The sequence below is a fragment of the Rhinolophus ferrumequinum genome, chromosome 16 (genome assembly GCF_004115265.2).
Source record: "Rhinolophus ferrumequinum isolate MPI-CBG mRhiFer1 chromosome 16, mRhiFer1_v1.p, whole genome shotgun sequence".
In the NCBI taxonomy this organism is placed as follows: domain Eukaryota; kingdom Metazoa; phylum Chordata; class Mammalia; order Chiroptera; family Rhinolophidae; genus Rhinolophus; species Rhinolophus ferrumequinum.
Window position 1 is genome coordinate 62,648,219 of NC_046299.1, and position 1,153,433 is coordinate 63,801,651.

At 43.4% G+C, this 1,153,433-nt stretch overlaps 9 protein-coding genes and 1 non-coding gene across 28 annotated transcripts; 2 read left to right on the plus strand and 8 right to left on the minus strand.

Annotated features, from left to right (window-relative positions):
- Window positions 1-12,144: 12,144 nt before the first annotated feature.
- On the minus strand, window positions 12,145-67,175 carry PTPN20 (protein tyrosine phosphatase non-receptor type 20). Its single transcript, XM_033129983.1, has 10 exons — window positions 67,157-67,175; window positions 66,955-67,049; window positions 60,095-60,192; window positions 57,552-57,664; window positions 41,091-41,236; window positions 38,484-38,574; window positions 27,265-27,599; window positions 24,688-24,903; window positions 13,126-13,188; window positions 12,145-12,253 (listed from the first exon to the last, which is right to left on the minus strand). The coding sequence occupies exons 1-10, from the start codon at window positions 67,173-67,175 to the stop codon at window positions 12,188-12,190; spliced, it is 1,242 nt and encodes a 413-aa protein (XP_032985874.1). The 3' UTR covers window positions 12,145-12,187.
- A 69,537-nt stretch (window positions 67,176-136,712) lies between these two features.
- FRMPD2 (FERM and PDZ domain containing 2) lies at window positions 136,713-291,631 on the minus strand. Its single transcript, XM_033130830.1, has 28 exons — window positions 291,500-291,631; window positions 240,376-240,501; window positions 238,700-238,857; window positions 234,298-234,363; window positions 232,300-232,491; window positions 230,505-230,637; window positions 229,706-229,793; window positions 228,729-228,864; window positions 227,085-227,156; window positions 224,846-225,020; window positions 205,061-205,208; window positions 204,308-204,446; window positions 196,465-196,620; window positions 191,577-191,762; window positions 185,379-185,526; window positions 172,434-172,644; window positions 166,885-166,985; window positions 165,685-165,774; window positions 164,865-164,972; window positions 164,641-164,757; window positions 161,586-161,791; window positions 157,720-157,824; window positions 156,556-156,649; window positions 155,642-155,727; window positions 153,730-153,877; window positions 151,832-152,046; window positions 142,014-142,112; window positions 136,713-137,173 (listed from the first exon to the last, which is right to left on the minus strand). The coding sequence occupies exons 1-28, from the start codon at window positions 291,522-291,524 to the stop codon at window positions 136,850-136,852; spliced, it is 3,852 nt and encodes a 1,283-aa protein (XP_032986721.1). The 5' UTR covers window positions 291,525-291,631; the 3' UTR covers window positions 136,713-136,849.
- Window positions 291,632-305,472: 13,841 nt separating this feature from the next.
- On the minus strand, window positions 305,473-305,546 carry TRNAI-GAU (transfer RNA isoleucine (anticodon GAU)). Its single transcript has one exon. It is a non-coding gene; the product is annotated as a tRNA-Ile (tRNA).
- Window positions 305,547-309,831: 4,285 nt separating this feature from the next.
- MAPK8 (mitogen-activated protein kinase 8) lies at window positions 309,832-416,355 on the plus strand. Of its 6 annotated transcripts, none has more exons than XM_033130179.1 (12): window positions 309,832-309,999; window positions 381,199-381,369; window positions 384,891-385,020; window positions 389,882-389,940; window positions 390,030-390,168; window positions 401,747-401,912; window positions 405,096-405,167; window positions 406,954-407,136; window positions 407,424-407,548; window positions 408,108-408,171; window positions 411,343-411,420; window positions 415,354-416,355. In XM_033130179.1, the coding sequence occupies exons 2-12, from the start codon at window positions 381,248-381,250 to the stop codon at window positions 415,368-415,370; spliced, it is 1,155 nt and encodes a 384-aa protein (XP_032986070.1). In that variant the 5' UTR covers window positions 309,832-309,999; window positions 381,199-381,247; the 3' UTR covers window positions 415,371-416,355. The 6 variants fall into 6 exon arrangements, with proteins under 6 accessions (XP_032986070.1, XP_032986068.1, XP_032986069.1 ...); XM_033130177.1 differs by having other exon boundaries at window positions 415,359-416,355; XM_033130178.1 differs by lacking the exon at window positions 405,096-405,167 and adding an exon at window positions 405,527-405,598.
- Window positions 416,356-428,556: 12,201 nt separating this feature from the next.
- Window positions 428,557-636,163, minus strand: ARHGAP22 (Rho GTPase activating protein 22). 6 transcript variants are annotated; one of them, XM_033129704.1, is made up of 11 exons: window positions 635,845-636,163; window positions 632,093-632,257; window positions 562,506-562,705; window positions 532,822-532,909; window positions 459,686-459,814; window positions 439,978-440,185; window positions 437,249-437,381; window positions 436,325-436,398; window positions 435,614-435,735; window positions 432,892-433,795; window positions 428,557-429,143 (listed from the first exon to the last, which is right to left on the minus strand). In XM_033129704.1, the coding sequence occupies exons 2-11, from the start codon at window positions 632,142-632,144 to the stop codon at window positions 428,915-428,917; spliced, it is 2,139 nt and encodes a 712-aa protein (XP_032985595.1). In that variant the 5' UTR covers window positions 632,145-632,257; window positions 635,845-636,163; the 3' UTR covers window positions 428,557-428,914. The 6 variants fall into 6 exon arrangements, with proteins under 6 accessions (XP_032985595.1, XP_032985591.1, XP_032985594.1 ...); XM_033129700.1 differs by lacking the exons at window positions 632,093-632,257; window positions 635,845-636,163 and adding exons at window positions 586,010-586,174; window positions 596,997-597,031 and having other exon boundaries at window positions 459,638-459,814; XM_033129703.1 differs by lacking the exons at window positions 632,093-632,257; window positions 635,845-636,163 and adding exons at window positions 586,010-586,174; window positions 596,997-597,030.
- A 20,964-nt stretch (window positions 636,164-657,127) lies between these two features.
- WDFY4 (WDFY family member 4) lies at window positions 657,128-948,064 on the plus strand. 3 transcript variants are annotated; one of them, XM_033130918.1, is made up of 62 exons: window positions 657,128-657,262; window positions 676,698-676,948; window positions 688,088-688,202; window positions 689,048-689,154; window positions 695,296-695,430; window positions 697,827-698,016; window positions 700,365-700,554; window positions 702,067-702,224; window positions 703,779-704,231; window positions 709,603-709,707; window positions 711,098-711,288; window positions 717,612-718,192; window positions 731,783-731,876; window positions 745,842-746,062; window positions 747,345-747,427; window positions 748,359-748,596; window positions 749,020-749,096; window positions 750,093-750,314; window positions 751,003-751,181; window positions 756,606-756,837; window positions 757,922-758,067; window positions 759,105-759,216; window positions 759,961-760,151; window positions 766,258-766,410; window positions 773,746-773,819; window positions 776,050-776,211; window positions 776,800-776,891; window positions 778,489-778,588; window positions 780,570-780,775; window positions 782,096-782,265; window positions 784,352-784,477; window positions 802,755-802,919; window positions 805,620-805,823; window positions 806,428-806,542; window positions 807,782-807,936; window positions 810,423-810,661; window positions 812,466-812,587; window positions 814,116-814,301; window positions 815,453-815,589; window positions 845,104-845,181; window positions 850,740-850,946; window positions 852,302-852,353; window positions 855,268-855,437; window positions 868,180-868,328; window positions 873,183-873,303; window positions 875,261-875,346; window positions 876,995-877,057; window positions 906,896-906,938; window positions 908,059-908,178; window positions 910,310-910,427; window positions 912,505-912,614; window positions 920,972-921,125; window positions 923,537-923,628; window positions 930,135-930,347; window positions 932,747-932,894; window positions 933,885-934,069; window positions 934,882-935,040; window positions 938,795-938,974; window positions 940,824-941,006; window positions 943,361-943,445; window positions 946,840-946,951; window positions 947,667-948,064. In XM_033130918.1, the coding sequence occupies exons 2-62, from the start codon at window positions 676,715-676,717 to the stop codon at window positions 947,731-947,733; spliced, it is 9,555 nt and encodes a 3,184-aa protein (XP_032986809.1). In that variant the 5' UTR covers window positions 657,128-657,262; window positions 676,698-676,714; the 3' UTR covers window positions 947,734-948,064. The 3 variants fall into 3 exon arrangements, with proteins under 3 accessions (XP_032986809.1, XP_032986812.1, XP_032986811.1); XM_033130921.1 differs by having other exon boundaries at window positions 933,906-934,069; XM_033130920.1 differs by lacking the exon at window positions 657,128-657,262 and adding an exon at window positions 657,503-657,775.
- On the minus strand, window positions 879,456-900,547 carry LRRC18 (leucine rich repeat containing 18). Of its 3 annotated transcripts, none has more exons than XM_033130923.1 (3): window positions 900,417-900,547; window positions 883,136-883,994; window positions 879,456-879,960 (listed from the first exon to the last, which is right to left on the minus strand). In XM_033130923.1, exons 2-3 carry the CDS (start codon window positions 883,897-883,899, stop codon window positions 879,939-879,941), a joined length of 786 nt encoding a protein of 261 aa, XP_032986814.1. In that variant the 5' UTR covers window positions 883,900-883,994; window positions 900,417-900,547; the 3' UTR covers window positions 879,456-879,938. The 3 variants fall into 3 exon arrangements, with proteins under 3 accessions (XP_032986814.1, XP_032986813.1, XP_032986815.1); XM_033130922.1 differs by having other exon boundaries at window positions 900,353-900,459; XM_033130924.1 differs by lacking the exon at window positions 879,456-879,960 and having other exon boundaries at window positions 882,595-883,994; window positions 900,353-900,459.
- A 23,412-nt stretch (window positions 948,065-971,476) lies between the features above and the next one.
- Window positions 971,477-1,073,840, minus strand: VSTM4 (V-set and transmembrane domain containing 4). The gene is made up of 8 exons (XM_033131414.1): window positions 1,073,725-1,073,840; window positions 1,066,166-1,066,564; window positions 1,043,255-1,043,323; window positions 1,028,563-1,028,670; window positions 1,016,369-1,016,402; window positions 998,426-998,532; window positions 996,986-997,047; window positions 971,477-972,825 (listed from the first exon to the last, which is right to left on the minus strand). Exons 1-8 carry the CDS (start codon window positions 1,073,783-1,073,785, stop codon window positions 972,700-972,702), a joined length of 966 nt encoding a protein of 321 aa, XP_032987305.1. The 5' UTR covers window positions 1,073,786-1,073,840; the 3' UTR covers window positions 971,477-972,699.
- An 11,582-nt stretch (window positions 1,073,841-1,085,422) lies between these two features.
- FAM170B (family with sequence similarity 170 member B) lies at window positions 1,085,423-1,087,635 on the minus strand. The gene is made up of 2 exons (XM_033129718.1): window positions 1,087,524-1,087,635; window positions 1,085,423-1,086,165 (listed from the first exon to the last, which is right to left on the minus strand). Exons 1-2 carry the CDS (start codon window positions 1,087,633-1,087,635, stop codon window positions 1,085,423-1,085,425), a joined length of 855 nt encoding a protein of 284 aa, XP_032985609.1.
- On the minus strand, window positions 1,086,050-1,135,209 carry TMEM273 (transmembrane protein 273). 5 transcript variants are annotated; one of them, XR_004425264.1, is made up of 8 exons: window positions 1,135,027-1,135,209; window positions 1,116,844-1,116,897; window positions 1,115,820-1,115,960; window positions 1,114,869-1,114,981; window positions 1,114,557-1,114,587; window positions 1,113,366-1,113,389; window positions 1,107,684-1,108,117; window positions 1,086,050-1,086,165 (listed from the first exon to the last, which is right to left on the minus strand). XR_004425264.1 is itself a non-coding variant. In XM_033129719.1 (7 exons), the coding sequence occupies exons 1-5, from the start codon at window positions 1,135,070-1,135,072 to the stop codon at window positions 1,114,573-1,114,575; spliced, it is 369 nt and encodes a 122-aa protein (XP_032985610.1). In that variant the 5' UTR covers window positions 1,135,073-1,135,209; the 3' UTR covers window positions 1,105,191-1,108,117; window positions 1,113,366-1,113,389; window positions 1,114,557-1,114,572. The 5 variants fall into 5 exon arrangements, 2 of the variants coding, with proteins under 2 accessions (XP_032985610.1, XP_032985611.1); XR_004425262.1 differs by lacking the exon at window positions 1,086,050-1,086,165 and adding an exon at window positions 1,105,189-1,106,896; XR_004425263.1 differs by lacking the exon at window positions 1,086,050-1,086,165 and adding an exon at window positions 1,105,189-1,106,899.
- Between the last annotated feature and the right edge of the window lie 18,224 nt (window positions 1,135,210-1,153,433).

The window sequence follows — 1,153,433 nt, forward strand, 5'->3', positions numbered from 1 at the left end:
CTATATATATATATATATATATATACCCACTTATAGTTGACATACAATATTATTCTACTTCAGCTTCAGGTGTATGCCATATTGGTCATGCATCTACACAGTCTATGAAGTGATCCCCTTGATAAGGCCACCATTGGTTTCTTATTTCACATCGTTCTCAGTGAGTGAGTTGTCCCTGGTCAGGTTCCAGGATGAGCAGCCTCTGAATCACATGCTCACCTTTATCATCAGCACCTTCTCCAGCTCCCTGAGACACACAGGATAGGGGGCTTTAAAATATTTGGGCAACTGCACACATGGAGAGCAGAATCCTGCAGCTGACATGCACTGTGACTGATTTTATTTTTAACCAGTAATCTTTGGTTTATTTGCTATTGGCAGACGCTGCTTAGCCAAACAGAAATTCCGAACTTCAGAAAGGTTGGCTTAACAGAAATTTCCCAAAATGCCTTACACAAACAGTAACAGGAGTGAAAATGGTGATTATACATTCATTATTGCTAGTTAGCTTCTCTTGAAAAATGGCCTGCTGAGAGAATGGGGCCAAAGGTGTCATTCCATCTGTCGAGTGTTATCTACTTAACAACTGTCAGCAGCACTGCATAATGAAAATTCAGCATGTCTCTTCACATTGAGCGGACTGCTCCTGAGGACCCTCTATGACAATACTTAAGCTTGGCCCTGTAGTGGCACTCAGTTTCTCTAAAAGCAAAAGAGCATTTGTGATTGTGGCAGGCTGCTTCACCAAAACACTAGGAAAATGCATCATGAAAATAAGATTTTGCATTCATTCATGCATTCAGACATATGAACTACTTGAAAATGAGGAGCAGGGACATGCACAAAGTACAGTGTTGATAAGAACATGTTTAGAAATGATAGAACTAAGTCCAAGCTGCTAGTTGACCCAGCACCAACACCAGCATTTAGCCTTAGCTGGGAGACAGAGGGCTTCCTTTGAAAGGGGAATGACCATGAAAGCCATTCAAAGATCCTACAGGGGAGGAAACAAACACCAGGCAGCTCAAGAATACTCACTAGGTTAAAATTATGGTTCCACAAAACAGGGACTAAAGGAGAAAGAGGCCCTCAAATAACAACAACAACAACAACAACAACAACAACAACAACAACAACAAGCAGGCAATAGGAGAACAAAAGGATGTTAAAAGTGAGTTGACACTGCTTGGGGGAAAATTCCTCTTCCTTAATCCAACCCAGCCCCCTTCTCCTTCTCAATGGTTGCACCATTAATCAGTTAAGTGAAACAATGAAATGTGCCCACTACATTTCTATGAGAATTTTGTTTTCAACACTTAATAGATTCCACCATGACAACATTCAGTGCTAAGAGAAATTAAATGCCTACAGAACCCTCCAAGTGAGGGAAAAATGCCACATGAATTTTATACAGAGCCAATATGTCATTCATGTATAAAGGCATTTTCAGATGTGCCAGAAATCAAGGAATATAGGACCCATGAGCTCATCTTGAAAAAACTATTTCAGAAGATGAACTCTTATCAACCTAATGGAATTTCTATATACCCCCTAAAGAGACAAAAAAAAGAAATATGTTGTTACATTCAGATGTTTAATTCACTTATTTTTCTTCCTACATTCACAACTTCAAACCAGAGGTTGTGAAGACATTTTGTACATGCAAGTTCTCTTTCAGGTCCTTCAGATGCTAATATGCTCACGTGCATGATGGAACTCAAAGAGGGGCGTGGGAAATGGATTTAGGAAGTATTTCCCAAACTTCTTTGCTTCTCTTATTGATTCTCTCATGGCAGTAGTTTCTGTGGAAATGCCTTAGTATTTCAGGATAATGTTCTCACGTCATAAACCAATGTCTATGGTACAAATAATACTCCAAAATATTGGTACTATGCGACATGGAAGTAATCACAATTTCTCTGTTCCAGTCACTCTCCATTCTTCTTTTCCTGAGGACATACTCTCTATAGGCACCCTGCTAGGTAACTGACTCAACAAGAATTAAGCACGGTTGGGCCTTCGAAGAGCTTGTAGGAAAGTCAGCAATAATTATATAATGTTACGTTTGTTGTAGTCGTGGTGGTACACTTACTGTAAGTGTCTAGAGGCAAAAGTGATTTAAAAAAATGTGCAATGTGCTTCCCAAATCTGCACCTATTTAAACTTTACTGACTTGGTAGAAGAGGGCCATGCGTGGGATATGACACTTCCCTTCGGCCCTACTCGGAAGGTGGGCAGTGGGGAAAGTGGAGGATTGCCGGGAGATGCACAAATGTCCACATATCTGGGTGTGGGCAACTGGGGAGCGTGTGCGTGAGAGTAAAAGGAAAGAGTGCATCTGTGTGACCTACCAGGAGTCAAAGTCACAATAAAGCCAGATTAGAGCAACACCAGCCTCCTGAGCCCGGGGACGCCCCTCCGCCCACAGAGCTGTTTAGGGTCTCCCCACTGTCTCCCATCACTACCTGGTCTTCTGGAGTTCTTTCCTGCTCCTCAGCGCAGCTACTCCCTTACGCTGCCTGGGGTCTTCACATTCGCCCCTCCCACACAGAAAACCCCCTTGGCCATAGGCACAGACCCAGTCCTGGTCTTTAGTGATGAGCTGAAGACTCTCTTCTTCTAAAACCACTGAGGAACCCCAACAATAGGGTATTCCCAGACTATTTGTCCTTATCACACTATTTTATTTGACTTGCTTTCACAGTTTATCATTCCTTCTACCCACCCTCAACTTGACATACTTTCCCTGAAGGTCTAGAGCCCAGGGAAATATGGGCCTCCCTTACAAATCCCTTACTCACGGTCCTTGGCTCTGTTAGGAGACTTGGCTGTCTCTTTATCCCCTGGACGACTCTTCCACACAACTTGGCCTGAGACGTTAGGGGTGGCCATTGCGCCCAAGTGCCATGGCAAATAGAATGCCATTTAGCTCTGAAGGCAGCAGTCAGTGCCAGCAGGCAGAGGTATTATGTCCCCGGAGAGGTCATTAGAACTTCCATAAAAAGAAGCGGCTCCCACAAGTATGCCAGCCCAGGGCATTCTGGGCAGGCCCCAGCAGGCCCTCGCTTCTCAGTGGCAATCCAGCTGGGACAGTTACTCAGAGACCCGCACACCATTTTGTTTTGTACGGGCGGTAATGCTCACACTCTTTGCCTCTTTGGTGCAGCCCTTTCTTGCAAATAGCTTTAATTGTTCCACTTGGTTTTCTGCTTCGTACAGGCAGAATGGCTGCAATAAGCACCTTAGCACTTGAATACTGTGCTGTTCAAGAGATGTATTTTCCTGGAGAGGAAAATATTGCTCACACGTGCATTTCTGTTTGGCTTGTGAAGTACCTTTCACATACATTGGGTTTCTAAGAGGATTGGTTCTGGATTGCTAACATGTCAGTGGTGACCCTGAGCAGAAAGGATACTGGCAGATAAATTCTAAAGTGCTCTATGGAGTATAATTAACCAAATCTCCTCCCTCCATATCTGAGAAAGAACTTAAGAATCAGCACCAGTGAGGAAGACGTGATCTCTTGCATTAAGTGATACTTAAGTTGTTTCCTTGAGGCTATTATCCAAGCCTGGTGGTGTGATGTACTCTGTTTCTCCATATCCACTCCCACTCATTTGTCGGAAGACAGGACAGTAGTAGTTGATTTGTAGGAGGGCGATAGTGTTTTATTATTAAATGAATGTCTACTATAAGTTTGTTGTAACTATCTGCTGACAGATTAAGGCAATTCCATTCTAGTCTTAGTTTGCTAAGAATTTTCTTTTTCAAAATCAAGAGTGGGTATTAAATTTTATCAGAAAATTATTTTCTGGATATATTATGCTATCCATAGGATTGTCTCTTTAATCCATTAGGAGAAAATGTAATGAATTGCATTCATTGATTTTATAATGTCAAACTGACTTGACATACCTAGAATAAACCCAACTTGGTCATGATATATTATGCTTTTTAAAGTTACAGGAAAATTTGTGAAAAGCTTGGAAATGGACCAAAAGGATTACTTGGTATTCTTAATGAAAAACAGGAATTTTCTAATTTTAGGTTTTCTGATTTTACGGGAACTGTGCCTTTCATAGTCTTTGAGCTATTTTACAACTCTGTAAATTGTAGATAATTGGTAGCAATGCAAATGATTCTTATCTGTAGACATGCAAGTTAATTCTGCCCAGGGGAGGGACAATTAATTCTTTTTCCTACCCTCTATGATAAAAGCCAGGTTTTCATCTATTTGTAAATGTCAGCATTAATGTGCGGTTTTAAATTCTTTCCCGTGAACTAGTTTATGAGTTCTCTCAATCAACTGATAAATAAAATATTTGATGTGTGTGTTTAATATTATGAGAGTCATAATTGTATTTTCTTTAAAAATTATCTTCTAGCAGTTTATTTCTGGAGTCTATCTGCTATACTTTGTTAAGGATATAAGAATACACGATCATGAGTGAAACTGACCTGTCATGTTCTCATAGTTTCCTTTATGGGTTTTGGTATCTACGTTATGCTAACTTTTTTCATTTCTTTCAAAGAATTGTATAAAATTGGAGTAATATACATACATATATATATAACTAGTTTTAGGTGAACTGAAACTAGTTAGACATTTACACCCCTCACAAAGTGATAACCTCTCTCCCCCAATATACTACCCCTCTGTTAAAATTCCATTGACTCTATTCCCTATGGCGCAGGGGATGCGGGAGAAGGTGAGGGGATTTGAAAGCACAAATTGGTAACCACAATATTGCCACGGGGATATGAAAAACAGTTTGGAGTACTTTCTAATTAATTATTTTGGAGAACTTGTCAGTGAAGGCCCCTGGTCTTAAAATTTTTATTGTGGAATGATTTAATTATGAATTAGTTTTTTCTGAAATTTTAAAACTGTGATAGTTTCCTATTTTTATTGTGTTCATTTATTTTTCTAGGAATCTGTCCATTTCAAATTTACTGGTATAAACAAATTCATAATATTCTCCCATTTCCTTTTTTTAAAAAGTCTCCAGATTATGTAATGAAATCTTTTTTTCCATTCTGCTATTTATTTGTGACTTCTTTCATCTGGGTCAGTGTTACTAGTTTTGATCAAGCTATATCCATTCTTCCTATTATATATTTGTTATCTATGTCATTAATTTCTAATCTGAACTCTATTCCTTCCTTCTACGTTAATTTTGCTGTTCTTTAACTTCTTGACTGATGCTTATTTAGCTTACTAATTTTGTCCTTTCTTTTCTGTGTATTTATTAATATAAATTCCTCTCTAAATACTGCTATATTGTCTCAAAAACTTTTTAAATGTACTATCATTATCAATTTAGAACTTATTTCAATGTTGATTGTAATTTTTCTTTGTCCTATTTATTTAGAAATATATTTTTAAAGTTCAAATACATGGGGCTTTCCCAATTATCATTGTTACTAATTTCTAGCATAAGTGCATTTGATTTAGGAAACACACTACATATGATTTCAATCTTTTGGAATAAATTGAAATTTGCTTTATGGCCCAGAATATGGTCATTTTTGATGTGTATGGTAGTATTATATGTGTCAAGAGAGCTTGAAAAACATTACAGTCTGCAGTAGTTGCGTGCAGTGCTCTCTATATGTTCTTCGGTCAATTGGGTACGTGATGTTCTTCCATAGTCTGATTTTTGCTTGTTTTTTGGCTTAAACAACAAACATTTACTTTCTCATACTTGTGAAGGTCAAAAGCCCAAGAACAAGGAGAGGCAGGGTTGTCCTCTCCTTGGCTTGTGGATAAATGTCTTCTCCCTGTAGTCTCACAGATTTTTGTCTGCCTATTCTGTTTATTACTAAGATAGGTTAAAATCCCCAACTATTATTTTGTATTTGTCTATCTCTTTATAATTTTCAATTTTTATATAATGTTTCATTTATTTTGTGAATATGATTTATATATTTTAAGGCACTATTAGCTGCATACAAATTTAAAATGGTCATATATTTCCAGGGAACCTCTCTAGTAATGAGTTTAGTCTGAATTCTATTTTGTTTAAAAGTGATATACTACACCAGCTTTCTTTTGATTAGTGTTTGTATCCTTTATTAGACACTTTCATTTTCAACATTTTTGAATCCTTATGTTTCAATAGTCTTTATCATTTACCTTGAGTATTTGATCCACTTATCACATTTTATAATTACTGATATCTTTGGGCTTCAATCTTCTTCTTATGTGCTTTTTATTTGTACCATTTTCTTGTGTTTTTTTTTCTTTCCTGCCTTACCCATGTTACCTTCTCTAAGTGTGGAAATTATACACTCTTTTCCTATTTTTTCAGTAGCCATAATAGAAATTATAAGAAGCATGTTAAAATTATCAAAATCTAATATTGATAAATTTATCCTTTTCTTAAATAATGCAAAGAACTTAGAACATTTTAAACCTATTCATATCCATCCTGACCAATATGCTTGTGTCATATGTATTTTAATTCAATACATGTATTTTAAACCCAACAAAATATTTAACCTATTCTCTGCTCTTAACTCACCTGGGATCATTTTCTGTCATTTTTGCTGTTAGAATTTCCTTTAGGTACTCTGCTGGAGACAAACTCTCTCAGTTTTGTTGTGTCTGAAAATGTCTTTATGTCACTTTCATTCTTGCAAGAATTAGAAACCAAATTATGGGTACTAGAGATGCTCAGTTTTACTGAGTTGGTTACTGTTTCTAGGCTAAGTTGACAAAAAGCATCTAGCTAGCTAGCTAGCTATCATCTATCATCATCTAGCCATCTATCATCTAAATACTTCCGAGTTCATACTGTAATTTCCAATTGAGGATAATGGAGTTTTTACTTAACTTCTGTATTATACTTGTATCTTTTTTCTTCCACATGGAGAGTGTTTACATTCAAAAGGACACAATATATGACTGAATTAGAATATCCCATAATTACTCACTTGCTTTACCCAACAACAGTATTAAAATAATAATTCAGTATTATTCTACCAATTATTATCAAAAACACTTAAACATTTTTTTGCCTAGACTATACTCATTCTCCCCCATTTTAAAATGATGATATCTAACTTGTTAGGTCATATAGTCATTTGCATACTACAGTTTTTGACTTTTAACTCTTTCATATTTCAAATATATATATGCATATATTTACAAGTATTAAATATAAAATATTATATATATTATATATAATTATATATATATATAAAATGTTATATATATATATATGTTTAATGCTTAGCATGTTAATGATTCTATAAGCATACTGATATTTGAGGTATGTTCTTTAGTAGATTCCCTTGTGCTAACACGAGGTATTGTTGTTTTCTTAATGGGAAGATTATATTTTTTCACCTCCAAATATGACATTGTTGAGTTTCTAAAAAATGTTCTTTATCACATTCATGTTTTAGATATTATGGCTGCATTAGATATATTTTAAGATCCCTTCTAATTCCAATTGTTTCATTATGAGGTCATCATTGCTTTTTGATTATGGCTGTAGAAAAACTGAGTACTTCCCTAAGCAATCCATCACCCCCACTGAATACCAGTGACCTGTTTTTACTTAATGGATACCTTCTAAATCTTCTGATTCAATTACTTGAACCTCAAGACAACACAGAAGAAAATTAATTCTTCCCAGGGATTAAGAAAAATAAAGTGGAAAATAAAACTTTTTGTTTTAGAACTAAGTGTTTTCCTTTGAGGTTTTTCACTAAAAATAAGTAATATTAGCTTTGAAAAGTAAATGTAAAGTTAATTAAAAATTCAATAATGTTTTAGACAGATTGGGGGGTAAAACGTCCAAAGAAAAATAAATTACTAAGACTTATATGAGGGAAGATCCAAGATGGCAGAGTAGATAAACACTGTACCTGTGTCCTTCCATAAACAGATTAAAATTACAACTAAATTATAGAACAAATAACCTGGAGAACCATCTGACGTCTAGCTGAAGAGAAATCCTATAACTAAAAATATAAAGAAGAAGCCAGGTTGAGACTGGTAGGAAGGGTGGATATGTGGAATGGGCCCCAAACCTCCCTGTGGCAGTTGAGAATCAGGAGGGATATCTCAGCCATGGAGATTTCCCCCCAGAAGAGCAAGGGATCCCAGCCCCACACCAGGCTCCCCAACCCAGAGTACTGGGGCTGGGAAAAGGAGCTGCCATAACACCTGGCTGTGGAAAACAGTGGGGATTCCGACCATCCAGCTGGGAAGGCAGGCTGCAGGAAACCCAGATTTCCTCTTACACAGCCAATACATAGACCCACTCACTTGCAGGCACTCACCTTGGGCTCCAGTAAAGGGAAACTCTAGGGGCCCTGGAGATATACAGCGGGCAGACTGAAGTGTGTGGCTTTGGGAGGAGGACTGCAGGACAGTCGACATTTCCCAGTGAGGGGTGCTCCTTCTGTGCAGCCAGCAGGCAGGTGCTGTTTTTCCTATGTAGACCCTGGCCGCACAGGCCAAATCTGAATCTGATTGGCCTGGTGAGCTCTGTTGCTGTGCCCTGCTGACTCACTGGGACCACATCCCACCTAACTTGTGCACTTCTGATGCACTTTCTCTGCAAGCAGCCAGCCCTACTGCATTGCACTCGTTCTTGAAAACTATCAGAATCCATGGGCCCCAGGTAGGCAGTGATCGGCCTCAGTGTGCTCTGATACTTTTGCTGAGTCACTCCAGGCTCAGCACTGGCACCAAACCATAGTCTACATTAACCTGGTGACAACTCTTCCCATTCAACTGACTCCCCAGGACTTACTTGTTTTATAGCTGGAAATTTGGACCTGTTATTCCCTTTCACTTTTTCTGACTGTTTCTTATGGTTTTTGTGTCCTTTTTTTATGTTTGCATCTCTTTGTCGAAGTTCTCACTAAGTTCCTTGAGCATCGTTATAACCATTGTTTTGAACTCTGTTTCTGGTAGGTTGCTTGCCTCCATTTCATATAATTCTTTTTCTGGATTTTTCTCTTGCTATTTCATTTATGATGCATTTCTTTTCTCCTTTTGGCTGCCTCTCTGTTTTTGTTATTATGTATTAGGTAGATTTGCTATGCCTAAAAACTTCCCTAACCTGGTGAAGGAAATAGACATACAAGTCCAGGAAGTGCAGAGAGAGTTCCAAACAGCATGAACCCAAACAGGCCCACACCTAGACACATAATTAAAATGGCAAAGGTTAAAGACAAAGAGAGAATCCTAAAACCAACAAGAGGACGGCAACTAGTAATTTATCAGGGAGCTCCCATAAGACTGTCAGCTGATTTCTCAACAGAAACTTAGCAGGCTAGAAGGGTTTGGCAGGAAATATCAACATGATAAAAAGCAAGGTACAACCAAGATTACTCTACCCAGCAAGGCTATCATTTAAAACCAAAGGACACATAAAGAGCTTCCTAGCCAAAAAAAAAAAAATGTTAAAGAAGTTCATCACCACCAAACCAATCTGACAAAAAATGTTAGAGGGATTTCTTCAAGATGGAAGAAAAAAATCAAAATTATGAATAATAAATGGCAATTGATACATATCTATTAACAATTACTTTCAATGTAATGGACTACATGCTCCAATTAAAAGACATAGGCGGGCTGAATGAATAAGAAAACAAAACCCTTACACATGCTGCCTACAAGACACTCACCTCAGATTGAAAGACACACAGAGACAGGAAGTAAAGGGATAGAAAAAAGGTATTTCATAAAACTGAAATGAAGTAAAAAAAAAAAAAAAAGCTGTGGTGGCAATACGTATACCACACAAAATAGACTTTAAAAAAAAGGCTATAACAAGACACAAAGAAGGACAGCAGGGATGGACCTGGAGGGTATTGTGCTGAGTGGAGTGTCAGACAGAAAGAAAGATGTAATGTGATTTCACTTATATGTGGAATCTAAAGAATAAAATAAGCAAACAAAACAGAAACACACTCATAAATAGAGAGAACATTTTGATGGTTGCCAGACGGGAGGGGGGTTAGGAGTAGGTGAAAAGGGGAAGAGATTAGGAAGTACAAATTTGTTGTTTAAAGTAGTTATGGGGATGTAGGTTATAGCATAAGGAATATAGTCAATAATATTGTAGTAACTATGTATGGTGTCAGAGGTGTACTATATTTGTTGGGGTGATAGATGGGAGGGGGTTGGAGGGAAGGGTGAAAATGATGAAGGGATTAAGAAGTACAAACTGCTGGTTACAAAACAGTCATGAGGATGTAAAGTACAGGGAATATACTCAATAATATGGTAATAACTATGTATAGTGCCAGGTGAGTACTAGACTAGTCAGGGGATCACTTTAACTTAAATTCTATAAATGCCTAACCACTATGCTGTACACCTGAAATTAATATAATACTGAATGTCAAATGTAATTGAAAAATTATAAAAGTGGGAAAAAGTGAAAGGGAATAACAGGTCCAAATTTCCAGCTATAAAACAAGTAAGTCCTGGGGATTTTCACACATTAAAGAAGCGACATGTTTACCATCAAGAACTGTGGAATTTTTCTTTACAAGAACATTTCAAGGCCCAGATAATAAAAATACTTCAGGCAATACACAGTAAATATTTTCATTTAATAGCATTGAAACTTTCTCTGGAATTGTTGTACATTATATCTATTACTTTGTAATAACAGAGAGAAAAATACAATTAGTAATACAAATATTAAAGGTCAATCATCAAAATTAATGTTTAGCATAGACTATTATTTATATGCACAATGTAAATAGGTAGAATCATCAATTTGATTTAATATAAAATACATTTCTAGCATATAATATTTTAAAAATGAGAATTATCAATTTTATCTCAACCAATTCAAGTATTCATTCACCAAAGGAACAATATAAACTCTTAAAAATTCAAGATTTACAGCTTAATATTAGAAGTTTTCTCAATATAATACATAGAATATTCTGATCTGTACTGAACTACACTGTACAAAGATACGTATCAATTGTTTTACAGCTTATAATCAAGTCTAACTGGTCACTAAAATTTCTTGACCAAAATATCATTGTAATTTTATGAGGGAAAGTCCTATAATAAGATGGATGTAATAATGGCCCCAGTCTTTTCAAAAGCAGAATATGGAAGTTTTTGTTTTCAAAACTATGAATTTGGTTTTCCAAAATGTGGTTCCCAAAGCCAACTTCTAAATGTTACAGCAGGGGCAAGGCAGTAATGGAAATAAATGACTTAATGGAACTCTGAAGAAAAAATAATTATCACAGATCTTAGTTTGAAAAACATATCTGGTGTAAGAGATATTCAGAATTACATAATAATGCTTATATCAAAGTTTATTAATTAGCTAAAGGGCAAAGAGTTAAGAAGCAAGTAGAATGTAATATTTGCTTTCAACAAAGCAGACCAAGTAATATGTTATGTGTTAGGGTGGAATAGGAAAGAACTCAAGCCAGGCAAAAATTTCCTTTTGGACTTTCTATATAAACATCTATTTTAGTTTTGGACTGTTCAGCAGTGTGCTCATTGATGGAGAGGAGGAACTCTGCCCACCCATAAAATGCTTCCCAGGCCAACAGGTCCTTGTCCATGGCTCCAGAAAGGCAGCTCGGCCTCTCAGGTCCCGGGGGCCCCGTGGGAGCATGGACGTATATGGAGATGGAATCCAATTTGTATAGAGAGCTAAGCCATCCTAACAGGACTCTTCAGTGAACTGAGTTATTCAAACACCAGCTAAAAGGACAGACTCTAGATAAAAAACATGGGTAAGTATCGGTCTTAAAAATGCCCGTAAGAAGGCATGATGTGACTTTGCTGTTCTCCCAGAATCAGGGCTTTATAAAGTCCTGGAAATCCTCAGCTCTCTTTAGCTGTCTTGCCAAATAAAATCTTAATGAACATAGTTTAAGTCCTTTATGGGCTCTGGAATCCCTTCAACCCAATAGGCTACAGCTGTTTTAAGTAACTTTTGTTCCATTGGAAAATGTGGGAGGGTATTTTGATCTTATCTAAGTAAGATCAGTGGGTAAACACTGTTCACCCCAAACCAAATAATGCTGTCTTCAGGGAGATGTCAGATAGAAAATCAAGTGATACGCGAAGAAAACACATTGTACCCATGAGCAAAGCCCTTTAGTGCAGCTCAAACCCGTTCTTTATGAGGAAGCTCCAAGCCACTTGGTCATTTCATCTGTTAGGCAACAGAAGTTGTTCTTATTTGAAAGTCGCAAGCTTCTGAAGAACTTCAAGAATTATTTTATAACAAAAGCAATACTGCTCCTATACACATATATATGAAAAACAAAAAATGTTAAGTAACTGAATACCAGTATCTACTGTTAGAGAACATATTTATAATTTTCAATCACAAATAAAAGTTCCTAAAAGTAAACACTTAACCAAGAACTTCTTTACATAAATACAGTGTTTTTTTTAATATCAGGAAGATAAATGACCACAATATAATTCTTGGTCCAGAACGAGTTAATTGAAGGCTTAATTAAACAGATGGGAAAGTGACTCAATCTCAATCTCCTTATATCCTCCCTGGATAAATCAAATTTTAAACTTTTTTTTTTTAGATATGGCCTATGTCTCTCAGATAAGATAGTCCAAATAAAATGTTTTCATATCATTCAACATTGGCCTTAAAACAGATCAACCTAAAGATTTAGGGGTACCTATTTGGTTTCATATCCATACTCTCTTGACCGCCCCCCCACCCCGGTGATTAATAACTAATCTGTGACATAAATGATATCATTTTATGACATGCCAATGACTTTAATACTTTAATGACAAGTAAATATCCCAAAATTGCTACCCAGAGATTTATGAAAAATAACTTCAGGTATGTTACTTAAATAACACAGCATTATGGACAAATCTTATGTTTGGGCATCAGGAGACTTCAGTTTCAGTCTTGCCTCCTCTATTTGCCATCTGATTGACCTTATGGAACTGACTGCATTGCTCTGAACTTGAAGTTCTACATCAGTAATATCAGAACAAAATTAATGATTACCTCAAACAGTGAAAATGCAGTGAAATCATGTAGGTAAAAGAGCTTTATAAATTGTAATGTGCTATATACAGTGTTAATTTTTGTATTTATTATTCTTCAAATTAGAATTTATGAGGTGAGAGCTTACCTTTGTTTGAACCATGCCATGACGTTGTTCTCTCATTTGGGCCACTATATTCCTGATGTTGAACTGCAACAGGATGATAGTAATTTTATATTATCCATATAGGGGGAAAACATAAACCCACAGATTGCCAAATAAGTACTCAATACTGCTTTCCAGGAAAAGAGATGTCAAGATTTAACCAGAAAGGTCTCATTTTCAGTCATAAGAAAATGCACTATTTTTAACCTAGTCTAATGGATAAGGAAGACTTGTTTGAGTGGGTTTCCAGGTAAAAGCAGGAAACAATCATTTATAACAAGAAATGCTCTCCAAAAGAAATAACAACAAATTTTCCCCTGTGTATACCTTTTTGTTCTCCACAGGGAGAACTTTAAGCAGCATTATGATTCTGGAAAAGTCTGAAGCATGGAAGACTTTTTTCTGGCCACGATAGTAGCACAGCTGTTTCTCATAAAAAGAGCTCTCTCCACTCCCATGGAGACCCTGAGGGACAGCTGGCCCCACACCAGATTCTGCACGTGTACACGGAGACCCTCACTATCCCGAGGAGCTGTCAGGTCTGCAAAGGGCCATTGCTGGTCCACATGAGATGAGTCTAGAAACTAGCAGTAAGCTTTAAAAACTGTTATGACAGTCTGACGCTGGCACAGCATCAAGAAGCGTCATCAGTGGAACAGGATATAGACCAGCTGGGGTGTTGCTGAATTTGCCTGGAGAGTCACGTGTGGTACCAGCTGAGGATCAGTCATGTGCAGTAAGACCATGGTGACAACATGAAAATTTTAAGGTTTGTCAACCATGACCCAAAAGTATATAAAAATCAGAGAAAATGTAAGCATTCTTTTATTTTTATAACTTGCCATTTTTATATTTAAAAATTTAATTTAGCCTTTAAAATTTTTTACATTGAAATAATTATACACACTAAGTTGTAAAAAAAAAAAATGTACAGCGAAATCCTGCATATCCTTCACCCAGTTTCCCCAAATTATACCATCCTAGATAGCTACAGTGTAATATCCCAACCAGAAAATTGGTCAAATTTTGAAATTGACTTTTTTTCATTCAGCATAATTGCCTTGTGATCCATCCAAATTGCTGTGTATATTATAATAGTAGTTCATTCCTTCTTATTGCTCAAGAATATTCCGAGGTATGGAAATGTACCAGGTTTTTTTTTAACCATCAACTTGCTGAAGGACATCTAGGCTGTTACTAGTTTTTGGCTATTATGAATAGATCTGCTGTGAGCATTTGTTTGAAAATAAGTTTCCATTTCTCTGGGATAAATACCCAAGAGTGCTATTGTTGGAGTTATATGGTAAGCGTAGTTTAGTTTTTGGTTTGTTTTTTTAAAGAATTTTTTATTTTTAAGAAATAGTGAAAACACTATTTTCCAGAATAGGTATACCATCTTACATTTCCACAAGTAATATATAATTAATCCACTTTCTTCAAATCTTCACCAGCATTTGGTGGTATTACTATTTTTTATATTAGCCTTTCTGATAGATGTCCAGTGATATTTCATCATGGTTTTAATTCCATTTTCCTAAAGGCTAATGAAGCTGAGCATCTTTTCATGTGCGTATTTGTCATCTCTATATCACCTTCAGTGAAATGTCTGTTCATGTCTTTTACCCGTTTTATAACTGGATTGATTTGGGGGCATTTTATACAACTGCGTTTTAAGGGTTTTTAATATATGCTAGATGTTAAGACCTCTGTTGGACATGTGACTCACAAACGGTTTCTCCAAGTCTGTAGCGTGTCTTTTCATCTCCTTCATGGGGCCTGTCACAGAACAAATTATTTTAATTTGCTTTCCCCCTAACATCAGTGATGGCAAGATGTCTTCTCTCACCTGTATTCAACACAGCACTTGAAGTTCTAGGTAGCATGATAAGGCCAGAAAAAGAAATGAAGCATACAGATGGGAAAGCAAGGGATAAATATGTCCCTATTTGTGGATGGAATGATTGTCTATGTAGAAAATCTCAAGGAATCTAAAAACAAAACAGAACAAAAAAATCCTCTTAGAACTAATGAGTTCAACAACATCACAGGATGGTTATAAGATCAATATACAAAAATCAATCACACTTCTACATAGTAACAATGAATGTGTGGAAACTGATGGTAAAAATACGATACCATTTATAATCACTCCAAAGAAAAAGAAATAAGGTAAGTAAGTCTAACAAAATAGGTTCAGGTTAAGATGAAAATAACAAAATGCTGACGAAAGAAATCAAAGACCAAACTAAATGGAGAAACGTATCATGTTCATGTATTGAAAGATTCAACATAGCAAAGATATCAATTCTCCCCCAAACTGATCTAGATTTAAAACAATTCCTACAAAAATCCCTGAAAGGTTTTTTTTGTAGACGTAGACAAGCTAATTCTAAAATTTTGGGGGAAGACACAGACCCTATAATCATTAAAACAATTTTGAATTTTAAAAAGAACAACATGAGAAGACTCACTCTGCTTGATATGAAGAGTTACTATATAGCTATAGTAATTCAAAGTGTGGTATTAGTAAAAGGATAGACACATAGATCAATGGAACAGAATATAGAACCAGAAATATGCCCATTATGCCCAGTGATTTTTAACAAAGGAGTAAAAGCAATTCAATAGTTTCAACAAATGGTGCTGGAACAACTAAACATCTATAGACCAAAGAAAGAAAGAAAGAAAGAAAGTAAAGTAAAATTATGACCTAAACCTCAAATCTTATACAAAAATTAATTCAAAATAGATTATGAACTTAAATGTTAAACGTAAAACTACAGAACTTTCAGAAATCAGCATAGGAAAAATTTTTTGGGATCAATGCTGGATGGTGAATATTTGGCTTGGCACCAACAGCATGATCCATCAAAGGAAATATTGATAAAATGAAACCTCACTGAATTTAAAAACCATCGCTTCCTTGAAAGGCTGTTTTTAATTTATAATAGAAGATTAGACAAATTATGTAAATAAATTTGTATTATCACTATAACCTCAAATTACTGACGGCAAAACCAGCTTCACTGGACTGTCTTATCAAGAAAAGACACAGCTTTCTGAATGCAGCTGTATGGTTAACAAAAGATGATAATGGAAGTGAATGAAGAGAAATGAAGACTAAAATCGTTCATGTTAATTTTCCCTGGAATTAGGATACCTCACATATTGAGTTTTATAACTTATTATTGATTGTGAATTGCTAGAAACTACGCTTGTGTTAACTGCAAAGATGTATTGGCTAATGAAGCATAGCAACCACTAAAATTACTTGTCATATACATACAAGAAATAATAATGTAAAAGACAAAAGAATTTTTTTAAAGAATATTAAGTTAAAAAGCCAACAAAAGCTGATGTCCAATATTTCACATGTAAGACTAATATTGCTCTATAAACTTACAAAATAGCACTTTGAATTGCTAAGACTAAAAATCCGTATGCAATTGCCAAGACAATGGTGAAAGACTGGATTAAAGATGTTTTCTTGGAAATTTTGGGTGACTGTGTGGCAAAAAAGATAGTTAAAGTACCATTTTCTAATGACACCACAGCGTGACGAATTCAGGGACTGGTTAATGATATGGAGTGGTACCAATTTATGAAACATAAAAGTACCAAATTATTTACTATTGCAACTTAATCAATGCACAGACATTGCTAACAGTGATTCTTTTAGTATATATAATTTGAATATGCTGTGGTACAATAAAGGAAGAATTCTTCCTTTATTTATTTTGATTAGTGACAAACACAACTAGTTCTAAACTGTACAAAAACTACCTAGTCAACAAAGGTGATTTGGAGTTTAAAGTTTGTGTGGATTATGTCCTGGTACGGGAGCAACAATAACCAGAAAACAGTCTAAGGTCATTATATGGATTAAGGAATTTACGCCAAAAGATATATCAACACACTGCTTCATCAAGGAAGTCTTTACAAAAAAAGAAACTTCCACATAAACTAAACTGTATGCTTAGTGGTGTAGCATGAATTTTTAATTATGTTAAGGCTAATGTGTAAAGTTTTAGATTAGTCACTTCATTAAGTGATAATGTGGTAATTGACAGTTACCAACTGTTATTGCATGCTGGAGATGGTGAGAGGGGAAAGTTCTGTGGAAATGTTTGAACTCCAGAGCAATCTCAGTGTTTCTGTAAGATGAGAGCTAGTTTGTTCCCAAAGTTTCAAGGACTTTTAGGCAGGTTTGATTAAAACTGAAAATGGCTAAAAAAAAAATAACAATAAAAAGAAATAGGTGTTCGGATGCAGCAAAAACAGTTTTAAGAGGGATATTTGTATCATTACAGGCCTATCTCAAGAAACAAGAAAAATCCCAAATAAATAACCTCATGTTACACCTTAAAGAATTAGTAAAAGAAGAACAAGGGAAACCCAAGGTCAGCAGAAGAAAGGAAATAACAAAAATCAGAGCAGAACTAAATGAAATAGAAAACAAAAAGACAATAGAAAAAAATTAATGTGACAAAGAGCTAGTTCTTTGAAAAGATTAACAAAATTGACAAACCCTTGGCTAGGCTAAGATAAAAAGAGAGAAGACACTAATAAACAAAATCAGAAATGAAAAAGAGGAAGTTATCACGGATGCCACAGAAATACAAAGGATCATCCAAGAATACTATAAAGGACTGACTATATGCCACCAAATTCAATAACCTAGAAGAAATGGACAAGTTCTTAGAAACATATAGCCTTCCTAGGTTGAACCATGAAGAACTGGAAAATCTAAACAGACCGATCACCAGTAAGGAAATTGAATCAGTTATCCAAAATCTTCCCAAAAGCAAAAGTCCGGGACCAGATGGCTTCACTAGTGAATTCTACCAAACCTTCAAAGATGATCTAATGCCAATCCTGCTCAAACTCTTCCAAAAAATTGAAGAAGAGACAGTACTCCCTAACTCATTTTATGAGGCCAACATTACCCTGATACCAAAACCTGGCAAGGACAACACAAAAAAAGAGAACTACAGACCAATATCTCTGATGAATACAGATGCAAAAAATCCTAAACAAAATTCTAGCAAATCGAATACAACAATGCATTAAAAAGATTATTCATCACGATCAAGTGGGGTTCATCCCAGGGGCACAAGGATGGTTCAACATACGCAAATCTATCAATGTGATACATCACATAAACAAAATAAAGGACAAAAATCATATGATTATATCAATTGATGCAGAAAAAGCATTTGACAAGATACAACATCCATTTAGGATTAAAACACTTTATAAAATAGGTATAGAAGGAAAATACCTTAACATAATAAAGGCCATATGTGACAAACCCTCAGCTAATCTCATAATTAACGGTGAAAAACTGAAGCCCTTTGCTCTACGTTCAGGAACACGACAAGGCTGTCCCCTATCACCTCTGCTTTTCAATATAATGTTGGAAGTCCTCGCCAGAGCAATCAGGCAAGAGAAAGAAATAAAAGGCATCTAAATTGGGAATGAAGAAGTTAAATTGTCACTCTTTGCAGATGACATGATGCTATATATAGAAAACCGTAAAGACTCCACCAAAAAGCTATTAGAAACAATCAATGAAGACAGTAATGTGGCCGGCTACAAAATCAATGTGCAAAAGTCCACTGCATTCCTATATACTAACAAAGAAACCTCAGAAAAAGAAAAAAAAATTCCTTTTGCAATTGCAGCAAAAAGAATAAAATACCTAGGAATAAACATAACCCAGGATGTGAAAGACCTATATGCTGAACTGTAAGACATTTTTTAAAGAAATTGAAGAAGACACAAAGAAATGGAAAGACACTCCATGCTCATGGATTGGAAGAATCAATGTAGTTAAAATGGCCATATTACCCAAAGCAATATACAGATTTAATGCAATCCCCATCAAAATCCCAATGGCATTTTTTAAAGAAATAGAACAAAAAATCATCAGATTTGTTTGGAACCTCAGAAGACCCCGAATAGCCAAAGCAATCTTAAGAAAAAAGAACAATGCTGGAGGCATCACACTCCCTGACTTTAGCTTGTATTACAGGGCAACAATAATCAAAACAGGATGGTACTGGGAGAAAAACAGACACGTAGACCAATGCAGTAGAACTGAGAACCCAGCAATAAACCCCCGTAAATATGGACAGATAATTTTTGACAAAGAAACAAAAACATACAATGGAGAAAAGACAGCCTCTTCAATAAATTGTGCTGGGAGAACTGGAAAGCCACATGCAAAAGAATGAAACTGGATTGCTATCTGTCACCATGTACCAAAATTAATTCAAAATGGATCAAAGACTTAAGCATAAGACCTGAAACAATAAACTGCATAGAAGAAAACATAGGTACTAAACTTATGGACCTTGGGTTCAAAGAACATTTTATGAATTGGACTCCAAAGGCAAGGGAGGTAAAAGCTAAAATAAATGAATGGGACTGTATCAAACTTAAAAGCTTCTGCACAGCAAAAGAAACCATCAACAAAATAAGTGGCAAACAAGTGAATGGGAGAAGATTTTTGCAAACAGTGCCTCCGATAAGAGGCTAATATCCAAAATATACAAGGAACTCATGCAACTCAACAACAAAAAAACAAACAACCCAATTGAAAAATGGGCAGAGGACCTGAAGAGACATTTCTCCAAAGAGGATATACAAATGGCAAATAGACATATGAAAAAATGCTGAACATCACTAATCATCAGAGAAATGCAAATAAAAACCACAATGAGCTATCACCTCACCCCAGTTAGAATGGCTGTCATCAACAAGACAAACACTAACAAGTGTTGGAGAGGCTGTGGAGAAAAAGGAACCCTCATACACTGTTGGTGGGAATGCAGACTGGTGCAGCCGATATGGAAGGCAGTGTTGAGGTTCCTCAAAAACTTACAAATAGAATTACCATATGACCCAGCAATCCCTCTCCTGGGTATCTACCCAAAAAATCTGAAAACATTTATCCATAAAGACACGTGTGCTCCAATGTTCATTGCAGTTTTATTTACGGTGGCCAAGACATGGAAACAACCAAAATGTCCTTCGATAGATGAATGGATAAAGAAGTTGTGGTACATATACACAATGGAATACTACTCGGCGGTAAGAAAAGATGAAATAGGATTGTCGTACAAGGCGGCCTGCGGGGTCTCAGCTCCCGCTCCCCACATAAGAACGCAGGATATGGCCACGCCAAAAAGAAACACCCATGGAGCCACTGATATGGGAGTCATACAACTATAGTCTCGCTGGTGGCTGGGTTGGAGACACAGGAAGCAGGACCCACGCGATCTGCAACCCGCCATGCTAAGTGCAATTCTCGCTTGCTAGCTCAGCCACCATCTTCTTGCTAGCCCCCATTTTCTGCTAGCGTAGCAACGGCTGTTATATTAGTGGCCAATGGCTCACTGGTTACAGCTGACGGCCATCCAATCACAGTTGATGGCCATTTACTACCTGAGTCAGCACCTTTCCACGTGAGGCTGAGAGCCTGGAAACTGCACTCCTGGCTCTGTCCCCACACTCCACCCCTACAGTCTCGCCTCACAATCTACGCAACAAGTGTCTTCCGTGAGGGGCCCTGTGCGAGGAGCCTGGAGGTGAATGCAATATCCTGGACACAGCCAGGCTGTCTGAGCATAGCCAAGGTTTCTCAGGGCACCACCAGTTCTTCTGGACACGGCCAGTCTCCCCGGGCACAGCCAGGGCCTCTCAGGGCACTGCCACTCTCTCTGGGCACAGCCAGACTTCCTGGACTCAGCCAGGGCCTCTCAGGGCACCGTGCTGGAACAATAGCGACTCACAGTCAAGGTGCTTATATTTCTCGATGGCGGCCAGTCAAGACACAAAAGCAAACATCCACCAGTTCCACTACATGGTGGTGTGTTCCCAAGCAAACAGTCAAGTGGTCCATTAAATTAAGGATGGAGCCCATTTCCCATAGTCCACAGTCATTCACCAGGGCTGCACGTTGGCCTCACAATGTGTGCCCTCTCCTGCAGGGCGAGGGCTCCAAGTCCTCCCCAACCTGGGGGGCAAGGCCTCAGCAAGCACTTCCCAACCCACAGGGCCGCAACGACCTTCGCTTTCTCCGGCCTATGCTGGTTGGAGAACTGTCCACGTCTTCCCACCCCGCCACGGGGGTCCAGCTCTCCAGCAGCTGCTCCTCCTGGTCTTCCTGAGACTGAGTGTTCATACGCACAAACTGCTCCACCGCCCTTTGGAGAGCTATGGCCGGTGCCGTACCCTGCTCGCTGCGCCATTTGTCGTGCGAGGCGGCCTGTGGGGTCTCTTCTGGGGTCTCCAGTTCCACTCCCCGCATAAGAACGCAGGATGTGGCTAGGCCAAAAAGGAACACCCACAGAACCACAGATATGGGAGTCATACAACTATAGTCTCACTGGTGGCTGGGTTGGAGACACAGGAAGCATGACCCACGCGATCTGCAACCCGCCATGCTAAGTGCAATCTGCGCTTGCTAGCTCAGCCACCATTTTCTTGCTAGCCCCCATTTTCTGCTAGCATAGCCACAGCAGTTATATTAGTGGCCAATGGCTCACTGGTTACAGCTGATGGCCAACTAGCCACAGCTGATGGCCATCAAATCACAGTTGATGGCCATTTACTACCTGAGCCAGCACCTTTCCACGTGAGGCCAAGAGCCTGGAAACTGCACTCTTGGCTCTGTCCCCACAAGGACCATTTGTGACAACATGGATGCATCTTGAAAATATAATGCTAAGCGAAATAAGACAGACAGAAAAAGCAGAGAACCATATGATTTCACTGATATGTGGTATATAAACCAAAAACAACAAAAGAACAAGACAAAGTTCTTGAAAAACAAAAACTCATAGACACAGACAATAGTTTAGTGGTTACCAGAGAGTAAGGGGGGTGGGGGGTGGGAGATGAGGGTAAAGCGGATCAAATATATGGTGATGGAAGAACTGACTCTGGGTGGTGAACACACAATGGGATTTATAGATGATGTATTACAGAATTGTACACCTGAAATCTATGTAACTTTACTAACAATTGTCACCCCAATAAACTTTATTAAAAAAAAAGAAATAAGTGGCTACATCTTCTCAGATTTTCATATCTTTGACAGTCATAATTGATAAATTAATCTTAGACTGTCACGGGTCATAACCTGCCCAGCCACACACGCTGACACGCAGCTTGCAGCATGCAGGACTCCCCCCGTGAGTTCCACAACACACTCACTCATATACACCCTGTTCCACGCCGCCAACCCGCCGCTCATCCTCTCAGATGTCACAGCAATACATCACACTGCCCTGAAAGTTTCTAAATGCTTACTCTCGGTTTCTATAAATTTATCTTGCTACAGAAAACAATTGCTACAGATTGATGCTGGTCCAAGAACACATTTTGAGGAGGTCTGGGGGACAAAATTTCTGAAAAGAGCAGAGAGGAGCATCAGCATAAGAATGTTTGACAGTTCAAGGCTCTAAGGAAAGCCTATAAGGAAACAATGGATGTATTTCCTGGTTTTGAACCACTGTATTTCATGAAATCTAAGCATCCTTAATTGTAAAACACATCACTATTTTATGTACCACTAAGAAAAACACTGTCAATTAAACTGACAGAGGACTTAATCTAACACACGGTTTGAGTTTAAAGAAGGTATAATACGGTTAAAAAAAGAAAAAAAAAGCAGTGGTCCTTAGGATCATGAAATATAATATTTAAAGTTTTTACAGTTTCTATAAGGGATATACAATAAAGACAAATGTAAATATATTACTTAAGAAATTATGATGGAAAACATATAAAAGAAAAATTGCACTAATGCATTTTCTGCTAAAAGGACAAAACATTAGTTATGGTGTGGGGACAGAGTCCCAGAGAGCAGTTTCCAGGCTCTTGGCCTCGCGTGGGGAGGTGCTGGCTCGAGTAGTGAATGACCATCAGCTGTGACTGGTTGGCCATCAGCTGTAACTGGTTAGCCAATTGGCTACTGATGTAACTGCGAGGCTGCGTTGATTGGTTGGTTGGTTGGCAGGCAGAGAAGTGAATGGCGGACTGCGGATTGTGTGGCTGCTACTGCATGTGTCTCGCCTGGCCGCCAAAGAGACTATAGTGGTATGACTCCCTATCTATGGCTCCGTGGGTGTTCCTTTTTGGCCTAGCCATATGCTGTATTCTTATTTGGGGAGCGGGACCAGAGGCCCCGCAGGCTGCCCCGCACGACATATGGGAACAGAAACATTAGACTTAAATTTTCAGCTTTTTTGAGAACACTTCTCTTTTTTGGGGGGGGGGCACCCAGTTTATATTCATTCTTTGTAATAAAGCCCTGAGTCTGATCTGGAAAACCATTGCTCTCTCATCTTCAACCTTATGGTCTAGAGTAGCCCCCACTGGCCTAAACTGACCAGCATCTCCCACAGTAACTAGTGAACTAGGAAGGGGCTGTAACTCAATCGCAAATAATGAAATTCTAGGAGATACTGGGCTGAAGCTTCTGAAAAACAGAAACTTCCTTTGTCCTCCAGGAGTTCCTGGGAGAGGATTTTCCACCCTCCCACATGATATGGCCTGAAGATGGCGAATTCCAGAACCCATGCAGCCATCTGCCATCACAGGGGAGAGGTGTCACTGTTGGAGAGCAACTACGTAAAATCTGAGAAAGCAGAGTCTGACGTGTTCCGACAACAACACCCCTGCAGAATGTGCCCACCGGGCCAATGCCTCAGAGCCCCATTTTCTCAGAACTGGGGTGTGGACTTTCATGCTCCTTGTGGTTATGGTAGGAGCCACTTTCCCCCAGGGCCTGCTAAGTAAACACTCGTCTTCCCGTTCTCACTTCTGCAGCGCAGGAAAAGAGTTCAGTAAGAGTTTGGCCTTGTTGGCCAAAAATCTAGTCGAATTCCCTCATCAGTTTAATCAATACTAAAGGTAAAATTATAATCACCATATGTCTCATTCCTGCGTCTATCCCTTAGCTGGTTCTAAACATAGGAGGAAAGTAAAGAATTGCTAACGATTTACTCAAACCCAACATTATTATTATCTTTATTTTATATATGAGAAAACTGGGTGTCAGAGAGGAGGAGCAATTTGCACAAGGTCACTAAAAATCTACAGTATGTGGCAAAACTGCTACTCAAACCCAGGGACCTCTCATTAACTCTGAAGTCTCCATTGTTTCCAATGTGCTCACGTGCATGTATTTATGCTTATTAAAAACAGGCACACTTCATCTCCAGTCTCTAACAAGATTCTGGAAACTATCTGTGGGGTGGAGGGAAGAAAAAGGGAAATGAACTCACATTTACTGTGAATTCTGTCTAACCCAGACACTGTCTAAGCCACTCATTTGCATTACATACCCCAGCCTCACAACCACCTCCAGGAACCTGCAGTAGGTAAATGAGAAGCAGGCACCCAAAGCTCGCGTGCTGTCCATTTGCTAAGTCCGTCTTGAAGGCCAAATATTGGTCTTCAGCTATTAGAAGTCTGTTACAAGTAGAGTGCTCACTAATGGCGCCGGTTTATCTGCTTCATTCACACACTTACTGAAAAGTTCTTCTCAATGGCACAGAACACAACATCCACACAGAGGAACACCCCCGTGCGGCCCACACCAGCGCTGCAGTGAACAACCATGGGTCCGGTGAGGTGGCTCCTCCTCACATAACGAACATACTTTATGAAGCCATCTACTGGGGCAGGGGTGCCATGATCTGGCCAGTTGGTGAACTGCAACTGTTTTACAATGTGGCTAGTTCCTGTCTGTTGAGAAAAAGGGAGAGTGAGGGAAGGGGGTGGGGCGGGGGGGAAAAGAGGGAGAGAGCGAGACGAAAGATTTATCAACTTTTTATATTAGAGATCTCATTTCAATTTCTAATATACCAGTAATAATAACAATGGCTATATGGTAATATAATGATAAAAATAAGAATACTGCAGGTGATAGGAATTGAGCACTTAGTGTGTGCCAGGTACTGTGCTAGGAACTTCACATGCATGATCTCATTTAGTCCTCACAGCAACCCTGGGAGGCAGGCACTATTTTATCCTCATTTACAAATGAAACAGTAAGAATTAGGGTGACAGAGATGTACGCTAGGTCACATGTTTACTGCTGGGACTGTCATGTAAGCCTCCTGAATCCAGATCTAACATCTTTCTTCTGCACCATGAGGCTACAGAGAAAACAAGAATCCAAAAGATGGCCTAACACGTTACGAATAAGACAGAATAGCAATCTACCTTAGCTTAAATAGCATGATACTAAATTCAATTAAAACAAGTAGGTGCTATCATGCTGCCTGGCAATGAGGACAGGGTGGCTAATGGCCACGTGAGTGGACTATGGCCCCACTCTTGTGCGGAGCCCCCTGCAGCTGGAGTCATGAACCCCTCCTTCAAAAGCATTTTGAATTCACCCATCATCCCTTCCAAAGGATTTTATATTTCCACCCTGTCCCAAAAGTGAAGCCCTCATTTTACTTCACTGGGGACCCTCATGGGAAAACTTGGGATGGGTTTCTCACTCCTCTTCTGCTTCCTCCTAATGCATCTCTTTTTCTTAAGTTCTAAATAGAAAACTCAGGTTTGAATCATTTGTTCATGAAATTGAATGATGAAAACAATACTTGAAAATCCTGTGAAGGAAGGCACCGAGTTTTGGCACTCTTACCCTACCACACATTTTGGGGGTTAAGGCTCTCCTGCACTACTGACCATGAGAACCTGCACACAGGTGGGCCTCAGGGCCGTCCTGACCTCGAGCCACGAAGACAGAGCCCTCATGCAGATTCCCCAAACATGAACCCCATGGTTTTGAGGTTTGCAGGTGGATCCCAGCATCTGAGTCCACAGACAGATCATTCCTCTGTGCCTCCCACCTGGCCTGTACTCTCCAAGCATGCTGTCCTTCTGCCACAGCACACGTCACACATCATTTGGGACTGATATGTTTGGTATCTTCCTTCCCCACTAGAATGTTTACTCTAAGAGTTGTAAATGTGTCTGCTTTCTATCGCCAGCACCTGGTACAATACCTGGTTAACGGGAGGGAATCAACAAGTACTAGGGGGGTGAGGGATCAGGTGAAGCCCCAGGTGTACAGCACCTAACACAAAGCCAGCGAGCTCTGCAGCAGTGTCAACCAGTGTTATTATTCTGGACCTCCTGCTTCCCTCTCGGGGCGCTGACCCTTCTAGTGTTCCTTAGTTCTATCTTTCCCCATCCCTTCCTACTCCTCTATCTCTTCAACTTTTCCATTTGCACTCAGGTGCCCCACCCCACAGCAAACTCTTGGAAGCCCTCATTGCTTCCTTAAATGTTTCCTCCATTTCCTTGCCTTGCCCTAGTTGATCATGACACCTTCTTACTAAAAGTCTTCAATGTCTCCCAATTATCTTCATAATAAAGTTTGGCTCCTTAGCTGAAATCCAAGATATTTCATGTTCTGGCTTGTCCTTGCTTGCCTTCTATAGCTTTATCTTATCTCTCATTACTCCGTGGCACTGAAATTTTCTTCCAGAAACACTTAACTACTTCCATTTCTTTATACATACTCCATGCTATTTTGTATCTCAGTCATCTATTTCATCTTTCCACCTTTCTCATTTGGGTAATTCTCAATCCAGATGTCACTTCCTCCAGAAAACCTTCCCTCAAACCCGAAGTAAAGCTAGTATTTCCTTTCCGAGCCCCCAAAGACCCCATACAATCTCAATGTTACCACTGAGCAGTAATTGGAAGTATCAGTGAGCACGCCAAACTGCCCACTACTCAGTAGGTAGAGGCAGTGCCTGGCACAGTGATTGGCACACCTTACGGACTCAATACACACCTGTCACACTTGGCAGAAACAGCCAAAGTACATCCCAGGATTAGGCAACTTCCAATACTCACTCTCCCTGTCCCGCCTCCCCTTTTCAATGTTTTCATCTCTCTAGCCAGAGTTTGGTAAAGCACAAGGAGAAATGGTGGTGTCTTAGTTTCTGGTACCATAGAGAAGTAAAAATAAGTTATTTAAAAAGTATCCTGTCTATATCCCATCCTACTCCTAACTTCTTATCCTGACACATGTGCTTATATAATGAAATATATGTATCTGATACCGATTTTTAAAAAACTTACAGACTTCCTCACAACTTGAAATATTCGAATGATGAAATACTGAAGTATCTGGTAGTTCTCCAGGACAATATAACAGTTTTTCAATTCCAAAGGCTTCTTCATAGAAATGGGCCAGTAATGGTGGCATTTGACAATTCTATCTTCTATCTCTCTGGTTATCATGACAATAACATTACAGTTATTTTCCAAAATCATTTGCCAAAAGTCATCTGTGGTACCTGGCAGTGGTCCTTGGGTAGCGATATAAAAATACTCTTCTCCAGCATTGGTTATTCTAATATAACTAGCATTAATGTAGTCCTTGTTTTCTCCAAGAGGAACACGTGTTGAATCATCTATTACAAAAACAGAAACATCTGGCAGATAAAAGAAAAGTGGGAGATGCAATACACCCAGACTTCATGAAAGAATTTCGCACAGGCAAATCCATTTACCTCTTTGACCAACAGAGTTGATGACATAGGAGTTTCTTTTTAAAAGTGTTATTTGAGTCCATGATTTGAAATCTTCCCTCCCTAAAGCCTATCAACATGACGTAAGAAATATACAACTAGGGAAGTTTTGTTGTTTTTGTTTTAAATCAGTTTCTACTCAACAGAGAAGGATGTCATCAATATTCAGACACTTCGAGAGATTTCTGTTAGATGTGGTACAGGATTAGGGAGGTACCACTAGTCTGCAACTCAACGCAGCAAAGGAGGAGACCTCTGAGGGAGCAAGTGAACGACACTCTCCTACAAGTCTGGAGAACCTGCAAGCTCAATAGTGGCTTAAAATTACAAGTCAGACAACTACAACTCAGCAAGGGATCCCCTGCTCGACACACAAAAATGCCTGAAAGATCCACCTATCAGAATATATGAAGGTGAGCATATTTGAAAGAGCAGGGGAGGCAGGACAGGAAGAAGGAGAGGGACAGCTGCTGCAGAAGCAGTTCAGCGCCGACAGCAGCTCCAGTGAGAGGCCGCAGGGGAGGGGGGAACGGGTCTGCAATGCTCACACTGGAGCCTGGAGCTTACGAATGAGCAGAAGCAGTGGTCCCCCGAGAAAAGGCATCTCCCTTCCCTTCTCCACATTGCAGCAGACCTCCAGTAGAGGTGGCTAGGAAGCTTAACACAATACAACAAATCTGACAGCCATTACTGGAAGGGGGGCAGAGCCAGGGTCCAAACTTGCCTCCATAGCCTCACCCATCCTGACAGAGCCTAGTAAAGAAAGCTGAGAAGCACTAGACAGGGGTGCAGTGCCCATGATCACTGCTGGAAGAGCTGTAGGTGTTTGAGCTAAGTTCCCTAGCAATACCAATCCACTCAGAGAAAGGTAGAGAAAACTGAGATGGCTTAAACAGTACATCAGGGCTGCAAAATCATGAACTCACCCCCTTCCCGCCCTATTCATCCTGGCAGATCTCAGTAGAGACAATGGAGATGCCCCCAAAAACAGCAAGGCCAGAGACCATTAGTAAAAAGGAGGTAGTGCTGGGAGTTCATAAAACTGGTTCTCTACCACCCACCACATACCGCCACCACAGTGGTAATGTCCTGTAACCAAGGTGAGCTGATCACACAAGGGACATCTACCATCCTAGAGGATACACAACATATTTCCTTTAACCAAAGTGACACAGCTCCACCTCAACCCCAGAAGCACAAATAGTGCAGGTAGGAGAGAACAAAACTTGTGCTATAACACCATCTACTGGAAAACAAAAGAAAGTGTTTTACATATCAACCTGCTGAATTGTTGAGAGCAAAAGAGTAAAGAAGAAAAGAGGTCACTACCTCAAATACCCAGGCAAAGAAAACAATCCATCAAATACCATGAACAACCAAGGTGACATGGAGCACAAAAAAAAAAAAAAAAAAAAAAAATGAAGTCTCCAGAAATCAAACTTAAAGTTATAAAAGACTGTGACTTAAATGACAAGAGAATTTTAAGATGGCCATTATGAAGAAGCTAAATGAGATATAAGAGAACTCAGAAAATAAGTTCAATGAGCTCTGGAAGAAAATTAATGAACAAAGGAGTACTTTACCAAAGAGATTGTAACTATAAAAAGAGCCAAACAAAACTTTTGGAGCTGAAGAATTCAATAAATGAGATGAGGAATGCATCGGAGAGCATTTGAAACAGCAAACCAGATGGAAGAGAAAAGTAGTGAGCTCAAAGATAGAAATGTAGAAATGACCTAGAAGGGAAAAGAGAGAGAACTAAGAGGGGGGAAAAAAAAAGAACTCTGTGAGATCTATCTGACTGCATTACAAAGAGTTACCTAAGGATAATGGGTATACCTGGAGAAGAAAGGGAGTAGGGAACAGTGAGCCTAGTCAAACAAATGAGCAATGACAAATTCCTAAACCTAGGGAAAGAGCTGTACCCTCAAATCCAAGAAGCTAACAGAAAACCCAATTATCTCAATGCAAAAAGACCTTTTCCAACACGTTATATTAAAACTATCAAAAGTTAGTGACAAAAAAAGAATTCTCTAGGAAGCCAGGGGTGGGGAAGACTGTAACCTACAAAGGAAACCCCATTAGATTATCATCAGATTTTTCAACAGAAACCTTACAAATCAGGAGAGAGTGTAATTAAATATTCAGAATATTGAAAGAGATAAACCACTAGCCAAGAATAATATATCCAGCAAAGATATCCTTTAGGAATGAAGGAGAAATAAAGACTTTCACATACAAACAAAGGCTGAGGAATTTTACCACCACAAGATCTGTATTATACGAAATGTTTAAAGGAGCTCTTTTACCTGAAACAAAAATACAAAAGTATATAAACTTTGAGTAAGATGACAGACAGAAGCAGGAAAATACAACTTTATTTCAGAATAGGGTATTAAACACTTAACTATAACATAAAGGTTAAGAAAAAAATAATTTTAAAAAAAGACTAACTTTTGCAATTTAGAAAAAAATGCACAGCATAAATAGAGATAATTTGTGGCAACAAAAATATAAAAGCAAAGGAGAAAAAGGGCTGAACTTGCACAGGTGAATAAAGACAAAATGCAATCAGAAGAAAAAGGATTACTGTATGTATGAGACATTTTCACATAAACCTAATGGCAACCACAAAACAAAAACCTACAGCTGAGACAACTAACATTAAAAAAAAAAGGAAACAGAAGAATCATAAAAAGAAAATGTAACTAAAATAGCAGACAAATATATTGTGTTGAGTAGAACAACTCAGACAGAGAAAAACAGATGCAATGTGATTTCACTTATATGTGGAATCTAAAGAACAAAATAAACAAACAAAACAGAAACAAATTTACAGACACAGAGAACATTTTGATGGTTGCCAGATGGGAGGGGGGTTGGGGGTGAGTGAAAAATGGAAAGGGATTAAGAAGTACAAATTGGCTGTTACAAAGTAATCATGAGGATGTAGGATAGAACACAAGGAATATAGTCAATATTATTGTAATAACTATGTATGATGTCAGACAGGTCCTAGATTTATTGGGGTGATAGATGGGAGGGGGTTGGAGCAGGGTGAAAAAGGTGAAGAGATTAAGAAGTACAAATTGGTACTTACAAAATAGTCATGGGGATATAAAGTAAAGCACAGAGAATATAGTCAATAATATGGTAATAACAAAGTATAGTGCCAGGTGGGTACTAGACTAGTCAGGGGGAATCACTTCTTTACTTATATAAATGTCTAACCACTATGCTGTACACCTGAAATTAATATAAAATAATATTGAACATCAAAATAAATAAGTGTAGGAAAAAGAAACAATGGTAATACAGAATAACCAGAAAACAAAAGATAACATAACTGTAGTAAATCCTCATCTATTGATAATTACCCAAAATGAAAATGAATTGAACTCAGCAATCAAGAGACACAGAGTAGTTGGGTGGATTGAAAAACAAAACCCAATTATATGTTGCCTACAGGAGATCCATCTCAGCTTCAAAGACAAATACAGGTTCAAAGTGAAAGGGTGGAAGATGATACTCCAAGCAAACAACATCCAGAGAAAATCAGGTGTAGTCATACTTAGATCAGACAAAATAGATTTCAAGATATAAAAGCTAATAAGAGACAAAAATGAACATTTTATTATAAGAATAAAGGGGACAGTTCACCAAGAAGACATAACACTTATCTATCTATCTATCTATCTATCTATCTATATACACACACCCAACTTGGGAGCATCAAAATATATAAAGCTATCACATCTAAAGAAATTCACAAAAATACAATTATTATAGGGGACCTAAATACATCATTAACAGCAATGAATAGATCATCCAAACAGAAAGCCAATAAGGATATATTGCCCTTACTTGACACAATAGACCATATAAACATAATTGATATTTATAGAACTTTCCATCCCAAAATGACAGAATATACATTCTTCTCAAGTGCACACAAAACCATCTCAAGAATATACCATACGTTGGGACACAAAACTGATCTCAATAAATTTTAAAAGCCTGAAAACATACCAAATATATTTTTTGAGCATAATGGTATGAATCTGGAAATTAACTACAAGAAGAAAGGTAGAAAACCTATAAATAGGTGGAGATTAAACAGCATACTACTGAACAACTACTGTATCAAAGACACAATAAGAGATCAAAAGATACATCAAGATAAATGAAAATACGACATATCAAAATTTTGGGGATGCAGCAAAAGTGGTAGTAAGAGGGAAGTTTGTAGCATTATAGGCATAACTCAAGAAAGATCCCAAGTAAATAATTTAACATTACTCCCTAAAGAGCTAGAAAAAGAAGAACAAACAAAGCCCCAAATAAGTTGAAGAAAGGAAATAATAAAAATTAGAGTAAAAATAAATGAAATGGAGAACAAAAATACAATAAAAAAATTAATGAAGACCTGGTCCTTTGAAAAGATTATCAAAATTGACAAACCTCTGGCTAGATTCACTAAGAAGAAAAGAGAGGAAACTCACTCAAATAAAATCAGAAGTGAAAGGAAGTTACAGCATTTACCACAGAAATATAAAGGTTTATACAAGAATACTATAAAAGGCTACACACCACCAAATTTGAGAACCTGGAAGAAATGGACAAATTCTTAGAAATATATGACCTTCCTAAACTGAGCCACGAAGAATTGGAAAACCTGAAGAATTGAAAAACTGGTAAAGGAACTAAAACAGTAACCAAAAATCTCCCCAAAAATAAAAGTCCAAGACCAGAGGGCTTCACTGATAAATTCTACCAAACATTCAAAGATTTAATATCTATTTGTCTCAAACTCTTTCCAAAAAATTGAAGAGGAAGGAATAATTCCTAACTCATTTTATGAGGTCAACATTACACTGATACCAAAACCAGGCAAGGAAAACAACAACAAAAGAAAATTATAGGCAAATATGTCTGATAAACATAGATGCAAAAATCATATACATAGTACTAGCAAATACAAAAATACATTAAAAGGATAATACATCACAATTAAGTGGGGTTCATTCCAGGATGCAAGGATGATTCAATATCTGTAAATCAATCAATGTGATACACCACATTAACAAAATGAAAGATAAAAATCATATGATCATATCAATAGATGCAGAAAAAGCATTTGACAAGATACTACATCCATTTATGATTAAAACATTAAATAAGATGGGTATAGAAGGAAAGCACCTCAACATAATAAAGGCCACATATGACAAACCCTGAGCTAATATCATATTCAATGGTAAAAAAACTGAAAGCTTTTCTTCTGACATCAGGAACTGGACAAGGATGCCCACTCTCACCAGTATTATTCAACACAGTACTGGAAGTTCTAGCCAGAGCTATAAGACAAGAAAAAGAAATAAGTCATCTGATTGGACAGGAAGAGGTGAAATAGTCTCTATTTATAGGTGACACACTATATATAGAGAACCCTAAAGATTCCACCAAAGAACTATTAGAACTGATAAATGAATTCAGTAAAGTAACAGGATACAAAATTAATATTCAGAAATTGGTTGCAATTTTATACACCAATAACGAACCATCATAAAGAGAAATTTAAAAAAAGAAAAAGATAGAGAAATTAAGAAAATAATCCCATTTACAATTGCATCAAAAAGAATAAAATACCTAGGAATAAATTTAGAGAAAGAGGTAAAAGATGTAATTGAAAAACTACAAGACGTTGAACATTTAACAGACTTGAAGTATAACTGTCCTACATAAACACCCCTGAAACCATCACTACAATAAAGATAATTTAACATCTCCATCACTGCTAAAATGTTCTCATGCCCCTTTGTAATCTATTCTTGCTGCATCCTCACATGACCTTACATTTCCTTGGTGCCCTAGCATCCCTGGTGTCTTTTGAGTGTCCTAATCTCTTCTTATGAGGATACCAGTCATGTTGAATTAGAGTCCACCCTAATGGCCTCATTTTAACTTAATTACTTCTTTAAAGGCCCTATCTCCAAATACAGTCATATTCTGAGGTCCTGGGGGGCTTAGGACTATAACATATGAATTTTGGAGAAACAAAATTCAGTCTATAATGTGTCATTAGTTTGGTATTTTTTTATTGCTGAGTAGTAATTCCATTGTGTAGGCATATCACATTTGTTTATCCATTCACCTACCATTGAACATTGATTTGTTTTCAGTTTTTGGCTATTGCAAATAAAACTGATATGGGCATTCATATGCAAGTCTTTATGCAGACATATGTTTCTATTTCTCTTTTTTTTTTCCACATTAGTATTCTGCTTTAATTTTTTTTTAATCTTTATTAAATTTATTGGGGTGACATTAGTAAAATTATATAGGTTTCAAGTGTACAATTCTATAATACATAATCTATATATCGCATTGTGTGTTCACCACCCAGAGTCAGTTCCCCTTCCATCACCATACATTTGACCCCTTTTTTCCTCTTCTACCACCCTCCTTCCAACTCTTACTCTAATTCTCTTAAGTAAATACATAGGAGTAGAACTGCTGCTTCATATGGTAGGTATATGGTTAACTTTATAAGGAACTGTTAAACTCTCTTCCACTGTAGTAGGTGTGAAAAGATATAGTATTATAGTTTTAACTCACGTTTTCCAAATGATTAATGATGTTAAGCATCTTTTCAATATTTGTCACTTGTATACCTTCTTTGATGAAGTGATGCCCAAGTCTTTTGCTCACTTATTTTTGGGTTATTTGTCCTCTTATCAAGTTGTAGGAATTCTTTATATATTCTAAATGCAAGTCCTTTGTCAAATAAATGTTTTGAATGTATTTTTCTCTCAGTCTGTTGCTTGTTTTTCATTTTTATAACAGTGTGCTTTGAAGAGCAATTTTTTTTTAATTTGATGAAGTCCAATTTGTTTTTTTTTCTTTTATAGTTTGGGTTTTTCTGTCCTGTTTAGAAAAACTTTGCCAAACCCAAGGACACTAATTTTTTCTGTTAGGTTTTCTTCAGAAATTTTATGGTTTTAAATCTTATATTTAGGCCTATGATCTATGTTGAATTAATTTTTATAGAAGGTGAGGGTCAGAGTTCATTTTGTAGTATAAGAATATGCAATTGTCCAGGACCATTTACTGAAAGGTTAACTTTGTTGACTTGCATCCTTAAATTCAGATGTTATCATCTGCTCTGTCCTCCTGATGTGACTGTAGATAGCATTTGATATGTGTTAAATGTGGTCTGACAAGTGGAAAACTAATAGAAATCTAAGTCACTATCATTATTAGTTAGTTCTGAGTAGATCTTGACCCAGAGACAAGTAACAGAAAAAGTTTTACTAGGCCAGGAGTCAGAGAACCTGACATGTGGTATGGCTCCACTCCTGTTTTTAGCCTTTAAAATATCATTTAACCTCAGAGCTTATTCCCTCATCTATAAGACAAGAATAACAATACCTGACTGGTATATTTCAGAGGAATTTTATGAAGATCATCCATTTTTAAATGCTGCAAATTATAAAGTGCTATAGAAATGTCTTTACACTTGAAAATTCCTGGACTACATAATGCAGTCCATTCTTGCTTTGCATGGTAGTACAGGCCCATAAATTTGACTGTGCATGCTGAAGTTGTTAATAATCTTAATTAACAACTTAAAGATCTTAATAACCAAGGGGGGAAATTATGATTGTTCCATAACCCTTAAAAATGTTTGTCAAAACATTAGAAACCCTTTTACTGTTGGTTATAAATGTACAGGGAAGTGGAAAAATAGCAAAAATAATACTTATAATACTGGAATTTAAAACATTAGAAACATTGAGAATTAGAGCAATTACTTTGTTAAAAAAGAAAACTTATCAAGACTAGTTTGAATAGTGTTTGCCTCTTCTTTTCACCACATAACTCACAATACACACTGAGCATTTTTTCTATGCCTTGGTGAACTATCATACTCCCTAGTTTGGATAAGTTTCCACCATTTTATCCTTTGCACTTACAATGTTGTGGAATAGCACCAATATTTTATTTAATGTGAAGTTTTTTTGCCATTATCATTTCCTATAGGACACCTTCATGCTTTGTGTCACAAACACTTTCCTCATTCATGTCAATGAATTCCCCTTCAACAAGTTCTTCTGGCTTCATATCTGGAGTGTCTTGAGTGGTGGGAGGGTCAATATTTCCCTGGTCAGCTATTTCTTCTATAATTCTATGTTCCACTAGAATTTCATTTCCATTTTTCCCTTTTTTTGTTTCAATTTCATCTCTGTTGGTCAATTCCCTCTTTTGATTATCCATATCCAGTAAAATGTTATATGGGTTTATCATTGAAAGATAAGGAGGCAACACGACAACATACTTTGCTGTCTGTCATGAGCTGAATAACCAGTACACAGTGATGAACTGCTGACATATTTTAAAAGAAGTGACATGGTTTATCACTGATGAAGATGTGCATTTATTATTTATATAGTAATTTGTGGACAGAAGAGTTAGCGGTGAAGTTTGTACTTTATGCAATTACTCCTAGCTAATATATGGTGATTACTGCTATCTGAATCATGTTGTTGAGGGGCTGGTGTTATTTAACTGAACACAGTAACTGAAATTTGTGCATATGGGAGCCATGCAAAGTGAGGACTGCCTGAACTTACAGTGTCCCAGGATGTGGGAATTCCCCCATGTAGTGTTCTCAGCATTTGAAGAGGAGGGAAAATTAGTTTTTTCTTTGGCTTCCTTGTTATGATTCTTCAGGAACTTCCTCTATTAATTCCAGAAATGTGTGGTGAAGAAATCAAAGAAACTTTCCAGGGTTGTCACTTAAGTAGGCTAATTTTAAATTAAATTACACTGCAGCATGAGGAACATAAATCGGCGGACTTCAAACCAGAATTGGGTCAAATAACAGTTGATTTTCTTTTAAGAGAAAGTCAAAAAGTTTTACATGATTTTCCTTAGTTTTAATCATTTAACTTTAGTTTTCATATCTTTGCACCTCTTTAGTTGTTCCTCTTCTTGTACCCACAATAAAGAGTTCAAGTCAGATCAAATGTTCAATATACCCATATCCTAAGATGAATTTCTTATACTCCCAAGAGGCTCATTTTAAAGGTCTGCTAGCATTCAGTCTCATTGAGGGCTAATTGCACGTGTACGGGTAGGAATTATATAATCGGAACCTCTAATCTCTCGAATAGAACAAATTTGTTCGCATTCTCTCTTAAAATAATGGTTCTTTTTAAAAAAGTCTGATAATGATTCATCACCCTGATTTTAGAAATATTCATTAATGCACTTCTTTACACTCTCCTTATAGAAGAGAGAATAAATGATTTTAACTATCTTGAAAAAGTACTTATTGATTTTATAATCATAGTTATTTCAGAACTAAATGAACCAACTAAACATGAAGGTATTTATTCAATGATGGCTGTCACCATGTTCTAGTCTGATTTTTATAACCACCTTACGTCTAGTGGGAAAAACAAGAACATAACTAGGTAATTCAAATATAGTTTGATAATTTGGGGAGAGTAGCCACAAGATGGTAGAGACTATTAGAGAAATACCAAATCTAGCTTTGAAGAAAACAAGAAAGGTCTGGCTGAGCTAGCTCTGAAAGATTGCAGGAATTACCTGTGCAAAGGAGACAGGATGGATGGTTCTTTAAGAACCACAGGGTCAAAGGTTAGGAGACAAAAGAAAGAGAATGATGAATTCCAGAAAGCAAAGGAAGTTCTGTGGGAGAGCTGAGGCTAAAGAGGTAAAATGCATGCCTTGCTAAAGAACTTCACCATGATTGAAACAGAGAGGCAAAAAGCTTAAAAAAAAAAAAGAGTAACATGTTCTGATTTGCATTTTAGGAAAATCACTTCAGTAGCTGCTGCGAGTAGATGGGAGTGGAGACAGGCCAGCTGAGAGATGAAACAGGATCAATCTAAGGGTTCGTAAGCAGCAGTGGGAATTGAGAGACGGAAAAGGATTCCAGAGGACCAAGGAGGGAGAATCAAAAGAGCTTTGTGACTACTTTTGGATACTGCAGATGACTCAAAGTTTTCTGGTTTGGATGGTTGGGTGGTTGCATTAAATAAGTGGTATAATAAAGGAGGAAGGTCAAGTTGGAGGGGAAAAAAAACTGTTCTTTAACTTGGAAAAATTTTGACTCTGAAAGGAATGTAAGGCCTAGAATGCGATTTCCGGCCTAAGATGAAAACTGTACTGTGTTTTGTTTCTGCTCTTTGGATGGCCTGGGACAGATAAATCTTATGAGTAACTAACTGGGTTGGGAGGAAGGTGGCACTAGCTTCACTCAGCACAGGGAGGTAATGTGAAGGGCCTTTTGGAGACACTCAGAGGGCAGCCTTCTGCTGGTAGACTGACAGCTTCATTGTCCAGAACAAAGAACATCAACAGCCCCACTGTATCTGCGTGTCTAAACAAAATGGCCAGGGAAGGTAAGGTATCAGGGCTTGGGCTACCAAAAGTGACAGACATCTCAGACTATTAGACTTTGTTTTAGATGATCCATAGCTTGAGAAGTAGCAGAGCATAATAACAAGGTTGAAGGACTTCTGCAAATAAACCTGTGACAGTGGCTGGAAGACACACCTGGAATAGAAGACTTGACCTTTACCATGTTCTAGCATATCCAAAAATGTGCCCCGGCCTCCCACTGCTACAGCTCCTCAGGAAGGTCACAGATCAAAAGGCCTACCACTAAAAGCCACACAACCCACTTTTCATCTTTTCCCAAATACAAACAGAAAAATAAAATCAGTTTTAGCTTACATGGAAGAATATCTCGGTATCTGTTTTTGTCTCTGTTGCGTGGTTCATTCCCAAAGTTGAACTCACCAGGCAGACTCTTATATTGTAAATTCTTTAAAAGGTAAGAAATATAAGTCATGTATTTACTATTAACAAAAAATAAATAAAAATAAAAATAAATCTGACTTTGTTTAGTGTTCATGATCCTTAACACGACATGACATGAACTTATGTTAAATGTGTTGCACGGTAAGTGGAGAAATCAGAACACCATTTAAAAAGTACTATAGAAAATATCTCAGATTTCAGATGTCAATCACCAAGTTACTTGGTAAGAAAATGTTAAACTCTTGGAGATCATTTTTACCTTGAACATCAATATTTTTCAACTTTCCTTAAAATAATAGTCAATACAGAATATTCACTTCTTAGGACCTACCCATAAATCTATCATTTTATAGACAAAAATAATAAAATAACAGCAACAAAATTATATAAACATATGAACAAAAAATATATAAATAGTCTCACAATTTATTCCTTGTCCCATGAAGAAATTACGGCTAGGACACCAATTAAAGAATTCTTCCCTTCAAAAAAATTTCTTTACCAAGCACAAATTCAACAAACATTTACTGAACATTTAGCATATATTTGGCACTGTTTTAGCATACAAAGATGAATCAGAATCTGAAAATGGCTTCATCCTAAAGGAGTTAACAGAGCGGTTGGAGAGTCAGACACATAAACAATGTACAGGGACACCATTATAGATGACAGCTCTAGGTTGTCCTTGAAGAGACAGGAAGGAAAGCTCCTAGAAAGGAAGTAGCATTTGAAGTGGGCCTTCGTGAGTCATCAGAAGTTACTCACATGAAAGTCTGCATGTGTGGAAGGAAAGAAGAGCAGAGGTGAATGGCTACCATTCCAGGTAAGAGGGCAGGAATAAGAGCATGGAGGCATATACATCCTCTAGGGAAACAGAGAATAGTATGGTAACAAGAGCACATGATCTAGCCCAAAGGGTAAAACTACCTGGAAGGCCTTGTTTCATATACAAGAGAAATTGAGATATATCTAGTCCTACTCTATTTGTGGAAAAGCTTTAGAGCCTGTACTTTTTAAAGCTCTTCGGTAACTATTGGGTAGCCAAGTTGGCATCACAAGTCTTTAAAAAAGGGTTGGCAACTCGTGCCATGGGGCATGAGGAGCCAGTGATGGTTTTAAGCAGTGGGATAATATAATCAGATTACCTTTTTAATCTTTCTGCAAACCAATTCTAAAGTTAACTTGGAAAAAAAAAAATCTGTAGGAAGAACCAGCACAATTTTGTAAAAAAAAAATAATGAGGAAAACCTAGTCTTAACAGATGGTAAAAATAATATAAAGCTATGCTAATTAAAAGAGTTTGGTACCAGTATGTGAATAAACAAATCAATGGAAAAAGTCCAAGAATAAATTTAAATGTATGTGGGACTTCAGTATATGATAAAAGTAGCATTTAACATCACTGAAGAGAAGTTTGCAGAGAACCTTGGGACAACTGTATGGCTATATAATGCCGGGTCCCTATCAAATACCTTAAACAAGTTAAATTCTAGCCAGATCAAAGACTCACACATTACAAAAATCATCAAAGTATTAGAAAAAACGTGAAAGAATTATTATGATCCTAGAGTGAAAGGGGAATTCCTAAAAAACACAGAAAACTCTGAAGCTCAAAAAGAAAAGCTTGCCATATTTGACCACTACAAATTAGCTATTTCTCGTTAGTAAATCTAGGCAGGCACACGTATACAAGTATGTAACATAAACAACAAAGTGGAAAACGTTACCACATATAACATATAAAAGGGATAATGTCTTCATTATATAAAGAGTTATTAATTGATAAGAGAAAGAATAAATAGAACATTGGGCAAAAAACCTGGAACAAAAGTTCACTGAAAATAAATATGAAAGTCTTAAAAACATATGGAAAGCTATTCTTTTGTTCTCAGATAAACAAATGTCTTTTACATCATCAATGAGAAATCATTTGTCATTTAAGAAATAAGCAAAGATCCAAAAGTTTGATAGCACAAACTACCGGTCGTCTTTCTAGAAATTTGTTCTGAAGAATATGCACACATATGCATATGCATATACATAGGGCTGACTGCTGTTCACAATAGCATTTACTAATCTAAAGATCCATCATTGGAGACTATTTAAAAACAAAAAGTCTTTATCCATATAATTAACTACCGTTCAACACTTAATGAGATAGAGCTGCATGTGCTGATAATATATTTGGAAATTATTTCTTACATGGGAAATTTGTTTAAAAGGAAATAAAGGGTAGCATAGTGTGTAAAGTACATGTCAACAATTTTTCTGGAAGTCTATATGACAAACTTAATAGTGGAAAGGGGGCCTAGGAAGGCAAGGGAGAAAAAGAGGGAGACTTTATTCATTTTATAACTTTTCGTGCTATTTGACATTTTTACTGTGTACACCTATTACTTCAAAAATTTAATATTTAGAAATAAGAACAATGTACTCAATCTAAAAAAAAGAAAAGAAACCCTCTGGTAGTGACGTGGAAAAAGAAATCACACAGACATTTGTTAAGACCAAAATATTTACCATAAATTCCTGAATGATTTCATATCCTACTTTTTTCTGAAGTGTTATAAAGCAATTCTTGATGGCTGACTGCTCATGAAAACTGAATATTAATGGTCGAAACTGAGCCAACTGAGTTAGCTCCCTTTCAGAAACAATTTGCATACCTAAGAAAGAGAAAAATTCACAATTGTAACTTACCTGTATGTCTGTGCAGGGAGATTTTATTGTTGTTCTTGTTTTCTTTTAAGTAAAGGCACAGCCACTTAAAAGATTAATGGACATTTTTTTTTTCCAGAAGTGAAGAGTCTGTTACTTTGAAAGAAAGTATCATTGTTTTGGAAAAATCATGACTATTTACCTTGAAATTACACTAAATCCACTGTTCTTGGAGGAAACTGTAAATGCTATAAATATAACAGATGCAGTAAAATGAAAAGTTTTCTGTTTTATAATGTGAATTGGGTGGATGTATTGACAATTATGCCAAGGCAAGCATGTGCAAGACTTTTCCCCTCCCTGAGACCAGTATTTGGAAGCCCCTGGAGTCTGAGATGAGAGGATGTGGAGAGTCTAACACACCTCTTACTGTAAAACAGATTAAGTACATATGCACACACACATGCACACAAACACCACACTACACACACACACACAGACACACAAACACACAAATTCCCAAGGATAGAGAGGATCTATATGATGCAATCAATAGAAATATATTTATATTTATATTTATAACCAGTAACAACAGAAGAAAATACATTCTATTTAATACCACACATGAAATCATGTTTTTTTTTTTTTTTAATGATGATCTTTTAGGTCACGTTGACAGTCTAGATTCCACACATCTGAAATTTTACACATTATGTCCACTGGCCAAAATGTAATAAATCTAGAAGTAAATATTAAAAGAATATTAAAATTTCAGAATTTTGAAGTAAAATGATCAAGTGAAACCATTCTCAAAATCTCTGTCCAAAGCCAAATAATATGAACTAAAATCAAGTTAATAGCAGCAAAAAATATACAAGAAGCCACTTAGCAGAAGAATAGACATAAAAAAGAGATGGAAGTTTATAAAGGTCTGCACAGCCCTGGGCAACTCCTCTGGTCTTGGAACATTACTATACCTGAAAGCTTTTTTTGTAGAGGTGGGAGTGAGGGGTTGTTGGTTGGGAGAGACTGTCACAGAAATCCTAAAAAAATTTCACAGATAGTTCTGAACGTAGTATGAGAAGACTAGGAAGTGCAAAAGGGGAGATAATTCTCACAAAAGTAGAAGCCATTTTGATCATCTTTGATCCCCAACGGTAAAACCCTTAGAGCTTCCTTCCATTGTGTTCCAGCCTTGCTGGAAAAAGAAGCTGAGAGAAGGCAGAAAGGAAAGGTATAAGCCTGCGATGGACACAGTCGGTGACTCCCCAACACTGAGTCTACCCTCATCGTTAATTAAAGCCATTTGTGATCATTTCACAATAATCCCCTTGCCAGTGAATAATTCAACATTAGGTAGGTGATTTGAGCCAACGGGAAGCAAGGGGAAGTTTATTTAGGGCTTATGGGTAAGACAATCGAGCCTTTGTCCCACCTTTATCCCCTGCTCAGAAGCATAGGCCCTGATTATCACAAGCAGCCCTATTGTGACCGTAAAAGGAATGAGCTGAGTATAGCAAATATGGGGGGGGGGAGAGAATAAAAAACATATGTTCTTGATGACAGCACTGAGCAACTAATGATATTGAACCTGGAATACTTCCTACCTCTGGGCTTACATTATGGGAGAAAATAGATATCTTTATTGTTAACGTCATTTTGAATTTGGTTTCTTTTTATTGTAGAATAAACTGGTCCAAGAATTCCAACAAGGTGTGCAGATCAGGCTTCAGCTATAGATCTGAATAGCGATCATTACAGAAAGAGATGTCATTAGCTACTGGGTGCTGACATCATCACTGGGCAGGTTTGAAGAGAAGGTTGCTTCCCCATTATGATCCAAAAATAACACAACAGAATGGTCTGCCAAGAAAAGTGCTACTTTTGCCACCATGAGGAATCTGAGGGAGCTGGACACAACTGCTCTAACCACTGGCTCCTGGATGACACTACCTTAGCAACCATGAGGAATTAGACAGTCACCGCCACAACTGCTGACTCGAGTAATGTCCCACCACAGATATAATGAAGCACCAGGAATGCCATGCCTGCTGTGCCATAGTGTATGTCAGCAACATGGGTACTTCTCTACACATTTCAGTCTTTGCTAAGTGCATACGATTCGTCAAACCTACACTAGCTTCGAGGCTACCTGGGAAATATAATTTTCAGTTTTCCTTCTGGAGCCGTACAGGAAGATGCAGGAGGAGGAGAGTATAGTCAAAGTTGAGTAAGCTGATCTACAATACACGCCACATGACAATTCAACAACACCCTTTCAGCATTCTACTCCTTCTCCCCCAATCCTTCTACATACTTGTCCTTGTATGCAGGCAAAACCCAGCCCTCAATGTATAGTTTATAATGAAGGATAACTAGATGCAAATCAAGTGGAATGAGAGTCAAGAAGAATTCATTCATGCTCAATGAGCAAAATCAAAGAGATACAGAGCTATACATGTTAGTGAACAAGATGGAAATAAAACACGAGATGTGGGGGGAAAATGAGTAATACAATACGGTATGCAAAATGTTTTAATACATTCTGAATGGAACATAACCTAACTTGTAGATCTACCATCTGTAGGAAGAAGTAATAAGAATATTAATTATTTTAAATAATAATACAAAAATAAGACAAACCAACAAAATGAAGTGAAAAATCAGTTTACAGACATAATAAAAGCCAAAAGTACATGATTACAGAACTAATAATTAAACACTGCAAGAAACAAAGTAGACAGTTGAAAATGAACTTATTTATAAGACAAAGACATATTTATATAAATTAATGAAAAGAATAAAAGGAAAAAACAAACAAAAGATAATGCATATAAGGACATCAGAAGCTCAGGAGAAATAGTGGGGACAAGGTGAGCAACTAAAGAAATTCTCCTTTATGGTGCAAGTTTGGAGAGGGGAGCAGCACCTTCTGCGGGAAAGGCATGAAGCCAGGCATGAAGCCCCACCCAGTTTCTTTTTCACTATCTCCCCTAAGGACCAAAAGCATAAGAAGTTGAGAAGAGGGCAGCAAACCCTAATACGCTCAAAGCACAGGTTAAGGCCCACCAACACTGGGGATGGAGAAAGAAGACAATCATCTGGGATCAGACCATAGCATACTACTTACCCCTGAAGAAAGGGCGGGGTAACTGAGAAAGCACCATCCCAGGGATATGCACCTTAACCAGGCTGAACAGGGACAACAGAGAATGCCACCCCCTCCCTCAACCAGGTTAGGAAGCACTCTATTGCTAAGCAATGGACCAGACCATAGACAGGAACCTTCTCAGAGGTGCAGGTATAAGAGGGAGATCTAAAGTAGAGAGCATAGTAAACATTGAGGTAAACCCTCCGGCGTGCTATTTTCCATTCCAACCACAAGTTAACAATACAGGAATTTGAAACTGGTGGCACACTGAGAGTAACCAGAGCAACGTCAAAACCCAAACTCAGGTGAATTCCTAACTAAATTATCTCAACTCCTCACACTGAACACCTACCTACCAAAGCAAGAGGCATGTCTATTCCTATTTACCTCAGTCTCTAGAAGACAAAATATCCAGATTTCAACAACAAAATAATTATATGACACACAAAGAAGCTAAAAAAGAAAAAAAAATAATAAAACTGTCAGAGGAGACAAAGCCATGAACAGAACCAGAGATAAGAAATACATGTTAAAGCTATCAGACAATAAATTTAAAATAACTAAGATCAATGCTAAAGGCTTTAGTGGGAAAAGTGGACAACATGCATGAACAAATGGGGAATTGCATCAGACAGACATAAAGCATAAAAATCAAGCAGAAATGCTAAAAATGGAAAACACCATAATAATATAGAAATAAAGAATGCCACCAATGGGTTTATCAATACGCTTGATACCGCAAGAAAAGAATTAGTGAACTTAAAAATAGGTCAATAGGCATTACTCAAACTGAAAGAGAAAAAAGAGTAAGGAGGGCACAGAAGAGAACATCCAAGAACTACAAGCCAATATCACACAGACTAATCTTCCTCTAACTGGAATGTCAAAATAGGAGAGAGAGAGAGACAGAGAGAGAGAATGAGAATCAATAAATATTTGAAACAATAATGGGTGGGGATTTATTTTCCAAAATAAATGAGACACCAAGATTCAGATCCAAAAAGCTTATCATAAACAATGTTGAGAGAAAACAATCCAAAATTTTATAACAAAAATATCTTTCTGAAAAAATGAAGAAGAAATTAACACTTTTACAAGCAAACAAAAACTGAGACAGATCATTAGCAGCAAAGTTGCACTATAAGAAATGTTCAAAGAGGGGGAAGCTCCAAAATGGCAGAGTAGATAAACAGTGTGCTTGCCTTCTCCTGTGACCACATTAAAATTACAACTAAATTATAGAAAAATCAACCTGGAGAACCATATGAAGTCTGGCTGAAGGGAAGAAGTCCTATAACTGGGGATATAGAGAAGAAATCATATCGAGACTGATAGGAGGGACAAAGATGCAAAATGCCCCATACCTGCACGTGGCGATTGAGAATCAAGAGGAATATCTCAGTTGTAGAGGTCCTTCCCAAGGAGTGAGGGACTCCAGCCCCACACCGGCCTCCGCAGGACAGAGTACCATTGCTAGGAACAGGAGCTTCCACAATATCTGGTTGTGGGGATTCTGACCAACTGGGTGGGAACCCAGACATCCTTTTAAAGGGCCCACGCACAGACTCACTTACCCACAGGCACTCATCCTAAGCTCTGCCAGAGGGACAGTGACTCGGGAGGCATCAAAGACATACAGAGAGATACTGAGTTGTGTGGCTTCGGGAAAAAGACTGAAGGGACAGTCACCATTTTCCCCGTGTAGAATCTTCCTTTTGTACAGCTGTGGCAGATGGGCACCATCTTTCCTGTGTTGAGCCCTCCCCTGTGTAGCCAAATCTGAATCTGCTTTGGCCTGGTGAACTCTGCTCGCTCCACCCTGGTGACACCTTAGGATACTGCCCCATCCAACTTGCACAATACAGGAGGCTCTTTTTCATCCAGCAGCCAGCCCCACACATGTTGCACTCTTTCTTGGACAATTCTTGGGGATCTGTGGGCCCCAGACGGGTGGTAGCTGGCTTCGATATGCTCTAAGACTTTGCTCAGTAGCTACAGGCTCAGCACTGGTATCAAACAAGAATCTATATTAACCTGGTGAACACCACTCATTGCACCCTGCTGACTCCCTGAAACCCCTCCTAACCAAATCATGTACTGCTCAAAGCTGTATCAGTAAATGAGCCTTATGGGAGCCAGCAAGCAGCCGCAGACCTTGGGATGTCCTGGGCTTTTGCAGAGCTACCCCAGTACTGGTGGCAGCCATCCTTGGTTCCCAGTGTGACCTCTCCCACGTCTCCAGGTTCAGCACAAAGAGAGACCAACTGTGGATGGGTTGCAACTCCTACCAGGTAGGCGCTAGCTGGTCACAGGCAGTGGCTGACCTGCGCCTGCACCAGAGCTCCTGCCAAGAGAACCTGGAACCAACATACCTAGAGACTGGATTCAGACCACAGCAGAGCACCACCCAATTAGCCCCACAAGTGGCACATGCAAAGGGCTCTGCAGGCATCAGAGCCCCCTGGAGTGAATCCCACTCCACTGTGTAAGCCCCCTTGCACAGCAGCCCATAAGCTGTAGATGTGGTCAAAACCCACAGCCAGTCAGCCTGAAGGTTAACCTCAATCACTGACATGCCAACAGCAATAAAGACTTAACTGTAACAGGAGGGCACACACAATATACAAGGTCCACTCCTGGAGCACTCAGTACAGGTGACCAGGGAGACTGTGTGTGCCCCTACACGGCACATCCTACATAAGGCCACTCAGCCAAGACTTGGAGATGTAGCACATCTACCTAATAATATATAGGAACAAACACAGTAAAGCAGCTAAAATGGGGGGTGGGGGGCGAGGGAGAATATGTTCCAAATGAAAGAACAAGAGAAAACTCCAGAAAAAGAATTAGATAAGATGGAGGAAAGCATGCTACCAGATACAAAGTTCAAAACAATGGTTGTAAGGATGCTCAATGACCTTAAGGAAAGAATAGTTGAACTCAGTGAGAAGTTCAACAAAGAAATAATAAGCATAATAATAAGCATGAAAAAAGACATAGAAACCATAAAAAAGAATCAGAGAGAAATGAAGAATACAATAACTGAAATGAAGAATGTACTAGAAGGAATCACGAGCAGACTAGATGAAGCATAGGAGTCAGAGATTTGGAAGGCAAGGTAGCACAAAACACCCAATTAGAACAACGAAAAGAAAAAAAGACTTTTTAAAAATGAGGATATTCTAAGAGACCTCTGGGACAACATCAAGCAACAATTTTTACATCATAGGGATAACAGAAGAAGAGAGAAAGCAAGGGATTGAGAAGTCATTTGAAAAAGTAATGACTGAAAACTTCCCTACCTGGTGAAGGAAACAAACATACAAGTCCAGGAAGAGCAGAGTCCTAAACAAGATGAACCCAAAGAGGCTCTCGCCAAGATACATCATAATTAAAATGACAAAAGTTAAAGACAAAGAGAATACTAAAAGCAACAAGACAAAGGCAACTGGTTAATTCCAAGGAATCTCCCATAAGATGTAAACTGATTTCTCAACAGAAATTTTGCAGGCAAAATGGGACTGGCACGAAATATTCAAAGGGATGTGAGACAAGGACCTACCACCAAGACTACTCTATCCAGCAAGGCTATTATTTAAAATTGAGGAAGAGATAAAGAGCTTCCCAGACAAGAAAAAGCTAAACCAGTATTACAAGAAATGTTGTAGGGACTACATTAAGAGGAAGGAGGGGAACATAAATATGAATAATAAAATAACAATAACCATATATCTATCAATAATCATTTTAAATTTAAATGGATTAAAAGCTCTAATCAAAAGACATAGCATTGCTGAAAGGATAAGAACAAGACCCATACATATGTTGTCTACAAGAGACCCACTTCAGATCAAAAGATACACACAGACTGAAAGTAAAGGGATGGAATAAGGTATTTCATGAGACTGAAATGAAAAATAAAGCTGAGTTAGGTAGTAATACTTATGAGTCTGACAATTAAGTTCGTGAACTTGCCACTGTGCGCTTACATCGGCAGCACTGTACAAACAGCTCGGTAAGGTTTCATAACCTTGGTCTATCAGTGTCTCACAGCTGTGTTTGTGTCGACATGCAGCGGTGTCTTGCTGAGTAGTGTTCGTTATTGTTGTTGCATGTTTTTGTGTGCTGTTCCAAGAATGTCAGAGCTTGAGTTAGAGCAATGAACAAACATTAAATTTCTTGTTAAACTTGGCAAAAGTGGAAGTGAAATCAGGGACATGTTAGTCCAAGTTTATGGGGATAATGCCATGAAGAAAACGGCAGTGTACAAATGGATTAAATGTTTTTCTGAGGGGAGAGAATGAGTCACTGATGAAGAGAGGTCAGGGTAGCCAGTAATGACCAGAACTGATGAAAACATTGCAAAAATTCATCGAATTGTGCATCAAAGTCATAGGCTGACTGTGAGAAGCACAGCAGACCAAGTAAACATTGATAGAGAAACAGCTAGGAAAATCTTAACTGAAAATCTTAGCATGAGAAAAGTGTGTGCAAAACTGGTCCTGGAGGGGGCCGGCCCGGTGGCTCAAGCAGTTAGAGCTCCATGCTCCTAACTCCAAAGGCTGCCGGTTTGATTCCCACGTGGGCCAGTGGGCTCTCAACCACAAGACTGCCTGTTCAATTCCTCGAGTCCCGCAACGGATGGTGGGCAGCGACCACAGCGCCCACCTGCAACTAAGATTGAACATGGCACCTTGAGCTGCGCTGCCGCTGAGCTCCCAAATGGCTCAGTTGGTTGGAGCGCATCCTCTCAACCACAAGGTTGCCAGTTCGATTCCTTGACTCCCGCAATGGATAGTGGGCTGCTCCCCCTGCAACTCGCAACGGCAACTGGACCTGGAGCTGAGCTGCGCCCTCCACAACTAAGACTGAAAGGACAACAACTTGAAGCCAACAGCACCCTCCACAACTAAGATTGAAAGGACAACAACTTGACTTTGAAAAAAGTCCTGGAAGTACACACTGTTCCCCAATAAAGTCCTGTTCCTCTTCCCCAGTAAAATCTAAAAACAAAACAAAACAAAACAAAAACTGGTCCTGGAATTGCTCACTGATGAACAAAAGCAAAGAAGAGTCGACGTTTGCCAAGAGCTTTTGGAGAGGCAGGACGATGTTTTGGGCAGTGCTATCACAGGTGTACCAATGATGAAACATGGGTGTACCAATTGACACTGAAACAAAGTGTCAAAGTGCACAATAGATGTCAGCCAATTTTCTACCACCAAAAAAGTTCCCTCAGTCCAAATCAAGAGTCAAAACAATGTTGCTAACCATTTTTAATATCCGAAGGATTATTTGCTATGAATTTGTATCAACTGGACAATGAGTTAACCAAGTTTACTATTTGAAGTGCTGAAAAGGCTGCATTAAAAAGTTAGATGAAAACGACCTGAACTTTTCGCCAACTCATGGCTCTTGCATCACGACCATGCACCAGCTCACATAGCACTGTCTGTGAGGGAGATTTTAGCCAGTAAACAAATAACTATTGGAGCACCTTCCCTACTCACCTGAACTGGCCCCAGTGACTTCTTTCTTTACCTGAAGATAAAGGAAATATTGAAAGAAAGGTATTTTGATGACATTCAGGACATCAAGGGTAAGACAATGACAGCTCTGATGGCCATTCCAGAAAAAGAGTTCCAAAATTGCTTTGAAGGATGGACTAGGTGCTGGCATCAGTGCATAGCTTCCTAAGGGGAGTACTTCGAAGGTAACCATAGTGATATTCAGCAATGAGGTATATAGCACTTTTTCTAAGATGAGTTCTCGATAGACATTAAAACAAAGGCTATAATAAGAGACAAAGAGGGACATTACATAATGATAAAGGGGTCAATACAAAAAGAGGATATAACCCTTGTAATGCATGCAACATACGAGCATCTATGAGATATATAAAGCAAATACTGACCTACATAAAGGGAGAGTATGATAGTAATACAATCATAGTAGGGGACCTAACCACCCCATTCACACTAATGGACAGATCTTCCAGACACAAAATCAACAAGGAAACAAGGCTTTGAATGACACACTAGAACAGATGGATTGAAATTATATTTTTAGAGCATTTCATTCAAAGCAGCAGCATACACAATCAAGTGCACAGAGAACGTTTTCTGGATAGACCACATGATAGGCCACAAAATAAGTCTCAGTAAATTTAAGAAAACTGAAATCATATCAAGTGTCTTCTCAGACCACAATGGCATGAAACTAGAAATCAATTACAAGAAAAAATATTTCGAAACACACAAACATATGGAGGCTAAATGACATGCGACTAAACAAAGAATGGGTCAACAACAAGATCAAGGAAAAAACCAAAAGATACCTTGAGACAAACGAAAATTAAAACACAATGACTCAAAACCTGAGGGACACAGCAAAAACAGTACTAAGAGGGAAATTCACAGCAATGCAGGCTTACCTCAAGAAACAAGAAAAATATCAAATAAACAATAAAACCTTACATATAAAGGAACTGGAAAACGAACAAACAAAGCCCAAAGTGAGTAAAAGAAAGGAAATAATAAAAATCAGAGTGGAAAAAAATTAAATAAAGTCCAAAAAAAAATAAGAAAAGATCAATGAAAACAACAGCTGGTTCTTTGAAAAGATAAACAAAATTGATAAAACTTTAACCAATCTCATCAAGTAAAAAAGAGAGAGGATCCAAAGAAATAAAATCAAAAATAGAAGAGGAGAAGTGACAATGGACACCACAGAAATAATGATTATAAGAAAATGTTACCAACAAATTGGACTATCTATAAGAAATGGATAAATTCCTGGAAACACACAATTTTCCAAAGCTGAATCAACTGGAAATACAAAATGTAAACAGACTGATTATTACTAATGAAATCAAATCGATAATCAAAAAGCTACCAACAAACAAAAGTCCTGGACTTGACGGCTTCACAGGTGAATTTTACCAGACATTCAAAGAAAAATTAAAACCAATCCTTCTCAAAGTATTCCAAAAAGTTCAAGAGAAAGGAATGCTCCCAAAGTCATTTTATCAGGACAGCATTACCCTAATTCCAAAACCACACAAGACATTACCAAAATAAATAAATAAATAAATAAAAATTATAGGCCAATACCCCTGATTAATACAGATGCAAAAATCCTCAACAAAATATTATCAAACCAAATTCAGCAATATATTAAAAAAAAATTATACACCATAATCAATGGGAATTTATTCCTGGGATGCAAGGTTGGTTTAATATCTACAAATCAATTAACATAATACAGCACATAAACAAAATGAAAAATAAAAATCATATGATCATATCAATAGATGCAGAAAAAATGCCTGACAAAATCCAGCATCCATCTATGTTAAAAACTCTCAACAAAGTGGGAATAGAGGGAACACACCTCAACATAATGAAGGCCATATACAACAAACCCACAGCTAACATCATACTCAACCGGGGGAAAAACTAAAATGTCTCCTTAAACATCAGGAACAAGACAAGGATGGCCACTTTCACCACTTATATTCAACATAGTACTGGAAGTCCTAGCCACAGCAATCAGACAAGGAAAGGAAATAAAAGACATCCAAATGGAAAAAGAAGTAAAACTGTCATTATTTGCAGATGACGTGATACTAGAGAGACAGAAATCCAAAAACTCCACCAGAAAACTATTAGAACTGACAAATGAATCTAGTAAAGTAGCAGAATAAAAAATAATATTCAGAAATCAGTTGCATTTCTATATACCAATAATGAATTGTCAGAAAGAGAAATTAAGAAAGCAATCCCATTTACAATTGCATCAAAGAAAAAACCTAGGAATAAATTTAACCAGAGATAAAACTTGTACTCGGAAACTATAAGACACTGAAGAAAGAAACTGAAGAAGACACAAATTAATTGAAGCATATACTGTGCTCATGGAGAGGAAGAATTAACATCAGTAAAATGACTGTATGACCCAATGTGATCTATAGCTTCAATACAATCCCTATCAAAATATCAATGGCATTTTTCTCAGAACTAGAACAAACACAAAAACTAGAACAAATCTTAAAATTTATATGGAACCACAAAAGACCCTGAATAGCCACAGCAATCTTGAGAAACAAGAACAAAATTGGAGGTATAATGCAATCTGATATCAAACTATACTACAAGGCTATAGTAATCAAAATAGCATGCAACTGGCATAAAAACCAACATACAGATCAATGGCCCAGAGCAGAGAGCCCCAAAATAATCCCATGCCTATAATGGTCATTTAACCTATGACAAAGAAGGCGAGAATATATATTGGGGTAAAGACAATCTATTTAATGAACAGTGTTCAGAACCCAAGTGGACAAATACATGCAAAAAATGAATTTGGACCACCTCCTTACACCATATACTAAAATAAACTCAAAAGGATAAACACTTAAATGTAAGGCCTGCAACCATAAAACTCCTAGGAAAAAATATAGGCAATAAATTCTCTGACATTGCTCTTAGTAATATTTTTTTTCTGATATATCTCCTTGATATATCAGAAACAAAATAAACAAATGGGACTACATCAAACTAAACAGTTTTTGCACAGCAAAGAAAACCACCAACAAATGAAAAGACAGCCTACTGAATGGAAAAAGATATTTGCCAATGATACACTAATAAAGGTTTAATATCCAAAATTTATAAAGACCTCGTACAACTCAACACCAAAAAACCAAACAATCCAATTAAAAAACGGGCAGAGGACATGAAGAGACCTTTCTCCAGAGAGGACATACAAATGGCCAACAGACATGTGAAAAGATGCTCAAGGTCACTAATCATCAGAGAAACGCAAATTAAAACCACAATGAGATATCACCTCACATGGCTGTCATCAATAAATCAACAAACAACAAGTGTTGGCAAGGATGTGGAGAAAAGAGAACCCTGTTGCACTGTTGATGGGATTGCAAACTGGTGCAGCCCTTGTGCAAAACACTATGGAGGTTCTTCAAAAAATTAAAAATGGAACTACCTTATGACTCAGCAATTCCACTCTTGGGTATGTACATGAAGAAATCCAAAACACCAAATCAAAAAGATGTATGCACCCCTATGTTCACTGCAGCACTATTTATAATAGCCAAGATATGGAAGCAACCCAAGTGCCCATCAATAAATGATTGGATAAAGAATATGTAGTACATTTATACAATGGGTATTATTCGGCCATAAAAAAGAATGAAATCTTACCATTTGCGACACCATAGATGGAACTAGAGGGTATTATTGTAAGTGAAATAAGTCTGACTGAAAAAGACAAACATCATATGATCTCATTTATATGTGGAATCTAAAGAACAAAATAAACAAATAAAACAGATGCAGAGAATAAACTGATAGCTGCCAGAGGGGAGGGATGTTGATGAGCTGGGTGACAAAGGTGAAGGGATTAAGAAATACAAATTGGTTGTTACAAAATAGTCACAGAAATGTGAAGTACAGCATAGAGAATATAGTCAATAATGTTGCTTCAACTATGTATAGGGCCAGGTGGGTACTAGACTAACCGGCAGGATCACTACATAAATTATATAAATGCCTAACCACTATGTTGCACACCTAAAACTAATATAAAATAATACTGAATGGCAACTGTAATTGAAAAACAATAATTTCAAATTCCATATGTAGCACTAAGTTGCCCAAATAAGCTACAAAAAAGTATTTTTAAAAAATTAAGGAGAGGATATACCTTTCTAGATATTACTTAGAACTATAATAATCAAAACAGAATAATATGTCCACAAGAACAAATAAGTCAATCAGTGAAAAATTTTGGAGAACAGGAAAGTATCTAAATATTTTGGGAGCTTAACATATCATAAAAATGTATTTAAATTTAGTTTGTTACGGTGGTTTATTTCATGAATGATGCTGGTATAACTGTCTAGTGAGTTTTCTAAACCTCTACCATAGTTAGCAATTAACTGCAGACAGATTAGTGACCTAAGCAGAAGGAATGGAGAAAAGGAAGGGAGGGAGGGAGGAAGGAAGAAAAGAAGGAAGGAAGAAAGGAAGTCCTGGGAAATTTTACGAGAGTGTTTGTACGTTCTTCAAGTAAAGATGACCTTTTAAACATTCTAGAAACCCAGAATGTGTATGGGGTCTCCATATGAAGGTCTCCCTTCTTAAGGTATGAGGTAGGAGGAGAATTTATAATATATTTGTTAGACAGACAAGGTGTTAAGACTTCCAACATGTGAGGAGTTCCTACAAATTAATAAGGGGAAAAAATGGGCAAAGGATATAAATATGCAAATGAAAGAAGAGGCTAATAAACATACAATTGCTCTCACTAGCAATCAGAATAATGTGAATTAGAGTAATAAGGAAGAGCTATTTTTCATCCATCAGATTGGCAAAAATTAGAAAAAGGATTATCTGGTTATGATAAGAATGTGAGAACTTGGACCCTTCTAAATAGCTAGAGCAAGAAAAAGTTGCTCTAACCTTTTGATAAGGAATCTGGTATTATCTACCAAAATACAAAATGACCATATACTTTGACTTAGCAATCCTACTTTATGGACTCTAACAAAATTAAAGCATTAGGAAATATAAAATATTTTTAAAATATATGTTGCATAGGAACATATATGTTCCTATATATATTTTATATATTTTATATAGGAACATATATTTTCATATATAAAAGTACATAGGAAATATGTTTTAAAATATATGTTGCTGATTAATAAAAGAAAAAAAATCAAATTGAGAATGGGTGAATTTCTTATAGCATTTCTATAAAATGGAATGTTAGGCAGCTATCAACATGATGTTAGAATATGCATTAACCTATACACATGATATAGTTTAAGTCTACAAAATAAGGTAACAGAGTAATATATAGCACAGTTTTTATTTAAACTTTAAAAAGAAAAATCTATATTTTTTTATGTTCATAGAGAAACTTAATATTTGTTACCTCTGAGTCAAGATTTTGAATGATGAAAAGAAATTACTTTTTCTTTACATCTCTTTGTATTGACTTTTATTAATATAAGCATATATTAAGTTTGTAATTTAATTTTTTTGAATTTGGACTTTTAAAATATTTTTTCAAACACTGAGTAGGTACAAAATAACAGTTAAAAATATCTTTGAAGTATAAAATGACAACAATATCCTACTCAATTTGAAAGAGAACATTACATTGCCCTCATGTAACCATGTGCCCTTCCCCTACTCAGGAAAAGCCACCATTCTGGATTGTACTGTCATTCCTTTGATTTTGTTGGTTTGTTGTGCTTACCACATATGCTGTTTTGCATATTCTGCAAATTAATATAGATGGAATCCTTTTTTCTTTTAAATCTTGACTTTTATGCTGAGACTACATCTAGATGAGTTTGTTCAGTTTCAGAGCATACAAATACACCACAACTATTCATCTATTCTAGTGTTGAAGGACATGTAGTTTCAAAAGTTTTTGTGTTCGTTTTACAGTTTACAGCTATTACAAATAAGGATGGTATGAATATTTTACATATGTCTTCTGGAGCAGAAGGTAAAGACTTTCTCTAAGATAAATAGTTAGGAAAGGAACTGCTAGGGTTACGAGTATATGTGAACATTAAAAAATGCAAAGTTGTCTTCTGTTGTGCCCCATATTCACCAATACTGACTACCGGCACGATATTTAATTTTTAACTATCTAGTATAAATTGTTATTTCACTGTCATTTAATTTTCACTTCCCTGATTCAAGATTAGGTTGAAGGCCTTTCCGTACTTCCTCTGTGAAGTGCCCGGTGGTGTCTGTTCTGTCTTGGTCAGCGTGGGCTGCCATAACAAATTACCATACACGGGCGGCTAAAACAACAAACATTTATTTCCCACAGTGCTGGAGGCTGGAAGTGTAAGATCAGGTGCCAGCATGCTTGGGTTCTTGGTGGATGCCCTCTTCCTGGTTTACAGACGGCTGCTGTCTTCCTGCATCCTTACCAGTCCCTTTACCCCTATACAAGGAAACCAGTCCCTTCATGAGGGTTCCACCTTTGGACCCCATTCAAACTCACTTACTTTCTAAAGGCCCCACCTCCAAATGCCATCACATTGGGTATTGTAGCTTCAACATACAAATTTGGGAGAACACAAACATTCAATCCATAGCATTCCTCCTGCCCTGGCCCCCACAGTTCACGTCTTTCCGCATGCAAATTACATTCGTTCCATCCCGACAGCCCCAAAGTCTTAATTTGCCCAGCATCAGCTCTCAAGTCTAAAATCCAAAGTCTCATCTGAGTATCATCTAAATCCGATACGGGTGAGACTGGAGGCAAGAATCCTCATAAGGCAATAATTTGAGGGGTGGAGGAAATGTCCTACACACCTCGATGGCGGTGGGAGACCTTGGTCTAAACTGGCAGAACTGTATGCCAAAGGGGGGATTTTAGCACATGCAAATTATACCTCAATACTTTAACAGGATTTCTTGTAAAGACTTGTATTTTAATAATTGCAGAGTGTAATATTGCATTAATTAGATTTGACATGTTTTAAATTAAAAAACTGTTATTAGAGAAGATGATTCTGGCACTTGATGGGAGGCTGAAATGGGTGATCTCTAAAGATCCTCTAACGCCAAAGTTTTTGAGATATGTATGTGATTCCCTAACCTCACAAACAAAAGTTTTATATATATATGAACATATTAATTCATGCTTATATTTACGTTTATATTATATATAAACGGAAATATATATACATAGAAAAAATTTGGAATACTCTTCAGTATTATGATTTATTTTATTATACATCATTCTATTTCCTTTTTTCCCACAACAAAGTTACAAAGTGTATACTGTGCAACAAATTAAAATTTAGGAAATGAGAATGTCATATTCAAGTCTGTACAAATCTATAATCCCTAGTTTAAGAACATGTAAATAGCTCATTTTATTAAAATGACACATTTGATATATTAAAATAAAGAAAGGATAGAAATTTGTCCTTATGAATGTGGGCTGTGGAACACTTTCTTAATTTTTAGAAGAAAATCCTAGAAAACCATGTTTTCCCCATTTTAAAAGTTTTCCTGGCTCTTTCCTGCATTTATATGAGAAATTTATTTGTGCATGCCTTTGAAATACAGCCTCTTCAGGAATGTGCTAGGAGAAACAGGACAAAGTCGTACCGGGAAGCCGAGCAGAAACACTCTGAGATGGCCCTGCTAGCCCTTCACGCTCACTGCTCCTCTTGTCTCTGAGGAAAGAGCCACCAGCTGTCCGCATGCTGTGCTCATTCTTACTAGAAGATAAATTTATATATTTGTTCATGGTGTCAAAGAATGCATACCTTTAAGAACCTCTGATAATCGACAGTAATTACTAAGTTAACATTCACTTCCCTTTCAGTTCAGCCTCCCATTTCCTTTGTCAACACCTGAAACTGGCCCACTTCCAAAGAGATAACCCCAAAATCCCAATGTCGGATCACAAACTCCATTTTCTCCCAGTTTTACCTGGCTTGCAAACTAGCCACGTTGGATCTATCCACCTTCTTTCCTCCTTTACCTAGCTGTGGGAAAACAGTATTAGGGTCATCAGGTCTAACATCAGCAGAGAACCATTTGGAAAATACTGGTATATTACTGACTGGTTTCCTCTACCATTCCTCCACTGCAGCTAATTCTGAACTACCACTCTCATAAAAAAGGAGCCCCTTCTAGAAAATACAAGCCAGAAACAAGAATTCTTTCAACGTACTCTCCTTCAAAATGTATACTTAGATGCATCAACATTCTTCATCACTCCTTACTTTCTACCCGTTCAGAATTAATCCTTCCACATTCTAACTCCATGCCTTCTGTCTCCTCTCAGACATTTTTCTATAATTACCTTTATGTATATAAGCAATTTCTCCCTATCTCCAAATTCTTGCATATTATAAGGATACTCGGTTCTCTCTCATCAAAAACATAGAAAACGCTTTAAACTTTCTATTTCCATCTAACTACTGCTCTACTTCTAATAGATTTTTCAAATACTAGCCCATACTTGCTTTCTGCTTTCTTTCCAACTCCTCACTACTCAATGTATTTACTTATGCTATCTGCTTGGCTCTTGTTGCACTTTTATTTGCAACCCCGCTTAACAAAAGCCTTATAATTTCACTTCTGAGTCTAATCTCCAGTGTCTAGAGAAAATTCTCCCTAAAATCCAAATTTAATTATACCTGCTTACTGACTTCAAGATAAACCAACGCTCCTTACTGGACACATAAATTTAAGATGTCAGCAATCTGGTCCCTGCCTACTTTTTCATCATCTCTACTAATTTCCTTCATGTACCTCATGTTTGTTTGTTTGTTTTTTTTTTTTTTTTTGCTTCTGTGGTAATTTCAGGTTTCTCTCTCTTTCTCCTTCTCATCTTTTCTTGGATTACGGTAAACACCTAATTATTCTCTATTTCCTGCCAGCTATCTTCCACCTTGCTACCAGAAATCCTCCTTGTTGATTAGATAGGAGATGGATGGATAGACAGATAGATAGACACTCCATCTGTGCTTTATTTTCATTCTAACAGACAGAATAAAATGTATACTCCTTGATTTCACATATATCGATTTCTTCACACTCTGGCTCACATTATGTTTTTGGCTTTACCTCTCATCTTCTCAAGCTTTCTGGCATTCCAATACATACACACCCTACAACTCGTAATGCATAACATTTCTCACCCTTAAAAGATATTTTCACAACGCCTTACCTTTGCTTAAAAATTTTCCCCAGCTTGAAATTTTCTTCGCTCTCTTTTCACCTGCTAGATTTCTATTTATTGAAGATCCTAAATCCAACCAAAATATCTTTTCTTCAGAGAGCTGGTAAGGAACTACCCCCCTTGCATATTTTTGTGCCTTCTGTACTCACAGTCCTTGGACTTGATAATAATATTTACCACATTGTATTTAAATTTGTCTTTTACATGTCTGTTTCCCGAATAAAACTGTAAGCCAAAGAGCGAGAACTATGTAATATTTTGCATTTGTACCCAGTGCTCAGCAATATAATTAGTAACTACTAATTAGTATATACTATTAGCATTTAATAGTATCTGAAAATGCCTTTTGAATTACTATTATTTATTTGTTCATTTAATGCATTTCTGAAAGTTGTGCTTACAAGGTTTATACTATACACATTTTTATGCAGTGCTATTCCAGTGACTATAACTAATGTTACTTAGAAATCTCTAAGGGAAAATAACTCAATATAATACTTCCTTATTTGATGTTTTTGCATATAAATTTGAACATTTTATAAACATGAAAGTTGTCATTTCTTTTGTTTTTCTCCTGGTTCCTTTTTTTTTTCCATACAAAGTACCAAGAATTCACAATGCCAAGAGTCCAGTTGTTTCTAGCAGCACATTGTGTTTCTTTCTGGAAACAGATATAATTTCTAATAAAATGTCACTGTGTACTGAGCTTTACCTTACATCAAGCAAGCATGGAATTGCTGAGATGATAGAGAAATTGAATTCTGTAGGAATATCTTTTTCTTGTATTAGTATCATCAATATATGCTATTTCTAGCCAAATCAAGTTGTACTTACTACGAAGAGCTATATCTTGAAAAAGATATATCAAACTTTTAAGGGCCATTATTCAGTGTCTCCACTCAGAGGGCTAGCTATGAATAGGAATAAATAGAAAACTAAATAAGCATATTAGTTATACCCTTCTGTAGTCTCTTTAAAAAGATCCTCATAATCACTATGTTGGAAATCCTGAAAAGCGGATTTTACCTCCTCTGAGTTAACTTCATTGGCAAAAACCTATAAGCATAAGAAAGAATACAAAATTAAGGCTAAGATTTCAGAAATATAAAGTTTAAAATAAATATAATTTATATAGCTTAAGAAAAACAGTAAGTTAAGAAATTCAAATTGTCAGTTATAAAAATAGTCAAGGGGTTATAAAGTACAGCAAAGAGAATGTATTCAATAATATTGTAATAACTATGTTATGATGACTGATGGGTACTAGACTAACGGGGGTGATCACTTCCTAAGTTATATAGATGTCTGATCATGATGCTGTACACCTGAAACTAACATAATATTGTATGTCAACCGTAATTTTAAAAAAAAAAATTAAATTATAAAAAAAGAGAAACATTAAGGTCTTCAATAATAAAATTAAAACCATAATCACGGTGTGATTTTTTACTCCTAGAAAATCACTTGAAATATGTATGTATCTTCTTATTAAATATTTTCTAATCTGTCAAAACAGAATACAGAGTACTATACATATACAAGTGATTTTTATTGAATCACTCAAGTTATTTTCCAAAAGTTGATAAAAATAAGCTTCATTTTTCTTACAAAAAAACAAATAAACAAACAAACAAAACTTCAGCCCCGAGGGGATTCTTATAAGGAGTGCTTATCACATTTAGTTTGCTGAAAATATAAAATTCCCAACACTATGCTTTATTTGAGTACTTGCAAAATCAAATCTAGTAATTCTAAGCATGTCTCAGCCATGGGATTGAGTCCTATCCAATGGACTGTTAGTGTACTTTGTTGCATTTGCAGCCTCCTGTACAGTACCTGACCCACTGCTAAACAAAACTGAATATAATCAGAGGGGAAAAAAACACACTAAAATAAAGATTCAGTAATCAATGTTTTAGTCCTCAATTTTTCAATTAATCCATCCATTTGACACTTCTTTTCTGAAGGTCTAGTATGTATACAGATACTGTTCTAAATGGGATGGAACAAGACAGACTTGTGTTGTGTTCGTTCTGCCCTTACAGTGCATATACGAGGTCTGATAATTAAGTTCATGAACTCATCCTAGAAAAAGTGCTACATACCTCATTACTGAATATCACTACGGTCACCTTCGAAGTACTAACCTTGGGAAGCTATGCACCAAAACCAGTGCCTAGTCCACCCTTCAAAGCAATTTTGGAACTCTTTTTCTGGAATGGCCATCAGAACTGTCATTGTATTACCCTCGATGTCCTGAATGTTATCAAAATGACTTCCTTTCAATATTTCCTTTATCTTCCAGTAAAGAAAGAAGTCACTGGGGGCCAGATCAGGTGAGTAGGGAGGGTGTTCCTATACAGTTACTTGTTTCCTAGCTAAAAACTCCCTCACAGACAGTGCCGTGTGAGCTGGTGCATTCTCATGATGCAAGGGCCATGAATTGTTGGAGAAAAGTTCAGGTCGTCTAACTTTTCACACAGCCTTTTCAGCACTTCTATATAATAAACTTGGTTAACTGTTTGTCCAGTTGGTACAAATTCATAATGAAGAATCCCTTTGATATCAAAAAAGTTGCAAAAAGTTCGCGAACTTAATTATCACACCTTGTATATTCTCATGGAGAGAGAAAATACACAAGCAAGCATATAAAAATTACAGCAGGCAATAGATGTTAATTCAGTAACAGTATAGTGATACATAACAGCCATGGACCTGAAAAATAAAGGGAAGGATGAGCAAAGAGACAGGGAAGCATCCTGAGTGAAAGCAGCAGGTCCGAAGCGCAGGCCACCCTCTGGGTCCGGCCTCTGCCTCCCCCACCCTCACCTCAGCCTCTCGACTTCTCATGCAGCATCTCAGCCACAGCCTGTGTGCTGTCGTTTCAGCTTTTTGGAAGTGTCTTTTGATTACTTTGATTTTGTAAAACTTATTAATCTTTTCCCCTCTTGATAGTATGTATGCATTTTGCTTAATTCCATGAAATTTCTCAGTACCTCTTACAGGCACATATAAAGCCATCATTCCAGAACATGGACCCAAACACAATCAGTTTTACAAACAAACAAGTTAATGGAAAGATATAAACAACTACCCAGCACTCCTCTCAAGCATATTCATTTTGCTGAACAAGTTAAAACATATAACTTACTAAGTTTTTAGCATAACATGAATAAGTATTGCCTGAAACAGAAAGTTAAACTTATGTTTTAGCAATCACTTTACCATTTTAGAATATTTTAAATTCTAGTAGATTAGCTAATTGCCATTTTGAATACATAAAACACACATTTTAGGGGTCAGCCCAGTGGCTCAGGCGGTTAGAGTTCCATGCTCCTAACTCCGAAGGCTGCCGGTTCGATTCCCACATGGGCCAGTGGGCTCTCAACCACAAGGTTGCCGGTTCAATTCCTCAAGTCCCACAAGTGATGGTGGGCAGCGCCCCCTGCAACTAAGATTGAACACGGCACCTTGAGCTGAGCTGCCGCTGAGCTCTCGGATGGCTCAGTTGGTTGGAGCGTGTCCTCTCAACCACAAGGTTGCCAGTTCGATTCCGACTCCCACAAGGGGTGGTGGGCTGCGCCCCTGCAACTAGCAACGGCAACTGGACCTGGAACTGAGCCCTCCACAACTAAGACTGAAAGGACAAGAACGTGAAGCTGAACGGCACCCTCCACAACTAAGATCGAAGGGACAACAACTTGACTTGGAAAAAAGTCCTGGAAGTACACACTGTTCCCCAATAAAGTCCTGTTCCCCTTCCCCAACAAAATCTTAAAAAAACACACACACATACACACACACACACACATTTTAAAAATCCTCTCATATGCAAGTAAGAAAAACATCAACTCTCATATATTTTTCTAAAATATTTTCAGCTTTCCTTTTAATATTTAGGGATTTAATTCACCTAGAGCCCATTTCAGTGTAAAGTATACCGTATGCACTCTGCTCCACCACCAACAATGACCTTGCATTCAACTGGACATTCACAAGATACACAGGCCACACCTGGCATCAGGTAAGCTTTGCAAAAGGATACAGAAGAGGAGCCCCAACGGGTCAGCAGGACACTCTTAGGCTTGCCCTCATCAGTCCTCAGCTTTCTAGTGTCAACTCAGGTGAAGGCAGAGAGACCCCAAGGGTGGGTATCTAAGTTATCCTGGCTCAGACACCTCAAGCTGCACAGGAACTAGTATCTCTCACAACAACTCAAGAACCTGACCTCTAGGGATCACAGGGAGGGGCTTCCCACATTCACCCTGTTTGTACTTTCAACAAGACAGTTATTGTCCTAGTCATAATCCTTCCAGACCAGGAATCGTTTTTTCCATAACCAATGCTGCCAGGTAACACAGCTGATAGTCCACCCTTTATCAGGATTCCAGAGAAACAGTATGCTAGAAGGCTAACACACAATCATTTTCTTATTGTGGAGAAGAAAAGGTTCTGCCGACCTGTACTCACAGGCAGTAATGCAGTTTTACTTCTCCTCTTGGAATAACCAGTTCTACCAGCACCATTAATTGAACAGACCATTCTATCTGCAATGCCACCTAGCACATAAAAAGTTCCCATACGTATATGCCTGGGGTGGTCTTCTGTCATTTCTAGCCACTTTCATTGGTCTTATTTGCCACCTTATTTGCCACCTATGTAATTTGCCACTATTACATTTCCTTAATTCCTACAGCTTTATAATAAGTGTTGATAACCAGCAGTACCAGTCACCGCTCCACCACATACACACTTTTCCTTCCTTACCTAATACTGTCTTGTCTGTTCTTGGTCTTCTGTTTTCCTAAGTTTTTGAATAAGCTGATCGAATCAATATCTCTCTCTCTCCCTCTCACACACACACACACTCACACACACACACACATACAGAAAGAGCTTTGAAATTTACATTAAATTAAGTTTAATTAATTTTGTCATTTAAATTAGAAAACTATTATCTTTGTTATATTAAGTCTTATTATCCATTAATATGATATAGCTCTCCATCAAAACATTTTATAATATTCTCAATAAAGGCAATTCACACCTTTTCTTAGATTTATTCCTATGTACTTTACATCTGGTATCATTGTAAATGTAACAATATAGAGCATACCATTATATTTCTAACCACTGCACAATGAGAAAACCACAAGTTTTCATATATAGTAATTTTGTGTTTATTCCAAATACTTTATATTTCTTTTGTGATTTCTTCTTTGACCCATGAGTTTAGAATTACATGTCTTTAAATTCCAAATGTATTTTTCATTTTTTTGTAGTTGACTTCTGATCTTCTTTATATCAGAGACCACAGTCGGTACTATAAGATTATTTGATATTTGTTGAAATATATTTTGGTTTGGTACCTGGTAAACTTTTATAAACGGTCCATGTATACTTGAAAAGAATGTGTGTCTTCTAAATTTTGGATGCAAGTTCTACCTATGTTCATTATATCTAGCTTGATAATTCAATTTTTTTGAAATTTCTATACTCTTAACTAATTGTCTAATCTATTCATAAGAGATATTTTTAAATGGTTTACCATTATAGTGAATTTATCAAGCCCTCCTTGTAATTCTGTCAAATATTAATTTATATATTCTGCAGCTGTCATTAGGTACTTAAGAATTAAAAATTTCACATCTTCCTTGTGAACTACCTCTTTCTGTATTATATAGTGACCATTTAACACCTAATGCTTTTTTGCTTTTAAGTCTCTTTTGTCTGATATTACTATAACTGCACCAGCTCTCTTTTGTTAGTGTTGCTTTGTGTACTTTAATTATTTTACTTTAAAATACTAAGGAAAAGTGTTTCTCAAGGATTCCTTCTCATTAAACTACTAATGACTAATAAATAAAATCGAATGAGTTCTAGAGTTAACCTAGTCCTGAAAACTAGTTTATCAATACTAATTGGTAAAACAAATCTCTAAAAATGAATTTCAGGATAATTCAAATAGGAATGTGGAGCTTGTGAACGCAATGGGGTGGAGGAAGTGAGGTGGTGCTGTCACCAACACTGTCCCTCCCACCTCCAGCAAGACAGGTTTAAAAAGCCATCTGAGCACAACTCATGTATTAAGAAAAAGTAACATCACCTCAGTGAGAAGTCCTAGCATAATTTAAACCTGAGACATATTTCAAGTCATGCTTCAAAATCAACTTGATTACATTTATCAAAGAAGCAAACTGTTCTGGATGACTGCAATCCCAACCATAGGCTCACTTAGGACTCTAACATGTCTCTGATGAAATGAGATGTGATTAGGCGAACAATGCCAAGAAGGCACAAGGAGAAACACACTAAATTATCAAGATGCCAGGTCTTCTCAGAGATTACACACCGAATCAAATTAATGTCAAATTAAAGAAAAAGGTGGATAAATTTCTCTGAGAAGCTTAAGTTAGCTTTTCTGCACTGCATATGTCAAGGATTTTATGAGGACCACGTAATACTAGAAGATAGGAGACTGGTTTCTAGTCTTTTCTCTGTGACTAAAGAGCTGTACGATCATAGAAAAATCATTTTCAGCTCTCTCTAGGACTTAGTTTCATCACCTCTAAAATGGGTAAAATGAATAAAAATTTCTTGATCTATCTTTCAAATCTAACCATCTACAAGTCTATGAATCTAGACCTCCTAGGGACAGCATCATAACTGAAAGGGCATCAAGTGGCTACAATATCAAATTAATTGCTTCATGAAATGTAAGAAAAGCAAATGCTGATAAAATCAGCTGATTTTCCCAGCATACTCTAAAAACCATCCAGAAATGTGCTAAGGTACTCTTTTCTAAAAGGAAACTTTAAGCATACCAAAACTTATCCTAGATAGGTCAAATCATATAATATAGGGGGAAAAACATAAAATATACTCAGTTCTAGAAGGGAGTCAAGTATGGTTATATAAGAATCTACGTAGGACATTCTACGAAGTTGTTCACTTCCAGATTGTCTCTCCTTCAATCATTCTGATCAGAGCAAAGTATCAATAGTGGGGTTGAGAGCCCCGCAATATACTAAGAGTTAGAGGCTGCCATCCCGAGATGTGCCGGTGCCCTTGATGAAGCCACCTTACATGTCACAAAGGAATCTACCAAACTTCAAAGTTGTTTTCAAATCAGCAGCATGACTGTCTGGCCTGGGTGGGGTTGGCAGCCAAATTGGAAAGTGGAGGAAGCGGTGCTTGTTCTTGTACTGATTTTCATCTTTTTTACTGCTGGAAATTACAGCAAGTGAGTATGAGGACAGAAACATGATGCAAGTGCCAAAGCTCCAGTAGGTAAAGTAAGAGGGAAAAAAAAATGTAAGGCACCCACAAGATGAAAATGTATTTCCCTTTTTGTGCTCTAATCTTGGCAGTGTCTCCACAAGGAAGGTAATATATCAAGGTAAGAGTTTGTGCCCCAGAGTTTTCACAACCCTCTACTTTTCCGTAGTTTGGAGACACTGCACCATCTGTCTCTCTCAATTTACACTTCCATTATCAATACATCTAAAGGTGCTTCAAGTTTTATGTGAAATTTATTTTGTATCTCTATTAGTAGCATAAAATGAAATAGATGTCAAAACAAGTAAAATTTCTTAAATAGCATTGAAAGGGGTTTTCTTTTAGAGTTGCAGAAAGTTCCACTCTTTCAAATTCCTGTTTGGGTCATCTTCAACATCAGAGGGACAGAGAATGGAAAAAATCATTGTGGTAAGGAGAATAAAATAGACACCTATTCCTTAGAGAGCTTAGTTAGTGATTTAGGTACTACCCACAGTCATTGAGCAGAGATTCCTCTTTTTCTAGTTTTACCTCATGAGCCACTGATCTAGGTGTCTTTCCCTGACTTGATGAAGGCAAATTCTCCCAGGAATTCAGGTCCTTCGTGTTAGAATCATCTGCCTGCTGATCTTTTCCTGAACAAAGAGAAGGAAAGAATGGATCAAATGCAAAGGCTTACACAGAAGGAAAGGATGAGTCTGAATGAGAACAGCCAAGTTGTACAAAGAGCATTTTTACCTACTTTTCCCTTTTAGAGTCATCTCATCTTTAACTTCTATGTTAATCACTTTCCTCCCTGCTTTAAAAAAACAACAGCAAACCTGATCCTTCTTCTAGGATTATCCTCAGGAAATTGATTTTTGAGTAGTCTCTTTGTTCCTACTTCCACAATATTCAACAAATTACTCTTCAGGTAAATCCTAAATATATACAACCTACAGAAACAATGCATTGGGATCTATAGAACACAATTCTTCTGTGTTTCAGAGTCTACTTCTTAGACAAAGAATAGTGTTACATAATTCTCACTTTAACTGCTTGTATTATTACTAATAAATAAATTAGCAATATGTTAATGTATACAGAAAGTTGTTTTAGGCTTTATTGAAGAATGTAATATGAGTCATCCCTATGAAATTTATTGCTAGTTTTATTACAAGATTGTTGCTAATTACTCTGTTAATTCCACTGCACAGAATCTTTCAGATAGAAGCCAAGAGAGATTTTTTCTCTGATCTTAGAATTGAGCACTCAGAGTAGTACCATTTCCTATTATCACGGTAGCCTTAAATATTACAATTTAGAAATCTTGTGTCACGGCATCAACAATAAAAAATATAGTAAACAAATATGTTGAACACTAAAAAGTGCATTCTTGAATGTGTTAAAATCAAGTAGAAATTATAATCTATTATAAGATAAATTTTATAAGTATATATTAAGAAATATCAATGAGAAGACAACATACCAAAATTAATGTGAAGTAGCTAAAGCAGTATTTAAGGAGAAATGTATAGTTTAAGGCATATTAATAAAAAAGAGAAAAAACTGACAAAAATGAGTTTTGTATTCAATTATAAAGGCCAAGGAAAACTGAGAAAACCCCAAAAAAGAATAGAAAGGGAGATACCATAAAGAAAAACAACAAATAGAAAATAAACTAAAACAATAAAATAATCAACAAAGTCAAAGAAAAAGTCTTTGAAAAGACTTAAAAATACACAAATCTCATTCACTACTCAATTAATAACATTAAAAATAAAAAAGGGCACGGCCACAGATCCAGCCATCATCTTTAGAAGTAATAAGCAAATAATATTTAGAATAAGCAAATATGAGTATTACTTTTAGAAAAAGCAAATATGAGTATTACTTTTAGACAAATTTGATAAAGTGGAAATTTTTATAAAGAATTATAAATTATCAAAAGCTACTCAATAATATGTAGAAAGCCTGAAATAGTATAATAACCACTTAACAAGTTAAACTAATAATCAAAAATCTTACTCTAGGAGGAAAAAGGCATCTGGACCCAAATAGGGATTTGAAATTCTATCAAACTTTCAATAAACAAAAACCACATGACCCAGCAATCCGTCTATAGGGTAGCTACCTAAAAAATAATGAAAACATGTATTCACAAAGATATATGTGCCCCCATGTTCACTAGAGCATTATTCATGGTGGCCAAGACATGGAAAGAACGGAAGTGTCTTTTGATAGATGATTGGATAAACAAGATGGGTCTTTGTACATACATACAATGGAATATTACTTGGCCATAAGGAAAGATGAAAGACTGCCATTTGCCACAACATGGATGGATCTTGAGATTATCATGCTAAGCAAAATAAGTCAGACAGAAAAGCAAAGAAGAATGGAAATGGCGGTAAGAACAGAAATCAATAAAATAAGGAGAAAAATAATAAAATAGAACCGACACCTGGTTTACTGAAAAGATCAATAAAATTGGTAAATATCTTTACAGATGAATCAGGAAACAAAAGAGAGAAGAAACAAACAATCTCAGGAATGAAAGGGAAGACCTCACTATATTTTCTATAGAAATTTAAAGGACATTAAACAAATACTATAAATAACATTATGTTAGTAAATTTGACAACTTATGTGAAATGAATAATTTGAAAGACACAATCTACCATATCCCACCCAAGAAGAAATACATAATCTGAGTAGCCCTATAGTAAAGAAATTTAATTTATAGTTAAAAATCATCCCACAAAGAAAACACCAGCGTCACTGACAAATTTTACAAACCATTTAAGAAAAAATACGAATTCTTCACCAACTTTCCATGAAACTGGAGAGAAGGAAACTCTTCCCAGCTTATTTTATGAGGTAAACATTACTGTATTTGTCTTCTAGGGCAGTCATAACAGAACACCTCAGACTGGGGGGCTTAAACAACAGAAATGTATTTTCTCACAGTTCTTAAGGCTGGAAGTCTAAGATCAAGGTGCTGGCAGGGTAGGTTTCTCCTGAGGCCTCTCTCCTGGCCTGTAGATGGCTCCTGCTCATTGTGTCCTCACAGGGCCATTCTCTGTGCCTGCATGTCCCTGTGTCTTTTCCTTTCAAAAGGACAGCAGTCCTATTGGATTAGGGTGCCATCCTTATATTATTTAACCTTAATAACCTCTTTAAAGACCCTATCTCCACATACAGTCACGTTGGAGATTGGGGCTTCAATGTATGAATTTGGGGAGGACACACTTCAGTTCATAACAACTATCTTGATACCAATATCAAAGATACTAGAAGAAAACTACAGATCAACATCCTCCCATGAACAGAGATGCAAAAATCCTTAACAAAATTTGGCAAATCAAATCCAGAGATATATAAAAATGACAAGCACATCATGACCAAGTGAGGTTCATCCAAGAATGTAAAGTTGGGTAACATCTAAAGAGTAATCAGTGTTATTCACTACATGAATATACTTAAAATGAAAAATATGTCTTATAATCATCTCAATAGGTACAAAAAAAAGAATTTGACAAAATTCAATTCCAATTTATTAAAAACAAACCTCAGCAAACTATGAATTAAAGGGAACCCTCTCAATCTGACAAAAAATATCTACATGAAATCTATGACTAACAACATATTTAAGAGTGACAAAGTGAATTCTTTCTGCCTAAGATCTGCAACAAGTGAAAGCTATCTGCTCTTACCACATCTTTTCATCATATTACCGGCAGTAGTATTAGCCAGTTCTGTGAGACAAGAACAAGAAGGAAAAAAGATTGCTAAAGAAGTATAAAACTCTTAATAATATTTGTGTATGTTAGTGGGAACAATCTAAACTTGAAATATAAAAAATTAGTATTAAAAACCTGAAATACTTGGAAATAAACTTAAAACATGATTAAGACCTGTACACCAAAAACTACAAAGCATTGCTGAAAGAAATGAAAGGATACCTAAATAACTGGAGACCTATACATTGTCTTTGTATCAGAAAACTCAGTACTGTTAGGATGTCAAATCTCCCCACACTGGTCTATAGGTTCAACATAGCTTCAATCCAAATTACATCAGGGTTTTTTGGTAGAAATTAATAAGCTAATTCTAAAAATTATAAGGAATGCAAAGGGCCTAAAACAGCAACAACAATTTTGAAAAATAACAACACTGGGGGACTTACACTACCTGAGTTCTAGACTTATTACAGAGCTATAATAAGATATGACACTGAAATAAGAAGAGATGTATAAATCAATGGAACAGAATAAAAACGTCCAGATATAATTCTACACATATACATTCAATTGATTGTTGACAAAGATGCCTAGGTAATTTAATGGAGAAAGCACAGATGTTTCAAAAAGTAGTGCTGGAATAACTGGATATCCACATGAAATAAAAAGATCCTCAATCCTTATATTCACACCATTAAAAACAGTAAAAACAAATCAAATCACAGATCTAAATGTAACAGCTAAAACTATAAAGCTGTAGAAATAAACAGGAGAAAAATATTTATAGTTTGGAATTATGCAAATATGTCTCAGTACACAAAAGTATGAAGGATAAAAGAAAATCTGATAAACTGAATTTCCTCAAAATTTACTGTTTAATTCTAATAATTTCTCAGAAACTTTCTCTTGGATTTTAGACATAATAATTTCCTGTGGTCATACATCACACTTTAATTTTACCTCTTTGATCCCAGTTCTGTCATTGATATGGTGCATGATGTAAGTTAAGTTCCCTAATCTCTCTACACCTCAGTTTCATCATCTATAGAATAGAAATACTAAGAGTGCCTGCGTCGTAAGGATGTTACGATTAAAGAAGGGATTACAGGTGAGTCATTCAGCTCAGCGCTTGACACAGGGTCAGCATTTAATGTGTTGGTTGTTACTGTTAGTTTCCAGAATTCATTTTCTTCACTTATTATTTTTCAAGAAATATTTATTTCATTAAAACATGTGATTACTTTTCCGTGTACTACAAAGAAATACTCATTAGAAAGCACAAATTGGTAACTACAATATTGCCACGGGGATATGAAGACAGTTTGGGGAATATAATCAATAATGTTCTAAAGATTTCATAGGGTGTCAGATGGAAACATGTCTTATTGAGACCACTTCATGGACGGTGCAGATGCCTGACCACTGTGTTGTACACCTGAAGCTGAAGCTGAATAATATTGTCTGTCAACTATAATTTAATATATATATAGTCACAGGATATGGAGTACAGCATAGGGAATAGAGTCAATGGAATTGTAATAGATTTATACGATGTCAGAGGGGCAATAGATTGGGGGCGGGGAGTTATCACTTTGTGAGGGGTGAAATGTCTATTACATGTTTTATACATCTGAAATTAATTTTTAAAAAAAGGAGTAAAAAAGAAAGAAAGAAAGAAATACTCAAAGCCTGGAAACAATGATATTAGAGTAGCAACCAGATTTTGGTTTCTAAATACTATTTTTCAATAAAAGGAAACAAAGCTTTTTGGAGAAATGGCTGAATCTAGGAGCAGAGGGAAATGCAAGATAAGCCTGGAGGATCTTGTAATGCAGTGAAGTAATGAAGTGCTCAAAAAGCAAAAGGTGGGGCTGTCTCAAAGGGACACAGGAGTCAGCCTGAAAAGAACTCCCAAGGGCCAGGGCTAGAATTTGAACAATAAAGTAAACAACACAACAACTAGATTATAATACAAAGCATAAGAGTTCATTCTGATATAAACAAATGATTGAATAAGTAAATAAAGGTGAGGAAACAAGTCTTTAGAGATTAATCCCAAATAATGTATACATTAACTCCCTCTTCCACGAAGCAGAGCTTAATTCTTGCTCCCTTTCCCACATATGAGATTGGGCTATACTTAGTGACTCACTTGCAAAGAGTAAGGAAAAGGAAACAAAGTAAGTTTACAGCAGAGAAAACACCACCTTAACCAAATGATGAAGGTTAACATTATCACAGATGTCATGTGCCCCTTGATATTATGTGGTAAGAAGGGCACTTCTCTTCTGTGGCATTCTTCCCCAAAACCCATGACTCCAGTCTAATCACAAGAAACACATCAGAAAACCTAGATTAGGGACGATTCTATAGGGATATCTGGCTACTTCTCCACAGCCTGTCAAGGTCATGAAAGAGATTGAGCAAGATTGAGCAACTGTCACGGACCAGAAGAGACTGGGGAGACTAAGTGTAATGGAATATCCTGGACTGGATCCTGGTACAGACAGAGAACACTAACAGGAAACACATGGTGAAATTCTACTAAAATCTGGAATTTAGTTAGTACTACTATGCGAAGCTTAGTTTCTTAAAGGTCCATTTTGAAAGTGTGCCGTGGTAATAGAAGACGCTAACAATATGGGAAACCGGTGAGGGTACTATAGATGCTCTGTACTATCTTTATAACTTGTCTGTAAACCTAATACTGTTCTCAAATAAACATTTTTTAAACAAAAGTACAAAATTTCCTTCATACGTTTTCCTTGCCATCTTCTAAATTATAATTTGTGTAATTATTTGTCTTTGGCTTATTAGTTTGCTAGATTTTTCCCCCTATTCTTTCAGAGAACCAGCTATTGGCCAATTTCTCTGGTTTTGTCTTCATATTCATTTATGTGGTATTAATTCCTTCAGATTCTTCATTGATTTTCTAACATCTTGAGGTGAATAATTAGTTCATTTATTTTCTCTCTTATTTATTAGTAAAAGCATTTAAGGATACAGATTCACCTCTGAGTATAGTTTAAACTATATCACATACGTGGGATTCTTACTTTCATTATTTTCAAAATTGTCTGGTAGGGTACTTTACCTATCTATAATTGTTATATGGATGAATTTTATTTTTATTTATTTATTTTTATTTCCAAGTGGTCAGTTTTTGTCTCTTAAGTTTGAGGTTTTTCATTTGTTTTAAAACCCAAAACAAGTTCAGTTCATTACCTTTACTTCTTTTCTTTACCCACCTGACCAAACCTCAACATTGAATGAATTCATCAACCTAATTTCCCTGTACCTTGTACCCAAAGCAAAATGTCACAGGAGAGATTGAATTAATTAAAAAGTAATAATCACCAATTTAAAAAAAGTAACAATCACTTTGGCAGACACTAGTTATCCCAATATATCATTCTCTCTAGAGTTTAATTTTAGCTGTGCACACGGCCACCTAGAATAGAGAACATATTCTAAGGCTTCCTTGCACTTAAGAATGGCCATGTGACTAATCTCTCTCTGACTAATGGAACAGAGGTAGAAATACCCTGTATCAGCTTCCAGGAAAGTTCCTTAAAAGAACCTTTTATGTTCATTACCTCCTTTTGTCTTCTGCTTCCATCATGTTCCTTAAAATTATAAATGTCATGGCTATAGCCTCATTTGGACCATGAGGATGTGGACAACACCCTAAGCCTTGTTATGTGGAAAGCTGGAAGCAGTGTGAGTCCTAAAACTTCTTGGGGAAATAAGACAGATGTTATTAAGGGTACAAACTTCCAAAGAGTAGTAAATAAGCCATAGAGATCTCATGCACAGTATAATAAATATAGACAACAATATTGAACTATAATCATCAAACTTGATAAGAGACTAGAACTTAATTATTCCAACCACCAAAAACAAAGGATAATTATGTAATGTGATAGAGGTGCTAAATATCACTACAATGGTAATCATATTACAATGTATGAATATATCAAATTAGTGTGTTATACACCTTAAATTTATGCAACGTTATGTGTCAAATAAATTCAATAAGAAACAAAACAAAAAATAAAAAGCTTCTTAGAGCAGAGCCAACATTCTAGGCCTGGACTGCCTACCTCAGACTTTTATATGGGGGATAAATAAACTCACAGCTTTTTAAATCCATTGATGTTTTACTTTTTTGCTATTCACAACTATACCTAATCCTGACCAATACACATCAATTTCTAATGGGCTTTCAATATGGTCTAGTACATAGATTTGGGGGATTAAGTTATTCTCCTACTCCTCCCAAAGTTTATTTCAACTGTCTCCTATTCTCCTAAGCTTCTAACATTCTAACATTTCCTTATCTCCCCCTCACTCTCAGCAGATGACCAGCTTGCACTTCACAGAAAAAATAAAGCCAGTAGGTGGAATTCTCTGGTGTTCTTGGTACCTAACAGACCAACCAATCCACCACCTCTGAACACCTGTTTCTTTTCCTAGTGTGATGACACAGGAGCAGTTCCTTCCATTAAAGCTTTAGATCCCTATCCTTACCCTGCCCTTCCTTTTTCTCACCTACTCAATTTCTCCCTCTTAACATAGATCTCACTCAAGCTTTAGAAAATATTTCTTCATCCTCACAACTTCCTCCACATACCAGTCTATTACTCTCTCTCTTCACAGAAGAATTTATTGAAAGAGCTGTCTCAACCATTCGCTGTCTTCATGTCATCACCTCCCACTTACTTTTCATCCCACTCCAATCTTTCCATTCCAATCCACTCTAAATCCAACTTTTAAAAAAATGTCTTATTTTGTTTATATATGTCTCAGAATCATATCAGGTTGTTGACAATCCTCTTCCTATTAAAACAGTCTCATCTTGCTTTTCTTGGGACACCACACTGGTTTTTCTCCTATTATCCCATAGCTCATTTTCTATCACCTTTGCCAGATCTTCTTCTCTACCTAGATATTAAATGTTGCAATTCTAAGAACTATTCTCTCCTCAACATGTACAATATCTCCCTGGGTGATCTCATCCATACCCATGTCTTCAACTATATTTATACACAAATAAATCACAAATGTTTATCTCTGGCACAGATATGTCAACTATTTCCTGCAGAGAAAAGTTCTTACTACATAGTTCCACTTGGATGTCTCACAATCATCACAACTTTATTATACAAATGTGAATTCATAATTTCCTTGATATCCCCAAACAATAATCAACACCAACACCAACTGAACTTTTCCACTGTTCTTTCCTTAATGAAAGGTACTGACACTAATATGCAGTTACACAATTTGAGAACTCACCTATTATCATTTACATATATCTCTCATTTTTCCTAATGTTTGGTTCATCAGCAACCTTGTTGTTTTGACTCTTTGAATCATTTTCATTTTCTAATGCCACTACCACTGTGCACACTACCACTTTTTGTATTGATTACTGCCTCAGTCTCTTAACAAGCCTATCTATCTCCACTCTTAACTATCAATCCAATATATTCTGAACACTAAAGCCAGAGAAATAACAGATAATAGAAAAATACAGATAGGAGTTCCAGATACTGGCATTAACAAATAGATTTTAAAAGTTCTATGGTTAAGGCATAAAAAGCAAATTGAAATTTTTAGAATTCAGACTTCTATAGTTGAAAAGGAACCCAATAGAAAGAATAATACTAAAAAAAAAATAGTTGAAACTAAGACATTAATGGTGAGTTTAACAGCAGATTGAATATAGCTAGACAAAAAAAAATTAGGAAAAAAAGAAGAAACATGGAGTGATAAAAAAATGTGAAAAACAGAAGAGGGGAAGAAACAGGGGATTCAGAAAGAAGGCCTAATAAAGGTAAAACTGCAATCTAAAGAGGAGATGAGAAAGACAAGACAGAAATAACACGTGATTAGATAAAGACTAAGATTTTTCCCCAGTAAAAGAAGACAAATGACCTTTAAAGAGGCAATAAGATTGAAGCTGACTTTTCATTAACAATAATGAAGCCAGTAGACACTGTTGAAATAACTGCCAAACTAGAAGTCTATGCCCACAGAAAATATCCTACAAGTACCAAGTGTGTGTGTGTGTGTGTGTGTGTGTGTGTGTATCTCAAAACTGAGACTTCATAAGCAGCAGGCCTGCACTAAAGGAAATAGTGAAGGGTACTTTCAAGCAGAATGAAGAAAAACAAATCTCACGTGAAAGGTCAAAGATGTCAAAAGACATATAGAAAAACAAAACTGGTAAATATGGAGGTAAAGCTAATTAAATATTGACCATTTAAAACAATGATAATAACAACATATACATGGAATTAAAACAGTCTATATATATGGCATGAAAATTGGAGGAATTTGGTGAAGAAAATGGAGTTAAAAGGTTCTAAGGTTTGCATTGCCTGGGAGGAAGGTAAAAGAGGAGACATCACTACAGATCGTATGGACATTAAATGGATGATAAGGAAATATTATTAAAAACTTTATGTTAACAAAAGTAACAGTTTAAGGAAATAAATTTCTTCAAAGACACATTTTTTTGTTTTGGACATAGGCGTTTTAATAGAATATAGTCCTTCTGTGCCATTGTTTTTTTGTTTTTTTAATAAAATGCTCCTTATTTTAATTTTATCTGTGGTCTCCTTGCAGTTAAATTCAGGTTATTCATTCTCAACTGGAATACTGCATAGGTGATGTTCCTTTCTTGGTGTTTCACATCTGAAAGCTAACACTGTCCATCTCTCCTTCTTGGTGATGTTAATTCTTACCACTTATTAATGAATGGTGTAGTCCAATTTTTCTCCTATATAATTACTCTTTTATTTTATGCTCTCTTGCAATTAATAAGCAGTCTGTTGGGAGACACTTTGCTACCATACACACATCCTGCTCATCATCAAAATTTCCACCTAGGAATTACACCAATTCTACACAAATTATTTCAGAAAATAAAGGAAGAGAAAATACTTCTCAAAATATTTTCTTACACCAGAATTACCCTATTAAAAACAAATGAAAATATTAAAGAAAATAATATTAATATCCATCATGAACATATAAAAAATTAGTCTTTCCATACTTCATGCCGGTTCACTTGTATATCCATACTCACAACTCAATTCCAAAAGGATCATAGATCTAAACTTGAAAAGTTAAATTATAAAACTTTTAGAAGAAACATAAGAGAATATCTTCATGACCTTGGAAGAAGCATTTCTTAAATAAACACTAGCCATAAAAGAAAATATTGAAAAACTGGACTCCCTTAAAATCAAGAATTTTTATTCATGAAAAGATACCATTCAGAAAGTAAAAAGGGAAACTGCAGAGTAGGAAACGATATTTGTAATTCCTATATCCTATAATGGACTTATATGGAGGATATATATAGAACTTCTACAATGAAAATCAGACTACTCAACAGAAAAATAGGAAAATTATTTGAAAAGATAAAAAAAAAAAACAGATAAAAGAACAGATGAGGGAGGACAGCCAACTAGCCAATATTCATATGAAAAAGTGCTCAACTTCACTAGTTAACAGGGAAATAGAAATTAAAGCCACAATGTAATACCATTGCACAGCCACTAGATTGACTAAAATGAAAAATATAAACAATACAAAGTTTTTATGAGGATGGGGAGCAACTGAAAACTTCAAACACTGTTAGTGGGTTAACCACTTTGGTAAATTAATATACAACATCTACTAAAGCTTAAGAGATGCATCTTTATGACCCAGCAATTTCACTCTTATGTTGATCCCCACATAAATAAGGACATAAATTCACCAAAAGACATTTAAAGGAATGTTCACAGCAGTACCATTGTAATAGCCAAAGACTAGTAACATTCTGTGTCCATCTAAAATAGAATGGATAAATAAACTGGAGTATAATCATTGAATAGAATATTACTCAGCAATAACAATGAATAAATCACAGCTATATACAGCAACATGCTTGAATCTTACAAGCATAATATTAAATAAAAGAAGTTAGACTCAAAAGAGTACATAAAATATGATCCCATGTATATAAAGGCCAAAAGAATGCAAAAATTAAACTATGGTACTACAAGTAAGGATAGTAGTAGTCCTTTGAAAAATGGAAATGATTGAAGGGGACACAGAGGTACACTTGGATGCTGGTAATGTCTTGCTTCTCGATCTGGGTGCTGGTTTCACAAGGTACAGTCACTTTGTGAAAATTCATTGAGTTTGTACATTTACGAGCACTTTATTACATGTATGTAAAATAAACCACATTGGACCATATTTTATTGTGCTTCAATAAAAACACAAAAGACAAGCTAGAGCCTAGGAGAAGATCTTTGACTTATGTATTTAAGATAAGATTTTTAGCTATAATACCTACAAATTTTTTTAAAAAGCAAACAACCGAATAGAAAAAAAGCAGAAGAAATGAACAGAAAATTCAGATGAAATGGAAATGGCCAATAAACAAAAAAGATGACAAGCTTGTTAACATTCAGGACAATGTACATTAAAACACTGTGATAACACTTTAACTCATCAGTTGGGAAAAACTATTAAAATGGATAAAATTCGCTGTTGATGAGGGTTTACGGAAATAGGTTAAAGGAAGTGTAAACTAATATAGTATCAGTCCCCTTTAAATGTGCATAAACTTTAACCAAACATTCTTCTTCTTGATATGGCTCATACAGAAATACTCAAATGTAAAAAACTGAGCAAAGAACAAAAATATTTATTGCAGTATTGTTTGGGACAATAAAAATCAAAATGTCCTTCAATTATGTAACAGTTAATAAATTAGGGCACATCCATAAAACGGAATTCTAAGCAGCCTCCCCTAAATTCTCCTCTTGTTCAAAGTAATTAATCTCTACCTGTATTCACCAGTGAATCCTGTCCTGGATTTTCAGATTATCCTAAATTCCCCTAATTTGTATCCTACTGCCCTTTGAAAGGCTTTCAAACTTGATTAAGCTCTACTGAGAATAGTTTGTGAGGTACAGCATAATTAGTTACAAATAAAATTAAAGAACTAAAGTTGTGGGTCATATATTTGTAAAGTATATCAGAAGTAGTTATTTAATAATATCATTTTGTTAAAATGTCTATCTGACAGAAAAAGTTACTGTTTCCATGACCTGTAGAACATTAATCAGTTTTATTTCTAATTCAGCAAACGTATTTCAAGATGCCCTTCCTAATGGATGACGCAGACTGTTCCTCAAAATGCTTTCAGCCAGCTTTACCCTCTTACTATTCTGATTATTTAATGAGTTAAATAAATTATTTGAGACAGGTTCTATATTTGTGTGAGCTTTTCTCTAATATAATGTAGCTAAATGAATGGACACTTAAATGCAGAATAATTTTTCAGGCATATATGATTTTAACTTTTAGAAAAAAAGGATTGTGTCTACATGTCTACACTGCTTTTGAGAATTTTGTCAAACCTTAAGCTTTCAAAATTTGATATGAGTAAATGAAGAATCCTCAAGTTTACTAGACCTTGTACTTTTTAAGTAATCTACCTTCTTTTAAAGGAATAGTGGGCTCTGTTAAAAATACTTTTTTAACTAAAACAAAAACCTGCTAGACTTATTGACCTTTTTTTTTTTGCCCTATGCCAGACAGCTTCCTCTCTAATATTTTAAAGATTAAATGGTATTTATTGTCATAATGCCATCTTGTCATATAGATTTTACATTAGTCCAGCAGTCCCTCAAGAGATTCCCTTATATAATTCAAAGTTGTACAGGTTTGTATTTTCATCAATGAATAGCACAGACCATTAACAAATTAAGCCCGAGTCTCAATCTGTACTCCTTGATCCCACTTCTGCAGAATGGGTCCTTCCGTGACAGCTCTTGGCACATCTGCACACTGGTGTAAACTCTACTGTAAGGCTCTCTTCTCCAGGGTAGACATCCCTAGTTCACTGTTCCACTCCCTTAGCTCCTTACTTGATCAACATTGAAAATAAATGTGATGACACTTACTTCATATCCGAGAAACCCTTTATTCTAGCTTCCAGTGGAAAAAATTCATAAACTGATAAGCCAGTGCTAGTCTGATTCTAGAGCATATTCCTTTATATGTGATCTGTTCTATTCTCCCTCACTGGAAACTTTTAGGACCTTTTCCCTGTGTTTCGATATTTCACAATAATGTGCCTTGGTGTGGTGTCTTTTTCCTTTCATTTCGCTGGGTACTTGAACTTACTTTCAATCTAGACACTCATGTCCTTCAGTCTGGAAATTTTTAATAATTAGCTCCTCAATCTTCATTTTTCCCCTAAATTCCTACTAGTTGAATCCAACCTGTCTTGTATTCGTTCTCTAATCTTTTTTCTATTTTCTATTTTTTTATCTTTTTATTCTATTTTCTGAACGATATCTCCAACTTTACCTTCAACTCTGAATTCTTTTATTTCTGCTAATACTTGCTACACTTTGCTAAGAGCTCTTTTTTTGTTTATTGAATGGTTCTTGTTTTAAACATCCTGTCCATGTTTCTTGATGGGGTACATCTCTTAGGTTTCTAATGTTAATTACAACATTTATTTATTCGTTTGATTTTTACCTGCATTGCCTCTGAATTTGTTTGTTTGTTTTTTCCGATTTATTTGGTTCACTCACAGGCTTTCCTTAGATATCTGGTGACTTTTGGCCATATATTCATGCATAACACTGAGATATTAAGAAGTTGAATAGGAGCTGTGTGTATGGGGCTCGTTGGCTAGTATTCATCCTTACTATATGCTAATTGAGACACACACATGCATTGTTCTTTAATTGGGAACTTCAAAAGTCCAAGATCTTCTCTCTTGGGCAAGCCAACTCCCAGGGAGAATTCCTGTCTGGGAGTATAAATCTGGCTGCTAGCATTCTAAGAGCTGAGTGGAGGAAAAAGGACTGTTGAGGGGAAGGAGGGAGGAGGAGTCTTAACATTGTGTTAAGTGAGACTTTCAACTACTTCCCCCTTTTTCAGTCCAGCATCCCACTCCCACTCTCCGCTCAGCCAGCCTCCAACCCAAAAGAATTCGGCTACCTTCTCCTCTCCAGAGAGCAAGCCTACCCCCTTCTGTTAAGGTAAAGGAAGAATAATCTTGCTGCACAGGCTGACAGAAGGGATCTAAGAGTCTAAAAAATTCTAATAAAGACTTTAAAACAAATATTCTATTTTTAGCTCCACTTCCCCTTAATTACTAAATATTTCATAGTTCAGTAAAATGGGAAAATCTGATAGTTTCTTATTGGCTGCTTCACCTCCCCTTCCCTTTCTGGCAACTGGGGTTCTTCTCCTCTCCTCTGCTGACATCACTGCCCATCTGCTTTCCATATTCCAAAATGGTAAGCCTTGTTCATCTGCTGTTGTCTCCTCTTCTCAGATGTTGTGGGTTTACACCTTTTCATCCCTTCACTACTCTTCAGTAGGATTTCTAAAGGGAACATACCCTAAAGCATGTGCTCAGCCCGCCACGTCTTAGTTCAAGAATCTCTCAGGTCCTTGTCTTCTCAATATACTTTAAGCACAGTTTACCCTGGTCATGCCCTTCAACAGCTCAAGTTTTAACATAACTTTAACATAAAGTTTTTATAACATAAACAAATCTTTAATTTTTATTCCTACTATTTTTCACCTTGTTTAATTCTCTTTCCAGATCTGCTAAGATTACTATCCTATAGCAATTTCCCCATATGGTTATCATAGGGTTACTGTTTTTATTACTATTTACCTGCATACAGACTCCCAGAGTACATTGCAGTCTCCTTGAAGAGACTACGCTTTATCTACATCTCTATTTCCAACCCAGAATACAGTGCCCAGGTCAGAACATTCACTAGATAAATGTCTACGGAATAATGAATTTTGTTATCAATTGTCATTGTGTGGTCCATTTTATTATACATTTCTCTAGCAACAGAGTACTTTTTCCAAGTTTGGACAAATGAAAGTGCTGGGCAAAGGGGAATGGTTTTTTGTCATAGTGGCAGTGTGTGCCCCTCTATCATGAATTCTAGAGTGGTAGATTAGAATGAATAATTATTTTTTTCAAAATAGTTATAATCACTTGACTAGAAGAAGGGTCCAAAACAGAATCAAAGAAGGAATGTAATAGGTCAAAGCTGGAAAAGAGGCACTAAGCATCAGTTTGAGGAATGAAACATGAAGTGGAAAAAAACTAGAAGGTCAGGAGTAAGGCATACAAGGCCATAAATTAATGAAGTTCATGAAAAATTAAATGACATTAGAGACCCATTTTATGTGTCCTCTTGTGCGACTTAGGGGAAGATATGAAAGTTTAAAAGCACCTGGCTGGGGAGAACACCTGATTCTCCCATTCTACTCATCCCTGGATTCCCTCGCCTTGGGATAAGCAAAGATGTCCCTTTCTCACCCATCCTGAGATCCAGTCCATAAGAAAGTCTATTTGAGCTCCTCTGGTATCCAGCCCTTCTCCTTGGCTCAGGCACTGGAGCAGGCCATTTGTAGAGGCTGTTTATGGAACATAACCTGAAAATCCTGGCTACATGGCAATGCCCCATGGACTGGGTATTGTGACAAGAGGATGGTAAGGAACAGTGAAACACAAAGAAAATGTGAATGGATGAAGTAATGGTAGTAGAAAGGTGGCAACCTTTATAACTTCAGTGACTCAGGAAGAACCAGAATTCAGCCTTCAAGTTTCTTGAAGTGTCAGGTGATAGAGATTTCATGGGAGGTGAGTGAGTCTAGGTTGCCTATTGGATGCTTTCTACTAGTGAGCATGGTATATCAGTTGAGGCCTAGGAGCAGCCCCTTGTATAATATCCTATTGAGACTCCTTGACCAATGGCCAGAGTCAGGATGGCTCTAGATAAAGTATAGAACTAGGAGTGAAGGACATAATTACTATGAAAGATGTGTGGACTGATTTAACTACCTGTTGTACATTAAGACAGCATTTGGGCACTATGCCACATGACATTTTACCCACACATGGCACAGTACCAAAAGTACTTCCCAGTGACTCCTTTCAATATCCCACCTGACTTATTAAGAGGTGGGCATGAACTTAAAGGGCCTGAAGAAGTACAAATACAAATGTGGCCCTATCTCAGACACATGCATGGGAAGGTCAAAAAGAAATATATCTTAAGAAAAAGTGGGGGTGCCTGGGTGAGAAAGGTGAGGGATTAAGAAGTACAAATTGGTAGTTACAAAATAATCATGGGGATGTCAAGTAAAGCATAAGGAAGATAGTTAATAATGTGGTAATGACTATGTATAGTGCCAGGTGGGTACTAGACTAGTCAGGGGGTCACTTCCTAAATTATAGAAATGTCTAACCACTATGCTCTACACCTGAAACTAATACAAAATAATACTGAATGTCAACTGTAATTGAAAAAGGAAAAGTGGGTTGATGGGAGGAACTAAAGATGACCCAGCACAAAGAACCAGAAAGTAGTAGTCTGTCTGGGCAAGGACACTTACTGCAATGAGAATTGGGTTCTCTCCCAGGATACTCAGGAAGTGACAGAGTAGCATAAACCCTGGGCTCCCTAGCTCAGGTCCTAGATGGCTCTGTATAATTCAGAACATTGACTTGATGCAATAAGATCACCAGAAAATTCAAGTCATCATGATTAAGTTTTATAAGAGACTGAAACATGAAGAAGGCCGAGAATCTTCACACAGACTTTACCACTAGGACATTTACGTAAGTGACTAGTGAACTAGTTCAACTTAGAAAATGAATCTCCTGTGTATTCTACCATTTTCAGAACAATAAGAGGATAATTTCTGATTTTAGCCAGCATCGTTCAAGCATCTCCAAGCATCTCCAAGGGAGGCTTTAGGGCCACAAGTTACTCCAAGCACATAATTCTCTGGGCTTGGATGGTTCGGGTGACCCTAATCTTGGTGTGGCCAGGAAGGAGAGTGCCTACCCACCAGGATGAAGAAAACTTCCTCTTGATCCAGGGTTGCTCTGCACTACTCTAGTTACAGGTTTGTTTAACCTCTCGTGCTGAGTGAAACTCAGTCAGTTCTTAAAGATCACTTCATTTTTCACTAAGGGCTCAAAAGCATCTGGTTTGGTAATAGAAATTGGTCATAAGTCAAAATTGCTAATCTGTCATTTATTAAAGGACAATATATTGTAGAAACTACAGAGTAGTAGTACCTCTTCTGCTCTCTGCTTTTTTCCACCACTAAGAGCAGCTCTGAGAAAATGTTCAACTCAACAAGCATTTATTACACATCTACAATATGCAAAGTACTCAGCTTGCTTAAGCAAAGAGGAAAAAGACAACCTTTATCCTCAAGGAGTTTGCACTTTGATAGGGAAATATAAAAATAACAATAATATGAAGCAATAAACAAACACTCTAATATAGATGTAAATAAAGCCTGATGGGAGTCCAGAAATGAGAATACAACTCCAGCTGGAATTCCATGAAAACTATGACTGCTTTTAATAAGTGATTTTGGGACTGTATCTATAGCTAAAGATTTTTACTTCAAAGTAATTTGGTTTTCTCTCTCACTTTTTCTTTCTGTCTCTGTCTCCATCTCTCTTATTTTGGACTTTAAATTAATCTACTTAACTTTTCAATTTTACAAACCATTCTCTTTTCTTCAGAAAAGAGACCATTCACTAGGTGGCAATAAAGAACAAAACTATAAATTACCATAACATAACGTACTACTTTTTGAACATAGATAAATATATTTAGAATCTAAAACGATCTGCCACTAAAATATGAGAATTGCTATGTTCATTGTAACTTCTATTAAGGAAATCCACTCAGTCTGGCCACTTGCCTATTAATTTGCAAATGTGTTAAGTAAATGGGTGCCTCAACTATCTTTTTGTGTGTTGCTTTTTATCCTTTTCATGAAAGCTAAAATAAAGGAATAGCGTATTTAGGATGCAAACTGGAAAAAAAGTTGAGTCATAATTGCATTTAAAAAGATGCCAGTAAAATTTATAATTTCATAAGACTCTTGAGTAGATGGTCAGAAGATTGAACTGTTAGTGTGCAGTTAGCTCAAAAAGGGAAAAAAATCAGATTTTTTTTAAAAGTCAGGTTACAGAAAAGGAAAAACTAATTCTGGACAGTAATCAAAGAAATGTAAATTAAGGAAGCTCAGGGTATCATTTCATAACAACTAAATTAGCAATATTTCTTGCTGTGATTAACACCAAACGTAGTGAGGTTACAGTATAACTAGTAAACTGCTGGTAACGTGCTTAGCCTCTTCTGGAAAATAATATGGCAACAAATGGTAAAGGTAATACAAAACTCAGACCCATTAGCTCAAGGATCCCAATCCTGAGAATTTTTCCTAAAGAAAGAAGTCAACCAAAGAATAAAATCTATAGATTTAACATCTGGTCTATAGTAATGCCTGTAATAGAAGGGATAAAACCTGGAAAAACATCCGTGCTCCAGATGAGTAACATCACAATTGGAAAGGAAGCTGCCTCCTGGTCTTTCAGAGTGTAAACGGCACCAGAGGAGCTCTGGGCGGAGCTCTAGCTCAAACCTGCAGGGAGCACACTGTACAAGGAGGGCAGGGTACAAGATGGAACGGGAGCTGAACATAGAAAGAATAAGGCAAAGCATAAAAGGAACGTTGAAAAATGAAAGCAAGCTACTAATGTTTGAGGCAAGACAATGACAATATGGGTCAGCTGGGAGACAGCTGGTAGCGAATTAAAACACTGCATTAGTATTATGTACCCAAAGCTTTCTTCTTTATGTTTCTGTGCTTTTTTGTACTTTGCAAATTTTCCACAATATGTTATATTTATAATCAGAAAAAGAATGTTATCTGAAAAGAGAATACAAAACACAAGAGTCTAATCCTTGCTACTCTAAGTGTGATGACTTGTTAGAAATGCAGAGGCGTGGCACCCACCACCGATCCAGTGAATCAAAATCTACAAGTTAACAAACCCACACGGGGGTTCCATGCATATTTACAGCCTGAGGAGAACCGCTCTGGCTCCTTCTGCTCCCTTAATCCCCCCAGAGTGTGTGACATGTGAGAACCTACCAGGTTCTGTTCCAGCCTTTCTGGGTGAAGACATGTCCCCATGCCCGGATGAGAGGGGGTAAAAGGCTCTTGCAGGTACTGAGACTTGTGTCCTGAGAGTCAGGCAGCAGGTCTAATCAGTATCCTGGGGCCAGCACACAATTGTCGTTCACCTGGTCAAACACACCATGCAAAGGTTTCCATTAGACAACTGGCGTTTTCATAGCTTTCAAATGTTATTATTGCTCATTTACCCAGTCCCCTCACGCAGTGACTTAGTTCTTTTAATGTCACACGAGTACGCATGCTAAAGTAGGTGCTAGGAATACAATATTGAATGGTTAAGAATTAACTAGAGTCTGTCTTCAAGGAGTTCATGTTCAATCTATAAAAAGTCCTCACATAAGCACTTATTTTCTTCTCTAATCTTTTTCATATAGGCCTATAAAATCATGTTACATTGCTCCCATTGGTTAAAACTTAGAGTTTTCTTGTCTCATGACCTTTCAATTAGCTACCTGCAAATGAAACGGGATTACTATAATCTGAATCTAAAAGTTAATGTTTTGAAACATATATATTCAAAAAATTTTAGATATAGGATATTAAGAAAGATTATTTAAAACAAGAAAGTAAAGCAAAAGGTAGGTGGTATGCCCTTTCAATGTTATATGAGGATGATATTTAACAGGACCTCCCAAGGATTATTTAATTATGTAGATAATATATAATTACTTAATTATGTAGATAATGCATAATTATGTAATCATGTACTGTACTTTGTTCAAATCATTGTTTACTGCAGACTGAAAGTTCTAGACTTAGTAAATCACATGTTAACCTATGTATTTTTGTACAAATAATTTCTATATAATAGAAAAGATAATACCAAAGGTTATAATTTGTTGTCTTGTGAGACATGAACCAGATTTTTACAATGTAACCTAACATTCTTACTCTATTATTGGTTCAAAATGCCTACGAAAACCTAGATCCTCAAAATGTTCTCTGGTTCCTTCATTAATTAATAAATTAAATAAAATTTTAAGATGGATTCATTTCAAATTGTAATGAGTCATGTTTTTAATTTATTGAAAATTCTACTTTGATGGAGGAAAGAAAACATTGTTTTAAAAGAAGGGCAGCTGTGGTAAAGGATTGCTGTAAAGGTTTCCCTCCAACTCCTGGGGAAGGTGTGACTGGTACTAAGGGAATAGATTTAAATGATAAGCCCCCTTGGAAGTAGATCTGAGAAGTTAAAAACCTCATTGTTCACTAAAAATGACACCCTCCACTTCCCACATACATGATTTAAAATATTTAAAATGGTATAATCTTAATTAAAGACAATTAAAATTAATTTCCTTTGGAAATATTCTCAGATAATTTTAAGATGCTCCTTGATAACTGGAGATACTCTTACTCATTAAATACCAGGGCTTAACTATGCTGTATGCTGCATTCCACCAAATAAACCTGTGAATGGCCTTGAACCCCAACAACTTATCCTCTTTATATAAACACATACACAGGCACGCACACACGTGCGCGCGCGCGCACACACAGACACACACACACACACACATATTAGTAAGATCTCTGTGGCACACAGATGAATAGACTGAAATCCATATTAACCTATACCAACAGTCACCAGTTTCAAATTTTCCATACAGGTCAGCAGAGCTTCCAAAGCAAACCACTTTGATCAGAAATGCATACCCACACTTCTGGCATTTGTCAGTGCAGTGAGTTTGAGATAACCCTATAGAAACACAAGAATCAAACTGGATGAATTTTTCTTCTCTTACATGTTATCCAGTACATCTTAAAACAAATATACAAAAGAGTATAATATTAACCTGATTAACATTTAATTCAATTTTTGAGTTGCAGTTATTGTAGTAAATCAGTAACAGTGTAAGATTATACAATTCACTATTAGCAAATGTGTACTGAAAATTAGACAGCCTATAAAGTCTGCAAAAATAAATGACACACAAGAAACAGAAACTTCATTTATTATAAAGCAAAAGTAAAATTTCAGGAAATATAGTAAAAGCCTCTGCCATATAACCTCCCTCACCTGGTGCTGGGCTAAGTGAGCCTCCACCACTGCTCCCCCTATAATTTGTTTTTTATAATGATTTCTGGATTCTGTCCCCAACTTGGACCATAAGCATCTTGACGGCAGGTACTATAATTTTTGTATCTTCAGTGACCAGCACATTCTAGACACTAAAGAAATGTCTTATATGTTAACAAATTAGTTACAGGCTTACCTCAGAGATATTGTAGGTTCAGTTCCAGGCTACCACAACAAGTATCTCAATAAAGTGAGTCACATTAATTTGCTGGTTTCCCAGCGTATATAAAGGTTATGTTTATTCTATACTGTAGAGTATTCAGTGTGCATTATGTTTAAATAAAACAATACACATACCTTAATTTAAAAAATACTGTATTGCTAAAAAATGCTAATCATCATCTGAGCCTGATGGAAAAATGACATTGATAGACTTATTTGATGCAAGGTTGCCACAAACCTTCAGTTTGTAAAAAACTCAGTTATCGGTGAAGTGCAATAAATTAAAGTGCAATAAATTGAGATATGCCTATAATTCTATGAACAATGTATATACATCACCAAGCAATCTGCATAACCATGTCAAGAATTCTGGGAAGACATGAAGGTCAGTTCCCTAAATTAAAGGTTTCTCTCCAACTCCTGAGGAAGCTGTAGAAAATCGGGGAATTAACCCTGAAAAGAGGGAAACTAAAAAAAAAAAAATTACTTGTTTTGGGATATAGAAAAGAGGATAGAGAAAGAAAGTTCCAATATGGTGTAAAGTGGTCTCATCTGATCATAAGAGGAAGAAAGAAGAAAGCACAAGTATTTAGTTTGCCCAGTCAACACAAGCAGGGCATTTTTCTTCAGGAGTTAGATGGACAAAGAGCCAACAGATACTGTATATCCTTTCATAGTCTCAGCTAGGGTTCTATTTTCAGTCTATCTCAAACTCACTCAAAATTAAAACAGATGCTAACAAAGACCATTTCATCATGTTGGACTTTGTTGGATACAAGATACTAAAATATAGAATTTTAACTTGAGGCCACTTCCAATTCTTTTCAAAATTCTATTGTGCCCCTCTCTCTGAAACCTAGACTGGCCTGGAGAGAGGGAAATGAAAGACACTTCAAATGTCCCATACTGAGAAATCTTGCTACCCTAACTGAAGTTACATCAGAGATAAGAGTTCTGTAAAATCTATATTTCCTGTGACCAAATTTCCAATACAAGCTTCTTGGACTATTATAATTTAGCATGTTTTATACCTTTTTAGAATTGTTTTTAGTTTAGTTTTTTTTTTTTTTTTTAAGGAATAGGGTTGTTGCTTTTTCTAATTATAAAGACAACCAATAATTATGTAGAAAGTAAAGTTACCATTAAGAAATTTCATTTTTGATCATTAGTTTGTTAATCATTCTCTGTAGTGTGTGAGAGTGTGTGTGTGTGTGTGTGTGTGTGTGTGTGTGTGTGTGTGTGTGTTGTGGGGTGTAAAGCAGGGAGAAAAGAAGTGCCGAAGTGCTACTTCAAGAGCCACTGACGGTTCTGGCTAGCACAATCAGGAAAGAAAAAGAAATAAAGGTATTCAGGTTGGGAAGGAAAAAATAAAACTGTCTTCATTCACAAGATTAAGGTTTTTGTATATGATTATACCTCAATAAAGCTGAGTTTTAAAAAGCCATAAAAAGATAATCTACTTTAATAAGAGTAAAATAAAAATACATAGAGATAATTATGTAAAAGCAATTTTAAAAATCAAGTAATTAATGCAAGTTTAAACATTAAAAAAAATGGTCGTAACTCTCCAATCATAGAAACAAGAGAGAACTGTCACCCCTCATCCAGCTTGTATTGAAAACATTGGAACCCAATGTCAACAATACTTAGTCATTAGCAACCAAGGGACTGACACAGTTGCCACGAGCCACTATTGAGCAAATACTTTTTCATTATTTGTATGACATTAGTAAAAATAACTGTTCACTAAGAACATCATTTAAAAATGATTCCATGACTTCTGGTCAAGATGACAGAGTAGGCAAACACTGCGCTCACCTCCTCCCATGACCACATCAAAATTACAACAAAGTTATAGAACCACCATCACTGCACCACCTGAAGACTAGCTGAACAGAATTCCTATAACTAAGCATATAAAGAAGTCACAATGAAATTGGTGGGAGGGGATGAGACAGACATGGAATGGGCAGGTCCCACACCTATAGTTTGGTGATTAAAAGTTGGGAGAAATATCTCAGTTGCAGAGTTCCTATCAAGGAGCAAGGGGTCCCACACCAGTACTGTGTAGAGGAGTCCCCATAACATCTGGCTGTGAAATCTGCAGAGATGTGTTGAAGAAAGAAAGACAAGGGGCTGCTGGAGACCTAGGCACTCCAGGTCTTAAAGGGCCTGACAAAGATTAGCTCACTCACAAACTCACTTGCTCTGCGCTCCAGCTCAGGGGAAGCAGCTCGAAAACCTCCAGGGACATATGGGGAGGAGTTGAATTAACTACCTTCAGGATGAGGGCTAGAGGAGCAGGGGTTAAGAGCAGCTCTCTCCAGGATGAAAATGCTAGCAGAAGCCATTTTTCTTTTGTTGAATCCTCTCCCTATCCAGCTGGCAGGCACAGGCAACCATCAAATCTCAATTCTTCACTAACCTGGCTAACACTGTTCATCCCGTCCTGGTGACTCCATGAGACCCCACCCCACCCAACTCATGCACCTTGTCCAAACCTCTTTCAGCAGCTTTTCCACACAAGCAGCCTTCCTTGGCTCACGCTACAGAATTTCCTATTATCTTTCTAAGGCCCACAAACCCCAAACAAGCAGCAACTGGCCTCAGCCTGCCCTGTACCTCTTGTTAAGTGGCCTCAAGCCCAGCAATAGTGGCAGCTGGCCTCAGTTTGCAGTATAGCCTCTTCCAGGTAACTCTAAGCCCCGCCCAAGTGGCAAACAACTACAGATCACTTTGTAGCTCCTACCAGGTGGCCTTGGGCCAGGCACAAGCAGTGGCTCACCTTGGCCTTCACCCTGCTGACCTCCCAAGAGTCCTCAGAACCAACACCTGGTGGGGCGCTTCTGATGACACCAGAGTACCACCCAACAAGCTCCACAAATAAAAAACCCAAAAGGCAGACTTGGCAGCTACCAGAGCCTGGCTAAAGTGAATCCCACTCAGTGGGGTCTGCCCCTGACAAACAGCTCACGCACTGCAGTCACAGCCAGCCCTCACATCCAGTCAGTCAGAGGGTCAATCCCTCCCACTGATGGGTAAACAACAACCAAGGTTCAACAACAGGAAGGCACACACAACTCACACAAGGGACACTCCTGGGCACCTAACTCAGGTAACCAAGGAGACTGCACCACTGGGCCCCACAGAACACCTACTACAAAAGGCCATCCCATCAAGACTGGGATATACAGCAGATCTATCTAATGCATAGAAACAAACACAAGGAGTCATCAACATGAGGACACAAAGAAACATGTCCCAAATGAAAGAACAGGAGAAAACGTCAGAAAAGGAATTAAACAAATGGAGACAAGCGATCTGCCAGATACAGAGTTCAAAACCCGGTTATAAGAATGCTCAATGAACTTAGGGGAAGAATAGATGAATTCAGTGAGAACTTTAACAAAGAGATAGAAATTATAAAAGAAGAACAAGTCAGAAATGAAAACTACAATAACTGAAATGAAGAATACATTAGAGGGAATGAAGAGCAGTTTAGATGAAGCAGAAGATCAAATCAGTGAGCTGGAAGACAAGGTAGCAAAAAACACCAAATCTGAACAGTAATTTTTTTTTTTTTAAATGAGGATAGTTTAAGGGACCTCTGGGACATCAAACACGCCAACGTTTGCATCATAAGGGTACCAAAAGGAGAACAGAGAGAGCAAGGATTTGAAAACCTATTTGAAGAAATTATGACCGAAAATTTCTGTAACCTGCAAATAAAATAGACATACAAATCCAGAAAGCGTGGAGGGTCCCAAACAAGATGAACCCAAATTGGCTGACACCAAGACATATCACAATTAAAATTTCAAAGGTTAAAGACAAAGAATCTTAAAAGCAACAAAAGAAAAGCAGTTAGTTACCTACAAGGGAGCTCCCATAATACTAGCAGCTAATTTCTCAATAGAAGCTTTGCAGGCCAGAAGAGATTGGCAAGATATATTCAAAGCTAAGTACTACAACCAATATTGCTCAGCAAGGCCATCATTAAGAATCAAAGGAGTGATAAACAATTTCCCAGCCAAAAAATGTGACAGGGGTTCATCACCACTAAACCAGTATTACAAGAAATGTTAAAGGACTGTCTTTAAGAAGAATAGAAAAGAGCAAAAATATGAATAAGAAAATAAATGAAAGAAAAAATTCTCACTAAAGCAAACATTTAATAAAAGCAGTAAATCAACCAACTATAAAGCTAAGTGAAAAGGTTAAAAGGCAAAAGTAGGAAGATCATGTGTAATTACAATAAATTTAGGGATACACAGAAACACACACACACATGCAAAAGAAGTAAAAAATGACAAAAACATAAACATGGAGGTGATGAGTAAAACTCATTGTGACCTTAGAGTGTGCTCAAACTTAAGCGACCATCAATTTAAAAGACACAGCTATAAACATAGCTTGGTATATATGGAGCACACGGTAACCAAGAACCAAAACTCTACAAATGCTATACAATAAATAAAGAAATCCAAACACAATGCTAAGAAAGTCATCAATATACTTTCATCAATATACAATATAAAGAATATACAATATAAAAATATATAATATAAAGAATATACAATAGAAAGTCATCAATATACAGTATAAAGAGAATAAGAAAGGAACCAAGAACAAAAAAAAAATCAGAAAACAGTTCATAAAACAGCAATAACTACATACCTATTGCTAATTACTTTAAATGTAAATGAATTACATGCTCCAACCAAAAGACAAAGGGTGGCTGAATGGATTTAAAAAAAAAAAAAAAAAAAAAAAAAACAAGATCCATATATATGCTGCCTACAAGCAACCCATTTCAGATTGAAAGACACAATAGATGAAAGGTAAAGGGATGTCAAAAGATTTCATGCAAATAGAAGTGAAAAAAAAAAGGCCGAAATATCAATACTTAGACAAAACAGACATCAACACAAAGGCTATAAGAAACAAAGAAGGACATTTCCTAATGATAATCAGTCTAATGAGAGAATATAACTCTTATAAACATTTATGCATCCAACACAGGAGTACCTAAATATATAAAGCAAATACTGATGGACATAAAGGGAGAGATTAACATTACATAGTAATAGTAGGGGGCTTTAACACTCCATTGACATCAATGCATAAATCATACAGACAGAAAATCAACAAGGAAACAGGGCCCTTAAATGACACATTAAACCAGATGGATTTAATTGATATTTTTAGAACATTTCAACCAAAGGTAGCAGAATATACATTCTTTTCAAGTGCACATGGAACATTTTCCAAGATAGACCACATGCTAGGCCACAAAACAAGTCTCAAAAAATTTAAGAATATTGAAATCATACCAAGCGTCTCCTCTGACCACAGTGCTATGAAACTACAACTACAAGAAGAAAACTTGAAAACACACAAACACACGGAGGCTAAATAACATGCTACTACAAAATGGATGGGTTAACAATGAGATCAAGGAAGAAATTAAAAGATTCTTTGAGACAAATGAAAATGAAACACAACAACCTAAAATTTATGAGACATAGAGAAAGCGCTCCTAAGAAGGAAATTCATAGCAAAATGGGCCTACATCAAGAAACAAGAAAAGTCTCAAATAAACACTCTAACCTCACATTTAAAGGAACTAGAAAAAGAATAGCAAACAACACCCAAAGTGAGTAGAAGGAAAAAAATAATTAATATGGGAGCAGAAATAAAAGAAATAGAGTCTAAAAAGCAATACAAAAGACCAATGAAACAAACAGCTGGTTCTTTGAGAAGATAAATAAAATCAATAAACCTTTAACCAGACTCATCAAGAAAAAAAGAGAGAGGACCCAGAATAAAATAAAATCAGAAATGAAAGAGAAGTGACAACTGACACCACAGAAATACAAAGGATCATAAGAAAATATTACCAACAATTATATACCAGCAAATTTTAAAATCTATAAGAAAAGGATAAATACCTAGAAACATAAAATCTTCCAGAACTGAGTCAAGAAAAAAAAAAACAGAAAATCTGAACAGAGCAATTACTACAAATGAAATCAAATCACTAATCAAAAACCTCCCAATAAACCAAAGTCCTGGACCAGATGGCTTCACAGGTGAATTTCACCAAACATTTAAAGAAGAATTAATAGCTATACTTCTCAAAATATTTCAAAAAATTCAAAGAAAGGAAAGGCTCCCAAGCTCATTTTACGAGGCCAGCATTATCGTGATTCCAAAACCAGAAAAGACATCACACAAAAAAAGAACATTATAGGCTGATATCCCTGATGATCATAGATGCAAAAATACTCAACAAAATATTAGCAAACCAAATTCATCAATATATTAAAAAGATCATACACCATGGTTAAGTGGGATTTATTCCTGAGGTGCAAGTTTGGTTCAGTATCTGCAAATCAATTAACATGATACACCACATAAAGAAAATGAAAGGTAAAAATCATAATGATAATGTCAATAGATGCAAAAAAAGCATCTGACAAAATCCAGCATCTATTTATGATAAAAATTCTCATTAAAGTGGGGATCGAGGGAACATACCTCAACACACTAAAGCCCATATATGACAAACCCACAGCTAACATCATACTCAATGAAAGCTGAAAGCATTTTCTTTAAGATGAGGAACAAGACAAGGTTGCCCACCTTCACCACATATTGGAACTCCTAGCTACAGCAATCAGACAAGAAATAAAAGACATCCAAATCGGAAAGAAAGAAGTAAATCTGTCCTTATTTGCAGACGACATGATACTACAAAGGTGCGATCAAAGAATATGGTGAATGCTGCTGCCGAGTGTCATCCAGGTGAGGCTAATTGTTTTTTAAGCTTGATGGAATTGTGTGAGCTGAGTTTGCACCCAGAACACTATGAACTCTGAATATTATAAGGGCTTTTTAGAGCATTTAAGAAACGATGTGCATAGAAAACGGCCTGAGAAATGGGCAAATGATTTCATTCTCCATCATGTCAACGCTCCGTGTCACACATCGCTTCTGATACAGCAATCTCTGTCAAATAAAAACATTACGGTGTGTCCTCGTCCACCTTATTCACCGAATCTGTCACCGTGCAACTTCTGGTTCTTCCCCAAAGTCAAAATGACCATGTAAGGTAAACGTTTTGAATCGATTCAGGACATCAAGGCAGCCACGACAGTGCAACTTGACACTCATGAAAGAGGACTTCCAGAGCTGCTTCCAGAAAGTAGCAAGAACAATGGGATGAGTGTGTTCAAAGCAAGGGGGAGTATCTTGAAGGGGATTAATGGCAACGTGTCTTTTACTGTAATATTTTTTTTATGTAAACATTCACCATATTGTTTGATCACACCTCGTATATATAGAAAACCCAAAATATTCCACCAAAAAAAAACTATTATAACTGATAAATGAATTCAGTAAAGTAGTGGATATAAAATTGTATTATTCAGAAATCAGTTGCATTTTTATACACCAATAATGAACTATCAGAGAAATAAAGAAAATTATCTCACAATTGCATCAAAAAAATACCTAGGAATAAATTTAACCAAAGAGGTAAAAGACTTGTACTCAGAAAATTATTAGACACTGAAGAAAAAAATTAAAGAAGATACAAATAAATGGAAATATATGTATTATGATCACAGATAGGAAGAATTAACATCGTTAAAATGTCCATACTACCCAAAGCAATCTATAAATTGAATGCAATCTCTTATCAAAATACCAATGGCATTTTTCACAGAAGTAAAATAATCTTAAAATTTACATGGAACCACAAAAAGACCCCAAATAGCCACAGCAATCTTGAGAAAAAAGAAAAAAGTTGGAGGCATCACACTACCTGATATCAAACTATACTACAAGGCTATAGTAATCAAAACAGCATGGATCAAAACAGCATGAATCAAAACTGGCATAAAAACAGACACACAGATCAATGGAACAGAATAGAGAACCCAAAAACAAACCCACACCTATATGGTTATTTAATCTATGACAAAGGAGGCAAGAATATACAATGGGGTAAAGACAGTCTATTCAATAAATGGTGTTGGGAAAACTGGACAGATACACAAAAACAAATCAAACTGGACCACTTTCTTACACCATATACAAGAATAAACTCAAAATGGATTAACGACTTATATGTAAAACCCGAAACCATAAAACTCCTAGAAGAAAACATAAGCAGTAAACTCTGTCATTGCTCCTAGTAATACTTTTTCTGATGTATCTCCTTGGGCAAGGGAAACAAAAGAAAAAATAAACAAAAGGGACTACATCAAACTAAAAGATTTTTGCACAGCAAATGAAACCACCAACAAAATGGAAAAAACAGCCTGCTGAATGGGAGAAGATATTTGCCATTGATGCATCTGATAAGAGGTTAATAAAATTTATAAAGAACTCATATTACTCAACAGCAAAAAACAAACAAACAAGCAACGAACAATCCAATTAAAAAATGGGCAGAGGACCTGAACAGACATTTCTCCATAGAAGACATACAGATGGCCAATAGGCACATGAAAAGATGCTCAATGTCACTAATCATTAGAGGAATGAAATTTAAAACCACAGTGTGATATCACCTCACACCTGTCAGAATGGCTATTGTCAATGTATCAACAAACAACAGGTGTTGGTGAGGATGCGGAGAAGAGAACCCTTGTACACTGTTGGTGGGATTGCAGATTGGTGCAGCCACTATGGAAAATGTTTGGGAGGGGCCAAAAAAAATTAAAAATAGAACTACTTTATGACCCAGCAATTACACTTCTGGGTATTTATCTGAAGTGTAACACTAACATTTCAAAACACTAATTTGAAAATGTATATGCACCCCTATGTTCACTGCAGCATTTACAATGGCCAAGATATGGAAGCAACCTAGGTGCCCATCAATAGATGACTGGATAAAGAATATATGGTACATTTATACAATGGAATGTTACTCAGCCTTAATAAAGCATGAAATCTTACTATTTGCAACAACATGGATGGACCTAGAGGGTATTGTGCTGAACGAAAAAAGTCAGACTGAGAAAGACAAATGCCACATGATTTCACTTATACATGGAATCTAAAGAACAAAATAAATAAACAAATAAAACAGAAACAGACTCATAGATACAGAGAATAAACTGATAGCAGCCAGAAGGAAGTGGGGTTGGGGTTTGGGTGAAAAAGGTGAAAAGACTAAGAAATATAAATTGGTAGTTACAAAATAGTCATGGGGACATAAGTAAAGCATAGGGAATATAGTCAGTAATACTGTAATAACTGTGTATAGTGCCAGGTGGGTACTAGACTAATCAGGGGGATCACTGCATAACTTATGTAAATGTCTAACCACTAAGCTGTTCACCTAAAACTAATACAAAATAATATGAATGTCAAATGAGGGTGAAAAAAATAAATAAATATTTTTTAAAAATGTAAAACTTCTGGAGGATAACTATATTGGTGCCCAAGGACTATTCTAACAAACTTTCACAAACTGGATGGCTTAAAATTAAAAAAAACAAAAACAAAAACAAAAACTTAAGCCTAACGGTAAGAAAACAACCAATTTAAAAATGACAGAAAAAGTCTAGATTGCCTTGAAAAGACTGCTGGTAGAAATATGATGTTAAAGGTGATTCTGATGAGGGGTCATAAAGAAAAGAGGGGAAATGTATATAGTGAATACATCCATAGTCAAGAACAGAATGTTACTGGATAGATGAACTTTAAAGGTTTTTTTGGTGAGGCCTTAAAAGGATAGGACACTGAGAGAAAAGTGATCTTTGTTACAAAGTGGCAGAAACTCGGCTGAATTGAGTTCTACTGTTGGGTGGAAGGTAAATAATGAACTTGGGTATTTAGCTGAAGCAATTTCTAAGCAAAGTGTGGGAGATGGTAGCCATGGCTTCTCCTTGCTGCTTAGAATAAAATGCAAGATGAAAGAGAAACATTGAAGAAAGAGTTGTTAAGCAAACAGGAACCAGCACTTGATGATTGGGAAGATTCTCAACCTATTGTGGACATAAGAAATGTCCAAACCTGTAAAGAATTTTTATAAAATTTTATTGGAGCCAAATTGACAACTCTGCTGGGGAGGAAGATCTCAAATGCTCCGGAGAATGACAGTTTTGCAGTTTCTTTTAGCATATGGAATTCAGGAGGAAAGGTAAAGAAGATTACATGAAAGCAACGCCAGGATTAGATACAGGAGTGCTAACCATCTTATGTGCTGTCTTCAGGGGGTCTGAGAAAGAGGCATTTCAAAGGTGTGTTAACTGAGATGCACAAGAATAATGAACAGGGCAAGTTAAGGCAAAGAAAAAGCCTTTTATTAAAGAAGTTACAAGCCTGCGGTGTAACTACCCACCAGGACCTGCGCAGTTAGGAATTCATGATCAGATCACCCTGTGAGGTGACTTTCAGTTAGATTTATTACAGCAGCCCTTTTTCGGCCACACTATCCAACATGTCATGCTGTGGAACCAGGACTAAAGGTGAGGCTGGAAACTTTCCCAAAGAGCTAAGATGTGTGACTCATGGATGCAGTCAGCCCTCTCATCAGAAGCTCTGCCAGCTTGGATTGAAAGAAACAGAACCAGAATGCAATGAAGGCTGTCAGACCTTTGCTGTTTTACAAACAGCAAACAGGCTGCCCAAAGGGGGCTTCTGCCTCTGTGGTCTGAGGTCAGGGTCCCCTCCACTGAGGGCAGTGCACAGGCCAGCAGGGCCTCCCAGGGCCCCGAGGCCAGGCTGACCCAGACAACTCTTTTCAGGCCTTGAAACCTAACAGCATTTGCCCTGGTGTGTTTTGGACTTTCTTGGGACCTGTGACCCCTTTTTTCTTCCAAATTCTCCCTTTTGGAATGAGAATGTCTATCCTATACGTGTTACACCATTGTATCATGGATGAAGATAAACTGTTCTCAAGATTTCAAGATGAACAAATGGAAAAGAATTTTGCCTTAAGTTAGACCATAACCTAGGCCTCACATTTATCTGATTTAGAAGATGATATTTGGGATATTTTGATGAGATTTTGGATGTTGGAAGGGGTAAAGACTCTTGGAGATGTTAAGATGAAGTGAAGGCATTTTGTCAATGGTTAAGGATATGGCTTTGGGAGGCTGGAGGCCAGATTGTTTTGGTTTGAACTGTGTCAACCAATTGAATTATGCTGCCAAGGAGTGCCAGCAACCAGCAAAGGATAGGAGGAGACAAGGAATGATCTTCCCTTACAACCTTCAGAGAGCGCGGCCCTGCTGACACCTTGATTTCAGAGTTCAAGCTTCCACAACCATGAGAGAACACATATCTTAAGACACTAAAAGCACAAACCACAAAAGAAAAAAATTGGTAAGACAGCACTAGGAAAATACAAAGACAAGCCACAGTATCTGAAAATGGACTTGTATCCCAAACATAAGACACCTATAACTCAAAAAGAAGATAAGCAACCCAATATTTTATTTTATTTTATTTTTTAAATTTATTGGGGTGACAATTGTTAGTAAAATTACATAGATTTCAGGTGTGCAATTCTGTATCACATCATCCATAAATCACACTGTGTGTTCACCACCCAGAGTCAGCTCCCCTTCCATCACCATACATTTGATCCCCCTCACCCTCATCCCCCTTACCCTCTGGTAACCACCAAATTACGTTCCCCAGATTAATTTTCAAACCCGTGGCCATCCTGTGGTCTCCGACTGCCCTCCAATCCCCTCACCCTTCCCCTCACCCCCCACCCCTCCCGCCCATCTAGCAACCCTCAGTTTTTCCTCTTTGTCTACAAAACTGTTTCTGATTAGTTCATTCACTTATTCTTTTCTTTAGATTCCGCAAATAAGTGAGATCATATGGTACTTATCTTTCTCTGTCTGACTTATTTCACTTAACATAATGTTCTCTAGGTCCATCCATGTTGTTGCAAATGGTAAGATTTCTTTCTTCTTTATAGCTGCGTAATACTCCATTGTATAAATGTACCACAGTTTCTTAATCCAGTCATCTACCGATGGGCATTTTGGTTGATTCCATGTCTTAGCTATTGTGTATAGTGCTGCAATAAACATAGGAGTGCATAAAGATTTTTGAATTGAAGCTTTGGATTTCTCCGGATAGATACCTAGGAGTGGAATTACTGGATCATAGGGTAGTTCCATTTTCAGATTTTTGAGATACCTCCATACTGTTTTCCATAGTGGCTGCACCAATCTGCAATCCCACCAACAGTGCACAAGCGTTCCCTTTTCTCCACATCCGCACCAGCACTTGTTTGTTGATTTATTGATGATAGCCATTTTGACTGGGGTGAGGTGGTATCTCATTGTGGTTTTTATTTGCATTTCTCTGATGGTTAGTGAGGTTGAGCATTTCTTCATATGTCTGTTTGCCATCTGTATGTCCTTTTTAGAAAAATGTCTCCAAGTCCTCTGCCCATTTTTTAATTGGATCGTTTGTTTTTTTGGAGTTGAGTTGAGTGAGTTTTTCATAGATTTGTGATATTAATCCCCTATCAGACATATCATTGGCAAATATCTTTTCCCATTCAGTAGGATCCCTTCTTGTTTTATTGATGGTTTCCTTTCCTGTGAAAAAACTTTTTAGTTTGGTATAACCCCACATGTTTATTTTTTCTCTTACTTCCCTCGAGCGAGGGTATATATCAGTAAAAATCTTACTCCGGGTAATGTCTGAGAAGTTTCTTCCTATGTTTTCTTCTAGGTATTTTATGGTTTCAGATCTTACATTTAAGTCTTTAAGCCATTTTGAATTTATTTTTGTATATGGTGTAAGGACGTGGTCCAGCTTCATTTTTTTGCATGTGTCTGTCCAGGTTTCCCAGCACCATTTATTGAATAGACTGTCTTTACTCCATCGTACATATTTGCTTCCATTGCCGTAGATTAAATGGCCATATAGGCGTGGATTTATTTCTGGACTCTCTATTCTGTTCCATTGATCTATGTGTCTGTTTTTATGCCAGTACCATGCTGTTTTGATTACTGTAGCCTTGTAGTATAATTTGAAGTCAGGTATTGTTATACCTCCCACTTTGTTCTTATTTCTCAAGATTGCCTTTGCTATTCGGGGTCTTTTATGGTCCCATATAAATTTTAGGATTATATGTTCTATTTCTGTGAAAAACGACGTTGGCAGTTTGATAGGAATTGCATTGAATATGTATATTGCCTTAGGCAGTATGGACATTTTAACTAGATTAATTCTTCCTATCCATGAACATGATATGTGTTTCCATCTATTTATATCTTCCTTCATTCCTTTCTTCAGTGTCTTATAATTTTCTGAGTACAGATCTTTTACTTCTTTGGTTAAATTTATTCCCAGGTATTTTATAGTCTTTGGAGCGATTGTAAATGGGATTGTTTTTTTAATTTCTCCTTCTGATGTTTTATTATTGGTATATACAAATGCAACTGATTTCTGAATATTAATTTTGTATCCTGCTACTTTACTAAATTCATCTATCAGCTCTAATAGCTTCTTGGTGGAGTCTTTAGGGTTCTCTATATATAGTATCATATCATCTGCATACAATGATAATTTTACTTCCTCCTTACCAATTTGGATGCCTTTTATTTCTTTTTCTTGTGTGATTGCTGTGGCAAGAACTTCCAGCACTATGTTGAATAGAAGCGGAGATAGTGGGCAACCTTGCCTTGTTCCTGATCTTAGGGGGAATGGTTTTAGCTTTTCCCCATTGAGTATGATGTTAGCTGTGGGTTTGTCATATATGGCCTTTATTATGTTGAGATATGATCCCTCTATTCCCACTTTCTTAAGGGTTTTTATCATAAATGGCTGTTGGATTTTATCAAATGCTTTTTCTGCATCTATTGATATGATCATGTGATTTTTATTTTTCATTTTATTAATGTGGTGTATCACATTAATTGATTTGCGGATGTTGAACCACCCTTGCATACCAGGGATGAATCCCACTTGATCATGGTGAATGATCTTTTTAATGTATTGCTGAATTCTGTTCGCTAATATTTTGTTGAGGATTTTTGCATCTATGTTCATTAGAGATATCAGCCTGTAGTTTTCTTTTTTTGTGGTGTCTTTGTCTGATTTTGGGATCAGGGTGATAGTGGCTTCGTTAAAAGTGTTTGGGAGTCTTCCTTCCTTCTGGATTTTTTGGAAGAGCTTGAGGAGAATAGGTGATAATTCTTTTTTGAACGTTTTGTAAAGTTCACCTGTAAAGCCATCAGGTCCAGGGCTTTTGTTTGTTGGGAGACTGTTGATTACTGATTCAATTTCCGTGGTGGCAATCAATCTATTCAGGTTTTCTGTTTCTTCTTGAGTTAGCCTTGGAAGGTTGTACGCCTCTAGAAAATTGTCCATTTCTTCCAAATTGTCAAATTTGTTGGCATATAGTTGCTCATAGTAACTTCTTAAAACTTTTTGTATTTCTGCAGTGTCCATTGTCACTTCTCCTCTTTCATTTCTGATTTTATTAATTTGGGTCCTCTCTTTTTTTTAATGAGTCTGGCTAAAGGTTTGTCGATTTTGTTTATCTTCTCTAAGAACCAACTCTTGGATTCATTGATCTTTTGTATTGTTTTTCTGGTTTCTATTTCATTTATTTCTGCTCTGATCTTTATTATCTCCTTCCTTGTGCTCCTTTTGGGCTTATTTTGCTGTTCTTTTTCCAAATCCCTTAAATGTGAAGATAAACTGTTGATTAGTGATGTTTCTTGTTTCTTTAGGTAGGCCTGCAAAGCTATGAATTTCCCTCTCAGGACTGCTTTCGCGCATCCCATAGATTTTGGGTCGTAGTGTTTTCATTTTCGTTTGCCTCGAGGTATCTTTTGATTTCTTCCTTGATCTCCTGCTTGACCCATTCATTATTTAGTAATAAGTTATTCAGCCTCCATGAATTGGTGTGTCTTCCAGTTTTTTTCCTGTAGTTCATTTCTAATTTCATAGCATTGTGATCAGAGAAGACAATTGGTATGATTTCAATATTCTTAAATTTATCAAGACTTGTTTTGTGGCCTAACATATGGTCTATCTTGGAAAATGTTCCATGTGCGCTTGAGAAAAACGTGTATTTTGCAGCATTGGGGTGAAATGTTCTGAAAATATCGATTAAATCCAAGTGGTCCAATGTATCATTTAAGGCTGTTGTTTCCATATTGATTTTCTGTCTGGAAGACCTGTCCCTTGTTGTCAGAGGTGTGTTGAAGTCCCCAACTATAATAGTGTTACTGTTGATCTCTGCCTTTATGTCAGTCAGTACCTGTTTTATATATTTAGGTGCTCCTATGTTGGGTGCATAGATGTTTACTAGGGTTATGTCCTCTTGTCGGATCGATCCCTTTATTATTATATAGTGCCCATCTTTATCTTTTAGTATGTTCTTCATTTTAAAGTCTATTTTGTCAGATATAAGTATTGCAACTCCAGCTTTTTTCTCGTTTCCATTTGCATGAAATATCTTACTCCAACCCTTCACTTTCAGCCTGTATGTGTCTTTTGTTCTGAGGTGAGTCTCTTGTATACAGTATATACAAGGGTCTTGCTTTCTTATCCAGTCAGCCACCCTATGTCTATTGATTGGAGCATTTAATCCATTTACATTTAAAGTGATTATTGATAGGTACATAGTTATTGCCATTTTTAAATTTGTAGTTAGGTTGTTTTGATCTTTCTTCTTTTTACAGAAGTCCTTTTAGTATTTCTTGCAATGCTGGCTTGGTGGTAATAAATTCCTTTAGCTTATTTTTTTCTGGAAAGCTCTTTATCTCTCCATCAACTTTAAATGATAGCCTTGCTGGATAAAGCAATCTAGGTTGTAGGCCTTTGTTTTCCATCATTTTGAGTATCTCCTGCCACTCCCTCCTGGCCTTCAAAGTTTCTGTAGAAAAATCATTTGATAGTTTTATGGGAGTTCCCTTGTATGTAACCCTCTGTCTTTCTCTTGCTGCTTTTAGGATTCTCTCTTTGTCTTTAAGCTTTGCCATTTTAACTATAATGTGTCTTGGTGGGGACCTGTTTGGGTTTATCCTGGTTGGAACTCTCTGCACTTCCTGGGCTTGTATGTTGGTTTCCTTCATCAGGTTGGGGAAGTTTTCAGACATTATTACTTCAAATATATTCTCAATCCCTTGCTTAGTCTCTTCACCTTCTGGTATTCCTATGATGCGCATGTTGTTGCGCTTGATGTTATCCCAGAGGTCTCTTAAGCCATCCTCATTGGTTTTTATTCTTTTTTCTTTCTGTTGTTCCGTTTGGGTGATCTTTGCTACCTTGTCTTCTAAGTCGCTGATTCGATCCTCTGCTTCATCTAGCCTGCTGGTAATTCCTTCAAGTGAGTTCTTAATTTCAGTAATTGTGTTCTTTAGTTCTAACTGGTTGTTCGTTATGATTTCTACATCCTTCTTTATGTTTTCTCTAAGCTTGTTCGTTATGATTTCTACATCCTTCTTTATGTCTTCTCTAAGCTCCTTAAACATTCTTATCACCAGTGTTCTGAACTCTGTGTCTGAAAGGTTGGTTACGTCTGCTTCATTTGGTTCCAGTTGTGGAGGCTTCTTCTGTTCTTTTATTTGGGACGTGTATCTTTGTTTCCCCATTCTGGCTGACTGTGTTTATTTTGATACATTAGGTAGATCCCCTAGAGTTCTTAGTTCTTGCTAGGTTATCTTATGTAGTACGTGTCCTTTATATTTGACTCGCACCACGTTGTCCTCCTCTGCGTGTGCTCCAAAGGTGACTCTTGTGTTGTGTACACTGTCCCGTTCAAGAAGATCTTTAATTGCTTTTTGCTTGTGAGTAGGTGGGGTTAACTCCTGGGCTGACCCGTTGTGAGACTTGGCTCTGCCCCCCACAGGGCGCTCTGCTGCATGAGGGTTGACCACCCAAATGTGGTTTGGCCTCTATGGGCTCCAGTGCCTGCAGAGAACCCCCTCTGGGTGTGTGACCTGCAGGTCAAACCCGGCAGCACTCCGGTTTGGTCTGGAGTTGGCCCCTGGATATGCTGAATTCCGTGCCTCTCAAGCTGGGCCCCGGCAGGGCAGTTTCAGAACAAAGCAAATCACCAAGCACAACAGCAACGACAACAGCAAAGAAAAAAATCAAGTACATTCACATGCAAAAAATAGCCGATAACCCCCACTCGACACAGGCAAAGATATCAAAGATATAAAGACAAAGCAAAACAAAACAAAGCAAAGCAAAACAAAAAGCAGCGACAGTCTCGGCCTGAGCCCACCAAGCAATGTCCAGGTTGTCCTCTGCTGTACCAAAGAGCCCCCTGCTTATTGCGCAGGCAGAGCCGGTCACCTGGTGCCCAGAGTGACTTTGGGACTGCAGACTTAAATGCGTGGGCCTGAGGAGTCTGGATGAAAGTTTTTACAAATTCAGTACAGTTTCTGCCCTTGCCTGCACATATGCACAGTGAGAGTAGCACCCCCAGCCCCGTGTCCAGTAGTCCTGAGTCTTAGGGCACTTCAGTGTGCGTGTGTATGGGGGGGTGCGGGCGGGAGATTTCTGATCTGCTGACCGTGCCTCACAAGCTGGGCCCCGGCAGGGCAGTTTCAGAACAAAGCATATCACCAAGCACAACAGCAACAACAACAACAAAGAAAAAAATCAAATACATTCACATGCAAAAACACCTGATAACCCCCACTCGACACAGGCAAAGATATCAAAGATATAAAGACAAAGCAAAACAAAACAAAACAAAGCAAAACAAAAAGCAGCGACAGTCTAGGCCTAAGCCCACCAAGCAATGTCCAGGTTGTCCTCTGCTGTACCAAAGAGCCCCCTGCTTATTGCGCAGGCAGAGCCGGTCACCTGGTGCCCAGAGAGACTTTGGGACTGCAGACTTAAGTGCGTGAGCCTGAGGGGTCTGGATGATAGTTTTTACAAAGTCAGTGCAGTTTCTGCCCTTGCCTGCACATATACACACTGAGAGTGGCACCACCAGTCCCGTGTCCAGTACTCTTGAGTCTTAAGGCACTTCTTCAGTGTGTGTGTGTATGGGTGCGGGTGGGAGATTTCTGATCTGCTGAAAGCCCAGAGCTGCGCCTGCCTCACTGCTGATCTCCGGGTGTGTCTCTGCAGCTGCACCCGCCCCACCCTAGGCAGGCCAGGAAGGGTGGTGGCTGGGGGTGGAGGAGTCTCTTCTCTCGTAGCGCAGCCAAAATCACACACACTTCCCAGTCTCCCTGGGTCAGGGCTGTCCGTCAGGCTTCCCAGAGCCTGAGCACTACGGCTCCTCTGTAATCTGACACCACTCCTCAATTCAGGGGCCGGTTTAAGTCTCTGGAAGGGCGGGGTAGGATTGGAAGAGCAGGGCGGGGGAGGGGCCCAGGTATGGAGACTGTGTTCTTTGTCTGCCCTAGGGCCCTCTGGCTGCCCTCCCGGCGGGAGAAATCAGCCATGGGACACAGGGAAAGAGCCCCCCTCCTGGTCTCTGTGCTCTCCGCTCCGCCCTGGGATCCCGTGCATGCCCGGAACTGCGGGTACCACCACGGTTTTCGGTTTTCGCCCCCGCCAGCTGAGGCTCCGTTGCGGGCTGGGATCTCCCGCCGCTGCCGGCCGGGCGTTTTCACTCCGCTCCTCTTTTTCCTTCCCCTGCTCGCCCAATTAGCGCACCTTCAAGTACTCCTTAGCTTCAAGTAATCCACGAATCTCCCCACTGTTCTGTGTGATGAGCAAAAAGTTCTTTGATGGGTTATAGGTCCCGTTTGCAACAAGATCCGGAGGAGAACTCAGAAAGTGCGCCCTGCTGCCGCCATTCCTATGACGTCACTCCAATATTTTTAAGTGGGCAAAAGATTTGAATACACACTACACCAAAGAAGAAACACAGATGGTAAATAAGCATATGAGATGTTCAACACCACTGGTCAACAGAAAAATGCAAAAGAAAACAATTATGAGATACCATTAGGTAACTCTTAGAATGGCTCAACTGAAGCACACACACAAAACAATACAAAGTAGTTCTGTGGGGATGAGGAACAACTGGAACTCACACACTGCTGTTAGGACCACTCGGCTCATTATCCTGCTTGATCTTGCTTAGAAGCATTTTTCATTACCTTAAAGTTTACTCATGTATGTAAGTCGGAATGTCTCTGCTCACTGCTTACTGTCTACCTCTCACAATGTAAATATCATGAGGCTGGTGACTTGGTCTCTTGTCATCACTGTGTCACCTCAGTACAGAGAAGAATGGCACAAAGTGGGCAGTCAATACATATTTATTAAAAGGCAGGAAGGAGAGAAAGGACACTGAAATAAGTAAAGGGATGGGGGCGAGGAACCCAAGCACAGCAGTCTACAGAGGGACCAGCTACTGGTGTGAAGAAAATGAATTTAGACCACCAAGAGGCTGCACACGAGAGCTTTGCAAAATCCCAATTTCAGGCCACCCCAAACCAATGAAATCAGAATCTCTAAATTTTACAGATCTTTTCAGAACACTTTCATGTGCAGCCCACTGACCCACAACATTTATCATATGTTGTGCCCAGCTATGTAGTCCATTGGCCTTTCTAATCAAATCTGTCCAACAGGCTGCCAATTGGGGAAAGGCAAATGGAATCCCATTACTCCCCAAGTCTTATTTCCCTTTAAGACGCTTGCAAAGCCAAGACTAATAAAATGAACCTCATTGGTCAGATATGTCTGAATAAAGTCTGAGTTGTTTTCTGCACTTAGAAGCAAACTGTTATTTTTGCTTTCCTCAGAAATTTAATAAAATCAAAGGAAACAGGTGATGGCTAAGTTAGGAGCATTAGCAAAATGCTCTGCAATTTTTAAACTCTACCTAGACCCAGTAACAGGACCCTTAGAGAATGATTCTAAGAAAGTCAATCAGCACACATACCACCATGGGTGCACAACCAGGCAGATGACAATAGATTTAAACAACCAGGCACTATTTTAGGCTTATAAAATATATTAACTCATGTAATCCTCACAATAACCCTATCGGACAGGGTTATCGGACAGACTATTATTATTCCCATTACATGGATAAAGAAACAAAGGCACATAGAGGTTAAATGATTTGCTCAAAGTCACATAGCTAGTAAGTGGCGATTTCTGAACCCAGGCAATCTGCTTCAGTCCGTCACCTTTATTCCACTAAATTGTAGATAAGTGATGGCCAAGCAGTCTTTTAAAAAGTTAGTCTGCAGCAGAAATTGGAAATCAGACTATGTGTACCTTGGGCAAGTCATTTAACTTCTCCGAGCCTGTTTTTACATCTGAAAAATAGAGATAATAACAGTACTTGCTTCATAGAGTCCAGGTGGGGATTCAACAAGATTATGCATGGGATGTGCTTCGAACAACAGTGCTTGGCAGTTTTAAGAGCTGTCGAAGTCAGCCATTATTATTTGTATCATAATACAGCCCAAGTGGCCAGGGAGAAATAACAACATATTAGACTGAAAATTTCCCCGGTGATCTTAGAGCTGTAGATTCTATGGATTCCCTGTACATCAGATCCAATATGAAATACAGCGATAAAAAATTTTCACAAAAACTCATGAACTGCCACTGGGACAAACCCACAGCCCATCCAGTCCAAGACTATGAATTAGTCTGACAATGGAGAGCTCTATTTGCTACAGTTTGTTGCTTTTTAGCAAACATCCACAATTTTCAAGCTGTATAAATGCAACTACACCTCAGTAGCCAGACTCCAAGTAGCTGCAAACTGCAGTGGATTCTGGTTTGACTGGAGAACATGTGATAGGAGACGATCCTGTCAGGTGGTAAATGTCAGCCCTCCTCAGTCACATTTATATAAACAAAAGAAAAGCGAAATGAGAACTCAAACAAAAATAAGTAACATTCATTATGTACTTCTCACTGTACTAAACGTTACCCATGCAGGACCTCATCTAATCTTCACAACACCCTCCCAAGGTTGACCGTTCCCAGAGAAAACCCCACTGGTTAACCTCGCTTTAAATCCATCTCAAACAGGTACTCAACACTGCCTGGCAACCCAGTTTCCTTTCCCTAGTTGGTTCACTTCCCCTCTCCTGACGGGCTATGTCACATGTCTGTCCTCACGTGCTGACATCTCGCCTCTGCTGCCCTTGCTCTCAACCAATGACCACCTTCACAGACAGACGGCGCCTCTACCACTGCCTGACCTGCACCGATTGTCTCAGTGTTCCTCCAGTTATTTCCAAGCCAACCACCCACCTGCTCTAGGGTTTCTCAGGTATTCGAGGACTTCCCCCTGCAACATCCCCTCCCTCGCCTGCATGTCTCTCTTTCTACGAGTTCAATCCCAATGGCATATAAACATATTCTGTTTTCTTCTCTTAAAAAAAAAAAAATCCTCTTCAACCTTAAGGCCCTCTACTCCAACAAGTTGTTCTTGTTAAAATGATTAAAATCCTCCCGCCAAATCCATCTTACACAGTAGCATTCACCACAGTTGACCCCCCACCTTCCACTTTGGCTTCCCCTCTTGTTTTCGTATACTCTCTACCTAAATGGTTTCATCCAGTCCACTAGTTTAAACACCATCTCTATGATGATGATTGCAAAGATCAACTCTAGCCCTGATATTCCTCAGGACTTTAGACTCAAATTTCCAATGGCCTATTTGACATCTCCACTTAAATATTTACTAGGTTATTTATGTTATGTATATTTTACCACAATAAAAATAAATAAATCTACCAGATGATTGATAGATTGATAGGCTGGAGCAATAAATAGATATGTAAATGTTAACGGTAGGATCTAGGTGGTGGGTGTACAGAGTTCACTGGAAAATTCCTTCCAACTATACTGTTTGTATGTTGTATGTTGGAAAAAACCTGCTAGGCATCTCAAACCTAACATATTCAAAACTTAATTCTTTATTCCACACCTTCCAAAAAGGCAAGGATCTTGCCTATCTTGTTCATTGATATTCTCAACTTCTAGAACAGTACGTGGCACACAGTTGTTCAACAATAGCTGGTGTATTAACTTATGAATTCATATTTCTCTCTTAAGACCCTCAACCCTCACTGCCCTGGAGTGAAAATAAAGCTCTTGGCCTCCAAAAGTCCCTGGAGCAGGCCAGGGCACCCCATGACTTAGTACCTGATTATGGATTCTTACCAATCATATCAGCGCCATGCTCTTCAACGAGACTTCGAGACCTTCCTTTATCACAGAGCCAAAGTGTTTCCAGTCCCAAACCTGTCACACACGGGCACCACAACCGATGTCACAGTGTACCCTGGCATCACACTGCCTAGGCTGATGTCCCCCTAAGCTTCGGAGGACTCTGGCCTCTCTGGCCAGAGCCCGCCACAATCCAGCCCAAGCAGTCCTCCAGATGTCCGCGGCCCCTGGGCCCCAACGGCAGCTTCCTCTGCAGACCACTGTGTGGGCCCGACTCCGCCCTCTCCCGCCCGCGCAGCAGCCTCCCTCTGCTCTCCCCTGGCCCGCCCGGCCCCCAGCCGACTCTCCTCACCTGACCCTGCAGGGCGAGGCCTCCTCCAACTGCCCAGGCCGCTTTGCCCGTTGGGTTCTCGCGGGAGCCCGCTGGCTCCACGTGACCCGTGCGGTCCAATCCTGGCGGCGCCCGCGAGGCTGCGCACAGGAGCCTCCCGGTGCTGCCGTCTGCTTGCCCGGCGCCTGCTGCTCCTCCCAGGCCCTGACGCGTGCACCAGCCATGGACGTGCTATTGGTGCACTGCCCGTACATGTCCCGCTCCTAAGCGAAGCTCTTAATGCCAGCCACTGTCTGAGCCATGCCTACCTCCTGAACCACTGAAGACTGTGTTCTCTAGGGGTTGTCGCCTGGCTCATACCTGCCCCGAGCCCCGTACTGAGTCACACAAGAGCCAGGTTTAGGTGTGGGTTAACGGTGACAGAGCAGGGCAGATACAAAGAGCGTTTGGGCACTTTGAACAGGATAGACTATTGCAGAAGGAGTCGTTAACCTGTGCCAGATCGTGAGGTCAGTTGGCTATTAGCCGATTGAAAGTTTCAGCTAGGATGTTTAGCGTAGGAGGAATTCGCGGTGTAGACATTTGTCAATACGTGAAGCCAGAATCTTTTTATATTGGTTAGCACACCTCTCTCCATTTGGGCCCGCTCCATTTCCCTTAAAGGCATATAAGGCCTGCATTACTTAGCCCACAGCCTTCAGTGTTGGTCCAAGGAGAGAGGCATGTCCTGGAGCTGAACTGGGAGGGAGCGAAAACAGTCACGCTCTGTGCAGGCCTGAGGGATCAGCTTCCTGCTCTTGAGTCACTGAGGACAGATGCTTTCTCTCCATCAGAGGCTTCACTTTCCCTCGGCAGCCAAGGCACCTTCCAGGTGAGTGGTACAAGTGCCAGGTTAGGATTCCTCTTAAAGACAGAGCCCATATCTGATATGTGTCTTTTGTTTCTCATAGTGTCTAAAATCAGAACTGCCTGTGGTCATCATGTCTCAAACATGAGCAGCATGAATGAGTCCAAATGTTGTATATGTTATTGTATCCTTACGTAAATGGCTGTCATGGAGACACACAGAGGGGAAAATTCCCACCCGCAGCACCAGGGAATCCCTGAATAGGGATTAAATGAACACTTGGCAGGAGTGGACCCTGAAGCCTTAGCCTATCCAACTTCCTGCTAAAGCACACTATACTCCCAGCAGCCACTGACCCATAAGGTTGTTTCTCTTTTTATTAGTGAAAAATTCAAAGAACTATAAAGTTTAGTGTTTTCTAAAGGTTTCTACCAATCTTTGGAGGTCATTTCAAATCCTTGTGTCTCACCAGGGACCAGTAGAGCAAGAGTCTTGCAGACCTGGACTTAAGTCCTGCCCTGCTGCTGAATAGCTGGTGACCTTGAGCAAGCTACTTTTCAACTTCTGCCTCAGTTTCTCTTTTTTTAGAAAGGAGACATAGGGTAATGAGTGTTTAATGAGGCAAAGGATGAAAGCATCCAGCACCATGCCTGGCAGTAAAATGCTGCTTTCCTTTCCCAGGAAGTGAGATCCACACATTTCCCTAGGGCTGTGTGGCTCTCCCAGAGTTTCTGTGCTCACTGTTTCCCTCTCTCACTGTCTTTCGCTGAGCAGAGGACCTGCCACAGTCTTGGTCTCTGTCCTGTTGTGGGTAAGGCTGGACACCCTTCACAAATGAGGCCAGACATATTCATGCACAGTCATTCTAAACGCAGAATCCAGAAGACCAGATTGCTAATGTCCCCCTTCCTCTTGGCCCCAGGACTCAGTCTCGTAGGACTTTCTACCGCAAAACCCCAGGCCCTTTGTCCTCAGTCAGGCCTGGTCCCACTCTAGTCCTCCAGCCCAGGTTTCAGCTCTGCCTCTCTTAGTCCATCTCTCCAGGTCCCCTTTCTAGCCTGGAGGAGGAGTCTCTCGGTTTTCCCCTTCCTGCTGCCCCCACCCTCCCAGACACGACCTCCTCATGTTCTGCTTGGCCCTATGCTCACTGAAGATCCCTGGAGAAGCTCAAATGGGGGAGCAGCAGTGGCCAGCATAGAGACGTAATTCTGATTCTGCATCTCTGCCCCTGATCTAGGTATCCAGACTTCCTCTGGGATGGACCCTGAGGGCCAGGCAAATGTCTGCTCTCTACAGAGGTGGGGCCCATCTGCCCCTTTCAAGTATAAGCATTTACAGCCAAAATGGCCCCTCATCCCAAGCCATGGGTCTCCAGACAAAATCAGAGAGAACTCATCAGGACCTCCCAGACCCCCGTGGGCAGCTCACACTCCAGACCTTAGGACCCAAAGTCATTTCTTCACCATGCTCAAGTTCAGGCTTTTCTAAACCTGGCTTGGGGCCACACATGGGCAGATAAGAATAAGAAACAGTGGCAGAAAAAAAAAAGAATCATTTCAGTGACGCTACACTTTCACAGGACCTGCCGTGGTACAGGCCTCGGCTTCGCAGCCTAGTTTAATTTTAGATGGTGTTCTTCACACATAACCCCACCAAGTGTGAGCTGATGAGGACCGTGAGCTTGGAGGAAGCTGTGGGGGCCTTTTCTGTATGTTTCTTTTTCTCTGCTCAGCTTTGAGAGACTTCACATGAAAGACTATAAAAATAAATTGGGGAAAGTACAATGCCAATAAAAATCTCCATGGAGGCTGAAAACTACTTTATTTAAAGTGCACAAGGACATGTACCTCCTTCACTGTGAATTCCCAGCTGTCTAGTCCCTGAGCCTGGCACATGGTGGATGCCCAATACAGATTAATGGATTGATCCATTAGTTGCTTAACCGTTTGCAGAGCGTCACCCAGCCCATCACTCTGCATGCACATTCCACAAGGAGAGAGAATCCTTAGGCTTTGATGGGAGAGCTGGTAAATTGGCAGGCGAGCCTGCCACAAACTCTTGTAATAAATGTCCTGGCTTTCACTTGGAGCTGTACTTATTAATAGTAAAATAATGGTGTGGCAGAAAGTGAACTGCAAACCCCGCCAAATTTTAAGAGAAGAGCTGGATGTGTGACTTCCGGTGTTTATGTATTACCAGTTAGTCTGCGCCAAGCTCTGTGCTTTACAGCAAGAATACAGACATCGCCTTTTATTGCGTCTTATTATCTGGACAGAATACGGTGCATGCAGAAGACAACTTCTTTGTTTCTTTCCAATGCTATTACAACTCAATGCCCAGATGCATTTTTTTCGTAGGCCCCTGAATATAAAAGCTTGGCCAGGCCCATACATTTAAGCACCAAAAAAATCCCGTTTCAGTGCAAGTCTCCCTCAGACTTCTTATCTAAGTGTTATGCTACCTCGGCTTTGAGGCCAGGACTGCTTTGGGCTGGAAAACAGAGATGAGAAATGAGCATATCTGTTTCTCTTTTCTCACTGTCTTCACGCCCACATCCTACTCTCCAGACTCAGTGTGTGATCCCTCTGCAGCGGAATCCAGCTCCGAGCCCTCCAGGCTCAGCAGAGGTTTTGAGCCGGCAGGTGTCCTGAGAGAGAATCTGTGGTTCCCTAAGAATTCACCTGCTACATATGTCCAAGTGCAACTCTGCTACCTGGGTGAGGTTGCCTCTGGCCTGCTGTTTACAACACCCTCCCTTGGCTCCTGCCTTCCACGGGCTCGTTCCAGGGCCCCCAGGTGTTACGCAGTTTGCTGTGAATAACAGTGCGAGACAAATAGGTAAGTAGAGGTCAAAATGCAGACTTGGTTTGTGTCCCAATGAAAGGTTTCTCAGGGAGGAAGGGCCACCTTCATGTAATTCATCAGCCACGGGAGGTGCCCTTTTGTGAATCTCGCCAGTGCACCCTCTGTGTGAGCTGAGACTCTGGCTGTCTCTCCATTTGGGTCCACATCACCCTCCCTTGTTTTACGGTGACTCCAGGCTATGCCCCACTTGTAGGTCCACTTGGCTGTAACAAGAGCTTGCACGTCCTTACCCTACCAAGGGTGTTGTTGGCAGCTCAGTCCTGGGCCAGTCGTCTTTCTCTTTCTCTTTGCTCTCCCCCCAGGCATGTTGTTCAGCCATCCCCTCTGACCTTTACATTGCTCAGGCACAGGTCAGACACCAAGCCCTCGTGTCCCTCCCAATTATAGGAGACACATATCAAGCCTTATAAATTATTCTCTTCAAGTCCTTCTCACGTGGGCAAGGATGAAAGAGAAGCACCACCTCCCTCTCTCCTTTCCTCCCCAAGGAGGAAAAACGGGTGTGGAAGGGGAAATTTCCATAGTGTTCCAACAACTTTTTTCAGAGGAATTTTCCATTCCTTGCCTCCTAACCCTCTAAACCTTCATAGGCTATGGGTGGGTGATCACCAGTGCTGCTGGCTGCCAGAGGAGGTGACTCTTAAAGTGTGAGTGGGTGTTAATTGAATGAAAGAGGGAGAGTGTGCCAAATGGGTGTGTTGGGCACAGAGCATAGCATATTCTAGGAGCTCCATATGACTGCCTAAGAAAGAGAGAGTTTGAGGGATGGTCAAAAAGATGGAACTGGAATTGGAGAACTAAGTTGTACCAGATCCTAAAGGGTTTTGCATACTATGCTAAGAAATTTGAATGCTATCTTATAGGATTAGCCATCAAAGGATATTTTTAAAAAGAGAGTACATGGTTTTTATTTTCCTCTTTGGCTGCAATGTGGAAAGTTATGGTGAAAGTGGAGACTTCTTTGGTGTGAGCTAAGAACATTAATAAGCAATGTTCAGAGAATCTTCCAATCAGAGTAAAAGAATTTCTCACTTTTTTCTTATTTCTCAAAGTCTTTATAATACAGTCTTGAAAGCCACTCGTTCTCCTTGGTTTGCCAAGTTCTTAGGTAGGCATTATAATTAAGAGAGAAGGGCATGGGTTTTATTTCACCTCCACTATTTACTTGTGAACCTCTCTGGGTCTCAGTTTCCTCACATATAACAATGACCCTAATAATTTATGAGTCAGAATATACCAAATTATGCTGCTATAATAAACAAGCCCCAATTCTAGTCACTCGTAGCAGTAAAGGTTTGATTGTTGCTCTCAACGCATATCCATGTGGGTCAGCAGACAGTTCAGCTCCATCTCCCTGACTCCGGCCCACAGACTGATGGAGCACTCACCATCTCACACCCTGTGATCACTATGGCTGATGGAAAGAAAGCTCTGGAGGGTCCCGCAACTACAGCTAAATGTCCCCCTGAATGTGGCATGCATTACTTCTACTTCCAACTTTTTGGTCAGAACAAGTCACATGGCCCCATTCTACCACAAAGAGACCCCTGTGTGATATAACATATAGCTCCCCCACAAGGCTATGGTGGGAGTTAAATATGGTTGCAAACATGAGGAGCTCAGCACAGAGCTTGAAACTAACCAAGTTTACCTGAAGAGACATTTCTCCAAAGAGGACATACAAATGGCCAAGAGACATATGAAAAAATGTTCAACATCACGAATCATCAGAGAAATGCAGATAAAGACCACAATGAGATATCACCTCACCCCAGTCAGAATGGCTATCACCAACAAGACAAATAGTAACAAGGATTGGAGAGGTTTTGGAGAAAAAGGAACCCTCATACACTGTTGGTGGCAATGGAGACTGGTGCAGCCGCTATGGAAGGCAGTGTGGAGGTTCCTCAAAAAATTACGAATAGAATTACCATATGACCCAGCAATCCCTCTCATGGGTATCTACCCAAAAAATCTGAAAACATTTATCCATAAAGACAAGTGTGCTCCAATGTTCATTGCAACTTTATTTACGATGGCCAAGACATGGAAACAACCAAAATGTCCTTCGATAGACGAATGGATAAAGAATGGATAGATGAATGGAATTGTGTATATATACCACAACATCTTTATCCATTCGGCAGTAAAAAAAGATGAAATAGGACCATTTGTGACAACATGGATGGATCTTGAGTGTTTCGACGCAGCAGCCTACCTGTCTGTCTCCTTGTACCTGCCCCTAAAGAAAGGAGAGTCTGTGAGACGGATCCTTTCAGGGACTTGGCTTCACCTTTGTGCTTGCACCTTATGTCTGCCTGTTTGGCCCCAGAAAGATGGCTGGCTAGTCAAAGACGGGTACGACTTCTGTGGGGTGGGGGGACCGAAAGGGGGAGGAGGGGCAACCCAAGCCAGACACAGCCTTGTGGGGACCATCTGGGGAACTCACGGTGTCGATAGAGGTGGGCACAGCCCCCCACCTTCCCCTGGCTAAGGAGAGCCTCTGCCTACTGTGGCTGCATTCCTTCCCACAACCTGCAGGGGAAGAGATTCAATGATGTGCTCCCCATCCATTCATATGCATAAAGGTTTTGTCCCTTGGGGAAGTACATACATCCTGAGACTTACAGTTCAGCTGCCTGCAGGCAAGGGTGACTGGTTTGATTCAGCTTCCTATTATAATGTATGGAATTCACAGATCTTGAGATTGACAAGCTTTATTCTCCTTTACTTCCTCACCTAACTAATAAAACTTATGCGTTGGCCTGATTTGGGGTTCAGTCCTTGAGGCTGGAGTCCCTTGGCCCTGCTTGCACTCTATTCTTGGCTGCTGTCTTTCTTAACCCTGCACCGCCCTCCTCGCTCCCACAACTCTTGTCGCATGGGACATGACACTTGAGATTATAATGCTAAGTGAAATAAGTCAGACAGAAAAAGCAGAGAACCATATGATTTCACTGATATGTGGTATATAAACTGAAAACAACAAAAGAACAAGACAAACAAATGAGAAACAAAAATTCATAGACACAGACAATAGTTTAGTGGATACTAGTGGGTAAGGGGGTCGGGGGGTGGTACATGAGGGTAAAGGGGATCAAATACTTGGTGATGGAAGAACTGACTCTGGGTGGTGAACATACAATGGGATTTATAGATGATGTATTACAGAATTGTATACCTGAAATCTATGTAACTTTACTAACAATTGTCACCCCCAATAAACTTTAATTTAAAAAAAAAAGAAAAGAAAAGAAAAAGAAACCAAGCAGGTTCAGACAAAGCTCTTCTACGAAGAGCAGCCTTATCCATAGCTGTAGTTAAGTCTCCCAGCTTCTCACTAAGTACTTTGGGGAAAGGATTGTATCCTCAATTACCCATTTAGACATTGGGCCTTCCATTTCAAAATGATAAAAGGAAATTTGAAAATTTCAGAAGGAAAGCCTAGTTGAGAAATCAATCAATCAATCAATCAATAAATAAATAAATAGGAATTGGCAAATGTCTCTGTCTTTAAGTCATAGACATAAAGGGCCCTCAAGGACAGAATTTGGGCAATGGCAGTTGAGTATCCCTCCTGTAAGTTGGAAGGCTCTTGGCTGCAAGTCAAACTGGCTTAAGCATGAGTAGATTTATTGGCATGAGAACTCCAAGTCTCACTGCAAGACAGAGGTCCAGGATGGTTGATTCAGCAGCTCAATTATGTTAACAAGAACCAAACATCTTTCCATCTTTTTGCTCTGGCATCCACAGTGTTGATTTCATCTTAAGACTGGTACCTTTTAAGGTCATGGAAAGCCTGTAAGAAGCTATCCACTGGGGTAGATATAATAAACAATTGCTTTCTAGAAATCTTCCCTAAAAATGCACAGGGAGCTTCTCTAAAAGTTCCTGCAAAATATCTGCTTATATTTCATTGGCTTTGTCACTAGCAAAAGGAGTTGCCCTTAAACCATTGAGTTTTACCCTAGCAGGAAGGAGGAAAAGGATGCTGAGAGACAACTAATAGTCTACTCTGTACCCCTGAAAATAAGCAGGTTTGGTTCTAACAACTATTTCAGAGATAGGATTCAACAGCCGTTCTTTAGCAGTGTCTTATCAAAGAAATGGGATTACTTGGTAGGGTGTGCCTGTCAGCCAATGAGAAGTCCATTAATTGAGAAACACAGAGGAGACCCTGCATCCCTCCCTCTTCTCTTCCCATCCACCCACAGTCATGAGATGCATCCGTTCACATTCACCATTAAACTCTCCTTCAGTTGTTCCCTTTCTGTACTAGAGCTTCATAGCACAGCTATCTTTAAGGTTCATTGTACGGAATCTCTTATAGCTAAAGCCACATCACAGCATTGCTTTGGGGCCTCAATAACTGTACCCCTTGCAGTGGAATTCAGGATAATTCCACCTTAGTGAAAATATCTGGGTTGGCCCCGTGGCTCAGGTGGTTGGAACGCCCGTGCTCCTAACGCTGAGGTCGCCGCTTCTATTCCCACATGGGCAGTGAGCTGTGCCCTCTACAGCTAAGACTGAGAACAACAGCTCTTTCTGGAGCTGTACTGCCAAGAGTGCGATGACCAGCGTGAGCCGCCTGCAGCTGGTGAAAGCTGCCATGAGCGGCTGTGAGCGGCCAACCAAGCGGGGAACACAAGACTCATACTACCAGCATGGGCCAGGGAGCTGTGTCCTACACGACTAGACTGAGAAACAATGGCTTGAACTGGAGTGGCAGGGGGCGGGGAGGGAGGTGGAAGAAGGCGGAAAAATGTATATATAGATAGATAGATAGATGTAGATGTAGAGATAGATAGATGTAGATGTAGATATAGATAGAAAGATAGATAGATAGATAGATAGATAGATAGATAGATAGATAGATAGATAGATAGATCCCTTTAGAGTACTGCATACCCAGAGATATCTCAAATTCAAAATGTATAAAATCAAACCGATTACCAAACGTGATACTCCTTGACAGTCCCTGTCTCAGTTGATGGGTCCATGATGGGTCCAACTGTTCCTTCTGCTGCTGCTCTGAATTCAGCAGTGGTCTCCCAAGTGATCTGACGACTTCTTGTCTCTCCCAAAAACCAGACTAATCTTTCTAATTAGAGTTCTGATTATAGCAGATACCTGCTTGTGGGGACAGAGCCCCAAAAAGCAGTTTCCAGGCTCTCGGCCTCACATAGAAAGGTGCTGGCTCAGGTAGTATATGGCCGTCGACTGTGATCAAATGGCCAGCAGCTGTGGCTAGTTGGCCGTCAGCTGTAACCAGTGAGCCATTGGGCACTAATATAACTGCCGTGGCTAGGCTAGCAGAAAGGGGGGAGCTAGCAGGGAGATGGTGGCTGAGTCTGCAAGCGGCGCAGTGAGGGTTGAAAATTGTGTTGCTCCTGGTTCCTGTGTCTCCAACCCAGCCGCCAGCGAGAGTATAGTGGTGTGACTCCCCTACCTATGGCTCCGTGAGTGTTCCTTTTTGGCCTCACCATGTCCTGCGTTTTTGTGTGGGGAGTGGGACCGGAGACCCCGCCTGACACCCCGCACGACACTGCTGAAAGGCCAAGCTTAGTTTATCATCTGTCCCCACCCCATCTCTTGGCCCTTTCCTGCCTCTCAGTGCCCTGCTCTGTCTGTGCGTCTTGGTACCCCTCCCATGCCCATCACTGCTTAAACTGCCCCTCTCAAAGGAATGCCTTGCTACCCCAGCCCAGACCCTCCCCTCAGGCAGGATTCATTTCCTTCTGGGAAAAATACCTGTTTTCTACATCATCATTATAGCATTCTTCCCATCGATTATAGTAACGTGTTTGTATTTTACCTCCTTCTTAGGACACAAGCTCCATCCATGTTCATCTCTATCCTCTGAGCCTTGCCCAGAGCCTGCTATACAGTAAGTGTTCAATGAGTGTTCAACTGAAAATGGGACAGAGACAGATAGAGCTGTTCCAGTGGTCTTCCTCTTTACTTTCTCCAGGATTGACTCTGAAGCTGAGTCTTATTCTGTAGCAGAGATTTGTGTAGCTAAAGGATGGAATTGTAATTTATTAAAAAAAAAATGCCACAAGAGCCACAGTAATGGCACTGACCATGTAGACGGGCAGTTGGGGAATCGTGTGCAATTCAGACACAGTGAGCAGTGGAAATTGAGCGTGCAGTGGAAATTGAGCACGCTCACTCTTGGCCAATGGATCTGTAACTTTCTGTAGAACCCACCCTTCCAATATGGGGAGCAGCCATGGGATGGTTAAAGCAGAGCTGGGAAGACCATTTTTAAAATTAAACTTTTTATTTTTAGATAATCATAGATTCACATACAGTTATAAGAAGTAATACAGATTTCACCATTTTGCCCAGTGGTAACATCTTACAAAACTATAGTACAATATCACAACCAGGATATTGACACTGAGAAAACCCATCCCTCTTTTTCAGACTTCTTTTGTTTTACATGTACTCGTGTGTGTGGTGTGTTAAGTTCTACACAATTTTATCACATAGTTAGGCACATGTACCCACCACCACAGTGGAGACACAAAACAGTTCCATCACCATCAGGACCCCTCCTGGTGCCCTTTTATAACCACACCTACTTCCCTCCTACCTGCCTCCTGCTCCCCTGCTCCCTCCTTTGCCTATAGTAACCATGAATCTGTTCTCCATTTCTATAGCTTTGTCATTTTAAGAGTGTCATATAAATGGAACTATACTGTGCAAACTTTTGGGATTGACTTTTTCTCAGCATAATTCTCTAGAGATCCATCCGACTGTGTATCAGTTCACTTCTCCAGGTGTGGATGCACCAGAGTTTGTTTAACCATTCACCAGGTGGAAGGACATCTGCAGTGTGTCCAGTTTGGAGCTATTACAACGAAAGCTGTGTTGAACATTCACGTACAGGTATTTTTGTGAACATGTTTCCCCTTTCTCTGAAGTAAATGCCTAATATGCAATTTCTGGGTCTTATGGTAATTGTTTACTTTTTAATAAGAAAGTGCCAAACTGTTTTCCAGAGTGCCTATACCATTCCACATTCCCACCAGCAGGGCATGAGTGACCCCACTTCATCCTTGCCCGTATTTGGTGTAGTCACTATTTTTATTTTACCATTCTGATACATACGTAGAGATATTATTGAGGTTTGAGTTTGCAGTTCCCTAATGGCTGATGATGACATTGGACATCTTTTCATGTGCTTATTTGCCATCTGCTTATCATCCAAAGTGAAATATCTTTTGCTTATTTTCTAATTGGATTTTTTTGGAGGTATTTTACGTTTTAGATTTGAGAGTTCTTTATATATTCAAGATACTGTTCCTTTGTTAAGTATGAGGGAAAGACCAGTTTATCAATATTTCCTTTTATGGATCATACCTTTGTTGTCAAGCCTGAGAATTCTTTGCCTAGCCCAAGATTCCAAATATTTTCTGTTTTTTTCCCCTAAAAGTCTTAGTTTTACACTTACATTTTTTATATATCTACGATCTATTTTGAGTTCCTTTTTGTACAACGTGTAAAGTTTAAATCAATGTTCATTTTTTTGTCTATGAATATCCGGTTCTTCTAGCACCATTTTTTGAAAGGCTATTTTTTCTCCATTAAATTCCTTCGGCACCTTTGTCAAAGATCAGTAGGGGATATTCGTGTAGGTGTTTTTCTGGGTTCTTTATTCCATTGATCTATATGTCTATCCCTCTGCCTATATTATTATGTCTCGATTACAGTAGCTATAGAGACAGCCTTAATACTGGGTACAGTGATTCCTCCCACCTCTTCTACTTTTTCAAGATATTTTAGTATTCTAGGGCTGGTACCTTTCCCTATAAATTTCAGAATATATTGTTTTATTTCTGTAATGTAAATTATATTAAAAATATAAAATATATAAATTTAATTTTTTCTTTCCTGGGAATTTTGTTTGTTCTATACATAGCCAGAAAAGAATGTTGTTTGAATGTCGGTATACTCTAAACTTTCTCCAAACTCAAAAAAACATAATTTTGTTTGCTTTTAATATACTTAATTTGTGGCTTTTATTACTGAAATTAGAGTTTGCTTTTATACTATTAATAAGTTTATTAAATTTGTATTTAGTCATTTCTTTTATCCCTTCCCAGGCTACTCAAAAAGTGTTTCTCTTTTGTTACTCTATTTAGTAGTTATGTTAGAGTTACAACATTTGGTTTAAACTTGAACTAAGAACCTTGACTTGTAATTCACATTTTCCTTTTTTTTGGTTCAATGAAGGAAAATTTCAATTATTGAGATGCCATTTCAGCATCATGTTGAAACAGAAAATTTTTCTTGATTGTTCACTGTAATTATTAAGCCTGATAATGTCTTTACAAAAGGATCCTCTGCCTAAATCACTGTTACTGATGTATTATGTTGGTGCAAAAATAATTGTGGTTTAAAAGGTTAAGTAATTGCAAAAACCGCAGTTACTTTTGCACTAACCTAATAAATCACATAAAGTACACTCCAGTGTCTGCACTGGAGGACTGAACAAGAGTACATATGCCTTTAATTTATATGAAAAAAAATTAATGACTAATGTACTTGTCTACACCTAGAAACAGACTCACCAGCCTATAGTACCCATCCTGGAGGAGGTCAGTTGGATATCTCTTAAACAAAATTCTAAAATATAACTGTTTTGTCCCCCCAGATGAAATGATCTCCTTTCTTTGACAAAAATAAAGTGAAAGTTCCTCTGCAAGACTTACAACATGAATTTTAGAATAAGCTTGTCTATGTCTATAAAATACTTTACTGGGAATTTGGTAGGAATTGCATTTAGACCTTTAAAGTAATTTAGGGAGAATTGACATCTTTACTGTGTTGAGTTGAAAATCTCACTTCTGCTTTACAATTTAGTGGTAAATGTGTGTATGTTTGAGCAACTTCATACAGATGCTGTGCTGGCACATAATAAGAGCTTAGTAAATATTGATGGCAGAGAGGGAGGATGGCAGGGCCAAAGTCTTGGAGAAAGTGGATCATTGGTTCCCAAATCTGGCCATACCCACGACTTCTGCTGAGCTTTGTAAAAGGACAGATTTCTGGGTTTCACCTCAACCCTGCTGCTTCAGAGTCTCCAGGGGTGGTGCAAGTGAAAATGACTTCTTTTTTTCTTTTTTTCAATTAATTTTTATAATTGAGGTAAAATTGGTTAATAACATTATACAAATTTCAGGTGTACACAATTATAATTCTATTCCTGTATACTCTATTGCATGCTCACCACCAAAAGTCTAGTTTCTAAATGTTCCCAGACATTTGACCTTCTTTTCCCATTATATTAACACCTTCTAGAATTGATGTGCAGGTACAGCCAGATTTGAGAAATGTACAATGGAGAAGCCAGACAGAAGCAGTTTGTAGGCAATGAGCTGACTCCCAGAGGAGTGAACTGTTCTTTCTGATATTTGCCCTGAAACAAAGCAAGTGGCAGCTGCAATTAAATCTGCCTAAGGCAAATTAGCAAGTTCTTCACGGAGACAGGATTCAAAATAAGTAAACAGACCTGAGGGAAGGGGAGACTAGATTAATTTTGAACCTGTAGCCACCCGTTTCTTTTCCAAAGAGTACATAAGCAGCCAGAGTTCAGCAGAGTGCAAGTAGTTCCAGATTGTAAAAACTGTTATTTATTCACTTCATTACACACTTAATCAATTCCCTAACCATGAGGTCTACAAAACTGTAATAGTGCACCAAGGGAGCTGGCTGCAGCCTAAGAGCATCTGAAACAAGACTGTTCAGATGCCTGGAAATTTCTTTTTCATTAACAGAGGAACAAGCCAAATGACCTATAAGACTTTCCTATCATAAAAGGAACAGGAAATTAGAAATAAAAGCACACGGAGAAGAGTGCATAAATTAGGTTTTAGAGCACAGGCTTTTTTCAACCTTAGTCTTGGTTTTTGTTTGTTGCTTTCAGTCTCTATTTTCAATGTAAACTTCACTATATAAGTAATAAATATATAAAAGTAAAGGAATTTTTAACAAGATATGTTCTCCTAAGCCCATCTTCCAAACACTGGATGCTTTCTCTTCCGTTGCTGAACATTCCCTCTGTGCACTGAACTTCCCTTTGCGTATACATGCTCTTCTATCACTGTGATCAGCAGTGAGCGTACGATTTTGAGGTACTGTATCAAACACTTCTCTAAGTTGTGACTTTTTAAAATTTGTTTTCTTGGCTGTATAATATTTCATTGTGCTACTGTACTATACTTGTCTTTTTTTATCATACTGTACTTAATATTACTGTATTTTATTCTATTGCCATTTCTAGTCTATTAATTTTTCACCATTGACATAATTTCTCTTTAATATTACCATATTCTAAGGCATTTTGCTGTTTTTAATTTTTTGCTTTTACCAAGAGCACTCCAATGAATATCTTAAAATATACAGATTTTTTTTTTCCTGAATCTGAATTATTTTTTTGAGATAAACTCTCAGGAATGGCATTGTTAGGTCATTGGACATAAGCAATTTTAAGGCTTTTAATATCTCTGAGTATGTCCTGTTGCCACGCAGCAGCCTACCCGTCTGTCTCCTTGTACCTGCCCCTAAAGCAAGGAGAGTCTGTGAGACGGATCCTTTCAGGGACATTGCTTCACCTTTGTGCTTGCACCTTATGTCTCCGTTTGGCCCCAGGAAGATGGCTGGTCAGCCAATGACGAGTAAGATTCCCCAGGGGGCGGAGGGGGGGGACAACTCAAGCCAGGCGCAGTCAAGTGGGGGCCAACAGGAGAATCCACGGGGTTCATAGAGGTGAACCATCCCCCAGCTAAGGAGAGCCTCTGCCTCTGTGGCTGCATTCCTTCCCACAACCTGCAGGGGAAGTGATTCAGTGAGGTGCTCTCCATCTATTCATATGCATATAGGTTTTGTCCCTTGGGGAAGTACAAACATCCTGAGACTTACGGTTCAGCTGCCTGCAGGCAAGGGTGACTGACTTGAATCAGTTTCATATTATGATGTAGGAAATTCACAGATCTTGAGACTGACAAGCTTTATCTCCTTTACTTCCCCTCCTAATAAAAGCTACCGTAGGCCCGATTTGGCGCCCAGTCCTTGAGGCTGCAGCCCCTTGGCCCCGCGTCACTCTATTCATGGCTACTGTCTTTTCTTAACCCTGCGCATCGCGCGGGACGCGACAATGTCCAGCTTCACCAAAATTTTGCCAATATTGGATAGTATTTTTTTTAATTTTGCAAATACGATGAATGTAAATGAGTAACATTGACATTATTTTGATTAGAATTGTGTTTGTCCACCATTTGCTCTTTTATTGTATAATTATCTATTGAAATTTTCCATTAATCTATTATAAATTTTAATGGGCTTTATAAATATTAATCTCGATTTACAATTATGTAAATGGCTTCCCAATCTATTGCTCCTTTTTACATGAATTTTGTCATTGTTATTTCAGTATCATCAGCCTTGTAGTTCTTTGTTATGCTTTTTATCTATTACTGTAAGCTAGAGTTAAGTTTACTATTCCTCTGTAGATCTGACACAATTGGAGTCTGTCTTCTGTTTTCTACCAGCTTTTTTCCTGATGTGGGGTTTTTTTTGGTTTGGGGTTTTTTTTTGCATTTAATCACCTATATGTAATTTTAGTAGAAGAAGTAGCTTTGAATCCAAATCATCTTTTTAAGTTATTCTCATTCTCTCTGTACAGTTGCCCTCCTGCCCCCACACTGAGCTGCTGACTGCCTTGTGTTTCCCAGTATGTAGTGCCGAGTGTGTTCCTTGGCTCACACTGTGGTCCATCCGGTCTATTTCTTTTGTGCATTAGCTAATCCCACATGGTTTTAGTGTTTTGTTATGATGTTGGCTATATGTCTAATACTTGGTAATGCTGGATTTACCACTTCACTCTTCCTTTTGTAATTAAATGTTCCTGTCTTATTTTTCCTGCATATAATCTTCAGAATCAGGTTGTTGACTCCAAAAAGAAACTTCTTTCAGCAGAATGTATACCCATATGGAGTTGCATGTGAAGAACACAGAAAGATGTCAAAGTACAGTACACTCATGTCCTTTGAGCCAAGACCCATAGCAGATTGAAAACTCCTTGCACTGATGGAGAACTAAAAGGTGGAAACTGGAACAGTGCATCTGTCCCAGAGAGTGTGTACCAGTGCCGCAGCAAGATCTTACCTGGTCCTCGTTTATCTTGATGTAGGAGGTTTGTTCTCAACTTCTTTCACAGGAAAGTCACGAGTGTAAGGACACACACACACACACACACACACACACACTTAAATACCAAAACTGAAGAGTGGTCACAGCCACTAGCCAAAACATACTGCTGTGACAGACATGATCTTTTCAAAGTTAGTTCTTAAAAATTGGGCCAGACCCTCCATCCAGGTCAGCTTTTTGGGCACCTTCTCTTTCCTGGTGGCAGAGCCTGTGGGCACAGTCTCTGGACCAAGAACACCCGAGGGCTTTTCCATCTGATCACAGTCCAAAGGACTCCATGCAGAAACTCTCTGCCTCAGCAGACTGCGTTCACCTAAAACAATAAGGAGCTGTTACAGGGTGGCCTCACCACTGGGCCAGCAGCCTTCTCTAAACAGAACAGTTGCATTGCCTTTAATCTCGCTGGACAGCAGGACTTGATTTAGCCTCCTTATAGAGAAATATCCTGTGAGGGGAAAAGTAGGACTCATAGCACATGATGGAAAGACATGTGTGTTACACAAGCTCACATGGAAAGACACATTCTCGGGGAAATGTAAAAATGCACCGAAAGTAGAATCCGTGTGAATCCGCTCCTCCTAGCTGTGTGATCTTTGAAAAATTACAATAAACCTTCTAAGGCCCATTTATAAAAGAGGAATAAGAGCACCATTCAAAGTAGATGTGAGGATTAAATGAAATCATTATAGAAACTACCTACGCACTATTACTGTCTTAATGTCTAAAAGGACAAAATAAAATAATTTGTTACACAGGTTTAAAGGATGTACATCTCTATCCATAAGCAAAGTCCTCTTTATATCCTCCAAGACTTCTCCCCATTTCCAGGATGAGAGAGAGAATATATACAACAAAGGTCCTTTACCTTTTTGGGGTTGCAGATCTCTTAGAGAATTTAAAGAATGTTAAGAGCTGCTTTTCCCAAAAGAAGCACACAGGTCAGCCTTCTCGGTGTGGTGGCGTCCGTGGATGCCCTAAGCACATCTGTGGGCTGCCCCATGGTGTCCAGGCTAAGAACTCATACCTTGAGCTCTCCTGCCAGCATGTCCGCCTTCCGTCAGCAGGAAAGGATACGTGACTGCATCTGGACTCAGCCTACCTACATTCTTAGCCACTGTCCATAGCTGAGGGTTTTTCAGTCCACCCCAGACCCTAATAGCCTTGCAATAACCAGTACTTCTCCCCATTCCACCCCATACTTCATGTGAGGGCACAGCTCTGACTGCCTAGTTCTTTTGTCCACATGAAAAAAAAGAACAGGATTGGGTGCATTCATAAGGTTGCATGATCTCACTGAAGTCATTTCCTCCTTTATGACTGATAATAAAAATAGCTAACACCTTCAAGTCTTTACTATGTGCCAGGCAGCGTGTTAAACACTGGACACTCATTGTCCTCTAACTCTTACAGTAACAGCATGACGGGGGTTTTGTTATCTCCATCTGGCAGTCAGTTAGCTGAGTCGTAGACAGTTTAAAAGCTGTTTGCTGCAGGTCACCCAGCTAGTGAGTGGTGACCTGAGCCCCGCAAACACAAAGCCCGGCTGTCACTGCTCTGCTCTCCGCAGCCTCCATCAGGGCACTGCAGATCTCATGGGACATTTCATAAGTACTGACACTCACGGTCCTCAGTTGCTTCCCTGTCAGTCCCCCAAGCAATTGCTGACTCTATGGGCTCTCAGCTCCCCAGCCTGAGGAGCCTTCTCCGGAAGACTGCCACCCCCTCCATGTAAGCCATTCCCTGAATGCTCCACACTTCTGTGAATCCATAATGGCTCATTCCCAAAGTTGTCAGGGTGTCCAGTTTCCCCACAAATGGCATGCATGGTCTTCAAAGCCTCCATGTCATCCCCTCTATTAACTTGTTGCTTCCTGTTTCAGATAAGAACCAGCTCTTTTGTCATATTTGAATTTTAAATATCCACCCACCTTATCAGCTTGCTTGCCCTGTCCTCTAAGAATCCAGTTCAGTCATTTGTGGTGCAAATGTAGTTGGGACACAATGGAATGAAAGTGAACAGGTGTGTTTCAATGATAGCTGAATCTTCATGAGCCAATGCCTCAGTAAGAGTCAGTGCACCTTGAAAATGTGTTTATATGACAGTTTCTTGAACATTCAGCATTTTTTAACTACTAGAACTACATACGTTGTAGGCTTTTCACAGAATACTGGGTGGTTTAGCAACCTGTCAACAGTTTAGCCCGCTTTACTCTGAGTCTGACAGTTTTTGTTACACTTACTCCTCCCATGTCATCATCAGTATATGACCCTGGCCTAGTGACCTAGTCCCAACTCTGCCAGCATCTTTTGTTAATAGTTTGCCTTTCTTGATCAGGAAAGAGTTCGCTGTGCTGAACCGCAGTGGCTCAACAAGAAGGGCCATGTTACATGATACCAAGACTCTCCTCTGAAATACACTGAGCCAGGGGTAGGCAGCAGCAGACAGAACAGAAATGTGCACTTCACCAGCAGCCACCAAAAAACAGAGGCCTGGGGAGAGACGGTGCACCCAGCTAGTGCTGGAGGTGGCAGAGCACAGCACTGAACACGTGGTCCAGGGAGAGGGAGACCTGGGGTTACATTCTGACTCTGTCACTTATTCACTGCATGACCCTGGGAAAGTCCCAAATGTGTCATCTGTAAAATGGGAATGGTAACAACCTTATAGGGTCGTTGTAATGATATGGACCATGGAAAGTGCTCAGTGCAAACACATGCCATGATTATGTGTCACCCGCCCCCCAGAGGGGATGCGAGGAGAATGCAGTGATGTCCTCAGACCATCAGCCAGCAAAGTGGACTGAAAACACTGAGCCCTACTGAAAGAACTCAGCGCTGCCCCAGTCCACCCACGCAAAGGGATACCCACCTGAGGGCACCGTCATCCGTGTCCTCCAGGTCTTCCCATTCGCTTTCACTATCATGGGAGACTTTAGGAGGCAAAGACTGTGAGAGAGCACCCCAAGAACAGAACTGTGGCAAGGGAATGGTCCCTGAATCTGCTTCCAAACATTCTCCACAGAGTAGCTGGTCTTCCGAAGTATGGCTGATGGTAAGATACACTTGATCCTTTATGGTACGAGAAGGGGCTTCAGGTGGATGGCAGATGTCACCTTCTTCTTCATCACTGTACAATTCAGGACAAGAAAAACAGAAACCCATGCATCTTCCAGCATTGATCAGAAATTCCTCTCTCCAGCTCCCCTTGCCTTTCAGGATGCTCATCACGACACATCACAGGAGAGCCAGCCAGAGTTCAAACAGTTCTTGCTAGAGACTGCTCTAGAACCAGGGGATGAACAGTGCATAAGGCATGACCCCTGTCATTGAGGAGCCCCCAAATTAATGGAAAGAGTGAGCAGTAACAATCCAGGTCATTAAGTACTATGGAAGAAGCAGCACAAAGCATTACGGGAGCAGAGGAATCTCCTTACCGAGCCCAGGATACCATGGGGAGTTAACAAAGGGCACCGCATTGAAAGCAAATCTATGACCCAGTTCTAGGACTGACTCTTCACACGGGGAGTCAGTCAGACCTAGGGCAAGTTTATTAACTCCTCTGGAACTTCAGTTTTCTCATCTGAAAAGTGGGAAGATAAAGAAATTTGCAGGATGTTGGGATGCTTAAATTAAAAAATTCTGAGACAGCCATCCAACCTTACCCTGCTCCTGGTACAGGGTAAGGTCTCAGGAAGTCGAAGGTGCCATTATTCCTCCTCTGATTATGATCATTATTTCAAGAGAGGAATTAGATGGAAGGGGCTAAAGCAGGAGGCTAGGAGCAGCTCAAGCAGGTGACCTTCAAAGCACTGCTGTGCAAATATCAGGTCCTTTTCTGAGCGATGAAAAAGTGCCCATTTGGAGGCAGTCAGCTGGAATGACATTTACTCGCCATGTGACACAAGAGGCAGATGAACGGTGAGGTTCACTGTCTGCAATGAAGCAGAGACACAACGACAGGAGAGCACCCAGCGGCTGCCCAAAGTCGCCACGCACGCTTTTTGATTAGAAAGAGCAATCCCTGCAGACGGAAGAAGAGCATTTTGCACAATTTCAAACATGCAGAGAAGGCGCTCAGAAAATAGCTGTCGAAAGTCTGGTTAGAGATGATGAGTGGGAAAATCTAAAAAAAATGCACACAAATTTAGCTTTTTACCAAATACATGAATTTTGTTTATCAGCCTCCTTCCCCACCCCCAAATCAATGGGTTGGCTTTGCTCCTTGTCCCCTGACCACCCTTTCCCCTTGCGGTAATAACTCTTTCCCTTAAAATCAGCTCTGGCACCTCCCAATAGCTACAAGCCCCCAAATATCCATAGAGCCCGTCCTCCTCCCCAATAAAGCCAGAGTGTCTGTCCCAACCTGGTTTGCTATCAATGAGACATTATTTCTGCACACGAGAGCTACAGGCTATATGTAAAAGTACATTTCATGTGAATATACACATATTCTTATGTATATAAGGAGACTGTATGCTACAAGGGCTAAAGAAGAACATTCATTTTAAGAAACCAATATTTCAAAATGGTTAAGCACTTCAAGGGAAAATTTGTTTAAAGCCTTAAAGTATGAGGTGTGATCAAAAGATATGGTGAATGTTTAAATTTTTTTTTAAAAAATGTTATTACAGTAAAAGACACATTGCCATTAATCCTCCACAAAATACTTCCCCTCACTTCGAACACACTTATCCTGTCATTCTTGCCACTTTCTGAAGCAGTTCTGGAAAGTCCTGTTTTGTGAGTGTTGTTACTTCATCCTCTATTATGACAATATTGCATGTCATACATCGTTTCTGGTACGGCAATTTCTATCAAATGAAAACATTACAGTGTGTCCTCATCCATTTTATTCACTGGATCTGGCACCACCCAGCTTCCAGCTCTTCCCCAAAGGTAAACGTCTTGAATCAATTCTGGACATTGAGGCAACCACGACAGCACAACTAAAGACACTCACAAAAGAGGACTCCCAGAACTGCTTCAGAAAGTGGCAAGAACAATGGGATAAGTGTGTTCGAAGCGATGGGGAGTCTTTTGAGGGGGATTAATGGCAATGTGTCTTTTACTGTAATAATTTTTTTAATTTAAACATTCACAGTATTTTTTTTATTACACCTTGTACTTGACCAAATTGTGTAGAAAATATGATTTCTTATAAATGTACTGAGGGAATACCATGGAAGTTTTGTTAAAGAATGGGAAATCCAACCTGTTACCCAGGCGCACCGCCCCCGCCCCAAGCAGTAGCCCTGCCCTCCCTCCTTGCCCAGGAGAAGCAGGTGACAACACGTGCCCATCGGCCACTGCAGTGCCTGACTGTCCACAACTCAACTCCCACCAACATACTCCTCCAACATTTCTAATAAGCTCCTTGCTCTCCAGGTTTGATTTGGGTCTCTAGCTATTGGCCTCACCTGGATAGGGACCAGGGAGCCGTCAGCCTGAGACACAAGGTGGACAAAATGTCTGGAGGGGGATTGGTGGCCCCCAGGGTGAAATCCTGGTCCTCCTTCCACCACAAGTCAGGAAGGAAGAATGATTCCCTTTCCACCATCCTTCCATGCATGCCACGAGACTGCCCTTGAGATCTGACCTAGAGTTGATTGGGGGCATGGAGAAAGGTGAGCAAGGAAAGAAGAGGCACAAGAAGGCCTGTGAGAGCCCCAAGCACAGCCTATTTCATGGAAGGGGACAGACTTGGCGATTTGGGGAATTTAAGTAGGACAGTGGCATTGCTTTAGAGCAAGACTAGATGCTTTGGCAAGTGGCCATGCTAAGTAAAGAGGCAGATCCTTCACCCTGGGCTCAGAGCCAGCTCAGGGTCTCCCATCTAGAGGCTGAGAGGACCACAGTGCTTGGAGCTCTCTGCTGACCCCCAGACATATTTAATGACCTCATTCCCTTCCTACCAAGCCATATGACAAAGGGAGCCTTTTATAGACAGGTGATGCCTAAAAGAGAATGTGGAGACTCCTTGGGCTCCCTGCCCAGCCACCTGCCCTGCACAGCTGGCAGGGCCCCAGAACCAGTCCCCCTACACACCTCCAAATCCTACAACAATTCTTCAACAACTGCTTTTAAGGAAAAGAATCCCAGTTCAGCTCTGAGGTCAGTGAAATCATCGTGAAGCCTCTGCTTGTTATAGGGTATTTACTGAGTGGAAGACACAGGCCCTACTTCCCTGGACAGCTGTCCTTTAGAGATTTGGGCCACCGAAATCACGTCCACTTTCCAGGAAGACAAGTCTTCAGGCTTGAAATACTATGGTGTTGTAATTGCGCTATATACTGTGGTTGAATTTGCAGCAAAGCTCAGGGTTTCTGTCTTCATGTGAGGCTCAGCCTTCTCCAGTTCTCCAGCACCAGGCCCCACCAGATGTCCCCGTTAGCCCTCTTTAGTGCAGCTGGGAGCTCAGGGCCACTGCTCCTGCCAGCCCCAATTTGAGCATTTAACAGGTGACATTTGCAGTGTCTCTAAGACATCAAGTGGAAAAGTTCACACTCCGACTCCAGAGCAGACCTTCACAGGGTGCCCCTGTGCTCTCCCATCTGGCCGGCAGCTCTCGCCTGGTAGCCTCATTCATCCCTTGGCCAGCTGCTCTGATATGACACCTGGCATGGCAGCTGCAGTTGAGTTAGACCTTTGGCTCCTACTTGTTGTTTGCTATTCCAGGAAGAGTACGTGTCCTCCTTTCCCAGAAGGTATAAAGTAACTTTGGTTCATTTCAAGGACTCTGGCTTCATTTTGCATTCTAACATGACTGTGAAGACTTCTATCATCTCTTTCACTAACTGATTGTTGCTGAAACTTCATGCATTTTAATTACAGGAATTTAACTGAATGTGCCAGAGGTGGGAGGAGAGGGAGATAGAGAGACAGACAGAGAGAAGGGAGAAGAAAAATAACCTTGATCATTCTGCAATGAGCAACTTTCCACTCAACGAGTGTAAGCCCTGAAGTGAACATGACTGGGGAACCTGCCATCCTTTCATTCCTCTAAGACCAGCATTTAAATATAAGCATTTTGCAGACAGCCCACAAACGCAAGCCACCAAACTTCATCTGAGATCAACCAAAGAAGAAGTTTGCTCCCACACCAGGTGGGGGGTGGGGCGACATCACATCTTCCAAAGTGATGTTCAGGGTAATGTGGCTTCATGTGATTTTCACCTTATTCTCTAACTTTGGAAACTAACTTGTATAACTCCAGCCAAGTACCAAGCCGTCCCTCTGGCAGGCACACTACTCCAATGCTTCTCCATGAGCATGCCGTTTTACATCATGCTTTATAAAAACCTGCTACTACAGGGTATAGGGTCTCCAGATATATGATGCAGTAAAAGAGAACAGGGAAAGAAAAGCAAAACCTCATCTTCTCCACAACACTCTGGGGTGCTGGGGTGCTGGCAGCCATCGGGCTATAGGAAGTAGCCACCTAGCAGATGGTAAGTTCTGGCAATTTGCTGGGAATTTCAATTGACGGACCTGTTCTTTAGTTGGAAATAGCTCAGGAAAGGGAAAGAACACTGACTTCCGTTGGTTCCTCTGTGCACCAGGCGCTGTGATAGCGCTCTTCACGTGTTACTCCTTCTGACCTTCACAGCACCCTGCAGAATTAGGAGGTCTTCGTCTACACTGGAGAAGTGTCCAGCTCAGGAAAGTCAACTCTCCAGGCGCGTAAGTGGGAAGCTGAAGCAAGGCCACATGATCCAGAAGTCCTTGTTCTTTTTGTTCTAAACTGCAGAAAGAGTGTGACTCACAGACGCCGGAAACAAAGAGGCAGTTGCCTGGGATTCCCACATCAGAACCGAGCTACAGACAACCCAAGGGGGTGGGCGGCAAGAGCCACAAGCCCACTTCCGAATCCCAATTCAGACCTCTCCCTGGAGCTGGGGGCACTGTTCGGTGACTGCTGGGCACGTGCCATGCTTTGCATCCTTAGGGGACACTCACAACGTGTGTAGTAAGTGCAAGCTAATGTCCTGTTGGAGGAGAAGCTAACGTAGTTTGAGTCCTTCCTTCAGAGAGAAGAAAGGTTCCTGACTGGGAGAGAGAAACCCCCATAAAGGTGAAGCCAGGAAATGTGGGGAGGCAAGTCTTGGAGGCATCACCAAGACCACAGGAGGCAAGTGTAAGGGGGAAGAGGTTGCCATGGAGGGACCCAGTGTAGAGAAGAGTAAGGCTGCCCTGTAGCTCCTTGGACCACATGGGCCTGGGCAATGAGCATGGGACAGTAACCATGATGGACTGAAGACCAGGGACTCCCTGCAATGTTCTGGACAAGCCCTCAAGACTAGCATAACTGTGGGAAGGAGCAACTCTCTCCAAAGACGGCAGGTTTTGGACATCTGGTGTACTCTTGCAAGAAGGGACACTACGCCACATTTAATTTGATTCAGAAAAATAAAATAATGTGAGGCTTCTTGCAAAAAAAAAAAAGAAAGAAAGAATGACAAAATGATAGGAGGAAACAGGTATCAGGACTTATAAGTAGATGACAGAGAAAGGCAAATTTCACCTTAAGGTAAGGAAACACTTTCACTTTCTGATCAACAGCTACATGATGATAAAATGGGCCACTTCAAGAGGAAGCAAATTCTGCATCCTTGGAGATATTCAAGCAAAAGCAGACCCCCTACTTCAAGGATGTCACAGAGCAGACTCCAGCATGAGCTGTGAGGTTGGATTAGGTCACTGAGTCAATGAATGAAACAGTGACTACCCGTACAATAATTAGTAAAAATATATACTATTGCTAATAACTGATAACCGTATTATACTGAAGGCACACGGCAAGTTCACTCCAGGCTTATACTTTATAATCCAGTTCTCAGGCTCTCTGTCCATCACCCCAAACTATGGCAGTAAAACCTTTAAAAATCCAACAGTGGCCCCACGACGACAGGGAAGTACATCACCTTTTATGTTTTCTACAAGAGCATGCAAGTAGTTATCCCCGAATAAACCTCTGTAGATTATTCCCTTTATCACATAACCGAGCCTACCAATTACTGCCTAGAACACACCTGTTTTTGTGCATTTTCAGAATGAAATGAATACCACTGACGAATGTACTCGCCCGCTTTGTTCTGCTTTGCAGAATAGTTGGTTTTTGTTTGGATGGCACAGTAGTCTTTAAAAATAAATGTGTCTGAATATTTTTAGGGAACATAGTCTGTCTCTAGTTAGTCATAGATGTCACCCTGCCTGAGTGCGTTACGTGGGCTGCTTCACACTTCATGTCACCTACCTGTCCCTGGAGATCTGCCCTTGTTGGTCCTCTAAGATGATTAACAAAAAAGAGCTGTTTAATCTCAGTGGGTTTACACAGTGTGAAACATACCATTGTTCCTCGTCATTTGCCTGCTCCGTGCCTGTGCATCTGGCTACACCCCCACGAGCTGCATCTTACCCTTTCGCAGTAGTTGTACGCCTCTCTCTGCTCTTAACAGGTCTCCATGCACCTTGGGTATCTGTAATAAATTCTGTCAAACTGAATCAAACAGCACGTTTTCCATCAGGACAAGACTGAGAACTGGAAATACTTAGGGGTGGATGGGCACAAAAATGCAGACCTAAGTTAAAAATGGCTATTAAAATGAATGTTCCAATCTGGTTTTGAAAATGTAGGTTTTTTTAAAGCTAGTGTTGATTGTAAAGCGTTATGTTAGCAATAGAAATGATGATGCATACAGGAACTTCTTTCTTACCACAATGTTTCAAGAGGCCAGGAGGGATACAGGACAAAGGTTTGTGTGCTGCAAAGAAAACCCACGGCCTGCCATCTGTAGTCTCCTACTGCAAGACCATTGGGCGGGGTTTGCTTTCCCCAAAACTCAAAAGCTGTGGTTATAAGCTGATCCAGACCTTATGCTTCCTTTATGTCCACCTCCCCTCCAAATACCTAAAACACTACTGGGCCCAGTAAGCATCTGAGCACAGTTATTGATTGCTCGATTGCAATTCCTAGCAATGAAATTTACAAAAAATGTCTGCAAATGTGGTGAGTCTTACCTTTCAAGTCTCCGGATATCACAAACCGAATAGCAGTTTTGTATCAAATCCTTTTCCAAAGAGGTAGCCGATGCTGCAGCATCCACTTCCTGGTGCAGTCTGCATAAATGAGGGTGGGAATCCCCAGGACACATGAGCGAAGTGGCCCAGGGTCGTTCTATGTCTTGGTCCCATTGTCTCTCTCTGGTGGCCTGTTGGATGTCCCCTGTGTCTGGGGAGGCACTGTATCTCTGGCTGTCCCCTTGACCCAGGCTGGGGCTCTGTTCTGAGTCAGTGCATGTTGCCTTGGTAAATTCTTTGTCTGCTGAGAGCACGGGTGTCTATGAAAAGAAGTGCTAAGGATTAGGAGATTCACGGTGCACAATGAGCGGAATATAAAAATTGCTTCTTTAAAAAACAATGTGGTTTTTTTTTTTATGTGATTATAGAACAAAGCAGTTATGAGATGGGCTATGATGTCAGCCTCTCTGTCAGGACCCCAGCTCCCACTGGCCTTGGGCAACACACTTAACCATCTCCAAGCTACTTAGCTTGGGACCATTGGAAGCTCTTGATAAATGTGTTATTTTTAAAATTTAAAATTGTTTTGAAAACTTAGAAAATATGAAAACAGAAGGAACAATGACACTTTATTCCACTTTTCAATAGGATACAATTTTTTAAAGTTTCTTTTTCTTCATCTGTCCTCATCCAAGATGGCCCATTTTCACAGCCTCATCTTCCCTCCCATCCCGAGGCCCTTTCCTGGGTCTCCTTCTCACTTCTCCAAACATTACTTGATTCTCCTCAACTGCTGACATTCTCATTGGGCCTTTTAGGTTCGGATTTTGATGGCTCGCTAATGGTGTGCTAACACCACTCAACTTTCTATAGGAAAAAACCACATCTGTACTTCAGTAGAAAACTATGTATTATCTAGGGTACAACCTGTGGGTTACCTGATTCTGGCTGTATCCATTGCTCTGAGCTATTTCATAACTCTGTGTAAATAAAGATGTTGTTCTTTGAAATCTCTTTTGCATAGTTTTAATATCTGCCTGGTTCCCTCATTGAATGAGTTAGAGAACATCATTAACGTGTGTTCATTTTTACATCTACGTGAGAGTTGTGATTTTACCTTTTCCTAAAAATTCTTTAAGCACTTCCATCCCACGACCCATCCCTAACGGAATGCAGCACATGGATGTTCGAGCCAGACAGGGCTGAGCTCCCGGCCCTGCCCTCACCTATAACAGAGGAACCTTTACTCTGCCACCCAGCCTAGTGGTCTCTGCACCTGTCTGATTGTCCATACCCCACAATGGGAGGGAGCCCCAAATATGTACTGTTATTTAATCATAAACACTTACGACTCGACTGATATACAATGTACACTATAAAGGGTATACCAAAAATCAAAATTTGAAATGGATAAGATAAAAAAAATAGGAAAAACAGTTATGTTTTCTCTCATATTCCTTGGGAGACCCCCAAAATCTCCTTTTTAACCACTCCTCTCCTTCCCGCTCATCATCCCCGTACTCACTCCCCAGCAATCCTTCAACCTCTTCCAGGCTTCCAGTGGATGGAGTTTCTGCTTTTTCACCATCACTCTCCCTCCCAGCCACCAGTGTCCTCACTTACCTTTTATTCTGCTTAGATTACATGATCTGCCCCATAAACACTCCCTTAAAACAGAAAATCCTGAGCTCCCATCCTCTTACCCCTCTCTGCCTCCATCCCATGTTACTCACAGGTGCTGCATTTTAATTCCAAGTCTTAATGACACTATGTATATGTGACTTCACGCCTGCTTCTCAGACACTGACTGATGCCAGATGCATGAACGCAGAGGTCAAAGGGCACGCAAGACTTCCAGATAATCTTTCTCTACTTACTTCGTAAATTCAGCTTCCTGTCCTCTCTACTCTGTGCATTATTTCTCATCTTCTCTCTCCTCAAATCTTTACAACCAACCCCACTTGCCTCTTACTTCATGGTGAGAATGAACACATTCAGATAAGAATCCTTCATCCCCTGTAGTAAACTCTACTCCAGCATCCACCTACCAGCCACCACATTTCCCTGCTCTTCGAACCAGGCTTTTGTCCCCATCATTCAGTCCCCAGCTGAAATTGCTCTAATCAGAATCTCTAATGACCTATCTCTTCCTAAGGCCACAGAACAATTCTCCGTCCTCGTCTCAGTCTGCCCTTCAGCACAATCCGACATAACCAGTCCCTCAGCCTTTTGTTTGAGAGCATCCTTTACTCGTTCACTCTACTTAGACATGAAGTTTACTCACAACTCTGTTCTTACCTTCTTTTCCTACCACATCCCAGGCCACTTTGTCTCATTTGTGTCTCATTTCTATGAACCAAACTTCTCAACGTTGGGGTGTCCCATGGCTTACCTCTCAGTCCTCTTCTTGATTTTTTCTGTACTTTTTCCCAAGATGCTATCCATTTCATGGCTTTAAATGGTGTTATTTGCTGACAATTCCCAAATCCACTTTTTCCAGGACTGACCTCATGCCACTTCTTCACAAATAACTGCCTACTAGACATCTCCAATGGCTGCCAAGAACAATCACTTCTTCTCCATGTACTGCAAACTGCCATACCAACCCCTATCTTGGTAACCGGTACCACCATTCATCCAGCTGCTCAGGCCAAACTTTGTTTTCTTTCCTCACGCCCATATCTAATCCAAAAGTAATCCTAGGGGTTCTACCTCCCATATGTATCCGAAATCTGATTACTTCTTACCAATTATTTAGCTACAACCTGAGTCCAAGCCACAATAACATCTACCTGAATTGCTGCTGGCTTACCTGCTCCAGTCCATCTCCACCAGCAATATGACTGATCTTTCTAAAGTGTAGATCAGATAAGGCTATGTTCCTTCTTGACCCTTCACCCTCCCAGTGCCCCCACCCCCTCCAGTGGCTTCCTGTTGCAGCCAGGAGAGAATCAGCACATTACCAACACCTACAAGGTCCTACATGATGTGGCCCCAACTGCCTCTACAATTTCTTCTCCTTCCACTCTCCCCTTCAGTAACTACAGTCCAGGCACCAACTGTTATCTTTTTGCCCATCAAACATCCAGGCCATTCCTGTCTCGGAGACTTTGCACCTGCTACTCCTTCTGGCTGGAATGACTTTCCTCCACATGTTTGTACTGCTGTCTCTTTTTCATACGTACTTTATTCTACTTATGAACTAAATGCTCCCTTCCTTGGTCTTCAATCTGACTTCTGGAGCCATATGAATGAAAATTCCTCTCCACTGAGCCCCAGGTAGGAGGATTAAGAAAGTACGCCCACTATACCTTACCCATAGCCCTCCCACCAAGCTCTTCTGGGCTCTCATGGGTGAAGCTACTCTCCAGGACATAAGGACAACCTTTCTCCTGGCATTTCCTAGATATCTCAACAAAAATACATGGTAGAAAGCCCCTCAGCCTGATCTTTGTGTGTGCGAACTTGACCCTCTCTCACGCCGTTCAGTTGCTTAACTCAACTGCTGTCATCTAAGCTTGTTTCCAAACTGGCAACTTTCTGATTTTCTTCCCATAGCTCTTTTCTCACCAAAGTTGGTATCAAATGACCTCTTGGAGTCCCAACATCAAGACAATCTGGGTCACCAAGTCCTCTGTGCTCTTTCTAGTGCCTGTCACCCTCGGTGATGATAAGCGATGGTTTTTAGCCAGGTCTTATAGATGAAGAATCATGATGCCTAGAGAAGTGAGGCAATTGCCCACGGCCCATGCAACAAGCAAATGGCAGAGCAGGGGCAGGTGATGCTGGGGTGCCCACACAGATCCCCCTCCAGGACCTAGGCCCTATCCCCCAGGTTCTGGGAGTGCCTGCCACTGAGGCCTGTCAGCTAGCCCCTGTCCAGGAACTGGTCTCAGCTCAAAGGAGTTGCCAAAGGTAGGCCCCCTCCTTTGGGGCAGCCCACGTCCCAAGGCTGGTTGATGCTGGGTGCTAAGGCACAGGCTCTTTGTCCCACTTAAGGACAGCTCAGAGAGGCCATCCCAGCTCCAGAATTCCCTGTGGGTCAGCTGAGGCCCCTGTTGCAGCTGCACCACAGTTTTTCCACTTCTACCCAGCCCTGCTTCCCTCACCCTTCCAAGGGTGTTCCCAAGAACCAGCCCCATAAACCTTTTGCATTCAAATCTCTGCTGCAGAGTCTGTGTCCTGGGGACCCACCAGGTGGCATTGTGATGGTTAATTTTCAATGCTAACCACAGTACCCCAATATTGGTCAAACACTAGTGTAGATGTTTCTATGAAGGCATTATTTAGGTGAGCTAATGTTTAAATCAGCAGACTTTAAGTAAAGTAGATTATACTCTATAATGTGGGTAAGCCTCATCCAATCAACGGAAGCTTTTAAGAGAAAAAGAATGAATACTGCCTCCAGACTGCTTTAGGACACATGCTGTAACATCAACTCTTCCCTGGGTTTCCAGTGTGTAGCCTGCCCTGCAGAGTAAGACTGGCCAGCCCCCACAATCACACAAGCCAATTCCTTCCAACTTCTCTTTCCCTCTCCTTCCCTCTCTCCCTCTCCTTCCCCTTCTCTCTTTGTCTCTTACACACACTTGATCCTGGCACACATAAACACATACACACACACATATACATCTTATTGGTTCTGTTTCTCTGGAGAACCTAATACAGGTATCGGGTAAAAACCCAATTTTCTGATTCCCATGCCTCTTTTCTTTGCACTAGCCTATACATACCTAATTCATGCTTTAGGAGGGTGGATATACGTCCTGCTCTCCATTTCATTCCTCAGAATGAAAATTCTTACCTTTCCTTACTCTGATTTTGTATCTACTTCCTTTGTTCCAGTTTCCCCTCTCTGATGCTTGGGCTATCAGACAGCCTGGCTGTAGAGCTCTCAGGGCCAAGATCTAAACATGTAACCATCTATGGGAAGATGCAACTGTCAAGAGAGAGAAGGAGGGAGTGATAGGAAAAGGCAGAGATAGGACCTCATGATCTTGGTACTGACTAATTGAGGTTAGGGAACCAGCTATTTTCCTGCCCCAGAGAGAGAAGACGGTGTTGAACCCTACCTACAGTGGAGCTGGGCCTCTCAGAAGCCGCCAGACAAGAAAAGGGATGCCTGAGGCATGTGGAGAGAGCAAGGGCACCATATCTTACCTGCCATCCGTGGTCCATCTCAGGCAGCACACCTGGAGGGGGTCGGCACAGCAGGAGCGTGACTTCCCGTGAGGCCCCTCGCAGTAAATTGAGTACCTCCTAAAAGAAACCAAATTCCACAGTGAGCTGTGGGGCTGGCATGGCTGTGGGGTCTCCTCTTCTGTGCTGCCCACTCTCTCCCTGGTGCTGGCTCTTCCACCCCATAGAGAACTTTGGAGAACACCGCTATGGGCCTGACTCCCCAAAGTGTGAGGAGTCAAGAGCACTAGCTTTAGTTCTAACAAAGATGATGCACTGATGCTGGCCTGGAAATGGCCAGGGTCTGCCCAGGGCCTTTCGGTGGCAGCATCTGTCAATACTGATGACTTTTCTTCAAAGAGACAGTAACTCAAACAAATGGCTGTTCCTCTGTCAAACTCCCATCCCTCCTAACCCCTCATCTCAGGACCACCAGTCATGTAGGCACCACCACCCCAATCTAAACAGCCTGACCCTCGGCCCTGAGCTTCCTGCCGTTGCTCAGCTCAGGCCTTTGAAACCTCTTACCTGTGATATTGCCATGGTTCTCAGAGAATGGTTCCTGTATCTGAAGTTAAATAGATGAAGGCATCCCACCCAAACATACACGGTTCTGTGGATTCTGTACCCCTCCCCACCTCACCTCACCCCAGAGCCTATCTCCTCTTTTGTCCAGTTTGTGCTGTGCTCTTGAGGTGGGCCTTTGCAGGCTTCAGGGAGGCTTCCTGTTGGGCTCAGCCAATGGCAGCATAGGCAGGGATCAGAGAGGGAGAGGTGAGGGAGGTCGGTGTTTGTGTTCCTGCCTTCCTCCCCGTGAGGTATGTCACAGGATGACTGCACTCCTCAGCTAATGTCACAGCTCATGACAGTGAGTCCACGGAACCCAGCTGCCCCAGTTCCTGGGGTTGTGTAATTGCTCCTTCCTATATCCCTTTGGATTTGGCGGGGGGGGGGGGTGAATAACTGCACCTCCTGATCCCAGGGCTCCACACTCTCCCTTGTCAACACCTTTCTTAAACTCTCCTCAAATGACTCAACTTTCAGCCAGGACCCTAACTGATATGTATAAGATATCACGGAGCATTTGTTCTATAAACATTGAGACGTGCCTACGTTCACTATTTTTTATTACATTTTTTATGATACACAAAACAACTAATGTAATGCTATGCATCAAAAACTGTAAATTTAGTAGAAAATGGGGAAGAAGGGCAGACAGGAATCTATCATAGTCCCTTCAGCCCTCACACCCACCTCCCAGAATACATGTTAGGAGGCCTTTACCCAGCACAGAAGACAGTTTTATCTTCAGTTTCGTTAGGAACCTAATCAGAAGCAAGGCTTACTCAACGTCAGATATTTAAGAACTAAGATGGGAGAGAATGTCTAAGATGGCAGATTAGGTAAACGCTATGTGTGCTGTCTCCCAGATCACATTAAAATTACAACTAAATTTTAGAACAATCAACCTCAAAAATCATCTGAAGACTAGCTGAACAGAACCCTATAACTAAGGATATAAAGAAGAAGCCACACTGAGACTGATAGGAGGGGCAAAGGAAGGTTGACCCCAAACCCCCAGTTAGTGGTTGAACACTGAGAGGGACACCTCAATGGTGGAGGTACCCCTGAACAGGGAGGGGTCCCAGCCCCACACTGGGCTCCCCAGTCCAGGTGTCCAGTGCCGGAAGGGGTCCCAGCCCCACACTAGGCTCCCCAGTCCAGGTGACCTGTGCCAGGAAGAGGAGTCCCCACAACATCTAGCAGTGAAAATCAGTGAGGACTCTGTCCATCCATCCTGGTGAGATGGAAGGTGGCTGGAAACCCAGATGTCCTAGTAAAAGGCCCACACATTGACTTGCTTCCAAAGACTCACCTGGGCTCCAGTGCAGGGACAGCAACTCAAGAGGTGCCAGAGACATACAGGGATAGAATGAGTTGTGTGGCTCTAAGGCAAGGGATGGAGGGACAGTCACCATTGTCCCTGTGTGGAGGCTGCCTCACATGTAGCCTAGAAGAGAGCGCCATCTTTCCTATGTTGAACCCTTCCCAGAGGGCAAAATCAGAAACTGCATTGGTCTGGTAAAAATCTGTGCATGCGCACCACCTTGGTGACACCTTGGGTCCCACCGCACCCAACTAGTACTACATTGCCAGGGGTACCCTCAGCTCGTGGGTGGCCAGCCCTGCCCCACAAGCTGTGGAAGCCTTTTACAGAAGCAGAAGGCCCGAGGCAGTCTGGGGAAATTTTGATGGTGGGCACTCAACCACAACTTGTGCTGCAGTGCCTCTTGGGCAATTCTCAGGGATCTGTGGACGTGAGGGTGAATGGTGGCTGGTTGTGGTGTTTTCAGGGCACTTTGTAAAGTGTTCACAGGCCAGGCACAAGAATTGAATAATCTGCATTAACTTTGTAAAAACCACCAGCTTTGACTCGTGACTCCCTGGGACATAACCCTGCCCAGTTAGGGCTGCATCACTGGCAACTCTCAATACCGAGTCAACCAGCCAGGCTCATGCACCTAAGATGGCTCTTTCAGTGGCTGAGCCTTATGGGCATCCAGCCGGTGGAAACAGGCCTGGGGAGCCCTGGGCCTTTTGCTAAGTTGTTCCAGGCCCAATACTACTGGCAGCCAGTCTCGGTTCACAGTAAGGCCACCCCCACATGTCTCCAGGTCCAGCACTGGCAGTAGCCAACAACATATAGTTTTGTAGCTCCTGCTAGATAGGCGTAGGCCAGTAGCAAACAAGGCTGAAATCAGCCTGCACAGAAGCCCCTCCCAAGAGACACCAGAAACAATACACCCAGAGGCTAGCTTCGGACCACAGCAGAGCGCTACCCAATTAGTCCCACAAGCAGCACACCCAAAGGGTGATCTCAACAGGCACAAGAGCCTGCTGGGGCACATCTCCTTCTGAGGGGTAAGACCCCACAAAGCAGCTCATACACTGTGGGCATAGCCATTCCTCACAGCCCATCAGCCCAAAACTTAATTCTACCCACTGACATGCCAAAAGAAATCAAGGCTCAACTACAACAGGAGAATACACACAGCACACACAAGGGTCACTCCTGGAGCACACTCCTGGATCACAGGTGATCATTGGACCACACAGGACACATACTACATAAAGCCACCAGGCAAAGACTAAGAGACACAGGAGATCTACCTAATACATAGAAGCAAATGCAGAGAGTCAGCCAGAATGAGGAAACAAAGAAACTTATCCCAAATAAAAAAACAGGAGACCCTTCCAGAAAAAGAACTAAATGAAATGGAGGCAACCAACATACCAGAGACAGGGTTTAAAACACTGGTTATAAGAATGCTTAAGGAGCTTAGTGAAAACTTCAACAAACAGACAGTGAGCATAAAGCAGGACATAGAAACCACAAAAACAACCAGTCAGAAATAAATAATATAATAACTGAAATGAAGAATACACTAGAAGGAATCAACAGCAAATTAGATGAAGCAGAGAATCAAATCAGCAATTTAGAAAACAAGGTAGCAGAAAACACCCAATTGGAACAAACAATAAAAGAGGATAAAAACAAACAAAAATAGTTTAAGGGAACTTTGAGACAAAATCAAGTGTAACAACATTTGCATCATAGGAGTACCAGAAGGAGAAGAGAGGGAGCAAGGGATCGAGAACTTACCTAAAGAAATAATGAGTGAAAACTTCCCTAACCTGGTGAAGGAATAGACATACAAACCCAGGAAGTACAGAGAGTCCCAAACTAAATGAACCCAAACAGGCCCATACTAAAATACATTATAATTAAAATGACAAAGGTTAAAAACAAAGAGAGAATCCTAAAAGCAGCAAGAGAAAGAAAACTAGTTACTTACACGGGAGCTCCCATAGGAGGTCTGACAATTAAGTTTGCGAACTTATCACCATGTGCTTACATTGGCAGCATTGTATGAGTACAAATAGCTCGGTAAGGTTTCATAACCTTGGTATATAAGTGTCACAGCTGTGTTCGTGTTGACGTGGAGTGGTGTCTTGCTGAGAGGCCTTCATTATTATTGTTGCATATTTTTGTGTTCCATCACAAGAATGTCTGAACTTGAATTAAAGCAATGAACAAACATTAAATTTCTTGTTAAACTTAGCAGAGTGGAAGTGAAATCATGGACATATTAGTCCAAGCTTATGGGGATAATGCCATGAAGAAAATGACACAAATGGATTAAATGTTTTTCTGAGGGTAAAGAAAATGCGTCACTGATGAAGAGAGGTCAGGGCGACCAGTAACGAGCAGAACTGATGAGAACATCACAAAAATTCATTGAATTATATGTCAAAATCATTGGCTGACTGTGAGAAGCATAGCAGACCAAGTGAAAATTGATAAAGAAACAATTAGGAAAATCTTAACTAAAAATCTTGGCATGAGAAAGGTGTGTGCAAAAATGGTCCCAAAGGAGCTCACTGATGAACAAAAGCAAAGGAGAGTCGAAGTTTGCCAAGACCCTTTGGAGAGGCAAGGTGATGTTTTGGGCCTTGTTATCACTGGTGATAAAACATGCTGTACCAATACGACACTGAAACAAAGGGTCAAAGTGCACAATGGAAGTCAGCCAATTCTCCATGACCAAAAAATTTCCGTCAGTCCAAATCAACAGTCAAAATGATGTTGCTAACCTTTTTTGATATTAGAGGGATGATTCATTATGAATTTGTACCAACTGGACAAACAGTTAACCAAATTTACTATTTGGAAGTGCTGAAAAGGCCACATGAAAAAGTTAGATGAAAAGAACCTGAATACTTCATCAACAATTCATGGCTGTTGCATCATGACAATGCACAAGCTCACACGGCACTCTCTATGAGGGAGTTTTTAGCCAGTAAACAAATAACTGTATTGGAACATCCTCCCTACTCACCTGATCTGGCCCCCAATGATTTCTTTCTTTACCTGAAGATAAAGGAAATATTGAAAGGAAGACATTTTGATGACATACAGGAAATCAAGGGTAATATGATGACAGCTCTGATGGCCATTCTAGAAAAAGAGCTCCAAAATTGCTTTGAAGGGTGGACTAGGTGCTGGCATCAGTGCATAGCTTCCCAAGGGGAGTACTTTGAAGGTGACTGTAGTGATATTTAGCAATAACATATGTAGCACTTTTTCTAGGATGAGTTTGTGAACCTAATTGTCAGACTTCAGACTATCAGTGGATTTATCAACAGAAACTTTGAGGCCAGAAGGGAGTGGCAGGAAATATTCAGAGTGATGAAAAATAAGTGCCTACAACCAAGACTACTCTACCCAGCAAGGCTATCATTTAGAATTAAAGGAGAGATAAAGAGCTTCCCAGACAAGAAAAACCTAAAGAAATTCATTATCACCAAGCCATTGAAATGTTAAAGGACTACTATTAAAAGAAATGTTAAAAGGACTACTTTAAGAAGAAGAATGGGGAAAACAAGACAAAAAGATCAAAAATATAAATAATAAAATGGCAATAACTATGTACCTATCAATAATCACTTTAAATGTAATTGGATTAAACACTCCAATCAAAAGACATAGAGTAGCTGAATGGATAAGAAAACAAGAACCACATATATGCTGTCTACAAGAGACCCACCTCAGACTGAAAGATACACATAACTGAAAGCAAAAGGATAGAAAAGATATTTCACACAAATAGAAACAAGAAAAAAGCTAAGGTAGCAATACTATATCCGACAAAATAGACTTTAAAACGAAGACTATAATAAGTGACAAAGAAGGACATTGCATAATGATAAAGGGATAAATCCAAAAGGAGGACAAAACCCTGGTAAACATCTATGCACCCCATATAAGAGTACTTAAACATATAAAACAAATATTGACCAGCATAAAGGCAAAGATCAACAGTAACACAATCATAGTAGGGATATTTAACACTCCACTGACACCAATGGACAGAACTTCCAGACATAAAATCAATAAGGAAATAGAGGCCTTAAGTTACACACTAGACCACATGAATTTAATTGATACTTTTATAGCCTTCACCCCAAAACAGCAGAATATACATTCTTTTCAAGTGCACATGGAACATTTTCCAAGATAGGTCACATGTTAGGCCACCAAACAAGTCTCAATAAATTAAGAAGATTGAAACCATATCAAGCATCTTCTCTGACCACAGTGGTATGAAACTAGAAATCAATTACAAGGAAAAAAAACTGAAAAACACATAAACATATGGTGGCTAAATAACATGCTATTAATAAATGGGTCAACAATGAGATCAAGGAACAAATCAAAAGATACCTCGAGACAAATGAGAATGAAAACACAATGACCCACATCTACGGGACACAGCAAAAGCAGTCCTAAGAGGGAAATTCATAGTGGTGCAGGCCTACTGCAGGAACAAGAAATATCTCAAATAAACAATCTAACTTTACACGTGAGGGAACTAGAAAAACAACAGCAAACAAAGCCCAAAGTGAGTACAAGAAAGGAAATAATAAAAATCAGAGTGGAAATAAATGAAATAGAGGGTCAAAAAATGGTACAAATGATCAATAAAACCAAGAACTGGTTTTTTGAAAAGATAAACAAAACTGGCAAACCTTTAACCAGACTCATGAAAAAGAAAGAACAGACCCGAAGGAATAAAATAAAAAATGAAACAGGAGAAGTCACAACAGACACCACAGAAATACAAAAAAATTTAAGGAAATACTCTGAATAACTATGCACAACAAATTGCATAATCTTGAAGAAATAGATACATTCCTAGAAGGATACAATCTTTCAAAGCTGAATCAAGAAGAAACAGAAAATCTGAACCGACAAATTACTACTAATGAAATCGAGTCAGTAATCAACAAGCTCCCCACAAAAAAGTCATGGATCAAATGGCTTCACAGGTGAATTTTACCAAACATTAAAAAAAGAATAAACACCTATTCTTCTCAAACTATTCCAAAAAATTCAGGAAGAGAGGAGACTCTCAAGCTCATTTTATGAGGCCACCATTACCCAGATTCCAAAACCAGACAAAGACATTAAAAAAAAAAACACTATAGGCCAATATCCCTGATAAACATAGATTCAAAAATCCTCAACAAAATATTAGCAAACCAAATTCAACAATACATTAAAAAGATCATACGTCACTATCACTATCAAGTGGGATTCATTTCTGGTATGCAAAGTTGGTTCAATAAGTCAATTAATGTGATACACCATATAAACAAATTGAAAAATAAAAATCATATGGTCATATCAATCAAGGGCACAAAAAGGGTTTGACAAAATCTAGCATCCATTTATGATAAAAACTCTCTGCAAAGGTGAAATAGAGGGAACATACCTCAACATAATAAAGACCATATATGATAAACCCACAGCTAATATCATACTCAATGGGGAAAAGCTAAAAGCATTCTCCTTAAGATCAGGAACACAACAAGAATGCCCGCTTTCACCACTTGTATTCAACATAATACTGCAATTCCTAGCCACAACAATCAGACAAGTTAAAGAAATAAAAGGCATCCAGTTTGGAAAGGAAGAAGTAAAACAGTCCTTATTAGTGGATGACATGATACTATATAGAGAGAAGCCCAAAGATTCCACCAAAAAACTATTAGAACTGATAAATGAGTTCAGTAAAATTGCAGGATTAATATAACAAAATTAACATACAGAAATTGGTCGCATTTTATATACCAATAACAAATTATCAGAATTAGAAGTTAAGAAAACAGTCCTATTTATAATTGCATTAAAAAAAAAACACCTAGGAATAAATTTAACCAAGGAGGTAAAAGGCCTGTACTTGGAAAATTATAAGATATTGAAGGACGCGTATACCATACTCATGGATAGGGAGAATTAACATCATTAAAAGATCAATACTACCCAAAGCAATGTACAGATTCAATGCAATCCCTATCAAAATACCAAGAGCATTTTTCACAGAACTAGAACAAATAATCCTAAAATTTATATGGAACCATAAAAGACTCCAAATAGACATGACAATCCTGAGAAAGAAGAACTTAGCTGGAGGTATCACGCCACCTGATACTAAACAAAGCTACAAAGCCATAGTTGTCAAAACAGCATGGTATTGGCATAAAACAGACACATGGATCAATGGAACATAATAGAGAGCCCAGAAATAATCCCATGCCTATATGGTCATTTAATCTGTGACAAAGGAAGCAAGACATACAATGGGGTAAAGACAGTCTATTCAATTAATGGTACTGGAAAAACTGGATTGATACATGAAAAAAGAAAAGAAAGAAACTGGACCACTTTCTTACTCCATATACAAGAATAAACTCAAAATGGTTTAAAGACTTAAATGTAAGACCCGAAACCATAAAACTCCTAGAAGAAAATACAGGAAGTAAACTCTCAGATATTACCCTTAATAATATTTTTACTGATCTATCTCCTCAGGCAAGGAAAACAAAAGAAAAAATAAATACATGAGACTACATCAAACTAAAAAGTCTTCACAGCAAAGGAAACCATCAAAACAAAAAGACATTCTACTAAATGGCAGAAGATTTTGCCAATGATACATCTGAAAAGGGGCTATCCAAATTATATATATATGAAAAAAAACCTCATACAACTCAACACCAAAATATGAACAGCCCAATTTAAAAAAATGGGCAGATGACCTGAATCGAAATTTCTTAAAAAAGGACATACAGATGGCCAACAGACGTATGAAAAGATGCTCAACGTCATTAATCATCAGAGAAATACAAATTAAAACCACAACAAAATATCACCTCACATCTGTCAAAATGGCCATCATCAATAAATTAACAAATAAGCATTGGCAAGAATGTGAAAAAGGAGAATCATTGTGCACTGTTGATGGGATTGCAAATTGATTCAGTCACTACAGAAAACAATTTGGAGGTGCCTCAAAAAAATTAAAAACAGAACTATCTTATGACCCAGTAATTCTACTCCTGGGATTTTATCTGAAGAAATTCAAACCACTAATCAAAAAGATATATGTACCCCTATGTTTACTGCAGTGCTAGTCACAATAGCCAAGATCTGGACACAACCGAAATGCCCATAAACAGACAATTGGACAAAGAAGTGGAATATATATGGAGTATTAGTCTGCCATAAAAAAATGAAACCTTACCATTTACAACAACACGGATGGACCTAGAGGGTATTATGCTAAGTGAAATAAGTCATACTGAGAAAGACAAATATCATATGATCTCACTTAAATGTGGAATCTAGAGAACAGAATAAACAGATACAGAGAACAAACTGATAGTTGCTAGAATGGAAGGGCGTTGGGGGACTGGATGAGAAAGGTGAAGGGATTAGGAAGTACACATTGTTAGTTACAAAATAGTCACGGGGATTTGAAGTACTGTATGGGCGTATAGTCAATAACATTGTAAAAACTATGTGTAGTGTTAGGTGGATCCGAGACTTATCAGGGGGATCACTTCATAAATTATATAAATGCCTAACCACTACACTATACACGTGCAACTAATATAAAATAATATTGAATGTCAACTATAATTAATGTCATACACACACACACACACACACACACACATATAGTCATGGGATATAAAGTAAAAAAAAAAAAAAAGGGCTAAGATGAAAAATTAAATGTGAGAATGTTCTGCCAATTGCTCTCTTTGTGTAGTCATAGTCAAGACTCCAGCTATCATTTTCAAGAGCCCAGAGTATTCCCCATGGTAGGTGGGCCTGAAGAAAGCACAATTGACATCAGCTTGCACACAGGGCTGCATCATTCATGGCCTCCCACCTGGAAGAGGAGGCCTTCTGTGGGCCTTCCATTCACAGCCAGGATAATGTCACCAGCCTCTAGGGCTCCACTCTCCTCAGCCGGCTGCGCTGGGAAGAGCCGCTTAATCCTCACAAGATCATTCTTGAGGTGGTTGCAGCTCTCTCTCTCCATCTGGACAAAACTGAATCCCAAACCACTGGCGTTCTTTTTCAGTGTGACTTCAAACTTAGGTCCTGTATTGCGGGATGCAAATAAAATAAATCCTTCAGTAGATTACAACTGAAACTACCAGACTCAGAATGCAAACTGTAAGTAGAAGGATTATTCATTTTACATAAAAGGATTTCATTTGGTTAATTTTTATGACAGAATCCATTATATATGTTATAGATCAGTGTTGTCCAATGGAAATACAACGTGCGCTACAAATACAAACCATATATATAATTTCAAAGTTTTCAAATAGCTACACTTTTAAAAATGGGAGGAAAAACTGGTCAATAAACTTAATCATATATTTTATTTAACCCAATATATCTAAAATACTACCATTTCAACTTGTAATCAATACAAAAATTATTAATGAGATATTTTACTCTCATCTCATGAACTAAGTTTCAGAAATTGAGAATGTGTTTTATCAATTTGGATTGGCCACATTTCAAGTACTTAATAACTACATGTGACAAATGGCTATCATATAAGATAGTGTGATTATTGATAACCAACAAAGTTTATATGTAAAGATGGACACATACAATATGCCATGGCATTTAGTAAAACTTGTATCACATTTATTCCTAGTACTCCCTTAGGACCTCAATCATTTTTTAATATACTGGGAATTAAATTTTGCATAATGAGACTATGGAGACAATGATGGCCAACTCTATGGAAATATTTTAGCTGCTGTTTTGTTTAGCCATGTGGACTGACCATCAGACAAAAAAGCAGCCTCGGGGCACCCAAGATGCACAATCCCAGGAACCTAGGTAGTCTGGCAGGCCCCCTCGTCTTCCTTCACCCACTCAGTGGGCAATCAGTCAACAGGGGCAAAAGCACTGCCTTGTGAACTTTGACTTGGGGCAAGAATGAAATCATCGGAAGCTTTGAGGTTCATGTGTGTCATATGACCAATTTCACTTTTGCCGTCATCTGGCCCCTTCAGCTCATTTTGTGGTCAGTTTCCCAAAGTTCCTCACTGGAGTCAGCAGAAGAGCAATGAAAGAGGACAGACCTGTGTTGTGCACATGGGTCTCCCCTCCACCCAAGCCCATCACTCACGATGGCTACTTACATTCAACCAACTTACACCTCCTGGGAAATCTCTATAAAAGGATTGAAAAGTGGGTAAGCTCCTAATCATATCCTGAGGAAATAAACCTTTCCCTAGCAGGAAACAAAATCACAGGCAAGCGCAGAGAAGCAACCAATGGAAGATGTGCAACCAAGCCCCTGCAAACTGATGGTGGGTGTGCTTTTCTAAGTGCGGCTGATACCAAGGCTAGTTACCGAACACTTCCTCCCCCAACCTGCTTCATTATTCCTCAGATCTTTCGTTACAAATATCTTGGCTTGCATGTGGAGCTTTGGTCAGAAAATGCGTGACCCTTTTACTCCGATGTCATTCCCAGATGCTGATAACAAAGATTCCAGCAGCTGATCAGAAAACCTCAGAAGGTTTGAGGGCAGAATTATGCCTGGTAATCATTTGGGACAATGCATTACTTTTCCAGAGACATATTCCATTGGATTGCTTCCACTGCATTAAAAAGCCAGCCACATCATGACTACCACTGCTCACTGTCTTTTGGGAACCCAGAGGAAGCCTTCCTGCCTTCCCTTTTGAGTTGACAATTCAAAAGCAGCACAGGAGGACATGACAATAGTAACATTCAATTCTCTTCTCCTCTCACCATCTGTCGCTGAGACACAGCTTGCAGGCCTGCCAGGCAAGGCTGTTGCCAAGGAAACAGCCGAGTATTCATCTCGCATCCTGTGATTAACAGAAGAACACTGCTGTGCAGTCCTGGGGCCTCTTCTCTCTAAGACCAGTCTTGCAACCTAGAAGGATGGGTGGAAAACTCAATTTATACTTCATATGGCACCCAGGAGGCTCTCCCTTTACCCTACAAATGCTTTTTAATTTTCTGATATATTTCCAGTTGCTGCTTCATTTGAATCTCAAATCCAAACCTCCAAGCTAGCCTATTTGTTGAGATCCAGAGTCATATTTCCGACTGCCTGTTAGACAAATTCTCCTGGAAGTAATACATGTGCCTCTATTTCCATGTATTCAAGATCAAATTCATCATCTTCCCCTCACTCACCCTCACTGTCCCCTCCTCGTTCTGCCAAAATCATTCCTCCCCATGGGTTTCCTCTCCCAGAACATGGAACCATCCCTCAACTAACCTCCCAGGAGCCACACTTGCAGTGGTCCAGCTCTCCCCCTCCAAACTCTCCCCCTCCAAACACCCATCTGGCTTCTAAGACTTGAATGTTCTCCATCAGAAACATCTCTCGAGTGTTCGCATTTCCTTCATTCCCTCTCCTGCCAGAGTTCAGCTCCTTGGTTTGCTGGACCCTACCTTCTCCTTCTGAGGTCCACCCTCCTCAGGGCTACGCACAACGCTCTTGATTAAGAGTCCCCATATTTCCTATCAGCTGAAGTCCCAACCCCTAGCATGGTACCCCAGCACATGCCAGTCTGGCCCCCATTTCCTTCTGCTTTGATTTCCACTCCTCTTCCCAACACACTCTAACTCCTGTTACCCAAAGCATGGTTCAAGAGCCAGTGGCTAGACACCACCTGGATGCTTTTAAAAAACGCCAAGCTTCCATTCAGGGGACTTGGCCCTGCCAACATCCTTCTGCTGCAATTGTTATTCAGCACTAAGCACAAAATCCCACAGTGACAATTCCTACCTGGCATCACGGCCAGTAGGCTGGCAAGGACTTTCCGTAATCATGTTAACTAGCAGAGGTCTAAAGAACAGAGACTACTCATAAATTATGATTCTGTTCTCAAGGTATGTCAACCAAAGTCGCCAATATAAGTAACTCACCGCAAATCAGAAGACTGCTTTGGGAAAGAAAACAAAGTTTCTTGAAAAGGGCCCCAGGAGTTTTTTCTGTCTCTGCCCATTACCAAGAGGGTGATGCCAGCCCTGTGGTTTAGGACACTGTGGCAAGTCAGAGCTCCCACCCTCAGGCAGGGGATGGGACACAATGTGGTAATATTCAGATGCTGCCGGGTGCTGCACAGAATAAATACAGAGTGGGGGAATGCCTCCTGCTCTTGATGTCATGAATTTCGATTGTATTGTAATGAAACGACTCCCAGAATAGCGCGGCCTGTAATCACAGTGTGATGGGCATGGCATGAACTGGGGTGGGGGGTCAGCATGTGCAAGGTGGGTTTGGTGTGCGGATCTGGGAACAGGTGAGAGCACTGGGCGGTTACGCGGAAGCGGAGAGCGAGAGGGGGCAGCCAGAGCTAGAAGGAGAAGTGGGTCCATGCCGCCGGCCCTGTGTAGCTGTGTGATTCCAGAATCCAGGCAAATGACAAGGAAGTGTTTCAAGGTTATTTATAGGGGTGAGGTTTTCTGCTTGAGGACATCTATCTACTTCTTCCTGGCTTTCACATCCCCATAGAAAAGTGGTGATAAAAGGGAAAAATGAAAGAAAAAAACAGACGAAGAAGAAAGTCTTGTTTTGTTTCCTGCCTGCCCCCTCCCACCCAGAGGCAACTGCAGCATCTAGTGTTGTCCCTGAAAGCTCTGGAAGGAAGAGCAGCTCCCCAGTTATGGGTTACGGAGCACTTACCTGCCCACAGCCCTTGAGGCGCTGCACGGCCTGCTTGTGGGTGAGGCCACACAGGCTCACTCCATCCACCTGCAGGAGCCGGTCACCTGGGAGGGAGACAGAGGTCATGTCCCAGGGTTCCCAAGGCTGCAGGAAGGATAGGAGACCCCCTGCCTAGCGCCGCTCTGTGCAGCCGCTGGGGCAGGAAGCAGAGCTGCCAGGAGCCCTGCCTGGGCTCTGAACACCTTCACTCCCCAGTGATGGAGACGTCTTTCAATTGTTGGCTCCCAGAGTGGTTGAGCCATCTCTATACAACCTCATCCTTTCTCCTGTTTTCCTGTGCAACTGTTTTTGAAAGTTTATTCATGTTGCTTTGGGGCAATATTTATCTCCATGATGTTTTTTTTTATTTCAAAAAGGGTCAGGGAGACCTGGTTGATGCCAGGGACACTGGAATTCTAGGGGAAATAAAGTAAGATCGTAGGTGCCCTTTTCGGTTCAATTATGGCTGTTTTGGAGAACAATATAAATCACTCCTTCCTTTAGAGCAGTGGATGTGAGGAAGGGCAGAGAGGAGGCTCGCTAGTGCCCCTCCCCACCCACGACCACTAGAGTGAGTGTCACCGATGCCCACTCTGTCCTGCACGGGAAGTACTACTTCTCCAGTGACGGCCAAACAGAAACACACTTAGGTAAAATCTTATATTTTAAAATCACCTCTGGTTCCCAGTGTGCCACTACAAATATCTAATTCCCACATGAACCTATCAGGTGGGTGGGCCAGGCTAAATCATTCCCTTTTGCCAGGTGAGGAAGCCCTGACTGGTGAGGCGGTCATTTGCACAAGGTCTCAGAGTGGAAGTGGGGCTGCACCTCCCAGGCTAGGCGCGGCACACGCGGGGACGCACAGTTCCCAGCATGACTTCATCCCTCACCCTGCAGGATCTGCCCTTCCTTGGCAGCTGGTCCTCCAGGAACAATGGACTTCACATAGATCCCTCCATAGAGCACACTCGTGTTAATGCCACCCTGAAAAATACAAGGTAAAACGCACCACCTGTCTACCCGGCCTGGAGGGCCTCCCTGGCCTGCATTACTGAAACGGCCCCCATCTGCCTGCCACTCTAGCCCATTATCTCATCTCCATTTGACACCACCTTATGTATTCACTTGTTTGTCAAGCCTGTATTATCCATGAGCAGTAAGGTTAAGCCCTCATAAGAAGTATAACAGCACAAGCTGCGTGAGGGAGCTGTGCCGGACCAGCCCCATGGTCCTTGGCAGGTGCTCGGAAACTGGCATCACATCGGTGCCCACACTGTCTCTCCATAAGCCGCAACCAGCACAGGTGGATACGGCTACGGGCTGATACCTGGCACGTCCAAAAGCTGGTGCCTGGCATGTCCTGTGTGCCTGTGTTTTGGTGTGCAGATACAAAAGTAAAATTAAACTACACAGTGTTCTGTGTCTTACTTTTTTTTAATACTTAATAGTTGATCATGAACATCCCTACAGGTCACTAGCTAAAAATCTAACTCTATCTTTTTCTCCAATTTTTCCATGCATGTATACATACATACACAGAATTTCTGTCAGTGGGATTATATCATTCTTGTACAGTTTTTTCCTCCCTCCTCCAGGGTCTGCCAGAGAGAGCTCAGAAAGCAAATGCAAAGTATCCATCCTGAGTGGAGGTCTTACCAGCCTGACTTTGTCCTGGCCCTGGAAGTGGGAGCACAGGCTCCATCATGACCCTGCTCCGGAGGGCCGTGGGCCACCCCACTCACCTTTGGCTTGTGTCCCTGCAGCCCCACTCTGCTGCACTCTCTTTTTTGTCCAGATAATCTCCGAGTCAGGACCCATCACCTAATTCCACTCATGCTGCTCATCCCAAGTTTGTCCTGTGTCTCCAAGTTTGTTTTTGAACTCCCACCCCTAGTAAGGCGCCAACTGACTTTCTTGGTTCACCCACTTCCCAAGTGCTGCTCGCACCAATGAGCACGTTATCAGAGGTTGCCGTACGAATGGAATACCCAACAAAGCTCCAGATGCACACCATTTCAACTGTTTACTTTCTGAGCTCTCCTAATAACTCTTACAGTCACGCTGAATCCAAGTGTCCCATCTTCTTTAACCAGTTCCACAAAGTAGATTCCACTGGCATTGGTTTCTGAAGGTGATGGAGGACAAGAAGAGCCAGCACCCTGCCCCAAAACAAACAAACAAAAATAAAGAAAGCATGAGGGCACTTGTCCTGCCTAAGCGGATGGCACCTCTTATCTCTCACCTGCTCTCAGGGGCTGGCAGCATTGCACACCAAAAGGGGCATGAGCTTCAGGGTTGGGCCAACAGGGGATTTGTTCCCAGCCTTATCAGCTTCTCCCTGTAACACCCTGGACCCGTCTCTTGGTCTCTCCATTCTTGGTTTCCCAATCCACAGAACTGGAATGAGAGATACTCTTCTAACTGACTATGAATGATGGCTAGCACGTAGCAGGGGCTCCATAAATGTAGGTCCCCTTCTGTTTCTACTCAAGATGCAAACATCATTATGAGAGCTGAAGTCCTCCAGGCATTTCCTAGAGCTTCACACATGACACCAGCCACGTGATGGCATGCTGGATACTAGACGCACAGCAGCTTCTTGAGCAGAAGAAAACCCAAGGAGGAACTTCAATCAGCCACAACAAGAGCAGCTGCATCGGGTCTCTACTTTACAGGGGTTGGATGCTTGAGGAAAGGACAGAAAGAGAAGAATTATCTACCAAGTGTCAGGAGTTTTGCTTAGTACAGTGACAATAGCCATGTATGATTTGTATGTTCATTCATCTGATTATGCAACAACATTAATTGAGTGCCTATTATGCACCAGGAACTGTGGAAGTTGCCAGAAAGATGGCAGTGATAAGATAGACCTGCCCATATTGAACTACTGTCTCGTGGGGGAAAGACTTTTAATGAACTGCACCCAGAAGATGGAGGCACAGATACTCCCAGCCTTTTGTCCTTTCTGTTCCCTTAGCTTAGCTGCTTCTTGGTCCACAATGTTGGAAAACACAACTAAAACATAGGAAACTAAAGAGGCTAAAGTAAGCTGAAAAATGATCAATTCAACACAAGAAGTTTCAAAGAGATTGGTACAGTAACAGAAAAAAAAAAAACAAAAAAAAAACAGTTGTTCCAGAGACCCTCCCACCCAACGGTCTGGCAAGGTGTTTTGGCCGAATTTTAAAATTCAAAGAGTAAAGCAACCTTTAGAGGCTGAGATCCAAAGTGAGAGTGTAAACTCAACTATGCCACTGAAGGTTCTGTCTCCACAGATGGCCATGTGACCCTGGCGCGCCTGGTCTGTGCACGCTCGTCAGCCGTGGCCTAGGAGCAACACAACTTCTCCAGCTGCCCACCACAAACAAGCTCACAGCTCTGCAGCCCCACAGGCCCCAACCTGAAGCCCTCTCAGCCCTGCTTCCTGCAAAAGGGGTCCTTCCAAAGTGCAGCCCCAGGGTGAAGGTCTCCCCTCTGGAGTCCCCCTCTTCAGATTCAAATCCCAGCTCCGCCGCTTACTCCCTGAGAGACCACCAGGCATGTGCCTTTCCTGTCTGTGCCTCGGGTACCCCACCTATAACTAACAGGACTGGTGATAGTAATTATCTCATAGGCTTGTCATGACGCTTACACGAGACAACACCTCCGAGTGCTCAGGGCCTGGGTAAGCACTCAATACATGTAGTATTATTCTCTTGTTACATCTGGCTCTTCATGCAACAGGTGAGCACCAGGGCCAATTAGAAAGGACTGAGCAATGTTAGAGACCTACTGTGAGCCAGATCCTGGGCACTTTGCACTCCACAGCTCTATGGACAGGCATCACTACCTCTATCATAAAAGATGAAACTGAGGCTGACAGAGATGGGGTAACTTGTCTGTGTGAACCAGTGCCAGCAAGAAAGAGAAGGCACACACACTCAGCCTGGGTAGTGGAGGAGTGCCTATGCAAGGCCTGGTTTCCAAGGTGCTAGCAACATTTAGAGAAGCCAGGAAGGAGAGCTAAGCACCCTGGGTTAGAACAGTGGGTGCTGTTACCTTCTCTGGGGCTGATGAGTGAAGGAGAGAGTGGCTGATGGAACCTAGAGAGCAGCTGTACGATACAGAGGAGCGTGCTCTTCTAGAGGGACAGAGCCAACCTGAGCACAGGCAGAGGTACAAGCCTGTCCTTCCTCGTCCTCCAGCTGCAGGCTTCTACCAGGGTGTGAAATTATACACATATGCTTCTGTATACATATATATACAGAGGGTGCCAAAAACATGTACATACATTTTAAGAAAGGAAAATTGTATTAAAACGTAATACTCAATATATACCGATAACAAAGATGAACACAAGTCACGTTTCACTTCTGCAATTACAAGAGGTGCTCAAAGTGGTTACCATCAGCGTCCAGACACTTCTGATTACGGAGAACTACTGCTTGAGCAACATAGACTGAAGTGTTCACTTGTATACATTTTTTTGGCACCCCTGGTATATCTGCCCCCTTCTAGGCACAGAGCTCCTTAAACCCTTGTAATTTCCTAAGTGATAAGGGAGTAGGAGCATTTTTTTTTTCTAATATTTGGTCTTTGACCCTGATTCCTGACACGAAGCTCCTAAATCCCTTGGAATTTCTTGGGTGATAGGAGTGGCTTTTGTTCTAAAGAGGTAACTCTTGGTGGGCTCCCCGAGAGCTTCAGGATGGTGGCTGGTCACCAGACAGACCAAGCCATGATTAGAAGCTTAGAACGCTGCACCCCACCCCGGCCCCATCCTCTGGGGAGGGGATAGGAACTGGAGATTGAGGTAATAATGATCGATCGCGTCTCCGTGATGAAGCCTTCATAAGAATTTCAAAAGCATGGAGTTCAGAGAACTTCCAGATGGGTGAACACACGTGTGTGCCAGGAGGATGGTACACCCAACTCCACAGGGACAGAAGCCCCTGCTCTCGGGACCCTTTCGGACCTCGCCCTATGCATCTCTTCATCTGGCTGTTCACTTATACCCTTTAAAACATTCTTTGTAATAAATTGGCAATAGCAAGTAAGTTGTTTTCCTGGATTCCATGAGCTGCTCTAGGAAATTATCCAACCTAAGGAGGAGTTTGTGGGCACCTCAATCTGTAGGCATGGCAGATAGAAGTGTGGGGAACTACTTTCGCTTGGCATCTGTGTGGGGGCAAGCTTGTGGACCTGAGTCCTTACCCCATGGGATCTGGCACTGACTCCAGTCAGTTACTATCAGAATCGCTTCGTGTGGGAAAGCCCACACATCTGTTGTCACAAGTGTCATGAGCGGGATAGTAGTGTAATAGTAAAGGAAAGCAGGGAGTTTTTCTAGGCACAGGCAGAGCCAATCAGAAGACAGAGGGTGACATAGTCCACGAATGTCAGCGTTGAGGGGCCAAGAGCAGACGGGAGAAAAGAGACCGTTCCACCCCATGTCCAAGGAGACACAGCCGGAGGGCGGTAGCTCTGGGCCGAAGCACATGGTTCTCCACACACCACAGCAGCCATGTCTTCTTCCTCTCGTGTGGTTGTCAAGAGCAAAGCCACTGAATTGCAACTTGAGGACCAACTAGAGGCCAAGAATATGATACCTGGGTGTCCATGCACTGTCCTTGGCAGCAACCAATGTTATTACCAGGGACACTTGTAATTAGTGACTGAGGACACTGGAGGCTCGAACACTGAGCCCTGGGGCCCAGGTCCTTTGCCTTTTCCCTTTCATGTCCTTCTCAACACCATGCAGTGCAGGCATTCATTTCCATTTTGCAGATCAGAAAGCTGAGGGCCAGAGGGATTAAGTGACTTCTGTCCACCTGACATAGCAAATAGAAAGCAGAGAGGGGCTTTGGAGCCAGGGCTATTAGGCTCCACAACCTGTTCTCTTTCCTCCAAATTCTAGCGAGTGAACCACGGGCATGATTACCTTTAATGGGAGAGTGGCCAGCTGAGGCCGCCACCTGGGCAGGAAGCTCTGAGTCCCAGCCATTTCTAGTTCTTCAATATTCCTCTCCTGGTCTTGTGTGTGTGATGGAAAACTTCCCTGGTGCCCACTGCTCAGGTTGTCCGTAGAGCAGACCCCAGACTTGGCTGTGCTGTTCTTCCCATCACTTGGGATATTTCCACAAACACCTATAAAAACAAGCCAAGAAGAAGTCAGCTGCTTGGAAAGGTGGTATCGCGGTGGCATCTCCATGTGGGGTGCGGCATTTTCCTTCAATGACAGAAAGACTTTTTATAGCTGCTGGGAACAATGTGAGCTTAGCACCTCATGAAGGATGATGCATTTAGAATAAAGGAATGGAAAATTCTGGATGTTATTTAGGAAGCTAAGTAGAGCTCTGCAACACAGCTATGAAAATGCAGGACCAATGGAGAGTTAATTATGCCAGCTCCCCCTTATTAAGCTCTTGCCATGAGATGGGCATCTCTCTCTCTCTCTCTCTCACACACACACACACACACACACACACATTTTTCCAACTTTTTAACATAAGCACCAGGAAGGTGTTATCCTTGTTCCAATTTGAGAAAACAGTGACCAAAAAAATCAAGTAGCTTTCCCAAGATCCTACAAACAGCAAATGGTGGTGCTTTTAAAGCTGGGCTCTTCCAGAGACTCAGCTGAGCACACCTATAATCACCATATGATCCAAGTCCTTCGGGGGACTTAATAATACCCAGGCAGTGGACTCCCTGTGGGTCAAGACTGGGCCACTGATTCCATTTACCCCTTGTCTGACCCTTGACCTGGCACAGAGGAAAGAACATGAGTCTGGGAATCAAAAGGTAAAACCTCTGGCAAGGTCCTTAATTCTGGACCTCAATTTCTTATACCTAACACAGACACGATATCAGCTAACTTGTAGGCTTGGTGAGGCTTAGGAGTTATGTATAGGGATTCACATATGGAGAGAGAGAAACAAGGAGAAATTACAGTTTAGTACATGGTAAATCCAATAAATACATTGGCTGTTAACATGTTAATATTAGTTGTGCAACAAATGTATATGGGAGGAAGGCATACTAGTTGGACTTCCTTTAGATCTGGATATGCAAACATATAAGGAGGTTTAACTACTTTTGGTACAGACTCATTAGCACCTAGGGGAGTTTGTAAGCCCACATGTCGAATGAATTTAATTTACTGCATTAGATGTGAAGTTATTCAAGCCTAAGGGTATACAGCGGAGAACGGTGGAGCCACCGTCTGTCATGCCTCACTCCTGGCCGGATCATGCACAGATCCCACTGCCACATGTCCTGCCAGTGTTGTAAGCATCTGTTCATTTTCTTCCACACCCTCTAAGAGAAACAAAGACAGGACTTATGATTGAATTAAAAAGTCAAGCTGTGCAACTTATGTCCTACCTAATGGAAATACAAGCTAGGAGACCTTCTGTGGGCAATTAAAACTCAATCCACTATAGACAGTGATCGCTGCTCACGATGGGAATGTTATGTCTTGTCTCCGACCTTCAATCTAGACCGCCTGCCCCAACAGCAGCCTAACCAGGAAGAAATTCATGGCAATCCAGCCTCCGTCCATGGTAACCCAACCAGCATCACCATGGAAAGTTCTCCCTCCAGCAGTTGTAGCCCCTGTGTAGGAACCCCAGCTGTGAAGAGGTGATGTTACCAACCAGTGACTGGGAACCCATGGTGAGGAGACATGTAATTCACAGGCATTGTGAAAAACTCTTTGTCTAAAATTCTAACATGAGGCTGTGGTGTGAGTCTTGCAGCCTGTGTACCAGTTTTTGACCCTCTAAAGACAGCAGGCCGTCCTTGAACAACACAATCAATCCCAGCTCGGCTGTATTATGTTCCTGACACAAAAAAGGGTTGTTCGATTAATCCTTTCTGTCCTTCCCCTGTGCAAAGTGTGCAGGGAAGAGCTAAAACATTGTAGGAAGAATTGTAACAATGTTGGGAAATGCAACAGGCACAGTGAGCTGGGGCTGGTGTTGTAGAAGTTCTGGGGCAGGTCCCTGGGTCAGCTCCAACCACAGGATGAAAAGCGCATGGCTGAGGTCCCAGCTTTGCCACCTCCCATCCCCCATGGATTCTGGACAAGAGGCAGCTGCAAGACCTGGGAGAGGCTTCTAGGGACCGTATGCACATGTGCAAGAGTGAAAGAGCATGCAAGTGGTGTTCAGACGGTGAGGGGAATAGGGTACCTACATTAAGGACCTAGAAACTGCTGACTGCTGAGACATGACTCATTTCTGTACATAAGGGGAAATGTACAATGACCCTGGAATTTGAGGAAGAAAGCCATAAGCCTGGATTTGCAGGCTGCTTGCTGTTAAATTACAGGTCATGCAACCAAAAAGCAGCGGTGGTCCCAGGTACTGAGAGGGAAAGGGATGTTAACCTCCTTCATCACCTCCATCAATCCCTAAACTTGCCCCAAATAAATATAATAATATTATTCTTTCATATAGGCAATTGTTGCTCTCTCATTCTTACCTAAAGGATGAATAAAAGCATCTTTTAAAAAGAACTCTGTTGATTTCTAACATGTCGAGCCTTGTCCACGTAAGACAGCATGCTTACCATGCAAATTCAACTTTAAGAACAGTTCTCAGAACCCTTCCCACCTGATTGCCACACCTAAGCCCCAGCTATGTAGGATTCTGGAGTGCCACTTTCAAAAAGTACTTTGGTCACAAAAAGAATGTCTCCCTATCTTGTAAGAAGAGTGAGCAGAGCAACACACAATGGCAGTATCAGCCATGTCCAACGCGGGACTAGAGCGGCCACTCCATTCAGCAGACAAGCAACAGTAGAGCCCATTCTGCCCCTGCTGCTGCACAGCTTATTGATTTTGCCACTTGGTCACTAATTTGCAAGCCACTATGGTGTGGAAAGCAATGCAAAAGACCTCCATGGTCTCAAAGATCCAGTACTCCGTGGTAAAAGTGTACCCCTGAAAATATAGGAGGGTGGCCAGCTTCTGAAAGCGGGTAAAGACATACCTTTTGACTGAGAAATGATTAATTCTATGTTGTCAGGAGAATTCTGAACCATTCGAACAGCCATGTCGAATGTGAAGCCCTCCAGACTGATGTGATTCAAAGCTAGTATCCGCGCTCCTGGAAAAATAAAACATCTCGAGGAAATAAAACGTCTCAATAATACTATCAAAGAAATAAGAAACAGTAGTTCTTCAAGATGCATCTCTGAATTTGAAAAGACGTACCTGGTTTGATCTTTTTAGCCTTTTCAGCGGGTCCCCCAGGTATAACAGAGGATATAAAGATGCCAGGGTCACCTTTGCCTACATCTTCTCCCTCGTTAATGACAAAACCTGTATCCAGTGATATTTAAAAAGATGCTACTTAGTGATTTTGCAGCTCAGAGAGGTTAAGTTATTCGCTTGAGATCACACAACTACCAAGTGACATCACTGATATTTGTGCCTAGGTTCTCAGACCCTTGCACAGCTCTTTCTACTCTACCAAGACACGTGGTGAAAAGCAGATTGCCACCTATCAGTAAGCACAGCTAAAGCTAGGAACACAGCCCACCGATGTGCACTGGATTTGCTCCAGTAGATAGATAATCAGAGGTAGGAAACAGATAATTTTTAATTAAGTACTTTGTCTCCTCAGTGTCTTGTTTCTTATGTGGTTTTAAGGGTCTTCTAACATAATAAATAGCAAACAATGAAAAAGATTGACTATATTCCTCCCTATAACTAAGAATCTAAGTATACTAGAAGAAGGTTGCTACATGACACTATGACAGAAAAGTCCTTTTCCATCCTGTACTCAGATCCTCACGATATGCACTCCCAAATCTTATCAGGCCTAAAAGGAAAACTTGGACCGAGAAGTCCCACTGCTCTTTAGGGATACTGCAAGTGAGGAAAAAGCAGAAAGGATCACTGAAAAGGCAAATTGGGAGAGGAGAGACAGCAACTGGAGGGGCTGGGAGGGGCAGGTTGAAAAATCAAAAAGGAAACCCGCACACACCTCCCCCCTGAGACACTGGGTCTCAGCTGCCAGGAGCCCTCTTACCAAAACCACAACGTGGATCCCGGTTCAATGTCACATGCACAATTTCTCGATCCAGTTCAGCTGTGAAGCTCTTTCTTTTATTTTGTGACCCTAGAAATCAAAACAGAGCCCCACATTGTGCTTTCCCCCAAAATCATCTGAAACTTAATACACAGAAAAGGAGAGCACATCATACATGTGCTCAGACGTGTGTGTGTACGCGCGTGCACACACATACACACCCAATACTGGGACTGCATCACTGAGCACACTCCTGATGAGCTCACTGGGTCAGTGTAGACAGGACAGGGTAGGGTGGGCCACGGTGCTTGTTTTCTGTACAACTGACTATAGCTATTTTTTTTTCTGTTTTGGTCTTGGGACGAGACAAAATTTGAGCAGAGAGGTACTTGCGGTCAGTGAAAAGAAACTAAAATTAGAGCACACAGGTGAAACAGCAAAGCCTTCCCCTCCTGGGCCTCTAATCATCAGGGGTGATGTGGTCCCACAGGCCAGCACAGGTGCCCTAAGAGCTTCCCCCGGCTTGGGTCTTGGAGAAGACCCAAAGCAGAGTCCTGAAGGTGTTCCGCAAACAGACATCCTGGGGTCGGCCTTCTAATGCCGACCACAGAGCACATGGGAAAAGGACTAAATGGTGAACTACCAGCTCTCCCTCCCCCAGGGACCAGGGTGAAACCTGGCAGACATTTTACGGTAAAAAGCCTCTATTGGGATTCCAGATCCAATCCCCAGGCTCAATACCCATCGAGTATTAATATTTTCTCTTGTTCTGGAATTTCTTTGCCTTTCTGTTCCACCGGGGACGGACCTGCCCAGAGGATCATGACCCACAGGAATATGTTTTCTGGTGAATACTGAGAGAGCATGCTCTGGGCGCGTGAGAAGAATATCGTAACTCAAAAGGATGCCGCATTTTTCTAACCACCACACTGCACAGCAAGCAGTCCCCCCGCTGGGCCAGACCGCTGGGAATCTTCACCAGCACTACCACATTTCAGGTGGGCTAGCACACCCAGCCAAAGGCAAAGAAAGACTGCAATTGCTCTTCACAACCAAAAGTTGCTTGGAAAACAATTTTAAAAAACAAAGAGATTATAAACATACTGGGGAAGCAACCTGAAGCGGTGGCAAAAGACTTGGAACAAGCATCACCTGTATGGTTTCCCTTACCCCAAACCTGGTCCACGGCCCGGCCCACACCTGTGCACACTCTCTGAACAGGCAGCCCAGAGGCAGGGTCACAAGTCCTTGGCTTCTGGATCAAACAGGTGCTCCCCAGCTGCTGCCGGTCAGTGCTGGGGCTGTGGGGAGAGGCGACAAGATGAGACAAGATGCCCTTTAGGCCAGCACCTGGCATCTGTGAGTACCGGTGGTGGCCTGGGGAAGGCAGCCCCGTGCCTAATCAGCCAGCACGTCTGTACTTGTAGAGAGACCCCATAGGGGCTGATGAAGTTATAGGCAGAGCACCAAGACTCACTGTGGGGTTTTTCTTCTTAGATGGGACCATGAAGTCACCCAGGCCATCGATGAAGCTCCGGATCTCTCTCCTTTGGATTGCATTTGCAATGCGTTCAGACCTCCATTTCCTTAGCCATTAAACAGGAATCATATTCTTATCCCCCAGGCTCGTGATGGCTCCAAAATGAGGTAGTTGTGAAGCACAGACACTTTTAGGGGTTCTGATTTTTTGTTGCTCGCTGTTGTTTTTAGCTGGGCTGGGCTTGCTCCGGCACCCCCACCTACGAGTGTGATGTTTCCTGAGGCTCCACACTGTAACTTACCTGCTTGATCCCTGCAGGCATTTGGGTTGGCTATGCCCTCATCAGACCAAGCTGAGAACTAAAACCTTCCATGCAGGCATTCAAATGGCCTTTGCCGAGCCAGCATCCTAGTAAACAAAGAATGCCCTAGGAGAATAATGAATTACGTGGGAACCCTGCCCCACCTGCCTCACTGCTTTGGGCAGCTGGACCGTGGCAGGGATGCCGACACGTGTAGCTTCCCACGGAGCCTCTCGCTCTATCTTTGGATTGGTGATGCCACGTGCTCTGGGCACAGAGCCTGGCACTATTCAGAGGAGCCAGAGCTAGAAAGGGAAGAACAGTAGCAATAGTGGAGAGAAAGTGGGTGCAGAGGCGAGGTACAAGCCCCTAACCATTCTTCAGAGATTAGGGGTGAGGCCTCCTTATGACTTGGCTCCTAGTTATACTGTGCATTTCAGCAAGTTCAGCCCACGTTCACTGAGAACCTAAGTGCCAGGCCCTGGGCTGGCAAGGCACTGAGGGTAAAGGGAGTCAAACGTGGGCCCTGCCTTCTGGGAGCTCCCAGAGGTGGAGTGGCTGCAGGATGTGGGGTGGCTGTCTTCCTGCCATGTAGAGCCGAGCAAAGTGCCCAGGGAGAGGCACTGGCAGAACGCTCCTGGGTTCAAAGGAAGGAGACACCCCAGCAGTATTAGAGGGGCCAAGAAAGACGTTTGGGTGGGCCTTTGGAGAAAAGAAAGGGCTTTTCTGCCTCAGGTTTCAGTGGCCCATGTGATCTGGGCCACACATGCAACTCTAGTTTAAAAAGGAAAAGGACCAGCATTTAGTGCCAGTCGCAAAAGGACAAACACTGCATGATTCCACTCATAGGAGGTGCCTAAAGTAGTGAAATTTGTAGAGACAAAAAGTAGAAGGGTTGTTGGCAGGGGTTCAGGGAAGGGAAAATGGGGAATTGTTGCTTAATGGACATAATTTCAGTTTTGTGAGATTAAAAGAGTTCTAGAGATTGGTTGCACAACAACGTGAATATAGTTAACACTCCTGAACGATAAACATAAACATGATTAAGATGATAATTGTATATTACATGTATTTTACCACAATTAAAATAAGCAATTAAACTGCAAAACTTAAAAAAAAAAAAAAAAGAAAAGCCATTTTATTACTGAAAGTCTCCACACGCTGGCCTCAGAGCTGAGAAAAAAGCAGGTGCGCTGCTGTTTTCTGGAAGTTCACTGTTTAACCAGAAAGACAGATAAGTGCTTGTGGGTGTGAAGGTGGACGGGATGAGATGGGGCTCTAAATGGAGCCCGTGAGGTCAAGGAGCCCCCTCTGCCGGCAGGCAGGAAAGGCTTCACGGCAAAGGCGACATGAACCAGGACTTGTGTACCAGGGGGGGCACCCCGACCTCTAAGGGGTGCTGAGGAAACAGCTGCTCAGGAATGGCTCTGGAATGGAGCGCCATCTCTCCCATGGAAATGTCTGCCTGCCGTCCGTCTTCCCATCCCGGCTCTGCACCATCTGGTCACATGCCCTGGGCTCCAGGCCAACAGCACGACCTGCTCCTGCCCCCACACGCCCTGTGCTTGTCAGCTTTGTGGGCACCAGGAGGCAGCAGGGACTGTCTGTCCTGCTCACCGATGACTCCTCAGCACCTAGCCCAGGACAGGCTCACAGCACGCGCTCAACTAATTTTTCTAGCAAGACTACCTGGGCCTTTTCTGAAGGTGTGCCTGCATATCTCCTCTCCCGCTCACCGTGCCCACATCCTACTGGTGTCTCACATCCCATGCAGCCTCCCCCAACCCCTTTCTTGGAAATTACCTTACCCTCAAGGGAGCCATAACACTGTGGCATGTGTGTCTGTCTTAAATATGAAGCCCATTCTGTCCCCTAAGAGGGTCTGTCTTCCTACAACCTCCCGGGAGACGAGGGGAAAGGTACCAACATTCGGACCCGCGCTGCAAACTCAGCCCATGGTCAGTATTCTATAAGACCCTTTAGTTCCCACAGCCACCCAGTGGGGTGGGTATTACTGTTATTGTCACTGGACAGATGAGGAAACTGAGGCACGGCTGTGTTAAATAACTTGCTCCAGATCACAGAGCACTAGACACCAGAGCGGATATCAGTAACAGACTTCCAGACACCAGGCTCGCTCCAGAACCCTATCTGAAGGGGACGCACGGCTGAGTCACCTTTACACCAGCCACAGCAGAAATGCTGACTGTCTCCTCCATGTCACAGAGACGAACAGAGCAAGGCGGACATCAGCCCTTGGCCCACCCCACCCTTCGGCCGCAACAATGGTGGGCAGTGCACGTGAGCTCAGGCTCAGCTCATCCTGACAGTGCCCTGCCTCAAAGTCAGTCCTCCTCCTGCCCTAGAGCTTCCTGTACATCTTGGGTGCTCCCCACTCTCAGGGCTCTCCCCTTGGCCAAAAGACTAGGAGAGTTAGCACCTCCCAGACAACCTTCCTCCAGAGGAGGGAAGGAGCGGTGCATAAGTGTCCACCCTCCTGTCTTGCAGACGGACAATAATGGAGGCCCATACATTATTGGAATTGAGCCTTGGCTGCCCACAAGGGCTTGCCCCGCTTTTTTGACCTTCTGTCTTTCCCTGTCTCACTTTCCATGCTCACTCCTGCTTTCCGTCATCATCTCCACAAAAACCACCTGTACCCAAGTCACTGTCTTGGGCTGTTTCTGGGGCCTCCCAGATGACCAAGCACCCTAGAATTCCCTTTTCATGTAAGGGTTGTGAGTAACCTCTGAAGTGAATTATGAAGGGTTGTGAAAATTTGGCAGTTGTAAACTAAAATTAGAGTAGTACCAGAGTTTACTTAGGATGCTAATCCAGCTTTCTACTGAGAGGCTGGCTTCCAGGCAATGCCTCAGAGCTTCTCCTATGCGTGCCCACTGGCAGGTCCTTGGAAGCCCAAACATCCTCAGAAAGGGGACTTTGCAGTCAACACATTCTCTATGTGGCCTTGAGCCGGTCACAGCTTCTTCAGGCTTTTAAACTGTAAAGTGCTACAAAGTACTATTACTTTGAATGACAGATTAAAGATGACCACACATGTTTTGACACTCCTCCTTCAAAGAGTGAAGTCTGTTTCTGCTACTTTGAATCTGCACTGACCTGAGACTACTTGACCAAAAGAGTATGGCAGAAGTGATGCTGTGCCAGCTCCGGCCCAGCCATGAAGAAAGACTAGCGGCCTCACCCTGGGCCCTTGGAGCCCTTGTGGGGACAGAGACAGGAGTGCAGTTTCCAGGCTCTCACCCTCACATGGGAAGGTGCTCACTCGGGTAGTAAATGGCCATCAACTGTGATTGGATGGCCATCAGCTGTGGCTAGTCGGCCATCAGCTATAACCAGTGAGCCATTGGCCACTAATATAACTGCTGTGGCTACACTAGCAGCAAAAATGGGGGCTAGCAAGAAGATGGTGGCTGAGCTAGCAAGCGTGGATCGCAGTTAGCACGACGGATTGCAGTTAGCAAGTGAGGTTGGTTGGTTGGCAGAGAAGCAGACGGCAGGTTGCAGATCGTGTGGCTCCTGCTTCCTGTGTCTCTAACCCAGCCACCAACGAGACTATAGTGGTATGATTCCCCTATCTATGGCGCTGTGGGTGTTCCTTTTTGGCCTCACCATGTCCTGCGTTCTTATGTGGGGAGTGGGACCAGAGACCCCCCATGACACCCTGCATGACAGCCCTCAACTACAGTGTAGAAGCCTGAGTACCTCGCTGGAAGCCCCATGTGGGGAGGGCCTGAGACTGCAGGGAGTGAGCAGGAGCCAGCCGAGCTCACCACACCAGCCATCCCTCCCAAGGGGCAGGCGAAGGGACTACAGCTGTCTCAGAGCCTTTAGACCAGCCGCGCTGAGTACCATTAGGTGATCCCAGTCGACAGCACATGAAGCTCAACAATCAGCCAGCTGAACCCTACTTGAATTTCTAACCCAGAAAACTGTGAAATAGAATAACAACATGGTGGCTGTTTTCAGCCACTGTGCTTCGGGGTGTTTTGTTACACAGCAACAGACACAGCGATAGTTTTGCTTCATCGTTGTTGCTTTAGTCTGCAGTGCACAGTGATATATATTTGCATCAACAGAATGTGGGGCAACAATTTGAAAGAATTACTTTAAGAGATGGTAGATAGATGATAGACAGATAGATAAGATAGATAGATAGATCTGTATAGATAGATGTGTGTATCTATGTCTATATATCTGTACCGACATCCAGATGACTCACCCATACCCTCTTGCTGAAGCAGATGTATAACTCATCCAAAACAACAGCTCCTTCAGCACCCTCCATCAGTCATGGGCGCCTGTGCATCTGTGCTATTTACATAACTTGCCATGTAAGTGTAATCCAACTTCTAGGCTATTTCTAAATTTATGGATCATTGTGTTATAATGTCAAGTTGTGCTTATAAGCTCATTATTTTCACTTCCAAATTAAATTACCAGAAATCCATCAACAGAGAAAGTAGCATAGTATAGAGGTTAGGAGTAACAGGCTCCAGGTCCAAAGGTATGTATTCGAATCCCAAACTCTCTGTTTCTTGCCCTGTAAAATTGGGAGAACAACAGAAACTACTTCAGAGAGTTGGGAGAGTTAGTTGATGTATCTAGTGCTTAGAACAGCACCTGGCTCGTGGTAAGACCAAACAGGTTTATTGCAACTTGTCTATTTTGTACTCTTTGATTTCATGTTGTCACCTAGTTCTTTCTCCACTAAAAGACAGAACAACGTAGTAGGGAGGTAGGATGTCTGCCCTATACTGTTTAGCATAGATTTCTCCCATAAGTGGCCTTCAGGCAATCCCTGCAGAATTGCTTGGTAGTTACCCAATGAATGCATACTTCCCTTACACATCTGACATCCTTTAAACAACTTCTTTAGGAACAGATCGCTCTGGAGCACCAAGTATGTGATGGTTTGGACCCAGAGAACAGGTGTGTCAAGCCCACCTGCCTCCGATTCCTACTGCGCCAGTTTCCCTGCTGGTGTCCCTGGTGAACTTGTCCAGTGACGTGCACAGCAGGCCTCCTGCAGCATCCTCCTGCCTGGGTGCCAACAGTGCGTTTTTGGAGCACGACAATCTCTGAATCCATGTGAGAGGCCTGGACTGGGTCAGGTGTGCAAGACTCAAACTAGCCATTTGCACACACTCATTATAGTCTGAAATTTGGAAGAAAAAGATAAACGTAAATACAAACAAGAATAACACCGGCTTCATCGCTCCTGTGGCAGCAACACACCCCAGGCCCCAGGCTCTGTTCTCTCTTTTCTTTTCCTGCTGTCTTTCCTCAAGTGAACTTGTGGAGTTCTTGTGATTAGCACTGAGAATGCCAAGTCTTCCTAATTAGCACTCGCTATTGGGAGAAACCTCAGGGAGGAAGAGATGATATGCCCGCCCTCCCCCTGCAGCTAACAGGACTCTGAGCCAAGGTTTTGATGGGTGTTAACCCGATAGGATTCACGGTGATGTCACCACGCCCACAGAGCCATATAAAATTAATGGCTGGCATTTATTCTGCTCCTGCCTTTATAAAACTGTCCTCGCAAATGTTGTTGTAACAAACGCGTCTTCAAATTACCTGGGCTTCCAAATTAGGCTCTGCCTCTCTACACAGTTTAGTTCCTTGGTAATAATATTTAAATTAAGATCAGATTTTTGAGAAATATAAATATATATCAGATATGTTGAGTCTCCCAGCTTTGACACTTCCCTTCCACGATTGATTCAGAAAGATGTAATAAATGATTCTAATGAAGTCCCTACCTGGAAACCATAGACGTGAGTGACTCTCACCATTTCATTACTCATGTCATTCATGAGAAGTTGGGATTTGATGGATAGATTCTGTAAATTAACTAGGCTTTATACAAACCCCAGTTTGCATTTTGAAAAAGGAAAATGATGACTATATCCTGGCCATCTGCTCCCGGCTGAAACCGAGAAGGCAGAGTGCTCAAGCACATGGTGCTAGTGTGGCTCCAGATGTGTGTGTGTGTGTGTGTGTGTGTGTGTGTGTGTGTGTGTGTGAAGTGCCTCCACTGTGAGGGTGTCTGTGGGCATTTATTTCCTCAAGCAGACCTTTCCTTTCCCTACAAATGGTGTTTGATTCATTGCCAGGGCTCTGCCCCCTGAAACAGATAGACTTTAGAAAATACGTTTTTAGAATTTTCTATGTCTAGGAGGCATTTGGTATCATTACTCTCATACAATGGACAAGAAAGAACAGAGGAATATAAGCAATTTAAATATGACTGGCAGCTTTTGCACAAATTGCACGGCATCTTATTCCAGAGCCTGGACCTATTCAGATGCATAGCAACAACAACGGTAACAACACCAACTCACAGATGCTGCATGCTTATTTGTGCCAGGCCCGGTGGTAAGCACAGTATCTGCATTGTACAGTTTAATCCTCACAATAACCCTGTGGAGTAGATATCATTATACCCATTTTATAGATGAGGAAACATGAGGCTAAGAGTTAGTAATTTGCTCAAGGTCCCAGGACTGGTAAGTGGTAGGGCAGGACTCACACTCAAGTCGGCAGTCCCGAGTCCACACCAGAAAATGGACATGCCAAGGACGCAGAGACAAAACCAGCAGCAGAGGAGTTCATCTGAGGCATGCTTAGCCTCCCAACTGCCAGCGCCCAAAGGGACAGGGAGCTTAGGCTTAACCAAGGTAGGTATTAATACCCAGAGGAAGACCCTCTAGGTTGAGATGCTTGTGGCAGGGTCTCAACTCAAGAGAGGTTTAATGGATTTGAAAGATGCCTTTGCGTAGACGTTGAGGGTACAGGAAGAAGGGGCTGTCCCCTGCAGAGGGGGCTCATGGACGGTAGCAGAGGAGCGAGCGCCCCGGTGGGCTCTGGACAGGGCTGTCCCCAGTACGAAGCTGGACAGCATCAGGGCACTGGGGAGGAAGCCCTGTGAACAGGAAGGGGCCACACACTGAGGTCAGGAAATGAGAGCACAGACGTCACACACTTAGCATCAGGCACTCAGCACAGAGCAGGGGCTGGCAGAGCTGGTGTGGGGGGCGCATTACCATTATTAGGGCTCAGCTTAGTGGGGTTCAATGGCTAGACAAACAGTGGGGGGATAATTGATTGGTAGATAGAAGAGCCAAGAGTTGATAACCTTTCAGGAATGGAAGGAAGGGCTGCCAAGAATGTCCCAAAGCCACCAGCATGCCAAGGAGAGTGGATGGTTTCTACCCACAGGCCATGGGTGACTCATACCATAACTGTGACACCAGGGGAGTAGATGACAAATGTCCAAATAGGTCTGGACAGCAAATGCTGCAGTCTTGGTTAGTTACAGTGTTTCAAAGATGAAGGAGACGCCCAGAACCCGGGCCCATGAGGAAAAGGGAAAGGGAACCAGAGCGAGATCCTGGGCGGCCCACAGCAGAGCTGCGGAATCTTACAGCCACAAGCACGTGCAAGGGCGAGGGCATCCCTGCAGCCCCACCCCACATTTGAACCGGCTGAGAAAAGGCCCGTGGGCCCCGCTGTGCAAGAAGACAGATCCTGCCTCAGGTAGTTCTGATATTGTGCACTTGTAAAATCATGGTGATCTTTCTCTCTCCCAAGAGAACCAAGTACAACTAATAAACTAATATGTGCATTGAGACAATTCACAGAAGAATGACTAATAAACATTTGGAGAATGTTCAACTTCTCAACAATCAAAGAAATACCAAATGAAATGTCAATGAGAAATCATTTTTACCTATCAAACAAACAAAGACAAACATGATTACATTTATTCAGGTAAGGATGCAATGGAGCAGGAAGGACAACACTGAGCATAGGAGCAACACTCAGGAAAACAGAAAGGACCTTAAAAACGCCCCAGCCTTTGTACCCAAAAATTACACTTCCAACCTAGCTACAAGGTACAGAAAAAAATTTCTTTCAGTGATGTTTATTGCAGTATGACTCAGAATACTGAAGAATGAAAAGCAACTTAAAATCAAAATAGAGGGATGATTAAAGGACTGTGTTTGCACACTAATCATCCATTCATTGAAAACAACCTGCTTTGACCACCTCCCACTTGACATAACTCTGTTCTATGCTGGAGCTGTGAAGGCAGTGGGGCACTGTCCCTGCCCCGCAGACTGGAAGCGGACAGATACAAATAAAAAGGGTAGAGTATCACAGGTGAAAAAAAAGAGTGCACAAAAGAGGGTGTGGTCAGCTCCACCTGGGAAGGGAGTACAGAGGCAATCATCAGGAGAATTTTAGAGGAGGCTGTGCTTGATCTCATTCTTGGAGAATGGAGCTTATCTTGATGGTCTGAGCCTGGAAGAAGGCAGGAACAGTAATGCAGGTGGAGGCCATGTTGAGCACATAGTCCCCAGACCTGAGACTTCTTTGTGTTCAACAGCCCCCTGCAAGCTAGCATGCAGTGTAGCTAAAGAGCAGAGTGCAAGAGTGACAGCAAGAATTAAGCCAGGGTTGGGGCCAGATGCGAAGAGTCTAACGTGACATCCTAAGAAGCCTGGGCTTGTCTTAATAGACAGCAGACAGCCACTGACAATTTTCAGTATGGAAGAGCATAATTAGATTGGTCCTTTTGTCCCTTTGAAAGCTGAGAGCAAAATGAGTTAGGAGGGTCATGACTCCTGGCAACAAGCCCATGTGAGAGCACTTGGGGGGGGGAGGTCAGGTTCAGGACCGCACTGGCCTGGTGGAATCGGCGCAGGCGTGCGTGTGTGCGTGCGCATGCTGCCTTGGGTCCCGGCTCTGCACGCGGCTTGCTCTGCGGTGCAAGGGTGGTGATGCCTGTCGGGCTGCTCTGCCTGAGCCGAGAGCTGCTGATTGGGGCAGACAGAGACTGAGAGTTTTCCTGAGCGTTGGGCTGGGAGCTGTGGGGTGGCTCCAGCTGGCCAAGGCATTCCTGGAGCGTTTGTGTGGGCTGGTTGCCAGTGCAGGAACAAACGCTGCTCGGACTTGGCGGAGGCCACTGACCACATCCCATGGTGCCCTGGGAGCCGGCCCCGCCCACCTAGAGCTGCATTGCTGCGGACACCCCCCACCTCCACAGGCCACAGAGGGTTTTTGCAGCAGGGGACAGCCGGCAGCAACCTGTGGGGATTTTTGGTGGTGAGCACGCCCCCAGAGCCCAGGACAACCAATCGCGGACAGCTCACTGTGAGCCTGAGAGGGAAGCCAGTGCACGAGGTACTGGGCCGTTCCCCTCAAAACAATTGGTGCAGAATCCCCCGGAGACTCTATTGATGAGCAAGCAGCCTTCAGATTAAAGTGGGTGGAGAGCCTTTTTTTTCCCCTTTTTTTCTTATTTCTTTTTCTATTTTTCATTTTTATTTATTTTGTTGTTCTTATTGTTTTTGGCATTTTCTTCTTTTAGACTTTCTTTTTTTTCTTCCACCACCCCCCCTTTTTCCTTCTTATTACTGTTTTTCCCTTTTCCTTTTTATCCTTTTTTTTCTTTTTCTTTCTCTTTCATCTTTTCTCTTCCTATTTCTTCTTTTTCTTTTGTCTGTTTTCTTTTTGTTGTTGTTGCTGCCCAGGTTTCTTTGTCTTCTTATTGCTTTGGTTACTGTTTTTCTGTCTTGTTCTGCTGTTTTTGTCTCTTTTATATTTTTGTTTGTCCTGTCTGATCATTGTTTATCAAGTTCTTGTGGGGGTGTATTTGTTTTTTGGTGGTGTTGGTTTTTCCTGCTTTGTTTTTGTTTTGCGAAGTGGGAGAGGGCCTAGTACTGGTCCAGGAGCTGAGACCACACCGAATTTGTAGAAACCACTGACCACAGCTTTTATCCACCTATAACACCACCTCACCCCGCTAGAGCTACATTGCCAGGGGCACTCTGGGTGCCTGGGTGACTGAATCCACCTTGACAAAGTGTGAAAATTTTTTTTTACAACAGCTGACAGTCCGCAGAGCCCTGGGGTCATCTTCATGGTATTCAGTGAACCCAAACTTGCACCACAGCCACTCAGGAGCAGCTATTGGGAATTTGTGACATTGAGCTGGAGGCTGGCTTTAGTGCCCTTGGGACACTGTACAAAGGGATCACAGTCCAGATATTGGCATACGACCTGGACCTGCATTAATGTCTTAAAAACCACCAATCATGTCTCGTAACTCACTTGAATGCCATCCTGCCCTGCTTGTGCCACATCGCCAAAGGCCCACTTAACACTGGGTAAGAAGCCAGACACGCTTCTAAAGAGCCTCTTTCAATAGTGGGGCCTTATGGACAACTGTAAGGTGGCAACAGGCCTAGGGGGCTCTGGGCCTTTCACTAAACTGCCTCAGGACCAATGTTGGTGGCAGCCAGCCTCAATTCACACAAACCACCCCCACATGACTCCAGGTCCAGTATGGGCAGCAGCCAACGGGGTACAGCTTGGCCCAGTAACAAACAGGGCTGAAACTGCCCGGAGTGGGAGCCCTGCCCAAGAGACTCCAGGACCAATACAGCCAGAGGCCAGTGACAGACCAAACAAGAGCATTACCTGGTTGAACCTATAAGTGAACTTTCAAAGGAAATTTTCAACGGGTACAAGAGTCCACAGGGACCAAGCCTCCTCTGAGGCTGTCAACCTTCACACAGCAGCTCATACACTGTGAGCAGAGCTAATTCTCCCAGCTAATCAGCCTGTGGGTCAATCCCACACTTAGGTAAACCAAAAGCAATTAAAGATCAACTACAACAGCGACACCTCTGGGACGCACAGGACAGGAGAATAGGGAGACTGTGCAATCTGAATATAAAGGATACATACTATATAAGACCACCCAACAATGACTGAGAGACATAGGTGTTCTACCTAATACATCAAAGCAATCACAGAGCAACAACCAGAATGATGAAACAAAGAAACATGTCCCAAATTAAAGACCAGAAGAAACCTCTAAAAATGGAACTAAATGAAACAGAGGCATCCAACTTGTCAGAGACATTGTTTGGAACACTGATGATAAGAATGTTTAAGGAACTTATTGAGGACATAAAAAAGGATTGAGAAATTATTAAAAAAACAACTAGTTAGAACCAAAGAATACAATAACTGAAATGAAAACACACTCGAAGGAATCACCAGTACATTAGATGAAGCAGAGGATCGGATCATTGATTTAGAAGACAAGTTAGCAGAAATCACCCAATCGGAACAAAAAGAAAAAAGAATAAAAAATAATGAAAATAGTGTAAGAGACCTGTGGGACAACATCAAGCACAACAACATTAGCATCATAGGAATACCAGAAGGAGAAGAGAGGGAGCAAGGGATTGAGAATGCATTTGAAGAAATAATGACCGAAAACTTCCCCACCTGGTGAAGGAAACTGACATACAAACCCAGGAAGTGCAGAGAGTTCCAAACAAGATGAACCCAAACAGGCCCACACCAAGACACATTATAGTTAATATGGCAAAGGTTAAAGACAGAGAATTCTGAAAGCAGCAAGAGAAAGACAGTGTGTTACATACAAAGGAAATCCTATAAGACTATCAGCTGACTTTTCTACAGAAACTCTGCAGGCCAGAAGGGAGTGGCAGGAAATAGTTAAAGTGATGAAAAACAACAGCCTAAAACCAAGATTGCTCTACCCAGCAAGGCTATCACTAAAAATTAAAGGAGTGATAAAGAGCTTCTCAGAAAAGAACAAGCTAAAGGAATTCATTACCACCAAACCAGTGTTGCAGGAAATGTTAAAAGGGCTTTTCTAAACAGAAGAAAGGGGAAAACAAACTACCAAAGAAGACCAGAAATATGAATAACAAAACAGCAATAAATATGTACCTACCAATAACCACTTTAAATGGAAATGGCCTAAACACTCCAATCAAAAGACATAGAGTGGCTAAGTGGATAAGAAAACAGGACTCATGTATATACTATTTACAAGAGACGCAGCTCAGATCAAAAGACACACAGACTGAAAGCAAAGGGATGGAATAAGATATTTCACACAAATGGAAACAAGAAAAAAGCTGGGATAGCAATACTTATTTCAGACAAAATAGACTTTAAAATGAAGACTACAATAAAAGACAATGATGGGCACTCCATAAGTATAAAGGGATCAATCCAACAAGAGGACATAACCCTAGTAAACATCGATGTACCCAACATAAGAGCTCCTAAATATATAAAACAATTTATGACTGACATAAAGTCTGAGATCAGCAGAACTATCATAGTAGGGGACTTCAACACCCCATTGTCACCAATGGACAGATCCTCTAGATGGAAAATCAACGGGGAAAAAATGGCCTTAATTGACACTTTAGACCAGTTGGATTTAACCGATATTTTTAGAGCATTTCACCCCAAAGCAGCAGAATATATATTCTGCTCAAGTGTACATGGAACATTTTTCAAGATAGACCACATGCTAGGCCACAAAACAAGTCTCAGTAAATTTAAGAAGACTGAAGTCATACTAAATGTCTTCTCTGACCACAATGCTATGAAACTAGAAATCAATTATAAGAAGAAATTCGGAAAACATACAAATACATGAAGGCTGAATAACATGTTGCTAAATAGCGAGTGGGTTAATAATGAGGTCAAGGAAGAAATCAAAAGATACCTCAAGACAAATGAAAAAGAAAACACAAGTACCGAAAATCTCTGGGATGCAGTGAAAGGAGTCCTAAGAGGGAAATTCATAGCAGTGCAGACCTATCTCAAGAAACAAGAAAAATCTCAAATCAACAGGCTATCTTTACACCTAAGGAAACTGGAAAAAGAACAGCAAAACAAGCCCAAAGGGAGTACAAGGAAGGAGATAATAAAGATCAGAACATAAATAAATGAAATAAAGACTAAAAATAAAAAAACAATGCAAAAGATCAATGAAACCAAGAGCTGACTTTTTGAAAAGATAAACAAAATCGATGAACTCTTAGCCAGACTCACCAAGAAAAAGAGAGGACCCAAATTAATAAAATCAGAAATGAAACAGGAGAAGTGACAACAAACACCACAGAAATACAGAAAATTTAAAGAAAATACTATGAATAACTATCTGCCAACAAATTAGACAATCTGGAAGAAATGGATAAATTTCTAGAAGCATACATTCTTCCAAGACTGAATCAGAAAGAAACAGAAACTCTGAACAGACCAATTACTACCAAAGAAATTGAATAGGTAATCAACAAACTCCCAAGAAGCAAAAGTCCTGGACCAGATGGCTTCACAGGTGAATTTTATAAAACATTCAAAAAAGAATTAACACCTATTCTCCTCAAATTATTCCAAGAAATCCAGAAAGAGGAAAGGCTCCCAGGTACATTTTACAAGGCCACTATTACTCTGATCCCAAACCAGACAAAGACATTAGGAAAAAAGAAAACTACAGGCCAATAACCCTAGTGAACAAAGACACAAAAATCCTCAATAAAATACTAGCAAACCGGATTCAGCAACACTTAAAAAGATCATACACCACAATCAAGTGGCATTCATTCCTGGTATGCAAGGTTGTTTCAATATCCACAAATCAATTAATGTGATACACCACATTAACAAAATGAAAAATAAAAATCATATGATCATATCAATAGATGCAGAAAAAGTATTTTATAAAATCCAGCAGCTATTTATGATAAAAACTCTTAGCAAAGTGGGAATGGAAGGATCATATCTCAACATAATAAAGGCCATATGTCATAAACCCACAGCTAACATCTTACTCAACAGGGAAAGGCTAAAACCTTTCCCCTCAAGATCAGGAAGAATACAAGGCTACCCACTTTCACCACTTTTATTCAACATAGATCTGGAAGTTTTAGCCACAGCAATCAGACAAGAAAAGAAATAAAAGGTATCCAAATTGGAAAGGAGGAAGTAAAATTGTCTTTATATGCAGATGACATGATACTATATATAGAGAGAGAACCCCAAAGACTCCACCAAAAAAAACTATTAGAACTGATAAACAAATTTAGTAAAGTTTAGGATACAAAATTAATATTCAGAAATCAGTTGCATTTGTATACATCAATAATAAACTATCAGAAGGAGAAATCAAGAAATCGACCCAATTTATAACTGGTTCAAAAACAATAAAATACCTAGGGATAAATTTAACCAAAGAAGTAAAAGACCTGTACTCAGAAAATTATAAGACACTAAAGAGAGAATTCAAAGAAGATATAAATAAATGGAAACACATACCATGTTCATGGATAGGAAGAATTAATATAGTTAAAATGTCAATACTATAGATTCAACACAATTCCTATCAAACTACCAATGACACTTTTCTCAGAAATAGAACATATAATCCTAAATTTATATGGAACTGTAAAAGACCCCGAATAGCCACGGCAATCTTGAGAAATAAGAACAAAGTGGGAGGTATCATGCTACCCGACCTCAAATCATACTACAAGGCTATAGTAATCAAAACGGTATGGTATTGGCATAAAATAGACACATAGATCAATGGAACAAAATAGAGATCCCAGAAATAAATCCATTCATATATGGTCATTTAATCTATGACAAGGGAAGCAAGAATTTACATTGGGGTAAAAAAGTCTAATAAATGGTGCTGGAAAAACTGGACTGACACATGCAAAAAAATGAAACCGGACCACCTCCTTATGCCATATATGAGAACAAATTCAAAAAGACTTAAATGAAAGACCCAAAACCATAAAACTCCTAGAAGAAAATATAGAGAGTAAATTTGCAGACATCATTGTGAGTAATATTTTTACTGATACATCCCCTCAGACAAGGGAAGTAAAAGAAAAAATAAACATATGGGATTATATCAAACAAAGTTTTTTTACAGCAAAGGAAACCATCAATAAAACAAAAAGGCAGCCTACTGAATGGGAGAAGATAATTGGCAATGATACAGCTGATAAGGGGTTAATATCCAAAATTTATAAAACACTCATTCAGCTCAACACCAAAAAAAAAAGGCAACCCAATTAAAAAATGGGCAGAGGACATGAAGAGACGTTTCTCAAAAGAGGACGGACATTCAAATGGCCAACAGACATATGAAAAAACGCTCAACCTCACTAATCATTAGAGAAATGCAAATAAAAACCACAATGAGATACCACCTCACTCTGGTCAGAATGGCTATCATCAATGAATCAACAAACAACAAGTCCTGGCAAGGTTGTGGAGAAAAGAGAACCCTGGTGCACTGTTGGCGAGATTGCAGATTGGTGCAGCCACTATGGAAATCAGTATGGAGGTATCTCAAAAAACTGGAAATGGAACTACCTTACGTCCTAGCAATTCCACTCTTATGTATCTATCCAGAGTAATCCAAGACACTAATTCAAAAAAATATATGCACCCTTATGTTTATTGCAGCCCTATTTACAATAGCCGAAACTTGGAAACAACCAAAATGCCCATCAGTAAATGAATGGATTAAGAAACTGCGGTACATTTATACGGTGAAGTATTACTCGGCTATAAAGAAGAATGAAATCTTACAATTTGCAATGATGACCTAGAGAACATTAGGCTAAGTGAAATAAGTCAGTCCGAGAAAGGCAAATGATCTCACTTATATATGGAATCTAAAGAACTGAACAAAAGGGGAAAGTAAACAGAAATAGTGTCAGAGATATAGAGGAAAAACTTGTGGTTGCTAGAAAGGAGGGGGGTGTGGGTGAGGAAGAAGCAGAAGGGATTAGACAGCGTAAATTGGTAACGACAATATTGCCACGGCGGATATGAAAGACAGTTTGGGGAATATAATCAATAATGTTGTAAAGATTTTGTAGGGTGTCAGATGGGCACATGTCTTATTAGGGAGACCTGTTCATGGACGGTGTAGATGCTTGACCACTGCACTGTATTCAACTGCTGAAGTTGAATAATACTGTATGTCAACTATAATTTAATATATATAGACACGGGGTACAGAGTACAGCATAGGGAAAAGAGTCAATGGAATTGTAATAGATTTATATGATGTCAGAGGTACAATAGATTGGGGGAAGAGAGTTATCACTTTTTGAGGGGTGAAATGTCTAGCTATTGCATTGTTTTGTACACCTGAAACTTAAAAAAAAGAAAGAAAGAGGCACAGTCATTAAAAAAAAAAAAAAAGACAAAAGATGACTAGAACTGGTGACGATGTGGACCAAAGGGACCCTTTGCGCACTGTTGGTGGGAATGTAAATTGGTGCAGTCATTATGGGAAAAAAAGCATGGAGTTTCCTCAAAAAATTAAAAATAGAACTACCATATGATTCAGCAATGCCACTTCTGGGTATATACCTGAAGGAAATCCAAACACGCTATCGGAGAGATAACTGCACTGCCATGTTCATTGTAGCTTTCTCACAATAGCCAAGATCGGAAACCACCTAAGTGTCCATCAACAGATGAATGAATAAGGAAGATGTCATTATATATACAGTGGAATATTATTCAGCCATAAAAAATGAAATCCTGCCATTTGAGACAATACAGACGGAACTTGAGGGCATTAAGCTTAGTGAAATAAATCAAGCAAAGAAAGACAAATAGTGTATGTTCTCACTTGTACAGAGAATTTAAAGAGGCTAAACTCATAGAAATATAGTGTAGAATGATGGTTGCCAGGGACTGACGGGTGGAGAAAATGGGGAGATGGTGGACAAAGGATACCAACTCCCAGCTATGAGTACACATAAGTTCTGGGGACCTAATGTCCAACATGGTGACTATACTTAACAGTAGTGTTATATACTTGAAAGTTGTTAAGATAGTAGCTCTTAAATGTTATCCCCACAAAAATGAGAATTATGTGAGGGAATGGAGGTGTTGACTACCTTGTTGTGGTAATCATTTTACAATATGTATGAATATCAAATCATCACACTGTACAGCTCAAACTTAACATATTTTATTTCAATAAAGCTAGAGAAAAATAAAATAGCTTCGACCGAGATAAAAAGAAGGGGAAAAAATTGCTTAAAATAATCCTTTTAATGAAAATCTTAGGTTCCTGAAAATAGAACTTGCAGTTTGAGAAAACAGTACTATTATGAGCAAAATAGGCTTAGAAGGACTAATTTCACAAGTGAGTCCACAGAATCTTTATAAATATTTTATCTTCACTGATAACAGGCAATAAAAGCAATATTAATGAAATTTTACGCTGTATCTCAGCAATAGCAGGTAAGATATAATTTAATTTACATTAATTATCTGCAGCTCCCTGGAAACATCCTAGAATGACCACTCCACGATTTCAATGAAATATTTATATATTTATTTGGTTTTGCTGCAAATAATACACCACTTTATTTCATATGTTTGGTTCTGTATCGGAAGGCTCAGCATTTTTGTTTCCCAGTTGGTCCCTCATCCCAGGACCCCAGAACCTGGTGATACAGCTCCCACATGAATTGGCTGGCACGGAACAAAACTCCCACAAACAGGAGCTGCCGTTATGACTCATGTTGAGCAATGAACGCTGGACATGGAGCTAGAAACATCCCACACACTATACCGCTGGAGCACAGCGCAAACCTGCCAGATAGATGGCCAGTGTGCTTAGTTGAGGACATCGAGCTCAGAGAAGGCAAGCGAGTCGTCTAGTCACGCAACTAAGAAGTGGCACTGCCCTGAGTCTAGTGGATGCCAGGGGCCACATTCCAAGCAGGGGTTCTCAAACTTATATCTACATCTGAATCACCAGGGTTCTTTTTCAAATGCAGATTCTAATTCAGTGGAGACTTGAGATTCTGTAATATTAGCAAGCTGCCATGTGATGTGCATGCAGAGACCACTCTATGAATATGAAGGGCGAAACCTCTATAGTATATTGTTCCCTTCCATAACTGAATAAGAAATAATGATTAGAGATCAACAGTCAATGTGATAAATCCAGCAATCAAAGGGAAATCTCTCCATGCTGAGAACGTAGTATCTACTCACCGGTTGCAACGCGGGGAGCATTCATCTGGGCATGAAAGCCATGCTGGGCAGAGCAGAGGCCCAGTAAATATGTACAGGTCTTGGCTGAATCAGTGACAAATGTGTGCTTTTTCCCAGTGACGCTGCTTGTGATGGTGAACTTCTTTCGCTGAAGGAAGCAAACACAGACTTTAATAGTTGATCATCCTTACCCATTAAAGCCAGGCTGTCCAGAGAGTAACCAAGTGCTGGGCCTCAGCTTAATATCAAGGTTCTAGGTGTCAAATGTTTGGCATATGTGGTCTAACTATGGCACAATATTTCTTCTCATTTTAAGGAAAGCCCTCTTTTTATTTTTCTTTCATTCAAAAACCAAATGTTTGTTAATCGGCAGTTGCCATCTGCCAAGGAGGGGGCTAGGTGGAAAGAATACGAAATGAGTCAGGTGCACACTTGGCCCTAAGCAAGGAGTGAACATAATCCTCAGTGAGCATTTTAAAGACTGTTAAATATACAAACAGGTTTCATTGTACAAACTCCCAGAAGTTGCAGACAAAATCTCAGGTAGCAGGGTTATTATAGAAAAGAAAAAAAGCACTGTACATATTCTCATATTTCTTGTTGTTATGAGCCAGGCTCTATTCTAAGTGCTTTTTGGTATTAGTTCATTTCCTCTTTAAAGCTACAGAATGAGGGAGGTTCTAACATTATCCTTATTCTACAGATGAGGGAGCAGACCACCAGTCCTCAGCAGGAATAGAGGTCACATCACCAAGAAACACTTCCCCCCATTTACACCTCAAGGCCCACATGCAAAGTGATAACATTTTTACAGCTCACTGGGATAAACCAGAGAGGATTATCTGTATGGTGTTATCTATATGGAGCTTTGTGGAAAAACATAACTTTTTGCAATATATAATTCTAATAAGAACAATAAAACAAAGTATAGAGATGACATCAAATACAATTGTGTATGTAACTTTCAAACAAAATCTATATTCTAGATATTTCCTTAAGAACCTTGAGCTTTCTCCTATAAAGACAACTTTATAAATATAGAACTTATGCTTGAAAGGGCTCCCTGAAATGCCTGATCCTCTTTAACATTGATCCCTTTTAATTGATGATACCATTTCTAAGAAACCCCATTCACACAAGTCGGATACTAACAAAAGGAAGATTACTATTCATTGTTTTTTCTCTCAGAAACCGCTTTTTACCATTAGCCTAATTTTAAATAATTTGAGCATTCTTTAGTCTTTTCTTTTATTAGCCAATGTAATGTTGAACCGTCTTACACTAATGTGAATGGATGTTTGAATCCAATTGAATTATATTATTGCTAATATTTTTTAACAATGTAATTTCTCAAGCACTCATAGATGCTGCCCTACCAGCCTTAATAACGCTTCCTTAGTATTAAATTACAATAATGCCTAAACTCCACTATGGATCATTTTATCCACACTTTTCCAAAGTTGAATATTTTCCTGGAATCCATCTACTTTTTCAGTATACATTATGTTTTCATACAGTCCTGACAGTTTTATATTAAGTCCACGCAGGTATTGAAAAATTTTAGATAAGTCATGTTTAAAAATCTAATAGCTATTCTTTAACAAATCTGAACAGAGAGAATTATTCTAATACACACACGTGCGCACAACACACACACACACACAAACTCATACACACCACACCCCAATCTTTCTTTCAGTTTTTCTCTCAGCAAAACTCTCCTTTTGGACATCAGTGCTCTAAAGTATTAAACACGACAGAGAGTAGAATTCTGGCCCTATTTCTTGGCAGAAAGCTGGAAATAGTCTTGACTACAGTGGTTTAGATTTTCTTTCCCATCCTGATCACATCACTTAATGGGAAATTCATATCTGTCGGCAGATTGTCACATGGGTGAGCTGCTCTGTGAAAGAGATGATGTACAACTTGAACCTCAGGGTTTTCATCACAAACATGGAGCACTTATTTACACCCTTGTGGTTGCAGCACAAGCATACTCGGTGCTTCCGTAATGTCATATTTGTTTCAAAGCACCGGTTTGCCATTTCAAATATTTCATCCGCAATAGTTTTATTGCTGTTGCTGCTTGTTTGCCCTCTAGTTTGTTTCGTTGCTTTGATACATCTTTGCAGAACAATATTCTTCCAGACAGAGGCAGAGTTGCCGTGAAGTTAACGAAGCTGAAGCTCCAGGGCCTCACTTAGGTAGGCCACTTCCCGGGAGGGACCGTGGCGATGTTTTCATGTTTTCTTGTAAAACATGGAAAATAAGATGCTTCCGCCACAGTCAGTTAAGACCACGGACACTTCTTTCCACTCCAGCTCGTTCCCACTTCTCCTCACCACAGGTGGTGATGGGAGGTGTGGAAGCAGATACCTCTAAGGAGAAGCTGAGATGGGAGTACAGTCAGTGCAGATTCAGTGAGGTTTATTTATGTGGTTCGCAGTCTTTTCTGCAATGATTTCTTGCGAGCCATCCCAGAGTACTCCTTCCATTGGGCCAACGCCCCCAAAGTCTCAACATAATGATATTGGGCCAGTAGCCTATGATATTGACTGGACCCCACAATACCCAGCTCCAGAAGTATGCGGGGTCAGCCCTGAGGGGAATCTGGCTTAAAATGTACACAACAAGAGGCCAGTCTGCAGGAAATTTTCTCAAACATCAGAAAACTGTTTTAAAAAATTTAGTTCTCCAAAACACCCAAACAAATGGAAGTTCTGCCCTACCAGGAACATACCTTATAAAACTGTATATACTGCATCACCAATACACCACATAGTATTTTTCTTTTCTTTTTTCTTTTTCTTTTTGATGGGAATCACATGAAATAAAATTTATTAGATTTCTTGTGTTTGTAACACAGAAACCTGTGACAGCACTGCAAAGAGCAAGCATGTCTGTACAAAGCTGCATGATTTATGCATCAACAATAAAAACAAACTTCAATTAGTCATGTTAGAAGAAAGACTAAATTATATTTCTATTTTCTCTAGAGAAAATGATATTACAAAAGTGTCATCAAATAAAAATGTAAGCACAGTGTGTGCCAACAAAAATTTGGAAGGAAAAGAGAATTGTCGAGTTTACCAGGGAGTTAATAAAAATACTATTTTTTGGCTTTTGTGGTTTTTCAGTGCTTGTTCAGCCTTTTTTTTTTTTTTTTGTCGGTCTCAGGTGTACAGAACAATGTAATAGTTAGAGATTTACACCCCTCACAAAGTGATAACCCCCCCTCCCCCAATCTACTACCCCTCTGACATTGTATATGCTGTTACAGTTCCATTGACTCCATTCCCTATGCTGTACTCCACATCCTGTGACTAAATATATATTAAATCATAGTTGACATTCAGTATTATTCAGCTTCAGCTTCAGGTGTACAGCGCAGTGGTCAGGCATTGTTCAGCTTTTTAAAATTCACAAGTTGTGATACTTTCTTTTTTCTCATTCTAAATAAATATCCACTTTCATACTTTGGTTTGTATTTGCAAATTGATATTCCTTTTCTTAGGTCCCTACAAAGACGGTATTCTCCACTGCTTTTCTCTTCAGATATTTTGGCTATTGCTAATAACCAAGAACACTTACTAACATGGGTAGGTTCCTCATTCTACAATGAACACTTTCTCAATGGAATAACCTTCTGAATTAATGTTGTCTCTGTCACAGACAGGCTGCCAACACACCTACAAATCAAATCCTTTGAAAAGCTCATTTTTCCCTATTTCCTTTGCTACTTCCCTGCAGGCTGGCAAGATGAATGATCTGGAATTGTTTGAAGCATTTTGGCTTCCACTATTAATTAAGCACATTTCAAACCAGCTTCCTGAGCTCATTCACCTATTGTTCACAGTTCCCACTTTGTGTTTGCAGAAGTGTGAAGAGTTCAAGTCATTTTCTGTGTAAGATGCCTGCTTTGTGGCAAGCAGCTGGTGACATTACTTCCTGTGATGACTTTACTATAAAAAAAGACATTTATGCTGAGAACTAGGATGGTTATCAGGGCACGGAAATCCTAATTAGTGGCACTTTTTTTTTTTAAACTACTAAGTTGTCTTGTGAACCTGATAACTTTCCAGCTTTGATCAAGAAATTGTTCCTGGTTGTGGGGAAAATAAATATCTGTAAAAACTACACCAACTTAAATATAAAGTATTTATTCAAAAAGATTGTTAAACTTGAAGACTTCAAAAATTCTGTTTTTCAAAACAACTTTTCAGGTTATATGCATTTTTATAATTTTTTTATTGGGGAATATTAGGGACAATGTTTTAAAACAAATTACGTTAAAAATTTTGAACAATTAAACATGATGTAAAGAAAATAAGGAGTAATGAAATAGTATCGAATTAATTCAATAATTAAAATTGTTTCAAACAATTTTAATTGAATTAAAGTCACTAAAGTCATTAAAATTCTGAAAAATTCCCAAACATAGATACCATTTATTTTAGATATGTTTTAAAAAATTGGGAAAAAGTCAGTTTCCTGATAGCATATAAAGGCAATTTTGATAAACCCAATTAAATTATGCTCAGCTATTATTTACTTTTAGATGTAAGCTTTTTCCCTAAAGGCAAACAATAATTTATTATGAAATTTTATGAAAAATCATACTTTAACAATATGCTAACTTCAACAGACAAGGTGGAAGAAACAAAAGAAACATTGAGAAAATGAATAAAACCAATTACCTTCTACTTAGGAAATTGTACCATCAGATAATGATAACAGCAAACTCACCAGTAGGGAAAATTAAAAACCATAACAGAAAATAAAGTAGAAAGAAAAACTAAATTTTTCACAGGCCACAGGATGAAGAACTTCACGATTTATAGTGAAATCATTATTGAAGTCATGGCGTATGGACAGGGTTGACCCACAGGACAGGCAGGCAGATGAAGTCCCAGAGTACTCTCTGCCATGGGGGCGCACATAATGTTTTTTCATGCTAAATTTATCGTAACTAAATTCAAGGAAGTATAACTACTCATGCAAATGGTGTTCAAATACAATTTCAAACGTACGTTTAATAGGGACTTTTTTTTAAGGCTTTTAAGCTTTGAGTGGGTATTGAAAGTTTGCAGTGACCAGTGTCCTATATGTAGCACACCTGTAGCCCATGGGAGACAGGCCAGGTGCCTCAGCACAGTGAGTATGAAGGGAAAATTAAAACAAGGGAAGTGTTTCAAAACCTTGTAGACTCCACGGCACCTACAGTACCCCCTCCTCTCCCGCCTCCCACCTCCAACCATGCTCTCAACATTGGTGGATTCCCCAGATGAGGAGGACTTTACCCAGAGGGAAAGCATAGCCCTTTAGGCTGATGCCTGTCAGTTAGGCCAGAGACGGTAGGGAAAAAATGGCCTCCTGAGTACCCTCAAATCCCCTGATACATTTCTTCCAAATATACCACAGTGCATCCAAGTACAGGTTAGCTGGCAGGCTGTGTGCTTATCTGGTCAGGAGAAGATCACGTAACCCATTGATCCTTTAAAGAGGTAACGTAACGGATTGTACAGAGCATTGATGATGAACACAAAATGGACTCTAATATTTCTGATGGTTATGTCCATCACAAAGTGACAGTCATGCCAGAGCGTTACATGAAAGGCGTACCCAGTGAACACTCTAACCAGATAACTCCAGATGCAGGTAGAGTGTGACCATCTGGATGGTTTTATCAGACTGCAGATGGGTGCACAGCACCCAGTCTCCAGCATTAAATCAGAGCTCTCCAAGGGCTCATGGCTCAGACCTCAACTGACGAGCTGACAGCCACACTCGTCCCAGACTGAGCGCTTGAAGCCTCGCCTCCTGACCATCTCACCAGTCCAGCCTGACACCTGACGCTCCGCACCCCAGCACCACAGGACTCTCTCACTGAACACTGGACTCTCTCATCCTTCTTGCCTAAGACCCTGTTCGCCTTTCCTAGCCCCACTGCTTATAAACCTGTGTGACCTTCTTGTGTGAAACCACTCTACCTCAACTATTGGAGACTGTCCTCTGGCCAGAACCTTGGTTAATGCCCGTGGTAAACTAAGTCAGTAGGACTAGATCCGTGGCTTGATTCTAATAAAGTCTGACACTGTGGAAAGACACAAACGTGTGTGAGACTGCTACTTTGAGAGTTGCATCCCCCTCACGACACAGAGCAAAGGAAAATGAAGCATGCGTCTGAGCTACACTCACATAAGTTGAAATCTTCCTAATTTCTCTCCACTGAAATCGTAAAGTTGCAATTCTGCTGTTGTTTTTCACTTCGTATATGATGACACCCTTGGCACAGATCCCCAAGGCCATTTCCTCCTCTGGCCTTCTCTTCTCTGGGAGAACTCGATGAACTAGCACTCCATATTCTGGGAGCTGCTGAGTGACCTGGAGCAAGAAAAAGGCCAATTTAGAAGAGACAGTCACACTGGGCTAAAGAGCTTCAAATCATTCCATGAAAAACACCTTAACAGATGTTCTGAAAAAAAGAAAAAAGAAGGAAAGGAAGGAAGGATTGCCAATAAGTTTAGGAAACACTGAGCTAAACAGACCTCCTTATTACAGAATTTCTCTGCACCTTTGATATGATAGCATTTTGCTATTTTTTTAATCCAAGAAATCCTTTCTTCACGGAGTACCTAAAACAATACGTGGATTAGAGTTATTATGAAAATAGCATAATAATATTCTGGACAAGGTTATAGAATTCAGACTGTTCTGGGTCATCTCACAGTAAGGGAATCCTTTTCCCAATTGTATCAATCAAAGGCAACTGCAATATTATCTGGTTCAACCCCTCCTTCATTTTACAGATGGAAAAATTAAGACCCAGGCACGGAAAACAACCATCAGCCATAACAGGGATAACATGGTTAGCAACCCTGTTAAAGCAAGATAAGCCAGCAAAATCCGGCAGAGAAAATGACCAGTCACTGGTATTTTATACCATGTGGCAGTGCCTCAATGGGGCTCCCGCAGACCAAAGTGTGTCCTCAGTTGACCAGTTTACCAGGTTAGGGGACTGAATTTTGTCCGGGACCTGAGGGTCATTCAAAGCTGGGACTGCAACAGGCCAACCCGATTCTTAAGAGATGGAGTATAAACCTAACACAAATGTGTTTAGTCACATCTCTAGTTTGGTCTCTACCATCCTTATCTTCACCTGGACGACGCCAGTCCTCATCAGAAGGTTGATGCAACCAGATTCACAGCAGGGACATCTTGCTCCAGGCACTTGAAAACCTCTCAGCAGGGTTTCATTGGCAAGATCCAGTTTCCCATCTCTACTTCCCAGCAGAGGGCACCATATCTTGTCCAATATCTCTCACCCCCAGGCAGGGTCACAAAAACAGGGACAGATCATGGCTTCTGAGAGCTCCTTTTCAGGTTCCTTGGCAACCTCTCTCCTTCTGCTGACAAATAAGCTCTGAAGATAGGTTCCATTGCCTGCATACCCTACAGCGCTTCACATAATCTTGATTAAATTTCTGGACCACGCATCTCCTTTTAACTTTGGAGAAACCCTGTCATCATCACCTTCATCCAAAACAATATTTATTGAGCACCGGTGTGAAAATATAGGCATGTGCTTAAGGTATGACAAAGCAGGGCCACCCCAAAACAATTAGGTAAATTCTTTTAAAGTTCTTGATGTGGTATTTCTTAAAATTTTTTAAGATATTAAAGTAGTCTCTGTTACAATAAAGGTGACTTTGCTAGCTTGCATACATTTTTTAATAGTTTAGTGTTCATTTTTAATTACATAGAAAGGGATATAATACTGAAGTATTTGGAGCCACAAAATTGTTAAAAGGGTAAAGCGCCATTTTAAGCATTTCCCACCTATTATTTCATTTAATCTTCACAGCAGTGATGAGAGAGAGCTGTAGCTCTGTCTTTTCAAATGAAAAAATGGAGCTGCAGAAGGCTTAAGTAATCTGCCAAAGTTCCCTTTGGGAGCCAGGAATGGGAATATGAGTCTATTTACTTCTGAGCTTTCACTCTTAACAGCTCAAGTACAGAGTTTCTCTAAAGTCTGGAAACATGGCTGAATATATATAAGGCTGTCAAGGGCATCTTCAGTCTGTAAAAAAATAAACATTATCTGTCTCTGTGCTCTGCTTGGAATCAGTGGCATCTCTCCCGGTCCCTTCTGTGTTGCTATTACTGATTATCCTCTCAGACGGTCACCTCATCTCCACACGCTCAGGGCATCTCATGATTTTCTTCTTCTCCCTACAGTGGGCAGCAAAGCTGAGACTTGACCCAAGCTCTCCTGGCTCCCAGCCCACGAGGCAGCCTTGCTGCACTGAAAACTGTTGGAACCAATGGATTGTTTCCAGATATTCATCAAGAGATTCACAATTCATATTCTTGATACTAAAATTCCACTCCTGGGAACCTGTCCTAAGAACCCATACTGCATGATCAATACAAACTCTTCTCATAGACATATTCAGTGCAGACCCGCAAGGTGGGGTTGGGGGACAGTTCCCAGAAGCCAGTGATTTCCTAAAGGCAGTAGTACTGCCTGAAAAACGGGTTATCAGGCAGGTTTAACAAAGGATATTTACAAAGCGTTTGTAATTATCTGGGGAATGCATATGTTATAAAGCTAAGTGGAGGGAAACACAGGATACAACCAGTATGATCTCCACCAGAAAAAAACGTTTTAATAGCATATCACAATCCCTAGTTATGTGGAAAAATAGTTCCATGGTTCAGGCACTTTGGAAAACACGGAGTTAACCTTGAACAGGTTGTTCTGGGATTAATATGCTAATGTAGTTGTGAATCTTCCAGACAGAGTATGTTATTCAGCATTATCCAAATTGGACTTCCGCCAAATCCCCTTCTAGTGAGAGCTGATGCACCAGCAGAATTCACCATCAGTGAACCGGAGGCCAACAGGCGCCATCTGATAACGGAAAAGGGAGCCACGAAGAGCTGTAATTAAATAATCCAGTGACTGTTAATGGGGCAACTGGGCTCTGACCTGGGCTGTGAGGATTCAGCACCCTCTGGACATTTACAGCGCAGTAGAGGGGACAAGAAATGTACAGAAATGACTGCGGCATAGTGTCTGAGCATGTTTAGATGTTCAAGATGTTCATAATCTGCAAACCCATTCATGACATTCTATCCCCAAGGAAGTAAGCAGAAGTGCAGCTAAAGACTTATGTAGAAAAGTGCTAACCTCAGTATTACTTAATATAGTCCCACATTTAAAACAACTTATGTGCCAAACAGAGTACTGAGAAAAAATATAGGGTAAACCACGTGTTGACTTAAAATAAAGTTTCAAAATTTTAGTGAGATGGAATTATACAAATACAAAAGAAGTGCACACATAACATAAACCTAATTTTAAATATATATGCATATACACCTGTGAATACCCGAAACAAAGAGAGAAGAATGAATATACCCAAATGTCACTGTGCTATCTCCAGGGGCAGCATCAGGAACAAACAGTTGCTTTTATAATCCTGGGGAAAGGATTTTGTTTAACAAACACATACTCTCTTGTGAGAAGGTTCACAGTGTGCTCAGGGGGTGCCAAGCCCTCTGGGTTATGTCTCTGTACCTGGGCAGGGGGGCATTAGCAAACCCAACCAAGGGGAACCTCGAAAGCCGGTTCCTTTTATTTCATTCATTGCATGCCAATGAAATAAAATCTATTCAGGGTTTTGCTTATGAGATAGTGGCTTCCTTTACACCATTTTTCATCCTTCAACCAGGGGAGGAAGGGGCACAGTGAGCCCAGACCCTAATGCTGGGCCTGGGCAGAGGTCGGCGGACAGTTAGCCGGGCAGGAGCCTCGGCAGGGCTGGGTCCTGGGCCTCTCTGCTGGCTCTGTGGTTCTGTGGCCCCTCTCCATCACAGGTGTGCTGATGGCTTTGCAGTCCCCACTTGTCCCTTGTCAAGGGAATGCCGCATGCTCTTGACAAGAAAGACATACAAAGGCTGGACTCTGGAATGCAGTGAGTGCTTTTCGGCCAGGCTTCTCAAATGAAATGCTTGGGGTCTTATACCATGTTGGGTGCTGCAGACAGTTCTACCAAGTGATGCAACAAAAAGAAAAGGCCAGACCTCACCCCAGCAATTCTGCTTTCTAACGCCTGTCTTTATTAAAGGCAAAAAACAGACAGAATATTTCTATCTGTCTCAGGAGACTTTGTACAGAGAAATGTGTAAATCCCAGAGCTTCCTTTTGAAACTGTCCCCAACTCTAAAGGCCCAGACAGATATCCTGCCCTGGGGAAACCAGGGGGTGGGGGGGCCTCCTACCACACCCCTGCCCCCCACCCAGCTCTGTCTCCAGGAGCACAGCAGTCACTCCCGCCCATCCTGATAGAGAGTAACTGATACGTTGTCCTTCTCCTGGACCAGTTATCAGTGTTGCATGCTCTGGGTACCTGTCTGTCCTCCCAGGAGACTTGGGATTCTCTGGAGGCAGGAAGCATGTCCTTTCCATCTCTGTCTCCACCTCCATTGCCTGCAGTGCCTGGCTCACAGCAGTTGTAAGCTGTGGAGTGAGCAAAACCTGTTCACTGTAGGCTGTGTGTGTGCCCAAAACCATGGAGGACTGAAATGCTGCTGCTTTTGCTCAAAGGCTGAGGAGAGAGTGGCCCAGAGATGCACCTGGAGGCATGGATTATCTGTCTGTCTGTGCTGAGGACAGCGGTCTGGAAGGCTGCAAAACCGGGGTCTTCCAGTGGCTTTGCTTTTGGCCCACAGCCCAGTTTTGTACTTCAGTTGTTCCACATGTCGTCTATGAAAAACGTGGCCTCCCACCTCACAGAGCGGTGACTGTGAGCTCTGAGGTTGAAGAAAGGCTCTGTCATACCCATATCAGCCCGCTAAATCCTACCCATCTTTGGGGATCATTTCCAATGCCACCTGCTTCCAGAAGCCTCTTTTTGCTCCACAGGGTGATGGAATGTCCTCCTTCCAGAACCTCAAGTCTCTTGCATGCACCTCCTCGTGGGTCTGAGAACCTCCAGCCCCTAGGAAAGGCTTCAGAGGGCATTGCTGACTGCGTGCCCTTGAATACCAACACCCCTTCTTGAGAGTATAGAGGCCTTACCCTCAAGTACTCCAGCTCTGCATCCTCTCCCAGGAGCTCAGGACCCAGGCGGTGCATCTCCGACACTTGGACTTGGACCCTGAGAGCGGTCATCCTCTCAATCAGACTTGCTGGGATGTAATCTTCAACTCGAAAATAGGCTTTGCTCTCGCCCTGCTGCAAATAAGATACGGAAGAAAAGGGGCATAACTGGGATGCCTTCTATGCTGTCTGATCAGAACAGAAGCCTGTCTGCCATCAGAACCCATTTATGGCCCCAGGGCAAGGACACTCCTTTGAAGTGCCCATGTGGGACTTTGTTTTCCTACCATATTTGAAGTTGGGCCGAACCATGTAACATGAAAAGGGAGGAACTACTCATTTTTGAGCCCCTTTTGTATGCAAAGTGGTCTTCAGAACACATTGGCTCTTTGGGTCCTCATGAGACTCCTACAGGGACAGCAGTATTATTGACATTGCCAAGTTGAACACAATGACCAAGGAAGTCATTCAACAAGGCCAAGGTCACACCACTTGGAAGTGACAGAAACAGATTTGGTCATCCAAAGCCCTCACACAGTCTGTGATGCCATGCCACTTGCCAAAAGGCCCAGAAAAACCCTGGCCCTGAAACTTTGGTTTTTTTATTCATTTAGCATTTCCGTGCACATGTGCTCCTTGTGCACTGTTCCCTCTTACAAAGGACATTTTTGCTGTGACACTATCTGTCCACAGGAAGGTGATCTAGAAGTTGCCCCGTGAATGACAGAAGATGTGACACCCCACCCTATCCCAGGCCTGAACTTTCCTCATGTCTACTCTTTAGGGAAGCCGAGGCTGCACCCCACCAAGAGTGGCTGGCAGAGGCATCCCTGCTGCTCAAAGCTGGGTTCCCTAAAGCAGACTCTGGGGCAGAGATGGGTATGCAGAAGTTTTGCAGATGTGGACTATAAAGAGGAAGGCAGGACTTGGCAGAGGGAGAAGGTCCCTTGTGTTCCCGAACCAGCCCCTCCTAGTCTCAGGCAGCCCCTCCCAGCCCAATCTTGGGCAAGATATTTCCCCACAGCTGAGGGCAACTCCCCAGCTACCCATGAGGAAGGCAGCTGGGAGCCAGGAGCACTGGGCCTTGTCACGGCGGGCGGTGGGCAAGTCAGCCTGATGAGGGAATCGGAAGGAATGCACAGCGTCCGCTACATCCCATGCTCCTGGCGTGGCACAGGCCTGTCCCCCTGTGGCCATAGACTGAGAATCCTCCAGCCTAGGGCTGGTCCATGCCAGTTCTGAGCTTAACTCAGAAACACAAAGGAAAACAAATTACTCAGCAATCTAGTGCATACACAAGCATTCAGAATTCTACTAGAATGGCCAAAATCCAGAATACTGACAGCACCGAGTGCTGACAAAGACACGGAGCAATAGGACGATTCATTCATTGCTGGTGAATGGAACACAACATTGTACGGCCACTTTGGAAGACAGTTTGTCGATTTCTTGCAAAACTAAACATACTCTTACCATACAATCCAGCAATCATGCTCCTTGGTATTTACCCAGTTAAAAACTTATGTCCACATAGAAACCTACACATGGATGTTTATAGTAGCTTTATTCACAATTGCCAAAACTTGGAAGAAAAGATGTTATTCAGTAGGTGATGGATAAATAAACTGTGGTACATCCAGACAATGGAATATTATTCACTAAGAAAAAATGAGCCATCAACCCATGAAAAGACATGGAGGAAAGTTAAATACATGTTGCTAAGTGAAAGAAGCTGATCTGAAAAGACTCAGTATCATATGATTCCAACTATATGACATTCTGGAAAGGGCAAAACTATAAAGACAATAAAGAGACCAGTGGTTGCCAGGGGCGAGGTGGAGAAGGAGGTATGAATAAGTGGAGCACAAAGGGTGTTTAGGGCAGGGAAGCTACTCTGTGTGATGCCATCATGGTAGATACATGTCATTATACGTTTGTCCAAAGCCACAGAACAACACCAAGAGCGAAGTTAATATGAACTATGGATTTGGGGTGATTCTGATGTGTCGATGTAGGTCATCATTGTAACAAACGCACCGCTCTGGTAGGGGCGGCTGGTGATGGGGGAGGCGGCGCGTGTGTCGGGGCAGGGCGTATATGGGAAATCTTTGGTCCTTCCACTCAATTTTGCTGTGAATCTAAAACTGCTCTAAAAAAAATAAAGTCCATTAAATGTTTTAAAAAGTTTTTAAGACATTTGACCCAGCATCTCATTGCTAAAAATATGTCCAAAAGAAGTCAAGGTAGAACTTAGAAAGCTCCAGCACAAACATTTATTCCCATGTAATTTAGAGAAAAAAAAGAGGAAAGATCAGAAGCCACTGGAATAATAATAATAGCAGTTATGACTTACATGGCACTTCTAGGTGGTATTTGCCAGTGAGAGAACCGAAAAGTAAGCAGAAGTCCAACCCTGCCATGGGGTAACTCATAGCCATCCCAAATGCTCATTAGGGAGCCACGGGAAGACATGTACCATCGCATGGGAAAACAGTGCAAATCGATTGTGGCAGTGTTTACAGCTATATAAAAGCCCTGCATGTGATCAAAGGCTGGAAGAGAAGGCACCCAGAGGAACATTGTTCTGCTGCAGTGATGTGATTAAGGAGATTTATTTTTATACTAAATTGTCTTTGACTCCCTTTTTAAAATGCAAATGTAATCATGTCACTTCCCTGCTTAGAATTCATCAGTGGCTCCCAATCTTCCACTACAGTGGTTTCCAAATTATTTTTTTTCCAACACCAGAACCATTTATCAAACAAAATGCAAGCCCTTTAGGAGGGACACTAAGTTCCTCCCCATCAGACTGGCAGTGCCACCCAGCCTCACAGTCTCAGTAGCCAGGGCTGCCCTAAAGTACCTGCAGCTCTCTGGACAGCTGGCCTCCTGGTCCTGCCCACTCAGTGATAAAGACACAGGGAAGGGCTCTCCTCTCTGAGTCTCCTGCAGTGTCCTTTGATGTGCTCACCACACAAAGCATAAGGAGGCCAGGCATAAGGAGTCCTGGCTGTGCTCTCACCAGCTTACCTAACCTCAAAGAGACACGATTTTTCACAACTGCAGATGGAAATTACACTGGCTTTGCAAGTTTGACGTAGGCTTAGATGATGCCTGGCACGGAGCAGGCCGTCCAGAAATTTGGACTGAGCAAAGAACGCACAAAAGAATGGGTTTGTACAATCTGTTGCCTTTACACATACAAGAGAAAGGGGAAAGGTTTGCCTTTGGGGCCACATGGGGGCAGCAGAGAGTGACTCAGAACCACTGGTCCCCAGGGCAATGGGAGAAATTGGGGCTGGGCAGGATTTCTGGGAGAAGCCAGAAGTTGAGGATAGGGAAAAGGCAGGGATAGGTGAGATTAGTCGGAAACTGGAAAGGTGCAGTGAGTTGCCAAATGGAGTGCCTAGATACAGGATGGGCCCCTGAGCATTGAAGCAAGTGATCCCGTAAGGATATGGGCCGAATAAGGGTTCTTACTCAGGCTCTCATTTGCCTTCAGTGGACCTGGCCCACAAATTCCACCAGCTCTAAAGCTAGAGTTAAGGTCTTACATTTACATCCTGTGTCTGAATCCAGAGACTGAAAGTTAAGTCTTTGTGTAGTTTTATAATAAAGCACTCCTAACTCTGGGGGAGGGAGAAAGGAGCTCGCAAATAGCAGTCCTACATGCCTGGTATCATACATGCATTACCACCTGCCACCCCTACAACAACTTTGCAAGAGACTTACTATATTATTTGCATTTTACAGATGAAAAAGCCAAAGCTTAGATGGATAATGTGCCCGAGGTCACATCTATCTGACTTCAAAACTCAGGCCCACTCTGGTCCATGGAGCCTGCTAAGGATAGACTGATACTGCAGCTGGAGGCCACCCTACCCTGTCCACATGCGCCATGTACAGGGTTGGACTAGAGGCTGCAGCAAGGATGTCAACTGCTTTGCTGGGGGACCTCTGGCTTAGAGCACCCTCCAAATGTCAGGACCCTTCTCCTCCCCAAACGTAGTAGCACAAGGGAAGAGGGAGCATGGTAAAGACCCCAGCTTCGGGGCTGAGGTGACAGGAAGGAGCTCAGCTAAGCAGTGACAGGGCTGGAGGCTTGTCAAAGGTTACAGAGACCAGGCATGCTCTGGGAGACTGCCCTCCCAGGCTGAGGAAGTGCCCAGAAGAGACCCTGAAGCCCCAGTCTCCATGGACTGAGGTGGGCACAGAGGAGTGGGGGTAGAGGAAGATGTTGGGAATTGGGCTACATTTCCCTGACAAACAAGGTGATGATTTTCCTGATGGGTGACATTCAGAATGTCATCCCGTCCAGGAGGCTCTACTCCATTCACTTATCCACTCCTCACATCAATAATTCTTGAGTAAACTCACTGCATTTCGGGAACTGCTTTGACACTGAGGAAATGACAGAACAAAACAAACAAAACCTTTACCCTCAAGTGGATTCCATTCTAATGGAGAGAACAACATTAAGACTGATAAAGGAAGACACCATGCCCGATGGTGAGTGAGAAATGCTATGAAAAAAGACACAGCGGTGTGAGGGGATAGAGACTTGGAAGATTCCAGATATGGCAGCCCATTCTGAAGATGTACTGGGTGGGAAGCAAGATGATATTGGTATAGACTGAAAAGTGTTTTTCAACCCTAACCCTAACCCTAACCCTAACCCTAACCCTAACCCTAACCCTAACCCTAACCCTAACCCTAACCCCATCAGTGAGTTATGAAATCAATGTATTGGTTCATAACCAGAATTTTTTAAATTAACTTGAATAGAATAGGAAATATCAGTGTTGTCACCTATAGATAGCGTTCATCTTATTGCCTAAACGTTTGCCTCAGTTCTGTTATACATACATATGTGTGTGTGTTGGGTTATAATGTCTATCATTTTGTTTATCTTGAGGCATGACACAAAATGTTTGAAAGCCATTGTTCTCAAAGAAGCACTTCAACTCTTGAGCTTCTCCTTGCTCTTAAACTCAGTTACAAGGACAAAACAGATAAGCAGTGACTGAGGCCACTGTGTGCCTTCTCAGCCCACACAGTGTGAGAATTAAGAACAGTACTCTGCCAAGGTATCCACACTCGGTGATGGCTGTAGCTTCTCCTTTACAGACTCAAGGTATATTAGTTTTCTGGGGCTGCCATGACAACAGACTGAGTGGCTTAAACAACAGAAATTAATTTTCTCATAGTTCTAGAGGCTAGAAGTTCAAGATCAGAGTGTCTTGATCTTGGATTGTTTACTTCTGAGGCCTCTCTCCTTGGCTTGCAGGCAGCCACCTTCTTACTGTGTCCCCCTGTGTTTCCAGTGTCTCTCTGTGTATCCTAATCCCCTCTTCTTATGAGGACACCAGTCAGATTGGATTAGGGCCCACCCAGACAGCCTCATTTTAACTTAATCACCACTTTTTGTGCTTGTATATCTATCTCCATGTTCTGGTATTATTTCTTCAATCAAATAGGTTTTCAATTCCTTGCTCTTTCTCTTCTTCTTCTGGTACCCCTATGATGTGAATATTGTACACCTGAAGTTGTCCCAGAGACCCCTTAAACTATCCTCATTTTTTTTTAAATTCTTTGTTTTTTTTTGCTGTTCTGTTTGGGTGTTTTCTGCTACCTTATCTTCTAAATCGGTATTTTGATCCTCTGCTTCGTCTAATCTACTGCTGATTCCCTCTAATGTATTCATTTCAGTTATTGTATTCTTTGTTTCTGACCGCTTCTTTTTTATGTTTCTATCTCCATTTTTATGTTTCTTATATCTTCGTTGAAATTCTCCCTGAGATCATTGAGCATCCTTATACACAGTGTTTTGAATTCTGCATCTGGTATATTACTTGTGTCCATTATGTTTAGTTTTTTCCTAGAGCTTTGTTCTGTTCTTTCATTTGGGTCATGTTTATTTGTCTCCCCATTTTGGCTGCCTCCCTGTGTTTGTTCCTATGTATTAGATAGGGCTGCTATGCCTCCCGGTTTTAGTAGAGTGGCTTATGTAGTAGGTGCCTGTGGACCCCAGTGGCACAGTCTCCCTGATCACCAGAACTGGGTGCTCCAGGTGTGTCCCTTGTGTGGGTTGTGCGTGCCCTCCTGTTGTAGTCTTGCTTCTGTTGCTGTTTGCACATCAGTGGGAAGGACTGACCCTCAGCTTCATTGGTTGTGAGGACTGGTCATGACTATAGTAGAGGAGCTGTTGTGCAGGGGCTGACCCTACAGAACAGGATTCACTTTAGCAGGGATCTGGTGCCTGTTCAGTTTGCCCTTTGGGTGTGTCATCCTTGGAGGTGGCTGGGTGATGCTTCGGCTCAGTTTGAAGCTAGCCACCAGGTGTTCCAACCCCAGAGCATTCTGGGAGGAGGGTCACTACAGGCCAAGTTCAGCTGCAGCCTGCGCCCTTCCAAGGGCCACCTGGCATGAGCCACAAAATAACCCACAGGTGGCCACTGCCTGTGCTTGGCTTAGAGATGCCTCTAAAGGCTAAGCCATGAATCGAGGCCGGCTGTTGCTAGTGCCAGGTTTAGGGCTGTTCATCCAGAGAGGTATGGGACAGGCCAAAGCCAGATGCTCCTTATTTGGGTTTTGTGAATCTTTGAGAGATTTTAGGAAAATCCAACACATGACCCAAGACAGGCCATTTATAGGGAAAAGCCACAGCTTGGGTGTGCCTGAAAGTGGGCTGGGGCAGGGTCTCAAAATCACCAGGGCAGGGAAGGAACTGTGTTAGCCAGACTGATGAAGACTCAGATATGGTGGATGCTTGTGTCTGCATGTGGGGAAGGGGAAGGGCTCAACAAAGAAACAATGGCTTTCACCATCTCCTTTGTCCAAAAGAAAACTGTCCCTCCCTTCAGCCCTCACGCTGAAGCCAGACAATACAGTTTCTCCCCATATGTCCCTGGCATCTTTCTAACTGCTGTCCCAGAGCTGGAGCTCAGAGCAAGCAAATTTGTTAGTGAGTATGTCCATGTGCAGGCCCTTCAAGAGGGGCGCCTGGACTGCAGCCGCCCTGTCTCACTCAACCACAATTTCCACTGGTTTCCACAGACAGAAGTTATGGGGACTTCTCTCCCCAGCACTGGAATCCTAGACTGGGGAACCTGGTGTGGGGCTGGGACCCCTCGCTTCTCTGGGGGTGACATGTGCAGCCAGGAGATATCCCTCCCAATTTTTAATGGTCATGTGTGGATGTAGAACCAGCCCATTCTGCGTCTCTGCCCCTCCTTTCAGTCTCAAGGTGGTTTCTTCTTTATATCCTTAGTTGTAGGTCTTTGGTTCAGCTAGACTTCAGGTGATTCTCAGTAATGGTTGTTCTGTAGTTTAATTCTAATTTTGATGTGATCGTGAGAGGAGGTAAGCACAGCATTTACCTACTCCACCATCTTGACTGGAAATCACCCTTACAATGTTGTTTTGATGGTTAAGTGAGTTAAAAATGTAGAAAATGTCTAGATCAATGGCAGGTACAGTGTGATTGCTTAATAAAGGTTGTCTGTTACTCATGATGCTGCTGCTGCTGCTGCTGATGATGACTTAATAAATTAGTAAGGGGCTTCAGACTAGAGCTACATTACAAGGTATAAACTTGACTTATTCATCTTTATATCCGCCAGAGCCTAGCAAAGAGCACTCAATGAATGCTTATTGGATGGATGGATGGATGGATGGATGGATGGATGGATGGATGGAAGCAGCTTACCCCACTCTCAGTGGTAGATGCTAATAACATTTCTCAAAGCTTCAGTCTGTACATTTCTAACAGTTGCCCCTATCCCATAACTGCTTCTCCATGGGGTCCCAGTTTCCACCCTACCTCTTCAGGGTAACTGCCAAATTCAGCCTGCAAGGCAAGGACCCCCAGCTGCAGCAGTGTCTCGTCATTGCAGTACATGTTTTCCTCCAGAATGTCTTTCCGAAGCTGCAGGTAAAATTGATGTCTTGTCCAGCTCTGCCTAGGAAAGAAATGCAGGAAAAAAGGGCACTAGAGTGTTGAGAAAGAGGGAAAACACTAAAACCAGAAGGTTTTCTCAGTTTGGGAAGCAAAAAAGGAGAAAAGACAGAATAAAAGCCAATAGGATACAGAGGGCAATGCCAATAAGACAAGCGTGGTCTCCTTTAACCACACCATGCCTCGTACCACTAGTTGGGGGTTACTCATCACACAACACCTGCAGAAATGTTTGTTGCTGTAGTTCAAGTGAGAAAACTGATAATTCGTTAGATGGTGTTTCTAGTAAGCAAAGGAACAAAGAGAGAGTGACATGAACCTCTCCTCCAACCCTTATGACTGAGCTGCTGGGAGAGGGGCATGTTGGGGTCAGGGAAGAAAGAACTTTGACCTGGAGTGGAGTTTGAAACAAAATTACAAGTTCTCATTTTGACCAGAGCCTACCTCCAAACACTGAGTTTCCCTCTTTTTTGTCAGGTTGAAATGCAATCAATAGAAGATCGACTACAATGATTGTTATTTATACATACGTTACACTTCATCAAGCACTTGCCTGTCCAGTATCTCTAACGTTAGCGTGGACATATATATCCCTTAAAGAACAAAGGAACAACTCACTGGAGTAGCCCATAGTGACTGACAAAGAACTTGATCCTGAGGAAGAGTGTGAAAGCTCTCAAGGAGGTCTTCTGTGACTGCTTATTCCAGCCTTCAGGGGCTATTTTACACAGTCTGGTTTGGTTGTCCAGGAAAAAGAACTCTTTGCCTGAAACAGAAGTAGAGAGTGTTTTCAGCGGAATACAGTTGGCCAGCACCACCCTTCAGATCCACAGCCTGAGACATGCCCATCAGAGCCACCTGAGTGTAGGAGAGAGCAGGAAGCAAGTCCTCTGGACAACTGCTACCATGGAGCTTTTGCTGGGTCCATGAGTGGCCAGAGCAGGAGACAAGGAGGAGAGGGTAAAGAAAGAGAAACTCAGAACCAACAGAAGAAAATATGATTATTTGCCTTAGAGAAGATATCGCTACTGTTTGCTTTCCAACTACCATCTTATTGAAATAAAATGAAAAACAAAGGATTGAGTATTTATTCCATTCCTGCCATGGGCCAGGCCCTCTGCATCAGCTGGATGGTCTCCAAGCAGCCCCAGCCATGGGCATGTTATGAACTAAATGTTTGTGCCACCCAAAAATTCATATACTGAAGCCCTAACCCCCATTGTGATGGTATTTGGAGCTGGGGCCTTTGGGGGGTGATTACGTTTGGATGAGGCCATAAGGGTGTATCCCCATGGTGAGATCAGTGTAATAAGAAGAGGAAGAGACCAGAGTTCTGTTTGCTATGTGAAGACAAAGTGAGAAGGTGGCTCTGTCTGCAAGCCCGGAGGAGGGCCATGAACCTGCCCATGCTCAAACCCTGATCTTGAACATCTCAAACTTAATAACTGTAAGAAATAAATGCATGTGATTTAAGCCACCCAGTGTATAGTATTTTGTTATAGCAGCCTGAGTGGAGTGAGACAGGGTATAAGTGGAGTTACATATGTCTTTTGACATGAATGCTGCCAGTTTGAAAACTCCACCAACCCAAGCTCAGGACTTCAACTCCTGTTGATTTTGTCCTTGAGCAGGAGGAAGGTTGAATCAGCCTCGGCCACTAAGGCCCAGCCCCCTCTTCAAGGTAAATATGGACTCCCTCTGCACCCTGCCTGGCTGCCCTGGTCACTTCCCTGGGAACCCTGCAGTTCTGCCCAAGGCCTGCATTATCCCACACCCTTCTCCATGCTCTACAATCTCAGCCCAGAGATATTCTTATTGCAGGTTACCTGGGCACAAGAGTTTTGCCAAGTTTTGGAAGGCAAAGTTTTTAAGCAAGTAACCAACCTGTTCTCCCCAAGGCATATTTATGCTGTAGAGAGGGAAGAAAGTGTCCAGAAAAGTTCAAATAAGAGTTAACACACAGTGCCCAGTACCTTATTTTGAATGCATATATTCCCAGTTAGCAAAATGTTTTATTAATGATTTAATTTAATGAAAATAATTAACAATATAAAAGCAAAATTAAGTGCTTAAAACATTCTAGAGGTGCCCTGTTTAGGTCAAGATGGCAGAGTAGGTTAACGCTATGCTCACTTCCTCCCATAACCACATCAAAATTACAACTAAATAATAGAACAATAAACCTGGAGAATCATCTGAAGACTAACAGAACAGAAATAGTACAACTAAGAATATAAAGAAGCCACATAGCAATCAGTAGGAGGGGCGAAGACTCAAAAAGGGCTGGCCTCACACCCACGTGTGGTGGTTGAGAACAGGGAGGGATATCTCAGCTACAGAAATACCTCCTGTGGAATGAGGGCTCCACACTGGGCTCCCTAGCTCTGAACAGAAGTTCTGTGAAGAGGAGCCCCCCACAACATCTGGCTGTGAATATCAGTGGGATTCCATTTGCCCAGGTAAGACCAAAGGATGCTGGAAACCCAGGTCCTTTTAACGGGCCCACACCCACACACAGACTCACTTGCTCACAGCCACTCACCTTGGGCTCTGACAGAGGGATGGTGGCTTGGGGGTGACAGGGATATACAGGGAAACACTGAGTTGTGTGGCTACCAGGTGAGGGCTGGAGGGACAGACACCATTGTACATTTGGTAAACTCTCTTCCCACACAGCCAGCAGTTGGGCACCATCTTTCCTGTGTTGAGCCCACCCAATACATGACCAAAGCTGAATCTGCATTAGCCTGGTGAACGCCACTCGCCCCATGCTATTGACTCCCTGAGATCATGCCTCACCCATATTGCACACCACCAGAGGCTCTTACAGAGGCAGGCATCTGTCCTTGGCCTGTGCTGCAATCCTTCTTAAAAATTATCAAAGGTCCACAGGCCCCAGGTAGGTGGCAGTCTTGGTGTGCCGTGTGCCTCTTGCTTAGTGTCTCCAGGGCTCAGCACTGGTGCCATATCTGAATCTGCATTAACCCGGTGAATGCAATTCACCCCACCCTAGTGACTCCCTGAGACCTTGCCTCACCCAACTCGCATACTACCTGAGGTTCTTTTAGCGGCTGAGCCTTATGGACAGCTGGCAGACATCAGCAGTCCTCAGGGTCCCCTGTGCAGTTGGCTAAGCAGACCCATGCCCCATACTGGTGGCAGCTAGCTTTAGTGTGATCACAGTGTGCCCTCTCTGATGCACCTTCAAGTGCAACATAGGCAGTGACCAACTCCAGATCACATTTTAGTTCCTACCAGGTAGCCCCAGACAAATCACAAGTAGCAGCTGATCTTGGCCTGGACCAGAGCCCCTCCCAAGAAGCCTCAGAATCAACACACTCAGTGGCTGTCTTTAAACCACAACAGAGCACCACCCGATTATGTCCACAAGGGGCAAACCCAAAGGTGCCTTGGAAAGCACCAGAGCCCACTGGAGAGAATCCCACACTGTGGAATCAGACCCTGCCAAGCAGTCCATACACTGTGGTCCTGACCAATTGTCACAGCCAGTCAGCTTACCTGGGCACAAGAGTAGCTACCATGCCAACAGCAATCAAGGCCTGACTACAACATAAAGGCACACACAGCCCATACAAGGGAGACTCCTGGAATACCTGGCTCAGGTGATCAGGGAGACTGTGCCACTGGGCCCCATAGGACAAATACCACATAAGGCCACCTTTCCAAAACTGGGAGGAGCAAATCTACTTAATACATAGAAACAAACACAGAGAGTCAGCCAAACTAAAGAGACAAAGAAATACGCCCCAAATGAAAACAACAGGAGAAAATTCCAGGAAAAGAACTAAATGAAATGGAGGCAAGCAATCTACCAGATGCAGAGTTCAAAACACTGGTTATAAAGACGCTCAAGGAACTTAGTGAGAACTTCAACAAAGAGATAGCAAGTTAAAAAGGATATAGAAACCATAAAAAAGAGGAGACATCATAGGAATGGCAGCAGTGAGGTGGTCTTCTTGAGTTCTCTTCCGGAACTTACCACAAATTGAACATCTATAACCCATCAAAGGACTCTGCACATCACACAGAACAGCTAAGAGACTCATAGGAGGATTACTTGAAGGTGGGCAAACCAGACAAGCAGGGGAAGAGGGAAGGGAGCGGTGTGGAGACGCAGGCTGCATCCGCGGCTATGAGGATGTGGGGTCCACAGGACACAGACCAGAGATCACAACAGCCAGGTGGTGGGCTCTTTCCCTGCATCCCACAGCTGATCTATCCAGCGTTTGAGGTAGTAACCTCAGTTGAGAACTCCAGCTGGGCCCTAGGTCGGACTAAAAGCAAACTCCATACCTGGGCCCCTCACCCCACTCTCCCACAGGAACCCTACCCCTGCCCTTCCAGAGTCTCAAGCTGGTCCCTGAACTGAGGAGTAGTGTCAGATTACAGAGGAGCTGTAGCATTCAGGACATGGAAAAAGCCAGTTTGCAGCTGTGACCTAGGGAAGAGTCCAGGCATGGAGACAGAAGACTCCACCCTCCTCAACCCCCACCTTTTCCGGGCTGCTTGAGGCAGGGCAATTACAGCTGCAGAGACACATGCAGGGGTGAGCAGTGGGAGGCAGAGGCAGCTCTGGGCTTTCAGCTGCTCAAAAATCTTTTTCAACCTCCACATCCCCCCACGGAAGAAGTGCCCTAAGACTCAGGACACCTGGGCACAGGGCTGGCTGTGGTGTTCTCAGCGTGTGTATGTGCAGGCGAGAGCAGAAACTGCACTGACTTTGTAAAAACTACCAACCACACCCTATAGCCCCACTCATCTAGAACTGCAGTGCAACGGTCACTCTGGCCACCAGGTGGCCAGCTCTGCCTCCAAAAGACACACAGGAGTCTGTACAGCAGAGGACAACCTGGAGATAGGCTGGAGGGCTTAAGCCAAGACTGGCACTGCTTTTTTTTTTCCCAGTATTACTATCATTTTTAGCATATATATATTCCCCTTTATTTCTTTTCTTTTTTCTTTTCCTTGCCCTACTTTTCCTCCCTCTTTCCATTTTTCTGTATTGAGGTGTTTTTTTTTCTTTTGATGAGCTGTTTTTTGTTTTGTTTCTTTAGTTTTGGGGTGTGTTTTTTTTTTTGTATTTGTTATATATTCCCCTGTGTTGAGTATTGGTTATTCATTGTTTTTATATGTGAGTGTATATGTTTTTTCGTTGTTGTTGTTGTTGATGTTGTTGATTTGTTTTGTTCTGAAATTGCCCTACACCAGGGCCCAGTCCAAGAGGCACAAGATTCAACATACCCAGAGGCCAACTCCAGACCAAACCAGACTATTACAGGGTTTGACCTACAAGTGACACACCCAGAGGAAATTCTCTAGAGGCACAAGAGCCCATAGGGCCAAGCCTTATCTGAAGAGTCAACCCAAACACAGCAGCTCATCCACTGTGGGCATAACCAATTCTCACAACTAGTCAGCCTAGGAGTCAATCCCACCTACTGACAAGCCAAAAACAATTAAAGCTCAAATTTAAAAGGAGAATACACACACCACAAGGGTCACCTCTGGAGCACATGCACAGGAGAATAGGGAAGTGGTGCAAGTCAAATATAAAGGACGCATCCTACATAAGAACACCCAGCAAAGAATGCAAACCCTAGAGGATCTACCTAATTGAAGCAAACACAGAGAGTCAGCCAGAATGGGCAAACAAAGAAACATGTCCCAAATAAAATAACAGAAGAAATCTCCAGAATTGGAACCAAATGAAATAGAGGTAACCAACCTATCAGAGACAGAGTTCAGAACACTGATGATAAGAATGTTTAAGGTGCTTAGTGACGACATAAAGGATAGAGAAATCATAAAGGACAACCAGTTAGAACTAAAGAATACAATAACTAAAATAAAGAACAAACTTGAAGGAATTACCAGCAGGTTAGATGAGACAGAGGATCGAATCAGTGATTTAGAAGACAAATTAGCAGAGATCACCCAAGTGAAACAACAAAAAGAAAAAAGAATAAAAAACAATGAAAATGGTTTAAGAGACTTCTGGGATAACATCAAGCACAACAACATACACATCACAGGAATACCTGAAGGTGAAAAGAGAGAGCAAGGGATGGAGACATATTTGAAGTAATAATGACCTAAAATTTCCCTAACCTGGCTTTTTCCATGTCCTGAATGATACAGCTCCTCTGTAATCTGACACTACTCCTCAGTTCAGGGACCAGCTTGAGACTCTGGAAGGGCAGGGGTAGGATTCCTGTGGGAGAGTGGGGTGAGGGGCCCAGGTATGGAGTTTGCTTTTAGTCCGACCTAGGGCCCAGCTGGAGTTCTCAACTGAGGTTACTACCTCAAACGCTGGATAGATCAGCTGTGGGATGCAGGGAAAGAGCCCACCACCTGGCTGTTGTGATCTCTGATCTGTGTCCTGCGGCCCCCACATCCCCATAGCCGCGGATGCAGCCTGCGTCTCCACACCGCTCCCTTCGCTCTTCCCCTGCTTGTCTGGTTTGCCCACCTTCAAGTAATCCTCCTATGAGTCTCTTAGCTCTTCTAAGAGCTAAGATGTGCAGAGTCCTTTGATGGGTTATAGATGTTCAATTTGTGGTAAGTTCCGGAAGAGAACTCAAGAAGACCACCTCACTGCTGCCATTCCTATGATGTCTCCTCTTTTTTATGGTTTCTATATCCTTTTTAACTTGCTATCTCTTTGTTGAAGTTCTCACTAAGTTCCTTGAGCGTCTTTATAACCAGTGTTTTGAACTCTGTATCTGGTAGATTGCTTGCCTCCATTTCATTTAGTTCTTTTCCTGGAATTTTCTCCTGTTTGGTGAAGGAAACCAACATACAAGCCTAGGAAGTGCAGAGAGTTCCAACCAAGATGAACTGAAACAGGCCCACACCAAGACACATTACAGTTAAAATGGCAAATGTTAAAGACAAAGAGAGAATCCTAAAAGCAGCAAGAGAAAGACAGTGGGTTACCTACAAGGGAACTCCTATAAGACTATCAAATCACTTTTCTACAGAAACTTTGCAGGGCAGAAGAGAGAGGCAGGAGGTATTCAAAGTGATTAAAAACAAAGACCTACAATCTAGATTGCTTTATCCAGCAAGGCTATCATTTAAAACTGAAGGAGAGAAAAAGAGCTTCCCAGAAAAGAATAAGCTAAAGGAATTCATTAACACCAAGCCAGCAATGCAGGAAATAGAAATGTTAAAAGGGCTTCTGTAAACAGAAGAAAGATAAAAACAATCTAACTAATAACAAACAGAAATACACATAACTAAATAGCAATAACTGTATACCTATCAATAAGCACTTTAAATGTAAATGGAATAAATGCTCCAATCAAAAGACATAGGGCGACTGAGTGGATAACAAAGCAAGACCCTCGTGTATGCTGTATATAAGAGACTCACCTCAGATCAAAAGACACACACAGGCTGAGAGTGCAAGGTTGGAGTAAGATATTTCATGCAAATGGAAACGAGAAAATAAATCTGGAGTAGCAATATTTATATCTGACAAGATACACTTTAAAATGAAGAATATATTAAAAGACAAAGATAGGCACTACATAATAATAAAGGGATTGATCCAACAAGAGGACATAACCCTAGTGAACATCTATGCACCCAACATAGGAGCACCTAAATATATAAAACAAATATTCACTGACAGACAGACAGAGATCAACAGTAACACTATCATAGTAGGGGACTTCAACACACCACTGACAACAAGGGATAGGTTCTCCAAATGGAAAATAAATATGGAAACAGAGACCTTAAATGACACATTCATTGGACTAGTAGGATTTTATCGTTTTTTTCAGAGCATTTCACCCCAAAGCAGCAGAATACACATTCTTCTCAAGCACACATGGAACATTTTCCAAGATAGACCATATGTTAGGCCACAAAACAATTCTCAAGAAATTCAAGAAAACTGAAATCACATCAAGTGTCTTGTATGACCACAGTGCTATGAAATTAGAAATCAATTACAAGAAAAAACACACAAATACATGGAGGCTAAATAATATGTTACTAAATAATAAATGGGTAACAATGAGATCAAAGAAGAAATCAAAAGAATTCGCAAGACAAATGAAAATGAAAACGCAACAACCCGGAGACGTCATCAAAATGGCGGCGTGAGGTGAGCCTCTGTAAAGCTCCCCTGGAATCTACAACTAATCGAACAACAATAACTCCACAAAGGACTCCCTGCACAACAGACAGGCAAGACGAAGAGGCCCACTACTGAATTCACCTAAAGGTGGGCGAATCATGCGAGCAAGGGAGGAGGGAAGGGAGAAGTGCGGAGACGGAGACACGCGGACGCAGGACACAGACCTAGCTCAGTGCTCCGAGCTCACTGCATCCCGGAACTACCGCAGCTGCGGGAGAAGGAAGGACTCAGACTGGTAGGGCTCCACTTATGGCCCACAGGGCTGAGGGGGCAGCATATAGCACGGCTGCTGAACCCAATGCTCACGGCAGAGACCTATGAGAAAAGACTGAGGAAAGAAGGCTGAAAACGGTGGTTTAAGCCCTCACTACCGAGCAGAGAATCAAAGCCTCAGGCACTGAGACTAGCTGCCCCCTCCAAACCCTCCCAGAGCTAGCCCCGCCCCCACGTGCCCGGTGCTAGAAGCAGAACAGTAGCAGTGTTAGATCAATAGAACAGAATATTTGCTGCTCTGAGAACTGTGGATCATAGACACAGATTCGAAGCCCAACTAGTTCCGGCAAAGGGGAGGGAGCTGTGGAAGCAGGACCAGCTGTGGTGGTGGTCGCCGCCATTGCTCTGGGCCATCTCTCACAACTCACCTCTCCCCTGGCACCACCTATCTGGGTGGATCCCTGCAGGAGTAAACAGAACTGTTGAAACATACGGGCTCTGAATCTGGTGCAGGAAGAGCTTTGGAACTTCAAAAGCTCTCCACATACCCACACGGACACTGTGCCCTGTGACCCAGGTGAACTATTAACAGAGGAGAAGCCCATCTCCCAGGGAATCCCTCCATTGTGTGAGAAGCTGGAATAATGCAGAGAAAACATAGCACTACCGTGTGAGAGAGAAAAAAAAGGCTGCAGTCGGAGAGAAAATAAAACATTCTACCAACAAGTACTGGAAACAAAATAAAGATCTCTTCCTATCAAACTGTTGCAGAAGCCACTCCTGTAGATGTCTAGGAAGAGAAATAATAAATGAGTAATTGCCATGAATAACCAAGGCAACAACACAGCTCAGAAAGAAAGTGAAAAGTCTCCAGAAAAGGAACTTAAAGATATGGAAATATGTGACTTAAATGACAGAGAATTCAAGATTGCAGTTCTGGAAAAAACTCAACGAGATGCAAGAAAACACAGAAAGGCAGTTTAATGAACTCAGAAACGCAATCAAAGAACAACATAAGCATTTTACGAAAGAGATTGAAATTTTTAAAAAGAACCAAATAGAATTTCTGGAGATTAAGAACTCATTAGAAGAAATCAAGAATGAAATAACCAGCTTAGGTAGTAGAGTTGACCAGATGGAGGAAAGAATCAGTGACATCAAAGATAGAAACCTGGAAATTATACAGATGGAAGAAGAAAGAGACTTGAGACTTAAAATAAATGAAAGAACTCTACAAGAACTTTCTGACTCCATCAGAAAGAGCAATATGAGAATAATGGGCATACCAGAAGGAGAAGAAAGAGAGAAGGGAACAGAGAATATATTCAAACAAATTGTTGATGAGAACTTCCCAAACTTGTGGATAGAACTGGATCCTCGAATGCAAGAAGCAAATAGAACACCTAATTATCTCAATCCCAACAGGCCTTCCCCAAGGCACATTGTATTGAGGCTGTCTAAAATCAACGACAAAGAAAGAATCCTCAAGGCAGCCAGGGAAAAAAAGATGGTAACCTACAAAGGAAAGCCCATTAGATTATCATCAGATTTTTCAGCAGAAACTCTACAAGCCAGGAGGGAGTGGAACCAAATATTCAAACTACTGAAAGAGAGAAATTATGAGCCAAGAATAATATATCCAGCAAAGATATCCTTTAGATATGAAGGAGGAATCAAGACCTTTCCAGACATACAGAAGCTGAGGGAATTTTATAATACACGACTTGCACTACAAAAAATACTAAAGGAGGCTATTTGACCACCATCAACAGGGACAATTTGTGGCAACCAAAACATAAAAAGGGGGAGAGTAAAGGCGTGAACCAGAATATGGGAATGGAGAAAGTAAACGTGCTGAAGAAAATGGAATACTCTAAATATCAAACTTTCTTTTACATAAACTTAAGGGTAACCACTCAAAAAAAATCAAGAACTGAAATATATACTGTAATAAAAGAAGAAACAGAGGCAAACATCATAGAATACCACCACACAGAAATAATAGACAACAACAAAAAGCAAAGAAACAATGGAGACACAGCCTTACCAGAAAACTAAAGATAGAATGACAGGAAGTCCTCACATATCAATAATCACCGTAAATGTATATGGACTGAACTCACCAATAAAAAGGCACAGAATAGCAGATTAGATCAAAAAACTAAACCCAACCATATGCTGTCTCCAAGAGACACATCTCAGCTACAAGGACAAGCATAGACTCAAAGTGAAAGGGTGGAAATTGACACTCCAAGCAAATGGTACCCAGAGAAAATCAAGTGTAGCCATAATGATATCAGATGAAACAGACTTCAGGGCGCAAAATGTAACAAGAGACAAAGATGGACATTTCATAATGGTAAAGGGGACTATACAACAAGAAGACATAACAGTCACCAATATTTACGCCCCAATCAGGGAGCACCTAAAATATACCAAGCAACTACTAACAGAACTAAAGGGAGAAATCGACCAAAACACAATTATACTAGGGGACCTAAATACATCATTGACAGCTATGGATAGATCATCCAAACAGAAAATAAATAACGAAATAGCAGCTCTAAATGACACATTAGATGAAATGGACATAATTGACATATATAGAGCACTTCATCCTAAAACATCAGACTATACATTCTTTTCTAGTGTACATGGAACATTCTCAAGGATAGACCATATATTGGGATATAAAATCAACCTCAGAAAATTTAAGAAGATCAAAATCATACCAAGCATATTCTCTGATCACAAGGCTTTGAAATTGGATATCAACTGCAAAAAGAAAGCAGGATAGAACACAAATACATGGAGATTCAACAACATACTTAAAAGAACGACTGGGTTAAAGAAGAAATTAGAGGAAAGATCAAAACATACATAGAAACAAATGATAATGAAAATACATCCTACCAAAATTTTGGGATGCAGCGAAAGCAGTTTTAAGAGGGAAATTTATATCATTACAGGCCTATTTCAAGAAACAAGAAAAATCCCAAATAAATAACCTCATGTTACACCTTAAAGAACTAGAAAAACAAGAACAAGGGAAACCCAAGGTCAGCAGAAGAAAGGAAATAACAAAAATCAGAGCAGAACTAAATGAAATAGAGAACAAAAAGACAACAGAAAAAATTAATGTGACAAAGAGCTGGTTCTTTGAAAAGATTAACAAAATTGACAAACCCTTGGCTAGACTCACTAAGATAAAAAGAGAGAAGGCACTCATTAACAAAATCAGAAATGAAAAAGGGGAAGTTATCACGGATGCCACAGAAATAAAGGATCATCAAAGAATACTATGAAGGACTATATGCCACCAAATTCAATAACCTAGAAGAAATGGACAAGTTCTTAAAAACATATAGCCTTTCAAGGCTGAACCATGAAGAACTGGAAAATCTAAACAGACCGATCACCAGTAATGAAATTGAATCGGTCATCCAAAACCTTCCCAAAAGCAAAAGTCCGGGACCAGATGGCTTCACTAGTGAATTCTACCAAACCTTCAAAGAGGACCTAATACCAATCCTGCTCAAACTCTTCCAAAAAATTGAAGAAGAGACAGTACTCCCTAACTCATTTTATGAAGCCAACATTACCCTGATACCAAAACCTGGTAAGGACAACAGAAAAAAAGAAAACTACAGACCAATATCTCTGATGAATACAGATGCAAAAATCCTAAACAAAATTCTAGCAAATCGAATACAACAATGCATTAAAAAGATCATTCATCACGACCAAGTGCGTTCATCCCCGGGGCACAAGGATGGTTCAACATCCGCAAATCCAACAATGTGATATATCATATAAACAAAATAAAGGACAAAAACCATATGATTATATCAATTGATGCAGAAAAAGCATTTGACAAGATACAACATCCATTTATGATTAAAACACTTAATAAAATTGGTATTGAAGGAAACTACCTTAACATAATAAAGGCCATATATGACAAGCCCTCAGCTAATCTCATAAATAATGGTGAAAAACTGAAGCCCTTTGCTCTACGTTCAGGAACATGACAAGGCTGACCCTATCACCTCTGTTTTTCAACATCGTGTTGGAAGTCTTTGCCAGAGCAATCAGGCAAGAGAAAGAAATAAAAGACATCCACATTGGGAATGAAGAAGTTAAATTATCACTCTTTGCAGATGACATGATGCTATATATAGAAAACCTTAAAGACTCCACCAAAAAGCTATTAGAAACAATCAACGAATACAGTAAAGTTGCTGGCTACAAAATCAACATACAAAAATCCATTGCATTCTTATATACTAACAATGAAATCTCAGAAAAAGAAATACAAAAACCAATTCCTTTTGCAATTGCAGCAAAAAAAATAAAATACCTAAGAAATAAACTTAACCAAGGATGTGAAGAACCTATATGCTGAAAACTATAAGACATTTTTGAAAGAAATTGAAGAAGACACAAAGAAATGCAAAGACATTCCGTACTCATGGATTGGAAGAATCAACATAGTTAAAATGGCCATATTACTCCAAGCAATATACAGATTTAATGCAATCCCCATCAAAATCCCAATGGCATTTTTTAAAGAAATAGAACAAAAAATCACCAGATTTGTTTGGAACCACAAAAGACCCCGAATAGCCAAAGCAATCTGAAGAAAAAAGAACAATACTGGAGGTATCACACTCCCTGACTTTAGCTTGTACTACAGGGCTACAATAATCAAAACAGCATGGTATTGGCAGAAAAACAGACACATAGACCAATGGGATAGAATTGAGAACCCAGAAAAAAAACCACGTAAATATGGACAGATAATTTTTGACAAAGAAGCTAAAAACATACAATGGAGGAAAGACAGCCTCTTCAATAAACGGTGCTGGCAGAATTGGAAAGCCACGTGCAAAAGAATGAAATCGGACTGCTATCTGTCACCATGTACCAAAATTAATTCAAAATGTATCAAAGACTTAAGCATAAGACCTGACACAATAAACTGCATAGAAGAAAACATAGGTACTAAACTTATGGACCTTGGGTTCAAAGAGCATTTTATGAATTTGACTCCAAAGGCAATGGAAGTAAAAGCTAAAACAAATGGGACTATATGAAACTTAAAAGCTTCTGCACAGCAAAAGAAACCATCGACAAAATAAAGAGGCAACCAACTGAATGGGAGAAGATTTTTGCAAACAGTGCCTCCGATAAGGGGCTAATATCCAAAATATACAAGGAACTCATGAAACTCAACAAAAAAACAACCCAATTGAAAAATGGGCAGAGGACCTGAAGAGACATTTCTCCAAAGAGGACATACAAATGGCAAATGGACATGTGAAAAAATGCTCAACATCAGTAATCATCAGAGAAATGCAAATAAAAACCACAATGAGATATCACCTCACCCCAGTCAGAATGGCTATCATCAACAAGACAAATAGTAGCAAGTGTCGGAGAGGCTGTGGAGAAAAAGGAACCCTCATACACTGTTGGTGGGAATGCAGACTGGTGCAGCCGTTATGAAAGGCAGTGTGGAGGTTCCTCAAAAAATTACGAATAGAATTACCATATGACCCAGCAATCCCTCTCCTGTGTATCTACCCAAAAAATCTGAAAACATCTACACCTAAAGACACGTGTACTCCAATGTTCATTGCAGCTTTGTTTACGGTGGCCAACACATGGAAACAACCAAAATGTCCTTCGATAGATGAATGGATAAAGAAGTTGTGGTATATATACACAATGGAATACTATTCGACGGTAAGAAAAGATGATATAGGAACATTTGCAACAACATGGATGGATCTTGAGAGTATAATGCTAAGTGAAATAAGTCAGACAGAAAAAGAAGAGAACCATATGATTTCACTGATATGTGGTATATAAACCAAAAACAAAAAAAGAACAAGACAAACAAATGAGAAACAAGAACTCATAGAGACAGACAATAGTTTAGTGGTTACCAGAGGGTAAGGAGGGTCGGAGGTGGGAGATGAGGGTAAGGGGGATCAAATATATGGTGATGGAAGAACTGACTCCGGGTGATGAACACACAATGGGATTTATAGATGATGTAATACAGAATTGGACTCCTGAAATCTATGTAATTTTACTAACAATTGTCACCCCAATTAATTTTAAAAAAAAGAAAATGAAAACGCAACAACCCAAAATCTATGGGATGCAGCAAAAGCAGTCCTAAAAGGGAAATTCATAGCATTTTAGACCTACCTAAAGAAATAAGAAAAATCACAAATCAACAGTTTACCATTACACTTAAGGGATCTGAAAAAAGAACAGCAAAATAAGCCCAAAGCAAGTACAAGGAAGGAGATAATAAAGATCAGAGCAGAAACAAATGAAATAGAGACCAAAAAAAAAAAAAAAAAAAAACACACATTACAAAAGATCAATGAAACTAAGAGCTGGTTTTTCAAGTAGATAAACAAAATCGACAAACCTTTAGCCAGACTCATCAAAAAAAAAAAAAAATAGAAACCAGAGAGAAGACCCAAATTAATGAAATCAGAAATGAAACAGGAGAAGTGACAACAGACAACACAGAAATACAAAAAATTTTAAGAAGTTATTATGAGCAACTATACGCCAACAAATTAACAATCTGGAAGAAATGGATAATTTTCTAGAATCATACACCTCCCAAGGCTAACTCAAGAAGAAACGGAAAACCTGAGTAGATTGATCAGTATCAGGGAAATTGAATCAGTAATCAACAATTTCCCAACAAACAAAAGCCGTGGACCAGATGGCTTTACAGGTGAATTTTACAAAACATTCAAAAAAGAATTATCACCTATTCTCCTCAAATTATTCCAAAAAATCCAGAATGAGGGAAGGCTCCCAAACACTTTTTACAAGGTTACTATCACCCTGATCCCAAAATCAGACAAAGACATTACAAAAAAAGAAAACTACAGGCCAATATCCATAATGAACATAGATGCAAAAATCCTCAACAAAATATTAGCAAACAAAATTCATCAATACATTAAAAACATCATACACATGATCAAGTGGGATTCATTCATGGTATGCAAGATTGGTTCAATATCTGCAAATCAATTAATGTGATACACCACATTAAGAAAATGAAAAATAAAAATCATATGATCATATCGATAGATGCAGAAAAAGCATTTGACAAAATCCAGCAGCCATTTATGATAAAAACTCTTCAGAGAGTGGGAATAGAGGGACCATATCTCAACATAATAAATGCCATATATGACAAAACCTACAGCTAACATACTCAACGGGGAAAAGCTAAAATCATTCCTGTTAAGATCAGGAACAACGCAAGTTTGCCCACTTTCTCCATTTCTATTCAACATAGCTCTAGAAGTTCTAGCCACAGCAATCAGACAAGAAAAAGAAATAAAAGGCATCCAAATTGATAAGGAAGTAGTAAAACTGTAATTCTTTGCATATGGTATGATACCATATATAGAAAAACTAAGGATTACACACACATGCACACAAAAAAAAAACTATTAGAACTGATAAATGAATTCAGTAAAATAGCAGGACACAAAATTAGTATTCAGAAATCAGGTGCATTTCTATTACCAATAACAAACTATCAGATAGAGAAATTAAAAAAACAATCCCATTTACAAATGCATCAAAAAATAAAATACCCAGGAATAAACATAACCACGGTAATAAAGCTCTCAGAAAATTATAACACAGTAAAGAAAAATAATGAAGAAGATACAAATAAATGGAAGCATAGACCATACTCATGATTGGAAGAATTAACATCATTAAAAGGTCCATACTACCCAAAGCAATCTGTAGATTCAGTGCAATCCCTATCAAAATACCAATGACATTTTTCACAGAACTAGAACAAATAATCTTAAAATTTATATGGAACCACAGAAGATCCCGAATAGCCACATCAATGTTGAGAAAAAAGAATAAAGTTGGAGATACTATGCTACCTGACATCAAACTATACTACAAGTCTATAGTAATCAAAACAGCATGGTACTTTCATAAAAACAGACATATAAAGATCAATGGAACAGAATAGAGAGCCCAGGAAAAAACCCACACCTATATAGTTAATTATTCCATTAAAAAAAGAGGCAAGAATATACAATGGCGCAAAAGCAGTCTACTCAATAAAGGGTTTGGGGAAAAATTGACAGAAACATGCAAAAAAATGAAGCAAGACTGTCTTCTCACACCATATATAAGAATAAACTCAAAATGAATTAAAGACTTAAACGTCATACCTGAAACCATAAAACTCTAGGAGAAAACACAGGCATTAAACTCTCTGTCATTGCTCCTAGTAATATTTTTTCCAATATATCTCCTCAGGCAAAGGAAAAAATAGAAAAAAATTAAAAATGAGATTACATCAAACTGAGAAGTTTTTCCACAGCAAAAGAAATGAAAAGACAACTTTCTGATTGGGAGAAGATATTCACCCAAGGATACATCTGATAAGGAGTTAATATCCAAATTTTATAAAGAACTCATATAACTTAACACAAAAATTAATTAATTAAAACAATCCAATTAAAAAATTAGGCAGAGGACCTGAAAAGTAATTTCATCAAAGAGGATATACAGATGACCAATAGACATATGAAAAGATGCTCAAAGTCACTAATCATCAGAGAAATGCAAATAAAAACCACAATGAGATACTACCTCACTCCGATCAGAATGGCTATCATCGATAAATCAACAAACAAATGCTGGTGAGGATGTGGAGAAAAGGGAATCCTTGTGCACTGTTGGTGGGATTGCAGATTGGTGCAGCCACTATGAAAAACAGTTTGGAGCTTCCTAAAAATTTAAAAATAAAAGTGCCATATGACCCAGCAATTCCTCTTTTAGGTATTTATCCAAAGAAACCCAAAACACTAATTCAAAAAGGTATATGTACCCCTGTGTTCACTGCAGTATTATTTACAATAGCGAAGACATGGAAGCAACCTTAGGGCTCATCAACAGATGATTACATAAAGAAGAAGTGGTACATGTATACAATGGAATATTACTCAGTCTTAAAACAAGAATGAAACCTTACCATTTTCAACAACATGGATGGACCTGGAGCGTATTATGCTGAATGAAATAAGTAAGACTGAGAAAGACAAATACCATATGCTCTCACTTATACGTGGAATCTAAAGAACAAAATAAATGAACAAACAAAAGAGAAATAGACTCATTGATACAGAGAAAAGCTGATGATTGCCAGATTGGGAGGGGGGGCTGGGTGAAAAAAAGTGAAGGGATTAAGAAGTACAAATCAGGGGCGGTCGGATGGCTCAGTTGGTTAGGGCGCGAGCTCTGAACAACAGGGTTGCCGGTTCAGTTCCCACATGGAATGATGGGCTGCGACCCCTGCAACTAAAGATTGAAAACGGCGACTGGACTTGGAGTTGAGCTGCACCCTCCACAACTAGATTGAAGGACAACGACTTGGAGCTGATGGGCCCTGGGGAAACACACTGTTCCCCAATATCCAATATTTCCCAATAAAAAAAAAAAACAGCATAAGCTTTGGAAATTAAAAAAGAAGTGCAAATCGGTAGTTATAAAATAATCATGGAGATGTAAAATACATAGAGAACATAGTCAATAATAGTGTAATAACTATGTATGGTGTCAGGTGGATACTAGGCTTATCAGGTGGATCATTTTATAAATTATATAAATGTCTACACTATGCTTACATCTATAATTGAAAAATAAAAATTAATTAAAAAACATTTTAGGGGTGCATAACTTCAAAATAGACAGGAGTAAATAAAATGATTTTGATAAACAGCTTTCTACAGCATATGTCAACTAATTTCCGCTACATTTACTACCCACAAGGTTGGGGGGGGTGGGGAATACAAAAGGCTTTTGATAATGAGAAAGTACCCTGTTTCCCCGAAAATAAGACCTAGCCAGACAATCAGCTCTAATGCATCTTTTGGAGCAAAAATTAATATAAGACCCAGTCTCATATTATGTTATGTTATGTTATATTATAATTTTATATTTTATATTATATTATATTATATTTTATATTCTATTATATTAGACTGGGTCTTATAATAAAATAAGACCGGGTCTTATATTAATAGAACATTGTCCGGCTAGGTCTTATTTTCCGGGAAACACGGTACCAGGTCTTGGTAAATAAATATGGAAATGCCATTTTTAAAAAACTCAAAAAACCTCATCTAAATCTTCCCCTTGTGCCCTCAGCCCTTGTAGTTGAATCTGACTCTCCACACAAATTCACGCTTCCCTTAGGGTCACTTGTCCCCAAGGGAATGAGCATGTCCCTGTTATAGTTTTGCCAGCAAACCCTCTCAAGCGGGTTTCTATCCAAACCCCAGACTGGTCACTTGTAAGTGATTTAGGAAGGTGGCGCCCCCTCAGCGGCTCTAGGATGTCCACATGGAAAGGGCCTGGGCTGGCACCTGACCGGGAGGAGGCAATAGGGGGTAAGCCTGTGGTTGTTCTCCCAGAGTGCACACTGGGTTTATTTAGATCATACGTTCCAGTGCTCACTTCAGAGCACACATACTAGATTGCATGTTATAAATCAATAAAAATACAATGATTCCTAAAGATTCTTCTATTCACACTTTACAAAAGATTGAGCAAAATCAATTGATCAGATCAAAAGTATAGAATGGTTGTTCTTTTTCCTTGAAAGAGAAACCTTTCAAGAGATCTGCTAAGAACTGCAGGGAGGTAAGGCCTATCCTCCTACCCTCTGTGGCACACTAAGTGATCCCACAATAAGCTTGTGAGCCTCTCCCATTGGAGACGGGAGAAGAGAGGAACGCCGAGATGATGATACCTAGCAAGCTGGGCTGGGAGAGCCAGGATTAACCTGAAGGCCCACGTTATCCCAGCTCGGCCCCCTTCCCATTGCTTCACACAGTGGTTAAAGGGCTTTGACTACAGCAAGGGGACATTTGCAGTCAATGGAAACAGGGAGGGCAGACATGGGAAGAAGGTGTTAGAAACCCTTTCCTTCAGGATCTTCAGAATGGATACTTAACTTAGGGTGAAGGTGCTATTTCCCATCAGTCTTGGATGATTAGATGGAAATTTTAAAATATTTTTATTGTGGTAAAATACACATAACATAAAATTTAACCTCTAAGCAATTTTTTTAAGCACACAGTTGAGGGATATTATTACATTCACATTGTTGTGCAACCATCACCACCTTACATCTTCAGAACCCTTTTCATCTTGCAAAACTGCAACTCTATATCTATTAAAGAATACCTCCCATCCCATTTCCCCTAACCCCTGGCAACCACCATTCTACTTTGTCTCTGAATTTGACTACTCTCGGTACCTTATATATTGGAACCATACAATATTTGTTTTTTTGCAACTAGTTTATGTAGCGCAATGCCTTCAAGCTTTATCCCTGCTATAGCATGTGTCAGAATTTCCTTCCTTTTTAAGGCTAAATAATATTTCATTGTATGTACATGCCACATTTTGCTTATCCATTTGTTCACTGATGGACACTTGGGTTGTTTCCACATTTTAGCTACTGTGAATAATGCCTCTATCAACACGGGTGTACAAGTATCTCTGAGACACCCATTTTCAATTCTTTTGGCTATGTATGCAAAAGTGGAGTTGCTAGATCACATAGGAAATCTATTTATAATTTTTTGAGGGAACACCATACTATTTTCCACAGTGATTGTACATTTTATATTCCCACCTAGATGGAAAGATTTTTAACATTTTCTTAGTGCATTGGGATCGATCAACCAGACCCAGAAAATCACAGAAACTCACAAGGTCTTACATGCACTATTTCCTAACAATTTTCTGATTTACTTGACACTTCGCACATGAGTACTTGAAACCTTCACCATGCTAACCCGTATCTAAATGAGCAAAGTGAGGTGTCCCAGTCTCAAGCAATTTTCTTAGAAGGAATAGTGCTCAGGTACCTAGATACCTGGGTTACCTGAGGCACCAGATCAGCCATGGGCTACTCAGGAGACACTTACCTTTCAGGTAAGCCAAGCCAAAGTAAGTGAGCTCCCCAAGGTTGGCGAAGGACGTGACGACGTTGAAAACGGTCCCCACTGTGGACGTGATGTCACATTTCACCTCCAGACACTGCCCACTCAGCAGCACCACACAGAGGTCCCTGAGAGTCAGACAGGATTTCCCTTTGTTGGTCTGAAAATAATAATAGTATTAATTGTAACAATAACCACAAGACATAGAGTATTTATCATACAAGCCGCTATACTAAGCACTTAATATGCATTGTCTCATTTAACTGACAAACAATCCTAAGAGATGAGTATGTTTATGACACTATTCAGCAGATGAGAAACGGGGCTCAGAGATGGAAAGGGGCTTATTCACAGGGGCACAGTTAGGAAGAGGCACAGTCGGACTCAAATCTGCACTCTACAAATCCGCCAGCCTCTACAGGGGTAAGCAAGGCTGAGGAGGCAGGTCTCGCTGAGGTCTCTACCCCGCAGAAAGCCCAGCTGCCCCTTGGGTTCTGCTTCCCAAAAGGACTGCCCACGGCTTTTATCAATGAATCATCACACCTGGGACTGTCACTTAACCTGATACTGTCCCCCAGAGCACAGCAGAGCAAATTTGGGCTGGCAAACATCCAATGAAGAGAGAGGGCTAGAGCACGGGGATTACTTCGCATCAAGAAATGGGTCAGTAGAGCCCCATCCAAAAACATAGCAGTCAGCCTTCTGCCTCTTCACCCACTCACATTAATTCCAGATTCACCTACCACCACAGCCTCTCCCTGACCACCGTGGCCTCTGCTCAGCAGCCCAGGGTGGCCTATCACTCCACCACCCCAGTCTGGTAGCCTGTGTCTCTGCACACACTACCTCCTGAATGGAGTGTTTGTGCCCTCCGTCCCCACACGGCAAATTCCTATGAGTGTCCCATGAGGCTCAGGACCCTTGGCTGTGGTCTGGACAATAGAGACACTCACTCCCTTCTCTGCTGCCACGACAGTTTGTGCCCAAAGCCCAGACTGAAGCCAGACCTCCCCAGGGAAGTGCTCCTTAGAGGACAGTCATGGATGGACATTGGCTGAACATTAAGTACCATCAAGACCATGCCTGCAACAACACCCTGATGCTCCTGACACCCAGGGCAGCCATCACACTCCAGGGGCCAGTGCAGACCTGAGGACCCTGTGGGAGGGGTTTCCGGAAGGATCCTGGGCAGAGCTGGCGACAGGGCACACTGTGAGCCACCATGGCTCCCACCCTGCCGCACACCTGCATCACCTAAGTGGTTGTTCAGCATGTGGGTGCAGGGGCCACCCCGAGAGACAGAGGGAGGGAGGGAGAGACAGAGAAGTGTGGGCCTTGTGCTTGGGTTTGATGCTCTGTAGTTGCCCTCCTGAAATCAATAACTAGATCTCTGAGTGTGTGTTCTAAGTGAGGTCTAATGGGATGATGGAGCTTGGGCTCACAGTGGTCCTGCCTCCCCACCCCTGGCAATGGGCTCTGGCTGCCAACTCCTCTGCTCCCTGGGGCCCCAAACCCTGCCTGGCCTCCGCGTGGCCTATGCCACCCTGGATAGCCTCCAGTTCATATTCCACCATCAGTCTCCTCTGCACGGGGCTAGCTCAGGAAGGGTCCCAGTCAGGCACACAAGCTGCAAGCAGCTCAGAGCATGGTGTGGCAGCAGCTGCCCCCACTCTAGAGTAGCACCAAAGCTCTTTCTGTGGGTGATTCATCAGGGACAAGTGTCTCTCTCACCCCCAATCCAGGTACCAATGCCTTTCCACACAGAGAGGCTGCAACCCCTTTGGGGATCCGCAGTCTGCCTGGGCTCAGGCAGCAGAGTCAAAAGAAGGGAGACAGACTTTTCTGCCCCAGAAAATAGACAAATGTGTAAATGCCAGAATGCAAGCTCCAGATGAAGAGGACTCTGTTTTGTTCACCTCACAGATTTGGGGCCTGGATTAGTGCCTGGTACCTATTAGGTGCTTAAACAATGTTTCCTGACTGAATGAGGGGATGAAGGCAGAACTGAGTCTGGAAGGACAAGCAGGCCTTAGCCAGAAGTCACACAGGCTTCCTCGTAGAGGGTAGGACGTGCTGAGGGACAGGCGGGAATGACTTGGCAGAGCGCTCTGGCAGGAGTCGAGGACTGCAAGTGCCCTGGGACCACCCCCTCCGGCCCCCCAGCTTCCAGACCTGCCCTGCTGCTCAGGTCTTTTGCCACCCTCCACCCCTGCCCACTAGTTACCACAATGGATCCCGGCAGATGCACAGTCACAGGGGCCTCTCCCGCCAGCAGGACGAACTCCGGCCTGGAGAACTGGAGGAAACACCCAGAGTCACTCACGGTAGAGGAGAAGTCATCTTCCGTGGGGCTGGACCCCCAGCTTTGGGACTGGGCTTCCCCCATGGGCTCACGTCCCCCCACACCCTACCGGCACTCCCTTCCCCAGAGTCAGCAGGAAACAGGTTTCAGTGACATGGTGACAAAGTGGGCTGAGGCCCCAGTAGGCAGGGCATCTCAAAGCAGCAGCCAATAGGAGGGCGTAGCGGTTTGGGGGATGTTCTAGCTTAAGTGGAATGTCCACCTCATTGTAAGTTTCCTAATTCACTCACGGTTACATAATCTTTTGTATGTATCGAAATTATAAAATACCTTATACAGTACAAATATGTATTATAGGAAATAGATGATTTTTTAAAAACAAAAATACCCTTAGATTTAGATTAGATGAAAGGTTTTTCTAGTCCTGGATGTTGAAGCAATAGCATGTGGGAGCAGCCATTCTCAGTTTCGCAACGCTTTATGTCTGTATCACGCTTGTGACCTGAGGAATACTTTAATTCCCCTCATTATTTAGACCCAGCTATCATTCTGTGAGGACATATTCTCAGCCTATTTTGCAGGAAACTGAGGCTCTAAGAGGTTAAGAAACGCCCATATCAAACACCGGTGAGTGAGAGGCTTGGGTGCATCTCCGAACGTGCTCCCAGTGGTGCCCAGCAGGACTCCTGTCCCAAGAGGCCAGAGGTCCGGCCAGGGGTGACTTGCATCCTAAGAGAGTCCCCAGTAGAAGCGTCTTTAGTGAGTGATGAGAAATAAAAGCTAAAGAAGGTACAAAGTTCTCCTGAACCTTGTGTCGCCCGAGTTCATGACCTGAGAGTGGCCTTGGCGGGCAGCAGGGGCTGAGCAGGGAGTGTGGGAGCCCAAGGCCACTCAGGAGGGGGTGTCCTAAGGCTACCCCAGGCTCAGCTCATCTCTAATTTGTTGAGGAGCTTTAAGCAAATCTCCCTGTGACAGGCAGACAGACAAAACATCTGAGACATGCGGGTCTGAAGTTCACAAAGGGTCCAGACGCTGAAACAGAAGACCTGGCAGAGGCAGCCTCCTGGGTGAACAGCCTGCCCTGAGGGACTTGTCACAACTCCAGGGGACACTGAACCCCTCGAAGTGGCTGCAGCATTGTGTGGTTATTAAAACAGCTTTTCAGCTAAGGAAGAGGTGCTTTTTGTATACACCAGAAGAAGTGGCTCCGAGGGCTGGGGCCAGGGCTTCTTCTGGCAGAAGGTGCATCCCGAGACTGCTCCAATCTCACCGTCCAGTGCTGGCCCCTCAGTGGAGACCAGGCTGCCTACAGGGAATCAGGGGTCCCTGCAGGTGTGAGTACACTGCAGGGGCCACCGGTCATCTGTCCCTCTCTCATCCCAGACTTCAACACCTATGGCCCTGAATTACAGGTTTCAGGTTTATTTTCATCCAATTCTAGAAATCTCAGCCCAGGGAGTGTGGCATCCCAAAGGACCCTGTCCATTTTCAGCTGCCGTTGTCAGCCATCCACCACTTCCTGCTCACACCTCTTTGGGGAGGATCCCTTGGTCCTCTTTTGCTCACCTTTCCCTTACTTTGCAGGAAACGCTTTTGAGAAGGAGTTGCTGGCCATGAGTTTTGTGCTGTCACAGAGAGAGCAGATCCTGAGCTGGGCCGCCTGCCCTCCTGAAGGTCCCGGGGAGCTTCAGCTGGAAGAGCGCTGGCCAGCGGTCAGAGAAGGGGAGGAACGATTAACAGTGGAAGTGGCTTCCAGCTAGTAAGAGCCTGCCACGTGCAGGTGCTCAGCTGGGCTGGGTGTGCACACCACTTCCCCTTCACCACACACCTACGGGGGAGGCACCATGTCCACTTTCAAACAGGGAAGCTGAGGCCTGGGACAAGTCAAGCTGCAGTGTGACTTTGCCCCTCTTTCCACCAGAAAGTGGAGTCTATTCCCCACCTCTTGAATCTGGGCTGGCCTAGAGCTTGCTTTGGCCAATAGAGGGGGCTGGAAGTTGTGGAGGGCTAGTAGTTCTGGAAGTTCTCTCTCTCTCTCTCACACACACCCCCCACACTACACACACACACACACACACACACACACACACACAAACACACCACACACCCCTCTGCTCCTGTCATGAGTCACAAGGGCATCCAGCAGAGTCCAGAAAAAACTTCCAGGTGAGCACAGCCTAAATTCCCAACTCACAGTCACTGTGTTTTTTGGCTGCTTTTTGTTGTTGTTGTTGTTATGCAGCCTCACGCAATAGAAAATCACAATGACATGGAAGCATGTTGTTGTTCCATAACTGAACCTGCACTTGGTTTCCAGACGAGACAGAATGCCCTGACAGCAAAGCTGCATTCGGGTCCCTCATCACCTCGGCTCCATAACTGCTTAAAGGCGGCTTTCTCACCTGCCAGTGGAGCAGACTCAGCTTCTTCTGGAGAAGCAAAAGGCTTCTCATCAGTAATCGGTAAAGAAGCAGGATACAGTGCCCACCACCACCACCAGCATCCCACACCAAGTTCACCGTCCTGGACACCTTGCTGCTCACCTGTTAACAGAGAGGCTGCAGTGACTGTGTGCTGACGTGCTCAGACTGGGCTCCAGGGAGCTCTGGGTCTCCGTGCTTCTCTCTGAAACTAACCAAGCAGCACACTGGAGGGCATGGGCAGGGCAGAGGCAAAGAACAGGACTTTCCTGAATCAGGTAGTCTGGACTGTGGATATCAACATTGTGATATACTAGCTATGTGACCTTGGCAAAATTACTTAACCTCTCTGAGTCTGTTTCCTCATGTGGAAAATGGAAATGCAAATGATGATTAGAGGGTTGGGGGAGGTTTTAGTGGGGAGGTAAAGCATAACAGCAAAGAGCACCTTGTTTTAGGGACAATGAACAAAAACATTTTTTTACTCTCAGATTCCGTTGAAAAGTAGAGAATAGTAGATTTGAAGATTATTCTACAAGTCGTTCTTTTTATCACCTACAGCAATAACAAAAACAATCTTTTACAAATTACTTTTCCTTTCACTCCACCTAGAAACTAATTAAAGGAAAGCTTTTATGTTGTATAGTTTTTATCAACTAGGACAGTTAGAAATCAATAAAAAAGAATTTACGTTTACTATAAATAACTCTATTAAACGGTATCTCCAAATGAAGCTTTCTTTCAAGACATAGATGTGTCGGAAGCTCAGCCCCTTCTCTTTCGGGACTTCCTGGAAGAGTGGAGTTTGCATGGGCTTTCTGTCACCAAAGCATGAACATCTGACCCACATGGGACAGGAAATGGTAGGAGCACGGGCACCCTCCCCACCCCCGCCAGGGAATGCTCAGGGCACCGTACTCACCTCTGCAGGAATGCAGACACTCCAGGGCCCGATCCACTGGGTTCTCACAGCTTGCCTGACACAGCCTATTCCTGAGCAGGTGGCTTCTGTCCTGATGCACAGAGGAGCTTTCTTCCACGACTCTCCTCTCCACCTGAAGGTCAAGTGCATCGCACATCCGCATCCCCCAGTCGAAAGGGGGCATTTACATAGACACATACAGACTGGCTGTCAGTTTGAGTCAGTGTGGGAGTGTCTGGCCCACACAGTGAGAGCCTGACGATGCATTGTCTAGCACCCGGAATGTACCTTATACCCACCACCCACAGGCACCCTACAGGTAATTCAGTTCCTCCCCAATGCCTATGTACTACACATCTGTGCCTTTGTCAGGGGCTCCATCCACTGCCGAGGGTCTCCCCACTAAGCTCCTCTGTGCCTCCAAGACCCAAAGCTATGTCTTCTCTGCTTCTCATCCTCTCCGCCTCTGCCCTCAGGGAGACGTAAATGTCCTCTCTCTCGTCACCTTCCCTCAGCACTGCACTCACGAGCCTCTCTATCACACCGCACTACATCACGTTTGCTTCCTTGCCTGCCTCCGCAGCCTCACTGTGAGCCTTACGCCCCACCTAGCTCACGCAGTTCAGTGCCCCAGTGAATGTCCAAAAAGTAACCAAAATCTACTTTCTGGGTCCCTGATGGAAACGCTGCAGGTCAACGCGTTGCCCATAGGGGACAACGACACACCAAAGAATGGTAGGCTCTAACGTCTTTCCAACAAATAGGCCCCTCTTCCCCCACGGAATTCTCTGGCTCAACGAACAGGAAGGAGCAACATGTCCACACACCAAGAGAGCAGGGGTCCAAGAAGAAGGACAGGATGGACAGGCGTTTTCTGCCTGACTGCTAACAGAGCCCACCCCGCCTCCCCAGTTGTCCCCTCCTCTCCTTCCACATGGCTCCTGCATTCGTCTTGCTTTCAGACCTCCAACCCGCCCCTTGGACAAGGGTCGCGCTGCCAGCCTTCTCTGGTTTCTCTAAGATGCAAACCTTGCATTTGTACCATGGGCACCTCTCTTGACTCACCCTAGTCCCAGCTCTGCCCTGGCCTCAAGGGGGACCAGTGTTGGTGTACTTCCTGCTCCAGAGCTCCCCATGGGATTAGGCAGAGGCTGTCTTCACCAGAGACCACCTCCTTGCGTGGCTTGTCGCCTATCCTGTCCCCTCTCCATCACTCGCCCTCTCCCAGGAGTACTTTCCGAATAAATAACTTGCATAAGAATGCCCGTCTCTGGCTTTGTTTCAGGAGAATCTGACCTAAGCCAAATGCCTACTATGTACTAGGCCTCTTGCTAGGCACCGAGGAGAGCACAGGGCAGCAAGCACACAGTGTGACAACAAGGAGACCCTCCGCATGTACGAGACAGCAGGTGCGGCCAAGGAAACCTCGTGTGAGGCCTGAATTCAGTGTTGATAGGTGAACTGACTCATGGGATATAAACACGAATTTTTTTATGTAAAGAGGTTCTTTCGAAGATCCCAAGGGTCTTAGCCACGTTAGGAATCCCGGCTTGCACAAAGGTCTTCACCAGTGCTGCCCAACAGAACTGTGATGACAGGAATGTTCTAGATCTGCCCTGTCCAGCATGGCTATCGCCAGCAACACGTGGCTACCGGCACTTGAAATGTGGCAGGTGTGACTGAGGAACTGAAGTTTTAACTTTATTTCATTTTAAGTAACTATAATTTAATTAAATTTCAACAGCTACACGTTGACTAGTGGCTCCTGGGTTAGAAAACACAGATTTGCACAGACCTCGGAGATGGTTCTCAGAACCAAGCTGACCAGCCGTTTGACATGGAGTTTGGCAGAGGCTGGGTATCCGCCCACTTCTTCTCGATGAAGCCGACAAGTTTCCAGAACCGACCGCAGGGGCAGCCGCCTGCGAGGCTGGTCTTCGCACATGGTCAGCAGAACAGAGTGCAAGCGCTCCGGGAGCTGCAGCAGCTGGAGAGCAGAGCGCTGCGTGAGACATTTGGATGGCTGAGGCCAGCGCCCTGCATGTGTGTAGTGGGGACTGATGGAAACGGGTGTTCCTGTGAGCACTAGCCAGGTGCCTGATGCTTCTGGAGAGTTCGGAGGTGGATCCCCGGAAGATCCCTGAGGCCACCAAATGTAGAGCAGTTATCTTAGCACTAGCTGTGTGGAGTTTGCCGCTTTCTACTCTGCAATGCCATTTGTTTCAGAAGGAACGGAGGGACAGAGGGAGGGGTTCTTCAGCATGTGCTCTTGTTACACGAAGATCCCACACACGTTTGAAATATTTATGGAAAATAAGTGCTTGGCCAAATGGATTTCCACCGATGCCAAGCACCCAGGTCAAACCAAGGATCGGCCTTTGACTGACATGCACCGGGGCAATCTATTATCTTCTCTGATTATTTAGGTGACTCTCACTGGGCCTTCCCCCTAGAATGTGAGCTCCAGAAACCTAAGGACGGTGTCTTTTTCACTTTGGAATCTCCAGCAGTCAGCACAAGGTCAGTAATTGTTGGTTGAACTTCATGGTACATGTACACACTAAGAAAAAAATAGATATTTAAATGGCCACCGTTATGTGGGGAAGGCTTCAATGCAGACTCAAAATCAGGCTTTTTCTCCTGCTCACCCAAGCTGCAAGTCACTTTCCAGATACAGGCTGCACTGCCATTTCTTGCCATACTGGGGTTAACCAGGAGAACCACAAAGGAGTGAGCCGCAAGTGGAGGGAGCAGTGTACGCAAAGGTTGGCATTTGTCTAAAAGGAAGGGGCTACGGGCAGACCCCGAGCCAGAGCAAAATGACAATGCAGGGTCCCTTATTCAAAATGATTAAGAATTTCAAGACGGTGACAGCAGAGCACTAAATCAAGCTTGTAAGTGCAGGACACTGTGCTATTACACAGGTCACATGCCCATGAAACCGGCCCCAGTTATGGCAGAGTACCAAAGCCATAGGTGGGAACCCAATTCTGGGGTCCAGGTGTGCCCTGCCAAGAAGTGGAATGTAACTCCGTGGGTAGTGGGAGCTATGGAAGATTTCACATGAGGAGGGATGTGAGCCGGTGTCGGTTTTAAAAAGAACACTGGGCAGCACTGGGATGTTAAATTGGAGAGGAAAAAGTTTGGAAGGAAGGAAGGAAGGAAGGAAGGGTGGTGAGAGGGAGGGAGGGATTCTTCAGCATGTGCTCTTGTTACACGGGTTTTCAAGGAATTTTTATAGTGTCAAATGAAAATTTACACACACACACACATTTCTGTAGTCAAAAATTGTAAAAAATGCTATGATAAAGAATGTTAAAAGCTTTGTATGCTTTAATCCTCAGAGTCTTTAATAAACCATTCTGAAAAATATTTGAGAGGAAGACATTGTAGGAAGTATTTCCCCAAATAATTTGAGCACAGAACCCGTTTTCAGGGAAGCATCTCACTTCAGGAAAGGCTGCTTTAAAGCCTGTTTTATAAACCTGTATCTTCAGTACCTATAAAATCCTCTAGCTTGCTACTTCCTCTGAGCGGAGGTGGCAAATAAGTCTTATCTTGCTTGCCAACCCTAAGCTGCGGCTGCCTGCAGTGACGTGTGGAGTAGGATTCTGAGGCTGCCTCTGGACTCAGCAAGAGTGGTTGTGTGTAATCAGTTGGCAATGCCTTCTTAGAACCTAGGCGGACAGAGTGGTGGCACAGAGCTCAGCAGATATGGCCCCTACCCTGCAGAGAACTTCTAAGTAATCCAAAGAGATGGCCTGGCAAGACTTTAAGTATCTTGTTTACAGACCTGATTTGGTGGGACGTGAAACCCTGCTGACCAGTAGAGGGTTGTTCCTAAAGAGTAGACGAGCATCTGCCCAAGAGAAAAAGCACGGGATTAGATTTTGGTCCCCTCTGTTCTTCCGTGGTCCTGCAAATAAAACACAATTCCTTTTCCGTGTGTGGCAGACACTGTTGTCTGCATACCCCACAAGCAATGGCAACTCCCTTAAACTCCTCTGCTGCCTACTCTAGTGGCTAAAAGCCACAATGACCATAACACCCAATTTTGGCCAAAAGACATAAGAAAAGTAAGGGGCTTCTGAAAAAGCTTTTCTTTACTGACAAGAACACATGTGACTTGGTCCCACTCTTCCCTCCTTATTCCTGCCTTGAATGCTGATGTGATAAATGGAATCACAGCAGCCATCTTGTGACTGTGAGACAAGCATAAGAACAAAAGTCCAGTAGTTAAAGAGGGTAGAATGGAAGCAGACAGCCTGGATCCTGGATGACAAGTACTGAGGTGCTGACCAATCCCTAGACTTCTTGTTAAGTAAATAATAATTACCTGTGGTTTTAAGACACTGTATTTTAGGCTTTCTGTTTCTTATAGCCAAAGCCATCTGTACATGACACAGTATGGTCCAGCCTGATTCAAAAGCATCACATGTTGTCAGAAAGCCATGTAGTGAAATGGAAGAGCATTATCTGACTTCTCTGAGCCCCAGTTTCTTCATCTTTAAAGTGACTATTCTGTCTGAATATTCCTGAGGATTGAATAAAGAGTGCCTAGAGGGCTGGCACGGTGGCTCAGGTGGTTGGAGCGCCCTGCTCCTTATGTCAAGGTCGCCAGTTTGATTCCCACATGGGCCAGTAAATTGCGCCCTCTACAGCTAAGATTGTGAACAACAGCTCTCCCTGGAGCTGGGCTGCCATGAGTGACCATCATGAGCAGGGAGCTGCTGAGAGCTGTGAGCAGCTGTGTGAACCGGAGTGGGAGTGGGAGTGGGAGTGGGAGTGGGAGTGGGAGTGGGAGTGGGAGGCAGAAGAAGGGGGAAAAAAAGAGTACCTGGAGATGGTAATAATAATAATTATCATTGTTATTATTAGACAGAGAACACTTAAACCAAGCCTTGTTCTAAATCTTGTAGATATATTAACTTATTTAGTCCTCACCACAATCCTGCAAAGTAGGTGTATTAACTGTCCCCTTTTTACATAGGAGGAAACTAAAACAAAGCCAAGTTAGGGAACTTGCCCAAGTAAGATCTAAAACCTAGACATGAACCCAGTCACCAGGGTCCCTGCCCGGAGCCACTTGGTTATGTTGCCTCTGGATCACACGAAGTCCTCAATGTTTATTAGGCTTTTATTATAACTGACAAGACACATTCCTCTTAAGATCTCTTTTCAGGAAATGACTTTTGGGACTTTGGAAGGGAGACAGTGAATTAACGAAATATGGTAAATAAAAGTGCATGGTTACTTGAGCAATCCACTGAGTTTAATACAAGTGGATTTGGTTTTGTTTTTTATATCTCTAGGTCAAGGGCGTGTGTCCAGTGTTACATGAACCAATTAGCTATCTACTTTGTCTGAAATTATACCCATAAACCAGCCATCCACCCCTCTGACGAATATGACTAGACACCTACAAGGAAGTTCATAAAAGCTACACCCCCATTGGTAGAGAACTGACTCGGAGCAGATGCCAGAGCAGCATCCAGAGCACTGCTAGAGGCATTGTCCACACCTGGGAACTTACCTGGATTCCATGGGCTCTATTTTAAAGTGTCCTAGGGAAGACCTATGGTAACAATAACAATAGGCTTCACCCCAAATTCCAAATCCAGCCCATTGGTAGATGCTGTCTGGAGAAGAGTGGTGGGAAGGATTTTGAAGGCAACTCCCGACTCCATGGGAAAGAAAGTCATGATCGATTGGTGATGTCTGCCATGAGCATGAAATGGGGTGATAGTGGCATAAGTTGACTTTAAATAGAGACCTACCCATACCTCCACCTTCACCTGGGACTAACACTCCAAACATTGGGGAAAATGTCTCAGTGTGTTGGTTAGAGATGAATGTTGGTCTGAGGAGAAGACTTAGGGTACGTTCCCCAACCTCAGGACAGGGGGAGCATTCTGGACACAACATCTCCTGAGGTCACTTTCCTAACTGCTCACCCCACTCCCTACAGGATCCAAGCCAAGCTGGATGCAGAGAGAAGCCTGTGATGAATGGAAGAAAAGAGTAATATACAGAACTGAGTGGTAGAGATGCTGTAAGAGAAAGAATGGCCACGTAACCCTGCCTGCTGGCCTAATAAACAGGGCTCCAGGCTGGTGCCTTCCACCTCTTAACCTACACTCCCACATGCCATGCTTCAGAAGTGTAGGTAGTTAAGCTACCAACAAAAATGGCTCTTTGGTTCATCAGGACTTGGTCCCTTCCCACAGTGACCCTCTCCCAGCTTAAACTTATCTTAAACCCTTATCTTCCTGGCCCAGACTCAGCAACACACCTCCTCAGTTCTTAGCTCTGCCTATTCCTTTAGCCTTGAAACTCTTGGAGCCCTCACTCCTCTTCATGGAGGAATGTGTACAGGAGGGAGGAGGATGTTTTATTTCAGCTCATCTTGGCTCAAGGATGCTCTGAGCAGGGGAGCGACTGGACCTTCACAAGACATTCAGGGGAGGCCAGCTGTGCTCAGGAAAGTGATGTCTATTCCTCACCAGTGAGTGCTGGGAGGGACAGGGAAGGATCCCAGGAGTTCTCCAGGTCTGCCTTAGCTCAGGTCATGTAGAAAGCAGAGCCTGAGGCAAGGATTAAGTGCTGATATTTCATTCAGGAGCTGTAAGCCCAGGATAATGTGGGTGAGAATAAAGGGGAAGGGAAATAAAGACAGGTGTGATGTGCCAGATCACCATGCTGGCCACTTCCTTGTAACAAGCCACAGAGTATAGCAGGACGCATTCAGGATTTCCCTAGAAGGCTTGTACGGCTTACCCATCTTGAAGCAGTCCTTGAAGAAAAAATGAAGGGAGAATTGTTTCCTCAGTTCCCTCCATCTATAATTTACCATTAGTTGAGGTCCACCCCAAAGGAAATCAGCTCCCCTACATGTTCACGTTACATCAGCAGGCCTCCTCAGTCACTCAGAGACACAGATCCATGGCTCAGGATGTGGCATTTTAGCTGAGTCCAGAGCATGGTAGGTAAAATGGTGTGGGTGGAACATTGCCTAAGAGACCCAAATAGAGGGAATCTGAGAGGCATCCAAGTGTGTGTCCAGTACAGGTGCCCAGAGCTTCACCTGTGGGATCCTGGCAGTGCAGGAAAGGGGGTAGGGGCCTGGAGTGCTGCTGTGACTGCCAGTGGGGAACAGCCAGGGCCACTGCAACTGGGACTCTGATGTTTTCACTGTTGTGATCTGACTTGGAGACACGTGGGCCCATACAATCCAAACCTGGAAGCCACTGAGGCCCTATTCTTTGAGCCCTGTTCTGGGGATGGCTTCTGAGAGGAGTAGAATTTCCAGATCTGTACTTTTGCCATGGAAGAACAAGGAAAATGGAACAGACCTCATCAATTAAATGCCCATTATGTCCTGCCCAGTGCTGTGTGTCTGCCTTACATCATTTGCTCCTTTGAATTTCTTCTTTTCAAAATTGAAAATAATGTTTACTGGAACTTTTTGATATTCAGAAACACAATACATCCATGGAAAAACAAAAATCACCACCAATGTTGCCACCCAGAATTATCACTGCAAATACCTTGGTCTATATATTTTCAGATCTCTCTCTCTCTCTCTCTCTCTCTCTCTCTCTCTCTCTCTCCAACTAGGATCAAATTGTACTCTCTCTCCAACTAGGATCAAATTGTACATGCATATTTTTAATTTCTTTTCAAGTCATTAAATCACTTTCTACAGCCTCATTTTAATGCTGTCTTGTTTCATATCCACTCTCACTGGACATTAGTTTGTTTCCAGTTTATCACTCATGTCAACAATACAATAATAAGCATTGCTGCAGTTAAATCTTTACTCATGCTTTAGGATAAATTCCTAGTGGAGAACTTGTTGGGTCCTTTTTAGAGTTTTGCTACATGCTGTCAATGGCACCAATGTGCCAGACCATTTATCCACAGCCTTTCCAACTCTTGTTGAATATTTATAATAAGCTAATGGATTAGGTCATCTAAACACCACTTTACAGGTGTAGAAATTGGTACACAGAGAAGTTGACTTGTTTTCATGTAAGAGTTAATAAGTTACAGGCAAGAAAGCCTGGGAATAAAATCCTTTAAACCCATTCTGCCTCTGTGTTCTTTGGGGCTGAACTGGAAGCTAGGGTGACCTGGGATCAGGCATTTCCCAGAGGACAGGCCCAGGTGTGCTTCAGAGACGCCATGCACCTTACCTGAGATAGATCAGGCTGCTCATTGAAGCTCTGTCGCTGTAGTAGTTCAGGGGCCTTGAAAGGAGCAGCCTCTATGTGACAAATATGGCCTTGGAAAGAAAGACTTCCGGACACAGAAAGCAAGGTTGACCAGGGGCAGACCACATAGTCGGAGGAACCTGGAACCAAGGCAATGATGAAGTATAGGGACCGGGCCGCCATCTGGAGGACCATGTGTGGGACTGTGCCTACTGGGTGCCTTGCAGTACCTGTTCTGGGATGGGCTGTAAGCTAACCCAGGGCAAAAATGGAGTGGAACAAATTCAACCCTGATGCATGTGTGCACAGGAGCAAGTGTTAAGAAAAGCGGCTGCAGTGGTGGCGGGGAAACTAGCACCTGTATTCAAATTCATCCGTGACCTAAGAGTCTCAAGATGAAAGGTAAAGAGAAGTCAGCTCCACCTGGAAATTGGCACTAGCCGGACTTCTCTGGAGCCAGCCCAGGGACCTAGGCAGCTGGATTTCTGGGTGTTCTGTAGCTGTGCATCAGAACATCCAGGGCCGGGGAGAGGGAGTAAACACTCAAGGAGAAGACGGAGCTGAAGGTGCAGGGGCACAGCTCCCCCTTCATCCTGGGAGCGGCCACCTGTCATTCTGACTGCGCATGTGCGATCTCACTTGGGCTGGCAGCAGCCAATCACGTGTGACTTCTGAGTTGACACCTGATTGTGGAGACTCAGTGTTTGTTCCATTTGTCAATTTAAGGCCTCTTAGCTACAAATCAATCTTTCAATAACTGCTCGGTCCCTTAATCATCTCTCCTTTACAGCGAGCGTCACGTGCAGCTTTCTCAGTAGAGGGCGCTAGAAAGACACTGCTGGAGGCGGGTTCTCCTGCTGTTTCTGAGGGGTCCGCGGTGTGAGTGAGGACACCCCATCACGCTTTGTGTGGACACCTGGCCAGGACGCACGGTCCCTTGCCCACCTCTCGGCCAAGTAGTCACCCTATGTACACAGAAGCGCACTCCAGGTGTCCCGCCTGCAACAGCTCCAGAGCTCCTGTTGGTGATTGCCTGTGCCCGGCTTGTCCAGTGACTGCAGGCCTACTATGGCCTGGCAAGGCAGCTAACTTCCCAGTCATCATGAGCTACAGGCCCAGTTCGTCCATAGACTGGACCCCTAACCTGGGGAAGGGACCTCACTTCAAGTTTGTCTCTCACTGAGACTGCCTGCGGCCCTAGGGGACTCTGTAGAGTTTCTTCATATCTTACAGGTACTCGTCAATTGGAGTTTAATAATTCTTTATATTAACTTTCCCTGTTTAGACCACCCAGTGTGTGGATTCTATCTCCTGATGGAACACAAGCTAGTGCAGTGTCTGGAAGGAGACAGTGTGGGGGCTGTCCCTGTCTCTGGTTATGCCCAGACTGCCCAGTGTTGCGAGAGGCCATAGAGGTGCAGCTGCTATCTCCCTGGCCACCATGAAGCTACACCTTTCTTTCAACTCCCCACAGGCCATGGGTGCAAGAGACAGGCCTACCCTCGCAGCACAGCTCCATGGGTGGGTGCCAATTGCCTACTCATTATAATACCTCAGACTGATAACAGATGGAGAAGCAGCACCCAGAAATGTATTTGTTTGGGAAGCCTCACATTCAACCCTCTCAAGACTCAGGGGCCCTAGACACACTCTCTTACCCTCACGGACATCTTCCAGGAGTCGCTCAGCAGCCAGGGACAAGAGGGACCAGATTTCCTCCTCTGACAGAGCTTCACCCCTGACCTTCAGGGCACTGGCGAGAGTCACAGAGGCTGGGCTCATGCCTGCAAAGACACATGAGTGGCAGATCCCCTGCAATGTGCAGAAGCGCATCTGGGCCAGCCCTCACCACTCCAGCCCAGGCACGGTCCAGATCCCTCCACAGCATGAGCCCCATGTTTTCATCACCTATGTCTCCAGACCTGGACACAGAGCCAGGCGCAAAGGAGAAGCTAAAGAAATGTTCGCTAGGGGTCTGGCTGGGCTGGCTAGTTGGTTCTCAGAGAATGAACAAAAACATAAATAAACTCCCAAATGAAGGGTGAAGTGAATAAATGAATGAACAAATGAACCATGAGAATGGCAGCTCTCTCCTTGTTGGGCGTGTCCCGTTGCAGAGAGCTATCTATGCCAGGGTCGTGTCCATTGCCTGCTCCCCTATCTGTCTGGGAAAGTGGGTTGACAACGTTTTTTTTTGCCTCTAATACATGATTCATGTCTTTTCCTCTCCAGCTTCCACATACAAAGTTGGATTTGGTGCCAGCATCAGCCCCATCGCTAATGATCACCAACACCTGCCTGAAGAGTGAGAATCAGTGGAATAGTAAGCCCCATGTTTCGAAAAGGTGCAGAATCACAGGAAAGCACAAGACTGCTTTGCTGAAGGAGGGGGTGAGGAAGGGTGATGTCTCTTCCCTGTCTTCTTAGACGCGCTCCTTTAAATCAAAGCTGACATTTAAATGTCTGTCCCCCTGACAAAGCTGCCACCCATTAATCTCCAGGTATGGTGGCAGCAGGAAGCCGCCGGGAAGGTTTTTTCTAATCCTTTAAGTCACTGATCTTTCTATAGCCAGAGCTCATGGAGATGGAGGCCGGGTATGTTGTGCTGGGGGCGGAGTGGACTGCTCACTGTAGAACACCCATCTCTCCATCCAACATGCTAATCCAGGCTCTGCACCAGCTGCTCAGCTCCCTACATAGGCCTCAGGAGAGAAAGATTCCCAGGAGAAAGACTTGCTTTTCCACCTGTACCTGGGGACCAGGAAGGCGCTGCTGCAGGACCTGGGCAGAAAGCTTTAACTGTGAGATGTTGCTTATCCTAAGGGGTCTGGGAAGAAGGGTCTGTTGATGCCATTTACAGACAGAAAAGCATTCCAAGGGAACCTACTAAAAAATGATCTCAGCTGAAGTCCAGGCCCTCCCTTGTCTCTCTTTTCTTTTTTCCTTCCTACTATTTCTTTTTTTAAACTTTGAAACTTCTGGACTAGGCATTCCTATTCTGCTTTTTTCTAACTTTCTATAGTTTTCTATATGATTTTTTCCTTTTTCCATGTTTTATTTTTCTATATATAACAGTATACATTTTATTTTACATTTTATTATATATAATATTGTATTGTATATTTTGTTTATTTTTCTATGTATTTCTATATGCTTTTACAAACTTTCTATATTTTTCTAACTCCCCATAACCACAATGAAAAGCTACTTTTTAAAGAAAAATAAAACACAGGGACAAGATTATGATTCTCAAATAGAAAATCACTGAATCTCAAAATAAAATATATTACAAAAATATCAAATGTTTTTATTTCCAATCACTCTATGACTAGAAAAAAAATATATTAAAGTCTCATAGGCTGGTTAATTAACATCATCATTTCAATACAGTAATTCAATGGCGAAAGGACAGTCTGTTCAAGAAATAGTGCTAGATCCATTGTGAAAATACACTTTATACAAGTGTTAATTCAAAATGGATTATAGATATAATATAGAATATAAAACTATAAGTATTTAGGAAAAATAGGAGAAAATATTCAGGAGCTAGGACTAGGCAAACTGTTCTTTAGACTTGACACCAAAAGCAAAATCTATAAAACGAAAAATGGACGAATTAGACTTCATCAAAATAAAAACTTTTGCTCTGAGAAAGACACTGTTAAGAGGATGAAAAGATAAGCTACAGACTGGGAGAAAATATTTGAAAACCACATTCAACAAAGTACAGATATATAGACTCTATAAAGAACTCTTGAGAGGGGGAGGAGCTAAGATGGTGGACTAGACCGGCACTGTGCCAACTGCCTCCCTGGATCATACCAAAATTACAAATGATTTATACAACATTCACCCATGGAATTCCTGTGAACACTAGCTGAACAGAACCTCTAAACTAAGGCTTTAAATAAGAGGCCACCAGTCGAGACTGGTAGGAGGGACGGAGCCGTGAGGCAGGCTAACTCAGGCCCATGGAAAGAGGGCGCACCCCGCCAGGGGCACCTCAGTGGTAGAGGATTCTTCTGTTGGGACCCTCCAGCCCCATGGCGGGCTCCCAGCCCACAGTCCCTTTGCCTGGAAGGAGAGTTCCATGATAGCTGGCAGTAGAAATCAGTGAGGAGTCTCTTTGTTCAACTCGGTGGGGCAGAAGGCACCGAGGGACCCAGTCATCCTCTGTGGAGCACTCCCCCGGCCCCAGGCGGAGGAGTCCACTCCCCAGGTGGAGGCCCAGGAGCCCACGAGGAAGGACTGAACTGAGCCCCTGTGGCACAAGAGCTGCAGGTTTGGGACCATTGTTCCCACCGTGTGGAGCTTACACATGAGTGGGGTACAGGAGGGCGCCATTTTTTCAGGGTTAAGCCCTCCCACAGTAGGTCAGGTTCAGGACCGCACTGGCCTGGTGGACTCGGCGCAGGCGTGCGTGTGTGCGTGCGCATGCTGCCTTGGGTCCCGGCTCTGCACGCGGCTTGCTCTGCGGTGCAAGGGTGGTGATGCCTGTCGGGCTGCTCTGCCTGACCCGAGGGCTGCTGATTGGGGCAGACAGAGACCGAGAGTTTTCCTGAGCGTTGGGCTGGGAGCTGTGGGGTGGCTCCAGCTGGCCAAGGCATTCGTGGAGCGTTTGTGTGGGCTGGTTGCCAGTGCAGGAACAAACGCTGCTGGGACTTGGCGGAGGCCACTGACCATATCCCATGGTGCCCTGGGAGCCGGCCCCGCCCACCTAGAGCTGCATTGCTGCGGACACAGAGGGTTTTTGCAGCAGGGGACAGCCGGCAGCAACCTGTGGGGATTTTTGGTGGTGAGCACGCCCCCAGAGCCCAGGACAACCAATCGCGGGCAGCTCACTGTGAGCCTGAGAGGGAAGCCAGTGCATGAGGTACTGGGCCCTTCCCCTCAACACACCTGGTGCAGAGTCACCTGCAGACTGTTGCTGAGCGAGCTGCAATTAATGTGAGTGGAGAGCCATTTTTTTTTCTTTTTTTCTTATTTCTTTTCTTTTTCTGCTTTTTATTTTTTATTTATTTTGTTGTTGGTGGGTTTTTTTTCTTTTATGTTCTCTTTTTTCTTCGCCCCCCCCCATTAAGAATTTTTATTGGGGAAGGGGAACACAACTTTATTGGGGAACAGGTGTGTACTTCCAGGACTTTTTTCCAAGTCAAGTTGTTGTCCTTTTAATCTTAGTTGTGGAGGGTGCCGTTCAACTGCAAGTTGTCCTTTCAGTCTTAGTTATGGAGGGCACAGCTCAGCTCCAGGTCCAGTTGCCAGTTGCAGGGGGGCACAGCCCACCATCCCTTGTGGGAGTAGAACCGGCAACGTTGTGGTTGAGAGGATGCGCTCCAACCAACTGAGCCATGCAGGAGGCAGCTCAGCTCAAGGTGCCCTGTTCAATATTAGTTGCAGGGGATACTGTCCACCATCCCTTATGGGAGTCGAGGAATTGAACTGGCAACCTTGTGGTTGAGAGCCCGCACTCCAACCAACTGAGCCATCCGGGAGGCAGCTCAGCTCAAGGTGCCCTGTTCAATCTTACTTGCAGGGGACGGAGCCCACCATTCCTTGCAGGACTCGAGGAGTTGAACCAGTAACCTTGTGGTTGAGAGCCCACTGTGCCATGTGGGATTCGAACCAGCAGCCTTCGGAGTTAGGAGCACGGAGCTCCAACTGCCTGAGCCACTGGGCCAGCCCTCCCCTTTTGTTTTTATTATTACCATTTTTCCCTATTTCTTTTTATCCTTTTTTTTTCTTTCATCTCTTCTGTTCCTATTTCTTCCATCTGTTTTCTTGTTTTGTTGTTTGCTGGGTTTGTTGTCTTGTTACTGCTTTGGTTACTGTTTTTCCGCCTTGTTCTTGTGTTTTTGTCTCTTACATATTTTTGTTTCTCCTGTCTGACCATTGTTTATGAAGTTTTTGTGGGGGTGTATTTGTTTTTTGATGTTATTTGTTTTCCCTGCTTTGTTTTTGTTTTGCGAAGTGGACACGGGCCTAGCACTCGTCCAGGAGCTGAAATTACACTGAAATGCAAAAACCACTAACTATAGCCTCTACCCACCTGTAAAACCACCTAGCCCACCTACAGCTGCATTACAGGGGGAAGGGGAGTATGACCGCCACAAACTGTGGAAAAGGTTATTTACAACAGCAGACAGTCCACAGAGCCCTGGGGTCATTTTCATGGTATTCAGTAACCCCAAACCTACACCACAGCCACTCGGGGGCAGCTCTTGGGAATTTGTGAGATCAAGGTGGAGGCTAACTGTAGTACTTTTGGGATACTGTACAAAGGGGTCACAGGCCAGATATTGGTATAAGACTTGGATCTGTATTAATGTCTTAAATACCATCAATCACATCTCGTAACTCACTTTATTTCCATCCTGCCCTGCTAGTGCCACATTGCCGAGGACACCTTTAACACTGGGTCAAATAGCCAGACACACACTCCTAAAGAGCCTCTTTCAATAGTCGGACATTACAGGTAACTGTAAGGTGGCAAAAGGCCTAGGGGGCTCTGGGCCTTTTGCTAAACTGCCTCAGGAACAATATTCGTGGCAGACAGCCTCAATTCACAAAGACCACCCCACATGACTCCTGGTCCAGCACAGGTCCAGCAGCCAATGGCATACAGCTTTGAGACACCTACCAGGTAGCCACATCCCGGTAACAGGGCTGAAAAAGCCCTGAGTGGGAGCCCTGCCCAAGAGACACCAGAACCAATACACCCAGAGGCCAGTGACAGACCAGAGTAATACCTGGTTGAATGTACAAGCGGCACTCTCAAAGGAAATTTCTCACAGGCACAAGAGCCCACAGGGACCAAGCCTCATCTGAGGGGGTCAACCTCTGCACAGCAGCTCATACACTGTGAGCAGAGCTTATTCTCCCAGCTAATCAGCCTGAGGGTCAATCCCACCCCCAGAAAAGCCAAAAGCAATTGAAGATCAACTACAACAGTGACACCTCTAAAACACACTGGACAGGACAATAGGGAAACTGTTCAATCTGAATATAAAGGATACGGACTACATAAGACCACCCAGCAAGGACTGAAAGACATATGTGATCTACCTAATACATCGAAGCAATCACAGAGTGACACCCAGAATGAGGAAACAAAGAAACATGTTCCAAATTAAAGATCACAAGAAACCTCTAGAAATGGAACTAAGTGAAACAAAGGCATCCAACCTATCAGAGACAAATAAGAATGTTTAAGGAACTTAGTGAGGACATAAAAGATAGAGAAATCATAAAAAAACAACCAGCTAGAACTAAGAATTCAATAACTGAAATGAAGAACACATTCATGGGAATCGCCAGTAGATTAGATGAAGCAGAGGATCAGATCAGTGACTTGGAAGGAAAGATAGCAGAGATCACCCAATCAAAACAACACAAAGAAAAAAGAATTAAAAAACAATGAAAATAGTGTAAGAGACCTGTGGGACAACATCAAGCGCAACAACATTTGCATCATAGGATTACCAGAAGGAGAAGAGTGGGAGCAAGGGATCAAGAACATGTTTGAAGAAATAATGACCGAAAACTTCCCCACCCTGGTGAAGGAAATCAACATACAAGCCAAGGAAGTGCAGAGAGTTCCAAACAAGACAAACCCAAACAGGCCCAAACCAAGACACATTATACTTAAAATGGCAAAGGTTAAAGACAAAGAAAGAATCCTAAAAGTAGCAAGAGAAAGACAGCAGGTTACATACAAGGGAACTCCTATAAGACCATCAGCTGACTTTTCTACAGAAACTCTGCAGGCCAGAAGGGAGTGGCAGGAAATACCCAAAGTGCCACAAAACAAGTCTCAGTAAATTTAAGAAGACTGAAATCATATCAAATGTCTTCTCTAACCACAATGCTATGAAACTAGAAATCAATTATAAGAAGAAATTTGGAAAAACACAAATACATGGAGGCTGAATAACATGTTGCTAAATAGCAAGTGGGTCAATAATGAGATCAAGGAAGAAGAAATCAAAAGATACCTCAAGACAAATGAAAATGAAAACACAACTACCCAAAATCTATGGGATGCAGTGAAAGAGTCCTAAGAGGGAAATTCATAGCAATGCAGGCCTATCTCAAGAAACAAGAAAAATCTCAAATGAACAGGCTATCTTTACACCTTTGGGAAGTGGAAAAAGAATAGCAAAACAAGCCCAAAGGGAGTACAAGGAAGGAAATAATAAAAGCCAAGAGCTGGTTTTTTTAAAAGATAAACAAAATCAACAAACCCTTAGCCAGACTCACCAAAAAGAGAGAGAGGACCCAAATTTAAAAAATCAGAAACAAAAGAGAAGTGACAACAAACACCACAGAAATACGGAAAATTTTAACAAAATACTGTGAACAACTATCTGCAAACAAATTAGACAATTTGGAAGAAATGGATAAATTTCTAGAAGCATACATTCTTCCAAGATTGAATCAAAAAGAAACAGAAACTCTGAACAGACCAATTACTACCAAAAAAATTGAATCAGAATCAACAAACCCCCAATAAGCAAAAGTCCTGGACCAGATGGCATCTCAGGTGAATTTTATAAAATATTCAAAAAAGAATTAACACCTATTCTCCTCAAACTATTCAAAAATAAATAAATAAATAAATAAATAAATAAATAAATAAATAAATAAATAAATAAATAAATAAATAAATAAAACAGAAAGAAGGAGGGCTCCCAAGCACATTTTAAAAGGCGATCATTACTCTGATCCCAAAACCAGACAAAGACATTACAAAAAAAGCAAACTATCCCTAGTGAACATAGACACAAAAATTCTCAACAAAATACTAGCAATCTGGATTCAGCAACACATGAAAAAGATCATACACTACAATCAAGTGGGATTCATTCCTGGTATGCAAGGTTGATCCAATGTCCACAAATCAATTAATGTGATACACCACATTAACAAAATGAAAGATAAAAATCATATGATCATATCAGTAGATGCAGAAAAAGCATTTGACAAAATCCAGCAGCCATTTATGATAAAAACTATTAATAAAGTGGGAATAGAAGGATCATATCTCAACAATAAAGGCCATATATTATAAACCCACAGCTAACATCTTACTTAATGGGGAAAGGCTAAAACCTTTCCCCTTAAGATCAGGAACAATACAAGGCTGCCCACTTTCTCCACTTTTATTCAACATAGTTCTGGAAGTTCTAGCCACAGCAATCAGACAAGAAAAAGAAATCAAAGGTATCCATATTGGAAAGGAGGAAGTAAAATTGTCTTTATATGCAGACAACATGATACTATATAGAGAGAACCCCAAAGACGCCACCAAACAAACTATTAGAGCTGATAGATGAATTTAGTAAAGCAGCAGGATACAAAATTAATATTCAAAAATCAGTTGCCTTTGTATAAACCAATAATAAATTATCAGGAGGAGAAATCAAGAAATCAATCCATTTTCAATTAGTTCAAAAACAATAAAATACCTAGGAATAAATTTAACCAAAGAAGTAAAGGACCTGTACTCAGAAAATTATAAAACACTGGAGAGAGAATTTAAAGAAGATACAAATAAATGGAAACACATACCTTGTTCATGGATAGGAAGAATTAATATAAAATGTCAACACTACCTAAGGCAATACATAGATTCATTGCAATTTCTATCAAACTACCAATGACATTTCTCTCAGAAATAGAACATATAATCTTAAAATTTATATGGAACCATAAAAGACCATGAATAGCCATGGCAATCTTGAGAAATAAGAACAAAGTGGGAGGTATCATGGTACCTGACAACAAATTATACTACCAGGCTATAGTAATCAAAACAGTATGGTACTGGCATAAAAACAGACAAATAAATCAATGGAACAGAATAGAGAGCCCAGAAATAAATCCATTCATATATGGTCATTTAATCTATGACAAGGGAAGCAAGAATTTACATTGGGGTAAAGACAGCCTATTTAATAAATGGTACTGGGAAAACTGGACTGACACATGCAAAAAAATGAAACTGGACCACCTCCTTATGCCATATACGAGAACAAATTCAAAATGGATTAAAGACTTAAATGTAAGGCCTGAAACCATAAAACTCCTTGAAGAAAATATAGGGAGTAAATTTGCAGACATTACTCTGAGTAATATTTTTACTGATATATCCCCTCAGGCAAGAGAAATAAAAGAAAAAATAAACATATGGGATTACATCAAACTTAAAAGTTTTTTCATAGCAAAGTAAACCAACAATTAAACAAAAAGGCAGCCTACCAGATGGGAGAAGATAATTGTCAATGATACATCTGATAAGGGGTTAATATCCGAAGTTTATAAAACATTCATTGAGCTCAACACCAAAAACACGAGCAACCCAATTAAAAAATGGGCAGAAGACATGAAGAAATATTTCTCTAAAGAGGACATTCACATAGCCACCAGACTTAAAAAAATCTTCAACCTCACTAATCATTACAGAAATAAAAATAAAAACCACAATGAGATACCACCTCACTCTGGTCAGAATGGCTATCATCAGTAAATCAACAAACAACAAGTCCTGGTAAGGTTGTGGAGAAAAGGGAACCCTGGTGCACTGTTGGTGAGATTGCAGATTGGTGCAGCCACTATGGAAATCAGTATGGAGGTATCTCAAAAAACTGGAAATGGAACTACCTTACGTCCTAGCAATTCCACTCTTATGTATCTATCCAGAGAAATTCAAAACACTAATTCGAAAAAATATATGCACCCTTATGTTTATTGAAGCACTATTGACAATAGTCAAAACTTGGAAACAACTGAAATGCCCATCGGTAGATGACTGAATTAAGAAACTGTGGTACATTTATACAGTGGAGTATTATTCGGCTCCAGAAGAAGAATGAAAGAAGAATGAAATCTTACCATTTGCAACAATATGGCTGGACCTAGAGAACATTATGCTAAGTGAAATAAGTCAGTCAGAGAAAGACAAATACCATATGATCTCACTTATATGTGGAATCTAAAGAACTGAGTAAAAGGGCAAAGTAAACAAATAGTCTCAGAGATATAGAGGAAAAACTGATGGTTGCTGGAAGGGAGGGGGTTGTGGATGAGGAAGAAGGGGAAGGGATTAGACAGCATAAATTGGTAACTACAATATTGCCACGGTGGATATGAAAGACAGTTTGGGGAATATAATCAATAATGTTGTAAAGATTTTGTAGGGTGTCAGATGGGCACATGTCTTATTAGGGAGACCACTTCATGGATGGTGTAGATGCCTGACCACTGCACTGTAAACCTGAAGATGAAGTTGAGTAATATTGTATATCAACTGTAATGTAACATATATAGGCACGGGATATGGAGTATAGCATAGGGAACAGAGTCAATGGAATTGTAATAAGATATATACGATATCAGAGGGGCAATAGATTGGGGGAGGGGGTTATCACTTTGTGAGGGATGAAATGTCTAACTATTGCATTGTTTTGTACACATGAAACTAATAAAAAAAAGAAAAAGAAAAGCTGAGATCTGCAAAAAATGAAAATAAAAAAAATAAAGAACTCTTGAAACACATCAATAATAAAACCAACAATCCAATTAGAAAATGGGCAAAAGACATGAACAAGTATTCATCGAAGACAATATGCAAATGACAAAGAAGAACATGAAAAGATGTTCAACATCACTGGCCATTAAAGAAATGCAAATTAAAATTAGGATGGGTGTCACTTCACACCTATCAGAATGACTAAAGTAAACAACTGTGACAACACCAAACGCTGGCGAGGATTCAGAGAAACTGATTACTCATACATTGCTTATGGGAGTGTGCAATAGTACAACTACACTGTAAAGCAGTTTGGCAGTTTCTTATAAAGGTAAACATGCAATTAGCTTCTACCCAGCAGTTGCATTCTTGAGCAGAAAGAAATAAAAATTTATGTTGACACGAACACCTATATATGAATATTCACAGCAGTTCTTTTTTTTTTTTTTAATACATCATCTATATCTTTATTGGGGTGACAGTTAGTAAAATTACATAGATTTCAGGTGTACGATTCTGTATTACATCATCTATAAATCCCATTGTGTTCACCACCCGGAGTCAGTTCTCCTTCCATCACCATATATTGGATCCCCCTTACCCTCATCTCCCACCCCCCACCCGCCCTTACCATCTGGTAACCAGTAAACTATTGTCTGTGTCTATGAGGTTTTGTTTATTTGTTTGTTTTGTTTCTTTGTTGGTTTTGGTTTATATACCACATATCAGTGAAATCATATGGTTCTCTGTTTTTCTGTCTGACTTATTTCGCTTAGCATTATACTCTCAAGATCCATCCATGTTGTCACAAATGTTCCTATATCATCTTTTCTTACCGCCAAATAATATTCCACTGTGTATATATACCACAACTTCTTTATCCATTCATCTATCAAAGGACATTTTGGTTGTTTCCATATATTGGCCACCGTAAACAAAGCTGAAATGAACATTGGAGAACACGTGTCTTTATGGATAAATGTTTTCAGATTTTTTGGGTAGACACCCAGGAGAGGGACTGCTGGGTCATATGGTAATTCTATTCGAAATTTTTTGAGGAACCTCCACACTGCCTTCCATAACGGCTGCACCAGTCTGCATTCCCACCAACAGTGTATGAGGGTTCCTTTTTCTCCACAGCCTCTCCAACACTTGTTACTATTTGTCTTGTTGATGATAGCCATTCTGACTGGGGTGAGGTGATATCTCATTGTGGTTTTTATTTGCATTTCTCTGATGATTAGTGATGTTGAGCATTTTTTTCATATGTCTATTTGCAATTTGTATGTCCTCTTTGGAGAAATGTCTCCTCAGGTCGTCTGCCCATTTTTCAATTGGGTTGTTTGTTTTTTTTGTTGTTGAGTTGCATGAGTTCCTTGTATATTTTGGATATTAGCCCCTTATCGGAGGCACTGTTTGCAAAAATCTTGCCCCATTCGGTTGGTTGCCTCTGTATTTTGTCAATGGTTTCTTTTGCTGTGTAGAAGCTTTTAAGTTTGATATAGTCCCATTCGTTTATTTTAGCTTTTACTTCCCTTGCCTTTGGAGTCAAATTCATAAAACACTCTTTGAACCCAAGGTCCCAAGTTTAGTACCTATGTTTTCTTCTATGCAGTTTATTGTGTCAGATCTTATGCTTAAGTCTTTGATACATTTTGAATTAATTTTGGTACATGGTGACAGATAGCAGTCCAGTTTCATTCTTTTGCAAGTGGCTTTCCAATTCTGCCAGCACCATTTATTGAAGAGGCTGTCTTTCCTCCATTGTATGTTTTTAGCTTCTTTGTCAAAAATTATATGTCCATATTTACGTGGTTTTATTTCTGCGTTCTCAATTCTATTCCATTGGTCTATGTGTCTGTTTTTCTGCCAATACCATGCTGTTTTGATTATTGTAGCCCTGTAGTACAAGCTAAAGTCAGGGAGTGTGATACCTCCAGTATTGTTCTTTTTTCTTAAGATTGCTGTGGCTATTCGGGGTCTTTTGTGGTTCCAAACAAATCTGATGATTTTTTGTTCTATTTCTTTAAAAAATGCCATTGGGATTCTGATGGGGATTGCATTAAATCTGTATATTGCTTTGGGTAATATGGCCATTTTAACTATGTTGATTCTTCCAATCCATGAGCATGGAATGTCTTTCCATTTCTTTGTGTCTTCTTCAATTTCTTTCAAAAATGTCTTATAGTTTTCAGCATATAGGTCCTTCACATCCTTGGTTAAGTTTATTCCTAGGAATTTTATTCTTTTTGCTGCAATTGCAAAAGGAATTGTTTTTTGTACTTCTTTTTCTGAGATTTCATTGTTAGTCTACAGGAATGCAATGGACTTTTGTACGTTTATTTTGTAGCCAGCAACTTTACTGTATTCGTTGATTGTTCCTAATTGCTTTTTGGTGGAGTCTTTAGGGTTTTCTATATATAGCATCATGTCATCTGCAAAGAGTGATAATTTAACTTCTTCATTCCCAATGTGGATGCCTTTTATTTCTTTCTCTTGCCTGATTGCTCTGGCAAGGACTTCCAACACGATGTTGAAAAGCAGAGGTGATAGGAGACAGCCCTGTCGTGTTCCTGAACGTAGAGCAAAGGGCTTCAGTTTTTCACCATTAATTATGATATTAGCTTAGAGCTTGTCATATATGGCCTTTATTATGTTAAGGTATTTTCCTTCTATACCAGTTTTATTAAGTGTTTTAATCATAAATGGATGTTGTATCTTGTCAAATGCTTTTTCTGCATCAATTGATATAATCATATGGTTTTTGTCCTTTATTTTGTTTATGTGATGTATCACATTGATGGATTTGCGGATGTTGAACCATCCTTGTGCCCCTGGGATGAACCCCACTTGGTCGTGATGAATAATCTTTTTGATGCAATGTTGTATTCGATTTGCTAGAATTTTGTTTAGGATTTTTGCATCTGTATTCATCAGAGATATTGGTCTGTAGTTTTATTTTTTTGTGTTGTCCTTACCAGGTTTTGGTATCAGGGTAATGTTGGCCTCATAAAATGAGTTAGGGAGTACTGTCTCTTCTTCGAGTTTTTGGAAGAGTTTGAGCAGGATTGGTATTAGATCCTCTTTGAAGGTTTGGTAGAATTCACTAGTGAAGCCATCTGGTCCTGGACTTTTGCTTTGGGGAAGGTTTCAGATGACTGATTCAATTTCGTTACTGGTGATCGGTCTGTTTAGATTTTCCAGTTCTTCATGGTTCAGGCTAGGAAGGCTATATGTTTCTAAGAACTTGTCCATTTCTTCTAGGTTATTGAATTTGGTGGCATATAGTCCTTCATAGTATTCTTGGATGATCCTTTGTATATCTGTGGTGTCCATGATAACTTCCCCTTTTTCATTTCTGATTTTGTTACTTATTATCATCTCTCTTTTTGTCTTACTGAGTCTAGCCAAGGGTTTGTCAATTTTGTTAATCTTTTCAAAGAACCAGCTCTTTGTCACATTAATTTTTTCTGTTGTCTTTTTGTTCTCTATTTCATTTAGTTCTGCTCTGATTTTTGTTATTTCCTTTCTTCTGTTGACCTTGGGTTTCCCTTGTTCTTCTTTTTCTAGTTCTTTAAGGTGTAACATGAGGTTATTTATTTGGGATTTTTCTTGTTTCTTGAGATAGGCCTGTAACGATATAAATTTCCCTCTTAAAACTTCTTTTGCTGCATCCCAAAAATTTTGGTAGGATGTATTTTCATTGTCATTTGTTTCTATGTATCTTTTGATCTCTCCTCTAATTTCTTCTTTGACCCAGTTGCTCTTCATAAGTATGTTGTTTAATCTCCATGTATTTGTGTTTTATCCTGGTTTCTTTTTGCAGTTGATATCCAATTTCAAAGCCTTGTGATCAGAGAATATACTCGGTATGATTTCGATTTTCTTAAATTTGCTGAGGCTGATTTTATGTCCCAATATATGGTCTATCCTTGAGAATGTTCCATGTACACTAGAAAAGAATGTATAGTCTGATGTTTTAGGATGAAGTGCTCTATATATGTCAATTATGTCCATTTCATGTAATGTGTCATTTAGGGCTGCTATTTCGTTATTTATTTTCTGTATGGATGATCTATCCATAGCTGTCAGTGATGTATTTAGGTTCCCTAGTATAATTGTGTTTTTGTCAATTTCTCCCTTTAGTTCTGTTAGTAGTTGCTTGGTATATTTCAGTGATCCCTGATTGGGGGCATAAATATTGATGACTGTTATGTCTTCTTGTTGTATAGTCCCCTTTACCATTATGAAATGTCCATCTTTGTCTCTTGTTACATTTTGCGCACTGAAGTCTGTTTCATCTGATATCATTATGGCTACACCTGATTTTCTCTGGGTACCATTTGCTTGGAGTGTCAATTTCCACCCTTTCACTTTTAGTCTATGCTTGTCCTTGTAGCTGAGATGTGTCTCTTGGAGACACCATATGGGTGGGTTTAGTTTTTTGATCCAATCTGCTACTCTGTACCTTTTTATTGGTCAGTTCAGTCCATTTACATTTAAGGTGATTATTGATATGTGAGGATTTCCTGTCATTCTATCTTTAGTTTTCTGGTAAGGCTGTGTCTCCATTGTTTCTTTGCCTTTTTGTTGTTGTCTATTATTTCTGTGTGGTGGTATTCTATGATGTTTGCCTCTGTTTCTTCTTTTATTACAGTATATATTTCAGTTCTTGATTTTTCTTGAGTGGTTACCCTTAAGTTTAAGTAAAAGAAAGTTTGATATTTAGAGTATTCCATTTTCTTTAGCATGCTTACTTTCTCCATTCCCATATTCCTGTTCATGCCTTTACTCTCCCCCTTTTTATGTTTTGGTTGCCACAAATTGTCCCTGTTGATGGTAGTCAAATAGCCTCCTTTAGTATTTCTTGTAGTGCAGGTCATGTATGATAAAATTCCCTCAGCTTCTGTATGTCTGGAAAGGTCTTGATTCCTCCTTCATATCTAAGGATATCTTTGCTGGATACATTATTCTTGGCTCATAATTTCTCTTTCAAAAGTTTGAATATTTGGTTCCACTCCCTCCTGGCTTGTAGAGTTTCTGCTGAAAAATCTGATGATAATCTAATGGGCTTTCCTTTGTAGGTTACCATCTTCTTTTCCCTGGCTGCCTTGAGGATTCTTTCTTTGTCATTGATTTTAGACAGCTTCAATAAAATGTGCCTTGGAGAAGGTCTGTTGGGATTGAGGTAATTAGGTGTTCTATTTGCTTCTTGGATTCGAGGATCCAGTTCTATCCACAAGTTTGGGAAGTTCTCATCAACAATTTGTTTGAATATATTCTCTGTTCCCTTGTCTCTTTCTTCTCCTTCTGGTATGCCCATTATTCTTATATTGCTCTTTCTGATGGAGTCAGAAAGTTCTTGTAGAGTTCTTTCATTTCTTTTAAGTCTCAAGTCTCTTTCTTCTTCCATTTGTGTAATTTCCAGGTTTCTGTCTTCGATGTCACTGATTGTTCCCCCATCTGGTCAACTCTACTACCTAAGTTGGTTATTTCATTCTTGATTTCTTCTATTGAGTTCTTAATCTCCAGAAATTCTATTTGGTTCTTTTTTAAAATTTCAATCTCTTTCTTAAAATGCTCATGTTGTTCTTTGATTGCGTTTCTGAGTTCATTAAACTGCCTTTCTGTGTTTTCTTGCATCTCGTTGAGTTTTTTCAGAACTGTAATCTTGAATTCTCTGTCGTTTAAGTCACATATTTCCATATCTTTAAGTTTCTTTTCTGGAGACTTTTCACTTTCTTTCTGAGCTGTCTTGTTGCCTTGGTTATTCATGGCAATTACTGATTTATTATTTCTCTTCCTAGACATCTACAGGAGTGGCCTCTACAACAGGTTAGTAGGAAGAGGTCTTTATTTTGTTTCCAGTACTTGTTGGTAGAATGTTTTATTTTCTCTCCGACTGGAGCCTTTTATTTCTCTCACACGGTAGTGCTATGTTTTCTCTGCACTATTCCAGCTTCTCACCCAATCGGGGGATTCCCTGGGAGACGGGCTTCTCCTCTGTTAATAATTCCCTTGGGTCACAGGGCGTAGTGTCCGTGTGGGTATGTGGAGAGCTTTTGAAGTTCCAAAGCTCTTCCTGCACCAGATTCAGAGCCTGTATGTTTCAGCAGTTCTGTTTACTCCTGCAGGGATCTGCCCAGATAGGTGGGGCCAGGGGCGGGGTGAGTTGTGAGAGGTGGCCCAGAACAATGGCGGCGACCACCACCACAGCTGGTCCTGCTTCCACAGCTCCCTCCCCTCTGCCAGAACTAGTTGGGCTGCGAATCTGTGTTTGTGGTCCACAGTTCTCAGAACAGCAAATATTCTGTTCTTTTGATCTGACACTGCTACTGTTCTGCTTCTAGCACCGGGCAGGTGGGGGCGGGGTGAGCTCTGGGAGGGTAGGGAGGGGGCGGCTAGTCTCAATGCCTAAGGCTTCCGTTCTCTGCTTGGCAGTGAGGGCTTAAACCACCGTTTTCAGCCTTCTTTCCTCAGTCTTTGCTCTGAGGTCTCTGCCATGAGCGTTGGGTTCAGCCGTGTTATATGCTTCCCCCTCAGCCCGGTGGGCCATAAGTGGAACCCTAGCAGTCCGAGTTCGTCCCTCTCCCACAGCTGTGGTAGTTCTGGGATGCAGCGAGCTCAGAGCACTGAGGTAGGTCTGCGTCCTGCGCCCGCCCGCGCGGCTCCATCTCCACACTTCTCCCTTCCTCCCCCCCCCCCCGCCCCCTGCGCTATTCACCCACCTTTAGGTGAATTCAGTAGTGGGCCTCTTTGTCTTGCCTGTCTGCTGTGCAGGGAGTCTTTGTGGAGTTATTGTTGTTCGATTAGTTGTAAATTCCAGGGGAGCTTTACAGAGGCTCACCTCACGCCGCCATTTTGATGACGTCACTGTTCACAGCAGTTCTATTTTTAAAAGCCCCAAACTGGAAACAACCCAAATGTTCTTTAATAGGTGAATTATTAAGCAAACCATGGTACCATGCAATAGTATTCCAGCAATTAAAAAGGTATGACTGATACGCAAAAGCTGTATATATTTAATATATTCTTGATGAATTTGGAGACAAGTATATACCCATGAAGCTATCACCACAATCTATACCATATAAGACCAATGAACGTTGAAAATACTATGCTAAGTGAAAGAAGCCTGTCACTAAAAACCACATATTATACTATTTCATTCATATGAAATAACCAGAATAGGCAAATCAATAGAGACAGAAAGTAGGCTAGTGTTGGCAGGGGTTTGGAGGAGGGACTGCTAAATGGATATAAGATTTCTTTAGGGGATGATGACAATATTCTGAAATAAGTGCTGATGGTTATGCAACTTTGTGAACATACAAAAAAATTATGAATTGTACATTTTTAAAAAGTGAATTTTATGGTATGTGAAGTATATCAATATATTTTTCAAAAAAGTAAATAAAGTGATGGAGGGGAACCTGTAATTAAAAGACTTACCAATTTTTTTTTAAATGAGCAAGGTTAAACATAATGTCCAGAAATGCACATTGAGGGATAAAATTAGTTTTTAAAAAGGAAGTGATGACTGTAATGGTCAGGATAATGGTTACCTTTGGGAAACAAAGGGACTATGATTGAGACAGTATATTGAGGGTTTCTGGAATGGTTGGCAAAGTTCTATTTCTTGGCCTAGATGATGGTTAATAACTCATTAACCTACATATTTGTTGTAATGGTTTAATGGTTTTCTGTATCCATGTTACAATTAAAAAGCTTAAAACAATTTCAAGCATTGCTCTACTAAAAATATTTTTAAGTAAATTCAAGAAAAATGTACTCCATTTCCACCTCCTCTCTTGAAATAAGAACCAAACAGCTTTCATCAGTTGTGTTAAATTCATCTAAAGAGAGTTATCCTGAAATCCTGCCAACAAATGCTTACCAGCTAAAAGTCCCAATCATTGTTTCTTTCCATCTAGTGTTGATAGCGTTCAACATCTAGAAAACCACATAACTGATCAAGTTCACCAATCAAGCACCCCTCGGTTGTTAGAGTTAAGAGTTCCTTGAGACTTGAAGTTGCTGTTCTCATTGTTGGAAGTGTTGGGGCCACAGCTTTCACATTAAACACAGCCCTAAACCCAGGAGTAAGTGTCAGCAAACTATTTATCATCCTTTCCATTAAACAAAACAAACAAAAACTGTCACACGTGCTGCAATGCACACGTGTGATCCTACTGCAGAAAAAAAAAAGTGCACCTTTTGCTTTTCTGTATACAAACTCCCTGTCCAATTGGCCCCCGAGTCACAGCTGAATGTTATGATCTGCTCACCATGGTAAGTTGGTGCCTTGAGAGAGCACCAATGCCTGGGAACCAGCACCAGACTCTGAATTTCCCTGGCAGTCCTAGACACAACCCTTCACTCCAATTGGGAATAATCTATTTGAGGACACTTCAGGGACTGCTCTCCAACCCACCAGCCCTCATGAAGCAACCTAGACTCACATTCACATTAACTCTGTGTACTGTTGCAAATTCCATTTAAGAGCCAACTGATACTTCTAATGACAATGCAAGTAAACAGTTCACAGTACTAACTGTATGCCAGTCACTGTTCGAAGTGCTTTCTGCATATTAACCTCAAGCTATGAAATAGTCATCATCTGCCTTTCACCAGCACACTTTGATGCCTCTGGGCTTTTCTCCAAGTTTTTCTAAACAATCTGGTGGGTGAGGTACTGCTGTACCATGGACTAAAAAGGGGATCATTAACTATCTAAACAGTGAAGGGATCCCACCGCACAGATAAATTCAGTCCTCCCACCAGTGAAGATGCTCAGGGAAAGTGTCCAGTCAATGGGCACAGCTTTTGGGTGAATCTTTCATGCACCTTCCTGGATCTCACCTCCATGGGCTGAGTCCTCTGTATTGACTCCATTCTCCAAAGGCTTCCATGGTCATCGAGTAGCCTAAAAGTCTCCTTTTCCACCAGAGACCCTATTGCCCATTTAGGATCTGCCTCAGTCTCCCTTTCATAAGTTCGCAAGCTGCGGTGCATCCAGTCTTCCATGGACTGTCGCTGTTGCCTCCTCCTTCCAGCAGCCCTCCACTCCAGTCTGGCCCAGCCTAGAAGTTCTGCCTATGCCCTTGCTCTTTAGTGCTTCTGCTTGGGCCACCCTCTCACATGGGCTATGGTAGCAGTGGCCTGAGAGTCCTCTGTGAGGTTTTCCCCACACCCTTGCCTCAGCCATGCCTCATTTAACAAATACTTATCAAGTATATTTTAAGCTCTGTGCTACAAATAGAATGGTAAAGAATATAACATCCTACTTACATTCTAGTGGGGATCAGCAGAAGGGGACAAACCATGGACAGGTAAACAGGTAACAAAATAACTCTGCAGAGAGATGGACTATGAAGGACAAGTAGACAAGGTGATGTCACTAAAATACACATTTGAGCTGGGTTGGTCAGGGATGGTGTCTCGGGAAGGTGACATTTGAGCCGAGACTTAAAGGTTGAGAAGGCATCCGTTGTGGGAAAACCTTTTTAGGCAGAGGGAACAACAGGCACAAAACCTCAGGTCTTGGCAGATTCTAAGAACAGAGAGAAGCTAGGCAGGGGTGTGGTGAAGGAGGTGAGCAAGAGAGCACGGAGGTGTGAGGAGGAGTTGCAGAGCTGAGCAGCGGCCCTTCTGCCACACCTCTCAGGCCAAGGAAATGGATTTCATTTTTGCCTAGGAGCAGCAGGAAACGTGGCCTGGCTGCTAGCTTGCAGAAGAAATACAACCCAGACCGTGCAAAGCTAGGCAGAAGTCTTTGCGACACAGTCATGCTGTTGCATATTTGACCAGAGCAGAGAGGAAGCAATAGTGCCTGAGAGCCAGCAGTCTCACACGCACCTCATTTAACACCTCACCAGTCCTGAAGTGGGGATTGTCTTCATGAAGGACAAGGCTCATATCTGCCCCCCTCCCTCCTCAGGAAGAGCCCTGCATCCAAGTCCCCTGGACAACTGCTAAGTGACAGTCACCAAACACCAGCTGGTGGACTGGGCCACCTACCTGAGGGTACACTATGTTTATACAGTGTTTGTAAAGCTCTGGCTTCTGAAGAAGTGATGATCTCTACTCCCCCTAATCATCTATTGACTGTGTAATGGCTTTTGAACTGTGAGATTTTAGTCACATTCCAGTATCCTGCCCCATTCACCTGCCCGCCCTCTCCTTCCTCCAAGGCGATCTCTGACCTTACACTCCGGAGGGTTAGCGTGATTTACAGCCCTCTGGAACACCCTAGGCGACACCCTGCATTGGGACAGAGCTTGGACCAGGGTATCTGGGGCTTTCAAGGCCTTTCTTAGCTCGGGGGTTCAAGGTGCCACTGCCCAGGAAAAGAAGACATAAATGTGGACACGAGGGAAGCAGAGACCTATACAGTAGGGACAATGCATCCCATCTGCCTCCCGTCTCATTGAGGATAGGCCAGGGGCCAGTTACTCTCCTTGAAACACTGTTTGTTACTTCAGACTCATGATTCCCCCTAACTTTCTCAGTATTTTCCCCCTCTCGCTGTTCCTGAAATGTTGGCCCTCAGGATTCAATCTCAGACCCTGTGTTAGTTTCCTGTGGCTGCTCTAACAAAAACCACAAACTTGGTGGCTTAAACCAATAGAAATTTATCATCTCAGAAAAATCAGTCATTGGACTGAAATCAGGGTGTGGGCAGGGCCTTACTCCATTCAGATTCTCTAGTTCCTTGTCTCTTCCAGTTTCTGGTGGCTGCCAGCATCTTTGGTTTGTGGCCACAGCACTTTAACCTCCACCTCTGTAGCTTTTTCTCTTCTGTCTGTGTCAGATCTCCCTCTGCCTACCTCATAAGTACAATGGTGTTTGCATTCAGGGTCCACATAGATAATCCAGCGTAATCTCCCCATCTCACAACCCTTTAAATTAATCACATCTGCACATCCTTTTTTGCCATATAAGGTAATAACATTCACAGTTCCACAGATGAGGGTATGGATATTTTTAGGGGCTTAGGCATTATTCAGCCCATCACAGGCTCTTTTTCATTCAAGACTCTCTACCTGTTGGCTCAAAGAAGACATGAGCTTTGGGACGTTGAGTCCCCAGCTCCCTAAATTCCTGCTGTGTGAGCTTGGTTACAGGGCACGTACGGAACCTCTCTGAGCCTCAGATTTGTCACCTGGAAAATGGGATTAATCATAGCAGCTAACTCATGGAACTGTTGGGAAGACTATATTCCAGTGCTCGGTATATAAGAGATGTGAGCACATCTTCTTTTCCTCTCTTTCCATCTCTGCTCCAACCACCCAGAGAAGGATTTTAAGCATCAGGGCTGCTGGGTAGCTTCCAACTATCAGATTTTTAAGATGTGGTGTTAATTGTTTCCATCCGTCTGCCAGGATTGAGGTGCTATAAACATCCTATTTTCAACCTTAGCAAAATACCTAAAATATCTCAATGTCCCCAAAAGAGAGACCCCAAGGAGGAACCAGGAAAGGATGTGAGGCTCCCAGGGAATCAAAGCTCTCAGAATAATCCTTTTTTTCTCTCCTACTTTTGTCCTGTACGTCTCCCTCCATTCTTTTTCCCTTTGGACATTCATTAAACACCATCTGCCTGTGCTCAAACCAAAATCTGAGCAAAACTTTCCAGAAGGCAAATGGCATCCTTCCCCCAGGAGGCAAGAACAGCTTCAGTTTCATGTAGACTCTGTTTAAACAGCTAAACTTGTTAGGGCTATTACTTTCCAGAACATTCCCACAGTGAGCTCCTAGGAACCTGACCTCAAGTGGATAACGAATGAAATTAAATCATACTACATTCACACAGTCCCAGCCCTAGTCCCCAATTTAAACACTGGCTGCAGCACCCGCATGGTATAACCGCGAACAAGAAAACTTTCAAAATTTCATTTCTCTCATCTATAAAATGGAGGTGATACTTGCACCTTACCAGATGGCTGTGAGAAACATAACAAGCTCATGAGGAAAGGCAGCTAGCAGATGTCCTCCCTTCAGTACTCCAAAGTGGAATCCTGAATTTCCAGATAAATAATGGATATTAATGTGTAGGAAATAGAGCATTATAAAGTAGTGTTCCACCCATCTTCTATCTTTTACACCCCATTTTCCCAATATTTGCCACATTCCTATATTATCTGTGCTAATAAGGCAAGTTATTTTATTTAAGTGCATTTATTTTAAAAGGAACTATATATCATTATAATAAATAGAAATTTAGTATTGTTGGACATAAATAGACCATAATTATAACTAATTTTTTTTAATTATTGAATTCTTTCCTGATAATATTGCTTTCCAGTGGCTCTGAGCCCAAGCCCTGCTCTTTCATCATGAAAGGAGCAATTAGTTTGAGAAATGTGAAAGGACTATGGTTCTGAACAGACTTTCTCCTTGACATAATCTGAAGAATGGAAGTAAAATGTCAAAAACATAATTCAGTGGTATTAATGCAGTTGGCGTTCCACCTGTGTTCTTTGGTCCTGCTGTCCTTTGGAAAGCACTGTTTCATGCTTTTTTTAAGGCCTCAGGGCCAGTTATAATGTATTCTGTACTCAGAATGGATTGATTGAATCCTCACCAATTTTAAGATAATGCTTTCTAAGGAGAATATCACTTTACAGCTTACAGAGTTTTCATAACCATTTCTGATTTCCACAAAAATCCTTCAAGGTAGACAAGGGAAAAATGATCCCCATTTCCAGATGAGGAAACTGAGAATTTAACTGACTGAAGGTAACAAACGTCACAAAGCTAGTAAGTCCTACATAAGTTTCTGAATGAGGGGAGGAGTGGGGTTATAAGCTAACAAGACTAATTAAAGCTATATGTATTTAAATTAGTATTCAATTTATTAAAGTTGAATTTTAATACATGCTTTGTCTTGAGTCTTTAAACTCAGTTTTAAAGTATTATACTCCATTCATCTAGTGATTTATATATTAAAAGAACCACTTCACATGATGTTTGATTAATGTTCAACTAATTCATAATATAACTATTGGGGGAGGGGGTTCTCCCGAGAATGAGAGAGAGAGAGGGAGAGAGAGATCAAGGAATTGGCTTATATGGTTGTGCAGATTGGCAAGTCGAAAATCCATAGACAGACGAGTAGGCTAGAAACTTAGGCAGCAGCTGATACTGCAATCTTGAGGTAGAATTTCTTCTCCCTCAGGAAAACCTGTTTTGCTTTTAAGGCTTCCAATGGATTGCCTAAGTTTCACCCACATTATCGAGGATATCTTCCTTTACTTAATGTCAACTAATTGTTGATGTTAACCCCCATCTACAAAATACCTTCTTAGCAACACTTCAATTAGTGTTTTATTGAATAGGTACTGTAACCTAGCCAAGTTGACACATAAACATAACCATTACAGTCTACACTCTGTCAACTGGCATCTATAACATCTCCTTAAAATATACTTCATTTCGGGCCGGCCCGGTGGCTCAGGCGGTTAGAGCGCCATGCTCCTAACTCCGAAGGCTGCCGGTTCGATTCCCACATGGGCCAGTGGGCTCTCAACCACAAGGTTGCCAGTTCAACTCCTTGAGTCCCGCAAGGGATGGTGGGCTCTGCCCCCTGCAACTAAGATTGAACACGGCACCTTGAGCTGAGCTGCCACTGAGCTCCTGGATGGCTCAGTTGGTTGAAGCGCGTGCTCTCAACCACAAGGTTGCCGGTTCGACTCCCCCAAGGGATTGTGGGCTGTGCCCCCTGCAACTAGCAACGGCAACTGGACCTGGAGCTGAGCTGTGCCCTCCACAACTAAGACTGAAAGGACAACAACTTGAAGCTGAACGGCACCCTCCACAACTAAGATAGAAAGGACAACAACTTGACTTGGAAAATAAAAGTCCTGGAAGTACACACTATTCCCCAATAAAGTCCTGTTCCCCTTCACCAATAAAATCTTTAAAATATATATACTTAATTTCCAGATAAAGACAATAAATAAGTCATATGTCTGCCTACCCGTGCTGTTCAGTCTTCTCGATACAAAAACTTAAATTCTGTCATGTAAAGTTAACTATTATTATATCATATGTTAGATGATTAGGGGGATAAGAAAGGGAAGAAAAGAAAGATATTTGCTTAACACAGTAACTTCATAACAAACTAACGAAGAAATATTGATAACAACAACAGTCCTCATTTCTACAAATGGTCATGTGGTCACAGCTGGTATTTATAACTATCTTCTTCAACAGAATGTTTCATATTTCTTTTGCCCTCAGCGAGCACCTGGCTGGTTGTGGTTCTTTGCCTGGTAGGGTGACCCAAACCTTCATTCCTGAAGGGTCTGGGCCATTAGTAGTCTTGCCTGAACTGGGTTGTTGCAAGTTTTCATTGACTTTAATCACAGGGCATACTGGTACTAAGAGACACCCTAAAGGATCTCCTGAATTCCAGACATACTATTCTTTACCTCCATTGTGTAGGAGCCACCCAATTTCCTCCTGGTAATCAGGTCCAATCACCACACTCAGTACAGTAATTGCCTACTTTGCCTGTTGATTCAGAGACCTGAAGACCCTAAGGCAGCCTAGAGACAGTCTTAACTTCCAGTTCAATGGAAATCTGGTGGAAAGATTCCTCAATTTAGAGCTAAGACTTCTAGCCTGGCAGAGTGTAAGGTCACAGGGGTAAGAAGCAAAACTGTTGCTAATGGATCACTAGGGGTAATGAGTGATGCTGCTCCCATTTCTAGTCCTTGGTTCCTGGACCTGTGAATCCTGACTGTGGGATAATGAACACCATATTCTGGATGCTGATTTGGAGCATATACAACCTCCTAGAGAACATTCCCCCAGCCTTCCGAGGTACTGCCATCTTGCTGGCATTGTAACTGAGTCTTCAAAAGGTCATTCAACCATTCTATCAAGGCAGTTGCTTCAGGATGATGAGAAATATAGTAATACCAGTGAATTTTATGAGCATGTATCTATTGCTGCAAATCATTTGCACCAAAGTGAGTTCCTTGATCAGAAGCAGTGCTGTGTAGACTACTTTGATTATTACGGCATTCTATAGGTCCACAGATGGTATAGACTATCTGTGCCATTCACGGAAAAGCATGCCATTCACGGAAGGCAAATCCATTTCTAGAGTAAGAATCTATTCCAGAAAGAACAAAATTCTGTCCCTTTCATGATGGAAGTGGTCCAATGTAATCAACCTACCACCAGGTAGCTGACTGAGCACCCTGAGGAATGGTACTGTACCCAGGACTCAGTGTTAGTGTCTGCTACTGGCAGTTGGGCCCCAGTGGCTTTAGCCAGGTTAGCCCTGACACTAAGGCCACTTTGTTCATGAGCACCTTGGGCAATGACAGGAGTGGCTGGGGAAAGAGTCTGACTGATACGCACAGAACGAGTCATTTATCCACTTGATTATTAAAATCCTCCTCTGTTTAAGTCATCCTGCAGTAAACATTCACATGGGACACAATACATCCATGTATTTTGCTCAGCAAGAGAGGTCGACTCATATACCTTCTTACCCAGACCTCCTTGTGACCAATATTCCAATCATATCCCTGCCAAGTCCCTGACCACCCAGCTAAGCTATTGGTCATGAATTATTGGTATAGATTTGACCTTTGACTGTTTCTCCTTCCAAGTGAAATGAAAAACTATGTACACTCCTTCAAGTTCTGACCACTGAGAAGATTTCCTTTCACTATTGTAATTCAGTGATGTCCTGGAGAGGAGCTGTCATATTGCAACTGTCCACTTTCAGGTGGTACCTAACTGTTATAAAGACCCTATAAAGATCTGTAAACCAGGGCCAAGTATTCTCTTCCTCACTCAACTGCTTGTAGGGAACTCTTCAAGAACCCATAGGTGCAGCGTGGGAGAGGAGTAGGAGTGGGGACCGTGGCCCTTGGTACCACTTCCTCTTGTAAATCATTTGTGCCTTCATGGGCTATTGGACCCAGATCTCACATTACCACTTCCTGTTCATACCTAACTTTATGGCTTAGTGGGTCAGACGACACCCAGCTCATGATGGGCTGCCCAGGCCATCTGATAACTTCATGGCCCATAGCTGAGTGTTCGGTCTCTACTAAGGCCCAATAGCAGAATAGCAGGCCAAAAGATGTTCCTCAAGAGTACCTATCTTCACAGAATCACAGGGCTTGTTCTAAAATCCTAGGGGTCAGCACAGTGGTTCACTTACAGGGGCCTACTAAAGATTCCAAACATCTCTATCTATCACGGACACTTCAGGCAGCATTGGATCTGCTGGTCATATGGTTCAAACAGTTCAAGTCTGTTGCAGAGCCTTGTCTTGTTCCTGGCCCCACACAAAACGAGCAGCTTTTCAAGTACTTCAGTTACTGGCTGGACTATCACACCCAAAAGAGGAATATGCTGCCTTTAAAATCCAAAGAGTCCCACTAGGCATGATGCCTCTTCTTTATTTTTAAGAGGGGATAGATGCAACATCTTATCCTTCCTCTTAGATGGGTATTTTAACATGCCTCACACCATTGGGCCCCTAGTAATTTCACTGAGGTAGAAGGCCCTTGAATTTATGTGGGATTAATTTCCGACTCTGACATGAAAATGTCTTACCAATAAATCTAGCATAGGTGCTATTTCTCGCTCACTAAGTCTAATCATCAGAATGCGATCCGTGTAAAGGGCAAGTATGATATCTTGTGGAAAGATGATCAAGATCCCTGCAAACTAAATTATGACATAAGGCTGGAGAGTTGATATTCTCTTAAGGCAGGACGCTAAAGGTGTATTGCTGGCCTTGACAGCTGACAGCAAATTGATTTTGATGGGCCTTATGAAAGTATGAAGAAAAGACATTTGCCAGATCAATAACTGCATACCAGGTACCAGGGGGTGTGTTATATTGTTCAAGCAACGGAACCACATAAGGAACAACAGAAGTTACAACCTGGTTAAGTTTACAGTAATCTACTGTTATTCTCTAAGATCCATCCGTCTCCTGAACAAGTCAAACAGGAGAATTGAATGGGGATGTGGTAAGAATTGCCACCCCTGAGTCTTTCAAATGCTTGATGACAGCACTAATCTCTGCAATCCCTCCCAGAATGCAGTATTTCTTTGGTTTACTATTATCCAGTGGCTTCCACTTGGCCTTTTCCATCATAAGAGCCCTCACTCCATAAGTCAGGGACCCAATGTTAGTATTCTGCCAATTGTAGACTATATCTATTCTAATTATGCATTCCCAAGTGGAGTAAATAACCACAGGATGGATTTGGGGACTGTCTAAGTCATTTTGAGCTGCTGTAACAAAATATCATAGACTGAGAGACTTATAAACAATAGAAACTTATTTTTTCACAGTTCTGGAGGCTGGGACGAGTCAGCAGATTCAGCATCTGGTGAGAGCTTGCTTCCTGCTTCATGGATGGCTGTCTTTTTGCTGTGTCTTAACATGGTGGAAGGGGTGAGGGAGCTCTCTGGGTTCTCAGTTATAAGGGCACTAGTCTCATTCATGAGGGCTTTATCCTTGTGACATAGTCACCTCCCACAGGCCTCCCCTCCAAATACCATCACACTGAGGATTAGATTTTAACATGTGACTTTTGGGGGACACAAACAGTCAGTGTGTAGCAGCGATCCACTGTCCCCACTACAAGGTGGACCTGAACTAAAACTCCATGTTTTGTGTCCTTTTTTTCTTAATCTTCCAGAGTTTTTAAATTTTATTTTTAAATTATAGTTGACATGCAATATTATATTAGTTTCAGGTGTACAGCGTAGTGATGAGACGTTTGAACTAGTGACAGTTCAGAGCCAGTGTCCAGTAATCCCCCAAAAGTCTGATTATTTCCTTTTCCCCAGTGTACAGTCACCTGGGTGAAAGGCTTTAGGTCTCTTTGGGGAAGACTAGAAGAATAATTAACAGTATAAATTTCTGGTAGTGTAGCAGGGTCCTTCCTTAAGGGAACTGGTCTCCCTTAAAACATCAAGAAACTCCTAAACCCAGCATTATTGTTTCGTTCATTCAGTCCATGAATGTTGATTGAACATCATTTATGTGCAAGGCACTGGGTATGTAGCCAATACCTTTCCTCGTGAAGCTAATGTTCTACTGGGAAAGAAAATCTAGATAAATGAATAAATAACAAACTATAAAAATAAAGAGTGGTAAGCTCTTTGCAAAGAATTAAGATAAAAACATGAGAGAAAGCAACCATCTAATTACTTTAGAGAGAAAACTTCTCTAAGGAGATAATATCCAAGCTGAGAAGAACAAGAAAGAATTAGCCTTGCAAAGATGGTGGAAGAGAATTGCAAATAATTATGGTGGTAATGATTTGGTGTATTTGAGGACTTGGGAGGGAGGATTATAATATCTTGATTCGGCTTTACTAAAAATTGCAGTCGAAATCATGACAATGTCAATGGTTTTTAATGAAAGATTTTGATTAAATAAATTGTTGACACAAGTGTTTGAAAGCTCAGGGTTAAAAAGAAAATGGGGAAGGTTAGTGAAATTGTACCTATGAAGTATTGTAAAATTTAAACTAAATCAATATTTATACTATGTGTTATTAAAATTGAGCTTCTGATTAAGTATTTGTTTATAGTTAGTTTATAATCTCTGTGACTTGCAGCCTTGAAACTATATGTATTTAGAATTATAAACCACAGTTGTTAGAAAGCTTGCTGTAGAGAATCATATTCGTTTTACCTAAAGACATCAACAATGTTTGCAATAGGAAGTTAGGTCTATTTAATCTGGTAAAAAAAAACTGTGCTTCTTTACACTTTACACTGTCTGTGTATCTATTAAAAATAGATACACAGATTCTCTTCAAGGTAAAATTGTATATTAAAGGTTTTAGCTTTGTGAAATTTGCCTTTGGAAATAATATCCTAACACTTTAACTTTAAAACATTACACAATATCTCATTCCTCCACAGATCTACAATATGTGTTGGGGTTCCCAAAACCATCCCAGGTTTCAGTGATTCACTAGGAGGACTAAAAACACTCAGTATATAATTACACTCATGATTATTAGTTAATACAGAGACAGAATACAGGTGCATAGGGTGAATCCCGGGGAAAAAACAGCCACAGGCTTTCCAGAGTCCTCTTATGACACAGGATGTGCTTAATCCCCAAATCAATAAGTTGTGACAACATGAATGAAATGTTGCCAATCAGAAAAGCTCATTACAGACTCAACAATCAGGATTGTTATTGGGGGTTAGTCACATAGGCACCCTCTGCCTACTGTGTACCAAAGCTCCAGACTTCCAGAAGGACAGCGTGCATTCAGCATAACCCAAATGGTTTGTAAAGTTTAGGCACAGATAGCCACTCTTATCAGTTAGGGTGGTGGGAACCCTTTCAAAAAATAAATTCCCAGACACCAGCCAAGAGCCAGCCTTATAAGTAGGCCTTCCAAAGGACAGCAGTAAAACCTTCTGTGTTGTATTTTCTACATAAAGGGTTACTATACCTAGTGCAGTGAGATAAGAAAGGGAAGGTACACAGAGGTCTGATCACAGAGGAGCGTTCAGGCCATAGTAAGGCTTTTGGAATTTGTTCTAAATTATAATAATAAGCTGGTATTATCCAGGGTTCATGCAGGATAACAGCAACTACTCTTGGATTTCCAAAGGAAGAAAGTTAATACAGGAAATTGGTTGTACAAGTGATGGAAGAGCTGGAAAGCCCAAACAAGCAGCAGTTAGAAAAATGTCCATCACAGAGGGTTTTAGGCAGGTGAGTAACATGATAGGATTCATATTTTTGAATGATCACTCTGTCTGCAGGGTTTAGTGGTAGAATTGATGAGTTCCGACATTCTTCAGGTAGAAGTTGCATAAGAGAATGGAGAAATAAGAGAGGAGGAACATTTGAAGAAATAATCACTGAGGATGTTCCAGAATTAAAAGAACTGGAATCCTTAGATCCAAAGTACATTCAAGTACTAAGCAGGATAAATCAAATAAATCCACACCTGGACACAGTGCAGTAACCAGCAGTATGTTAAAGACAATGAGAAGTCTTTATGTTACCAGATATAAAAACGGATTATCTACAAAGAATTATACTAGTCTGAGAAATTATACCTTATCAGTAGCATGTAACCTTTAAAAAATTAAGGTAATCATTTCAAAAATAGAAATTCAATCTATAGTTTTCAAACCAGCAGAGGATTATAAAAAGTTTATCAATCCAACAGAAGGCAGAAAAATGGGGGAAAAACAATGAAAAGTAATGGTAAGTAAACACACAAAATAAGATGGTATCACTAAGACCAAAAACCTTGTTAGTTTATCAGAAATTAACAAATGTAAGCAGATTAAATGTACCTAGTAAAAGACTGGATTTACTCTGTTAGCAAAATACACTTTTAAAAAGTAAAATGATAAGCCAAAGGGAGAGAAGGTATCTGCAAAACTAGATCCAAAAACGGTCTACAGTCCAGGATATATCTTTAAAACTATCACAAATCAATTTTAAAAGAACAGACACAGTAGGAAAAAATGGACAAAAACTTGAATAAGCACATCACAAAAGAGAATACCTAAATCAGCAATAAACATAAAATGTGTTCAACATTATCAGTCATCTGGGAATTCCAATTAAAATCACAATGAGATATCACTACACACTCATCAGAAAGACTAAAATGAAAATACCAAGTGTTGGTAAAGACATCGAACAGCTGGAACTCTAATATCTCACTGATAAAAGTGTAAATTAGTACAACCACATTAGAAAACTACCTGGTTTGACTCTGGGTGGTGAACACACAATGGGATTTATAGATGATGTAATACAGAATTGTACACCTGAAATCTATGTGACTTTACTAACAATTGTCACCCCAATAACCTTTAATTAAAAAAGAAAAGAAAAGAAAAGAAAACTACTTGGTAGATCCATTACAGCTAAGCATATGCCTACTCCATGACCAAAACATTCTACTCTTACGTGTATATCCAACATGTATATACATGTCCCCAAAAGGCATGGATAAAATTGTCATAGCAATACTATTCATAGCATCACCAAATTGGAAACTACTCAAATGCCTACAAATAGTAGGACAGATAAATAAATTATAGTATATACATCTTACAGTAAAATAAAATACACCAACGAGATTGGACAAACTACAACTAAATGCATCTGATAAATAGAATATTGAGCAAAATAAGCCATGCACAAGAGTATATTCTGCCTGATTTAATCTATATAGTTTTTAAAAAGTGTAAAATTAATATTTCTTGTTAGAAGTCAGGATAGAGGCTACCCTTAGTCAAGGGGTAATAATGGAGTGGGCACAAGTAAGTTTTCTGTCATGCTGGTAATGTTCTGTTTATTGATCTGGGTGCTGGTTACACAGCTGTATTCAGTTTGTGAAAATTCATCACAATGTGCACTTATGATTTTTATACTCTTTTGTAATAGAAACTTAATGTCAATATAAAGCTTTTTTACAAACTGAATTAATCTGATTAGAAGAAAAACAAAATTTTCCCAGGGCTGCTTAAAAGGAACCATCTTAAACAAAATGACAGAAAAGTTGAAAAGAAAAAAATGAGGATAAGAGTATCATGGAAGCACTAACCAAAAGAACACTGACATAGCAATGTTAATAAAAGCCAAGATCAAATTTTTGTGAAAATAATGACAAAAAAATCCTCAAGAAAATAACAATTACAAACATAAATGTACCAAAAATATAGCCACAAAACTGATAAAGCAAAATTGACAGAATTACCAAGAGAAATTTACAAATTGATAATCATAATAAAAGATGATAACACACCTTTCTTAGAAATTGATTAGTCAGATAAAATAATAAAGATATTGAATAATTGAACAATAATATTAATATAGTTCTTCTAAGAGATCTATGATCAGTTCATTATAACTTGTGTTCTGTTAGGTAATTATTTCTTAAATGATTGGTAAATAGAGAAATGAAGTCAATATAACATTAAAATCACATTGGTTAACATTTCGGTTTTTTTTCCTATAACAGAGATATTTTGTACCATCTAGTAATAACAAATAAAGATCAAGAAATAGAGCTGAATTTGACAAACCATGGAGATATTGGATACTGAACTCCTTTTCACATTCATTTCCTGTACTTCATCTTCACTCAATGTGTTCTTTAGAATACATTAGAAGTATTCAATCCTGAGTTTTCTCCAATCTTTGTTCATCATCAGCCAAACATTGCATTCCAAATATTAAGCATGCAAAGTGGTTTGAAAGTGCCACAAAGCCATGCTGTGACAAAATTTCTTCTGACAAGTATAAAAAAAAAGTTTAACAATGAAAGAAAAGCATGAAATCATAAAGTATTTTGAAAAAAACAAAACAAAACAAAAAAGAACATGGTACATCCCTTGAGCAACTAAATCAAGGACATCAACATTATTGCACCCAATTAGAGAAAATGCTAAAAATAAGAGAAAGTTATCTAGGATTTCATGTCAAGATGGTTGAGTAGGTAAATGCAGTGCTTGCATCCTCTCACAACCACATCAAAATTATGACTAAACTACAGAATAACCATCATTGAAAATTGCCTGAAGTCTAGCTGAACAGAAGTCTTATAGCTAAGGACATACAGAAGAAGCCATGTTAAGACTGGTAGGAGGGGTGGAGATGTGGAACAAGCAGTTCCAATATCCACATGGTCCCCCCTGAGGAGCAAGAGGTCCAAGACTCACCCCAGGACTCCAGTGCCTGGGAGAGAAGTACCCATATCTTCTGTCTGCGAAAACCAGTGGAGATTGTGACTGAGTGAGATGAGGGTGGTTGCAGTCCCAGGAACTCCTCTTAAAGGACCTGCACACAGACTTACACACTAATGGATTCACTGGCTCCAAGCTCCAGCACAGGAACAGCAGCACAAAAGCCATCAGGGTCATATGGGGAGGAAGTGAATTGTCTGGCTCCAGGATTAGGGCTGGAAGGGCAGCTTTCTCCCAGACAGAACTACTGGCAGAAGCCATAGTTGTTTTGTTGAGGATCACCTGTCTCAGCATGCAGATACAGGTAATCACCATATCTGAGTCTCTACCAACCTGGCTAACACTGTTTACCCTGCCCTGGTGATTCCCTGAGACTGCACTGCACCCAACTTGTAGGCCAAACCAAGCTGCTTACAGTGGCTTCTCCATACAACAGCCTGTCTGAAATCTCACAGTGGTTCACAAACCCCAATCAAGCAGCATCTGTCCTCAGAGTGCCCCATACCTCATGCTAAGCAGCCCTGAGCCTGGCACTAGTGGCAGCCAGCCTCAGTTCACAGCTTGATCTCTCCCAGATAAATGCAAGCGCAGCACAGGTGCCTCTACGGACCACACACTCAAAGGGCAGACTAGACAGGAACCAGAACCCTGTTAATTGAATCCTGCTCCAGAGAGTCAGCCCCTACACAACAGTCCCTCCACTGTAGTCAAAGCCAGTCCTTACAACCAAGCAGCCTGAAGGTTAATCCCCGCCCCCACTAATGTGCAAACAGCAACCAAAGCTCCACTACAACAGAAGGGCGCACACAACCTACACAAAGGACACACATGGAGCACCCAACTCAGGTGACCAGGCAGACAGCGTCACTGAGCCCCACAGGATACCTACTATATACAGCCACTCTACTAAGACCAAGAAACATAGCAGCTCTACCTAATACATAGAAATACACACAGTGAGGCAGCTAAAATGTGGAGACAAAAAAAATGTCACAAATGAAGGAAAAGAACAAAGCTCCAGAAAAAGAACTAAACAAAATGGAGACAAACCATCTATCAGATGCAGAGTTCAAAACACTTGTTATAGGGATATTCAATGATATCAGTAAGAACCTCAAAAATGAGACAGGAAACATAAAAATGGAGGTAGAAAACATAAAAAAGAAACAATCAATAATGAAGAATACATAACTGAAATAAAAAATACATTACAGGAAATCAACAGTAGGTTAGATGAAGCAGAGTATCGAATCAGCAGTTTAGAACATAAGGTAGCAGAAAACACCCAATCAGAACAGCAAAAAGAGAAAAGAATCAAAAAATGAGGAAAAGTTAAAGTGGCTTCTGTGACAACATCAAGTATAACAATATTTGCATCATAGGGGAACCAGAAGGAAAAGAGAGAGAGCGTGGAATTGAAAACCTATTTGAAAAAATAATGATTGAAAACTTCCCTAACCTGTCAAAGGAAATAGACATGCAAGCTCAGGAAGTGCAGAGAGTCCCAAACAAGATGAACACAAAGAGGCCCGCACCAAGACACACATTAATTAAAATGCCAAAAGTTAAAGACAAAGAAAGAATCTTAAAGCAGCAAGAGAAAAATAGTTAATTACCTACATGGGAGCTCTGATAAGATTATCAGCTGATTTCTCAACAGAAGCTTTGAAGGCCAGGAGGGATTAGCAGGAAATACTCAAAGTGAAGAAAAGCAAAGACCTAAAACCAAGATTCCTCTATCCAGCAAAGCTATCATTTAGAATTGATGGACAGATTAAAAAGCTTCTCAGACAAGAAAAAGCTAGAGGAGTTCATCACCACCAAACCAGTATTACAAGAAATGTTAAAGGGACCTTTTTAAAAAGAAGAAGAAGAAAAGATCAAAATATGAATAATAAAATGGCAGTAACTACATATCTATCAACAATTACTTTAAATGTAAAAGGATTAAATCCTTCAATCAAATGACATAGGGTGGCTGCATGGATAAGAAAACAAGACCCTTACATATAGAGCCTACAATAGACCCACCTCAGATCACAAGACACACAGAGACTAAAAGTAAAGGGATGGGAAAAAGATATTTCGTGAAAATGGAAATGAAAAATAAAAGCTGGAATAGCAATACTTATACCAGACAAAATAGACTTTAAAACAAAGGCTATAACAGAGAGAAAGAAGGACCCAGTAATCCCACTTCTGGGTATTTATCTGGGGGGGAAAAAAACACCACTTAAAAGGGACATGGGCATCCATACATTCATTGTAGCATCATTTATAATAGCTAAGATATGGAAGCATCCTGGGTGTCCATCAATGGATGAATGAATAAAGAAGAGGTGGTACATATATACAATGGAATATTACTTGGTCATAATAAAGAATGAAATGTTGCCATTTGCAACAACATAGATGGACCTATAGGGTATTATGCTGAATGGAGTAAGTTAGACAGAGAAAGACAAATGCCACATGATTTCCCTTATATGTGGAATCTAAAGAACAAAATAAACAAATGAACAAAACAGACACAAACTCACAGATACAGAGAATATTTTCAGGGTTGCCAGATAGGAGAGGGTTTAAGGAGATGGATGAAAAAGGGAAAGAGTTAAGAAGTACAAATTGGTTGTTACGAGGTGTGATCAAACAATATAGTGAATGTTTAAATTAAAAAGTTTATTACAGTAAAAGACACATTGTTATTAATCTCCCTCAAAATACTCCTCCTCGTTTGAACACACTTATCCCATTGTTCTTGCCACTTTCTGAAGCAGTTCTGGAAGTCCTCTTTCATGAGTGTCTTTAGTTGTGCTATCGTGGCTGCTTCAATGTCCTGAATTGATTCAAAACGTTTACCTTTCATGGTCATTTTGACTTTGAGGAAGAGCCAGAAGTCGCATGGTTCCAGATCCGGTCAATAAGGTAGATGAAAACACAACATAATGTTTTTATTTAACAGAAATTGCCATCTACCAGAAATGATGTGAGACACAAAGCCTTTCTGTTGTGATACCAAAATACAGTGAATGCTTCTGCCGAGTGCCATCCAACAGAAAGGCAGGGATCTTCAATATGGGAAGTGGTGCGTGGAACCTTAGCAACAGTGTGTGACAAATTTCAACTTGTTCAGTGCAGTCAGTCAGGTGAGAGCTACCGTTGAGAAAAGGTATGTTTTAAATTGTGCCGTAATTCCTCCTCCATCATGACAAAACCCTGTGTCACACATCGCTTCTGGCATATGGCAATTTCTGTCAAATAAAAACATTACATTGTGTCCTCACCACCTTATTCACAAGATTTGGCACTGTGTGACTTATGGCTCTTCCCCAAAGTCAAAATGATTCAGGACATTGAGGCAGCCATGACAGCTCCACTGAAGGCTCTCATGAAATAGGACTTCCAAAACTACTTCAAAAGGTGACAAGAACAATGGAATAAGTGTGTTTGAAGCAAGGGAGAGTATTTTGAGGGGGGTTAGTGGCAATGTGTCTTTCACTGTAACAAAAATTTTTATTCGCTGTATACAACATTCGTATTTTTTTATCATGCCTCGTACAAAATAATCATGTGAATGTAAAGTACAACATAAGGAATATAGTCAATAATATTGTAATAACTGTGTATGGTGTCAGATGAGTACTAGATTTAATAAGGCGATCACCCATAAGTTATATAATAAATGTCTAATCACTATATTGTACACCTGAAACTAATATATTGTATGTCAATTATAAATGAAAAACAATTTTAAAGGAAGAAAGTTATCTAACTGGAACAATTAATTGCCAGTTCAAAAAAAAATCTGAATAAAGATGAGAAATAAGAAAAATAAACGCAATGGAAGGACCAAAGATCAAACGTAGAAGTCATCAGGTGAAAACAATTCCACAATTTTAGAGAAAACCTTGGCAATATACAAATACATTTTTTTTTAAAAAGTTAAAATTCCTCAGATATGTCATTCTTTAAGGTTCACAATGGCAGGTTTAGTGGTTTCAAGACCTGGTATGTTTTACACAATTTTAAGCTCTCTGGTGAAGCTGAAAGTCCAAAAATCAAGATGCTGCAAAGACTTTTTACCCAGTGTTACAACAAAAACTAGTTCTATTATAAAGCCTTTATGAATAAAACAGTGTGGTGCTAGCATATGAACAGACTAATGAAACAGAATAGAAAATCTAGAAATAAGCCAAATTGAATAAGAAAATTTAGTAATTTAAATCGGTAAGAAAAGATGCATTGATAATGAATGGCATGAGGACAATGGTTCTCCAATTGACAAAAAGTAAATTTGGATTTCTACTTGTACCACACAGAAACTTTAAGATTAATTGAAGTGCTGAATATTATATACCTATATAGGAGGGGGAAGGGAGAGGGAGAAGTAGCAATATTGAGATTTAGGATACAATAATGTTGAATTTGTGACTGACATGGTGAAAGCCTTCTTCTTTTTCTGTTTCTTTCTTTTTTAAATTAAATTTATTGGGGTGACAAGGGTTAGTAAAATTGTATAGGTTTCAAGTATGTAATTCTATAATATGTCATCTATGTATCACATTGTGTGCTCACCACCCAGAGTCAGTTCTCCTTCCATCACCATATATTTGATCCCCTTGACCCTATTTACCATCTCCCCTCCCCCCTTACCCTCTGGTAACCACTAAACTGTTGTCTGTGTCTATGAGTTTTTGTTTCTTTATTTGTCTTGTTCCTTTGTTGCTTTCAGTTTTATATCGCACATATAAGTGAAGTCATATGGTTCTCGACTTTCTCTGTCTGAGTTATTTCGGTTAGCATGATAATCTCAGGATCCAGTCATGTTGTCATAAATGGCAGTATTTCATCTGTTCTTATGGCAGAGTAGTATTCTATTGTGTATATATACCACAACTTCTTTATCCATTCATCTATCGAAGGACACTTTGGTGTATCCATGTCTTGGCCACCGTAAATAATAATAGGATTACCATATGACCCTGCAATCCCTCTCCTTGGTATCTACCCAAAAATTTGAAAATATTTATCTGTAAAGATATATGTACTCTGATGTTTATGTTTATTGAAAGCCTTCTTCACCTTTTTGCGGTGACGATCAGATATATCCAAATGATTATATCCAAAATTTTTATACATAAAAATAATGTCATTTATATACAAAGCAGCCCAAATTGTTATTATTAAATGCATAAAATAGTAAAAATATCAACTTTTTGTTTTTTGTGGATTTCTGACTTTTTGAAAAAAAAACGTGAAATTAATTAACACAGTGTACGAGTTAAGCAAGATAGAAACAATTCAAAATCCACAAAATAAGAGTAATATGTTGAACTATTTTTTAAAGTTTGGTATGACATTTATTGTGAATACAGTTTAAAAATATGCAGCAGGCAGACTTTCAGTTCTCACTCCAACATGTAAAGAGTTTGGAAATCACCACTCCCATTCTTACATCAAGAAAAAAAAATGGAACATACTGAAAATCAACAACTCTTAGATCTATCAGAGAATTGAGGTCCCAGGGAAAACTGATACCTCTAAAACTGGAGAGATGGGTGAATGTAGAACAGTAGCTTACCATGGACAGAAGTGGCTGGAATCAGTATCAGGGAAGGAAAGCTTAGACTATAAGTGACAAACTGCAGAGGCTGAGTGTGGACTAATTTAACACTTAAAAATTCCTGGGACCTAGTCTTAACAGGACCTTACACTTTTGTGAGTTTTACCTCCAGGAGTCCTATGAAATTCTTGTGGGGAATATTTGAGAAAATCCCCTCATGCTTTCCAGCAAGGAAAGAAGAAAAGCAACCATTTTGAAACAAGCCAAGAGCATTCTGTACTCTTGCTGCCTTCAAGGGAAGCTACTTTACCAGAGTCTAACCAACCTGGGAGAAGGGAAACGCCCAACTCCAGTGCCTCTAGCCTTCCTATCTCACCTTAGGGGAGAAGAAGCTAAGAAGCCCATGGAAAGTCACAGCCCAAAGGAACAGAGTTACTAAAAGAATGAGACCTACTCACAGGATTACAGAACACATCCTCTCAACCCACACCTTACCACCACACCAACAGGACTCCTGTATAATAACAGAGTGTGACAGCTGAAAGAACTATAATGAGTCTATTTAAGAAGGAATTTTTATTCTTAAGAAGGAGTTTCTAGAGAAATCCAAAGATGAAAACAGGGACACAAGAGGAAACTGAAGCCTCAGACACCTACAGATACAGCAAACAGTAAACACAGTGAAAATCCTAGCCAAATAAACATAAATATTCACACTAAAGACCTATTTATCTCAGTTCCTATTACCCAATACATCATGTCTGGCTTTCAGCAAAAAATTACAAGTCGTGTATAAAAGCAAGATGAAACACAGTTTGAAGAGACAAAACAAATACCAGACTCAGATATGGCATAAATCTTTCCATTATCATACTGGAAATTTGAAACAATTATGAGTAATACGTTAAGGGGTCCAATAAAAAGTGGACAACATGTAATAATAGATATGTACTGTAAGCAAGAAATGAAAATTCTAAAAAGAAAAACATAGAAATGAAATGTTAAAAAATCAAAAACATTGTAAGAGAAATGAAGAATGTCTTTGATGGGCTTATTAATAGGATAAATACATTTGAGAAAAGCATCAGTTAGCTTGAAGATATATCCATAGAAACTCCCAAAACTGAAATGCAAAGAGAAAAATGAAAAAAAAAAATGGAACAAACTATTCAAGAACTGTGGGACAATTACAAAAAGTGTAACATATGTGTAATTAGAATACCAGAAGGAGAAGAGAGAAAAGAACAGGAAAAATATTTAAAGTGATAATGGCTGAGGATTTTCCAAATTGATAACAGACACCAAGCCAAAGATACAGGAAGCTCAGAAAACATCAAGGCGCAAAAATACCAGAAAATCAACACCTAAACACATCATATTCAAACTGCAGGAAACCAAACACAAAGAAAAGTTCTTGAAGAAGCTGGAGAAAAAGTACAACTCATCTATAGAGGGTAAAGGATAAGAATTATACTATACTTCTCTTCACAAACCATTCAAGCAGGAAGAGAGTAGTGTGAAATATTTAAAATATCAAAATAATATACCACCAATTCAGAATTCTGTATTCAGCAAAAATATCTTTCAAAAGAGAAGAAATAAAAGATTTATCAGACAAGAGCCTGCCCGGTGACTCAGGAGGTTGGAGCTCCGTGCTCCTAACCCCTAAGGCTGCCGGTTCGATTCCCACATGAGCCAGTGGGCTCTCAACCACAGGGCTGCCAGTTTGACTCCTCGATTCCCACAAGGGATGGTGGGCTGTGCCCCCTGTAACTAACAACGGCAACTGGACCTGGAGCTGAACTGCACGCTCCACAACTACGATTGAAAGGACAACAACTTGACTTGGAAAAAGTCCTGGAAGTACACACTGTTCACCAATAAAGTCCTGTTCCCCTTCCCCAATAAAATCTTAAAAAAAAAAATTTCTTAGACAAAATAAAAAGAAAAATACAACTGAGGAAATCAGTCATCAGCAGTCCTGCCTGACAATAAATGTTTAAAAATTTTTTCAGAAAGAAGGAAAATGATATAGATCAGAAAATCAGATATACATAAAGAAAAGAAGAGCATCAGAGAAGAAATAAATAAAGGTAAAATTAAACCTTTTATTTCCCTTATTCTTAGTTGATATAGATAACTGTTTGCTCAAATGATAATAGCAGCAATGTATTGAGTGGTTATACCTTGTGAATAAGTGAAATGAATGACAGCCAATCACAGATGATGGGTGGTAGAAATTGGGATTACCCTGTTATAGGCACCCACACTGCACATGAAGCAGGATGGTGTTATTTGAAGGTGAACTCAGTAGTTTTAAATATATACTGCAAACTCTAGGGCAACCCCTATAATATTTTTTAAGTATAACTAAATGCTGAGATGGGAGAGAAAATGGAATCCTAAAAATGCTCAGTTAAAACCAGAGAAAGCAGAAAATTAGGGAAGATTTAAAAAGACACCAATAACAAGTATAACAAATAGAAAATAACGATTGGTATGTTAGCTACTAATCCAACTATACCGTGAATCACTTTAAATACATATAGTCTAAATGTACTAACTAAAAGACAGAAACTGACAAGTGGATGAAAAAACAAAAACCCAACTATGCTGTTTACAAAAACCCACTTTAAATATAAAGGGATGGAGAATGATACAGTGTTTCCCCGAAAATAAGACCTAGCTGGAGAATCAGCTCTAAGGCATCTTTTGGAGCAAAAATTAATATAAGGTTTTATTTTACTATAATATAAGACTCGGTTTTATATAATATAATATAATATAAACCCAGGTCTCATATTAATTTTTGCTCCAAAAGATACATTAGAGCTGATGGTCTGGCTAGGTCTTATTTTCAGGGAAACAAAGTATACCACACTAACACAAATCAAAAGAAAGTTGGGATAGCTATCTTAATTTCAGGCAAAACAGATGTTAGAAATATGTATATATATAAAACAGGAATAAAGGGGAGCATTACCTAATGATAAGGGAGTCAATGCTCCAAGAAGACATAACAATCCTTCACGTGTATGCACTTAACAGCAGAACATCAAAATTCCTGAGGCAAAAACTGATAGAAATACAAAGACAAATAAACAAATTCACTGTTACAGTTGGTGACTTCAACACATCTCTCTCAGTAATTAACAAATCCAGCAGACAGAAAATCAGTAAGAACAGTTAAACGGAACACACCATCAATCAGGAACGTCTAATTGACATCTATAGACTGTTTCATCTAACAACAGAAGATTGCACAGTCTTCTCAGGCTCACATGGAATATTTTCATATGCCACGTTCTGGGGCATAAAACAAGGCTAAGATATTTTCCAAGGTCATTTAACTTTCTTAGAAAGATTTTCCTAACTGGTGGAAGACAATAGAACTATCACGGGGTAAAGGAGCTGGGGAAGTTTTCCAGGAAGAGAAGATTCAGGGGGGCGTGTCCCATGTGCCCCAGGGAATAGCAGCCACCCATGGATGGAAGCTAAAAGAAGGCATGTTCAATTCAAATATAGTCACCTGATCTTTGACAATTAGGATTTGAAATTATAAATACAATATCAATTGCATTAGCACCAAAAAGTCGTGAAGCGCTTGGGAATAAGTGTAACAAAATACAGAGGGTGCCAAAAAAATGTATACACATTTTAAGAAAGAAAAATTAAAATTGTGTTACTTAATATACACCAATAACAAAAGGTGAATACAAGTTAAACGTATACATTTTTTGGTACCCCTGATATGTACAAGATCCTTATGAGGTTAACTACGAAATTCTGATGAGAGAAATGCTTTAAAGCCAAAAAAAGGGAGAGGTATTTCATGCTCTTAGATAGAAAGACTTAATAGTGCTAAGATGTCAGTTCTCAGCTTAATCTAAAGATTTAATACAATCCCAAACAAAATCCCAGTAATTTATTTGGTGACTATTGACAACTGATTCTAAAGTTAATATGAAAAGGCAAAAAACTGGAATATATAACACAATATTGAAGAGGAAAATAAAGTTGGAAGACTGACTTCAAACATTACTATAAAGTGACTAATCGAAAGGATGTGGTATTGGAAAAAGAATAGACAAATAGATCATTGTACAGAATACAAAGCCCAAAAATAAACCCATACAAATACAGTTAACTGATCTTTGACTGAGGGGAAAAGGCAATACGATGGAGCAAAGATAATCTTTTCAAAAAATGGTGTTATAACAATTGGACATTTACATGCAAAAAAATTAATCTAGACACAGACTTAATACCACTCACAAAAATCAACTCAAAATGGATCACAGACCTAAATGTAAAATGTGAAACTAGAAAACTCCTAGAAGATAACATAGGAGAAAACCTAGATGACCTTGAGTATGGCTATGGCAATGACACAATCCATGAAAAAAATAATTAATAAGCTAGACTTCATTAGAATTAAAAACTTTTGCTCTGCTGAACACAATGTGAAAAGAATAATAAGAAAAGCCACAGACTGGGACAAAATATTTCCAAAGACACATCTGATAAAGAACTGTTATGAAAGATATACAAAGAACTCTTAAAACTCAACAATAAGAAAACAACCCAATTTAAACAAAAGAGCCAATGACCTGAACAGACACCATATGAAAGAAGATATATAAATGGCAAATAAGCACATAAAGAGATGACATCATATGTCACCAGGGGAATACAAATTAAAACAGCAATGAGGTAACACTCTACCTATTAGAGTGGCCAAAATTCAGAACACTGACAAAAAATATTGATGATGTGGAGCAACAGGAACTCTCATTCATTGCTGGTTGGAATGCAGAATGGTACGGCCACTTTGGAAGACGGCTTGGAAGTTTCTCACAAAACTAAACAAACTCTTACCACGTGATCCAGCACTTGTAATCCTTGGGGTTTACACAAAGGAGCTGAAGACATGTCTACACTGAAACTTGCACTCAGATGTTTATTTGTACTTGCCAAAACCTGGAAGCAACCAAGATTTTCTTTAGTAGGTGAATGGATAAACAAACTGTAATACATGAAGACAATGGAATATTATTCAGTGTTAAGAAGAAATGAGCTATCAAACCATGAAAAGACATAAAGGAAACTTGAATTAATATTATTAAGTGAAAGAAACCAATCGGAAAAGACTCTATAGTGTGTGATTCCACCTCTATGACATTCTGAAAAACAAAACTATGGAGACAGTAAAAAGATCAGTGGTTGCCAGGGATTGAGGGGAGAAGGAGGGACAAATAGGTGAAGCATAGAGGATTTTGAGGGCAGTGAAAATACTCTGTGTGATACTATAATGGTAGATATATGTCATTATGCATTTGTGGAACCCTCTAGAATGCACAACACCAAGAGAGAATCTTAATGTAAACTACGGGTTTGGGATGATCACCATGTGCATGGGATGATCACCATGTTCATCAGTTGTAACAAACACACCGCTCGGGTGGGGGTCTTGATAATGGGGGAGGCGGTGCCTGAGGGGGGGTAGGGAGTATCTGTACCTACCACTCAGTTTTGCTAAGAACCTAAAACTGCCCTAAAAAATTTTTATTGTTTTAAAATTTTTAATGGGCAAAAGACATGAAGAGACATTTCACTGAAGTAGATATGCGTATACACATGGCAAATAAGTATATGAAGAGATGTTCAACATTACCAGGCATAAGAGGAAGGAATGAGATATCACTGCTCACCTATTATAACGGGGGGCAAGTAATGATACCAAATGCTGGTGAGGATGCAAAGAAATTGGATCTGTCAGTCATTGCTGGTGGGAATGTCAACGGTACAACCACTCTGTAAACAATAAACATACTCTTACTACACATGTGATCCAGGATTTACACTCCGGGTCATGAATCCCAGAGAAATGAAAACTTATATCCACACAAAAACCTGAACACAAATGTTTGTGTTTGACTCATAATAAACTGTTAACAACCAAAATGCCCTTTACCTGGTGAATGGTTATACAAATTGTGGTATATCTATACTATGGAATACCTACTCAGCAATGGAAAGCCAACTATTGATCCTTGTAACAGCTTGTACGGATCTCAAAAGCATTATGCTGAATGCTCTAAAAAGAAAGTCTATAAAAATAAAATGTGGGTAAAATAAATATTCATACTTAAAAGTTCCTGGAGTGGGCATTAACAAGCCAGGTTTCTGGTCCTGTTTCCTCCAGATATTCATTTTGGTCTGATAAATTAAATATGTAGGGCCTTGCATCTAAACTCAACCATTTCTGTCTGACAACCAAAGATAAAGCATGCATTCCTTTCACTGGCTGCGTCACCCAGTGGGAGAGAGAAAATGTGAAACGGAGACAGGTGAGTGTGTTAGGGGAAATGATCCATGAATGTCAGTTAGCAAGAAGGGCTCTGTCGCCTTCTGAGGGGTCCAGGACCAGACAGGTTTAGAAGGACCCTTCTGCACAGAGAGCTTCACCCCCTCTCATCCCGCAGTGACTTCTGGGAGATTAATCTCTGGATGAGGGGACTCATGCAGTCAGGGCAGGGCCTTTAATGGGTTCCCAATCTAACACAGGTTGAGAAGTGGCTCACCCTATCACAAACTCCACAAAAAGAACACTTTGTTTAAAATTGTCCTCTAGAGGCGAAGTAGTATCATTCAGCCAAATATATCCATCCAAAGCAGATCATTAAAAATAATGGTTAGAAAAGAGACAGTCCTTACCTGTCTGTATCAAGCTTAACTGACCAAAGGGCCTTCACTTCAACACAGAAAAGAAACGTGTGAGAACAGCTGAGGGGTGGAGAAATGAAAGCATTTCCTCACATGACATTCCAAGTGGCTGTAGGAGAAAACTAGTCTCGAGCTCCTTGCCTGGGCTTCCGTCACCAGATTCCCCTCTAGGTTCCTGAGTTTCAAGGGTGCTTCCCACTATCTACGAAGTACAATAGAACAAGCTGGTATATAAAGGTCAAGCTGGAAGTCACTATTTCTGTCGAGAGAGAGAGAAGTATCTGTCGCTCCCAACACCAGTAGATAAGCGGAAAGTCAGATTAAGAAAAATCATAAAAGAAAACTGCAACTGATTATTAAAGCATATGGAAAACTGTCCACCCCTACATGTAATCAAAGAGATGCAAATGGAAACAACCAGGAGGCCCATTTTTCATCCATCAAGTTGACTTCAATGCTAAACACACTCAGTGCTTGTGAGGTTGCAATGAAACTTCCTCTCAGAGAACTTACTCCGAGTGCAGCCAATTTGAAACATTGATTTATAAAGCAATTTGGCAACACTTATTAGGAGCCAAGGGATGTCCATCCTTCCTATCAAGTTATTCATCTTTTGGGAATTTATGCTAACAATTTAATTGACACGAGTTAATTAACAATTTAATTGGCAAATCTCAGAGAGATTTGCCGTGGCATTATTTGTAACAGTGAAAAAATGAAATGCCAAATGTTGGTGGTCTTCTGGATTCTTTCTGCCCTGGCCTCTCTCCTTGAGTCACTCTACCCACTCTAAAGTTACCAACTGTCAGCCTACCACCTCCAGTCATGTCTCCAGCTCCTTGTTCTCTCTTGAGCTCCTGCTTGCTGTTCCCAGCTGCCTATTAAAACAACTCGAATGAATGCTCAAGACTGAAATCATCTTCCCTCCACCTCCCTGTCCCAATAAATGGCACTACCACCTACCCAGCTGCTCCAGACAAGCCTTCGGGTCTTTCTCGTCTCCTGCCCTTCACTCTCCATCCTTTTCTTCGCCATCTCCAAAATCTCTCTTCATCCATTTCTGCCCAGCCCCACAGCCACTGGCCTGGTCTAAGCTAGCAGCATTCCCAACCTGAATGACCACTTTATTCTCCCAAATGGTTTCCTTGCACTCAGCCTTACCATTGTCCCAATCCATCCTCCATCCTGCAGAGACGTCTTCCTAAAACACAAATCTGACCATGTTACTCCCTCCGCGTTAAAACCTTCATTGGCTTTCTATTCTCCACAGGATCATTTCAGGTTCCAAACTCCTGAACAAGGCTGACAGCTTATGGGACCTCCAGTCCACCCCTCCACCCCTCCAGACTGATCTTCAGACACTTTCCTTGAAAGCAAGATGTTTCTCCATGCTTCAGATGCAGCCCTCTCACCTCCTGTCCTTCCCAGGGGCTGTGTGGAGACGTTCCCACCTGGAACGACTTCTTCCTCTTCCCCACAGGCTGAATGACCCAGCTACCCAATCAATGAGTCCATGGGGAGCTGTCTGTACTCTGTGGACCAGCATCAGGCAGAAATGACACTGACACATGGAACAATTAAATATTTTAATGACACTTTGTTTAAATGCGCAATGCATTTCCTACAAAGCCAGATGCTTTTCTACACCTCTTTAATCTATAGAAGAGTAAGTTCTGACAGTTAAGTCTCAAAATCTACCTCTTGACTGGCACCAGCTCACCATGATCTGGTCCTTTCCAGTGTTCTGTGATCTCCTTCCTGCTTTTGTTCACAACCAAATCTGTTTAGACAACATTGGGCTATTACAACAGTTTTTAGCTAAAAGAATTATAGGGCAGAGGAGGTCTACAGCCAAAGCAAGGGAAAAAAAGGCAGTTAGCAATCGAGCTGCCAGTAACCAAGAATAACATGAAGACCAAGCCTGGGGAAGGGGACTTAGCCAAACAGTCTCAGGGAGGAGAAGTCTGGGAGGAAAACAGCTAAAAACATTGGCCTCGGGGCCAGTAAAACTCAGAAGGAAATAGGAATAGCAAAGCATAGTGGCTGAGAAGTCAGTTTTTGAGGTCAGAGATGGATTGACCCTTGTTCACCTTGGATAACTTATTTTTTCTCTTTACTCATCTGTAAACATGAGTTTTATGTGTGACACACGGTAGCTTCTCAATAAATGCTAGCTTTTCATGTCATTAATGTTGATTATACGGTGAGGGCAGGGGATGGCTCAGAGACACACCTGCAAAATTAGGCTTGAGAGCAGAAGTGGCTTCACCAGTGGGGCTGCAGGTGGCCTTGGCCTGGCCTGTGCACCCCAGTCCTTATTACTGAAAGTGTGGTCCCTCACACTAGCCACTCTGGCATCACCTGGGAGCTGTTAGAAATGCATACTCAGGCCCTTCCCAGCCTCCTGAGTCAGAATCTGCATTTTAACAAGATCACCTGATGGTTCCTCTGTACAAGTTAAGATGGCACCACCCTAGGTCCTGTCAGCTTGTTTGGAAGAACCAGTTGCAGGCAGGCAATGGCTGCAGCCAGTCAGAATTTGGAGAGAGAATTGCTGTGTCAGGTAACCAAGGAGACCCCTAACTAAGGCTGGTCAATGTTGCAGGGAACTTGGGTAGCCACTGTCTTAGCTCAGAGGGGAGAATCTCACGGAGGACTTCCCAGAGGACAAGCAGAGGTAGTAAAACCAAGATCAGCTGCCCAACGTCTGGGCTTGTGTGGCCTGTACATAGAAGCTGTGAGTGGAAGGGACATACAAAAGGGGGTATTGTGGGGGGAGGGGCAAGTACCCCGGCCAGAGACTTGGGGTACTGAGAGGGGAGAAACGGTCAACAGGGCTGTCGTGCAGGGTGTCATGCGGGATCGCTGGTCCCGCTCCTCACATAAGAACGCAGGACATGGCGAGGCCAAAAAGGAACACCCATGGAGCCATAAATAGGGGAGTCGTATCACTATATTCTCGATGGCGGCTGGGTTGGAGACACAGGAAGCAAGAGCCACACGATCCGCAACCTGCCATCCACTTCTCTGCCAACCAACCAACCCCACTTGCTGACTGCAATCCGCACTTGCTAGCTCAGCCACCATCTTCTGGCCAGCCCCCCATTTGCTGCTAGCGTAGCCACGGCAGTTATATTAGTGGCCAATGGCTCACTGGTTACAGCTGATGGCCAACTAGCCACAGCTGATGGCCATCCAATCATAGTTGATGGCCATTTACTACCCGAGTCAGCACCTTTCCACGTGAGACTGAGAGCCTGGAGGGCTGTTTTTCTTGGCGCTCTCATATAGGCTGTATGCCTGGCCCACACTTCCCCGGCCTGCCCAGAGCTCTTCCCAGGTTCAGCAGGCCCCTCTGAGCAGGCCCGTTCCTCCCACCAGAGCCTCAAGTCCAGTGATCAGGACTGATGGAGAGAGGAAACCTGGGCAAGGGGCGGCACCCAAGAGTCTCTCCAGAAATGTTTACATCGCTTTCCAGATATTCCTTCAGGCTCAAAACACACTTCGTAGAGAGTATCATTACATTCGTTTTGTAGAAGGGCAAAGTAAACATTACTTTAAAAATCAAAGGATTGATGCATAACAACTTAGCCAAAGTAAATTCCATTGAGCACTGATGTGCCAGGCTTGGGGGTTTAAATGCTGGGAATTCAACAAATAGGACCCCGCCTCTACCCCACAGGGTCTGGCTGACCAGAGTGAGCAGCGAGTCTGCAGGCATCTGAAGAAGTCTCGTAACTTCTCTTCAAGCTTGCAAACAGCACTCGCCTGTCTCTATTCTGAATTTAAATGAATAGTCCTCACTCCATGTTGGTCTTTTCAAAGAGTCCAACAATGACTTGCACCTTGGAATCCACTCCTGCATTTCCTATTTTGGTGAGTGATATACAGAGGGTGCCAAAAAAATGTATACACATTTTAAGATAATATTGCTTACAATGTGTATACTTTTTTTGGCACCTCCGATATTTGTGAAAAGTTAGTATTCCTCTTAATTCCTTTCTTTGTGTTCCCTTCTCCCATCCCCGCTAATTACATTCCCATCCCCATGGACTCCCTTGGGTCCTGTGATGTGCTGAAGAAGACTGCTTCTGACCCGTGAGGACCAATTATTACATCTCCAGGAATCTTGCAAGCTGGTTGTTAAACACAGCCACGGCAAAAATGAAGTTACAGAAACTTCCAACTTAATAAACTATATAAACAGTATGCCCCGAAACTCACCATTGCCTAATAATTTTACTACACTTTACTAGTGTCTATGCTTTCAAGATTATTTAAATCCATTGCACGTATATGGGAGAAATGATGTACAATGATAGGCTGGTGCATATCATTCCAACTTTATGTTCAGGGATATCACATCGAGAGCTTGGAATTGACCATCGTGGCAGTATTTACACCACAGAAATTGGCAAAAGCTACAAATCAGGGCTTGGTTTGTTGTTCTGTGGATTGTCTTGACTGAAGAAAGTGGTGGAAAAAACATTAATAATGTGAATTAAACCTGAAAGTGTGTCATGTCTGTCGCTGTTACATTGTGAATAGAACAAAACCTCAGAAAATATTCTTCCAGAATTCAAAAACTATTCAGTTCAGCAAATAAGTCACTCACAGCATTGACAGATGAGTGAAGTTAGTACATTCACCTTCATTGCTTACCTTTCTTCTTGTCAATATAAAGTATCAGCCAACATTCATGTTGGAACTACACTCCTTGCTCAAATGCAGACATAGGCTGACTAAGGATACAAGAGTGCAGCCAAATTCCATGCAAATCAACTGGCTAAATGGAATTTGCAATAAAGAATATTGTAGATTTTATTACTTGTAAATGTAATAGTCATAAAATTTTAATGAACTTATAGATGTATAGATGTGCATGTTTGGGGTTTTTCACAGTGCTGGCAGCACCTGCTCTGAGTCTCTCTACATCACCATTGCTGTTTCCTGACGCTAGTCAATCTCATTATTCCAGGCTTCCCCGCTCCAATCTCATACCCCTATTACTACCAAAACAATCTTTTTAATATTTCACTGCAATCATGGTATCCCCCTCATTAAATGGCTCCCCAGCAACGTCGGAATGAAATGAAAGCCATAGAAGGCTTCCCTTGCCCTGCCCTTTCAACACTGTAGCATCCTTTCTTATCAGATACCAACACTCACACTTCACTGAAATGAAGCCCAACTGCCTGTCATTCCCAGAATATGCTTTACTCTTTTATGCCACTGGGCCTTTGTATGTGCTTTTCTCAGCCTCTCCCCATCTCCCCCCTTCCACCTCCTGCTACTTCCCACCTAGCATTCAAACCATACTCAAACATCACCCCTTCCAGGAGCCTGCACCATTTCAGCTCTTGCTACCATCATGGAGTTGTTATGCAGGTAGTACTTTTTGGCTCCCCCACTCACCTGCAAGATGCTCTGAGCAGAGAGAGGTGTCCCCAGCACCAAACACCTGCCTTGACACCCAGTAGATACTAAGTGCTTGTTGAATTGACAAACTAACTAATTAATTGGTTTCAGCTGTAGCCTATAACCAATCACAGGATTTGGCAGGCGATATATACACATTTCATCTCTGAATTCAATTGTTGCTTTTAGAAAAAGTTGTTTAAACTGTTGAAAAACTCAACTGAGTTCTTTCTTGCCTCTAAGCATATATATAAAAGTAGGTGAATTATTAACATTTTCTTTCTTTTTCCATTGTTTTCTGGACGTCAACTAGACATGGCCTGAGACTTTTTACCTTAAACCACTGACTTTCTTTAAACAATAACCACAACACTCACTCCTGAAAAAGTAGTGACAGCTATCATATATTGGGCTACTCGTATGCTCTAAGCATGTGCTAAGTGCCTTACATGTGTCACCCCACATATCCTCAACAACGCTGCAATGTGGGTGCTGTCATCCCTATTTTCCAGGTGAGAAAAATGAGTCTCAGGAAAGTTACAATATTTGCTTGAATTTGAATAGATGCTAAATAGCAAAACAGTGGTTGAAACAAGGGTTGGTCTGACCCTAAACTCCATGTTGTTACTGCTTAAAAAACAAATACACCGTCTGAATCAGGCCTTCCCAGTAGCCTGGGACAAATAGTCCTCCAAATAACACAGGGCCTAGCCCAGCTGTGTGATCCTTTTCCCCAGTACCCAAACCCAGCCGATGGGATCTCCTGTCCCTTCATCCAGATTGATAGAAGAAAAGTGAATGGTGTCAAACTGTACCTGTGTCCTGTGTCAGAGGCTGCATCCCAAAGTCTCCACAATTTGATCTAGGCCTTCATCAGGACAACGTTCCAACAGTGAGCAGGATCTCCTGCTTGTCTCTCTGCTGAGCTGCCACTGTCACCAGTGCGGCTGCCTTTGTTTACTGTTTGTTACTAAGCACTTGGCTGCCCATAGAGTGAGTCAACAAGGGCCCTTTCCTTCCGTGCCGCTGCTCGCCTGCCCCCAGCCCTGTGCAGTCTCTGGCCTATTAGCAGGCAGAGCCACCTCAGCAGTCTGCGTACTCAAATCCGGTGATTGTGAGACAGCCTGTAAGAGCTCAACTGGATTAGGGGCCACGGAAGACAATGGGATTGCAGCTCAGTACTGGCTTTTACACTGATGTCACTTTATCTCCTTGTCCAATCAAAAGAAAGGGGTTTGTGAGGAACCACGGGGCTGGCAAGAGCCCAGCCCTAGTTTCATTAACTTAACCGTCCTCCGTGCTTTTGAATGGAGTCACACTTTGGACCTGCACCAGACAGACAGAGAACCCTGCAAGATCACATTGAGAAATAATGACCCGGAGCTTCCAGTGGGGAGGCAAGAGGAATGCGGTTGTGATCATCACACACACACACACACACACACACACACACACACACACAGATGATAATAATATACTAATAATGACAGGAGAAAACTTTTGGACATGACAGATATGTTTATGGTATAAATTGTGATAGTTTCACAGGTGTATACTTATCTCCAAACTAAATAAGTTGTATACAGTGATATGTATAACTCTTTGTATGTCAATAATACCTCAATAAAACAGGGTGGGTTTTTTTTGTGATTTTGTTGTTGTTGTTGTTGTTTTTAAAGGAGTATGTGAAGAAAGGAGAAAGGAATTCTCACACTCTGGGACTTGGGTTCAGAAAGGAGCCAGAGGAGAGGGACAACAGCAAGAATTGGATCATAGCTCTGTAGAGATAGGAGTGAAAAAAAATAAATCTTTGGAGCCCTTTAAATCATCAGCAGTTTTAAAATGGAGAGGGATTTTTTAAAAACCAAAATATACATTTACTTCAGATATTGACTGAAAAACAGAATAACGATGTGTGATGAAACACAGAATGAGCAGTCCCATATACCACTAGTGGGAATGCAGATTAGTGCAACCTCTCAGGGTCATTTGGTAATATTCATTAAAACTATAAATGTACATGTCATTTGCAAACCCACCTGTGAGGAACTGACCCCATGAACGTCCTTACAAAAGTTCAGCCATGCATGTAAAAACAGATGCTCATTGCGGTAATTTCTTGTAATGGTGGAACCTGAAAGGCACCCAAGTGTCCATTGAGAGTGGACAGATAAATAAATTGCAGTTCACACACGGCGGAAAACCGACTACACAGCTATGCAAAGGCGGAAGGTAAACCTGTTTGCTTGGCATCCAGCAACCGCCAAGAAAAGCTTTTAAAAACAAAAGGTGTGGAATCACCCTGTATGATTCCTCTAAGTGTAAATAGATATATAAACATATATATATAATATTCTTTATATATGTTTATATTATATTATATATGTATTATATATTGTAATATACTTTATCTAAAAGAAATCACTAGAAACTTAATAATTGTTGTTTTGGGGAAAGAGTTGTTTGTTATTAATTAATCAGAGAAATTATTGTCCATTTGGGGGATTTTTACTCCATGTACCCTTGTGTTATATTGCTTTCTTAAAAAACTAGTAAACCTTATATAATATTTTACAAAATTTATCTTTTTCGTGCTTATAGCTACTTGCATTCCATAGTAGCTAATAAAGCATTTTACAATAATTGCAAGCATCTTGTGCTCTTTCTCCCAATTTGTCACAGATTTAAATTATAACTTGATGAAATGTAGATTTCCCATCACCATCCCAGACCTGCTGAACTGGAATCTCTGAAGGAGAGCCACAGACAGCTGCATTTTAGCAATGCCCACACAATTTTTATTCAGTAATTTGTTCAGACTAACCATGTACAATTGAAGAAACTGAGTCCCGAGGGAGAAAGTGAACTCCTTCAGTTATGTGGCTGGTTCATTGTACAACAGAGAGCAACAAAATTTGCATAACTTTCCATAATATATGCCAGTTTGCTTTAATTTTAAAAAAGGAAAAACAGAGAGCAACGCCTACGTCACTGACACCCAGGCACGTGCTGGTCTGCTTAAAGTCACTACTGCCCTCACCTTTTTTGTTACAAATATTAGCGCTCAGCGGTAATCCATAGTTACCTCTGCTAATATTTCATTCATTCAAACTAAAGCATGGAAAATCCTCATTAACTATTGAAATTTTTGAATTTGCATATTTTAAAATATCAATTGTTTCCCTTTCAAGAACCATGTTTATTCATAGTTATATAAAATTCTTGAACATAGGATATATAATCAAGTAAAATTCAACACTAAAACCATTTCCCAGTTATGCCCTTTATTTTATGCTTTCTATCAAGATATGTCCAATGTTTAAATTGTCATAAATTACAAATTTATAAAATCTAAAATAATACAGTTTTATTATTCTAAACAGAATCTAGGACCCTTCATACACTGCTGGTGAGAATGTAAAAATGGCACAGCTATCATGTCAAACTGAAAACAGTTCAACAGCTTCTTAAGAAACTAAATATAGGAGATCCAAGATGATGGAATAGATAAACACTGTGCCTGCTTCCTTCTGTGAAAACATTAAAATTACAACTAAATTATAGAAAAATCAACCTAGAGGACCATCTGAAGTCTAGCTGAACAGAAGTTTTATAACTAAGGAAATAAAGTAGAAGCAACATCTAGAATGGTAGGGGGGCAGAGACTCAAAACAGACTAGCCCAAAATCTCCGTGTGGTGGTTGAGAATCAGGAGAGATCTCAGCTGCAGAGTTTCCCCCAGGGTAGAGTGAGGGAGCCCAGTGCCACAGCAGACTTCTCAGCCCAGAGTACTGGTGCCAGGAAGAGGACCCCCCCATAACATCTGGCTGTGAAAAACAGTGGGGATTCCGACCATCTGGGTGGGGTGGAAGGGGCGGGAAACCCAGCCATCCTCTTAAAGGGCCCGCACAAAGATTCCCTCGCACACAGGCACTCACCCTCGGCTCTGGCAGAGGGATGGTGACTCGGGGTGTATAGGAGGCATACGGAGGGAGATAAATCAGGTGTGTGGCTTGCAGGCAAGGGCTGGAAGACAGTCGGCATTTTCACTGTGTGGGGTCCTTCTCCCATGCAGCAGGCAGGCAGGCGCCATCTTTGTTGTGTTGAGTCCACCCCCATCTGGCCAAATCTGAATCTGATTGGCCTGGAGAGCTCTGCTGCTCAGCCCTGACTCACTAGGACCATACCCCACCCAACTACCCCAATGCCTGAGGCTCTTTCCTGCAAACAGCCAGCCCTGCCTGCATTGCACTCTTTCTTGGAAAACTGTCAGAGTCCACAGACTCCATGTGGGTGGTGACTGGCCTCAGTGTGCTCTGAGACTTGTTGAGTAGCGACAGGCTCACCACGGGCACCTAACCATAATCTATATTAACCTGGTAACTACAACACTTCCCACTCTAATGACTTCCTGAGACCCTGCCTCACCCACTTGCATACCACTAAAGGCTTTATCAGTGGCGGAACCATAGGGAAGCTGGCAGGCAGCAGCAGACCTCAGGATGTCCTGGTTTTTTGTGGAGCTACCTCAGGTCCTGTACTGGTGACAGACCTCCTCAGTTTGCAGCATAGCTTCTCCCACATGCCTCCAGGGTTAACACAGGCAGTGAACAACTGCAGATCATTGTGTAGCTCCTACCAGGTAAACCCTGGCCAGTCACAGGCAGTAGGTGACCTGGGCCAGAACCAGAGGCCCTCCCAAGAAGCCCCAGAAACAACATACTTGGAGGTTGGCTTCAGACCACAGCATAGAACCACCCAATTAGCTCCACAAGTGAAACACCCAAAGGGTGGTCTCAACACCACCAGAACTTGTTGGGGAAAATCCCACTCGGTGGAGTAAGGCCCCGGCACAGCAGCTGGTAAGCTATGGACATGGACAAACTTCACAGCCAATTAGTCTCAGGGTCAATCCACCCACTGATGTGCCAATAGTAATCAAGGCTCAACTATAACAGGATGTTACAAACAACCCACACAAGACATTCCTGGAGCACCCAGAACAGGTGACCAGGGAGACTGTTCTTGAGCCCCACAGGGCACCAACTACATAAGACCATTTGGTCAAAACTGGGAGACATAGAAGATCTATCTAATACATAGAAACCAACACAGAGAGGCAGCCAAAATGAGGAAATAGAGAAACACATCTCAAATGAAAGAACAGGAGAAAACTCCAGAAAAAGAACTAAACAAAATGGAAGCAAGCAACCTACCAGATGCAGAATTCAAAACACTGGTTATAAGAATGCTCAAGGATCTCAGTGTGAACTTCAACAAAGAGAGAGCAAGCATAAAACAAGAACATAGAAACCATAATAAAGAACCAGTCAGAAAAGAAGAATACAATAACTGAAATGAAGAATGCACTAGAAGAAATTACTAGGAGACTAGGTAAAGCAGAGGATCGAATCAGCAATTTGGAAGACAAGGTAGCAGAAAAAAAGCCAATTGGAACAGCAAAAGAAAAAAGAATTTAAAAAAATGAGGATAGTTTAAGAGACCTCGTGGACAACATCAAGCATAACAATACTCACATCATAGGGGTACAAGAAAGAGAAGAGAGAAAGCAAGGGATTGAGAATCTATTTGAAGAAATGACTGAAATATTTCCTGATCTAGCGAAGGATATAGAAATACAAGTCCACGAAGTGCAGAGTCCCAAACATGATGAACTTAAACAGGCCCATACCTAGACGCATTATAATTAGAATGGCAAAGGTGAAAGACAAAGAGAGAACCCTAAAAGCAGCAAGAGAAAGGCAACTAGTAACTTATAAGGGAACTCTCATAAGGTTATCAGCTGATCTTTCAACAGAAACTTTCCAGGCCAAAAGGGATTGGCACAAAAGATTCAACGTGATGAAAAGCAAGGACCTATAACCAAGATTACTCTACCCAGCAAAGCTATCATTTAAAAATCAGAGAACAGATAAAGAGCCTCCCAGACAAGAAAAAGCTAAAGGAGTTCATCGCCACCAAACCAGTATTACAAGGAATGATAGAGGGACTTCTTTAAAATGGGAAAAAATAAAATAAAAAGTCAAAATTGTAAATAATAAAATTGCAAAAGATACATATCTATCAACAATTACTTTCGATGTAAATGGATTAAATGCTCTAATCAAAAGACATACGGTGGTTGAATGAATAAGAAGACAAGACCCTTACATATGCTGACTACAAGAGACTCACTTCAGACTGAAAGACACACACAGACGGAAAGTAAAGGGATGGAAAAAAATATTTCATGAAAATGTAATGAGAAAAACAAAAACAGTTGGGGTAGCAATATTTATACCAGACAAAATAGGCTTTAAAACAAAGGCTATAACAAGAGACAAAAGAGGACCCAGTAATCCCACTTCTTGGTATTTATTCAAAGAAACCCAAAACACTACTTCGAGGGGACATGTGCATCCATATGTTCATTACAGCACTGTTTACAATGACCAACATGTGGAGGTGGCCTGGTGTCTGTCAATGGAAGAATGGATAAAGAGAAGGTGGTACATCTATACAATGGAATATTGCTCGGCCATGGAAGGGAATATGTTCTTGCCATTTGCAGCAGCATGAATGGACCTGGAGAGTATTGTGCTGAGTGGAGTATGTCAGACAGAGAAAGACAGATACAGAGTGATTTTGCTTATATGTGGAATCTAAAGAACAAACTAAACAAATGAAACAGAAACAAACTCGTAGATATGGAAAACATTTCAATGGTTGCCAGATGAGAGGGGGTTTGGGATGTGAGTGAAAAGGGGAAAGAGATTAAGAAGTACAAATTGTTTGTTACAACGTAGTTATGGGGATGTAGGGTATAGCATAAAGAATATAGTTCAATAATATTGTAATAACTTATGTATGATGTCAGATGGGTTCTACATTTTTTGGGGTGATAGATAGGAGGAGACTTGGGAGACACAGTGAAAAAGGTGAAAGCATTAAGAAGTACAAATTGATAGTACAAAATAATCCTGGGTATGTAAAGTACAGATAGGGAATATAGTCAATGATATGGTAATACATACGTATAGTGCTACGTGTGTACTAGACTCATCCAGGGGATCCCCTCTTAAATTATGTAAATGTCTAACCACTATGCTGTACACTTGAAATTAATATAAAACAATATTTAATGTAAAAATATGTAACATAATCATCTTCTATGGTGATATATAAATAAATAATGTTTAAAAGAAAAAAAATTCTGAACATATTTTTGCCAGGAATTGAACCCCTGGGCATTTATCCCAGAGAAATGAAAACTTCTGTGCACACAAAAACTTGTGCATGATTGTTTGTCAGCTTTATTTACAACAGTCAATTGTTAACAACAAAAATGTCCTACAGTAAGTGAATGGTTAAACAAATTATGGTATATTCACACCATGGAATCCTATTCAGCAATAAAAATGAATGAACAATTGGTACGTGCAACACTTGGGTGGATCTTAAGGGCATTATGCTGATTGAAAAGCCAATTTCACAGGGTCACATACAGTATGACTATTTATATAACTTTAGTGAAATGGCAAAATTATAGAAATAGAAAACAGATTAGTGGTTTCTGGAGGTAAGGGATGGTAGGGGGAGGGGATGATTATAAATGGGTAGCACGAGGGAGGTGTTTGTGATGATGGACAAGTTCTGCATCTTGTGTGAGATGGTGGTTATGAGAAGGATGTGCAGCTCTGTCCATCGCCAAACCACTACCCAACTCTATCTCTTGCAGCTTCGGCTCACCTGGCTGCCTCCACAGGCTCCTGCTCCACAGGAAGCATCCTCCTCACTCCTCTAACCATTTCTCTGACATCCTCCCTCCAAAACCTGAACCCTTTGAAACACATGACAAGATGGCCTGCTATCCCTTCTGCCATCTTCTACAGACTCCTAAGAAGTCCCCCACTCAGACCCTGGCAAGAAAGCTCACCCCACCCTCCTCTGAAGGTACCTCCCTCCAGTGGGTGAGAAGTCCATGGGCCAAGGGTTTATGCTGACCCAGCCCCTGTGTCCCTCTACTGGGCTTTGTTCCAGATACCCTGCCAAGACCTCACTGAGCCTGCTTCCAGGGCCTGCACAAGTCTGTCTCCCGGTGACAGGATGTCTCCCGGTGTGGGTGTGACTGGAGCTTGGATGTAAAGGCTGAGCCCCTCACCCTATGGGGCAGAGCTAGAAGAGGAGTGGCCCACAGCCTGGGACTAGAAGTCCAGGACAGCTCTTTTCATAAAAGCCAGAGAAAGAATTTTCATTTAAAATTTAGTCTTATGGAGTTTATGAAGGTACATCTGTCAAGGTAAGAGGACAGATATGTATTTAAAGCTGGTGGTTCAATCTGTAACTTAAATATTTAGACCTAATGTATGTGGGCCTCCATTTGAGTTCTTGCCCTGGGCCCTACAAAAGCTAGGGAGGGCCCGCCTCTGTTCGTTGACTGGGGCAGCTCTGGGGTGGTCTCTCCTGCCTCAGCATGTCTTTGACCACCTCACCACACCTCAGCCATCCACTCCCGTGTTCACATCTTAACCCTTGTCATTGCAAGTAACTGAGTAACCTCCAAAATTTACATTTCAAATGTCTTAGGCTCAGACAACCCACCAACCACTATTTTTCCAGCTTATTACTTCAAGTGCCCCCACTCTGATAAATTTTTGTGTCCACGAAGACCTTCCATCCATGAATTCTACAACTTTTTTTTCAGTGTTCATCACCCACCCCCATGCTTCCTTGCCTCATTATCCAGCTTAGAGTCCATGGTCTATGTTGCAGAATTTCCCCCTAGCCATCAACCAAAATCTGTTCTCCCTTATCTCATGGACATACATCCAGACTACACTTCCTAGCCTCCTTTGCAGGTGATGGAGCCATGTGACAGAGTTCTAACCAATGGAATGTGAGTGAATGGGATGTGTATACCCCAACAGGAATGGGTGCAAAAGTGGCCATGACCTCAAGGACCTTGGAAGTAGCAGATTATAGATGACAGAGTTCTCTTCAGTGTGGACCCAAACTTACAGTCACATTGAATATTTTCCCTGGAGCGTTAAGCAAGAAAGAAAAAAATGTATGTTGTCTGAGAAGGACATAGGGAGAAGTTCCAAAATTGCCAGATATTGCATTTCAAAGCAAGGAAATGATTGCTGATGAGAGCAGGACGAGGAACACTTGCTTTAATGAGAGCCTGTGGTGTGTCAAAGCTTTTTACACACAGTATATGATTCCATATGCACACACACTGTGAAGTGGAGCATATAATCCCCATTTTACAGATTAGGAAACTGAGGTGCAGAGAAGTCAAATAATTTGCCCAAGAACATGTAGCTATAACAGATGTCAGAGTTAAGATGTGAACCCAAAATAGACTTCAAAATCTGTGTTCCTTCCACCAGAAGAACCAACGCAAGGAAAATCCTTGGAAAAGAGAGGTATTACTAGTTCTTTATTTGAGGTGGGAACGAGGGAGAAAGGATGGGCGAAAGGGCATAGAAATTTTGAGGCCAATGGGGAGAATTTGAAAAATCTCCTGTCAAGTGTCCTCAATCTTTTCAAGAAAGTAGCATTCAAAGTCATCTGTAGGTGTCAAATGGAAACAATTTGGCGTGAGCACTGGGAACACTGAGATGGTTATTAATTTGGAAGGAATAATGAAGATGATGGGCAGCAGGCAGGGCTGTGCAGAGGGCCAGAGAACCAGGAAGGCCAGAGGGAGGCCCGGTGAGGGAGAGGGTGGCGGCGACAAGGCAGGGCAAATGCCAAGGGCTGGCTCAGTGCCTGATATTGCATTTCCTATTGGTGAGGAGGGCAGGGTTTTTAAAGACCAGACACCCAGTTTTCATTTCTGGAGTAGATGGCACCTGGGTGGTTTTTGAAGACTGAGTAGAGAGGAGGCCTTGCGCGTAAAGGAAGGAGGATCCTACTAAATATCAAGAAAGAGGATATTCCAGGGCCAGGCGGTGCTGAGCAGGGCAGGGCTAGGCTGAACTGGATCCGTATGTGACCAGGAAGGGCAGGGAGGGCAGGAGCCTGAGGGAGGGGCACAGAGCCAACTGACACTGGCAGACCAGCCAGAGATGTCTGGGCTGGGAGGAGGACTTTCATTTTCCTTACCAGCCTCAGGGCTGCAGCTTCAACTTCTGCCAATCTTACCTGTTAGGTGCATGGTCTAACCCTGGCGGTCATGGGGAGGAGACGGAGGGTGAGTCCTCACTGCCCAAGCAGAACCACTCTCTTCGGGGTCAGACACTGTGGATACAAACACCTATGCCCTGCCTGTGTCGACTTGGGTGGCTCTCCCTTCAGGTGCAATGAGCTCCATGGTACGCTGTGGCCCAGATGGAAAAGAAAACCAGTCTGGAGCTCAGAGACAAAGCAGCAGTGAGTTGGGGCCAGAATCCACTGAAACCAGCTGTGCAGACAGAAAAGGGGCAAACGACGGCCCTCAGGATGTAGAACAGATAGAGATAGATACAGGTCAAGGCCACCAAGGTGAAGCTCGAGGACATCGAGCGCCTGTGCCCTTTCTACTCGTGGCAACATATTCTCATTGCTGGCGAGGTGCTAGGGAGAGACAAATGATGTCTTGAGTGCCCAACTAAGAAAAGAAGTGCAAAATTCAGGAAAAGGGCCCATTCTTTGATGGTTTCTCTGCACTGAGAAGGCGAGCTTTGCCAAGACAGACTCTTTGTCATTGCTGCTTCCACATCACAGGGAGCAGAACCCTGGATTTGCTTAGTAATAAGGGGCCAGGCACACTACCTTCCCAGTTTCGTGCCCAAGTATTTTCCTTGATGAATGAGACGGCTTTAATCCATAATTGGCACTTGAGGCTTTGGCTCACACTCATTCCATACTAAAAGTGCTGCTCTTGGTCATTAGACGAAAAGCTGGTGTATTACCACTTCCCCTACACAGAGGTACACACCCCATCCATCACTCCTTCCCAGGCTTTCAATAGTCCACCCATCAGAGGAAGAGAAATTCTGCCTCTCTAGGTCTTCCATCCGCTCCTGCTGTGACTTCCATTCTGTCTGAGTTTTCCAGTCACAGACTGAGGCCTGGCCTGAAAGAATGTGACAAAAGTCAAGCTTATGTGCATTGTGCAGTCACTCATTCATTCGTCTATCCCACCACTCAATGGCCACAGGGATTTGGATGAGTTACTTACCTTTCTGTTAAAGTGGAATGACTGTGAGAAATGAGCAGACATGAATACAAGTTAATCATTATCATTTACTCAAACATTTACTGAAATCAACTCTGGCAGGTTCACTTTATAGAGTGCAAAGAAGAATGGTAAATGAGATGTGTGTTTAAACAGTTTAGTGCTAGAGAGGTCTGCAACACTCCCCTCTGTATCTACCTCCGTAGTCCATTCCCTGTAAAAAAAAAAAAAAAAAAATCTTTTAAAATAAAGCATTTCTTTTAGAAATCTAGGAATTCTTTATATTCTCTTGGGTCATGAGTGCTACGTCAATATGACTTCTTCTGCTGGATTAAAGGGTTCATCCAAACCTGGGGAGGAAGCCACAATGAAAGAAGGAGTGGTGTGCATTGTCTGGGATGTTTTTCTTCGCCCTTGTCAAGTTGTTGAAAAGAAAGGCTTTCTAAGAACAATAATAGAGCAGTCAGTCCCACGTCCAACAATGCAAACCCAGCACGTTGCATCTGGCCAGGAATGGTGACACCAGCTGGCATCACTGGAACTACACCCAACCTCCTCAATCTTGAAATTGCCACAGTTCTTTGTCAGGGTGAACTTGAAGGCTGCTTAGTGAGCAACTCTGTCTAACTAAGGTGACCATTTCTTAGAAATTAAAGAGAAAAACAACATATTCTTCGGGAGGTAGCATGTAGAGCAATACCTGAGTTTCAAGTCCAGACTCAGCCACTGAGGAGCTGGGTGACCTTGGGCAAGTAACTTAACCTCTCTAAACTGATTTCCTCATCTGAACAGGAGTCTTAACACCACTTCTCATAAAGCCAAGTGAGGATGCCGTGAGGTTCTGAATGTGCCAGCCTGACGTGTGGCCGCTTCTCTCAAAACGTTAGTACCTGTCACCAGCACATCACGTACACAACTTATTGGTTCCTTCAACACAGTGTCAAAACAGAAGGCTTCTTGTTCAAAAAGCAGGAAAACAATGTATAAAGGTACTAAAATAAAGGTTTTGCTTTAAAATATTTTATTACTTATAAAAAATAATAGGGGTGATAATGATTCATGAGTAACAGCATAAACCTACAAATTGCAAAAATAATGCATTTTGGTGTTATAATTTTATATTATATTTGGTGTTATAATTTTATATTATATTTGGTGTTATAATTTTATATAACAGAATGTAATACTTTATTGATGTGTTGTCCTGAATGATCATAATATTGGCTCACTTTTCTGCAAATTCATTTGTTAGGTCATCAAAATTTATAGTTTTAACAATTTCTAAAAAAAATCAATTTTCAATTGATACCCTTGGAAATGACATCAGTTGTTCTTGGCAAGTACAACATCACAGATAGCTTTTGATAATTTTAAATTTTGAAAAGATCTTTCTGCTGAGTATTTATAGGCTGTAATAACATCAGGATAAATTTCTGATAAATTATTTCAAAATACAAATTTTAGTATTACATCTAGAAGTGATAATTCTTAAGGAACAATTTTTCTAAAAAGATTTAACTCTTCATACATTTCAGTTTTATCTAAGTCTTGTAATTTTAAACATAAATTAATGCAGCGGCATTTTAATATTTGCTCTGACATTTCCTGTAACTTGTGCAAGTTGAACAAGAAACTGAAATTGGTTTCATGATCTGTGTACAATTCAAAACACCTACTTATGCATTATTGCTGTATTGCTATATCTTCAATTACAATGAACAATTAATTTTGAAATTGTGTTCCTTATTAATAATTTGTTCATTTGAGGCTTCATATGAAAATAGTGATTTTTTGTTGTTGTTGAATTCGACAATCTTCATTCTTAATTTCTATTTCTGAGCCTTTCAATTTGTTTTGTCCTATGGTATCATTTTTCAACATCAGATGTTCTATACACTTTGAATAACTCTTATAATTCCCTAATATACTTTATTGCAATTTCTATGTTGCATCTTCATTTTGTAATAAACGTAAAATTTTGTAGGTAAGAAAATTACTACCTGAGTGTGGGCAGGTTCTGTGCTTGAGTTTAGGCCAGAGAGTTCCTCTGTGTGCATGTGCCCCCGGATGGGCTCTGGAGGCAGATGGCAAGGCGCCTCCCACAGGGGTCCCAGAGCTGCCCTCATGCAGAACCCCTCTCTCTCCTGGGCCATGGCCACACTTACCAACACTGCTGCTTCTCTTACTACCACCACTGTTGAATTCAGTCATTCAAACCCAGATACTCTTGATAGTGCAGGAAGCACTATTACAAATTGTACTGGTGCAACAGGTGTAGACTGGGCCCAAAAGCTCTCCCCATTCTCAGCTACATTGAAAAAGCTTCCTTGTGGTGTTGTTGGCTAACAGGAAGGAGATTCTGGCATTCCTAAGAGTGAAAAGTCGTTGTCTGCTAACAAAGGTGTTTCCTTGCTGTTGCCTTGCCAAGGCAGGATTTGTCCCATGTCCCTGACTCCAGAGGTGAACTGAGGTCCTCTGATGGTCCTGAAAGATGACCTTGCTACTAGAAAGCAGATTTTCAGCAGCTCCTTTATCCTATTCCTGAAGCAGATTCCCAGACAAGGACAGCTTTGCTTCTGAGGGTAAAGTTTCATTGCCCGTCTTGCCAAAACTCAGCAGGATTAATTCTCAGATGAAGGTTGACATAGCTGCACCAGCTTGGTCAGCTCAGGGCTTGTTCTAGGGCTGAGAAGAGGGCAGAGGAGAATAGCGTTTCCATATTTGGGAAAAGGCAGAGAGAAGTGCCATAACCCTTTAAGGTGTGGCCCTCTTAAATGAAAGACAATTAATTACACGGGAACAAAGTCAGCATTCCTTCCTAAACCAGAGGCACTCCACACTCCAACTGATGCTTGAGGGGTAAGCAATCCAGGTAAACAGGGGAGAAATTAATTTTTCAGGGTGCTAAGCCATGAAAACTGGGTAGAGTCTCAAAAGCATACTCCAGCCTACACCCCCGCTGCTCCCCTTGCAGTATTCTATTTCCTTGGAAAGCCAGAGTGGTTGGTAACTGTCAGCCAATGCAGAGCAGAGAGCAGAATTTCCCTTTGAATCAGCAGGAACAATAAGGATGTCCCAAATATCATTTTCTCAAAGGCAGGGCCATGGCATGTGGTCCTCTTTATCACCAAGCAATCAAGCAAGGTCTGTCAAGAAAGGATATGACATGTGGAAATGGGACCCATTCAATTGGGATCCCCTTGTGGGGGCACACACCCACATATTAAGAGAAGGTGGGACCGCACAAACTGACATCCAATTCACACACTTGGCTCACTGTGCTCTCACAGCAGGTTGGGGCATCAGGACCAGGAAAGCAGAATCTCACCATTGTTTCAGAGGTCTGCAGCCCTGGGAGGGAGACTGGACAGGACTCAAAGAGGCAAGCCAGAGAGAAAACCAGATATCGAGAGCTGAGCTCAGCGTCAGAGATCTTAACCATAAAAGAAAAAAAAATACTACACGGAAATAGAATACCCCTGAGGAGACTAGCCAAGGTACTCGATTTCTCCCAGCTCCAAATAATTCTACAGCTTATAGATCCAAAGGAAGATGTTTAAGAGCAGCGAGTAAATAAATGGTGAGTTGTTTTTTTTGTTTGTTTATTTTAAGGAGGGCCCACAGTGGCCCATGCGGGGATCGAACCGGCAACCTTGGTGTTATCAGCACCATGCTCTAACCAACTGAGCTAACTGGCCACCCCTTCAAAGATTCTTAAGTAGTCCTCAACTGAGATTGAAAGCCATGGATTCAAAACAACATAATTGTGGACATTTTTCTATAACCCCTGTCAACCCAGGTAGAGAAATAGAGGCACTTGGATGGATGTATCTGGGAGCTGGGTGTCCCTGGGCATGTAGAATGTAAAGATGGAGGGCAAGGAAGTTGAGGGTGTTCCTGAGAGGATTGGGGGAGGACTTTGGCAGAGGTTGGGAATTTACAGGGGTTTCCCTGCCAAAGAGTTATTTGTAGAGTTCCAGCCAGTCTAGCATGAGTTCGTTTTATATCTGAAGGGTGAAGGATGAAGCCCTAGAGGTGGAGATGGAGAGGGAGGTGGAGGTGCAGATGGAGATGGATAATCCCTAAAGCTGCCAAGGGAGAGAGACCAGGAATGGGGTGCTGTCTTCTCTCCACCACGGGGCCTGGACAGACCTTCTGCAGTATAGGAATTGCAAATGGCAAAATTCCACTGGGCTGGGAGAAATTCTAGGCTCGAAATTGTAAATGGTGCAGAGAGTCTATGCTAAAAGGTCTGACAGAAAGCCTTCTTCCTAATCTATATTTATTTAAAACAACAACAAGAGTTTTTTTTATCAGTTATAGAACTTCAGCAACTTATTCTTTCCTTCCCACTCAATTCCTTTAGTCTTTTTCTCCAGTGGATAAATATTGAATATCTTTAATATCTGAGTGTGGATGGAGAAAAGACATACTTAAGCTGTGAGAAGTGAATGCAGAACATTAGAATAAAAGAGCCAACAATGAAAATAAGGCCTAAGAGAGAACCTGAACACAAAAGATAGTGAGGGGCAGGTTGTCCTGTCCTGTTTGCTCTGAGATTTTAAAGAACAGAAAATATGCTGAATTTCTTAAGGCACTGGCTCTCAATCTTGGCTGCACATCAAAATCACCTGAGGGGTTTTGGAAAAGCTACAGAATCCTGGGTTCCACCGCAGACCACTGAAGAAGGATCTCCAGAAGTGGAGTCCAGCTGTGGGAGTTGAATTCCCAAGTTAATTTGAACGAGCAGGTCAACTTGAGAGGCACATCCTAGAGCAGTGGCTCTCAAACTTGAGTGCTCATTAGAAATACAGGCATACCTCCTTTTATTGCACTTCACTTTATTGCGATTCACAGGTATTGTGTTTTTTATAAACTGCGGTTAAGACCCTCCGCCAGCAAAAATATTACAAATCACTGTATTGCAGTGATTTGGAACTGAACCCACAGTTCCAGGGCTCCTTAAAATGCAGAGTGCTCTCCCTCACCACCCCAAGTCTTCTAATTCAGATGTCTGAAATGACTCTGAGAATCTGCATTTCCAGCAAGCTCCCAGGTGATGCTGACATTGCTGGTCTGGGACCACAGTTTGAGACCATCTTAGAGGAATAAATGCTGACCATTTTTTTCCCATGAAAACATGCATGTGTACTCAATCTATAGGCTTCACTAGTTGGTTTGTCTCTCTCTTGTGTTTACCTGGAAGCCATGTGTGCATATGGGGGTGAAGGAGAAGGAGGAAGCCCAAACGAAGAAGGGGGTACTACTTATAAGTTCAAATCAGAGAGCCACCCACTTCTACCTTCACATTTTTTTGTTCAAGGTGTGACTGAGGAACTCTGGTCATTTTTGATTCTGTTGTACTCCCGATGAAATAAGCCATCGTTCTTGCAGTTGAAAAGATAATTTACAACATGAGCACTCATCTTTCCTCTACTCATGCAACCAGAGACAGAGCTGCTCTCTCTGAAGTCAGCAGGCTCTGCCTTGAACAAGCCCTAAAGAGCACCTCAGAGTCAGAGGGTGATTAACTGAAGAGCTGAACCTATTCCTCCTATGGATGCAGAAGTAGACTGTAAGGTCATGGTTGGGAAAACAGATGGGTTGACTTGAAAGCAAGGCTGAAGGAGGAGGGTGGTGAAAGTGGGGTCAGAAAGTTAGAGGTGTCCTTGGAGATGCCCTTCAGCAGGCCTTAGTAAGCCCCCCTCCCCGACTCCCCTTCTTTGGAATGAGGTCAAGAAACTAGGAAGTGAAATAAAGTTTCAAATTTTGGTTTCTGCACCCTTGAACAGCTGGGTGTGAGATGCACCTGAGACCTTAGCTAAAGTCTCAACTCCACTGCAATTCAGTGTGTGTGTGGTCTGCAGAGAATGACAAGGGAAGTGCTCTGGACAGGGTGCGACCTCTTCTTGACCATCTCTCAGGGCTCCAGCAGAGAATGGGTTTAAGGGGCCTACAGTGTTCCCTTCCCGCCTTCCCCCATCCCAGCCTCAGAAAGACCCAAGGACCAGCTTTCCCCAAGACAACTCCCCTGGGATAAGAGGCAAATAAACCTGAATTCCTTAGCTCTTCCTCTTTTTCTGAGTCTGCACCCAAAAGGCTCACAGGGAACCATAATAGGTTAACAAGGAACTATGACATGAGAAGGAAGAAGGAGGCCCAGAGCCACATCTGGGTTACAAAAAGCATTTTGCCTTTGCAGAATATCAGAGATGATTACATTCAATCACAAGCAATGAATGTTTTCTGGAATCATACACATGCACACATACATACATAAACACGCAGGATGTCCGTTCTAGATGTAGGTAATTGGGAGATGACAGTAGCAGGCTGAAGCTAACTCAGAAACTCTCCCTGTTGAATGAGAGGCTGTGAGTAGCATTACAGAACTGGGCATAAAACTCAGGAACTCTGTTCTGCAACACCACTCACTTCACAACGACCCTATGATATTGTCTTTTGTCACCTCCAGGTCTTTAACATTGTCAGGTGGGAAGTAGGAAGTACTTGCTGATGCTTCCACCTGGGTGTCCAATTATACCCTCCCACCTCCCCCACACACACTCCTCCAGGAAACTTACACTCATGCTTCTTGTATGCTACCTCTCCCTCTCAACAGAGTCTTTCTATCAGATGTAAAGTATCCTGGCATCTTTTTTCACTGCCTAATTCATCCATTTCCACTGCCTCCGTTTTCTCATGTCCCATTCATTTCTTAGCCCATTCTAATCCACTTCCAGATCTCAGTACACCAGGATTTCAGGCCTCCTTTTTTTTTTTTTTTTCCAGGCCTCCTTTTATATTTGATGTTATTGATCACTCTTTTCTTCTTGACTCTCTTTTTCCTTCTACCTCCCTGGAAGCTCCTTCACAGGTTCATCCTTTTCATTGGCCATTCAATGTTCCATTTATGTTCCACTTCAGAATCACTGGAAACAGGCCAGCCCAACATGACATGGGAGAAGATACTCTCTGAATTCACTAATTTATTCAACAAATATTTACGTTCATTATTTATTCATCATTAAAATAACACACTTTTTTCTGATTATTAACATAAACTGTTCCATTTGGAAACCATGAAAAAAATATCCAAAGTTTAAAAGAGAACCAATTCACCTTTTATTCCACAGTTCAATGATGAACTACTGTTAAAATAATTTGGCAGATTTCCTTCTAGGTTTTTTCTATGTATACATAGTATATAAGTAGGATAATTTTATGAATATAGACTTGTTTCTTTCTCTTAATCTATTATGAACAGTTTCTTTTTAGCAATTCCTTGAACACATCACATTTACATGGCTAAAATGCATTCTATTGCATGGGTGTGTGTCATTTGAACAGATTTCCACCCATTGTTGGATATTTAAAAGCTTGTCTGTTATTTCGATAACTAACGTACACTCGCTTTGTGGGGCCCAGAGACAAATAGGGTAGTGCACGGAATCTGGTAGAAGGTGGACTTTAGGAAAATAGGGGGCAGCTTTTTCAGATGGCTGAGGAGAACATTTATTTGCTTGTGGGGTGCTGGGCCCGGGGCAGTTGTCCTTACAATGTAATATATTGTCTGTCAAGGCAATGAGCTCTTCATCTCTTACATGTGTGCCTGCTCCACCAGCCGGTTTGGTCTAAGCACATCTGACCTCCAAATCCTGGGGAGAAGAGCCCCAAAGGATTGGGCTCAGACTAGCGTACCGCCCCAGGCCCGTTGCTGAGCGGCCTGGCCACGCGCCGCCACGTGCCAGGATCAGGGCTCCGCCCCCTACGGTTCCCCGCCACGCCCCTCACTCGACGCTCTCAGAGGCTCTCCGGCAGCTCCTCCTTCAGGCGACCTCCGCTAATCCTCCCGGCCCCCTAGGGTAGCCCCGCCCCCAGACTGCGGGCCCCGCCCCCGCAATCCGGGCCCCGGGGCTGCCCCGCCCCGCGGCTGCTCGCATGGCGCAGGGGCGGTGCCCTGCGCGATGACGTGAGCGGGCGTGCGCGGTGACGGCCCGCGTCCCTGTTACTCAGCGGAGCGGCCGAGGCCGGACGACGCGGCCGGGATCGCAGAGCCGCGAGCAACGCTGGGTAACGGCCGCTGCGACCGCCCGGACGGCACCGGTCCCCGCCGGCGGGCTTTCCTGTCGCCGTTCGGTGCGCTGCCGGGTGAGTGCGGCGGGCGCCGGGGGACCAGGTCGGCCGGCGGCCCCGCCGTGTTTATGTTATTGTGCCGACGCCTTCCTCTCAGCCGTGACCCCCTCCGGGGAGTGGGAGCGGGAGCGCGCGGGGGACGCGCGGCGAGCGGGGGCCGCGCGGGAACAATAGCGGCCGGGGAGGCGGGGCGGGCCAGGGGGCGTGGGGCTGCGGGACCCTGGCGCGCCCTGGCGGTTCGCCCCCGGCTCCGCCGCCCCAGCTCCGCCCGTCTGTCCTCGCGCAGGTCTCGTGTCCACGTCTGGAGGGGAAAAGGAGCGGGGGTGGGTGGCAAGTTCTGAAACACTTCGGCGAAGGTCGGGACCGAGGCGCGTTGGCGGCCCGCCGCGCCCTGGCTGCCTCCGCCGGCGGTGGGCAGTCGCGGAGAGCGTTCAGGTCACCGGGTCCCAACGCCTGCCTGTCCTCCACGGAGACCGTGTTTTGTTTCTCGGTGGTTTCTTTGTGCTAACGTTCAGGGCGAACACAGGCAGCGCCGCCGAGGAAAGGCTGGGGTGGCCTTCAGCTCTGGGCTGCGAGGGGCAGCCCCGGCCCGTGGTTTGAGCGGGAGGTGTCCATCCAGCTCCGCGCGAGCTACGGTGGTCAGCGCGCATTTCTCATGAGGGTCACTCGATGGTGACCTTTTGACTTTTTCATCCCACCCTCTCATCTCTTTGTCTTTCACTTAATGTTTCCAATTATTAGATGGCGGATCCAAGTCCGTTTTAAAGTATTGCAATGAACACTTTTCATTTTAATTTCTGGAAGTTCCCCATCAGATGTTTACTGTGAACTTAATAACATGTTGACTGCATGGTATCAGACAATGTCCAGTGGTTACTATTTTTACCTCTGAAATTCAATGATCTTTCCAGTAGAATTCTGTTCTGTCAGTCCATTGTGTTTTAACAAGTACCTCCTTGTCAATTAGAACATCTGTTTATTTCATTCATTCATTCTATCATTTATTCATTCATTCAGCAACTGTTCAGTCGTGTACCCTGATGAAGAGTTTGAAGGTAAAGAGAGATATCCTTTAAAGATAGAAAATGCTTTGACTGAAATATAGTAGATGTACCTTTAAATAAAGCGATTATATAAGTGATGTGTGTTAAAGAAAGTACTGATACTCTGGGTAATTTTAATACTTTTTAGCAGTAGATGTGGAACTTCTAGTAGCATGTTATATTAGGAAGTAGAGCTAGGTTTGATCTAAATGTACAACAGTTTTTATTCATTTTCAAATTTAATTTTTTAATCTTACAGCTGTATAGCCTTACAGTCATTTTTAATGTTTACCTCAGATTTCCTCGCTGTGGGTTAAGCCTAGGAGGTCAGATGCTGTAAGTGAACGTATTTAGTGCTGTGCCTGACAAAAGCAAGCAGTCAAAATGGGACTTAAGGACAGACCTATGTTGTATCTGTGTCTCCAGCACCCAGCCTGGAATATAGTAAGTGTTCAGTAAAAGTCAGATTGATGAAAAGCTCTTTACAACTGATAATATTTAAAATCAAGCCTTAAAAAATTTTAATTTTCTCTGTAAAGTTTTGGGAGCCTCATGCAAACTATCACTTCCAAATCGCTAAATGATTAGTTCATATATAGGTCAAGACGGTAGTGGCTTTTGAATAACTTCAGTATCAGTTTTGTTTTTATCACTGCTAAACCATTCACTATCCTAAAATAAAACCTTGTCTAAAATGTGTGTATGTATGTGTGTATCTGTGTATATGTAGGGTTTCCAGGTGGGAATTCCCTCCCGTTCTCAGGAATTTTTTTTTGCTTCCCTGGTCCAGAATCCCAAGATATAAACTGGTTTCTGTTCTCCACCATGAATCGGTGACACCGATACTGCCAACCGCCTAGGTTCAAGGAGCCGATTTTCCTGATTTCCCGACCAACTTTTCTCAGAATTCGGGAATGAGAAAGCAAAAAAAATTCCTGAGAACGGGTGGGAATTCCCACCTGGAAACCCTGTGTATATATCGCTCGCGCGTGTGTGTACACACACAAGCGCGCGCACGCGCACGCGCGCGCGCGCACACACACACACACACACACAGTGATATTTCAATAGAGGTCTAAAATGGTTGCATTTATCCTTCTGAGAATATCATTTGAAAAGTTTCTGATGACTCCTTTAAGTGGAAAAGGTAGAACAAAGGAAATAGGTTGCATCAAAATTTTATTAGAAATGTTTAATTTCTAATAACATTTTAGAAATGTTTGTTGGAAATGTTTTATTTTAAATCTTCCTTTATTTTAAATACTATTGGTGGAGCATATGGGCCTAAAACTCAAAATAATATCAGTTTGTCCAAGTTATATCTCTTTTACATTCACTATGTAATAAATTTTAGAATTTGTTTTGGATTTGAAAGAATTAGGAGTGAACTTATTATCTGATGTATGGAACAAATCAAGAAATAAGAAAATTATATTTTATAGAATAAGCGATGAAAATCTTAAGATACGAAACTTTTATTGCTTTTCCTAATTAAGGTATGTCCGATTCCAGTAAGTGTTATTGATACAAATCCTTTGGCAGTAGCTCACTGTCGGGCTCTTTGTCAAACCAGAGCTTTTTTGTTTTGTTTTCTAAATTTTGATTTTAAGACTACCAGCATTATTGAGATATAATTTACATACCATAAAATTTACCCTTTTAGAGTGTGCATCATGGTTTTTAACATATTCATAAAGTTATGCATTGATAACCACTAATTCCGGAACGTTTTCGTCACTCCAAGAAGAAATCCCCGTACTCACTAGCCCTAGTCTCCCATTCCATTCTAAATTATGTTAAAAGGAAGAGATAGCATTAATTCTGTTAGTAAGTACATTCCATTAATGAGATTGAAAATGGTTCACTTTAAGTGTCCTGGCAGAGTAGGAACCCATGTTTCATACTTCTATAGGTCCTGGGAGAAAGGCCACTTGGAAAGGAAATTAAGAATACGTTTTACCAAAATTAATAACATTAGAATCGTAACTATTTGCTCAATGCCTAATATCATGGAAATGACCTTGTGAAGACACTTAATGCTCAGTGAAACAAAGTAATTTGTTGTTAATTTACTAGTCAAACTATCCTAGTGGTAATTAAGAGGTTGTTGAAAGAAGCCAGATTCTTGTAAGTCTCCTTTGTCATTGAATTGAGTTTTGATGTATTGTAGTCATCTAGATAGTTGAGATACTTTGTGGCACCTGTAGAAGTACACAGTGATGTCTGACATTGAGATGTCAGGTCTCTAGAGGTCTCCGGTCAAGTCAATGGTATGGATAGTAGCCTTTCTGATTCATGTAGTGCAAGGAATTCTTTATAGCCACATAGCTTTAGATATGAATCATTTGCCTATTTCAGTGAGCTGTGATGCTTATTGTCTTAGTCATGAGTTCTTTACATGAACATTTAGAAACTTTGTCTTATTCTAATGCAGATTAACTTGAACTTTGATTTCAGAAATGAGTTCTGAGTCAACAGACTTGACTACCTAAAAGGTGATGCCAGTATTGAAATAAGAGCTATATGTCATTCAGGGCAGAAGGTGGAACTAAATCTGTCCAGGAATCAGACCTGGGTTCACTTCTCAGTTCTATCTCTGGACTTTCTCAACCAGCTCCAGAGCCTTAGACAAATTGTTTAACCTTTTTGGGTTTAGAACTCTGAGGCCGTTGGAACTCTTTTTAATAGAAAGGCTGTTCCGCAGATAGGTAGTTCATCAGGAAACATACTGAGACAAAAAGAGCCTTCTTGCGTGATAATCAGAATCCCATGTCAAAAACAGCAATGAAAGTTAGACATTTTGTCATTTTAAGAGGCAGATTAAATTGTTAAGAGACAACTGTTTTCTGTAATATTCATACTTAAGAAACAAAAGCTTCACTGTAAGCTAGGAGTTCTTTCAAGAGTAGATTTTATGCATTCCACAGCATCATGCTTACTAACCAGACTGCTCTCAGAGGCTGTTCTCACAGATGTGAAAATGAAGAATTTATTATTAGCCTCAAGAAGCTTATGATCAGGGATGGGACTTAAGGCATATCTAAACAGTGACTTTTTGTTCTTTTAAAAGATTTATGAGAAGTCTTCCCCCAAACAACTATCTATCCCAAATCTCTGGGCATGTCACATTTCATTGAAATTCAGTTTTTAAAATTATATGTGAGTTTGATAATGCCTTTTAGAAAACTTACTAGCTACTATTCTTTTTCAAGGTGGTGGGTTAGACATATAGCACAAATATATGTCTGTATTTTCTCTTACCTTTTGGTAGTATATTAGGTTTGGTTAAAATCTACGAATTCTTTAGAAAGAACCCAAATTTAATAGTGGTTGCTAGCATGTGCGTTAGGGTCAGCCCTGAGTTCCAGTCCACGCTCTAAATCTATATGGCATTGGCTAGTTCAGATTATGTAACATCTTTTGGCCTGTTTTATTATCTGTCAAATGAGAATAATAATAGCACATAATCTCATACGGCTGTGAGGTTTAAATAAGGTACCGCATGTACAGTGCCTGGAACGCTAGCTGTAAGTATTCAGGAAATTTTGGCTATTGTTATCACTTCTTATTTTTAACTTGGAACAAAGGCAAGATGCCAAATAAATTTAAAAATCAATTTGATGTACAGTATACATTCGAATTCTCCAGAATACTTTCCTCTGCATCTCTGGGGGTTTATTTAAAATTTGATTGTCTCATCTAATCTGAATTGACTGAAATGATTTACCATTTGGATCAGTCAGTAATCCTTTCTGCCTTAAAAATTGGAAATGTTCCAAAAGCAGAGAATGCTACATTCTCTGATACAAAGTTGTTCTTCCACTTTACATTTCTCTACTGCAGAGAATTGCCTTAGCTTTCCTTGGTTTATTTTAACAAATATCTAAAGGAATGGGAGTCCAGGAGCTGGGAATAGCTTTATCGTGTACCCGCATTTGAAGAAAGTGGAATGCTCTCATCTTTTAAATTTAATCTTATTGTGATCTTTGACTCTATGTGAAGATTGCACATTTGTCAGAGACCGGGTAACCACACCGGGTTACCACAACAGTTCACTGAGCATTTTTTAGAGGTCTAGAAAAAAGAGGGAAGTTATTTATTAGTACCATCTGGAAATACTATCTTTTCTGTTTTTCTAAGTTTTTTGTGTAGTGTTTCTATAGTTATATCGATACATCAAATTCGCTCCTTGGAAGACAGCAACTATGAAATGATGCTGGCTTTGCACAGGAAATATTTATTGAGAAAGCATTCTATACCGATCCAGATACTAAGTGATGTGAGGGCGTAGGAAATAGAAGTCAGTCTCTGCTTTCAGTGAGTATAACTTCGTGGGAGATAAGGACAAACACAAGTGCATTTATGTCCTGACACAAGGAACCAAATATTGCCAGGCTCTTCCTGAGGAATTTCTTTAGTCGTCAGGCCTGATAGCTGGACACTGGGGCATTTGGGGCCATGAATCTCTGATTGCTGAGAGGCCCAAGCCCTAACATATTTCTGGGGACACCAGAAAAGAAAAACAGCCCCTCCTTTTAAAATATACTAACTAGATAAACAACAAAAAAACAAGATGTCTTGTATCCTAATTTTTGGTTAAATTTGAGAGTGTGGTACAGATTAGTCAAAATCTAAATCATAAGAAAAGGCAGACCTTTTGGTCACCTCAAATCCATTTTGGAACACAAGGTATCAAAATAAGTATATGCAAAATATGAAAGCAGAATACTAGGAAAGATGCTACTCAAATACTTATAGAAGTCCTCAAACTTTTCTGTATTGAAACTCTGAACACTTAAAACTAGACCTATGCTAGCAGCATTTTCTTATGACTTATTCTAATATTTAGAGGTGGGCCTTCATTGCTCCCTGTTACTGAGTGGCCCAAGCCCCAAAATATTTCTGAGGACACTGAAAAACAGCCAAGCATATCTGCTTTCCTTAGCAAGAAGCATCAAAAACATCTACCTATATTACTGTTTCCTAAAAGCTGTTCATGGTGGAGGAAACTCACCGTTCCCTGACTTGCTCCTGAGAAGGAGACTCTCTTAAATGCCATTTGGGTCAAGCAATAGTGAGATAAAGGAAAGCCACCATTGTATAGATTGCCCTGTGACTTAAGAAAGGGTCACTTTATCATCAAAACAAATAAACACTAAAACATCTGGCTTTGTTACTATTGAGAATGAAAAGGTTTTAGTGATTTTATTTACAGTTTCTTTAGCTTTTGATTTAGTGGTGTATTCACTTCGATTCAAAATTCCAAATATTTAAAAAGATACACAGTAAAAAGTTTCTTTTCTACTCTGTGCAGCCATCCAATTCTTCTACATGGAAACGGTGTTGTTTCCTGTGAATCCTTCCAAAGATAATTTATGTACGTGCAGGTCAATACAGATATACGTGTATAATTCCTTGTCCAAAGCCCTCGGTCTGGATGTATTTCAGAATTGAAGTTTAGGGTTTTTGCGGGGATAGGGAAGGGAAAGGTAATATAAATACATCTACTATATTATCCAAAATCCCTAGATGGAATAGTATCCTATAATCAAACACATTAATATTTCTGTATTAAAAGCATAAATAGTACAATAAGTAGGATAAATAAAGATCATACATAGTCTTGTAGAATTTTTTTGTCAGGTTTTGACACCAAATAGGTTTGTACTAAACTTACAAAAATATTTTTCAGAGGCTTATGGATTTCAGATAGCCAATGAGGGATTGGGTATCATACAATGTATAATGTATGTCCTCTGCTCTCCCCCGCCCCTTTTTTATTTAAATTATTGCATACCATGCACATTACCCTTTACCCTTTTGTTTTTAAGTTAACTATATAGCTTAGAGATGATACCATATTAGTCATATCAGCACATAAATAACATGCCTTTTTTTTTTTTTTGACACCTTCATGGTATACCATTTGTCTCAGCCTGGGCTACTATAACAAAATACCATAGACTAGGTGGCTTAAACAACATACATTTGTTTCTCACAGTTCTAGAGGCTGGGAGAAGTCCAAGATCAATATGCCTAGAGATTTGGTTCCAGATCTTCAGATCTTCCTGGCTTGCAGATGTCACCTTTTTAGTGTATGCTCACATGGAGAGAGAGAGTGCTCTGCTCTCTTTCTTTTTATAACACTAATTACATCATGAGTCCCATGCTTATGGTCTCCTGTAAATATAATTACCTCCCAAAGTCCTACCTCCAAATACCAGGGATTAGAGCTTCAGTCCTTAATACCATTATACAGGTTTAACAATTACTTAACTATCCCCTCTTATGTCCATTTAGGTTGTTTTCACTCTTTTGCTATTAAAAGCCATGGTGCAATGGATTACTTTGTACATATATCATTTTGCACTTGTATAGAGATATATAGGATGCATTCCCAGAAATGGGATTGCTAGGTGATGGTAGTGTAAGTACATTTATAATTTTGATAGATGTTGCCAAAGTGTCATATGTCAAGGTTCCAACTTACATTCACCAGCACTGTGTAAGGATGCCTGCTTCTTCATTGCCGTTAGAAGTGAAATTAGCCATGATTTGTGTGTGTGTGTGTGTGTGTGTGTATACGTGTGTACTGTCCATATCCTTGCCTGTTTTTTTTCCATCTGTGTTGTTATTTCTTAGATTTGTAGGATTTATTTTTAAATTAGGAAAAATAACTCTATGCTATTTTTTGGAAATATTTTTCCCAATTTACGGTTTGCCTTTGAAATTTGTTTATGATGACTTTGTCATGCTAATTTTTTTCTTTTTCAGTAGTTAAGTTTACCAGTCTTTACTGACTTCTAAGTTATATGTCATGGTTAGAAAGTCTTTCCCTAATTCAAGATTATGTAAAAATTCTCAAATGTTATTTTTCTAATACTGTTATGGTTTCTTCTCTCTTTTTGTATTTTTAATTCTTCTACTTATTTAGAATTTATTCTGGGGTAAGGTATGATGTATGAGTTCAACCTTATTTTTTTCACCAGAGGACCATCCAGGTGTCCCAACATTATATACCGAATAATCCACTTTTTTGACTTACAGATTTGAAATACTACCTTTATAATGTACTGAATTTCCATATGTATTTGAGACCATTTCTGATCCAGTGACTCATCTGCCCATTTGGGAACCAAGCCATCCTGTTTTAATTATTGTATTTTCTACTGGTTTCTGTTAGGGCTAATTCTCTTTCATTTCTCTTCTTTTACAGGATCTTTTCTGGCTTTTATCCTGTTTATTTTATATGAACTTTTAGAATCAATCCATCTAGTTGCCACTTCTGTTGAGATCACTTAGTTTATTTTGAGGTAAAATTTACATACAGTGAGATGCACAAACTTTGACTTTATGGCCCAATGAAGGTTTGCATATGTATGTATGTATTTTATATATGTGTGTGTGTGTGTGTGTGTGTGTGTGTATGTATATTTAAGTACCAGATCAAGGCTTATGTGACCGTCACCTGGAAAACTTTCTCATGCCCTCTTCAAGTTTGTATGTCCTTCTCCTCCACCCCTACCATGATTAACTTACATCACATGGATTCAATTTGCCATTAAGATTTTCTTTCTAGTTATAGGAGAATTGAAAGCTTTTTGGTGTTGTGTCTTTCTATCCAAGAATGTGGAAAACTACCTTTTCATTTGTTCAAGCCTCTATTGGGGTTCCTAATTGCATTTTAAAGTTTTTTGCTATTAACTTTATATATTTAAGTTTTCTAAATTTATTTTTCTTGCTGTTAGAAATGGAATCTTCCATTTTTCTTCTACCTGGTTGTATATAAGAAATCTGTTTATTTTGCATATTAATTAATATTTGTATTTAAATAAACTCCCTTTTAAATTCTGTTATTATTTGTAATAGTTCTGTAGTTGATTTTTTTTTCAGATATAAATCATGCCATCCTTTTTTACTTACTCCAATTTGTACCTCCCCTCTCCCAACTTTTACACCCCTAGTGTCTTACTGCACTGGTAGCAGTGATTTTTAAAACATCATAGTTTTCCACCACAACAGGTAAAACAAGAACCAAAATATCTGTGTATCTGCTGAGTATTTAAATATTTTGAATAATAAGTGAAATTGGGGAGGAGTTATGGGAGTAGAGTAGTGTGAGGGTTTCACTTTAACATTAATGTGAATAAACTTGAATTGTAGTTTTCAGAATGCAAATAGACCAGTTAGTGATCATTTGACAGTAAATGCAGAATTAGTAATTAGCTTCCTTGTCTCTTACTTAGTAATTACATACAGGTTGTTTTCTGTCTGCATGGCACACAGAGGCGATTCTCGGAAAAAGAACTTAGTCTGATGCCTGGAAGCAAATATAATCAAGGTAGAGGATCATACTCTATAGAAATGAAAAGTGAATGAATTTGGACTGGAGGGACTTACACTTAGAAAAGTGATACTGGCAAAAATCTGCAAGTCAAGAAAATATGGGGGTGAGTGAGGGGTAGAGAGAGAGAGTTTGGTTTGGGTGTTGGGTTTGAAGGAGTTCATTCTTATGAAATTATGTGGTACTTGGCTGAAATTCAGTAGGGATGTCATTGTTTAATGGGAGATTTCATAGTTTATTTTTCTGTCTCTTTCCTCTTATCTCTGCCCCCCCCCAAATCTAAGGTAGTTTACTATTCAGGGACTCACATGTTGTCGAATAAGCTAGAAATAAAAAATCAGAACCAAGGGAAAACAAGAATCCAGAATATCGTAATAATATAATATAGCTAATGCTTAACTCAGTGCTTTTCACATACCAGGTACTGTTCTAGTGCTTTACATATGTTAAATTGTTTAAATATCACACAACACTATGAGGTAGACACTGTTATACTGTTTTTACCAGTTTGATAGACGAGGAAGCAGGCACAGAGAGATTATGGGGGAAATTGTTAGTGACCGTGATGGGTTTTATTAAAACGCAGAGAAGGAAACCAAACTGAAATCAATTAAAAAACATTGGATGATTTTTTTTAAGTGAATTAGAAATGAGTAAGTCCAGACACAGTGTATATAGACAACTTTTTAAAGATTAGCTGTGAATGGAACAGAGAAATCAGTTGGTAAAGGAAAATGTGGGGTCCAGCCCGTGAAGAGGAGAATATATGGGAAAGGGAATGGAGAGCGCCAGTAGCGAGATTGGCCTTTGTTAGAGAGAAGGCTTCCATGAAACAGGAGGGATGCAGAAAGTGTGTGCAAGGAGGTATGGTGGGTGAAAGATGAAGGCATATCCTGGCTTTCATTTTCTCTCCTGTTTCTGTTTTCTCAGTGAAGTATGATACTGATAGGGGCACAGGGGGACTGGGGTGTGGGAAGTTTGAAGCAGTTTGCCAAGAGTTAATGTTAATTTACGGTTTGAAATTGTTCATTTAAAATGGTATCAGTCAGCCTGGTTTTGTGATTTCCCCCCCTCCCCAACATTATTTAACTGGTTAGATATAAGCACAGATAAGGCAGATGGTTGGATTCCTCTGGGGTGAGTTTTGCCATGTGTATCAGTCAGAGTTCTCCAGAGAAACAGGGTCAGTAGGAGATACATATGTATGTGTGCATACAGAGAGAAATTTCAAGGAATTTGCTTACATAATTATGGGGGCCGACAAATTGTAAATCTGTAGGGCAGTCTTGCAGGAAAATTCCTCTTGGGTAAGAGCTGATGCTGTAGTCTTTAAGCAAAATTTCCTCTTCCTCGGGGAAATCAGTTTTGCTCCCAGGCCTTTCAACTGACTAGAGGAGGCCCATCATTGAGGGTCGTCTCCTTTTCCTTAAAGTCAGCTGATTGTGGATGTTAATCGCATCTGCAAAATACGTTCACAGCAGCATTTAGATTAGTGTCTGATTGAATAACAGGACTGTAGTCCAGCCAAGTTAACATAAAACTAGGACAGATAAATGTAGGAAAAAGGATAAGGGAAATGTGGGCTTTTTAAAGACAATGCTTAGAGAAGTGATGAATCATGAAATCTAACATGAACAGGAAAGGAGGTGAAGTAAAGATAGATAGTAAGGAAGTGATAGCATCCATGTATTGGAAATTTCAGTTAGAATTGTGGGAGTGGGGCTGGTGGAATGAAGTGAAGTAAGGGTTGAATGTGGTGGTCAGAGTGGAATGCTTAAAATGGAGATTTGACAGGTATAATAGTTTCTGGCAATGATAATACCCAGGACGGTCTTGGGAGTGGGCTGCTGAGGTGGCATTGAGGGGGAAATCTATGGAAAGGAGAAGGCCAATGAATTAAACAGGCTGACATGTTAAAGGGATCAGTCAGTGTCCCTGAATGGGGAAACCAGCAGATGGTGACTGGAGAGTAATGATACAGATGGTGAACCAGTTGTTAACATTCTGAATCAATGAGGAAGAATTGGAGGGGGGTCGATGATAATAAGGAACGGGAAAGGTAGTGTTAAATTGGCTAAATTTGCTTTGTCACAAATTAGGAATTTCAGAAGGCCCAGTAAAGGACTTAAGAGGAATGAGGATTTGGGTAAAATGGAGCATATACACAGCAGTGTGGCAGTGAGAACTTGGAAAATGATAGCTGATGACCAGGAAGAGCTGAACTTTTTATGGGATGTGAGGTGGAATGGGGTTAGTCTTGGTAACAGGAGAAGATGGGCATCAGTTCTACTAGAGGACTCTATGGCAGTGTTTTTCAAATGGCCAGTCATGACCCATTAGTGGGTTGTAGAATGAACTTAAGAGCTCAGAACTAGTGTATTTTTAAATGAAACAAAATAGAAAATATCAGAGTTTATTACAAGTAACCAGGGGCTAAAATTTTTTTAACAGCTTTATTGAAATTTAATTTACATACCATTTCAATTCACCCATTTGAAGTATACAACTCATAATAGTTTTTTTGGTTTATTTATGACTTAATGCAACCTATACCACATACTAATTTTAGAACATTTTGTCACTCCAGAACGAAATTCTATACTCATTAGTAGTCACGGCCCATTCCTGCACACATACACCCCCACTTGCTCTAGCCCACCACTAATTTACTTGCTGTCTTTATAGATTTGCCTATTTGGGGCATTTCATATAAATGGAATCATACAGTTTACAGGGTTTTGCGACTCGCTAGATTCAGTTAGCATAATGTTTTCAAGTTGCAGTCATCTTGTAGCATATATCAGTACTTAATTCCTTTTGTAGTCTAATACTATTCCATCAAATCATTCCTTTTTATGGTCTACTTTTCCACTGTACAGATATGTCACATTTTATCCATTTTTCACTCGATGGGCATTTTGTTATAATAAGTAATACTGTTGCAATCATTCATGCACAAATTTTTGTGATACAGGTTTTCAGTCGTCTTGAGTATATACCCAGGATTGGAATTGCTGATCATGTGGGTAATTAAATGTTTAATATTTTGAAGAACTGCCAAACTTTTTCAGAATGGCCGCACCATTTTACATTTCCACTAGCAAGCTACAAAGATTTCAATTTCTCCATCTCCTGTGAAAGCCTGTTATTGTCTGTCTTTTGATATAGCCATCTTACAGGGTATGAAGTGGTATCTCATTGTGGTTTTGATTCTCATTTCTCTGGTGGTTAATGATGTTGATCATCTTTTTCATGTGCTTTGTGTTTCTTGGGAGAAATGCTATTCAGATCCTATGTTTATTTTAAAAATTGGGTATTTATTTTTTATTAAGTTGTAAGTATCCTTTATATAGTCTAGATAGATACAAGCCCCTCTTTAGACATGTGATTTGCAAATGTTTTCTCCTACATTGGGGTTGTCTTTTCAGTTTCTTAATGGGATCATTTGCAACAGAAAAGATTAATTTTAGTGAAATCCAACTTACCATTTCTTTGTTGCTTATGCTTTTGGAGTTTTATCTAAGAAATCATTGTCTATCTCAAGGATAGGAAGGTGACTTGTGAGTTTTCTTACAAGTTTTATAGTTTTAGCTCTTAGGTTTAGGTCTATGGTCCATTATTGAGTTAATTTTTTTGTGTGTGGTGTGAGGAAGGGGTCTGACTTCATTATTTTGCATATGGATGTGCAGTTGTCCTAGTGCTATTTGTTGAAAATACAGTGCTTTCTTATCAGACTGCCTGGGCATTCTTTTTTAAAAGAGGGGGGTGGGGGGGCAGAGGTTTCTGGACTCTCAGTTCTAGTCCTTAATCTATATGTCTATCCTTGTGCCAGTCACCTGGTCTTGATTACTGTAGCTAAGAATTATTTTTTTAAAATTTGTGTTTCAATTAAATTGAGTATACTTATATATGTAGATCTGCACAGAGATGTGTATGTATTGGGTTGTGATGTGAAATGCTTGAAAACCCTCTGATTTGAGCTACAGTGGCTCCCTGCAATAGTTCTCTCTCTTGTGCTGACATAATGGCATGTGTTCCCTCTTGGGGAATGTACCAGTAGGCAGATTTGATCAGATAACTGATTTTTATTAGTTTGGTAAGTGAAAATATTCTTTTTGGGTGTGTGTGTGTGTACCTAAGGGAGCAGAGGGTTTAGAACAGTTGTGGGAATTCCTAAAGAATCAATAGGTGAATTTAAGGATTAGGAAATTAAGTATGATTTGAAAATTTGAAATTAGAAGAGTTTTGTACTGGGCCAGTCTTTAATGACTCCCAATTAAAATATATTTTTTTAATATATTAAGCATGTCTATATTGGATAACTTGATTATCTTGATCCTCTGTGTTTTTCTATAGGCTTTTGTGTCACTTAGTTTTTTATTATGTTGTGTTGGTCGCGTACACCTAGATATTTTTTATTAAGACATTTTATATGAACACTTGTAAAGATTATTTAAGGTTTAGGAATGATGTTATCTACTTCCAGCAAGGATTTTTGTATACTTCTGGAAGGAGGCTAGGAGTGGCACTAGCAATTTTGGATCATTTTAATCCAGTCAGAGACGAAGATGTTTCAAAGCTGGGCTCCAGAGTCTGCAAAGGTTTGTGGATTTTATGTTTTCTTTACTCCTAAGGATATGACTCTTTGGGGTCCCAGCATAAAACCAGGGGTGTTATGAGCCTCCCTGTTTCCCTCCCTCAATGCTTTGTTTGGCCCTTACCCACAATAGTTAAAACCTACCCATATCCCACCTCCCCCAGCCTTGTACATCTGTGAAAAGTTCACCTCAGCTTCTCAGCCACCTGTATGGAGTTAGCAGCTGCCCCCTGGGAAAAAGGAGCCCAGATGCCTGCCTCACCTCTGAGGATTTCCTTATTCTCCAAGGTGTTAGCCTGCATTCTTTTTTACTGCTTTGTTAACACTTTGATGCCTTCAAGGAGGCCTTTTTGTTTGTTTATTTTTCTGATTTTGCCTGGGGGAAAGGAGTGTCCAGTTTTTCTTACTGCTCTTTGTAGGAGAGTTGGTTCTAATTATAAATACCTAGTTCACCATTATAAGGGAAAGTAATTTGTTAGCTTAATGAAGACATTATCTGTAAGATTCCCTATTTGAAATTCTTCTGTATGTGGTTTTAGTTTTTTATCAGGGTGATATTTGGGGTACCACTGTCTTTATATAACATTATATATTCATTTTATGTACCTTAGGGCAATTATTAGAGAATTTTCCCTAGCAGGATTAAGAGAAGGAAGGGAGGAAACAAATGGCTAAATGATATTTTTGCAAATATCGTTTGGGAGAGAGAAAGATAAGGTAACATTTTTATGTTTATTAGGAGTGAGAAAGGGCAGTCACACATAAAGGCAGGTGATATATTTATTGGCATGATATTGTCATAGTTATAAGGATGTAGAATCCTAGATGTTGTGGAGGAGGCATTAAGAAGTCTTCATTCAGAGAGATGTCATCAAAATGGCAGCGTGAGATGAGCCTGTGTAAATCTCTCCTAGAATTTACAACTAATTGAACAGCTATAACTCCACAAAGGACTCCCTGCACAGCAGACAGACAAGACGAAGAGGCCCACTACTGAATTCAACTAAAGGTGGGCGAATCATGCGAGCATGGGAGGAGGGAAGGGAGAAGTGCGGAGACAGGGCTGCACAGGTGCAGGACGCAGACCTAGCTCAGTGCTCCAAGTTCGCTGCATCGCGGAACTAGCGCAGCTGTGGGAAAGGGAAGAACTCGGACTGCTAGGGCTCCGCTTATGGCCCACAGGGCTGAGGGGACAGCATATAGCACGGCTGAACCCAACGCTCATGACAGAGACCTCGGAACAAAGACTGAGGGAAGAAGGTGGAAAACGGTGGTTTAAACGCTCACTGCCGAGCAGAGAACGGAAGCCTTAGGCACTGAGACAAGCCGCCCCCTCCCTGCCCTCCCAGAGCTCCCCCACCCCCACCTGCCGGGTGCTAGAAGCGGAACAGTAGCAGTGTCAGATCAAAAGAACAGAATATTTGCTGTTCTGCGAACTGTGGTCCGCAGGCACAGATTCGCAGCCCAACTAGTTCTGCCAAAGGGGAGGGAGCTGTGGAGGCAGGGCTGGCTGTGGTGGTGGTCGCTGCCATTGCTCTGGGCCATCTCTCACAACTCACCCCACCCCTGTCCCCACCTATCTGGGTGTATCCCTGCAGGAGGAAACAGAGCTGCTGAAACATACTGGCTCTGAATCTGGTGCAGGAAGAGCTTTGGAACTTCAAAAGCTCTTCGCATACCCACACAGAAACTGTGTCTTGTGACCCGGGCAAACTCAACAGAGGAGAAGCCCATCTCCCAGGGAATCCCCCCATTGAATGAGAAGCTGGAATAATGCAGAGAAAACATAGCACTACCGTGTGAGAGAGAAAAAAAAGGCTGCAGTCGGAGAGAAAATAAAACATTCTACCAACAATTACTGGAAACAAAAGAAAGACCTCTTCCTATTAACCTGTTGCAGAAGCCACTCCTGTAGATGTCTAGGAAGAGAAATAATAAATCAGTAATTACCATGAATAACCAAGGCAACAAGACAGCTCAGAAAGAAAGTGAAAAGTCTCTAGAAAAGAAACTTAAAGATATGGAAATATGTGACTTAAATGACAGAGAATTCAAGATTGCAGTTCTGAAAATACTCAACAAGATGCAAGAAAACACAGAAAGGCAGTTCAGTGAACTCAGAAACACTATCAAACAACAACATGAACATTTTACGAAAGAGATTGAAATTTTGAAAAAGAACCAAATAGAATTTCTGGAGATTAAGAACTCAATAGAAGAAATTAAGAATGAAATAGCCAGTTTAGGTAGTAGAGTTGACCAGATGGAGGAAAACAATCAGTGACATCGAAGATAGAAACCTGAAAATGACACGGATGGAAGAAGAAAGAGACTTGAGACTTAAAAGAAATGAAAGAACTCTACAAGAACTTTCTGACTCCATCAGAAAGAGCAATATGAGAATAATGGTCATACCAGAAAGAGAAGAAAGAGAGAAGGGAACAGACAATATATTCAAACAAATTGTCGATGAGAACTTCCCAAACTTGTGGAAAGAACTGAATATTCGAATCCAAGAAGCAAATAGAACACTTAATTACCTCAAGCCCAACAGGCCTTCTCCAAGGCACATTGTATTGAAACTGTCTAAAATCAACGACAAAGAGAATCCTCAAGGCAGCCAGGAAAAAGAAGACGGTAACCTACAAAGGAAAGCCCATTGGATTATCATCAGATTTTTCAGCAGAAACTACTATTCAGGAGGGAGTGGAACCAAATATTCAAACTATTGAAAGAGAAATTATGAGCCAAGAATAATATATCCAGCAAAGATATCCTTTAGATATGAAGGAGGAATAAAAACCTTTCCAGACATACAGAAGCTGAGGGAATTTTCTAATACCCGACCTGCACTACAAGAAATACTAAAGAAGACTATTTGACCACTAATCAACAGGGACAATTTATAGCAACTAATACATGAAAAGGAGGAGAGTAAAGGCCTGAACCGGAATATTGGAATGGAGAAAGTAAACGTGCTGAAGAAAATAGAGTACTCTAAATATCAAACTTTCTTTTACATAAATTTAAGGGTAACCACTCAAAAAAAAAAAATCCAGAACTGAGCTATATACTGTAATAAAAGAAGAAACAGAGGGAAACATCATAGAATACCACCACACAGAAATAATAGATAACAACAAAAAGGCAAAGAAACAATGGAGACACAGTCTTACCAGAAAACTAAAAATAGAATGACAGGAAATCCTCACATATCAATCATCACCCTAAATGTAAATAGACTGAACTCACCAATTAAAAGGCACAGAGTAGCAGATTAGATCAAGAAACTAAATCCAACCATATGCTGTCTCCAAGAGACACATCTCAGCTACAAGGACAAGCATAGACTCAAAGTGAAAGGGTGGTAATTGACAATCCAAGCAAATGGTACCCAGAGAAAATCAGGTGTAGCCATACTGATATCAGATGAAACAGACTTCAGTGTGAAAAAGGTAACGAGACAAAGATGGACATTTCATAATGGTAAAGGGGACTGTACAACAAGAAGATACAACGGTCATCAATATTTATGCCCCCAATCAAGGAGCACCGAAATATACCCAAGCAACTACTAACAGAACTAAAAGGAGAAATTAACCAAAACACAATTGTACTAGGGGACTTAAATACATCATTGACAGCTATGGATAGATCATCCACACAGAAAATAAGTAACGAAATAGTAGCCCTAAATGACACATTACATGAAATGGACATAATTGACATACATAGAGCACTTCATCTTAAAACATCAGACTATACATTTTTTTCTAGTGTATATGGAACATTCTCAAGGATAGACCACACATTGGGACATAAAGTCAGCCTCAGCAGATTTAAGAAGATTGAAGTCATACCAAGGATATTCTCTGATCACAAGGCTTTGAAATTGGATATCAACTGCAAAAAGAAAGCAGGATAAAACACAAACACATGGAGATTAAACAACATACTTTTACAGAACGACCGGGTCAAAGAAGAAATTAGAGGAGAGATCAAAACATACATAGAAACAAATGACAATGAAAATACATCCTACCAAAATTTTTGGGATGCAGCGAAAGCAGGTTTAAGAGGGAAATTTATATCATTACAAGCCTATCTCAAGAAACAAGAAAAATCCCAAATAAATAACCGCATTACACCTTAAAGAACTAGAAAAAGAACAAATGAAACCCAAGGTCAGCAGAAGAAAGGAAATAACAAAAATCAGAGCAGAACTAAATGAAATAGAGAACAAAAAGACAATAGAATAAATTAATGTGACAAAGTTCATTCTTTGCAAAAAATAAAAAAATAGACAAACCCTTGGCTAGACACACTAAGATAAAAAGAGAGAAGAGACTAATAAACATATCAGAAATGAAAAAGGGGACATTACCACAGATGCCACAGAAATACAAAGGATCATCCACAAATACTATGAAGGACTATATGCCACCAAATTCAATAACCTAGAAGAAATGGACAAGATCTTAGAAACATATAGCCTTCCTAGGCTGAACCATGAAGAACTGGAAAATCTAAACAGACCGATCACCAGTAACGAAATTGAATCAGTCATCCAAACCTTCCCACAAACAAAAGTCCGGGACCAGATGGCTTCACTAGTGAATTCTACCAAACCTTCAAAGAGGATCTAATACCAATCCTGCTCAAACTCTTCCAAAAAATTGAAGAAGAGATAGTACACCCCAACTGATTTTTATGAAGCCAACATTATCCTTATACTGAAACCTGTTAAGGACAACACAAAAAAAGAAAACTACAGACCAATATCTCTGATGAATACAGATGCAAAAATCCTAAACAAAATTCTAGCAAATCGAATACATCATGCATTAAAAAGATTATTCATCACGACCAAGTGGGGTTCATCCCAGGGGCACAAGGATGGTTCAACATCTGCAAATCCATCAATGAGATACATCATATAAACAAATTAAAGGACAGAAATCATATGATTGTATCAATTGATGCAGAAAAAGCATTTGACAAGATACAACATCCATTTATGATTAAAACACTTAATAAAATTGGTATAGAAGGAAAATACCTTAACATAATAAAGGCCATATATGACAAACCCTCAGCTAATCTCATAATTAATGGTGAAGCCCTTTGCTCTATGTTCAGGAACACGACAGGGCTGTCCTCTATCAACTCTGCTTTTCAGCATCGTGTTGGACGTCCTTGCCAGAGCAATCAGGCAAGAGAAAGAAATAAAAGGCATCCACATTGGGAATGAAGAAGTTAAATTGTCACTCTTTGCAGATGACATGATGCTATGTATAGAAAATCCTAAAGACTCCACCAAAAAGCTATTAGAAACAATCAACGAATACAGTAAAGTTGCCTGCTACAAAATCAACATACAAAAGTCCATTGCATTCCTATATACTAACAATGAAATCTCAGAAAAAGAAATACAAAAATCAATTCCTTCTGCAATTGTAGCAAAAAGAATAAAATACCTAGGAATAAACTTAACCAAGGTTGTGAAAGACCTATGTGCTGAAAACTATAAGACAATTTTTGAAAGAAATTGAAGAAGACACAAAGAAATGGAAAGGCATTCCGTGCTCATGGATTGAAAGAATCAACGTAGTTAAAATGGCCATATTACCCAAAGCAATATACAGATTTAATGCAATTACCATCAAAATCCCAGTGGCATTTTTAAAAGAAATAGAACAAAAAAATCATCAGATTTGTTTGGAACCACGAAAGACCCCGAATAGCCACAGCAATCTTAAGAAAAAAGAAAGTGCTGGAGGTATCACACTCTCTGACTTTAGCTTGTACTACAGGGCAACAGTATTCAAAACAGCATGGTATTGGCAGAAAAACAGACACATAGACTAATGGAATAGAATTGAGAACCCAGAAATAAAACCACATAAATATAGATAATTTTTGACAGAGAAGCAAAAAACATACAATGGAGAAAAGACAGCCTCTTCAATAAATGGTGCTAGGAGAATTGGATAGCCACGTCCAAAAGAATGAAACTGGACTGCTATCTGTCACCATGTACCAAAATCAATTCAAAATGGATCAAAGACTTAAGCATAAGACCTGACACAATAAACTGCATAGAAGAAAACATAGGTACTAAACTTATGGACCTTGGGTTCCAAGAGCACTTTATGAATTTGACTCCAAAGGCAAGGGAAGTAAAATCTAAAATAAATGAATGGGACTATGTCAAACTTAAAAGCTTCTGCACAGCAAAAGAAAGCATCAACAAAATAAAGAGGCAACCAACTGAATGGGACAAGATTTTTGCAAACAGTGCCTCTGATAAGGGGCTAATATCTAAAATATACAAGGAACTCATGCAACTCAACAACAAAAAAACAACAGTCCCTTTGAAAAATGGGCAGAGGACCTGAAGAGACATTTCTCCAAAGAGGACATACAAATGGCAAATAGACATATGAAAAAATGCTCAACATCACTAATCATCAGAGAAATGCAAATAAAAACCACAATGAGATACCACCTCACCCCAGTCAGAATGGCTGTCATCAACAAGACAAATAGTAACAAGTGTTGGAGAGGCTGTGGAGAAAAAGGAACCCTCATACACTGTTGGTGGGAATGCAGAGTGGTGCAGCCGTTATGGAAGGCAGTGTGGAGGTTCCTCAAAAAATTACAAATAGAATTACCATATGACCCAGCAGTCCGGCTCCTGGGTGTCTACCCAAAAAATCTGAAAACATTTATCCATAAAGACACGTGTGCTCCAATGTTCATTGCAGCTTTGTTTACAGTGGCAAAGAAATGGAAACAACTAAAATGTCCTTCGATAGATGAATGGATAAAGAAGTTGTGGTATATATATATACAATGGAATACTATTCGGCGGTAAGAAAAGATTAAATAGGACCCTTTGTGATAACATGGATGGACTTGAGAGTATAATGCTAAGCGAAATAAGTCAGACAGAAAAAGCAGAGAACCATACGATTTCACTGATATGTGGTATAGAAACTAAAAACAACAAAAGAACAAGACTAATGAGAAACAAAAACTCATGGACACAGACAATAGTTTAGTGGTTACCAGAGGGTAAGGTGTGTGGGGGTTGGGAGATGAGGGTAAGGGGGATCAAATATATGGTGATGGAAGGAGAACTGACTCTGGGTGGTGAACACAGAATGGGATTTATTTATAGATGATGTAATACAGAATTGTACACCTGAAATCTATGTAATTTTACTAACAATTGTCACCCCAATAAACTTAAAAAAAAAAAAGAAGTATCCATTCAGTTATGCTGAGTTAAATTTTAAAATGTGTTCCACAGAGAAACCCCAGGGGAGCCTTCTAAGTCATTTAAATGAAGAGGTTGACTTTGGGACTGACCTTATGGATGTGCCTTATAAGCAGCATCGCCACTAGTATACCCACTAGTATATAGTAAGGGACTGCAGAGAGAACTTAATTCTGTGAAGCCCATTATTAATAGAAGATACATGAAATGTAACTGATTTTGATTTAGTATGCTATCTGCATATGTATTTATGTACATAAATTAATTTATGGTCTTCATGAGTTCATGTATGTGAACTTGATCCACCAACTCATTTCTGTATTTCTGAAATTTCAAAATTACAAAATCTTCTATCACTCTATAACCGTTGTAATTGAAAAGTGAAAGTGCTACCTCTTGTAAGTCCCTTCTTCCTAAAAAATGAGAGATTGGAGGTGTCTGTCTCAAAGGATTTTTATCAGCAGAGTTTGGGTTGGTATTTTAAACTTTTGGAACATAGGAATTGTTTTTTAAACTGATTCCCTCTTTTATGCTGCTACCTTCTTAATGTTCATGCAAAGTATATGTCACAGAAGACTGATTTTAAATCCATATTTCTTTGTTATACCTGTCCATACAATGTGCTGTTACTGTTTTCTGTGATTTACAACTGACCATTTGGCCACTTTTTGTTTTTTAATGACCTCTTTTACACCCCCTCCAGTTTTTATTAAGATGTTCAAATATACATACAAATGGAAATAATAGTACAATGAACACCTGAATACTACCACTTGGATACAGTTGTTAACATTTTGTTATATATGTGTGTATATTTCTTGATACTGTTTTTTTTTTCTGCACTTGACCACTAAATGCTGCAGCAAGCATCTCCTAAAATTAAACACATCCTGCTACAAATGCCATACTTGGACAAAAAAACAACAACACAGTGTTTAGTCTGAATTTAGGTTTCTCCAGTTGTCCAGTAGTACCTGATTTTCTCCAACCAGAGTTGAGTCATATTTGCCCCACCTCCTCTTCCCCCCATGACATTGGCTTTTTGAAGAGATCAGGCCACTCATTTGTAGAATGTTCCCACATTCTGATTGTTTCCTTGTGGTGTTTATCTTGTATCCCTAGCCACTGTGTTACCTAAAAAGGTTGGGTCTGATGGCTAGATTATATTTAGTTTTTCTGTCATAAATGCCCCTGTGTGCATTACATTGATTCATACCAAGACATGTAACATCAGGGTGTTTGCCTGAAGTGTGGTTATTTGGTTGCAGTGGTATTCAAATTACTAACCATTTTTAAGATGAATTTTTTTTCCTCTCTGTGATTAGCAGCTGTTCATCAGTGAAGTGATATTTTGGTTCCCTACAAATAATCTGTCCCAGCAGCCTTTTGTCCTGATGTTTTTAGCATCTATTAATGAGTCTTGTCTAAATCAGTTATTTTGTTTGGGCTTGGAAAGAGATGCTTTTCTAACCCTGTCATCCTTCTGGATCTATTAGCCAACTGTACTCTGTTTCAAACACCTTTCCCATGTCAACTGGAATTAACCTACAGTTCTTAAAAAGATGAGGTGTACATGCTTATTTTCTTTTGCTATATTAACTGCTTAACTTTGAAAACTCAACTCTGAAATCTGAACGTGATTTCAACTCTGAAAATTTGTTACTTGTTATCCCCAATGTTGGCAAATAACGTTATTTCTCTCTTTCAGTATCCGATTTTTGTCTTTTCAGTGTGTTTATATCATTTCAGTCACTGTTCCTTTCTTCAGTAGATTTAATTTTTTTAGAAATTTTAGATGTACAACAAAAATGAAAACACATTACAGTTCCATATACCTTGCACCCAGTTTCTCCTATTATCAGCATCCTACATTGGTGTGATACATTTATTCCAATTAGTGAGCTAATATTGATATATTATTATTAACTGAAGTTTGTAATTTATTCAGCTTTCTTTAGTTTTTACCTAATGTCCTTTTTCTGTTCCAGCTATTCCATCCAGGGTCCCTCCTTACATTTAGTTGTCATGTCTCCTTATGATCATCTTGGCTTTGAGTTTCCCAGACATTCTTTGAATGTTTTTGATGACTTTGAGGAGTACTGATCAGGTATTTTTCAGATCCACTTTATTACAATTTGTCTGATTTTTTTTTTCATTTGTACATTGTGGTTAAAGGTTTGGGGGAGGAAGACAATGAGGTAAAATACCATTTTGTTACATCATAGCAAAAGAACTTATTATTTACATAATTTATGACCGTTGATGTTGACCTTGCTCACCTGGCTGAGGTAGTGTTTGTCAGATTTCACCCCTGTAATGTTACCCCCCACAAACACACACCCTTTCCGTACTATATGCTTTGGAAGAAGTCACTATTTGCAGCCTACACTTAAAAGAGTGAGGAGTCATCGCTTCTTGGCCTTTTGGCTAAGATCAAGTGAAGAGTGAGGAGTTATGCTCTCCCTTCTAAAGAGTATAAATTATTTGGAATTATTTGGAGAACATAAATTATTTGGAATCCTTGTGCACGAGGGATTTGTCTCTCTTCCCATTTATTCAATGAATGTCAGTATAGATTCATGGATATTTATTTTATACTTTGGGTTATAATCCAATATGACTTTATTTTGTTGCTCAAATTGTTCCTTCCAGCTTTGGCCTTTTGAGAGATCTTTCATTTGATGGAGAGATCCTCCATCAAAGTGGGTGTTTTTTGTGTAAGTTTTTGAGGACCTCCTTACTTTCTGACACTATAAGATGCTCCCAGTTCATCTTGTATATTTACTGCCCCAGTTCTGGAGTCAGCCATTTTTCCAAAGAGCCCTGTTTCCATTTTTTTGCAGAGGGCTGTTAGAAACCAAGATCTGGGTGCTAGTTGTGCTTGTTGCTACTGGGATGTAGTTTCTTTTAGGCACAGTCAGCGGACAGAGTGAAAAAAATGAGTGTGTGTATATTAACACACATATATAAATATGTGTCTATACACATGTCTATAAATATTTCTGTGTATAACCATCTGTGTCTGTATTAAGTTAAATGTGAATTCTTAACTATCTTCAACCCTAATCCATTATTACGTGGATCATTCTGGCATCCTCCCCTTACTGATCAGTCAATTTCCTCTATCAGTGAGAACCCTGCCTCCCATACCATATGCCATCCATTTACTTAATTTTTCAGTTCCAGTGTGTATACACGTATAACAGCGTCAGAATTATTATCCCATACCCAAATGGAAGCAATTATATCAACTAGAAGTTTTGTTGTTGTTGAGTCTTTGGAAATTCCTACATACATAATCATGACATCTGCAAACAAAAAGTTTTACATTTTCTTTCACAATCTGTATACCCTTTATTTTCCCTTGTTATGTTACTGCGGTAATTAGAACTTCCAGTATGATACTGAGTAGGAGTGGTGAGAGGATTATTCTTGTTCAAATACATGCCTTATTCCTGACCTTGGAGAAAAAGTTACAATGTTTCTCGTCATTATAATGTTAACTGCAGGGAGTTTTTTTGTTTTGTTTTGTTTTGTAGATGGTCTTTATCAAATTAAGGAAATTCCCCTCTATTCCTAGTTTTGTGAAAGTTTTTACAGATGAGTAGGTGTTAGATTTTTGTTAAATGCTTTTTCTTCTTCCATTGTTATAATCATAAGATTTTTCTTTTTCAGTCTGTTGATGTGGTAGGTTACGTTAATAGATTTTAGAACCAGCCCTGGCATACCTGAAGTAGATCCTCCTTGGTTATGGTGTAGAATTCTTTTTATACATTATTGGACTTGATTACTAATATTTTGTTGAAGATTTTTACATCTGTATTCGTAAGAGGTATTAGTGTGTAGTTTTCTTGTATTGTCTTTATCTAATTTTGGCATTAGGATAATGCTGTCCTCGTGGAATGAGATGGGGAGTGTTTCTTCTGCTTCTGTTTTCTGGAAGAGATCATAGAGATATAATTTTTTTTTTTCCTTTAAATGTTTGCTAGAATTCACCAATGAAACCATTTGGACTTGTTGCTTTCAGTGTGGAAAGGTTAATAACTATTGATTCAATTTTTTAAAATAGATATAGACCTCAGATTATCTGTTTCTCTTTGTGTGAATTTTGGTAGATTGTGTCTTTTCCAGAATTGGTCTGTTTCATCTCAGTTGTCAAATTTGTGGGCATGGATTCTTTTCATAATATGCCTTTACTATTCTTTTAATTCCTTTGCTATTCAGTATGAAGTCCCCTCTTTCATTTTTTTATATTGATAATTTGTTTTCTCTCTTTTTCTTGCTTAGTCTAACTAAAGTTTTCTCAGTTTATATTTTCAAAAGACCAGTTTTGTTTTCATTGATTATTTTTCTCTGTTTTCCTGTTTTCAATTTTATTGATTTCTGCTCTAATTCTTCTTATTGTTCTGCTCATTCTAGGTGTCATTATTCTTTTCTTTTTGATGCTCAATGTCCCAGGTTTGGCCAGTGGGAACTTCCTGAGGTGATTGCTCTATCGTTTTTGTCTGATCTGGTTGGTCATTGAGTGTGTTTCCTTGCTTTCTGGCAGAATGAAATGTCTGCATTCCAACTTGTACTTACCCTGCCTCAGCCTGGAACACTCCATTAATTTAGGAAATTGGTTTCAGTCTTAATTTTACGTAATTGTTCATTTCTTTCATTCAAACTTTGAACAGATTTGCAACACAGGATCAGCCTTTTTGCTTTTCTTTGGTAGTCTACAGAGCAACCAAGGCTTCCTGTTCATGCTAGTATTGAACGGATACCTCCTTGTTTCAAAAACAGAACATTTTCTTGTTCAGTTTACGTAGGCATAAAGACACTTTAAATTACACATATGCAAACTCTTTTATGAAGTTCGTGAAAGTGATTTGTACTTTAGCAGTTTGGACTCCTGCTATGTTACGAGATAATTGAGCACCACGCTACTGCACCTTTTTTAAGAAACTAGAAAATTGAGTATATACAGTATTCTGAATTATCTGATTTGGCTTTTCTGCATCTCTACAATTATTTTATTGTTTATTTTCAACCTATTTGAACTTTAACCTCAGGGTTTTTATTTTCTTCTTCTTTAACAAATATTTACTATGCGCCAGCAACACTTTACAAATATTAACACATTTAATCTTTTAACAACCTTGTAGGTAGATATTATTTATTCTCCTACTCTCTCTTCCATTTTGTAGATGGAAACTGAGGCAGATAAAATTAATTTGAATCCAGATGGTCTGCTTCAGAGTCTGAGTTTTAACCACCGCTTTGTGCTGCCTTTCCTCTGCTGGTTAAGTAGAAGAGTTGTGTGGAATTCTGAATCCTGTTCTCCCCTTCTTTGTATGTTAATTATGGTGTGAGGGGCACCACATCTAGTACTGTAATGCCTTGATACGGCCTTGCAGACACCAGTTATTTAATAATACAATTTTGAGATTCCTAATTGGAAGAATTCAGAGCTTGTACTGCATTCCTTTGAGTTACTGGCCCTTTGTTGCAATTCTTTTTGGCCAAGAGACATACATTTTCATGAATAGTGATTATCTCCAAAAAGATTGAGGTCTCCTTTAAAAACAGTTTATTAAATCCATTTAGAGTATGAATTTTAAAATAGTATATATTCTGTGATAACATGAAAGGAAAGTGAAAACACTTCATAAGATAGAGAGAACTAAATGTTTATAACAAGTATATTTGTGTACATAGTTCCTGCTGGGATCATTATTTTATGAGAACGTATATTACTGGCAGTCCTAGATTCTCAGATCGCAACTCTATATTCCAGTTCTTTGATATGTTAACATGGGGTCCACTGCCTCATATTTCCTGGCGTAATTTTCTCCTTGTTCTCTGCCTCCTTGTAGTTACTAAGACCTGCTGGTTTCCTAAGTTCAGGGCACATTCCTTTTGAAAGAATATTATTCAGTGCTAATGAAAGGAAGAAAGTAGCAGGAAGTACTTTTTCATTTATGTTTTTAAAATTAAATGCAAATACATATACATGGAATGTTGGGGAAAAATAAAATAAAGATAAAAAGACCAAAACTACCCATAATCTTGCTAATAATATTTTGCTGTATTACTTTCCATATATGTTATGCATGTGTGTGAGAGATTATATATTGTCATATACACATGCTCACATATACATTTAGATGTTTATAAGGGATCCCAAAGTAGTATTAGCATACATGAATTGGGGACTACTTTAGTGATAACTGCTTTGAATTGATTGGGGATAAAACCCAAAAAAATAGATTTTGTTTAAAAGAAATCTGTCGCTTAACAGAGCAAGAGTTTTTATAAGATAAGATTTGCAACACGTCTTTGTACCTTAGTCTACTAAGGTTTATTACCATCTCTTAACTTTCTTCTAACAGTGGAAAATACAGGAAGGGGTTTTAAGGGTTCCATGAAGTCGAAACCGTTTTCATAGTAATTTGTTATTTGCCTTTTTCATGCTTGTTCTCAAGAGTTTTCCAGAGACCACGTGACGTGACCTGTGATGTGGCAGCAGAGAGAATGCAGAAACCCATAAGAGAATCCAGCTGTCTGAAATTAAGCCAGACAGGAAAGGGATTTGTGAAACAGAGGTACTCTTCTCACTGGAATTAAAAAAAAAATAGTTATGTTCCATCAAAATGCTACTAATATTAACATGTAATAGGTTTGTTATTGTTTTTTTATTAAGTTTAAAAATTTTTAAATGCTCAGTTTTAATGTCTAATATAGCAAATAATGATATAATCCACATAAACAAAAGTCCTTTGGGATCTTCAGTAACTTTGAAGAGCATAAGGGGTCCTGAGACCAACAAGTTTAAGAGCCGCTACATTATATAATATCAAAAAAATCATTTGTTGATTTCACTACCTATCTTACCAGAAAAATCTTGGGAAGCTTCAAGGCTCACAGCAGCAGGTACAAATTTTCCAAATTTTTAATTTTCACTCGATAGTTTGAATTTTATTGTTGGAAGTAAATACTATCATTTGTTTTCCCTGAAGTAATAGGTTCATTTTGTTCATTTTCAAGAAAATGTCTTCCAGTTACCCTAGTCCAAATAATAGTTTGTCAGTCATTCTTTTAAGTAAAAATGGTGTTCCATGAAAAACTGGCTCACAACTCATATCGTGACACAAGCGCTTTTTCTTCAAGCAACCGTTATTTTTCAGGATACAGCAGAAGTGCTTATGTGTACTTGCCATGTCATCATACAGATAATTTGGATATTCCTCTTTAATAATACATCAAAATTCAACAATTTCACTGCATTGTGAAATCCGAAATTATATGAATACATTTTTCATACTCTACGATATTAATATTTAAATCCATTGGTCTGTTTTGCATTTAAATGATCTTTTGCCCATGCATCAGTCATTTGAAAAACACTGGTTCAGTGAGCTCTGCAGATCTCCTAAATGTTGTTATATTTCATTGCCATAGTGTGTTATGAGGGCTTTCAGGGCAATCACCAAAACCGCATCTGTCTCAGGTGTTCAGGTGTCAAAATGTATACAATTAACAATTTTGAGGGAAAAAATTGTTGTCTGAAGCCAGACTGATCATTAAAAAAAGAGACAAGCCACAAATTATATCTAAATGAAAGAGGGACATCACAACATATCCTGCTGATTAAGGGTATAATATGAACAAGTATATACTAATAATTAAACAACTTAGATGAAATGGACAAATTCTTTTTAAAGATATGCATTACCGAGACTGATAAAACGAGAAAGGTGTGTATTTACTAGAAATTGAATTTGTAATGGAATACTTTCCTGCATGCACTGTGGTTCACAAGGGAACACTCATTCGATGGGACCACTAATCCTAAAGCAGTGACTCTTAAACTTGTTAGTCTTGGACTAGCTTTACATTCTTAAAATTTGTTGAGGATCTCAAATAGGTTTTTCTTTTGTGGGCTATGCCTATCAAAATTTACCTTATTAGAAATTAAAATTATGAACTTTAAAGTATATCAGCTTATTTGCAAAACAACAGGAAATTAACATAAATAACTTTTTAATGAAAGTAATTTTTCTGAAAGAAAAAATAATGTAATCTATGAATCACAGGTCTCTTAGCATCTGGAAAACTATGCATTTGTGAGAGGTTGAGAGTGAAAAAGGCAAATAACAGGTATTTTTGTATTGACATTTTGTCTTTGAGCCCTTTACAGCTATAGTTTCCTTGTCTCTGACATGCATAGTTTCAGAAGAGAAGTCTGTGGTAATTTTTATTCTTGTTTCTGAATGATTCTGGGAATTGTTCATCTTTTGCTCAGACTTGTGGAGTTTTGCCTTATGCTATGTAAATTAGTATTCAGCCAAAGACCTGAGAGGACCCCTGCGCTGATTCCTGGAGCTCAGTCCCCTCTGACTAGCTCTCCTCTCTCTGCTCTGCCCTCAGTACTCCAGTCATCTTCATCTTCCTGATGTGGCTCCTCATCCCAGTGAAGCTGTTAACTCTCTGTTTGGGGTGGCCCTTTCTGCACAGCGGTCTGGAAATGGCCTCCGGTCAGAATGGCAGGGCAGTCATAGGGCTTAACTAATTTGCTTCGTTCTTTTAGGGGTTGAAGACCTAATCTCTTGTCCAGTATCTGATAACAGTATCATATTTTCTCTATTTTCTAGTTACTGAAAGAGGATAAATCTGATCCCAATACTCCACCATGCCAGAAGCAGAAGTGAACTTTATTAATTATTATTTTTAGAGTTGCTTCAAGAACTATTGTTTTAAAAGAACTGAACACAGTTTAAGTAGGTAATACTGGACAATGAAATATTTTTCTTTAGGAAAATCTAAATTGCTGTGGATCAGGGTTAAAATATTAGCAGCCTCAGTAACTAAATATAAAAAGGAAAGCAAGGGCCTGCCCGATGGCTCAGGTGGTTGGAGCTCCATGCTCCTAACTCCGACGGCTACCGGTTCGATTCCCACGTGGGCCAGTGGGCTCTAAACCACAACGTTGCTGGTTCAGCTCCTAGAGTTCCTCAGGGGATGGTGGGCTCCGCCCCCTGCGGCTGAGATTGAGCACGGCACATTGAGCTGAGCTGCCTCCTGGATGGCTCAGTTGGTTGGAGCGTGGGCTCTCAACTACAAGGTTGCCGGTGTGATTCCTCGACTCCTGCAAGGGATGCTGGGCAGCGCCCCCTGCAACTAAGATTGAACACTGCACCTTGAGCTGAGCAGCCGCTGAGCTCCCGGATGGCTCAGTTGGTTGGAGTCCGTTCTCTCAAGCACAACGTTGCCGGTTCAACTCCCACAGGGGATGGTGGGCTGTGCCCCCTGCAACTAGAGACGGCAACTGGACCTGGAGCTGAGCTGCGCCCTCCACAACTGGGACTGAGGGGACAACAACTTGAAGCTGAACGGCACCCTCCACAACTAGGATTGAAGGGACAGCAGCTTGACTTGGAGGAAAGGCCTGGAAGTACACACTGTTCCCCAGTGGAGTCCTGTTCCCCTTCCCCAATAAAATCTTAAAAAAAAAACAAGCTAGATCAGGTGACTTCTAGGACACTCATACTGGAAGTAATAGATTTCATGTTTCATTAGTTCAGTTTGCAAGTATGACTGGGTGCTTCCTATGTGCCAGGTGCTGTGCTTAAGCATTCAGTATACAGAATGAATAAAACAAGAATTCCCTGCCTTCTTGGAGTGGATAGTCTAGTGAAGAGAATCAAGCACAAAAGTAAGTGAACAGTGAGAACTCTGATAAAATACAGTGGAGAAGAACATGGTGTCATGGAAATGTATAAGGGCACCCAGTTTAGATTGCAGAGTTGGGAGCTGAGCTGAAACTTGAGATTTGAAGGATGAGCAGGACCTTATAGTAGTAAGGAGAGGAAGTAGGCTGAATAAAACATGCGCAGAGCAGTCTAGGCTGAGGGAAGGCTTATGCAGAAGCTATCAGGAGGGGTCTTGCACAGCCCAAGGGCCTGAGGGAAGGCTAACGTGGTAGGTGGGAGCAGAATACCAGTTGCTGAGGCAAGAAACACCGGAAGAGGACCAGGTTCTGTTTTGGGAGATGCTGAATTGGAGGTGCCTTTGGAACATCCAAATGGAGATATCACGTAGACAGTCGGGTTTGAAATCAGAATGAGAGATCAGAGTTGAAAGTACATTTGCATGTATTTTATTGAGGTAGTGATCGCTGTGTGTGGGGGGTGAAATTAAGCAGAGGAAAGGAATATAACCAAAGGAATATAGAAAGAGCAGTTCCCCCTTAATATCCAGGTAGGGAGGGTGGTGAGTCATTAAAGGAGCCAAAGAAGAGCTGATTTCAGCAAATCTGGACAGTGAATTATTAAAAAATTACTAAAGAAGCCACCGAGTAAGAGTTTCCTGGGGCTGCTTGAACAACAGAAATGTATATTCTTCTCTCATAGTTGCAGAGATGAGAAGTGTGAAATCAGTAGTACCGTGAAGCTGAGATCAGTAGGTGTTGGCAGTGCCGTGCTCTCTGCAGAGCTGCTTCCAGCTTTGGGTGGTTGCCAGCATTCCTTGACTTGGGGCCACACCTTTCCAGTCACTGCCTCTGGTCACATTGCCGCCTCCTCTTCTGTGTTTCATCTCCCTCCGCCTTAGAAGGACATTTGTGCTGGCATTTAGGGTACACCTGGATAATCCTTGATAATCTCATCTCAAGAGCCTTAATTTAATCATATCTGCTAAAGCTTTACTCTGCTCTGTTTTTACCTACACAACACTTCTAACACTGAATGTATGCGTTTTTCCCTCATACCAACCAATTGTCCAACTCTCCAGACACCCACTGGGTATCCTACAATTTAATTGTGACACTAACTACCGGAGTTAGTATACACACCACAGGTTAAGGGTTCAGTCCCACAAGATTACCACCATTTCAGATGCCAGTTGCAAGTCTGGGCCACTGGTATTTCTGACCAAATGACTCCAAAGTCGAAGTGGGGGTGGTTCTCCATAACCTGTTCCCTCAGGTTTGATAATTTGCTAGAAACAGCTGACAGAACTCAGAAAAGCACCTTACATAGTATTACTGGTTTATTGTAAAGGATGCAACTCAGACCAGTCAGGTGGAAGAGACGCACAGGACAGGCGTGGGGAGGAGGAGTGTGTGCAGCTTCCGGGGCCTCTATGAGCACGCTCCCTCCCAGCCCCTTGCTGTGGTCACCAAACTGGATGCTCTCCGAACCCTATCGTTTAGGGGTTTTTATGGAGGTGCCATTATGTAGGTACATTTGATTCAATCACTGGACTTTGGTGATTAGCTCAATCTCCAGCCACGCTCCCCTCACTGGAGGTCTCCAGTAGGGTTGGAAGCTCCAACCCTCCAGTTTTGCCTTGGTTCTGCTAGCAATTAGCACCTATCTTGAAGCCACCTATGAGCCCCCAGCCCCCAGTCATCTCATTAGCATACAAAAGACACTCTTTTACCACTCCAGAGATTCCAAGCATTTTAGGAACTATATTTAGGAACCAGGGATTAAACCAAATATGTACTTCTGTGTCACATTCAACATATAACATCAGCCCCAAGGATTAGGGGTTCATATCTTTGTGAGAGCGTATTTCAACCTACCACACGAGAGAAGAGAGTGTTTCAAGGATTTAGTTGATCAACTATGTCCAGTACTTCTGCAAGATCAAGTTAAATGTGAATTGTACAGCATAGAGAATAGAGTCAATAATAATGTCGTAACTATGTATGGTGCCAGGTGGGTACTAGACTAGTCAGGGGGATCACTTCATGAGTTATATAAATATCTAACCACTATGCTGTACACCTGAAGCTAATATAATATTGAATGTCAACTGTAATTGAAAAATAAGTTAAATGTGGACTGCAAAATATCACTTTGGTAGTCTTAGAGAGACCTGTTTGATGTCGGTAGAAGCCAGGTTAGGGGATGTTAATTAAGTATATATAAGGTGTTTGGGTTGCTAGAAGTTACAAGACTTCTTGTTTGATAGCCTCTCTTCTGTGAGGAGAAGGAAATGATAGGGATTAGAGGTTTGAAGAGAATGAAGAAATAAATGTAGGGAGTGGAAAGTAAAGAGCATTATTGTGCTTTCATTGAGGTTGATCATGAAATGATAGTTGTATTTATCTGTCCTATTGGGTTACTTTTTCTATTTGCACTTGGGCATAAGTATGGAGAAAGCAAATAGCTGGGTTGATCTAGGCTTGCTTGGGATTTTGCAAGACAGTAATCTAAGAAGGTTAGGGTATTCATAAAAGTATTTTCAACAGAATGGAGCATGGAATTTAGGTTGCCTAAGAAAATAAATGAATATAGTAAAAGGAAGACAGATGGGGAGAAGGTAGAAAGTTATGGTACTAGAAGACCATCTGAGCTTGAAGAATGTGCAGGTGGTTTATAAGTAAGCTACCAGAGATTGTAATAAGAGGGGTATACCTGAAACACATTTTCTGCAGGTGGGTCAGTTTCGAATGATGACTAGATCCCCAAGTGGTAACCACAAGAATTAGAGGCTAGGGTTCGGTGGAGAAATTGATTGTTGTAGATGATTGTTGTAGATGTCAAAGAACTGAAAAACCATTGTTTTGGAGAGTTTGGTCTCAAGGATGTTGTTATCACTCAGATGACAGCAGGGCTTAGCGTAAAGGGGAGGACTTTAGGTGGTCTGACTGTTCTCAGCAAATGAGGAGGGTGACTGGGAAGTTAGTGGATCATAGCAACAAGGAGGGAAACTGGGTGTTATAGCTGAGTAACGGGCTTTAAAGGAGCAAGTTGCGTGTGTATGTCTTACAGGCGTTTGGGAAGGATGGTAGCGCTGGGCTGCACCACCATTGGAGAGAGGAACATGGGAAGGGGTGTTTTGAGAGAAGACAAGGTTTAATTTCAGAATAAAGAAGCTAAGCAAATGCTTAGAAAAAAGATTGAGGATGTCGAGGAATTTGGAGCTGCATTTCTGGTGGCTCCACAGAAAGGTTTCGGAGGATGAGGAGGGGAGGCCTTGGTCCCGTTCAGAGGTGTAGAAGTCCACGGGGATGACAGTGGTGGCATTTGGTTGGGCAGTAATTTTTTTTTTTTTTAATGAAATGAGGAATGAGAGTCATGATGAATTAAATTTTGTCTCATTCTTTCCTTTGAGATGGTGGCAGCTAAGCCCAGTTCCCAAAATAACTAACTTGACCTGAAGTAAAAGCTTCAGTTAATTGCAGTCTTAATTTGCCTCACAAGGCAAGTACTGCAGTTTTTATAGCTTTTCCTTACTGCTGTTTGCAAGAGAAGGCAGTAGGGAGATGGAAGTGAAAGAGGCAGAGTAACGATGGTGATGCCATACATAAAAGTCTATTGGAAAATGTGCTATAAATTTATCAGTTATAAACCTGGATTATTGGATATGTGGGTTTGTAATATTTGAATTCTAGGTGGATTTCCCACTGAACATAGCATGTTTGTTGTTTGTGGTGTACCCCCAATCTCTCCAGTTACCCAGGATACATTTAAGGAATACAAATTAAAGAGTTGGTAAAATAGAACAGTATCAGAATAAACAAAAGGTCACATGATGATTATTATAGGTAAAATATGGTCCAGCTTAAGCTTAGAAAGTTTAGGGTAACAGATTTGCTTCTCTATATACATTTGTAAAACTGTACAGATTTTGTGAGCTAGTTTTGAGTTTTGAGTTTACATGTTCTGGTACTATTTATAACTCCCTGTTGTCTTTATTCCTAAAGAGCTACTCCCCATTTAAAATTGCTGCCAAATTGGCCATCTGCTTTTGGTTTCCCACTAGTTAATTAGTTTTTCATCATGTATTTAACCAAAGCAATTCTTCTGTTCATTCCTGGAATATCTTGTTGGTCGCCATTGTTAGCATACACGTCTGACTGGCAGACTGTTCGATAACTAGGATCTCAGTGTTTATGTGTTCCCTAGCCTCACAGTGCTGCGAGATTAATCTTTGTGATTAATTCAAATTCAAAATGTATTTATTAACTATCTTCTGTACACAAGGTGCAGTGTGCTAAATACTTTGAGAAACTTTTTTAAAAAGTAAAAACTTTTCTGCCTTCCAAATGCCTATAGTCCCATGGAGAGAGCATGTATGTAAATATGCCAAAATCATGTAGTTATAATTGCTGACACAAGTTAAAATGCTGTAGGAATTCAGGAATTTTAGGCAAGATTGTGATATGATTTTTCATGTCTCTCATTCTGTTTCCTATTCTGACCACTAAAATCCAGATAGAGTCAAAAAACAAGATCTGGGTAACTTTTGATAAAAGAAAATCATCTAAAATAAAATGATGGAGAAATGTTAAAAGTTAAAAACAATTTCATGAACGTTTAAAAAAAAGTTACGAAATTGTAAAGGAAACCAATAATAATAATAATAATAATAATAATAATAATAATATCATGTGGTAGAATTCAAGGCATAAAATAGTAAACAAAACAGAAAGCGTCTCTTTTTAATTGATGGATTGTAGTAGGAGACTTTAACACTTATCTCTCAGAGTAAAATATGCAGAGAATAAACAGTAGGAAATATTAGAGCTTTAGATAAATTTATCAGGAACTCCCAGTTTCATGGCATGATCCAGTATTTCTGTGAATTCCCCAATTTATTTCCTTATGGTCGACTCTCTTAACTATTGGATGCTTCCTCAGTTTGACTTGTGAGTCAGCCAGTATGCAAGCCTTTGGATTCTTTATTATTTTCTGCTAGAAAGTCAATCCTAAATATTTTGTGAAATAAGTAAGATGACCCAGTATTTGTTGAGTTAAGGGGAAGCCATGTGAGTGAAATGAATTAGGAACATTTCTTTGAGTTCAAGATCAGATTTTTTTTTAACACATATCACACACACACTTGCATACAGACACACACACACACACACACACACACACACACACACCCTCCCACCCTCCCTCTACCAAGCCTAACCCTGAAGAAAATATAAAGGTAAATTTAAAAGTGATGGCAATATTAGACTATTGCTTCCAGAAAAATGGAATAGATATGGTTTTCCCTGTTCCTCCATGTAAATACAGCAAAAAAGCCTTTGCCATGTATAAAACAAATACAAGAGTTTGAAAGGTGGAGAGAAGAGAAGAGGGTAGATCGTGTTAGGACCTCAGGACCCAAATAATATGACGGCAAAATTCATGAATTTTCTTAGCCTCCTATATTTTTTTTTTGTTGTTGTTGTTGTTGTTGTTGTTGGTTTTTGTTTTTTTTGGAGGCACCACTGGGATCCTCCTATATTTTAGAATGGGTGTGTAGAGGCTGGCAACCCAGAAATATTGGGCGCAGACAAATAAAAGCCCCAGGAAAAGTCTGTCTTCTCTAGCCAAGGACCGGGGAAGGGATAACTTCATGTGACAGAGAGCTTTTAAACAGTAACCACTCAACCCCAGGCAAATACACAGAAGAAAATCACCCTGATTAGCAAAAGTCAAGTGGGGCTCTAGACTTCATCCTCCTCAGGTGTAGTAAGGGAACGCCTCCCCCCAGTGTCAGTGGAGGTGACATGGGAAGAGGAACCACGCAGTCCTCCTAGCAAGGGAGTGTTAGTGAGGATCCTGAACTCTAACCTTCACCCAGTCCCGAGAAAGAGTCCGTCCTTCCCTCCCCCTCACCTGTGGTCAGCAGAAACCTAGTGAGGAGCCTGCATTTTCACCCTGCCAGACAGTAATGCGGCTGTGTCCTTCCGCACCAGAGCAATGTCAGGAAGCTTGCTAGAGTAGAATATTTAAATGAGATCCAGAGTCTCTTAATATAATACCTCAAGTCTCTACTTTTCAACTGAAAATATCTTCTGTCAAGGACCAGAAATATGTCAGATCAAATTACAAAAGACAATTAATACATGCCAGCACCAAGATAACACAGAGGTCAGAATAAACTGACAAAGATTTTAAAATAGCCGTCAGAAAATGTTTCAACAAACACACTTAAAACAAATGGAAAAACAGAAATCCTCAACAGAGTTTCAGCAACTTTGATGAAATGAAAAAAGTTGTTTAGAAAGCACAAGCTGCCACAACTTGTACAAAATGATATAATTTGAATAGCCTTATAACTGTTAAAAACATTAAGTTTGTAATTTTAAAATGAAAACTAGAATTGAGTAGTCTCGCTGGAGCTGTGCCAAATGCTTTAAGAATTCACACTATTTCTATACAATCTCTTCCAGGACATACAAGATGAAGGAACCCTTCCTAATTCATTTTATGAAACTAGTATTAACCTTGCTACCAAGACCAGGCAAACACAATAGCAAAAAAGAATACAGACCAATATCCTTCATAAGCATAGAAGAGAAAATTTCTTAACAAAATATAGGTAAATATAACTCAGCAATATGTACAAAATAATACACTATGACTAAGTGGACTTCATTCCAAGAATGCAAGGTTGGCTTCATATTTGAAAATAAGTCAGTGTAATGACCTGTATTAATAAGATATTGAAGAAAAATCACACAATCATATCAATTGTCACAGAGAAAGCGTTTGACCAAATTTAATATCATTCATGACTAAAATCTGAGAAAACTAGGAATAAGAGGGGCACTACCTCAATTTGATAATAAAAAAAAAAAAAAAGTACAGAAAACATGCAGTTACTGTCATACTTGAAAGAATGCTTTCCTGCCTAGGTTGGGAACAAGGTGGCAAGGATATTCATTCTCACTGCTCTTACGCATCATAACACTGAGAGTTCCAGCCAGCATAATAAGATGTGGGGGGCGGGAAGGCATACTGATTGGAAAGGGAAAAATGAGACCGTTCCTGTTTCCTATGACATGATCTTATGTGTAGAAAATGCCAAATAGTATGTTTAAAACAGAAGCCTGTAGAGCTAATAAGTGAGTTCAGCAAGACCAACATGCAAAAACTAATTTATATACTCTAGCAGTGAACATGTGGAAATGGAAACTGAAAATACAGTACCATTTGCAGTGACTCAAAAAAAATGAAAGCATGTGTATACAAAAACTGTAAAATGCTGATGAAATAAATCTAAGACCTAAATAAATGAAGACACACATACTTTGTTCATAGGTTGGAAGACTCAACATAGTATAGAAGTCTGTTTTCCCTAATTGGATATAAAAGTTAAACAAAATCTCAGCAAAATATTTTTGTAGGTGTAGAGAAAATCATCCTAAAATTTATTTGGAAAGACAAAGGGATTGGAGTAGCTAAAACAATTTTGGGAAAAAAAAAGTGGGAAGAATCACTTGATTTCAGGACTTTATTATATAGCTAGAATAATGAAGACAGTGTGGTATTGGCGTCCAGATAGACCTATAGGTCAACGGAACAGACTAGAAACCCAGAAATAAAGGCCAATTGATTTTTGACAGATGCAAAAGAGATTGGAGGAAGGATAGTCTTTACAACAAATGGTGTTGGCACATTTGGATAGCTATAGGAAACCAGATGAACTTGAACCTGAACTTCACACCTTATGTACAAATTAACTCAAAATTGATCATAAATTTAAATGTAAAACCTAGGCCATAAAACTTTTAAAAGAAAACGGGAAAATCTCTGGGACCTACGGCTTGGTGACGAGTTCTTGGACATGACCCCAAAAGCACAATTCATATAAGAAAAAAATATCAATAAACTGTCCTTCACGAAAATTAAAAACATTTTGCTCCGTGAAAGACGCTGTTAAAAGGATGATAAGACAAGTTATGATTTGGCAGAAGATACTTGCAAACCACCTGTCTGACAAAGGATTCATAATTAAAATATATAAAGAACTCTTAAAACTCAACAGTAAAAAAGCAGTCCAGTTAGAAAATCGGCAAAAGACATGAAGAAACATTTTACTGAAGATGTGTGGATGGCAAATACGCACGTGAAAACACATTCAATATCACTAGCCATAAAGGAAATGCCAGTTAAGATTATGGTGAGAGATTTCCACACACCAATTAGAACCATTAAAATAAACGTGACAATACCAAATGCTAGCAAGGATGCAGAGAAACTGGTCTCATACACTGCTGGTAGGAATGTAAAATAGTACAGCCACTCTGGAAAACAGTCAGGCAGGTTTTTAAAAAGCTAAACACACTCTTACCATATGACCCAGCAATTACACTCCTGGGCATTTATCCCAGAGAAAGGAAAACTGTCCATACAGAAACGTGTACATACATGATTTTTCATCACAGTTTTATTTATAACAGCCAAAAACTACTAACTAAAATGTCCTACATTGGATGGGTGATTAAACTCATCTGTGGTGTATCCATACTGTGAAATACTACTCAGCAATAAAAGAGGAATGTGGTATGTGCAACCGGTTGGAGAGATTTTAAAGGCATTTATGCTGAGTGAAAAAAGGCACTCTCAAAAAGTAACTGTAAGATTCCATTTGTATAACATTCTGGAAATGGCAAAATTATAAAAATGGAGGTAACAGGTTAGTTGTTGGCAGAGATGAAGGTGGGGCCGTGGCGAGGGAGGTGGATGTGACTGTAAAGGACAGTCCTGGAGCTGATGGGCTGTTCTGTGTCCTGATTGTGACGTAGGACTCTCACAGATCTGCACGTGGTAAAGTCATCCAGAACTATCCACACACTTTGTACCAGGGTCAGTTTTCTAGGTTTGATTTTATATTGTAGTTACAGTAAGATGTAACCTTTGGGGAAACTGGGTGCAGGGGACATGGGACCTCTTTGTACTACCCATAAAACTATTATTATTTCACAATAAAATATTAAAAGGAAACCCTAGCTAAAGTACCAAGTAAAATAAATTCTCAGAGGAAACAGAAACTAAGTGAAGGCACAGAATTTCTGAGAAGTTAAGTGTGTGACACGTAAACTGGCTTTCATTCAGGGGACATTTGCGAGACCTTTTAAACTTGAGTTTCCTTTCGTCAGCCTCAGGAAGCATTGAAGAACTTGAGGAAACTATAAGTTTTTTCGAGGTGATGAGTCTAATAAGTCATCCTCTTCCCCTGCAAGCTATGAGCCTTAGAGGCCTGAACTGGAAACCCGCACATACCCCACCATCCTTCAAGACTGAAAGGGAAATTGATTTTCTCCGTGCTTTTCGGTTTTTAATACACATGAGAACAACCAGGAGGCTCTTTCAAACACAGATTGCAGGTGTCATTCCCAGAGTTTATGATTCAGTAGGTATGGCATAAGGCCTGAGAATTTACATTTCTAACAAGTTCCTACTAATGCTCATTTTGCTGGTTTGGGACCATACTTTGAGAACCATTAATCTAGATATGTGGGGGCAGGATCATTGCTGAGAATTTTGAACAGCCTGCTGATGTGAGCTTGCAGTGTGATTTTAATACCACCTAGGTGGTCGAAAATATTTTCCTAAGATAATTTAATTTGTATTTATCCTTATAACGGTAGTGATCATATTCTGGCAGTGTTTCCAGGTTCTTGGTAGAAGCAAATACAAGTTCTCATTGGAGAAATTCATCTCTATCCCAGGGCTGAAAGTTTTCCCGGTAATATTCCAAGGAAGGAGAGCGACTGACAGTCAAAAATTAAAACACAAAAAAATTAAGAACTGTGAACAGGAGTCAGGAGCAGTCCTGCTAGAAAATAGTAATAATCAGACATAGAATGGAAAATAATTGCGTAATAAATTTAAACAAAAGCATATTGAAAATATATTCCAAGGTTAAGAAACTGCAGTTGACCCTTGAACAAGGGTTTGAACTGCACAAGTCCACTTAAATGTGGATTTTTTCCATCTTGTAAACAGTGTAAACTTAGGGTATCAATAAATATAGCACTATGAATGTATTTTCTCTTACGATTTTCTTAATAACATTTTCTTTTATCTAGCTTACTTTATTATAAGAATATAGTATATAATACATATAACATGCAAAATATGTTAATCAACTATTTATGTTATTGGTAACAGTAGGCTTTCCGGTAAACAGTAGCCTAATGATAGCTAAGTCTGGCGGGAGTCAAAAGTTATACAGATGTCAGCTGTGCATGGGGTCTGTGCCCTTAACCCATATATTGTTCAAGGGTAAACGGTATAAAGAATATCTAAAATGATTTTTTACAAAACCAGGTAGAACTTCCAGAATTGAAAATTACACTAATTGAAACTTTTTTAAAAATCCTGAATGGATGGATTTAACTAAAGATTGTGTGAACTTGAAGAGGGGAATAATGAACTGAAAAATACATGTGAAAAAAATATCCAGCATGTATTCAAGAGAAACAGATGAAAATTATGAAAAAGAAGTTGTCTTATCTATTTAAACATTTACTTGAATAGCCTTTCATAAGAAAAGCTGGTGGATAGACAACAGTTGAAAGATGATGATTAAGAATTTTTGTACAACTAATGAACAACACTAACCTATGTATTTGAGAATCAGAGATGTCTAATCACTATGCTCTTTTGTTCACCTGAAACTAATAAAAAAAAAAATGGGGAATTGAACTTCAAAAAAAAAAAAAAGAATCAGGAACTCATCTTGGTTAAGTGAAAAGAAATACTCACTTAGCTTTGTTACAGTGAAACAGCAGAACACCAAAGACAAAGAAAAATGATCTTAAAAGTATCTAGGGCAGCCGGTTAGCTCAGTTGGTTAGAGCACAGTGCTCTTAACAACAAGGATGCTTGTTCGATCCCCACGTAGGCTACTGTGAGCTGCCCCCTCCACAACTAGGTTGAAACAACTACTTGACTCAGAGTTGATGGGTCCTGAATAAACACACTTAAATAAAAAAAAAAAGTTTAAAAAAAAAGTAGATAGGGAAGAGAGTATTGCCTTTTATGGTGTCACACCCAGCAGACATTGGAACTTAAGAAAAAAGAAAAACTGACAAATGAAGAAAAAGACTCATAGACACAGACAGTAGTTTAGTGGTTACCAGGGGGTAAGGGGTGAGGGGGATGGTAGATGAAGGTAAAAGGGATCAAATATGTGATGATGGAAGGAGAACTGACTCTGGGTGGTGAACACACATGTGATATATAGATGATGTAATACAGAATTGTACACCCGAAACCTATGTAACTTTGCTAACAGTTGTCACCCCACAATAAACTTTAATTTTTAAAAAAAGGGAAAAGAAAAAGAATAAACAAAACAATCTAGAATTTTACACCAGGGAAAAACGTAAGGGGAAATCCAGACACTTCAAGGAAAAAACTTAAGGGGAAATTCAGATACTGCAAACAGGCAAAAAGTCGGTATTTGCAATTAGGAAGTCTTCACAAAAGGAAACTTTGAAGAGTGTACTCTAAACAGAAGGAAAGTGATTCTCAGATGAAAGGCCTGAAATGTAAGAAGAAATTTTTGAAAAGCAAAAAAGTAGTAAATAGCTTAGTACATTTAAACAGTGATTTGTGTAAAACAGTGACCATGTCTCATGGGCTTTCAAAAATAGAATTTGCATATATGCCAATAATAACATACAAGTCAAAGAGGGATGGATAGCTTTAGTATTCTCGTATATTTGTTGGTGAGGAGAGTAAAGATATGTGACTTTACAGAGTCTAAGTTAGTTAGCATGTATGCTGTAATAAAGGATAGCAACTAAAAGAAATAGAAGGACTAACTTCTAAAATAGTGTAAGGAATGGAATTATGTAAGGGTCTTATATAATATAACATCAGACCAGATCTTGTATTAATTTTTGCTCCAAAAGACGCATTAGAGCTGATGGTCCAGCTACGTCTTATTTTCGGGGAAAACACGGTAGAAATCATAAAATGGTGAACATCTATCCAAATATATCAGTAATACATTAAGTATAAAATGGACTAAGCCATTTGAATGTCAGACTGGATTTTAAAAACTTATGCGGTTTATTCAAAAAGTATTGAAATGTTGAAAACAAAAGGATGTAAAATGATAATGTACAAATATGAATATAAATTTTTATGGTTAAAAGCTTTTCTAGAGATAATTGTGTTGTTTCACACTAAGAAATGCAATTTAATAGGTAAATAAAACAGTCCTAAATTTTACATACCTACTACTGTAACCTCAAAATATGTAAGGCAAAAAAGAAAATACAAGGAGTAAAAAAGACAAATCCATAAGCATAGTTCGGGTTTTCAGCTTTCTCTCATTAACTGATAGAACTAAGTAGACAAAACGTTGTTTTATAGTATCCTTTTTATCTGTTTTATATTTATAGTATCTGTAGTCATATTCCTTTTTCATCACTCATTGGGGGTGTTGTGCCTTCTCTCTTTTGCTTAGTCTTACTAGAGGTTCATCAGTCTATTCTCTTTTTTATTTGAATTTATTAATTTTTAAAATGCACACGACACAAAACTTACCATTAGCCACATTTAATACATTTACTGCATTGTGCAACTATCACCACTATATAGTTCCAGAACATTTTCACCACTCCAAAAGGAAACCCTGTACTCGTTAGTCACTCCTTATTCTCCCCACTCCATCCCCTAGCAACCGCTAATCTACTTTTTTTTGTGGATTTGTCTATTCTGAATATTTCGCATAAATGGAATCATACATGTGGCCTTTTCTGTCTGGCTTCTTTCACTTACATGTTTTCAATTCAGGTCATTCATGTTGTAGCATGTATCGGTACTTCATTCCTTTTAATATCAGGATAGTATTCCATTGTAAGTATGTACCACATTTTGTTTATTCATTCATCAATTGGTGGACGTTTGGGTTGTGTCCACCTTTTGGCTATTGTGAATAATGCTGCTATGACATTTATGTACAAGTTTTGGGGTACCTATTTTCAAATCTTTTAGATATATGCCCAGGACTGGAATTGATGGGTCAGATGTTAATTCTATGTTTAACTTATTGAGGTACCCACCGAACTATTTTCCACAGTAGTTTCACCATTTTACATTCCTACCAGCAGTATCCAAGGGTTCTAATTTTTCCACGTCCTCACCAATGCTTGTTATTGTCTGTCTTTTTGATATAGCTATCCTAGTGCACCTGAAGTGGATCTGTCGTTGTTTTCATTTGTACTTGCCTAATGGCTAATAATATTGAGTATCTTTTCATATACTGACTGATGGTATATCTACATAGGAGAAATATTTTTGCCCATTTTTAATTAGGTTTTTTGTCTTTTTGTTGTTGATTGTGAGAGTTCTTCATATATCCTGAATCCTAAACTTTTGTCAGCCATATAAGTTACAAATATTTTCTCCTATTCGGTGAGTTGTCTTTTTACTTTCTTGATAATGTCTTTTGATATACAAAGTTTTAATATCGTGAAGTCCAGTTCATCCATTTTTTTTATTTGTTGCTTATGCTTTTGGCATCATATCTAAAAATATTTTTAAAAATTGCCAAAGAAGATTTACTCCCCTGTCTTTTCTTCTAAGAGTTTTGACTTTTATATTTGGATATTTGATCCATTTTGAGTTAATTTTTAAATATGGTGTAAGTAAGCGTTCAGTTATTCTTTTTCATGTGGGTGTGTAATGTCCAGCACCATTGTTGAAGAGACTGTTTTTACCCACTGAGTTATGTAGGCACTCTTGTCAAAAATCAGTTGACCATTGATGTATGGGTTTATTTCTGGACTCTGATCTGTATATCTGTTCTTGTATCAGTACCATACTGTTTCATTACTATCATTTTGTAGTAAGTTTTGAAATCAGAAAGTGTGAGTCCTCCAACTTTTAGTTGTCTTTTTAAAAATCCATCTTTTGGTTTTGCTGATTCCTGTTTATTTCGTTACGTTTTGCTCTCATCTTCGTTAGTTCCTTCCTTTTATGGTATTCCTTGGGTTTATTTGTTCTTTTTCCCCACTTTTTTGGATTTGCATTTGACTTAGTTTTACTTTTTTTAAAGTATGCATTTTAAGGGTATAACTTTCTGTCAATATATTGCATAACTTTATCCTCCAAGTTTTAATGGTTTTTCCCCCATTAATTCAAATCCTCCTGTCACTTTTAGTAGTGTTCTGTTTATAATTTATGGTTACATGCAGATATTTTTAGTTTTGTCATTTTTTAAAGCCTTTACACAGGTTAGAAAAAGACTTTGCATCAGTTAGAAAAAGACTTCAAAAAGGGGAAAATTGAAGATTAAGTAAACATGAAAAGATGCCCAATCTCATTAGTATTTAAAGAAGTGCAAACTAAAACTAAGTGAGATACTATTAGTTTACATTTAAAAATTATGTCAATTCCAAAAGTTGGTGTTACTACTTTTGAAAATAATTTCGTATCACCTAGTAAAGTTGAACAGGTGCTTATTGTACGACCCAGCTAGGTAAATCCTAGAAAAGGAGATATCTGCAAGAATGTTAATAGCAGCACCTCATCATAGCCCCAAATTGGTAACAAATATCCATCAACAGTAAATTGGATAAATAAACTGGTATAGTCATACAGTGGAATAACATGCCACAGGACAATTAAGGAACTACAGCTCTACACACACGTATAGCAAACGAAACAGGCAAACCTCAGAAGATTATGTGCACTGTGATTTCTTTTATATGAAGTTCAGTAAGGCAAAACTGAAAAATATGACTGGAGTAAATACCTAGATTGGGCAACTATAAAGAAAAGTCAGGGAATGATTTTAACAAACTTTAGGATAAATGGTTCCCTCTTGTGGATGAGAGAGGGAAATGGTGTGGGGGAGGATTTTCAAGGGAATGCTGGCAGTGGGTGCTGGTTACACTGATATTCACTTCATTCTGTTTTAAAGTGTATATGTATGTACACTTTTTCATATATGATAAATTTTACAAGATGAGTTCTTTGTATATTTATGTACCAGTAAATCTATGATCTTGATGAACTGGTTGATTTTATTTTTTAAAAGGGAAATAAAACTAACCAGAATGTGATCAAAAGAAGTGAAAGACCTGAATTGGTTAATATTATGGAAATGGTATCAGGCTAGCTGCTTTTATATGTGAAGTGGGAACCTGACCCACTTTTTAGAGGTTCACTTCTGTATTCCCATAACTCTGTTAGACATTACCATCTGGTCATATTACTAAGATCTTAAAATTGTCATGTGTAAAGCCAGTCTTTTCATCTTTCTCTTTTTTCCAGTGTTGCCAGTCTCTTTATTCATGGTTGACTCCTTTTAATTGACTTTTGATATCCGCTGCACTTATTTTATAACCTTTTTGTTTTCCTCATGTTCCCAAGCTCTCCCTCTCCACCCAATCCCTTTTTTCTCCTTAGGACCTCATGTTTTTCAGTGCCAAAACAGAAGCCACTAAACTAGAATCCTTTCAGCCTACGTTTTTTACGCTTAAATGCTTCCATATTGCTTATAGAATAATGCTTATAAAGGAAATATGTTACAGATATCACCACTTTCCCTGTAATCTCCCTTTCATTTTCAAGCCAATACAGTTTTTGCCCTTGCTAACACTTCGCTCTCTCATAATATTATGCTTCTCAGAGTTTTTCTTCTTACCTTGGTTGCTGTTGTCATTTCTTCCTTCCTCTCTTTCTCCTTCACTTTTTCTTAAAAAAAAAAAAAAAAAAAAAAAGACTTAAATGTAGGCTGTAGGTCTTCCTTAAGGTGTTCTCTTTAGCCTTCATCTTTTATCAATTCATATGTAAAACACATGGTGTATTAGTTGTTTTCTGCTTGGGTTAGTAAAATCACTGCTCTTCCTGGCACACAGACTAGAATTTCTTCCATTCTAGCTTCTTCCTCATTGCCTGTATATCCAACTGGTTAGTAAATCTGGTTGATTCTCTTAATAGTATTTCTCACGTTTTCCCTCATTTTCATTGGCCTGGCCAGGTTCATTTCCCTTGCTTGTCCTCAGATGGTTCCCCATGGTCTGCAGTGCAAAAACAAATGCATCCTTTCTAGCCTTTTTTCCAGCAATAGAATCCTTTGTGAGGCCAAAGGATCAGCAAAATGGACCATTTTTTATTTTACTTTTTTTATATAATTTTTTTAATTCAATTACAGGTGACATTCAGTGTTATTTTATATTAGTTTCAGGTGTGCAACATAGTGGTTAGACATTTATATAATTTACAGAGTGAATCCCCGATTAGTCAAGTACCCACCAGGCACTATACATAGTTCTTACAATTTTTTTTTTTTTTTTTTACCATTTCTTGACAGTTGCTGGTTTTCCCTCTTTTTATTTTTGTTTTTGCCTCTTCCTATCAGTCATTTTATTCAAACCCCACATTCCCAACCCCTGTAAGTCCTCTCCCTCTACACAGTAGATTTCAGAATGATGCATAAGCAAAAGGTGTCCTTTTTTCAGGCTAAATTGTTAGCCTGAAAGATTTCTGTAGCATTTTATGTATATCCTTTATAACCCTTGTTCCTTCCTCGCATTAAAATGAACTTGAATAAGTGTGTCTTATTTCTGTTAACTAGTGTTTCTACTGCTTAGGATCAAGGAGTCATTTTTATTTCCTCTTTGGAGCTGGGAATACAGTCTCTATTGTTTATGTGAATTAATGGGAAAACATACAAATCAAAAAAAAACTTTTTTCGGGCTAGCCTGGTGGCTCAGGCGTTTGGAGGCCCATGCTCCTAACGCCAAAGGCTGCTGGTTCAGTTCCCACATGGGCCAGTGGGCTCTCAACCACAAGGTTGCCGGTTCGATTCTTCAACTCCCGCAAGGGATGGTGGGCTCCGCCCCCTGTAACTAGCAACGGCAACTGGACCTAGAGCTGAGCTGCGCCCTCCACAACTAAGACTGAAAGGACAACAACTTGAAGCTGAACGGCACCCTCCACAACTAAGATTGAAAGGACAACAACTTGACTTGGAAAAAGTCCTGGAAGTACACACTGTTCCCCAATAAAGTCCTGTTCCCCTTCCCCAATAAAATCTTTAAAAAAAAAAAAAATTTTTTTTTTCTTTTTATTAATCTCCTTATTGGGGACTGGAACCTGAAAAATAATTGCATTTTAGAGTTAAAAGTGATCTTGCCACTAATTTATTCTAAGACCATAATTTTATGGATGAGAAAAATATGTCTCCAACATTTAAGTGACTTGCCTAATATCACACCACTCCAGTAATTTGTGGCTTCTGAAATTTTTAAATTTTACGTTCTTTCAGAAGCAGTGCTGTTGATTTGAGTATTTTGAAGAGTTTAATCCTCCCTTCTGCATTCTCCCAGAGCCTCTGGCTCTGCTAGGAGTGGGGGATTGGCTGTGGGAGGGGGGACATCCTAAGTGATCTGGGGTTGTCATAACCCTAGTTGGATGAGACTCCCCAGGCAGAAAGGTGGCATCGTCATTTTCTTCATTTAGTCCAACAGAAATTCACTCTGTTCCCAGTTCCCTTTCTTTCTTTCTAATCAGAGGCCGCCTCCTTGTTTTTACTGCCTGTAGCCCTTCCTCAGAGCTTTGTGGCTGGTAGGAAATCTTATTTTTCTGTAATTTACAAACTTAGATACAGTCTGATGGTTATATGGTTTTAAGAAAAATATAAGAAGGGTTTGTCTTTAGTATTTATCTTTAATCATAAAATCTGAATTCGATCCAAATTTGTCACCACTTTATCTTTCCCCAGTATCTACTTCTTAGTTCTCTATTATCTTTTATATATTGCAATTTACTGTTACCCCAGACAGTTACTATTATTGTTTTCATAGGGACTTTAGACAATAGGACCCTTTCCTTACAGAATTAAACTTTTTCTCTCATTCACTAGATGGCCCAAGCACAATGCTTTGGCCTCCATGCTGACATTTGCTGCCTTTGCCTGTGGTTTCTGCCTTCTGAATGGGGCTTGCTTTTAAGTTGTCTGGATGAGCTAACTCTTATCTGGACCAGTTATTCCAGTGCTTTACATATCTGTGATAAGTTTCTCCACATTTCCCGATTATTTACAAACCTCAGAAAATCAGCTGAAATGGTCTTCGTATAAAAGTAAAGGCAATGTATTACAAAGCTTAGAAAATTTTATTTTTTGTTTTCAAGAGTTGTTTTGCACTTGAGTTCCATTGCCAGTAATCTGTATATAGATTCCTTCAAACTGGGCGTACAGTTAATAACTGGTGCACTTCCTGACTCAGTCATTTTTGAGTCGTTTGCAGAATATAGTGGTACTTTAGGAAGTTTTGAGGCACATTGGGGATGCTTGCTTCAGTTTAGTAGTAATATTTATTGAGTGTTCATGTGTTTGGCACTGTACTAGGTAGTAGGGGAATACCAGATGAGTAAACAGGGTATGTTTATAAGTAGGCGCCCACTGCGTGAATTTTTTTCCCTTGAGTTTCCGAAGCCAAGTACTAACTAATGGGAACAGTGAAATGGCTGATGGAGGTTATGTTGTAATTAATCATGTGTACAGCATGAGGAGAATTTTCTCTCTTTTTGACATTATCCCTGTTGATACCATATGAAAATAAGAATTTTTGAAAACTATTCTTTAGAAATATGCTCATTGTTAGTTATTTTGAGTTGTTTGTTCTTAAAGTAAAAAGGAAAGGGAACTGAGATTGGTTGAATGCTTATCATGTGCCAGTTTCTCACTAAATATACATTAGTTATTTTGATTCTCCCAATAACCTGGAAGACAAAAAAAAATCTCCATTTTAGCAATGAAGAAACTGAAGAGTCAGATGGGTTGAGTAAGTTGTGCAGGAGCCAACAACTGAGAAATCGACAGGCAAAATTTGGATCCGTATCACACCTGCTGCTTGTTCTCTCCAGGCATCGATGTAGTCTCCTGGGAAGATGGTGTGTGTGCCTCCAAAAAGGGAACCAGGGCCCCTTTGGGATACCAAGGGTTGCTTTTATTCTTTTGTCCCAGAAAAAAACATTATTTCCTGAAGTGTCAAAACCGCATTTTAAATTATTATTTTAACTGTTTGGATACTTCCATATCCTAAAGGCAGACGACTCTAAACAATGATTGCCTTTGATTGCCAATTGATTTTTTAAAGACCTTTGATATAAAGAAGTGTTCTTGGCAAACTAGAGCATTCAGTCATACTAACTCTTTGACTTTAGAGTGATAATCTTAGAATGATAGTAAAACATTGTGTAAAAATTGATTTATCCAGAGGAACTGTTTGCACCTAACATTATTCTTCAGGCGTTCAGTACTCATAGTGATAACTATGAATTACTTCTGTCAGTTTGAAAATATAGTATATGATTTAGTGAAAAATGGCAAGTTATTGATACAGAAAATACACAAGACGTTAACACTATGGGAACTGGATTACAACAGTTTGTTTTTATCCAGTTTTTCTTTTCGAAAAACTGCTTTGTATTTTCTTGTTTAAAGGTTCTGTAGATAAGCTGTGTAAAACAGGAAATATGGTCATTATCTAAGTTTCATTATCTAAGAAAACAAAACTGAAATAAAATAAAACAAACAATAGAAAACTTATTTAAAAGGGGTACTTAATTTCTCTATGGGTGTGGTATCATTTTTGGGGCTCTGTAGCCTTTTTTTCCCACTGTACAAATAAACAGTCATTAGGTACTTATCTTTCAAAGTTGATATTGTACCTTCTCAACTATTAAAACAATCAGTACTGCTGACTTGAACGCAGTGATGTCATTTTGTGTCATCAGATTTTAGTTATCCTGCCATGTCATCCTGCCATGACCATGAGTAAATTTATACATCTCATGTCATCTTAAATTATCCTACATATTGCCTAGATAGACTGAGATTTTTATTCCTTATTATCCGACATTATTCAATATTATTGCCATGTTTACAAAATATTGCCGTGTATGGAAATTCCAGAGCTTTGCCAAGATAATGAGAACCTAAGGAGATTCTTATTCCATCTTTTCAGAGAAATGTAAAATTATTCATCTGTCCATAAAAATTCTTTGGCAAAAGTACTTTAATATGTTGAATTCTTATCTATTTTGTTGATTGCTATGTATCTGAATAATATTTTAAATATGAGTATGAGGAAAGAACTTTCAGTTGTCAAGGAATGAGCATATTCAGTGAGTTACAGATGTGGTATGACAATTAGATAACAATTATATCTAGCTGAATCAACCTCATCTAAACCTTAATTGCATATTGTATTGTTTAGTCACTTCCTGATTCAATGAGAGGTCACACAATGTGTAGGAATTTAATAGCATGTTTTACTTCAGAGCTTACAGAATGTCCTGGGCAAGTAAAGTCCACAAGAAATGGAAAACAAATGAAAACTCCCTTAGAATACAACTGATCTAGTCTGTTTCCTATAGCTTGAAGTGTCTGTGAATGGATGTCTTTATGTAATAAGAGAATACTAAGTATATTTAAATATTTAATCTATAACTTGTTAGTTGGAAATGAAGCACATTTTTTAAAAACGAATATTTTTTATATATATTTTATTTCCCAATTTCTTGTAAATATCATTGACGTGCTATTTTGACTTTGACGACAGTGGATAGAGAAAAGACTTTTACTGTGATGCAGTGCACACTTGTGTGAGTGTGAATAAACAAAAGTTTCACAAATAACACATGAGCTGCACTCTGATATTCTCTATTCTATTTCAGTAAAAAAAATTCTAATCCACTAAATTGATTTTAACCCACTCATCAGTGGGTTGGGACTCATAGTTTGGAAAACGCTGCCATATAGGATTGAAAAGAAAATTGATTACCTTAAGTATTATCAACTATTCTGAAGCAGCTTGGATATTTGGAAAGTTTTATTATTGCAGTTTAATATATCGTTTTTTTAAAAAAATCTTGCTTTCTTGAATCCTCCCTGCTGCATAATTACCAAATGTTATTTCAGTTTTGTTTTCCAGTAAAAATTTGAATGATTAGAAGGTGTTATGCCAAGAACCATCTGAGGTACCGAGCACACACAGGAAACTTTCATATTGATTGAGATGCCTTGGTTATGTGTGTACCCTTAATTAACACCACTTTAGTTAATAGAAAATAAGTTTCAAGTTAATCATTTAAGGGGGTGTCATTACCTAGGGCACCAACCCTTGGTAATGAAAACATTCTAAATATGAAGTCTATGTTGTTGTCAAATGTAATTTTATTAATTCAAAGTAACCATGATTATTATCATGTTTTAGGACATTAATAACTCAGTCACTTCATTTACATTAAATTGTTTTACATGTTTTATATTTACAATTAAGAAGTTGACATTTCTTGGTTGACATACAAGTTTACAGTGAAGATAGAGGAGTAATTTTTAGTATGATATAAAAAATATTAAGTGTCATGAGGAAGTATAGGTAAAATTCAGATGAAAAGTACCATTTCCTGGCCTTATATGATGACTAATATTTGAACACTTAGAAGTGGTGGAGAAGGGCATTTCACAAAAGGGAACGTAGGCAAAACAGTCAGAAAAGTTTGATATGTTCAAGAAATAAAAAGTAGTCCATTTAGATGCACTTTGATGCAGAGGCAGTTTTTAAGCAGAGGAGAGAACTAACATCTCTTGCAAAACCTACTTGCTACAGGAGATAGTAGGATGGATTTGGGGTGAAATTAGGCACAGATTAGTTAATAATCCATTGAAATAGTTTAGAGAAGAAGAAATGAGATTGAGTAGGATAGTATCTACAAAAATAGGAAATGTTATCAAGATATCAGCATAAAATGAACATGATTTTGCAACTGATTAATTCATTCATGAATATTTCTGTATCCGCTGTGCATTTCTGGCAACAGAACTGTTAAAACACATAATCTTTGCCCTTTTTACAGTTTTAGTCTAGTGGGAAACTTCGACATTTACAATTCAAGGTAATGCATAATCTTCCGTACAGGACAGCCAGTGTACCCTGGGAGTGAGCACAGGGACCACTAAACTTAAAGCCTCAGGGAAAGTGATCGGGGAGAATTATGCTGCAGACAAAAAGAAGCCCTGTGTCAGCTTGGAGGTGAGAGAGAGTGTGGTACATTGTAGAACTGAGATTGGAGACTAGGCCCCGGCAAATCATCCAGAGCCCCGAAAACCCTAATGAAAGGTTTGGGCTTTATCTTTGAGCAGAAGGGAACCATGGTACGGTTTTTCGCAATGGAAATTCAGGATCAAATTTGCATGTTAGAAGGACTGTTTTAATTAAGGATGTTTTAGTTATAAATAAGAAACTTAAGCAAAAGAAAAAGAAAGTGATCCAGGAAAGTTCAGCATACACAAGGTAGGAAGTACCGCTGAATCTCACAAAGGTCTGGAGCCAGAAATGGTTATCAGTATCAGGTACTCTTTCTTGGGCTCCCTCTTCCTTTCCCTCACCACAAGGTGTCTTCTCCCTAACTTGTGCTTCATTATTCTTTCAGTGTATACTGGCTTCTCTTCTTTAACTACTAAGCTACCCACAGCCTCTTAGTTTGTCTCCCAATTCCAAATCCCCTGGAGAGAATCTCATTGGCTTATTAAGTTGTCTCCCCATGGTCTAATCAGCTATGACCAGGAGAGCATACTAGCATAAGCATAACTACTTCAAAGCCCACCCTTCTCATAATTAAGGGGGTGCAGTGAGGTGTGGGCTGGGCAGATTTCAGAATGAACCGACTTCAGAAGATCACTCTGGTATCAGAGTGAAGAATCGTGGGTAGGAGGACTAGAGGCCCCTTTGGGAGAATAGAATAATCCAGGCCATAGGTAATACTGACCTGAGTTAGAGTGGTGAGTAAGAAGAGAACAAATTTCTGGTAGATAAAGATTTAATCCCCCTAGTTGCATGTGAACTTGGATGTGGGAGGATGAAGCAAGGATGATGTCTGTGTATCTGGTTTGTGTAACTGAGTGGATGATGAGAGCAGTCCCTGAGCTGGAAGAACATGGGAGAAACCGATTTGGTGGGGATTTAAGGAGATGGAAAGTATCACAAGAGAAGAGAGTTGAGACAACCCTGAAGAGAGTTATATTTGAAAGCTGGTAGGGGAAGGTGAGCCTGCAAGGGAAGACTGAAAAGGAACAGAGGTGAGAAAAATCAGAATATGCAGTGTTTTGGGGAACTCAGTGTTTCAGACAGTGCTAAATGGTGCTGGGCAGCATAAGAAAAAGTTCCGTTGGGTGTCAGAGCAACGGGCTGGTTGATGACCTTGGGAATGTGTTTAATGGAAACGGTTAAAATTGAAGCAGATTGAGGACTCTAGGAGATAAAGAGATCGAAATAGCAAATATAAACAGTGCTTGAGAAATTGGGCTCTGAGAGGAAGGGGAGAGAGGGGCCAATGGCTAGTGATTGTTATTACTGACAGTGAAATAGGGTTTTTAAAGTGCGTATGTATGTTTTTTAAAATAGCAGGATCTTAATCATATTTGAGTATGGGAGAAAGAGTGATACTTATTTGAACAAGATCAAGAGACTTATTCAGAACACTGTTACATTGTAATAATGAAGAATGAAGCAAAAATAAGTACTATGTGGACACTGGTTTAGTAAAAGGAACTTGAGGTATTTCCTCACTTCGATTTTCTCTAGTAAGGGATTGGTATTATCCACAAGAAAGGTAGGTGAAAGATCTAAGGAGCAGGGGGTCTATTTGAAATAGATACTGTAGAAATTAGAGAAGATAGCTGACGAGGGAAAGCTAGGATTTTTTGCCTGATTTAATTTGAAGGCCTTGAATTTAAATTGGTGCCGTACCAATATGCACCAATGTGTTTTTTGTTCAGCCTTAGGAATAGGCTCAAAAGGAGGAAACAGCTGGTTTGGTCATTACTGTGCTATTTCAGGTTGGTGCATCAGGAGAGTGCACAGCAGGGAAACTGGCTTAGTGGTGGTCTAACTAATGGACCGTGGCATGTAAGCTGAGGAAGGAAAGAAGTAGAAGCATGAGAGGATTAATGGGAAAGTAGACTCATTAAAAGTCTGGGGTTCCTTATGTGCAGTGAATACATGAGAGTAACTCGGTGTGAAAGACTGGTACTGGGTACGATGAAGACGACATTAAAGGAAAATGAACCAGTGGTTTCTTTGGAGGTTTCAAATGTGTGTTACCGGAAGAATAGTATTGCTGGTAATGGACATAGATGTGGAAGGAAGAGCGAGTTTTGGAAGAAAGAAAAAAATGGTTTTCACTGTTTTAGAGTTTGAAAACCTATGGAAGATCCAGACTGAGATGACCAAGAGGCGTTTGAAAATACAGGAGTAAAGTCAGGGCTGGAAACAAATTGGAAGATCATAACTGAAGCCATGAATTTACCAAGGAAGGGAAATAACATATAATGGTCAGGTCTTCTTAGATACTATGTACATTTAAGGAGTGGGAAGTAAAAGTAGAAACAAGGTGCTTGTAAGATTTGAACTGTGTGTGGAGAAACTCGGGAGGATAAAGAGGAACTGACTGAGCAGGCCACAGGATTTGGGAACTCGTGAGTGGCTTTCCAGAGGGGACGAGAGATGAGATAGGTGACTGTGAAAGGAGATCGTAAGAATTTATTCCCAATGAATGATGTGTATGACATGATTTTTTTAATCTCCCCAATATGCTAACATTTAAAAAACAATTGATTAGGTTCTTTAGAAAAATGTATTAGCCAAGTTCTGGCTTTCTAAAATGGAGTATACTGGTCATTTAATTGCTTAGTGCCTCAGGAGTATCATAATTACTGATTATTTCTCAGGGATATAATACTGCAGTCAAGACCATTTGCTCTTGTACTGATTCCAGCTTGCCTTGTTTTTCGATGCCTTCTTTCTCTGGGTCATTTGTTGCATTAAGTCATTTGACATTATTATATAAGGACCTTTTTCCTTCAAAACACTTCACTGTGTTATAGTTTAAAATTGTTAGAAACCCCTTTAGGAACAAATAAATACACTTAGCACTGTTGACATTCATGAATCAAAATATCCAAACGGGGGAGTGGGGCATTTTATTTACTTCTGCTAGAGGCATGTTTGATACCGATGTTACATTTAAAATGTTTTCTAAGTGATCTCATGAGCTTTTTCCACATGTAGGTTATTAAACTACTCCAGAAAGTTATACTCTTTGGCGGTTACGGGGAGAGAATTATAGGAAAAACACTTAATACCTGCTATAGAGTTATGCAGGGAGAAAAAGTATTTTTTAGTCTCTGGCCTTCGTTGCTATTACTTACTGTGTTGGTAGTGAAAAAAACAGATTTTTTTTGGCCCAAGCATAGGTCTTCCCTAGTGAAAGGCGACTTAAAGATGAGATAGAGCTTAAAATTGAAGCTGTTTCTGAGTAATTATAGTTTTGTAGCTGAACAATTACACCTTACTACTCTTGCATGTCTTCAACTTAGATTTGTCATATCTAGTTATCTCAATCAAATGGAAATGCTCTTTTTCTCCCCATCTTGCTGAGCTTTCAGATTCTAAAACGTGGTATAATTTACTCTGAAATTTAGTGCTTTTTCCCCCCTGCTAGGAGCAGGCACATTTAACTAGAGAAAGCTGTTTGTCATGGAATCATTTTTTCCTAACACATAAATAGATAGCACTTTAAAAAAATTCTGATCATAATTACATTGCTGGCAAGATAAACTAGTAATTATATGTTGAATTAACTAATATGAATAAAATCCCCTGTAAGATGCATCTGGGACATTCCTCATTTGCTGTTCCTAATTTGTGGTTTTAGGAAATGTGTCTGGTGGTGGTTGAATGTGATCAACATTTTCTTCTCTTATGAGCCTGAGAATCTAGACTTTGCAAAAACTATTATTAGAAAACGTTAGGCATTTGAATCTTTCTCAAGGAATGAGTTATTGGATATGATCAAGTTTTTTGGCTAGCATAAGATTTAACCAAAGGTACTACATTGTACAAAGGGTAGCCTTAAAACTAGGTATTCCTTTTTGCATAAGAACTCATTAAAAACTTATAGGAATTTACAAGTATAAATTTTTCTTAGCTTGAAAATGAAAATAACTTTTGAGTACCTTGGGAAATAGTATCTTTTTACAAATTAGGTTATCTGTTTTTATTGGATTGGGTGTCATTGAGAAAATTGGCGTTGCATTTTAGCCACTAACATCAATAATCTAGATACAGTTGAGAAGCCCAGAGCCCACTTTCTAATATTTTGAGATTTTTGCCATTTTGAGTAATTTCAGAATCTTGGATGATACCATACCCATATTGGGTTCCAATACTTAAAGTTTGTTATCATTGTTGTTTAAAAAGTATCCAGAAGCATGTTAACTGTATTGCTGAGGATACTACTGTACAGTTAATATCTGAAGTCTTAGAAACAACTGCTGAGGCTTAGTGATTTCATAGGCTGCCACTATTTTAGTTAAAGCCATCCTCCTCAAAATATAGAAATTGTAAAGAGACACCTGTCTTAGCATTATTTTGTGGTTGGAATGTAATAGGTAAGGATGCTTATTTTACTCAAGTAAGCTGAACTAAGGATTAAATCTGTTTATGGAGAGGTCTTATAAACCCCAATTGCAGAAGTACAAACCAGACCTTTTCCCCATCCCTTTTGTTGTGGGGGTAGAGTCTCCTAGAAGAGAAGGCATGTTAGGTATGATTGGTATACAGAGTAGAGAGAACTGGAGATGGTCCAGGCATCAAAAAAAGGTTATCTCTTCGCTAGAATAATTTCTTTCTGCACTTGGGGTTAACTAAAGAAACATGCTAATTTTTCTGATCCTTAACAGATTTACCCTGTACTTTTTCCCTAAGGAACTGTGGTGGTAGATCCTAACCTCTTCTTTATAAGAGAGTAGTGCAGAAAAGGAAGGAGGAGAAGAAAGAGCCTCAAATTTGAGGGGCATCATTTCATCCCTTATTTAGGCTCTTACTTTAATAAAGACCGAGTCAGATGAACTAATTTTTATAAGATTCTAACCTCCTTCTTGAAGCTTCATTATTGTGTCATATACAAGTTTTTCAATATCTTGCAGACAAATGACAGTTTAAATGGTACTGACAATTCATTCTGCCCATCCCTGTAAATTTAGGCCCTTAGAGTCAAGAATCTACTTCTCTATCTTTTAGATCCTCCATGTCTTCCATAGGGTGAGCATCTCATATTTAGTGTGGCCTTAAATGTTTAAGAGATTTCCAGGGGTGATTTTGATTATGCAATTTTTGTGAATTGGTTAGAAGGATGGACTCTTCCTTCTAACTGGAGTTAGAGTCTAAAGTCAGTACGTAAAGTGAAAGTCAGAGTCAATCTTGAGAGTTCCTTAACTCATAAAAGACAATATAAAATCTTTTGTGTACACAAAGATACACACAGTCATGAACGTTAATTCTAATGCACATTTAAATTGGAGAATCACTAAGCGAGAATAAAGGGCAAAAGGAAAGTATATAGGTGGCTATAAGTTCACCCCACTCAGCTCTAACGGTGGTAGATAGAGAATTTCTGTTTCTTCTTGCCTGTTGGCTTTACTTCATTTTGTTTTAATAATAGCTTCTTAAATCTTAATACTTATTAATAGTTAATTTGTTATGAGGATTGTAGAAGTTCATTGAGTTTTAACTTTCTGTGAGATAGCTTCTGAAGTCCGTTGGTTAAATTCTAAGGTTAACCATTAAATAGATTTGTGATGTAACCTTGTTATATTGTAGTTTTCATTATTTCCCTTTTCTTTTCTTTTGGTATTTAATAACATCTCTTGGGAGAAATCCTGCTTCTCATCTCTGTTAAGGGGAACAAAGGAAGAGATTTGGTAACAAACAGCTCCTTCTCTGAACTTGAACGGGAAGAAATGGAAGTAGTATGGCCCCCTTGGTTTATGGTTGCAATGGGAATCAGTATGAAAATCCCGTTAAGAGTGTAAAAATCGGGACGTAGCTGAGAACTTCCAAATTAGACATTTTCATTTCGCACTCTTTTCTTGTCTAGGATGCTTCCCTCCCCACTCTCCCGCCTCAGTTTTAAGAAGATAACTAAAACTCTTACTTATCATCTATCTGTTCAATTTATGACCTCAATTACAAAGTTACCAAAGAATTTCCCTTTAACAACGTGCCCTGAGTGGGCATGGAGTACAGTTCTGATATTCTTAGCTTGCTGCTAGTGATAGCAGTGACTGCAACACGATCAGATTGTCTCACCCAGGGCCTCCAGCGAGCGCTCAGGCTTGGGCTGCTGCACTGTTCATCGGGTCCCACTGCCTGTTGGAGAAGAGGAACCGCTAAGCCCTAAATGTTGTGCTGCTTGCACACCACCCAGTAGGGACTTCTCTTCCTGGGGAAAGAAAAAGCATGTGTTGAGAGAGACATAAATAGCTAGTCAGCACAACTTATTTTTTAGAAAGGAGGAGGTTGCCCTAGTATGCACCCTATACTTCCTATATTGTTTCTAGTTATATCAGTTAAATCGTGTACAAATCCTTCTTAGTGTATGACGTGGTATTTCTGTATTAATTATTTCAAATATAATTGAAGAGTAAGCTTTGAGAAACACATGGAACTGAAATAGATGCATTTACATAGTGGCAGCTGAGATCTGTTCTAGCTGTCAGTTGAGGGTTTATAAAGAGTGATATTAAATTTAAGTTCATTTAATGTGAATTTTGAAGCAATGACTTGGTTTAGGTGTGAGGCCAAGAAACTCTTACCATATTCTGAAAGTTGTCAGGCTTCGTAAGTTAGACCTCACAGTGACCACTAATCACAGAACTGTCATTTTGAAGCTTCTTATGTACCTGCTGAGGAAATGGCCCTAAGCAGTTCCTTAGCGTGGGTCGATCCTGTAGCGTATGGTCCTGCGACCGTAGCCATATTGATTAGCCCAGGGCAGGCCTTTGACCTAAGGCTCGTAGTCTGTGAAGTGGCCTGGTATGAAAACTGCATGAACAGTATAACAGTATAACAGTATAACAGATAATAGGAATTAAACTTTGCAATCTCATACATCTCTCTCTCCTGTAAATTATTCCATGAGAGGAGGAGAATGATGGACAATTCATAATGGCAACTTACAGTTGGTTTGTTCATTTGTTCTTCAATCAACACCTATTTGAATGCCCACTGTTTGCCAGATACTGTTCTAGGCTCTGGAGATTTACTCAGGAACAGACCAAAGTTCATGCTTTCATGGAATTTACGATTAGGACAAACAATTAGCATGTAATAAAATAAAAGAGTGGTCAGTGCTTTGAAGAATAATGAAGAGGGTGACTAGAGGGTACCATTTTGGTTAGGCTAGTCATGTAAGGCATTTCTGAGGAACTGATGTTTGAGCAGAGTCCTAAGAAAAGATGAAGCGGGAAAAGGCAGCATGCAGCCACCATTGATGTGGTAGAAGGGGAGAGTTACATGGAAGAAATACTCAGAGTAAAGGGTGAGATGATGTATTAGTCAGGGTTCTCTAGAGAAACAGCACCGATACGATGGGTGGATAGATAGGTTTATTATAAGGAATGAACTCACGTGATTCTGGAGGCTGACAAGTCCCCCGATCTGCAGCTGGCATGCTGGAGACGCAGGAGCGCCGACGATGTAGTTCCAGTCCAAGTCTGAAGGCCTGAGACTGGTATAAGTTCTAGGCTGAAAGCCAGCAGGTTGGCGAGCCAGCAAGAGCCAATATTTCAAATCAAGTCTCAAGGCAAGAAAAAACCGATGTCCCAGCCAGAAGGCAGTCGGCAGGAGTTCCCTTTGACTTACGGGGGACTCAGCCTATTTGTTTTATTCAGGCCTTCAGCTGATTGGATGAAGCCCATTCACTTTAGGGAGGGCAGTCTGCGTTACTCAATCTATTGATTTAAATGTTAAAGTTATCCCAAAACACGCTCACAGGAACACCTAGAATAATGTTTTATCAAATATCTGGGTACCCTGTGGCCCAGTCAAGTTGGCACATAAAATTAATTATCACAGATGGGGGCTCTTGGGAGCCCACAGAGTGGGATGAGTAAAGATAGATGGGCTCCAAATGACCCCAGTGACGTACTGCCAAGATTACCTGATGATTAGAGCTGTCTTGAATTCTGAACTGGGTTGCATTGCCTGAATTCTTTTCCATTGTCTGTGAGGCCTGACTGTATAGCTGCATTAAACTTACTCTTTTCTCTCTTAAGTACTTTTTGTATAATTATTTAGTTTAACTTGTCCTCCACATTCACACTTGCCAGACCAACCATTTTCGGAGACAGTTCTTGCGCTCAGAAAGACCACAGTCTAGTAGTAAAACCTGCATATTTAAATATGCAGCACGGTAGTTTAGATGAGAAATTAGGTTCAAGCTGGTTTGAGTGGAAAGGACTTCATGAAGATCACATTTAAGCTAGTCTTTGGTAGATAGGATTTAGATAGATGCAAAAAAAGAGGTGGCAATATTTCACGAAAAGGAGAGGGAAATGAGCAAATTAGGTACATGAGAGTTTTGGGGAATGACCATTTGGCCATGTTGGCATGAGTAGTGCTCTTGCCAGAGGAATAAATAGTGAGAGGTGAAATTGGAAAGCTACATCTGAACCTCAATATTTCTATAACATTCGGTTGCATGTTGACCTCTTTGAGCCTCAGTTTACTCATCTACTAATTGGGATGATAAGGCCTGTCTTTTCTCTTATTCCTGTGAGACCCATAATAGTGACATCTGAATTCTGTAACTATAGTTCCTTTGTTTTGAATCCAAAAAGAGGACTTCTGAGTAGAGGAGTGAGTCATCAGACATTTCCTCCTCACACTCTTGCTGTTCCAGCTCGTCATGGAGAGAACAGTATACCAAATACATCCTCCATGAATCTCACTAGTGTCCTTAATGCTCTGATCTTGGAAATTGCTCCTTATGTCTCAGTCTCTTGCTGGTATTTTCTGATGGCGATGCTGCACCAGTTATCTCCATCTCTAGGGCTACACGCGTGGTCTGGATCCCATTCCTTTCCACCTTTTCAGAAATACTAAGTTACTTGAAACTGCAGTTTTCTTTTTCACTGTCCTATTCTCACCCGTCCCCTCTGTATGGGATCCTTTCTGTTGTATACATGTTCAGGTTCTCTATGTTACATATGTTCTATGTGCTGTGCTATTCAGTATGTCTTACATCATCTAAGCATCCCCCATGGGCCATATACCTTTCTCCACCAATTCCCTTTCTTCTTTGCTGAACTTCTCTAAGGAGGTAGCTACACCCACTTAACCTATTCCTAAAATCACATCCTACTCACACCTCAGCTCATTTCAGTCTAGCTTCTACCCCCACAACTTTACTCAAATGGCCCGACATTTCTGTGGCATTTAATACTGTTGACCATTCTGCTCTTTAAAACACTCTTCTTTTGGCTTTTCCAGTGTGTTCTCATTTTCTATGTCTCTGGCTACATCTTCTCTGACTTGTTTCTTGGCTTATCTTTCTCTAATTGCTCATTAAATGTGGGTCTTCACAAAGCTGACTCTTAGGCCTCTCTTTTCTTATTACTATACTACTTTTGAATTATATCATTCTCTCTCACTGCTTCAATAATAACAACTACTCTTAAATTTATATCTTTTGCCCTGAATTCTCGAGGTCCAATTCTGTATCAAGCTATCAACTTGATATTTCCATTTGGGTGTCTTGAGAGAGGTGTCAGACTCAACATGCTTAAGACTCAACATGTTTATAATTTCTCGTCTTCCTCCGTGTCCTCTTCACCACCAAGATTTGTTTTATTTTGGACTCAATTTAGTATATAGTAAAGGACTCAAATCCTCATTCTTTTCCTTTGTAACTTGTCACCATAGGCAGTTGAGCTTTCTGACTCAATTTCATTGTCTGTAAGATGGAAAAACAGTAGTTCCTATCTAACAAGAAAACATCAGTGAAGATTAGTATATGGGACTTACGGTTCAGCCAAGATGTAGTAACAGGGATTGAATTTACCCTTAGCCATAAACAACTAGAAATGCCTTATAGGACTGTTGTGAGGATAAGAGTGTTTATAAAGTGCTTGAAACAGGACCTGGTTAAAGTAAGCTCTATTTAAATGTTTGCTTTTTAAATATGGATGTAATGATAACAGTTGTGGGATGAAGCAAAAGTGGTGCTTAAAGGGTAAATTATAGTTTTAAGTACTTGTAAAAAAAGCAGTTCTCGAATCAGTACTCTTAAGCTTCCATTTTAAGAAACTAGAGGAGAAGACCAATCCCAAAACAAGCAAAAAGAAGGAAATGAAGACAAGTGCTGAAAGCAATGAAATAGAAAAGTGCAAAACGATCGAGAAAATCAGAAATTATAATCTGGCATTTTAAAAAACAATCGATAATAGTAATAAAATTCTAGCCAGACTGATTCCAGAAAAAAAGAGAGAAGACACAGATTACAATAGCAGGAATGAAAGAGGACACATGACTACAGATACTGTAGACATTAAATTGGACAACTTAAATGAAATGAGTAAATACCTTGAAAAAGAGAAACTACCAAAGCTCATTTAAGAAGAAATAGATGATCTAAACAGCCCTATATATAAATTTTTAAAAAATTTTCAATTACAACCTCCCCTCAGAAAAGCTCTTATCCTAGAAGCCTTCACTGAAGCATTGTGTCAAGCACGTAAGATGAAATATTGTCAGTTCTACACAAAATCTTTCAGAATATAAAAGGAGGCAGCATTTCCCAACTCATTTTATGAGGTCGACATTATCCTAACTGGAAAGAAAACTACAGACCAGCATCCCCCATAAAAATAGATGGAAATACCTTCAACAGAATTTTAGCAACTGGATCAGTTATATATAAAAAGGATAGTACTTTCGACCTAGTGGGTCGAATGAATGAATGAATGCAAGGTTGAAAATCAGTCAGTATAATTCATATGAACCAACTAAGTAAGAAAAAAATGTATGATTAGCTGAATAAATACAGAAAAATCACTTGATAAAATGCAGTGTTCATTCATGGTAAGAACTATGAGTAAACTAGGACTTAAAGGGAACTTTCTCAACCTGTTAAAGGGCATCTAATAAAATCCAGTAATTTACATCACATTTAGTGGTAAAAGCCTGAATGCTTTCCCCAGAAGATCAGGAACAAGGGAATGATGTTTGCTCTTACCACTTCTATTCATGATTGTATGGAAATTATAGCTAGTGCACTGTGGGCAAGAAAAGGAATTCAGTGGCACTCAAATTGATACGTAGAAAATCTTAAAGAATCCACAAACAAGGCTACCAAGATTAATAAGTGACCTTAGTACAAAATTATTGTACAAAAAATTAATTGTATTTCTGTGTACTAACAATGAACAACTGAAATTTTAAATGAAATAACCAAAAAAACCATTATAATAGCATCTAGAATATTAATACTTAGAGAAGTCTAACAAAATTCTGCCAGGCCTGTATATTGGAAACTATAAAACATTCCTGAGAGAAATTAAGAAGAATCAAATAAATGGAAACGAATACCATGTTCATGGATCAGAAAACTCAAAATTGTTATGATGTCCTTTCTCCCCAAATCGATATATATACTATGTAATTCCAGTCAGTATCTTCACAGGGTTTTTTGTAGAAACTGACAAGCCATTTTTGAAATTTATATGAAAATGCAAAGAGCCCTAGAATAGCTAAAACAATTTTGAAAAAGAACAAAGTTGAATAACTTACATTGTCTGATTTCCAGATTTACTATAAAGCGACATTAATCAACACAGTGTGGCATTGGCGTAAGAATAGACATATAGATTAATGGAGTAGAATATAGTCCAGAAACAGACCTACACACATATGTTCACTAATGTTTGGCAAAAATGCAAAAGTAATTCAATGGAGAAAAGTATAGTGTTTTTGACAAATGGTTCTGGGATAGTTGGACACACATATAAAATAACAACAAACCTTAACCTTTACCTTACATCATTCTAAAAAATGAACTTGAAATAGATTATAGATTTAAATTAAATGTAAGAGCTAAAACCATAAAATTCCTAGAAGAAAGCATGGGGGAAAAATCTTTGTGACCTTGAGAGTAGACAAGGCATGATTTCCTAGGTAAGACATGCAAAGCCAAACTATAAAGAAAAAAAGATCAGTTGTACTTCATCTGAATTTAAAGTGTTTACTCTTCAAAAGTTGCTCTTTAAAAGTCACTGTTAACACAATTCCTATCAAAATCCTAGCAGTATTTTTTGTATACGTAGACAGGTTTATTCTAAAATTTGTATGGAAAGATAAAAGTATCTGGAAACAATTATGTATAGGAATAGTAAATTTGGAAGAATCATACTACCTGATTTTAAGACTCCTAAACTCAAGACAGTGTGGTGCTGATCAAGTGATGGAACAAAGAAACAGAATAACAAGTCCAGAAATAGACCCACACAAGTATAGCCAAATGAATTTTGACAAAGATGCAAAAGCAATTCAATGAGAAAGAATAGTCTTTACAAAAATTATATTAGAACAATTAGACACCTACGGCTGTACAGCCAAAAAAATAGACCTTGGCCTAAAACTCATACCTTATACAAAAATTAACATAAAATGGGTTATAGATCTAAATGTAAAATGTAAAACTATAAAAGCTATATAAGATGACATAGGAGAAAATGTTTTTGATCTAGGGCCTAAGTAAAAATTTCTCACGCCAAGAGTAAATTCCATAAAGGAAAAATTTGAAAACTTGGCCTTCATCCAAGTTAAAACTTTTCTTCTGTGTAAAGAGAAGCCACAACCTGGGAGAAAATACAGTTGAACAACACGGGGGTTAGGGGCACTGACCCCACATGCAGTCAAAAAACTGTATCTAGCTTTTGACACCCCCAAAACTTATTATCAGTATCCTGGATCATCGGTAGATTCCCTGCCACAGATCGAAACAATAGGCACTTATTGAAAAAAAAAAGGCACACATATGTGTGAGCCTGCAAAGTTCAAATCCATGTTGTTCGAGGATCAACTGTATTTGCAAATTGTCTAACAAGGACACATAACCCAGAACATACAAACAACTCTCTAAACTTAACAATAGGAAGTCAAACAATCCAGTTAAAAATGGGCAAAACACTTGAACAGACACTTCAGCAAAGAACATACACAGATGGCAAATGAGCACATGAAAAGATGTTCAGTATCATTAGCCATTAAAGAAGCACAAATGTAAAGCCCTGAGGAGATACTGCACACCTACTAAAATGGCTAAATATTAAAAATACCAGCTGGAGTAAGTGTTGATAGGATGTGGAGGAGCTGGATCTTTCATACATTGCTGGTGGGAATGCAAAATGATAACAGCCACTCTAGGAAACAATTTGACAGTTTCTTTTTTTTTAATTAATTTATTTTTTAAATTTATTGGGGTGATAATTAGTAAAATTACATAGATTTCAGGTGTGCAATTCTGTATCACATCATCTATAAATTACATTATGTGTTCACCATCCAGAGTCAGTTCTCCTTCCATCACCACATATTTGATCCCCCTTACCCTCATCTCCCACCCCCCAACCCCCTTACCCTCTGGTAACCACTAAATTACGTTCCCCAGATTAATTTTCAAACCCCGTGGCCATCTTGTGGTTACTGATTGTTTTCTAATCCCCTCACCTTCCCCTTTACCCCCACCCCCCCCGCCCATCTAGCAACCCTCAGTTTTTCCTCTTTGTCTCTAAAACTGTTTCTGATTAGTTCATTTACTTATTCTTTTCTTTAGATTCCGCACATAAGTGAGATCATATGGTACTTATCTTTCTCTGTCTGACTTATTTCACTTAACATAATGTTCTCTAGGTCCATCCATGTTGTTGCAAATGGTAAGATTTCTTTCTTCTTTATGGCTGCGTAATACTCCATTGTATAAATGTACCCAGTTTCTTAATCCAGTCATCTACCTATGGGCATTTCGGTTGTTTCCATGTCTTAGCTATTGTGTATAGTGCTGCAATAAACATAGGAGTGCATAAAGATTTTTGAATTGGAGTTTTGGATTTCTCCGGATAGATACCTAGGAGTGGAATTACTGGATCATAGGATAGTTCCATTTTCAGATTTTTGAGATACCTCCATACTGTGACAGTTTCTTATAAAGTTAAACATGAATGTGCTATATCTTTGTCTTGGATATTTACCTTAAAGAAACAAAAACTTACTTTTCACACAAAAATCTATAGACAAAGATTTGTAGTAAGGGGTCCTATTTGTAATAGCCGAAACAACAGGTGAATGGGTAACAAACTGCTGTACATTCATTCATACAACAGAATAATATTCAGTAAGAAAAAGAACAAACTATTGATATACCAGCAATCTGGAGGATTTCAGGGCATTATACTGAGTGGAAAAAAAAGCAATCTCATAAGATTACCTATTATGTGATACCACTTATACAACATCTTTTAAATGAGAAAAATTATAGTAACGAAAACATATTTGCCAGGGGTAGGGTTGGCTGGAGTGTGTGATTATATACAGGGATAGCATGAAGTACTTTCTTTGGGGTAAGGAAACAATTCTGTATTCTGATTATGGTGCAGGTTACATTAATATATGTATGTGATAAATTTACATAGAACCACACACACATAAAATCAGCACATGTAAAAAGCCATAAAATCTGAATAAAGTTTGGTTTAGAATTATAGCAAGTCAACTTTCTCATTTTGGTAATTGTACTATACTTACCAACTGCTGTCAGGTCAAGAATACGCAGGGACTCTGTACTATTTTTGCAACCTCTATGTGAGTCTAAAAAAGTATTTCAAAGTAAAAAGTTTACACAAAAAAAGATGCTGTTAAGAAAATGGAAAGGCAAGCCACAGACTGGAAGATAATACTTGTGAAACATCTGGTAAAGGATGTATATCCAGAATATATAAATAAATATTATAATTCAATAACAAGAAAACTCATTTTTAAATGGGCAAAGGAATTAATTAGCTACGTCAAAAAAGATATGTGAATAACTTATAAGCCCATAGAAAAGATGCTCAACATCATTATTTATTAGCAAATGCACATGTAAGCCACAGTGAAATACCACTAGAGACCTACTAATATAGGTAAAATTAAATGGCAGTTAATATCACAAGAATGTGAAGCAACTGGAACTCTCAAACGTTACTGGTGGGAATGAAAAATGGTGTGGCCACTTTTGGAAAACAGTTTGATCATTTCTTACAAAGGTAAACATAGGACTCAAACATCCCACTCCTAAGTTTTTACCCAAGATGAAAGAAAAAAGTGTAAACGTTTATACTAGTGTCATCTATTATAACCCCCAAACTGGAAACAGTCCATATGTCCAAATGGTATGTGCACACAATGGAGTACCACTCAGTGATAAAAAGGAATGCAGTGTAGAGGAATCTTAAAAGCATTAGGGCAAGTGAAAGAAGCCAAACAGGAAAATTACGTGCTGCATGATTCATTTATATGAAGATCTAGAAAACGCGCAACTAAGCAGTTCATTGGCTGCCAGGGACAGGCCAGGGGTAGAGGGCAAGGACTGATCATACAGGGAACATTTTGCAGTGATGGAAATATTCTACATCATGATTTTGATAGTGCTTACAGTGTGGTATACATTTATGAAAACTCATCAATTGTATGGTAGAAGTTGGTGAATTTTTTAGGGCTTTCACATGTGCTGTTTCTTCTGCCTAGAAAGCTCCCTTCTCTCCCTGCGTGGTTAACTCATATTCACTGTTCAGGTCTTGCCCAAACATCACATCATAAGGAAAAGGAATCCTTTCCTGAGCCCAGACTAATAGGCTTGCTTCCATAGCATCCTGGCCCTTTTCTTTCATTGCTCTTATCACAGCCATAGCTACAGTTTCTCAACAATGTACTGTAATGTCTCTTTTTTCTGTCTTAACCGCAGCTCTGTGAGGGGCCAGATGCTGATGAAGGTTGTGTTCCCAGTACCTAGCATAGAGCTTGACTCAGGTACTCCAATAAGTAGGAACCAGTCTAAGTGAGTGGAACTCTCTGTCTCCTGTTCATGGGGGTGCAGCTGTGCCTTCTGGGACCGCTACCACCCGCTGGGCTGCTTAGGTAGTTGGCTCCTTTGTCTGCTGCCCCTGCACTGTTCCTGGGGAGCTGTGGTGGTGTTAACTGCTCCACTGCGGCCACAGTTTTGTCCCGACTTCTGTGTGAGCACCGTGGACCCGCTCCTGCTGCTAGGACACCCTTTCTGAGAATAGAGAGAAGCCTTGCCCTACTATTAATATTCTTTTAGCAGAAAGGGAAACCTGTCCTCTGTTTCTGGATCTGCTAATCTTTTTCTTTGATTTCCTGCAAGTTGGGAAATTGAAACACAACCTTTTTGTTACCTGCTTTGGTAACAGTAAGTAAACTCCTGTGAAGCACCAGAATACCTCTTTCTGTCCTGATCCTGTATCTTCTTAAGGAGAGGAATACAAGTCTTCCAAGCAAGCTTAGAAAACCTTATCTGCAGACTTCTTGCGGTATAAACACCATCAGCTCTGCACCCAGCCTCTGAGCACATGAGCAGAGCACCCAAGACCAGTATTGTCTCCAGGCCTGGGGCAGACCCAGTTTCCTGGATAAATATGTGGAATATCTGATGAGGGTTCTGACACTAAGCATACTCCTCCATTGCTCTTCCCACTTCTCTCCCTCCCTATTTCCCTGCTCTGGTAGGCAAGAGGGAATTAAAGTTAAGGTAAGAAATCGGTCTGGATGACCGATACCTGTATTTGCTCATCCTATGAGCTTAGCTGAGTATTCAGCTCATTACCGGACTCTCTTCTTTAGCCTGTGGTCTGGGCACTTAGGCAGAATTTATGAGACTTGTCATTTCAGACAGTCTTCTCTGGAGTATTACATGACTAGTTTAGTTACTGACTTTGGAAATGCTGCTCTGGGCCTTCCTTTAATTTATCCAAATAATCTAACTCCTCAATTGCTTCCAGTTTCTCTTCTTTTTTAAAGCTTATATTGTTTGGACTTTTTTGTTTAGTCTTTATTTTGAATTCCATCACACCTAAGAATCCTCATTAATTGTAATGTTCTCTTTCATCCGAAGTATTCCAATCGCTCACTAGTTTTCCAACTCTCGGGCCCCCCACTTTTCAGTGCTTCCACCCCACTCCAAGAATTCAGCTGTTAGAATCCAGTTCATGAGCCTCGCCATGGTAGACACTTTATATTTGTCAGATTAATCGTTTGTCTTGTAAGTCTTAACAGGATTTTGTTTTTGTTTGTTAGCATTACCTTACAACCACACACACACACACTCACACTCACACTCACTCACTCACTCAATAATTCTTAGACCTAACAGGTTTCTTGGTTTAATGTGGGATGTGGGAAGTAGGTTGGAGCTGTCCTGCTGCATGCGCTTTGTAATAGGCTACTTGCATGTCTAAGGATGGCTGATAAGTTAATCAATAACCAGTACTGAAATGGATGGGAAAAGACTGCCTTGGCTTTTAATCAGACAGGTGGTGAATAAAGAACTGTGGTCAGGTAATAACATTTGATGTGCCAAACAATTCAGAACAATATTTTTTGTTTTGTTTTATATCCTAATATACTAAATGCATCTCTATCTTATATTTTCCCATTCTTAATATAATGTTATATTTTCTTATTTTACCTTATATTTTCTATCCTGCTTCTCATTCTTTCAACCATTACAACTTCAACATACGCGTTACACCCGGATATTGCTGTTGGGGGTCAGGCCTCTGCACGTGAGGTGGGGGGATGCGTGGAAGCAGCTTGCCGGCCTGTGAATTTGGTGTTCCTCCATGTCACGCGAGATGAGAGTGTGAATTATTTTTGAATGAATGTGTATAAATTTCTCACAAAAATCAAGGTTTCAGTACTTGATGCTAAATACAGTTTTAAATTTTGAACTGTGGAAGCAACCTTGAAAATATGTTTCATTATAATTATTTGCTTTCTTTTTTTTTTTTTTTAAGGTTTTCCAGTAAGTTAAGACATATATGCCTATTAATACTTCTAGATTGGAGAAATTGCTTGTCCTAGTAGAAGTTTTTCTTTTTGTATTTTTTAAATTGTCAGTTTTTTCCTTAAGTATAGCAGATGCTAACCAGGCTCTGTGATATTTTTCCTTTATAATTGTGTTTTTTAATGAAACCGCTCTTTGAACATGCATGATCTAGCAGTCATTGTTACTATTAGTAAACAGAGTGAGAACTTGAAATTCATTTTGTTAACCTCACATTTTGTTCTGTTTTGCAGCTTCTCGGTGAATTTTTGGATGAAGCCATTAAATTAATTGCTTGCCATCATGAGCAGAAGTAAGCGTGACAGCAATTTTTATAGTGTAGAGATTGGAGACTCTACATTCACAGTCCTGAAACGATACCAGAATTTAAAACCTATAGGCTCAGGAGCTCAAGGAATAGTATGGTAAGTTTTCACTTCTAAAAATTAGGCAAAGAATCATTAACTTCTATTATTTTATCCTCTCGTAATACAGATACCTTGGTGTAAATATTTAATTTATCTCAAGAAATTTAACTAAAACTATAAAATTTAAATTAAAGCTATAACAGTAAGTTGTTTTGTTCAGGGATTAACGGTCTTTTTTATTATTCATAAAACAGAAGTATAAATCAGCACTGTCATCTTTAAATATAACTTGTGATTAAATACTCGGTCATATGCCATATAGAGGCAAATATCTGTATCAGGAAAGAATAAGTGGCATGCTTATTGATTCTATGTATACATCTGTTCCCATAATTAACTGTTTAATAAGAAGCTTCACTTAATCATCACTTTAGCAGTACAATGAAACTGGAATTTCAGAAATCTTAGTTTACGCTGAGGAATGAAGTCAGCTGTCTCATCTAACTGTTTCAAAACTCGTATATATCTTTAAAATTGATTTACAAGCTAATTTCTACAAAACGCCTAGGCTTTCTAGATCAGCCTAATTCCTTATAAACTGAAAGGGAAAACACTCATTGGGATAGTTCTGCTAATGATTTTAGATCACTAACTTAGCATAATAAGCTAGTGTTTTGGGGAAATGTTAAGCTTCATTCAAACATAATTGTATCTTTATTACTTCTTCTTGAACCAGATTTGTTTCAGAATCTATTAAAAAAATTTAAGTGTTTATGACTCTGCAATTCTCCCAGGTTCTAGAAAAACTCTTGCACATGTACTCAGAAATACATAGGGCTTTTCTTTGCAGCACCATTTTGTAATAGCAAAAATTGATAACAGCATCAAATCAATCAATAGAATTTAAAAACGTGATATATTCCTACAGTGAAATACTGTACAGCATTTAAATGAACTGGAGCTATATGTGTTAACAAAGATAATCTCAGAAATATAGTATTGATTTTAAAAGCAAGATGCAGAATATACATACATTATATATAGTTTTTATATAGTTTAAAATAGGTGAACCAGTAACATATATTTATGGATGCATACATATATAGAAAAGTATAAAAACATTCATAAACACCAAACTCAGAGTAGCGTTTACCTATGAGAATACAAAGAAGGAAGGGGGCTTTACCTACAATAATTTTTTAAATATCAGAGCAATTATAGTAAAATACTGAAATCTAACACAATTGTGTAATGGGAACACTAGCATTTATTTTTTCTGTATTCTTGAAGTAATTTATAATATCAAAAATTAAAGAAGTTGGGTCATTTTAGAAAGCATTATTGTCTGGCTGGTTTTCATTTTAACCAACCACATTTAACCAACTACAGATTAAAGATAAAGAAAATAATGTGATAAAGTGAACATGGGAAGCATTCTCCAGCTCTTGGTTCAGAATCTCGCTCCATGATTTACTAACTTTGTGATTCATGGCAGATTAACACTTCTAAGCCTTCTCACCTAATTTACAGGGTTGTTTTGAAGAATATATTATCTATAAATTACTTACTACTGTTTAAAAATATATTAATGTTTCTATCCCTTCTTTCACTTACCCTCAGGTAAGTGCATTTTGAAATTTGTGTCCTAGAGTTTTAAAAAAAAATTGCTTTGGAAGGAACCTTAAGGAACAGTCCCTGTCCTAAGTAATAAATATCTTCAAAATTTTGCTTATTCTTTCATAAACGATTACTATGAAATAGACCAATATTAAGCAAAATAAATTTTAACTCACTGTTGTGTTACTATCAAAATCAACTGAAGAACTTAATTTTTTTTAAAGGCATTTTTCTGGGCCCCAATCATAGATGGTAAGATTCACTGGGTCTGGATTAGGTCCTCTGAATTCCCAGGTGTTTCTGATTTGTGCACATTTACAGTTCAACAGTTAGAAACCTAATTTCCTTGGATATAAAATAATACAACCGATTCAGAAACTTTTAAACTTTAGAGTTTGAAATATCACTTTTATTTAGCAGATAAATGAATAAGAATGAATTTAATGGTTAAAAATAAAATGTACGTTATCTGAAATATGTCCCCAAATGTTTGGTTTTTTTTTTAATTTGGGAGGGACATATCTATAAATATGGCATTTTCTAAGTAAAGATTATAGTACTAATATATATTTTGGTGTGTATATATTATGTATATAGGCAATTGTGGTATATGTAGAAGGTACAGATGTGTACATTTATGCAGTACCAATTTCTTAATACATACATTTCTACAATATATTTGAAACAGTGAGATAGCCATAAAACAAACTCAAGTGTTCAGTTGGGTGAGAGAATAATTTTAATCAGTAGTGTGCTGACTTTTCAAGTATTACATAAACAGAAATAGTCTTTCATAATATGTTAGGCAGTCCAGTATGAAGAGCATAACCTCATGTCTTAGTCTTCCAGTCTCGTCTTTGCTGTTTAACTTTCTGGCTAACCGTGGGCAAATTACTTAACCTCTAGCCCTGTATCAGGCAGTAGTGACTCCAAATGATTTTTAAAGTTTCTTTCAATCATAACATTTTATTAATTTTAAGACACTTTACCATATTTTTAAGACACTTTAAGACACTTTACCATGCTTTAGTTTCTCTGACTTGTCATATGCGTAAGGTGCTGTTTGGTGGGTGTCATATGGGAGACAAATATATGAAAAGTAATGAGTATGATGTTATGTTTCCCAGAATTATAGATGTCCATTAACAGTCGTGAAGGACCTTCTCATGTCCTGAAGTCTAGCATCAGTATTTATAAACACCTTGATTTTTAATTCTTCCTCCAAAACAAAAATTTTTTAAATTATTTTCAGGTGTACAAAACAATGTAATAATTAGACATTTACACCCCTCACAGAGTGATAACCCCACCAGGTCTACTACCCCTCTGACATCATATATAGCTGTTACAATACCACTGACTGTATTCCCTCTGCTGTTCTTTACATCCCGTCAAAACAAAATTTTAAGGGCTTACATTTTATATTATAAAATAATCGTTCATATAGATACCTCTGTATGTCCCTTCCTTTTTATGTATTCATTTTGTGTCCAAAGAGGATGGAAGTGATGTACTTAGTAGAATTCTCCAGCAAATATTTTGCGTAGAATTTATGGCCATATGTATTCTTTATCCTGTCTTTCCTTGGTGTAGGTGCAGGGTGAATGGTTCGTTTAGGCTCTACGCTATCTTTTTGGACCTGAATACTAATTAAAAATGTGTGCATTGAGTGTCCATTGTATGCTCAGTGGGTCCTGGAGGAACCCAGTGAGCAAGCAGGGTCTCTGTCTTCACAGTCTCTGTCCATTGTCACTTGAAGCCATTAGCATTTCAAGAAACAGTTAGTGCTATACATCGTTCGGAATGTGCTATAAAGGCATAGAAGAAACTTGTTGAGCGGCACAGACGGGGAACTAACTGATCCAATTGCGTTCATCTTCGGAGAAAGGGGGGAATCTATATGAATGTTTCATAAATTCTGTTTTGCAGATTTTTGACTGTTTTTGACTTTCTTATTACAGTGCAGCTTATGATGCCATTCTTGAAAGAAATGTTGCAATCAAGAAGCTAAGCCGGCCATTTCAGAATCAAACTCATGCTAAGCGGGCATACAGAGAGCTAGTTCTTATGAAATGTGTTAATCACAAAAATGTAAGTGAACATTTGAGAAAATTTCTTAAGTATGGATGAAGTAAAGATTTGCTAAAGAATACATGAATATCAAAAACTTTTAGAATATTAGATGCTTTAAATTGTTCTTCTGGATTGAAACGTTGTTTAAAAGGTTTATATATCTACAGTGAATTTTTTCTCAGCTTCATTAAATTATAGCAAAAGAAAAATGGCTTCTGAAATTTAAATTTTGTGATTTTTTCTGCCGTTACATTTGCAGAAGGACTTTTAAAGAGGTCATTGTTTTAGAAGAACTGTATTTTAGACTTCATCTCATCTTCTGCTTTTTGTTTTCTGTCAGGCTGACATTTCAGAAAACTGAAGCCTTAATACAGGGATTGTTTCCATAGACTTTGACACTGGAACTTTATTTAATAATATTGGATATAAATTCAAATCATTTCTCCCTACCCCACTCTCTTCTCTTTAAGTGACGCCAGTGCTCACCGGTCACTTTATGTTGAGTATAGCCAGTGAGCATAAACCAGTTTAGCACAAACTTTGAAAAAAATGTTTAAATGGAATTAGAGAAACATTCTGATTCTATTTCCTAAAGATTATAAAGACTTAAACCTATAACTTTCACTCATTTTGAGAATAGTTACACTTTTTAAAGCTTACTTTAAGCATACAAATACTTTTGTGATTATTTTAATGGAATGATGTCTCCAAGTTGAGAGGAAATAACCTGGGAATGAATTGGAAATGAACTGTGCAAGCGACAGTTTTATGAAGTACTAAACCAAAAGTATCTGACTGGAGACGTTTTGTGGAGTTTGTCCAAAGGAGTTTATAAAATATAATGAGCTCATTACTTTCCGATTGCAAATAACACAGTTTAACTATGTGCAAGCCTCTGAGTATTGGAATTACTGGATTAGTCACTAAGGGAAGATTTTTATGGAAGTTAAGGATTAGGTTCTGTGTTTGGGCAGCTTACAGTGTTATTTTGAAGGCAAAACAAGTACAGAGTTAAGTATCAACCGTGATAAAGCAATAGAAGGTTACTTATCAAATCATGGTGGATGAAAAAGAAGTGCTGAGATTTCAGGGGGGAGGGAATTGCCGTGAGCCTTAATGAAATGGAAAACTTTGGGGAAGAGTGGACCTACACTAATTCTTAAAGACGGGGTGAATTTGGATTGTTGAAGGAAGGTGGCCTTCCAGAGACGAAAAATAGCACTAAAAAAGGGCACAGAGATAAAGATTAACGTCAGTCAGGGATGGGGAAGAAGTGTCAGCCAATCTTGTTCTAGGTGGGAGCCAGGAATGTGACTTGTCAAGGTTTTGCTGGTGGCTTCCTGCACTTGGACAGAGCTGCTCGTACCCCTTGTAGCCTGTTTCGTGGAACTGGTGGTGATGGCAGGGCCTGAGTTTCTCACTGAGGAGATGGCCAGTGACTCCTATCCCCGCTGAATGGAGAGCATGGAATGCTTGTTTCGCAGGATTAGCCCTCTAGTGGGGGTGGCACAGATCCATCCAGGCAATACCCTGGCCACACGGAAGAGTGATGGCACAGAGTAGATGCTCAAAATACATTTGTTCAGTGAATGAATGTAAAAGTAAATGTAGGGAAACCAGGAATGGTAATGGGGTTTTTTCACTCCATGGTGGATGAAAGTTTTTGTAATGTCTTTTCAACATTTTCATGTTCTGCACAGATCTTTATTGGTCTAAACATATCTGGCTTTTCCCACTCTCTTCTTTTTTTTTCTTTATTGTAGTAAAACACTCATAATATAAAACCTACTGTCTTAACTATTTTTAAGTGTACAGTTCAGTGGGATTAAGTACAATCATATTATTATGCATTTCCCACTCTTTCCATAGATAATTTTAAGTTTCTTTTTAAACTTAGTCACTTATCGTTGAACACACTTTGATATGTCACCTAGCACGCAGTATTGCATGTCTGATCGAATCCTCTGAGAGGAACTGAGGCATTTCATCTCCGCTTAAGTGTGGACATTATAATTCTGTTTGGAAATCAGGTCACCATTTAACTTCACATTGTCTAAGCAAGTTATTCTTCATCACAGACCTGCTAACGGAATACATCTCTCCCATCCTTTTCTTTTGGTTTTGGAGGATAAGTATGGTACTTTCTATTTCTCCCTATTAAATTTCACATGGGAAATTTGGTTCCTCTGCATGGAAGGTTGGGGATTGCTTTCTTCTTCTTTGTTCTGACTCCCCAATTTTTCCAGCCCTCCTCAATTCTTCTTCTTTTTCACATGAATATTATCAGAGATACTTTGAAAAAAAATTCTGCCTGAAATCTTCGTATACTATATCTCGTTGCATTTCTCTGACTGACTGTTGTTCTTTGTTGTTTTTATTCACAGAATAAAACTAGATTGTTCAATGAATTTTTACCTGCTCCTAATAATTGTTACTTCTTTCAGTCAAATGCCACCCACTTAATCAGCCCTGGACTTTTATTTGGCTGTCTAGTCTGTGATTGATACAATTTCCTTTATTTCCCTTTTTGAAAAATAAGACAGCTGTTTCCGTCTTTTTTTAAAACAACAGCTTTGTTGAGATATAATTTATATAGCATACTGCTCATCCATTTAATTTGTGTAAGTCAGTGGTTTTTAATGTAGTCACTGATGTTTGTGACCATCAGCATGGTCAGTTCTAGAACATTTTTCTCACCTCAGTAGGATACCCTGTATCTTTTAGCTCTTATTCCCCCATCTCCTTCCCACTCAACTCTAAGCAAATGCTGGTCTCCTTTCTGTCTCTATCTGCCTTTCTTCTTAACACCTCTCTTGTACTCTAGGATTTCTCAGCTATTAATGAGAACAGTTGTACTGTTTCTCCAAGTCTCCAGGTGTGCAGTTCAGTGGTTAGGAGACTTGGATTCATTTAGATCAACTAGATGCTTTTGTATTATCATTTCCCCTATCTTAAAAAGATACATATATATGTTTTACCCTTTCTGGTCTGAAAATTACTTCTCTGAATTGATTCACTGAACAAATATTTGAATACGTTCCATAAGCAAAGCTTTATGCTTGTATGACTAACACAGACTCTGCCAAGTGACGTCTATGTCTGGAAGAACTTTCCCATCCCTAAGTATAATTGTCAGCAAATATTTTTAAAATGTGTGTCACCTGGCTTCCTCTGGGCCAGAGCTCTAAAAGGGACTAAGACACAGTTCTTTCTAACAAAGATCCTGGTGTGATTGGAACAAGGTTATTGTGAAAATGAGATGATACTACAGTGTGTTAAGTGCCGTCACAACATATAAGAAAGATACTGTGGGGACAAAGTAGAGAGAATATTCAGCTCTGTCAAGGACTAGAGGTTGTCAGACTCTACAAAAAAGGTCTAAGTTCAATATGTTTGTTACAGACGTAGGAAACAATATGTTTAAAGGCCTTGAGAGTTTTTAAAAGTTTAAATTTAGTATGGCTAAAGTATCAAGTTTAATAGAGGGCTTAGCAGGAGGTGAAGCGGGTAGATATCCTGTCAGTGAGGGCTTTGAATGTTCTGCGAAGGAGTTCTGGAATTTATTTGTTGGTGTTAAGTTTTAGAGGAGGTGAGTAATATGATCAGATCTTTCTTTTACTATGTTATAGGCAATAAAATGGTAGCTAGACTCGCAGAAAACCATTGTCAGGGAACCTAGTGTTAGAAGTCCTCGTTGCATGGACAGTCTAGATGAGATGTTAGAATCCCGACTTGTATGGTAGCCCAGGGAATGGAAAGAAGAGGTTGAAATTCAGATTGACAATAGAATGGATAACATTCTCTAAAATATTTATTACAGTGCAAATAGTGAAAAAGGAGTAAAAAATCACTTGGAGCCTTCTATTGTAAAAGAGAAGGCACTCTGGAAAAGTAAGGAGTTTGAGTACAAATGATAATGAGTACAATTTATATTTCTGAGACTTCCTTGTGAGGTGGCAGTATATATTTGAGACTCATAAACTAAGCAAGGACTTTTAATTCATATTTGGAATTAATTCATATTTTTCCAAACATCTCTATCTGTATAGAGATGTTTGGAGAAAAAGACATGGATAATATCACCCAGGGAAAGGTACAGATTGAGAAAAGAGGATAATTAAAGACAGAATAGTGGGAAACGGTGTACCTGTTGGATGGGCCAATGGAGTAGACTGGGAATGAGGGAAACTGGCAAAGTGCAGTATTACGAGAAACCACAGGGAAGGGCTGAGATTATATACTGAGTTAGAGAAGAGTGGGCAGAAGGTATTCAAGATTTGCCTTCAAATTATGTAGAGGATGGTATAATGTAGATTCTTGATAATTGAATCTTCATTAATGGAATGGATTATGTGGCGCTCTTCTGTTGATAGAATTTTTTTTTAAAGACTTTTTTTTGGAGCAAATTTAGTCTCACAGCAAAATTGAGATGGAGGTACAGAGATTTCCCGTATTCCTCTGGCCCCACACACGCACCGCCTCCCCCATTACCAACATCCCCACCAGAGTGGTGCGTTTGTTAGAATGAATGAACCTGTAGTGACACATCATTATCACCCCAAGTCCACAGTTTACATTAGGGTTTATTCTTGGTGTTGTACATTCGGTGGGTTTGGACAAATGTATAATGCCGTATATCTACCATTATAGTATCACATAGAGTATTTTCATTGCCCTAATTATCTTCTGTTCTCTGGTTCCCTCCCTACCCCCAACCCCTGTCCATAAACTTTTAATATGTAAAATAAAAGATACTACTTGAGTTTAGAACACAAGATTTTAAACTGGTGGTAGATTTTTTTTTTAACCCATGTATTTGCAGTACCCAAATGAAAGTAACATGAAGCAGTTTCTAATTTTTCAACCTCTTTTGCCACAGATAATTGGCCTTTTGAATGTTTTCACACCACAGAAATCCCTAGAAGAATTTCAAGATGTGTAAGTGTGATAATTAAAATTTTATGTTAGTACATTATTCTTAGATTGTTGCTGTACACTTTAGCTGTCATCTTTTTTCACCCATGAAGTTACATAGTCATGGAGCTCATGGATGCAAATCTTTGCCAAGTGATTCAGATGGAACTAGATCATGAAAGAATGTCCTACCTTCTCTATCAGATGCTGTGTGGAATCAAGCACCTTCACTCTGCTGGAATTATTCACCGGGTTAGTAGAAAAAACTATCATCATAATCTTTCTTTAAATCATTGAGTTGAAATTCACATAACATAAAATTAACCATTTTAAAGTGTACAATTCGATGACATCTGGTACATTCACAACATGTGCAACCATCACCAATGTCCAATTTCAAAATATTTCATTGCCCCAAAAGGAAACCTCATACCCATTAATCAGTCGTCCCCCATTCCTTTCTCTCCCCAGCCCCTTGCATCATACCAGTCTGCTTTCTATGTCTGTGGATTTACCTCTCCTGGATGTTTCATGAATGGAATCATACAATATGTCACCTTTTGTGTCTGGCTTCTTTAACGTAGCATAATGTTTTCAATTTCATCCATGTTGTAACATGTATCAATAGTTCGCTCTTTTTTGTGAGTGAATAATATTCTAATGTGTGTATTTACCGGATTTTGTTTATCCATTCAGCCATTGATAGACATTTGGGTTATTTCCACCTTTTAGCTTTTGTAGATAGTGCTGCTATGAACATTCACGTACAAGTGTTTGTTCGAGTTCCTGTTTTCAGTTCTTTGAGGTATCTACCTAGGAGTGGAATTGCTGAGTCATGTGATAACTCTATATTTAACTCTTTGAGGAGCCACCAAACTATTTTCCACCGAGTCTACACCATTTTACATTCCCAGTAGCAGTTTATGACTGGGAATTCAATTTTTCCAAATCTTTGCCAGTACATATTGACTTTTTTATTCTAGCCATCCTAGCGAATATGAAATGGTATCTCATTATGGTTTTGATTTGCATTTCCCTAATGACTAATGACGTTGAGCATTTTTTCATAGGCTTGTTGGCCATTTGCGTATCTTCTTAGGAGAAATTTCTGTTCAAGCCCTTGACCCATTTTTAATTAGGTTGTTTGCCTTTTTATTGTTAGATTGTAGGAGTTATTTATACTCGTATATTTCAGATACTGGATGGACTCTTATCACATAAGTGATTTGTAAATATTTTCTCCCATTTTGTATGTTGTCTTTTAACTTCCATGATATCCTTTGCACGAAAGTTTTCAGTTTTCATGAAGTTCAGTTTATCTATTTTTTTCTTTGGTTCCTTGTGGTTTTGGTGTCATATATAGGAGTCCATTGTCAAATCCAAGGTCATTAAGATTTACACTTACGTTTTCTTTTCAGAGTTTTATAGTTTTAGCTCTTATGTTTAGGTTTTTGACCCATTTTGAGTTAATTTTTATATATGTTGTGAAGTAAAGGTCCAACTTTATTCTTTTGCTTATGGAAATCCAGTTGTCCCAGCACCATTTATCAGACTATTGTTTCCCAGTTGAATGTTCTTGGCTCCCTTGTTGAAAATCAGTTGTCTATAGATACATTGTTTTATTTCTCGACTCTTAAGTTCTCATTCCATTGATCTATCTGTGTGTCTGTCCTTGTAGCAGCACTACGTTATTTCGTTCACTGTAACTTTGTAGTAAGTTTTGAAATAGGGAAGTATGACTCCTTCGACTTTATTCTTCTTTTTCAACATCATTCTGACTATTCGGGCCCCTTGTGATTTTGTATGAATTTGAATGTCAGCTTTTCCATTTTTACAGAAAAGGCCATTGGAATTTTAATAGGGATTTCATTGAATCTGTAGATTGCTGGGGTAGTTTTGCCATCTTAACTATATTTAGTATTCCAGTTTGTAAACACAGGATGTCTTTCCATTTACTTCAGTTGTATTAGTCTGCTTGAGCTGCCATAGCAAAATTCTATAGACTGGGTGGCGGAAACAACAGAAATTTATTTTCTCACAGTTTTGGAGGCTGTGAGTCCGTGACCATGGTGTCAGCAAATTTAGTTTTTGGTGAGACCGCTCTTCCTGGCTTGCAGACAGTCGCCTTCTTGCTGTGTCCTCACATGTCCTTTCCTGTGTACATATGCAGGTTGAGGGGTAGAGGGCACACTATGGCATCTCTTCCTCTTACAAAGAGACCAGTTCTTTTGGATTAGGGCCCCACCCTTATGACCTTGTTTAACCTTAATTACCTCCACAGTGGCCCTATCTCCAAATACAGGCACATTAGGGTTTAGGGCTTCAACATATGAATTAGGGGTTTGGGAACACACAGTGCAGTCTATAACATAGAGCTTTAATTCCTTTCATCAGTGTTTTAGAGTTTTCAGTCTACAAGTCTTTCACCTCTGTTAAAACTTTTTTCTAAGTATTTTATTATTTTTGAAGCTATTTTAAATGGAGTTGTGTTCTTAATTTCCCTTTCAGATTGTTCATTACTAGTGCATGGAAACACAACTGATTTTTGTGTGTTGATGTTATATTATACAACTTTGTTCAATTTGTTCTAATAGGGGTTTTGGGGGATTTTTAAAAATAATTTTCTCTATATAAGATCATATCATTTGCATAATAGTTTTACTTCTTCCTCTCCAATTTGGGTGCCTTTTGTTTCTGTTTTTTGCCTAGTTGCTCTGGCTAAAACTTCAAGTGAAATGTTGAATAGAAGTGGCAAAAGTGGGCATCTTTGTCTTATCCTTGTTCTTAGGAGAAAAGCTTCCACTCTTTCACCATTAAGTCTGATATTAGCTGTGGGGTTTTCATAAATGTTCTTTATCTGTTTGAGGAAGTTCCACTTTGCACTGGAGTTATTCACATTGTACAGTCAGGGTACAGACCCCACGAAACTGCCCTCATTTCAGATACCAACCACAAGATTCCCAAGACTACCTACACTTCAGATCAGCAGGCTGTAAATTTAGGGTCCGCACAACCACTCTCAGGTTCAATAATTTCCTAGAATGACTCACAGAACTCTGAAAAGGACTATATTTATGACTACAGTTTTATTACAGCAAAAAAACAAACAAACAAAAAAAAGAGAAAACAATTAATAGAACCAACCAAAGGAGGAAATGCATAGGGAAGAATCTGAGAGAGGTCCAAACATGAAGATTTCATTCAATCCTTCCAGCCAAAGTATAAAAATACAGAGTATTGCCAACCCGGAAAGCTTACCCAAGCGTTTGGTATCCAGATTTTTTTTTTTTTTTTTTCTCCTGCTGAATCACATACTACCTGCCTGGTTGACCTTTAGTTTCCAATCGTTCCTAAGGTTTACTCCAGAGGTTGGAACTGATACCCGTCCCAAAGCCTCACTCATAAATCACCTTGTTAGTCCTGTGGCCACAACCCCAGGCAAACAGACACTGCTGTCAGTCAGGACATTCCAGAGGCTTTTGAAGGATAGTTTTGCTTGATGTAGAATTTTTGTTTGGCATTCGTTTTCTTTCAGCACTTTAAATGTGTCATTTCACTGCCTGTTGGTCTCCATGATTTTTTTTTTTAGTAGCTGTTTATATCATTGGGGAGCTTTCGTAAGTGATAGTTTGCTTCTCTCCTGAAGCTTTCAAAATTCATTTTTTTTTTTTTGGTCTGGCTTTCAACAGTTTGATTTTAATGAGTTTCAGTACAGATTTTTTGCTTTTATCTTTCTTGTAGTTTGTTGAGCAGTTTGGATGTGTAGGTTCATGTATTTCATTAAATTTGGAAGTTTTCAGTTCTTATTCTTTAAAATATTTTTCTGCCCCTTTTTCTTTGTCCTTTCCTTTTGGGACTCCCATTATGCGTATGTTGTATAATGATATTCCATGTCTTGTTTTCCTCAACTTTAATGTTTTGTGCCAAGCAGTGTGGGTTACTCGTTTTCTTTACAGTGTTTTCAAGCAATACCCTCTATCTAAGCCCACGACCAAGGTCCCACACTGAGAATGCAGGATGCTTTCTTTAAGACCCCTAACTCAGCCAGGGAAATAAGTAGGGCAAAGGCTAATAAAAACACCGTAAGTCTTTTCTGTTGTTTTAAGTTGCCTCTTTCTTGATTCTGCGTTCACTTGGTTGTTATAAATGTTTGACTATTTTCCAAATTTCAGAAGTTTTTTTTGATCATTTTTGCTCTGCTTTTTGGTGTTTCTGGGGAGCTATCTACTCTGCCATCTTTGCTGACATTACAGTCTTTCTTCATGTTCTTGGAACATTGTATTTTGCTGATTTTTATGGAGTAATATAGGGTTATTTTTGCTCTAAAATGAAGCAGTATGTAAAATATCCTGTTATCCTTACCAATTATGTAAAGTTGAGTATTCACCAGAGTTGTATTTTTTATATATGTGTTCAGAAATATCTTATATTTTTGTATCCTGTTTTTAACTGCTTTATTGACATATAATTCAAATACTATACAATGTACCCACTTAAGTGTACAATTCAGCATTTTTTATTCAAAGTTTGTGCAGCCATGACCATAATCCAATATTAGAACATTTTTGCCCTCCTTAAAGAAACCCTGCACCCATTAACCTTCAATTCTTATTCTTCCCTGTTACCTTTACCCCCAGGCCTAAGCAACCTCTAATCTACTTTCTGTTTCCATATATTTGCCTATTCTGGACATTTTATATACAGTTGACCTTTGAACAACATGGGGGTTTAGGTGCACTGACCACTCCCCCTTCCCACCCCACCCTCCCATCCTCCCAAAAAATTTGCATATAACTTTTGACTCTCCCGTTCTTAACTACTTAATAGACTACTGTTGACCAATTACATAAATAGTTGATTAACATATATTTTGTATGTTATATATATTATATGCTGTATTCTTACAATAAAGTAATCTAGAGAAAAGAAAATATTAAGAAAATCATAAGGAAGAGAAAATACATATACAGTATTTATTGAAAAAAAATCTGTGTATAAGTGGACTGGTGCGGTTCCAAACCATGTTATTCATGGTTCAACTGTAAATGGAATTACATAGCATGTGGTCTTTCATGACTGGCTTCTTTTACGTATGGTAATGTTTTCAAGGTTCTTCCGTGTATGTAACATGTATCAGTACTTCATTTCTTTTTATTGCCAAATAATAATATTTCACTATGTGGATATACCACATTTTGTTTATCCATTCTTCACTTGAGGGACATTTGGGCTGTTCCAGGCTTTGGGCTGTTATGAACAATGCTGACCTGAACATTTGTGTATAAGTTTTTGTGTGGACATATGTTTTTGTATTTTAGTTTTAATTCTAGCTTATTCTTTGAAAAGTTTTGCATCTAATTTGAGAGGAATTTCTTGAAAGTTTATTTATTTCAGTGGAATTACATCTTCCTTGTGAGCTACATTGTATCACATAACTCATAATAAAATAAATATATGTATTTGTGCTCAAATTAGCTATTTAAGACAGTTATGTACCTGAGATATTCAGACTTATCCTGAATTATCATTCTGATTGCTTTGTATATTACATATGCAACTGTTACAATATTATGTCTGTTGCCATCTTAAAGTAACATAAGAGAAATCTTTGGGAGAGTATATTCTTTGTCCCATATTCATATAACATGCGAGGTAGAGCAAATACGTTAAACTTCTGGGTTTGTTTTTGTTTCCTTTGTCCTGTGGATCAGGACAGTAATCTGCCACCATGGAAGTTAATTTGATTTTTGTAAAATAAAATCTTCCAAATAGAAAATTTCCAGATTAATGGAGGTAGCAGTTGAGTAGAACAGAAATCATGGACCAAATGATAGAAGATAGTAAACAAAAGAAATAGCTAGAAGTGTAAAAAGGAAACATTAAATTACAGAAGACCAATATATAACGTCATGTATAAATGGGATTAACCCCTTAATGTAACAAGGTCAAATTTTGACATACACACACAACGAACAACAACGATACGCGTTTCTATAATGAACAGTGGCAGCTGACTCCCAGTGGCTGAAAGCAAAGGGGCTGGCAAAGATACGCAGGAAGATGCAAACGAGGGTAACGGTGCCATCAGGGGAAGTTGAATATGGTGCGGAAACAGTCATTTTATAAGATGAAGGGTAATTCGCTTACTTGCATAAGCAACTATCAAGAGACCTGATACATGGAGTTGCAATGCACACAGCTTCAATTGTAGAAAATAGAAGAACTACACAAACACAATAGTATTGGGATATTCTCACACACTTCCTTAGTGTAGACAGATAAAGTGTTAAAAATACAGCACTTCTATAGAAAATTTACCTACTATATTTGAACTAACGAAAGACATACTGGGGTCTATTACCTGTGATGAAGACGATGCTTGTATCTTCGCTCAGGCTATCTGGGAAACAAACTCGGGGAAAGAGATACACGTGGGAGAAGTTTATTGGCGTGTTCCCTCAGGATCAGCATCTGTGGGCGGGTGGGGGTAAAGAAAGTAAAAGGGCACAGAGGGAGAAATCGAATTGGATACAGTCACTGCAGAGCCCTCTCAGCTGGTAATTCAACTGGACCTTTGCCCTGGGGAGCAGCGTAACCTTGGAAAAGGTGGCACTCTGTGACTGAAGGCAGTTCCTGGGGAGAGATTGCCGAAAACTGTCAGCAACCAACAAAACTGCCAACAGCTGGAAGAATGAGTGCCTCAGTCTGAACCCTAGATCAGAACAGGCATCATAACACACTACAGGCCACCCCTGGTGCCACTTGTCCCCACTTTGTCCCTACAGTAAATCCTGGAAACTGTTCCTCCATGGTTTTCATTGATGTCTGTTCCTTGAGTAACTTAGAAGAAGTTTGATGGGGTAAACTACTGCACCCACCTCTGCGGCTGGATTGAGGCCACAATTGGTACTCATCTCTGCTCTACTTCTCATTCAAATTCCCCTCGCCCTAAGCTAGTATCTCTGCTGGTCTGAGATTGCTTACTTGGTAACCTAACCTGAACTTTCATCCCTTAGATGTTCAATGCAAGTCATTGTGGGGGTGGGTTTCCACAAAGTCTCTCAGAGACCGAAGCTGAGTGAGGCTCCACCGTCTACATAGTTGCTGGTCACTGTTTTGGGGAAAGAGAAAGCCAGGTGGTGTGTACTGGCTCTTCTATGCTTTGGCCTGGAAGTGACACATCACTTTTGCTGTAAGCCCATTGGCAGAACTAGTCATAAGGGCCTGCCTGGTTGTGAGGGAACTGGGAATTGTGGGGAGGCTGACTTCACAATGGTGGTGAGCACCGTCTCTGCCACAGTCTGCCCTTCTGGTTATCAGAACTCCCTTGCTCCCTTTAGTCCACATTTATCCCCTCCTTAGGCAAGATCACCAAGTCCTATTCTGTGCAGGCATTTAGCTCCAAGTGATACATGGTAATCTCTACATCTAATCCAGACATTGCTCCTTTTCATCCAAAAGCATCGGCACAAAAATGACCAAATTGTCTGGCCATCCTCTCCCCCTGCCCCTTTCCTCTAGATGTGGTCAGACAGGGCCAGGGTAACCACAATAAACCATCCCATTCGGGAAATTGAAAAATGCAGTATTGGGTATTTGTAATCTAGAATTTGCTCGGGCAGACATTCTGAGTGTCCCATGCCCTGAGGGTGGGGAATATTCCTTAATTAGGCCCTGAATCTGATCTCTGCAAGGACCATCCATCGTGTCTGCTGTTCTCTGTGGCACCTACCTGGCTCCACCCTGTAGAGTCTTTCCTTTTCACCATCCTTGAATCTGGCTGAAGTGGGTATTAGAAAATGTGCTCTCTTTGGGGGCTGCTCAGCTTTCTTAGCTTTCTACCTGCAAAAGATTGGAGATCAAGTGTCATTTTAATGCAGTCCTTCTCAACCTGGGTACTGTGGACATTTTGGATGAATAATTCTTTGTTTTGAGTATTGTAGAACGTTTAGCAGCATTCCTGGCCTCTGCCCACTAGATGTCAGTAGTACTCCCTAAGTGTGACAACCAAAAGTGTCTCCAATGACAATATCCCTCGGGGGCAAAATTGCCCTGACTTGAGAGCCACTGTTTTAAAGTTAGAATAGCCACAGAATATGGAGGGTTTTTTGTTTGTTTTTGTTTGTTTGTTTGTTTGTTTTTTGATAGTACAGCTCTCTCAGACACTTAGGAGGCTTTTTATATTTTTAACTACAGTTCTTTTCAAAGCACATTTGTTAGCTTACTGGACTTGAATATGTAATTTGAAGCGTTCAGGCTTCAGTTTCATCAGTTGAAAGATTTTACAAGTCTTTTTCTCTCAAGGGCTTTTAGAATTGTGTGAAAATGGTGCTTCAGAAACAAATCCAAGATATCAGTGGCCTGAAACAGCATTATTGCTTGCTTGGGTTTGCAGGTTGGCTGTGTGGCACTGCTTCAGATCATGGGGTCAGGGTAAGGGTCTGTTGCATGTTCAGGTTTCAGTGTCCAGGCTGAAGGAGTTCCTTCCTGGGGCACGTCCTTTTCTCATGGTGCAAGATAGAAGAGCAAGAGGAAAGCTAATCAAGCAAGCACATTTACAGCTTCTCTTCAGATTTAGTGCACATCACATTCCCTCACATTCCGTTGGCCAAAACAAGTCATCTCATAGGGCTCATCAATACGATGAAGGAATATACTGGGTTGGAGGGGGAGATATTTGAACTATCTGCCATTTTTTGTTTTTGAAGTGTCTAGTACCATTTAACTTTTCCGGAATGGCAAGGCCCTGCAATTCTACACTTTCTGTTCCCTTTCATTTCTACTTTTAAAGTGGCTAGTTCTTTCAAAAGCAGCCAATAGCCACAAACACACACTGCTAAAGTTCTGCTTTCTAATCTCTTCTTCTAGAGCAGGGTCAGGAAATTTTTTCTGTAACGGCAAGACCACATAATAATTTTAGGTTTTGCAAAGGATACAGTCTCTGTACTAGCTACTCAGCTTTGCCATTCTAACACAACAGCCATAGACAATAGGTAATTGAATGAGTGTGACTGTGTTCCAATATATGTAAAACTTTCTTTACAAAAACAGGCAGGCCTTAATTTGCCAGCCCGTATTCTGGAGCTTCAAGTTCATTATTCAAGAGTTGTGCTACCAGGTTATTGCAGATGGCAGTGTCATGAAATGTATTGCTACTGTATAACCTGGATCACTTTTCCAATCCTTGATGTTCGTTTCCTTGCTGCCTGCTGCTCCATTGCTAAGCTGTGATCCTGTGTTCATATAATAGTGACTGCACTCCTGGCACCAATTACATTGTTAGAATAGAGTAGTGTAAAGGGAAAACTGTCCTACGTGTTTACTACAGCTCTGCTTCTGACACCAGATGTGTAGTAGTTTTGCCCACAGCAAACAAGTCTCAGATTCTCTGGACACCAGTCTGGTGTCCTATATTTTAACTCAATTCTGACACTATTTACCCGGAGATAGCATCAGATCCCACAGGTTAGGAGCTCAGGCCCACAAGACTGCCCCCATGTCAGATGCCAGTCACAAGGCCCAGCTGTTACTGTGCTTCTGACCCACTGGCTATAATTTGAAGATTTCCCATGTCCCCTTCCTCAGGTTCAATTAATTTGCTAGAGTGGCTCACAGAACTCAGGAAAACATTTTACTTAGTAGATTACCAGTTTGTCATGAAGTACATAACTCAGGAATAGCCAAATGGAGAGATGCAGAGGACAAGGTATGTGCAAAAGGTGTGGAGCTTCCATGCCCTCTCTGGGTGTGCCACTGTCCCCAGATCTCCATGTGTTCACCAACCAGGAAGCGCACTGAATCCTGGCCTTTTGGGATTTTGTGGAGGCTTCATTACATAGGCATGGTTATTAAATCATTGGTCACTGGTGATTGAACTTAATCTCTAGCCCCTCTGCCCACCCAGGACGTCTGAGTGTGGGGCTGAAACTTCCAATATCTGATAACATTGTTGGTTCCCCTGGCAACCAGCCCCTATCCTTTTGGGCTTTTGGAAAGTCACTCATTAACATAAACTCAGAGGCAGCTTGAAGGGCGCTTTTCATGAGTAGCAAAAAGCAGTCCTTTCACCTTTGGTGCTCTTATCACTTAGGAAATTCTAAGGGTTTTAGGAGCTCTATGCCCATAAGTGGGACAGAGACCAAATATATATTTCTTATTATAAATCACAATAGCACAATTAGGCTATGTAGAATTCTCAGTGGCTTAACGCAACTAAAGTTTACATCCCACACTGCTTGTCCAGTGCTGGTCATAATGTGTGGTACTCAGCAACCCAGGTTGACTGAGGGTCCACTGTCTGGAATGTCACTAATGACCAAAGTAGGGTGACAACAGGATGCCCTTCTATTCTTTGCTCCCACTCACATCGCGTTGACCTGAACTAGTCACAGGTAGGCTTGCCCACCTAACTGTGAGGAGGCTGGAAACGGGTGGGAGAGAAGACTGAACCTTATTAGGTTAGTTTCACTGCTTCTGCCTCAGAGTCATACACATTCAGTTATTCTTCGCATACAGTTAGCAATGGTTCTAACATCCGTAGAAAGGTACATATTGATACACAAAGATGGATTTCAGGTAACACTCGGAGGCATTTTTGACAGTTTGTTTTTAGGTTACATCCATGATTGCCTGTCAAAATGCACTAAAGACAACACCCATGTATTTCTGGATATAGACTTTACAAAAGTGAACGTCTTCCAGGCCGTCTTCTCCCCTGGTGGCACGAATCACTGGTGTTCAGTGTATGTGCTGCGCGTCAGTACCAGTGACAGAATGTGTTTGTTGTGGGTATATGCTTGGTCTCTTGGTTTATAATAAGACTCATCGGAGCTTACAGGCAAATGTGTTGAACTGGAAGCCATGAGTGTTCATACTGCTACCTTTCTTTTAATGATCATAGCACAGAATTCTTTAAGGTTGGTGTCAGATGGAAAATTGTTCACAAGGATGTTATTTAGTAGCATGAGCAGCAAGTAATTGTATAGATTACTGACACCAAGACAAAACTGTCCTACCTCTATGAGCAGACAAAACTTTTATGAACAAATTTGTGTGGTTTGGGGTGGGAAACCAGTGATGGGAACCTGCTAACGACTAGTTCAGTCCTTTAGAATTGAACATCTGCCAACTTGTAAGGTCAAGTGACACTTGCTGGGCTTGACATAGAATGGCCCACTGTTGATTTGTAATATCTATAATAAAACTTACTGTGACTTTGAATTGTTTAAAAGAAAGATTCTCTGGGGCCGGCCTGGTGGCTCAGTTGGTTGGAGCGCGGGCTCTCAAGCACAGGGTTGCCGGTTCGACTCCCACAAGCGATGGTGGGCTGCGCCCTCTGCAATTAACAATGGCAACTGGACCTGGAGCTGAGCTGTACCCTCCACAACTAAGATTAATAGGACAACAACTTGACTTGGAAAAAGTCTTGGAAGTACACATTATTCCCCAATAAAGTCCTGTTCCCCTTCCCCAAAATAAAAAAATAAGAAATAGAAAGATTCTCTTTTTCTTTTATAATAATAGTTCTTACAAGAGCTTTTAGATGCCTTTCCAAATCACTTTTGCTCCCCTTGATCGAAAATTGCTAGCTAATCATAATTTCCAGCAAATAAAACATTCCTAACTTCTCTAATAACTGTATGTATTCATAAGTTAAAATGCTATCAGGCTAATTTCTCCAGTTTGCCTATTGTGATGAATCTGTGCAGTGATACCAGGTATGGTGAGAGAAATAATTAGCATGATTGTTTTACAAGAGATCTCATAACTTGTGAAGAGCAAAATATTTGTATGTATCATAGCAGTCATTTTTTATTTTTATTCTTTGAAGGACTTAAAGCCCAGTAATATAGTAGTAAAATCAGACTGCACTTTGAAGATTCTTGACTTTGGACTGGCCAGGACTGCGGGAACTAGTTTTATGATGACACCTTATGTAGTGACCCGCTACTACAGAGCGCCTGAAGTCATCCTAGGGATGGGCTACAAAGAAAACGGTCAGCAAACACTCTTTATTGGAAATACTGTTCTGATTTGTCTGCTTTTGTTTATCAGGTTTCTTATGTAAATATTTAAGCTGAAGTGCGTAGAGTTCAATGTATGTCACTGTTTGAAATGTTTATCAAGAGTTTGAAACTAACTAAAAATTTTGTCATAAATGTTTGGAAAAACTTGGGGGCTCCTGTTTATTTAAATACAGATGCATAACCATCAACACTACTGTTGGATAAAGAATTTGTTGCCATGGCCCCTGAACCAGAATATATGTCATTTGCTTTCCTATAACTTGAACATGAGTATTTCTAACATGGACTCAAAGAAATATGCAGTGAGCTGGCAATTTATCTTTAGTAGTAATCCTAGTTTTCTGTTAATGACATTTGCTCATATTTCCAACCAGGAGACTAAAGTTAATAGCAACAGTACTTAGTGTAAACTTTAAGGGCTACAATAAAGCCATTCTTCAAAGCTGATGGATAATTAAGGTAACCTTTTGTAGGAACAGTGTTTCATCAAAGCCCTGTGTCCAGCCTTAAAACAACGGCATATCTAGTTGTGTGTGTGTGAGTGTGTATGTGTGTGTACACACACACTCACACACACCAGCATTAGAATCAAGGTTGAAGAAAATTCATGAGTTTAAAAGAGGTATACATATATTTCTATTTAATTTAAGAAGAAATTTTATTGACTCCCAGACGTTTAGGAGATGAGTAAGTCTGCACAGGATTTTATTGACTTAAACTATAAGTCTTTAAATGTGGTAACTTCATCCAAAATACTCCCTAGAATAGGACCTAGATGTTTTTTCTAGCAAGGACTCTGGAACAGCAGTTCACTTTGAGTCAGGAAACGTATTAAGTCAGTCTTCAGGACTCTTTTTTATATAAGGTAACATTGAACTGAGGATTTTAGCTTAATTTCCTTTTCTGAACTAATTAAAAACAAATACTTTAAACATTTACTATTCTTTTGGTCTTAAACATGCTGTTTTGTTTTCTTACTCTCTACCTAAAATTGTCTTACACCCTGTAGAATCCAGTGAACTGCGTTTAGTATTAGACTTACTTTTTTCTTTTATTTTTTTTTTGAATATTGATACTTCAAGTAACCAGCATGAAGGCTGCTTCTGCTTTTGCTGTAAAACCATCGCCTGTCACAAATACTGTGTAGTGTGTCACTCAGTGTCCTAAAAATGTGGTCTTGAGAGAAAGCTCTCTACCAGAAATTAGCACCAAGAAAAAAGAACGTGTGAAGAATTGACATGCTTTTTCTCTTAGATAAGAATTATGTAGATCACCTTATTGCCTTTTTTTTTTTTTTTGGTCTCAGGAAACTGAGTCAAATGGAATGCTTAATCATAATAACTACATTAGCACACAAGGTTAAACAGAAGAACTTCCTTCTTTTAGTGACACTTCCCCTTCCCACCCACCCATCCCCACTTGTTTTAACAACTCTTATTTTGTCTTGTATTGCAAGCTACCTCAAAGCTTTTGGGAAAGTATGATATAATGGAGTATATTTAAACTGCCTAATAGGATAAGCAGTTAGACCCTTTAAAGCTGGTTGTGTGTCTGAACCAGGCTTATCATGTTCTGAGAAAGTCTTCACTGACCCAGACAACAACTTCTCCATACTTACAGCTTTCGAAATCTATTTAAAAATATGTTTTTCTTAAGTTACCTACGTATGTTGTATCCTGGTTTTTTAACTAAAGTTTGCCATTTTCTATAATATCTATAGAGAAAATGTAATAGATTTTTGCCAAAAACTGAAAACCCTGGAAAAAATTATTCTCTGAACTGATTTATGAATATTAACTTTCCTCTAAAATTTTATCCTTGGAAGTTGAACCATGTACCATAAATATAAAAAAAAAAATTGTATGTATTTTAATATAAAATTTTAGAGAAACTTTAATCCCACAGGATTTCCAAAATGCATTTCCAGTTGAGCTCCTAAGATTCTGTAATGAACTAGCAGTCTCCTTGTAAGAGAAAGTACTTTCCTCCTTGTAAGGAAAGTACACTTTAATTTCCTAAGTCCTCCCACATGGTAAAGGGTATATCTCTCTAACGTCCATTACATCCAATTCTGCCCTTTTCCTCTTTTGCTTGTAAAGAATTCGGACCCTCAAACTTCAAAAACAAATGCAAGCTTCAAAGGCTTTCTGTTTAAATACTCATTCTTCCCCGTTCTCCTATTAAAGTGCAAGCGCCTACTCTCTTTTTATCTTATTTTCAAACCCAGAGATACAAAATGTCAGGGTGTGTTGTTAGTTTTAATGAAACAGGTGGAGACCCACAAATCGCTTATTTCTGTGTCTAGCAGATTCTGTTTGGTGTTGATTCGAGTTCCCATTTAAAGTAGGAACTTCCATACTCTATTCTAACTTCTGAAATCTAACTTCTGAAATCAAAAGCTGTTCACTTTTATGGGTTTAAAAACTTTAGGTGGAAAACATGGAATAACTTCTTTTGCTAAGTTTTCTTAACTGATCATTTGTTCATTCTCTATGCACTTGTTCCTTTTGGGGATAGTACAGTAAATACACCACAACATTGTCAAGAAAACATGACTTTTGATTCAGAATAAGCATAGCACTACTCAAATGAATTTATGAAATCCAGTTTGAAGATTTCTAAAGAGCTTTAGATTAATTTTTAAACTGTAATTATTCATAGAAATGCATTTTTTCTGTCAAATATTTTAATATACTAGATTTTTCTGCTCATGCTTTTTTCTTTTATTTGACTTAAAGAGAGAGTATAATGCACAGTTGAACCTCAAAATAGTATCAAGGTTTTATTTTTTTGAATTTTGCTACCTCATGTATTTTTCAACCTTATAACAAAGTTTGCGTTTGGTTCTATTTTATATTTTATAAACAGTTTCAGTGACAAAATGTGTAGAATTTTTAACCATGTGATTTCTGTGCATAACTCTCACTTTAAAATTAGATATGTAGTTAAAAGGCCACACTTCACGATTGCTTTTGTGAATCAAAGCCATTTGAAAAACATTTTGTTTTAAATTATTCCATTAGCTAAAATTAAAATCACTTTTTTCTTTTTGTGATATTTTGTAATTTTTTATATAATGCAGTCATATTATGCTTCTTTGATTTTAACAACCTTTTGCTTTGCTTTTCCTTCTTTTGTGCTGCAAACATATAGTGGATTTATGGTCTGTGGGGTGCATTATGGGAGAAATGGTTTGCCACAAAATCCTCTTTCCAGGAAGGGACTGTATCCTTGTGCTGCTTCAGCAGTTTAATTAGTTAGGTGATGAACTTCCTTATGTTCTCTAATGAAAATGAATATGGTACTTTCATACATGTGGGGTTTTTTAAACAGACATAAAGTTTGTGGCTGTTATAGTTCAAAAATGGTTGAGATAAGCTGAAATATTTGTAGACTGCATCTAGCAGTAGGACATACAGTCTCTGCTGGTAGTTAGAGCACATTCACTGTCACTCATTTTTATTTTATACTGCTTTCTATAATTTTAAAGTATACATGGTGTGCGTGATTTTCTTTTAATGTTTATATTTTTTTTTTATTTTAACCAAAATCTTTATGTTAATGTCATTGCATTTTGTTTTCAGTTGACATTTGGTCAGTTGGGTGCATCATGGGAGAAATGATCAAAGGTGGTGTTTTGTTCCCAGGTACAGATCGTATCCTTATCTTTGGCCTAAAGTGTAGTTTCTAAAGGTCAAAATGTATGACAGCTTGGTCGGGTATAATGTATTTTGTCTGTCCCTAATAATATTTTTAAATTGCTCTGCTCTTTCAAAATACCACCTGCTATTTGACATAGACTTTCCTTTCCCTCATTTATTGATTGTTTCATATGTTAATTCTGAGCACTGGCTCAAGTTAATTATCCACAGTTACCTTGCTGTGTTTGAGTTGATTTATTTAACCTAAATCAAAAATCATGGCTTGCATTAAAAATGTCTAATAATTATACACTTGAGTAAGTCTAGAAGTACTTAGGACTTTAATATGAATTTTGGAATTGTCTGTTGCCTCTGGTCATCCTTTTGTTTTGTCCCCCTCCCCTCACTACTTTTTTGTTAATGTTCTATGCGTTTCATGTCTTTTGGTTGTTGTCTCATTTCTCAACATAACAATACTGATTTTTTCATCTGAGAATTTCAGCAGTAATAATAGTTTTATGGTGATGAGTAGATTTGGATTCATGCATTTATATTACCAGTGAGTGAACTGTTACGTATTTATCAGCTAGTAACACAATTATTTCAGGAAGAGGAATGGGAAAAGCCATTTGCACTGGGCTGCAGTAAGAAGGTTTTAGGTCTTAGTCTGCAGGAGGGACTTGGAATGTAAAAACTCAAGCAGAAGTAGTCTTAGAACTTACCAAAATACTGATTCATTTCCGTAAGTTTCAGAGCTTTACAAAATTTTTATTAACATAGGTTAAATAAAGAATGGCAAAAGAAAATGCCACTTTTGTCAAAGCCATCGTTTTTATTGCTACTGGTCATTTTCTGTTACTGTAGAAAACTAAAAAAAAAAAAAAAAACAGGACAGATTATAAGAAATATTTCTTAGGCTCTAGGATATGCACTGACATTTTCTGATAAGCTGAAAAGAAAGGCAAATTTTGTATTCTAGAATTGTGTACAGTTTATATTTAGAGTCCCTATGGGTGGTAATTATCATTCTTTGAATCACTTGTCATTTGCATGTGGAATTTGTTAGTTTAAGCTTCCATTTTATGATAAAATCAGTATGAGACACAAACACACACACACACACACACACACACAAACACACAAACACACTTGCTCTCTAAATAAGGATTACACACAAAGCTTGTTATTGATCTTTTTTGTCCACCTACAATCATTGTCTTTTGCAAGGTGGCTGTAAGATATAAGCTTTATAACTGCCACATTCTTTCTTAGGATTTTTTAAATTGTTGTTTTCTTATTATTTTAATATGGATATGATTAATGTGTTGAACATTAGATACAGAGTATTTTTCTTAGCTACTTGATATTAGATATTGATCAATGGAATAAAGTTATTGAACAGCTGGGAACACCATGTCCTGAATTCATGAAGAAACTACAACCAACAGTAAGGACTTATGTTGAAAACAGACCTAAATATGCTGGATATAGCTTTGAGAAGCTCTTCCCCGATGTACTTTTCCCAGCTGACTCAGAACACAACAAACTTAAAGGTACTTTTTATAAATATATATATGTTTAATCCCATTTTGTATGTGTGTATTCATGTTATTATGGGACATAGCCCAAGGCTGTCTCTGGGTAGTGGAACAAAGTGAGGTTTTAGTTATTTTTTTTCTGTAAGTATTTTTTTATCGTATGTATGACCTGATTTTATAGTAAAATCTATTCTTTTTTAAACACATACTTTTTAATTGATAATTTCAAGTTTCTGAAATGTACTGATAATTTAAAAACCTTTTTATGAGCTACATGTACATTAACATCATTATTTTTGCAGCCAGTCAGGCAAGGGATTTGTTATCCAAAATGCTGGTAATTGATGCATCTAAAAGGATCTCTGTCGATGAAGCTCTCCAGCACCCGTACATCAATGTCTGGTATGACCCTTCTGAAGCAGAAGCTGTAAGTGCTTTTTTTAATGTTTGACAAATATATTGCCTCATACAGTTAGAATTCAAGTTAGGTTTGGAGGAGGCATTGTAATTTTAAATAAGATTATAGATTAATGATGATGTTTTTCTGTTTTTGCATTAAAAGTAACTTGTTAATGAACATATCCAAATACCTCCTACACGAAATAAAGTTACGTCTCACTATTGTTGCCTTCTTGCCTTGATACCTGATCTGATGAGCTAGAATATCGAGTGCTTGGGGAGAAAATCCTAACTTAGTTATAAAACAAATTACTGTGTTCGAAGAATAGCGCAGTTCTATGATATAGATAAAATGTGACCATTTGAAAGCTGGAAGGAAAGAAAAAGGTGGTTAAATATCCTTTTTCCTGTGATGAAGGAGTGTTCCTAAAACTAGTCTCTCTACATCCGAAGGTTAATGATTTGATCAACCTTGGTCTAATGTATTTTTACAAACCCTTTCTGTCTGGCTAATGTTTCAAATAATTACAAAGAATTTATATATTCCCAAAAAACTTACTTGGTTATTGTCACCTTGTGTTTTTCAGCCACCACCAAAGATACCTGACAAGCAGTTAGATGAAAGGGAACACACAATAGAAGAATGGAAAGGTAATATTCACCAGATTCTTAGAGATGAAGCTGAGAGAGCTTCTGGCTTTTTATGTTGATTTAATCATCATCTTGGGGAAATTAAAGATATTTTCCATTATTCATAGTCATATTTGGTGATATAATTATTTTGTGCAAAAGTAGAAAATAGGTCTCCTTTCCGTCCTGATTTAATCCTACTTTCTCACCCCAGACACACCCCAGACACAGACACATCATTAATGCTTCCTGAAATTTTTTGTTCTTCCATAGTCTACAAATATTATAAGCATATATGTTTGGTGTCTCCCTCCCCTTTCTCTTCTCCCACCCTATTTTAATCCCAAATGGTTGTACACTGTACTCACTTGCTTTGTTGATATAATCATATATTTTCGAGATTATTGTCTCTTGCTCCACATACCTGGCTCCTTTGGTTAAATAGGTGGTATTCTGTTGCACAGCTGTGTCGCAGTTTCTGTATCCAGCTCCTACTAGAAGAGTATTTAAGTCGTGTCCAGTTTGTTGTTGTTACAGACAACTGCGGTGTTCTTGTACACACGTGAGAACATGCCTATAAGAAAAACCGTGCAGGATTTCCTGGGCCAAAGAAGCCTTTTCAGTTATTTCCAGATTACTCTTCAAAGAAAGTGTAGCAGTTTACACTTCCATCAGCACTGTTAGGAATTTCTATTTTACCCCCTCTCCCCTACTACCACCACCAGAAGAGTGAGTTAATTTTTAATCTTTGGAAATCTAATATAGTAGTTTTATTTTACGAATGTGATTGAATATTAATAATGTTTTGATAGTCATGGAAATGTTAAAATATTTCTTTCTTTAAAAGATTCCCTGGGACATTTAGGCCAGGTAACTTTTACATCCTGTTTACGTCCGTTTGTGCTGTTGTCATTTAGTGTTTGGACCACTTTTGTAGCTACATGACTTTGGGCAAGTCACTTGAACCCCGTTTTACCTGATCTTAAAATGGATACAGAAGACATACTGTTAAGAACTAAGTACCTAAATACGGGGAAGGCAAAAGGGACTGGAGGGGTGTAAACCAGAACAGGTAGTCCATCTATAAATTTATTTGGGAGGAGTGAATTTGATTCTTCCTTCTTAGGAATAACCAGAGATGACTTTTCTCTGAGTTGACTTTGGGAGACAGACAGTTCGACTCTATGGAGCCCGGCAGAATGTTAGAATTGGGTGGGACCTGGTGCATCGGTGTGTGTAATAGGTAATTACAAGCATATAACTGTGGACCAGGGTCGGCAGTAAAGTATCCAGCCTGATATTTTTATGTATCATGACATTTATGGTACCTCATGGACTCTTAATAGGCTACCATTTGTAAAACACACTAGAATGTGCCACTAAGAAAGAAAACACGGCCAATGGTTGCACTGTGCCATTGGTTATAAGATACAACCCAATTTCAGAGATACTAACCTATGGAAAACTGCATCTTAAAATCAGTGAAACATAGTATTTTTGTTTGTATAGGGATATATATGTGGGATTTCTGGTTAAACATGTTTACCTTTATTCTGTATCTTTTTCTCCTAGCCCCAAGTGCAGTTCAGTAATTAGCTACAAACTGCCTTTCTCAAGATATGCTTGAGTTTTAGCATCATAACACAAAGAAAAATCCATTGCCAAAGCCATTAACTACAGATTGTTTTGCCTAATTAGTACTCCTAATTAGCTTTGGTTCTTCTACCTTAATCCCTTTTCACAAAGTGGTGCTGTATTTGTTTTTTGGTTGGTTGGTTGGTTGGTTTTTTAAATCCTCCTGTCTGAAATGTCTGTCATTCCTTTTTGTTTCTTTGAAGAAAAGCATCTCCCATTTTCCTCTATGGAGACTTCCTGTTTTTCTCCTTCCAAGTCCAAGTACAAGCAAACTCAGGTGTTTCTAGCTCTTGTTCGTTCCAACATACCGACTTGTTTTACCTTATGACCAACATAAACATTGTCATACCCCATAACCAGAGATTCTTTATCAGAAGTTTAAAGAATTACAGACTCCTTAAAATTCTGTGCAACATTTTTGGCTTGTACATTTTTTCAGAAGAGGGTTCATTGCTTTTATGCAATTCTCAAAGGGTTCCATGACCCAAAAAAGATGATGAATAATGGCTTTGTGCTATCCACCAGGTTCTTCTTAAGGTTCTTTTTTTTTTTTTTTTTTTAAAGTAGTAAGAGAGAAGTTTATTAGAAAGGATAGTATCCTCTAAAGAATTAGGAGTGGGCTGAGCACTGAGAAAAGTGGCTCAAGGCTCAGGGCTCAAGGTGGCATTATTATTAAGAGAAAAAGTATACTCCAAAGGGTTTGGAGCGGGCCCCAAGCAAAGGCAAGGCTCAAGAGAGGGGCTCAAGGCTCAATGCTCAAAAGGACTCTTAAGGTTCTTAAGTAGACATTCAAAGTCACAGGCACTTCACACTTGACGTCAGAATCACTTAGGAAGGGAATACAGGCAAGAGACAACATGCGCCAGCAGGGCAGCGCCTCGTATCAGTCTTTAGTGGGAGCGGTCCTCACAGCAGTTCACTTACTGCCCAGAAGCCTAGGAAAAGAACAGGATTCCAGGGGGAACTCTTGACAGTGGTAGCTTGTCATGCTTCAGCTCATAAGCAGTTGAAGTGTAGCTACCTGCTTCTTTAATAACAATGTATTTATATTCCATTGTGTTAAAAAAGCTTCCATACACTCTTTCATTTAAATCTTTTAACAGGTCTCTGGGTAAGCACCTACAGTGTACCAAGTACTACACCAGCACTCAGGAAATAGAAGTTAATAAGACAGATGAGATTGGAGTCCTCACTGAGACAATTCAACAAGTATATGTACTACAGAATGATAGTGGTATGATAACGTATGCTATAGTACAAAGTGCTGGTGGAGTAAACAAGATAAAGCTTCTAATCCCAGCTCTATCCTTAATCCAACTTTAGGAACATTAGTTAAGGCAGAGATTTTGGTCCTTTCAACATAATTTGTGGTTGAGGATCAAAGAATTGTTTTTAACACCTTTGAATCTTAGGCTGACACTTACGGACCCTCTGCCATTGGAAGACGCTGTTCGAAATAATGTGTGTAAAAAAATGTTTACTTGAAACGTTCATATCTTGTGAGAATGGCTCTCAGACTTTGAGAAATAAGTTTGCTTATGTTCACCTGTTTTTCAGAATTGATATACAAGGAAGTTATGGACTTGGAGGAGAGAACCAAGAATGGAGTTATACGGGGGCAGCCCTCTCCTTTAGGTTGGTTACAATATAAGCTTGGTTAAGATTATCGTTTATATCTTGTGCTATAATCTTCAGTGGCCTGAAACCTGTAGTTCTTTCCATATTTACTACTATTATTCAAAATTTAATAAGCATAAGGAGTACAATTTGTGTGGTTACATTGGAAAGCATTGGTATGCTGTTGGCCCAATACATCATGCTAATTTATTAGTAACTGACTTCATCAAATGCACTTCTTTTTCTGTGATACTGACATTCCATTAAAGAACAGATTCTTTTGTTGGCATTGTTGTCTTGTTTTAAAGATGTTTGTGTCACAATTCACTATACTTAAATTCTACGATTTCTACGATTTTAACAATCTTTACTTTGCATAAATCAGCTAAAGCTTCATTGTAAAATTTGGTGCATGTGATAACAAGTTACCATCTTTCTGTTTTTGATACTTTTGATTTGTTGAACTAAGTCAGTAACATTAAAAACACCACTAAGAAAGTGTTCTGTCTCTAAGAGAAAACTGGTTTGCAGGAATTAAACATTTTATCATAAGCTCATCATATTTAGTTTTAGTATTTGTAAAATCATAAGGAATTGAGGGGAAAAGTTAAATAACAGGCAGCGTGTACATATTAAGTAAATACTACATGACAGACACTGGTGGTTTAGGACTTTATTTTAATTCAGCCCTCAGGACCCTGAAGGATGGATTCTTATGCACCCTTTACAGATAAGAGAACTGAAATTCAGAAAAATTAAATGATATAATATTACAAATCTGGGCGGCCGATTAGCTCAGTTGGTTAGAGCACGGTGCTCTTAACAACAAGGTTGCCAGTTCGATCCCCATATAGGCCAGTGTGAGCTGCGCCCTCCACAACTAGATTGAAACAGCTACTTGACTTGGAGCTGATAGGTACTGGAAAAAGGCACTTAAATAAATAAAAGTTAAAAAAAAAAGATTACAAATCTATTGTGTAGAAAAGGTAATACTTAAAGCCATGTTTATCAGTCATTTCAAAGAGCCTGGTTTTCCCAGCATCCCATATGGCCTCTGGCTAGCAGCAGAGACTGCTGGCTCTATAGGTTAAAACAGTTTTATAAAAGAGGTGAAATTTGAGCTGAACCTTGAAGGCTGAGTAGTGTTTTAACAGGTATTGAATTTGAGTAAAACTAGGCCTTTATAGTTATCCCTTGTAAACTCTTCCACATTCTAAGAAAAAAGTTGGATATTGTATCTGTTTATAGATAAGAACTTTAGAGTTTTTCAGATGCCCATTTTATTGTACCGTAAACATATTTGCTTAAATACTTTTTGTAGCTTTCTGTGATATTTTTGGTTATATTTTAGAATTTTTAATTTTGTTGTTGTTTTTTAAATCCTTGATCAGGAATGCAATCTTTCAAATTATAATACAGATCCTGTTGAAAATATAAATTGGTTTCAACAGCTTTTATGTAGAATCTGATTGTAACAAAAGCTGTAAGTGCTTTAATAGCAGAGTTAATTAATTAGCTTTGTGTTGAAAAACAGCAGTAGTATTATAATTGAGTGCTCATGATGAAGGCCCAAGTGGGGTTTGAAAAGTCCATTATTTGGGAGAATGTTCTACTGTCACATACTATCCTAGTAAGCTGCATGTCCTAAGTGTTGGATGTTTGAGTAAACGGAATCTGATGAAATAGAGCAGCTGTATCTGTTCTTCTTTGTTGTTGTTATTCTTAATTTATAAGTGAAAATTTTGGAACATAGACAACACTTGACTGTGGTTACAAAAGAAGCTATAGAAAAGACAGGACTGCAGGTTTCTAGACATTTTCTGGATTCTCATGGCTTGCAAAGAAGAATGTTAGTAAAGCTGTTATAAAAATATTCGGTTGCCTGATTATATACAAAAATAGAAGGAACAGTTTTGACGTTAAAATATCAGATAATCACAAGGCCATTTCTACTTGATTTCTAAAAAAGAGGCATTTTTCTCACTGTATTACCTTCTTATCTTTATTTTGGTTTGGCTAATAATTGAAATGAGTTTGCATGCCTTTGAGTGGAGAAACTCCTCTGAGAGGGGAATGACCCAGATAGCTGAAATTAAAGACTTGCCATATTATTGTCATTCAGATATTTGAGAATTTACTGTATTGCTTTAAAGTTCAGAAAAAGACAAGTATTTTTTTTTCTGAGGTATTTAATTTTCAGATTTAAAAAATAACCAATTATGATGCATTTAAAAGTTAATCTTTATCAGATTAGGAAATTTGGATTAAAAAAATGGAAGCATGAAAAGTATATATAAAAGTACACCCTTTCATGAATTGAATGTTTCAGTATAAATCTTCAAAGCTAGCTGTGGGATTGTAGTCTCTTCAGTCAGGCATGTCCTATAGTGTCGCAGGGGTTGAACTTTTAAACCAGTATAGTACGTTCATTTCACTGTGGCTGGAACCTACTGGACCCTTATGAGGTCTGAATGGTTATCGTCTCTCCTTTCCTCTGCTGTCAACGCCTCAAGCACTCAGTCTGCTTTCTTTTCCCATTGCACCTCTGACCACCTGCTCGGCCCTTGTGGCTCCATTCCTTTCTGTTCTGGTCCACTCTCCAGTGCCCTAAAGATGTGCCTGTTCCTACTCTCCTGGCTATTCCCTTGTTACATTTGATGACAAGCTCTCACATTTAAGTGTCTTATGACTCAGAATGGAGGGTTAATTTCAAACACTGAGAATGCTGGGTTCTGGAGCAGTGGTTTTCAACCTGCTTAATTTTAGCATTGTTGGGTTCCTGAAACTCACCTCTAGAAATTCTTCTTATTGCTCATTTTGAAAACCATTGCTTTTATTCCGTAAATGTATTCTTAAGAACTCTTGTATAACTTGTATTATTTAATAGACTCAAATTTAGAATGACCCTTATTTAGCGGTCATGAAGTTCAAAAGTGCTTACTTGGTATAAGTACTTTAACATTCCCGTCACCCCCAAGGTCATTCCCTCCCACTTCCTGACCTTGAGAGGATTTCTCCATAGGTTAAGTACAGGTACGGTATACCTCAGAGAGACTGCAGGTTCGGTTCCAGACCACCCTGACAAAGCAAGTATCGCAGTAAAACAAGTCATGATCTCTGTGCTGGTGGAGGTTCTTAGCCTTCAATTTGTAAAAAAGAAAAAAAGCAGCACTCTCGAAGCGCGGTGAAGTGAAGCACAATAAAACGAAACATCTGTATTCCTATTGCTTCTTAAAATCCAGGAAATGCTTGTTAGGCTATACCTTTGGTAAAGGAAGCAGTCTTTCCCAACTGTTTAATAAAGCCATATTTGCATTTACCAAGCATTTATTATAATAGAAATTACAAGACCTGTGTTTATCTAGGGCACTCAAGTGACCCTGGCAAGTCGTATCACCTCATGTAAGCCGGGGCAGTTGAACTAAAGACCTTTCCAACTAAAATGATTTCAGCCTTTGTCTTGGCTTTTGCTTTAAAACAAGATGTACTAGAAGTATTGTTTGGACATGACAGTGAGAAGATGTCAGCAATTATTTTTTATTAGGGCAGTAGTTACCTTTTTGACTCGTACGTCATAGGTCCTCGCTCCAACAGATGACAGCGCAGACAGTTTTGCAGGTATTATCAGCATTGTGCACACACAGCCTGAAACCAGTCTCGCTGTAGGACCATTTCTAAGTGTGGCTTGGATTTAACAGTTCTTATCTTGAACGGAAAAGCAAGTTTGTGGGCAGGACAGGACTCCGGGTTTGCAGGCAATTGCAGAGTTCTCGCCTCATAACTCACAATGAAAAGAGTTTCTAAATGAGTATTGTGTTGAATATTGCTTGTGATTATTTTTAGTGAGCCAATAGAAAAATTGCTGATCACTGGAGTTAGCCAGTGTAGTACGAGTAGCTGGGTCTGTCTGCAGCTCTGTCTGCAACTGATTTGCTGGTTTGTTTCTCATAGCACAGGTGCAGCAGTGATCAATGGCTCTCAGCATCCATCGTCATCGTCGTCTGTCAATGATGTGTCTTCAATGTCAACAGATCCGACTTTGGCCTCGGACACAGACAGCAGTCTGGAAGCGTCGGCTGGGCCTCTGGGCTGCTGTAGATGACTACTTGGGCCTTGAGGGGGGAGGGGGGTCGTTTAGTCATTGATAGAACTACTTTGGAAGCAATTCAGTGGTCTTATTTTTGAGTGATTTTTCCAAAATGTAGAATTCATTTTGCAGTAAAGTAGTTTATTTTTTTTTAAATTTCAAGTGATGTAATTTAAAACTTAAGTTGTGTTTTAAAACAGCAACAAAACTGTATTGTATTTTTGCTGTAATTAACTGTATAATGTAAACCTAATTATTTTATCATGGTTTAAAATTTTTGCATATTTGCTTTATCTTATGCTGCTGATTTTTTTTTTTTTTACTGAATTTGTAAGATTTTGTTTATCAAAGCAATTATTATGTGGTGACTTGCCTATATCATGAATTATTTAAGATTTTTATAGTTTTTTTATTAGAATTTATTTCAAATGTTTTGTTCATGATGCTGTCCTTCAGGGTTATGTGCTTATCAATGAAATAACCCAGAGGAGTGAGGAAAAATGACCTGTAGCCAGTTATATTCAGGAATAACTACTGTAAGTGATGAACGCATTAAAAAAAAACCTCCAATATTTGCTACTTGCCAATCCTAATTTAGTCACCACAATTGGTAGTGATCCTACCTGAGTTTTGGCAAAAGCCCCATCATGTAAATGGCAGAATAACTCCGAGCATGTCTTTGAAGATGCTGGGCATCTACCACCACCCTCCTCCCCCACCGCCCCCAACAGAAGGCAGGTAAAGAGAATTCGGTGTTTTCTGCACATCTGTGGCATGCTCGAGGCTTGTGATCACATCAAGTCAAGAGGATACTTCATGAATAATACATTTCAATGCAAATAAACAGATGGTTCACTTCTCCTAGCTATGAGCCTGTTTTTGTACACACTGAGTCTATCTATTCAGGCTGTAGGTCCCAGTGATGGCCTAGAGTCTGGTCTTCCCTTTCCTGCAGCCTCGGGCCCTTGGACCTTTCTGCTTTCCTGTTAGAGTGTCAGTCAGTTGCGCACCAGTTCTGGTGTTTCTGGCCATTTGATTCTACCTGTAGCATAATCATATTTATAGTAGCCGTCAGGAGGTTCCACAGCCTACTTAGATTTCTGTAGGTGATGTATCAAGTGAGCAATATACCGTTCATCTGAAAATAGTAGCACTCAGCCATATGTAGGGTATCGTTTTCTAAGGACTGTTCCTTCACACTGAGCAGAGCAGGCTTACGTGGTGATTACTTAGTCTGTCTTTCATTTTTTTATACCTGATTTTCAATAAAACACGCAATGTGGGATGTTGAGTAGTGTAAGAATGGTGCTGCTCCTGACAAGTGTATGTTAACTGTTTACATTTTATATCTGCAGAATTATTTCTCTATAACCGAAGTTTTTCTTAGGTAAAACGTCATTGAAGTCTCATCTCTGAAATACATTGTCTGTAATGCCCCAAGCACCTTCTGTTATATTCAGAACAAGGAGGGTTCATGGAATGAACTGGGAAATGCATACTTAAATAAGGGACAGGTTTCCAGCAGAAAGCCCACTGGAATTAGTGACCAGCAGGATCAAGGTCTGGTTGCAGCTCAGCATGCAGTGTCTGACAGCTCGCGTGGCATGTTATTTGTGTATTTAGTGCAAAATTCCTTTTGAGGAAGGTGTTGTAGGTCATTGTTAATGTGCAATATTTAGGATGAAAATACAGTCGCCTTTTTATATGCTTTCAAATAGCAAGCTTGTTTTGGATGGTTTCAAGTCGTGATTTCCGGTCCCTCTTGTAGTTGTCAGCTTTTAATCCCTTTTCTACTCATACAACATGGTGCATTAATTTTATTAGGCAAATTAGAGTTTTGAGACGATAACACCTTGAATTGTAGAACGGTTGGATTTATGGAGAAATACGAGCAACAGTGTGTTAGTTTATATTAGTTTGACAGGTAATCAGCTCTGTTTTCTAGGATAGGTTGTTTCACTATTGCACTTTAACAACTGACATGCTCTCAGAAGAGTCCCATCTTTTATGTTTGATTGCTAATAAGCCATCTCTTTTGATACAGATTTTGGTTAAGCAAGGAAAACCAGGTGTTCTTACTGTATGTATCATTTGTTGTAAATGCCAGCTCCCACTTGCTAACCAGCATGTTTCAGTTGATTTAGAGAAAATTAACTCTTATTAGTTAATGTAGACTACAATACTTAAATTATATCCTGAAAACAAAGTCTGTTAAATGTTGTGTGCCCTAGGTTTCTAAAATGCAATATCTAAATACAACTTTCCCTCTTAAATCTGTTAAGCTAAAGATATACTTGTGCATTTTATTTCATAAGCTTTCTAAACCTTTAGAATATCTTAAACATTTGTGTTTTCTTAAAAAAGGAAATTGCAAATAAGATACCTGTCAGGCAGTACTCATGTAAAGCCATCTTGCTTATCTTATAACTTTAGTTTTTCAACTTCATATACTTAATATATGCATTGTCTTACTGTCATAAAATTATTTTGATCAAGATCTGTTATTCAACTTTATAGATTAGGAAAGAGACACTAATTCTAATTTTTTTGTTATCTTTCTTCCTGGTAACTATTCTGTTACCCTCTGATGTATGCTGGCCATGTTTAAAATGACTGTTGTTGGGATTGCTTAATTGTAACATACACAGAGAGAGCATCTCAACTCTTTCACCCTGTTTGCTGAACAGTTCTCATTTTGTCACACACCCTTGGCTGCTGCGTGTCCTGGTGTGCACTCTTCCATGCTGATAAGGGCACCGGACACTCACACGAGACTTCCTCGTGAGGAGGCTACCATGCAACCAACCCCCTCAACGACGCAGAGAGGCTGGTTGTATGTGAAGCAGCAAACTTCCCTTAAGCCTTTGTTCTTCTGTTCCATGTAATCCTGCTGTGTGGTCTGAAAAGATGAAGGTGGGGAGGACATCTGTGTCTGATGATAGTAAAATCAGCTGCAGGCAAGTGAAGCTGTTTCGGGGTTACAGATAAGACTTGGTTTACACTCGGCCAGTACGTGCTACGCATATGAAGAAGTAACTACTAAGTGTTGCCTGGGCACAAGCCTGCACATTTTGAGGTAGAAACATGGTCCGTTTTCAGAAAGAACTGTTGTAGTTTGTTTGTGAGTGTCGTTCATTAGTCACACATTAGCTGTAGAGTGAATGCATGAAGCCCCATGAACCCAGGACACTTCTCTTACCGTAGAAAAACCAAACACCACCATTCTGTCGCGAGCAGCCCTCTTAAATGTTGCTTCCATATCCTTTGCATTGTGGTATACATTGTGTTTCTACTGATCTCTCTTAGGTTCTCCCAGAATCAGAGGAAACTGATTTTTCCTAAATAGCAAGAAAGGTAAAGAGGTAAAGGGCATTGAAGCAGAAATGTTGTAGTTTGGGGTACAATTAGAAAACTCGTAAGGAAAACAGAAGTCCTAATTAATTTCAAACTGCTCTCAGTAAGTGCTCTTAAGGAGAGTCTAGGAAGAGCAACACTTTCTGGCCATTTCTGGTTTAGATTCTCTTCGTTACTGAAACTTTTGAGAAATATTACCTGTGGATTAGTTTTGCACAATGTTCTAGTCTCACAATAACTGACAAATTAAACTAGGTTTTTATTGAACTACCTCACACTAATTTTCTATGCTTTCCCAAGTAAGCTGTTGCCCTTGCTCTTAGATCTTTACTGAGTGTGAATAATAAATGTGTGTGAAATACTTTATAGCCAATGTCGACACAATACCAGTAAGTGTGCAAAACACATACCTTGCATCAGTAAGAGAGACTCACGTATAAAATCTTTCACTGTGTATCTTGGAAAATTGTGTTAGATGTGCTTGTTGGACATTATTACTGTCTGTTTTGTAAGTAGAAACCTGCTCGTGATATCAGTCCATTCTTTACATTTTACAAAAGGAATAAATCTTAGTAAATTTTACGAAGAAATAAATTACTTTTGTAGGCCCGATATTTGGTATATTTTTGAGAAGCTCTTAATCTTTTAGCCGAATGATGGAAGTTAAATTAAAGTAGCTGTCTGCTTGGACTGTGACATCTGTTTTCTCATTACAGTTTACCCTGTTCAGCAGGTGTTAAAACCTGGAAACCTAAGTGATAATTGACATTTGCTTTTCTCCCTATATGATGCCATTCCTCTCCCTTCCCCGTGTTCCGTTCCCTGTCCTCTCTTCTAGACAAAACAAAATGGGGCACTTTGTAGGGAATGCTGAGATAATTATTGTGGTTTTTCATCATTCATGCCCTAGTCATTAAACATGCACCACTGGAATGTAAACAATGTTATCTAGTATGTTCATTGGTTATAGTATTTTAAATAAAAAAGAAAAAAAGTGGTATGAAAACTGTGGAATTAAGAGTGTTTTCATTGAAAACTAAATTTGTGGTAAACAGTTTTCCTGGGCATTTTTAAGGTATCCTGTGGATTGGGGTAAATGGGGTGATACTAGGGCAGGTTTCTTAGATGTGCATTTTATACAGATTGTAAGGAGCCTAAACTATTGCTCTGGTTTGTCTAGTCTTTTCTGGTATTTGAAATCACTGGAGAAACTTGATCTAAAAGGAATTTGCTTCAATGCCCTTAACCTAGTTCTTGGTAACCATGTGAGAGAGCAGCCACATGGCCACTGGGCAAAAGTGTTTAAAAAGCATCGTACGAAACAACCCTGGGTGTCAGCGGTGAGCGTGTTTCCAGCTTTGGCCGCGCACACAATCTCTTAGCCTCCCTTGGGCAGCCTGGTGTGTGGCATCAGGGTCACTGTCCACGTGTGACCAGTCTCTGTGTGATGACCTCCATCTTGCTTTGAGTAAGCCTCAGATCCACACTGTCCCCACCCTCGCCTGCCCTCACACTTCTCTGCCCAGAGGAGAGGACAAGATGGGCAGGTCTTCACCACAAATGCTGCCCCTTCAGCCAACGTGGGTGCTGACTGGTGTGCTCTGCGTCTCGCCTCCAGTGAGAGGTGGCTGAGGAGTGCTGCGTGAGTGTCCACTCCGTCATAACACCTGGCGACACCAGATCACGTTTTGTCCTTGTTCATCTAAATACTGCATTTATTTTAGAATTGATCCTTAAAAGATCCATTGACTTTATGTGAATGAAAATTAAATTGTACTGATTTTGTGGTTTAAAATTTTTTTTTAGCTTTTACAGCTAATACACTGATAGTCTCTGGATTTCATTTGAAGCTTAAAGATACTTAAAATGTGCTTTTTTAAAAATGTTAAACTTCTAACATTTCATTTAATTTCATCAGCTAATACATGTGTGTATGTTTAAGACCCTGTCTGTGTTGGAAGCTGGGAGTGAGGAGAGAGACAGAAATAGATGACAGCCTGATTGAAGGAAGTGCTGGGTAGAGAAGCAAGAACCATGCTGAAAGATGCAGACTGGAAGGGTTGGTTAGAGGAAATGAGGGGTTTGCAGAGGCAGTTTTTGAGCCTTGAGTAACGAAGGTTTGGAGAAGAAGGTATTCCCAGGTTAAGGGACAAGGAAGGACTTAAAAGTGCGCATGTGGCTGTGGGCAAGCAGCGACGACTGGCCTGGTGTGGGCCTGGCCATGTGAAGACAATATAATGGAAAATAAGCCTGGAAAGTTGAGGGTCAGAATCGGAACATTTTGGAGGAATTCTCATCATTTTAAAGGCAGTGGGAAGTCGTAGTCTGTGAAGAAGGAATGTGATCACACCTTTGTTCTAGGAGAATCACTGACAGCGGAAGCCCGTTTGGTTAGACGAGAGGTGTGGAGGTTGGTGACTGGGAAGCCACAGAGACTCAGTTCAGAGAGTTGAGGTCCTTTGTGCGTGATGAGGATGGAAAATGACATCGGCAGTCGCCAGCATGAGCACTTGGGGCTGAGGGATGGATTTGAGCCCTGTAATGATTGGGCAACAGGTGAGCGACTGCAGAGAGGACACACCAGTGTATTCTCCAGTTTGAATAGTCCGTGACAGACATACTTGTATGTTGGATATGGCAGCAGCTTGCCAGTCAATGTTGCGGGTGGGAGGAAAGCAGAAATTGCTCCCTAACTGCCTGTAGACCTGGCCAGTCTCGTAGACTTCTGCGTCATCTTCTGGTCTGGCCTTGTACCGTTTCCCTTAGTGTCATTTCGTGGACAGAGGAAAAAGAAGGGGATTTCTATTGGGTGAAACGTATGTGAGACTTACAGCTACCTAGACAGGTTGGGGCATAGTTCAGATTGCCAAGGACTGAGTAGGTGGTGAAGCAGGCGTAAGAAGTATTTTTGCAACATTGGCAGGAAATATAAAGAATCGTGATAACGTCTTGAGAGGAAAGGGGGAGACTGAGGGATCAGAACAGTTTACGAGGGAGAACTAAAAGCACGTGTGCCTTGTAAGACAGGTCCTACTGACAACGGGATCTCCTGAGTCCTATGGACTCAGGTTACCCTGAGCTCAGAAGGGAGAGTTTGGGTAATCTTGGATAAGTCTCAACTTTGTGAAGCCTGGTGCTGCTTCACCTGTCATATGAGGATGGCAGGTAGTCTCTCGCAGGACTGCTGTAATGACATTTCATGTATTTTATAAAGATAATCAGAGTGAAGCAAATGTAATTGCTGACTTTAGCCCTGGAAAGAAACAGAGTTTTAAGATACAGAGAAATGTTGACGAGAAAGGGAGGAATTCTGTGTGGTCTCACATCAGAGAACGTTGGTACACTCTGATCCCCAGGTCACCTTCTCCACCCTCAATGGTCCCGATCTTCATGAGGTTGGTAAGAAAGGTTCCTTATTGGAAAGAAATGCCTCAAAGTCAGTACTGAATTTTGTGTGAGAATTAGAACAGTTAAATGATTTGTTTGGGTTGATCTCATACATCATCCCTGCCGTTTGGCCCATGCCCGCTGGACCTCCATGGCATATACTACCTCTGTGCATGTGGTTTGGGTGTTTGCTCTGCATTTGCCTATTTAAAATCCTTGTTGCTTAAGGCCCAGCTCAAGTAATTCCTCTGATAGACCTTCTCTGCAATGACTTGCTTTCACATACCCCTTGCACACTTGCTCACTCACTCGATTCATTTGATCACTTTGTTTCACAGAGTGTTACGCAATGCGTTGGATTTCTCTTCGGTTGTCTGTGAGGGTGTCCTGTGTGCTTATCTCCTATTGAGACTTCACTCTGGAATCCCTTGGATGGAAAAGAACCTGTCTTACTCCTGTTGAATCATGCCTGGGAAGTAGGCATTGAATAAATGTTGGGCTGCTAAGCGAATGACTGGGACCTGCCTTCTCCACCGCTTCCAGCCTCTGAAATGCAGTACCATGTTTCCAAGAAAATAAGACAGGTCTTATACCGTATTTCCCCGAAAATAAGACTGGGTCTTATATTAATTTTTGCTCCAAAAGATGCATTAGGGTGTATTTTCAGTGGATGTCTTATTTTTTTCATGTACAACAATCTACATTTATTCAGATACAGTCATGTCATTTTATGTCATCTTCTGGAACATTGTCGTAATGTACTAAGTGCGTCTGTTTGACGATCTTAACAGGCTTATTTTGGGGGTAGGTCTTATTTTGGGGGAAACACGGTATCCAAGGCCCTCAGAACGTGGTGTGAGGAACGCCACGTTTGGTGTTATGAAGTGATGATGGTGGTGCCGTGGGCACCCGTTCTGATGCCAGATGCCTCAAGGACAACCCCAGCCTCACACTCGTTGCCTAAACTCTGTGGCTCTGTTTTCCCAGAAGGGGTCATAGTGAGACAGTGATTCTGATCCAGAATGAGAACCACGGCATGGGGGCGGGGATATCTCACAAGCTTCCCAAGGTGATTTTGATAGGCCCTCCGTCATCAGCTACTTTACAGAACTATCCACCTCCCTGCTGAGAGCAGTGGAACGAGCCAGGGTAAAGCAAAGCATGAGGTAGGCCAAGCTCCAATTGTTACTAAGAGAGAAAGGGACCAGGAAGACCCCAGGAGACCCACAGGGAGTATCATGTCCCCGCCCTTCTGAAAACCCTTCAGTACTCAAAACCTTGAAGCAGTGCCCAAAGTTTGTTACCCAGAACACGAGTTCTATGTCGAGTTAGTGACAATATTCGCTGAAACCTTACTCTATGCTGGGCACTAAGTGCTTTGACTACATGAGCTCACAGAGTTTTTACAACTGATGAGTTCAGGACTGTTCCTCTCCCCTCTCATCATGTGGTCAAACCGAGGCTCAGAGATGCTGAGTAACTTGCTCAGGGCGACAGGACCAAACATGGTGGGGCCAGGATCTGAATCCGGGTAATCTGGCTCCAGTCTTCATTTTGTAACCAACCGCTGTGCTCTCTGGCCCGAAAAGTTTTATGTAAATATAGGGTTTTGTGTTCAAGTAAGTTTGGAGGCTGCTGCTTAAAGGTAAGCATGTTCATTGTTTTTCAGGGCTTCTCAGAGACTTCAGTCTGCATTTCCACACACCTGTCTGAAACTGTACCTGTCCTCCGTCTTCCTACCTCTTGGAAGCCAGCTCTTCCACTTGGTTGTCTTTTGTTCGGATTTGCCTCCGCCCCATTGTAAGCGCTCTTTTCCTCATCGCCAACCCCCTCATACCGGAGCATTCTCAGCAGCATACAGACGTGCTCTAGTAATTCTCATCTTTATAAAAACCTCTCCCGTACCCCCTTCCACTTTACCACCCATTTCTCTGCTCCCATTCACATTGGGACCTCTGGAAAGATTGGTCTGGGCATGACGTCTTCCCTTCTTCACCTCTCATAGGTATTCAGCTCATCCTGTCTGGCTTCTAGCCAGTCACTCTACCACACTTGGCCTGGACCACAGCAATAGCTCCCGGACTAGTTTCCCTGCAGCCCTTTTACTCCCCGCCGCCCCAGGTTATCCGCTCTCCACCAGTGAGCACAGGAGCCTTGTTGAAATGCAAGGCAATTCATGTCCATTGCTTTAGAGCCCTTGAATCCTTCCTACATCCCTTAGAATAAAGGTAACTCCTTCCCATGGGTGACAGGGCCCTGCAGTGCCTGGCCCCCGCCTGGCTGCAGCCCTGTGCATGTCCCACCATGCCAGCAAGGGCCCTGGCACTCACACAGATGTCCATAGCTCTTCCCCTTCTGCCCGCCGCCGCTGTCTGGGTGCATGGCTGCTACCCAGTCTATCAGTCTTAATTCAAATGTCACCTCCTTAATTCAAATGTGACCAATTTATGTAAAATACGGCCCCCTGCGGTCACCTTTTTCAGAGCGCTTATTACAATCTGAATGCATCATGTTTACATTTACTTCTGTTAAACAAAAACAATTCAGTTGAGTACAGTCAATTTTAAGGACTTCACTGGCTTCATTGAATGATTCATGAATCAGGGAACATGCCATCTAACCGAAAGGAGCTCCGAGGAACTGTAGAAAATGAAAAATTCATAGGTAGAAGGGAGCGGAAACAAGAAAGTTACAGTGGTAAAAAAAAAACACACACACACACACAAAATAAAAAAAAGCTTGGTTATTGCAAGACTCCTTTCCTTTAGGGGACACGGGTCTATCAGGCAGATGACCTCTCCAGTGCTGATCGGGCAATTTGGTTGACTGGTTTAAGACTCCATTTCTGGGAGAGCAGAAATTGTAATTAACTGTGGTCTTGTTTTTAACACTGCTTTATGATCTTTCTTACTCCACTAGGAGGAAGTTCTAGAAAAGCCAGGACCTATGGTCTTGCTCTCCTCTGTCCCCACGTGAATGGAGAGCCTGTGAACCTCCACAGAGGACATAACGTGCAGTGGGGAAGTGCAGTCCTAAAGCGTGAGGCTCACAGCATGTCCCATCCACCAGGACAGCCCTCCACCCACCCCCACCCGCACACACACCCTTTTAGCTCTACACACATTAGCATACAAAACTGAGCACAGGGGTCACTTCTGTCAGGGAGACTTCCCTGACCCCTTGTAACATTCATCTCTCATCTTGTGCATAACCTCCATCAAAGCATGACTGGGGTGATGTTTTAAAAGTCTCAAGCCAGTGCCTTTTCGATGTGGACTAGTATTTAAGAACATAGGCTCTTAAGTTCGACTCCCTGGGGTGGAAGCCTGACTCCTCCACTGACCTGTGTGTGATTGTGGGCCAGGGCCTTAACTTCTCTCTGCTCCCGAGTCCTCCCTGGGCTGCAAAATGCAGAGAATCACGTCGCCGACACCCTCAGGACTATACAAGATATACCGTGTTTTCCCCGAAAATAAGACCTAGCTGGACAATCAGCTCTAATGCGTCTTTTGGAGCAAAAATTAATATAAGACCCGGTCTTATTTTACTATACAAAACAATACAATAATAATATAATAAATACTGGGTTTTATATTAATTTTTGCTCCAAAAGACACATTAGAGCCGACTGTCCAGCTAGGTCTTATTTTCGGGGAAACACGGTACATGCAAGGTGCTTAGGCCCTGGCAAGAGCCCTGCTCTGACGTCATCCGCATTTTCAACACAAGGGAACTGAGACCGTCAGAGCTGTTTCCCCAAGGTCTTACAGCTGCTGGGGAACTAGCGAGGGACTTTGCTCTATGCCAAAATGCTTTCCATGGCTTTCTCCCCCTGCTTTCTCCCAGTTTGGCCCCACATGGGTTCTACTTTCATGGGGCTCGTTAGGACACGCCTGGTAGGACGGGCAGTGACTTCTGGCAAAGGTGGTGGTTCTTGGTGGATACAAGAGTATCAAGATATGGCAGAAGTGGTGTGGATAACTGTCATAGCTACTTAGCTGTGAGCTTGTATTATATGACATGCCCCTTTGTGACAGAGCTACTTAGGATATTGGGAGAACACTCCAGGGGGCTGGGACCCTGCATCAAAAGGAGGGGGAGTTAATGAAATATGTTGTGAACGTTGCTGACTCCACGTATTACCCACAGGCCAGGGAACGTGGCTACACGGACTCCGTGCCGAAGCCGGTTTACAATGTGGAGCAAACATGGTTCATGCCTGGTTCATTATTCAACAGCCAGGTAAATCAAGGAATATCTTTGTGCTTCTCTCTCTCTCACACACACACCCTTAAAAATGTATTCTAACATCTTTAAAAATGTACATTGTTTTTTGGTATAAGAGTTAAAATTTCCAGATTTTTCTTTAAAGTCAAACAGAAATTTTAATGCACTTTGAAATAATCTGAGAGCAAAGTCCTAGATTTTTCCAGTTTTCTATTATTGCATGGTCAATTCATCCTTAATATGACATTTATTTTTTAGCAACTTGCCTTTACTGAGTCTTTCTAAAGCATTCAGGTAGGTTTTCAAGAAATTAATTCCCTATTTTTACATGTTCATAATTCATTGGTTTACTTAATATTAAATAATGTCATTACAGTAATAGGCCAATACTGATGTCAATACAATAATTATAACTTGAATCCACAGGTTCTGTCTGTGTAACTCAACTGGGGAGAACCGAAATGGGTGGAGCCAGGGTACGAGGCCCGAGCCTGTCAGCCTTGGTGTTCAGCACGTTTCTCAAGCACGAGTCAGATGTTTTACAGATAGGATGGAGATGATGTTTAAATGGAAACTGGAGGACAGAACTTCTATTGAATATTGCCAATTTTCAATGAAAAATTGCAATTGCAGATCCTAATTTTGCCAGCAGGTGGCAGCTGCGGCTCATGAGCTGGTTTGGGCCAACGCCTTGGCCCAAAGCTGGGCCTTTGCCAGTATTAGTGGCTAGAAGAGGACAGACCACTTCCCTCTGGTTATGTCTTTTCTGTTCCTTCCCTTTGGTCTTTTCTGTTCCTTTGATAGCCTGGTGGCATTTTATCTGCAGGTCAAAGCTGGCAGAATTCCAGGCCTGTGGTGAGGGAACTGAGGACACTAGGACTAGACAGGCGTTGCCACCTACCTTCTGCTACGGGAGCCCGTTTCTCCACTGACGGGGGAGTGTGGGGCCAATGCCTGTATTACCGTGTGGTGGTAAGGAGTCAGTCACTTCACATTCTTGTCTTTCTCCTTGGAATAGAGAGCAGGGCAGTGTTTCCCCTTTTGGGAAAGCTGGTCACCCAGATTACCTGCTGTGATGGGCCGGCGAGCGGGCACGGGTGTTGCTCTCCACTGGACCCCCACTCAGCGCTCCTCAACAGAGCTCTGAGCCTGCTGCCAGCACTTCCTGGGAGCACTGAGGCCCTGGCATTCAAAGCACTGGTGCAATAGTCTATGCGTGACTCTAGATGGATGGGTGGTGGTTGGGCCTACGACTTCTCTGGAGATAATAATTAGAAATCAGGGCACTTTGGTGACTCCTCACTCCCCCCAAAAACCCCTGAAGGTTACTGCTCTAGGAAATGACAGGCGCTATGTAAGGACACGGCACAGGAGCAAGTGAAGGGACACTGGTGTGGCACTGCCTGTGCCCCCAGAGGCCCGTCCCCTCTGCTCCGAGGCAGCTTCTTTGGTGCCCCCACCAAAGAAGGGTGCCCCCCATCGCGAGGTCTGGCCCAGGCCAGGGCTATGTGTGGTGGTGGCCAGGGGGAGGCATTCTGGATGGATCCGCCCTAACTGGAGCCTCGAAGTCTGAGGATGAACTGGAGGAGGGGGAAGTCTGCCAGGGAGCTGGGCATAGCCTGAGGCGTGGGCACCTGGACAGCGAGAGGGCATGTCCCAGCACCTTGGCTCACCTCTTCTTCCCACCTGTGCCCTGTCACCCTGCACAGGTCCAGGTACGGCAGCAGGGAGTGTGGCCCCCGTCTGAGCTCTCACAGGCTCCGGCCCTGGAACAGAGCTGGGGCCAAGCAAAGGGAAGCAGGTTACAGTGGAAGAGGAACTTCAGGACAGACACCAGCTGCGGAGGGAGGCCCAGGTGGCTCAGAGAGAAAAGGAAGGAGCGGGTAATTGTCCCCCTTGAGCACAGAGAGATGGAGCTGACAGCACATGGATTTGCATAAATCCCACTGCAGCGACTCTGACAGCCGCTGGGTGCTCCTCAGAGAGCTTCCTCGGGCTTCTGAAGGCCCCACGGCATTCCAGCCTTGGGGACTTCCAAACCTGACAGAAACAGAGGTCACTCAGTAACCCCTGTTTTGCAAAGAAGGAGTCAGGCATCATGCTTTCAGAGCAAATTTAATAAAGAATGCAAAATGTTCCCAGTGGGCTACTCGGATCCCACGTGCCATCTGTTTTGGTAGCCAAGGGACTGTCCCCTCTGATCCTCGCCAGGCCCTGTACAGTCACAACAGCATCCAGATCCTGTGGGGCCTCAGGCTCCCAGCAGCCCCTCACCCCACGGGGTGTCAGGACCCCTCTCTCCAGCTGGCTCTGGAGCAGCTGGCACCACTGAGGCCCAGGTCCAAGCTGCAAGGACTTCTGGCTCCTCCAGAGGCCGGAGGCCCTCTCTGCCGATGGCGGGGGATAGGGTAGGGACCAGCAGGAGTGGGGGACAGCAGCACAGCAAAGTGAGCTCCTTCACTGTGGGGCTCCAGCACCTTTTGCCCCAACAGTCAGGTTTCCCAAGGTTGAAAAAAACTCCTCCATTTCCTTCTGCAGCAGCTGGTTCCTCTTCTCCGCGTCTTCCCGTGCCCTCTCCGAATTCCTCAGCTTTATTTCCAGCATTGTATACTTTTTCTTTTCCTGGTCCAATTCTTCCTCTAACCATGACATTCGTTTCCTCAGGTCGGCAGAACCTTCTTCGAGTCTTTAAAATCAAAAAGAAAGATATGTTTTAGTGTTTGGCTCTCTGGGCCTGCCAAGCGAGCTCCAGTTTTGGCAGCCACGTGCCTACTGCACCTAATGGGGGGAAGGATCTGGTCAGGCTGGACCTGGAGGGGCAGGACATGTGGGGGCTCAGGCTTGGCACGGGGCGAGGCTGCACAGGCCCCCTCTGCTCCTCCCCAGATCCTAGATACTTCAGCCATGCAGGACCTGCCTCAGCCTGTGATCCAGAAATGCCAGTGTGAGGATTTGGGCCTCTGGCCCTCGAGGCTGGGGGTCTCCCTGAGTTATCACTAAAACGTAAAGCCACTTACCTCTGGCACAGCCAGCTGTCCTGCAGAGGGATGGCTGCCCCGCTGGCGGGAACAGGAAATTGTCCCTTCACCTGTGCTGTGCCATGAGGCCACTTGACCTCTGGCTGCCCTCCTGCTGCCCCTCCCGTTCCCCAGCCAGACACAACAACTTGCACTTGTCACTTCCGTCCCTACTCATCCTTCACGCCCCAGCTCAATGTCTCCTTCTCTGAAGCTTGTCTTGATCCTGCCCAGCAGGTCATACTGCTCCTTCGGCCACCGCAGAGCCACACCATGTACTCCTGTGGAGGTGGACACTGCACTGTATAGAAGTTGGCACATCCGTCTTTTCAACCAGATGACCAGGTCCTGTAAGGCCCGAGGGACACTGAGCCCAGCCCCTGGGCACAGGCCTGGCTACTTACAAGGCATATGATTATGGACAGGACACAAACTTCCCTGAGCCCTGGTGTCCTCTTCTGAAAAATGCAGGGACAGTCTCCCCCAAGCACTATAGCTGCAATGGACAGAGACCACATGTGCACAGCATAATGCCTGGTATGTGGTGTACATGGAACGAGTATGAATTCCCTCCCCAGCCAGGGCCAGGCCAGGCCTCCATCTTACTCACTGAACGCAGGAAACGTCCCTTCCCCCCAGCCTTCCGTCTGGGGAGCACAGGCATGGGGTCAGAAAGAAGGCCCCCATGGCCCCTCACTGCTCTGCTCCTCCCACACCCCGGCTGCTCTCCAGCTCAGGGCCTGAGGCCCGGCTTCCTCTCCATGCCACTCCTTGAGGGACCTCGTCCCGTCTCCTCGCAGAACATTCTATGTGCTGACAACCCTCAATCTGCATCTCCCTCCAACCCACTCAGAAACGGAAGAAGCACCTCCGACTTCACAGGTACACAGCTGAGCCCCTAACTCTTCTCCCCTCAACCCCTCCTCCCGCTGCCCCAGTCTCCTCTCAGCGAACACCTTCTTCCATGGGCTAGGCCACAACAAAAATGTCCCTTATGTCAGTTCTTTCTCTTACCCCCATATCTAATCACTTAGCAAAACCTTCAGAATCTGGCTCTTCTCCCCGTCTCGCCTGCTGCCCCTTAGGCCCACGGCCCCCAGTCTGGCCGAGACCCCCGCGGTCTCCTAACTGGTCAGGCTGCCCTCAGCACAGCAGCCGGGGGCCGTCAGTGATCAAAGTGCTGAAGGCCTCCAGACTTCGAGTCTCACTGGGCATGACATCCAGAGCGCGCTCTGCCCCAAAGGCCCCGCCCTGTGCCCCCCCCCGCGCCCCCCTCCGCGCCCACTCAGCTCCGGCCCCTCGCCCCTCGCCCCTCCCACCGCAGCCCCTCCCACCGCAGCCCCTGGCCTGGGCTCTGGCTCTGCCCTCGGCCTCTCCCCTACACCAGTGCCCTCCAGCCCTCTACCCCATGCTCGCCTTCCGTTTCATTGCTCTCCCTCTTTAGCTAACCTTACAAATCACGTTTGAAAATCTATCTCCTTCATGGTCTCTGTGCGCCCCCCACCACCAATGAGAGCAGAGATTTTGATCAGTTTCCGTCATAGCTGTGTCCCCAGCAGCTAGCACAGTGTCTGGCATATCACAGACACTCAGTGTGCTCCCTTTGGGGGACTGTAGGAATCAGGGAGCAGGGGAAACAGCAGAAAGTTGGCCTACCTGCCCCTTCAGGCCAAACCTAGTGCTGACTCCACATGTGCAGACATACTCCCCAAGGCCACTGGATGGGGCCCCATTCCTTTCTGTGCTCAGAGACCGTCCTCACTCTAGACCACGGCTCCAACCAGGACGATGGCTGGTACCGCTCCGCCAGGGAGGGGACTTCAGGGGCTGCTGCTGCTGTCCCTTTGCCTCTGGGGGACTTACCTTACCTCCACCCCACTAAGCAGGAGGTGATGAGACCAGTGACGGTTTCCTGAGCACTCTGGATGTGCAGGCTCTGTGCTGTGCCCTGCCACCCATCGTGTCACTTAATCCTCATGACAAATGTGTGAGGTCACCCAGCCCAGAGAGCCTGCCGGGATGGACACTCAGCCAATACACACTGGGGTCAGAGAGCCTGCCTGGGACACTGTCAGTGCTTGAGGGGCAGGGACTCGAGCCCAGGCAGTCGGACCCAGAACCCACCATGAAACAACACTGCATTTCCCAAGCCTGAGAAAACCAAGCCTCTAAGAAGGTGAAAGATGACAAGTTCAAGGGCAAGATTGATTGTGTGACCTCCTGCGAGGCTGTGTGAGGCCGGCTCCACACAGTAACACTGCCCGTGCATTCTGCAGCTTGGGTCTGGGCACTCATCTCCAGCGGTAATCACCTACCTCTGTACCTGTCAGGTGCTCCCACGGGTCCCCCGCCTGGTAAACCAGTGCTTACATTTATGGGGTTTCCCCACAACTTTGCTCCTCACACGTGTCCTTCCTCCTCCTCGCTCAGCTGGATCCCACGGGCCCTTCAAGTCCTGCTTAGACGTTGCTTGCTGTGACCCTCTCTGATCTCCCTCATGTCAGGGGCCTCTGCCCTGAAAGCCCTTCTCCCGTCATCCACCCGCCAAAGACACAGCACCGACACACCCCTGACACATGCCCAGGACATGGCTACCAGCAGAACAAAGGGACAGACTCCACCGTTGCAGCTCCCGGGGTAAATCCCAGGCTCAGAAGGAGGAGCAGGAATCCCTTCTGCATCCACAGTCTCTGGTGGAGAAAGGACGCCCTCAGAACCTTCTAGCAGGTGGGAACTGAGTTCAGAGGTCAGACAGCTGGGCAAGATGGACGAAGGAGTCTGGGATGCTGACGGAAGCACTGAGCACAGGCCCTGCTGGTGACCTTAGCTGGAGAACCTGGCCTCTCAGAGCTGGAAACAGCCCCTTCACAGGGAGGCTGGGACAACTGAACTCGGGCCAACTGAGCAAGCTCGCAAGCCTTGGAAAGGGGCAGGAAGCGTCCTCCTGTGACCAGGGCAGGTGGGAGGGATTGGCTCACAGGGCCAGCTCCCTCCTCAGAGGAAACTGGAGTCCAGTCTGGGAAGGACTCCTCAATCCCCGACAAGCCAGCCAGGCCGGCCAGGGCCTGCATTACCTGTGGACACATCCCCGGGCCCAGAGCACACCTCGGGGGGCCTGCCTCCTCCCTGACTGAGGGCCACACAAGGACCGCCAATCACAGCCCCTCCATGGAAGGTGCTCTGAGCAGCTCAGGCCGAGGTTCTGACTCATTCCTTCAGTGGTTACTCATGGCGCTCTGACTGCTGCTCTGGCTTTCCCAGACACACGACCCCCACCCCTCCATCCCCAGCCTGTCCTGGGGGCATCTCCTGGGGTTGACTGCCCAGGGCCAGTGCCTGGTGAGCTGCTGGCCACGAGGGCTCTGTCAGGCCAGGGGAGACTGGCCTTGCGCTGGCCCAGCTGCTGTAGCCCTTTACCTTTTCACGCTTATCTCGTACTCAGTCCTCTGACGGCACAACTCTGCCCTGAGCTCCGTGACCAGGCCCTGGAGAGCCTCCGAGCGGTTGGCATGGTCCTGGGCCAGGCTGCCGGGGTCGCTGGGCTCGCTGCTACTGAGGCAGGTGCCCACCTCATCCAGGCTGCGGCTCAGGTCTGGGAATCTGTGGTCGTCGCTGCTGCTGGGGAAGGGAGACGGCTCCAGGCCCTCCTCCACGTGCAGGGAGCTGCAAACGGAGGAGTCGCTGGCCCGGCAGGCTGTGCAGCTGCTGAGGGAGCCCCCGGCGGAGGCGTCGCAGGACGAGGCCCCAGACCACGCCATGCTGGCCACGCTGGGAGTGCTGGGGAGGAGGCTGAGCGGGGGCACGTTGTCGTAGGTGGAGAGTCTCTGTGAGGATCCCGAGTCCTTGAGCCGGTCTCCTGGTGAGGCCCGGTGGTGGCCACGCAGGGACGACAGCCCGTTCATGAGCCAGTTCCCGCCGGAGGAGATGATGGGCACCTCCAGGGACGAGCTGCCCACCTTCAGGCTCCCTGACCGGGACCCCGACTGCCGGAAGGAGGACTTCCAGTTGGGCAAAGTCTGTATCCTCTTCCCAGGGCTGGTGGTGGCAGGGCCGCATCGGCTCTCCGGGCCCAGGGCAGAGTTTCTAGAGAGTGCTGCCACGGTGGCCCCATCCAGAGACGAGGTCCTGTGTGAGGGCAGGCTGGGGGCACCAGGGCTGCTGGGATCTGCCTGACTGTCGCTTGCGACCCCTGCAGAGCCCCATCCCACTGTGCAAGGTGTGACCCCTTGCGGGGAGGTTGGTCCTTCCGTGGCCCTCGCAGTGAAGAGCTGGCTGTGTTTGCGGATCAGGACAGTCATTAGATGCTGGACAAGGGAAGTTCCTGGCAAGAAGACAGACAGAGAAAGGCCTGGCTGTGAATGTCTCCAGACCAGGCAGGGGGCACTGCAGCTTGGACCCAGGATGCCTGGCTCTGCCTGCTGCCCAGCACCAGGCTGCCCTTCAAGAGAGGACTCAACAAGAGCTTGCCATCAGCCACGCTGGAGGAAAGGACGGCCACTACACCCCCAAAATCCAGGCACAGACAGAAGGATTCTGCCCCTTCCTCGGACAGACAGACATGGGGCCTGGAGCACAGAGGAGGCCCCCTCCATGCAACTGGGTGGGGAGGAAGCAGGCACGATGCCACTAGGGCTGCAGGGTGAGCGAGGGGCGGGCTGTGACTGGAAACCAGCCCCTGGGTGTCAGAGCCCTCTCGGCTGCCCCAGGTCACTCCCCTGTGCCTGCGTGTCCATGCTTCAGGGGCACAGGGCTGAGCCAGGGCATAGAGATGTCTTACAGGTGCATGAGGGCACACACACCCCTACACACAGTCACACACACACAATTCCATGCACACAGTCCCCTTCTCAGGCCGTGGCTGCTGAGGTGCAGCCTCTGGTTATCTGTGGAGCACCCGGTTTTTCAGGTTGTGGGGTGGGGGTGGTGTCAGCAGCAAATGGGGCAGTGGAGGGACCACGGTGTCTGTCATCTGCTCCGTTCCCTCCTGTTACATCAACCAAACAAAGACCAGAGAGCCGGGAGGTTTTCGGGTGATAAGGAAGGTGGAGTGCTTGGGTGGACCCTCCCACTGCAGGTACCTAAGAATCCTGGAAAAAATCAAGTAAGGAATCCTTAAGCCAGAAAATTGGGTGAAGCAGGAAGTCCACAAAGTCGCTGGGGTGAGCTTCCACCTTTGTGCGTTTGTGCAACCTGGCAGGCAGAAGCTTGGGGGCCTGGGGTGCGAGACCCAGCCAGGAAGGCAAAGGGGGGCAGGGGACCTGAGCAGGAGTGCCACCCCCAGGGGCCACGCCTGCAGCTTGGGGGGCCAGAATAGCTCCACAGCCCACCCGTATGCCCCCACATCTCTCCCAGGTCACGCTCAGCAAGGAATGGCAGCTCTGCCCTTAGCTGGCCTGGCGCCAGGGGCAGTGAGCTCCAGGTGGCATTTGTACTGCGTGGGTTCTGCTCAGCCTCTGCTCTCCTCAGCCAGGACTGGCTGTGGGTTTCCTGTCTGTGAGCGGCAAGGCTCACGCTAGCCCCTGCAGGTCTTCCATGGGTTTCCAAGAACAGGCTCCCCTTTCTAGGCCAGCTTGCACGTGGACCCTTTGGCAAGTCTGGCTGACACCTTGCCTCTCCTGGCCTCAGGTCCCTCATTTGGGAAATAGGTCAGTAACTGCAGCCTGTGAAGATTAAAATGAGGTGACACAAGTAAAGCTCTTAGTAGAGGCCCTGGCATATGGAAAGCAGCTGATATTGCTGCTATTTGTATTATTATTATTATTATTATTGAGGAGAAATTCCCCAGTGTTTGCAGAGCTCTGACATCCAGAAGCAGCCTGTGACAATTACTTAATTGAAAATTAAGTAAAGCAAAAACATCTGTGTGTATTCAAGGGCAAGGGCACTCAGCTTCTCCACCCTCAGCCTCTCCTGCCATTCTAAGTGCACCAACAACCTACTGTTGCCATCCACAGGGCAAAGCTCCTTTGGCCTTTATAGCTGGAACCTCTGGGGAAGGGGAGTTGGAGGGGGTGGTGAGGAGGTCCCCGGGGATGGAGCCACCCCTCCTGCTGGCCTGGCACAATGGTTCTGACAACTTGCCCAGGATCAAGGTGAGCCCATCCCAGAGGCACCCAGCACGCCACGCACGCCCCATTACCTTCCATCATGGTCACTGGGTCTTCCATTTGTGGCCGAAGTATATTAGGTCCAAAAACAGTTGCCAGGTTCTGGACGCTCATCTTGTTGACGTTTGAGTGGGACTGAACTTCATCCAGAAACCTGCCAAGTAAGGAAGAGGCAGTTGGCGGAGAAGCAAATCCTGATGCCAGCTCCGCTAGGAGCTGCCTGGTGCCCACGCCCAGCCACGCCCACACATTCCCACAGCTGCTGGGCACAGCTACCACTGCCAGCTCCAAGAGCACAGAGCTTCCCTTGGGGTCCAGGAGGGTCCAGCAGAAGCAAAGGCCAGTGGGACACGGGCCAGTTGTCAGCGTGGAAAGAGGACACATGACTGTCTCGCCGCAGTGGGGCAAATGTCCAGCAAGGCCCAGAGACCCCAGCATGGACTGGGTGAGGGCTGCCCTGCACGCCTTTCTCAGCGCCTGAGCAGAGGTCATGGTCAGGAGGCAGACCCCTGGGGGCGGGGACGGTGAGAGGCACTCGGAGAAGGCAGAAAGGACAGCAGTGTGTCACTTTCCTTCTGGAATGATCCACAGGGGACCTGAACGCCGCCTGCTGACAGTGACGGCAAGCTTTGTGCTCCCAGCAACTGTGTTCTTATATATTCCCTGTTGGCTGATTGACACTCGGGGAGCAGTCAATCGGGGAGAATGAGCCAGCCTCACCACCCCCGACCCCCACCACTTACTTGCAGATATATCTGAGCAGGTTGTAATTAGCCAGGGGAAGGCTGCTCACTTGTTTAGCCAACTCCAGAGTTCCCTTGGTATTGAAAGAGAAAGACAGCATTTCAGAGGCCAGCAACTGGCCCTTCTCTCACTGAGGAAGGGGTGGGGGGAGATGAGCAGGGGGCAAGTGGACTGGGGGTTGGGGTGGGGGTGGCCGGCACCAGAGGCCAGATCTCCAGCCACCCATGCAGCCTCCCCAGGTGACCAGAGGGCACCACCACCTCCATCTCCAGGGGCAGCCAGGCCAGTGACCTCCTGGGCCGGTAGATTTACTTTGGGGGACTGTTGTGAGTGTGTGCCTGTGCAGGGCCACAGCGGAATGTCAGGGCCAGCTCAGCTCACTTATCTCTTGAGACACAAATATTTGCCAGATAAAGACCCCGCATCTCCCACATGGCTACAGGGAGGGCACACAGGCCTCCCCCAGCCAGGCACCTGTGGGGGTGGGGGGGGAGCCTCTGTCCTGTCTCAAATTCTTTGGGGAGGAGGCAGGATATAAACAGATGCAAGGTCTGGTTGTTTCTGAACCGGGTGCAGCCTGGGTAGGCTGAAGTAGGTGTAGGAGCAGGTGTTGGAGTAGGAGTGCCTGCTGTGGGGTGTACTTGGGGCATGCCCGGAACACGGCCTGCTTTGGGAGCTTCCTGCCCCTCCCAGAGACCAGCCCCTCACACGGGGGGGGGGTTGGGGGAAGGCCATACACAGAGGGAATGCTCCAGCCCCCCACCCCACAGGGCAGGGTGCTCAACGCTGCACCCCCCCCACACACACACTCCGAGCAGCCTGCAGGCAAGGATCTACGTGCCATGAAAAATGGTGCAAGTCAGAGTTTTATGTCCTGATTCCATAGCCCAACCTCCCAGGCCGGGTCCCCATGAGCCACTAACCTCCCCCTCGTCCTTGGTGAGCAGCTGGGCGCAGCTGAGGAAGTCCTCATACCTGGCGAAGGGGACCACAGGCTCAGGAAGCTCCCGCAGGTAGAGCTTCAGCAGGGAGGCCACCGTGTGCACATCTGTGGTGCTGCAGGGGGGGGGAGGGTAATACATGTGAGGGGTGACTGCCAGCGACTGCAGGAGTGACCAGCACCCCAACGCCCCCAGGGCAGCCTCTGCTCTCACGCCCTTACACATAGTGTGTGTGTGCACGTGCACAAGAAAGACACGCAGAGGGGTGGGCACTGCATCTGCATCCACTGCCCTGGTCAAGGAAAGGCCCAGGCTGCTTCCAGGAACCACGCACAGGGGCCCAAGTCAGGCTGCAGGGTACTGCTGGAGCTCTAGTTCAGAGACAACCCGCAGCCCAGGCCCCTGCTTAGAACCCCTGCACCTCAGGTCTGGGTCCATCCTCAGGACTGGTAGTGTCTCCCTCATGGAGAGTCTGCTGCAGAAGCCCCAGGGCCCTGCAGCTGCTCTGGGTGGGAAGACTCACACACGGCCCCAGGCTGGCTCACAGAGAAAGGGTCCTGGGACAGCTGGCCAGGGAACTGGTGGCAGTGAACGGTCCCCTTCTGTGGGCCTCATGGCCACCCCAGTGTCCTCTGCATGGTGACATGGGAGCTGCAAAACTCCTGAGGGGTGGGGGGCTGGAGAGCCAGGGACACAGCTGTCCTAGCCCAAGCCCCAGCTTGCCCCACCCCTCCCTTGCACTCTGATGGAAGGGGAGGGCCCATATCAAAGCATACAGAGGCCACCAGGGGCAGGGCAGGGCAGAGGCCAGACCCTTTCCCCTGGCCTCTGGGTCCCCGTCACACAATGGACACCCAAGCTCTGTGATCCTCACCCCATTCCCAGAGCCCCGGCGCCCCAGAACCTCATGTCTCCCTGCACCCCAGCGCTCCAGTGTCCCGGCGCCCCAGCGCCCCAGCACCCCAGCGCCCCAGCACCCTATGCATCCCTCCCAGGCCTCAGTGTCCTGCTCCCAGCTCAGAGCTGCCCAGGCTGACGTGGGCTCCAGGTGGGCTCTAGGATCAGGCTCTGGACTTCAGTCTTGGCACCTTGTCCAAGCTTGCCCGCCAGGCCAGGACTGAGCCATGCTGGTTCCCTGTGTGCACTTGTTTGCTAGGTGTCCAGGCCCCGAGGGCAGTACCTTGTCTGTTTTGTTCATGGCCACACCCCTATGCCTCGGGGTGCTCTCACTCAGGAATCAGTGAAGTAAGTTGAGTGAAGTAACAAAGGGCTGTTGCAAGAGTCAACAGAGCCAGCTCTGGCTCAGAGGACATCCTCCCGGGTGGGAGAGCTGCTGGGAGAGCTGCTACAGGCCCAGGGGCCAGGGTGTGGGGAGGGATGGGTATGAGACAGCTCTGGTGACTGACACTTCCAGGCCGGGCGCTCGATGCAGGAGGTGGACTAGGACCCTGGCTGGAGTTCTTTGTAGTGCACAGTGTGTCTGCACCCAGGGAGTAAGACTACCCTGGAATGCCTCTGCCCGCAGGCAGGTGAGGGGAGCAGCCCCAGGAACCCTCTGTCAGGGGATGAATGAGGAGAGGAGCCTTAGGACCCTTGTGTCAGGGCCCGAGGACCACCACGGAGATGGTGGAAAGTGGGAAAGAATGGTGTCAGATGCCCCAGAGAGCATCCAGGGCCAACGTCAAGGGCGGGTTTGCAGGAATCACAGGAGCCCTCGCCAAGCACAACCTGGGCCACACAGGCATAGGATGGAGGAGGAACGGCTGGCAGCGGCTCAGAACGGATCACATGCTCAGAGTAGCGAGACGGAGCTTCATGAGGCTCCAAACAAAGGGACACCTGTGCCCTCCTGGGGAGGATGGTGGTCAGTCCCAGGCTCCACATCGAAAGACAGGAACTGACACTCTCCTGGCTACGTGATGGGTTTGGGCAGAAGCTGAAGGGACTGAAGGTGTTCTGCCCCAGAAGAGACCTGGCAAGGCCCGTGCTGCGGGTAGAAACCCGTGAGCCTCTCCTGGGGCAAAGGGGCCTCATCTGTGAGGCTCCATGGAGGTGAGGGTAGGCTTGATGCAGAAAGAACTTTCTCTGTAAAACTGCCCCAAATGGGTAGGGTCCTGTCAAAGAGAAGAAGCCCTCAAACTGCCCCACCTCCCTGTTCTTAGACCCTGAGCTCTCAGTGACGTTGACTCACCCTGAGGATGGAGCTCAGAACCTGGTAAGCCCCAGTGATGGGTTAGCACGGGCCCTGGCCCAGGGCAGGTGGAGGAGACTCTCCCCATCCCAAAACCTGAGAGGCTGTGGGGCCACGGCTACTGCTCCATCCTGGTCACCCCGAGGAAGCAGAGCCCAGAAACGGATCCTGCAGAGGGCCTGGAGTCCTGAATGGAGCAGTAGAGGTTCTTTTCTCCTGCCTGGGTAGAGTTTAGGGGCATCTGCAGTGGAAAGAGCGTCCATGGATGTGGCTGGCCTTATCTGTGGCAGGATCCACCCCTGACACGTAGAGCTGCTGGGCACCCTGAGTGAGGCCCATTGGGCAGGGGGCTAGTTGAGCACACACGCACCAGTGTGAGGAACAAGCCTGCCCACCATCCTGCAGCCAGGGTTCCCGGGTGCCGGCCCATTCCTGCCACTGGAGCTGGCACCTTGGGAGGAGCCCCAGCAAGGGGACGATGCGCAGGTGGCCCCATCTCACACCTCCCCCACGAGCTCACCTGTCAAACAGTGGCTTCTCCCCACAGTCAAAGGAGTCCTGCAGGCCCCTCACCAGGTTGGCCTGGCCCGGCATGCGGAAGAGGCCCTCCTCGGTGAGCCCGCGCTCCCGGATGAAATCCACACACTGCTCCACCAGCAGGGGGGCCAGGCGGGGGCCATACTTCCGCTCATGATGGACTGTGTCCTCCAGGCGCTGCCCAAAGATCCCTGGGCACAGAAAGATCCCTGGTCACATCCTCAGCTATCCAGCTCAGCAGTGGGGGTGGGCGCTTGGGACAACAGAGGGCGGGGGTGCACTCAGGGCCAAAGGTAGCTGCTCTTGAGGGAGCAACCAGAAACTAGGAGGGCACACTGCGGGTGGCTGGACCCTGGGCCACCTGGGACAGAGAGCAGGACGGCGCAGCGGACAGGCGGCCTGCCCAGTCCCGTAGAGCTTGTCCAATCCTGAGGAACCTTTAAAGGGCCGTCAGGGAAAGTGCACTGTGCATTTTATTGATTGGTTTATTTATGCAACACTGACCTCCAAAGAGGAGTGGCTTCCATTTAAAAACTCAGGACAATGTCCACCAAAAGACAGGCTCTAGAATGCTCTTAGCAGCACTACTTGCAATCCCTGCAACTGGGACACCCCCCAATGCCCATCAGCAGAACGAGCAGATACACCTGGTCTGCTCACACAGCGGAACACCGGACGGCAATGAGAAGAGACGGGGCACCGCTCATGCCAAGAGACAGATGACTTGTTCATGTGAAAACATAGTCAGGACTCAAAATCACGGAGCACCAAGGAAACACAAATCAAAACCACAGTGACATACCACCTCACACCTATAAGGATGGTTACTATTAACAACAACAACAACAAAAAAAAAAAAAACAAAAACAGAATATAACAAATGTTGACAAGGAGGTGGAGATGGGAACCCTTGTGCACTGTTGGTGAGAATATAAAACGGTTCAGCCACTGTGGAAACAATATGAAGTTTTCTCAAAAAAATTAAAACAGAATTACCATATGACCCAGCAAATCCACTTCTAGATATATACCCAAAAGAGCTGAAAGCAGACTTGAACATATATTTATACACCCGTGATTATAGCAGCATCCTTCATAATAGCCAAAGGTGGAAACAACCCAAATGTCCACTGATGTATGACTGGATACACAAAACGTAATGTATACACACGATGGAGTATTATTCAGCCTTAAAATGGAAGGGAATTCTGACACAGGCTACAACATGGATGGTCCTTGAGGACATTATACCAAGTGAAATAATCCAGTCACAAAAAGACAAATATTGCATGATTCCACTGATATAGGTACTTAGAATAATCAAAATCATAGAGACAGAAAGTAGAATGGTGGTTGCCATGGGCTGGAGGGCAGGAGGTGGGGAGTTCATGTTTAATGGGGACAGAGTTTCAGTTTTACAAGATGGAACGAATTCTGGAGATGAATGGTGACGACAGTTGCACATTACGAATATACTGAATGCCCCTGAGCTGTATACTTAATAATGGTTAACATGGTACATTTTATGTTAGCTCTATTTTACCAACTTTTTTTTTAATTTAAGAAGAAAACAACACATTCAAAAACAAACAAAAGACAATGCAGAAGCCTGACCCTGAGCACACACTTCACGATTCCATTTATGTAAAATGCAAAAGCAGGTCAGGACATGGTTACCTCCATGGGTCAGTGCCCAGAGGAGCCTGAGGCGCTTCTGGGGTGCTGGTTATGCTCTGATTCTGGACCTTGGCACTATGTACCCAGTTGTATTCACTTTGAGAAAAATCATTAAACGACACTTGTGTACATTTTTCGGTATGCTACGTTTGCAAAAAAAAAAAAATCGGGAAGCAAAATATCCAAAACATTTAGTACGGGACAAGAAAGCAAATGAGGGCTACAGGGAAAGAAGAACTTTTGACTGAGAAAAGCTGTGACAACTAAATGTATGACGGGGCTGAGGTTCCTGGCAGCTCAGGCAGAGTGGAAGGAGATGAGATCCACAAAGTTCTCTACCTCGCAATGCGAGTAACCGGAGAAACAGCCTTCTCCAGCCCTAAGCTCTGCGAGGACTCTGACACGTCCGTCATCCAAGAGGCAGAGTCCCCCCCTGCAGGGCGGCTTTAGGAGTGTGCCAGGGGCATGATGCCACAGTTCCATTCTGTCCAGGTAGGTCTGTGGTCCCTGAGGGACACGGCCCTGGCAGGTGGTTTCCCAGCACGTGGATGGTGAGCCAGCAGGTAAGAGTTTCAGTCTTTCCCATGGCACTGAGTACTGGCAGGAATCAGGGAGCCTACTTGGCTCCCCACGTGCAATGGCTATTTTGAAATAAGATACATCAGTCCCTAAGGTATCAGTAAATGTTCCTTCTCACCCTGCTTGACCCAAAGCTAGAATACCCCAAACCTGGGGGATGAAAACATGCCCTTCTAGAAAACATGCTCACTTAGAGTGCACCCAGCAATGCCATCAGGTTTAGGAAGAATGTGTGTGTGTGTGTATGTGTGCACGTGTATGTGGGTTTGTGTGTGCATATGTGCATTTGTGTGTGCATGGATATGTGTGTGGGGCATGTGTATGCACATGTGTGTATGCAGAAAGTGTGCTGCTAAAATAGCTAACACATGGCTCATGTGTTACCAGGTGCTGTCCTAAGCACTTTACACACATCAATTCATTTAATCCTCCCAAGCTTAACAACTTAGGGACTATTACTGTTATCACCATCATCCTGATATTTCAGATGAATAAACTGAGAGGCAGAGGGATTTAAGGACCTGCCCAAGTTCACTCAGCGTGTGGCAGGGTGCAGGTTCCACCCCGGCCGCCTGGTTTCAGCTCCACAGTGCTGTTTCCCAGGACACTGGTGCAAGGATCCCTGTGTGATGCTCCCTCCCACCGGCCCAGCTTCCTGTGTGTCTCCTGTCTTATCTCACCAGCAGTTCCCAAAGTCGTGGTCACTGGGCACAGGCAGAGGTAAGTAGAGACTACAATACGGACAAGAAAGGAATAGCTGTCTGACCCCTGGGATTTGGTGGGAGCACCCAGCCGCCCCGTCCCTCGGGGTAGGGCCAGAGGGGCAGAGGGCCAGTCAACAGCCCTGAGCAGAGGGGCTGATGTGGCCACAGACCTGCATGGTGGCTGCCAGGGCAGCTCTGACAAGAACCCTGCCTGAGGAGTCCCCAGGGCCACCACTGAGTGGCCTGGACTGGTCCTGGGCACATAGAGCCACAGTTCCCTCTCACTTCACGCAGGGCTCAACACCTATGTTCAACAATGGGTCACGTGGGTCCAAGACACTCTTGTTTAGCGAGGATGGTATTTGAAAGATTTTAAAATTAGCTATTTAAAAATCAAGAGATTTCATATAAAAATCTGGATTTTTCAAGCTTAAAAGACCTTCAGATCTGGTGGCACCAGGTCCTAATTCCCAAACAGCAACACTGCTGGAGTTCAGTGACATCTGTGCCCTTGCATAGTCCACACACTTGCTCATCCTCCAGTTCCTACCACACCCAGCGCACACTTCCCTCATGTGGCTTTGTCAGGTGTTCAGCTTTTCTGCTTTGACCTGAAGGGCACAGACGTCCTTCAAGGGCACTGGGCTCAGGACAAACCAGGAGAGGTGTCCCGGCGCACAGAAAGTAGAAATGGGAAGTCATGCTGTCATGACCAGGGGCACCTGCTAGGAACCCTCAATGAGCAGGCAGAGGACATACAGGGGGTCCCATAAGCAAGGGGGTCTCCGAGATAGGGAGAGAGGGAGCCTCGCATCTTCCACATCCACCTCCCAGCTCAGGCACACATCCCTCTCAGCTCCGTTTTGCCCACCACCTGAGCATCCTGGATAGGTCTGCTTTCCTGCTGCCCGGCCACTGCACAGAGCACAGGTCACTCTACTTGGAAGCCTCTTCCCCTTCAGCCTGTGCAAGGGCCTTATTAGCCCCTGGAAACAGCTCAGATGTCCCCTCCTATGTGAGCTGCCCCCGATCCTCCTGTCAGCACAACCCTGCTCTCACTCTCCCAGGCCCTCTATCTCAGCTGGTATGAAGGCAGTCACCTCTGCCCGGTATCTGGCCAGGGGCCACCGGCCTCTCCCCAGGCCGAGCCAATGCTGAGCTTGGAGCAGAAGTGGAGGAGCACTGAATGAAGGAGGAACACGTGGTCCAGGCTGTCTGCGGTCCCATTACTGCACTCAGCTCCCCACCCTCAGCTCACAGGTGACTGAGGCACAGTCAGGAGAGAGATACTGAGGAAAAGAATTCTAAAATTCTCTCTAGACAGACACAGATCTTGGGTAATTCCATCTAGCCTCTGCTTGGCGCCAGCCTTTCCTGCTCTCCTGTCTCCTATCCCCAAGACATCTGTCCTGTCTGTCTGTCCCTCCGCTCTTCCATCACTCCCACACGTGGGCCCAGCCCTGCTCTAGATATTAGAGTCTTGGAGCTGCCCAGAGGGCTAGAAACATGTAAATCCTGCCAGGGCTTCTCTGCTGGAAACCTTTGTTGCCTCCCACCCCACCCCAACCCCCAACCCCCAGGGTAAAGTCCCAACTTGGCAAGCAGGCCAGGCGCTGTTCCCCACCCCACCTCCTCCACCAGCCTCTGGATGCAGAGCCTGGGCCAGGCACAGCACGGCTGCCTCAGGGCAAGCCCCACAGCTCACAGGTGCTGAGTCTCTGCTGGAGCCCCTCCAAACCTCAGCACAACTAACGTCTCCCCCAGGAAGCCTCTTGAGCACTTTCCCCACCACCCCTAAAAAGGACTGTGAGAGCCAGGAAAGGGAGGTACCCAGGAACCCTGAGCTCGGAGGGGGGAGGGGGCCTGGCACATGAGGAGAGGCCCAAAGGCAGACCCGGGTGGGGTATGACACGGACCCCGGGGGTAGGAGGGTGGGCATGAGGAAGCAGCTTGAAAAGGCTGGAAGAAGACCCCATAAGCTCGAGGCTCTGGGAAACGAGGAACCTCCCCCAGGGCCCTCCAAGGGCTGAGCCTAGCCAGTCCCAGGCTGGGGGTGGGCGTGGGGACACAGGCAGCAGATGATGGTCAAAGCCAAAGGCCATAAAGACAAAGATCCCAAGCCCACATCTACATTGATCTAGGTGCCCATCCTGGCTAAGTCGTTGAGGAGCAGAGTGACCCCCTTTCCTGGGCTTCAGTTTTTCCATCCATAACACGGGAATGATCACACCTGTCTTGAGGGGCTGCCCCGAGGCCCTGCCCTCCCACCCCCACCACCAGGCCACAGAATTGAGCCCACATTCCCAGCAAGGCCACGTGGAGCCTTGCACGAGACCCTGTGCAGGCTTCCTGGGCAAGCTGCCCCACTTGCCACCCACTGAGGGGAAATGCCTTGGGGAGCCCCAGGGGAAAGCCCCATTCCAGCTCAGCCTTGCAGGCTTCCTTCCCAACCACTCTCCTACTGGAGGCACCCTGTGCTCTGCTACAGGGCCTGGCTTCCCTTGCCCAGGGGCCTGGCCCGCCACCCCCTGTGCCAGGGTCTCTTTGATAGAGCCTGGTAGGGCCTGAAACAGCCACTCTGAACTCTCTCAGCCCTCTTGGCACATCTCGGAGGGGAAGCCTTGCCAAGAACCAGTTCCAGTAGGTTTGTCAGATCCCTGGAAACCCAGCCAGCGTGCAGGTTCCTCGAGGTCCCGGCCCACGCTCTTCACAAAGCACCGGCTCTGCCATTGGAGAGGAAACTGGCAGCAGCTGGTTTTCCTCTGGATGAACCTGCAGACGGGCTCAGAACTGGGCCAGGCCTCCTCCCAGGCCAGCTGCTCTCTGGCAAAGACTGGCTCTCACTCCCTTCTCCCCGGAATCCCATACAGGAGCAGGAAGCCTACAGGCTGAATTCCTGTCCCTGTGACCTCACCCTCTCTGAGCCTCCCAGTTCACTGCCACTTCACAGGGCTGTGAGCAGCCATGGGAGCGTCCACCACACCAGGCATGCTGAAGCTGGGCTCTGCCTGCCAATCCCATCCCCAGGGCCCCAGCAGTAAAGGGAGACAGCTGGGATTCCATTCCCTCTTAGAGCTGATCCCCTGAGCAGGGCTCTCTCAGGCCTGCTCTAAAGACACTAGGGTTCTCTCCAGTGGCAAGGGACCGAGGAAGCCACAGTCAGAGAACAGACACAATGAGGAAAATAATTCTAAAATTCTCTCCAGAGCTCCACAAACTTTGGGTAATCCCTTCTTGCTCTCATCTCTCCTTCCCGGGAAATGTGCCATTCTCCTGCATCCACCCGAGTTCGTAAAAGCACCCTTCCATCACTCCAGCACTTGTGTCCATGTGCCAGGTTGGTTCTAGGTGCTGGGGAACATTAGAGCTGTTCTGAGGGCTGTAAAAATCCAAAGCCCACCGTTTAGTGGCTCCCAGTTGAAAACCCTTCCCTGCCTCCCCCTGCCCACCCAGGTCTCGCCAACCAACAGGCTGAATGAAGCCGGCAGGAGAGAGAAAACTGTGAAAGGTATCCTGCTTTGTGGGGGGAATCCTGCTCAGGGCAAGCCCCAGGGCAGAGGTAATCCCGCCAGCGCTCCCGGTGGGGACCAGCTCCACGCCCTGCACAGTGGCCTGCATGAGGCCCGGGAACGTGAGCCCTGGGCTTGGGGTCGGTAGCCCAGGGCGCGCAACCCGCTTGGTCCCCTCAGTGTGTGTGTTGGAGGTGGCGTATTTGCAAGCCCTCGCGCCAGCCATCCCTGCCTCAGCTTCCTCATCTCCGCACGCCGGACGCCCACCCCGGGAGGAGGCGCCCAGCCTCGGCCTCTGCCCGGGGATACGCGCGCACCCCGCTCCCCCAGGGCGACACAGGGTCTGGCGCTGGCACCCCACATTCCCCCGGCTCCCCGCCGGGCCCCACGACGCGCGTGCGCAGCCATCCCCTCGCTCGTCATTCCAGTCCCGGGTTCGAGAACACTCCGGGTCCCCGACGCCACTTCCTCGGCGGGACGCCCGCACCCGGTCCCGCCCTACCTGGGCCGGCGGGCGCGCAGCAGGCGGGCAGGCGGCAGGGCGGCCGCGGGCAGGCGCGGCACCCGGAGAAGGCCCGCGCGGCCGGCATCAGGCCCATGGCGGCCCGGGCGCGGCGGCGCGGCGGCGGCAGGAATGCCCGGCACGCGCACAGGTAGCGGCTTGCCCGCCGCCCGCCCGCCCGCCCCGGGCCCGGACCCTGAAGGGAGGGAGGAAGGGCCCGGGATTTGCGAGTGCCTGGAATGCCACTCCTGAAGCTGAAACCGTGGAGGACCTGCGGTCTCAAACATATGCTCCCCCCTTTCCCTAATACCCCATGTTATTACGCACCCTAGGAATACTACCGAGTCCCATTGATGGTCCCTCCCTCCTTGCCAAGGACTGGCTTTAGGAGATCTCATTCCCCGTAGACCGAGAGGCAGGTGTTCCAGAAGGGGCAATGGAGGCTCAAGTAGGTCTACCAAGTAACTAGGTCTGCCTCACCTCGCCAGAAGAGTGCTGAGCCCAGATCTAAGGATAGGTTGCTGGCTTTAGAGCTGGCCCTCAGCGCCCCAGGCCTGGGGCCAGTGCCCCAACACCACGGAAAGGTGCTTAGGACTTAACATAAGGTATCTTGTGCAGCCCTGAGAGGTAAGTATTAATGTCCCCATTTTGTAGACAACGCAGCTGAAGCTCAGAGAGGTTGTGTGATTTTCCTAAGATCACACAGCTAGTAAGTGACAGATCCTCAATTCACATTTCAATGATCTTTCTGCAAAGCCTATGATCTTCCCAGGGCAGGATTCTGTCCCAGTGAAAAGAGCCCACAATTCCATACTTCCAAAGTGTGAAGACGAGGACGGGTACATAGACTCAGGCATGCATCAGAAGGGCAGGTGGAAAGAGAAGCGAAACTGGGCGCTGTGCAACACCAGACAGGAAGGATAGAGGTCACAGGGACCTAGGGGCACAATTCTGCAAGGGAGGAGTTTAGGGGCACTCTGGGGCTGGAAGGGTTGGGGGGCTCATGTGAGAGCTGAGTGTGCAGGGCCAGGTCACGCTGCTTGCTCTTATTAAGCAGGGCCTGGGCGAGGGTGAGGCAAGCAAGCCACTCACCACAGGAGCAAACTTTAAGAGGGTGCCAAAAACTTCAGTAATCGAGATCAATATTTTCTTGCGATATTTTTTAAAAATACAAATTAATGCAAAAAATCCATGATGAACAAAACATCAAAATTTTAAATAGACAGGATCTGACCCTGCATCTGCACAGACTTTGTGAGTGCCTCACTCTAATCCCACCCACAGACCCTGTCGTTATTTAACATTTTGATATTTTGTTCATCATGGATGTGGTAGGCTGAGTAAGGGCTCCCCAAAGATGCCCATGTCCTAATCCCCAGAACCTGTGACTATGTTACCTACCTCGTAAAAGGGACTTTGTAGGCATGATTAAATTAAAGATGGAAAGATTTTTCTGGATTATCCAAGTGGGCTTTATAAGAGGCAGGCAGAGGGAAATTTGACTGTACTGTTGATCTTTGACACAGTTTGAACTGCTTGAGTCCACTTATACATGGATTTTCCTCAATAAATACTGTGTGTTTTCCTTACGATTTGCTTAATAACATTTTCTTTTCTCTAGAGTGCTTTATGATAAGAATACAGTATATAATACATATGACATACAAAATATGTGTTAATCGACTGTTTATGTCATCGGTAAGGCTTCTGGTCAACAGTAGCCTAATAGTAATCAAGTTCTGGGGGAGTTAAAAGTTACACATGGATTTTGGATTATATGGGGATCGGTGTCCCTAACCCCCATGTTGTTCAAGGTTCAACTGTACAAGAGGAGACAATATAAGGAGGGAAGCAGAGATGGGAATGAGGCCACAGCCAAGGAGTGTGGGCAGCCTCCGGAAGGTGGCAGAGGCAGGGCACAGGCGCTCCCGTGGAGCCTCAGAAGGAACCAGTGTGCCCACACCTTGATTTTAGCTTCCTGAGACTCAGTTCTGACTTCTGACCAGAACATGAGAGAATAAATTTGTGCTGTTTTATGGCGCTAAATTTGTGGCAATTTGTTAGAGCAGCAATAAGAAACTAACACAACACAGTGGATTTAACACAGGGGGGGCATTAATTTGCATTTTAAAAACTACTACAATAAAATGTTTATCTTGATTCCTGAGTTTTTGGTGCCCCCTTAAATTTTGTGCCCTGGACTAATGCGGCTCCCTAGTCCTGATCCTGACACTTGTGTGGGGAGCAGGCTGAAGTCCTCCCAAACCCTGGGTGTGTACGTGGGGTGGGGGGGTCTCGGTATTCTCCCTTCCCAGGGTTCAGGTAAATATGAAGGTGGGAAGGGGAGTTCCTGGTGTGTGTTGGGGGTGGGAAGGCAGGTTTGCAGGCCACAAGCCCAGGAATGCCCTGCCCTAAAACCTTCCAATGTGTCCCCTGCCAGGGACACATTGGGTCTGAGTAGCTCTATCTCAGGTTCAGCGAAGGCACCGACTCAGGCGGTAGAACTCTCCCAGGTGGGCTCCTGTGCTGACTTGCTTTCTCTTCTCCAGCCTCAGTTTCCTTACCTGCTGGTCTCTATGGAATCCCTTCTACCCTCCACCTGGAAACATCCCCAGCCCCCACTCCACACCCCCCACAAGGTGGGATGGAAGTTTGCAGCTCCTTCCCATTTAGAAGACTCTGGACTGTGACATGTTCTGCCATAATGAATGCCAGGTTACAACCTGGCCCGGACAACACCCATCCCACCTTGGGGATTGTTTTTAGCCATGGGGCTTGTTGGGAGGCGGTGTGCAGAGGTCGTCATGAAATTGCCTTCTTGAGGCAGAGCCAGGGAGCTGAAAGGCTGAGGATCTGTTCTCTCAAACAAGTACCTGGTGACAGGGGACCTCTTCAGCTGGGGTGCCCCTTATTTCTGAGCCGTGTGTCCTATAGGACCTGGGTCCAAAACCTCAGGGACTGCCTGTGTCCTCAGTCATGACTGCCTGTCCACGAGCACCATCCCCCAGCAAGACAGCTCAGGCACTCTGAAGCCCACCTGGCGAGAGAGAATCCAGGGATGGGCTCATGCTGGTGGTGGGCTGCCTCCTCCCAGCCCTGTGGCGGCGTGCTGTTAGGCAAGTTGCTCGACCTCTCTGGGCCTCTCTGACCCCTTCTACAACATAATTTTGATACAACTCCTGGCAAGAGTAGCATATGGCAAGTATTATATCTCTCCCTTTTTCCTCAGCCAGATGTAGAGAACCAAGGCTGCCTGGAAAAATCTGAGGGCCAGAGAACTGGACCATAGGACACCGGGAGGTCTCCTGGCATCCTATCCCACAGACTGGTCATCCAGCACTGGGGCTCTAAGCTCCATCAGACCTAGGTTAGAATGTCGGCTTCCTGCCTCCTTTGTGACCTGGACAGATCACCTGAGCCTCCCTGCTGCTCAGTGTCCTCACCTGTAAGGGGATTATAACAGGACTTGTTTTATCAGCTGTTGTGAAGGTCAGTTGAGATGCAGAGCTCAGCACGGGGACACACTGAATAAACGTTAGCTGTTCTGGCGAGTGGCTACCTCTGCCCACCTTCGCCCTGTGGCTGGGTTGCCAGGGCCTCGTGTGGCGTCACTGGCACACACTCTGCACTGGCCTCATCTTCGCAGCGACTGTGAGGAGCTCTTTTCTGCTCTGTGAACTGAGCTCTCCTTAGCAGAGCTGAAGCCCTGCAGGCCACGCTGACAGGGCACTCCCATCACACGTGCTGGGAGGGCAGGAGGGTATAAGGGTCCAGCAAAGCTGGTAAAAAGCAGCTGAAGTTACTGTCCTGAGTTGCCCAGAAAGCTCTGGTGAGCAGCCCCTGTAAATCACTCTCACTGACTTGCCAGGCTCTCCCAAGATACGGCAGCTGTTCCTCCGCCTCTGTTCTCCTGGGGAACAGTCCCAGGATCCCTGGCCGTCCTGTCAGTGGGGACTGTGGCGGGGGGTTTCCCTCTGCCTTGGGGATCCAAGCTCACAGACTCCTGGGACAGTGCAGGGAAGGACGTCCAGAGACCTGGACCATAGGACACCGGGAGGTCTCCTGTGAGCCAATTCCTATGCCCAGGAGAGGCCCTATCTGCCCTTTATGAGCCTGGGGCCTCGACAGGTCCAAGGCCTGCAGGTAGCTCCTCATCAGGGCGTACTAGAATGGGCTGAGGGCACCAGAATCAGACTCAAATGCCCCTTCTCCTGGCTTAGTGACCCAGGTCAGCAACAGTCCTTTCTCTCCTTTTTTGAAAGGACTACCAGGAAAGGCCCAGGCCCCCTGGCCTGCTGGGTCACATTCAGGGGTACTGGAAAGAAGACTCTTCTTGAATGTCCCAGAAGAGCTGGGCTATAGTGAAGCAGCATTGGAGAGAAGTGGCCCACTAGGACCTCAGGCTCCACCATTGCCAGCCTGGGCTGGGGCCAGTGACCTTGCATTCTGAACATGATTGTGCCTTGAGGGCTTCCGTTTACAGATGCCACTCCAGCAAATAAAGATGGCTACCAGCTGGATTAACAAGGTTGCTTTGTGTCCCTCCTAGTTGTCTTGAAGCTGAGTCTCCATGTCAAGTGTCCTGCCCTGTGGCCTCTGGGAGCTGCATTTGTCCCTCCTTCACACTCCCCTCCCAAGATTTCTGAAGAACCCGAGGGCAGGAGAACTGGTCAGAGGAAAGTGTCTCCAAGGGCCTGTAGCAGCCACACAGCTGGGCTCGGGCAGCGGGGCTCTGATGGCCACTGCAGGCCTGCTGCCTGGCCCCTCGTGCCCCTCCCCAGCACACAGCAGTCCCTCTGGGCAGGGACACCGTTCCCAGGCCGGGCTCCCTGCTCCCGGACTGTCACATCATGCTGCTGCCTGTAAGGCTGGACAAACAGCTTCTGGGCTTTGCCTGACCCGTAGGTGGGACTTACCATGCTACTGGTTATTAAGCGCTAATTCTGGCCCCCCAGACTCCTGCATCCAGCTGCCCACTCAGTATCTCTGCGGACTTAATAACTAATAGACATTTCAAACTCAAACGTGTTCCAACAAAGCTATGGTCTTGCCGCGACCTCCCAAACCTGCTCCACGCTGAGTCTTCCCCACTTAGTTCATGACAACTCTGTCCTTCGGGTCCTTGGAGTCCATGTTCACTGCCCCCTTTCCCTCACACCATCACCCAGACCTTGTGGGTCCTGTTTTGAAAACAGATCTGGAATCCGATCATTTCACCACTCCCCACCATATGAAAGCGGCTGTCTCTTGCCTGGATTCCTACGTCTGAGTCTCTGAGCTTTCCCCTGTCCCTCTGGTCAGCAGTCAGAGTGCTCCTTTGAAACTGTGTCAAATCACGTCAGTCCGCAGCTCAAAGCCTGCCAGTGCTCCCTTCCCCATTGCACTTAGGAGTAAAAGCTGGTACTGAGACCTGTGCTCACTCTGTCTCTTCTCACACTTCAATGCAACCAGCTTTGCTAAGCACCCTCCTAACATGGGCCCACGAGGCCTCAGTCACCAGGCCCCGTCCCCTCTGGCCGGGCCCCTCACTCCCTCCTGCCCACCTGCCTTGGCGCTGGTTCAAGACCACATCAGATGTTTGCTGCTTTTGCCTGAGCGGCTGCCTCGGTCTGGCACACTTCCAGAATCATCTTCCAAAACCCCTTTCTTGCCTTATTCAAGAATTTGTTTGAATATCACTTTCATCAGGCCCGCCGTCACCACTGTATTTAAAACTGCCCTATTTTTTTCCTTTCAATAGAACTCATCACCTTCTAAAACAGTAGCACTCAAAATGTGGGTCCCATACCAGCAGTACTTAGAAACACAAATTCTAGGGCTCCACCCAAGTGAGTTGGAAACTCTGTGGGTGGAGCCAGCAGTCTATTTTTACAAGCCTTCCTCTGGGTGATTCTGATGCTAGCAAACGTTTCAGAACCACTGCTCTATGCCTCATGATGTACTTTCCTTGTTATTGCCTGTCTTGGGTAGCAGCATGAAAGCTTTGTCTGATCTCTTTTCTTCCCTGCCTGTCTCCTGCTTGTACATGGCAGATGCTAGTTGAATAAATAAGGACTATCTAGTACTAACCTGCTGACTATTTTGCACCCGTTTTCTCTTTTAATTTTCATGACAATCCTGCAAAGGTGTTCTTATTCTTGTTTTGCAAACTAGGACACAGACAGGACAAATGGCATGTCTAGGGTCACAGAACAAGCAAGGGAAAGAACCAGATTACACCCAGACCACACCCTGATACTGAAACCTGTGCTCACTCTGCCTCTTCTCACACTTCAATGCAACCGGCTTTGCTAAGCACCCTCCTATGCACATAAGACCCACCTTCGAGGGCTTGCAGGTCTCTTCAGGTAACCAGGCAAGAACTCACCCATGCAAGCCGGGCAGCCCTGGGTACCTGTGACTCCCCTCTATCCCCTCTCACAGAGAGCTGGCTAGGAGGTGCTGCCTGACAGGGCCTCCCGGGACCTTGTTTCTGGAGCTGGGCACGAACTCCAGAGATCCACTGGGGAGTGCTGTCTTGTTCACAATATCAAGTCTTCAGATCCATGAACCTGCGATGTCTTTCCATTTATTTAGGTCTTCTTTAATCTCTTTCAGCAATTTTTGTCACTTTCAGAGTATCAGTTTTGTATTTTTTTATTAAATTTATTCCTAACTTATTCTTTTGGATGTTACAGTAAATGAAGTTTTCTTGATTTTATTTCCAGTTTGCTCATTGCTACTGTATTGAAATGCAATTGATTAGTGTATCTGGACCTTGTATCCTGCAATCTTGCTGAATTTTTTAAAGTTCTAATAGTTTCCAAACAGCTTTCTTAAGATTTTTCCGTATACAAGATCATGTCATCTATGAAAAAAAGATACTTTTACTTCTTTCCAATCTGGATGAATTTTACTTGAATTTCTTGACTAATTGCTCTGACTATGAGCAGTTAGTACAATGCTGAATTAGAAATGGTGAAGGTGAGAATCCTTGTCTTGTTCCTGATCTTAGAGGAAAAGCATCCAATCTTTCTCCATTAAGTATGATGTTATCTGTGGGGTTTTTGTACACGCCCTTTAGCAGGAAGTTCCTTTCTATCCCTAAAACCATTGAGTGTTCTTATCGTGAAAGGCTGCTGAATTGCTTCAAATACTTTTTCTGAGTCTACTGAGATGATCATGTGGCTTTTGTCTTTTATTCTATTGATGGATTACATTAATTGATTTTCAGATGTTAAACCATCCTTGCATTCCTGGGACAAATCTCATTTGAACATGGTGTATAATCCTTTCAGATATTGCTGGATTCAATTTATTAGTATTTTATTGAGCATTTTTGCATCTATATCCATGATAGATACTGATGCTCCAGCAATTCTCCTCTCCCTCTCGTGCACCACTGGTCTTTTGCATTGCTGTTTTGTCTCTCAACTTAAAAGAAATAAATGAATAAATAAAACCCTCTACCTGACTTCTCCCCCCAGCTACTGTCCCATTTCTCTCTTTCCCTTACAGCAAGCTCCTTGAGAGAATTGGCTATGTTCACACTCCAATTCCCCTCCTCTTATCCTCTCTCGTACCCACAATTTTCAGCCTCTATCCCCAGTTCTCCACCAAACCACCTTGTCCACGTCACCAATGAAATGTGCCCAATGTCTGTTCTCTTCTGATCGATGTATCAGCAGTGCATGCTGCAGTTGACCCCTGCTCCTTTTTCCTTAGACACTCTCTTCACTCAGCTCAGGGACCCCACTCGTTCCTGGCTCCTCTCCCCCTCTGGTCCTTCTTCCCAGGCCCTTCTGCTGGCTCCTCCTCTGCTCCCTGACTTTTTACTGGGGAGTAGCTCAAGACTCAGCCCTGGTTCTGTTCTCCCTACACTTTCTTGCTGGTGTCTCATCCAGCCTTATGGCTTCAAACCCCAAATATGTGTTGATGGCCCCCACATTCTTTCTCCAACCCAGTCATCTCTCTTAATCTCTAGACTTAAATGTCTAACTGCCTGCTTGACATCCAAACTTGAACCTCTTTCTCATACATATCTCAGACTAAGCCTCAAAGTGAACTCTCGATATTCTTTCCAAACAAATATACTTCCTGTGGTCTTTCTCATCTCAGTTAATAGCTAACCCATCCTTCCAGTTGCTTTAATCAAAACATTTTGGAATTATCCCTGACTTCTCTTATTCTCTTACACCTGTCTTCCATTCCAGCAGGGAAATACTACTGGATCTACCTTCAAAATACATCAAAAATTCAATTATTTCTCATCACCAACACCATCATGGGCCAAGCCACCATCATCTCTCACCTGCATGATTGTGTAATAAGCACCCAACTGGTCTCCCTGTTTCGTCCTTGCCTTCTTTCATCTATTCTCAACACAGCAGCCAGAGGGATCCCATTAGAACTTCAGTCAGGCTCTGCCACTCCTGTTCCAAACCTGCAAATGGCACCACCTCACTCAGAGGAAAAGCCAGTCACCACTCTGACCACAAAGTCCTACTGATTATTTACCACCCCATTACTTCTCTGACCTGTTTCTTCCTCTTTCTGCCTTCACAGACTCTGCTCTAGCCACACCAGCCTCCTTGCTGCTCGTCCAACATGGACACTTCTGCCTCTGCCTCCAAAACTCGCTGCCCAAAAATATGTTTAATTCACCCCTTCATCTCCTTTACTCAAATGTCACTAACCTCCGACCCCCCATCCCCCCAACTTGCCCTCCCCACCTCATCTTTCTCCACTGAGCTCACTACCATCTGACCTACAATGGGCTTACTTATCTTGTTTATTATCTGTCTCCTCCACTAGGACACACATTCCATGCGGACAGGGACCTGGTATTTCCTGTTCACTGCTGTATCCCCAGCACCTAGAAGACATTCTCAAGTGAATGACTGACTGACTGAAGGAATGAATCAATGAACGTCCAGACAAGGGGCACTCCAGTCAGGCCCAGCCCTGGGCAGGCCATCCTCAGTAACAGGCTCCCCTGACCCACTGGACTACACCCGTTTTCCCTGTGGGGATGCCCGGGCTCTCTCCCAACTGCAACGGGTACATTGCTCATTTGTGTCTGTCAGAGGTGGCCGACTCTCTGCCAGAACAAACATGTTCGAAAGGTCTCTTGGGGTCCATTATTAAATAGTGAAAGAAGCACTGATCCTCTAAGCCTCCTTTCCAGGGGAACCCAGTCTAATAACAGCTTTGCCAGGAAACCTCCAGAGGGTGACTGAGCCCACCTGCAAGTGCCCATGCTTGCCCAGACATGTCTGCCGCTAACCCCCAGGATTTCTGCGTTTCCTCTATAGTTCTGGCAGAATGGAGATAAGCGCCTTTGATGAAGGTTCCTGTTTTAATTCTTGCAAGTTCTTCACACAGCACACAGCCTGACAAGTTTGAGGGAGGGAAGGGAGGAGGGCGAATCTGGGTTCTACGTGGGATTCTGCAAAGGGTCCTCATTCTGAGCAAGCACGGAGAGAGGGAGGGACAGAGATAGAGAGATATAGAGATGAGATAGGCAGAGATAAAGAAAAGAGATAGAGACAGCTACAGAGATAGAGATGGAGATAGAGATAGATAGAGATGATATAGAGATAGAGAGAGATAAAGAAAAGAGAGGGTTAGAGACAGAGATGGAGAAAAGAGAGTAAGATGTATCCTTGGGTGGGGGAGCCCGTACCCTGAGTGCTAGTAGACCATGGGTGACACTGTCCTGCTGGGCCGGGACAAATCACAGCCCTTGGGCTCAGAACATCGGCCTTCATCTCTCAGCTCTGCTCCCTCACGAGCTCTGTCGTCTTGGACAAATTACTTAGATTCTTTGACCCATAGTTTCTCTTCTTTCTTTCTTTGATTTACTTATTTTTTATCTTTTTTTGTGGTGAAATATGCACACATCCAGAAAAGTACTTAAAGTATATATGTACAGATGAACAAATTATTGCAAAATGAATACCTCTGTAACTATGATTACCATGCTGACTTTTCTGTCCTTCATTTCTTTGCGTTCTTTGTATTTTTGCTGCCTCATTATCTATCTATACACAATATAGTGTACCTTTGCCCTGTTTTTCAGCTTTATATAAATGGAATCACAAAGCACGTATTGGGCTTCCCTGGTCCCACAGTATGTTTTTAGGATTTAGGCATGTTGTTGCGTAGAGCTGTAGTGAACGCACTCTCACTGTGAGTTTTCTGTTGTAAGAATGCATCGTATTTACTTACCCATTGTATTGTTGTTAAACATTAGGTTGACATCAGGCCATCAGAAATAAGGCTTCTGCGAGCATCTGACACGTACGAAGCTCCTGGCATACTGCACACGTATTTCTCTTAGGGACACGCCTAGCAGTGGAAGCGCTAGGACATAGGTGGCAGAGCACTGACTTTTGCAGATACTGCCAACTACTTCCCGAGCAATACGTGCGAGTGTCTATAGGTCACCTCTTGGAACGTGCCGTCTTTCTCATTTGGCCGTCTTGGTGGGGGAGTGGAAGGATCACATGCGGCTTCATCTGCATTTCCCTGACCACTGAGGAGGCTGAGCACCACTGCCTACGTTCACTGGCCACGGGGATTTCTTCTTTTGTGAAGTGCTGTGCAAGTCTGTTGCCTGTTTGCACTGGCTTGTCTGTCTTTGCCTTACTGATTTGTAGGAGTTTGAGGTGTAAGTCATGTGATGGTTGCATGTGTAGCAAATCCCTTCTCCCAACCTACAGCTTATCCTTTCATGTTCTCAATCTACCTTTTAAAGAACAGATGCTCTCCATTTTATGTAGTACACTTCGTCAAACTTTTCCTAAAAGGTTAATGTGTTTTGTAATTCATTTAAAAATCTTTCTCTACCCCAAGATCATGATGATGTTCTCCTTTCCCTGGTCTCAAAGGGGCTACCTGACATAAAGCAAAGTCTGGCTGCACAGAAATCTGCTTCTGGGCTCTATTCTCATCCACCGATTCACTTTCAACCATCCTGTACCAACGGAAGCCTGTGGGGGCTGCAGAAATCCCTGGGTGGGCATGGGTCTTTCCAGATCACTCAACTGGGGCAGTGGGTCATATCTGCTGCAATCATCAGAGGCCAGGGAGGGAGGCCATGGCTCACAGTGTGAGGCCATTTATGAAGCCCACGAGAAAAATTCTGACTTTGAAAGTTATGTCGACTCTTCCACATGAGAGATTGGTGGTTCTCTGAAAGGTGGCCAGGAACTCTGCAGCCAGGAATGGGAGAGGAGAGCTGGTGAGGTGAGGAGTGAAGGAAGGGGTTCAGTCTGCAGGTCAGGCAGGATCTAGAGACAGGCAGTGAGACCCCAAAGGCGAGCTTCTGCCTCTGTCTGGCTGGGGCACCAATCAAACACCGTGTCGGAGCAGAGAGGACGCGCGTGGCTCCTGTGGTCAGAACCCAGCCAGCCCGAAGACCCTGGTCTCTACATTCAGTGGGAGTAGAGATGGTGATCCTCTAAGAGCTGTTTTCACGATGACTTCACAGGGACACTACCCACCGAGACAGCACTGCATAGCTGGGAGTCATCTTTGCTCTCTCGTACCTCTTGTCTAGACCATGACAAAACCCCCAGCTCCAGCTTCAGAACATATCCACAGCTGACACGCCTCACTGTCCCCTCGTCTCCTACACCAGCCCATGCCCCGTGGCCTTGCCATGACTGTCCCAGCCCGTTGCATCCACTCTTGTCCCTCTATGGTCCCTCACATGGCAGCCAGAGGGCTCCTCTTAGATAAATCTAACTCAGGTCATATCTGTCTCTTGCTCACAGCCCTCCCTGATGCCCCATCAATTGAGAACAAAATCTGAAGTGCCTACCGTGTCCCCAAGGCCTCAGTGACACCTGTCGCCTCTGGTCCTCTCCTCTCCTGTCCTCACTCCCTCACACCCACTGGCCTTCCTGAGATTCCGTGTTCCCATCACAAAATCCCACCTCAGGGCCTTTGTACTTGCTGGTCCCTCTGCCTAAATGCTCTTCCCCCAGCATTCCCCTGGCAACGCTGTTAAGCTGGGCAGGTTGCAAACTCTAACCCAACTTCCCCTCTGCCCTCCCACTTAGCTTTATTTTGCCCACTGTGCTTCTCGCTACTGGATACCACGTGCCACGTTTACTTGCCGACTGTCTGTCTCGCACAGGACACCAGAGGGGAGTGGAGGGTGGAGGCTTCGTCTACTTTGCTTATCACTGAATTCCTCGCGTCCAGAACACAACCAGGTACATTCTAGGCACTCAGCCAATAAGTGTTTTTAATAAAGGAGGAAGTGAGTAAATGGGAACTGCAGCTTCCTTATCAGGCACAGGGGGCGGGTTTTGTAGGCAGCGTGGGGGCCCTGTGTGGCTGCAGCAGGATGGACGCTGTACTGCGGCATCTGCCGTGACACCGTGAGGGCCACTTCTGGCCTCTGTGCAGTCCACCTCACACACCCCCAGCTTCCGGCCGGGCTCGGATGCAGAGAGGCAAGTACGCAAAAGCCACAGGCCTCTTTGGTGGAGGAGGGCGTGTGTCTGAAAGTGGCCCTGATTTCCCTGCCAGAGCTGGCTTGGTGCAGCTGAGGGGCCGCTCCTGAGGGCCTCGTACAGGACAGGATGACAGTGCCAGCATGCCATCAGCAGCACAGGGCACAGCCAGGGAGTCCTGAGCAGAGGAGACCTGCAGGCCAGTATGGGGGAGGGGCATGATTACCTGGAGGCAAGGGTTCTACAGGGTGAGCATGCGGGCTACGGGCAGTACCTCCACCAAATGGGGCCCAGATGACCCGGCGGATGGCCTGCACCCAGTCCTCCATGTCACGCTGGGAGCTGGCCATGAGCAGGAGCGCCTCGGGGTTGGCCGGCACCTTCTCCCGCTCCCCGGCACCACCTGTAAGACAGGGAGACACAGGCTTACTGCAGGGCCCCCTGTGCAGACAGCAGGTGCCCTTCCCCCACAGCACTCTCTCCAGCCCCAACAGCGCTTAGTTCTGTATTCCCTGGGCTGGGAAAAAGCCCTCTCTCCAACACCTTTCAGCAACAGCCCGCTTTGGGTTCTTATTATGCAGCCCATCCCTTCCACACCTCACAGGTCTGTCTTTGGGGCACTATCCGGTTTCCCTTTTCTCCCTTAGTCTTGTTATTTTTCCATATCAAATCAGAAATCATTAAAATCATCCTGGGGCACATATTAGGGAAAAAAAAAAAAAGCATGCTGATCTGAGGCCAGTTTGAAGTTCAGTACCCAGAGTAAACACCTGGGGACAGGATTCTGCACCTGTCCCTGCTCACAGCTGGGCATTGGCTCCTTCTCTAAAGGTGGAAGGACGGGAAAGCTCAGACAGTTGTTTGTAAACTGACTTTTCCCTCCAGTAGCTCCAGTGGAGCTCACATTTTCATCTGTAAACGAATTAATCTTTCATGTGTGAATGAATTAGTCTTTGGGATGTGTTTAAAATCATTTATACTGAGCTTTATAGGAAATTTAAGAGAGTCTCAAGAATGACCTTGTCTTTATGCACTCCCAACATCCCATAATATGTAACTTCCCGATGTACTTCCTAAGCTCCCAGGGCCTGAGACCTTAACCAGGACAGTCTGCTGGTGGGGTGAATCCTGGGACCCGTGTTCCCAAGGGGGTGGGATGGCAGTGGGGAGAACTGTGACACCCAGGATGGTCCTTGCTGGAGCCTACAGCCCCAGGATGGAGACCAGACAGGAATAGGTGCTTACTGAGTGTTTGGTACCTGCCTGGGACTCTTCTAGAAGCTGCAGACACTCAAATGAACAAAGCTGACAGGCACACCTTCGCTCCTAGGATACTTTAATCTTCACAGGGACTCTGAGAGAGGTACTAGTACTATTTGCATTTTACAGATGGAGGAAACTGAAGCACAGAGTGATTAAGGAACTTGTCTGAAGTCACGCAGTTAACACATAGTACTGTCAGGGATTCAAAGTCTCCAGCTCTGGGCTGTGGGCTCTGACGCACCCCATGCCCCTGCCACCCCCCTCAAATTAGGCGGCCCACTGGGGTGGGGCTGATAGAGCCATCCGTGCATCTTTTCAGTGAAATATCTGTTGAAATCTTTTGTCCATTTTTTAAATGAGTTGTTCATTTTTTTCATTATTGAGTTTTGAGAGTTCTTTACATATTCTGGATACAAGTCCTCTATCAGATATATGCTTTGCAAATATTTCTCCCAGTCTGTGCCCTTTCTTTTCATTGTATAAACAGTGTATTTCCGAGAGCAAAAGTTTTTAATTTTGATAAAGCCCAATTTACCATTTTTTTCTTTTACTGAATATGCTTCTGGTTTCGTATCTAAGAAATCTTTCTTAAACCAAGGTTACAAAAGTTTTCTCCTAGATTTTCTTCTAGAATTTTCATAGTTTTAGGATTTTCATTTAGGTCGATGAGTTAGTTTTTGTATATGTACAAGATATGGATTGAAGTTCATCCTTTTGTACATGGTTGTCCAGTTGTTCCAGTACCATTTGTTGAACAGACTATCCTCTCTCCATCGACTTGTCAGTGCACCTACATAAATGAATGTACCATCTGCAAATTAAGACCGTTTTAGTTCTTCCTTTCCAATCTGAGTGCTTTGTAAATACTTTCTTGTCTAACTGCACTGATGAGAGCCTCAGATACAATGTTAAACAGAAGTGGTGAGAATGGACATCCCTGTCTTGTTCTTCACCTTATGACAAAAACATTGAGTTATTCACCATCAAGTATATCTGCTGCAGGTTTGTTGTTGATATCCTTTCTCTAGTTGAGGAAGTTCTCTTCTACTCCCAGTTTGCTGAGAGTTTTTATCAGGAACGGATGTTGGATTTTTGTCAAATACATTTTCTGTATCTATTAAGATATCACATGATTTTTTTTGTTTGTTTGTTAATATGATGAATTATGTTGATAGATTTTCAAATGTTAAACCAATCTTACATTCTTGGAATCACAATTGGTCATGATGTATTATCCTTTTTATATATTGTAGGATTCAATTTGCTAAAATTTTGTTTAGAATTTTTCATCTTATTTATTAAGGATATTGGTCTGCCATTTTCTTTTCTTATAATGTCTTTGTCTGGTTTTTGTATCAGGGTAATGCTGGCCTCACAGAATAAGCTGGTAAGTATTCTCTCTTTTTCAATATGTATGGAAGAGTTTGTGTAGAGTTGCTATTAATTCTTTCTTAAATGTTGGGTAGAATTCATCAGTGAAGTCTATTCTTTGTGGGAAGGTTTTCTTTTCTTTATATAACAAATTCAATTACATATATATATATATATATATATATATATATATAAAATTTGGTCTTGAGTGAGCTTTGGTAGTTTGTATCTTTCAAGGAGTTTGCCTATTTCATCTAAGTTGTCAAATTTATTGGTACAAAGTTGTCGTAATATTCCCTTGCTATTCTCTTAGTATTTGAAGAATCTGTAGTGATGTCACTGCTCTCATTACTAATAATGGTAATTTGTGTCTTTCCCCCAATCAGTCTTGCTAGAGGCTTACTGATTTTATAACAGCAGAGTAGACAGTCGTGGCACAGACCATATGATCTTAAAACCTAAAATACTTACTATCTAGCCCGTAAAAAGAGTTTGGTAACCAGAAAAACAAAGAGAAAAACACAGAAAAAGTCACTAAAACAAAAAGCTGTTCTTTCTGAGATTAATAAAATCAGAAATATCCTTACACGCATGTGGTGATGAGTTCCCAAGGGAGTTTTCTCTTTGAGCAACTCTTTCCTCCTTTGTATTCTATCCTGAAAATTCTAGATGTTTTGGCTTCCTCAGTCTCTAAGCTCTGTCTCCTTAACTCATGGAGTCTAGGGGATCCACCTGGTTTTCCCCTTCCTGCCTCACAGCCGATATAGAAACTTTCTCAGGGCTATAAGCGGGGGCATGTGCAGGGCTCACATCATTTGTGCCCCGTCTCTTGGAGTAGTCAGTCCTTTACTGTCTAATGTCCCATATCTTGAAAAACATGTTTCTTATATTCTGTCCTTTTCTGGTGTTATTTTAGATAGGAGAGTAAATCAGTGACCTAGCCGTGACCCAAACCAGCTCACACACTCTGCTCAAAAACCTGCAATAGCCCGCCTCTCAGCAAGGTCCTTGCAATGGTCTTCCAAGCCCCTCCCCGCCATCTGCTATGTCTCTGACTGCTCTGCTGCTCTCCTCTTTGCTCTTTGTCATTCCTCGAACAAGCAGACATGTGCCTGTGTTAGCGCCTTTGCACTTGTGTTCCCTTTGCCCCTGCTGTCACCTGGAAAGCTGTTCTCCCAGATACTGGCACGATTTACTCCCTCACCTTCTTACATCTTTCCTCAAATGTTGTCTTCCTGGAGAACCTTTCCTGACCACTCTATTTAAACTTCACTCCACATCACACCCACCACAACCCACACCCTTCCTGACCTTAATTTTTCCATAGTACTTAGCACAATCCAGTACATATATGTTTTATGTGTTTACATGGCCTGCTTATTTATACTTTTTATTTTCGACCCGCCCCTACCCTGTCTGTTTTATAAGAAACTCCAGCACACAGAGAAGTGTCTGGCCTGGGAGGGCACGCACAGAATCTATGATGAATGGGACATTAACAGCAGCAGCGGAGCCCACGGGGCTGGCACACACTCTAAGGTAGAAATGATATTAACGAACTGCTGAGCCTTAGAAATTTGAACATTTACATGGGAAGTGATGTCATTAGCCCTATTTTAAGAACAGGATGGAGAAAATACTTGCAAATCATATATCTTATAAGGGGTTAATATTCAAAATACCAGGGATGCCAAAAGAATGTACGCAAGTGGACACTTTGGTCAACGTTGCTCAAGCAGTACTTTGCCGTAGTCAGAAGTGTCTGGACGCTGATGGGAACCACTTTGAGCACCTCTTGTAATTGCAGAAGTCAAACGTGACTTGTATTCATCTTTTGTTATCGGTATATATATTGAGTATTACGATTTTAATACAGTTTTCCTTTCTTAAAATGTGTATACATGTTTTTGGCACTCTCTGTGTATAAAGGACTTATACGAGGTATGATCAAACAATATGGTGAATGTTTAAATAAAAAGAAATTTATTACAGTAAAAGACACATTGCCATTAATCCCCCTCAAAATACTCCCCCTCGCTTCGAACACACTTATCCCATCGTTCTTGCCACTTTCTGAAGTAGTTCTGGAAGTCCTCTTTCGTGAGTGTCTTTAGTGTCTTTCAGAGTGTTGTCATGATGGAGGGTGATTTATGGCGCACTTTAAAACACACCTTCTCTCAACCATAGCTCACACCCGACTGACTGTACAGAACAAGTTGAAACTTGTCACACACTGTTACTAAGTTTCGATGCGCTGCTTCCTGTATTGAAGATCCCTGCCTTTCCATTGGATGGCACTTGGCAGCAGCATTCACCGTATTTTTTTTATCACAACGGAAAGGCTCCATTATCACACATTGCTTCTGGTATGGTAATTTCTGTCAAATAAAAACTTTATATTGTGTCTTCATCTACCTTATGGATCTGGCATGGATCTGGCACCATGCAACTTCTGGCTCTTCCCCAAAGCCAAAAGGACCATGAAAGGTAAACATTTTGAATCGACTCAGGACATGGAGGCAGCCAGGATAACGCAACTAAAGACACTCACAAAACAGAACTTCCAGAACTGCTTCGGAAAGCGGCAGGAACTATGGGATAAATGTGTTCTAAGTGAGGGGGAGTATTTTGAAGGGGTTAGTGGCAATGTGTCTTATACTGTAATAATTTTTTTAAATTTAAACATTCATTGTAGTTTTTTATCACACCTCGAACAACTCAACAGCAAGAAAACAATCATATTAAAAACTGGGCAGAAGAGGCATTTTTTCAAAGAAGATATACCGATGGCCAACAGGTACATGAAAGAATGCTCAACGTCACTAATCATCAGGGAAACGCAAATCAAAACCGCAATGAGATACCACTTCATACTTGTTAGAATGGCTATCATCAAAAAGACAAGGTAACAAGTATCGGAAAGGATGTGGAATAAAGGGAACCCTTGTTCACTACTAGTGTGGTTGTAAATTGGTGCAGCCGCAATGGAAAACAGCACTGAGGTTTCTCAAGAAATTAAAAATAGAACTACCATATCACCCAGCAATTCAACCTCTGGGTATTTATCTGAAGAAAGCAAAAACACAAATTCGAAAATATATATGCACCCCCATGTTTATTTCAGGACTATCTATACACAATATCCAAGATATGGAAACAACCTACATGTCCATTGATAGATGAATGGATAAAGAAAATGTGGTACATATACAATGAAATATTATTCAGCCATAAAATACAATGAAATCTTGCTATAAGCAACAACATGGATGGACCTTGAGGGCATTATGCTTAGTAAAATAAGTCAGACAGAGAAAGAAAAACACTGTGCATTCTCACTTATGTATAGAATCTAAAAAACAAACAAACAAAAACCCATCTCAAAGAACAGATTGGTGGTTTCCAGAGGCAGGGGAAAAGTGGGGTGTGGGGAGGAGGAAGTGGGCAAATGGGTAAAGGGAGTCAAAAGATACAAACTTCCAGTTATAAAATAGTCCTGGGGGTGTATTGTACACCATGGCAACTGTAGTTAATAATACTGCATTGCATATTTGAAAGTTGCTAAGAGAGTTGATCTTAAAACTTCTCATCACAAGAAAAAAAATTCTGTAACTATGTATGGTGACTAATGTTAACTAGACTTGATGTGATCATTTCACAATATAAACAAATATTGAATCATTGTGTTGTACACCTGAAACTAATATAATGTTTGTGTCAATAATACCTCAATATAAAATAAACAAATTAAGGAAAGAAAACGGAGGCCCAGAGATGTTTAGAAACGTCTAAACAACCAGTGAACTATGACCTCAGGCAGTCTGGCTCCCATCCCTGCTCTGCTACCTCAGCTTGTTCAAGGGGACCAGCCCCTGGGTGATGGAGCCAGGACCCTAGCCCAGTTTTTCTTGTTCCCAGATCGGTTTCCTTCCCCTCTGGGCTCCTCAATTAAAGAACTTTCTTTTGTGAGTCTCTTTTCCCACCCACTCAAGTGACTTTGGGGGAGAGGAGGTGGTTCCATAATGGAGCAGACTCTGCAGGTGTTCCAGGACCAGAACTCTTAGTTTTCAACTTTTCTATATAAAAATTTCATAATAATAGAAAAAACAGTACATGATATACATGGAAAGCATTTTGTAAACCACTGTAGCCCATCGGACACATTCTATGACAGGTGAGAAGTTGTCAGTCTGATGTAATTAATCAAGTGATCTCTGAATTTGCCTGCCCCTACCAGGATTTACAGAAAATGTTTAAAAAATAAAAGAAGTCACTATTTAAAGGTGACACCGGCTGCAATGTACGATTTGCAGGAGATGCCCACCACCATTCTACTGGCTGCCCAGGCGAGTGGGGAGCTCCAGGGAAGGCCCCAAACAGCTGGATTCCCACAGGTGAAGGCCAAGTGTGGGGACACAACTGTCTGGAACAGTGTGGTCCAATGGAAATATAATTTGAGCCACATCTACGATTGTAAATGTTTAAGTAGCTACATTACAAAGTAAAAAATAGGTAAAATTATTTTGAATAATTTTATTTGTCCCAGTACATCCAAAATACTATCATTCATTTCAACACTTAATCAAAAATTACTGATATATACAATATATACAATTATATATATGTGACTAAGTCTTTCAAAATCTGGTATTTATTTTGTACTAACAGCTCATCTTACTTTGGACCACCTACATTTCAGGTGCTCAGTAGCCACAGGCTGGGCTTTCCTGAGTCCCCAGGGAGGCCTCCTTGCCCATCCCTACCAGGATGCACCAGGCTGAGACTGAGCAGGGTCCAAGTGTGTCTTCCTGTCCTCACTCATTTCTCTTAACTAGCTTGGAACCACCAAATGCCACTTGTCCTTCAAGGGTTAATCATCCTCTGGCCTGGTGTCCCCTGGCCTACTCTTGACCCTGGCTGCCCACTTACCCCTGGGCAGACGCCTGCTCCTCTTCAGATGCTTGGCAGCCCAGAAAGGCATTGGTGCGGGAAGTAAAGTACTGAGTCTGCGGTAGGAGGCGCAGCGGCCAGGCACCGCCAGGTCAGGGGCTGACCTAGGCTTAAAGGCTTGGGGCGGCTCGGGAAGTTGCGGCAGAGGCTGCGGCCGCCTGCACACTCTGCTCTGCCCGCAGGCGCTGGGCCAGGCCCTTTTTGTCTCTCCTGGAACTTCCGCACTTCTCAGTGCCCCCAGGCCGGGACTGTCCCGGGCAGGGCGGCAGGGCGGCAGGGCGAGGAGGAACAAGCCGATCTCCGATCCCCGCAGCGCCCTCCCGCTGGTGCAGGGTCTGCCTGGGTTTTCCACAACGGAAATCCCAGTGCAGGTCCCTTGGGCCTGCCACCTTGCCCGCTCCCTCCGCTGCATTCTTGGACGGGAGTGCAGGAAGTGTGGCCTGGCTAACTGGGTCCAGCCAGTTCCCCCAGCAGGCAAGCGGCTGAGAGCTCAGGGCTGACCACCCGCTTTGTGCCTCGGGGTCCTCCTCTCCATGCGAGAAGGCCGATAAATATGTAAGTGCTTACTGGCCACACAACCTTTCTGTTTGCACTTTTTCATCAAGAAGCCAGTAATTGGACCTACCTGGTGAGGTTCTGGAGAGGACTGAATGAGAGGAGGAAGCCACGGGCTGAGGGATGTGTGCCCATGCCTCATGAGCGAATTCACACCCTCTACTGTCACTCATCCCTGAGGTATAGACAGGGAAGTGGGAGCCCCAAGAGCTCAGACACAGTGAAAAAGCGTGTCCCCACACCCCTGGGTCCCAGGGCAGAGTTAGAGCCCCCAAGCAGTCTGTGCGCAGTGCACCCCCTGCGGCTCCCCACAGCCCTGCACCCTCTCCTTTGTGGGGTTCTCACACCCACTCTGGGCTTTCAGTAGAACCTCTGGATGAGCTGGAACCAAAAGTGAAATTCTTGCTGACCTGAGAAAGGCAGTGGCCACAGAGTGCACACTAAGTGTTCTGAACTCAAAACCACCCAAACTCGCAACAACAAAACCCAGTACAAGCTTGGAAGCCATGTAATGTCCAAAGCAGAGTGATGGCTTAGTAAAGTGGGTACAGAAACATAATGGAGTCATATGTAGCCACTAAAATCGAACACTCATGGGACATTACATTCGATTTTTAAAGAAATGAAAAACAGCGATATTTTACAGGCTGCCCTGAGACTGGAGATACAGCCCCAGAGACACAGAGAAGGTTCCTGGAGGGGCTTCGGAGACCTAGGAGCTGCCTACTCTGGGTTTCCTAGTCTGTGAGAATAACACATCTCCTTTTATTTGAGCCGGTTTGGTGGGCTTGTCTGCTTCCTGCAACTGAAAGCAAAGCATCCTGGTACAGAGACCATAATAACTACCAGGCGCCCCTTAAGTGCTGCTCTGGCTCTCCCAGGAGCTGCCAGGGAGGAGCAGTCTTGGGCTAGCTGGGGCACACCGGTGGACCTGCAGCCCGGGTCTAAGGAGAAACTTTGGAAGGCACTTGACAACATTTAACGTCATTTTGATAGAAATTCTGTTAAATAGGAATAGATGGATTCTTCCTCAACATGGATATACCCAAAGCCAACACTGGCGGCATTCCCATTCAAGCCCGGGACAACACAAGACATCCACTATCACCACTGTTATTTAACATTTTCCTGGAAGTGCAATAGTTTAGAGAAAGAACATGAAACTATGAAAGCTGGAGGGGAGGACATGGTATTATTATTATTGCTGTTATTATTTTTCAGTTATCTGTTTATATACGTATGCGGAAAACCCAAGTCAATGAACTGAAAAACCATTACAAACAATCACAGAATTCAGTAAGGTAGACAGACACAAAATTAATATACAGAAATCAAAATCTATTTGTAAATTAGAAAAAACAGAAATACATACCATCATGTAAGTAGGAAAATTCAACATAACAGAGATGCTGATTCACCCTAATTTGTCTGCAAATTTAACATAATAAAATACTAACAGCACTTTTTTAAATTAGACAAGTTGATTCAAATCAACTTTGCTCATTTTGTTCCTGAACAGAAATAGCAAATATATTTTTGTAAGAAAGAATAATGAAGTTAAAGCAGCCCTACCAATTATTAAAACAGAGTAGAGTATACAGCTACAATAATAAAAACCACATGACACAAACAGAGAGGCTCAAATACATATGGGAGTGCAGAATAAAACTAGGAGTTATTTCAAATGGGCTAACATAAGATTGAGTATTTAAAAAATTGAATAGGGACAAATGGATGAAAAATTACCAAGTTGGATCCTTACATCACACCTTGTAACAAAACAAAAATTCACGATGGATCAAGGATTTAAAGATGAAAAATAAAATGACAAATGAACCAGCCAGGATCAACCATGGGAGAAATTTCGTATCATCTCAAAGTGGGAAAAACCAATCTAAATATTATACAAAAAACAGAAACCACAAAAGAAAATTTTACCACAGAAAAGTTAAAAAGCTTTTGCATGACAAAGAAAAGAAAGTGTAAAGACAACTGACAAAAGGAGACCGAAGAATATATATTCAGATTTGGAATGTTCTCTGCTAGATACTGTTAAGTGACAAAAGCAATTATATGCTCTCATGTTTTGCAAAGGAAGGGAAGGTGGGAGGGAGGAAGAAGGGAAGATCTACTTATTTGTCCAAATATGTGCAAAATTATCTCTGGACAAGAGGACATTGGGATCAGTGGTGCTGTGGAAAGAAGTGGCTAAAGTAGAAGCGTGTAGGGTGGCGTTTTGCCTTTTGATATTTGAACTATGTCACCTACTTTAAGAACAAAATGAAAATAGACTTTAATATAAAGTGACAAATGACAGAACCCGTCTTACATCCGTGTGCGTGGTGGGCGCTGTGAGTGGTGGGCTGCCGGCTGCGCCCTGAGTAGGGAGTCAGCCGTGGTATGCGTTTTGGCACCGGGAGTCACTCAGAACCTGGTGGAGACACCAACCCTAAGTGGACCCTGAGGAAAAGGGGGCAGACCCTTAGCAAGTTGGTAGAAGTATATTTTGCATAACCTCTCTTTGCAAAAGAATTTGAAAATATCTATCAAAATTTTAAATGACTATCCATTTCCTGGGAATGTACTCTTCCAATCATTTACACATGTGCATAAGAAGCAGTAAGAACAAACTGGGAATAACTTAACTGTCCATCATGTTAAATAATAAATAATGCACTGGTTAAATAAATTATGGACATCCAAAAAAAGGCGATGAGAATAAGTGACATGGGACCGCACATTATTAGGTGGAAAAAGCAAAAGACCGTGTGAAGAGTATGCTGCCATTTGCGCAAGAGTGACATGTACCCACAGGGGTGTGGCTGTGTGTGCCTATTACTGAAAGGACAAGCAGGACAGGGCGCTGTGCTTGCTTCGGGGGAGCAGGCGAAGGGCTCAGGAACACGAGAGGCTTTACTTCTCACTACAGAATCCCTGGCGTGTTTTGTGTATGTCATCCCGGGCACAGATTACTTTCTTGAATAAAGACTATTTTCATTGTTAAGAGGTGGCAGCTCATGTGTTTGGCCCTGGAGAACTTAGACCTGCCCTGCGCGTTGACTGTCATTTAGGAAAATGCCCCTGATGTCTTCCAAATGGTTTGTTTGAGCTCCAAATTTCCCTTTTGCAACCCATTCCCACAGCAGACTTTCACTTCTCAAAACTAGCACCTCCCTGGGAAATCTCCTTTGGTGGTTTTGGGGAGGTTTGGGTTTTTAGGGAATCCATGTTGACCTTGCTCTGGGCAGCACCCGTGAGAGAACTGGGCTATGATTTTTCTCACAGGGACTGTTGCAGAAGTGAAGAGTGTGGGGCAAGCTGGGGGAACGCTTGGGCGCTGCCAGAGGGTCGTCTCTGAAATGCAAGTCAGATCTCTCCCTCCCTGGTAAGAATTCCACACCCTCAGCCTTCAAGAGACAACCTGGTTCACTGCTTCCCACTGGGGCTTCTCCACGTTCAGCTGAGGGTACCTTCCCAGCCTAGCCAGCTACTCCCCTATCTCACCAAGCACTCCAGGCACTCTGCCCGACTTCTTGTTCCTGGGATATACCACGCCTCAGTGTCTTCACACATGCTGTTCCCTCTTTTTGAGATGTTTTTCCCACTTGGTCCACCTGGTAAACTCCTACTCATTCATCAAGACCCAGCTCAAATATCCCCACTTTTCCTTCACCCTCCTAACCTGTTCCCCCCTTACCCACTCCTAGTTTTCCTTACCCCATTTCTCCCGTCCACAAACATTTATTGAAGGTCTATTACGTGCCACGAATTGTGCCCCCCTATGCCAGGGACTCAGCAGTAACAAAACCAAGAGTCCCTACCTCTTGGAGAACGCAGCCTGGTGGGGGAGACAGGCCTTGACCATTATCACAAACAAATGCAAAACTGCCACTGCCAATGGTAGGATGCAGAGGTCTGGGGGTGGGGGCTGAGGTCACACGTGGAGAACTGCATGCTGATGGCCTCTGGGTCCAGTCTGGGTCTGTCTCCTGACCTCCCAAGGAGTCCAGGAAGCCAGGCCTCAGCAGTAACATAGAGAAGCCACTGATTCAAGGCCACCCCCATCAAAAAGTAACTTTTGTATAGGAAAAAATAAGTTAAAAATAGTAACATATTAAAATGGAATATGTCAATTGTCAGATGAAGACCTGGTTCTGAAATGTTGGGGAGTGGGGGCAGGGGGGAGGGTTGTGGGGGAGGAGGGGAGGGCCTGGCACTTAGAGTACAAAAAATGTGATTTGTGCTGAGCGACCTGGAAGGAATAATGGTTTAATTCATTTTCCAAGGAAGGGAAAGCGGCCTAACATTTACGAAGCGCCTACTCAGCACCAGATTCCCTACAGGCTGTCAGATTCGACCTCTCCACCGTTTGTGCAGAGGACTTTATTTCTGCAGCGTTAGAAACCGTGGCAGCCGCAGAGCAGTCGCAGGACCCCCAGCTGCGACCTTCAGGACTCCTGCCACCCCATGCTAACGAAGTAGCGCTCTGCTAAGCACTTCACTCTCCCCAGAAACTCCAGCAGTCGGTGCTAGGACATATTACCTTCCCCACTGCGCAGGAGGCCCGGAGGCCATTGGATCTGGTGAGGGATGAGGTCTTGCAGCGCATCCAAGGCTCCGCCTCAGTCCACGCCCCGCCCCACCCCTGGCCCCGCCCTCTCCTGCCCAGGTCCTGCCTCCCAGGTCTTCCCTCCTAGCTTCTTGCGGGTAAGAGAAGCATCCCCGTGCTACTCCTGACACCTAATGGAGTGCTTTGCTTCAGGTGGGTGCTTCATCCGCATCTGTTAAATGAATGACTAAAGCACTGTGGGCTCAGTGTAATGCACGCAGGGAACTGGGGCCTTTCACCACTTCAGGTTACTACTGAGATTGGTTTTCCACACTAACACCTTGTGTCTTAGCCTGGATTCCCCCAAACCAAAGTCTCGTGCGCAAGTCGTGGGTTTGTGAAGTTATCCCAGGGAGGCCTGCAGGCCTGGGAATGAACCAGGGAAGGAGAGAGCCCACCGGGATGCTGGACGGAGCGGGCCGCTGCTTTGGGAGCCTGGGAGCTCCAAACTGCTGGCGAGGTCTCTGCGGCCTTATGAAATGTTATCAGAATTGTCAGCACAGGGACGAAAGCAGGGAAGGTATTCCTTAGCTCCCGTCAACCCTGGCCAAGGGCGGTCCCGGGTGCTTTAACTGCTCCCTCTTCCCCCCACGGGCTCCGGAGGGCTTGGCCTCGCTGCGTGTGTACAGAGGCTCTTTCTTCCGAAGAGGCAACAGATAATCCTCGAGACCCTACTGTGTGCCAGCAGCGTGCTTGGCAACGAGGCGGAGTGGAGTGGGGTGCATGGGTGAACCAGACCAGACGAGCAAGGCCCTGCCCTCCCAGAGCCGCTCCAGGGGAGAAACGGACCAAGGCTGGAGGTGAGCTCAGATGGGGTTAGTGCAGCAGGGAGGGGTGCTATTGCTGCTCGAGGAAGGGTCCGGAAAGGCCCATCTGAGGAGGGGTCCTTGAGCTGAGGACTAAGTGACTAGAGGGGCTGGCTTTCTTGGACAGATCGGTCTGGGCATGGAGGATTGGAGGATGGAAAGGGCAGCAATTACAAGGGCCCAGAGGTGGGAGGAGTCCTGAGGTCCTTCGTGAGGCCCAGTGCACCTGAGAGGGCGTGAGGGGGTCAGGAGGCAGACAGGAGGTTCTGGCAGGTGTCCAGAGAGCCAGGCAGGAAGGGGTGCAGGGGGTGACAAGTACCTGGGTTCAGGATCTGTCTTGATCTTAGACCCAACAGAGCTTGCTGATAAATTCTGGGGCTGGGTGGGTGGGGTTGGGGTAGGAAGGGTCCTGGTGCAAACCAAAGGAAGTGTGAAAACAAGGATCAGCCTCCAAGGCTGCAAGCTACACCCCCCATGCCCCAAAACGGGTAGAGCCAAGGCAGGCACTGGGGCCCAATGCTGGTGGAGGAGGGGTCCCGAGTCCCATGACACCCTGCTCACTTCGAATCCAGGAACTTCAGCCTAAATAAATAAATAAAAATCACTTTGTAATCGTACATATAATTTAAAATATGTTGGTGGTGTCCCTACTTCCCAAATGATCCCCACCTTGGGCTCAAGTCCAGCTGCTTGTAAAGCACGGACCCAGGGATCCCTGCTCTGACTCCCCTTTCCCGGCTGTGGGCTCCCTGTGCCCAGCCCCACCCCCAGCCTGGCATCACAGGGTAAAGCCTGGGGCACAGGACAGGGGCTGACCATCACCCAAGGACACGACTAGATTCTTACTGACACCCGCAAGAATGAGGGCCAGCTCGGGGTCTACATTTCCATTTCTCCTTTTATTAGGGAGAAGTTATTTGGCCCCAGGTGGCTGGATGCAGCCCCCCAAGACAGACGCCTTGAAAGGCCTCCCCTAATCCTTCGTCCAGCAACCTCTGCAGGGCACCATGCTACTAGGAACTAGGGGCATGAAATGAAGCAGATAGGCCAGACACCCTGGTCCTCAGCAGCCTGGGGTGAGAGGGTCAGCTGCAGACTGGAAGCAACCCGGGAAGCCAAATTAACAACAAAGACATCTGCTCTTCACAGCAGAGTCTGGGAGGATGCAGACATAAAGTTCCTCCCCTGCCTGTCAGCTCTTTATTATGGAGATAATCGGACACCCCTTCCCCAATTTTGCATCTGCAAAACTTCCGCCTCACAGGAGCTACTCTTCCTGGTGGGGGAGGGGGTCACCTGGCCGGCCACAGGGTCCCTACAGCAGCCTGGAGGAGTGGGGGAGGGGGAATTCCTAGGGTAACCGATTTCTATTTCCTCCTTCCGCAGACGATAGTTCGGTCCCCTCCCCCAGGTCAGGATGGAGAGAGGGGTGGTCTGGAGGGCTGTAAGGAGGTGACAGGCAGCAGATGTGGCCAAAGCCTGGAAGGACAGCAGGAGAGAAGGGTGGAGTGCAGAGACTGAGGCTAGGGGAAAGTGACTTGGCAAATGGCAGAGAAGTGCCCGGCCCGAGAGAGTCCACGCCCAGGTCCTAGCCAGCACACCCATGTCCCCAGTTCGTCTCTGCCTCCTCTGGCTGGTCACGTGCACATCTGGTAAGCCCGCATCCCAAACCTATGTTGGGCACATGAGAAAATCCCTTAATTTGACATGGACACCATGGATTTCTCGTGATGCTCTGTTCCCCTTTGCGTGGGTCCCAATAAGGTCAAGCCAGAAGTGGGCCCACCTCCCGCAGGTGTGTGGGACTTCAGGGTTTTAGCTAATGCCCTCTCTACACTCTTTTCCACCCAAATTCTTCAGATTCTTAAAAAACAACAACAACAAAACACTATTTTTATAAGCTGCCTCCTTTCTGGAGGCCAGGTATAAACAACCAGACAAGAAGTCTTGCTAGTGCCAGGATGGAAGTATAACATACTTTGCTGTTAACCAGCACCACCTCCTAGCACAACTCCAGGAGGCAGCCATTCACCTTACAGTTTTCATAAATGACAACCCAGGAGGCTGACATTCACATTATAGTGTAAGTGACTGGCAACTCCCACCCCCAGGGCAGCCATTCTCATTATAGTCTAAAAAATGGCACCCTTCGGAGGCACCAGTTCACGATGTAACTTACGTGAATCCCCTCTTCCTGGAGTTATCCAACATGGTGGCCTATATGTTCTCACATTTAAGCCTCAAGACAACTTTGACAAAGGTACCATCTTTCCTTTTTCTACAAAAAAAAATTGCCCAAGGACTCTCAGCCAGAGGGCCAGGGCTGAGATTTTATGCCTCATCTATCTCACGTTCAGTGCTTTCCCCCTCAGCAGAATCGGCTTAGCTCAGGAACAAAACCTCCATTCTTCCAGCCTGCCTGGGCTTCCTGCCCCCTCAGTCGAGCCTGCAAGATGGACCTTGGAAAATACCTTCTTTGCTAGGGTCTTCATCCGCTTAGCGTTCCTCTTTTGAAGAGTCTAGTTGCATAGCCAGAAAAGCCGCCAGACCCAGGGTGACTGCCTGTCTCTCCCACAAATAGGGCATTACAGAAACACCTTATTTATCCAGAAATCACTTATCTGACAATCCTATCCATGTGGAGTCCAAGGACAAATGAAACAATGAATAAATACCGTGTTTTCCAGAAAATAAGACCTAGTCGGACAATCAGTTCTAGTGCGTCTTTTGGAGCAAAAATTAATATAAGACCCAGTCTTATTTTACTATAATGTAAGACCAAGTCTTATATAACATTATATAATATAAGACTGGGTCTTATATTAATTTTTGCTCCAAAAGACATATTATAGTTGATTGTCCAGCTAGGTCTTATTTTTGGGAAAACAGGGTAGGAAGACAAAACAGGCTTCAAAACATTAAGAACCAAATAACTGCCCCTCAAGGACCTTACTCAGGGCTTGCTCACTCTTATTTTACACAAATATGTAACATGCATGTCTCCCTGGCTCCATGGTACTCAGTGTATTAGAACAGATAGTTAAAGAAGGATTAGGAGAGCTAATGCAGGCTGCCATAGTGACAGCATCAGGAAGTCACAGGTGATGGCAAGAGAAGAAACAGAAGATACGAAAATTCAGAAAGATTAGCCTTTGGGGCTAAGGATGAACAACATCAACAAAATCAACTGTTCAAACGTACACACCATGAAAAGTCAGTCTCCCTCCTACCGCAGTGTTTTGTGTGCCATACCCTCCCCACAGAGCAGCAGCTCAGATCAGGTTCTTATGTCTCCTTTTAGGACAGCCATCCATGCATGGATGGGTGTGCACAGGACACCAGGATGACAAGCAGTCCATCCTGTCCGCAGGGAGCTCACAGCCCCAAGTTGGGGTGATGGCAGGCAACAGAATCTGCAAAACCTCCCTTTTCTTTGGTGATTCACAAAAGGATGGAATGCTGCCAGTCACAGAGGTCCTGCTCAGCCAAGCACGGTCATCACACCAGCTCATCATCCTCACAGCAGTCCGCAAACCAGCCTTATGGACCCCACCTTACTGGTGGGGAAACCAAGACACAGAAATGCCAAGTCCTGCCTGAAGTCCTGCAGCTCGTCAGTGATGTGGGCCTCCTCGTCTCAGAGGGCCTGCTTCCTGGGGCCACCCTGCGCGCCACCAGGATGGGCAGATTCCACTTCAGTTGCCAGGGCTCAGACACTGAGGCAGCCATTCTTCTTCACATGGTGGTTCTTCAAGAACCAAAGCCATCCTGGGACATTCACCGGGCACTCATGCCAGATTTGTACTGCTCAAAAGGGCCCTTGTCAAAAGGCCCTGCAGAAAATAAAAATAAAAAAAAAATAAAAAAGGCCCTGCAGTTTGTGCTGCAGTTGTGGGTAATGACCCCACCACTGGTCAGGGAATGGCCCAGTGTCCTTCACCACCAGCTGTAAGAGGGACTTGTCTGTCGGTGACCTGTTAAAGCTTAAAAACCCACCACAGGGGCCTGGACATCAGTCCTCTGGAAGCAGGACATCACTACCAGATGCTAATGGATGCCAGCCTGTTAGCATCTCAGGCTGGCACCGCTGCTCAGTGAGGGAGCTACTGGGTCTTGGCTGCCGAGCCTTTCCAGGCAGTAGGCAGGCACTCCCAGACACAGAGCAAGGTCCATTGCAGGTGCTTGACCTGGGCCACGGGCTGGGACAGCTAAGCTGCCTCTTTTTGGAAGGATGTCTGATTTTTCTGTGCAACACAGGGTTAGGTACCCATGGTAGAAGACAACAATTGGGAAGTTATCAAACCCTTTGATAATCATACTGCCTGGGGCTCCAGCCACACCCACATCTGAAGAGGACACAGGAAGGTCCTGCTAGAGCATCACTGCCCAGTGCATGCATGGGAAAGGCTCCCAGAGGTCCACCAGCAGCAAAACACTCAACTCTGCTCAGCTCCTCCCAGGTACCACAAAATGCACTGCTAATGGTGACACTTACTAACATCCCAAGGACAAGTGGTCCTGAGAATGCACTGTGTGTACTGCCGAGGCTGGGGCAGAGAGAGATGCACCTGGTGAGGACCCCGATGAAACTGAGCACCTGAGAAACGAGAGAACGAGAATGCCAGAGTTGTTGAATCTGGACGAGAAAGGCTTTATCCTCCTGGGTCCCCTCCCTGATGACCCCTTATTGAGTCTTGGTTCTTGCCCTTCCATCCACTGTTTAACTGAACAAGCCTGTGTGAGGCCTGATGACGGGGTGAGGATGGAAGGATGGAGACCTGGGCCTGACGGAGTTGGCCACGCGAAGGGCCCCATCTCACCTACAGACAGCTGACCGCCTTCCTGCACTCCCTCTGCCGGCCAGCCTGGGCCAGCGCCACACCAGGCCAGCGTGGGGAACCAAAGTCCGCGCTGGACCACGTAGGGCCTAGTAGAGTTTCCAGGCGGGAATTCCCGCCTGTTCTCAGGAATTGTTTTCGCTTTCCCGTTCCCAAATCCCAAGAAAAATTGGTCGGGAAATCGGGAAAATCCGCACCTTGAACCGATGGTTGGTAGTATCGGCCATCACTTTGTGGAAACGATTCATCATGGAGAACAGAAAACAGTTTATATCTCAAGATTCGGGAAGGGGAAAGCGAAAAACATTCCTGAGAACGGATGGGAATTCCCTCCTGGAATCCCTAGGGCCGAGGCTCGAGAACACCCAGCGGGGAAAAGTGCCAGCACCGCACCCGTGAGGTGGAGGGGGCATCCTCTGGCAGAGGCCAGAAGTGGCTGCTGAGCACAGCAGAGCTTTGTTCCAACCTCCGCCATCGACTGCCGTACAGACACTCTGTGAATGGCACTGTTGTGGTATTTTAGGGAGATTCTACAAATAGCACTCACGCAGAATGGGCCTTAGAGCCCGCTCATGAATGTTCAGTGGCAAGGGCGGCCAGCCTGGGAGCTTGAGCAGGACAATGGGGCCTCACAGGGCAGGATGTTGGTGACCCAGGCCTTTTCCGGGGCTCTGTGGCCTCATTTCGCCCAGACTCACCCCCACGCCCAGTGTTTATTGGGAAGGAGCAGCTCCCTAGCCTCTCTGAATAAAGGGAGGGGGTGGCGACATCATTTTGGCACCTGCTACTCCCGGATTTCCAGGATTTCCAACCTCTGCCGATGTCCTACAGGTCACGGAGGAGGGAGACACAGGAAGGAAGGATGTCCTTAGGTTTTCATCAGAAATCACTTTATTAGGTAGCCAGAGAAACCTCAAAGACCCATAGTCGTAGCAACCAAGGACTCTTAGTTGGAATCTTTCCAGAAGAATCCATTCTTGAGACTTGAAAGACAGTTAAAGGAAGAGCAAAAGAACCCGGGTTTGGGAGTCATTCAGAGCTGGCTTCAAATTTAGCTTGACCAGTGACAATTTCCCTCTCATAGCCTCAGTGTCTTCACCTCTAAAACCAACAGTCTTATACCCAGCCTGGCCGAGAAGGGTGGGAAATCTGAGCCACAGCATGCACTCTGTTTGGCACAGCAAGCACTCAGCGAAGGTTAGCCTCTCAGCCTTCCCAGATGAAGGTGGTTGACTTAATATATGAGTGCGTCCACCTGTAACGTGTCCCTGCACTAGGGCTGAGGAACCTGGCGGACATAGAGGGAAGCCTCTTGACCCTGTGAATCTACAAAGAAGTCAGGGCTCTGGAGTCCATGCAAATGAGCAAGGAAGGGCCACAGAGGGCCAGGGCCTGTGCAAAGCACGGACGCTTACATTTCCTCTTGGCCCCATCGTTCCCTTCTGGTACTTGGAAGAGGTTAAGACAGCAGAGGAAGGATCATTTTTGACAGAGCACATTCAGAGCAGGGGACACGGCCAAGGGGCTGACTGTGCCCACCTAGCTGTCAGAGGTGGCATGAGAGCGTGGTTCCCGGACACCAACCTGTTCCCTCCCCACAACCCTCATCCTTGCCTGGAGTAAGCCTTGTATGTCCTGCTCCTTCCCTCCGTAATGAAACTTTTCAGAATAAGGAAGGTGCGATCCCCACTCTGTAAGTGGCCCAGCACAGTTCTGTGCACAGAACTTGCAGTCAATTCATAGGGGCTAAACTAGAGCAAAGTTAGGCAGCCTTGTTCAGAGTCAAGAGCACAAGGACCCTACTGGGCCAGGCCAGACATAAAGCTTCTGGTACTGGACAGTGGGGAGGCCGAAGGGCCCAGCGAAGGCTAGGGGCAATGATGATTTACTAACTGTACAGAAGTGTTTCAGCACCTCACAAACCTCCTAGCCATGTGGGTCAGTGCCATCTGAAGATCTGCCTGGCTGCACACCTCCTGGGCAGGAAGGTATTTGAAAGCCTGCCCTGGGGCTGTGGGATGGGGGAGGGTCTGAGAAGGAGGCTGGAGGGCAGGTGACGTGGCCCACACCACTTCCTGAGCCACACCTCATGCTCTGCACTTACAGACAGTCACACGGTGGGCAGTGGACACTGTGACATCACCAATTATGACAGAGTGCATTCGAGTCATAAAAGACTGAACAGAACCACCAGGAGTGCCTGTGCCTGCGCGAGCCTGGTGTGTCAAGGTGAGCACAAGTCAGTAAACATCTCTCCCCCCACTGCTGGTGCTGCTGGCTCCTGGGCCTCTGCATGGAGAGCTGGCTGGGAGGGGCGGCAGCAGTCAGACCCTCCCTAATCACCGGCCTGCAGTCTGTGTGAGCGTGTGTGAGCTGGCTTAGAGAGAGGTGGTGCTCAGGGCAGCGCACAACTCCAGGGAGAGCCTGCATCTCCTGCCCCAAGAGGAACTCTGATGGCGGGTGGGGGCACGCAGGTCCTGTGTGTGACTGATCCACAGAGAGGAACCTGGCCTGGCCAAAGCCACAAAGGAGAAGCTGCTGGTCTGTAACCTTTGACTCTTCCAAAATTGGATGTTGACTAGGGAGTGTCCAGTCCTTTGGTTCGAAGTTTCATTAGTAAAGGGCAAAGCTGCTTTTCATTTTATTCTCATTTTCGTGTTCTCCACCGCTAGTTGTCAAAGTGAACACCTCGCTGTGAGTTGCGTGGTGTTAAAATGAAACACAGAGTGCACACTCTGGTGTCAGGCAGCCTGACTGAAATCCCAGAGCTGACTGGCCTGTGGCAGGAAACTCCATTTCGAGTTTCCTCATCTCTAAAATGAGACTAATAATAAAATGCACTGGAGGGTTATCATGAGGATTAAATGAATCCCTATATATAAAGTGCTTAGCACAGGGCCTGGCACATAGTGAGTGTTACACCTGCTTTTATTGCAATCAAACCACACTGGCCTCATCATTTTTTAGTCTTATCCTAAGTCTCAAGCCAAATAATTATTTCCATCATTGGGCATTTTTTGTGTGTGTCAGCAACCTCACATACAGAGGCCAATTTAATTTTTCTGGTGACATACTTGTTGAGGTTACTGGTATCCCAATGTGCATGTGAAAGCATCCCTCTTTGGCTCAGAGAAGTAACTTGTCCCCCAGGCTGCGCAGATAGTAGGTGACAGAGCCTGAATTCAGACTCAGACCTGCCCAACTCCCAGCTTCATGAGCTTCCAACATTTCACTCTGCCTCCCTGACCCCAAGCCCTCAGGAACCTGCACTCACACCCAAGTCACCACTTAGCATCTAGGTAAAGTGCAGGGAAGAAGGACAGGCCTTGACGAGAGAAGACCTAATTACCTGCCCACATACCTTGGAACGATGTTAGCATCTCAGAAAGTCCCATCCCCAGAGCACTGTCACAGTCTGACACAATCTGAATCGTCTTGCTACTCCTTGAAAAAGCCCCATTTACAGAGCATGTCATTATTTGACCTGACTCACTCTGTAGAAAAGCCCTAGCTCCAGGGCATTTGTCAAAAACTATCAGTGGTAATTCTTTAATATTACAGTGGCCAATTGCGATACTAAGTGGGGCACACAACAGCTGACTGAAAGGAAAACCTGGGGAAGGAGAAATCTATGGGGGCTCTGAAATGTTCTGCCATATTTCTGCAGCTCTGTGAGGCCATATACACGTGTGTATGTGCCCACAAGCAGGAAAGACCCGAGCAATCCCTAGTGTCTCACCTCTGGCTGACTTTGCGTCTGTGCACAAGTAGGAAGTAAAAACTAAAGCAGAGTCATAAACTACCTATCACTGAAGGTGTGCTCCAACATATGTGAGCACGCATGTGTGTGTGTGCACGCGCACACACACACACACACACACACACACAAACACACTCCAAAGGGTAGGAGATTTAATGGTTCAAGGCATTTAATTATATCTCTGACAAATCATTAGTTGACCACTAAACTAAGGAGAGACCTCAGTAGCTATATACTACAAATTTCACAGATTTAGCCAGGAAAGTTATTAAACGGCTACACGACCACCGCGACCTGGACAAAAAAGGGAAGATGATTTTCAGTTACCACGCTGTATTATTTATAACGTCCACTTTTCAACAAAAGATTAAAAAATACACAAACAAGACAGTGTGGCCCATACACCAGAAAGAAAAGTAGTCAGTAGAAACTATCTTGATTCAGGTGTTAGACTTACTAGACAAAGACTTCAAATCAGCTATTATAAAGATGTTTAAATAACTAAAAAAAAAAACACGTCTAAAGAATTAAAGGTAGGTATGACATTGGTATTTTAACAAATAGAGAACATCAATAAAGGAATAGAGATTATAAAAAGAAACAAATAAAAAGATTCTGGAGTTTAAAAATACAATAACTGAAATGAAAAATTCACTATAGGGACTCACTAGCTGGTAGAAAAAAGAATCAGTCAAGTTAAAGAGAGGTCAACTGAGATTATCCAGTCTGAGGAGCAAAAAGAAAAAAAGAATGAAGAAAAATGAACAGAGCCTCAGAGAACAGTGAGACCATCAAGTGTACCTACATACACATAACGGGAGTCCTAGAAAAAGAGAAGAGAAAAAAAGCAGTGGAAAGACTAGCTGCAGGAATAATTGTTGAAAACTTCTCAAATTTGTTGAAAACCTTATACATCCAAGAATCTCAATAAACTCGTAAGTATGATAAACTCAAAGAGATTCACACCTAGACATATCATAGTCAAATTGTCCAAAGACAAAGAATCTGGAAAGAAGCCAAAGAAAAATGAGCCTTCATATACCAGGCATTCTCAATAAAATTAACAGCTGATTTTCATCATAAGCCATGGAAGTCAGAAGGCAGTGTGATGACATTTTCAAAATGCTGAAGACTGTCAACCAAGAATTCCATTTTCAAAAAACCATCCTTCAAAAACAAAGGAGTAATTAAGACATCCCCAGATAAACAAAAAGAGAGCATTCAGTTCTATATCCTAACAGACCTGTACTATAAGAAATTCTAAAGGGAGTCCTTCAGGTGAAATGAAAGGACATTAGATGATCACTTGAATCCACATGAAAAGAAAATGAAGAATACCAGTAAAGGTAATTGCATAGTTAAATACAAAAGACAACATAAATGTACTTTTTGTAGCTTTTTTCTCCTATATGATTTAAAAGACAACCGCATGAAGCAATACTTATAAAACCATGATGATAGACTTATAATGCATAAAAATGTAATTAGTATGCCAATAATGACACAAATGAGCAGGACTGAATAGCTATATTGGAAAGAAAATGTATGCTATTGAAGTTAAGGTAGTATTAATCTGAACTAGATTATGTTAAATTAAGAAGATTATAATTTTGGGATTATAATCCCAAGAACAGCCACTGAGAAAATAACTTTAAAAAATACTGTAAAGATAAAATAAGGAAATTAAAATGATACAAAAAAAATCTAACACAAAAAGAAGACAATAGGGAGGAATAGAAGAAAAAAGGCAGAGACTTACAGAAAACAAACAGCAAAGTGGCTGACATAAATCCTATCTTATCAGTAATTACATTAAATGTAAGTGCATTGAACATTCAAACAAAAAGGCAAAGGTTGACATGGATTTAAAAGACAAACTAAATTCTTTCTACAAGAGACACATTACGATCTAAAAACTCAAATAGGCTGAAAGTGAAATGATGGAAAAAGACATACCATGTAAACAAAACCCAAAGAGTGGTAGAGTGACTATACAAATATCAGACAACATAGACTTTAAGACAGAAATATTACTGGAGACAAAGAGGAACATTTTATGATGATGAAAGGGTTGATCCAGCAGGAAGATATACAAAATTATAAACATATATGCCCCTAACAGAGCTCCATAATTCATTAAGTAAAAAATGGACAGAACTGAAGTGAGATTCACCAATAATAATTGGAAACTTTAGCATTCCACTTTCAGTAATAGATGTAACTAGGCAGAAAATCAATAAAGAAACAGAAGACTTGAACAACACAAGGAACCAAGTAGGCTTAACGTATATCTATAAGACATTCCACCCAATAACAGCAGAATACACACTCTTCTCAAATGCACATGGAACATTTTCCAGGATAGACCATACGCTAGATCATAAAGCAAGCCTTAAATATTTAGAAGAATTGAATAAAACAAAATGTGAAAGTATATTTACCAATTACATAGGAATGGAATTAGAAATCAGTAAGAAAAGAAAATTTGGAGAATTTATAAATAGTGAAAATCAAACAACTCAGTCCTAAATAACCAAAGAAGAAATCACAACAGAAATTTAAAAAACACTTTGAAGTGAACGAAAATGAAAATACACGTATCAAAACTTATCGGATGCAGCGTGTTGAGAGGGAAACTTATAGCTATAAATGCCTACATTATAAAAGAAGAAAGATCTCAAATCAATCAGGTGTAATCTAAAGTTACACCTGAAGAAACAAGAAAAAGAACAAAACAAACTGAAATCAAACAGATGGAAGAAAATAATTAAGATTAGAGTGAAAATAAATAAAGGTTAGAAGAATAGAGAAAATCAATACAAACAGTTGATTCTTGAAAAGATCACACATTTGACCAACTTTAGCTAGACTGACCAAGAAGAAGAGGAAACTCAAATTACCGAAGTCAGGAATGCAAGAACAGACATCACTGCCAACCATAAAGAAATTAAAAAGATTATAAGGGAATATCATAAAAAACTGTACACCAAGAAATTAGATGATGTAGGTGAAACAGACAAATTCCTAGAAGACATAAATTACCAAAATCAACTCAAGAATGAATAGAAAAATCTAAATAAAGCTTTAACAAGAGAATAAATAACTTCAACATGCCTAAAAATGTTTCACTGAAGAATTCTACCAATTATTTACGAAGAATTAATACCAGATAGTACTGGTAAATTCTACCAAACATTTGAAGAATTAATACCAATTGTTCACGAACTCTTCCAAAAAATAGAAGAGGAGGAAATGTTTCCCAGTAGCCAGTAGTCCTCTGATAACAAAACAAAGACATTGCAAGAAAACTATAAATCAACATCCCTTATAAACACACAAAAATCCTCAACAAAATACTAGCAAAATACAATCCAAATGCTCACCAACTGATGAATGGATAAATCACATGTAATGTACGCAAACTAAGATTATATTCAGCCATGAAAAGGAATGAGATAGTGAAACATGTCACAACATGGATGAACCTTGATAGCAGCATGCTAAGTTTCAGAAGTCAATCACTAAAGACCATATGTTCTATGAAAGTAGTTTAGTGGCTGCCTGGGGCTGCAGGACAGGCGGGGAAGGTTGTCTCAGGAATGGGACGTGACTGCAATGGGCACGGGAGTTGTTTTAGGGGTAATAAAAATGTTCCATAATTAGCTTATGGCGATGGCAGCGTAACTGTGAATATACTAAAACTACTGCGTGGTACGATCTAAGTGGATGAATTCTACAATATGTGAAATAGATCTCAATAAAGCTCTTTAAAAGAGTCTGGTGATGGGGTGTTTGTGGGAAGAGCCCAGCAAAAGACGTAACTCAGGCAGAATGTGCATTAGCTACATAGCTGGGTTGGGGAAGGTAGGATAAGAACTATTTTAGGGGTTCACTTCATTTGCATGTCCTGCATTTTGGCCCCAGGATTCCTGAAGGAGAGTCGCCTTACAGGTGCAAGGACCACAGACTAATGGGATGAGAAAACTCCTGTCAGGCATTTTCTTTCCCCCTCCCTTCCGGAGTTCAGGAGTCCAGCTCTCGGGAGGCTTGCTGCCCTAACTGTCAAGGTCAGGGACTTCCCCAGCACTGACACCCCTCAGCCCCACCCCCCACAACCAAACCCCAGGGGCCAGCAGTGCTGACTGGCTCTGTGCTGGTCAAACAGACCTGCTCAGAAACTTTGTGGGGGTGGGGGAGGGTGCTGCTGACCTTGCTGTTTCACATACCCCCTACCCAGCCAGATAACCACTGGCTGAGCCCCTCTCTGAGGGGCTGGGGAAAGGCATTTGGCCTTGGAATGTCCTGTTAGGAGCACAGAGCAGCTCAAATTTCCTCTGTCGTCTGAGCTTCAAGCTCTCAGGGACCCTAGAGATCATCCGTCTTGCCTGGTTCCCTATTCACAGATGAGGAAACCGAGGCTCTGAGTGGTAACCCAGCTAGAAAGGGGTGGAGCCAGGACTATCATTGAGCCTCTGACAGTGCTTTAGGTCAGCACGCCTGTCCCCATTTACAGGCGGGATGCAGAGGCTCTGAGAGCTAACCGGTGGCCTGTGGTCCCGACTAGAAAATGGAATCAAATCCTCTGCCTGAGGCTGGTTCCCTTTTTGAAAAACCCACAAGACAGATGCCCAGGGCACTTGAATGGGGAAGAAGTAACAGGGTCACTTCTCAGAAACAGCGTGGAACCCGTGCACACCCTGAGCTACAGAGGGCAGGCCTAAGGGCTCGTCTCACTGCGAGTGCCATTGGAGTCACTGAGCGTTTGTGAGCAGGGACCGTGAGGTCATGCAGGCAACCTGAGCAGTCACTGGTTGCTGCTGGAGAATGGGCTAGAGAGAGAGGGTCCAAGTTAAAACCCATCAGGAGGCCACTGCCGTGATCCGGCAGCATACTGGTAATGGGACCAGACAGCCACCATGGGATACAGACAAGCAAGGAGATCCAGAGGCACTTTGGAAATAGAACTGGCAGGACTTAGTGATGGCAAATCAAAGCAGGATAAAGCCAAGAGTTCAGATTTAGCCTGATTAGCCTTTGCCCAGCTCTCGTCCAGGAGCTACCCAATGGAGTGTCAAGTGGGTCTTTTGCTCAGAGCAAGGCCTGCCCGGGGAAATGACCAGTGACTCTGAGGTTTGCCAGCAAGGGGGTGAAGTGGGTGAGGACAGAAGTGAGCTGGAGGAGCATCGGCTTGCATAGGTCCCTAGGAGCAGCTTGGGAGGGAGTAGCGCGGCTGGCGCAGCCACTGCAGCTGCCGGGACGCCTCGGCCGGGCACACCTCTGCAGGCCTGGAAAGCCCTCCCCTATTTCTTCTGCTGGGTTGACTGTTCTTCCTTTAAGACTCAGCTCGGACATCAGCTGGCCTGGGCATTCTCTAAACCTGCAGGCTGGGTGGCACCCCAGCCCCCAGTCGGTTCAGAGCACCCAGGTTTACTTGCCTCCCTGCATTTCTTCTTGGCTTGCAACATCACTGACTGTTTCCAGGTTACGAGCATGGTGGGGGCAGACGCTGCACCCTCCCCAGCTCTTCATTCTCTTACCGGACACAAGGCCTGGGGTAGAGTGGGTACCCAACAAGTGATTGTTAAATGAATGGCTAGAAACCTGATTGGCAGCTTCCTCTTAGCAATCCTGGAAGACTACGTGAAAAACAGAACCTTCTCAAAGTGGACTCGGAGGCTGTCCAGGAGTTTACACAGCAGGACCAGTTCTATCACCCCCACCCAGTGATGGCCACACCTCTCTCTGCCCCCCGCTGGGGGAGCAAGGGGCACTGGGCACAGCAGCAGCAACCTTCCTGCCCGGTACACGGGCCTCTGCACCTTGGCCGCCAGGTACCCCGACAAACCCTGTGTCCATTAGGAAAGGGGCATGGAGTCCAGGCCCAGCAGAGAGATACACCTCCATCACAGCAGAGAGATATACCGAGTGCGGCTGGACTCTCCCAACTAGGCTGCCACTAGGATCCCCTGGGCATCAGTGACATGAACAGGTGAAGGCGGCCGTGACCACCTCCGCCGTCTCTACCTATTGCTCTCTCGTCAATGTTTACTGAGCACAGATTATCTGCTGAGTCTGGTTCCAGATCACAAAGGTGACGAGACGATTGTCAGCTAGGGGTGACAGACCCAGACCAACTGGAGAATGAAATGAACTGGGCCCATGGGCCAAGGTATCACCAGGCTCCAGGTGCAGGCCACCTTTCCTGGGACTTGACCCCTCTCGGGGCAAATTAAAGGTGCTGTGAGAAGGTGTGGTGTGTACAGGGACCAGAAAGGTCCAGGCTGTGGCAGGGGGAGGCTGAGGGGGTTGCGAGGGGGGACACCCAACACCAAGAAGTTGGGCTATTTTATGGAGGTGCTGTGGGGCCAAGGCAGAGTTTGAGGAGGGACATGTGACAGGAGCTGTGCGTAAGGCGCTGGCTTAGGCAGTGGACTAGAAGGGGCGTCAATGAACTCGGGGTGACCAGTCAGAAAGCCAACAGTCGAGATGATGAGGGTCTGCACAGGTGGCCTTGGGGACGGGTGGGCATACTGCCCTGGGTAGGATCACAGGAGCTGTCAGCCTTTGGCTGTGGGAAATGAAGCAGAAAGCAGGGCTGACAGCCAGGACACCAGAAGGGGCAGGTAGGAGTGCGGGACTTCAGTTGGAGTGCTGGGCTTGCAGGCTAGAATTGGGCAGGTAGGAGATGGGCATTGCAGAGGATTTGGGGGCTGTGTATTTAGAGGCAATCACAATCATCAGGACCCTGGGGGAGATGCCCGGGGGAGACCCACAGACAGAGATCAGAAGGCAAAACAAAGAGAATTCATAGCTGAATGTGGTGTATTAAACGGGGTGGGGTGGGGGAGAGGAGCGGGCCCAGGAGAGGTACGAGAAAGGCTGGGTAGGGGCAGCCCCTGCAGCCCAGGAGGAGGGCAGAGAAGGCGGTAGGCTCTCAGCCAAGACTGGTGACCAGGTCCAGCACAGTGACAGGGATAAGTGCAGGAGGAGGAGATGGGAAAGGCAGGGCCACACAGACTGTTTCTGGGGAGCTGGTGATGGAGGGAGGGAGAGAAGGGCAAGGCTTGTGAGCACACAGGGGAAAGAGACTGGCTTTTTCAAAAATGTTCTGATTGGGAGACTCAGGCAGTGGAAGGAAGGGTGAGGGTGCTGGGGAGAGAGAGGACATGACAGGGAGCAAGATCCCAGAAGACAAAGAAGGGCTCCAAGTGCTGAAACCAGCAGGAAGTGTGAAGGGTGAATTGGGGGATGAAGTGGCAGCAGGTGCCAGTGATCCTTGAGGTCTTAGGGGCCCACCGGTCTGCCCTTTTACCCCACCCTGGTCTTGAACAAAAGCCACCTCAGTGCTGTACTCCTATACTGCTTCCTGCAAGTCTCAGCCATGGGCCACAATGCAAAGTTGAAGAAAATGAAATTTGCCATTGAACAGACCCACCACAGAGCTCTACGCAGCAGAAGCATCTGGAAACATAGCCCAGAAACAATGAAATCAGACAGTGCCCTCAGAGTTCCGAACAAATCCACCTGCCCTCTGCTTTAAGGAGGGTGTAACCCTTCTCCACACATCAGATCCTGCTCACTGAACTCTGGCTTCTTCAGATGCACGGGGACCCAGGACTCCTCCATTTGCAGCCATCTGTCTGGCATAGGATGGCGTGATCAATATCAGTGTGTCACACCCCAGAGTGCCTGTGGCAGTCCCTCCCCAGGTCCATGCTGCCCACATGCAGCTGGGAAACTACTGGGAGAGCAGGTGTCTCCTGGAGAGAGTGCCAGGCTTTGGATTTTAAAGGCGTATTGACTAGATCCACTGTAGTGACTCTGGCACGTGCTGCCTTTTTGCTGCTCTCTTCATGGGATTTGCGATTTATTATTTGAGCTTTTCTACTGTATCAAGTCCACTTTTACACAGGGGCAACATGATCAAATATTCTGTTGTAAAAGTTCTGATTCAGAAATATCTAAGAATAAAATTGACAATGACAGCTGTTGTCTTGAGAAAACTTAAATTATATCAATGACTAATTGACTTTCTTTTGACCTTTTCTTAAATAAAATACATAAACACATTTCTTATCTGGAAAGTCAGAAAGTTCCTTACACAGGTAGCTTGCAACTGCTAAACACAACACAGACATATGTACAGCCCCCCTTGGAACAGATGTACTGTGTCGTTGCCGTGACAACTGAATCGATCAATGTCTAGAGCAGCATTTCGCCAAGTGTTACCCAAGATATGAAGGCTATGAGAGGCTCTGTGAAAAGCTGGCTCCCTGGGTAACGGTTTAGAGACTGTACCTACAATTCACCTGACTTGGAGATACACAATCACACCAATGTCTAAAGGCTGATATGTCTTGCCGTGACAAACCTTCCCAACTTTGATAACTCATGATTTCTAAGGTTATTTGACCAAGGAACCCCTTCCCGTTTATGGCACAACTCATTTTGAACAATGGCCCAAACTGTCCACTAACTACCCGGATTGGCCACATGAGTTCAAACTTGTTAAACGAGGCAACCTCTAAACATTTGCAAATTTTACATTAGAAAACCAATGGCTGCCTTCCTTGAACGGTAGAGGCTGGCTGGCTGCCCGCTCTGGACAGGGCAAGCATTCTGGCACCACAGTGCTCCCCACCCCCTTTTGTCCCAGCTTTGCTAATTTACACAGGCTTCAGGACCTTGGGGGTCCTCAGACAGGGTCCCTGCTCCTAGGCTGCTGTGGCCAGCTGTGCTTTGAAGTGGGTGGGAGGGTGGAGGCAAATTGGGAAACACTCCTACACCGGCTTGTTCTTCACCTGGATCAGTGTAGCCTGCTATCCACAACCCCAGAAGACAAATCAAGCAGGAGTTGCCCCTGGCTCCCCTCTGGGGCTGCAAGTTGATTATGTACCCTTCCTAACCAAGGCCTTGCAAATCCACCCTTGCTTCTGGGACTCAGGCTCCACCCCCTCCAGGGAAGACAAAAGCTGCTGCAGCCCTGCCAGCCCCCCAGGTAAATCTGTCCTCCTCTGCTCAGGGCTCTGACCTGCCCTCAGTGAGCATGAGGCAAGACCCTGCCTTCTGAGTACCCACTGGAACAGCCAAACAGGCCTGCTCTCGGTCCCCTCCAAGCAAGAAAGCCCCACATGTAACTTCTTTTTAAAATCAAATTCTAAGAAAACTGTTGCTCTGGGACAATGAGAACCATGCAACTATTCACATTTCCTATTTGGTTTTGGCTGCAAAGAGACTCAATCACAGAGAGTATCTTTCTTATAGCGGGATTAACTGGGCTCTTTTCTCTTTTTGCTCCATATGTCCTGTTTAAATATAGGGTCCTGTTTAGTGTTTTCATATTTATTTATTATACATGCTATAGGCTATCGACCTCAAACCCTTTGTGAAACGAACCTGTACGTTTGTGGCACCATTATCACCTGGACAAAAGTCCAAGATGCTTGACACATTCCTACGTTTTCTTTATCTGCATCCAAAATATACTTTGAACCAGGACCTGGCGCCCATTCTGGTAAAGCCTGCTTGAACCTTATAGTTTACAGACAAGGCTTCCCAACTCACCTGGTCACAGCAGTCACTTAAGGAAGTCCTTAAACACACAGCTACTCAGGCTCTTCCCCAGAGCCAGCCCAGGTCAGGGTGGGGCCCACGGAACTGCACGTTTAATAAGGGGCGGGGCGGGTGAGTTTTAGGGTCGGCAAGCTTGGGAAGAGCTGCCGTCTGCTTGCAGTATAGGCACGCCCCACTATGTTCCCAAAAAATCAACAGAGATCCTATCAGTCAGTGAAGGGTTAAGTCTGAAGGGCCACTGCCTGAGGAGGCCGGACCTTTATCTGTATCCTCAGCGTTGTTTCTCGGCTTGGCGCTCTCTCCCAGCCGCTGCATTCCATAAGCAGCTCCCCTCGCAGGTTCCGGCGCGACTTTCGGAAAACTCTGACTCAGAGCCCATGGGTCCAAGTTTGTGACAGAGGCGGATGAGAATGAATGGCTCCGCTCCCGGGCGGTTAAGCCGCAGAGGCGGCGCCGGGCGCTGGCCGGGCTCCCTCTGCAGAGGACCTGCGTGTGGCGCGGGGCGGGGCAGGGCACCGGGGACTCCTCCGCCCCAGCGTGAACTTGGCGGACCTGCAGCGGGGGCCCACTGTGCGCCCCACACCGCTCCTCTCCCGCCCAGGGCCCGGCCCCAGGCTCCAGCTGGCACCGCGGAGCAAGAGCAACCCTCGGATGCGCACTCCAAAGTTCGGAGACGCGACCTGAGTCCTTTCCAAAGCTGAGGCAGGTGTCGGGCGGCCCAGGAAAACTGGCAGACAAGTCCCGGATGAGGGGGTGGTAGCCCCCAGCCGCAGCTGGAGGGAGCCGGCGGCGCGCGCTCCACACCGAAGCGCAGAGGTCCCCAGCCCGCGGCGCACGTGCGCACCGAGAGTTACCTTTGGGCGCTCGCAGGTGTTCCCTCCAGTCCTTGCAGCAGCATAGCCCCATGGCAGTTGCTGGCCCCCCAGCCGCCTGCTACCGGCACCCCCGGGCGGCGTGGCGGAGGTCCGCCCGCGGGCAGTACCCAGCTGGGCGCGGAGCTGCGCGCGGAACTGCTGGCCTGGCCTCCCTCGCCCTCACGCTCAGTCCTGGCCCCGCGCCGCGGGCATCCCAGCTCCGGGCAGACCCTGCTAATCAACAGGAGAACGCGCAGATCGCGCCAGCGGCGCCGCCAGCCCGCTTTTATCTCCGCGCGCCGGGGCGGCCCTGCGCGGCTCCCTGTCCTCGCGGGCGCCCTCCCCGCGGCGGGTTACCCGGGGGCGCCGAGCTGCGCGCTCGCGAGGGACCGCCAGGGGGCGCTGTGCGAGCCAGCGCTGTCTCCGCTCCCACCTCCGCCCTGTCCCCGGAGCCAACCAAGGGGTGGGGGCGACATTGACCTGACCTCTCCGCGCAAACCCGAAAGAAAGATGCCCTCGCTGTGTAAGCGTGGCGCCTCCCCGCCCCCGTCCTCTGACCTCATGGGTGACTGGCAGAGCGTATACCAGGGCCACCCTGCTCTCCTTTTCCCAGTTCACCTGTACTCTACAACTATGCAGTTGCGGAAAAAGTGTTTGCCCAGGCTACCCCAAACCTGGCTGGGCTGCATATGGACTGCGTGGCTTCAGGGAAGTCACTTTCCCTCGGAGACTCTCTTCACCTGAAAAGTGAGGGAAACGACACCATTGCAGATGTCGTTTAGCACAAATTTAAGGTTTGATGGCATCAAGCTGAACACTCAGTTTCCCCATCTCTAAAACAGAGGAAACAATAGAACTGCGTCATTGGATCCTTCCACAGATTCCATGAGTTCAGATATACACAGTTGCACAGATCCACTTATACGTAGATTTTTTTCATTAAATACATAGTGCTGTAAATGTATTTTCTCTTCCTTATGATTTTCTTAACATTTTCTTTAGCTAACTTTAATGTAAGGATACAGCATATAATACATATGACAAACAAAATATGTGTCAATCAACTATTTACGTTATCGGTAGGGCTTTTGTTATCAGTAGGCTATTAGTAGTTACGTTTCTGGGGAGTCAAAAGTTATACTGGAATATTCGACTGCACGGGGTGGGCTCCCCTAACCCCACCTTGTGCAAAGGATATATACATACACAACACAACTTAGAACACAACTGGCATGCTGCTAAGTGCTTTGTAAGTGTGAACTATCACCACCATTAAGTGTTGCTTAGGATTTGGGCAAAAGGTGCTTTTGTCGTGAAGGTACGCTTTGGTGTGATTACTTTTGGAAGGTAACACGTGAGCTGCTTATTAAAACTAAAAATGCTCATACCCTGGGACCAAACAATTCCATTTCCCGGTATGGACCCTACAGAAATACTTGCCCACATGCCCAGGAAAACCTGTCCAAGGCTATTCACAAGTTAAGAGATGATCAAATACACTGGCATTTTCCTAAACTGAAATCCTATCGAGAAGAGGGAGCTGGAGCTGAATGATTGCGCTCTATGGATTCATGGCACTTAGGTAAAACACATACCCACAGAATATTCCTACAGTGTTCACTCTATGCTGGGCATTGCTCTAGGCACCAGGGCCTAGAGACATACATAGGAGGAAAACAGGAAACCTAGAGTGATTCCCTCTGGGAAGAGAGTGAGGGACAAGAATGGATTGAAAGTAGGTGTCAAGTGTTCTTATAGTGGTCTAATCTCTTAAAAGGAAGGTATATTTATATATTATTGTGTAATTAAACAATCAAATGAGTTCTGATCAAGTGTCTGGCACAGAGTGGGGTTCTTAATACCAGGTTCTTTCTCATTCCTCCAGTTTCTAAGATCTCTTCCTGTCCCTGAAACTGGGCTGTGGCTTGACGGAGATTTTCTCCCTTCTACCCACCCTCTTCCCATCTTGGGAAACAGCAGTAGTCCAGGGGGAGAGCTTGGCCAGGCCAGGCCAGAGGCAGAGGCTGCCTGTGGCCAGGAGCAGAAGAGTTAAATGGCTTGAGGGGAGGAAGGGAGGATAGAATGACTTGGAGCGGGAAGAGGTTTTCCCAGGAGTTAAGTCTCATTCAAAGGAGAGATTAACAACAGTGGGGCAGATTTCTGCCACCCTCTCCTTTAACTCTCCAGAAAGACCAGCGTGAGGCTTCTTTGGGGAGAGAGGAGGATTGTCCTGCACTAGACCCGGAAAGAAGGATATTTTCACTTCATGACACGTAGGCGGGGGTTACGAAGAGGGAGTAACTGAGAAAAAACGGAGAGACCTGACTTCTGGTTGCTGCCAAGTCGTTTTAAACAGTTTTAGCACCAGGCAAGATGACTTAGTCACAGCAGGCTTAATGAGGCCCCGGAATTCTAAGCTAGGCTCCTGCATTCAGGGCGAGTCTGTGTGGGGAGTGAGCCCCCGGGGATCACCCAACGGCCAAGTCCTACATTTGGAGAGGAAGATTTAAAAGAAAACATCACAGCGGCCACTGTGGTCTGTTGTTTATCTTTCTAAGAGGAAGTAGCAAAGCAGGATCATTTCAAATGAGCCCGTTATAGAGGGTCAGCACCCTCACTGAACTGTTCAAATAATTTTGGGATACTTGACTTTTCCAAGTGGCTTTAAATAGCAACTCCCAGGGCAGTTTAGGAGACAAAAAGCAAGGCAAGAGCTTCTATTAGTGATTATACATTGTGTTTTTATAGTTTTCTAGCTGTGTGTCTATTCCTCAAGAGGGAAAGAAAATAAAGTTCACTATATGCTGCCCACCATAGGCCAGGCAATTCACAAATGCTGTGTTCTCAGTTAACCACCGGACAAACCCATGAGGCAGTTGCCATTAGATTTGTCTTGTACTAGAGGAAGAAGCTAAAGTTCAGGGAGGTGAAGAGAGTTGTCCAAGGTGAAGTAAGTAAGTGTAGAACCAAGATGGATGATGGGTGTTTGGATGGATGGATGGATGGATGGATGGATGGATGGATGGGCAGATGGCATTTCACCATAGGCTGCAATTGGCAAAGCACATACTGAACACAGAATTTGCCTGAAAAATCAAACTTCTTGAACATAGCTCTGTCTCCTGAATTGATCATGACCCCCAACCATTTTGAACTGAACCAAAATGTCAGGATGAATCAGTGCTGCAAGGCTCCAGCTGCGCTCAAGCAAACCCACTCCAGAAGAGTGATGGGGAGGTGGGGACCTCTGAGACATCTTCCTGAGCTGGAGGGCCGGCATCCTGCAGGCCACAGGGAAGCAGAGCCAGAAGCCGGGGCTGTGTATGCAGTGACTGCAGTAGGCTCCAGGAGGAGTTCTGAATGCCAGCTCGGAAGGACAAAAGCCTTGGGGGACAGGGGCTGCCTCCAGCCACCCAGAGCTCCACCTCCTGTTGCTTTATTCCATTTCTCTGGGAGACCCCAAGTGTGACAGTGAGGATATGGGGTTATTTCTAGGGAGGCCACTGCTACTGCTGGGATCCTTGCCTTTCCAGATATGCCCCAGGCCACTCAGGGATTTCCTTAAGAGACTCAGGGCCTGGCCCGATAACCCTCTGCAGGAGTTTGGTTGCTCTTCCCCAGACATACCCATAACCTTATGGTACCATCTCAAGGCCTGAGCTCAGTCCTGGGCAACTCAGGCGAGGGGAAGAAATTGGAGACATGGCATCTTAGTCACAGGTGTAGCTTTGGGGGCTATGATGATCATTCATTCATTCTTTCATTCATTTATTCATCTATGTACCACATGATGACTGAACACAACTGCACACCTGAGAAAGCCCAGGGCCTGAGCTCTGGGGAGGCCTGAGGGCACCATGGGAACTCCAGGGACAGTGACCCAGTGACAGAGGAGAGGTCTCTGAGGTGAGAGTTGAGGTGGAGATGCGAGGAGTCCAGCACTTCAGGGGATAGAGTAGGGATGGTCCTCTAGTAAGCAGTGTTTTTATGTTTAGAAGCTGACTTTTGGGGTAGGGCAGAGCACAGGGCGTTTTGGGTAGGGGGCTATGACACAGCCTGTGATTCTGACTGGTCAGCCTCATGCTGGAGTGAAGTGGGGACTGGAAGGGAATGACCAGGAGCAGGAAGAAAGCTAAGAAGCAAAAGACATAAGCAGACCAGAGATGGAGACCAGGAGGGGCTAGCAGGTTGGCCCCCAGTGACCCACACCTCCCAACTCTCATGCCCCTTGTGGTTCTGGCCCCTTGACTCTGGGCTGCCCTGTGATGGGCTTTAACCAATAGATGGTGACAGAAGTGATGCTGGGCCAGTTCTGGGCCCATGTCCTAAGAAGGCTTGGCAGCTTCTGTGGCTGTCTTCCAAGGAAAGTCACTGCCTTCTGAGCAGGGGGGTCATCCTGAGACTGCTGTGCCCGGGAAGCCCAACCTAGCAATGTGGAGAAACCACATGGAGAGGTGAGGCCCAGGCCAGCAACCGCTTCTTCCAGCCACGTGACGGAGGCTACACTGGAAGTGGGTCCTCCAGCTGATACCTAAGAGCAGAGCCGTCATGGCCGAGCCCTGCCCACATGGCGGAACAGTGAGCATATAACATGTTTAAGTCATTAAGCTCTGGGTGATTATTATGCAGTAATAAAACCGAAACATGGGGAGTCATGCGTATTAATAACTAACACTGTCCAGCCCTGAACAGTGTACAAGGTTAAGAGCTTGACATCCAACTGGAATTGAGAACAACACTATGTGTCTGGTATCATTATTATCTCCACTTTAAAGAGGAGGCTACTGGAGCACAGAGAGGTGACGTACTTAACACAAGGTCACACAGCTAATTAATGGCTGAGCTCAGAGTGGAACCAGCCCATCTTGCTCTTAACAACTCTGGTAGATATTGTGGAGGCAGAAGGGACGGCACCTGGTGATGAATTCAATGCCCGTGGGTCCGAGGCATATCTGTAGGTGACACTCGTGGTAAAAAGACAAACCCTATGCCATGCTGGAGGGCATCTAGCAGGAAGGCCACGTGAGGCTCATTGTTCTGTTAGCCTGTCTGTTGTCTGCGTCCTGTCGGCACTGGCACCGGGCAGAGGGAGCTGTGAAGGCGGGCGTGATAAGGGCGGCTGTAGACCCCCTACTACGAGCCTGCCTCTCACTGGCATTAGGACCGCACAGGCGTCCTCTCATTGAATTTGCACAACAGCCCCGTGATGGTGATATGTCAGCACGCTCATTTTACAAACGAGAATGTGGACACTCCCCCAGGTTGTGTGAGCTCTCAGCCACTCGGCTGGGAGGTAAAAGAGCCAGTACTTGAATCCGGGCAGCCTCACCCACCACGGTCACCTTCCCATTGAGCAGCCCCCTTCCTCCTGCCTCCTGGAGGCAAGGGTCTCCATCTGGGCCTGGCTCCGCCGCCTCATCCACGCCTCCCGTCATAGTTCTGACCTGTGTTAGGAGTTTGGCCAAAAGCCAAGCATATGAACAACACCGTAGACACACAGACATTCTGGAAGTAAAAGGGCCTCTACATTTTCCTACTGCCTCCTCATCTTTTATGGAAAATCTGAGGTCCAGAGGGGCTAGATCCATTCCACATCAACTATTTCTCGAGGGCCTACTATGTGTCAGGCCCTGAAAGGTGAGTTAGTGACAAGTTGGGGCTATAGCCAGTCAACTTCAGTTTTCACGCTGAAACAAACAGACCTGCAAAAATGATAAGCAAAAAAAGAGGCTTCTCAACCATCTCTCAAAATAAGTTCTGTGCACTTTTACCACTGTGCATTGAAAGCCAACTGGTTTGGATTTAGATATCTGGTTAAATGTGTTAACTTGCACCCTTTCCCCATATTATCTCTAATCAACAGCACTGTAGTTTTTACTCACTTTATACACTCATTGTTTTAATTTTTTTTTCTTTTTTTAATGAAGTATGTGACTCTGGGGAACGTAGAGTCTGTTTGAGGCAAGCCCACACTACTTGTGCTGGAAAAGGCTATGGATCCCATAAGGCTAATACCATGTTTCCCTGAAAATAAGACCTTACCGGAAAATAAGCCCTAGCATGATTTTTCAGGAGGACATCTCCTGAACATAAGTCCTAATTCATCTTTTTGAGTAAAACTTAATATAAGACCGGGTCTTATTTTCGGGGAAACACGTTATGCTTTTTCCTTTCTCTTAATGAGACTTGAAGTCTGATTTCTCTTTTTCATTGGCTGCCAGGAAGCTCAGGGAAAATTTAAAGTTTGGTTTTGGCAAATAAGTGTGAAGGTCCTAAAATAGGCCTTCATATTTGTGCTTTGCTTCCTGATTTTGCTTTTCTACTTTTATTTGCATTTCTCAGGTCCTTAATTTTTAAAATTACTATTGTGCTTATTTTATCCTAAATGTCCTCATTAGAAGCCATTTCAAATCCTTTGTGTTGGTAACACAGGATAAGTAAATAAGTGAATGTAATACATTTTATTCTAAATCAGGAGTTGGTAAAGTTTTTCTAAGGGGCAGAGAGTAAACATAGTTAACCTTTGTGTGCCACACGGTCAACTACCCAACTTGGCCCTTATACTGTGAAATCAGTCCCAGACAATACATAAATGAATGGGTGTGGCTGTGTTTCAATAAAACTTTATTTACAAAAGCAGGTAGTAAGCCACACTTGGCCTATGGGCTTTACATAGTTTGCAGCCCTCTGTTTTAAAAGAATTGTAGAACATTGGAAAATTGTTTCCTCTGAAGTTGGGAAGTACTTAGAAAAAAAATAAATTCCCATCTCTAAGATGTCTAGTTTCTACTTCTGGATGAGACTGGAGGAAAGCAGCTACACAAACTCTCTGGACAGTTGGCTCTCGAGAGGGGCATGCAGTGCCCGGGCGGGGTCAGTTCCTGACAGAGCAGGCTCTGAGGTCTGCCAGCAAGAGTCCGTTCCCACCCCCTCCCCCCACCTCCCCCCACTCTGCCATGTCCACTCCTCAGGGAGGGAGAACTGGAGGAAGTGCCCTAGGGATACACAGCGAGCTGGGTTCCCCTGTTCAGACCAATGGGCCTTCGGCTGCTGTGAACGTTGTTCAAGGAAGGAATGTGTCTGCAGCTCCAAATTCCCACAGAGAAAGACAAGGGGAATCATTGGGGAGAAATTCCTGGGCCACATTTTTCTTGCTGTTCATGTGGCCTGAAGGCATTGAACTTAGCCAGACTGCCCAGAGTGGGATTTTACAAAGCCCATTGTCCTTTCCCAAAGTCTTCCCTCATCCCTGCCCCCACCTGCTCTTTCTGCCTGCCTTTCTTTCCCCTACCCCCAGGAGAAACGCAGCATGGGAGAGAGCAGGTGACCACAGCCATGGCCCTGAGGACTCTCACTTCCTGCCAGCCAGGGATGGGGACAGCTTCAGCAGCAGCGCCAGGAGGGAGGGAGGCAAGGCACTTCCCTGCAGCTGTGGGGGCGTCAGCCCTTTCCATGCACTAGAGGGGTGGGAGGCAGTCTCAGTGCCTTGACCAGGAGTCACCAACTGGGAGACTTGCCTCAGTAATAAGAGCAACACATAGTGGGCACCAATTGTGCGCCAAGCACTGCTTTGAGCATTTTACACTCTACGTGTGTTTACTCATGAATCCCCACAAAAGCCCTTTTACAACTCTCATTTTACTGATGGGGAAAGTGAGGCACAGCTCCGCTGAGTGAAATAACTGGGGTCTCACAGCTAAGAAGTAGAAGAGACAGGATTTGAAGAGGGGTGTCTGGCTCCAGCGAGACTCTTACCTCTCACTTTCAGTATGTGTGACCCCCATACTCTCAGCAGTTCACTTTCAGATACTGCCCTGATGGCATGGCTTTGCAGCTACAGCAAAAATTCAGGTGGGCAAAGCATTTGCATAGATGGACCTGTGCACCTTTGAAGACTCCCCAGCATACCTGCATGACACTCTAACATGAACCGGCCCACCTGGCACCTAGTCCACTTGACTGGGGGCACAGCACTGTGACCTGGAGGTTAACCAGTGCTCCTTGCTATTGTCACCATTGTTGCTGCAGCTGCTGACAGTGCAAGGGAATGACCTGTTATCCAGTGAGTCTTTGAGTGTTTGCAATGTGCCAGCTCCCAGGTTTGGCGATTTACATACATACATTTACATACATTATATGTCATGGACACCACAATACTAAGACTGAGTATTGATAACCCCATGTCACAGATGAGGAGACGGGCAAATTAATCCGGTAGTTAATGCTTGCTGCTATAACAAACTACAAAAGCTCAGGGGCTTAACTCTATGAAGATTCTTTCTTTCTATAATGCAGGAACTCAGCTCCCACTCCCCACACAAGAATGCAGGATATGGTGAAGCCAAAAAGGAACAACAACGGAGTCAAAGATAGGGGAGTCATACCACTATATTTTTGATGGCGGCTGGTCGAGACACGAAAGCAAACATCCGCCAGCACCCCAACAGGGGGGGTCTTCCTGCACCCTTGTCGCGCTGGCAGCTGGGCAAGACACAGGAAGTAGGATCCACACGATCTGCAATCTGCCATCCACACTTGCTAACCCCATTTGCTGGCCGCAATCTGCTTGCTAACCGCACTTGCTAGCTGTGTCATCCGCAATCCGCGCTTGCTAAGGTAGCTGCGGAAGTTATATTAGGGCTAATGGCTAACTGGTTACAGCTGATGGCCATCTACTATCCGAGCCAGCACCTTTCCACATGAGGTCCAGCACCTTTCCACATGAGGTCGAGAGCCTGGAAACTGCTCTTTGGAACTCTGTCCCTACACTTGCTCATGTCACCATCTCACGTAAGGTAGTTCAGCTTGAAACAGGGGGAGGGGCTCTGCTCCACATGGTCACTCAGGGACTCAGGCTCCTCCTAGGACCTGAGTGTCCTCCATCTGCTTTGTCAGATAAGGGAAAAGGGAGCAACGTGATCTTAAGGAGTTTTAGAGGCTATGATTGGGTCTATATTGGCACTCCCACCCATATTCCATTGTCCAGAGTTCAGTCATGTGACCTGTCTTACTGTGGGGAGGCTGGCAAGTGGAGTCTGTCTTCATGGCCAAAGGAAAAGGAACCAGGCTTGGCTGCCACTCTGGGGCTCAGAGGAATGAGGTGCTGTGAGGGGCAGCCGGACCATTTGATGCCCAAGCTTGTGTTTTGCCACCATATTGTCTTGACTGAAACCAATGCCAAAGCTGTCTGAATTGAATTTCAGTTTCCACCATGTTAAAAGCTCCCCAGTGCTTCAATGGACAATTGTAAGGGTGACATTCGGTAAATCGATAACATAATTAGACTTAGCTAGTTTACAGTTTGACTCACTGCATAGCTTGCTATCTAGCCACCTGTAATTGAACTTACTAGTTAGTTTGCAGTTAGATCCATCCGGATATTCAGCTGTTCTTTCTTTGTTTCTCCCCTCACTGATTAACGAAAGAACTCTGTTCCCTTTCTCAGGGTTACCCATACATTGTTAATCTATTTAATTAACAAAATTCTAAACTGGAAAAGAGCAATTTCTTAATCCTCAGCCGTCCAGACACCGTCACCCAATTTACAACTCCCTTGCAGTATTTACTCGTGATGTATAAAGTCCCAGGTTGCTATCTGAGTCTGAGTCTGGAGTCCAGAGATAATGTCATCTTCAAACAGATCAGACCCCAGGAAGGATGTCAGCCCTCACAACTGCCTGACCAACTCCCCCTTTGCTATATAAGAAAAAGCTAACCTAAAGATCAGTGCAGCTGTCCACTCTGAGACTGCCCTGGCGACCCCACCCCTCCTCTCCCCACTGGTGTTTCTCTCCTTACTACCCAGGACAGGTGTCCCTATCAGACTCTGCCCTGGCAAACTCCTTTTTGCCAGTATTTCTCTTTCAAACAGAAACCTGTGGCAGCTGTCTTCTTTAGACACTGCCATGGGCATTTTTTTCTTTGCCCGAACTTTAATAAAACTTTCTTTGCTTTCCTACTTTGTAGAGTCTGTGAATTCTTTCACATTCCACGAATGACCACAGGTTAATTCCATGCCAGGACAGCAATGAGTGGGGCTGAAGTTTCTGAAGCGCTGTGAAGATTAACTGGGACAGTAAGAAAAGCTCAGGTAAGAGCTTGACACATAGTAAGTGCCCAACAGCCTCTCCTTTCTCAGTAGAGCTGTGTCCCGGGGTGTTGGGCAGGTGGAGGGCAGGACTGGGAGAGAGGTGTGATAGCAGAGTCCATGGGGAGGTATGGAGCACGTGTGCTTGCTGCTGCTACTTAGTCGTGGACGGAGAAAACGCAGGACAACCGGGTTTCCCATTTCTGGTGCTCGTAGGCAATTGCCTAGGCCCCTTTTGCCCCATCCTGATGCCCAGGAGCCTGCTGAACAGAACCTGGTCTTGGTTGTGCCTAAAGCACAGATGCTGAGATGGGTGAAGTCCCTGTTCTCCATGGTTTTGCTGGAGAAGCAGCAACTTCTTCAGGGCGTTCTGCCAAGCCTTGCATTCTGCTCAGTCTGGAGGGCTTCCTGCCAGGTAAGGCAGGGCCTGGGGTATGACTGAGTCTCTTACCTGGTCACTCACGCAGGGTGCTGGCTGCAGCGGGGAAGATGGGCACAGGGCCGGCCCCTCCCAAACTAGCCTTGGTGGTGACAATGAGATTACAGTTGTGTGGTAGTGGGCTGCTGGGTACCACAGAAATATCCCCATGGGAAGGGAGAAGGCAACCAAGTCTCTCCAGGGGCACATAGCACCTCCAACACATGACTTCCTGCTTGGAGAGAATCTATAAGCTCCTCATGCCTCTCTCTCTCTCTCTCTCTCTCTCTCTCTCTCTCTCTCACACACACACACACACACACACACACACATACACACAATTTGCAGGGGTGAGTTGGCCTCATATGGCCCAGTCAGATCCTGTTCTAATATCTGATGACTCCCAAGGACCACGGTGCCTCACGTCCCTCATTTCTCAGTACCAGGTAGGGGTCACTGACCCCCAAGGCTTCTACTTCTATGGCCTCAGCACCCTTCCTGTAGCCAGGCCTTGGTCAACCCAACAGATCTACTAATACCAAATTCCAAGATGCATTTTTCAGACTATGGACTCCAAACAATTAGGGCGTCATGAAATCAACTCATAGTGTCTTAGCCAGTATTTTTACAAATGAGATAGAATCAAGTAGACTAGAAAATGCCAGTGGGCACCTCATGGAGGAACAGCACTGTTTCTTGTAACCTGTGCTTCAGTGTGTGCCTGGGTCCTGGGATGCAATGTAATGTTTATTTCTTGTCAAAAAATTGTGAAAACTTTTTTTCACACTTTTTGTGTGAAAAAGTGTGCTGGTATGTCCATTTCATTCCTTCCAGAAAATTTGGGCTCTTTGTGAAAAAGAATCCACCAATTTTTCCTCGTCCCCCAACTGTCCCGACAAATGCCCTGTCTGTTGCAAGCCAAAGAGGGGCACAATCTTTGCCACTCACAAATAAAAAATAGAGCCGTCACCAATAGGCACAAAGGGCTTGTTACAAACTGACCTAAGGACCACCTGGCTGCTTACTTGTCTGCATTTGCATACCCAAGAGTGCCACTTAAGTGACCCTTCACAGAACAAAGAAGTTTAAGCTTCTCTCAAATAAAAAAAAAAAAAGAAAAAGAAAAAAGAAAAGAACCCTCTGCTCTGCACATTCCTTCAGTACAGGCCCTCTGGAGACAGGCTGGTCTGACAGCATTTTGACACATCTGGTGGATTGTTCTCTACTTCTCCAACATTACTCCTTTGACAGTAATTTGTGGAGTGCCACTCTGTGCCAGACACAGGAAACCACAGACCAGGGCCCCCTGCCCGATGCCTCTTCTCAGCCCGAAGCCTGTGCATGTGTGATGAGGATAGGTCGCTCTCAACTTCCTAGCCCGAGGAGGGTGCTGCCCACTGCAGGTGTGTCCAGCCAGCCCCACCTGCTCCAGTTCTGTTGCAAGCCTGTGCAGAAAGGCCTGGCTCTCCAGGACACTCATATTCTCGATCATTCCTACACTGGGGTGAAAGGAGTTTCTCACATGTATTGAGTACCTGCTACGTACCAGGCACTGCTGGATCCTGCCATCCCTGCCAAGGCCTCTAAAAGTCCTTATTGTCATCATGCAACAAGGCTCAGGAATATGAGGCAGCATACAGGACCAGGAAAAAGCCAGCTCCTTCCTGAGTCGCTTGGACTCTCACAGCTCTTGGACACATGGTGAATGATGCACCATAGTAGGGGCGGGGCAGAGAGGAGAGGCAGGAGGATGGGAAGCTACCAGGGGAGGACAGTAGGAGTGAGCCAGGTCTTCTGGGGGTTGGCAACTAACAGTGTGGGCTGGATTCCCAAGTTCAGTGAAAGTAGTGTCTTACTGTGAAGGGCGAATCACTCTGGCAGTTTCACAACCGCATTAGGTTCCTAGGATGCTGTAACAAATTACCACAAACTGGGTGCTTGAAACAACAGACAGTTGTTCTCTCAGAGTTCTGGAGGCCAGAAGTCCGAAATCAAGGTGTTGGCAGGGCCATGCTTGCTTTTTGAAGGTTCCAGGGAAGGATGTGTTCCAGTCCTTTCTCCTAGCTTCTGATGCTGCTGGGAATCCTCGGCATTCTTCGGCTTGTGGCTGCATTGCTCCACCCCAACCTCTGCCCATCTTCACCTGGTCTCTCCTGTGTATCCAAATTTCCATTTTCTAACAATACCACTCGTTGAACTTAGGCACCCCCATCCCCACTCCTATAGGACATCATCTTAGAGAATTGCACAGGCAAAGACCTTATTTCCAAATATGGTCACATTCTGAGGTTCCCGGTGGGCATCAATTTTAGGAAGACATTATTTAACACAGTCTAATGGTCTCCCTCCTTTCCCAGCCACCATCTCCCCAGCTCTGCTTCCTCCCACTCAAATCAGTGGAAAAGCATCAGGGACAGCTGTGCACTCAGAATCCAGGAAGGTGTCACCAAACTTCAGAAGAACTTCCAAATCTGGTGTGTTTTAGTGATTATAACCCAGTTTTTAACATTCTGGTATTCCAGAATAATGTGCTTTTAAAAATGCTGAATTACAGGTATTATTGTGATATATTTTCTAAAAACATGAATTATTTACACTCAAGATATGTTGCAGCAGAAGTTTGGACCAAGTAAAGGAAAAGTCGTTCAGAAAGTGCTTTTCTATTCCTCCATAATACACATGGGAGAAAGAGAACCCAGTTGCCTCTATCATAACATGAGTCCTTATTCTCAAAGACTTTTCAAACAGGTGAATTCAAACACAACAATCTGGAAAATGTTCCAGGTGACCCGTAGGGATCTCCACCTGCCCAGAAGCAGATGAAGACAAACTAGGAACTCTCTCTCTCTCTCTCTTTTTTTAAATAAACCTCATGATCAATTAAAAGATGTAGTTCCTCAGGGGAGGATACAAGATGGCAGAACAGATAAATGTTGTGCTTTCTACCTCCAGTGATGACATTAAAATTACAACTAAATTATAGAAAAATCAACCTAAAGAACTATCTGAACTCTAGTTGAACAGAAGTTTTATAACTAAGGATATAAAGAAGAGCCACATTGAGACTAGTAGGAGAGGCAGAGACACAAAACGGGCAGGCTCCACACCTGCTGGGGCAGATGAGCATCAGAAGGGATATCTTGGTCACAGAGGTCCCCACCAGAGGAGCCTCACACTGGGCTCCCAACCTTGGGTGCCAATGCCAGAAAGAACACCCCCCACAATATCTGGCTGTGAAAAACAGTGGGGGTTCTGACCATCCTTCAAGGTGACGACTGGACAGACAGTTGCCATTTTCCCTGTGTAGAGTCTTTCTCCTATGAACCCAATAGGTGGGCACCATTTTTCCTGTGTTAAACCCTGCCCCACATGGCCAAATCTGAATCTGCATTGGCCTGGTGAGCTCCACTTGCTCCACTCTTGTGACTCCCTCGAAACCTGCACAACCCAATTCATGCAACACTGGGGGCACTTTCTTGGCAAGCAGTCAACCCAGCCTGTGCTGCACTCTTTACTGGACAATTCTCAGGGGTCTGAGGGCCCGAGGTGGGCAGCAGCTGGCCTTGGTGTGCTCTGAGACTTTTGCTAAGTAGCTCCAGCCTCAGCACTGGTACCAAACCAGAATCTAGCCTAGTGAATGCCACTTGTCCTACCATGGTGACTCCCTGAGACCTCGCCTCACCCAACTTGTATACCTCACAAGGCATTATCGGCGGTTCAGGCTTACGGGGGCCAGCAGGTGACAGCAAGCCTCAGAGTGTGCTGGCCTTTTGGTGGAGCTACCCCAGGCCTGGTACTGGTGGCAGCCACCCTTGGTTTACAGTGTGACCTTTTCCATGTGCCTCTTGGTCTAGCACAGGCAGCGACCAACCACGGATCACTTTGTAGTTCCTACCAGGTAGCCCCTACCAGACGGTGGCTGACCTGGACCTGCATCAGAGCCCTTCCTAAGAGGTCCCAGAATCAACATACCTGGAGGTTGGCTTCAGACCACAGCAGAGCATGACCCAATTAGCCCCACAAGTGCCACACCCAAAGGGTGGTCTCAACAGGTACCAGAGCCCACTGGGGCAAATCCCACAGCATGGGGTAAGCCCCTCTCCCAGCAGCTCATAGGCTGTGGACATGGCCAGATCCTGCAACCAGTTAGCCTGAGAGTAAATCCCACCCACTGATGTGTCAATAGCAATTAAGTTTCAACTATAACAGAAGGTCACACACAACCCACAAAAGAGACACTCCTGGAGCATCCATTGCAAGTGACCAGGGAGACTGTGTCACTGGACCCATAGGGTACCTACTGGATAAGGCCACCTGGCCAAGACTGAAAAATGTAGCAGATCTACCTAATATATAAAAACAAACACAGAGAGGCAGCCAGAATGAGGAAACAAAGAAATACCACCCCAAATGAAAGAACAGGACAAAACTCCAGAAAAATAATGAAATGAAATGGAGGCAAGCAACATGCCAGATACAGACAGAATTCAAAACAATGGTTATAAGGAAACTCAATGAACTTAGGGGAAGAATAGATGAACTCAGTGAGAACTTCAACACAGAGATAGTAAGCATAAAAAAATGACATAGGAATGTAAAAAAAAAACAGTCAGACATGAAGACTACAATAGCTGAAATGAAAAATGCACTTGAAGGAATCACCAGCAGACTTTCAGCAGACTAGATGAAGCAGAGGATCAAATTAGCGATTTGGAAGACAAGGTAGTATAAAACACCCAATTGGAACAGCAAAAAAAGAATTTTAAAATGAAAAGAGTGTAAGAGACCTCTGGGACATCATCAAGCATAACAACATTCACATCATAGGGTACCAGAAGGAAAAGAGAGAAAGCAAGGGATTGAGAACTTATTTGAAGAAATAACGACTGAAAACTTTTCTAACTTGGCAAAGGAAATAGACATACAAGCTCAGGAAGTGCAGAGTCCCCAAAAAGATGAACCCAAAAAGACCCATACAAAGACACATTATAATCAAAATGACAAAGGTTAAAGACAAACAGAGAACCCTAAAAGCAGCAAGAGAAAGGCAGCTAGTTACTTTCAAGGGAGCTCCTGTAAGATTGTCCATTGATTTCTCAATAGGAACTTTGTAGGAAAGAAGGGATTGGCATGAAATATTCAAAGTGATGAAAAACAAGGACCTGCAACCAAGACTACTCTATCCAGCCAGGTTATCATTTAAAATTGAAGGCGAGATACAGAGCTTCCCAGACAAGAAAAAGCTAACAGAGTTCATTACTACCAAACAAGTGTTACAAGAAATGTTAAAGGGGTTTCTTTAAGAAGAAGAAGAAAAGGGGGAAAAGAACATAAAGATGAAAAATAGCTATGTATCTATCAATAATCACTTTAATTGTAAATGGATTAAATGCTCCAATTACAAGATATAGGGTAGCTGAATGGATAAGAAAACAAGAACAATACATATGCTGTGTACAAGAGAGTTGGTCTCTTGTACACATACAGTGAGGGTAAAGACAGGCTATTCAATAAAAGTTGTTGGGAAAACTGGATAGATACATGCAAAAAAATGAAACTGAACCACCTTCTTCCTTCATATACAAGAATAAAACTCAAAATGGAATAAAGACTTAAGTGTAAGATCTGAAACCATAAAACTTGTGGAAGAAAATAATAGGCAGTAAACTCTCTGACATTGCTCCTAGTGATATTTTTTTCTGATTTATCTCCCTTGGCCAGGGAAACAAAAGAAAATATAAATGGGACTACATCACACTAAAAAGCTTTTGCAGAGTAAAGGAAAACATCAACAAAATGAAAAGACAACCTACTGACTGGAGAAGATATTTGCTAATGATACATCTGATAAGGGTTAATATCCAAAATTTATAAAGAACTCATAAAACTCAATACCAAAAAAACCAAACAATCCAATTAAAAAACGGACAGAAGACCTGAATAAATAGTTTTCCAAAGAGGACATATACATGGCCATTAGACATAAGAAAAAACGCTCAACGTCACTAATCATCAGGGAAACACAAATTAAAATCATAATAAAATATCACCTCATATGTGTCAGAATGCTATCATCAATAAATCAATAAACAATAAGTGTTGGCGAGGATGTGGAGAAAAGGGAACCCTTGTGCACTGTTGGTGGGATTGCAAATTGGTGAAGCCACTATGGAAAACAGTATGGAGGGTTTTCAAAAAATTAAAAATAGAACTACCTTATGACCCAGCAATTCCACTTCTAGGTAATTATCTGAAAAAATCCAAAACACTATTTAAGAAACGTATGCACCTCTGTATTCATTGCAGCATTATCGACAATAGCCAAGATATGGAAGCAACCCAAGTGCCTATCGATAGACGATTGGATAAAGAAGTGGTACATATACAAAATGGAATATTAATTGGCCATAAAAAAGAATGAACTCTTACTGTTTGCAACAACATGGATGGACCTCTAGAGGGTATTATGCTAAGTGAAATGAGTCTGACTGAGAAAAAAAAAGTATTTGATTTCACTTATATGTGTAATCTAAAGAACAAAATAAGTGAACAAACAGAACAGAAACTCATAGATACAGAGAACAAACTGATGGTTGCCAGAGGGGAGGGGGGTTGGGGAGCTGGGTGAAAAGGTAAAGGGATTAAGAAATACAAATTGGTAGTTACAAAATAGTCATGGGGATATTAAGTACAGTATGGGGAATGTAGTCAATAATGTTGAAACAACTATGCATGGTACCAGGTGGGTACTAGACTAATCGAGGGGATCACCGCATAAATTATATAAATGTTTAACCACTATGCTGCACACCTGAAATAATATAAAATAATTTTGGGTGTCAACTTTAACTGAAAAAGAAATAAATAATAATAATAAAAAGATGTAATCCCTGCCAACAACAACAAAAAAGGAGTAAAGAAAAAATCTCTAACGTATCGAATAAGAAATGGGACTATTTGAAGATGAAGAACTCAAAGGATAATATTTGGAATTAGCTTGAAATTCAGCTTGGAACAATCAATCTTCTCAACAGTGGAAAGTAAAAAATGTCTTGGCAGCTAGAAAAAAATGGGCCCAAATATATGCTCAAAATTCAAAAATAACATCAAATAGTATTTTACTTCAAGTGTTTATTATCATTATTAAAATTTTCTTTATTTTATATGGTATGGTTTGTTATCTTTGAATATTATTTTACTAATTTCATCTGCTAATAATTTTATTAGAAAAATATTATTTTTAATGTTTATATTTCATAGGTTTATGTTTTCACTTAATTCTTTTAATATGTATACATTTTTATTTGAAATGTATAAAATATTTAGTTTCATTGAATTTAAAAATTTTATGTATTCAGTATGCCTTTTTATGGAAATATTGATAATGGTGACATTTTAAAAACACAGGGAATCAATACCTGCACTCTTGTGTGTGATTTTCCTCTGGCAACTGCAATTACTAATGTCTTACCATGTTTCCCTGAAAATAAGACCTAGCCGGACCATCAGCTCTAATGCATCTTTTGGAGCAAAAATTAATATAAGACCTGGTTTTATTTTACTATAACATAAGACCGAGTCTAATATAATATAATATAATATAATATAATATAATATAATATAGGACTGGATCTTATATTAATCTTTGCTCCAAAAGACGCATTAGAGCTGACGGTCCGGCCAGGTCTTATTTTCGGGGAATCAGGGTAGTAATTATCCACTGCTAACCCTGTGCCAGGCACCTGGCCCATGGTGCTTAATGCTCCACAACGAGCTCTTGGATTGAGGCCATTTTACAGATGAAGAGCCTGAAGTTTAAGGGGTTCTATGACTTACTTAGGACCCCAGACCCAGGGAAAGGCTGAGCCAGAACTGAATCTCAGACAGTGTGACTGATACCTCACCCTTAAGTAACTGGGGGTGTCACATGATTCAGCCAATACACTATGATTATCATTTAATTTTGAGTGTTTTAGTATCTATTAGGGCTCACAGACTCAAACCCCTATAGAGAGATCAGGCGGGTAAGATGGACTGAGAAAGCAGACTGGGCTGGAGGGGGCAGTAGGAAGAGGTGGGGACACGGGCCAACTGAGAACACTGAAGCTCTGTCTGAAAGGGGCAGCTGTTATTGAGCTCCTGATAATTGTTTGTATGGAGAAAGCAGGCCCAAATTTGCCCTACAGAAATCTCTATTTTCTACGGGTAAAATCTTTTGCTTTTACAAATATTTCGTGAGCCAAACAAAATATGTCTTGTGGGCCAGAATCAGCCCAGGTGTCATCAGCCCTGGTTGGCAGCTCAGTTTGCAGCCTGAAAACTAGACTCAGTTTCTTGTTTTTCTTTGCCTCTCTCTACCATCACTTTCAGCTGTCTTCCTGCTTTTTAATTTTTGCTACTTCATTGGTTTAATTTATCAAGCTCCTTTAAGAGCCAAGCCCCAGGCTCTGAGTGCACAGATGCAATCTTTTCCTTCAGGAGCTCACAGTTCAGGGTTGGGTAGCACCAATGTTTCATTCATTAGCAGGGCTTCTCATATCTGAATGTGCACACAAATCACTCGGGACAAATTGCTCTAACAGACTCTGTTTCAGTAGTTCCGGAACCTGTGTGTCCAACAAGCCCCCAGGAGATGCTACGCAGCCGGTCCATGGACCACAGCGTGAGTAGGCAGAACAGCCTGGAGTCTAAGAAAGTTCCTAGTGGAAGGATCCTGGTTGGAGCAGCCTCTGTTCCTGGGCTTGGCTTCCCAGAGGTGACCTGGGTCATCCTACCTCCCACTCATTAACCCCCTGCCACAATCCTCCTCACATCCTAATTTATCTAGAGATTTAGTCTAGCTGAGATCACTCATAAAGAATTTTATCTACATCTCTGTTCTGAGCTGGCACCCAGCATGCCTCCCCCTGCCCATCACCCCTTTCCTTACCAGTGCACTAGCTCTAGCTGAGGAATTTCTGTCCGCACCCCGCCGTGTCTCAGAGCTGCAGTACCCAGCACCCACCGGGGCTCCTGCTAGCAACCTGAGTGAGACCCTGGATGGATGCTGGACTCCTCATTGTACTAGTCATGTGACTTTGGACAAGGTACCCTTCTGTGCCTTGGTTTCCCCATCTGTGCAACAGGGGCATAATGTCCACTCACGGGGATGTCAGGAAGATCGAGCCAATCCATTGTAGGGTGCCCTTTCCACTTCCCTCTGTAAAAAGAAACTCTACTAATCACTTTAAGACTCTCGCGTTGCTTGTGTCCTGCAAAAAACGTCAATATAGGGAACTCATTTGTATTGCTGCCTCAAGAACACAACCAATTATGCTTGAAGGAGTAAGCAGTTTTCCCTCTGTGAGAAGCCTTTCATTCTGTCAGCAAACACATACTTTTTTTTTTTTTTTTATTGGGGAATATTAGGGAACAGTGTGTTTTTCCAGGGCCCATCAGCTCCAAGTCGTTGTCCTTCAGTCTAGTTGTGGAGGGCACAGCTCAACTGTAAGTCCAGTTGCCTTTTTCAATCTTAGTTGCAGGGGCCGCAGCCCACCATCCCATTTGGAAATTGAACCGGCAACCTTGTTGTTCAGAGATCGCACAGCTCATCGGCCCATGTGGGAATCGAACTGGCAACTGAGCCACCCAGCAGTCCTAAACACATACTTTTTAAAAGATTAAAAACTGCTTTACATTTAGAGGGATTTTTACCTGGAAAGGTTCTAGTGGTTAAAGAAAAGCACACAGCACCTATTATTTGAAAAGGTTACTAACATCCGCTTTAAAACTAAGTTTATCCTCTTTTTCTTGATGTTGCAGACACCCTGTTGTAATACTTGCTAGACTTTACTGAGCACTTTACATGGGCCAGGTATTAGCCTAGGATACAAGTGCATAATGTCATGACACTGTGGGGAAGGTATTTTTTTAAATTAAAGTTTATTGGGGTGACAATTGTTAGTAAAGTTACATAGATTACAGGTGTACAATTCTGTATCATATCATCTATAAATCCCATTGTGTGTTCACCACCTAGAGTCAGTTCTCTTTCCATCACCATATATTAGACCCCGTTTACTCTTTTCTAAAGCCCCCCTCCGCCTTTATTCTCTGTTAACCCCTAAACTATTGTCTGTTCATGACTTTTTGTTCCTTCATTTGTTTATCTTGTTATTTTGTTGTTTTCAGTTTTATATCCCACATATCAGTGAAATCATATGGTTCTCTACTTTTTCTGTCTGACTTATTTCGCTTAGCATTATAATCTCAAGATCCATCCATGTTGTCACAAATGGTACTATTTCATCTTTTCTTACCGCTGAGTAGTATTCCATTGTGTATATATACCACAACTTCTTTATCCATTCATCCATCGAAGGACATTTTGGTTGTTTCCATGTCTTGACCACCGTAAATAAAGCTGCAATGAACATTGGAGCACACGTGTCTTTATGGATAAATGTTTTCAGATTTTTTTGGATAGATACCCAGGAGAGGGATTGCTGGGTCATATGGTAATTCTATTCTTAATTTTTTTGAGGAACCTCCACACTGCCTTCCGTAGCGGCTGCACCAGTCTGCATTCCCACCAAGTGTATGAGGGTTCCTTTTTCTCCACAGCCTCTCCAACACTTGTTACTATTTGTCTTGTTGATGATAGCCATTCTAACTGGGGTGAGGTGATATCTCATTGTGGTTTTTATTTGCATTTCTCTGATGATTAGTGATGTTGAGCATTTTTTCATATGTCTATTTGCCATTTGTATGTCCTCTTTGGAGTCTCTTCAGGTCCTCTGCCAATTTTTCAATTGGGTTGTTTGTTTTTTTTGTTGTTGTTGAGTTGTATGAGTTCCTTGTATATTTTGGATACTAGCCCCTTATCACAGGCGCTGTTTGCAAAAATCTTCTCCCATTCAGTTGGTTGCCTCTTTATTTTGTCGATGGTTTCTTTGGCTGTGCAGAAATTTTTAAGTTTGATATAGTCCCATTCATGTATTTTAGCTTTTACTTCCCTTGTCTTTGGAGTCAAATTCATAAAATGCTCTTTGAACCCAAGGTCCATAAGTTTAGTACCTTTGTTTTTTTCTTCTATGCAGTTTATTGTGTCAGGTCTTATGCTTAAGTCTTTGATCCATTTTGAATTAATTTTGGTACATGGTGACAGATAGCAGTCCAGTTTCATTCTTTTACACGTGGCTTTCCAATTCTGCCAGTACCATTTATTGAAGAGGCTGTCTTTCCCCCATTGTATGTTTTTTGCTTCTTTGTCAAAAATTAGCTGTCCATATTCATGTGGGTTTATTTCTGGGTTCTCAATTCTATTCCATTGGTCTATGGGTCTGTTTTTCTGCCAATACCATGCTGTTTTGATTATTGTTGCCCTGTAGTACAAACTAAGTCAGGGAATGTGATACCTCCAGCACTGTTCTTTTTTCTTAGGATTGCTTTGGCTATTCGGGGTCTTTTGTGGTTCAATGCAAATCTGATGATTTTTTTTTCTTTTCTTTCTTTAAAAAATGCCATTGAGCTGTTGATGGCGACTGCATTCAATCTGTATATTGCTTTGGGTAATACAGCCATTTTAACTATGTTGATTCTTCCAATCCATGAGCACAGAATGTCTTTCCATTTCTTTGTGTCTTCTTCTTTCTTTTACAAATGTCTTATAGTTTCCAGCATATAGGTCTTTCACATTCTTGGTTAAGTTTATTCCTAGGTATTTTATTCTTCTTGTTGCAATTGCAAAAGGAATTGTTCTTTTTTTTTCTTTTTCTGAGATTTCATTGTTAGTATATAGGAATGCAATGGACTTGTATGTTGATTTTGTAGCCGGCAACTTTACTCTATTCGTTGATTGTTTCTAGTAGCTTTTTGGTGGAGTCTTTAGGGTTTTCTCTATATAGCATCATGTCATCTGCAAAGAGTGACAATTTAACTTTTTCATTCCCAATTTGGATGCCTTTTATTTCTTTCTCTTGCCTGATTGCTCTGGCAAGGACTTCCAACACTACGTTGAAAAGCAGAGGTGATAGGGGACAGCCCTGTCGTGTTCCTGAACATAGAGCAAAGGGCTTCAGTTTTTCAGCATTAATTATGAGATTAGCTGAAGGCTTGTCATATACGGCCTGTATTATGTTAAGGTATTTTCCTTCTATACCTATTTTATTAAGTGTTTTAATCATAAATGGATGTTGTATCTTGTCAAATTCTTTTTCTGCATCAATTGATATAATCATATGATTTTTGTCCTTTATTTTGTTTATGTGATGTATCACATTGATGGATTTGTGGATGTTGAACCATCCTTGTGCCCCGGGGATGAACCCCACTTAGTCGTGATGAATGATTTTTTTTAATGCATTGTTGTATTCGATTTGCTAGAATTTTGTTTAGGATTTTTGCATCTGTATTCATCAGAGATATTGGTCTGTAGTTTTCTTTTTTGTGTTGTCCTTACCAGGTTTTGGTATCAGGGTAATGTTGACCTCATAAAATGAGTTAGGGAGTACTGTCTCTTCTTCAATATTTTGGAAGAGTTTGAACAGGATTGGTTATTAGATCCTCTTTGAAGGTTTGGTAGAATTTACTAGTGAAGCCATCTGGTCCTGGACTTTTGCTTTGGGGAAGGTTTCGGATGACTGTTTCAATTTCCTTACTGGTGATCGGTCTATTTAGATTTTCTAGTTCTTCGTGATTCAGCCTAGGAAGGCTATATGTTTCTAAGAACTTGTCCATTTCTTCTAGGTTATTGAATTTGGTGGCAAATAGTCCTTCTTGGATGATCCTTTGTATTTCTGTCGCATCCGTGATAATTTCCCCTCTTTCATTTCTGATTTTGTTTATTAATGTCTTTTCTCTTTTTATCTTCCTGAGTCTAGCCAAGAGTTTGTCAATTTTATGAATCAGCTGTGTCACATTAATTTTTTCTATTGTCTTTTTGTTCTCTATTTCATTTAGTTCTGCTATGACTTTTATTATTTATTTTCTTCTACTGACCTTGGGTTTCATTTGTTCTTTTTCTAGTTCTTTAAGGTGCAACGTGAGGTTATTTATCAGGAATTTTTTTGTTTCTTGACATAGGTCTGTGATGATATAAATTTCCCTCTTAGAGCTGCTGTAGCCGAATCCCAAAAATTTTGGTAGGATGTATTTTCATTGTCATTTGTTTCTATGTATCTTTTGATCTCTCCTCTAATTTCTTCTTTGACCCGGTCATTCTTTAAAAGTATGTTGTTTAATCTCCACGTATTTGTGTTTTTTCTGCTTTCTTTTTGCAGTTGATATCCAATTTCAAAGACTTGTGATCAGAGAATATGCTTGGTATGATTTCAATCTCTTAAATTTGTTGAGGCTGATTTTATGTCCCAGTAGTCTATCCTTGAGAATGTTCCATGTACACTAGAAAAAAAAAAGTGTATTCTGATGTTCTATGATGAAGTGCTCTATATATGTCAATTATGTCCATTTCATCTAATGTGTCATTTAGGTCTGCTATTTCATTATTTATTTTCTGTTTGGATGATCTATCCATAGCTGTCAATGATGTATTTAGGTCCTCTATTATAATTGCGTTTGGTCAATTTCTCTCTTTAGTTCTGCTAGTAGTTGCTTGGTATATTTTGGTGTTCCCTGATCGGGGGCATAAATGTTGATGACTGTTATGTCTCCTTGTTGTATAGTCCCCTTTATCATTATGAAATGTCCATCTTTGTCTCTTGTTACATTTTTTATCCTGAAGTCTGTTTCATCTGATAGTAGCATGGATACACCTGTTTTTCTCTGGATACCATTTGCTTGGAGTGTCAATTTCCACCCTTTCTCTTTGAGTCTGTGTTTGTCCTTGTAGCTAAGATGTGTCTCTTGGAGGCAGCATATGGTTGGGTTTAGTTTTTTGATTGAATCTGCTAATCTGGGCCTTTATATTGGTGAGTTCAGTCCATTTACATTTAGGGTGATTATTGATATGTGAGGATTTCCTATCATTCTATCTTTGGTTTTCTGGTAAGACTGTGTCTCCATCGTTTCTTTGCCTTTTTGTTGTTGTCTATTATTTCTGTGTGGGGGTATTCTATGATTTTTCCCTCTGTCTCTTCTTTTATTACGTTATATATTTCAGTTCTCGATTTTTTTTTTTTGAGTGGTTACCATTAAGTTTATGTAAAAGAAAGTTTCATATTTAGAGTATTCTATTTTCTTCCGAATGCTTACTTTCTCCATTCCCATATTCCAGTTCAGGTCTTTACTCTCCCCCCTTTTATGTTTTGGTTGTCACAAATTATCCCTATTTATGGTGGTCAATTAGCCTCCTTCAGTATTTCTTGTAGTGCAGGTTGTATGTTAGAAAATTCCCTCAGCTTCTGTATGTTTGGAAAAGTCTTCATTCCTCCATCATATCTAAAGGATATCTTTGCTGAATATATTATTTTTGGCTCATAATTTCTCTCTTTCAATAGTTTGAATATTTGGTTCCACTCCTTCCTGGCTTGCAGAGTTTCTGCTGAAAAATCTGATGATAATCTAATGGGCTTTCCTTTGTAGGTTACCGTCTTCTTTTCCCTGGCTGCCTTGAGGAGTCTTTCTTTGTCATTAATTTTTGACAGCTTCAATACAATGTGCCTTGGAGAAGGCTTGTTGGAGTTGAGGTAATTAGGTGTTCTATTTGCTTCTTGGATTCGCAGATCCAGTTCTTTCCACAAGTTTGGGAAATTCTCATTGACTATTTGTTTGAATATACTCTCTGTTCCCTTCTCTCTTTCTTCTCCTTCTGGTATGCCCATTATTCTTATGTTGCTCTTTCTGATGGAGTCAGAAAGTTCTTGTAACGTTCTTTCATTTTTTTTTTTTTTTAAGTCTCAAGTCTCTTTCTTCTTCCATTCATGTCATCTCCAGATTTCTATCTTCGATGTCACTGATTCTTTCCTCCATGTGGTCAGCTCTACTACATAAGCTGGCTATTTCATTCTTCAATTCTTTTACTGAGTTCTTAATCTCCAGAAATTCTATTTGGTTCTTTTTTAAAATTTTAATCTCTTTGGTAAAGTGTTCATTTTGTTCTTTGTGTTTCTGAGTTCATTAAATTTCCTGTCTGTGTTTTCTTGCATCTCGTTGAGTTTTTTAAGAATTGCAATCTTAAATTCTCTGTCATTTAAGTCACAATATTTCCATGTCTGTAAGTTCATTTTCTGGAGACTTTTCATTTTCTTCCTGAGCTGTCTTGTTACCTTGGTTATTCATGACAATTAATGATTTATTATTTCTCTTCCTAGACATCTACAGGAGTGGGTTCTGCAACAGTTGATAGAAAGAGGTCTTTCTTTTGTTTTCCAGTAGGTGTTGGTAGAATGTTTTATTTTCTCTCCAACTGCAGCCTTTTGTTCTGTCTCACACTGTAGTGTTATATTTTCTCTGCACTATTCCCTCTTGTCACACAATGGGGGGATTCACTGGAAGGCGGGTTTTGCCTCTGTGAACAGTTCACCTGGGTTATAGGGTGCCACCTCCATGGAGGGATGTGGAGAGCTTTTGAAGTTCCAAAGCTCTTCCTGCACCAGATTCAGAGCCCGTTTTCAGCAGCTCTGTTTACTCCTGCAGGAATCCACCCAGATAGGTGGGGACAGGGGTGGGGTGGATTGTGAGAGGTGGCCCAGAGCAATGGTGACAACCACCACCACAGCCAGTCCTGCTTCCATGGCTCCCTCCCCTTTGCTGGAACTAGTTGGGCTATGAGTCCGTGTCTGGGGACCACAGTTCTCAGAACTGCAAATATTCTGTTCTTTTGATCTGACACTGCTATTGTTCTGCTTCTAGCACTGGGCAGGTGGGGGTGGAGTGGGCTCTGGGAGGGAGGGAGGGGGCAGCTAGGCTCAGTGCCTAATTCTGTTCTCTGCTCAGCAGTGAGGGCTTAAACCACCGTTTCAGCCTTCTTCCCTCAGTCTTTGCTCTGAGTTCCCTGCCGTGAGTGTTGGGTTCAGCTGTGTTATATGCTGTCCCCTCAGCCCTGTGGGCCATAAGTGGAGCCCTAGCAGTCCGAGTTCTTCCCTCTCCCTCAGCTGCGGTAGTTCCAGAATGCAGCGAGCTCGGAGCACTGAGCTAGGTCTGCGTACTGCGTCTGCATGTTCTTGTCTCCACACTTCTCCCTTCCCTCCTCCCCCACTCGTGCAATCTGCCCACCTTTAGGTGAATTCAGTAGTGTGCCTCTTAGTCTTGCCTGTCTGCTGCACAGGGAGTCCTTTGTGAAGTTACAGTTGTTCAATTTGTTGTAAATTGCAGGGGAGATTTCAAGAGGCCTACCTCACGCTGCCATATTTGTGCCATCATCCCTCTCGGGGAAGATATTTGAAAAAAACGTTTTATTTTTGAAATACTTCTAGGTTCACAGGAAGTTGCAAAAAAAATGTATTGCGAGGTCCCCTGAATCCTTCACCCAGCTGCCCCGTGTTAGTATCTTAAATAGCTATAGCACGAGACTGAAACCAGGAAACTGACCCACTGCAATCCACAGAGAAGATTCACATCTTACCAGTTCTGCATGGACTCGTGTGTGGGGGTGGGGGGTTGGAGGGGTGGCTCTATGCAGTTTTATCACATGTGTAGCTTCATGGAACCATCACCACAGTCAAGATACTTAACTGTACCATCATCATAAGGCTCCCTCTTCTGCCCCTTTATAGTGACATCCAAACCCTTCAGTTCCATCCCTAACCCAAGGTGTAGAGACTTTATCCTCAGAGAAGTTAGGAACGTGTCCATGGTCAAATAGCTAGTAAGTGCTGGGTCTGGCTTTTGAACTCTATCATTAAAGAGACTTATTGTGTGGAGGGGGTTGGGGGGAGCATATGGGAGTTTAGCCTGAAAAGGCTTCCTAGAGTAACTGATCATTAAACTTGGTTTTGAAAGAAGAATGAGCAACACTTACAACTGAGAAGTGCTGGAACATTGGACTCCATGAGAGTGGAACTGGAGGCTAAAAAAGCCCTGCTTCCTACAGCACTGAATCCAGATTGTCACAGCTGCTAGCCTGAGCTTCTGTGACCTCACAATGACCCAGTCAACTGTATCCCCAAACTGCTTCTCCTCCTGTATGGCCAGAAGCCTGGCAGTCATCCTGGACTCCATCCCCAGCACTGGGTCCCTTACCAGGTCTGGCCATTCTGTCTCCCAGCTTTCCCCTCCCCCCATAATCCTCCCAGCCCCTGCTTGGTTCCAGCTTGTCAGCATCTGGAGCCCCAACTGGTTCCCTGGGCCCCCTTTGTTACTGCGCACCCAATCCTGTCTTCTCATTGTTGCTAAGTATGATCACACCTTTCCCCTGTTCAGGGGCCTCCAGTGGCTCCTCATCACCTATTAAGACTGTCCAAATGCCTGAGCTGATAGATACACAAGGCTCTTCGGTGTCTGACCCCAGCTGACCCTCCAGTGAATTCAGCCACATTCCCCTTTTACCTGACACTACACATACAGCATCACAATGAATGGCTCAGTTCGCCAAGAAGCCTCAAGCCCCAGGACATTTGCACAATTGTGTGTGACTCTTCCTAGGCTCCTCCTCTCGGCCAGGCACTGAGCACTGGGCTGAAGTTGTAGGCATTAATCAGACATGGACTCTGCCCTTGAGGAGCCTTAAGCCTGACGAGAAAAACATTACTGCCACCCAAGAGAAAAAGGGAAAAAAAAAAAGAGGTATTTTCAATAGTGTGTGGAAGCAGTGACCACAGGAGCAAGTTCAGGTTGGAATGAGAACCCTGAGGTGGGAGAAGTCAGTCACTCGGCTGGGATGAGGAAGACAGCAACAAGCCTGGAGTCTGGAATCGTGCACCCACTCCATTGCAGGCGGGACACCTCCTGGAGTGACCCCTACTGTGAAGATCAGCAGCCTGTGGAGTTGGGGAGTCTGGCAGAGTGTCACACCTGCCAAGGTGGTGTGAGCACCCTGGCATGAGGACCGTGTTACACACTCAGGGAGCCCTACCCCAGCTGTCAGAACTGGTGGGCTGCTAAAGGATCTTTCTGATAGGCCTCATTCAAGAGAGATGGCTTCATGTTCATCACGTAACACACCATGGCCTGGATCTGCAAGGATGCAGGGGCAGGCCAGGGCGTCTAGGGTAACATTGCTGTGGCCTCTGGGGGGCATTCCATTTAAGGACCCTTCTCCCTCAGCGGTTAGGATGAGGAAGTGGAGGGAGACTCTAGGCCAGCAGTCTCTGCAGCACATGCAGAGGTGTTTCTATCACAGCCTGGAGGGAGAAGACAGAAGGGGGAGTGGCTGCAGGCCCAGGGCTGGTGCCAGAATGCGCTGGGGTACAATGGGTCGAGTGTGCTCAGGCCCTGAAGAATCAATATCCCCTATCTGGGTGCCAAGTTCGTAAGTGGGGGAAGGACTCTGATAAGACGTGGGCTGCATTCATTTGACTCGAGGCACTGAGGGCTGGTGAACTTGTAGGGAGAGATCAACAGGGGGTGTTAGTGGGCTGCACTCACAAAGCAAAGCCTAGGACAGAGACAGAGTCAAGTCCACCTTTACATCCAGAAGCCCACAGTTAGGGCCAGCCAGCTTCATGGGGCTGTGACCAGAGCAGGCACAGAGGGCCCCCACTCAGAAGAGCCCTGTGCTAGGAATTTAATGCTCTATGGTTGCTGTCTTAAAAGTCTTAATAATTTTGTTTAAATTTGTGTTTTGTGAGTTTCATGAGTTTCATGGAGTTTCATGAGCCAGTAGACTGTGTGCTGGGGCTGGAAAGCTCAGCTCTCCCATGTCCTGCCTTCTGCAGCCTCCAACCTTTAGGGATACCTAGCCACCTTAAGCCTCCTGGTGCCCTGAGGCCTCCAGCCCGCTCCCAATCTCCGCTCTGTGACTGCTCTCCCGCCCCATGTTTCCCTGCACCTGGAGGAGGCCTGGGCACAAGTATGGCAAGGGCCAGGGTGGAAGGCACACACCCAGCAGTCTTGGTGTGTGGCACATGGTGGTCCCTGCCCCAGGTGGCAGCACCAGTGCACAGGGTGGAGATGGCAGGCTGAGGGAGGTGAGATGCCTGGTTTGACTTCCTCGCCTGGGATAGGGCATGGTGCCTGGGTCCAGTGGATGGAAGGAGAGAGACCTGACAGCTAGTGGGTCTGTATTTGGCAACTTGGGGGACCCTGGGTGCTTGTAAGAGTTTCCTCTCATCCCACAAGTATCCCCGTGCCCAAGGGAATGAATAATTCAAAGAGCAAATAAAAGGCATCATGCCTGCTCAGCTCCTAGGCCTGTACGAAGTACAGCTACACCTGCCCCTGTATCAGAGCACTTCACACATCCCTTAGTGCACCCATCAAGCCCCTCAGTGTCCTTTTTCCCCCATAGCGAAGCTCCTTAGAGCTGCAGGGAAGTATGTTGGCCTCCAGCCTCCTCACCAGGTTGGAGACAGCCCCGTATGCACAGGTCCCTCCTGACACAGCACCAGAATGGAACAGGCTCAGGGCTGTCACCTTCTTTATTGCAGACTCATGTCTCCATGAGCACAGTCCCTGGGCTCCTGGCTTCTGTAGTCGCTCCTCCACTGACCTTAGGACTGGTTATATAATTTGTGGAACCCACTGCAAAATAAAAACACAGGGCTCCATCTTCGAAAAGCAGGAAAAAAGTGCCATTAAAGGTATTGAATATAAAGTTTTTCCCTTATTCCCTGAAATCTCTTTCGACCTGTCAAAGGGTGGTTCCAAGACCAGCATCATGTGGCAGCTTGTTAGAAATGCGGATTCTAAGACAAATATGATGGTGCAGTAGGTAAAACGCTGTGTTTACCTTCTCTCACAACCACATCAAAATTACTACTAATCTACAAAACAACCATTATTGAGAATCGCCTAAAATCAAGCTGAACTGAAGCCTTTCACTTAAGGACTTGCAGAAGAGGCAACCTCCAGATTGGTAGGAAGGTCAGAGACACAAATGGTCTGGTCCCACACCCGTGTGTGACCATTAAAGATTGGGAGGGCTATTTTGCCTGTGGGGGTCCCCTCCACACACTAGAGGAGTGAGAGACCACAGCCCCACCCCAGCCCAGTGTTTCAGTGCCAGGGAGAGAAGTCCTCATAATTTCTGGTTGTGAAAACCAGCGGAGATTGTGACTGAGTGAGACAGTACAGCTGCATTCTCAGACGCTTCTCTTAAAGAGACTGTATGTGGACTTACCCACCAACAGAATCATACACTCTAAGCTCCAGCACTGGGGCAGCAGCTGGAAAGGCAGCAGGGACAAATGGTGGGGAATTGAGTTGTCTGGCTTGAGACGGGGGCAGGAGAAGTGGCTTTCTCCTGGACGGAGGAGCTGGTGGAGCCATTGTTTCTTTGATGAGCCCTCCCCTTCCCTGCATGCAAACACAGGTGGCCACCATTTCTGAGTCTCTGCCATTCCTTCACCCCACCCTGGCGAATCGAGACCTGGCCCTGCCCAACTTTCGGGCACACCCAGGCTGCTTTCAGTGGCTTTTTCATGCAGACCGTCTGCCTTGGCTCAAGCTGAAGACTTTCCTAGGGTCTCTCAAAGATTCGCAGAACCCAGACAAGCAGCATTTGGCTTGAGCGTATCCTGTATCTCTGGCTGAGCAGCCCTAAGCCGGCACTATTGGCAGCCAGCCTCGGTTCACAGCTTGGCCTCTAAAGGCACTTCCAAGCACAGCACAGGTGGCAGCCATCTGTGGATTTCTTTCTGGCTCCCGCTAGGTGGACCTGGGTGGGGCACGGCTATGGTTGAAGTAGACCTACAGCAGATACCCTCCAAGGTGGTCGTAGGGCTGACGCCACCAGTGGCCAGCTTCAAAATGAGCTGGAGCATTACCCAGCTGCCTCCAACTACAACACATCCAAGGGGCAGATTTAGCAGGCACCAGAGTCCTGCTGAGGCAGGCCTGCTCCATAGGATCAACCCCTGCACAACAACCCTTCCAAGGCCAGTCCCCACAACCAGTGAGCCCAAGGGTCAGTCCCTTCCATTGATGTGCAATGAGCAACCAAGGCTCAACTACAAGAGGAGGGCACACACAACCCACACAAGGGACACACCTGGAGGGCACAGCTCAGGTGACCAGAAAGACTGTGCCACTGAACTCCACAGCACACCTACTACATAAGGCCACTCTACTAGGATCAGTAGACATAGCAGCCCTACCTGATACATAGAAACAAACACAGGGAGGCAGCCAAAATGGGGAGACAAAGAAACATGTTCTAAATAAAAGAACAGAACAAAGCTCCAGAAAAAGAACTAAGCGAAGCAGAGATAGCAATCTATCAGACACAGAGTTCCAAACACTGGTTATAAGAATGCTCAGTGATCTCAGGGAGAACTTCAACAGAGAGATAGGAAGCATAAAAATGGAGATGGAAACCATAAAAAAGAACCAGTAGAAATAAAGGAAGGATACAATAACAGAAATGAAGAATATATTACAGGGAATCAACAGTCAGTAGATTGGATGAAGCAGAGGATCCAACCAGTGATGTACAAGATAAGGTAGCAGAAAACACCCAACCAGAACAGCAAAAAGAAAAAAGAATCCAAACAATTGAAGAGAGTTTAAGGTGCCTCCAGGACAATATCAAGTGTACCAACATTCGCATTATAGGGGTATCAGAAGGAGAAGAGAGCAAGGAATTGAAAACCTCTTTGAAGAAATAATGACAGAAAATTTCCCTAACCTGGTGAAGGAAATAGACATACAAGCCCAGGAAGCACAGAGTCTGAACAAAGATAAGCCCTAAGAGGCCAACACCAAGACACATCATAATTAAAATGCTAAAGGTTTAAGACAAACAGAATCTTAAGAGCAGCAGGAGCAAAGCAGTTAGTTACCTACGTGGAAGCTCCCATAAGATCGTCAGCTGATTTCTCAACAGAAACTTTGCAGGCCAGAAGGGATTGGCAGGAAATATTAAAGTGATAAAAAGCAAGGACCTACAATCAAGATTGCTCTACCCAGCAAGGCTGTCATTTAGAATTGAAGGACAGATAAGGAGCTTCCCAGACAAGAAGGAGTTCATCACCACCAAACCAGTATTACAAAAAATCTTAGAGGGACTTCTTTAAGATGGGAGGGGGGTTAAGGATGGGTGAAAGGGGAAGGGATTAAGAAGAACAAAGTGGTTGTTAGACAGTAGTCAGGGGGATGTAGGTTATAGCATAAGGACTATAGTCAATGATATTGTAATAACTAGGTATGGTGCCAGACAGGTGTTAGATCTATCAGAGTGATAGAGGGGAATGGGGTTGGGGACAGGGTGAAAAAGGTGAAGGCATTAAGAAATACAAATTGATAGTTAATACAGTATGGGCGATATAATCAACAATGTTGTAGAGATCATGTAAGGTGCCAGATGGGCACTGGACTTATCAGGGGGATCACGTCACAGACTGTGTAGATGTCTGACCAATGTGCTATACACTTGAAGCTGAAGTAGAATAATATTGAATGTCAACTATAACTAAATATGTAGGTATATATAGCCACGGGGTGTGGAGTACAACATAGGGAAGACAGTCGATGGTATTGTAACAGCTATATAAGATGTCAGCGGGGTAGTAGTTTGGGGGGTGGGTAATCACTCTATGAGGTGTTTAAATGTCTACTACGTTGCTTTGTAGTAAATAAATAAATAAATAAATAAATGAATGCAGATTCTTAGGCCCCACTCCAGATCTCTGAATCTGGAACTTTGGGGATGAGCGCCCCCCAGGGGGTTCTGATGCCAGGAAAATTTGAGAACAAATGCTGTAGAGTTAGGATCTAGGATTCTTTCTTTTTTTTAAAAAAAGCAACAGAACTAAAGAAATTAAAAATCTTACTTGAATCTTTCTTAAATACGGCAGATAAAAGAGTTGCAAGAGAAAGAAAGAAAAAAGAGTGAGAGAGAGGGAGGTGGGGAATGAGCAAGGAAGTGGGAGGTGGGGAGAAGTGTACTCTGCACTTCCCCAGATCTTAGTTCACTTGATGGTCACTGCCATCTTCCAAGCAGGTAGTGTAATTTCTGTTAACAGATGATGAACATGAGTCGCAGAGAATTTAAGTTAATTGGCCCAAGTTCTCGCAATTTAGCGAGTGGCAGAGTTAAAATGCGTGTCTAGGTGTCTGTCAGACTTGAAAGCCTAGGCTTGCCCCCAGGTGTTCTTTCCTTTCATTCTAAGGGCACCTGCGGAGCCCGATCCTCTGTCAGGCAGTGCACTGGGGAGCCTCCTCGTCTTGGCGGCACGGTTCCACCAGACACACGGCTGCGGAGCACTGCAATGTGGCTCATATAACTGAGCATCACAATTGCCAGTTTCATCACAGATGTGGCTTGCATTAGATTTTCTCCTGAACAGATCTGCCCGAGAACAAGATTTTGGCCAAAGGAATGAACTGCACGCTCCTCTGCAAGGGCATCTCCCAGGGACACCAGTGGGAATTTCCCACACCTGGGCCTGTGTTTAGTTGAGAAAAGTGAGGTTGACAGGAGGGCAATGCCGGGCAGGGAAGCACAAGCACCGCTCTTGGATTTGCTGACTCTCCCACTCTCAGGGGTGGAGAGCTCCTGTGAACTTCTCATCCAACTTCATTTCTAGTCATTACCCACCATCTGGCACTCTGCAGGCAAACTCCGCGGGGCCGCGTGAGGGCAGGCTGATACACGGGCTGGCTGGTACCAGGTGCCGAGACAGGCCAAGTTTGGCATCCCGCTCAGGAGGCGGGAGGTGAGCGATGCTCTGTAGATGTCAGGAGCAGGGTATCAGTCTACTTCTACAAGTAATCTGTGCGTGCTGGCTCTGTTTCAAGGTCAGGCCTCAGAGATTGCAGCAGCAGTTCTCTTATCAGCTCCAAGCTGTAGGCCAGATAAGGGCAGACAGCTGTAAGGTCAATGCCCAAGAGTGGCTTCAAAGACTCAGTACAGCCCTAAGCAACTGCTGGCATCCATTCTTTCAAGGTGACAATTTGGAGGTCATCAAGTCCAGCCCTCTTATCTTACAGATGGGGAAACTGAGACCCAGAGAAGAGGGAAATCTGATTTGATTCCCCCAGCGAGTTAGGGGCTGAGCTGGGTGTGGAACCCCTGAAACAGGCCCCAAAGGCAGAGATGCTGTGTGTGATCCAGCTCCCTTGCTTGAGACCTCGGCACACGAGCTTGTAACTGCACAGAGAATCAGGGCTGAGCTCTGAGTGGCCAGGCTTCTGAGTTGCCTCCCCCATGGGACCCTGTGAGCAATGTGGCAGGGCCCCTCTTCCTGTTCCTCCTGTGGCATAGAGGTCTTCTCTGAGGACACTGCCGGGGGGCGGGGGGGGGGCGCATAGCACAGATCAATAGCAGTTCACCCTCTGCCACCCCGCATCTCCTGCCTGGTCCTTGCAACCCCCATCACTACCCTAGTGCTCTTTCTAACAGTAATTTTGAACGATCCCTCCGGCCAGCTGAAGATTTTCAACAGCTGAAGTCCAGGCTCTTTGTCCAGCATCCCTGACCGGCGTGACCCGGCCCCTGCCAACCTTTCCATCCGGTCCTCTATTCCGAGTCTCCCGTACACCATGTTTCTCTAGGCCTCTGTGCCTTTGTGAACCCGATCCGCCTTTCCAGACCACTCGGAATATCCTACTCCTGTTTGCCCATCTGGATAATTTTTACTTTTCTGTCAAGGCTGAGTGAAACCTTCCCTAACCACGCGGGCAAGTCCCCCCACTTCCCCTCCCCCGGGCTCTCACCCTAGGGTCACCTCTGTCCGAGCACTTATCACACAGTATTGGGACTGTTTACTAACAGGTGAGAACTAAATAGTGACTGTGTTGTTTCTATTCAGAATAATGATAAACAGAGAGACTGCAGGGAGGAGGGAATGCAAAAACATGAGCCAGGCACTGGATCTCACTGCCACTTCCCCAAATCCACAGCTCTTAGTTCTGTTATTATCCCGTTCACAAATGATGAAACAGAGGCACGGGACATTCAGTGACTTGTCCCGGGTGGCAGGGCCGGGCTTCTGTCCCATTCTCCCTGACTGACAGAAAACAGGTCTGAACAGGGAGATGGCTCCTGGGCTCATCTCTCAATTCTCTCCCTGGGACCTTCCTTTTTGCGTGCAGACCCTGGCCTGCCCCAGGAAACATCTATCTGCATTCCTGGCTTTCTTGGGCACAGTCAGCCACGTCTCCCTGATTTCCCTGGGGTGCCACTGATCACTCTGCTGTACCTCAGCCCCCAACTCCCCCAAAACCTCAGAGCCATGCCCGCCTGGCCTACTGCCTGCAGGGGCCCAGCCAGTGCCAGGAGTGGGCTGGAGGCCCCAGCAGCCTGGTGGGAGGGAGGCAGCCCAAGAGCTGGGTGCAAGAACAGGCACCTGGCATACCTCTGGACTGGGTGGCTTCCGCTGAAGCCACCAGCACTTTATCTTGAGAAATACTGCCTGTGGGACACAAAGCAGACAGACATTCTGCCATGTGAACCAGGCCCAGGCTTCAGAACAGACATTACATCCTCCTTGGAAGATCACACCTCCTTGGTCTCCTCTTCCCTGACATTCAGGGGGCATTCATGTCCCACGTGCTGGACGCCCTGCAGTCCCAGGAGGAAAGGCACCTGTCCTGGGGCCCTGGTGTGGCTCTGCAGAAAGGGCTAAGACCAGCGATGTGACACTTGGCCTGGCAGAAACAGAACCATAGGTTGTGTCTGGTGCAGTGCACATTGATGGAGACTGCCGCCTGGCACCTCCCCTCCCTTCCTGAAGACACTGACTACCTTTTCGGGGCTCTTTGCTCCCACTGTCAGAAGGCTTGGTGGGAGGGACAGGCCTGTCCTCACCACCACAGTGTCATCAGGGGTAGGCATGGCCTCTGAGATCAGACCCCTAGCGAGCAACGCCAGGACTGAAGAGTCAGGGGGGATTCAACTTTCCAGCACCAACCCGCTCACCGCTTTCTGTTCCTGGCTCCAGGACCCCTGAGCAGCCCTGAGCCTTCCCTTTCCTGCCCCTTCCACAGGCAGCTCTCTCGCTCCCGGATGATTGATGATTCTGTGGCCCCATAGCCTCTGGCAATTGCCCCTGCCTGAGTTAGCCAGAGCTGGCTTCTGCTACCTGCAGCTGGGTCTTGGAAGACATACCCAGCAATGGAGGAGACACCATAGTCCAGCAGTTACTTGCCAGAAAGACCTGGGGCTCCGTCTGAATCCCTGTAGTGAACCGGCCTCTCCCTTTGGTAGCATTATGCTGACACCAGAAGAGGGATGTTACTCTGCTTTACTGATAACCTAATTCTTCCCACCAAACACAAGCACCTAATGGGTTTAGCAACTCTGTTTGTCCAGAGTGCCAGAGCAGGCCTCTACCCCCGCCTTTGTGAACTTTGCAGACTCCCTGGCCTGCATTGCCAAGATATGAGAGTCTGGGAGACCAACACGATCCAGTCTGTAAGGAAAAGACGGCTTTCACAGGGCTGAGCGTGGGCAGTGTTTGCCAGGTAAAATTCTGGTCACCAATTACAATGTGTGGGGGGGATTTTCTCCACACCACCAAGCAACTTTCAGACACCAGCTGGGTGTCCTACAATTTAACTCCATTCTGACGTTATCTACTTGGAGATAGTGTCAGATTTCACAGGTTAAGGGTTCAAGCCCCCCTCCCCCCAACACAAGTCCCGGTGGGGTGGTCACCTGTGCTTCTGACCAACCTGCTATTACTGGAACTTCTAAGGACCCCCTCCTTAGGTCCGATTAACTTGCTAGAGCGGCTCACAGAACTTACGGAAACATTTTACTCTTTAGGTTACCAGTTATTACACAAGGATATAACTCAGGAAAGGTCAGATGGAAGGTATGAGCAGGTATGTGGGAAGAGTCACAGGACTCCATGCCCTCTGAATGGGCCACGCTCCGCACATCTCCACGTGTTCAGCAACCTAAAAGCTCTCCAAATCCTGTCCTTTGGGTTTTTACGGAGGCGTCATTACGTAGGTATGGTACATGGAATCCCTGGCCATTGGCGAGGGACTTAACCTGCAGCCCCTCCCCCCTCCGCAGAGGTCAGGCTGGCGACCGAAAGTTCCAACCCTCTAGTCACAGGATTGGTCCTGTGACAACCAGCCCTCACTGTTAGGCGCATTCCCAAAGTCACCTCATTAGCATAAAAAAGGACACCTTTACCGCTCTCCTCAGGTAGGAAATTCCGAGGGTTTTAGGAGCTCTGTACCAGGAACCAGGACAAAGACCAAATATATATTTCTTATTATAAATCACAATATCACAGCAGGCAACTACCGGTAACTGCCCAGGTTGGAGAAGAGGCCCAGGTGTAATGGTGCCTTAGGGCCTATAATCCCAGCTGCTTGCTGGGGCCTGGCTCCTTCCGGACTGACCTGGAACCAGCCTCAGAGTATTGGTGGAGCGGGGCTCTGCGGCTAGAGCTGGCTCAAGCTGCAATCCCCATCCCCACCCCACACTTAGTGATTGTGGGGGCCCAGCAAGAGTCAGAGGTATGGCTGAAATGGCTGGGGGTGGGCAGGAGGCAAGCACCGCCTGTCCTGAAATTGTCAGGTTTCTCCACTAGATGGCACTCACAGTATAACTTTTCTTTATATTTCTAACTGTCTTGAAAAATTGATTTAAAAAAAATATTGTTGAAGAGCACATATAGAACTATGACTTACAATTCATATAGCTGATCGTCTGCATTACCATACTTGGTTTCCTATCATATTTCCTAGAGTTGTCGTTCTCCCCCTCTGGGGTACTGGGTATGGCAGACGTGTCCCCTCACCTGATCTTCCCCAGCCAGAACCATGAGTCCAGGAGACGCTATGAGTCTTTCCTCCACAATGCTCCCCAAAGTCAGACTGAACTCCTCATGGCCCACACCTGGCCACACCGAGCAGCCTCCTGTGCAGCCCTCAGCCCCCAAGGCCTTCAGGCATGTGCAGAGGCAAAAGGGTAGAGTTGGCAGCACTTGGCACCTGCACGAATCTGGTGCTCAGACCACTGCAGTGCTTGAGACCTTGATGGTGTGCAGGGAGCTTTCCTTCCTATAAGTGGATCCCTAGACCTCACAGGCCCAGGTGAGAGAGACGCTAGAACCTGAGCCAGGTGCCTCTACTGGAGGGCAGCTTCAGTGTGTGTTTTTGGACGTCACACTGCCAGGGTACAAGCCCTGAGCCAACTACGATCTGGCTGTGTGTCCTTGGGCAAGTCTCCTATCCTTTAACGTCCAGTGCCCTTTTTAATAAAATAGCCATAAAAGTACCCCTTGGATGTTTTGAGTACTGTGGTAGGAAAAATAAAGCCCCCACAGAGATGTCCCCTTTCCACTCAGTGTCCTAATCCCCAGACCTGTGAATGTTACCTTATATGGCAAATGGGTTTTCATCCTCCCAGAATCAAGAAATCCTTGTAAATAGCTCTGACCCAGATAAAGAGCATGCACACTGGTGATTTACCCCATCTGGTCCTTGGGGCACCAGCCTTCCTGAATTTATGACGGAGGCGGGGGCGGGGGGGGGATTGGACCTCCACCTTTCCATCCTCCAGTCCAGGCCCCTCCCCGAGCCTTTCCTTCCCTGTGACCAGCTCCCCCGCCCCAGACGGCAGAGCTCTGTCTACCTCCTTGCCCTCCCTCATTTCCTCTGTCTTCTCTGCAGAAGGCTTTACTCCTCTTCCATAGTCAACCAAGCCTGCATCTTCCACGCCCTACCCGGGATCGCTCTGTTAACACCTTCTAATGTGCAGTTTAGTACCTGCAATAGATGAAATGCCCAAGTCGGGGGTGCCCACAAGAAACCATGGTGCGGGAAGTTTGCATGCCAGGTATGCAGCTGGAGGGTTTCCCTGTACTTCAGCTTCAGCCCGTGCCTCCTGGAATTCCCAGGATGAACAGAGCAAAGATGAACACGGCCTGCCCCAGGCTTACATTTGGTCACTCTGGCTGCTTGCTGCTGGCTGGCCTGAGCCTGCGCTGATCCGTGCCTCGGTCACCTCATCAGAGTTGTTGGGTTGCCATGCTGCTCTAAAACTGTAAACTTCCTGGCTCAAGACCCCAGTGGGGCCCTGACTCAGTCAGTTCACAGCCACCTCTTCCCAGAAGGGAGTTAAAATCAGATGCACACTGCTAGGACACCGGCCCAGAGCCCTGGCCCAAGAGTCCCATCCACACGGGTGGCCTCTTCCTCAAGCCTGGAACTCTCCCTGAGGGCCTTCTCTGTCTGTAGGCAGCTTGGTCCGTGGCCAGGGCAGACCAGAAAATGCCAGCATCAGCTCCCCAGGAAGCAGTTCTCAACTAATGGCTGGTGGGAGTCGGCAGGTACACTTCCGGCCTCCTCACTCCCTGGGCAAGACCCCCTGGGGCCTGCCCCCTATAGTCTCCACAAGTCCCCACTGGAACGAAGCCCTGGGTGCCACCACAGCAGCTGGCTGGCAGCACACTCTGACTGGCTCTCGTCCGTTCCTGTTCCCTTCCCCATGCTTTTTGGGCATCATCTCAGAATAAACTGCTCAGATACCAGCTCAGGCTCTGCTTCTGGTGAAGGTCAGGCTAAATACAACACAGCCTGACTGCAGACCCTGGCCCTTCTGTGAACAGACTGGCTCATCTGCTTGCATTTTTTCACATCTGCTTGGATTTTTCACATTTACCTAGCTCATAACAATCACATTTTAAAACCAGGGACTTTAAAAAATTGTTTTGTGACTGCTAACATGACAGCAGTTCTTTGGGTTAAATTATTTCCTTTCCTCCCACCACACAGCAATGCTGTTTTGGGATTCATGATAAAGCTTATTTTAATGTTCTGAATCAGTGCTAGCGACTTATGTGCATATGACCCAGATTTGTTGTGTTTGGACTTTCACCCTAAAGCAGGAGTGTCCAAACTTTTTCCAACGTGTTTCACCAAGGGCCATATGCGGTAAAATACACAAGCAGCCGGGCCACTCACGCGAGGTGAAGTACGTATTGCCTCGCCTGGTTTGTTTAAGTAAACTAAATATATTTTTGGAATTTGCTGCGGGCCAATTAAAAATGGATTGCGGGCCGCAGTTGGCCCGCGGGCCGCAGTTTGGACACCCCTGCCCTAAAGTATTCATGTTGATTGGTTTCTTCCCTGGTGTTTACTGTGAATTTAAAAATTTACATTTTCCTCTTACTCCACAGCTAATGACCCAGGTAACTGATTGGATTTTCTAATTTTCCCCCAAATTTGCAATATCCTCTAGATTTGGCCCAAATTTCCAAGTCATGCTTGGAGGCAGTGTTGGAGCATCATGAAAGAGCTCTGCCCTTCCCAGGCTAGAGGTGCAGTGACAACCCCATCAGGGCCACCAGCACCAGCACAGCACAGAGCTGCAAGGTGCTCAGGCCTACCTGGGCTGATCTCAAACAGGTGCTTTCCCACATCCTCAGGGCCAGGAAGAAGCTCGGTCACCTGCGTCCCTTGTAGAGAAATAAATCCCTAAAGGAAAGAGACAAACACAAACACAAACACAAGGGTATGAGATGGCTGGCAAAGGACTTCTGTGGTCAGGGCCCCTGGAGAGGGAGGGCAGGCTGTGGGGTCAGGGGCCCAGCCCGCCAGGCCCTGGCTGGGCAGGTTGGGTGCCAGGAGGAGCGCAGGCCTCGTCTTCAAGGCAGGTGTGAGGAGAGCTGAGGCCCTGCGTGGGTCCCGGATGGAGTGGGGACATAGCGTCTGCATATACCATCAGAGGAGCTCCGCCCAGCACGGCCAGCACTGCCCAGACTTGTTGTTCCCTTGGTTACAGCATGGAAACCTAAGTCTGGAGCAGGGGGAAAGCTCCCATCAACCGGAGGGCTCCCCTTTCCAATGTGCCCATCTTCAGCCTTTTGGCAGCAGGAGTTTTAGGCTGTAGTGGGTCAGGGAAAGTCTGGCACACTGGAATTGGCTTCTCCTAGTACGTAATTGTCTCTGAGATGACAGGGGGAAAGGATCAGCAGATCCGCGTGGGTCCCTCCTGGCTGGGAGAGATTTCACTTATCTTAATTGTTTAATGGGAGTCAGCTGTCACACAGGAGGTACCTAGCACACATCATGCCATATGCCTGGTGTACTTGTGTGTGTATGTAATGCTAAAATCTGGCAGCAAGGCTGAAAGATGCAAGGACAGAGCATGGGGTGTAGGGATGGATAGGCTGGGTTTGAGTACCAATGCTGTACTTCCTGGCTGTGTGACCTCAGGGAGATGGCGTAACTTCTCTGAACTTTAGTTTCCACATCTCTATTATGGAACAGTAATTGCTACTTCTCAGGGATGTTGAGACTGCAGATTCCTGTTCAGGAAGTTCTGCTCTAGATGAGGTACTGTCATAACCATCTTGACTTACCTTTCCCCACCCACAAGGGTAGACCTTCTTTGTCTCCCTTCTCGGTTAGTGCCTGATATCTGTTGAGGCCTTTCTTTATTTGGTTCATGCTCAGATTTGCTTAACTCATACTGCGTGTGGCTCTGATTACACGCTTTTTAGCTCTCTCCATGGGAAACCCATTTTAAACTCCATCCCTACAGCCTAACCATCTGGGTTTGAATCCTGCCTCAGCTACTACTAGCTGTATGACTCCCGGCAAATGGCTTAACTTCTCTGTGCAGCCTACTAAAGTACTATATAGTAGTATAATAATAGTACTTTGTGAGGCTCTGGTGAGCATTAAATGAATTAGTACTTGGGGAGTCCTTAGAGCAGTGCTTGGAGCATAGTGAAGGCTGTGTGTTTACCAAACAAACCCCAGATATAATCATGTGTCAGGGCTTCTGTCATGCAGGGTCTCTGGTCCCGCTCCCCGCACAAGAACGCAGGATATGGTGAGGCCAAAAAGGAACACCAATGGAGCCATACATAGGGGAGTCATACTACTATATTCTCGCTGGCAGCTGGGTTGGAGACACAGGAAGCAGGAGCCACAATCTGCCATCCGCTTCTCTGCCAACCAACAAACCAACCCTTTGCTAACTGCAATCCGTGCTTGCTAGCTCAGCCACGGCAGTTATATCAGTGGCCAATGGCTAACTGGTTACAGCTGATGGCCATCTACTACCCGAGCCAGCACCTTTCCACGTGAGGCCCAGAGCCTGCAAACTGCTCTCTGGGACTCTGTCCCCACAACTTCCTACCAGGTGGGGAACAGCATCCTTGTGTCTGCACTTGCCCAGGTGAGGGGCGTGGCCATCTGCTTTATCTGCATGGCCTCCAGCCCCCCACCCTACGCATGCTTACAGAGCACTTCTCTCCCCATCCCCATTTTTTCCAGGTGATTCCTGGCTTTAAAGGGTGACTGAGCCTCCACGTGGCTGCTGGAGTCTGGTGCTGCAAGCACTCACGGAGACACCTTTGCTCATTTAAGCGAGTAAAGGCAGAAGATTTTTACCCACAGATGCTTGCTTTAGAGAAATTACAGCAATAAACCAGAGAACTGTCTGGTTTTCGGCGTAACTGAATGACCGCTTACTTTGTTTCTAGGGAACCTGGAGCTACTGGGAATAAATTAGGATTGCAGCCCCAGGATGGGGAGCCATGCCTATTAGAAGGTGTGAGTGAGATCCATCACTGGCTAACAGGACGGGTCTTGGTGTTTGCTGTTTCCGTGACTGTCTCGGTGTAATTCTGGGCACTTTGCTCTTTTTTTTTTTGTGCCTCAATATCTGTCACCCGGAAAATGGGAGTAGCAATACTGATATTGATATTACTTTCTACCACAGCTAAATGAAAAAGAAGTAGTAGCTACTGTTTACAGAGCTTGTGCTATATTCCTGGCTCTTTGTCTAAATTATTGGATTTAGTCTTTCAAAAAGCCCCATGGGAGTAGCTACTACTGTCCCATCTTCCTGGATGAGCAGATGGAGGTCACAGAGATGAAGCAACCAGCCCCGGGTCTCCCTGCTAGCAAGGGTGAGCTGGGGTGTGCACCCAGTGATGTCTGATACTGGAGTACTTTGCTCTCCATATCTTTGACAGCAGCCGTTGGCTGGCTTTGTGTGCACGAAGCCGCTGCAGAAAGCCAGGCTGTGTCTTTGGGACCCACCACTCACCTTTCTGTCAGGTGAACCCCAATGTCGTCCCCACCACTGCAAGGGGTCCTCAGAACTGGCTTGTGGAGCCACCCAGGTCCCTCCTGCCTCCCATGGATCAAGAGCACAGTTTTAATCCCAGCATTTTCTCAGGCACAGAGTGTGGGGGAGGGGTTGGGAGGGACAAGAGCAGAGGGCATCTGCTTTCCTGTTCTGGTATGACATTGGTTAAGACTGTGATGAAAAGACACGTGACGAGTCAGTATGAAGCCTCACTTGAAACATTGCAGGTAGGTCTCACCGTTGAGTGAGCGAGCATCAGTAACCCCGGGCTTGTTAAAACACAGAGCTCTGAGTCTGGTGGTGTGGTGGTAAAAGTTTAACAACAGGCCCACCAAGAAACATATGGCTACCTGATCTGTCGTGTTTGCCAACTCCTATGACATAAACGCATGGCTAATTTTATGACATAATGGAACATAGAGCCGGGACGAAATGCACCGCGGTGCTTCCACCACACAGATGCAATGAGCTCAAGAGCACAGGTAAATGAAGTCAAACAATCAGGGAGCGATGCATTCTGAGTACTTACGCCTTTGTTTTTAATACAATTTACCTAATTGCAGGTTTGTGTGATTTAACTACTAACAATGGAAGCGTCTAACCACTGGCTGGCAAGCACAGGACTGATGCATCTAGCCCTGGGGTTTCTGACTCAGTACGGTCTGGGGAAATAGGAGAACTTACATGTCTAACCAGCTTTCTGACCAGTTTTCTAGGGAGCAACTTTGAGCACTACTGGTGTTAGGGCACTTAGAGAAAGTAGCCAAAGGAAAGTTCCCTTTCCATGAGCTGACTCAGCACCTGTTTCCTCATGTGTAAAAATGAGGATAATAACAGAATCTACATCATGAGGCTGCTGTGAGGATTAAATGACTTGATATTTGCTCACTAGCCGTGGAGAGCTGGGTCTTCACTGAGCTTCTGTGCCTCAGACACACGCAGGTCACAGCGACCAGGGCTACCTGCCTCAAGCCTCTCAGACAGTGCCTTAGATGAGAGGGGTTCTGGAATTTCCCTGAGGAGCCCAAAGCGAGTGTTAGCATGCTGGAGGGGTCAGCCAGCCTCCTTACTGCAGTGCTTGGCAAGGGACAGGGGCACGTCGTTTGTGCCTAGAACCGCACAGACAGGCACCTAGGTGCAGAGAGAAAGTGTGCAAATTCCAGGCATATAAGAGGTTCCCACAAAGGTTAGTCCCCATCCCCCTTCCCTGTGTGTCTGAGCTCATGTGCATTGGCTTTGTTTTACTATTTACTCAGGCTGCACGTCCAAGTTTGTCCTGAGAGGCTGCAGCTGACTTAATTCTTCTGCAGCTCCACACCAGTGCAGTCCATTGGTGCAAGTGACTAATGACAAAGGATGTGCCATCCTGTCTGCATCCAGCAGGGCTCCACTCTCAGACCGGCTGCCGTCTCACCATAGCTCCACCTCCCCAACCTTTGTGAATATGCCAGCCTGAGGGTTCCCTGAGCAGCAGGTGGAGCCCCTGGCCAAATCTCCAGAAACTCATTTGCTCAGAGAGTAACCTCTAGGAAATGGGTAAGGCATGCCCAGTAGAGGGGTCTTTGGGATAGAGTATATTTCTTATATTAGTGTCTAATTCACAGGTTTATTCAAAATCCATCACTTCTACAGCATATTAAATGCAAACTCCAAGAACCCTGCAGGGAGCGGGGAGCAGCCTTGTGGTTAGCCTCGCTCCCCTCATTTGACTAAACCCAGCAATGGGGAACCCAGGATGTGGTGCAACTCTCAGGGGCTGAGGAAGATGCTCAGAACCCAAACAGCCTCCTAGGTCAGATTCCCTACATATTAGTTATCTATGGCTGCATTAAAAATTACCCCAAAACTTAGCTTGAAACAACAGTAAATATTATTCTCTTGAGGGTTTCTGTAGGTCAGGGATTTTGGAGTGGCTTGGCTGAGTGATTCTAGGGTGGGGTCTTTTATGAAGTGATAGTCAAGATGTTGGGTGGGGCTACAGACATCTGAAAGCTTGAGTGAGGCCAGAGGATATGTTACTAAGATGGCTCCCGCAATGGAAGATAGAAGACTCAAATCCAACTTCTAGGGATGAAAAGTACAATATGAATGAAAAATACAGCGGATGGGATTAATAGCAGATTTGATATTTCAGATAAAAAGATTATAGAACTTGAAGATATAGCAATATAAACTATTCAAAATAAAACACAGAGAAAACAGAATTGAAAAAATGAAAAGAGTATCAGTGGGATGAGAGACGACTTTGAGCAGTCTAATATACGTGTTATTGGATTTCCTATAAAAGGAGAGGGGAACTGAAAAATATTTGAAGAAATAATGGCTGAAACTATTCCCAATTTATGAACAGTATAAACTCATAGATCCAAGCAGTCCAATGAGACCCAAGCTCAAGAAACATGAAGAAAAATACCTGAAGACATATCATAACTAAATGACTCAAAGTCAGTTATGAAAAAATCTCTTAAAAGTAGTCAGAGGAAAATGATATACTATGTACAGAGGAGAAAGGTAAGGATGACATCAAATTTTTGTCAGAAACAATGCAAGTGAGAAGTTAGTGGAGCAACATCTTTAAAGTATTGAAAGTAAAAACTGTCAACCTAGTAATCTGAATCTAGTGAAAATATTCCTGAAGAATGAAGGCTAAGAAAAGACCTTGTAAGATATACAAAAGTTGAAATAATGCATTATCACCAAAGTCACACTACAAGAACTGCTAAAGACAACCCGGCAGAAGGAAAATAACATTAGGTGGAAGTAAGGATCTACATAAAGGAATGAAGATTACTGGAATGGTAACTATGTGAATAAGTATATAAAATTTTTTTCTTACGATTTAAGTCTCTTTAAAATATAATCAACTGTTTAAGTGAAAAGAATAGTAGTATAGTGTGAGGCTGATAACACATGTAAAAGCAACATATGTATCACTAACAGCATAAAGGATGGGAGGGAACAAATATGAGTATACTGCTATAAGTTTCTTTTACTATACATAAGATGATTAATACCGTTTGAAGGCAGACTATAAAAAGTTAAAGTTGTATACTAAAATCTTAAAGCAACCACTAAAATAATAAAACGGTAAAGGTAAGCCAACAAATGAGATAAAATGGAATACAAATTTTTTAATTAATGAAAAAGGCAGAAAAAGAGGTGAAAAAAGGGAATAGGACAAAGAGGGAACAAATAGCAAGATGATATATTTAAACTTAACCATATCTACAATAACATTAAACAAAAATTATCTAAATACCCCTAATTAAAAGGCAAAGGTTGCCACACTGGACAAAAAAACAAAACAAAACAAAACTAAACTAAACTAAAGTTCAACTGGTTACATTAATATCAGACAAAAGAGATTTCAGGCCAAAGAATATTATCAGTGATAAAGAAGACCATTTCATAACAATAAAAGAACACGATGATCATAAAAGTTTATGCACCTAATAACAGAGCTCCAAAATACATAAAGCAAAAACTGATAGAACTTCAAGGAGAAGTTAAAAAAAGTTATAGTAAAAAAATTTCAATATGTCTTGAAATTTGTGAAGTAGACAAAAAAATCAGTAAGGATATAGATGACCTGAAAAAATACTGTTAACCAACTTTACCTAATTGCTGCCTCCCACAACAGCAGAATACACATTCTTTTCAATGGGCATGAAACTTTTACTAAGATGGGCATAAACAAGTCTCAATAAATGGAAGAAAATTCAAATACATAATATGTTCTACAACCACGATGGAATTAAGCTAAAAATCAATAACAGACAGGTTTCTGGGAAATTCTCCAATATTTGGAAGCTAATTAACACACTTCTAAATAATTCATAGGTCAAAGAAAAATTTAAAAGTATTTTGAATTGGATAAAAATGAAAACAGAACATATATAAATATGTGAAATGCCTTTAAAGGAATACTTAAGAGGTAAATTATAGCATGAAATGCAGATACTAGAAAAAAATGAAAGCCTCAAATCAGTGACCTGAGTTTTCACTTTAAGAAACTACACAAAGAAGAGTAAATGAAACTCAATGTAAAAGAAAGAAAAAGAATAAAGATTAGAGTAGCTATAAATAAAATGAAAAATAGAAAATAGTAGAGAAAAATCAGTGAAACCAAAAGCTGTTTCTTTGAGGAGATCAATAAAATTGATAAGGTTTTAGCCAGACTAATTAGGAAAAAAAGAAAAGATAAATGATCAGTATCAGGAATGAAAGAGGTGACATCACTACAGATTCTTCAGATAATAAAAGGACAATAAGGTAATGTTAAGTACAACATTATGCTAATAAACTTGGCAACTTAGATGAAACAGACAAAAAAAGACACAAACTACCAAAGCTCACTCAAGAAGAAAGAGCTAAATAGCTCTATATCTGGTAAAGAAATAAAATTTGTAGTTAAAAACCTTCCCACAAAGAAAACTCCAGACTCAAATGGCTCCACTGGTGAATTTTACCAAATATTTAAGGAAGAAATAATACCAATACTACACAAATTCTTCTTGAAAATTGAAAAAGAGGGCATACTTTCCAACGTATTTTATGAGGTCAGTATTACCGTGATATAAAACCAACCAAAGACATAACAAGGAAAGGGTACCACAGAACACAGATACAAAAATTCTCGGTGAAATTTTAGCAAATCAATTTCAAAAAACCAAAAAAACAAAACAAAACTATATATATATATATATATATATATATATATATATATATATATATATATATATATATATGAAAATACTAATGACCAACTGGGGTTTATCCCAATTATACAAAGTTGGCTAACATTCCAAAATCAATCGATGTAATTCACTGTATTAATAAACTAAAAAACAGAAAAGACACAATCATCTCAAAAAATGCAGAAAAAGCATTTGACAAAATTCAACATCCATTCTTGACGCAAACTATCAGCAAACTAGGGATACAAGATAACTTCTTCAATATGATAAAGGGTATATAACTAATAAATGAGTGGGAAGATTGCAGGGTACAAGGTAAATGCACAAAACTAAATCATATCTCTATATTCTAGCAATGAACAACTGGACATTGAAAATCAAAACCCAGAGGGTAAGGGGGGTGGGAGGTGGGAGATGAGAGTAAGGGGGATCAAATATATGGTGATGGAAGGAGAACTGACTCCGGGTGGTGAACACACAATGGGATTTATAGATGATGTAATGCAGAATTGTACACCTGAAATCTATGCAATTTTACTAACAATTGTCACCCCAATAAATAAATTAAAAAAATTAAAAAAGAAAATCAAAACCATTTTAATTGCATCAAAAATATGAAATGCTCAGGGATAAATACAACAAAAGATGTACAAGATCTGTGCACTAAAAATTATAAATCATTGCTGGGAGGAATGAAAGGAGATATACATAAATGGAGAGATATACAATGTTTGTCAGTCAGAGGACTTACTATTGTTGAGATGTCAATTCTTTCCAAATTGGTCTATAGATTCAGTGCAATCCCAACCAAAACCCCAGTAGGTGCTTTGCAGAAATTGACCAGCTGTTCTAAAATCCGTGTAGAATTGTAAATGGCCTACATTAACTAGATAACTTTGAAACAGAGTAACAAAGTTGGAGATCTAACGCTGCCAGATTTCAAGACTTATCATAAAACATTGTGATATTAGCAGTAAGATAGATTATAAAACAGAATATAAAGTTCAGAACTAAATATCCGAGGTCTGACAATTAGGATCGCGAACTTGCCACCGTGCACTTATATTGGCAGCACTGTACAAACAGCTTGGTAAGGTTTCATAACCCTTGTATACTCGTATATACTGGGGGTGCCAAAAAATGTATACAAGTGGACACTTTGGTCAATGTTGCTCAAGCAGTAGTTCGTCATAATCAGAAGTGTCTGGACGCTGATGGTAACCACTTTGAGCACCTCTTGTAATTGCAGAAGTCAAACGTGACTTGTATATATCGGTATATATTGAGTATTACAATCTTAATAGTTTTTTCCTGTCTTAAAATGTGTATGCATTTTTTTTTTGGCACCATGTTTTGGCACCCTGGTGCCAAAAAAATGTATACACATTTTAAGACAGAAAAAAACTGTACTAAAATTGTAATACAATGAATGATGCTAGCATTCATTTGATTAATTCCATCTTTTGAGCGAACATCATACTACACTTTGCTCCATAATACAATTCAACTTCGAAAAGTAATACATAGATAACATCTCTTAAAATGTGTATACGTTTTTTTGGCATCCTTGGTATATGGATAACTAACTTTTTACAAAAGTTCAAAGGCAATTCAGTGGAGGAAAGATAGTGTTTTCAGCAAATGGTGGTAGAACAATTCCATATTCACGTGCAAAAAAATGCACTTTGATCCATGCCTGACATTATCTACAAAGTTATATTCAAAATGCATCATATACCTAAATGTAAAATCTAAGACTGCAAAACTTCTGTAGAAAACTTTTATCACTTTGGATTAGACAAAGATTTCTTTTTTTTTTTTGAAGTGCTTATACGAATTTAATTTACATATGGCAGGTAACAACATAGATAATATACACTGTAAAATATTTTACTTAGATTATTATCAATAGCATCCTTCTAAAAACAATGATGAAAAATTGATGATATTTAAAAGTATAAAATAACTAAAAAGACAAAAAATATTTTAATATTAGAAAAAGCAAAGGTGAAGGGAGGAGTGTTATGAGCTAAATCTTTTTACTCAGCTCTATTGAGGTATAATTTACAAACATGCATTGTGAAAGGATTCCCACCATTGAGTTAGTTAGTTAACATATTAATCACCTCACATATTTACCTATGTTTTGTGTATGTGAGAACATTTAAGTTCCACTCTCTTAGCAAATTTTTCAGTTATAAAGTTCATGCTTTTTTAATAGCCTCTCCCTATTTCCCCACCCCTCAGGCCCTGGCAATCACCATCCTACTCTATTTCTGTGAGTTTGACTATATATTCCTCATATAAGTGATACCACACATAATTCATCTTTCTGTATATGGTTTATATCACTTAGCACATTAGGCAAAGATTTCTTAGACAAAACATTAGAAGCAAAATTCATAGAAGAATTAATTGATAATTTGACTTATTTAAGTAAAAAAACCCTGTTCTTCCAAAGATAAGAATAAGAGAATGAAGATACGAGTTACATACTGGAAGAAAATATTTGAAAATCATACATCTGGTACAGGCCTTGTGCCCAAAATATATAAAGCACCCTCAAAACGTAATAATAAGGAAACAAACTAATTTTTAAAAAAGGCAAAAGATTTGAACAGATATTGTAAGACGATATAGGGATGGTAAGTAAGTTCATGAAAAGATTCTCCATATCACTAGGGAAATGCAAATTAGAACCACAACGTGATACCACTACATATCTATTAGAATACGTAAAGTTTAAATGACTGACCATACCAAGTGTTGGTGTGCGTGAGGGCCCAGAACTCTCATACACTGCTGCTGGGAGTGTAAAATGTGCTACCATTTTGGAAAAGAGTTCAGCAGTTCCTTAGAAAGTTAAATGTACATCTAGGATATGATCCCGCCGTTCTCCTCCTCATTATTTACCCAAGAGAAATGAAAGCCTATGTCCATACAGAGATTTATACATGAATGCTCACAGCAGCTTTATCTTTAATATACAAAAAGCTGGATACAGCCCAAATGGCCATCAACAGGTGAATGGATATACAAACCTCAGTACAGACATATAATGGAATACAACTCAGCAATGAAAATGAATAAAACTACATGCTACAAATATGGATGGATCTCTAAATAAGTATACTGAGCAAAATAAATCAGAATATGTACTGTCCTATTCCATTTAAATAAAATTCTAGAAACTGCATACCAAGCACCTCGGTGGTTGCCTGGGTTCAGGGGCCAGGAGGGGCAGAAGGGGGGATTACAAAAGGATATAAGGAAACTTTGGGGGATAATAGATATATCTGTTTGTAAGATAATAGATATATCTTATTTGTAAAGATGGTTTCATAGGTGTATACATATATTAAAATTAATCAAATTGTACATGTTAAATAGTTTATGGCATGTCAATTACACTGCAATAAAGCTGTTAAGAAAAATTGACACTTGATTTACTTATTGGAAAACTTAAAATATATATATTAACATATATAATATATACTTGTTATATATAAGAATGTATATTTTAACATACAAATATATGTATTTGGTATATAAAAAATATATTTTTCAATATATATATTTGTTTCCTAACAAATTACCACCAATTTAGAGGCTTAAAACAATAAAAACTTGTTTTCTTACAGTACTGGAGGGCAGAAGTCTGAAATGAGCCTTACTGGGCTGCAGTCAAGAGCTGGCAGAGCTGTGTTCCTCCTGGAGCTCAGGGGAGATGTTGCCCAGCTCTTTCCAGCATCTAGAGGCTGCCTGCATTGTTTGGCTCCTGGCCCCTTCCTCTAAAGCCAGCAGCACTGCATCTTGAAATTGCTCTCCGGCGCCAACCTACTCTCCTGCCTCCCTTTCCCACTCTAAAGGACCCTTGTGATTACATTGGATCCACCTGGATAATCCAGGATAATTTATTCATGTTAAGGTCAGCTGATTAGCAAACATGATCCCATGTGCAACCTTAATCCTTCTTGAATAGAATAATATTCACAGATTCCCAGGTTATGGACATCTTTTGGGGACCATTATTCTGCCTATCACAGTATATTTGGAACAATTTGGGTGTGTGAATCTACTTCAAATGTAAATTTCATGAAATCCAAATACAGACCAAGTATTTTTGATGAAGACTTTATGTCCAAATTGTGATTGCTGTAAGCGGATCTCAAAGACATAATATAAAAAAGAATGTAAAATATCTCATTGATAATTTTATATTGCTTACATATTCAAATGATAGTTTTGGATATGTTGGGTTAAGTAAAATGTATTATTAAAATAAAAGACAAAGAACCCAGTAGAAAAGTGGATAAAGGGTAGCAACAAGAAATTAGTAGAAGAAATACAAATGGTCAATAAACAAGTCATGAGATTCTTAATTTAAAAGGACTGCTATCTAATATTGGGGAGAGCAAGCAGAAATGGGCATTCTCGTAAACTTTTGAATGATGATAATTGGATAAAACCTTTTGGAAGCAATTTTGCAATGTCTAAAATTTGAAAATGAAATATCGTTTCATCTAGTGTTGAATTTTGAGAATGAATTTGTTCCAAGGAAAGACAAACACACAACAATATATATAACAATGTTCACTGTAGCATCTTTCTCTACCAGAAAAAATGGAAACCCACTTCCTTACCCGTGACTCTGGGAGTGGTTAAATAATTTCTGGCACAGCCACATCAGAATGAAGTAAATACAAAAGGCTTCTAAGCTGAAATGTTAAAATAAGAGGAGTCTAGAAAATGATTTTAGTATGATCTCATCCCAACTTCTGTTACTGCCCTCACTCAAGAACCCACAAGTTACACGTAAATACATAGAAATGGCACAGAAAGCTTACACTTTGGGAGAGAATGGTGGGAGCACTGAGGTAGCTTTTATGTTTCGCCCTGTAATATGTGCATTAAAATAAGAAAATTTAACATAAAAGTATATATATATATATGTAATATATATATAAAAAGGTAGTCAGCTAATTCATGGGGCACGGCCCCTGCCTGAGTAATGGGCTCTTGCCATCTTTCCATTGTCACTCCCCGACTGAATGCTCCCCCTCTTAATGTGTCAAGCGCCAGGCCAGCCTTTCTGCAGCCTGGAGTGCCCATCTATCACTCCCAGGCAAAGGAGAGTGACTTTCCCTCTCCTCTCCCTTCTGCAAACATTTGGAGTGGCAGGCCGCTTAACTTTTAGTGAAAATTACTTTCCAAGTTCTCTAACCAGAGAGTGCACAGGCCCCGAGGGGCTGACGTAGCATGTTTGGCAAGGACTGATCCCTCTGGGGACAACTCCCAGGGCGCTGATTGTCTGGAGAGCTCTGTCAAGGGAAACTGAGAGTAGCAATAACAACAATGACAAAGGTTTCTGTTCACTCGTCTCCATTCAGATGACTCACACTCAGAACTTACCCAAGTTGTGAAGAAATAAGCAACAATTACGTCTTAGTCTGAGATGACGGGGAGCAGCCATGAAAGCTCACAGGTGCTAGCTTCAGACAGATCTGGTTTCATCCTGACTCCACTGCTTAGCGACAGTAAGCTAAGTGTTTAGACAAGTTTGTCTCACTCAGTCTCAGTTCCCTCTCTGTTCAATGGGATCCTCTGGGAACCAAAGGGCAGAGAGTGAGCAGAGGACCTGGAATGGGGCTGGGCTGTGGCACGCACCCAGGAAGGCAGCATGGTGGAGGCGTCATTAGTGAGAGCTGAGGACGGCTCGGGCTCAGACGAGGCCGTCACAGTCAATGCCTGTGGCGAGCCTCAGTTTCTTCTACCTGAGCAAGCCTCAGTTTCTTCCTCTGGAATGTAGTGTGTTTTGAGGATTTTATGAGCTAATGCCCTGACAGCATGGGGTTTAGCACCTGGCGAGAGTAAGTGCTATTGTTATGGTTTGTGAATTATTACAGAGCCAAGGAATAGAGTCCGCATATGACCATTTTACAGGAATTGGAAAAAAAAAAAAATATATATATATATATATATATGTTCCAAATGTGTGTGTGTGTGTGTATGTATGTGTGTGTATATATATATTTAAAAATAATTATAGGGGTTTGTAATTAGGGTGCCATTGTCACTTAGGTGGGACTCAGCAGGTCCAGGACGGAGGCCTGATTTTCTTACTATGAAAATGAGGATATTAACCAGTGTGCTTCATTCCTCACTGCGCTGCCTGAGTTGGTGCTCTGTAAGTGCTAAAGGCTGGATGAATATGAGTACTTCTCGTAATTATTCTCTTAGAACCTATTCTGACCACTACACTGGTTTATTTGGTTTGTTTCTAGAAACAATCCCCTCTGCCAACAATACCATCGCTTGTGCCACAAAATAAGGTTGGATGTAGATGCAGGAGTCTCCAGGAAGGCGGAGGGTGGGGTTCCTCCTTCCTGGCTTGTGGTGACAATCCCATGGGGATCTTCTGCAGGGCCGGGATGCCTGTACTTCTCCCACATATCTGAGTTTTGGGGTTTGGGATAGTTCTGAGCTCTTCATGCGTAATTCAGCTCTCTCTCCAACCAGATCAAAGCCTGGCTCTCTGGGAAGTCCATTTTTCACCTTGTCTAGAGGAAGACTGTCTGAAGAACCAACTTCTGAAATGCTTCTTAGCAAGTGGCATGATAAGATTTTCCACTGGCAGCCTCTTGGAAAATTGCAGACACATTTAAAAAAGTAATCACTCAGGGTTCCTTATCTCCTATAATTCTGATTATGGTCTCAGATCAATCTTAAAAAGCTTTAGCTTCTGACACCCAACCAGGAACTGAACCGCTCCAAATTTTAAATAACACAGATCAGAATGAATTCACTGCCAAGTACAGAAACATCCTCCCTCTTCCTTATCACAAAAGCCTGTAACCATGGTCTATTACTGTCCAAAACATAGATATTAAAAAGGCAGCCTAAAGTTGGAGACAAATTGCCTCTTGGTTGAGGACTCTCCCTTCGTAAGGAGTTGAGATGAGTCACGTGTCAGCCTCATCTTTTGTTCATGAGTTTGTCCTGAAGCTTCTCCTGACAGACTCCAGTGCATTCCAAATGCCTTTGGGACACTCCATGGTCTGCTTTCCCACTGTGTCTTGGGCTACACTTGGTGTCTAGAGAACCTGTCAGCATGTGAGCCGTGCCCCTTGGGGCAGAGTGTTGGAGGAACAGCACTGTGCCCTGCGAAAAGCAGGGGCTTTGGGGTCTGAGCACCAGCTTCCTGCACCTTCCCGTACTGCCCCAGCTGGCCACAGCCCGAATCCCTCATCTGCAGGGCCACCCAGCCTGCTGGGGCCTGGGACAGACTTGTCGCTCTAAGCCTGGGGCCTGGGCAGAGCCTCTCCCAAACCCCAGGGGGTGGGTCCTGGATTTCCCTTCAGATAGTTCTGTGTCACTCCAGGATCCTGATCTAGACTACCCTGGGAGGTCGTGGAGTGTGAAAATGACTGCTTTTACTCCCGACTCTCTAGACTGGATAGTCTAAGGAGGCTTCTTTGCCTCCTTAAAGTACCTGGTGTTCCAGGTGGAGGAGTTAAGGGAAAAGCTGACATAAACCTAATCCCTCTGGCGCCTTCGGAGTTTGGTGGTTGTGTTGGTCACTGCAGTGGAGGGCAGGGGCATGCAGAAGGAACCAGCCCACAGAGCGCATGTGCTTGGAGCTGGCTAGAGGGGCGAGGTCTTCACTGGCTACCCACTTCTTTCCAGTATCTTTTCTGACCCAGGACTCAGGAAGATGTGGGTGTTGATTTCTGCCCCCATTGAGACTCACTGTGCCCTCGGCTCTTCAGAGCCTGCCTGGAGGGTTTGGAGAAGCCTCTGCTGTTTCTCCAGAACGGGGAACCCTTGGTGGGCCATGCTGCCTGGCCCCTACTCCACACCGTGAGGAGATCAGGGGGACACAGGGAGTCTCCCCAGCCCGAGGTTTGCGGCACAGACCACAGGCCTGCTTGTGCATGGGTAGTCTTGCCATGTTTCTGGCGCTGCACAGCTTCCAGCTATCTCCGCCACGATGAACAGGCTGTTCCTCCTGGAGGCTCACCCTGCCTGCTCAGGCTGGCCTGAGCCTCAGAGCACACTCCCTCAGAAGCTTGTTCCTGCTCAGAATACACACTGTTGAGACATGTTGGTCCTGGGTCCGTGGGCTCGCCTTAGATGGCAGGGGCCCTCCCTCAGCTGGAATTGGTTTGGTTCTGTCTTAATGCTACAAGCGAGGCGCTGGAACTAGGGCTGTGCTGTGGGTTATATGGTGCCGCTGGGAATGGGGCATGCGACGTAGTTGAGAACAGGCTAGTGTGAGAGGCATGGTATAGATTCTTTTGCACTGACCTGTGCCAGGCTGACCCGCTGAGCTGACTGTTGTCAAGACGCACATGCTGTGTTCTGCTGAGGAAGCATCCCTTGTGAGCCTCTGCAAAGCCTGCAGCCGTCATGCTCAGCAGACCAGGCAAGGCGCTGGTCCCACAGCAGCTCCCCCAAATCACCTCCATTTTGCTGATAAACAGTAACTCAGTCTTCTACTCCTAATGTATTAAGGAGTTAGAATGCCCCAATATAATTAAAAGTAAGTTATGCTCACCTAAGCAATGAATAAAATGTTTTCCTTGCTGCCTCAATGTCATTCGATTCATTTTTCTACCGAGTAATTGATAAAACTAGTAATTTACCAATCAGTCTTCGAGCTATTACTGTAAATTAACTGGGTTCAAATGGAAGCCAAACAATTGATCTGTTATAAGTGGGGACATTTAAGTACAGTAAGCTGACTGAAATTAGCAGGTTCTGAGAGGAGCTGATTACATTTACATGAACAGCCAGCGACACCAAAGGAAACACAAAATTTGTTTTTAGAAGGTGAAGACCCATGTTGTAGGCAGTGTCACTCGGTGCAAAAGAATTCGGGGGCAACTTGACTTGTGATTTATAAATTCTTGAGTGTGTTATCAGGCCTCCTAGCAACTTGGTTTTCTTTCCCTATATCAGTGGCAAATGATGCATATAATAATTAGTATTCATAAGATATTAGATATTCATAAGATATTGCTGATGTTATCATTCTAGGAGCCTACTTTCAGAACCACTAGTGGATGGTGCAAGATAAGCTTCAAAACACATATTTTGGGATGATTACTTCAATTTTATATTTTTCCCTGACATGCCACATGCACAAAAACTATTTTAACTAAATATTGTTTAAAAATTGTTTAAAAACATGTTGGCTTCTACTGCTGATTTGAATTTAGTAAATGAATTTCTATTTGATTTAAAATAACTTGACTAGAACTTTCATTTTGATCTGTTTAATAGTGGGGAGTTTATACTTCTCAAATATCTGCAAAAATATAAAACACCCTTTTAAAAAAAGCCATAAATTCTGATATTTGAACCTAAATAAATGATGACTCTCTTTTCATAAGACTTGAATGAGTAATTCGTCACAAAAGAAGCATTTGAAGTTGCCCCCAAAGACATTTTAAACAAGAAAACATTTATCATTTCATTTTCAGTTCTGCAAGACTAATGGCAATATTAATATCAGTCCCTAATTAACTCATGCTGATTTCTAATGTGCTGTGGACAGTTGCTCAACAGCTGCTGAGGTATCCTGAGGCGGCAAGTGGGGCGGGCCTGTGTGGTCTGCCTCTCCTACACACGCATGCCTGTTCCTTCTGAGTGCAGCTAGACTGACTGGAATTTGCTGCACCAAGATCTGTGGTAGCAGCTAGGGAGGTAAATTAGTCACTTACTGTTCTGTGGACAGAGATTTGCAGGTGGAAAGTACAGAGAAGGAAGTGACGTCAGGCTTTTTAGGACTCCTCAGGAAGTTCAGTAAGCCAAATGTGAACAGCTGCAAAGACCCATGTCATCAAGGTCTGTATCCATCAGCTCTCTTGCTGCCAACTGTGTCCCCACAAAGATCTTTGTCAGGTGCCACAACTTGAGCTCTGCATAAAATGGCCGCCTGAGTCCACAAGTGGCACCGACAGCAGGAATTCTGGAATCTGCTCTGCTCTGGCAAGAGTCCCAGAGCTCTCCTGCTTCTTCAGCCTCATGTCTTACTCATCTAGAATGGAACTTCTGAAAACCACTATGGTTTGGCTGACTCTAGTTATTGGTCCTCCAGTCTTCCTTGCCTTATAAGGGCTCCACTGACCTCTTGGCTTTGAGAGTTGAAAGGGCACTTCGACACCATCTCTGGCCAATGTTCTTCTACCTAACGACTGACTCCCCTCAAACCACTTAGTGAACTAATGGTCTATCCTCGGTGTGCCCAGCATTCGGGACAGGAGCTCCCACCTGCCAAGCAGACTGCTAGTCTGGAAAGAGTGTTTCTCACGTATGGTGGCATGGTGGCCTTAATGCAATTCCATTTGTCCTGGCTACAGCATCTGGAAGGTCACAGAATGTAGCCTTGTTCATGAGGATGCAGTGCCTGCCCTTTCCAAGATTTCTCTTCACCGGATGATGTGGACAGGAGTTCAGACCCTCATCATCCTGCAGGCCTGAAAACGTGGTGTCTTATGAGACTTTCATTCTCTAGTTGTGACCTGATCTGACCATGGCAGAGCTCAGTGGGGCTTCCCCTCCCTTGTTGTAATGTCTGTGCATCTCAATAGGACCCACAGACTTCAGTAGCTTTTCTGGCAACTACATCTCACTGTTAGTCTGCATTGAACTTTCAATTAATTAAAACTCTTAACTCTGCCTCCTTCATCCTACTCTTAAATCTAGGTCTCTCAATTCTATGGAATCAAGTAATTTTTGGAACCAACGGGAGCATTTCATATTTTATCTTAACAATTTCCCATGAAACCAGCCTGTCAAGATTTTGAATCTCAATGCTGTTTTCCTCCTTTGCTGTCCCTCAAGCTCTGTAAATTTGCTTAGCGTGTTTTGGTTTTTCAATGTCATCAAAAATAACACACAATAGCGTAATGATTAAGAGAATGGATTCTGCAGTCAGGTTGTTTAGCTTTGGACCTTGGCCCTAGTGCTTACTAGCTTTATGTTATCTCAGGCAAGTCATTTGACCTCTCTGTGCCTCAGTTTCCTTATCTGGAAAGAGGAGATAACAATCATTTCTAAGTTGTTTTAGTCATCTATTGCTGTGTAACAAACCACCCCAAAACTTAGTGGCTTAAAAAACAGTGATTTTTTTTCATTATTTCTCACAATTATGAGTCCCAGATATTTAGGCAGGGCTCAGCTGGCAGTTCTTCTCCACCTGGCAGGGTCCAGAGTCACTCACTCAGCTGCATTCAGCTGGTGGTTGGAATGAGCTAGAAGGTCCAGGAAGGCCTCATTCGTTTGTCTGGGTCATGTGGTCTCTCTCCTCCACATGTTTCCTCATCATTCTTTGGTCCACCTAAGCAAACTTACAGCATAGCAGCAGCTTCCCAGAGCAAAAGCAGAAACTCCTTGGTGTCTCAAAGACCAGACCTGGAACTTACACAGCATCACTTCTGTCTCCTTCTATTAGTCAAGTAGTCACAAGGGCAGTTCAGATGCAGAGGATGGGAAATAGACTCTACTTCTTATTGGGAGGAGGGAGGTGCATTTGTGTAGGACGGGGAGGAATGGGTGGTGGCCATCCTCAGAGACAATGACATATCTTGTAGAGTTGCTGTAAGAATTACAGCAAATTAAAACATGCAAAGCACTTAGAAGCATGCCTAGTTCACAATACATGTGTTAGCTTTTAGATTCAACCCCATGAAGTAAGGCAGAGCCAAGGTCAGGGCCATGCTGCATGCCACCTGGACACCTCTTGCTTGACTGAGCTGGAAGATTTGCTAAACCTTCACTAGGTACACAGTTCATCCAGAGGGAAGGAAATGCCACTAGGGTATTGCTTATAAAACCTTACTCTCATGGCAGTCCTATACGGTAGGTGTGGTTATTCTCATCTCATAAAGAGGAAACTAGGATCAGAGAGGGAGATACCTTTTCTGGTTGCTAGCTAGTAAGCAGTGAAGCCAAAATCCAGAAATCTGCCATTTTTCTCTATATGAGGGATTCTGTAAAATGACTTGCTAGGTCCAGACACCAGGTGTCCACGGCAATCCTGACAGCCACTGGCCTGGACTCCTAATTGAAAACCTTAATGCAGGCCACACACAGGGCTGCTCTCAGGGAGCTCCTCAGGTTTGGGGATCCCTGCTTTTTTAATTTGTCACAGGCATTTCTCATTTTATTTTAGAAGCCTTCTTATGCTTCTTGGAGGTATTCTATTTAGATTCCATTCCAAGGATTACACGAATCTTCTCTCTAAAAGCATTGACAACAGCACCACCACCAACCTCCATTTGTCCAACCTCTAGTGCAGTGGAGTCCCAGAATGCCACACCAAAAGTGGGAGCAAAGGGGCCCAAATCTATAGCTGGTAGACTGTATAGATGAGATTTGAACCAGGTTCCCTGATTCTAAGTATTATTTTCTTTCCATTATATAGTATGCAAGCTTCCATTCCACCTTCCTAAATATCACTTTCTCCATCAGTACAATGGAAATTAATTTTATCTGCCCTTATAAGGTTGTTGTGAGGCTCAAAGGAAATTGCGAATATTTGTTTAACAAGTATCTATTGAACTTCTACTACATGTCAGGCACTGTTCTGGACCCTGGAGACACAGAGGCAAACAAAAGAGACAAAATCCTGACCTTAATGCACTTACATTCTAATAGAGGAAGGCAGTCCAATAAACTCCTTGCCAACCATCACAATTTTTTGCACTTTACAAAAACAACAAAACCATCAGGCACTTTACCAAAACAATGAAATATTTTTCCCACTGAGGATCTAACACAAGGCTGGGTCAGTGTTCACCCATTCATTCAACATATTTATTTTTCATTCATTCAATCATTCATTCATCCATCCATCCATTCAATTATTCATATAAGCATCAGTATTACTGAGCATCAATTTTGTGTCAGGCACTGTGCTAGGTGGTGGGAAAAGAAAAATGATACGATAAACTGAGAGTGTCACAGTGATCTGGAGACACAAGGACTGTGCCCCAACTGCAAGAAACAACATTTCACGGACAAGGTAAAATGGCATTCAAGAGCAAGGCTCCTGGCTTTGGGTTCAAGATGGTGTAGTAGGAAGATCCTGAACTCAGCTTCTCTCATTGACACCAAAACTACAACTACATATAGAACAGGTATCCCTGAGAATGACCTGAAGACTAGCACAACAGAGTTTCTACAACTAAAGACATAAAGAAAATCACCTTGAGATGGGGAGGAAAGGCAGAGACTTAATCTAGTCTGGACCCATCCTACCCCCCAAGTCCTCATGTGGGAGGGATATTACAACCTTGGATGTCCCCCCTAAAGAGTGAGGGGTCTGAGTCCAAGCCTGGGGGTCCTGCACCAGGAAGAGGAGTCTCATAACATGTAGTTTTGAAAACCATCAGGACTTACATCTAGGAGAGCCAGGTGGCAATCTCCCATTTGGAAGAGCAAAGGGCTGTAGAAAACCAAGGTTGGGCTCTTTCTAGGTCCCAGAGCAGAGGCATCAATTTGAAAAGCACCTGGGTTATATGTGAAGGTGATACACTGACTAATTTTAGGGTGTGTGCTTGAGGGGCAGGGATCTGTTGGAACTTTCACCAGAGACGGAGTGCTGGTGGTTGCCATTTTTTCCCTTTCTTTACTGTCCTTCCACCTATCTGGTCTGACACCGGCAGGCGCCACTTCTGATGCTCTTCATTAGCCTTGCTAACACTGTTCACCCTATGGTGGCATTTCCCTGAGGACCCACCCCAGCTGGCACCCCTCCAAAGTGGTTCCTGCTCTGCCACATCTGGTTAGGTGGCCTCAGCTGGCACTGGTGCCCCCACCCAAAGCAGTCCTTGCCTTTCCACAGATGGTGGGCAGTCTCAGTCAGCACCAGTGCACAGCAGTGTGTCTGCAACAGTTGAGGCTGGGCCTCTCAGTCAGCCACACTGGAGGCCCATCCTGCCCACCAGCAGCAGTTGCAGTCAACCCCACCAGCTAGCTGCACTGGGGTGGGGAGGGAGCTGCCCTGCACACCAGTGTACCCACAACAGTTGTGGCTAAGCCTCAAAGCCAACAGGATCAGGACCAGCTTTGTCTGCCAGTGCATCCATGATAGTTGTGTCCCAGCCACAACAAGAGGCCATACTAGTCCACACAGGGAATTCCTCTAGAGCACCTCATCTGGTGACTGGGGGGATAGCACTACTGGGCCCCACAGGACACCTTCTACATCAGGTCACTTTTTCAAGATCAGGAGATGTAGCTGATCTACCTAATACATAGAAACAAACAAGCAAAATGAGGAGACAAGAGAATATGTTTCAAACAAAGAAAAAAACAATACAAAACCCCAGAAAAAGAACTAAACAAAATGGAGGTAAGCTGTCTACTAGGTAAACAGTTAAAAGTGATAGTCATAAAGATGCTCATCAAACTCTGCAGAACAGTGGGTCAACTCAGTGAGAACTTCAACAAAGACATAAATAATATAAAAAAGAACCAATCAGAACTGAAGAATGTAACAATTGAAATGAAAAGTACACTAGAGGGAATCAACAGCAGATCAGATGACACAGAAGAATGGATCAGCGACTGGGAAGACAGGATAGTGGCAATCACCCAATTGGAAGAGCTAAAAATGAATAAATAAACAAACAAACAAACAAATAGAATGAGGATAGCATAGGAGACCTCTGAGACAACATCAAGTGTGTGAACATTCTCATCATAGGGGTCCTAGAAAGAGAAGAGGGAGAGAAAGGAACAGAAAATCTGTTTGAAGAATCAAGGCTAAAAATTTCCCAAACCTGGTAAAGGAAAGAGACATCCAAGTTCAAGAAGCACAGAGAGTCCCAAACAAGATGAACCCAAATGGACCTACACCAAGACACAGAATAATTAAAATAACAAAAGTTAAAGATAAAGATAGAATCTTAAAAGCAGAAAGAGAAAAACAACTAGTTATATACAAGGGAAACTCCATAAGACTATCAGTTGATTTTTCACCAGAAACTTTTCAGGCCAGAAGGGAGTAGCATGATATATTCAACACAATAAAAGGAAAAACCTACAACCCAGGATACTCCACCCAGCAAGGTTATCATTCAGAATTAAAGGAGACAGTTTCCCAGACAAGCAAAAGCTAAAAAAGAGTTAATCACCATTAAACCAGCATTACAAGAAATATTAAAGAGAATTCTTCAGGCAGAAAAGAAAAGGCTAAAACTAGAGATAAGAAAATATATGGAAGAAAAAAACTCACTACTAAAAGCAAACATATAGTAAAGGTAGTAGACCAACCAGCATGAAAACAAAAATGGCAATAAATATATATGTATCAATAATTACTTTAAATGTAAATAGACTGAGTGCTCCATTCAAAAGACATAGGGTGGCTGAATGTATAAGAAAACAAAATGCACACATATGCTGCCTACAAGAGACCTACTTCAGATCTAAAGACACATAGACTGAAAGTGAAGGGACGGAAAATGAAAAGAAATTTGGGTAACAATACTTAGACAAAATATAGACTTTAAAACAAAGACTGTAACAAGAGACAAGGGTATGACATAATGATAAACGAATCAATCCAACAAGAGGATATAATACTTGTAAATATGTATGCACCCAACATAGGAGCACCTAAATACATATAGTAAATATTAACAGATATAAATGGAGAGATTGATAGTAATACAATAGTAGGGGTATTTAAATACCCCACTTACATCAATGGATAGATCATCCAGATGAAATCAACGAGGAAACATTAGCCTTAAGTGACCTATTAGATTAGATGGACTTAATAGATATGTACAGAACATTCCATCCAAAAACAGTAGAATACCTATTTTTTTCACGTGCACATGAACATTCTCCAGGATGCATCACATGTAAAGCCACAAAACTTCTTCTCAATAAATTTAAGAAGATTGAAATCAGATCAAGAATGTTTTCTGACCACAATAGTATGAAACCAGAAATCACTTACAAGAGGAAAACTGGAAAAAACACACATGGAGGCTGAACGATATGCTATTAAACAACAAATGGGTCTGTGAAGAAATCAGAGAAAGTTAAAAAATACCTGAGACAAATGAAAATGGAAACAATGTTACAAAATCTATGGGACATAGCAAAAAGCTTTCTAAAGCCGAAGTTTATAGTAATACAGGCCTACCTCAAGAATAAGAAAAATCTCAAATAATCTAATCTTAAACCTAAAGGAACTAGAAAAAGAACAATTAAAACCCAAAGTTAGCAAAAGGAAGAAAATAATGAACACCAGACCAGAAGTAAATGAAATTGAAGTTGGAGACTTCACTCTTCCTGATTTCAAACAAGGTTACAGTAATCAAAACAGTACGGTACTGGCACAAAAACACACATAGATCAATGGAACAGAATAGAGAACCCAGAAATAAACCCATGCTTATATAATCAATAAAATTCACAACAAAGGAGGCAAGAATATACAATGGGGAAAAGTCTTCAATAAATGGTGCTGGAAAAACTGTACAGCTACCTGCAAAAAAATAAAGCTGGACCACTTATTCAAAATGGATTAAAGACTTAAAGGTAAGACCTCAAAAATAAATTCAATGGATTAAAGACTTAAAAGTAAGACCTGAAACAATAAAATTCCTAGAAGAAAACATAGGCAGTTAACTCTTGGACATCAGTCTTAGAAATATATTTTTTGGATGTGTCTCCTCGGGCAAGGTCAACAAAATAAACAAATGGGGCTACATTAGACCAAAAAGATTTTACACAACAAAGGAATCCATCAACAAAATGAAACAGCAACCTACTGAATGGGAGAAGATATTTGTAAATGATATATCTGATAAGGGATTAATATCCAAAATATATAAAGAATTCATACAACTCAACATCAAAAAAACCCCACAAATAATGCAATTCAAAAATGGGCAGAAGACCTGAATAGATATTTCTCCAAAAAAGACATGGAGATGATGAACAGACACATGAGAAGATGCTCAACTTCACTAATCATCAGGAATATGCAGGTAAAAACCAAAATGATAACTCACCTCACAACTGTCTGAATGGCTGTCATCAAAAAGACAAGAAACAACAAGTATTGGCGAGGATGTGGAGGAAAGGGAACCCTCGTGCACTGCTGGTGGGATTGTAAATTGGAGCAGCCACTATGTAAATCATTATGAAGTCTCCTCAAAAATTTAAAAATAGAACTACCATACAATTCAGCAATTCCAGTTCTGGGTGTTTATCCTAAGAAAACAAAACAACTAATTCAAAAAGACATATGAACCCCTATCTTCACTGCAGCTTTATTTATAATAGCCAAGATATGGAAGCAACCTAGGTGTCCACTGATGGGTGAATGGATAAAGAAGATGTGGTACATATATAACTGGTACATATATATACAGTGGAATATTACTCAGCTATAAGAATGACATGTTGCCATTTGTGACACTTGGATGGACCTAGAGAATATTACACTAAGTGAAATAAGTCAGAGAAAGACAAATACTGTATCATTTCACTTATATGTGGAATCTAAAAAACTAAACATATGAACAAATAAATCAAAACAGACTGTAGATACAGAGAACAAACTGATAGTTGCTAAGGGTTTGGCAGCAGAGGGATGGACAAAAAAGGTGAAGGGGATTAAGAGGTACAAACTTATAACATAAATTAGTCACAGGGATATAATGTACAGCATAAGGAATACAGTCAATATCGTAATAATTTTGTATGGTGTCAGATGGTTGCTAGACTTGTAGTGGTGATCACTTTGTAAGGTATATAAATGTCCAATCACTATGTTGTACACCTGAAACTAATATAATATTGTCTGTCAACTATACTTTAATTAAAAGGCACTTTATATTAAAAAAAGATAGATTGAGTTCCCACCTGAATGAAGTTTACTATTTAGAATGGAGAACAGACATTAAACTAAGTGTTGTAAAAGAACAGTAGCAGTATCAACAACAGCATAATAATAATAATTAATAATAATGACTTCTTGGCTGGTTTGAGTGACAGTTTATAATTTCTGAAGGGTGCTCAGTTAGTGTTTGCTAAATCAACTCCAGCTGAGTCTAGAGGTGAAAGAGCATCTGTCACAAAGGGTGGACTCTGATGAGGCTGAGGGCACGTTAATTATGGCCCCAGATAGTGCGGAGACAAGGGCCACGATGGGAGAGCCTCACCCACCACGGCAAAGCAGAGCTGTGAGGTTCTGTGGGCAGACGATAAGCAGCATCGTCACGCACTTCGTCAGACTGCAGATGCTATGGTAGCATACCCATTAACCCCGGCCTGAGGCCAGCCCTCCAATTCCCTCATCTGAAAAATGGAGACAATCCAGGCACCTTCTCGAGGAACAAGGACCCAAAGAACCAGCTCATGACAGCACTGTTTTTTCTCCGATGTCCAAGTTTGGGAAACAACAGCCTGAGGAAAGGGATGACTGACTCCATGCTCAAACATTGTTTGTGACTTTCAAGCTCCAGGGTCAGATGGCCTCTCTTTCCTCCCCTGTGGTTTCCTCTTTCTTAAAGAGTTCTAGTTTCTGATTGTCCGATATTAATGGTCACTCCTAGAAGTGCATCTGCTTTCCCATCCATCTTGTCTTTCCTCCTCCCAATTCCAAGCTTTTACTCTAAATTAAATCAAACTTCAAATCAATCTTCTCTCCCACTACCATGCTTCCCATCACTTATTCTCTGGAAAAAATCAAAACAAAACCCAGCCTGCTCTCAAAGTGACTTTTAAATCGCTTTGGCTGCAGCAGTCACACAGGGCATAGATCTGAGACTTCTGGAGGTTGTCCATTGACTTTTGTGCTCTCCCTAGTGCTGGCCTGGAATTTAGCTCTCCCATGTCTGCTGAATTAGCTGCCTCGGTCCATCTGTTTTCTAGCATCCAGATGTTGCTGCTGCTTCTCCCTCCTGTCCTTTCCACCTAGGTGTGGTTACAACTTCAAAACACGGCTTTACTGCTCTTTACTGGGTTTGGTGGTTTTTAAATCTGTCATCCTTAAATGGAAGTTTGAATTTAAGTTTGGATTTTCTTATTAATTTAGGAGGTATTATGAAGTGTGTTTGTCTTTTATTTCTGCTCATATAGATCTCTCTCTCTCTTTTTCTCTCTCTTATGTGCACACCCTCACTCTTTCATTTTGTTCTTAATTTCTAAGTCTTTTTTCTTTTTGCATTATTGTTAATGAATGTGTCTCCATATCACTTTTTGGAAAAATTTTTGAAAAAGATCGAGAACAGTGAGTATTATTTTTCTTTGCTTATGTATCCTTCAAAGCTATGTATTAAGAGCATAAAAGTTCATAGCTGCTCTATTTTCTTGGCTGGTTGTTATTTTTCTTATGAAATATTTCTCTTTTGCTCTTATGACTTTGAATTGAATATTATTTGATTTTGATATTGCTGAGTCTACTTTCTTTTTGCTTGCATTTCCTGGCTTATTTTTTGGCCATTGTTTTGTTTTTCAACCTTTTTGTTTATTGCTCTATCCTTTTGAAAGCCAATTTTTCATTTTCACTTTCTGTCTTTTAAGAGACAGATGAATCTGACATTTACTATGACAACTGAAATGTTTGTACCTATTCCTTGCTATCTTATTTATTTATTTTTCATTTTCTATTTGTCTCTCTCTCTTATTTTCCTTTCCCCTCATTTTCTTCCCATTTGTTGAAATGATCACATTTAACTTGTTACGTTTTTTTTTCTGTCTTACTTGTATGTTTTGGAAGTTACACTTTTCATTTCGATTCTATTCCATGTCTATTCAAAGCCAAGAAACTCAAAAGTAAAGAACTGGGATAAGCATACTTAAAGTGAGTCCTCAAACAGTGGAAATGGACCAGACTGTTTAATATAGAATGTGGCAGGAGTTCTCATGGCCCAGGAGATATTTCAAGCAGAAGCTAAAACCACTAAGAAGAAAAATACCTGGAATCCTCTATCAGGGAAACTGCAAGTATGTCTGCTGGCAACTATCCGGGACATGCCCTGGGAAAGCTGGAGGGACAGGGGCACTTGCAGGGTCTGTTTGAAAGCACCTTCGCTTACTCGTTCCATCTGAACTTGTGCAAGTCATTTATTTCCTCTTCCTGCATCTCTATGCTCTATGTCTTCTGCTGACTCTCCCGCTAGTGAGCAGGGGGAAGGGCAAGAAGTAGGGTTTGGAGAGAGAACAAGAGTGTGGACTGAGAGTGATCCCCATCATGTGTCTTAAGCTCTGGCTAGCATCAAGGGTAGCTGGACATCCCTACTGTGGAAAATTACATCTGCTAGACAGATGACAGGCCTTCTGTCAGGAGGGTGCTGACTGCCTGGGCACGTCTGTCACTATAAACAGTGAGCAGGGCACATTTTTCTAGAACCAGATATTGAGAATTAGTCCATTACATGTGGTTCATGCAATTAAATGGAAGTTTGTGGGCTATTTTGCCAGGAGGCATGCAGGTTTGAGATCATATGATATAAGCTAAATAAGTCAAATCTGACTAATAGTCTCCTTGAGATTGGACCTGTGCAACTGCAGCTGCCATACAGTCAGGCTCTGTTGGGTAGGGTGAATTATGGGAATGAATAATGTCCCAACAGGATCTGGGAGTGTCAGCCAGTCTCAGAAAGCCAAAAGAGGAGACCTGGGCATGACGCTGGCATCTCTTGGGAGATGCTGGCTCCTTTCTGAGATCTGATGCCTCTCTGGGGCTTGTTTTCATTCCTTATAAAACCAGGGAAGCTGGACAAGATCAGGGTTTGCTAAACTTTAGTTTAGATTCACCTTCCTGATTTTTGTCATTCCCACCTCTTATTTCTACTATTATTTATGTAAAAGTTTTCCATAAGCAGTCTCACGTATTATATTTTTTATTGTGGTAAAATATACATAATATATAATTTACCATGCTAACCATTTTTAAGTGTACAGGTCAATGGCATTAAGTACATTCACAGTGCTGTGCGACACATTTTATTTTTAACTTAGATATATTTTAGGAAGGAAACCTTGGTATCACTCTCATGAATGGAAACCAGCATTTCTTTCCATAAACAGGAGTTAACCATTAAAATAAATATAGGGAAGACAAAGTTATTCACTTGCAGTGAGTTACTGCTGCCACTGAAGGCTCTGAGATGAGGCCTGCTTCCCCCTGCACCTCTAATTTTTTTTAAGGGAGGATCCCAAGTATTGGAGAAGAGTTAAAGACGTGCTAGCACCAAACTGACACCTTCTTCTTGGTATACTCAGAAGGATTGAAAGAGGGGTGAAGTTCGAAGGCATTTTCTCACTGTGATGTTGACCTGATCCCAGGTACCTGTGCTCAGGTACCTCCTCCCACCTTGCCCATCACTCCTGCCCCCTTGTCCATCGTTGAGCACCCTCTGAGTCCCCCAGACCCCATCCCCACACTGTGAGAACTACTGAGATGAGCACAGGCTCCGCCCACCAAGGCTTTATAACTCAACCTCAGATAAGAGATCTCTCTTTTCTTTCTACTTGGAGCAGTGACTAGGAGCATCCTTTGGGATGAGTCTACTTTTCCTAAGAGAAATGAGGGCCGTTCTCAGATGTCCTTTCTTTCTCTGAATCCCATGACAAGGACTAGATTGCCCAAGCCTGCAGGCCCAGCTGCCTTGGAAGGCAGCACGTCATCATGGCGTGTGCACAGTCCGACAGTGCCCAGGCCACACCACAGCGGGGTGAGGCGACGCGCTCTGAGTGAATGAACTTCATGTCATTTGGGTGGAAAGGCAGACGTGTTAAGCACCTGAGGGGCTGTTACAGTGCTGGTGGAAACAGCAACCACCGAGAGGCAGAGGCATCTGACACAAGGGTTTCACAGGGAGCCAGATTTCAGTTGGAAGTTAGATTTATCTAGATACCCATTTCTCTGGACAATGGAAGTAATGAAATGTGTGTACCTGTGTCTCCTTAGACGCACAAAGAGGCTGAAAAGAGCACAGGGAAGACTTGTTTCCTCAAGCTGTGCACAGGTGCTATCTATCAACCTCATAAGGAAACATGTTCATTACTGAAGCTGTGGATACGTTTGAGTATAATAAGCTGTCACCAGGAACATAGGGGCTGAGAACAAAAATCACTTTGGAAATCCTGGTGAAGTGTCACTCTGAGTGGAGTCAGTGGCTTGGGGACTTGAGGGGTGGAGGTCGTGAGAGGATCTCCTGGGCATAGTTAACCTTCCCTTGGAGCCCCCCTGCCCTGGGATGCCCACCACAGACCATGAGTTTCTCACCTGGGGCTTGGTCTCATCTTTGTCCTTGTAGTAGAAAAGCTGATCCCCACGCAGCACGAACCAGCGCTGCTGCCAGTTCTTCATGATGCTCCTCTGCTTCTTCAGCCAGCCGGCCTTCAGAATGGGGCCCAGCTTGCGGGGGCAGGGCAGCCGCCCGGGGCTCCGACTCTGCTCCCCCATCACCAGACTTTTGGAGCGAGCTGGAAGTTAAGAACAGCTTAACAGTAAGCAGGAAGGATGCATACCTGTTGTCAGTCCTTGTCCCATCCTGGCATCCCAGCTGCCCTGTGACCAGGGCATGATCATGCTTGGCATACTTTCCCCTTGGGTTCAAAGGGGCATGGGCTGGAGCACCTCAGCAGCAACAGCTTAAGGTTATTCACCTGGAGAAAGTATATAGCTTGCCTGCCTGGTTAGTTCCTGCTATGTCTCTGGGATCCTAGGTTCTCCACTTCCCCAGGTTTGTTCATCCACTCATGCATCCATGCATGCATTCACCCATGAATACACATATCTATTCTTCCATTTGTTCATGGTTCATTCATTTATTCATTCAACAACTACTTATTGAGGACCTACTAAGCATCAGCACTGTTCCAGGTGCTGGGGATAAAGCAGTGAAAAAAGAAACATAAGACTTCCAAGTGATGATGGCAGAGTAGGTAAACACTGTGCTCGACTCCTCCCACAACCACTTCAAAATTACAACTAAATTATAAAACAATGATCATTAAGAACCAAATGAAGACTAGCTGAGTAGAAGTCCTATAACTAAGGATATAAAGAAGAAGCCACATCAAGACTGGTAGGAAGGGTAAGATAAGGAATAGGCAGGCCCCTCACACATGGTGTGGTGATTCAGAATCAGGAGGGATATCTTGGCTGTTCCCTAGAGAAGTGATAGTTCCCAGTCCCACACCAGGCTCCCTAGCCCAGGACACCAGTGCTGGGAAAAAGAGTCCGCATAACATCTGGCTGTGAAACCCAGCTGGGATTGCGTCCAAATAAGATGGAAGGATGCTGGAGATCTTGGTACTGCAGGTCTTAAAGGGCCCATGCACAGATTCACTGTCTCAGAAACTCACTCACTCTGAGCTCCAGTGTGGGGGCAGTAGCTCAAAAAGCACCAGGAACATATGGGGAGGAACTAAATTGACTAGCTTCAGGTAGAGGGCTGGAGGGGCATGGGTTGGGATGAAAGTGCTGGCAGGAGCCATTGTTCCTTTGTTGAGCCCTTCCTCGACTCAGCCAGCAGGCACAGGTGGTTGTCAAATCAGAGCCCTCTATTAACTCAAGTAACACCATTTGCCCCACCCTGTTGATTCCCTGAGACTCTGCCACACCCAACTGGCATGCCAGGCTGAACTTCTTCTAGCAGGTCCTCCACACAAGTAGCCTGCCTCAGCTTTCACTGTGGACTTTCCTAAAATCTCAGAAAGGTCCACAAACACCCCAAAAGCAGCATCTTGCCTCAGTGTTCACTGTACTCTTGCTTAACTACCTGAAGCCCGGTGCAAGTGGTGACCGGTCTCCAGTGGCATTGTAACTCCCATTAGGTAGCTGTGGGGACAGAGCCAGGAATGCAGTTTCCAGGCTTTCGGCCTCACGTGGAAAGGTGCTCACTCGGGTAGTAAATGGACATCAAATGTGATTGGATGGCCATCAGCTGTGGCTAGTTGGCTGTCAGCTGTAACCAGTGAGCCATTGGCCACTAATATAACTGCCATGGCTATGCAAGCAGCAAAATAGGGGCTAGCAAGAAGATGGTGGCTGAGCTAGCAAGTGCGAATTGCAGTTAGCAAGTGGGGTTGGTTGGTTGGCAGAGAAGTGAATGGCGGGTTGCGGATCGTGTGGCTCCTGCTTCCTGTGTCTCCAACCCAGCTGCCAGTGAGATTATAGTGGTATGACTCCCCTATCTATGGTTCCGTGGGTGTTCCTTTTTGGCCTCACTATGTCCTGCATTCTTATGTGGGGAGCGGGATCAGATACCCCGCATGACACCCTGCATGACAGTAGCCCAAGCCTGGCATAAGCTGTGGCAAGTCTTGTCTTGGAACATAGACTCAATTAAGTGGCCAGAAACCCGGCACAAATGGAAGCTAGCCTCAGCTCACATCATGGTGCCCATCAAAGGGTCCTAAGCCCAACACTAGTGGCAGCCAGCCTCAGTTCACAGAATAGCTTCTTCCAAGCACCACCAAGCCCAACACAGGGAACTACAGACCACTTTGTAGCTTTTACTAGATAGCCCCAAATCAAACACAAGTTGGGTTGAAATTGACTTGCATAGGAGCCCCTCACAATTGGCTCCAGAAATAAACATACCTCGTGGCCAGGCCACATCAGAGCACCACCCAACTAGTTCCACAATGATACATCCAAAAGGTGGACTCAGCAGGCACCAGAGCTCCACTAAAGAGACTCTCACTCCATGGGGTCAGCCCCTGTACAACAGCTCATATGCTGTAATCATGGCCAGTCTTTACAGCCAGCCAGTGTTAGGGTCAATCCCACCCACTGACATGCTAACAGCAATCAAGTCTCAACTACAACAGGAGGGCACACACACCCACACAAGTGACACCCCTGAAGGATCCAGCTCAGGTAATCAGGGAGACTGTACCACTGAGCCCTAGAGGACACCTACTACATGAGGCCACTCTGCCAAAACCAGGAGATAAATCAGATCTACCTAATATATAAAAACAAACACAGGGAGGCAGCCTAAGTAAGGAAACAAAGAAACATGTCCCTAGTGAAAGAATAGGACAAAACTCCAGAAACAAAAAACTAAATAAAATGAAGACAAGCAATCTACCTAATGCAGAGTTCAAAAAGCTGGTTATAAGGATGCTCAATGAACTTGGGGATAGAATAGATGAATGCAGTGAGAACTTTAACAAAGAGCTAGAAAACATAAAAATGGAGATTAAAAACATGAAAAACAATCAGCCAGAAATGAAGAATACAATAATTGGAATGATGAATATATTAGAGGGAATCAAAAGCAGATTGATTGAAGCAAAGGATCAAATCACAATCTGGATGATGAGGTAGCAGAAAACACCCAATAGAAACAGCAAAAAGAAAAAATAATCCAAAATAAACTAAGGATAGTTTAAGGTACCTCTGGGACACTATCAAGCATACCAACATTTGTGCATCATAGGGGTACCTGAAGGAGAAGAGAGACAGCAAGGAACTGAAAACCTATTTGAAGAAATAATGATGGAAAAAATCCCTAATCTGGCAAAGGAAATAGACATACAAGTCCGGGAGGCACAGAGCGTCCCAAACAAGATGAACCTAAAGAGGTCCATACCATGCTACATCATAATTAAAATGTTAAAGGTTAAAGACAAAGAGAGAATCTTAAAAGTAGCAAAAGAAAAGCAGCTACTAATGTGCAAGACAGCTCCCATAAAACTGTCAGCTGGCCTGTAAAACTTTGCAAGTCAGAAGGAATTGGCACAAAATATTCAAAGTGATGAAAGGTAAAGACCTACAACCAAGATTCCTCTATCCGGCAAAGCTATCATTTATCATTGAAGGAGAGGTATAGACCTTTCCAGATAAGAAAAAGCTAAAGGAGTTCTAAAGGAGTTCAATACCATTAAACCAGTATTACAAAAATTGTTCAAGGGACTTCTTTAAAAAGAAAAAAAATATATGAATAAGAAAATATAGGAAAGAAAAAAATTCTCACTGATAAATATCAAATACTTAATAAAAGCAGTGGATCAACCAACTATAAAATTAGTACAAAGATTAAAAGATGAAAGTAGGAGATCATGTGTAATTACAACAATAAATAATTACAACACAAAAATCTATGGGACACAGCCACAGCAGTTTTAAGAGGGAACACACACACAAAAGAACACAAACACACACACACAAAAGAAGTAAAAAAAATGACAAAAACATAAATGTGGAGGAAGTGAATAAAAATTGTAGTGATCTTAGAAGGTGTTTGAATGTAAGTGACCATCAACTTAAAATAGACTGCTACAGACATAGCTTGGTATATATGAAGCACATGGTAACAACAAACTAAAAATCTATAAGCAATATGCAAGAAATAAAGACAAAGTAATCCAACACGACACCATAGAGAATTATTGACATACAAGAGAAGAGAGCAAGAGAATAAGAAAGGGACAGAGAACTACAAAGCAATCAGAAAACAATAAAATAGCAACAACTATATACCTATCAATAATTACTTTAAATGTAAATGGAATAAATGTTCCAATCAAAGACATAAGGGGGGTTGAATGAAAAAAAAAAAAACCCTGTACATATGATGCCTACAAGCGACCCACTCCAGATTGAAAGACACATACAGACTGAAAGTAAAGGGATGGAAAAAGATATTTCACACAAATGAAAACTGAAAAAAGCTGGAGTAACAATACTTATATCAGACAAAATAGACTTTAATACAAGGGTTGTAACTAGAGACAAAGAAGGGCAATTCATAATGATAAAGGGATCAATCCAACAAGAGTTTATAACTCTCACAATCATCTATGCACACAACATAGAAGCATCTAAATATATGAAGCAAATATTTATGGACATAAATGTAGAGATAGACAGGAATACAGTCATAGCAGGTGACTTTAACACCCCATTGACATCAATGGATATATCATGCAGACAGAAAAATCAACAAGGAAACCAGCCTTAAATGACACATTAGACCAGATGGTCTTAATTGATATTTTTAAGACTTTTCACTAACGAAAAGCAGCCTATACACTCATTTCAAGTAAACATGGGACATTTCCCAGATAGACCACATGGTAAGCCACAAAACAAGTCTTAGTAAATTTAAGAAGGCTGAAATCATATCAAGTATCTTCTCTGACTACAATGGTGCAAAACAATTACAAGAAGGAAACTGAAAAACACACAAACACATGGAGGCTAAACAACCAGCTACTAAACAATGAATGGGTTAACAAAGAGACCAAGGAAGAAATCAAGATACCTTAAGACAAATGAAAACAAAAACACAGCAACACAAAAATCTATGGGACACAGCCACAGCAGTTTTAAGAGGGAAATTCACAGCAATACAGGCCTACTTCCCAAAACAAGACAAATCTCAAATAAACAAATCTAACCCTATACCGAAAGGAGCTAGAAAAATAAGAACAAACAAAGCCCAAAGTGAGTAGAAGGAAAGCAATAATAAATATCACAGCAGAAATAAACAAAATAGAGTCTAAAATAACAATACAGGGTGTCCGGTTGACACAGTGGTTAGAGCACAGTGCTCCTAACACCAAGGTCGCCAGTTCGATTCCCACATGGGCCAGTAAGAGATAACAGCTTGAGCTTGGAGCTGACCCACCAGTGGGTGGCTAGTTGGCTCAGTGGTTAGAGTGCACTGCTCATTAACACCAAGGTCGCTGGTTCAATTCCCACATGGGCCAGTGAGCTGCGCCCTCTACAATTAGATTGAAAACAATGACTTGATCTGGAGCTGAGTTGCGCCCTTCACAACCAGATTGAAAACAACGACTTGACTTGGAGCTGAGCTGTGCCCCCCACAACTGGACTGAAAACAATGACTTGACATGGAGCTGATGAGTCCTGGAAAAACACACTGTTCCTCAATATTCCCCAATAAAAAATTAAAAAAAAAAAATAAAATAAAATAACAATACAAAAGATCAATGAAATCAAGAGCTGGTTCTTCGAAAAGACAAACAAAACTGATAAACCTTTAGCCAGACTCATCAGGAAAAAAAAAGAGAAAGGGCCCAAATAAATAAAATCAGAAATGGAGGAGGAGAATTGACAAAGAATTATCAGGAAATACTACAAGCAATTATATGCCAACAAATTGGACAACCTGGAAGAAATAGATACATTCTCAGAAACATACGATCTTCCAAGACTGAACCAGAATGAAACAGAAAATCTGAACAGACCTATAACTACTAATGAAATTGAATCAGTAATAAAAAAATCTCCTAAGAAAAGTCCTAGACCAGATGGCTTCGCAGGTGAATTTTACCAAACATTCAAAGAATAATTAATGCCTATCCTTCTCAAACTATTCAAAAAATTGAAGAGAAGGGAAGGCTCCCAAACTCATTTTATGATGCCGGCATTACCATGACACCAAAACCATATATATATATATATATATATATATATATATATATATATATATATATACATATATATATACACACACACACACACACACACACACACACACACATACATATACACATATATTCCAACATCTCTGATACACATAGATGCAAAAATCCTCAACAAAATATTAGCACACCAAAGGGAGACCACTTTGTGGGAGGTGTAGCTGCCTGACCACTGCAGCTGAAGCTGCATAACACCTGAAGCTGAATAACAATGAGTGTCAACTATATTTTAATATGTATATGGTCATAGGATGTGGAGTACAGCATAGGGAATAGAGTCAATGGAATTATAACAGCTATATATGATGTAAGAGGGGTAGTAGATTGGGGGAGGGGAGTTATCGCTTTGTGAGGGGTGTAAATGTCTAACTATTACATTGTTTTGTGCACCTGAAACAACCAAACAAAAAAAGGAAGTTTGGTGTATATACACAGTGGAATACTATTCTGCCATAAGAAAAGATGAAATAGTGCCATTTGTGACAACATGGATGGATTTTGAGATTATTATGCTAAGTGAAATAAATCAGACCAAAAAAAAGCAGAGAACCAGAAGATTTCACTGATATGTGGGATATAAAACTGAAAACAACAAAAGAACAAGATAAACAAAAAAACAAAAACTCATAGACACAGACAATAGTTTAGTGGTTACCAGAGGGTAAGGGGGGGTAGGGTGGTAGATGAGGGTAAATATATATAGCCCATATAATTGGTGATGGAAAAAGAACTGACTCTGGGTGGTGAACACAAAATGTGATATATATAGATGATGTATTACAGAATTGTACACCTCAAATCTATGTAACTTTACGAACAATTGTCACCCCAATAAACTTTAATTTAAAATATTTTGAACATACTTCAGCAAACAATTAAAAATATATATATATTAGTACACCAAATTCAGCAATAATTTAAAAGATCATACATCATGATCAAGTGGGATTTTTTCCCCAGGAGGTAAGGTTAGTTAAATACCCACAAATCAATTCAAGTGAAGGATAAAAATCATATGATCATATCAACAAATGTAGAAAAAGCACTTGACAAAATCCAGCATCACTTATGATAAAAAAAAACCCCACAAAAAAACCTCAGAGAAAAGTCACATACATAAAAGGAACATACATACGTCAACATAATAGTCACATACATAAAAGGAACATACATACGTCAACATAATAAAGACCATATATGACCAACCCAGAGCTAACATCAGACTCAACAGGGAAAAGCTAAAAGCTTTTTCTTTAAGATCAGCAACAAAACAAGAATATCTACTTTCACCACTTTTATTCAACATACTACTGGAAGTCCTAGCCACAGCAATCAGACAAGAAAAAGAAATAAAAGGCATCCAAATTGGAAAAGAAGAAGTAAAACTATCATTATTTACACATGGCATGATACTACATATAGAGAACTAAAAAAAGCCACGGAAAAACTATTAGAAGTAATAAATAAATTCAGTATAGCACCAGGATACAAAATTAATATTAAAAAATCGGAGGCATTTTTATACACCAATAATGAACTATCAGAAAAAGATATTAAGAAAATAATCCATTTACAATTGCATTAAAAATATACATAGCAATAAATTTAACCAAGGAGGTAAAAGGCCTGTACTTGGAAAATTATAAGACATTGAAGAAAGAAATTGGAGAAGATACAAATAAATGGAAGCATATACCATGCTCATGGATTGGAAAAATTAACATTATTAAAAGGTTCATACTGCTCAAAGCAATCTGTAGATTCAATGCAATCCCTATCAAAACACCAATGGCATTTTTCACAGAACTAAGACAAATAATCCTAAAATTTATATGGAACCACAAGAGACCCCAAATAGTAAAAGCAATCTTGAGAAAGAAGGACAAAGTTGGAGATATCACACTACCTGATATCAAACTATACTGCAAGGCCACAGTAATCAAAACAACATGGTACTGGCATAAAAACAGACACATAGATCAATGGAACAGTACAGAAAGCCGAGAAATAAACCCATGATTACATGGTCATTTAATCTATGATAAACGAGGCAAGAACATATAGTGGGGGAAAGACAGTCTATTCAATAAAAGGTGTTGGGAAAACTGGACAGATATATGCAAAAGAATGAAACTGGATCACTTTCTTACATCATATACAAAAATAAATTCAAAGTGGATTAATGACTTAAATGTAAGACCTGAAACCATAAAACTCCTAGAAGAAAACATAAGCAGTAAACTCTGTGACATTTCTCTTGGCAATATTTTTTTGGATATTTCTCCTCTGGCAAGGGAAACAAAGAAAAAATGTAAATACAGCAAACTAAAAATTTTCTGCACAGTGAAAGAAACCATCAACAAAATGAAAAGACAACCTACTGAATGGGAGAAGATACTTGTCAATGATACATCCAATAAGGGGTTAACATCCAAATTACATAAGGAACTCATACAACTTAACACCCCAAAAACCAAACATTCAGATTTTAAAAATGGGCAGAGGACCTGAATAGGCATTTCTCCAAAGAGGACATACACATGGCAAACAGACACATGGAAGACAATCATCAGGGAAATGCAAATTAAAACTACGATGAGATACCACCTCACACCTGTCAGAATTGCTATCATCAATAAATCAACAAACAACAAGTGCTGGTGAGGATGTGGAGAAAAGGGAAACCTCGTGCACTGTTGGTGGGATTGCAGATTGGTGCAGCCACTACGGAAAACAGTATAGACGTTCCTCAAAAAATTAAAAATAGAACTACCATATAATTCAGCAATTCCACTTCTGGGTGTTTATCCAAAGAAATCCAAAACTCTAATTCGAAAAGATATGTGCACCCCTATGTTCATTGCAGCATTATTTACAGTAGCCAAGATATGTAAGTAACCTAAGTGTCCATCCACAGATGAATGGATAAAGGTGTTTTATACACACACACACACACACACACACACACACACACACAATGGAATATTACTCAGCCATAAAAAGAATGACATCTTGCCATTTATGATAACATGGATGGACTTTGAGGGTATTATGCTAAGTGAAATAAGTCAGACAGAGAAAGATAAATACCATATGATTTCACTTACATGTGGAATCTAAAAAACAAAACAAACAAAACAGAAACAAACTCAGATACAGAGAACAAACTGATGGGTGGCAGATGGGAAGGGGGTTGACGGGTTGGGTGAAAAAGTTGAAGGGATTAAGAAGTACAAATTGCCAGTTATAAAAACAGTCATGGGGATGGAAAGTACAGCAGAGGGAATATAGTCAGTAATATTGTAATAACTATTGATGGTATCAAATGGGTACTAGACTTATCGGGGTGATCACTTCATAAGTTATATATGGTAAATGTCTAATCACTATGTTGTACTCCTGAAACCAATATAATGTTGTGTGTCAACTGTAATTGAAAAACCAAAAAGTTATTTAAAAGAAAAAACACATAAAAATCTGGTTTCTGCTGGAGCTCACATTCTAGCAGGGTTCCTGTTATTCCGGCTCCAAAGGAAGTGGCCCCATCCAGAGCCCGTCCCTGGTTTCTGTATGGCAACCCTCTCCTGCAGGCATCAGACCTAAGCATCCTTGCCCAGCCCCCCAAAGCCACCTTGCTGCTTTCATGGGTCCATCGCGGCAGGGTGGGCCTGGACAGCAGGGACTCTGCTTCAGCTCTCTGCGGTGGTCTGTTGACGAGTACCTGGCATGGCCATCTCTCTTACCTCAGAGCCTCCGAGTGCCGTGAGCCCTTCTGTGCCTCAGGCTCCCTCTTCTCCCAGCTGGCACCACTGACCAGCACTCTGCCCTTCATAACGATGACTGAGTTCTTGCCCCTCCTGTCCCTCTTTCCTTTCTCCCTCCCTCTCTCTCCTTTGTCCCGGGGAAGCTTTTCTACTCTTTCTGGCCAGTGTTAGGATGCTGCTGCAGTGATCACTAAGAGGGGCCATCGTGGCCTTTGGAGGAACAAACCTGAGTCCTAATGTAATCATATTTGTAATTCTTAAGACCACAGATACTCACTTCTGATTGGAACACAGGGTCCCTGCGACCCAGTTATTATACTGTGCCTGTCAGTGTGTGTGTGTGTGTGTAAGCTCCTCCCATTATACCAGTGACTGCAGTTCCCTGAGCCTGGCCTTTTCTCGGCCCTCGCAGTGCCACTGGCCTGACCTTTCTTCCATCCCTCTCCCACTCAACCCCTGGCTTTGGCTGTCAGCTGAGCTCCTGCTCATCCTTCAAGATCTAACTCCACAGAACCTTCCTTCTGAATCTCCTGCAGATAGTCATTCCCTCCCCTACCAGGACACATGGCTGGTAATACCTGCTTGGCTGTCTTCCTGCCCCTCTAGACGGAGGGGTGGGGATGAGAAGACAAGATGTCTTACCCAGTTTTACACGTGTGGCAGGGAATGGATGCAAGTCATGGTTGTCAAATGTCAGGTTACTTAGGCTTATTCTTATTTTTAGGCATGTCTGTTTCTTAACGACATTGAATGCAACGTGACACTTGGCTGGCATCTGAGGAGAACCTATACTATGGTGGTTGCTAGTTTTGCCTTTCGTGTTATATAGCTGGGATATAATCCCAAATCTACCACTTTTACACGAGCACAAAATACCGAGGCCATGCTGTGGGCCCTGCTCTGGAAGGAGTCGGCTCACTGACCACAGGGGGTTAAGGGAGGCACCCTCGCTTCCTTCTGGAACCCTGAGCAGCTGACTACTCCGTGGGTACCACCCACCACAAGGTCCTTGCCTGCCCCACCTCGATTCCCGTTGCCATCCCTGGCTGGAATGTTCCAGCCCAGCTTCGTCTGTGCTTTGGCCCAGGAAGGAAGCAGGCTGTTTCCAGGCTCACCTGATTAACTAACGATGGGTTGGTGATCCCTAAGCGCAGTAGTTTTTCCCAGAGACCGAAGGAAAGCCAATCAGGGGAGTCAAGTCGGCTGGCATGGCCCAGCAACTCCTTCCAGGAAAGCGGCCCACCTGTGAACCCTGCACTGGGGTTGAGCTTCCCTTGTGTTTACACTTACCAGCCAATCTACATCTTTGCTCCCCATCTTTCTGCTGTTCCTGGTCCCCAAACATATTGTTGTGTCCCATATGAAAGTACACTGTCTTCCTTTATTTCTATGGCTGTTTACTATCCCTGTGAATTTCCTAAAGATTCCTTATTGCTGGGCACTGAAATTCTTTCCAACATTAGTTTTTTAATTAAAGTGAGACTGGGTCCAGTGGAAGAAACACAGGCTTGTTTGGGATCATCGCCAGCTCTGTGGACTCTCTCAGCCTGAGTCAGCAAGCTGGGCCCGTTCAGGATGACAATACCTGACCCTGCAGGGCAAGCTGGAGGAGGACAGACGGCCACACCTGGCAGAGTGTTTGGCCCGTACGAGGTGCCCAGTAATGGGTTACCATGGCAATGAGGATTATAATGGAAACGGTACAGTGGACGTGGCCATGGAGAACTGTTTCCTATGGAAAGATGTGTCCCCAGCAGTGGGCTCATGGGGCAGAAGGGACAGACTTTTCCATGGCTTTTGGCTCATTAGTGCCATTACACACTTTCTTCTAAAACTGGTGTTTGGCTCTATTTCACCACAAAATTATACTAGTGTACCACTTTGTCCATAACCATCAACATGAAATATCATAATTTGAATACTCCTGCTCCATAATGTAGTGGGTATAAAATGACACTTAGTCACTGTCCAGCTCACCCTGTTATTAAATTACAAATCAGGTGGAACATCTCTGCACAGGCTCCCACTAACGGCATGAGGCGCTGGCTCACTCCCCGTGCCATTTAACAGATTACCCCTGGTGGGAAAGGCTGGGTGAGGCGAGGGGGCGGCAGCGGTTCCTGTAGGCCCACGGGCCACTTGCACTGTCTATTCTCTTATTATCCTCTGCGTCTTCTCCAGGAATCTGCAAGGGCTGCTTAGAACCCTCCATCCTTCCATAGATCCTCTGGGGCTTCATGGAATGTTCTAGCACCACATCCCTGGTCCTATCTCTTGTCTTCTGTTATGACAGGGCCCAAAGTTGTTTCATTTGACAGATCATAGCTCTGCTAAGACCAGGGATGCCCCTGCTCTTCCTTTTGCAACCCCCATAGCATTCTGTATAGGACTGGCACAGGAACTCCACAAAAACTGGGTGGCTCATTAGCACACCCGGCACCAAGGAGTGCCAGGGAGCCCTCGGCCCTGCTCTGGCGATGTCTGCAGAGGTGCTCTCAGTCCAAGTGTGTCTGCTTAGGAAGCCAGGACCTCAGAGCACAGGACCCTGGACACTGAGACCGGCAGAGAGTAGGTGCCCAGCATTCTTGTGCAGTAAATAAATAACCACAGGCGTGACTGGCCCACAGGTCCCTCAACATGGCAAAACAAAGAACGGGTGACATTTCTGGGCCTGATCCCCAAGCCCTGGGCACCACCCTCCTGAGGGCTGCAGGTTTGGGGGAGCCTGGGCAAGCAGGCTGGGCCGCCCTCAGGCAGGGAGCTGCAGCCAGTCTCTGTTTCCGCCCTGCCCCCTCCTCTTGGTGCCCAGGGAGCGGGAAGGGGCAGGCTCCTGCTCTCCTCAGTTCACCAGGGAAGCACTTCCTGCACATGCTACTTAGGCTGCTGAAGCAGCCCAGGTTTTTCCCCAGCTGATCAATCACACACATATTACTTATACGCCCCACTGAGTGTCTTGAAATGAAAATAATCATTGTTATGATTTATTAATAACCACTGTTCCTGTCCTCAGCATTTCCTGAATCAACTTATTCAGTTCTGGAAATATTTAAGCCAAAGTTTCATGTCAAACAGCTCTGGCGTTCTAAGGCTCTACAGCCAAGTTTCTGGAGAGGGCCCAGGAGCAGGCCCAGGGAGGAGGGCGCAGGGCACTTCCACTGGGGGCTCCTCTGGTCACACGCACAGCCTTTCACTCACTCATACCTTCCAAATCTACAGAACTCCACCAGGACAGTGCAGAACCCTGAGTCGTTCGTGTTCCCCGGCGCTCCCAGTCTGTCAGGGGAACTAAATCACAACGAACAACCACACAGATGAAAGCCTAGGCCACGTGGACAGACGGAGGCTGCAGAGGCGCAAACGTACATGCAGACTTTCTGCTGTCGACATCTGTGGGGCCACCAGAGGCGGGAGCGCCTGGGTTGAGCCTTGAAGGATGAGCAGAATTTGGGCCTATCTCAGGGGATGTGTGGCTCTGATTTGGGAGGAAGAAAGCGTGGCATTTGCATTTGCTATGTCTTGGCTCAAATCAGCACACATGCGTGCGGGTTGACCGTGTCACTTCCTGTCACTGACAAGCATCTCTTGAGACAGTGGCCCATAATCCCAGCCTCTCTTTCCTCAACCCCCCAGTACCTGCCAACCCCTTGCATTTGGAAAGTTTCTCTTCTCTTGAAACTGCTCTGGTCAAATCTGGTTCTGGTTCTCAGCCTCCAATACCCCTTGGTGCTAAGACAAAGTCCCTCGCCCTCTTCTTGAAGCCCTTCCTCCCACAGCCCAGCTGCCTCATCTCCGTCCAGACTGTGCTGGCCTCCACGTCCTCTGTTCTCCCCAGAAGTCCTGCTGTTGACCAGGGATGCCTCCGCTGCCCTTCATTCCATCATGAGCCCCACGTCTTTATTTCTGCCCAGATCTGTGTCCAGAGCTTCAGGTGCACATGTCACGCCATCTGCAGGACATCTCCACAGGGATGGTTCAGGGTCACCTAAGCCCGTGCCTGCTCGCCTGCTCAGCTCTCTCAAATGTGTTCCCCCACCGCCCTCATCCAGGGCTCACAGCCAACCTGCCTTGACGGCTTGGAGTTGTTTTGACAAATCTCTTTCCTTCAGGCCTTACAGTCCATTAGTTTCAAAATTCTGAAGATTCTCTCTGTACTTTTATTCCATTTTCATTTCTCTTTTACTGAATCAAGTCAAATTCTTATCATCCTTGCCTGGACTGCTTCCTCTTACCTCCTGCCCCTCACAGGAGCCTCCAAAAGAGATATGCAGCTGCCAAGGAAATCTTTCCAAACACAGATCTAATCATTTTACTTCTTTTCTCAAAAGAAGTTACAGTATTTACCAACTACTACGTGCAGAGTATGGTCTACCCCCAGCCCGGCAGCCACAGTCCTTTCAGGGGACAGCGCCACCAGCTTATCTGCACCCCTCGCCTCCACTCAGCTCAGGGCTGCCGGAGGTGGCTGTCTATTACACTACCTGGGGCCTTAGAAATGCTGCTCTCCACATCTGCTGAGTCAGACCTTCTGAGGGGAAGGACTTGGAATTTGGATTTTGAAGCAGCCCAAGTGATTCTGATAATCACTGTCCTCACCTCATCATCACACTTGACAATAACCCATCACAATACCCTTTTGCTCATTCTCACTGTTCCAAGTCCGACCTTGCATTCAAGGTGTGGGTCCAGTTTCACCACCTCCATGTGGCCCTCCCAGAGTCACTCCACTGAAATTAGTCTCTTTTTTCTCACTTCAATTTCGCCTTTAAAACAGCATGAATAACAGCCTGGCATATAATTGTATAGTTCGTGCAATGTATCTATGTACCTCTTCCCAAGATTGAGGACAGTGGAGTACAGGGGACCCAACTCTCTCCTGAGAATTCTGTGTGCATTCTGTGTGTGTGTGTATGTGAGAGAGAGAGAGAGAGAGAGAGAGTTGTGTGTATGCATGCATGCATGAGTGTATGTATACAAGTGTTTGAGTATATGTGGAAGAGTACATGCATGTGTGTGAATGTGTATATGTTTATGAAATTTGTGCATGCATGAGTGTGTATATGCTTGAAATGTGTGTGAGTGTGTATGCATGCGTGAGTATGCAAGAGTGTATGGATGCATGAGTGTGTGATTATGAATGCAACAGCGTGTGAGGGTAGTTTGTGAGTGTAAGAGTGTGTGTACGAATGTGTGTCTGCAAGTGTGTGAGTGTGTGTGTGCACACGTGCACACCTGTACACACACACCTGCTCTGAGCAACCCTATGTTTAGAATGTGGGGTCTTGGTCCAAGCAGTCAGTTCTGAGGAGGGAGACCCTGAGCCAGGGCCTGCTCACTCCTCCAGGAGCCCTGGAGGCCGGGAATCCTCATGTGGATGCCCAGCTGCTGGGAAACTGGAGAACCCGACGGGGTCAGGGCAGGAGGAGAGGCACGGGGACGAGGGTGGGGTGCATCTCTGGGGGGGCCTCAGACATTTAGGAGGAGGGGGCTGATGATTGGCGGTATGTGGAGATAGGGACTGGAAGGGGGGCAGGACAGTGGTCAGAGGAGGAGGACACTGCAGGGCAATGAGGGGTTCAACTTGTCCACGTTGGATTTTTGTGGTCTCTGACATCCAAGGGGATGTGTCCAGGAGGGAGTCAGAGGAGGAGTCCGGCGTGTGGGGCGTGTGGGAGACAGTTGGGCTCAGGAGGCGGGGGCTATGGATCAGTGGCCGGCACCCAGGAAGCCTCAGGAAGGGTTTGTTGAGGGACAGTAATAATAGTAATAGGAGTTACTATTCACCGACGGATTGAACACTGTATGATGCTCTGTACTGGACTGAATGCTCCACACGGATTATTTCGTTTACTCCTCACAAGTGTTATTACTTCGGTTTTACAGACATGCAAGCTGAGGTTTGGCGAGTTTCGTAAGCTGCCTGAAGCCACCACACTGCTAGCAAATGGCACAGCCTGTTTTCGAATTTGAATTCACTTTCCTGTAGGGCCTGTAACCCCTTCATGAAACTGCCAGACATCTATGAGATCTCCCAGGAGGCCTCTAGAGTGAGGAAAGAAGAGCACTGAAGCCAGAAGCCCAGGAACTTGGCGGGAAGGAGGGGAAGATGTAGAACAGCTTGTGACCGACTCTGGGAGAAGCTGGCAGAGGGACAGGGGAACCACCAGGGAGAGAGCGCTTGGAAGACCCAGAGAGGCTTCTCAGAGGAGCACAGCCATGGCAGAGAGAGGTTTAAGGTCCCAGGTGGAGGGGTGGGGCAGGAACCACCTACAAAGAGAGGGCCAAGCACTCGTGGAGCACGGGGAGGACAGCCAGAGTGTGGAGAACTCTTCCAGGACTGGCCCCTGCAAAGCAGGGGAGAGAGAAGGAGGAGGGTCTGTGGAGTGACTGTGAAATGGAGGGCAGGTTGTCCCTTATTAAGATATGGGGACCTGAGCCTGTTAATAGCTGACAGGTGAGGGCCTTTGGGCTGGGAGAGGTGAGGGGATGAGCCAGGGAGGGGCCTGGAGGGTCCAGGAACTGACAAATGTGGGACCTGGGCTTAGGTGGTAGGGCTAGAACAGCAAGATGACATCTTGGGCTGTGGCCGGAAGCAGGGAACACGGATGAACACGGTCAGGGGTCCTGTAGTGGTGACGTAATCTCCCCCTTGCTCTGGGGTACCTGGCAAATGGAGCCTTACCTGCTGGGGGTTAGAGAACCTACCTTTACCAACCTCACTGAACCCCACCCCTTCTCTCTGCTCCTGGCCCCGACTGTGCCCTCTAGCCACCACTCTATGTTGCTGCCACTCGTGCCTTTGCCAGAATGCCACGAACCCTTCAGGTGACCTGGCCCAAACTGTGCTGGTCATTGTGAGCCCTACCATGTGGCCTGGCAAGAGAGGAGGTGGGGCTCTGAGCTTCCTCAGCCAGCAGGTGTGAGCAGACTTGGCTCTCATTGCATTAGCACCGGCCCCGCCTTCCTAGAAAAGAGGCCTGAGATGGGCCAGGATGGGAGAAAGACAAACTCGATGTATGAGTTTCTCAGGCGAGGGTGGGGTGGCTGGGCAGTGGACAGGGTGGACGAGCTCAAGTGCCTGTGAAGGCCAGACCTGGAAGTTGGGGCCAGGCAGCTGACATGAGTAATTTCACTTTTTCCTCAGAATGACCCTGATTTCTCAGCTGTTCTGACTGAGACTCAGAGGCGGGAAGCAGCTTACTCAAGGCCACAGATATTATTGCTATGTGCTGGAGGCAGCATTCAGACCCAGTCAGACCTGATCAGTGCGGATGCTACAACTCTTCCCAAGGAGGACTGGGCCTGAGTGGCCCCTAAGTGCTTCAGGTCAGTGGTGCCAGGGAGGACGGAGAAAAACCAGCTTAAACAGGAGAGTTTTCACGTGTTGGCAAGATGACAGCTTGGTTTCTGTCTGTCCAAGGACTGCCCCAGATGAAAATATAAGTCAACTCAAACTCCAGAGGTCAGAACCCAGGGTGGAGGAAATGGAATTCAAGTACCCAAAGGTTCATTCATTATTAGAGAAGGGCAAAGGGCTATGCAGCATCGAGGCGTTGCCAAGGCAACATGAGGTACAGGGCCAGCAGAGGAGACACTGGCTGATCACACTATTTTCCTATTAAGGAAGCAGGCATCTTTCATTTCTCAGAGTTGAAGAAATTAAAGAAGTGAATAGGCAATGTACATAAGAGGAAGTACGGATGGCCAGAAAGATGTGTAGAGATGCCAAACGTCAATGATAACTGGGGAAATACAAATTATAGCTATAACATGATACAGTGCTGTGGACCCTTTAGACAGGCACATTTTTTGAAGTTTGGTAATATTGTGTGTTGGTGAGGTTTTGAGTAATTACAAGCCACTATGTAGAGGGCATTGGGCCGTATTTATTAAAATAAAAAACATGCCTACTATACACCCCAGCAATTCTGCTCGCCTGTCTCCTGCAGAAAGACCAATAAGGGTATAGGTGGTCATACACAAGGATGTCCTGGGAGCGCTCTGTGTGATCCCTAAAATAGGAAAAACCCAAATCCCAACAATAGGTCAATAGCTAAATAAACCGTACTATATTCACATTATAGGACACTCTGCAGAAATGAAAAAGAATGAGATGAATGTATGTGCTAATACAGTTAGCTCCCCTTTGTAACAAACACCTCAGAAGAGGCGTCTTCACTCCCTTTCTCCAATCCCTCCACTATTCTTTCTTGGTAGTAAAATATACATAACATGACATTTACCATTTTAACCATTTTTAAATGTAGCGCTAAGTGACATTCGGTACCTTCACGTGCTGTGTCGCCATCTCTGTCCCATCCAAACTGCTCTTATCAAGGCCGTCAGTGACCTCCCGCTGCTCAATCCAAGGGGCACGTCAGGCCTCCCACTCCTGGACTCCTCGCAGCACTTGACTGAGTGGGTTCTCCCTCCTCCAGTACCATTTCTACCCTTAGCTTCCAAGACCACAGTCTCCTGCCCTCCCTCCCTCACTGGCCACTGCTCGGTCTCCTCATCTTCCTTGCCTCTTGGCATCCAGGGCTAGTCCTTGGACCCCATTTCTGCCCACACGCATTTTCTCAGTGATCTCCTGTGTCATGGATTTAAATGCCCTCACGGTGCAGAAGGCGCCTGAGACCCAATGTCCATTACACTATCCACCTGCACCTCCAATGTCTCGGGTCTGAAACTGAACTCCCGGTCTTCCCCACCCTGAAACCTACTCCCCCTTCTGTCAGTGGAAACACTACCTTGGCCCAGCGCCATCATTTCTCCCCTGAATTATTGCCATAGCCTCTTCTTCAGTCTCCACTCTGCCACCTCTCCTCAGTCTCCTTACAGAGCAGCCAGAGAGAGGTCCTAAAGATGAGGGTTAGGTCCTGCTGCTCCCTGCAGGACTCCTTCCTGCTCTGCATAAATGTCTGGGCCATCACTCCAGCCTCCAGGCGTCCTCAGGACTGGACCATGTGACTTCTTGCACCTACTTGGGCTTCCCCAGTCCTGGTCACACTGGCCTCTGCAGTCCCTCAAACAGGCCAGCCATGCACCTGCCACCAGGCTCTGCACCTGCTGCCGTCCCCTGTCCCAGAAGCGCTTCCTCAGCCCCTTCATTCTTTACTCAAATGCCATCTTCTCAACAAGGCCTTTCCTGACCAGCCTTTTAAAGATGTGCCACCAGCCCTCCTATCTCCTCTTTTTCGCTTTAACAATTACGTAAATTCTATTATAGTGGTGGAAGAAAGTGAGCTGCAGAACAATTCACAAAATATAAAACCACGTAAACAGGGAAGAACAATACAACACCCAAATGAAGACACCATGCATTCTTGGGGTGCATGCATTTGCACAGAAAGAACACCACTAACAGTGGTGATATTCATGAAAGGGCAGACTGAGCTGTAATATAGTGCATTTCATACAGGGAATGAATGCAGTGTTGCTCATGTAAATCAAAACAAACACTTCAAAGAGGAATGGAGCTGGATCCCTTAGGAGATCTAACATAGCAATGAAAAGATCACACGTTCGATAAATGTTTATGAGTAATAATCATCACTCTAGGCTGTGGACACAACACAAGCCAGACAGGCCCAGCCTCTGCCTGCTCAGAGCTTCCAGGTCCATCTGTGCCCTTCCGAGGGGGCCAGGTCAGGGGCCCCCTCTCCGAAGCTGAGCCCCTCCTGTGGCTCTGGGTCCACTCCAGACTGTCTGCTCCACCCCTACTCAAGTAAGGAGGGGCTCAGTGAGGGTGTGCAGTCCTGGCCCCCGCTGCGAGCAACAACAAGAGGACCTGACAGCCGCTGAAGCTTAGAAATGGCCGAGAACACATCACAGACACCTTACCCGATGGATCATGGGGGGTTTGCCCCAATTCCCTTGGATCCCTTTTTCTTCCTGTTTATATGTCCCTCCACTCTGCCCCACCTCACTTTGAACAGCTTACCCTGCAGTGGTTTTCAAGGACTGCTGGGTGTTTTGGAAGACTGCCCTTGGGCAATTGGAGCCCATTTTGAGCAGGCACTGGGGGAACCGGAAGTGCCTAGGAATTTACATCCTATCCCTACCCCCTTAGCCCTGAGCCAAAGACTCCCAGGTATGGGAGCCTGAAAGCCCCTGCAGCCTGGTTTCTAGTTGGAAACCACTCAGAGGGGGAAGGAGGTGGAAGTTACACGTCAAAGCTCCCCCGTGGTTCAGGCTGAGATTCCCCTTTATTGGGCTTTGCACCCCAACTTGGCTCTCTTCTTCTGTCCTACTCCCCCAAGCCCTCACTAACATCCCCTGGAGGCACCTCTTCAAGACATTACTGCATGAAAATCCTCATCTTAGGGTCTGCTTAGGAGAATGCTAACACACCTGATTGTTTCCAGGGCCTTTTGAACAGGCTGTGGCAGCACTGGCCTTGGGAAGCCACGGGGGCATCTGGCCCTGTCCGTGCTCTGTGGGGTCAGGCACCCTGCAGCAGGCCGGGGTGTTTTTCTATCTGCAGCTCTGTAAGTGCTGCCCCAGAGCGCAGAGGAGTGGCTGCACATGGGCTAAAACACAATTGATTTATAAAAGTCAATGGGATTTTAAAGCTGAGCTGGGAAACAGCAAGATGGTTCTCAGAGCCGAATTGATTTAAAGGGTAAGAATTGAGGTTGAAAGATTGATTGAGAAGAGAGAGGGGAGGTAATGGAAGGGGCCCTCTAGAGGGGGCTGGGCAAAATGGTTTCATCAACTTAATGCGATTTGCAGCCAAGGGCGAGGGGGCCTGGTAAGGTTCCACGCTGTCCTGGGAATACTGTACGAGCCTCGGGCGACTTACTACGTGACGGCTCCTGAGTGCCCCCGACCATATACTGGGGGTGCCAAAAGACGTACCCCCATTAAAGTGTGTATATAGTATATGTATAGATAATTTTAACTTGTTATTTAGCTTCTTTCTGTGCTCCATTTGGTCATCTGTTCTTTGCTGGGTCCCCCATCTGAAAGGTAATCAGCGGGGCCCTCCTAATGGGTATCACCTCAGGGCCTGGCAGACAAAAGAGAACCAGGGCACAACCTACTCCCCTGGAAGTAAAAAGAACTGCTTCTAAAACAGTGCTAAGGTAGTCTAGAAAGTTTGGTTTTTTTCATAATGATGATTTTAATGACTTAAAAACATCAATATAAAATATTACATTCTTCAGCTGTTTTCATTGGCTTTTCCTGGGTCCGCCTCCTGGCTCAGCTGGTGCTATTCTTCTGCAGATGCCCAAACTGCTTGACCTGTACTCCCCAGTGAACAGCCCAGATTCAGCTGCTCGTAGTGCTCACACATCCATTCTTGGAGCTCATGGGTCCTCCTGTGCATTCACCCTGTGCTAGCCACCGGCACATGCACAGGAAAGGACCATGCCTGCCCTAGCAGAGGTAAAGAGGGAGCAGAGACACCCAAATACAAGAGGCTGTCATCATGGCAAACATAAGGGGAAATGGGAGCATGACGACAGCACCAAGGCAGTCAGGCGCGGAGACTGGGAGGCCAGTGGGGGGGCTGAGGCTGGAAGGAAGGAGAGCGAGCCGTTACAGGGGTCAGGTAACGCCACCCCCGATATGCCACTTGGCATATGGATTCTTTTAAGCTGTAGGCAACTGAGAAACAGTAAGCACAGGAGGAGCATTCTGCCCTCCCTCTTTCTGCCTAAAAGCAGTGCATAAATTTCCCTTTGTAATGGTGCCTCCCCTCTCCTGTATCAGGAAGAGGACAGTGAAATTCGTATTGTTGGAGTCAGGTCTGAGTCTGCACTAACTGTACTAACCTCCCCTTGTTGACCAGACATTTCCTAGTCACCTTCACACAATTCACTGCCCCTAGCTTTAACTTCCTCTGGGGTTTTACCTCTTTTCTGTGATGTCTCCTTCCCCCTCAAAAAACTATCAATAAAATTTATGTCTTTCCTTCTGTTAATCTGCCTTTCATAATTTGCAGGCCTCAGGCTTAGAATTTAAGAGGGGAGAGGAAAATTTTTCCTCCCCTGCACTATGGCAGGTTAGGGGGAGAAAAGATGTGCTCAGCAGGGGTTACAGGCAGATGTGCAGGGGGAGAGCCTGGGGTCGGAACCAGGAAGTCTGGCTTCCAGGCCCTTATCCCCGACTCTCACAGGACCCAGGTCCTGCCCTAGAACAGACCACACCCTAACAGCTCCCTACTAAGACTAATGACAAACGCCCTCCTCTGAGAAAGACAAGCTTGATGGACTTCCTCGCGCTTCTGTCTATAGGCTGGACCTCCAACCATCAGCCCATGGCAGCATCCGTGGTTGCACCTCCTCGGAAGAGGCTGCTTTAGCCATCATTGACAAGGGTATGAAGTTGAATGATGAGAAGGCCTCTGTGAGCCTGTGTACAGCCAGGTCTCCAGCTTCCCCTCCCAGTCATACCACACACCTCCCTCTTTCCACACCAGTGACCAGTCCTCACGTGGGCCATTCTGTGCGATCCTCCTGCACTTTGTGCTGGCGGCCCAATGAGTCCTGACTCACTCCTGAAGCGTCAGCGCATGTGTTTCCTATGAGGTGAAGCCTTCTTTAGTACGTTCCCAAAGCAGAGGGGTTGACTTCCATCCATTATGCTGCCCTGTAATTGTGCACAGACCTCTAGCCGGACATGTGACTCTATGCTATACTGATTCGTGTGCTTGCTATGGCCACGGAAGGTGCCCTCCTCACACTTGAATACCTAGAATGTAGTACAGAGACTCTCAAAAAATGCTTGCTGAATGAATGAATGAACACGAGATAGGAATCCTCAAGTTCCAAGAAGATGGGAAAGAAGATTGTGCCTCTGTAGGTGATCTTGGCTTGGAAGGAATCTGCCTCGAGGATTTCTCCTACCCATGACCGTTTCCACACGATAAGAAGGTGAAAGAGCACGAGATCACTGTGTCTGTGATCAGAGACGTGGCCAGCAGGAGACTCAAAACACAGACCTACTGTAGTTCTCCTAGTTTGGTGGTGGGTGTGGAGAGGCCGCAAGAGGTCACAGAAGGAGCACAGGATTTGGAGGCCCCCAGGCCATGTAGCCTCTTGGAGCCTCAGATTTCCATATAAAATGGGAGCAAGACGCAAATTCTACCTACTTCCTAGACTAAGGTGAAATGAACCACACTTTGGAAGTGCTTCGTAAAAGGAGCACTGCGTGAATGTGGTTAACACTGCTTCTCTTTGCCGCCAGCTGAGTCCCTTGGAAGCCCCTCTTCCCTCTCCTGGACTCTACTGGACCTTGACCAGAGCAGCTGGCCCTGGGCTTGCTGCCTCTGCTCCTGTTCAGACTAGCAGGCCACTCACCAGAAGCCTGGGATCGGTGGAGTCGATGTAATTCACTATTGATTATAAATTCCGTTTCTGCCTGCTTACGAGCCATTAGCTTCGATCAGTGTACTCTCCACTCTTGGTTAAGTACTCATTGAGGCTGTCGACATTTTGGCAGAGTCAGGACAGGTACCTGGCTGTCTTGGGGCGGGAGGGGGCGGCAAGGCAGCCTCCCAGCCCAAGCCTAACCCAGATTAGGCTTGTCTTGCAAATAAGTCATTTATTCCCACCTTCAAGTAAGATCATGGCCAATTCTCCAGTTCTCTGCAGCCAGCAGTCCAGGCTGGAGCTCCTTTCGTCCAGCATCTGGTAGTGCCTTGTGTCCCAAGTGTTGAAGGGTGATGAACTTTGGTCACCTTCTATGGGAAGAAGTCAGTTTTCCCATCAGCTGGTATCTGGGACGAGAGGCAGGAGAGGGAGGGGGCTTCTCAGTGCATCTCCAAAACACTAACTGCCACCTTCATCTCCTGGCACGTAGGCCTTGGGCAACCACAGACAGACTGTCAGTCTGGGGCCGGGGCCATGTCCAGAGGCAGGGAACCTGGCCGGCAGCTGCTGAGCGCTCTCCGTGGATGTGCTCTGATGATGGCCCCGTTGTCCCGTCACGCCCTCTGCAGATCACAGATGGGAAACAGCATGGCTCCCCCAGCATCTCCTCAACATCCCTGACCTCAGGTCACACCCTATGCACCCACTGCCCACATTTCAGCCTGCATCATCGTCTAATGCGCCCTCCAGCCATGTCACTCCCCTGCTTAGAGCCCTACCTACATGTGGGCCAGGTCTATTCCCTGGCCGCGTTGCCTTGTCCCCCTACTGTTTTCCTGCATTGCAGCCACATCCAGCGGCTCAGTTATGCCCTGTGCATATGCCTCTGGGTCTTGACACACAAAGCTTTCTCCCCGGAAATGGCTTTCTTCTCCTGATGCCTAGATAGGTCCTGGTGTGTAAACAAGAAAGTGCAATGATGTTCAAGAGCCTTAGGGTTTTAAATCCCAGCACTGCCACTCCTGGTTGGGTACACTTCCTGGCTGGCAAGTTCTTTAATCTCTCTGGCACTTATTTTCCTCATCTGAAAAATGGGCAACAGTGGTTTCTTTCTCAAGATTAAAGGAGATTATATACATGGTAGGTGTAACAGGACATTAAAATGGAAGCTCCAACACAACGCTAGGACACAAGGACACAGAGGCGTTCTAAAATGAGGCCCAGACCAAAAAACACACTTTCAAAGAGGTGGGTGAAAATAAGTTATGCAGCCAGGGATGGACGTGGAAATACTGAACTCGTCTTGTGTTTTGCAAACGAAAGCGACTTGAGGGCATTTCATTATCCAGGAGTGCCCAGCGTTGTCACAAGGACTTGCCAGGCAGGGACAGGGAAAGGCCTGGCCCCCTGGGACAGTGGAGGGCACAAATGAAGTTGCTCCATGAATTGCATTTGTTGTAAAGCATTGTTACCTAAGTTCAATCGATGTGAGCTATAGTTACTGCTACGATCAAATATTTGGTCAGTGCATGAGTGATCATGTATGTTGTCTGATGCTTGTTGCAAGCGAGGAGGTGAAGGTATCTGAGTGTGCAGTGTTCAAGTTGGCAAATTTTGTCAGAAATGCAGTGAGTTGAAATAAACTGCAGCCAAAGCTTGGGTTCCTCAGTATTACCAGGTGGCGGGGGCCAGGTCTGCCTGAGCACACCACACACCCTGACACCAACAGCCAGCACGGCAGGCACTCACCCCTGTGGGCACCTGCACAGGGGCTCACCCTGCTTGTCCCATCTAATTCTGACTCACTCTCCTTTCCTACTAGCCTGCTGCGTGGCCAGGCTGCCTTTCAGATAAACAAATCTGAGGTGAAGCAGGACAGAGGGGAGGGCATAAAAAGGTGGGGGTACCCACCTTCTGTTTCTGCCTCTGTACCTGGTGATGGCCTCGTGAACACCTGCCCATGGAGGCAGGTGCTTGAGAGGAATCAGACATCCTGCGTCACTGGAGCCTAAGCCACGCAGTGACGCCATCAAGCCTTCCAGCCTCTGGACAGGGCTGCGTTTGGAGGGAAAGGCTTCTCAGACCTCAGAGGCTGATGTTTAAGCTGCTTCCAACCTTATGGTAGTGTGACTTGGGGCGTTTTACTTAAATTACTCTGCCTCCACTTTCTCCCTTGTCTCACAACAACGATATAAGGATTAAATGCGGTACGTGCATGTCAATGGAGGATCCAGTCCGCTTCTGGCACATGCCAGCTATCTTCTCACTTTCCTTCCCTAAAGAGTGTTAGTACTAAGAGTCATACTGTATGATTCCATTTACATGAAATTTAAGAACAGGCAACACTACTCTGTGGTGAGAGAAATCAGAAGAGTATGAATCTGGTTGTGAGCAGGGCCTGGACAGGATGGAACTTTCGGGGGTTAAAGGAAACGCTCTGTATCTTGATCTGGGTGGTGGTCATTGAGCTGTACACTTATGATTTGTGCGCTTTACTCTATGTAAATTACGCCTCCAGTAAAAAGATAAGACAAAAATATTAGAAATGAACAATGAAAATGCTAGAATGAACAGTACTGAAAAAATCAGGGTGCAATGTACTATGAGGCCACTGTTGTTCGAAGATCCCCAAAATCAGGAATTTGTATTTCCTCTGATCAGGTCCCTGGGACTTGTCCCAGACATTTTGCTCATCTGAGGGCCTCTGCAATTTCATTTCAGTTCTGAGCAAACTTCTGGAAGGGAGAGAAAGGACAGAGCTCAGTAGTCTGTGGGCTAGAAGGCCTGGCCAGTGGTGGAGGATGTCCAACTTGGGGACTGGAGCCCCCGGGGAAGGTATTAGCTCTAAGCAGTGGCGCCAGAGTCTGGCCTGGAGTAAGGGGATCACTGGCGGAGTCTCCTATGGTCTTCCTTCTCCTCCACAGCTCCTGTCTGTCAGGCCTCCAGTCCCTGGTTCCCCCCTGCAGGGACTGTCCTCATATCTCGCCTCCTTGGTACACCTCAATGACCCCTCTCCTAGCCCTGGGTCCTCTCTCTGAATTTCAGGCAAAGCCAGATGCTGTATCACCTAAGTAGTGTACTGTGCCTTGCTGTCCCTCTGTCAGGGCCCCAGCAGTGGTCTTAGGGCACCCTCAGAGTACCTGGCAAGCCTGGGCAGGGGCAGCATGGCCACACTTCTCAGAACCAAGCAATCAGAGATCCGTGTACCCCCATGGTCACCCCTCAAGAGCAGAAACTTCCCTCTGAACAATCCTCCAGTTTGACCTGTCACCAGGTCACATGACTTCTGGGCTATCACTCCTTAAGCACAGATCCATCCAGCAGTCCTGCAAGCCTCGCGGTGAAACCTGGCAGTCTCCTTTCTTTCCACCCTACATTCTCCATCCCCAGAGACAGCCACTTTCAACTGTGTTAGTCGGTTCCTTTGGCATTTACCTCCACATTTCTAACCAGTATTTATTTATTGCCACTTCTATTGCCATCTAGTTAATTAACACATCCATCATCTCACATATTTATCTTATTATTGTTATTATTTTTTGGTGAGAACATTTAAGTTCTCCTCTCAGCAAATTTCACTTATACAATACAGTGTCATCAACTGTGTCACCATGTTTTACGTCATTAGATCCTCAGACCGTATTCATCTTATAGATGAAAATTTGTACCCTTTTACCAACCTCTCCCTGCTTCCCCATCCCCCACCCCCGACAACCACTTTTCTACTCCCCATTTTTATGAGTTTGCCTTTTTTGTTTTTGTTTGTTTGTTTGTTTTTAGATTCCACATGTAAGCGATATATGCAGTATTTGTCTTTCTCTGTTTGGCTTATTTCACTTATAAAATGTCCTCGAGGGCCATCTATGTTGTCACAAATGGCAGGATTTTCTTCTTCCTCATGGATGAATATTCCAAGGTATATATAATAATGTATCATTATATACATATATATACATATATATGCGTATACACACACACACACACACACACACACACACAGTTGACCCTTGAACAACACAGGTTTGAACTGTACGGGTCCAGTTATATGCAGATTTTTTTTCAATAAATACATAGAGTACTGTAAATGTATTCTTCTCTATGATTTTCTTAACAATATTTTATTTTCTCTAGTTTATTTTAATGTAAAAATACAGTATACAATATGCAAAATATGTTAATCAACTCCTTAAGTTATCAGTAAGGCTTCCAGTCAACAGTAGGATATTAGTAGTTGAGATCTTGGGGAGTTAAAAGTCATACACAAATTTTCGACTGTGTGGGGGGTCAGTGCCCCAAACCCCCATGTTGTTCAAGGGTCAAATGTACACACACACACACACACACACACACACATTATATAATATATACCACATCTTCTTTATCCATTCACCCACTGATGGACATTTAGGTTGTTTCCAAATCTTGGCTATTGTGAACAATGCTGCAATGAACATGGGAGTGCAGATATCCTTTGATATCCTGTTTTCATTTCTTTTGGATGTAGATCCAGAAGTGGAATTGGTGGATCATATAATAGTTCCATTTTTCATTTTTTGAGGACTCTCCACACTGTTTTCCATAGTGGCGCTACCAATTTACAGCCCCATCTACAACACACCAGGATTCCTTTTCTCCATATCTTCGCCAACATTTGTTTCCTCTTCTCATTCCAACAGGTGTGAGGTGATAGCTCATGTGGTTTTGATTTGCATTTCCCTGATGATTAGTGATGTTGAGCACCTTTTCAAGTGCCTGTTGGCCATTTGTATGTCTTCTTGAAAAAAAAAATGTCTTTTCAGTTCCTCTGTCCATTTTTAAACTGGATTTCTTGGGGGCAGGGGCTATTGAGTTGTTTGAGTTCTTTATATACTTCGGATATAAACCCCTTATCAGATTTGCAAATATTTTCTCCCATTCAGTAGGTTGCCTTTTCATTTTGTTGATGGTTTCCTTTGCTGTACAGAAGCTTTTTAGTTTGATGTAGTCTCATTTATTTATTTTTGCTTTTGTTGCCTTTGCTTTTGGTGTCAAATCAAAAAAAAAAATCATCACCAAAACTGATGTCAAGAAATGTACTCCTTATGTTTTCTTCTAGGAGTTTTACAGTTTCAAGTCTGACATCCAAGTCTTTGATCCATTTTGAGTTGATTTTTATGTATATATAACATAGGGGTCTAATTTCATTCTTTTGCTTATGGCTGTCCAGTTTTCCCACCACCATTTATTGAAGAGACTATCCTTTCCTCATTATATATACTTGGCTTCTTTCTCACAAATTAATTGACCATCTGCATGGGTTTATTTCTGAGCTCTCTATTCTGGTCCATTGATCTATGGATTGTTTTTACACCACATCATTTCTTGATTTTTCTCTTTTATCTGTTGACTTTTCACTATGGAAGTTGAGGATTTTATTTCTTTCACCCCCGTACCCCCACATACATAAGCACCCATCCCATCCTTCCAATATAGTTATGTTGTAATTTGGGTTTGATCAATATGCAGAATTTGCAGTATTAGTACTATGTAATACCTGGTCCCAGTTGAGCTATATAATACACTATAATAATTTTTCCTTTCATGCACCATTTTTTGCTTTCCCTGCAGTTCATAAATGCCTTGTTTTTTTCATTTGCTTAGTTTTCTACTACATATTAACAATTCAACCTTAAATATTCCAATAGTTGTCTAAATCTAATCTCCATGTGTTTATACGCGGTGGGCATCTTCTGAAAAATATCACTGCCTCTTATTACTCAAGGAACCTAAAGCTTCCCTGGAGACATATAGACCATGTGCAATGGTCTTTAGATAGCGAATCCCTGTGTTGGGTTAGGGAGAGTGGTCAGAGGCCTCAGCATAAGACAGACATGAATATGAACTGAATTCTACCACTTGTTGGCAGGGCACCCATGATTCTCCTTCTACATCTGTTAAAATAGGAATACTGATGCCTCATCATAGTGTAGTTATGAGAATTAAATCAGTACAATGGAAATGCCTGGATCATGGAGGGCAGCACACAATCAATGTTGGTTTACTTTCTTGTGGGAAAATCAGGAAAAATAAGGTCACCGAAAGTACTTTATCTCACTCATAGAGCTTTCTCCTCCATCCTCAAAGTACTGACCAGGCTCACGTACGTCCATTGAGGCTTCCAAGACATTGATACTCTTGCTAAGGAAGAGAGCTAAAGTTGCTGTAGCTTTGCTCATCAGTCTAACGATTTCTTCCAAAAGAAGGAGCCTCCTTAATAGCATAGATCAATGTTATTTTGAAATACTTTAAACAAGGGCAGAAATTCTAAAAGAAAATACTGATAGATTGATGACATAAAAATTAAAAACTTATGTACATCTGAAGGGGAAAAAACCCTATCATAAAAGTAAAACACAAGCAACAAATTTGGGAAATATTTGCAACATGTACATAAGTCAGTCTAGGGAGGGGCCGCCGTTCCTAAGGACTTGCACCAGTTAGAGCAGAGACTGCTTCAGCTTCCTAGGTAATGCTTTCCCTTTCATTCATTCATTCATTCATTCATTTATTCATTCATTCATTCAAAATCTATGTACTGAGTGCCCACTAGATGCCTGGCATTGAAGTATAATGATATTAAAAAACAGAAATGGTCCCTGCCCTCATGGAGCTCACAGTCCAGTGGAATGACAGATACTCACCAGATAAACCCACTTAGGAGTTTATGGCTATAATTAATCCAAGGTAAATGCTGTTAAGAAAAGGAAAGCAGGGGGCAGAGGACCCAGCTTAGGCTGATGTGTGTGGGAGGACCTCCCTGGGGGCTGACACCTGAGCTGAGAACTGGAGAGTGAGTCAAACTTAAGGAGTGTGTGTGTGTGTGTGTGTGTGTGTGTGTGTGTGTGTGTGTGTATGTCAGAGAGAGAGAGAGAGAGAGAGAGAGAGAGAGAGAGAGAGAGGTTCCAAACAGGGGCAACAGAGTGTGCTAAGGCTCTGTGGTAGGAGGTCCATGCAACAGCCGATGAACAGGAAGAAGGCCCGTGTGACTGGAGCTTGGAGAGTGAGAGGAGGCTGGAGATTTGGCCAGTGGCTGGACTGTAAGAGGGGTCTTGTGGGCCATGGTAAAAGCTTCAGATTTTTACTCAAAGAGCAATGAGGAAGCCATTGAAGATTGCCTAGTTGGGGTTCAAGGTGGGTGCATGGCTGAATTTACATTTGAGAAGAAGCTCTGGCTTTGGAGTGGAGAAAAGATGGGGTGAGGCAGAGTCCTACTGCCACAGTCCACGTTAGAGATGATGACGTCTCAGGGAGGATGATGACTCAGGATGAGTGACACAAGCAGAGTGAAGAGTTCTTTAGGAGGTAAAGCAACAGGGCTGCCTCCCATACCTGACCCTTGAGGAGCAGGGCAAGGCCAGAGGAATAAACTTCATGCTGGCTGGTGCTAATGGGCACAGGAGAGGCCTCAGTCAAGATTGGGGGAATACATATTGAATGTCAACTGTGAGTGAAAAAAAAAATTTGTTTTAAAAGATTGGGGGAATACATAAACCTTTGAAGATACAAGTCCTGTGAGAATGGGATTTCGGAAAGGGGAGGAATCCCACCTGGCTGCAGTAGCATCATGGTCAAGTATCTGGGGGCTCTGTTCTGACTATGGCCTGGAGAGGTGGGGATGACCCAGGTGCCCTTGGGGGCTGAGTGAGCAGAGGAGGGCAGGCAGAGGGCACAGCATGGACAGACTGTGGTAGTGGGCACCAGGTGTGGCCTGGGCTTTAACGCTCTCCTCACCCTGGAAAACTAAGTACCTCACCTCTAGGAGAAAGGGCACTGGTCTTATATTTTTATGTTCCATCTTGAAAAACAAATTCATCTTTTAGAGTGTCACAGAGCACACAGACTGGTCATTCGCTGTACTGTATATGATATAAATTCATGGAGTTTTAGTGAATTTATCCTATTTTTCTTTGGGAAAAGTTGGCAGGGCAGTGGTGAGGTTTCTCTTCCATTCCCACTCTGGGAACAAGGCGGTGGGGCTCAGTGGAGGAAGAGCCTGCAGGGCTTGGGGGCAGACAGTGCCCGAAAGGCTCCCGGGGAAGGACCTTAGAGCCAGGTGGGAGCGAGTGGGCCAGAGCCAGCCACACCTGGTTCCAAGTGGCTCAGCCTGGCTTCAACGAGCCATGACTAGCTAGGATGAGTCAGCATGGGTCCTAAGGAGAGAATGGCCAGCTAGAATCATCCACAGCATTAAGGACCAATTTGAGCTGGTATGAACCAATCTGGACCACTTTCCTGAAATCAGTTTGAATTGTGTGATGCCCTTCAAACCAAGCACACTGTTTACACTTAATGGTCTATTTTGAGCCATTTCCAGTTGGTTTGGGTGCCTCCCTACTTTTTTGAATTAGTATTGTCCTTCTGTGTGTGTGTGTGTGTGTGTGTGTGTGTGTGTGTGTGTATTCACAACATCTGCCTCTAACTACTTCTTGGAAGTTGAACTCACCCAAGACACAACAATTAGTTCTATAGACCAAAGTTAGTTCTACATGCAGGCAAGTGACAGTACAGTTTTCCCTAGGAGGAGCTCAATCCTGGCATCTCCCCCTCCCTGGGAAGGAGACAGGGTGATGGCAGCTGTTGTGGGCTCACTCAGGGCTGGCCTGGATGGAAACCTGACAGGAAGCTAACAGCCAACAGGACCTGGGGAAGGGTCCCTAGGAAGCCCCTATCTGCAGAGCAGCCTTAGCCAGACCACAGAGGCTTCTGAGCTGGCGGACAGTGGCAGATTTTATTAACTATCCCAGAAAGTGACCCCAGTCTTTTTCATGAATCTGCATGTATCTGTGCAGTGGTGTAGCCTAGAAGTGTGCCTGGGATATGCATAGTCTGGAGCAGTCTAGACAAGGCAGTGTCTGGGTACCAGGGCCTGGGATTTGCACAGTACGACTTGCTGTGTTTATAACACATATCTTGCCCAATTCCTAAAAGGGTCGATGGGGGATGAATTTTGATGAAAGTTCTTTCTACCAGAGAGCAATTTCTTTAAAGCACGTATATATAATTTCGGTCCATATTTCTCTTGAATTATCTCTTAGGGAAGTTATTCCTTAACAAGCTGCAAGCCTGACCCTGCATAATCCAATTCTTGACCTGGTCTCCAGCCTCGTGCTGTGTCTGCTGCTCCTTTCTGTCCCCAGCTCCAGCCTCCTGGCCCCATGGCACCTGCAGAGGAAATCGGCCTCCTCCCTCCACCACCCTTTGCCTAGTTAGCCGTCCATCATCCTTCAGCTTACAGCTCGAGCACGCCTTACTTCCTCCGATGCTTCCTCTGCAGTCTGTGCTCTTAGAACGCTTCTTGTCATGGTGTATGGGCATACATTTTTGTGGGTAAGTGATTATGTTATTAACAGCTGATGAATAGCACCATAAACTTATCTTTTAACATATCTTACCAGATAATATCTAGTACAGAAATTTCTCAACATTAGCACTATTGACATTTTGGGCCAGAGAATTCTTTGTCGTGGCACCTGTCTTCTGCATTACGGGGTGTTTAGCAGCATCCCTGGCCTCTACCAACTAGATGCCACTAACAACCCTCAGTTGGAACAACTAAGAATGTCTCTAGATGATACCAAAAGGCCCCTGGGGGCAAAATCATTTCTAGTCGAGAATCACTGACCTAGAACAATTGCTTATAAGTTCGGGTTTTCAAAGGCAGGCATCCTGAGAGTCCTTTACTGAGGTGCTGATCGCGTTCTAGACCAGCACTGTCCAATAGAAATATAATGTGAGCCATATATGGAGTTCTAATAATTACATTAAAAGAAAAAAACAGGTGAAAATCATTTTAATAATATTATTTGATTTAATCCACTGTATCCAAAATATTGTCATTTCAGCATATAATCAATGTAACATAATGATTAATTAGATATTTTGCATTTTTCTTCTGTCAAGTCATTAAAACCTAGCATGTATTTTTTTCTTAATTTGGACTAGCCACATGTCCAGTTCTAATAGTTATATGTGGCCAGTGGCTAGTGAGTGAGACGGGAGCGGGAGGTAGACCTGAGCTCTCTCAGAGGGCCTGGCCTGGTCCACCCATTGGGTCATCACCAGATTGCACCCCATCCCTTAGCAGAGCTATGCACAGCCCTCCTTTGTCCACTGGGGCCCACAGGTTACACTCCACGCCAACACCCCACGGGGGTGTCATGATGTCTCTGAGAACATTCTGGAGGGCCAGCCTTCCCCCCAAATCATCCAGGTGCCTATGACATGCTAATGAGACACGTGTGCTTCCAGGGAGTTCGCAGGAGGCTAGAGGGTCCCTGCCACCCACCCAGGGTAAGACTCGCACTGTTTCCAAGCTCCTCAGGCAGATGCTGCACCCACGTCCAGACCACTGTCCTCACGCTCATTGCTCACAAGGAGGCACAGCCCTCCACAAACACTGGCAACCTGAAAAGACACATGTTCTCAGCTAAAATGACACTTGCCTTAGCCAAGAAGTGGCTGCCCAGGAAGATGCTGTCCCTAGCCCTGGGACTTACCCTGGACTTGCCCTGGACTTACCCTCCAGGCCAGTCTGCAGGGAGACAGCGTGGCTGGGGCACCAGCCCAGTCCTGCAGCACACTCCTGCAAGCCTCTCTGACTTCCATCTCTTACTGTGTCTGGATCTGCTCCTCCCACAGGCACCCTCATCTCCAGACCCGGCAGCTTCCAGGGAGTTCTCCAGGGGAGCGCCTGCCAGCCAGTCCCCCTCCCACCCCCCAGCTGCCTAAGGAATTGTGTCCTGCAGCCCAGCCAGCCACTCCTGCAGGCTCTGCAGAACAGCCTTCCAGGTCCCCCATGAGGGCCCTCACGTGGAGCTGTCTGTCTCTAGAAGCCAGGATTGCCTCCCTAGTGGAGGTCACTTTTGTCTTGGCTGCTGAGGCAAATCTTGACCATCCAGCATTTCCCTTGTAGTAAAAGCACAAAGTTTCCTCAAAGTTGTCACCTGGTCACTTTGAGCAACACAGGGGCGCGGTCAGACAGAATATGGAGTAAAGTCTGCACACCCACTGGGGCCAGGTGCCCATCGCCCCTTAGTAGTCTCAGGTCTGGCCCCCACTGACCCCAGGATTCTCACTAGGAGGGACGTCAGTCACAGGAGGCTTTCGGAACGCCTCCCCACCTGAGGGTTCACACATTCGCCCAAAGACCCGCGCCCTGTGCCCAGATCCGCCCCACGAAGTTGGACTTACCCCTCCTGGCTTGCCTGATCTTTGGGCTCAGCATATTCCTGCGCTGGGCCGATCATGCTGCCATCCACTTCCCTTTGCTCTTCCTCTCCCTCAGTTGCCTCTCCTGCCCCACAAGGGCTCCCATGGCCACTGGCGTCACCGGCGAGGCTCCCTGGGCTCCCTCTCCTGGCTCCGGACCGCCGGCTTGCCTTGGACTACATAAACCTCAATGCATTATTTATCCATCCCAGAATTAATTCCCATCCAAGTGAACCATTAAGAGGCTCAGTAACCGCTGCTGATCAATCACTGGGCCAGGGCGGGGCGGCCGGCTGTCCCTCCGCCGGGCGGGGAACACGCGGCACTGTTGGTCCCCGAGCCCAGCCAGCAGCGCTGGCACGCCAGGCTCTCCTCCCACCCCGGCGGCGGCCGGCGGGCGGCTCCCGAGCTTGGATCCGCCCTCTGCGCGGGGAGGGCTCATAGGCGTGCGCCCGACACACCAGGAGGCCACAGGGAAAGAGCGCTCTTGGAGAGAGGCTGGCCGAGACCCCTGCAGGCGAAGGACCGGTCCAATGGGCCCCGCTCTGCCCGATGTTTCCTGCCATAATGGGTCCAGGAGGAAGTTTATGAGCTCAGTTCCAACTGTTGAAAGCTGGGTGTGTCTTAGAAGGACCGCGCACCCTCGGCAGTGTTGGGATCCTCAGGGCACTGGAGCAGCAGGGAGATACGCCTATCAGGGATGTTACTTGTCTCTCCTGCCTTAGTAAGATGACATAAATGAGTGCGTGTGAGGCGGCTAGATCAGGCCCCACCCACAGAATCTCAAAAAACGGTTCACTGAGTAGTGAGTCTCTGCTAACTGTCCTGTTTGTTTAATACCAGCACAATTCTAAAGAGTGGATAGTGGGACATTTTTGCTGGGGCGGGGGGCGGGGGTGAGGTGGTGCGGAGGGGGGGTTCTGCCTCAGGATCCTAGAACTCGCCTAAGAAATGCAATCCCAGTAACCACTATCATTTATTAGGTGCCTACTGTGTGTCCAGTGTTGAGGCTGGGACTTTATATTCAATGTCTCATTTAATTCTCAGATTCCCTGAGGCAGGGGCCATTATGGCTTTCCAGATGAAGAAAACAAGGCACAGAAAAGTTAAATAACTTGCCCAAAGTCACACAATACTGTCAGGGCAAGGATTTGAGCCCAGGACTGTGTGTCTACAGCTCATGATTTTCCATGATGCCAGTCTCTCTAAATACCCAAATTCCAACCACTTCATGTGAACACTTCCTGGCTGGACAGCCCTCAATGAATGTGTCAGATGGTGAGAACCAACCTTTGTGCTCTGACAATCACAGAGGGGCCCCATTAGGGATTCGCGCCCGGGGCTGGGTTTTTTGGGCAGGTGCTGTGGGATCCTTTCAGTTGGAAGACCAGCGATTTGAAAACCTCTCTACTGTTAACAGCCGGGATCCCTCCTTAATCCTCATAGTGCCCCTTATGTCCCCTGATCCTTAAATGTCATACTGATGTGTCATGAACTCTAGCAGCTGGAGGGGAAGACGGTCTGTAGGCTGGGGGTCCACTGGGAACCCACCGCAGCAGTCCTTGCTAGAGATGACAGGATCTGGACAATGGAAAGCAGGGGAGGATTGCAGAGGTTAAGGACTTGCCAGGATGTGGTGGATCAAATGACCAGCTTGAAGGGAGAGAGCAGAGTCCACGGAGACAAAGCTGGCTTACTCAGCATCAAGTCACTTATTCTGGCCCTCAGCCACTCCTCAGGTTTGAATAAGTATCTTGACATAACATTCGAGGCCTCTCATGGTACTGTCCAGACCTGCCTCGGTGACCTAGCTCTTGCTAAAACTACATACTACTATATGCACGCACAGCCCCTGCTCCTGAGTCTCTTGCCTTTGCACGTGCCCTTTCCCACACTGTTTCAGCTACATAAGCCTGATCATGCTAAGCAAGTACTCTGTGAAATTATGTTTATTCTACCACCAGAAAGAGACACTAAGTGCTTCTGCAGAACTCTTCTCTGTGTCCCTTAGACTGCCCCAAGCACTTCTTCACTCCAAGACGTGTGCCCCAGGCTGTACTCAGGCAGAAGCCTCACAAGAAATACTGACTTGATGGCCAGATCCAGGACACACCACTGAATGATGGGATCACGTTCCTTTTCTTTTTGGGCCAGTTTGAAGCTAGGTCAGGCTAGGACAGAGGCCACCCAGGAGTGGGGAGGATATAGAGCTGGAAAATCTCACGTAGATATCAGGGTCACAGGGCGAGGTCCCGTGGCCAGTGACAAAATCTTGAGCAATCATGAAGCCCTGTGAGTAATGTGGCCTGGACCACTTCCTCCAAGTCAGAGGCAGGAAAATGCCCTGAAGACTTCTTTTGAGTCCACTCACACTTGTTTTGGTTAAGAAATCACCCCCAGGCATTCTTTTCGGTGCAGCTGTTCCCCCAATGACATTAAGTCACCTCGCCTGCTTTTCCGGGGATCTGCATTGGAATTGGACAAAACCACAGAGGCTCTGGGCTTAAACCCAGAAGTAAAGCTGGGAAAAGGTCAGGAGCCAGTCCAGACTCTGCACTGGAGAATGGTGGGGGTCAGGAAGGGGGGCAAAGAAGGCCTTTCCTTCTCTCTGCCTTCAGACCGTGTTCCCAGTACTTCTCTGGGAACAAGTACTTCCATGGGGTCCGGCTGGAAGGGCCACTAGAGCCCCCTCCTTCCTGAAGTTTACAAACCCTGCCCCACCTCTGAGGCTGCTCGGATGGAGGGTGGGGTAAGAAAAAACAGGGTGAGGGGATCTGTTAAAAACAATGGCCTCCTGCATAAGCATTTATTTGAAGAAATTGCCCCACTCCCCCTCACAGGCAGGAAACTGAGACCAAGGAGGGGAAATGCAGGTGTCACCTAGCAGGAGACAGAGAGATGGACTCCTTTCTCACTGTCCTGTGCCAGCAGCACAGCACTGTCCCCCACCCACCCCCCAACAGCGGTCCAGAGCACCTCATTGTTTCTTGCCTTGCACCATGTCAGCACTTTCTAAGGGCTGCTCTGGGCCAGGCATCACTAGACACTGAAGGGTGAGTGGAGAGGGTTGGAGGGCAGAACTCTCCAGAAGGCATCTGCTGAAACGCACACGTCCTGGTGGGACAGTCACCCACCTACATCATTGGTTCAGAGCCAAGATGGCTTCACATCAGTGTGTGGACAAAAAAAGGTTCTATGGAAAGTCACCTCACAAGGTGATCCGATCATAAATTCCTAATTGCGCAGGTCATGGTGGGCAGTCCCACTCCAGGAATAAAACTTCTGTAGTAAAAGGCTTATCTTTGCCTTAAGCAAGCCCTGTCCTTTGTTTCTGTGCATCTAGGCTAACATACCTTTGAAATGCCTCTTTTCAGACCTCTCCTTCTAAAATGTGGCCACCTTCAAAAGAGCACATGAACTTGGTAAATATCCTGTAATCTAATCCCCGCCTTGCTTTCTCCCACCTTCCTGTATTCTTCCTCTTTAATTCCAAATGCATAAAAGAAACTACAAACTGTCATTTCTTGGAGGCATTTATCTTAGTCTGTTGAGATCTTGCTTCTAGGCATGTTCTCTTTGGCTCAAATAAAATTTTTTAAAAAATTCTCTAGTTTGGATGTTCTTACGTCGGACAGTAGTTCTCAACTTTGGCTGCACATTGGGGAGCTTTGAACACTAACTGCTGCGTCCCTCTGACCAGCGGCTCTGATTTAACTAGTCTGGTATGTACACTGGTCACCTGGAGTTGTAAAAGCCCCTCAGGTGATACAAAGTGCGGCCATAACAGAACCATCACTTTAGAAGATAACTGCATGCCCTTGAGCCTGGGCCCACCAGAGGCAGTCTTTGCTCATTGTCACCTCCAGGGAAGCACAGGTTAGCTAATCAGTCTCTCAGTTAGAAAGAGGTAAGGGGGCTTTCTCCCAAGACTACGGGAGATGATAGCTCCATTCCATGCAGCGGCACAGATACTGTGTGTAGTCTGCACACTGGTGTCCCGCAGAGGGGCAGTGAGGCTCCGCTGTCTTGCCACACATTCTAGTATGGTCAGGGGGATCTGCCACCAGGAGGGTATGCCTCTGTCTGAATTTTACCAAGGTGCCATAGAAATAGCAGAGCCCTGCTTCCTTGTTCTAGAAGCTGCAGGAAGGACAGAGTGTGCTCTTTTGGAGGCAGAGGGGAAACATTGCTCTCTGGATTCTGAGATGCCTACCCAGGGGTCACCAGCACCAGTGTCCCCTGACTTCCTGCTCAGAGTGCTCTCTGCCTCTATTGCCAGGCAGCTGATGTGTCAGCGACCAAGCATGTTACCACTGTCCATTCCAGTGGAGTGCTGGACCAGCCGGTTGGTTCCAACAGCCGTGAGTGCTATTGGAAGCCAGTTGTGTAACGCAGACATCATCAGAAATTTAATTAAATAAACTTGTAATTAAATAAATTATATTAAAAAACAAAGGTAACACATACTCGACACACAGCACTTCCTAATTACTTTACTTCATTTTTCTATTGTCTACATTCTTAGGTTATTCACGTCTATCTATATGGCGAAAATATTATTTGTGATGGTTGACTTTTTTGTGTTGTCTTGACTGGGCCACGGGATGGCCAGATATTATGTCAAGCATTATTCTGGGTGTGTCTGTGAGGGTGTTTCTGGATGAAATTAACATTTGAATCAGTAGACTAAAGAAAGCAGATTGCCCTGCCCAATGTGGGTGGGCCGCAGCCAGTCAGCTGGGGGCCCGAATAGAACAAAAGGCCACGGTTCCCTGAGTAGAAGTGTCTGGTGGCCTTAAGCTGGGACATATGTAGTTTTTTTCCTGCCTCTACACTTGAACTGAATATCCTCTCTTCTTGGGTCTCGAGCCTGCTGGCCTTTGGACTAGAATTGTCCCATTGGCTCTCCTAGGTCTCCAGCTTGTGGACTGCAATGCAGCACGTGGGACTTCTCAGCCTCCATAATCACGCGAGCCAATTCTATATCTCTGCCCCTACCTCTACCCCGACCCCTTTGCCTACCCTTACCTCTACCTCTATCTCATCTATCTCCTATTGGTTCTGTTTCTCTACAGAACCCTAAAACAACTATACAGAGGGTGCCAAAAAAATGTATACACAGTTTAAGAAAGGAAAAAAAAAACTGTTAAATTTGTAATGCTCAATATATACCTATAAAAAAAAGATGAATGCAAGTCACGTTTGACTTCTGCAATTACAAGAGGTGCTCAAAGTGGTTACCATCAGCGTCCAGACACTTCTGATGGTGGTGAACTACTGCTTGAGCAACGTTGACCAAAGTGTCCACTTGTGTACATTTTTTTGGCATCCCCGGTATACTGGGCTGCTACTGCGCCTCTCTTCCCAACTCCTTGTTCAGTGGTTTGAAAATGGTGGTGATGGGAGGATATACACCAAGAAGATAGGCGAATACTACCAATCAGAACTCAATGTTTTCCTTCTGGAGAGCTGGTTGTTAGACACTTGCCAGCGTGCCTCTGGTCATTCCCTACCACGTTCATTCCCCGTGCCCCAGTCACTGTCAACTCCCTGCTGTGGGGAGTGCACTCGCCACCCGAATCTGTTCTCCCCTTCGTCCTGGGCATACCCACACGCTCAGCATTTCCCAGCCTCCTTGTAGTCTGGTGTGACGGCGTCCTCACCATCGCTTATGAGCAGACATGATGTGACACTCCCAGGCCTGGCCCACAGCACCCCTCCGAATACCCTCCAGGAGTGTCTCCCCTTCCTGGTGGACTAGAACAGGACTACCTTGGAAGTGCCGTGGAGAAGATGGTAGAGGCCCCACAGTCTAGGTCCCTGAATGACCGAGTGGAACCACACCCCACTGTCAACTCGGAAACATCTTCAATGGCTATGAGAGGGACAGCCATTACACAGCTGGTGCTCTTTGTCACTGCAGCTGACCTTCCCACCAGATAAACACTCTGCCTGCCCTTCTTCACCTACCAGACTTTGATGCATCCTTCTGGACCCTGTTTCAGCATCACCTCCCTTGCTCAGTGCCTCATGGTTAAAGTTTGGCACCTTTAAATCTCCCCAAGCCCGAGGACACAGGAACCTTCTCAAAGCCCTCCTGCCAGACCCAACTAAGACCTTACCCATAATTTAAATATATAGAATTTAAATTACCCATAATTAACGCATAATTTAAAATTAACCCATAATTTAAATAGGATAGCCCCTAATTTAAATACGAGCTATAAACAAAACTTACAGAATATTGAATTTAAAATATTCTTTCCAGATTTTTTCATTGTAAAACTGTGTGGGATTCATCAAAGGTGAACTTCCTGCCCCTTTTGGTGACCTTGCCTTGCTGGTACTCTGGCACATCCTCGGTTTCCACTTTGGATACTTGGAGCTGCAAGCTGCTGTGCCCCAGAGGGCAGGGCTGCTCTCGTGGCCCCAGTCCTACTGCCTTAGGCCGAAGGTCTGCCTCTGTCCTTTGGCCCAATGCCTCCTCCAATGCATAGCGTAGCTTTTAATTCTAGTGTGTCCACACACCACAGTGCCATCCAATATACAGCCCAGGCCCTGAGAAGGGGTTTAGAGCCCTGGATTCCTAATTTTTTTAGGTCTTTTGTGTCCTGGGATCCTGGGCAGAGAGTCAGAAGAACAAAAATGCAGATTCCAGGTTTGGCCATTGGAAAACCACCCAGATGCACGAAGCCAGAGCAAGAGGGTTCAGACTCCAATACGCAGGCTTTGTTTGGAAAGTTCCTGAATCATGACCTGTAGCCCCAGCATGTTTTCTAGGCTCCTTCCTGCAGCCCGAGTCTAAGGAGAGGTGGTTTAGGAATACCGACATCCATTGTAGCACTTCTCACACATCACTTTTAACTTTGCAACAGCTAGTGTCAGGCGGCTGAAGTCCAGGGCATGCTTCCTGTGTGTTGAATGCATGAATGAGTGGTACGGCAGATGATGAGATGAGAACTTTATTAGGGATTCACACCTGTTCAAGAAAGGAGCGGTGGCAGCAGAGGGGTGGGAGGGGAGCGTCAGAGCACCGCGCAAACCTGACAGCTATCTCAGCCAGCCTGCCTGGGAGCTCCAAAGCAGATGGCCCAGAAGAGGGGTCTGGCTTTGGTAAAACGTGGTTAGGCCCTCATACTACCACCTGTTGCTGTCATTGGTTGGTGGTCCCCTTGGGAGGAGCATGACCTTGGCCTCCACTGCCTTGTGTAGCTATTGGCTGGGGGCCACCTAAGAAGAGCATGAAGTTGGCTTGCAAGTTAAGGCTGACCCCAAAAAGAGCTAACAGCTGGCGGCTGACCCCGTTCCCTGTAGCTAGACAGTGAGTTCTGTCTTGAAGGGGGCTCTGAGCGGCTCCGCTGTGTGTACCACATGGGGTTCTGTGGAGGTCATAGGCCTCAGCGTCAAGCCTCTGTAAATGCTGGGTTCAGATAAATACAATTCACATGAGAATCTTTGCTCCACTTGGACGACTGTCTGGGCTCCGCATTTAACTGGGCAGCTTTCAGATAAAGATGTTATTTTGCTGCAAAGTCTTATTGTGGGTTTCTCAGAAGGGAAAGCTTCTATTCGAGAGTATGTGAAACTGGCAGTAGGACAGGCCCTGCCATGAGTGCATGAGCTTCGCTCAGGGAACTATTGGAGGTGGCAGGAAGGACCCCAGTCCTCCACGCCTGATATCCCGCGCCAGGGAGGGTCTGCTGCTGAGTTCTTGTGTCTGGCAGTGAGAGGCTGAGGGGACAGAGGAAATATGATCTCACTAGTGGGTTTCTGGGTCCTGGGAACATGATGTACTCGGGTTCCAAGGAGCTGCCACCCTTTCCTCAAAGCAGGGGGCGGGGTACCCAGGCTCAAATGGCAACCCATGTCCTCATTTGGGTCCAACAAGGAAGCAGGTCTGAAATAATCTCCCCTACCCCGAAGAGTCATATTTTAGAAAACGATGAATCACCACCTTGGTCAGTTCTGCATTATTGAACAACAAGTCTTCTCCGTCGTGAAAACACCTGCTTGTTGTGCAAAGGCAGGGACCGCAAGAGATGGAAAGAATGGAAACTTCTCAGGTGCCTTCTCCCTCAACTCACACCTGTCCAAAAAGTCAAGATTCCTCCCCTGCTTCTCTGGGCATAGCAGCCCTCTGTGGGCACACAGCCTCCATCTGCTCTTCCAGTTATCTCCCCTCCTTCTGCATCTTTAATCTCCCTCTCTCACTGGTTCTCTTCTCCAAGCTGACAAACACATGCAAGTATTCCCTATGCTCACAATCACAACTTCCCTTCATCTCATTTGTGCAGTGGAACAGAGCTTGCTTTGGGGCTATTTTGGAGCAGTCTCCCACCACCTCCTTCTTTGGGAGACGTGATGAACAGCTCTGCCCTGTCCCTGCAGGCAGTTGGACATGACTATGTGACCCAGGCTCAGCCCATCAGATGCCCCTGCCTGGGTTTGAGCTAAACTGAGAGTGTCATGAAAGGACTGAGAGATGGTTAGAATGGACCTCCCAGAACGGCAGTGACAACGCCCTGCTGTGACAACGGTGCCTCTGGCACAGGGGAGGCGACCTGAGGGGCGTCCTGACCTTGCGTATTTGAGAAAGTGATCCTCATGCTTCTTGCTTTTAGGCCCTCGGGAACTCCCATCATTTTTGTCCATTTCCCAAGCCTGATTCTCCAGCTCCCGAAGGATTTGGTAAATCTCTTATAAACTTCCAATAGATTCCCTTCTTCTGGCTTTCGCTGATTTGGGTTGCGTTGCCTTTCTGTGACCTCAAAACATGGAATTCTGACTCCCACATCACGTTCTCAGCCCATGTTTTCAAATTCCTCTTCTCTCTCTCTTCCTAATCTTTCTAATTCAGCACAAATGGTACAGTCTTTCACTTGTCATTTTCTCACAGATGGCATTTCCTTCCTTATTTCCCCAATTATGCCACTAAACTAATCATTGTATGTCTCAGACTGGAAACCACAGGTGGCCCTTCCAGACCAGGGCGCCAGCCTTCTGCAGCCTGTTGTCATATTTCCTGGGAGAGGCTCTTGTTGGTTGTAGCTGACAGTCATCTCAGCGCAGCGGGCGGCGCTGCTGCATGAGGCCCTTCTGCTCACAAACACCTCTGTCCTTCTAACCTTTATTTCATCCTCACCTATTTCAAAGTTCAGCTCCTGCCTGGGTATCACCTCTGCCCTTAGTGAGTATGTCGTACATGTATACTGCCTTACGTTAGCCTGTAGTGGGATGACATAGTCAAAATGCTGAAAGAAACACTGTAAACCAATAATTCAATATCTGGCAAAACTATTCTTCAAGAATGAAGGAGGAATGAACACATTCTTAGGCAAACAAACACTGAGACAAATAATTGCTAGCAGACCTGCCCTATGAAAAATGTTAAAGGGAATCCTTCAGGCTGAAATGAAAGGATACTAGACAGTAACTCAAATCCACATGAAGAAATAAAGAACACCAGTAAAAGTAATGATATATGTAAATATTTAAGAAACCATTAGTGTGTTTTTTGTAACTTCTCTTTTTCTTATCTGATTTAAAAGATAACTGCATAAAACAACAAAGATAAATCTAGTTGATGGGCACACAATGTATAAAGATGTAATGGGTGATGAAAACAACATAAGTGGGGGGAGGGATAATGGAGATATATAAGAAAAAAATTTATACACTATTGATATTAACTTGGTATTAACCCAGATTAGATGGATATAAATTAAGATGAACTCCACAAGACAACCACTGAGAAAATAACCTAAAATATGCAATTAAAAAATGACAAGTGAATTAAAAGAGTATGCCAGAAAATATCTATTTAACACAAAAAAAGTAGTAATCGAAGCTCTGAGGAACAAAAATGATATATGACACTTAGAAAAAATAGCAAAATAGCATAGGTCCTTTCTTATCAGTAATTACATTAAATATAAATAGATTGAACTATCCAAATAAAAGGAAAAGGTGAGCAAAATGGATTAAAAAACATAATCCAATAATACACTGTCTAGAGACTTAAGATTCAAAGACACTAATAGGTTGAAAATGAAAGGATTGAAAAAGATATTCCTCGTAAATGGTAATCAGAAGAGAGCTGCGGTGTCTGTACTGAAATCAGACAAAATAGACTTCAAGACAAAAATTATTACGAGAGAAAGAAGGACTATACATTAATAAATGGGTAAATCCATCAAGATATAGCAATTATAAATATATTCACCCAATAATAGAGCATCAAACTCCATGATGCAAAACTAGACTAAAGAGAGATATAGACAGTGACCAATTACCAATAGTAATTGAAAACTGCAAAATCCCACAAGCAATAAAGGATAGAACATCAGTAAGGGAATAGAACACTTGAACAACACTATAAACCAGCTGGAGCTAACAGACATCTATTGAACACCCCACCCAACACAACAACAGAAAATACATTCTTTTCAAGTGCACATGGAACATACTCCAGGACAGACCAAACACTAGGCCACAAAACAAATCTCTACAGATTTAAAAGGACATCTGCTTTCATCACTTCTACTAAACAGTGTACAGGAGGTTCTAGCTAGGAAAACTAGGCAAGAAAAATAAATAAAGACATCGATTGAAAAGAAAGAAGTAAAAAACTATCGTTCACAGATGACATGATCTTATATATAGAAAATTCTGAGGAATTCACTAAAAAAACTTTTAGAATTAATAGATGAGTTCAGAAAATTGTAGGGTACAAGATCAATAAGCAAAATCAATTGCATGTTTATATCTTGCTGTGAATACTCTGAAAATGAAATAAAGAAAGAAAACAATTTCATTCATAATATCATCAAATAGAATAAAATACACAGGAATAAATTTAACAAAATAAGTGCAAACTTATACTCTGAAAACTATGAAACATTTTTGAAAGAGATTTAAAAATATTTAAATAAGTAGAAAAACATCTCATGTTTGTGGATTGAAAGATTTAACATTATTAAGACGGCAATACTCCCCAAAATGATCTACAGAGTTAGCAGATCCCTATCAGAATCCCAGATGACTTCTTCGTAGAAACTGACAAGCTGATTCTAAAACTGATATGGAATTGCAAGGGACCCAGAATACCATGTTTCCCTGAAAATAAGACCGGGTCTTACATTAAGTTTTGCTCCAAAAGACGCATTAGGGCTTATGTTCAGGGGATGTCCTCCTGAAAAATCACGCTAGGGCTTATTTTCTGGTTAGCTCTCATTTTCGGGGAAACATGGTAGCTAAAACAGGTAGCCTGGGCAACGAGGACCAGTGCAGTGGTGATTTTGGCCAGAGCACAGGAAGGCGCCTTGTCACGGATGCTGAAGTCAACATGAAACTTGGTCCTAAATGTCTTTGTTTATAGGCAGAGGGATGCTTCCTACTCTACACCCTACCCACTTTGTTCTCTGTCTCTGTGAGAGAACCAACACTCCTTCTCTCCACCTATAGCCTCATGGCTCATCTATCTTCCTACCCCAGAGCCAGCTCATGCCCCTGAGTGGCTCCTGAGCAGGGCAAGGTGGTTCTGTTGGGGGTGTTGGAGGCTGAGAATCGAGCAGGAAGGTTGGGATGGTCTAGACAAGAGGAGCTTAAGGCCCTAACTAAAGCAAAATGGAACTGCTTTCCTTGGCCAGATGAAAACAGACCTGGAGCGTCACAGTGGGAAGATGAGAGGATGAAGAGCAAGAGACCTGAGTCTGACTCCTGGCTCTGTCATCTTGATCTGAGTGACCTTGAGCAAGTCCCTGAACATCTTTAAGCCTGTTGTTCCTCCATCTATCAAATGGAGATGATAATTTCTGTCCTACCTATCCCAAATGGGCACTGCTAAGGTAGGAAAGCTGTGTATGTGAAAGCTCCTTGCAAAAGCTCTTTGCAAACTGCCAAACACTATATAAGGACACATACAAGAGTGTGTATTAGCATACAGCTCCATGGCAAGAACCAGCTGTGCATCGACGACCCAATAAACGGGTAAGAACAACTACTGGTTCATTCTTTCCCAAGATTTTGGCCCAGAGAGCTGTATTTTCATATTGTAGGTAAGAGATATTCCTGAAATATTGCATATCCTCAAGAACAGCTGTAATGCAATCTATGTTCTTATCAATGAAGGGACACATTTAATTGCACCACACATTAGAAGAGTTTGCTCACTAGCTTGCAATTTGCTTTGATCTCTTTGGCACATGAGCTTGTGTTTTGGTCAATTTCATGCCTCTCTAAACATTACTTCTCCCAAACCTTGCAGCTTTGTGTAGCTCACCAGGCAGTCTGTTGGTGTAAATACAAGGGTGAGCAGAGGGGGGAGGCAACTTCAGAGGAAGTGAGACAGCAGGCACACTCGCTGTACCCACTGCTCATAGTGTGCAGCCAGGCCCTGTTGGAGCACAGCTCCCATCAACCCTCTGCAGACCCAAACGTCCTGGTTAGCTTCTACCACCTGATGAACATTTGGCTTTCTTGGTTTCTGTTTGCTGAAATACAGGAGGTGGTGTGGTGTCACGGACAGAGCCTGGGCTTTGGGATCAAAATCTGGCACCACCATGCACTGGCTGAGTGGATTGGACAAGCCACGTCCTCTCTTGGCGCCTCAATCACCTCAGCTGCAAAATGGGGACAGTCAGAGCCACCTCCCAAGGTTGCTATGGAGATTACATGAGATGGAGAATAAAAGCAGGTAGCACATGCTTGATTCATAGTTGACTCTCCACAGAATGTAGGCATGTGGCTTCCTTTATGCCAGTTATTAAAGAGATAGCAGGAGAAGCAGGGCTACTGCTCTAAGAGCCTGTAAGGTAGTGAGCGGGGAGGCAAACATATCAGACTGCTAACACACACACTCACAAGTCACACACTCGCGCACATGTGCACACGTGCATGCACTTTCTCAGGCACCTGACCACACTCAGGTCCAGACACAGGCGCACATTCCCCCGTCAGCCACACACGTCCGAGTGTGTGCAGACTGACACACGCCCTGGCTGCCCCTCATAAGCGAGCTCACTCTCCTAGAGTTGCAGAGCAGGAAGGTGGGAGAAACGTTCTAGTACTGCTGTCTGTAGCCCGACTCTTCTACCACCGTCTGCTGCTGCCATCGTGGGAGCTGTGTCACCTGGGGGTTGGCCCCTCATCACCACGAGTGTGATATCTCCCTGCCCTTCCCTATACTCGATGTTTATTCTCATAATATTTCATGCTGGTCAATAATAAAGTCTAGTCAGCATGTCAGCCCCTTTTTGAAGAGCAAAAGCAGCTGGTCCTAGGGTGGCTACTCACAAATGTGGCTCTGTGCCCCCCTCCCCCACCCACCCCGTAAAGCTCCGTCAGCTCACTGACCTGGCCTGGTCGCCTGTGGGGACTGCCTGGTCCTGCCTAGTCCTCCCGTGATGAGCTCTGCCTTCCCCTACCGCCTTCAACCAGCCTTGGGTAGATGACCTGGCCAGAGCTCCAGGGCTTTAGAAGTACTGCTGCCCTTTGCTGCCCCCAGCTGGTCACCCAGCACTGGCCAGAGCAGCCTGGGGTCTCTGTGTGCCAACGTGAGGGAAGGCTGCACTGGAGCAGCTTTCATTCTAACTCTTTATGTCGTAACTCTCCTACTCGTTCTTCCAGAAAACACATTATCCCTTGTACAGCTTTGTGTCTCCAGGGACCTTGCTAACTCTCTGTCAGATGAATGATTCAGCCATCTTGGGCACATCCACAATTGTGCCTTGGCATAAGGTCGGGGTAGGGAGTGGTTGTGGGCAGAGCATGCATTGCTTCCGCCCCAAACACAGTAAAGTGGACTGAGTGACAGACAGCCCACCCCGCCCCTAGGCTGTCCAAGTCAGGGCATACCTCATCCCTCCAGAACCCTTCGGAGCAAAGGGGTGACCCTGATTCCTGGTCCTGGGGTTGACATGGAAACTGCCACAGTGAGAAAGTTTCAGGGGCACATCCCGAAAAGAGGAACCTGGTTCAGAGGGTCACTGTGACTCATTTGCTGTCACATTTCTTAAGAGGAAGTCAAACTGATCACAAAATACCACTTCCTGAAATGACTCATGGTTAGTGATTTTTTTCTCCATGTGAAATAAAATTCCTTAACATTGGGGCAAGTGTGTGTAGTTTTCAGTTACTTTTCTTGAATCAGCCTCTCTCTGCAGTCACACTTGGTTTCTAAAGCCAGCTCAGCCACTAACGAGGAGCTTGACCCTGAACGAATCAGTTAATCTCTCCACACCTCTGTTTCCTCGGCTTTAAAATGGGGACATGAATGTCATCTGGCTAGGGTTGTTGAGAGGATTAAATGAGAGGGTATATGCACATCTCTTTGGGTAGACCAGAAAGATGTAGCCATTATATACCCAGTTCCTGAAATTCAGGCCCCACCGCAGTGTTCTGCCCCGTCCAGCCAAGATAATGCCCCTCTATAGAACAGCTTTCTTTTTTGGAAAAGGCGAGAATAGGACTAGATAACTTCCATGGCATCTTCATACCTGAGAGAACGTGAGTGGGGCACAGAAAGATCACTATTCTGAGTCCACTCTGAGAACTAGGAATTCTTGTGTCCTGGAGAAAGCAGCATGTTAGGCGCTTTGCTTAGGGCAGTGGGACTGCGTGTGTTCTAATCCCGAAGGGATGCCCTGTTCCTCACAACAGTTGTCATTTCTCTGGAAATAATATTGATTTTCTAGATAACGACCCCTGAGCCACCCTTGACTGTGGAGTGAAGAGCAGATGAACTCTCCATCCGAAGCACGTGGTGACGGCGCTGATCATTATGTTCCTCTAGCATATGATGACCAAAGGCCTTTTAGGAATAGTCCCTCCAGGGAGGTCTGGGGGGTCACGGAGGGTACTTAACTCTGGGGCCCATGAGATGAGGCCTGAGTTCAAATCTGTCACTAGCCCATGGGTAGCTCTGAGAACTTAGGCCAGTGGCTTGTTTCCTTTGAGCCTCAGCTCTCTCATGTGCAAAATCAGGACCTGCCAGGGTCCCTATCTCCCAGGGCTGTTGGGAAGTTAGAGGAAGTCCCCAGTAATGAGCTCCTTTCCCGTGACTCATTCCTCAGCAGAAATAAAGATTTATGTCATTATCATGTCACATTTATTGAACACACACTGGGGACTCTTGCAAGTACTTTCGCTCAAACAACTCTGAGGTAGATGCGACCGTGACTTCCTGTGTACCTGAGGGACTGGGGTGTGGCTTAACGGAGGCAACATTTAAATCCGGGTCCTTGAATTTACACCCTAATAATAACACAATACTGCCACCAGGACACACTGCAATGCACGAAATGGCTTCGAAAACACACACTTGACATTTGCAATGTGCTCAATAAAGGGCCATGCCTTCCACGGCTGTTATTCTGCATTTCCATTGTGAAATGCTTTCCTTTAGCTTAAAGATGGCTGATTCTAGCAGGAACTAGACTAATGGTGCTCACGTTGTCCCTTTTCTGTAAAGGAGGGGCCTCCCCCCACCACTCACACTTGCACACCTGCTTTGCTGGGCTTTCCTTTTGTCCCAGGCCAAACCGGGGGCAGGAAAATCTGACGGTGCCCCAGCCTCAAGTTCTCAGAAGGTAGTCTCTGCTCCACACCCGTTCCCACTCAGCCATCCTGGGATTGTCGCAAAGGAGGGATTCATACGTACACGGCATGTCGCCTAGAACAGAAAGTGTGTGTCCAAATGCTTAGCTCACCACCAGCAAATCTAGCGCTAAGGGAGACCTAGGCAAACGAGCCTCCAACTCTTAAAAGAAGCCATGAGCCTCCTGTGACTGACTGCAAACATCTAAATTCTTCACCCTTCTCTGCATCCATGAGAGACATGTGGCCCTGTCCACCCAGTGGCTGCCTCAGCCGACAGCCAGCAACTTCACCAGCCAGCTGAGTGCAGGACACTACGTGAGCCTGGGAAAGCCTGACTCACAGACTCAGCAGCAAGAGGAATTACTCACCATTTGAAGCTGTTGAGTTTTTTTTTTCCCCAAACATAGGGATGAAGGTGGGGTTTTTTATTATAAAAGAAAAAAAAACAAAAGTTGGCTGTTTGGGGCTGGTATTCCCTCAATACCACTTAAAGGTTTCTCTGTGCTCTGTCCACCCTTGTGGAGGGGATGGACACCGGTCAGTTAACGGGTAGAAGCATGTGACAGCAGCAGCAGTCAGCCAAGCCCTGTGGCTTTGATTTAAAAGGTACACGTGTACGTGAAGCCGTTGAGTTTTACAGCGGTGCGTTACACTGCAGTGGCTGACCCCACGCCAGCCCCAAATCCGAGTCAGTGATAACAGACTCACACAGCCAGGCCTCTTACTTCTGTCTTCTGTCTTTCTCATGTGCTGATTCCAGTCTGAGAGCCCCGCGTGGAGACTCCACCGCGGGGTGGCAAGAAACAGGCTAGGTTTGAACCCTGACACATCTTGTCTTAGCCTCTCAAAGCCTCATCAAGACTAACGGTCTCTACCCCTAAGAGCCACTGTGAAGACTGGTGAAAAAGAGTTGAGCTTCTAAATGGTCCCGAAACTGAGGCTTTCAATAAATGGTGGCTGCTATGAGGTGCTATGTTGACATTTGTTAAGTTTTTGCCTTTAGAATTGAAGCTGTGTTCCATGGCGACATCACTGGGGCTTCATGGAAGGTGGCAGATATTCGATCCCTTCTCCATACAGACCTGTCAACACCCAATGCTGCACAAAGCCGTGCTGTACACTGTGGAAGGCCCCAATGCCTTTTAGCATTTTTTGTATCGTTTTTGCTGGCAGCCATCCATAATTTATCGAATAATAGGAACTAAGGTACATTAGTCTTTGAGGTTTTATGTTAATCTGGCTAGAAGCTGTGCTGTGTTTTACGTTTATTGTATCTGTACGTGCCAGAGGCTTCCGTTTTCTCTAGTATCCTTGTTCTTTTTCCTCCCTCCTTCCCTCTCTCCTTCCCTCCCTCCCTCTCTTTCTGTTGTCTTTGGATTTCCCTAAGAACTCCTTAAATAAGCCTGTGCCTTGCAGCATTTTCAGTTGCAATCACTGGTCACCATTAGTGCCCTACTGATGAGGTGGTGAGGTGTGAGGAGGGGAACTGTTTGAGTCTTATAATCAATTATCAGCCTTTTTGTGGGCCTGAGTCCCTGGGCTATGACCTTCAGAAGTATTACCTGGCTTTCATCTTTCCCCTTCGCTGGGAGAGGGAGCTGGAGTTGGCTAACTGCCCTTCCACCAGGTAGGTAAGGTCTGGTAAGTTTGTTTACTTGGAGAGTAGGACTTCCTTATGGAGAATGCTCTGATCCTATTTCAAAATTGATACTTTTGCCTTCTGCCTGCTCAAAACACATGGGGATTTCTCTTGATTCTTCATCTTAAGAATCTAGTGGAATTTCTGGAGAGAAAAAACCCATGAAAGTATGGGGGCCTCCCCACTAATACTGGACCCCAGGAGTTTCTCCTGTAGAAGCTAATCCACACTCAGCCTCCGTCAAGTAGTTAACTTACATTTGAGTGTTCTTAGCAGTTAATGGCTCCAGTGGCTTCAGCTTCAGGCAAGATGATCCTGGCTGTTACTTTCTGAATTTCTCTGTGTCTTTAGATTTGGGTGGTGGTTTGCCCTGTGATCTCAATTCTCTGATGGATCTAAGAAAAGTGATTTGTTTTAAGTTTGTTAAGCTTTTTCCTTGTTGTAAGGCTGGGAATGACAATTTCTAAGCTTTTTTACATGTCAAAGATGGAACCAGAAGCCAGTGGCTTTAAATTTTTATAACTTCTGAATAACGACTATTCTTTATCAAACAATTCCTACTGCATCTCCTGCCCTCTACCCCTGGAAGATCCTCCCAGAGGCCCGTCCTTTCAGATGCCTCTGTTAGATGGTCACAAGTGAGCTCCAGGTCTGTCACCTGCTGTATCCCCAGCGCCTAGAACAGTGCCCGGAACAACAAACGTGTGCTAAGTGACACATGTTCATCCCTTCATTAGGGACCCACGGAGTCAAATTCCCAGTCCTGGCCACCTTTAATGGCCCCAGCTGGCTCTCATCTCTATGACAGGCCACCTTCCTCTGGGCTGCTGTTGGGTTTACATTTCCTGGACACTGGGGAAATAAGACAGGGTGTTTGGATCCATGTATAGAGTCTCTGGGTCCCTACACAGAGGCTCCATCATGAACAAACTCATCATTCCACTTTCTTTTCAAGAATTTCCCAAAGGCAGCAGTTCCCAGCCAAAGATTAACAGTAGGATCCGTGGTTTGAAGGGAATCCCTATTCATTCAGGATGATCACCTTGCGCCCTTCCTTGAATTCTGCTTTTTTATTCGATATGTTACCCTTACAATAGTCCTGTGAGATATGCCCTCTCAGGATCCCCTTTTTATAGTGAAGAACACAAGTGGAGAGGTTAGATCACTTGAGTAAGACCACGGAGTAGGTAAGTGGTGGTATTAAGACGTATACCCTGTCCTGGCTTTCTCTAAAGATTGCTTTTGTCTTTTCAGAACTGGCAACATGATGTCAGTGGTAGCATGGGAGGGTTGACCTTCCCTGTGGACTTGAAAGTTGACAGGAACTGGATCACGCCATGGGGCTAAAGGAGGAGAGAGCAGAGGTCTGGGCAGAGGAGGGAGGACCATTTCTTAACTGGACCCTGGGCTGAGCTGGTGTTTAAGATGCCCTGACTCTTGCATGGTATTTAGGGCAGGTATCTGGAAGTCAACACGAGGGGCATCTGTGTCCCCATGTTCATCTTCACCTTCCTCCTAAGCCATCAGGATGCTGCTTCCTCCCACCCTTGTTTCTCGGGTAACTGGCTGGTGGTCTTACCTGCCAGCCATCTGACATGTTGAGAGACGCCAATTTGTACCATTAACCAGTCATACTGTAGGAAGCCTGATGAGTACATTCAATTCGGGTGGGGAAGATGATGGCTGTGGCCACAGGATGCAGTCGACGGCCCTAAAGCCAGAGGTGCAGCAATGAATGAGCAGTAGAGATAGGTCAGGCCAGGTCCGGTGAGTCCTGCATCTGCTGCTCTTAGGAGTCAATAAACTTCCTGAATCTCAGCTTCCTTATCTGGCCACTGGGGAGAACCCCTCCACCTGCAGGGAGCTGGGGCCCCTAAATGAGACTGCCTGGGAGGGGAGCTGCAGAGTGCAGAAGGACTGAGAGCCTCGCTGTGGTTTGCCATTTCGCAACCATTCTGAGGGTCATGTCACTTCTCCCAGATGTGCAGGAAGAGAAATCATCATAGGAAAATGGCTCCCTAAGGAAAGCCCCTGACTCAGCTCTTATTTGTTTTAGACGCTTAGGGTGGGTAAGTGTGGGCTTCCGCTTGGCTTCCTGGAGGGTAGTGTGTCTGGCACAGCTTCTGTCTAGACACTAGCGGAGGGCTCTGGCAAGCCTGTCCCTAGCCTTCTTGTTCCTTGGGCACAGACGCCTCAGGACCAAGAGCTCAGAACCCAGGAGAGCAAGAGGGCTCCCCCTGGTGTCATGGGCTCAGTTGTGTCCCCCACCGCCCAAATAAATGTGTTGAAGTCATAACCCCCGTGCCTCAGGATGTGACTGTATTTGCATACAGATTCTTTAAAGAGGTAATGAAGTTAAAGTGAAGTCATTAGGGTGGGTGCCAATTCAACATGACTGGTGTCCTCATAAGAGGAGATTAGGACATAGGCACCAGAGAAAAGACCCTGTAAAGACACAGGGAGAAGACAGCCATCCACAAGCCAAGGAGAGAGGCCTCAGAAGAAACCAACTCTGCCAATACCTTGGTCTTAGTCTTTAGAATTATGGGAAAATAAATTTGTAGTTTAAGCCACTCAATATGTGGTACTTTGTGATGGCAACCCGAGCAGACTACCACACCCATCCTTCCTCCTCACTGTGACTGAGAGAATTCCAGCTCCCATGGTGGCCTTTGGAGTCAGGGACCCCTCTTGGGACCACCATGATGTGGGACACTTCATCTTGTTCCTGGTTCCCTCTGTCTTTCATTGTTGTCCCCACATCCACCCCTGCACCTCTGCACTGGGTTTCCCAGCACCCTGACTCCGTGTGTCCCAGGCCTGTCCAATTCACACACTCCTCTCAGCTTGGAAATAGAGAAGTAATGGGGGTGTCAGATGTACCTTGCAGCTTAGCTGTGGGTGTCCCATGTCCCAGCCCCGTGGACAGCTCTGATTATAGTCACGGAGGTGACAAAGAGTTCCCGCCCACTGATGGGTTCCCACCCCAGGCTCTCAGCCTTGAAGGCCTTCTCTGAAGCCACAGGGACCCCATAGCCCCTGTGCAAATAAATGCAGTCTGAAAGTGCTGGGCATCCACAGCCCTCAGGGCAGCCTTCTGCGAAGGGAGAAGGGAGCAGAACTTCGCAGCCTCTCTCCTTCCGGGACCATCCGGGAGGCATTCCACACTCTTCTCCGATCTCCTGCGGAAGTCAGCCTGTTGCTGACAGCAGTGGCCTGGACAACGACCCTTACACTGGCATTCTCTTCTTCCCTGTCTCACTCTCCCGTCCCCAAATTCCTGCTTCCTGGCGTCACCTCCCAAATAAACCACCCGCACCCAAGCAATTGTCTTAGGTTCTGCTTTTGGGGAACCCAAACTTGAACACAGCCCCACCCCTTCCTGGCTGGGGAGCAGGATGGAATGATTTCACTTTACTCATCTGTAAAATGGAAACATCAATATCTCACAGTCTGGCTACAAGAGTTAAATGAAAACACCATGTCGAAGTGACTTGTAAACTGTATCAGATGATCTCAGTGCTGTTATTTGTTATTATTTTTAGTTTGGTGGTAGCATTAGGTCCTTCTTCCATTGCTCTTTCATTAAAAAAAAAACAAAAGAAAGAAAACCCCACCTTCTGTCTCATTTCTTAGGGGCCCTGTGCTGCCAGATGCAGGTGACCATCCTTGGGTAGAAATGGGTGCTAAGGGGCTGACACTGCTCCTCCCTTCCCGTTCCTTATCAATGGGCTCGTATAAGATGCTAGTCAAGAGGACATTGTGTGGAAGAGACACGGGGGTGGCTGGATCTTTCCAGCCCAGCTTGCGTTGGTGCTGTCTGTGTGCCAGGATGTCATGGGCTGGGCTTGGTGCTTGTGCAGGAAACCTGGGAAGAGCTGGATGGATGGAGCTCTCCGAACGCCTGATGCAGCCCTGGCCCTCTTCCAGGAATGCCTGCTGCGGTCTGCCTACTGGCTGCTCCGGCCCATGCTCCAAGGGCTGACTAGGCTGTCCCCTGCTCTGGGACCCCGTTCTGACCTCCTGGGCATCACGGGGCCCTCCTCCAGCTTCCTGCTCTCCTTGTACCAACCCTCCACCAGAGCCCTGTCCTTCTGAAGACCAAGATCTCTTTGAGAGGAGGGGTTGTATCTCTACGTGTGTGTTCTAGAACAGCGATTGGTGGTCAACATTACAGGCTCAATAACGTTTGTAGACTGATGGATTAGGCATGCCTGGTGAGAGAATGGGAGGCATGCAGGTAGTCTTCATGCCATGGAACTGCCAAGAGACTACTGGAGTGGGCAGGCAAAGCCACATCTGGGCTGGCATGCAGAGCCCAAGTGCCAGGAGGGATGTCAGAAGGGGCAGGACGGGGACAGAACTGCTCAGAGTCAAGACGTGAGGTAAAGAGCAAAGTGCTGGGATGAGGTATCAGGGTGGGCAGGGATCTGAGTGGCTTCCGCATGTTGGCTGGGACTTTTGCATAATTCTGAGAGCTCCTTCAGCATTAAAAACCAGAGCGGGTGGGTGGGACAATCAGAAAAGCTGCCCTCCACACACACACTTGCCATCATCCCTACCAGATTAGTTCTCAAGAAGCTGATGCCTCCGTCCCCCAGGCTTCTGAATGAATGCTGCCAAGAGTCCCCTGCTCTGGGCACTCAGCAGTTCTGAGGCTGAGGCTACAGATGGAGACAGTATCTACAGTGCTGGGTGGGAGGCAGGTGCCATGGATTGTTGCTTGTGTTAAGCTGGGCAGTGGGCGTCACTCTTCACTTACAGAGCTGTTGCCCAAAGCAGCCCACAGGGGACACATGGTGTATGGCTGGCTGGCTGGCTGGCTGGGTGGATGGTTTTGGAGTTGGTGAGATGAAATAGTGAGAGGACAGAGTGTGCTGGGGAAGGGTCAGTCATCAAGCAGTCTTCCCCACACCCATTCTTTCTTCTGCATGCCCAATAATCTATCACCAGCATCCCACTCCCACTGCTCAAGCCAGAGGTTGGATCTTGACTCTCCTCCTTCCTCCCTCCCTCTCCTTCCACACACAGAAGCCACCAAGCTCTGTGTATTCCACTTTCTTAGACTGTTCTGTCTCTACTCCCACTATCTTGGTCCAACTTCTCATTAGCTCTTCCCTGGACTATTGAAATGGCCTCCTACCTCGTAGGTCTCCCTGCCCCAGCTTCGTCTCCCCCTGCCCATCAGCTACCCCTCCCAGAATTTGGTATCTTCGAATGGCCTCACATATTCTATTGGCTCCCCATAACCAAAACCAGAGAACAAGGACCTGTGATGGCTTTGTAATGCAACTTGGCTAGGCTGAAGGACACTCCCAGGATTCCCTTTAGGCTGGGCCACAGGGAGATTCTTGGGAGATTTGGGAAATGGAAGGGAAACAACAGCCATTATGCAGTGCATGGACATTGTCGCTGATCAGCTGACTCACCTCAACGGTCTGCAGCAGCAGCTGGGCCTGCCATTGCCCCACCTTCCATGGAGCCCTAGTCAGCTTCTCTAACTCCTTGGCCAGGCACGTGTATGTGCAGCTCTGTGATGAAGGGCCTGGTTTCTGAAAGACTCCTCTGTACCACCAAAACCAACCATCCTGTTATCCAGCTGGAAATCCTGGCTATCCCCAAGCCTCTCCTGTCCAGCACTGCAAGCACTATCCATCTTTCTTTTTTCCCTAACATCTCTTGCCTCTACTGTCCCCTCTATATTCTTCCTGACTCAAGTCCTCAGGAAGGCCACCTGACCTTCATTAGGCCTCTCTCCATGCTATTCACTCACTCACGCACTCAACAGTTATTAAACATATACTATGTGCCAGGCATTATTTTAGGCACTGTGAAAACAGCTCTAATCTTAACCTTCGCCCTTCCCCTCTGAGTTCTGTTTGAATAGTGACCATGGGGTATTAGCAATAAAGCCTGCAGGATAGAGTCTATATTTAAATAGCAGAGGGGAGACAGATTATAGATACAACAAGTAAGTAGGAGGGAGGACTTCTAGCTATGTCTGAGCAATGAGGATAGCAAACCATCTTCCCGAATGCAACTGTAAATCTGGACAAAATTAACAAAAGTAACAATTTTTATTCTCTGGAAATTGACCAAAGGCATGTAACAATCTGAAAAGCACTTATGCTTGAAAAACAGGAGTAAGAGGAGTGGGAGTCTGGTCCTCTTGCCTAGGGATGCTTCTATCCTACTTCCCCAGCTCAGTCATCACAGACGTTCTGCCAGGGTGGGGCACATCATGGGGACCAGCAACTTTGTTGACAAAGTCAAAAGTGGCTCATTCAGTTGTGAGCGGTGGGCAACACCCACACCCAGAAGTCAGTGGAATGGACAATGGAGGCATCAGGTAAATGGGGAGAACTGATGCTCTGTCTGAGATTGCAGTCATTTTGGCGACAAACATGCTTCTGGCTTAGGCTGCATGCATGGGCAGAGGAGACCAGAGAGGGCTCAGGGTACCCCTACACTACTGCCAACCCTAAGAGTGTGTGCATGTGCAGAGGTAAGGTGAAGGGCCCAGCAGAAAGTAAAAGCCAGAGGAAACTTGAAAACAACCCAAACTTGGAGGGCATTTCCCTACTCCACATGGATCTATTGGCAGAGAATGGAAGCTTTACTATCTCAAGGTTTGAATACAACATCTGTTCAATCATTGGCTGATCCCTGAATCATACAGGAACAAAGGTAATCCTCTAAGAAGCCAGGCTTAAAAATAAAAGAAAGAATAAAAAACAAATATAAGTAGTAATATTAGTGACTACATACTGTGGGGAAGACAGATTTATCCCAGCAAGTTACCAAACAGATAATTCAACAACAACAACAAAAGCATTATTTAGTGGGTAAATCAGAATCCTTAGTTCCTACAATATGTTATCTAAAATGCCCAGTTTTTAACAAAAACATTATGAGCTATACAAAGGAAAAGGAAATTGTGGCCCATGCTCAGGAAAAAAGTAACTAGAAACTCTATGAGTATTCCCAGATTTTGTGGTTAGCAGACAAATACTTAAAAAACAACAACAACACTATGCAAATATATTTAAAGAACTAAAGGAAACATGTTTAAAGAATTAAAGTGATGCATTACAATAAAGAATCAACAAATAAAGAATCTCAGTGAGACAGAAAATATTTTTAAAAGTTCAACAATTGAAATGAAAAATTTACTAGAGGGGCTCAACAGAAGATTTTATATGGCAGAAGAAAGAATAAGTGAACTCGAAGATAGAGCTATAAAAATTATCCATTCCGAAGAACATAGAGGCACTCAGAACAAAATTATTGAAGAAGAAAAACACAGACTCTCAGAGACCTGTAAAGAAACATTAAGCATGCCAATATGTGTAATGTAATTCCTAGAAGGAGACAAGAGAGAGAAAGGGACAGAAAAATTATTTGTAAAAAAAAAAAAGAGTGGCTGAAAACTTCCCAAATTTGATGAAAAAATGTTAGTTTTCCATGTAACAAACAAAAAGCTCAAAGTAGGACAAAATAAAGAGATGTACATTTAGACACATTAGAGTCACTTTTGAAAGACAAAGAGAAAATCTTGAAAGCAACAAGAAAAAAATGACTCATCACATAGAGGGAGCATCAATATGATTAACAGCTGAATTCTCATTTGAAACAGTGGAGGCTAGAAGTGGAAGAACATATTCAAAGTGCTGAAAAAAAAATAAAAATTGTTAACCAAGAATTCTATATCCAAATAGCTATTCTTCAAAAATGAAGGCAAAATAAAGATATTCCCAGATAAATAAAGACTGAGAGAATTCCTTGCTGGCAGATCTGCCTTGTAAGAAACACTAAAGGAAGTTCTTCAGGCTGAAAGGAAATGAAACAAGGCAGTAAAATATGAAGTCCACAGGAAGACATGATGTTAGATAAGTTAATATAGGTTAATATGAAAGACTATAAATACAGTCATGCATCACTTAATGATGGGATACATTCTGAGAAATGTGTCATTAGGCGATTTTATTGTAGTGTGAAGATCATAGCATGCATGTATACAAACCTAGATGGTCTAGCCTACTACACACCTGGGCTATATGGTATAGCCTATTGCTCCTAGGCTACAAACCTGTACTGAATACTGTCGATAATTGTAACACAATTGTAGGTACTTGGATATCTAAGCATAGAAAAGATACAGCAAAAATACGGTATAAAAGATAAAAAATGGTACACATGTATAGGGTATTTACTATGAATGGGGCTTTCAGGACTGAAAGTTGCTCTGGGTGAGTCCCTGAGGGGGTTGTGAGTGAATATGAAGGCCTAGGGCATTACTGTACACAACTATAGACTTTCTAAACATTGTACACAAGCATCGTCACAAACATGTGAGTAATGCATTGTGCTAGGACATTATGACAGCTACGATGTCACTAGGTGACAGGAAGTTTTCAGCTCCATTAAAAATCTTATGAGACCACTATTGTGTACATAGTCCATCATTGACAAAAATGTTGTTTGCAGTGCATGACTGTATATACTTTTTCTCGTTTATTTGCTGAACATCTTTTAAAGGCATAAATGGGTATAAAGCAACAATTATAACAGTGGTTTGGGAGTTTATAATATATACACGAGAATAATAACACATGGGGCAGTTTCTATATTTAACTGGAATTAAGTATTAATCTGAAGTAGATTAAGATAAAATGCATATTGTAATCCCTAGAAGCAACATTAATTAAATAAAACAAAAATATAGTAAAAAAAATCAATAAAACTTTAAATTGTACGGTACAAAATATTGAATACAAAGATGATAGTAAAAGAGGAACAGAGGAACAAAAATAGAAGAGACATATAGAAAACAAATTACAAAGTAGCAAATGTAAAGCCAACCATATTATTAATAATTACATTAAATGTGAATTATCTAAATATGCCAATCAGAAGGCTAAGATTACCTTCATGAAATAGCAAGATCCAGTTATATGCTGTCTGTAAGAGATACACTGAAGATTCAATGACACAATGAAACACAATGAAGATTCAATGACCACTGAGAGGAAAAGGATGAAAAAAGATATACCATGCAACTGTAACCTTAAGACAGCTGGAACTGGCTATGTTAATATAAAATAAAATAGACATTAAGGAAAAAAACCATTACAACAAAAAGGGATATTTCACAATGATAAAAGAGTGACTACATCAGGAAGCTATAACAATTATAAATATATAAAACAAGACAGCTTCAAAACACATAAAGCAAAAACTGCCACCAGACAATTGAATAATAAGAGTTAGAGAGTTCAATATCCCAGTATCAATAATTGATAGAACAACTAGACAGAATATCAGCAATGATACAGAATGCTTGGACAACACTACCAATGAATTTGATCTAACATATATATGACATTCCTTACAATGACTACAGAATATACAATATTTTCTTGTACACGTGGACCATTCTTCAGGATAAACCATATGCTAGGCCATACAACTGTAAATCAACTGGTAAGTGAATAAACAAAATGCACATCCATACAATGGAGTATTATTTCGCTAAAATTGAACAAACTACTGATGTATATGAGAACATGAATGAACCTCAGAAATCTTATGCTACTGCAGATGGTGGAGTATGTAAACACAGTGCTCATCTCCTCTCAGGGCCACATCAATTACAACTAAACTACTGACTAACCATCATTGAGAATCTCCTGAAGTCTAGCTGAATCAAAGCCCTACAACTATGGACATATGAGTACAGAAGCCACCTCAAGGCAGGTTTGGGAACAGGCTGGTCCCAAACCTGTGTGAGACTATTAAAAATTGGGAGGGATATCCTGGCTGTGGCAGTCCCTCATGGAGGAGCAAGAGGTTCCAGCATCACACCAGGCTCCCCAGCCCAAGGTTTCAGTGCCAGGGAGACAAGTCCCCATAACATCTGGCTGTGACAACCAGTGGAATTGTGGCTGAGTGATATGGAGGGAGTCCTAGGTACTCTCTTAAGGGGCCCACACATAGGCTTATCATTGATCATTGAGTGAGTGAGTACTCACTCTGAGCTCCAGTTCTGGGGTGGCAGAGCCGGGGACATATGGGGAAGAACTGAGTTGTCTGTCTTCAGGTTGAGGGCTGGAGGGGCAGCTTTCTCCTGGATGGAGGAGCTGGCAGAAGCCATTGTTTCTTTGTTGAGTCCTCTCCCTCCTTGTGTGCAGAGGAAGGCTGATGCCATGTCTGAGTCTCCATCAAACTGGCGATCACTTTTTGTCTACCCCACCCTTGTTATTCCCTGAGACCCCACCCCACCTAACTTTCAGGCACACCCAAGCCACTTCCAGTGGCTTTTCCATATAAATGGCCTGCCTGACTCATGCTGTGGACTTTCCTAAAATCTCTCAAATGTTCATAAAACCCAAACAAGCAGCATCTGGCTTCAGCATGTCCCGTATTTCTGGCTGAGCAGCCCCCTAAGCCTGGTACTAGTGACAGCCGGCCTTGGTTCATGGCTTGGCCTTTCAAGGCAACTCCAAGTACAGTGCAGGCAGTGGCCATCTCTGGACTGCTCTGTGGCTCATACCAGGTGGCCCTGGTCAGGGCACAGACTGTGGCTGAACTTGGCCTGCAGCAGATCCTCTCTCAGGAGGCCAGCACTGGCAGGACCAGTGGCCAGCTTTGGATTGGGCCAGAGCATCACCCAGCCAGCTCCAAGGATGGCACACCCAAAGGACAGACTGTGCAGGCACCAGAGCCTCGTGAAAGCGAACCCTGCTCTGTACGATCAGCCCCTGTACAACAGCTCCTCCACTATAGTCACAGCCAGCCCTCACAACAAATCAGCCTAAAGGTGAGTCCCTCCTGTTGATGTGCAAACAGCAATCAAGGCTCAACTACAACAGAAGGGCACACACAGCCCACACAAGGGACACACCTGGAGCACCCAGCTCAGGTGACCAGGGAAACTGCATCACTGGGTCCCACAGGACACCTACTACATAACGCCACTCTACTCAGACCAAGAGGCATAGCAGCCCTACCTAATACACCTCCCTAAGCACAGGGAGGTAACTAAAATGGGAAGACAAAGAAACATTTTCCAAATGAAAGAACAGAACAAAGCTCTAGAAAAAGAACTAAACAAAACGGAGACAAGCAATCAATCAGACATAGACTTCTAAACACTGGTTATAAGGATGCTCGAGATCTCAGGGAAAACTTCAACAAAGAGATAAGAAACATAAAAATGGAGATAGAAAACATAAAAAAGAATCAGTCAGAAATAAAAAAAATAAACAATGAAAATGATGAATACCTTATAGGGAATCTACAGTAGATTAGATTAAGCACAGGACTGAATCAGTAATTTAGAAGATAAGGCAGCAGAAAACACCCAATCAGAACAGCAAAAGGAAAAAAGAATCCAAAAAAACGAGGAGAGATTAAGGGGCCTCTGAGACAACATCAATCATACCATCAGTCACATCAAAGAGGTACCAGAAGGAGAAGAGAGAGAACAAGGAATTGAAAATGTATTTGAAGAAATAATGACTGAAAAGTTCCCTAACCTGGTGAAGGAACTAGACATACAAGCCCAGGAAGTGCAGAGTCCCAAACAAGATGAACCCAAAGAGGCCCACACGAAGACACATCACAATTAAAATACCAAAGGTTAAAGACAAAGAGAGACTCCTAAAAGCAGCAAAAGAAAAGCAGTTAGTTACATATAAGGGATCTCCCATAAAACTGTCAGCTGATTTCTCAACAGAAAGTTTGCAGGCCAGAGGGAGTGGCAGGAAATATATAAAGTGATGAAAAGCATGGACCTACAACCAAAATTACTCTACCCAGTAATGCTATCACTTAGAATCAAAGGACAGATAAAGAACTTCCCAGACAAGAAAAAGCTGAAGGAGTTCCTCACCACCAAACCAATATTACAACAAATGTTAGAGAGACTTCTTTAAGACAACAACAACAAAAACAAAAATCAAAATATTAAATATTAAATAGCAATAACTACATATCTATCAACAATTACTTTAAGTGTAAGTGGATTAAATGCTCCAATCAAAAGATAGGGTGGTTGAATGGATAAGAAATCAAGATCCTTACATATGCTGCCTATAAGAGACTTACTTCAGATCAAAAGACACATACAAACTAAGAGTAAAGGGATGATAAAAAGATGTTTCATGAAAATGGAAAAAAAAAAAAAAAAAAGCTGGGGTAGCAATACTTACACCAGACAAAAAAGACTTTAAACCAAAGGCTATAACAGGAGACCAAGAAGGACCCAGTAATCCCATTTCTGGGTATTTTGCCAAAGAAACCCAAAATGCTACTTCGAGGGGATATGTGCATCCATAAGTTCATTGTAGCTTTGTTTACAATGGCCAAGATGTGGAGGCAGCCTGGGTGTCTGTTGAGTGAAAAATGGATAAAAAGGAGGTGGTACATATATACAATGGAGTATTGCTCAGCCAGGGCAGGGAATGTGTTCTTGCCATCTGCAGTGGCATGGATGGACCTGGGGGGTATTGTGCTGAGTAGAGTATGTCAGACAGAGAAAGACAGATGCAATGTGATTTCACTTATATGTGGAATCTAAAGAACAAAATAAATAAACAAACAAAACAGAAAAAAACTCATAGATACAGAGAACATTTTGATAGTTGCCAGAGTGGAGGGTGGGTTGGGGGTGGATGAAAAAGGGAAGGGATTAAGAAGTACAAATTGGTTGCTACAAAGTAGTTATGGGTATGTAGGGTATAGCATAAGAATACAGTCGATAATATTGTAATAACTATGTATGCTGTCAGATGGGGATTGGATTTATCATGGTGATAGATGGGAGGGGGTTGGGGGACAGAGTACAAAAGATGAAGGCATTAAGAAGTACAAATTGGTAGTTACCAAACAGTCATGGGGATGTAAAGTAAAGCACAGGGAATATAGTCAATGATACGGAAATAATTATGTATAGTGCCAGGTGGGTTCTAGACTAGTCAGAGAGATCACTTCTTAAATTATATAAATGTCTAACCACTATGCTGTACACCCGAAATTAATATAAAATAATTTTGAATGTCAACTGTCATTGAAAAATTAAAAGAGGGAGGAAAAAGGTGAAGGGGAATGAGGTTTAAATTTCCAGGTACAAAACAAATAAGTCATGGGGATGTAATGTACAGCCTGGGGAATATTGTCAATAATATTGTGAAGGTTGCTGGACTTATGGTCATCACTTCTTTAGGTATGTAAATGTTGAATAACTCCTGAAGCTCATATAATATTGTATGTTAGCTATATTTTAATAAAAATATTTAATAAAAGATTGAAGTTAAAACATAATTTTGAAGGAAAACAAAAGAAATCTTATGCTAAATGAAAGAAGCCTGATGCAGATGAGTACACACTATGTGATTCCACTTACATAAAATGTCCAGAAAAAGCAAATTTATAGATACAGGAGACCAATCCATGTTTTCCTCGGGCTGGAAGTAGGAGTGGGAATTAATTTCAATAGCATGAGGGAACGTTTCCAGATGACACAAATGTCCTAAACCTGGATTATGGTGATGGTTGTACAACTCTATAAATATACTAAAAAATCATTGACTTCTATACTTAGAATGGGTGAATTTTATCATCTGTAATTCACACCTCAATAAAGCTGTTAAAATATGTAAATGTCTGAGACAATAACAAATGCTATGAAGAAAAATAAGGCAGGCAAGAAGGATAGGAGAGTTGGGGCGGGGTTGCAATTAGCGCAGCCAACTACTTCAATTCTCTCCTCAGCCTGTGATAGGACCCCTACTTCCTGGACCCCTGGTGGGTAGCTGGGGCAATGAGTGGTGAGCGGTGTGTGACTTGTGTGACCTCCAGGCCAAGGATTTAATCACTGACATGAAATGCTTCTAGGGCTCAGTCTCTCCCTTTGCCCTGTGGCCTGGCCACCAGCACCGCTTGACATAATGGTTGTTCCATCAGCCTGGGTCTTTGAGTCCCTATGAGGGGCAGGTTACCTCTGACCCAGTTACTGTGTAACCTATATCCCATTGTGACACAGACAGGCAGTCGGTGAAAGCCTCAAAAGAAGACGGCATTTGAGTAAAAGTCTGAAGGACAGAATTTGTGAGCCATGTAAATATCTGTGGGAGAGAGGGCAGAAAACATGCAAAGCCTGGCGCCGCTGACGTATAGCGAGGAGGCCGGCATTGCTGTACGCACTGTGAGTGTGCGGACTGGCACTGCGTTACCCGAGGAATGATGAGCGGCGGACGGACAAGCGGATGGCGTGATGGGTAATGTGGCCGATGCGGGGGCCAGAGGCCTGGGAATCCACGGGGACGTGTTCAGCCAGTGACACATCTAACCAGCTTTAGGTTTTCAGAGCCTTATTCCAGCTGCAATGTTGAGAGGAGATGGAAGGGCCAATGGCAAGATCAACAAGACCAACGGAGAGGTTGAGAGTGGACTTCACAGCCTGCTGCTGGTCCTTCTTCCCATAAGCAGTTCTGACCCGATCAGTCGTACGCTTACAACTCGCTACAGCTCCTATTGCTCATGACAGAGTCTAAATTTCTTCACATGACACCAACCTACCTTTCCACTCTGTCAACCACCACCCCTCTTCCTACTACGTCAATTCTCATTCTGACTCTTCTGTTCTCCCAGGACACACTCTTGCCTCCTTCCCTGGGTTCTCGTGGTCCCCTCACACCGCTGCCATCCACAGCAGGGAGGAGAGGCTGTGCTCCGGACACAGGCCAAGTGAGCCCAGCCACAGCGTTGGGGAGGCACAAGGGAGGGTGGTGATGGAGGATGCCCACTGCCCGGGTCCTGAAGCTTAGCTTGTGGGCTAGGAAGTTGGGGGCCTATAGGAAAGGTTGGATTGAGAGCTGCCTTCTCCTTCATTCTGGACACTCTGGCAAGAGGCCACCATCTTTCTCCCCACTATGATTCAGCCATGCAGTGGCTTCATGGTGGGGAGCACCCAGAAGGGTCAAGCTGCCCTCCAAGCTGCCTACAGGGAGAAGCTGCCAGCCCTTGGGAGACAGTCAGGCAGGACAGTGAGCAGGAGTCTGGGAAGATGGTGAGCAGAGGCCCCAGCTGGTCTGAATGGGCAGGATAGGGCTGCGGGAAAAGCCTACAACTGCCGGAGCCAAGGGTGCCCATGGCTGGGTAACAGTTTCAGTACCAGGCTTCTGAGTGAGAAATCCAGACCAGTGCTGGCTGGCCTCTGATTTCCTGTTGCAAGGTCCTGGGCTTGACAAAACTGTAGGCAAAGTGAAGTGAAGTAGGGCAGCACAATTTAACTCCAAAGAATCTTCCATTTGCCCTAATTCCCTGAAATTTTCAGTTAAAAACAAGCTCAAGTTCCCCAATAATCTCCAATAGAGGGGAGACAGGGGGAGAAGAGAGGGAAGAGGAGCGGGTAGAGGGGAGGGGGTAGAGGGGAGGAGAGGAGAGGAGACGGGAGGAGAGGGAAAGAGGGAAGAAGGGAGGAGAGGATAGAGGAGAGGGGAGAGGAGAGGAGGGTGAAGAGAAGAGAGGAGAGGGGGGAGAGAGAAGGAGTGGGGAGGGAGGGAGAAACAGACAGATACAGATAGAGAGACAGAGAGAAACAGAGAGGGCGAAGAGACAGAAGAGCTGACCCAGGACCAAGGATGGGAGAAGAAGCCATTTCCCCTGTGCTAACTCTCCTTCCCTCCCGTAGAATGGCATTGCTGGTCCCTTTTCACAAAGCTGCCAAGCCGTTTGTGGTCAGATATGATTTAAAAATTCAGTCTACAATGAGGAAAAACTGAGGGTTGCTAGATGGGCGGGAGGGGTGGGGGGTGGGGAGAGGGTGAGGGGATTGGAGGGCAGTCTGTGACCACAGGATGGCCACAGGCTTGAAAATTAATCTGGGGAACGTAATTTAGTGGTTACCAGAGGGTAAGGGGGTTGGGGGGTGGGGGATGAGGGTGAGGGGGATCAAATATATGGTGATGGAAGGAGAACTGACTCTGGGTGGTGAACACACAGTGTGATTTATGGATGATGTGATACAGAATTGCACACCTGAAATCTATGTAATTTTACTAACAATTGTCACCCTAATAAATTAAAAATAAATTTAAAAAAAAAAACACAAAAAAAGAAAAAATTCAGTCTAAAGTAATGAAGTACTAATGCATGTTACAATGTGGGTGAACCTTAAAGATACTATTATTCTAAGTCAAAGAAGCCAGTCACAAAAAGACACACACCGTATTAATTCTTTTATATGAAATATCCAGAATAGGTAAGTCCAAAGAGAGAGAAAGATTAGTGGATGCCATGGCTGGAAGAGGTGGGGAGCAACTGCTTGGGTATGGGGTTTTCCTTTGGGGTGATGAAAACATTTGGAACTGGGGAGAGGTGGTGGCTGTACGACACTGAATGTATGGATTGGCACTGAATTAGCTGTTCTCCTTAAAACGGTTCATTTTACTATGTGAATTTCACCGCAACTAGCAACAGTAACTGGACCTGGAGCTGAGCTGCGCCCTCCACAACTAAGATTGAAAGGACAACAACTTGACTTGCGGGGAAAAAAAAAAAGTCCTGGAAGTACACACTGTTTCCCAATAAAGTCCTGTTCCCCTTCCCCAATAAAATCTTTGTTAAAAAATGAATCTAATCAAATTCTTTAAATTCAGGTATCTTGTGCAATGTCTCACTTGTCTTTTTCTTAAAGGATTGTCATCTGTACCCTGAAGCCACGGGACATGGAAATCTGGTGGCTGGAACCTTCCACAAAAGCAAGTGAGTTTTCTGTTCCAACCAGACGATGCTATAAAACCAGCTCAGAGGAAAGTATCTAGAGATGTGACAGATACCCAATACATTGGGACTGGACAGCGAAAGGCCAATCTCAGCTGCTCCCACCCCTACTGTGGGAAGGGGGGTCCAGAGAGGTTTAACACCCTGAGAAGTGTCCAGCCTAGAGCTGGATCCAGGTGACCTGGCTAATGGACATAGAGCTTGACCCTCACCCTTCAGATACCCGCTCAGACCTCACCAAAGTCTGCTGTGTGCAGTTGGAGGTGCCCTAGGCTCGGTCTGGAGGTTCCTGGCCCTGTTTGAACTTTAGGTTCACCGGGGAATTGAAAAATAAGTTGAAGTCTTGGACCCACCCAGACCAATCTCCAAGTATTACCCAAATCTCCAGTTGTATTTAAAAATACCTGGGGATTTTCAAAAGCTCCTTTATGGTTCGAATGCACAGCCACGTTGAGGACCACTGACTGTTTCTCCCACTAGGAGCTGGGATTTCAGTCATCACCTGAAGGTGCCCAGATCCAGAGAGCACGAAACACTGTTGTACAGCCACCCAACCAATACCTGTGTGACCCAGCCAGCCAGCACCTGCAATGGATTCATCCAGACGGTCGTCCCACTTTGTTTACCTCCTGGGCGCTATGTGGGGGGCTACTGACCCATTCTCACTGTTTCTGAATTAACTGCCTGGCTGGACTGCTTCCAAGCAGAGCAGAGCAAGCAGCTTTAGTAAGTACAGGCTACCTCGAGAAGGACTTGTCTCAGGCACCCAAGGTCTCTGAATGTCCTCAGAGCCCTGAGTCACTGGAGCACAGGCCCCTCAACAGTGGTGATCACACTGAAGGAAGCCTCTGCTTTTTCAGGCAGACATGGAGCAGCTTCCTAATTCAGAACTAAGGGCTGTGCCATCGGCCAGCGCCTGGGCCCAGCCAGATGCCCTTTGGTGCTATCCCACAAAACCAAGACGGCTCCTTTGGGTGGGTGGCCTCGCGTGGCCCCTCCTTCAAATGAGAAGCCACGAGCAAATCATACTTCACACGGAATAAAATAAAATTCTTACCAAAATATCTGGCTGCAAATGTTCTTCTTTTGCTGGACGCTGTCGGCAGCATAATGAAGCTGGCAGTCTATGTACAAATTTCTTGTGTATCGTTTTTATAAAGAACCAACCACATCCTCAAGCAGACAAGCTAATTCCTGTTTTCCAGTAACAGGAGATCAGCATCTATAGAAAAGAAATATATTTAGAATGCCCTTTATCTGGTGTTTTCTTGGATTTCAAATAAGAAGCCTCGCTGTGGGGAGCTGGTCCCTTATGTGTAGATGCACCCAGGGATCTTGGAAAGGCCTTGGGCAACTCATGGGGCCTCTGCTCTATGAAAGTCACAGTTCCTCCGGTCTGTGAAATGGGAACAGTGACGACAGTGACCTCTCAGCATAAATGCAGTATCAATGAGACAGTGGGGGTGCAATGGCAATGCCCTCCACATAGGTCAGATGCTATGCTTGGTCTTTTCAATGAACTGACAGATTTAGAAGGAGCTGTGCTTTCCAGACAGCTTTGAAAACAGGCACCAGCGGCAACCTGCAAACCTACGGCAGGATTTCCAGATGACATATATAACGCTCGTCTTGTGAGTACGGCAGTCCTCTTAGTAGGGAGATTGGGGACACTGTCCCCACCCCCAGATGGAAAGACAGAGCCCCGCAGCACCCAGTGGCAGACCCTCACTCTGGTCCACTGGCTGCTAACAGCTCAGCTTCTCATTCCATTGCTGGAAATTCAGCATCATTATTGCATAATTTACAGTTGTGGAAAATCAAAACGAAATATCCCAGTTATGAAACAGCCAAGTGACGTTTATGCAGCCATCAACATCACTGACACAGCGGTTATGGCAACATAAGGGACAGGCAATTCCAAGGGGGCAGTGTTACCCAACTTAAACGCATACTAGGTTGTTTACAGAGGGAGGAGCAACCGTTGGGAGGACACGCCCAGAATGTTCTCCCCGCTGCCCTCTTGATCTCCTTTGCTCCCCTGCCTCTGCTGTGTTGAACCTGTACCGCCTTTGTGATTACAGAACCAACCATTGTTGCACAGATGAAACAAGCATTGCCAATGCATACGGCGGCCGGATCCTTTCCCCCCGGCTGCAGGCTGTGGGGAAGCAGGGACTCAGGCCGCTGAATGGCACTCAGTCAGCAGTGTGGGGGCTGTGGCGTCCTGCTCCAGGCCTGCGCCATCAGGGGACATCTGTGCGGCTGGTGTTCTCTGAGGGGAGAACAGAGGACTGTGCCTCCGGAGTCACAGGGGCAGTTGGGAGGAGAAGCCTGAGGGTGACAGCCTAACTGCTTGAAGAGAACAGCAAAGCCCCAAGCCACAGATGAGGCCATGTCCTTGGGCCCACATGAACAGTGGTTTGGCTTGCAAAGGGAAGGCAGTGCAAAGTGCAAAGAGACGGAGCCCCAAGGTACACAGCAGACATGGAGCCAGAGCCACAAAAAATGGAGGGGTGGAGTCAAGTCCGAGAATCTTGGAGCTAGGACAGACTTTGGGGATCATTAGGGACCTAGAGTGACATTTCTCTGTATTCTCTAAGCATACAGGTGTGGGAGGGTGACGAAGGGGAATGGCGAGTGAGAGGAAGGAGCCTGTCCCATGACCTGGTGTAGTAGGAGCTTTAGAATTTAAAACTCCACATTCATGTCCAGGTTTTTCCCTTTATAGTAGTGTAAATTTGGACGTGCTCCTAAAACAGGATTATCAGTTTTAGCAAACAAAAATCTGGAATGCTCAGTTACATTTTTAGTATAAGTGTGTTCCCAATAATGCATGGGACATAACATCTACTATAAAGGTATTCATTGTTGATCTGAAATTCAGATTTAACTGGGTGTCCTGTATTTTATCTGGCAACCCTATACTTCTACCTTCTGGGTATTCATTTTATCTTTGGTAAAAAGAGGATAATCAGGTAAGAACCTTTCAGTTGCTAGAAACAAACAAACAAACAAAAGACAATTAAAATTGGCTTAAAACATAAGGAGAGATTTATTAGCTCCTTTAGTGGGAAAGTCCTCACATATGGGCTTCAGGCATGGCTGGATCCAGCAGCTTGAATGTCAACCAAGTCTGTCCCCCACCCACCCCAGTTCTTCTGTTTGCTTCCTGGGGTTTCTGCTTCATCCTAATCAAGAGATTGCCTTATTATTTAAAAATGTTGGAAACCAGCTTCAGGAGCTAATATTTCTCCTTCATGTCTAACAGGAAGAAAAGACTTTTCTTGTAGTGTCTCTCTCAGAAGTGTTAGGAAGCTTCCCCCCTACTCTCCCAAATATCTTCTCTTGCCTTATGGCCTTGACTGGGCAACTGATCTCTCCCTGAACCAATCCTGATGGCTGGGTAATGAGATGTAATGATTGGCTAAAGCAACCTGGATTCGTCTTAGGAGCTGGGTGGAGTTGGCTTCCACAGGCATCTGGGCTGGTATAAGAAAGAAGGAGATGCTAGGATAGATGCCAAGGAACTATGACAAAGCGGAGGGGAGGAGGGCTCCAAAAATACAATGCCCACTGCAAGTTTCTCTAAGGGTAAGATAAATGAGACTGACCCCCACGGGTGGACGTGCGTGCGTGCGTGTGTGTGTGTGTGTGTGTGTGTGTGACAATGTTAGCTCTTCCCTTTGGACATGTTGATTGCCCTACTTTCTTTCCTGGGCTCTATCCTTCTCCTGGCCAGGTCTACGATCCAAGCTCAGCTCTGCTGTTACAGAGCAAAGAGGCCTCCCTGGGAGACAGTGAGCTGGGCCTCTGTCCTGGCTGTGCCCTGGGCAGGTCTCTGCCCCTCACTGGCCCCACTAACTGGGTGGGGGGGAAGGGAGTGTGTGTGTGTGTGTGTGTGTGTGTATGTGTGTGTGTGTGTGTGTTTGTGTATGGTCGGGGGAGGGCATAATTGTACCAGGAGGGCTCTGGTTAGAGCACTGACCTTTGCCGACCTCAGCCTGTGGTGGGGATGACAAAGCCCCAGGGAGTGGGCGCCTACTTTGGGGAGAACATGGGTGGAAGGGCAGGTATGGTGGGCTCGGCTTATCAGCCGTAAGAAAGCAACCTCAGGGGCAGAGGGACAAGAAAACTGGTCTCCAATCACCCACCCCAGTCCCTGCCTTCCCGTCACCCACCTTTCTTTGCAGTGGTATTGAAGGGCAGACCACACCTTCGTGTCTAAGCTAGGCTCAGCACAACTGGGGCAAAGCTCCTGGACCTGCCAAACAGCACTGTGAAGGGCAGCCGTGGACAGCAAGCTGGGGATGACTCAGCCAGGAGCGGCTGGCACCGGACACACTCACTGTGAGGGCACTGCTAGAAACACCAGGTCTTCCTGGACTCAGGACACGCTGCCCTGCAGTTGGCATCACCCACCACAGGCATGATCAATAATGTCAGCTAGCACTTAGTAGGTGCCGATGGTGGACCAAACACCCTCACCCGACAGCACCTGAGGTGAGTACTACAGTGGACTTGTGAGCTGCTCCCAGTCACACAGCTTAACACGGTGGGGGTGCGGGTTCAAACCCAGGTTGCTCTGTTCCCTGCGGCCTCATCCCTCAAGCATGGGAAGATGGCTGCTGTTGTCCCAGACTGGCCCAGCCACGTGTTTACCCTATGGCTCCTCATTCATCTCCCACAGGGCCCCCAGCTGCGCCCCGTGTGAGCACCCCATCACAGTGTGGGCATATGGACCCTGGCAGGTGGGGGTGGGCCCGGCTCCCAGGAAAGCTGCCTGGGTGTTGCCCACCGGGGTCTGCTCACCTGGTCCGGGGAGCCGGACACCTCCGTCTCTGCTGCGGGGAGCCTGCCTGGGGATCCTTCCTCAGGGCACCGCCTGGAGGGAGCGCTCGGGCTCGCGCTCGGGGCTCCCTGCCTCCTCTTCTCACTGGGGCCTTGGCCTTGGCCCTGCCCCCAGATCCCCCATGTGACAAGCGAGCAGGGGAGGCCGGCAGGACCAGGAGGAAGCTGCCCTGGCCTGAACATCATCAGCCAGATTCCAGGCTCCCTGGCTCCTCAGTGCCTCTGGGGATGATGCGTTGATGGCCGTTGTCCTTGGCCTGCTAAGAGCCTGAAGCAGCTTCAGCTCAGGAAATGCATCCCTGGGAAGCTGACCTCTGCCAGGAAGGGCTGGGGCAGAGCCACTCACAGACGCCGACCTGGAATTTGACTTGGTGCAGAGCGCCCCCTGGCGGCACCATCAGGCACCGCCTCCCACATTTCCAAATGGCGGCCTCCCTTGCATCCAGGCCCCCATCTCCACATTCCTCCCAGCACCTGGATCTACAAGCTCTGACTTACCCCACTCTCACCTGTAGCCTCATCTTCCTCGGGGCCACGCGTGGCTGGCAGGGTGTGTGGAAGTGCTGTGTATTTCTACACTGAGTCTTCCTCTGAACCGCTTTATTCTGCACCCCTGGCCCAGTAATGTGTCTTCAGTATGGGGAGGAAGTGGGGCTGGAGAAGTCATTAGCAGGAGAGGGAGCACTCAGGTTGCAAAAGGGGGATCTTAGCCACTTCTTAAGGACCGAGCATCACCCAAATCTCCCCACTTTCTGGAGTGGGAAACTGAGGGTAGAAAGGTCCAGCGAATTTCCCAAGGGGACAGATTACAAGTGGCATTGCTGAGATCTGAAGCCAAGGCAGCCGATTCAACACCTCTTGAAAGCCAAAGCCACGGAGAGAAGCAGGCAGGTGGCCCTCATCGGCCTCCCAGTGGGGCTTTGATGGGCAGAAAGCCTCCTTCCCTGAGGGTGGGCCAGCCTTCCCCTCGTCTGGGCTCAGTGTGGCCTCTCACTCTTGTTTTTCCTGACCACGGTCAGCATGGCTGGCTATGGACGGGAGCCTCAGAAAGCCATCTGGACGAGCTGGGGTTGGGATGGAGTCTCCGTGAGTCCCGCCTAAGGGAGGAAATGATGGCAGAAGCAGGCCCTGTGGAAACCTTCTGCCAGCCCTTGGAGGCCCCGGGAGTGGGGCAGGGCTGGTTGTGGTGGAGAGGAATTGCTGGCACAGGTACGGCAGCACAGGTCCTGCTGCAGGGCTGGAACTCAGGGCTCCTGAGAAACAAGGTGTAGGGTGTTGTTTTCAGTCCCCACTCTTATGGTGGGCTTGACTGGAAAGCAGCACAGCAGACCTCCTGTGTGCATGCACCAAGCAGGGTGAACTCTCCATCCAGGCTTGTGGGGGAGGCAGTGAAAGCTGCAGCAGGAAGAACAAGGGCACTGGACTCAGGCCACAATGAGTTTAACTCCTGCCCTGGATACTTTGTAGCTGGGTCACTGCGTAAGCCACACCACCTCTCTGAGCCCCGGACCCCACCTGTAAAATGAGGGTAATGACAATACTGCTGCCTCGAGGGGTCCGTCCCAGGAAGTGCCTGTCCCTCTACCTCCCTCCGTCGTCAGCAGCAGCATTAGCTAGGGCAATGTTTGCTTCTCAAACTGGGTGTTAGTTTTGTAATAAATTCTGCATTTAATTTACATGATAAGTTAAAAAGTAAGCCGTTTTTATAAGGTTGGATAACTAGCTCATAATCAAACACTCTTAGGTGGTGGTGGTGCCTGAGTTTACATTAGTGTTGAAAATTGAATTGGCAGCAAGTGGCAGAGAATGTCTGTCTTCACTGTTCAGTATGTTGGGCCCTGGTGCAGTGTGTCTCCGGGGGAGCTGGTGGCTATGTTGTGGGTACCTTTTGGGCCTTTTCTGGGGCCTTTCAGATGGCTGGGTGGGAACCCTCAGACCTCGCCAGGAACCTGTCACCATCAGTGGGCTGACTGGCTTCCCTGAAGTTAGGGTCTTTGTAGGGATTCAGGGGGCTTTAAAGCCCCCAGAAATCAGGGTGGTCATAACAGTCCTCTGGAGGCCTCTGCTCAGTGAGCCGCTGAAGCCCAGCAGTCAGTCACAAATTCAGCCAGAACCACCAGAACCACACCAGAGATCACACTGAATTGAGTTCTTAGGGGACCCTTTGTTTGTTCTTACGTAGAAAAGTTGTTTATAAGTTATAAGCATTGTCAGGCTAGATATTGTTTTATGTGTGTAAATACTTAAGTCGACGCTGGGGCCCAGGGATTGTTTTCCCCCTTCTTTTGAAGAGAGCTTCCCATTATTGGTTAGAAGAAACACTGAACTAATTAATATAATATAGTAGATACTGAACAATCCTGACTGTAACTGGCAGTTGTGACCACAAGATGGCGCTCTCAGCACACTACTTGCTCTAATCGATTTTCCAGCAGCGCATTTGTAACCAGTCTGAGGAAGCCCTTCGGAGGAGAACGGGCTCTTTGGCCTGAGGGAGCTCAGAGGAGTCACCTCCATAGCACCACGGGAAACACACCTCTGAGGGGCTCAGGGCTGCCACAGGATGAGGCAAGAGAAGCATCTAGGGTACAAATTTTAAGGAGGCAATGACTGCCTCACTTGCCTCCCCATCTAATCCAGGCCCTGGGTAGCCCTACTGGATTGCACAGTGCAGCTCTAGATTTTCTAAAGTCAAGTATGCATGTCAAAAATTTAAGAGTAACAAGTAAAGAACAGCAGTATGATGTTTGACATGCATACTTGACTTTAGAAAATCTAGAGCTGCACTGTGCAATCCAGTATAACTTCCAAACCAGTAGAGGGAGATAAAAACAAAAAAAAGAATACTTAATAAATTGAATATAATGAAGAAAGAGAGGGAAAAACAAACTTAAAAGAAAAATCATGGTAAATATAAACACAAAAGAAAAAAGTAAAAAATATGTATAACTATAAAAGTAATCATAGTAAATGTAAATAGATTCAGCTCACATATTAAAAGCTAGAGTTACTTCGGCTGGATTAAAAAAATCAAATTATAGCTGTTTGCCAGGATATCTAAACCATAAGAACACAGAAATATTGAAGATGATATACCAGCCAAATAGTAGCTAAAAGAAAATTGTTGTAGTAATATTAACATGATATAAGACAGACTAACGAAAAGGCTTTACTAAGGATATTGCTTGTTATAAGATGATAAAAGGAACAGTTTCCACATATATAAGTCTTGAACCTGTAAACACCTAATAACAAAGCTTGAAAGGAGGAAAACTAGCAAACACAAACCTGTCACATAATGAGGAGATTTCAACAAATTCACAACCTTAGTGGAAATTTTATGACAATACTCTCAGAAACTGATAAACAAACAAGTCACCAAAAAAAAATTAGTAAAGATTTTGAATAATACAGTAAGCAAGTGATGTAATAGATACACATAGAAGCCTTTGCCCATGGAATGTTTATAGAAGTTAAGCATATATCATTTCACAAAGCAAGCTTTAACAAATAAACACTAAAGAATCAATATTATTTAAAATTCTCTAACCTCAATGCAATAAAATTAGACATCAATAACAAAAAAGACAGCTAAAAATAAAGGACATACATCTAAACACTGAAAAAAAATTTATGTCTCAAAGGAGATATTAGAATGGAAATTACAAAATATTTAGAATTGAATGCAACACATTTCAAGACATGTGTAGCTAACATGGTACCTCAAGGAAATTTATGGCATTAAATGTGTATATTAGAAAACAAACAAAAATGCTGAAAATTAAGAATCAACTAAAGACATTAAGAAAGAGGTAGCATGTGATGACAGTTTTTTTTTCATTCCAAGTTTAGCTTTAAAGGGGGTTGAGAAATAGGTTCTCCATGCTCTACGCAATTTCTAAGGGAGAAAAAAAAAGCCAATCTCAAAAAAGTCATATACTGCATGATTCTATTTATATAACATTCTCAAAATGACAAGATTGTATACTTGTAAAGCAGACTAGTGGTTGCCGGCGGTTAGGAATCAAGGGGTTAGGTGGTGGGAGTGATTATAAGGGGGTAGCACAAGAGAGATCTTCGTGGTGATGGAATAATTCTGTACTTCGGTGGCTACAGAAATCTATACACATGATCAAACATCATAGAATGATACATATTGTACTAATGTCAGTTTCCTTGTTTTGATATTGTACTATAGTTACTTAAGATGTAGCCATGGGGGGAAATGAGGTAAAGGGTACCTCTTTTTAGCATTTTTGCAACTTCCTGGGAATCCACAATTTCAAAATAAAAAGTTTAAAATGGAATGCAAAATAGTAAATACTCACTAATAGCAACTATATACATTCCTAATCTATTATGTATACATATAGAAAGGTCTTCTTAGGATATTAAAACTATGTTAATGTATACTATTATTACACTTTTAAAGATTTGTCTAAAAGATCAAAAGGCAAAAGGTATATGATAATTAATGGATATAAAAAATTAAATAAAAATTATTTGAACAAAACTAAATTTTATTGTGATTTTAAAAGTATAAAATAAGTATAGAATTAAACTATTGGCAGTTCTGGTGTGCATTTTCCATCTAGTGGCTAGTGGGAAGGATCAGTGTCAGACTTTATGCGTTATGTCTAGAATTACATGTGTGCATTTAGGAGTAAGTGAATTGTTTACTATTCTAAGACATTTCCAAGCTTCCATGCAGAACCATTGTGAATATTGCACTGATGTACAGGTGCCTAAGGGACTATGAATTTGAACTCTAAGAGAAACAAGAAAATGGATTCTTGGCACTATTAGGAAATTAGATTTTTTTTTCTTTTTTTTTTTTAAATTTATTGGGGTGACAATTGTTAGTAAAATTACATAGATTTCAGGTGTACAATTCTGTATCACATTATCTGTAAATCCCATTGTGTGTTCACCACCCGGAGTCAGTTCTCCTTCCATCACCATATATTTGATCCCCCTTACCGTCTGGTAACCACTAAATTATGTTCCCCAGATTAATAGGAAATTAGATTTTGTTATGGAGAATCTACTACTTTCCAATGATCTGAGGGAACGGATTTGAAAAGTTAATTGTATTTTTTTCTGTTGTTTCCGTATTCGGTTCCTCTTCATACACTGCAGCTGTGTGCATGTTGGCAGTGATACAACCTCCAAACTTAACCTGAACCTACAAACAGAATCCACGACATTCAGTTGAGTTGCTTTTCCTTCTGAGGATGCAGGCAGGACATGAGGCTCCTGCACAGTGCTTCCTCCCTGCCTCCAGGGAGCTCACCTCTTTCAGCGAGATGTGTAGGGCCAGGGCTGTGGGTCTCCCTGGGCCAGCACTGAGTGCAAATCTCAGGGCACAGGGGTGCTCCTGTATTCTTTAATACATGTAGGTTGTGTATGTTTGGGTTATTGTGGGCCCTCAAAGCACAGGGCCCAGGACAACGCCCCCTTCCTGAACAGGCAGCACTTTCTGTCAGTGCTGCTTCAGGTACATTAATGCCTGTCTCCGTGGCAGGTGTTACCAGGCTCACGCCTTCGCCTCCAGCAGAGACTGGCGGTCACAGGACTTGGAGGCTGCCCTGCTCACCTTCGTTCCCCCACAGGACATGGCACACAGGTGCTGGGGCTCAGGGGCTTGAGGGCAATAAGCTGGGCAGGGTCCTCCAAGGGTCTCCTGGGTGCCCAGCCCTGTGTGACTGTGCAGTAGAGCACAGCCATGCTGCAAGGAGACTTCTGGGCTTGCTGCTCCGGGGTCAGGGAGCTGCATTGCAGTTAGGCCTGGGGCTCCATGCACTTTGAAAGGAAACAGCAAAAACCTTAACTAATGCTTCTCCAGACCAGCTTAAACTAGTGTTACTTTTTAAAAAAGTGTCCTTCTTTTCTCTCCATCAATATCAGATGCTCCAAAGATGCTCCAGGTGCCTGCCTTCCCTGTGTGCACATGCCCCTCCTCACTTGAGGTGGACGTGATGCTGTGACCGTCCTGCACTTGGCCCCTAAGAAGACTGGTAGCTTCTCTTTCTCTCTCTGGAAGTCAACCGCCATGTTGGTAAAGGCGTGCCTTAATCTAAGGCCATGTGTGGACAGAGAGGCCTCCAGGAGCCCACCCATTGTGTGAGTGAAGTCCTGCGGGTCTTGCAGCCCCTCTCAGTTCCCAAAGGAACAAGCTGGCAGCCCCCAGCCCACACTGTGTGGAGCAGGTGAATCACCCAGCCCACCCCTGCCTGCTTCCTGCCCCACAAAATATGAGAAACAATAAATATGTAGCTTTATTTTAAGCCACTGTATTTTGTTATGTAGCAGTATATACCCAATAAAACTTGGGAAAACTTGACAGTCAAATGTTTGATTGAGCACCTACTATTTGCCAGGTTCCACGCTCAAGACTGGGGCTGCAGAAGGAAGCAAGAAAGGGTCCTTGACTTGAGCTCACAGTTGCAAGGAGGCAACTCTAACCGCGTGGTTTGCGGAATGGATGCGCAGTAGGGAAAGTGGAGGGTGCTGTGTGGGGCTGGGGGAGAAGGAGAAAATATCCCAGAAAGGCAGGAATCAGGAGACATCTTCCCCAGGTCCACCAGCCAGTGACCACCACTAGGGGGCAGGTTGTGACATTTCTCTCCAGGATTTTATGTGGCTGGATTTTGCCACAGATGCTATAAAAATGCTGATTGTCTAGAGCAGGGGTGTCCAAACTTTTGTCAACGTTTTTTACGAAGGGCCATATGCGGTAAAATACACAAACAGCCGGGCCACTCATTCGAGGTGAAGTACGTATTGCCTCACCTGGTTTATTTAAGTAAACTAAATATATTTTTGGAATTTGCTGCGGGCCAATTAACAATGGATCGTGGGCCGCAGTGTGGACACCCCTGGTCTAGGTGATGACAGAGACTCACCTCGTGCCAGTACTGCAAATCATCTCATTCTCTTCCTCACAGTCACCCACGAAGAAGGGAATTGCTATGGTCCCATTGTACCGATCAGAAAGCTGAGGCTTAAGGAGCTGAAGTGACTTGCCCAAGGTCTGGCATCTAAGGAGGGGCAGAGGTGGGACTTGAACTGAGGGCCTCTGATCCCAGAGCAGGAGCTCGCAGCCATGATGTTGCTCACCTGTGTTTTAAGTTACTATTAGAAATCAAGCGTTTCCTCATGTATTAAAAATAACATCTAAAATGACCTATTAATGACCATATAATATTTTATTGTAAAGTCTCCTAAAATTGAACACCTCACATTATTTCCAACATGCAGAGAGCACCTTTCCACATTAAGGTCTGCTTTTGCATTTATTTATGTCCCCCATCATTGTATTATCTAAAAAGGATTTGAGGCAGATATATAAAAAGCCTTTTCTGAATTTTGGGTCATTTCCTTAGGATAGATTCACGGAAGGGTAAATAAATACTTTAAGTTTGGGGTTTTCTGCAAGAAACATCTGGAACAAAAAGACAATCTCTGTGGGTGACAGTCACATCCACCTGTATTTAGAGCAATTATTGCTACATTTCATAGTTTCAGAAACACAGAGAGGTACTTCTGCAGAGGACCCAGCTATAATGAATTATAATAAAACTGCTGGTATATTTTCCCTCAAAACTTGAAGTGAACCTGTGGCTGAGGTTTGAGAATTCAAATGTGCGTCCTGGGCTGGTACCTCAGTGAGTGTGAGCAGAAAGCAGAAGTGCGTGGTCTCCCTGCACTTCCCCATACGTACTTCAGAGTTGGGCCAGCCCTGCAATGGCTCTCGTGCTGGCAGCTTCCTGGGGCTCTGGGGAAGCCTGGCAGTGGGTGACCATTGGTTGTTTGAGCAACCATTCTGTTGGTCATAGGTGGTGGGGATGGGAGCACGTCTCTTAAAGAACAAGTATTGCCAGTGGGCCTGCAGCCATGATATGGTCTCGAGTGTCACAACTGTCCCATGAGGCTGGGGGAAGGGATCAGCAGCCCCTTTATAGAGATGTGGGGGCTCAGAGGGGTGACCTGCTCTGGCAGCCCTACTGGTTCCCAGCTTTTCTTCCACTTCCTGGATAATGAATCCTAATTATCCACCTGATGAGTCCTGTAGCCCCTGGGACCAGGCTGGCCCTCGAGCAAGGGAGAAAGATGTTTCTCCTCATTCTCTCTTAATTGCTTATGTGACAGGACGGTAAGATCAGCTGGCCTCAGACACAACGTGTGCTGGTAACTGCTTCACAGCAGGCTCTCCCAAGCCTTCCCTCTTTCTCTCCTTCCCTCCCTCCTATCCATCCATCCAAGTTTATTATAAATCTTATGATAGAAAGTGTGTGTGTAGCACATAATTTACAAATAATAATAAAACATACAATTTTCTATTGCAAATTCTATGCAGCTAATTGATTCTTATAGAATGTTTTCCTCTCATTTAGCCAAACTCTTGCATCCGTAGCCAAACTGTGGTCTCAATTTAACCACGATTTGATAAATGGAGTTGCATCCTCACCCACAATGCTTTACCCAATAATTTATACTCATCGAATCTAATATGTCATCCCCTGTTAAATCATTTCTCATCCTCATACAGATTATATTTGTTAAACTAAAACCATTTTCCGTTTTCACAGCATGGATATCAGAACTTTACTCAGTTTTCAACGGTGTGAGTGACTTGGTTGAATTGGATTATTGTTTTCAAACACTGGGAAAGTGTTTCCTCAATATTCGTGCTATTCACCATGTAATGGCTGTAGACACAGCACAATTTAAATTTAATCTCTGTTGTAAGTATTTTCTCCACCACTTTCTAAAGCCTGATCAACAATATACTCCATCAAGCCCTTGTTTGTAGACCTTTTCCATTTTTCATGGTGTAAATTCTCCCACCAATTTTAACATGGCCAATTGAAAACTACCAACATGCTGTCACTAAATCCAGCTGGAAGGTGCACAGTAGAGCATCCACCAGTGACACAGAAACAACAGGTGTTAGGAAGCTGAAGAGCACAAGAGCGAATGTGACAAAATAATGAGTAATTTTTGAGCATTCATTACCTTGTTTTTAATATAATTTATTGAATGATAAGGTTGTATAATTTAATTTTAAAGTGTTAACGAGACAGGAGTATTTTTCTTCTCTCTGGGTCAATCATGTTTCTTGGTTCTACGGCGAACATTACGTTCGCGACTACAGTATTGTCAATGCCAGTCATTAGTTTTCTAGTTTTTAGAGTCAACCTATCAACAAAACAAGTAAGAGACTTTCAGTTTGCTAATAAAACTATTTTAAACCATGATGATGTGAAAACAATAACATAATAAGCAAAAGTAGGGGGAGGACAGAGGCAGAGTAACTACACCAGTATCCTTATCTTTCATAACAGCAAATACTATCTTACTTCGACATAGCGCTGAGTGAATATGCTATTTAAAGTCATGAAGGCAATTACTAGAAGGAAATATAAAGATATAATGAACAAAGTTGGAAAGACAACATTTAGAAGACTAAAATAAAATAAAATTACAAATCAAAAAGGAGTTTGAGAGAGGAAGAAAATAGTGAAAGCAATAATTTCCTTGTCTAAAGGTCTCAAGGTCTTGTCTCAAATTAATCCTAAAGGAGAAGCAGTAGTTGAAGTTATGATGGTAAACACCAGAAGATCTAAAAGCAATCACTCTTCGTGATTATTTGGCCAAAGAGGAAATGACCATGGCCAAAACGGAAGCTACTTTTTATGCTGTTATGCACTGAATTTTGCTTCCATGTGTAAGTAAAAAATTTTAAGTGAAAAAACTAACATAACTACTATCAAAAAGCAACTTCTGCTTTCTTCAGCCCAAATCCCATACACTTTGCAGTAATCTTTTTTACAGTATATTTTGCTTTCGACCACATGTGCAAACATCCCAAAAGGCCTAAATTCACGTTTAATCCCTGTTTCCATGTACCTTCCCTCTGCCAACCAGCGGAATTCTCCAGTTACATTGGGAATGGTCATATTTTGTGCTTGTCTATACCACAAACACAGTGTGCTAAACATAGCACTTGACATATGATACATTCTTATTATTTAATCTTCATTATCCCCAATTTATGTGTATGAAAAGGAAGGCTCAAGGTGGCTAGATGACATACTCAGAATCCTACAGTTTAGTGGCTTAACTTGGCAGGTCTTGTGCTCTGCAGTAAAGGATTAAGATACTTAAACCACTATTAGTTGGAGCTCCGTCCCCCCCCAGGAAATGTGGTGCTCCCCCAAGTAAGAAGTCGGTGCCTAAGGTTCCCACCTTAGAGAACCTCACATCTCACACCCCCTTCAAGGAGAGGGAGAAGTCTGCAGCTGCAGAGATGAGTTTCCTTCCCAGCAATGCAGGTGCATTATGGGCCGAAGGCATCTCCCTCTCGTTTGTCCCTTTAGGTCCCTCAAACTGCAGAAAGTCACTGCTGCACCCCCAAGCAGGGCTGTGGTAAGAAGGGGAAGACACTTTTACCTGTTAGCTTTAGACACTTATTCTATTTAATTCTCATTAAAACAAAATCCTTGTGAAATGGCTGTAATTGTCTTCATTTTCAGATGAGAAAACAGTCTCCATGCAATTAAGTAATGCTCCCAAGATCACTCTTTCCCTTCTGCTCACCCCTAGCATCTGCCCCTGCACCTGCCCCTCTGCAAGGTGTGGCTTGTCCCCCAGCTGTCCCTTCCTCTGTCAGGTCTCGTGGCTGCTGGAAATGGTGCTTTTGGGAAGGGAGGACGGCAGGATGCCATAGCCTCCTCTCTGACCACGTGGGCTCAGTGCCTCTGTTGGGAACCATGATGGCCGTGCTCCTACTGATGTTTGGAACTTACACTGATCTCTGGCACTGTCTTTTCTGGCAGGGTGTGACTGGGGGCCACGCCTGAATGGAAGCCTGCAGGAACCACGGCCAGCTGGCAAGGGGGCTACTGAACCGTGGAGCCAGCCCCACCTGCAGTGACCCCCTGCTTCCCCTGTAAATGAAAGCCACTGTCTGGAGGGGGATGTGCAAAAGCAAAGAGGTCCCCAGGACGACCTTGAAGGAGCCTGCACCTGTGCATGGCCTGGGGGCAGGAGAAAGGTGCTTCCTTTTCTTTACAGCACTTCATTGCAGCTTGGCAGGAGTTGGGAGGGAGTCTCCTCCACTAAGAGTCAGCTAACATTGACCAAGCTCACACATCCTAGAACAGGAGCTCGGCCACTTTACTCTTCCCCGCCGCCACCACACCTCTCTCAGCTGTTCTGGGGAGGCCTACTAAATCCACTTAGCTCTTTGAATCAACCAACCCCAGGCTCTCAGGCCTTTGGTTCCCTCTGCCCTCCTCCAGAGTCAAGCATCTCATTCAACATACCCTCATTCCTTTTTGTCTCCTTCAGCTTAAGGAGAGGACTTGCTTAGCTGTCTCTCAGTGACCACTGCAAGGAGACCTTTTTTGGAGAATCTGGTCAGGTTGTAGGTGCATGGAGGCGACAACCTTTCCCATGCTCCTCCTCCCCCAGGCCCCCAGGTGGTTGTAGCTGGAACACCTCGGTCCGTCCAATGTGAGCCCAGCGGGCATCCTTCCCACCAGTGATTGTTCTGACTGGGGGGGGCTGACCCACAGTGACCCTATCACGGTCAGTTCTCAGGTCCCGTCTAGGCCACATGTAGTTGGTTCAGGTGTTCCCTGATCCAAATGGAGGCATAAGAATAGAGAGCATCTTTCTCGAGGAGGCTAGACCTCATGTGAGAGAGCACTCACATGAGCCAGGCTGGCCATGTTCTGCCATGAGTGCTGTCATCAGCGGGGAGCCGGAAGCCTCCGACACATGGAATGGTGCAGACAGCAGGACACAGGGACAAGAGGAACAGCCTCCTGTGGGTGTGCTTACTTGCTGCTTGTCCAGAGAGTCAGGCCTCTGAGGGTGCATATCAGCTGGCATTTTTTTCTACTTCATCTTCCTGGTTACAACCTGTAGGGCTGGACACAGCGCCATCTAGCACTTTCCATGCCCGGTCTGAGCTTGCCTGCATGTTCCAGGTTGGCCTCCAACACGACTCCCTCAGGATGTCTTCCTGCCCATCTGTTTCCTGTGCTTTTCCAGAGCCATCTCTCATCTCCATCCTTTCTGTGGTGGAGGAAGGTGTTGCCAGCTGTCTTCAGGTGCTTGATGCTGTTGGGGTTTCCTTTCTTCCATTTATCTTCCATTTATTCTTCTCTGGCCCTCCCTATGGGGGAATTCTCTGTACCTATTAAGTGCTGAGTGTGACCTTTAGAAATGGAAAAGCAGCCTCCCCTGGATTGGGCAGAATTTTAGAAGGGCGACCATCCGAAGGCCTTGCCCCTTCTCCCCTGTGGCCTTGCCATGGCAAACTTCTGCTGCCATTTTTGTCTGAGACTCTGTTGGGGCTTCCCATGGTTGTTCTGGGCACCGCACATGCAGTATGCTCCTCTCGTCCTGCCCATTCTTCCCTGCCTTCCTCCTCACCCCCACTAGGCAGCTGCTGCAGTTGTGGCCGACCTGGTGTGGTAACAAATCCAATCGTTCCATGGCAAAGCCCCATGCACTCGTGGTTTCATTTGGTTTCCCCAGGCCTGTACGCAGCCTCTGGTGTTCCATGCCCCACTGCTCAGCTCTGTCGGCTCCTGCTGGAACCACCCTCGCCCCTGGCTCTCCACACTGGCCCATCCTCAGGCTCTCACCCATGGTCTGGCTCCCTGGCTGGGAGCCTGGCATCTTTTTGGGACTGACCTACTTTGTGGCCACTTCTACACTTCTCTAGAACTATGCCCCTACTATTACCTGTCAGGTGCTCTGTAAATTCTCTTTATTTTTTTCTTTAGCATTTGTTTTGACATGTAAACAATGGGTTCATTTGGCTTTTACTGAGTTGTGAGAGATGATCTCATTTTATTTTTTCATATATTTATGTGTATATATGTACATATATTTGTACATATCCGATTATCTTAACATCACTTATTAATAGTCCATCTTTTCCCACTGATTTGAGATGTCACCTTTGAGTATACTAAATTTGCATGTGTAATTGAGGCTATTTCTGGATATTCTATCTGTTCCATTGTTCTGTTTATCCATGTGGACACTGTTTCCATGACGGATGATTTAGAATATATTTTAATTTCTGGTAAACCTAGCCTCCCGTTTTTGCTCTCTTTCTCTCAATTTCTTTTAAAAAAATGTTTTATTATGGAAGAAATGTGAAGATGTATATAAAGTAAACATAATAATATAATGAACCCATGTACCCATGGTTGAACTTCAACCTTGATTAACATTTTGCCATTTTTGTTACATTTATACCTCCACCCATTCCCCACTTAATTATTTTATAGCTTTTTAATATAAAATTTTATGTATATTGAAATGCACAAATCTTAACTGCATTATTAAAAAAATTGTTCCACCCGTGTAAGCCATACCTCTATCAAAACCTAAAATATTTTCATTACTTCAGAAAGTTCCTTTGTGACCTTTTCTAGTTAATAACTCTTTCCTAGAGGTAACCACTGTTCTGAATTTTTTCCACTATGGATTAATTTTGTCTGCTCAAGAATTTCATACAAATGGAATCAAAGAATTCACCCTGTGTGTGCAGCTTCAGTCAATAATGTTTGTGAGATTCATTCACATTGAAGGATGTATCAATAGTTGGATATTTTTATTGCTGAGTAGAATTCCATTGTATAATTATGCCATGATTTCTTTATTGATTATCCAGGTGATTGACATTTGGGTTGTTTCTGAATTTTAGCTATCATGAATAAAGCTGTTATAAATATTCATGCATAATCTTTGTGTTGTCATGTGTTTTCATTTATCTTGGGTAAATACGTGGGCATGGAATTGCTGGGACACGTGGTTAGTGTATGTTTAATTTTATAAGAAATGGCTAAACTGTTTTCAAAAGTAGTTCTATCATTACACATTCCTACCAGCAATGTACAACCATTCCAGTGGCTATTTTACAACCATTCCATCTTCACTATTCCCTGTTGATAATCTTTTAAATTTTAGCCATTGTAGTGGATGTGCTGAGGTATCTCAAAATGGTTTTACTTTGCACTTACCTGATAATTAACAATATCAAGCACATTTTCATGTACTTTTTGACCATTTGTGTGTGTTTGTTATATGTTATATGTGTATATATTTGTGTGTGTATGTATATACACACACAAACAGAAGGTGCCAAAAACATGTATACACACTTTAAGAAAGGAAAAAACTGTATTAAAATTGTAATACTCAATATATACCGATAACAAAAGATGATACAAGTCACGTTTGACTTCTGCAATTACAAGAGGTGCTCAAAGTGGTTACAATCAGCATCCAGACACTTCTGATGACGGTAAACTACTGCTTGAGCAACGTTGACCAAGGAGTCCACTTGTATACATTTTTTTGGCACCCCTGGTATACTCACATATATACAATAGGCCAAAAAGTACATGTAAATGTGCTCAATATTATATATATCTATATGTCTATGTCTATATCTATATACAGATATATAGATTTATCTATCTATCTATCTAGATAGATATCTATATAGATATCTATCTAGGTAGATAGATAGATAAATCTTTTGTCCATTTTTTATCCGGTTGTTTATCTTTTAATTATTGATTTGTTGGAGCTCTTTATATGTTCTGGATACTTCCCTTACTCGTATGCTGTGTGAATTTTTTATCTCAATCTCTGACTTGCCTTTTCATTTCCTAACAGTGTCTTTTAGGAAGATTAGAAGAAAATTTTAATTTTGATTAAGTTTAATTTATCAGTCTTTTCTTTTATGGTTATTGTTTTCTGTGTCCTGTCCAAGAAACCTTTTCTTACTCTTGGGTTGCCTAGATATTCTCCTATGTTTTCTCCAAGAAACATATTTCATTTTGGTCTGAGAAACACCTTGACTTATTTTTTTTATATGGTGTGAGGTAGGGTTTAGGACTGATTTATTTTCATCATGGATATCCATTTTCTTGGAAAGGCTTTTGTTTTCCATTAATCTTTTTACAAAACATCCCCTCAGCTTCCTTATTACCAGAAGCAGTCCTCAACCAAGGTTACTCCTTATTGATATCCTCACTCGGGGTCCGTGAGGTCTCCACCAAAGTTGAGACTCTAGGGAGAACTGAATTTCTGTCAATGCTACATCAGTGATGTGAGGGCATAATGGCAGTCAGAGTTAAACTGAAGTTTCTGCTGTCTATTCCTACCTCTCCAAAATAAAACTGTTTGGCGTGACAGGTGTGTGGCTGTGCATGGTGGTTGAGATCTGTATGGTGTGTGTGATGTCCATGAATTACCCAAAGACAGACTGCATGTTACCACCGCAGGCAGCTTGCATAGTGTCGGTCATATTATGGTGTGGAGAGTGGAATAAATGGGAGTGTAAATCATAAGATGCCTTGTCCAATCCATATTGATGCCAGTATCTTCTTATTCACCAAAGATAAAGGAGCTTAGCCTAAAGACTTGTTCTCAAGTTGACAGCTCCTTGAGGAAGACATTTTGATTATTTGTGCTTGCAGAACCCAGCGCAGGACTCGGTTCTGGCAAATCATTACGCTGATTGAAGTGGGTTGAATAAAGTACATTTAACTGAATAGTAGCTTATGATTCTTCTTTATCTTCTCAATGGGCTCCTTTTGAGTTTTATGTCAATAATACCAGTGTAGAATGGTAGACTCTACATTTTCGCTATTTTTTGAAAATTAGGAAAGTATTTGCCTATTTGTAGTGTTCCAATCCCTTCTTCCTTCTCCAAGTCTCCTTATGTCACCATTAGTATTTATCATGGTTCCTGCAGGCCCAGGTGTCCTGGAGTTACTTTCTAGTTGCACCAGTACTCACGTCTTCCATCTCTGAGGAAGTACAATCTGCTTGTTGGATTTATTGTCTTTTCCTGGAGTTTATCATGATCCTCAGAGGGGATGTGGGAATACAAGTAACTCCAAAGAAGTTGCTTTCTCTACAGATTTTTTAAAAGACCACATTCTTTTGTTATGTAAACAGTCTTCCTTCTCCTTGATCCTAATTGTTATAAAAAATACATTGTGATAATGAAATGGGAAAGTATTTATGATGAATTCGGTGGAAAAAAGAAACCCAACAGGGTATGAAGCAAAATTTATGGCATGATTCTAAATTTGTTAAAAAAAAAAAAAAGACCAAAAATATATTTTGGTAAACATGGAAAAAAAGAATGAAATGATATTCTCATTTCTTGATTTCAATAGAAATCAATGTCTATTGATTATTAATGAGTTTTATTTTATTCCTTATACATTTTTGCATCATGTACAAAATTAACATGATCTATTTTAAATGTCAGGAAAATATTAACTTTTTTGATTATTGTCTTGTGTATAGGTCGTAAGCTCTCTGAAGAGAGTTTGGCAGAGACTAACAGCCTACCACAGTGCATTCTCTCCTAATCACAGGATTAAGGCTGGCACATGGCTGCATTGCACTTCCCATCGTTCCTCGCCGTTAGATACGGCCATCCAATTACAACGGAATGTGAACCAAAAGCCCACTTATAGGCTGGGCTTTTACGAGTGGAGGTTTGCCTTGTCCACTTTCTTTCCCCTTTTGCTGACTGGATGCAGATGACAACAAGACTCTAAGGGACAAAGAAGCTTGTGCCTTCTAAATCACGATGTGAGAGAGAACCCCCTACCCCCTTTAACACTTGTTGTGGAAATAGCCCAAACAGAGGATTTGCCTTATTCAGCTCCGTTTCTCCAGGGTGGGGCTGGGGTCTGGCACAGAACTGATGCTCAGTTTGGGTTTGTTGATCAGAACTGAACTTTGACTTTCCTGACATCGTTGTCACAAAGCTATAAACAAAATATATGTCATCAATTTATAGCAATTTTATTATTACTTAGAGTTAATAAAATATTATTCCATGTAAAAATGTGAGAATCTTGCAACAGTATGCTTCCATTTATTCCCTCATCTTTGGTGCAATTACAGTCATATATATGAGGCCTGACAATTAAGTTCATGAACTCCTCCTAGAAAAAGCGCTATACACCTCATTGCTGAATATCACTACGGTCACCTTTGAAGTGCTGCCCTTGGGAAGCTCTGCACCGACACCAATGCCAGCACCTAGTCCACCCTTCAAAACGATTTTGGAACTCTTTTTCTGGAATGGCCATCAGAGCTGTCATTGTATTACCCTCGATGTCCTGAATGTTATCAAAATGACTTCCTTTCAATATTTCCTTTATCTCCAGGTAAAGAAAGAAGTCATTGGTGGCCAGATCAGGTGAGTAGGGAGGGTGTTCCAATACAGTTATTTGTTTACTGGCTAAAAACTTCCTCACAGACAGTGCCGTGTGAGCTGGTGCATTGTCGTGATGCAAGAGCTCCTTTGGGACCATTTTTGCACACACCTTACTCATGCCAACATTTTCTGTTAAGATTTTCTTGTTTCTCTATCAATGTTTACTTGGTCTGCTATGCTAGTCACAGTTAGCCAATGATTTTGACGCACAATTCAACAAGTTTTTGCAATGTTTTCGTCTGTTCTGCTCGTTACTGACCGCAGTGACCTCTCTTCATCAGTGATGTGTTCTCTCCCCTCAGAAAAACGTATAACCCATTTGTGCACTGCCGTTTTCTTCATGGCATTATCCCCATCAACTTGGACTAACATGTCCCTGATTTCATTACTAAGGTCATGAAACCTCACCGAGCTGTTTGTACCGTGCTGCCAATGTAAGCACCAGGTGGCAAGTTCACGAACTTGATTGGCAGAACTATTTCATGTACATATGGTATAAACTCCAAAGTACAATGTTATAATTTTTGCTTTATATAGTCATAGTCTTTTTAAAGAAATTAAGACAGAAAAAGTACATAGTTTGTATACATTTACTTACATATTTGCCATTAATAGTGATCTTGTTTCCTTTCTGTAGGTCCAAGTTTTCATCTGATGTCTTTTCCCTTCAACCACAAACTCTTTTGAATATCCTGTAGTACAAGTCTTCTGGAGATGAATGATTTCAGCTGTCATTATCTGAAAATGACTTTATTTAATCCTCAGTTTTTCAAAGATATCATTGGCTAAAGCATTATAAGTTAACAAATTTTTTCTTTTTTTCTTTTAGCATGTTAGACAAAACTTTCCATTGTCTTATGACTTCCATTGTTTCTGGTAAAACATCTGCTGAAAATTGTGTTTTGTTCCCCTATATATAATATTTACTTTCTCTGGCTGTTTTTAAGACAATCTTTTCATTTTTGATTTTCATGAATTTGACTATGATGTGCCTAATTGTGGTTTTCTTTCTATTTTGTTCTTCTTGGGATTTACTGAACTTTTTGTGCAATTTGCTGTTTTTCAACAAACTTTAGAAATGTCAACATTATTTCTTCAAATAGCTTTTCTGCCCTCTTCTCGCTCCTCTTTCTCTCTGTGACACAAGACACACACATATTATGTCATTTGATATTTGTCCCAAATGCAACTGAGCACATGTTTACTGTTATTCAATCTTTTTTTCTTTCTCGCTGTCCTTCAGATTGAGTAATTTCTATTGATTGGTTGATTGGTCTTCAAGTTTATTAAATTGAACTTTAAAAAAATTTTTTAATCAACAATGTGCTTTTGGCCCACCAGGAAAATTTTCATTTCAGACATACTTTTCAGTTCTAGAATTTATATTCAAATCTTCTTATATTTTCCACTTACTTGATGAAATTTCTCACCTTACAATTATTATGGATATCTTTTCTTTTAAGTTTTTTAAAATATTTTTAATAGCTGCTTTAAAGTCCTTGTGTGGTAATTCCAGTATCTGGGTCATCTTGGGGTCTGTTTCTATTGATAGTTATTTTTCTTCTTATGGGTCACATTTTTCTGTTTCTTCATATTTCTACTAATTTTAGTTGTAAGCTGGACAGTGTGCATGTTATATGAAGGGAAGCTGCATTATGTTTTCTTCCTTTAAAGGATGATGAGTTTTGTTTTCTGGTTGGCAGTTAAATATCCTTTTGGTTCTGCCCGGTTTGCTTTTATTCTTTGTTAGGGTTATTCTGTTTCAATTTGAATCTTGTTCCTAGTTTATCGCTCTTGTTCTAGGGTATGGTCTTCCTGGAGTATAAAAATGAAATCCCAAGATGCTTAGTGAAGTCTCTCCAGTGTGGATGAGGTGGAACTCCAACATTCCTAACACCGTTATCTCAATGATTATCCCAATCTCTGTTATCTCCATTCAGTTCTCAGCCTTGGAGCTGGTGATCGCTGCTAGGTCTCTTGGAGTCTCACCCCATGCAAGTATAGGCAACCCTTGGCTAAAGACACACATGATGAATTCTCACACAACACACCTTCTCAGGACACTGTCCTGAAAAATTCAGCCCCTTCAGAAGCCTGGAACTATCTGACTTATGCCTTGTAGTTCTGGGAAGTTACTGCCCTTGGAGTTCCACCTTCTTGCACCTTGGCAGAAAAGCACCCCTAGGAGGACAGTCAGGACAATTGTGGGACTTACCTTGTATGTTTTTCTTATCTCAAGGACCATAGTCTTACACTGCCTGAAAAAGGTTGTCTCACATATTTGTTCCATTTTAGAATTGCTTTCTGTAGGAGGGTATGGCCTGTCATAACTGGAAGCAGAAGTATAATTGTTATTTTTAGACACTTTAAAAAAAAATCACAGAATCTCACATTTCCTCTCAACAAAAATACATGTTTGTATGAGCAGTTCTTAGTTGCCCTGGCTGCTTCAGTGTCTTTGTGTGGGTAACTCTCTCAATAATAATCTCACATTTTTATAGCCCTTTTTATTGTGTAAAAATCTTCTTGTAGATATTGCTTGATTTGTTTCTTATAGCTTCGCATTAGTCCCATGCCACAAATAAGAAACAGACTTAAAGATGTTCAGTTGTCTTAATGCAGTAGTGAGAATTTCAACCCAAGATCACAGTCTCTACTGACCTATCATCTTTAGTCAACAAAGGCAGGTCTCTCCCTAGGGAAGTCTTGTACTGACTGCCGTTCCCCCCATAAGTGTACACACTATAGTGCAGTGGATCTCGGAGATAGTGTAAGCACGGTTTAGAGTTTGTTATTTAAAAAAATATTGGAGCCCCTTCTGGCCTGACGAGGCGGCCCTCGTGCCGCAGCACACACCTGCTGCACGCATGCCTCAGGGTGCTCTGCAGTGCCCTGCTGTGCTGTGCACCCTGCCACCTCCCATTCTCACTTCCTTTCCACCCATGGACAGTGGAGTGAGAAATGAAAAGTTGAGCAGAAATGTTGACCCCATGCACGTGGGGTCAGCATGGACATGTGGTCCAGGTCTTCAGCTGAATAGGTAAGGTCTTCTACTTTCACTGCTGTTCACCGGAAGTTTGCATTGGTGAGAGCTGAGGTTTCGTTACGAATGTTGTTTTCATCTTTGAATCAATCTCAGAGGCTTTTTGCCTCCCATAACAGGTGATGTTGCCTTTCACTACTAGTTACTCATAAATGGTCAGCTGGTTGTGAGCTAGAAACAGGTAAGGAGCTAGCTTTAAGGATCAGGTTATCATGGCAACAATTCCTCTTGCTCCTGTGGCACAGGGAGGTATTGTGTTTGAACGGACAGGTTGGCTGGCTTTTCATAGATGAGACGGATAGATGGTATGAAAAGATTCAGCCTAATAAACCCAAAGGAAAAAGAATTTTGATACTGAGTTTCAGAGAACTTCCTCCTATTATTTAAACTTTTCTTTCATCATTGCTTCAATGTTACCCATGATTGGCCATCTGATCCTGGAGAACTCCCTTCATTGGTGGTATAAGTTAGGCCTGAGGATGGAAGAGAAAGGGATTCAAGTGAAAAGGTCTCTCTGGGTTGACACGGAAGTGGTCGATGAGTCCATGCAATGTCCACAGACATACTGCTAATTAAATTAGACATACTTCTAATTAAATTCAACTAAACACCATTATTCTCCGCATTTTACTGGAGGCTCAGAAAAGTTAGGTGGGTCTGAGAGAACGAGAAGTCCGGCCTGACGGCACAGAGCTGAAGTCTGTGTCCATTATTCACAAACTTTTCCTCTTTGTCCTTAGCCCTCCCCAGCCCTGACTTACCGCTGAGCTACTGCCCCGAGGGGCCTTTCTGCAGGCCTGAGTCACCCACCAGAACTCAGGCAGCTCTGTCAGTGTGTGGGGAGTGGGCAGAATCAGGCATCTGCGGACTCTCCACTTCTGCTTTCTCCAGGAAATGAGCAAAGGCCCAGCGTAAGTGATTCATAGTGAAACACCGCTCAAGGCTGGCGATGCTGGCCCACGTCCTCTTCCCTCAGGCCTGAAGGGCTGCGGCTGGGTATGGGGTCGCCCACGACATCTGACGTCTGCGGACCCTGACCAACACACCTCTGGGTAAGTTACCTTGTTCTTGGACACACCAGGCCAGCCCAGAGGTGAGCATGGGGTCCTGTTTGTCAGGGCGGGGCCTACTGGCCGCCTCCCGGGAAGCTAAGCATGGGAGCACATGTGACTTCCAGTGCCTGCTCTGGGAATGTGGGAGAGGAGGTAAGCTGATGAGAAGGAAGTGTGTGCAGGGTGGGTGGCACATGTGGTCAGGGCCACTCTGATGTCACTGTGGGTGTTGCTGAGCCAGGCCCGGCCCCAGCACCTCTGCTCATTCTCCGGCTTCAGGTCAAGCCCTTTCTCGTGGTTCAGCTAAGGAAGGTGACCTAGCACACCTAGGGAGGCTGAACGGGGCCTGTCTGTGCCAAGTGTCCAGGGATGGACAGGTGGGGCTGACCGTGAGACCCCCCGGCCCGGCCCCAGTACAGGCCTCTGACGGGTGGCGAGCAGTGGGGGCCACTTCAGACTGGTCACCAGGAGAGCTGGCTCTGTCGTGGCCCTGTGGTCACTCCTGGGGGTCTGGTAAGTAGGGGCCTCTTTGGGTCTCCCCTTCCTCATCTGAATTACCACATTAAACCTCAGAAACGCCAGTGTTTTCTTAATAAGCAGGACTACCTAGTTCACTGAGAATTCACTCTCCTCCTCTCCCTTGAAATCCCACCGTAGAGAATGCTGCACCAATCCTTTTTACCAACCTCTCTGAAGCAATAAGGAGTTAATCTGGTAACTAAGGGTTTCATGTATTGCCCTTTCCATGGAACATTTCAATTTTAATATGATTTTCTGCACAGTCATCCATTTAATTGTTCAACAAATATTTACTGAAAGCCACTTCCTGCCAGGCACTGTTAAAGGAATAGGGTCAGTGGCCAGGAGTCAGTAGTGCTCGGTGCCGTGGTCTGAAGTGGGGTGGTGAGTGGGGGACAGGAGGCTGGGACGTTACGCGCCTTCTGGGGGCAGACCTGATGGTAGGGAGGGCCTGAGCCCTGTGGGTTTCTGAGAAGCAATGTTGGCAGGGGAATGGAGGTCAAGGTGCAGTCATGGGGGCAGGTGGAGGCCAGCGTAGCAGAGAGGAGTGCGGGGGGTGCAGGTGACTGCCAGGGAGGGATTGGCTGGGGTCAGGTCAGGGAGGGCCTCCTGTCCAGTGTGAGGACTTGGGGTGTACTCCCCCTGACTTGGGGAGCTTTTAAATGTTGACTAGGTAGAACAGAACTTTTAGAAAACATGTGTAGGGTGTACGGAATAAACATGCCACTGGCCCTGTGTGCTGCCACCTTGCTGTTTTCAGAGAGCATCAGCATCTTTGAAGGCCTCCGAGTACTGTCCTTCTCCCTCTCTCGTCAGAAAAAAACTATTGTCCCGAATTTGGGGCTGCTGTTCCCTTGTTTTCGTTTTATAATTTTGCGTCGTATATTTAAATTGCTAAATATGCGTTATTTAGTTTTGCATGTTTTTGAACTTTGTAAATAGGAATTAAATATTCTTTTAAGGTTTGCTTAATTTACTCAAAATTGTGTTTCTGAAATTCCTTCGTATTGTTGCATGTGCCTCTAATTTATTCGTGTTTATTACTGTATATACAGAAATATATTTCAATATACTTCCCCAAGTTACAGCTGGTGGGCATGTGGGATATATCTAGGGTTTTGTTTTGCCTGTTATAAGCTGCTAGGTGCTCCAGCACCTAGGACACGCTCCAGAATTCCTAAGGGAATATGCTCTAGGCTTGGAATTCGTAGGTCACACATATATACATCTTCAGCCTCACTTGCTAATCCAGTGTGGGTATCACTTTCCCCACCCATCAGCAAACGATTGCATTGCTCCACATCTTCTCCAACATTTGATGTTGTCAGAGTTTTAATTTTTGTCAATCCAGTGAAAACACAAAACAATCAAACTATGTTTTTAAGTGTGCATTTCCTCGATTACTAAAGTTGGGCATTCTTTTACATGTTTATTGGTCATCTGTATTCCTTTTTCTGTTCAAATCTTGCCCATTTCTCTATGGGGTCATCTGTCTTTTATCCTATTTATTTGCCATTATTCAATACATATCCAGATATTAATTCTTTGTCATTAATGTACGTTGTAAATATTTTCTCTTGTTTGTGTCTTATCTCCTTTTTTTATTTTTTTGGTGATTTCTATTAATGACCAAGTTTCTCTTAATTCTAAATGAGCTTAATTTATCCATATGTTCCTTTATGATATACACTTGTTATGTGTCATCTAAGGGATTCTTCACTGTAAAGTGATAAAATTATTCTCTTACATGATTTAAAAAATGTAAAAATAATTTTGAATTTTACATTTGTCTCTAGTCTCACCTGGAAATGATTTTTCTGTATGGTGTGAGATGGGGGAACATTCTGTTTTATTTTGTTTTTCCCATGTGGATAACCAAGAGTCTTAGCTCCATTTGTTTAAAAGGCTATTTTTTACTCACTGATCTACAGCAGTTCAGTTATAAATCAAGTTGTCATGTATATGGGGTCTGCTTTTTTATTCTGTCAATTCATTTATTCCTTTACCAATACTACATAATATTATTAACTGTAGGCTTATAATAAATTTTGATATCTGGAAAGCATCCCTTCTTTTCTTTCCTTCTTCTTCCATTATGTCTTGATATTCTTTACTTTCTTCCTTCATATGAATTTTGGAATCAGCTTTTCAGATTCAAATAAAAAGCTGCTTTGATTAAAAATATACTTTGGAGGGAGGTGATATCTTTATGAAAATAACTCCTCCAATTCATGTACATGGTTTGTCTCCTCATTTATTTAGGTCTGCTTTAAAGCATTTAAATAAAATTGTATAAGTTTCTTCATAAAAGTAGTGCATATTTTGTCTAGATTTATTCCTAAGTAGCTTATATTTTTATATCATTTCAATTGTCCTTAAAAATATATACTTTTTAGTCTAGCTGATGTATGCTTGCATTTAAAAAGAAGAATCATTTTAGCTCTTTTATGGGGAACAAAGGGAGAAGGAAGTATCAGTTAAGAGGCTGTTGTAATATCCAGGCTAGAGGGAAAGGTGGCTTGCCCCAAGGTCATAGCAGTAGAGGTAGTGAGAAGTGGTCAGAGTGGTGAGATGCTAGATACTTTCTGAGAATCAGATTTGATGATGTTTTAAGTGTAGGGCAGGGGAGAGAGAAGTTGAAGATGACATTAGAGAAACAGGAGCATGGAGTTATCATTTACTGAGCTGGATCAAAGGAGAAGGAGCACATGTGCAAGGTGGTCATTATTCCAGAATATACATTTGAACATATAAAGGTGGAGATGCATTTTAGACATTAAGTGGAGAAATAAAACTTTGGCTCCCTGTTCCCCCAAGGGACCTCCATGGTAGAAAGGCAAAGCAGCTTGGTTTCCTGGGGGAGAGGGGCGATATCTTATGATAGAGGGAAAGGGGGAAGATGGGCTCCCTCAGAGTTCCTTGCACACTATAGAGATGCTATCCATTTTATTTATAACTAAGACCTTACATTTGTTATCTCCCCCCAAGTGCTGCAAACCAGCAAAATGCACCTGCAAACCAGCAAAATGCATTTTGCTTCTGAAATGATGTCTCTAGGCAACATCCCCAAATCCGTGGCTGATGATCCCATTTGAAGCATCTGCACACCTGTTAAAAGCCTAAATCTCAAAGTCTAGACCTGGGCTACCCAATAGCCCAACCTGAAATGTGGCCAGTCTGAATTGACATGTGCTGTAATTGTAAAATGCACATCAGATTTCAAAGATATTACAAACAAGAAAAAGAAATGTAAAATATCTCATTAATACTTAAAAATACTGACTGCATATTGAAAAGATAATATTTTGGATACATTGGGTTAACAAAATACATTTTAAAATATATTTAATTAAATAGGTTTTATTAATTTAGCCTATTTATTTTTACTTTTTAAACGTGGCTACTGGAAAATTTAAAATTACACATGAGGCTTGAGTCTGTGGTTGACTTTATATTTCGGTTGGGCAGCACCCTTCAGAGGAAGATGTGTCTTGTTCCTTAGCCAGAGGCTTTTGGGGAGAACATGGTTCCAGAAGGATGGGACATTAGAGAAGTGAAAAGCCTCTCTCAAATAATTTCCAGGAGAAAGTGTGGAGGGCAAGGAGAATGGATTTAGTACCTACAATAAACCAGGCACTGCATAGGGCACTGCTATTTGCAATCACATTCAGTCCCCCCAATGAGATCAGTTTCATTACTCCCATTTTACAGGTGAGAAAATGGAGGCTCAGAGATGTAAGGTCTCTTTCCTCAGGTAATAAGTAATTGAGCTGGGATTTGAACCTAGTTCCACCTGGTGTTAAAGCCTATGTACTTTGCAATTGGCAACACTACCACATTTGAGACAAGTGTGAAAACTGCTCTTCTCTTTTGGCCTAATGACTGATTCTTCTTTTGAGAATTCACCTTTACAGATGATTCACAGGAAACTAAATGATTGTGTGGGTGTCCTTTCCCCTAGCATTGCCCATAATAGCAATGGAGACACTCTCACCATCCAGTTATTAGGAAGTGAGTGAGTCCATTATGGGAGACTGACCGAGAGGATGCTTCATGGTCATTAAAGCTGATAATGTAAGGAAAAGACCAACATAGAACATGTTTATGATATGATGATACATTAATGCAATTAAATGGTTTTCACATCAATTAGAAGTAAAATCTGCTTGGAGGTGAAAAGTGGTATGCATAAAAGGGGGAGGGACTCGATTTTTGTGTTTTCAATATAATAATAAAATTGCCCAAGCAGCACTCCAATATCAGCTTTTTAAAGGATATGCACAAAATATAAGACATACACTCAAAGATAAATAAAGCTATGTACACATGAAGAAATTGGGTTATGAAGTCAGTCAGCGCATATTGGCAGTTAATAATGTTGAAACATGTGTCATGCAGGGTGTCAGGCGGGATCTCTGGTCCACATAAGAGCGCAGGATATGGTGAGGCCAAAAAGGAACACCCACGGAGCCATAGGTAGGGGAGTCATACCACTATATTCTCGCTGGCGGCTGGGTTGGAGACACAGGAGGCAGGAGCCACACCATCCGCAACCTGCTGTCCACTTTTCTCTGCCAAGCAACCTCACTTGCTAGCTGCAATTCACCTCTCTGCAATCCGTAATCCACACTCTGCCACGCCACGCCACGCCACACCACACCAGGACGCCACACCACCATGCCACCAGTACACCACCACCTTGCTAGCTCAGCCACCATCTTCCTGCTAGCCCCCATTTGCTATATGTATGGCCATAGCAGTTATATTAGTGGCCAATGGCTCACTGGTTACAGCTGACGGCCAACTAGCTACAGCTGATGGCCATCCAATCACAGTTGATGGCCATTTACTACCTGAGCCAGCACCTTTCCACATGAGGCCGAGAGCCTGGAAACTGCACTCCTGGCTCTGTCCCTACAACATGTCACAGTGAGTTCACAGGGCTTTCCCCTGGGTCTCAGAGTGTGGACCCAATCAATCAGAGAGGGCCCCACCTGCAGAAGGCAGAGGATTGGGGGATGCGTGTAATAAAGGCAGGGCTGAACAATCCTGCAGCAATTTGTCTCGTGTCTCTGCCTTGAGAGTGCGGGTCCTTTAGGAGCAGAAGGAGGGCAGTGACTAAGAAGGCGCTGCAGCTGGAGATGCGGAGGAGTGACCAACGGGATGCCTGCTCCTCCGCAGACGCTCCTGTACAAGCCCGGAGGCTCCCACCAGGGTGCAGTGCATCAAGCGCATGCGCAGCAGCTGCGCGGGTCCCGGCCAGTCTTTGAGGTGTGCAAAGGAGAATCAGGATGGGCAAATGCCCAGATATTCCAAAGCAAAAGGCCAAACGAACCAGGGGCACTACCCTGCAATCATAAAGAACACAGAGCCTTAGTTTATTTTAGTTTTTACTTTTATGCACCTGTCTCCAGGAAACATTTCGTTATGTCAGTGACATATTGACCATATCAGGGGTAACTGAAATGGGCCCATAGCTTCATCTCGGGACGGGGGAAGACAGGGGCAGTTACTCCTCAGAGTCACTGTACTGCTCCTTTTTAGGAAGGGATCTGTCCCCCCCACCCCCATCACCTGTTTAAAGAAATCCTTCTTTCCAAGAAATCCTTCTTTCCTCACACAATTTAAAATGTTGAAATAGTCTCATTTTTGACTATTTAATGTGGTGATCCCCCCAATTCACTAAATAACTGTGGCATTTTATAACTGATCAAACTTACAATGGAGGAAATACAGGCATGAGAAAGATAAAGCATATTCATGAATAATGATAACACAAGGAAGAAAGTGATGAGTGTGCAGTTATAGGCAGTCGTTACTGGGAAAAAATGATCGAATCACGAATCACAAAATGCTCCCTTTTACTCTGCCTGACTCCGCAGCCCGTGTCCATGCAAGGTGACTTTCACTCCCGGGCTCCGCTCCTCTCCTGCCCGTGGGGTAAGCGCAATCCTGCACACCCCGGTGTAAGTACTACTAAGTGAGATCATGCGAGCGGCAGCATTAAACCTGCAAAGTGCTCTCACCTGCTGGTAGTGGCTGCTGTCTAATCACAGGATGGCCCAGTGGTGGCAGGAGCCTGGACGTTGCAGAGAGGAGGGTTATTTTTGGGTTGGGGCATCACAAAAGCCTGTGCCCAGCAGGCAGCCGGAGCTGTGTTTGGAAGCCAGCAGAATTTGGACACGTGGAGTTGAAGGAGGGACATCTCAGGGAGACGAGTCACCTGAGTAAAGGTAAAGCGAGCAGTTCATTTGACCAGACCCCACTGGGGCATGCAAGGGAGGGGGTACGGCCATGTCACCAGGGCCAGGAGCTCGGCACTATTCCTAGAGAATATGGGGAGCCATTGAAGGCGTTTGAGCAAGGGAGTGACATGATGGATTTGTGCTCCCACGTAGGACAATGTGGGGTGGGGTAGGAGGCACTGCAGGTGGAGGCAGAGAGCCCTGCCGTAGCAAGGCTGGGAGTGAGGGGAAGAAGCAGTGTGTGTGTGGTGGGGGGGCTGCCCTGGGCCTGCCCTAGGAAATCAGGAGAAGCCCCACAGAGGGCGGGCACCCTGAGAACCTGCCTCACTCACGTGTGTAGTATTCTGAGGTTCCTTGGCTCCTTTTGAGTCTCCTCAAGTACCATTTCCCCATCTCCTAGGCATCTAGAAGAACTGGGTCTGGGTTAAAAATATGCCTGACACATCAAGAAGTTTGCTAGTATGTAGGAGGCTCATTTTGGCTAAACAAACATCCAGATCTCGGAGGAGAAATTTGAAGGCTCTGAACATGAGGCTCATTTGAAAAGTAGACCTTCATTGGTGGACAGACCTTTAAGGAGCCTGATGTTATAGGTGGGAACTGAGCCACACAGAGGCAAAGCGACAGCCCCGGGGCTGACGCCCCGCCTGCCGGCTGCCAGCACTGTGTCCTTGCTCTGCACTTCAGTGAAACAGCATCACGAACAAAGTTGCATCTGAAAGTGTCTCTTTTTCTCATTAACCTAAAAGCAGAATTTTCTGGATCTAGTTCTGCCTGGCATAGTAGAGGACAGGCAGCCCAAGAAAACCGTTAACTCTATGAGTGATATAGGTGGTTTGTGCCCTCACTTTGCTGTGTTTTCTTCTTTGATCTGTGAGAATTAAGTCTTTAATTAATTTTTTAATTTTGTAATTAATAGCGTGAGAATTAAGAGATGTTTAATTCCTTACAAGCCAGGAATGCATAGTTCTAGGTACATTCAGAAGTTTAGTGATTGTTGTGTGTATTTTCAGACCAAATTATACTTGAAATTCAATAAGCGAACCTGGATAATGGTGTTAACTAAGTAATCCTGGAAATCTTTTTATCTCTCGGACCTTAACAAATGGCCTGAGAAGTATAAAGGATGCAGCAAAGTTCCCAGTGGTTTCACTCCTCCTGGGATTGGAGCGGGAGGAATGGAACACAGGCAGCTCAGCATCTGGAGACCGTTGGGACCCAGGCTCTGCCCAGGCTCTCCACCCTGCTCCCAGCCCACATCCCTCACAGTGGCCCAAAACCACGTACGGTGCAGTCTCACCCTCCCTGTGTGTCCCTCTGTGGGGAACACTTTAATCTGTCTGCAGGCTTATTTCTTCTCCCCTTAGGCTCCCTCTCCAAAGCCCCTCCTATCATCCCTACCCTCACCCCACCCCATGTCACCCTCAATGACCAGCTTCTTCCCTCTGTCCCTTTAGCACTGGATTCCTGCTCCAATGGGCGTTTTTCAGTCACTGCACTGTAGCATCCGTTTTCCTGCCTCCTTTCCCTGTAGGCTGTGTGTACCTGAGGCCAGGTCTGGGCTGTCTGGGCAGGCCCAGCACCTAGCAGGAGGCTGCTGTTCACTATCCATGTCATTCCCTGTTGACAGCCCCACAGTGACTGTCAGGACCACATGCATGGGACCAGGGCCATGTCCGCTACTGTCATTCATGGTCCTTTCACTACGGGTACCCTCTCTCTCTCCATCCCTGGTCCCAGTGCCCCCTCCTCTGCAAACTCCACGCGCATTCCCGAGCAGCCATGCTGTGTGAAGTCTCTGTCTCCTTGGCTTTGAGAGCACCTCCTCCTCATTCTTCACTGCCTATCATGGGAGCCGACTTTGCTGAGAAGCCCTCCCACACCTCCACTCCTCTCCAGGCTGGGACCTGAGCCTCCTCTGTGCCCACCACCAGGCACCTCCCTGCCCAACACCCGCCCCACTGTGTCTGCTTCCTTGTTGGTGCCCCTGCTCCTCTGAGTTTGAGCTTAAAATCCAGGATGTGGATCAGGGGCAATTCTGCTCCTTACATGTTTAAGAATTAAAAGGCCCACCACTGAGAAAGCCGAGGAGAGCTGCAGCTCTGGTGGCTTAGCCTGGAGGGTGAGGGATGAATACTGGGGGCCCTGCTGGTGTCAGCCCAGGGAGTGACTAGCCAGCTGGTACTCACCTTGGGCCTGGGTTAACAAACCCTTGGCCCAGTGGCACCCAGGGATCAGCCCTTCCCTGGGAGAGGGCCAGGCCACATGTCTTGTTCTGTGCCTGCTTGTTTGTGGTGTGAGCTGGAACCAGGAAGGAGGCCTGGCTCTAGACTCCCTATGGCTAGGGGTTAGCAAAAACTTGCCAAGTCCAGCCAGGGCTCCCTGCACTGCTGCTGGCCATAAGAGCTTCCAGCTCTTACCTGGGGTTTATTCTTACCACTGTTGTGTTAAGCCAAGCAGGAGTGGTGGAGGAGGTGGCTTTGGGGTCAGAGAAGTCCGGGTCTGACCTTGATTCTGATGCTGATTAGGAGTTCGATTTCAGATAAGTTACCTTTTCTCTCCGAATCTCAATTTCTGTGAGTTTTGCAAATGTTCCCATCTGTATAATGGGTATAATAATGCCTACTTTACAAGGTTTCTAAGATTAGAGAACATCAATGGCTCTGTTGGTAGATGCTCATCCAGTTATGCCCATTCTAACTTAAGCAGCATTTCCTTACGTTCCAGTGGAGACTGAGCCATGGACCAGCTCTCACATGGGAGAGGCTCCGATCACGGGGCCTTGCTACCTGTGCTGTCACCAGCCCACGTCGGTATCAATAGGAATAGCTCAGTTGCAGCTAAGCTACAAGGTTCTGCCCAGGGGAACTGTTCCCTGGACATTTTTGGCAATGTGGAAGTCAGTACACATAACGAGATACAAAACCAGGCCGCTTCTGCAGGATACTGTGAGTTCCTATATTCTGTAGCTGCTGCAAAAACCACAGAGGTGTATGCTGACCAGGAGGGCATGGACTGGAATCAGAAAAAGGAAGTGTTGAGAACCATAGAAGGTGTGGCTCCACCTGCTGGTTCCGGACAATTGGAATCCTCATCTTACTCTTCAGGGGAATTCCTGAACTTCTGGAAACAACCTGAGCCGTCTCTTCCTCTCTTGAGTCATTTGAGGCAGGATGTAGGGCCCTGGGCTTGGTTGTTCGCTGCTTATAGGCATTATTAGCCCTTGGCTGATGTAGGAGGTGGGGGCAGCACCAAGGCGATTTCTGGCCGAGCCCTGGTCCTTGCCCTGGAGCTGTGTATCGGAGCCTTCAGGGCGCTTCTGGCGCTGACCACTCCTCTGCTCTCCCAGCCCTTGTCTTCAGGGCTACTGTTTCCCCTGCCTGCCACTGCCACGCTGTCCCCACATGTGTTCTTATTCTTGCCCTGGAGCCTAGCTCTTGAGCATAGCACTCCTGCTCAAGGCTTGCAGCAATGCTAGATATAATCTAAATGACAAGACATTTTTGCTTCCCAAGGCCCTCTCCAAGGCATCGCTTTGGGTCGTGGTCCCCTGGTGGTGCTCAAGGGGTGGTCCCTGATGGTTCCCAAGGTATGGCTGCTGCTCGTCCCCAAGCCATGTTCCTTGTGGTCCCCAAGGAATGGCCCCTGGTGGTCCTCAAGGTGTGGTTGCTCCCAAGGCATGATTCCTGGTGAACCTCAAATGGTGGCTGTGTTCAAGCTATGGCTCCTGGTCGTCCCCAGGATGTGGCCCTGGTGGTCCTCAAGCTGTGGTCCCTGGACCAGCTGCCTTGGTACCACCTGGAAACTTGTTAGAGCTACAACCTCTTGGGCCTCATCTCAAACCTACTGAATCAGAACTACTGGGAACAGGGACCAGAAACCTGGGTTTTAATTGTCTCTTCAGGCAAGGCTGATACATGTCAAAGTTTCAGGGCTCCTGCCTTCAGGAACTGCTCCTAGAGGGCAGGTTGTGGGCTGAAGATCGTGACTGTTGGCCTCCCAGCACCACCCGAAGGCTGGCTGCTGAGCCGAGCAAGGCCTGTCAACGGGAGGTCCCAGAGTATATTGAACTCCTTCCTGTCAACTCTTTCCTCATGGAGCCATATGGAAACCTTGAGACTGTCATTCCCTTGATGTTAGTCTCCATGTTTTCTCGTTGTTCCTTTTCTTTGTACATTCCGTGGACTGTGCTCTCGGATCCTGTCCTATAGGAATTCCAGCACTCTTGCCCACTTTCTGTACATTCTTGGGGCCCATGTGGTCCGAGCCTCTCTATCTCCTATTTCCTCTGAGCTTGTCTCTGTCTCCTTTGTGTCTCCCCTTCTACACTATGTCTGTCCCCTCTGCCCAGAGTTCACCCAGGTGTGGACAGAGCCTCTGTAACTGAGTCCTCCTCATCCTTCCAACACACCTGTGTGTGGGGCAAACGTTGACCAAAGTCTTGGGCCAGAGGGGGATCCTTGTCCCAACTTTGAAAACACCAGGTGTGTTATGCTGGGGATGCTGCTGAAACTCTATGACGACTCCGTTTCTTCTTCTCTAAGGGAGGCCAGAACCGTCCCTGCAGTCCATGTTCCTTGGGCTCAGGGAGAATAAATTAGCAGTGGATGCGAAGCACTCAGCACAGGGCCTAGGGCCGAGGAGGAACTCAATAGTCCTCAAACGGGAGGAATTATATCCTCTTCTTTTAACCTACATTTATCTATCTATTTACGTATTTATTTATTTATTTATTTACTTGTTGTGGTAAAATACATACAACGTAAAATTTACCGTTTTAGTCATTTTCAAGTGTGCAGTTCAGGAGCGTTAGGTATATTCACATTGCTGTGTAACCATTGCTGCCACCCATCTCCAGAACTCTTTCTATCTTGCAAAACTGAAACTCTGTCCCCATCAAACATTAACTCCTTATTCTCCCCTCTCTCCAGCACCTGGCAATCACCATCTATCTGTCTGTATAAATTTGACTACTCTAGGTAATTCATGTAAGTGCAGTAATACAGTATTTGTCCTTTTGTGACTGGCTTATTTTACCTAGCATATTGTCCTCAAGGTTCATCCATGTTGTGGCCTGTGTCAGAATTCCCTTCCTTTTTAAGACTGAATAATACTCCATTGTCTCTAAATACCACATTTTCTTTACCCATTTATCTCTTGATGGACATTTGGATTGTTTCCACCTTTTTGCAACAGCAAATAATCTGCTGATCTTCTGCTTTCAATTGTTTTGTGTGTCCTTTTCCTTTTTATAATTGACCCACCTTGTCTGTTAATTCAGCCAATTTGACAGAATGGTTATTTATAAATATTGTTTTTTCAATTGGATGGAAAAGTGAATTTTGGGAGCAGTTTTCACACTTGACCAACACAGCCTCGACGAAGGCTGGGAGGGCCACCGAGTGAGCCCCTATCGGAGTGTGGCTTACCTTCATAGGAGCTTTGATTCTGTCCCAAACCTGTAACATTCCTAGGAAGGAAAGGGTGTGGTTAAGAAGAAGCATGTGAGTTTTGGATTCAGACACGCAGAACTTGCATTGTGGCCACTTCTGGAGTGAACCTCTCTGAATCTTGCTTTCAGCACCTGTAAAACACTGCTACTGTTTGCTCCCTTGTGGAGAGTTGTTGTGAAGATAAAGTGAGATGATACATATGAATGCAAAGCCATGAAAAGTAAAAAACTGAACAGTGGAGTTATGACTGCAATTCACCGTGTAGTCGTATCCCCTTTGCACTAAATAAAAACAGGCAAAGGACTAAAACCTCTGCTTCTTGCTTTTCTGTTGGTACTCTTTCAACATCAGGATGTTTTGGTATTCTTAATGTGAGGTTATTGAGATATAATTTATATACAAGATGTTTCACTCTTTCTAGTGTGCCCTTCTGACAAATGTAGTCAGTTGTGTGACAGCTCCCTCAGTCAAGATAGAGAACATTTTTATCCCCCAAAAGTTCCCTTCTGCCCTTTTGTAGCCGCTCTCCTACTCCCAATCCCTGGCAACTCTGTAACTTTGCCTTTTCCAGAATATAAACAGAATCATCAGACAGTATGTAGTTTTGAGCCTGGCCCCTGTCACTTGTCGTAAGGCCTACGAGATCCATCCAGGCTGCTGTGTGGGTCAGTGGTGCTCCTTCTTACAGTGGAGAAACATCCCATTCACCCCGTGAGGGACATTTGGGCTGTTTGTAGGTTTTGGCAGCTATAAATAAACCCACTATAAACATTTGTGTGTGGGGTTTTGTAGGAATGTAAGGAATGTAGGAATGTCTTCATTTCTCTGGGGCAAATGCCCAGGAGCAGAATTGCTGGGTATGTGTTTCACTTTTTCACAAACTGCCCGACTGTTTTCCAAAGTGGCTGTGCCATTTGTATTTCCACTAGCAAGGGTCAGAATTGTGGTTGCTATGCATCCTTAACAACACTTACTGAATTTTGTTTGTTTGTTTTAAAGACATTCTAATAGGAGTGTCCTGGTACCTCGGGTGGATTTAATCTGCATTTCCCGAATGAGGACGCTGCTGATCCCTCAGGACTTCTGATTAACTACAGTGAGCTCTGGAATGAGATGTGCACGAAGCTTCCACGTGACTAGACTTCTGTCTTTTCCCCTGACTCCTCCTTTTCAATTGGCTTCTAACTTGCAAGCTCTCCTGTTAATGGGCAATGCTGGGGGAGAGGGCAGGAAGGCCTAGCCCCACGCTGCCTGTGTTTCTGGAACAAGAATGCTTTGTGGTCCCCCAATCCCTGCACCCCCCTCCCCAGGAGCTCCGGCTGAGGCAAGGTCCTAGCTGACACACAGGAGCGAGAGTGTTTGGATCTGCTGACACACAGTGAGGAACTGGCTTTTTAATGGAAAGGGAAACAGAGGAAGTTGCTGTTCTGTTCTGTATCATCCAGTTTAGTCTCCCCCAGCCCTAGGGCCTGGGGCTTTGGCCTGTGATATAGATGGCAAACAAGTCTGCCTCTGGACCAGGGGTGTAATCCAGAAAGGGGAACAGCCATACACGCTAACAAGGGAGGGGAGGGGACTTTCATCTTGACTTTCATCACAGCAACTCTGTCACCAGGTCCTAGCTGCACAGAAAGTCAGGGATGAAAGAGTAAATTGGAATGTTGGTTTAGCAGCCCAAACATCAGCGACCCAGCCGTTTCTTCAGGCTCTAGATGTCACCCTCCAGTATGACAGCCTTGAAGAGGATGCCCTGGGTTCTCTGCTTCTGAAACGTTACGCAGCAGAGCTCTGGTGAGGCCATGAATCTGGGGTGGGGGGTGAGGATGGGCTGTGACCCCAGAGGGCTGGGCCCACACGGCCACTGCCAGTCCTGGTGCCTCCAAGGTCAGAGAAAAGCCCCTCCTGGGTCACTGCAGACTTGTCATCTGGTTCTGTGCACACAGTGCGTAGACGGGGAGCACTTCCCCGTACCCCCTCACTGTACACAACCCACAGGCTCTCAGCTCACTCAGGAGCCACTCTGCACTGACTCACTGTCTTGTGTCTCTTTCATTGTTAGGGCATAAAGGCCAGAGGGTGGGACTGAGATCACCAGAGCCTTTTTGATGAGAAATCTAGTCTCAGAGAGGGGCAATAATTTTGTTAAGGCATTGCAGTGGCAAAGCTGGGACTGGACTCTGTCCTGTGACTCGTATCCCAACCCCAGCTTCCCTCTGCTTCAGGGCTACATGACTGGCCTGGTTCCTGTACAGCTGCCCCTTGCTGCCGTGTGCAGGATGCAGGAAAGCAGGGCTTCTAGTCTGCCTGGGCTGTGTGTCATATGCTTGAGCCTGGCCCAAACTGGGAAACAGCTTGCTGGCAGAGGAAAGGGCTTTGTCTTTTTCTGAAGACCCTGGGACACCCCCCCACCCCTCAGAAAACAGCCTCTAGTTCTCAGTCCTGCCTAAGGCTACCTTTCCTACCCTGTCTGCCTTCAAACTTCTACCTCTCCAAGAAACCTTTCCCTTGGCCTGTGTTACCTGGCCAACCAGGTCCCAAGCGCCTCTCTCCACCCTAGGTGAGCTCAGCCTCCTGTACGCATGGCGGGTGATACTCTGAGGCAGCAAAACCCAAGCTGTCCACACACTGAGATGGACTCTGCCGTGGCCACTGACTGGCAGTGCGACCCCAGGGAGGTCATTTCCCTGCTGCCTCAGCACCATCCGAGGCTACAGGCCAGTGGCTTTGATATTGCTGCATGGTGGGAAGATTAAGAGAAGTGGCACATGTAAATGCTGCACCAAGGGGACACTAATAAATGCCTGTCCCCCTATCCTACAGTGACATGTGCCGAGCATTGACTCAATCTGCATGGCACCCTGTGAGGGACCTGTTATTGTCCCATTCACAGATGAGGGCACCAAGGCAGGGATGGGTTTCATCACATGGTCTAATGATCTGATCCCATGAGAGTCGAACCAGAGCAGCCTGGCCAGAGGCTGTGCTCGTGGCCACCACACAGTAGGTTACAGTAGAATCTGCAGAAGTCCAGGCCTGGAGGTGGTGTTTCAAATTTTGATATTTTCTTCATCATGCATTTTTGGGCATTATTTTTGATTTAAAAAAAAAAAATTGCATTAAAATGTTATGTAACTTGGCTACTGAGATTTTTGGAGCCCCTCTTAAATCTTGTGCCTGAGGTGAGGGCCCCACTGGCCTCACCCTAATCCCAACCCTGCTTTGGTCCCCCAGTGACTCTCACTCCCAACTTGGCCCTTTTGCTCTGGATAAGAAAGTGCTGGCACTTGCAGACGGCACTTTTGACAATGAAGTGGATTTTAATGATTTGTCCTTACTGTTTTTCACACAGTTCTGACAGGCGACTTCCTGGTTTCTTCCTTTTACAAATAAAACTGAAGCAGGAGGCCTGGGGTGCCGGTCAGAGGACAGGAGGGGGTGCAGCCTGACGTTGGCGTCAGACAACTCCTCCATGGGATTTCACGGATCCCCGCTTGTCAGAAATTCTTGTTTCTCAAAAATCTCTGTCTGTTCAAGGAAGGGGAGTATTTGAATGTTTCACTTCAATAAACAAGGCTTCTTAACTTCGGGAGAGAGCGAAGCTGTTTCTGTTATTTCCCCTGGATATCCAGCTGTGTTCCCCAGGACCACATTTTCACATCATGATCTGATGCTCACTTTGTCTTCTCACCTGCTTATCCTAAAAATGTGCATGTAGGCAAGGCCTCAGACACATCTCATTGAATGAATTGGTTGGTAGCACCTGCAGGTGTGGCCACAAAATGACTTTTATACGATAGAGATGACACTGTGCTTGACTTTAACAGCCGTCCTGTGAGTTGGGAAGTCCGTGCCTGACTTGGGGCTGGCTCTGTGGGTGATGGGGATGGCGGTTTGATGGGATATAGTGACTTTCAGAGTCTGGAGGAAATCCAAGTAGAAATCTTTGAGTGAGAAAAAAAAAGTTGTTTAGAAGAGGGGTCTGGGCTACAGAGAGATTTGGGTGCCATCAGCATATAGGTACATTCATTCATTTTTTAAATTTTATTTCTATTTTTTAAGGAGGACGCCACTCACAGCGACCCATGCGCGGGGATCGAACCGGCGACCTTGGTCTTATTAGCACCACGCTCTAACCAGCCGAGCTAACCGGCCACCCCGGTTCATTCATTTATTCAGTAACATTTTATTGAGCACCTACACTGTGCCTACCTCAATGTGGGCGCAGCGGCCTGCCTTCAGAGATAATGTTTAGTGGATATATGGCTCTCAAGGGGCACTTAAAGCCATGGGAAGTAGCCGATGTCTCCCCTGGGGAACTCATGGAGTCAGGTAGCGTCTGACTCCAGAAAGCCGCTGCAGAGCGCCCTGAAGGAACACGCTCAGCTCTTCACATTACAACAAAATAGGCAGATCAGCAGATTTTTTTTTTTTTTTTAAGACAAAGATACCTAGAAATGTAAACTCTGTATACTCTTGGTGGAAGGACTACATATTGATACAGTGTTTGGGGAGAGGCTCTTTGGAAATATGTACCAACAGCCTGAAAAATTTGTCTGCCTTAAGGTCTAGCTATTTCCTTTTAGGAATTTAAGAATGGATTACAATCTGTTATTTAATCATGAATATATGGAAAGGCTTAGACACAAGCCTGTCATTACAGTGTTGTTTCTACTAGTGGATAACTGGAAACCACTTGAATGCCTGAGTGTAGAGGATTAGTTAAATTAACGATCCACGTGGTTCTACAGCCACCACACAGCCATAAAAATAAAGGCACAGAGGATCTTTAACAACATGGAAAATATTCATGATATGTTTTTGTGACAAAGAAGAAACTTATGAACTAATTTATAAGAAAAAAAGAAAAACAGATTGAGAGAAGACATTTGCAATTTTTAAAACCAACAAGAGACCACTTTCTAGAATAAACTCTTGCACAGCAACAAGAAAAAGACAGGCAAGGAAAAGATAAGCATAGGTTGATAGTTTGCAGAAGAGGAAATCCAAAGGGCTAACAGGCACACAGAGATCCTCAGACTCATTAGTAGGTTAGAGAAATGCAAAGTGAAATGACAACAAGGGATCAGTTTACCTCATTCAAATTGGCAGACATCAGAAAGTTGGGTGATGCCAAGCAGGTGTGTGGATGAGACGGCAGCGGAGCCTTCACAGGCTCTGTCTGTGTATGTGTCGGGAGGCAGTGTGGTGCGCTTCCAGCTTTCTGGAGGCATGTTTGCTGCTGGTACATGGTTGAATCAAGCGGGTATATAGCTTTGACTCAGCGTTCTGGCTCCCAAGTTCATACTCAGAGCCAGTCATGGGCAGCCCATGAGGAGACCTGCGTGGGAATGTCCGGGACAGGACCAGTGCAGTACAGGAAGTCGTCATCCCTGCAGAGTCAAGAAGTCAAATAGGCACGTGATGCCCGCTTTGTGACACAGGGCAGCAGTCAAAGGAAACTAAGTTGACAAACACAGAGCCACACGGTTAGGTCTTAAGGCATAATGTTGAGTGAAAAAGTGAGCTGCAGGAAAGATGCAGAAGGTTATCCGGCAAACTTCAAATGCATGCATTCAGAAATCTTGCACTTGTGCATGTTTTATAAGCACCCATTAAGCAGGTGTGGTGGGTGGGGTGGAGGCGGTGGGGAAGAGGGGAATGGGAGTGGGGAGTGGAGGTCCAAGGAATAAATGAGTAAACTACCGAAGCCAGAGAGGAGCCTGGCCCAGGTCAGGGAAGCGACTGCTGGGACTGAGGGATATGAGGCACCCCACCCCAGCCCCTGCGGCTCAACCCAAAAAGAAACAAATCAAACCTCCACCAACCTCCAGCCCAACCAGTCAACGAAAGCAAAAGTATAAATAAACAGTTTGCCTCAACAACGTTATTAGTGCGTTTTTATTAAACTGTAGTCATAGATAGAAGCAGGAATATCAATAGTCATTTTTCTGGGTATGGGCAAGCTTGATATTCTTCCTGATATTTCATTCCTTCCCAGTTTTTGACACTGAACTTACATGGCTTTTGTAAAAAGAAAGTGATTCACGTGAGGTGGAAGAAGAGCCAGGGACATGTGGAGTTCTGTGCATGAAGAGTGAGAAAGTTTCAAAGAGGGATGGCTAGCTAGTCTGGCTGTGTGATCCTTAGTTAACTCACACTCTAGCCTGCGAGGGGTGTGTGTTTGGGCTAAAAGTAAAGCATGACACACCCCCTCTGCTGCTGTAGCCCAGAGCAAAACACTGGTGACTCACTCTGTGTGTCCATTTATTTGGTTGCTGCCCGGGGATTCGTGCTTGTTGGTTGCTGGCCAGATTCCAGGATGGATTCGTACATTGTGACATTGTGGTTTAGGGATGGGGCCTTCTTGCAGGGGGCCTGGACAGCCAGGTCCCTACTTGGAGCTTCCTCCTCTCCTGATAACCAAGCCAAACAAACCTTCCTTGTGCTGAGTCAGTCTGATTCACCTGCAGTGTGGCAATGGAAAGTCAAGGGCACATTAAAGGTAACTTCTTGAGTTTACCTATCTGGCAAAGAGGTCTTTGGCTATTTTCATCACACAAGTTCTTGCCCTTTCACCTACTGACCCAAGGTCTATCACACAAATTGTTCCTGTTTGCACTAATAGTGAAGTATTTTTAAGTTAGCGTGGGGGTTTAAGAAGTCATCTTGAGGACAAAGTCCTCCAAAAATTGTCTGAACAAGATAATGCTGAGAATGAAGAACCTATATCCTTTGACTCGGTGCGTAGAAGGAAGTTACCATTGAAGAGATAGAATTACATACTTCTATAAATATTGCTAAGACATTTACACATGTTTCTTGTATTTACTCAGCCTTTCAAAGAGGAACCGCATCAGGTAACGAGAAAGCAGGCTTTGGTGTTAAAGGCTTGTGTTTCAACTGCCATCCAGCTGCCCCTATGCTTTTGGCCCAGTTGGCTTTCTTACTATTTAGAGAAAATCAGAATACTTCTTTCTCTCTCATGAGAGTCTGTGTAAAAAGCCCAACACATGTTAGATTATCAATATGTGTGAGTCACTCTAAATCTGAATCTCTTTTTTAAAAAGTCTTCCTATGTTAGTTGGTTTCAGATTCTTAGAGGAACCATCGTCAGTAGGAACTGGACTGAATGAGTACAGTACATTGTCCCACAACCAGCTTCATCAGGAAGTGCTGTGACAGGACTTTTCATTTTTTGTTTTTTTGTTCTGAATTCAGATCTGCTTCGCTAAGGCATGGAGGGGGAAGATGTTTCAAAGACTGAAGACGGAGCTGAGGATCCAGCTTCACAACATGAAGGCCAGCCTGATGTTGCTCAACCTGACTTCCCACATGGAGGGCAGTCCCAGGGCCCCACAGCTCTCTGGGAGATGCTAGAAAGGAAGTTTCTGGAATATCAGACGTTGGCTCATGGGAGCCCTGCTGAACGTCAGAAGAGCCTGTTGAGTCTTCTCCCATTGTTCCTAAAGGTCAGTATTCTTATTTTTGGAACTGTAGGAAGATGATACAGTGCTCTGGGGACACTTTGCAATGCTTGGAAACTGGAGTTGGTGATTTTAATATCATCACAAGTGCTGTCTGGTTGCTTAGAGGAGAGTGTTGTGCTATCTATTAAAGATGGTAAGCATGGCTTACCTCCAGGATGAGGAAGGGCATGGAATGGAGGGACAGTTCGCTCTTACTCTTGTCTCTTTAGTTAAAAAAGTTGTATTGTTCAGTCACAATCCCAGCTTGGAAGCCAGAGAAGAGACCAGCTCCTTTGGGAACTAGAAAAGGAGTGTGTGTCTTGAGACGTGAGGTGCAGGGATGGCCGGTAACCTCAAACACCAGTCATGCGACACCAGGGCCTGGAAGGGCCAGGACGCAAAATGCATCAATAATACAACCGAGGTATAATCGGGGGGGAACACCCAGAGCAGTGCTCCCGTCGCTGGTTACAGGCACACAGGAGTAGTCCAGCCTGTCCACTGGGCCAACAACACTCTGGCCAGTGGCAGCTGGTGACAGCATGGGTGCAGGGATTTCCTTTGTTGTCTTGGAACAAAGCTCCTGACAGTGAGGTCTGCCTTTTAATTGGATATATTGAAGGCTGGTTGTAGAGTTGGAAACACATCTTTGTATGAGGATTTAACTTTTGCTTCATGATTGCTTTGGGTTATTATTTAAAAAATATACCTATAGTCAAAGCACAGAGAATGTGAGCTACTTTGCACATTGAAAATAGACTAGGACAGATGGAAGCTTAGGCAGGTTTTTATTAGGAAACGCCTTTGTTAAAGTTTCTTCTAACTTATTAACCACAAATATTTAAGGATTTCCAAAGATGACTCATCATCTTTTTGAGATCATATTTATAAGATACATTGAATACTTAGGCATGTTTTTCTGTTAAAAAAAAGCCAAATATAATAACTCATTGTTCACTAACTCATTATTTTCCTCCATGGTGTGGACTTGTATACTCCATTCACCCCATTTAACAGATTGGATAACTGAGGCATAGGGACTGTACTGGAAAACAAGAACTAGGTTAGGAGAGATGGCTCATGGTTTTCATTCCTAGCCTCCCTGCTCTAACAACCCCAATTTCTGGGAGATAGCTCAATCTTAGCAGTTCTCAGATCAATGTTGCCTCAAGAAAGGAAAAATGTGAGCACCTTCCCACCTTGAGTGAAATTTACTGGGCATGTGTATGGCTCCATCCATTGCGTTGTATCTTTCCCCCGGATCTGGGCAGCCTGGCTCTGGTGAAAGTACTCTGCATCTGTGTCATGCGGGGCGTCCGGCGGGGTCTCTGGTCCCACTCCCCACATAAGAACGCAGGATATGGTGAGGCCAAAAAGGAACACCCACGGAGCCATAGGTAGGGAAGTCATACCACTATACTCTCACTGGCGGCTGGGTTGGAGAAACAGGAACCAGGAGCAACACAATTCTCAACCCTCACTGTGCTGCCCGTAGGCTCAGCCACCATCTTCTTGCTAGCTCCCCCTTTTTTTTTTTGCTCGCGTAACCACAGCAGTTATATTCGTGGCCAATGGCTCACTGGTTACAGCTGACGGCCAACTAGCCACAGCTGATGGCCATCCAATCACAGTTGATGGCCATTTACTACCCGAGCCAGCACCTTTCTATGTGAGGCCGAGAGCCTGGAAACTGCTTTTTGGGGCTCTGTCCCCACACTCCACCCCTACAGGCTCTCGCCTCACAATCTACGCGACAAGCGTCTTCCGCGAGGGGCCCTGTGCGAGGAGCCTGGAGGTGAATGCTATTTCCTGGACACAGCCAAGCTCTCTGGTCACAGCCAGGGTTTCTCAGGGCACCACCAGTACTTCTGAGCACAGCCAGACTTCCTGGACTTCTTAGGTACCACTAGTCTCCCCGGGCACAGCCAGGGTTTCTCAGGGCACCACCAGTACTTCTGGGTACAGCCAGACTTCCTGGACTTCTTAGGGTACCACTAGTCTCCCCGGGCACAGCGAGGGCCTCTCAGGGCACTGCCACTCTCTCTGGACACAGCCAGACCTCCTGGACACAGCCAGGGCTCTCAGGGCACTGCCACTCTCTCTGGACACAGCCAGACTTCCTGGACACAGCCAGGGCTCTCAGGGCACTGCCACTCTCTCTGGACACAGCCAGACTTCCTGGACACAGCCAGGGCTCTCAGGGCACTGCCACTCTCTCTGGACACAGCCAGACTTCCTGGACACAGCCAGGGCTCTCAGGGCACTGCCACTCTCTCTGGGCCTCTCAGGGTACCGTGCTGGAACAACAGCGGCTCACAGTCAAGGTGCTTACATATTCTTGATGGCGGCCGGTCAAGACACAAAAGCAAATATCTGCCAGTTCCACTACATGGTGGTATGTTCCCAAACAAATAGTCAAGCTGTCCATTAAATTAGGGATGGAAGGCAATTCCCCATAGTCCATAGTCATTGCCAGGGCTGTCCTGGAGGTGAGGGATGACCTTGACCTCACCCTCAGCTCCCACGGAGGACTCAGCAAGCCATTCCTCCTGGGACTACAAGTCCTGCATCCGGGCTGCCTCAGCAAGCACTTCCCAGCCCACAGGGGCACAACAACCTTCTCTTTCTCTGTCTTATGCTGGTTGGAGAACCATCCACCTCTTCCCACCCCTCCACGGGGTCCAGCTCTCCGGCAGCTGCTCCTCCTGGTCTTCCTGCAACTGAGTGTTCGTAGGCACAAACTGCTCCACCGTCCTTTGGAGAGCTTTGGCCGACACCATACCCTGCTCGCTGCGCCATGTGTAGTGCAGGGGATCCTGCCGACTACGCCAAGTGTCGTGCGGGGTGTCCGGCAGGGTCTCTGGTCCCACTCCCCACACAAAAACGCAGGATATGGCTAGGCCAAAAAGGAACACCCACGGAGCCATAGGTAGGGGAGTCACACCACTATACTCTCGCTGGCGGCTGGGTTGGAGACACAGGAACCAGGAGCAACACAATTCTCAACCCTCACTGCGCTGCTTGCAGGCTCAGCCACCATCTTCTTGCTAGCTCCCCCTTTTTTTTTTGCTAGCGTAGCCACAGCAGTTATATTCGTGGCCAATGGCTCACTAGTTACAGCTGATGGCCATTTGATCACAGTCGATGGCCATTTACTACCTGAGCCAGCACCTTTCCACGTGAGGCCGAGAGCCTGGAAACTGCTGTTTGGGGCTCTGTCCCCACAATCTGAGAGCCAGGTCTTGGTGTTTATTTGCCTCTCTCCAGATTGTCAATTTGAGAATCCCTTCATTTGTTGTAAAAATATTTATTAAGTTCCTATACTCTGTTCTAGGGCCTGGGGCAATGAGATGGAGAAGACAGATAGAGGTTTTACCCTCATGGAGAGTTCAGTCCAGAGCAGAGGATACCAAATAGCACTCAGAATGTGGTTTTACTTGTAGACGTTAGAAGTGAATTAGTGGCCTTTTTTTTTTCAAAGTGGAAAGTTTTCACCTGAAAATCAGATTTCCAGTTTCTCTTGAAAATTTTGGTAGTTGTCACACTAATAATTGGATAGAGATGGTTAGGGACACCCCTTTTCGACAGAAGATGGTCTTGGTCTCTAAGTTTACCCCAGTCCCTCACTCCTTCACATCTCTCACCCAGTGCACCTTACTCATCTATGTTATCTGACCCCATAGGCCTCTGAGCTTGTGGCCCCAAGAATAGCAAATACTTCCTATTACAACGGAACCTCGATATTTGTCCCTGTTTCCCAAACCCTGTCCTGGTAATTGGAGGCATAATGGCCCATGAGCTTTCAAGTCAGAGAGAGTAGGGCTCAAGCCCTGGAATCACTGCTTATTAGCTGTGCATCCTTGAGCAAATTATTGAATATTACTGAATCTCCGTTTCTCATCTGTAAAGTGAGATTAATAACACTTTGCTGGAAGACTGTGAAGGTGAGATAAGACGATGCTTGTGAAGTCCATGGCACGTGGAAAGCAGACACGGCCCCTAGTAGCTGTCTATCCACCTCTGGGATATTAACTGCACATCCTCCAAACTACTGACACAACCTGCTATGTTTTGGATCCCTGGAGCCCTCCTCTGATGTACCCTGGAGAAGCAGAATATTACAGGCTTTTCATCTTAAAATCTCCATTCTTTTATTAAGTCCTGCGTGTCTATAAACTTGTTGTTTCTATTAAGTTCTGACGAATAAAACCTTGCCAGAGCCCTCAGGCTTCTTAATTAAAAGTTGACAGTGGAAAGAAACATGGGGAAAGGGGGAGATTTTTTTTTTCTGGGTGCAGTGCAGATAAAATCTGAGCTGTAGATGAAGATTGAAAACATCCATTGGAATATAGGTCCTTGTGTCAGGAGTCAAGCTTGTAATCACTGTGTTCTAAATTCTGTAACCATTAAACAGTGTTCTTCAAGGTTGTCTATAAAGAACCCCCTTGAAAACATCAGGACTTAATAAGTTATGCCGTGTCCTGTGTAATGTGGCTATTAATGTCAAAGCCTCATACGTATATTAGTTGTCACAGAAACCCTGGCCCAGCTGGGCTCTGATCACATCTGAAAAATCCTGGAATGCTTTTTTTGGTGGATCTCAACCGTATACCTTGCTCTTTTCACTTTGGGGCTAAGGAAAACCATGATGATCTGGAATATTCTTTGTCCTAAGACAATACACAAGAGATTTTGAATTGTTGCCCCTGCTTGGAAACGGTGCTGTTCCTGGGTGGTGGAATCTTGCCTAACTGGGTCAGACTCTTTATCAGTCAGACTCAGCATCGGAGGGGTGGTCCATGTGTAGTTAGGGCTCCAGAGAAGGTTGATGACAGTGTGTGCCCCACCTCAGTAGCTGTCACTTGCCTCGACCTAGTAAGACTTGAGATCTGTTGCTAGGCATCTGGTGTAGCAGACTCCCTCAGAGCTGCTTTGTTGACATCTCCTCCCCCAGAGAACTTCCCTTTAGCCTCTCTGGCTTTCTCTCATGTCTGACTCCTCCAAACCCACAGCAGAGGCTGAACGTCCCCCTCCTCCCTGTCATCGTAAATGACATACGGGAATCTGCATTAACTGCTAGGCAAGCACAAAGATGGGCTTCATTGGCTCTATATTAAAATCTAGCCCTATTGGCTCATCTCCAGAGTTAAAAAACAACCTCAGGGTTGTTAAGGAGTGAAGCCACTCAACACTGCATTTGCTGTCTTGGTAATAAGGAAGAGCCTAATGGAGACTCGGGGCGCCCGAACCCCAACAAGGAGCTGCCCTGAGGCGTGAGTCAGAAACAAGGTGCTCATCGAGAACTGCAGGCTCTCCTCCTGCACCAGACCCCATGACTCCCCTTCACAGGTCAAAGAGGAGTTCTTAACCACGTCAAGGGGTCGCTTTCACTGATGAAACCTAGTAATATTTACCACACTCTAACTAAACCAGACATTTTGTTTAGTGTTTATAAGGCCTCACAATCACCTTGTGAAGTGGACGCTCTTCTTATCCCAGATTTACAATGAGGAAAGAGAAACTTAGAGGTGTTTCATAGCATGGCCAAGGTCACGCTGTTGCTGGTGGGGAGCAGAACTTAACCTGGGCGGTCTGCTCAGGCCTGTGTTGTTAGCCACTGAGCTCCCTCGGGTGATGCTGGGGTTCATAGAACAGAGTACATCTGCTTTCTCTCCCTGTCCCGTGACGCAATGGACACTGGCTTTGTCTGGCTAGTACCTATGTTCCCTTTGGGGACAAAAAGAATGCTATCTCCACACGTGTGATGTCTGGATAGCTGATTCCAGGAGTTTTCAGACAAGGAGGAGGTCTTATTACATCGCACAGGAGGCAGCACAGAGCCAAGGACTTATCAGTGTGCAGACCAGTGTTTTCAGGAAGGATTCAATTGACGGTTGTTCTTTTCCTGCCAAAAGCCTGTTCTTTCTAGAACCCTTCCTATCATAGGGTGTCACACTAAGAGAAGAAGGCATTCCTCTAGCAAGTATGGGCAGGTCTTGCTGGCCTTCCGCTAAGATTGTTTCGGGGCAAAGGAAACTTCCGTTTCTCATGTTGCACAGAATACTGGTAGACTTCGGGGGAGTGAGAGCTCTAGATATAGTTGTTGAAGATCATTCTTAGAATGTGTTCTTTGAGAGAAAGCAGGCAGTGAGATCCACAGCAATTAGTATAAAATTCCTCACTGTTTGGGACAGACAACCAGGGGGCTGCGACAACATGAGAAAGAAGGGAGCTCTGTGGATGTGGTAGACTAGAGATGCTGGAAATGGGTTCACCTTGCTGCCTTTGAGAGATGGCATCTATGTCCCCTTCCCTTGAATCTGAATGGGTTTGTGATGGCGTGGCTAATGGAAAAAGGCAGAAGTGAAATTTCTAGGCCTACGCCTCAAGAGACTTGCCGCTCCTTCCTGTCCTTTGGAATACTCACTCTTAGAACCCTGCTGCCATGTTGTGAGGAAGACCAAGCGGCCCTATGTAAAAGCCTATGGAGAGGAACTGAAGCCCCTGACCTTGCAGCTGTACTAGCTCCTGACAGCCAGCACCAACTTTCCAGCCATGTGAGTGTGCCATCTTGGAAGTGGGTCACTTGGCCCCCAGCTGAGTAAGCAGAGAAATCTGTCCCTGCTGAGCCCTGACTAAATTGCAGGTCCATGAGAAAAAGAAATGATTGCTATTATTTGAAGCCACTCAATGTTGGGGGGGGGATTTGTTTTATAGTCATATATAACCAGGACAGTGGGTAACATGGGGAGGAATTCATTCATTTATTTCCTAGTGCGCAGTGATTGAAATTAACAGTCCATCGATTGTACTTGGAAGTGAGTGATTGTACTTGGAAGTGAGTGGGTGCACATGTGCATGTACACAGGTTTGTACTCTTAGGCTAACTGCCTGGCCGGTAGTGCAGAGCACATGCACGAAGTGTGGTATTCTCATAAAAAGTAAGCATGGACCCAACTGACACTGGAGTAGAGAACAGTAGCATTAAATATCATAACAAGGATGATGAACAATTATTTCCGACTGTGGTGTCCAGAGGGCATGGTGAGGGTCAACACCCCTCTTCGTCCTCTCTGTCTGTACCCATTCAGAGTGGGGCCTGGAACATGGCTTATTCCCATCTCTGGGAAACAACATTTTTGTTGCGTTAACTTTTTTTTTTTGTTAATTTACAAAAGAGAGAATCAACTGTGTCACACTAGCAGGGGAAATTCATGTAAAGTCTCTGAAATGTTTTGAGCTCACTTAAAGACCAAACCACCAAACTCTGCGGTAACGGAGAAATAATAATAATCCTGTCATACTTAGAAACCAACCAGTTCTCTGTCATGCAAAAGCTGGGGTTTTCTCCCATTTCCTCAAGAGCTTTTGTCATTCCTTATTGTCCTTTGGAGACCGGAGCATCATTTTCTTTCTCTTTCTTCCATGTGAGGGGACAGCCACAAGGCATCGTGGTGCAGCTTAGAGAATGTGAGTAAATGAAAGTTTTTAAAAAAATATTAAGCAATATTCTCCCAGCATGCAAGTCCCAGTTTGGGGAAAAATTAGGTCCTGTTGGAAGCTGTCTTAACTCTTTGGGGTCTCCATGGTATCATTCAGTAAATGATTGCCTCCGTGCATCAAATAGCACCCCAGTGGCCTGAAAGAGTTAACGCGGCCTCCAGAAGTGCCCACTGCCGTCCCAGGAAGGGGTGTGAGCCTTGGGAGGATCTGGCTGAGTGTACAATTACTGTTCAACTCACAGCGGCCCAATTTGCTTTATTGTAGCGTGCCTCCTGGAGTCCCACTGCTTGAAGACGATCTAGATGCTTCTGAGTCAACTGCTTGCAAATTGGTCTTTGAGGGGTTTGCCAGTGCAGGGAGGAGGCACCGGAATTTGTTAGGAAGACATCATAGCAGAGTTCTTATTCCTGGGGAGGGAAATAATCTTACCATTGGAGATCCTTGCCAAAGGACTGACATAATTCTTTCCAGGGATGAAAGTTTCCAGGTGGTAGCTGGTTTCTAGGTGGTAGCCATAAATTTCTTAGACATGCACATGCTACTTGGGTTTGCGTATAATAAATCAACTCTTCACTCTGTGGCTTAACTGATTCTCTGGGCTTACCCTCTGGCTCAGCCTTAGTTTCCGTAAAGTGGGAATAATAACAATATGAATCTCAAAGGGTTGTTGTGAGGATTACTGGGAAAAATGCATGTAAGTGTTTGGCCCAGTGTTGGGCACAAGACCAGCACGCAACACATTTGGCCATTATTCTGCATATTGAGCATTTCATAATCACGTGTTTACTTATCAAATGTTTGTTGAAGGCCTACTATGTGCAATAGTATTTAACATTCTTCTAGCATTTTTGTAGTTCTAGCAAAGTTCTGATGTTCTGCTTTTTTATTTACAAAAGAAAGGGGGCAGCTATGTCCATTTATAGGCAGAAAATGTAAAAAATTTGGATACACAGTTTTTAAAAAACAAAATAAATACCCAAGTACTCCTCACCCATATAAAAGGAATCAAACATTTCAGATAAACCAAAGCCACCTGTGCACACATTCTAGAGCTCACTCCTCTTCCACCTTTTTCCAGTGGTAACCCCTATCCTGCTGAATTGTCAGGAATATATCATACACACACACACACACACACACACACACACACATATGATTTTTTGCAAAAAGGTATTTCACTATGATTCTAAAAACCTGTGAGACTAAATATAAATTATACAATAATATGGATATATTTTTATAACCATAAGTAATATTGTGTAATTTATACATAATTTCACAGGTTTTTGTAGGCTCACATTGTAATATTTGCTTTTGCCACTCAACATTCCATTTCTGGGGTTTATCCGCATTGATACAGGCAATTCTATTTCTTTTTCAGTTCTATATTGTATCCTGATATAAATATGCCACAAATTATGCCTCATGGTCCTATTGATGAACATTAGGTTTTTTCCTCATTTTTCACAGTCACAAATCATGCTGCAGACATATTTCTTCTCCACGCCTCCACGTGCACATATATTTCTCCAGGGAACACATGTTGGAGTGGAATTGCTGGGTTGTAGGACAGCTGTCCCTGTACCTTTCTTGGATTGGGTTAAATACTTCTTTAAAGAGGTTCTTTCAAGTTGCACTCCATCATCAGAGCGTGGGGGTTCCATGGTCCCTCACCTTCACCCACATTTAGTATTGTCAGGCTTTTCATTTTTACCAACTTGAAAAGTATAAAATATCTCATTGTGGTTTTAATATGCATTTTCCTGATTCTTGGTAATTTGCTACTTCTTTTATCTTTTATTAGTTACTTGTTTCATTTGCCTATTTTTACAAAAAATAAGTTGTTTGTCTTTTTCTTATTAATTTCTAACAGTCTGGATATTATTCCTTTGTCAGTTATGTACATTGCAAATATTTTCTCCTGATCCTTGGCTTGCCTCCTTATTTTGTGTATAGCATCTTTTAATATAGAGACAATTTTTCAAGGTTTTTACTTTTTAATAAATATAGTATCTATAGCAAGGAAACCCATTGAAATGATTTTCCTTTGGAATTTTGATGCCTTTCTCACCTTTTCTAGAAGGAGGATCTCAGCTTAAAAAAATGCGGTTGGGCCTTTGGGCAGGAGTATAATTTAATATGACTGGTGAGATGGAACAGTGGATGGGAGTCCAGCAAAATTGCATTTCGTAGAGGCTACTAGTTCTGTGCACAGCAGCCTACCTTCCCGGTGGACCTGGGATGGGAAGTTGCCGGAACTCAAGTCCTGGGCCAAGGCTGGTCACTCCACTCTGACCGTTGGTCTGGAGAGGGCGAGCCTCACTGGAGGACTAGTGAACTTGGCCTGTGACACATGGTAGAGCAAAGGGAAAAGACTCTGATGAAGACAGACCTATGAACAGGATCAGTACAGAAACGGGGGGAAACTCTGAAGAGCGTCTGGCATCTGACGAAGAATTTTAAAAGTCATGACTACTATTAAATAGTATCCGAAATGATAAGGGGGAAAAGTTTGAGGAAAAATCTGACCAGAAAGGATAGAAATTGAGAAAGGACAGGTAAAAATTTTAAGGAAATCAAAAAAGAAATAGGAGATTAAAAATGACAATAACAACTTGGACTGGAAAAGAATTTCCTAAACCTGGATTAAAACCAGAAAACAAAGAAGTAGATTTAGAAATTTCATTTCACATGATTTTCAGATTTCTGTATAGCAACACCCAACAATACTAAGTTCAAAGACAAAATTACAAATTCGAAAATAATTGCCATAGTATAATGGACCAGGGATTAAAATAAGTAAGAAAATCATGAAAATCCTAATAGAATAATAACAGGCTACAAGTAAAAACAAGCAATTTAAGAAGCACAGAAGTGTTCATTTACTCTAGTAATCAAAAGACTGCAACTGAGATTTTTTTTCTTCTATACAGTTTCTCATTTAAGATGAAAAAGCATGACAGTGTTCAATGTTTGTGTGGGTGCAGAGAAACCAGCACTCTCCCTTGGAGCCCCTGGAGGCTAATCTGCTAAACTTTTTCTGGAGAGCGAGTTAGTAATATGTACCAAAGCACTAAAAACAAAACAAAACAAAACATCCCACTCTTTTAACTTGCAACCCCACTTAAAAGAAATTCATCTGAAGGAGATAATTGCATGACTTAAACTATGAAATCTGTACGGTGTTTGACTAGTGTGTAAGAGGAGAATCAGTGAGACAGAGTAACTGATGGGGTAAGGAAGGAGAGGGAGAGGGAGACCTAGAGAGTCACTCTTAGAGTTTCTCACTAGGGCAACTGGGTGCTTGGTAGGGCCATTCAATGAGAAAAGATGTAGCAGGTTTGGGGGTAAGGCAATGGATTTGGTTACGAGTGTTTGATGTTTTAGGAGCACAACTTCAGGGGAAATGTCCAGGGCCCAGTTGGCTGTGGGTTTGGAACTCAGCAGAAAGCTGAAGAATTCACAGGCACCAGAGAAGGGATATGGCGGAAGCTGGAGGATAGATGATGTGGTGGCTTTTGGGAGGCACCTGGGAAAGTGAGTTGAGCTGTTGGTTTGGGCCGGCAAGGAGAGAGGGGGGTGACTCTCCTTGCTCTGTAGCTCTGACATCTCTGACCAAATCCTGTTGGTTGCTTTCAGGCCTGGGAACACTCCGTGGGGATCATCAGCTTTCCCAGTCTCCAAAGGCTGGCAGAAGATGTTTCCAACCAGCTAGCCCAAGACATACATAAGGCACTTGTGGGAAAGCCTGCAGGTAAGAGAATAGAAGTCCTGGACACAGCTTATTGGAGGGTGAAATAGCTCTACAGGTTTCTGTCAGGCCTCCTGCTCAGACCCTCTCTGCTTTCTAATGGAGTTAGCATAGTGTCTTCCTAAGAGTCCAGCCAGCCTGGGTCTGCCACTGTGTATCTTGGGAACAAAGGGAAAGGCTAGTAAAGGAGGGAAGGGGGGACTTGGGGAACTCTCCTATTCCTGGGATGGACACACACACACACACACACACACACACACACACACACACACGCTCACGACCAGGGCTCTGGGAAGAAGTGCTAGGATAAAAGGTACACCCAAGTGTTGAATGGAGAACTTGATCCAGAAAAGACACAGAGGCCAAAGCATGTCTTTTGTTATAGGGTCTCTTTACTTGCATTCTTCCACTCATGGAACTGGACCCTGGAGACTCGGCTATGGAAGGAATTCCAGGGGAAAGAAATAGCTTGACCATGGTGCAGATTGCAGAAATCTCTGCAGTTTAAGGGGCTGTGTGATATAGGAAGTGGGGTGAAGACTCTGGATTGCAGGAAGTCTATCACTGAGGAGTCTGTTCTAATTATTTGGCAATAGGGAGCCATCGATGGTTGTTGAATAGGGATGGTGGCATGATAAATGCTATCCTCTGAGAAGATTAATGTGGCAGAGTGTGGAATGTTTAATATAGATTCAGGTAGCATTGTGAGGATGGCAGGAGGCAGAAATCCCTAAAGTTGCTAAGGTGCATCTCATTGGGAGAGGAGCCCAAGAGGGGGTGAAGCTGGGTAGGCAAGTCCTGTACCATCCTGCTGGTGACACTTTCTCCTCTTTCTGTGTTGTTGCCAGAGCAAGCGCGGGCTGCAGCTGGGCAGTTGCTGCGGTGGAAGGGGGATGCAGACCAGGATGGCTACCTGCTCCTCAAGTCGGTGTTTGTGCTCACGGGGACAGACTCGGTAAGTTTCAGGCCCAGTGGGCCCTGGCCTGGCCACTCCTCATCTGTGTGCACAGGAACGTCCCAGTACAGGGCAGTGGCCATGTCAAGTGCATCTTTCTTTCCATGACATTGATTTCTCGTTTCTCTTCCCTTATTCCCCTTCCAATGTAGGACATGGACTTCAGAGTCTCAAATTCTGGTTTGAATCCTGCCTTTTCAGTTGACAAGCTCTATGTAACCTTAGGCAAATGGCTTTACCTCTCTGTGACTCTGCTGTGTTGCTAATCTTAGATCTGGGAACAATAATGACTCAGTTCTAGGGTTCATATGGTGATTTAAAATGCTCGATGTTCCTGTGTGTCAGGGCAAGAATGGATGTGTCCCATGCATTGTGTGAATTAATCTTCCCCAAACCCTTGAGTTGGATTATGGTGATGGCATGCTAGTGGTGAGAAATCAGGCTCACTCATGTTGCGAAACTGTAGTCTGTCTGACTCTAGAGCCTGTGCTCTGAGCTGCTGCTCTTTCTGCCTCCTGTCAAACTCAGACTGAAGGAGCTAACCCTGTAGACACCTGTCTGTGCATGCCTGCCTAGACACGGTGCTCAAATGAGGCCTCTTGCCCTTCCCTAGCCACCCGCACCCCATCGTGACTGCAGTCATGACCTCCCACTGTGAAGGGGGTCCCAGTGCTTCCTCCCTGAGTGGTTTGATAATGGTTGGTGTCCTCTCAGGCAGAAGACGTCCTGGCAGCTGTGGCCATCAGCAGAAATGGCCAGAAGCCCCATGCAGGGCAGGTCCAGACACTCATATGTCTATCAGGAGTGCCCACTGTGCCCAGTCTAGTGCATGGCAGTAGGAATAGTAGCAAAGCAGAACAGACCAGGGTGGTGGCTGCCCTCAGTCTACTGGTGACATGGACAAGAGAGAAGGCTTTGGAGACGGTACATGGAGCTGTGAGAGGAGCAGAGTGACAGTTGTTAGCTAGAAGGAGGACCACCTGGCCTTTCCTCTGCGTAACCTGCCTGGACAACCGTTAGGCAGAGCAGCCTGAAGTACAGAGCCGGGGCTCTTCTGCCCCTAGGAAAGGACTGTTTTCAGTCTGAGTAGTAGTAAAAAATTAACCTAAAGCCTGGTTTTCCACTGTGAGCAGCCTGCCCCCAAAGCAGTGAGAGAAGTAAGCAATGGGTTTCAGGGGAGACAGTTCAGCGTGGGCAACAGGGAGAGCTGCCTTGAGCAGGGTCACAGCAGAGCCAGGCATCAAGGAAAGGGATGGACATTACCTGCAATGCAGCTTTTAGGGGGCTGGGTAGGACTAGAGGCCTGCATGATATTCCTGGTTGTGGCCCAGACTGTGCATTCTTCTTTTCTCTTTTTCTGATTTACCCACCATGTATGTCAAATTAGTCAACCAGGTGAGAAATTGTGTGGACAAGACACTTTAGATGAACCCCACGTGTACTCATATGTGCATGAGTGTGTGTGCACACACATACTGAGGCTGCAACCACAATAATTCCAGTGGAGCTGCAGGCAGAGCCCATGGGAGAAAGCTTCACACTCAGGCTGGTCCCCTCTTTCCAGCTTCCTGTCTTCTCTCCTCTGTCTGGCCACTCTGGTTATCAGTTTCCACATATAGGGCCTTTTTCAAAACTCAGAGGGAGTTTTAAAATCTGAACAGAGGAATGGGAAGGGTCCTGATCGGGTCCTTAATTCAGTTGTTTGCTCTTGTCATTAACCACCCCCTCAGTTCCCTAATGAGGAGAAAACTACCAAAATAAGCAATGTGATTGCCTAGGAAAGCCCTTGTTCTCTGCTCTGCACCTGTAACCTCCTTCCCTCCCTCCATTCCTTCCTATCATCTATCTGTCTTATAAAAGATATAATGTGGATTTCCCATCTAGATGGTGGAGTAGGTAAACATTGTGCTTGCCTTCTCATGACCACATCAAAATAATAGCTAAATTACCGAACAACCATTATTAAGAGTCTCCTGAAGTCTAGCTGAACAGAACTTCTACAACTAAGGACATACAAAAGAAGCCAACTTAAGACTGGTAGGAGGGGTGGAAATGCAGGATGGGCTGGGCCCACACCGGCATGTAGTGGTTAAAAATTGGGAGAGATGTCTCAGCTGGGGAGGGCCCCTGGAGGAGTGAGGGGACCCAGCCCCACACCAAGCTCCCCAGCGCAGGATTCCAGTGCTGCGAAGAAAAGACCCTATAACTTCTGGCTGTGAAAACCAGTGGAGACTGTGGCTGACTGAGATAGAGGGCAGATGGAGTCAAAGTTGTTCCTCTTACAGGGCCCATGCATATACTTACTCACTGACGGACTCACTTGCTCTGAGCTCAAGCTCTATGGCAGTAGCTCAAAAGGTGCCAGGGACATATGGGAAGGAACTGAATTGTCTGGCTTCAGGCTGAGGGCTGTAGGGGCAGCTTTCTCCTAGACAGAAGTACTGGCAGTAGCCATTATTTCTTTGTTGAGTTCTCCTCAGTCCTGGCATGCAGACACAGGCTGGTGCCATATCTGTGTCTCCATCAACCTGGCTAACACTTTTCACCCTGCCCTGGTGATTCCCTGAGACACCACCTGACCCAACTTTAGGAAACACCCAAACCACTTCCAGTAGCTTTTCCATCCAAATGGGCTGCCTTGGTTCATGCTGTAGACTTTCCTAAAATCTCCCAAAGGTTCACAAAACCCAAGCAAGTAGCATCTAGCCTTAGTGTGCCCCATACCTCTTGCTGAGCAGCCCCAATCCCAGCACTAGCAGCAGTCAGCCTCGGGTCATGGCTTGGCCTCTCCCAGGTAGCTTCAAGCCCAGTGTGGGTGGCTGCAATCTGCAGATTGCTTTGTGGCTCATGCCAGGTGACCCTGGGCAAGGCACAGACTGTGGCTGAACTTGGTCTGTGGCAGGGTCCCTTCCAGGAGGCCCTGGGAATGGCACATTTGGTGGCTGGCTTTGGACCCAACTGGAGCACCACCCAGTTTTCTCCCTGGGTGACACACCCAAAGGGACGAGTGGGCAGGCACCAGAGCCCTGCTAAAGTACATCCTGCTCCATAGGGTCACCACTGCACAACAACTCCTCCACTGTAGTTACAGCCAGTCCTTACAACCAGTCAGTGAGGTTCAATTCCTCCCACTGAAGTGCAAAGAACAACCAAGGATCAGCTACAATAGGAGGGCACACACAACCAACACAAGGAACACACCTGGAGCACTCAGCTCTGGTGACCAGGGAGACTGAGCCCCCGGGCCCCATAGGATACCTTCTACATAAGGCCACTCTACTAAGACGGGGAGACACAGCAGCCCTACCTAATGCAGAGAAAGAAACACAGGAAGGCAGCCAAAATTGGGAGACAAAGAAACATATCCCAAATGAAGGAACAGAACAAAGCTCCAGTAAAAGAACTAAGCAAAAATGGAGACAAGCAGTCTACCAGATGCATACTTCAAAACACTGATTATAAGGATGCTCAATTATTTCAGAGAGAACTTCAACAAAAAGGTAAGAAACATAAAAATAGAGACACAAAACATAAAAAAAGAACAAGTAAGAAATGAAGAATACAATAATGAAATGTAGACTAAATAGAGGGACACACCAGTAGAATAGATGAAGCAGAAGACTGCACAAGCAATTTAGAAAGTAAGGTAGCAGAAAACATCCAATCAGAACAGTAAAAAGAAAAAAGTTTAAGGGGCCTCTGGGACAACATCAAGCATACCAACATTTGCATCATAGGGGTACTAGAAGGAGAAGAGAGGGAGCAAGGAATTGAAAATCTATTTGAAGATATAATTATGGAAAACTTCCCTAACCTAACAAAAGAAATACAGGTAACCCCATATAACACAGTTGTTAGGTTCCTAAAAAATGCTGTGTTATAGGAAACAAAGAACTAGTACAAAAAAGGGGGTTAGTTTCCAAAAAAACCAAACCATACTATTATATTTTTATAATTAAGAGACATATCTTTATTAAGCAATTTTCACCAAAGTATAACATATTAATATGTTTTAAATAATGTTTTCTTCATCATCACTACTAAGCACCATTAACCGAGGTGTTTTCTTTTTGACAAGATATCTTCATCCTCTGAACTTAATACTCCACGATCAAAGTGGATTTAAAATTCTAATAAATTTTAAAATTCTGCAGTCATATCTGATATGACATCCATGCTCAAATGAAAAATTTCAAACGAGATATCTTTTGCTCTTAAAAGCTTTTATTACATTCCGTGTTGTTTGGGGATTTCCCTAATTTCGAATGAGATGTTTTTAGCTCTTAAAAGCTCTTATTATGCTCCGTGTTGTTCAGGGATTTCTCTAATTCTCAAACTGTGTTAAAGTGAAACCGTGTCCTAGGATGCCATGTTGTATGAGGGTTTCCCCCCAATTCTTGAACCGTGTTAGAGCAAAACCGTGTTAGAGCAAAACCGTGTTATAGAAAGTGCCGTGTTATATGGGGGTTACCTGTGCATATACAAGCCCAGAAAATGCAGAGAATCCCAAACAAGATGAACCCAAAGAGGCCCACACCAAGACACATCATAATGAAAATGCCAAAGGTTAAAGACAAAGAAAGCATCTTAAAAGCAGCAAGAGAAAAGCAGTTAGTTACCTACAAGGGAGCTCCCAGAAGACTGTCAGCTGATTTCTCAACAGAAACTTTGCAGGCCAGAAGGGATTGGCACAAAATATTCAAAGTGATGAAAAGCAAGGACCTACAACCAAGATTACTCTATCCAGCAAAGCTATCATTTAGAATCAAAGGACAGATAAAGAGCTTCCTAGACAAGAAACAGCTAAAGAAGTACATCACCAGCAAACCAGTATTACAAGAAATGTTGGAGGGACTGAAGAAGGAGAAGGAGGAGGAGGAGGAGGAAGAAGAGGAGAAAGAGAAGGAGAAGGAGAAGGAAAATGACAAAAAATATAAATGATAAAATGGCAATAACTACATATCTTCAATAATTACTTTAAATGTAAATGAATTAAATGCTCCAATCAAAAGATATAGGGTGACTGAATGGATAAGAAAACAAGATCCTTACATATGCTGCCTACAAGGGACTCATTTCAGATTGAATGATACACACATACCTAAAGTAAAGGGATGGAAAAACATACTTCATGAAAATAGAAATAAAAAATAGCTAGGTTAGCTATATTTATATGAGGCAAAATAGACTTTAAAAGAAAGTCTATAAAAAGAGACAGAGAAGAATCTAGTAATCCCACTTCTGGGTATTTATTCAAAGAAATCCAAAACACTATTTTGAAGGGACATGTGCATCCATATGTTCATTGCAGCATTATTTGCAGTAGCCAAGATACGGAGGCAACTTGGGTGTCTATCAATGGATGAATGGATGAAGAAGAGGTGGTAAATATATACGATGGAATATTATTTGGCCATAAAAAAGAATGAAATCTTACCATTTGCGACAACATGGATGGACCTAAAGGGTATTGTGCTGAGTGGAGTATGTCAGACAGAGAAAGACAAATGCCATATGATTTCACTTCTACGTGGAACCTAAAGAGCAAAATAAACAAACAAACTTATAGAACAGAGAACATTTTGATGGTTGCCAGCTGGGAGGAGCATTGGATGAGTGAATGAAAAAGGTGAAGGGATTAAGAAGTAGAAACTGGTTGTTATAAAATAGTCATGGGGATGTAAAGTATAATAAGGAATATAGTCAATTATACTGTAATAACTTTATATGGTGTCAGATGGGTAATAGATTTATCGGGGTGATCACTTTATAAGTTATATAAATGTCTAATCCCTATGTTTTACACCTGAAACTAATATATTAATAATATTGTATATCAACTCTATTTTAAAAAAATTATTTAAAAAACTCCCAGAGAAACATACTTAAAAAAAAAGATATAATGTTTATGGAGCAGAAAGTGTACAGTTCGTATAAACTTTATTTTCAGTCTCCCTAGGTGGGTCCTATGAGTGTCTCCATTCTTACTGGAGAATCTGTTGCCCAGAGAGAGGACGTGACTTCCCTGTGTTCATCCTCGCTATAATGACCACACAAGCCAAGAGCATGGTTCAGCGTCTGGAGCAATGCTGTTCCGGCTCTGTGGCCATGGGTCACGTGACGTTTGCTCTTCCCTTGCAGGAGACACTGGGCAGAGTTGTTGAATCTGGGCTCCCAGCCCTGCTCCTTCAGTGCCTTTACCTCTTCTTCGTCTTTCCTCTGGAAAAGGATGAGCTTCTTGAGAATGATGTTCAAGTTCAGAGGATGTTTGTGCAGGTGAGTGAGAGGACAGCTGGACTCCTCTGGGCTGAGACTGTGCTCTGCTTCTCGGTGATGCTCTCCTTTTTCTTGGCCTGAGTTCTGAAGCTCCTCTGTTCTCCTCGAGGGCCCAGCTCACCCCTCTGTCCTTATGCTCCACAAATGCCGGGAATCCTGTGCATTTGGAAAATGGATTTTCTTCTTCTCTTTGCATCTCATTGTATCTGTGTATCAATATTCCCCTTGTTCTCTCCCAGAAAGCTATGCTACTTGGCCCCGCTAGCTCTGTCTCCAGTCTGCGTTCCCAGGTCCTGCCCTCCCCAGCATCTGGAACTTCCTGTCTCCTGCACTTCCCCTCTGAGGACAAGCATGCTCACCCCACTTGCATAACTGTAGCCAATGTTTTCTCAGTATGTGCTATGAACCCGCCCTTGTGCCATGGTCTCACCTCCATCACCTCCAAGAGCCCTCCCTTCCATCCCCAGATGTGTGTAGTATTGTCGTCCTGATTCTATAAAAACTAAGGTACAGTGAGTAAACTGTACCAGGGTCACAGAGGTAGTGGGTGGGGGCTGGGGTGGGAATCCTGGCAATCTGGGGACCGAGTCCTCTCCCAGTCAGTCGTTTAACCACTCAGCGATGTTACCTCCTTCCTGCTTTTCAGAAACCGCCACGGAGCACCCAGTGTGATTTCCTGTCCTCATTCCCCACCTGCTGTCCTCTCTGATTGCCAGCAGTGGCCTTTACTGTAACCTCTCACCGCCTTCTTCTTTCTGACAAGCTCTGCTTTCCCAGGTTCTGGAGGCTGCAATCTCCAGAAAACTCCTTCTGCCTGTGTCTGTGGAGGTGGGGGAGGGTGGGGAGGACTGTGCGTCTTACTCATGTTTGTGCATCCAGGGCCTGGGCAGCGTCTCACACAGAGCAGGTACTTAGGACCATTTGGGAATTTTCAAATGTGGCTGTCCATTGAATGTCCACATTAACACCCATTTTAGACTAATTCTCAAGCCAGAATCATCATTACTGGAGGGTATTTCACAAGTTCTGGTGGATTCCACTTATGGCAGTTTATCCCCGAAGCTGCATTTGTTGGAAACTTAGGCCTCGTTTGCCTGTACGTAGTCCTATTCCAAGGGTGGCCAGGACGTAGTATTGAGCACATTAACGAATCTTTATCATGTAGCTTTTATGTGCAGGGAGCGAGTGCAGCCCAGTCTGCACAGTTCTCTCCACGGATAAACAGACTACACAGCACGGTGACAGACCACATCTGCATTCCTCGGGGTTTTCCTTATTTCATTCCACAAAAATCTAGGAAGTTCCTACCGGGTCCAGCTCTATGCCAGACCGGTGGTGTCTGCAGGAAGCACAGTCCCTCTTATATAGGTGACAGAGAGAAGATGCAGAAACCAAATGGGGGAACGGTCACATGGATAAATCAGCAGTGTCTAATTTTTAAGTGCTCTGAGGGAAAAGTCAAGGTCTGCTAGAAAATGAGCACAGGGGACCTGATCTATAGTAGAGCATAAAGGAGGCTGTTCTGCGGAAATGACATTGAACCTGAGCTGAAGGTTGGGGTGGAGGAGCGGTGGGGGGAGTGGAGGGTCGAGGAGCAGAAATGGTCGTCCAAGCTGAGGGTGGCACGGCCACACCGGCAGGCAGGGGATTGTAGCCAGCTCCAGGGCTGCACAGCTTGGGCTCTAGCACTGCATTGCAGGGGCTAATGGACTCAGGTGGAAGGAGAGTCCTGTATTTGCTGAACTGGAAGGTCCAGTTAGATCAGTGAGAGCCCATGAATGAAGAGGCAGGGCCGGTCCCTGCAGAGCTCTGCATGCCGTGATTCACCTCAAGTGGACAGATGGTGTGGGAAGTCCATAGGGAGACTGGACTGGCAGGAAAAAAGGCTCCAGGTAGGAGGTTATAGGACAGTGCCCTTGGTCTTACGGAGAAGTGCGATTTGAGTGCTACAGGAACACACCTGCTTTGTACATAGCATGGTCCTGTTAATTCTATCCTTTAATGGCTGATGGCGTGTTTCCACTTTTCTATATAAAAAGACACTTCTCTATGTCAAACACTTCTTTATTATTCTGACTTCGAAAGGGTAACAACTGCTTCTGTAAGGATAATGAGTTCTACCTGAAGTCCCAGGTCTGTCATCCTTTTCTAGGTGGCACTGTTGACCACGCTGGCCTGGGGCACAGGGTGACCACACACAGTCCCATCCTTTGTGCTGACACATGCCCATCAATGCTCTAGAAAAGTAGGGAACAAACCACTGTAGGGAGGAGGCTTCCTAACCAGTCCTCTTGGCTTTCTTTTTCCTCCTCTCTCTCTCTCTCTCTCTCTCTCTCTCTCTCTCTCTCTGTCCCTTCCTGCTTTCCTTTCCTTTCATTTATTTATTTATTTTCCAGATGTTGGTCAACATTTGCAGTGAGTCTCAGGGGCTGGAGGGACTTCTCTCAGGGAATGAGCTCCAGTCTTTAGTGATTGCCACGACCTGTCTCCGGGAGCACAGCTGCTGCTTTTGGAAGGAGCCCACCTTCTGCGTGCTGAGGGCAATCTCCAAGGCCCAGAACCCCAGCATCATACAATACCTGCAGGGTATGTCCCCAGGGGTCCGAGATGGGCTGTGAACTCACTTTCTACAATAACACCCTGGGATGCTCTTATAGCATCAGGACAGATTTCTGGGACCAAAAAAAGAGATGGACAAACAGGGTTTTCACTGTTGCCCATCTATGCCCAGTAAATGACCCTATATTGTTTGGCTCCATTCATGAAAGTGCTTTTGTTGTTCATTTTGATGCTCTACTGGAGGAAGGAGGGAAAGGAAAACTTATTTACTGTCCACATACTGTCCAGCAGACACTGCTTGGGTTTGTTTACATGTTATCTCATTTTTTTCTTTGAGATAGATATTAATGATTAATACCATTTTGTAATGGGGAAAACAGAGATTAGGAGTTGCTGCAGAATTTGCCAAGGTTCTAGCAATCGAAGAAGAGAATCAAATTTTAAGCCTGGAGGTGCCTGATTCCAGTGCCTTAGGTTTGTCTCTGGGCAGCATGTGAAGGGGTTAAGGCCATAGATTTTGGAACTAGACAGCTGGAGTGTGACTCCAGCTCTGTCCTCAGTTGAGTGACCTTGGACTCTTATCCACTTGGGTGCCTCAATTCTTTCGTCTGTAAAATGGGGATAATAATTCCGCTGATCTCACTGGATTGTTGTGATGCTTCAGTGAGTTTACATATTTGAACGTAGCTCCTGGCACATCGTGGATGCTCCGTAGACATCAGTGTCACAGCATCACTACCTGGTGTAATCAAGGCGTGGTGCTGAGGGACGCGATCCCCTTAGCAGGCCAGGGGCTCCCTTAGCACCGTCTGTCTCCTCCTGAGAACCCAGGCAACACTGGGAAGCACGGACACCACCTTGGCTCACAGAATCTCGGGAAAGTGTGTTGGCCTCCTTTCAACACCTGGTCCATCACAGGGCTGGCAGAGAAGCTCTGCAAGGCTAAGTCCACGGGCAACACTAGGACAAAGATTCACTTCAGCTGACCCCCTCACCCACCACGTGGTATCTCCTGAGCTCCACCAGCTAGAATGCATCTTGGGAGCATAGCCGTCCATCTCTTTGGCTGACCCCAAGGCATGGGGTCTTTTGGGGAGTGGTTCAGAACCTGCCAGTGTGACCTGCTTGTCCACAAGTACTTGTCCTGTGGTCTGTCTTCTTTCTGGGACCTCCTATAACAGAGGGCATCAGCCAGTGAGAACTGGGAGAGCTCAACAAGGCCCCCCTTTTGCTGTAACTGAATCTAGGATGAAACAGCAGCCCCAGTTCAGGCATTCAGAGCTCCCGGTGAGGCCACGGCCTGGTGGTCATGGTCCAGGGCTGAGCTGGGCCTGAAGAGCTTAGCAGCCCGGGCACCCGTCCCCCCACAGGCTAGAGTTGGAGACCCCTGAGGAAAGGCTGCATGTATTAGTGTGAGGGTCCCTCACTGTATCGTTATTCTTAACTGGAAAAGAAAACTTCTGCCTCCTTGGGGAGCCTGCCCCCTGGAACGCTGTGCCCCTTTAGGGAGATGGGTACAGACACCCACAGGGAGTCTGTGGGTGTCTAGGCTGAGGAGAAGGCAGAAAGGAAGGGCTGACCTGGCAGTTACCTGCCAAGCTCTCAGCTCTTGGGGTTGCCCCCTCTTGCCCCCCAGGATGCAGACTTTCTGGTGCCTCTGAGGCCTCACAGCTGAGGGGCTGAGCATGTTATTGAAGTCCTCAGCAGGCACTTTTCCTGACGTTCTCAGCACTCAGAGGAGACTTCTCCCAATGAAAGAGCCCTAAAACCAGTGATCAAAATGCAATCCAGTGACATCGCTCTTTTGACTCAAACCTTCCTTGGGCTTCCACAGTTCTGGGGTAACCAGCATGGCCAGGCCCCGCAGGAGCCACCCTGATTTCCTCCCCCTCCCTGGGGGCCCACACTTCTGGGCTCTAAACCCCTGATTCTTTTGCAGCTGAGACGCACCATGTTTTTGCCCCTCACCTTCTCACATATTCATATCCCTCCCTGCATTCTCCATCAGGCTAGTTTCTGCTCCTGCCCGTGCTGCTTCCTTAAGGCCGTCCACAGTGTTCAGGTCTGGGGTCTTGTGTCTTATTACCTAATGGATCCAGACACTTCTACATGCTGGGAACTAGGACTGGAGGGCGAAGAGGCTTCCTTCCTCTCTCTGTTTCTCCTGCTCTCCACCTGGGTCTGCCCAGTGTGGCTCTCAGGATGACACTTCCCAAGGGGGAGTCTTCTTGATCCAAGAGCCAGAAAAAGAATGTTTTGGATTAATTCACATTCACATCTTGAATCACAGTTGAAAGGGGGTGGGGTGGGGGAGGGAATGACTGTGGCAGAAGGGCTGTTGCTTCTGAGCAAACGGTGCTGTTTTCCCCCCGCAGCCATGGATTGTGTCAAGATCTCCCTGCAGAACCTCTCCGGGCTGGCAGCCTCTCTCCCTGCCCCCGAGGTGGCTGAGGCTGTGAACTTGGTCTTGGGCTTCGTGAAGGACTCCTACCCTGTCTCCTCAGCTCTGTTCCTGGAGTTTGAGAACGGGGAGGGCTACCCTCTGCTCCTCAAAGTGTTACTCCGGTAAGTGGCTGTGCTTGGTGGGGGAGAACCGCCAAACCTCGGTCCTCAGAATCATTTGGGGTGTTTTGGAGAAAAACAGATATTGAGGCTTCTGAAAGGGTCTTCTGAAATATGAATTTCCGCAGAGCATGGCCAGAGAGACTTATTGCACATGTAATGTAATGGGCAGCAAGCTTGGAGTCATTTCCTTAGAGAACCAGTGAGCTATCGCGATAATAGTTTCCCCAAGTCCCTGTGGTGGTATGTACCACTTACATGCCGACCGGCCTGACAGACACCTCTCAGAACGCACATTGCTGTGTTTGAGGGCTTCCTGGGACTGCTGTAACCCGCTCTGCCTACATGCTTGGGGGTGCTAAGCAATCAGCAGTTACCAGGAGCAGCCCTCAACCAATGACTGGCAGAAGCTGATGGATATATACCTGGCAAAGCTGCTGTTGTGGGGCTGGGGAGGGAGCAGAGGGGCAGCTCTATTCTGCTTCCCAGAGTCCCCAGGAGGATTAAGCTCCAGTTGTCTGATGAGACACTTGCTGGATGACGCTCCGTATAGTCTTCCTTCCCTCTGTCTCACAGAACCTCTGCCCTGCTTGTATTTTGGGATCAACCCCTATCAAACTACTCTCCCTCAAATCCTTGACCCCTGGGAAAAGCAAATGAGGACACTGTTCAGCTGGATCATTGTCCACTCTGATCCTCCACTCTGAGTTGCCATATCATCTTCGGGTTGGGTCCAGGGATTGGATATGCCAAGAGATGGAAATCAAAGAAATTGCTTGATTTTCCAAACTCTTCCAATTGCCTCATGCTACCATGGAGGCCTATGCCATACCAGTCCTTGAACATTTGTTTGGTTAAATTGGTGGTTGCTTTGCCCCAGACTTCTTGTGGGAGACAGGGAAATGAGCCTGTTCCGGGGAGTGTCAGGAAGGACCCATTGCACTGTGTTGGTTTTCCTTTCTGCCTTAACTGAAGTCATACTGCACACACTTTTACTATTCACATGGCGGAGCTGGAATAAGACTTGGGGACCCTTCTCCACAAGAAGAGAAAGGTAGCCCACTGACACATGAGTAGCTAAAAACAAAAACAATACTCAACCTTAAAATAAGCATGAGGAAGTCAAATAAAGTCAGATTATTTCCCATGATGCTCCTTTTGTTGCTCTTTGGAAATGCCAAATCTCTCATTAATGGGGTGTTCCTGCCATGCTGGTGCCCAAAGCACACGCCTTTGGGGGGTTGGCCACAGAAAACAGCTTTCTTGTGAGCAGATGCTGTTGCTCTACCCATGTTTATTCTGATCACACGTGTAGGTCTAAGGCTGACGTTTGCAAACAGAGTGCCTTACCTAGGACACCCCCCTTCCCTTTTGGTGCTGACTTGGTGGAGACCTTTGGGGTCTTCCCCAGCACCCCAATCTGCATCACCTCTGTATCCCAGTGAGGAGCACCATGAGCAAATGTGGCTGCTCTGTCCAAGAAGTCCAGGGAGCTGGCCTCATCTGTCCCTGCAGGTATGATGGGCTGATCCAGAGTGAAGTGGACCCTCACCTGGAGGAGCTCTTCGGGCTGGTGCTGTGGCTGATGACCTGTGGGAGGTCAGAGCTGAAGGTGTTTGACAGTGTCACTTACCCTCAGATGGAAGGCTTCAAGTTCCATCACGAGGCTTCTGGTAGGTCACCTTGTGTCTCTGAGTACCTGGCAGCCATCGGCATTGTGTCCCGACAAGGCTACACAAGTCTTCCCTGGATCTTTGTAATGAAGCAAACACTTGGCATGTGTCAGTGACACAGTGGATTTAAAATATCTCCTTGATAGATTTTTTTCTAGGTGTCTTGGGTGGGACTTAGAGGAAATGTTTGCTTAATAAAAGCGAAGACAAATAATGGAGGGAACCTCTGATCTCCACCTCCACCTCTGGTGTGACTTACTCTGTGACATTGGCTTATATAATGGGGACTGATGGCCCCGAAACAATCGCCAGGCTCAGAGTCAATGCTTCCTCTGTGCTTTGAGATATTGATTGATTGATTGATTGATTGATGAACTCAATCAGCATGCACTGGTTTTTTCTGTGTAGCAGACTCTCTGCCCCAGGCTGGGCACCAGCGTGAACAGGCCAGGTGTCTGCTCCCTACAAAATCTCTGTAGAGACTGTCACACGTACACAGAACCATAATCTGCTCGATAACTGACTGATAAATGCATGAGGCACAGTGGTGGCACCAGGCAGTTATCTGTGACAGTCAGGAAACCCTGCACAGAGGGTGAAGTTTCAAGGCTAAGCATAGGCTGTCCAGGTAGAAAGGAAGGGGAAGAAGGTTAAAGCCAGAAAGTACAGCCTGGGGAAAGAAATGGTGACTGGAAACATCTAGGTGAGTCTGGGGAAAGGAGCACAGAGACCTGCGCAGACCAGAGTGCAGGGGTTGCAGAACTTGGGGTCAATTTAGGAAGAGCCATTGGATAGGACTCCAGCAAGTTCACAAAGAAGTGTCTGGATCAGAGAGAAGTTCCAGAAACATATCTGGTGTCTGAGGCAGAGAAGGCTGGAGGCTGGGTGTTCCCAGACGAAGTGTTTCTGGGCAAGAGGTTTAACCTTCAAGCTGGAGAGCTAGAAAAGGGGGTGGGTTTGAAAGGTGTCTTTATTTACTAGCTTGTTTAGCAATGAAACTGACTTTGCTTAGTCATCTTTAACATAATTTGATTTTAATTGATTGAAAGCAATCCTCCAGCCCAGCGTGGCCCAATGGAACTATAAGTGAGGCAATTTACCTAATTTGAAATGTTTTAGTAGCCATATATTTTTTAAAAAAGAAGAAACAGCTTAAATGATCTTTCATAATATATTTTACTTAACCCGATATATCCAAAATATTACCATCTCAACATGTGGTCAACACAAATAATTGTTAATGACATTTGTGTTTTGTATTCTTTTCTTTGTGCTATGTCTTGGAAATCCGGTGTGCATTTTTTACACTCATGGAACATCTCAGTTCAGAGTGACATTTAGAGTGCTCACTCAGCCACCATGTCTTGCACAATGCAGCTTTAATCTTACCCACACTCTGGGCAGCTAGATTTCTGGACTTCTGATTGAAATTTACCCACAGGAGCTAGAACATAGAAACTTGAAATGGTGTTTCCTACTGATAATGCAATCATGTATTTCTAGGCATAGGCTGGAGAAATGACTTGTAGGATTACTCCTTCTTTTCATTTTTAGGGGTGACCATTAAGAATCTTCAGGCCTTCCAAGTCCTACAGAACGTTTTCCACAAAGCCAGCGACTCTGTCCTCTGCACGAAAGTCTTATTGGCTATCAGGACCACGTGGACCTGGAATGCCCGCAACTTCTTCCTGTTGGAGTGGACCCTGCAGCCCATCTCGCAGTTTGTGGAGACGGTGCCGCTGAAGCCAGCCCAAGTGCAGATTCACTTCTTCCAGCTGCTGGAGGCCCTCGTGTTCGAGCTGCATTATGTGCCCCATGAGATCCTGGGGAAGGTGCAGCTCCTGATCAAGGAGAGCCCTGAGCCACTCTGCACCCTCGTGGCCCTGCAGAGTGTCCTCAGGATAGCTGGAGCAGACCCGCTCTTCACCGACATCTTCCGGGACTCGGGGCTCCTGGGCCTGCTGCTAGCCCAGCTGCGGAAGCGGGCCAAGATTCTGAGGAAGTCAGGTGTGTCGGAGCGCCGGAGGCAGGAGGGGAACAGACTGGGGTTAGTGTTGGCTGGGCCTGGTCTGCATGCCTGCCCTGCCACCCATCAACATAACAGAGAAAGTGAGCGTGCCAGTGTCACCCGGTGCCATGAGGGTCAGGGAAGGCATCCCTGGGACACATGACTTCACAGAGCAGCAGCCTCCCCATTTTCTATAACTGGCCTGATCTTCCCCATGAAGAGATGAGATGGGTGGGGACAACTTGAAACAGGCTCATGGGGCTGACTCAGGCCTGATGAAGTCTCGGCTTTCAGAGGTCTCTTGCACTAGATATTGTCTGAGCACTTAGGTGGAGAGATAGCAGGGGGAATGACAGGTCCTTAGGAATACAAAGAGAAAAGGGAGATCAGAGACTTGAGGCTCTGGGGGTGGGGGGACCTGTCAGGGTCAGCTGGGGCACAGCCGCCTTGCTTACTCGATACTGTTGGTCCGGATGGTATCCCACTTGGAGGAGGGGCCATTGCTGCCCAGTTCACCTTCTGAGTCTTGCCCACACTTGTGTGCACCCTGCTGGGCTGTACATCCATCCACGCCCCCCTGCCTCAGCCCCTACACGCTGGGCTTTCAACAGCAGCAGCCTCGTCTCCCCCATGGGACTTCAGCGTCGCTCTGTCCAGGCCAGAGTGCACTCACGAGTGCTGGCCTGGGCTCTGTCACTGCCTGACCACACCCCATGCACATACCTTGCTGGGGCCACTCTACGTGGTTGCCCGTAACCCCCCACCTCTACCAACTTTCACATACAAATCAGAGTGTGAAAACTCCTTTCAGTTCTGCCTGACTTTCCCTTAATCTGTCCACACCTGCCCCTCTGGGATTTCAGCCTGAAGGACACCGGGACACAGGAAGCCAGCCACTTACCTCTCTTCACTTTTCAGTCTCTTCTCCTCCTACTGTACTGGCTGTGAGGGGCTGGGGCTCTCTAGTCATTGGCCCTTTCTAGAATTGTTATTTTTTTTTTAAATTTATTGGGGTGGCAATTGTTAGTAAAATTACATAGATTTCAGGTGTACAATTCTATATTACATCATCTGTAAATCCCATTGTGTGTTCACCACCCGGAGTCAGTTCTCCTTCCATCACCATATATTTGATCCCCCTTACCCTGATCTTCCACCCCCGACCCCCTTACCCTCTGGTAACCACTAAACTATTGTCTGTGTCTATGAGTTTTTGTTTCTCATTTGTTTGTCTTGTTCTTTTGTTGTTTTTGGTTCATATACCACATATCAGTGAAATCATAAGGTTCTCTGCTTTTTCTGTCTGACTTATTTTGCTTAGCATCATGCTCTCAAGATCCATCCATGTTGTCACAAATGTTCCTACATCATCTTTTCTTACTGCCGAATAGTATTCCATTGTGTATATATACCACAACTTCTTTATCCATTCATCTATCGAAGGACATTTTGGTTGTTTCCATGTCTTGGCGACCGTAAACAAAGCTGCAATGAACATTGGAGCACAAGTGTCTTTATGTATAAATGTTTTCAGATTTTTTGGGTAGCTACCCAGGAGAGGGATTGCTGGGTCATATGGTAATTCTATTCGTAAGTTTTTGAGGAACCTCCACACTGCCTTCCATAACGGCTGCACCAGTCTGCATTCCCACCAACAGTGTATGAGGGTTCCTTTTTCTCCACAGCCTCTCCAACACTTGTTACTATTTGTCTTGTTGATGATAGCCATTCTGACTGGGGTGAGGTGATATCTGATTCTGGTTTTTATTTGCATTTCTCTGATGATTAGTGATGTTGAGCATTTTTTCATATGTCTATTTGCCATTTGTATGTCCTCTTTGGAGAAATGTCTCTTCAGGTCCTCTGCCCATTTTTCAATTGGGTTGTTTGTTTTTTTGTTGTTGAGTTCCATGAGTTCCTTGTATATTTTGGATATTAGCCCCTGATCGGAGGCACTGTTTGCAAAAACCTGCTCCCATTCAGTTGGTTGCCTGTTTATTTTGTCAATGGTTTTTTTGCTGTGCAGAAGCTTTTAAGTTTCATATAGTCCCATTCGTTTATTTTAGCTTTTACTTCAATTGCCTTTGGAGTCAAATTCATAAAATGCTCTTTGAACCCAAGGTCCATAAGTTTAGTACCTATGTTTTCTTCTATGCAGTTTATTGTGTCAGGTCTTATGCTTAAGTCTTTGATCCATTTTGAATTAATTTTGGTACATGGTGACAGATAGCAATCCAGTTTCATTCTTTTGCACGTGGCTTTCCAATTCTGCCAGCATCATTTATTGAAGAGGCTGTCTTTCCTCCATTGTATGTTTTTAGCTTCTTTGTCAAAAATTATCTGTCCATGTTTATGTGGTTTTATTTCTGGGTTCACAATTCTATCCCATTGGTCTATGTGTCTGTTTTTCTGCCAATACCATGCTGTTTTGATTATTGTAGCCCTGTAGTACAAGCTAAAGTCAGGGAGTGTGATAACTCCAGTATTGTTCTTTTTTCTTAAGATTGCTTTGGCTATTCGGGGTCTTTTGTGGTTCCAAACAAATCTGATGATTTTTTGTTCCATTTCTTTGAAAAATGCCATTGGGATTTTGATGGGGATTGCATTAAATCTGTATATTGCTTTGGGTAATATGGCCATTTTAACTATGTTGATTCTTCCAATCCATGAGCATGGAATATCTTTCCATTTCTTTGTGTCTTCAATTTCTTTCAAAAATGTCTTATAGTTTTCAGCATATAGGTCCTTCACATCCTTGGTTAAGTTTATTCTTAGGTATTTTATTCTTTTTGCTGCAATTGCAAAAGGAATTGTTTTTTGTATTTCTTTTTCTGAGATTTCATTGTTAGTATATAGGAATGCAATGGACTTTTGTACGTAGATTTTGTAGCCAGCAACTTTACTGTATTCGTTGATTGTTTCTAATAGCTTTCTGGTGGAGTCTTTAGGGTTTTCTCTATATAGCATCATGTCTTCTGCAAAGAGTGATAATTTAACTTCTTCATTCCCAGTGTGGATGCCTTTTATTTTTTTCTCTTGCCTGATTGCTGTGGCAAGGACTTCCAACACTATGTTGAAAAGCAGAGGTGATAGGGGACAGCCCTGTCGTGTTCCTGAACGTAGAGGAAAGGGCTTCAGCTTTTCACTGTTAATTATGATATTAGCTGAGGGTTTGTCATATATGGCCTTTATTATGTTAAGGTGTTTTCCTTCTATGTCTATTTTATTAAGTGTTTTAATCATAAGTGGATGTTGTATCTTGTCAAATGCTTTTTCTGCATCAATTGATATAATCATATGATTTTTGTTCTTTATTTTTTTTATGTGATGTATCACATTGATGGATTTGCGGATGTTGAACCATCCTTGTGCCCCTGGGATGAACCCCACTTGGTCGTGATGAATAATCTTTTTAATGTGTTGTTGTATTCGATTTGCTAGAATTTTGTTTAGGATTTTTTGCATCTGTATTCATCAGAGATATTGGTCTGTAGTTTTCTTTGTTTGTGTTGTCCTTACCAGGTTTTGGTATCAGGGTAATGTTGGCCTCATAAAATGAGTTAGGGAGTACTGTCTCTTCTTCAATTTTTTTGGAAGAGTTTGAGCAGGATTGGCATTAGATCCTCTTTGAAGGTTTGGTAGAATTCACTAGTGAAGCCATCCGGTCCCAGACTTTTGCTTTTGGGAAGGTTTTGGATGACTGATTCAATTTCGTTACTGGTGATCGGTCTGTTTAGATTTACCAGTTCCTCATGGTTGAGCCTAGGAAGGCTATATGTTTCTAAGAACTTGTCCATTTCTTTAAAGTTATTGAATTTGGTGGCATATAGTCCTTCATAGTATTCTTGGATGATCCTTTGTATTTCTGTGGTGTCCGTGATAACTTTCCCTTTTTCATTTCTGATTTTGTTAATTAGTGTCTTCTCTCTTTTTATCTTAGTGAGTCCAGCCAAGGGTTTGTCAATTTTGTTTATCTTTTCAAAGAACCACCTTTTTGGAATTCTACTTCAGAATCAAGCTAAAGTCATTAGTCTGTCTGCTTCCTGGGTCACTGTGAGGGGAAGAAGCTGAGGCAGAGAGCGTGGGCACTGGGGCCAGCCAGCCCTAGGCTGGAATCCTGGCTGTGTTGCTTATGAGCTGAGTGATCCAAAGGAAGTTGCTTCACCTCAATGAGCCTCTTTCCTCCTCTGTAAAATGGAAATAATAATGATAATATATATCATAGGGCTGTTGTAAGAATTCAACGAGGAAATATCTGAAAAGGACCCATTGATATGTTTGGCGCATAATAGGTGCTCAAGAAATGTTAGTCATTTTGTTTCTACAGGCCCATGGAAGACTGAGACAGACACGGGAGGTGGAGCCTCTCACACCTCTGCAGTCTCCGCAGGACCCACGCCTCCCTGCGAGTGTCAGAGCTGAGGATAAGGCACTGCCATCTTAGCATATCTGGGCCCTGGGCCAGGCCTTGCAGTCTTCTGTATGTGTTTCTTTCTAGTGTTCTTTGTATAGTCTTTTTGTTTAATGTCTCAATGTTTTCTTAGCTGTGTATTGCTTTCTAGCAGCCTGACATTGAATTTACTCTTAAACCCAATGCCAGACCTAGTATGACCATTCCCAGGAGAATTCAAAGTTTTTTTTTTTTTTTGTGAGGTGATATATCCCATCTTACTTTGTGCCTTCTGTTAACAGTTTCTTGTTGTTTCTTAGATACTTAGTCTCCTGGTTAATAAACTCTATATTCATTCATTCATTCATTCATTTATTCATTCCCCAAATATGTATTCAAATTCCCTCTTGTCAGGCACTCTCTGGCACTGGGGATTCAGTGGTGAACACACAGGCCTGGTCTGCCCTCATGGATCTAATGGGGACACTAGAAGGTTCTATGTCCTCTAGAACCTCTCAGGCATCTCCATGCCTATGGAGTGAGCTGGCAGTCCTCGTCCTCAGCACGAATGGCAAACTATACAAGTGTCCAAAGGAAAGTGAGGAAGGCAGCGCATCAGGGATTACATAGAACAGTGGTTCTCCCAGAGTTGTTCTCAGACCTGCCCATCAACCTCAGCTGGGACCTGGTAGAAATGCAGTTATAGGACCTCACCCAAGACCTCCGAAGTCAGGAACTCTGGGGAAGGGGCCCAGCTCCTGGATTTTAATAACAAGTCCTCTCGGGGATTTTAAAGTTGGAGAACCACGGTTCTAAGGGGTAGCAGAGTTACCTGTTATGAATTGGGATGCATGCTTCGTTATAATAGAAGCGTTATCTTCACCTTTCAGTAAGGGGATAAAAAACTAATGGAATCAGAGATTTGGGATCACACCATGTGCACTTCAAAATATTTTTGTATTGCCTCTTAAATATGGCAGGAAACAAAGAGTCCATTCTCAGTGCTCAGGATCCAGAAAAAGAACTGACCCGTGTGATGCTGGAAACCATAGTCATGCTTCTGAAAGGCTCAGTTCGGAATGCAGGTAAGGATGGCACCAAACTTGTCAGTGCGTAAGAAAACATTAACTGTTTTCAGTGATTTATGTCCATGTCCAAAGGTTATGTCCAAGGACGTACTAGCACTAACGTGTGGTTGATATCCTTTTGCTGTGTTGTTCAGTGATCATCAAGAAATTGGTAGACATCTCACCTGAGAACTTTTACTTTTAAAGTTGTTAAATAAGGTTGGGAAGCAAAGGTATATCCTAGATTTATGAGGCCACAGAGCACCCTCCACCCCACCCTTTCATGTAAAATCCATTAATATCCTGCTGCACTGATTATATTCTTCAAAAAGAAAATCAAAATTGTAAAATACATACAAAGAAAGCTTGTTATTTATAAGCTGGTTAATTCGATGTGCTTCCAGCCTATGCCAGACATAGTAGCTCCATCCATTCAAAACAATTGTTAGCTTTCTAAGATCATTCACTTTCCTTGTTTTTAAAAACATATGTGTAGACAATATGCCTACATGTATATTATACTATGAAGCAGATGCGTCAACAAAGTGACATCTGTGGGTGTGGCCCTGTGGGGAATCTTATCTGAGGCCCTCACAGACCAACTACACCACATGGGAGTGACTATTTCCTATGGCAGAGGGTCTCTAATGTTAGACTGTAAAAGGCTTCTGAAGGTGCTGGTTACAATGTTCCCAGGCTCCCTCTCAGAGATTGATTAGCAGCCCAACCGAGAGCTCAGGAGTCTTCTCTTAAACAGGCCTCCAAGGTGATTTCCATCTAGGGAGCACCGGCCCATAATTGGAGCGTCCCTGGCTTGTAGAACTGGCCAGTCAAATCCACATCATGCCATTTGAACGATCCACTTACTTCCTCGTTTGATCCTGGGAAAGAAATTCGTAGGATTACTTTTAAAACATACCACTAGCCAAATTTCTTTAATCCTCCCCCCACCAGTCCCAAGAAACTACCTAGGAATTCAATATGTTCTTGACTTTAATTCTGGTTTGCTCTCACTGAGAATTTCGGCAGAGAGAAGAGAGAATTGCCATGGGCCCTGGATTAGGGAATTGTATGGAAATAAAGGACAGAGGTATATCTACTTAAAGTTTGTAATACTTAGGTTTCTATAAAAAAAAAAAAGAAGGGAAAATTTTTTTTTTCAACAACAGAATTCTCACTGGAGAAGAAAGCAGTTTTTCTTTTTTAATTCTTAGCTCCACAGTTTCTCTTTCCCTCTTGTCATTTTAGCAGTGGGTATGGATTTTGAAACAAGTTTCTAATGGGCAAAAGAGACACATAAAACTGTGGCAGACAGACTTGGATATTGTAAGGCAAAGCTTTGCTTATAATTGAAACTAAGTGCTGAGGCCCCATCGCTCTAGCCCCGTGCTGTCTGTCTGATCTGCAGTTGTCCTAAAAGACCACGGCATGGTTCCCTTCATCAAGATCTTTCTGGATGATGAGTGCTACCGGGGAGCCTCCCTCAGCATTTTGGAGCAGCTCGCAGTCATCAACGCCGAAGAGTACATGAGCATCATCGTGGGTGCTTTGTGCTCGTCCACCCAAGGGGAGCTGCAGCTCAAACTGGATCTCCTGAAGGTGATGTCAAGTCCTCTTTGTGATGTGCTTTCCCATGGACATGTAGCAGGTGATCGACCTTGGCCATGCATTCATTCATTCAGTTGGTCACTGTAGGTAGTACCAGCTGCAACAGCAAAGAAACTCCATGTCCCCAGTAGCCTGACATTAGAAGTTTCTTTCTTATGTGCAGTCCCATCCGTGATTAGGGAGGGGTGTCAGTCAAGGACAGCTGTCCCCTTGGCATCCAATCCAGCCAGCAGACAAAGGAATAGAGAGAATGGAGAATTGCACAAAGCATCCTTGCTCTGGCCTAGAAAAGGCATGTTAGCTTCTGTCCAATTTTCATTGGACAGAACTTTGAACAGGACTCCTCTTGGATGTAAGGGGTGCCAGGAAATGTAGTCACTGGCTGGGCAGCTAGTTCCCAGCCACCCTGTAAACTATGGAAGTGAGTCCCAAGCAGTGGTACCCAAGCAGTGGTGCCCAAGTAGCTACCTCGTTTACATGGCCAGCATTAAGTGAGCATCTAGCAATCACCAGGCCTGATGCAGAATGCTTGGGACACACCACTGAAGGAGATACTGCCCTTGCCATCTGTGAACTGCCTTCCATGTTTGAGGAAGGTGCACAGAGAACGTTTGAACTGGGCAAAGGAAGCAAAGGGCAGTCAAAGGTATGAGAACGATAGGTGTCAGGGAGAAGTAAATCTAAGGTGACACTAGGGCAGCAAAGATGAATATGTGTTTTTATTTTTATAATATTTTTAGATTATCTTAAGATAATCTTCAAACAGTTAAAGATGATAATACCTATCTTTGCCACCACTGCTTCTGCCTTATAGATTTCACAGTTTTGATGCTATTCCTTCCTTTTCATTCCTTTTGTCTTTGTGGGTTTATGCCTTAAAAAAAATTCCCTTTCTTTTGTTATATGCTGTTTAACAGAAGAGCAGATGTAAATTCAAATATCTCCCAGGAAGCTGACTTCGGGACCTTGCATGTATTTGTGTGACACCACCCCAGATAAAATACACACTCATGTGTCATTAACATACACATTTGAGAATTGGTGAACTTGAAAAAATACGAAGTTTCTCTGACTTCCAAAATTAAACCATCAACCTCACTTCTCCATGACTATCTTGGTACAAAACCATGTGAACACTTAGAGAATGGTCTTCAGTTTATTTTCCCTAGTTGATCTCTCTGCGGAGCCAATGCCACCCACTGAGGTAGCTGTGTTGCTGTCACAATGTGGCCTAAGCCTGCAGTACTTGGCATGGCCAAAGCATCAGGAGAAGCTCGTCAAAAAGTGACATTATGGCCATAACTACCATGTATTTTGCAGATGACAAGAATCAAAATGGTGATTTAATTACAGAGCAAAAAAAATATATCGATGATGGTGATTTATATGAAACAAAAAAAGGAAAATTAAATGTCTTTTGAAAGACACTAGAGTCCCATGACTATGTGAAGTAAAGGGATTGAGGGGGACATGTACAAAAGAGAGTAAGGGAGAGAGATATCAAGAATTAATGACAATGTACAAATGGAGGACCTTAGCTTTATGCAGTGCCGTCTTAATGTTCCAGCAGAGACAAGTGTGGAGAGCTTCTAATACTAAATGGGGAATTTGATTTTGAACCTAAGACTAGTAACTTAAAATCTAGTGATCTTTCCTCTTCACCATGCTGTTAGTTACATTTTCCCCCATATGTCTGTGTTCAGCTTGATTCGCATGTACCTTTTTGTGATAAGGAACAGGGAAGGCATGAGCCGAGGCAGTCAGGACCTTGGTTCTTTACTGGGAGAATAACGGGAATCCTCCTCTATTTCAATATTTTCATATTGAAAGTCAAACAGATCCACAGAGAGGAAAGTTTTGGTTTTACTTTGCTAGGAGAGTACGAGTGTTTCTGTGTTCATCATAGAAAAGAGTGCTCTGCTTTGCTCATGGAGAGTTCATCTTGTTTGCTCTATAGTCCAGAGGCACGTTATTGGAGTGTCAGCCCTTGGGTAATAGGACTGAGTTTCTAGAATTAGCAGTGTAAAGCCATTATGGTGTTTTACAGATTCAATATCATTTCAGAATCACACTATCAAGAGAGAACATCAGGGATAAACAGTGTAAGCTTATTTAACAAAACCATACACTGTGCTCAATCTGTGGTCTTCTCCCTGGGTGCCAAGTCCCTGCCGGGTGGTCAGGCGGGTGCCTGGAGCCGCCACTGCTCTCCCAGGACCAGGGCTGTCAACACATGGCTGCTCCAGTGGGTGATGGGGAGAGATGGAGCCCAAGAGTGTTTCAGACTCAGCTCCACTGAGTCATGTGAGCTATGAGCCAACATTTGCTATCTGATGGTAGGATCTGCATTTCTTCTAAATCATCTTGGGAACCCCTTGGGACTTGAGAAACAAAGATGTAAAATTAGCTCCCTCTGGCTGTATCTCCCTTTTCAGAAGTTGACAGTGGATTCTGCCCAAAGACTGTGTCTGCAAAGTGGGTCAGGATGTAGGTTGAGGGGAAATTCATGGAGTGGGGGCACCTCAAAGGCAGTACCCCCCAATAAAGGTTTGCCGTCTCTGAAGTGCGCCTACAACACGGCGTCACCCTCACTTCCCTTCCCTGCGGCAGAATCAGGGAGCTGTCCTTGAGGAGACAATCCCTTTCAGAAACCCCCAATTTAGGGCAGTTGTTTCCAAAATCCAGAGGCGCTTCCATACCAATACAGAAGCACATGTGACTTCACCACCTGATTCTTGCAAATGATAACCGAGTTAAAGAATAATGTAAGCAAATGAATTTCCTCTCCACAGCCAGTGGGACCCTGATTGGGTTATGCAAAAATTCAGATTGATTTGCTAATATACGTTTAGCTGTTCAACTCTGAGCTTAATTGTATTACCTCACCAGTCTTCCAGCATGACACATGGAAAATTATGAGGAATAACAAATAATAGAATGTGAAATAAATCCTGTTAGTCCTAACATAGTTAGCGCTTTGCAGCAGACATCCATTTTATAGATTCAAGCTGGAGGAATACTAACTCAAAGACGATGACATGGTAACTGAGTTAAAGAGGAGAAAATGTGCTTAACGCTGACCTTTTTCGAAATGTGTCAACCCTAGCCTGATTACTTTGACTTTAGCTGATTAAATTTACTCCCTTTCGCAGACTCACCAGCCTAGGTGATGCATTATCATGCAAAGTTGAATGACAGTAATGGAGACCCTCCGCTTAGGTGCCCAGTTCCTGACAAATCGTTTCCTGAAGTAGCGCATTATTTATTTTCCTTTATGATAGAAATGTTTCTCTTCAGTTGCTATGAAATTAAGCCTTTGTAATTGGATTTTGAACTCTTTACTTTATGACTCTGAAAATATGAAATTAACCCCATCCCAAGAAATAATAGAGCAGTCTAAGTTCTAATGAGATTACCTCCATTTTAGATAATGACTCTGAATTTAATAAATCAAACAAAGCAACAATTAAGGAAAGCCATTGCTTTCTTCTCCCGCCTCCCAACAGGAGGAGAAAAAAGCCATCTAGGAATTACAGGGGACAGACCCTCTGAGGGACACAGATCATAACGAGGGCTATTGTTGGGTTGCTTCTCTTTTTAAAATACCTGCTGTCAACACTTTGAATGATGGAGTCCTTTTGAGCAATAGCTGGTGTCAACTTGGACAATTGGAAGCTTGGTTTCTTGAGGGAAGGGGACATTTAGTGGCTATCCAGTGCACAGACGATTGCCTATAATCTGATTAGTGTTATGTTTTAATCATTTTTCCCTTTTCGGTATTAGCTTGCTCATGTGATAAACAGAAGAGCATCATTCATTCCATTTGTTTTAAACAATCTCCTAGTGGAGATTGAAAGCACTCACGTAAATTTGGATGATTTAACCTCCTAGAGCCATAAGACTTCCTGATGTCCTCATGATTTGTTTTACATGGCACCAGTCAGGGACCAAGCACGAGGTTAGGTTCAGACAATACCTGTAGTGTGCTGTAACACACACTAGCAGGAAGAAAGCACCACCACACACAACTCAAGCTTAGAATGCGTTTCTGTCAGTCTAAGAATTATCAGGAATGAGTTTCTCACACAAGGCAGGCACAGACACAGCATATCTGTCTATAGCCTCTCCTGGCTCCAGTGTCCCCAAGGAGGGTGTAGGGCAGGCAGCAGCTGTGATGCTGCTACAGAGAGAAAGGCCATTTCTAGTCTGGAAAGCTCAGTGTTGCTACGTCATAGCCTACACATTCACTGGGCCTCACTAGTCTGGAGAAGCTGCTCTAACAATTTATTCTCTTTAAGGACATGTCTACAGATGTCAGCTTTTCCTGGGTTTGAGACAAATTCTGAAGTAGTTAGGCTGTATCCTCACCGAGCAGGAGAAAGCTCTTTTTGCTTAGTCCTTAATATTTTGTTTTTGCCTCTGTCTTTCTGGCAGTCTGGAAAGCTCATTTCCTGAAGCATATCCCACGACTCTGATTTCATCCCTCCTTAGTGGGTGGCCCTGATATTGAGATTCTTTCAAAGAACAAAATGACAATTCAGTTTTGTCCCCCTGAGCTGTGGTGGGTAATCACTGATTTAATCACCATCAATCATGCATTTTCTTTTTCTATAACAGGGAAAAGATCGGTTGACCCATATTGGTGAGGGTGAATATTTCTACCCCAGTCTATGTCATTATTTGTCCATTTTGAACGTAATTGTGAACTTTGGCATTTCCTAGATTCTCCTAGTTCCTACAATCTTTGTCTTGTTTTGCTTTTTAATTTCTCGAAATGTCATTGATGAGGCAATGGGAGCCTTTTCAGCAGCTCCTTAGTCATCATTTCTTGTCATCTTTGAGTGTCCTTGCTTGTGTGCATTCACTGAGTCCTGGCCCATTTTGTTCTCCTACTTAAACGTGGGATTGACTGCCCACCAAGCAGTTCAGTTTTCATGTAGAGAATGTAATATTAGATAACAAAATTTGGGTGTTGGGGGCACACATTATATTATTTCAGATCAACACAAGTTAGTGTTAGGGTAGGATTACCAGCATTTTGGGGATAGAGCTAGAAAATTACCTCCCCTCACCCCCAAAGTTCATGACTTCATATTTCATATTTACCTGTAACTTTACGGAGTTTCTATTCGACTTTATCTATATAAGAGTTCGTTTTTTTATTTTTTTATTTTTGTTTAATCTAGTCCTTTCCTTCCTTTTCGTTCTCTAACTGACCAGTTTTCTCTTTGTCCATTAACTTTCATGCCTCAGGCTACTGATTGTCACCCTAAACTCTGTATCAAGGACACAACATCACCCCCTCCCTCCCAAATTGGGAATTTATTTTTTCTCTTTGCATCTTTTTTCGAGCATCCTGGAGCTGACTCTCAATTGTGCCTGCCCAGACAATTGTCTTCCTGTGTCACTAGTACACTAAATATCTGAAAGGACAAAAAATTCAAATTTCCCTCCAGAGCCTATTCATGCAACCACATGGACTGGCCACGCTCTAGGAAACATGTGTAAGTTGCCTGGGTCTTCGATGGAGTCCCATGCAATTTTTGTGAATAGTAAATAACTAAATACCAAAAGCTAGAGGTTTTTAATCTTTATCAAAAATCATCCACACATTCTTCACTTTTAGGTGTGAAGCTCTAGCACAGAGCGAGAACTTCTTAAATGCAGTTGTTCCTTCCTTCCAAGACACATGGTATACACTAGGTATTCAATAAGTGTTTTGGAAGGAGGTACCCATACTTGCACAGAGAGGGAGACAAATAATAAGCTGCTTTATATAGATTTCACTGTAAGTCTCCTGCGCGCTATAAGAGATGGTTCATTCCATTCATTTACTAAGTATGTGCTAGGTTGCACAGTAGTGAGTGAGCCTGATTTCATGGCACTCAGCGTGGCAGAGGGTTCAGACAATTTTCAGGTGACTTGGATACAGTGTAATGAGAATTTCGATCAGGGAAGCAGAGGGGGCTGTGTGAGCACTCAGCCTGGGATGAGTATGAGCTAGGGGTCAGGGAAGGCCTTCTAGAGGGCGAGGCATATAAGTCAAGATACAGGACAGTAGATCAACCCTCTAAATTAGCATACTCTTTAAAAGCAGTCATTTGAAAGAAGGCTCTGGGGGACAACCTAAAACTAACATTAAGAGGAACAGTGTTGACCTCTGAATGTTGCAGCATCACCCTTCAGGTAGCAGGCTGTTCCTGGGGTGTTGAGCAGGGAAGAGTGCCCCCATGCTCTGGCAGGGATGTGTGGGAGCTCAGTGTAAAAAATCTGCCTCCTAGACTTTACTCATTTTTACCTCGTTGGTGTTTCAGTCTCTACTCCGGATGCTGGAGACCCCCAAAGGCCGTGCTGCTTTCAGAGTCTCCAGTGGATTTAATGGATTGCTGTCCCTGCTCTCTGACCTGGAGGGGTCTCTGCAGGACCCCCCACTGCAGATGTGGAGGGCGGTGTCCCCCAGCCAGAGCCTGGGCCTGGTCCTGCACACCCTCTGCGCTGTGTCCGCGGCACTGCACCGGGACCCTGTCAACAGCGACTTCTTCAAGAAGAACGGGCTCTTTGAGAAGCTGGCTGAGGACCTCTGCTTGTTGGGCTGTTTTGGGGCCCTGGAGGAAGAGGGAGCCCCTGTGCACTCCTGGGAGGACACAAAGGCCAGGCCATTTGCTGATTTCCTGGGTGCGGCCTTTTCCTCTGCCAGCCCATTCCCACCCAAGATACAGAGCTGCCTCCAGATTCTCAGCTTTCTGGACAGCATGGCCAGTGGAACCCTCCACCTGTGCAGGGACCTGAAGGAGGCCCCGTGGGCAGGACAGGAAGCAGCTGTGGATGCCCAGAAGGGAGAAGCTAGCGGTGATCCCCAAGGCAACTTCGAGCAGTGGCCGGAGCTGGAGGAGAGGTAGAGCTTTGTTTCTGCGATTGGGTCATCAGTGTATGTGTGTCTCCCTTTTTCTGCCCAAACATCCTGCGCACGTGTAGTGAGGAGGGAGCCTAGGCTACGAGCTGGGTGTGCAGAAATGTCACATGCCTGTTTTTCTTTAAATCAAGTTAACTCTGACTCCAAGCTCCCCTCCCCTGGGAGTTGACAGAAAACCAACCTGAGCCAGTACAGGGGTGGGATGCCGTGGGGTCATGCAAGAGCCAGGGAAGCTTACGGATGCTGGACAGTGGATGCAGAACTCTGTAGACAGGCTCGTTTCCTTCTATGGCATCTTTGCTGCTCCTGGGATCCTGGGTGCCTGTGCTCAGCCTCCCTGGTGTGTTGGCAGCCTTTGCTTTGTCTCGCCACACCTGCTAGGGCACTGCCAGGGGATGGTGAGTTCCTTTGACTTACAGGACACAACGCACAGTATCCTTCCCCATCATGGGACTCCTTTTCTTTCTTGCTTCTTCCACTTCTTCTAGCAAGGATAGTCAGTCGCTCCTCTTAGTACTTCTGTAGACCACTTTATTCAATGAGCTCAGACTTTCCTAAACAACTTTTTACTTTCATTCCTACAACAAAGAAATCCGCCAAAGCAAGGGAGCTCAAAGAACTCCCCAGCCCCCACTGTGCCCCTTGGAGCCTGAGCGGAAAATGAAAGAACAAAACAGTTGGTATCTTTTTCCATTCCTCTAAAGCAGCAATGACAAAACACAAATTAACGCTGTGATAAACTATCCTGACTATGCTTCTCTATGTCATTTTGCCTGTAACACTGCAGGACACTCTTCTGAAAGGCATTACACCTTTTTATCCACAGAGAGCCCCTGTTGGCCAGACTTCAGGGTTGGGGGTTGGTGGTGAGGGAGGGAGATGTCAAATCAACTACCTCAATAATCATATGCGTGTTCTTGTTCCATTGGTTAATCTGGTGAACTGATTGGTCTTCTAATTTTGCATTCCTGCACAAATTTGCTCATGAAGTAATTATTGCTGGATTTGATATGCTAATTTTTTAAAAGGGTTTTTGTTCATGAGACAACTTGGCTTTTCACACTCCTTGCTTGACTATTTTTACTATCAAATTTATGCTATAGCTTTATAACAGGAGTTGGGCAGTGTTCCCTGTTGTTCTGTTAACTGTGTGATAGAAATTGCCAGTAAAACTTCACGAGCCTGATGTTTTCTTTTGAGATTTATTCTTGTGACAATAAACTTCTATTTATTCTTGCATCATTCTTAGCAAGTTATTTTTCAAGTTTATTTTCCCACTTTATCTAAGTTTTGATTTATTGGCACGTGACTATTTATAATATCCTTTTAACTTTTTATTCCTAAAATTTTCATTTGGGTCTCTTTCCCCTGACCCCCAGCACCCAGCATTCCTGGCAAAACTTTATTAGTGTGTCTTATGAACCAACTTTTAGCTTTTCCTGTCTCTCATACATAAATTTTCTGTCTGTTTTGTTGTTGTTTTTATAATTTCCTTCTACTTTCTTCGAGTTTCTTCTGGTATTCTTTTTCATAATTTAATTGATTAGGAGACAAATTTTCAGTCCTTTTTAAAAAATATAAATTTCCTGTAATTACTGCTTCAGCTGTATCATACGAGTTGTCTTATGCTGTGCCTTCAATACAATTTAGTGCTATTTCCTGATTTCCCATATGACTTACAGTTTTACTCTTGAACCTTGTTTGAATTGCAGATTTCCAAAGTTACAGAGTACTTTTGGTCATCTTTTTGTTATTACCTTCTCATGTTATCATCAAGAGAGAAGGTAGACTGTATGAGGCTAATACTTTGAAATTAGTTGAGCTTGTCTTGGTGCCCCAATGTGGTAAATTTTCATAAATGTTCCATGTGTGCGTAAAACGTATTCATATTTTTCACTTGTTGAGGTCATTGTTCTATTATTGTCTTTGAGATCAAATTTGTCAGTTGCCTTTTTCAGATTTTAAGATTTCTTAATTTGGTTGGTATATTAATTACTAAGATATGTTAAATATCTTCCATTTTAATAGATTTGTCAATTTCTGTTAAGTTTTGCTTTACATATACCTGAGGCTATTAGAATCATTAATATTTACAATTTTTACATCTTTGGTAGAATCAAAATTTTTGTCATTATATGGTGACTTTTATCTTCCATAGCACATTTTGCCATAACGATTGTGTCTAATAATTGTGGGGGCCAGTGAATTAATCTCTCTACCCCTTTAGTTCTTCTGGCTGGCCAAATAACTGAAACAACACACAACAGATTAACAGGAGAAAATCAAAGTTTTAATATATGCGTATGGGGAATTCACATATTCATGAAAATCCCAAAGACACTGAGGCAACATTGGGTATATAAGACATTTTTAGACAAATGAGAGAAAGAGGGGAACAGAGTTTTCGACTTTAGAAGTGATAACGGGCAATTTACAGGTAGCTGAGGATGCACAGGACACACATGGCAGGACATTTCTTTCTGGGCAACTCAGAAACAATGGTACACAGGGGGTACCTAGCTAACACGTGCCTGCCGGATGCCCTCCTATTTACCATACTTAATTCAAGTTAAGCTATGGCAGCATTCTAAGATTTCCTTTCTGAAGCAGGTTTCTGTCTGAATCTCTTGGGCAGGAAAGTGGGGGAGGACCAAAAATTCTTTTTGAGTCTTATTTCTTAATAAACAGCTTAAAATCAAAACCCCAAAAGTCAGCATCAGGGTGGCAAAAATTTTGGTTCCCTTCATAATGATAGGGCTACACCAGCTTTCTTTTGGTTAGCACCTGCCTGGATATTTTTGTATTTTGTATTCTTTTAAGCTGTCTGTGTCCTTATGTTTCAGGTATTTCTTCTGTAAACAGTAAAGAGCTATTTTTGTTTTGTTTTATTTGTTTTTTAAACTAGTGTTTGTTTTTTGTTATTTCACTGGAGCATGTGCTTTGTTCACATTTTTTATAATTATTAATATATTTAGAATAATTTCTACTTTGGTATTTTACATTTTTATTTTATTTATTTATTTTGTTTGTTTGTTTTATCTATCGAAGGACATTTTGGTTGTTTCCATGTCTTGGCGACCGTAAACAAAGCTTCATTGAACATTGGAGCACACGTGTCTTTATGTATAAATGTTTTCAGATTTTTTTGGTAGATACCCAGGAGAGGGATTGCTGGGTCATATGGTAATTCTATTCGTAATTTTTTGAGGAACCTCCACACTGCCTTCAATAACGGCTGCACCAGTCTGCATTCCCACCAACAGTGTATGAGGGTTCCTTTTTCTCCACGGCCTCTCCAACACTTGTTACTATTTGTCTTGTTGATGATAGCCATTCTGACTGGGGTGAGATGATATCTCATTGTGGTTTTTATTTGCATTTCTCTGATGATTAGTGATGTTGCCATTTTTTCATATGTCTATTTGCCATTTGTATGTCCTCTTTGGAGAAATGTCTCCTCAGGTCCTCTGCCCATTTTTCAATTGGGTTGTTTGTTTTTTTGTTGTTGAGTTCCATGAGTTCCTTGCATATTTTGGATATTAGCCCCTGATCGGAGGCACTGTTTGCAAAAACCTTCTTTTTATTGAGGTGAAATTCACATAACATAAAATTAACAATTTTAAAGCTAACACCTCAGTGGCATTTGGTACATCCACAATGCTGTACACCTGTCACCTCCATCTAGTTCCAAACATTTTCATTTCTCCCAAAGGAAAATCCACGCATATTCCCATTTCTTCAACCAGCTCCTGTACAACCACCAATCTGCTTTCTGTCTCGATAGATTGACCTATTCTGGATATTTCATATAAATGGAGTCATACAAAAGAGTTTTGTGTCTGGCTTCCTTCACTTAGCATAATATTTTTCACGTTCATCCACGTTGTAACATGCGTCAGCACTTCATTCTTTTTATGGATGAATATCATCCATTTATATGTATATATACCACGATTTCTTTATCCATTCATCTGCTGATGGACATTTGTGTTGTTTCCACCTTTTGGCTATTGTAAATAGTGCTGCTATCAGCATATGTATACATGCATTTATTTAAGTATTTTCAGTTCTTTTGGATGAATGCATAGGAGTGAAATTGATGGGTCAAATGGTAATTCTATGTTTAACTTTCTGAGGAACCGATAAACTGTTTTCCACAGCAGCTGAACCAATTTTACATTCCCACTAACAATGTGTGAGGGTTCCAATTTCTCCAGATGCTTACTCACATTTGCTATTTTCCATTTAAAAAATTAGCCATCCTAGTGTGTGTGAAGTGGCATCTCATTGTGATTTTGATTTGCTAATGGCTACTTATGGTGAATATCTTCATGTGCTTGCTAGCCATTTGTATATTTTCTTTTGAGAAATATTTATTCAAGTCCTTTGTCCATTTTTAAATTGGATTGTTTCTCTTTTGTTGTTGAGGTGTACAAGTTCTTTATACATTGTGGATAGTAGACTCTTATCATATATAAGATTTGTGAATATTTTCTCCCATTCTGTAGGTTGCTCTTTCATGTTCTTAAAAATGTCCTTTGATGCACAAAAGTTTTAAATTGATTAAGTCCATTTTATCTATTTTTATTTTTGTTACTCATGCTTTTGGTGTCATATGTAAGAATTTGTTGCCAAGTCCAAAGTCATGAAGATTGAGCTCCATGTTTTCCCCAAAAAGTTTTATGGTTTTAGCTCTTCTGTTAAGTCATCGATCCATTATCTGATGTGAGGCTGCAGTTCAACTTCACTTTTTTGCATGTGGATATCCACTTCTCTCAGCACCATGTGCTGAAGACCCATTGCTTTTCATCATTGAAGAGTCTTGGCACCCTTGTTAAAAATCAATTGGCTGTAGATGTCTGTGCTTATTTCTGGACTCTCAGTCCTATTCCGTTGGTCTCCATGTCTATTCTCATGCCATTTCCACCCTTTTGATTATTATAACTTTGTACTAAGTTTTGAATTCAGAAAGTGTGAATCATCAAACTTTGTTTTCCTTTTTAAATATTGTTTTGGCTATTTAGAGTCCCTTGAAATGCCATATGAATTTGAGGATCAGCTTTTACTACTGAGTATGTTAGCTGTTGGCTTTTCATAAATGTCCTTTTTCATGCTGAGGAAGTTCCTGTCTATTCCTAGTTTTCTGAGTTTTTTTTTCTTTTCTGTTTTTAATCATGAAAGGGTACTGGATATTGTCAAATGCTTTTTCTGCATCAATTGAGGTGATCATTCCCCGCGGTCTTGGCTATTAATGTGTACTACATTGATTTTCTGACGTCGAACCACGCTTGCGTTCCTGGGATAAATCCACTTGGTCGTGGTGTATTAACCTTTAAATGTGCTGTAGGATTTGGTTTGCTAGTATTTTGGTGAGGATTTTTGCATGTATGTTCATAAGGGATATTGGTCTAGTTTTCTTTGTGTGGCTTTGGTACCAGAGTAATAGTACAGACTTCCTTGCTGTTCCCTGAACATATCAGACACTCTTCCACCTTGTGGCCTTTTGCACTGGCTGTTTCCTTTCTTTGAAATGCTTTCCTCTGGATATCTGTATCTCCTCTTTCAGGTCTACACAAATGTCACCTTCTCAAGAGGCCAACCCTGCCACCCAAATTAAAATGAAAAATTCCTTCCCTCTTCCACTCTTGATTCCTTCTCTGCTCTAATTTTTTCTTGCAATAGCATTTATCATCTTTCTTCATACTATATAATTTACTTATTCATTATTATATAACAGTATATTATACTATATATTAATAGTATATATTATGTAACAATAATAATAATTTTATTATGTGTAATTTACCTGTGTTTATCTTTATTATCTACACCTCTTCCCTATGTCCTGGGTATGGGTTTTAGTTTTTTTAGTTTATGGATGTATCCAAAGTGCCTGAGTAGTGCCTGGAAAATATTTAGGCCAATAAATATTTGTTCAGGTGAACTGAATAAGTTGATACCAAATGCAAGAACCACTCCTGGCACCTTAGCCATTCTTTAGGGGTACTGGTGCTAAGAACAGTCCCACCAGGGGTTGCGAGAGCAGCACTATGGGCAGGGTGTTCGAAAATCAGGTGATGGTAATTTGGGATCAGCCTTATAGTTTTTATTAGTTTGTTTTCATTATTATCCTTTTCAGTCCACATACACTAGCGTCCCCTTCCTTTTCTCTGGTGTGGAGTTGTATGGATTTTAATTTATGTTAGAGTCATGAGAGCAGTGCCACAATTAGGATACAGAACAGTGCCATCACCTCAAATACTTCCTGAATTTGCCCCTTCATGGTGAAACCCTTTCTCCACCCCAACGCCTGGCAACCACTCTTCTATCCCTATAGTTTTGTCTTTTCCAGCATACCATGTAAATGCAAGTATACAGTGTGTAATCTTTTGAGGATAGCTTTTTGCACTCAGCACAGGACTTTGAGATCTATCCAATTTGTTGTATTAATTCATACATTTTTATTGCTCAGTAATATTCCATCATACAGATGTAAATATTTTCTCCCAGTCTGTAGCTTGTCTTTTCATCTTTAAAGTGTCTTTCATAGATTGAAAGTCTTTAATTTTGATGGATGTAATTTATCATTTTTTTCTTTTATTGGGCTTTTTGTGTCACATCTAAGAGCTCTTTGCTTAACCCAAAGTCATGAAGGTTTTCTCCTATGTTTTCTTTAAAGAGTTTTATATGTTTATGATACATTTTGACTTACTTTCTGTACAAGGTGTGAAGTTTAAGTCGAGTACATATTTTTGCATTTGGATGTCCAATTCTACCTATGCCATTTGTTGAAAATATTGGCTTTTTTCCATTGAATTATCTTCATATGTTTATAAAAAATCAATTGACACGGGGTTTGAAAATTAATCTGGGGAACGTAATTTAGTGGTTACCAGAGGGTAAGGGGGTAGGGGGGTGGGAGATGAGGGTAAGGGGGATCAAATATGTGGTGATGGAAGAAGAACTGACTCTGGGTGGTGAACACATAATGTAATTTATAGATGATGTGATACAGAATTGCACACCTGTAATCTATGTAATTTTACTAACAATTGTCACCCCAATAAATTTAAAAAAATCAAAAAAAAAATCAATTGACCATGTTTATGTATGTCTACTTCTGGACTCTATTCTGTCCATTGATCTGTGCATCTAGTCCTCACTGATACTGTTGTCATGACTGTAGCTTTATAATATATTATAAAACCAGCTAATGTGAATCCTCCAAATTTATTCTTCCTCTTTCAAAATTGCTTTGGTTATTTTATTTCCTTTGCCATTGGCTGTTCCTTTAGATATAAATTTAATGATCAGCTTGCCTATATCCACAAAAAATCCTGCTGGGATTTTGATTGGAATTACATTAAATCTATAGGTGAATTTGGGGAGAATTGAAACCTCGCTGTATTACATCTTCCAATCCACAAACATAGTATGTTTTCCATTTATACAGGTCTGTGATTTATTTATTTTTTTTAAATCAAGATCTGTAGTATTCAGCATACAGAGCCACCACATGTTTTCTTAGATTTGTACCTGAGTATTTAATCTTTTTTGGAGCACTGTTTTCAACGGGATTTTTAAAGTTTTGTTTTCCAATTTTTACATCTAGTATATAGGAATATGATTATTTTTTATACGTAACTGCATCCTGAGGCCTTACTAACTTCACTTATCGGTTCTAGGAGATTTTAAAAAATAGATTGCTCGAGATTTTTTACATAGACGCTCATGTAGTCTGTGAGTTTCTTCTTTTCTAATTTGTTGTTCTAGCATAATGTTGAGTAGGAATGGTGAGAGTGGACATCCTTCCCTTATTTTTAATCTTGGAGAGAAAGTCTTTAGTCTTTTGCCACCAAATACTATATCAGCTATTTTTTTTCGCACCCATTATCAAGTGATGGATGATTCCTTCAATTTTAGTTTACGGAGAGTGTTTATCATGAATTGATGTTGAATTTTTCAAGTGCTTTTTCTGCATATGTTCAGGTGTTTCTTTTACTTTTTTAATTTATTAATATGATGGATTATATTGGCTGATTTTTGACTAGTAAACCAGCCTTACATTTGGGGGATAAGCCCAACTGGCTATAGTGCCTCATTTGTTTTACATATAGTTATATTTGATTTCCTACTAGTTTGTTGAGAATTGTTACATCTATGTTCATAAGAGACGTTGACAAGTAGTTTTCTTATACTGGTTTTGTTTGCTTTTTTTTTTTTTTTTTTCCAGTAGAAATTATTTTTAAAAGTTTTTTTTTTTTTTTTAGATATATTCTTTTTTTTTTTTTAATTTATTGGGGTGACAATTGTTATTAAAATTACATAGATTTCAGGTGTGTAATTCTATATCACATCATCTATAAATTACATTGTGTGTTCACCACCCAGAGTCAGTTCTCCTTCCATCACCGTATATTTGATCCCCCTTACCCTCATTACCCACCCCCAACCCCTTTACCCTCTGGTAACTGCTAAATTACGTTCCCCAGATTAATTTTCAGGGTAATTCTGGCTTCATAGAATGCATTGGGAAGTGTTCTCTTATATTTTTTGAAAGAAGTTGTATAGAACTGGTGGAAGTTGTATAGAACATCTTTTGGATGTATGGCAAAGTTCACCAGAGGAAACATCTGGGTCTGGAGTTTTCTTTGTGGGAAAGATTTTAACTACATAGTCAGTTTTCGTGATAGTCATAAACTATTATGGCTATCTTTTCTTGCTTGACTTTAGTAATTTGTGGCTTTGAAGGAATTGTTCCATTTCATCTAAGTTGTCGAATTTATGTCCACAGAATTATTTGTAGTATTTTCTTATCCTTTCAATGTCTGTGGGATGTGTAATGATATTCTCTCTTTCATTCTTGATATTGGTAATTTGTGTCTTCCCATTTTTGTTAGCTTAGCTAGTGGTTTTTCAAGTTTTTAAATATTTTCAAAGACCTGCATTTTTATGTTATTTATTTTCTTATTGTATTTCTTTTTTTAATTTCTTTGTTTTTTGATATCTTTATTATTACACTTCTTCTTGTTTGGGGTTTATTTTTCACTTTTTAAAAATAGTATCTTATGGTGGAAAGTTGGAATTTTTTAATTAGAGACTCTTCTTTTCTAATGTAAGCATTTCAACCTATAACTTTTCCTCCAAGCACCGCTTTATCACTATCTCCTGAATTTTTCTATGGTATATTTCATTTTTATTTAAGTTCAAAATATTCTAAAATTTTTCTTGAAACTTTCTCTTTGACCCATAGGCTATTTAGAAATATATTGTTTACGATATGATTGTGCTTCATACCACTGAACTACGCACTTAAAAATGGTTAAGTAAGTTCATGAAACAACATAAAAAATATGTTGTTTAATGCCCAAGTACTTGGAGATTTTTTCAGTTTTCTTTCTATTATTCATTTTTAATTTAATTCTGTTATGATTAGAAAAATACACTGTGCATGATTTTATTTGAAATGTTTTAAGGTTTGTTTTATGTCCCAGAATACAGCTTATTTTGACAAATATTGTGTATTCTGTAGTTGTTGGGTGGAGTGTTCTACAAATGTCAGTTATATCAGTTGGTTGATGGTGGTGTTTATTTCTATATCTTTGATGATTTTCTGCCTACTTTTTCTATCAATTACTGAGAGAAGTGTTGAAGTCTCCAACTATAATTGTGGATTGGTCTATGTGTCCTTTCACTTTTATCAGTTTTTCTTTAGGAATTTTGACGCTCTGTTGTGAAGTGCCTACACATTTTGGATGATGTGCTTTCTTTAATCATTATGCAATATTACCTGTTTATTCCTGGCAAAATTCCTTGCTCTGAAGTCTGCTTTCTCTAAGATTAATAGACCAAAGCCAACTTTCTTTGAATTAATGTTAGTGTGATATATATTTTTTCTATCCTTTTACTTTTAATCTATCTATATCATTATAGTTAAAGTGAGTTTCTTGTAGATGGCATATAGTTTGGTCTTTTATTTTTTTCCATTTTGATAATGTGTGTGTGTATCAGTTGCTGTATGTAGACCATTTTTAAAAAGATTTTTATTAAAAACATAGTATACAATATTATATTAGTTTCAGGTGTACAAAATAGTTACTCAACATTTATATACCTAAAGAAGTGATCACCATGATAACTCCAGCAACCATCTGACACCGTACCATGTTATCACAATATTATTGACTATATTCCCTATGCTGCACATTACATCCCCATGACTTATTTGTTTTATAGCTGGAAATTTAAGACTCTTATTCCCCTTCACCTTTATCCTTCCTGTTTTAATTTTTCAATTACAGTCCACATTCAGTATTATTTATATTAATTTCAGGTGTATAGCATAGTGGTTAGACACTTATATAATTTAAGAAGTGATCCCCCTGACGAGTCTAGTGCCCACCTGGTACTATACATAGTTGCTACCATATTGTTGACTATATTCCCTATGCTTTATTTTACATCCCCATGATTATAACTACCAATTAGTATTTCTTTTTTTTAAATTAAAGTTTATTGGGGTGACAATTGTTAGTAAAGTTACATAGATTTCAGGTGCACAATTCTGTATTACATCATCTATAAATCCCATTGTGTGTTCACCACCCAGAGTCAGTTCTCCTTCCATCACCATATATTTGATCCCCTTTACCCTCATCTCCCGCCCCCCTCCCCCTTACTCTCTAGTAACCACTAAACTATTGTCTGTGTCTATGAATTTTTGTTTCTTTATTTGTTTCTCTTGTTTCTTTGTTGCTTTCAGTTTTATATCCCACATATCAATGAAATCGTATGGTTCTTGACTTTTTCTGTCTGGCTTATTTTGCTTGGCATAATAATCTCAAGATCCAACCATTTTGTTGCAAATTATACTATTTCATCTTTTCTTATGGCAGAGTAGTATTCCATTGTGTGTGTGTATATATATATCTTCTTTATGCAATCATCACTAATCATCAGAGAAATGCAAATCAAAACCACAATGAGATATCACCTCACCCCAGTCAGAATGGCTATCATCAACAAGACAAATAATAAACAAGTGTTGGAGAGGCTGTGGAGAAAAAGGAACCCTCATACAATGTTCGTGGGAATGCACCAGTAGCCGTTATGGAAGGCAGTGTGGAGGTTCCTCAGAAAATTAAGAATAAAATTACCACATGACCCAGCAATACCTCTCCTTTTGGGGTATACACGAAAAAATCTGAAAGCATTTATCCATAAAGATATGCGTGCTCCAATGTTCATTGTAGCTTTATATATGTTGGCCAAGACATGGAAACAACCAAAGTGTCCTTTGATAAATGATTCAATAAAGGTGTTTTTCATTGTCATTAGGATTCAGTAGTTGATTATGATGTACCTGGGCATGGATTTGTTTTATTGCTTTTGTTTGGGTTTTGCTAAGCTTCTTGAATCTTTACGGTTATATATTTCACCAAATTTGAAGAAATAATGACTAAAAAACTTCCCAAATTCTTTTATTTTTACAACACAGTCTTTCTCATTTCTTTCTGGAACTCTAACAATAGGAATGTTAGTTAGATCGTATGGTATTGTGACATAGGACCTTGAGTCTTTCTTCATTTTTTGTTCAGATGTTCAGATTGGGCAATTTCTACTGATCTATCTTCAAATTCATGGACTCTCTCTTCTCTCATCTCATTCTTCCATTGTTCTAATTCAGTAAGATTTTAAAATTTCAGTTATTGTATTTTTCTGTTCTTAAAATTTCATTTGATTCTTTTTTATGATTCCATTTCTTTACCAACACATTCTAGTTTTTCATTCATTTCAAAAGTATTCACCCTTATTTCTTGGAGTTTGGTTAATAAGAGCTGTTTCAAAGTTTTTATCTGATAATTCAACATCTGTGTTATCTCAGACTTGGCATCTGTTGATTACTGTTTTCTGAGTGAGATATTAAGGTTTCCCTCATTTATTCTATGCTGAGTGATTTCAGATTATATCCTGAACATTTTGAATGTTATGAACTCTGGGTCTTGTTAACATCTTCTGGAGAATGTTGATTATTTTGTTTTAGTAGGCAGTCAACCCAGTTAGGGTTCAGGCCATGAGTTCTTACCCACATCCTGTATTAGTTTAGTTTTCAAAGACTTTGCAGGGTGTTGTGCTCTGTCCCCACTTGCCCCATGCAGTAGCCAGTCTTGGGTGGTGGTCTACCACAGATTTCACATCTCAAAGTCTTTGGAATGTGGTTTAGGGTCAGATCCACACACGTGCAGCTCAGAATTGAGCCCAGAATTTGATAAACAACTTAGTCATCTCACTTTCTTAAGTCTCTTCCTCATCATCATCTCCTCAACAATTTCTAGCTCTTAGGAACCCTTTCCTTTTCTTCTGTCTAGAAAGTCGCGGCTTTGTTTCCCTGCTCTGCCACACACTTGCCACAATAGCACCTGTCTCTGGGGCCAAACAAGTAGAGGAAAAAGAGAGACAAAAGCAAGGGGATTTTGCCTACACTTTTGGGACCACAGTTCCTCTGGTCAGAGAATAGAAGTCTCCTCTCCATGAATTTCAGATGCCTGCCTCGCCACCACTTCTGCTATGGGGTTGCCTGGAGGCCAGGGTGAGGAAGAAAGGAGATGCCCAACAAAGAAAATCTCAGGGGTTCTCCTTCATGCTCTGTAGCTTGTAGGAGCCTCCTTTGCTGCTCCTCACACCAGAAGTAGAGGCCTTCTCTTGTAGCTCTGTGTGTCCTGTTCATGCCTGGTGCACAGCTCTGTGATGCCTATACCGGGGGATGCCAGAGGGAGATGCCCCAGGAAACTCATTGCCAGTTGTATGATACTTTGGGTTTGGTTTCTTTCTCTGCTATCATTTATTTTTCAGAGTCTTAGTGAGCTGCTCATGCATTCTGTCTGGGATTTTAGTTGCATTCAGTGGATAGGACAGGGTGGATTGTACTTCTATCAACTTGAAGAGATCTAGAAGCCCTTGTGGGGTGTGTGTGAGTGTGTGTGTGTGTGTGTGTGTGTGGGTGTGTGTGTGTGTGTGTGTGTAACATAAAATGAGTGCTTCGCCATCTCCCACATATATGGAGAAAAGGACCAGGGAATTGACTACCATTTAGCACCAACTATGTGCCAGGTTCTGAGCTTTGGTGCACAGAAGCATTACTCTATAGGTCTGTAAGGAAAGTACAGTATTATATTATATTATATTTTATTATACCTAGTATTATATTATACCCGGTATTATATTACATTGCATATTATGTTATATTATATTATATTATATTATATTATATTATATTATATTATATTATATTATATTATATAAGACCTGGTCTTATATATAGTAAAATAAGACCGGATCTTATATTAATTTTTGCTCCAAAAGATGCATTAGAGCTCATTGTCCGGCTAGGTCTTATTTTTGGAGAAACACGGTACAAGTGGGGACAATTAGGCTCAAATCAATTAGCTGAAGGTCATATAGATAATAAGTAGTAGACTGAGGATGTGTATCGTGGCCTATCCTAGAAAGATCCAGAAAATTCTATGTAAAGCAAAAGGCTCAAGGCTGATGCCCTGCTTCCCTCTCTTGCAGGATGGATGAAGGGGATGCTGTCATCATGCACCCTGGGGTCCTGTGCATCATGGTGAGACTGCTGCCTCGGCTATACCATGACGATCACCCCCAGGTACCTGCTAATGAACACGCATATTTGTCTTTTGCACATGACTGATCTTTGAAGCTCCTCTGGTCAGAGGCTAAGTTTTTCTTTCTACATTTGCCCTTAGTCCTCCATTAGCAGAGCCACCCTTATGAAGTGCGTCCTGTTGGGGAGTGTCAATGTGTCTGAGACCCTTGACTAAATTCTGCCCACCTTCCAAGGTCATTCAAAACAGATCACTTCTACTGGTGAAGTGATCTTCTAAAAACAACAGCCAAACAAAAACCAACTGAAGATATTTCACCTTCACGAGGCCAATGCCAGGGCTATGGACAGCCCTGAGAATTGCGGGGACTAGGAGTTCTTTGCTCTTCATGTATTTCCATGGGTGCTGGCCATGACGCCGACTTGGAGCTCTGTGCAAGGCATGCAGGGCTAACCAAGATGAGCACTGTCCACAGAGCCTGCCTCTGCGGTGGGGTCTGGCAGGTGGTTACGGTGCAGATTGAATAAATAAGCTCACACATAAATGTCCAATTACAATTGTGACAAGTGGTATTGAGGGGAAAAAACTAGGGTGCTGAGAGAGAATAATGGGAATCCAGGTGGAGGAAAGTCTTAATTAAATCTAATTTAGATGAAGGGGTGGAGGTCAGGGAAGCCATCTCTTAGATGGTGACATTTCAATGGAGCCCTGAAAGATGAGTGACAGTTAACTAGGTGTGAAGGAGACTGCTGCAGGCAGCTGGGGCTGGGGGCACCAGGGGAGAGTGGGAATGTGCAGGTTGGGGCAGACAGAGGAAGGCGAGCCTTGTCTGGGGTGGGGTTTTATCTCTGGGGCAACAAGCCACCTTTCTCAAGTGCGTGGAGGATGACACTAGCAGGTTTTCGTGTAAAATACATCTCTGGGTACTGCGTGGAGGACAGCTTTGGGATGAGGCTGTATGGAAGAGGTAAAGGGATAGCAGTCAGGAAGCCATGTCTACAGCCCAAGTGATGCGTGGTGGTAGCTCGATAAAGGTGTTTGTTAGAAAGAGTGAAGAGAAAGGAGTCAAGAGATGTATTCAGAGACAGAATCACAGGACCCTGAGATGAACGGGGTACAATGAGTGGGGATAGGGCAGATGCAAAGGTGACTTCCAGTTTCTGACCTGGTAGAATTAAGGCTTCATTTCAGGGTGGCAGACTGTTATGGCTGACAACACTGAGCAACAGAATGAGGCAAATCCTGAAAAAGTACTCTCAGCTGGGACAATAAGTACTTTAAAAGTTCAGAGAAAGAAACCAGAAGAGTTGAGGAAATCCTGGAAAATGCACACTTTAGATTTATGCACACTTTACAGCAGAGGAAAGGAAATGAATTGAACTGAGCACCTACTATGTACCAGGCATAGCGCTTGGCACTTACACCTTTATTTATCCTCCTAGTAGTTTCTTTGGGAGGATTATGGTCTTCATTTTAACCAGGGGGGAGATGGAGGCTCAGATATTTTAAGTGACTTTTGAGGCTTCCCAGTTGTGGGCTTGGTATTAAATGTGGTCCTACCGAGTGACAGGTCCTCTGGCCTTTTGCCTGCTTCTGTAGAGAGAATGGGGGTGAGGAGGCATGGCTCCGGCTTTGCTTTGTCTGGGAGTTAAAAAGGAGGTGATGTGTTTTAGGAAGAAATGACAACTAGTGACATTATTAATCACAGCCTGGAAATGACACTGACCTAGTGAAAATATTGCAAACTTTCCGACATTAGTGAGGGAAATGGAGTGAAGGAGAAAAAGCCTTGATTTGTAGGGAATGGTACTGTTTCTGTTTTTATTCAATTAAAAATTTTAATTACAGTTGGCACACAATATTAGTTTCAGATATACAACATAGTGATTAGATATTTATATAACTTATGAAGTGATCACCCCAATAAGTCTAGTACCCACCTGACACCATACATAGGTATCACCATATCATTGACTATATTTCCTATGCTGTACTTTACATCCCTATAACTGACAACTTATGCTTCTTAATCTCTTCCCTCTTCTCACTCATCCCCCCAGAGAACTGTTTTCACTAAGGAAATTCTGTAGTGTTTGTTATAGGAGTAAAAAAAAGGACTATCTAGGTCCCATGTTTACCTGTCCCTTTGTAACTAAATCCTTTTTCTGGTTCCTGTTCTTCTGCTAGAAAGTGATGATGAAGTGATGTTTCAAAACAATGAATAGGGATACATCTCATAGTGAAATGAATACACACTCTATATTTTTTGACATTTATGGAATATCAGTAGACAGGGATAAAATGGGTGAGAGTGCTCCTTTAGTTATCCATTGCTGTGTGACAAACTGCTGCCAAGTTAACAATGACCAGTCATTCTCATGTTTCTGTGGGTCAGGATTAGATAGGCACAGCAGGGACAGCTCGTCTCTGCTCCACGTTGTGTTGGCTGGGCTGGAGCATCAAAATTGGTGTCTTTATTCATCGAGGGGGTACCTCACAAGGCTGCCCAACTGGCACGGGGCTCCTGGGCTGGCTCAAGTGGGTCAGATGTCTGGGGCCTTGTTGCGAGCTGTTGGTAGGATCCCGAGTTCTCCTCCATGGAGCCCTCTCCATCTGGCCTCTACCTGTGTCCCTCCAAGTGGATTCTTCAAAAGGCCATATAGCATCTCAGGGCTCCCAGAAGCACAAAAGCAGTAGATGCCAGACCTTTTGAAGGCTTAGGCCTGGAGCAAGCCAGCTTTGCTTCCACAGTGTTCTGTTGATCAGAGCAAGTCACAGGTTCAGCTTAGGCTCAATGGGAAGGGATGTATGCCTCACCTACTAATGTGTGGGGTGCCATGTGTGTACAGGTGAGAGGAGATTGTTTGGGGACATCTGTAAAGACCAGCCACCGTACTTGTCTTAAGCATCCAACTGATGGATACAAATGTTTGATCCCTAACCAAATGTCTTCTAGTCATTTTGTTTTCTAAAGTCTGGGACCGTAACTTTCTTTACCTTTGTATTGAAGACAGCGTCTGTCTGGAGCATATCAGAAATGCATACGCATTCTTCCATGCCATGAATGTTATTTCATCAACATTCATAACAGCTTGTGAAAGCACATGAGAATCTCCCCATTTTGAAAGTGTTTGAGACTCAGGAAAGTTGTGTAACTTCCTAAGGTCCTGGGGCTAGTGAGGGGAGATGTGAAACACTCCCAGTCCCAAGGTCAAAATACGTTTGATGAATGAGTCATCTTTGCAGCTCTTGCAGGAGGCAAGGCGGTGCAGTCTGGACGCTGTGTGGTTTTCCAGGTGCGGTCGCCCCATTGTGAGAATGTCTGATTTCCTATATTTTGTACCATGCAATGGACTTGCAATGAGAACAACTAAGCTCATGGTTTGGGTGATCTTAGCAGCCAAACGGTTGCTCCTGAATGCATTGTGCAAATTCTACTGCAATGATGGCTGATGAAATGGTACATAGTTGACAGCTGCCTGTCCTTTCCTCTCCTAGTGCGGGAAACTCTGTGGATAAGCCCGACTTTCACAAAAACTCCACGAGCTGTCACATTAGTGTATGGGGAAGAACTTCTGCCCATCCTATGATGGTAATGAGCCAAATTAAATATGCAAATGAGAATCCCATTTGGTAGGATACTTTTTCTCTATTCAGGTCACAATAAGTAATTTAGGAAAAGTCTAATTCTCCCTCACTATCTCTCAAACATGCAAATGAAATGTAGTGGTGCATTTTCTGAAATATTTTCTGCAGATGCCTAATCACCAGTTCTTCAAAGTTGGATAATTATAGTAATTAATTTCTGAAAGGAGGGGTGGAAAAACCTTATAACAACAAATAGAATAGTAAACCAAATGAGAAATGATACCACACAATAAAATGCTGAAATGAAACTGACTGCAAGACTGCAGATTTCGGTGCAGAAAAGGGAGCAGGAAGTTTCAGTAGATGGCACTGTTACTCACAAGATGGGATGTGAGTTCCCAGGCATCTCACCTTAGGTCTGCCCGATGGTTCCCGGCTTTCCCTGTGCTCTTACCCACTTTATATTCCTCAGATGCCCTTCCTACCTTATGGGTGAAAAACTGATGGCTTTCCAAGGTGCAGATACCATTTTGGAAGCAACAACTTAAATAACTATATATACGGATTGTGGCCACATTAAACTTTCTCTGTTCACAAAGAAGAGGTGCTTTCTTCCTCTCCAAAATGCTAGCACTGCGAGCTGCTCTTGGAAACAGATAATCCAGCTTCCCCTCCCCCCCCCCGCGTTGTGTCATTACCAGTATTACAATCGGACTGCGGGAATTTTACTGTGAATGATGTCCTAAGCACAAGGCAAAAATGGAGTTCAGCTGAAATTCTCTTGAAGCTTAGTTGGCCCCAGTAACAAATACATTTGGGAACAAAGACATTTTCCCTGCCCGGCATGCTCAGGAGTCACGAGAGTCTTGCCATAAGGACGTGGCTGTGAGCGAGAACTCAGACCGGTGCTGGCAGGGCTTTTGAACCCATGCACCACTCCGCTTGCCCCAGGAATGTGGAACTCAGTCTGTGTTGGAGGAAACATTGTGATGCTTTTGCATCTAGGAATCATTAGTAAATCCCTCCTAGGTGTCACTGGGGATTCAAAACCGAATGTCACAGGAACTCACAGTCTGACTTCGAGTGTGGGTAGGGAGAGAAGTGTAGAAGAGAGTAAGACAACATTCTGATGGCTGCAACAAAGGTTTGTTCACAAGGCCATGAGACAGAGGGGAGGGGGACACTGGAACTGAGCTTTAAAGAAAAGATGTGTCTATGCCAGATTAGATAGAGGAGGAAGGGAAGAGAAGCTCAGACTCAGAGAGAGGCAAAAAAAAAAAAAAAAAGAAAATGCCCATTTGGGGACTTTGAATAGTTCAGCTGGGCTAGGAGAGACCACTTGGGTACAAAGGCAGTGAGTGGCCTGAAAGGCTGGCTGCAGCCACATTATGAAGGGCCTCGAATGCCCTGTTAAGAGGACTGAACTTTGTTGGGTTACTATCCATAGTCTTCGTCATCATTGTTACCACTCCCCCCAGCACCACGTTTAAGGAGCACCCACTACGTGAAGGCAAAGCTCAGGCTCTGAAGACAGCAGATTTTGGTCACATCTCAGCTCTGCCACCTAGCAGTCACAGAGCCATGGGACATTAGTTAACATCTTTTATCCTTAACTTTCTTTGATGTAGTTGGGGATAATATCTCCTTTGGCATTGCCTTGAGGAAGAAATGAAGCAGAGCATGCATGCTTAGCGTGGTGAGCGGAACACACACGGCAGCACGGGAAGCCCTCGCTACATGCTCTAGCTGCTGCTGTAGTTGCCCCCAAACTCTACAAGCATGTTATTATTAAATCTTTATAACAACCCTGCAAGGTGGATGTCACTATTCCCACTTAGCAGAGGAGGACTTGAAACTTGTACAATTGAGTGACAGTTAACGGCATAGCCTGGTGGTGGCTATCCCCGACGTGAGGCTCCTGGACCTCCTGCCTCTGTGCCAAGTTGCCTTTCCGAAGGAAGTGGTAGCCATGGGAGGTCATTAGAAGCAACAGCATGATCATTCTGACCTCGAGTCACTGTTGGGTGGTTCCAGATTCTATTGCCATGGAAACGTCTCACACAGTCTGATGGGATAGAAATAAGATCAGGCTGGGAGCCGCATTTGTCTTTCTAATCATTTGTCCCTCAATTTGGAAAAGGGTGCCATTTTCTGGAATTTGCCTATATTTCAAACACATTGAACTAATCACATGGGTTTCAAATAACTAAAATATGGACAACATTAACAGCTCTGGATAGTACTGTGTACCCGCAGGCTGTTTAAAAAGCGAGCCATTTCCTCCAACAAGGAAATAGGTAACGTTTGCTTTGTTAAATTGTAGCACATTAAAAATTCCAAATATGTTGAATTTCTAGGTCCCTCATGCTCTTTCTGAACCCCATCCCCCAAATATTTCTATTGTTCCTGAGTGGAAGATCTCAGATCCTAATCACACTCCAGGTAATGACTTCTTAGAAAAGCCTCTTACATACAGCAAATAGAGATAATCTCGCTTGGAGATAAGAGGGTCAGAAGCAAGTTATAATGGACATAGAATCGCGAAGTGGAAGTTTAAGTTGGAGAGGATAAGCTCGGGTCCAATTAGCAGATGATCTTTCTTCTAGTCCTTTCTCTCATCGTTATTTCTATGATTTATATAGTCCACTTCCTTTTCTGCATCTCAAATTCAGCTACTCAGATTTGGCCTAGGTCACAGGGATTGCAGACTCTAAGTCTTGGGGTCAGAGAGGTAAATACCTAAATCAAGCCAGGTGTCAACCACAGGGAGTGGTGAGGCTGGTGGCTATAGGGAAGGGTGCCTGCTCTGCCTAAAGTGCTCACATCTAACTAGGGGGAAACAAAAGCAACGCCAGACTAAGCCCACCAAGTAAAACCCTTCCATAGACCATGACTTGATGACCCTCAGGAGATACGAAGTTCCCTTCCTCATGAGTGCACGACGCAGTGTTAAAACCATGAGCTCTGGAGTCAGACCTGGGGGGGGTGCCAGCTCTGCCTCTCATTAGCTATGTGACCTGAGGAAACTGACGCATCCTCTTGAAGTCTCAGTGTCTCATAATATTTTCCCATTGAGAAGAGCGGTGGAGAATATAACTGTAAAGTTCTTAGTACAGAACCTGGCCTACAGTGAGTGCTTATATAGATGCTGGTATGACGACCCCCTACCATTCTCTTCCAGCCTTGGTCCTCTGTGTCCCTAGGACTCGTGTCATGATACATAAAATTTTGAAAATATTAAGTGAAAGGTAATACATGTTAGGTACATTTCCGACTGGCGTTATACTATTGATAAATTAATAACAGAATTGATATTGAATTATATGTTAATATCTACTTATGACTCAAAAGACTGGGGTCCCCTCCTCTGCCTGTTCTGCATTTGATCAATGATCTGAGTGAAGCTTAAATGGTAGATAACAGAACGGAGCTGCAAAAGGTCTCTACCAGAATAGGCAATGGATCAGAATCCACTGAGTCAAAAGTCAGCAGAGATAATCATGTTTGTGTTCATGTCTTAATGTACACACACACACACACACACACACACACACACACACACACAGGATAAGGAATGACAGAAGACTGTGTGAGAGTCCTAGGGGGTTTGGTGCAAGGTCAATAATAGGTGAGGACACCACTATGGTGAATTTTATTTTTGGCTGTATGTACAGAAGTATAGTGCTCTGCCAAAGGGAGGTGATGATCCCACTGATCCCTCAACAAATCACACCTGTGTTTGTCCAGATTTGGGAACTTAGTATGATGAGGGGCCTGATCTCAGGGTGTATAGTCTAAAGAGAGAAGACTCTGGGAGAATGAAAGCTGGGGAAATACTTGCTGGTTGACTGGTGGTAGAAGTAGACAATGAAAGAGAGACAAGGACCAGTTAGGTAAACAGTGAAAAATTTAGGCTCAATATAATGACACACTGGTCGGAACTGGATGGACAGCTATGGAGGTTGTGAGCAGCTCGCACTGGGCGTTCCAAGTGGGGTGTTAGGTTTGAGACGAAGAGAATCCAGCACATGAACTTGTGCCCCCTGTGATCCTGACTGGCTCTGAGAGCCCGAGGCTTGGGAATGTGGTCACTGGTGAAGTGCATCTTCTTGGACACCCACCTGGCTTCTCAAGATGGCGGGAACGGTCAAACACATTCATGTGTGTCTCGTGACAAATACCATGTGTCAGTTCCTAAATTCAGGTAACCTCTGTGTGGGACAGGACCATGAGCACTTAGCTTTTTCTATAAGTTTTGAGGGGGTGGCCTAAGACAGTGCCCAATCCATGGCGTCAGCAGCTTCAATCGGCCCTGCCTGGGTTCAGTTCATGCTGATTCAATTCCCACAACATCCCTGACCTACAGGAGGCTGGAGGTGCTGCTGCACACAGAACCTGCAAGGTAAAGGCAGCTCTCAAACCTGGAACCAGCAGGTGTTCTATGAGTCCGCACCTAGGGGCCTGAGGGTCAGCAACTGCCGCAATGCACTGGCCTCTGGAGCGGACACCCTGGTTTGAACTCCTGTCCCTCCACTCACTGGGTAGCCTCAGCGAGGCATAATGTCTCTGGGCCTCAGTTCCCTCATCTATAAAATGGGGTCATAATAGTCTCTAGAACATGATGCTTACCTGAGGTTTAAATGAGCTAGTACACAAAAGCACTTAGAAGAATGCCTGCCAACAGTAAGCATACGGTGATGTTAGCTCCTCTCGCCAGTGGTGGGGCCTGAGACAAGATAGGTGTATGCTCTGCTCAGGTACTCAGCTGGCACAACACACAGTGGCCATGTACACTGGCCACTCAGTTGGAAGGAATCTTGTTGATGTTAGATAAGAAAAGAAGACAGGAACTAAGAGGGATTAATATCTCGAAAACACTTGCATCCTAGAAGAAAGAGTGCTTTCATGGGTGCTGTTACTGTTGACTCCCACACATAAATATAATGTGAGGTATTTTCATTATTCTTATGTTGAAGCTAAGGAAATGGAGTCTTAGAGAAAGTAACTAGCCCATGTTACCTATCAGGTAGTGTCAAACCAGCACAAGACTGTGCTCTTGGTACATATTTGGGTGTCCTGTGCCAAGAACGTGAAGGAATGGTGACTGTCTACCTGGAAGCTCAGAAGCAACACACCAGGCTTTGAGCCACAGTCTGCTAGTGAATAGATCCCTCATTCCACAAGAGACTGTGTTCTCTACAGTCCTGTTCAAGGAACCTCCTCCAGATAATCATGGATGGGAATCTCTTAACAACAACAACAAATCTGTTTAAAAAATATCTCTTAACAAAAGAGTTGTTTGGGCAGTTTACTTTGGCCCAAGCAGTAGGGACACCCCGGGTAAGTTAGTGCCTCTTTTACTGGGCACCCCGAGGAGCCCCAGCCATAGGTGGGAAGGGGTCTGGCTGCAGGGTGGTGCTGGGTCTCAGGGAGCCTTCCGTCGGGCTCTACTGCTTACCTGCTCCAGCTATCATGGAGTGAGGGAAGGTGTCCAAGGTGATGGAAGCTCTTCATAGATGTGTCAGGTTCCAGGTTGTGCAGGCATCGTCCTGGATGCACGTTTACAAGCTGATTTCCCTGGTGATGTTCTCATGCTCCATTTCAGGGCTGACCACAGGGGTGAATAAGCCGAGCTGACCACTGCCCACAACCTCCAGCCTTTTCCTGCAAGGCCATGCTCACTCTCAACCCCTGGCCTTTGTACGTGCTGTCCCCTCTTCCAGAAAGACCGATTCCCCTGCTGGCCTGGCTCTCTCTTCATTATCCTTCAACAGATATTTGACACTTACTCACCTTTTCTGACTACTCCATCAGCTCCCTGAGTTAGGTGCACTTCCTGTGTCCTAGATAGAACACCTTGTCCCCTGAGGCTTGCACATATTAGGCAGCTATTGTGTCTGAGGGATAGAGATAAGTGATAGGAAAACAAGGCTGAAGAGTTATTACCTCAGGCAGCAGTGCACAGTGAAGTGGGGGCTGAGGAGGGCAGGGAAGGGACAGAGAGCGAGAGAGAGAAAGAGAGAGAGAGAACGTACAAACAAGTCTGTCAAAGTGTGGTATTTACAATGATTGAAGTATGGACACAGTACTGGTTGGGAAAGTCAGAAAAGTTTCCTTAGATGAGAGGACATATGAATCGTCTTTTGAATAATAAATAGGAGCTCAGCAAAAGGATGGGATTGGAAAGTGCTTTTCTAGCTTTGAGCATCAATCAAAAAGTGGTTTATTTAGCAAAGGGTGAGAATGTTACTGGGGCTGGAGCACAGGGTGGACCAAAGGAGAGGATGGAAGTAAAGCCGGGTAGAGACAAATACTTTGTAAATAGTATAAGATCCCTGGCTTCTGTCACCAGGAAGCACTGGCTATCATACGTATGTAATTTGTGAAAGAAGCAGAAGATTTAGAGCAGGTGGTCTCAGTTGCATACCTATGCAAGTACAGCCAGGATGCCATGCCTTTGGACATGGCTTCTACTGACTCGATGGGATTTAGACCCTTCCTGCTCCTAAAGCAACGTCACAAACTCCCATGCCTACAAGGCCATATGTGTACCGTAAATATCAGGCTGGTCGGACTGTGACAAAATGGAAAGTTTACACCCTTATAAAGAGAGAACTAAGCAAGCAAAGATAAAAACTGCAACAACTTATTAAATAAAACACATCTGTGGGCCCTATTTATCCCTGGCATCCCGTTAATAGTCTTTGATTGTAAAAGCTGAGGTCACTTAAATTGTACCATGTCTCTCTCCAAAATCATCGAATAAAGAATATTTCAACAAAATTGGAACAAACGACTCATACAAATTTGAGTAGCTTCAATAGAAGTCCCTAGTTCTTTTTAAGAGTCTGGGGGAAGCAGATGCGGGTCATCTGATGGTTTTCATGCCTACGTCAGGGCACCGTGGTTAATGTCCAGAAGACACAACGTGAACTGATGCACCCAAAGCCCATGCCACCCCCCCAGGACCCAGCCCTCATTGGGTGCTGGAACCATATTAATATAAACCAAGAAGGAAAGTGGGGGGGCGGGTGAGAGAAGAATAAACATCCATAGCTGGACAAGGATGGATGTGAAGACACAACTGTTAAGTGGAGAAAGCAGAAAATTCCTTAAGGCCACCCCACAAATGCTCTGTGATAATTTGCCTTGGGGGTCCAGCCCGGTGACCCTGCACGCTCACCACTGAGTCCTAATTGAACCACCATCCCTTTTCCTGCGTTGGAAGTAATATGCGTTAGGAAAATCAATCCATTTGCAGGGGGAGAACCAGACTGGTTTCCTGCTACTGCTCATATTTTCACTAAAACCCCATTTTACTGGAACCAACATTGAAAAACAGCACATTTTATTCAAAACAAGGCAATATTGGTATTGACAGAGCTGCAGTGATAATGAGGGCGATCAATTTTCCCTCTTCCATTATGGGGCATTGAGCAATTTTGGAGCAAACTTGTGGCATCATTAGGCAAGATCAGCATTTCTCCCTTTTGGAAACTTTTTGCTTTTTTTCTTTCTTTTTTCATGTTTGTGTATGTAGATTTTAAGTATGTCTGCTTCAGTGGGGTGGGTGGGGGGAAGCAAAAACAAACAAATGGAAAAGAAAACCAGAAGTCCCCAAAGCAGTAAGTGAAGTGCTGGTATAAAAGCTGGAGCTTGGAGACAATTCTTTTTAATTCTTATTCATAATACATTGCGATGTAATTTTTGCATCTTGTTTCATACAACTCTCCAACCCTACCCCTGAAGACTTCCCAACTCTCCCCCCAAATTAAAAGACGCAGTTTCCCAAATCCAAGTTCTGGGAGAGGGAACGTTTGAGGCAAGGGGGTGGGAGCTCCTTTTCCTTTGTGAGAAGAATGGAGAAGGAAGGCAGAGGAGCAACCTCTGCGGGATGCAGGAAGGGACGCTTCGAGCATCAGAAGAAAGATCTGGGGAACAGAGTCAAGGATGTTGGGTAGATTTCCACATGGAAGAGCTCCTCAAAGTGAAAGTGAAGGAACTGCTTGCTGCCAAGGAGTCTTAGCAGTTCTGCCGTCTGTTTCTCATTCCTGTTGGCTCCACATACGTGTCCACCAGCTCAGGCTGGCTGTGCAGACCTTACAGGGACAGGGGAGGGGGTCATCTCCATCCATTCCGGCTGCTGTAGCAAGAGACCATGGAGTGGGTGGCTTACGTACGAGCAACACACATTGATTTATCACAGTTCAGCAGGCTGGGAAGTCCAAGATCGTGGTGCTGGCAGATTCAGCGTCTGGTGAAAGACTGATGTCCCTCTTCTTACTGTGTTATCATAAGGCACAAGGGAGGAAGGAGGTCTCTGGGGTCTCTTTTAGAAGGGCTCTGATTCCACCCTTGAGGGCTCCCACCTTCATGATCTAATCACTTCCCAAAGGCCCCACCTCTAAATACCATCACACTGGGGGTTAGGTTTCAACCTAGGAATTTCGGGGGCACACAAATATTCAGTCCTTTGCGGGGACCATCATCTCCAAGTGATTAGATCTCTTGTTGACATCGGTGGTGTTGCCAAAACAGTGACATTTCAGAGTGGCAAAATCCTGCATGGGAGCAGTCCCCCTGGAAAACCATTTTTTGTAGTTAAATTTTAAACTAAAATCAAATAGTCTAAAATTTTAAATCTGAAATATCACTGAAAGTATTATAAAGATGGGAATTTTACTGAATGCCATCAGTTTGAGGCAGGAGTTGTGGGCGCCATGCTTCTGGAAGGAAGGTTGGAGGGCAGTAGGGTAGCTGTGTAACCCATTCATTTTTTTAAAAAATTTAGAAACTGATGATCAACAGCGTAAGTACGTTTCACCACACAATTCAATCCTTGAAACATACATACTACAAACCTGTGTTCATGGCCTGTAGAAGAATGTTATCTTACTAATTTCTGTACCTTACTGATACAAACATTCTCTTGACCATCTCTGGGCAGGGCTGCCCCAAATAACTGCACATGTGGGGAGGAGATAGACTGAGGTGATTCTCAGCCAGGATTTGCCCTAACTGGTGGCCTGGACAATTGACTTCTCTGGGCTCAGTTTCCTCATCTGTAAAATAGGGATAGTAACAGTACCTCCCTCATATGTTTCCTCATAGGGACTGCATAATCTATACATGTCAACATGCTTTTACTAGGGCCTGGCACATCCTGAACACCCAGGAAGGAGTCCCATCACAGGGTAAAATTTGGTCCCCAAAATTGGTGTCAGGCCTGGGCTGTATTCTAACTCCAAGAGCTTCATGAAATGTGCAAGGGGCTGTGGGGAACCCCTCCCCTCCCGGACTGTGTAAATTTTCTGCTAGAACACTTCTCCCACTGGGCTGAGACTCTCTTCACCTGTCTCACCTTTAGTCCGTGATTCCCTTGAGAGCAGGGACATATTCACCTTGAAATGCCTAAAACTTTGCACACACCTGACACTGAAGAGGCAGTTAATACCTCTTTGTCGGAGAAGAGGAAGAAAGAGAAGCAGGGAAGGACTCTAAGAAAGCTTCGTGGGGGACACGTGTGGGTGACAGATGGTCTGAGACTTGATGGGACCAGAAGCCAGCCCTCATTAGGTAAAGATTATTCAATAAGCGCTTTTGTGATTACTCCTGGCTTTACATGGTGCACTAACCTAGATGCCATCTACACCATCATAGTTCTCTGAGATTTGACACACACTGTCCGTGTGTCAAAATGTACTTAAAACAGAGAGCTGGACAACGGACAATTGGAGGGTGGTGGGGAGGAAGATGACACCTGGGGGTGAAGGGGCAATGTCAGTGAAGGCTTCCATAGGAGCAGTGGTCCTCTCTGGGTGAGGTTCAGTACGTGACGATGAAGAAGGCTGCGTATGCCACAGCCAGTCGTGTGTGTGGGTCACTTCCTGAGTCTTGTACTTCCCGGTGAAGTGTTAGGGGTACAAACTCAAAGGCAGGTCTGCTAACTGAGTCAGCTGTGGGGGCAGCAGGGGGGGAATGTGGGACCCACTAGAGGGCACAGCCACTGCCTAGCTCCAACTACTTTTCAACACATGCAAGACTGCAAACCTCCCTGACCAGATCTTTCCATTTTTTGAGAGAGGTCGTAGATCTGGACTTTTACGTGAAATCTTCAGGCTTTTAAATTTTAGCAATTAATTCAGGAACTACTTAAACATCGTGTGGGCCAAATACCACCCACCTCTGGTTTCAGCTGTCTGCCTCTTCGGCAGCTGATGCCAGCAGGCATGTCATCCTGTGGACTGGCCTCCAGGGCCTGAGCCTGTGTGTGAAGAGGGCCTGACTGGAGTGCAGGCTGTGGTGGGAGCAGCCTTCTCGCCTCACAACCTACTCGGGGCCTGATCGGGAGCCTATCAAAACTGCCCACAAAATGTTTCGACCTCAGGGACTCATGGTTGGCTCTGGTTACCTTTCAGCTTTCCGAGGAGATCCAGTGTTCCTTGGCCAGTCACATCCAGTCCCTGGTGAAATCGGAGAAGAACCGTCAGGTCATGTGTGAGGCAGGGATGCTCAGGACCCTCGTGACCTCCTGCCACCACATCTTCACCACGAGTAGCAGCAGCAGGCCTCTGCACTCGGGCCTCATCAGGATTTTTGAAAAGCTTGCTTCTCAAGCCATTGAACCAGATGTGCTAAGGTACCATGTGCTGCACGTGAAACACTGCTGAGCCGCTGATAGCTGTGCTGACACACAGTAGGCAGGAGGAGTGCATAGGCACAGGTGTCCCCATGCTCCTCTGCCACCGTGGGGCATGTCCCTCCCTGGCACTGGACACTGGAAGTCCAGGGAGGAGCCGTGGGACTGTTGGGATGACGTGGAGCCCACAAGGCAGAGGCCCTCCCATGAATTGATGGTCTCAGGGAGAGGCGACGATCGTCAAAGGGTCCTGTGACAATACAGGATAGATCTGTAGCGATGCTCGGTGGAGAGCGCTGGAGCTACACAGAGCTGGGTCGGTGGAGAGCGCTGGAGCTACGCAGAGCTGGGAGAAGCACAGTTGGGAGAATGGGTGTAAAGAGGCGGGGCTTCAAGGAAGCCAGCCTGGTGAGCCCTGAGGCCTGTGCAGATGCTCAGCAGCCCAGGAGACCAGGGAGCCCGGCAGTCAAAGATGCCCTGCTGAGAGGGCTGGGGGCTGAGGGCCTGACTGTGCCAGCGGCTAACCTGCAGGGAGCATGGTTAGTGTGAGGGACAGTGGCAGGGACTCCTGACAAGGAGGGGCTCAGAGGCAGTGCCATTGTAATCTGTGGGGACCTTCATGGCAGCCCCTCCATGAAGCCACATGTTTACTGGAGAGCTACAGCAGGGCGGGAAGAGGCACGGGCAGAGCAGACACAGAAGACAAAAAGACAGGAAAGAAAGGCTGCAGGGTGGCCCCTGCCTCACCCCTGCCCCCATCGTGGTGTAGGGAGGGTGGTACCTGGGGGTCACAGGCCTGCCAGGCCTCTGCTGACACACAGTACCAAATGTAGAGGGTTCGGAAGATAAGGCCTTCAACCAACAGGCATGGGACCCAGGCGTCAGGCCAGCCTCTTTCTCCCTCTGTACGTGCAAGCTGCCAGACAAGGCCACCGTGCTTTATTCAGCTGCTTAGTAAATTTTGTTAGAAACTTATAAACAATGCATGACAGGATTATTTTCCAACATATTCCTTTTCCATTTAAGGTCCAATTTGAGGCTCCTAGCTGGTCACTGGTTAAGTCAAAAGCACCTGAAAAGTCAAAACTCACAAGCTGTCTGATCTGGGATCTAGAGGGACGGCCTGTTTGTGCACGACTTGAAGCGTTTCTAGGGAGGTAGAGAAAAGCTTGGAGGGAGAACCAGGGAGCACTGAGATCTAGGAAAGTACTCGATGAAGCTGGAGAAAATGTCTGCCCTCAAAATGTCTTCATTTGGTTCTCTTATATGTTATGATACTTAGACAGTTTTTAGGTCTTGGAACTCCCCCACGTCTGTCGGCTGCAATGACGTCTCCTGTGCGCGGAGGGGACTCTGGATGCTCAGGTGAGGACAGAGGAAAGAACAGGGGCAGGTTAATGGGGATTAAAAGAATGTGTGCTCCTTGTAAGGGCTCATTTACAACAGATGGGAAGCAGACAGATTTAAAAACTAGTTTGCCCAACGCTCAATGGAGCAAATGAGGAAAAGTCAAGGGGCTGGTGGTCCCGAGGAGAGGCCGGATCTGAAAGGAGAAGGACGACCCTTACCCCATATAAGACACGTGATGCTAAGCACATTCATGATCCCGCTGGGCCCCGATCTCAGAAACAGTGATAGGGTCACGACACAGCTGGAGTTCCCAGAGCTGCACCTGGATGGAGGTGCCCAGGGGTGGCTTTCTGTACAGCTCCCAACTCGGGGGAGTTAGGGGTCAGGAGCTCAAAGCATTGGGTGGATCCCTTAGTGTCAGGCCTGGTACCTGGGAGGATGCTGGTCCAGGGAACCAGCTGGGAGAAAAGGAAGCTGTGGACGTACTGAATGTAAGGTCACACAGGACATCAAGGCAAGGAGGCCCAGTTGGAAAGCAAGATAGAGTCGGGCTTGGGCTGGGAGCTATAGGTGGGAGAGAAGAGCTTTCAAGGAGACAGGCTGTTGTGAAAGAGTGTGTGGAGGTGGGTGAGCCAGCCCTAAGCCTCAGAGAGTGACTGCCAGTGAGGCAAGCCAAGGACAGCCACAGAAAGAGGGGGCGTGATAGAATTAAAGGGAGAAGTTTCTAGGAGGAGAAGTTGCGCCATGGTTCAGCGTTATCAAAATCAGCAGGGAGCCCAGACGGGCAGGCCCAGGAAAGCCATCCTCACAGTGCTTAGGAAATGCATGGTGACTCTGCAGAGCCCTCCCTCCAGGAGACTGTGGCAGAAATGGCAGGGCTATTGTCAGAAGAAAGGTGAGAACACTTCGAGCAAAGACATATCTCTTCTCTTGCTTGCTGCCTTAGGGTCACAGGCAGGGGTACTAGTGACTGTTGAGAGTCCTGCAAGAGCCATCCAGGATGCCAGCCCGTGCCCAGCAGTCACACAGACCCTCAGGCCCTCGGGGCCGTCCCAGGGCTCCACCACCGCCCTTCCCATGGCCCTCAGCCTCATCTCCATGACCTCCCCACGCAACCTGCAACCTCAGAGGGCTGCCTTGGCTCCATCGTTCGTGGAATTTGACATGTCTGTGGAAGGTTATGGGTATGACAGACTTTTGTATATTTGAAATATGCTTTATTAATTACCCAGTGCCTGATTGTAAATGAATTCTAATATTGATTACAGAAAATTGTAGTTCCCATCAGCTCTCACCACTCAGTAGTAGACTGTGTCTGGGTCACGGACACCACATCTACTCAGTGGCTTTTTAGGGGCAGCGTCCCCAGCTGTGTAGTGCCAGGACCTTCTCCTCCCCCTGGCATGTCTGCATTCTAGAATGTTCTCTCCTCCAGCCTTCAGGTGGATTCCTTCTCTTAGGACCATGGTACCAGCATCAGCTGCTTTCTGTCCTTGGGGGCCTCATGGTCTAAGAGCGAGTGAGGCCCCTGCAGAGGGACAGAGGGGAGTTGTCACAGCAGAGGCTGGAGTGCAGGCCAATGATCTGAGACCCTTTCCTCTTTCCAGCTGTTTGTTTATTCCGACCCTGTCTACAGTTATGGGAACCAGCACCGAGTACTCAGTCTCCGGAGGGATTGGGGCAGGTAAGTGCTTCCCGGGGCTAGCTCGCTGAGCTCTCCTCATTCTGCCTGGGGACTAAGTCCTTAGAGAGCCTTGATTTCAGATTTCTGCTGGGCATTTCAAGAAAGCTGAGCCTTCCTCTTGGTCCTGTGTGTCTGTAGAGGAGCCATCCTTCCAGTTTGTCATACCTCTCTCAGGGCAGGGGTGTCCTGCTCATTGTGTGTCCCAAGGGCCCAGCCCGTGGCTCTGCGTATAAAGGGGGCTCAGTGAGCACTGATGGGCTCAGTGGGTGACCGGGCAGCCAAACCTGAGTTTGATTCATTTTGTCGGTGACTGACAAATCTTGAAATGGACACCTCGCCCCTAGAGAGGAATATGAGTTCCACGTTGATGACTTCCAGGAACAAGCCTGTCCTTGGCTTGTGTGGGGGTTGACCTGGACCTTGGTGTGCTTTGCACAGTGACGTGCTCAGCTGAAAGCCAGGCACCCTCTGTTAGGGGGACTGGGCCTGGGTTTTGTGTGAGACTGGGTGCTCAGGAGCCATTGCATTCGTGGCCTGTCGGCGTGGGGCACCGAGGCTGATTCTGCTCGCTCAGTGAGGAGGGCGGGCCGCACTGGTACTGCCAACTCTGTTCCGGGGTGGGAGGGCATGGGCTTCCCTAGAATGGAGCCGCCCCATGCAGGTGTCAGCTGGGAGAGGCCAGTGCCCTCTGTCCCATGTAGCACACTGCCCACCTTTAGGTCAGGTGACTAGTGGGCCAAATGATAATGGATATCAGGGTTGTGCCCCCCACCTTGTCTCCTTGGCAAGGCAGCATGGAATAATAGGTGGGACAGGATCGCAGAGAGGCTTTGAGGATCTAGGCTGAAGTCCTGGTGGGAATATGACTTATTCCTGAGAGAATGAATAAGGAGACAAGAGCATCCTGCTGAGTGGGGTGGAGGTAAAGTGGGCATGAGTCAGGTGAGGCACAGAGGCTGGCTAAAGCCTAAGGGTATGCTTCTGTTCTGACCCCAGGTGCTGCCAGGTCCTTCCCTCCCCCCGGGGGCCTGACCTTCTCCTGCTGGTTCCTGATCAGCAGACATAGCACTGTCACCGAGGGCCACCCGCTGCACTTCCTGACCCTGGTGCGCCACCTGGCCAGAACTGAGCAGCCCTTCGTCTGCTTCTCAGTCAGCCTCTGCCTGGAGGACCTCTCCTTGATTGTGTCTACAGAAGAGAAAGAGTTTCAGCCCCTGGGTAAGGTGTTGGGAGCCAAAGTTGGTTTTGTTCACACTTGGGGGGAATGGGGCTAAGTCAGCAGCTCTTGGCGCAAGGACCCGGGAGTCCAACCCTCTTTAGTATGGTCCTGGATCTGCCATTTAGAGCTCAGCCTGGATCTCCAGGTTCACCCACCTGTGATAGCCTGAAGTGGCCCAGCATGTCCTGGCCATACCTGCTGTTCTCGTGTGCCCTGAGAGTGTCATTATGAAACACCCAGAAGGCCCAAAGGATGGCTTGGCATCCTTGACACACAGCACAACTGTCCTTTCCCTGCTACCTCTCAGGACCTTGCCAGGAAATGTGCATCACTGCTGTGGCCGTGTGGTGTAGGCTGGACCTGGAGCCCGACGCCTGGGTTTGTGCCCTGGCTGCATGATCTTGGGCAAGTCTCTGTGCCTCTCTGTGCCTTGGGATGGTAAAATGGGAATTGTGATAGCACCTATCTTACACGGTTTCCATGAATATGAAATGAGCTAATATTTATAACAGTCCTTAAAACACTGTCTGGCATAAAGCAGGACCTCAGCAATGATAGCTGCTGGTATTATTATTTTATGAGAGGGGGCATGAACATGGCTCTTTGGCTCAAGGCTCCGTTCCTGTTCTGCTGGGTTGCTGTAGCATGAAGCCACCTTTGAGGTATGGTGTTTGTTCTCTTTTCTAGATGTCATGGAACCTGAGGATGACTCTGAGCCTTCCGCAGGACGCCAGCTTCGAGTCAGGTGTGGCCAGCTGCTGGCTTGTGGTCAGTGGCATCACCTGGCTGTGGTTGTCACCAAGGAAATGAAAAAGAATTGTAATGTTTCTACCTACCTGGATGGACAAGTCATTGGCTCAGCTAAGGTGAGATGGTTTCCTCAGTTGCCCTTGCTCCATGGCCATTCTTTCCAGCTACACCACCTCAGTTTAGTTCTTGGTTTGCTTTTGCCAATGAAATCCCCTTGCTGTCCAGAACACTTGGCTGAGCTCAGGCATAAAAAGGGTATCTTTAGAAAATGGAATAAAGGTCACACAACTAGGGCAGAAGGTAAAACATGGAAATAAGAATTCTCATGACATTTATGACTGTACGAATAGCTATAAGAAAATATAAATGTCAGAGTGAACAAAGTAAGACTTCTCACATTTTAAGATACGAATTCCCCAGGTAGGTTTGAATGGGGTTGGCTAAGGTTCTGCTTTTCTAAGAGGCTTCCTGGTGACTTTAATATAGCTGATCTGCACACTACACTTCGGAGCAAGACGCTGGAATTTGCAAAGGCACCAACACATCTTGCCAGATTTAGAGCAAGAATGGTGAGGAAAGGGTGGTCCCCTGCTTAGAGAAGGCAATGGAATGAGAAGAAATAGTTGGACAAAGTGTCATGGAGAGACACCTGAGGTCCTGAGGGATAAGGGAGAGAAAGCTGGGAGATGACGGCCCTGCTCCAGCAGCGACTGTCAGAGGTCCCTGAAGAAACCAGAGAAGGAAGGGCCCAGAAGATCAAAACCACAGAGGGCAGAGTCTGGAAGAGCATCTTAACCTAGGCTGCATTCTAGAATCACCTCGGAAGTCTTTCAGGTTTTCGTGCACAGACTGCACCCCACATCAATTATAGCAGAACGTCTGAGGGTGGGGTAATTTGTTAATGATGTCGAAATTTCCCGGGTAATTCTAACGTGCAGCCAGAATGGAAAATCTTACATTAATAGGGTTTCTCAATTTTAACAGTATTGACATTTGGGGGTGGATAATTTTGTTGTGGGGGCCTATTTCATGTATAAGATGACATTGAGCAATATTTGTGCCTCCTCCACCAAAATGCCATATCGTTCCCCTCTCCCCATTTGGGACACCAAAAATTATCTCCAGACATTTCCAAATGTACCCTGGGGGGCAAAATCACCCAGGTTGAGAATCATTAGGTTAGAACAACCTAAATTCTTTAGAACACCTAAAGATGAATTTGATGTTATCTTTTGGCAAAATTGTCATAAAAGAGGCACTGGTAACTAGAAAGACTTGTTAGGAGCATAAGAAAAGCAGGTCCTCTGAAACATAAAGTTAACGTTTTTTCTCCAGTCATTAACAATACCATTTCCTTCCTTCCGCCCTCCATCCCTCCCTCCCTCCCTCTCTTCCTCCCTCTCTCCCTCCTTCCCTCTCTTTCTCATTAAATATTTGTTGAGCACCTACTATGTGGTAGGTACTATTTTGGGTGTTGGGAATTGTTCACGCCCACCAGCCAAATACTTCCAGGAGTACGGCTATAGTACAAAAGGTAGATTTATTAAGCTTGCTGTAGCAAGAGACTCCGTACTCCATGGGGCAACAAGGACTTAAGAGGGGCTCCTATAGGATTTGGGCTTCTCTTAGCTGATTTTGGAAAGGGTTCAAACAAGTAAAGTCAGTCTGTTCTGAACTGGATGCTGCCAGAATGAGAGGCAATTTGGTGTCTGTGTATGTTTAGAATTTCTACCCAGGAAGTAGGAAGAATGGAGCCGGGCTAGAGCTGTCACTGGAGAAGAAGAAATAGTTACTCACATTAGCCAGGATGGGAAGTGTAGTCCCCTTTGTGGTCTCAGTGTCTTTGTTTTATCTGTTCAGCTATGCTTACAGATGGGCTTTCAAAAAATCTTTTTTCACAGATATGTTGTTATTCTGTCTTGTTTCACAGAATAGGTTGGTATTCTGTGAAATAGTTCACGCATCTTGAGGCTAAGAGACATGTCCTATTGATATCTGGATCTTGCTTGCACCTAGCCAGTGGCTCACACCTAGTAAGCATGCAATAAACACTTGGTGAATTGCATTGAATTTACAGCCACAAAGAGTAACATGGACTGGATGATAGTGTAGTTGAGTGAATTGGTACATGAATGAACTTCTGACCTCACAGGATCAGCGCAACGAGTCAGTCAGCAGGGAAGTTGGGAGTGGTGTGATATCATAGGATATGCCAAGTATGCCAAAATATGCCATGGAGAATGGCCAAGGGCCAAGGCTGACAGAATTGACTTTCCAAGATGATCTCAACAAGTTGGTTCAGGGTCAGTAAGTGGGATGCACAGGCAGACCTGTGTTTAGATGCAGACATCCGGGCCAGGACCAGATGGGACAGCTTGTGTTGGGGACAACCCAGCTTAACGATTGTTCTCAAATGTCAGAGACTTTGTTTTTATTTCCAAGGGAAGATAAGTTAAATTTAGAAAGGTGGGGATTATTTTAACATTCCGAATTGAGCAAAATGATGTGAGAGTAATTTGAAACACATTAAGTTTATAAATCAATCTAAATGGTATGGTGAATGCAGTAGGAATTTGGTAAGAAAAGGGGCAAGCTGGATTGGAGGGGTGGGGCAGAGCTTCAGTGTGGGAGAGAGAGGTCTCTGCCTGGGAGAATGGCAGAAGGCAGCAAGCACTGTGGGCTGTGGTCCAGGCAGGACTGGTGTTTGAAAGCTTGCTTTGTTTTTATTTGAAAATCTCATTTAATTGGTAGGGAAAAAATATTTCTGAAATCATATGAGCTCTCACTGAGAAAATATGTGTTTATATACATATTAATGTCTATAGTGATTTTACAGTCTTTATAAAAATAATATAAACATATTTTGAAATAACTGAAAAATAGAGAAAAGTAGAAAAATGATCACATTCCATCTTAGCATAGTTTGTAGTTTCTGTCAGATCTTTTTCTCTTTAAAAAAAGCAGTTGTGACTTCATTGTACAGAAAATGTTGTATACTACTTAGTTAACTTATACTATTATTTTTAAAAATTGTCCACACAGGCTTTGAAATTATCAATTTTTAGTTGTGAAAATCTCTTAACTATTTTTCTTTTATTTTACTGAGATTTTTGTTGAGATAATTGTAGGTTAAAGTGTAGTTCTAAGAAACCAAAGAGAGTAATCTTGTATAGTTTTCCCCAGTTTTCCCCAATGGTAACATCTTACAAAACTATAGAACAATATCACAACCCAAATATTGACATAGGTATAATCTACCGATTTATTCAAATTTCCCAGTTTTACTTGTATTTGTGTGTATTTAGTTTCATAGAATTTTATTATATGCATAGTTTCCTGCATCCACAACTACTGCCCAGAAACAGAATGTTTCCATCACAAGTGTCCCTTGTGTTGCCTTTTCATAAAAGATGTAACTATAGCCACCTTCCACCCACACCCCGTCACCCATCCCCGTCCCTAATCTTGGCAACCGGTAACCTAAACTTTTGTCATTTCACAGTGTTATATCTATAGAATCATACAGTATATGATCTTTTAGGATTGGCTTTTTCGTTCAGCATAATTCTCTAGAAATCCATCCAAGTTGTCTCATGTGTCAATAGTTTATTTCTTTTAATTGCTGAGTAGTATTTCATGGTATGAATACCTAACCACTGAAGGACATCTAGGTTGTTTCCAGTTTGGGGCTATGGCAAATAAAGTTGCTATGAACATTTGTGTATAGGTTTTTGTGTGTATGCCTAAGTCTTCATTTCCCTGAAGGTCCAGTTGCTGGGTCCTACGATAGTTACAGGTCTAAGAACTTCCAAATTATTTTCCAGAGTGACTGTATCATTTTACATTTCCACCAGCAATGAGTGAGTGATCCAGCTTCTCTTCATTTGGTGTTCTCACTAGTTTTTAATTAGCCTTTCTGATAGGTATAGTGATACCTAGTGTTTTCAATTTGCATTTCCTTAATGGCTCACGAGACTGAACATTTTCTCATGTGCTTATTTGCTATCTTTATATCTTCTTCAGTGATGTCTGTTCCTGTCTTTGCCCATTTTCTAATGGAATTGTCTATTTTTTCTATTAGGTTTTAAGGGTTTTTCTATATATTCTACATACTAGTTCTTTGTCAAATATGTAATTTGCAAACAATTTTTCCTAATCTATAGCTTGTTTTTTTATCCTGTCTCACATCAGATTTTGCAGACCCAAAGTTTTATTTTGATGAAGTATAACTTATCAGTTTTTTCTCTTATGGGTGATGCTTTCAGTTTCTAGTCTAAGAATTTGCCTAGTCCTAGATCCTGAAGATTTTTCTCCTATGCTTTAAAATTATTTTTTCTAGTTTTAAATTTCACATTTGAGTTTGTGATCAGTTATGCATTAATTTTTGCTTAAGGCGTGAGGTTTAGGTCACAGTTTATTTTTTTGCCTATGACTGTCCATTTGCTCCCGCACCACTGTTAAAGACACTATCCTTCCTCCATTGAATTGCTGTTCAACCTTTGTCAAAAATCAGTTGGGTATATTTGTATAAGTTTATTTCCTGATTCTCTCTTTTCTTCCAGTGCTCTATGTGACTATCCCCATAACAATATCACACTCTCTTAATTATTGTAGCTATATAGTACACCTTAATATTGGGTAGAGTGATACCTCCCACTTAATTTTTCTTTTACAAAAACAACAAAAAAAAATTAAGCAATTTGTTAAGATACTTGTTTAAGCTATTCTAGGGCCTGTGTCTTCCCCTGTACGTTTTAGAATTAGTTTGCTTGTCTGCAAAAACCATCTGAGATTTTGATAGGAATTGCATTAAATCTATAGATCATTTTAGGGAGAAATGACAGCGTTAACTATGTTGAGAAATGATATCTTTACTATCCAGGAATATTGTAGTTCTCTTCATTTGTATAAGTCTTCTTTGATTTCTTTTATCATCCTTTTGGAATTTTCAGTATATAGATCTTATACATGTTTTATTATTTCACTTTCTTTTGAGAAATTGTAAATGATAGTGTTTTTAATTTTAGTTTCTGCATGTTCATTGTTAGTCTATAGAATGCAATTAATTTTGGTGTGTTGATCATATATCCTGTGACCTTACTAGTTCTAGGAATGTGTGTGTGTGTGTGTGTGTGTGTGTTAGATTCCTTGGAATTTTCTACATGGACATGTCATTTGCAAATACAGTTTTATTTCTTTCCTTCCAATCTGTATGTTTGTCATTATTTTTAGCAAATAAAAATTAATATACCAATACTAGACATTTAGGTTCTTAGTGGAATATCTGAGACAAACGTTGGCTCTCAATATTTCTTTTCATATTTGTTTCCAAAGACACAGTGTCACTTTTATACCCCCACCAGCATTTTATAAACTGTTTTGCTGCACTGTTTCTCAGTTTTAAGAGTTATGTTTTTAATGTTTTTATATAAAATACGTTTTTACTTTGAGAGAAGAAAAAGGTACATCATTTTATATCCATATGTATTTATTTAATTAATTCTGAAGTTAACCACCTCCCATCCTTTTCATTTTAACAGATGTTGTACATGCAGGCCTTGCCAGGACCTTTCCTCTCAATGGATCCATCATCATTTGTGGATGTTTATGGATATATTGCTACGCCTCGGATTTGGAAACAAAAGTCATCATTAATATGGCGTCTTGGCCCTACATACCTCTTTGAAGAAGCCATCTCAGTGGAAACTCTGGAAGTTATTAACAAACTTGGCCCACGATACTGTGGAAATTTCCAAGCTGTGTATGCCCAAGGTATGGAGTGTTTTGATTTATAGTAATCTTGCTGATATTATTTAAAAATAGGCACCCATTTATTTATAAAGAATAAACTCAGCATGGGTCAGTCCTTAGGGAAGACCTCTGTAATTGGATCATTATATATTTACAACCCTACAGAATATGTCACAAGAAAGGAAATGACAGTCTCCTTCATATTTCAACTCCAAAGCTCATAATGGAGGAGAGTGGGTGGGTCATACCATCAGCAAAGAAAGAAAAGAGAATGAGATAAATAAGTTGCATTCCTTTTAATGAAGAAGCTTTTTAACTAAAGCATATTGTTGTCTTCAATTATTAAACAGGCAGACAAAACCTCCACATTTTCATTATTGATTGCTGGCTGTTCAAGCAGGTAGTGCTGTTCTCTGTGCTCTGTCAAGTCCAGGGGGTCAGCTCCCATCTGGGAAGAACGATAAATGACTCTACGTACAGAAGTCTTGTGCGTGGTGGAGAGCAACTAAGCACTGGGGAGTGCTTTTGTCTCCAGGCCCCATGTCTTCCTCAAACTTCATTTCCTCTGGCAAATGGCTTGGGCCAGAGCGATATGCGAGCCAAACTTTCTCTCCGTTCTTACCATGCTTCGCAAGTCACACAGGTGGCTCTCCTTGATGCAGGGATCGGGGCGCTAATTCCAAGTGGGACGTGCAGCTCGCTGAACATCTTGGGACTTTCAGGCACAGTGCATTTCCTTCTTTATGAGTCAGCTTTCTTATCACTTAGCATTTTGGTTTTGGGACTAGATAGATGTTTCAAGCTTAGTAATTTCACACCTGGAATGCCTTTATTTTATAGTACGGTTAATATTGTGAGATCGCTCCATAATTTTTTTTTACATGTCAGAAGCACAGGTAAGGGCACAACATGAGACATATGAACACACGACATAGGAACATACAACGTAACAACATTTGGCAGCATACAAATATAAAATATAATGAGATACAAGCCTGCCCTCAATGATTCTTTTGCCATGTAGCTATAGATATTTACTCTTGTGAGGATTCAGTTCCTTCTCTATAAAGTGAGAGTGGAAGTGATTAAAGATATGCTATTTTAGGAGAGGAGCCTGGTGCAGAAGCGGTGTCCCTGGTTGCAGAGGAAAGGGTTGCCTTTGGCCTTCACGTAGCCAGCTCCTCCACCACCAGTGTTGCGAACATCAGAAACACGTACAATGAGGTGGACAGCCGCCTGATTGCCAAAGAGGTACGCCTTCTAACTTCAGTTATGTCCCCTTTTGGAATCCCGATTTCATGGCTTGCTTCAGCTTTCAATGATTAAGTGAACACTAATTCAGGTTTGCATGTGTATAGACAGATTCACAAGAGTGCTTCCCACTTCGTTTGTTAAAATATCCTGACTCCCCATCTATACGCTTCCCTCAAGATTAAACTTTTTATTTGTAATTGCTCAGAGAAAAAAGTAGGTGCTCTTCATTCTTTACAGTAGAGCAAGAATAAATTGAATATTTAAAAGCTTCGTGACTCTGAGCACATAGTGGAGCTTCCTTTTTCTGGGTGCTACCGATACCCTCCACCCATACACACGCAACACACACTGCAGTGTTCTGTGAATTGCTCTTTATTTTAAATAACAAATGTGCAAAAGAGCAAACAGATATGTTTCTAGACAAAGAAGCCATTAGATTTACTATTTCCTAATTCCTGTGTAAAGAGCTCTTTGGATCACTGCTAAATTTGGGCTGGTATGTTATATTCTCTCCACCTTCACAGACAGAGGGCCACCTCCCTTTATGTGGAGGAGGGGTCAAGGATTAGGTCCTATTGAGCACCAAAGGAGTGTCTGACCAGCAGAGTTTCTTCTGATGGAGGAGGCCAGGATTCCTGTTTCCTGCCCTCTGAAACCAGTGAGACTGGGGCTTTCAGAGGAGGGACGACCCTAGCCTGGGAAGCAGGCCACCCTGGCCTTCATGGCACTGTTTCACCTCTACATCCCCTAGAGTCCTTCTTGCCCCTGTTAGCTCCTTACTCTGAGCATGTACGACACCAGTGGCCCTGTTGTATAACCGAAGCCGCTCCCTTGATTAAGCCACAACCTGGGCGTCAGTACACGAGAACCTGAATTTTGGCTTCAGTCCTCCTGACTTTGGTTCAGTTAGTATTCATTCACAAAGTGCCAGCCATGGGCCAGGCCTTGGGGAGCCTGTCCTCCGGGAGTCTGTGAGCAAGACCTTTTCCTTTCCAGGAAAGTTCCTTAGGACTAATCGTTACCAATTTCCCTAGATGAACATTTCATCCCGTGACAATGCCATGCCTGTGTTCCTGCTAAGAAATTGTGCCGGGCATCTCTCAGGTTCTCTTCGAACCATTGGAGCCGTGGCTGTGGGCCATTTAGGTAAGTCAGGCCATGAACCTTTACAGCTATTTGGGAAAAGGGCTTGTGGCTGTCACCATTTGTGCAGCCTGTAATTCTGAGCGGCAGGCAGGACAGAGCCTGTTAGGAAGCCCGGATGGTGAGGGCAAGAGTTGGCAAGTTAACCCTGCCAGAGAGTTGGCCTCCTAAAGCACATGAGGTCAGTTCACCTGGCTGTATCTGACAGTTGGTAGTGAACTCGGCTACTAACCGAGCTCATCTATGCAAAGCGGGCCCATCTAGTGAGCACAGTGGAGCTTTTGTGCAGAGGCTCTGGTTGTGGTTGTTGGAGTGAAAACAATAGCCAGTGACTGTCAGTTGCCTTGTAGTTGTGCAGGAGTGAAGCAAAGACCCAACCCCGCAGGACCCAGAGAACACACCAGAGCCAGCAGCTGTCAGAGCACTCAGCAGACTGAGGCTCAGATGGTACCTAAGACATCTGGCTCACCAGGCATTCTGGACTGAGGCAGAGGGCGGCGGTCTGAAATCCCCCGGGCTGTTTCAGCCTGCTGGTGACTCAGAAAGGGGCAGAATAGGATCTCTCAGTGACCCAAGACTTTCAAAGCCCCCTACACTTCCTCCAAGCCTGTCCCACGAATGCAGGCTCCTCTGCTGTGAGGGGAAAGTGGCTCTGGCAGCTCACTCACCCCAGCATGCATGCTGCCAGGGACTTTTCATTGCAGTGAGGCTGTGACTGCTGATGGAATGCCCCTTTGTCCCACACAGGGGTGAGGGTGTTCCACTCCAGCCCTGCTGCCAGCAGCCTGGACTTCATTGGCGGGCCTGCCATTGTCCTGGGCCTCATTTCCTTGGCGACGGATGACCACACCATGTACGCGGCTGTGAAAGTCCTGCAGCTGATTCTCACCAGCAATGCCATGTGTGACCACCTGATGCAGCACATCTTTGGGTACCAGGTAACCCCACCCTCCCACCTGAGTCTGCAGCTCCCCAAGGGGCTGTTGTCCCGAGGCGCACAGAGGAGCCTCTCTGGCTGCGGGGGGCAGTCCCTCCACGGTGAGTTCTGGAGAAGGGAAGCCTAAAGCCCCTGATCCTGAGACCCTGGAGGCTCAGTCCAAAGCAGAGAGCTAGGTGACAGCCAACCAGGGAAGGACTCTGATCTGGATGGGGACTGGGCATGCGCACCTGTCTGGCGACCAGCACCTTTAACTAATGAATTCAAGAAGCATTTGTGGTCCCCCACCATGTCTAGCATGATGGCTAAGAGGCTGGGCCATGGAGCCAGAGTGCTGAGTATGAATCCTGCCTCTTCCTCTAACTCTCTGTTTACTCCTGGATGAGTTACTCTCTGTCTCCGTTTCCCCATCAGCATCATATGGACTCTCGTGCCTCCCGTATCGTGGGGGTGCAGTGAGGACTAGATGATTTAATACAGGTGGAGGGCTTAGAATTATATCTGGCCCAGGAGAAGTGCCCTGCAAATATTAGCCATGTTCAGCCCTGTACCTTAGTTCTCCCATGTGTAAAATGGGACTCATAATAGTACCTACTGTGTAGGGTTGTGATGATTAAGTGAGTTAATATATGCTGTGTGCTTAGAAGAATACCTGCTCAGAGTGCCTGCTCTGTCTGTGTTCACTGGAAGTGTTACTGCTACATACTATCCACCAAGTCAGATGAGATTGTCACTGCCCTGGAGTACCTTCTTGCATGGCTGGGAGGTGGCCATGAAAGGAATCACCAGGGACAGACCTCAGGTCAAAGTCTAGAAAAGGTCAGGGGCTCAAATGCTGCGGTGGTTCCTGCTGGTGCAGGGGATTCTGGGAGAAAGCATCCCTGTCCCTTTGGCCGCCGACTCAGGGTCTGAGCAGAAGAAAGCAGTGTGGTGTCACTTCAGACACACCCTCTCTCGCCTGGAGAACTGGACAGTGGCCCCTTCCTCCTGCCGCTCCCTCGCAGCCCACTGACACCAGTCACAGTTCTGCATTACAGACCTGATAATACCTCTCCCCTAATAGACTCTTCAGAGGCATCCCACTGATAAAATTTCCCAGACTCCTTGAATTAGTTTCTAAAGGCCTTTCAGAACTGGTCCCCAGCCTGTCCTTCAGCCCCTCCTACTGCCCAGCCAACATCCCCCACCCTACACTGCTGCCTTCCCAAATCCTGCATGGTTACGGATAGCTAAACACACTGTGTGACTTGGTGTACCTGTGCCCTGCGCTTCAAGTGCCATCTTCCTCTCCTCCCCAGGCACAGTCCTTCTTATCGCCCCAGGTCAGGCTTACACGGCAAGGGGGCTATCTCCGCAGCCCCTGGGCTGAGTGTGTGGCCGTCATGGCCTCCAGTGGGACGCCCTGTTCCAGCCTCCCTCGCGTGGCGCTAGTTCTAGCCTCCCTCGCGTGGCGCTATAAGGATCTCTGCTCATCTCCACTAGGCTGTCACCGTGTAAATGCCTGGCTGTTTCTTATTTGTTGCCAGTGTATCACTGAGACCATAGACACTCAGTAAATATTTTGGTAATAATTGAACGGGTATGTCTAGGTTTATATTCAAATTCAAGAATTGGAGATTTGGTATATAAAAGTTTTTAGTTTAAATTTTTTTTTATTATATCGTTAAAGGCAGCAGTAGTGGGATTTATCCCAATTCAGCACTTAGCTATCTGCTGCTAGGGATTTTAACAATTATTGTGAGCGTTTCCAAAAAGGTACAGAGCAGTTCCTGGTCTCATGGATGTATCAAGAAGGACAATATAAGACAAATACCAAGATATTTTTAGTATCAATTGAATGCTGTAAGTGCCTGAGCTTCTCTTCCAGAACCACCACACTCTGACTCGGTGGTTATCCAGCCACCTTCCCAGAAACTCTGTGTTCTGCAGAGAGCCGGGATCCTCTTGTACTCCCCACTGTCTCCTCACTACCAAGTGCAGGGCCTGGCACGTGGCGAGTTCTCAGCGACTGCTCATCGCATGAGCCCAGTGCTTTGAGAAAGATAACGTGCTGCAGACCTGCAAAGGGTCTGGCATCACCTGTGGGGAGGGGCGTCAAAAAGAGCTTCAGTAAAAAGAAAGTCAGTTGGAGGAGGACCAGAGGACTGCGTTGGCTGAGTTTGTAGGAAGAGATGCCCATGGATCTATTTCCTCAGCTGGTATTAACCGAGCACCGCCCAAGATCCAGGCACTGTCTAGGACTCAGGGATACAGATGAACAATATGGGTGTAGTCCCTCCCTCTATGGAACTTACTGTCTTTCTGAGTTTGTTCAGGCTGCTGTAGCAGAAATACCATAGACTGTGTGGCTTATAAGCAACAGAAAGTTGTTTCTCACAGTTCTGTAGTCCGTGAAGTCCAAGATCAATGTACTGGCAAATTTGGTGTCTGGTGAGAACCAGCTTCCTGGTTCATAGATGGCTGCGCTTTTGCTGTGTCCTCACAAGATGGAAGAGGTAAGGGAGCTCTCTGGAGGCTCCTTTGTAAGGACACTAATCCCACTAAAGGCTCCGCCCTCATGACCTAATCACTTCCCAAAGGCCCCACCTCCTAATACCACCATAGTGGGGATTAGGTTCAAACATACAAATTTTGAGGGGACATAAGCATTCAGTTTACAAAACTATCTAATGGGATGGACAGAAAAATATTATTATCAGGAAACAAAGACTCTCAAATACTTTGTCTGAGGAAAGAACACATCAGATTGGGGATTTATTATATCTGTATACATGGTCGCAGAAGAAGGAAATTTAAAAACTCTTCTTATGGCTTAGACAAGAAACATTTGAAATATGTCTGTCTTCATGGAAAGTCAAGTGAGGCTGGGCAGCGGTAGGGGAGGTGGGAAATGCCACGTGTAAGGAACGCAACAAGAGTACCATTATTATCTGCTTCCCTAACTCTTCAGGAAACAGAGCCCCCATCCTACCTCATCCGTTTCTAGATACCTTTTCTTGCTTCTTTTTCCTTCATAACCTGCACGCCCATTGGCATGACCTGTATACGCCGGTGGTCTGTTTTGCCCGCTACACTCTGCTCCATAAGGGCAAGACTGGTCTGCTTGTTCATGGCTGCAGCCTAAGATCGCATGGTAGACAGTAGGTGTTCAGTGAAGGTTTGTGGAATGAATCAGAGTGTGATAACAAGGGTCTTTAATGAAACAGCTTGCTTGGAGTGAATTTGATCCATTTTTTAGACTTTTATTCTGTATTCATTTGCTGGTTTGCTGATAGGATGTGACAGCATAATGAGAGCATAAACCTTTCTATCTGTGATTTTTATCAAGCTTATTGATCATCTTTTCTCAGACCTGGTGACATCCAGCTGAATTTTATAAGATGGATTTCCGTAGCATGGTAAAGAAAAGGATAGTGTTCCAGACTTACACAGGAAAACGTGAGGGATCCAGTACAGGTTCTTCCTCACGGCCAGGAAGAAAGGATAAGTGTGAGCCATTACACAGCAAGCCTGGATGGAGAGAGAGGGAAGGACCAGACATCTGCCACTCCAAGGAGCATGGATTTTTATCTTGGAAATGATGAGTAATCATAGAAGTCTTGGAACAGGGAAGTGGAGCGATTGACGCTTTAGAATGACGTTTGGCACCAGTGCAGACGATGGGTCGATGGGTCAGAGGAGTGATATTTGCGCAGTAGACTGCGCTAGAACCCAGTCTGATGGGAGAGTGCACTCCTGACCTGGGGAGACTTGGGATCCTTACGAGCAGTGTGGGCAGACAGCACAGGAAATCAGCGGTGCTGTGTGCCGGGGTGCAGACGAGAGGGAAGGAAGATATTTGAACTGACTAGTCTGAAATGTCTGTGAGACATCAAAGGTGAAATAGCAAGTGGGACAGATGGCTCAAGCTCAGAGGGCCAAGCTAGAGTCATCAGTATCATCATGATGCTATTTAATCCGAGGAAATTGACAAAATCATCAAAGAGAAGGAGTAGAGAGAATAGAGAAGAGGATTAAAGAGGAAGAAACAAGGAGCTAACCACATAAAGATTGGAAATATTATTAAAACCTAACAAAGGATATTGAGAAGAAAGAGGGAGGAGAAACTAAAGAAATTCTGTCAAAGAATCTGAAAAAAAGAATGTGCTTTGAGAAGGCCTGTGTGGTCAAACAATGCTAAATGCTGACAAATATAAAGCAAACTAAGGAGAGAGGTGTTTCCATTGGATTTGACACCTGGAAGTCACTGGTGACCTTTCTGAGATAGGCGGACAGGTGGAAACAGCAGCCAACTGAGGAGGGTTGAAGAAAGAACGTGAAATGAGGATGTGGAGCCAGAGTGTGCCACAAGTTTGCTTATGGACAGGAGTAGCAAAATGGAGTCAGAGCGAGAGGGACTAGGGGTCAAGGGGAGGGTATTTGTAAGATGAGAAATACTAGAACATATTTGTTGGTGGAAGGAAGTGACAAAGAGAGAAGGATGAAGCTTGGACAGAAGAGTTATCTCAAGGAAGAGTGCCCTTGAGAAGGTGAGGGTGAAGTCTAAAGGCCAGGTGGATGGAGACCTTGCTTGTGAGAGGAAGGAATGCAATGCAGGCACTTATTGATATGGTTTTGAGAAGGTGAGAATGTTCTTTTCTGATGGTTTCTATCTTCTCAGCAGAGTATGAGGTTGGGTGGTGGAAGGGAAGGAAGGTAGGGGGAGGAAGAAGAAGAGATGACATCATCGTCTTTAGGGCCAGGAAAACCAGCTCACTAGACAAACAGTGTTGGACTGTCAGGCCAAACTGAGTACTAATTTGACGTTTGACACTATTAATGTGATCTGGAAGCAGCTAGCCTGAGTGTGGCTTTTCTAAGCAACTTTCAGACATCCTAATTGTGCCCTGGTGGGGAAGGAAAGAGTCATCAGATTTCAGATATGTCAAAGAACGGACCAGAACAATCTGAGGAGATACTGAGTATTTGCTGATCACAATGTTCTTAGTCGGTTTGGGCCTCTGTAACAGAAAACCATAGACTAGGGAGCTCATAAACAACAAAAAGTAATTTTCTCACCGTTCTGGGAAGTTCAAGGTCAGAGTGTCAGCATGATCAGGTTGGGTGAGGGCCACGTTCTGTATTGCAGACGGCCAGCTTCTCATTGGATCCTCGCATGGCAGAGAGCAGAGAGAGAAAGCAAGCTCCCTTGTGACTCTTATAAGAGCTCTAATCCCATTCATGAGGGCTCCGCTGTCCTGACTCATCTAATCCTAACTACATCCCAAAGAACCCCCCTCCAAATACCATCACACTGGGGGGTAGGGTTTCAACACACAGGTTTTGGGAGGACGCAAACATTCAGTCCATAACACCAAGCCTGACTTCCCAATGGCACATTGAAAGAGCATGTCTGATAGGACGGGGAGAAAGGGTGGATTGTGTCAAATGCAGACGAGAGGAACTGAGCTGTGGGTGAGCTGAGCTGAGAATCCAGATGAGGTGGATAAGAACCCAGATGCCAATGGATGGCTGCGCATCTTGACTTTTGTGTGACCGTGGTCAACAGAGACATGAGGCCAGAAGGGCTCTAGCTCATTAGTCTCTGAGAGAGGTGTGGACCACCGGAATCCCAGTGCCTCCATTCTGGTAGGGACGCCTGCATGTTGCAAGTTTCCTAGGACCTAGGACAGTAGAATGGCACATCTGGTGGTTTGCAACCTGGAGTGATGTGTGTAACTGGGTTTCTGGGTAGTCGCTGGTCCTGGTGATACAGCAACATTTATGAATCTAGGATCCAGTAAGGAAAATGAGAAAGAGCACTCAGAAAACCAGGACAGATAGAGAGTGGCTTTCTGGAAACAAGGGAAGAGATTCAGGAAGGAGCAGGGGATCCCTAGTGAGAGTTCAAGTCACGTAAGTACAGAAAAGGGGACCCCAGTGGGGAAGCAGCCACAGAGTTGGTGTATGTTTTTCTTCTGCGAACATAAGAATGAAACAGGTAGCACTGGAGAGCAGAGGGTTGCAGACTGGGCTGACCAAAGGTGTGGGAGGAACGAGCAGGTGAAGGAGAAAGAGTCCTAAAGATGCATTTATGAGAAAACTGCTCTGTGTTCTAACCTATTCAGATAATGGCATTTCTCCTGAGGAAAAAGACCTCGCTCCTGAACCATCGAGTGTTTCAGCTGATTCTTTCCATTGCCGGCACTGCAGAACTGAGCTTCGGGTCATCTGCCATCACCAACGTGGGCGTCTTCCAGCACGTCCTCTGCAATTTTGAGGTAAATTGGAGATAAAGGAGTATGTGATGCTAAAGAAAGTCTGGAGCTTTCTCTAAACCCAGTAGGTCAGCTTCTTCAATAGTTATGGTGGTTGTGAAGGGGAAAAGAACCTCCAAGGCTTTGGAGGCCAGAGTCCAGAGCTCCCAATTTATAATGAAATTCTACCACCAATAAGCTGTGTAGCCTTGGGCAAGTCTCTTGATTTCTCTGAGTTCTAGTCTTCTTGGGCATGTAATGGAGACCATCTTCTCTCCCTCAGAAGCTGGTGTGTGAGTCAAACTTAATAGTGTCTGGCATAGGATTTTAGAACTGTAGCCTAGCGTTTGTATAGAAGGGTTAAAAAAAATATACCCCAATTCCTTTGGATGGTGCTTCGCTGTTCACAAATGCTCCTTTAAAGAGATGACTAGGAGATGCTGAGGGCACTCCTGAGGCTAAGTGAGGAGTTTTGCCAAAACTTTGGGTGGATAGATCCATTCACGGAGCATCATTTGCCGAGTGCTCACTGGGGTCGGGCACGGGTGGTGTTCAGAGCACATGTGATAACCAGGACGCAACCCCTCTACACAGCTGCCTGGGCCTGGGACACGACAGAGGTGACACTACAATGGGCTGGATGTCAGTGAGGCAGGCACAGGGCATCTGGGGAGTGGGAGTGAGAGAATAGTCAGTTCAGCTTTATGGATCAGGGATTCTGGGGCTAAGTGTGGCCCAGTGCACCCAGAGGGGACCTCCCAGGCACAGTGCATGCTGTTTGCACACACGGAGGGATGACAGAAACCACGGGACTGAGAGCAAGTGGCCTGGAGGAACCGCAGGGAGACTGTTGCAAATAGAGATGAGGCTGCCGGGGTAAGGAGAGAAGGTGGACTGAAGCCGCTAAGCTGCAGGGCATGCATTTTAGCCAAAACGTGCTGGGGTCCACGGAAGTACTTTAAAAACTGTTTTTTAAATTAAAAATAATACATGCTTATTACAGAATGTTTTAAATTAGAGAAAAGGGGGGCGGGGGTGGAAACTCCTATTTCTGACACTTAGGCAGCTGTTTGTGACCTTGACTGCATCCTTTTTTTGTACTTTCTATGCATACTATTATATATACATATTCATATTTTATCATAGTCATGATCTTAGTATAGATACTGTTAGTCCTACCTTTTCCCACATAAACATTTTTAAAGTTTGATTACAGACTTTTACAAGCATTGTTCTGAGGTCAGAATAGCAATCTGTGTTGTTCCTGGTTTCTGCTCCATCCCACTATTGTCAAATTCTTAGGTTAGTTCCATATGCTGTTAGGATGGATGCTGGTGTACACAGCACTTTTATGCGTACAGTTCCCCCACTTAAACAAAAATCCTTAGTATGAATGATCAGAGTTGAATGATTAGAACAAAGGCTTTATGTACAAATTTTAGATTGTTGATACATTTCTATAAGCTGCTGATACCTAAGAATGTTAACTAAAGAATGACATATTAGAACTTTATATTTGGTCTATTACTTAGGTGGCAAGAGCCCCAGGCAGGAAGATAGGTCATGAGATTGTCGTAGAAATCCAGGTAGAAGATTTTGAAATGTGGATTGCGGCAAAGGCAGTGAGATAAAGAAGATGATCAATGAGGATCATAATTCAAATTAGAAGTGAGTTAGGATTGAATGACAAGGAAAATACTATATGTCAAAACACTGCAGGGAGGCTGCTGAAAGTTGGACATAGAGGAAAATTAATAGTCATCAATGTGTATATTAGGAGAGAGAACATTTTAAGTTAATGAACAGAGGCTTCAGATCGAGAAGTTACAATGTCAAAAAAACACACACCACAAAACAAAAACAAAAAAAACCCAAACAACAAGAACAAAATTCCAAGCAAGAAGCAAGGAAAAATAAAGATGAGAACATGAATTATTTAAATTGGAAAGAAACAAACATAGAAAGGATCAACAAGGCCAATAACTGGTTCTAACAGGACAAACCTGCTGAGATGGATCAGGAGAAAAAGACAGGAAGCATAACTAAATCGTATTAGGAAAGGAAAGGGAAGAAGAACCATGTAGGACTGAGCAATGAGAAGGGTAACAAGAAAATAGGATCAGCACATTTGCGCCAATAAATGTGAACACTTAGCTCATTTGAATAATCTCTAAGAAAATTTCAGTTTCCAAAATTCACTCGAAAAGAAGTAAAAAAAACTAAAATGGTCCCATAACCACCTACGTAAATACGTGGAATCACAGGTTTCAAATCTTACGAACAAACAACATCCACAAAAAAAGTCCAAGCCTGGACATCTGTAAGGAAGTTCTACCAGTCAGGAAACAGGCCATCCCAGGCTTGTAAAGTCTTCCAGGAAACTAAAAAGGGAGCACTCCCAGCTTAGTTTAGGACGTAATCTTGATACCAGAACCAAAAAAAAAAAAAAAGAACAGAATGGGAAATGAAAAAGTATGGGCCAATCTTGTTCATAAATATAGCTATAAAAATCCTGACTTAATTTTTAGCCAATTAAACCAGGCCAGCATGAACATGCTGGACCTGGCCCGGAAAACAGTTGAAAGGATTGTGGAGGAAGCCAGCATAGCTTGGCGTATGTGCTGCCTGTGCACAGGAGGGAAAGAGGTGTGCGTAAATGGCCTTGCTGCACTGGCAAGCAAGATGGCATGCTTCTTCCAGAATGCTGTGTCCGTGCTAGGCAGCTTGGCTCCAAGGCTTCCCTGCCACCAGCCTGGCCCAGGGATTACCTGTGCAGGAGCCCACACCCTCCCGCTGCCTGCTCCTGGAGTGGCTGTGGGCGCTACCCCACACCGTCCCCAAGTAAACGATTTCCTCAGGTGAGCTGGTGCTTTTAAAGCTGGGGTTAAGAAAGCAAGCAACCAAGAAACCAGAAGTTAAAAAAGCAAAACGAAATAAAATATAACAAATATAACAAATATTAAAGATTAGGAGGAGAGAATTTCAAAGAAGAAAAGTTTCCCAAATGTGTGCCACTGTCAAGTAAAATAAGGGCAGTGATGTATATAGGGGATTGGATTTAGAGTTCACTCAGGCCTCATGACGAGTAAGTAATGCAATAAGAAGTGAGATCAAGAGTGGAGAGGAGGATGGAAGCAAAGCCAGTCGGCAGGCTTTGGAAGAAGAAAAGAAGAAAGAAGAAAGTAGAGGGTAGGAAGTTTCAGGACTCAAGACAGGAGATTTGAGTCTGATTGCAGGACGAGGAGGAGGAAGCAGTGGAAAAAGGGTGATCATACCTCTTTGTGGAATCTGAAAAGCAGAATAAATGAACAAACAAAACAGAAACAAAGTAATAGATACAGAGAACAAATTGATGGACGCCAGCTGGGAGGGGGTTGGGAGATGGGTGAAAAAGGTGAAGGGATTAAAAAGTACAAGTTGCCAGTTATAAAAACTGTCATGGGGATGAAAAGTATAGCACAGGGCATATAGTCAATAGTATTGCAATAGCTGGGTATAGTGCCAGGTGGGTACTAGTCAGGGGGATAACTTTGTAAGTTATGTAAATGTTTAATCACTATGTTGTACACCTGAAACTAATATAATATTGTATGTCAACTGTAATTAAAAATTTTTTTTTAAATAAAGCAGTTATTTCAAAAATTTAAAAAAAAAGAAAAAAAGAAACTACAGCAGAAGAATCAACTATTGATGGGACCAGTCCTTAAAGTAGAAGGAGGGTTGGAGACAAGAAAACAGGTTATAGGAGAAGGGGTGGGATCCATGATGACCAGGACAGAGAGCTGAGAGGGAGGCAAGGCAGGGGAAACTGAAAAGCAGGGAGACACAGGAAGTTGTAAAGCAGACGAGGTACCGGAAGTTGAGGGTATGCACATGTTAGGCTTTTGGTTATTGGAAGAAGGGACGGACCAGCTCATTCTGAAAGTGAGGTGGTCTCAGGGGTGGGGACAGGGCACAATTTGGCACATTATCCATTTGATATTCAAATAAACCTAATCCAGACATCTCGATGCAGTCCTTAGTACAGGGGTTATGGGACAGGATAACAAACAACAGATTCAATTATCTATGTTTTCCAAAATTCAGATACGTGGTATTATATAAACTGATTTCTAAGAGAATTAGGCAGCCTCAAATGTACTGTGGCAACTGTCCTGATGCTCTGCCAAGGAAACGGGGGGTATGCTTCTGGGGGACGGGGAAGGGACACAGCAGCAGTCTAGACTGGTAGGTTCATGTCTTGCTTTCTCAGGTTTTCCAGCTCCCAGCATTGAACCTGGCATATCATTTGTTCAGTAACTGCCTTCATGAATGAGTATTCCAAGTGTGCAGAGCTCTTGGCGTCCTGCTAGAGTGTATCTTGAGGGGCCATGACTGCGTACTCCTAACCCCACTGGAAGCTCATCAGCCCACACCAGCGCTTCCAAATGGCAGCTGCCCTTACCTCTGTGTGTACTGCCATGTGGCTGTGCTTACAGGGGCTAAAAATCTGTCAGCCTGTTTCTGGCTGAAGAGCAATCCACCGATTTTACCTTGATTTTCTTTGCATTCAGTCTGAAAAAAATTAATGGATTCTTATGAAGTGCCCACCATGTGGCAGGTGTGATGCTTGGCCCTGGGGATTAGATGGGGGTGCTCGCTGCCTTCACGGGCCTCCTGACAAACTTGGGTCCACCAAGGCTCTTCTGCTTTCCTCGTAAGCAAGAGCATGGAGTCATAGCCCCCTGCTTTGTTCAAGCGAGGTTGATTTTTGACCCTGTGGGTCACTGTCTGCAGGAGATGCATGTTGGGGAACACAGGGAGGAGGCAAGAGAGTGGGTTTCCTGGTTAGACAGGCCAGGCTTTGAAGCCACTTTCTGCCAATAATATTATAACTGTGGGGCGCCAGGCAAGTTACTTAGCCTCTGTCCGAGCCTCACTCTTCTCATCTACTAAATGCAAATAATATCACTGTAGGGCTTTGCATGGCACTTCTTACCTCCAGCAAATGGTATAATTTGTACAAGTGAGCTCTCTTTGCTGCTGTATGAATGCACTATTATAATCTCATGTCTGAACTTTCTCGATTTGGGCCTTAGGAAATGTCAGCATTTAGAGGTAAGAAATAGTGAAGCTCTTTAAAGGGAAGTAGACACCAGACATGAAGGCTCATCAGCTTGGCCCCGAGGGCAGCGAGCAGCTGCATTTTGTTTACTATGAATTAAGACAACCGGAGTGATAACCTTCTCTCTCGGAATCTCAATGCATCTCACACCTGTGTCACTCACAGTTCTGCTGTACAGGAGAAGGGAACGTGGGCTGTGCTGCAGCTTTCATGAAGAAAGTGCTGCAGGCACAAACTGGGTGTGTCGTTCTAGCCTAAAACCAGAAAGGTGAGACCCAGCTTCAAATTTCAGTTTTACCGCTTGCTGGTAGTGAATGGAACCCGTCAGTCAACTGAGACGTCTCAGCCTCTATTTTCTCATCTCTAAAGCAGGAACACTGGCGTTTGCCTTGCAGGATGATGATGTATTTGGTGTGTGTACACACAGCTGCAGGGCTCAGGGCCGGGCAGATATTGGTGAGCGCAGGTATCCTTGTTTGGACTCTAGACCCACGATGAAGTGCCAGGTAGCAGGAGAGATGGGGAGGAGAGGAGTGGTGTTTGAGCTTCCGCCAGCCCCCACCTCAGGGAAGGAGCTCTCTACATTCTAGCTGTCAAGAGATTTGGTCTGACATGGTACCAAGACGCAGCAGTGCCTAAGGAAATACTATCTGGTCCTTAGAAGGAGTTTGTGCTCTCACGGCAAGACAGATGACTTTGTCATAATGTAGCATTTGCCGTTGGGGCACAGAAGATATCAGAAGAAGCTGGGTCTGATTTTGCAGAGGAAGTGACATTTGCACAAAGGTTTGAATCCAGATTAGTAGGCAAGTCGGGGAAGAGAAACAGGCACAGAGAGCAAGAGGCAGGCGAAGAAAATATCTTACGTTTGTTTGAAGCCTTGCAAATATGGGAATTTTGTTTTCTAAAAGAATACGGATTTTTTAAGAAGTATAAACAAAATGGCATTAATAACCATAATAATATCATCAAGTTTCAACTGTTTCGGAGATGATATAGTAAATAAATGGGAACTTGGTAAACTGAAAGGTAGATTAAAACATTCTATGCAAGAGTTGAAGTGGGCTCACTAAAGGAGTAGCAGTTAAAATAGAGACAGGAGATACAATAGCTATTTTCTTCTCTGCAAACCATCTCGGCCACATTACCAAGCAACTGTGCACAGGTGTGATCATTAAATGCCTCGACCAGGCCTGTGCGGTATACCTCTCCATTTCTGTCTGGGGTTCTTCTGACGAGGGTTTCCGGGCAGGAGTTCCTGCCCATTCTCAGGAGTTTTTTACACTTTCCCGTTCCCGATTTTTCTCAGGATTCAGGAATGGGAAAGCAAAAGGGGTTCCTGAAAGTGGGTGGGAATTCCCGCCTGGAAACCCTACTTCTGACCTTGTGGCAAGGGACACCTGCAGAACCTGATCTGCACTCACATACGAGTATGTACCACTCAAAAGTGGGAAGTTGATGCCCACAGAGCCAACCATGACAAGAGGGAGAAGATAGAGAAACGCTTCTTCTCTTCAACCCTAAAGCAGCATTTTGTTTACTATGAGACACATTTTGAGACACATTTCATTAAGCAGCTCAGAAGTTCTCAGGTGATGGAGCATCTTCTCACCCGTAGCAATGGCCGACACCATAACACATATTTGCACTGGCTTTTCTGTCTTCTCTGTGTCACTCCCCTTGTCCAGCACACCCATCCCCTGCAAGTCATTCCCCAAACAAATAATCTGCATGCAAGTCTCTGTATTAGGTTCTGCTTTGATGGGCAGATAGGACGAGGTCCTGGTTGATACGGAATATCTGAGGAGTTATACCATGTTTATAAGTTTTCCATCCATATCCGTAATTCAGTGAAAAGTCTATGAAGACCATATGACTATATGCCTGCAGACTCAGCAGATACCATGATTTGATGTTTCAGAGGGTAGCTGAGAATAGCCACTTAATAAACTGATTGCCCTAAGATGTGTCCCAGCATGACAGAATTAGCTAGGCCAATCAGATTCTCAGTGAGATCTTACATGAGAAAAATTAGAAGGAAAAGACAAAAAGACAAAATAAATAAATAAATAAATAAGAAAAGAAAACAAAGAAAGAAAAAGAAAGAAAGAGGAAGAGATTTGGTCTGATTCCATAGGTGGTAAACTGAGGTTGTGACTCCAAGCCTAAGTGACCACATCTAGCATCCTATGTGCTCACACTGCCTGGGAACCCATTTTCACACATGCCTTGGTTTCGCTGTGTTTGTCTTCCAGCTCTGGATGAATGCTGCAGACAACCTGGAACTCTCCTTCTTTTCTCATCTGGTGGAAATCCTTCGATCACCAAGGTAGGCTGGGCTTTGGCAGCCTGGGCATTAGATCCAAACGCTTCATGCCAAGAACAGGGACTGAGAGAGCAGATTGGCCAGTGGTTCAGCAACCACAGCCCTCGGCCACTCCCAGAGCACTGGGTTCCTGATGGCAGCACGTCCGTCTTGGACTGTTCAGGCTGCTATTACAAAAACATGATAGACTGGGTGCCTTATAAACAACATTTCTTTATTTCTCACAGTTCTGGAGTCTGAGAAGTCCAAGATCAAGGTGCTGGAAGATTCAGTGTCTGGGGAAGACCCCACTCCCTGTTTTCTAAATGGCTGTCTTCTTATTATAATTTCACCTGGAGGAAGGGACCAGGGAGCTTTCTGGGGTGTCTTTTATAAGGGCACTAATCCCATTCATGAGGGCTCCACCCTTGTGACCTAATCACCTCCCAAATACTATCATACTGAGGATTATGTTTCAACACAAGCATGTGTGTGTGGGGACACGAACATTTCAGGTGACAGCAACGCCCTTCCCAGCGGCTCACGTATGGGGGCACAGCTGTCTCTCCCGCTGGTTTCGGGCCTTGGGAGGGGCCCCTCTAGCCCTGGCAGCCAGCACCTCCACAGGGCTCAGCAAGTGTGGCCAGCAGAGGAGAACCCGTCGCAGTGTCCCATTGGCCTCCCGACCCACTTTCCCTCTAAGTGACTTCTCCACGTCACTTTTTGAATTAGTCAAGGCTCTTTGGTTACAACTCCAACCAATTTAGGGAAGGAAGGAAAGGAGGACAGGACAGGGGAGGGAGGAAGGACGAGGACAAAGAGGGAATTTATGGCTCACACAATTGAATAGGCGGGTCTTCCCCCATGGCTGGGTGGCACTCACATTCCTTCATCTGACATCTGTCACCATTCTCATCTATGCTTTCTCTCTTGCTGGCATCATCTTGGCAGGCATTCTGAGGCCTCAGGGTGGGTGCTGGGCAGCTCCTCAGAGCCTTTCCTCCGCTCAGCACGGTCAGCAGAGAGGGCTTCATTTACCCCGTGGTCCTAGGAATAGGATGCAGTCTCACCGGCCACCTGGGTCACGCTGCCAGGCTGGGAACATGACTTCACCTCTGGGGTGGATGGAGGGAAGTTAGAAAGAAGTGGTTCCCAAAGAAAACCTGGGACTGTGGTCAGAATAAGGGAGAAGGAAGGCAGAGGCGCCAACATATCGACGTACCCCACATTCACCCACTCCGCAATGCGTCTGGATACTCCAGCGGTCATCAGCACCTTCAGTGTTTTGAATGTGTTTGTGAACATCTTTTCCTTCAGTCACTCATGACTGCATACGAGGCTGTATTATAAACCCACTCCACTTCACACTGGTTGTTCGAGCTGGAATTTTGGAGGAGAATATGGCACAGTCCCATGGAGAAGGAATACGGAAAAACAGGCTGCTCAGCACTGGGATGAGAAAGCTCACGAAAGGCAGTGGCAGTGGGGGCTTGTAGGCAACGGACACACATCACACGCACGACTGGGCCGGCTCTGCCTCTGTTTTGTGTCAGAGATTGTGGAGCTCGGCAGAATTTAACATATTAGTACTGAAAAGACAGTTCAAGAAGGAGCAATCCACCCAGACTTACCCTCCTCCCCCATCTCCCCTCCCACCTATTTTCCACTTTCTGTACCTGTTGTTTTCTAAGAGGTGAGCATTTACCCCGGGAGCTGTTTTCACGGGGGGAGTAGAATTTACTGGAAATGGCATTGTGATTTTCCTAAGGAGGGGGGTGTGGATACTTGAATTCTGTCTGGTTCCCCTTTGACTCCCGGGGGTGTGTGCATCACTTTGTGGTTTGGAGCGGGCAGGAAGAGTGCACAGCAGACAGGCTCGCCAAGGTCCCCGTGCCCCTGGCTGGTGGGAAGTGCTGGTGGTCACACGTGAGTCTGCTGGCTTTGTTCTGAGTTTTCTGAGACCACCATTAGTTTTCCCTGAGGCTCGGAATTTGAAAGTCGATAATTGGGGTTTGTCTTTGAAGGCAGCTTCCGGGGAGTGGAAGGGTATGGGAGACTTTCCCCCGAGTGACTCTGGCCCTTGGCAGACATGTATTTGATGGGTGTCTGACAGCATTTTGATGAGTTGCCAAGTGAGCATTGGAGTCAGAGGGCCACAGAGCAAGCTCAGCTTGGAAAACCTTTCTAGCAGAAACACAGAAAATTTGGTTCATTCCAGTAAAAGCTTTTACTGCCTTTTTCATGTGCTCACTAGGGAAGGACCCCGGAATGCTGAAGTCGCTCACCAGGCACAGCTCATACCCAAGCTCGTCTTCCTCTTCAACGAGCCGGGTCTCACCCCCTGCAAGATCCCCATCATCATCGCCATCCTGAGCTGTCAGCTGAGGGGCTACTTCAGCATCCAGGATTTTCTCAGGTACCACACAAGCTTCCCAGGGGGAAGGGCAGAGCCTTGGGACCCATTTAGGAGGGAATATTGGCCCCAACTCTCCTGACCACACTCAGCCCATCATCACTACCCCTCAATGCAGTGGCAGGTTCTAGTCCTTGGAACCTTCAAGGGGGGTTCTGTGCAGGGCTGAGCTTTGAGAAAAAGGGTGGGTGTGCAAGACTCCCTGGCAGGGCTGTGTGTTCACTGCCCCCAGTGCTCAGAAATACCTACTGTGCCAAGAGTTCAAGATGTTCTGTGAGCACAGCCACCGCCACCAGTTGACAACCCAACATGTCTGCCTTTTGCAGACTTTCCCAAAGGACAGTTCCAGCTGGCACAGCGTTTGGCCTTTTCCATCATCACTATCTATTCTGTTGACCTGGCACAGCCAGAGTTAACTGCTCTGATGAATCCTGGCAGATTTTAGAAGTCCTTGGAAATATTACATGATCACAAATAACGTGATTCCCTTCGGAACCTCCCTTGAAGCTGCATTTGGGTGGATCTGTGTAGAAAAACTTCAGCAGACATGGCTGAGCCCCCCATTGAGTGTGTCCTTCTCTCTGCATTAAGAGTCGCGGTGTTTGTTGTGTATACCCTCAAACCTTCATCGGTGGACGAGAGGCAGATCTGCGTGGACAGAGCCCCAGAGCCCTCCGTGCCTGGTGAGAAGACCTTTCCTAGAAGCCAGTCTGAAGCCAGCAGGCGACCCTCACGGCCCCACTGAGAGCCACACCTTGTGGGGCCGTTCTGTAGAGGGAAAAGCTGAGGCAACGGAAGGGGAAAGCACGCACAGCTGAGCAGTTATTCCCAAATAGTGGCTTGTGAGGTCATAGTTTTAGGATTAGAGTCACAAATCACATTCAACTGTACATTCTTCCTTTCCAACCTGGAATAGCTTCCAGGATAAAAGTCAGTTCCCTGTAGACCAGCAGGTGGGATCCTTCATGCTGCAGCCCCTGCCTACATTCCTGGTTGAATCTCCCCGCCTTTGCCACCTCGATGAGCCCTGACTTCAGCACTCTGAAGCACTGGCAGGTCCCACTGTGTGATGGCCTGCCTTCTGCCATGCTTTGCAGGTGCTGTTCCCTCTGGGGGAATATTGGCCCCACTCCCCATTGCACCAGACGAGACTACTGTCTGCTCTGTCTTGGGCCCTCCAGCTCTGTGCTGTCCAAGAGGAGAGCCTTGAGTCACATGTGACCATTTGCATTTTTAATTCATTGAAATTAAATGCAGTCAACAATTCAGTTCCTCCATCACACTAGCCACATTCCAAGTGCTTGATAAGAACGTAGGATGGTGGTTACTGCATGGAGCGGGGAGATACAGAACTTCTCCTCATTGCAGAAGCTCCTCCTAGACAGTGTCACTCAATCTAGTTAAAGTCTCTCTTCTCCTTAGATCAACATTGAAAAGTAGGAATTACCATTGCCAATTTGTAGATGAGGAAACTGAGGCTCGGAGAGATTAGGACCTTCGCAAGAGATGGGGACAGACTCCAAATGGAGGGGAGCCTGACTCCACTCCTTCAAGCTGCCTGTCAGCTCTATTTCTGCAGCATGGTATCTGTGCCCTGCTTTGGTTGTAAAATAACTGGCCAAACAAGGGAATGAATGAATGAATGGAAAAGAGTCAACAGGGAGCTTGCTCAGTCAGCCCTCTTTCTTACATGGACTCTATCCTGAAACTTTCATCTGAAAAACATTTTCTCTTAAGACGGTGATAACATGTCCTTTGGGGCTATGATAACATCAGATGTAAAGTTTCTTCTCCCACTGGGTCTATATTCCTTTTGCTGTGATTCAAGCTCTATTTTTACTGCAACATCGACATGCCAAAGGCCTAGCCTGGAAGCACGTTGAGAGCAGGAACCAAGATTGAGGACCATAGTCTTCACACAGTGCTCCCAATGCCTCGTATTATACCCAGCACATAGTAGGTGTTCAGGAAATGTTACAGCCTATGATAATTAAAAACTTTCTTTTACTGGAAGATAAATTTCATCTTATCATTTTTAGGATTTTGGGGGAGATGGGGAGCATTGAAAACATCTCTAGGTAAAGGGAACTTTAGGAACATTTCCTAAAAAATCTTAAAGTATTGTATTGAAGTGTAGAATTGAATACCAAAATTTAGAATCCCATCCATGCCCCAGTTCCTGGGTGAAATAAGCATTTGGTGAATATGATTGCTTACTGCAGCAAATATGATATGTCTTTACATTCGTTTTCTCTCAAACCTAAATTTCCTTTTTTGTAGCTGGAAGCCAAACATCTGGAAAGACAATCTGGCTCAGAAACCAGTTGCTGGAGATGCTGCTCAGTGTAATATCTTCCTCCCAACTTCATCTGTCCTCTGAGTAAGTAGCTCCAGGAAGAGTGACTTGGCATGAGGTTGCCTCATACAGGGTGCGGTATGATAAAGCAGACCTTGCCCTAAGATATTCTGATGCAAATATTTAATGGGCATGAGTAACTCAAAACAGATTTGGTATAATTACAATAAACTCCTTTTGCCACCATTGCCATAGTATAATTGTTATTGTTTTGGCAGTTGTGACAATTACTGATTTTGATGTCCTGTACTTGGCAGACAATAGAATGGAGAAGTGGTTAGCTTAAATAACATCTATCAAGGAAAAGGCTTGCCAAATTCTTCTTCCATTTACTGTTAGTTACTTAGTTTATTATTCCAAGTTGGAAAAAGAAGTATCTGCCTTCAATTAACTTTCAAAACAATGTATAATCATAAAATTCCATTAACTCTCTCCCACTGACTGCCTTCTTTACCTTTAACCCTGGAGTCATTTATTCAACAACTGTTTGTTGAGCACCTACTATGTGCTCAACACTTCCTTGATCCAAGGATGTGGTGCTGAGCAAGTCAGTCCAGATCCTTGCGCTTGCTGAATTGACATTTCAATGTGTATGTTTGTTTGGAGGAGGGATGTGGGTGGGAGTTACTCCTCAGTAAAACAGCTTTGCAAGCAGTACTTAAAAATTTGCTAGACCGTAAGTGTTTACGTCGCTAGAATCAAAACATGGTAGAACTGGAGAACTTGGAGATGAGCTAGTCCACACCCTTTCTTTTCTTTCATTTTGAAAGGGAATATTTTGTAGTTCTTAAGCACCTGGGCTCAGATATCTAGACCTCCAGGGTTCAAATACAAGCTTTGTTCCCAGGAACCTTGGGGAGGTAACTCTTCTACCCATATATGTGAGGATAAAAATAGTACCTGCCGTATTTGGAAATTAATATGTGGGTAGCCCAGAGCATGATGTACCATACATATTTATATACTCACTGCTATCATCACCACCATCCTCATCATCACCATCATCACCACCATCATCACCACCATCCTCATCATCACCATCATCACCACCATCCTCATCATCATCATCATCACCACCATCCTCATCACCACCATCATCACCACCATCCTCATCACCACCATCATCACCACCATCCTCATCACCACCATCACCATCACCATCATCGTCACCATCATCATCACCATCATCAGCAGCACCATCATCCCCATCACTATAATGGAAGAAAAGGACCAGAGGACATCAAGAGTTCTGCCGAAGTCACCCAGTTAGTACACTCTGAGGCAGGGCTAGAAGACAGGATGGTCTCCTGATTCCTAGTCCAGTAGCCACACCCTCCCCACGCCTGGTCTGACAACTGGCACTGAGAACATTGCCTGGCACAGGTAGATCCTTCTTTGACTCCCAAGAGTCTTGATCCTTTGCTGAACATTTGCCTCTGAGGATTAGCTGCCCACCTCTCTGCCCTCCAGTTCCCTCCTAGGAAGTCTGTATTCTTCAGACTCATCATTTTAAAATTCATTTTTGAAAGTGACAGTTAATTATGTATTTTTTTTTGCCTAAACTGATAAAGATGCAGAAACATTGGACTATTTATTCCATTTCAGTTAGTTTTGACAAATACATAACCATTATGTGTTTCATATGACTGTATTGTTGTAATTAGATGGGTGGCTATCAGACATTGTGTAAGAGTGAATATCAGTGGAATAGAGCTGTCAAGGCGCCTGCATGTTTTACATCTATTAATACATTATTTCCAATTGCTTTAAAAATCTTACACTTCAGCCATTAATAGACAAAGTCATCCATTTTGCAACAAATTTGCCAGCATTTTATTTACCAATTAAAAAAAATGCAGTATGTACTTTGGTAAGTGATATCCAGATGTTAACCTTAGCTTGCCTTTCCTAGGTGACTAGTGAGGCTGCACATTATTTGTATTTTCTGGACATGCCATTTGTTCATGGGCTGAAAGATAATTTATTGCATTGACTCATCTCCCAGGAAAAAGGAAGAGATGTTCCTGAGCCTGGCCCCTGACTGGTTCCTGCTGCTCATGCAGGGCCACCTGCATCCCAGCACCGTCGTGCTGGGATTAAAGCTGCTGCTGCACTTTTTGTCAAGCCCCTCCCTCCGTGGGCGATTTAAAGATGGCCTGTCTGCAGGATCCTGGGTGGAACGCAGCTCCGAAGGCGTGGACATCATGATGGGTGAGTGTGCAGCCATCCCCAGGAGGCCGGGTGCCAGCTCATCCTGGGCCGTGACTGAGGACCTGCCAGTCTCCTCTCCACTTGGGACCTTCGGGACTCCCGTGCAGTAACATCGTCTTGAACGCTGACTCCCGATCAGCACAGCCCTCTCTGATTCCCCTTTTATGATCCTTGAGCGCCTCCCTGCTCTTCAGGCACTGGGGGCTTCTTTCAAGTCCTCAAAGTCTCCTTGGCTCTTTCCCTCTCCTGGGATGCTTCCTCCAACTCACAACAGCAGCGGGCCTCCCCTGGCTGCTGTGGACTCATCCTCAAGGTCAGTTCAAATGCTACTTCCTCCAGCAGAGGGGCTTCCCGCTAAGTAAGGACACCTCCGTTCTTCTCTTTGCCCGGATTACTTTCCTTTATAGTAGTCATCACAAGCATATATTTATTTGACATTTAATTGTTTAATGTCTGTCCCTCCTACTACCTTGTCAGTACTTGGTGAGAGCCTTGGGTTCTGTATATTTTGTCGGAACATTACGCCTTTTTTGCTTAATACAAAGTTGCCCTGTTGCTCTAATGTGTAGTCATTAAATATCTGTTTTTGAACGAATGAGCATGACAGGAATAGGGAAAGGAATCCTTCTTGAGCACTTTCTTGTATCCATGTGTGTATTACATGTACCATATTTTGCCATCTATAATGCACACTTTTTTGCCTACATTTGTGAGGGAAAAGTAAGGATACACATCATACATGGGTAGTACTAATTCTGTATCTATATAAATGTTTTTAATTCTTTTATTTATGCTTATGAGTTAGAAGTATAACTCTAGAAATCAATAACGATACCTGTATGCAAAATAATACCCTGGAATACGATGACTGGTTTTGTTGACTAAGAGTTCTTGGCTTTCTAAGATGCGTAAATATCGTAAATTTGTTACCGGTGCATAAAATTTCTTGTACCTTGTATCTGTTCTTGTGTTTTGTAATTATTTGTCATATAAATTTCTTGTACCACAATATGTTAAAAAAAAAAACACAAATGTTGAAATTCCTGTATAATACAAAAGACAAGTACCTAAATGTAAACAAGTAAAAATCTGAATTAAAAAATTAAAACGAAAGATTTTTTTTTCCCCTTAAAAGTTTGGGCCAAAAATGTGGGTGTACATTATACATGGCAAAATACGGTATTTCTATCCGGCATTTCTAGGCGGAATTCCCTGGGTAGGTGGCAGGGAATTCCCTCATGTGCCCAACCCCCACCTTGACCATAAGCAATGCTGTTGTTGTCAGTCAGCTTTTTTGTGCCCCTTCCACCTGATTCGTAGATAACTTGAAGAACCATCCGCCCACGCCTGACTACAGCACCTGCCTGCTTCCTGGGTTCCGAGTCCTGAATGACTTTCTGGCCCACCGTGCTCACGTTCCGGAAGTCTACCTCATCCTGTCCGCCTTCTTCCTACAGACACCACTCACAGAGCTGACAGATGGGCCCAATGTAGGTTCTTGGGGCACTGTGGGATGGAGTGACACTTGGTTTTCTGATTCCATGTGACCAAAACAGGTCCCTAAAACTCTGCACCCTTTCCCGCTCCACTTCCTCCAGCTTCTGTTTTCCTGACCCGCTTCCTTCCCTAGCAGTGCACGTGCCACGGTTGGCTCTTCACACACTCTTGACTTCCTCTGCCTCTGCCTCCCATCATCCTCCCCAGAAGGTCTCCATTGTTGTCGTTCCCACTTTAGAATGTGTCTCCTTTTGGGCACAGCTAGAAAAACCCACGATGATGCGGGTGGCATTGGGAGCTGAGTTGCTGCCACCACAGACTTAGAGCCTCCGTTTATGCCTTCAGAAAACAAACAAACAAACAAACCCCCCACCCCCCAAAAGAAACATGTCCCTTTACCTTCGTAATGCCCCTGCTCTTCCCCTACTTTCTAAAATAAACCTTATATGTGTTGAGTCTTCTGCCCGCAGCCGCCCTTGCTTAGAGACTTACCTCGCAGTGGGAGCGGAGGCTGCCCAGAAGGAGCAGGGCCTCTGTACCTTGCCCTCCACCATCTGTTTACGCCATGACCCTCTTCATCTCATTCTCTCCATAGTCACTGGCCAAGGGCAGCTTTTCAAGGCTGTCTTGGATTCCTTCCACTCCTTTCCTGAGTGAACGCACCCCACCGTATCCCTTCTTTCTTCTGTATTTTCAGCATCAACTTTTGCACTGACTCTTTCCTCACAGACCCTAATAAATATCATAAGCTATGTCCCATCTAAAGCCAGAAGCTGCCCTCTTGACTCACACTCTTGACTAACTGCTGTCCTGTTGATCACTCTCCTGTCCTTCCTTGGCCAAATTTCTCCAAAGGGGAGTCTCTACTCACTGTATATGCTCACTCACGTACTCGTTTGCACCAAATCCAGGTCCTCACTGGCTCCTGTCCCTGTGGGATTCGGTTCAGACTCCACAGCCAGTGTCCAGGCCCTTTGTGACTGGGAGTCTGACCAGTCTCTCCAGGCAGCTTCCTCATGCTCCTGCCCTTCCTGAGTCACCTCCACACCAGCTGCTTGTGCTTGCCCACTCTGTGCCTTTAATGAGCTCTTTCTCCCACCGTCATCTGCCTCAGATGCCACCGCCTGCTTCGGCCCCACGGAGAGAGGGAGCCATTCCCTCCTTTGTGCTCAGCATACTTCCATCTTACGTGACACAGACACATTTCCATGTTTCCCTTTTTCCTTAGGTACTGAGCACCTTAAGGACAGACCCACCTTTTACTCACCTTCCAGGGCACCCGACAAACAGCAGACTCAGAAATTGTTTCTTGGTCTTAACTGAGTCACAGCACACTGAATTGAAATGGGCTGGGGACATGGCTTTGCAAGTAGAAAGCTACGAAATACAGCTTTACACATCTTGGTATTTGATGGTCTAAATCTTGATATGAGCTAATAGTGTTACAGGTCCCACCTCAAAATAAAGTTCTGAATATGCTTGCTAAGTTCATCAAAACCCTGTATTTTTATTTCTCCAAGAATGTATCTAGGAAACCAACATCTGCTGAGTGTCAGGACCCATGATAGATGCTTTGCATATCTTATTTCACTTGATACTTATGACAATCCCATGGGTTAGATAATGTCATTTCCACTTCACAGAGAGGGAAACTGAACTGCCAAGAGGCTGCAGAGCTTGCTTAAGCCCAGCTGTGAAAGAGGCAAAGTCAGATCATTCCGCTTGGCAACCAGTGCTCTTTCCACTACAGTCTGCACTTTCCCCGAAGTGAATTCATCACGTCTTCTATAATCTCCATTTACAAAGATTCATTAAAGTTGATTGGGACATTATTTATGATGTCAGACCAAAAGAACTAAGCTCGATGCAAGTTGCTAGTGGGTCTCCAGCACCTGCTTGGAGTTGTGTGTTTCCATTAGGTACCGAGGGGGCTGGAATTCCCCGGGTGGGCCAGCCACCTGGGTGTGCTGGGCTGCTTGGCCTTTCCCACTGGGCTCCCGGGAAACACGATGTACTGGCCGGACAGCTGGTCCCCTCGGTGCAGCCGCAGGTCTCTGCAGCCCCAGTCTCCCCTTTCAGGACAGCCTGGATGCCATGCTTCAGTGGCTCCTGCAGAAGCATGACACAGAAGAGGTCCTCCGGGCCGGGCTGTGCACTGAGGGTGCCCTGCTGCTCCTGGAAATGCTGAAAGCCACCATGAGTCAGGTAAGGCTCATTCCCCACATGTTGTGACAAGGATCAGATGGGAAGACAAGCTTGGAAGGGTCACCTTGACTTTTCCCAGCAGTTTCCAAACAATGCCAGTAATTAGCAAGTGTTATTCAGAAGGCTCGATAGAAAAGTCGGGGGTGGGGGTGGTTCTTGTTGATAACCTAGGTGCATGATGGGAAAGTCAGCCTGACTGTTTCCAGTGAGGTTTACCTGCTCCTGCCAGAATGCTTCTGTTTTCCATTTGTAAACATTTGACTTTCTCTACTGGGAGATTTGTGTGTTCGGTCAAAGGGAACATTTCTGAGCAGCTACTTTAGGTCAGGAAGTTCAGGCATACTGTGGAGGGGGGAAAAGGGCCTTTCCCTCAAGGAGCTCCCCTCTGCCAGGACATGGGGCCTCACATGTGAGTGACCTGTGAATCAGAGACTTGCCTTAGAGAAGACAGATGTCTACCCACTATAGGCATGGCATGGAGAGTCTTCGTGGAGAGCCTTTCACCCAGGCCTTCCAGGTCCACCAGAGGTGGGTGGAGAGGTTATTTCAGACGTGGAGGTGAGTGGGAGTGGACGAAGGCTGTGTGGCCTGTGAGCAGGAGCAATTGTGCGTCAGACTGACAATAACTTGCATGAGAGGCTGGGAACTTCAGGCTTCATTCTGTAGACGTGAAAGGCAACTGGAGGCTTGGTTGTGTGTGGAGACACTATTGCTTTTGTGAAATGATGCATTTAAAATGTAAACAAAAGAGAAAATAAGAAAGTAAAAATCACCTGAAATACACTCATCCAGAGATAACCCCTGTAAACTGTAGTGTAATATCCTTCTAGACACCTCCCTGAGATTATACCATTTCCTTATAGAAGGTTAGACCACATAAATTTCTTTTGCCTTTTTTTCCTCAGAATATGGTGGACATAGTTCTATGCCAATAAATATATGAGTATATGGGAATCATCTGTGTTTGTAGATGGAATTTTATATTGTTTCTCGAGTGATTACTGTTATCAAAAGTCTGTAATGAACTTCCTTGAGGAGACATCTTTTCTCTCTAGTTTGATGCCCTCCTTACTGTAATTTCTGGAATGTGGGATAGTGGAGCAAAGTGTACTTCATCATTTTCTTTTGGATGACCTTCTCACAAAGGTTGCATTAGACATTACACACATACATTCCTCCACTTAATATACATCTCACCTCTTGTGTAGAAGTGTTCAGTCAGTCCTCACAGTCTCAACAACACAGCCAAACTGGTGGCGGTTCCATAGTTGAGTTCTGCATTTATTATTACTGAGGTTGATCTCATTTTTCATATGCTTAATAACCATCTATTTATTTTACTGTGAATTGCCTGTTTTTATCTTTTGCCAGTTATTTCTGTGTATGGTTATGCTAGGAAAGTACAGATTATACTTTTTGCTCTTTTTCAAAACAGGAATGTGTTTAATTTTTATTAAATACTCTTTTAGCATGTAATTAGATAATATGCTTTTTTTAACCAGTTACCCATGATAAACTACATCAATAGATTTCCTTGCATTCCTGCAAAGACCTTCCTCAGTCACTTAGTTCTTATTCTTTTAGTGTACTTCCTTATTCTGTTTATAAATATTTTATTTATGATTTTGCATGCATATTTATAAATGATATTAGGCTGCAGCTTTCTTTTTGTTATATCTTTGTGAGGTTTTCATATCAATATTACACTAACTTTATTTAAAAAGACTGCTCTCCTTTCTTTATATTTTCAGAAGATGTTAGATCCTGGAGAGGATACAGTATGAGAAATTAGGTAAAGGCTGTGCCTGCTGCCTCCCAGGATCACATCAGAATTACTAATAAATTACAGAACAATCAACCTCAAGAATCATCTGAAGACTAGCTGAACAGAGCCCCTATAACTAAGATAGAAAGAAGGGGCCACATTGAGACTGGTGGGCGGGGTGGAGATGTAAGGTGGGCTGACCCCAAACACACAGGTGGGGGTTGAACACCGGGAGGGACACCTCAGTGGTGGAGGGCCCCTCTGAAGAAGGAGGGGTCCCAGTCCCACACCAGGATCCCCAGACCAGTGGTGCTGGGTCAAGCAGTGGATTCCCCACAACATCTGGCTGTTAAAATTGGCAAGGACCCTGTCTGTCCATCGCGGTGAGAAAGAGGGATGCTGGAAACCCAGGTGTCCTCTCAAAGGGCCCATAAACAGACTCATTCACTTGTAAACACTTACTAGGGCTGCAGTGTAGGGGTGGCAATTCGAGAGGCACCAGAGGCATATAGGGAAATAGGGAAAGACTGAGCTATGTGGCTTTGGGGTGGGCGAAGGCAGGAGGGACAGCTGCTATGTCCCTGTGTGGAGCCTGCCTCATGGGTGTGTAGCCTACAGGACAGCATCATCTTTGCTATGTCAAAGAAGTACCAGAAGGAGAATTGAGGGAGAAAGGGATCAAGAATCTATTTGAAGAAATAATGACTGCAACCTTCCCTCACCTGGTAAAGGAAATAGACCTACAAGCCTAGAAAACACAGAGTCACAAACAAGATTAATCTAAATAGGCCCACACCACATCAAGACACATTGTAATTAAAATGGCAAAGGGTAAAGACAAAGAGAATCCTAAAAGGAGCAAGAGAAAGACAACTAGTTACTTATAAGGGAGCTTCCATAGACTGTCAGCTGATTTCTCAACAGAAACTTTACAGGCCAGCAGAGAGTGGCAGGAAATAATCAAAGTGATGAAAAACAAGTGCCTACTCTACCAAGTGCCTACTCTACCAAGACTACTCTACCCACCAAGGCTATCATATAAAATTTAAGGAAAGATAAAAAGCTTCCTAGACAAGAAAAAGCTAAAGGAATTCTTTACTGTCAAGCCAGTATTATAAGAAATGTTAAAAGGATTTATTTTAAAAAGAAGGGAAAACAAACAAAAGAAGATAAAAAATGTGAATAATAGAATGGCAATAACTACGTACCTATTAATGCTCACTTTAAATGTAAATGGATTAAATGTTCTAATCAAAAGACATAAGATGGCTGAATGGGTAAGAAAACAAGATCCATGCATATGGTGTCTATAAGAGACCCACCTTAGATTAAAAGACACATGTAGACTGATAGTAAAGGGATGGAAAAAGATATTTCATGCAAATGGAAATGAGAAAAAAGCTGGGGTACTTACAATCAGACAATACTTACATCAGACAAAATAGATTTTACAATGAAGACCATAATAACGGCCAAAGAAGGACATTACATAATGATAAAAGAATCAATCCATCCCTAGTAAACATCTATGCACCTAACATAGGAGTACCTAAATATATAAAACAGATATTGACCAACATAAAGGTCAATAGAGATCGACAGTTACACAATCACAGTAGGGGAGTTTAACACCACACTGACACCAATGGACAGATCTTCCAGACAAAAAAAAAAAATCAACAAGGAAGAGCTGCCTTAAATGACTCAGAACACTTTCCAAGGTAGACCACATGTTAGGCCACAAAACAAATCTCAATAGATTTAAGAAGATTGAAATCTTCTCCAAAAAGGACATATAAATGGCCAATAGACATGTGAAAAAATGCTCAACATCACTAATCATCAAAGAAATGCAAATAAAAACCACAATGAGATATCACCTCACACCAGTCAGAATGGTTGTCATCAACAAGACAAATAGTAACAAGTATTGGAGAGGCTGTGGAGAAAAAGGAACCCTCATACACTGTTGGTGGGAATGCAGACTGGTGCAGCTGTTATGGAAGGCAGTGTGGAGGTTCCTCAAAAAATTACGAATAGAATTACCATATGACCCAGCAATCCCTCTCCTGGGTATCTACCAAAAAAATCTGAAAACATTTATACATAAAAACACATGTGCTCCAATGTTCATTGCAGCTTTGTTTACGGTGGCCAAGACAGGAAACAACCAAAGTGTCCTTTGATAGATGAATGGAAAAAGAAGTTGCAATATATATACACAATGGAATACTATTCTACCTTAAGAAAAGATGAAATAGGACCATTTGTGACAACATGGATGGATCTTGAGATTATAATGCAAAGCAAAATAAGTCACACAGAAAAAGCAGAGAACCATATGATTTCACTGATGTGTGGTATATAAAACTGAAAACAACAAAAGAACAAGACAAACAAATGAAGAAACAAAAACTCATAGACACAGACAATAGTTTAGTGGTTACCAGAGGGTAAGGGGGTGGGGGGTGGGAGATGAGGGTAAAGGGGATCAAACATATGGTGATGGAAAAAGAACTGACTCTGGATGGTGAACACACAGTGTGATATGTAGATAATGTATTACAGAATTGTACACCTGAAATCTATGTAACTTTACTAATAATTGTTACCCCAATAAACTTTAATTAAAAAAAAAGATTGAAATCATATCAAGCATCTTCTCTGACCACAGTGGTATGAAACTAGCAATCAAATAAAGGAAAAAAAACTGAAAAACACACAAACACATGGATGCTAAATAATATGCTACTAACTAATGAGTGGGTCAACAATTAGGGCAAGGAAGAAATCAAAAGACAACTTGAGACAAATGGAAATGAAAACACAATGACCCAAAATCTGTGGGACACAGTGAAAGCAGTCCTAAGAGGGAAATTCATAGCAATGAAATCCCACCTAAAGAAACAAGAAAAATCTCCAATAAAGTCTAATTTTATACTTTAGGGAATTGGAAAAAGAACAGCAAACAAAGAAAGCAAGAATATACTTTGGGGTAAAGACAGTCTATTCAAAAAATGGTATTGGGAAAACTGGGCACATACATGCAAAATATAAAATGAAACTGGACCACCATCTTACACTATATACAAGATAAACTCAAAATGGATTAAAGACTTAAATGTAAGACCCCAAACCGTAAAACTCCTAGAAGAAAATAGAGGAAGTAAACTCTCAGATATTGCTCTTAGTAATATTTTCACTGATACATCTCTTTGGGCAAGGGAAAGAAATGAAGAAATAAATAAATGAGATTACATCAAACTAAAGAGTTTTTGCACAGGAAAGGAAGCCATCAACAAGATGAAAGGACATCCTACTGAATAGGAGAAGATATTTACCAATGATACATTTGATAAGGGGTTAATATCCAAAATTTATATTAAAAAGCTCACATAACTCAACCATAAAAACAAACAATGCAGTTAAAAAAGGGCAGAGGACCTGAATAGACATTTCTCCAAAGAGAACCTACAGATGGCCAATAGACATGAAAAGATGCTCAAAGTTACTAATCATCAGAGAAATGCAAATAAAAACCACAATGAGATACCACCTCACTCCTGTCAGAATGGTCATCATCAATAAATCAACAAACAAGTGTTGGTGAGGATGTGGAGAAAAGGGAACCCTTATGCACTGTTGGTGGGATTGCAAATTTGTGCAGAGCCACTATGGAAAACAACCTGGAGGTTCCTCAAAAATTAAAAATAGAACTACCTTATGACCCAGCAATTCCACTCCTGAGTATTTATCCATAGAAATCCAAAACACGAATTTGAAAAGATATATGCACTCCTATTTCATTGCAGCATTATTTACAATAGCCAAATATGGAAGCAACCCAAGTGCTCATAAATAGATGATTGGATAAAAAATATGTAATTCATATATAAAATGGAATAGTACTTGAGCATAAAAAAGAATGAAATCTTAGCATTTGAGATGACATGAATGGACTTTGAGGGTATTATGCTAAGTGAAATAAGTCAGACTGAGAAGGACAAATACCATATGATGTCACTTATATGTGAAATCTAAAGAACAGAGTAAGTGAACAAACAACAGAAATAGGCTCATACCCTGTTTCCCTGAAAATGACACCAGGCCTTATATTAGTTTTTGCGCCATTAGGGCTTATTTTCAGGGGATGTCTTATTTTTTCATATACAACAATCTACATTTATTCAAATACAGTCCTGTCTTTTTCTGGAATATTGTCATAACGTACTAAATGCGTCCATCTGGCTGAGATCTTAACTGGGGCTTTTTTTTGGGGTAGGTCTTATTTTTGGGGAAACACGGTAGATACAAACTGATGGTTGCTAGATAGCAGGGAATTTGGGGGATGGGTGAGAAAGGTGAAAGGATTAGGAAGTACGAATTTGTAGTTACAAAATAGTCATTGGGATTTGAAATACAGTAAGAGGAATATAATCAATAATATTATAAAAACTATGTGTAGTGTCAGATGGGTACTAGACTTATCGGGGGGGTTCACTTAATAAATTATAAAATGCCTAACCACTATGCTGCACACCTAAAGCTAATATTAAATAATATTGAATGCCAACTATAATTAAACAATATATAAGTCACTGGATGTAAAGTACAGCATTAGGGAATACAGTCAATCGTATTGTAATAGCTGTGTGTGATGTCATATGACGATTTGACTTGGGGTTATCACTTTGTGAGGTGTGTAAATATCTAATCACTATGTTGTTTTGTACCCCTGAAACTAATGACAAAAAAGAGAAGATGTTAGATTCATAGTTCTTATTTAAATTTTTCCAGTGAAACTTCTTGGGCCTGAATTTTTTCCATTATTGTTTTGTTTCGGGTTTTAAATGTCTCCTTGATATAGTTTAGGTAATTCATATTTTAAAAAATCTTCCCATTTGTTCAATTTTCACAAATGGTCTCTTTTACTTCATTTATTTTTTTGTATTATTATTTTCCCTTTCTTATTCTTTTTTTAATTAGTTTTAGGGGTACAAAACAATGTAATAGTTAGAAATTTACACCCTTCACAAAGTGATAACCCCTCTCCCCAAATCTGCTACCCCTCTGACATCGTATATACCATGTTTCCCTGAAAATAAAACCAGGTCTTATATTAATTTTTGCTCTAAAAGATGCATTAGGGCTTATGTTCAGGGGATGTCATCCTGAAAAATCATGTTAGGGCTTATTTTCTGGTTAGGTCTTATTTTCGGGGAAACATGGTAGCTGTTACAATTCCATTGAGTCTATTCCCTATGCTGTACTCTTGTTCCTAATTTAAAAGTTTATACTCTCTCTTTGCCCCACTTCTCCCATTACTTAAAAAGCCGAGTTCTTGTGGATTTATTTAAAGAACGAACTTTAGATATATTATCATTCTCTTGATTTTTTTTTTCTGGCTAGTTCTAAGATTTTGATATTTGGCATCTTCATTTTTTGTTGTTTTCTATAATTTTTGTGATTGCAGTTTTCAAGAACTTTTGGACTAATTTTTCAACATCCATGTGGTTGAACGTTTATTTTTTAATTTTTTTTATTGTTGCTATCTATTTCCAGTTTTGTTTTATCCTAGTCAGAGCATGTGATCTCTATACTTTCCATCTTTGGAGAACTTATTCATGTTTCCATTGTAGGCCTAATGTGCAATTAATTTTTGGGTGCCAGAAAAAAAAATGTGTATTTTCTTTTCTTTCATTTTTCAAATTTTTATTGGAGAATATTGAGGAACAGTGTGTTTTTCTAAGACCCATCACCTCCATGTCAAGTCCTTGTTTTCAATCTAGTTGTGGAGGGCGCAGGTCACTCGCCCATGTGGGAATCGAACCAGCAACCTTGGTGTTATGGACACTGTGTTCTAACCACTGAGCAAAACTGGCTGACCAAAAATGTGTATTTTCTGTTTGCAGCATAAGGTGTCTGTTACCTTTCTAAGCAATTAATATTATTTTTAAAAAGCAAACAAAAGCAATAATGAAAGCGTTTAAAATAAAGAAAATATATAGTATGCTAAAAGAAGTAAAAATAAGACCAAACATTTACATTATAATATCAAGCATAAAATGGTTAAGTGGTATATTACAGATGTGACTCTTAGATAGGTTGATGAACAAGACCCAATCTTCTGGGATCTAACAAACATATAACAGAAGCAAATTCACTCAAAGATTTTTTAGTTCAATGAAGATATGTATCAGGAAAGCATCATTTACTAAATACAGTAGACAAGCATCAAAATTTAAATGGAAAAACTGGAAGGATAAGAGAAAAATACTAGAAATTCAATTGTAGTGAATAACTAACATATCTTTTTCAAAAAGTTATTTAATCTTACTTATGTGATTATTAGCTTTGAACTTACTTTCTTTGACATTATTCCCTTGTCCGGTGGTAACCCAGACTTAGATTACCTGTTCTTGAAGTTGATATAAATGGAATCATACAGTATATATTCTTTTGCATATGACTTCTTGTACTCATCATTATGTTTGTGGGATTCACTCATGATTTTGTATATGTCAGTAATTCATTCTTTTTCATTGTTGAATAGTATTTTATTGTGATAATCGATCACAATTTATTTATCTATTTTTTTATAGTTTTTTTTTCTTAATTTATTGGGTGACAGTTGTTAGTGAAATTACATAGATTTCAGGTGTACAATTCTGTATTACATCATCTATAAATCCCATTGTGTGTTCACCACTCAGAGTCAGTTCTCCTTCCATCACCATATATTTGATCCCCCTTACCCTCATCTCCCACCCCCCTCCCCCATTACCCTCTGGTAACCACTAAACTATTATCTATGTCTATGAGTTTTTGTTTCTCATTTGTTTGTCTTGTTCTTTTGTTGTTTTTGGTTTATATATCACAATTCAGTGAAATCATATGGTTCTCTACTTCTTCTTATTTATTTCGCTTAGCATTATACTCTCAAGATCCATCCATGTTGTCACAAATGTTCCTGTATCATTTTTTCTTACCGCCGAATAGTAAGTATTCCATTGTGTATATATACCACAACTTCTTTATCCATTCATCTATTGAAGGACATTTCGGTTGTTTCCATGTCTTGGCCACCGTAAACAAAGCTGCAATGAACATTGGAGCACACGTGTCTTTATGTATAAGTGTTTTCAGATTTTTTGGGTAGATACCCAGGAGAGGGATTGCTGGGTCATATGGTAATTCTATTCGTAATTTTTTGAGGAACCTCCACACTGCCTTCCATAATGGCTGCACCAGTCTGCATTCCCACCAACAGTGTAGTGTATGAGGGTTCCTTTTTCTCCACCGCCTCTCCAACACTTGTTACTATTTGTCTTGTTGATGATAGCCATTCTGACTGGGGTGAGGTGATATCTCAATGTGGTTTTTATTTGCATTTCTCTGATGATTAGTGATGTTCAGCATTTTTTCATATGTCTATTTGCCATTTGTATGTCCTCTTCGGAGAAATGTCTCTTCAGGTCCTCTGCCCATTTTTCAATTGGGTTGTTTGTTTTTTGTTGTTGAGTTTCATGAGTTCCTTGTATATTTTGGATATTAGCCCCTTATCGGAGGCACTGTTTGCAAAAAACTTCTCCCATTCAGTTGGTTGCCTCTTTATTTTGTCGATGGTTTTTTTTGCTGTGCAGAAGCTTTTAAGTTTCATATAGTCCCATTCATTTATTTTAGCTTTTACTTCCATTTCCTTTGGAGTCAAATTCATAAAATGCTCTTTGAACCCAAGGTCCATAAGTTTAGTAACTATGTTTTCTTCTATGCAGTTTATTGTGTCAGGTCTTATGCTTAAGTCCTTGATCCATTTTAATTTTAGTACATGGTGACAGATAGCAGTCCAGTTTCATTCTTTTCCACGTGGCTATCCAATTCTCCCAGCACCATTTATTGAAGAAGCTGTCTTTCCTCCATTGTATGTTTTTAGCTTCTTTGTCAAAAATTATCTATCCATATTTATGTGGTTTTATTTCTGGGTTCTCAATTCTATTCCATTGGTCTATGTGTCTGTTTTTCTGCCAGTATCATGCTGTTTTGATTATTGTAGCCCTGTAGTACAAGCTAAAGTCAGGGAGTGTGATACTTCCAGCATTGTTCTTTTTTCTTAGATTGCTTTTGCTATTCGGGGTCTTTTGTGGTTCCAAACAAATCTGATGATTTTTTGTTCTATTTCTTTAAAAAATGCCATTGGGATTTTGATGGGGATTGCATGAAATCTGTATATTGCTTTGGGTAATATGGCCATTTTAACTATGTTGATTCTTCCAATCCATGAGCATGGAATGTCTTTCCATTTCTTTGTGTCTTCTTCAATTTCTTTCAAAAATGTCTTATAGTTTTCAGCATATAGGTCCTTCACATCCTTGGTTAAGTTTATTCCTAGGTATTTTATTCTTTTTGCTGCAATTGCAAAAGGAATTGGTTTTTGTATTTCTTTTTTCTGAGATTTCATTGTTAGTATATAGGAATGCAATGGACTTTTGTACGTTGATTTTGTAGCCAGCAACTTTACTGTATTCGTTGATTGTTTCTAATAGCTTTTTGGTGGAGTCTTTAGGGTTTTTTTTATATAGCATCATGTCATCTGCAAAGAGTGATAATTTAACTTCTTCATTCCCAATGTGGATGCCTTTTATTTCTTTCTCTTGCCTGATTGCTCTGGCAAGAACTTCCAACACTATGTTGAAAAGAAAAGGTGATAGGGACAGACCTGTCATGTTCCTGAACGTAGAGCAAAGGGCTTCAGTTTTTCACCGTTAATTGTGATGTTAGCTGAGGGTTTGTCATATATGGCCTTTATTATTTTAAGGTATTTTCCTTCTATACCTATTTTATTAAGTGTTTTAATCATAAATGGATGTTGTATCTTGTCAAATGCTTTTTCTGCATCAATTGATATAATCATATGATTTTGTCCTTTATTTTGTTTATGTGATGTATCACATTGATGGATTTGAGGATGTTGAACCATCCTTGTGCCCCTGGGATGAACCCCACTTGGTCGTGATGAATGATCTTTTTAATGCATTGTTGTATTCGATTTCCTAGAATTTTGTTTAGGATTTTTGCATCTGTATTCATCAGAGATATTGGTCTGTAGTTTTATTTTTTTGTGTTGTCCTTACCAGGTTTTGGTATCAGGGTAATGTTGGCCTCATAAAATGAGTTAGGGAGTACTGTCTCTTCTTCGAGTTTTTGGAAGAGTTTGAGCAGGATTGGTATTAGATCCTCTTTGAAGGTTTGGTAGAATTCAGTAGTGAAGCCATCTGGTCCCGGACTTTTGCTTTTGGGAAGGTTTTGGTTGACTGATTCAATTTCCTTACTGGTGATCGGTCTGTTTAGATTTTTCAGTTCTTCATGGTTCAGCCTAGGAAGGTTATATGTTTCTAAGAACTTGTCCATTTCTTCTAGGTTATTGAATTTGGTGGCATATAGTGCTTCATAATATTGTTGGATGATCCTTTGTATTTCTGTGGTGTCCGTGATAACTTCCCCTTTTTCATTTCTGATTTTGTTAATTAGTGTTTTCTCTCTTTTTATCTTAGTGAGTCTAGCCAAGGGTTTGTCAATTTTGTTAATCTTTTCAAAGAACCAGCACTTTGTCACATTAATTTTTTCTATTGTCTTTTTGTTCTCTATTTCATTTAGTTCTGCTCCGATTTTTGTTATTTCCTTTCTTCTGCTGACTTTGGGTTTCACTTGTTCTTGTTTTTCTAGTTCTTTAAGGGGTAATGTGAAGTTATTTTGGGATTTTTCTTGTTTCTTGAGATAGGCCTGTAATGATATAAATCTCCCTCTTAAAACTGCTTTCGCTGCATCCCCCAACTTTTGGTAGGATGTATTTTCATTGTCATTTGTTTCTATGTATGTTTTGATCTCTCCTCTAATTTCTTCTTTGATCCAGTCATTCTTTAAAAGTATGTTGTTTAATCTCCATGTATTTGTGTTTTTTCCTACTTTCTTTTTGCAGTTGATATCCAATTTCAAAGCCTTGTGATCAGAGAATATGCTTGGTATGATTTCAATCTTCTTAAATTTGCTGAGGCTGATTTTATGTCCCAATATATGGTCTATCCTTGAGAATGTTCCATGCACACTAGAAAAGAATGTATAGTCTGATGTTTTAGGATGAAGTGCTCTATATATGTCAATTATGTCCATTTCATCTAATGTGTCACTTAGGGCTGCTATTTCGTTATTTATTTTCTGTTTGGATGATCTATCCATAGCTGTCAATGGTGTATTTAAGTCTCCTAGTATAATTGAGTTTTGGTCAATTTCTCCCTTTAGTTCTGTTAGTAGTTGCTTGGTATATTTCAGTGCTCCCTGATTGGGGGCATAAATATTGATGACTGTTATGTCTTCTTGTTGTATAGTCCCTTTTACCATTACGAAATGTCCATCTTTGTCTCTTGTTATCTTTTTCATCCTGAAGTCTGCTTCATCTGATATCATTATGGCTACACCTGATTTTCTCTGGGTACCATTTGCTTGGAGTGTCAATTTCCACCCTTTCACTTTGAGTCTATGCTTGTCCTTGTAGCTGAGATGTGTCTCTTGGAGACAGCATATGGTTGGGTTTAGTTTTTTGATCCAGTCTGCTACTCTGTGCCTTTTTATTGGTGAGTTCAGTCCATTTACATTTAGGGTGATTATTGATATGTGAGGATTTCCTGTCATTCTATCTTTAGTTTTCTGGTAAGGCTGTGTCTCCATTGTTTCTTTGCTTTTTGTTGTTGTCTGTTATTTCTGTGGGGGAGTATTCTATGATGTTTCCCTCTGTTTCTTCTTTTATTACAGTATATATTTCAGTTATGGATTTTTTTTTGAGTGGTTATCTTTAAGTTTAAGTAAAAGAAAGGTTGATATTTAGAATATTCCATTTTCTTCAGCATGCTTACTTTCTCCACTCCCGTATTCTGGTTCAGGCCTTTACTCTCCCCCTTTTTATGTTTTGGTTGCCACAAATTGTCCCTGTTGATGGTGGTCAAATAGCCTCCTTTAGTATTTCTTGTAGTGCAGGTCGTGTGTTATAAAATTCCCTCAGCTTCTGTATGTCTGGAAAGGTCTTGATTCCTCCTTCATATCTAAAGGATATCTTTGCTGGATATATTATTCTTGGCTCATAATTTCTCTCTTTCAATAGTTTGAATATTTGGTTCCACTCCCTCCTGGCTTGTAGAGTTTCTGCTGAAAAATCTGATGATAATCTAATGGGCTTTCCTTTGTAGGTTACCGTCTTCTTTGCCCTGGCTGCCTTGAGGATTCTTTCTTTGTTGTTGTTTTAGATAGCTTCGATACAATGTGCCTTGGAGAAGGCCTGTTGGGATTGAGGTAATCAGGTGTTCTATTTGCTTCTTGGATTCGAGGATCCAGTTCTTTCCACAAGTTTGGGAAGTTCTCATCGACAATTTGTTTGAATATATTCTCTGTTCCCTTCTCTCTTTCTTCTCTTTCTGGTATGCCCATTATTCTTATATTGCTCTTTCTGATGGAGTTAGAAAGTTCTTGTAGAGTTCTTTCATTTCTTTTAAGTCTCAAGTCTCTTTCTTCTTCCATCTTTGTAATTTCCAGGTTTCTATCTTCGATGTCACTGATTTTTTCCTCCATCTGGTCAACTCTACTACCTAAGATGGTTATTTCTTTCTTGATTTCTTCTATTGAATTCTTTTTTTTTTTTTTTTTTTTTTTTTTTTTTTTTTTTTTAACTATCAAGCTATATTTATAAATATCTCATCAACATGTGCTTTGCAAAAGTGAACAATCAGGAACAATCATATAGCTAACAAAAGGGAAATGGTTGAATAAATTATAGTACATCACTTTATCTAAAATTATAATTATAGGAACCACGTAACAGCATGTTTTGATGGTGTTTTGTGAAAAGAGCAGTTTAAAATTGTATCTCCATCATTATGGCAACCACGTACAAATTACACGAACAGGATCAGAGCCTGGAAAGCAATGTGAGATTTTAGGTGATTTTTTTTTCTGTTGATTTCTGGTTTTAATGGTGGACAGGGATGGAAGTTGGGGTGATGGATGGAAAGAGCGGTTTGTGCTGTCTAATGTCAAGCTTGAACTTCATCCAGAGAGAGACATGATCACATTTGTACTTTGCAAAGATTAAAGATTGGCTGCTGTATGGGGAAGGACTTGGAGCAGGTGAGCGTGACAGTCAGGACACTGACCAGTTGGCAGGCCTGACCTGGGCAGTACCTTTAGTGACAAGAAATATGGAGAAATTCGTGGCAGGGATATTAGTTGTGCTAGCACTTGTCCTGAAATACTACTGTTGCACTTTAAGATTCTTGAAATACATTTCAAATGTAAATTTCATTCTACATGTATTTCCATCTGTATGCAGATCTTTAAAATGTATGCATATGTGAAATCCATCTGCCTCAGGAATATTTGGAAAATGCTAGCTGAAAATACTGACAAATTTTTAATACAATAAATAGTCCTATCGTACATTCTTATTGAACTGTTTGGTTTGAATTGTCATGCAATTTCTTTCCGATCTAGCCATCTTAAGATGATCACATGTAATGGAACTGTTTCATTGTTGCATCTACCACAGTAGATATTTATGGAGCATTCATTGCACTTATATATAGTTACATTTCTAAGCATTGGCCTCAAGTTTATTTTTGTCCTGCCTGATTCCAGAAAACATGCAGTGCACAAACACTGGGGTTACAAATCCTGGTTTTCAGAATGTTACTGATCCTTCCTCTTTCATTTTCCTTAGCCAGCCAGCGTGTCTCCTTGCCCTCGCCAGTTCGTTCTACCTTGCCACCGCCCTGCACACATAGTTCAAGCTCTTATCACTTCTCACCTCCTGGTCTGCCTACCAATAATACCACTTTAGTCTCCTAATCAATAATATAAAAAATTGGATTAGATCTAGGAGGATGCAGTTGGCAATATATAAATAGATATGCAAATGTTGGTAGTTGTTATTCTTACCACTTTTAAAATTCAGTGATTCAATGACTACTGAAGTATTTCATCAGAAAAGAGAAAACCACATGCTGTTTTTCTTGCATTTCCTTCCTCTACCAATAAATCGGTGCATCAGTTTGTGTAAGACATGTAGATTATTTTAACTAGTAAGAGCCATGCTTATTAAGGTTTTTTTTTTTAAGTTTTGCATATACTGTACTTTTTTTTTTTTTTTTTTTTTTTTTCTTCTATTGAATTCTTAATCTCCAGAAATTCTATTTGGTTCTTTTTCAAAATTTCAATTTCTTTTGTAAAATGCTCCTGTTGTTCTTTGATTGTGTTTCTAAGTTCATTAAACTGCCTTTCTGTGTTTTCTTGAATCTTGTTGAGTTTTTTCAGATCTGCAATCTTGAATTCTCTGTCATTTAAGTCACATATTTCCATATCTTTAAGTTCCTTTTCTGGAGACTTTTCACTTTCTTTCTGAGCTATCTTGTTGCCTTGGTTGTTCATGGCAATTACTGATTTATTATTTCTCTTTCTAAACATCTACAGGAGTGGCTTCTGCAACAGGTTGATAAGAAGAGGTCTTTCTTTTGTTTTCCAGTACTCGTTGGTAGAATGTTTTATTTTCTCTCTGACTGCAGCCTTTTTTTTCTCTCTCACACGGTAGTGCTATTTTTTCTCTGCACTATTCCAGCTTATCACACAATAGGTGGATTCTCTGGGAGATGGGCTTCTCCTCTGTTAATAGTTTGCCTGGGTCACAGGGCGCAGTGTCCGTGTGGGTATGCGGAGAGCTTTTGAAGTTCCAAAGCTCTTCCTGCACCAGATTCAGAGCCCGTTTGTTTCAGCAGTTTTGTTTACTCCTGCAGGGATCCGCCCAGATAGGTGGGGCCAGGGGCGGGGTGAGTTGTGAGAGGTGGCCCAGAGCAATGGCGGCAACCACCACCACAGCCAGTCCTGCTTCCACAGCTCCCTCCCCTCTGCCAGAACCAGTTGGGCTGCGAATCTGTGTCTGCAGTCCATAGTTCTCAGAACAGCAAATATTCTGTTCTTTTGATCTGACACTGCTACTGTTCCGCTTCTAGCACCCGGCAGGTGGGGGTGGGCGAGCTCTGGGAGAGTAGGGAGGGGGCGGCTAGTCTCAGTGCCTAAGGCTTCCATTCTCTGGTTGGCAGTGAGGGCTTAAACCACCATTTTCATCCTTCTTCCCTCAGTCTTTTCTCTGAGGTCTCTGCCTTGAGCGTTGGGTTCAACCGTGTTATATGCTGTCCCCTCAGCCCTGTGGGCCATAAGCGGAGCCCTAGCAGTCCGAGTTCTTCCCTCTCCCACAGCTGCGGTAGTTCAGGGATGCAGCAAGCTTGGAGCACTGAGCTAGGTCTGTGTCCTGCGGGGCTCCGTCTCCGCACTTCTCCTTTTCCTCTTCCCCTGCTCGTGCAATTCGCCCACCTTTAGGTGAATTCAGTAGTGGGCCTTGCCTGTCTGCTGTGTAGGGAGTCCTTTGTGGAGTTATAGTTGTTCGATTAGTTGTAAATTCCAGGGATGCTTTACAGAGGCTCACCTCACACCGCCATTTTGATGACGTCCCTCCTATTTATCTATTCTCAGTTGTCTCCATTTGGCTGCTATGTACATATCTTTGGGTGGGTATATGAGTTGGAAACATACCCGGATGTGAAATTGTGGATCATAAGTTGTACACATGACTTGCACTGGTTGATATCACCAAATTGTTCTCCAAAGTGAAGTGCCAGCTTATTCTTTCACCAGCTCTTAATCTGGGAAGTTTCTAGGTGTTCCACATCCTTGCCAATGTATTGCATTGTTGGTCTTTTAGATGTTAGTCATTTTGCTGTGTCCAAAAATCCTTTGAAACAGACAGCATTATCTCTATTGTACAAATGTAGAAACTGTAGCTACAGAGAATAACTCATTCAGGCAAGGTCATGGAGCAAGGGCATGGCGGAGGCATGTGTGTCCAGCATTAGCATTACATTCCAGGTCACTGCCATGCCTAAGCACCTTCTGGAGGTCCTGGTTTTTCAGTGCATAAAATCCAAATTCCTCTTCCAGAAGTCCAAGTCCTCTATCTGATCTTATCTTCCAGCTTCTTCTGTATGTACCCTGTGCTAGTCACTGAGAAAATAAGCCCGAAGTACTAAAATGTCCCATTCAATCCTCACAACAACCTTATGAAATAGGTCACATTACAATCCTTGTTTTATAGAATTGAGACCGGAAGCTAGACCGTTAATTGGAGGGAGAGGCAGGATTTGAACCAGGCCAACTACAGAAAACACTCTCTGAACTTCGGGCCTCTGATACTCCCCTAGAAATCTGATATCGCGTTGTACGAACCTAGTGGGGAAGCCAGATGCAGGGGACTTCAGAAGCAGTTTCTCTCTGTTTGCCTGCTCAGCTCACACCAAACCCTCATAGAATCCTGTGCGTGAGATTTTAAACCGCTCTCTAATTGTCTCACGCACGTTGCCTTTTTGACAATTAGGTTTGAGTATTTTAGTATGAGGCTCCCTTCCCGGCACTTGATAGCTACTTGGTAAATAGGATGTCCTGACTCATGCCCATGGGGCCAGGACTTGAGGCAGGCTGGTGGGGGAATGAGGAAGCCATAGATGGGAGGGGCTTGGGCTGAGTAACTGGGGAAAAGGAGACCCGACGTCCACCTATGACTTCCGCAGGAGTAGGCTGTCACTTAGTCTAGTTCTTAGTGTGGCTATGCAGGGTTGGTGAATTTTAAAGTTCCAGACCGTCCATTTAGGATAGAGCAGGACCTCAGGCAGCAGATGGACACATTGGGGATTGAGTCAGTCTCCAGAGCAAGTTGGCGGAGCTGGTCTAGAAAGCTGAGCAGCAGCAGGACACTAGTGTGCAGCCAGGACAGAGACAAGGCCAGGTAATGGTTTGGGGGAAGACAGGTGCACAGGTCCCCTCAGGGCACTGGGTATCAGCTCAATACAACGTGATCCAGTCCAGACCTCTGGCTGGTGGAGAAGGGGCTCGTCAGTCTCTGCCACCCCTGGGCAGGGTTTGTCTGGATGTTAGCCAGGACAGGGTCTAGAGCCGGGAGCATAAGCACTGGGCTGGGGAAGGCTGGGTTCGATGCTGATTGGCAAGTTCCTTCAGCACAAGGCCATGACCAATCACGCAGAGGCAGTATGGGGAGGACAGGCAGACTTTATAGCCAGATTGCCTGGGGTCAACTCATGGCTCTGCTCCTTATCCACTGGGTGACCTTCGGCAAGTTATTGAACCTCTCTGTGCCTCTGTCTTCCCATCTGTAAAATAGGGATAAACAGAGGACCTACCACAGAGGGTTGTTGTGAGGTGAGGAGTACGTGTGACAATCTAGGAACAATGCCTGCACATGTAGAACGCTTGCCCAATTGATGACCAGTATCTGTGGCAGCCCACACACAGTCTTAGGGGTCTTGCAATGAGGTGTCTGGTTGAGAGTCTCTGAAAGGAGGTGTTCTGCCTCGATTTCTAATCTTCTGGCTCCCTGCACTGCACGCCTCTCATGACATATATGCTCAGCCCTTGACAGGTCGTGGAGATGGCGCCTGGGAACGGACTTTCCCGGACAGTGTGCTGCATTTCCTTGGTCTTGTGCACAGCACCTACCCCCAGGACCCAGCCTGGCAGGCCCCAGAGTTCCTGCAGACCTTGGCCATCATCACCTTCCCCCTGGGAATACACAAGGTAGGACATGCCAACACCCTACCCCAATGAGAGCAGGGGTGAGGGTCTTAGTTCATCAAGCGCAAAGGGCAAAATTCTTCCCCCCTCCCCAAATTAAAATACATTTGAAGGTAACTTAGCTGAAACAGTAAATAAACAACTTGGGTAATTTTTTCTTTCTCTGCTGAGATGTAGCTTGAAGTCATTTTCAACTCTGAGATTCGTAATTTTTTTGAGTTGTTAGAAATCTCAGTAATGAGAAATTTGTTGGTAGATCAAGTCCAATTTTCATGAATACCCTCCCACTGAAACTGTGGAACAACAAATTCCATCCCAGGAAGCCTGTGACAGTGCACCCGTCTGGTGGGGGTGGGGGGGGCTGGAAGAGTGTCCCTCTCTGCCTCTTGTTCTCAGGACCCTCATCCTGTTTGCAGGCCATAACTCAGACCCCTGGCAGTCAGAGGATGGCTGAGACAGCAGAGGCTGGGTCTTGAAGACGAGGTGTGATGAGGTGGGGTGTAGAGAAGGGGCTATGGGAAGAGATGTGATTGAGCTGGAGACCGAGAGCCAGTCCTAGCAGGTCCATGGGGCTCAGTGAGCTAAGAGAGTCTGGGAGCTAAGAGGAGCAGGTGAGGACCAGTGTGAAGGGAAGAAACCGGCTCATCACCTCTCCTTGGTGGTGTGGGAAGCTGAGACCCAGACAGGGAGCGTGAGCTGGGGACACCTGTCTGCAAATTGATGACAGCAGCTAAAGGAACATGGCAAAAGGCAGACAATGGTGAGGAGAGGGTTTAGAAGCCAGGCCAAGCACAGGCAGGCATTTAGTGTTTGCTCTGCAATTATTTGGTAGACGACCAGTGAATGCGTGAACGTGGTCGTTTAGCTAATCTTTTTCTGGAAGTTTATTCATGGTGACAGCCTGCACGGATGGAACACCTACGACAATCCTGAGCCTGGTGCTTCGCAGACTCTAATCGGTGCCCTACGCAGATGGAGTGTGTTAGTTGGGGAAAGGGAAGCTCAGTCGTGAAGTGGTGCCCACCAGTGTTCTCTGGGCTCAGCGGGGCCAAAGACCTAGGTCACCACATGGTTGAGAGAGTGAAATACACCATGGTTACGTGATGAATAAGCGACACAGCTAAGATTTAAAGTTCACCCATCTCTTTCAATAGCCTCTTCTCTACTCCCACCCCATACTCTCACCCCAAAGCCCACTTCCTTTCTATCACAATCAGTTTAAAATAAAACTAAATGGCCAAATAAAATTTAAGAGTAATTCTTTTTTAATAAAAAGACTAGATAGATTTGCAAAAAAGATAAAATGTTTTGATGGGTTTATATCAAGTAAAGTAACAGTGCGAAAGTAAGAACGAAGAAGAAAGACGTACTGGTGGGGGTGGAGGTGGGGCCCTGGGCTCAGAGGCCACGCGGCGAGAATGGACAGTACCATGGGCTGTCCCTGACCCCTCCGACAGCAGGCCCTCTGCAGGGGTCCAGGGCAATGAAGTCAGACATTCTTAGCCCAGATCCCCACCTCAACCCCTGCACAGCAGGTCAGACTCCCCATTTGCTGAGAGAGGGTTCCAGCTGGCTGCCCGCGAGCAGGTGGAACACACTCTAACCCAGGGCTGTTCCTCCCCACACTCAATGTTTCTGCCCAGGGGAGAGTCTGGCCCAAAGTCACCTCCCCAGCTGAGGAGCTAAGTCCTGTCTTGGGGCTCCTGGCTCCAGTTCCAAACTGCTTATCTCCACACTTCCTTGCCTTGTCCCATCTTTAAGTCAGCTCCAAAAAACCTTTGTTGTGCAGAAAACGTGACAGACCCTCTTCTTGAAGAAGGCTGGTGGCCAAAGGCCTTCGATTTGCTGTGAATTTATATGGCATCTTTCCAGTCAAGGCCGCGTGGAGCTAATTAATGCAGTCACCACCTCCCTAGGTGCCATTAAATTCATTTTACGGCTTAATTAAGAACGGCTGCATTAATTTTATGAATGAGCAAAGGGAGGTGCCAACAGATGAATACGCATGAAAGTTCATCAGCCAGGAGTCAGGAGTCCCTGGCTGTATGTCCTTGGGTGTGTCATTCGGCCTCCCAGCATCTCTGTGTCCTTTTGGATGTAGCTGGGTTGGTGATGCCAGTCTCATTTATCTGCCAATATTTTTATAAATATATAAACGAGAATGTGCAGGCCGAGGGATTCAGGGACTTGGATACCAGGACCTGCTGAAGTCCTTCTCCTCTTTACACCTGAGGGTCCCACCTGTTAACGTCAGCCGAGCCTGGAGGCAGTAAAGGTGAGGGCTCCTCCAGAAGTGGGACCGGCTTCCTGACCAGATACCAGGGCCAGGCACGGCGGCACACATCGTCCTTTCATTGTGTCCTCACATGTCTTTGTGGTGTCCTTTGTAGTATCACCATTCGATTGAAGGGAGCTGTGGCTCCGAGGGGAAGCACCTTGCCCAGAACACGTTCTGGTCTTCACCGCTGAGTACTCCATGCTCAGCTTCTTTCCGTGACTGCCACCCATGTCAGGTTCAGGGACCACAGCAGGCCCCCTTATGAGCCATGGGGCTCTGGGCAAGTTGCCTACCTCTGTGTACCCTCCATTTCCTCACCTGTTAATGGGTTTGACCAGATTCCCACCAGTGCACACCTCAGAGACAGATGTGAAAGCATTTTGGTGCAGGGCAGGTGCTCATACTGGGGTTCTCTTGTCTTTGAGGGAGTTACCACTGAGTCTGCCCAGAATGCCGGCAGTTTCGGGCCCGAGGCTGGAGAAGACAGCATTGTGGAGGGTCTACAGGCTACTGTCCAGTCACATCCCACACGGCAACAGCTCAGGAAGTTCATGCAGCTCCTCTTGAGGGAGTTCTTGCTTGCAGCTCCCAGCCCCAAGCAGTGGCTGCTGCTGGAAGTGCTCCTGGAGGTGAGTAGAAGGGCGCTGTTGGGCCACGTGATACGGGAGCGGGCCTGGGAGGGCACAGGCTCCGTGAGGGTGCGGTATGTGCAGGGAGACCTGAGGGCCGCGCTCTGTTGCAAGAGCTCGCCGAGGCCTGTAGATGCCAGCTGGCTGGCGGTCAAGAGCGTCTCCTGGGACTTTGGTGATATCGGGGGAGGGAGCCCTTGTCCTCCAGGAACCGCAGGCGCTGGCAGAACAGGGAACATATCAGCGGCTAGTGAATAGGTGGATGAGGGCAGGTTTTAGCCAGGTCCCTAGAAGCAGAGCCTGAGATAGTATAGAAGTGAATTATTGGTGGCTGTCCTTTCAGGGGAGGCACTTGCCAGGTGGTTATTATCTGTGGGCCACCCCTACTTGCCTTCTCTCCCTGGGAAATGCACATCGCCTCCTGGGTGCAGCACCTTGGTCAGCAGAGGGCAGTGCCTTGGAGAAGGGGTAGTGGTGAGCTGTTGGCAGTCCACACTGCTAGCATGGTAGTAGTGGCATACAGGCCAGGCAAGGACCCCGGTCTTGGGGCACTGAGGGGACGTGAGCCATGTGGCTGCTGTCTTAGTGCCGGGTGTGCTTCCAGGCGTCTCCAGACAATGCCACCAGCCAGCAGAAGCGAGACTTCCAGTCTGCAGTCCTGCTTTCCACCATGGAAATATTTCATGTGATGAGTGGAGGTGACATGTCGGTGCTTGGAGGTGAGTGGGGCTGGCTTGCTCCTCACTGTTTGTGACATAAAGCTGTGACAGCTGAGCAGGAAGGCCAGTGTGCCCACCAGCCACTGGTGCCAGTCTTCTAGGGGCAGCCTGGGCCTTCGTGCTGCGGGCACTCTGGGAGCCACCGAGGCATCGGTTCCCCCACGAACCTGCAACCAGAGCTCAGTGACCCTGCCCGGAGGTCCCAGGGAAGACAAGCTTTCTTCTTTCCATGACACCTTTGCCATTGTTGGGCCACCTGGAGACAGAAAGTCCTTCTGCTAAAACCATTCTCTACCTTCAGTAGAATTATGTCCTCTTCCCGTGAGGGAAGTCAAGATATCACCTGGAATTCAACATTCGTGTGCTCAGCGTCTTACTCTGCACGGACGCCTGGCTCGACACACTTTTCTTAAATGAATGAGCCTGGTTGGAGATGCTGCCATTACCCCTAAGAAGTGCAGATTGAAGCTTCGTTGGAAAGACTTAGTTCCAGGGCAGCTGTACCTTCCCAACAAGATTAAGCAAAGTCCTTTCTGTGTTTTCTAAGCCGCAGAATCCTTAGCGACACATCTCATCTTCTGAGCTCCTCTTTGCCCCACAACACAGAAACCCTGACGATTGATCTTTCTGGTGGAGTACCTGCAGTGTGGTAGAGTAGAGCTTGGGAGTCCCCCTTCGGATGGTGGCTCTGTCCCTGGTGGGGGTAGACTGGCCCGGTGCCCGAGCCTGTGAGTGAGACTATAATCGTGGCTCACTCAGAGAGTTGTTATCAGGATTAGCTGAGATCATCACCTCCCCGTCGGAGCACAGTGCCCATCGTGTTGGTGAGCACAGCCTGATAATCCAGCGTGCAGCTTTGTCCTAAGCCTGCCGTAGCAGCAGGGTCTTGGGGATCACGACAACAGCCTCTCTATTTACCTTATATCTAAAATTTCCTTCACCTTCGTTCTACATAGCCACTGGAAGAAAAACTGCCCTCACATCCTTCCTCCCCTCTTGGTTTATATCACTAACTAGATGTTTCAAGATCAATTTATTTTGAATAAATGTGTGTTCATTGGAGACCTGTCTGTAAGACCCCATCTTTAGAGCAGTGGGGTATACAGAGGGCTACAATGGGGGATACAGAGTTGAGTGAGATGTGCTTGGTTAACAAGAGGGGCTTGGAGACTGTTGTGAGAAGGTCATTCAGACTTTGATGATTTCTCAAACTCGGTCTGTCTCCTTACTCCACCTTAGGTAGTAAAGAGTCTCAGCCAAACACAGAAGCTGCTTCTCCTCTACATGCGAATATTTCCCACTTCACCCAGAAGCTGGTGGAGAAGCTGTACAGTGGGATGTTCTCAGCAGACCCCAGACACATCCTTCTCTTCATCACGGAGCACATCATGGTGGTAAGAGCCCAAGGCTGGCTATCGTGGTATAGAAACTCCGGCTGACTGACCGAGTGTCTGTATGACATGCTGTTGGCTGTGCAGTTTGTCCAGACCACCCTGCCATCTGTCCTGGAAACAGGATCTGAAATGGGAGGGAGGAAGGAGAATAGTGGCCCAGGCAACACCTGGTGGCTGTTGAGTGCCCCGCAGGCTCTCACCTCAGGCCACCTTAAGTCCGTCTCAGTGGTCGGGAGCCATGGTCCCCTGTGCTGGCCCCTGAGCTCTGCCCGCTCCTACTCTACACACCACCTTTGGGTTTTTACTGTGATTATTGTTTTATTCTTAATTATTGTTATTCCTCATCACCAAAGAAAGGGCCAAAAGGGTCCTTATCTCCAAAAGAGTTATTTAATTTTCCTCTTTAGTGTCTACCTCCAGTTGTCATGTCTGGGCCTTCCTGAGATCTAGGCAAGAGTCTGTTTTTACCTACTCCTATTATTCTTGCAAGTGCTCTCTCTCTGGATGTCTCTTCAGAGAGATCTACAAATCTACACATACATGCAAATACATGCTTATAGATACACAATTAAATATAAGTTTGTGTGTACATGTGTATACATTTTTTATTGTACATGTATACACACACACACACACACACACACACACACACACACAGAATCATACAGTCTCAAAATTGTAGAGGTGAACTCTTTAGTCCTCATCTCACATTTCATTCTGGAAATCTTTTTCGTCAGGTGGCCATTCGTTCCTTTCTTGAACTCTCCATGAGGAGTTCACTGTGGTCCCAGGTGGTCCCAGCCAGCAGGACACCTGTGATTGTCAGAAAGCACTTTCTCTTACTAAGCTGAGCTCTGCCTCCAGCAGCTCCTGAGGTGCCCTCTGCAGCAGAACCCAGGAAGCCACTCTCATTCCTTGTCATGCTTCACCGGGGGAGTGACATTGTCACCCCCAGCACCCTTCTGTCAGTGGAGTTACCCATAGACTCCAGGACAGTTCCTAGGTTGATAGTCAGTCTGGCTGTTGCACAGTTCCAGGCAAGCCTGAAAATAATGTATTCAGAGGTTTTTTTTCAAGAAAAAAACTCCAAAAGGGGAGAAATATCCTTCATCAGCTCCAAGAAGATTCAAATCAGATACTCAGGAAGTTGTGCTGATAGTGAAAGGAGCTCCCGAGCTCTTGTGTTAGTTCAGGCTGCTGTGACAAAATGTCATTGACTAGGTGACTTAACAACAACCATGTATTCCTCACAGTTCTAGAGGCTTAGAAGGATAGATCAAGGTGCTGGCCGATCTAGTGTCTGGTGAGGGCTGTCTTCCTGGTTTGCAGGTGGCTTTCTCCTTTTTGTATTCTCACATGATGGAGAGACAGGAAGAACGCTCTCCCTGGTCTCTTCCTATCCATATAGGAATCCCATCATGAGGGCTCCATCCTCATGATCTAATCACCTATCAAAGACCCCCGCCTCCAAATACCATCATGTTGGGGGTTAGTTTCAACACATGAAGTCAGGGAGGGGACACACACATTTAGCCCACAGCAGCGTCCAGTAGTCGAAGGAAATACTCAGAGCTAATACCGAAGTGTGGGTGCTCGCTGGGCTGATGTGCCCTGAGGGGGCGCCCGTCCACCATCAGTTCTGTCTCCACCCACCATCCTTCTCCATCACATGAGAATACAAGAAGAAGGTCGCCATCTTGCTCACTGCCTGTGACTCTCATAACTCTGAACCTCAGTTTGAAAGATGTGACCCATCTGAGGAGCAGGAGAAGACGAAAAAAAACATGAATCCCAAATTACAGCAGATTTAAATAAAACTCAACTTCATTAGTGTAAGTACTTGCAGTATCCATAAAATTTAAAGAGAGCGATCTATAACTAACAAATGACCTTTCTAATAGACTGAAAAATTTTGCATGTACTTTTTGTTCTATGGATTCTTGTTGATGAATCCAAACAAATGGAGGGACCAACGAATGGTAAGGCTATAGGTCAGAACCTTCTACCTTCCCCACCTAAGTTTTTCACGTGTAAATTATGCAAAACACTTAGCATGACAACTGGAATATTATAGACACCCTATACATGCTAACTAGAATTTATAGCTAATAATAAGTTTGTTTTTTTAAATTAGGCACTATTAATAGCATATTCGTATACACTGTAGGTTACCCATCTTACCTGTATTTCAGGAATCTCCAGTCCCCTATCTATTTTCTGTAGTATGACTGTGGTAAACTTTAAAACCTTTTTTACACCAATTTTTGGTAAATCCAACAATTTGACGTGCCGTTATTGATCATTCATTTTAATAGAAGCTCAAAGGTAGAGGAAAACAGTCCTATTTGAATTTTAGACCATGCCACTTTTTGAAATACAGAAGAGATTGAAATCGTATCATTTTCACAGTTAACTGGGTCAGCATCTAAAATCGTAAAGTGTTCACGAGTATGTTTTTGTATGTGTGTGTTTATTTTATGACACAGGTCATCGAGAATGCCTCTTCTCAAAGGGACACTGTCATCAGTGCTTTATACAGCAGTTTAAATAAAGTCATTCTTTATTGCCTCTCCAAGCCCCAGCAGTCCCTCTCCGAATGCCTCAGCCTTCTCAGCATCCTGGACTTTCTACAGGAACACTGGGACATTATCTTTGCCACCTATAACTCCAACTCTAGCTTCCTCCTGTGTCTCATGCATTGTCTGTTGCTGCTCAGTGAAAGGAGGTAAGAGCTGTCCACATTTTTGTTTCCTTGCCCCGCCAGTGTTCAGTGCAGACCAAAAAGCTTCAGAGGGACACTTTATTGAGGCCAATATAAATGATACAACTCTTTTATCTGGTTGTCCAAATTATGTGCAATGTTTGATAGTAAACGTCCTCAAACTTATCCATCTGACTGAGCAGCTAGAATCATGAAATAATTTATCCTGTTTCCACAATTCTCAGGTTATAAGAATCTTTACTGATTTAGTTTTGGGGGCAGAAAACTGACAACTCCAACATTAAATATACACATTGATTTTACGATGCAGGCAGATGTCAGAAATATTAACATTTGATAAATACAATAAATGCAAAAATATATACTAAGTTGTATTATGCAAACCAGGAATGATTTTGCTTACAGAAAAAAATACACACAATTTATGATATAAAATAACATCCATAAATACATTTGTGTGTGAAATACAAATGAAAAGAAATTAATCTCATTTAAATCCTTTTCTTGAAGTCCCAAGTTGAAAATATGTTAGATTTCTCTGCGTCTGTGCACTTCCTCTCTGTGTGTGGCAGTATGTATATATCATTCAATGCCAGTCAGTGCTTTGGCATCACACTGCTGCTTACGCATATTATCTCATTAATCGAGAGCCAGGTTGAGTGTAGAGGAAGGGAGGACTATGGGATATTACACTTTGCTCTTGTCCTTTTTCTTGATTGTATTTATACCAGTACAAATTATGTTTCATTACTGGGGGAAAAAATCCCACAAATCCTGTCAAGTTTACTGTTGAACATTACAGAACACTAAAGTTACTCTCTGGGAAGCACTGGAAAACACTCCTAGCCCAGAGGAGGCACTTGCCTTTTAATTTGTTTGAAATAAAAGAATCCAATTTCAGTGTATCGATTAAATTGGGAGATCTTTTTTTTTTCTGTATTTCAAGAATTAGGCCTTATCCATACTGAAAGCATAGGTAAGAAGAACGAAATGTCAATCGATTGGTGGGCTTGAAGTTTCACTCTTTTGGGACCCCTCTATTTAGCAAAACAAACTCCAAAATCCAAAGGGACTGCATTCTAGAACTTTCAAGAATGGACATTCTTATATGCTCTCTTTTTTCATTTCCTTGTTTGTCATTTTGGTTCAATCTACAAACATGTACTGAGTACATATTCTGCTTGGGTGGCAGAGGGAGCCCCAAGAAGAGGCACAGGGATATTAACATGACTAGGAACCCTGGAACTCATGCAGCTCCTAATGTGGAAACCACTGTACCCTAATTACAACTAGCTACAGATGTGTGGGGCCCTAGCAAAATGCAAATAAGAGTCCCTTGTTCAAGAATTGCTCTGAATTTCAAGAGTGTAACAGAAAGCTCCAAACATGGGCCCTTCTGAGTGTGGACCTTGCCTAGGTTGCAGGCCCAGGAGGTTGGCCCTGGCCCCATTCCAGGTGGGATGAGATCAGTGCCAAACAAAGGCAGAGTTCAATGCTTTGGGAGTCTGCAAAAAGAAATGACCAGTTCTGATGCTGGGGAACCCAGAAGAGGTTTCAGGGGGTCTGCTGGGAACACGGATTGGTTTTAATAAGATAGGAACAAAAAGAAAGTAGTTTTCCTATTTTCCAGAATGCTATTGTATTGTATCTGTCATGGAAGTTGTCATGAGCTGTTTGCTTAAACTTGATTAGGCAGTTTTTCCATATTGATATGTACTGAGTTTGGAGGATGATTATGTGTAATAAAGAACAATGGCATAATCCCAAAGAAATTGGATTTCATAGTGAAAAATCTCTTGTCTTCCAGTTATCCAGAAGGGTTTGGATTGGAACCCAAACCTAGAATGACTCCTTATCATCAAGTGTTTCTTTCTCCCAGTGAAGAACTGAGAGAAAAAAGAGAGGACGATTTCCCGAGTTTGAGTGATGGTACATTTTATTTGTTGTTGTTTATTTTGGGGGGAGTAGATGGATACTGATAACTTCTAGGGTTGCATCCTTCAGTTCATCGTTCCAAAGATGAGGAAATAACTATTCAAAGGCCAAAAGAGGCCCTAGGAAAGCCAGAATAATGTAGCAGTATTGAGAGGTAACATGGTAGAGAATAAAATTAGGATGATCTTTCTATATTTACAATGGAATGGAATGGAATGGAAGGATGGATGTAGACATGGAAGAAGCGAGAGCTCTATGGGACTTGGTTAGACTGAGAACTTGCTGTTCCTACTAAAATCCTAGAGGACCTCACTGTAAGTTGATTTCACTTTCCAGGTGGTCTCTTGAATTTTTCTTTGGACCACTAGATATAAAAACTAGCATGCTATCTCACCCCGTGTAAGGCATCACCTAGCTGCCAGCTTTCTTCCCTAGAAAACGGGAATGGGATAAATAAACTAATTTCTTTTATGAGATTTTTGGCTTAATGGAGTTTATTCTTAGATTTGCTAATTAAAATCAAGTTAAAGAGATTGGCAATTTGTGAAAAAAAGCATCCAGATCCATCTGTTGGAGAGACTGCTCCCTCTTGGTCCAGGAGGCTTCAGCAGATCTTCTTTCACCACTTTGGTTTGCTACCATTTACCATGTGATATTCTGTGAGACTAGACAGTACACACAACGTCCTGTTTTCTGGGCAGATAGATGCCCAAAGCCAGTGCTCAAAAACCATACAAGTTTAAAGTTTACTCTGACACCGTAATAAAAACATGGACATTAGCATTTGGAGACTTGTCTAGTAGAATGAACTGAGCAATGTCCATCCCCCTAGGGTGAGATAAACAGACTGTATACACTGGTACCACAGGGGGTACCCTGTGGTCCAAGATCAGAGGGAAATTAGGCAACTGAACAGGGCATTGTAGTTGTGGGGCAGAGCAAGCAGAATTGGCTTGGTAAAGATTTGTCCATAGCTGGGCAAGTACAGGGCACTGAGATGGGTGGGGTGTGGAAAGCTTGATCTAGTGCCAGGAAAGAGGACTGATTTGTGTCCTGGGCTGATGGGCACAGTCTTGGGTTGGGTGTCCATTCCTCTGAGTGGCCAATATAAAATGTACGTTGGAAGGAGCTTTGTGGGGAAGCGATTTGGTTCCCTAGAGCTCGCACAGGTATCTCTCTGACACCTAACAACAGAATTGGGAGGTGGGAGAAAGAAGTTCCCTAAACCCATTCTTCATGCCTCCAAACTCTAGACGTGTGAGGCAGGCAGGACTTGGTGGTGGGCAGTTAGAAGCAGGGGACGTCGGGGGTGCTTGGGGGGTGGGAAGCCAGCTCATATACATGTTGGTAGCACTGGCATTGGCCTGTGGCTCTATGTACTGACTGGTTTCTGGCTGGAGCTCGCAAAGCTAGGATTATTTCGAGAAGGATGTGAATAAAGTCAGCCATGAGATGCCATTCCTGGCCCTCTGGGAGAAGTACTGAGTCGTCCTGATTATGTGATGTGCTCTCTCTCTCTTAGTCCAGCACAACATCCAAAAGACAGTGCGGACTCTCTGGCAGCAGCTGGTGGCGCAGAGGCGGCAGGAGCTGGAGGACACCTTCAAGATTGATCTCTCTGTAAAACCTGGGGAGAGAGAAGTAAAGATTGAAGAGGTCACCCCGCTCTGGGAGGAGACAGTGCTCAAGGCCTGGCAGCACTACCTAGGTCTGTACTGGGCTCCGGGGGCCGGGCTTCTGGGACTCATGGAGCCAGACTTTCCCAAGGCTCCACTCGGGGTTCAGAGCCTTTTCCACCCAGATCTTCCCTCTCATCCCCTTGGTGGATGAGTTTTTGCTCACAAAAAATGCATGCTGGTTTGCATCTTAGGTGAAAGGAAGGCCAGAAGTGCCAACCGAGCAAGTAGAGTGTAGTAATCTCTTAGATTGAAGGGCCACCATTTTAGGGCTCCAGCCTGGGCTCTGGAACCTGGGGTTCTAGGTCCTGCCCTGATTTACCTACCAGCTTTGAAACCTTGCCACTAAGTCATGCAGTGACCTGGAGCCTCAGGTTCTTTATGTTCCAACGGAAAGTCTTCGTCCCAAAGATATTAATGTCCTGTGCATTCTATCAGCGACTCAACATTTTTACGCTCATATTAGTCAACAGTTGGGGGAATAATGGTTTAACTTTGTTTTTAAAGAGTTCATTGCTGTCAAATTATGGCTCATGTACTTCTTTTAACTCTTTTAGCATCATAAAATTCGCAGTGATTTGAGTTATTTCCATGTATATTGTCCCAGACTACCCAGTGGTGTAGCACCTTTATTTCACTGGCTTTCCAAATTAGCCCTGGCAAATATGTATATACATACTATGTATATACAAGTACATGAACAATTTGAAGTCAGAATGTCAGATTCCATTTCAGGGAAAAGTTCAATAAAATAGGGCGTATATACCCATGCACATTTAGTGGAATAAAATGGCGGGGTGGACTTTAAAGCTTGCAAATGGCTCTCTTTTTGCCAACAACTGTATATTGAAAAATTTCTGTGTTCCAGGGCCTGTATGTAATCTTACTTACTCTTCATGACACCACAATGAGGTTAGATACTATTATTCCCATTTTACAGGAAGAGGACACTGAAGCTTAGGAACTTTAGCTAACTTGCCCAACAAGGAGTCTAAGCGAGGACTAGTGACCCCAAAACCCACACTGCGTTTCTCAGTCAGAAGACAGTAGTGTGAGTTTGTAGCCTGGAGGCAGGTACACTGGACTCGAGTCCCTGGCTGGTCCTTTGAAAGCCAAGCCAACTGTGGAAATTGTGCGGGTTCTCTCAACTTCGTCTCTGACAGTCTTTGCTTCCCTGTCCTAGCATCTGAAAAGAAATCACTGGCCAGTCGCTCGAATGTGGGACACCACAGCAAAGTCACTTCGTGGAGTGAAAGCTTGTCCTCAGCCATGAGGCTGATGCCCGGGCGGCCGGCCAAGGACCCCGAGTGCAAGACAGAGGTGAGCCCAGATCCCTTTTCCTTACGGAAGCTCCATGAGTCCTGTCTTCTCTGTGTTCTCACTAGACAGAATCTAATTCCTTGTTCTTCTGAACCTTTAAGGCTATGCATGTAGCTTCCAGGTTGAGGCTATACCTAGTGGAGCTGGGTCTTGGGCTAGCTTTCACTTGAAATGAAAACGGCCCCCCTTGAGTGCCAAGAGCAGGAGTTCCTGATGGCATTAAAAGCAAAAGTGATCCTTGTTTCCGTTCTCCTTTTGTGTCAGGTGTGCTCAGAGAGCACTTGCCCATGGCTCAGTGGGAGCTGCGTGTGTGGGCTCAGCAAATGGGGACAGAAACGCTGGTGCTATTACTGGGAGACATAGTGTTAGATCCTCTTGACTGTGTGAGGCTGAGCCATTGGGGGTTTCCAATCCATTTCTCTAAAAGTGCATAACAAACTGTCCTAAACTCAGTGGCACCAACAATGACTTTTTGTGACCCTGGATGCTGCAGTAAAGAATTTGGAGCAAAGCAGGGTTGGGGGGTCTCTATTCCATGATGTCTGGGCCTTCCCTGGAATCATCAGAAGGCTCACTTACTCACCCATCCAGTGGTTGCTGCTGGATTTAGTCTGAGACCTTAGCAGAGATTATAGGTTGGAATACCTACATACAGCTTCTCCATGTGTCCCTGATGGGTAGGCTTCAAGGGCTAATTTCTATAGGGAGGGGGAAGGAGAATGAGGATGGAGATGAGGATGAGGACGAGAGAGAGAGAGAGAGAGAGAGAGAGAGAGAGAGAGAGAGAGAGAGAGAGCACCAGGCAGAAGCCACACTGTCTTCCATGACCCCCCTTCGGATGTCCTGCAGCATCACCTCCGCCATGTTCCTTTGGTTGAGACACGCACGAAGTTCTACCCAGGTTCAAGGGGAGGGAAATATACTCATCTCCTGGTGGGGCGGTGGTAAGGTTCTGAAAGAGCCTGTAGGCTCTTTTTGGAAAACACATCTGACATTTATTCTCATACTGGGGTCATTGACTTATCTTCAGAGGCAGTGAATGCTGTCATTCAATGGACTTGACCTTAGGGTCAGGAGACCTTGGGCAATTTACTTAAATTCTCTGAGTCTATATCTCCTTACCTTCACTATGGGGCAAATAACCATGGGAAATTGTGGGAAAGGGCTCCCCAGGGAGGTAGAGTAGATGGTTGATAGACACATTACACAATTGGAGTTCTTTGCCCACTTAACTTTGGCAAGTGAGCTTGGCTCCAAATCCCATCTGCTCAGTATCTGGGCCCTGTTGTCCCCATGTATCTGTGGTCTACTGTGGTCAATGACTGATGGGGAAGGGCACTGTCATCAGATATTGGGGACGAAAGAGGAGTGAAGGGCTTCCTGCAACTGCCCAGGCAACCAAGGGAAGGACAGTTTCTTTTTTCTAAGCTTCCAGAACAATAGGCTTTAGGACATATGGAGAAAGATCCCAAACATAGAAGGGAAGGCAGAAAATGAGCTTGACTGGGCTGGCTGGCCTCCTGGTGTTCAGAGCCAGAATAGGCTGTGTCCTCAGAGTGCTGGCTTATAGAAGACACTGCTCAGGAAGTTTGTCGACAGACTCACTGGCTGACTGGGTGCATCATTTGGATTGTAACAGCTGTATCCCACAGCTAGTATTAGCCCTGTTTCATAAAGACAAGGGCTTTGCAGCCAGGAGGTGGCAGAGTGAAGATAACATCTCCCATCTCTACTGCCAACCATGACCTTAGGCCATTCCATAACCTCTCGGAGCCGCGATTCCTGAACTTACACCTGGAAATGTGTTGTTTATTAGAATATGTGGAAGCACTTGGAAACTGCAAGTACTTCAGAAATAGAAGACAGTTCACAACATTCCATTTTACCTTCTAGTTCTCTCTGCCAAGGGAAGACCATCCCCCATGGGACAGAGGTTCGCAAGCCCTGGGAGCTGGAGCATCCCCACCTGTGCCCACACACCTGTTCCTGACCAGGGCCATTTGTGGAGGAGCAGCCCAGCTCCGTTTCCCTTGACTTTACCCAAGTTAGCATTGTCCCTGGGAGGTCAGGTCAGTCTGGCTGGGAGCTAGGCAAGGGACGCCTGGGATGCACTTTATGGGAACCCTTGCAGGCTATTGATGCTGCCTCTTCCGGTGCCACCTCCCCTCCCAGGTCATTGGCTCAGCTCAGCTGCCTCCAAGTCTCAGGGAGATGGATTGAGAACCAGCTTATCTGAAAAAAGCTTCCAGATAAAAAAGAAGCTGAATACGCTGCAATATTTGGGGCCATGTATGTTCACAAATGGCTTATCACAGTTCACTCTTGGCTCACTGAGAGATCTGGAAAAAAGAATATTTGAAACTAGCTCTCTCTGTGAAGGCAGGCAGTTGAAGATGTTTCTGTACCAACTGAAGTCTCATTCATTCATTTATTCATTCATTCACTCAACAAATAGTAAGTGTGGAGTCTGTATCCTCTCCTTTTTCCTAAGCTCTGAGTTCATAGAAGAGAGCAAAAGTGACATACTCTCTGCTTTCATGGAGGCTGCTTTCTAGGGGGTGAAGCTCGACAACTAACAGATAAATAAATTCATAACTGTTGGGAGTGCCGACTGCAATGAGGGAAACATAAGCAGGGTGACTGGGAGAGGGTGGTGAGGCAGGCGCCAGGCGGTTGAGATGGAGGTAGTCAGACGCCCTCTTTGGCAGGGGTTGTATGAGCAGAAAAATAAGGAAGGACATGTGCCTGGTGAGTCTCTGGAAAAGAGTGGTCAGGCAGAGAGGACTGCCAGGCAAAAGCACTGAGGCAGGCGTGTGCTGAGGTGTCCTAGGGCCGCGAAGGCCAGTGTGGCTGGGCTAAGGTGCAGAGAGGGAGGCCCTGGGGGTACCACCCTCAGCTGTTGGCCCCAGGAAGAACTGTGCTTTTCCACAGCAACTCATTAACAGCAGGACTTCTGTCACTGTTGTGTTTTCCTCTTTGATCGGGACACTCAGAAGCTCGGAGAGATAAGCATGGCCCAGCTCGTGTAACAGCACACACCTAGTGGCATAAATCTCTGCAAACCGGGTCCTCGCACATACCCATCTCCCTGGCTTTTTCCTTCCTATTTGACCTTCACCCTGATTTATTTATCCTTTCTGCACCTTGTAGCTTGTGCAGTTTTTAAAGATGAATTGTTCTGAAACAAACTGGATTATGTTTTAATTTTAAAAGTGAACTGCAGCTTTGCTGAGCAGCGTCCTATTCCAGGACCTCAGTCTGAGCTGGGCACAGTGCCCGGTACATGGAAGGTTCTTAAAGAATGCGCAGGGACGTGCGTGGAGCTCCCCACCCCTGGCTGAGGTGGAACTTGCCAGCCTCAGACCCCACGCCCCTCATGCAGCCTCGCTGGCAGCCTTTGTTGCTAACAGAAGGCGCAACTTCTCAGGTACATATGTACACTGTGATGTCATAGCATGCGAGCAGCAACTATTTGCCCTGGGGTCTGTTTAATTATTTTTAAAAATTAATTTTGATTATTACAGCTGATTACACCTCAGTGAGCAATGTAATTGATATTTTCTAATGTATCCCAAGGAACATTTTGTACAACACGCTTTTTGTTGTTGAAGGTTAAAGACTCCGTTATTGGTTTTTCCCTAAATATGCCCACATCATTAGTCCCTCCAGTGAGAAGGTCGCCATCTGGAAAAAGCAGCGTGGAGACATTATTCAGGCGCAAGTGCATGAAATTGGTGTTTCTGCATCTTCTGTCTCTCTTCTGGAAAGAAGAGGCTTGTAATTAAAGGAGTAGGTTTTGGAGGAAACATTATTCATTTGGTGTTATTCCTTATCATGTCAGCGGCTGACAGCTCTACAGCACTGATAAATTGGTCCTTGGAGTGAGACCTACAATGTGCAATTCCTAATTCCTTTTACCTATCTTCACTTTTAGTAGAAAATGTTTTCTGCTTGGCAGGTGAGCCTCGGAGGCAATGCTGTATGATAGATGTTGTTTCTTCTTTTTCTTCCCCGACCCCTTTCACAGTCGCTTCTGGGATCAAATTGTGAAGTTACAGTCTCTACCAGGGTGAAGGCTGGGTGCCAGCCTGTAGGACAGAAGTTGGGACCTTGGGCTCCCTTGAGGCCACCAAAGGCCACCTCAGGGTGTCCTGAAAGCCACTTCATCATTCTACCCTCAGTGTAGAGAAATCCAGAGCACACCCTCTGGCCAGTCATTCGTCTTCACAGCAGCAGGTGTGACTTTGCCTACTGGCTCCGTTTCAGACTTCCTTGTTTAAAAACAAGTTGAATAAACATCAATGACCAATGCTGATTTCTTAGTTTTGACAGACACTCCATGGCAATGATGTTTGTCAAAACGATGTTAACAGTATGGGAAACATGAGAACTCTCCGTACTATCTTTAAAACTTTTGTGTAAGTCTAAAATTATCCCCAAATATAAAGGATGTCATCTTCTGTGTTTTTTTAAGCATTTGCAAGTCGAAATAGGTACAATGAATATGGGAGCTGGGGGCTTAGGGGCTACAGGGCCTGTGCAGAGCAGAAGGATAATTGGGACGCTGCAGGTGGCAGGGTGAGCATGGGGTCAGGTTGGGGGGTGCTGTGGTCCATAGGTGGGGGTTAAGCAGGGGGGCAGCAAGTCTGTGTACATGCGGTTAGATTGGAGGTCAGGGCCCTTGAGCGAGGGGCTGGTCCGGGCACCGTAGCACCCTTCAGGTGGGAGAGGATGGGGCCTGCAGCAGCAGCGGTCTGAGCAGCGGAAATTAAAGAACACACAAGAGAATTCTGTTTAACCAAGGCTAAGATGAGCAAAAAAAGAAAAGAAAAAGAGGGCCCCAAAAGACAGAGGAACCAGGAAACCAGGCCATGAGAGAAGAGGTGCCCAGTGGAGGGAGGTGTGCGAGTTGGATGTTCTGTTGACTCCGCATAGAATGGGGAGCAATAAGCGAGAGGAAGGGGGTTGAGAGTGCAGTCGGAGCCCCTCTGGGTAGCGCAGCTGCCTGACCGGGGCCTTGTTTGGGAAAGTGTGAGTTACATTTCACCCTTCCTTCCTCCCGGGATCACCTGTACACGTGTGGACGGCTGTGTCATGCATAGTCCAGGTGGGCTCTCTTGAGGAGCAAAACCCCGTGGAATAAGGCTGGCCCTGTGTCCTCCATGTGTCCATGAGTTTTGGAGATAGTTGAGCAAGCTTCCAGTTGCTATTTTCAAAGATGAAAAGGCGCATGTGGAGAAACCAGGGCTGTATGAGAATTAGCAGAAAGGGACAGAAAGGCACCAAAAGCCAGAGAGTGACATATTAGAGTTGCTAAAATACCAAGAACAAGCTTTTTGTTGCAATGCTATGTCTGCCTGGGCAAGGATATGAAAGCACTAGACATTTTCTCCCAGGCCCTCTGAGGTTCTCTTAGCCTGCCCTGTGGGTGAGCCCCCGGCCCACCCAGACACTCTTAGCCTCCTATAAGGTCAGCAGTGCTTACCCAGGGGGGACTTGAAGAGCTCAGAGACTGGACACTTGTGTGGGCAGGGGGACTGTGGACCTGCCATCGGCTGCTTCCCTGCATGTGTGCCCAGGCCCACTGTCTCCCAGCCCCCTGCCCCTGGCAGAAAATGAGGTGCTGGATGAGACCAGCTACTGGGTGGCAACTGTATTAAGGGCAGCCCTGGCTTAGGTCCTGGCAAAGGAAATGACATTTTTGACCATCCACTGTGAGCACTTTACCCATTATCTCTTTCAAAAATCATTGTGGAAAATTTTGAACATATACAGAAGTAGAGAAAATAATAAAACGAATACCCATTTATCTACCCATCACTTCCACAATTTTCAGCTCACGGCCAATCTTCTCTCATCTTCATCACTACCCACTTCCCCTCTGCACAGAATAATTTTGAAGCAACATCCCAGATATCATATCATATCATTTCATGTGTAAATATTTCTGTATACTTAGTTTTTCTTGAAAGAGATCACGAAACCCAAATAAAAACTGCAGAAAAGAAGAAAGTGAGCAGAATTGGAGGGCTTTAGCAGTCAGTGTGAGAGTTATCAAGCTTTTCTGGTCGTGTTCTTTAGCGTGCTGCTCTCGGGCTCCTGCTTCTGAGTGATGACGGTCTTGCCGAGGCTGAAGGCATGGGGAGCCTTGGAGAAACTCATGCCCGTGTTTCAGGAAGGAGGGTGAGGTCTGACGAGGACACAGATGCTTTCAAGTTTAGTACTTTGGCACTTCGGTGTTCAGGGCTAAACAGCACATGAGGTGAAAGGAAGCCTCGGAGTGCACTCAGCTGGGAAAAGCCTCAGAGTCAGGAGAGCCCGGGGCTGAGAAGAGACTGTGAACATAGACAGGAATGGGCTTTGAGATGAAGGGAAGTGAAGTAAGCGGTAGAGTCCAGCGTAACAGCTGAGGAAGTAAAGTATGTGTGTCAAAAAGGAAGTTAGAATTCCCAGGGAAGTTCTGCTGTAACAAGCGTTAAAGTCAAAAATCTTTAAGAAATTTTAGAAATCTGAAATTCAGAAAGTTGTCATCTGGGATATATTTACTTAAACTTGTAGTAAATTCAACATGTTTGTCGGCAGAAGAGAAAGAACTTTTGCAGGAGATGAATATGCCTTTAAGAGAGGTATTACAAAGCAGGTGGTCTAAACTTGGGGGAAAATTAAGACACGTGAGGACTTCTAAATTGACAGGGTGAGAGGGACAGTCTTGACGGAAGGGCAGAAAAGGCAGCCTGTGTCAGCAAATCGAGAGAGGAGTGGAGTGGAGGGGAAACAACGTTGAAAACTGTAGAAAAAAGGAGTGATTTCAGCAAACCTGAAACTGCAGATTTTCTGAGAAATCACAATGCTGTGTGGTTGGAAAACCCAGTTGTGTTTAGTGGTGGGAAAAGTCTTGTGAGCAAGTAATTAAATGGGATTCTCCGTTAGAGGAATAAAACCACTCAGAAACAAATGAAAGTATGATTAAAAAAAGATTCTGACAAGTATAAACTGCTCTACTGATGTGATCATGGTTTTCTTAATTGTGGTGGGTTCGGCTGCCAATGGCCTATTTTCTCTTACTGCTTTTCCTGAGATAACTGACCCTAAAAATAATGCCAAGCTCCCCAGCTTGGCCTTAGAGCTCTTCATGGTGCGTCTGCATTAGGATTGTTTCCAGAACGGATTTCCATTAGGCTCTAGTTGCAGTGTTATTTGGGGGCAAAAAAGAGAAGAATGATTAAATCCGATGATCTTACTTATTAAACAAACCTCTCAGGTTTCCTTTTCACTTCAACTAAAAGTAAAGGCTCTCGAGCATGCAGTTTAGCCCTTGGTCCTGCAGGCAGCTGTGCGCCGACACCACACGGGAATTGATGTTCCCACAGCGGCATGGCATCCGGGGGCAGCGATGGGGACCCCACACTGCAGGCTCACGGGCCTGAGCCCAGGCCGGGCAGCAGGGAGCGGTGAATTAGCCCTTTAGGTGTCCTTCCGGTGGTCTGGGCACTCCACCAGGGCCCTCTCTCTCGTTTGTTCTCCGCCCTTCACACACACATGCACACACACACACACACACACACTCACACGCACACAGAGCCCGTTCTACAAACCACTGATGTTAGAACCCACCTATTACATCAGTGAGAAGTGAGGGGGAAGGAGTTGCTTTGAACAAGGAACCCACCTCATAGCTGAACACAGTGTATAGGTCCTGACAGCAGGGGATTTGAAAAAGCAGCATCACCAACACTGTGTTAGCATCCAGAATTAGGGAGAAGCATAATCATGGGCTGATGGAGATGGTGGCTTTTCTTTTTCCTTTTTAAGGAAGTATTAAATGTCACTAGTTTATCACAAGTGCCTATTACATGAGTTTGAAAAACAGAAGTAAATGAACAAAGCAAACACTGATACCTTTAATGATGTTTCTTTACCAAGTGCATCATTTGTGAGACATCTTTATCTTCATAATAGAAGGATAATTAACATCACTAATTATCTAATTAAGTTCATTAAGCATCCACCAACAGTGCACCGTGAAGCTGACATTATGTTCTACTGTCAACAAATGCTTTTGATTTCTTAGGAAGTAATTAAAATGTAAATTAGCATGCACTTATATGCACAGGGGAAGTTTTGAATCAAATATTCATTTCAGAACTGCTTAGAGCAATATAGTTTTTATTTTTTTCTTCGATAAAAGCAGACATTTTGCTATTAGTGGTATATATTAAGGTTGCCATTTTGTTGTATGATGTTTGAATCTTAGTAAGGTTATGGCACTATGTGACACGATATTTAGCTGATGTATTTGCTATTGTGCTTTTGTTCTAATTTGATCATTTTATTTAGTATATTCACTTATATTTGTGTCCTTTGTGTTAAAAATACCACAACTGATACCTTTTTCTGAACACTTGCTGTAACTCATTTTTTTTTTCTGAAAACTTTCTGTAACTTAAATTCTCTAGTTGTGTTTACCTTTTAAAGGCATTTTAGGGCAAACCTTTTAACATATCCTTTCTGTCAGGTAATGTTTGGACAATATAATCAATGACTTGCTGAGAGCAGTTAACACACCTGCTCTGTGTGCACAGGAAGGAGAGAAGCTGCACAGATCAAACTTGTGGTCCAACGTCCTTGGTTGCAAGTTTACATTTTCCTGCATTTTTAGGGCAGCCTCTTGGTTTCTGATGAATATTATAACTGGAATGAACATGCTGTGGTGCTAAATACAGTAATCTCGTCAGATTAGAACCCTTCCTGAAACTCTTCTTCGATGATTTTTCCAGGGATGGATTTAGGTGGTGCTGGATCCAGCCCCATTAGTTCCATGTGAACAAGGTTGCAGATAAATGCAGAGAAAGTACAGTAGCCTAAGAGAGACTGTCCCTTGTGCCTTTTAAAGGGCTCGGGCCTGAGTAGAGCCCATTGGAGCTCTACTGCGCATCGCTGTGGGTACAGACAGATATCCCCACAGTTCAAGCAGCGAGAGGCTGCTCCTCTGGGACAGGCATCTTTGCATAGTAACTGGTGGCGGTTGTGAGACCGGCTGGGCTGTGGAGAGCAGTGGCACCACACTGAGGAAACAGACCCGCGCAGGGCTCCAGTCTATTGGGGAGAGGGGCCCTGCCTTCTGTCTGAGCTCCGCTAGCAAGCCATGAGCTGTAATGTGGTTTGTTATGCACCTGGTAGAAGGGCGCCTATTCTCATTTGCCATTCAGAGGGGTCTCCTTTTTCTAATTCATGCATAGGACAGTTGGCTGGGTTAGCAGAGACCCTGACTGGACCAAGTGGTCCCACTGCTAAAATCAGAGGATGATGATCTTTTCTTCATGTGCAGCAGGCACCTACCTCAGCTAGCTGATAGAATGTTCTACCAGAATGTTCCTTTCAACAGTTTCTTCTTAAAGCTTGTCATAAAAAGTGATCCAGTATATCATGACTGACAAGAATGCAAAGTCCATACAATAAATGAATAAGCAATACTGACAGGAACTCACTTCATCCTGTGGCTTGCTTGTAGTCTTGCCTCCTGCTAGTCACACACTTCTTCATCTGTAACTGGCGCTAACAGATAGCTCCACCAAAGGGCCATGCCTCCACAGGCTCTGCCACCTCGGGGCAGCCCAGAGCCGCCTCCTTGAGCACTCTTTTGGGTGTCCGGCCTCCCAGGAAATGAGGTTAAAGTTGTCTTGCTCTCCGAGAGTACAGCCACCAAGTTATGCAAGTTCTACGCATCAGGCAGTATTCTCAATGCAAAGACACAGTCACGGCGCATTGAAAGATACATGAGTCTCAACCATGTTTGGAAAAGTTCTTAGGGATGGATGCCTAGTTCCTTCTTCTTAGACTTCTACCCAACAGAAATGTCTAGTCTGAAAAGGTTAACTAGACCTTCTTACCTCCTTCTGCTAATTATTTACTGATATTCTGTCTTCTCTTTCCTCTCGTATTTTATTTTATTACAAAATCAGGCTAACTGTATTTACATGTATATATGATGACTGTCATTGAGAAATTTTTAAAAGTGACTTAAGGTCCAAGTCTGCAGCTCAACCCATATTTTTATGTACATAAATACTTCATCATATGCAATTCAACAACCCATGAATTTATTGACTAGAGATAGCATTGCTTGATAAGAATATAGAGATGAATAACACATAGTCTTTATATTTAAGGAATCCTTGTAGTCTGGTTATTTAATCTCCCTAGTTAGATTACATCTAAAAAGAATCACAGTACATGGGGTTCTGAGTAAAAATGTATATAGATCAAAAATTTATAAATTAAAACAGATTTGAAATTAATTTAGGAACCTGGCAATTAAAAGGAATCTTGGGTTGAATTCTTTTGAAAATTGAATACAGTCCTTTACTTTAGAAGGTGAATTATATCCAGGAATCACTGTTGAGGTTCAGATTTTTGCATATTGGATTTCCTAATGCGAGGTAACCTGCATTGTAAAAACTAACATTCTGGTTAGGGCAAGGTATCATCATACCTGGATATGCTTTCAAATTTTAAAAATTATGACTTGTGAATGGGGAAACAATTTTTTTTGTTTATTTCTCTAAATTTGAATAGTTAAAACTTAAATGTATTCATCAATGCAAAAATGCTTTAGAGTTCATAGAAGCTTGCCAACCATATAAATGACAAAACGGCAGATGGTCCTGGAGTGGAGAATCAGTATGAGGTCCTCCTGAGGCGCTGCTGCCACTCACACCCCGCTAAGCCCCCCGCCCCCCCAGGCTGGCCGCCAGGCGCCTGCCGCGGGGGAGTCACAGTGCGCTCTCGCCCTGGGACTCATCTATTATGAGAAACCATTTTGGTTAATTAAAAAAGTCTTCCAAAGTCTCAGAACAGGACGTTATGAAATTTTCTTCTCTTTGTTGTCATTGATGGGGGTTGGTGAAAACTTGGCTCTTTGTCCTGGCAAAGAAGTGAGAGAGACTGAATGTGGAGGGGAGAGAGTTGGGGCAGCAGATGAAGCCTGGTCCTGGGTGACCTAAGAGTGAGGCTCGGGGTCCTCAGGTGTGAACTCACCTACTACTATAATTAGGAGTGATAAAGGGAGTGGCTGAGGTCCTTGAGTAACAAACAAAAGTGCAATTGAGGGAGCCTGTGTTGGGATTGACTGTTGCAATGACTCTGACTCCTCGACCTCTGGGCTGGGACCTACTGTACAGGCCGGGCCCGCTGAGGTGCCTGCTCTCTGGGGAATCAGACTAGACACCAAAGGGAATAGAGGAGAAAATATTAGCTGGTGTGGCTCAGTCTGAAGGAAATTAATGATGTGCTGGAGTCGGCCTCATGAGTGCCGTCGGTTGGAAGGTCGCAGAAGGTTTCTTCAAGGAAGTGATAATGAAGCTGAGAGGGCGCAGTGGCCGCCCAGACTCTGTGGGGGGAGAGCCCCCAGAAAGGACCCAGCTCATGGCAAGGCTCGAGGGTACAAATGAGTTTGCACATTTGAAAACTGAGGGAGAGTTTCCTATGGCTGGAGCGAAAATAAGACCGGGTCTTATAGTAAGTTTTGCTCCAAAAGACACACTAGGGCTTCTGTTCAGGGGATGTCATCCTGAAAAATCATGCGAGGTCGTATTTTCCGGTTAGGTCTCATTTTCGGGGAAACATGGGATCAAATGGGGGAGCAGTCCAGGTGGAGGGGACGGGAGCCAGTTGTCACGTTTGTTCCAAGTTCCCCAGGAGATCAGAAAACACCTTTGTGCTGTGACTCCATTTGCATCTATATCTATATCTCCATCTCTCTCTCTCATTTACTAAATACCCATTTCTGCTCTGAAAAGTCCCTCCTTCAACATTCCAACTCGTTTACTGATTTGCTACCATATCCCAGGCCCTTGGGTAAAGGCACGGGGATACTGACAAGAAAAGTCACAGTCCCTGGCCTGCCAGGCCCACCTTCTAGGCAGGTGAAATAACTACAATGTAACAAGAGTTGTAAGGCGCACAAGGTGCCCAGAAGAGAGCCCCGCTAAGTCAGGCTTCTTGGAGGAGTCTGAGCTGATACTCAGAGGAGGAGGAGGAAGGAGGTGAGTGAAGATTGGAGGTGAGGGAAGGGAGCGTCCAGGTGCAAAGGGACAGCCGTGGCCATCTGCCTTGTGGGCCAACTTCTGACTTGGTATTACTGGAGTATCATATCCCATTTCTCCTAACTTCATGTATTTATTTAGATCTGACTCACTCCTCAGGGAATTTACGGTACCTTCAGATGAGCATGCATGCAATAAAATAAAGAAAAGAGACCAGGAAAAATAGTAATAAAAGGAGAAAGTCAATTCCTGGAGAATCAATATACAGTCTGTGAACACTCCCAGTCAGTCATCTACACGGCACCTGAACTTCCTCCTGTATTTGAAGAACACTGCTCCTCTGAAAGCCCACCAGTCCCCTCCAGCCTGGCTGTGACCCTATGCGGCTGCAGCAGCCTGGCCCCCACCATGGGAGCTTGATTTTCTGATGTATCTCCCTGAGTAGATTTTTAAGTTCCTGGAGGGCAAGCTGTGTGCCCTGTTCATCTTCGAGGCCCTATAGCTAGCACGGGGCCTGTTTGCACTCACGATGGCCGCATCTATGAGGGCCCAACCCAAGGGACAGAGGAAGGGCTGGCGTTGATTAGGTTGCTTGTGAACCACAAGCAGCCCAAGTGTAGGAACTTACTGGTAAGTTCCGGGGTAGCCCCCGAGGGCATCAGTATGGGCAGGTGTGTATAGCAACCTGGAGGGCAAGGTGTGGTCAGAGTGGCCCTCGGGAAACTCCTGTGTGGACCCATATTGCAGCTAGCACTGTCCTGAGAGCTCAGGCCAAGGGTTTGCTCTGGAGGTGGGCACTGGTAGGCCGATCCGGGCCAAGGAGGTCTTCTCTCTCTGCAGTGCCTTAAGAAGGAACACTCCCCACACACTCCAGGCCCCATTGCTTATCTCTCTCGGAAATGTCAGCTGCAGTACCCAGGCTGCCTCAGTGCTAGGCATTATTTGGAGTGAAAGAAGCTGTATTAGTTTGCTCCGGTTGCCATAACAAAGTCCCATGGGCTGGGGCTTCACCAACTGACATTTTTTTAAATGCTTTTTTTTTTTTAAAATTAGTTTCAGGTGTACAAAGCAATGTAATAGACATTTACACCCCTCAGAAAGTGATCATCCCCCTCCCCCAAGCTACTACCCCTCTGGCATCTTATACAGCTGTTCAAATTCCATTGATTATCTTCCTTAGGCTGTACTCCACCTCCTGTGATTTTTATATATATATATTTATTTATATATATTTGTATATATATTTAATTATAGTTGACATACAATATTATTCGACTTCAGCTTCAGGTGTACAACAGACATTTATTTTTATAGTTCTGGAGGCTGGAAATCTGAGATCAAGGTGTTGTGTTGGCAGGTCTAGTTTCTCTGAAGGCTTCTCTCCTTAGCTTGTAGACATCCATCTTCTCTTTCAAGCACCCCTGGTTTCTCTGCCTCTTCTTCTGAGAACACCAATCAGATTATATTAGGGCCTACTCTAAGAGCCTTATTTAATTTAGTCACCTATTTAAAGCCCTATCTTCAAATACCTCAGTCACATTTTGACGTACTAGGAGCGAGGGCTTCCATGTGTAAATTTTGGGGAACACACTTTAGTCCATAATAGCACCTCAAATCTGAATACACGTTCGGGGGAGATGTTTCCATGGGTTTCAAACCCCCAGGGCAGAGTCTCACATTCATCTCTCATCCAGACCCCTTCTCATAATGCCTAACCTTCTGCCCCTGCTGGAGGAGGTGTGCGCCTCCGTGAACCTTACCTGCACGGACAGGGCTGACAGAAACCTGGGGAGACAGGGCTGAGTTCAGTGAAGGGCAGCCAGCTACACTGCCCATCTGTCTGAGCCTCAAGGAGGCCCTGAGACTTAAGAAGGAGGCATAGATGAGGGAGAAGGCCCTTTACCTGCAGTTTGGAAGCTTTTGTCCATGGCTACATCGGAGTGCTTTCTTTCTTTCTTTCTTTTTTTTTTAAGTAGTCATTCTCCATGCACTCATGATGATTGAATTTAATAAAAACATCACAGTTCAAAAAAGACGAATTAGAAACCACCATTCGTCTTAGAAATTAATCTGTGAGTGGATGTAACAAGAGATGAATTGTGCTGTGGTGATCTGGTCCCTCTTCACCCACTCCAAGCCCCTGTTGTTTGTCATTATTGCTGGAAATATGATTATTACTCTGGTATTGCTTGACATTTATTAAGAATCCAGGGGCTACGTCTCCACAGCAGAGAAAAGTGCAATTATCTGGGCACTTGGAGAAAAAAGCATTTCCTGGCCTGAGCCTTCCAAACAGATATCCCCAAAGGCCCCTGGACCACTACTGAGGTTGATTGCAGAGCCCAGACCGTTCTATTACTTGGCACACATTGTATCTTCTTCATAATGGGCTGCTAGCATTTCATGGGTGCACGTATAGATATTATACATGATTTGCTAATGAACAGGAAAAGCATTTCATTGTCTCCTTGTTTATCATCTAACCCAAATCAGGTCTCCACTAAGGACTTATATTTAAAGGCAGCTATGTCAGCCTTATGTGAAAAACTTATAATAGAAAAACTGTGTAGGTAATCTGTTCATTGAATATCTTGCAACCAGGGAAAGACTGCATTTCAAATGGGTTTAAACATGGCAGCGGTAAGGAGAGCCAGAACTACTCCTGCTCCTTTCGTCCTTTGCAGACCTGGAAGTGTTGTCAGCTGACCCTGTTGGGTCTCACTCATCCTGACCACGTGGAATGTTTTACTCCGGGCAGGGACAGACCAGCGGCAGAGAACTTGGCCCCGAGGAGTGAGGAGGGTCTATGAGCTTCATTTCAGTCTCTCAAACGTTTAGTGTTGCCTCCATTTGCCAGGCCCATGGGAGCAGAAATAGGCATGTCCGCAAGCAGCTGATTCCATTGGGAGACGCTGGTGGGGAAGTCGGTCACTGCAAGTCTGAACGCTGCCTCTGCAGGGTTCACACTGTCCTAGGGGGGCCCTGGGAGGCGTGCTGGGAAACAGCAGTGTTAACAATAAGTACTGGGCGCACGACAACTGCAACGTGCTCGCACACATGCAGTTCCCTCTGGGGCTCACTGCCATCCAGCGACACGGCATGGTTAATCAATTCCCTCCTGCCCTCAGCCCCCACCAGTGGAGGAGAGGTGACCAACAAGTGACCAGTATGACCAATGAGAATGACCAATGAAAACATATGCCGCATGGGGTGTGCATCTCTTCTACACCCGCGGTTTCACTCCAAGCTCAACGAATGGGACATTAATTACCTGAGTTTAACGTGAACCTGTTACTTGTTTCTTTGGCTAGAGCAAGTCAGGTGTTAAGGGAATCTAGATTTGACACTAAAATCAAACAACACGGTTATTGCCTTTTCTTTATGGAATTATTAGTGAATATTTAGAAAATTTAAAAAAAGTGAAAAAGACTGCCTACAGTGAAGTCATGTTATATGAGGTTAAGTTTTCAAATGTATTCATAAAACGGAAATCAAGTTGTCAACAATACTCTTAAAATCCCCCTAAATTAGTCATCAGGAATGATACCATTTGTGGTTCTGTGAATTCTGTTCCATCCTTCTGTACATGGCCAGGCAGCTTGTCTGCCATCTGAGGGATCAATTACTATTTCTTTGTTAAGTGTCTGATGAAGCGGTTGGCTGGTGCAATTTGGGGAAACAAGAGTCACCAAAAGTTTTTTCTTTAAACACAAGAATTACATTCAATACAATGAGCTGTTTATACCCAAGGAAACAGGGGACTGTGTCCAACTGAGAGAGCAGTGACTCCCATCTTCCATCTCAGTTCCATGACGGGGCTTAGGTGGAAAGGATGAGAATTCCATTGTATTGTTTAATATACTTTTTATTTAGGAATATCTTTCATGTACTTTCCATATTCATATTCACTGCTGCCATGTGCTCGTCCAGTTTCCCCCGTTGTTAACATCTTACATCGTGGTATATTTTGTCAAAGCTAAGATGTTGACATTGGTACATGACTAGTAACTAAATTCCAGACTCTATTTTGCTTTCACCAGTTTTCCTACTAACCCAGGATCCAGTCCAGGGCACCACATTACATTTAGTTACCAGGTCTCCTTAGTCTCCTCTACTCTGTGACAATGCCTCAGGCTTTTCTTGCTTTTCATGACCTTGACAGTTTTGAGGAGTACTGGTCAGATATTTTTAGAATGTGCCTCAATTTGAGTTTGTTTAACATTTTTCTCATAATTAGAGGTTACGGATTTTTGGAAGAAGACCACAGAGAAGAAGTGCCCTTCTTTCTCATCACCTCATATCAGCTAAGGGATGCACAACAGGCATGTGACATCATCACTGGTGATGTCAGCTTTCATCACACGGTCATGTGGTGTCTGCCAGATTTCACCATTTTACTGTTTTTCCCTTTCCACACTCCATTCTTTGGAAGAAAGTCATTAAGTCCAGCCCACCTTTAAGGGGGGGTGAGCAATTAAGTTCTGCCACCTGGTGGGGAAGTATGCACATATATTATTTGAAATTCTGTAAGAAAGGCTTGTTTCTTTCTCCCTATTAATTTATTTATTCAGTCTGTTATTTATATCTGTAGAGACTCCTCCATGTTTGTAATTGGGCTATAATCCATTAAGCCTGTTATTTATCTTATTGCTCAAATCGTTCCAGCGCTTTGTTCATAGTATTTAATTGATCTCACACTTGCTTCCACTGAAATGCTCTTGATCTCTTTTTCACTGATCACAAATATGAATCCATATGAATTTCATGTGTTTTAAGGCAAGTCCACTACAACCCTTCCTACCATTTTTGATGTGTGCATTATTCGGGAAGTTAGGTTATATCATAGTAATAAACACCTCCAAATCTAATTGGCCTAAAACAGCAAAGATTTATTTCTCACTTGTGCTATACATGCATTGTGAGTCGGCCGGGAATCCGCTGATGTCTAATCCTCACTCAGCGGCACTGGCTCATGGAGCAGCCATCATCTAGAACACTGAGTGTTGCTGTGACAGTTAAAACAGAGCTTAGTAAATTGCTCACGAGCCCTTAAAACTTCTGCACATTTCTCCTCGGCCTCACCTCACTCAAAGATAGCAGGAAGGTTGATCGATGCCATGCACCTTCAGGAGGAGAGAACTGGAAATGTTTGGCAAATAGCACTAATGACTAGCATACAGTATTTTCTTTCAGTTTTTCTTTTCTATGCAAATCTATAGAGATGTAATTGTTGTTATGGTTAGAATACTGTTTTCTAAGCGTCTTTAAAAAATCTCGAGGGGCTGGCCGGTTAGCTCAGTTGGTTAGAGGGCAGTGCTGATAACACCAGGGTTGCCGGTTCGCTCCCTACATGGGTCACTGTGAGTAGCGCCCTCCTTAAAAAAAAAAAAAAAAAAAAAAATCTCGATACATCATAAACTTGATCCCATGTCATTAAATATTTTTGGACACTAAGGCTGCGTTGAATGGTTGTGTAGATTGTGTGCAAGGGCAGCAGTCAGAGTGGCAAAAGGAAGCTGAAAGCCAGCCTTCGTTCCACTATTCAAATCGTCCATTTAGGTCCAGGATGGTGGCTGCCTAAAGGGCTCAAAGGTGCTGTGTGGCCTAGTGGCGGCCCTCGGTAAAGACTGGTGCTAACCGCATAATACTTCATGATTAGGATAGATCACCCCTCCGTGTGCTGATATTTAAGTCGTTTCATTTTATGCTACTATAAATAGGATGGTGGAAAATGTCGTCCAGGGAATATTTGTGCATATATCTTATGATTTCCTTGGAATAAATTACTAGCAGTGAAAATGGTGAGTCAAAGAATTAAAATGAGAGGCAGACGGTGTCAGCACATGGCAGATACAGTGCAGATGAAAACTTGGCCTTTCTCACTCCTGAGTTCCGTCCCAGACCTGGCATGCGCGGTGCTTGGCTGGAGAGGCCAGGACCTCTAAGTGTAATCTCGGCACCGTGATCTGAGCAGGATCTGAGGGGCCGCCTTCAGATGTTGGCTTTTCTGCTTTTTGCGAGGCGAGGCCACACAACTGTGAATGCAGAGCTAATGATGCTTTAAACAAACAAGTGTAATGACTGTCATCAGTAGACAGCAGGCACTTCCTGAGGGACAGCTTGGGCAGGAGGGTCACTAGCAGCTGGCCAGCCCCAGGGGTGCCCCAGACCAAGGTGGGCACCACCAAGCTGAGGTCAGCTCACTTAAAGGTGACCCTCCAGTCGGGATGTACCCCGTTCCCCACTCCAAGATCTGATCTGTATCCTGGAGCCAAACCTTTCCCTACGGAGGCACTGGCAGAGCAGGGCACAGGCTCTGAAATCCAGATCTGTTTTCCTACTCAACTCTCCAAACGGCCTTTGGAGGCCCTTTGTTCTACTTCAAAGGTTCTCAAACTCTTTAATGCACAGGCAGTTGCTAAGCAAAGGCTGTTTAGCTCCAATAAGCCATGCAGAGCTCTGTTCTGAATTTGTCCCTGCTCAATGTGCCACATTCACTGCTGCCCAGGCAGATGGGCCTCTGCCCTTGAACTGACCCAAATTACCCTCCTCCTTTCTCCACATACTAAGTGTGATGACTTTCCAGGGCATGAAAGGTCTCAAATGCCAACAGGAAAGTAGTGCTTTCTTAGCACTGAGATGTACAGGGTGCAAACACATGCAGTAACAGTCTAAGAATTCATTTTCTGGCACTGTGGCCGTATTGTGGGAGTCACTTATCCTCATTTGTTCTTGGTTTCCTGTTCTGTTAAATGGAAATAATCAAGACAGATTTGTCAGGAGGAAATATTAAATGTGATAATGCATATGGAATCTCTTTTGTCAGTTATAAAGTGGTATGTGCATATTAGTCAATAGGACATAATGTTGAGGGAATAGACCGAAGGGTAATAAATATTGAGATGATCAATACGCTTAAATAATGATCAGCGTGCCCCTGGTCAGTTTTCCCTCCCACCATACTAATCCATATTCCAAACCTTCACCAGAACGCTGTTCAGCTCTCAGGGGAAGCAGAACCATCTTAACCTACTCCACTCTGGAACTAGAAGTCGTCAGGTGAAACCACCTCACTTTCCAGTGTTACACTTACAAACTCATCCATATCTGCACCAGGCTCAAATCCTTTCCTCCGGGCTCGTTGTTCCCCATTGCTCAGGTCAACCCCTCTATGGGCTGCTGACCCCATCCTTTCTTCTCCTATCCCACCAAACCTGTGCCACCCGTGGCCTCTCTCTTTCCTTTGCTTTTCATCCTTCTCCCATTTACTGCCGAGTTCTCCTCAGCCTCATCCTATACTTGAGTCTTATCATTCCTCTTATATCATATGGTCTTCCCCCACCTCTTTTTTTCTCTTCTTCAGAGTCAAGTTTCTTGAATGAGTTGCTTATACTCACTGTCTCCGTTTCCTTACCTCCAAATTTCTAGTTGACATTATTGCATAATCATTCAAATTGCAAATACTGATGTCTAATCGTTACCGCGAAACAACTCTTGCAGGAGTTACCAGTGGACATTTCTACACACAAATCCAATGAACATTTTCAGGCTTTATCTTACAGGATTTCTCTGATGCATTCACTATGGTTAATGGCCCTTGGTTTCCCTGACTTTTCTCTTTTTGATTTTTCTTAAACTTCTCTAAACTTTCTTTTCCTGGCCTAAATTTCTCTAGTGTTCTCCAGGTTTCTGATCTTGTCCCATCAATCTCCTCTGTGTATGTATTCTCCATGAAGAATCTTAGCATTTCTCAGGGTTTATCCTATCATGTGATTGCTCATGAAACAACTCTGTATCAACCTTGGACCTCTCACCTGAACTTTACTCTAGGGATGTCCATCTGTACCTTTGACTCTTCAAATCAACATGTCCTCATATCACTTAAACTTGCTCTTCCTCTTGTTTTGTAATCTCTCTTATTTTTCTTAGTTTATTTAATTTAATTCACTCAGTTAGGTAAACGTAATTCTTACCATCTCATACAGTCACCAATTTTACTTTTCGTATAGTTCTTGAATTTGTCTCTGACACTTCATTCATTCCACCATGTGAACTCTCACTTGTACTGCCATTATAGTGTCTCCAGGCGGCTCCCTATTTCCAGTCATGCCTTCATTAAATCCGTCCTTCAAATTGCTACCATGTTTCCTCCAAAATAAGACCTAGCTGGGCGTCTTTTGGAGCAAAAATTAATATAAGACCCTATCTTATATTATATTATGTTAGATAAGACCTGGTCTTATATTATATTAAAATAAGATTGGGTCTATATTAATTTCTGCTCCAAAAGATGCATTAGAGCTGATGGTCCGGCTAAGTCTTATTTTCGGGGAAACACAGTACCAGAATGAGTTATCAAAAATGCTATGGGACCATGTTGGGCTTCTATTGAAAACCTCTCATTCAAGAATCTACTAAAGCAACATTTCACTCAGGGAGCCTTCTCTGAACACGATCCATGTGAGTCCTCTCTTTTGTGTGCTGCATCTTGTGTCACCCTGTCCTGTGCACAGATAGATCTGTCTCAACATTGGTCATGTCAGCTCATAACTCTCTGTCTCTTCCAGTAGGCTCCACAGAAACAGATATGGGTTCATCTTTGTACTCCAGTGCTGAAAAATAGTAGGTGGACAATGAATGTTTGCTGAACTTAACAACAGAGAGTAAATTTGAAGCTAGAAATCGAGTACCTGAGTGAGGGTATCAACAACCCTGGGCTGCAGGTATTGTACACAGGGCATTTATTTGAAGAGCAAAGATGATTTATAACTGAACTCATACAGCATTTTCTATCACTATTAATTTTGAAGAGATCATCTAGATCAATTGTTCCCAATTGATCTTATCCATGACTTACACTCAAATAGTCTCTTTGGATGACCCTTTTCAATGTATGAAGTACTTTCATTCTACTGTCTCATCCTATCTTCATAACATCTCTTCAGAATAAACAAAAAGGTGCTTTTAACCTGCTGTTACAAATGATAAATCAAATTTCAGGAATATTAAATTATTTGCTTATGTAATGTGACTAGTAAGGGCCTTCTAAGAACCAGGTGTCTGGACTTGTATTCTTTCTACCTCCCACACTCTGATTCAGCAACACTCACAAAAACATGGAAGTCTGACTATATCTTCCTATATCTTGCTGAAGTCTGCCTGACTGAAACTCCCTACCCTGGTCCCCACTAATTCCCTGGGGCCATCCACACAAGGCCTACCCTCTTTGGCAAGATAGCACGCTTGGTATTTGACGGGAGTTGTTTTGTGTCCAAGTTCTCCCCAAGAGTTCTCTTCCCCTGTTGCATGTCTCTAAAGCATCATATTTGAGAGAAGTTTGGGCTTTTGCCTTATGAAAAATTAGTCAAATTTGTCAGCATTTTATGTTACTTGCAATGCTCATAATGATTGCTTTACTTATAAATGTGTATAAGCATATAACAGCAATATTAAGAAAAATTTTGTAAACAAAAAAAAAAAAGAAAAAAAAGAAAGAAAGAAATCACCCTATTTCCACTACTCCAATACCGTAATTGGGGTTTTAAAAATTATATTGTTTTTGCATTTTTGAATCTTTGATGATAAATATTTTTTAATTTTTTTGAAGTATAACATACATAGGAAAAAGTGTTCAAATCACAAATATACAGATTTACGAATTTTAACAGAGTAAACATTTGACCACTACCCAGATTAAAAAATACAACATTAATGGCACCCCACAAGGACCCCCAACTTCATGCACCCATTCTAGTCATGGGCCCTTTTTTCCAGAAAAGTAGTCATACTCCTGGCATTTAATATCATACATTAATATAATACATTTAATATACATTTCCACAATTTTTACTTTTATATAAATGAAATAACATAGCACATACTCTTCTGTCTGCCTTATTTCACTCTAAACTATATTTGTGAAATTTATCCACATCATTACATGAAGTAGAAATTTATTATTTTCATAGTAATAGAGCAACATTTTCATAGAGTTCTTACACTTTTTGGTCTCAGGACCCCTTTACCCTCTTAAAAATTATTGACAACTCAAAAGAGCTAATGTTTATGTAGATTATATCTATGATTTTATATTAGAAATTAAGACAGAATTTTTAAAAATAATACATTTAATTCATTTAAAAACAACAATAATAAATCCATTATGTGTAAATACAAATATTTTAACTCTATTTTTCAAAACAAAAATTGTTAAATGAATAGTACTATGTTTTTACAAATCTTTAATATCTATCTGGGTTAGTAGAAGACAGCTGGATTCTCATATCTGCTTCTTCATTCCATCAGTTGAATATTTTATTTGGTTGAAATATATAAAGAAAATCTGGCTTCCCACAGATACGTAGTTAGAAAAGATAGGAGTATTTTCATAGTCTTTTCAGAAAATTATATTCTTTTTCGATACTACACCAAAACTCAACAAGTAAGAGTTTCTTTTGGAAACGTATATCAGTGAAACTTTTGTACTTTGTTACATTAAAATGTATTGCTCTATTTTGCACTTTGTGTGTATATTTTAACGCACATATAATTTTGGAACATGCATATAACATGCATTGGGAATATTGGTTACCTGAGTTACACAGATCTCTGAAATGTTGACACATTTCATTATGCAGTATGGAAAACTCATGTTCATGTCACCACCAATCTTATCAGAAAAATGTTTAGCTACTGGAAAACTGTCAAGGTCAGAAAGGCAGATACAGGTTTTCCAACATTCTAATATTTGAAATTTGAAAACTCAAATTTTATCATTGGCAGCAAATACTGTCAGTTGGTTTATTTGAGATGATGGGTTCATTTTGATTTCATTTTCCAGAAAATATCTGCTAAATACTCAAGTTGTAATAATTGTAATTTTTTTCTGTCAGTCACTCTTTCAAATAAAAATACTGTTTTATGACAAAAGCAGCTAGTTCAGTTCACAACTCTAACAATTATACAGGTGTTTTCCTTGAAATAACCATCATGTTTTTAGGTATTCAGAAGAAATGCTTTATGCATACTTTCCATTTTATCACACAGACTATTAAAAAAAGAGTATATTCAACAATTGAGATTTAATAAAATAGATCATTTTTACTGTTTCATTCTTAAGTGAAGATTTTTTTCCTATTAGTTCCTTGTGGTGAGGAATACATACAATGATTATTGTACAGTTCGTGCCAACTCTTTGATTTGGGCTATGACACTAGTTCTACTCCCTGTTGCTTTTGGACCATGAGTGAAAATGTCAACACAGAAAAAAAGACAAAGATGTCCTAGCATTTTAAAAATAGTTTTGACTTCATGGATCCCCTGAAAGGGGTCTCAGGAACCTTTAGGGATTCATGGAATCACACTTTAAGAACCCTTACTGTAGAGTATTCAATATATGAATGTATCATAATTTATTTATCCAGTTGATTATGACGGGCATTTGCATGGTTCCCAGTTTGGGACTACTTCAAACACTGCTGTTACGAACATTCCCTCACACGTCTTTTGGAACACACGTATAAATTTTTGTTCTAGGAATGAAATTGCTGAATTTTGGGGTATGCATGAGTTCACCTTTTAAGACACTACTGAACAATATTACAAAATGGTTGTAGCAATTTAACAGCGTGAGAGAGTTCCATTTTCTACATATCATAATCAAAATGTACTATTATTAGCTTATTTGAATTTTAGATATTCTTATTGTGGTTTTAACTTGACCATCTTCTCATATGTATATTGGTCATTGGGACGTACCTATTCAGTTTTTTCTTTTAATAAAATTCTATTGAATGTTTGTTTTTTTCTTACTGATTTATAGTAGTTAAGTGTATTTTCTGGATGTGGATACTTTTTTTTTAATGGTAAACATAAAGACCTCAGTGACTTTTAAAAACTTAAACATTTTATTTTGAGAATTGTAGATTCAAGTTCAGTTGTAAGATATAGTACAGCAAGATCCCCGGTACCCTTTACTCAGTTATCCCCAGTGGTATCATCTTGCCAAACTGTAGGACATTATCACAACCAGGAACATTTCATCGCTACAGGAATCCCTCATGTCGCCCGTTTGTAGCCATTCCCACTTCCCTCCTGTCACCCTTATTTAACCCCTCACAACCACTAATCCTTTTCTCATTTCTATAATCTTGTCACTCTAAAAATGTTATTTAAGTGGACTCATAGAGTGTGTGACCTTTTGTGATTGTCTTTTCTCATTCAGCATAATTATATGCAATTTAGCCAGGTTGTTGCATATATCAATAGCTCATTCCTTCTTATTGCTGAGAAGTATTCCATGGTACGGCCGTAACACAGCATATTTAACCATTCATCTGTTCAAGGACATCTGGGTTTTTTACGGTTGTTGTCTATTATGAATAAAACTTCTATAAACATTGATGTACAGGTTTTTGTGTGAGTATAAGTTTTAATTTCACTGGGATAAATTCCCGGGGTTACAACTGCTGGATCCTATGGTAGTTACATAGATTTATGAAAACACTGTTGATCTGTTTTCCAGAATGGCTATATCATACATTCCCACTAGCAATGTGAGTGATCTAGATTCTCTGTATCCTCACCAGCATTTGCTGTTGTCACTTTTTAATTTTAGCCATTCAGATATGTGCGTAGTGATGTCTTGTGATTTTCATTTTTATTTTCCTAATGGAAAATGATGTAAAACATATTTTCACATGCTTAGTTGCTATCTATATATTTCCTTTAGTGAAATGTCTATTTTTGTCTTCTGAACATATTCTAATAGGATTTTTTTTTAAATGGTGAGTTTAAAGAGTTCTTCATATATTATTCTAGATACTAGTCCTTTGATGGCTATGTGCCTGACAAATATTTTTCCAGATTGTAGCTTGTCATTATATTCTCTTCACATGGGTTTTTGCAGAGCAAAAGTTTTTAATGTTTATAAGATCCAATTCACCAAATTTTCCTTTTATGACTCATGCTTTTGGTGTAAAATCTAAGAGCTTTAAGCCCTTTGTTGAGTGGGAGCCATAAAAGCCGACATCCTCACTTTGTTCATTGTTTCACATTAAACATAGTATTAGCTTTAGGATTTTTGCAGATGCTCTTTACCAAGTTGAGGTAATTCTCCTGTATTCCTAGTTTTCTGAGAGTTTTATCATTAATGAATGTTGTTTTTTGTCAAATGTTATTCTGCATCAATTGATATATCACATAATTTTCTTCTTTAAGTAGATTATTTAATCTACTAGTAATCCATCAGTAAATGAATGGATAAAGAAGAGATGGTACATATATATAATGGAATAATATTCAGCCATAAAAAAGAATGAAATCTTGCCATTTGTGATAACATGGATGGACCTAGAGGATATTATGTTAAGTAAAAAATGTCAGAGAGAAAAAGACAAATACCATATGACTTCGCTTATATGTGGAATCTGAAAAAACAAAATAAACAACCAAACAAAAAAACAAAAACAAAACAGAAACAAACTCATAGATACAGACAACATTTTGATGGCTGTCAAATGGGAGGAAGGTTTGGAGGCTGGGTAAAAAGGGGAAGGGATTAAGATGTACAAATTGCCGTTTATAAAAACAGTCATGGGGATGTAAAATACAGCATAGGGATGTAAAATACTGTATAGTCAGTAATATTGCAATAACTATATATGGTGTAAGATGGGTACTAGACTTATTCGGGTGATCACTTCATAAATTATATAAATGTCTAATCATGCTGTATACTTAAAACTAATATAATATTATATGTCAACTGTAATTAAGAAATAAAAAATAATAAATTATGAATTCAATTTCCTTAACAGTGATAGGGCTAGTCTAATGATCTATTTCACATTGGGTGAGTTGTGGCAATTTGTGTTTTGCAAATAACTTGTCCATTTTATCTTGTCACCTTTCTGGATGTACAGTTGTTTGTTTTATTTCCTTGTTACCTTTTTGCTGTCTGCAGGGTCTTTAGTGAGTGCCTCTCTTTCATTCTTGATATTAGCAATTTGTGTCTTCTCTTTTTATCTTTGTCAGTGTCTCTATAGGTTTATACATTTTATTGATCTTTTTAAAGAACCAGTTTTTGTTTCAATTCTCTAGTTTTTCTGTTTTAAATTTCATTGATTTCTGCTCTTATTTTTCCTTCTTTCTGCTTGCTTTGGGTTAATTTTTGTCTTTTTTCTAATTTCATGAGTGAGAGCTTAGATTATTGATTTGAGACCTTTACTCATTTTTTCATGAGAGGCTCTATGACACAAACATTTTACAATTACTTCATTTACATTTTTTAGTTTAAAATTTAATTTTATTTAAAAAAATTTTAATTTAAAATTTAAAAACGTTATTTGTACTGTGGTAAAATTGTATACATTTAAGATGTACAACTTAATGTTTTGATGCATATCTACAGTGTGAAATAATCAACCCGATCAAGGTAATTAACATATCTATCACCTCACATAGTTACCTTTTTTGTAATGAGACCACTTACGATCGACCTTCTTAGTAAATTTCAGGTATAAAATATAGTATTTTTAATTTTCATTTTGATTTCTTCTTTGACCCATGGGTTACTTAAATATTATTGCTTAATTTCTAAATCTTGCGGGATTTTCGTTTTGATATTTACTTATAGCTTCATTCCACTATGTTCAGAAAATATTTTGTATAATTTTGCTCATTTGAAATTTCTTAAACTTGCTTCATGTTTCATCATGTGGTAGATTTTAGTAGTGAGTTTATTTGTGTATCCTACAATTTTTTATTTTTCCGCATTTTTTACATTTGATTAGATCAAGTTTGCTTATTATGTTCTTGAAATTTTCTATATCTATGTCTTTCTTGTCAGCTTATTCTACTTAGTTACTAAGTGATGAGTTAACATCTTCTTCTATGATTGTAAATTTGTTTGTTTCTCCTTTTAGTTATTTTATATATTATATATTTTGGAGCTAAGTTTCTAGATGTTTCACATTTAGAACTCATACTTTCCTGGTGTTGACCCTTTTATTATGATGAAACATCCTTCGTTGTGACTAATAACAATTCTTACCTTAAGTCTACTTTATGAGAGATTTGTATGGCTTTACTCGATTTCTTTTGGTTAGTGTTTGTGCAGTTTATCTTTTTGCAATCTTTTACTTTCAACTTTCTGTATCCTTATTTTCATGGAGTGTTTCTTATATGCAGAATATACTTAGGTTTTGCTTTTCGATGCAGTGTAACTCTGTTTATCTTTCATTTGGAGAATAGTCTACTTACATTTAATGTAATTAATGATATTTTTAGTTTAAATCCATTTTAATGTTTATTTTCCATTTGTAATATCTGTTTTTTTTCCTTTTTTCCTCTTTCAACATATTACCAACTATTTTAAATTATTCTACTTCCCTTTTATAAGTGAATGTTACATATTTTTTATTATGTTTTTGGTGACTACTCTAAGAATTACAACATCCACACTTGCTTTATTAGAGTCTAATGTAAATTAGCCCCTTTTTACAAATTTTTAATTAAAGAAACTTAGAATACTTTTTTCATTTATCACATTCATCTTTTTTTCAAGTATTTTAATTTTTCATTTGTGTTAAATCCCATAAATAGATGTTGTTGTTGTTGTTGTTATTTTCCAACAGCAAATATTTATGTAGACATTTATTAATTCTATAGCTTTTCATTTATTCCAAAGTTCCATGCTTTAGTATGGAATCATTTTCCTTCTACCTGAAACACTCCTTTTGCATTTCATTTAGTGCAGTTCTGCTGGTGCTACAGTCTCTCAGTGTTATTCATTTGAAAATGTTTTAGTTCGTTTTATTTTTGAAGGATATTTTCAGTGGGTGGAGAATTTGAGTTTGACAGTTATTTTCTTTCAGGACATGAAAATGTTTCACTGTCTTCTGGCCTCTACCTTTCTTATTGTTCCTTCTTTAAAGATAATATGACTTTTTCTCTGTGTTTTTTAATGTTTTTTTCTTTGTCTTTTGCTTTTGCAGTTTTACTATGACCGGCTTATGTATGGATTTCTTTGTATTTTTCTTGTTTTAGGTTTGTAGAATCTGTCAAATCTGTGGCTGATGCCTTTCATCCATTTCAGAAAATTCTCATTAAGTTTTTATTTTGCTTCTAATTCATTCTTTCTCTCCTTCCCTTTTGAGACTTCAATTCCACATATGCTAGATGCTTTTTCCATATCACACATGAATCTAATTCTCTGTCTTTTGAGTATTTTCCATACTTTTATCTCATCATACTTTAACAAGGATATTTATTTAAGTTCACTCGTCCTCTCTTCAGTTGCGTTCACTCTGCTGTGAAACTCACCCATAAAGTTTCTCATTTCAATTAATTCATTTTTACAGATTCATAATTTTTATTTGGTTATTTTTCATAGATTCCATGTCTCTTCCAAAATTATCCATGTTGCATTTTTGGATCAAATAACTTGCATTATTTTAAGGTCCATGTCTGATAACTCTAATATCTGGATACATGTGGGTATGTTTTTATTGTTTATTTTTCTATTGGTCCTTCTCATGGGCACATTTAGTAATTTCTGCTTGACTGCTGAACATTTTGTATGAAAACCCTCAATTAGAGGCTTAGATGATCCTCCTTCAGAGATGACTCATTTTGTCTTCTGACATGACTCATTTTGTCTTCTGACATGTATTTACAGTAGCGGTCATCACCAGAACATATTCAGACTCCTGGTTTGTTTCCATGCTACCTCAATCCCAATGCTGCAGCCCTTCGGAGATCCCACCTTAAAGCCCAACTCCTGTTGGTTTCTACAAACCAAGATTGCTCGAAGCTTTACTTATCTTCTCAGTCTCTCAGCCCCACACTGGTTAAGAATTTACAGCTGATTAAAGGGGAACATCAATGCAGAAAGCTGGGCTTATTTCTCTTTACTGTCCTATTTCTGGGCTCCTGGTCCCTTATGTTCTGGACAACTTGGTAAGCCTGAACTCCAATTTTTGTCTCGTTAGCCACCTGAGGCTTCCAAAAGCTCTGCTAAGCTTCTCTGCTTCTTAGCCACCACATTCTGTTTAGCTTCTCAGCCTCTTGTGCTATTTGCAAACTTGGAAATATCTCAAGGGAAAATAAAGAAAGCACAGGTATTGAACACTGGGCACATCTCAGTGAGTTTTCTTTTTTTCCAAGATGTTGGCTCTCTTGATAGCTCTTTGCTGTATTAAAGAAGATTATTCAAATTTAGCCTTTCTAGTTATTCTTGGGAGGAAGATTTATCTGCTACAAACTGGCTCATCATAGCTGGAAGTGGAAGTAACCCACAAACATGCATGTCTGTATGTGAATGTGTCAGCATAGGTGAAGTCTTTATTCATTAGGTTGTGACTGATTTGACCAACAGATCCTGTTATTTACCTCAATAATTGGTCAGAGTAGAGAAGTTCCTATAAAATCACAACTGTCATTAAGCTGTGACGTGTTTTCTCTCCTCTAGGATTTTGTGTCATGTATTGAGAACTACAGAAGAAGAGGACAGGAGCTCTATGCATCTTTGTACAAAGATTATGTACAGGTAAAGAAACAAAACAGTTCCTGTCTTTACACAGTAGACCAGAATCCTCCTTAAATCTGAAATAAAGAATCAGAAGTTCTAGACGGCCTAAGTCAATAATGGCTTAGTCATTGATGGCTTAGACATCATTGATGGCTTCGTCAATGACTCAGTCCAACTTGTACAAACTGTTCATTGGGATTTGAATCCACCCTGAAGCAACTTAGGAGATAGGCAATGTGTCCCTCCGCTCATCTCCTCAGCTGTCTCCGACGTTTTCTAGGAGCTAGGGGCACAACTATCAACACAGCAGACATGGGCTTCACTCGCAGGTAACTTCACTCTAAAGGAGAAGCATACATTAAATACTTGCACAAATAAATAGATCATTATAAGTCGTGATGAGCAATAGATGTGGAAAATACAGGTACAAAGAGAGATTGTAACAGGGGAAAGAATTTGCGTAGATGGGAGGCCCTCTCTCAGGGAGTGACCTATAAGTTGAGATCTGAAGAAGGAGGAATATGGGCTGAAGCACTTTGAGGAAGTGTTTTTGGCTCAGGGGAGGGCACGTGTGAAGCTCCTGATCTAGAAAGAGCTGGATGTCATCAATTAACTGGAAGAAGTGACTGAGTGACCTCAGCTGGGAAGGGACAAGGCTGAAGATGAGGCAGGGTGAGAGCAGACAGGGCTTGTCACCACATTAGAGTTTTCGCATTTTTATCCTAAGTGCAATGGATTGCCACTGATGAGGGCAGGTTTAGATATTTAAAACACCTCTCTAGGCATGATTTCTGTGCATTCTAGGTAAAGAGCACTGGCTGTCATGCCAGTGAGATCTCTATATGAATCAGGTCTGCCTCTTTCTAGGCCACAGCCTGAGCTTTAGGGTCCCTGTCTTTAAGGTAGGATAATACTTCTCAACAGTGAAGGTTAAAGAATAAGTGTAAAGCACCTAGAGAGCAGCTAGCAGGGATAGATGTCCCCAAAATGGTTATGGAATGGCTAAGAAGTTATCTTTAGTTGGTTTTGCTGTAAACAAACAAACAAACAAACAAACAAATGATTGCTAATACTGGAACACAGTATATAGTACTAGAACCTTACTAATTATATTATATACTTTATAATTTCTCTGTTCCAAAGTCGGTGCTAGGAATAGGAAAGGCAGAGGTTATAATGGTTATAACTGCTCGGCCTCGTGGGTTCTTAAAACTCAGTAGACAGACCACCCAAAACAGGGTGGTGAGGCCAATGCTGGGATGCTCTCCTATGAGGAGGGGACCAGTGGGGTGCGCGAAACCGTTAGCTGTATTGAGGTGGGGGAGGGGTCAAGTAATGGTGAAATCAGTGGGACCCAAGGGCCGGGGAAACAAAACAGGCTCTGATCCACTTAAGCCATATAACCTGGTCTGGTTGCCTCCATCTAACTCATTTGGGCGTCTACAACATGCCTCAGGAGGAGGGGTTTGTGAGCCGTGCGGCCAGCCTCCCAGAAGCACACAGTGTAGCAAAACGCCCCCCAGGCTGTCCTACGAATAGGTGGTTTATCAGACATGGCAGACGTGGGAGAGGAGCTTTGGGGGGGTGAAGTTGATGTGGGAAGGACAGAACTTTAGGAGAGGCTCTGAGCCCAGAAAGAAAGGATCCAGCCTTGTAGAAGGTGGTCCGGCTCCTATTTAGCTGGCCTGACTGGGGTTTGGAGAGCACTTGAGAAAGTTGTACAGAGTTTTACTGTTGATTAAAGTACATTTGAGAAAATCAGCATTCTGAGGCTAACCCATAAGGATCATTTCCAAGTGTTTAAATATTTAAGACAGATTGTTTCGATGTTTAAAGGAATGCAGAGTTAATCGCCGTCTGCCAGAGATAATGGGGTCTGGAGCACTCACCCTGTTTTTTTAAGGGGTAATATACTTTCCCAGTGCAGGTCCCCCTCCACTTTCAGAAAAATCAAGTTCAAGTTCTGGGAAGAAATCAGTCTTGTGAAGTCTGCCACATTGTTCAAGGACCGCTTCTCCCAGGTGCACTCAATGAGGTCCTCCCAAGAGGGTGGCAGTAATGAGATTCAGGGGTCCCCAGCCTGCAGGGCTCTCAGTCATTGGTCATGTAAGACTGCTTTAACTTGGCATTCTACCCACAGCTAAGCAGTCACTGGGGATGGCAGGAGCCCACAGCATACAATAATATGACTATGCCCTGGTGCCCGGAAGTTAACCTGTCATTATGTCCCACCATTGTATCACCAGCAAAGTAGGCAGTTCTAATATTTCATCTCCCAAATTTCTTGTCGCTGTAGAAGTACTGGTGGAAATAGCTGCCTGAACTCTGGCCTGCCCAGGTTTCCCTTTGCTTTTTCCAAATTATATTTCTCTGTGGTCCAGATGCTCTGGTTCTACTCTCTTATACACCCAGGCCATACTGTTCTTATATCAAGTCCTCTTCATAATTTACAGAAATGCTTTCTCTGCCACTGCTGTTTTAAAAACATCACATCTTTACTGTTTAAAGCTTTTTGCCAGGTACACAGCACCCCAGAAACGCCCTTCCTTTTAAAATGTGAGGGGCACTGTCACACTCTCTTAAGGGCTCTGTAGGGGCCAACAGGCCGTTGACATTTCTTGCTCAGCGTCTGTGTGTCCATTAAGGTCTGCTGTAGCTCTTTTAGATGCAAGTATCAGAATCTCAACTCAAACTGGCTTCGGCAACAAATGAACTGTTTTGTGCTATTGAAAACTCCAGGGGCAGAGCAGGCTTCAAGAAAAGCTGGATCCAGGTGTTCAAACTCTGCTCTAAGGAATCTGTCTCCTCTCTCTCTTCTTTCTCTTACACTCACACATACAAACACAGACACACACACACACACACACACACACACACACACAGTGTTTGAGGTTACATTTGAGATTTGAGGCACTAGAGCACATGGATGAGAGAGTATGTGAGTCTGAAAGGAATTCACGTTCTTCTCCCCAGGCTGTACATCCTAGAATGGGGCAAGACTCACGTAAAGGATGGGGAACTTTTTTAACTTGGACAAAGGCACTGTTTCCTTGCCGAGCTGCCAGCCTACAGGCTATATCTGCCCGAGGGGGCACTTCTCCTGATGCACATAAAGGTGCCCTGGGACTGGGGTGTGTATGTGTACATCCACCACTGCACTGTCCGCTCCGGATGGGCTCCAGAGAACACCACTGCCAGCGCCAGGGAATGATGCTCACCAGCCCATCCTATAACCATTCACCATCACTCAGATTCCCCAGACTTGGGGGACATGTGCAGCTCTGCAGCTAAGACTGCGCTCAGCCCCACCAAAACACCAGAGAATGAAAATAGGAAGGTTACTCAGAAGAAAATCTCAGTGATGCCTCCCAGGAGTTTCCATTCAGCCAAAAATCATAGCTGCCTCTCACATACCAGAATCCCTGCCTCTGAGTCTCTGGTGTGGCATTTGAACTGAAAGAGGACCTTACATTGAGAAGAAACGTGGACATGAAGGTGCGGGGACACAGGGCTTTTGCTATTTAGTCATCTCACGTGCTCTGTCCTGGGACTACACGTAGCTTCCTTTCATGGACTAGCAACCATTCCTCTTTGAGGGGTATCACCACTGACTCACATCTGTGTGGCTGCAGATATTCAGGACAACTCACTTGCCCTGTGATGAAGACTCAGGCAGCCATGCACCACCATTGCATGAGTGGAGCCTTGGAGTGGAGGATGCTCTTACAACACTAATTTGAAGCCCAGGATGCACAACCCAATTGCTTGGGATTGTTCATCCTCTGTAAAGCTCAATGTGTTACTACAAACACAGCAAACATTTCTAGGGAGCTGAAATATTTTTTCCAACAAGTGTTCATTTCATATAACCAAATACCTATAAAAGGCTTTGGACAGTCATTATTTTTTCGGGAGTTCCTTACTGACCAATTGGAGTACTGGATATAAATTTAAGAACTGTGGAGAAACAAAATAATCTTGTTTTGAAATAGAATTGGCTTTATTCACAATAATAATACTAACTACTTAAGCTGAGTAAGGCACCGTATGAAACTCTTGAAAATATTGTCTCATTTAATCCTTATATAAACCCATGGTTTTATTTATTCTCATAATATTATTAGCTAAATTTGGCTGATGAGGAAGCTGAAGCTCCTTCAGAGTAAACAGCTAATGAACAGCAGAAACATGATGATAACCCAACTTCATCTGATGCCAAAGACCACATGCTATCCACTACACCATCTGTTATATTTTCATGGGAATTTTCAAGTTCGGAGAATGATTTACTGTTCCAAATGGCCCATATTTGCTAAGTTTGCCAGTCTTTGAAGTAATACTGGCACAAACCATGAGTTAATAAAATGGTACTAGGCCCCTAGGAAAGGAATGTAACCTGCAGGCTTAAGCAAACACTTTGGAATCAGACAGACTGTTTAAATCTCAGCTTGCTCACCTGGTGGTCCTTGGAGAAGTCACTTCTCCTCTCCTAGACTTGGTTTCTTTATGACGATAGTAGAAATTGCTTACAAATTTAAGTTTCACTCATAAAGCCACTGAGTAGAGGAAATGAGATGAGACACAGTAGATGAGGCGCTGAGCTTAATACATGATAATGAGTTTCTTTCCTTTTAATGCTAAGTCTATGAGACCTGTGCTTCTTGTTTCACCTTTCAGTGTCTGACAAATTAAAATTTATGACAAATGCCATCAAAATATTTGACTAATTGCAAAAGTTCACTCTGCAGGCAAAGTTGATTCTACTGCCCAAACTGCACTGAAATGTTTCCTTGACAAGTGGTGTGCAGAAGTTGAATGTGGCATACAATCGGTTTAGGGGTGTTGATATATTTTATGAAAGTTTTGAGTTATATTCTAGTGGTAGGTGTAATAGTTAAGCACCACAAACTATGAGGATTACATAGATAACAGGTGGGGTTGTTTTCATTAATATCACAGATTTAGCTTCTGCGAACATTCTTGAATCTTTGAACATTCTAGAATCAAATGATATCAAGATTTGAAAGATGCTTAGACAGTATCTAGGCCAAACCTCTGATTTAACAGTTGGAGAATATGAGGTCCAGTGACAGAGATAACTTGTTCAAATCAACCTAGTGCTGGCTAATCTGCCAGTTCCCACCACACTGCCAGTCCAGACGACTGGAAGAAGTATTTCAGCCTCATTTTTCAAGCGTGGGGCTGTGGTGAAATTCTGTATCCATTTTATAAAATAGTGATCCAGTCCACTCTGACCATTAACGTCAGGACCTTCAGGACCTGCTGCTCTCTGCCTATCCCCTAGTAGTCGTGTGACTCTGAATTCCCAAGGGTGGATGGTTTTTTTCTTCCCTATCCTAGATTAAATGGTCTCAAACCTGAGAACCTGATTTCTTCTCCGGGCTAGGACTTGGCTCCAGAGAGTACACTACATACCCTGAGGGTGCTCAGGGATGCCTACAGGGGACTATTTTTCTCTGACAATTATGAGAGGCTTGGTCTGCTCAACCCTGGAGTTTTGGGGCCAGGCTCATGAGAAAATTGTCCAGGGGTGACACTGTACTTCTGCTTCCCAGAGGCGGAGATGTGGCAACATCAAGGCAGCCAAAGCCTGGTCCAGGATCCAGGAGCAGCTTTTTGGGGAGCTGGGCTTATGGGGCCAGATGGTAGAAGCCACACCTTGTTCCCGGTGGGAACTGGACTGGAGAGAAGGACCCGCTCGTATGAGGAAACGCATCAGACGCTTGTCTCCGCTGGAGGTCCTGAGTGAACAAAGGCTCAAGGTAAGAGTTTGATGCAGGAAGACAGCAACGTTTCAATGCAGGAAATGTAGGGCAATGTCTCCTTAGCTTTTCCATTTCACGTTGTTTTCATCAGGACTCTGCACGGTATGCTTTGGGAGAGCTTTCACAAGCCCAGGTAGGAGAGAAAATGTATGTAGCTAAAGGCAGGAATGCTCTGATTTATTCCTGATGCTGTTTAATAGAAGAAAAGAATCACTAACCCTCCCAGGTAACATAGAAGGAATGCTGTATCTACAGCCTGAATGAGTAAATAAATGAGTGAGTGGTTCATATCTACACCACTGACCCAGACCACACTGACGTCCGCCAAAGTCCAGTAGAACAATCTAGATGCTACCACGTGGTAACCATTGTCGGCTTACACAAATCATTTGTCAAGGAGCATTCCTGACCAGCACTGCCCTGGGCATTACTGCACAAGCAGATCCCATAAGAAGCTTGACAATAGAAAGACCTTGAACTCAGCTATTTCTGCCAGCTCCAGCCGGTGACCCACGTAGTCCAAATGACACCAAATCTGCACTGGAGTCCCGAACAATGGAGCCTGGGCAGACCCTGGAGGTTTGCTGTAATGAAGCTTGAACTCTGTGTCATCAAACTTACATTTTTGCTTTTTAAAGGATGGAGAACTAATGGGATTGGTCGTAGATATAGAAAAAAATCTGTTAATAGTTTTTCATTTTCTCATTGAACAATCCTGATTTAAGAAATTCTAAAAGGCAGCCATCCAAACACTGAAACGCAAGACAATGTTGGGTTTCTATTCTAGTCTGTAACCTCAGAATCTTTTATCCACATTGAACTCTTTATAAAACCGAATAAAAAATTATGTTTCATTTATTCAGCAGACACCTGAATTTTTAATGTATTGTCAATAAACATCTGGTGGTATACAGTATTTTTCCCTCAATACCTTTCCTAGAAAATAGAGGCAGGAAAGCTAAGTAGCCTGCACACTGTGTGGGTGACAAAGCCAAAGTTTGGCTATGAAACCAGGTTTCTGGTCCCTGACCCACTCTCCAGGGTGGCGCATACCACCGACATCCAGGATGCTAGCTCACCCCACTTGGGCATCATCTTTGGTAATTACTGTAAATCCTACTTAATGGAAGATTGTGGGTTTTTTCCCCTTTGACTGAGGAACATTAATACTTGCATTTTATTGTGGTCCTTTAGGATTTAGCATTTTTCTCCTCTTGCATCTGAGTCTTGAGTATAAGTAGTTCGAAGGGGTCATATGCATGTGTGTGTGTGTTTGTGAATCTGTGCAATGACCGGGGTGCATATAGTTGGTATCCAGGATTTAATTTCTCATCTCTCTGTTTTTATTTTAGGAAAACCAAGACAAAAATGGTGATATTTCTCAAACAAATGCTGAAAACCAAGGTATTTATTTTATCAGTTTTCTTGGTTTTAATTAGTATCTTCTTAAAGATATGAAATTAATATTTTGGAGGAAGAAAATGCTGCAAGTCTAGAGAAGGGGGTGCTAAGGTTCTTCATTCCTGTGCTCCTCAGAATGAAGAGGAACCTATTCCAGACCCCAGCACTCCCTTAGGGGGGAAATTTTATAATGTTGTGACAATAAATTTTATTTCAGGGGAACCATCTTCTCAATTTGATATATCAGGGAAACCTTAAAAGTGCCCCCAGACAGTACAGATACATGTTCAGTATGTGACCCAAAACACCCAGGAGGAAAATGGCTGAATGTTTAAGAGTAAAAATGGATAAAATAAATATTTAATACTATTCACGCTGAACTATCTGATTATGAAAATGACAGATAAAATAGTCATTATTACAATAGTCCCCCCTTATTCATGGGCAATACTTTCCAAGACTGCCAGTGGATGCCTGAAACCATGACAGTGCCAACACTGTGTATGTTATGTCTGTTCCTATATGTGGATACATTCTCCCTTAAAGGAGGCACTTTACAGCTTCTCTGTGTCATGTCCAAAATCTCAGCATCACTACTCTCATGCTTTCAGGCCGCTATCAAGCAAAACAAGGGTGACTTGAGTACAAGCACCGTGACCCTGTGACAGTCATCAGGTAACAGAGGTAGCTACTGAGGGGCAGGCAGTGTATACAGCGTGGAGACACTGGGTAAAGGGCTGATTCACGTCCTGCGCAGGACGGAGAGAGATTGCTCAAGATTTCACCACACTACTCAGAAAGGCATGCGATTTAAAATTTATAAATTGTTTATTTCCGGAATTTTCCATTTAATGTTTCGGACTGCAATTGACTGCAGGTAACTGAAACTAGAAAGCTAAAGCACAGATAAGGGGGTGGGGGGTGGGCTGCTGATTTCCCAAACTAAAAAAATATATATACTTTGAATCTTTTGTTATGTTTATTCTTACTCTTTATTTGTATAATTTCCATGGAGGAATTTGATTGAGTCAATTTGTTGAAATCCAGGCTTCATTTTCAGAGGTCATTCTGGCATGAACACACTGAAACACACACACAAATACACACCCAGACATACACACTATGTTTCAGAGTCTGTGTGTTTCTACCAGACTCTGCCCTTTGCTTTAGACGCTCCCTGTCTGTGAGTTTCAGTGTGTCCTAAGCTGCAGCTAGTGTCATGTCCTTAACCAATGATAACTGCTTAGCACTGAGCATGTCTCCTTTCCTGGCTTGGTACTGGCCTTTCCATTGAGCTGATTATCCTGCCAGTCTGTAGCCTTGCCCAGAAGTGAGGACGCTGCGCTCGGCCCCAGGTTGATTTGGGGGTCCCACTGTGGCACAGGACTGGGATAACATTGGAATACCCATTTCCTTCTCTTCTCTCCACGCCAAGCCCCCCAACTCGAAGATCAGAATGGTAGTCTGCCTGCTCTCTCTCAGAGGGGGCGACTGCACTGATGAAAAGTGTGTGCTGATTTTATCACATTACGTCGGTGGGTTGCTGAGTTCTCTGGCCCCAGTTACCCCCCCACACACACATACACAGTAGGGAGCTCAACCACGGAGGAAAAAGGGCCCGTGGATCTCCGCCATGCCTTCCTGGTGCCTGTAGCTAATCGAGTGCTCTCTGCATGGGGAAAGCCTGGGATTTCTGCTGCTGTGAGTAGCAGACACTCTCATTCACCCAGATGTGAGACTCCTGGGGGACGGGGGGAGGGGAGTCAAAGAAGTGAGCATCTTGGCATAAAACAAGGGCCGGTAACCCTTGGCGTTCGAAGCCATGTATAGTGGGCCTGCTCCAGGCAGGTGGGCACCCAGGGCAAGGTGGAGGTGCAGGATCTAGAAATCCATGTAGGTATGTGCTTAGCTGGCACCCAAACATCCATGCCCAAGAGTGCATCCTGAGGAAATAGTGCAGGTGTGCAGGACAGTGCACTCACGGGAACACAGAAATGGAAACTAGTGTGCTTCCAAAAAGCCGTGAATGCAGTATAATGGCTATCATGTCAAAAGTTACATATGTGTGTACGCATACATTGATGTACAGATAAGATATCATCTGATGAAATAAATAAACCCAATTGTGAACGGTGAGGACAAACAGCCTGGAGATGACAAGCTCAGACTCTGGATTCAGGGAGATTTGGTTCAGAGTCGGCCTCTAATTCCCAGCAGCCACACAGCCTTGAGCACAGTACCCAGCCTCTTTCACTTTTCCCATTTGTAAGCTGAGGATGAAGGGCAGAAGTAGAATCTACAACAGATCGGACTCAGAGCAAAGTGTCGTCAGGACTACCCAGCCCAGAGAAAGTGCTTACTAAGTGGGAGCTGCTGTTATCAACGCTATCTCGGGGTACATGGGTGATCTTTGTTTTATTTCTCACAATTTCATGGGTTTTCTTTTTTTTCTAATTAAAGTTTACGGGTTTTCCATGTTTTTTGTTTGTTTGTTTGTTTTTGTACAATAAGAAGATAGTGCTTCCATATTTTTTTTTAAAAAAAACATTCTTTTAAAAGAGTGAACAAAGTGAAATTCAGGTAAAACAAACTACGACTGACCCTCCAGGGAATTGCTTCATTGATTAATGAGGGTGAATTTTGAAATGTGGCTCTATGGTCACTCGAGAGCTGCCGAGCAGCCGGGCCTGGGCACACCTTCCGGAAGCAATCAGCCTGAGGGTGTGTTGGGCATGCCACAGGGTCAGAGGGCATGGTGTCCACTGTCAGAGAGAGTGAGAGGCACGCTGAGATGACCCTGTTCATGTCTGCCTTGAAACCTCGCAGTTCCTCTCAGCGACTCAGGCCTAGACGGCACACTACCACAGATAATGCCAGGTGGCTCTTGCCAAAGCCATGTGTCCCTTTATGCCTGCAGATGAGCTGGCACCGAGGGATGCTGACCGTGAGGGAGACGAGCAGGTGGCAGCGGACTGCACCCAGCTGACCTTCTTCCCCGCTTTACACGAAAGTCAGCACTCTGAAGATTTCTTGGAACTGTGTCGGGAAAGACAAGTGATTTTACAAGAGCTTCTTGATCATGAAAAGGTAATACAGCCCATCCTGATTATTCTTTCAAGAGGATCAGACATGAGAGAACTAAGCTTTCTTCACTCAGATGGGAGGTGATAGCTCCCTTCACTGTAAAAGATCAACGAGCAGAAAGAGAGGTCTCAGGGAGGCTTGCAAATGGAGCCCACATGCCCTGTATCAAAATATTTGTTTAAAAGGCATAAATCAAGCTAATAAACTGTTAAGCGAAATATGCTCGAACTTCCTACGCTAACCTTCATAATGCCTGGGAGATCAGTTTTACATTCAGAAGTTTTGACCTTGTACTTCAGCACGTTGGCTCCTGCCTGTAGCCTGACTACCCTGAAGGAAACCTCCCATATCTTGAGGGGCCCTGGTGGATGTGTTTGGAATCCTGACCCCTATGTCCACGCTGTCCCCACACTCCTCACCTCTCAGGCCTCAGGACAAGCACACTTGGGTCGGCCCTCAGGGGGGCGACCTTGGTGAAGTATGCACAGGCCGGGAGGCAGGCTGGGATGACTGGAGCTGGTGGGGGCCAAGGCATGTCTGCTTGGTATGACTGCAGAAGAGCCGAGGGGACTCCCTAAAGTGTGGGTGACGTGAGGACCCCTCTCACCCAAGTCTAAGAGAGGTAGGGAAGATGAAACATATCTTAGAGTAGAACAGACCTGAGTCTGAATCCCAACTTAGTCAAGTGCTAAATGGCATGCCACCTAACCTTTGAAAGCCCCAGTTCTTAGTTTTAGTGTGGAGTGTATAGCAACCATGTCGTAAGATTCTTAGAAGATGTAACAAGTGGGGTAATGGAAGCAGAGGGAGTAGTAGCTCAGCGCCAGGCTAGATGAAGTGGCTCATCAAACTCTTTACTTTGCAAAGGTGAAGTGGTATGAGGGTTGGGTGGACCTCAGGGTCTTATTTATCAACTTCTCTGCACAGGATGTAGGTGAAGGAGATTGCTCAGCAAAACAGGAGCGAGCAGGGTGTGGCCGGCAAGCCATACGGGGCCCATGCAGAGATGAAGGTGTGAGAGCTGAGGCAGCAGTGGCAGGGATGGGAGTGGATGTGAACTAAGGGCCTAGCACCGTGTCAGCGGCCTGGATTTCCAGGAGCAGGAACCAGGCTCCGAGAGCCTGTGATAGGCCTGAGCATGGTACAGACACTGAAGTGTGTCCTTTCCAGAAGCAGCGTCCTTGCAGAAACTCCCTGAGGGTGTTAAGTTGGGATTTGCCCCTTCCAGGGATTGGATAGAGGGCCAGGTTAAAGTGCGTTGGCCAAATGGACTGCCGCAGAATTTTCAGCAGGACCTGAGCTTTCAGATTTTGATAACAGTTCAAGCAACACAGTCTTGTGACGACACTGTGTGTCCTTCTTATACCTGCCTACCCAAGGCTTCCAGGCATAGAGCACATTTGCAGGAGCCCCTCACACCTTGCATCGTGCTTTTGCTCAGGCTGGATCGTCTGCCTGCAGGGCCCTGCATGCCAGACTCCCTGAAGCTGATCTTGACTGTTCCCCACTCTGAGACCTGGAAAACTGGCCTCTCCCTCGTCACGGTCTCCACTGTCCCCGGTATCACCTCCTACCCTTGCCCCTGGCACATGCGCTAATTCCCTACATCACCTGTCTGCCTCTCTCACTGCACTGATGCTCCTTCATGGAGAAAATTTAAGAAATGGACGTTAAAACATATATATGTAATGCATATATATTTATATATGTGTACGTTTGTGTGTATGCACTCAGAGTATCCAGCTGCTGAGGGCTAACAGTGGATAACGGTTTGGATATGTCAAATTTTAATACGTTCATGTAGGTAAATGGCTTTTTGGTAAACGCCTAGTCAACTGAAAAAACAAAAACAAAAAACAGCTGAGATCAATGCTTTCTTACTATAAACACTTTTATTTGCCTTACGCCCTTAAAAGATTATGTGATTCTCTATAGGGAGCAACTTTATCCCCCAGGGGACATTTGCCAACATCTGGAGACATTTTTAGTTGTTGTGACTTGGGGTCAGGGGTGTTTCTGGGCAGCATCTGGTGGGCAGAGGTCAGGGACGTGGCCAAACACCCTGCATTGCTCAGGACAGTTGTACTCTCCACCAGGAAACAGTTATTCAGCCCAAAGTGTCTGTCGTGCCAAGGTGAGAAACCCTGACACGAAGGATACGCGTTAAACAGATCCCAGGTCTCAGCCATTCCTTCTCTGACAGGGGAAGGAAATGTTGGTTTATTTGTTGTCTCCATATTGGTTCTTTTCATGGTTTTGATAAGAAGAGATGATCTCTTTGCAGTGCTTTGGTTTTATTTGGTGTATTAATTTTCTATTGCTGCCATAACAAATTACCTTAAACGTAGTGACTTAAAACTACATATGTTGATTATCTCAAAAGTCTGAGCATGGTATGGCTCAGCTAGTTCTCTGCTTAGTGTCTGGCGGGGCTGAAAACAAGGCATTGACAGGGCTGCATTTCTTTCTAGAGGCTCTAGGAGTGAGTTTGTTTCCAAGCTCATTCAGGCGTTGGCAGAATTCAGTTCCATGCTTCTGTAGGACTAAGGTCCCCATTTCTTTAAGTCTTAGCTTCTTGAGACACCCCACCTCCCTTGCTGTGTGGACTCCTCCCTCCATCTTCAAAGCCAGCTACAGCAGGTCGAGTCCTGCTCACCCTTCAGACCTCTCCGACCCCCTTCTGTCTCATCTCCCCTCTGCCTCCCTCTGCCATAGCCTCTCTCCACCGACTCTTCTGCCTTCCTCTTCTGATTCTAAGGGTTCATGTATTTACATTGGACCCACCAGATAATCCACGATAATCTCCCTGTTTTCAGATCCATTGATTCATAACTTTGATTTCATCTGCAAAGTCCTTTTAAGCAGTTCCTGGGTTACAGTTTGATGGGATAACCAGGGACAGGGCTCTTGGGACATGTTTAGAATACTGCCTGTCACATTTGGTCACGTATGGAGTGTCCATATCCCACGTCCTCTTCCATGTTCTTCTTCCGTGGAAGAAGCTCTTCCAAGGAGAGCTGCTGTAGATGGCCTGATTCCCACGTGCTTCCCCAGCTTCCCTGGTGGTTCCAGCCCTGACTGGGACAGGCTATGGTCACAGCCAAGAGCTAGTCCCAGCCCCGATCTATGGAGCAGGCAGATGCCCTTGGTACTTGCGTTGGTCTCTGAGAGTCTTATTTTTGCTGAGTGTCCATCATGGCTCTTGTTGAGGGAGCAAGAAGCCCACAGATGACTGACTTTCCCAGCTCCTGAGAGAGAGGACAGGACCTGGAAAAGGTACTTCATCTTAGTCTCTCTGGGTCTCCATGCCATACGGGAAGCTGTCAGAAACACCACAAGTGGCTTGTTGTGGTAGTGGATTGTCAGGCTATGCAGAACCCAGCAGGGGCTGACAGCAGGAGCTGCCCTGGTTCCTGTTAGCATTTGGGGTCCCCTTGCCTGCCAGGGGGGCCCAGCCCAGGGCTTGGGACCCAAATGAGTGAGACTGAGCAGCTGACAGAGCAAGGTGATTCTTTTCCATTGTCTGGACATTTGTTCTTTTAATGTGTTGTTTTCATTCCTTTTGTTCTCGTTACCTCTAGTTTCTTGGTAAATTGTGGGAGAGATTGTTTCTGATTTAGCCTGAGTTCCACCAGGGTCAGAGGGATCAAACCACCAGACACACTTGCTCCCTGGAGAAGTAGGTCTGGGAGGAGAGGGGCCCAGGCCATGGGAGGCAAGCTCCTGGGGGTGGAGTGGGCCGATGCCACCGCAGAGCCTTGTACAGACCCCATCCACCCAAACCCAGCTCCACCACTTACAGGCCCGGTGACTTTGGGTAAGTAACAGACCCCTCCTGAGCCTCACGTCCTTTACCTTTACAATGAGGTTATACCCCTTGACTGATCAGTTCGCGTTGAAGATCCAAGAGGTGCTGTGTGTTTCTGAGCCCGGCGGTGGGGGCGCGCTCAGTGGGTTGTGTCTTCTGCTGTCACTGTGGCCATCGCTCTTCTTTCAATAGTCCCTTAGGATTTGTTCTCTTGCTTCAAAAAGGAGGGAGGGGTGGGGTATGAGCCCTAAGCCATGGCCCCAAGGAAGTGGGAAAGGGCCTGTTCTTGCAACGATGGAGGAATGCGTGCTCTAATTCAAACCTGGCCCCAGCTGACCTCTGGGATTCTTCCGCGGCGCAGGAACGCAGGGTTAGGGAGGTGCTGTGGTGAGTACACTGGTGCAGTGGGGACCCCAGGGTCTGACGAGTCTGTTGTCCTGCTGAGATGTGGAGGATGAGACAGTGGGTCAGAGTAGAGCCTGTGAGAGACCTGACTTAAAGGGACGGCCCCCTGTGGGAGCTCTGCACCCACTATAAAACACAACTTTCTTGGAAAAGAGGTAAGGTACTTGGTTTGGGGCCTGGTTTGATGTGTGGTGAAACCAAGTAGGCCCCTGAATTTAAAGCTTGAGGCAGGGAGGAACGAGGGAACTGGCCCCAGAGCGCAAGAACACCCTTCGGTCAGAAGAGAGGAGTTCGGTGTAGACCAGAGAGTTCTCTGTGGAGCAGCCCTGCTGGCTGGTGACCGGCCCCACACACCTGCAGGGCCACATCCTCGCTGCCCTGTGCCCACCCGCTCGCTTAAGGCTCCACGCAGCCAGGCCGCCTCCAGGTGAGCCTGTCCTGGGGCGCCATCCGCAGCACACGCACAGCCTCAGCTCCCCACAGCAGCCGGTTCCCTCCACTGCCTGCCTGCCTCTGGCTGCGTGACTCTGTGATTATTTCTGAGTCCACATGCCATTGCTTCACAGGCTTGGATTCATCCTTGACTCTCCCTTCGCTAACATAGCATTTGTGCTCTGGAAAGATCTGCTGAACTGGAGAGTAAAGCTACGTCAGGAGGCCACGTGCAGGGAGCCTGCGGGTGTGCAGAGAACCTGCGGGTGTGCAGAGGGGCAGTGTGGGGGCGCGGAGAGTGGGCAGCCTGCCTGCAGCTGTGTCCTGGTCTGCTCTTGAGTGCCTGGGGGCCTGGCCTGAGAGGTGGCATGCACTGGGTGGACCTGCCTCAGAGGGGAGCCCTCTGGGAGCAGGTGGGGCGTGGCTAGGCAAAGGCTGGCTGCCACGGCAACTCTACCACTGCCACCAGGGAGGCAAAGGGCAGCTTGGCACAGGGCAGGTGCTCAGAGGTTCATTCTGCTCTTTGTTTATTGCCATCATTGGCAAAAATGTTGATAGATGGACATCTGGAGCCCTCCTGTGTGTGTTCTTCCTACAGCGTCTCATTGAGTCTCACCCTGGTCCTGTGACGGAGGCTTTATCATTTTCATTGTAAAGATAGCAAAAAGAGGGCCCAGTGGGGCCACTAAGTAGAATTGCTGGGATTTCATCCCGGAGCTGTCTTACATGATTTGTTCACGTGATTTTTCACTCTCTGCCGTCTCCCAACTCATTGTGTCGGGCAAGTTACGTAGTCTCCAGCATGCTGTTTTGCAGGAGCCTCCCCATATTGGGGTGTGGAGGTGTTGGCTCCAGGCCCCACAGTGCTTCCAGTGTAACTGTTCTGGTTAATCCTGCCCAGGCAGGCAGGCTATCAGGTCCTTCACCACACACGGCATCTGTGCCTGGGTCATAGCGTGCCAAGCTGCCCGCCTGCCCGAGCCTTAGCCCTGCTTCGCTGTGGCCGTAGCCCGGTCCACTCTGCTTATTGTCAGGGATAGGAACTGGAAGTCGAGGAAGGAAGGGTTATTGCATTGACCCTTGAACCATGAACGTGTTCAAACTAATATACAGAAAGTTTGCCCACAGGAGGGCTGTGTGTGTGTGTGTGCGTAGGTATTTTCTGCATTTCCTGTGCTCATACTTTCTGCTTGTGTTGAGACATTGTAGTAAGTATTGGATGAAACCTGGGAATTCCCCCAATTCAGATGTCTCCAGAAAACCTTTGGGCCTTGTGCCTTTTCTAAACGAAAGCACACCCAGAAGGGGGTGTGGAGGAGGGTGTGCCCGTGCTCAGGAAACCTGGGAGCACCTGCCGTAAGTGCCCATCACATCAAGTGGGCAGGCAGCCTCGTGAGGAGTCCCAGGTTCCTCTTCTCCTGCCATCTCAAAAGCACTTGTCTTTATGGCCTTTGCTGGACACAACCCAGGGGACTCCGGGGTATAACTTCCTTCCTGGCTCCTGGCTGGCCCGTCCCCACCGTCCCCCCAGGAGGGCTCTGCAGGAAGCAGGGGGGCCTGGAGCGCCAGGGTGGCAGCAGCTTCCCTCATTTCTTTGTGTGAACACTGGAGCTCTGATTGCCTCCAGCGATACCTGGGACAGAAATTATTCTGAGCCACCTTCGCGCTGTTGATTAATGATTCCCAGAACCACAAACACAGTTCTCTGTAAACAGCTCTGTTTGACGTGAGGAGTGCTTTTTTAATGCTTGTTAATTGTGGGTCTGAGTCAGACACTGTGCTTTTGGGGATGGTCCCTTGTACCCTCCATGCAGCTGCTCTCGGAAGTGAGGCTTCCGACCCTGTCCAGATCAGGACTCTAGTGAGAGTTGTTTTTGCTATTGCTGTTTTCTTTAATGATAATACATTAAAACTGAAACATTCATTATTTTTTATACAAACTCAGTGTAAAATATTAGTTTGACCTCAATAGAAAAGAATTAGCTCAAAGGGAGTGATTTTCGTTCTGGCCAGCAGAGAGCAGCGGTAAGCTCTTCCCAGGTATTTTTCAGAGGATGTTTGTAGAAGGTGAAGAAATGTGTTAACCATGCCATGGTAGTACAACCATGGATGAATTGCCACGACTGACTGACTTTCTAAACAGTAGAGCTGCACATGTCGTCCCCACTTATCACCTTCTGAGACTCTCTTTGGCATACTTTGTGCATAAGGCCACGCCAGAGCTGGCCTCGCCACTTTGCTGGAATTGCCTCCCTCATGCTTACACACACACCCACCCACCCACACACCCACCCACCCCCCCACACACACACACGTGCACACACCTGACTTTATACTCTAATTACACAGAACTACTTATAACCTCCAAACATGTCCAGCTGGTCAAGACTTTAGGCCTTGGGGTGCTCTGCCCCTGTTTCTAACTTCTTAACTCCTAACCCCAGCCGTATGGTGACGTCACTTCCTTGGGAATCACTTCTCTGATGTCACCTCTGCCCCTCTCTCACCCCATCTGGGCCAGGCGCTCCACGCTGTGCCCCCAGGGTGCCTGCACCTTCCCTGCCACGCTGTACCGGGGACAATTAGTGCTCTCTTCTCTCTCCTGTTACACCACTGTGCCTAACAGCGTGTGGGGCACACACTTAACATTCAACACTTATCTGTTAAATGAATCATGAACAAATGAATGCGTGATGAGCAATATGCTTCATGAGATGAGACCTGATCTTTCATAGACCTGCTGGTGTCCATGGGTCAGTTTCTCGAAGTGCCACCTTTAGATCACCTACATTTGAATCATCTGGGCTGCTTATTAAAATGCAGATTCCACGGCCCTGTGCCTGCTGAATGGGAACTTCTGGGGATGTAGCCTGGGGATATGAACTTTCACAAGCATGCAGGTGATTTTCAGACATACTAATTCTTCAAATAAATACCTGAGATCCATGAGTCCAGGATTTACAATATTCAGAGCTGCCCCGGCTGGAAATATGCCTCACTTTCAATCAGTCGCCAACAAGCAGATCCTTAGTAAATGCCGTTTATGCTAGAAACTGCGCTTCAAACTGTCTTTGGAACTGGAAAAGCATTCACTTTACCCTGCTGCAGTTTCCATCCTTCTCCATCTGGTCTCCTCCGAGTGGCAGAGAAAGGCTGGCAGGCATATCTGCTTCCAGTCTTGCTGTGGAAGTGGCACCTGCAGGCAGGCAGGGGGCATTCCTGCTCCTTGTCGCTGCCTAGAAAGATGACTGATGGAAAGAGATCCACATACTGTGTTTCTTCTCAGATTTGCCACATTGGTACATAAAAATAGTACCCTCATTTTTCTGTCATACGTTGGTTATTAGTGTGACTGAATGCTCCATCTAAAAATGATCAAGGTATTAATAGAAAGAGTAGATGCCAGACTTCATAGGTAGCCAACATAAGTGTAATTTATATCATCTCCTTCCTTTTTGATACCTAACCTTTTCTCAGCAATCTGTGTTTTGTTTGTTAGTTTGTTTTTTGAAAAATGACATACTCATTCCATATGCCAGTATAACAGAACGTATTGATAACAAGGCCTAGGCGAACAGAAGATGTACGAAAAGGCACTGCGATACATGTGAGCAAGCTTAAGCTTTCTTTGCAGCAGATTTTCCAGAATTATAAGAAAATGTACACATTAGCTCTGTTCTAGGCAGCGTAGATGACAGCTCTGCATCTCAGTTTTCATGCCATAAAATTAGGGCATCGCACTAAACTGCAGGTGAATGATGTGGGAAAGAACTTCTGAGAGCCTCCAGCTGACCTTCCCCTTGTGCAGACACGCACCCGGAGGCCTAGCTCCAGGAGGATCTGCTGCCATGGGCTCCCGTGGAGCGTCCCAGCACATCGTTGCCCCTCTAGCTTCAGCCCTGGGATTTTGGGGTTCCCAGACGAACTGCTCCTTATACACAGGTCCAGATGTGGCCACATGCCTATCCAGGAATGAAAGTATCTCATCTAGCCAATCTTAAAAAAGTTATTTTCATGAAGCAGAAGTTCCACTCCTTCTAAGGTGATCGATAGAATCATGGCATGAGAGATTTCTTAATCACGAGTAAACTTGGGATGGAGCCCTCCCGGCACTGATTTAAATGGAAGAGCAGGTAATAGTTCACTTGGGTTCATTTCTCAGTTTTTAAAATGCCATTCTTTTCTAGCAAAATCAATTTTTGAGCTATTAACCCAGCTCTCACCAGACATTTTTCTTGTGGTTTGGGTTCTTCTGGTTGTTACTTAGTTCTCCCCAAAGGAAAGCACCAGGACATCATGGGAATGTGCTCCAGCCTCTGCTGTTGGCACTGCAGAGGTCGGGGGAGGGTGGGGCACCACGGGGAGTGAGAGGTTTAGAGATACGTAGGCCAGCGCTGATGTCGCCATGCCACATCTCCCCGTGGAAAGTGTACGCACCCTGGCATAGCCCTCCTTACGGTGCTGGTGGGAGTGTAAATTGGTGCCACCTTGCAGGACGGCCATCTGGCAATAGTAAGCAGAATTGAAAATGCCCACATCCTGGACTTGAAATTCTACTTCTAGGAATTTAACTTACAGGTGTACTTATGTGTTTAAAGTGACATATATACAGGATGGTCACTGAAGCATCACTTATCAAAACATTTGCAAACAACACTAATCAGTAGGGTTGGTCGAATAACTTGTAGTACATCCATGCAAGGGAGTGTCTGCACCTACTAATAAGAGTGATTTGGAAGGGTCTCCAAGGTGGGCTGTTAAAGGTGCAGAACACTAAACATATGAATATGCTATTTGTGTAAAATAAGAGACCATATATAAAACTTGCTTACTTAGGTATTCATAGGATCTCTTGGGAAGAATATATTGTAGGAGAGACGAAGCTTTTCTTCTACCCTCTTATTAGAGTATCCAGCTAGGTCTGAGAATTGAATTGGCAGAAGACAGATTAGCAGGAGAAAAGCATACAAATTTTATTTTTACGTGTACATGGGAGATTTCACAGGAAAATGAAGAGCTCAGAAGTGGCCCGGCTTAACTGAGTAGTAATTGTGAAAAAAACTAAAATATAGAAGGAAGATAAGGGTTAGTTTAACAAGTTTTGTTTGGACAGATTTCTCTCTTGGCCTTGAGTCCCCATCTCTGGTGATGAAAATGTTCTTTTCCTTTTGGCATAGGGAGGACATCTTTCATATGGGAATTTTATCTCCTGCATTCAGGAAGAAAAGGGGAGGCCCGAGTGCCCTTCTTGTACCCACTATTTTTCAAGTGTCTTTAGCTCAAAATAATTCTTATGCCAAGGTGGCATATTTTGGGGTGGCATATGTGGTACCCTTCAATACTATAACATGGTAATGGTGGTTGCCTCTTGGCCAGGCTTTTAGGGAAGCTGGGGGACTCAACTCAATTGCCTAAGTCCCAAAGTAGACATTTATCTTCAGTCATATATATATATATATATATATATATATATATATACGCATATATATATATATATACGCACACATATATGCACATATATATTCCTTTATATATATATATATATATATATATATATAGGATTATATAGATATATGTGTGTGTGTGTGTGTGTGTGTGTGTGTGTGTGTGTGTATATATATATGGCGGGGGTGCCAAAAATGTACACATTTTAAGAGATGTTATCTATGTATTATTTTTTGAAGTTGAATTGAATTACGGTAGCAATGTATAGTATGACGTTCACTCAAAAGGTGGCATTAATCAAATGAATGCTAGCGTCATTTATTGCATCACAATTTTAATACAGTTATTTTATTTCTTAAAATGTATATACATTTTTTGGCACTCTCTGATATATACGTTAGTTTTCCTTTTCCACAGTTTTTCTCGTAGCATTACTGTTACTTCTTGTTTAGATTCAACCACTTCTCCCCTTTCCCTCTGCCACCCTGTCCAAAGCCATCAACCCCCCACAGAACCACTGAAATGGCCACATGACTGATCACCCTCCTTCCACGCTTGGCTCTTTCCAATCTATTCTCTGCCTGGTAGTCAGTGTCATTTTCTAGAAATGACACCTGCATGGCTTTCTAGAATAAAGCCTAGTGGCCTTACCAAGGCATCTAAGGCCCCCTGTGATCTGTATATTCCTACTTTCCAATGTCATGTCTGCCACACTGACCTCTTCTGCTCCCCTTCCCTTTTCTGCCTCCCTGCCTCTGGGCTCTGAATGGGCTATTCTCTTTCCCTGAAATGTTTTCTCCCAGCTTTGCCATGCCTGCCCAATTTCCATCCTTCAATTCTCAGGGTTTTCCTAAAATAGTGTCCCCTCAAGTTTCTCTCTGCCTTATCATCACCCTGTTATTTATTTTCTCGCAGCACATATCATGATTTGTAATTATTTATTGGTTGACATATATGTCTATTATCCATCTTCCCCCACTGGACTTTAAGTCCCATGAGAATTGGGTTCTTGTTTATCTTGTCCCTCCCTCTATCCCCAAAGTGTGAATGAGAGCCTGGCATGTAGTAGGTGCTGGGTCCATAACAGTCGAATTGATGAACGTCTGGATGGGGGAATGCAGTTGGAAATGAGTCCACGTGGAACATGGCTCTGAAGGTGGTTTGAGGGCCAGCTCCAGGAGAGGCAGGGAGAGCTCGCTGCCCGCAGCAGGCGTGGGTTCCAGGAACCAAGACCCTGGGCTCGTCCTTACCTAGGAAAACTAGTGCAGTGATAACCCGTCCTGGATTGTAGTGGTTAATGCTTATCTTAGAACAAACCCTTGGTGAGTCTCGGCCCTCCCTTTGACTCATCCCATTTGATACAGGAGTTGGACAATTGGTACCCAGGGCCTGCTTTCCAGGGTTCATCACTGCGGCCTCATCCTTGCTTCCAAAGTGAGGATGCTGAGCTTCAGTCCCGGGCTCTGCTGCTTATCAGGTGACTGATCATTGGTGAGATTCTCACCTCTGGGACCTCGCTTTGTTTCGTCTCTGAATTAGAGTTGTAAAACATCCCTCGCCCAATTGTAAGGATTTTATTGCTTAATATGTGTAAAATGTTTACAGTAGTCATCTGGTAGGCAGTCAAAAGAACACCAGTTCTTCTTGCATATAACTGGGATTAGCACAGAATGACCCTGAGCAAGTGTTGGCCTTGGCCTTACTCTTTGTCCATGTGGGCTCTCCTCATCTAGAATTTATTATTTATTCCCTCACTCATTCCTTCAGAAATGTATTCCATGTAAGGACCCACTTAGTCCTACTTCATGCAGGACTCTGGGTCACACCCAGACACTGTCCCAGGTCAGAATCCCTGGAAAGCCAACTATGAGCCCGAGATGGGCGCACAGGAAGCGTACTGGGAGTGAGGGTTACAGGACTGGCAAAAGAGGGGGTGCAACTCCGACGAAGTCTCAGCAGAGGCCTCCACTGCCTCCGTGGATACAGCTGTTGGGTACAGGCTGCCCCTGGGAAGGGGATGTGACCTTTGGCTCAGTGCTCTCCTTCGCTGAGGCAGTTCTGGAAAGCTGCCAACATTTCCAGCTGCAGAGAGAATGGACACTTAATTCTGAAAGGACGGGTCTGGGAGCAGCACATCCCTCCTCGTCACACACCTTGGACTAGCCTTGGTCTTGTACACAGCAGTACCAGGCTTGAACTTGTGCTTCTAGACAGACCCGGTTCCAGTCCTGACTCAGCCCCTTTCCAGCTGGTCACTGGACAAGGTCCTTGGCCCCTGTCACTAAGGGATGCCTTGTACCTCACAAACATGCCTCACTGTTAATTATGGAATGTTTAGTACAGTTGTGGAGGAGCTTAAGTGAGAGAAAGAATGTCAGTATTCCCAGTACAGCAATAAACATCCATCCACGTGCCTTGGTGTGGGTGTGGGTGGCCTTGGGTAGATGAAATAAGTAAAGAGGTGTTGGGTGTAGAAGCGCCACATAAACTGTGAAGAGCCGTACAGCTCTGGGCAGTGGCTCTGTCATTCTTACAGGGACCTGCTCTCACTTCCAAGTGCCCAGTGGGTGACGGTCTCCGCCCTCCTGCCCTCCATAAGAATAATAGACACGCTTTGCTTGCCCATGGTCTGACTCTGGCGCTCTCTTCCTCCAGGTGACACAGAAGTACTCTCTGGTGATCGTGCAGGGCCACCTGGTCTCCGAAGGGCTCCTGCTCTTTGGCCACCAGCACTTTTACATCTGCGAGAACTTCACACTCTCTCCCGTCGGCGATGTCTACTGCACCCGCCACTGCTTATCCAAGTGAGTTCTCACCTCTCCCAGCAGATTCGTCCCTGAGCCCCAATCTTCCTCCTCAGTTACCCCACTCCTGCCCCTCCCACCTTGTTCTGGCTGTGGACTTACATTTGGGCCTGAAACTGAACCATGAGATAAAGTAGAACAACCCAAAGCATAGGCATCCATGACTGTAGTTCCCCAAAGCTAAAACCTGGAGTGGAACACCATATGGCAGCTCCTCATGCCTCTGCTGATGGGGAGTACAGCACAGACAAAAGGGGGTCTCCCCTTAGGTTATTTTCGTAATAGCATCCAGTTCTATGAGCTTATTCACTCAAAAACTTGTTGATCGCTCATTCTTATGTAATGCATCATGCATGGCCCCTTCATGTCTAGCAGCATAAACAGTTTGTTTTGGAAAGAGTTTGGGGCACCCTAGCATTACAGAACAAAATATATGTTATGGGAAGACTCTTGGGCTTTACACTGAAGAGGTGGTGTGAGCCTGGTGTGGTAACGGAGGGCTATTTGAGGAAGTGGGCTAAGATCTGGGTCTTAAAGAATGGGTGAGATTTGGGGAAACATTTGAAGAATCATTTTTATACCAACTAACACCAAAGGTCTTTGGCAGGAAATTCTGAGGTATTTTTTTTTTAATCAAATTTGTTTGGCTATTTGGGTTCAATCAAGCACTTGCTAATTAATTCTCTTGTGTTTATAGAGTACAGCCATTCAAAATAAAATTGACCATGTTCATACTTTTGCTAGAAGTTAAGTTGTCAACTTGTATTTTTTTATTTGATCATTGCTTTTTTTAATTAGTTTCATGTGTACAAAACATTGTAATAGTTAGACATTTATCATTTATACCCCTCACAAAGTGATAACCCTCCTCCCGCAATCTACTACCCGTCTCATATTGCACACAGCCATTACATTTCCACTGTCTATTCCTTATGCTGTACTCCACTTCTTTATATATAATTATATATATATATATTATATAAATTATATATATATAAAATTATAGTTGACATTCATTATTGATCATTGCTTTTGAAGAAATTTGGATAAAGATTTTTTTCATTCAGAGATAAGCCTTGACTTTCCTCGTTAGCCAAGTATTAAATGATGACAAGAAGACCTCTTAGCCAGTGGCTCGCAAATCACCTGGAAGGCTTGTTAAAACAGGCTCCCGGGACCTGCCTTTCCCCCCATTTCTAATTTGGCAGCTCTGGGGTAGGGCCTGAGATTTTAACAAGTTCTCTGATGAAGCTGATGCTACCAGTCTGGGACCACATTTGGAGAACCACTTTTTTAGACCATTGACAGAGGAGCCACTTGCCAATAACTCAGAATTTTAATTCCCAGTTGTCACATCATTGCAAGCCTGTGTCCAAAAGCTGGAATTTAAGGAATGTGGAAGAAGAGATGTCAGCCACTCTCCCTTGATTTAGATTTGCTTTAAAATGCTTGGCATTTTTCTCTCTGCTAATTTCCATCTTTTATTCATACGAAACATTCACCTCTGTGCTTTTCCAAGGCAGGAGAAGCATAATTAATACTTGGCACACACATCCCATCTTATTGCTCATGTTTTATTGATACTGATCAATATGGACAATGGGTCTGCAGACTTGCCTTTCTGAGAGCTGATGAAAGCTTTCTACTCTACCTATATGCGTGGCGTGCCCATGTAATGACTGGCACAATCCATTGCTTCACTCTCTACTTCTGGTTTAAATCGAGTTAGTGTTAGATAAGATCTTATTGATCAGCTAAATTGTGTTTATGAGGTGCATCTAATCATGATCAAATTGACTATATCTGCACTTTTAATAGAAGCCCAGACGTCAGGTTGTATGTACTCACTTGATTTGGAATGACAAGGGAGACTTCCCATGTCTGGAAATGTACTTTTCTAGAAAGCATGTAGGAGTATAGTGAGAACAAATTACTACCCTGGAATATCCTTTGGGGATTACATAGGTAATTTTAGTCACCATACCTCAATGAAGTATGTGTTAACCAGACAGTGCTTTCTCTCTGAGGTCTTGTCTACTGCTCTAAGAAACTTCTGGCATGCATGCAGACGTGGTTCTCAGAGACAGGCTATTAGATCATGTCAGATCAATGGGGATTAAGTCTTATTTTGACCATGGAGACTAAGGAAGATACATAAATAAGACAGTTAAAAATAAAGCTAAGTCAACCCTGAAATGTTTCTCCTGAAAGACTGCCATCAAATTGAGTATTGTTGAGCATTAGACCTTGAAAGAGGCTCTCTGATGTACCATAAAAATATCCCAAAGGAAGCTCAAGAACACTGCACATCCTCCAGCAGAGACTGGACTTTGTGCTTTAGAATTTTCCTCAGAAACTAAGAACCTTTCTAGAAGGTTATATTTTACTGAATAGGGTGACTGTATTAGGTTGCTAGGACTGCTGTAACAAAGTACCAAAAGCTAGGTGGCTTTAAAAATCAGAAATGTATTGTCCCAGAGTCCTGGATGCCAGAAGTCAAGTATCAAGCTGTGGTGGCCACTCCCTCTCTAGAACTCTAGGGGAGGATCCTTCCTTGCCTCTTCTCGCCTCTGGTGTTTCCCCTCAATCATTGGTGTTCATTGGCTTATAGATACGTCACTCAGTCACATGGCCATCTGCTCTCTGTGTGTCTTCACACGATCTTCCCTGTTTGTATCTGACCCTGTGTCCGAGTTTCCTCTTTATATAAAAAGACTAGTCACAGAGCTTTAGGGCCATTTTAGTGACCTCATTTTCATTTTATTACCTCTGGTATTGACCTATTTCTAAATTAAGACTCATTCTGAGGAATTGGGGGTGAGGACTTCCACATACATCTTTTTGGGGGACACAATTCAACCCATGACAGTGACAGTCCAGCCCACAAGGTATTGCATTTGGTTCATTTGGTGGTAATCCAAATCATCCAATTAGCTGTTTGTGATTGGGTGTTTTTAGTCAGATGGTTCCTCCATATCAGCAAGCATTTTAAGGCATCATTTCTCTGTTTAGTTCAATTTGACAAATACTTATTACAAATCTGTCTTGTCCCATTCACTGTGGGATGAGTCTGGTAAAGAGTTGACGATGTAGTGAATTATTCTGGGTATAAATTCTAGGTGTGAATCCTGACAATAATTGGGTATTGGATAATAATAATTGGATACTGGAGTTCCAGTTGGATCTGTCATTCTCACCAGTGCCTTGATCCGGGACACTGTTTGACCTAAGCCAAGGATAGGAACTAGAATTACCTCCATGACCTCTCTGAGAGTCAGAGAAGTTTATGGGAAGCTCAGCTTAGCCCCAGAAGGAGGCATTAATAATGAACAAAGTGCCTCAGCCAGTAGGAGGTTTGAATTAAAGCATGTAGGTAGAAGCATCCAGAACCAAAGCCCCATTTGTATTGATCAATCCTCCAGCAACGTGGCTCGGAGCAGGAGACCTGAGAGAATTGTCTTAAGAAGGGGCAGGAGGAGCTTCCAAGGGCTGGCGCCCACATCCTTAAGGCTGGCTGTGCATGAGGCTAAACAGTTATCTCAGGCTGCATCCCCCACAGGTGGTCTTCCCTTCTATCCAGCAGTGAATGAGGCATAATGTGCAGGTCCAAACTCTTAGCACCGCAGATGCTGCTGGGCCATCACCCTGGCCATTGATTGGAGAAGTCCTGCTGGCCTGAGGGAGGGAGGGCCTGATCTCTTTCTCAGATGCCTGGCAAGGAGGTCCCATGTGTGGCCCACCCTGTCAGCTGGGCAGTGAGGGCTGCACTTGGAGTCAGGATGGGGTGGAGCTGAAACACAGTCTTCTCACCCTTTCTGCCACCTTGCACTGGTGCGGGGCTCTTTCACCTCTTGGTTCTTTGGGTCTGTGGTGGCACATAGGCTTCTTGGAGGCAGAGGTGTTTGGGAGGCCCTGTATCTCTCAGGTCCTAAAAGGGCGTTTTATCAGAATATCTGTGGTCATATGCACAATCTAAAATTACCACATAGCTCAGATGTTGAGAAATGTAACTGTCCATAACTGAAATCATGTTTATTTCTCAAGTTCCCTTTGCATTGGTGGTGAAAATTTCATCTGGTTACCTGAAGACATTTCGGTTACATCCAGCATCAAAATTGTTCTCTTTGGTATAAATACTTATTAAATTCATGAGTCTCCTTTCTGTCTCCCCTGTTCTTCCCAAGGGGAGTCATTCTGACCTCTGGGAGCGGCATCTGGCCTGGCCTCAGCTGCCATGTCTGGTCCCTGGCTCTGGGCACGTGCTCTAGGGTCCACCGCTGAGGCTGTGCTCGTTGTTTCTCAGCCCATCGGCATCTCAGCCCGGCTAGACCACCCTTTGGTGGCTCAGCGATTCTCTGCCACTTTCTCCTGTGCTGGACTAGATGCCACCCCGATGTGGTGGTCTCCCCGCCCGCCAGGCCCCTGAGGTCATGCTGATCACAGGCTTCTTAAGGAACCTCATCATCTTTCTGCGCTTTGTTCCCAAGGCCAAAATTTCTCCCAACATGACTAGGGTATCTCTTTCACTCTTCCCCCACCCCCTCAACCCATTTCTGACCACTGTACCCAGAAAGAGTTCTCACATGCACGCTCCGCACCACGCGCCGCTGTCCGTTCTGGAGGCTGTCCCTTGCCTTGCTGTCCCTCACTAGGTGGGGCTGATGCCTGTCCTACTCCCCAGGGCAGGGCTGATGAGGACAGGTGCTCAGGGTTTACCAGGTCAGTGGATGCCGGCACCTTGGTCAGCACCCAGACCATAGCACCCGGAGCCCCAGAAATTCAGGCAGGGCTATGGGACAGGAAGCGACAAGTCTACCAGATGCCCTCTCACTGAATGTCTTACTTCCTTTACAGCATCAGCGACCCATTCATGTTCAACCTGTGCAGCAAAGACAGGTCCTGCGACCATTACTCGTGCGAGCGCCACAGCTATGGTGAGCTCAGGGAGCTCCGCCAGACCCGCTTCCTCTTGCAGGTATGCCCCAGGGAGGGAGCAATGGTGGGACCATCTCTTCATGGGACAATGGTCCAGGTGCCATCAACGCCCCGTCTAAATGTGAGGGACACAGCTCCGTGAGCCCCTTCATGCCTGTGCATAGCCCAGTGTCCTTTGGGACACACCTGTGAATTTTCCAGGCTTCTTGGGCCTGCTCCCCAAGCTCTGAGTTCTTACTTCTTCACTCTCTCCCCAGTCCCTGCCCTCTTTCTCCTTATTGTGTCATTTATGATCCAGCCTCTTGGCTTTCTTTTTCCCTTGACGTGCCCCAGAGCTGCTTTGGGTATTCAGGGATGCAGGACAGGGAGGCAGGGCAGGGCAGGCCGTTGTCTCAGGGCAGAGCTGATGGTAGTTGAGTGCCAGTCTGCCGTCTTCTGACCCCACGGACCCCCTCCTGGCGGCAGTCCCTCCCACAGCCTCACCTCTCTCTGAGCTCTTGGGAATTCCCTGGGGCAAGAGGTTTAGAGATCTCCCGATTGTCCCCTCACACTAGGGTCCCAGAGCCTCGCCCAGCGCCTCTGAGGGCTCCCCCAGGTGGTGAGCAGAGCTGAGTGCTTTCAGAGGCACCGCTCTACTGTCAGCTAGTCACAACCTACCAGCTGCTGGCTTCTGGCCCGCTCTCTCCCTCTCTCCACCACACTCCTCTGCTTTTGCCTACACAGGGTTGGCTCTCATTTTGCCTGACCTTACTGTGCTTCTTTCCAAGGAGATGAGTTAGAAGGGGACAAGTTGAAAGTCCCTGAACGTTCTGGGCAGTGCAGCCAGCGTGGACCTAGTCCCTACCACGGCTCTGCCACCTTGGCACAACTGGGTACCTCTCCCTCCAGTGGACCGGGACCATATCTTCTCTTTTCCATCAGTACATATATAGCACTTAGCGCATTTTTGGGCTTTGTATCAAAACTTATTTTTTATGACTGTATATCTACCTTACAGGTTATATATAGTAGCAAACAGGTATCAATAAGTGAGCTTCCCCCCAGTAAACGGTGATTGTTTCCAGACGGTTGTCTAGCCTGAGAGTGGTATAAGCTGGAAGTGGGGCCGGCATGTGTGTGCACAGCTAGGTGTGGCATAAGAGCTCTGTGAGCAAGGCCCCCATTTGTCCAGCCCTGGGTTCTCCCGGGAGAAAGTCCGAGCCTGGGCACGTGAGGTTGCTGGGGCAAGCCATAGCCTCGGGAGATTGAATATCCATCGTCTATTGGCACATTATTTATATGTATATTTATAGAGAACAATCCGGGGTGCTCACGTGCACCTGTAGAGGAGAGAGGCTTTGCATTATCATTATAAATACTTTCCCTCTGCTCTGGAGCCCAATGAACTGCACTGTGAGAACTCACCTCCAGCCAGGTAGAAGCAGGGCCTGACTCTTGTTGGATGCAGCACCTCATCTCTGCGTCTGACCCTGACCCTCCACATTTGTCCTCCACGCCCAGGCCTCACCCCTCCTGGCCTCTCCCTCCAGCCCTGACTCCATCTCATCCCAGATGTGGACTCACCCTGTCCTATTCCAAATCTGTTATCCATGTAGTGTGGATTAGAAGGGACGGAGAGAGGGAGGGAGGCAGGAAAGGAAAAAGAAAGGAAATCATGCAGAGTTCCTTTAGGCATTAACCCTTGAAACAATGTTGCTATGTCAGCGTGGCCACATTGACAAAGGGATTCTCAGCGGATTTTCATTGCTCAGGAGGTAGGTCTCCATCTTCTGTAAATCAGTCATTTATGGGAAACTGAGTCTCTCATTTCTCAAGTTCTGTTCTCCTGCGGGTGCATGTGTGAGATTCTCCATTTCATATCCTCTGGTCCCGTTTTAGATTGAAATCCTTGCACACCTGACACGGAGACACACAGGACCTACTACCAGTGGCTCCGTTGCTGGGGGTGTCTTCGTTCCAGGAAACTTCAGGAGCAGTAAAAGGGTTTCTCTTTATAGGACATCGCCCTGGAGATCTTTTTCCGAAATGGATATTCCAAATTTCTTGTCTTCCACAACAGTGATCGGAGTAAGGTCTTCAAAAGGTAAGGGCTTCAAAATCCTCTTCTAAGGGAAACTGATCATGAGCTGAGTGCAGCTCTGTTCTCAGGAGACTTGTTCTCAACCCACAGTGAGCAGGATTTAGGTTAGACACAAGGAAGAACTTACTGACCCACAGGGCTTTTGAATTATGGAACAAACTATAGAGAAAACTATAGAAACACGTTTTCTTTCTTTCTTTTTTAAATTAAAATTTATTGGGGCGACAATTGTTAGTAAAATTACACAGATTTCAGGTGTACAATTCTGTAATACATTATCTATATCTCACATTGTGTTTTCACCACCCAGAGTCAGTTCAGAAGCATGTTTTCTAAATCCTGGGACAGAGGCTCCATTCCATGGACTGAAGTAGTTTAGGACAGTAATGACTTAAGGAAGAAAAAATTGTGCAGACACAACATATTTAAGAAACTGGCTGTTTAATGGGCCTTCCAGAATTTTCTGGCTTTGATTTTCTATTTTTCCAAGTAATTTTTTTTAACTTAATCTTTCTTTTTGATCCCAGTTGCCAATTTCAGTTGTTCTAATTTTATATTTTATTGGAAAGAATTCCAAACACTGATTTCCACTTCAGCATGGAACATCTTTTTTTCTTACAGAAAGAAGCCTGCTGTTTTAGTTTAACGTCTTTTTCTCCAAATAGATTAATCAATCTAAAAAAAATTAAGCTAAGAAAATATTAGTACCAATGGTTATTTATTTTTATTGCAATTTAAGTTATAAATATGAGACTTGTAGAGAATCTAGAAGGGACAGAAAACGAGGTGGGTTCCTAGCCATAAGCAGACCACACGGAAGTTGGACCCACCGGTGGGGGGTGCTGCCTGGTTTCACTTGGGGCTGGAAGTTCTGAGGTGAGATTTGACATCCCGACCTGAATGTCCCTGGTCACTCTGTGCTCAGAGGTTCTAGCCTTGCCTTCCTGTTGGCCCTGACCAGTCCCTGGCACCATGACCAGCTGCTGGGTCCAAAGGGCAGAGCCAGAGTGGAGAAAAACAACTCCCACAGAGAGGCTGTTAACGCCAGCTCTGGGCACGTCTCCATAGACTGTCGTGTCCCGTTGAGGTTCTTCTGAGGACTGCTGTTGGATCACCTCCTAAAATTGTCTTCGGGTTCCATTTTAGACAAAAGTGAAGAAGCAGACATGCAATGCTGAACCTCATGTTCATGTTCCCTTGTGATTTCTGGGTATTCAAGTTGTTCACGGTTAATCTAGAAGGCTTCTCCATCTGTAGCTCAGGCAGTGAACGTGGCCTAACCGCGCCCTCCCCTGCTCGAGGAGCCCACAGTTAAGATGGTATTTGTCCCTAGAGTAAAGCAGTGGTTTGTGAAACTGACAATGGAGAAGTCCAGTCCTAGCCCAGAGGAAGTATCTAAACCATGTAGTTTTTACTGTAGCTATTGTTTTATTGTTATGATTGTTGTCATCAAGGCTGGAGTGTGCAATGCCGGAAGGTGCTAAGGGGTGCCTCAGAGATGCACGCAGGTCTGGTGTTCAAGAACTGGGGGCAGGACAGGGCTGGAGAGGCAAGAATGGACCCAGCCTCCCACCTGGCTCTGCAGACATGTTCCTGGTGGTGGAAGAATCTTGCCTGTACTGATAGAATGATCCTTTCCTTTTTTGTTTAGCTTCTGCTCTTTCCAACCCAGCTTGAAGGGGAAAAGCGTAACGGAGGACCCCCTGAATCTAAGGTAACTGTGTGGGGAGGAGTGCAGCCGTGCTGTGTGGACATGTGTTGGCCTCGCTTTGATTGTCTTCATTTGCCTGATCCTACTGTAAAGTTGTCGTGCCAGGAGCATGTCAGTCTGCCTTCCCCGTTGTTGATCTCTCTTTCCCACCCCATTTCTCCCTCATCCCCCTCCTGGGGTTCCTTCTGCTAATTATATCTCCAAAAACAGCCTGGATGTCCCACAATGGCAGGAAGAAGCCCTGTACCTGTGGTGGGTGGGGGCAGGTGGCCAAGGAGGTGTCACCCGAGGCCCAGCCTTGGCATTGGGCCTTCAGGCGGGGCTGTGACCAATCGCAGGTCTTTCTTGTACGAGACTCTTGGAAAGCTCAGAAGCTGAGTTGATGTGCGGTGGTGTGAGAATCAGATGTACTTTATGAATCGAAGCTATGTAGTGTCTTTCCCAGGGAATGAAATGCTCACAGCCCTTTCCTACGTACCCGGTTCAGCAGAAGGTCAATTCAGGACCAGTAGGTGCTTTTATTTCCATTAGGAATGAGAATAGAAGGAGGGAGTTGGTGGTTTTCTCCAGGAGTGTGTGGGGATAGGCAGGCAGGGGAGGATGGCCCCAGGAGTGGTATTCAAAATATTTGTGCTGACTACGTGATGGGGACCACCAAGTCATTCAAAATTATTTATCAGTAGTTTATGTGTGGTGTTTGCTACTAGACAGAGCAACAAGCAAAATACTCAAACTCTTCTCTGTCCTTATTGAGTTTACATTTTCATGAGGAAGATAGGAAACAATTTAAATGAGTGAAATACAAAGCATATTAGATAATAAGAATGAAAAGCGAACTAGATAGAGGTTGGGGATTGATTTTAGACAGGGTAAGAGAAGTTCTCACCAAAAAGCAATATTTGAATTAAGACTTGAACAGAGTGAGGAAACAAGTGTACAGATAACTGAGAAAGAACATTTCAGGCTGAGGGAAGAGCAGAGCAAATGCCCCAGGAGTAGCATGGAGGGTGGGCTGGGGCCAGAGTGCTTGGGGGCAGGGCGTCAGTGGGAGGAGATAATGGAGCTGGTTCATGAAAGCCTTGGGGCTACTAGTGGAGTTGGGGTTTCCTTTGAATAATGGGGCGTAGGGGAGGAATGGTGTGACTAACGTGTTTTCAACGGCTTACCTGGCTGCTGTGTGGAGAACAGACCACAGTGGGTCAAAGCAGTGCTTGGTGGCTGGTTAGGGGGCTTTGCAATGACCCAGGGGAGAGGTGATGGCTTGGAACCAGGGGGTGGCCACAAAGACCGTGTGAAATGCTCAGATTACGGACATGTTTTGAAGGTACATCTGATGGGATTTATTGACAAATCCAGTGTGAGTTCTGTGAGTTCTGAAATGCCTTAACTCTTCGTGATGATTGAGAGCTTAAAGTTTCATGATTACTCATAAATTAGCCCTTGACACATGGACAGGGGTCTGTTGATTGCTGCATCTACGTTGTAAGATTGTTTCACATTTAAAAAGAAATAATTACAGATTCACAGGAACTTGAAAAATAACATATCGAGTCCCCATGCAGCCTTCCCTTAATGTCTTCCAATGGTTGCATCTTACGTAGCTATGGTACAATTTTAAAACGGGAAACTGATACTGGTACAGTATATGTGCAGTTTTGGGTCATTGAATCATGTATGTAGGTTTGTGTAACCACCACCACCAGCAACATATGTGATTATTTTTATCACCGCATAGATATCTCTGGTGCTACCACTTTGGGGTCATGTCCACCCTCTACACCCCTCATCTGCCTTAAAGCCTGGCAACCACTGATTTGTCATTTCTGTCGTTTAGAGAATGTTCTCTATACGGAATCATAGAGTATGTGACCTTTGGAGATTGGCCTCTTTATTCAGAGTAATGTCATTGAGATCCACCCGGGTCGTTGCCTGTTTCCATAGTATGTTCCTTTTTACTGCCGAGCAGTATTCCATGCAATGCATATGTCAGAGTTTGTTTAATTGTTTGCCTGTTCAGGGAAACAATTGGTTGTTTCTAGTTTGGAGCCATTACAAATAAGACTACTCACATTTAATGTAATTATTAAAATGTTAGGACAGAGGTCTGCGTTTTGTTTTTTCCTATCTATCTCTGTTATCATTTGTCTATTTTCTTTTTCCTTCCTACCTGTGCATTACTGAAAGATTTGTTAAAATTCTAATTTGACTTATCCATAGTATTTTCAAATATATTTCTGTGTATGAATTTTTTTGTATAAATTTTAGTTGCTGAGGTATTGCATTATACATGTACACCACTTATCACAGGCTGGCATTAGATATTCATAACTCACTGAAGCTTGCAATGACTACTCATAAATTAACACTTGACACATGGACAAGGATCTGTTTAATGCTGCATCTAAATTGTAAGAGTGTTGTTAATTTTTTTAAATTTTAATAAAATTACAGATTCACAGGAAGCTGCACAAATAATACAGAGGCCCCATGCAGCCTTCATTAACGTCCCCCGAGGGTTGCATCTTATGTGGAGATTTTACCAGTTTGAGTGACCATAAGACTTTTATGTCTTAAAGTCTTCTTTTAAATCTTTAATTGTAATTTACGTCTGTTATTTTCTTAAGTATTTTCTCTATACACTTAAAAAACACACACAAAAAAACCCCAAATATTTTCCAAAATTATTTTCACACATAAAAGATCTAAAGCAAAGAGAGACAAAGTGAATGAAAGAAGCAAGTCGGTGGCTTGGTCAGCAGCACTGGAGAGTCTGGCTTCCAGAATGTTCCCCTTGCTACTCTTTCTTCTAACCGAGGACTTTTCTTCTTCAGAGTTGTTTATTCTTGTTAGCTGATTAGTCTTCAAGTTTTTGTCATAAGCTACTCTAGGGAGATGTGGAGTGCATCCTGGGGATGGAAACACGAGAAACTGAGGCAATTACTCCAAGTCACAGAGGCCAAACACAGCAAGGGCAGAGGTCATACAGGGGTCACCTAGGTTATGCCAGGCTTTCAGAGAGGGTGGTGACCTGATTAGTGGAATAGGATTTTCATTCTGTTTGAGGAAAGAGAAGCCCCATGGTTTTATTATCAAGTATTTTTAGGCTTAATACAACTTCCAAGAAGTAAAGATGACTCTGGTATTTTAGAGCATGAAGAAGCATCAACATCAAACCCTTCTCTTGACAGAAAAAGGAATAAAATGTACATTATGCCTCCTAACTGACTTCTATATCCAGTCTCTGTTTCATCCTACCTCCAGGGTTTCCTGGCTAACAAGGTGTCTAACATGAATATATCCTGTGTCAAACCAAAGCTGCCTGCACGTTAATGTCTCAATCCTCGTGGATTTCAATGCACTTAAAACCCTTTCCTAAGACATGGCTATAAGAATGAGAGCATAATAAAGCACCTCGATCCAGGCTGGCAAGTCAGTGTCATCTTGCATGCCAAGATGCAATGAGTTGGCAGCGAATCCAGAAGAGGTGTCTGGAGAAGGCTTTTGAGGACAAGTGCAGTGGGGAACCGTGCTGCAATGGAGCAGGATGGGGGCAGAAGGGCAAATACATGATCTGATCCTTCCTACGGGCACAGGGAGATCTTTTTTCTTAATTCCTGTTCTTTGCTGATCCCTTTGAGTGATTTAGAGGGAACACTAATTCTCAAGGCAAACTGTCCCAAGGGGGAGAAATGGAAATGGGCAGTATCCAAACAACAAACCACCACTCTCTGGATCCTCTGCCCCCTGCATGGATTCTGTATTTGTTGGGTCAGAATGAAGTAACTTAAATAGCAAGAAGGCTATCTTAGGGACGTGTTCAAGGCCAAACATACTAATGGCAGCTCCAGGCATGACATCTCATCATGCACTTCAAAGACACAACTGCTCCATTCATCTTTGGATCATTTTGAACATTAAATGAAGGGAAAAATGTAAATGTTGATAGTGCTGGCAAGGGTACAGTGAAACAAGTTCTCTAATCTATTACTGGCAGATATGTAAATGTGTATAAACTTTTAATAAGCTACTGGATAACATGTATCAAAAATAATTTTTTAAAAACATACCCTTTAACACAATATTTGCAATAATGAAGCTATACCAAAAAAAATAATGCAGCACATTTTAAAATTCTTAATCATACAAGCTTCCATCACAAAACTGTTTCTGTTCGTGAAAAAGTGGAAACAAATGCCCAACAGTAACTTATAGTTGTGCATATCCATGTTTAACTACCTTGCAGATGTATTAAGTTATAGTTATTAAGACAATGTAACAACATGGGTTTCAAAGCAACATAAAAATGATGTGAATGCTATAATTTTAACTAAGTATAAAAATATACACAGAAAAATAACTAGTAAGGAAATCTGTCAATATTATAGCTGGCTTACACTGTAGAATTGTGGATACTTTAAGCTGTTACATTTAAAACTATGGCCTGGTTTTGTTACTTTTCTAATGGAAAACATTTAATAAAGGGAAAACTGAAAAGGGAATTTTTAATCTATATCTTAGAAATATCATAGAGTTGTCACAGCTGAAGATCCCAAAGGGAAATAAGCAGTGAGGAGTGAAGAAATGAAGGGTGCTGCCCGCTGTGGTTCATAATGTGAAAAGGAGTTGCCTCCTTAGCACGGTGGGCTGCACGTCAGTCTTATGAAAAGGAAGTATGTTGGTCCCCTGGACTTGTGGACATCTTCCAGTGCTTTTCCATTGACTACTACAAAACTTGCCAACGCAGAAAAATCTTGATTAAAAAAAAATTTTTTTTAAAGCTTCCCTAAAGATATCTTCCTTAATCCTTTCCTTTTAGGCAGTATGAAGGTGTGAGTGAGAGGCACAGAGAAGATTCTCTGCTATGGTGAGGCCTGCCTGTGCCACTGTGATTTCTGCCGGAAGATCTAGTGTGAATAGGGCCAATGACGAAAGCCGTATTTCAGCTTTGAGATGCACCAAGGGCCAGTTCCTAGAGAGAACTTAGTTCCAGCGAGTACTTACTTTGTGTACTATCTGCATTAGCCATACAATGACCCCTGGAGTCGGGGCTGTATTATTCCCACTTTACAGATGAGGGAACCAAAGCTAAGTAAGATGCCCAGGGAAATGGCGAGTAAGGAGAGTTGCCATGCACCTGGATCTGGCCAGCTGCAGAGTCCTTGATTTTCTCTCTGACAGGCCAGCCCTGCACACCACACGGCCCTGATCTCCTAATGTCTGCACACAATGACATTCCTGCCTGTTTTCCTTCAGTGGGCCTTCCCTACAGGCTGACCAGGGCAAGCCAAGCTCTCCTCCATTGGACACAGTCCCCACTCCCAGCACAGAGATAAGGAGGGTATTTATTTATTGACTGTACCAATTCATACCTGCACCCTCCTTTCCTTACTCCCACAGAGTCTGGAAAAGTATTGGACATAATAAGATGGGAGTGAAAACTCATTCATTCGCGGCCAGTCAAGGGTTTGCAGGTTGAGTCTAGAGAAAGCTCCTAGAGTAATCATGCAAGCAGAGATAGGAGAAAAAGACGGTACTGCTTTGAACCCAAGATGTTACCGCCAATACTTAATGATAATATCTGACTATCTCTGTGGCCCAGTTTTGTCCCGTTTCCAAGACTAAATGTCCTTTTGCCCTCCTAGCAACCCTTGCTCTGAGATTCCTGATCTTTGAAGCTCTGACCACAGAACAAGCTCCACATTTGGGAGCTGACAGTTCATCCTGAAATGCTTGATAATGAGACCAGGAGTGCACTGACAATGTTAGTGCCCAGGCCACGGACTGTAGGCAGGAGAGTTCTGGAACAAAAGTGAGATGTGTGGCCTTTCCTGACTCAGTGTGCCTGTATGTGTGGGTATGTGCATGCAGAGAAGAGAGAAATGTGTGGAATGGCAAAGAACTAAAAGCCCTTCAATCAATAAAACCACAAGCCAAGAAGGTAGGGAAAGGAATTTTATGGCCTTGGCTGGGAAAGCTATTGCAGAAATGGGATAGTCTCTCAGGTGTCTGTGGATGCAGCCCATTGCCACCTTCCTTCCCTCCCTTTGCCCTCTCTGCCTCAGGGTCAGGGTCCCAGGTCACCTCCAATCTTCCTGGGACTCCTTGGCCATTGAGTTGGGTGAGACCAAACTGGAAAAGATGGGCTTTCTTGGTGTCACAATGGGCGCGGTCTTGATTTTGTTCAGCTTGTCGCGGGCCTGTTGGCATTTTTTCAGGCAAGACGTACATAGATCCTTCGCCTCCACTAGGTATAAGTTCTCCAGCCTCTTGATGGAATCTAAGAACATGTCTGGCTCCTCTCCCTTGGGAAAGGGGTTTCGCTTGGTGTTGAGCTTTTTCAGTTTGGGGAGCGTGGCGATGCTTTTGGGGATTGTGTTGAGCAGGTTGTCGTGGAGCCCCACCTCGTGGAGCTCCTTCAGCGCGCCCAGCGTGGTGGGCACACTGTCCAGATGGTTCAAGCCCAAATTCACGGTGCGGATGTTCTTGAGCTGGTTGAGCTCCATAGGCAGCCCATTGGTGGTGAGCCTGTTGTTGCTAACATTGAGGTAGAGCAGACTGGTCATCTGGCCGATGGACTCGGGGAGCTTGTCGATGTAGTTGCTGTGCAGGTCCAGCCACCGCAGGTTCTGGAACCTGGAGATGGAATCGGGTATCTTCTTGATCATGTTCCGGCTAAGGTCGAGCTCATCTATATCACTGAGCCTGAGAATACACTTGGGGAAGGTGGTAATTCCCATCTTGCTCAAGTCCAGGCGTCTTCTCCCATCGAATGTGATTTTGATGCAGTTCTTGGCCACACTGAGGGTGATCTTCTTGCCCTTGAGGCCTTTCCCCCCTTTGGCCATGTTCTTCAGTGAGGCGTATGTTTGGGGTATGTTGTTCTTACTGGCTGGTGGTCACTTTGAGAGAGACGTCACACGAAACGGCTAGAAGATAGACTCTGATGAGAAGATAAAACATATCAAGTTAGGAGATGACGTATGGGTACTGGGCTATCCCCAAATCATAATTCTGTGCTCCCTAATGGTTTAAAAGGAAAGCAGAGAGCACAGAGACTAGGGCATCAGCAGAAGTAACCTAGCCAAAGGCCTTCAGCACATTAAATGCCCTCTTCAGACCTCAGTGTCCCCACCTGTAAAATGGGAGGTGCTGTGTTGGCCTGAAGGATGCCCCTCTGGTGCCATTCCCTATGCCCTGATTTAAGAATCTCTCTACTGTCCTGGGCTTTCACATCTACCACCTCCCCCCCCACACCGCCTCACCTCCTGCCCAGGAGTGTGTGTGTGTGTCTGTATGTGTGTGTGTGTGTGTGTGTGTGAGAGAGAGAGAGAGAGAGAGAGAGAGAGAGAGATTTCTTGGATATCTGACATTTCTCATACCTTGACATAAATCGAGTCTTTTTTGAGAGTTGTCCCACAGGTTCCTAGAGTGGGACTGCTGAGTTCTCATAAGCAACATAGCCTGGATATGGTTCCAGCAATTCTGCTGCAGACCCCGGGCTGAGTTGTGTAGTCTCTACAACGGCCCTCCCAGGGTGGTGCTTTAAGGTTGATGAGGGGTGGAAGCCCGTGAACCCAGGGAGGGCAGAATGCCCCCAGATGAGGACCACTGATATAGAAGAACTGGACATTACCATCAACCAACTAGATCTAATTGACATTTACAAAACACTCTACCCGGCAATAGAATATACATTCTTCTCAAGTGCACATATGACATTCACAAATATAAACTCTATTCTTCGTCATGAAACAAACCTTAACAAATATAAATGAACTGAAATCATACAAAGAATGTTCTTTAAAAAGAATGGAATTAAATTAGAAATCAATATTAGAACTATAACTGGAAATAGTTAACAATTAAAGAAACATATTTATAAATCATGAGTCAAAGAAATCTCAAAGGAAATTAGAAAATTTTGAACTGATCAAAAATGATATAGAACACATCAAAACTTACGGTATACAACTAAAGTAGAGATTAGAGGGAAATTTATAGCATTAAGTATTTTCAAACTGGAAACATTTTAAAAAGTAAGACAGGTCTCAAATCAATAACATAAACTTCCACCTTAAGAAACTAAGAAAGAAGATCAAAATAAACTTAAAGCAGGCACAAGGAGAAAATAATAAAGACAAGAGCAGAAATCAGTCAAATTGAAAGGAGAAACACAATAGAGAAAAATCACTGAAACTAAAAATTGGTTCTTTGAAAAGATTAATAAAATTGATAAATCTCTAGCCAGACTGACAAAAAAAAGGAGGGCGGGGGAGAGAGAGAGAGAGAAGACAAAAACTATGAATATCACCAATTAAAGACAGGATACGACTAAAAACCCACAGGCATTAAAGGGGTGACTAGAGAATAGTAAAACAACTCTAGAAAAACTTAGATAAAGTTGACCACAAACTAAAATCTCACCCATGAAGAAAGAAACAACCTAGAAAGACCTATATTTATTAAAGAGACTGAATTCATAGTTGAAAAACTTACCCCAAAACTCTAGGCCCAAATGGTTTTATTGGCAAAGTCTACCAAACATTTAAAGATGACAACACCTATTTTATATGATCTTTCCCAGAAGATGGAAGGAGAAAGTCCTAACTTATTTTCTGAGGCCAGCATTATCCTGATGCTAAAATCACACATAGACAATATAAATAAAGAAAACTACAGACCAACATCCCTGATGAGCACAGACACAAAAATCTTCAACAAAATTAGGAAATTGAACCCAGCAATATATATAAAGAATAATACATGAGAATGCAAGTGAGAATGCAAGCTGATTTATTTTATTCAGAAATTGATGTAATACAGCATATTAACAGATTCAAAGAAAAAAATACATGATATCAACTGATGCTGAAAAAAAAAAACGTGTAAAATTTAACATTTATTCATGACAAAAATTCTCAGCAAACCAGTAATATAAGGCTCTTTATTAACCTGATAAAGGGCTCTCTCACATACACACACACACAGACACACACACACTCTATAGCTAAATCATACTTAGTGATGAATTGAATGATTTCCTCCCTATGTTTGGGAATAAAGCAGAAGGTAAACTTGCTATTACTAGTCAATATTATATTGGAAATTTTAGCCAGTGCAATAATGCAAGAAAAATAAAAGGCATACAAATAGGAAAGAATAAAATAAAACTATCCCTACTCACAGATGACCTGATTTGTCAACCTACAGAACTTAAAAAACACTCTTGGAACTAATTAGTGAATTTAGCAAGGTTGCAGGATACAAGGTTAAACAAAACCCCCCACTGAATTTCTATATACTAGTAATGAACAACTGGAAACTGAAATTTGAAAAATAATAATGCTCCAAAACATTAAAACACATGTGTATTTCACATAAATAACAAAATGTTCAGGATTTCTATGATGAAAATTATAAAACACTGATGAAAGAAAGCAAAGATCTAAATAAATGGAGAAACATGCCATGGTCATGAGTTAAAAGACTCAATATAGTTAAGATGTCAATTCTTTCCAAATGGGTCTAAAGATCAATGTGATTCCAGTAAAAATTCCAGCAGGATTATGTGTATATAGTAATGAACAGATTCTAAAATTTATATTGAAAGAAAAAGGAACTAGAAACCCTAAACAATTTTTAAAAAGAAAAATAATGGAGGATCCATGTGTCCCAATTTTAACACTTATCATGTAATTACAATATGTGGTATTGGTGAAGGGACAGATATATAGATCAGTGAAATAAAGTCCAGAAATAGAGCCATAAAACTATGGCCAATATGGCCAATTAATTTTTGACAAAAATTCAAAGAAAATTAAATGGAGAAAAAAACTTTCAACAAATGGTGTTCAAACCATTGGTTACATGTATGCAAAAGAATGAATCTCAACCTAGTGAAATTAACTCAGATTAACTCAAAATGTATCATAGATATGAATGTAAAATCACAGAGCTTTTAAAAGAAAATGTAGGAGAAAATCTTTATGACTTTGAATTAGGCAAAACTAAATAAATAAATAAAAGAAAATGCAGGTAACCCCCATATAACACGGCACTTCTACAACATGGTTTCACTCTAACACGGTTCAAGAATTGGGGAAAATCCTCATACAACACAGCATGCTAGAACACGGTTTCATTCTAACATAGTTTGAGAATTAAAGAAATCCCCGAACAACACAGAGAATAAGAGCTTTTAAGAGGAAAAAATATCTCATTCGAAATTAGGGAAATCCCCAAACAGCACGGAACATAATAGGAGTTTTAAGAGCAAAAGATATCTCATTTGAAATTTTTCATTCAAGCGTGGATGTCATGTCAGATTTGACTGCAGAATTTTAAAATTTATTAGAATTTTAAGTTACTAGGAGGGGAAGGTTTTGACGATATGACTGCCAAAGATATCCAAGAATTACTGGTGGAAGAAGAAACTTATGAAGCAAATTTGGTGGAAATGACATCTGACATATAACAAGATAATTCAGAGGATTATAGCACAGGTGAAAATGAAGAAGTTAAACATTTTACTCTGAATAGCGTGAAAAAAGACCTAGACTTAGCCGAACAGTTGGAGCTATATTTCCTAATGAAGATTCTTCCACTGAAAGAAGCACAAAATTTAAGAGAGAATTTCACAAGTGCTTAGCACCATATAACGAAATTTATAAAGATCTCTCAGCTAAAAGCAAGCAATCTAAAATAACAGATTTTTTGCAAAAAGTGCAGAGTAGAAGTCAACATAATGCTGAAGGAAGTTCAGAGGATGAAGAGATCTTGTCAAAAAGAAAACACCCTCGGTTAATGGTGCTTAGTAGTGATGATGAAGAAAACATTATTTAATACATATTAATATGTTATACTTTGGTGAAAATTGCTTAATAAAGATATGTCTCTTAATTATAAAAATATAATAGTATGTTTTGTTTTTAATTTTTGGAAACTAACCCCCTTTTTGTACTAGTTCTTTGTTTCATATAACATGATTCTCATAACATGGTATTTTTTAGGAACCTAACAACCGTGTTATACAGGGGTTGCCTGTATTGACCAATTGACTTCAACAAAATTTTTAAATTTTGCTCTATAAAAAAAACAAACCATAAAACACCTGTTGAGAATGGAAAGACAAGCTACAGACTAGAAGAAAACTTTTGCAAATCACATATCTAACAAAGGACTCATATCCAGAATTTATAAAGAACTCAACATCAACAGTAAGGAAGTAAACAGTGCAATAAAAAAATGCCCAAACAATTTAACAAAAAAATGTCACCATAGAAATTATATGGTTGGCAGATAAGCCCACAGAGTTGCTCAGCGTCATTAGTCAGCAGGGAAATGCAAATTAAAATCAGTCAGATACCACTACAGTTATTAGAATGTTATTTTTTTAAATAAAATTTTAAAGTAAATATTTTATTTAAAAAAATATGTTTTTAAAATAAAATTTAAAAAAACCATAAAAACCAGTAGTACAAAGGTTTGGCAAGGATATGGAGCAACTGGAGTGCTCATACATTGCTGATGAGAATTCAAAATGGTGTCGTCACTATGAAAAACCGTGGCAATATCTCACAAAATTAACTGTATACTTATCAGTTGACACAGCATTTCCCCAACTTGGTGTTTACCTTTATAAAACAAAAACTTAGGTTCACACACAAACTCGTTCACCTATGCTTGTAATTGCTCTATGAATAACTGCCAAAAACTGAAAAGAAAACAAAAACAAAAACCCAAAGGTCTTTCAGTGGGTGGAAGGATAAAGAAATTGTGGAGTATTCTTACAATGGTATATTATTCAGCAGAAATGCAGAAATCTATTCATACACGCAACAACTTGGATAAATCTCAAAAGCATTTTGCTGAAGCAAAGAAACCAATCTCAAGAGTCCAAATAATAAATGATTCTATTTATATGACATTCTCGAAAAGCCACAATAATATGTACAGAAAACAGCTGGGTGGTTGCTAGGGGTAGGGATTGGGGTGGGGAAGAATGGACAACAAGAGATCAGCACATGGAAGTTTCTGGATGTCACAACTGCCTGGATCCTGTGTGGTTACATATAGCTGTACATATATTACAGCTCAGAGAACTGTACACACAGAAATCAGCAATTTAACTGTACATAAGTTTTAAAATTTCTTTTTAAAACTTAAAAATATTTGGGACTCTATATTTGATCGCTCTCTCTCTCACACAGTTGCTGTTTGCTCAGCCCGGCTTGGAAGTTTGTGACTTTTTTATGCCACTCCTCCAGCCCTGTTGTGCTCCACAAAGGGCGTCCAAATGTGTGCCATGTGGGTACTGCCATGAATGTCTACCACGTGTATGCTTGTGGACACACTGCAGAGGACACTGCACAAGGTGGCGTGTCAGAAAATCTGTCGTACTGTAATTTGATTAAAAGAAAGATGGACTGATTATGTTTATCCATCACTTCTCATGGTATGGTTGATAGATTTAGCAAATAAAATTCCAAGTTACACTTGAGCTTGAGATAAATAGTGGATAGTTTTCAGTACGCTTATGTCCCAAACTAGGGTTTCTGGGTGGGAATATCCATGCGTTCTTGGGAATTTTTTTCACTTTCCTGTTCCCGAATCCTGAGAAAAGTTGGTCGGGAAATTGGGAAAATCAGCTCATTGAACCCAGGTGGTTGGTAGTATTGGCCGTCACTTTGTGGAAACGATTCATCGTGGAGAAAAGGAAACAGTTTGTATCTTGGGATTTGGGAATGGGAAAGCAAAACAAATTCCTGAGAACAGGCGGGAATTCCTATCCGTAAATCCTTCCCAAACATTGCATACTTCTGTATTTATTTGGCAACTCTGTCCCATGGGCCTGAACAAATAGTAAAGTTTCCCTTGTCTATGGTCCTTATTAGCCCTTCGGGACTAATTTAAGCCAAGTCCATGTGCTTACTCCTGCGTGCATTCATATGTTCATTCACTCATTCAGTAAGCATCCTGAGAGCCTACTATGTACCAGGCCTCTCTGTTACACAGATGAGCAGAATACATAGTCAGTCCCCAAGCTCAAAGAGCTAAAATCTAGATTGTTACAGGTTCTGGCTACCGGCATCCCCTGAACACCCCGAAGCCTGGGCTGTCTTTTGTATTTCTTATATTTAAGGTAAAGTTCAGCACAAGGAGGCCAAACGACCAAGCGTGATTAGAGGGGCCCTAGCTGGAAAGGGTGCTTCCAGTAGACTGGAGATCCAGCCAGGTTCGTCCACCTGAAACTGCTCCCACAGCCCCCAAACCATGAGGAGAAGCCCTCCCAGCTCTGAGGAATGATGGGCAGGAAGCAGCATGGAGCTATCTACAGAGTCCTTCTCCACTAAGAAGCTTCTCTCCAGCGGGAACTTTGACTCTTGAGCCCGCTCATTAATCCCTACAAGGCTAAGTAGGAGCTGGCTGGGGTGACGCACTTCACCTCCTCCTCAGTGTGTTTGGTCCTCAGACGGCCCCAGGCCAGATGGAGTACGATCAGCCCTGTTCCTCCACCTTCTCCTCAGGGCCACCTTACCTGGCGGGGCCCCTTGCTCTTGGTTATGGAGGGCCCCTTGAGCTGCTGAGCACCACTAGAAGCCTGCCAAGTGACAGGAGCCCGTGAAGACAGGGACATCCCTTCTCTCACTTCACTCTGATGGTCACCGTCCCGCACAGGCCTGCCCAGTGAGTGGGACAGTAAATATGGGCAAGAAAAGTGTGAAAGAGATGATGTTAGATAGCCTGTTATTTTCAATTCACAGAATCCTTAAATGTAAGAGTGGGACCAACCCACAAAAGGGAAGCTGGCAATTACAGAGAGAAAGATGTAAATAGACGGGTGGATGGATGGACAGGCTGACAGACAGAGAGATGGATGGATAGACGAATAATAGATTACATTTCACATGAACAGCCGCGAAGCCCAACTATGAGAAATTTCTAAATGTACTATTGCATCTTGTCTGTACAATTGGTTTTCACACTTTGGAAAAACTGGACCAGTTGGTTTCACTTTAATTTCTAATTAATTTTTTGATCTAGTCATTGTGAATCAAACAGCATGGTGGGACACCCCATGGATATCTAAATTAAAAATGTAATGGCAACCTATATTTTAATGCCATCAAAACATTTGTAAGCATTTTCAGTTGTGAGATCATTATCATCACTATGATAATAGAATTTATCGGGTGATTCGTGCTCATGTATCTTCATATTTTTAAGTAAGACTGACCTATATATATCTGATACCTTTAAACATCGTGCTAACATGATCTCACTATAATTATTTCACTATTTTGACTGATGCATTGAAACACAGGATGATGCATTGTAGAACTGAAACCCCAAAAGTCGCCGCTGTTTCATGGCCAGTATTTGGAACTAGATCCACAGCAAGTTTCATGCCATATGGATGAGAAATATCTTTTGCTTGTAAGCCATCTTTTAAGGGGAAATGATGCAAACTTCCCAGTGAAGTCACTCGTTCAGAAGTCATTGCATTTATTCTCCCCCTGACGCTCTGGAGACCCATTCACTAGACATGTAACAGGCCAGCTTCACCTTGGCTGTGACATGGCTTCAAATTATTCCATGTTCCCTCCACCACTCCCCAGAACATGCTGTACCTTTACACGAGAAACCACGTGGCTGGTGGCGATGTGGGTGTTCACTGTGGGGCCCTCTGTGGGGTGAGTGTGTCTGGAACCTCTGGCCAGGCCCCTAACATAGGCACGGATGTTTGATTCAGGCGGGGTCTGCACGGGAGGAGACCATGTGCCTGGCTCCCTCTCTGGGCTCAGAGCCGTGTGCTGTGCTACGTGCTCTACAGTGTTATCTGGTTTCGGAGTCTAGATTCACTGGGGGTATAAACATGCAGTGTTTTCAGTTTTTCTACTACTGCCCCAGCTGTGTTACATTGAGCTGCTATTTCCTGTGGGCAGAAGGACAGACTGCTAGGAAGGGGACAACCTAGAGACAGAAAGATTGCTGTGGCTCTCACAGGAAGTATTCGCTGCAGCAGACACTTGGCAAACTTGATGGAGAGATCACGGTGATAGGCAGAAGAGAGATGCTGACAGCCCCATGGTGAAGGAGTTTCCTGACATCAATTTCAGATTTGCTATATCATGTCAAACACCACTCACCATCATTCACTCAGGTTGTGTGTATTAATACCATAGTAACTGTTGGAAGCATGCTGCTGGGCTCTTCCTGCATCTCTAATCTCCACAGCAATTAGGCCAAGTGTCAATCTTATTTTTAAAATAAGAGAATTGAGGCTCAGAGAAGTCAAGCGACTTCCCCAAGGTCACACAGACGGCACAGCACAGCCACCACAGATATGTCTGATACCAAAGCTATGATCTTTCCAGTACACTATGCTACCTCTGTCCTCTCTTTCATCTATTGTCTCTGCTTAAGCAGTTGGAAATGCTTCATTCTAGGGGGCGCATTGCTGGTCCCCACTGCTCCAAGGAGAGGCATTCGGGAATCTTAGCAATCCCAGGGCGAGAGCTGGGATTAAGGCTGCCTGCCCCACACAGCCCCAATGCTGTTTTTGGCTCTCTGATGTTGGAACCCAGGAGTGTCACAGAGTCCTCAGACTCTGCGTGACCAGGCACTTGTTAAGTCTGTTCTAATTTGGCATGCGTTAGCCAGGTAACCGCAATGAGGCTCACCGCAGGCCACTCAGATGGGAATGGGGTCCACTGGGCTGAAACAGTTAGTCAGCTCGCTGGGAGTGAGGAGAGGAAGATACAGTCTTTGTCCAAAATACCTGCAGGGGTCAGTAATGCAGCTGTTCCACTGACTTTTGGAGGGACCACATGTAAATCGGGGTCCCTGAAGAAACCGTTTCAGCAGGACCCATTGCCTGCACACTCCACTGCCCAGAGGCCAACGTATGGGGTGCTCGTTTTCACAGAAACATGTATGTATGTATATGTCTACGCATGTTTCAATAATATGAATTTAACAGATATTTTAACAGCATTAATGAAGTCATTTAACTGGAGGAGCTTAGAGATTGAAAACGACAGAGAGAGAGAGAGAGAAACAGTTTAAAGGGTACCCATAATGCCACCGGCCAGTTCACGTAATAGGCGTGTACCCGAGTGGGCAGTGATGGAGACAGGAACCTGTTGCTCCCCACAGGCCCCCATGGTGAGAATAAACATTAGCCCCTCACCCAGGTGCTGGGCTGAGCAGGGGCCCCCTCCTGCCTGGGGCTGCTGGCTGTGTACTGGCCCCAGAGGCTGTACACAGCCCTCCAGAAGTTGGGTGTTCACCATGTGAGCTCCCTTTAAAGCCTAATTTAGGGTGTAGAATGCAGTCCCGCGATTCTCAAACAGCCTTCTCCTGCCTGTCATTTGATGCTATCCGCCCCACCCCCAAGGCCCACATTCCTATACCAGCCCTTAGAGGCCTGTCACACCTTCTCTTCACAAAGCGACCTCCTACTGCCATTTCCTTCAGTCCTTACAACTCTCCTTTGGGGCGGGGAGAGTCTTCCACCCAGAGATAAAGATGCTGGTGGTGCTGGGGGTGGAGAATGACTTTCCCACTCACACAGTTCACTTTTGTCTCGTGGTTTCTGGACAGAACAGTCTTCCCATCCCATCAGAGCTCAGCAGAGTGTCTATATGGAAATTACTGGGTTCATGTCATTGGGCAATTGTCAGGCTGATTTTATCCATGCTCTCTAAGCGGCTTACTGGACATTACGCACACTGGATACGTAGCGTTGTCCACCCCTAACATTATTTACTTCTCCAGCCTTAGCACTAGGAAGGCTTTGCACAGGCGCTGCCGGGAAGCCGTTATCTGTCAAACTGCCCCCTTCCCCCTGGCGGGTAATAAAAACTCAACTTTTATTTGGAGCAAAAGTTCCCAGGGGGTCACATGGCCCAATAACAAAAGATGATGATTTCTTATTGGTTTAATAGCATCTATTTTGTAATTCTGAATGTGTTCTGTTTTAATTGGATTTGTTAAAGGAACAAAAGGGAATAGGTGCCTTACAATTAAAATAAAATATTAAGATTATTAGTTTAACAGACTGGAAATGCCTTGTTCATCAGCCAACACATTCAAAACACAAACATCAAACTTGACACACAGGAAAGAGGAAGAACCAAAGTCAGTCCTGGTACCTTCAAATCCCACTAGGAGCGCGATAATTCAGTTTCAACAACGTGGTTTGGGGGCTGCTACTGCCAAGCGGACGGTACTGCATTTTCTCCTCACAGCCGCTGCCTCCATTGCAGACAAGGAGACTGGGGCTCAGAGAAGCAGCTCGGAGGATGCAAAGCACAGGACTTCTCCCCCACCCCCACCCCTGTGGGTGCCACCAACTCCCCATTTACCATCCAGGGGACGCTGGACAGCCCCCTGAGCCTCACAGTGCTTCAGCTCCTAGTTCTCTAAACAGGATACTGGAAGCAGCTGCTTCTGAAGGGCGGGTGAGGGTGAGAGAGCCTTGGGGGCTTTGTTGTGACTGTGTTGGGGGACGTAGGGCAGGAGCAGCGGCCACTGAGCCACAGTGGGACCAGGACACCAGGATTGCACCTGGGGAGAAACCCGATTCAGAGTCCACAACCCAGCGCGCCTGTTCACTGTGCAGACTGGATTATCTTATCCTGGAGAACAAGGACACATGGCCCCTTTGGGATACAGCTCCCCTCCCCCAGGATCGCAGGGTGCCCCGTGGTGTGTGCATTCCTTCTGTACCATGACCCCATCTGGCCCTAGTGAGACCTTAATGAGGGGCGGACATGGCACAGACCCGCCTGTGAACACCGGTGCCACCATCTGCTGTAGGACAGCCCCTAGCTCTAAGGAAGGCTTTTCTGCAAATCCACCTACCTGTGAAGTTGTGAGCTACCTTGAAGGGCAGCCCTGAGGATCAGCTGACCTTTCCATGGCCCTTTGGAATTCATTCATTCATCAACAATACATACTGTAAAACCACTATGAATGAGGTACAGTTTTATGCAGCAGACAGAATGAAGGCCCTGCCCACGTTCTAGAAGAAGAGATGAACAAAAGCAAGCAAACACGTAAGGCCAGGTGGCGATGACTGCTACTAGGAAGAGAAGGAGGACGACAGAAATAGAGTGGCGTTGGGGAGATGCGCTCTTTGGGAGACACTGGCCAGGGAGGGCCTCTTTGAGGAGATGTCTGAGCAGAGGACGAAAGTCTTCAGGGAGCTAGGGAGGGTGTTTCAGATGGACGAAGCGGACGGACGGGCAGAGCGGAGGGGAGAGGCAAGAAGCAGAATGGCAGAAGGAGGCGAGAAGATGAAAGGAAGAAGAGCAGGAGGCAGAGGAAGAAGGAAAGGAGGAAGAAAGGAAGGCCGGAGGCACAATGTAAAAAGCAAAACTAGGCCACACATGATCTGGCTTATTTTTCCAGTGACGCTCTAACTGTAGCGAGAAGAATCCCCAGGGATGCCAAACCAAGCAGAGAAGGCCAGTGCCTGCACTTGCCCCAAGATGATCGCAGACAGGGACATGCCCTCTCTTTTTGATTCCTACCTGAGACAGGAGGGAACCCAGCCCCGAGGCTGGCGTCAGCCAAGGGTTGTGCTGGGCTGGAGCTTCTCTGTGAACTGTGTGCTCTCAGTCAGGTCTGGGTTCTACCAGGAAGCTACCACGTGCTGACCCCATGATCCCGCCCGCTGAGTGGGCGCACCTGGGGCAGGGCAGGTAGCCTGGACAGGGAAGGGCGTGGACCATGCCGGGTTAGATGCTGCCTCTGCCACGCTCCCAGGGCCACGGACAAGCCGCTTGCTTCTCTTCTTGGTCTATACTTGCTTTGCTAGTCTACACTCAATACCTTGGTGATCTAGGTGTAGTAACAAACATGCATTCACACACACACACACACACACACACACACACAGAGTTCCACTTCCTTTTGATTGCATGAATGCTGTGTAGTTACTTGTGCCATCCTGTTTAAAATAGATGTGTTGTGTGTGTGTGCGGGTGTGTGCGTGTGTGTGTGTGTGTGTGAGAGAGAGAGAGAGAGAGAGAGAGAGAGAGAGAGAGAGAGAGATTTTAAAATACTGGCAATATTTGGGTCAAAGAGGGAAATCGCAGAGAACATTACCTGGATAAAGATAAGAAAGGACCATAAACATATGCCGAGCGCCAGAGGTTTGTAGTGAACAAGCCTGGCTCGCAATCTGGCTTCCCACTTCCTCCTGACCTTGAACCAGCTACGGGCCTTCTCTTAGCCTCAGTTTCCTCAGGTAAAACACAGTAATTTGAGGATTCCATAGGCGACGCAGCTCGGGGCACGAGAGGTGCTTGGTGAAGGGAAGCTGTGGTGATGGGATGCTGGTGGTGGTGACGGTTGTGAGTTGAAATCCCAGTTTGGTGGCAGTTGCTGGTGGAGGAGCACTGGGAGAGGTGTCCCCACCCACTGCAGACACGGGGGTTAAGCAGGGATGGAGGCAGCCCCATGCTGTCCTGCGTCCTCTGTGAGCCAGGCCATGCTAGGGCGGCAGTGGAGGGGAGAGGGGTGAGCAGCCTCAGGCCCCCATTCTGGTTTCTCTCCAGATGTTCTCTGAGAGCCAACACTCCTCCCTGCACTGAAAACCCTGGTTAACTGCAGGTGAGTGTGATGTAAAAACCATGTAGACTTTTAGGTGTGGTGACCACAATATGGTGCAATGTGAGGGAGGATATTTATTTAAACAGCGGCTAAATTTTCTCCAGTCGGAGGTGAAGGTGCATTGGAAGGACCATGGTCTAATTTTTAAAGGATGCTTTCGGTGAAAGAGTGCAAAAGGCAGTTCTGTGCTCATTGCTTATATGTCAGGCAACTTTCAAACAATGCCGTGGATTCTAATCTTAATTTTTTTCTGTAGAAATAGTTCCTAACTTCAGATTTCCCTTTCCTCTTCGAGTCTTTATCAGGCTTATTTGAAGTTATTTCTGAAGCATTCAACTCTGTGCCCTTTTCCGATGACCTGAAGCAAATAGACATCCCTTGCTGGGAATGGTGTGAACAATGGCTGTAAAGGCGGCTAGCACTTCGTTTAGGACTGGGCAGCTCTTCAGCCTTTTCTCAGAGGGGACAGTGTCCATGTGTTAGCCATTCTGTCCATTCCCTTCCTGTTGGGTACAGAAGTGCTCACGAGGGCAGCAGGGAGGGGTTTTGAGGCCAGTAAGACTGGGCCTCTCCCCCACCTTCACTGCCAACCTGGTTTTAATCATGGGCTCCATTTACTGGTCTGCAAAATGGATGAGAAAATTGCAAGTTGTTTTGAAGAGTGAATGCGGTGATGATTGTGAAGAGACTAGTGTGTGGTGGGTACTCAGGGAACGGTGACCTGGCTCCCGCAGCCACCGCCTCTAGGATGGTAAATAATGCTATAGATTCACCAGACAGCCCTGTGTGGCCCGCCTCCCTCCAGTCAGCAGCCCCGGACACTCCCCACGGGTCATCAATCCCAGAGGCAGGGCTTGGGGAGTAATCTTTGCTGGTTCCCAAGCACAAAGTCTGCCACCTTTCAAGCACAAATTAATATTAATGACAATAAAATAAAAATAATGATAGTAACTTGTAGTTATGGTTATATCTTTATCCACTTTTAACTTCTAAGCCTTATAGACAGCCCCCAGCTACTCAATTGCTCATTCATTCATTCATCCATGCGTTCATTCAACAGTTTGTATTTGAGTCATTCTACAGATCAGGTCAGGACACAAGATAGGCAGTGAACAAGACAAGCATTGTTGTGCTTCTCCTGAAACTTCTATTTTAGGAGAAAGCAAATCAAGCAATAAAAACAAAACAAACCAAAATACCTCAATTGGTATCAGTGCGCTGCAAAAATAAAACCTGATGCTGTGGAAGGTTCAGGAGGAGATTATTGGGGTGGGGAGAGCTGATTTAGGCTGAGACGGTCGGAGAAGTCCTCTCTGACTTGCCCTTTGAGCTGACACTTGAACACTAAGAAGAGGCCACCTGGGAGGATTTGGGCAGAACACCCCGGGGGTGGGGGGTGTACCAAGTGCAAATTCCTCCTGGTGGGGAGGGGCTTGAGCTGTCTAAGGAGCAGGGAGCAGCAGGGGCCATAAGGAGAAGGGAGGAGATGAGGGCAGAGAGCTACATGGAAGTTTAGAAGGCTTACCCTGGCTGTGGGGAAGTCAGCAGAGACGGGGGGGGAGCATACATGAAGACAGGCTGGGTGCAGGCAGGAAAGGAATACGTGCTAAGGGGCGGGAGGCAGAGGAGGACAGTACATAGTCTGGATATCTGGCCAAAGCCGAACTGATGGAACAGTCTTCTGGATTGCATATGTGGGTCAGATAAAGTGCAAGCACAGGCTGAAATTCCTAGTGGGCCCCACGTTTGCTATATACTCTCTCTTTCCTATTGAGCACTAATTTATGTCAAGTGCGTTATGTGCATTATCTCATTTAATCCACCCAGCCCACTTTACAGATAAAGCACCGAGCCTCCAGGGCATGTCCCTTGTCAAAGCCACACAGTCAAGCAGAGCCAACATCGGCTCAGTTTCCTTATCTGTGGACTTATCAGCCATTTGGCCTTTCCATACACGTTTGACCTTAACAACATCCTGTGATGAATTTGGCTCTCTGGGCTGACAAGGAAGTCCCTGACTCATCATGTTTTCTAGACTATAGCCTAAACTGACTTAGATCCTATGGGAACTTTCATCCTAGTCCAGGTCAAGCCCCATTCTTAAGTCTCATCCCTCACCAAAAAGAAAGCACATATGTATTATCAGACCCAGCTGTGGGGTTGAGATGCTTTCTTATGTGAGAATGGTAGAGAGCTTGGAAATTGGAAATTGGTAATGAATCGAATTGGCAATGGATCGTTCAGGAGGGTAACCCGTCATGCCCATTTGGGGGCTGTGAGTCAGTTGTGTTCGGGACCGGGGACCAGGAAACATCTAACTTTGACTCTCCCATCACCCTAGATGACGGGTGCAGGGAAGAGCAGCGTCACCCTTACTTCTCCTCAGCATTGCCAGTCAAGAAGCACTGGACAGCAGTGTAGCCCCAAGAGGAAGCTGGAGCCACCAGGCACCAGACCCTAAAAATCAGTCTCTAACAACCATGTAGGCTCAGGTGCTCTGCAGAGTGGACAGTGGCTGTCCTAGCACTTCCCTTCTCCCCTCCAGGCTGAGGCTCAGACCTAGAAGGCATGAGTCACCCAGCTTGGAGACCAGTCACAGCTGTGTCTCTTCCTAGATGTGTGACTTTGCACATGTTTTCTGACCTTTCTGACTCCCACTTTAATCACACGGGAGCTGGCATTCAGTACGTGGTTCACATAACAGCCACATGGATCATAAATATACTGAGAACCTACTATGTGCCCAAGACCCTTGCAAAGCAATGTCACTACATAGTTTTTAACCCATTCAAATTAGCCTTCAGCTGTGTGTATTGATTATATTGACCACCTACTATAAGTTAGGCATTCTACAGACATTATCAGTGAGTCTCAAAAGCTCATGATGTATTAGTTTTCATTTCCACTGGACAGATATGGCAACATAGGCTCAGAGAGGCCAAGTAGCTTGTCCGAAGTCACACAGACTTAAGTATGGGCTCCTACCTTTCCCCATTATACCTGTGAAGGAAAGAGGGATGAGAGGCATTTGTTCTACTGTGTTCCATGAAGAGTGTCTCCTTGCAAGGCCCAGCCCAGCCGTAGACTTGCCCTCTTGGTGGATTCCAGTGTGCAGGATAGCTTGTGAAAGGGGCTTGCCTCCAGATTTCTCAAAAGACGGACTGTGCTCCCAAACCCACCACAGTCAGCGGTAATCAAGTGAGCTCTGCAGAAGTTACCTTACACGGCTCAAGCCTCCTAAATGGATCAGTATCCACACTGCAGTTTTCTTAGAGGGGTAACTGGTTGGGGGAAGAAGCAGTTCAAACACTAGTCTCTCCCTGCTTGCGGAGCCACAGAATTCTCAAGAAGACTCAGACGTTGGAAAAAGAATTGGCCATGACCCAAAGCCCCGTGGACTCGCACCCTGTCCTTCCCAAGCTTGCCCACAGCCAGGCACCTGGGAACAACCGCGAGGTCCTCAGCTAGCTGCCCTTCCAGCCCAGGGCTCAGAGCCAGCTTCCTCCTCTCCTAAATAATAAATTAGCTTGCGTCTGGGTTTGCAAGTAAGGCACCCCGGAGAACCAGCATTTCCAAAGTTGCTTACTCAAAGGAGAGAAAAAAAAGCAGAGTTTGAAGCGGTTGTTGTTTTGCAAAGTTAATCTATAAATGCAGGGCCACAAGAAAAAAACTTACCCTGTTAGTCCCAGTTCTTCCTCCTCAACTGTGAAACTTTGTCACCAGGCAACGGGAGACTCACCTGGAGTTAATTAGCATATCCTTGACGCCAGCCTGCAAGGTGGAAGAGCACAGTGGCTGAACGGGTCTGCAGGACCCCCAAACTTCCCAACACGAGGGCTTCCTCTGCCTGGCAAGATTCCTGCAGTGGGGGTACTCCTGCCCCCCCGCCCCCACAGTGCCATGGGACGATTAGAGCACCAGGCAGAGCGCTTTCCGTGGCGACAGCCGGAAGTGGACGTTGCTAACTGAGGGGAAAAAGCCTCATTTGCTTCTCTTGAGGGACAAATATCTTACTTCCATAACATTGAATCCCATGAAATATCATTCCATTTCCTTGTAATTTGTCCAAATAGTTTTTTCTGCTCTTTGTTTTTTGAGAAGGCTGTCTTTTATCTGTTTATTTATTTGAACTTCATTACTTCTTACAGTTTTCTCTTTACATCCTTTTTACACTATTAAATCAGACTGACTATAATCCTCATAAAATCATACAACTTTATAACCATTTTTTCTCAGTTAATATTGTGTCAATGCTGATAGGTAGTTTCTGGAATCTACATTTTGAATGAATGTGTCATACTGAACCTGGTGGACATTGCTTTCCCTGTTATTTCCAGTTTGTCACTGCCATGAATAAGTCTGCAATTAATATATTTGTGTATGTATTGTCACTTTGTTCAGATTTTTTTCTTTAAATTAAATTCCTAGAAATTGAGAAAATTGGCAAAAAAGGTAAACATTAAAATTATTATGCAAATGAAATAATATTGTAGAAAAATTAGAAATGCATCTGTACAAATAAATAAATAAAAATACTCTAAATTGCCCTACGCAGATAGAATTAGGAAATAAATAAAATAATTAACAAATAAATAATTTGAAATGCAAAATTAATCCAAGCAGTAAAAACTTTGAAAAGTACAAGAAAGCAAAATGAAATAGTTTAAATTAACAAATAAAAATATAATAAATCATTAAATTAGAAATACAGTTAATAATAAAAATTTTAAATGCATCAGTTTTAAATACATGAAAAATATTATACATATGCCTTCCCTTTAATCCACAACTAAAATAAAATAGATCATTTAATTTAGACAATAAATGAGTTTAAAATAATTGGCAAATGAAGATGAGTAGAAAAATTTAAATTACCTGAAATCCTATTACCTAGTGTATTTCTAATTAGAATATTCATAAAAGCATTAGGTTGGTGCAAAAGTAATTGCGGTTTAAAAGGTTAAAAATAATTGCAAAAACCGCAATTATGTTTGCACCAACCTAATACATAATTTAAATTAGAAAATTAATAATATAAGAATCATAAAACACAGATAAACAAAAATAAAATCAATATTTTGAGGGAGGAACTATACAAGAAGATAAATACATTTTAAAATGCAGATATGCAAACCTTATAAAAAATTAAAGCCACTCAATTTCAGGATCTGGAGGTAAATTTCCAGATTTTCAATATATGTACAGCATTATGTTTATGGCATAGGTATGCAATAGTATTTTGCTAATGCTCATTTTTAAATTCCAAATATACAGAAAGTACTAGTTTGTCAGTAACTAACTGCCTTCTAATCCAGCCAGAACTGAGATTTTTGTTGTTGTCGTTTTTTGTTTGCTTTTCCCCCTCAGAGGAAAGAGCGTGACTCTGGAGTTGGGCCCTGGGTCACTGTGTGGTCCCTGCAGGTGCTCTGCGCAGCCTGCTGTGTTGGGAGTTCATGGATACCTGCTCTATGCCAGGCCCTGGAGTGGTTCCAGCCAGCTGCCCCAAACTCCCCTAGTCTACACATCACTCCGTCACCCCACACTTCCCTTTCCTCATCTGTAAATGGAGAGAATGGCTTTGTGAAAATTAGGCAAGATGCAATGGTCTTTGCAGTCTGCAATGCATTAGACAATTATTATTATTATTATTATTATTATTATTATTATTATTATTATTATTATTTCAAGAACTGTATGCAAGATTTCTACATGTTAGAGAAATGAAGAAAGTAAGGAAGTTATAACAGAAATGGTCAACATCCTGTTAGGACAGGGTAAAATCTCTGGTTTGCAAAAACGTCTGTCTCTTCATGGATTTCTATTGACCTATTACCTAGATCTGCACACTAAGCTAACCCCAATTTGCTTCTGAGGAGAAGAAAAGGAGAGAGAGTGTGTTTCTGCGACCAATCTCTTGGATCCTTACGGAAAACTCTGCTTATGCCACGGACTGCCTCCCCAGCGTCGTTCAGCACCTGTGCTCCTTGTGCTGGCGCTCACGCAGGTGAAGTGCTGGGCGAGATTCCAGCAGACACTTGCCCTGTCCTGGGACAGAGCCCAAACCCATTAGCAGACATGTGTTTCCAGTTTGCTCAAATGAGTGACTTTTCTTCTCATGTGGTTTACGTTTTCTTGACCTCTCTCAGTCTCTCATGAACCCCTTTCACTGTGTCCTTATTGCTGTCTCACAAACAGGAAACACACAGGAGAATTTCGAGAGGAGGCAGGATTTTCAAACGTATCTACTTTATGTAGCTCAGCAACCCCAGTTTCCCTGTGGGTTGTCCTTGGATGTCTGTGGTTGTGTTCTTGGTGCCTAAGGACTAGCTCTAGCCCCCTAGTCCCAGAGATGAGGATGAGCAGAGACCCCAAAACCCATTGCTTCCTGGGCTGAGAGGGTACAGTTTCCAACTAGACCAGTCCCTTGGCAGAGACCCTTTAGCCTGGGCTAGCCTGCCTCCTGAAGGCCCCCAGCAGGTTTCTCTGCTAGACTCTCCAGGGAGGAGGTGATTTTCTGGGCCATGTCTCTGGCTCTCTCTAGGGGCCAGGGTCATGGTGGACTGGAGGCGTGAGTCAGGGGGAGCTGTTCCAAAGGGGCGGAGTCAGTGGCAAGATGGTGAGGCAAACCATGAGCACTAGAGTAGGGAGGGCCCCAAGGCCGTGTAACAGAATTACTTGAGCTTCTAAAACACTTCTAGGAGCTGAAGGACATAGAGCTAATTAAAAATGAAGCAGCATGGATAAAAGTCATCCCTCAGAATACGGAAGGATTTGAACCCAGTGTAGCTGTTGACCACCCACAAAGTTCTGACTGAAGATAGTATTCCCATCTTTGGAAGCCATCCAGAGGAGTTCAGACATGTGTCTTAGGCGTCTAAACCTCTTAGATGTCCATCATGCTAGGCCACCTTCAGGTCAGGCAGAGTAACCTCTCTGGTCCTTACTGACTTGAGTTCTTCCATTCGTCTCAACTCTATCCCACGGTGCCCCAGGGCCTGGACTCTTGCCCTGTAGACTCCACAGCGAACCCCAAGGAGCTCCCCAGGCTTGTTGGCTGTTGAGCCGACACAGCAGGTGATCTGCTTCACAGGTGGCACAGTTATTCTAAGATCACACAGAAAGCTAGCAGGCAGGGCTTGGCCACACATAAGTCCGTGCTCTTACACCACATTCTTCTTCCACTCAGAGTAGGAAACAATCGGCCCTGCTCTGGAACAGCACCAACACTCTCTAGGCCTGTGTCCATTGGCGGACCCCGTGCCCACACTGTGCTCGCCTTCTCCGGACCCATGATCGCACAGACCCCACCCCCAGCACTCTGGCGTGACAAGGGTGGGCAGCCATGTTTGAAGCACGAGGTGACAGCACTTCAGAGCAGTCAAGTGGTGGGGGCAGAACTTGGACCCAGGTTCTACTGACACCAAAACCAGTGTTCTTTCCCACGCTGCCTTCCCCAGACCATAGAAGGGCTTTGCAAAGTCAAGAGCCATCTCTGTCACCTTGTTTAATCTGAAATGTCTACTATATTGATGAAACAATGCTGTTTATCAAATCTTAAAGAAATGTTTTAATTACTAGATATTTACGAAATTCACATAGACCATTCCAAGTGTGCTGTGATCACCTTCAGATTAATATGATTTTTTTTAAATTACAAAAATAGAGCTCACCTTTGGTTAGGTGTCTCGACACTGCTGGTAATAGCGTCCTTTTCTGATGGTAACAAAATGATGGCTCTTCCTTGGAGCTCATAGCTGATGAAATGAGGAACAGGATGGTGATATGCCTTTATTTTCCACACAACATTCCGCCTGGTGGCAGCGTCACAAAGACCACAGGTAAAATTCTAGAACCCTTTCTGAAAGGGAAAATGACAGATGCTGTCTGTCAGTCCCCAGACCCTAACAGGCACATTTTGCTCCCCTATTTCCACTCCACTGTCAAACTTAAAAAGCAAAACAAAACAAAAACATGTTTTGCCTCCATTTGTTGTCATTTGCCTGGGTAAAATGGACCAAATACAAGAGGTGAATTCCACCCCAGGAGTTGCTTTCTGTTTACAGAAAATCTGCAGAGGAAAGAATTGAATAAGGAAGGATGGGGCGGCTGGGACAGATGATATGGCAGCGGTGCTGTGATGGGAGATGAGGCGCGGCCCTGCTGGGGCACTGGGCACCCAGGCCTGGTGTGGGCAGAGGCCTGACGGATGCCTGTAGGCAGAGCACAGAATGCACGTGGGGGAGGGGCGACGGGGGCCGGAACAGCCCTGAGGCAGAGGGCATGGCTGGAAAGAGGACACATGTTTGATTTGGCGCAACATCTGAGCAAAGACCTGGTCTCGGGAGTAGAAAGAGTCTCAAGGAGACAAAGGGGAAAGAAACAACAGAAAAAGAGCCCAGGAATACCACAGAAGCCAAGGAACTGGCTCTACAAATCCTTGCTGAGCAGGAGGAGGACTTTACGGAGAGAAGGTCCCTTCCCCACACCCTCCCCCACTGCCGCTTGGTGCACTTCTAAATCTTCCCTGCCAGATTCTTCAATGGTGGTATTTCTTTAGTTCAATTTGTATATCTTAATTGTATCTGTGGAAACATAAATCAGTACAGCCTTTTAAGAGGACAATTTGGCAATATGTTGCAAACTTGAAAATGTTCAGTGGTATGTACCCCTGCCAGAAATATATCTCATGGAGACACTCACAAAGTATCCAGAGATTTATGTCTGAAGGTGGCCACAGAAACATGATTTGTGAGGACAAAGCCCATCACAGGGGCAGACTCACCCAGTTCCAATCCAGCTGTGCAGTGGTCCTGCCGCTGGAGCAGTGAACACCACGGAGCACGGTGAGCACACCCCATGAGCTGTTAGCCTGTGAAACAGCATGGACGCCTGCACACGTGAGACAAGCCCATTTACCATCAATTGTTAAAAATCTATGCGAGCATATAGACAGTCATATGCGAGAAATGCTTCCGGAAACTGTTACTGTGTTTCCCCGAAAATAAGACCTAGCCGGACAATCAGCTCTAATACATCTTTTGAAGCAAAACTTAATATAAGATCCGGTCTTATTTTACTATAACACAAGACCGGGTCTATAATATAATATAATATAATATAATATAATATAATATAATATAATATAATATAATAATATAATATAATACCATTCCGGGTCTTACATTAATTTTTGCTCCAAAAGACGCATTAGAGCTGATTGTCTGGTTGTGGGGACAGAGCCAGGAGTGCAGTTTCCAGGCTCTCGGCCTCACGTGGAAAGGTGCTGGCTCAGGTAGTAAATGGCCATCAACTGTGATTGGATGCCCATCAGCTGTGGCTAGTTGGCCGTCAGCTGTAACCAGTGAGCCATTGGCCACTAATATAACTGCTGTGGCTACGCTAGCAGAAAATGGGGGCTAGCAAGCAGATGGTGGCTGAGTCTGCAAGCGTGGATCGCAGTTAGCACGGCGGGTTGCAGCTAGCAAGTGGGGTTGGTTGGCAGAGAAGCAGATGGCAGGTTGCGGATCATGTGGATCCTGCTTCCTGTGTCTCCAACCCAGTTGCCAGTGAGAGTATAGTGGTATGACTCCCCTACCTATGGTTCCCTGGGTGTTCCTCTTTGGCCTCATCATGTCCTGCGTTCTTATGTGGGGAGCAGGATCAGAGACCCCGTATGACACCCTGAATGACACCGGCTAGGTCTGATTTTCGGGGAAACAGGGTAACTGTGGATACTTCTTCAGTGGGAGCGGTAGTTTGGAAACTTATTGTATTTTCTTGACCTTCCATATTGCTTGCATTTTTTAACTACATGCGTATGTTGTACTCACTAGTCAATATATTATATTCACATGTATTATATTCACAAGGGCAAAGAAGACCAAGGCGTGTCTGTGGGAAATCCATGTGGGGTGGGAGGTCCCTGAGCCTACTTCTGCATGTCCCTGGGATGCTCCACGGACCACACTTAAGGCAGCAGCATATTCTGGCATCACATAAGTGTGACAGTGACTGCAAGAACCTAACCTTCAATAGCACGATGAGGTAGGGGCAAGGAGGGCTTGGATAACAATCTTGTCTCCCGGCAGAGCTGCTATGTGACCTGGAAGTCTGTGGCGCTCCTGGATGCCCTGGCCCCACAAAGCCCCAGAAAATCCCACCTCTCCCCCTGCTCATGCCTTGAGATCTTTGGTCACCACCGTATTTTCTGTCCCACAGGAGATACGCCGGCTCTGACAGGATTATGCTGCACAGGTGGCAGGTACAGTGACCCCCTCAGAGGACCCTGGGTCTGAGGAAACCCTCTGGAAATGCAAATCAGAAAACAGTTCAGGCCCCAGTGATGGAGAGAGAAAGCATGTGGATGAATCAGGAGGGGTCTTGTCTTTTTAAGTTACCAAAATGTCCCAAATGATTTCCTGAAAAGATCTCAGTGATTGAAGGTGATTCTTGAGCCTTGGAGCTGGAGCTGGGTAGTGTGTGTATGTGTGTGTGTGTGTGTGTGTGTGTACACTTGTACACGTGCCCTGTGTGCACACACATGCTCTGCCATGAAGATATATTCGTATGTATAAATGGACATGACTCAGAGGATACAAGCACTCACTTCTTGCCCTGGGAAGACACACAGCTCCCAGCCAGGAGGAGTTGGCTTTCAGCCTAGGTTCTCAGTGACCCTAAGAGAGCCAGACCTAGAGATCACATGGCAACAAGGAGGTAACTCTTGGTCACGCAGGAGCAGGCCAAGGAGAGGAGAGACCACAACATTAGGTCCCATGTCATCTCCAGTGACATGGATGGCTCGTCCCCCAGCTGGCCTTGGTACACTTTCCCACAGGCAGTCCCTCTCTTCATCTGCGACTGTACATCTTAAGGCCCTAAGAGTGAGTGTTTTCTCAAAGGCAGTGACAGGGAGAAGAAAGTTCCTAAAGTCCCAGAGGAGCACAGATCATTCAGCCCGTTGGTGACAGCTTCTTTCTCTGTGACTGCCAAATCCCGTCAGCTTCTTTTTTTAAATCCTAGCAAGGTCAGCAGTAAGCTCATCCACAGCATTTGTGCTATTATTTTAACCAACTTTTGAGTATCGCATCCAATAGTTAACACAAAAGAAGGCTTATTCTGGCTTTGGGTTGCTGGGTTGTATTTTTTTTCCAACTGGCTTTGCTTCCAGAATCTTTGCTTCAGTTCATATTGAATGAGTGTGGCCTCCTGGAAGCGATCTGGCTCATGCACAAGGTGCACAGGGAACAATGGACATGCGTGCCGGCTACTCTCCCCTACACAGTGAGGGTCTCCTGCAGAGGACTGACAGTTAGATTCCTGTAACCCTCAGGAAGATGCCAGCTGTGTTTGGTTTATCCCCTCTTTGTTTCTTCTGGCAGAAAAGGGAGATCAGCAATTTCGAGTATCTCATGTACCTCAACACCCTGGCCGGAAGGACCTACAATGACTACATGCAGTATCCAGTGTTTCCCTGGGTCCTGGCTGACTACACCTCACAGGTATGGGTGTTCACCTGCATGGAAAATGCAGGTGTCCTGAGGCTTTCTGAGCTTGACAACCAGAGCCCTTAAAACAGCATGCAGCACCTCTGCTACAAGGTTCGGTCCCCCTGGGCCCGAGGCTGCTCCATGCTCAGCCCCTCACCCTGGAGGAGAGCTCCGAGTCCAGCTGCCTGGGTTCCTGCCCAGCCCCACCTGTGGGAAGGTGGCCCTACCTGTGAGATAATCAACAGGACTAGGCCAACTGCTAACATGCACCACAGAGGGCTTCCTGGCTTCCTCACTGCAATGAAGACAACGAACATCCATCTGCCAAGATAATGCCCTGGACCAACACTGGTCCTTCACGTGAACTGGGTTATGGGGTTTGTTCCTAGAATCAGCATGTGAGTTGGGGAGTGGGAGAGGTGGAGGGGAGGAAAGGTGAGAACAAGAGAGAGACACCCAGAGACACAGAGACCCAGAGAGAACGGACACTCCCTGCAACCTAACTTCAGTAACTGAGATGACGGCCTGTGCTCTGCAACCAGTATCTGGACTGAGACATGTAGCCATCGGGGAGGCTGACGGCAGGAGAAACAATTCCGTTTTTTGGCTTCTGTCCCTGGACCTCAGCAGGCAGGGGAGGAAGGAGGAGGAAAGCTGACACAGCTGGACCAAGCTGACATCGTGTGGGGAACACGGGGCTCTGCGGCAGTGTCCCTGGGCTCTGGCTGTCAGGAGGTGTGTTGGGTTGTGTGTGTAAAGGGCAGAAGGTGACTGGGTCCTGGTTTAGGCCAGTCGTGCCTTGGGCTGCTGGGATGGCTGACCCGCAGGATTTGGGAGAGGGGGCCTCAGTCTTTCGTGACCTCCTATCCGCACTTAAGACATTTAACGCAGAAAGACTTTTCCCTCCAGGCACATATTGCTTCTTGTGACACTAATGATCATAGGAGGCTGAGGTGTTTCAAAACAGAAACTTGTAAACGCCAGTTTTAACTCACATCTGACAAAGTGCTGGTTTGCCAGCCCCTTTTGTTTAGTCCCAAATTTTGATTACTTAGTAGGATTGAAAAACTGGGAGATCCGTCCCCCAAATCTGAATTTCTAATACCTTTAGGAGAATCAGGAGATCTGGCATCTATGGAGCCCCATCCTGCTCTGGTAGAATCAGCTGAGCGTCTCCGCATGTGCGGCACTTAGGGGTCTAAGGAGACCCTGCTGCCCTCTTGCCGCCACCTGGCTTCTGCAGGTGTTAGATAGTGACAGGCCCTGCCTTCCCCGGGAACTGCGGTGTTCACTGCTAGTGAAAAGGAAACTCCTTTTTCTATAAAGACATGCAAACCCTGGGGAACATGCAGCTCCTCCACTAACATGCAGAACATCTCTGTGAAAGACAACATGGGGGATACCTGGCCCTGAAAACCCTACAGGTCTCCACTGTTGTATATCCGCAAGGGCAGGGGAGGGGTGGCAGTCCCTGCCTGCGTTGCCCAGAAGGGAGCTGGCCTCTAGAGAAACGAGGCTGTCCCTCTCTGTTCTTCCCTAAGAAGATGACTTCTCACTTCCTAAACAATCAGTTTGGTTCTGAACAAGGACTTTGAACTATTTTTTTTTTAACTTTTATTTTTATTTAAGTGTGTTTTTCCAGGACCCCTCAGCTCCAAGTCAAGTAGTTGTTTCAATCTTGTTGTGGAGGGCGCGGCTCACAGTGGCCCATGTGGGGATCGAACCGGCAACCTTGTTGTTAAGAGCACTGTACTCTAACCCACTGAGCCAACCGGCCACCCCCGAGGACCCTGAACTATTGATGTAAACTGCTCCAGGAGGGCAGTGCCAAGTGCCTTATAGACAACAGGAATTCTTTTGAGAGTCTCTTTCCGGTAATTGGTGGTGATGTTCCGATTTGGGTCAGCTTGGAAGAGGTTCAGTGTGAACGCAATCTCCCCTCCTCTGTCCTATTCAATCTGTGGCTCACTGGCTCCAGGGCCATAAAACCCCAGCATGCCTGCTAATCACCAGAGGGGGTCAGACCAAACGACAGTAAACCAATAAAGAGAACCATAAAACTAAAGAGCGTGGCTCCTGACGTCTCACCCAGGGCACATACGGGTCTAGGGGAGTTAATTCCAGCTGTACATCTGTCTTCTAGACATTGAACTTGACGAATCCCAAGACTTTCCGGGATCTTTCGAAGCCCATGGGAGCCCAGACTAAGGAGAGAAAGCTGAAATTTATCCAGAGATTTAAAGAAGTTGAGAAGACAGAAGGTGGGTGGATCCCAGCTTGATTTTTTCCTGCAATGTTCTTCATCTGAATGCCTCAAAATCATAGTTGATAACTATTTAGGCCGTCACCTAGCCTACAAATAATTACGCTTGAACAGAGAACTCTCTAACCCAGTGCCCTGCATCCTGGCTGCATGTACGAATCACCTGGAGAGCTTTCCTATAAAAGGTACTGATGTCCAGGTCCCATCTCTAGAAATTCTGATTTGAATAAGTCTATGATGAGGTGTAGCCAGGTTATTCCAGCCTGCAGCCAGGACTGAGAACTGCCGTGCTAAGAGCTTGTACCTCCATACTTAGGGGCAAGAAAGGCAGAGGGACGTGAACATTTGTTCAGCGCTTTCTATAGTCTAGGCTCAAGCCAACCTGCGTTCTTATACACGATGGTTCATTTCAAAGGGAAGGACATTGAAACTCCGAGTTCAAACAACTCATCTGAGATCACGGCCCCTAACTGGCAGAGCCTGCATGTGTCTGGCTCTAGAACCTGGTTCCCAAACGTTGTTCATCAGCGCGTCACCTTTACAAATTTTGCCCGTTCGCATGCCACCTGTGCACTTAGTGCCTTAACGTTTTTCTTTAGGTCTATTTACTTCTTAAGCTTTAATGAATATATTCTGAAAAGAAATTTTTCTATCATGCATTTGACGCTAGCTGTATTGGTCTTCTCAAACACTTCAAAATAAACATACAGCTATTAGGAACATCATCCCTGCACCATGAAAAATTCCCTCGAGAACCAGCAGAGGCACACCTCAGGAAGGCTCACGGGCCAGGAGGCCCTGCCTTCGGTGAGCAGGTTCTCGGCAGGATACAAGGCTTCTGCTGCACCCCACACAGCCGCTGGAGGTCACCTGGCCTCTGCTCAGGACCCTTCTCTGCGTGGGGCTGGCACTCAAACTTGTGGGGGAGATGGGAGGTGTGAGCAGGCCCTCCTTGACCTGCTCTCTCCTCCTGAGGCTAAAGTTTACTTGATATGACCCATCTTAGTCCCCCGCTGTTCCTCTGGCTGCCAGGCGTTGCTGGGTCCTTTCCACAGAGGCAGGCCAGAGAAGCCCAGGTCTCACCAGCTGTGCCCCAGCCAGGGCCCATTTTGGCACCATCTACCCAATCTTAACCTGAGTGTGCATTGGAGTTGCACCTGGAGTTTGGGCTCTTGCACAGGTATATGCAACCATGTCACAAACAACTGATGTAGAAAGCTCCTGCATGACACAAGGGAGGGCTTCAGGTTGAGTGTGGGGTTGGCAGCGAGCTGGCTAAGCAGACATGTGGGGGGGCTGGCTCGGGCCTCTGCTGACTGTGCCGCCCCCAGCTCTGCCACACACTCCTGACGTAAGGAGTCTCTGATTCACACTGGAGATCGTGATAATGAACAGCACCTACTCATAGGGTCGCTGTGTGAATGAGGGAGAGTGACGGAAGGGACACAGCAGGCACAGTGCCCTGTAGGTGGCAGCATTGCTCACATTCTCCACTGGCATGGTTTGGCCAGGGCACGCGTCTGCCTCAGCGTTCCAGCAACCCCAGACGCTGGCTGCAGACAAAAGGAGAGGTTCATGTCTCCGCCCCCGAGCGGTTCAGTCCCCTTTGGAAATGAGGAAACTCAGATCCTCACTCACAATGCAATGGCCCTAAGTTCATAAGCCTTCCTTTTCCACACAGATACTTCTCTTCTAAAAAAGAACCAAAGGGAAGGTGCTGCTGGAGGGATTGCACGCGAGCGAGGCCTCTCTAGGTGACCCTAAGTCACAAGCCCACAGCGCTGCCTCCCATGGGTCCTCAGCATAGCCTTCCCAGAGCCTGGCTCTGCCGCGTCCTTGAGGGCAGACCCCTGGGGACTTGTGGGGTGGTGCGGCTCGGGTTCTTGAATGTCCTTTTCACCAGTGGTGGCTATTGGCCAAATTATAATGACATCCGTGAGCAGAACACCCAGCTCTATCGGCTTGCAGGTTCTCTCTAAAGCAGGGCTCGAGCTTGAGCACCATACAGGCTGCGTGTCTGCAGCCCGCCCCAGCACAGGCAGGAAAGCCGTCCCAGGCCTGTCCTTTTGTTGCAGGAGACATGACCGTCCAGTGCCACTACTGTACTCACTACTCCTCGGCCATCATCGTCGCCTCCTACCTGGTCCGGATGCCACCCTTCACCCAAGCCTTCTGCTCTCTGCAGGTAAGCTCCCCTGCTCCCCTACACACACACACACACACACACACACACACACACACACACACACACATCTCACAAACTAAGAGCTGGGCTTAGATGAGGCAGGAAATGTGGTTTTAGCTCATGATTCTCACTTGATGTTGGCTCTAGGATTCCGGCCGGCGAGCCGAGGCCGGCTGCTCCTTATCAGCTACACTTGCACGTCTGCCGAACAGTCTTTCAAAAAGACTCTAAAATATAAGGAATGAGAGATATGGGGAGAAAGAAAAACTTAACGTAAGTAGGTTTTAGTAGAGAAGGAAAAGCAGGAAAGTTGAAGACTTCCTTGAAGGTAGGCGGTCAAAGATTATGAAAATAAACACAAAAGAGGAGGAATGAAAAGAATATCACTCATGGCACCAGAACGCATAATACTATGCTAAGTACAAGCCGAGTGGCTTAAGAGGACAAACAAAATATTCGAATATTGAAATGAACAGCTAAACCACACAAAGGAACTAATCAACTTGCCCACCCATGACATAAAAGACCATCATGCCAGCTTAGGGTTTCCAGATTCCACAAAGAAAAATACAGGACGCCCAGGTAATTTTGAGTTTCAGATAAGCAGTGATTTAGACTAAAAAGTTGTGTTTATCTGAGATTCAAGGTTAGCGTGGTCTCCCATGTTTTACGTGGCCACCTTGTACAAGCTGGAAGTGAACAAGTCTGATTGTGAGTGGACAGTTGTGCCCAAGGCATGTGGGATCTCTGGCACAGAGTCCCTTACAGGCATCAGAGAAGTTGTTTTCCTCTCTTCCCCTTCTGACCTCACCACTGGGATCCTGCTTCCCAGGTTGTCTCAGGGGCATAGCTTCTGGCTGGGGAGAGCCGTCAGGTAGCCCAGCTGCAGCCAGCTCACTCGGCCAGCTCCACAGCGAATACAGCACACGGCCCAAGTGTAGGGCCTCACCTGATTCAGGCCTTGCAAGTGTCCTGTGCAGAGGAACGAATGACCATGGTGAGTGACAGGCCACGGAACATGCACAGACTTGCTCTGACAACAAAACTTAACCAAAGAAAAAGTACGAATGTCCTAGGATTTGTGTTTTTTGGTCTAACCTCACTGGCAAGGTCACTCTTAGGGGTCACTCATCTGAGTGACCTTGACTCCAGGATCAACACTGAAGCCAACTCCTGAGTCAGTACTCTGGATCAGCATTAAAGCCAACTCCCATGTCCTGGGCAGGAATGAGTAAGCAAGGTCAAGGTGCTTCCTCCAGCGAGCAAAAGCCCTCTTGTATTCTGTTACTTGGCACAGTCGTCCCTCTCCTTGACGGCATAGCTTGTCTAGACATTGTATAACCCTTCTCCCTGGAAATTCACTCAAAAATAATAAGTGCGCTTCCCCTGAGCCTTTCTCAGGCAACAAGCATTTTAAGTAAGTTTGGTTTGGAGCACGTTCGGTCCCAGAGCTGTACCCCATGCCAGGAATCCGATCCAGATGTTGCTCATTCATCCACGAGAAGTGATGATCACTGTTGACGGTGCGGGCGATGCATTCCGTTACGGATTTCCAGCCAGGGCATTCTGGAGGCCTCACAAGTCTTCTCCTTGCCCCTCAGTCTCAGGCGTTTAAAGCCCATCTCTCCTGTTACTCAGGGTCCTCTCACATGAAGAGGGGCAGAGTGACAACGAGATAGCATCAGCCGTGAGATTTACATCGCAGCTCTGCTACTCAATAGACAAAATCTTCTGCAAGTTATTTTACCTCAGGAAATGGGGTTTCCTATGCACATCTCACCAGGTTGGGATTAAATGACCAAATGTAGGTACAGCACCTAGCTCAGGGCTGGACGCTCACGGCGATCAATCACTGTTAGTTCCCTGCTTCCCCTGGCAATCAGCCAGATGTAATCTGAACAGGCCTGAACTTGTTCAAGCTGGTTCCCTCTGGTTTAAGCTAATTCCAGACCGCTGGGACTGTGTCAGAGCATTCCAGGATGGCGTGAACCACACAAAACAGGTGTGCTTTGAGCCCAGAAGGATTTTGGGTTAAGGCTACTTGAAGTTAGTCACAATTAGTTTGAGCTTATTTTACCCAGTTTGGCCCATTGGTTACCAGACCCAACTGGTTTGAGATGGTCTCAAGCCGTGTGACATGATCAGAGCCAGTCTTATACGCTTGGGCAGCTATTAGCTTGAGCCTTTGTCTCCTATGCTGGATGAAGTCTGAGCTGACTCTGGTTTTTCTGGGTTCAAATCTACCCGTGGCATATTGACCCATCCGAGTCACACTGGGCTGTCCACGTGTGTTTCTGAATTGGTTTCACCTAATTTCAACTGGCTCTTCTAGTGAGTCATAACTGGTCCAAGCCTTTGGAACCAGCAGAAGAACCAAACATTTTCTGCTTTTTACTTAGAATCAAAGATGATTTTTAGCTCTTAAGGGAATGGGTACAAAGGCTACATCTGGGGGGAACATGCCTGGTTCTCCTTTGGGAGTCCTGGGGCCTTCACAGACCTCTTTCAGAATGTTCTGGCATCCTCCTGAACTCAGGCTCTTCCTTGGTCCCACCCTGCCTCCTAGGAGCAGGTCTATTTTTTCTCAAGAGACCTTTGCTTCACTCTTGTGTGGTGACAAGGAAAGGAGCCTCTATATTCTCAACAGCCCAATCCAACCCCAGCATGGATCGTGGAGTAGGAAGGCTAAGAAAGGCGGAGAAGGTGCCAAATCCAGGCAGTGGGGTCTTCCTCACTGATCTGGAGAGCAGGAAAGTGAGACTGTCAGTAGTTCCAGAGCCAGGTCTACCTGCAAACAAGTGTCAGCATAACAAAGTGCATGCTTTTCCATTCTGCATCAAGCAGACTCTGCCCCTCGCCTATTAGTGGGAATAAACCAGCGCCTCCCATGTAGGACGGCTTGGCCATGGAAGTACATTCAGTGTGGAGAGTTGTGTGCCTATGCAGTACACCTGGTGTGGGCCGAAGCACTGTTGAGAGGCAGGCACAGCTTTCTTTCCGCACTGTGCCCGCCCACTGGCACCATGCAGAGATGTGGCCGGCATGAGGGGCTGTCACACGCTGCCTAAGAAGTGCAGTGTGGTATATTCTGGCTCCTGGATGTCAGGTGTGCTTTACTCCCTTTACCTTTAAATCTTAATAAGTTTGGGATGGTCTTAAAATTGATACACACCTCTATTGTCATTGTGTTTGTTTGTTTTTCTGACCAAACTTGTTATTACAATGATAAACTCTTATAATCCAGAAAATATGGTATATGTGCAGTGTGACCTGAGCACGTGACACCTGCAGGCAGTGTGACCCAGGCACTCCTTGGCTGTGTGCTCTGTTGTCCCCATTTGCTTGGAAGTGGGGACACTCCTGCCTGCTTGAGCTGGGGTCTTGCTTTCCAGAATGCTGTGATTCTCAGGAACCTCACCCACCTGGAGGAGCCAGTGTCTGTGGCCCCAGGAACCATGCCGCTGCTGGGGCCACAGCTCAGGCCCTCTGTCTGCCCCAGTAAGAGCACCAGTTGCTCTCGGGCCTGAGCTCTGATGCAGCGCAGGCAGGGCAGAGTGAGGCAGCCAGCGCCCCGGCGAGGGCACAGTGGTGGTGGTGGTGCCGCTGCTGCATTTAATAAGAAGCTGAAATAAAGTGCTGCGTTAATTAAGTCACAGCCCGTGTGAAGTCAGCTGTTACCAGCAGTGGGGAAGAGTTTTCTGAACCACCTGAGGCGAGATGGCTGGGTTTTGTGTAAGACGTATGCTAGCTGCAGACAGAGCGAGAGCCAGCCCAGGCTGTTCACCTGGGGTCTCCATGGCGCCAGCTCCGGGTCCTGGCAGAGGTGTGGTGTGTCCAGAATGAAGGTGTAATTATTATTATTATGCTGACTCCACAAGGGGTATTGGAAAAGGCAGGCGTAATAGAGTCAGGCGTAACAATGTCTTGGTTCTAGAACTTTCTAATTGGCGGTGTGGAATAACTGAGCCTCAGTTTCTTCCAACTCCGTGGGCCATAAGGGTTAAGTGAGACACAGCATGGGAACCGTTTGGCTGTTTCTAAGTGCCCCATACATGTCCACTCTCCTCCCCTTCAGAGTAGGCAGCATGTTTTTCAAAATTCATTTGTGGGTTTTATTTGTTGAGTAAAAGGCCACACTCTACAGGAAGGAAAACTAATGGCTCTTCTGGGGTCAGGCCCATCCTCAATCAAGAGCAGGACTGAAGAGGCGGCTGAGTTAGTCAATGGCTCCCCAAACCTGGTGGAACCCACAGCTTCTAGCTTATTGAGTAGGGTGTCAGAGCCCAGCATTTTCTCTGAGGAAGCTGACAGAAAGCCGATTCAGCTCTCTTTCAGCTGTAGACATTTGCCCCTTCATTTCTTTGGTGCTGACGTGGCCTTGAAACTGCCCTTTCCATCCCATGGGCGTGTAGACGTCTCCGCCCCTCCTGCCCCTGCTGCAGGACCCCAGCCCTCCTCGCTTCCTTCCATACCCCACCTCCTATTTCCAATACCTTCTAAATCCTTCTTATTTTTCTGTTTTGAGCCTGTGCTTACCTTCTCCATGCACACAGGATTGCTCCCCAGTTCCTAGTCTGTGACGGGGCTCATTTCGCACCTCCTCCTGTGTGCCTGGCACTGCATAAGGTGTATTACACATGTGCGTGCACACACACTTCACACTCACCCACACACTGACACACACCCTCACTCACCCGCACTCACATTCTCACTTACTCACCCCCATTCTCACACACTCATACACACGTTGTTTCCCCCCCCACAGCAATCATCCAGGTTTGCAGAGGAGGCCGTGGGAGGGTAAAGAGATTAAGGAACTCACTAGAGTTCACAGTGCAAGTGGGTGCGGAAATGCCCACTTTAGTTGGCTTGGTTCCAAAGCTAAGGAGCTTTGCACTGCGTACTGCCTCTTTGACGGAAAAAGGACAGTGGCTCAGATGAACTGATGTATCCACAGCATCCTGTAAGTCAATTGTTTACACAGGATACTTTCTAATTACTGGAAAGAATACCTGTCAAGACACAGGTCATCAGCTTGCTCATAAAACCAATCCCATTAATTGGATGTGCAGTGGGTTGATTTGGTCAGATCTCCTGGAAGGAACAATAGACTTTCTAGCACATATTATAAAAAAAAATCTATGTGTTTAAGTGTCCTGGCACATACACTTACTGATGTGTCTGTGGATCAAGAATTGAACTTTGTTTTCCCCAACATCTTTTTCCTGCCCATGTAGGATCGTGGCTTCAGAAAGTAGCAACTGGAACGCTTATCCAGGGACACAGTTGCACATAGACTTGGTCGTCACACAAAGAAAACTGTCTTTAATACAGAACACTCCTTTCAAGGGTGTTTCCAGTTTTAATCGATGTACCGTAATTATGGCATTTTTCTCATATTTTAACTCGTGTCAACGTTCAGCAACAGGCCTTGTCGTCACATCTTCTCTCATCATTTTACTTTTAATTTTGATTCATCTCTTAGCAAAATCAAGCACTTCTTAAAATAGTTTAACTGAGGAAGGATACCTAAGATTATGTTATTTCTGAGCCCTTAAATATTCAAAATATCTTTCTGGAGTCTTTTCATAGGAGCAGTGTTTTAGCTTGGCATGCAGTCCGATCACTGTAACCGTTGCTTCAGAAACCTCCAGCATTGTCTTCTGGCTTTAATGTCACCTGGGAAAAAGTCTGCTGCCAAGAAGAGGCTGCTCCTTTATTGATAATAATAACCTTGCTATTATTACTATTACTATTACTATTATTATTATTATATGGTCTATTTGAATACACATAGGATTCATTATTTCTGATATTTAAGAATACCAGATCTTGGTTCAGTATTCTCACTGGTTACTTGTTTCCATCCAATCTCTAGACTTAATTTTTTTGTTTTGTTTTATTTTGTTTTGGACTTTCCTTATAGATGCATTCTATAAACCTTAATTGTTTCACTCCTCTCTCTTTCCTCCTTCTACTTTCTCTTCCTTTCTTCTTCCTTCCTTTTCTGAGAGTCAAGTCCTGGCAGGGACTCATTGCTGGCAGCCACCAGACTTACGAGTAACAAAGCAGCTCCACTTTTCTTCTAGGGAATTGGCATTTCTTTTGTATTGCAGAAGTGAGAAAACCCATTAATTTTGAAACAAATGTATGCAAATACATTTATTAATATAAGAAATAGGAAAATCAGTTATTGCTTCCTTTATAAATAATACAAGCTTAAGTTTTAAAGATATTACTTTTGCTAAAATGCATTAGACAGCTGTGAAAAAAACAACATTTTTCTTTGTGGTAATATCTTTAACCAGATTTGTAGCACTAACAATATTTCCTATGTATATATTATTTTTATTTAATACAGGTAATCTTTTTATTACCAAATCATATTGTTTCTCAGGAGATTACCATCAGCACTCATAAAAGCTGCAAAAGGCCAATGGGACACGAGGTGGTATCAATCTCCTCCGGATATAAGGCTGGGCTGCAGATTAAATACGCAAAGCTCTGAATATGTTTCAATGAGCGACGCGTTAGGTGCAGATTTATTTAGAAACACTCTCCCCCATTTTGTTTCCATTTCAATTTGAATCAGATAGTAGATGTCATATCCTAATTTCAAACAAGAGCAAAGTGACCTTGGAGAAAAGCCACATTTTTAAGCTGCCCATGTACTGTGTGTGGTTGTGACCCTATAGATAACTGGGTCTCTTGGAGTCGCTGTCACAGTGCTGAGAGTGACCCGTGGATCTCACTGGATCCTCGAGTCTTCCTCCGAAAATTGACCAGCCCTCCACGATGCCCAGGTGCCCACCTTGTATGTGTGGCAGGGTCTCCCTTCTCAGAAAGAGCTGAGTGCCCGTGGCCCATACACAATAGATGACGTTTGCCTAGGCCCAGGGGTTCCCTCAGTAAACGGGCAGGAGGCCAAGCATGGCCTTTGGAGTTGCGACCATGGGTTTGATCCCAGTTCCGCCACTCATTGCTTTGGGGAAATCAATAAACTTTGAGGAGTTAGTTTTCTGGTCTGCAAAATGGAAGTATTAATTCTTTCCTAATGTACCTGCTGGGAGGACTGAGAGAGCATCTATGTGCGTATAATGTGCTGACATAGAGTAATCTTGCCACGAGAAGGCTCTTCCCTTCTTTACCTTCCATACACCGCGCAGCTGCCCAAAACTTCCTTTGGTAAATGCTGATGGGAAACCTCAGCCCTCTGAAAAGTGAAGGGAGCTGACGGGGACAAAGGAGGGACCTACATTCTGAGTTCAACCCTTTGTCCTTGGGGCCACATGTGCACACTGCAGAAGGTGACAGGCGGAAGGCAAGTCCTGGTTGAACAAAGGTCCTGCCTTTGTGGGGACAAGTAAGCTGTCGAATCCCAGGCAGGAAAGTGTTCCTGGGGTGTTCCTAAACTTAAGCAGACCCCAAGACCAGTTCCACAAACTTTCCTGAAACCCCTGTGCCCTCAGTGTCTTTATTCCTCCATCTGCAACCTCTCTGCCTCCTCTGATCCCCAAGACCACTTGTTGAATGAGAAGAGCAGGGAATCAAAAGAAAGAATTTGCCTTACATCTAGCCCAGTCCAGTTGAAGCTGCCAAGCTCAGGACTGCATCGAGCCACCTGTGGAAATAGGCCTGGAACCAAGGCTGGTCGTGGCTGGTGCTACAGGCGTCTTGTCTTCATGACCAGCATCCCATCCCTTGAAGGCTGGTATGCCTCCTGCTCTCCATCTGCAGGCCTTCTCTCTCCTCTCAAGGCTGCTATGTTAGATGTCACCGCACTTGGTTAGGTGGCCTGACTTAACCTGCTTTCCCTACCTCTGTTCCTGACGAAAGCCTTGCCATCTGTTCAGAATGCTCTGCCATCTTCTCCTTCACCAAGCTTGCTGACTCACCAGGGGTTCACTTCTCCGGGAAACTTGCCCTGACCCCCACGTAGAATGTCTGACCCACTCTTGGTCCTGTAGTTGGTTCATTGGATCCTGTCTTTGTGCCGAATTCAGAGCTGGCTTTCAGCAAGGCTTTCCAAGGAGGAATGGTCAGATGAATAACCGTGGTTTTCCTATCTCTGAGCTGGCCCCTTTATTGCAGTTATTATTATTATTCATGCCTCCTCCGTGGAAGCTCCCAGTACAAAGTTCCAGAGAAAGGCTGAGTGAACGGATACATGAAGGGACCATCACACACATGCACGAACTGATGAATGAACATGTGTGGGGGAGTGAATGAAAAGTTCTGATGGTGGAACCAGTGCTTCGGCGGCAGAATGGACAAATGGAGGCTCACACCAGCGGTGCCTGCACAGCCAGAGTTCTCACCACATGCAGCTGATCATGTCGGCCCCTTTTTCCTTGCAGGGTGGAAGCTTCGATGTAGCAGATAGAATGTTCCACAGCATGAAGAATGCGTGGGAGTCAGCCTCCAGAGAGAACATGAGCGATGTCAGGGAGCTGACCCCAGAATTCTTCTACCTGCCCGAGTTCCTAACCAACTGCAATGCAGTAGAGTTCGGTGAGTGGAGGCCCGTACGAGGACAGCCTGGGCTGGGTGATGCAGGGCTCTCTTTCCACAGTTTGGGACGAACTTTGTCAATAACTTTGCTGAGCAACTCAACAGGCATCTCACCAGACCTGTGCAGTGGGTGGGAGGCCTCCACTGGGTGGCAGCACCCAAAGAAAAGGTGGGAGCTGAGGAAGGAGCTGGGTCTGAGCTGCCAGAACTGCTCTGAGCTACAGTCCCACCCATGAGCCTTCCACTGCAGGTCCCCAGGCCTTAGTCTGCAGTGAAAGTTGGCCAAGGAGTAGCAGCAGCCCTTGCTAATAGCCAGGTCTGGCACTTCCCTACTGTGTGACCTTGGGCAAGCCCCTGACCCCCACGACCCTGTTTTTCTCCACATCACACAAATTGGTTAATCTCAACTCCATGGTCAGGACCCAGAGAAGCTATGTGTCTCCCGGTACAAGTTGCAGGGTGGTGTCCAAGGGCAGTTGTAGGGGTACCCTTGTGGCTCCTCTTCTTTCTCCAGGCCCCACTCCAGGATGAGCCACGGCTTCTCACCGACTGCTTTAGAGGGGGAACAAACATTTCAGGAGGCCCAGCAAGCAGGTCCCCTTGTGACTGTGGAAGTACCTGAGCAACCTCTCCTGCCCAGGTCAGGGTGACTCGTGGAGGGAGTGTGCGGTCAGAGCCCGGGGCATGGCGGGGACAACTCTCTATCCAAGGCAGGGGAATGGAATCGCCCACCCTGTGGGAGACACTCATGACGCGTCACCAGCACAAACCCGGGGCCGCAGTGTCCCCCTTCCTGATGGTCCTTCTTCTTCCAAATAGTGCATTTGGGGATGCACCTCAATCAAAGCCAAGTGCAGGCCTAGGGGACACGGGTGAGGGGCACTCAGCTGTTGTTCAGTGGTTTGTGGCCAAAATACTGTGGGGCCTTTAGAACGTGCCTGTGGCTAGGCTCATTCCCAGCGAGTCTGATCCCATAGAAGTTGGTGACCTCGACATGTTTAGGTTCGCAGATACTCACGTGTATCTGAGTAAGAGATAAGAATGGACAATGCAAAGGTCAGTCCCCATGAAGTATGGGGGGCCCAAGATAAGAGTAAGGGGACCAGGGATGGTAGAAGCCAAAGGAGGGTGGCTAGCTGACCTGGGGTGAGGGGCGTGCGGGAGAGGTACCCACTCTGCCATGGGCATGGAGGTGGGCTCTGTGCAAAAGTGAGGAGGCGCTTAGTTGCAGAAATGGCTCACATGCTGAGGACCAGCTGTCCTCAGAGCAGACAGGGAGGCAGGTTATTGAGCACCCAATGTGTGAAGGCAGTTGGGTCGGCACTGGGGCCTTAGTTGTGTGTCTTTGGACAGATAGCCCTGAAGGGGTTCATATTCTGTGCAGCGATGGCTCAAGGGGATGGCAAATATGCACAAATAAATAAGTGAAATATTGTCTGATGCTGAGAAGTCCTACAAGAAAAGAAGGTAGGAAAATGTTTCTAGAGGGAGTCAGAGGGTCTTGTGTTATTCTGATCCCCAGGAAGGACCTGCGTGAGGAGGTGACAGGTGAGCTGAGACTGAATGATGAGAAGGGCCAGGCCAGGAACAGCCCTGTAGGCCAGAGAGACGAGGGGAAGGTTTTATTCCAGTTGTACCGTGAAGGCTCTGGAGGGCGTCATCAAGACTATAGCTAATGTTTGTTGAGCAACCCTCATATGCCAAGAATTATTCTAAGCATGTTATGTGTACTTTCTCTTTTAATCCTTATTCCAGCCCTGGGAGGTAACAGGTGGGAAAAGTGAATCCCAAAGCCATTAAGCAACTTGCTCAAGGTTGTACAGCTAATGGGAAGGAGAAAGACTCAGGCTTGAATCCAGGCTTATCTTCTTAATGTCTGGGGAGCTCCCTCTGAAAACCTTATTGTCCTCACTTTAAAAATGGAGATAAACTGCATAAATTATAGAGCTGAATGAAGATTCAGTAAGACACAGTGTGCCAAGCATCTAGCATAGAGCCCTGGCATAGTTAGGTGCTCCAGCTTTTATTGTTATCTCCTTCTTGTTTCAGCCTGTATAGAAAGCGCCTAGATGGGAAGGCGTAGAGTGGTGGGAAGGGAGAATTACCAACAATGATAACACTACAATCATTGTATGCAACTTGCAAATCAAGCACAGACGCTGCCTGGGGAGCAAGGAGAGCCTTACGGAGGGGTCAGAGGCTTAGAGACCAAGTAAGAATATTCCAGGCAGATGGAGGTGGGAACATTCCTGACAGAGGAGGCAGGACGCAGTGTGACCTGTGTGGGACATAGCCACAGCCTGAGCTACACGGAATCAGCAGTCCTGGACAGCACAGAGCTGCACCCCCTGGTTCCTAGCCCAGTTTGGGCCTCGTTGACCCAAAGCCCTTCTGTTTCTTACCCCACTCAGGCTGCATGCAGGACGGCACAGCACTGGGGGACGTGCAGCTCCCTCCCTGGGCTGATGAGGATCCTCGGAAATTCATCAGCTTGCACAGACAGGTGAGTTGAGCAGGGGCATGCCAAAGTCCTTGGAATCCTGAATGAAGACCTCGGCATCCCCTCAATTTCCAGGGAGGCTTTCAGTGCAATTGGAGGGCTAGTGGTAAGCACTTCTGAGGCTCTTATGTCTAGACAGCCCAGAGAAGGGGCTGGGCTCCATGCCCCACATTGGCAGGAAAAGCCTGGGGTTCTGGGCTCTTTCAAGAGTTCCACTAGGCTTTGCCCTTGTGCCAGTTTGCTGTGGGGCTCACTGCGGGAAGCAAATTCAGATTCTTGCTGGATGCCCCGGAGGGCAAGTCAGTGTGGTTAGCCAGCCTTATAGGCAGAACCACAGCCAACCTCGGTCACACTGTCTAGTATAGTTCAGAGACGGGCTGGAGGCCCCTAGGGGACCCCACTGGCCAAAGGATTTACCAGGACTGGGAAGGACTTGGCTTATTACCCAGAAAGACAGATGTGGGTAGAGGACAGAGGCCATTTTGGGACATACTTGTATATCCTGGATCAAATACCTGGGTTAGCATAAACACATCAACATATGTGCCACAGCGTTAGTCATCAGGGAAACATACATTAAAACCACAATGAGATGCTACTACACTCTCATAAGAGTGGCTAAAATTTAAAATACTGATAAAACCAAGAGTAAGCAAGGGCATGGAACAACCAGAATTTCCTCAAGCAAAATGGTACAGCCACTTTGGAGAAAAGCTTGGAGTTTCTTATAAAGTTGAAGATGCATTTACCATATCACCCAGCAATTCTATTTGTAACTATCTGCCCAAGATAAGTGAAAATATGTCCACAGAAAGTGTGTAAGATTTCATCAGTTTTATTCATACTAGTCAACAACTGAAAACCACCCAAATGTCCATCAACTGCTAAATGGGTAAATAAATGATACATGCATCCAATGGAATAGTACTTAGCAATAAAAAGGAACAGATTGCTAACACATGGAGCAACATGGATGAATCTCCAAAGCATTATCCTAAGCAAAAGAAGCCAAAACCCAAAGCTGCATACTACTGTGTTTCCCCGAAAATAAGACCTAGCTAGACAATCAGCTCTAATGCGTCTTTTGGAACAAAAATTAATATAAGACCCAGTATTATATTATATTATATTATATTATATTATATTATATTATATTATATTATATTATATTATACCCGTTCTTGTATTACAGTAAAATAAGACCAGGTCTTATATTAATTTTTGCTCCAAAAGACGCATTAGAGCTGATGGTCCAGCTAGGTCTTATTTTCAGGGAAACACGGTATGGGATTCTATTTTTGTGACAGTCTGTAAAAGGTAAAACTACAGGGACAGAAAGCAGGTCAGTGGTTACTAAGGTCTGGAGTAGATAGCGAACAAATACAACAGAACTTTCAGAGTCGATATGAATGTCCTATATCTTGATTATGGTGGTGGGTACGTGACTGCATACATTTGTCAAAACACATTGAACTGTATGTACATTTTTAAAAGGCGAATTTTATTGTATGTAAATTATACCTAAAAAGAAAAAGAAAATCTGGGGAAGGCCTGACTACTAACAACAAAGCTGGGCCTTTTCTTCTCCCTTTGCAAGGAGAAAATTCATCCCTGGTTGATCCTCGCCTTGCCTCTGGAAATTCAGTAACATCACTCATCCCTCCCACAGTCCCCTGGTCTTGAGTACTTGGGCCAGAGATAACCTTGAGCTTCAGGTGGCAACAGCCTCCCCCAGATGTTCTCAGAAAAGTTCTTCGCCTGGGCTGAGTGAGAAAGCTCATTCTGCAGACAGGACTGCAGATGCCGGAGACGTACTGGGGAGGCAGATTGATCAAGTGACCACACAAGTAACAGGGGAACTGTGTCTGTGAAAAAACGCTATGAAGGTTAGACACGTAGTGCCGTGAAATAGAGGTTAGTGATGTGATCCAGGGAAACTGGGCGGTGAGAACAGTGGGGAGAGCTCTTTTGGTGGCATGAAGATTGTACTGGAGTGGATTAGGATGTTAATGACTGATGTCATTGAAAATATCAGAGTTGAAACCTCTGAAAACTATCTACTCCATAAAAGCAATAAGAATAATGGCAAATATTGTCACAACAAACTTTTCAGAGCTCTGGAAATTAACCAAAGGCTTGTGACGATCAGGGCAGGGTTCCTTCAAGAAAAAAGACTGAATCTTGGTAAGAACAGTGAGCTTTGTGGTGTTTTAACCTGCACTATTCCCATCTCCCCCCCAGTTCCGTAGTATACTTGAAAGACAAGAGCCTACAAACACAGAGAAAACCAACAGCCTGGCAGTCATTGGAGGGGGAAGAGTGGGGCTGGAGTTCCTTCAAAGACTCACACCCAGAGAACTCTCGTTATTTGACATGTCGAGTGGTTCCCTGAAAGACCCCACTCAGAGCCTGTCTGCCCAGTGCCAACTGCCTTTTCTTCAGTGGCGTTAATCAAAAACAATCCGAGACAATCATTTAGCACTGTGGGTGCTAGAGGCAGTACATAATACTTGACAGATAATATTTTGGCTAACCAAAGAGCTTAAAAGGAAAAACTAGGGAATGAGATGTTTATAGGAGGCTTTGAAAAACTTCAAACTATTCCTGGGAACCCAGAAGGACACATATCTGTAGGGCTGTTTTTATGCATAAAGCTGTGCTCATACTCAAGAAAGACCTGAAAAAGCCCTAAGCTCTCAGTTCTGGCTGACATTGAGGCTCGATGCAAGAGGATATAAAGTAAACGCAGAGTTTTAAAATTGCCTGGCTGGACATTGAAATCATGTCCTAACGTGCACAGAGAGCCCCTTGGCAAAAACTGGGAGACTTACTGATTTCAGGCATTTAAAGAAATGTTCATCCAGTCATTAGCCAACCATTAAACTAACAGAGCAGAGACTTTAGTGGCCACATATAACAAAAAATACAGACTTTGTAGAACAAGTTCAGAAAAGTTACTAAACAAACAACCACAACAAACAGCAACAACAACAACAAACCCTGGACAAAGGGAAGAATCTGATGTCCAGAACTGCCACATCATAATATTTATAATGTCCAATTTTCCACAAAAATTATAAGGCATGCAAAGAAAAAGAAAGTATGGACCATACAAAGGTGGTAGGGAAACAGTCAATAAAAACTATACCTAAGAAACCTCAAACTTTGGACTTACTAAACAAATACTTTAAATCAATTATTGTAAATATGTTCAAAGAACTAAATAAGACCACGTTTAAAGAATTAAAGGATGGTATGATAATGATATCTTACTCATAGAGACTATCAATAAAGAGATAAAAATTGTAGAAAGGAACCAAAATAGAAATTATGGAGCTGAAAAGTACATTAACTGAAATGAAAAATTCAGTAAAGGGTATTAATAGCAGGTTTGAGCAGGCAGAAGAGAGAATCAGCAAACTTGAAAGATAAATCAATTGAGATTATCAAGTCTGAGGCACAAAACGAAAAATTAATGAAGAAAAATGAAAAGACCCTACAGCCCTGTATTACAACACCACGCAGACCAACGTATACCTAAGAGAAGTACTAGAAGGAAAGGAGAGAGAGAAAGGGACAGAAAGAATATTTGAAGGAATAATATTTTAAAAATCCCAAATTTGATGCAAAACGTTAATTTATACATCCAAGACACTTAAGAAAATCTTAGAAGGATAAACTCAAATATATCTACACCCAGACACAACAAAATCAAACTGTCAAGAGATAAAGTCAATAGAAGAATTTTTAAAGCAATTAGTGAGAAGCAAGTCATCACCTAAAGTATATCTTCAAAGAGATTAATAGTTAATATTTTATCAGAAACCTTGGAGGCCAGAAGGCTGTGGTACGACATACTCAAAGTCCTGAAAGACTGTCAACCGTGAATTCTATATCCAGAAAAAATATCCCTCAGAACTGAAGAAAAAATTTATTAAGACATTCCCAGATAAATGGAACAGAGAATTTATCACCAGCAGACCTGACCTACAAGAAATACTAAAGGGAGTTCTTCACCTTGAAATAAAAGGACACTGGACAGTAACTCAAATACATAGATAACAAAAATAAAGGAAGAGAATAATGGTAAGGGAATGGAGATGGTGAGGATGGGTAACAAAAATGCTGCTTGTGAAAGAGAGAATAATACCTGGAGGAGACACGAGGTTAAGGAAATGTTATGGCTTTCTTGTTAAATTTTCAGTACGCATATTTAAGAGGCAGTGGGAAAGAGAAGTTGGATATACAAGAGAAGGATTAATAAATTCTTAAGAAAGCTGGAATCCAAAACAAAGGTAGAGGGTTAGCTTTTTGCAAGAGGTAGGACAGCTTCTTGACTTAAATAGGAGGCAGGGAGGTCAGCGAGTGGAGGATGAAGGTAAGGTTATATGTGTTTTCAGGAAGATGTAGGAGCTCCTAATTGGCTTCTATTTTTCTCTGTAAAGTAGGAGGTATGGTCAACTGCTGAGAGTGGACAGGAGGAGAAGGTCAGAGTTGAGGAGAGTGCAGGAAATGTGAAAGTCATATGGAAAAATTAAGTACGAGCTGTCCAGAAAAACATATCTAGGTGTTCTGGCTCAGTGTCCATCTGAGATTGGTGACCAAAAATTATTGCATAATCAATTTTCCCCCTTGTGTAATGTTCTCCAGGTCCTCTGGTATTGGCATAAAGACAGAAAATATTTGAGTTTTCTCAGAGTGCTGTGAAAAGACAGAAGTACACATGATTAAAAAACATAACAAGAGATACTGGCCGTAGTGCTATTGAAATGATGACCCACTAAATCTAAGCTGGATCAGAGTGTGGCGAAAGACAGAAGAGTGTTGATAGATTAACAACTGAAACAAGTGAAGGGGTGAGGGTCCTGGAAGTACCAATAAGATGGAAGAATAGTAGGAAGTAGGTAAAGAACCAGCAAGGTGAGGGTGTGGCTTTCACCAACTGGGATGTTTGAATGATTTTGAAAATAGAGCAGTTATAGATACTGCCATGGGTTAAGGTGTGTCTGTGAGAGTGGGTGACTTTAGGTAGAATGGAGGCAAAAGTCATTGCAGAAGTGAAGCTTAAGAAACTTCTTAAGAGGTGAAAGACTGAAATCACTAAGGATGGTCATAGCAAATCTTGGGCTCTGCTCAGCAGAGACAGGTACCATCTCTCAGGTAAACTGGGCATCTAAACACTACGTTTTCTCTTGCTCTTGTACATACTGCCAACCTGGATGCCTTAACCTCAGCCAACACCATCCATCTGGGCTGTGTCTATGAAGGATGGAGCATATTTGGACTCCCAGGCTAAATTCTTTCTGTTTCCTGTTAGATGTCACCTTTAGTTAGGGGCAGATGTTGCTGGCTACCAGTGGGAGCTCTGTTCCTGAGAACGGTGGCGTTTAGGTCCCACTTAGAGGCTGCAAACTCAGAGCAAGGCTCTGTGGCTAAGTCTGGAACACCTCCTGCCTTCCTACCTGGGGACAGAGAGCCTACATGTGGTCAAAATATCCCTCAAGGGCATCACACGTGTCCCTGAGGTGCATGGATAAAATGCCCTTGCCCACTGTATGGCCTACACTGGACAGAGGGGCCCGTCAGGAGAGCTCACATTGCCTGGGACTGAGCTGCACCTCAAAGGCAGGTTCTGTCCTCTCCCTTCCAGAGATAAGTTAGAAAGAGACCCAGACCCGGATGTCAGTAATTTCTAAGTGAAGTGAGATCCGCTCAGAGGGACTGGATGTCCCCTGTGGAGTTCTGAGGCCTAAAAGTTGGGGGCTAGGATAGTAGTTTCAAAAAGCACCTGTGAGCCTGTCATCTCAGAAGTGGGGTACTCATACCTGCCAGCAAACGGTGGTGTATGGGCAGTGACAACGAACAGAAAATCCCAAGCCATGCCCGGTACTTAGTGGGTATCCAGTGTAGTCACCGTAGTTAATACTACATGGAGATTAGCCATGGACACAGCTAATCTGCACATAAACCCACAGAGGTACAATTACTGTCCGTATTTTGCAGATGAAGAAACTGAAGAACAGAGATATTAAGGAATGTTAAGTGGCAGTGCTGGGGTCCCATCCTCTCCAGAGCATGTTCTCTTAACGGCAACACTTAGTGTCTAAGACCCTGACGTTTTCTGGTCAGAATCAGCTCTCCCCTCTTCCTCTGTCAGATCTCAGCAGAGCCCCAAGACTTCATTTTCAGTCTGGTCTCTTCCATTTAGCTATCACTCCCCACACCTGCATGACATAGATACTGGGATCCTCATGGTTACTCCGTGGAGGGATGAGCTGGGTTGGTGGGAATGGTCAGTTGTGTTTTGCCACTAGCTGGAGGCAGGAATTGGGTGGTCCTTGGGTGGCCTGCACACCTGCACCGTCAGAGCTCACCAAGCACAGGGAAACATCCCTCGTGTCCTGTGCAGAGCCAGCATCCTGAACCACGTGCCGCTCCTGATCTGTGCAGCGAGATCACACGTCTTTGAGAGGCCTGCACTTTTCATGCTCTTTGGATTTTGTTTCCAGGCTTTGGAATGTGACTTTGTCAGTGCCAACCTCCACCACTGGATAGACCTCATTTTTGGGTACAAGCAGCAGGGACAGGCCGCAGTGGAGGCTGTGAATACCTTCCATCCCTACTTCTATGGCGACAAAATAGACCTCGGCAGTATCGGTGACCCCCTGATCAGAAACACCATCCTGGGGTTTGTCAGCAACTTTGGACAGGTGCCCAAACAGGTACAGCGTGCCACGTCCTTTGTCTTCCCTTCTCAACACAGTGTATGGAGTGTGAGCTTGGGAGGGAGAGAGTGAGGACATATTTTCCTGGGATGGGAGCAAGAAAGAGGGCTAGAGAGGCAAAATCATCTCTGATCATCTTCCTATGCCTTCAATGTCAAGGCTTAACCCTCAGTTACCACGTGATGCTGATGAGGACACCGTTAGGTGATGACACCATTGATGATAAGGATGAAGGCTGCATTCACCTGTGATGGATATGACAGACGCTGTGATACCCCACAGGAGTTCATTCTTCACATGCATCTACCCTCTAGGGTTGTTGTGAAGGTCCAATGAGTTAAGATGTCAAGGGCTCAGAAGTGCCTGAAATATGATTAGCACTCAACAAATGTTACTTAGCAGTGTTGTTACTTCATTGAGCCCTCTTATAAGCTCTGTGTGTAGGAATTATTCTTTTACAGGTGAGGAAGCAGAGGCTCAGAGAGGCTAAAGAAATAGTTTCCCTCTTATTGCAGCATTAGCAGGTGAGAAGTAGAGCTCTAGCTCCATCTGGCCGGCTCCAAAGCCCATGTCACATTGCCACCGCTGTGAGAGCATCTCAGTTCTGCCTCCTGGGCCCCCGGTGAAATGGCAGGCATCTCACGTGAGCCTTTTTCTCCGCTGGCTCCATCCGCTATCAGGATAGTCACATGGCAATGTGACACCCTGACGAATGGTGTGCAGGAGAGTTAGGTGTTTATTATTTGAGTATAGCCCTCTTGATCCTCACACTTCAGTTCAATGTAGAGAAGTTTTGCCCCTGAGCAAACTTCTGGGGCAAAAACTCTGGGGTCCCAGCCTGGCAGTCAGGAGTCACACTGGGAAATGAGTGCAGAAGCCCAGCCAGTTCCAGAACCATCCTGGGCAATGGCCCTCCCCACATGTAACCATGAGGACTGGACAGGCTCATCTCAGTCAGTGCAAAACTAGTAACTTCTTTTCTGCCTGGTCCTAGGTGGCATGCTCATGTTTGCCCAGCTCCCAGTAAGGGAAATGTGAAAAGGCCTGAGGGGGACTGGAAAAATGGGTGACACCTCCAAATGTGGGTTTGCCCAGGGAAGGCTTTGTAGAAAGGAGACAATTTTAGGAAAGAAGCTTGAGTATCCTAATGGTCTCATTTCTTTCATTTAAAAAAAAATAGAATAATACAAATAAAGCACTTAAATACTTCAGAAGAGCAGCCGCCACCATCCGGCTGTGTCCTGTGTTATACACTCATAGTCCTTGCCCACTGCAAAAATATTTTCACATCTGTGTGATTGTGGAGCACACACTATTTTAGATTCTGATTTTACTTCATGATATTTTGTGTGAGCTTTGAAAAACATTTCTAAATAATTATCAGAATTAGAATTCTTCATGCAGTCCCAGCCTGAAGATAAGATTAAAATGTTTCAGGGCTGTGCACTGTCCCATCAAAGCTGTTCCTGATGAAGTGTAACAGGGACCCGGGGCTTCAGCCATTGTGCTGTGTGGGAAGAATGGTACTTATTTAATGCTCGTTTAAGACTCATTGTTCTGATTTCTGTTTCCAATGATCCCCCACCCATCTTTACTCGACGGTTCAGCGTCTGATGGAGAGCTGCAACAGCCAAGGCTGCTCTGACTCCCTCAGCTGTCTGCTGACCTTCCACCTCCCCACCCTCTCAGGGTGCCCAGAAATATGCCCCCTGGCTGGAGAAAGAAGCCCAGCATGGGACAGTCAGGAGGGCTGGGGATGGTGGAGGCTGGAGCTGGCCTCTGGCTCAGCAGCAAGGATTCCACGTGGCTTTGCACTTCATGCTTTGCCCGGTTATGCAAAAAGTTTGGCGTTAGGGACAATTTGACACTAGAGATCTAAGAAAAATGAAAATAAGAAAGGCTACTACTAAGAGCCCATGCTTTTCAGAATATTTAAATGGATGCTTTTAGAGAATTCTTTGCAGGATGTGCCTGCAGAGAGTGTAAGGGAAATGGAAAACATGAGCAATAGCTTGAGCAAATGAAGAGAGATCTGGATTGGGGAGAGGGCCATTCTGACCCCATGATCTGAGAGACAGCTCTTGAGAGGTGATCCTTTCTCCATGCAACTTGGTGAAGAAGACAAATTTGGCAGCCAGGAAGGGTATGTGTGCCAGTCCTGCACTGTGAACCTGAGAAAGCAGCCACCCTCTCTGAGCCCTAAGCCCCTCACCTGTAACATCTGAGGGTTGGACCAGATGGTTTTGTTTATGCTGATCATGCTCTCCCAGGTCAGGAGCAAGCCCAGCTGGGCATGCCCCAGAGCACAGGGGCGGCTGAGACTCTCATGGGGACGACTCGTCTGGCCGTCTGCCCCTAATGACCTGTGCGGTGTGTCTGTCCCCTCACCTCTCCAGCTCTTCACTAAACCGCACCCGGCCCGGACGGCTGCAGGGAAGCCTTCCTCTGCAAAGGATGTCTCCACCCCTGCGAGCCTGCCCGGCCACCCGCAGCCCTTTTCCCACAGCCTGCAGTCGTTGCGGCCCTCGCATGTCACAGTCAAAGGTGAATACCTTGCCTTTCTTAGCTTGGTTCCCTGTCCCACAGTTGTCCCTTCAGTGACTGGTGTTCCTCTGGAGCTTCAGGGGCATAGACTTCGGCAGGGGCTTGGTGTCTGACTGTGTCGCAGGTCACAGCAGGAATCTGGGGAGCCCCCTGCTCTGTCTGGAAGTGTCTAGGATGACCTCTATCAGCTCCTAACTGCTGAAAACCCACCTGTCTGTGTGTCTGTCTGAGACACACCCCTCTTCTCTTTCATGTGCACACACACACACACACACACACACACACACACCTCTTCTCACCTCCAAAACCTAATGGGAAAGTCCCAGGTTTCCCACGGGAAGGTTTCAGCCTCCTGTCCTTGGTACCTGATGCCACTGTTGCCCCTGAGCTCCCAGGTGGGCCTGCAGCCAGTGGCCGAGAGCACGTCCCTGGGCAGATGGCCTGGGTGTGAGTTCCCGTCCTGCCACTTCCTAGAGAAGCTGTGTGTGTCAATTCTGACGTGAGCCACGCGGGGGCATGCAGTGCTTTTGGGACATAACCCCTGCATGGAACGTTCTGACCCCAAGGAGTATAACGTCAGATTTGTTGCCGTTTTTTTCCTTTGAAGTTCAGGAACAGTGTCCTTGGCACACCCAGTCCTGTTAGATATGGTGCCTGGGAGGGGCAGGGAGGACAGAGCTCTCCAAGGCTCCTATGGTTTTGTGCCCCACAAGCCTCCACGCCTCCTCCCCTGCCACGAGCCCTTAAGAGACACAGAAAACCTGCGTGGCCACACACTGAATGTATGTGCTAAGTTAGGGGAGGAACTGAGGGCCAGGGGACCGGTGCGGGGCCAGGGTCTGACGCGGCCCCTGGAGTGAGGGGCCTGGGCGAGCTGCCCCTGCCTGTGTTTTGCCAAGTCTGACTTGCCTGCCCCGGCTCCGCCTGGGCCCAGATAAAGTGGGTGCTGTCCTTTGCTGTGTGAGCTCCACCACACTGACTGGGGAGCAGATATGTACCTTTTCTCTCTAGGCTCAGAGTCCCCCAAAGGTGCCATCGGCCACATCGTCCCCACCGAGAAGACCATCCTGGCGGTGGAGAAGAATAAGGTGCTGCTGCCTCCTCTCTGGAACAGGACCTTCAGCTGGGGCTTTGACGACTTCAGCTGCTGCCTGGGGAACTATGGCTCTGATAAGGTGAGCAGGCCCGGAGAGCAGGCTCAGCACAGGGCCTCAGCTTCTTTCACTTGGGGCAGAGAGGGGCCAGAGGTGGGTGAGCCCAGAGCAGGCACAGCCGCCCAGGGCCCACGTCCTCCACGTGGCTGTGCCCCAGCCCGGGAGTGAGAGGGTTCGTATGACTGTGCCAAGAGACATCGTGGGCCAAGCCTCTAATCACTTTCCAAGGAGTCAAGCTGGTAAGTTAGCAGGGCACGATGTCACCACCACAGTGGTCTCTGCACTGAGCCCACTCAGACTCTTAGTCTGGGTGCAAAGTCCTGGGTGGGTGGGAGTTGCTTCTCCAGCCCCGGTCGTGGCTTAGTCTCAGAGAACACGTGCTGAGTATTCAACGGTGTCAGAAGCAAGCCGTGTGGTTACTCGTCCTTTACCCCTGCTTTAGGCCATCCAACTATCTCACCTTCTGGATGTGGCCCCGGCCGCCTCGCTGCCTCCCTTCCTACCTTTGCTCCCCTCCCACTAACCCTTCACCCCATCCTGTAACATGGCAGGAATTCACTGCCCTCTCGTCGTGCTCACAGGAGTTTCACAGGGTCCCCATAACTGCTTGTCACTTGTGTCTCCCCACCTGTTAGAGTATGAGCTCCTTGGGGACAGGCCTGGGATGGCCTGGACTTTGTCACTAGGGCCAGGCTCCTGAACAAGTGACATGTTCACAGTTCATGGGCAGGCAGCGGCATCCAGACCTGCCTGTGTCCCTCTGTCACGCTGGCCTGGGATCCCAGCCCTGTGCTGGCTTTGGTACCCATGCTCACCCTACTTATCTTACACAGATCCTGATGACGTTTGAGAACCTGGCTGCCTGGGGACACTGTCTGTGTGCTGTGTGCCCATCCCCCACGACAATCATCACCTCCGGGTCCAGCGCCGTGGTGTGTGTATGGGAGCTCAGCATGGCCAAGGGCCGCCCAAGAGGCCTGCACCTCAAGGAGGTATGGTGCGTCCAGCAGCCGGGTGGCTTGGGTAGGTGTGGTACATCGGGCAGGTACAGTGCCCTAGCATGCCCCACCTCTCTGACCGCAGGACAGAGAACACGGTGAGGCACTGAGGGTGGCACACGGCTCTGTGTCACTCAGAGCACCATTTCATGCCCACGGGGGGTTTGACAAATGTCCAGAGCAGGTACCTCCGTGGGGACCCACACACCACTGATGCTGCTTCCATGTCAGTGCCAGTGAAGCTGGTATCCTGGAACTAGAGAACATGTTTGAGTATTTGCCATGGACACTTGTATGTGGACGGCCTCACTTTACCTTCCCAACAGCCCTACAAAATAGGGACTGTTATCATCCCTGCTTTATTGGGGGGATAAAAGGTGTAAGGAAGTTAGTTAAATGATTCATCCCAAATCACAGAGCCAGGAGATGAAAGACAGTTTCAGAGCAGGAGAGACTGTGCAGGAGCAGAGCGAAGCTGGGGCGGGCAGACGACTCCGCGGGTCCCACCTCACCGCTGCTCGTGGTGACAAACAGGGCTGGTCACTGTTTACTGAAGACTCTGCACTTAATCTAATCTTGTAAAGCAGGTATTATTAGTCCCCTTTCAGAACTGAGGCTCACAAATGTCGAGTTCGCATTTTAATCTAGGTTTGTCTAACGTTAAACCCCATGCTTTCTCCCTATATACCCTTGAACTTGCCCAAGAATATCACGAGGGGACACTTCCAACTCTAAATGCAATTTCTTTTTACATCTGTTTTGTAGTTAGTCATATAACCCCAAAATAACAAGAAACAAAATTAGTCATAAAAAACTCACCACCGACGAGATTTCCAAAACTGAACCTATTTCACTGGAACCGATACTGGGTTTCTCTGGGTGTTTCCCAGCCACCCCAGCACACGTGTGGTGTGCAGTGGCACTCGTAACCATAAGGCAGCTGATTAGTTCTGCAGAGGTGGTGGCACCTGCGGGGAGGCAGCTGTGTAGGTCAAGTGCAGTCTGTCTTCCCCAGACTCTCAGAGAAGTCCTCCAAAGCCAGGCTTGGAGCTCCTGCCTTGTCATGTTGCTCCTTTCCATCAACTGCTGTGTCAGGGGGCTGGGTTTTTATTCCGGACCTGAGTGAAGAGACTGCTTTACTCTGTAGGGTGCCCTGCTCCCCCAGGGTTCACTCTGGGGACAGTGCGAGGTCCAACCTGACCCCAAAACCAGCCTTTGTGAGCTGGGGAAAGGACCCTCCCATTGCTGCTCCAAGGTTCTGTTCAGTAGCGGTGATGCTTCATCAAAGCCTCGTACTGACGGCATACAAATTCAATTTATCATCTCTCCATGCTCCAAATCAAGAGGAAAAGGAATGGGTATTCCACATGCTCTTATACCCTACGCAAAATAAAAACCTTTATCATTTACCTACAGAGGCTGACATGGCCTGGGGGAACCCTCAGACCACCAGCTGCTCAGTGAGGGGGGTCTGTCCCCAACTTGTAGACAGATAAGTCATCATTAAACAGCTTCATAAACAGTTTTTGAAAGTATTTTATTTTAAAAGATATTACAACATTAAAGATAAATTTCAAATTCACTTCAAATTCACTGTATAAGCCCTACGAAAGTTTTCATTGTTTCATATTAACACCCCCAGACATACATGTTTATGCCATTCTGATCATCGTGTAGACATGTTTATTCTTTCACCCAGCCTATCAAATTGTTTCTGCTTTTCTACATTCTCTATAATTTACATTTCAATTGTTCTATATTATTTCATTTCCATAAAATCACATTTCAATTGTTTCATTATGTCAGTGCAGTTTCATAAACCGTTTCTTCAAAAACTAAACAATTATATTGCTTCCAAGTTTTAACTATTTTAAACAGTGCAGTGGAAAACAGCCTATATAGATTGCTGCTTGCTTCTGATTAGTTGTTTCCTTAAAATAAAGTTTAAGAAGTAGAATTATGGAGTGGTGACATAATGTTTTCCATAATGGCTCTATCGCTTTATGGTGCCACCAACACTTCATTGGGAGGACACATCTGACCACACCTATCCAACATGAAGAATTATTTTCAGAGGTTTTTATTTTATTTTTGCTACTTCAGTTGGGTATAAGATGATATAATGAAGTTATTTTCGCCGGCCACATAGAGAGGTATTATTCTGAGAAACAAAAGAGCTGACTAAGAACACATTTGAAACTGCTGTCCGCCTTGTCTGATTTCCCAGGCCTTTCAGAGGCTGACTGCCCCCCCGGTGCTTTAGTTGAGGCAACAAGCACCTGATGCCCAGGGCTGCAGACTGGTGCTCCAGTCCCCGGTGCTTCCCCTGCAGGGAGGAGCAGACATGGCTCCATTAACGGACAGGAGGCATAGGTGCTGGAACTCGGAGCTTCTCTCTCTGAACCCCCAGCCCTGACTCCCAGGCCCCTCGCCTGCATTCTTTGGAGTCACCATGTTCCCTGTGGTTAGAGCCTTAGTCATCAGACAGTTCATTCTGGGAAGAAACGAGAAAGCTCGTGTCAAGTCTTCTGCTTTCCTCTATTCGTTTAGACAGTTTCCATTCTCCCAAGATGACCTGAATCTTCCTTCGTGGGTTACACCCAGAACCTTGCCAGCACCATCTGGTTGTTGCTACATTGGGTTCCACTGAGGACAAATGGGAATCTGAGGCAGAACTTTTCATTGCTGTGATTAGGCAAAGTGACAGTTTTCACAAATGACGCTCAGCCTCAGTGACCCAAGTGAGTGAGCAGTAGTCTGTCCTGAAGGTGGAGGTTTACCATGCGGTAGGTGTGCATCATCAGGACCCTTCTCTGGCTGATTCCAGAGGGCGAAAGGCACGTGTGTGTACAGCAGCTCTCAGATCAGGCTTACCGGGAGCCTCTGGGACGGTTGTGATGGAAACCACACCGTTGCCAGTAGCATTTGCCTAGCAGGCTGCCCCAGCCCCTCGGGAATGTGTCCCCAGGAAGCAAGGCCTCTGACCAGATGTGGACACAGAATCATCCCAGCTCTGGGCCAGACGCTGCACAGGCCAACTTGAGGGCCAAGACTGAGGCCTGAGTCACCCGCTGCCACATGGCCAGATTGGCTGTGAACCCAGACTCACCAGACTTGAAAAGTTACATCCTTTTAACTATGACATGACCTCCCTGCTGTCTTCCCAGTTTAGATTCCAGGGAGGGGCATGTATATGTCTGAGTTTCCCTTAATGTGATGCCCAAACTTGAGTGTGCATGAAAATTCCCTGGAGGGTTTGTGGAAACCCAGGTTGAGGGTCCCCTCCCCCAGAGTTTCTGATTCAGTAAGTCTGGGATAGGGCCCAAGAATCTGCATGTCTGACAAGTTCCTAGATGATGATTATGTCGCAGGTTAGGACTCCACACATTGTAAATCAGCGCCCTTGCATATTAATAGTAGTGTGTGCTATTTCAGGATGAGAGACAAATACAGGGGGTACAGAGTACAAAGCGCTGCTGTCGACTGCCTGGTCATGATAAAAGGACACTGGTTTTCCCCAGCTGGGCCTCAATCCTGGAGACAGATGGAACTGAAGGGCAGTCATGGGTGCGCGCGCGTGCACACACACACACACACACACACACACCCACAGGATTTGAAATCACCGATCACTCCAAATCTGTTTGCTCATCTGGGGCCCAACAGTAAAAGGGGGGGCAGATTATCTCACCAAGTAGCTGTGTTGATGATCCTGCTCAGAAACTCTGCGTCTGTCTCCTATCCCCAGGCCTTGTATGGACACACACAGGCTGTCACGTGCCTGGCAGCATCAGTCACCTTCAGCCTCCTGGTGAGTGGCTCCCAAGACTGCACCTGCATCCTGTGGGACCTGGACCACCTCACCTACGTGGCCCGCCTGCCTGCCCACCGGGAGGCTGTATCTGCCATTGCCATCAGTGACGTCTCGGTGAGGCCCTCTTTCTCAATGTCTGTATTCTCAGCATGTCTGTGAGCCTGGGTAATGGCATGGTGCCTCTAGAGGAAAGCCACGGGTAGAGAGATGCTGACCATCCCAGAATGCTGAGAGGGCCCCAAATATGTGGAATATTCTCTACACAGGCAGAGTGGAGCCATTAATATATGTAGCCTCTGGGTCTAGATTTTACTTTTTGCTTCCTTAGTTTTTCTCCTTCAAAGTGGTGAGAGTAGTGGGACATTTCTATTCTGGCATGGGCACCGGAGAGTTGGGACAAAAAGTTGGCTTTGGTGAGGCATCTACTGGGCTTAACTAATTCAGCATGTTGACTGCAAATCAGTGTTGACTCAGTAGGTACCTGTGCTCTCCATGACAGGAAGTGCTTCCACTTGTCCCTCCATGCTGGCTATCAAAGTCGAGCTTATCAGAAGTGCGTGCATGTGTGTGTGTGTGTGTGTGTGTGTGTGTGTGTGGTGTCTATGTGAGATAGAGTTAAAGAAGTACACATGTAAATCTTAGTGTGGAGTTTCTCCCAGTCTGGAATCAGCATCATCGGGCATGGGGTTCCCTGAGGATGCAGAGGCTCTGCCTTTGCTCATAGAAAACTCCAGGGGCCCAGGGTATGGACAGAATGGGAAAGGGGATCATAGGAGGAGGAGGGAGATGGAGGAGCCTCCTGGTGCCAACTAGGGCTGAAAATAATGCTCCAGATAGGCTTGAGTCCAAAATGAATGTTACCTGGGCAGATGGAGGATTGAGGATAGATTGATGGAGGAATGGAGGATGGACGGATGGATGGATGGATGGATGGACTGAAGGATGCATGGGTAGATGGATGACAGGTGGTTAGATGATGGATAAATAGATATGTGGGTGGCTGGATATTGGGATGAACTACTGGGTGAATAGATAGATGGGTAGATGGAGAATGGATGGATGAATGGAAGGATGGTGGGTGAATAGATGAATGGGTGAATGTATTGGGAAGGCACTTATCCCTGATCTGGGAGAACATAAAACCCATAAAGAGTGATGTCCCCAGACCCGAAAGAAGACTTATAACAGGACAACCATTTATTGATCTCAACTTGTCCTGAAGCCAACTTTGTTCACCAAGTACTGCTGGGGCCAGTGCTTGATGCTGGGCAGACATGGTCCCTGGCCTCAGGCAGACTACCAAACAATTCAGGAAGGGACATGGTGGAGCCCAACCCAGGGAGCTTTGGGGGACACAGAGCTCCCTACATCCCTTCTGTGGTTAATACAAGGCTCAAAGGCATGGTTCCAGCTGGCTCTGTGAGTCTCTGTGATGGTGGCAACTACTCCACTGGGCACAAAAATAGAAAAGACTTGAGGAGCAAACACTCTGGATATAAACAATTCTGAAGATACAATGGGGAAATTTCTCCTCAGAAATTCCCTCCAAAGCGACATTGTCCAATTTTATGAGCCACATGCTATCTTTTGAAGCTCAGTACTCTGCCCTGTACCTGGTGAAGTCCAAAGCTGCTTCTTGGGAAAAGGCCTGGCTAGTCAGGTATAGGCCCTGTGTCTAGAGCCAAGGGTGGTCTCCAGGATGGGTTTTCTGTGCCAGTCAGTATACTGCCAGAAAGAGGGGTGTGGGAAAGGAGTCAGGAATACACAGCTGGTCAGCTTATGTGGGAAAAGACCTATAGGTCAGCTGGGAAGAGACGGATGTCTTAAGGGGTCTTGAAGTACCTTGGTTAGTCTTCAGAAGGTGGCAGAGGGTGCTTGCATGTACAAAATGAGTGGTTGAGCAAGTGGCCAATGGGCTGGCAGTGACCTCAGCTTGGAGTGAAGCCAGCTTTCACTGCTGCAGGGCACCATTGTATCCTGTGCGGGAGCCCACTTGTCCCTATGGAATGTCAACGGACAACCCCTGGCCAGCATCACCACAGCCTGGGGCCCAGAAGGAACCATAACCTGCTGCTGCATGATGGAGGGCCCAGCATGGGACACAAGCCACGTCATCATCACTGGAAGTCAAGATGGCATGGTCCGGGTAGGTGTGTCTTGGGCAGAATGAGTGCGTGGTACAAGAATTGTGTTCATCTTCATTTGCTCACTTCCTCCAAGAGTCCAAGGCTGCATTTGAGACGATCTCAGACAAGGTTCCCACAGCAAGTGAGGGCAAAGGCAAGCCTTTTCCTAGGAAAAAAGTAAATAGATAAAAAAAATATACATATAATTTTATACATACTTATACTCTTCTAATGAAATAAACACTTTATCACAAGGTGTGAAAGTTGAATGGTCAAATGCATAAGAATATAGCCCTGTGCTGAATAGAGATGTTTGGACCATCCATTCATCCATCCATCCACTAATCCATCTACCCATCCAACTATTTGTCTCTCTATCTATCCATCTATCCATCTATCCATCCATCCATCCATCCATCCATCCATCCATCCACCCATCCATCCACCCATCCATCCACCCACCTACCGTGTTTCCCCGAAAATAAGACCTAGCCAGACAATCAGCTCTAATGTGTCTTTTGGAGCAAAAATTAATGTAAAATCCAGTCTTATTCTACTATAATATAAGACTGGGTCTATAATATAATAATATTATAATATAATACCGGATCTTATATTAATTTTTGCTCCAAAAGACACATTAGAACTGATTGTCCGGCTAGGTCTTATTTTCAGGGAAACAGGGTACCTATTTATCTCTCTCTTTCCTTACTTCCTCCCATCTTTCTATTCTTCTTCCCTTCCATCCATACATCTATTCTTACATCTACTCTGCCACCCATACATCCATGAATCTATCCACCCACCCGACTATTTGTCCCTCCAACTATCCATCTGGCCATCCATAGAACATTCATTGAACTTTGGCTCTGTGCCAAGTACTTCATGCAAGCCACAGGGAACTCAGAGATTAATGATAAACAGGGCTTTGTCCTCAAGATACTCATATTCTAGAAGAGAAAACAAACAGAAAATACATGTATGTGGTTCATGCTATGATTAGGATAATCAAAGAGTACCATGGATCCTCCGAGGAGGGCCATGGAGAGGGAAATCAAGAAGAGAAGGAAAAAGAGACATTGAGGTGGAAGGAATCGGATGGGAAGAACAAAATACAGGTAATTTTTCTGAGACTGACAGAAAGGATAAAGGAATGAGTAAAAATAAGGAATAATTAACAGTCTTACTCAAAAACCCTCAATTGAGCTCCACAGTTTATGAAATGAACTGTTAATTGAATACTACCAAGTATGCATGTGGAATTCTACAAGCATTTATGACATTGTGCTGTATGCCAACACAGGTCAAACTTACCTTGCCATCCAGGGGCCTCTACACTTAAAGTCTCAGAATAATCGTAGAGGTGATGCTTCAGGAAGCAGAATGGGTAACATGGTGGGGATTCCAAGAGGAGAATGGATTTATTTCCAAGGGAGAGACATCAGAGGAGGTGGCATTTCAGCTGAGTCCTAAGGATAAGACAAGTCAAAGAGTATGGAGGAGGCCGTGCAGGCTGAGAGGCCAGAGTGCATGGATAGGAGAGAAAAGGCTAAGGAGGGCCCCCTGAGAAATCCCCTTCAGTGCCCCATCTGTGAGCTGTGAGGGGCACAGAGTCTCTGCAGAGAGCAGGGTGTCCTGGGCTGGCCGGAATGTGAGGAGATCATGAAGAGCTGGGCTTGGTGGGTATGGTCCACACTGTGGGTCAGTCAGAGCAGCCTGGGCTGGCTGGGCAGCAGGTGCATTTCTGTCATGGGTACACCCGGCCTGAGTGAGAGTCTTTCGTGTCCTCAGCAGCCATTCATTCTGCCTGGTAACTGAGCTCCTGGTAGGGCCCAGTGCTGTGTAGACCTGGTGCGGAGCTCCTGGAAGCATTTAAGTGGAGACTGGTCCTTGTCCTTAAGTGACACAAAGTCCAGACTCAGCAAGTGAGAAGCCAGATGTGGTCAGCCTGAGGGCACTCACATGCCTTGGGACCAAGGTCCAGACACAGAGGGTGGGGAGGCCCAGGTGCTGAGTGGTGAGGGAGGCCTCCAGGGACGGTGGCAGAGGGGCAAGCTGCACTAGCTGAGTAAAATGGTAATGAACTGGCTGCTGAGTCTTGTCCCTGCAGGTAGGGCATGGAGGAGAGATGCACTATGGACACAGGTGGGAGGGGGCGCATCCAGGCTGCACTTGGGCTTGGCTAAACCTCTGTGCAGGGAAGCTGGAGCCTAAGTAACCTATTCCCGGGAAATACATTAACATCGGAAGTGAAAGGCCGCCATGTCCTCACCCCTTCCCTCAGGGTCCCCCGGGTATGAAGGAATGTGATAGGCCCTGAGCCTGAAGACAGAATCATTCTCCCAGCCCATGGTGTTTTGTCTTTTCCTGGCAGATTTGGAAGACTGAGGATGTGAAGATGTCTGGTCCTGGGTGGACATCAGCAGAGGAGCCCTCAGCTCAGCCTCCAAGCCCCCCAGGTAACCGTTGTGCTAGGGGTGTATGAGCATCCTTGCCTGTTCAGCCCTCCCTCTCCTCTCTTCATCTCGGCCCAGAGCCTAGGGAGTCTCTGGGGGATGTTGCCAGGTTCTGGGGGGACAGGAGCACGTTTTACTGCAAGCTGCTAGTGGATTGTGAAGAAACACAGAAAGCTCTGTTGAGTTCTAGCCTCAACCTGCAGGGGCCAGTTAGCTCGGGGCTGCTCCTTGGATGTATGAACAGTGGTGGTGGTGAATGTCAGGGTCTCCTGAGCGTCAGGAGAGGGACACACCTCGCAGAACTTGGTTTAAGTCTCTCCATCTGCCTGGATGACTCTTTGATGCTAAAGTCCCCAGCCTGGGGCCTGGGTACAACTAGCTACTTACCTGGACAGCCAGGTGCAGACAGGAGCAGGGAGAGGCCTTGCTATATTCCCGGTGAGAGAAAGTGGTTCCACAGGCCCCAACCTACCCTGATGATCCTGGCTGAACCCACCCAACTCCTTAGGGACAGATTCGGGGCTGTTAGAATTCCCATGTCTAACAAGTCCCCAGGTGAGCCCTGGTGAGCCCCAAAGGAAGAGAAGCACGATTGTAGAGCAGAGCTGTCTTGGGTTGTGGAAGATGGGGACTGAGGTAAGAAAATCTGTTCTCCCTTCTGCCATCACAACCACCTCACCATGGCCGTCAGTTCAGAGCTGTGAGGGACAGAGCTGACCATGAGCAGTTCCACTGAGCACATGCCCTCTCTCATTCTCCATGGCAACCCTATGAACTAGGGATTACGAGGACACCCATGTGAGATAAGGAAACTGAGGCACAGAGAGGTTCAATAACTTGCCCACAGGTACCTAGAAGCACATTACTACTATCATTCTCTCGTCTTCCACCAGAGCAGACATGGCCACTGTCAGGATAACCTCAATCGCAGATAATGCCATGTAATCGTGTCACCACTCCCACCAGACCATCTTCTCCACAGTGAGCACAGGCACAAATCTCACCATCAAAGCTATCACCTCCTTTTCTTCTCACCTCCAATGCCCCACCACCACCACCTCCAGGGCAGCCAACCTTTCATGAAGTGAGAATTCTGTCATCCCAGACCCATGGTCAACCACTGGAGACAATTTTACAGATTGCTGAGCGCTGCCTCTGAAAAGGGTAGCCATTTGCCGTAAGTTCATTTGTAAAATGGACTCCACACCTCCTTGATTCATCTAGTCACAGATTCATGGATTCTTTCTTCACACAAGCACACAAAGACGTTTGCTTAGCCCCTGCTAGGTCCCAGGATGTATATTGGAACCCCTTCCTTCAAGATAGCACCCAGACAGGTGCTGGACTGACCCAGACAGGTGACCTCACAAGGATCTGCAACCACATTCAGTTCACTGGTGATAGATCTCCTGGGTCCTTTAGGGCCACAAGGAGTTAGCTTATCTCAGTGTAAAAGGCAAGATGCTGAGGCTTCTGCTTCTAAGGAACTCACAGCTCTTCTTTAGAGATCAGGAGCCAAACGCCTTCCCTTATTCACACCTATTTGGAAGAGAGCTAGCACGGGGTTCTTATTCTCCAGACTGCTTCTGAAGTAGTTCTGCGGTGTACCTGCATGAGAACACACCACTTCAGTCTAGGACCCAACTGCCCACTTCTGAAGCTCTCAGGGTCTAATAAGCAGAAGTCATGAGCTCAGCCAATGGTTGATGAATGGAGAATGGATGTCCAAGCAAGAATGCTGGCTGGCTGGGTGGGTGGATGGAGGAAGGGACAGATGAACAAAGGGCACCTCAGGGACATCCCACTGGCTCTGGAAGTGCCAGTGGATTCATGGGCTTCTTCTCAGGATCTAAAACTGTAGTGGCTGTGTTCACTGATAATGCGGTCTAGTGAGGTGAGAAGTGAGATGAAAAGCAGGAAACAAGGCTCTAGACCCAGCTCTGTCCATAGCAACTTCTCTGGCCCTCAGTTTCCCCTCTGTCAAGTGGAGGTATTTCCTGTCCATGCTGCCTTGCAGTGAGCTGATGACAGAAAAATGATGGACGCAGACAAGACCATACTCAGTAAAATGCAGGTCATTATTATAATTTTCTCAGACTTCTAAGAGACTGCTCCCCTAATATACTGGCTGATGATATTGGGGGACTTACAAGATGGCTTCAGGCCAATGGGAGCCCCAGGTCCACGGGCTCCCCCTGCTGTTTGTCCTGACCTGAGGTTGCCACTGCCCCATAGAATTAATGGCCAGGGTTGTGGTTACAGTTCACAGGAGGATTAGGATGAAAAGACAGGAGGGCACAGAGATAGTGATAAAAATCAGATTGAGCCACAGTTTATAGTTAGCAAATCCATGTGCACAAATACAAACCTAAGTCAGTGGAGGTCTTGTTCTCATAATATTGCTCAAAACTGTTTTGTTGGAGATGGACCGGTATTGGGCATGCCACGCGGATATCTGCATGTGTGTCCTCTTGTTGTGCATATTACTCCACCCTTCAAGTGTTGTAAGGGGCAAGAAAGGAGGTCTTTGAAGACATCAAGGATACTGCATTGTATGTGCATGTAATCTAACTTCTGCGCAGAATTCGTTTGTCATTTGCAGCAGGACCGACCCAGTTGAGTACTTTCCAGGAAACATCCCATAGATTTGGGCTCAGTCTGGTACATAAAAAGCGCTGGTTGTTTGGACTTTTTCACAAACACACATTGCACCTGCATTTCCTGGTGCACAGGCCTGTCTACACACACAAGGGGCCACCTGGGATAGCCAGGGCAGCCACATCGTCCCTGCCCTCACTCCAACCAAGTGACTTCGCAGGGATGTCTCTCCATCTCACCCTCCACATTGAAGGAATTACTGTCTGTCCCCAAATGCAGTCATTAAAATGAGTGAAGTAACAATCATTGAGTTATATTTTTTGAAAAAACATTCTCAGCATTTAATTATTGGTTGTGGCGTGAGAGGATTTAGATAAGTTGATAATGCCGACTTTATGTAATTTATTTTTACTAGGCAATTACAGGCTGCATTACATCCTGGAAGCAAGGTATTGTGGGGCATCTTATTAAGCATAAAGCCAGTAAACACTGATGAACAATTTTGCTGAACTAGGCATGCAATTTAGAAAGCAATAATACACAAATCCAATTTGGTACACAATGGATACCGCAGCACGTCAGCACATGTAACTATCACAGCCTGCAAATTAAATTGGGACGGCCCTTTTTGCAACAGCACAGGCCAAGATTAAATATATTTCCCCCCTCAATTTAACAAGTTGCTGACCACAAATATAAATATGTGTGTATGTGTTTTTGGCCCCATGTGTCGATGTACACGTGCATGTGTGTGAAGCCTCTTGGGTTTTCTAACTATGCTCTCATATGCTCCCCACAGGTCACAGGTGGGAGAAGAATCTTGCCCTGTGCAGAGAGCTGGACATCAGCGTTGCTTTGACAGGGAAGCCCAGTAAGACCAGCCCTGCAGTGACCGCTCTGGCCATGTACAGGTAATGATGGCTTGGCTTCTCCAGGCCTCCAGCAGAGGGCGCTGTGGCCACCCCTAGGAAAGTCCTGGCTCTTGGCTCAGGGTGGCCTCACTATATAGGGACCAGGAGGGTCCACCATGCACAAGATTCAGGCGAGCTGGCCATGTACAGCCCTAGGAAATGTTTCTTAACACACATATGTTCTTGCTCTCTCTCATTGAATATCCGTGAATTCATAAAGAAATTCAAAATGTAAAAGTATATTGCTTTGCAATTTAATCTCAGAGGACCCTTTCCTGAGGTCCACTGCAGACGGTAACATTTGGGTTGATGGTTATCCTATATACAGAAAATGCCTTTTGAGGTCTCTAAGCCAATGTGGAATAGTAAAGTATCAGATGCTACACACGGGTCCGGCTGTATCTCTCACAGGACCAGAGACTCCTGGAGATTCCAGAAAGAAAAAGTCAAGGCCTCAGCCTGCCCTGAAGCCTGGCTTCTTGGAACATCCCCTCAGTGCTTTGGGAGCCACAACCTCAGAGTTCAAAAGATCCCCCCAGGTCAAAACATTCCCCAGTTCTCCTCTCCCTCTGCCTGCCCCAGGTGGAGGCCAGGTTCAGGCTCCATGGGGTCCTGGACCGAACCTTCCATGTTGCATTTTCCTGAGTGCCAGCTGGGATAAGTGGGACTCACAGACTTGCGTCTAAAACTCCTGTCTATTCTTTCTCTTCCCAAGAAACCAGACCAAACTCCTGGTTGGCGATGAGAAGGGGAGAATATTCTGCTGGTCTGCAGAAGGGTAGGAGGAAGAAAGAGACAGCGGAGGCCTTGGCATAGCAGCTGTGGGCAACTGGGTGCAAAGGAAACCGCAGGGCCTCCCCTCCTCATGGCCCCGAGGACAGGGCTGGCTAGCCATCGGAACTCTACACCCTGAGCCCTGGCCCTGGCCCATGGGACTTTGGCCTTGGATTGTACAAGGATGCGCTTTACAAAATGGGTAAGAGTTCACATGAGGGCCTGCACACTGGAAGCCGACACTCGCTGATGCCACCTGTACACGAAATCACGCACAACTCACCTTTTCAAAGTGTTACTGCACTGAAGAAAAAAAAAATCGGGTCTCTTACTGGAAACTAAGAGGAAGTTCTGTATTGTCTTTATTTTATTAAAGCAACTATTTTCCAAATGCAAGGACTCTTGACTTTAAATCGCCACCCTTTTCCGCTCAGGTATTCACATCTCTAGTCTTAGAAGGGCAGGAAGCCCTCAGGAAAGCACCGCCCTCCTTCAGAGTGTTTCTCAGCCTTTTTGCAATCTGGCCCCTCCCCTTGCCTTGCCAGCCTTGCAGGGCTTCATGGGGAGTGAGGGGCCACACTCAGAAGCCCAGTTTCTGTGGCTGAGGCACAGGACAGGGACATGAGGCTGCCCATTGCAGTCAGGGAAGTCAGCCTGGGGGACACCCCCCCCGGGCCTGCTTGCCTCCAGTCCACACCCCACAGCAGATGGTAGTGGGTCCCAGCCAGGCTCAGGCTCAGCAAGGTTTTCCCAGGGCCCATCCTTATATGGAGGTCACGGGCTGAAGTCCACATGCTGATTGTGGACTGGAGCTCGTCCTGGGAAAATCTGGATTGCTTTTTGACTTTTGTTGTTCACCTGAAAATGCACAGCAGGTAGGTGGTCAGCCCCTTGAGGGACTCCAGTACCTCCCAGTTGTTGGGCACCGAAGGCCTCACCCTCACTCTAATGTCTTCTCCCTACCCCCGCCTTTCAGAACTCCTTGAAGGAAATGAACTCAAACTCAGGAGGGGACACAGTGACGTGGGGTGGCCAAGTTCCTCAGTGTCACCTCCCTGCCTAGAGATTTTCTTTCAGGGAATTGTAATCATTTCCCTATTTCTGTGAGCCCAGCAGAGGCTCCAATGGCTGACCCCACCCAATTTAGCTCAGGCCCAGGGATGGAAAGAAAATGAACTTGATGTCACGTGGTCTGTGTCATCTGGCCTCCAGGGGGCAGTGAGTCAATTTAAAGATTAAAGAAAGTAGAAGTGGGGTGCATCTGTGTCCAAAATAGAGAGTGAGGGGAGGTTAGGAAATCGTGATCTATCTGTAAACTTTGAGGTCTTTGCAAGGAGAATATGGAGCACGAGACACGTCTCAGGTCCAGGGCTCCAACCCCTCGGTTAGAGGGCTGACCCCAGGGCCAAGGATCAACCGCCTCCTGCACTGTCTGCGTGCGCTATTAGCAGACAGCCCATTTGCAGTGCCCTGGTCTGTGGGGGGCTGCACCGGAGGACCATTAATTGAAGAGCAGAGAGCACCACTCCCCGGGAAGGCCAAGAGGCAGGGTCATAAATATCAAAGCTGGGCCTTCTGTCATGTTTCAAAACACGATTCACAGCATTTGTCCAGGGCTGAAAGGTCTGCTGGCCCAAAGGCTCTCTTGGGCATATTCATTCAGAAAGCATTTCCTAAGCACTGCCTTTTGCTTCCCCGCATCATGGGGAAAATGGCGGGATGGTGTCGGGGCTTGTTGCTGGGCTGCAAACAAATGTGACTCGTGGTGAAGAGCTAAAGGGAGAGACATCTCTTGCCCTGAGGAAGGCGCAGTGGCCTCTGGCTGTATTCCTTTGCTCGCCACCATAACATAGGACCACAGGCTAGGTGGCTTCAACAACAGTAAGTTTTCTCACAGTTCTTGAGGCTGAAAGTCTGAGATGAGGGTGTCAACAGGGTTATTTTTTTCTGATTCTTCTCCTTCACTTGTAGTTGGACGTCTTCTCCCTGAGTCCTCACATGTCTTTCCTTTATAACTGTCTTTGTCCACATTTCATCTTTTTATAAGGGTACCAGTCAGAATGGATTAGGTCCCACCCTAATGATGTCATTTTAGCTTAATTATCACCTTAAACAAGCTATCTTCAAATATGGTCACATCCTGAGTTACTGGGAATTAGAACTTCTACAAATGAAGTTTAGAGGGACACAATTCTCCCATAACACTGGCTGAAGGAGGGGGCCCTGGAGCAAGACCTGGGAGGACAGCTATAACTTGGCCTTGTTGAGGTAGAGAGTAGAGTATTACAGGGAAAGAGGGCGGCATTGGCAAAGACAGAGGACACGTGGGGCTGGAGGTAGAAAGAACACATGGGTGAAGATGGAGGGCAAGGTGGAGGCTGGGAGGAAGAGAGGCTGTTACTCTGAGCCTGTGGGTGTTTGAGGCTGGTGACAGGGCAGGATGAGTGGAAGTGAGGGGCCACAGATGGACCATCTATCCCAGGGAGCTGTGTTTCCAGGGCCCAGCTCACAGAAGATGCTCCACAAGTTTGCTGAAGTATATGGATGTGTGGATGGATGAATGAACCATGGTGGCAGACATTTCAGAGTTAGTGGTTCTGAGAGTGAAAAACATCTCTGAGTGATGGCAGGTGCAGGCACACCCACCCATGGGTGGGGAGAAGCAAAATGAAGTGAAGAGATTTGAGGACAGTAGGGTTTTGTGGTCTGGGCACAGAAGGGGCTGGGGATGATGCTAGCAGCCTGGCATGAGCTAGCTGACGCCATCCATGGAGATGGGAGCAGTGGAGGCTTCTGGGGGAGCAGGAGAGGACGGTGGGCAGGATGCGCCGAGGAGGAGGCAGAGGGCGAGTAGAGAAGAAAGCAGAGGGCAGAGGGCGCTGTCAGGGTGCTCCAGTGTCAGGGAAGGTTTGGTGACTGCCTGGTGGCAGCGTCTCTCCTTGTGGCACCAAAGAATGGCCTGGCATTTCACCAGGGCCTCTGGGCGCTCCTCTAGGACCAGCTTTCCTTACCTGAAGGAGGAAAGCTGCCCTGCACACAAATCCTGACGGAGCAGGAACACCCAGGGCCCTGGCTGCCAACCTCACCCCACTGTGGGTTCCAGTGGGGTTAGGAACAGTCTGCCAGCAGGACGAACCAAGCAGGTCCAGGGTGCGGGCAAGGAGAAAAGCTCCAGGTGCAGGTCCCGAGGCTAAAGGCTCTCGGCAGCTCGGGGCACAGGAGGCTCCTGTGGGCCTCAGTATTTCAGAAGCAGCCAGTGGGGGCTGGGGTCTCTGATGGTTGTCAGTGATGGAGGGAAGTCCAGGGCAGAGGCCTGCGGGGCACGGGAGGGAGGCAGAAAGCAGGCTCGGCACCAAGGCCCCCGCAGAGGGGCAGCCGGGGCAGAAGCCGGGAGCTCTGACTGCCTGGGTCGAGGTGCGACGGCTGCATGGATGCAGGCCTGCCAGCATCCCAGGTCCAGTGGAGTTCAGGAGACCTCAGAGCATGAGCTGTGCCGAGCTGTGTAGCCACAGCTTGGTGTCTGGAGAGCCATGTGCAGACAGGTACGTGCAGTGAGGGTCACGGATCAAAGCAGTGCCCGGAGTGGGGGGGGCAAGTAGCCTGAGCCCCATTCCCAGCACCCCCACTTTCTGCCAACATCAACCTCAGTTTATGTAAAATCCAGTCTATAAAATCAGATCCCATTGTCTACCTGATGGCTTGTCGTAAAATCAGATCTGTTTATTTATGGAGGGATGAAGCAAATGACAAACTGCCTGTCCCTGATACAATGCAGTCTTTCAATATATCACTTATCATTCACTCACCAGTAATTCTTCTTGCTGAGCCAAGCCCTGTGCCAGGCTCTGGGGACAGAGAAACATTCTGCCTACATGCGGAGAAACTCCCTGCCTGGGCTGAGGACGTGGCTGGAGCAGGGGCTCACACAGGGGTGGCAGTGCTTTGGGAGTGTCCAGAGCACAGCACGTTCTCAGGCTCCCAGTTCCTCCCACAGAATCTGGGTCCACTAGCTAGAGCAGAAGCCACAGTCTGAATGTGTAACCACCTCCAGGTGATGCTGATGTGGCTCCAGGGCCCCCACTTGGAGATACTCTGGAGTTGACAGTGACAGGATAGGCTGAGGATGGAGGCATTTGCCTACTGCTGCACACCCTGCAGTCTCAGGACAGGTGAGGGGCTCCCCAGGCCTCAGGGCTCGGGGACACCCAATTCCACTCACTCTCACCAGCTCAGCCTGAGACTGTAGACAGGCCCAGCTCTCTGCCTGCTGAGCTCCTCCTCATCACAACTTAGTAACTGTGAGCCAGTCTCTCCCCGGACCCACCACTGTGACGACTGAGGAGCCCGGCCCACCTCCATTGGCATTGCAGCGGACACTGCTCCCATCCTGGGAAGGACTCAGCTATCCTCACCGTTCCACACAAATGCTGCTTTCCTACCGGTCATCGTGGTCATGCCCACCCGGGCCTCCCTGTGTGCTCTGGGCTCCGGGGAAGGAAGCCCGGGCCCTGAATCCACTGGGGACAACAACTGCCTCCCTGAGCTCTGCCAGCAGCTGGAGCCGAGTCCTGAGAGCCTGGCCCCGGGGCCTGCAGAGAATTCAAGACTGGATTTGATCACATTAACATGCAGCCAAGCAGGGTACGTTTGGGGAGAAATAGGCTCTTCATATGAAAATCCTGATGAAATTTGTTTAGCATAAAATCAAATCTGTCTAAGGCCAAATCAGTTTTACTTTAGTAAGTTCTGGGGACACATGACAGACCGTGATCCCATGTGTGTGTGGTGTGTGTACATGCATGCTCACACATGAGTGTGTTGTTTCCATTTCACTCTAGGATCTCTTGCAGCTCCTTCATAGCCTTCTTAGTAAACAGGAGGATTCTCCAAATTTTCTCCTCCCCCCAAATCTCTGGAAGCTCAGAGAACACTGTTGCCCTGTACTGAGAGATCTGTCTGCTCCCAAACTAGTTGATACAGAGACATCGCTTGTCCAAAACCTTTTATTGCCATGTGCCAGGAATGCATTGTTATAAATAAACCACGCTGCAGTGAGTCAGAGTGGCCAGCGCCCCCAGCGCCATGCTGTGTACACACCACAGCCCTGCCGTCTGCAACCAGGCGTCAGGCACCGACTGCCGGGCTCTCACCGACATCAGAGTGACGACTCACGTTACCTGTCCATCCATGCAATTGTTCGTTCCTTCATTCATTCACTAGCATTGCCCAAGGAACTACTGAGTGCCTGTTCCGAGCCAGGCTGGGCCCAATGGAAAGAGGCTGAGAGAGGCTGAGTCTGAACACAGATGCCTAAAACTTGACCCCTTAGAGTTTACGGTCGTCAGAGGTGACCCTCTAACATACCCTGTAACTCTGCCACTCTACAGATGGGAAACTGGGGCCTAGAAAAGGGACTTGTGTAAGCTCAATGGCAGAACCCGGTCAAGGTTGCAGGCCAGAGCACCCTCTCTGCAGTGCCATGCGCCCACGTGTTCCTTAGAAGCCCGCACACAGAGGGAAGTCTAACAGCTTGCCTCAAGGCCCCGGAGATTTGGTGCCTTACCCTGCGCTCCAGTGCCTGGGGGGTCAAAGAAGAGCTGTTCCTCCCACGTCACAACAAAACACAAAGGAAGAAGAATGGGCCTGATGCTTTTGGAATAATTTTTAAAATGGGGAGGGGTTCAAAATTTTTGTGTCAAAAGATACCAGCTTGGATACCTCCTGCCACGAGAAGCGCACTGCCACAGGAGGCAGCTCTCCCGGTACTTCAAAGGATACCTCCCTCCTTTGAGCACCAGTCACAAGCCCCCCTCGCCCCCCCAGGCCCTGGGAGCCCCTTGGGGCAGAGGCCCCTGAGACCCACACTTCCGGACTCCGCTTTCTCAGGCTCTGTGCCTCTTGACTCCAGTTGTCCTGTCCTCTTGTTGTTGTTTTGTAAAATTGGAGTAATAATTATGGACCTCATAACTTGTGAAGATTCAATGAGATAATGTGTGCACAGCTCCCAGCACCGAGCAGGGGCTCAGGAGATGATGATGATGATGGTGATGATGGTGATGATGGTGATGATGAATTATTATTATTATTAATGTGGTTTCCCACACAGGGCCTGGTAAGAGAATAAGGACTTCCCGTCTCTTTTCTTGTCTCTCCTTTCTGAGGCATTATCCACTCATTCAAATGTTTCCCCAAATTTTCTTACTTCTGTACCACCTTCATTATTTTTCTACACCACGTGTATCAATTACAAGCATCTTAGTATTTTCTTAACTTCATTCATTTGAACTTGAACCTTATCTAAAGCATTCATGTCTATGAAATCAAAGTTTTGATGTACAGTTTCTATATTTTTTAATTACATAAAAATAAATGGAAAAAAAGTAACTCTTGTCCTTGCACCCCCTACAACCACGTCACGGTCTGGGGTCCCTGAGTCCCATTCTAGGAGCCGCTGTCCTTTCCCCAGGTGCTGGGGCAGGTACTGTGTTTTGCCCAGGGAGCACATGGCCCAGAGAAGCCCCAGGTATGGCAACACACACCAGGCTAGCAGAGTGGAAGGGCCTGACTCCCGCCCCAAGCCCCAAGGAGCGCCTCCCACTGCGCCCTGAGAGGAGGAGGTTCCCATGGCAGGAAGTCCTCGGGCTCAAGGCCTGAGCTCCTCTCACGGGCTGGGGAACGTTGAAGAAGATGGTTAATGCTCTCTTCTCTTGGTGACTGCTTCTGTAAAGCAGGAATCATCACACCTACCACCTACGGTGGTTGTAAGAATTTTTTAAAACTATGTATGTGAGGTGAAAAATCCAGTACCTGGAACATGGGATGTTCTCAGCAGTATAGTAATAACAACAAAAGTTATCATTACTGTTGTTATACGGTTATTAACATCCAGTCTCTGCTTGGCCACCATCAGGGATTGGGTGCCATCCCACTAGCTGCTCGGGCTCAACCCCTTGGGACATCTTTGAGTATGTTTCCTTCACACCCCATATCCAATCTCTCAGGAAATCCTCTCAGCCCCAACAATCACACATTGAAACTAAAATGCCCGTGTCATATAGAATCTCATTAAAATATGAAATACTTAGAAATAGATATGACAAAGAATGTGCAAGATCTGAAAATTACAAAAACATTGTTGAGGGAGATTGGAGACCTAAATAAATGGCGGGGTAATACTGTAGCCATGGACCAAAGGACTCAACGTTGTTAAGGTGTTAATTCTTCCAAAATTGATCTACAGACTCAACACAGCCAGAATCAAAGTTACAGCAGGTATTTTATTTTTGTAGAAATTGACAAACTGACTTGATAATTCATATGGAAATGCGAAGGACCTAGAATGACCTAAGCACTTAGAACACAGAGCAAAGTTGAAGGAGTTACACTATTTGATTTCAAAACTGATTAGGAAGCTACAGTAATCAAGACAGTGTGCTACGAACATTGAGATGGACAAATCAATGGCACAGAAACAGACCCACATGCAGTCAGTTGGATTTCAACAAAGGTGTGAAGGCAATTCAGTGGAGAAAGAATGGTCCTTTCATCAAATGGAGCTGGAACTCTGGATATCCATACGCAAAGAGAAAAATAACTGAGATCTACACTTGACACCATAAAGAAAAATTAATTTAAAATAAATCATAGACCTAAACATGAAAACTAAAATCATAAAACTTCTAGAAGAAAACCTAGGAAAAATTCTTTGTGACTTTGGATTATTAGAGGATCTCTTAGGTACAACACCAAAAGTATGACCCATTAAGGAAAATGTGGATAAATTGGATTTTGTCAAATTTAAGATCTTTTGCTCTTTGAAATATACTGATAACAAAATAAAAGACAAGCCACTGATTGAGAGAGAATATTTGCAAATCACATATATGACCAAGGACTTTAGATGATATGTTAAAACTCCCAAAATTCAGTAATAAGAAAACAACCCAGTGAAAAAATACACAAAATATTTTACAGATACTTCACCGAAGAAGAGGACGGAATGGCAAATTAGGCCTATGAAAAGATGGTCATTATCATTAGGCAAATGCAAACTAAAATGAAATAATAGGCCAAAACACTATAAAAATGGCTAGAAGACTGACCATAGCAAGTATCGGCAAGGATGTGGAGAAACCGGAACTCATATACGGCAGGTGGGACTATAAAATGGTACACCCACTTTGGGAAATAGGTTGGCAGTTTCTAAAAAGACAAAGACAAACTCTCCCTTATAGCGTGAAAGCAGCCATAGACGATCCAAAAAAGCAAAAAAGAATGAGTGTGGCTATGTTCCAAAACAACTGTGTTTATAGACACTGAAATTTGAATTTCATATAATTTTCACGTCATGGAATATTACTCATCTTTTGATTTTTTTCAAACATGTAAACATGTTAAAATCGTTCTTAACTTGTGAGCTATATCAAAACAGGGCTGTGGCCTGCTAGGCCTGCTGTTGGGTAGTACCTGGGCATTTCACTGAGGACCATGGAGAGGCCTCAGGCACACGGCTCCTGCTGGGAGACCCACGCAGCAAAGTCGCCTCCAGGTTGGGAGCGCATCCTCCCCTCATTCCTACGTGAAACGCAGTGTGACCGGGGTTCGGCGAGATTGAGGGGCACAGTGCAGGGGGTCGATCAGCAGGGCTGGTGGGGAAGGGTCGGCCCTGAGAGGTTGGAGGTGACACCCACGGGGAAGCTGGAGCAGGAGGTCCCTGAGATCTGATCCTGAGGGCACAGAGTACCCCCAGGTGACTTCCTGAAATAAGTGGGTGTTCCCATCTGAATGCCCACAAAAGTGGAGATTCCCACTTCTCACACAAGTTACAGGCTGGAGAGGCCTGAGGAATTTGGGGTCCCATGATGCTCAGTGAGCCAGGTCTGCCTCACCTGCAGTGACCAGAGGGCCGGCCAGTGGTGCCCCTGGCCCCTCAGAGCAGTGACCAGTGATTACCCGTGGCAGCCTCAGGGAGGGGGCACCCAGCCTCTCAGCCTCTACACTGGGGTCATAGTAGGATCACCTACTGGTTATTTGGGGGACCAGGTAGAGCCTGCAGGTGTGTTCTGTTTCGGCCCGGCAGTGTTCACCATTACTCTGAATTTGAATACCCTCAAGAGGCTGGTTTAGCATTTCCAGTTTGCAGCAGACCCCGCCATTCCCTATTGCTTTGTTTTGCAGGCTGCTTCCGGTGGCACATTGCAGAATGGCCCCAGATTCATTTTAATTTACAGCCACAGGGCCAGCACCTTGGGGCAGACCCAGGGCTTGGGAAATGTGCAGACGCCTCCACCCTGCTGTGCATGGGGCAGAAGAGCACACACGGTATTTCCCTGAGCCCAGGCCCCTTGGAGTCAGTAAGCGGTTTACAGGAATTTCTAAACAAGTTGCTGGGGCAACGTCCTCTGCCAGGCACCTTCCAATTCATTCCACACTTATTCACAATTACTCATCTAACATTTACTCTTGTCGGTGCCAGGATACAGTGCTAAAAGAGAGAGAAAGACCCCTGCCCTTGGGATGTTTGCAGTCTAGTCATGAGGCAGACGAGGAAAAAGTGAGAATATCTCATCTGTCAAGGAGCTGTGAGGTGGGACATCAGGGGACACTCGAGGTAGGGTGGCGCGGGACACCCTTCAGCAAACTGGCGCTGGAAGGGAAAAGGATCCATGAACCTGTTATGCCCTGTAGTCCTCATATATTACAGTTAAGGAAACGCTCGCAGAGCCTGAGTGCCCGGTCCGTGTAAAGCGGCCTGGGTCCGCTGAGTCTCTGTCAGAGTCCCACACTATATCATAAGAAAGAGGACATCTGTGCCCAGAAACACTCCAGCAGCACTGAGCCCTGTGGGCTCTCCTCCAGGGTCCTTGTCTCTATGACATGGCCATGGCCCACCTTGTCCCTCCCCTGCCCTTCCTTCCAGGATGAAGCTGTCTCTCACCTGTGCTCCCACTGCCCTTGCACAGGCTACCTGGGCAGCATGTGGCGTGGGGCAGGGAGAGGGCACTTTTCTATTTGCTGTCTGCCTCCCTGCACTATTTGATCACTGAGACAGGGGACCCTGATTGCTTCCTATCTGAGCACCAGTGCCCATCCCAGGGCCTGGTAGACGGCAGGAGCTGCTGTGAGAGGGACCCAGACTTGCTCAGAAACGTCTTGGGCCAGGGTGAGGCTTCTTCTCCTCATGGGAATCTGCCCCTCCTCTTCCCATGCAGACCCCAAGGAAGACTCTTTATTCCATCATGGTTGCAGGACAAGAGGATTCCAGAGAGAGCAGAGCATGTGCCAAAGTACCCACAGGCCCACAGCTAGACTCTTCTCTGCCTCCCCTCCCCGATGCTGCCTCTATGCCAGCCCAACACTCTGTATTGAAATTTCCCATTTCTGAGCCAACCTCCTAAGCATCTGTGAGGTCCTCCAGATTAGAGATAATGTCCTGTTTATTTATCTCTCTCTGCACCGCCTAGAGGGGCTGGTCAAACATGGGTACTTCATAAAGATGTGATGAATGAATGATAAACTGAAAGGAGGCCTCAAAAGTTCTACAAAGGTGTTTTGCCAACGTCTTGCCAAGAGCATAATACATAACGTGGAGAGCACGGCTGCTATGTGGTGCCATGTCTGCATGCTTGGGGCAGCAGATGCTTGACTTGGGACTAAGAAAATGGGAGCTGGATGCATAAGCAAAAAGAAACAAAGTGGAGACTGGGAGAGACAAAGAGATTCAAAGGGTGCAAAGGGCTGCCTACTGGCTGCCTGGATCGGGACCCCTCTTTGGGGCAGGGCCTGGGCAGGGAGCAGGATGCCTGGTAGTCAGCTAACCACAGTTGGACCTTCTCAGGATTGGCAACCTCACTGTAGCTGCCATCTGCGGGGAACACCAGACTGGCCAAGATGTGGCTTTAGAGTAGAACAGGCTGTGGCTCACTTCCCAGCTCTGCCCATGCCCAGCTGAGGGACTTGAGGAACCGCGTGTCTCTGAGCCTCAACTTCCAAATCTGTGGAAAAATAACACAGATGGTAAGCTTCGCCATTTCCTGTACAACACATAATTAGGTTAGATAAGAAACTAGCTGTGTCTAAGTGCTATAAATGTCTATATTATACCCAATCCTGTTGGAGGGTTAAAATGCATTCCTTTAACTGGGCTCCTGGCACAGCTGGTAAGTGGCAAAGCTGGTCTTTCAGGGCATGCTTGTCAACCAGCCTAGAACCCGCCCCTTCCGTGGACATCCCATCCTGGAGCTGGGGCTGTTTTCCTGGCCTTCCATCCACTTACTCATTCATCATACATGCAACACTGTTCATTAAGTGAGTGCTATGTGTCCAGTACTGATCAAGTCACTGGAGGTGGGGTAGTGACTAATAAACAAAAACCCCAGCCTGCAAGGAGCTTGCATTCTACTTGGGGAGAGGATAGATAGATACATATATAGATAGATACATAGATAGATAGATAGATAGATAGATAGATAGATAGATAGATAGATAGATAGATATCCCTAATAGTTATATAAGAAAAATACCTAGTAAGTAAGGTACTGCTCTAAAAAGAAAGTAAAGAGAAAAAAGTGGGGAAGAGGCAAGAAAGTATTGGGAGGAGAAACATGTGACAGGGTGCCCAGGGATGGCCTCCCCAAAAGAGTGACATCTGAGAGCTGCAGCAAGCGAGGGAGTGAGCCATGTGGATGTCTGGGGCGGAAATAGTGGCACAGGTCCCGGAGGCAGGAGGAATGGCGGGGCAGCGAGTGTGACGGGGGCAGAGTGTTGGAGAGGGGCAGAGGCAGGGCCGAGTAAAGATGAAGGGAGGATCGTAGGAGCCCTTCACCCAAGGTGGCCAAGGGCCTTTGGGCTGCAGACATGGAGAAGGGAGGGCAGCCTCTAAAAAATGGCAACAGAAGGTTCCAGTCTGGCCAGGCCAGGATCACCTGGACACCACCCACATCCTGGGAAGGGACCTCCTGGAAAGCCTATGAGGCAGACTACCTGCCCCCCACCAGTTCCCACTGACCCACTTCCTGGCCATTTCTTCCTGTCCCAGGGGCCCTGGCGTCTCACATAGACGGGAGCTGCCCCTTGCGTCCGGCACAGTGGTGTGACGCTAACCAAGCTGGGAGGCCCATGTCGAGCCTCCTTCCCCATCTGCTGAGGCCAGGCCCCGGCATGGATCCACTCACTCCTTCTTTTCCCAGAACAGTGCATCCTCGGCCAGAGAGAAATTCCAGCTGCCAGACTCCAGGCTGAGCCCAGGGCCGTGCATGGGGATCGGTGTGAAAAATAACACAGATGGTAAGCTTCGCCATTTCCTGTACAACACATAATTAGGTTAGATAAGAAACTAGCTGTGTCTAAGTGCTATAAATGTCTATATTAAGCTGTTGTGAAAGTGCCGAGCACTTTGACATTTGAGAGTTCAGAGTAATTGAGGCATTGAAATAAAATTGCTTCTGTTATTTAAAAGGTCATTATCGTCTTCAGCTAGATATATGAGGACTATTTTCCACTCTAGTGAGCCGTTCTCCCTGGCACAATTAGTATCGCTTGAGCAGAGGCCTGCTGGGGACTCCCACCCGCAGCCCCCACCAGAGGCCCAAGGTAGCCGTTCAGACACAGGAAGCACGAGGAAAGCAGAGGAGGAAAGCCTCTCTCACTCAGAATCACCGCCAGTCCCAGGAGAGCTGCCGCCATAGACTCGGCACCCACTGGGCACCTGTCCTGGCAGACAGCTCTGCACAATTTGGTCTCCTCCTCACAAAACGTCTGTCAGATCTTGCAGATGAAGAAACAAGGCCATGTGACATGAGGGAGCAGGGATGTGGCCAGCAGGCCTGGAGGGTTGGCCAGCACTGAGCACTGTTTACTGAGCACTTAGCCACCTGGGGAGTCTGCTGGCCTTCACTGTACAAGCTTCTTTAAGCCTTGGAATCGTCCCAAGATGAAACATCTCTGTTTCACAGATGAGAAAACTCAAGACATTGAGAAGCTAGAAATAGCAAGAAAGTGGCTGAAAATGCTTCAAGACTCCCACAGTTGAAGAACGTCACCCAGTGCCTAGGCCCCTCCACACTCCACTCCAGGAGCTCAGGCAGCTCGGGCCTCTTTCTGCCACGTCCTGACCCTCCCCCAGCCTGCCAGTCCTCATGTCCTTAGGTTTCCTCTCAAAGGACAGAAACAAGAGTGGCCTCAGCTGGGCTTCTCAGATGGATAAATTTAGACCAACGGTTTCTGGGATGGAGACTGCTGGACGAGGATGCTGGCTGTAGGAGAGACAGATGCCAGCAGGCCGGAGCCTGACAGGGTGTGGTCACTCTCACGCCCTGAGCCTGTCCACTCTCATCAGTCCCGTGGCATTGCTGTGAGGACACACATCAGGTACAGATCTCCAATGATGCTCAGCAAACATGACTACTAGATGTTCCACTGTAAAAACCAAACACTACAGCTTTTCTCCAATTCTCATTCAAGACACTTCCCCCCCACCAAATTGTTGAGTTAAACAAATAGAATGCTATTAACCACAAATTAGATACCTAATTTAGTATCTAATTTTGTACTAAATTATATCTGGTTATCATTAACTTAATACACCACGATTTCTAAATGTCCCCCAAAGAGAACCTTGACTTCCAAAGGCTTGTTCATCTCAACATCTCAACAGTGTGGGACCCCTGCTCCAGGGAGGGGCTAACTGGCCGTAAGGCAGCCAACACATATTTCCTGGGCAGTCCGTCTGGGTGAGGCCCTGTTCTGGGCAACAATGGAAAACCCCTTTAAAAACCATGCATCCTTTGAAAGCAAGGTCCCAAACAGATATTTGCACACCATGTTCATAGCAGCACTATTCACAACATCAAAAGGTAGAAACAACCCAGTGTCCATTGACAGACGTATGGGTAAGCGAAATTGGGTATATAATACAATCGAATATTATTCAGCCTCCAAAACGAAGGGAATTCTGACCCAGGCTACAACATGGATGAACCGTGAGGACATTATGCTGAGTGACATAAGCCAGTCGCACAAGGACAAATAACCGTGTGACGCCACTTATATGAGCTTCCTAGAGCAGTCACATCCAGAGAGACAGACAGTAAAAGGGTGGTGTCTAGGGGGCTAGAAGATGGAGGGAATGGAGAGCCAGTGTTCAGTGGGTACAGAGTTTGTTTGGGAAGACGTTCAAGTTCTGAAGACGGATGGTGGTGATGGCTGCACAACAGTGTGAATGGACTTAATGACACTGAACTGTGCACTTAAAATGGCTAAGGTGGTACATTTTATGTTATGCATATTTTACCACTATAAAAAATCAAATGAAAAAGCAAAGAAACATGCATCCTAGTGGGGATGATAGATTCTGCAGATGACGCATGGTAGCTCAAATGATGGGATACAAACTATTTTACGTTTATCCATTTTACGTTTGCCCATTTGGTTCATCTGTGGTTAAAAGTTCCACTTCTCTCTGTTTCCAGGTATCATTTTGTGAACTGTGGAGCCACACTGAGCTAACCAGAGGAGAACTGAGCCTGGCTGAGCATTGCAGGCAGCAGGACAGACAGTGACATGGCATGTCTGGGTATGAAAGGCAACCTGACGCAGACAAGGAACACGAGAGGGATAGGTAGGCCAGGGTGCAGGAGGTGGTCAGAGACACCCTGCTTTTGTTAACTAACGAGGAGGCCTGGAGTGGTTGGACATTAGGCCAACCCCTGGCTCTTCCTCAGAGAGAGCACTGGAAAAATATACGTTGTATTTGGGAGAGGAAAACAATACACCAGGAACACCCTTGATAAAGTGTAAGCAACTCAGAATCATAAGCTACTCTCACTACCTTGTTCCAGAGCTGGGATTTTACCTGGGGAAACAAAATATTGTCTCGACCTCTACACGTTGGCTTGAGACTGTCAAGACTCCGAGCCCAGGTACCTTCCTAGGAAGTCAAGGACTTTTCCCGAGACCCAACATCTCAGCTGTGGTTGTCTAACTCCCGTGGCTTCAGAGGCTCCTGGGGAGACCGAGGCCATCCCTGAGCCGGGCTCCTGGGGTGTCGTCTGCAGTGCTGCTCTAGGAAAACACAGCGGTGCCTTCGTGTCCCCCAGAAGAAAAAACTCTGCAGGCCCATGAAGTGGTAGACACCCCAGGATTCTCATCAAGTCTCCTGCCGGGACTGCCAGCCACTGCGGCCTTGTCACCCCCAGACAAGCATGTTATTTCAGGCTGGTCTTTGATGGAAACTGGCAGAGGGGGCTGCCAGCAGGATAAATATAGCAGTGTCTTTTTGCTGAGTTGTGGAAGCTCTGGATAATGTGGTTTGGGGCAGAGGATTTGGATGTCTTTAGGGAGGAACAAAATTTGTAGAAAAAAGTAATCCTTCCCATGTGGGTTGTATTTTTTGTTTTATTGTAAATTTAATTTTAAGGTACCTTCCTAGTCCTTCTCCACTGTCTGTACCCTTTCTAAGGATTGAGAAGCAGGTAGATACTAGGCTCTGTGACAGGGTGCTGGGACGGCTTGGTGACAAAGCAGACAGGGCCCTGCCCTCAGTAGGGATCACTGTCCTCTGTGGGGAAAAAAGAAGCCGTCCTTTAATTGCCCTGTTCCCCAAGAAGGAAAATGACGTGTGCAGGAAAGCATAACCAGGAGATAGACACTGATTGCATGGCTCCAGGAAGGGCCTGGCAGCTTTCTCTGTACCAGGCCGGGCACCCCATGGGTTCCCATGGGCCATGGGAATACCAGCAGATATCCAATCCCCAACTAAGCTCAGAACAAGCGGAGAGGAGAGCCAGCCTGGGCCAGACCTCTCAGCACAAACACTCCCAGTCCTGGGCCTGTGGGGGCTCCTCCCTGGGGTCAACCCCCTCCTGGAATCTTCCCCATATGTGTCCCTGCCCTGATGTCTTCTGAGACCTGTGTCAAGGGTTAGGGATTAAAGCTCTGCACTGTCCCCTGCCCACAGGTAGACGGATTTGTTCCACATGGGAAGGCAACTCGAAGTCCTGCTGGCCCTGGCCACGTTTTACACAGTGACACTGCAGATCAGAGAGCTCCACGGGCTTCTCAAAGACACACAGCAATTAAAAGGCAGACTCGGGGTTTGGGCCAGATCTTCCGACTCTAAATCCTTTTGCTCATGTTACTGAGTGAGAAAACCCAGCACAACAGCAAAAGGTAACAAACTGGTGTGAGGAGAAATAACACCAGACTCTCATCCTGATTCTGGTACCCAAGCCAGAGAGCATGGCTTTGACGTACTTGCTTGGTTCATAGCCTGCAAATAATCACTTTACTTGCAAATGCAATGAAGGGACAGGGAGAGAGAGAAAGGGGGGAGAATATGATAAGAAGAGAGTGAGATTTGGGCCAACGTTAGGTTATGAAGAGAATGTGTGGGAATGCAGAGCAGAGGCAGAAGGAATTGGCTGTGAAGGAGAAGGCAGATGGGTGGAAGCAAGAGAGGTCCTCAAGTTCTCAGTGATGGCCACCAGGGGGCGCTGTCAACCCTGAATAGCAGGACTGGTGACCAGTGTTGGCCAAAGTGGGACCCACGTGGGAGAAGAAGACTAGGTGAGAGGCAGGGAAATCGTGTGTCACCACCATGACTGCGTTTGTTAACTCGGAAAATTTGTCATGCAGGGAGTCACGGGGGGTCTCTGGTCCCGCTCCCCACATAAGAACGCAGGACATGGTGAGGCCAAAAACGAACACCCATGGAGCCATAGGTAGGGGAGTCATACCACTATACTCTTGCTGGCGGCTGGGTTGGAAACACAGGAAGCAGGAGCTACAGAATCCGCAATCCACACTCTGCCACACTCCACTGTGCTAACTGCAATCCACACTTGCCAGCCACATCTTCTTGCTAGCCCCCATTTTCTGCTAGCGTAGCCATGGCAGTTATATTTGTGGCCAATGGCTCACTGGTTACAGCTGACGGCCAACTAGCCACAGCTGATGGCCATCCAATCACAGTTGATGACCATTTACTTTCCGAGTGAGCACCTTTCCACGTGAGGCCGAGAGCCTGGAAACTGCTCTCCTGACTCTGTCCCCACAAAATTCCAAATCCTGGATGACTTCCTCCAGTTAGATGCAGGTTCCCCCAGAACTTGCCACCACTGTGCTGTGCTACCAAAGCAGACAGCTGTGTCTGTGACACTCGGGGAGCACGGTGACCCTGCCTGGCTTCCTGGTCCCGGCCTCTCACTCCAGGTGCTGCTGAAACCTGGGCTGCCTGTGGAGCCATGGGCAGTACCCAGGGGCATGGTCTTGACTCTTGAACTATGAAAAGCATGGGTGCACACCCACGCCCAGTACAGAGCGGCCTCCTCTTGCAGCCCTGATGCCCCATCACTGAGGCTGAGCCAACCGCGTAAGGGTGGGGGTATGGCAGTAGTAGTACCAGAAAGGTAGGCAGGGTCTTGGCCACTCCCCTAGGAGGCTGGGCTTCATCTTGAGGGCAGCTGGGAGCCGGGTTTCAGGCAGGGAGTAACTTGGCCACTCTGCGCTTTTGTAACATCCACCTGGCAGTGTTCTGAGAACAGACTAGATGGCAGGAAGACAGGTCCGGGTGAATACAGTTGTCCATGAGAGAAATGATCAGAGCTGATGGAAAGCAGGACTATACGAATGATTAGGTGCCGGAGACATGAGGGAGATACTTAGGAGATAAAGAAACAGTTCTGTCGTCTTGGGCAAGCTCACTGAGCTTCCTGAACCTCTGCTTCTTTGTCTGCAAGTCGGGATAGAACAGTATTGGCTTAGTGAGATAACACAGAAAATGTGCTCAGCACTGTGTCTGGCATCTGGTGCTTTTCCATAAAAGTCACCATTAATTCCTCTGCTGCTGCCAATGGTCTGCACCTCCAACGACACCAGATTTTTAGTCTTAGATTGCTGATGTTCTTAACCAGGTTGGCAGAGAATTGAGGGAGGTGAGGTGTTCAGGATGCAGTCCATATTGGACGCCTTCTGAGAGGCGTGGGGGATCCAAGGGAGAACGGCCTGTGGGTACATATGGAACCAAGGGGTCCAGTTGGAGCTATGGATGTGGGGTCCTGAGGCTGCAGCTAGTTTGATCAGAGACACAGGAGTGGATACACAGAGAAAGAGCTACAGACGAAACCCCACAGGAAACCATCACTGGAGAGCTAAGTGGAGAAAAGGTGATTACAGAGATTACTTAAGGCCCAGGAAGTATAACTAGGTCAGTGGGCTCATAAAAGTATAAAAGTCAGGGGATCAGTTTCAAAAAGGGAAAGGACACGTGCATCAGCAATGGTTCCCTGAGGCCTGGAGCAGAACTGAGTTTGGGATTGGGAGGAAGGCAGCCAGCAGGGGTGAGAGTGAGGGGGCCAGTGCAGGGTGTAGAAACCTGGCTGCGGAGGGAAGGAGCAAGAGAAGGCAGCTGCAGAGGAGGTGTGCCCAGGCTGAGAAATGCTTGTCACTTTGGAGACTGATGGAGAAGCTGAATAATACAAAAAAGAGAGGGGGCACCTAGTGAAGGAGACCCAGGAGATGAAATCCAGAAGAGGAGGAAGAAAGAGGAGTAAAAGCAGAACAAGACATTTTAAAGACTGGCAAACTGACCATGAGATGGGCTGGGTGCCATCACAGCACACTCAGAACGGAGGTACCCTGAGAACTGGGAACTCAAGGAGGGCTGAGGATGGACAGGACAGAGGAGATCCTGCAAGGGAAAGGCTGGGCAGCCCTAATCCTTGCCTCAGCCACACTCCAGCCCTGCAAGGGGCGAGGGTTCACAGAGCCATGGGAGAAGAGTGGGACCAGGTAGGCCTCCTGGGAGCAGAGCCTGCTGGTGGGGTGGGTGTGGGGACAGAGCCAGGAGTCCAGTTTCCAGGCTCTCAGCCTCACATGGAAAGGTGCTGGCTCAGGTAGTAAATGGCCATCAACTGTGATTGGATGGCTATCAGCTGTGGCTAGTTGGCCGTCAGCTGTAACCAGTGAGCCATTGGCAACTAATATAACTGTCATGGCTACGCTAGCAGAAAATGGGGCCTAGCAAGAAGATGGTGGCTGAGCCTGCAAGCGGTGGAGTGTGGATTGCGGATTGCAGAGAGGAGGATTGCCGCTAGCAAATGGGGAGTCGGTTGGTTGGCAGAAAAGCGGACGGCAGGTCGCCCGTCGTGTGAATCCAGCCTCCAGTGAGACTATAGTGGTGTGACTCCCCTACCTATGGCTCCGTGGGTGTTCCTTTTTGGCCTCACCGTGTCCTGTGTTCTTATGTGGGGAGCGGGAGCAGAGACCCCGCATGACACCGTGCGTGACAGTGGGGTTAGGATTGGGATGCATGAAGGGCCAGTGGGCTGGGGGTCGAGAGCGTGGCTCCCGCCTGGCTCTGCCACGAGCTGATCACCTCCCAAGGGAAGCAGGTCACTTCCTCTCTCCTTAGTTTCCCCAACTGTAAAGTGACAGGTTTCATCATCATGCTCCTAGGGGAACTTGCAGTCAGGGCCCTGGCATAGGGTCTCAAAAGGTTCCGTCCTCTGTGGATCATGGACCCCTTTAGGAAACTGAGGAGAGCATCAGGCCCTGCACACATGACACCAGCTTCTGCATAACAAGTCCTGTGTGTTTGTGGACTCCCTAAGATCCCTTGTAGACCCAGGAGTCTGAGGTTCTAATCATCCTCATAAATAGGAAGCAATCTCACCCGACAGCCCCACCAGCCAGAAAACTGTAATAAAGGAAAATAGAACGCTGCTTCTTTCAGCGGCAGCCACAGCCCCCACACAGACCAGCTGCTAATGAGTTTTTCTCCTGTTTGCTGATGGAGGACACTTGTAATAAAGTTTAATGTGGAAGAACAAGGTGCATTTAAGCAAAGCTGTAAACATCTCTAATTTTATTTAAAACTATAGGGTGCAGTACATTAACATTTAACAATCAGACACTAAATTGGTGTGAGGCTAATCGAGCTGTGTTTATTAGAATGCAGGCACCAAGTCGTCTTTTATCAATGACAACAGAAGGAGCAGAACACTGCCCTGGCCACCCTCACTCCCCACCCTAGGCATTAATTAGGACTCTTCTCCAAATCACCACCCTATGGAAAGACACTGATTGCTGTGGAGAAAATACGCTGAGCACAGCAGTCGGTTCCCCAGCAAAGTCGGCTAGCCTTGCGTACTTTGGGGATTATTTCCCCAGCAAAACAAACCATTTTTTAAAATGTGAAATGTATAATTAATTCAGAACAAGCAAAGGCTCAACCTCTATTGTACTTGACCTCTGCAGAGTTCACACTGCTGAGCCCTTCCTCCTTAGAGAAATTGCCAGAAGCAGCTTTCTCCCGGCCCCTCCTATACTTCAGGCCTCTTGCTCTTCTCTGGTCTTCTTCAGGCTCCTCGCCTGCTTCTAGACCTGCCAGAGGCAGCTGCCCCCCACTCAGGCCTGGGCACCTTCCTTCCCGTTGGATCCCCTCTCCCTGGGGATTTTGTTCACTACCAGGGCTTCAGCTGTGACCTATATCTAAGGACACCCCAATTTCCCTCCTTGTCACTCAAAGTGTCGCCTGGGGAGGTCCCTGGGAGCTTGTTAGGAACACAGACTGCCAGACCCTACCCAGACTTCCTGACCAGAATCCACAGTTTAACAAGGTCCAGGTGATTCGAGCACAAGCTCAAGCTCAAGAGCACTTCTCTCCTAGCCATCCGGACATCTCACTGCAGCTCAAGCTCAGCATGTTCACGCTGAAGGCAGATCCTCTAAACCATGGATTTCTTCTCTGTTTTCCATCCCAGTGACCAGCTTCTGACCAGTGTGTGGGGTGGGGGCGGGATGGGGGATCAACATCCCCCCCATGAGGCTCCAAATGTCACAGAGCTGAGTCCCTTCTGACCCCGGTCAGGATGCTGGAATGACATCATGTTCTATGTGGAAGCCAGTCTAAACGTAAGGGCCAGCGCAGAAAGGCTCCCTCCAACATCCATGGACAGGGCTTATTTGTGTCTCCACCCGAACCGCCCCTCACTGCTGCCAGTGCCAATCGGTACTGCTCCAGGTCTGCTGTTGTCCCCACCCAACCCGAGGGCCACTCCCTTACGAGAGCACGAGACCTGAAGCCTGACAGTCTCTTTACATTGAGACGGTGTCTTCAGAACCCAGGAGGCCCACACAGAAGGTACAGAATGTAGCTGGAGCTTGTGGCTGCAAGTTCAGGTTTGGGATGTAAGTGGGCTCTTTGGGGGGGACACTCTGGGCAATTCTTCTCTTCCCATGTTGGGAAGCCACTTTGATGCACACTGCTCTAGTCAGGATTCTCTTTGTGGCAACCTGACTAGCTTGAACAAAACCAGGATTTAGGTAGTAGAAATGGGGTAGTGTATTGAGTCAAAAGAAGATGTGCAGGAAAGAGAACAGTCTGGGGGTTGAGGGGCTGGGGTCTGTGCTTCAGGACATTCTCCTCTCTGCTTCTCTCTCAGCGTCTACTTCATTCTCTCACAAGACTTTGCTACAGGCAAATCTGATGTGTGGCATCCCAGCTTAGGTGCCCAACGTGGGAGTTTCTTCCTCCCAAAGATTCTGGTGAGCCAGAAGGGGCCTCATGCACGCTCTGGACATTTCTGTGGCCTGGACCATGAGCCCCATCCTTAGTCCAGCTTAGGCGGCAGTCCCTATAGCAGGGCTGAGTGATGACAAGCCCGTGAACAGTCCCAAAAGCACCACCTGGTTTAATGTTTTATCCAAGTGAGTCCTTAGGCTTATTGACATGTGGGGTGACTCAGATGACTATGCACCGAAAACTATGAAGTATCTCATGTCACTGTCATCCCAACAAGTATTTGGCTGTTTCTTGTTGCCCTGTGAGCTAACAAAATTATGATGCTTTAATGAAGAGGTGATATGAAAGAAATCCCAACCCTTCCCTCACACAAGGGCTTGGGGATACCCCTTTTCACCCCCTTGCTTCCTGCAGTGATTCCATGCCCTGCATGGCCTCGGCCAAAATTCACCAGCAAACCTGACAGTACCTATACTCTGCCTGCAAGAGCCATTGCATTCTGAGCAAGTGGCCCTTATTCGTTTTAACTTCATTTCAATGTACGCTCCATCGCGCGTCTGGAAAACTGCTTATATACAGCTGTTTCATAGTTGCCTTATAGTAAAATCAAAGTGAAAAATTTTTCCTAATTTCTATTTGAATGATGTTTCCCTTTACTTACCCTTAGAAATATCAACACATGCTTAGTGGTGTATTTGACAGAGAATGAACGAGTAGACCCATTTTTTAAGTTTACAATGACTAACGTCAAGATTTATCATCCTAAAGAAGCACTGGGTCCAAGTCATCCATTGCTTCCAGCTCTGAGCAGAGCTTGCTCGGTTTGCTTCTGGAGCTCATAGTAGGACAAGCATGACTTCGGTGTTGCCAACAGCCCCCACGGTTCCCTCGGGAAGCGGGAAGCATTTTCAGGAGGAGATAGATGGTCTTGCAGCTTCCTTTTATGCCCTATGGCAGCAGGTCCCCCATTTGCACATCTCAGTGCGTTTGTGCAGCTATCACCAGAGTTTTGGAGAAAGAACCTGAACTTAATAGACTTGTTAGACCACCTTACAGCTACCAGCTCTTCAAAGCTTGTGTTCTTAGTGAGTGTATTCATTTCCATGTGTGATGGCCCTAAGCTCCCACTGAATTTAAAGTGGTGGGCTTGGGGGTGATTGAAGTTCAAGCCAGTTCTGCAGAGGCTTGGGGGCCTCCTACCCCATTGCCTTCTCCCACCGTCTCCCCTTCACATGCCCCACTCTCCACTCCCACCTGGCACCCCCAGGGCCCCACTAGCCCACACGGCTCTTAGTCCAGCTTAGGCGGCAGTCCCTATAGCAGGGCTGAGTGATGACAAGCCCGTGAACAGTCCCAAAAGCACCACCTGGTTTAATGTTTTATCCAAGTGAGTCCTTAGGCTTATTGACATGTGGGGTGACTCAGATGACTATGCACCGAAAACTATGAAGTATCTCATGTCACTGTCATCCCAACAAGTATTTGGCTGTTTCTTGTTGCCCTGTGAGCTAACAAAATTATGATGCTTTAATGCCCCCCTAAGCTGGGGGGCTGCAAACCAAGAAATTGCCCCCCTTCCTCAAAACACCATATAACCGTGTTCTGGAACATTGCCGTGATCACATACATGGTGCCTGTGAGAGTTACGATGTGAATGGGATGCTAACCAGAGTCTCCTTCCTAAAGAGATGCTCAGGCAAGCTCCAGTGAGTTCTTCCAACTGGTCTTTCTTCCTCAAAAGCTGCATGGTCTATTAACTATCTTTGCAATCTAGCAGAGAGGGAAGGAATGAGATGTAGGTGTAGGCCAGAGAAAATGACTTCCTGTTTGTAAAGTCAGGCTATTTTTGCTTCTGGAAAATCATTACCTGATTTCAATTTGGACTCTTTCCAATAAACCATAAGAGGCACTCACAAGCTACAAGGGTCTTTAGGAATGATACTATACAGCTAAGTTCATGGACAAGTGTTTATATTTTAAACTTACTGCAGTGAGAGCCTTATCTACGAAAGTTTTCATTTTGAAAACGCAAACTGGCTTTAGCATGAATGTTAACACAGTGTATTTGTGTAGTAATTTATAATGTCCAGAATCTTACAGTAGTCATTAACCAATTTTAAGAGGTTAAGTCACCTTTATATAAACATGAGTCTTAGACAATTAGGGGATACGAATCTTGACCAAGTTCAACTCACATGGTTCTACAGAGGGACACAACTCACACTCAAGGCTGTGTTCAAAATATATAATTTACTGCATATACATGGTCCATTACAACACCAAACAATTTTTGTAGTGTGCCAGAGGGTACTCACACAGAAAGAAGTGTCCTTAACAACACAGTTGACAAGATGGCCCTTTTCAAGAATGGATCCGTCTTCACTGAGGTCCTGGATGTCATTACAGGTCCACAGAGCAACTTCCTCACGTATGTGTATGCAACACATCCCTGCCAGACGCCCACCCAAATCCATTAGAATTCACATGCAAAGTTGAGTTGGCCAAGGCACTTTGCAACAGTAGGGTCTTTAGGACACACTTTTCCAGCTCGGCTAGGACTTCCTACTCTCCTACCCTGGGGGAACCAACCAAAAGACTCTGCTCTCACACGAGTGGACATTCAGTGGGAGGTGGCAACCTTGGCACACTTCCAAAAGGCCCACTTCCTCCAGTGTGTCATTGATGGCAAACCCCCACTGCTCCTTTGGAAAAGGATGAGTAAGAACTTCTTGGAGAATGTAAGTTTCTATGTCAGTCATATGTCCACGCTGCCCAAGGGGTGGGAGCCGTTTGGCATGGAGCTCTACTTGTCCTATGGTCTTGGATGATCATGGGTGGAGGAGGGGAGACAGGCACTGTGGTTTTCAGAGACAGTTGCTGTCCCTTTAGACTTCCCCAAATGTGCCTCTCTGCCCTTAAATCACCAGGGTTGATGCATCTATTTAAAACAAGAGATGCTATCTTGAGTATTGTTTTGCTCTGCTCTGGGTGCTCTAGCAGTGTTATCTGATCCTTGAAAACCAATTTGTATTATCTACCATCTCACATGTTGGCCTACAATGGCATTTCCTCTAGCTATATGCTATGAGCTTGATATCACAGATACAAAAAGAGTAGATTAAAATTAAGATAAAAAAAATTAAAACCCAGAGAAAGAAGAGGAAAACATGAAGGGGTTTGGCTCAGCAGATAATCTCCTTGGATGCTCTCAATCAGAGTCCTCACCCTTCAGGGCTCAGACCCAGGAAAACCTTGCCCCGGAATATTGGTCCAGGGTTGTGGCCCCTGCTCTTTTGCAGAGAAGAGCCTAGTACCTCTCCAAAGGCACCTGGAATGCCACAGGGGAGGGACTCCCCACCACACAGAAGGCACAAGTGAAAATACAAAAATAAGGTTTCATAAATAACTGGGGTGGGGGCATGTATTAAATAGGACCACGGAAGAAGATGCGGCATTACATCTTGTTCTCCTCAAAAAGTATCTGGGCGTAGACGGTGCTGGTGGGGATGCCTTTGGCAGCCTGGTGGGGTTTGATCAGCTCCAGCTCGGCGTAGGTCAAGTTCTCCTCAGCAATCTTCGGCTATAAGACAAAACACAACACAAGTCTAGCTGACCACGGGGAGTGCTGCATTGTACATCCACTCATCGGGCATGCATTTGCATTGCATGGCAGGGATTCAAAGGGGAACAAATGGACAAAAAACTTACAAGAATATATAAAATCGCACTCATATAATAATTAGATCTCATCATCTTATAAAGAACACTAGGCCCTGCACACAAACACTATGATTTATTTTCAAGTCAACATAGAAACTAACAAAAGAATGATTGAACATTAGGCTACAAAGCAAATTTTCATCTGAAAAGTAAAAATAATGCAACAGTCTCTGATCAAAAGGAAAAAATAGAGACAGGAGCAAAAAATCCTAGAAATTAATAATAAAATTGGAATGCTACCATCTAGAAAAATTTTAAAATGACTTCATCTGTATGAAACTAAAATTTCAGCATATATTGAAAATAATGATAAAGAAATATTACTTGCCAGAATTAAAAAACACAGCACTCAGAGAAAAAGCATAGACTTAAATATTTATAATAAACAATAGTTTACATTAAACAATATGAATTAAATGGATCAAACATCCAACTGCAGAAGTTAGAAAAAAGAACAAAACAAATGAAAGAAAAGCAGAAAAAAGGACCAATAAAATTAAAACCAGACTGTATGTATCAGAAAACAAACAAACAAAAAAACCCAGTCTAATTAATAAAAACATCCAAAGCTTGTGCTTGGAAAATACCAATAAAATAAATGAACTGAAAAATACATTAATCAAGATAAAAATGGAAAAAACAAAATTGAATAAAATAAGAAATGAGAATGGGAATATAATGTAAATAAAGAAAAAAATTCAAAATAGAAAAAGTACTTTGGTCAATTTATTGCAAAAAAAAATTTGAATTACGTACAGGATAAAAAGGGGAATGTGCCAGAAAAATATAAACAATAAATGTCAACTCCAAAAAATATGAATGTATTAATTACCATAAAAAAAAAAAGAAAAGGAAAGAAAGAAAATGAAAGAAGGAGGGAGGGAAGGGACGGAGGGAAAATACTATCCAAAAGCTCTCTCTCAAAACAACCAGAAAGTACTAATTTGATGGTGCCCAGGCAGAGAATTTCTAAAAAAAAAATGTCTTTAAGGAACAGATAATTCCAATGTAATTAAACTGATCCAGTGTATTAAAAACAGAGGAAAAACTTCACATATTTAAGAACAATCTCATTTATTAATATAAATTTTAAATCAAATTTACTCAGAGAGAATGAAGAAGCACATTAAAAATTAGGTAATCATGCTAATTTGATTTTATTTCAGGAATGCAAAGACGCTTCAATATTAGGAAAATCTCTTAATATAATTCATAATAGTAGTAGATAAAAAATCATATTGTTATCTTCATAGATACTGGAAAGGCATCTAATAAAATTTAAAAACATTTTTTGTTAAAATATTCTTGAATAAAGTAGTCATAGAAGTTTATTTTCTTACCGTGATTAAGGAATTTATCATTGAAATAAATACTTGGTGATTCAACACTAGTGGTACTAAAAATATAAAGCAGCAATCATTAAAATACTGTGGTACTGACAAATGAGTATATATATATGGCAAAATTCTAAAAAAATAATCTCAGCATATGGAATGTATTTTAAAGTATGATACAAAATCCAGAAGCAATAAAGAAAAGATATGGACATTTTCATTCTATACATGGCAAAATATTCTCTAAATAAAATTCAAGGACAATTGAAAAAATGGGGAAAATATTTGTATCATATCAAAGGGTCTTACAATTCAAAAAAGATAATGGCCAACAATCCATCAGAAATTAAGCAAAGAACAACAAACAGCAGTGAGTTCACGGGACAGTACATACAAATGTCTCTGACACATGAAATGCGAGTCAGCCTCCGTCATAGCAAGAAAATCATGATTTTAAATCAAACTTAGACATCAGTTTTTGTCTTTTAGAAGAACAAATTGATAGTTGCCAGAAGAGAGGGGGTTGGGGGTGGGTGGGTGAAAAAGGTGAAGGGGAATAAGAAGTACAAATTTGCAGTTATAAAATAAATAAGTCATAGTGATGTAATGTACAGCACAGGGAATATGGTCAATAATATTGTAATGAATTTGCAGTGACAGATGGTTACTAGACTTATTGTGGTGATCACACTGTAAGACATATAAATGTCAAATCACTGTGCTGTACACCTGAAAGTGATACAATATGTATGCCAACTATACTTTAATGATTTGTTTTTAAAAATTGTCATGCTAAGGGAAATAAGTCAGACAGAAAAAGTCGAGAACCATCGATTTTACTCATATGTGGAATATAAAACTGAAAGCAACAAACAAACAAGACAACCAACCAACCAAAACCTCATAGACAAAGCCAAGAGTGGAGTGGTTACCAGAGGGAAAGAGGGGAGATGGGAGGTAGAAAAGGGTAAAGGGGGTCAAATATACGGTGATGGAAGGAGAACTGACTCTGGGTGGTGAGTACATGATGTATTATAGAATTGTACACTTGAAACCTTTATAATTTTACTAACCAATGTCACCCCAATAAATTTAATAAAAATTATTTTAAAAATTGCCATACAAAATAGAAAGAAACAGATCTTCCTGTATATTGTTGGTGAAAGTGTTTATTGGTACAAGCAGAAATCTGGAAACTGCTATATGAACATCAATGGGAAACTGGTGAATTCATTCAGTGGAGTATGCACTACAGTCTTCAAAAGGAATGATGGAGCGCTATGTGGACTGTATGTTTTATCATTTGTGTAAATAGGTGTGCATGTGAGTAAATATATGTGTATATATTTATATGTTTGGAAAATCCTTGGAACCTGCTTGGAAAATCAAGAACCTGGTATCCATGGTTCCCTCTGGGGAAGTAAACTGGATGACTGGAAGGAGACTGCCCCTTTTATGGCATACATCTGTTGATACCTTTGGAATTTTATGGTAGGCACATGCATTTAAACAACACTTTCATTAATTTTAAATTCATAGTTAGAAAAATAAAAGTCAGTCACTAATTCATAGTCATAAAAGACACATGACTTTCATTTAAGCAGTGCTGTTTTTGTTTTGTGGCTTCAGTTGTGCTGTTTTTTGTTTTGATTTTTGCTCTTTTGTGCTTATACCTTGGTTATCACACCAAAATTCAGGACAAATAATCCATGTGCATCCAATTTAAGTTTCTTAAAAAGAATGTGAAAATCCAAAAGCCCTTTTATTTTGACGTGAAACATCATAATAGGAAAGGGGAGCAAGAGAGAAAGAGAATGTCAGAATGCCTTCGAGTCAAGAATGCCAAGCGACCACCACAGACTGTCCAGCCATTTTAGAACTTCAAAGTCAGGGACATTTATAGGGATGAGTCCCTCCTTTTTGTCTTTCGACACCAAAAGTCTACATTGCTTCTCAGCCATTCATATCTCAGAAGCCAACAAAACTCCCCTTTACATCTTGCCTTCAGTTTAATTACATTTCACATTATAATGATTCCATTTAGAAATGTCATGTGTCCTCAGATAAACATGAAAACCCAACTCATGTAAATTTTAGAGCCAAGATTTATGAAATCATATTGTCCAGGTGCTTTATTACATTACCTTGAAATTGCATTGTTTTCTAGTGTAGATTATCTGTTTATTCGTAAGTTATTCCATTACGTTTGGATATGAAAAATAACACTGGCTTTCTCAATACAGGTCACCAGGCTGGCTTGGCTGGTGTGTTGTTTTCATACATTTTTATGATGTTCCTATAGTAAACATAATTTAATAAAGCCAAAGCACACTAAATAAATAATTGCATCTAGAAAAGCAATAAAAACAAATAAAATTAGTACTTTCATAAGTGGAAAGGTACTTCAATTACTGCTACAAGCACCAACCCCCCCATAAAATGTGTAGAATCATTTCCCTTATGCATATTTCTGGGATATAATAATTTGATTGAAGATATGAGGCAGCACACAGGAGGCTCCGAGTTGTGAAGTGTATACAGTTTCCAACAGAAGATGCATAACACCAGTCCTCAGCACCTTCACAGAACCTATTGTTTCCTGGCATGCACACTGGCTGGTGCCATCAACCATGTGCTTAATTACATTCCCAGCTTGTTTAACTGGAAATCAATCCCTAACGGCCAGCAGAAAAGGGGCACGTGTAGATTCCTACCAGTTGTCACCATGTCACCCTTCTTTGCACCAATGTTTTAGTAGAAGATTTAGGTGCATTAAGAAGTAGCTTAGAGGAAAGTTTTAGCACATCAGTAAGACTAGGTAAGACTCTAAAACTGGAAGGAGCAGAATGTAAAGGTTAAAGCGATTGAAACGGAGCAGAAACAGGGCGAGGGCCCTGCTGCAAGATCCCACGGAGATTCCCAGTGATGTCTGAAATCTTGACAATTCCAGCCCATACTGGGTTTAAGCTAAGGCAATTCAAGGACTGGAGTAGAGCAAGTGGTCTCTGAAGACGAATCAAAAAGCTCTTGTTAGTTCCTTGCCATCTGCTGGCCCTCAAAATGGCCATCTTCAAGCCCTACCCTGCTCTTGGGGTGCAGGAAGTACAGAAATGTACGGGGCATTAGCACTCAGGACCACAAACTTAAATACTCCTGACTGGCTGTGCACACTCTTACAACAGCGTTACGTTCTACCAACACACAAAGGAAACTGCTCACAGTAGGATTTCCGGGCCTCAGACATGAGCCTGACACTTCTATCTGATGTAGCTCTATTCACTGGAAGGCAGCAGGGGGAAGGAACAGACAGCAGATGTGGACCTACTGCTGCAGCGGCTAGAAGGGTCCTTTGGATAAAGCCCAGAAGTTTCTAAACATGTGAGTAGCAACTTCGCCATTTCCTCTTTCCCAGGACTATTTAGTTTTACTTTCTTTTCCTTTTCACCAGTCCGAAGAGACCTCTGGTCAGTTTCTCTTTCTACTCCTTCAATAAAGGCCTGGTACTTGGGTTCAACTGCTTGATATCTTGTAAGTTCTAAACCCCATTGATTTATGTACCTTTAATCTCACTTTTCATACGTTTTCTCCCAGCCAGGGAGAATTCACTCCTTAGTCTGCAGGGGGATTCCATGAGCAAGAGGAGATGGGGGTTCAGATACAGACACATGTTAACGCATCAAAGAAAGTCTGGAATAAAAGAATATTCATCTAATTCTCGGTTCAATGGAAGCATTCATAAAAAGAAGGTGAGAAGAGAGGTCCTGAGGCCTCATCCTGCAGCTGACTTCAGAGCATGGGTGCAAGAGGAATTTGGATCTCAGTTCAAATGTCAGCTGTGTGACCTTGGGCCAGTTCCATCATTGGCCTTCAGGGATCCATCTTGTTGATGAAAATGAGGATTTCAATGAAATGTCATATGTAATGATTTTGGCACCACAGTGCCTACCCTATAGAAGATGCTAAACACATGTACACTGAGTAAATGCTTTGGTGTCATCGCTTTCTCTCTATAGGATCAATTAAAATATCATCCATTTGTCTATGTCACCCCCGCTGCCCTGCCCCTCATGGCTTGACTTGACACTGTGCACCCCAACCTGAAGATTACATTTCTACTCATGCCTCCTGCTACGTCTTCCAGTAACAAAAAGAGGATTTAATTTTTTTTTAACTTTAATTTTCTTAAATAACATGCACTAGAAGTGATTTTTTTTTAGGTGGATAATTGTATGCATTTTAATACACATACGAATTTGTGAGCATTGCCAGGACAGGACACAGACCAGTTCCATCCCTCTCCTGTACCCTCCGTGGTTACATCTTCCCTCCGACCCTACCCCCAGGCACTCCCTGATCTGTATTTTGTCACTATGGGTTTGTCTCTTAGAGAATGTCATATGAAAGGAACCACACAGTATGTCATCTTTTGAGATTGGCTTTTTTCTCTCAGTGTAATTCTCCACATTCATCCAAGTTGTGTCAATGGTTTCCTCCTGATTGCTGAGGAGTATTTGGTGGCGCACTGCACACCTCAGTTTGCTTATCCACTAACCTACTGAGGGACATTTGGGTTGCTTCAAGTTTGGGACAGTTATAAATAGAGTTGCTATAGATATTCATGTGTAGGTCTCTGCAAGATGCTTTCAGGGTAAACATCCAGGAGTGGGCTTGCCGAGTGATATGGAAAGTATATGCTTAACTTTCTAAGAAACCGCCAAACTATTTGTCCAGAGCGTCTGCACTGTTCTTCCCTCCCAGCAGCTATGTCTGAGCGTTTTAACGTCTCTGCATACTTGCCAGCACTTGGTACTGGCAGTATTTTGTGTTTTGGCCATCTTAGGAGGTACTGGTGGTCCAGTAATTGCCTTTTCACTGTCCTTAAGGACCTCACTGGTCGTAGACTTGAACTCAAGTGCTCACTGATGGCCGCTGAGCCCCATTCAATCCCCTCAGAAGAAGTAGGAAAACAGTATTGCAAAGACCAGTTTTCTAATGCAGTGATGGGACCTCTGGAAGACTCTACATAAGTTTCAGAGTTTGAAATGCCATGTCTTCCACCCCCATCCATCTGTTCTGCCAGTGGTGAGACACTGCAACAGCAGATGACAGTCTTCGGGCTGGACCTCCATTTCTTATTTAAACCCTTTCCTGTCCAGTTTTAGAATATTGGTTATGGAAAGTATATCTACAGTAATGATTTACTTGATGGGGCTGAAACTGGAAAAGATTCAGAAGCTGTGCACCTCTTAGGAATACCCTTCCTCTTCAATCTCCTAACTGGTAGTTTCTGAGTATTTCATTTTATAGGTGTGTTTCCAGGATTCAAGAAAAAGTTCACACAGAGAGAGAGAGAGAAAGAGAGAGAGAGAGAGATTTAACATTCTATGCAGACTCCTGCAAAACAACACTTTTTTTATAGCAATCACAGTTGGATGCACAAGTTGAATTAAGTTGCAGGAATAAAAGAAAAATGCAATTGCAGCCACTGCAAGTTCTCCAATGTCAGAAGTTCAATTGGGTAATAGCATTATCACAGCAACAGATCAATAACTAGGACATGGGATGTTTATGCTAACGTCACCTTAGAGTTTAAAAATGTGGTTGCAGTTCTACTAGAGTTGCACTATCAGGAATCTATTTACCCAAGAGAGAATTACATACTATCGAGGGCAGACTTCCTCTTCCCCCTTCAAGATAAGTGCTCATTTTTTATTCAACAGGGCAGTACCTGGTAAAACAAACTCTAACTTCACAGCGTCCACACATTTAGCACTATGGCCACGGAGAAGGGGGAGGCTGTATATTCAGTGAAGCTGTATTTGATGGAGGGACCTCAATCGGTCCAAACTCAGGAAAGAAAATTATGTTGTGGTCCCCATCGGTCCTGTTGGAATCAACATGCCTTGGATGTGAACTTGACTTGTTTTGAGTTCCACAGGCCTGCCAACTAGAATACTTATTTATATTTAAACATATTATGAAGAAGTCGAGTTCCCTGAGGTGCAAGTTATATGAAAATAAAGAATCAAAATGAACAAAAGAGACACAGAGGACACAACCCAAAGGTGACTTTGGGAGGTAGAAGAGTGTGGTGGTTGAGAATTGGTCCTTCTGAGATCAGCACTCAGCAAATGTGACCTCATCTGCACCATCTCATTCAGTCCTCATAGCAGCCCTGTGAGGGGGGTCCAGTGGCCAGGCCCACTTCCCAGATGACGAAACAGGCTTTAACAGGCAGGTAATCTGCTCAAGGTCATGCAGCTATGGCTAGGTGAAGTCTGGACTCGGAGCCAGGCTGTCCTGCTTGGGATCCACATGCAGCTCACGGGACACGTCGAGCCCTGACAAGTGCCCAAGGCTGTGTTGTGAATGCCTGGCACCCAGGTGAACCTAAGATACATGGAGAGCAGATACATGGAGGTGTTACTCATTGGAATGGGCAATGAAGGGGAAGGAGAGAATCCCATGAAAAATGCCTACAGGGGACCCCTAGCTTCTCTCTACTGTCTCATCCCCCCAAGATTCTTAGTCTCCAAGAAAGGAGCAGGTGTGCCTCTGACCAGCATGGGATGGAGCTAAAAGGGTGCAGGCTCTGCTTGGGCCAGGCTGTGTGTGACGTGGCAACAGACTCTTGATTAGACGTGCCCGCTGGACAGGTGGAAATATGGAGCTAAGTGTATATGGAGCAGAACAGAGAAGTCCAGGGGAATTTTCTGAGGTAACCCCCGGAGCCACATGTCAAGTCTACTCTCTCCATCTCCTTGGAGCTGAGTTCATTGGTCCACTGGGACCTCTGGTTCTCGCAGCATAACTGATACCAGAATCTTCCCTCAGAGGTGAGGGCTGGAATCGGCAGCACTCCCCAAATCCAGCATGGAGCTGTGACTCTGATGCAGGCGTGTCTTGACAATCTGAGCCAAGGTCGAAAGACCAGGACCCTCAGTCACAGCACATGGGGACACAGGTGCGCTCTGAGGCCCAAACACCCACTGCCTCTGTTGCTTCAGACAGCTATGATCCGTGGGAGTGTATCTGCCCAGGCTCCCCATGCTTACCCAGTGCCTAAGGGCCAAAAACAACTCAGTGTTCTCCAGAACTTTGGATAGGTTCGAAAGGATCTAGAACTCAGGAGACATCCGGGATGGAGATGAAGGTCTCAAAGTCCTCTCCAGGTTTATTGGCACCTTGGGTTGGATGAAGTCACTTGGGAATCTTGAGCAGAGCAAATTCACATGACACTTTTAAGTCTGGAGAAATCAAAGGGTGCTCAGCACAGTGTCTTCCCAGAATGAAAGTGACAGGACAGAAAGTCACATAGCCCTAGCCAAGTGTTCTGAGGACAGATCGCGGTGACCAACTGTAGAACTTGCTAAAGCCATGCACACAAAGGCTCAAGGCTTTACAAGTCATCAGAGAGATAGATGTCTCTCGATTTCACCGACGTGTGTTTTGGAAGCTAAAATGTGATTATAGGTAATGCTCCTGGGGAGCGTCCTGATACATGAAACTTTCCTAGAGGCGCAGTGATAGCTTTGTGATGGAAAGCAGCCACTCATTTGCTCTTCCCCATGGACCGCAGATGGATGTTTTCCCAGCTGTCTTCCAAAAGTACTTTTACTGGCAATGTTATTCAAGAGAATGTTTATGCTGAGAACAAGAGTGTTTGGTTATCTATTTCTATGTAGGAGTCCGCTCTGAGAATCCTCAATCTTGAACACTCTTAGTCTTCTAATCACCTGCAAGCTTTAACTCTCTTAGATTCGTCTGACTGGGCAAGCCTCTGTCTAGTGGTACCGAAGAGCATGGACTCTCGGAGACAGAAAGACTGCCCTTTACTAGCTGTGTGACGTTGGGCAAGTTCCTCAGTTTCTCTGTGCCTCCATTTCCTCATCTGTAAAGTGAGACTTATCATAGTACCTATTTCACAGGGTTATTTTGAGGATTAAATGCATTAATACTTGTAACGTATTTAGAAAATTACCTGGTAGGTTAACAGTAAATACTACAAAAGTGTTTAATTATTATTACTATCATTATTTTATAGAGTACAAGTAAGTGTTGTTTTAACAATTGGCCCCCTTGAAATATTTAGAGGTAGAGAGAAGAAGAGATCATCTAGAAAACATCACAGGTCAGACTCTCATGGATACCCCTGGACCTCAGACCAGTGCCAAATCCAGCGATACACTTCTGAATAGTGGGAAAGATGATCCTTCTGAAAAGATAGGGCAAACTATGGCACTCACTGCTCTGCACAAATCCTCCAGTGGGTTTTCATCACACTTAGAATCGAATCCAGAGTCCCTGTCAGGACCCTGGTCTGTCAGGACCCTGCCCTGATCCCCTCCGACCCCAGCAAGCAGCATACTTCCTGCTTGCTGACCAGTGCTCCAGCCATCGGGTCTCCTTGTGTACTCCTTGTTCAGGGCCTGCCCACCTCAGGGCCTTTTCCTGGGCTGTGCTCTCTGCCTGGAATGTTCTTCTCCCACATAGCAGTGTGGTGTGCTCCCTCAGTTTATCAGGCCTTTGCTCCAAGGAGGCCCCCTTCCCATCAAACACAGTCCATCCGTGGCTCCCTTACTCTGCCCTGCAGAGCACAGTCACCCCTTAGCATTACAACATACTGTCCCCTCGGTTACCTTTCGCCTTCTCCCACAATGTACTAATAGCACCTAATGTTTACTGAGTGTACCAAGAACTCTATGCAGCATATACCCTTATCATCCTCCGGTGACACACGCAGAAATGAAGGCACAGAAATGGCAAGCCTGAGGTCAACAGCTAGCAAGCAGCAGAGCTGGTGCTGGAGCCGGCCTCTGACCACACCACTCACTCCACACACCCAGTGACTGCATCCAACTTACTCACTGCTTAAGCCAGTGCTGTGCTGGTAAACCGTTGAGCAACAGGCTCTCCAAAGAAAAAAGCTCTAATTTGCAGCATCTGCTGATTTATGTGTGTAAATCCTCCCACAATGGCTGATTTCAAGACACCAGGTTTGCTCTCCCTGCTGGACAGGGGTGGGCGGAGCATGCCACCATGTAACTTAGCTCCTTGGAAGATACCTGCTCAGGTACCACCTGGCACATAGGCGATCCTTAGCACACGTTTTTTAAATGAATGACTGAATGAGTTTAAGATAAAATCAAAGAAAACCAGCCTGGTACAGTCATTAAAAATCCTTCCATGGATATCGTTGGCCTTAGGGATGCAGGAAAAAGACGCTCCCAGAAATCATGTGGAGAACCATGGATTCTTTTTCCTTTCAGCCTCTCTAGGGTTTCCATGAAGACACTCCACTGAGAATTAGGATACCTGGGTGCTACTGCTTGGAATCCTATAAAATCTGCATGAGCTTTCAATTTAATAGGTTAAAATGTAGACATAGGATAGATAATAAACGATGACACTGTAACACTTTGTAGTCATTAAAAGAATGGGGTGGATTACACACACTGATGTAGAAATACGAGCCTGATCTATTGTCAATGAAAAAAAAAACAATTTAATGTGTGAACATTTTGTTTAGTACCATTCTCATTTTTAGGGAACTCTACATACAGAAATGTATTTGTCATAATCCGTAGCCATGACCTACACTGACTGAGGGTTGATTGTACATACACTGTGGCAATGTATACATAGAAATGGACACAATTTTGTACATACATAGAGAAATATTTGGGAGAATATAAACTAATTTCCTAACAGAGGCCACCTCAGAGAAATAAAGAGTCTATGGAAGAAATTTCACTTACTATTCTAACAAATGGGGATTCTGAATTGCCAGCCCCACTCCTACAACCCCACTTAGAATCACCATTCCAGCTTTTATCATGTAAAAATCCTTCCAGTAAGCTCAGGACAGAAAACACCCTGGACCCAGTGGACTAGGACTTCACTGAGTGCTTCTGATGAGAGGCAGCAGAGCCCAGGGCCCAGTGAGGAAGAACAAGCATCCAGGGCCAAGAGCCTGGGGAGACCGAGCTCTGCCACTTCCCACGTGGGAGCTTGGGCTGGTACTTACCAGCCTGGGCCTCCCCAGCTTCCTCTGTGAGATGGAGATAATAACAGCGCTTAAGTCACGGTTGTCCCAGTGTTTTACTGGTAAGCACTGGGACAGTGCCTGCGTGGAGAAATGCCATTGAAGTGAAGCGTGTGTATCGTCACCATCATCACCACTAGCGTTATGTCATGGGCACAAAGCATTAAGACCAAATATAAATAGCGGCAGATACGCTAACTCATTGGTGAATTCATATGTAATGTGGACACTGGGCACATACTATTGAATTCATAGTTTGCATTCTTCATCTTTCTATGCACACTCTAACCAGAAATTCATGAGGTTGTTGCCTTTTGGACATTACATGTGCTTGTTGGAATTTATAAATTCAGCTTTAGAAAGTTACAATGATAAATTAAAATTGAATCTGACCAGAGAAACAAAATCCCCTTATGTGTACCACTCGTTTGTCATGAACTCAAATTTCACATGGGGATTTTCTTCCTGATACTTTGGATGCTTAGCTTGATGTTACAAATACATTGATCATTTTTTTCTTTCCTTTTTTCTGAAATGGCACTTCATTTCTAGTATTCTCAACTTGAGATTGAAAAAGTCTTTTAATAACAACTCTGAAGTGCTTTGCATTCAAAACTGAGGTTTTAAATGAAATAAGCATTTTTTTTAAAAAAAAAAATTGAATATGAGCACAAATGATATTGTTCCACGAGATTACAAAAATAAAATAGAGTGAAAACGTTTTTTTAAAAAATTTCCCAGCGGTGCAATGATGGCAGCAATGAGGTGCCCAATAAAGGCAGCAAATCAGCTGAGCCGAGACGGAAAACAAGCTACCACTCTCCAGGGACATTGCCTGCAGACACACAGGGACAGGACTGACCCAGACTGGAGCCCCCGGGACGCCATGGGGTCACTCATGGAACGGGGCGTCCGGCCAGGCTCACCTCTCTCCCAGCCGTTCACCTGTGTCAGGGCTGCAAGGCTCGTGGTCCTGACCCACGCACCCCGCACCCCGCACCCCGCACCCCGCACCCCGCACCCCGCACCCCGCACCCCGCACCCCGCACCCCGCACCCCGCACCCCGCACCCCGCACCCCGCACGCACGCCGCCGGCCGTGCTCAGTAAGTGCGTGTTGAATGGGTAAGTGGACGACCGAAGCTAAACGGCCGGCGTGCATCAGTCACGTGGTACAGCGGAAACTGTCCCGCGGCGGGCCACTTCAAAGTCGCCTTCCGCCTCAGAGCGCAGAGCCACATCACGCGCTGAGGCGACTCCCTCCGCGGCACTTCTGGGGTAGCATTCCCGTGGTCTCTCAAGGGGGGTCCTAAGAAGTGCTTAGAGTACTACCAGTCTTGAAAGACTCCCGGGAAGTATCGGCTTCACTTGGCCCATCGTTAATAAAATCAGAGCCTCAACCAACCTCCATGGGCCTCGGACGTGGCTGAGAAGCATCCAGCCTGGTAGCCGTTTGTGGGCCGCGTGAGGCAGAGGGGCGCCCTGGCAGTCGCCTCGTGCCTGCCAGCCGATGTCAGGGCCAGCAGCCCTCACGCAAGACGTGATCTGATCTCTTCTCCCTGCTGATCGCACGGTCCCGCTGATGAAAGGGCCCAGCCGCTCGATCCGGACTGCAGGAAGCCCATGACATCAATGACTTCTGCTTCTGTTTCCCCCACTCTCATCCCTTCCGAAGCCTCGGCATCTCTCCTTCCCTCCAGTCGACACACATAACTCCCCGTGACAATAACGGGATGTGCATGTGTACCGAGGGGAGCATAGAATTTTTATCTCTGTAAAAATGGCACTAACGTGGTACAAGCAAAGTTTTTGTTTTTTTCCCAAGGCTTTTACTTGGGGCAATATACTGTACATGTGGTTGTGGGTTTTTTTCCTTCTTTTTAATTTTAAATCGAGATTATGAACATATTTTATGCAGGTTAATATATCCTTTTCATGTAAAATTTAACTGAAACCAGTTCTAGCACATTAACGACAACAAGAGAAATTCTCCAGCTTATTATAAACATCCTTCAAGAAACCTGAAATGCATGTCCTCTGGAAATAATTTTGCTGGGATTTGGGTTATTATTAAAATTCTCAGAATTCTATCACTGGTGTCTAGTGCGCCTCAAAGCCTTTCTCTGCTACTGATCAGAGAAACACTCTTTTCGGTCTTGGCAATATATTCTCGACTGTGAAAACTGGGCTGGGAGAAGGGGATTCTTTTTAACAACAGTCAAACACTGAACAGGACATGGCATCCCGATCCTGGGCTGACCAATGGATGGAAGGCCGGTTCCTAAAACAGGTCACCTCTCAACTATGACAGAGTATGTATGCCACCTCCCTCTTTCCATTCTGGGAGCTCTGATCGTTCAGCGGAGTTTAAACTCAAGGGCATCCCAGACAAGAGGCCTTGTCTGCACATTCCCTACAGGTCAGAATTCCCTACCTGTGCAAGTCTCTAGGAGATCACCTGCAGGGCTACCCCCAGCTGAGATGGGGACGAGCTCTTTGGGAGAGGTTTTCAGGAATGAAGGAGAGTCATAATAACTTTAGAAGCAGATCCTCACGTGTGATTTTCTCCTTGTTGAGTAAATAAGTAAACCCCACCATTCTCCTAAGAGGGCTGAATTATCTTACTACAATACCGGGGGTGCCCAAAAAATATACACAAGTGGACACTTTGGTCAACCTTGTTCAAGCAGTAGTTCACCATCATCAGAAGTGTCTGGACGCTGATGGTCACCACTTTGAGCACCTCTTGTAATTGCAGAAGTCAAACGTGACTTATATTCTTCTTTTGTTATCGGTACATATTGAGTATTACAATTTTAATACAGCTTTTCTTTCTTAAAGTGTGTATACATTTTTTTGGCACCCTCTGTATAAGTAAGTTCTCTCCGGAGGTGGCCGGCAGTGACTGTCCTGTCGGCAGTGACCCACCCAGCTGGCTACTAAGTTTGATAAGTTATTCAGAGCTGCACTTATCACACTTTAACGTTCCTCAGATTTGTGTGGGACGTTGTTGAACTGCAGATTCGAATCAGTAGGTCTGGGGTGGGGCCTCAGCCTCTGCAACTTGCAGACGATGCCCTGAATGCTGGCCCAGGGACCACATGTGGAGCCATGAGGACTTAAAGCTCCAGTCTCAGATCTCTGCCTTCAACCAGCCATTCACTCCACATGCACTCTGCAGATTCCAGATGGGGGCACAGTGATGAAGAGGACGGGTCCTCAGTGATTGTAAAACCAGTGCTAATGAAAATGTTACACGTATGTGCATCAAAAGACACAATCAAGCGAGGGAAAAGGCAACCTACAGAATGAGTAGAAATATTTGCTAATTTATATATCTGAGAGGAGGTTAATATCCAGAATATATAAAGAACTCCTACAACTCAACAACAAAAAAACAACCTGATTAAAAAATGAGGAAAAGACTTGAATGGACATTTCTCCAAAGAAGAGAATTTTTTTCCTCAAAAAATTAAAAATAGAATTACCATATGATTTCACTTAAGCAATTTCACTTGTAGATATATATCCAAAAGATTTGAAAGCAGGGACTCAAAGAGATATTTGTATATCCGTATTCATAGCAGTAATATTCTCAATAGCTAACATGTGGAAACAACCCAAGTGTCCACTGACAGAAGAAGAGAAATGAGGCCTATCCATACAATAGAATACTATTCAGCCTTAAAAAGGAAGGAAACTCTGACACACGTTACAACATGGATGAACCTTGACAACGTTATGCTAAATAAATAAGCCAGTTACAGAAAGACAAATATTCCACTTACACAAGGTACCTAGAGTAGTAAAATTTACAAACAGAGAAAGTTAGAAGGATGGTTTTCAGGGGCTAGGAGAGGGGAGAGTGAAGAGTTGTTTAACGAGTACAGAGGTTTTCGAGATGAAAAGAATTCTGGAGATTATTTACACAACAGTGCAAATGTACTTAACACTACTGAACTGTACACTGACAAATAGCTAAGATGATAAATTGATGTTATGTGTATTTTAGCACAATTTTAAAAGAACAGTTCCTACCACTGTCTGTACTATCTAAGGTGTCTACAGTTTATCCGAAGGTCTGACAATTAAGGTCGTGAACTCATCCTAGAAATAGTGTTACATACCTGACCGCTGAATATTGCTGTAGTCACCTGCGAAGGACTCCCCATGGGAAGCTACACACTGATGCCAGTGCCTGGTCCACCCTTCAAAGCAATATTGGAACTCTTTTACTGGAACGGCCATCAGAGCTGTTGTCATATTATCCTTGATGTCCTGAATGTCATCAAAATGTCTTCCTTTCAATATTTCCTTTATCTTCGGGTAAAGAAAGAAGTCACTGGGGGCCAGATCAGGTGAGTAGGGAGGATGTTCCAATACGGTTACTTGTTTCCTGGCTAAGAACTCCCTCACAGACAGTGCCGTGTGAGCTGGTGCATTGTTGTGATGCAAGAGCCATGAATTGTTGGTGAAAAGTTCAGGTCGTCTAACTTTTTCACACAGCCTTTTCAGCACTTCCACTTAGTAAACTTGGTTAACTGTTTGTCCATTTGGTACAAATTCATAATGAACAATCCCTCTGATATCGAAAAAAGGTTAGCAACATCATTGCAACAAGTTCTCAAACTTAACTGTCAGACCTCATATAGCCTTTGTAGTTTAAGAAATGTAGAGGTCACTTTGTAAAAAGTAACCACGTTGTTCTAGTGGAGAACGTCAACTCAGGTAGGTAAACATGACTTCATCATGGAGTGGGAAGTGCCAAAGTACAGGTAAGGCCACAGGGAGCCTCAAGGAGAGGCCCTGATATCAGATAGATGGGGAGGTGGTGGGTGTGTGAGCCATGGTGGCAAGTAGGAGGAAAGGGACAAGCCTGGACACACCGAAAAGTAACAGATAGACTTTGGTCACCAGTGTATTTGGGGGTGAGGGCGGAGCACCTAGAATATGGACAGGACAGCCATTCACTGAGACAAGGATTTCCCAGTGGAACAGGACTAGGGGAAGGTAATGAGTTTGATGTGTGCACAGGTGAATTTGCGGTGGGGGGGCCTCCAGGGGAGTGTCTCATAAACCAAAGAACCAGTCCAGAAATGGCTGTGAGACTCATGTTGGGGAACAAATGGATTTCACATGCGGCTGCTGCACCTCTGAGAGTGTTGACTCTCCCCAGCAACGTGGTCCAGGAGAAGAGAACCCGAGAGACAGCCAACACTCTGGAGAGGTGGAGAGGGAAGCCAGCCTGACCATCTGAGGCGGGGTACAGCCAGGAGGAAAGAGTCAGCTGGGGTGATGGCAGGTGACTCATGTCTGCCTCCAGAGACAAGGGCACTGATGCATCAAGGGGTCAGAAATAACAGATTAACTGAGAAGTGCCATGCAGAGGCATACCGTATTTTGCCATGTTATAATGCACACTTTTTTGCCCAAATTTGTGAGGGAAAAATAAGAATGCGCATTATACATGGGCAGTACTAATTCTGTATCTATATAAATGTTTTCAATTCTTTTATTTATGCTTATGAGTTAAAAATGTAACTCTAGAAATCAATAATGACATCCGCATGCAAACTAATACCCTGGAATACGATCATCGGTTTTGTTGGACTTACGACGAACTTGTAATGATGAAGAGTTCTTGGCCTTCTATGATGCGTAAATATCGTAAATTTGTTACCGGTACATAGTATTTCTTGTACCTTGTATCTGGTTTTGTGTTTGTAATTGTTACATAAAATTTCTTGTACCATAATATGTTAAAAAATGAATGCTAAAAATTCCTTTATAATACAAAAAACAAGTACTTAAATGTAAACAAATAAAAATTTGAATTAAAAAATTAAAATGAAAGATTTTTTTTCTCTGAAAGTTTGGGCCAAAAACATGGGTGCGCATTATATATGGCAAAATACAGTAAATTTAATGTCTGGGTGAACCTAAATTTGTGGACAAGTGGGGCTGAAGGAGCAGGAGGACTCAAAAAGAAGATGGTGAGTAGGTGAGTGGTAAGAGGACCTAGATGGAGAGGTACTGAGATGGAGCAGGAAACAGAAGATAGTGGCCTGCTCGCCCCATGCCTCTCACAGGAAGCCACGCTTCATACTGGAGGCGAGGGGGAACCATGAGAGTATTTTAAGGGCGGAAATGACAGAGTAGTGTTAGAAAAATCTCTAGGCCGTAATGTGGAGGATGCATTGGAGTGGCAGAGACAGGATACAAGCGGCCCACTGGGAAAGGGTGGTGGTTAAGCCCATGATATTCCTGATTTTCTGTCTTCAGTCTTTCGCTTGTAAGAGATCATCTTCTCCTTAGAGAAGAAGGGTGGCCTAATCCTTCCAGCTACTGAGCGTTGTATATGAGGGACTCAGTGACAGGGAGGGAGGGGTCCTCCATGAGGAGGGTGTGGACCCTGACCAGGGAAGAAGGAGTACATGAAATGTCATTTAGCCTAAGGATGGCTTTCTCTTCTCTTCGTTAGTGTGGGAGGCTGACCACCATCCTCTCGAAGTCACGTTTCCTGTTGCTATTCTCCTTTCAATACTGAGTTCTTGTTTCCACATCACAGAAACTGTTTGTTTTCTCTTCCTCCACTGGGTCTCTAAATCAATAACTGACCTAAGGCAATAAAAATAAATCAAGTGCGCTTTAGCTTTCTCTGTTTCTTCTGAAACAAGGAAGCGGTGACAGCTTTTCCTGGAAGTGTGTGAATTATCTCAGCGGGTGCTGAGAGCTCTGCTGCAGGGCCACGTAACCATGGGGAGGAAAAGGGGTCACCAGGAGGCTTCATTCAGGCAGTCTTTGAGCCAGTGCCCACCCACCACTCCCAATTTAAAGGAAAGCTACACAGTTTGAGTTTTGTGAACGTGTCCCCAAAAGGATGAAAATCCACTGATATACTGGAATAATGACTCACCATCCATGTTGAAACCTTACTACACAAACGATCACATTCTCCGCCAGACAGCCCGTGTGCGCAGTATGGTCTCGTTATCTGATTAGCTAACTTTGAAAGCAGCTTGTTGTGTTTGGTCGCTTTGTTAAAGGGGAGGGTAGTTTTGATACCTTGATTATGAAATGTTTAATATCCCTTTTTTTTTTGCCTCATTTTTCTTCTTGATTCTTATCATTTTTTTTAAACCTTCCAACCACTGTGAGTCTCTGCTATATATATATATATATACTTCTTGCAAAATACCACATTATCTTAGAAACATAAGAAAAGATTCCCACTTGTTAATCCTTTGAGAGTGAAAATGCAAGGACATAGGCCTGTCATTTTTGCTTGGAGTCTGGAGGGTCCACCAGGAGTTGGTGTGTGCAATTGAGATGAGAAACGGAGCCCATAAAGCACCTAGCAGAGGAGCTGGCACTCAGTAGTGCCATACATGGAGGGTCTCCCTTCTTGTTAATGAGTCAGTACAGGCAGCAGGCAGGTTGGTTTCTTGGGGGGACCATGTGTCAACATCACTCTGGAAAGAGGGGCTGTGGAGCTCTGAGGCCTATGACCACTCCAGGAGGTGCTGCTTTATGGAGATTGTGGCAAAAATGGAATAATTACAGAATTAAATATCTAAATTGGTACCAGGCCCAAAAGAGAAGATGATTCCAAGTTATTTTCTAAATTACCCACCAAGGTTTGTGTTAGTCAACAAGTAGCTATTGACTTTCAGCGACCATCAAGGCTCATTGATCTGAGAGATAAATATCGACCAATTTGAGACTGAGGTCAATGCCAGCCTTCTGGGAAAATAAATCTTAATAGTAACCCAAACTGCAGACATTAGGCCTGATATTTTTTATTCTAAACTGGTCAGAAGAGTTGAAGTCAACTCTTTTCTTCATTGTGTATTGTTATAGGTGTAAACTGGTTTCCAAATTGACTTGTTTGAAAATTTGGTATAGAAAATTTTAAGTCTTTTCATATCTTAAAGGATCAAGGGACAATTTGGTATTTAAAGAACTATTATTAGGAGTACTTAATAAAACAAAGAATCCTTCGGAAATACATGTAACTGCCTCAGAATTACTTTCCGTGAAAGTTAAGAATTTCCTATGTTGGCTTTCCATCCAGAGGAGCAGAGCAGCTCAAAGAAACACACAAACACAAAAGTCAACAGCAAACCTGCCATTAGAACTAGAGCTGTCTTTGAAAATGCCGTTGAATCCAATCTGTTCATAAGTGACCAAAACTGCTTACAGCAGCATTTTGCACCCAATAGAGGTATACAACTGATTTCTGTTTAATGGATAAATGAAACGCAGGGCCTACCGGCTGTGCAGTAGAGAGAGGTATCTGTTCAAAACTGCTGACACTGCTAAGGGCCAGCCACTGGGGCTGCAGCACTGTCTTCATGGGAGAAGAAACGTTATACTATCCCCATGGATTGTAGGAACTCACTTGTCTTAAACAGTGTGTGTCCTCGCATGCAAATCCGGGGTGGGGGAGGACTTATTGTGAGAATGAAATATGATGACATGCAAAAAGCACTTCTGGGGATATATCCCTGGCATATATCCATAGAGCTTCAATAAATAGCTGTCTCTGTTATTAAATCCAGGGGAAAGAGACTGGATTAAAAACAACCGGTCCTTGAGCAACTTAGGCAGAGAAAGTTATAAGGCACTCTTGAGCTTGTTGATAAATATGAGCATGAAGAATAAAAGATCTGAGGAAGATACACACATACCACACAGGTGTGCAGTGATATGCACAGTAGAGAGGAGAGCTCAGCCCACCTTGGAATTACTGAATCTCACGGGTGGGACGCACGACGCTCCAAGGCAAGGAAACTTGGTAGTTTTAGCTTTTGTGTTCAGTTCCATTTCCAAATGCCACTGAATGATCAGAGAGCTATTAAAATCAGCAAAACTCTGCTGCTGCATTTCAGGATGAGTGTAGCCAACAGAGCAGATCTGATGATGAATTTCTGACGATATGAACCAAATGGAATTGCAGTGTATGAAAAGCCCATCAGAACCCACAATTCACTGTAGGCAAAAGAAGGTTCCCTTTGGAACATAGATGAACCAGCTTCTCCAACAGAAGAGCAGGAAACCTGGTCACAGAGCAGCAAGCGTGGGGGCAAGGCTGAGCCACAACAGGGTATTAGAACTGTGCTCAGAGACCCAGACTCCACTCTGAAGCAAGTCTTCAGATAATCTGGCTAAAATTTTATGTTTTGGTTCAGAAGGACCGAGGTTCAAGTCCTGACTACAATCCACAAGCTGCATGACCTTGGGAAAGTCACCCATGTGTCATCTTACTGACTCTGAGCGTCTCACTGTGCCCATCTGTAAAAGCAGAGTGATAGAACCTACTCCACGGAGCTGGTGTACAGAATCACTAACAGATCTCCCTCTGCTAGACACTGACTCTCTGGGAGTGGGGAATACAGCAGCGACCAGAGCTGACATGCCTCCTGCCTTCATGCGTCTTGTGTTCTGGTCGAAGAGACAGGCAATTAATAGATAAATATACAGTATGTCAAGGCACCTCTGATGAGTGCCATCTGGGTGGGTGGTGTTTCATATAGGATTTCAGAAGGCTTCCGCTTTGAGGTGCTGTTTGACTAGAGACCCTGGAGGGATGAGTGATAAGCAACAGGCACATCCCGGGAGGTCCAGGCAGAGTGGACAGCTGGGCAAAGGCCCTTGCTGACTTTCTTGGTATGCTGAAGGACTAGCAGGGAGGCCAGTCTGGTTGCAGGGGAACAAAGCGGGGCAGTGGTAAAAAAAGATGTCAAAGAGGTCATGGGGACTAGATCAGATAGGCTTGTGCTGTCCAACACGGCAGCCACGAGGCGCATGTGGCTATTAAGCACTTGAAATGTGGTTCTGAAATGAGATGTGCAGTAAGTGTAACATATGCACTGGATTTTGAAGATTTAGTAGAACAAAAGCATGTAAAATATTTCATTAATAATTTTTATATTGATTCCATGTTTAAATTATAATATTTTTGAAATAGTGGGTTAAACAAACCATGTTATCAAAATTGGTTCCACCTGTTTCCTTTTACTCTAGCTACCGGAAAATTTAAATTACACATGTGGCTTGCATGATAAAGGGTGTTACAGGTCACAGCAAGGAGCTGAGCATTGACCTTGAGCAACATGGGAAGTAAACAGAAATGCACATAAGCACTTAGCATATTTCCCAGAACACAGTGGGGGAAGTTTATGAAATTAGATTTCCATCCACAGACAAACTGCTCAAATGTAAAGGCAAATAAAGATATTTGAAGGGGAAGACATTGGACTCAAGAAAGAGTAATAATAACACTAGTAAAAGTGAACTTGAAATCATTGTTTAGAATGTAGTGATGAAGTGTAATGAAACTGGCAAGCAATGATTGCTGAAACAGAAAACAATGTAAAATAAAAAGAAATCTGACAAACAGAAACAACTGGATCCATTCCTACATTCCAAATAGATCTGAGAAAAACAAGCATAAAAAGAAACCATACAAATATTTCATTTTAGCCATCCTGACAGATGTGAACTGGTTTTATGCTTTTAACTTGCATTTCAATGAAACCAATGAGGTCAAATAATTTTCATGAGCTTACTGGCTATTTGCATGTCTTCTTTTGTGAAGTGCATGTTTAAGACTTCTTCCCATTTTTTTGGAGTGTGGTCATTTTTTTACTCATTTGTAGGTGTTCATATATTCTAGATAATCCTTTGTGAGATATTAATATATGCATGGCAGATGTGTTTTCCCAGTCGGAGGCCTGTCTTTTCATTCTTGCATTGAAGTCTTTAATCAGAATAGGCATTCTAAATTTTAATTTAATCCAAAATTTTCAATGTTTTCCTTTATGGTTGGTACCTTATGTGTCTTGTTTAAAAAAATCTTTGCCTACCCCAAAGTGAGGGAGGTATGCTATCTTTAGGAAGCTGTATTTTTATCTTTTATACTTTAGTCTAATTAGTTTCTGTGTGTGGTGTGAAGTAGGGGCTCCGGATCACGGTTTTCAGGTGGATACCCAAAAGCCCCATTACTACGTATTGGAAAATAAGCCCGTCTTCACTGGAACATGATACATCAAGTGCCGATACATATGGAGATCTGCTCGAGTTCTTTATTCTGTTCCTTCCGCCTATTTGTCTGCCTCGGCGCTAACGCCACACTGCATTCATCCTGTGGCTTTAATGTAAATCTTGGGCGTTGGTATAAAAATTCCCCACTTTGTTCTTTTCCTTGGCCCTTCACAGTCCACACATTTTAGAGCAGGTGTGTCAGTTCTCTCCCCCTCTCTCCCGCACAAATACACAACTGATGAACAGTATTAGGAACAAAATAAGTAACGCTATGATTAAAAACAACACCAAAAAAATTACATATCCATGCATCCATACTGATATAAACAAATCAGTGAATCAATAAATGAGGGAAGGGGTCCATATCTTCCTTACAAAAGAATTTCAAATAGTAAACGGAGACAGATTGAGGGAAATAGAAAATCACCCTTGGTACACCATAGTAATAAGTGCGGTAAGCAAAATCTACCTATGAATGCTAAAATTAGTAGGCAAAGTTCAAGGAAAAACAGAATATTTCGATAGCCTTGACGTATCGCCCCTAAAATAGTTATTAATTACTGTGGTGGTTTTAATGAATGTCTCCAAATTCTCCGATACTCCTCCCTTTGGGTGGAGCTTAACTTTCCTCCCCTTGAGTGGGGACTCAGTGACTGGCTCCTGATGAGGAGAGTTCGGAAAGGGAAAAATAGTAACTTTCGACAAGAATCCCAGCAGACACCACCTTGACCAAGTTATGAAGACCATTAATGAGACATTAGTAAGACATACTAACAGCATGTACCCCCCAACATGACGCGACAGGAAGGGAGGATCACCTTGTGTTGTTCTCCCCACATCCATAACTCAGTTCTAATCATCAGAAAAACTCAGAGAAACCCAAGTCAAGGGACATTCCAAAAAATAACTAGTCATTATTCTTCTTCAAAAATCTCAAGGCCATGAAAGAAAATGATGGGACGGGGATACGGTCACAATGGGAAGAGACTAAGGAGATGTGACAACTATATGTAACGTGATCTCCTGGATTGGATCCTGACACAGAAAGAACATTAATGGAAAGCTGCTGAAATCTGGTTAGTCTGGAGTGTAGTTAATGGTAATGTGCTGATAGTAATTTAGTTTTGACAATGTACCGTGGCTCTGGGAGATTAGTTATCATCAGGAGAAGCTGGGCGAATGGGAGACAGAAACTGTACTATCTTTACAAGTCTTCCATAAATCTAAAACCATTTCAAAATACAAAGCTATACATATTTTCTATATGGTTCTTCAGAGCAGTTATCAGGTAAATTTATACAAGATGTATAAAATAAAATCTATTTTATGTATTCCCAAGGGTAACTATTTTCTTCTTTTTGAAAAGTAGTATTTATAAAGAAAAAGAATTCCACTTGGATTTTGGAAAAGCCATGCTAGGAACTAAGTATGGAGAAAAGCTGGCTCAAAATCTGATCCAAGAAGAAAGAATGCCTTTACTTGAACAAAAGCATCAAGAACTTTCAGGATGTTTTGAGTCAGTAAAGGTACCACTTGGACCCTGAAGTGTGTTCAAGGCTTGAGGAGACAATAACGACACAGAATTTAGTTACTCACCAGGGTGACTTTCCTTTGTGGTTTCAGCAGCTTCGGTTTATGGAACGTGGCAGCTATGGGAACTGTGGAAGTATGTCAAGTGTTCAGCTTGCAATTCCTCCCAGGACTCAACACCCACATACCACGAGCATCACAGATATACTCTGGGGAGACTTGTACACCCTTCCTGCCCCCGGGGAAGAACTCCAGTTTCTGATTTAGGTGTCAGCCCCACTGTTGGGGGACGATCTTCCCCTAGCCTTTGGACTTGTAACCCTCTCCTCTCATCAAGTTCAACAAAACAACTATATAAAACTCTGCCCTCTACAAAGATGTCAGGTGTGCAGGTGAGAAACGTGCAATTGGTAAAGGCTGGGATCTTCCCCGGGGCTTCACACCAACTGCACACTCACACTGACAGCAGTGACCTCTGACCCTCTCAGCAGCCCTGACTGGTCATCAGGGAGAGTGGAGTCTGAGGAAGAAACTGAGGCAGGGGAGGAAACTGAGGCCCTTCCCCCAATGCCGTGTAACTAGTAGATGATTTGGAACTTGAACTTGGCCTTGAAAGTCAGACAAGCCTCACTTTAAAGCCAGGCTCTACTATGCAGTTCTCTGCGTCTCACTTTCACCTTTTGAAGGGAGGGTACTATCTATTCTGATTGAATGGGACAATATAGCAGCACATGCCTGGCCCAGACAGCGGTGCTCTGCTCCCTCCCCTCCCCAGATCTACACTTGTCACACCTCACAGAACACCATGCCTTCCAGCCTGAGCACCACTGGGCTTCACCACAGGGCTCCAAGTGTCCCTAGGGAACATATTGTGATGCCCTACCTGAGGGTTAAAATGTACCTTGCCTTGTTATTAAATGATTCACCGCAGCAATCCTAGTACTCCCAACTATATTTCAAATTCTTTGAGGTATGAACTGCTAAATTGGCCACAGTTGTGTTAGTAATTATCTAGAGATGGTCTTAGATGTGTGCAGTTTCTCCTCCAGAAACACCCATCTTCTTCACTTATGTTGCTCTAAGTCATAACTGGAATCAAAGAATAACCCCAATTTTATCCTCAGGACAAATCCCAAAGAAACGACATACCTGGTCTAAGGGCTTTCTTTCCATTGAATGAACAAGAACATGCTGCCACACTCTTGCCCCACCCCGCTATGAGCAGCACATGTTGACAGTTCAACATAAAATACACTATGGAATCAGTGTGTGGACGTTGACCTCCCACCTCCCCACTAAAGCCACGCTGGGCCAATGGCACGACCCCCAGCCCCACCCTACCTCAGTTATAACCAGAATCTAGACGGGGTTCTCTGAGACCATCTAAGCACCAGATGTCATGTCCTCCATCTGCCCAGTCCCCGTCCTGATCCCACATCAAACCCCAGGTGCACTTCTGGATAACTCACGGGGTTTCCCCGTGGTAATTGCAGGCTAGCTTCCTACCTTTGGCAGGGACTGCAGGAGGAACATCAGCCTTCTCCTTCCTCCTCTTACTCTTCTTGGGCTGCAATGGGGCCAAGCTGGTCACGCTGGTGACAGTCTCCCCCGAGCTGTAGAAGAAAAAGGTCCTGGTGAAGGCAAAGGCCAGGAAGAAGGAAGGGAAGCAATCGTTTCCAAGTGTCTGCTGTGTACCTGTGTAAGGTAGGGTTATCTTACAACTGGACAGGAATTGATGGCTCTTTGCTATCTCCAGGGATGTCTGGAGGTCTGGTCCTGGCCCGTGGCAGAGGTAATGCCAATGAGATGAGCTAGTTAGTGATTTACAATGTGCTATTCGGTGTCTGAGGCTCCCGGGAGACACCCAGGGCCAGCTTGTCTACGTTGCTGAGGGGTATACAGATTGATGGCTTACAGCTGGTTTCATTGGTTACACAATCTGCCTTGGCTACATCGCCAGAGGGTATTAAGGTATCACTAGAAATTTCTGCTTGAGCTCCCCTAAAACCAAGATTCCTTGTACATATCTTTGTGGTTCACACCCCCCAACCAGAGAGGCTCCTGTGCAGACAAGAAAGGACGTGGGGAGTCGCACCTGGAAGTTCTGGGGGTGCCCAGGATCGTTCACGCTTTTCCTCCCCTGCTGTTCCTTTGCTTACCCTCAGTACAGGCTAAGTGAGTTCACCTTTCAGGAGTATCGTGTTTTCAATTATCTGACCCTGTGGAATCACTGTCGTATCAGATCCTTTCTATGTGTTATCCATGATAACCCAAACTGATGGGTCTGATAAGCCTCATATTAAAGGTAAGAAAACCAAGATTTAAAGATGCTGAATGACCTGCTCTGAGCGACAGTGTTAGTAAGCAGCCAACCCAAAAGTGCAAATCCAGACTGTCCTGATGTGAAATCTGTGCTCGTGCTACATGTGGGAGAACAGTCTGCATGCTTTCTTGAGTGGCCATCAGGCTGCATGCGCATGAAATGTATGTGCGAGTCATTACAGTACTGTTGGTAATAGTAATAGATTGAAAACAGCCCTACTGCCCATCAGCAGGGGACTGGTTAAGGAAGTTATGGTGAATCCACAAATCACACGTGAGGTCATCTGTAGCTGAGAGGAACGCAGAATCTATGTATGAACTGGTAAGGAAAGGCACATTGTTAAGTGAAAAGGCTAGGTGATGGACAATGTGTAAAATGTACTATTTTTAAAAATAAAAATAGGAGAATATATGTGTATATATATTAGTATTTTCATACACATGCATGAAGAAACTCTGAAAGTATTCACAAGAATTTTAAAGTAGTGGTTCCCTAGAATGGAGGTTGCTGAAGAACTAAACAGATGGGAGACTGGATAGGGAGGATTATCACAGTATAGACATTTTTTTCTTATTAATTACTTAACTTTTGAATTTTAATTATTAAACCATGTGATTGTATAATCTTTGAAGAACAGCAAATTAAACACAAATAAATATCTGCATGTATTTAATAAAAGAAAATAGGCTGTTCTAATAAAGTCGTAGAATTTTAAAAATAAGCAAAGACTGAATCACACATACTGTGGGAAAAAGTCCAAGAATTCACACAGAGATTCCCCAAAGATGGCTTATTTTTATTGGGAGTAGAAATTCTAACTGGCCATAGCTTTAGAATACAGGATCAATTATGTAAATTCACAAATAGCCCAAAAGAATGTGTGTTTATAAAACTCTGATCCCTAAGAGAAAACAAGGGATCAGAGACTCTCAGAATTGCTTAAACATACAACCACATGCACAGCTTCATTTTGCAGCTTTTAAGACCCTTGAAATGTTTATTTTTTTTCTTTCCATTATAAATTATAAATTAATGCATGTTCATTGTTTTAAAATGGTAATTACAGGCATGGAGACAAAAGAAAATAAATATATCATAACCAAACCACAATATGTAACACAAACCTTTGTGTCCAGTCTTTTTCTTGTATTTTTTCTTATAAACTTCATTTTTCAGAGAAGTTTTAGGTTCACAGCAAAATTGAGGGGAAGGTACAGAGATGTCCCCTGTTCCCCACCCTACATGCATAGTCTGCCCCATTATCAATATCCCCACCAGAAGTGGTACATTTGTTGTAATTGATAAAACTACATTGACACATCATTATCACCCAAAGTCCACAATTTCCCTTAGGGTTCACTCTTGGTGTTGCAAATTCTATGGGTTTAGACAAACATACAATGGATCCACTGTTGTAATACCATACAGAATGGTTTCACTGCCATAAAAATCCTCTGGGCTCCACCTATTCATCCCTCCTAGCCTTCAATCCCCCCAGCCACTGATCTATTTATCCTTTCCATGGTTTTGCCTTTTTCAGAATGTCATAGAGTTGGAATCATGTAGTATACAGCCTTTTCAGATGGGCTTCTTTCACTTAATAACATGCATTTAAATTTCCTCCATGTCTTTTCATAGTTTGATAGCTCATTTCTTTTTAGCGCTGGATAATATTCTATTGTCTGGATGTACCAGGGTTTATTTATCCATTCACCCACTAAAAGACACTTTGGGTGCTTCCTAGTTTGAGCAATTAATAATAGAGCTGCCATAAATATCCACGTGCAGGTTTTTGGGTAGACATAAGTTTTCAACTCTTCCTTCATTTTTCACACATTGTTGTTTTTAATCATACTGTATTTTAGTGTCGCACCCTTCTTGTTCCTTAATCTACATCTTCCTAACTGTTACATCTTCATACTATTCTAGTGAGAAGATTCGCTACAATTTACTTAGCCATTCCCTGACTTCTAAACATCTAATTTGTTTCCTAGTTTGATACATAAATAACATTGCTATAAATATATTCATGCATAATGGTTTTTCCATTCTTAGTCTTTTGTTTTTAGGTTGGATTCTTAAAGCTGGAATTACTAGTTCAAGGCTATTTAATGCCTACTGTCAAAATGATTTCTGACAAGTTAGTACTACTTTATAAGTCACTTGTTCGACGGATGGAGGTATTTATACTTTCATCCTCTTTAACACCAGGTTTATCTGCTTTAAAAATTACTCATTCAATGAAGAAAACTGTGATCCCCTTTCACTGGCATTTCTCTGATTGCTAGGAGGATGGACATTTCCCATCTTTGTCTAATTGTGTCTCCTCTATAATGAATGATGCACAACATCTTCTGTTCTTATTTGTTAGGATCTTGAGTTTTTCTGACAGAGTGGCATGGACCTTTCACATCAGTCTGACATGTTTATTTCAAACATTCCCCCAATTCCCTTTGAAGTTTGGCTTTTTGTTAAATGCATAGTAATTTTTTTCTTTTTTGCTAAAATCACTCAACATTTTCTGTCTATTGCCTCTGAGGTTGGATCTTCCTCCCTGTCTGCACCTCATACCCCGCAGAATCAAATAACATAGCCTCTTCCTCTTCTCTTTTCTTGGACATAATTCTTCAGCTCTTCAATATAAAATGAAAGCTTTGGGACATCACTGATATGAACGTAGGCCACATGCCCAGGGCTTTCAGGAAGCGGAAAAAGATCTGCTTTGTCATCACCATTTTCCTTCAAAACAGTAAAACAGCACTAAACTAAATTTAGTTTTAAGTCATACTTCAACAGTGGAAACTCATACAGTGAGCTACCACAGTCACATACAATGGACGATTTTTCCCTCAGAGTCTTATTCAGCCATTGAGCCAGTAGGGCTGGTAGGAATTTTTGACTAAGAAAGCCCACTTTATAATTTACTTACAAGTTATTCTAAATCTTGGTTGGAACAGGACCGTGTTTTGTTTCTGACACAAGGAGTGAACAGTCAGGCCAAGGAAGCTAGGACACAGGCCGGAAGCTCTGTTTAAATTAGAGAGCTGTGAGACGGAGGGCAGCGCTATTTGTGGGGGGCAGAGCTGTCTTTCTGGCTCCAACAAGGGTGGGGCAGAAGGCACACATGTGGGACCCTTGTTGTGACATGTATAAGGTTCCGGCCTGGCTGCCTCTCACAGAAGCCTCCCACACAGGCTGGGCACCTCTGCTTTGTGGCACATGGTGGCCAAATTTAGTGAATGGGCACTGGACCAGGGGCAGAAGGCCTGCACTAAAGCTAGTTCCACTCTGACTAGAGAAATGCCTTGGGCAGGTCACAATCCCTGAGCCTCCTCCCACAACCTGTAAAATGGGAGACATAACCTCGCCATCTATCTCACAGGGTTATCATGAGGGTCAGACGAGCTAGTGTAGCCTAAATTAGATGGGGCATGAAATGGCAAAATAGCACTGACCCTCACATCCGCGGGGCACCTCTAGTGCAGGGCGGGGCATTTCATGTGCTACCCACAAGAACAATGTTGCCATTTGGGTATCTCCTGGTGCCACGTCTTGGCCCTGAGTGGAGGGCGGCAAGTTTCAACTGAAACCTTGATCAGAAATCTCTCTGCTCAAGAGAGCACAGCATGCCCTCCCACTGGCACAGATACAGCCGCGCTGTGCAAATACCAGCGCAGGACAGAGCAGGCAAGTATGGGGGCAAAGCTGCATCCTGAGCAATGGAGGGTTGTCCCAAGACACCAGGTAGAGCAGGGACCAGGGACATTGCCAGGCATTGAACAAATTGTGAACAGCTATATTTTGCAGAAGCTAAAGTTGATAATTATGTTTGTCTCTACCCAATGCAAGGCATTGTGAAAAGTACTTGATATCCATAATCTCTTACCTCTCAGACGGGAAAAATGAAGCCTCAGAGAGGTCTGCCTGGGCAGGAGACATGCGATCTGATGCAGATCGGCCAGCCTCCTTGGCCCTGAAGCAAGGATTCTGGGCCCAGATCAGACAACAGAGAACAAGAAAACTAGGACAGGAAGAAGGTAAATCAAGCCAGATCCACACCGCCTGGCTCCAGGCTTAAACCAGCTTCCTAAAGAGAAGGTGCTGGACAGTGCTATCAGCACACCACTGCATTTTAAATCGGTACTAAATTCAGAGTGGGGAGCTGCTAGGTCTGTTACAGCTGCTCTAACCGCTGCCCTGATAGAAGGAGGAGGGGCCAACGTGAGTGCTGAGGTCCTGGGTGTGGCTGGGGCCCAAGACCAAGGGCCAAACTGGGCAGAGCAGGAGGGGAGTACGATCCCGTTCCTGGAAATTGTCTGGAATAAGTGATGCCAGCTGCCAAAATGGAGGTGGACAAGGGTGGACCAGCCACGTGGAAATCTGTGCCTCTCTCTAGAGCTAAGAGTGTTGGGGAGTAGAAAAAAATAAATCGGCATAAACGGAGCTGACCCTGCTGACGATCATAATTATAACGAAGCATCATAGATCCATCTGCACCTGCTTTCATAACTGACAGTGAGATCAAAGCACCCTCTCACTGAGCCACACAGCGCCTGTGATGTGAGAACTGGCCCTGCCATCAAACGGCCATCCTAACACGGCTCTCCCTGGGACACACTGGAGCTGCGGAAACTGTCCACGCAAGAGGCTCCTGCACACCCAACCATCGCCCCCTACATGCCAACTGCTTCCTTTGGTCCAGGACAATCTTTGTGCCTCAACCTATGAACTAGGAATCGAAGTGCTTCCTTGAAGGCTGTTTGTTCTTCTTTCCTATTGAATGAGTAGGTGCTCCTTGTTCCTGGGCACAGAGCTGTCCGTTACGTGCTGCAAAGGGATTTGTTGTGGTCTGAACTGGGATGGCTGGGGTGCCAAGCGTGGTTTGTCTACAAGTGTGGTTTGACCAAAGAGCCCGACTCAGAAAGTCCACAGTGAGTAGGTCTGAGGAAGGTGTGTGTTTCCTGTCCTGCCGACATCCTTCCAGGCCTTCCTGGAGCCATCTCCACCTGAGGCCTTCTGGCTCCATACTGGCTTTGAAAGTTGTTGCTTTGATTAATCACTTTTGTCTTTACCAGAAATGTCCACATGCTTCCTTTCTTCCCGCCTGCAAACCCTAGTTGTGACAGAGAGAATGCCTGACACAGACCCTGGAGGGGTCAGCAGTTCCTTCCCAAGCTGCTCTATGCTCCCTTTTCCAAGGTTGCATGAGGCACACTTGTCACCCCATAACCCTGTACCCTGAAACATCAAACGCAGAACCTCCAAGGAGGAGCGCTGGTCTCAGCAAATATGGTGGCAACTCACTGGGAGTATCAATTACAGGTATCCCCTCCCCACAAAGGTCGTGCAAACGAGGCAAATTTCCTAACATCTTACTCAAGGCTTTTGAATGTGCCCCATGGGCTCCGCTGCCACGGGAATACACAGGTTAATCGATGTCACATATGAAGAGCTGCTTAAAAGTTGCAGAATTTCACTTTCTAGATGGACAAATGCTGCCACCCACCCATAGTGACTCCCCTGAAGTGACTTTTTCACAAGGGAGTAAGGCACTTAGAACATGTCAGGTACGTAGTAAACATGTAATGGGTGTCACCTATTATCTCAGCGGTATTTTTATCATCATTACTATCAAATCAGCCCTGAATCCTTGAATCCAGAGCCGGATGCAGGCAGTTCCCTGCACCCTGAACCAGAGCCAGTGCACCTAGAAAGGACCAGCAGGCCGGTGGGGGTCAGGATGCATCATTTCCTGCTGCTTCCGCCCTCTGACCGTTTTGTATGCACACTCTGAACAGCGTCAGCACAAAAGCTGCTTTTTTTTGAGATGGTTGCCAAGATGTCTCCCTGTCCACACCTCCCATGGCCTTTCATCTAAATGGTTTACATCCCCAGGAGGTTCTGCTGATAGAACTCTTCCTTTGCAGTCCCTGCCAGCGTCCTGAAGTCAGCACAGAGGCTTCGCCAGGCTGCTGGTTTTGTTTGCAAATTTTAAATCTCTGAATGCTAAATGGTAAAATGGGGAAATGCCTCATTAATATTTACTGGGTCCATGCAGTGTCCTGATCTTGGGTCATAAGAGTAATGGCAGGGAGAGGTCACTGGAGTTACCTGCCCAGAATCTAATATGTTTTGGTAGCTCTGAACCCACTCCCTGCTCAGCACAATCTTATCCTCTGGCCATAACAGTGAGGTGCAGTTGTATTTGCTAGTTAGGAAGGGAGACAACTCCTTCACGAGGCTGGCGTGAGAGTATCTGCTGCCACCTTTCCCTTCCCGAGGAGAGGTGGCCCAGCCTGAGGATGCATCCACACCCGGAGGCCCAGTAAGGAGCGAGGAATGGAAGCCACGGCTCCGAGACCCACCCACTGCAGCACCCCCAGCTAAGTGAACCCCCAAGTCCCTCCCTGGGTTAAACTATCTGAGCCGGCTTTTCCGTCTCCGGGAATCAACAGGTTTGTAAATAGTACAGAGGACTAGCTATTTCTCTAATAGTTAGCAGTTTTACTTATGTTTTTTATCTGGGGAAAGTTTTTTGTGTCTTGCAGGGTTTTGAAAGGGATTAGAAATAAATCTCACACAGGGTTCAGTGGCGGAAGTGTGTGGGCACACCGTGAGTGATTGTGGAAGTCAGGCCACAGCCACTGTTACCTGAGTGGATCCTCAGGATGACCCTGAGTGAAGGGCTGCCTGCTTTGTGGAGGGTGAGGCATTCTCAGAGAAGCTGAGTGACAGGTCCAAAGTAACCAAGCTGTCTGGTGTCACGGTGGGAACTGACTCCCAAGCCAGGTGGACTGTTCTCTACCTCATGCCAGGAGTAACAACCAGACCTGTCTCACAGACTCATCCCCCATGCCTGTGCCTCCTGGGTGCTGTGGAAGAAAGAAGGACCCTGAACCTGAGTGCTGGGGTGTGGTGGGGACAAGATGGCACAGCAATGAGGTCAGGGATGAAGGAGGAAGGCTGGAAGAGACATGCCTATGTCTGCTGTCCCCGCCCTTACCACCTGGTTTGCTCAAGTGAATGTGGATAGAGGGAAAGGCATTCAGCGTACACATGGATTACAAAGCAACCAAACAACAACTACCAACGTGGTCAGGGTGTCTGCAAGTCAATGTCTATGACAGAGCCCACTGAGCTTTTCAAAGTCAGGGACGCAGGGCAGCTGCAGCCAAGCCCACATCCACAGCGACGCCCTGCCCACTTGTCCTTCCATTGCCCTGACTTTTCCATAGCATCGACTCCTTGTTCATTGTGTGAAGCACTCAGAGTGAAACCCAAGCTTCCAGCACGCCCGGAGCAGCACGCCAGCCCTGGAGCTAGGTGGGCTGGGCCGCCATCCCTCGCTGCTCCACCTCTCCCTGCCTGCCCAGGAGACATCACCATCACCCACACTCTTGTATCAGCTTTCGTCTGTAGAATGGGACAGTGGCAGCACCTGCTCATGGGGTTGTTGTCAGGAATGAAGAAGATGCTGCACGTCAGTACTCAGCACGGCCCAGAACGTGCCACTTAATAAGCGTGTGGCTTGGTTATCGTTACTAATATGACTCCATCCCTTGGCATCTGGCCCTGCCACCCTCTCCAGCCTCTCTTCCCTGCTGCTGTGCCCTGAATCTCCAGGGCTCCTCACTCCCACCAACCAAGGTCCTCCAGCCCCCAGGCCTTTTACCCACTGCGCTTATCTCTCCCCACTTCTGTGTCTGCCCTCCCCCAACCCTCTTCTCCTGGAACACTCACCCATCATGATTTGGCTCACATTTCACCTCCAGGAAGCCTTCCCTACCACCCACAGCAGTCTCTGGGTGCCTGTGACAGCTCTGTGGGCATCCTAGGGGTGCTGCCCCGGGTTTGCTTCTCTAGGCCTCCCATTTGATGCAGACATAAAGGGCATGGGCTGTACCTTACGAGCTGTGCTATATAGAAGACTCATTCATAAGTACTGACTGAATAATAATAGAACCACTTGCAAAGAGTTCACCATTTACCATTTACTGCTGGAAGCACTTTATACAGACTAACTCATTTAATCCTCATAACAGTACTATGTGCTAGAGCTATTGTCCCATTTTATCAAACAGGTTGAAAAACTACTCAAAGACACGCAGCAATCAGTAGCAGAGTCCGGATTTGAACTGAGGCGGCCTGGCCCCAGAGCCCTTAGCAGACTGTCTTTCACAGAAGAAATAAATGTTTTATAACACTACTGTTCAATAGAATAAAAAAAGAAAAGCAAGTAGTTACATATCTTAAGTTCAGAGCACATATCTTTAGATTCTCTTTGAAATCAAATCTCTGCCTTCACTCTAAGATCATGAACAAATCATGTATTTACCAAATCCCATATTACGATTGTTGGGGTACTCGTTTCTTAATAATTGTTTTACTTTTCATTTAAAGTTGGCATACAACATTATATTAGTTTCAGGTGTACAATGTAGTGATTAGAAATTTATGTAACTTACAAAGTGATCAGCTTGATAAATCTAGTACCCATCTGACACCATACATAGTTATTCTATTATTGACTATATTCCTTATGCTGTACCCTACATTCTCATGACTATTTTGCAACAGCCAATTTGTACTTCATAGTCCCGTGCCCTTTCTCAGCCACGCTGATACACCGCTTCCAGCTGGCAACCATCAAAATGTTCTCGTATCTATGCATATGAGTTTATTTCATTCTTTAGATTCCACATATAAGTAAAATCATATGGCACTTGTCTTTCTCTGTCTGACACTCCACTCTGCCCAATACCCTTTAGGTTCATCCATGTTTTATGGCTGAGTAATATTCCATTATACACACGAACCACCTCTTCTTCATTCATCCGTTGATGCACACCCAGGTTGACTCCATATCTTGGCCATTATAAATAATGCTGCAATAAATACATGAATGCACACATGTCCCCTTAAAGTAGCATTTGGGTTTCTTCAGATAAATACCCAGAAGTCGGATTACTGGGTCCTTCTTTGTCTCTTGTGATAGCCTTTGTTTTAAAGTCTATTTTGTTTGCTGTAAATATTGCTAACCCAGTTTTTTTTGTTTGTTTTGTTTTTTCATGAAATATCTTTTTCCATTCCTTTACTTTCAGTCTGTGTGTGTCTTTCGATCTGAAGTGAGTCTCTTATAGGCTCCATATGTAAGAGTCTTGTGTTCTTATTATTCAGCAACCCTATCTTTTGATTTGAGCATTTAACCTATACATTTAAAGTAATTGTTGATATATAGTTATTGCCATTTTATTATCCATATTTTTTTAATCTCTTTTTTCTTTTTTCATCTTAAAGAAGTCCCCGTAAGAATTCTTGTAATACCGATTTAGTGGTGATGAACTCCTATTTAGCTTTTTCTTCTCTGGGAATATCTTTATCTGTCCTTTGATTCTAAATGATAGTTTTGCTCGGTAATCTTGGTTGTAGGACCTTGCTTTTTATTATTTTGAATATTTCATGCCAACCCCTCTGGCCCGGAAAGTTCAGAAGTCAGTGGATGTCTTATGGTAGCTCCCTTGTGGGTAACTAAATGCATTTCTCTTGCTGCTTTGTCTTTAACCTTTAGCATTTTAATTATGACGTGTCTTGGTTTGCGCCTCTTTGGGTTCATCTTGTTTGAAACTCTCTGCACTTCCTGGGCTTCTATGTCTGTTTCCTTTGCCAGGTTAAGGAAGTTTTCTGTCATTATTTCTTCAAATAGGTTTTCAGTTCCTTGCTCTCTCTCTTCTCCTTCTGGTACCCCAATGATGCAAATGTTGGTATGCTTGATGTTGTTCCAGAGGCCCCTTGAATTATCTTTTTTTTTGGATTCTTTTTTTCTTTTGCTGTTCTGCTTGGTTGCTTTCTGCCACCTTCTCTTCTAAATTGCTGGTTCAATCCTCTGGTTCATCACATCTACTGTTGATTGCCGCTAATGTATTCTTTATTTCAGTTATTGTACTCTTTATTTCTCACTGGTTCTTTTTCTGTTTTCCATATCTATTTTTATGTTTTCTATCTATTGTTAAAGTTCTCCCTAAGATCAGTGATCGCCCTTATAACCAGTGTTTGGAACTCTGCATCTGGTACATTGCTTGTCTCCATTTTGTTTAGTTCTTTTTCTGGAGCTTTGTTCTGTTCTTTCATTTGGGACATGTTTCTTTGTCTCCCCATTTTGGCTGCCTCCCTGTGTTTGTTTCTATTCATTAGGTAGGGCTGTTATGTCTCCTGGTCTCAGTAGAGTGGCCATATTTAGTAGGTGTTGTATGGGGCCCAGTGGCACAGACTCTGGTCACCTGAGCCAGGTGTTCCAGGTGTGTCATTGTGTGGATGGTGTGTGCCCTCCTGTAGTAGTTGAGCCTTGGTTGATGTTTGCACATAAGTGGGAGGGATTGACCTTTGGGCTGATTGGTTTTGAGGACTGGCTGTGACTACAATGGAAGAGCTGCTGTGCAGGGGCTGACCCTATGGAGTAGGATTTGCTTTAGCAGGGCTCTGGTGCCTGGCCAGTCTGCCCTTTGCGTGCGTGGCCCGCAGAGGCAGCTGGGTGGTGCCAGCCCCAGGGCCTCCTGAGAGGGGCCCCACCACAGGCCAAGTTCAGCCACAGCCTGTGCCCTGCCTGGGACCACCTGACATTAGCCACAAAGCAACCCGCAGGTGGTCGCCAGAAGTACAGGGCTTGGAAGTGCCTGGAAGAGGCCAAGCCATGAACTGACGCCACCTGCTAGTAGTGCCAGGCATGGGGCTCCTCAGCAAGAGGTATGGGAACACCAAGGCCACATGCTGCTTGTTTGTGAACCTTTCAGAGATTTGTAGGAAAGTCCACAGCATGAGCCAAGGATCATTAATATGGAAAAGCCACTGGAAGTGGCTTGGTTGGGTCCACAAGTTGGGTGGGGCAGTGTCTCAGGGAATCACTGGGGCAGGCAAACCATGTTAGCCAGGTTGATGGAGGCTATGGGGGCTGCCTGTGTCTGCACATCAGGAGCGGGGAGGGCTCAACAAAGAAGTAATGGCTTCTGTCAGCACTTTTTTCCAAGAGAAAGCTGCTCCTCCAGCTCTCGTCATAAAGCCAGATAATTCAGTTCCTTCCTGTATTTCCCTGGCACCTTTTGAGCTTCTGCCCCAGTGTTGGAACTCAGATAGAGTGAGTCTTCCAGCAAGTAAGTCCGTGTGCAGGCCCTTGAGGAGGAATGCCTGGGACTCCACCAGCCCTCCCTCTGACTAAGCCACAATCTCCATTGGTTTTCACAGCCAGAAGTGATGGTGACTTCTCTTCCTGGCACTGGAAACCTAGACTGGGCAGCCTGGCGTGGGGGTGATTCCCTCGCTCCACCTGGGAAACCTCTGCAGTCAGAATATCCCTTCTTATTTTTAACAACCACATGCGGGTATGGGCCCAACTTGTTCTGCATCTTCACCTCTCCTACCAGTCTCGAGGTGGCTTCTTTTATATGTACTTAGCTGTAGAACTTCTGTTCAGCTGACTTCAGGAAATTCTGTTGTAAAATTAGTTGCAATTTTGATGTGGTTATGAGAGGAGGCAAGCACAGCATTTTTGTCAGGGTATGTTTAAAAATCTCTGATGGTTCAGAAAAGACTGAAATATACTGTAAACTAAGCTCACAAACCACAGTAAATCGGTGCCTGTAATTTATCCAACATATAAATAGTCTGTGCCCTGACTGTTTATCTTTGAGAAAGTGTATGCTCCAGAAAACATGAAGAAAGCTTAGATTACTTCAGTTGTAATTGCTACTGGCATAGGTAACATAATGTTCAATTTAATTTCTCCCATTTGCAAATACTTTGCTACCTCAAATCCCTAAGAACAGGGAAGCAAAAGGTCAAGAAATGCACTAACTGGGAATTGCCTTTTCCATGCCCCTGTCCATCCTCTCGACAACTTTCTTAAACTTGACCTACAGGAGGAAAGCCATCTGAATCCACTAAAGAGTTGTGTCATGGTATGGGAATGCATCACACCTCTATGCAATTGGTGGCATTTCATTTTAAGTCTAATTTTGTGGGACCTTTAGAGAAATTTAATATACTAATTGAGTTGCTCTCAAAGCTGTTTTTCCTGGGGAGGGCAGAACTCTGAGATGCCTGCTTGGGCCCCACTCTCTGCTCCAGGAGAGAATTTATCATGGGAAAAAACAGTCTCCCAACCCTGAAGGTCAGGGCCACCCTCTCAAGAGATGTCAACTTCTGACTTCAAATTCTAGACGAAACTTGTTTTGCTTTGTCTGAACTTCTCTCAACAAGTCACGGAATTCCCTAGGGTCTCCAGGTTCTCCCCCAGTCACTTGACAAGGTCCCTCTCTCAGTGACCACAGGCTCAGTGCCAGCATGTGGCCTCTTCCTGAGGGTCCCTCGCCTGCCTAAGGGTTTCCATTCCTGGCACCTTGCCGTGGTCCTGTGCTGTCTGCCCATTCTCCCTTAGGAGGAAGTGGTCAGAGGACAAGAGAAGGATATTTGTCCTGATCTTAGCTTGAGACTCCAGGAGCCCAGCCTCCCACTGCCATAGCACAGAAGATGGAGCCAGGATCTGGGAGCCCCCTGGCAGGAAAGGGATGGGAGGAAGAATCTGAATTATGGAGACAGAGCACACAGGCCAAAGCTAGTTTAAAGGCAAGTACTGATCTGTTCACTCGCAAGGAACCATGGCAGGGAATCTGGGCTGCACCTAGTCAAATTGGCATGAGGTTTTAATCAGGAAGAGGAATGCAAGGTGGCACAGAGCCTACTGCCAGGTTTGTGGGAGCAGGCCTGGCCCCTGCAGGGTTCTGGGGTGTAGTGGAGTAAGTGCAGGCTTTCCAGAGGCAGATCTATGGCTGGCCCAACAGAAGACATGCCCACAGGGAGAGATCAACTTGGGCAGCCAACCAGTCTTGCTGACAGCACCAGCTGGTAGAGGGGACAGCAATTCAGCAGGACTCTGTGGTCATCCCTGACCTCTGATAAGAATCCCAGGCCTGGGGGAGAACAAACTCCAATGCCCAGCAGGCTAGGGTCATGCCCTCTCCTGTACTTCCAACCATGTTCAGTACCAGCTCAAAATAGGGACAACTGAAAAGAAAGGCCTGAAAGAGTGAAAGAAGCGAGGACAAATGCCGGCAGTGCATGCTAGCGATGAAAGGCTGGATGCTAGATCACAGCAAGCAAATCCTGAGAAACACTGCAAGCTCACCCTCCACAGCTTATGACCACCAGACATAACCTCCCTCCATGTCTGAAATGTTAGTCCATAGGGCCTTATGAGGACACATGCTCTAAAAAGGAAACAAGCAGCTTTATTGAGGCATAACTCATTCACCATCAAATTGACTAATCATAACCATACAATTCAATAATTTTAGTAGATTTATAAAGTTGTGCCACCATCACTGCAATACAATTTTAGAACATTTCTGTCACCCCCAAAATTTCTCTTTTGCCCATTTATAGTTAATCCTTACTCCCACCTTCAGCCCTAAGCAACTACGGATCTACTTTCTGTCTCTATAAATTTACCTTTTTGGGATATTTCAAACAAATGGAATCATACAATACGTTTTTGCATATGAATTCTTTTACTTAGCTTAATGTTTTTGAAGTTCAACCATGTTGTAGCATATACCAGCAGTTTTTTCCTTTCTATTATCAAATAGTAGTTAATTGAAATATACTAAATTTAGTTTATCCATTCACCAGTTGATATGTATATTGAGGTTGTTTCCAGCTTCTGGTTATTATGAATAAAGCAACTATGAACAGTTGCACGTATGTCTTTGTGTGGACATACACTTTCATTTCTCTTGGGTAAAATCCTACATGTGCAATTGCTGGGTCATACGGTAAGTTTATGTTTAATGTTTTAAGAAACCACCAAGTGCTTTCCAAAGTGGACATTTAACATTCACACAGGCAACCTACAGGGTTCCAGTTTCTCCACATCCTCACCTACACTTGAAATTGATGGCCTTTTCTATCAGCCAATGTAGTGGCTGTGTAGTGGCATCACATTGTGGTTTTATTTGCACTTCTCTAATGACTAATGATATTGAACATATTTTCACGAACTTGTTAGTCATTTATATATATTCTTTAGGGAAATGTTTATTCAAATCTGTTTTACCCATTTTAAATTGCATTTGTCATCTTGTTGAGTTATAAGCATTCTTTAGGTATTTTGTCATAGCACCATTTGTTGAAAAGACTGCTTTCTCAATTTTTTTGAGAGTTTGTGAAGGACTGGCATTACCATTATTTTTTCTTAATATACTTCATATATTTAGTATACTTAATATACTTCACCAGTAAAGCAATGAGCCCAGGCTTTTCTTAGTTGGAAAGTCTTTAGGTAACAATTCAATTTCTTGACTTATTACAGGTTTATTCATATTCTAGCTTTCTTTTTAAATCAGTTTCGGCAATAATGTCTTTCTAGGAACTTTTCCATTTCATCCATGTTGTCTAATTTGTTAGAATAAAGTTGTTCATAATATTTTCTTATAATCTCTTTCTAATTTCTGGAGGGTCTGATTCCCTTTTTCCTTCCTCGTTTTGGTAATTGGGTTTCTCTCTCCTCTCCTCTCTTCTTCTCCTTCTCTCTCTCTCTCTCTCTCTCTCTCTCTCTCTCTCTCTCTCTCTCTCTCTCTCTCTCTCTCTCTCTCTCTCTCTCTTTCTCACTGTCTCTTATTTCCATGGACAGTGTAACTTTAGTTTTATAAATTCTGTTGGTCTTTTCAAAGAACCAAATTTTGGTTTCACTGTATTTGTGTGTGTGTGTGTGTGTGTGTGTGTGTGTGTGTCTGTTTTCTATGTCATTGCTTTCTGTTCTAATCTTTATTATGTCCTTTTTTCTGCTTACTTCAGATTTCACTTGCACTTCTTTCTAGTTTCTTATAGTGAAAGCTAAGGTTATTGATTTGAGACTTTTCTTCTTGTCTAATATAGGCATTTAAAACCTTTTTTTTTTCTTCTTTCTGTAAGCATTGCTTTAGCTGTATCCTGTATGTTTTGGTATGCTGTGTTTTCATTTTTATTTAATTTAAATTTTTTTCTAATTTCTCTTGTGATTTCTTCTTTGGTCCAAGTATTATTTAGAAGCATGTTGTTTTAAATTTCAAAACATTTGGGAATTTCCCATACTTCTTTCTGTCATTAATTTCTATTTAATTCTGCCACTGTCAGAGAACAAACTTTATATGATTTCTAACATACAAAAATTCTTTAGTTTATTTAGATTTGTTTAATGACCTAGCACACAGTCTATCCTGGAAAATGCTCCAAGTACACTTGAAAAGAATGCATCATGCATTCATTACAAATTGCTTGATCTTCTGGGCCTTCACTGATTTTCTGTCTAAGTATTCTATCAATTATTGAGAGTGGAGCAATGAAATCAGCTATTATTCTAGAATTACCTATTTCATCTTTCAATTTTCTGTTTTTGCTTCATGTATTTGAGGTTTTATTGTTAGGTCCATATACATTAATAATTGTTGTATCTTCCAGATGCGTTGACCATTTATAACTATAAAATTTCCTTCTTTGATGCTTGTAATATTTCTTGTCTTAAATTATATATTATCTGATAGCTACCAACTCTTTTGTTATTACTGTTTGGTTGGTATACCTTTTTCCATCCTTTGAGTGATCTCCTTTTACTATACATGCATACTGCCTCAGCCAGAAATATGCTTGCCCCAACCGCAACCATGCAATACATGGGTACAATTAACTTTAGCTTATAGGAACAAAAAGTGTCCCAGGAAAACAAGGCAATGCAAGGCCAGGGGTGAGGGCAGAGCAGAAAGGGCACCCTCCTGTGCCCTGGCTTCCAGGATGGGCTTTGTTTGTCTCAAGGTTCCATGGGTTATCGCATCAAAAGTGGGGACAGCTACTTTGATGTCCTCTTTCAGACAGATCCCGCTGAAGGAGTAGGAGAGCATTGCAATATACATATGTGACTGGCATAATCCACTGGTACCAACATTCTACCACTTTGAGTGAAGTGTAGAAACCTCACTTCTATTTAGGTCACTTTACCTTTCCCACTTTTAAATATCATAATGCTTTTCTTGAGTATTAGATGGTTTTATCATATTTGTTTTAATCATCAAATATTATTTTTAAAACTCATGAGGAAAAGAATAGTATACTTATGTACCCATATTTATGCTCTTTCTATTATTCCTTTTTCCTTCCTAATGCACCAAGATTTTCTTTTCTATTTCAATAATTTCTTTTAGCCATTCTTTTAAAGTTGGCCTGATTCTTTTAAAGTTGACAAATTCTTTTAGCATCCATTTATCTGAGAATGTCTTTATTTCCCTTTTAACCTAAAGGATAGTTTTGCTGGACACAGAATTTGGGGTTGATAGCTCTTTTCTTTCAGTATTTGAAAAAAAGTGGTGCCACTTCTTTCTGCCCTCCATGGATTCAGATTTAAAAAAAACAACGTAGCGTCATTCAAATTTGTATCCCCCTATAGGTAATGCGTTGTTTCTCTCTGGTTGCTTTTATGATTTTTTTCTTTGTCTTTGGTTTTCATAATTTTCTTTTTACCAACTTTCAGAGTCCTCCTTTGGTTGTCTTTTTTATTATTTCCAGGTTTCATAGCTGGGCTTAACAGGGAAAAGCAGGGAGAAATTGACCTATGCCATCTTGTCTGGAGGAGAAGTCTCACATTTTTAAACACTATGAGTTTGCAATATCTACTACTATGTTTCCTGTGAGGTGTGTCCCACCAGCTAAAAGGCTAGCATCTTAGCACATATATTACTACTGCCTGCATTCTGCAGAGTGGCACACAGAACAGGCAGGCATTGTTGGAAGAAGATTAGGAGTGTTTATGGTTAGAATGCATCAAAGTGATTCAGTGCAGTTGTCCTAAGTGGGAGAATAGTCCTCCAGGAGCAGGTGCCACGCCTCCTCCAGCATGAGCCACATGTTCTCTGAACCCTCTGGGGGTGACAGCCAAAGCATGGAGTCTGGAAACATGCAAATGTATGTAGAACACATATTTTTAGCCCAATTTGTGGGCTACTATGCAGATTTTATGGTAAAGATACAAATTTAACCAATTCCTTGGTAATATCAAAAGAAAGTAAAATACCAAAGAATTTCATTTGAAAAAAGGAAGAAAATATTCCTACCTGTTCTGAGGACATTTCACCAAATATTGTCTCGCTGTGAAAGGAAAAAGAGATAGAAAATGGTAAATAAATGCTACCTTAGACATATATGCTCCAGGAAGATATGTAGGTGCCCAGGTGTTGCCCAGATGTTGGTATGAGCCACCTCTCAGGGCTTTCATACTTCCCTTCGGATGAATACAGCAGTGCCAGAGCATGGACACCACGGTGACTTGAACTGGTGCACATCTGGATCAAGCCAGGCATGAAACCATACACCCCACACTTCCTGGTTACATAACCCAAAAGATTCTTTTTTTCCCCCAGATTGAATTGGGTTCTAAACTGAAAGGTACTGCAGTAACAGAGTCACTCAACTTCTGAGCTCTGCCTTCAGGGGGTCACCTGTCTCCACTTAAACACTCCTCTCTATGAAATGGGTTTTCATTCTCTGATCTATGCTCTTCCGGGACTAAGAGGAGGCCTTTGGAAAAATAGCCTTAGAATAATATATCCTCCATAGTATGTCTCTTTAAGAAAAACCAGATTCTAGCTTAGAGGAAAAATAAGAATACCAAGGCAGTTATTCCAACAAGTGTCCAGTCTAAGCTCACAGTCGAGCTCACCTTAAATAGAAGTAAAGCTGAAGGTGCCACAGGGCCCTGGGGTTTGTGGTAGATGGTTACACTGATGGCCCCAATGATCACACCTCCCTGCATCTATCCACATCCATGTGTAACTAACACCCCCCAACACTGACTCTGGGCTTGGCCACATGGCATGCTTTGGCCAACGAAACATTAGCCAATATGTCTCAAGCAGAGGCATAAAAAAGCCCCTCAGCTCTGAGGTTTGCTCTCTCTCTCTCTCTCTCTCTCTCTCTCTCTCTCTCTCTCTGTCCCCCTTACAGGGAATTTTTCCGCTACCATGTGAAGAAGCCTGGCTAGCTTACTGGAAGCTGAGAGCACATGAAACAGATGCAAGCCATGCTAGCTGAGGCCTCAAAGTAGCCAGGCCCCAGCTGATCCACCGTTGGACTGCAGCTGCGTAAGTGCATTCATCTCAGGCGTCTCCAGCTGAGATCAGAACTGCTCAGCTGAGCGCAGCCCAAATTGCTGACCTGCAGAATGTTGAGCAAATAAAATAGTGTTGTTTGAAGCTACACATCTGGAGTGATCGTCAAGCAGGCGACCGGTGCAAGTTCCAGACCAGGATGGACAGAACTTCACCTTTAGAAGGGGCTTTTTAGGTCTGTCAGGCCAACCCCCTTTTGGTAGCTAAACTCTCTCTGCATTCCATTTACTGAGCACTTACTATATACTGGATAACTTATAGATACAAACAATTATAAAGCCATAATTAGTATCTATTGAACACTTCGTATGTTCCTGGTATTATCCCAAGCTTATTATATAGATCAGTGGTATTCATCTGAGGTTTCCATACCCTGTGTACTCTTAGGAAAGACAGTTTCAAGGAAACCTATTTCTAGATCCTCCCTTTCCATGGTATTCTTTCCTAAGATATCATTCTCCTACGTCACACCTGAGGGCTGGCTGTATTCTCTCCCTCCCTCCCATCACATCACCGTTTCTACTTCAGAAAATCCAAGCACACGTGTCACCCACCCTGACTTGTCCTATGGAGGCCTATCCTGGGGGCAAAACCCAATGGGCACCAAACAAGAGATGATTTGAAATATTGGAGCCAGTGTTGAGAAAGCGAATGACTGATGACTGGGCCACTAAGCCTTTCACTAGGGGTAGGTTTCCAATATTTTGCTTTCAACAAGGATTTAATAATGATTGAATCCAGTTGTCAACTGGTAGGGTATTAAAAATCATTTTCAAGGATAGATCACTATATGGCTTTTGACATGTAACTTGGATGCACTTTAAAGTATCGAGTGGCGTAAGAAAACTTCATCCAACCTTGCCTCTTTTTATATTGAATGAGGTATTTCAGAGCTAACATCTATTTAAAAAAATAGGAATAAAATTGATGTTGAATTCTATAAGGGTATATGAAGTAAAATAAAAATCCATTTTAATAAAAATACATTTCTAATAAAATTTTACTTATAATTATGAATTATTTATCTAAATTTATACTTATGTGGTTTTGATTAGTTTAACACTCATTTTTCAGATCTTACAAATGGTACAATATTGATAACTCAATCCAGAAAAAATAATTTAAACCTAGAGATTTATGGAATAAGGAAATTAAAAAATTTATTAAAATTTTTATACACATTATTTTATAGAGAAGTATAACACGGTAAACAATAAAGGACTTTCAAAACAAAAAATGTACTAAAGTAGGATAAAATTTTGTGGGGGAAGTGAGTTGAAGACAAAAGCTCAAGGAGAAAAAGAAACAATATAAAATTTCTAACTGCTAAAGCTTGTTCATGAAGTCCTTTTCAATCAACAGACGTATTACTAAATTCATGACACTTCAATGTCAAAGAGAGATTTAGCCATTTCATTTTAAGATATCAATATCTGTGATGCTCTGGGAATTACGTCCTTTGCAACAATTTACATTAATGATGAAAAAGTTTAGATATCACAAAACACATTCAAGGTACATAGAAAACTATGAAATGATTTTGGGGGCATGCAAGCAAAAATATGTGACGAGCACAGCTTTATGCTCTAATCTTCACAATAACCTTGTCATTACACCCATTTCACAGTGGAGAACATTGAGGCCTTGCCCAAGGTCACACAGCTATGTTAGGGGTTGAACTGTACCCTTCCAAAATTCATACCTCAGAACGTGACATGCCTCAGATCGGCCCTTGAAAGATGTGATTAGGTTACAATGAGGCTTTTATGGGATGTGGACCCACATCCCATACGACTGACGTCCTCATAAGAAGAGGAGACTGGGAAACAGACATGCACAGAGGAAAGACCACATGAAGACACAAGACGACAGCCACCTACAAGCTCTGCTATGGCAGCCTGAGCAACTAACACCTGAGAGGGGCAAAAGTGGGGAGCCTGACTCCAGAGCCCTCTGGTAACTACTCTACACTGCTCTCAGAGAAACTGGGCAGCTGGCGGTAGGGTTCTTACCAATGAAGAAACTGAGTCTCCCAGGATGAACAGCTCGCCCAACATGCCACAGCTGGAGCAGGACGGAGCTGGGACTGGGACCCGACAGAACGCCATGTGCTAGCTAACCTGTGGTTTGGAAAGTCCAGTCCAGCGAAGGTGAGGTGAGCAGCCTGAGATCAGGAAGCCAGGGAGCAGGGGGGCAGGAGAGGGGCTCCAGTAATGGTTGGCCTCGGGGGCGGGGGGTTGACTCAGAAGGACCATGAGCCCGGTGAGGACGGTCAGGGCCAGGCCCAGAAGACGCACCTCGGTCAGCACTCGCCAACCGATGCTTACGAGGTCTCGGCCTGGTGAATGCAGGGCCTGTGTCCCTTCAATGAAGAGGACTGCCCAAGGGGCAAAAGTGATTCTGGACACCGAAGAGCATCTGAGGAATAAACTTCCCCCAGAATCAGCCTTAAGAATGCATAATCAGTGCTGATTACATAAACGTGTTAACCTGTCTTAGCTTAGAAACGAAGATTCAATTGCATAGCGTCTATATGGGAGGTACTCCTAGGAAACCCACCGGAGAATGAGGAAGAGAGACCAGGAAGAGCAGGAAGCCAGTGTCCCCCATGGGACATGGCCTGGCACCCCGCAAGCTTGACCAGAGGCCCCCCACTCCAAGCAAGGCAGCCATCCTGCACAGAAATGAAAAGGCAGGACGCAGTTCCGTTCAAATAGTGATCTGAGGATCTTCAGGACTTTGAAGCCTCTAAAAGGAAGGACTGCTATTCTCACCTCCCCTATAGGAAAATGCCAGTGAGCACCAGGCCACTTTTTCTGTGCCTCCTCAGCTGGGGCCACACTGTTCCCATGCCCGACCTCATGGCCAAACCTCCCGCGTGACGTGTCCAGGCTGAAGGCTTTCTCATTTCCACCTGGGCATGTCCCTGTCATCACTACCACCCCCAGACTGGTGATTTGGGCTGGTGGCAGCCATGGCCTCCCATCCTATCAGGCCCTGTAGCAGTGTTGGGGCCTCCAGAGTGCGGATGACGTTCCCTCACCATTACCCCCAATCCGCCTGCACCCTCTTCAGACCCCAGGCCTTGCGGTGACCCCGAGATACAACCTGAGATATTTCTGCTCTGTTCACTTGAGTGTTTGCACTTGCAGTGAGCGCTGTGGCAGCCCTGGGCCGGGCCCAGGGCTCTGCATAACCCCAGCCTCCTCCCGCGCAGCACAGGCGGGGAGCCCTGCAGCCTGGGGGCACAGACAGGACCTGGGTGTGCCCCCCTTCCAACCGGCCCTTTCTTTGCCCAGCAGTGGGTTCCTACCATGCCACACTCAGGAGCCCAGCTCTCTTCAGGAAGCAGCCTGTCCTGGCAATGTTTCCAGGCCAGCACACTCAAGAGGACAAGTCAGGTCGTCTCTCTGCGTCACCCAGTGGAAAGCTAAGGAGAAGAACTAAGCTTTCTTCCTCCTGTTCTCTTGGTACAAAGAGCCATTTCATAGCTACAGCCATTCAACGGAAAGTGTCCATGAGGAGTCAGGCTGTCCTATGGTGTAGTCTCGAGCCCAGGTGGCTATCAAGCCCTGGAAATGTGACGAGTCTAAAATGAGAGGTGCTGGAAGTGTGAGATCATGCTGGATTTCAGCCTTAGTGTGAAAAAAGGAATGTAAAATATCTCATTAAGAATCTCTCTGCTGTTACTTGTTGAAATGATGTTTTGAGTATATCGGGTTAAACAAAATAGATTACAAGTAATTTCACTTGTTTTTTTTAACCGTTTTAAATGTGACTTCTAAAAAAATGTGCGATTACACACATGGCTGCCTCTGGCAGTGTGAGGGTTTTGGCTGCCCTCACAGCTGGGCTGGTTGCTCCCAGCTGTCCTTGTGGCTATAACTGATGTGACCTGAAAAGGTGAACCGCCCTCCGGAGCAGGTGCTGCCTGGAGCTGCCTGCGACCAGGACTGGTCACCATACCACACCTGGAGGAGTGTCCCCAACAGCTCTGCCAGGTAAGAGGAACTCATCCCCGCCGTACAGTGGGGACACCTGGGGCCTGACAAGTCCAGCTTTGTAAGTGCAGGAGCTTGAATCCAGGCTCTATTTCCAGTGCTCTCTTCACTTGGCTCCTGGGGAGGCTGACAAGCCCCCCCACAGGGATGACGGGCCCCCTCTTGAAGGTAGCAGTGACCTCACGGGGCCAGCAAGCCCCCCCATGCACCCTGCAGACAAGCCTGCACCTCAGAAGTGCCTGGAGAGGACAGCTCATGCTCGGGGTGAGCAAGTGTCTCTGACGCCATGCTGGCCAGCCCTTCGTCCTCCCAAGGCCCTGGCGTCGCCCCTCTGTTCGACTCATGAAGTGAGCATGGAGAGTAGACACAAAGGGGTTAGGCTGCCCCCTTCCCTGTCTGGTTCTAGTGTGCCTTCCAAACTGTCCTTTCAAAAGCTCAAACACTGGTGGATCGTTGAGGCCACCCAAAGTAGTGAGTCTGGACTGATTTCCCAAGAAGCAACGGCCTTTGGAAACCACTGTGCTTGAGGAGTACTAGAATAACTCGGGGCTAGGGTTTTCTGGGGTGATTCTGAGATGCAGAGGCCCTAGGAAGCAGTTCTGGGTCCCCTTGCTTCAACAAAGAGCAGGGACAGGGAGTCACAGCTTGGGATGGGAGCAGAAAGTATGTTTGTGCTTGGCATGCAACACATGGTGCCATTAACTCCAGCTCATGGAAACAACGAGCGCCCCAGGAACACAAGGCAGTGTAAGGCCAGGGGTGAAGGCAGAGCAGCAGGGAGGCTGAGACAGAGAAGGGGGCTGGCCCCCCAGTGTCCTGGTTTCCAGGATGGGCGTTGTTTATCTCAGAGCCCCACGGGGTGTGGGCATGAGGAGTGGGCATGCGCTTTCTCAGACAGGTGTTGCTGAGGGGGTGGAGAACAGGTGCTGGGCTCACCTCTGCTTTCCACGTGTGTGTGAGCAACCTGAAAACCCAGGTGCTCTGTGGCTCCCACACAGGACGTGGGGCTGGTTTTCCTGTCTGGTCAGGATGCAAGAGGCCCAACAAACACACACCTGCATAGGAAACTCAGAAATCATCCATATAACAAGGGGGTCTGTATCGCGATTGGTCCCTGGTGAGGCCTAGGCCCTTCACATGCCAAGCACTGTTCTAAGCATTTGTTATATATTAATAGTTTTAATCAAGACGATGCCAGTTTGTTATGATGCATTAAATGCAGGAATATGCTATATCTCGGTCTGAGAGTACTGTTGGTTTTTATTTGGACACGTGGTATAGACCACAAATGCTTGACTGCCCCCAATGAGATCCATACAACCATATAAGGAGCAGCCTCCGGGGTGCAGCCCTACATACGGGATGTGCCCTGTCCCTGGTCTTATTCTGGCACCCACTGAAACCTGCTACTTCGAATTGTTGCCATGCCCTCCCCCAACTCCTTCCCACCCCTGCTTGGGCACAAATGGTACAGTGCTCCCTGGGAATGAGCTCTTGCCTGGGGAATGGCACAGCACCACAGTCCTCAGGGCCACAGAGATCACAGTTATGCCCCAGCTACCTGAGTGACTGGGATGTACCTCTCACTCAGCCCCAAGCTAGCCATTTGGTCAGGCAGTGGGCAGAGACAGCAGTCAAGGTTTCCTTGTGTGGTGGCTTAAATAGGCACAAATTCTTTGCCACTCTGCCCACTAAGAAGTGGACTTTCCTCCTCTCCCAAGTCTGGGCTGCCCTCATGATTTGCTTTACCCAATAGAATGTGGCAGAGTGACAACTGTGCCAGTGTCCAGTCTAGGCCTGCCCTTGGATCCTGGAGTCACCCAGTAGGGCGATCTGGCCACCCACCCTGCTGGTGACAGCAGAAGGAGAGACAGACAGCCGTGTCGCTGGCCTTGATGCCCCGTCTGTGTGAGGCTGGGCCCAGGGCTGAGAGTGGTGCCATCCTGGATCTCCAGTGCTCGTCAGTTTCAGATGACCGAGGCCACATGGACACTGCAGATGACTGACCCCAGCCCAGCCTGAAGAATCTTGAGCAAATCAAGGTTTACAGCCACTGTGTTGGGATGGTTGTTTTATGCAGCAGTAGATACCTGGAACATTTTGGGATTAGCTCACTCAGTGACAGGAAAGGCAAGTGTTCTAAATCACGTCTTCAGAACCAGGAAAGGTCTTTGGCCAACCTAAGACAAGGCCATACTTATTGGCTCCCCTCCATCCATGCAGATCATTTTTGTTTTCAATTTCACTAAGAAAACAAGTTGGGAAGGGCCCTGTAGTCCAGCCATCAATGGAGACTTGACCTGCAGCTGGAACACCACTAGTTCTGAGCCATGGGCTGCCATCCAGGGCACGGCAAAGGCAACGGAAGCCTCCAAAGCCTGCATGCTCTCTGAGGATGGCTTCTGTTGAGGTCCTACGGAGGAAGGCACAGGGTTTGGAACTGGAGGGGTTGGGTTTGGGGTCCTGTGCAATATTTGAGCAATTCACCTGCACTCTGCAGGCTTCTACTTCCACGGCTGTGAACGGGGATCTGAAAAAACAACTTACACGCCACAGAGAGTATTAGGGTGGAAGCAGACCCCCACTGGGCCTGTCCCAGGGCTTCTTGGAGACTCAGTTTCCTCTAACTCAAAGGGCAGAGCCTCAGACCTGGGAAAAGCCTGTTCAAACTCGAAGGTTTTCAGTGGGGATGGTCCTACCCTCTCTGGGGCAACTGGAACTCTCTGGGGATGTGTCTGATTATCACACTGATTGAGGACAGTAGCTGACAATTGGTAGGCAGAGGGCAGGCATGCTAGACACCCAGCACTATGAAAGACAGTCCACAAATGAAGATCTGCCCCATGATCTGAATGACCCTAGACATTCGACATTCGTGTAGAGAAAAAAACAACCTGTTCATCAGAGCCTGGGACCTAAATCCATTTTACATATAAGCACAAGGTAGGTTTTTGCCTCATTTTGATACACAGTGAATGTTTAAAGGGTGTGAAAATCAGGCAAATAATGTACTTTTCATATTTGAAACTTGACTAACAGTTGGGATTTTAGAATTCTTATTACTATGAGCAGTGCCACTCCTGAACTTCAAGGCACATCTATGTCAGCCTATACTTATCCCTGTCACACGCATATTGAGTCTTTCTATACAAATATAGGTACTTATTTAGCCTTTATGTCTAACATAAATATATATATGTGTATATATATGGAAATGTAACGTTACATATATATACATATAAATGTAATATATAGTCATGTGCTGCTTAACAACAGGGATATGGGCAAAGAAATGTGTCATTAGGCAATTTCGCCAGAGTGCGCACGTCACAGAGCGCGCGGACACAGACCGAGATGGCACAGCCCACGGCACACCTGGGCTGTGTGGTACAGCCTCTCACTCCTGCACAGCACGCTACTGTACTGAATGCTGTAGGCAACTGGAACACAATGGTAAGTGTGTGTGCATCTACACATATGTAAACAGAAAAGGTACACTAAAAATACAGTACAAAAGATAAAAAACGGCACTCCTGTGTAGGGCACTTACACGAATGGAGCTCACAGGAAGTTGCTCTGAGTGAGTCAGTGAGTGAGTGGTGAGTGAGTGTGAAGGCCTGGACATGACTGCACACGACTGTGGACTTCATAAACACCGTACACTCAGGCTACACGACATTTATAAAACAGGAGAGTAAATCAAGATCAAGAGACATGGTAAACAGGAGATGTATGAGCCAGCATAACACAGCATACTGTTTTACAGCAAACTGTTTTCTTTAATAAGTACAAAGAGTATACTCTACAATAATGATTAGAAGTATTAGTATAGTAAGTACATAAACCAGTAACATAGTCGTTTACTATCATTATCCAGTATTATGTACTAGATATAATTGCATACACTATACTTTATACAACTGGCAGCGCAGTAGGTTTATTTATACTGACATCACCACAAACACGTGACTAATGCATTGCACGACGACATCACTAGGCGACAGGAATTTTTCAGCTCCATTATAATCTCATGGGACTGTCATCACATATGTGGTCCATCACTGACCAAAATGTCATTATGCAGCACATGACTGTACAGACATTTAATATGTATCATGTAGATATATTACATTTAAATGTAATATATAAATATATATACATATATATGTAAAATCCTTTCAAATGCAGAGAAATAGTATCTTCTCTGAAATTCAAACTCATTCAAAAGAAGACATGCACCACTAAAATTTGTTTCATTGTGTTATAACTACTTTCCATTTATTTCTCCTTAGTACTATCATTAGAGCATTAGGTTGATTTTTGTGGGTACAGGTAGCATATCTTATCTACATGTTTCATTTCAAGATAGTAATGGGATTATTTCAATATATTAGTTGTAAAATAGAATTCTGGGTAGGATAGAGTTAAGAACTGGCTCTAAGGCCTCTCTACTCAAAGTGTGGCCTCACACTAGCAGTGGTGGCACCACCTGGGGTCTTATTAGAAATGCAAATTCTCAGGCCTGCCCAGGTGTACTGAGTCTGAGCTAACACCAGGCCACCATGCGCAGTCCTCTGTGATCCCACAATGTGGATGGGACCTAAGGCCTGGCTCGCAGGGCCCCATGGGGCAGGGCCTGCCCTGCCAGGGCTACAGGATGCCAGCCTGCTGGTGGCAGCCGCAGTAGACCAAATCCAAGCTGCCAAGGAGCTGCAGGAGGTATGAAGGACCTTAACAACAACCGCCAGGGAAGGCTGAAGGAAAATACCTTGGCCAAGTCAGCCTCCACATGGGTGAGGTTTCCTTGCATAGAAATATGGGAGGCTGCGGATTAGGCTGGGTTTGTGCTTGGCCATTCCCTATTTCAGGGCTTCCTCAAGCTCCTCAGCTGAGTCTCTGTCTAGTGGGAGAGGTTTGTGCCATCATCCCAGACGGGTGGTGAGGATTACATGAGAACATGGAGGAGCCAGGGAGGGCTCTGGCCTGTAGCAAATGTTCAGGCAAACCTCTTGACAACTCAGTAGGGCTTTTGGACGCCATGCACAAATGCACAAGAGGCCGTCTGGAGCCCACTCCAGGGAACATGAGGGCATCCAGGAACTGGCTCTCAGCAGCTGTGTGAGTCCTGGAGCATGTGTCCGGTCTGCTCTTGCTACTTTAGAGACGAAGGATGTCTTGCTTTGTTTTCCTCATCCTGCCTGAGGTCTAACACAGCCTGCAACTCAGGGCAGATTCTCTATCATGCCCGAGCCCACGCATAGATGTCTTTAGAGCAAAACAGGCTTGGAGACTGCCTACGTGGGTTTTGAACTCCCATAGTTAGGAGCCAAGCAGATGGAAAACAAACCCATTTGTGTACCATTTGTTGAGCAGCTGTCATGAGCCAAATTCCAAGAGGAATGCATCAGATGCATGGTCCCTGCCTTACATACTGTCCTCTTGAAGGGAGGCAAATGCTTTTGCACAAGTGCAACAGGTGCCATGAACTCATGGAAGGAGCCTAGGGTTTGTTGGTGAGGTGAGCAGACACTACAGGGGAAGGCTCTCAGAGCGTAGCACAGACACACACAGAGCCTGGTGGGAAGGGTGCAGGCTGGGCAGGAGAAAGACCCGGCTACAGCCTTCGTGCCATCTGAGGTGCTAAGTGTGCCAGGCGTCTCCACACACCCTTCTCCACCCTGCTCAGGCCCCTGGAGGTTGACTTCTGGGCTCTGCCCTGTGGCTTCTTATTGGTGTGACCAAAGCAACATCGGGACATCTGGAAGAGGGGGTGAGGGGAAGAGCTGGGGAACATACGCTCCTGTCTCCCTTCCTGCTGCCTCCTGCTTTGGCATTGCCCGAGTCCCTCTTCCAAGGCTCCTGTTGGTGACACTTCTCCCACAGCTGCAGTTCTTACCGGTTCCAGGACCTGCTCCTCCCCTAAGGTCTCAGGTAGAAACAGCTTCCCTCAGGTACTGGTTTCTGAGTGTCTCCTTCGCCCTCCCTCCCCAGTTCCCTTAGCCCTGCTCGTACCTCTGGGGAGAGTCCTCTCTGGAAACACAGTTTAGTTTCCCTATTTCACTGTCCCCTTAAGCCGTGACCACCAAATCCAACACTTCCCAGCGTTATGACCTTGGGCTAATAGTAGCAATTACCACGTATAACTATAAACATAGGTCATCATACATACAGGACACTTACAAGGAACCAGAATATGTTAAGGGCGTTTGTTTACCTAATCCGCATAACAGTCCTGTGAAGCTGGTCTACTGCTGTTTTCCCCACTATTTAGATGCAAGTAAGTCATCAGCTGATAAGTGAAGAGTTGCCATTTGAACCAAAGTGGTCTAATTCCAGAGTCCTGCTCTTACCAGGTCATCTCTAGGAGCTACAGCATCCCCTCTGTTTTGGAAGTTCTGGAGGGGGTCGCAGGGGGGCGTATCTCAGAGGAAATGTACACGAGCTGGTGGACATGTGACATCGAGGCTTGGGGAGAGGAGAGGCTAGAGACAGAAAGCAGACAGGATGAGCAGGGAGGTACGAATCACAAGAACCGTGGTCACTAAGAAAAAAGAGTAAAGTGAGAAGGGGCTGGGGACAGTCCAGGGAAACAGGGACACCAACGAGAAAAAGTGAACACTCAGACTGGATGGGAAAAAAAGGGAGGGGAGCCTTTCCATCCCACCTGCCTGCCAGTCACAGCACCGGCTAACATCATTAAATTAGGAACACTCCAACAACTTTCAAGCTAAGGAAGGTGGCGGCAATCCCATTTCATTTTATACATGAGGAAACTGAAATTCAGAGTGGTTAAGGAGAGTATCTAAAAATTTAGTCCTGCATGGCAGAGCCATAATCAAACCCAGGGTCAGCTGACCCACAGCCTCTTCTGGAAGAATGACAGAGGTAAGGGCCTTTAAAACAAAGGACGGGATTTGAGAAAAAAAGGGAATTTAAACGATGTCAACAGTGATCACAGTTGACTTTAGCAGCGTCTAAGGGGACACATCTTCTCATTCCCTTCGCTCACTAGTTACAGGCAAACAATCCCTGATTCGGGATGCGTGTTTTTCAACCAAGCTGATATTCTGCCCACCGTTCTTCCACTTTCTGCAGTTTGGTTGTGCTCCCATTCCAGACATGACTTCTCTGTTCTCTTACCTCTGGACTTCCTCTTGTTAAACACAGACTGCCAGATGATGGTCAGGGTGAAGAGCAGGACGCTGAGAATGCCCACACAGCATACCAGCATGGCGTACACGTACAGATCTGAAAGGCAGGGCACGGCGGGTGAGTGTCAGGACAGCCCACATCAGAAGACACGCACCAATAAAGGAAACTGCATGCATTGTACAGAAATCAATTCAACGTGAACCGCACACCTAAACGCAAAATATAAACTAGACAACTTTTGGAAAAAATACAGGAAAAAAATCTTTAAGATCAAGGACTAAGCAGCGAATTTTCAGACTTGACACCAAAAGCACTATCCAAAAAGGAAAAGTTGATAAATTTGATTTCATGAAATTAATTTTTTTGCTCTGTAAATACCCACATGAATAGGAAAAAAAGACAAGCTACAAACTGGGAGGAACTATTTGTAAATCACAAATCAAACAAAGGACTAGTATCTAGAATATAAAGAACTCTCAACAGTAAAAAAAAAAAAATAAACAATCCTATTAGAAAATGGGCAGAAACATGCAGAGACATTTTACCAAAGAGAATATACAGACGGCAAATAAGCACATGAGAAGATGTTCAATTTTCTTAGCCATTAGAAGAATGCAAATTTAAACCATAATGAGATATACCACACCTATCACAGCAGCTAAAATAAAAAACAGTAAAGATACCAAATGACAACACCAAGGGTGTAGATTCACGGGGTCAGTCAGACATTGCTGGTGAGAATGTAAAATGGTACAGCCACAGTCTCATAAAAGACACACCTACAACCAGCATTCAACCGTGCAGGCACACTCTGGAATTTGTTCGGAGAAATGAAAACTTAAGTTCACACAAAAACCTGTACACGTATATTTATTGCAGCCTTATTCATAATAGCCAACAATTTGGAAACAGCCCAGATGTCCCTCAGTGGGGGCCTGGTTAAAACAACTGTCGTCCATCACACAGTGGAGAACTCACTACGCAGCGATAAAGAGGAACAGACTATTGACATATGCAGCGACCTGGATGAATCTCCAGAGAATTATGCTGAGTGAAGAAAAAAAAAAATCCCCAAAGGTTACATACTGTATGATTTTATTTTATGTAATGTTTACTTTATATACCATTCTTGAAATGGCAAAATTATAGAAAGGGAGAACAGATTAGTGGTTGCCAAAGGTTAAGGAGAGAGTGGGGGCTGGGAAAAAATGGGTTCGGCTCTAAGGGACCCTGTGGGATGCGAACGTTCTGTGTCTTGGCTGTATCGATGTCAACATCCTGGTTGCAATATCGCACTGGAGTTTTGCAAGATGTCACCACTGGTAAAGGGTACAAACTGATGGAAAGGAGCTCTCTCTCTGTGTTATTTCTTAGAAACACATGTTAAGCTACAACTTTCCCAAAATCAATTTTAAGTTTGAATAGTTAAACCATGTTCACATATGTCTTAATCAGTCTGGGCTAGTATAACAAAATGTGTGGTTTAAACCACAAACATTTCTCAGAAGGTCAAGGCGCTGGCCAATCTGGTGTCTGGTGAGAGCTCTCTTCCGGTTTGGAAACGGCTTCTCTTGACATCCTCCCAAGACAGAGGACAGAGGACAGCAGACAAGCTCTCGCGGCATCTCCTCTCACAGGGACACTAATCCCACCATGAGGGCTCCATCCTTGTGACCCAATCACCTCCCAAAGGCCCCACCTTCTAACGACATCACATTAGGGGTTAGGATTTCAACATAGGAATTTGGCGGGGGGGACACAAACATTCAGGCCATAACAGTATCCATCTATTTCTTAAACTCCAGTGATCAACCTTATCACCAGTCTGATTGATAAAATGCTTGGAAAGGGAAAGGGAAGCCAAAAGTTTTATTTTAACCTTCTATATGCAGCAAAAAGATACAGTTGTGTGAATCCGACAAATGTTTGAACTTAGCAAAAATGTTTCTCTGCTGACTTAAGTTTCTTCAGGCAACACACATTTATTATCAGCCATGTTCAGCATGCTCCTAGATACAAGAACGATAACCAAGAACATCCAAAGGTCCTGTCATCAAGAAATCAGAGGCTGCTGCATGGTACCTGCAAAATAGGAATGTGTGCCCAGTACCAGAAACAAGCAGAGAAGGAGCCCGACACAGCCCGGGGGCGCCGAGAGGGTCTGCCCAGAGGACTGGAGCTCTGCTCTGAGTCATATTCAAAACAACACGGAAAATGCAAAAACAGAGAGAGAGAATAAAAATATATAGAGAGAAACAAAGTATTCAGCATCCCTCACGCTGCAATAAGTGCTGCTAACATTTGGTATACTTTATGATGTATATGTATATGTTTTTGAATTAAGATCATACAGTTTCATATCTTGCTTTTTGTTTAATCTCACTATCTCATTAAGCTCTCTTCAAAAATTGATTCTGAACTGTTTTTAAAAATGTGATAAAAGTTTATCATATTAATTTAAGTGACTTATCTTATTATTGGTGTAAATGATTCTATAATGAGCATTCATACGCTTAAACCTTAATGCGTCTCTCCCATTACGTGCTTAAGATTAAGTTCCTAGAAATGGAATTGCTAAGTCAACAGGAATGCACCATTATAAAGCCCTTGGGACTGGAGAAGCAGTTAGCTTGCTGTTTAAACTGAAAAAGCAAGTATGCTGGGGGTGGTGGGGTGGCTGGCTTCCACAGTGAGCCTGGAGAAGCAGGTGAGGCTTATGGTCAGTGACAGAGGAGCAAGGAGAGGGATGGAATCAGACATCTAAGATTCCTTCCCACTCTTCTTCCGTAGCCCCTGCCCAGGGAAGCCCAGTGCAGCTTCTGCCCCTGGAGCCCAGGAGCTCAGTCAGCTTTTTCTTTTTCTGTCTCAGCTAGTTAGAGTGCGTTTCTGTTCCAGGAAACTTAGAAGCCTGGACAAAAATAAGTGGAAAGCACAACAGGACAAGGCTGCAGGTGACGAGAGCACCTACACTAACACTGAAAAGAGTGGGTTAAGTAAATGGGAATAAGGAAGTGTCTCCCACAGAGGGAGCTGGGAGCATCATAGGAGCAGAAAAAGGGGCAGGAGTGAGAATTCTAGAAGCCAAGATAGTAAAACGTTGTAACAAAGATTCCTTAATAACATCAAATGCTGCTGGAAAATATCCATTAGGTTTTCCCACAAGGAAGCTCTTGGAAAAATCCCGGGGGAAAGCCAGTTCAGGAGGATGGTGGGAGCCAAGCCGAGCACAGGGGTCGAGCAGGTCCATGACGCATGAGGGACTTGAGACAGGAACAGAGAAAACTCCCATCACCAAAATGAAAACTGCCTTTCCAAGAACGCCTGCATCTCAGCTGTGTGGGCTTTGCAAATTACCATGGGGAGCCCTCTGTGAGTGGTCAGTGGGGAGAGAGGAGAGCACAGGTCACAGAGCCGGATTCATGACAGGACACAGGCCAGGCCAGAACTTAGGGAACACACGACCAATCCCGGATTTACACACCATTCAACAAACTATTCCAGGAACAAGGCTGTGGAGCCATTTCTGGCACAAGAAGACGGGGAACGATGCGGTCACATTACCAGGCAGACAGACATGTGGCAGGTGGATACAACATCTGCCTCCAAGGGATTCTGGAGCTGGGGGTCCCTGGGCCAAAACGCAAGGGCAATTTGGCTTCAGTCTTATTCTCAGAATGGGGAAAAACTGTCTTATTGAAGTTACTGTGTGATTGGAGCAGGATGACGTGATCTGCCAGCTCCCCTCTTCATCAAACTCTCCCTTTGGTTCTGGGATGCAGGAACCAAGGAGGGACAAGGTCACGGCAAGAATCTCCCACAAGCATCCCCAGAAGCACACTATAGACATCTGTGGCCTACTCTGCCCTGGCAGGAGGCAAGGGGCTCCAAGAGGCCCACGTGTGGTTTCCGATCATAGCCTCCTCCACATGCCACAAAGGGGGCTCTCCACAGGCAGTGCAGCTACAGAATCATAAAACATCTGGCCAGTCTGGAAGGCTCAGCTAACCGCCAAGCACGCAGGCCCTCGGGCTGTGGACACCGGCCAGCAGGCACCAGCCACCCGCGTGGGTCTCCACCGGCCTCAGACGGATCGTGCCTGTTCTCTGGTGTGTTCTTGAAGGTACATGAACCTTAATACATGGGACCCTGCAGGAGGAGGAAAGCTCAGAAAGAACCCCTGAGTTTCCCTGGATTGGGCAGCGAGCATTCCCCCAAACTCCTCATTTTTGTCTCTGTTCCAAGCATTTCTTTTGCTGCATAAAAACAATCGCCCTGCTGTATCTACTCAAAACACTGAAAGCACCTCCCCTGTTTTTCTCTACAAACAGAGGTTAAACCCTGAGCCATTTAAGCCGGGGTCACACACTTCCATGATTCTGGGGCCACCTTTTGCCAGCGAGCTAGAGCACAGCCGTGTCCCGCCCGACAGAGCCACCGCAGCTCTGCTCCAGGCAGCCATTTGCAGGCCCAGTGCTGTCAGGTCTTCCAACTTTTCCTTTAAGTTTTATGTAATTACCCCTCTAATTATAAATGTTGGCTCAACGGTTTTAAAACAGACTAGGTCAAACAATGCTTGTCCAGAAGCTGGATCCAAGCAAGCCTTCAGGTCCAAATTTAATAAAACATCTGTGGATTCACTCTTAAAATACCACATATACCTGCACACACAAAATAATTCTAAAAATCTTCTTATATTCCCTGCATTCATTTGCAGTTTTGTCTTTTGCCATTGGACTTCCAAAAACACCAGTGTCATTTTTAGGCTCAATTGCAAGCCGCCATGCAGAAAATGTCCCCCCACGGCCCCCAGCCCAGGCCTCCCTGAAGCAGATGGTGAGGCTGGAGTGATGCTCACGTGGCAGGGAGGCTGAGATGGGGTACAGCATCCATCCGTGTGCCAGCTCCCGCCCTCCCACAAAGCCAAGCCATAGCAGGCCAGGCAGAGTGGCCCCAAAGAAAGGCAGACAGCACCTGTTGCCAGGCAACCTGAGGCCTAGAGGGGTACTCAGAGCTGCTTTGAAACCTGGTAACTCCAGCATTCCTCGGCACAGTGAAGGAACCCAACTCTCCCGAACTACCGAATCTAGAAAGTCAGTGTCAGTCCTCTCCATTTCCAAGGCAAATGACAATGCTTAGGAGATCGCAATTCTGTGAAGAAAACTGTGTACTGCCACTGTTTTTTTATCCAGCCTGTAATATCATCTTGCTGGGGTAAAATACCTGAACAACAACCCAGTGGGATGTTAACTCACACCAGCATCTCACCAAGAGGCCTAACAAAGACTTTTTTGTGCTGCGGGGCGGGCGCACAGCCAGGCCCACTAAGCCCAGGAGGATGGATATCTCTCAACAAGCCCTCCTGCTGCTCTCCCATCCAGGAACAAAGGGCCAAAGGCCTGGAATTGGCCCCAGGGAATTTCATCTGTTCCCTTGACCTCACCAAAGCTTGTGGTGGGGTTAAAAAAGCAAAGCCCAAGGTAGCTGCTGCCGAAATCACAGGACAAGAGCACTGTGGAACAGCTGCTCTGAGGCACTGCACAGAGTGAGAATGCCAATTCTGCTTTTCAGAGGAGATCTAGTTTTCTGTGTTGAGAAAAGTGGGCATGTTGGGCTACGGACATTGTGTAGAGAGTTAGGGAGGGGGTAATCCTGATACTCTATAGCTACACGTGAATTATAAAACATTACACAAACTGTTGTAGATAAATTGTACTGCAAGGCATGTGGGAACTAAATGCTATAATCCTTCCAAACATATAAAGTCTTCATCTTTGTTTCCTGGTATTTTCAAAACACAGTTCTCAGACCACTTGCCCTGGAAACACCTGGAGAGCTGAAAAACTGCAAATTCTTTGATCTGCTCCTGAATGCAATAATCAGATTCTCAGGGAGGAGCACAGAGTCTGGGTTACTAACAACCCCCCCCCCCCAGATCCTTATGCATCTGATGATAAATAGGGCTCCTGCAGTCACAGCCACTAGTGACCTGCCTTAGGGCACCCCCAGGACATCACCGTACTCCCACCCATCACAGTGCCTGGGTCATAAGGCAGTTCCAGAAACATGGGCTAAATCAATCGATTTTTCTACTGCTTCACCTTAGGAGGAGGAGTCAAGTCATTTTCATCTCTGTGCTACCTAACAGGCATTCACTGAACAAAAAGCTGAGGGGATTTGTGATTATTTTGCTAGAAAAGGTCATCAAATAAAGATGAAGGTAACTACAAAGCATGCAGAAGAAATGCTGAGACTACAAAGAATCACTATTAGAGTAAAATACAATCTGAGAAACACAATATTTATGATTTCAAAGTGAAACAATAACTAGAAGGGGATCCAAGATGGCGGAATAGATAAATGCTGTGCTTGCTCCTCCTGTGACCACACCAAAATTGCAACTAAATTATAGAACAATCAACCTAAAGAACCATCTGAAGTCTGGCTGAACAGAAGTATATAACTAAGGATACAGAGAAGAAGCCATATCGAGAACGGGAGGTGCAGAACAGGTCACACAACTGTGTGTGGCAGTTGAGAATCAGAAGGGATATCTCAGCCATGGAGGTTCCCCCCAGAGGAGTGAGGGACCCCAGCCCCACACTGGGCTACCCAGCCCAGAGTACTAGTGCTGAGAAGAGGAGCCCCCACAACATCTGGCTGTGAAAGTCAGCGGGGATTCTGACCATCTCGGTGGGATGGAAGGCTGCGGGAAACCCAGACGTCCTCTTAAAGGGCCCACACACAGACTCACTCACTTGCTACACTCACCCTGGGCTCCGGCAGAGGGATGATAACTCAGAGGAATACAGACATACAGGGAGAAACTAAGTTGTGTGACTTCAGGATGAGGACTGGAGAGACAGCCGCCATTTTCCCTGTGTATAATCCTTCTCCTGGGCAGCCAGCAGGTGGGCACCATCTTACCTCTGGTGAGCCCTCCCCAACATGGCCAAATATGAGTCTCAATTGGCCTGATGAGCTCCGCACACTCCACCCTCCTGGCTCCCTGGGACATCATCTGACCTGACTCATGCAACACCAGAGGCATTTTCCCAGCCAGCAGCCAGCCCAGCCTGTGCTACACGCTTTATTGGACAACTCTCAGGGGTTTATGAGCCCCAGGCAAGCTGCAGCTGGCCTTAGTGTTCTCTCAGACATTTGCTGAGTAGCTCCAGGCTCAGCACTGGCACCAAACCAGAATCTACATTAACCTGGTGAACACCACTCGTCCCACCCGGGTGATTCCCTGAGACCTCTCCTCACTTAATTCACTTAATGCATGAGGCTCTATCAGCACCTGAGTCATATGGGAGCTGGCAGGTGGTAGCGGTCTCAGGGTGCCCTGGGCTTTTTGTGGAGCTTCCCTAGGCCCAGGACTGGAGACAGCCACCCTCGGTTCACAGTGTGGCCTCTCTCATGAGTCTCTAGATCCAGCACAGGCAGTGACCAACTGCTGATCACTTTGTAGCTCCTACCAGGTAATCCCTGGCCAGTCACAGGCAGCGGCAGACCTGGGCCTGCACTGGAGCCCCTCTCAAGAGGACCCAGAACCAATATACTTAGAGGTTGGCTTCAGACTACAGTAGAACACTAGCCAAGTAGCCCCACAAGTGGCACACACAAAGGACAGTCTTAGCAGGCACCAGAGCCAGCTGGGGCAAAGCCCGTTTCATGGAGTAAGCAAGTCCCCTGCACAGCAGCCCATAAGCTATGGAAGTGGCCAAACCCCATAGCCAGCCTGCCTGAGGGTCAACCCCACCCACGGACACGACAATAGCAATCAAGGCTCAACAATAACAGGAGGGCACACACAACCCACACAAGAGAAACTCCTGAATCACCCGGAGCAGGTGGCCAGGGAGATTGCACCACTGGGTCCCACAGGATACCTACTACATAAGGTCACCCGGCAAGACTGACAGATGTAGTAGATCTACCTAATACATAGGTACAAACACAGAGAGGCAGCAAAATGAGGAAACAAAAAAATATGTCCCAAATGAAAGAACGGGAGAAAACTCCAGAAAAAGAACAAAACAAAATGGAGGCAAGCACACTACCAGATAAAGAGTTCAAAACACTGGTTATAAGGATGCTCAAGAAACTTACTGAGAAGTTTAACAAAGAGATAGCAAGCATAAAAAAGGACATAAAAACAAAACAAAAACAAACAAACAAAAAAACCACTCAGAAGTGAAGAAAACAATAGCTGAAATGAAGAATGTATTACAAGGAATTACCAGCAGAGTAGATGAAGCAGAGGATTGAATCAAGGATTTGGAAGATAAGGTAGCAGAAAATGCCCAATCAGAATAGCAAAAAGAACAAAGAATAAAACAAACAAACAAACAAAGAATGAGGACAGTTCAAGAGACCTCTGGTACAACATCAAGTATAATAACATTCACATCACAGGAGTACCAGAAAAAGAGAGAAAGCAAGGTATTCAGAACCTATTTGAAGAAACAATGACTGAAAAATTTTCTAACCTGGAGAAGGAAATAGACATACAAGTCCAGGAAGCACAGAGTGTCTCACACAAGATGAACTCAAAACAGGCCCACAACATGATACATTATAATTAAAATGGGAAAGGTTAAAGACAGAGAGAGAATCCTAAAAGCAGTAAGAGAAAGGCAACTAGTTACCTACGAGGGAGCTCCCATAACATTGTCAGTAGATTTCTCACAACAGAAACTTCGCAGGCAAGAAGGGACTGGTAAGAAATATTCAAAGTGATGAAAAGAAAGGACCTACGACTGAGACTACTCTATTCAGCAAGGATATCATTTAAAATTTAAACAGCGATAAAGAGCTCACCAGAAAAGTAAAAGCTGAAGTAATTCATCATCATCAAACCAGTATTACAAGAAATGTCAAAGGGACTTCTTTAAGAAGAAGGAAAAGGGGGGGAAAGGAATATAAATGGGAATTTTAAAATGGCAATAACTGTATATCTATCAATAATGACTTTAAATGTAAATAGATGCTCCAATCAAAAGACATAGGTGAGCTGAGTGGATAACGAAACAAGACTCAAACATATGCTGTCTAAAAGAGACCTATTTCAGATCGAAAGACACAGACAGGCTGAAAGTAAAGGGATGGAAAAAGATATTTCATCCAAATGGAAACAAACAAACAAAAAAAGCTGGGGTAGCAATACTTACACAAAATAGACTTTAAAACAAAGGCTATAATAAGAGACAAAGAGCGACATTACAAGATAAAGGATCAATCCAACAAAAGGATATAACCCTCATAAACATTTATGCACCCAATGTAGGAGCACCTAAATAAGTAAAGCAAAAACTGATCAATATAAAAGGAGAGATTGTCAGTAATCCAATGATAGTAGAGAACTTTAATACCCCACTGACACCAATGAATAGATTTTCCAGACAGAAAATCAACAAGGAAACAGCGACCTTAAATGACACACTACATCAGATAGATTCAATTGATATTTTTAGAGCATTTTACCCCAAAACAGAAGAATATACATTCTTTTCAAGTACATATAGAACATCTTCCCATTTTCCAGGATAGACCATATGTTAGGCCACAAAACAAGACTCAATAAATTTACGAAGAATGAAATCATGCCAAGCGTCTTTTCTGACCACAAAGGTATGAAACTAAAAATCAATTACAGGAAAAAAAACCTGAAAAACACACAAACATATGAAGGCTAAATAACATGCCACTATATAATGAATGTGCCAACAATAAAATCAAGGAGGAAATCAAAAGATACCTTGAAACAAATGAAAATGAAAACACAAAATCTATGGGACACAGCAAAAGCAGTCCTAAGAGGGAAATTCATAGCAGTACAGGCCTACCTCAAGAAACAAGAAAAATATCAAATTAATAATCTAACCCTCCACCTAAAGGAACTGGAAAAAGAACAGCAAACAAAACCCAAAGTAAGTAGAAGGAAGAAAATAATAAAGACCAGAAAGGAAATAAAACAAAGTCTAAAAATACAATCAATGTAACCAAGAGCTGTTTCTTTGAACATATAAACAAAATTGATAAATCTTTAAGCATATCCATCAAGAAAAAAAAGAGGAACCAAATAAAATCAGAAATGATAGGGAAGTGACAACTTGACACCAGAGAAATACAAAGGATTATAAGAAAATATTATGAACAATTGTATGTCAACAAATTGTACAATCTGGAAAAAAATTGATATATTCCTAGAAACATACAATCTTCTAACACCAAATCAAGATCAAATAGAAAATCTAAACTGACCTATTACTACTAATCCAATCAAATCAGTAATCAAAAAACTCCCAACAAACAAAAGTCCTTCACTGGATGGCTTCAAAGGTAAATTTTACCAAATATTCAAAGAAGAATTAACAGCTATCCTTCTCAAACTATTCCAAAAAATTCAAGGAGAGGAAAAGCTCCTTAGCTCATTCTACAAGGCCACAATTACCCTAATTCCAAAACCAGACAAAGACATTACAAAAAAGAAAACTATAGGCCGATATCCCTAACGAACATAGATGCAAAAATCCTCAATAAAATATTAGCAAACCAAATTCAGCAATACATTAGAAAGATCATACACCATGGTCAAGTAGGTTTTACTCCTGGGATTCAAGTTTGGTTCAATATCTACAAATCAATGTGATACACCATATAAACAAAATGAAAGATAAAAATCATGTGATCATATCAAGGAATGCAGAAAATTCATAAAGTTGACAAAATTCAGAATTCATTTATGATAAAAACTCTCAGGAAAGTGGGAAGAGATGGAACATACCTCAAAATAATAAAGCCATATATAACAAACCCACAGCTAACATCATACTCAATGGGGAAAAGCTAAAAACATTCTCCTTGAGATCAGGAACAAGACAGGAATGCCCACTTCCACCACTTTTATTCAACATAGTTCTGGAAGTCTTAGCCACTCCAATCAGGCAAGAAAAAGAAGTAAAAGTCATCCAAATTGGAAATGAAGAAGTAAAACTGTCATTATTTGTATATGACATGATACTATATAGAGAGAATTTGAAAGATTCCACAAAAAAACTATTAGAACTGATAAATGAATTGAGTAAAGTAGCAGGATACAAAATTAATATTCAGAAATTGGTTGCATTTTTATACACCAATAATGAACTGCCATAAAGAGAAAGTAAAAAAACAATCCCATTTACAAAAGCATCAAAAATAAATAAATAAAATACCTAGTAATAAATTTAACCAAGGAGGTGAAAGACTTGCACTCAGAAAGCTATGACACTGAAGAAAGAACTTGAAGAAGACACAAATAAATGGAAGCATATACCATGCTCATGGATAGAAAGAATTAACATTGTTAAAATGTCCATAATACCCTAAGCAATCTATAGCTTCAATGCAATGCCTATCAAAACACCAATGGCATTTTTCACAGAACTAGAACAAATAATCTTAAAATTTGTATGGACCCACATAAGACCCTGAAGATCTACAGCAATCTCGAGAAAAGAGAACAAAATTGGAAGTATCATGCTACCCGATATCAAAATATACTACAGGCCTATAGTAATCAAGACAGCATGGTACTGGCATAAAGACACATAGATCAATGGGACAGAATAGAAAGCCCAGAAATAAACCCACGCCTATATGGTCACTTAATCTGTGACAAAGAAGGAAAGAATATACATTAGGGTAAACACAGCCTATTCAATAAATGGTATTGGGAAAACTGGACAGATAAACACACAAAAAATGAAACCAGACCACCTTCTTACACCATATACAGAAATAACTCAAAGTGGATTAAAGACTTAAATGTAAGACCCGAGAACATAAAACTCCTAGAAGAAAACATAGGCAGTAAACTCTCTGACATTGCTCTTAGTGCTATTTTTTTCTGATCTATCTCCTCGGGCAAGGGAAACAAAAGAAAAAAAAACAAACAAATGAGACTACATCAAACTAAAAAGTTTTTTCACATCAAAGGAAACCATCAACCAAGTGAAAGGACACCCTGCTGAATGGGAGAAGATATTTGCCAATGATACATCTGATAAGGGGTTAATGTTAAAGATCTCATATAACTCAACACCAAAAAGAACAACAACAAAAAAAAAACACAACGAATCCAATTGAAAAATGGGCAGAGGACCCAAATAGACATTTCTCCAAACGGACATACACATGGCCAATAGACATATGAAAAAATGCTCAACCTCACTAATCATCAGAGAAATGCAAATTAAAACCACAATGAGATATCACCTCACACCAGTCAGAATGGCTGTCATCCATAAATCAACAAAGAAGTGTTGGCGAGAATGTGGAGAAAAGGGAACTCTTATGCACTGTTGGTGGGATTGCAGACTAGTGCAGCCACTATGGAAAACAGTATGGAGGTTCCTCAAATTTTTAAAAATAGAACTACTTTATGACCTAGCAATTCCACTTCTGGGTATTTACCTGAAGAAATCCAAAGCACTAATTTGAAAAGATACTGCAGTGATATTTACAATAGCCAATACATGGAAGCAACACAAGTGCCCATCAGACTGGATAAAGAATACGTGTATGTATGTGCTACATATATACAATGGAATATTATTCAGCCATAAAAAAAAGAATGAAATCTTACCATTTGTGACAACATGGATGGACCTAGAGGGTATTATGCTAAGTGAAATAAGTCAAACTGAGAACAAGAAATACCATATGATCTCACTTATATGTGGAATATAAAGAACAAAATAAACGAACAAACAAAACAGAAACAGACTCAAAGACACAGAGAACAAACTGATGGCTGCCAGAGGGAAGGAAGTTTGGGGAGCTGGGTGAAAAGGTAAAGGGATTAAGAAATACAAATTTGTAGTTACAATAGTCATGCGGATGTAAAGTAAAGCATAGAGAATATAGTCAATAATGTTTCAACGACTAAGTATAATGTCAGGTGGGTACTAGACTAATCAGGAGATCACTACATAAATTGCATGTCTAACCACTATACTGAACACCTGAAACTAATTTAAAATAATATTGAATGTCAACTGTAACTGAAAAAAAATAAATATTTTTTTTAAATGAAAGTATAAATCTTAATGGCCTACCTAGGTGACACTTCATGGTTTGCAAATGATGTTCATAATTATGGTGATATTTTTCTAAGAGAAAAAGTGCCTCAACCCACTGCTTTGAACTTGGTTTTGGAAAGTGAATTTGAGTCCAAATGCTCTCCCCTGGGGCAAGCTGTGCTTCCACCACGCCTGCTGAGTTCACTGAAGGGGATGGTGAAGGCCTGAGGCACACACGTCTCCTTGGATTCTTTGACAAGGTCATTCTCATCAATAATGCCACGCCTTCCCGAGATGTAATCCTTCACAATTTCCTGATCACCTCAACATTAGTCAGTTTGTACTGATCAAAGGCTCTGCCTGAGAACTCACAAAGCACATCCTTTCATTGCTTATGGTCATAATCCTCAAACACTTTGTGATAATAATTTCTGTGAATTTTCCTTACTCTAAGGCAAGGTTTCTCAGTCTTGGAACCCTTGACAGTTGGGGCCAGATAATTCTTTGTCGTCGGGGGGCTGACCTATGCATTCCAGGCTATTTAGCAGCATCCTTGTCATGTACCCAGTAGATGCCAGTAGCACCAAAATACTACTGTGTTTCCCCAAAAATAAGACCTAGCTGGACAATCAGCTCTAATGTGTCTTTTGGAGCAAAAATCATTATAAAACCCGGTCTTATTTTACTATAATAATATAATATAATATAATGTAATGTAATATATTGTAATGTCATGTCATGTCATGTCATGTCATGTCGTATCATATCATATCATACCGGGTCTTATATTAAGTTTTGCTCCAAATACGCATTAGAGCTGATTGTCCGGCTAGGTCTTATTTTTGGGAAACACGGTAGTTGTGGCAACCAAAAATGTATCCACAGGTTGACAAATGTCTCTTGGAAGGGCAAAATCGCCTCCTGTTAAGAATCACTGCTCCAAGGCTCAAGTTGGAGCTGGTATCAACCACCGGGCGGGCTGGGCACCATCGGTGAGTTTTTGATTCTGCATGCGAGGGTGGTGCCCAACACAGTGCATTTGTAACAGGCTCCCCAGTAGTGCTGCTGCCGCTGGCCTGGGACCAGCTTTGGGAACCCGGCTCTAAGGCCCTGGCTACATGCTGGAATCACCTGGACAGCTTTAACAAGGTCCAACTCATCCAAAATCTCTAGTGTTTTTAAAGATTCCCCAGTGATTTTTAAAGGTTCCGCAGTGATTCTAAAATGGGTTGAAAATTACTTGCTTAAGGTTTCAAAGTGCTGCCAGAATCTCAAACTCCTTAAGGATTTGAGATAAAACAAGTCACAGTGGATATACTTTCCATTTTTATATTACTTGAATATCCCTCTGTAATATCACCTGGGAATAGAAATTCTGGAGCAAAACAAAACAAAACCCCCCAATAATGTAGGTTGGAGCCTTCACCTTTACTCTTTCAAAACCTGTGGGCTGATACCACCAGAAATTCCCATCCTACTCTTGAGTAAGTTTAGGGCAAGAACACAGCTTGATGTGGCAAAACTAAGAAGTTAGGATCCTTTCCTCCTATCCTATGCCTTTTCTACTATTTAAAAGGGAGGTGGCCTCTTATAATAAAGAAATATGCAAGCTTTACCTTCAAAAAATGCCCAAGTCTCTTTCTTTTTTTCAAATGATGAATCTTCAGAAGCTTTGAGGGAAATCACTGTAAGATAAAAATGAAATGGCATACCATGAAGTAGAGTAGCTTGTGGACCTGACATACACTGCGATCCAAAATAATGCCATATGGTACATGCCGCACTTAAATTTATAAAGTAATTTTCACAATTGCAAAACCACATTTAATTATCACAACTCACATGCCAGGGAGAGGTTCAATGACTTACAACAACTGAGAGACTGGAGGCACCAGAGAGGAGAATTAAGGTGTCTGTTTAAAAGGCAGTAAGTGGCAAAGCTGGGACCCAGTTCAATAGAAGTCCCACTTGCCCCACACATGTGCAAAGGCAGGAGTCCTCCGATGGGAATTCCAAGAACTAAAACATTATTATTGTACCATTTGGTATCCAAGATAGAGTATCTTGAGGCCATCTGATGACTCAGGGTCAGCGCTCTGAGCACCATTCTCCATGCACGACAGTCACACAGAGCAGCAGACACCTGCTTTTGAGGTTATGTTGTCTGCTGTCTGTCAGTGGTTGATCATTGAATTCACTGTGCCTGCTGTCAGGGAAAGAGAACTGAGTTCCGCTGTGTTAAACCTTGAACATCATACTGAAGAGTCTAGAACCACGAAAAGTTTCCATGCACAGGGGAAACATAATCATTGGTAAAAACTTAAAAATAAACCTGACAGAATATGTAAAATGTCAAGGAATGAAAATATGGTTCAACAGAACATTCTGAGATGCTGGAAATGCTCTATGTCCGCACTGTACGTACAGCAGCCTGGTACAGGAGGCTGTTGACCATGTGCAATCCACACGTGGCCAGTCCACACGGGACTGAGAAAGTGAATTTGTAACTGTATTTAATTTTCATTAATTTAAATTTAAATAACCACATGTGGTCAGTGGCTACCACACTGAAGAGCTCTAAAGAAAAGAATCTAAGACCCAAATAAAAAGAATCTATCTTCTTTCTTTTTCTTTCTTTCTTTCTCTCTCTCTCTCTCTCTCTCTCTCTCTCTCTCTCTCTCTCTCTCTCTCTCTCTCTCTCTCTCTCTCTTTCTATTATCTATCTATATTGTCCCTCAGAGAACAAGTAGGGTAGCTGAAATATATACGCACATATATAATTGTGTGATTATGTAATACAAATGTATTTATGAAATATAAATTTGTAATTAGGAAAACTGAAATGCAGATTGTTTTTCACCTTTCCTAACTGTCCTCAGAAGGAGGGCTTTGGTCTGCTGTGTTCGTCTGCCATTACTGGAGAAGAACTCCTCCTCTCTCATAAGAACCTAAATTCCCTAAAACCAGAAGCTGCATCTTCTATCTCTATATCCCCACCATTTGGCAAACTGCGTGGCAGCTGATAGGTGGCTATTGAATAAATGATCTATTTCTTTCTGATGGACGTCCAGGAAGGAACTCTCACTGGATATTTGGACTTGCATGTGATATTAGATATGTCAGCCAATCCTTCTACTTAATTTGCCCCACTCACAGCCCCCATAATCACTGACCACCAGAGCAACCGGTCAGATTCCCATTTCATGAATTTAAACTAAGAAACAAAGTACATATGGTTGTTGTGGACCCTGCGGGTGAAAGAGCTTGTGGATTTTGGGGCAGGCAGCTATGTTTAGAGAACAGGCAAGCGGAATAGAGCAGAAAGCAGAACCCATAAGAGAAAGGTCAAAGTGAGAGGACCTGTGGGTCTGATAGACTTGATCTTGACGGTATTTTGGGTCCTAAGAACGCTGATGTATTGTGTTTGCTATCCTTGTATTCCACGAGCTCTGGATCCTTAAACTATCCCTTCCTCTCTTCTGAATTAGCTTGAATGGGTTTTCATAGCTTCAACTAATTGAACCTAGGCTAGGATAACCACAGAGTCCTAATGGAGACAATAAAGAAATGAGAACGAAATGCATCTCCAAGGAGCTTAAGTTTTCAGGAGCTCAGGGATGCTCGTCATGGTCCAGAGCCTTACCACGCCACGTGTGTCCATGGACTAGCAGCTTCAGTGTCATTTGGAGGCTGGTCAGAGTGCAGAATCACAAGGGTCCCAACCCAGGTCTACTGGATCAGCATCTCTTTTCAACCCAGATTCCCCAGGTGAATCATATGCACTTCAAAGTTTGAGATGCACTGATGTACTAAGTGGAGATACGAAGTTGCCATTTGCTGATTGTGACCGTGGGCAAGTCATTTAACTTCCCAGTGCCTTAGTTTCCCCATTTGTTATGCAGTGATGCTAAGAAGTCCCTACTGTCAGAGCAAGTGTGAGTATCTAATGGGTTCATAATGTCAAGTGCTCAGAACAACGCCTGAGACCTAGGGAGCCATTTGTAACCACAAGGACGTGAACTCCCTAAGACAGGGATTTTAGTCTATTTTATTGCCTGCTCTAATTCCCACACCTAAGTCCAGCACGGCCCTTGGCTGTCAGCCCTTTGCCTCAGAGTATGAATCCTCAGTTGTCCAAATGGTCCCTAAGAAAGAACTCCCTGTGTTTGTGGCTAAATGTCTACAGCTCAAACAGGCTGTTACCACTCTAGCAAAGATAGATGCCTTCAGACAACCGTTTATTCATCTTTCCTTTTTTCTTTTCAGAAACTGTGGGCCCTTGATTGAGTCCGATTACAATTCCCTTTGCCGTTTTTGAGATAGAAGGTCACAAAGTCTCTCCAATTGACTTATGGAGACGTGAGCTGAAAGAGCCAGCAAACTGAGATTCCAAGCAAGGAATTCATGGATGCTCCTCACCTCCCCTCAGTGCAGCTGTTTTAGGGGAAATTGCAGCAACTTTGATCAGTAATACTAGTCATAATCTTATCTGGTCCTACAAGAAAGAAAAATCTTTACACGGACACTGCCAGAGCTCCAGAAGTTTTCCCAAGGTTCTAGCTAACGAGCTTGTTTCAGCTGCTAATCACATGCTATCTCAAAGTGAATTTCACACACGGTCAAGCCATGTGTCTGAGTCCACAAACCATAAGGAAACACAGTATTGCATATAGCCAGGCCGACACAGCAGGGCTGTGCAAAGGATAAGCAGTGGGTTTACTGGCTTTATTACCATACCTCCCTCCACAGCACAGCTGTGCACAGCTGACATAAAGTCACCATGGTCTCCCTGAGACGCTGAGTGGAAGAGGCCACTGCAGAGTGGACAGGATGGCAGAGGAAGAAATATTTCAAGGAAACATTTTGCTTGACCAAGGAAAGAGTGGCATATTTTCCAACTACAGGTTACTAACGTTGGTCAAAGACTCTCCGAAATAAAGTGCAAACCTCTTGATCAAAGAGCATGTGTAATGGTTTCCAGTGACTTTAGTCATCAGAAGGTCATGGCCTTTTATTTGTCACTTTGAAGTGTTTACCTCACATTGCCTCGCATTCTGCCGGACTCCCCGACAACTGGCAGAAGGCCACAGACAGCCTTTCACGGCCAAAGTCCTGGTGGATCCTAAACATCAGCTCAGGTTGCTGACAGTCCTCACCTTCTGACAGCCCCTACGATTGGGCAGTTCTCAGCTTAATCCCTCAGAATTAGGGATGCACATGCACTCAGCCAGCCATTTAACCACTGGGCTGTCTTGTAGGGTCTCAACTGTGAGTGGGGGCCGCACTCCTCTGTGCTTGGGTTTCCAAGGTGGGGAGGAGGAATGCGATTCGGTCCCTGCCCAGGAGGGAGCATGACTGTAGGGAGTACCACTCCCTAACTCTCCCCACGCTCCCATCTCCACTCACCCCCTTCTTACGCCCAGCAGGAGAAGAGGAGCCCCTGATTCAGGTGAGCTTCTGACATACTGCCCCTCTCTGCATGAGAGGTATGTGCTCAATGCCCTGCCAAGGTGGCCTCCGCCTTGCCATGTGCTCTGAGACTGGCCTTTCAGAAAACAGCTAATGTGGGGGTGGGCAGTGTGTGCCTCCTTGGGAAGGTCTCATTACCCCAGGGGCTTGGAGTGTTATCAGCCCTGCTTCCCAGGGAGCCTTGCCTGGGGCCAGTCATATGCACCCTCCTCTTCCATCCTTCCTGCGTCCAGGGGTCCCAGGATGGTAGGTGGTACAGGACCCCCTCATCCCACAGAGCGCGGGCCTGGGAGAGAGCACAGAGGCAGGTAGTGTAACTGATCAGGGAAGCCCATTTGGCCTCAGCGCCAAAGCAGTTTTCTCAGTACAGCTTTACCAGAAATAGAGTGGGCATCTGATTTCTATCTGACTCCTATGCCCACATATGAATCGGACGGGGCTCACAGCAGAGAAGGGGAGTAAAGAGCACTCCAAAGCTAAGTCATCAACTGATCTGTTGACAGCTTTGTCATTTCCTCGGGACCGCAGCTCCCGGGGGCACAGCTCCTCTGCCCTTCTGGTGAGGCAGTGGTGTGGATGACTGAGCTGCAGCCTGTCCTGGGGCCCTCCCCGAGAGCAGAGTCAGATGAAATCTAAAAAGGGGCATGGTGTGAAAGCCACCAGGTCTCAGTTCCTCTGGGAAAAACTGGTTGAAAGTGGCCACAAGATCAAACAGCCTGGAGGAATGCAGCACAGAGGTACCGAGACACACTGATCCTATCAGCCTCGTGTCTGGAGGAAGCAGGGTGGAAACAGAGAATCCTAGTCAAGACCGTTTTGATGGGGCCTGTGGGGAAACCATCACTCAGCGAGGTGTGAAAACTGAGAGCCTTGATTCCTAGCTCGGACAGAATATCCGCCAACTCCCCTGGGAAAGGCACGTTTCACAGGCTGTGGCAGACTGTGTCCCCTGAGTTCACACCAAGACCCTGTGACAATGCCCTCTGGGCTGAGGGGCCATCCGTTCTCTTCCTGTCTCCTCCTGTTCACTGACGATACTGACACCTTTATCTGGACCTGCGTTCAAGGACTGACGCCGTCATCCATGAAACAGATGGTTGACGATTTTTAGAGGCCCTGGAGAGGCTCCTTTTCCCAATATTTTTTTCCCACTTGTGCCCCTAATTCCTTTAATAAAGAATCCTACAATTAAAGCAGCTTAAATTGCATCCAGAGGTTACATCTAAAGTAAGGTTACATTTCTGACACACACAGCCGTCCAGAATGCAGGTGTTGATGGAGAGGGGAGTAGACAGGGCTCTGGCACAGGCAGAGGAGAAAGTGAGACGAAAGGAGCAGCAGTGAGGACACAGGGAAACCATGAGCTTGGGAAACTCGGCTTCACCGTTCCCCTTCTGCTTACTGCTGGCCAGGCCGTGCTAATGCATTCTTCAGATTCTCCAGATCTTGATTGGACAGGGTATAGCCTTTATTTAGTGCCCAAAGACCAAGATTTCTAAAAACGTTAGCTGCAGGAGAATGAACTAGGAGTCTTGTTAAAAATGGAGATTTCCAGGCGTCACCCTGAGCTTCCGGTTCGAGATCTGGGGAGAGCTCGGGAATAGGCACAATTAGGGAGCACACCGTTGAGGAAACTCTGAGGCTTGAGGGCTTCAGGCCCCAGCTGGGGCAGCCTGACTCACATACTCCTAGTACACAGGTGGACAACAAGTCCACAAAGACGTGGGAGAGAGGATTCAAATCCTAAGGAATCAGAGCCTGGGCCTCCTTCTCCCGTCCAATCCAGGGCAGGGTCCAGGACTCAAAACTAAACCAGTGCTTCTTCAGCTTAATCCACAGAAAACAAGAATAACAGCAAAACCTAAGGACTGGGCCAATCACATAAATGTTTACAAACAAAGGACTCCAAAAGGGCGCCTTTAAATAGCATAACTCCTTGCAAAGAAATATAAAGTGAAGAACACGACTTTAGAAGAAGCTATTTTCCAAAGGGCAGGCATCTATAAAGATTGACGTGTCTTTCCGTGTGGCTGACTTACAATGGGAAGCTGGAGAGAAGCCTTCCTCCAGCGATTATCTAATGTGTTGCACCCTCCCTCCCTGCTGAATGTGTTGCCTTAGAAAGCATCACTATGCTTTATTCGTTTATCTTGTTCCTTGTCCGCCACCCCAGCTGAAGGGAAGGGATTGCATCCATTTTCTTTACTTCCTAGAATCCTTCCTGGCCCATAACAATTCTTAGTTACTTTGAATGAATGAATGGAATGAACATTATACCATATGCCTGCCCTTTGAAAAATAGCTTCTTCTAAAGTCGTGTTCTTCACTTTATATTTCTTTGCAAGGTGGGTCAAGGTCTCCCAAAGGGAACTTGGTACTAGGGCCACAACATCGTTACACTGTGGGAGGCAGGGAAGAAAGGTGAGGGCAGGGGGCCAGCTTCTTTCACCTGGAAGTCCTGCCTCCGAAGCAGTGGGAATGCACCAGCACACCAGGCCGTCAAGACTGCCTTTTCTACAATGGTCTGGACTTGGAGTTGCATGCTTTGGGTCTATTATGATTCGCTTTACAGTCCGAGTTCTCAGTTTCTTACAGAACGGAGGCAGGAAATTCTCAAACCTTAAGCAGAAGATGATTCTTAAGTTCTTTCAAGTTGAAAGGAGAGAAGCAGAAGTTAAAGACCCTGGTCCCTGCTGTGTAGACCTTGCTAATTTGCACCCAGGGGATATAGAAATCGGGAAAGCGGACACCGTTCTGCCTCAGTTTCCTTAGGCAGTATTTTGTACAAATCAATGCAAGAAAAAAGTTATGACTGGAAGAGGTTGGTGATATGAAATATGCACAAGAAAGGACCCTTAAACAAACATGAGTCAACACCCTTGCTGCAAATTAAAAAATTAATATACTCAGTTCCCTGGCCCTTCTTATTCAATGATGGTTCTCAAGGGAAAAAGCTGAATGTGGCTGTGTCCCCACTTTTTATGACTAGAACAGCATTCTCGGGGAAGGTAAATGCAGGCCCAGAAAGACAGAGACCTTTTCTGTTTCTGTCCTCAGTTTGTTTATTGCTTCCGTTTCGCCTGGCCCCTCCAAGACTCAGGCCAAAGACAGTCTCTCCTGGGACCCGCACAAAGCCATGTATGTGAGCAGGACCTCTGAATGACCTGCACGGATGGAGCCATTGATGAGAAACGGAAAGCTCCAGCTCTGTCTATTTCAAGCCACTCTTTCCTTTCGTGTTCACTCTAAGACAAATTCTAAAAAACAAACCAAAAGGGTAAACAAAAAGCATATCAAATACACTTCGTATTGTGACAAGGCAGTTGGAAAAGAGGTTTGTGTCCGGGTTGGAATCAGCTGTGTTCCCAAACAGCAGTTAGGAAATTGTGAAACTCGGGGCTTGGTAACTGGCTTGTTCCAGACACAACTGCAGGATCGGCCTATATTTTTGCTTGCTATCACCTTCCACTCCTTGCTGCCGTTAATTAAAATGGCATTTTAGATCACTCATTCATTTTTTCATTAAAAACAACCTGTTGCTGAGCTCTTTTGTGTACCATGCACTGTGTCCGTTGTGAGGAGGCATCTAAGAAGAATCTGGCAGTTTCCCCGCAGTCAAGGTCGCGGGCCAGGCCCACCACGCCAACCTCTCTTCTTATCGCTGTCTACCCGACCCTCACCAAACACAAACATGCATCCACGTCCATCAGGGTTGTTGCAAATTCTTCTTCTCCCCTGTCCACATCTTTGCCCAGGCTATTTTGTCTCCTGACATGGCAGGGCCCTAGCCCTTAGCACCCTGAGGCCCCGGCAGAATCTCACCTCCTCCCAGGTGACCTTCTCATATCTCCCCAAGAATGTACCTTTGTCTCTCTGTCAGGCCCACGCCAGCGTCGCCCTCTTGAATGGCCTTCTCACACTCTCCTTGTATTAGCTCTCGATAATGTCTATCAAATCTCTGCCCATATCTACACATGTCTCCTCCTCTAGGTTGTGAGGCTGGGGCCCAGGAGGGCAGGGATCAAAGCTCTCCACACTCACCTCTCTAGGGCAAGGTGCGGTGGTCACAGGCTCATGAGCTGGGGCTGAATACACACGCTCGGGTTACATTTTCAATCTCTGAAATTCTTCCAAGACAATAGCAGTCGGAATATGGGTAGGAACAATGAAGAATTGTTTTATGTGGTGTTTAAATTATACTCCAGTTGTCAGTTTGTTCCCTTTGAGTATCTGGACCCAATGACACTTTAAGCATCATGATGTGTGCTTGTTTAATTAAGCAGTAGCACTAAATGTTTAGTTAATCTCATTCCTAATTATCTCTTCCATGTCTCCAGAGAAAAAGGAATTATTTAATTTCTTCCACTGAAACTTGAAATATCAGTTCCCTGTGGAAGTACTTTCAGATCCAATTATTAAATTCCCTGTAACATTTTGGGGTTAAATAGTCAGATGAGAAATTACATTATAATTTCACCTTTGCCCCCAAATACTTTTAGGTTACAGAGTTTTCCGTTTGCTCTATCCACTCCTTACATTTAAAGCTTACTTACATGATTATAAGTCAAATGACAAGTTGGCTTATTCAAATATGTTATTTGGGGTTAGATTGAAATACTGATTAAATGGCAGGAGACAGCCTTTGCAAATTGCTTCTGTTATCAGCATTTTCACTGTTGATGAAGACAACTCTATCTGAAACTATGGAGTTTCACTTCAGCGCAGAATATCAGCCTGCTTCTGAGTCTGCGGGCGGCTGAGCTAGGCAGAAAGCCGTTGAACATCACTTCTTATGAAGTTTGGGGAGTCAGAGCTGTTGAACCCCTGAGAGCAGAAGCCTGAAATGCGACTCTTGTGAACGCCAGGGGCCCATGCTCCCTGGGACGAAGGGCCCATGCAGTGTCCTCAGCTGAGCCCTGCAAACTGGTCCATCTCAAAGCTTGAGGACAGCAAAGGACAAATGGCACCCAAGAGGCTGCCCCAGCCTGGGAGCCCAGGAACCCTCAGGCTTCATCTCTTGTCAGCATCTGAAGGAAAACCAGGCGTTAGGGCTAGTCCAGCCTCGCATGTACTCCTGGGCTGTCCTCATGTTTAGAACAGGATCTGCATATCCTGGGAAGGACCAGGCCAGATACATGTCTGAGGAAGGCAAGTGTGGGGGGCCCAGGGACATCAAGCAGGATGGAAAAGGCACACAGGCAGGGAGACTCCCAAAGTGTGGGCAGCAGAGGTAGCACATAGAGGCCAAGGGATTACCAAAGAGCAGACACAAAACACAAATGGAAAGTACGTGGATGTGGGGACTCCAGATAGAGGTGGTGAAGGGTACGTGGAGGGTAATGGGGACCCTGACGCCCCAATAATGGGAAGACAGCCGGCTTAATGTACAAACTGCACAACCATTGGACAGTGAGTGAGCTGCCATCACTGAGTGTGGACAACAAACACAGACACCGTCTGCGGGAACAGAGTAATGAATGTCTTCATAAAGTATCATTAATTGCAAACAATGTTTGCCACAACTTGCTATTCGTTATTTTGCACTGATTGGAGACAGTTGGGCCTCCTAACATGTAAAATCTTCACCTCATTTCAAAAGTGACCTTGGAATTGACCCGAAAGAGAACAGCTGGTCTCAGGCTCTAGGGGCATATTATGGTCTCAGATTTCAGGACAGAAATACTTAGTTGAGTTGTTGGACACCACGACCTAGAAAGCAAACCTGTTAGCTATTTCTCTTGGCCTAAGGCTACCAAGAACCAAGAACATGTGGAAATCTCTGCACGAGTCTATCTATGATGCCTTCCATTCAACAACCCCTGAGCACCCTTAAAATCAGTAAGTCACCCTCAGAAAGAGAGAGCACATGAGCAGCTCGCCCTCCCCCTGTTGGAAAAGTACCCAAAGCTCTGCTCACTCCCTTCATTCCCATCCTGCCTTCCTTGTTCCACCAACTGCGGCCGTGCTGTGCCTCCAGGGTTGCTGGGTGCAGGGCACTCAGCACTGGTCTCCCTGCTATCCCTGGGTTCGGTGCGTTCCCTCGTTGTGGCTCACCTGCAGTGAGGCCCACACCTGCCTCTACCTGCTCATGATGAATGAGTGAGAAGCAGTTACCTCGCGATAGCTGTCATTGGAGCGGAGGACACAGGGTCACCGGGCTGCTGGGATGGAGTGCGTATACCTCATTCCCACCTGGCTTCTGTATTCCTCTGTCTTTCATACAGATTGACCTTCTGGGATCCTGGGAAAGAGCTTCTGTGTTCTCACCCTCCAGAGCTGCTCTTCTATTGAGGACACTTGACTTTCCCCAGACAGCCGATGGGCTGGCCCACAGGGAGCCAAGCTCCAAATGTTGGTGTTCCTAGGCCTCCATCCTTGGCCACTGCCCTTTGGGGATCACACCCACTCCCATGGTTTTGCCGGCCTGACTCAGAAATCAGCTGTCACTAAAACGAGATCAGACAGGAGCATCGGCTCCACGGGTCTCTGTACCTACTGGACATCAGTGAGGAGGGCCTCTGGCCGTCTCACTCTCAATCCGAAACTTCCCCTGTGGAGCAGCTCTGTCTCTTGTGGTCCCTTGTCAGCTGTGGGCACCACCCTGCACATCCCCCCTGAGTTAGACCCCTGGGTGTTATCCCATATCTTTCTCCCTTTCCCGCTTCCAGTTAATCCTAAAGGCTTCTCATGTGACCTCTTAACGTCTCTCCATTCCTCCTGCCAAACTTAGTCCTCCATCATTTCAAGCCCAGGCAACTACAAAAGACTCTGCCTCCTCACCCCCTACACTGTTCCCCCCAAATCCATGTCCCAAGCAGCCAACAGAGGAATCTAGCTAAAGACTTTAAATGCGTCAAGGGCTTTCCACAGTCTAAAGCAGCGATTTCCCCAGCTGCCTGATGATAAAAATCACCTAGACTGTAATTTGCATATTCAAATTCCATCCCAAACAGATCAGAATCTCCTGGGCAGACACTTGTGTATCTGCCTGTTAACAGTGGCCCTGGTAATGCTTATCATTAGACAACAATACTAACCCATAAATCAAGTGTGAATTCCTTACTATTTGGTACAACCCCTCCCACCACAGCCCTGCCTCCTTCCCCTAGTTAACGACAGCCGCCCCTGCCTCCCAGCTTAGGCTCCAGCAGCCTTAACCCACTGTCGTAGGGCTCCCTGCACACTGAGATGCCTCTCCTGCCCATTCCCTGCCCACCTAAATGGTCAGTATCAGCTTACAAACTGCCCTCTCCCTCATCCTGGGCGCCTCCTATGCGTTCCAAAATGCCCCATTCACACCTTCTCATTGCACTTACACTGTGACACCCTATTGTTTTTTGCATCTGCCACCCTATGGACAGGACAGATCCACTCATGTGTCCCCAGGTCCCCAGCACAGTGAGGGCCTGGTGCAGAGCAGCTGCTCGATTAAATGACCACTGAGTGAAGGGACGAATGAATCCACCGAGCACTGTAAACACCGCAGCCCGTATTATTTTCCAACGCAATTTCTTCACTGAGCCCAGCAAAGCTTCCTCGGCTGAACCGATCATGTCTCTGAAGGCTGCCACTCATTTCCTTATCGTTTTTGCCACTCTTCTCTAGTTTGAATCTGTCTTTCTGGAAATGAGGTTCCCAGAGCGGACTGCGCAGTCTGCAATAGAGTCTCACTAGCACAGTACACACGACACAATCGCCTTCCTTCTCAGGGACACCAGGCCAATTTGCACGTGGACGGAAATGACACCAGCTGTTCGTGCTGCCATATCACATTGCAGATCACATCTAATTCACCACTGTCGCCACCAAAGTCCCTTCACAGAGACAGCCTCGTAGCCTCCTGTTGACTATCCAACAGTGCCTGCGATTCTTTCTCCCCCAATGTATTGCTTTGCCATTTTCCAAATTGAATCTCATTCAGCTATTTCCTGCCTGCATTTCTTACCTCTCTGGATTCATTTTTATTATGTTGTGCTTCTCGCTGATGTTAAGAACATTTCCCAATTTTGTATTTTCTGTAAAGTTCATTAGGGGGCTGTGTGCTCCTTTTTCAATGTCATTGATAAAGCAATTAAACGAAATCAAACCCAACATTGACCCTCCTTGTGTCCACTGGAAACCTCTCCAGAGTGTCACTTAGGACATTTTGATCCATTTTCTCTGCAGGCAGGGCTTCTCACTCAGTGAAATGGTTGTATGGCACAAGTAAGTGAAGAAACTGTGTAACATTCTTTGCCTTTCCTTCTACTTTATGTAATAAAAATGACATTGACAAGTTCATTTGGCATGACAGATTCTCTAAAATCAGCCAAGCATGACTCTATTGTCATCTAGAGCATCATATATTTTCATTCTTCATTATTTATCATTTCATTTTGTGCCACAGGGCACCAATAACCCTATAGCCGGGAACAATACCCCCACAATCTCACACATACATGGTTTGTGTGTGATAAACCCCGGTTTAATACTTCCCCATTCTTCAGAATCCCCAATTTTCCATCATATTTTTATAATTTGTGCAGTTAAAACATAAAATGGCAACTTACGCTTTACCCTAAATTAATACAGCCTACATTTCTCACCCAAACACTTTCAAGGGTGTCACCAGGACAAAAGCCATGACAAATTCACTTGTCCGTGTAGATTTTTTCCCCAATAATTGGCTACTGATTTTTTTTTTTTTTTTGTCACCATACGTACACACTTAAGATTAACCCTATTTTGGGGGAAACTCAAAAATATAAAGAGCAAAGTAAAGCAAATGATACTGTTGATATTGGGGTGAGTCAATTATTTGGTTTGGTCTTGGGTTTTGTTCTCGTTTTTTAATTTTGCATGACGTTGGTAAAGCATCTTACAAATACATAACTAACGAGCTGGACTTTGTCAGGAGCCACCATCTTAGATATGCAGGATGGGGTTTGACAGGCCACAGGTTATGCCCAGTTCCCTGGACACCTCTTGTAACTCATCCCTTTCTTTCCTACTGCAAAGAGCAAAGCCAAGTATAAATGATATGGACTGGTGTTCTGGTGATAGACTTGATTCCACGGTAATATATACAATTTAAAGATGCTAGACTCTAATCGGCGTTCCTGACAATTTAGTTGTGGCACCCTAATAATATCCATGAGAGTCATTTATTCAACCACCTGCCAAGTGAGCTTTCCCAGTAGTGACCTTTGCAGCTGGTGGGCTCACTGACCACATTCTCATCCCTTCCCTCCTCAGAGAAGAACTTGTAACCTTTCTTAAGTGGTGACCATTAATAGGTCAGAAAGAACGCCAGCTAAGAGGAAGTAAGATGTCCTTGGAAAATGTGAAAGTGCCAAACGGCTAGAGGCATGCAAGAGTCTTAAAAAAAAAGTAGGAAAACTATAGGCTAAGGAACTTTTTTCATCTATCGACGACAGGTTTCTGTAATGGACTTTTTTAGGGCAGTTATGGGTTCAGAGCCAAATTGAGGGGAAGGCAGAGCTTTCCCATATGCCCTCGGCCCCCCCACGCACCGCCTCCCCACTACCAGTATCCCCCACCACAGGGGTCCATTTGTTAGAATGAATGAACCTATAGGGACACATCCTCATCACCCAAAGTCCACAGTTTACATTAGGGCCCACTCTTGGTGTAGTACATGGGTTTGGACAAATGAAAAATGACATGTATCTACCACCAAGTATCATATAGAGTGTTTTCACTATTAAAAATCATCTATGCTCCCCACCTAGTCCTAGCTCCCCTCCCTCCTACCTAACCCTGGCAACCACTAATCTTTTTACTATGTCCATAGTTTTGCATTTTCTAGAATGTCATAGAGTTATCACATAGTATGTAACCTTTTCAGATTGGTTTCTTCAACTCAGTAATATGCATTTAAGATTATTCCATGTCTTTTCATGGCTCAATAGCTCATTTCTTTAGAAGATTTTTAAATGAGGGTTTTAAGAAATTAAAAAAGGAAAAGGTATATTACTAAGAGGCATTGTCAGGCTAATCCATAATGCTTTTCTGATAGTTTTACTAGTGATGATAATGAGAAAGTCACAGATACCTCAAAGCTGGCTTTTTCGTAGGGCAACTGACCGTTTCTAAGAGTAGCCATGTGGGCTAAATGGAAAAACATGGTCAAGATAAAAGCCAAAATGGTAAAGTTAAAATTCCTAGTACTGTTCACAAAAAGATTATGGGTAGATGACTCACCACCTCTAAAGTACTGGTCACTGCAATAAGGTTGGCAAAAGTAATAACATGTATTCACAAACACCATTGAGAAACAACTGAAAAAGACTACATCTGAAAAAATAAGATAAGTCATTATATTGCCAAATACAAGTCAACAACTTTTCTGTAAACCAGAAATAACCAATTTAAAAGAGATCTCTGTGTGAGTGTGTGTGTGTGTAAGGAGAAGGGATAAATCTTAGACTTCTGGTCTAGATGGCGAAATAAGGAAATGCTGTGCTTGCCTCCTCCCAGGACCACATCAAAATTACAATTAAACTACAGAACAACCACCCTTTAAAACCACCTGAAGACTAGCTAAACAGAACTCCTATAAAGATATAAAGAAGCCATGATAAGACTGGTAGCAGGTGCAGAGATGAGAAATGGGCTGACAACACACCCACGTGTGGCAGTTAAGACTCAGGAGGGATATCTCAGCTGTGGGGATGCCCCCTGAGGAGCAAAGGGTCCAAGCCCCGCACTACGTACCCCAGCCCAGAGCACTAGAGCCAGGAAGAGGAGTCCCCACAACATCTGGCAGTGAAAATCAGCAGGGACTCAGTCTAGGTGGGTGAGATGGAGGGCTGGTGTCAACCCAGACATCCTCTTAAAGGGCCCAAGTACAAACTCACTGGCTTACAAACACTCACCCTAAGCTCCAGTGAAAGGACAGAAACTCAAAAAGTGCCAGGGACATATAGGGAGGAACTGAATGGTCTGGTTTCAGGGCCAGGAATGGAAGGACAGCTCTCTCTAGAACTAAAGTGCTGGCAGACAGCACTGTTCCTTTGTTGAGCTCTCCCACAACATAGTCTGCAGGTGCAGGTGAGTGCCAAATCTGGGCTCTCCATTAACCTGGCTAACACCACCCTTGCCTGACCCTGGCAATTCTCTGAGACTCAGACCACCCAATCATGTGCCCGGCATGAACTTCTTTCAGAAGCTGATCCATACAAGCAGTCAGCCTGGGCCTGCACTACAGACTTTCTTAAAGTCTCTCAAAGGTCCACAAACCCCAAACAAGCAGCAGCTGGCCTTGGCATGCCCTGATCATCTTGATAAGTGTCCCCAAACTGGACACTAGTAGCAGCAGCCTCATTTCACAGCATAATCACTCCCAGGTGCATCCAGGCCCAGCACAAACAGCTACCAACCACAGATCATGTTATACATCATGTTGTAGGTCCTACCAGGTGGCCCTGGGCCAAGTACAGGCAGCAGCTGACCTTGGCATGCATTGGAGCCCCTCCCCCGAGGCTCCACAACCAACACTCCTGGTGGCCAGTTTCAACTTATACCAGAGCACCACCCAATTAGCACCACAAGAAACACTCCCAAAAGGTGGACTCGGCAGGTTCCAGAGCCCCACTAAAGTGAATCCCCCACACAACAGCTTGTTCACTACAATCAAGGCCAGTCCTCATAGCCAGTCAGCCTGAGGATCAATCCCACCCACTGACATGTCAACAACAATCAAGGATCAACTACAACGGGAGGGCACACACAACCCATACAAGGCACAGCCCTGGAACATCCAGCTCAGGTGACCATGGAGACTGCACACTGCGCCCCACAGGACACCTACCACATGAGGCCACTCAGCCCCGACTGGGAGATATACCAGATCTACCTCATACATAGAAACAAACACAGGGAGGCAGACAAAATGGGGAGACAAAGAAACATGTCCTGAATGAAAGAACAGGATAAAACTCCAGAAAAAGAACTAAACCAAATGGAGATAGGCAATCTACCAGATGCAGAGTCCAAAACACTGGTTATAAGGATGATCAATCAACTTAGGGGAAGAATACATGAACTCAGTGAGAACTTCAACAAAGAGATAGGAAACATAAAAATGGAGATAGAAAACATAAAAAGAAACAGTCAGAAATGAAGAATACATTACATGGAAACAACAACAGATTAGATGAAGCAGAGGACTGAATCAGCAATTTGGAAGACAAGGCAGTGTAAAACACCCAATCAGAACAGAAAAAAGAAAAAGAATAATGAGGATAGGTTAAGGGACCTCTGGGACAACATCAAGTGTAACAACATTCACATCACAGGGATACTAGAAGAAGAGAGAGAGCAAGGGATTGAAAACCTATTTGAAGAAATGCCTGAAAAGTTCCCTAACATGGCAAAGGAAAAAGACATACAAGTCTAGGAAGCAAGGAGAATCTCAAAAAAGATGAACTCAAAGAGGCCCACACCAAGACACATCATAACTAAAATGCCAAAAGTTAAAGACAAATAGAGAATCTTAAAAACAGCAAGAAAAAAGCAGTTGCTTACAAGGGAGCTCCCACACGACTGTCAGCTCATTTCTGAACAGAATCTTTGCAGGCCAGATGGGATTGGCAGGAAATATTCAAAGTGATGAAAAGAAAGGACCTACAACCAAGATTACGCTACCCAGCAAGGCTATCATTGAGAACCAAAGGACAGATAAAGAGCTTCCCAGACAAGAAAAAGCTGAAGGAGTTTATCACCACCAAACCAGTATTACAAGAAATGTTAAAGGGACTTCTTTAAGAAGAAAAAGAAAGAAATCAAAAATATGAATAAGAAAATATTGCAAAGAAAAAAATTCTCACTGACAAATGCCAACATATAAAGAAAGCAGCAGACCAACAAACACTAAAGCTAGTACAAAGGTTAAAAGGCAAAAATAGGAAGATCATACGTAATTTCAACAGTAAATTAAGCAATACACACAAACACACACACAAAAAAAATATACATAATGACAAAAATACAGAGACTGCCAAAAAAATGTATACATATTTTATGAAAGGAAAAAACTGTATTAAAATTACACTGATGGTAACCACTTTGAGCACCTCTTGTAATTGCAGAAGTCAAATGTGACTTGTATTCATCTTTTGTTATTGGTATATATTGAGTATTACAATTTTAATACAGTTTTTTCCTTTCTTAAGATGTGTATACATTTTTGTGGCACCCTCTGTATAAACGTGGAGGGGATGAGTAAAAATGGTAGCGATTTTAGAATGTGTTTGAACTTAAGTGACCATTAACTTAAAATAGACTGCTATAAACATAACTTGGTACCGTGTTTCCCCGAAAATAAGACCTGGCCAGACCATCAGCTCTAATGTGTCTTTTGGAGCAAAGATTAATATAAGACCTGGTCTTATTTTAATATAATATAACATAATATAATATAATATAATTAATATATTATATGATTGATATGATATGATATGATATATAATATAATATATATGATATAATATAATACTGGGTCTTATATTAATTTTCAGGGAAACATGGCACATACAGAGAACAAACTGATGGTTGCCAGTTGGGAGAGGTGTTAAGGGGCTAGGTGAAAAAGGTGAAGAGAGTAAGACGTACAAATTGGCAGTTACAAAATAGTCACGGGGATGTAAAGTACAGCTTAGGGAATATAGTCAATAATCTTGTACTAACTGTATATGGTATCTGGTGGGTGCAAGACTAATCAGGGATTACTTCATATGTAATGTAAATGTCTAACCACGGTACTGTACACCTGAAACTAGTATAATATTGCATGTCAACTATAATTAAAAAATAAAAAAAATTAAAGATCCTTATTAAAAGTATAAAATATCTAGAAATAAACATAATAAAAATATTCAAGACTTACGTGAAGAAATCTATACTGAAAGATATTTTTTTAAAAACGATCCTCAATTCATGAAGGAACACAACAGGTCCCTGGATAGGAACATTTAAAATCATAAAGATGTACAAGATATATATACCTGCCCCAAGGTGATTTATAAAGCCAATTAAATCCCAGTAAAGTCAAACCCTAACATAATTTTTACAAAACTAGGTAAGATCATCTAAAGGAAAAACTAAATGTCTAAGAATAGGCAAGACATTTATTTAAAGACTAATAAGGAGACTTGCCCAATTCTATAATAATTAAAATAGTGCTATATTGGTGAGGCAGACAGAGCTTACATTTAAATGTTGAAATTTAGCTTATGAAAAATGTAGCATTTCAAGATAGGTGAATTTTATGTGATCAGTAGATAATGTAGAGACAACAAAATAGCCATATGGAAACAAACAGTAAATTAGCTACTCCACACCTTATATAAAGATAGATTACAAAGAGATAAAGGAATAAAACTTTCTTTTAATCCTTTAAAAATATTAAAGAAAAATATGGAAAACACTTTTATAACACTTCCCAGATAAGATATAAAACCAAGGTACCATGTGCAATTTATTGATATAAATTATATCTCAATTAAAAATACAACTGGATAAAGGAATACCTTAAAGGAAAACATGACCAATTTGAAAATGTAAAATATCTATGGGGTAAAAATGTAAGTAAAGTATAAAGACAAGTAACAAATAGGAAGAAAATTGTGCATCATATATAATGCCGTGTTTCCCCAAAAATAAGGCTGGGATTTACGTTAATTTTTGCTCCAAAAGACGCGTTAAGACTTATGTTCCGGGGATGTCATCCTGAAAAAGCATGCTAGGGCTTCTTTTCCAGTTAGGTCTTATTTTCGGGGAAACACGGTAGCTACCAAATTAATGATACGAAAAAGATAGCAAGCAATTGAAAAATAGGCAAAGGTTATAGATGGGCAATGACAGAAGAAAATTTTTAAACAGTCAATAAACATGAAGAGATGTACAATCTCACTAATTGAATACATACTTTAAATTAAATTGTATAGTATTAAATATAATAATTGAAATTAAACCAACAATGAAATATTATTTTCTCCATCATTGTGATAAATAATGGAAAAGATTAATAATGTCCATTGTTAATGAGACTTCAGGGAAATAGATACTCTCAGCAATGATGGTCAGAGTATAAATTTGTAAAGTCTGTTTGGAGAGCAACTTGGCATTGTCTATTAAAAATTTAAAAATGCATAGCCTTAGGCCCAGCAATTTTCTTTTCAAGAACCTAACCAACAGAAACACTTGGAAATGAATACTGGGGTGTTCACTGAAGCACTTGGTTGCATCAATGAAAAATTGGACGTTTCCTAAGTTTTCATCACTGGGGAATGATGGGATGCAGTTTGGTGTCGTCTCACTATGTAATATCAATTCCCAAAAAAAAGTACATGTCATCAACAAAACTTACAAAGCATTGAGTGTAGTGTTGTTCACATATGTGTGTGTGGATTTGCATGAATGCCAATAGGAGAAGAACCTGAAAGATCTACACCAAATCACCAACAACGATTTCCTCTGGGGATGGCAGTCGAAGTGGGATATTAAGGTGGAAGCAGGGGAAACATAGACTTTCGCATTTTAGTTTTGACATTGATTCTTTTATTACATGTAATATTTTTTTACATCATCCCTGTGCCACAGCAGCTTACAAAAAACCTTGGTGTGACTACACAATGTTGTGCAAACAGTGTTAAAAACAGAAGCTGCAGGATGCTATAGGTGGAAGAGGTCTCCATAGGCTGGCACACGCAAAGAAGGACTGATGGAAGAGGAAGGATGGATACGGGATCTCAAATGAGATGTACAATTGGAACAGGCCAAGAGAAAGAGAGGGGAGGTCTTCCAGAGAGAATAACTTTATCCGCCAAGTCATGCCTACCTCAAAGTCACCCATAGCAAGAAGTGCAATCAAAGACCATATCATTCATTCATCATGTACTCATTCAATGTCAACTGTGTACCAGATCTTGTTCCAGGCTTTCATAGCTGCCATCACCATCACCACCATCAGCAGCACCATCCCCCAAAAGTATATATTATATAGACCAATCCATGGGAAAAAGGCATTTTCAATGCTGGTGGGAATATAAGTTCATTACCTACTCTCGGGGCAAAATTACCTCTTTAAATTCTATCAGTCTTTAATTGAGTATACCTTTGGCCCTGGCAATCCAGGACTTGATTCTGAGTACAGGGACCTGAGTGGAGATTTACTGACAAGGATTAGACAACGTAAATGACAGTAACTAGGAAGCTAAACTGTGGTACATCCACATCACGGAATGTTATTCCACATTTAAAACTATGTTATGGAAGCATATTTAACACCACAGGAAAATGTCCACACTATTTAGTAATGTGAGACAAGCCAGCACGAAACAGTATTTATGGTAGGAGTGGAATAAAGTTTTTAATTTTCATTTGCATAAAAATGCCTGGAAGGATTTACAAAGAAATGTTAAGTCATGCCTGGGTGGAGATATAACAAGTCATTTTCATATATTTCAATGAAAATTTTTCAATGTTTTCTCTAACTGAGCTACATATATTACGTTTGCAATAGAAAGCAACCAACACGTGGAAATCAGGGTAGATAACAAGAGCCATACTCCTCTGACCTTTGCCCTGTGCCAGGAACCATCCCTTAAATGCATCAGCACGTGCCACCTCCCTTTGCAACAGCAAGATGAGAAAAGACCGTGCATCAGCCTTTCTGGGAGTTCACAGGGAAAGACAAGCAATTTGAGCTCACATTAAGAACACTGCAAGGAGAACACAATAGTGCATGGTCAAGAGCAGGAGGTGGGGTAGTAGGAGAAAGAATTCCCAAGGAAGTTTCCCTTCCCATGGATAGCTTGAGAAGCAAAGTGAGCATGTCAGAAAAGAGGGGCTATGGGGCCCAGCCCAGAAAAGGCACTCAATCCAGAAACACCTCTGAGAGTTTTTTATTTAATATTCCAGTCCAAACATATTTGCCTACAGAATTTTTCATTGTGTTGTTTGTTTTGCTCTTGTTTTCCATATAATAACTACTGAGGTAGGGACTTAGGAAAACAAGGCCCCTGGATAAGCAAGGCCTGCGGGAAGGCCCGATGGAGGGGCTGGAGCCACAGGAAGGACAGCAGCCAAGCCTCCACCACTCCCTTTAGCCTAGAGCAGACGTGCTCCAACCTAAACAAGCGTCTGCTTTCAGGCCATTCACTTGGGGTTTCCTCTCGACAACCCTCTCAGCACAGATCTCTGGAAGCCTAAGTGGTACCTTCTAGAAGTACGGTCATGGCTTCCTCAGATTTTGAATCTTCTTGTCAGAAACCCATGGACCTGCCAGAGGCTGAGGAAGTGTGAGAAACAGGAAGCTCTGAGGCAGAGCAGACACAGCAAGGGAGGCTCCCCTGTGAGGTGAGAACCACTTCCAGGTGCGAGATGGGGAGTGGGGTAGGATGAAAGACAGGAAGAGCAGAAGAGAGAAGCAGACGCAGGAAAGAGGAACAAGAAAAGAGAGAGAGAGAGTGAAGGGAAGGGGAGAGGAGAGAGGAGAGGGGAGGAACGGGACAGAAGGCACAGAAAGGGGAAAAGAGAAAGGGGGTTTTGAGAAGAGAGAGGAAAGGGGAGGAAGAAGAGGAAAGTGGAGGAAGCAGGAAGTGGGTGGAGGACAAGGGAAGTGGAGGGGTGGAGAAGAAGAGGGGCAGATTTTTATTTCCCATGAACACTTAAGAAGGACCTCGGATTTTTGGAGCAAGCACACACATACATGTTCTGGAAGGAACCCACTTCACTCCCTGAAAGTAGAGTCCCAAGAATGAACTAAATGGTTCCACTCACTTGAACGTAGGGAACCTGTTTATCTATTCCAACTGACACAGAGTCGTTACTGCCAAGATACTTAGGGTATGGCTCCAGAATATACTGTGACATAAAAATAAAAAGGACATATACACAAACTTAAGTTTCTGAGCCAAGTGATATTCAGAGTGGATTTCCTCCTCGGCCGTCAGCCATCTGATGTATTTTTCTGTTTTCTGTGCCAAAATATATATTTATACTAATCGTCATTTATTCTCTTGAATTGATTTGCTTAAGGAGAAAAAGTGCACGACATTTCAGATAATACATCATTCTGTGCTAGAGAACAGTACAATAAGCAAACTCCACGGACAAAGTTGGACTGCTTAACGACTACCCACGTAAATCATTCACTCTAACATGTCCCTTACTCACATAGGATACTAAAAATACCTTTCATAACTGAGTTTTACCAACTGAAAAAAAAGCCTACCAAAACACGACTAATGCCTTTAATACTGTATACATGTATGTAATAAAATCAGATTCTTTTTCCTATTTGGGACTATCAGCTTTACTTTATCATCCTCTTGATCTTGCGCCAGACAAAACTCGAGGCAATCAAAGATGTACTTTCAGCACACGATGCAAGTCTTATTAAAATTGTGAGCAGTATATTCTTGAATAGAACATTTGTGATAAAAAATGACAACTCCCAAATACGGCACTTGGTAGCGAAGGTGTCCCAGAATGTGGCCCATAGCTCCTACCTGTCTCCAGGAAGGGAGGCCTACCTCTGGTCCTCTGCCCACTTCCGGGTGAATTTCTCAGCGAGCTGTTACAGCATGAGTCTTGGATCAGTTCCTTTGGGCAACAGATCAGAGCCAACAGTCTTCCTTGCTCCGAGGCCTGGCAACTGCCACCAGGACCTCCCATTGCATGCCTCCTCCTATGGGTGCCCAGCAACCCAAAGCAATCAGGCTGCACAGACCGGCACTGGAGGCACAGCTACAGCCAGTCCCACCTTTCATACTCGAAGGAGGTTTGGCCCAGAGGGTGGGCTGGGCAGCGTGGGGCCAGGCTCATGCTCCTTTCTGTCCTGGCTTCCATGTCTACACTACACGTCAGCCCAGCATCCACAGAAAGATCTATCCTCACCCTCATGGCCTGGCTCATGTGGCCGTGCCCCTTAAAGGCCCAGAAGGTGTGTTCTAGCCCAGTGGGACCATCCTGGAGGCCCCTGCCTGGCCGATGGCAGGGAGAACCACTGACTTGTCCCCAACGCCTCTCCCCAATGGGTGGACGCCACTTACCTCTCATTTCTGTCTCTGAGGAGCCATTGGACCAGGCTGTCCACTTATTTCTGTGCTTGCTGATTTCCTGGACTTTGCAGACATAATGCCCTTGATCGGCTGGCCGGAGAGTCAAAACAGAGAGCGTGTAGAGCGCCCCACGCCGCTCCTCCAGGAGGCGCAGCCTCTGCCGGTAGGCACTGCGGCTGAAATTCCCATAGTACTGCACCACCCGGAGCTTGGTCATCTTAACCATCAGGGCCTCCTGGGCGTCGGGGCGCGCGAAGAACCAGCGCACGGCCAGCAAGCTGTCCTTTCGCCTCTTCTGGGAGACATGGCAGAGAAGAGTGGCGTTGTCCCCCTCCAAGTAGTCAACCACAGGCCCCGGGGACACGGTGACATTGAGGGCCCCACAGACCTCTGCAGAGAAAAAAGGAAAGAAGTAAGGAAGGCCACTGCGTTTCTACAGGTGTGTCTTTTCTCCAGAAGCTCCTATGAGCTGCGTGGCCAGAGAGTTAGGCTTGCCCCAGCCCTCCATGCTCACTCTCTGCTTTCAGAATGGCCAGAAGGTGGGCTCCTTCTAGGGGGAGCTTCCGTGGTCTCCTCTATGAGAGGGTCCTATCCACGTGGAATACCACTGACCACCTGGCCCAGAGGTATGTTTCTTTTTTTTTTTAATTAGTTGCTGATGTTTAAAATTCAGGAGATTTCACATAAAAATTTGGATTTTTAGAATCTTTTAAAAATTCCCAGCCCTCATTCAGCCCCTCTGTCCACCTCCCCAAAGCCTGCCTGGATCAGTCTCACCACCTGCCTGAGTGGACAATGCTATGGGTCCAGGAGCTACCTTTCCCTATCTCAGCTATTTCAACTGTCACCAAGAGTCTCAGCATCAGTCAGGCATGTGTTAAACTAGTACCAGGAGCCAGAACCACCAGGGCTTCTCATTTTTTTGCTCTAAGTCTCTTTGGACTCAGAGCTGAAGTGCAGGAATAAAGAATGATCGAGTCCAGGGATTAGAGAACCTCCCAACCCCCAAAAGATGCTCCAGAAGTCCAGGCCCTGTCCACTACTTCCTGTCCTTTGGTTTCTTAGACTCACCCCACGGGCTGCCCTTCCGGCTGGTGCAGGGCATCCGGGCCACCCCGAGCTCATAGGCAGCGCCTTCCCCTGGCAGACAGAGCCCAGAAAGGACGCTTTGCATGAGATGCCCAGAACCTCCTCTGTCCAAGCTGGGCTGTCTTCTCACTGGGTCTCACATCTTCACCCTGTGAGGCCCAGTGCACAACTCTAAGGAGCACCATTTCCTGCCCACCCACTGCATAAGCAGGGGTTCCCAGGTCACCCCAAATCACAAATGTCCCTCAAATATCACCTGGTTAGAGGAAAGGGCTTGGGCCCTCATGTCAGAATCACCAAAAGCTCTGAACCTTAGTCAGTGGTACAGGTAAGCAGGGGAAGGATGACAAAGAGACCAGAGAGCTGAACCTTGCACTGTGAAGAGGCTGTGAGTCAACAAGGTGAGGCCCTGTATGTGTCGGGCGGGGTGGGGGTGACACATAAAAATATTCTTCATTGTAAAAATCCAGCCAATGAGCTCATCCTCTCGTATGGTTTCCACTATTGATTTAATGAACGGAACACCTTGCGAGACACTACTTGAAGGTCAGGGCTCTCTCGTCTTTGTTCTCATCTGTGAGAAGCCCACCGGGGCTGCTCCAGGATACCCCAAGGCCCTCAACTTAATCACACCAGCAAGTGCCTTGTGCTGTATAACGTGGCATCCACAGCTTCAGGGGTTAGGACACGGGCATCGTGGGGGCTCACTGTTCAGCTTCCATACTGGGATAGTCTTTCATTACCTTCAAAAAATAGATGGAAGTAAATTCAGAAGTAAAAGGTTGATGCTTGATGGACTCTGAGCAGCTTGTGGACAACAATGAGGTCTTCTGTGTCTACAGTGACAAAGGATAAAGCCAGCCCAGGGAGCTGCTCAGAGTGTGCAGATAAACAGGGTGGCCAAGGAAGACCATGCTCTCTAGCAACAATCTAACAATCGCACTGTCCACGCAAGTCACTCACACAGGACAAAAGGGCAGGATCTGCCCCCGCGCTCTCCCTGCCACTTACCCGCCTTGCCCATTCGCCATATTAAATCGGTCCGAGAACATTTCCCCTAACTGCCAGGGCCCTGCCTGAGGGCCCCACGCTGGCAGCTCCCTGGTGAGCAGCGACACAGCCAGAACACCAGGCTGACCCCACTCCAACAGCTGGGAGAGCAGCAGAGATGCAGCAGCTGGCTTCCAGAATTGAAGTCCCGCTCCACCCGCCCCCAAGGGCTCCCCACTAGAGGCAAGGAAAGCTAGGGAAGGCAGGAAATTGAAACAATATGGGTGGGATAAGAGCACTGGCGAGCCCCCACACCCCAGTCTCCTCCTGTTAACACTGCTTGAGGAGGAATTATTCATAGTGTCTGAAACCAGGAGAATGTGCCAAGTGCTCTGTCCCCATGGGAGGCCAGATTCCATCCTGGAGGCAAACTCGTAACCCTTCGACTTCTGCAGCTCAGGCCAGGAATCGACAGTTCCCAGGACAGGGAAGGGGCTGCACCATCTTGCCAAGATGAACCCACCTCTCCTCTTTACCTGTGCACGTCTCCGCCTTCAGTGAGCTCCATATTCTCACAAACAGCTCCAGCATGTTTCTCCCACTGAAGTGCAAAGACCCTTGTTATGGACTGAATTGTGTCCCCTCCAAATTCACATACTGAATGCCAAACCCCAGGACCTCAGAATGTGACTCTTTGGAGACAGGGTCTTTAGAGAGGTGACTAAGTTAAAATGAGCCCGTTAGGATGGGCCCTCATCCAACACAATTGGTGTCCTTATAAAACGAGAACAGTAGGACACGGACACACAGAGGGCAGACCACGCGAAGACACAGGGAGAAGAGCGCCATCTGCAGGCCCAGGAGAGGGGTCAGAAGACAACAACCCTGCCCGCACCTTGACCTCAGACCTCTGGGCCCCAGGACTGTGAGCAACACATGTCTGCTGTTTAGACCACCCAGTCCATGGTACTTTGTTATGGCAGCCCTAGCAAACCAATACCACTTTGTTCACAGGAAGGCTCATTTCAGCCCTACATCTGCCACCAGCCCGGAGAGTCATGCCCACTGTCAACAGGAGGGTATGGGGCGGGGCTTTGTGGTTAAAACTGTGATGCTCAAGAGCCCCTTGGAGTCTTAAATCTTTGCTCCGTGGTGAGCAGCAACACAGCCAGACACCAAGCTGAGCCCACTCCAATAGCCGCCCAGGGGTTCAGAAGGCAGAGAGCAGCAGAGATGCAGCAGCCGGCTTCCAGAGGACACAGGCTTTCAGGTTATAGGGGTCCCCATGCCTGTGATTAGCTTTCTCAGAAAGCCAGGTGGCAAGGTAACAAGCTCCTCTAGGCACTGGAGATGCCTTACAGTTTGTGTGCACCACGGGAAGGAGGGAGAAAATGCAGGCAGAGGACCCAGTGCCTGGCCAATGTTAGCTCAGCTGGCTGTTTAGTTAAGTACCAGGAGAGAGAGGGACACAGCTCCTGCCCCACCGCAGTCACCAGGCCCCATGTGGCTCAGCAGAGAACTTAGCAGCGGCATCAAGACCTTGGGGAACAAGGGCATTACCTGAGTAGGGAGGTAGGCAGTGTCCGTAGGAGTCAAAGCCTTTCCCTTCTGGGTCTCAGTGACAAAAGAGGACACAGAGCATACACACTTTGCAGGGCAAGAGGCAAGTCAAGCAAACCTGGGCCAAGCCAGCTACAGGACAGGGAAGGATGGGTGTCACTAGACCCTCCTACACCAGGTAAGGTAAGGGAGCAGCCCCAGGCGGGGCAGCGACAGGCTTCTCCAGGCCTAGGAGGGAGAACTGTCCAAGTCATTCTGGTCCAGAGAAGAACTAAATTGCTTCCTTTGTGACCCTGCATTGCAGGAAACTAAGGTGAGAGGAAGACTCTTCCACTCCTCCAGGGAACCTCCGCACTCAGAGTTCCTGCTTCCCCCAGCCTTTGCCCCAGCTTATGCTTCGTTCACTTAATCGCTCAACAAATACTTGTTGAGTAACAGCCCTGTGCAGGGCACTGTGAGAAGAAGATGGCATTCCTAACTTCGTGGAGCCTCAGTCCAGTGGACAAAGAAGCTGGTCAGCAGGAAAAAGACACAGGAGTATGTGACGACAAACAGTGCCACACGTTGCAGAGAAAAGGTGCAGGGGCAAATCAGAGTAGGATCCTGATCTAGCCTACAGGGTCAGGGGAGAGACCCCGGGGAGGTGACCGGGAGCTGAAGGATGAGTTGGATTAATGACCTAAAATTCCGGGCAGCAGCAAGGATTCACCTTCCTGGGAGTGGGTCCCACTTCTGCAAAAGCCCTGAGACAGGATGCACCTGGTGCAAGCTGGAAATACAGAGCTCAGCACCCTCTGGTAAAGTCCACTGCCCTGTGGCCCAGGCAGCCACCCCTGTCTGCAGGCAGACTTCAGGAAGGGACTTTCCACCACAATCGAGGCCTCCAAGGCCAATTCTGAAAGGAGAATATGACAACATGGGCAGGGGGCAGAATGGCCCAAACAGAGGAACAGGATTCTGCTTCAGGGAAACTTGTTCCTTCAACAAGCATGGGCTCTGTTACTTGGGAGCCCTGGGTGCCCCATGTGGGCTGGGCCTCGGGCTGCTCATGGCCCCAGACCTTGCCTGTGGCTCGGTGGGACTGGGCAGAAAGCCAGGAGTTAGCATTCAACAAAGCCGGGTTGGAAACATGGTTCTATTAGAGTAAGGCCCTAATAGAAAAATAGGAAGATGAGACCTTGCATGGTGAGGGTAAAGCTCCAAAGGGAAAATAACTTTCGAATACCAGTAATAGTTTTCATGCCCTGAGAGATGGGCAGGTGGGGGCAACATTTTTGAGTGAGGGGCCCCACGTTTGCATTTTGCACTGGATCCCACAAATTGTGTATCTGGTTCTGCCTGTAACCACCATTACATTCCTGCAGATAAGACTGATGGGGTCTAACCTCCTTGTTCCCATTAGTATAGTGTCCTGAAAAGGACCAACAGCTCAGAAAACAGCCAAAAGGAACATCAGTGTAGTCAAATAGTGCGCCACCTACTCGGGTAGGACACAACCTCCCTTCATCCTCTCTGTCTCCCTCTCATACTCATCGTGAGGTGGAGGATGGCAACTTCCAGATGTGGGAGAAGGTAGGACTTCCAACAGAAACAAGGCGCTGGCCCTGCCTGGGACGCAGAGGTGGGCATGGCCCGGGTCCCTCGGTTCCGACCTGGACAGTGATGTGCTACTGGTTCTTCGCCCCATGCCTCTCTGTCCTCAGGAGCCTGCCCCACTCACTTCAGGGAGCCAGGAGCCGCTACACTTATAAGCAATGCAAACTGTGTGTACCACTCGTCAGCGAAAATCTCATTCTTATGAAATGGAGAGTCTGAATTCATGACAAATAAAGCTCTGAAAATAATACAATTCCATTACTTAATAACCCATGGCCCTACGAGCCAGTGCTTACCGAGCACCAAGCGGAAGTGCTACCAGACCTAACCTATGGGGTGATTCAGCATTCGTAATAAGCCCATCACCTGCAAACAGCTCTCATCCAGGACTAACACGCGTCCTTGACCAATGACATGGGCTAACATTTGCTGGGTGTGATCTCCCTGCCAAGCACCATTCTAAGCACTTGACATGTATTTTCCCAGTTCATCCTCATACTATGTTTATCCCCATTTTACAGACAAGAGGGCCAAGGCCCAGAGAGGCTAAGTCGCTTGCTCAAACTCACAGAGAATGCGGCAGAGCTGGCATTCGAACCTGGCTTCAGAGCCAACTCTCAACCACCACTTTGCAAGACAGCCTCTCTCTTAGTAAATACTTTGCCCCTCGGTTTGTTTTTCTGTAAAATAAGAGGTGGAACCAGGTGATAACGAAAGTCCTGCTCTGCCCCAAAATAGAGAGGTAGAAATGTTCAGCAATCCAGACTTCTGTGTAAAGTAGCTCTGCCAGGCCCTCCCTTGGGGTATGGTGACAAAGAGTCTCACGGGTGAAACACTTACAAGAATGGGTGGCACATGGTGATTTCTGCACAAGCAGAAACTGTCGTCGTTTTCTGAGGCATGGCCTTGGGCACAGCCAGAGCAAACTCTAAAGAATCCCGAATTCCAATTCTCGAGGCCTGAGGACTCCTGGAAACAGGAGAATGTACCTGACCCCCAAAAAGCTGCTGTCTGGGGGCACCCTCTCTGACAGCACCTATGATTAGGAAGGTGGTCATAGAGCCTGGGGACAAAGACCCCTGTGCCCCCTTGCATCCCACTGGCTGCTGGCTACTCCACACAGGCTACCAGAGCTGGCCTGGCTCAAACATCCCAGTCAGATCTGCGGCCACTGTCTGTCAGCCAAGACAGTGACAATGGTGAGAAGAGTGTTTCCCACAGTGCTGATGTCAGGTTCACTGGAAACATCCCCCCCCCCACTGTGAGCCGGGGACAATGGTGATTCAATGGTGATCCCACTGTGATGATCCAAGTCACTCTTCCTTAGAATCTGATCTATGTTGGCTCCAAGGCCAGCTCCATCACTTGGTAGCTGGGTCAAACTTGGAAAAGTACTTAACTCTGAGTATCAGCCTTCTTGCTAACAAAACAACAGAAATGCAGCTTAGTCAGTGTGAGCACAGAGTCTAGAGCCAGGCTTCCTAGGATCAAATCCCAGCGCCACCACTTAAGGCAAGTCAATTCATGGGCCTGTGCCTCAGTTTCCTCGTCTACAAAATGGGGACAATAATAGCACCTCCCTGAGAGGCTATTGGTAAGTTTAACTGATCATGATTATTATTCTGGCCAGCAAGGCCCTTTCAGCACTGAGGCAGGCAGGCAGGGAGGGCCCTAAGGAATAGAGAAAATTCTCCAGAAACTTAGCAGTGGCCAGAAACCCTGAACTGAAAGCCAGCAGTGTGGGTAGAGGCTGCAGCTAAGGCAGGGTGCTTTGCAAACGACCCCACTCATCCAGCCCTGGATACCCTATCTCACCAGGCTTGGTCATCGCAAACCGCCCAGGGACATGCCCGCAGTCCCCAACACCAGCCTGGAGATCCAGCCCTCCTGAATGGGTTGGCCAAGCAGCTCCGAAGAGAGTTAAAGGGAAGTTGCTGCCCAGACTAACCTGCCAACAGTTGTGGGTCCTGACTGCTGTGGAGAAAAAAGGAAAACAAACCAACAACTAGGGCTCGCGCGGTCAGGCTTAAACCTTCCACTTGAAGGCCTGGCCCTTGGAAGGGGTCTGTTCTGAGGCTCTTTGCGGAGCGCTGGGGCCCCGGCCGAGGAGGGGAGGAAGGGGGCCTCCGCCCGCACCTCTGCCAGGCATCCGCACGGCGACAGGGACAGCGCGGACCCGGGCCCGCCGGTGCGCACGGGGAGAGGGAGGCCCGGAGGCTGCAGTGTCTCCCAGCCAGGCCTGAGCCCCGAGCCCCCGCCACTCCTCCCGTGGGGTCCCGGAGTCGCCTCCCGCCAGCCCGGTCCGCCGTGCTTACCCCGGGCGGGGGCCGGAGCCCGCGCCAGCAGCACGGCAGCCGCCAGTGCCAGCAGCCGCATCTCCCCACCGCCGACCGGCGCTGTGACGCGGAGTCGCGCCGCCGCCCGCCGGACCTCGCCGCCCAACCCGCCCTGCGCCCGCCCCCAGCCCCGGCCCCGGCCCGGCCCAGGCCCGTCCCGCCCCTGGGCGGCCCGCCCCCTGGGCCTGGCTTCAGGGTGCCTCTGGCCTCCCTGGACAAGGGCTCTCCCCCAACCCGGTGATCATTCTCTTGCAACCTGTGAATGTCTCATTTTCACCATTCCCATTGCACAGATGAGAAAACTGAGGTTCTGAGACCTGATGGCTGGACACGGAATATACAGCTGCAATGGGAGTTGCAGTCTGTTTGAATCTCAGACAGTTCCTGCTAAGGGAAGGACGTCTTGGAGCTTGCAGGTCCGCTGAGTGGGGGAAATTACTAAAGGCAATGGCGGCCGCCGTGTGAGGCCAGCCTACTGACCAGCATCTTGCCATGGCTCCACAGAGACCTTTGTGAGCTAAGGAGCAGTTGAGGGAGAAGTCGTCTCCTGCTGCCCTGAATTGGGCGTTGGAGGGTGTCGGACAGGGACCCTTGACAAACTGAGAGGGTCCACACAGACAAGTTCAGAGCGCGCTGACACTATTAAAAATAATGACTACTGAGGCTGTCCTCAGCTACAGCCTGGGCTAGGTACTTGGTACCTGTTACTGAATCTGGCACTGTGAGACCCTGGGACAGCTCCTTAATCTCCATATGCCTCAGTTTCCTCCACCTGTACAATGGGAAAACGCACATGGCCCTTATGTGGTGTTTCAGAAGACCAGGCGAGACAGTTCCAGCTAAGGCCCATGAATGTCAGCTATCCTTAGTATTATCATTGGAGAAAAGGAAGCAGGGAGACGGAAGAGCTGACCTGCGTCAAACAGTCAGGGAGCAGTGACAATGCTACTCAGCCCAGGTCACTCTGAGCCAATGCCTGGGCTCTTCACGGTGGTTCTAAACTTGGGGATGAGCCTGACTGATGTGCTGGTCCAGGATCTCCAGAGCAAGAACAATATGTATGAGGTATGCGTTGTGTGTGTGTTTCGGGGGAGGTCTTTGAGGGGTTTTGGAAAAGGTGGGCCCTGCTGGAGACTGGGTCTCTGCAGGAGGAGAACGGGGTCCCCATCTCCTTCCCTCTAAGGGCAGTGAGGAGGGTGGAGAAGGCATAGAGAGAGGCGGTGTTGCCCACTGCTGCTGAGCCCCAGGGCATGTCCCAGAGGAACCATCTACCCCTGCAGCCCAGGCCAGTGGGTACAGCCTTTGTGATCTCTCCAAATCCCAGGCACTTCCTGGGGTCCTGGGACCCATAGTCCCCTATGGCGCTCCTAGTTGGGAGACCCTCACATGGAGCAGGTCCTACAGAGAATGGGCTGACCATCAAGGCAGCCAGACTGAAGGGAGTGGCCCCACTTCTCAGCAAGACTGGTAAAAGGACCTGAGGAGTCCATGGTGAGCTGGCTGCAAGTCCCCTGAGTCTGATGCCAAGGGAAAGAAGTGAGGACAAAAACTGGTGTCAAGTTGGATCCAACAGCCCAGGAATGCAAACATCCCTAGGGGACTTCCAGACCAAAGCTTGGAAACCAGTTTGCATGTGTGAGCAACTAATCCTTACAACCCATCCCTGTGCAGTCCCAGGCTTCGTTTTATAGATTAGTAAACTCAGGCCCAAAGAAGACCAGAGACCTGTCCAGGGCTGGGCCACGGAGTGTCTGAACTGGGAGTTCAGCTTCGTACCAGAAGAGGAGAGCTGGTTCTAAAAGCCAGCCGGCGTCCACCCTGGGTAACAGTTGTGAGTCCTCTGAACTTCATTTTCCTGATGAAGGTGACATGTGTAAAATGGCATGTCAACATGACTGCACCAGGGCAGGGAGCTAAGGAGTGTCCTCTGTGACCTCCCACCTCAACCCCTGTGCATGCAGTTTCCTCTCCCAGTTGGTGGAAAGTTAAGGGGCCCTTACCCTTGTTGACGACACTTGGAGGAGCCAGTCCTGCTTTGGCGATTGTGTCATCTCTTAATATGTGTCTCCTTGCAGAACTGAGCAGACATTCAACCTAGTATTAGACTTAAATGCCCTCCTTTCGTCTTGCTTTTTTCACTGCCAGAACTGGTGCTGTGCTGGAGATGTGGGGCTGGGCAGTGCTTTTCTTGCAGGTCTGTGGTACATTGTTCTATTTGCAGCTGTCTGCTCTCAGTACTTCTCAGGTTCCCAAATAATCTACCACACTATCTTGGTAAGACCTTTGCTTGATGACACAGGAACAGGAAAATATACCCAGTCCCCAGGAGAGACAGAGCCAATGACCCAGCGAGGCTCAATATGGACTGCGTGTGAACTACCACAGCAAAGGCCTTTGCCCTGCCCCCTGCCTCACTCACCAGCTTAGGACAATTTAAAGACCCGCCACAGACATGTTTGTCCATCCCCTGGCTCTATCAGGTCTGACTGTGTTCTGAACTAGAAGAACAATACAAAATAAGATAAAACAAAATAATACAAAATAAAATAAGATCATATATATAATGACCTCTTCTAAAAATCCCCGTCTGGGGTTTCTGGACGAGCATTCGGACTGTTCTGAAGTTGATCCCGGTCTCTGTATGTGGACACTAAGCTACATGGAGGCCCTACTCAACTCATCCGGCTTCCACCAGTCAGCACCGAAAGGATTTTAGAAATCCCAATTCCCCGCAAAACAGCCGTATTCTGCTACCACATGGCAGGCTGGGGAGTGGAGGTCTCCTTTTCCTCTTCCATTAAGTTGTTTACTAAACCCTGTGTCCAAGATGGGAGTGTGGCAATGTTTTGTAATCAGCTTGATTTTGTGTACAGCAAATATATTCCTAAACTAAAAGCACCAAGGAAAAGTAAGCACCCCCCTTCTAATGTGTTCAGCAGAGTTCTGTGTTGCTTTTTCGATCTGGATTTATACAAGTAATTTTCAAGGTTTCCTCCTCCATATCGCTCACAAGCATTCTACCGCTAAAATCAGTTAGTTGTACACTTGAATTTTCACTAACGGGGAGTGAACAGAAAGTGACTCTGGATAAAAGGGGGTTCAGTTCTGACTGATGCTGGGGAAGACATGAGAGAGAAGAGATCAGTTACAGAGGACACATCCATCCAATCAGGAAAAGCCACGAGCCGCCGGTGGTAGACCTTTCGTGAAACCTGCAGCATCTTTCCGTTGCACAACTGGGGAAGGGGAGTGGAGTGGATTGGCTTGTCCCATGAAGTTAAGGAAATGTAAAGCTGTAAGCCTGACTGTATATCTAGGTAGAAATAGCTTCTCCAAACCAACCTCATTGGTAACCCTGATAAATAGGGGGCATTCTACAAACTTAGCAGCAATTGTGAGCTTGGTGACAGGGACTCTGCAGGCTAGCTGGATGCAAAAAGAAATGGCCCCCACAGAAGCATTTGAGATCTTGCTTCCCAGCAACTGTCATTAGTTTTGTTCAAATAAAATCTTATAAAAATTCTACACAGGTAGAAAGAAAGAAAGGAAGGGAGGTAGGGAGGGAAAAAGAGAGGGAGGGAGGAATGAAGGAAGGAAGGAAGGGAAAAAAGAAAGGGCCCCCAGATTCTAGAAGATTCTATAATCCCTCAAATAGAAGGGATTGAAACGAGGGAGCAATTAAGAACTGAAGAGGTTATCTATATCACTAACTACAATGGAAGAGGCCATACCCACTTCCTCTTCCTAGTCGTGCTGAAAACATTTACAGTGAAGACAGCCCTTACACTGAATCTTAAAGGATGCTGGGAGAGTCCTAAAGGCAGAGAGTGGAGGGCTTGTTCCAAGCAAGGGAACAACATGTATCGAAGCACAGAGGCTAAAAGATACGAGACTTTCACGTCCCATAGGTGGCTTCTGGGGACCTAGAAAACCGGTTGTGTCCAGTGAATGAGAAATGAATGGAGCTTTTGCTCCCTACCTGCACACACACATGCACCCACTCCATGCCTGGATGGATGATGGATTAGACATCCTCAGCTGTGTTTCCCTCTTCTTGGTACCCACCCCGGACAGGACAGTTCCAAGATCTGGCCCAACTTTTCTTCCATCATCCCACCCAAACTCCATTGCCATTCCCTCGGGGACTTTCTCAGAAATGATTAACTAATTCATTCTAAGATAGAAAAGGCTGATATTGTCTTATCATATGAGTTTTCCAAGGACGTTATTATTATTAAAAAGAACAAAATTTTAGTCAATAAATGGTTCTGTAATGATGAAATTGTTGAATCATTAACTGCTCAAAGAAAAGATTCTGGTGACATGGGGTGGGCTCTCTAGAGAGCAAATAAACCCTCTTTCCCCTGTTCGTAAGTGTAGCCTTTATTCTAAAATGCAGAGCCCCAATCCTAGTTCAACTTGGGTTGTCTGGGCTAACTGCCCCTCCAGGAGGCTAGTTGGTTTCTATCCTTCAAGACTCAGCTTAAAGAGGCGTCACCTCTTCCAGGAAGACTTTCAAGTCCCAAAAGCCTGAGTTAGGTCCCCTCTTTTGAGATCCCAAGTTTTCTGTACAAGATTTTACGTACAGCATCATTGATACTTAAATAAATGTCCCTACAGGACTGTCTGATCCTCAAGGCCAGACACTAGCTATCAGTCATCTCTGTGTCCCTCGTGCCTGAGCCCAAGGCCTGGGCTTGAAAGAAGAGGTGGGTGAATGTCTGTAGAATGAATGAAGGATGTTCCACCTGAGTGTTCCCAGCCTGTGTTTCTCAAGCAGGGTTCCCACAAGCAACCCCAGCGCTCTTCATGCTCCCTAATGGAATTCTTGACACCTTAGGAAGATCTAGAATATTTTTAAAGCACGTGGATATCTGGATAAGCACCATCCAAACACCTGGTGGTACCTGATTTCCGTGCCTTTGTTAGCATTTAGGTTGGCAATCAGGATGACCTCAAGTGGTATGGCTTTACACATCCACACTGTCATACTGAGAGATTGTGTCACCTCAGCATGTGACAGTGAGGACCCATCACCCCAGAAGAGTCTGCCTCACGTTCAGTCCCATATTCATTTAGGAAGCAACTTGACTTTGCAAACACCAAGCTCAACAGTGACATAAAATCAACGTTGTTAGTTTGAGTTTCATTGCTGTTTTAATTGTCTGTATTTAATTAATAAATTTGTTTTTATTTTATTTTATTTTATTGTTATAAAGCAACTATAAGCTTGACTGTTTGTATTTGTGTCAAGTCTTTGTTTAAGCAGCAACAACTTAAGCCAACACAGGCCCTGTAAGAATGTTCTTGGCCATTGAAAGGATAACACTCAGGTTTGCAAAACACTGAAGGAAAATCATCACTCTCTTCTCCTAAGACTGATGGTGCCTCAGACCACAGTTCCTGGGTATGCCCTGGGGGGCGCTGCCGGAAGTCCAGCAGCAGAGCTCAGGAAGCCCTCCGGGGTCTGAGCATCATTCATGGACCGTCTCTCCTGGTCCCTGTGCTCTGCCCCAAGCCAGGTACAGCAGGACCGGTGCAGAAGGGTACGTACCACACACGCGCGCACAGACACACATCCTCACATACTCACACCCTCACACACTCACATGCATACACACACTCAGGCGCACGCACACTCACATGCACACACACACTCACATGTGCACACACACTCACACCCTCACACCTGTACACATGGGATCTCCTCCAGTGCCAGGCTTTGAGCCTCTGGATGTGGCATTTTCATTAACTGTTTGTTCCATTTTTCCTACAACTCAGCGTGTCCAGGTCCTCCTTGTCCCGGTGTCCAGCTCATTTCCCCATTGGGCCTCCAGGTCAGACCTACTGGGAGGACAAGCATTAGAGCCTTAGAAGAGAATCAAAGAGAACACACTGTGTTCTCTTAACCAGTCCCCATGCCATCATTACTCACACACCAGATTCCTTCTGCAAAACCCGCTACATTTTCCCAAAGTGCTCTGAGTGCTGAGGGCCAGTAGGCCATTCTGTGTTTGCCCAAAGTCAGCTGCTTGTTGCCAAATGTATGCCAATCCTGGGCATTTAGATCAGTGAACGCTGCTTGAGCACTCACTGTGTGTTTGCTCTCTGAAGGACCAGGCCCAGGAAGACTCCACACCAAAAACGTGGACCTACTCTAGCCTGCTGGTTGCTGCCTTCCTGCCTCTGGCTTCTCTTCAGCACCTGTATTCATTTGCTAGCACTGCCATCACAAGATGCTGCAGACTGGGGGCTTAGACAACAGACATTTATTGTCTCACAGTTCTGGAGGCCGCAAGTTCAAGATCAAGGTGTCAGAGGGGTTGGTTTCTCCCGAATCCTCTCTCCCGGGCTTGTAGGTGGTCGTCTTCTCCTTGTGTCTTCACATGGTCGTCCCTGGGCACGTATGTCTGTGTCCTAATCTCCTTATAAGGACAACAGATATTGGATTGGGGCCCACCTGAAAGGCTTCATTATCGTTTAATTACCTCATTAAAGGCCCTGTCTCCAAAAATAGTCACATCCTGAGGTACTGGGAGTTAGGATTTCAACATATAAATTGGGGAGGGGGTCACGATTCAGCCTGAAATAGCTGAGCACTTCAGACTGCTGATTCCCATGGAAGGTGAGTCAGGGACCGTCGTCTTCCCACCAGCCTCCTACCTGGACCTCCTTTGTGATGTCACAATCCCCAGTCAATATACTTCCCTTAACACCTGCCATTTTCACTTTTCTCTTCTATAGTCCTTCTCCAACTTCATCTCTCCGTCATCCTCCTGCAGCACCTTCCCCGTCTTCTCCCTGCTGTGCCCTATTTTCTTTCCCAGCTTCCCTCTCTTTACCCTTTCTCTCAGTTGAGGTCCCACCACCGTTCTTTCTCAAGGTCTCCCTCTCACTCGCAGCTTTAAATCTTTATGAGAAACGAGGACACACCACAAAAAGAGCTTTGTAATTTTACTATCTGGAGTTGGCTTCATCTTCATCCATTATAAAGTGCACTTAAAATCAGAGTTAATTTAATTCCGAAGGACCAAAGATTAAGGTATTAAGAACTGGGATTCTCAAAGTGTGGTTTGTAGACCACAACTGTGGAGGGGGATGCCCCCTAGTCATTTCTAACCTGAGTTAATGTTTGATTAAATGTTTTATTGCCCTTTTAGTATAAAAGCCATACTTGCTAAATATAGAAAACTCTAACAAACTATTGTACATTACAGAAAAATAAAAATTTATTAAGTTATCAACTAGAGCTAATCATTTGGACATTTCAATGCATTTGAAACATTTCCGTGAATATCTGTTTATCGAGAGCATGGAATACTTTCCATGTTATTTCCTAATTAGTCACATCTAATACACAAGAAAGCTTTTGATATCCATCTTACTCAAATATCCAGATCTTTTGATTATGTCTTTTTAAAATAATTTTTAGTTAATTCATTTGAGCTTTCAAGGTATTTGTCTTTTTCATAAAATCATAATTTTATGTCCATTATACATAAAATTCCTGTCTTCCTGTTTTATTGAATTGAATTCATTGAATTTATTAGATGTAACTTCCAAAGCCAGATTAAATAAAAATTATGATTGATGATATATTTTATCTGATTTCAGTGTCAACGCCTGTAGATTTTTTGCTGTTTGGTTTGAGAAAAATAGTCCATATCATGTGAAGAAAATTTCTATTCTTATTTTCCAAAAACTTTATAATAGGGATGATTGTTGTTTCATTGCATGTCTTTTTAAATTGAGATATATTTACATATCATAAAATTCACCTGTTTAAAGTGTACAATTTAGTGGTTTACAGTTTATTCACAAAGTTGTGTAACCATCACTATTACCTAATTCCAGAATATTTTCATCATCCCAAGAAGAAACCCATATTAATCAGTAGTCATTTCTCATTACTTTCCTTCCCTGAATCCCTGGCAACCACTAATCTGCTTTTGGACTCTACAAATTTACCTATTTGGATATCTCATGTAAATAAAATTATACCACATACAGCCTTTTGTGTCTGGCTTCTTTCACTTACCATAATGTTTTCAAGGTTCATAGCCTGTGTCAGTACTTACTTCCTTTTTATAGCTGAATAATATTCCATTGTATGGATACCACATTTTGTTTACCCATTTATTATTTGATGGACATGTAGATTGTTTTTATTTTTTTGCATTATGAACAACGTTGCTAAGAATATTCATGTACAAGTTTTTGAGTGGACGTATGTATTTTCAATTATCAGATTGCTTGGTCATATGGTAACTCTATACTTAACTTTTTGAGAAACTGCCAGAATGTTTTCAAAAGTGGTGAACCATTTTACATTTCCTCCAGCAGTGTATGAGGGTTCATATTTGCCCACATCCTCACCAACCCTTGTTATTATCTGTCTTTTTTTACTCTAGCCATCCCAGTGGGTGTGAAAGGGTTTCTCATTGTGGTTTTGATTTGCATTTCCCTAAAGACTAATGATGTGAGCCACTTAAGTGGAAAATCTGGAAGTCATTCTGGACACCTTCCTCTCACTACCCACATCAAACACTAGCCAAAATTTGTGATTTCCATTTTCTAAATAGCTCTTGAGCTAATCCTGCCTCCAACTCTTTACCTGCACTCTGTGTCACCAATGTTGCTCTCTCATCCACTCTTGACCTTGCTCAAGAATGATTTACAATCTTTCACAAAAGAAAACCTGACTTGCTTAAAATTTGTTTAAAAAGCTCCTTGCAGTTTTCAAGGGGAAAAAAATTCACGTTCCATAATTTTGGCCCCAAAGCCCTACTTTACCTAACTGCCCAGCTGGGTACAACAGAGAACACAAAAGATAATTTGGTCCAGGGTCAGTTTCTCCATATCTGTTCAGTATTCAGCTCTCTCTCACCAGCCAACTCCTCTGCCCACATTTTTCTTCCATTCTTAGTGTCCCTGTCTCTATTGCATCATTCCCATTAGCCTATAAACTCACTTTCTCCCCATCTTTGTGTTGTTTTAGTTTCCTTTTGTCCAGCTACAGCCATTGCCGCTTTCCTTTGTGTACAGATTTGCTAACAGAGCTGTCTACCGCTGTCTCCAGTGGTTTGTCTCATGCCCACTACTGACCCAGGCCCATCTGGCCTCTGCCCGACTCGGGCCCTGAGTCTGCTCTTATCAGAGCCCTCAACAGCCTCCTTGTGCCAAACGAAATAAAAATATTTCATCATCAGCTCACTCCCACTCTCCCACATTTAACACTGCTCGACTCTCCCAAAAACAATCTTTCTTAGTTTTGTTGGCTTTGAAGAAAATTCCAAAGAAACACATCCCCACCCCATTTCCTCTTCTTTCACAGGCCACATAACTCTACCCCAGCTCCCTAGTTAACATCATTTACCCACTGTTGTGGTTTCAAATATGGTACCACCCATGTGCTCTTAATTCCTAATTTTATATTTCCAATCCAGACTTATTTTCTGAGTTCTAGTCATAAATCACTCCCCACTCAACATTTCTTCTCGGATGTGCTGTTAGCGTTTTGAATTGGCAACGTCCTGACTGACCTCTACCAGCCCCACTCCCAGCACTAAGGCCTATACATCCACATGCATACATGTGCACGTCTGTGCACACACTCATACACATCTGTGCACACACACATATGTGCACACAGCTGATCTTCCCTCAAACGCCCCCATGTCAGTTACTGTACACCCACCCACCATTTGCTCCTGTCAGAACCCTGGGAGTCCCCCTTGACAAGTCCCTTTCCCTTACCTGACATCCAACCATCACCAAGCCCTTTGGATCTAATTCCCCAAATATGTCTTGAATGCATTTCCCTTCTTGGCTTGTGACCAGCCTTACCCACCCCACACTGTCCCTTGCTTGGGACAATCTCTTAAGTGACCTTCCACTTCTTTCTTCTTTTGCTACTGTACCAATCCATATTTCACATACAACCAAGGTGAGCTTCATAAAACATAAATCTGATCATGTTACTTCTCTTTCTAAAGCCTCCTGCACTTAGGCATTACACTAAGGCAGCATGATTTGAAAAAGTGACAAAGCTGAAACCTCAAAGATGAACAAGGGGTCAGCCACAACAGGGAAAGAGAAGGGTTGCACCCCACTTAAAGGAGACAGCAAGTGCAAAGGCCTTGAAGTATAAAAGCCTGGAGCATATAAGGCCCATGGGGCTGGAGTGAGGCAGTAAATGCTAGGAAACGGTGATGGAGAAGTTAGCAAAGGCGGGGCCACGTGGGGCCCTGTAGGTAATAAAATGGGTGTTTTCGTACTTAGCTCCAATAATAGTCTATTCTCGTCCGCTAGCCATGAGCTCCATGGAGAAGCATCCATGCCTGTTTTGTTCAGTTTATTCCCCGTGCCCACTACAGTGCCTGTCACATAGTAGGTGCTAAATCTTTATGGAGTGTATGAGAGAGAAATGAGAGAGAAATATCTCAAGCATTCCAGCCAGGCCAAGTGGCTGGCAATTCCCCAAACATAAGGTGCCATTTCTTCTTCTGAGTCCTCATTTTTGTCTAGCTCAGTGATTCTCAACTGAGGGGCAATTTTGCTTCCAAGGGATATTTGTTAATATCTGGAGCATTTTTGATTGTCACATTGTAGGGGAGGGGGTGCTACTGGCGCCTGATGAGTAGAGGCCAGGGATGCTGCTAAAGATCCTACAGTGATACAACAGCCACCTGCCCCCCAGACAAACAATTATTCAGCCTAAAATGTCAGCAGTGCTAAGGTTGAGAAACCCTGGTCTCGCTAATTCTACCCGTTCTCCAAGCCTTTGTGAACATCACCTTCCTAAGTTTTCCTTCCTCATCAATAAGTATGAGTTTGGGGGCCCCCTGCTGGGCTCCCCAAGGCTGCTTTTTGTGATTCCTCCCCTTGCCTTGCAATTGCCTGTTCTGTCTGCCTCTCCCTGGAAGGTTGGGGTATATCTTTCATCAGCATGCTTAACACACAATGGGCCACTCACATATTTTCCTAAATGAATGCAGCACCCTTAGCTAGAGATGAATAGGAGGGAGAAGACAAATTTTGTAGCAACATTTTAAAACATGTACTTGACATATGTGAACTCATGGGTCTGCAGGACCCACCCAGCCCCCATCTTTACCTACGGGGAGCTACCTGTCTCCAGGCGTTTCTGCTAGTGTGTAACCTACAGAAACGGCTATTTCCTATAGGTCCAATCTAATAACATGGTTCGTTCGATTAGTCATTGCCTTAAATTTTGAGTTATCCAAGTTTAATCCCACTAAAATAAGACAGAACTATGGCATATGATGGGTTCCTAACAATGGAAAAAAATAGGGCCAAAGCTTCGTTTGCAGTTGGCTCTCCTATGAGTCAACCTGCTTGATCCTCCAGCAAAAATAGAAATCCCTGTGGCCTCAGGCTGTGGGCTTCAGATGCTGCGCCTGCCGTCAGAAACACTTGACACCCTCTCCTCCTTGGATTCAGCTTTTGAAATGGACTCTGGTTGAAATGCTGTGCCCTTGGAAGGTTCTTTCCCCTTCCCTTCTCACAGCCCTCCCAGCTCTATGCTCACTCAGCTGGTTCCTTCCCCCCTGGCCTCGTCCTCTCTTCCTGTCCCCGAGGCTCAGATCCTGCTGTCCGGGGAAAGAGCAACCGAGGTACCGGAGGTAAGAGCAGGGCTGGGCATATCGCCTTCCGCTCACTGCTTCTGCTGCTGCGATGGAAGCACCCTGCCCTGGGGCCCTGGGCGGTCAGTGCTGTCCGAAGGGCTCTGCTCTTCCTCCTCCTCCTGTTCTTGGTCCTGGGCCTGCCTTCTCTCCAGCATTTCCTCGTAAAAGATCTGGCAGCTGAAGCCCTCTTGGATGCCATACTGAGCATGTTCCAGCAGCGCCTCCAGAGTGGGGAAGACCCGGCAGCAGGCCACACAGCGCAGCCCGTAGTTGGTGGTGACCAGCCAGTCCGGGGTTTCCCGCAGGTCCTGCAGGCAGCTATCCAGGGGCTCCAGCAGCTCGGTGTCCTCCTGCTCCTGGCAGCCGTTGTTCTTGCTGGCTTCCAGCTCCCAGCGCAGGTCAGTGTTAGAAGCCATCTCAAAGGAGGAGCCTTTCCTCCTCTGCCTCCCGATGAACTCAGCTTGGTGAATGCGGGGCTTCCTGCTAACAGGCTGGAAGCCGGCCTCGGTCTCCCAGGCCACGGCCACACCCTGCACCGTCTGCACATGGGTGTAGAAAGCACAGACGCTCTGTGGGGTGGCTTCCTCATCACTGTACAGGTAGGAGCAGCAAGACTGGTACTGGGAGTAGGACTGGTACTCGGAGGAAGACTGGGATGACGGCGAGCTGCTCCAGCTCAGCTTCCCCGCGGCCCTGGAGGCGAAACACATGTCTTCGTGATGGGGAATGGCTGGCCCTGGCGGCAGAGCTGAGTCCTCCCTCTTTATGGTCCCTGAGAGGTGGAAGGAGACTTTCATCAGTGTCCCCAAGGGATCAGTGCCAAACCCACCGTCAGGACTCTGGCAGGAGGCTGGCTCCAGGGGCCCTTGGGCTCATACCATCACCTCCCCGTGTCCCTTTCCTCATAAAATGGGGGTGATAACAAAGCTGACCTCATGGGGCGATGATGGGGATGAAATCATGTGCAGACACATGTATCGATAAGTCATGGATATGATCAAGGACCAAATAACGTATAAATGTAGTCACCAAAAACTTAACCAAACCCCGAAAGGCGATCAGCTGGTGAATAGACAGATCATGGTACATCCATGCAATGCAAGCTATTCAGTGATAAAAAGAAATGAACTACTGACACATGCAAAACACCAAAGAATTTCTAATGCATTCTGCTCAATGAAAGCTGCCGGGGTGAAAAGGCCACATGCTACATGATTCTACTGAGATGATATTCCAGAAAAGGTAAAACTACACGGAGAGAGAAGAGACCAGGGGTTACGAGGACATGCGGGCAGTGGGGAATTGAGCTCAAAGGGTCATAAGGGAACTTCTGGGGTTGAAAATGTTCTGTATCATGATTATGGTAGTGGTTACGCAAATGAACACGTCAATATTCTTCAAATTGTACTCTGACAATGGGTGATGTTTTTGTATGTAAATGACAGCTCAATCAAGCCAATTTACAAAGCAAGGCATGGGAAGTGCTTCGGCCAGGCCATGCAGCCCCACCTTCCCCTTCAGCTTTGTGATGTGTCTCCATCTTATCCCAGGGGGCATCTTGCCCTCTCCTTGAACACTCAGTGTAGCCCCATCACCATATAAGTGTTTGCCATGTTTTAACTCCTTTAAATGCTCAAGAAACCCTAAGAAATTGCATTGCTGTGATTCCCACCTGACAGATTAGAAACTGAGGCAGAACATTGAAATGACTGATGGAGCCAGAGTTGGTGCAGGGCACTCTGGCCCGAGAGCCTGTGTGCTACCCACAGGTGCTGCTATGGTCACTTCACATTGGTCTTCAAATTGATATTCTAGATTAATTTTAATTAATTTATTATAAAGGAATATTTTATTTACGTCACTGCTGAAATCACAGGATTGACATGCCTACTCTGTTTTTTCCAATGCACCTTACAACATATAATGATTAACATTTTACACCTTCATCCTCATACTTCCTGAAATTACTTCATGTACTGCCAACATTGGCCTTGATCAGACCCACCATCCATTTGTATGGCCAATAAAACAATCTGTCAGCAGCACAAGGGCTAACCAGGCACCCACGCCTCCCGCTCCAGGACCTCCCTCCCAGGGAACACACCAGGCCAGCTCTTTCCTTTCGCCTACCTGGCCAGCACACTTCCACGCTCTCCTCCGTGGACTCCAGGCTGGCCAAGCTGAGGGTGGTTCCATCTGTTGGTGACTCTTCTCCCTTATGGTCTGTAAAATGGCGTTTCATGGCTTGCCACCAGGCCCAGGGGGTTCAGAGCTCCAGCTGTTTGTTGAGAGTTGGCTTGGTCTGTGCTGATGCCCTGCAGTGGCCCCAGCCAGAGTGGCTGCTGGGGCCCCCTTGGTTACTAGGATCCCGGCTTATTCTATGACCTCGTCAGTGACACTGGTCTGTTCTGTGACCCATGGCACAGTCAGAAACCCATCCAGAATGCCAGGGGAGGCTTCCTACCAGGATTTCATTGCCCTGTTTCTGCCTTGTATATTATTAGGACACACACAAACACAAGGCACAGACACACACTCATAAACACACAACCTGTAAAGACACAAACACCTCAACACACCTATACAGGCATTTAAACACATATAAACACACATTACTAACACCGACGTACATACAGAATCACTCAGATGCATACTCAAAGATACATAAACACACACATTTAAACACACAGTCACACCCATACACACACATGTCACTCAACCACTCACATGGGTTCACACATTTGTGTGCACAAATTCACACCAGCTTCACTTAACCACACATACACTCATAGACACTGTCATCCCCCACCATCAACATGGGCCTACTCTGCGTTGGGGAAACAGTGGGCAACAAAAAACCTTGCCTTCCCCCTCCCGGCGAACTGTTCCAAAGTTCCCACCCATGCCCCATTGAGGCCCCGTGGCCCTCCATGGCCTGGGTCCCCAGGCACCTCTCTCAGGTCTCCTCTCTGGACACTCACCCTCACCCTGCTCCTATGACTCAAACACACCGGACCCTCCCGCCTGCCTGGGACTTTTGCACTTGCCCTTCCTCTGCCAGGAGCACCCTGCCCTAGAGCCCCTGGGATTCCCTCTCTCTCTGTAGTCTGCTGAAACAGCACCTTATCAGAGCGGCCTGCCTGGAGACCCTAAAGAAGGCAGCACTCTTCAGCCCTCCATCTCTCTGTCACCTTGCCCTGCTTTGTTTCTCATTATAGAGTTTACCACCCTCAGATGTGTGTCTGCATGGCAGGCTTATCAGCATTCATCTCCTCCTTCAATGTAAACTCCACGTGGAGACTTCATTCATTTTTCCAGTTATATCCCTAAGCATCCAGAATCATGCTGGACACATTAACAAGTGCTCCAGAAATAATTGTCAAATTAAGAAATGAATAAATGATGAGCACTTTGGAGCCGCTGACAAGTGCACGCTTACCCGGTGGCACCGCCTTCTCTCAGCACCTCAGGCCTCTGAGGCCCAGGAGGGCTGCTTCTTGCCCCACCACTATGGGAAGCCCCTCCCGCTTCTCCACCTGCACAAGCCTCACTGCAAACACATCACCCTGCCACGCCTTCCCGCCTGTCATCTGTCTCTGCTGCAGGATGCCCTCGTGTTTAAACAGTTCAAAAGGTGATGGATTAAAATTATTCCAATATTCCAAAAGTAACCCCAACACCACCCCACAGCCTGCACCTAGGAATACACTCCTCTCCACTGTGTGGAAGAAAACCCCACAGAGCTTTACAGAGAGGAAATTCACACGCACTACCAAAGATGGTGAGTAAAAGTGTCTTTTGTGGACAGACACTTGCCTTATAAAAACAAAATGCTACAAGCACAAAAAGTAAATAGATCAATGGAAGATAAAGGTAGCCCAGAAAAAGATCACATTATATATTCGACTTTTTAAGGGATAAAGAAACTTTAAAAGTCTTGGAGAAAAAGAAGACTTAGTCAATAAATGAGAGTGAAAACTTTTATTAAAAAAAAATTGGGGTGACAATTGTTAGTAAATTTATATAGATTTCAGGTGTACAATTCGGTATAGCATCATCTTTATATCACATTGTACGTTCACCACCCAGAGTCAGTTCTCCTTCCATCACCATATATTTGATCCCCTTTACCCTCACCTACCATCCTCCTCCTCCTTTACCCTCTGGTAACCACTAAACTATTGTCTGTGTCTGTGAGTTTTCATTTCTTCATTTCTTTGTCTTGTTCTTTTATTCTTTTCAGTTTTATATACCACATATCAGTGAAATCATACGGTTGTCTACTTTTTGTGTCTGACTTATTTCACTTAGCATTATAATCTCAAGATCCATCCACGTCATCACAAGTGGTACTATTTCATTTTTTTTATGGCAGAATAATACTCCATTGTGTATATAAACCACAACTTCTTTATCCATTCATCTATCGAAGGACATTTTGGTTGTTTCCATGTCTTGGCCGCTGTAAATAAAGCTGCAATGAACATTGGAGCACATATGTCTTTATGGGTAAATGTTTTCAGATTTTTTGGGTAGATACCCAGGAGAGGGATTGCTGGGTCATATGGTAATTCCATTCGTAATTTTTTGAGAAACCTCTACACTGCCTTCCATAACCGCTGCACCAGTCTGCATTCCCACCAACAGGGTATGAGGGTTCCTTTTTCTCCACGGCCTCTCCAACACTGGTTACTGTTTGTCTTGTTGATGATAGCCATTCTGACTGGGGTGAGGTGATATCTCATTGTGGTTTTTATTTGCATTTCTCTGATGATTAGTGATGTTGAGCATTTTTTCATATGTCTATTGTATGTCCTCTTTGGAGAAATGTTTCTTCAGGTCCTCTGCCCATTTTTTAATTGGATTGTTTGTTTTTTTTTGTTGTTGAGTTGCATAAGTTCCTTATGTATTTTGGATATTAGCCTTATTGGAGGCACTGTTTGCAAAAATCTTCTCCCAATCAGTTGTTTGCCTCTTTATTTTGTCGATGGTTTCTTTTGCTGTGCAGAAGCTTTTTAGTTTGATATAGTCCCATTCATTTATTTTAGCTTTTACTTCCCTTGCCTTTGGAGTCAGATTCATAAAATGCTCTTTGAACCCGAGGTCCGTAAGTTTAGTACCTATGTTTTCTTCTATGCAGTTTATTGTTTCAGGTCTTATGCTTAAGTCTTTGATCCATTTTGAATTAATTTTGGTACATGGTGACAGATAGCAATCTAGTTTCATTCTTTTGCAAGTGGCTTTCCAATTCTCCCAGCATAATTTATTGAAGAGGCTGTCTTTTCTCCATAGTATGCTTTTGGCTTCTTTGTCAAAAATTATCTGTCCATATTTATGTGGGTTTATTTCTGGGTTCTCAGTTCTATTCCACTGGTCTGTGGGTCTGTTTTTCTGCCAATACCATACCTTTTTTATTATTGTTGCCCTGTAGTACAAGCTGAAGGGAGTATGATACCTCCAGCATTGTTCTTTTTTCTTAGAATTACTTTGGCTATTCGGGGTCTTTTGTGGTTCCATACAAAGCTGATTATTTTTTGTTCTATTTCTTTAAAAAAATTGCCATTGGGCTTTTGATGGGGATTGCATTAAATTTGTATATTGCTTCGGGTAATATGGCCATTTTAACTATGTCTATTCTTCCAATCCATGAACATGGAATGTCTTTCCATTTCTTTGTGTCTTCTTCAATTTCATTTTAAAATGTCTTATAATTTTCAGTATATAGCTTTTTCACATCCTTGGTTAAGTTTATTCCTAGGTATTTTATTGTTTTTGTTGCAATTGGAAAATCGAATTTTTTTTTGTTTTTATTTCTTTTTCTGAGATTTCATTGTTAGTATATAGTAATGCAATGGACTTTTGTACTTTGATTTTGTAGCCGGCAACTTGAGGGTATTTGTTTATCGTTTCTAACAGATTTTTGGTGGAGTCTTCAGGATTTTCTATATATAGCATCATGTCATCTGCAAAAGTTGACAATTTAAATCTTCATTCCCAATTTGGATGCCTTTTATTTCTTTCTCTTGCCTGATTCCTGTGGCTAATACTTCCGATACTATGTTGAAAAACCGAGGTGATAGGGGACAGCCCTGTCATGTTCCTGAACATAAAGCAAAGGGCTTCAGTTTTTCACCGTTAATTGTGAGATTAGCTGAGGGTGTGTCATATATGGCCTTTATTCTGTTAAGGTATTTTCCTTCTATATCGATTTCATTAAGTGTTTTAAACATAAATGGATGTTGTATCTTCTCAAACGCTTTTTCTACAGATATAGATATATCTATATCTATAAATATAAAAATATGATTTTTGTCCTTTATTTTGTTTATGTGATGTATCACATTGATGGGTTTGCATATGTTGAACCATCCTTGTGCACCTGGGATGAATTTGGTCTTGATGTATTATAATCTTTTTAATGTATTATTGCATTCGATTTGCTAAAATTTTGTTTAGGATTTTTGCATCTGTATGCATCAGAGATATTGGTCTGTAATTTTCTTTTTTGTGTGTGTTATCCTTACCAGGTTTTGGTATCAGGGTAACGTTGGCCTCATAAAATGAATTAGGGAATATTGTCTCTTCTTTAATTTTTTGGAAGAGTTTGAGTAGGACAGGTGAGCATGAACATTTTTATTAAATCAACTTTAGTCTCACCTCATATGAAGCATCTAAGGATATTTTCATGTGATTCAGGGTTATGTTTTAATTTAAAATGTTTACACAGATGTAAAAAATAATAAAATGGGACCACTTTAAAGCGAAGCCAGAGCACTATGCCAGAGGAACTGTCTTGCCCGTCTTATACCTCAAACCTTGGAATATAAAAATAGGGCAAAATACTGTTTCGACTGGGCCTAGGGCAGCATTGTGTCCCAAAGAACTGTTTGCAAAGATAACAGGAAAGCAGTTATTATGACTCCTGGACTGAAAATTTAAAACACTGTTTAGAATTGATATCACTATGTTATGTTATCTGCACTGATAAAAATGCTGCCCACCTGTTAATGTAACTGTTCCCCTTCCCTGTCTCATAAATGCCCATTGCCTTTGTTTTCTACTTGGAACATTAATTGAGCGTGTTCCTGAATTCATGATTCCTGAATCGCTATTCTTATTGCTCTCAAATAAAAGCTTGCTTGCCTCTCACTTTAAAAGGCTTTTCTATTTTTAAGTTAGCAAAGAAAATATAAGTTAACATTTGTCATTAAAGGGTGGCTTTTCTAAACAAATGATATCAATCTCACAAGCATCTTTGAATCTTTGTCATCTTGTTTTAACTTCATTCCTTAAAAAAATCTCACTGCTTCAGTATGCATTTCTCTGATTTTTAGTGAAACTCAAATGACCAGTTCAGTACAGGAAATGATCAGGCATTTCCCAGGAGAAGAAATGAGAAATGCAGATGGCTGATAAACATATAAGATGTTCAACCAACTGTAATAAGGAAACTACAAATTTAAAAAACATGATAATATGTGATTATCATTTCACCCTTTAAAACAAGTGCGAGTTAAAAATATTGACAGTTCTAAGTCCTAGTGAGGACGTGAAGAAATAAACACTTTTATACGCTTTTGGCAACAGTGTAACTTGCCTTTCTCAGAGGAAATTTGGTAATATCCATTAAAGTTAAAAGCAGGCATGCTCTTCCACTCAGCACTTTGTCATTTCTTTCCTTAGAAACATTCACATTTTGTTCTATGTGTGCAAAATAGCACATAAAAAATATTTATTGCAATATTGTTCATGATAGAAAACAACAGGAAACATTTCAAAGATCCATCAAAGTAAAGAAATGGTTAAAGAAATTACAACATAACCAAACTGTGGAATACTACACATTCATAAAAAGAAAGAGATCTACAGGTACTGGTAATGAATTCATGTTGAGTGAAAAAAGATGCAGGGGAATCCAAATTTAAACATGCTAACTCCTCTCCCCAAAAGCCCCAAACCAAGTTCTCTAGTATCTATATAAATAAAGGCACAGAGGAGATATGAAGAAATGGGAACAGTGGTAACCTCAGGGAAGGGAAAAAAGATTAGGTGGAGCTGTGAGAGGTTGTATTTTCCAAAGGTGGCCACACCAGTATGTCTCCCATCCCACATGCTCTTCTTACAAAGTGAAGTTGACACTCCTGCATCAAGAGAGAAGGGGTCCCTCTTCCTGAACCAGGGCGGGCTTCCCTCAACCAATAGGATGCAGAGGAATGATGCTTAGAAAGGGTCGATGCTAGGTCATAATGAACAATATGACTTCCTCCTTGTTCTCTCTCTCTCTCTCTCTCTCTCTCTCTCTCTCTCTCTTTCTCTCTCTCTCTCTCTCTCTCTCTCTCTCTCTCTCTCTCTCTCTCTCTCTCTCTCTCCCTCCCTCACCCCATCCCCAACTCTCTCCACTCTCCTCAACCACCATGTTGTGAGGAAACCCAGGCCACATGGAGAGATGGGGCAGCCACATGAAGCTGTCCCAGCCACCACCGGAGGTGAGAGGAAACGAGCCTTCCGATAACTCTGCCTTCCAGTCTTTCAGTTTCCCAGCTGGGGCCGCAGACACTTGAGAGCAGAGACTAGCCATCCCTGCTGAATCCAGCCATCTGCTCTGCCTGAATTCCTGACCCTCAGACACTGTGAGCATAGTAAAACGTGTTGTAACCACTAGGTTTGGGGGCGATTTGTTAGGAATTCGATGGACGGTGACTGTGTCCCTGTACTGCTTCCATATGTTCTAGTGAGGCAGCTCACTGACCACCAAAGTGTGCAATGTCCTTCACTCTGACATGGCCTCTGGGCTGCTTCCGGCCATGGCCACAGGGAAGGCCCTCTGTCCCAGCCCCTCCTCTTGTTCCATGCACATATTTATTGGAGGCCACCCATACAGGGTTCCTGCCCCCCAGGGGAAGGGAGGGGAGGATGTTTATAGCCCTGGCTGGCCCAGGCCCCTGTGTCCCAGCCCCTGCAGTTTTCCAGCTGGTTCTCCAGCCTTGCCAACAACTCCCATGCTCCAGTGCCTCAGCCAGCAGGGTTGGTGTGCAAAACCCCAAAAGGACCAACGCAGCACTTTCTTGGAACTCTGTTTCTTGGCCAGCTCATTTCATACATTACATGTGAGCCCTAAACCTCATCAAGAAGGAGGGAGTATTTTCCAGTCTTAACTTTTCTTCCAAAATCTACTCTTCCCAGCTCTTTTTTTCTCTGCTTGGAAGAGGCTAACAGGAAATACACCAGCCACAGAAGGGCAGGAAGCAGAGACGCCACCTCTCGCTTCCCTTCCCTTCTCACTCCAGAGACTGGCTCGTGCCACAATTGAGGAGGCCACGGGGGAAGCAAAGCATGCATCCCAGAGCCGATGAACGTCCAGAAATAAGAGCCTGTCCACTTGGGCAAGGAGCCTGACATTCCCCCGGTGGGGCATCGGTCGTGGCATCTCTGTGGCTGAGCCACTGTGTCAAGTGTTTTAAATGGGCAATGCTCTTCTCTTCACACTAGAAAGAGGGTAGGGGACCAACAACCCTGCCCCCTCCTCCCCAAAGAACTCCTGTGACCAGACTTAACACCCGAGGGAGGGAGATAAGTGGGGAGCCGCCCCGGGTGCTGCTGGCCAGGTATAGGGTGCCTTCTGGAGTGGAGGGATCCCCCAGAAAAGGTCAATCTCAGGACTTACTGATAATCTCAGCCTTGTGCTAAGTCTGCAGAGAAAGTATCAGAAGCAATCAGACACGTTGTGGATTAAAGTAGGGAAATACTTTTCATGTTCATTTTCTGTTGCTTCTTGTAACTATTTAAAAAGAAGTGAGTCAGTGGACCACGTAAGGAAAAACTCAGTCACAGAGAAATGTAATACGAAGAGCTCTTCCTCAGGCTCCCCAGGAGAATGGGGAAGGGAGAGGGAGTTCTGCTTTTGTTTTCTTTCTGATTTAATAACAGGCTGCTTCTTCTTCGTGGTTTGTTTGGAGCAGTCTCGGGGTTTTGACCTTAACCTCAGGGCACTCACGCAAATAGCCTGGGCCTTCTCGGTCATCAGGGAGGAAGGGGGTGCCTCTCAGGCTGGGCCCTCAGGCATGTCCCTGGCCGTGCTCCAGGCCCCAGAGCCCCAGCCTGACCCAGAGCCTGCCTCCCTCCTGCCCAGCTCTGGCTCCATGGGACCACAAATGTTCAACAAGATTTCTGGATGCAGAAGAGCCTTTTTCCAACATATGCTTCCTTGGAAGGGTGATCTCAGCTGAGAGGAAGGACATCCCAGCTGGAGGCCACACACGTGACCCAGCAGCTCCAGGATCCCAGCAGCTGGCCACTCCCCACATGTGTTCTTAGACAGCCACACTGGGAGCTCTGGGGAGGGGGAGGTCTTCCCTCTCTATGTCCAGAATGTGCTGGCCACAGGCCACCCTGAACACAACTGTCAGGCCACCAGATCTTAACTTGGCCTAAGTGAACCTCTGGAAACACTGGCTCCCAATTGGAAGGTGGGATCCCAGGACCTCAAAGGCCAACAGTGAGTTACCACAATTTCTGAGTGTGCTGGGCTTAGTCCCGTGCAGACTTCAGCTCACAATCAAGGCATTTGTAAAACCCACTGGAAAGCAGCACGTATGCTCACATATAACCAGAGCAAAACTGGGGTGATTTCTTTTTATCCCCACAATTAGAATGGCTATTGCAGACCCTTGTCTTCAGGATGTTTTTTTTTTCCATCCAGTCCTTCAGAGAAAGCGCCTCTTTGGTGAGGTGGTGCGGTCCCTTCATAGATGATAAGGGAGGAAGCCAACCACTGTCCCTGCCCCAGCACATTGCAACAGGCTTGCCGCCGATTCCAGGCCCTCCAGGAATGAAGCAGAGGTGAGGTGAGGGCTCTGGAAAGGCTACAATAAGGCTCCACGACATTCCCACAGGAAATCTCCCAGGAAAAGAATCTGAGGCCAAGACTGAGAGGCCAGAACGTGAGGCGGCCCCTCAGCCACACCAGTCCTCTGTCACATGTGTTCCTGCAGTGCAGTGAGACTGCCTCTCCTCCTCGCCAGGGTTGTGCTTGGGCGGCGGGGAGGGGGGGAGTTTCCAGTGTGCAAACCTGCCTTTCCTTGGTTAAATTTGTTCCTAAATATTTTATTCTTTCTGATGCTATGTAAATGGAACTGTTTTCTTAATATCTTTTTTTGGATTGTTCATTGCTGTGGTACAGAAACACAACTTTTTTTGTTATTCAACTTTGCTGAATTTGTTTATTAATTCTGTTTTGTGGATTCTTTAGGGGTTTCTACATATAACATCATGTCATCTGCAAATATAGTTTTACTTCTTTTTCAATTTGGATGCCTTTTATTTCTTTCTCTTTTCTAATTGCTCTGGCAAGAACTTCAGTACAATGTAGAAATGAAGTGGCAAAAGCTGGCATCCTCGTCTTATTCTTATCTTTGGGGAAAGCTTTCAGTCTTTTATCATGGGGTATGTTGCTAGCTGTGGGTTTTTATATATGGCCTTTTTCATGTTGAGGAAATTCCCTTCTAATCCTACTTTATTGAGTGCTTTTATCATAAAAGGATGTTGGATTTTTTTAATGCTTTTCCTGCATCAATTGCTATCGTTATGTATGTCAGTTTTTTTCTCTTCTTCCTATTAATTTGGTGAATTACATTGCTTGATTTTCAAATGTTGAGCCACCCTTGCCTTCAGGATAATTGCCACTTGGCTTTGCTGCAGTAGGGAGGTGTGGTCCTAAAGGCCCCTCTTGCTCATGTGATCAGCACCTTCAGGTTGGCAAAATGGGAGGAGCTCGCGGTCAGGGGAAGTGCTTCAGTGAGGCAGAAAGGGGCTCTGGCACGCCACAGTGCACAGGGGATGGGCAGGAAGTGGCCAGAGCAGTGTGTTCCCCACCACCTGACCACCTGTCACCTGAACCAGCCAGCATCAGGCCACTATAGATACCCATTCCTGGAAAGGAGAGGGGAGCCCCGCCAGTGTTGGCAAGAGGAGGTCAACTTCACTTGATTCACTTCACAAGGGAAAGAACGCTCTCCCAGAGGCTGTTCCTAGTCCACCTGGCTGTCAGAAATTCAACAAATACAGTAGTCCCCTCTTATGCATGGTTTCGCTTTACGTGGTTTCAGTCACCCGCAGTCAATCACAGTTGGAAAATATTAAATGGAAATTTCCAGAAATAAACAATTCATAAGTTTTACATCGCATGCCATTCTAAGTAACATGATGAAATTTTGTGCCATCCGACTCCGTCCCACCCAGGACATGAATCATCCCTTTGTCCAGTGTCTCCGTGTTGTACAAGCTACCTGCCTGTTAGTCACTTAGTAGCCATCTTGATTATCAGCTCTCCTATCTTGGCTTGTGTTCAAGTCACCCTTATTTTACTAAATAATGGCTTCAAAGTGCAAGAACGGTGATGCTGGCAATTCGGATATGCCAAAGAGAAGCTGTAAAGTGCCTTTTATAAAAAGTGAAACGGTATTACATGTACCGTTTCATATATAGAAAAAACAGTATACATAGGGTTCAGAAGTATGCGTGGTTTCAGGCATCCCCTGGGAATCTTGAAACATATCTCCCGTCGATAAGGGGGAACTACTGTATGAATTATTTATTATTTATAGGAGGAAACTATAAGCATCTGTGTATTATTTAAATTTTGATTTAAGTTTTAAAACAATTCCCAAAACTTGAAGATAACTCAGAAAATTCATTATTACTTTATTGGATACAACACATAATAGGCTATTTACATAGCACAAATTCACAGGCGGTGGTACTTTCCAGGGAAATATCACTGTATGGACTAAAAAATATTTTTTTTTACATTATTTACCTGCCTTAGTGAAAAAGGCATGAATGGCTTATTTGAATCACAGCACATATACAAATTCAAGTCAGCTCATTGGAAAATTACAGTCCACAGACATTAATAATGTGCTAAGGAGCAGTCACACTGTAGGATCCACTACTCAACCCACAGCAAATGAAATCGATCACAATACAGCCAAACTAAGATAATTAAAAGACAAGAATAGCAGCAATTGAAAACTGATCTCTCAAGACCTCACTGATGAGGTTCTGGAAACAAAGCACACTTCCCCAAATTGCCAGATTTCTCTCTGCACAAGTCATGTGCAAGCTGGGCTGCACTGTCTGAGAGCCAGATGTCGTAGCAGGACCCCAAATCTCAGTTCTTGTAAAGCCTGGTAATGGACTATTTTAATATACAAATGCCAAATATTTGAAACCAAAATAATTCCAATTGCCGTTATGTAGCCCTTGGTTAAATGCAAAAAATAAGGTCAGTGTAACCATGCGTTATACTCCATGAGGATAGAAAAATGACCACAGTGATTTCATCCCCAAGAGCGGCCTCCCGTGGTGTGCTGGGGCCAGCTAGTACCGGCCAGTGAGAGCCAGTTGTTAAATCCTTCAGTAACGTTTTGCAAGCCAGTTGTTAAACACAGCCATCATCAAAATTAAAATCGTATCAACTTACAATTAAATTACATTAAACACAAAAGTAATAAATACTTAAAATCATTAACTCCTAATTATTTTACTACATTTTGTGACACATTGGCAGCTTATAAGAGGGGTCAGAGGGAAGATCGATACCGTGGTAATGTGCAAAGGTAACATCAAGGCCTTTCTTATCACCCACCCCCACCCCTACCCCAGGCAGGGAGAGGGTTGTGAAACCGCAACACCATCGCCCTACTGGGGCTCCTACAGGCAGCCACCCAGAGGCCACGGTTCTGGTGGGAAGACAAGCCCTTTAGGCAACTTTCCCCCGGTAACTCTGCCTTTCTGGAAGTTTCCACAATGCAAATATCTTAATCCTTCAGACAACTGCTCAGGTCCTTCCCACCTACATGTGTGTTACAATTTAGAAAGGACACTACTATCCATCATTTTATATCCATTTTATAATTCTGCAGCAACCAGAAGTGTGGGAAAGAGAGTGTTCTTTCCCTTCTAATAGATGAACAAACTGAGCCTCAGAAAGGTGAGGGAGGCTTCCTGGGTTCACACACTCTGTAGAATAGGAACCCTGCTTTCTTGGCTATATTAGCTAGATGAGGTGGGCACATTTTATTAAAAAAATAAATTAATTAAATAAACACAGGTCCAGTACTGTTATACCCCGGTGGGAAAATAAATGGAAATAAATTCTCTGGCAATATGTAGCAGCAACCTTAAACCTGAGATACTGTCTGTCTTTGCATCCCACTTCTAGAAATTCATCCTCAAGGAAATTAGAAGTGTGCCAAAGACTTTGGTAGCCCATTTGTAAAGTGTTATTTATACTCAGGAGCACCCTGTGTCCCAAGCAGGAGGTGGGCTAAATTGATTGGGTCTCATCAGCCTCACCTGGGAATTTGTTAGAAATGTAAATTCTTAGGCTCCACCCCAGTGTGGTCCAGCATCTGTGTTTAAATAAACCCTCTCTGTCATTGATTCAGTTGCCTATTAGAGTTTGAGAACCCCTGGGTTAAATAAATTATGGGACAACTGAACAATGGAACAATGTAGTTCATGTGGCAAAAATATGTTCACAGGATAGTAAGAGAAAACATGTATTATGTAACCCTTGTTCTCTAAACCTACTATATGCATGTATGCACGCTCACACACACACATACGTAAAGTGTGAAATGAGGCATACCAAAACATGAACATTTATCTTTAGAAAGGGATGCCCCATCCTTTTGTTTATCTTTATTTTCTAATTTTTATACAATAAACATAAGAAAATGTTTAAAAAATAAGCTTTTTAAAATTTTACTTCTTTACTTAATTTATTTTACTTCTAGTTTTCCTTAAATACTCATGAATTTAAAAACTAAAATAAAATCTAGGCTCACTTTGCCAAGCCCGATGCGCCCGCCCATCCATCCCTGAGATACTCCTCAGCACACCTGTGGGCACTCCCTTCAGCTCAGGGCACTAGCCTCTGCATCAGACAGCAGCACTGTCTCACTGGGTGCAAAAAACAAGGCTGGGGCCAAAAGAAGAAACCTGCCCCTGTCCACACAGGGTTAAAACAAACTGATTAGAAAGAAGGGCTATGGGAAAGACATGACATTTGTTTGCAAGGAAACATAAACAAGGACAAATGAAGACAGAGCAATGTGGCTTGGTGAGAGCCTGATCAAAGCCAGCTGGGCCAGCAGGCCTGGCTGCAGGGAAGAGACATAAGGGCAGGGGCTCAGCTAGTCACACCCTGGGGGCATGGCTGGGCAAATCCCAGGGCATGGTTCCACTGCCTTTCTAGCTAAGGGGCGTGCCCAAGGGAGTGTGGCCTATGACACAAACAGAGCCTGGGGAAGTTGGGTATGATTGGGCTTCCGGCACTTGGAGAGCTGAAGGAGCTGATCCAGATGCCAGGATGGGAGGAAGACCCACTCAGATTCTGTATTTTCAGCCCCAAGTTCATAGAACAGAAAACAAACAGCATTTATCTACCACTAACTGTGTGCTAGGCACAGGGCAAAGTGTTTCATTACGTCATTTAATCCTTACAGTAGCCCGAGAGGAGAACACTGCCCTGACCTCAATTCTCCAATGGTTTCAGCAAGTTAGTGCTCAAGGTCAAACAGCTGCTGTGTTGTGGAGCAGGCGTTTGAACTAGGGCCCACGTCCATTTACAGCACAGGCTTTCCGCCTCACAGCCAGCCGGCTTGTCCTCGGTACCCGCCAGGGTCCGCCCAGCACCCTGCCCGTGTCCCTTCCCACCCACTCCTGACACCTGCTCCAGCCCACAGCTCCTCCACCCACTGCCATCCACCAGTGCTGCGTAACTGAACCCCTCAAAAATCTAGTGTGAGCCCCAGCCTTGACGTTGCTTCCATCTTGTAAAGTCGAAGGCAGTTTTACCATGTTTATTTAAAATCGTGCCCGGGAAAGGCTAAGCGCATATTGTAAGTTATCATTAATTTGAAGAGCTGGTTCCCTCTGGGAGACAAAACTGATTTCCTGAGCACTAGCTGGAGTTTAGAAGTTACACTACATTTGAGTTTTCTCTGTTGGCCTTGGCCTAAAGACGACTCTTCGTTGCTTTCCCTCATTGCTTTTACAGCGTGAATGCAGGCTCCCCTCTCAGAATGGGGCAGGCTACGGAGGGGTTCCCTTCAGCACCCAGGTGATGTCTGAGAGCATGACCACCCCCACTTGTAAGTCCCAGGTGTCCGTCACCTCCTGTCACCACCCTGGGATTGTACCTGTTCCTCTTCCCCCTTCTCGCAGTCTCTTCCCTCATCGGGGTGAGTCACTACCGTCCTCACTCGGGAAGTCAAGGAAAGGACATGATTTTGGCCTGCCTGAGACCAAGTCATGCCCATCCCGGCTGGCATCCATCTTTCCTTATGGGGGACATCAAGGGTTTTACATGGCTAAACTTCCCCCAAAAAAACCAACAACAACAAAAAATATATTTCAACATTATTTTCTCTCTAAAAAGTTTCACTCTCGTGGAAAAACTCTCTTTTTGAGGGCACATTCCTTTCCTGCTATTCTGCTCTTCTGCCCACCCCCCTCCCTGGGGAGTGGAGTCAGCCCCCTCGGCCTGGACATTATTGGGAGGGGAGGAGCCCCCACAGGTCAGGTGCATAAAACCCTCCATGTGGTCCTCTACAACTTTAGTCATTCTTTTAGGGGCGAGCTGGCACAGCCACTGTGGTGAGCTGAGGTGGCCTGGAGTCCGAGCCTGCCATCACGCCGAGAGAGTCTATACTGACTGAAGGCCTGTCCCATATCACTTCATCCCACCAGTGGGAATAAAGCCGTCTCTCAGCTAGCTACTCCCAAGCCAGAGAAGAGAAATGAGTGCACACTTGCCCTTCCCTACTTATCCCATCTCTCCTGACACCCACGTGTCCCCCTCAGCCTGACGCAGGCCTCACCTGCCGCTGTCCTCGCAGCACCTCCACTCTCCACCTCCCCCAAACATTGCGCTATCCTTGTCCCCTAAGCTTGTTTCTACCGTGCTGCCGTCCTTTCTTCACAGAAATCTTACAGCTCCTCTGTCCAATTCCTGACCTGGGACTCTCTTGATCAAGAGAGTCCACCCCCCCAGGTTACTCCCACAGGCCAGCAGAAGCAACTCTATTTCCTTTGCTCTCTCCAAGGGCAGCCTGGCAAGGAGCCAAATCTAAGGGGCAAATTGGGACAAAGATGCCAGAGAGGGATGTATTTCCATCCAATATCAAGGTCCAACATCCTTGGAGACCAGGCTCCCCATAATACTTGGGTTTAATACCATAATACATAATACGATTACTGAGACCATTTTCACAGTGGCCATGCTACATGCACACTGTGGCTTTAGAAGTAAAAATTCTATCTGCCCTAGAGAAAGTCTCACGTCTGTGCCAAAAGAATATACACAAGAATTACCATTGAATGTGGTTTATAGTAACAAAAAATTACAAATGGCACACATTAAAAAACTGAGTATAACATTGGAAATTATTTCAATCAATACAAAAATGACAAAATATTTTAAAAGCAGAAAACATTAGTGAGCATGTGGGGGAAACTGCTGCTTAGTACGCTGTTGGCGGGGGAGTTGAATGGATAGAGCGTCACTGAAGAAGATGTAAGCAGGGGTTATCACTTTAATTTTCAGTTTCCCCCCATGGCAATCAGTCTATTCAGTTTCTCAACTTTTTGAGCCACATATAGTTATTTAAATTTTCTGTAAAATCATCCATTTTATGTTCAAATTTACTCCTATAAAAGTATTCTTTGTTATACTCTTTTAATATTTTCAGCTTCTGTATATCAACAATAACAAGTGTTTATTAAACACCTACTTTCTGTCTGGCACTATTCTAAGCTCTGGGGATACAAGACAGACAAAATCCTTGTCCTCAAGAAGCTGGCATTCCTGTGCGAGATAAATAATTGATAGATGAAAGGATACTTTGGTCCGCTTCTATTGTCCATTTTGTCTTTAGAGTCATATATTCCTGATTCTTTGAATATGTGGTATTGGCCCATTGAATAGTGGACATCGTGGATGCACATTGTGGAGACTCTGGATTCTGTTGTCTTCCTCTGAAGTGTGTTGATTTTCAGTTGGTCTGTGTATTCTTAGATGTTGGATTTGTCTATTTAGCATCCATTAATCACAGGGCTAAACTTACAGCCAAAGTTGTTTATAATCCCTCTGCAGTCCAGCTTTTGCAGGCAAGTGAAAAATCATATTATAAACCCTCCAACAAATCCTGAGTGCATAGCTCCAACCACCTCTTTTATGTAACAGTCACACACCAAGCTAATATTTCTCCTGCCCTCAATCACCCAGGTCCAGATGTCAGACAACTGGAGATCACCTCTATTACCCAGAGCCTGACAACATTATTCAAACAAGCCAGTCCTAAGCTGTTTTCCCTGGCCTGCCTTGTCTCTCCTGTTGGAAATACCAGGAAGGCTCTGGGTCACGCTTTTGCCTTGCTCCAGTCTACTTACCAAACCGGTGCTCCCCCTGTGGCTCTACATGGTGTAGGATTTACATTTCCCCCTTCTTTGGGGGGAAATGTAAGCACTAAATTCATTTTCAGTGACATTGACTTCTGTGTCGTTACTTAGTGACATTTATTAATTAAGATCTGGGCATAGATCATTAGTCTGTCCAGTTAAATTACTGGCAAATCATCTTGATTCTGTAGAATCCTGGTCCTAGGGTTTGTTGAGTGGGTCTATTTCCGTTTTCTCCTCTACTCCTAGGGCTAAACCCCTAGTCCTGGTGTCAATGAGAAGCCAGATATGTTTACCAAGTACATTAGTCAGGGTTCTCAAGAGAAGAATAAATACATACACACACACACACACCAAGGGTGCCAAAAAATGTATACATTTGGACACTTTGGTCAATGTTGCTCAAGCAGTAGTTCGACACTGATGGTAACCACTTTGAGCACCTCTTGTAATTGCAGGAATCAAATGTGACTTGTATTCATCTTTTGTTATTGGTATATATTAATACAGTTTTTTCTTTTCTTAAAATGTGTATACATTTTTTTGGCACTCTGTGTGTGTGTGTGTGTGTGTGTGTGTGTGTGTGTGTGTGTGTTGCTGTTCAGGTCTGAAGGCTGGATGTGGTAAAAGTCCCTCTTGCTCTAAGGAGATCTGTCTTTTGTTCTATTTAAGCCTTTAACTGATTGGATGAGGCCCACCCATATCATGGAGGACAAACTGATTTACTCAAAGTCCACTGATTTAAATGTTAATCTCATCCAAAGAAACACCTTCACAGAAACATTCAGAATAATGTTTGCCCACATAACCAGACACTGACCCAGCCAAGTTTCTACAGAAAAGCAACCATCACACCACATATTGTCTATCAGTTGTAGGGTAGCTACTCAAATCTCTGCTCCAGCTCTTTTCAGTCTTCCAGAAATTATTATCCCATTTTATAAATGAAGAAACTGAGGCATAGCAAGGTTAGTTTTCCAGCTCACAAAGCAGCATTTGGCTGTAGAAGCTGTATACTCTACCATCACTCTATACAGCTCAGAGGAGACCACAATTGAAGAGAAAACCTATGGCTGTTGAAATTCCATGACCATGAACACTCAAACCCAAAACATGCTGAGAAGTGTGGCCGGGATGCTGGAGGCCTGAGTGGCTTCCCTGCACTGTGCATACACAGCCTCAGAGATGTGCCACTCGTTTGTCACCCGGTGATAACGCACAGACGCAAAAATCATATTCTTTGAAGGATGATTAACTTAGCTGACGCATCTGAGATGATGACAAATGACTAAAGAGTCAGTCAGCTGGATGAGCCTGGAGCACAGCCTGGCCCAGGCCCTTTTAGGCTTCCTGTCCCAGGTACCAACCCCTCTGCTGGCATCTTCAGCTCCACTCAGCTTCCCTCTGTCTAAGCAGCCCCTCTGCACACTCCATCTCATGGTAGATAGGCCTTATGCTCCTCCAGGTGATTCTTTCCTGCTTTCTTTCATGGATCTCAGAACACATTCTGGAGCACTCTCTGATGTGCGTGTTTTTAACCCCAGTTCACAAGCTTGAACTGGAGGAATGTGGGGTTCACTCTCTCTCCAAATGCAGCCCACCCATTGGCTCCCTAATAGTTGTTACAACCGACCCAAGACCAGTTGCAGACCATTCCCAAGACTAGCTCCCAGGTCCTCTCCAGCCTGGGCGAGGACTCGAAACCCTAGGAGTGGTGATGCTGAGCGAAGGGTGAAAGGCCTTCCCCTCACCCCCAAATCCACCTGACAGTAAGTCCTGCATCGCCACCTCCAAACCCTAGCCAAACCCATGCGTCCTCTGAATCTTTGCTGTCAGCAATCCAAGCCAAGCCACCCTCGGCTCTTGCTTGATTGGGCCCAGGACGCACAGCAGAACTCTAGGGGACTGCAGAGTGATACTGACATGTCAAGACTCCTTTGAAAAATCACAATAACTCTGATATTGTCATCTCTATCTGCTTCACTTGTTGATCTATCACTCAACTATTTCCAAACTCTGATTATGAGAAGGGTGTCATTTATTTATTTGTTCAAACCCCCATATATTCTATAACAGAATGTATCATAGAATATATTAGAATTCTATGATATATATACTTTTAACACAGAGAAGAATATACATGCATATTTATTTAATTTTTATGTATTGATTTTAATTTATATATTTAACATAAATATATTTTTAATTTGTAGATCTAGAGATTAACACATACTTAATTTGTTGACCTTGCCAGATCTCTCCCCCAGCTCCCCGTCCCCTCCTCTAGTTCCTGAGCCCTGGAATCAGCCAGCCTGGCTGATCCCTTAGATCCTGGCTGGATGCTGCCATCTGCAGCCTGCTCCACCCTTGTGAGGATGGCTTTGCATCTGGTGTGTGAGTGTCATCTGCCCCTTCTGCGTTGGGCAGGGTGTCCTACCCACCAAATAGACTGTCCGGGAACTGCCTGTGTTCTGGGGGCCCAAGGCCTCCTGGGCTGGGAGGGCAGGGTTTATCCCAGCCCCTGGCCTCCTGTTCCCGAACCAGAGGGTAAGGCAGTTGGAACGGCCTTCATTCAAGACATTGCACCCACAGACACAATGACTTATCGTGGCTGCTTCCAAACACGTCCAAGGTCTATCCTCTGGAAACTCCATCCCCAGGAGCTGGGGTCCAGTAGGACTCCCATAGAAGGAAGCCACTGAGCTTGGATTTGGCTGTAAGCCAAGGACACCCACTGCAAAGGGCCTCCAGCCCCTTCTACCTCCCAGTCATGTCAACCTTTATAACCCGAGGAGAGAGCACTGGTCTTCGGCATATTTCTCTGTGTTCTTCACACAGGAGAACTTGTGTGGGGATGAAACGAAGCTGGAGCCCAGGAGCGATGCTGGGATAATATGTCACCATATAGGATGGGGCAGAGGACCCCACGGTTCTGTCGTGTCTATAGAAAGTAAAATGATTATTGAGAATCCAGAAGCATTCACCTTCAGTTCACAAGTGTCTGTGCCATTCACAAACCAGATGTCTTAATTAAAATGCTGCTGAAAGAAACAAATCAATTAACAGATAGCTTACACGTGGTTTATTCTATCTTACACACAGAAAATTGCTTATGAGTATCACATGACCACTTCAGGTTATCAGTTAACGAAGGCTGCTAATGAACTACGTTGTTATCAAGTCAGAGAAAAGACGCCCTGGGAATCCAGGCAAATTATTATAACACAGCACTTTGTTTTGAAATGTAGCCCATGTTTCATCACACACAAGGAGAGTAACCTAACCCAAGGAGAACCAGACCATACAACCACCTGGATTTCTGTTGAATGGAAAGGCAACATATATTCCATAATGCAGCCCCACAAACTTAGGGCTAATATTACACGGGAGAGATACGTTAATGGGACCTGTGCCACAGAACCTTAGGTTTATGGGAATAATAAAAAGATGTGGGCTTCTTAAGCCCCTGCCAGTTGTGTCCTCCCCCACAAGGTGTGCACATTGTAATAATAACCGCAGAATTCTATAAGCATAACAATAATGGCTGAGATTTGTATAACTCTCTAGAAGCCATAGCATCTACTTTCTCATTTAACCCTTTGTTGGCACCACCATTTGAAGAGCTGCAGCCCAGTCCATGGGTGTCAGAGCCCTTCCTATCACTCCAGCCCAGCCTGCCATTTCTTCCTTCGGAAGATCAGTCTTTCATTTACAGGAATGGAGATTCCCGCATGGTCTCCGTGTATCAGGGCCTCCGGATGTTCACAGGGGGATTTTTCTGGCAGCTAAGAAGGTGGAGCAAACAGTTCTGGAAATGCTGCTTACCTGTTGATAATGGTGGTGCTATCTCTGTGTCTTAAGTTTGGCTCGCATCCCATGAGCCATTGCTGTGGGTGGCTTCCATCGACATGTCCTATGGTGCCGTCATAGAAGCATGAAGAGTTCTGAGATGGGGACCATGAAGGCAGCGAGGATTTATTGGCTTCCCTCCTTTCCTACCCCTGGATAAAGTGTGCATGCCTCCCTCTATGAAGCCACCTTCTTGCAGAAGAGAAGCAATATTTTCCTTCAAGACAGAGGCACTGGAGGTCCTGTTCATTCTACTATCTGCCCTGGATATTGAATTCCACGTGAAGGTCTATCACCAGCTTTGGACACTCAAATTTAAGACATCCCCAAAACTGCAATGGGCAGTTTTCCAGACTGCCAAACCCCTCCTGAAGCGGCTGCTCACTCAGAGTTCAATCACTCGTGCATCTCTGGAAAGGAAAAGAAACATCTGGAAGTCTATTGACAGAGTGACAATGCTCTTACTAATCATGGCATATGTTTATGTGACACACAATTAAACAGGTATGAAAAAGTTCATCAGCAAATCTTAGCCAGGTTGGACATTTCCTCACACAACAAAGAAAGGGACCTGAAAACCAGTGGCTTCTAAGTAAGGAGGAGAGGTTTTCAGGTAGAGCGCAACATGCCAAACCGAGGCTGCAGCACCTCATCCACTTTGATGACACAAAAGGAAGAAGTCAATCCCCAAGGGTAGCAGGTATAACTAGGGGAAAGAGCCACTCTGTGTACTTGAAGAGTTTATACAGGTCTGGACAGATGCTACGAGGAACAAGTTAGACAGACCCGTGGGAGCGTAACTGGGAACCGGTATCTTCAAGTCTGAACTATCTGCTGTTACAGAAGGTGAGACTTTTCTGTACTTAATGTATCAGCTTTGAAGGAAGGGAATGGCAGCATAGATATATGTTAAAAACCAGGAACAGAGAAGAATAGATGAGGTCACCAAACCAGACCCCGATACCGTAGAGCTTGGGCTGAAAGTAGGACAGAGACGCACTGTGGCCCCTCTCAGCTGAGAGCCTCACTAACACCTCCATGTTGAGACTGAACTCACACCAGCACTTTACTGTACTTTCAAATGAACATTATCTGTAGTTATAACAGAATGACATACATAATGCTTACGTTGCATACTTGTCTGGGCCATTCCATTGTGTGTATTCAGTTTTACTATCTTGAGGTCTAACAAACATTTCCCCATGGGACATGGGGTAACAATAGCAGAAAGAGCAGAGCAAAACATCAGTGTGACAAGCCAAGTCAATGGCCACAGCTCGTACCTACCTACCCCATGTGTGAGAGACCCAGGGCACAGGTTGAGGTTGGGGTTACAGAGCTCGATGGCAGCAGAGCCGATATGGAAGACAAGCAAGTTGGACACAAGCAAGGATAGCAGGAGAGAGAAGTGGAGAAGGGATGCTAAGAGAGAGCCTGCGTGCTGTCAGGTATTTGCACTTCTCCATTAAAGTATGATAGGTCCAGAAGAACACAGAGTTTAGGTTGGTCCAGAGGTCCAGGGGCTCAACACAAAGTTCATCCCTCTATTATCTTTAACAAGTCCTGAATTCAAAGGGCCCCTTCAGGTGTTACTAAGGAGAAGTCCTACAGTGGCTGGAGCCAGCCAGTATTTGCACTTGAATTTCTGATGCCCAGAGAAGATGGGCAACCAGAAGGGCAGTCTCCTGTTATCCCTGGTGGCCCAGAGCTGGGGACGTGGCACCTGTGAGCTAGGTCATGGAGGAAGTTGTTCTCTGACAGGGCAATGATTCCTCTTTGTTGAGTATGTCACCCGTGTGTAGAGAGCCAGGCACAACGTGCAGGAAAAGATAAGCTGGGCAGGGGCTGAGATAGCATCTGCTGGCTGGACTGGTAGGTGAATTAGGCTGCAGACCTGGGCTGGGTATCAAGACAAAGAGAAAGAGACTTTTGGAGATCATAGGATTATAGTGGCTGCCTTAACCTGCCATGCTGTACAAAAATTATATAGACCTACAAGAGGGGAGAGAAAAACAAAATGAATCACAAGGGTGCCTATACATTCAGGTTTGCCTAGGACAGTCTCAGGGTATGTCTGCTGAGGGTTAGTTAATGCCTGCTAATGTGGAAAAGTCTTTTGACCAAATCCAACACAAATTTCTGATTTTAAAACCTCAGTTAAATCGGAATCGATGGATACTCCCTTAGCCTGATGAAACACATGTCATTCAGCCCTAACGCCAGCATCTTCCTTAATGAAAGCCACTGGTGGATTTTTCCACCACGATCAGGCACAAGACGAGCATACATGCTGTTTCCACTATTATTTGGTATTGGTGGTCTTAGCCAATAAAATCAGAGAGGAATAAACAATTAGAGCCATAAGAATTGAGAAAGAAAACATACAGTTTGGCAGATGACATGATATCATGAAATTTAGAACACGATAAAAGTGGCAAATAAGAGATCAAGAAGAAAACTAACACAAACAATAAAAGCATTCAATAAGGCAGCTGCTATAAAGTTAACATACCAAAAAATAAAAAAATAAAATAAGCAATCAATGACCAAGTAGGAGATATAATGGGACACTCCTTTTACCAAAGCAACAAAATCATAAAATATTTAGAAATAAACTTAACAAGAAATGTGAGTAAGAATCAAATCTGAAAACTCTCCTGAGACACACAAAACTGACTTGTAAAAATATATCTTTTCCATGAACGATTGCTTAACATTGTAAAGAAGTCAGTTGTCTTCAATTTAATACATGAATGTAATGCAAGCCCCCCAAAATACCAAGATGTTTGTTTCCCTAGATAGATTCTGAAGTTGATTGTAAAGTTCATATGGAAAAACAAACATGTGAGAAGCGCTAGGACAGAGGAGCGAGAGTGCACTTCTGACGATGAAACCCAGCAGGGACCAGCCATGCCCGATGGCAGAGTGCACCAGGAAGCCTCCACGAGTAAGAGCATACAGTAACTACTGAATAATCACAACTCTGTTGGTGGATAACATAAAGTCTAGAAATGGTCCAAGTACACATGGAAACTCAGAACATTATAAGGGTGGCAAATAAAACCCTGGGGAAAATAGGGCTATTTTAAAAATGATATCGAAATGGATTGCCATTTGGAAAAAGATAAAATTGTATGTCTACCTCATGCTATACACATCACAAGAAATGCCAAGGGGATCAGAGATCCAAATAGAAAATAAATTCACACAAGAACTATAAAAGAATATATTTATGTACATCTATGTACATATATAAACATTTCTTTAATTTTATAAACAATTGTACACATGTGAAAAATGTTAATGAAATATATTTCATAAAAGGAACACAGGAAGGATAAAGCAGAAACTATTGAAAACAGTTTCCTGAGGTGCGGTGGAGTGGACAGGTAGGAAAGCGTGACTTGTCTGAATTCACCTGTTTATGTATCTTTATCTCTGAACCATAAACATGTTTTACATACTCAAAAAATAAAATTAAACTAAAGGGATTAAGAAAGAAAACATGAAGACAGCATAGAGACTAAAACAAATGTTTCTAACTATATCAAATTGATAGCACAATCACATAGAGAAAATAATTCAATTTTAACACAATTGTCTGTACACATAGAAAGCTAAATTCTAAGAACAAAAGGAACTGCAAAGAAATCTTCAAGTTACTGAGTAAATTTGTAATTGTATAGTGGTGTAATTCTGGAAGTATTTTGTGTGTATTATAGGATAGAACAAACAAGTAAAAAAAACTTTTCTATGGTTGAGAAGCATGGAATGAGAAAAGCTTAAGAAGAACCTTGAGATACTGAGTTTGTAATTTAAATATGCATTTCCTGACTCTGTCCACTGAGAGGGCCTAGAAGCTATGACGCCTCAGTAGCCATAAACGTTGTGCCCAGATCTTGGTTTCTAAAAACTATGCCAAATCAAAAAATGAAAGGAAGAAAGGGAGGGAGTGGGGGGAGGAAAACAGGGATCCTAGGGAAAATGGGTGATTCCAGGTCTGAGAAAGGAGAGTAAAACGTGAACATGGGATACTGTGTTGTATCAGGAGTTTAAGAAATGCTGTCAAAAGCCACCACAAAGTGATTTGTATTGAACAAACTTGGGACAATTTAAGCATAAAAAGACTCATGATGGCAATGAATTAAAATTTATTGAAGTCAATAGGTATAATGTTAAACAGGTAAGAAAAAGAAAAAGGAGGTTAAAAAAAAAAGTCGTTTTTTCCTAAAAGAATGCTAGCTATTACATGTAGAAAAAATGCTAGAATTAAAAACAGCATCTTGTAACTCCCAAAGCAATAACTGATTCAAACATGAATCATGAAGAGATATTAAATCATGGGGTGAAGAATCGTTGGCGGGAGGTCAGGCTATTCCCAAGGTCTCAAAGCACCACCCCTCAGATTATTTACTAGTTGCAAAGGGGACATTTCATTTCAACAATGAAGAGATCTAGCAGTGGCTTCCTTGACCAAGCAATTAAATGTAGCATCACGAGCAGTGAGAGAGCCTGGCATCATATGCCTCCTGATGCAATGTGATAAAAGTTACACAATGTCACTTCGGTGGAATTCTTGATAAAAATTCTCAATCTGAACTTACTCAGGAGGACACAATCAGACAAATACAGAAAATAGGACATCATACAAGACAACAAGACAACTTCAAAATTGACAATGCCATGGGGGAAAAGGCAGAGGGGTTGTCCAACACTGAAAAAGACTAAAAAGAGATGAAATAAAATACAGTGGATCCTGACTTGGAAAAAGAGAGTGATAAAAGGTACTTTTGAAACAATTAGAGAAATTTGAATACGGGCTGTGTAGTAGATGATACTGAATGATCATTCATTTTGTCAAGCGAGGTCGTTGTATGATTGTGTGGAAGATAACATGCTGATGTATTTAGCATGAAATACATCATGTGAAATATGGCATCTACACCAGTTTTTAAGCGAATCAGAAGACATATATGTATACAGAGATAATGCAAATGGGCAAAATGCTAATTTGTGAATCTAGGTGAAGGATGCGTATGTACGTTTTTTCATTACACTGTTCTTTCAACTTCTCTGTGGATTTGAAGATTTTTCAAAAAGAAAGGGAGTGAGAGTACGTGGGCAGTGCACGAAATTTGGGAAAGTAGGCCCAGGGAAGGGGAATTGTGAAGCCACGATTCAGATACACCTAGAGGAGCCGACTCCTTTCTCGCAGCAGTGCTCCTTCAGCCAGCTGGCCGTGGCTGTGTCCCGCTGCTGCAGGCCTTGCCCTGCATGTTCAGGCCTTGTCCACTCTAAGACCCCAAAGCACAGGTGAAAAGTCGACACTTAACAAAACTCATAGTTTGATGACACAAAGAAAGTTTGGGATTTTTTGTCCTTCAAAGTGATTTAGTTGGCTAATGGTTTGATTGGCCCCTGTCAAGAGACGGTCTTGGCAAATGAAAAAAAGAATGAACCACCTTGCTGTTAAAACCCAGTTTTCTCGGCTCTAATCAGGCCAATGCCCCAAAGAGATGCTGATTCTGGGTGTCACAGCCATCCTGGCACAGGACTTCTGGCCCATGGCTGGCAATCCTCACCCCTTCTGCGTGGGGCCCTACAAGAGAGCCACCAGCCACTACAGGACAGGCGCTGCCTTTTCTCCTGGCAACTCACCTTTCAGAGAAGTTGAGGTTTAACCTGTAAAACAGAAGAAGAGGATGTTTATTAAATCATTCCTAGACAACAGAAAGCACGAGCAAAGTTTTGCTACAGGAGAACGGCTGGCTTGTCCTTAGCTTTTCCTCTCAAATCTAACTTCTTCCTGACTCAGCCTGACTCCATCTAGTGTTAGTTTCAGAAACTTGAATTGCACTTCCCTTCTCTTCGAAAATCCCTCCACTTGTAAAGGTGCTGTGATCTGACCAGTTCCAAGAGCAGTTCCCTGCACAAGGTGGGGGATATATCTGGGGAGCCAGCCCCCTCCCCCCGCTTCTTCATTTGTTCCTTCTCCTCCTCCACCTACCTGCCTTCCTCCCACTCCCGTCTCATCTTCCTCCTGTACTGCTCTTTGGCAATGTTTATTGTGAATGACTATTGCAGCCACCTCCCCTGGACAGCGGTTATTTCTCCTATAGCTCTGATGTGTCAGAATAATCCAGAACTTCCAACACACACAAAACTGAGGTGCTCCTCTGACGTGATACACGGCAACGTAAAAACACAGTGGCTTCCTCTTTGTGCTGTGCAGTCCACAGCAGCATCTGCCCACATTATGAGTCGGTCATTCATTACGCATCATCCCAGCCTTTCCCAGCCCCGCATCCCGCTGGCACACACCAGGATTAAAAATTGAGCTTTGGAAAATCTTTTATTTTTGTGAATCCAGATACTAAGATGTCCCTGAAACAGAGGCTGCAACAAGCTCTGGAGACTTCCAGGGACACTGGAGTTTCCAAAACCAAGTACCTTAACTCAAAGTGCCCCACGGTGCATGTGGGCAGTTTGTCTGGCCAAGGGAGCATCGCTTATCCGTGGGTGGTGTAAGATCACCATGCCAGAATCTCCATCTGTCCACTTTATCATCTTGACACAGGGCGGGAGCTGGCCATTTAGTCTGCAGCCGCACACCCAAGGTGCCTCCACCCCCTCGGGTGCACAGAAGCAAGCCCAAATCCCTTTGGCCACTATGCCCTGTGCCACCCCCTTCGTCTCATGACACCTGTCCACTGCCCCAAAGGAGCAGAGAGTAGGTGAGAGGCCATTGGGTGCATTCCTGTCTCCTAGGAAGCATTTCAGAGTGGAGACGGGTTAGGATGACAGGCAGGGGAGCAGAATGGATAAAACAGCAGTGACATGATACCTTACCTTGAGGCTTTCTTCTTTAGCGCAACGGTGTCTAAACAGAGAGAGCCGGGTGTTAGGAACAAGGCACTGTGGTTGGTGTGCAGCTCGCTCAGTACTAGGCAAGGGTGAGGGGGTCAGAGCCGACCAATGTCGGGCAAGGCCGAGGGGCTCCCTGGGTCAGGGCCGTGGGGGGCAGTGGTTTTGGGCTGAGTGCTCTGCCTCTGCTTTCGGCACTGTCAGAGGTTTTCTATCTAGATCCTGTCACTGGGCCCCTTAGCTCCGCACACAGGTGGGACTGAGGCCCCCTAGGACACCTCCCCTGTAGTTCCTCACCTCCCCCTGCACGTGCAGCTCCTGTGCCCTTTTGTCCTCAGGAGAGCTGGCATGTCTCCTGCTCTGTGATGAAGAAGCCGTTTGCTCTCCCTCCTTTTTCATAGGGACCAGACCTTCCCAAGAGAAGTCATCAAGCAGGGATAAAAATCAGTGGCAAACAAACTCCTCTGACTAAGTAAGACCCTCCTGCGACTGGACACACTGATCTCAGGAAGCCCTGGAGTGCAGCTGCTCCCCGTCTTCCTGAGCCAGATGACTCCTTCCCCTTGCCTTCTGCATCTCTTCACACATAATCCTGGAATTTTCCAGAGATATTGTGAGGTGCCTTCCCCCTCATGCTCAGGAAAACCGCATGGAAAACTGTGCCATCATCCCATTAAGCAGTCTTATACAGGTCCCACCTGCTTCCTGCAGGTCCCACCTTGAGAGAAAGGGTGCAAATCCCTGCTGCATTTTGCTATTAAAACTCACAAACTGACAGCTCCGCATCAGCACCCTGCAGTTGCCACAGGACATTGAGAACCAGGTGGGGTTCACGTAAGCCCAGCTCTGCTTGGATCATGAGGACTTTCCCAATTTATGGGGAAAAAATGCAATTCGGCCCACATAACTGGTGCTGGCAGCACCTTCTACCACCCACCTGCTAGGACCAGCCTCATCACCTCCAGGGAGCAATTTTATCTGATCACACTATTTGGATGAAAATAGAAATTTCTGTTTGAAGCCACCTCAGCTCCCTTGCCCACCTTTCTCCAGGAAACCTGAGTCTTAGGAAAATCAAAACTGACTAAGTGGAAAAGTACAGAAGACAGACAGAGACAGAGACACAGAAAGGTCACTGCACTTCTTTTTAGCCCACAGGTTTTCATTCTTTCTCCAGCTGGTGCTGCGGAGTGGCCTTCAGTGCCTTGTCAGGGGCAAGGCCTACGCTGAGCGTCACGGTCCCCTTACCATTGTATCCCAGTTTTGTGCTTCTTAGGTCTGAGGAATCGTTATCGAACAAGTGCTTCCTGATCATGCAGAGCTTCAGGGCCAGGAAGCCGGCCGATATGGCTACACCCAGAGCTGTCCCGATGATGGCGTATTTGACATCTGAAGTGTAATGATGAATTGAACAATGGCCTTCAATAGCTCACCACCCTGCAAAGGTCTTCTCCAACTCCCTTTACATCTGGGATGAAGTCCAAAGTCATGCGTGTGGGCCTACAACTCCACACTGACCCTTTGAGGCCAGCCTACGTTCCCACTCTCCTGGGGGCACATTCTCACCCCAGACTCTTCGCCCACACCCTTTGCCCTCTTCCTGGACCTCCATCCCCGGTCCCTTCAGCTGTGGAAGTCACGCCCAGGTGGCTGATGGCTTCTTTCTCTGGCCTCCTCTAGCCCTTCCTCACCCACCCCTTCAAGAATTATTTTCTCAAGTACGTGTTAATTGCCTGCTCTGTGGTGAGTTGTGAAGGCAAATGAAGGAGACCTGAGCAGTTAGGGCTCACTCTAATGTCAGGCGCCAGGGACGGGCTGGGCTAACATGGGGGTCAGCAGCTGGGCTAACATGGGGGTCAGCAGCTTTCCAAGAGGAGGGAAACTGCCCCTCACCCCGAGAGGTGAGCTCTAAGGGGAAGAGGAGCTGGGGTCCTGCAGGTGGAGGGAGACCACTGGTGAGGGCAGGGAAGCACAGCATAGCCTGTCCGAGCATCACAGCTGCAGTGCAGGGTGTATGGGCGTGGGCGCTGCTCATCTCACAGAGCATGGACAAAGGTGGCCCTGGTGACTATGGCCCTTTTGAGGACAGGCTCTCGGGCAGGACCATGTCCCCAGGATAAAGCTGTGTTAGCCACTCAGGCAGGTCTGGAGGTGAGTGTCATCCTTATTCTGTGATGACCAGCATGCCCTGTCCCCCAGCCCCCACAGGCCTTTTGTCCTGTCTCCTTCCTGCCCTCGCCTCCCATGCAGAATAAGCTGGGCAGTGACCTACCTATTTCGGCCCCAGCAGGTTTGCCCGTTGCCAACACTTGAGCTCTTCCAACATCTGCGAAAAACGAAAACCCAGAGTCTGGTTAGGACAGAACTGTTGGCTGTCATCAGGCCAGGCAGGAGTCGAGGGCCAAACCCTGTCCCAACATCCACTCCCACACACCTGGGGAAACCTGCCACAGGTACCGCTCCTGTCTGGCCACTACCCTCAGGAGCACAGAGGTGGGCTCCTGGTTGCCACAGAGTGTCTGGGAGCCTTGCTGGGATGTTAGAGGCCTCCCCAAACCCAGACCAGGAGGGAGGTTCTGTTGAGTTCAGTTAAGCCAGCTCTTTGACACAGTTTCCCAGACCCCCACTCTGACCCTTGCCTGCTTCTCCAGCGTCCCCCATCACGCCCACAAGCCCTCTCATTCCAGCCAGGCTGACCTGCCTCCAGTTCCTAACACAGGCTGGGGCTCTGCTGCTCCTGGGTCCCCTGCCTGGCCCCGTCTCCTCCCCTCTCCTCCTTCCCCTGGTCTTGGTTCCATGTCCCTTCCCCGACACGTGGCTTAGCTGTCCTCTCTGTGTGCTCCACAGTCGTTGCACTCACCCATCATCACTGACCACATCATTTTCTTAACAACTTATGTGGCACCGCTGTGTGCCAGGCACCATCCTTAGAGCTTCGCAGCTATCAACCCACTAACTGTGTCTTCCGGTTGGTCTCCCACTGGGCTGTACAATGCCCTGTGGGGTGTTCTTCTCGCAGCATTTGACACAGCGCCTAGCACATAGGAGGTGTTACTACATATTTGCTGAATGAATGAATGATGTAATAGAGCATGCTGCAGCAGTGTGTCACTCTTCCAGCCAGGGCCTGCACCCTTAAGACAGGAGACATGGCTTGCAGCTGGGGCCGTGGTCCCTGCAGACAGGTCCTGGAAGAGCTGAGGCAGAGCTGTGGGCTTTGGAGAGGAGGCACACGTTAATTGGCCACTTATTTTGAGGCAGATATTGGTGCAGCGCTTGCATTAACACATTTGACACTCACAGCAATAACTCTGTGAGACAGGTGCTATTATCATCACCAACTGACTGATGGGGAACGGGAGGCATGGGGACTTGAGGGTGTACCCAAGGGCCAGGAGAAGCCGGAAGTGGCAGGGCCAGGGTCTGAACTCTGGGGAGGCCCTGCAAGCACAAGTCCTAACAGAAAGACGCCCAAACCATCAAGGCCAAGGGCTGGAGGGGGCTTGGGTAGGGGTGGATGTGTGGTGAGGCCAAGCCTGATGTTAGATTCACGCTTTCAGGCAAAGGCAGAAGCAGGACGTGCCACGAGCCTGTTTTCTCAGAAGAGGGAGCAGGTGACTTTATTGGGAGGGACGAGACCCCCAAGAGAAGTCCTCTCCCCAGTGCTGGCCTCATAGAGACTGAATGATGTCTGCGGCATGAAAACAGTGAGGGTGTTCTCCACGTGACCACACTCAGTGCTGCCCAGGGTGACGTGCGTGTTGGATTGACACTCCACAGGGGACATCTTCACTCTGTGTGCTTTGGCTGAGAAAGGGACCATCCTAATGGAGTTCAGGATTTTTGTGGTGGCCTCACTTGGTAAATGGATAAAGCTGGAGAATTCTGAAGTAAAAATGCACAGCCTGGCAGCCTGGTTACTCACATGCCTCTCGGAAATTCAGTGGCTCCTCTCTGCTCAGGAATGCGTGTCCTCCGTGGGGCTGATCCACTCACACACATACCACAGACACCCCCGTGCGTGATATCACCCTGCTTTTGTCAGTTCTCTGAAGCCCCCACCAAGCTTCCTTCTTTCTTTACAACAACCCTGTTGCTCCAGCTCGGTTGGAAACCATTTCAGGGATGGGACAAAGCCTTGTGTTTTGCGCATGGTCGAACTGAGCTGACTAAACCAAGCGGCTGTGCCCGGGAGCGACTTGCAGACTAACGCCCAAAGCCAGGGCTGCGTGTGCTGCGTGCCCTCCCTCGCTCCTTTCCTGACACCGTCCGGCCTCCCTCTGCCTGACTGGACAGAAGGCAGGGCACCAGTGGGTGAGGCCAGGCTCACTGAGGGGCCCCTGGCCCCTCGCACACAGACGTCTGTCCTGGCTCCCACCATCGCTCTCCACATGGAGCATGCAGCACGAAAACTTCATTCAAGCTCAAGATGAAACCTGAACGGAGAAAGATGAAAGGACACAGACCAGGATGAGTGAGACAGAAAGGCCCAGAGATACAGAGAAATAGAGAGAAACACTGAGAGAAACACAGAGACTGGCACACACAGGGACACGCATGGAGGCTGCAGCTGAGAAGTTCAGACGACTGGCAGGAGGGGCGAGAAGGAGACAGGAGGAGGAATGGCTAGTGTCAGAAAGGCCTGGCCCTGTGCTCCTGACAGCACCAGGCTGCCCAGCACCCTTCCGAGCCCACCAAGCGCGTTACCCTGAAATCTCAGCTCCTGTCCCTCCCTGGCGGGAGGTTCGTGGCTGGAGCTCAGTTCAGCCCCTACTCTTCATCCCCCAACACAGAAGCAGTGCCCTTAGTCACCACCCTCCATCCTGTGTCCTCCCCAAGCCCTGAGCCATTCCTAGTTCCCAGCCCCCAACAGCTCTCCAGGCTCTCCTGCCTCAGGGACTGAGTGAATACCCTCCCTGGGGCTGCTGCTCGGATACCTGCAGACAGACAACTCTGGGTGAAGCACCACACTGTGCACTCAGTCAGGACACAATCCCCTCCCAGGAGTTCCTGCTAGCCAGCCCATGGCCACTCGGCGGCAGCCTTTCCCCTCCTCAGGGAGCGAAATCCCTCCGTGCAGCATTCCCCCTGCATTTTGCATCTGCTCTGAGCTCTAAGGAGCCCCTGGGTGAGGATCCATCATGAGCATCCTAGCCCGCCAACCCCACCTGGTCTCCTGCCAGGGTCATGAGCTGAGGGAGTCCCCCTGCAAGCCCCCAGTGCTGATTTTCCCTGGCTCTGCAAAGTAGCTGGAGGATGGATGGCCCTAACGGGGTTGGTCTTTGAACACAGCCAGAGGCTGTGCTCCTGAGTTCAGATGTGTGAGAGACCCAGGAGGAAACCGGAAGCCAGTGCACTTTCTCTGCTGGAATTCTCTGGGTTCTCTTGGGAACAGGAGGAGGGAGCACAGCATTCAGAGGACAGGCTCTGAAACCCAGGGGAGACTCCAAAGGGCCTGAGCAGGAGCTGGCTTTCCGGGGGACATGCCGGGACCCTGCCGGCTGGTAGATGTGCACGGCAGTAGGAGGTACAGTGCTGGCAAATGTAACCTGACACCAACATTCAGACTGTCCACACTGAGCTGGGTGCAGAGGGCAGGAGCAGAGACCCTGAGCACTCTCCTGGCTGCTGCCGGGAGCACAGCGCTGGGCTACCCCTAGAGGGGCCTGCTGAGCTTGCAGGGCAGCTTCACCCACCCAGCCTCCACAGGAGCCCAGATCAGGCCCTGCACCCAGGAGCTCTGACCAAGCACACACCTGAGGCTACACCTGCCCACAGGATGGTGCCTTTCTCTAAGGTGCACAGACACTTACGGTTCTGAGTCTAGGGTCTCTGCTTCCTCCTCATGCCCCTTTGGACATGCTGTTGCCAGATGACCTGATATGCTGCCCCTCCCTGACAAAATAGCTGGTTTTCAGTCCCCTCTCTGCAGCCCCTCCCACCTCAGTCCTGCAGAGCACAGACTGCGAGTGGTTTCCCAAGAGGAAGGAGCCTCCTAGGAGAGTAAATGGCCCCGAGGCCTGGCAGCTCCCTGGGTCCCACTCCCTCAGTACGGAGAGGGCAGCCAACAGAGGGAGACAGCAGCAGGGCTGCTCCGGGAGGGTGAGCTGAAGCCGTAGCATGGCCTTGGCCCATCTCAGTTGGAATCTGAGCCTCTGAGGCCCATCCCTGACATTCAGACCTCCTGTGCTGTCCACGACATCTGTTGGGCCCACCCTCAATAGGGGTTGGCACTCCTTAGCACCCTTATTTGGGCAGAATCTGGCTGTGTGGTTCCAGTGTGGGCAGTGGGTGTGCATGCACTCAGATGTCATTCTATAAGTATCTGAACTAAAAATAGGGAGAGGCTGCCCTGAGTGTTTGTCAATTAATGCCTGGCCATTTTCATCTCGGAACTCAAGTATTGCAGAATGGCTCCTAACTTTAGATCTCATGAATTCCGATACTCTCATCTAGAGGAAAGGGTTTCAAATGTCTAGAAGAGGCATCCATCACCCCCTAATGGTCCACACACAGGAATGAAGTACCTACAGTGTGTTCTGAGGGACCCCATGCCCAGGGGGACCCAAGAACAACCCAAGACCCCTGAAGGAGCTCACAGAGTGACAGGGGAGACAAGATTTACACTGAAGAAAAGATCAGAGTGGCAGGGGTGATGTCCAGCACCTTCCTGCAAACCTCAGTCTCCACAAGATGAAGGAAGTCTGAACGGAATAGGTGGGAGGGACATGCTGTATGGCTTGCCCACCTCCCTTCACCCTTTGTCTGTTGGCAGCACCTAGGTTTTCCTTTGGGGGACCACCTGCCTGGCATTCCCTCAGGGCAGGCTCCAGGATGAACCTGTGACCCATATCTGATTAATTAGCGTATTCCTTCTTCCTGTCAGCAGTAATTGGTCAAGGGGCAGGGCAAGTGATCTAATTCAGGCCAATAAGATTCAACTTTGGGACTTCAGGGAAAATACTGAGAAATAGGAGTGTCTTCCAGAATTGGTAACTGTGGGGCTGAGGGGGGCCCACCAGGTGGAGGGAACCTGCTGAGACTGAAGACCCCCCCACCAGAGGAGGGTCAGGCCGAGACCAAGTCCTTCAAGATAGCTTTTGAGTCCCTGAATCCAGCTGTGCCTGAAGCACTTCTTCTTGACTTTTCAGTCACCTCAGTAAAGAAACACCTTCATCTTAATTTTATCTGAGCTAAGTAAAAATCATCTGTAATCAGAAGTGTCCTGATGACGGAGGTGGCAGATCCTTCAGGTTGACAAGGCAAGGATGGGAGCAGACAAGTAGAAGCTGGAGAAAATGGTGGGGGAAGGGTGGGTATGGGGACAGGCAGAGAAGGTGTCCAGGCAGAGGAAGAGGGGCCAGCAAAGGCCAGAAGGCCCAAGAGGGCATGAGGGCTTAGGAATAAAGAAAGCCGCTCAGAAGCTCAGAGCAGCTAGAATGCATGGGAAACCGAGGCTTTCAGGGCTTTCCAGAGGAATGGCCGCCCTGGGCGGCAACTGGGCATAGAAGGCTACAGAAGCCCACCAGAAGAGGGAGAGGCTGACCTGAGGCTGGGAAACACCAGGGGAAATGCCTCCAGCTTCCAGAAATAGCATCGTAATTAAGAGGAACACAGTAATGGTGGGTGACCAGACTTGTGCCCACTTGGTTTTCCTGAGCAATCTTTGCTAATTAATTCTTAAAGATTCACACTGGGATTCAAACACTCAGCTACAGAAGCCAAACTGATCAATACTTTCCCAGGCTAATGGACGGGCTAGAGGCAGGGAGCCGGTTTCAGCCCAAGGTAGAACCAGAGTGTTCCAGGCCTGGGAAGCACTCCTGCTGCTGGCCAGGAGGTGGTGACATGCAAATGCTGTCACACCTGACAGAAGAGCTGCCGTAACACACCTGGTCAGGGAGATACTGAAACTTCAAAGGACAGAGATGCTGGAAGCCAGAGGAGCTGGAGGCCGCCGTGGTGGGGTAGGTGGTAGTGTCCAGGTCAGGCTGGAACAGCAGACCCACAGCAAGAACACTCTGCTGACCCTACTCACTGGTGGTTGGGGTTTGTTCCATCTTTGAACATCTGTTGGGGCATGAAACCTTTCTGTGAGCCTGTGGGGCGTGGGAAGGAATAATACTTGGAATTAGAATATCTGAGTCTTCATTCTGCCAGTGTTTAGGCAAACATGACATGGCTCCCAGCTTGGTGGCCCCTCTGCAATGGGGTTGAAAATCAAGTACATAAAGCAAGCACATGAAAATCAAGCAAGAGTGAGCTGTGAGACCCCCTGAAAGTATGTGGGCACAGACTGAGGTGGCTTCTACAAGCACACAGCCACCCGCTTGAGACGGGGTCCCCAGCTTTCCGGTGGCCAGGGGAAATGTGGAGAGCAGAGTATACCAGGAAGCAGCTGTGGGAAGGCTCTCAGATCAGAAAAGAGATAGGCCTCCCCATGAAGGGCTCAGGTGTCTGATGTGAGAAGTTGCAGAGCCAAGCAGAGGCCTCCATAAGGCTCCAGGACTCCGGGTAGGGGACGGCCCACCCACTCAACATTGAGGTTTCAGACCAAAGAAGGCCTGTTTACAAGAGTGAGGCTTCGCAGAGAAAGCAGGGACACTGGAAGCCGAGCAGAATAACTAATTAATGATGCTGAAGTATTGTGGACGGGGACAGCGCTGCATAACCGCTAAGTGGAGGGGTTATTATTACTCATGCAATATGCATACTGTGCTCTTCAGCCTCTGGGAAGCTCTGCTCAGGAGTCCTCAGGGACCTGGCCGAAGAAGCATGTGCCCAGGGGGCGGGGCTGCAGGATGACAGCTGGCCTGGCCCGCAGGGGAAGGGGCCATGACGCTGCACAGGAAGCGGCAGCACCAGCCAACAGGAGAGCCCGGGACCTTGGCAACGCGAGCCATCTGCCTCCATCTACCAGGAGAGAGAGAGGCTCGCTGCGCCTGCCATGCGCCAGGGTCTACGCCTGGCGTTTCCATCCTAGTTATCTTTTCCAAGGCAGCTTCTAACATTTGCAGAGCCCAGCGCATGCCACATGTCAAAATATTTCTAAGTTGTAAATCAAGCCACACACAGGGCCCAGCTCATTCTCTCCTCAGGATCCTGAACTCCACTCCCCAGGCGTCACCTTCCCGAAGGGAAAGCTCAGCTCTATTGAGGGCCCCAAGGGCTGGCAGAGTCTTCTGGGCAGAGCAGGAGGATGCCGGGCCTTGCCAGGCCCCCTAAAATGACCAGACGCTCCTAAATTGGGGATAGGGCCTGGCCCAGTCAGACTCCCTGCAGGTCCTCCTACCCAGCTCCTGCTTACCTGGAAATGCAGTCTGCCCAGGAATGCTTGTTGGTCATTGAAGTCAAAGCTCTTCCTCCCTTGCTCTCTGTCCCAAAGCCCCGAGCAGGCTGTAGTTCCCCCTCCAGGACACACTGTACACAGTTTTAGCCACCCAGTGCACCCACAAGTCCCTTTCCCTTATATCTGTGTGCCGATCCCGTTCCTGAACTTCCTAAAGTCTTTCTGACAAGATCAACAAGAAACAATGTCTTTGTGTTTGGATGGGTGTGTGTTTTATGGGGGCTTCCAAAGGCAGGGCAGGGGCAGGGGTTCTGTCCTGGGACCACGGTCCGCATTTTACCTGGAAACTCCAGCGGGTAATGTGCCCTCTCAAGGTCACCTGAATAGGAGGGGTCTAGGGTTTGAACCTGGGTCGACCTGGTTCCACAGAAGAGTCTCACGCCAGCATGCAGGGTAGACAGTAGCTCCAAGCTGACTGCAGTTTCATAATGTGTCATGTGTGGGTGTGTCATGTGTGGCTCACCTGAGCTTGGGAGGGTCTCTGATTTCCATACCCTGAGGTCACCTCAGGGACCCTCTCTGAGTGTTTCTCAGAGTGTTCCCTGGGTCAGCTTAGCTGCCCTGTCCCACACTGTCTTTTGTGGGGCTGAGCATGAGCCAGCCAAAAACTGTGACAGGCACAGCACCCCGCCACGTTCCCGGACATCAGGCCATACACTGCTTCCAGTGGGGAAACTGGAGTGAGCCGTGAAATGCAGCCTTGGAAGTGAGCAGAGACCCTGCTGGCATGGCCCCAGACAAATCCAGCCTAGAAAGTCTCCCTGCCACCAGCCGACCGGCTGTACGGCAGCTGGGGGCTCATCCTCCAAGGCTGTACGATGCCTTGTAGGATAAGGCCCACCTTCTCCATGTGGCTTGTGCCCACTCAGCCTCATACCACACTGCCCTTCACTCTATGCTGCCTTCACCCCCATCCCTCCTGTCCCAACCAGATTGGTTCCTACAGACTGGCTTCTGGAAGCTGAGGTTCCCCTTCATGTTTGTAATCAACTCACAAATAAGTGCTAGTTGCTGAGTGGTAGCCTGGTGAGACCAGATTCTTGCCCTGACAGAGGTGATAGTACAGGGCGGAACAAGATCTCAAGCAGACAGGCATGAACACAAACGTGCTACCAGGTGTGTGAGAAGCACTGTGAGAGAGCATCTTGGGGGCCTGGGGCGGGGGGTGCCCACACTCCGCAAGGGGAGATGACATGAGGAGGCCGTGACACTGGCCAGGCACTTGATGACTATTGGTGGGGCTGGGGAGCGGAGCACTGAGGAGGGCCCCGTGACAGGCCAAAGGATGGCCTGTGGACACAGTGAATGCTCTGGTCTGTCCTGGCAGCGCTGGGAAGCTGCTGAAGAATTGCAACCAGGCAGAGGCATAATCAATTTGCTCTCAACAAAACTCCTCTTCCAGGAAGCCCTCCTCCATACCCTAGTTTGGATTAAGGACTCCTCTTCTGTTTCGCTCCGTGTTTCCTTCTTCTCAGCACTTAACACACCACATTGTAACTGTCATCCCCATAGATTGTCATGTCCTTCAGGTTGGGGCTTGACTCATTTATCTTTGTGTCCCAGCACTGCCCGGTGGAAATCATTGTTTACTTTATGCAAGAGAAAGCCCCCATGCCCATGTGTCCCAGTTCTCAGGGATAGCCTATGGGCTCAGTTCCAGGCCCTTCACCTCTTGCCCTGGACACTGACTACCTGACGATGTGACCTGAGGGTTTGCACAAGCTTGCACAGATCTCTGCGGTGGTTACAGCCAAGAAATTCCCCAGCTGCTCATCTGTTTCATTCAGACAAGCAGGAGAGAGTGAGCCCAGTTCATCTTACTGAGAACCGTTAGCTGGTTATTCGGTGGAATCAAATTTAATAAAAGAAGCAGTTCAAGCAATTCTGGTGGATACATGAGGGTCTGGATGAGACAGAGTTGCTTACAGTGACTTTAAAGAGGAAGCAAAGTGGCTTAATTTGGGAGTGAGTGAAAAGTCTCCGTATTTGTGTGTCAGCCAGGTCAGCTCCGGCTTCTCAGCCTCCCAGCTGTGGCTCCATCCAGGCTACAAGGACCACAGGGATTTCCTGGCAGGCCCTCTGCTGAGCTTACCCCTCCTGCCTTCACTTCATGGGGCATTTTCTCCCCTTCAGGAGCCAGTGGGATCAGGGATGTGTGTCTAAGAGATGTTAGATAGCCCAAACTCCTCCCCAAAGAACCTTCCCCTAAATCACCCATCCCCCAGCCTCTTAACAACTCATTTCCAAGAAAGATGGGAATAAGCTTACTTTTCTTTATTCTTCTCACTACGTATAGCTTAAAACCCTGGATATTATATTATAAACCAACATAAGAAGGTTCTGAAAGGTGGAGAGAAAGGCAAACTGGCTGAGAACCGTGGGAGCCCTCCTAGAAGAAGTGGTGTCCTGAGGTCGGGGTGTAGCTTAGTAGTGGGTGTCTGTCACAGCTCATAAAAACATGAGTAACAGACTTTCATTTTCCTCTAAGATTTCTAAATTATGTGTGACAGTTGAAGCTATAAAATGATAACATGTCTGATGTAGTTCTCAACATATGTAGAAGAAATATTTAAGGGACATAGAGGCACAATTTATACGTTTCACTTGAACTGTTCAAATGTAGACACCAGTGCACTGTGATATGTTTTATATATATATACACATACATATATATAAAATGAGATACATCAACCACTAAAAAAGCTATGGAAAGCAATATACTCAGAAACACTACAGACAAATCAAAATGGAATTCTGAAAAATGTTCTAGTAACACACAGGAAGGTAGGAAAAAAAGAAATGATGAATAGAGAACAAACAAAAATCAAAATATAAATTGGCAGACTGAAAGCTCTAACATATCGGTAACTACATTAAACATAAATTGCCCAAGTTTGCCAATTAAAAAACATTTGCAAAATCAATTTAAAAAAATGATTGACCTATATGCTGTCTACAAGAAACTCACTTCAAATATGATACAGGTAGGCTGAAAGTAAAAGTACAGAAAAAGAAATGCCATGCAAACATTAATTTCTAAAAAGGAGTAGCTATATTACTATCAAATAAATTTCAGAGCAAAGAAAATTACCAGATCCAGTGATATTACATTACATTATATTACAAGTACAGAATGATAAGAGTCAATCCACCAGACAAATACAGTAATCCTAAATGTCTACACTTCAAACAACCGCTAGAAAATATGTGAAGCAAAAACTGACAAAACTGAAAGGAAAAATAGATAAATGCACAACATTCTCTCAACAATTAATAAAACAACTAGACAGAAAATCATTAAAGATATTTAAAAATTTCAACCATACTATCAAACAATAAGACCCAATACCAGCAGAATACACATTCTCTTCAAGCACTTACATACGATTTATCAAGATAGACCATACCCCGGGTCAAACCTCAACAAATTTAAAGGAATTTAAATCATACAAAGTGTTCTCTAACCACAATTGGAAATAAATAATAGAAAGATAACAGGAAATTTTCCAAACGTTTGGAAAATAACAACACTCCTAAATAATTCATGGGACAAAGAGGCAGTCCCAAGGGAAATCAAAACATGTTAACTGAATAGAAATGATAACACACATATCAAAACTTGTGGAACATAGCTAAAGCAGTGCTGCGAGGGCAATTTGTAACAATAAATGCCTTTTTTTTACATTAGAAAAAAGAAAAATCTGAAATTAGTAAATTAATATCCCACTTAGAGAAACCAGAAGAAGAACATCAAAATAAAGTCAAAGAAAGCAGAAGGAAGTAAATAATAAAAACGAGAGCAGAAATCAATGAGCTTGAAAACAGAAAAATAATAGAGAAAATAAGTGGAACAAAAAACTGGCTTTTTGAAAAGTTCAATCAAATTGATCACTCTCTAACAGGATTGACAGAAGAAAAGGAGAGAAGACAATCAATATCAATATCAGAAAACAAACAGGGATATCACCAGACTCTGCACGTATGACAAAGATAATAAGAGAATACTATGAGCAACTTTATACATAAAAACCTGACAACTTAGATAAAAATGGACCAATTCCTCAAAAAGTACAAACTATTACAATTCACCCCAAATGTAGTAAATGCTTTGAATAGTCCTACAGCTATTAAGGAATTTGAATTCATAATCAAACTCCCAAAAAAGAGATCTGCAAGCCCAGAGAATTTCATGGGAGAATTCTAACAAGTGTTTAAAGAAAAATTAACACCAATACTATACAATCCCATTCAGAATATAGAAGAGGAGGTAACATTCCCTAAATTATTTTATGAAGCCAGCATTATTGTGACTTTAAAACCAGAGAAAAACAGCACCAAAAAAACACAAAAAACTATAAACCAGTATCCCTCATGAACATAGATTCAAAACCCTTAGCAAAATGTTATCAAGTAGAATTCACTAAGACAAAAGAATTACATATCATGACCAAATGGAGTCTATTCAGGGATGTGAGGCTAGTTCAATATTCAAAAATCCATCAGTGTAATCCACCACATTAACAAGCTAAAAGAGAAAAAAATCACATGATCATATCAAGTGATTCAGGAAAAGCATTTAACAAAATTCTACACCCATCCATTCATGACAAAAACTCTCGGAAAGCTGGAAATAAGGGGAAACTTCTTCAACCTTATAAAGAATATCTACAAAAAACCAACAGCTAGCATCATACTTAATAGCGAGAAACAAGATGCTTTCCCACTAAGATCAAGAACAAGGCAACAGTTTCTGTCATTGCCATGCCTGCTCAACATTGTCCTGGAAGTTCCTGCCAGTCCAATAAGGCAAGAAAAGGAAATAAAAGGCATACCATTTAGGAAGGAAGAAATACAACTGTCCCTATTTATAGATGATATGGTCTATGTAGAAAATCCCAAGGCACTGAAAAAAAATTCCTAGAATTAATAAGTGAGTTCAATAAGGTCACACGATACAAGACCAACATACACAAATCAACTTCTATATACTAACAATTATACATAGAAAGAGAAAATTTAAAGACAACACAACATAATTTACAGTCAAAAAATTCTTAAGTGTAAGTCTAATAACGCACATACAGGTCTCATATTAAAAACTCCACAAAACAAACAAACAAACAAAAACTCCACAATGCTGATAAGAGAACTAAAAGAGAGCTTAATAAATGGACATACCACATTCATGGAAAAATAAATATGATAAAAAGGTCAAATCTCCCCACATTCATGCATAGAATTAATGTAATTCCTATGAAAATCCCAGCAAGACTTTTTTGTTGATATACATAAGATTATTGAAAGGTAAATGAACTAGAATTGCTAAAAGGTTTTTTTAAAAAAGAAGAATAAGGTAAGAGGGCTTACTCTACCATCTTGAAACTCATATACCTACAGAAATCAAGACTGTGTGGTATTGGCAGAGGGACAGACACATACATCAATGGAAAGGAAAAGCTAGCCCAGAAATAGTCCACACAAGTATGACCGACTGATTTTTTACAAGGGAGCAAAATCAATTCAATAAAGAAAGGATAGTTTTCAACCAATCATGCTGGAGTAATTGGGTATTAGAGGGAAAAAAAGTACCTGGACCTAAATTCACAAATAAACTTAAAATGGATTGTAGATTTAAATGTAAAATATAAAACTAAATAACTTTTAGGAGAAAATGGAAGAAAAAATCTTGGAGACTTGGGGCTTGGTTAAAAACTCCTCAGACATATCAAAAGCATGAACCATAAAAAAATTATATATGTATATATGTATATATATATATATATATATATATATATATACACACACACACACACATATATATATCAGTAAATAGACTTAATGAAAATTAAATACTTTTGTTCTATAAAAAGACTTTGTGAAGAGAATGGAGAGACAAGCTAAGAGACCTGGAGAAAATATTTGGAGATCACATATTTGACAAAGGACTCATATACAAAATATATTAAGAACTCTTAAAATTCAATAGTAAAAGAGAAAACAAGCAATCCAATTAGTAAATGAGAAAAAGTCATGAAGAGAATTCTTGCTCTATCAGAAAATTCCTCCTTGCCTTCCTGGGGTCCTAGCCTGTTCTTTTACCTACTGCTGACTTTCTGAGAGACCCTAGTGTATTAGTTTTCTTTTGTTACATTTATGGTAATTTGATACACAGCAAAAGAAAAATAACACTGCAAGAATTCTTTCTCACACACCACAGGATTCTGAACCATTGTCTTGGCAGGAATCTGGAACAGGGGAAAAGATGTCAGGAAAGATTTTTACAAAGATCTCAGGGATTAAGAGCCAAGAAATAAAGTGATGACTTTCACTTGTAAGATAAAAACGAATTTCATTCTCTTTACCGCAGCCTCTGCCACCTTTTCATTATAAATTAAGGGGAGGGAAAGGCCTCTGTTCTCTTCAATAACTCTGGCTCCTTCAATGAAGAATGTTTTAGGCAACTGGAACATAATTAAAGTGATATTGTATTTCCTTTATTATCATGATTATAATAATACATAGAATTCAGCGGGTGCTTTCCAACAGAATTAAAATGGAGACAGATGGCTGACAGTTTGGTTGGAATTAGAATCCATAGGAATATTTTATATGTCAGCTTTAAAAAATGAAGGTGCAAACTACTAATAAAATGCTTAGGAATTTTACCAGATATTTTCAATAGCTATTCTTAGACCAATATTTTAGCAAAATTTGAAAGTATCGATTGGTCAGTAGTTAAGTGGCAAATAATTTATTTAGAATTATGACAATCATAATCAAAACCTTGTTGTAAATCGTTTCACATTATGTCAAAAGTACATCCTATGGCTCCAAATGTGATGCCCAGAGAAGGACACAAGATCAGTTACATAGTTTTCTGATGGGGAATGGATAACCAGAATTTAATCACTAGGATATCATGCAAACCCCCAATTAAGGAAAGTTCTATGAAACAAAAAAGAGGGTGGGGAATGGAAACTTCTAAAATATCAGTGCCGTAAAAGACAAACAAAGGCTGTGAAGATGTTCCAGACTAAATAAAGCGTACGAGACATGGTTACCAAATACAATACCTGGCCCTCCTCTGGCCCCTTCGCTAACGTGTAGTAAAAGCTGCAAAGGGCATTGTAGGGTCAACTGAAAATATTGGACTATGATATAGATTATGTGGAAATATTTTGTCAATGTTAAATTTCCTAAAGTTGATAACTACACTGTGGTTATGTAAGAGATTATTTCTAAAGAAATGCACACTAATGTATTTAGAGGTTTAAAAAAAAAGCCATGATGTATACAATTTACTTTCAAATGGCTCAGAGAAAAGATCTCTTTCTGATAAATTTGATTGTATCACGTTTAGAGACTTTTGCCCAACAAAGGATGCCACAAAGATAAAAGATAAACAACCTATTGAAAGAACATATTTACAACATATGACAAATAAGTAATATCCAGAAAAAATACACAAAAGAGCAATAACCAAATAAAACTATTTGAAATTTATAGAAAAAGAAAACGGCTATCTAATAAATGTAGGAAAAATGGTTATTCTCACTAGTAATCAGGAACACGTAAACTTGAAACTTGGCAATAATATTTTACAATCCTCCAATAGTCCGAAAATGAGACGTCTGACTAGATTCAAGTATCACTGAATCTGTAGGGGAACAGATATGTCCAGATCTCACTGGTGGAGAGCAATTTGGTAATATTCAATAAAAGGAGACTGTGCATACGCATGGCACAGAAACTCCTCTTCCAGATGTGTCTCCTAGAAAAACAGCTGCAATGAATTTCAGGAGATACAACCAAGAAGGTTCATTGCAGCAGCATTGACAGTCACGCAAAAAGCTACAACCGAAATTCCATCAGTACCAGATTGGATAACTAAGTTATGATATAATGTTTCAACAGAATCTTACAGGCTGTTGCGATGACTACGTCTGATTCATATTATCAGAACGGGTAGTTAAAGGCAGCACGTTGCTATGGCGGCATTAGGTCAAGTCTTTAACACCAAGAAAGCAACAAAGGAAGGAAGTGCAGGCAAAGCAGGGGTGCTGTTTCCTCTGGGGAGGGGGGCCGAGGAAAACAAGACAGAGGAGGGGAGCTGAAGGCTTCAACTCCGTCTCTGATGTTCTGTTTCTTTGATGGATATGTTGATTGATCAACTAGCTACTTTTAAATACATATACCTAAAACAAGCCAATTTTAAATGTGTTAATTCAGGGTTTTGGGTCCATGAACGTTTGTTACATTGATCTCAGTTTTAAAAAATATTTTTAGAATATTCAAACACTGGTTTTTCAAAACCTGTCCAATTACTCTGGGTATGGGAAATAACGGACCTAGCTTCTCTTCCCAGAGTCCCATGAGCGAGAGCCCGGACGTCATTGGGGCGAGTAGGCAGAGATGCTCCTTTGCCTATCGTGCTGCCCCTGAAAGCCTTCTTACCCACAGTTGTCACATACAACCTGGGGAACTGGCCTGGTCACCCTCCCTCACATGTCATTCGTTAGTAGGTTGTACTAGATAATCCCCTAGGTCCCTTTCACCGGTCCATAAAGGAAAAACCCTTTTCCTTCCAGCTTTCAACAGGCTTTCATGTTATTTTTTTGTTCGTAGAAACTTATTTATTGCGATTAAGAATATATGTGATCATTAGAAAAATTTCAATGCAGAGAAACTGAAAAATGCCTCATAATCCTATTTTCTAAAAAGAATAAAAGATACTATTAATCATTTGCTATGTTTCCCTCCAGTCAATTTTTGGATAGATAAGCAAACATGCAAAATATAACTACATAATTTTAACTCTGTATCTATCTCTTTGTCACTACTCCTCTGTCCATGTCAGTTCTGAGAAAGTTGTGCTTTTCATTTAAACATGCTGGATATTGTTTGAACCCTTACAGCATAATCGATTTAGCCAGATTCCTTCTGATAATCACTTGTTTCTGGACTTCACTGTGGTCAGCAGTGCTAAAAACATTCTATTAAATCTAAGGTAAATAATTTACCCTATTATTTCATTAAGATGAATTTTGAAGTTGGAATTTCTCGGTAGAAGGTTGTGGGCAGCTTATATTTTGACACATATTACCAAATTGTCTCTGGTAAGATCGGATCAATTAGTTTCCCCGATATCCAGGAGTGAGGGCTCACCTCCCAGCAGATACCAGCTGCACGTTTTAAACGTGGGAACAACCTGAATTCTCTCACCAGCCCTGTGAGATGGGTATTCTCACTACCCCCAAATTACAGAGGAGAACGCTGCACACAAATAGGATGAATGACCTGTTCTCTGAGCTGGTAATAGCGGAGCTAGGACGAGCATTCCAGGGATTTAGAGCGGAGGCTCACCCCTAACCACTACTATCTCTATGAAGAATTTCTCAAAGCACTAACCAGCTGTGATACCTTGGCCAAGTAATTAAAATCTAACCCATAAAATGCAGGTAAGGGTGGGACCTACGCCATAGAGTTGTCGTGGGGACTGAATGAGCTCATGTAAAGTGTTAAGCAAATTACAGAAGCATTCAAAAATGTTAGGTGTTATTATTTCTTTCATTATTTGTGAGCATGAGCATTTTAAAGGCTTACTGTCTGTTTGTAATTCTTCAGCGAATTGCCTGTTTGTATAATCTGCACTGTTTTCATTGGGTTTCTTAAATTTAACTTCCTATTTTTCCCCAGGAGAGACTATCTAGATAGGTCAAAAGCAGAAACAAAGATTAGACATCTGCCACCTATTGCCACTTTCCTGGGCACACTTTGCCTCAGCTGCCCTGCAGGTCTTTAGTTCTTGCTGGCTGGTTTCCACCATCCCTCACTGCCACTGTCCAGGATTGTTTCCGCATGTCAACTAGTAGATGCTGTGGCTGTCCATCCACCTGATACGTTCACTCCCAGAAGCCAAGTTCTTTGTCCTGTTGTAGGCTTCAGACAGAGTCCTGCCCATGGAACTAACTTTGCCAGTTCCAGGATACAGGCTATTGCTCCATAGACAGAAGATTAAATTCAGAGACAGACTGCTTGCCTTTGAGTCTTGACCCAGTGCAAGTTTTGGGAAATCCCTCTGTGTATTCAAGGGTTGTCCATTGCCTCTCTAAGAAATAACAGCTGATGTCACAGGGGATCTTGCAAAGTCGTATAGCTCTTTCCTCTCCGTCTCTGCCTATGGGTGTTTCTAACCATCACTCTGTGCCTCCATCTCTCTCTCTCGGTTTCTTCCTCTCCACTTCTATGGCCTTATATTACTTCCTCTACATCTGGCCCTACTTTTTTTTAGTCTCTGTCTCTCTCCCTTCTTCCTTCTTTTGATGCACAGGATTAAAGACGACTTTAAAAAACAAAGAAACCTCCGGGCAACTAGGAGCCTACTTCCCTCCATAATAAGACTGGTTCACCATTAACTACAGAGAAGCATCTACATACCTACATTTTCTCCTCTTATGTAACTATTTTCATTTGACTTAATCAAATTTAAGTTAATTTTCACACAATCCTAGAAGGTAAACATTATTAGCACCCTTTCTATTCATCCAGAGACTGATACTGAGAGAGTCTAAGAAGTTTGAGAAGTTTGAGAGTCTAAGAAGTTTGAGTGAGAGGGTCTAAGAAGTGTGCTGCAGTTTGTCAGCAGTGGAGCCTCGGTTTAAAGCCAGATCTCAGCCCAGGCCCCAAGCCGAAAGCTCTTTCTGCCACATGACCCTTTCCTGTTTGCCCCTGGCCCAGAAGCATTTGTAAGTTGCAGCTGGAATGAAACAGACAAGCGCATTGCATGCTAACCAGTCAAAGTGAGAAAAGCCATCTCTCCAAAGCATCTCACACCATGCTTTAGGGACCGAGGCCCAATGGGCAGATCTCCCCAAGTTTCCCTCTCAGGGTGGCATCCCAGCCACAGAAGGGTAACATGCACCCATTGCCGCACTCCTCACTTACCCAGCAGAGGAGGCGGGTTTCCCTCCTGTCTGCAGAAGGGTACCGTGTACCCCATTGCCGCACTCCTCACTTACCCAGCAGAGGAGGCGGGTTTCCCTCTCAGGGTGGTTCCCCTGTCTGCAGAAGGGTACCGTGTACCCCATTGCCGCAGTCCTCACTTACCCAGGAGAAGCAGGAAAACTCTCAGCACTCCGGCCACTGAGCCCATGTTGGTTCTCTGCTCCCGGCTCCTCGGGCTCCTCGCAGGGCAGGCACCTGCGGGCTATGTGACCCAAGGCTCCAGGCAACAGGAGCAGAGCCCCACATGACGGAAGGCCAGGAAACCACTGCTACAGCCCCACACTGCTCAGTTCCTCTCATCCGGGCCTCTGCCAGGTGGTGAAGGCTGTGGCCCACAATGAGGGCTCACTGTGACTTGCCGGGTATCAGTTCTCCCGAAATCCTCCCCACACGGCAGGGAACACAGGCACTGTCGGCTGCAGATTGTGGCCCAAAGACCCAGGCCAGTGAGTCTCAGAGGGCGAAGCAGCCAAAGCGGTCAGCCTAGGTGTCCAGCTCCTGCTGCAGCCCCCACAGTTTTGGGGCGGGGGTGGAAACTTCCCCCTTCCCAGCCCACCGTACAGCCCAGTCACTGGTTTTGTGGCATGAATCCCTTCGAGTTGGGGGACACCTGTGACTCTTTTCTTAGAATAACATCTTTAAATGCCCAAAAAAAGTATGTAGAGATTATAAAAGAAACCACTTCCTGTTGAAATATGGTTATCAAAATATGTAGAAAATAGACATCATACAGCAGTGTATGTGCTTCTTTATCCGCACAGTAAATAGCAAGATCTAGTGGCAGGTGAAATAACTACCACAATCTAGATGTCAGGATGAATGTCATGAGATTTACAGAGATCAGTAACAGCTGTAATGTGAATGAAACCATCCGCAATACATACCGTGTTTCCCCAAAAATAAGACCCAGTCGAACAATCAACTCTCATGTGTCTTTTGGAGCAAAAATCAACATAAGACCCAGTATTATATTATATTATATTATATTATATTATATTATATTATATTATATTAAGGACTGGGTCTTATATTAATTTTTGCTCCAGAAGGTGCGTTAGAGCTGATTGTCCGTCTAGGTCTTATTTTCAGGTAAACATGGCAGTACTGGTAATAGAGTCACCCAGGTGGTAATATCACTGGGGTTTGTAGGCTGCACTCATGTCAGAAGGAAATGCTAACTTTCTAGTACAGGTTAGAAGATAGAGATGTGACTTTCTCCAGTCCAAGGTCACAAGCCCCAGGCCAAGCCCCTGCTCTGGAGGCCCCTTGGTTGTCAACACAGGCCCAACTCACAGATGTGGGGCCATGTGTTTCTGTACTTCTTGATACCAGCTTGACTGTCAAGCCACCAACTCAACTGTATAAGAAATGTCACTTTAAAAAATGTAAAGCAACTTAATGACAATTGTTGAGCCTCATTCAACTGAGCTGGCTGATATTACAGTCTTTTCATTCTTGGTTTCCCTCCACCAAATTCCTAAGACAGCCAGCTCACAGAGCACTTCCCACCATTCTGGGTACTCTCTCTAAGAGATATTCTAAATATGACATTTATTTGACCTCCGGTATTATATTATATTATATTACATTATATTATATTATACCTGGTCTTATACTATAGTAAAACAAGACCGGGTCTTATATATTAATTTTTGCTCCAAAAGATGCATTAGAGCCCATGGTCCGGCTAAGTCTTATTTTCGGGGAAACACAGTATTAAACATTTTGGATCAGTCTTCACCTGCACCAGGAAACATACTCTCTCTTGCTTCTTGTGAAACATGTGGACTTTTAACATTTTTATCCCACTTAGTGGAGATAATTGTGAGATAAATATTTTGCTTTCCCCTAAGTGAAGGGTAGTAGGTTGTGGCTGAGGAGGCAGGAAAAGCACAAGGGACCTGCAAGCAGTCCTGGGCTTCCAGGTGCACCAAGATGCCCCCTTCTGCTTCTGTGACATCACTAATTCTCAAGTGGTGGCGACTGATTTCAAAAGGTTTTTGCCTAAATGTGTGAGGTTTCCTCTTTGGTGTAATGATCACTGATCTCTATACGGGATGCGTGTGACATCATTGGTCAATAAAAAATGTGTTAGAACTTGAAGAAATAAAGCTTCGAGTTTGAGAAAAAAAAATATATATATTAAAATAAAATAAAATAAAGTAAAATGGTTTTACATGGGGCAGATCAAACCAAACACCAGCAGGTAACTTCTGCTCTAGAATACCTCTCGAGACCTCTTCCAGGGTGTCACGTGGGGACTCTGGTCCCGCTCCCTGCACAAGAATGCAGGACATGGTGAGGCCAAAAAGGAACACCCACGGAGCTATAGATAGGGGAGTCATACCACTATAGTCTCGCTGGCGGCTGGGTTGGAGACACAGGAAGCAGGAGCCACCTGGTCCACAAACTGCCATCCACTTCGCTGCCAACCAACCAACCCCACTTGCTAGATGCAATCCCCATTTCTCTGCCAACCAACAACCAAACCCCTAGCGTAGCCACGGCAGTTATACTAGTGGCCAATGGCTAACTGGTAACAGCTGATGGCCACCCAGCCACAGCGGATGGCCATCTGATTACAGCTGATGGCCATCTAATAACCGAGCCAGCACCTTTCCATGTGAGGCTGAGAGCCTGGAAACTGCTCTCTGGGACTCTGTCCCCACACAGGGTTTGACCTTTCATACATAAACCCAGAATGGGAAGTTTCTGCAGCAACTTCTGCTTTTCACCCTACCACAACCTCCTGAAACCAGAAATTGCAGCATCTGCTACTTACTTGAACGGAGAAGGCAGAAATACAGAATGTCCTATTAGCTAGAATCTGAAAGATGCCTGACATCCAGCCATGCACCTGATGTAATCACTCGTTACCTCAGTGGTATGATGCCCCCCATTCAGTGTGGGAGTCTCACCCCATGCTCCTATAATGAACATCCAGTTCTTACCTGAGGTTGCTTCTGTCACAGGGCTGGGATGACTCCCATTAGACTGGGATCCAGGCAGGACAGTGGCCAGAGCAACTAGCCCACCACCAGATCCAGCACTCCATCTCAATAGTTTTTGTTGAATAAAAGAATCTTATGTAGCTCACACGCAGACCGAGCCAGCCCAGCCTCCAGCCTGCTAGTGGGGAGTTGGGGACCTCACCTTACATGTGCTTAGGAGGTAACCTGCTCTGCCAATCACAAAAGAATGAGCCAGGAGCTCTGATATTTGCATGGTTCTGTACATCCTCCAGCGTGGTCATGATCACGGGAAGGAAGCATCTGTCCCCCTCAATCCCCAGCCCCTAAGGACCAGCCCCAGAGCACACGATTCACACCTGATGTGCCTGTAGTGCAGCTGGCAGAGACTGTCAAACTACCATCATTGCAGGATATTTTTTAAAAATTAAAGATAGAGAAGATTTGAAACTGACATTGATTTATTGGACTTAAACAGAGCTCTGCATCCCCAAATTAGAAAATAACCATTCTTCTCAAGCTTACATGCAGTATTTACCAAAAAATTACAACATCTGAGTCATGAAGTAGCTCAAAATATTCAAAAAACGGGTGACATATAGACCACATTTCTTAGCACAATGCATGAATCCGATAACAATATTAAAAATACGTTGTTTCCATATGTTTGAAAATTTAAAAAACACACTTTTAAGTAACTCAAATGATCGTCGGGTACGAAGTCCCACTTAGGCAGCTGAGTGAGTTCTGCGTATCTAATGCACAGCCTGATGACTGTAACAAATTGTAATTAACATGTAAGTATTGTATACTTAAAATTTGCTAAGAGGGGAGATCTTAACTGTTCTCACCACACGCACATGTCATGTGATAGGTATGTTAATTAGCCTGATTGTAGAGATTATTTCATAATGTATATGTGTATCAAAACATCACTGAGGGGGGTTGTCATTGTGTGAGGGATATAAATAATAAATTTCTAACTATTACATTGTTTTGTGCACCTGAAACTAATAAAGAAATGTTAAAAAAAAAACAAACATCACTGAGTATACCTTAAATGTGTAAGTTTTATTTGTTAATTATACCTCAATAAAGATGGGGAAAAATCTTGGGTAATGCTAAAGTTAAGTTGAAAATATGAAAACATATGGCACACATCTTTGAAAGCAATTTTCTTTTCTCTGATAAAGCTGAACATTTGTATATCACATGATACAATAGATCTGCTCCTGGAGACATAACCAGGGACACTCTTAGACATGTACATTCAGAGATATGGAAAAGAATATTTATAGAGCATTTGTAATAGCAAAAGAGACCTTGAAAGAATGACGAAACCCATCAACAGGAGAATGGATAAATAATAAATGATAAATTTTTACAGTGCAGTGACATATAACTATATGAATGATTAAACTACAGCAATATATACAACTTGGGTAAATCTTAGGAACATAATATTATGTGAAAAATCAAATTGCAAAGTACAACTAACAGAGTGATATCATTTTCATGAAACATAGAAACAAGTAAAACTGAACAATAAAGAATATAAGGACTACATATAAGTTCTGACAATTAAGGTAGCGAACTCATCCTAGAAAAAGTGCTACATACCCCATTACTGAATATCACTATGGTCAACTTGAAGTACTCCCCTTGGGAAGCTATGCACCGATGCCAGCACCTAGTCCACCTTTCAAAGAAATTTTGGAACTCTTTTTCTGGAATGGCCATCAGAGCTCTCGTCGTATTACCCTTGATGTCCTGAATGTCATCAAAATGTCTTCCTTTCAATATTTCCTTTATCTTTGGGTAAAGAAAGAAGTCATTGGGGGCCAGATCAGGTGAGTAGGGAGGGTGTTCCAATACAGTTATTTGTTTACTGGCCAGAAACTCCCTCACAGGCAGTGCCGTGAGAGCTGGTACATTGTCATGATTCAAGAGCTCTTTCAGGACTATTTTTGTACTCACGTTTCTCATGCCAAGATTTTCAGTTAAGAGTTTTCTAACTGTTTCTCTATTGTTGTTTACGTGGGCTGCTATGCTTCTCACAGTCAGCCGACGATTTTGATGCACAATTTGATGAATTTTTGCAATGTTTTCGTCATTTCTGCTGATTACGGCCGCCCTGACCTCTCTTCATCAGTGATGTGTTCTCTCCCCTCAGGAAAACATTTAATCCATTTGTACACTGCTGTTTTCTTCATGGCATTATCCCCATAAACTTGGACTAACATGTCCCTGATTTCACTTTCACTCTTGCCAAGTTTAACAAGAAATTTAATGTTTGTTTGTTGCTCTAATTCAAGCTCAGACATTCTCACAACGGCACACAAAACCACGCAACAACAATAATGAACGTCCCTCGGCAAGACACCGCCACATGTCGACACGAACACAGCTGTGAGACACTGATATACCCAGGTTATGAAACCTTACCGAGTCATTTGTACAGTGCACAGTGGCAAGTTCACGAACTTAATTGTCAGATCTTGTATATATTATTCATTGAATAATATTTTTTAAATCATTAGAATAAGAACACAACATTCAGAAGAGTGAGGGGAAAGGAAAGAAACAGACAGGTAGAATGCAGAGGTAATATCCTAGTTCTTTCATTATGAGGTGGGGGCATAGGTATTTGTGTTATTCTTCTTCTTCATTAGTAGGAAGAGCATACGCTGAGCTTTTCCTTGTTAAGCCTTGGTGTAAGCCCACTCTGAGTGCAACTATAATAACATCCCCTTTCACTTACAAAGATTTGATAAACGCCAAAATGTTTACATCATATTCATAACCTACACATGTTATGGAGAATTTGGTATTTATTAAAGATTGCAAAATTAAAATGTAATTAAAACAAATATTAATACCAGCAAGGTTGTGTTGATAAAAATTGAAATTGTTTCAACCATTCTAGTCATAAGCATCAATAGCTTTAAAAGATTACATAAGTTTTGGCCCATTAACTGCACTTAAAGGAACATAGTTTAAGGATATAATTGAACAAATGCATAAGGATGTACATATAAGGATGCTCACCACACAATTATTAAAAATGAAAATGATATGTAAATATCAGGAACCAGCCTAAACTGAACTAGCAAGCAGACAGGAGAGCATCTCCCAGTAAGTGTGTACTTTTACCTTCATCACCTTGCTTGAGTTTCAATAAGCAAATTAGTATAGATACCTGTTTCCAGGGAAAGAAAAAAGGTAAAACTGTAGCAAACATGGTCAGTGGTGCACCCTACTTATCTAAAACCTTTCAGCAATTAAAGGACATTGCAACCTTGGACTTACAGTTAACAAAAGTAATAAGGTAAAATAAGGATATCTGTGCATTTGGCAATGGACCACAGGGAATTATATAGATAAACGTGATCCAATCTCACTATAAATACATATATATGTGGTATTGTTTTAATATGATTTCCTGATTATAAAAATTATATTTACATCTTTACATATGGCTTAATTTCTTTCCCGATCTCTGCATGGCTGTACACAGTTCTGTTGCTGACCCAAGAACAATATTGTGATTCTAAATTTTCTCAAATATGGTCAGGTCATGATAAAAAGTATAAAGTCCATTAAGGTACTAATGCAAATTTCATTATTAAAGTAATCAATCTCGAAATAATGAAACCACAAAACCCAAAAGCAACTTTCACTTTCAATTTTTTTCCAGTGTCTCATGGGAGCTAAGAAGCTGGGCAGTCTCTGACGTGCCTTTGGGAAAGCTATCGACTAAAGCCATCTTCAACAGCTCAACGCCCCTTTGGCTCAGGGGCTCCTGGCAAAAGAAACCTACGCAAAGCTTGCTAAGAGCCCAGTTCAAAGGGAGCTCAGGGGACCAGCACCTTGCTCAGGCTGGGCATTCGATGTCATCCATATGTGGCCGTCTGCAGACTGTGAAAACTAGGAGACTCTGGTGTGTGCAGTATTTCCCTCACTATGAAAAGAGGAACTTCATTCTCAGCCTATGTCTCTTAGAAGGTTGCAAAAGTTAGCATTTATCAAGTGTGAAGACTTGCAAAAATGCAAATCACCCAAATGCCCTGTCTTTTTACTTCAACTTTGAGTAAAGGATTATCTGTTATCTAGGCATCTTAAGTGAATGTGGGATGCTTCTCAGAGAACACTAGCCAAGTTTGAGAGTCTCATAGTCTGCCTCATTTTGCCAGGAGAAATTAAAATCTTTCCTGGGTTCTCTACCCAGGAAGTAACCCCTGAGTCATCTACAAATTTTCAGTTGGCAGATGGGATTCTGCCCTGGAATCACAAGAGTTTAATACAAATACCAATTTCCTTTGCATTGACAAGTGTCATCATATAAATAAGGATATTGAAAATGGACCCACATTGAAAATCTCTTCTTACCTACCTAAACCCAAAGACCTACTTGGGTAATGCTCCCACCAGGGTATTGCTTACCGATGCAGAAAGACTTGGACTGGAAAATGAGGCAAATATCTGGGAGAGAGAAACACTGTTACGGCTGAGTCAGGCTTTAAAAACAATTTTAGAGTCAGCTGTAATGTAGTGATTAAGGGCATAGACTTGGAGGCCAGATGGTCTTGATCCTAGAACTTAACCTCTTTGCTTCTTAGTTTCTTCATTTGTAAAACAGAAATAAAAATGTACTCATCAGGTCGTTATGAAGAGCAAGTGAATTAATACATACATATACGGCTCTTAAAACAATGATTGGAGCATTGTAAATGTAAGTTTAAGTGGTTGATGTTGTAATTTTTTGTGCTGTTGATTTACAAAAAGTGAACCCAATTGTGAGTGACCTATAAAATGAATACTGCAAATCTATACTGGGAGATATAATGAGTGACTTAAATAAATGAGGACTTACCACACTTTCCTTCATAGACTAGTATAAGGTCCTTCATAGACCAGCACAGGGCTTCTTGCAGGGAAGTGAGAAGAAAACTGGTGATTCCCTAAGGTCTACTTTGACTATTTTGAGAAAGTCTTGTGGAAACAGAATGTGTGCATGTAGGAAATGGTAGCCTGGAGCTAAAAGGTTCAGACACCACAAACCAGGCTTAGGCTCATGGGAAACTCTCTACTCCATCTTTCCTCACCTAAATTGCCCGGATGAAGCAAAAGTACAGCAGGCTAGCTGGAGGTAATGTTTTATCATCAGGGTGGCACTGGAGGGTAATAGACCAATAACAACAGGCAGATGTTGATTGGCCTCCCCCTGAACACATTCTAATACTACCTCCAGCCCTTCCCCACCCTCAACACACAGATGCCTCCAGCTTGGAGGCCAGTCGATACCTGGAACTGAGAAGAGGACCAAATTATTGAGCAGTCTCCTAGGGTTTTGAAGCTTTATCACTTGGGAGTAGAGGAATTGTGCAAATAAGGAGTGCTTGAAACCAGATCATAAAACCAGAGGAATCTTCACCCATCATGTCCCTAACTCTCTCAGTAAGGGACAAATGGAGCTAGGATTTTGCCGCTCCTCCAGTTCATATCACCAACCAAGGCAGATGATCATCCTAAGATAATATGAGTTCACAGGGAAAAATAACAAGCTATCTGAAGAGCACAAGTGTTGAGTATGAAAAGTAGAAAAGCTAAACATATGATGACAGAGGAATTAGAGTTAATGGAGCAGGAAAAAACAGAATAATTTATGATAAGCATAAAAAATATATACGAAGTGTGTCAATTAAGTTCATGAACTTGTGTCAACAATGTTGCTAACCTTTTTTGATATCAAAGGGATTATTCATTATGAATTTGTACCAACTGGACAAACAGTTAACCAAGTTTACTATTTGGAAGTGCAGAAAAGGCTACATAAAAATGTTACATGACCTGAGCTTTTTGCTAACAATTCATGGCTAAGTACCTCTTATTAAGTATTAAGTGTGCTCTGTACCTCTTATTAAGTAGCCCCAAGTTGAGCACTAGCAGAGCCAGCCTCAGTTCACAGCTTAGCCTCTCCCAGTCACCTCCAAGCACAGTGCAGATGGAATACATTTGCAATCACTTTGTGGCACATGCCAGGTGGCCCTGGGGCCAGCACACCCAGTGGCTGGATTTAGACTGCACAGGAGCACCTCCATGGATGACACAACCAAAGGGCAGATTGAGCAGGCACCAGAGTCCTGCTAAAGCCCTTTTTGCTCCATAGAGTCAGCCCCTACACAACATCTCCTCCACTGTGGTCACTGCCAGTCCTCACAACCAATCAGCCTGAGGGTGGATCACTCCCACTGAGGCACAAACAGCAACCAAGGGTCAACTACAACAGGAGGGCACACACTACCCACACAAGGGGTACATCTGCAGCACCTGGCTCAGATGACCAGGGAGACAGTGCTACTAGGTCCCACAGGACGCTTGCTACATGAGGCCCCTCTACTAAGACCAGGAGACATAATACCAGCTTTACATAATACATAGAAACAAACACAGGGAGGGAGCCAAAATGGAGAGACAAAGAAACATGTCCCAAATGAAAGAACAGAACAAAGCTCCAGAGTAAGAACTAAACAAAATGGAGATAAGCAAACTACCAGATGCAGAGTTCCAAACACTGGTTATAAGGATGCTCAATGATCTCAGTGAAAACTTCAACAAAGAGATAGGAAACTTAAAATAGAGATAGAAAAAGTAAAAAAGAAACAATCAGAAATGAAGAAAACAATAACTGATATGAAGAATACGTTACAGGGAATCAACAGTGGATTAGATGAAGCAAAGAATCGAATCAGCAATTTGGAAGATAAAGTAGCAGAAAACACCCAATCAGAACAGCAAAAAGAAAAAAAGAATCCCAAAAAAATGAGGATATTTAAGGGGCCTCTGGGACAACATCAAGCATGCCAACATTTGTATCATTGGGATACCAAAAGGAGAAGAGAGAGAACAAAAAATTGAAAACCTATTTCAAGAAATGATGACATAACACTTTCTTAACCTGGCGTAGGAAATAGACATACAAATCCAGGAACCATAGAGTCCCAAACAAGAGGTCCACACCAAGACACATCATAATTAAAATGCCAAAACTTAAAGACAAAGAAAGAATCTTAAAAGCAGCAAGAGAAAAGCAGTTAGTTACCTACAAGAGAGCTCTCATAAGACTTTCAGCTGATTTATCAACAGAAACTTTTAAGGCCAGAAGGGACTACAATGAAATATTCAAAGTTATGAAAATCAAGGACCTACAGCCAAGATTACTTTACCTACAAAACCTATCATTTAGAATCGAAGGACAAATAAAGAGCTTTCCAGACAACAAAAAAACTAAAGGAGTTCATCACCAAAAATCTAGTATTACAAGGAATCTCAGAGGGACTTTTTTAAGATAAAAAAAAAAGATAAAAAATATGAATAATAAAATGGCAATAACTACTTATTTAAATGTAAATGGATTAAAGGCTCCAATCCAAGGATAGTGTGGCTGAGTGGGTAAGAAGACAAGACCCTTACATATTCTGTAGACAAGAAATTGATTTCAGATAGAAAGACACACACAGACTGAAAGTAAAGGGATGGAAAAAATATTTCATGAAAGTGGAAACAAACAAAAAAGCTAGGGTAGCAATAGTTATACCAAACAAAATAGACTTTTTAAAAAATACTATAATAAGAGACAAAGAAGGACCCAGTAATCCCACTTTAGGGTATTTATCCAAAGAAACCCAAAGCACTACTTTGAAGGGACATGTGCATCTATATGTTCATTGCAGCACTGTTTAAAATCGCCAACATATGGAGGCAGCCTGGGTATCCATCCATGGATGAATGGATAAAGAAAAGGTGGTACATATATACAGTGGAATATTGCTCAGCCATGGAAAGAAATAGGTTCTTGCCATCCGCAAGAACATGGATGGGCTTAGAGGGTATTGTGTTGAGTGGAGTATATCAGACAGAGAGAGACAAATGTCATATGATTTCACTTATATGGGGAAGCTAAAGAACAAAATAAATGAACAAAAAAGAAATTGAACCCATAGATACAGAGAACATTTTGATGGTTGCCAGACTGGGGAGAGGTGGGGTAGAGGGAAGGTAGAAAAGGGGAAGGGATTAAGAAGTAGAAATTGATAGTTACAAAATAGTCATGGCGATGTAAATTATAGCATAAGGAATATAGTAAAAAATATTGTAAAAACTATGTATGGTGCCAGATGGGTACTAGATTTGTTGGGTGATCACTTCGTAAGTTATATAAATGTCTAATCACTATACTGTACATCTGAAACTAATATAATATTGTATGTCAACTGTAATTGAAAAAGAAAAAAATTAAGAAAAAGAAAAAATAAAGCAGGAAAAGAATAAGCAACAGAAAAAGTAGAGTGAAAGGACAAAGTAAAAGAAATGAAAGAAATCGAGTATAAATAAAATTATTATGAAATAAATAAAATAAATGTAAGTGGGAAAATATCATTGTGACTTTGGAGTAAACAAAGATTTTTTTTAAATACACAAAATATAATAGTGAAAATTGATAAGTTGTACTTCACTAAAATTAAGAAGTTCTGTGCATCAAAAGATATTAACAGTGAAAACGCAACTCGTAGAATGGGAGAAGATATTGATAATACATGTATTTGACGCAGGCCTCATTTCTAGGCCTCATGTTCCTATGAATTCAATAAAACAAGACAAATTCTCCATAGAAAAATGGACAAAAGACTTGAGGAGGCACTTCATTGAAAAAAGAATATGCAAATGACAAGAACTATATGAAAAGGTGCTCAATTACATTTGTTAACAGAGAAATACAAATTAAAATATCAATATGATCCCAGTACATACCCACCAAAATGATAAAAATGGAAAATGTCAAGAGTTGGTAAAAAATGTAGAACTACCAGATCCCTCATATACTGCTGACAAGAATGTAAATTAGTGTAAACTAAAAAATGTTTGGCAGTTTCCACTAATGTTAAGTATATATACATACAATAACCCAGCAATTCCACTTCTATGTATAACCAAGAGAAATGTATATACAGAGGGTGCCAAAAAAATGTATACACATTTCAAGAAAGGAAAAAACTGTATTAAAATTGTAATACTCACTACATACCGATAGCAAAAGATGAATACAAGTTTTCTGCAATTATAGGAGGTGCTCAAAGTGGTTACCATCAGCGTCGAGACACTTCTGATTACGGCAAACTACTGCTTGAGCAACGTTGACCAAAGTGTCCACTTGTATATATTTTTTTGGCACCCCCGGTATATAAATAGGTATAACTCACCAAATTATAAGACAGAAATGCTAATATTGGATTTTTTAAAATTCTGCATATGTTGTCCTTATGTTATTAAACAAAGACATATTTTAAAAAGAAATTCATGAAAGTCAAAAATAAGAAACAAAAAATTAGCAGGCCAAGTGCAAAACACAGGGTTAGTCATTTTAATATGGAATAAAACGGAATTTAAGGTGAAAAATAACATGAGGGGGAAAGATAAATATTATACTGGTAGAATATAAAGAAAATGTAATAACATACAGTAGGCACCTAAAAACATAATCTCAAAATATAAAAATCAACAACTGAAATAATTATAGGGAGAAATGAGCAATTATAGTTGAAGAACGTCACACATCTGTTTTGGAAACAGATATCAAGTAGACAAAAATAAACAAGATGTAGACAGGTTGAATAACACCATAAACAAGCACATACTAAAATATTTATGCTCAAGAAAGAGAGAATACAAATTGAATGACACATTTCCTCTTACATCTCATTGGCAAGAAATTAATCATGTGACTAGATCTAACTTCAAAGGAAAATACAGCCTTTCATCCATGTGCCCTGCATAAAATTGAGGGATATTTTACTAAGTAGCAGGAGAGAAAATACACACACACACACACACACACACACACACACACACACACACACACAGTACAAATGATTAAGAAAACACTTGTTCAAATAATAATACAATAGACCTCTAACAAGACTAATCAGGGGAAACGAAAAATAACATATAAGTAAGTAAGATCGCATGACATAATTGAGAGTTTTTGAAAAGAATTTTATTAAATATTTACATAAATAAAATTTAAAACCTCAAAGAATGGACAAAAACTGGTAAAAATACAAAATACCAAAATTAGCACAAGAAGAAATAGACAAATTAAAGATACCGATGGCCATCAAAAATAAAAAAATTAAAAAGGTAATCAAAGACATTCTTTCTTTTAAAAGCCCATGTTTGCTTTGTGAGTGCTACCAAATTTGAAAAGAACAAACAGTTCTTATACAAATTGTTACAGAAAAAAATTGAATAAAATATGTCCTACTCATTTTAATGAAAGCTCATATTTTTTGGAGGTCAAAACCAAATAAGGGCAGTAGAAAAAAGACATTCACATATGAATACAATATTTCTACGTAAAATATTAATAAATCAAATTTAACTCCTTGCTTACAAAACTGATAAACTAAGACCAAATGGGATTCAATCAAGAGATTCAGAAATAGCTATAATCAGAAAAATCTATCAACGTAATTTACTATATTTTTGATCAAAGAAGAAAAATTACATGATCATCTGAGTAGATACATAAAATGCATTTAATAAAGTTCAACACCTAGTTATGGTTTTTAAAAGCAAAAATAAAAAAATTTGGTGTTAAACAAGAAGAGACAAAACTGTCATTACTTCCAAATGAAATGATTATCTGAAGAGAAACTTTGACAGAATATACAATTGTGAAAATTAGCAAAGCGACTAAGCCAGAGATATTTGAATACGAAGCAACTGTATAAAGCAATAGCTTTCTTTATAGTAGCAAAAACAGACTTCAAAAATATATGTTAATATTAAGGTACCATTCAGAATGGCAATATGAATTATAAAGTATCTAGAAATCTACTCAATGAGGAATACACAAATCATTTTTGGAGACAAATCTCTGGTAAAGGACATTAAAGAAGACTGAATAAATGCAGAGAGCACCACACTTATATATGGAACAAGTTAACATTATAAAAATGACAGTTGTCTGCAAATTAACATACAGATTCTATATAATGACAAAAACTCCAGATGAAGTTTTAGGGGCTTCACATACTGATTTTAAAACTTACATGGAAAAGTAAAAATCCAGGAATAGCTAAGAGGATTTTGAAAAATGAAAGCACGAGGGCAGAGAGGGATGATGGTTGTTGGTGGAGAGGAACTTGCCCTAACGGATATTAACACTTACTGACAGTGACAATAATTAAGAGATGATGAGGAGGATTTCTTTATACAGTTAAATTTCCATCTGATTGTTCTTCATTCCCTACTGTGTCTCTTAGAGGAACATCTGAGATCATTGTCCTCCTTCTGAAGAACATCCTCTGTATACTTTTCAGTGTGAGTCTGCTGATGACGAATGTTCTGGATTTGCTTTTGTTTTTGTTTTCCTGAAAACGCTTTAATTTAACTTTCATTTTTATTGGATATTTTTGCTGGATATTGCTGGAATTCAAGATAAGAATAATTTTCCTTTACCATCTGAAAAATATTATTTCATTAACTTTCATTATTGTTGTTTAAAAGTCAGCTACCAGCGGCAGAACATCCCGGTTTGATGTAGCCTGAAGTTTATAAAATTTAGTTGTGCTTATTTTAAAAAATACAAAATTATAAATCAAAAATCAGTTTCAAAAATTAAAAAATTTTAAGAAGTTAAAAATATTACAAAATTGAAAATCTAGAGAAATAAAATAATATTTTTATTACTATTAAGTGTCAGACAAAATTCTGTATTATTTTTTCTCCGTTTTTTTGCTATACATTCGTTGATAACTTCATATGACAACTATTTTTTAAGAGTAATAGGAAAGTTTCCTCTAGCATGTTTGAATTTTATTTTTTGTTATTAGTTGTTTATAAAAGTATTTTAGCATCATTCTTTATTAGTAATACAATTTTTTTAAAGTACATTAAAAAAAGTTGTCAAAATTGGGAAAATCCATATCAAGTTTCTTTCATATGTGAGCTTAAGATTTGGAAGAATTTTCCAAAAACTTGCTTCTGGCTTCTTCATGTTTCAAACCTTTTGTTTGTGTGATTGCCTGCTTATATTTCTCTACTGCCTACATACTTCCAGTGTGGCCACCATAAACACGCTCATATTAAAATGCAAACTTTATCCCTATACCTTTGTGTCATGGCAAATTGTCATAACAGGCAGTAGAAGAGTATTACTGAAAAATGTTCCTATATCATGATGATATATGTGAAAGTTTCCAAGAACCACAACATAATTACACTTTATTAAACCAAACTAGGTTAATTCCTAAATCAACTTTTCTTTGGCCCGATCTCCCCAAATCCTGGAACTACTATAGCACCATCCATCGTAGTTGCTAGGATGTAGAGGGAAATTGGAGTGAAAAAAGAATAGTCTCAATCAAGTAGCATTAACATTACAGTCACCAGAATTTTTTTTTTTTAATAAAAACCTAAGACCATGCAAGTGAATAACCCTGAAGTTTAAGCTTAATTGGTGTCATAAAAATTCATCTATGGCAGTCTTAATGTTGCTTTTTTGAAGATTTCTTTCTTTTTCTTGCTGTTTATAAGTTTTGCTTTGTTTTTCATTTCCACCAGTTCTACTTTGATGTGTCTAAGTCTGGTTTTATTTTTATTTATCCTGCTTAGAATTTTTAGGTCTTCTTAAATGTGTGGCTTGATGTTTTTCATTAGTTATAGAAAAATCATCAGCCATTATCTCTTCAAATATTGCTTCTGTTTCATCTTCTCTAGCCTCTCCTTCTAGTACTCTAATTACACATGTGTTAGATTGTCCCATTTTATCCCCTGTGTTTGTTATAATATCTTTCGTGTTCTTCATCCTTTTGTCTTCCCAGGCTTCAGTATAGATAATTTTTTCTAAACTGTCTTCCAGTTTACTAACTCTCTCTTTAGCTGCATGTAATCTGATGTTTAACCATCTATTGAATTAATTTTGGTTATTGTAATTTTCAGTTCTAAATTTTCATTTGAATCTTTTTTATACTTTTAAATTCTCTGCCAAAATTTACAATCTTCTTTTTTATTTCCTTGAATAGGGTAAGCATGGTTCTTTCAATGTCTATTAATGTCTGTATTCTGATAGCTCAATCTCCTGGATTGACTATGGGTCTGTTTCTATGTCTATTGTTCCTCTTGCTTTTTTTTCTGTTTTCTTTTTCCTTTCTAGTGTGCTTTTTAAAACCTTTTTATATGTCTGCTTTTATTAAGTCCTTTATATTCTACATGAAAAATTAGAGAAGTGAAATAATTTAAAGCCTAGGATAATATTATCTTCCTTCAGATAGATTTTGCTTTGGACACTCTTCTAGGTTTCATTAGTAAAAACTACAACACATAAATGCAATGCTAGAGATAAAGATGAATTAAAGCTGGACTTCGATCTTTGCGAGGGCCAGTGTATTTCTGGTTCAGCATTTATCCTAGGGATTAGCCCTTCAATATCCTGACCCCAAGTTGGGAGGGTTATCAGTTTTCCTCTTCCTTAGCAGGGTCTGAGTTCTAATACTCCAAAGCAATTGTCAGATTTCCTCATTACTCAGCCTCCCAGCCACCTCTTCTGGTATTGAAAGATGGCTCTGAGAGAAAAATTTTCAAATTCCAGGATCATTTGGAATTTCTTGTCCTAGATCTTATTCTCATGTTTCTTCATTGCCTTGTTAGCTCTCTGGTAACTTTAAACAGATATTTAAAAATATTTTTTATGAGTTTTTCTGTTCATCCTTAATGAGAAGAAAGATCCAAACTACTTAGTCTATATTCCTGGAAGCCCAAGTCCCCACAGCGAAACTTGTTGCAATGCGAGACAACATGTGTGAGAATGGAGATACACTTAAAGCTCTCTAGTCACAGAAATGAGATTCCAAGTAGAAGGATTTCATGAAATTGATAACCAGTTGCTAAAGTCTCAAAGAGTCTGATTATTTTTATTAGTGTTGATGAATCCTTTTAAAACAGAAATTCAGGCCACCACCCCTAAGCAAACGTCTGGTGGCAAGGTCTTCTGCTACCTACAGAAAAATAAGCTAAGATTCTCAAAGTCAAATGGAACTTGGAATGAAATCCCACACCCTGAGCTCACGTCATCTAAGGTTTCGCCCCCTGTCCGATGTGCAATGCTTCTGTTCTCAGGAGCCCCAGACTCTGAGCATCTTCCCACTTAGAAGGAATCGTGTCAGTCTGTAGTCACCCAGTTTCAGACTTTCTTGCATAAGGGACTATGAGCCCACATGCTTTCCCCCTCCCCACCTATCTGTTGCAGCTCAGAATATATACATTTAATTAATTCAGCTTTACCTCCAACCTGTAAAGCGTAGAGAAATGTCAGATTTATATGGTGGATAAATAACAAGGTTTTTCCCAGGAGACTCCATCCTGGTGAAAGAGGGTAACTGTAATTTTCAGCTGTGAGTAATTGTACATAATATAATTCTAAATGATTTTTCTTCTGTAATTTCATTAGAGTTTAGAAATTTAATTAGATTTTGAATCACTCTGAAATAAAGTAGCAAAACACCGAGAGACTGAGAGCGGTGGTTATTTCGTCCTTTGAGGCCACATTCTTGGTCTCAAATTGGCATGTCTTCATTAGGAGGAAGTTTGCAGAACTTCTTGATATATTATTGTCTTTCAGAATGGACTCTGAATAGGTCTTCAGAGAGCATTAGAAGAGTACACAATTATTATGCACACTCTTCTCGAGGTTTAAGATCATCTGCCTTGCATATACTTAATAAAAATATGTCTCTAAAGTTGTTTAAGAAACTGTGGAGATAGGAAAGATGTTCCTTGAATGCCCCAATGCTGTTCCTGGATTATTAGCAACTACCTGTACATTATGATGCAGTGAGGGGCTGTTTGCTTAACTTTAATGATTATGTAAGGTTTATGGTTATTTTTATTACTACAACATATGAACTGTCATGGTGGCTGTAATTAGAGGCAAGCTAAAGTGTTACTGTTGTAGTCTTCGGGGACTGGGGGAAACTACTTCCTTCTATCAACTTTGCCTCTGTGCAAGAGTTGGAGAAAAAAAGAAATCAAACTGAATGAGCAGCTCATACCTCGAAACAGGTTATGAGACAAAAAAAATGGAAAAAACATTGAAACTTCAGGCAACAGTTTGCATCTAATAAAGCTGCAAGGGAACAATCTTTTAGTCCCTGAAACACCTGCATTTAATTCTCTAAAGGCCTGTTGCCCACATCTTTTCCTGAAGGCTATCCAAGTGGCATGGTGATGGTGGAAATGCTCTAAGAGGCATCAGTATATCTCTGCCACTCTGCCGCTGCCTCTACCCAAATACCCAGGCTGGGGGCCAAGCAACTCAGGATGGACTGAGGTGTATAGAGAAAACATCTCATGCAAGAGTCCTCTTTCTCTGCAGGGTTGCAGAGAAAGAAAGTCAGGAGCACCAGGAGATAAAATGGGTTAGATAATCAGACTCCGGGGGCAGTCTGCAAAACGGTGGGATGGCTTGGGTAGGAAGCTGAA

Excerpts from the sequence above, each read along its gene's own strand:
- PTPN20 (XM_033129983.1), bottom strand. Across the intron at positions 27,600-38,483 it reads ATACCGAGATATTCTTCCAT|ATGATTCAACACGTGTTCCT; the intron begins GTAAGCTAAAAC and ends TTTTTGTAATAG. Across the intron at positions 24,904-27,264 it reads TTCAAGTTGTGAGGAAGTCT|ACAGGAACTAGCCACATTGT; the intron begins GTAAGTTTTTTA and ends TTTTCTCAACAG.
- FRMPD2 (XM_033130830.1), bottom strand. The coding sequence starts at position 291,524 with ATGCAGCCTCTGACACAGGACACAG. Across the intron at positions 232,492-234,297 it reads TTCACGTCCCACCAAATCAG|CTGCTGCAGCTCCCGGAGCG; the intron begins GTCTGTAAACAA and ends TCTGCTCTCCAG. Across the intron at positions 137,174-142,013 it reads AGATGGACCACGGATGGCAG|ACACCCGTGCTCTCAGCAGA; the intron begins GTAAGATATGGT and ends TTCTTTTCATAG.
- MAPK8 (XM_033130177.1), top strand. The coding sequence starts at position 381,248 with ATGAGCAGAAGTAAGCGTGACAGCAATTTTTATAGTGTAGAGATTGGA. Across the intron at positions 385,021-389,881 it reads AATGTGTTAATCACAAAAAT|ATAATTGGCCTTTTGAATGT; the intron begins GTAAGTGAACAT and ends CTTTTGCCACAG. Across the intron at positions 411,421-415,358 it reads GGGGCAGCCCTCTCCTTTAG|GTGCAGCAGTGATCAATGGC; the intron begins GTTGGTTACAAT and ends CTCATAGCACAG.
- ARHGAP22 (XM_033129700.1), bottom strand. The coding sequence starts at position 586,085 with ATGCTGGACGAAAGGAGCTCCAGCCTGGACTGCTGGCTGCAGAGAACT. Across the intron at positions 459,815-532,821 it reads CCTGTTTGAGATCAGCCCAG|GTGGTGCCGGGGAGCGGGAG; the intron begins GTAGGCCTGAGC and ends CCTGTCTTACAG. Across the intron at positions 435,736-436,324 it reads CTGCTCAGATATATCTGCAA|GTTTCTGGATGAAGTTCAGT; the intron begins GTAAGTGGTGGG and ends CTTACTTGGCAG.
- WDFY4 (XM_033130918.1), top strand. The coding sequence starts at position 676,715 with ATGGAGGGGGAAGATGTTTCAAAGACTGAAGACGGAGCTGAGGATCCA. Across the intron at positions 756,838-757,921 it reads CCAAGCTGTGTATGCCCAAG|GAGAGGAGCCTGGTGCAGAA; the intron begins GTATGGAGTGTT and ends ATGCTATTTTAG. Across the intron at positions 782,266-784,351 it reads AGCTGACAGATGGGCCCAAT|GACAGCCTGGATGCCATGCT; the intron begins GTAGGTTCTTGG and ends CTCCCCTTTCAG.
- LRRC18 (XM_033130923.1), bottom strand. The coding sequence starts at position 883,899 with ATGGCCAAAGGGGGGAAAGGCCTCAAGGGCAAGAAGATCACCCTCAGT. Across the intron at positions 879,961-883,135 it reads GAGTCCCAGGAAGATTGGAG|GATGCACTCCACATCTCCCT; the intron begins GTGACCTGGGAC and ends TTCCATCCCCAG.
- VSTM4 (XM_033131414.1), bottom strand. The coding sequence starts at position 1,073,785 with ATGCGGCTGCTGGCACTGGCGGCTGCCGTGCTGCTGGCGCGGGCTCCG. Across the intron at positions 1,016,403-1,028,562 it reads TAACAAGAGGAAGTCCAGAG|CGAGACAATATTTGGTGAAA; the intron begins GTAAGAGAACAG and ends TTCCTTTCACAG. Across the intron at positions 997,048-998,425 it reads TCCTGCAGTCCCTGCCAAAG|TTCCCATAGCTGCCACGTTC; the intron begins GTAGGAAGCTAG and ends ATACTTCCACAG.
- FAM170B (XM_033129718.1), bottom strand. The coding sequence starts at position 1,087,635 with ATGAAACGCCATTTTACAGACCATAAGGGAGAAGAGTCACCAACAGAT. Across the intron at positions 1,086,166-1,087,523 it reads CGTGGAAGTGTGCTGGCCAG|GGACCATAAAGAGGGAGGAC; the intron begins GTAGGCGAAAGG and ends TCCACCTCTCAG.
- TMEM273 (XM_033129719.1), bottom strand. The coding sequence starts at position 1,135,072 with ATGGGCTCAGTGGCCGGAGTGCTGAGAGTTTTCCTGCTTCTCCTGG. Across the intron at positions 1,116,898-1,135,026 it reads AGTTTTCCTGCTTCTCCTGG|ATGTTGGAAGAGCTCAAGTG; the intron begins GTAAGTGAGGAC and ends CGTTTTTCGCAG. Across the intron at positions 1,114,982-1,115,819 it reads CACAAAACTGGGATACAATG|GTCTGGTCCCTATGAAAAAG; the intron begins GTAAGGGGACCG and ends TCTCTTGGGAAG.